This window comes from Phyllobates terribilis, unplaced genomic scaffold (assembly GCF_046119375.1).
Source record: "Phyllobates terribilis strain yellow unplaced genomic scaffold, ASM4611937v1 Scaffold_3__8_contigs__length_932513732, whole genome shotgun sequence".
In the NCBI taxonomy this organism is placed as follows: Eukaryota; Metazoa; Chordata; class Amphibia; order Anura; family Dendrobatidae; genus Phyllobates; species Phyllobates terribilis.
The window spans coordinates 217,137,075-218,290,507 of NW_027362763.1; positions in this window are offsets into that span (position 1 = coordinate 217,137,075).

The following is a 1,153,433-nucleotide window of genomic DNA, read 5'->3' on the forward strand; positions in this document are numbered from 1 at the left end:
TGCCAAGTGGCGAAAATTTTATGAAGGAATTCGTTTTGCAGTCAATTTATTCATCACAAATTGAATGTCCCTTTTACACTTAAGATTTAGAAAAAATAAAAAATAATACCTCACTACTCACCTCTCCAGCCGCATCTGTTGTTTGCCATCTCTGCTATGGTCCTCAGCACCACTTCTTACCACCAATGCGCACTAAAACCCTGGGCTTCTACATGCTATTCTGGGACTACCAGCTGCAGCAAAGTCTGGGACATCCCTGAGCATGTGTGTCATAGGGTCGCATGTCACCGAGGACCATGCCGGGGACAATGATCAGTGCGAATGGCCAAAGATTTAAAGGGAATCTGTCAGCAGGTTTTTGCTACCTCATCTAAGAGCAGCATGAAGTAGGCAAAAAGAAGTTGAATACAATGATCTATAACTTTGATTACGGGGTGTAGTCATTCTGATAAAGGGAGACACAGGGCCGGTTTGTTGCGGGCTGGATCTGAGTTCTCTTCACCATAAAGCCCCTCTTCTAAACAGGAATTTGAGTGGAGTGTACTGTGTGGTGGAATTCGTTCTTTACTCACTGTTACTTTGGGAGTCCTCGTTACCTCCCTGTCTTTGGGACTGGATACGGCTACAAACAAGACAGAAGACCTTGGGTCTGAGTTAACAGGTTAGTCTTTACTGTGCAATTCATTTACACACGGCTGCAGCATACATATTAAGACAGAGTCTTTTTGTGGTGATCGTGTTCCCTTGGTTTTGTGTCCTAGCAGTCTTTGTCCCCATCCTGTCCTGAGATCCACTATCTTTCCCTCCCTCTGCGACCCAGACAACATCTTCCTCATCAGGGGGACAGAGGTCTGCTTCACAGCCCCTCTTCTGGGCTTCAAGCCCAAGACAGTCCCGATGTCCAGATGGAGTGTTAAACGTGTTCCCATTCTATTCAGAAAACGTACTCCGACAGAACACTTTCTTTTCCTGCTGTATCTGCTTCTAGAAACCTGCTTCCCTGTCTGTTCAGCCTTCCTTCTTCCACTCCACTCTCTTTTATAGGACTTGAACCTAGCCTGTGCTGTGTCAGTCATGGACTCCGAACTAACTGTAGTGTGTGAGTCATGAACTCCACACTCTGACTGAGTGCTACCTGGAAAAACTTTTTCTATAAACTGATCTAACCCCTCCCATACTATGAGCTAATCCCAACTGTTAACTATCTAAGGTCATATCTGTGTGACTATGTCCCTATCTGCTGTATGGTTCCCCTACTGGACAGACCTCCCACATTGCCAGGGATGGCCTTAAGGCAAAGCCTAGAGGAGAACCAACATATATTAATGGCCATGCAGATAAAATATAACACACTTTATCACAGTACACTTAATAAAACATAACTTGCAATAACACAATTAACCCCTCTGTTGCCATGGCGTCTTCTTCAGCCCACTACCCTCCTTCACTGACACAACCAGAGTTTTTTGATTTAGAATGAAGCAGAGCTGAGGAAGCTAACCCCGCCCCAACCAGGCTCTCCATGCACATGTGATAGACAGTGAGGTGCCTATCACAGGAGGGGGCATGGCATCTCAGACCTGTGTACACATCAGCTAGTCACAGCAATGATAATCTCTGAGTGCTAAAACAATCATTGCATGCAAACAAAAACAGGGAGCTTGATAAGAAAGGAATTGCTGAAATCTGTGTTTTAACCCTTACCTAATGCGGTCTTCAGATTACAAATCAAAAAGATTACCTTTAAGTTGTGATGTATTGTTTTTCTTTTTTTTATGGCCCTATATAATAGCCCTAAAACGGCAGTCACCTGTTCCCTATTTTGTTGAATTCATGCGGAGCAAATGATAAAAAAAATTGTATTCTATTTTTTAAAAAAATTATTCAAAATTTTTAGAATTCAATTCTGTTCAAATAAATTTGCCCATCTCTAGTGCCAGTTTATCAGTTTTAGTGTCAAGAGTTGTATCACCACATATCTAAATTTTATGGCTTATTATAAGGAGGAGAAACACTTTTTAAACAAAGTCTGCTGAATTATGAACTGTAAGCCATCTTGACATGTTATATAGATCTTTACTAGCTCTCCTAGCATGATTATGGCTCATGATAAGGTATAGTATATAGAAAACTATTGTGAATCTTGCAGGCACTGTATTATAATTACCCTCAAGTAGTTTTCTACATGGAGTCATTGGTCCAAATAGTCACACAGTCCCAGTGGCAAATGCACTCACTGAGGCATGATTAATGTGCCAAAGAGTAGTGATGAGCGAATTTGTTAGAAATCCAATCTTACAACCTAAATTTGACACGAATATGGCACATTCGGATTCGTGATCGGAAATGCGAGCAAAATTTCTTAAATTCAGGAAACATCGGCAACGCTTGGCGAATAAATGCGGGAACGTGATTGCGGGGCAACTACAGCGTTTTTAACAGTTTTGCTAGCATAGTACTTGGGTATGATGAGCGGGGAGATGTGGTAAATGAGTGGGGGGGGGCTGGTGATAGCTCAGAATAGGTCAGATCAGCAGTGCGCTTGTAATTTTTTTTCATCCTTTAGGCGGTAACTTTAAGTCATGAAAGCGTGGCTAGCCAATCAGAGTGGGAGAAGCATCCACACTGTCCAGACACAAGGGCTTCTGCAATTGGCTGCTGAAATCACATGTCCTCTCTATAGAAAAAGCGGCCATGTTCCTTCAGTGCCATTTTATCCATGTCACTGCTGGAGACAGTCGCTGCTCATTGTGCACCTGTGTACTGAGAGATATTAGCTAGATAGATGGGCACTTGTTTGGAAGTCAGATAGTATAGATAAGTCCTCTGCTGTGTACCTGTTCAATTGACCTTGCAGCACTTTTTCTTTTCTTGAACAATTACTGAGACTCTGACAGAAAGAGCAGGGCCCATGAAATGGAACAGTGTTGTGCACTAGTTGTATTGTGCTCCATGCAAAAGTATACCTTCAATCTATTTTTGCACTTGCTAATGTGAAAAAGCAAGTAAGCCCTTGTAGGCCACTTTTTGATTTTGTTGGGCTGAAATTCAACTATCTGCAGAGCTTGTCATTGCAGAGCACAAAAAAATTTTTTTTTTCATTGCTAATGTGATAGTGCAAGCTGTGATAGCCCAGTTTGTCATTTTTTTGGTGGGTGAACTTCAGCTGTGTGCACACTAAAACAAATATTTGTTTTTCTGTTGGCAGGCAGAGTCCACCAAAGATTTTTTTGTGTGGCAAACGTGATACACTCTGCTAAAAGCCACTTACTATCTTAGTGGCGGTGAAATTCAGCTGTATGCAGAGCCTATGCAGAGTTAAAAAAAACAATTTTCTACTGTGATTAATGTGATGCAGCAGGCTAGATCTGAGTTTGAAATACCTTAGAGCATAAATTCTATGTTATACAGGCCTCATCCACAGTCAAAAAATACTTTCTTCGATCCTAACGTTATACAGCAGGAGATAACTCAGTTTGAATTAGTTTATAGAATATCTCGTATGTTATACAGGCTTCATCCACAATAAAAAATACTTTCTTCTGTTACTAATGTGATACAGTAGGGGACATCTCAGTTTGAAATTGTTCGTAGGATATCTCCTATGTTATACAGGCCTCATCTACACTAAAAAAAACACTTTCTTCTGTTACTAACGTCATGCAATAGGGGACATCTCAGAGTGCCAAGGGAGGGTGGTTCACTGCGATCGATCGAGGGGGGTTGGCGATACCAGAAAAACTGTTAGAGAAGGTGTTAGTGATGGCGAGGAACAAATGGAAGAGGAAGAGGTGATGGGCGAACAACAGTCAGAACATGAAGAGGATAATCATCCCCTCTCTGTTCATGTTTGGGGGGAGGGGATGGAAGAAACAAGCTTCAGATTTACCCAGCCACCAACACAGCATGGGCTTAAAGCTCATGAAAGAGCCCATCATATGAGTGCGTTCTTGCAACATGATCCCCGTATAGTTATGATTCAAAATAGTGTTGACCACTGGGTTGCCACCCTGTTAGATCCACATTATAAGAGTAAATTTTGCCAGATGCTACCCGTCCTGAAAAGGGACCCCAAATGCTGGAGTATCAAAACATGCTTTTACACAACCTTAACTTAGGTTTTCCCCAAGCCAGAAGTGGGGCACACAGAGTTCATCGCAGCTCTATACTTCCAACCTCCGGCACATCAATTTGTCAACGCCAAAATATTAGCAGCAGCAGGAGTATAAGTGGCAGAAGCAATTTCTGTGGGTCTTTTCACACATTTTTTAGATCAGCTCATGCACCTGCACAAAAGAGTACAAGACTGACACGTGGTGAACAACTGGAGAGGATGGTGCCCTCCAGATTGAGTCTCCATCTGCTGGGTTGGCTGTAGTGGAAGAGGTTTTGGTTCCTAATTGTCCAATTTCTACTGTAGTGAAATTGATGCCACTTTGATAGTGTCTGCCACTAATTTTTGTAAATGTGGAGAATCCTGATTGCGTCTCCATCTATTGTGTTGGCTGTAGTCAAAGAGGCTTCTGTCTTCATTAAACTACTTCTACTCTGGTGAAATTGATGCCACTTTGGTGGTGTTAGGCCCTAATTTAGGGAAATGTGAACACTCCTGGTTAGGTCTCCATCTCCTGAGTTGGCTGTAATGGAAGAGGTTTTGGTCTCCATTCATTAGTATAGTTATACTGCAGCGAAATTAATTATTTGGTGCAAATATTGTTCTCCACAAAGAGGTAGACAAACATGATAAACTCAAAATTGGCTTTCAATAAACAACCTTCAAAAGCCCCATCAAACGCATCTGCTACTTCTTACTCCTCCTCTGCTACCGTGCCAAGTATTGTCACGCAGGTCTCAGACAGCAGAACCTACTGTAGTATACTTGCTCCAGTAAGGCTGAGTGAGACCCCGTCAGCTGTAACAGAAGAGGACATGCCTGCTGTGTTTGTTTCACTGAGCATACCACATGTTTCTCAATCCACTGTAACATCTTTGCCTGCACCTCACTCACGGTCTAGCAGTTTGTCCATTTCACCATAATCCGCCCTCTCTCAGCACTGCAGCCAACTTTTGGTCCTGTGGTTGTAGTCACATAAAAGATTATTTACTCCTACACATGACAAAGCTAAGAGGTTGAACTCCACCATCTCCAATCTGTAAGCCATGGAAAGGTCTTAGGCCCTAATTTTTTTAAATGTGAACAGTCCTGGTTGTGTCTCCATATACTGGGTTGGCTGTACTGGAAGAGGTGTCGGTCCTAAGTACACTATTTCTACTGTAGTGAAATTGATCTCACTTTGCTGGTGTCAGCCACTAATTTTTGGAAATGTGGGGAATCCTAATTGGGTTTCCATCTATTGGGTTTGGCTGTAATGGAACAGGTTTCTGTCTCCATTAAACTACTTCTACTCTGGTGAAATGGACGCCACTTTGCTGGTGTCTGCCACTAATTTTTGGAAATGTGGAGAATCTTGATTGGGTCTCCATCTATTGGGTTTGGCTGTAGTGGAAGAGGTTTCTGTCTCCATTAAACTAGTTCTACTCTGGTGAAATTAATTCTTTGGTGCAGATATTTTTATCACAGGGGTACACAAGATATAATTGAAATTGGTTTTCTTAGTACCGTGGTATATAAAGCATTCTATATTTCATCTTTTAATTTTTCGGTGCTGATATTGTTCGCCATACAGGGGTACACATTAGTAATGAGAGAGCACTAAGTGTGCTCAACTTAGTGGTTCAGTGGTTTCTCAAAACCTACCCAGATCTGCCAAAGCTGTTTGTGAAAGTACAACGCATGTATGCCCATTTCAGAAAGTCAGCTATAGCTTCCGCCACCCTGGTAGTGTTATGTTCTGCTACCAAAGCTAAGGAAAGAGAGGAGATCTGTCCCTACTATAAGACTCAGCTGAATCCCTACGATGTAACAGGGAACCTGATCCTGCGATCAGACCTGCTAAAGTCCTAATCTAGTCTGTACGGAGACCTATAGATGTGAGGAGGGAATCCCTACAAGTACTAAGGACTGGGAGGAATATGGGACACCTCCTAACAGAAATAGTAGCAGACAGACGAACAAACAAAATAGATAGAACATAGAGGTCCGTAGACCAAGCAAACTAACAGAGATAGATACAGAGCACAGGCTAGCTAGAAAGTAGATATACAATGAAGTCCAGCAAAGCCAGAAGGGCGGAGCAGGATTAAATAGGCCAACAAGGTCATGAGACCAGCAAAGGAAAAAAAACCTAACAGCAAGGTTCTAACAGTACCCCCCCGTCTAAGAGGATCCTCCGGATCCCCTAGGACCAGGCTTATCAGGAAATCTCCTGTGAAACGCTCTGATAAGTCTGGACGCGGAAACATCATCTGACCTCACCCAAGAGTTATCCTCGGGTCCGAAACCTTTCCAGGCCACAAGATACTGCAAACTACCTCTATACCGTCTAGAGTCAAGGATGCGAGAAATTTCATATTCCCCATCCTCCACCACCGGAGGAACAGAGGCAGAGGCGTCACCATCCGACACAACAGCTTTTTTTAACAGAGAGACATGAAAGACCGGATTAATTCTCCAGGAGGTAGGAACCTCCAACCTAACAGCAGATTGGTTGACAACCTGAAGCACCTTAAAGGGCCCTACAAACTTGGGACCCAATTTCTTAGAAGGAATCCTCAACCGCAGATTCCTAGAGGACAACCAAACCATGTCACCAACAGCGAACAAAACCTCCTGTCGTTTCCTATCAAAGTAGTCTTTAGATTTTCTGTTGGCCTCCTGAAGATTACCACGCACATCCGTCCAAACTCTTTCCAAATCACCGGAAAAATTCTCCTCCTCAGGCACGGCAGATCCCAACTTGGAGAACGACCCAAACGACGGATGTCTCCCAGAACAACAAAAAAAAGGCGAACAACCAGCAGAAGAAGATGTATGATTGTTCAGAGCAAATTCGGCAAGTGGCAGAAACTCAGACCACCCCTCTTGATTGTCTGCCACAAAACAACGCAAGAACTGCTCAACATCCTGGTTTTTCCTTTCTGTCTGGCCATTAGATTCAGGATGATATCCGGACGAAAACGACAAATGAATTCCCAACCTGTCACAAAAGGCACGCCAAAAACGAGCCACGAACTGAGGACCCCTATCAGAAACAATGTCAGTAGGAACGCCATGAAGTCTGACAATTTCCTTGACAAAGGCCTTAGCGAGAGTTTTAGCGCAGGGCAGTTTGACGAAGGGAACCAAGTGACACATCTTGCTAAAACGGTCCACGACCACCCAGATGACAGTAAAACCCTCAGAGGAGGGAAGGTCAGTTATAAAGTCCATAGCCAAATGTGTCCAAGGAGCACTGGGGACCTCCAAAGGACAAAGCAACCCCGCAGCAGGAGTATGTGAGGACTTAGATCTAGCACATATAGTACATTGGCGCACCCACTTAATGACTTCCTTCTGCCATCCAGGCCACCAAAAACTGCGACCCACCAGTCTCTTGGTCTCAGAGATTCCGGGATGACCTGCCAACCGAGATTCGTGACACTCAACAAACAAATCTCTCCTAAAGGTCCCAGGCACAAACAACCTCCCATGAGGAGTGTTAGATGGGGCATTCTCCTGAGCTTTAAGAATCTCATCTTCCAAAACAGAGTCTAAAGCAGCTATCACAACACCTTCTTGTAAAATGTTTTCCTCTTTCTCAGCACCGACTATGGGAGAAAAACTGCGAGACAAGGCATCCGCCTTAACATTCTTAGTACCAGGGATGTAAGTAACGGAGAAATTAAACCGCGAGAAAAACAGTGCCCACCTAGCCTGACGGGCATTCAGGCGCTTGGCAGCATCAAGATATATCAGATTTTTATGATCCGTAAGAACCTGAACGGGAAATTCCGCACCTTCCAAGAAGTGGCGCCAGTGTTCAAATGCGAGTTTAATAGCCAATAATTCCCGATTACCAATATCGTAATTCAGTTCAGTCTCCGAAAATTTTTTTGAAAAAAAGGCACAGGGATGTAATCCATCCCCGTTATCCTGAGACAATACTGCGCCAACCCCCACAGAGGAAGCATCAACCTCAACCAAAAACGGCCTAGTAACATCAGGCTGCATAAGGATGGGAGCAGAGGTGAACCTCTCCTTGAGATACACAAAAGCTTCAATGGCCTCAGAAGACCACTGAACCGCATCAGCACCTTTCCTGGTGAGATCAGTCAGAGGTTTGACAATACTAGAAAAAATTTTTATGAATTTTCTGTAGTAATTGGCGAAACCCAAAAACCTCTGTATCGATTTCAAACCAATAGGCCTAGGCCATTCCTGCACAGCCTGAACCTTAACCGGATCCATCTCAAAACCTTTGCTGGAGATAATGTAGCCCAAAAAACTAATTCTCTGTACAGCGAACTCACATTTCTCCAGCTTAGCAAAAAGCGAATTGTCCATTAATAACTGTAATACCTCACGCACGCTCCGCCAATGAGACTCCAGATCTGGCGAATAAATCAAAATGTCATCCAAATACACAACCACATTTTTACCGATCAAAGGTCTAAGGATGTCATTAATCAGATTCTGAAAAAATGCAGGAGCATTAGTAAGACCAAAAGGCATAACCAGATTCTCAAAATGACCCACAGGAGTGTTAAAAGCAGTCTTCCATTCATCACCCTCCTTCATGCGCAACAGATTGTATGCCCCCTTAAGGTCAATTTTAGAGAACCACTTGGCCCCCAATAACTGGTTAAACAGATCAGGAATCAATGGCAGTGGGTAAGGATTGCGTACCGTAATTTTGTTAATCTCACGAAAATCCAGACAAGGACGTAAACCGCCGTCCTTTTTTTTTACAAAAAAAAATCCAACCGCCACAGGAGACTTAGAGGGCCTAATGTGACCGGCGGCCAAACTTGTCTGTATGTATTCCTCCAAAGCCTTCCTCTCAGGAATGGTAAGGTTAAATAAACGACTTTTAGGAAGAGTCGCTCCAGGGACAAATTCAATAGAACAATCATAGTCTCTATGGGGAGGCAAAACCTGCGATTCCTTCTCAGAAAAAACTCTCCAAAAATCCTGAATAGGAACAGGCAATTCTCCCCTATCCAAAGCTGCAATACGCCCGTTACAACACTTGTCATAACATTTATGGCTCCAGGATTTAATTTCACTGGTAGACCAATCCAGTACAGGATTGTGAAATTTTAACCAGGGCAAACCCAATATTACTGGAGAAGGCAAGTTATTCAACACTACCAAATCCAAATTCTCATGGTGAACACCATTAATAGTGAGAGGAAATTCACTGACCTTGAGAGTAATATTCTTCAAAGGGGAGCCATCCACAGAAACCACAGCAATGGGGGATGATAAAGGTTCAGGTTTTAAATTGAGTTTTTCCACGAATCCCCCATCAATTACATTCAGTGTAGACCCGCAATCAACAAACACCCGAAATTCCATTAATTTTTCCTGAGCAATCGTGGAAGCAGCTAAAAATATACCCTTGGAATTTAAACAGGCAATACGGGCGTGACTGACCATTTTTTTTTCTTTCTTCATACGAAGCTCACAACCTTTAATCAAATGACCAGATTTTCCGCAATAGAAACACAAGCCTTCTGAAAAACGACGGTCTTTTTCTTGAGAGCGAGGTGCCACCGATCCAATCTCCATCGGTTCACCACTGTTAGTACACACATTATCATAACCAGAAACTGACATAGCAGAGGATTTGCTCTCATTAACCCTAGCACGCAGTCTTCTATCCACCCGTATAGCTAATTGCATAGCCTGTTGCAAATCCTCAGGTGTAGGATAAGCAATTAGCAGGTCTTTAACCCTTTCACTGAGCCCAGCAAGAAATAGACTTTTCAGAGCAGAATCGTTCCACCCTGTTTGAGTGGACCAACGACGAAAATGAGTACAATATTTTTCGACATTACCTGATCCTTGTTTTAAACGTCTCAACTCAGTCTCAGCTGATGCCACACGGTCAGGATCATCATATAATAGTCCTAAAGCAGAAAAAAAACTATCCACTGATCTGAAGCATGTATCACTAGGTTGCAAAGAAAAGGCCCACTCCTGAGGCTCTTTGCGCAAAAGTGACATTATGAACCCTACGCGCTGGGATTCATCCCCAGAGGACTTGGGTCTCAAACGAAAATACAATAAGCAAGCATTTTTAAATGAAAAAAATTCTCGATGTTCACCAAAAAATAAATCCGGCAAACATACCTTAGGCTCCAAGAAATATGCTCCAGGACAGTTACTCACGTGCTGACGGAGCTCGGCCACTTCCAGAGAGAGTCCCTGCAGGTGTTTAGCCAAATCCTGAACCGACACCATGATGGAACAAAAAAAAAAAAAAAAAAAATCTTTCCTTAGAGATTTTGCAGGCTGGACTTACTGTTATGTTCTGCTACCAAAGCTAAGGAAAGAGAGGAGATCTGTCCCTACTATAAGACTCAGCTGAATCCCTACGATGTAACAGGGAACCTGATCCTGCGATCAGACCTGCTAAAGTCCTAATCTAGTCTGTACGGAGACCTATAGATGTGAGGAGGGAATCCCTACAAGTACTAAGGACTGGGAGGAATATGGGACACCTCCTAACAGAAATAGTAGCAGACAGACGAACAAACAAAATAGATAGAACATAGAGGTCCGTAGACCAAGCAAACTAACAGAGATAGATACAGAGCACAGGCTAGCTAGAAAGTAGATATACAATGAAGTCCAGCAAAGCCAGAAGGGCGGAGCAGGATTAAATAGGCCAACAAGGTCATGAGACCAGCAAAGGAAAAAAAACCTAACAGCAAGGTTCTAACAGGTGGTGCTTCAGCAGCGTTTGAAGCTTCCAGCTCACCGACTGTTGGGCGATGTCACCACATGTTGAAAACCAACGTTGCAGATGTTGGGAAGGATTTGTGAGCAGCAAAGGGCAGTTGTTGAGTACCAGCTTCAACTCGCCCACCGGCATTCAGGTCAGCCTCCGCACATAAGAGCTGATGAGTGAGCATAGAAGTCTGACATCTGTGCCGTCCTCCAAAACTTTCAGGACTCCACCAAGATGGTGAGCGGCGAAGACGCTATAATTAGCATCACCATCCCGCTTCTCTGTCTACTGAAACACTCGGTGCTCAAAGTTAAAGAGGAGGCATGCAGCCCAGTCTCATCTCATCTCAATGCGGATTGGGTGATAATGATGAGGAGGATGAGGAGGTAATCATGGACAGTCATCCTCTTGGGGAGGACAGGGAAATCTTGGCTGTCTTGGAAGTCTTGATATCCTTCTTTCAGTCTCTGAGAAAGCTGTATGAGTTTCGCTTAATGACCTTCAGTGGTCTAAACCATGGCTTTGCTTATGCACGTTATTTCTCAGAGCGCATTGCAGACCAGGCCATTGTCCAACTTTGTAGTGTTTAAATTCAATTCGTAAAGAAAGATCTTTGTCTGTGACTAAGCACCATCAAGAAGTGTGAGCTGATGTTGGACGGGCTGCCATTGCTTATGCAACAAGCTGCATTAGAGGACTTACTGGGAGAAATGACAGCCGGAATAGATACTGTTTCCCTCTATGCCAGTCCTTTCACCGAGCTAAAGAATATGGCTGTGGTGAAATACAGCTCTCACCGAGAAGCAGTGTCAGACTGCAGAACATTGGGCCCACCAGAGGATTTGATTCTGAGGGATCACCTTTCTCTCCCACTAAAGAGCCCCATAGCAGCTGCAAGGAGAAGCCAGGGCCCACTGGAGGATTCTCTGGTTCGCTGGAGGGCCCATCCAACCCTGCCGAGAAGTAGCCCTGGCTAAGAAAATTCTGTGTGAAGGTTCCCAGACACTTTATGGCTGCTTTTTTACTGTGGACTGGCTCCAGTGAAATGTACCGTCCCTGGCTACCTTCACTTGTCCATGTGTTTGTGGTTAGGCGGTCCTTCCCACTAAATGCACTGGGGAGGGCACATGTAATGTTCTGGGACCCGTGCTTGTGGAAGCCGGAGATGACACTGAGAGAAATAGTGGCTGCTGGGGACTGAGTATCGAGACCCAGCAGCCGCCATAAGGTTTTGAAAAGCTTCCGCCACCACGAGCCTAAAAGGCAACATTTCAAGTGCAAGCAGCTGTCCAGAAATGTGGCAGTTTAGCAATGCGGCCTGTGGGTGGGTGACTGGCTGCATACTTGCACTTGCATTCCAAGTAGCAAAAAACTAAGAAGATGGATGGCCTCATTATCATCACAACCTGAAAGGTTTGCACTATGAACTCTCTTAATAGAGAAGCCAGGGCACACCAGAGGATTCTCCGGTTCTCTGGTGGGCCCGTCCAACCTTGCCGAGAAGCAGCCCTGGCTAAGAAAAGTCTGTGAGAAGGTTCCCAGTCACTCTATGGCTGCTTTTTTTTACTGTGGACTGGCTCCAGCAATCCATAATATTGCAATCTGTAAGATCCCTTCACTGGCTCCCAATTGCCCAGCGTTCAAACTACTAACACTGACGTACAAAGCCATCCATAGCCTTTCTTCTCCGTACATCTCTGAATTAATCTCCTGATTAGTGTTGAGCATTACGATACTGTAATATCGGGTATCGGCCGATATTCGCGGTATCGGAGTTACGATACTGAGTTCCGATATTTTTACAATATCGAATACCTGAATCGGAAGTTCCCATAATGCCTGCGCTCTGCAGTGTCTCTGAAGGATGACAAGCTGGATGGCAGCGCTCAGCTGCGATCCAGTCTGTCATCAGAATGCCATCCCAGCGTGGGAGAATTCTCCTGATTGTTTAAAAGCCGGCGGGCGGTAAAAAGCCGGCCGGCGGTAAAAAGCCGCCGGCTTTTAAGCAATCACACAGCCCCATACTGCTTCCCCGCAGCCTCCCACCCCAATCTTCCGCTCCCCTCGCCACCTCCCATACCAATCGTAAGTTAGGACCGGGCGGGGAGCACAGCACCAAGGAGCGGGGAGCGAAGGACCTGGGCGGGGAAGCCGGCAGTGAAAAGACTTCACCACCAGCTTTCCCGTTCTGTGCTGCGCTCTCCCGCCTGTTATTTCAAAGGAACAGCTAAGGTATCAGGTGATGCTGATCAGCTGTCATTTGAAGTCGCCGCGGTGCCCTCAGAGGGTTCATGTGAGTTCATGCTTGAATGCATTGCATGAACTCACATGAACTTTCGCACGGCCGCACAGGTCAGCCACACCTCGCAGACCATCAGACCATCATGATTGGTGTGTGCGGGTGTCTGTGCGATGTCTGCGGGTGTGTGCTTGTAGGCAGACATAGGCCGATGTGACACTACTACTCCCATCGGCCTATGTCTGTCCCCCGTCCACTCGTGCCAGCAGGATCAGCTTGATGGGAGCAGTAGTTCCCATCAGCCTGATCCTGCTATTTAAACTGCCCCATGTGTTATTTTTGCCCCTATACTGGGTTTTTTTTTATACCCCCACATTTTTTTTTTGTTTTTGGTCCCCAATAAATTTTAAATACATGTCATTGGTGGCCAGTGGTTATCTAAAATAAATTAGTTCATACATTACCTGTCCCCGCCGATCGCCACCTAAAATAAAGTAAAAAATAAAAAACTACACCTATACTCACCTAGACATCTAATTCCCCGAAGCCATCGATCTCCTGTAATAAAATATAAAATAATAAACCACAACCTTATCCTTACCCCTCCGTAGTAGTCCACGAGTGTCCCACGAAGATCTCCAGTTTAGAGCAGCCACATAGAATGTGACCGCTCTGAACCGCTGCCGCCTCTAGAATGACGGGACCGTAAAGCAGCCCCGTCATTGCATAAGCGGGTTCGCCGGAGTTCAGGCAGCGCTGCTCCGGTCAGCTCCTTTACGGCCCTGCTGTACCATGAGAAATTCCCACGGTACAGCAGTGCCGTAAAGGAGGTCTCCGGAGCTGCGCTGACTGAATGCACTCCGGTGACCTCAGTCAGTGGCTCCCGCTGCCGGGAGCGGACGTGTTCCTGGCAGTGTGAGCTTACAGCAGCCATGCACAGCTGTCACCATCTCCAGATGTGACAGCTGTGCATGGGAAATCAGCGCAGGAACGTGGACAGGTAACTATTTTTTTTTAGTAAACTAATAATTAAATAAAATGGTGTGTTTTATTTCAAATAAATTATTTTTTTGTGGGTCTAGTGTGTGTTTTTTCTTTTTAACACTTTGCAGGTTAGTAATGGGGGTGTCTAATAAACGCCCATCATTACTAACCTGGGCTTCATGGCAGCTGGCGCTGACATGAACCCCAACCCTATTACCCCCTGCCACCGCACCAGGGCAGCGTGGAAGAATCATAGAATCATAGAATCATAGAATGGTAGAGTTGGAAGGGACCTCCTGGGTCATCTGGTCCAACCCCCTGCTCAAAGCAGGATTCACTAAATCATCTCAGACAGATGTCTGTCCAGCCTCTGTTTGAAGACGTCCATTGAAGGGGAACTCACCACCTCTCGTGGCAGCCTGTTCCACTCATTAATCACCCTAATTGTCAAAAAGTTTTTTCTAATATCTAATCTGTGTCTCCTCCCATTTAGTTTCATCCCATTGCTTCTAGTCTTTCCTTGTGCAAATGAGAATAAAGATGATCCTTCTACAATGTGACAGCCCTTGACATATTTGTAGACAGCTATTAAGTCTCCTCTCAGTCTTCTTTTTTGCAAGCTAAACATTCCCAAATCCTGCAACCGTTCCTCATAGGACATGGTTTGCAGACCAGTCACCATTCTGGTCGCTCTTCTCTGAACTTGCTCCAGTTTGTCTATGTCTTTTTTAAAATGTGGTGCCCAAAACTGTACACAGTATTCCAGATGAGGTCTGACCAAAGAGGAGTAAAGACCGATAATGACTTCACGTGATCTAGACTGTATGCTTCTGTTAATACATCCCAGAATTGTATTTGCCTTTTTTGCTGCTGCATCACACTGTTGACTCATGTTCAGTCTATGATCTATTAGTATACCTAAGTCTTTTTCACATGTACTGTTGCTTAGCTCTATTCCTCCCATTCTGTATATGCTTTTTTCATTTTTATTGCCCAGATGTAGTACTTTGCATTTTTCCCTGTTAAAAACCATTCTGTTGGTTGCTGCCCACTGCTCCAGTTTATTTAGGTCTTTTTGAATCCTCTCTCTCTCTTCTCTAGTATTAGCTATCCCTCCTAGCATTGTGTCATCAGCAAATTTAATCAGTTTTCCCTCAATTCCTTCATCTAAATCATTGATAAAGATGTTGAACAATATAGGTCCCAGGACGGAGCCCTGTGGTACCCCACTTGAGACATTCATCCAGCTGGATGTGAAGCCATTTACAACCACCCTTTGAGTCCAATCACTAAGCCAGTTATGAATCCACCTAACAGTTGCCTGGTCCATTGCATACTTGGTCATTTTTTCAATAAGGATGGTGTGAGATACTTTGTCAAATGCTTTGCTGAAGTCAAGATATACTATATCTACAGCATTTCCCTGATCCACCCAGTCAGTGATTCTGTCATAGAAGGAAATTAAGTTAGTCTGACATGACTTGTTAGTTACAAACCCATGCTGACTCTGGTTAATCACTTCATTCTTATCCATGTACTTACATACATGTTGTTTAATAATTTGTTCAAAGATCTTTCCTGGTATAGAAGTCAGACTCACCGGCCTATAGTTCCCTGGGTCCACCTTTTTCCCCTTTTTGAAGATAGGAACAACATTTGCTCTTCTCCAGTCTTCTGGGACTTCTCCTGTTCTCCAAGAATTTTCAAAGATTATGGAGAGTGGTTCTAAAATTTATTCTATGATCTCCTTCAGTACTCTGGGGTGTAATTCATCTGGACCTGGAGACTTGAACTCATTTATGTTAGCTAAATATTCCCTCACAATCTTTCTGTTTACAGATAACTTGGATTCCTCTATTCCTTTAAAAGGACAGTGAAGATCAGTTGATGTTACATTTTCTTTCTGAGAGAAAACAGATGCAAAATAGGAATTAAAAAGTTTGGCCTTCTCAACATCCTCTCTTACCATTTCTCCATTTTCATCCTGTGAAAATCCTATAGCATCTTTGACTTTTCTTTTACTTTTGACATACCCCCAAAATCCTTTTTTATTGCTTTTGACATCTCTTGCAAGCCTTAATTCATTGTCAGCTTTAGCTAACCTGATACGTGCCCTGCAGGATCTGCAGACTGCATTATAATCTTCTTTAGATATGCCTCCCTCTTTCCACTTAATAAACATTTCTTTCTTTCTTTTTAACATGTGTTTAAGTTCTGTGTTCATCCATCCTGGTTTCCTTAAATGCTTCCCATTCTTCCTACTTTTCGGGATTGTTAACGATTGTGCTTTGAGAATCTCATTTTTAAAAATTTCCCATACTTCCTGGACATTTTTGTCCTTAAGGACATCCAGCCATTGGATCCCTCCTATTCTCTTTCTGAGTCTCTTAAAATCTGCCTTTCTAAAATCTAACCTTGAAGTTTGATTCTTCACATGTCTTCCTCCTCTAGTTATCCAAAATTCTATAATAGCATGATCGCTGCCTCCTAGCGTCCCAGCCACCTTTACCTCCTCAACCATTTCCTCCCTGTTTATAAGGATTAGATCCAAAGTAGCAGATCCCCTTGTTTTCTCCCCTACCTTTTGGAAGATAAAGTTGTCAGCAAGAGAGGATAAGAATTTGCTTGACCTGTTAGTTTTACTTAAGAGAGATTCCCAACAAATGTCTGGATAGTTGAAATCTCCCATGACCACTACGTCATATTTTTTGGAGAACTTGGTCATTTGATACATAAAGAGTTCATCCATATCTTCAGCTTGCCCAGGTGGCCTGTAGTAAATGCCTACAATAGTGTCCTTTCCGTTGTTCTCTCCTTGTATTCTTACCCAAACAGTTTCCACAGAACTCCCAGTCTCTGAAACTTCAATCTCTGTGCAGATATACGCTTTTTTAACATACAATGCGACACCTCCTCCTCGTTTATCAAGTCTGTTTCTTGCAAATAAGTTGTAACCTTTTAGCCTTTTATTCCAATCATGTGTATCGTCCCACCAAGTTTCAGTGATTCCAATGACATCATATTCCTTTTCCTGCGTTAGTAGTTCCAATTCTCCTTGTTTGTTGCCCATGCTTTGTGCATTTGTATAAAAACATTTTAGTTTGTGATTGGTTTCTCTTCCTCCCATATTTTTATTATTTAAATTGTTTTGTCTTTGTTCTTCCATTCCACTTCCAGTAGCAGAGATCTCTGGAGCGAGGCTAAGTGCCAGAATTGGCGCATCCTATGGATGCGCCATTTCTGGGGCGGCTGACGGCTGGTGTTTCTAGCCTGGGAGGGGGCCAATATTCATGGCACCCTTCCTGGGCTATTAATATCAGCCCCCAGCTGTCTGCCTAGCCTTTGCTAGCTATTAAAATAGGGGAGACCCCAGGTCATTTTTTTTGGGGGGTCTCCCATTTTAATAGCTAGTAAAGGTTAGGTATTCAGCTGGGGGCTGATTTTAGTAGCCTGGGAGGCTCCGTGGGTATTACCCCTTTCCTAGGCTTCAAACATCTGCCCCAGCTGTCTGCTTAACCTCCGCTAGAGGCTAAAATTATGGGGGATCCCACGCCAATTTTTTTTTTAATAAATCCTTTATTTTAACACTAAATGACACTTGAGGGGTTAATAAAGATGCAGTCCCTAAATTATTATTTATTTTTTAATTAATTTTTCCCAAAAATTTTGACGTGGGCTTTGCCATATTTTTGTATGCCAGCCAGGTACAGCATCCAGGAACGGGCTGCCCCCAACTCCCAGCTGCCTATTTGTACCTGTCCGGACACAACAATATAGGGAAGCCCTTTTTTTTTATTATTTCATGAATTTCATGAAATAAGTTTAAAAAAAAAAAAAAAGTGGGGCTTCGCCCTATTTTTGTGTCCAGCCAGGTACAACTAAGCAGCTGGGGGCTGGAATCCACAGAGCAGGGTGGCCCAAGCTTTGTGGGCCCCCCCTGCTGCGAACTGCAGTCCGCAGCCTCCTCAGAAAATGTTGCGTTCATAGAAGCGCCATCTTCTGGCGCTGTATCCAGCTCATCCAGGGCCCTGGTGTGGTGGCTCACTGGGTAATAAAGGGGTTAGGGCCAAATTTGTATTATCCGCTGGCCCTAAGCCCGAAATTCATGGGGTAACGCCAATATTAGACAAGACCGCCATGAATTTCTAGTAAAGTATTTAAAAAAAACACAACACCCAGAATAAAGTCCTTTAATTGAAATAAACACACAATTCTTTATTGTTCTAAATTAAACTCTACTTACCGTCACGCCCATTCCAGCTGAAGCCAACGATCTCCTGAAATAAAAGTAAAATAATAAAGCAACATCATCCTTACCTTTCCATGGTTCCCAGGACAGCTTCAGCTCTGCTACATTCACATGACAGGCAGGATCGCAGCAGAAAGCTGCCATCCAGCCTGTTATCCCGCAGACACTGAGAAGCGCAGGCATGCTTGCGCTCCTCAGTGTCTGGCTGTGACGGCATCCCGATGAGCCGACAATAAACTCAGCTCACCTCATGCACGTCACTGACAGCGTGGGAGAATTCTCCTGCGCATGCGGTGAGCGTGAGAGACTCGGCTCATCTGGATGCCGTCACAGCCAGACACTGAGGAGCGCAAGCATGCCTGCGCTTCTCAATGTCTGCGGGATGACAGGCTGGATGGCAGCTTTCTGCTGCGATCCAGCCTGTCATCTCGATGTAGCAGAGCTGGAGCTGTCCTGGGAACGATCGAAAGGTAAGGATGATGTTGCTTTATTATTTTTCTTTTATTGCAGGAGATCGTTAGCTTCAGCTGGAATGGGTGTGATGGTAGGGAAGGTTTAATTTAGAACAATAAAGAATTGTGTGTTTATTTCAATTAAAGGACTTTATTCTAGGTGTTGTGTTTTTTTTAAATACTCTACTAGAAATTCATGGCGGTCATGTTTAATATTGGCGTGACCCCATGAATTTGGGGCTTAGGGCCAGCTGATAATACCAAGCTGGCCCTAACCCCTTTATTACCCAGTGAGCCACCGCACCAGGGCCCTGGATGAGTTGGGTACAGCGCCAGAAGATGGCACTTCTATGAAAGAGCCATTTTCTGGTGTGGCTGCGGACTGCAATTTGCAGCGGGGGGGCCCCAGAAAGCTTGGGCCTCCCTGCGCTGCAGATTCCAGCCCCCAGCTGCCTAGTTGTACCTGGCTGGACACAAAAATAGGGCAAAGCCCCAAGTATTTTTATTTTTAAATTATTTCATGAAATTCATGAAATAATTAAGAAAAAAAGGGCTTCCCTATATTGTTGTGTCCGGCCAGGTACAAATAGGCAGCTGGTGGTTGGGGGCAGCCCGTTGCTGCCTGCTGTACCTGGCTGGACACAAATATAGTGCGAAGCCCCACGTCAATTTTTTTTAAATTATTTCAGGAAATTCATGAAATAATTAAAGAAAAATTGATGTGGGGCATCGCCCTATATTTGTTTCCAGCCAGGTACAGCAGGCAGGAACGGGCTGCCTGCAACCACCAGCTGCCTATTTGTACCTGGCCAGACACAACAATATAGGGAAGCCCTTTTTTTTAAATTATTTCATGAAATAATTAAAAAAAAATTGATGTGGGGCTTTGCACTATATTTGTGTCCAGCCAGGTACAGCAGGCAGCAACGGGCTGCCCCCAACCACCAGCTGCCTATTTGTACCTGGCCGGACACAACAATATAGGGAAGCCCTTTTTTTCTTAATTATTTCATGAATTTCATGAAATAATTTAAAAAAAAAATACGTGGGGCTTCGCCCTATTTTTGTGTCCAGCCAGGTACAACTAGGCAGCTGGGGGCTGGAATCTGCAGTGCAGCGAGGCCCAAGCTTTCTGGGCCCCACCCGCTGCAAATTGCAGTCTGCAGCCACACCAGAAAATGGCGCGTTCATAGAAGCGCCATGTTCTGGCGCTGTACCCAACTCATCCAGGGCCCTGGTGCGGTGGCTCTCTGGGTAATAAAGGGGTTAGGGCCAGCTTGGCATTATCAGCTGGCCCTAAGCCCGAAATTCATGGGGTGACGCCAATATTATACATGACCGCCATGAATTTCTAGTAAAGTATTTAAAAAAAACCACAACACCCAGAATAAAGTCCTTTAATTGAAATAAAGACACAATTCTTTATTGTTCTAAATTAAACCATACTTAGCATCATGCCCATTCCAGCTGAAGCCAAAGATCTTCTGCAATAAAATAAAAATAATAAAGCAACATCATCCTTACCTTTCAATGGTTCCCAGGACAGCTCCAGCTCTGCTACATCGAGATGACAGGCTGGATCGCAGCCGAAAGCTGCCATCCAGCCTGTCATGCCGCGGACACTGAGAAACGCAGGCATGCTTGCGCTCCTCAGTGTCTTGCTGTGACGGCATCCAGATGAGCCGAGTCTCTCACGCTCACCACATGCGCAGGAGAATTCTCCCAAGATGTCAGTGACGTGCATGAGGTGAGCTGAGTTCATTGTCGGCTCATCTGGATGCCGACACAGCCAGACACTGCGGAGCGCAAGCATGCCTGCGCTTCTCAGTGTCCGCGGGATGACATGCTGGATGGCAGCTTTCTGCTGCGATCCAGCCTGTCATCTTGATGTAGCAGAGCTGGAGCTGTCCTGGGAACCATCGAAAGGTAAGGATGATGTTGCTTTATTATTTTTATTTTATTGTAGGAGGTCCTTGGCTTCAGCTGGAATGGGTGTGATGGTAAGTATGGTTTAATTTAGAACAATAAAGAATTGTGTCTTTATTTCAATTAAAGGACTTTATTCTGGGTTTTTGTGTTTTTATTTAACTTTGACTATGGGGTTAGTAATGGGGGTATCTTATAGACGCCTCTCCATTACTAACCTGGGCTTGATGTCAGCTGGCATTATAAGCTGACATCAACCCCAACCCTATTACCCCACTGCCACCGCTACAGGGCAGTGGGAAGAGTGAGGTTAAGTGCCCGAATTGGCGCATCCTATGGATGCGCCATTTCTGGGGCGGCTGACGGCTGGTGTTTCTAGCCTGGGATGGGGCCAATATTCATGGCACCCTTCCTGGGCAATTAATATCAGCCCCCAGCTGTCAGCCTAGCCTTTGCTAGCTATTAAAATAGGGGGGACCGCACGTCATTTTTTTGGGAGGTCTCCCATTTTAATAGCTAGTAAAGGCTAGGTATTCAGCTGGGGGCTGATATTAGTAGCCTGGGAAGCTCCGTGGGTATTACCCCCTTCCCAGGCTTCAAACATCTGCCCCAGCTGTCTGCTTAACCTCCGCTAGAAACTAAAATTATGGGGGATCCCACGCCAATTTTTTTTTAATAAATCCTTTATTTTAACACTAAATGACACTTGAGGGGTTAATAAAGATGCAGTCCCTAAATTATTATTTCCTTTTTAATTAATTTTTCCCAAAAATTTTGACGTGGGCTTTGCCATATTTTTGTATGCCAGCCAGGTACAGCATCCAGGAACGGGCTGCCCCCAACTTCCAGCTGACTATTTGTACCTGGCCGGACACAACAATATAGGGAAGCCCTTTTTTTTTTATTATTTCATGAATTTCAAGAAATAAGATTAAAAAAAAAAATAAGTGGGGCTTCGCCCTATTTTTGTATCCAGCCAGGTACAACTAAGCAGCTGGGGGCTGGAATCCACAGCGCAGGGTGGCCCAAGCTTTCTTTATTGTTCTAAATTAAACTCTACTTACCGTCACGCCCATTCCAGCTGAAGCCAATGATCTCCTTCAATAAAACTAAAATAATAAAGCAACATCATCCTTACTTTTCCATAGTTCCCATGACAGCTTCAGCTCTGCTACATTCACATGACAGGCTGGATCGCAGCAGAAAGCTGCCATCCAGCCTGTTATACCGCAGACACTGAGAAGCGCAGGCATGCTTGCGCTCCTCAGTGTCTGGCTGTGACGGCATCCCGATGAGCCAACAATGAACTCAGCTCACCTCATGCATGTCACTGACAGCGTGGGAGAATTCTCCTGCGAATGCGGTGAGCGTGAGAGACTCGGCTCATCTGGATGCCGTCACAGCCAGACACTGAGGAGCGCAAGCATGCCTGCGCTTCTCAATGTTTGCGGGATGACAGGCTGGATGGCAGCTTTCTGCTGCGATCCAGCCTGTCATCTCGATGTAGCAGAGCTGGAGCTGTCCTGGGAACCATCGAAAGGTAAGGATGATGTTGCTTTATTATTTTTCTTTTATTGCAGTAGATCGTTAGCTTCAGCTGGAATGGGCGTGATGGTAGGTATGGTTTAATTTAGAACAAAAAAGAATTGTGTGTTTATTTCAATTAAAGGACTTTATTCTAGGTGTTGTGATTTTTTTTAAATACTTTACTAGAAATTCATGGTGGTCATGTCTAATATTGGCGTGACCCCATGAATTTCGGGCTTAGGGCCAGCTGATAATACCAAGCTGGCCCTAACCCCTTTATTACCCAGTGAGCCACCACTTCAGGGCCCTGGATGAGTTGGGTACAGCGCCAGAAGATGGCACTTCTATGAATGCGCCATTTTCCGGGGTGGCTGCGGACTGCAATTTGCAGCTGGGGGGCCCCAAAAATCTTGGGCCTCCCTGCGCTGCAGATTCCAGCCCCCAGCTGCCTAGTTGTACCTGGCTGGACACTAAAATAGGGCGAAGCCCCACGTATTTTTTTTTTTTAATTATTTCATGAAATTCATGAAATAATTAAGAAAAAAAGGGCTTCCCTATATTGTTGTGTCCAGCCAGGTACAAATAGGCAGCTGGTGGTTGGGGGCAGCCCGTTCCTGCCTGCTGTACCTGGCTGGACACAAATATAGTGCGAAGCCCCACGTTAATTTTTTTAAAATTATTTCAGGAAATTCATGAAATAATTAAAAAAAAATTGATGTGGGGCTTCGCCCTATATTTGTTTCCAGCCAGGTACAGCAGGCAGGAACGGGCTGCTCCCAACCACCAGCTGCCTATTTGTACTTGGCCAGACACAACAATATAGGGAAGCATAAATACGAAAAAAAGGGAAGGCGATTTTAGGGGCGCTAGTGGGAATAATCAGATTTACCTGCAGCAAGTAGTAAGGGGCACCATATACCACATAGAAATAAACAAATTGTAAAAAGAGATGTACTGCGCTGGTGTACTGAATCTTAAAATATAACGAGAGGGTTGGCGGTAAAAAAGGGTTTTATTTGTTCAAAGAATATTTAAAGTGATATATAAAAAAGTATGTAGTTAAAATACAGGGTTAAAATCCAGGAGAAGTAAGGGGTTCCTTCAGTGTTGAGGAATGTGTTCAGGAGTCCAGGTTCTCCTTATTGGCTTATCTTTATTAATCCAAGACGTATTGGTGCCTGAACACCAACAGATTACCTTTTAATAGGTCATGGTCCTGGTTACCTGGAATGCAGTTATGTGGTGGAAGATTACTGTTCACAGGTGTGTGAGCGCCTCTGGCCTGCTTTGCCTGAATCTGTCAGCTGTGAGTGAAGAGGGGGCCAATTAGTAGGAGACAAAACTGCTGTCACCTTTTAACAGTGGGTTAGATAATTACCTGTTTTAGTGAAGATTAGAGATGAGCGTTGTTCTACTCGAACTGTTCGCCAATCTCAAATTCGAGCTGTTTTGGGCGGTGTTCGAGCCGTTCGGCGAACACGAACAATTTGAGAAAAATTCGGCTGTTCGAGGTTATGTTCGATAACTGTTCGTGCACCAAAATCATAACTGGATTTTTTCTCAGTAATGATGAAAATTAATGTTAATACGCAGTTTGAGTGTACAGCGGGGTGGGGGGAGGGGCAGGGGATGGATCTCTGCAGGAACAATGAAGATCTCCATTTTTTTTTCTCTTTCCCGCATTTACAGTGGGGAGGTGCAATCTGTCAGCCTATCAGCAGCGCACACACGGAGCGAAGTGCTTTTTTTCACACAAGCAAGGGCATGTGTCATTGGCAGTGTATGTCACATGTCCTTGCCCTATAAGACCAAGCCATTTTCCCCGTCGCCACCATTTTCTCACTGCTGCAGCTGCGTGTTAGACGGCACCGCTGTTGCTGTGTGCGCTATACCTTGTTAATTTCAACCCAATTTTCGCACAAATATACAGATAGCTTGGGAGTAGGGAATAGTTGTGATTGCAGTCCTTTTAAGGACTAGGTTACAGCATTTCCTACGACTTTTATCAGGCAGGTCTGTGCTCTTAAATAGATAGGTTGTGGGAGTAAAGACTAATTGTAATTGGAGTCCTTTTCAGGACTAGGTTACATCAGTTCCTATCAGTTTTTGCCAGGCAGGTCTGTGCCAGTGCTGTGCAAGTTTTTTTCACAGCATTTGGCTGAATCTAGCAAAGCTAATCCTTTTTGGCCTATTGCAGAGTGTGTTAGTCAGTGGAGTAGCCTATCTGTGTTGCAAGTTATACCACCTGTGTATAGAATACCAATTTTTTTACTGCACCTAGTGAAGTAAAATCTTTTGGGCATAGCATCATTCTATTAGTCCATCTATACTGACCTCCATCAGGTTGCAAACTGAATCTAATTTTTTTCTGCATCTAGCTCTGAAAAAATATTTGGCCTTCTAGCAGTGTGTCGGACTTTCTCTATTAGTCCATCTATACTGACCTCCATCAGGTTGCAAATTCAAAATAATTTTTATCTGCATCTACAGTACCTCTGAAAAAATATTTGGGCTTCTAGCTGTGTGTGGGACTTGTTGTATTAGTCCATCTATACTGACCTCCATCAGGTTGCAAACTGAATATATTTTTTTCTGCGTCTACCTCTGAAAAAATATTGGGCATCTAGCTGTGTGTGGGACTTGTTGTATTAGTCCATCTATACTGACCTCCATCAGGTTGCAAACTGAATATAATTTTTTTCTGCATCTAGCTCTGAAAAAATATTTGGCCTTCTAGTAGTGTGTCGGACTTTCTCTATTAGTTCATCTATACTGACCTCCATCAGGTTGCAAATTAAAAATAATTTTTATCTGCATCTACAGTACCTCTGAAAAAATATTTGGCCTTCTAGCAGTGTGTCGGACTTTCTCTATTAGTCCATCTATACTGACCTCCATCAGGTTGCAAATTCAAAATAATTTTTATCTGCATCTACAGTACCTCTGAAAAAATATTTGGGCTTCTAGCTGTGTGTGGGACTTGTTGTATTAGTCCATCTATACTGACCTCCATCAGGTTGCAAACTGAATATATTTTTTTCTGCATCTACCTCTGAAAAAATATTGGGCTTCTAGCTGTGTGTGGGTCTTGTTCTATTAATCCATCTATACAGACCTCCATCAGGTTGCAAACTGAATATAATTTTTTTCTGCATCTTGCTCTGAAAAAATATTTGGCCTTCTAGCAGTGTGTCGGACTTTCTCTATTAGTCCATCTATACTGACCTCCATCAGGTTGCAAATTCAAAATAATTTTTATCTGCATCTACAGTACCTCTGAAAAAATATTTGGGCTTCTAGCTGTGTGTGGGACTTGTTGTATTAGTCCATCTATACTGACCTCCATCAGGTTGCAAACTGAATATATTTTTTTCTGCATCTACCTCTGAAAAAATATTGGGCTTCTAGCTGTGTGTGGGACTTGTTGTATTAGTCCATCTATACTGACCTCCATCAGGTTGCAAACTGAATATATTTTTTTCTGCATCTACCTCTGAAAAAATATTGGGCATCTAGCTGTGTGTGGGACTTGATGTATTAGTCCATCTATACTGACCTCCATCAGGTTGCAAACTGAATATAATTTTTTTCTGCATCAAGCTCTGAAAAAATATTTGGCCTTCTAGTAGTGTGTCGGACTTTCTCTATTAGTCCATCTATACTGACCTCCATCAGGTTGCAAATTAAAAATAATTTTTATCTGCATCTACAGTACCTCTGAAAAAATATTTGGCCTTCTAGCAGTGTGTCGGACTTTCTCTATTAGTCCATCTATACTGACCTCCATCAGGTTGCAAATTCAAAATAATTTTTATCTGCATCTACAGTACCTCTGAAAAAATATTTGGGCTTCTAGCTGTGTGTGGGACTTGTTGTATTAGTCCATCTATACTGAACTCCATCAGGTTGCAAACTGAATATATTTTTTTCTGCATCTACCTCTGAAAAAATATTGGGCTTCTAGCTGTGTGTGGGTCTTGTTCTATTAATCCATCTATACAGACCTCCATCAGGTTGCAAACTGAATATAATTTTTTTCTGCATCTAGCTCTGAAAAAATATTTGGCCTTCTAGCAGTGTGTCGGACTTTCTCTATTAGTCCATCTATACTGACCTCCATCAGGTTGCAAATTCAAAATAATTTTTATCTGCATCTACAGTACCTCTGAAAAAATATTTGGGCTTCTAGCTGTGTGTGGGACTTGTTGTATTAGTCCATCTATACTGACCTCCATCAGGTTGCAAACTGAATATATTTTTTTCTGCATCTACCTCTGAAAAAATATTGGGCTTCTAGCTGTGTGTGGGACTTGTTGTATTAGTCCATCTATACTGACCTCCATCAGGTTGCAAACTGAATATATTTTTTTCTGCATCTACCTCTGAAAAAATATTGGGCTTCTAGCTGTGTGTGGGACTTGTTGTATTAGTCCATCTATACTGACCTCCATCAGGTTGCAAATTGAATATAATTTTTTTCTGCATCTAACCCAGCCAATAGTTTTGGCCTAATACCACAGTTTGGCCACTCAGCTCTGCTCGGTTACCATCCATTGTTTTTTTGTGCAAACAACTCCAGAGTTGTTTATTAGTTAACCACCAAAATGAGTGGAAAAAGGCCTGCTGCTGGTGGAAAGGGGAATAGGCGTGTTGGGAAGGGGAAAAAAGGTTGTGTCCGTGGGGTAGGTGTTAAAGCAACAGTAACATCTGCAGAAGAAAGACCATCTTCCAGCCAAACTAAAATGTCTACTTCTTTTAGCGGACAATGTGATAAGATCCCTTTCTTACGGCCACGCCAATCGCTACAAATTCCAGATGAGGCACAAAAACAGCAGGTGCTTCAACGGATATCAAGTGCTCCTTTAAGTGGGCTCTCCTCCACATCAACTTCAACATCACAAATACTCCAGTCCTCAAAGGTGTCACCCAAATCGCACTTGCTTCCTCACAGCACCCAAATCTCCAGCTGCCCGTCTGAGTATGAGGTAGAACAGATGGTTGAGTCTGCAGAGCTGTTTACTCATACTATAGCCTGGGAATCAGAGGTCGACTCCAGCGCTTCTGTGAATCCAGACGAAGAAATGATCTGCACTGATGCCCAGAATCTTTATGAGTCGGATTCAGGACCAGACGCAGAAGGTTCTGACCATAATGTAGACCCTCATTCCCAAACTGTAACTCCTGTTGGTGGAGACAATGAGGAAGACGATGATAAGACTCAAATACCTGATTGGAGCGACAACTTTAGTTTTTTGTCAGGGCAGGAACAGGTTGGCTCTGAGGACGACGGGTGTGATAACACACAGGGTGATGATGATGAGGTTGGAGATCCCACTTACTGTCAACCCACAGTCAGCCAAGAGATGAGGTCAGCAGAGGAGGTGGAGGAAAATGCTAGTGACGACGAGGTCAGGTTGCGCCTTCCTGGACAGAGACGTAGTACTGGAAGCACGTCAACAACTGCATCCTCAAACACAACTCTGCCTCTCACCACAAGTCGTGGTGGCTCTTCAGGTCGCATGGGTGCTAAGCCTTGCATAGCCTGGGCATTTTTTCAGATCGATAAAGATGACCCAACTCGTGTTATCTGTAACATTTGTCAGCAAAAGCTAAGTAGAGGCCAAAAAATACATAGTTTGAGTACTTCATGCATGAACCGGCACATGGACATGAAGCATAAGTTGCAGTGGGAAGCTCAGTGTGCTACAATGCGGCCTAGCCGGCCGGGCCAACCACCGTCTGCCATATCTTGTGCATCCGCGGCCTCTTCATCCTCTGTGACTGGGGGGACAGCAGTCACACCTGTTTTGGGGCGCAGACCTGCCACCTCTTTACCCGCAACAGCCAGCGTGATTGGCAGGTCATCATTTTCTTTGGAGGTGGTAACACCAGCTGGTGTTGAGCGCTGTCCGACATCGATAGCACCACCTTTGGATCAAGGCAACCTAACATGTCCGCCTACATCTTCCTCACAGACCGGCAGTTTGCCGGGGACACCCTTATCAACCCCGTCTAAGCACAATAGCCAGCCCTCGGTCCCTCAGATGTGGACAAGTAAAAGACCATTTCCTCCTAGCCATGAGAAAGCTAAGAGGTTGAATTTCACCATCTGCAAGCTCTTGGCTACAGAAATGCTGCCTTTCCGCCTGGTGGACACAGAGGATTTTCGAGACCTTATGTCCGTCGCAGTGCCCCAGTACCAGATGCCCAGTCGGCACTACTTCTCAAAGAAAGGTGTGCCTGCGCTCCACCAGCATGTCGCACAACATCACCGCTTCTTTGAGAAACTCTGTGTGTGACAGGGTGCATTTCACCACAGACACTTGGACGAGTAGGCATGGACAGGGGCGTTACATGTCACTGACTGGGCACTGGGTAACTATGGTGACAGCAGGACAAGGGGCTGCTGTCCAAGTCTTGCCGTCCCCACGAGTTGTGCGTCAATCCTCTTTATGTCAAAGTTCCTCCACTGCTTCTGCCTCCTCAACCTCCTCTCGGTCTTCCACCTGCACCCAAAGCCTGTCTGGTCATGCCACAAGCTTTCTAACTGCGCAGAAGGGATCCTGCACACCTCCTTACTATGCTGGCAGTAGGGCTCAACGTCATCAGGCGGTTTTTACTTTGAAATGTCTGGGAAATGTGAGTCACACAGCTGAGGAGTTGTGGTCAGCTCTGGAGAACCAATTTCATGAATGGTTGTCTCCACTGGACCTGAAACCAGGGAAGGCCGTGTGCGACAATGCTGCAACCTGGGTGCGGCCCTTCGCCGGGGCAATGTCACACACGTGCCTTGTATGGCTCACGTGTTGAACCTGGTTGTCCAGCAATTTTTAGCCCACTATCCCAGACTAGATGGCCTTCTGCAGAGGGCACGGTCGCTGTGTGCTCACTTCCGCCGTTCGCATCCCGCAGCTCAGCGACTTACATCTCTACAGAAGTCGTTGGGCCTGCCACTTCACCGGCTAAAATGCGATGTGCCTACCCGGTGGAATTCAACTCTGCACATGTTGCAGCGACTGTGGCAGCACCGACAAGCCCTGGTGCAATACGTTCTGACGTATAGCCTGGGCCAACGAGATTCAGAGGTGGGGCAAATCACGCTGGAGGAGTGGTCTCAGATCAGGGACCTATGCACCCTTCTGCACAGTTTTGAAATGGCGACGAAGATGCTTAGTGCTGACGATGCCATTATCAGCATGACTATTCCGGTGATTTACATGCTGGAGCACATGTTAAACAGAATTCGGAGTCAGGTGGTGGCACAAGAGGAGGTGGAGGAAGTAGAGGAGGAGGAGTTGTATGCGGAAGGGCTAACATCTGCAAGGTCCAGACGGTCGGCAGCACCAAGGCGGCAGGTATGTGAGTGTGGGGGAGATGGTTTTACCAGGGCGCATGGTAGCAGCCGAACTAGTGAGGAAGGTGCAGGAGCCCAGGAAGAAGTGGAGGACGAACTGATGGAAGACTCATCAGATGAGGGAGACCTTGATCACATTTCTGTTGTGCGAGGTTGGGGGGAGAGGACAGAGGAAGGAAGCATGATTGTTACCTCGCCACCAACACAACAGGGACTTGGTGCTCCTGGATGCGCAACACACATGAGTGCCTTCTTGCTGCACTACCTGCAACATGACCCTCGAATTGTGAGAATTAGAAATAATCCTGACTACTGGGTTGCCACACTGTTAGATGCCCGGTACAAAAGTAAATTTGCAGAAATTATTCCTGCCATAGAAAGGGATGCACGCATGCAGGAGTATCAGCAGAGACTGTTGCAGAATCTTACATGTGCTTTTCCACAAAATACCAGTGGTGCACGTAGTGAATCTCACAGTTCCAACTTGCCAACCGTGGGACCGTCAAGTGTTCAGCACTCAAACCGTAACAGAACCACAGTATCTGCTGGTAACATCAATTTTGCGGAATCATTTCACCACTTTTTTAGCCCATCCTTTGCAAGGCCACAGGAGACAAGAAGTCTGACACATAGTCAACGCCTAGAGACGATGGTACAGGAGTATCTCCAAGTAAACATTGAAGCCACGACTGTGTCACTGGACCCTTGCTCTTTTTGGGCTTCCAATCTGGATAAATGGCCGGAGCTAGCCACTTACGCCTTGGAGATCTTGTCATGCCCCGCAGCCAGCGTTCTGTCTGAACGTGTGTTCAGCGCTGCTGGTGGTGTGCTGACAGATAAGCGCACGCGGCTCTCCACTGATAATGTAGACAGACTCACGTTCATAAAGATGAACAAATCATGGATCCGAAACGACTTTTCTACCCCTGTGTCATCCTGGGGAGAGTAAAAGCTTGATGATTGGTTAAAATCACCCTACCAACCGTTTTAAGCTTTCAAATTACTAATCATGTTTATCTGTATCTTGACTGGAAAATAATTTGGGCTTTGTAGCAGTGTGCAGCACTGATCCTATTAGGCCATCTATAATAAGCTCCACCAGATTTAAAATTAAAAATAATTTTTAGCTGCATCTAGCCCGGAAAATAATTTTGGGGCTCCGAGATGCGCAAGACACATAAGTGCCTTCTTGCTGCACTACCTGCAGCATGACCCTCATATTGTCAGAATTCGAAGTAATCATGACTACTGGGTTGCCACACTCTTAGATCCCCCAAACTTTTCGATCAACCTTTTCATTTTAATAAAGACCAAAAAAATGGTCATTTTTGAAATTATAAGCATTAGCAGGTTGTTAGAAACTGAAATCAAACAGTTTTCAACTCAAAACTTTATTGTAGGTGATGTTACATTTTCACATAGGACCCCTTGTTCGAAAGGAGCTTCTGAACTCTCTCGTCCATTGAATTTGTCAGGTTTTGGATGGTTTCTGCTTCAATTGTTTTGCATGAGGACAGAATACCCTCCCAGAGCTGTTGCTTAGATGTGAACTGCCTCCCGCCATCATAGACACTCCTTTTAATGATGCTCCAAAGGTTCTGAATGGGGTAGAGGTCAGGGGAGCATGGGGGTCACACCATAAGTTTGTCCCCTTTTATGCCCATATCAGCCAGAGATGCAGATGTTTTATGTGCAGCATGAGATGGTGCATTATCATGCAGAAAAATGATCTTGCTGTGAAATACACGGTTCTTCTTCTTGAACCATGGCAGGAAGTGCTGTTTGAGAAAATCCACATACATTATGGAGTTCATCTTTAGCGCCTTCAGGGATCCTAAAGGGGCCGACAATCTCTCTCCCCATGATTCCAGCCCAAAACATTACTCCACCTCCTCCTTGTTGGCGCTGTAGCCGTGTTTGCGTGGGGTGTCCATCAACCAGCCATCCTCCACTCCATCCATCTGGACCATCGAGCGCTGCACGGCACTCATCCGTGAACAAAACAGTTTTGAAATCAGTCTTCATGTAATGTTTGGCCCACTGGAGCCGTTTCTGCTTGTGTGAAGTGGATAGAGGAGGTCGACAGGATGGCGTATGCACAGCTGCAAACCTCTGAAGGACCCTGCATCTTGTTGTTCGGGGGACGTTGGAGGCACCAGCAGCTTCAAAAACTTGTCTGCTGCTATGACAAGGCTTTCTTGCCGCTGCTCTTTTAACCTGACGTAATTGCCTGTAGGAAAGAGTCCTCAATTTGCCCTTATCAGCACGCACACGTGTGTACTGTGAATCAGCTACATACTTCTTGATTGCCAAGACACTTCATCCTGATCATCGCACAATGTTGATTGTAGTCATGCCTTGACCTAAACACTCCACAATTTGTTGCTTCTCAGCAGCCGACACATCCTTTTTCTTTCCCATTTTGGCAGAAAATGTAGGCTGCTTAATAATGTGAGAGAGCCTTCTTAAGTAGTCTTGCCTTTCATTGGACACACCTGCCAAACTAATTAGCACAGGTGTCTGCAATTGCTTACAGTGATATAAAGAGCCCTGACACACATCACCATCAATGAGTTTAACTGACAAACAAACAAATTCTTACCTTATCACTCCTAAACACTTTTTGCATAATAATTTGGAACGCAGTGTACATGTGCTTTTCCACAAAACACCAGTGGTTCACGTAGTGAATCTTACAGTTCTAACTTGCCAACCGTGGTCTGTATGGAATTGTTCAATAAAGGGCCCAAAATTAAGATAACATAGATGGGAGAGGTCTCTATGAATAGGAATTCCTAAGTATTTGATACCCTGTGAGGGCCAGGCAAAGGGAAAGTTGGACTGGATGGAATCCTATATGGATTTGGGGAGGGAGACATCGAGGGCCTCAGACTTCGCTGCATTGATTTTAAAATTTTACCATGTAACAAAGTGATCTATTTCAGCCATAACAGCAGGGATGGATATATGTGATTGAGTGATTTATACTAGGACATCATCAGCAAATAGAGAGCACTTGTACTCGGTGCCTCCCACCTCAATCCACCTAATATTGGGGTTATGGCGAATTGATGAGAGCAGGTGCTCCGTCACTAGGATGTATAAGAGAGGGGACAGAGGACATCCCTGCCTTGTCACATTGGTGATTGTGAAAGGTGATGAAAATGTTCTGACGCACCCCCTGGGCCTTGGGACACCCGGAGCCGGACCCTTTTTGGTGGATTCTGGTGGTTGTAGTCTTCGTGGCGGCGACCCGGTTCCGTGGCTCAGGGCGGTCAAACCAGTGGCGGAACTATTTATGTGGTTTTGATGTTTAAATGTCCGACTACGCCACCCGTGGATTGCGGTCAGAGTGAACCGCCGCTACAGGGCAGACCGCTGAGGCTGGTGTTGTGGGTGCAGCAGAGCGTAGCATAACTCCCCACGGGAGGAGTATAGCCTCAGGGCAGTGTATGCGGAGGATGGGGGTGATGGTGCAGGGCAGCAGCAGTAACGACACGGAGTCAGTGATGCAGTCCAGGGCCTTTACTCACAGTTCTTATTATCCAGACCACGTCTGCAGGTAACGGCTGCCCACGTCGTACTGTGCTCACCAGGTGAGGGGCTCAGACAACTCCCAGATAACTTTGGAGCACTTCACAGGACCCCCTTTGTGTGTCCTTTGTCTGGCCTTTCTTACCAACACTTCTGTCCAGCTTCCTCGGGCCTCCTCTTGGTAAACTTGGCGCCAGTTTCCCTGACCCTATGTGGTGCCTTCCTAGCGGGTGTAGCGAGGGGCTGCGCCACATAAAATGTCAGAGCCTCCGGTTTCTAGCTGAGGGTCGTTTCCTGCCTCCACTAGTTCGGGGACCGGTCTCCCCCTTTGGCCTGACCCCTCCACGCAGGTGGATTCGGGCGTGCGGTGGCGACTCGCCCGTCCGCACCCCTGGGATCCCTTCATTCCTCGTTCCTGGAGCCTTCTCCGCTCCTCTTCCTTCCTTCTCCCTCTTCCAGGCCTGGGCCTCTGTTACTAGGCCCGCCTCCGGAGCAGAGCTCATGCAGAGTCCCTGCTCCCTGCCACTTCTGCTCAGACTTCTCTGCACTGAACTAAGATGGTGCCCACCTTTTATACTCCCTTCTCAATGCACCCAGGAACTGCTTCCTCCCTGCTCCTGCACTACAGGGTTCCCCTTCCTCAGTGTTCCCTCCCCCCACTCCAGCCAGGGACAGGGACTGTCGTGCCCATCTCAGGGGCATATTGGTCGCCCTGCCCCACGGCAATGTGGTGTAATGCATGCGGGTGTCGGGTCCTGATCCACACTCCATCCTTACCTGAGAGTGAGATATCACACCTCTGGGTGAGGTGCAATACGTCTGTAGCAACCGAGCCCTCAGGGTGCTACAGTTCCATTTATCTTCAGCCTAGGTGACGTATTGCGATACAGGGCCGTGATTTTGGCTATAAAAGGGTCCCCTAGACCCCTACCCCAAGCTTTTTAAGAGAATCATATATGGCGTGCCAGGAGACTCTATGGAATGCTTTCTCAGCATCCAACGAGAGTATCTAATTACAAATTTTTAACTGCATCTAGCCCAGGAAATACTTTGTGCCTAGTAGCAGTGTCTGCTAGTCAGCGGATTATCCCGGCTGTTAAGCAAGCTACACCACCTGTAGTTTAGACACTTAATTTTTTCAAAGGAAATGCTTCGGGATCATGGGATACTTAGTGAATAGCATCAGGAGGCACCCCAAGGCATAGGGGCTGGGACTGGCAGTAGGATGCCTTGCGGTGGACAGCCGAGCTCGATCCTTATAAAAGCTTTTTAACTGCAGCAGCTTTAGTGGACGCTACTGGAGCTGGAATTACCGCGGCTGCTGGCATGAGACTTGCCCTCCAATAGATCCTTGTAAATGGATTTAAAGTGTATTCATTCAAATTAGAGAGACAATTTAAATTAAAAAGCTTAGAGCTGCCTCCACCACAGGGGGGCTCGCTCGACCCACCAGCGGACAGGCACCAGTATTGGGAGAGGGGGGCTGGCCGTCAGGGTTCACCGCGGCTCTGGCACAAACCCGGCGACACGGAGGTGGCACGGGCAGGAGCAGACTGGCCGTGTCGGCTTCTCACTTTTTGGATTTTAGAAGGGCATGACATGCCTATATCTGTGTCTCCCCCTCCTTTTACTCCTCCACCTCTTTTATTTTCGCATGACTATATGTACTTGTCACTTTTCCATGTGTTAGTTATGTCTTCTGAGCAGTTTGTCAGCTTGGTAATAGAATCCGTTAACCTGGGGAGTCACAGTCCTGGGTAAGCCAGGAGGACTATATGATGGTGTTGAGCACACTTTTTTATATATATATATATATATATATATTATAGATACCTTACCCGTAGGAAGGTGATTGTATGGACTCTAAGAAATTCTCGTTTATCCAAGGAAGCTGATCGTGGTCACAGTTTGGCCATCAGGGTCATTTATACAGACCTAAGGAAGCTAGGTGTCAACAGTAAAATAGTGCACATGGTCAGTGAACACAGGATTGATAGGTAAACGTACTATTATTATGTCTTTACATATAGAGGTATATAAGGTTCTGTAATGGGGTCAGGGATCTTACCACAGCAGGGTCTGTATGGTGGGTCAGATTCTGCCCGAGAGGGAACTGGTGGGTCAGATCACAGCTGGTAAATAACTCTTTGGTGCTGCAGGACTCTGAGGTGTTCCCAGCTCTATACCAAGAGCCTGATTGGGCTCTGTAGTAAGTCCTTTAGATAGTAATAAAGTTCCTATGGGGAACTCAGTATCTTGAGGAAATGGAAAAAAAAGGAGGAATATAATACCATACCAGTTGATCCAGGGAGTTGTGTGCTGCTGAGGCTTTACCTTTGTAGACTTTTGATGATTTTTGTTGATGGACAGCTTTCTGTGTGTGTTCCAGGCTGGTAGATATCGGGGCTGATGGGTGTCGGAGTCCCGGCCGGAGACTCCGCCACCAGCGTGCAGCACCCGGAAGTAGCGGTATACGCAATAGGACCTGCGTTGCGTAATGTCCTAGTCGGTCACGTGACTTGAAGACGGAGAGCAGGAGAGGCCAAATGTCCTACGCGTTTCGGATACTACGGTATCCTTCGTCAGGGATGTTATTGATTCTCACTGCTCACATTATATACATATTAAAGCTGGTGGGAGGTGCTTATAATTAGTCATCATTAAAAGCAAAAAGTTCAATGCCGCTGTTTAGGCCTCTTGGCCTTAATGAGTCCATCTTAAATATCCACTTCGTTTCTGTCTTTGACATCTGTTTAATAAAGTTAACATTTCTCCAGTTTTTTTGGACAATCTGTATCCCTGTGATTTCTATACCGTTTATAGAACCTTTATGTTTGTCTTTGAAATGTTTGGATAAGGGTGTCCCTCATATTGATTTTAAATATTTCTGACATGCTCACTTATTCTTTTATTATGAGGTCGTATAGTACGTCCAACGTATAATTTTTTGCATGGGCACTTTAACCCATATATTACTCCTTTAGTGATGCACGTAATGTGGTCTTTTATGGGGAATTCTATGTGATCATGGGAAATAAGGCTTTGTTTTTTTGTGTGTAAGATTTTACACATTTTGCAATCTCTGCATGGAAAGAAGCCTACGGTGCTTGGGGGGTGGGAGGCTTGTGGGTTTTTTATTGTGGGTGCTACCTCCATGCCAATATTTTTTGCTTTTCTAAAGATGAATTTAGGATGGGGATGTATTAGATCCCCGATTGTCTTATCATCCTTTAGGATGTCCCAGTGTTTCTGGATGATAGTTTTGAGTATTTTGGAGGTAGAGTTATAGGTCGTGATGATAGGGACCTCGAGTGTGGGTTTAGTGGATGTGGGGCAATCCGTATCTCTAAGGTTATTGTTTGTTAGTAGTTGTGATCGTGGAATTGCCTTAATTTGATTTTTGGTAGTCTGGAGGAAATCTTGCTGGTAGCCTTTGTCCATAAATTTATCTGTGAGAAGATTTGCTTCCTTATTGAAATCTGCCATTTTGGTGCAATTTCTGCGTAATCTTAAGTATTGGCTCTTTGGTACATTTAGAAGCCATCTTGGTAGATGGCAGCTGTCCAAATGGATGTATCCATTTGTGTCCGTTGGTTTAAAGAAAGTCCTTGTGCACAGTTGGTCTTTGTCAATAAAAATATTTAGATCCAGAAAATTAACTTGTTCTTGGCTGATGGAGGAGGTGAATTTCAGGAAGAAATCGTTTTGATTAATTTCCTTTAGGAATTCGTCCAGGGCTGATTGGCTGCCTGACCAGATAAACAAAATATCGTCTATGAAGCGGCGCCATAAGACTAGGTTGGTGCGTAGATGTCCTTCTGGGTATATTGTAGAGTGTTCCCACATACCCACATATAAATTTGCGTAGCTAGGCGCAAATCTCGTACCCATAGCGGTGCCCCATCTCTGTGTGTAGTGATTCTTACCATATTTAAAGGAATTATGGTTCAGAATAAAGTACATGCATTCCTTTATAAAATGGATCTGCGTATCTGGTGTGTTACTCAGTTTTTTTTAAAAAGAATGAAGTGGCTTCGCAGCCTTTGTGGTGCTGAATCACCGTATATAGGTGTCACACTGTCACAGAATACTGGAGGTAGGGGGCCTAAGCTGACCCTAAGCTGGGGCCCTGACTAATCCCTCATCCTGGAGGTACTGTTAAAGGTACAGAGGTCCAGGCCGCCAGCGTAACCCCTACCTTCTGAGGATCCCTGCACCTAAGTAATCTAGTCCTGAGAAGGACCCCGATCACAACAATTGGGAACCAGAAATAATATGCCCACACACAGTATTTAGACGAACGAGACAGTACAAGGGAAAAACCAAAACCACCTTGCATACAACTTCTAAACAACTACAACAGAGGGAACACCAACGGGAAAGGAGATAAATGATAAAGCGAGGAAAGGGAAAAAACACTTCCAAATACACTTATCTCAGCAACTCCAAACACCACGATCCGCTCTGTAAGTCTGAATGAAAAGCTTTCACCGACACCTCCCAAACAGACCTGCAGGAATATAAAGGAGTCTCACTAAAGAAGCATTGATTGCAGCTGGGCGAGGCTGGACCTCAGCTAGCCCAGAGAGAGAGAGAATTAACTCCTACACTGCCGAGAAAACACAAAGCACCAACAAGTCAGCTGCGAGAAGTCAGGCTGTGTACTCGTGACGATCTTCGTGGCAACACACCCGTGACAGTACCCCCCCTTCTACGAGGGGCCTCTGGACCCTCAGGGCCAGGTTTATCCAGGTGAGTCGTGTGGAAGGCCCGAACTAATCGGTCTGCGTTAATATCCGACGCAGGAACCCACATCCTCTCCTCAGGACCATACCCCTTCCAATGAACCAAGTACTGAAGGGACCGGCGATTAAAGCGTGAATCAATGACCCTCGATACCTGGAACTCCAAGTTACCATTGACAACCACAGGAGGGGGAGGTAAAGGTGACGGTACCACCGGCGCCACATACCTCTTAAGCAATGATCTGTGAAACACGTTGTGAATTTTAAACGTAGGGGGGAGGTCAAGACGGAATGCCACCGGATTAATAACAGAACTGATTCTGTACGGCCCGATGAACCTGGGACCCAGTTTCCAGGAGGGAACCTTAAGTTTAATATTCCTGGTAGACAACCATACCTGATCGTTCACACTTAGGTCCGGACCAGACACTCTCCTCCTATCAGCCATACGTTTGTATCGGTTCCCCATAGTATTCAGATTCTTCAGCACCCCTCTCCATACTGAAGCGAGAGATGAGGAAAATCGTTCCTCCTCCGGAACCCCCGAAGAGCCCCCCCTACTGAAAGTACAAAACTGGGGGTGAAAACCATATGCCCCAAAAAACGGGGACTTACCAGTGGACTCGCTCCGCCTATTATTGAGAGCAAACTCTGCCAGAGGTAGGAAAGAAGCCCAGTCCTCCTGGTTCTCTGACACAAAACACCGAAGATATGTCTCCAAGCTCTGGTTCATACGTTCCGTCTGACCATTGGTCTGAGGATGAAAAGCCGACGAGAATGACAAATGCATCCCCCGCCGTGCACAAAACGCCTTCCAGAACTTGGACACAAACTGAGACCCCCGATCAGACACCACCTCGGAGGGTACCCCGTGAAGCCTCACAATCTCCCCAATGAACACCTGCGCAAGAGTTTTTAGCATTAGGGAGAGCCGGAAGAGCGATAAAATGTGCCATCTTGCTGAACCTGTCCACTACAACGAGTATGACCGTTTTACCCGAAGACGGAGGGAGGTCAGTAATAAAGTCCATAGACAGATGAGTCCAAGGACGCTCCGGGATCTTCAAAGGTAAGAGGGCCCCAGACGGACGGGTATGTGAGGTCTTAGAGCGCGCACAAACCCCACAGGACGCGACAAAAGTTACCACCTCTTTATGTAAGTTAGGCCACCAAAACCGACGCGAGAGGAGATCCACAGTAGCTTTACTCCCCGGGTGTCCTGCAAAAACTGAGTTATGGTGTGCCTCGATCACCTTTTGTCGCAACTGATCTGGAACGAACAGTCTCCCCGGAGGTCCAACAGGGGCGTCCCCCTGAGCCTCCAATATCTCCTCCTCCAGCTCAGAGCATACTGCCGAAACCACCACCCCCTCCTGAAGAATAGGAATCGGGTCGTCCGTATTCCCGGCCCCAGGGAAACTACGAGATAAGGCATCCGCCTTTACATTTTTAGACCCAGGACGATATGTAACGACGAAATTAAACCTGGTAAAAAACAATGACCACCTAGCTTGTCTGGGATTCAGACGTTTAGCAGACTCCAGATATAGCAGGTTCTTGTGATCGGTGATGACGGTGACCGGATGAACTGCCCCCTCCAAAAAATGGCGCCACTCCTCAAAAGCTAACTTAATGGCCAAGAGTTCCCTATTGCCGACATCGTAATTCCTCTCAGCGGACGACAATTTTTTAGAGAAAAAGGCGCACGGATGCCACTTACCAGGGGACGAACCCTGTGACAATACTGCTCCCACCCCTACCTCGGAAGCGTCTACCTCTACAAAGAATGGCTGAGACGCATCAGGTTGAATGAGTATGGGTGCCGAGGCAAAACATTTTTTCAAGGAGGAGAATGCTTGACAAGCCTTGTCAGACCACCTAGAAAAATCCGTCCCCTTTTTAGTCATGTCTGTGAGAGGCTTAACCATGGACGAGAAATTACGAATGAACTTCCGGTAATAGTTAGCAAACCCCAGGAAACGTTGTAGTGCCTTAAGATTCTCCGGCCGATCCCACTCAAGAACTGCCCGCACTTTCCCAGGGTCCATACGAAAACCGGACGCTGAAACCAGGAAGCCTAAAAACTGGAGTTCCTGTACGGCGAACACACACTTTTCCCACTTGGCATACAGTTTATTATCCCGCAAGATCTGTAACACCTGTCTCACGTGCTCCTGATGAGACACCAGATCCGGCGAGTAAATTAAGATATCATCCAGATATATGACAACAAACTGTCCCACCAGGTGGCGAAAAATATCATTAACAAAGTGTTGAAACACCGCCGGGGCATTAGTCAGACCGAATGGCATGACAAGGTTCTCATAATGCCCCTCCGGAGTGTTAAAAGCCGTCTTCCACTCATCCCCCTCCTTCATCCTAATCAGATTGTACGCCCCCCTGAGATCCAACTTAGAGAACCATTTGGCGCCCACGATCTGATTAAAGAGATCGGGAATAAGTGGGAGCGGATACGGATCTCGGACCGTAATCCGATTAAGTTCACGGAAATCCAGGCAAGGGCGTAGGCCTCCATCTTTCTTCTTAACAAAGAAGAACCCCGCGGCCACCGGAGAAGATGAAGGTCTAATATGCCCCTTAGCCAGACTTTCAGAAATATAATCCTTCATGGCCTGCCTCTCAGGACCAGAAAGGTTATACAACCTTGCTTTAGGTAACTTGGCCTCAGGGAGCAGTTTTACAGAACAGTCATACACGCGATGAGGAGGTAGTTCCTGACACCCATTCTCCGAGAATACATCCTCAAAGTCCGCCAGAAATGGAGGTAAGACCCAAGGAGTAACCGCACCGATGACCGTGTTCATGCAGTTTTTATTACAGAATTTACTCCATTGGCTTATCTCTCTGGTTTGCCAATTAATAACCGGGTTATGCTTAGCTAACCAAGGAAGGCCCAACACTGTAGGAGTGGGAAGACCCTCCAACACGTAGCAAGACAACAGTTCTTTATGTATTGCCCCCACTTGAAGTTTTACGCCATGCACAGCTTGCAAAAAACTTCCCTGACCGAGAGGTCTGGCATCGATCGAGAATATGGGGATGGGTTTAGCCAACTCACTCAATCGCATACCTTGAACCCGGGCAAACCGAGCATCAACCAGATTAGCCCCGGCCCCACTATCCAGAAGAACAGATATCCTCTCAGTTCTCGTACCCACCACCACCTCCGCCGGTACGAGAAACTGAGACGAACCTAGGGACGAAATACCTACTCCCAGATTGCCGTCCACCACACAACCTGGGATCAACAGTTTTTTCGACGACTCTTTACTCTGCAAGGGACGGGATGGACACCCCCCAATAAAATGTCCCTTTTTCCCGCAGAGAAAACACCTTCCTGTCTTATGGCGCACCACCGGTCCCCTTCCCCGAAATGATGTCCCTCCTAATTGCATAGGCTCCTCCGGACTGACCAGGGGAACCACCATATGAGGGGACCTTGTAGGAGGTGGAGACATTACAGGGGGTAGAGTTATCCCGCACCTCTCCCGAAGCCGTCTGTCAACGCGAATAGCAAGGGCCATAGCGGCTTCCAGTGACGCGGGAGAGTCATACTGTGCCAACACATCCTGTAATTTGTCGGATAAACCATGACAAAACTGGCTCCTAAGAGCCGGGTCATTCCACTGGGTGTCCGTGGCCCACCTACGGAACTCCGAACAAAATTCCTCCGCCGGACGATCTCCCTGCTGAATCCTACGTAACTTAGACTCAGCAAGGGAGATCCGATCTGGGTCATCATATACGAGTCCCAGAGCAGCGAAAAACCTATCCACTGACTGGAGAACCGGGGAGCTTGGGGGAAGAGAGAACGCCCAAGATTGTGGGTCCCCTTGTAGGAGCGAGATGACAATTCCCACCCTTTGTTCTTCACTGCCCGATGACCGAGGCCGCAGCCGAAAGTACAATTTGCATGCCTCCCGGAAAACAAAAAACTTGTCCCGCCCCCCAGTGAACCTGTCAGGGAGAGCTACTTTAGGTTCTGGTCCGGCTTGCTCCAGAGGATGCAAAACCTTGGACCTAACGTCCGCCAGCCCCATGGACAAACTCTGCAACTGCCGAGCTAGACCAGCTACTGGATCCATGGTAGCTGGAGAAAAACTAAGTGGGTCGGTGAAAATGTCACACTGTCACAGAATACTGGAGGTAGGGGGCCTAAGCTGACCCTAAGCTGGGGCCCTGACTAATCCCTCATCCTGGAGGTACTGTTAAAGGTACAGAGGTCCAGGCCGCCAGCGTAACCCCTACCTTCTGAGGATCCCTGCACCTAAGTAATCTAGTCCTGAGAAGGACCCCGATCACAACAATTGGGAACCAGAAATAATATGCTCACACACAGTATTTAGACGAACGAGACAGTACAAGGGAAAAACCAAAACCACCTTGCATACAACTTCTAAACAACTACAACAGAGGGAACACCAACGGGAAAGGAGATAAATGATAAAGCGAGGAAAGGGAAAAAACACTTCCAAATACACTTATCTCAGCAACTCCAAACACCACGATCCGCTCTGTAAGTCTGAATGAAAAGCTTTCACCGACACCTCCCAAACAGACCTGCAGGAATATAAAGGAGTCTCACTAAAGAAGCATTGATTGCAGCTGGGCGAGGCTGGACCTCAGCTAGCCCAGAGAGAGAGAGAATTAACTCCTACACTGCCGAGAAAACACAAAGCACCAACAAGTCAGCTGCGAGAAGTCAGGCTGTGTACTCGTGACGATCTTCGTGGCAACACACCCGTGACAATAGGGATGTAATATCAAGTGTGCCTACAATATAATGTTTTTGCCATTGGACTTGGCTGAGCAATTGAAGAGCATGTTTTGAGTCCTTTAAATGAGCAGGTAGTTGTGGTACTAAGTGTTGTATATGGCGGTCCACATATCTAGAGAGGTTAGAGGTGAGGCTTTGGATCCCTGATATATTGGGTCTACCCGGGGGGTTCACTAGAGATTTTTGAATTTTTGGGAGGTGATAGAAAATAGCTGTTTTGGGGTGGAGAGTCTGTATATACTCATACTCGTTTTTATTAAGGAAGCCCTCGTTGAGCCCTCTCTCAAGGAGTAATTTCATTTCCTTTAGATGGTCGCTAGTAGGATCATCTTTGAGTAGTTCATAAGTACGGGTGTCATTCAATAGTCGCATTGACTCTGCGTGGTATTGGGAACAGTCCAAAATTACAATGCCCCCTCCTTTGTCTGCTGAACGTATAACAATGTTCTCATTATTAGCCAGATCTTGAATGGCTTTACGTTCCCTCTTGTTAAGGTTATTTTTAAACCTCGTACATTTTTTCTCACTTATTTTTCTGATATCATTCACGACATTTTTCTGAAAGGTTTCCATTGATTCGGAATATTCATGGGTAGGATGGAAATTAGATTTTCTCTTTAGGTCTGTGTACGCAAAGGTGGAGTTTGTGGGTATAGAAGGCATTGAGGCCGTACCTGTTACCTTCTTGAGAAAATATTTTTTGAGGGCTAGGTTGCACATGAATTGTTTTACTCCTATGAAAGCGTTAAATTTATTGAACTTGGTTGATGGGGGGTATTTTAGCACCTTCTACCAGCCCGGACCACACACAGAAAGCCGTCCATCAACAAAAATCATCAAAAGTCTACAAAGGTACAGCCTCAACAGCGCACAACTCCCTGGATCAACTGGTATGGTGTTATATTCTCCTTTTTTTTCCATCTCCTCAAGATACTGAGTTCCCCATAGGAACTTTATTACTGTCTAAAGGACTTACTACGGAGCCAAATCAGGCTCTTGGTATAGAGCTGGGAACACCTCAGAGTCCTGCAGCACCAAAGAGTTATTTACCAGCTGTGATCTGACCCACCAGTTCCCTCTCGGGCAGAATCTGACCCACCATACAGACCCTGCTGTGGTAAGATCCCTGACCCCATTACAGAACCTTATATACCTCTATATGTAAAGACATAATAATAGTAAGTTTACCTATCAATCCTGTGTTCACTGACCATGTGCACTATTTTTACTGTTGACACCTAGCTTCCTTAGGTCTGTATATATAACCCTGATGGCCAAACTGTGACCACGATCAGCTTCCTTGGATAAACGAGAATTTCTTAGAGTCCATACAATCACCTCCCTACGGGTAAGGTATCTATAATATATATATGTAAAAAAAAAAAAAAGTGTGCTATAATTACTCACCTTTTTTTTTTCCCAAGTTCCTACTCACCACCATCATATAGTCCTCCAGGCTTACCCAGGACTGTGACTCCCCAGGTTAACGGATTCTATTACCAAGCTCACAACTTCACTAAAACAGGTAACTATCTAACCCACTGTTAAAAGGTGGCAGCAGTTTTGTCTCCTACTAATTGGCCCCCTCTTCACTCACAGCTGACAGATTCAGCAAAGCAGGCCAGAGGCACTCACACACCTGTGAACAGTAATCTTCCACCACATAACTGCATTCCAGGTAAACAGGACCATGACCTATTAAAAGGTAATCTGTTGGTGTTCTGCAGAGCTCACTATAGTAAATATATACATTTTTCAGGCACCAATACGTCTTGGATTAATAAAGATAAGCCAATAAGGAGAACCTGGACTCCTGAACACATTCCTCAACACTGAAGGAACCCCTTACTTCTCCTGGATTTTAACCTTGTATTTTAACTACATACTTTTTTATATATCATTTTAAATATTCTTTGAACAAATAAAACCCTTTTTTACCGCCAACCCTCTCGTTATATTTTAAGATTCAGTACACCCTCGCAGTAGATCTCTTTTTACAATATAGGGAAGCCCTTTTTTTTAAATTATTTCATGAAATAATTAAAAAAAAATTGACGTGGGGCTTCGCACTATATTTATGTCCAGCTAGGTACAGCAGGCAGGAACGGGCTGCCTCCAACCACCAGCTGCCTATTTGTACCTGGCCAGACACAACAATATAGGGAAGCCCTTTTTTTAATTATTTCATGAATTTCATGAAATAATTTAAAAAAAAAATACGTGGGGCTTCGCCCTAGTTTTGTGTCCAGCCAGGTACAACTAGGCAGCTGGGGGCTGGAATCTGCAGCGTAGGGAGGCCCAAGCTTTCTGGGCCCCACCCGCTGCAAATTGCAGTCCGCAGCCACCCCGGAAAATGGGACGTTCATAGAAGAGCCTTCTTCTGGCACTGTATCCAACTCATACAGGGCCCTGGTGCGGTGGCTCACTGGGTAATAAAGGGGTTAGGGCCAGCTTGGCATTATCAGCTGGCACTAAGCCCGAAATTCATGGGGTCACGCCAATATTTTACATGACCGCCATGAATTTCTAGTAAAGTATTTAAAAAAAATCACAACACCCAGAATAAAGTCCTTTAATTGAAATAAAGACACAATTCTTTATTGTTCTAAATTAAACCATACTTACCATCACGCCCATTCCAGCTGAAGCCAACGATCTCCTGCAATAAAAGAAAAATAATAAAGCAACATCATCCTTACCCTTTCAATGGTTCCCAGGACAGCTCCAGCTCTGCTACATCGAGATGACAGGCTGGATCGCAGCCGAAAGCTGCCATCCAGCCAGTTATCCCGCGGACACTGAGAAGCGCAGGCATGCTTGCGCTCCTCAGTGTCAGGCTGTGACGGCATCCAGATGAGCCGAGTTTCTCACGCTCACCGCATGCGCAGGAGAATTCTCCCACGCTGTCAGTGACGTGCATGAGGTGAGCTGATTTCATTGTCGGCTCATCTGGATGCCATCACAGCCAGACACTGAGGAGCGCAAGCATGCCTGCGCTTCTCAGTGTCTGCGGGATGACAGGCTGGATGGCAACTTTCTGCTGCAATCCAGCCTGTCATCTTGATGTAGCAGAGCTGGAGCTGTCCTGGGAACCATCGAAAGGTAAGGATGATGTTGCTTTATTATTTTTATTTTATTGCAGGAGATCGTTGGATTCAGCTGGAATGGGCGTGATGGTAAGTATGGTTTAATTTAGAACAATAAAGAATTGTGTCTTTATTTCAATTAAAGGACTTTATTCTGGGTGTTTGTGTTTTCTTTTAACTTTGACTATGGGGTTAGTAATGGGGGTGTCTTATAGACGCCTCTCCATTACTAACCTGGGCTTGATGTCAGCTGGCATTATAAGCTGACATCAACCCCAACCCTATTAACCCACTGCCACCGCTACAGGGCAGTGGGAAGAGCAAGGTTAAGCGCCCGAATTGGCGCATCCTATGGATGCGCCATTTCTGGGGCGGCTGACGGCTGGTGTTTCTAGCCTGGGAGGGGGCCAATATTCATGGCACCCTTACTGGGCTATTAATATCAGCCCCCAGCTGTCTGCCTAGCCTTTGCTAGCTATTAAAATAGGGGGGACCCCACGTCATTTTTTGGGGGGGGTCCCCCATTTTAATAGCTAGTAAAGGCTAGGTATTCAGCTGGGGGCTGATATTAGTAGCCTGGGAAGCTCCGTGGGTATTACCCTCTTCCCAGGCTTCAAACATCTGCCCTAGCCGTCTGCTTAACCTCCGCTAGAGACTAAAATTACGGGGAACCCCACGCCAATTTTTTTTAATAATAAATCCTTTATTTTAACACTAAATGACAAGTACAGTAACCAACACTATCACTGTACTTATTATATATGTGACTGACATGTTTCTATCTATCTAATCTATGTGTGATGCTCTATTCTTTCTGTTGTAAATTGTCGGGTACCGATGCTGAATTGCCGGCCGGCTTTTTTAAAGAGACGGTGCATGAAAACACTAATATTTTTTTAAATAAATCCTTTACACTAAATGACAAGTACAGTAAGCAACACTGTCACTGTACTTCATATATATGTGACTGACATGTTTCTATCTATCTAATCTATGTGTGAAGCTCTATTCTTTCTGTTCTAAATTGTCTGGTACCGGTGTATGCTGCTGCTGAATTGCCAGCTTTTCATGTTTCACTGTGAGCACTGTTCCCATCGATTTGGGCAACCACCTCCCCCAATACATTCTACATTATTGTTAATTGTTTTCCTTCATGTAGAATTAACCTACAAGGAAAGAAAGGGTTTATTTTCATTCCGATATTTGTGTCCCATTGACTTGCATTGGTTTCCGGTATCGGAATCGGCGATATCCGATACTTTTTGGGTATCGGCCCGATCCAATCCGATCCGATATTTCCTGATATCGGAAGGTATCGCTCAACACTACTCCTGATATATTCTCTTATGTAATCTCTGGTCCTCCCAAGACCTCCTTCTCTTCACACTTATTTGTTCTTCACCCAATCGCCTCCAATACTTCTACTAAATATCTCCCATCCTCTGGAATTCAGTGCCTCAACACGTCCGATTAGCCACCACATTCGGATCCTTCAGACACAACCTGAAAACCCATCTCTTCAGGACATCCTACAGCCTGCCATTGCCTCGCTGCCACCTCAACACCACTGGAGTTAATGCAACTCCACAATCTACTGTCTCCTTCACCACCATCCTGTAGAATGTAAGGCCACAAGTGCAGAGTCTATAAGACTTAAGATGCAATATGGCACCTTGGCATTAGTTCTCCATGTTCTGGTGTGTATTTGTCTCTTTCTGCAACCTTAACTGTTCAGTAGTTTAGCTTTCCAACCCATGTTGTATATTAGTTTAGTTCTCTATGTTCTGGTGTGTATTTATTTCTTTCTCCAACCCATCCATGCCCACCCCCAGGGGTTAACGTATAGTGACGAGAGTTTGGATTCTTCTCAGACCGTATTTCATCTGGGCCCGGATCAACTGAAAAAAATTTTGGGCATAGCTACACATGCTTTTCCCCTCTTGAGTCTGTGAAGCTTTGGATTTCCTGGAATAGAATGTGTGAACAGTAGTGATGAGCGAGCATTAAAATGCTTGGGTACTCGTTGTTCGAGTCAGGCAAATTGGAAAGCTCGAGTGCTCGGTCCGAGTAATGAGCCCAATGTAAGTCTATGGGAAACTCGAGCATTTTTCCGGCGGCTCCCCCCAGCGGTCTCCAGAGCACCTAAAAATTGGCCAAATCGATGGGAACAGTGCTCAAATGACATTGTAACAGCATAGGGAAGACCCCTGGAAACAATTCTGACTCACAGAACAACATTGTCAGAGGTATTGTGGCACCCTGCTGTTCACAGGTACCACAGGACCCAAAAGGGTGCATGGATGAACTTCTCCACAAGAGGCCCTCATTACAAACAGACACCTCCACAATTCCACCTCATACCACCAGAGGGAGCCCGGTTAGGGATATATATATGGAGGGTGGAGCCAGGCAGTTCAGTCAGAGTCAGAGGTAGCTGTTCAGAGAGTGTGCTGCCACTGAGAGCAGTGAAAACGCAGCACGTCTGCTGCTGTATTGAGGGCCCTGAGGGTGGCCAGAGGCAAAGAGGAGAGGAGAGAGGAGTTGAGGGGGCAGAGGAGCATCATAGGCTCACCCCAAGAGACGAACAGGACACCGGGTCCGTGCCTACAGGGTCCTTTATACCCAGTAAGGATCACCGGCATACCAGGAGGACTACAAGTCCCTGGTCGACCTGAAGCTAAACCCTTGACAGTGCTAGGAACCACGAAGGCCCCGACGTCCAGGGATAGTGGTTGCAAGAAAAAGGTCCTACTACCAAGCGACAGGTGAAGGAAGAGCGCGACACAGAAGCTAGACCCAGTTGCAGGCTGGCCAGGAGCTTAAAGAGAGAGGGAGACACAGACCAGGAGGCCTTATACCCGCTCACTGGGGAGAAGTCCTGAAGTGCACCCTTCCTACCGAGCACCCTGGACCGTACCTGACATCCGCACCAGAAAAGGTACTGAATATTGTTAAGCGAGGACTAAAATGCTCGGTTTCTCGAAGGTCGGGCCGAGCTCACCGTGATACTCGCGTGCTCGACCCGAGCAACGAGCCCAATGTTAGTCTATGGGAGACCCGAGCATTTTTGCGGCGGCACCCCCGGCAGTTTATAGAAAGCCTAAAAAGTGCCCAAAACGATAGTGACAGTACTCAAAAGACATGGGGGCAGCATGGGGATCGCCCCAGGAAGCATTTCTGACCCCCAGGTCACTGCTGTCAACAACGTGGTCAGAGGAATTAAGCCACTTTTACAGGCTCACAATAAAACGTTCAAAAACGAAACTGAAACTGTTTTCCTGTGAAATATGTTAAGGAATTTCCTTTCCAGGGTAACTTGTGTATAAGGTAAAATAAATAACCAAAAACAAAAATACTCCTCCACACCTTGGGATATGTTCACAAGTAGGATTTTTCATGTATTTTTGCACTTTTGTATTGCTTTGTATTGCTTTCAACCGTGACAAATGCATTCACCGGGGAAATGTCATTTTAACATTTTACACCCTTATCTGGCCATGTGCTGTGTGACACATGCATACAGTGCTGAAAAGACATGGGAACAGCATAGGGAAGACCCCTGGAAGCATTTCTGACTCCCAGGTCACTGCCTAAAAGTGTGCCCATCAGTAGTGATCCTTGCCGCATCAGAAGATGCAGACTTGCAACTATCCCCGTGCAAGTCCTTGTCCTAGGGCAGTGTTCAATTGTACCTCCCTCATTCCTTGCAATGCAAACGCAAATATGCAGCCAACCACCCACCCACCCGCAGGCTGCAATACCATACTGCTAGCTTTCACTTGAAATGGGGCCTTTTAGTTTGGAGGAGGCCGAAGCTGGCCACTACCTAATGGCTGCTTCGGCAGCGAGGTATCCATACTCAGTCCCCAGTCACCCAGCGGCCGGGTGTCCACGCTCGGTCCACAGCCGCCAGGGGGTGGCTGGGTGTCCACACACGGTCCCCAGATGCCTGGGGGTGGCCAGGTGGCCATAAATGGTCCCCAGCCACCCCTATTTCTCCTGTCACCTTCCCACACACTTTTCTTAGCCTGGCCTGCTCTAGGGCAGCATTGGACGAGCCCACCAGAGAACCAGAGTCCTCCAGTGGGCCCTGGCTTCTCCATCAGGGCAGTTGAGAGTGCCAAGGTGAGGAGCATGATGATGATGATAGAAGTTAGCATCTGCATTGTTTTCTTGGAATGCAAGCGCATGTATGTAGTAGCGGCTAGGCCTGAGGTGGTCAGAATTTTGGCGCATATCCGACCTCCTCCGAGGATTGCTCGATGTTTTCCTGCTACTATCCCAGTTCTATTACTCCCATTAAAACAAAGCTTCAGGTGATAAATGATGGATGAGGTGGTGGCAAAGGAGAAAGAGCAGGAGAAACAGGAACCATTCACATCAATATCAGGCCAGTCAACCACACATCTCTTGTAGGATATGTTTCTGTACCAAAAGGAGCAGTTCGGCTACACAGTTATAGGGCATACAGTGAGTGCAATGCCTACCAAAAATTTAGAGGCACTCCAATGCCCCTTGGAAGTGACATGGAGGTCAGAGGGCCTTAACTAAACCATTTTTTCCATTTATAGCAAATGGGTCTCCTGTGTACTGTTGGCCTAAGCAGTGAAAGGAAGACTTTCCAAAAATTATGAGGAAATGCAATGGCCCTTGAAACAGATGTGAATTACAGCAAAGTAAAAACCTTATACCCATTATTGGGGAGTGGGTCTCCCTTAGTGTTCGCCTATGCATTGAAAAGCAAAAGCTGTCTAAAATTAGGAGGAAATTAAATACCCTTTGGAAAAGACGTGGAGGTCGCAGTAGCTTAACAAGACGGTTTGAATGCCCCTTGGAAAAGTGGTGGAAGTCGCAGTAGCTTAACAAGACGGTTTTAATGCCCATTACAAGAGCCATACAGTACAGCATCTTAAAAATATTATTCCCATTATTGGGAAGTGGGTTTCCCACAGTCTTTGTTTATGCCTTCCAAGCAAAAGCTGACAAAAATAAGGACGGAGAAACTTTCAATAATGGCAACACGGACCACTGTCACCCTGGTGGTGTAGTGGTAGGGGAGGCTGAGGATAAGGAGAAGAACATAAAACAGCCGACATGAGGAAGTGTATACCCATGTGTGGGTGTGAAGCGGTGCATGGGAATACACCTCCCAAAATAACAAAGTGGATTTGACTTTATGTTACTCTGCTGTCATTTGGTGGTGATGTAAAGTCTGGCCCAATCCATCCCTTGTTCATTTTGATAAGGGTCAGCTTATCAGCATTGTCAGTTGACAGGCGAGTGCGCTTATCAATTATAATTCCCCCAGCGGCACTAAAAACACGCTCCGATAACACGCTAGCGGCAGGGCAGGCCAGGACCTACAAGGCGTACAGAGCGAGTTCATTCCAAGTGTCCAGCTTGGATATCCAATAATTAAAAGGCACAGAGGAATCACGGAGGATGCTGGTTCGGTCGGCAAGGTACTCCCTCACCATCATTTGAAACTTTCCACTCATTGTGAGAGTACCAAGCGCCTCAGGGTCTGTTCGAAGGGAGGGTCTGAGAAAACTGTCCCAGAACGTTGACAGTGTTCCCCTGCCACTGCTGGATTGGAGTTGTGTATCTCTTGAGTGTACGCCTTGGTTGGGCAATGAACTGTAACCTCTGCCGCTAGCGTGTTCAGATGGGAATTTTTTTAACAGTTCTGCAGCAAGGGCCTTCTGGTACTGGCCCATTTTTGCAGACCTCTCCACCTCAGGAATAAGAGAGTGAAAGTTCTCCTTGTAGCGGGGGTCTAAAAGTGTCACCAACCAGTAATGACTGTCACCCAACTTTTTGACAACACGAGGGTCACGGTGAAGGCAGCGTAACATAAAGTCAGCTATGCGTGCCAGACTGGTAACGGGCAAGACTTCCGTGTCCTCACCAAGATGACGACTGACCATGCTCTCCTCTCCTTTTCCTCCTCCTCCTCCTCCCTGTCCTCAGGCCACCCACGCTGAACCGACGGTATGACAGTTGTACAGGTACTACCGTCTAAAGCGCATGATACATGCTCCTGTTCTTCCTCCTCCTCCTCTCCCTCATTGTCCCCCAATGCATGCTGGGATGAGATGAGGCTGGGCTGTGTGTAATCGACCGCTACGGCTTCTTGATCCATCTCATCATACTCTGGCTGCAATGCCTCCTCTTTAATTCTCTGCAGAGAGCGTTGCAAAAGACAGACAAGTGGAATGCTGACGCTAATGATGGCGTCATCGCCACTCACCATCTTGGTGTACTTCTCAAAGTTTGTCAAGATGGTACATACAGTACAGACCAAAGTTTGGACACACCTTCTCATTTAAAGATTTTTCTGTATTTTCATGACTTTGAAAATTGTACATTCACACTGAAGGCATCAAACTATGAATTAACACATGTGGAATTATATACTTTACAAAAAAGTGTGAAACAACTGAAAATATGTCTTATATTCTAGGTTCTTCAAAGTAGCCACATTTTGCTTTGATGACTGCTTTGCATACTCTTGGCATTCTCTTGATGAGCTTCAAGAGGTAGTCACCGGAAATGGTTTTCACTTCACAGGTGTGCCCTGTAAGGTTTAATAAGTGGAATTTCTTGCCTTATAAATGGGGTTGGGACCATCAGTTGTGTTGTGCAGAAGTCTGGTGGATACACAGCTGATAGTACTACTGAATAGACTGTTAGAATTTGTATTATGGCAAGAAAAAAGCAGCTAAGTAAAGAAAAATGAGTGGCCATCATTACTTTAAGAAATGAAGGTCAGTCAGTCCGAAAAATTGGGCAAACTTTGAAAGTGTCCCAAAGTGCAGTTGCAAAAACCATCAAGCACTACAAAGAAACTGGCTCACATGAGGACAGCCGCAGGAAAGGGAGACCAAGAGTCACCTCTGCTTCTGAGGATATGTTTATCCGAGCCACCTGCCTCAAAAATCGCAGGTTAACAGCAGCTCAGATTAGAGACCAGGTCAATGCCACACAGAGTTCTAGCAGCAGACACATCTCTACAACAACTGTTAAGAGGAGACCTTGTGCAGCAGGCCTTCATGGTAAAATAGCTGCTAGGAAACCACTGCTAAGGACAGACAACAAGCAGAAGAGACTTGTTTGGGCTAAAGAACACAAGGAATGGACATTAGACCAGTGGAAATCTGTGCTTTGGTCTGATGAGTCCAAATTTGAAAACTTTGGTTCCAACCACCGTGTCTTTGTGCGACGCAGAAAAGGTGAACTGATGGACTCTACATGCCTGGTTCCCACCGTGAAGCATGGAGGAGGAGGTGTGATGGTGTGGGGGTGCTTTGCTGGTGACACTGTTGGGGATTTATTCAAAATTGAAGGCATACTGAACCAGCATGGCTACCACAGAATCTTGCAGCGGCATGCTATTCCATTCGGTTTGCGTTTATTTGGACCATCATTTATTTTTCAACAGGACAATGACCCCAAACACACCTCCAGGTTGTGTAATGGCTATTTGACCAAGAAGGAGAGTGATGGGGTGCTGCGCCAGATGACCTGGCTTCCACAGTCACCAGACCTGAACCCAATCGAGATGGTTTGGGGTGTGCTGGACAGCAAAGTGAAGTCAAAAGGGCCAACAAGTGCTAAGCATCTCTGGGAACTCCTTCAAGATTGTTGGAAGACCATTTCTGGTGACTACCTCTTGAAGCTCATCAAGAAAATGCCAAGAGTGTGCAAAGCAGTCATCAAAGCAAAAGGTGGCTACATTGAAGAACCTAGAATATAAGACATATTTTCAGTTGTTTCACACTTTTTTGTTAAGTATATAAATCCACATGTGTTAATTCATAGTTTTGATGCCTTCAGAGTGAATGTACAATTTTCAAAGTCATGAAAATATAGAAAAATCTTTAAATGAGAAGGTGTGTCAAAACTTTTGCTCTGTACTGTATTTCAGACATCCAGGTCCACTCCTGAGGTATTATGTGTGGAGTCTGACCTGAATATCGATGGCCTTGTTGCAGCTGGTACTCCACAACTGCTCTCTTCTGCTCACAAATCCTTTGCAATATGTGGAGGGTAGAGTTCCAACATGTGGGGACATCACACACCAGTCGGTGTGACGGAAGCTGCAAACGCTGCTGCAACACAGCAAGGGCGGCGGAAGCTCTAGCCGACTTGCGAAAATGAGCTGACAGGCGGTGTACTTTGACGAGCAGATCTGGCAACTCGGGGTAAGATTTAAGAAACCGCTGAACAACGAGGTTAAGCACATAAGCCACGCATGGTACGTATGTGATCTTGCCTCGCCTCAAAGCCGCCACCAGGTTACAGCCATTGTCACACACGACCATGCCTGGATGTAGGTTCAGTGGTCTCAGCCACAGATCTGCCTGCTCTTTCACAGATGTCCACAACTTACAAGCAGTGTGAGGTTTCTCACCTAAGCTTATGAGTTTCAGCACAGCCTGTTGCCGCTTGGCGGAGGCAGTACTGCAGTGCTTCCAGCTGGTAACTGATGTGGTGATATCTGAGATGGAGGCTGAACATGAGGAGGAGGAGGGGGATGATGCGCAGGAGCTGTACACTGTGGGGGCATCTCTGACTGACATAGGGTCCGCAATCCTTGGTGTGGGGAGGATGTGTTCCATCCCAAGGTCCGACTGGGTCCCGGCTTCCACTATGTTTACCTAATGTGCTGTCAGGGAGATGTACCGTCCCTGGCCACAAGCACTTGTCCACGTGTCCGTTGTCAGGTGAACTCTCCCAGTAACTGCGTTGTTGAGGGCACGGCAGATGTTTTGGGACACGTGCTAGTGAAGTGTGGGGATGGCACACTGGGCAAAATAGTGTCAGCTGGGTACCGAGGACCGAGGGCATGGCCACCGCCATAAGGTTGCGGAAGGATTCCGTCTCCCCCAGCCTAAAATGCAGCATTTCCAACGCAAGCAGTCATGAAATGTGCGAATTTAGGACTGTGGGCTGTGGGGCGTTGGATGAGAATTTCCGTTTTCATTAAAAGGTCTGGGATATGGACAATTGAACGCTGCGGTGGGACGTGGACATGCACGTTGATGCTGTTTCTTGAGAAACTGCCATAACAAGTGAAGACTGAGAGGAGGGGGCATCTTTGCATGCAGTATTGACAGGGGATTGCCTTGCACACACAACAGGGGGTTCTATTGCACGCACAACATTGGAAGAAGCAGTGGTGACACCCGCAGACACTGGTTGTGGACCCTAGGTTTCACCCCACAAAGTCGGGTGCTTTGCTGCCATGTGCTTGATCATGCTGGTGGGGGTCAGGCTGATAGTTTTGTCACCCCTGCTGATGCTGGCATGGCAGGTGGTACAAATGGCCTTTTTGGGGTTATCAGCAGAGTCTTTAAAAAAATTCCAGACTCTGGAAGACCTACAGGTTGTACTTGCAACGTCCCTCGTGTTGGTGTTTCGGGGAAATGTTGCCTGACTTCTGTGTGCGGCCTCCACACTGCTTCTTCCTGCTTGTTGGGGTACTCTGCCTCCTCTCGCCCTGTGTGCTGCTGGCCTCGCTCTGCATGTCCTCCTGCCATGTTGGGTCAGTTACTAGATCATCCACCACCTCCTCCTCTTCCACTTGCGCACCACGATTCTCCTCCTCACTTCCTGGCAATTGTGTCTCGTCATCGTCCACCTCTCGTGACAAATTGCCAGCGTCGACTTCCTGTGGCCGTGGCTGTTCAAATATTTGGGCATCACTACATGGGATCTCCTCTTCCACCACTTCAAGCGGAGCATGCGAGTGGCACAAATCTGGAAATGGACCAGTGAACAGCTCTTCAGAGTGTCCAAGTGTGGGATCAGTTGCTGTCTGACGACACTCGGCATGGTGGGAGGAGAGGAGCATCAGGGTGAGGAGGAGTATGCAGTAGAGACTCACGGCTACTAAGATTTGACTGTGTGGAAGACAGACCGGAGGTGGTGGTGTGGAGGTAACTGGAAGTATTATCTGCTATCCAATTAATAACCTGTTCACACTGTTCAGTTCGCAAAACTGGTGTTGTTCTGTGCTTCCCTAGTAATTCGGTCCAGAAGTGGGAGCGAGAAGATGTGGCTGTTGGTTGTGGCACATTTTCACCTTGGCCACGGCCCCATCCTCTGCACGCACCATCAAAAGAACGTCCAGTTCCACGTTCCTTGCCACGCGCCTTGCCCATTGTAAAGGAAGTAAAATAGCTTACACTCGCACTATCAATGGAAAAAGGGTAATAAAAAGTAGATTAGAACCGTGGAAGAGGAAAACCACAGTTCTATTTCTCTGGCCTACACCCGACTCTTTTAAACAATCTTAACAATAGTGTTGAGCCACCCCCGTAGTGTTCAAGTTCGGTTCGGTTCATCGAACACCCTTGTGTTCGCCGAACTGTTCATCGAACTGTTCGTCGAACACCTTCGAACACTGTTAAAACCAATGGCAGGCAAACAAAATCACATAGAAACACATAGAAAACACCTTCAAAGGTGTCCAAAAGCTGACAAACTGCTCAGAAGACATAACTAACACATGGAAAAGTGACAAGCACATATAGTCATGCGAAAAGAAAAAAGGTGGAGGAGTAAAAGGAGGGGGAGACACAGATATAGGCATGTCATGCCCTTCTAAAATCCAAAAAGTGAGAAGCCGACACGTCCAGTCCGTCCCTGCCCTTGCCACCTCCGTGTCGCCGGGTTTGTGCCAGAGCCGCGGTGGACCCTGACGGCCAGCCCCCCTCTCCCAATACTGGTGCCTGTCTGCTGGTGGGTCGAACCGCCCCGCGGTGGGGGGGGAGTAACATCTGCAGAAGAAAGACCATCTTCCAGCCAAACTAACATGTAGACTTCTTTTCGTGGACAATGTGATACGATCCCTTTGTTACGGACACGCCCATCGCTACAAATTCCAGATGAGGCACAAAAACAGCAGGTGCTTCAGTGGATATCAAGTGTTCCTTCAAGTGGGCTCTCCTCCACCTCAATTTCAACATCACAAATACTCCAGTCCTCAGAGGTGTCACCCCAATCGCACTTGCTTCCTCACAGCTCCCAAGTCTCCAGCTGCCCGTCTGAGTATGGGGTAACACAGATGGTTGAGTCTGCAGAGCTGTTTACTCATACTATAGCCTGGGAAACGGAGGTCTGCTCCAGAGCTTCTGATAATCCAGATGAGGAAATGATCTGCACTGATGCCCAGAATCTTTATAAGTCGGATCCAGGACCAGATGAAGAAGGTTCTGAGCATAATGTAGACCCTCATTCCCAAACTGTAACTCCTGTTGGTGGAGACAATGATGAAGACGATGATGAGACTCAAATACCTGATTGGAGCGACAACTTGACTTTTCGGTCAGGGCAGGAAGAGGTTGGCTTTGAGGACGATGGGTGTGATAACACACAGGGTGATGATGACAAGGTTGGAGATCCCACTCACTGTCAACCCACAGTCAGCCAGTCAATGAGGTCACCCGGGCCTTTGCCTGGCCTTGGGGATGTCGCGGTGGTCGGCTCCCTGGCCCGTACCCTGGGGTCACTCTTTAAAAGGGTGGATAATTGTTAATTTTATAAGAGTTCATGACGCCACCTGTGGTATCTGGTAGTGTTGAGCCACCCCCGTAGTGTTCGAGTTCGGTTCGGTTCGTCGAACACCCGTGTGTTCGCCGAACTGTTCGTCGAACTGTTCGTCGAACACCTTCGAACACCGTTAAAACCAATGGCAGGCAAACAAAAACACATAGAAACACATAGAAAACACCTTCAAAGGTGTCCAAAAGCTGACAAACTGCTCAGAAGACACAACTAACACATGGAAAAGTGACAAGTACATATAGTCATGCGAAAAGAAAAGAGTTGGAGGAGTAAAAGGAGGGGGAGACACAGATATAGGCATGTCATGCCCTTCTAAAATCCAAAAAGTGAGAAGCCGACACGTTCAGTCCGCTCCTGCCCGTGCCACCTCCGTGTCGCCGGGTTTGTGCCAGAGCCGCGGTGAACCCTGACGGCCAGCCCCCCTCTCCCAATACTGGTGCCTGTCCGCTGGTGGGTCGAGCGAGCCCCCCTGTGGTGGAGGCAGCTCTAAGCTTTTTAATTTAAATTGTCTCTCTAATTTGAATAAATACACTTTAAATCCATTTACAAGGATCTATTGGAGGGCAAGTCTCATGCCAGCAGCCGCGTAATTCCAGCTCCAGTAGCGTCCACTAAAGCTGCTGCAGTTAAAAAGCTTTTATAAGGATCGAGCTCGGCTGTCCACCGCAAGGCATCCTACTGCCAGTCCGAGCCCCTATGCCTTGGGGTGCCTCCTGATGCTCTTCACTGAGTATCCCGTGGTCCCGAAGCATTTCTTTTGAAAAAATGAAGTGTCCAAAGTACAGGTGGTGTAGCTTGCTTAACAGCCGGGATAATCCGCTGACTAGCAGACCCTGCTACTAGGCACAAAGTATTTCCTGGGCTAGATGCAGTTAAAAATTTGTAATTAGATACTCTCGTTGGATGCTGAGAAAGCATTCCATAGAGTCTCCTGGCACGCCATATATGATTCTCTTAAAAAGCTTGGGGTAGGGGTCTAGGGGACCCTTTTATAGCCAAAATCACGGCCCTGTATCGCAATACGTCACCTAGGCTGAAGATAAATGGAACTGTAGCACCCTGAGGGCTCGGTTGCTACAGAGGTATTGCACCTCACCCAGAGGTGTGATATCTCACTCTCAGGTAAGGATGTAGTGTGGATCAGGACCCGACACCTGCATGCATTACACCACATTGCTGTGGGGCAGGGCGACCAATATGCCCCTGAGATGGGCACGACAGTCCCTGTCCCTGGCTGGAGTGGGGGGAGGGAACAATGAGGAAGGGGAACCCTGTAGTGCAGGAGCAGGGAGGAAGCAGTTCCTGGGTGCATTGAGAAGGGAGTATAAAAGGTGGGCACCATCTTAGTTCAGTGCAGAGAAGTCTGAGCAGAAGTGGCAGGGAGCAGGTGCTCTGCATGAGCTCTGCTCCGGAGGCGGGCCTAGTAACAGAGGCCCAGGCCTGGAAGAGGGAGAAGGAAGGAAGAGGAGCGGAGAAGGCTCCAGGAACGAGGAACGAAGGGATCTCAGGGGTGCAGACGGGCGAGTCGCCACCGCACGCCCGAATCCACCTGCATGGAGGGGTCAGGCCAAAGGGGGAGACCGGTCCCCGAAACTAGTGGAGGTAGGAAACGACCCTCATCTAGAAACAGGAGGCTGTGACATTTTATGTGGCGCAGCCCCTTGCTACACCCGCTAGGAAGGCACCACATAGGGTCAGGGAAACTGGCGCCAAGTTTACCAAGAGGAGGCCCGAGGCAGCTGGACAGAAGGGTTGGTAAGAAAGGCCAGACAAAGGACAAACAAAGGGGGTCCTGTGAAGCACTCCAAAGTTATCTGGGAGTTCTCTGAGCCCCTCACGTGGTGAGCACAGTACGACGTGGGCAGCCGTTACCTGCAGACGTGGTCTGGATAATAAGAACTGTGAGTAAAGGCCCTGGACTGCATCACTGACTCCGTGTCATTACTGCTGCTGCCCTGCACCATCACCCCCATCCTCCGCATACACTGCCCTGAGGCTATACTCCTCCCGTGGGGAGTTATGCTACGCTCTGCTGCACCCACAACACCAGCCTCAGCGGTCTGCCCTGGAGCGGCGGTTCACTCTGACCGCAATCCACGGGTGGCGTAGTCGGACATTTAAACATCAAAACCACATAAATAGTTCCGCCACTGGTTTGACCGCCCTGAGCCACGGAACCGGGTTGCCGCCACGGAGACTACAACCACCAGCATCCACCAAAAAGGGTCCGGCTCCGGGTGTCCCAAGGCCCAGGGGGCGCGTCAGAACATTTTCATCACCTTTCACAATCACCAATGGGACAAGGCAGGGATGTTCTCTGTCCCCTCTCTTATACATCCTAGTGACGGAGCACCTGCTCTCATCAATTCGCCATAACCCCAATATTAGGTGGATTGAGGTGGGAGGCACCGAGTACAAGTGCTCTCTATTTGCTGATGATGTCCTAGTATATATCACTCAATCACATATATCCATCCATGCTGTTATGGCTGAAATAGATCACTTTGTTACATGGTCAAATTTTAAAATCAATGCAGCGAAGTCTGAGGCCCTCGATGTCTCCCTCCCCAAATCCATATAGGATTCCATCCAGTCCAACTTTCCCTTTGCCTGGCCCTCACAGGGTATCAAATACTTAGGAATTCCTATTCATAGAGACCTCTCCCATCTATGTTATCTTAATTTTGGGCCCTTTATTGAACAACTCCATACAGACCACGGTTGGCAAGTTAGAACTGTAAGATTCACTACGTGAACCACTGGTGTTTTGTGGAAAAGCACATGTACACTGTGTTCCAAATTATTATGCAAAAAGTGTTTAGGAGTGATAAGGGAAGAATTTGTTTGTTTGTCAGTTAAACTCATTGATGGTGATGTGTGTCAGGGCTCTTTATATCACTGTAAGCAATTGCAGACACCTGTGCTAATTAGTTTGGCAGGTGTGTCCAATGAAAGGCAAGACTACTTAAGAAGGCTGTCTCACATTATTAACCAGCCTACATTTTCTGCCAAAATGGGAAAGAAAAAGGATGTGTCGGCTGCTGAGAAGCATCAAATTGTGGAGTGTTTAGGTCAAGGCATGACTACAATCAACATTGTGCGATGATCAGGATGAAGTGTCTTGGCAATCAAGAAGTATGTAGCTGATTCACAGTACACACGTGTGCGTGCTGATAAGGGCAAATTGAGGACTCTTTCCTACAGGCAATTATTTCAGGTTGAAAGAGCAGCGGCAAAAACGCCTTGTCATAGCAGCAGACAAGTTTTTGAAGCTTCTTGTGCCTCCAACATCCCCCGAACAACAAGATGCAGGGTCCTTCAGAGGTTTGCAGCTGTGCATACGCCATCCTGTCGACCTCCTCTATCCACTTCACACAAGCAGAAACAGCTCCAGTGGGCCAAACATTACATGAAGACTGATTTCAAAACTGTTTTGTTCACGGATGAGTGCCGTGCAGCGCTCGATGGTCCAGATGGATGGAGTAGAGGATGGCTGGTTGATGGACACACCACGTAAACACGGCTACAGCGCCAACAAGGAGGAGGTGGAGTAATGTTTTGGGCTGGAATCATGGGGAGAGAGATTGTCGGCCCCTTTAGGATCCCTGAAGGCGCTAAAGATGAACTCCATAATGTATGTGGATTTTCTCAAACAGCACTTCCTGCCATGGTTCAAGAAGAAGAACCGTGTATTTCACAGCAAGATCATTTTTCTGCATGATAATGCACCATCTCATGCTGCACATAAAACATCTGTATCTCTGGCTGATATGGGCATAAAAGGGGACAAACTTATGGTGTGACCCCCATGCTCCCCTGACCTCTACCCCATTCAGAACCTTTGGAGCATCATTAAAAGGAGTGTCTATGATGGCGGGAGGCAGTTCACATCTAAGCAACAGCTCTGGGAGGGTATTCTGTCCTCATGCAAAACAATTGAAGCAGAAACCATCCAAAACCTGACAAATTCAATGGACGAGAGAGTTCAGAAGCTCCTTTCGAACAAGGGGTCCTATGTGAATATGTAACATCACCTAGAATAAAGTTTTGAGTTGAAAACTGTTTGATTTCAGTTTCTAACAACCTGCTAATGCTTATAATTTCAAAAATGACCATTTTTTTGATCTTTATTAAAATGAAAAGGTTGATCGAAAAGTTTGGGGGATCTAAGAGTGTGGCAACCCAGTAGTCATGATTACTTCGAATTCTGACAATATGAGGGTCATGCTGCAGGTAGTGCAGCAAGAAGGCACTTATGTGTCTTGCGCATCTCGGAGCCCCAAAATTATTTTCCAGGCTAGATGCAGCTAAAAATTATTATTAATTTTAAATCTGGTGAAGCTTTAGTATAGATGGCCTAATAGGATCAGTGCTGCACACTGCTACAAAGCCCAAATTATTTTCCAGTCAAGATACAGATAAACATGATTAGTAATTTTAAATCTGGTGGAGCTTATTATAGATGGGCTAATAGAATCAGTGCTGAACACTGCTACAAAGCCCAAATTATTTTCCAGCCAAGATACAGATAAACATAATTAGTAATTTGAAAGCTTAAAACGGTTGGTAGGGTGATTTTAACAAATCATCAAGCTTTTACTCTCCCCAGGATGACACAGGGGTAGAAAAGTCATTTCGGATCCATGATTTGTTCATCTTTATGAACGTGAGTCTGTCTACATTATCAGTGGAGAGCCGCGTGCGCTTATCTGTCAGCACACCACCAGCAGCGCTGAACACACGTTCAGACAGAACGCTGGCTGCGGGGCATGACAAGATCTCCAAGGCGTAAGTGGCTAGCTCCGGCCATTTATCCAGATTGGAAGCCCAAAAAGAGCAAGGGTCCAGTGACACAGTCGTGGCTTCAATGATTACTTGGAGATACTCCTGTACCATCGTCTCTAGGCGTTGACTATGTGTCAGACTTCTTGTCTCCTGTGGCCTTGCAAAGGATGGGCTAAAAAAGTGGTGAAATGATTCCGCAAAATTGATGTTACCAGCAGATACTGTGGTTGTGTTACGGTTCGAGTGCTGAACACTTGACGGTCCCACGGTTGGCAAGTTGGAACTGTGAGATTCACTACGTGCACCACTGGTATTTTGTGGAAAAGCACATGTAAGATTCTGCAACAGTCTCTGCTGATACTCCTGCATGCATGCATCCCTTTCTATGGCAGGAATAATTTCTGCAAATTTACTTTTGTACCGGGGATCTAACAGTGTGGCAACCCAGTAGTCAGGATTATTTCTAATTCTCACAATTCGAGGGTCATGTTGCAGGTAGTGCAGCAAGAAGGCACTCATGTGTGTTGCGCATCCAGGAGCACCAAGTCCCTGTTGTGTTGGTGGCGAGGTAACAATCATGCTCCCTTCCTCTGTCCTCTCCCCCCAACCTCGCACAACAGAAATGTGATCAAGGTCTCCCTCATCTGATGAGTCTTCCATCAGTTCGTCCTCCACTTCTTCCTGGGCTCCTGCACCTTCCTCACTAGTTTGGCTGCTACCATGCGCCCTGGTAAAACCATCTCCCCCACCCTCACATGACTGCCGCCTTGGTGCTGCCGACCGGCTGGACCTTGCAGATGTTAGCCCTTCCGCATACAACTCCTCCTCCTCTACTTCCTCCACCTCCTCTTGTGCCACCACCTGACTCCGAATTCTGTTTAACATGTGCTCCAGCATGTAAATTACCGGAATAGTCATGCTGATAATGGCATCGTCAGCACTAAACATCTTCGTCGCCATTTCAAAACTGTGCAGAAGGGTGCATAGGTCCCTGATCTGAGACCACTCCTCCAGCGTGATTTGCCCCACCTCTGGATCTTGTTGGCCCAGGCTATACGTCAGAACGTATTGCACCAGGGCTTGTCGGTGCTGCCACAGTCGCTGCAACATGTGCAGAGTTGAATTCCACCGGGTAGGCACATCGCATTTTAGCCGGTGAAGTGGCAGGCCCAACGACTTCTGTAGAGATGTAAGTCGCTGAGCTGCGGGATGTGAACGGCAAAAGTGAGCACACAGCGACCGTGCCCTCTGCAGAAGGCCATCTAGTCTGGGATAGTGGGCTAAAAATTGCTGGACAACCAGGTTCAACACGTGAGCCATACAAGGCACGTGTGTGACATTGCCACGGCGAAGGGCCGCACCCAGGTTTGCAGCATTGTCGCACACGGCCTTCCCTGGTTTCAGGTCCAGTGGAGACAACCATTCATGAAATTGGTTCTCCAGAGCTGACCACAACTCCTCAGCTGTGTGACTCACATTTCCCAGACATTTCAATGTAAAAACCGCCTGATGACGTTGAGCCCTACTGCCAGCATAGTAAGGAGGTGTGCAGGATCCCTTCTGCGCAGTTAGAAAGCTTGTGGCATGACCAGACAGGCTTTGGGTGCAGGTGGAAGACCGAGAGGAGGTTGAGGAGGCAGAAGCAGTGGAGGAACTTTGACATAAAGAGGATTGACGCACAACTCGTGGGGACGGCAAGACTTGGACAGCAGCCCCTTGTCCTGCTGTCACCATAGTTACCCAGTGCCCAGTCAGCGACATGTAACGCCCCTGTCCATGCCTACTCATCCAAGTGTCTGTGGTGAAATGCACCCTGTCACACACAGAGTTTCTCAAAGAAGCGGTGATGTTGTGTGCGACATGCTGGTGGAGCGCAGGCACACCTTTCTTTGAGAAGTAGTGCCGACTGGGCATCTGGTACTGGGGTACTGCGACGGACATAAGGTCTCGAAAATCCTCTGTGTCCACCAGGCGGAAAGGCAGCATTTCTGTAGCCAAGAACTTGCAGATGGCGAAATTCAACCTCTTAGCTTTCTCATGGCTAGGAGGAAATTGTCTTTTACTTGTCCACATCTGAGGGACCTAGGGCTGGCTATTGTGCTTAGACGGGGTTGATAAGGGTGTCCCCGGCAAACTGCCGGTCTGTGAGGTAGATGCAGGCGGACATGTTAGGTTGCCTTGATCCAAAGGTGGTGCTATCGATGTCGGACAGCGCTCAACACCAGCTGGTGTTACCACCTCCAAAGAAAATGATGACCTGCCAATCACGCTGGCTGTTGCGGGTAAAGAGGTGGCAGGTCTGCGCCCCAAAACAGGTGTGACTGCTGTCCCCCCAGTCACAGAGGATGAAGAGGCCGCGGATGCACAAGATATGGCAGACGGTGGTTGGCCCGGCCGGCTAGGCCGCATTGTAGCACACTGAGCTTCCCACTGCAACTTATGCTTCATGTCCATGTGCCGGTTCATGCATGAAGTACTCAAACTATGTATTTTTTGGCCTCTACTTAGCTTTTGCTGACAAATGTTACAGATAACACGAGTTGGGTCATCTTTATTGATCTGAAAAAATGCCCAGGCTATGCAAGGCTTAGAACCCATGCGACCTGAAGAGCCACCACGACTTGTGGTGAGAGGCAGAGTTGTGTTTGAGGATGCAGTTGTTGACGTGCTTCCAGTACTACGTCTCTGTCCAGGAAGGCGCAACCTGACCTCGTCATCACTAGCATCTTCCTCCACCTCCTCTGCTGACCTCATCTCTTGGCTGACTGTGGGTTGACAGTAAGTGGGATCTCCAACCTCATCATCATCACCCTGTGCGTTATCACACCCGTCGTCCTCAGAGCCAACCTGTTCCTGCCCTGACAAAAAACTAAAGTTGTCGCTCCAATCAGGTATTTGAGTCTTATCATCGTCTTCCTCATTGTCTCCACCAACAGGAGTTACAGTTTGGGAATGAGGGTCTACATTATGGTCAGAACCTTCTGCGTCTGGTCCTGGATCCGACTCATAAAGATTCTGGGCATCAGTGCAGATCATTTCCTCGTCTGGATTCACAGAAGCACTGGAGTCGACCTCTGATTCCCAGGCTATAGTATGAGTAAACAGCTCTGCAGACTCAACCATCTGTTCTACCTCATACTCAGACGGGCAGCTGGAGATTTGGGAGCTGTGAGGAAGCAAGTGCGATTGGGGTGACACCTTTGAGGACTGGAGTATTTGTGATGTTGAAGTTGATGTGGAGGAGAGCCCACTTAAAGGAGCACTTGATATCCGTTGAAGCACCTGCTGTTTTTGTGCCTCATCTGGAATTTGTAGCGATTGGCATGGCCGTAAGAAAGGGATCTTATCACATTGTCCGCTAAAAGAAGTAGACATTTTAGTTTGGCTCGAAGATGGTCTTTCTTCTGCAGATGTTACTGTTGCTTTAACACCTACCCCACGGACACAACCTTTTTTCCCCTTCCCAACACGCCTATTCCCCTTTCCACCAGCAGCAGGCCTTTTTCCACACATTTTGGTGGTTAACTAATTAACAACTCTGGAGTTGTTCGCACAAAAAAACAATGGATGGGAACCGAGCAGAGCTGAGTGGCCAAACTGTGGTATTAGGCCAAAACTATTGGCTGGGTTAGATGCAGAAAAAAATTATATTCAATTTGCAACCTGATGGAGGTCAGTATAGATGGACTAATAGAGAAAGTCCTACACACTGCTAGAAGGCCAAATATTTTTTCAGAGCTAGATGCAGATAAAAATTATTTTTAATTTGCAACCTGATGGAGGTCAGTATAGATGGACTAATAGAGAAAGTCCCACACACTGCTAGAAGGCCAAATATTTTTTCAGAGCTAGATGCAGATAAAAATTATTTTTAATTTGCAACCTGATGGAGGTCAGTATAGATGGACTAATAGAGAAAGTCCCACACACTGCTAGAAGGCCAAATATTTTTTCAGATGTAGATGCAGAAAAAAATATATTCAGTTTGCAACCTGATGGAGGTCTGTATAGATGGATTAATAGAACAAGTCCCACACACAGCTAGAAGCCCAATATTTTTTCAGAGGTAGATGCAGAAAAAAATATATTCAGTTTGCAACCTGATGGAGGTCAGTATAGATGGACTAATACAACAAGTCCCACACACAGCTAGAAGCCCAATATTTTTTCCGAGGTAGATGCAGAAAAAAATATATTCAGTTTGCAACCTGATGGAGGTCTGTATAGATGGATTAATAGAACAAGTCCCACACACAGCTAGAAGCCCAATATTTTTTCAGAGGTAGATGCAGAAAAAAATATATTCAGTTTGCAAACTGATGGAGGTCAGTATAGATGGACTAATACAACAAGTCCCACACACAGCTAGAAGCCCAATATTTTTTCAGAGTTAGATGCAGAAAAAAATATATTCAGTTTGCAACCTGATGGAGGTCTGTATAGATGGATTAATAGAACAAGTCCCACACACAGCTAGAAGCCCAATATTTTTTCAGAGGTAGATGCAGAAAAAAATATATTCAGTTTGCAACCTGATGGAGGTCAGTATAGAAGGACTAATACAACAAGTCCCACACACAGCTAGAAGCCCAATATTTTTTCAGAGGTAGATGCAGAAAAAAATATATGCAGTTTTCAACCTGATGGAGGACAGTATAGATGGACTAATACAACAAGTCCCACACACAGCTTGAAGCCCAATATTTTTTCAGAGCTAGATGCAGAAAAAAATTATATTCAATTTGCAACCTGATGGAGGTCAGTATAGATGGACTAAGAGAATGATGCTATGCCCAAAAGATTTTACTTCACTACGTGCAGTAAAAAAATTGGTATTCTATATACAGGTGGTATATCTTGCAACACAGATAGGCTACTCCACTGACTAACACACTCTGCAATAGGCCAAAAAGGATTAGCTTTGCAAGATTCAGCCAAATGCTGTGAAAAAAACTTGCACAGCACTGGCACAGACCTGCCTGGCAAAAAGTGATAGGAACTGATGTAACCTAGTCCTGAAAAGGACTCCAATTACAATTAGTCTTTACTCCCACAATCTATCTATTTAAGAGCACAGACCTGCCTGATAAAAGTCGTAGGAAATGCTGTAACCTAGTCCTTAAAAGGACTGCAATCACAACTATTCCCTACTCCCAAGCTATCTGTAGATTTGTGCGAAAATTGGCTTGATATTAACAAGGTATAGCGCACACAGCAACAGCGGTGCCGTCTAACACGCAGCTGCAGCAGTGAGAAAATGGTGGCGACGGGGAAAATGGCTTGGTCTTATAGGGCAAGGACATGTGACATACACTGCCAATGACACATGCCCTTGCTTGTGTGAAAAAAAGCACTTCGCTCCGTGTGTGCGCTGCTGATAGGCTGACAGATTGCACCTCCCCACTGTAAATGCGGGAAAGAGAAAAAAAAATGGAGATCTTCATTGTTCCTGCAGAGATCCATCCCCTGCCCCTCCCCCCACCCCGCTGTACACTCAAACTGCGTATTAACATTAATTTTCATCATTACTGAGAAAAAATCCAGTTATGATTTTGGTGCACGAACAGTTATCGAACATAACCTCGAACAGCCGAATTTTTCTCAAATTGTTCGTGTTCGCCGAAAGGCTCGAACACCGCCCAAAACAGCTCGAATTTGAGATTGGCGAACAGTTCGAGTAGAACAACGCTCATCTCTAGTAACTGGTGAGAAGCACCAGCGCTGCAGCAGTCCACTGAGGCCCGTGATAAGGCAGCTCGATGGTATAGCTCCCCACAGGTGGAGCTAGGTCTCAGGGCAGCGTATGCAGGGGGAATGCAGGACAGGCGAGACCCAGCTGGGTCGGAGCAAGAACGGGAACGGACACGGTAGTCACTTCAGTACCTTTTACTGGAGGAAATTCAGGCACATCCCGGAGCACTGTAGGGTGAAGGGTGAATATCAGGATCCTCCCCAATGAGCGGGTGTAGGGCCTCCTGTTTCTTGCCTCTGCATAGTAAGTTTCTGACCTGCCTGGAGCTAGGCCTAACTTTGTCTCTGTCCTGCGCTGGCTGACCTTGTGGTAGGGCCTTCTCTTGGAGTTCACGCTCGCAGTATGCGGGGCCTAAGCGTCTCCTGGCTCTGTTACGTATCAGCACCTTAGCGATCCTGGGACTTGTAGTTCTCCAGGGATTCCGGTTATGCCTTACTGGGTCATAGAGATCCCGGTAAGCTCGGATCCGGTGTCCGGTAAATGCTTCGGGGTGAGCTGGTTAAGCTCCTCTGCCCCGTATGTACTAACTTGCCACTCGCCTTCGGCCTACTCGGGCCCTCACTAGGCTATACACACTAATGGCAGCTTGCCGCGCTTCACCGATCTTATTGCGACGGCACACCTTAAGCTCTATCTGGGCTCCCTGAATCTAGCTAGCAGGAGCCTTGTGCTCCACTGCTGAACTATTAACTGAGTTCTCTAGACTAGACTGAGCTCCACTGCAGACTGACCTCTCTTAGGCTTCTCTACTGCAGGAACTCTTCAGAGGAACTGAACTGCCTAGCTTCACCTTCCCTATTTATATCCCTAACGGGCTCCCTCTGCTGGTCTGAGGTGGAAGGTGGAGATGTGTGAATGTTTATCGGGGCCTCTTGTGGAGAATTCCATCAATGCACTCTTCTAGGATCTGTGATACCAAGTGCAGTGGGGCGTCACAGATGCTATTGACGACGAGGTTAAGTTGCTCCTTCCTGGACAGAGACGGAGTACTGGAAGCACGTCAACAACTGCATCCTCAACCACAACTCTGCCTCTGACCACAAGTTGTAGTGGCTCTTCAGGTCGCATGGGCTCTAAGCCTTGCATAGCCTGGGAATTTATTCAGATCGATAAGGATGACCTCGTGTTATCTGAAATATTTGTCACCAAAAGTTAAGTAGAGGCAAAACAATCCATAGTTTGAGTACTTCATGCATGTACCGTCACATGGATATGAAGCATAAGTTGCAGTGGGAAGCTCACTGTGCTACAATGCGGCCTAGCAGGCTGGGCCAACCACCGTCTGCCCCATCTTGTGCATCCGCGGGCTCTTCATCCTCTGTGACTGGGGGGACAGCAGTCACACATGTTTTTGGACGCAGACCTGCCACCTCTTTACCTGCAACAGCCAGTGTGATTGGCAGGTCATCAGTTCATTGGGAAGTGGAAACACCTGCTGGTGTTGAGCGCTCTCTGACATCGAGAGCCCCACCTTTGGATCAAGGCAACCTAACATGTCCGCCTGCATCTTCTTCACAGACCGGCAGTTTGCCGGGGACACCCTACTCAACCCCGTCTAAGCACAACAGCCAGCCCTCGGTCCCTCAGATGTGGAAAAGTAAAAGACCATTTCCTCCTAGCCATGAGAAAGCTAAGAGGTTGAATTTCACCATCTGCAAGCTGTTGGCTACAGAAATGCTGCCTTTCCGCCTGGGGGACACAGTGGATTTTCGAGACCTTATGTCCGTCGCAGTGCCCCAGTACCAGATGCCCAGTCGGCACTACTTCTCAAAGAAAGGTGTGCCTGCGCTCCACCAGCATGTCGCACACAACATCACCGCTTCTTTGAGAAACTCTGTGTGTGACAGGGTGCATTTCACCACAGACACTTGGACAAGTAGGCATGGACAGGGGCGTTACATGTCGCTGACTGGGCACTGGGTAACTATGGTGACAGCAGGACAAGGGGCTGCTGTCCAAGTCTTACCGTCCCCACGAGTTTTGCCTCAATCCTCTTTATCTCGAAGTTCCTCCACTGCTTCTGCCTCCTCAACCTCCTCTCGGTCCTCCACCTGCACCCAAAGCCTGTCTGGTAATGCCACCTGCTTTCTAACTGCGCAGAAAGAATCCTGCACACCTCCTTACTATGCTGGCAGCAGGGCTCAACGGCATCAGTGTTTACTTTGAAATGTCTGGGAAATGTGAGTCACACAGCTGAGGACTTGTGGTCAGCTCTGGAGACCCAGTTTCATGAATGGTTGTCTCCACTGGACCTGCAACCAGGGAAGGCCGTGAGCGACAATGCTGCAAACCTGGGTGCGGCCCTTCGCCGGGGCAATGTCACACACGTGCCTTGTATGGCTCACGTGTTGAACCTGTTCGTCCATAAATTTTTAGCCCACTATCCCGGACTAGATGGCCTTCTGCAGAGGGCACGGTCGCTGTGTGCTCACTTCCGCCGTTCGCATCCCGCAGCTCAACGACTTACATCTCTACAGAAGTCGTTGGGCCTGCCAGTTCACCGGCTGAAATGCGATGTGCCGACACGGTGGAATTCAACTCTGCACATGTTGCAGCGACTGTGGCAGCACCGACAAGCCCTGGTGCAATACGTTCTGACGTATAGCCTGGGCCAACTAGATCCAGAGGTGGGGCAAATCACACTGCAGGAGTGGGGTACCCTGAACCGGGCAGGTAGACGCTGGGTGTTGTAGTCACTGTGGCGGTGACCCGGTCCGTGACCCAGGGCGGTCAATCCAATGGTAATTTGTATATATGGATTTTATAATGTCCGAATACGCCACCTGTGGAGTGCGGCCAAAGGGGCCGCCACTGCGGAACAGTACTCTGAAGCTGGTGGTTTTGCAGCAATGGTATTATTACTCACAACAGGAAGAGTGTAGCTTCAGGGCAGTGTGGGTGGATGATGGTGGTTGTAGTGCAGGGAGTCAGCAATGAACACAGAGTCCGTGTGATGCAGTCCCAAGATCTTTACTCACAGTTGTTGCAGTCCAGATTACAGGTATCAGAGCAATCTCACCCGTCGTGCTGTGCGCACTCAGTGAGGGGCTCAGTCTACCCCCAGATAGCTCCGGAGTAATTAGCAGGACCTTTCTCTGGCCTTCTCCCTGCACCTCACACCCAGTGACACTTCTATCCGGTATCCTCGGGCCTTGGCGGGCGACTTGTGTTCCATCCCCTGGGTCCTATGTGGCTACCTTCTTAGTGAGACTGGTGTGGACTTTTGCCTGCAGTACATGAAATACTGCAGCCTCCGGTTTCAAGTTGAGCCTTGCTGTTTCTCCTCTAGTTGAGGGACCACTTCCCATTATCTGGCCTGACCCCTCTACCTCCTGGTAGCAGCGGAAGTACGGATGGCCTTCTGCACGGCCAATAGCCCTAGGGTCCCTTCGGTTCCTGGAGCCTTCCTGCTCCCACTCCTCTCTTCTCTCCTTCAGTCCTGGGACTCTCAGGCTAGGCCCGCCTCCGGAGCAGAGCTCATGCCGAGCCTCTGCTCCTGTCACTTTTCCTCCTCTGACTGGCTTGCTCTTTCTAAGATGGCTTCCTATTTATACTCTCCCTGTCATGTGCTCCCCTAAGCTGCTCCCCTAAGCACCCACTACATAGGACCCTCCCACCAGCTAGGGACCTGGGACTGTGCTCTTCCTTAGGAGCATTCTTGCCCTACCCCCACTGCGGGAATGTGTTGGATGCAGGTGTTAGGGTCCCGAGCCATACGCCTTCCTTACCTGAGGGTGAGATACCACACCTCTGGGTGAGATGCAGTAACTCTGTGGCGACTGAACCCTCAGAGGCGCCACACACCCTTCTGCACAGTTTTGAAATGGCGCGGAAGATGTTTAGTGCTGACGACGATGCCATTATCAGCATGACTATTCCGGTGATTTACATGCTGGAGCACACATTAAACAGAATTCAGAGTCAGGTGATGGGACAAGAGGAGGTGGAGGAAGTAGAGGAGGAGTCATATGCGGAAGGGATAACATCTCCAAGGTCCAGAAGGTTGGCAGCACCAAGGCGGCAGGCATGGGAGGGTGGGGGAGAGGGATTAACCAGGGCGCATGGTAGCAGCCAAACTGTTGAGGAAGGTTGAGGAAGGTGCAGGAGCCGAGGAAGAAGTGGAGGATGAACTGGCGATGGGCATGGAAGACTCATCAGATGAGGGAGACCTTGATCACATTTCTGTTGTGCGAGGTTGGGGGGAGAGGGCAGAGGAAGGAAGCATGATTCTTACCTCGCTACCAACACAACAAGGACTTGGTCCTCCTGGATGCGCAAGACACATGAGTGCCTTCTTGCTGCACTACCTGCAAAATGACCCTCAGATTGCAGAATTCGAAGTAATCCCGACTACTGGGTTGGCAGACTCTTAGATCCCCGGTACAAAAGTAAATTTGCCGAAATAATTCCTGCCATAAAAAGGGATTGACGCATGCAGGAGTATCTGCAGATGCTGTTGCAGAATCTTACATGTGCTTTTCCACAAAACACCAGTTGTGCACGAAGTGAATCTCACAGTTCTAACTTGCCAACCGTGGGACTGTCGAGACTTCATCACTCAAACCGTAACAGTAACACAGTATCTGCTGGTAACAGCAATTTTGTGGAATCGTTTCACCTCTTTTTTAGACCATCCTTTGCAAGGCCACAGGAGACTAGAAGTCTGACACATAGTCTATGCCTAGAGAGGATGGTGCAGGAGTATCTCCAAGTGAACATCAAAGCCATGACTGTGTCACTGGACCCTTGCTCATTTTGGGATTCCAATCTGGAAAAATGGCCGGAGCTCACCACTCACGCCTTGGAGATCTTGTCATGCCCTGAAGCCAGTGTTCTCTCTGAACGTGTGTTCAGCGCTGCTGATGGTGTGCTGACAGATAAGCGCAAGCGGCTGTCCACTGAGAATGTAGACAGACTCACGTTCATAAAGATGAACAAATCATGGATTCGCAAGGACTTTTCTAACCCTGTGTTATCCTTGGGAGACTAAAAGCTTGAGGATTTGGTAATATCACCTCACCAACCGTTTTAAGAAACTGTGGGGCAATTGATGCCACTTAACCCTAGAACGCATGACCATAAAAATCTACACTTTCATATACCTGGGGCCTTTTAGGCCCGTGTGCAAATAACATGGAATAACTCAAACTCAAATGACAAACAACTATATACATGAAGAATACCTAGAGTTTCAAAATTCTAAAGTAATCTTGCAGAAAATAGAAAACAATTAACTGGGCGGGCCTGCGAGGCCCCAGGTATGCGTTCTAGGGTTAAGTGGTGTCTGTGCCACAATTTTGGGAAAAAATGGAGACTCTTTTTGGAGTCCCCTTGCTGTGTCTTACGTGACGTTGGCATCGTCAATTCCAGGTGGGTTGGGTCGCTCCCCCCCCTTTTAACTGTAAGAAACCACATACACTATGGCTTGGGGTAACACAGATGGTTGAGTATGAAGAGCTGTTTACTCAGAGGTCTGCTCCAAATCTTCAGTGTCTGCTAGTCAGCGTAGAATTTTTAACTGCATCTAGCCTAGGCAATACTTTGGGAGTAGTAGCCCAGCTGCGAAGCAAGCTGCACCGCCTGTGTATCTAATAAGAATTTTTAAATGCATCTAGCCTAGGCAGACTATGGGGACCCCCAACCAAACCCAGATGCTCAGCCCCCCTACCGCCCCCCTTTCCTTGACAATACAATAATGTAACTCTTACAACTGGATGGGTGAGGATCGGTCACAGCTTTATTAACTCTTTATACTCATTCCATTAGAAAGGCATTTTATTTCTAAAATAATTCAGCTTGTTGCAGCATGCCCTGGGTCTCCACTCCGGCAACTTGGTCAACAAGTGTAACTCTCCAACATGTCCTTTCTATTTCCAGGCCACGGAGGATCCTGCGTACTCGTATGCAGGACTCTGACCCCCACCCATCACCCTTAACGCTTGTTCCACTCCGTCCTGGAGTCCTGACAGGAATATGTCCAGTCCAATATCCATTAAGTGAACACCGTCAGGCCGTATGAGGCCTGCTTTATCTCCTTCCAGTTGTCAGTGTCGTACCACTACACCGCCTCTGTCTCTTCTAAATTTTGCCATCCGAATATTTATTACCCGCATTGTCCGTTCGATGGCCGTGATGTCTCGCGCACCTTGCCATACCGCTATCGGCACAATCTCTGACCATACTATAGCTAGTTTTGTGAAAAATTCTCTGAAGCGCTCACTGTCTAGTTTCATTATTGCTATTAGTTATGCGCTGTTGGGATGACCTAGGTTGTTTCCCCCGGCCTGTATAACTAAGATGACCGGAATTCTTGCCTCTCTTCCTACCTTGATTACCTCCATTAGTACCTGTGGCCATAGCAGGCCTCTAATACCTCTCCAGTTGAAATATGAAATATATATACGAGTGGCCTATCGCCCACACTGTTGGCTTAGCGTCACCTGTAAAAGAAACAAACCACGTTAGGATAACAAGTCCGGTCTTATGTATCTTGCCAAACACGTGGATCGCCATCTCCCTATCCTCTGAACTTCCGTTTCTGACAGTCCTGCTCATGCTGCTTCCGTGGCCGCGCCTATGCAGAATGAGTGTGTCCCGTAATCTTTGGGGTGGTTCCCTGCCGATGTTATGCATTTATTAAATATAGCTTGGAACTGGTATCTTGATAATGGCGTTCCATCAATGTGCGATAGGAAGAAATTACTTTGTGATCTGATGGTTCGATATGTTTTTACTATTGTTACCCGACTCAGTGTACCGTTTGTGGGTTGTAGAAGTACCCAAGTGCCCCTGCCCGCTGGAACCATTTTCGATTTGTGTATGCGTAGACGTATTGCATTATTGGCTATGACTACGTCCTGGTGTAATAAGCCTCCACTGGTGGTAATTTTGGATTGAGGGACTAATTCGTTTATGCATAGCGCCCCGAAGAAGGCTATCACAAATGCAGTAGACAGTAGTGTTGCTTCAAATTGTGAGTGTCATGTTAATGGTGTTAGGGATATGATGTGAGAAATCAGTTTTAGTGACACGGGACGGGACATCTACACTCCTGACTTGGCTGACCCCTTTTCCACCCTTTTATGGATTGTCTGATGATTAATCTTTGTCACATCTCCCCAATTCAGTAGTTGGAAGTGAAATGCTACTCCGGTCAGACACCGCTGCGCTGACGCCCCTGATATGCCCCTCATCATTAGCTGGTGGAGAAATTCTATGGTGACTTGTGATCTGGCTTGTTCACATTGGTCAACCCGTCTGCCTGCTACTAGTCGTGTCCACTCTACCCATGCCTTACCGCATGCTTGCCACGTCGACGGGGCAACTGATGCTCTGATTAATGGCATCAACTATTCGCCACTAGATCCCATAGGGAAGGTGGGCAACTGTTGCCCGATGGGTGGGCGTTGTGGAAGAGCTCTGTGAAAATCTGCCAATTGAATTGTTATAAAGCGTTAGCAGCAGCTTTAGACCCCTCAGCATAGCGGCTAGCGCAGACCCATACATTGTGTTTTAGGCACAGGAATGCTAGCCTGTGTAGTAGGCCTAGCACTGGGAGAGACGATGATGCCATCTTATTAATGCAGTGCGCTAGGCTGGTGTTTTTTGTTATGAAGCGTATATTTTTGTAAGCCAGGAGCACGCCCCATATTTCTATTGCTATCACTATTGGGAAGAAAAATAATTTTCAGGGCTAGATGCAGCTAAAAATTATTATTAATTTAAAAGCTGGTGGAGCTTGGTATAGATGGCCTAATACAATGAGTCCCACACACTGCTAGAAGGCCAAATATTTTTTCAGAGGTAGATGCATAAAAAAATTATATTCAGTTTGCAACCTGATGGAGGTCAGTATAGATGGACTAATAGAACAAGTCAAACACACTGCTAGAAGGCCAAATATTTTTTCAGAGCTAGATGCAGATAAAAATTATTTTTAATTTGCAACCTGATGGAGGTCAGTATAGATGAACTAATAGAACAAGTCCCACACACAGCTAGAAGGCCAAATATTTTTTCAGAGCTAGATTCAGATAAAAATTATTTTTAATTTGCAACCTGATGGAGGTCAGTGTAGATGGACTAATAGAACAAGTCCCACACACTGTTAGAAGGCCAAATTTTTTTCAGAGCTAGATGCAGATAAAAATTATTTTTAATTTGCAACCTGATGGAGGTCAGTATAGATGGACTAATAGAACAAGTCCCACACACTGCTAGAAGGCCAAATATTTTTTCAGAGCTAGATGCAGAAAAAAATTATATTCAATTTGCAACCTGATGGAGGTCAGTATAGATGGACTAATAGAACAAGTCCCACACACAACTAGAAGCCCAAATATTTTTTCAGAGGTAGATGCAGAAAAAAATTATATTCAGTTTGCAACCTGATGGAGGTCAGTATAGATGGACTAATAGAACAAGTCCCACACAGTGCTAGAAGGCCAAATATTTTTTTAGAGCTAGATGCAGATAAAAATTATTTTTAATTTGCAACCTGATGGAGGTCAGTATAGATGGACTAATAGAACAAGTCCCACACACTGCTAGAAGGCCAAATATTTTTTCAAAGCTAGATGCAGATAAAAATTATTTTTAATTTGCAACCTGATGGAGGTCAGTATAGATGGACTAATAGAACAAGTCCCACACACTGTTAGTAGGCCAAATATTTTTTCAGAGGTAGATGCAGATAAAAATTATTTTAAATTTGCAACCTGATGGAGGTCAGTATAGATGGACTAATTGAACAAGTCCCGCACACTGCTAGAAGGCCAAATATTTTTTCAGAGCTAGATGCAGACAAAAAATTATTTTAAATTTGCAACCTGATGGAGGTCAGTATAGATGGACTAATAGAACAAGTCCCACACACTGCTAGAAGGCCATATATTTTTTCAGAGCTAGATGCAAAAAAAAATTATATTGAATTTGCAACCTGATGGAGGTCAGTATAGATGGACTAATAGAACAAGTCCCACACACAGCTATAAGCCCAAATATTTTTTCAGAGGGAGATGCAGAAAAAAATTATATTCAGTTTGCAACCTGATGGAGGTCAGTATAGATGGACTAATAGAACAAGTCCCACACACTGCTAGAAGGCCAAATATTTTTTCAGAGCTAGATACAGATAAAAATTATTTTTAATTTGCAACTTGATGGAGGTCAGTATAGATGGACTAATAGAACAAGTCCCACACACTGCTAGAAGGCCAAATATTGTTTCAGAGCTAGATGCAGATAAAAATTATTTTGAATTTGCAACCTGATGGAGATCAGTATAGATGGACTAATAGAACAAGTCCCACACACAGCTAGAAGGCCAAATATTTTTTCAGAGCTAGATGCAGAAAAATATTATATTCAATTTGCAACCTGATGGAGGTCAGTATAGATGGACTAATAGAACAAGTCCCACACACAGCTAGAAGGCCAAATATTTTTTCAGGGCTAGATTCAGACAAAAAATTATTTTGAATTTGCAACCTGATGGAGGTCAGTATAGATGGACTAATAGAACAAGTCCCACACACTGCTAGAAGGCCAAATATTTTTTCAGGGCTAGATGCAGACAAAAAATTATTTTGAATTTGCAACCTGATGGAGGTCAGTATAGATGGACTAATAGAACAAGTCCCACACACTGCTAGAAGGACAAATATTTTTTCAGAACTAGATGCAGAAAAAAATTATATTCAATTTGCAACCTGATGGAGGTCAGTATAGATGGACTAATAGAACAAGTCCCACACACAGCTAGAAGCCCAAATATTTTTTCAGAGGTAGATGCAGAAAAAAATTATATTCAGTTTGCAACCTGATGGAGGTCAGTATAGATGGACTAATAGAACAAGTCCCACACACAGCTAGAAGGCCAAATATTTTTTCAGAGCTAGATGCAGAAAAAAATTATATTCAATTTGCATCCTTATGGAGGTCAGTATAGATGAACTAATAGAATGATGCTATGCCCAAAAGGTTTTACTTCACTAGGTGCAGTAAAAAAATTGGTATTCTATGCACAGGTGGTGTAGCTTGCAACACAGATAGGCTACTCCACTGACTAACACACTCTGCAATAGGCCAAAAAGGATTAGCTTTGCTAGATTTAGCCAAATGCTGTGAAAAAAACTTGCACAGCACTGGCACAGACCTGCCTGGCAAAAACTGATAGGCACTGATGTAACTTAGTCCTGAAAAGGACTGCAATTACAATTAGTCTTTTCTCCCACAACCTATCTATTTAAGAGCACAGACCTGCCTGATAAAAGTCGTAGGAAATGCTGTAACCTATTCCTTAAAAGGACTGCAATCACAACTATTCCCTACTCCCAAGCTATCTGTATTTGTGCGAAAATTGGCTTGAAATTAACAAGGTATAGCGCACACAGCAACAGCGGTGCCGTCTAACATGCAGCTGCAGCAGTGAGAAAATGGTGGTGACGGGGAAAATGGCTGGGTCTTATAGGGCAAGGACATGTGACATACACTGCCAATGACACATGCCCTTGCTTGTGTGAAAAAAAAGCACTTCGCTCCGTGTGTGCGCTGCTGATAGGCTGACAGATTGCACCTCCCCACTGTAAATGCTGAAAAGAGAAAAAAAAAATGGAGATCTTCATTATTCCAGCAGAGATCCATCCCCTGCCCCTCCCCCCGCCCCGCTGTACACTCAAACTGCGTATTAACATTAATTTTCATCATTACTGAGAAAAACTCCAGTTATGATTTTGGTGCATGAACAGTTATCGAACATAACCTCGAACAGCCGAATTTTTTTCAAATCGTTCGTGTTCGCCGAACGGCTCGAACACCGCCCAAAACAGCTCGAATTTGAGATTGGCGAACAGTTCGAGTCGAACAACGCTCATCTCCACTTAACAATCAGGGAGAAACTATTACTGTTTTTCTTTATGGAAAAAATACCAAAAGCTGAATAATAGAGATTTTTTACCGTGGAATGGCAAAACCACAGTTATTGTTTACTGGGGTATACCAGACAATTTTAAATAGATATAATTGCTGTTTAACAGTGAGCGACACACTCAAATTGGTTTTTATTAGGTAAAAATGGCCCAAAAGTGGATAATACAGAGGTTTGAACCGTGAAACTGCAAAACTACACTTCTATTTCTCTGGCCTACACCAGACTATTTTCAACAAATATATTTGTGTCTGAACAATCAGGGAGACACTATTAAATTTTTTTTTTACGGCAAAAAATGCCAAAAGCAGGATAATAGATATTTTTTTACCGTGGAACGGCAAAACCACATTTGTAATTTACTGGTGTATACCAAACTCTTTTAAACAGATATATTGGTGTCTGAACAATCAGGAGACACTATTACTATTTTTCTTTATGGAAAAAATACCGAAAGCTGGATAATAGAGATTTTTTACCGTGGTACAGCAAAACCACAGTTTTAATTTACTGGTGTATACCAGACTCTTTTAAACAGAAATATTTGTGTCTGAATAATCAGGAGACACTATTACTGTTTTTCTTTACGGCAAAAAATGCCAAAAGTAGGATAATACAGAGATTTGACCCGTGGAACTGCAAAACCACAGTTCTATTTCTCGGGCCTACACCAGACTATTTTCAACAGATATATTTGTGTCTGAACAATCAGGAGACACTATTACTGTTTTTATTTACGGCAAAAAATGCCAAAAGCAGGATAACAGAGATTTTTCACCGTAGAACGGCAAAACTACAGTTATAATTTACTGGTGTATACCAGACTCTTTTAAACAGATATATTTGTGTCTGAACAATCAGGAGACACTATAACAGTTTTTCTTTGCGGAAAAAATACCAAAAGCGGGATAATAGAGATTTTTTACAGTGGAACTGCAAAACCACAGTTCTATTTCTCGGGCCTACACCAGACTATTTTAAACAGATATATTGGTGTCTGAACAATCAGGAGACACTATTATTGTTTTTCTTTACGGAAAAAATACCAAAAGCTGGATAATAGAGATTTTTTACCGTGGGACGGCAAAACCACAGTTCTATTTCTCGGGCCTACACCAGAATATTTTAAACAGATATATTGGTGTCTGAACAATCAGGAGACACTATTACTGTTTTTCTTTACGGAAAAAATACCAAAAGCTGGATAATTGAGATTTTTTACCATGGGGCGGCAAAACCACAGTTATAATTTATTGGTGTATGCCAGACTCTTTTAAACAGATATATTTCTGTCTGAACAATCAGGAGACACTATTACTGTTTTTTTTTACGGCAAAAAATGCCAAAAGCAGGATAATACAGAGATTTGACTCGTGGCACGGCAAAACCACAGTTCTATTTCTCGGGCCTACACCAGACTATTTTCAACAGATATATTTGTGTCTGAACAATCAGGAGACACTATTACTGTTTTTCTTTACGGCAAAAATGCCAAAAGCAGGATAATACAGAGATTTGACTCGTGGAACTGCAAAACCACAGTTATTTTTCTCGGGCCTACACCACACTATTTTCAACAGATATATTTGTGTCTGAACAATCAGGAGACACTATTACTGTTTTTCTTTACGGCAAAAAATGCCAAAAGCAGGATAATAGAGATTTTTCACCGTGGAACGGCAAAACCACAGTTATAATTTACTAGTGTATACCAGACTCTTTTAAACAGATATATTTCTGTCTGAACAATCAGGAGACACTATAACTGTTTTTCTTTAAGGCAAAAAATGCCAAAAGCAGGATAATACAGAGATTTGACCCGTGGAACTAAAAAACCACAGTTCTATTTCTCGGGCCTACACCAGACTATTTTCAACAGATATATTTGTGTCTGAACAATCAGGAGACACTATTATTGTTTTTCTTTACAGCAAAAAATGCCAAAAGCAGGATAATAGAGAATTTTTCACAGTGAAACGGCAAAACCACAGTTATAATTTACTGGTGTATACCAGACTCTTTTAAACAGATATATTGGTGTCTGAACAATCAGGAGACACTATTACTGTTTTTCTTTACGGAAAATATACCAAAAGCTGAATAATAGAGATTTTTTACCGTGGAATGGCAAAACCACAGTTATTGTTTACTGGGGTATACCAGACAATTTTAAATAGAAATAATTGCAGCTGAACAGTGAGCGACACACTCAAACTGTTTTTTTTAGGTAAAAATGGCCCAAAAGTGGATAATACAGAGGTTTGAACCATGGAACTGCAAAACCACACTTCTATTTCTCTGGCCTACACCAGACTATTTTCAACAAATATATTTGTGTCTGAACAATCAGGGAGACACTATTAAAAAAATTTTTTTACGGCAAAAAATGCCAAAAACTGGATAATAGAGATTTTTTACCGTGGATCTGCAAAACCACAGTTCTATTTCTCGGGCCTACACCAGACTATTTTAAACAGATATATTGGTGTCTGAACAATCAGGAGACACTATTACTGTTTTTCTTTACGGCAAAAATTGCCAAAAGCAGGATAATACAGAGATCTGACCCGTGGAACTGCAAAACCACAGTTATAATTTACTGGTGTATACCAGACTCTTTTAAACAGATATATTTCTGTCTGAACAATCAGGAGACACTATTACTGTTTTTCTTTACGGCAAAAAATGGCAAGAGCAGGATAATACAGAGATTTGACCCGTGGAACTAAAAAACCACAGTTCTATTTCTCGGGCCTTCACCAGACTATTTTCAACAGATATATATGTGTCTGAACAATCAGGAGACACTATTATTGTTTTTCTTTACGGCAAAAAATGCCAAAAGCAGAATAATAGAGATTTTTCACCGTGGGATGGCGAAACCACAGTTATAATTTACTGGTGTATACCACACTCTTTTAAACAGATATATTTCTGTATGAACAATCAGGAGACAGTATTACTGTTTTTCTTTATGGCAAAAAATGTCAAAAGCAGGATAATACAGAGATTTGACCCGTGGAACTAAAAAAACACAGTTCTATTTCTCGGGCCTACACCAGACTATTTTCAACAGATATATTTGTGTCTGAACAATCAGGAGATACTATTACTGTTTTTCTTTACGGCAAAAAATGCCAAAAGCAGGATAGTAGAGATTTTTCACCGTGGGACGGCAAAACCACAGTTATAATTTACTGGTGTATACCAGACTCTTTTAAACAGATATATTTCTGTCGGAAAAATCAGGAGACACTATTACTGTTTTTCTTTACGGCAAAAATTCCAGAAGCAGGATAATACAAAGATTTGACCCCTGGAACTGCAAAACCACAGTTCTATTTCTCGGGCCTACACCAGACTATTTTCAACAGATATATTTGTGTCTGAACAATCAGGAGACACTATTACTGTTTTTCTTTATCCCAAAAAATGCCAAAAGCAGGATAATAGAGATTTTTCACCGTGGAACGTCAAAACCACAGTTATAATTTACTGGTCTATACCAGACTCTTTTAAACAGATATATTGGAGTCTGAACAATCTGGAGACACTATTACTGTTTTTCTTTACGGAAAAAATACCAAAAGCTGGATGATAGAGATTTTTTATAATAATACAGAGGTTTGACCCGTGGAACTGCAAAACCACACTTCTATTTCTCTGGCCTACACCAGACTATTTTCAACAAATATATTTGTGTCTGAACAATCATGGAGACACTATTACAGTTTTTTTTTTACGGCAAAAAATGCCAAAAGCAGGATACTAGAGATTTTTTACCATGGAACGGCAAAACTACAGTTATTGTTTACTGGTGTATACCAGACTTTTTTAAATAGGTATATTTGCCGCTGAACAGTGAGCGACACACTCAAACTGTTTTTTTAGGTAAAAATGGCCCAAAAGTGGATAATGCAGAGGTTTGAACCGTGGAACTGCAAAACCACACTTCTATTTAAAAAAATATATTTGTGTCTGAACTGTCACAGACACACTTTTTTTTTTTTTTGGGGGGGGGAGGGACACCAAAAGGTTAATAAGATGGGTATTTGTACAGTGTGAAGGAGGAAAAAAATAAAAGAGGATTTATATGAAAAAAAAAGATTTTTCCTGGCCCCCGAGACCTGAAGCTAAGTCCAACAATTTCAGTAACAGGAGCACACAGGACTGTAATGCAGCGTTTGCTGGTATAACCACTGCGTCTCCTATACAGCCTGCCTGCCTGATATCTGGGATGTACATTAGTCCTGAGAAGGACTGTTTGTTTGATCTGGCAGCCATTACAGACCCTACACTAACTATTTCGCAGTATATATCTCTCCCTAAATCAGCAGTGCTGTCCCTACACTGTCTGATCCCACCGTCTGTGTCCAAATGGCGGCGCCTGGTTTTAAATACTTGAGGTGACGCTGTGCGGCCAACCAATCAATGTAATGCCCACAACCAACATGGCTGCGGCATTACAATGACTGGCTGGCAATCCCTGCATGTTTATTGGCTCTGTAAAGAGCGCCAAACATGCAGGGCGGAGACCCGAGCTCCATGCCGAGTAACCCGGAAATGCTCGGTGCTCGCTGAACATCCCGAGTAGCGTGATGCTCGGGCGAGTACCGAGCAGTGTCGAGCATGCTCGCTCAACACTAGTACTGAAGTGAATCCCCTGTCTCTGTCAGTTACTCCTGCTGCGCCATCTCTCCTGCACTGCAAGCCCCAGCATCACCACCATTTGCACGTACACTGCCCCGGGGGCCCGCTCCGCCATCACGAGACAAACTGTACACTAAAACCCCTTTTTAAAGAGACACCCAGAGTACGGGCCCAGGAGCCGACTGCCGTGACATCCTAAACAAGGTAAAAGGCCCGGGCACTGAGTTCCCTACATTCCCTCTGGGTGACACATCTCTCTTTCCTGGCGTCACAAACAGGATTTCATGCCCGTTGCCGCCGGGTACTGTGTGCCGCATTGAACTGTATTTGAACTGTGGTAAACAACATCCCCGCCATTACTGCTCCGCCACGCTGGAAGAAGAGGGGCGTAACCGCGGGAATTGGAGAGCCGTGACTGCTGAAAGCGCGCGAAGCTCAAGCTCCTCCTCGCGCTCTGACGCAGCACCAGGAAGCGTCAGGTCCTGGAAGGAGACCGTCATCTGCACAGCTGCGGCCTACCCGAAAAGGAAAAGAAGGTAGGCTACGGTTTACTAGGGGGGCGCAACCATGGCCGACGACCAGCAAAACGCCGGAGCACCGGTTAACGCTTCTGATGCTCAACTTGCGCCCGGCGCTGATCAGGCCGGAGCGGCCGCCCCACCAGCAGGGGTCATGACTCCATTGATACCCATGTCCCTGCCGTATATCCCTGGAGAAAATGGCTTCCCCAGTATGAAGGCAAACCAGACACCCTGTCTGGATTCAAAAGGAAAATATGCGGTGTATTGGACATGTATTCAATGACTGGTAAGCAGAGAGCCGCTGATGTGCTGGGACAATTGACTGGTGCCGCAGAGCGGGAAGTTGAAACCTAACTAGCCGCAGACCAGGAATCAGTATCCGTTATCTTTAAGAGACTGCAAACTGTGTTTGAAAACCGCACTGAGACAGATCTCCGGATGAGGTTCTACCACTGTACCCAGAAACCTGAGAACAGTATCCGTGACTATGCCTGGCGCTTTCAGGAAGCCCTGCGTGTCCTGAAACAGGTTAGTCCAGCCAGCATATATGATGAGAACAAAATTCTGACAGAACAATTCATCCGGGGGTTAAGGTCCCAGTAGAAGAGCAGAACTGTACGGTGGTGGGCCTTAGATCATCCAAATGCCACCTTTGACACCCTGAAGGACATGGCTATTAAGGGTCTGCAGTCCCTGGAACCATCAGATACTGCTATCCAACGTTACCAGGGTGGGGCCACCCCAGTGCCCGCAGCACCCACTGCTCCTTCATTAACGGCTGAAACAAAGATGCAAACAGTGCCCCCTATTGAGCTGGACAGCTGCGCTCTGAAGGGCGTCAGCTAAGTAAAACCCTGTCCACTGTCCTGAGCGCCCTGCAGCTACAGGCGGAGCCCGAGCAGGAGGGAAGGATCCTACTCGCCGACAGTCCTGAGGATGTCCCCTGAATGAGGAGAAGAAGGAGGACAACGCCACCCTGTAGGAGGACAACTCCACCCCATGGGAGGACCAACAACCAACGTCGCCCTCCAGGAGAATTCATCTGCTACTGTTGCCACAAGGCAGGCCACACCGCGCGGAACTGTCCTTTAAACGGGCAAACACTGGGGCCAAGGGCTGACACCCAGGAGTAGATCAACCAGGCCCATCAAGCTGGTATGACCGGTTTGTAGGAGGAAGGCCTTTCCTGTCCAACGTGCTGGACGGCATAGCAACACCTGCATTACTGGACACCGGCTCACAGGTAACCATCATACCTGATATCCTCTACAAAAGGTATTGGTCCATAGATGAACTCCACCCGCCAACCCCGAACCTCTCTGTGTATGCCTCTACCGGCCTTCCTCTTAACCTAGTAGGGGTTAAGGATGTGACAGTGAAGGTGGGGAGAGTGGAACTAAAGGACCAAGGACTTCTTGTCATAGAATCTAATCCTGGTAATACCAATCTGTATATGATACTTTGTACAAATATTGTTGGTAACTGTTTGGGAGAAGTGTTGTTTTTACTCCAACAGATTGCTGACACTGCCAAACCAGGGCAGAGAAAGGTGCTCCAGAAAGAAATTCGAGCCCTCATGTACCAGCAACAGGTAAAGCTAACAGGTGGTGAGATTGGTAATGTACGGGTGACAGACCCGATACCCATTGTGATTCCCCCAATGAGTGAAATGCTGATTTGGTGTAGGGCAGCAATAGGTCTCAAGGGACAGAACTACCAGGCGGTAGTGGAGCCCATTAGCTCAGAACATAGACTTACACTCCTAACTGCTAGAGGGGTAGTTGATGTACGCAATGGGAGGGTACCTGTACGTCTCCTAAATTGTGGGGAGGAGGAAGTCAAATTGCCAAGATACACCACTGTTGCCAGATTGTATACTGTGAATAATGATGCCATACACACAGTGGAATCCTTGACCCCACCAGATACAGTGGAGGACAATGACTCCAAAGCTCAGCTGGAGGATTGGTGTCAACAGCTCCATGTTGGAACTGACGCCAATCCTGTCCATCAAAGACACGGTGTCTACAGAGTGATTCAGGAATATGAACAAGTGTTTAGTAAACACCCACTTGATTTTGGAAGGGTTAAAGGGGTACAACACCACATACCCACCTGTAACCATCCACCCATTAAAGAGCGTTACCCATACCACCAGCACATTACCAAAAAGCCAAGGAAATGGCAGGGGTAATAAGGGATAGCTGTAGCCCCTGGGCAGCTCCCCTGGTCCTGGTCAGGAAAAAGGACGGTAGCATGAGGATGTGTGTAGATTATAGACAAATTAATCCAATAACACATGAAGATGCATACCCTTTGCCCCGTATAGAGGAATCCCTGGCTGCACTAAAATCTGCTAATTACTTCTCTACATTGGATCTCACTAGCGGGTACTGGCAAGTCTCTGTTGCTGAGGAAGACCGGGAGAAGACAGCCTTCACCACCCCGATGGGACTGTGCGAATTCAACAGCATGCCGTTTGGACTCTGCAACGCACCCGGAATGTTCCAGAGGTTGATGGAGTGTTGCTTGGAACACCGGAACTTTGAGACAGTGCTGCTGTACCTGGATGACGTTATCGTTTACTCGAGGACGTATGAAGACCATCTAAAGCACCTGGCGGAGGTATTTGAAGCATTTTCCCGGTATGGGATGAAACTAAAACCTTCCAAGTGCCACCTGCTCAAACAGAAGGTTCGGTACCTGGGACACGTAGTCAGCTCAGAGGGAGTAGCACCAGACCTGGAGAAGGTCACTGCCATCCAGAAGTGGCCTGAACCGAGAAACATCAAAGAAGACCGGCAATTCCTGGGACTGGTCGGGTACTACAGGAGGTTCATAAAGGACTATACTAAAAAGTTAGCACTTCTACAAGATCTCCTGGTAGCATAGTCCAAGAGAGGTAAAATTCCCCCATTCCAGTGGGGTAAGGAACAGGCTGAATCCTTTGCAGTAATGAAGGAAGTCCTAACTGGTGAAGAAATCCTGGCTTACCCTGACTACAGCCAGCCTTTCCTGTTGTACACCGACGCCAGCAACAAGGGACTGGGAGCTGTGTTGTCCCAGAAGCAAAACGGCAGAGAAAAGGTAATTGCGTATGCCAGTAGGAAGCTTCGTCCTACTTAGAGGAACCTGGAGAATTACAGTTCCTTCAAGCTGGAGTTCCTGGTTTTGGTCTGGGCTTTCACTGAAAGATTCAAGCATTGCCTAGCCTCAACTAAATTCACAGCCTTTACCGACAATAATCCCTTGACACACCTGGAGACAGCCAGGATGGGAGCCATGGAACAGCGTTGGGTGGCCAGACAGTCGAATTATCAGTTCACAATCAAGTACCGGGCAGGTCACAAGAACACCAATGCCGATTCCCTGTCAAGGATGCCCCACCAGTCAGACACCGAGGATGAAGTGGATGATCTTGAATTGCCTGCCTTCCACAGAAGTGGAGTGGTCCACGAGCAACACGCCTCCAGAAATTGTCATGGTAGGACGCCAAACCCTCTACCTCATCACAGCTGGAAGGAGACCCAGGACAGTGACCCGGTTGTCAGCCTCATCAAAAGACTGATAACACAAGAATGTTCTCATCTGGAGAAGGATGCTCCCAAACAAGCCAAACAACTGTGGAATGAGAGAAGCCGGCTGTTCATATACAGAGAGAAGCTGTGCAGAAGGTATGTCAATCCCAAGACCCATGAAATGGTGTGGCAGATTGTTGTACCCAGGATGGATATCCAGATGGTGTTAGAGGCCTACCACGATCAAGCAGGTCACTTTGGCTGGAAGAAGCTGGAAACCCTGCTGAAGGACCGGTTCTATTGGGTTGGAATGCAGAGCTCCATAGAAAGGTGGTGCCGGAATTGTGGGCCCTGTAGCCTCAGAAGGAAAGACTACGGCAGCCAGAAAGCACCCTTGCAGTCCATCAAAACAACCCAACCCCTGGAGATTGTCGCTCTGGATCACATAAAACTGTCACACAGCAGATCAGGCTACTCCTATGCCCTGACCATGGTGGATCACTATTCCCGGTTCCTGGTGGTAGCCCCTGTCAAGGATCTGACAGCAGAAATTGCAGCATGAACGTTCCAAGCCTACTTCTGCAGACCCCATGGATATCCGGAAAAGGTGCTCACAGATCAAGGCCCTGCTTTCGAAGCTGAGCTATTTAAGGAATTCTGCCACCTGTTTGGATGCAAGAAGATCCGAATTACGCCATATAATCCGCAAACTAACGGTATGTGCGAGAAAATGAACAACATCGCTATAGACCTGTTGAAAACCCTACCTTTGGAAGAAAGGAACCAGTGGCCAGAAAAGCTACCTGACTTAGTGGACCTGTATAACCACATACTCGTGAGTTCTACAAATTGCACCCCAGCGTACCTTGTGAGAGCAAGACCTGGAAAATTGCCCATGGACCTGGAGCTCGGAGTGGTAGAACCTGCTGCAGTTACGTCCACTGAAGACTGGAACACAAGTCAGCAAGAGAAGTACAGGAAGGTACAGGCCTGTGTCGAAGACAATCTAAACAAGGTGAGGGAAAGACAGGAAGAGCAGTATAACAAACATGCACCTGTAGAACCCTTGACACCTGGAGAGATAGTGCTAAAGCGGAAAAGAAGAGGTCACAAGCTCGATGACCAGTGGGAAAGAGAGCCCTACACTGTGCTAAACTCCATATTGGACAACAGTAAAACCTGCCTGATTTGTAAGGATGGAGGTAAGACAACCGCAACAGTCTCAAAAGACCACTTGAAAGTGTGCCCAGGTCTACTGAAGACAACGGAGGAAGAAGTACCTCCTATAGCATCGGAAGAACCCAAGGAAGATGTGCTTCACACAGTTGTAGGAGATTTCCCTGCGGACTGGCCTCAACTTGATGGAGCAGTTATCATACCAGTAATACACTTCTATCAACCACAAGAAGAACCTGTGAGCGCCCTAGAGGAACCTGCTCAGGAACAGGAAGAGTCCCCAGTCAGAGGAGGATCACCCGTTGAAGCAGAGCCTGAAGGCCCAGTAATCAGTGCACTTGCCAGTCCCATAGAGAGATTGAGGCAGTTTTATAATCTACCAGCACGTACACCTGATAGGTTAGCAGAGAGTGCATGCACAGACACCAGTATCACCCCAGTGCTACGAAGGTCCACACGCAGCACACAAGGCCAAATCCCTGCCAGGTTTAGGGAATAATCACAAAATGCCTGAAGTATAAATAGCTACCCAGTTGGGTATTGCCTATTGTTTATTGTGTAAACTGAAATTAATGTGTGCCTTTAGTTACCCCTCAGGGTACAGAGACTTGTAGGCTGAGGACTGTGAGCAGCCAAAAACTGTCCTTGTAAATAGTTGCACTCATCGAAAGTGCCCCCTTATTTGACCACTGAACAAAAACCCGTTTGGCGTGGCCGAAGACGTGGTCCAGCACCTGTATCACTTATGCCCTGTAGCCACGCACAAGACCTACGTTGAGGGTTTTCAGGCCGGTCCCTCATGTTACTCATTTTGCACTTTCATCGGTGAAATGGACACCTGGTTACGGAACTTACTGTAACTTTATTATTGTTATTGTTATAATTATTATTGTTATTGTTGTTACCTGTTTAAAATGCTTCAGTCCAGGAGTACTGAATTTTACTATGGGGGAATGTGGCACCCTGCTGTTCACAGGTACCACAGGACCCAAAAGGGTGCATGGATGGACTTCTCCACAAGAGACCCTCATTACAAACAGACACCTCCACCATTCCACCTCATACCACCAGAGGCAGCCCTGTTAGGGATATTTATGGAGGGTGGGGCCAGGCAGTTCAGTCAGAGTCAGAGTTAGTTGTTCAGAGAGTGTGCTGCCACTGAGAGCAGTGAGGACACAGCATGTCTGCTGCTGTATTGAGGGCCCCGAGGGTGGCCGGAGGCAAAGAGGAGAGGAGAGAGGAGTTGAGGGGGCAGAGGAGCATCATAGGCTCACCCCAAGACACGAACCGGACACTGGGTCCGTGCCTACAGGGTCCTTTATACCCAGTAGGGATCACCAGCATACCAGGAGGACTACAAGTCCCTGGTCAACCTGAAGCTAAACCCTTGACAGGACTAGGAACCACGAAGGCCCCGGCGTCCAGGGATAGTGGTTGCCAGAAAAAGGTCCTACTACCAAGCGACAGGTGAAGAAGCAGCACAACACAGAAGCTAGGCCCAGTTGCAGGCTGGCCAGGATCTTAGAGAGAGGGAGACACGGAACAGGAGGCCTTATACCCACTCACTGGGGAGAAGTCCTGAAGTGCACCCTTCCTACCGAGTACCCTAGACCATACCTGACATCCGCATCAGTAAAGGTACTGAAGTGAATCCTCTGTCTCTGTCAGTTACTCCTGCAGCGCCATCTCTCCTGTACTGCAAGCCCCAGCATCACCACCATTTGCACGTACAATGCCCCGGGGGCCCGCTCCACCTGTGGGGAGCAGAAACATCCCAGCTGCCATCCCATCACCCCCCGGAGGTCTGCAGCAGCGCCGGTAACCAATACCGGAAACCACTGGTGGCGTCACGAGACAAACTGTACACTAAAACCCCTTTTTAAAGAGAGACCCAGAGTAAGGGCCCGGGAGCTAACTGCCGTGACATCCTAAACAAGGTAAAAGGTCCGGGTGCCGAGTTCCCTACGTTCCCCCTGGGTGACACAGTATTACTCCACTTTTACGGACTCACAATAAAACATACTGTACAAAAACGAAACCAAAATGGATTTTCCTGGGAAATATGTTAAGGAACATCCTTTCCAGAATAATGACTTGTATATAAGGCAAAATAAATAACCAAAAACAAAAATGCTCCTCCACACCTTGGGCTATGTTCACAATTAACGTTTTTGATACGTTTTTGCACTTTTGCATTGCTTTCAACCAAGTCAAATGCATTCAACGGGAAATGTTATTTTAACATTTTACAATCTTATCTGGCCATGTGGTGTGTGAAACATTATCAGGCACATCCTGTTTCATTTATGAAGGAGGGACTCTGAAAGTCACAAACACTATTTTTACAGCCTTACTATTCTTAAAGGGACAGCAGTCGGCCCTCGCTATTGTTAGAGAGCCATCAGCTGGCTATGCTTTGTTGTTCCCATTATTAACGAGTGGGTCTCCTATACTCTTATTGCATATGCAGTGACTGCAAGGGCTGCCAAAAATTTGGACGCAATGCAATACCCCTTTGAAGAGACATAGAGGAGGGTCTCAGTAACAAAAATGTTCCCATTATAAAGGAGCGGGTCTCCTATAGTGGTAATGCCCATGCTGTGACTGCAAGGGATGCCAAAATTTGGGAAAACCCCACTAACAATTTAAAGACACATAGAGCTGGGCCACAGTAACGAGTACGACATGTTCCCATTAGAAAGGAGAAGGTCTGTTATTCAGTTATAGGGTATGCAGTGAGTGCAACGGCTGCCAAAATTTAGGAAAAACCCTACTAACAATTTAAAGACACATAGAGCTGGGCCACAGTAACGAGTACGACATGTTCCCATTAGAAAGGAGAGGGTCTGCTATACAGTTATAGGGTATGCAATGAATGCATTACTAGTAAGTGTGTCTCCCATATTGTTTGCCTATGCAGTGAAGCAACGGCTGCCAAAAATTTGGAGGAACTCCAATGTCCCTTGCAAGAGACGTAAAGGTCGGAGGGCCTCCTGAAAACAATGTTCACATTATTAGAACGTGTGTCTTCCATACCATTTTCCTATGCAGTTAAGCAACTGCTGCCAAAAATTTGGAGGAACTCCAATGCCCCTTGCAAAAGATGTAGAGGTTGGGGGGCCTTCTGAAAACAATGTTCCCATTATTAGGAAGTGGGTCTACCATACTGTTTGCCTATGCAATGAAGCAATTGTTGCTAAAAATTTGGAGGAACTCCAATGTTCCTTGCAAGAGACATAGATATGGTACATATGGTGGTGATATGGTGGTGGAAGATGAGGACGCGGAGAAGGAAGAGGACAAGAGCAAATAGACAAAATCAGGAAGCGTAAACCCATGTCTGGGTGTAAAGACAGAGGTGCAGGGGAATAGAGTTAGACCTCCCATAAAAAAGGACACTGTATTTAAGTTTATGTTACACTGCTATCATTTGGTGGTGTTGAGAAGTCTGGCCCAATCCAACCTTTGTTCATTTTTATAAGAGTCAGCCTGTCAGCATTTTCAGTTGACAGGTGGATCCACCTATCGGTAATGAGTCCACCGGCGACACTAAAAATCTGCTCTGACAAAACGCTAGCAGCAGGGCAGGCCAGGACCTCCAAGAGCCAGTTCATGCCACGTGTCCAGCTTGGATACCCAATAATTATAAGGCACAGAGAAATCACAGAGGATGTTGGTATGGTCGGCAAGGTACTCACTCAGCATCTTCCGCAACTTTTCCCTCCTTGGGAGAGTACCCCGCGCATCACAGCTTGTGTGATGGGAGGGTCTGAGAAAACTGTCCCAGAACTTTGACAGTGTTCCTCTGCCTTTGCTCAATTGCATTTGTGTCTCTCTCGCCTGTACTCCTTGGTTGTCGCCTTCTCACACTGCACCATTTGCAAGGGGATAACAGACAGAAAGTTCTCCTTGTAGCGTGGGTCTAGAAGTGTCACCAACCAATATTGACTGTCACCCAAAATTTGGACAACATGAGGGTCAGATGTGTGCCAGACTGCAAAGAGGCAAGACTTCAGAGTCCTTACCAAGAGGACGACTGACCATGCTCTCCTCCTCATCCTCCTGCTCCTCTTCCTCCTCCTCCCTATCCTCAAGTTATCCACACTGAACAGACGGTATGACAGTTGTGCAAGTAGTACCATCTATAATGCAGGAAACTAGCTCCTGTTCTTCCTCCACCTCCTCCTCTTCCTCATTGTCACCCAATCCACATTGGGATGAGATGAGGCTAGGCTGTGTGTAATCACCCTGTATGGTTCCTTGCTCCATCTCACCGTGCTCCTCTTGCAATACATCCTCTTTGATTTTGAGCAGAGAACATTTCAGAAGACAGAGAAGCGGGATGGTCCTCAATGTTTTGGAGGATGGTACATATGTCTGACATCCATGTCCACTCTTGAGGTCTTATGTGTGGAGTCTGAACTGAATACCGATGGCCTTGTTGATGCTGGTAGTCAACAACTGTCCTTTTCTGTTCACAAATTCTACCCAACATCTGCAATTTTGAGTTACAATGCGTGGGGACATCGCAGATCAATCGGTGAGCTGGAAGCTGCAAATGCTGCTGAAGCATGGCAAGGGGGGCAGAAGCTGTAGATGACTTTCTAAAATGGGCACACAGGAGTTGTACTTTTGACAAGCAGATGTGGCAGATCCGGGTAGGTTTTGAGAAACCGCTGAACCACGAGGTTAAGCACAAGGGTCAGGCATGGTATGTGTGTGAGCTCGCCTCGCCTCAGAGCTGCCACCAGGTTACCGGCCATTGTAAAACACAAGACCTTGCCTGGCTGTAGGGTCAGTGGTGTCAGCCACAGATCTGCCTAATCTTTCAGAGCTGTCCACAACTCTTCAGCATTGTGCGGTTTGTCACCTAAGCAGATTAGCTTCAGCACAGCCTGTGCTGCAGTGCTTCCAGCTTGTGACTGATGTGGCCATTTCGGAGATGGAGGCTGAAGAGGAGGAGGAGGTGCATAAGCTGTAGAATGTCGGGGCAACCTTGATTGACCCAGGACCCGCAATCCTCAGCGTCGGGAGGAGGTGTTCTGTCCCAAGGTCCAAATGGGTCCTGACTTCCAATATTTTAACCCAGTGTGCCGACAGCAAGATGTACCATCCCTGCCCACAAGCACTTGTCCATGTGTCTGTGGTTAGGTGGATTTTCCCAGTAAGTGCGTTGTTGAGGGTACGTCTAATGTTGTGGGACATGTGCTCAAGTAATGCGGCTGGGGATCAAGTACCGAGGGACGGCTGCCATCATCAGGTTTCAGTAAGCTTCCATCTCTATGAGCCTAAAAGGCAACATTTCAAGCGCAAGCATTTGCAAAATGTGTGAATTTAGTAGTGTGGCCTGTGGGGCGTTGACGTCTTATTTGTGCTTGAGTTCCAAGGACTGGAGTAGGGACAACTAAACGCTGCGCTGGGACAAGGACGTGGATGTGCTTGCTGATGGGGCTAGTTGAGAGTGTTCAACGGCAGGTGCAGGGCGGTGTAACATCGGCGTCTCTGCCTCTTGCCGGCAGAGACGCCATTCCCCTCACCGCCACGGCCCTGGTCCGGCGCCTTCCGGCTCCCGTGCTGCAGCTACTGTGGCGCACACTGTGCCAACTTCCTGGGCACTGTATGTAGGGGGCGCGCGCGCTCCCTCCCTCTTAAAGGGACCGCGCGCGCCGTCCTAAAAAGTCCCTGGCCAATGGCCGGAGGACTTCCCCTATTTAAAGCACCTCCTACAATATGGAGGTGCCAGTGCAAGTTTGTTGTTCTGTGCACTAACACTTGCTTCAGCCCTCAGGTTCCGCTGCCTGTCAGTCCTGCTCGCCAGTCTGTCTTTCAGTTCTATCCACCAGTCTGCCTGCCAGTTACCTGCTGTGCTCACCAGCCTGCCTACCTGGAAGTACCTGCCAGTTACCTGCCATACCCACCAGCCTGCTTACCTGGAAGCACCTGCCTGTTACCTGTCATGCCTGCCCACTAGCCTACCTGGAGCCCCTACCTGTTACCTCTCGTGCCCGCCAGCTTGCCTACCCGGATCACCCATCTGGCTATCTGCTGAACCAGCCTGCTTATCTATCCGGACCACCCATCAGCCTTCCTGCCGTGCTCATCCGCTGTACCGGTCAGTTCCTGCCATCTGACCAGTGGGAGTCACCTGCTCTCACACAAGGTCGGTCCCAGAGTGGCACCTGGTCCCCCTGCTCATTCCCTCACTGGTTCACAGAGTCGACTGAGCCGCCGTGCGACCTTGGTCAGGCCGAGTCGGCACTTAGTCACGCCCCTCTGGTCCCTTGCACCGAAGCACAGAGGTTCCACCACTCGGACCCGTAACAGGCGGGAAGCATCTTGGCATGCGCCATGGACAGGGGATTGGTGTGCACGCACAATAGAGGAATAAGCAGTGGTGTCAACTGCAGACACTGTTGCTGGACCCTGGGGTTCGGCCACTTAGTCGGGTGCTTTGCTGCCATGTGTCTGATCATTCTGGTGGTAGTCAGACTGCTAGTTTTGATACCCCTGCTGATGCTGGCCTGGTAGGTGGTGTAAATGGCCTTTTTGGGGTTATCTGCAGAGTCTTTAAAAAATAACCAGACTCGGAGAGACCTAACAGTTGTACTGGCAACTTCTGTCGCTTTGGCGTTACGAGGAACTCTTTTCCACCTTGTGTTTGCGGCCACCACATTGCTTCTTCCTGCCTGTTGTGGTGCTATGCCCCCCCCCTGTGTGCTGCTGTCCTCGCTCTGTATGTCCCCCTGTCAGGTTGGGTCAGTTACTATATCATCCAACACCTTGTCTTCCACTTCCGCACCCTGGTCCTCTTCCTGACTTTCTGACAATTATGTCTCATCATCATCATCATCATCATCCACCTCTTGCAACAGTAATTGCACTTTCCCACCTTCGCCTTCTTGCGAACGTGGCTGCTCCAATATTTCGGCATCGCTATATGCGTTCTTCTCTTGACTCGCTTGAAGCTGGCCAGGCAAGAGGCAAGAGGAAATGAGCAGCTCTTCTGAGTGTCCAAGTGTGGGATCAGTTGTCTCCGGTCACACGGCATGGTGAGAGGAAGGAGCATCAGGGTGAGGAATATGCGGTCCAGACTCACAGATACTGAGACTTGACCATGTGGAAGACAGGGTGGTGGTGGTGGTGGCAAAGTGACTGGAAGCATTATCTGCTATTCTACCAACAACCTTTTCATACTGCTCTGTGTTCAATAGTGGTTTCTGCGGCCCCCTAGTAATTGGGACAGGAAGGTCGAGTGACAAGATGTGGGTGTTTGTTGTGGAACAATTTCAGCTTGCCCAAGGCCACATCCTCGGCCTGTGCATGCACCATCACTATCACGTCCCTTGCCACGCAACTTGCCCATTGACAATATTTTCCACGTTCATGAGAAATGGCTGATTTTGGAACGCAGTTATGTGTGATACGTCTGACAGAGAACGACAATTTTAAATAGCAGGCCTGTAATTTGCTAATACTATTCTTCACAGACAACTAGTGTGAATAGCTTGACCGACACACTCGAACAAAATAAAAATGGAAGAAATGTCTGATTTTGGAACACTCTTATAGGTGTTATGTCTGACAGATAACTATGGTTTTAAATAGCAGGCCTGTAATTTACTAATACTATTCTACACTGGGACTTAGTGTGAATAGCTTGACCGCCACACTGCAACAAAATGAAAATGGAAGAAATGTCTGATTTTGGAACACTCTTATAGGTGTTATGTCTGACAGAGAACTATGGTTTTAAATAGCAGGCCTGAAATTTGCTAATACTATCCTTCACAGACACCTAGTGTGAATAGCTTAATCTACGCAATGCAACGGAATGAAAATGGAAAAAATGGCTAATTTTGGAACACTGTTATAGTTATTATGTCTGACAGAGAACCACGGTTTTAAATAGCAGGCCTCTAATTTACTAGTACTATTCTTCACAGACACCAAGTGTGAATAGCTTGACCGACACACTGCAACAGAATGGAAAAAGGGCCAATATTTTCCATGTTCTGTTTAAATTTCTGGATTTTTATCACTGAAATATGGAACAGATCTGGCTTTATTCTGCAGTGAGAACAAGCAAATGGAGCAGAAAAATGGTGTACTCTGGATTGTTTATTAAGCAAATAACCAGGATTACTATAAAAACAAAATCTTTCCTGGCCCCTGTTATCTGGGGATATGTCTACAAATATCTGTAAGAACTGCAGCAGCAGGATCGTTCAAGGGACCCTCTTGCACAATATGCACTGTAGTCTGCCACATACACTGCCTGCCTGCCTAATTCCTGCTATCACCACTGAATATGTGCAGCTGTATTAGTCTTCAGAAGGATTGTTAGTTCAGATGGATATATATATATATATGTTGTGGAATACCTATACAACAGGATGTTCAATGGACCCTCTTGTGCTGTATTATGCACTGCAGTTTGCCACATACACTACCTGCCTGCTTAACTCCTGCTATCACCACTGAATATATGCAGCTGGATTAGTCCACAGAAGGACTGTTAGTTCAGATGGATATATATTGTATATATATTGTGGAATACCTATACTAATTATAAAGAAGCAAATCTCTCCCTGACGCAGAAGCACCTCTCCCTACTCTGCCTGATTCTGGGGTACACTATGATGAGCATAGCGGCGCCAGGTCTTATATAGACCTGATGACGCTGTACGGCCAGCCAATCACTGTAATGCCCACAACCAACATGGCTACGGCATTACAGTGCATGGCAGGCAATCTCTGCATGTTCATTGGCTCTCTAAAAAGTGCCAAACATGCAGGGAGGGGACCCAAGTTCCCGCCCGAGCAACCCGGAAATACTCGCCGAGGTCGTCGAGCACAGTGATGCTCGGGCGAGTACCGAGCACGTTCGCTCATCACTAGTGAACAGCTCTGCAGACACGCCCATCTGTGCTTCCTCACAGTCAGTTGGTCCGTTGGAGATTTGTGACGTGGGTGAAAATAAGGGTAATTGGGGTGCCACCTCTGAGGACTGTACTGTGTGTGATGTTAAGGTGGAGGAAGAGGAGCAGAGGCCACTTGATGCAGCGCTTGTAATCTACTGGAGCATATGTTCTTACTGCCCCTCATCTACAAGGCATAACGCTGTTCGACTGCCAAATGGAGTGGAGTTCAGTAACAGAAGTTTTAAAAATGCTGCACATTTGCTCATTGCAGCAAAACAAACCTACTTCTCATCTCTCATATAATACATGTCTCACAACCCTAAACAGCTATTCAGTACTTTCAAGTCCCTCCTCTGCCCACCAGCTCCCCCTCCCTCTCCTCTCCTCTCATCTCAGCTGAAGACTTAGCCTCATTTTTCAAGCAGAAGATTGACAACATAGGGCAAAGCTTTTGCTTAAAGTCCCAACAGCCCCTTCTCATAACGACTCAACTCTCCTCCTCCAAAATCAGCTCCTACGCCATCACGGAAGATCATATTTACTCTCCAAATCACATCTCATCACCTGTGAACTTGATGCAATACCATCCCACCTCATTCCAAACTGTAACACAGTCTTCATCCTAAGCCTAGGAAAAGCAAATACCGGCACTCACGTGTTGGTGGTCAATTCATCTATTCCACAACTAAGAAAAAACGTTTCAGCCTGTCCAAGGTTTTTTTCTGTTGAGTTGAGTTGAATAAATGAATTGACCACCAACACGTGAGTGCTGGGATTTGCTTTTCCTAGAACACTACTCTCCACGTGCACCACCCCAGCTGTACGGAGTGCCAACTATATTCTCTTGATTCATCCTAGATCTAACCCTCCTCTTCAACCTCTCACAACTGGCATCTTCCCCTCATGATTCAAACATACCTCGATCACACCCATTCTCCAAAAATCCTCCCTTGACCCATCCTATGTTTAGCTATAGCCCCATCTCACTTCTCCCCTTTGCTTCCAAACTACTGGATCAACACGTCCATTTTGAACTGTCCTCCAACCTCTCCTCCTGCTCCCTCTTTGACCACTTACAATCTGGCCTCTGACCTCACCATTCCACTGAAACTGCCCTGGCTAAAGTCACCAATGACCTACTAACTGCCAAATCCAAGCAAGACTAAGTGAATTCACATGCTGCCTTAGAATGCTACTCATGTTTTAAAGCATGCTTCAAATTTTCATATTCACATTATGCTCATATAAATATATCATGTTTAAACTTAACCTAATTCTTTTTCTAAGTGATAGTATTCTAGCCCACTGCTTGTTTTTTCTCCAGTGGTGATAGCATGTTTTCACTTGTGTTTGGCTTTAGACACGTTTTATTTTTTTTATTAAATACATGTTATCTGTATCTGTATTATTAGTTTTTATAACCTAGCACTTTACTTCAGAGTCACATGTCTTTTACAAATTATAGCCAAAATGTCAAATTAGTATTGTCATGAATACTACTTGCTCACAACATATGAGCCTCGCATGCAATTGTGAAGGGCTCCACTTCCCACTCAGTCGTCCACTTACCTATTGCTATAGACCAACAATGAGCTAATCGTATCCCATAGACCCTTCCCACATACACACTTTAGTCAGTCACTCTGCCACTACTCACCGCTCTACTAGGCCAGGGAGTTTTCATCACTAGTCAACACACTAATACACATGCACATCCAGCTTTCCCAAGTTCCTGAATGGTTCACTACTTGCACTTTTGCTATAAGGTAACACAACCAGATCAGTATCCAATAAATCACTGGTTTGAATGTTTTCGACACACCTACTTCCTCTATTCCTGTCCCTTCAGCCCATTGCCAATCGGCAATATTGGTTTTAATCTTCCGATTCCTGTGACAGTCTGGGTTTTTCCTGCCATAATATCCTTGGAGGAAATAAGTTCTGGATGGACCACAGTCATCTCCACAGCGGTGCCCCTCAGGCCCAAAGTGACAGTATCATCAATGGTAACAGACTATAAATTGTCACTGGGTTGCCCCGCTATCCTGCCCACATATAAAACAGTTGAAGAAGAGGTGGGTGGCTTGGGAGAGGGGGCACTCTTCCTTTTGTCAGGGCAGGTAGCGCTAACGTACCCCAATTGGTTGTTAATGAAACAACTGCGTGAATAAAAGGCAGGCCGTGTGGGGAAAGATGGTGCAGAATTGGTGGAAAGTGGTACGGATGTTGGTCATCGGCTTACCCCCTTTCCAGCTGGTAACTGCAGACTTCCACCACTCGTGTATACTGTTGGCCTCATAAGTATCTGCAATCCATGCTACCTGGTTGGCATCCTTTGGCTCCCGGTCCATCACAAATTGTTGTGCCTCTACAGGGCAATGGTGCAAAAAATAGTATTTCATCATCAGGTCTTTCAAGTTCTTAAAGGTAATAGTAGATATTCAATGAACCCACTGCTCGAGGTTGGTTCTCATCTCATCCACCACATCACTGTAACTGTTGTTAAGTCCATGTTGGAATCTCTAAAATCTTTTGCAGAATACTTGGGTCAGCTGATAATTATCAATTTGACCGCCTCATAGTCTTCATCTTTATCTTGATTGAGAGCTGCAAACACTTCCAGGACTTTGCCTTGTAGCCATGGGGTAAAGTTACTAGCCCACAACTCACTGGGCAACTGGTATTGTCTGCAGGCCTTTTCAAATTCCCTTAAAAATGTGTGCAGGTCCCCATCCTTTTCAACAGCAGAAAAGTACTCAAATGGGGTTTAAAGGTGTTGGCATCACTGGCCTCACTGTTCTGTGAGGTAGACAGCTGCCTTTGGAATCAAGCTAACTCTTGCTGGCACTCTCTCTCAGCTTGTCACTCTGCCTGTTGATCTGCTGCTTCCTGCTTGGCTTGAGTCTGTCACTCTGAAAACTCTCACTCTGCTTGGAATTCTCATAGCACAAGCTGCATCCACATTTGAGGGTCACATTCTCTCATTTGTTGCAGAATGAGTGGCAAGCAAGAGTCCATTCCACTCTGGGAGCTGTGGTTGCTGCTGGCACCCTCTGGGTCACACAGTTCTTGAAACAGATCCATAACTGGGCATCCTTGTGCTCCACTGGTCCTGGGCTCCAGTACATCCTCAACCAAGGCACAGATTAACATCACTAAGGTTTTATTCATCCTATTGAGAACTCATTCCTCGCTAGAGATGAGCGAACCATTCAAGGTATGGTTCGGTTCAGATTGGCGACCGTCCCAATGTTAGCCGAACAGTTCATCAAACAGTTTGTCGAATATGTCCAAACCCCATTGAATTCAATGGGAGGCAAAGCCAAATGCATGGACAACACCTTCAGGTGGGCCCAAAAGCTGCCAGAACAGCTCAAACAGACACCAGGAAAAGTGGCATCAATTGACCCAGATTACAAATTGTATAATTGGGCAGTTTGGATGCATAGGACAGGGCTTGGGTCAGAGCTTGGACTAGCATTTCTAGCTTAAACATTGATCAGTAACAGGTGGATGAGTGGCAGGTATAGGCCTGGTGTGACAGGTATAGGCCTGGTGCTCTGAGAGCCTTGCCAAATTCAGTCAACACACATGAAGGAGACCGAACTTGGAGTCCAAACATTTCCAAAAATTAGGGACAGACACCAAGTGGCTTCAATTGACCCACAGTAGAAATTTTATAATGGCACAGCAGTAGTCAGGCATATGCCTTGCACGAGACAGAGTCTGGGCCAACATTTGCAGCTTCGAATTTAAGTTCAAATTAAGAGTTGGGTGAGGGATTGGTGTAGGCCTGCTGTGCTGTACCGGGAGCCCTGATATCTCATGCAACAGCTCAAACTGCTTTTCTGCTCAGCCACACTCAGGTGGCACAAATATCAGCTTCATAGACTACTACTGTTAGAAAAATTTAAGGATAGTAACATAAGTAGTTGACTGAAAGGAAGTGCAGGCTTGAGATGAGCGTTGTTCGACTCGAACTGTTCGCCAATCTCAAATTCGAGCTGTTTTGGGCGGTGTTCGAGCCGTTCGGCGAACACGAACGATTTGAGAAAAATTCGGCTGTTCGAGGTTATGTTCGATAACTGTTCGTGCACCAAAATCATAACTGGATTTTTTCCCAGTAATGATGAAAATGAATGTTAATACGCAGTTTGAGTGTACAGCGGGGCGGGGGGAGGGGCAGGGGATGGATCTCTGCAGGAATAATGAAGATCTCCATTTTTTTTCTCTTTCCCGCATTTACAATGGGGAGGTGCAATCTGTCAGCCTATCAGCAGCGCACACATGGAGCGAAGTGCTTTTTTTCACACAAGCAAGGGCATGTGTCATTGGCAGTGTATGTCACATGTCCTTGCCCTATAAGACCCAGCCATTTTCCCTGTCGCCACCATTTTCTCACTGCTACAGCTGCGTGTTAGACGGCACGGCTGTTGCTGTGTGCGTTATACCTTGTTAATTTCAAGCCAATTTTCGCACAAATCTACAGATAGCTTGGGAGTAGGGAATAGTTGTGATTGCAGTCCTTTTAAGGACTAGGTTACATCATTTCATACGACTTTTATCAGGCAGGTCTGTGCTCTTAAATAGATAGGTTGGGAGTAAAGACTAATTGTAATTGCAGTCCTTTTCAGGGCTAGGTTACATCAGTGCCTATCACTTTTTGCCAGGCAGGTCTGTGCCAGTGCTGTGCAAGTTTTTTTCACAGCATTTGGCTGAATCTAGCAAAGCTAATCCTTTTTGGCCTATTGCAGAGTGTGTTAGTCAGTGGAGTAGCCTATCTGTGTTGCAAGATACACCACCTGTGTATAGAATACCAATTTTTTTACTGCACCTAGCCAAGTAAAACCTTTTGGGCATAGCATCATTCTATTAGTCCATCTATACTGACCTCCATAAGGTTGCAAACTGAATATAATTTTTTTCTGCATCTAGCTCTGAAAAAATATTTCGCCTTCTAGCTGTGTGTGGGACTTGTTCTATTAGTCCATCTATACTGACCTCCATCAGGTTGCAAACTGAATATATTTTTTTCTGCATCTACCTCTTAAAAAATATTTGGGCTTCTAGCTGTGTGTGGGACTTGTTCTATTAGTCCATCTATACTGACCTCCATCACGTTGCAAATTGCATATAATTTTTTTCTGCATCTAGCTCTGAAAAAATATTTGGCCTTCTAGCTGTGTGTGGGACTTGTTCTATTAGTCCATCTATACTGACCTCCATCAGGTTGCAAACTGAATATAATTTTTTTCTGCATCTACCTCTGAAAAAATATTTGGCCTTCTAGCAGTGTGTGGGACTTTCTCTATTAGACCATCTATACTGACCTCCATCAGGTTGCAAATTAAAAATAACTTTTATCTGCATCTAGCTCTGAAAAAATATTTGGCCTTCTAGCAGTGTGTGGGACTTGTTCTATTAGTCCATCTATACTGACCTCCATCAGGTTGCAAGTTCAAAATAATTTTTTGTCTGCATCTAGCTCTGAAAAAATATTTGGCCTTCTAGCAGTGTGTGGGACTTTCTCTATTAGTCCATCTATACTGACCTCCATCAGGTTGCAAATGAAAAATAATTTTTATCTGCATCTAGCTCTGAAAAAATATTTGGCCTTCTAGCAGTGTGTGGGACTTTCTCTATTAGTCCATCTATACTAACCTCCATCAGGTTGCAAATTCAAAATAATTTTTTGTCTGCATCTAGCTCTGAAAAAAATATTTGGCCATCTAGCAGTGTGTGGGACTTTCTCTATTAGTCCATCTATACTGACCTCCATCAGGTTGCAAATGAAAAATAATTTTTATCTGCATCTAGCTCTGAAAAAATATTTGGCCTTCTAGCAGTGTGTGGGACTTGTTCTATTAGTCCATCTAAACTGACCTCCATCAGGTTGCAAATTGAATATAATTTTTTTCTGCATCTAGCTCTGAAAAAATATTTGGCCTTCTAGCAGTGTGTGGGACTTTCTCTATTAGTCCATCTATACTGAACTCCATTAGGTTGCAAATGAAAAATAATTTTTATCTGCATCTAGCTCTGAAAACATACTTGGCCTTCTAGCAGTGTGTGGGACTTTCTCTACTAGTCCATCTATACTGACCTCCATCAGGTTGCAAATGAAAAATAATTTTTATCTGCATCTAGCTCTGAAAAAATATTTGGCCTTCTAGCAGTGTGTGGGACTTTCTCTATTAGTCCATCTATACTGACCTCCATCAGGTTGCAAATGAAAAATAATTTTTATCTGCATCTAGCTCTGAAAAAAAAAATTGGCCTTCTAGCACTGTGTGGGACTTTCTCTATTAGTCCATCTATACTGACCTCCATCAGGTTGCGAATTAAAAATAATTTTTATCTGCATCTAGCTCTGAAAAAATATTTGGCCTTCTAGCAGTGTGTGGGACTTGTTCTATTAGTCCATCTATACTGACCTCCATCAGGTTGCAAGTTCAAAATAATTTTTTGTCTGCATCTAGCTCTGAAAAAATATTTGGCCTTCTAGCAGTGTGTGGGACTTGTTCTATTAGTCCATCTAAACTGACCTCCATCAGATTGCAAATTGAATATAATTTTTTTCTGCATCTAGCTCTGAAAAAATATTTGGCCTTCTAGCAGTGTGTGGGACTTTCTCTATTAGTCCATCTATACTGAACTCCATTAGGTTGCAAATGAAAAATAATTTTTATCTGCATCTAGCTCTGAAAACATACTTGGCCTTCTAGCAGTGTGTGGGACTTTCTCTACTAGTCCATCTATACTGACCTCCATCAGGTTGCAAATGAAAAATAATTTTTATCTGCATCTAGCTCTGAAAAAATATTTGGCCTTCTAGCAGTGTGTGGGACTTTCTCTATTAGTCCATCTATACTGACCTCCATCAGGTTGCAAATGAAAAATAATTTTTATCTGCATCTAGCTCTTAAAAAAAAAATTGGCCTTCTAGCACTGTGTGGGACTTTCTCTATTAGTCCATCTATACTGACCTCCATCAGGTTGCGAATTAAAAATAATTTTTATCTGCATCTAGCTCTGAAAAAATATTTGGCCTTCTAGCAGTGTGTGGGACTTGTTCTATTAGTCCATCTATACTGACCTCCATCAGGTTGCAAGTTCAAAATAATTTTTTGTCTGCATCTAGCTCTGAAAAAATATTTGGCCTTCTAGCAGTGTGTAGGACTTTCTCTATTAGTCCATCTATACTGACCTCCATCAGGTTGCAAATGAGAAATAATTTTTATCTGCATCTAGCTCTGAAAAAATATTTGGCCTTCTAGCAGTGTGTGGGACTTTCTCTATTAGTCCATCTATACTGACCTCCATCAGGTTGCAAATTCAAAATAATTTTTTGTCTGCATCTAGCTCTGAAAAAATATTTGGCCTTCTAGCAGTGTGTGGGACTTTCTCTATTAGTCCATCTATACTGACCACCATCAGGTTGCAAATGAAAAATAATTTTTATCTGCATCTAGCTCTGAAAAAATATTTGGCCTTCTAGCAGTGTGTGGGACTTGTTCTATTAGTCCATCTATACTGACCTCCATCAGGTTGCAAATTAAAAATAATTTTTATCTGCATCTAGCTCTGAAAAAATATTTGGCATTCTAGTAGTGTGTGGGACTTGTTCTATTAGTCCATCTATACTGACCTCCATCAGGTTGCAAATTGAATATAATTTTTTTCTGCATCAAGCTCTGAAAAAATATTTGGCCTTCTAGCAGTGTGTGGGACTTTCTCTATTAGTCCATCAATACTGACCTCCATCAGGTTGCAAATGAAAAATAATTTTTATCTGCATCTAGCTCTGAAAAAATATTTGGCCTTCTAGCAGTGTGTGGGACTTTCTCTATTAGTCCATCTATACTGACCTCCATCAGGTTGCAAATTAAAAATAATTTTTATCTGCATCTAGCTCTGAAAAAATATTTGGCCTTCTAGCAGTGTGTGGGACTTTCTCTATTAGTCCATCTATACTGACCTCCATCAGGTTGCAAATGAAAAATAATTTTTATCTGCATCTAGCTCTGAAAAAATATTTGGCCTTCTATCAGTGTGTGGGACTTTCTCTATTAGTCCATCTATACTGACCTCCATTAGGTTGCAAATGAAAAATAATTTTTATCTGCATCTAGCTCTGAAAACATATTTGGCCTTCTAGCAGTGTGTGGGACTTTCTCTACTAGTCCATCTATACTGACCTCCATCAGGTTGCAAATGAAAAATAATTTTTATCTGCATCCAGCTCTGAAAAAATATTTGGCCTTCTAACAGTGTGTGGGACTTTCTCTATTAGTCCATCTATACTGACCTCCATCAGGTTGCAAATGAAAAATAATTTTTATCTGCATCTAGCTCTGAAAAAAAAAATTGGCCTTCTAGCAGTGTGTGGGACTTTCTCTATTAGTCCATCTATACTGACCTCCATCAGGTTGCGAATTAAAAATAATTTTTATCTGCATCTAGCTCTGAAAAAATATTTGGCCTTCTAGCAGTGTGTGGGACTTGTTCTATTAGTCCATCTATACTGACCTCCATCAGGTTGCAAGTTCAAAATAATTTTTTGTCTGCATCTAGCTCTGAAAAAATATTTGGCCTTCTAGCAGTGTGTAGGACTTTCTCTATTAGTCCATCTATACTGACCTCCATCAGGTTGCAAATGAGAAATAATTTTTATCTGCATCTAGCTCTGAAAAAATATTTGGCCTTCTAGCAGTGTGTGGGACTTTCTCTATTAGTCCATCTATACTGACCTCCATCAGGTTGCAAATTCAAAATAATTTTTTGTCTGCATCTAGCTCTGAAAAAATATTTGGCCTTCCAGCAGTGTGTGGGACTTTCTCTATTAGTCCATCTATACTGACCACCATCAGGTTGCAAATGAAAAATAATTTTTATCTGCATCTAGCTCTGAAAAAATATTTGGCCTTCTAGCAGTGTGTGGGACTTTCTCTATTAGTCCATCTATACTGACCTCCATCAGGTTGCAAATTAAAAATAATTTTTATCTGCATCTAGCTCTGAAAAAATATTTGGCATTCTAGTAGTGTGTGGGACTTGTTCTATTAGTCCATCTATACTGACCTCCATCAGGTTGCAAATTGAATATAATTTTTTTCTGCATCTAGCTCTGAAAAAATATTTGGCCTTCTAGCAGTGTGTGGGACTTTCTCTATTAGTCCATCAATACTGACCTCCATCAGGTTGCAAATGAAAAATAATTTTTATCTGCATCTAGCTCTGAAAAAATATCTGGCCTTCTAGCAGTGTGTGGGACTTTCTCTATTAGTCCATCTATACTGACCTCCATCAGGTTGCAAATTAAAAATAATTTTTATCTGCATCTAGCTCTGAAAAAATATTTGGCCTTCTAGCAGTGTGTGGGACTTTCTCTATTAGTCCATCTATACTGACCTCCATCAGGTTGCAAATGAAAAATAATTTTTATCTGCATCTAGCTCTGAAAAAATATTTGGCCTTCTATCAGTGTGTGGGACTTTCTCTATTAGTCCATCTATACTGACCTCCATTAGGTTGCAAATGAAAAATAATTTTTATCTGCATCTAGCTCTGAAAACATATTTGGCCTTCTAGCAGTGTGTGGGACTTTCTCTACTAGTCCATCTATACTGACCTCCATCAGGTTGCAAATGAAAAATAATTTTTATCTGCATCTAGCTCTGAAAAAATATTTGGCCTTCTAACAGTGTGTGGGACTTTCTCTATTAGTCCATCTATACTGACCTCCATCAGGTTGCAAATGAAAAATAATTTTTATCTGCATCTAGCTCTGAAAAAAATATTTGGCCTTCTAGCAGTGTGTGGGACTTTCTCTATTAGTCCATCTATACTGACCTCCATCAGGTTGCAAATTCAAAATAATTTTTGTCTGCATCTAGCTCTGAAAAAATATTTGGCGTTCTAGCAGTGTGTGGGACTTTCTCTATTAGTCCATCTATACTGACCACCATCAGATTGCAAATGAAAAATAATTTTTATCTGCATCTAGCTCTGAAAAAATATTTGGCCTTCTAGCAGTGTGTGAGACTTTCTCTATTAGTCCATCTATACTGACCTCCATCAGGTTGCAAATTAAAAATAATTTTTATCTGCATCTAGCTCTGAAAAAATATTTGGCATTCTAGTAGTGTGTGGGACTTGTTCTATTAGTCCATCTATACTGACCTCCATCAGGTTGCAAATTGAATATAATTTTTATCTGCATCTAGCTCTGAAAAAATATTTGGCCTTCTAGCAGTGTGTGGGACTTGTTCTATTAGTCCATCTATACTGACCTCCATCAGGTTGCAAGTTCAAAATAATTTTTTGTCTGCATCTAGCTCTGAAAAAATATTTGGCCTTCTAGCAGTGTGTGGGACTTTCTCTATTAGTCCATCTATACTGACCTCCATCAGGTTGCAAATGAAAAATAATTTTTATCTGCATCTAGCTCTGAAAAAATATTTGGCCTTCTAGCAGTGTGTGGGACTTTCTCTATTAGTCCATCTATACTGACCTCCATCAGGTTGCAAATTCAAAATAATTTTTTGTCTGCATCTAGCTCTGAAAAAATATTTGGCCTTCTAGCAGTGTGTGGGACTTTCTCTATTAGTCCATCTAAACTGACCTCCATCAGGTTGCAAATTGAATATAATTTTTTTCTGCATCTAGCTCTGAAAAAATATTTGGCCTTCTAGCAGTGTGTGGGACTTTCTCTATTAGTCCATCTATACTGAACTCCATTAGGTTGCAAATGAAAAATAATTTTTATCTGCATCTAGCTCTGAAAACATACTTGGCCTTCTAGCAGTGTGTGGGACTTTCTCTACTAGTCCATCTATACTGACCTCCATCAGGTTGCAAATGAAAAATAATTTTTATCTGCATCTAGCTCTGAAAAAATATTTGGCCTTCTAGCAGTGTGTGGGACTTTCTCTATTAGTCCATCTATACTGACCTCCATCAGGTTGCAAATGAAAAATAATTTTTATCTGCATCTAGCTCTGAAAAAAAAAATTGGCCTTCTAGCACTGTGTGGGACTTTCTCTATTAGTCCATCTATACTGACCTCCATCAGGTTGCGAATTAAAAATAATTTTTATCTGCATCTAGCTCTGAAAAAATATTTGGCCTTCTAGCAGTGTGTGGGACTTGTTCTATTAGTCCATCTATACTGACCTCCATCAGGTTGCAAGTTCAAAATAATTTTTTGTCTGCATCTAGCTCTGAAAAAATATTTGGCCTTCTAGCAGTGTGTGGGACTTGTTCTATTAGTCCATCTAAACTGACCTCCATCAGATTGCAAATTGAATATAATTTTTTTCTGCATCTAGCTCTGAAAAAATATTTGGCCTTCTAGCAGTGTGTGGGACTTTCTCTATTAGTCCATCTATACTGAACTCCATTAGGTTGCAAATGAAAAATAATTTTTATCTGCATCTAGCTCTGAAAACATACTTGGCCTTCTAGCAGTGTGTGGGACTTTCTCTACTAGTCCATCTATACTGACCTCCATCAGGTTGCAAATGAAAAATAATTTTTATCTGCATCTAGCTCTGAAAAAATATTTGGCCTTCTAGCAGTGTGTGGGACTTTCTCTATTAGTCCATCTATACTGACCTCCATCAGGTTGCAAATGAAAAATAATTTTTATCTGCATCTAGCTCTTAAAAAAAAAATTGGCCTTCTAGCACTGTGTGGGACTTTCTCTATTAGTCCATCTATACTGACCTCCATCAGGTTGCGAATTAAAAATAATTTTTATCTGCATCTAGCTCTGAAAAAATATTTGGCCTTCTAGCAGTGTGTGGGACTTGTTCTATTAGTCCATCTATACTGACCTCCATCAGGTTGCAAGTTCAAAATAATTTTTTGTCTGCATCTAGCTCTGAAAAAATATTTGGCCTTCTAGCAGTGTGTAGGACTTTCTCTATTAGTCCATCTATACTGACCTCCATCAGGTTGCAAATGAGAAATAATTTTTATCTGCATCTAGCTCTGAAAAAATATTTGGCCTTCTAGCAGTGTGTGGGACTTTCTCTATTAGTCCATCTATACTGACCTCCATCAGGTTGCAAATTCAAAATAATTTTTTGTCTGCATCTAGCTCTGAAAAAATATTTGGCCTTCTAGCAGTGTGTGGGACTTTCTCTATTAGTCCATCTATACTGACCACCATCAGGTTGCAAATGAAAAATAATTTTTATCTGCATCTAGCTCTGAAAAAATATTTGGCCTTCTAGCAGTGTGTGGGACTTGTTCTATTAGTCCATCTATACTGACCTCCATCAGGTTGCAAATTAAAAATAATTTTTATCTGCATCTAGCTCTGAAAAAATATTTGGCATTCTAGTAGTGTGTGGGACTTGTTCTATTAGTCCATCTATACTGACCTCCATCAGGTTGCAAATTGAATATAATTTTTTTCTGCATCTAGCTCTGAAAAAATATTTGGCCTTCTAGCAGTGTGTGGGACTTTCTCTATTAGTCCATCTATACTGACCTCCATCAGGTTGCAAGTTCAAAATAATTTTTTGTCTGCATCTAGCTCTGAAAAAATATTTGGCCTTCTAGCAGTGTGTGGGACTTTCTCTATTAGTCCATCTATACTGACCTCCATCAGGTTGCAAATGAAAAATAATTTTTATCTGCATCTAGCTCTGAAAAAATATTTGGCCTTCTAGCAGTGTGTGGGACTTTCTCTATTAGTCCATCTATACTGACCTCCATCAGGTTGCAAATTCAAAATAATTTTTTGTCTGCATCTAGCTCTGAAAAAATATTTGGCCTTCTAGCAGTGTGTGGGACTTTCTCTATTAGTCCATCTATACTGACCACCATCAGGTTGCAAATGAAAAATAATTTTTATCTGCATCTAGCTCTGAAAAAATATTTGGCCTTCTAGCAGTGTGTGGGACTTTCTCTATTAGTCCATCTATACTGACCTCCATCAGGTTGCAAATTAAAAATAATTTTTATCTGCATCTAGCTCTGAAAAAATATTTGGCATTCTAGTAGTGTGTGGGATTTGTTCTATTAGTCCATCTATACTGACCTCCATCAGGTTGCAAATTGAATATAATTTTTTTCTGCATCTAGCTCTGAAAAAATATTTGGCCTTCTAGCAGTGTGTGGGACCTTCTCTATTAGTCCATCTATACTGACCTCCATCAGGTTGCAAATGAAAAATAATTTTTATCTGCATCTAGCTCTGAAAAAATATTTGGCCTTCTAGCAGTGTGTGGGACTTTCTCTATTTGTCCATCTATACTGACCTCCATCAGGTTGCAAATTAAAAATAATTTTTATCTGCATCTAGCTCTGAAAAACTATTTGGCCTTCTAGCAGTGTGTGGGACTTTCTCTATTAGTCCATCTATACTGACCTCCATCAGGTTGCAAATGAAAAATAATTTTTATCTGCATCTAGCTCTGAAAAAATATTTGGCCTTCTATCAGTGTGTGGGACTTTCTCTATTAGTCCATCTATACTGACCTCCATCAGGTTGCAAATGAAAAATAATTTTTTGTCTGCATCTAGCTCTGAAAAAATATTTGGCCTTATAGCAGTGTGGGGGAGTTTCTCTATTAGTCCATCTATACTGACCTCTATCAGGTTGCAAATGAAAAATAATTTTTATCTGCATCTAGCTCTGAAAAAATATTTGGCCTTCTAGCAGTGTGTGGGACTTTCTCTATTAGTCCATCTATACTGACCTCCATCAGGTTGCAAATGAAAAATAATTTTTATCTGCAGCTAGCTCAAAAAAAAAAAATTTGCCTTCTAGCAGTGTGTGGGACTTTCTCTATTAGTCCATCTATACTGACCTCCATCAGGTTGCGAATTAAAAATAATTTTTATCTGCATCTAGCTCTGAAAAAATATTTGGCCTTCTAGCAGTGTGTGGGACTTGTTCTATTAGTCCATCTATACTGACCTCCATCAGGTTGCAAGTTCAAAATAATTTTTTGTCTGCATCTAGCTCTGAAAAAATATTTGGCCTTCTAGCAGTGTGTAGGACTTTCTCTATTAGTCCATCTATACTGACCTCCATCAGATTGCAAATGAAAAATAATTTTTATCTGCATCTAGCTCTGAAAAAATATTTGGCCTTCTAGCAGTGTGTGGGACTTTCTCTATTAGTCCATCTATACTGACCTCCATCAGGTTGCAAATGAAAAATAATTTTTGTCTGCATCTAGCTCTGAAAAAATATTTGGCCTTCTAGCAGTGTGTGGGACTTTCTCTATTAGTCCATATATACTGACCACCATCAGGTTGCAAATGAAAAATAATTTTTATCTGCATCTAGCTCTGAAAAAATATTTGGCCTTCTAGCAGTGTGTGGGACTTTCTCTATTAGTCCATCTATACTGACCTCCATCAGGTTGCAAATTAAAAATAATTTTTATCTGCATCTAGCTCTGAAAAAATATTTGGCATTCTAGTAGTGTGTGGGACTTGTTCTATTAGTCCATCTATACTGACCTCCATCAGGTTGCAAATTGAATATAATTTTTATCTGCATCTAGCTCTGAAAAAATATTTGGCCTTCTAGCAGTGTGTGGGACTTGTTCTATTAGTCCATCTATACTGACCTCCATCAGGTTGCAAGTTCAAAATAATTTTTTGTCTGCATCTAGCTCTGAAAAAATATTTGGCCTTCTAGCAGTGTGTGGGACTTTCTCTATTAGTCCATCTCTACTGACCTCCATCAGGTTGAAATGAAAAATAATTTTTATCTGCATCTAGCTCTGAAAAAATATTTGGCCTTCTAGCAGTGTGTGGGACTTTCTCTATTAGTCCATCTATACTGACCTCCATCAGGTTGCAAATTCAAAATAACTTTTTGTCTGCATCTAGCTCTGAAAAAATATTTGGCCTTCTAGCAGTGTGTGGGACTTTCTCTATTAGTCCATCTATACTGACCACCATCAGGTTGCAAATGAAAAATAATTTTTATCTGCATCTAGCTCTGAAAAAATATTTGGCCTTCTAGCAGTGTGTGGGACTTTCTCTATTAGTCCATCTATACTGACCTCCATCAGGTTGCAAATTAAAAATAATTTTTATCTGCATCTAGCTCTGAAAAAATATTTGGCATTCTAGTAGTGTGTGGGACTTGTTCTATTAGTCCATCTATACTGACCTCCATCAGGTTGCAAATTGAATATAATTTTTATCTGCATCTAGCTCTGAAAAAATATTTGGCCTTCTAGCAGTGTGTGGGACTTGTTCTATTAGTCCATCTATACTGACCTCCATCAGGTTGCAAGTTCAAAATAATTTTTTGTCTGCATCTAGCTCTGAAAAAATATTTGGCCTTCTAGCAGTGTGTGGGACTTTCTCTATTAGTCCATCTATACTGACCTCCATCAGGTTGCAAATGAAAAATAATTTTTATCTGCATCTAGCTCTGAAAAAATATTTGGCCTTCTAGCAGTGTGTGGGACTTTCTCTATTAGTCCATCTATACTGACCTCCATCAGGTTGCAAATTCAAAATAATTTTTTGTCTGCATCTAGCTCTGAAAAAATATTTGGCCTTCTAGCAGTGTGTGGGACTTTCTCTATTAGTCCATCTAAACTGACCTCCATCAGGTTGCAAATTGAATATAATTTTTTTCTGCATCTAGCTCTGAAAAAATATTTGGCCTTCTAGCAGTGTGTGGGACTTTCTCTATTAGTCCATCTATACTGAACTCCATTAGGTTGCAAATGAAAAATAATTTTTATCTGCATCTAGCTCTGAAAACATACTTGGCCTTCTAGCAGTGTGTGGGACTTTCTCTACTAGTCCATCTATACTGACCTCCATCAGGTTGCAAATGAAAAATAATTTTTATCTGCATCTAGCTCTGAAAAAATATTTGGCCTTCTAGCAGTGTGTGGGACTTTCTCTATTAGTCCATCTATACTGACCTCCATCAGGTTGCAAATTCAAAATAATTTTTTGTCTGCATCTAGCTCTGAAAAAATATTTGGCCTTCTAGCAGTGTGTGGGACTTTCTCTATTAGTCCATCTATACTGACCACCATCAGGTTGCAAATGAAAAATAATTTTTATCTGCATCTAGCTCTGAAAAAATATTTGGCCTTCTAGCAGTGTGTGGGACTTGTTCTGTTAGTCCATCTATACTGACCTCCATCAGGTTGCAAATTAAAAATAATTTTTATCTGCATCTAGCTCTGAAAAAATATTTGGCATTCTAGTAGTGTGTGGGACTTGTTCTATTAGTCCATCTATACTGACCTCCATCAGGTTGCAAATTGAATATAATTTTTTTCTGCATCTAGCTCTGAAAAAATATTTGGCCTTCTAGCAGTGTGTGGGACTTTCTCTATTAGTCCATCTATACTGACCTCCATCAGGTTGCAAGTTCAAAATAATTTTTTGTCTGCATCTAGCTCTGAAAAAATATTTGGCCTTCTAGCAGTGTGTGGGACTTTCTCTATTAGTCCATCTATACTGACCTCCATCAGGTTGCAAATGAAAAATAATTTTTATCTGCATCTAGCTCTGAAAAAATATTTGGCCTTCTAGCAGTGTGTGGGACTTTCTCTATTAGTCCATCTATACTGACCTCCATCAGGTTGCAAATTCAAAATAATTTTTTGTCTGCATCTAGCTCTGAAAAAATATTTGGCCTTCTAGCAGTGTGTGGGACTTTCTCTACTAGTCCATCTATACTGACCACCATCAGGTTGCAAATGAAAAATAATTTTTATCTGCATCTAGCTCTGAAAAAATATTTGGCCTTCTAGCAGTGTGTGGGACTTTCTCTATTAGTCCATCTATACTGACCTCCATCAGGTTGCAAATTAAAAATAATTTTTATCTGCATCTAGCTCTGAAAAAATATTTGGCATTCTAGTAGTGTGTGGGATTTGTTCTATTAGTCCATCTATACTGACCTCCATCAGGTTGCAAATTGAATATAATTTTTTTCTGCATCTAGCTCTGAAAAAATATTTGGCCTTCTAGCAGTGTGTGGGACCTTCTCTATTAGTCCATCTATACTGACCTCCATCAGGTTGCAAATGAAAAATAATTTTTATCTGCATCTAGCTCTGAAAAAATATTTGGCCTTCTAGCAGTGTGTGGGACTTTCTCTATTAGTCCATCTATACTGACCTCCATCAGGTTGCAAATTAAAAATAATTTTTATCTGCATCTAGCTCTGAAAAACTATTTGGCCTTCTAGCAGTGTGTGGGACTTTCTCTATTAGTCCATCTATACTGACCTCCATCAGGTTGCAAATGAAAAATAATTTTTATCTGCATCTAGCTCTGAAAAAATATTTGGCCTTCTATCAGTGTGTGGGACTTTCTCTATTAGTCCATCTATACTGACCTCCATCAGGTTGCAAATGAAAAATAATTTTTTGTCTGCATCTAGCTCTGAAAAAATATTTGGCCTTATAGCAGTGTGGGGGACTTTCTCTATTAGTCCATCTATACTGACCTCTATCAGGTTGCAAATGAAAAATAATTTTTATCTGCATCTAGCTCTGAAAAAATATTTGGCCTTCTAGCAGTGTGTGGGACTTTCTCTATTAGTCCATCTATACTGACCTCCATCAGGTTGCAAATGAAAAATAATTTTTATCTGCATCTAGCTCAAAAAAAAAAAATTTGCCTTCTAGCAGTGTGTGGGACTTTCTCTATTAGTCCATCTATACTGACCTCCATCAGGTTGCGAATTAAAAATAATTTTTATCTGCATCTAGCTCTGAAAAAATATTTGGCCTTCTAGCAGTGTGTGGGACTTGTTCTATTATTCCATCTATACTGACCTCCATCAGGTTGCAAGTTCAAAATAATTTTTTGTCTGCATCTAGCTCTGAAAAAATATTTGGCCTTCTAGCAGTGTGTAGGACTTTCTCTATTAGTCCATCTATACTGACCTCCATCAGATTGCAAATGAAAAATAATTTTTATCTGCATCTAGCTCTGAAAAAATATTTGGCCTTCTAGCAGTGTGTGGGACTTTCTCTATTAGTCCATCTATACTGACCTCCATCAGGTTGCAAATGAAAAATAATTTTTGTCTGCATCTAGCTCTGAAAAAATATTTGGCCTTCTAGCAGTGTGTGGGACTTTCTCTATTAGTCCATATATACTGACCACCATCAGGTTGCAAATGAAAAATAATTTTTATCTGCATCTAGCTCTGAAAAAATATTTGGCCTTCTAGCAGTGTGTGGGACTTTCTCTATTAGTCCATCTATACTGACCTCCATCAGGTTGCAAATTAAAAATAATTTTTATCTGCATCTAGCTCTGAAAAAATATTTGGCATTCTAGTAGTGTGTGGGACTTGTTCTATTAGTCCATCTATACTGACCTCCATCAGGTTGCAAATTGAATATAATTTTTATCTGCATCTAGCTCTGAAAAAATATTTGGCCTTCTAGCAGTGTGTGGGACTTGTTCTATTAGTCCATCTATACTGACCTCCATCAGGTTGCAAGTTCAAAATAATTTTTTGTCTGCATCTAGCTCTGAAAAAATATTTGGCCTTCTAGCAGTGTGTGGGACTTTCTCTATTAGTCCATCTCTACTGACCTCCATCAGGTTGAAATGAAAAATAATTTTTATCTGCATCTAGCTCTGAAAAAATATTTGGCCTTCTAGCAGTGTGTGGGACTTTCTCTATTAGTCCATCTATACTGACCTCCATCAGGTTGCAAATTCAAAATAACTTTTTGTCTGCATCTAGCTCTGAAAAAATATTTGGCCTTCTAGCAGTGTGTGGGACTTTCTCTATTAGTCCATCTATACTGACCACCATCAGGTTGCAAATGAAAAATAATTTTTATCTGCATCTAGCTCTGAAAAAATATTTGGCCTTCTAGCAGTGTGTGGGACTTTCTCTATTAGTCCATCTATACTGACCACCATCAGGTTGCAAATGAAAAATAATTTTTATCTGCATCTAGCTCTGAAAAAATATTTGGCCTTCTAGCAGTGTGTGGGACTTTCTCTATTAGTCCATCTATACTGACCTCCATCAGGTTGCAAATTAAAAATAATTTTTATCTGCATCTAGCTCTGAAAAAATATTTGGCATTCTAGTAGTGTGTGGGATTTGTTCTATTAGTCCATCTATACTGACCTCCATCAGGTTGCAAATTGAATATAATTTTTTTCTGCATCTAGCTCTGAAAAAATATTTGGCCTTCTAGCAGTGTGTGGGACCTTCTCTATTAGTCCATCTATACTGACCTCCATCAGGTTGCAAATGAAAAATAATTTTTATCTGCATCTAGCTCTGAAAAAATATTTGGCCTTCTAGCAGTGTGTGGGACTTTCTCTATTAGTCCATCTATACTGACCTCCATCAGGTTGCAAATTAAAAATAATTTTTATCTGCATCTAGCTCTGAAAAAATATTTGGCCTTCTAGCAGTGTGTGGGACTTTCTCTATTAGTCCATCTATACTGACCTCCATCAGGTTGCAAATGAAAAATAATTTTTATCTGCATCTAGCTCTGAAAAAATATTTGGCCTTCTATCAGTGTGTGGGACTTTCTCTATTAGTCCATCTATACTGACCTCCATCAGGTTGCAAATGAAAAATAATTTTTTGTCTGCATCTAGCTCTGAAAAAATATTTGGCCTTATAGCAGTGTGGGGGACTTTCTCTATTAGTCCATCTATACTGACCTCTATCAGGTTGCAAATGAAAAATAATTTTTATCTGCATCTAGCTCTGAAAAAATATTTGGCCTTCTAGCAGTGTGTGGGACTTTCTCTATTAGTCCATCTATACTGACCTCCATCAGGTTGCAAATGAAAAATAATTTTTATCTGCAGCTAGCTCAAAAAAAAAAAATTGGCCTTCTAGCAGTGTGTGGGACTTTCTCTATTAGTCCATCTATACTGACCTCCATCAGGTTGCGAATTAAAAATAATTTTTATCTGCATCTAGCTCTGAAAAAATATTTGGCCTTCTAGCAGTGTGTGGGACTTGTTCTATTAGTCCATCTATACTGACCTCCATCAGGTTGCAAGTTCAAAATAATTTTTTGTCTGCATCTAGCTCTGAAAAAATATTTGGCCTTCTAGCAGTGTGTAGGACTTTCTCTATTAGTCCATCTATACTGACCTCCATCAGATTGCAAATGAAAAATAATTTTTATCTGCATCTAGCTCTGAAAAAATATTTGGCCTTCTAGCAGTGTGTGGGACTTTCTCTATTAGTCCATCTATACTGACCTCCATCAGGTTGCAAATTAAAAATAATTTTTATCTGCATCTAGCTCTGAAAAAATATTTGGCATTCTAGTAGTGTGTGGGACTTGTTCTATTAGTCCATCTATACTGACCTCCATCAGGTTGCAAATTGAATATAATTTTTATCTGCATCTAGCTCTGAAAAAATATTTGGCCTTCTAGCAGTGTGTGGGACTTGTTCTATTAGTCCATCTATACTGACCTCCATCAGGTTGCAAGTTCAAAATAATTTTTTGTCTGCATCTAGCTCTGAAAAAATATTTGGCCTTCTAGCAGTGTGTGGGACTTTCTCTATTAGTCCATCTATACTGACCTCCATCAGGTTGAAATGAAAAATAATTTTTATCTGCATCTAGCTCTGAAAAAATATTTGGCCTTCTAGCAGTGTGTGGGACTTTCTCTATTAGTCCATCTATACTGACCTCCATCAGGTTGCAAATTCAAAATAACTTTTTGTCTGCATCTAGCTCTGAAAAAATATTTGGCCTTCTAGCAGTGTGTGGGACTTTCTCTATTAGTCCATCTATACTGACCACCATCAGGTTGCAAATGAAAAATAATTTTTATCTGCATCTAGCTCTGAAAAAATATTTGGCCTTCTAGCAGTGTGTGGGACTTTCTCTATTAGTCCATCTATACTGACCTCCATCAGGTTGCAAATTAAAAATAATTTTTATCTGCATCTAGCTCTGAAAAAATATTTGGCATTCTAGTAGTGTGTGGGACTTGTTCTATTAGTCCATCTATACTGACCTCCATCAGGTTGCAAATTGAATATAATTTTTTTCTGCATCTAGCTCTGAAAAAATATTTGGCCTTCTAGCAGTGTGTGGGACTTTCTCTATTAGTCCATCTATACTGACCACCATCAGATTGCAAATGAAAAATAATTTTTATCTGCATCTAGCTCTGAAAAAATATTTTGCCTTCTAGCAGTGTGTGAGACTTTCTCTATTAGTCCATCTATACTGACCTCCATCAGGTTGCAAATTAAAAATAATTTTTATCTGCATCTAGCTCTGAAAAAATATTTGGCATTCTAGTAGTGTGTGGGACTTGTTCTATTAGTCCATCTATACTGACCTCCATCAGGTTGCAAATTGAATATAATTTTTATCTGCATCTAGCTCTGAAAAAATATTTGGCCTTCTAGCAGTGTGTGGGACTTGTTCTATTAGTCCATCTATACTGACCTCCATCAGGTTGCAAGTTCAAAATAATTTTTTGTCTGCATCTAGCTCTGAAAAAATATTTGGCCTTCTAGCAGTGTGTGGGACTTTCTCTATTAGTCCATCTATACTGACCTCCATCAGGTTGCAAATGAAAAATAATTTTTATCTGCATCTAGCTCTGAAAAAATATTGGGCCTTCTAGCAGTGTGTGGGACTTTCTCTATTAGTCCATCTATACTGACCTCCATCAGGTTGCAAATTCAAAATAATTTTTTATCTGCATCTAGCTCTGAAAAAATATTTGGCCTTCTAGCAGTGTGTGGGACTTTCTCTATTAGTCCATCTATACTGACCACCATCAGGTTGCAAATGAAAAATAATTTTTATCTGCATCTAGCTCTGAAAAAATATTTGGCCTTCTAGCAGTGTGTGGGACTTTCTCTATTAGTCCATCTATACTGACCTCCATCAGGTTGCAAATTAAAAATAATTTTTATCTGCATCTAGCTCTGAAAAAATATTTGGCATTCTAGTAGTGTGTGGGATTTGTTCTATTAGTCCATCTATACTGACCTCCATCAGGTTGCAAATTGAATATAATTTTTTTCTGCATCTAGCTCTGAAAAAATATTTGGCCTTCTAGCAGTGTGTGGGACCTTCTCTATTAGTCCATCTATACTGACCTCCATCAGGTTGCAAATGAAAAATAATTTTTATCTGCATCTAGCTCTGAAAAAATATTTGGCCTTCTAGCAGTGTGTGGGACTTTCTCTATTAGTCCATCTATACTGACCTCCATCAGGTTGCAAATTAAAAATAATTTTTATCTGCATCTAGCTCTGAAAAACTATTTGGCCTTCTAGCAGTGTGTGGGACTTTCTCTATTAGTCCATCTATACTGACCTCCATCAGGTTGCAAATGAAAAATAATTTTTATCTGCATCTAGCTCTGAAAAAATATTTGGCCTTCTATCAGTGTGTGGGACTTTCTCTATTAGTCCATCTATACTGACCTCCATCAGGTTGCAAATGAAAAATAATTTTTTGTCTGCATCTAGCTCTGAAAAAATATTTGGCCTTATAGCAGTGTGGGGGACTTTCTCTATTAGTCCATCTATACTGACCTCTATCAGGTTGCAAATGAAAAATAATTTTTATCTGCATCTAGCTCTGAAAAAATATTTGGCCTTCTAGCAGTGTGTGGGACTTTCTCTATTAGTCCATCTATACTGACCTCCATCAGGTTGCAAATGAAAAATAATTTTTATCTGCAGCTAGCTCAAAAAAAAAAAATTGGCCTTCTAGCAGTGTGTGGGACTTTCTCTATTAGTCCATCTATACTGACCTCCATCAGGTTGCGAATTAAAAATAATTTTTATCTGCATCTAGCTCTGAAAAAATATTTGGCCTTCTAGCAGTGTGTGGGACTTGTTCTATTAGTCCATCTATACTGACCTCCATCAGGTTGCAAGTTCAAAATAATTTTTTGTCTGCATCTAGCTCTGAAAAAATATTTGGCCTTCTAGCAGTGTGTAGGACTTTCTCTATTAGTCCATCTATACTGACCTCCATCAGATTGCAAATGAAAAATAATTTTTATCTGCATCTAGCTCTGAAAAAATATTTGGCCTTCTAGCAGTGTGTGGGACTTTCTCTATTAGTCCATCTATACTGACCTCCATCAGGTTGCAAATGAAAAATAATTTTTGTCTGCATCTAGCTCTGAAAAAATATTTGGCCTTCTAGCAGTGTGTGGGACTTTCTCTATTAGTCCATCTATACTGACCTCCATCAGGTTGCAAATGAAAAATAATTTTTGTCTGCATCTAGCTCTGAAAAAATATTTGGCCTTCTAGCAGTGTGTGGGACTTTCTCTATTAGTCCATCTATACTGACCACCATCAGGTTGCAAATGAAAAATAATTTTTATCTGCATCTAGCTCTGAAAAAATATTTGGCCTTCTAGCAGTGTGTGGGACTTTCTCTATTAGTCCATCTATACTGACCACCATCAGGTTGCAAATGAAAAATAATTTTTATCTGCATCTAGCTCTGAAAAAATATTTGGCCTTCTAGCAGTGTGTGGGACTTTCTCTATTAGTCCATCTATACTGACCTCCATCAGGTTGCAAATTAAAAATAATTTTTATCTGCATCTAGCTCTGAAAAAATATTTGGCATTCTAGTAGTGTGTGGGATGTGTTCTATTAGTCCATCTATACTGACCTCCATCAGGTTGCAAATTGAATATAATTTTTTTCTGCATCTAGCTCTGAAAAAATATTTGGCCTTCTAGCAGTGTGTGGGACCTTCTCTATTAGTCCATCTATACTGACCTCCATCAGGTTGCAAATGAAAAATAATTTTTATCTGCATCTAGCTCTGAAAAAATATTTGGCCTTCTAGCAGTGTGTGGGACTTTCTCTATTAGTCCATCTATACTGACCTCCATCAGGTTGCAAATTAAAAATAATTTTTATCTGCATCTAGCTCTGAAAAAATATTTGGCCTTCTAGCAGTGTGTGGGACTTTCTCTATTAGTCCATCTATACTGACCTCCATCAGGTTGCAAATGAAAAATAATTTTTATCTGCATCTAGCTCTGAAAAAATATTTGGCCTTCTAGCAGTGTGTGGGACTTTCTCTATTAGTCCATCTATACTGACCTCCATCAGGTTGCAAATGAAAAATAATTTTTATCTGCAGATAGCTCAAAAAAAAAAAATTGGCCTTCTAGCAGTGTGTGGGACTTTCTCTATTAGTCCATCTATACTGACCTCCATCAGGTTGCGAATTAAAAATAATTTTTATCTGCATCTAGCTCTGAAAAAATATTTGGCCTTCTAGCAGTGTGTGGGACTTGTTCTATTAGTCCATCTATACTGACCTCCATCAGGTTGCAAGTTCAAAATAATTTTTTGTCTGCATCTAGCTCTGAAAAAATATTTGGCCTTCTAGCAGTGTGTAGGACTTTCTCTATTAGTCCATCTATACTGACCTCCATCAGATTGCAAATGAAAAATAATTTTTATCTGCATCTAGCTCTGAAAAAATATTTGGCCTTCTAGCAGTGTGTGGGACTTTCTCTATTAGTCCATCTATACTGACCTCCATCAGATTGCAAATGAAAAATAATTTTTGTCTGCATCTAGCTCTGAAAAAATATTTGGCCTTCTAGCAGTGTGTGGGACTTTCTCTATTAGTCCATATATACTGACCACCATCAGGTTGCAAATGAAAAATAATTTTTATCTGCATCTAGCTCTGAAAAAATATTTGGCCTTCTAGCAGTGTGTGGGACTTTCTCTATTAGTCCATCTATACTGACCTCCATCAGGTTGCAAATTAAAAATAATTTTTATCTGCATCTAGCTCTGAAAAAATATTTGGCATTCTAGTAGTGTGTGGGACTTGTTCTATTAGTCCATCTATACTGACCTCCATCAGGTTGCAAATTGAATATAATTTTTATCTGCATCTAGCTCTGAAAAAATATTTGGCCTTCTAGCAGTGTGTGGGACTTGTTCTATTAGTCCATCTATACTGACCTCCATCAGGTTGCAAGTTCAAAATAATTTTTTGTCTGCATCTAGCTCTGAAAAAATATTTGGCCTTCTAGCAGTGTGTGGGACTTTCTCTATTAGTCCATCTATACTGACCTCCATCAGGTTGAAATGAAAAATAATTTTTATCTGCATCTAGCTCTGAAAAAATATTTGGCCTTCTAGCAGTGTGTGGGACTTTCTCTATTAGTCCATCTATACTGACCTCCATCAGGTTGCAAATTCAAAATAACATTTTGTCTGCATCTAGCTCTGAAAAAATATTTGGCCTTCTAGCAGTGTGTGGGACTTTCTCTATTAGTCCATCTATACTGACCACCATCAGGTTGCAAATGAAAAATAATTTTTATCTGCATCTAGCTCTGAAAAAATATTTGGCCTTCTAGCAGTGTGTGGGACTTTCTCTATTAGTCCATCTATACTGACCTCCATCAGGTTGCAAATTAAAAATAATTTTTATCTGCATCTAGCTCTGAAAAAATATTTGGCATTCTAGTAGTGTGTGGGACTTGTTCTATTAGTCCATCTATACTGACCTCCATCAGGTTGCAAATTGAATATAATTTTTTTCTGCATCTAGCTCTGAAAAAATATTTGGCCTTCTAGCAGTGTGTGGGACTTTCTCTATTAGTCCATCTATACTGACCTCCATCAGGTTGCAAATGAAAAATAATTTTTATCTGCATCTAGCTCTGAAAAAATATTTGGCCTTCTAGCAGTGTGTGGGACATTCTCTATTAGTCCATCTATACTGACCTCCATCAGGTTGCAAATGAAAAATAATTTTTATCTGCATCTAGCTCTGAAAAAATATTTGGCCTTCTAGCAGTGTGTGGGACTTTCTCTATTAGTCCATCTATACTGACCTCCATCAGGTTGCAAATGAAAAATAATTTTTTGTCTGCATCTAGCTCTGAAAAAATATTTGGCCTTATAGCAGTGTGGGGGACTTTCTCTATTAGTCCATCTATACTGACCTCTATCAGGTTGCAAATGAAAAATAATTTTTATCTGCATCTAGCTCTGAAAAAATATTTGGCCTTCTAGCAGTGTGTGGGACTTTCTCTATTAGTCCATCTATACTGACCTCCATCAGGTTGCAAATGAAAAATAATTTTTATTTGCAGCTAGCTCAAAAAAAAAAAATTGGCCTTCTAGCAGTGTGTGGGACTTTCTCTATTAGTCCATCTATACTGACCTCCATCAGGTTGCGAATTAAAAATAATTTTTATCTGCATCTAGCTCTGAAAAAATATTTGGCCTTCTAGCAGTGTGTGGGACTTGTTCTATTAGTTCATCTATACTGACCTCCATCAGGTTGCAAGTTCAAAATAATTTTTTGTCTGCATCTAGCTCTGAAAAAATATTTGGCCTTCTAGCAGTGTGTAGGACTTTCTCTATTAGTCCATCTATACTGACCTCCATCAGGTTGCAAATGAAAAATAATTTTTATCTGCATCTAGCTCTGAAAAAATATTTGGCCTTCTAGCAGTGTGTGGGACTTTCTCTATTAGTCCATCTATACTGACGTCCATCAGGTTGCAAATGAAAAATAATTTTTGTCTGCATCTAGCTCTGAAAAAATATTTGGCCTTCTAGCAATGTGTGGGACTTTCTCTATTAGTCCATATATACTGACCACCATCAGGTTGCAAATGAAAAATAATTTTTATCTGCATCTAGCTCTGAAAAAATATTTGGCATTCTAGTAGTGTGTGGGACTTGTTCTATTAGTCCATCTATACTGACCTCCATCAGGTTGCAAATTGAATATAATTTTTATCTGCATCTAGCTCTGAAAAAATATTTGGCCTTCTAGCAGTGTGTGGGACTTGTTCTATTAGTCCATCTATACTGACCTCCATCAGGTTGCAAGTTCAAAATAATTTTTTGTCTGCATCTAGCTCTGAAAAAATATTTGGCCTTCTAGCAGTGTGTGGGACTTTCTCTATTAGTCCATCTATACTGACCTCCATCAGGTTGAAATGAAAAATAATTTTTATCTGCATCTAGCTCTGAAAAAATATTTGGCCTTCTAGCAGTGTGTGGGACTTTCTCTATTAGTCCATCTATACTGACCTCCATCAGGTTGCAAATTCAAAATAATTTTTTGTCTGCATCTAGCTCTGAAAAAATATTTGGCCTTCTAGCAGTGTGTGGGACTTTCTCTATTAGTCCATCTATACTGACCACCATCAGGTTGCAAATGAAAAATAATTTTTATCTGCATCTAGCTCTGAAAAAATATTTGGCCTTCTAGCAGTGTGTGGGACTTTCTCTATTAGTCCATCTATACTGACCTCCATCAGGTTGCAAATGAAAAATAGTTTTTATCTGCATCTAGCTCTGAAAAAATATTTGGCCTTCTAGCAGTGTGTGGGACTTTCTCTATTAGTCCATCTATACTGACCTCCATCAGGTTGCAAATTAAAAATAATTTTTATCTGCATCTAGCTCTGAAAAAATATTTGGCCTTCTAGCAGTGTGTGGGACTTTCTCTATTAGTCCATCTATACTGACCTCCATCAGGTTGCAAATGAAAAATAATTTTTATCTGCATCTAGCTCTGAAAAAATATTTGGCCTTCTATCAGTGTGTGGGACTTTCTCTATTAGTCCATCTATACTGACCTCCATCAGGTTGCAAATTCAAAATAATTTTTTGTCTGCATCTAGCTCTGAAAAAATATTTGGCCTTCTAGCAGTGTGCGGGACTTTCTCTATTAGTCCATCTATACTGACCTCCATCAGGTTGCAAATGAAAAATATTTTTTATCTGCATCTAGCTCTGAAAAAATATTTGGCCTTCTAGCAGTGTGTGGGAATTTCTCTATTAGGCTATGTGCCCACGATGCAGAAATGAAGCAGAAAATTTCTGCAGCATTTCTGCATCTCCCTGGCAGAAAAAAACGCATGCAGATTGTGCATGCGTTTTTCCTGCAGAATACATGCGGATCCACATGCGGGTTCACATGCGTTTCCGCATGCAGATTGACAAGCGCTTTCCAGGCGATAGCATCACTTGGAAAGTGCTTGACAACTAGGTCACACTATATAAATCCATGCAAACAGCATGGATTTATACAGTGTGAACCGTAAAAATGAAAACAAATAAAGCTATACTCACCCCCGAGGCCCCGGTGTGTGCAGCAGCGCTCGTTCCTGTCTGGTTCCCGGCTGCCGGCATATCGTGAGACAGAGCGGTGAAGGGCCTGCGGTCACATGAATGTGATGTCACCGAAGGTCCTTCAGCGCTGCTGGCATTCAGAGAGAAGACGCCGGACAGGTGAGTGTAAACTTTATTTGTTATTTCATTCTTTTTTTACAGGTACAATGGTACCCAGGTCTGGATGAGAGTCTCCTTTCCTCCAGAACTGGGTACCATCCGCACATAGAGATGCATAGAAGCCGCTTGTAAAAATGTACAGTCGCGGTTTCCATGCGTCTCAATACAAGTCAATGGCGGGAGTTCCGCTGCGCTTCCGCAAAATTAAATGACATGCTGCGGATTTTTGTACGTAGCATAAACGCTGCGGAAAAATCCGCAGCATGTGCATAGAACATGCGGAATCCCCTTGGGGACCATGGGGTGCGGATTACCTAGCGTTTCACAAGCGTTTATGCTGCGGAAATTCCGCAGCATAAACGCTTTAAAAACGCTACGTGGGCACACAGCCTTAGTCCATCTATACTGACCTCCATCTGGTTGCAAATGAAAAATAATTTTTGTCTGCATCTAGCTCTTAAAAAATATTTGGCCTTCTAGCAGTGTGTGGGACTTTCTCTATTAGTCCATCTATACTGACCTCCATCAGGTTGCAAATGAAAAATAATTTTTATCTGCATCTAGCTCTGAAAAAATATTTGGCCTTCTAGCAGTGTGTGGGACTCATTGTATTAGGCCATCTATACCAAGTTCCACCAGCTTTTAAATTAATAATAATTTTTAGCTGCATCTAGCCCTGAAAATAATTTTTCTTCCCAATAGTGGTAGCAATAGAAATATGGGGCGCGCGCCTGGCTTACAAAAATATACGCTTCATAACAAAAAACACCAGCCTTGCGCACCGCATTAATAAGATTCCATCATCGTCTCTCCCAGTGCTAGGCCTACTACCCAGGCTAGCATTCTTGTGCCTAAAACACAATGTATGGGTCCGCGCTAGCAGCTATGCTGAGGGGTCTAAAGCTGCGGCTAACGCTTTATAACAATTCAATTGGCAGATTTTCACAGAGCTCTTCCACAACGCCCACCCATCGGGCAACAGTTGCCCACCTTCCCTATGGGATCTAGTGGCGAATAGTTGATGCCATTAATCAGAGCGTCAGTTGCCCCGTCGACGTGGCAAGCATACGGTAAGGCATGGGAAGAGTGGACACGACTAGTAGCAGGCAGACGGGTTGACCAATGTGAACAAGCCAGATCACAAGTCACCATAGAATTTCTCCACCAGCTAATTATGAGGGGCATATCAGGGGCGTCAGTGCAGCGGTGTCTGACCGGAGTAGCATTTCACTTTCAACTACTGAATTGGGGAGATGTGACAAAGGTTCATCATCAGACAATCCATAAAAGGGTGGAAAAGGGGTCAGTCAAGTCAGGAGTGTAGACGTCCCGTCCCGTGTCACTAAAACTGATTTCTCACATCATATCCCTAACACCATTAACATGACACTCACAATTTGAAGCAACACTACTGTCTACTGCATTTGTGATCGCCTTCTTCGGGGCGCTATGCATAAGCGAATTAGTCCCTCAATCCAAAATTACCACCAGTGGAGGCTTATTACACCAGGACGTAGTCATAGCCAATAATGCAATACGTCTGCGCATACACAAATCGAAAACGGTTCCAGCGGGCAGGGGCACTTGGGTACTTCTACAACCCACAAACGGTACACTGAGTCGGGTAACAATAGTAAAAATATATCTAACCATCAGATCACAAAGTAATTTCTTCCTATCAAACATTGATGGAATGCCATTATCAAGATACCAGTTCCAAGCTATATTTAATAAATGCATAACATCGGCAGGGAACCACCCCAAAGATTACAGGACACACTCATTCCGCATAGGCGCGGCCACGGAAGCAGCAAGAGCAGGACTGCCTGAAACAGAAGTTCAGAGGATAGGGAGATGGCGATCCACGTGTTTGGAAAGATACATAAGACCGGACTTGTTATCCTAACGTGGTTTGTTTCTTTTACAGGTGACGCTAAGCCAACAGTGTGGGTGATAGGCCACTCATATATGTATTGGGCAGAAAAAAGGGTGAAAGTCTGCCCAGTCGGGAGGAAATTAGAGTTTCATAACACATATTTCAACTAGAGAGGTATTAGAGGCCTACTATGGCCACAGGTACTAATGGAGGTAATCAAGGTAGGGAGAGAGGGAAGATGTCAGGTCATCTTAGTTATACAGGCCGGGGGAAACAACCTAGGTCATCACAAGAGCGCATAACAAATGGCAATAATGAAACTAGACACTGAGGGCTTCAGAGAATTTTTCACAAAACTAGCTATAGTTTGGTCAGAGATTGTGTTGATAGCGGTATGGCAAGGTGCGCGAGATATCACGGCCATCGAACGGACAAGGCGGGTAATAAATATTCGGATGGCAAAATTTAGAAGAGACAGAGGCGGTGTAGTGGTACGACACCGACAACTGGAAGGAGATAAAGCAGGCCTCATACGGCCCGACGGTGTTCACTTAATGGATATTGTACTGGACATATTCCTGTCAGGACTCCAGGACGGAGTGGAACAAGCGTTAAGAGTGATGGGTGGGGGTCAGAGTCCTGCATACGAGTACGCAGGATCCTCCGTGGCCTGGAAATAGAAAGGACATGTTGGAGAGTTACACTTGTTGGCCAACTTGCCGGAGTGGAGACCCAGGGCATGCTGCAACAAGCTGAATAATTTTAGAAATAAAATGCCTTTCTAATGGAATGAGTATAAAGAGTTAATAAAGCTGTGACCGATCCTCACCCATCCAGTTGTAAGAGTTACATTATTGTATTGTCAAGGAAAGGGGGGCGGTAGGGGGAAGGAGCGGCTTGGTTTGGTTGGGGGTCCCCACAGTCTGCCTAGGCTAGATGCATTTAAAAATTCTTATTAGATACATCGGCGGTGCAGCTTGCTTCGCAGCTGGGCTACTACGCCCAAAGTATTGCCTAGGCTAGATGCAGTTAAAAATTCTACGCTGACTAGCAGACACTGAAGATTTGGAGCAGACCTCTGAGTAAACAGCTCTTCAGACTCAACCATCTGTGTTACCCCAAGCCATAGTGTATGTAGTTTCTTACAGTTAAAAGGGGGGGGGCGACCCAACCCACCTGGAATTGATTATGCCAACGTCACGTAAGACACAGCAAGGGGACTCCAAAAAGAGTCTCCATTTTTTCCCAAAATTGTGGCACAGACACCACTTAACCCTAGAACGCATACCTGGGGCCTCGCACGCCAGCCCTGTTAATTGTTTTCTATTTTTTGCAAGATTACTTTAGTTAGAATTTTGAAACTCTAGGTATTCTTCATGTATATAGTTGTTTGTCATTTGAGTTTGAGTTATTCCATGTTATTTGCACACGGGCCTAAAAGGCCCCAGGTATATGAAAGTGTAGATTTTTATGGTCATGCGTTCTAGGGTTAAGTGGCATCAATTGCCCCACAGTTGCTTAAAACGGTTGGTGAGGTGATTTTACCAAATCCTCAAGGTTTTAGTCTCCCAAGGATAACACAGGGGTAGAAAAGTCCTTGCGAATCCATGATTTGTTCATCTTTATGAACGTGAGTCTGTCTACATTCTCAGTGGACAGCCGCGTGCGCTTATCTGTCAGCACACCATCAGCAGCGCTGAACACACGTTCAGAGAGAACACTGGCTGCAGGGCATGACAAGATCTCCAAGGCGTGAGTGGTGAGCTCCGGCCATTTTTCCAGATTGGAATACCAAAATGAGCAAGGGTCCAGTGACACAGTCATGGCTTCGATGTTCACTTGGAGATACTCCTGCACCATCCTCTCTAGGCATTGACTATGTGTCAGACTTCTTGTCTCCTGTGGCCTTGCAAAGGATGGTCTAAAAAAGTGATGAAACGATTCCACAAAATTGCTGTTACCAGCAGATACTGTGTTACTGTTACGGTTTGAGAGATGAAGACTCGACAGTCCCACGGTTGGCAAGTTAGAACTGTGAGATTCACTACGTGCACCACTGGTGTTTTGTGGAAAAGCACATGTAAGATTCTGCAACAGCGTCTGCAGATACTCCTGCATGCGTCAATCCCTTTTTATGGCTGGAATTATTTCGGCAAATTTACTTTTGTACTGGGGATCCAAGAGTGTGGCAACCCAGTAATCGGGATTACTTCGAAATCTGACAATCTGAGGGTCATGTTGCAGGTAGTGCAGCAAGAAGGCACTCTTGTGTCTTGCTCATCCAGGAGGACCAAGTCCTTGTTCTGTTGGTAGCGAGGTAAGAATCATGCTTCCTTCCTCTGCCCTCTCCCCCCAACCTCGCACAACAGAAATGTGATCAAGGTTTCCCTCATCTGATGAGTCTTCCATGCCCATCGCCAGTTCGTCCTCCACTTCTTCCTTGGCTCCTGCATCTTCCTCAACAGTTTGGCTGCTACCATGCGCCCTGGTTAATCCCTCTCCCCCACCCTCCCATGCCTGCCGCCTTGGTGCTGCCAACCGTCTGGACCTTGGAGATGTTATTCCTTCCGCATATGACTCCTCCTCTACTTCCTCCACCTCCTCTTGTCCCACCACCTGACTCTGAATTCTGTTTAATGTGTGCTCCAGCATGTAAATCACCGGAATAGTCATGTTGATAATGGCATCGTCGTCAGCACTAAACATCTTCGTCGCCATTTCAAAACTGTGCAGAAGGGTGTGTGGCGCCCCAGAGGGTTCAGTCGCCACAGAGTTACTGCATCTCACCCAGAGGTGTGGTATCTCACCCTCAGGTAAGGAAGGCATATGGCTCGGGACCCTAACACCTGCATCCAACACATACCCGCAGTGGGGGTAGGGCGAGATTGCTCTTAAGGAAAAGCACAGTCCCAGGTCCCTAGCTGGTGGGAGGGTCCTATGTAGTGGGTGCTTAGAGGAGCAGCTTAGCAGAGCACATGACAGGGAGAGTATAAATAGGAAGCCATCTTAGAAAGAGCAGGCCAGTCAGAGGAGGAAAAGTGACAGGAGCAGAGGCTCGGCATGGGCTCTGCTCCAGAGGCGGGCCCAGCCTGGGAGGCCCAGGACTGAAGGAGAGAAGAGAGGAGTGGGAGCAGGAAGGCTCCAGGAACCGAAGGGACCCTAGGGCTATGGGCCATGCAGAAGGCCAGCCGTACTCCGGCTGCTACCAGGAGGTAGAGGGGTCAGGCCAGATAAGGGGAACCGGTCCCTCAACTAGCGGAGAAACAGCAAGGCTCAACTAGAAACCGGAGGCTGCAGCATTTCATGTACTGCAGGTAAAAGTCCACACCAGTCTCACTAAGAAGGTAGCCACATAGGACCCAGGGGACGGAACACAAGTCGCCCGCCAAGGCCCGAGGATACCGGATAGAAGTGTCACTGGGTGTGAGGTGCAGGGAGAAGGCCAGAGAAAGGACACACAGAAGGGGGTCCTACTAAGTACTCCGGAGCTATCTGGGGGTGGACTGAGCCCCTCACTGAGTACGCACAGTACGACGGGTGAGATTGCTCTAGTACCTGTAATATGGACTGCAACAACTGTGAGTAAAGATCATGGGACTGCATCACACGGACTCTGTGTTCATTACTGACTCCCTGCACTACAACCACCATCATCCACCCACACTGCCCTGAAGTTACACTTTTCCTGTGGTGAGTAATAATACCATTGCTGCAAAACCACCAGCTTCAGAGGACTGTTCCGCAGTGGCGGCCCCTTTTGCCCCACTCCAGTGGTGGCGTAGTCGGACATTATAAAACTCATATATACAAATTACCCTTGGATTGACCGCCCTGAATCACGGACCGGGTCACCGCCACAGTGACTACAACCCCCAGCGTCTACCGGCCCGGCTCAGGGTACCCCACGGCCCAGGGGGCGCGTCAACTTCATAGGTCCCTGATCTGAGACCACTCCTGCAGCGTGATTTGCCCCATCTCTGGATCTCGTTGGCCCAGGCTATACGTCAGAACGTATTGCACCAGGGCTTGTCGGTGCTGCCACAGTCGCTGCAACATGGTCAGAGTTGAATTCCACCGTGTCGGCACATCGCATTTCAGCCGGTGAACTGGCAGGCCCAACGACTTCTGTAGAGATGTAAGTCGTTGAGCTGCGGGATGCGAATGGCGGAAGTGAGCACACAGCGACCGTGGCCTCTGCAGAAGGCCATCTTGTCCGGGATATTCGGCTGACAATTTATGGACAACCAGGTTCAACACGTGAGCCATACAAGGCACGTGTGTGACATTGCCCCGGCGAAGGGCCGCACCCAGGTTTGCAGCATTGTCGCACACGGCCTTCCCTGGTTGCAGGTCCAGTGGAAACAACCATTCATGAAACTGTTCTCCAGAGCTGACCACAACTCCTCAGCTGTGTGACTCACATTTCCCAGACATTTCAAAGTAAACACTGATGCCTTGAGCGCTGCTGCCAGCATAGTAAGGAGGTGTGCAGGATTCCTTCTGCGCAGTTAGAAAGCAGGTGGCATTACCAGACAGGCTTTGGGTGCAGGTGGAGGACCGAGAGGAGGTTAAGGAGGCAGAAGCAGTGGAGGAACTTCGAGATAAAAAGGATTGAAGCACAACTCGTGGGGACGGTAAGACTTGGACAGCAGCCCCTTGTCCTGCTGTCACCATAGTTACCCAGTGCCCAGTCAGCGACATGTAATGCCCCTGTCCATGCCTACTCGTCCAAGTGTCTGTGGTGAAATGCACCCTGTCACACACAGAGTTTCTCAAAGAAGCGGTGATGTTGTGTGCGACATGCTGGTGGAGCGCAGGCACACCTTTCTTTGAGAAGTAGTGCCGACTGGGCATCTGGTACTGGAGCACTGCGACGGGCATAAGGTCTCGAAAATCCACTGGCGGAAAGGCAGCATTTCTGTAGCCAAGAGCTTGCAGATTGTGAAATTCAACCTCTTGGCTTTCTCATGGCTAGGAGGAAATGGTCTTTTACTTTTCCACATCTGAGGGACCGAGGGCTGGCTGTTGTGCTTAGACGGGGTTAAGTAAGGTGTCCCTGGCAAACTGCCGGTCTGTGAGGAAGATGCAGGCGGACATGTTAGCTTGCCTTGATCCAAAGGTGGTGCTCTCGATGTCAGAGAGTGCTCAACACCAGCAGGTGTTTCCACTTCTCAATGAACTGACGACCTGCCAATCACACTGGCTGTTGCAGGTAAAGAGGTGGCAGGTCTGCGTCCAAAAACATGTGTGACTGCTGTCCCCCCAGTCACAGAGGATGAAGAGGCCGTGGATGCACAAGATGGGGCAGACGGTGGTTGGCCCAGCCTGCTAGGCCGCATTGTAGCACAGTGAGCTTCCCACTGCAACTTATGCTTCATATCCATGTGACGGTACATGCATAAAGTACTCAAACTATGGATTTTTTGGCCTCTACTTAGCTTTTGGTGACAAATATTACAGATAACACAAGTTGGGTCATCCTTATCATTCTGAATAAATGCCCAGGCTATGCAAGGCTTAGAGCCCATGCGACCTGAAGAGCCACTACGACTTGTGGTCAGAGGCAGAGTTGTGGTTGAGGATGCAGTTGTTGACGTGCTTCCAGTACTCCGTCTCTGTCCTGGAAGGCGCAACCTAACCTCGTCGTCAATGGCATCTGTGACGCCCCGCTGTGCTTGGTATCACAGATCCTAGAAGAGTGTATTGATGGAATCCTCCACAAGAGGCACCCATAAAAATTCACACATCTCCACCTTCCACCTCAGACCAGCAGAGGGAGCCCGTTAGGGATATAAATAGGGAAGGTGGAGCTAGGCAGTTCAGTTCCTCTGAAGAGTTCCTGCAGTAGAGAAGCCTAAGAGAGGTCAGTCTGCAGTGGAGCTTAGTCTAGTCTAGAGAACTCAGTTAATAGTTCAGCAGTGGAGCACTAGGCTCCTGCTAGCTAGATTCAGTAAGGCATAACCGGAATCCCTGGAGAACTACAAGTCCCAGGATCTCTAAGGTGCTGATATGTAACAGAGCCAGGAGACGCTTAGGCCCCGCATAGTGGGAGCGTGAACTCCAAGAGAAGGCCCTACCACAAGGTCAGCCAGCGCAGGACAGAGACAAAGTTAGGCCTAGCTCCAGGCAGGTCAGAAACTTACTACGCAGAGGCAAGAAACAGGAGGCCCTACACCCGCTCATTGGGGAGGATCCTGATATTCACCCTTCACCCTACAGTGCTCCGGGATGTGCCTGAATTTCCTCCAGTAAAAGGTACTGAAGTGACTACCGTGTCCGTTCCCGTTCTTGCTCTGACCCAGCTGGGTCTCGCCTGTCCTGCATTCCCCCTGCATACGCTGCCCTGAGACCTAGCTCCACCTGTGGGGAGCTATACCATCGAGCTGCCTTATCACGGGTCTCAGTGGACTGCTGCAGCGCTGGTGCTTCTCACCAGATACCACAGATGGTGTCACGAACTCTTATAAAATTAACAATTATCCACTCTTTTAAAGAGTGACCCCAGGGTACGGGCCAGGGAGCCGACCACCGCGACATCCCCAAGGCCAGGCAAAGGCCCGGGTACCGAGTCATCCCCATCCCCTGGGCTAGTCACATCCTCCTCCACCTCCTCTGCTGACCTCATCGACTGGCTGACTGTGGGTTGGCAGTAAGTGGGATCTCCAACCTCGTCATCATCACCCTGTGTGTTATCATGTTATCACACCCGTCGTCCTCAAAGCCAACCTCTTCCTGCCCTGACCGAAAAGTCAAGTTGTCGCTCCAATCAGGTATTTAAGTCTCATCATCGTCTTCATCATTGTCTCCACCAACAGGAGTGACAGTTTGGGAACGAGGGTCTACATTATGCTCAGAACCTTCTTCATCTGGTCCTGGATCCGACTTATAAAGATTCTGGGCATCAGTGCAGATCATTTCCTCGTTTGGATTAACAGAAGCTCTGGAGCAAACCTCCGTTTCCCAGGCTATAGTATGAATAAACAGCTCTGCAGACTCAACCATCTGTGTTACCCCATACTCAGACGGGCAGCTGGAGACTTGGGAGCTGTGAGGAAGCAAGTGCGATTGGGGTGACACCTCTGAGGACTGGAGTATTTGTGATGTTGAAATTGAGGTGGAGGAGAGCCCACTTGAAGGAGCTCTTGATATCCACTGAAGCACCTGCTGTTTTTGTGCCTCATCTGGAATTTGTAGTGATTGGCGTGTCCGTAAGAAAGGGATCGTATCACATTGCGCACGAAAAGAAGTCGACATCTTAGTTTGGCTGGAAGATGGTCTTTCTTCTGCAGATGTTACCCCCCCCACCGTGGGGGGGCTCAACCCACCAGCGGACAGGCACCAGTATTGGGAGAGGGGGGCTGGCCGTCAGGGTCCACCGCGGCTCTGGCACAAACCAGGCGACACGGAGGTGGCACGGGCAGGAACGAACTGGCCGTGTCGGCTTCTCACTTTTTGGATTTTGGAAGGGCATGACATGCCTAAATCTGTGTCTCCCCCTCCTTTTACTCGTCCACCTCTTTTCTTTTCACATGACTATATGTACTTGTCACTTTTCCATGTGTTAGTTATGTCTTCTGAGCAGTTTTTCAGCTTTTGGACACCTTTGAAGGTGTTTTCTATGTGTTTCTATGTGTTTTTGTTTGCCTGCCATTGGTTTTAATGGTGTTCGAAGGTGTTCGACGAACAGTTCGACGAACAGTTCGGCGAACACACGGGTGTTCGACGAACCGAACCGAATTCGAACACTACGGGGTTGGCTCAACACTAGTGCAGGCCTGCTCATCTAGGAGCCCTATTGCTACAGGCAACACACATGAAGGAGATCCAACTTGGAGTCCAAACATATCCAAAAATTAGGGGCAGACACCACTAAAGCAGCATCAATTTTCCCCAGAGTATAAATAGTATAATTGGGCTCTGACACCCCTCCCACTTCAGGCAACCTATCAGATGGAGACCCAACTTGGAGTCTCCACATTTCAAAAAATTATTGCCACACAATGCTAAAGTGGCATCAATTTCCACAGAGTAGAAATAGTATAATGGGGCTCTGACACCCCTCCCACTACAGGCAATCCATCAGATGGAGACCAAACTTGGAGTCTACACATTTAAAAAATGTTAGTAACATCAACAGCAGTAGCAACAGCAGGCACAGAAGCCAACGACAAAGGTGTCACAGACTGCAATAACACAAGATCAATGCAGCACAATAAAAACTACACCATCGCCTAGTCTGCCCATTCTACGACTATAGTGCAAAAGTCATTGGAGATCCATGACTTGTTCATTGAGATGAAAGTTAGGCAGTCTACACTTTCAAGGGACAGCCGGATGTTCTTATCTGTCAGGACACCACCAGCAGCACTGTATACATGTTCTGAGAGAACGCTGTCTGTCGGGCATGACAAAACCTGCAAGGCGTTACCGGCGAGCTCAGTCCATTCTTCAATTCTTTAAGACCAAAATTCAAAAGGGTCCAATCCCCCCCTGATGGCATTGATAGTGATCTTGAGATACTCCTGCACCATCCTCTCCAGTCGTTTACTATGTGTCAGACTTGTACTCTGTTCTGCTGGTGCACGGTCTGGTCTAAAAAATGTGTGAAATGACTCAGAAATTGCTTCTGCCACTTACAATACTGTTGCTGCTAATGTTTTTGTGTTGACGACTCCCGGGGTCGGAAGTCTAAAACTGCAATGCACACTGTGTACCTCACTGCTGTCTTGGGGAAAACCACCTTAAGATTGTCTACAAGCGTGCTTTGATACACCAGCATGCAGGCATCTCTTTCCAAGGGGTAAAGCATCTGGCAAAATTTACTCTTGTACAGTGGATCTAACAGAGTGGCAACCCAGTAGACAACACTATTTCTAATATTAACAATATGGCATTATGTTGCAGATAGTGCAGCAAGAAGGCGCTCATGTGTTGAGCGCTTCCATGTGGTCCAAGCCCATGCTGTGTTGGTGGCTGAATAACACTGATGCTTGTTTCTTCTGTCCCCTCCTGCCAACCATGAACAACAGAGAGGGGATCATTATCCTCTTTATCTCCTGATTGTTACGCTCCCATTACCTCTTCCTCCTGTTCCTCCTCTATTTATTCCTTGGATCCGACACATTCACTAACAGTTTGTCTGGTACCATGAGCCCCCCTCGATCGCTTTAATCCACCATCCCGTGGCACCCATCAGTGCAACAACAGTCCGGAACTTAGAGATATTGTTATCGTTTCCGAATCCTCCTGTACTTCCTCCTCTTCCTCTGGGACCAACACCTCCTCCCTTAGACTATTCAATGTGAGCTCCAGTACGTAGATGAGCAGAATAATGATGCTGATGACAGCATTGTCAGCGCTAACCATCTTAGTAGCCATTTGGAAACTGTGCAGAAATGTGCAGAGGTCCTTCATCTGTGCCCACTCCCACGTAGGGCCGCCACCAGGTTCGAACTGTTATTGCACACGGCGTTCCCTGGCTTCAGGTCCAGTCGAGACAGCCATTGCTTAAATTTGGCCTGGATAGCTGGCCACAACTCTTGATCTCTATGACTGTGATCTCTAAGGCATATTAATTTAAACACTGCCTGATTGCAGTGAGCCCCGGCTGCGCAGTACTGAGGTGGGGGGGATTCCCTCTGCACTGTTGGAATGCGTGTCTCATTAAGGGAGTGGTTTAGGGCACAGGTGGAGGCCCTAGAGGAGATGGAGAAGACAGAAGCAGTGCTGTAATTAGTAGTAGTTAGATACAGAGGTTTGTCCAGCAAGACTTGGGGATTCCAAGGCTTGTGGAGCAGCCCCTTCCCCTTCTGCCCCCACAGCCACCAGAGTCACCCAGTATCCAGTCAGTGAGATGTAATGCCCCTAACCTTGCTTGCTCATCCAGGTGTCTGTAGTGAAATACACCCTGTCAGACATAGATTTTTTCAAGGAATGGGTGATGCTGTCTGCAACATGCTGGTGCAGCATAGGCACAGCTTTTTTACAGAAGTAATGATGCCTTGGCAACTGGTACCAGGGGATTGCAATGGCCATCAGCTTTAGGAATCCATCTATGTCCACCAGGTGGAAAGGCAGCATTTCTGTGGCCAACAGATTGGAGATGTTAAAGTGCAAGCTCTTAGCTTTGGCATATGTAGGCGTTAACAATCTTTTACGTGACCACAACTGCGGAACCGAGGGCTGGCTGCTGTGTTGAGAGATAGTGGAGTAGGGTGAACACGACAAACTCCTGGACTGTGAGTGAGGTGCAGGTAGATATGTTATGGTGGATTGAGAAAGATGCGGTATGCTCGGTGTCTGAGATTGGTCAAAAAAAGCTAGCATATCCACTTCAGTAACAGCTGATGGGCTCTCACTCACCTCGACTGTAGCAGGTATACAAGTGGAGGTTCTGCGGACAGAAACCTGTGTGTGAACAATTGCCACAGCGACGGAGGAGGAAAAAAGAGCAGATATGGTTGATGGGGCTGCCGGTGGTTGGGGAGGCCCATTTGTCAGCTTTTTATCGCAGTGAGATTCCCAGACTAACACATGTTGATCGCGCATGTGGTGGTTAATGCATGTAGTAGTCAAATTAATGGAATTTTTGGCTCTACTGAGTCGTTTTTTACAAAGTTGGCAGATAATGTGAGTTGGGTCATCCTTTGTGGTCTCAAAATAGGCCAAGGCTTGGCAACCCTCGCTACCCCTGTGAACTTCAGACCCTCGAGGATGGAGTGGCTGAGTATGCAATGCTTGTCATGGTTGCTTCACTCCGTGTCTTTTTGCAGGAAGCTGCAATATAACCTTCTCATCTTCTTTCTCCTCCACCTTTGCTGTGCTACTCAGGTGTGTGCTTCTGGTTTCGCAACAAGTGGGATCTACAACTTCATTGTCATCCTCTCTGTTCTCCCACTCCTCGCCCTGAGAGTCAACCTCCTTCTCTTCCTGCCCTGACAGATCAGGTATCTGAGTCTCATCAGGATCACCTCCACCTCCTGGGGTTAGTGTCTGGTGACAAGGGTCTGGATTCTGCTCTTACCCTCCTTCATCCAGCCTTAGATGCAACTGAAAAAAAATTTGGGTATCAATGCAGATGCTTTCCTCCTCTTCAGTCTGTGAATCTTTGGCGCAGACCTCTGATGCCTATGAGATAGGCAGTGTGAACAGCTCTGCAGACTCACCCATGTTTGGTTCCCCACAATAAGTTGGGTAGTTGGAGAGTTGTTATGCGGGGGAAAACAAGGGTAATGCCACCTCTGAGGGCTGCACTGTGTGTGATGTTTAGGTGGAGGAAGAGGAGGAGAGGCCACTTGATACACCACTTGCCATCCACTGGAGCACATGCTCTTTCTTGCCCTCTTGTACAAGGCGTACCGCTCTGCGGCTGCCAAGGAAAGGGAGTGGAGTAGCCCATCCAGTAACAGAAGTTGTCAGTTGTCTTTGGATAAGACGAGGCGGTGTTTGTTCAGTAGAGCTTTCAGTAATATTACCACCTACCCCACGTACACCTCAAACACCAAGCCTATTCCCCTTTCCTCCACAACCTTGCTTTTTCCCGCTCATGTTGTGTTAACCCTTACTCTCTTTTAACCAGCTATCACAACCCTAGGCCCAGACCTGTCAGTCACCTGTCTCTAAATTAACAATAAGTATTCATTTGCAGAGATAATGTGACCGGATCACAGAATTAACACAAAAGATTTAGATGTTGAAATGTGGACTGGTATGGGCAGCATGGCTGCTCAGTGGTTAGCACTGCAGCCTTGCAGCACTGCGATCCTGGGTTCAAATCCCACCAAGGACAACCTCTGCAAGGAGTTTGAATGTTCTCACCGTGTTTGCGTGGGTTTCCTCCGAGTTCTCCGGTTTCCTCCCACATTCCAAAGACATACTGATAGGGAATTTAGATTGTGAGCCCCAATGGGGACAGCTATGATAATGTATACAAAGAGCTGCAGAATATGTTGGCGCTATATAAAAATAAAGATTATTATTATTATTATTATTACTGGTGTCTGCACCACACAATTAGCACAAAGGATTTAGATGCTGAAATGTGGACCACACAATTAGCACAAAGGATTGATATGCTGAAATATTGACAGGTGGCGGGACAACACAATTAGCACAAATGATTGATATGCTGGAATGTCGATTTGACACAGGATCCTATCTATCTTAACCAGCTGACAATAAACTGCCTAATTAACTATCTGACTATTTGCAGTAGTGTCACTACACTGTTACACTGACAAAATGGTGTTGAAGCCACAGGTCTGCTTTTTATATGGAGAGGGACATATGACTTCCGCAGCCAATGACACAAGACTTTGTGTCTGGACGTTGTAGATGGTTTCTGCGCCCTGATTGGCTGCCATAATCTCCACACATTAAGTTGATTTTAATAATGTAGAAAAGAATAATAGTCTGCCACTCCTCTGTCCTGTCCTCACCACCTCCCCTCATGAAACACGTCCCATCCTGCTCATCATACAACACCACTATGCTAGCCAAAGTCCTAACGAAAGGATTATTTACTGAACTTTGGCCGAATTTTGGTGAGTTTGTGGAAAATGCTCGGGAATCCGAACACGAATCCGAATGTGTAATGTTTATGCCAACTTTGAGATTGGCAAACATTTTCTGAACAAGTTCACTCATCTCTACTCCTCACACACATCAGCACAGCTTTCTAGAGCATCTTATACGCAGCTACCATCATAGCAGTCAATTGCAAAAGAAATGATAGAAAAAAAAAGCAAGAAGGGGAGGGCTGTTTGCAAGTATGTCTTACTAAACAAAATTAAGCATCAAATTTGTCCTCTTAGACAGGCGCTCCTCGCAAGGATTCCCCAAGCTCATAAGTGCAAGGGTTAAACCAATAATTCAGGCACTTACAGCTCTAATAAAAAATTATCTTATTGCTTGCCACCAATTTGTCAAGAACACTGCTCGCTCATGAAATGTGCCTTGGATGCGACTGTAAAGGGGCTCTAGTTCCCACTCACTTGTCTATTCCTATCACAATAGGCCATCAATAAGATAAGCGCACACTACAGACATCACACATCAACACCACACTGGATTTTGCCACCATTCACCATTTTACCATGTCAGCTAGACACCTGCACTGGACACCACACTAGTTCACATGCATGTCCAGCTTTTGCAAGCTCCTGAACAGTTCACTACTTGCACTCTGTCTACAAGGTAACACAACCAAGCTATTTTCTCACCTCAAGATCGTGGGTACATTAGGGTACATTAGAGCAACAAGGAACAAACTTATTACATTTTTGATTTAATATACAAAATTGAATACAGAGCTACAGGTTTCAAAATATGTAATAATAAAAGGAAGTACATACAGGCAAAAACAGAATTAAATAAAAGTAATAAAATACAGATACGTCTTACGAATTTGATTTGTGAGCGCTTCGGGTGGAGGAGAACGCCGCGGGCAAGATGGACAGATCTGCAATACATGTTTCTTATTTTGGGTCTGACACTTATATTCTTTAGATGACATGTTATAATAGGTCTCACCAGACCCCTCACGCTTCCCACCGCTGAGGTAAGAGGGGAATGGCTAATTAGATTCTATTCTAATCCAGTTTTGCCCTCATTTCTGCTGTCGGTTATATTCTTTCCCATGAAACTTCCTAGAAGAACAATATGGCCATCATCTTACCAAATATCCTTCAACATTCTATACATACCACACATGAATATGATATATCCATAATTCAAGGCGATATTGTGCTTCTCTGGGTTGCCAGCTACCAAAACCTTTGCAATTTTACCCACAGATGTGAATATGCTCTTTGATCATAGATATATCCATGGATTCTGTAAAACTAGAATTTTAATTTAAAAAAAACTTTAAATATTGTTCTACCTTGTCCTGCTTATGGAGTACAGATGGAGCAGCTGCACAAGATGAAAGCACTGATTCCCTGCATTTAACAGTTTTGTGTCAGTGGAGGCATACAAGGACACATCTGCTGATCCAAATATCCAAAATTGACAGCTACCATATAGTGACTCAATATACAGGCTCCATGTTTGCTCATCAGATAACCTGATTCAAATTCCTGTTCACAGCAGGGGGAGAAGGCAGTGATCCAATGCCCCAGCTTTGATCTGTTTAACTCATAAACCCACTTATAACAAGTATGTTTTAAGGAGTGACATTTTCTCCCAAATAACAGCTAATGGTGAAGCCCTACTGATGTTTTCTACAACCTAGTATATTTCAGCAATGAAAGCTAATTACTTTGCAAGACTTTTTGGTTTCTATATTGACTCTTTTTATGAAATACTTCAGTCCAGATATGGTAGTGTGAGGGGTGCAGGGTGGTAGTAGTGGAGAGGGGCTGCTGTGTTCCTATACCCTGGCTCCCTGACAAAGACAAAAGTCCCAATTCTCCTCTGCTGTGTGTGTGTGGTGGGGCACTCATGATTTGGTCTGATATCTTTGTTTTTTTTTCATTTCAGGAACCGTCACACACACATTTAGGGATGTCCACTCCATTTTATAAAAACAAACTTTACTTAATGGTCCAAATTCAATATGGTGGAACATGAAGAATTGGTTACATACTTTTCCAAGTTCGCAGTCCATAGCGCAGCACATTTTGATATTCACCATCCGTTTGTCCTGAGTTGTCCCTTCCATAGCCAACCTATTTGGCCTATGATACGCTCGCAGTTTTAAGAGTCCCGTATTGTCTCCTCTATATTATTCCCCGTCCGACTTCCTCTTGGGAAGATTTTGAGACAAGCCGCTCCGCTCACTCCTGTGGACCATAGGCCCCGAATGTTAAGGGAAAGTCTGTTTCAGAGTTCCTGACTAAAATTCCTCTACTGCTGGACCAAACGTGCTTCTGTGCCCCCTGGACCACCAACTACTGCTCTTCACATCTCTCCCTCAAACTCTAACTAACTCCTCCTTCGGTTGCTGGGCAGACTTCCCCGTTACTACCCCAGCTTCTTCTACACTGGAGCTATTGCTAAACACATTAACTGTTTCTATCCTAAACTATTGTGCCCACCATTGCACTGTACCCAATTCCTAATCTAATACTCTATCTACTCCTAAAATATACTGACCCTGTAGCTAACATCAGACAATCGGTCATTTACATACTCGTATATAAACACAGAGTAGAACAATACCGGTTAAAAGGGAAAGAGGCGCATGACCGTCCTTGTCACCCTCTTACAGTAGTTAGAAAAATATAATTTAGTAAACATCTTGACTATACACAGTTAATCTTTACAAGTTATACAGTTCCTGACAAAAACTACAGCAATTGTATCAGTAAATATTTACATCTACAAGAATAAGTGATATATTTATGACCTGTATAAGAATAATCATTGACTCATAAATCAATTTTTGTATCTGTGCTGAAATACATGAATGCACTTTTTTGTACCATATGGCTGTATCAATATTGGGACAAAGTAACATATATTGACTTTATTTTCTAATAAATTGTTATTAGTGATGAGCGAGCATGCTCGCCACTGCTCGGTACTCGCCCGAGCATCTCAGTACTTGAGATGCTCGGAGCTCGCCCAGTACTTTGGAGATGCTCGGGCGGATGCTCGGGTCCCCTGCCTGCATGTTTGGCGCTATTTAGAGCACCAATCATGCAGGGATTGTCTGCCACTCACTGTAAAGTCACAGCCATGGTGGTTGTGGCATTACAGTGATTGCCCAAATCGATGAGAACAGTGCTCACAGTGAAACATGAAAAGCCGGCAATTCATCAGCGGCATACACCGGTACCCGACAATTTAGAACAGAAAGAATAGAGCATCACACATAGATTAGATAGATCGAAACATGTCAGTCACATATATAATAAGTACAGTGACAGTGTTGGTTACTGTACTTGTCATTTAGTGTTAAAATAAAGGATTTATTTAAAAAAAAATTCCCCGTAATTTTAGTCTCTAGCGGAGGTTAAGCAGACGACTGGGGCAGATGTTTGAAGCCTGGAAAGGGGGTAATACCCATGGAGCTTCCCAGGCTACTAATATCAGCCCCCAGCTGAATACCTAGCTTTTACTAGCTATTAAAAAGGGGGACCCCCCCAAAAAAATGACATGGGGTCCCCCCTATTTTAAAAGCTAGCAAAGGCTAGGCAGACAGCTTGGGGCTGATATTAATAGCCCAGGAAGGGTGCCATGAATATTGGCCCCCTCCCAGGCTAGAAACACCAGTCGCAGACACTGAGAAGCTCATCAGTGAAGCTCCTCAGTGTCTGGCTGTGATGGCATCCAGATGAACCGAGTTCATATCCAATGAACTCAGCTCACCTCATGCACGTCACTGACAGAATTGGATAATTTTCCTGTGCATGCGGTGCCGGAAAATGACGTCACTGCTTGAGCAGGCGAATTCTCCCACGCTGGGACGGCATTGAGATGGCAGGCTGGATGGTAGCTGCCATCCAGCTAGTCATCCTTCAGAGACACTGCAGAGCACAAGCATGCCTGCTCTAATCAGTGTCTCTTAAGGATGACAAGCTGGAAGGCAGCATTCTGCTACCATCCAGCCTGCCATCTCAATGCCATCCCAGCGTGGGAGAATTCTCCTGCTCAAGCAGTGACATCATTTGCTGGCACTGCTTGAGCAGGAGAATTCTCCCACGCAGTCATTGATGTGCATGAGGTGAGCTGAGTTCATTGGACATGAACTCGGCTCATCTGGATGCTATCACAGCCAGACACTGAGGAGCTTCACTGAGGAGCTTCTCAGTGTCTGCGACATGGCAAGCTGGATGGCAGCGTTCTGCTGCGATCCAGCCTGTCATGTCAATGTAGAAGAGCTGGAGCTGTCTTGGGAACCATGGAAAGGTAAGGATGAGGTTGGTTTATTATTTTACTTTTATTGCAGGAGATCGTTGGCTTTAGCTGGAATGGGCGTGACGGTAAGTAGAGTTAAATTTAGAACATTAAAGAATTGTGTCTTTATTTCAATTAAAGGACTTTATTCTGGGTGTTTGTGTTTTTTTTTAACTTTCACTATGGGGTTAGTAATGGGGTTGTCTTATAGACGCCTCTCCATTACTAACCTGGGCTTGATGTCAGCTGGAATTATAAGCTGACATCAACCCCAGCCCTATTACACCACTGCCACCACTACAGGGCAGTGGGAAGAGCGAGGCCAAGTGCCAGAATTGGCGCATCCTATGGATGCGCCATTTCTGGGGTGGCTGACGGCTGGTGTTTCTTGCCTGGGAGGGGGCCAATATTCATGGCACCCTTCCTGGGCTATTAATATCAGCCTCAAGCTGTCTGCCTAGCCTTTGCTAGCTTTTAAAATAGGGGGGACCCACATCATTTTTTTGGGGGGTCCCCCATTTTAATAGCTAGTAAAGGCTAGGTATTCAGCTGGGGGCTGATATTACTAGCCTGGGAAGCTCCGTGGGTATTACCCCCTTCCCAGGCTACAAACATCTGTCCCAGCCGTCTGCTTAACCTCTGCTAGAGACTAAAATTACGGGGAACCCTACGCCAATTTTTTTTTTAATAAATCCTTTATTTTAACACTAAATGACAAGTACAGTAACCAACACTGTCACTGTACTTATTATATATGTGACTGACATGTTTCTATCTATCTAATCTATGTGTGATGCTCTATTCTTTCTGTTCTAAATTGTTGGGTACCGATGTATGCCGCTGATGAATTGCCGTTTTTTTTAAAGAGACGGGTGCATGAAAATCGGAGGGCACTGGTGCGTTCCAAGTGCTCTGCTATGTTTTTCATGCACCCTCCTATATACCCTGCCTGCCTGTCTGCCTATATATTCTGCTTGCCTGACGTTTAGTTGATCACTGTTCCCATCGATTTGGGCAATTTTTGATCTTCTGCAGACCGCCGGGGGGGACCGCCAGAAAAATGCTCGAGTTTCCCATAGACTTACTTTGGGCTTGTTGCTCGGGTCGAGCACCCGAGTATTCCAACGTGTTCGACCCGAGCTTCGAGCACCCGAGCATTTTAGTGCTCGCTCATCACTAATTGTTATACCACACTTTACATACAGTCATGTGTTTATGTCATGATGCTTAGTGACTATTATGGCTCATAATGGTCAAGTTATGAATATTTATCAGTAAAGTGCCATCAGTATTCATCCACTACATATTTTGCTCATTGTGTTTAAGTAGCAGGAGTTGGGGGCAAGCTTTTAATTGGATATAGTGGGTTGTCAGTTATCTCCTGGCTACATCTTCATTCATATACAGTATGTTAACTGTATGTCTGTCATTGATAGCTTAACATGGCATGGGGTGCTAGCCATGGGCAAGGTACTCGTCTCTAGCGCCTCAGCATGTATGAGGGTGGGGGTCCTGGCTGGGTGTGTAGACTTGTACTGTATGGGTGCTACACCCTTGCAGGCTGCATGTAACCAATGACTTGGGTTGGCCAGGATCAGATTTTTGACAGTTCAATGAGGGAGACCACCTATCAAAAATAATCTTATTACTCAACGATAACTTGGGAGGGATTATATACAGAAGATAGCGGGCATATAACTTGATTGTTTCCTTTACAATGCCTAGCATTTTCCACATATAATATCAATTCTTTCTTCTTTTCTCTCTTATCCTCTTTCTTCAGCGTTTCAATGTTTCTTTACACTTCATAACAGCCCAGTTTAATACTACAGTCAACTTAACAAGAGTCCTATTCTCAACCCGTGGTTCCGTGTTTTCTCTCCTCTCTAGGGAACTATATTGCCAGTATGGCGGTACTTATCTTCTCTGTCTCTGACGCTCTGGACCTCCCGCCCAGGGCACTCTCTTCATCTTATGTACTCAGTCTTATCTAGGCCCGTTATCTCTGAGTTATAAACTCTGGGCTATACTGTCCAGGACCCATCCCAGATCAATCACTCTATTCCTTCGGTCACTTCTCTTTCTTTCTCTTCACTAGGATCTCGCTATCCTCAGGCTCAGTCTCTTCTCTCGTTAGTGACACCCACATCATGCGGCACTGCTCACATCAGACCTTAGGTCCTCTTTCTATGCACACTGGGCCCTCTCTGAAATTCTGACAGGAAACTACCTCTGTCTCTTCAGCTTAGTCCCTCCCACTCTGGGCTAGTCCCAACCATTAACTCTTAACTGTCCCTGTGAACCTGCCCTGTTTCTGGGCAGAATACCTTACCAAACCATAATGCATTTCACAGTTCACATTACACATCAACAATACACATTTTCTTCAAAGGCGATCATGGGCAGCATTTCTATCTCCTTACCATAAGATGAAAAATATGATGTGGATTTTATTCTACTTATTAAAACATACATTTTTCTGTGTGTATAGGCATTCATTTTTCCCTTTGGTCACTAGCCGATGAATTCATTGAGAAATTTTGGTGATGTAAGGTTACACCGTAGTTGACTTGATTAACAGCATATGCTGGATTAAAAAAGGTGTAGCATAATAAATCAAACTAAAGACCCAAGCTCAATGTCAGACGACATTGATGGAAGCTGTGACAGTGTAGTCAGTATGGGTAAATATACATGATGATGGTAAGAATGGTAAGCTAAATTAAGTTTTATAAACCTCCTAATTAGAGATGAGCGGTGTTCGACTAGAACTGTTCGCCAATCTCAAATTCGAGCTGTTTTGGGCAGTGTTCGAGTTGTTCGACGAACCCGAACGATTTGCAAACAATTCGGCTGTTTGAGGTTATGTTCGATAACTGTTTGTGCACCAAAAGCGTGTCCTGCATGTCTGGCATTTAGAGCACCAATCATGCAGGGACTGTCTGCCACTCACTGTAATGCGACAGCCATGGTGGTTGTGGCATTACAGTGATTGCCCAAATCGATGGGAACAGTGCTCACAGTGAAACATGAAAAGCCGGCAATTCAGTAGCGGCATACACCGGTACCCGACAATTTATAACAGAAAGAATAGAGCATCACACATAGATTAGATAGATCGAAACATGTCAGTCACATATATATGAAGTACAGTGACAGTGTTGCTTACTGTACTTGTCATTTAGTGTAAAGGATTTATTTAAAAAAATAATAGTGTTTTCATGCACCGTCTCTTTAAAAAAGCCGGCCGGCATTTCAGCAGCGGTACCCGACAATTTAGAATAGAAGGAATAGAGAATCACAAATAGATTACATAGACAGAAACATGTCAGTCACATATATATGAAGTACAGTGACAGTGTTGATTACTGTACTTGTCATTTAGTGTTAAAATAAAGGATTTATTTAAAAAAAAATTGGCGTGGGGTTCCCCGTAATTTTAGTCTCTAGCGGAGGTTAAGCAGACGGCTGGGGCAGATGTTTGAAGCCTGGGAAGGGGGTAATACCCAAGGAGCTTCCCAGGCTACTAATATCAGCCCCCAGATGAATACCTAGCCTTTACTAGCTATTAAAAGGGGGGACCCCCCAAAAAAATGACGTGGGGCCCCCCCTATTTTAATAGCTAGCAAAGGCTAGGCAGACAGCTGGGGGCTGATATTAATAGCCCAGGAAGGGTGCCATAAATATTGGCCCCCTCCCAGGCTAGAAACACAAGCCGTCAGCCGCCCCAGAAGTGGCGCATCCATAGGATGTCTGCGGGATGACAGGCTGGATGGCAGCTTTCTGCTGCGGTCCAGCCTGCCATCTCGATGTAGCAGAGCTGGAGCTGTCCTGGGAACCATCGAAAGGCAAGGATGATGTTGTTTGTTATTTTTCTTTTATTGCTGGAGATCGTTGGCTTCAGCTGGAATGGGCGTGGTGGTAAGTATGGTTTAATTTAGAACAATAAAGAATTGTGTGTTTATTTCAATTAAAGGACTTTATTCAGGGTGTTTGTGTTTTTTTTTAACTTTGACTATGGGGTTAGTAATAGGGGTGTCTTATAAACGCCTCTCCATTACAAACCTGGGCTTGATGTCAGCTGGCATTATAAGCTGACATCAACCCCAACCCTATTACCCCACTGCCACCGCTACAGGGCAGGGAAAAGAGCGAGGCTAAGTGCCAGAATTGGCACATCCTATGGATGCGCCATTTCTGGGGCGGCTGACGGCTGGTGTTTCTAGCCTGGGAGGGGGCCAATATTCATGGCACCCTTCCTGGGCTACTAATATCAGCCCCCAGCTGTCTGCCTAGCCTTTGCTAGCTATTAAAATAGGGGGGACCCCACGTCATTTTTTGGGGGGGGTCCCCCTTTTTAATAGCTAGTAAAGGCAAGGTATTCAGCTGGGGGCTGATATTAGTAGCCTAGGAAGCTCCATGGGTATTACCCCCTTCCCAGGCTTCAAACATCTGCCCCAGCCGTCTGCTTAACCTCTGCTAGAGACTAAAATTACGGGGAACCCCACGCCAATTTTTTTTTTAATAAATCCTTTCTTTTAACACTAAATGACAAGTACAATAACCAACACTGTCACTGTACTTCTTATATATGTGACTGACAGGTTTCTATCTATCTAATCTATGTGTGATGCTCTATCTTTCTGTTCTAAATTGTCAGGTACCGCTGCTGAATTGCCGGCCGGCTTTTTTAAAGAGAAGGTGCATGAAAACACTAATATTTTTTTTAATAAATCCTTTACACTAAATGAGAAGTACTGTAACCAACACTGTCACTGTACTTCATATATATGTGAATGACATGTTTCTATCTATCTAATCTATGTGTGATGCTCTATTCCTTCTTGTTTAAATTGTCGGGTACCGGTGTATGCCGCTGCTGAATTGCCGGCCGGCTTTTTTAAAGAGAGTGTCTTTTGAGCAGTTTGTCAGCTTTTGAACACCTTTGAAGATGTTTTCTATGTATTTCTGTGTGTTTTTGTTTGCCTGCCATTGGTTTTAACGGTGTTCGACGGTGTTCTAAGGTGTTCGATGAACAGTTCGACGAACAGTTCCTCGAACATCCCGGTGTTTGATGAACCGAACCGAACCCGAACACTACGGGGGTGGCTCAACACTACTCCTAATACCTAAACAGGTAGAAGATGAAAGGGAAAAGGCAGCAAATAATAATATGGTTCTTATTATGGTCGATTTTAACTCTTCAGACATAAAATGGGACATAAAATCTTCAGGGCGGGCTAAAAGTTGTAAGTTCTTAACTAGTGTTGATCGAGCACTAAAATGCTCGGGTGCTCGAAGCTCGAGCCGAGCTCGCTGTGATACTCGGGTACTCGACCCGAGCAACGAGCCCAATGTTAGTCTATGGGAGACCCGAGCATTTTTAACGCGGCACCCCCGGCAGCCATTTAAAAGCCTAACAAGTGCCCAAAACGATAGTGACAGTGCTCAAATGACATGGGGACAGCATGGGGATGGCCCCAGGAAGCATTTCTGATGCCCAGGTCACTGCTGTCAACAACGTGGTCAGAGGTATTAAGCCACTTTTAAGGGCTCACAATAAAACGTTCAAAAACGAAACTGAAACTGCTTTCCTGTGAAATATGTTAAGGAACTTCTTTTCCAGGGTAAAGAAGACTTGTGTATAAGGTAAAATAAATAACCCCCCCAAAAAAATACTCCTCCACACCTTGGGCTATGTTCACAAGTAGCAATTTTTATGCGTTTTTGCACTTTTGTATTGCTTTCAACCGTGACAAATGCATTCACCGGGAAATGTCATTTTAACATTTTACAACCTTATCTGGCCATGTCCTGTGCGACACATGCATACAGTGCTGAAAAGACATGGGAACAGCATGGGGAAGACCCCTGGAAGCATCTCTGACACCCAGGTCACTGCCTAAAAGTGTGCCCATCAGAAGTCATCCTTGCCGCATCAGAAGATGCAGACTTGCAACTATCCCCATGCCCAGGCCACTGTTCAATTGTACCTCCCCCATTCCTTGCAATGCAAGTGCAGATATGCAGCCAACCACCCACCCACCCCCAGGCTGCAATACCATACTGCTTGCTTGCACTTGAAATTGGGCCTTTTAGGCATGTGGAGGCAGAATCTGGCCACCACGTCATGGCTGCATTGGCGGCCTGGAATCCACACTCAGTCCCCAGCCGCCCGGCGTCCGGGTGTCCACACTCGGTCCCCAGCCGCCAGGGGGCAGCCGGGTGTCCATATTCGGTGAACAGCCGCCCCGCAGCCGGGTGTCCACACACGGTCCCCAACCGCCTGGGGGCAGCCGGGTGTCCATAAAAGGTCCCCAGCAGCCCCTATTTCTCCTGTCAACTTCCCCTCACACACTTTTCTTAGCCCGGCCTGCTTTAGGGCAGCATTGGACGAAACCACCAGAGAACCAGACTCTTCTGGTGGGCCCTGGATTCTCCATCAGGGGAGTTGAGAGTGCCAATGTGAGGAGCATGATGCTGATGACAGAAGTTAGCATCTGCTTTGTTTTAATACAAGCATAAGTGTGCAGCCTGCCACCCACCCACCCAAGGCTGCAATGCCATACTGCTAGCTTGCACTTGAAATGGGGCCTTTTAGTTTGGAGGAGGTCGAATCTGGCCACTACCTCATGGCTGCTTCGGCAGCCTGGTATCCATACTCAGTCCCCAGCCGCCCCTATTTGTCCCGGTGTGCCTTATACATAAGATTAAGTGCGTATACCAAAACATTACCTGTGCCCTCCCCAGTGCATTTAGTGGGAAGGACAGCCTTCTCAGCTATAGTGTGTGCATGCCAAACCCCTGTTCATTGTACATGCGAAGATGCCTCCCTCCGTGCACCTTTCTTTGCAGACTTGCAACTATCCCTGTTCAAGTCCTTGTCCCAGGGCAGTGTTCAATTGTACGTCTCCCATTCCTTGCAATGCAAGCGCAAGTATGCAGCCTGCCACCCACCCACCCCCAGGCTGCAATACCATACTGCTTGCTTGCTTGCACTTGAAATTGGGCCTTTTAGGCATGTGGAGGCGGAATCTGGCCACCACGTCATGGCTGTGTTGGCGGCCTGGAATCCATATTCAGTCCCCAGCCGCCCGGCGGCTGGGTGTCCACACTCGATCCCCAGCCGCCAGGGGGTGGCCGGGTGTCCATACTCGGTCCCCAGCTGCCCCGCGGCCGGGTGTCCACACACGATCCCCAGCCGCCCCTATTTCTCCTTGGAACATCCCCCCACACACTTTTCTTAGCCTGGCCTGCTTTAGGGCAGCATTGGACGAGCCCACCAGAGAACCAGACTCCTCCGGTGGGCTCTGGCTTCTCCATCAGGGGAGTTGAGAGTGCCAAGGTGAGGACCATGATGATGATGATACAAGTTAGCATCTGCTTTGTTTTCTTGGAATGCAAGCGCATGTATGTAGTAGAGGCTAGGCCTGAGGTGGTCAGCGTTTTGGCGCATATCCTACCTCCTCCGAGGATTGCTGGATGTTTTACTGCTACTATTACAGTTCTATGACTCCCGTTAAAGCAAAGCTTCAGGTGATAGATGATGGATGAGGTAGTGGCAAAGGAGAAAGAGCAGGAGGAACAGGGACCATTCACATCAATATCAGGCCAGTCAACCACATATATCTTGTAGGATATGTTTCTGTAACAAAAGGAGTGGTTCGGCTACATAGTTATAGGGCATCCAGTGAGTGCAATGCCTACCAAAAATTTTGAGGCACTCCAATGCCCCTTGGAAATGACATGGAGGTCAGAGAGCCTTAACTAAACCGTTTTTTCCATTTATAGCAACTGGGTCTCCTGCACTGTTAGCCTAAGCAGTGAATGGAAGGCTTTCCAAAAATTATGAGGAACTGCAATGCCCCTTGAAACAGACGTGGATTACAGCGTACTAAAAACCTTCTACCCATTATTGGGGAGAGGGTCTCCCTTAGTTTTTGCCTTTGCACTGAAAAGCAAAAGCTGACTAAAATTAGGAGGAAATGCAATGCCCATTGGAAGAGTCGTGGAGGTTAGAGGTAATTAAAAAGAACATTTCAATGCCCAAAGGAAGAGCTGTGGAGTTCAGAGTGGCTTAAGAAGACGCTTTTAATGCCCCTTTGAAGAGACGTGGAGGTCACAGTAGCATAACAAGATGGTTCTAATGCCCCTCGGAAAAGACGTGGAGGTCCCAGTAGCTTAACAAGACGGTTTGAATGCCCCTTGGAAGAGACGTGGAGGTCACAGTAGCTTAACAAGACGGTTTTAATGCCCCTCGGAAAAGTGGTGGAGGTCGCAGTAGCTTAACAAGATGGTTTTAATGCCCCACGGAAAAGACGTGGAGGTCCCAGTAGCTTAACAAGACGGTTTGAATGCCCCTTGGAACAGACGTGGAGGTCACAGTAGCTTAACAAGACGCTTTTAATGCCCCTTACAAGAGCCATACAGTACAGCATCTTATAAATATTATTCCCATTATTGGGGAGTGGGTCTCCCATAGTATATGCTTTTGCCTTCCAAGCAAAAGCTTCCAAAAATTAAGACGGAGCAACTTGCAATGCCCCTTACAAGAGCCATGCAGTGCAGCATATTACAAACATAAGTCCCATTATTGGGGAGTGGGTCTCCCATAGTATTTGCTTATGCCTTCCAAGCAAAAGCTTCCAAAAATTAAGACGGAGCAACTTGCAATGCCCCTTTCAAGAGCCATGCAGTACAGCATATTACAAACATAAGTCCCATTATTGGGGAGTGGGTCTCCCATAGTATTTGCTTATGCCTTTCAAGCAAAATCTTCCAAAAATTAGGAGGAAATGCAATGCCCGTTCGAAGACTCATGGAGGTCCCAGTAGCTTAACAATACGCTTTTAATGCCCCTTACAAGAGACGTGGAGGTCAGAGAGGTATAACAAGACGCTTTTAATGCCCCTTACAAGAGACGTGGAGGTAAGAGTGGTATAGCAAGACGCTTTTAATGCCCCTCAAAAGAGACGTGGAGGTCAGAGTGGTGTAACAAGACGCTTTTAATGCCCCTTACAAGAGACGTGGAGGTCAGAGTGGTATAACAAGACGCTTTTAATGCCCCTCAGAAGAGACGTGGAGGTCAGAGTGGAATAACAAGATGCTTTTAATGCCGCTCAGAAGAGATGTGGAGGTCACAGTGGTATAACAAGACGGTTTTAATGCCCCTCAGAGGAGACGTGGAGGTCAGAGTGGTATAACAAGACACTTTTAATGCCCCTTACAAGAGACGTGGAGGTCAGAGTGGTATAACAAGACGCTTTTAATGCCCCTTACAAGAGACGTGGAGGTCACAGTGGTATAACAAGACAGTTTTAATGCCCCTTACAAGAGCCATACAGTACAGCATCTTAAAAATATTATTCCCATTATTGGGGAGTGGGTCTCCCACAGTCTTTGCTCATGCCTTCCAAGCAAAAGCTGGCAAAAATAAGGATGGAGGATCTTTCAATAATTGCAACACAGACCACGGTCACCCTGGTGGAACAGTGGTGGTGGAGGCTGAGGATAAGGAGAAGAACATAAAATAGCCGAAATGAGGAAGCGTATACCTATGTGTGGGTGTGAAGCGGTGCATGTGAATACACCTCCCGAAATAACACAGTGGATTTGACTTTATGTTACTCTGCTGTCAATTGGTGGTGATGAGAAGACTGGCCCAATCCAGCCCTTGTTCATTTTGATAAGGGTCAGCTTGTCAGCATTGTCAGTTGACAGGCGAGTGAGCTTATCAGTTATATTTCCCCCAGCGGCACTAAAAACACGCTCCGATAACACGCTAGCGGCAGGGCAGGCCAGGACTTCCAAGGCGTACAGAGCGAGTTCATTCCAAGTGTCCAGCTTGGATACCCAATAATTAAAAGGCACAGAGAAATCACGGAGGACGCTGGTACGGTCGGCAAGGTACTCCCTCACCATCTTTTGAAACTTTCCACTCCTTGTGAGAGTACCCCGCGCCTCAGGGTCTGTCCGAAGGGAGGGTCTGAGAAAACTGTCCCAGAATGTTGACAGTGTTCCCCTGACTCTGCTGGATTTCAGTTGACTCTCTCTCGCTTGTACGCTTTCGTTGGTCAACGAACTGTGGCCTCTGCCGCTTGTGTGTTCACATGGGAAATTTTTTAACAGTTCTGCAGCATGGGCCTTCTGGTACTGGCCCATTTTTGTAGACATCTCCACCTCAGGAATAAGAGAGTGAAAGATCTCCTTGTAGCGGGGGTCTACAAGTGTCACCAACCAGTAATGACTGTCACCCAACATTTTGACAATGCGAGGGTCACGGTTAAGGCAGCGTAACATAAAGTCAGCCATGTGTGCCAGACTGGTCACGGGCAAGATTTCGATGTCCTCACCAAGATGATGACTGACCATGCTCTCCTCCTCCTCCCCCCTGTCCTCAGGCCACCCACGCTGAACCGACGGTATGACAGTTGTACAGGTACTACCGTCTACAGCGCATGATAACAGCTCCTGTTCTTCCTCCTCCTCCTCCTCTCCCTCATTGTCCCCCAATGCACATTGGGATGAGATGAGGCTGGGCTGTGTGTAATCGCACACTACGGCGTCTTGATCCATCTCATCATACTCTGGTTGCAATGTCTCCTCTTTAATTCTCTGCAGAGAGCGTTGCAAGAGACAGACAAGTGGGATGTTGACTCTAATGATGGCGTCATCGCCACTCACCATCTTGTTGGCCTTTGTCAGGATGGTACATATGTCAGACATACTTGTCCACTCCTGAGGTCTTATGTGTGGAGTCTGACCTGAATATCGACGGCCTTGTTGGAGCTGGTACTCCACAACTGCTCTCTTCTGCTCACAAATACTTTGCAACATGTGGAGGGTAGAGTTCCAACGTGTGGGGACATCACACACCAGTCGGTGTGCCGGAAGCTGCAAACGCTGCTGCAACACAGCAAGGGCGGTGGAAGCTGTAGCCGACTTGCGAAAATGAGCTGACAGGCGACGTACTTTCTCGAGCAGATCTGGCAACTCGGGGTACGATTTAAGAAACCGCTGAACCACGAGGTTAAGCACATGAGCCAGGCATGGTACGTGTGTGATCTCACCTCGCCTCAGAGCCGCCACAAGGTTACGGCCATTGTCACACACGACCATGCCTGGATGTAGGTTCAGCGGTCTCAGCCACAGATCTGCCTGCTCTTTCACAGCTGTCCACAACTCACAAGCAGTGTGATGTTATCACCTAAGCTTATGAGTTTCAGCACAGCCTGTTGCCGCTTGGCGGAGGCAGTAATGCAGTACTTCCTGCTTGTAACTGATGTGGTGATATCTGAGATGGAGGCTGACTATGAGGAGGAGGAGGATGATGCGCAGGATCTGTACACTGTGGGGGCAACTCTGACTGACATAGGGCCCACAATCCTCGGTGTGGGGAGGATGTGTTCCGTCCCAACGTCCGACTGGGTCCCGGCTTCCACTATGTTTACCCAGTGTGCCATCAGGGAGATGTACCGTCCCTGGCCACAAGCACTTGTCCACATGTCAGTTGTCAGGTGGACTCTCCCAGTAACTGCGTTTTTGAGGACACGGCAGATGTTTTGGGACACGTGCTTGGGTAGTGTGGGGATGGCACACCGGGCAAAATAGTGTCGGCTGGGGACCGAGTACCGAGGGACGGCCACCGCCATAAGGTTGCGGAAGGATTCCGTGTCCACCAGCCTAAAAGGCAGCATTTCCAACGCAAGCAGTCGTGAAATGTGCGAATTTAGGACTGTGGCCTGTGGGGCGTTAGCTGCGAATTTCTGCTTTCTTTCAAAGGTCTGGGATATGGACAATTGAACGCTGCGGTGGGACGTGGATGTGGACGTTGGTGCTACTTATTGAGAAACTGCCATAACAAGTGAAAACTGAGAGTAGGGGGCATCTTTACATGCAGTATGGACATGGGATTTCCTTGCACACATTCTATTGCACGCACAACAGCGGAAGAAGCAGTGGTGACACCCGCTGACACTGGTCGTGGACCCTGGGTTTCGCCCCACAAAGTCGGGTGCTTTGCTGCCATGTGCCTGATCATGCTGGTGGTGGTCAGGCTGGTAGTTTTGTCACCCCTGCTGATGCTGGTATGGCAGGTGGTACAAATGGCCTTTTTGGGGTTATCAGTAGTGTTGAGCCACCCCCGTAGTGTTCGAGTTCGGTTCGTCGAACACCCGTGTGTTCGCCGAACTGTTCGTCGAACTGTTCGTCGAACACCTTCGAACACCGTTAAAACCAATGGCAGGCAAACAAAAACACATAGAAACACATAGAAAACACCTTCAAAGGTGTCCAAAAGCTGACAAACTGCTCAGAAGACATAACTAACACATGGAAAAGTGACAAGTACATATAGTCATGCGAAAATAAAAGAGGTGGAGGAGTAAAAGGAGGGGGAGACACAGATATAGGCATGTCATGCCCTTCTAAAATCCAAAAAGTGAGAAGCCGACACGGCCAGTCTGCTCCTGCCCGTGCCACCTCCGTGTCGCCGGGTTTGTGCCAGAGCCGCGGTGAACCCTGACGGCCAGCCCCCCTCTCCCTATACTGGTGCCTGTCCGCTGGTGGGTCGAGCGAGCCCCCCTGTGGTGGAGGCAGCTCTAAGCTTTTTAATTTAAATTGTCTCTCTAATTTGAATGAATACACTTTAAATCCATTTACAAGGATCTATTGGAGGGCAAGTCTCATGCCAGCAGCCGCGGTAATTCCAGCTCCAGTAGCATCCACTAAAGCTGCTGCAGTTAAAAAGCTTTTATAAGGATCGAGCTCGGCTGTCCACCGCAAGGCATCCTACTGCCAGTCCCAGCCCCTATGCCTTGGGGTGCCTCCTGATGCTCTTCACTAAGTATCCTATGGTCCCGAAGCATTTCCTTTGAAAAAATTAAGTGTCTAAACTACAGGTGGTGCAGCTTGCTTAACAGCCGGGATAATCCGCTCACTAGCAGACACTGCTACTAGGCACAAAGTATTTCCTGGGCTAGATGCAGTTAAAAATTTGTAATTAGATACTCTCGTTGGATGCTGAGAAAGCATTCCATAGAGTCTCCTGGCACGCCATATATGATTCTCTTAAAAAGCTTGGGGTAGGGGTCTAGGGGACCCTTTTATAGCCAAAATCACGGCCCTGTATCGCAATACGTCACCTAGGCTGAAGATAAATGGAACTGTAGCACCCTGAGGGCTCGGTTGCTACACACGTATTGCACCTCACCCAGAGGTGTGATATCTCACTCTCAGGTAAGGATGGAGTGTGGATCAGGACCCGACACCTGCATGCATTACACCACATTGCCGTGGGGCAGGGCGACCAATATGCCCCTGAGATGGGCACGACAGTCCCTGTCCCTGGCTGGAGTGGGGGGAGGGAACACTGAGGAAGGGGAACCCTGTAGTGCAGAAGCAGGGAGGAAGCAGTTCCTGGGTGCATTGAGAAGGGAGTATAAAAGGTGGGCACCATCTTAGTTCAGTGCAGAGAAATCTGAGCAGAAGTGGCAGGGAGCAGGGGCTCTGCATGAGCTCTGCTCCGGAGGCGGGCCTAGTAACAGAGGCCCAGGCCTGGAAGAGGGAGAAGGAAGGAAGAGGAGCGGAGAAGGCTCCAGGAACGAGGAATGAAGGGATCCCAGGGGTGCGGACGGGCGAGTCGCCACCGCACGCCCGAATCCACCTGCGTGGAGGGGTCAGGCCAAAGGGGGAGACCGGTCCCCGAACTAGTGGAGGCAGGAAACGACCCTCAGCTAGAAACCGGAGGCTCTGACATTTTATGTGGCGCAGCCCCTCGCTACACCCGCTAGGAAGGCACCACATAGGGTCAGGGAAACTGGCGCCAAGTTTACCAAGAGGAGGCCCGAGGCAGCCGGACAGAAGTGTTGGTAAGAAAGGCCAGACAAAGGACACACAAAGGGGGTCCTGTAAAGTGCTCCAAAGTTATCTGGGAGTTGTCTGAGCCCCTCACCTGGTGAGCACAGTACGACGTGGGCAGCCGTTACCTGCAGACGTGGTCTGGATAATAAGAACTGTGAGTAAAGGCCCTGAACTGCATCACTGACTCCGTGTCGTTACTGCTGCTGCCCTGCACCATCACCCCCATCCTCCGCATACACTGCCCTGAGGCTATACTCCTCCCGTGGGGAGTTATGCTACGCTCTGCTGCACCCACAACACCAGCCTCAGTGGTCTGCCCTGTAGCGGCGGTTCACTCTGACCGCAATCCACGGGTGGCGTAGTCGGACATTTAAACATGAAAACCACATAAATAGTTCCGCCACTGGTTTGACCGCCCTGAGCCACGGAACTGGGTCGCCACCACGAAGACTACAACCACCAGCATCCACCAAAAAGGGTCCGGCTCCGGGTGTCCCAAGGCCCAGGGGGTGCGTCAGAACATTTTCATCACCTTTCACAATCACCAATGGGACAAGGCAGTGATGTCCTCTGTCCCCTCTCTTATACATCCTAGTGACGGAGCACCTGCTCTCATCAATTCGCCATAACCCCAATATTAGGTGGATTGAGGTGGGAGGCACCGAGTACAAGTGCTCTCTATTTGCTGATGATGTCCTAGTATATATCACTCAATCACATATATCCATCCATGCTGTTATGGCTGAAATAGATCACTTTGTTACATGGTAAAATTTTAAAATCAATGCAGCGAAGTCTGAGGCCCTCGATGTCTCCCTCCCCAAATCCATATAGGATTCCATCCAGTCCAACTTTCCCTTTGCCTGGCCCTCACAGGGTATCAAATACTTAGGAATTCCTATTCATAGAGACCTCTCCCATCTATGTTATCTTAATTTTGGGCCCTTTATTGAACAACTCCATACAGACCACGGTTGGCAAGTTAGAACTGTAAGATTCACTACGTGAACCACTGGTGTTTTGTGGAAAAGCACATGTACACTGCGTTCCAAATTATTATACAAAAAGTGTTTAGGAGTGATAAGGGAAGAATTTGTTTGTTTGTCAGTTAAACTCATTGATGGTGATGTGTGTCAGGGCTCTTTATATCACTGTAAGCAATTGCAGACACCTGTGCTAATTAGTTTGGCAGGTGTGTCCAATGAAAGGCAAGACTACTTAAGAAGGCTCTCTCACATTATTAAGCAGCCTACATTTTCTGCCAAAATGGGAAAGAAAAAGGATGTGTCGGCTGCTGAGAAGCAACAAATTGTGGAGTGTTTAGGTCAAGGCATGACTACAATCAACATTGTGCGATGATCAGGATGAAGTGTCTTGGCAATCAAGAAGTATGTAGCTGATTCACAGTACACACGTGTGCGTGCTGATAAGGGCAAATTGAGGACTCTTTCCTACAGGCAATTACGTCAGGTTGAAAGAGCAGCGGCAAAAAAGCCTTGTCATAGCAGCAGACAAGTTTTTGAAGCTGCTTGTGCCTCCAACGTCCCCCGAACAACAAGATGCAGGGTCCTTCAGAGGTTTGCAGCTGTGCATGCGCCATCCTGTCGACCTCCTCTATCCACTTCACACAAGCAGAAACGGCTCCAGTGGGCCAAACATTACATGAAGACTGATTTCAAAACTGTTTTGTTCACGGATGAGTGCCGTGCAGCGCTCGATGGTCCAGATGGATGGAGTGGAGGATGGCTGGTTGATGGACACCCCACGCAAACACGGCTACAGCGCCAACAAGGAGGAGGTGGAGTAATGTTTTGGGCTGGAATCATGGGGAGAGAGATTGTCGGCCCCTTTAGGATCCCTGAAGGCGCTAAAGATGAACTCCATAATGTATGTGGATTTTCTCAAACAGCACTTCCTGCCATGGTTCAAGAAGAAGAACCGTGTATTTCACAGCAAGATCATTTTTCTGCATGATAATGCACCATCTCATGCTGCACATAAAACATCTGCATCTCTGGCTGATATGGGCATAAAAGGGGACAAACTTATGGTGTGACCCCCATGCTCCCCTGACCTCTACCCCATTCAGAACCTTTGGAGCATCATTAAAAGGAGTGTCTATGATGGCGGGAGGCAGTTCACATCTAAGCAACAGCTCTGGGAGGGTATTCTGTCCTCATGCAAAACAATTGAAGCAGAAACCATCCAAAACCTGACAAATTCAATGGACGAGAGAGTTCAGAAGCTCCTTTCGAACAAGGGGTCCTATGTGAAAATGTAACATCACCTAGAATAAAGTTTTGAGTTGAAAACTGTTTGATTTCAGTTTCTAACAACCTGCTAATGCTTATAATTTCAAAAATGACCATTTTTTTGGTCTTTATTAAAATGAAAAGGTTGATCGAAAAGTTTGGGGGATCTAAGAGTGTGGCAACCCAGTAGTCATGATTACTTCGAATTCTGACAATATGAGGGTCATGCTGCAGGTAGTGCAGCAAGAAGGCACTTATGTGCCTTGCGCATCTCGGAGCCCCAAAATTATTTTCCGGGCTAGATGCAGCTAAAAATTATTTTTAATTTTAAATCTGGTGAAGCTTTAGTATAGATGGCCTAATAGGATCAGTGCTGCACACTGCTACAAAGCCCAAATTATTTTCCAGTCAAGATACAGATAAACATGATTAGTAATTTGAAAGCTTAAAACAGTTGGTAGGGTGATTTTAACCAATCATCAAGCTTTTACTCTCCCCAGGAGGACACAGGGGTAGAAAAGTCGTTTCGGATCCATGATTTGTTCATCTTTATGAACGTGAGTCTGTCTACATTATCAGTGGAGAGCCGCGTGCGCTTATCTGTCAGCACACCACCAGCAGCGCTGAACACACGTTCAGACAGAACGCTGGCTGCGGGGCATGACAAGATCTCCAAGGCGTAAGTGGCTAGCTCCGGCCATTTATCCAGATTGGAAGCCCAAAAAGAGCAAGGGTCCAGTGACACAGTCGTGGCTTCAATGTTTACTTGGAGATACTCCTGTACCATCATCTCTAGGTGTTGACTATGTGTCAGACTTCTTGTCTCCTGTGGCCTTGCAAAGGATGGGCTAAAAAAGTGGTGAAATGATTCCGCAAAATTGATGTTACCAGCAGATACTGTGGTTCTGTTACGGTTTGAGTGCTGAACACTTGACGGTCCCACGGTTGGCAAGTTGGAACTGTGAGATTCACTACGTGCACCACTGGTATTTTGTGGAAAAGCACATGTAAGATTCTGCAACAGTCTCTTCTGATACTCCTGCATGCGTGCATCCCTTTCTATGGCAGGAATAATTTCTGCAAATTTACTTTTGTACCGGGGATCTAACAGTGTGGCAACCCAGTAGTCAGGATTATTTCTAATTCTCACAATTCGAGGGTCATGTTGCAGGTAGTGCAGCAAGAAGGCACTCATGTGTGTTGCGCATCCAGGAGCACCAAGTCCCTGTTGTGTTGGTGGCGAGGTAACAATCATGCTCCCTTCCTCTGTCCTCTCCCCCCAACCTCGCACAACAGAAATGTGATCAAGGTCTCCCTCATCTGATGAGTCTTCCATCAGTTCGTCCTCCACTTCTTCCTGGGCTCCTGCACCTTTCTCACTAGTTTGGCTGCTACCATGCGCCCTGGTAAAACCATCTCCCCCACCCTCACATGCCTGCCGCCTTGGTGCTGCCGACCGTCTGGACCTTGCAGATGTTAGCCCTTCCGCATACAACTCCTCCTCCTCTACTTCCTCCACCTCCTCTTGTGCCACCACCTGACTCCGAATTCTGTTTAACATGTGCTCCAGCATGTAAATCACCGGAATAGTCATGCTGATAATGGCATCGTCAGCACTAAACATCTTCGTCGCCATTTCAAAACTGTGCAGAAGGGTGCATAGGTCCCTGATCTGAGACCACTCCTCCAGCGTGATTTGCCCCACCTCTGAATCTCGTTGGCCCAGGCTATACGTCAGAACGTATTGCACCAGGGCTTGTCGGTGCTGCCACAGTCGCTGCAACATGTGCAGAGTTGAATTCCACCGGGTAGGCACATCGCATTTTAGCCGGTGAAGTGGCAGGCCCAACGACTTCTGTACAGATGTAAGTCGCTGAGCTGCGGGATGCGAACGGCGGAAGTGAGCACACAGCGACCGTGCCCTCTGCAGAAGGCCATCTAGTCTGGGATAGTGGGCTAAAAATTGCTGGACAACCAGGTTCAACACGTGAGCCATACAAGGCACGTGTGTGACATTGCCCCGGCGAAGGGCCGCACCCAGGTTTGCAGCATTGTCGCACACGGCCTTCCCTGGTTTCAGGTCCAGTGGAGACAACCATTCATGAAATTGGTTCTTCAGAGCTGACCACAACTCCTCAGCTGTGTGACTCACATTTCCCAGACATTTGAATGTAAAAACCGCCTGATGACGTTGAGCCCTACTGCCAGCATAGTAAGGAGGTGTGCAGGATCCCTTCTGCGCAGTTAGAAAGCTTGTGGCATGACCAGACAGGCTTTGGGTGCAGGTGGAAGACCGAGAGGAGGTTGAGGAGGCAGAAGCAGTGGAGGAACTTTGACATAAAGAGGATTGACGCACAACTCGTGGGGACGGCAAGACTTGGACAGCAGCCCCTTGTCCTGCTGTCACCATAGTTACCCAGTGCCCAGTCAGCGACATGTAACGCCCCTGTCCATGCCTACTCGTCCAAGTGTCTGTGGTGAAATGCACCCTGTCACACACAGAGTTTCTCAAAGAAGCGGTGATGTTGTGTGCGACATGCTGGTGGAGCGCAGGCACACCTTTCTTTGAGAAGTAGTGCCGACTGGGCATCTGGTACTGGGGCACTGCGACGGACATAAGGTCTCGAAAATCCTCTGTGTCCACCAGGCGGAAAGGCAGCATTTCTGTAGCCAAGAGCTTGCAGATGGTGAAATTCAACCTCTTAGCTTTCTCATGGCTAGGAGGAAATGGTCTTTTACTTGTCCACATCTGAGGGACCGAGGGCTGGCTATTGTGCTTAGACGGGGTTGATAAGGGTGTCCCCGGCAAACTGCCGGTCTGTGAGGAAGATGCAGGCGGACATGTTAGGTTGCCTTGATCCAAAGGTGGTGCTATCGATGTCGGACAGCGCTCAACACCAGCTGGTGTTACCACCTCCAAAGAAAATGATGACCTGCCAATCACGCTGGCTGTTGCGGGTAAAGAGGTGGCAGGTCTGCGCCCCAAAACAGGTGTGACTGCTGTCCCCCCAGTCACAGAGGATGAAGAGGCCGCGGATGCACAAGATATGGCAGACGGTGATTGGCCCGGCCGGCTAGGCCGCATTGTAGCACACTGAGCTTCCCACTGCAACTTATGCTTCATGTCCATGTGCCGGTTCATGCATGAAGTACTCAAACTATGTATTTTTTGGCCTCTACTTAGCTTTTGCTGACAAATGTTACAGATAACACGAGTTGGGTCATCTTTATCGATCTGAAAAAATGCCCAGGCTATGCAAGGCTTAGCACCCATGCGACCTGAAGAGCCACCACGACTTGTGGTGAGAGGCAGAGTTGTGTTTGAGGATGCAGTTGTTGACGTGCTTCCAGTACTACGTCTCTGTCCAGGAAGGCGCAACCTGACCTCGTCGTCACTAGCATCTTCCTCCACCTCCTCTGCTGACCTCATCTCTTGGCTGACTGTGGGTTGACAGTAAGTGGGATCTCCGACCTCATCATCATCACCCTGTGCGTTATCACACCCGTCGTCCTCAGAGCCAACCTGTTCCTGCCCTGACATAAAACTAAAGTTGTCGCTCCAATCAGGTATTTGAGTCTTATCATCGTCTTCCTCATTGTCTCCACCAACAGGAGTTACAGTTTGGGAATGAGGGTCTACATTATGGTCAGAACCTTCTGCGTCTGGTCCTGGATCCGACTCATAAAGATTCTGGGCATCAGTGCAGATCATTTCCTCGTCTGAATTCACAGAAGCGCTGGAGTCGACCTCTGATTCCCAGGCTATAGTATGAGTAAACAGCTCTGCAGACTCAACCATCTGTTCTACCTCATACTCAGACGGGCAGCTGTAGATTTGGGAGCTGTGAGGAAGCAAGTGCGATTTGGGTGACACCTTTGAGGACTGGAGTATTTGTGATGTTGAAGTTGATGTGGAGGAGAGCCCACTTAAAGGAGCACTTGATATCCGTTGAAGCACCTGCTGTTTTTGTGTCTCATCTGGAATTTGTAGCGATTGGCGTGGCCGTAAGAAAGGGATCTTATCACACTGTCCGCTAAAAGAAGTAGACATTTTAGTTTGTCTGGAAGATGGTCTTTCTTCTGCAGATGTTACTGTTGCTTTAACACCTACCCCACGGACACAACCTTTTTTCCCCTTCCCAACACGCCTATTCCCCTTTCCACCAGCAGCAGGCCTTTTTCCACTCATTTTGGTGGTTAACTAATTCACAACTCTGGAGTTGTTTGCACAAAAAAACAATGGATGGTAACCGAGCAGAGCTGAGTGGCCAAACTGTGGTATTACGCCAAAACTATTGGCTGGGTTAGATGCAGAAAAAAATTATTTTGAATTTGCAACCTGATGGAGGTCAGTATAGATGGACTAATACAAATAGTCCCACACACTGCTAGAAGCCCAAATATTTTTTCAGAGGTACTGTAGATGCAGATAAAAATTATTTTTAATTTGCAACCTGATGGAGGTCAGTATAGATGGACTAATAGACCAAGTCCCACACACTGCTAGAAGCCCAAATATTTTTTCAGAGCTAGATGCAGAAAAAAATTATTTTTAATTTGCAACCTGATGGAGGTCAGTATAGATGGACTAATAGACCAAGTCCCACACACCGCTAGAAGCCCAAATATTTTTTCAGAGCTAGATGCAGAAAAAAATTATTTTTAATTTGCAACCTGATGGAGGTCAGTATAGATGGACTAATAGACCAAGTCCCACACACTGCTAGAAGCCCAAATATTTTTTCAGAGCTAGATGCAGAAAAAATTATTTTTAATTTGCAACCTGATGGAGGTCAGTATAGATGGACTAATAGACCAAGTCCCACACACCGCTAGAAGCCCAAATATTTTTTCAGAGCTAGATGCAGAAAAAAATTATTTTTAATTTGCAACCTGATGGAGGTCAGTATAGATGGACTAATAGACCAAGTCCCACACACTGCTAGATGCCCAAATATTTTTTCAGAGCTAGATGCAGAAAAAAATTATTTTTAATTTGCAACCTGATGGAGGTCAGTATAGATGGACTAATAGACCAAGTCCCACACACCGCTAGAAGCCCAACTATTTTTTCAGAGCTAGATGCAGAAAAAAATTATATTCAATTTGCAACCTGCTGGAGGTCAGTATAGAAGGACTAATAGAACAAGTCCCACACACTGCTAGAAGCCCAAATATTTTTTCAGAGCTAAATGAAGAAAAAAATTATTTTTAATTTGCAACCTGATGGAGGTCAGTATAGATGGACTAATAGACCAAGTCCCACACACTGCTAGAAGCCCAAATATTTTTTCAGAGCTAGATGCAGAAAAAAATTATTTTTAATTTGCAACCTGATGGAGGTCAGTATAGATGGACTAATAGACCAAGTCCCACACACTGCTAGAAGCCCAAATATTTTTTCAGAGCTAGATGCAGAAAAAAATTATTTTTAATTTGCAACCTGATGGAGGTCGGTATAGATGGACTAATAGACCAAGTCCCACACACTGCTAGAAGCCCAAATATTTTTTCAGAGCTAGATGCAGAAAAAAATTATTTTTAATTTGCAACCTGATGGAGGTCAGTATAGATGGACTAATAGACCAAGTCCCACACACCGCTAGAAGCCCAACTATTTTTTCAGAGCTAGATGCAGAAAAAAATTATATTCAATTTGCAACCTGCTGGAGGTCAGTATAGAAGGACTAATATAACAAGTCCCACACACTGCTAGAAGCCCAAATATTTTTTCAGAGCTAAATGAAGAAAAAAATTATTTTTAATTTGCAACCTGATGGAGGTCAGTATAGATGGACTAATAGATCAAGTCCCACACACTGCTAGAAGCCCAAATATTTTTTCAGAGCTAGATGCAGAAAAAAATTATATACAGTTTGCAACCTGATGGAGGTCAGTATAGATGGACTAATAGAATGATGCTATGCCCAAAAGATTTTATTTCACTAGGTGCAGTAAAAAAATTGGTATTCTATACACAGGTGTTATATCTTGCAACACAGATAGGCTACTCCACTGACTAACACACTCTGCAATAGGCCAAAAAGGATTAGCTTTGCTAGATTCAGCCAAATGCTGTGAAAAAAACTTGCACAGCACTGGCACAGACCTGCCTGGCAAAAACTGATAGGAACTCATGTAACCTAGTCCTGAAAAGGACTCCAATTACAATTAGTCTTTACTCCCACAACCTATCTATTTAAGAGCACAGACCTCCCTGATAAAAGTCGTAGGAAATGCTGTAACCTAGTCCTTAAAAGGACTGCAATCACAACTATTCCCTACTCCCAAGCTATCTGTATATTTGTGCGAAAATTGGCTTGAAATTAACAAGGTATAGCGCACACAGCAACAGCGGTGCCGTCTAACACGCAGCTGCAGCAGTGAGAAAATGGTGGCGACGGGGAAAATGGCTTGGTCTTATAGGGCAAGGACATGTGACATACACTGCCAATGACACATGCCCTTGCTTGTGTGAAAAAAAGCACTTCGCTCCGTGTCTGCGCTGCTGATAGGCTGACAGATTGCACCTCCAAACTGCAAATGCGGGAAAGAGAAAAAAAAATGGAGATCTTCATTGTTCCTGCAGAGATCCATCCCCTGCCCCTCCCCCCACCCCGCTGTACACTCAAACTGCGTATTAACATTAATTTTCATCATTACTGAGAAAAAATCCAGTTATGATTTTGGTGCACGAACAGTTATCGAACATAACCTCGAACAGCTGAATTTTTCTCAAATTGTTCGTGTTCGCCGAACGGCTCGAACACCGCCCAAAACAGCTCGAATTTGAGATTGGCGAACAGTTCGAGTAGAACAACGCTCATCTCTAGTTATCAGCAGAGTCTTTAAAAAAATTCCAGACTCTGGAAGACCTACCGCTTGTACTGGCAACGTTTCTCGTGTTGGTGTTACGGGGAACATTTGCCAGCCTTCTGTCTGCGGCCACCACACTGCTTCTTCCTGCCTGTTGGGATACTCTGCCTCCCCCCCCCTGTGTGCTGCTGGCCTCACTCTGCATGTCCTCCTGCCACCTTGGGTCAGTTACTAGATCATCCACCGCCTCCTCCTCTTCCACTTGCGCACCACGATGCTCCTCCTCACTTCCTGGCAATTGTGTCTCGTCATCATCCACCTCTTGTGACAAATTGCTAGCGTCGACTTCCTGTGGCCGTTGCTGTTCAAATATTTGGGCATCGCTACATGGGATCTCCTCTTCCACCACTTCAAGCGGCGCAGGCGAGGGGCACAAATATGGAAACGGACCAGTGAACAGCTCTTCAGAGTGTCCAAGTGTGGGATCAATTGCTGTCTGACGACACTCGGCATGGTGGGAGGAAGGAGCATCAGGGTGAGGAGGAGTATGCGGTCGAGACTAAGAGTTGACCGTGTGGAAGACAGACCGGAGGTGGTGGTGCCCAGGTAACTGGAAGTATTATCTGCTATCCAATTAATAATCTGTTCACACTGATCAGTTCGCAATACTGGTGTTGTTCTGTGCTTCCCTAGTAATTCGGTCAAGAAGTGGGAGCGAGAAGATGTGGCTGTTGGTTGTGGCACATTTTCACCTTGGCCACGGCCCCGTCCTCTGCACGCACCATCACCAGAACGTCCAGTTCCACGTCCCTTGCCAAGTGCCTTGCCCATTGTAAAGGAAGTAAAATAGCTTCCACTCGCACTATCGAATCGAAAAAGGGTAATAAAAAGTAAATTAGAACCGTGGAAGAGGAAAACCACAGTTCTATTTCTCTGGCCTACACCCAACTCTTTTAAACAATCAGAACAATCAGGGAGAAACTATTACTGTTTTTCCTTACGGAAAAAATACCAAAACCTGAATGATAGAGATTTTTTACTGTGGAATGGCAAAACCACAGTTATTGTTTACTGGTGTATATCACACTTTTCAAAATATATAGATTTGCTGCTGAACAGTGAGCGACAAACTCAAACTGTATTTTTTTTAAGATACCAAAGGCCCAAAACTGGATACTACAGAGATTTTACCTGTAGAACTGCAAAACCACACTGGGATTTGTCAGGCGTACACCTGACTATTTTCAACATATATATTTTTGTGTCAGAACACTCAGGAGACACTACTGTTTTTTTTTACTGCAAAAAATGCGAAAAGCAGAATAATAGAGATTTCTTACCGTGCAACAGCAAAACCACAGTTTTAATTTACTGGTGTATACCACACTTTTTAAAATATTTAGATTTGCGGCTGAACAGTGAACGACACACTCAAACTGTTTTTTTTTTTAGATACCAAAGGCCCAAAACTGGATACTACAGAGATTTTACCCGTGGAACTGCAAAACCACACTTCAGTTTCTGTGGCCTATACCAGACTCTTTTCAACAGATATATTTGTGTCTGAAAAATCAGAGACACACTTTTTTTTTGGCGGGGGGGAGAGACACCAATTGGTTAATAAGACAGGTATTTGTACAGTGTTTAGGAGGGAAAAAAAAGAGGATTTAGATGAAAAAAAAAGGATTTTTACTGGCCCCCGAGACTTGCAGCTAAGTTTAGCAATTTCAGAAACAGGAGCACACAGGACTGTAATGCAGCGTTTGCTGGTATAACCACTGCGTCTCCTATACAGCTTGCCTGCTTGCCTGCCTGCCTGATATCTGGGATGGATATTAGTCCTGAGAAGGACTGTTTGTTTGTTCTGGCAGCCTTTTCAGACCCTACACTAACAATTTTGCAGGAAAAATTGCCCACTAGCTCACAGCGCTGTCCCTACACTGTCTGATCCGGAGCGTCTGTGTCCAAGATGGCGGCGCCCGGTTTTAAATGCTCGAGGTGACGCTGTGCGGCCAGCCAATCACTGTAATGCCCACAAACAACATGGCTGCGGCATTACAGTGACTGACTGGCAATCCCTGCATGTTCATTGGCTCTGTAAAGAGCGCCAAACATGCAGGGTGGAGACCCGAGCTCCCGCCCGAGTATCCCGGAAATGCTCGGTGCTCGCCGAACATCCCGAGTAGCGTGATGCTCGGGCGAGTACCGAGCAGTGTCGAGCATGTTCGCTCAACACTATTCTTAAACCACGATTCAAGAAAAATTCAAGAAAAATACCTGTCTCAGTTGGTTGATGAAGCAACAAGAGGAGATAATTTGCTGGATCTCATTCTGTCAAATAGACCAGATATAATATCAGATCTGCAAGTCCTTAAGCACTTGAACATCAGTGACCATAATATGGTAAGTTTCAATGTAATATTTAACCAATCATTACAAAGGGTTTATAGGTATATTACTAGAATTCAGTGGAAAGTTTATACCCTCTGGTAATAAAATGTTCAGGAATAAAAATAAACCATTATGGTCAAATAAGGCAGTACAAAGTAGAATGAAACAATAACAAAGGGCATTTAAATGCTTGAAGGTCAAGAAGTCAGAACTAGCATTCCAGGCGAATAAAGATCTTATTAGGAAATGTAAAAAAGAGATTATTCTAGTAAAGAGGACTGCAGAGAAATAAATTGCAAACGACATTAAGCTAAATCGCAAACAAATGTTTAAAATTATTAATGCCAAAAAGAATCAAACCTAATGGCATTGGCCCCTTAAAAAATTATAATAGCATTATGATTATAAGGGACAAAGAGAAGGCTGAGATATTAAACATGTATTTTTCATCCGTGTTCACAAATGAAATGCCTCTTCCAGGTATCACTCAGCAAGGCAGAGATCAAAGTTAAAACTTCCAAAAATAACTAATTTAACATAAATGCTGCATCTGATCAAATTAAATATTAAAAAAGTCCCCAGGCAATATGGCAGTCAACTATGGTTATAGAAGTTGAGCTCAGTAATTGATAGACTGCTTTATCTCATCTTCTTAGACTTTCTTCTAACAGCATCGGTGCCACAAGATTGGAGGATGGCTGATGTGGTACTGATATTTAAGGAAACATTCCCATCAAAGTTTTTAGCCTCTTAATACAGTCATGGCCAAAAGTGTTGGCACCCTTGAAATTGTTCAAGAAAATGAATTATTTCTCCCAGAAAATTATTGCAGTTACACGTGTTTTGTTATAAGCATTTTTATTTCCTTTGTGTGTATTCGAACAACACACTTTTGACCCTGACTGTATATTGTAATTATCATATTGTATTGCACAAGTGCTCATTTTGCCCTTCTATCCAGCTAATTCTTCTCTTTTCCATTAGGTCTATGAAATCACATGATTAAAAACTGACCAGCTGAATCCTTCTAAGTTCTATGTAGAAACAGGAAGTCAATTTTCCCTGTATAAGTCATGAGTCACTGCAAAAGTTCCTGGCAGTGGAGAGGAACAGAGCAGTGGGCTGTAAAAGTTTTGAAGGCATGACCTGCAATAATATATTTCAGAAAACCTGTCATTCGATAACACTATTAACCTGCAGATTTGAAGTTAATCTGCAGGTTAATAACATTATGAAGGAGCCTGGCCGCTGAACTGAGAGAAATTTATTTCTCCTGGGGACCGCTAGCTTTTAGTCATGCTTGGAGTGGCTTCAGTAACCACTCTCAGCATGTCCCAGCACTGATTGACAGCTGGTTCTGCAGTACGCAGAGCTATCAATCAGTGCTGTGAGCCGTGACTGCAATTGCTCCGGCAACACCTGCATGACTGAAAGCCGGTGGCACTTGGAGAAATAAAGTTAACTATAGTCTTTATTAACCACTTTGTGCCAGAGCCTGTTTTTGCCTTCGTGACCAGGCATTTTTTTCAATTCTGACCACTGTCACTTTATGAAGTAATTACTCTGGAACGCTTCAACGGATTCCACTGTTTCTGAGACTGTTTTTTTGTGACATATTTTACTTTATGATAGTGGTAAAATCTCTTCGATATAACTTGTATTTATTTGTGAAAAAATTGGAAATTTGGCAAAAATGTTGAAAATTTTCAATTTTCAAACTTTGAATTTTCATGCCCTTAAATAAGAGAGATCTGTCACACAAAATAGTTAAGAAATAACATTTCCCACATGTCTACTTTACATCAGCACAATTTTGGAACCCAAATTTTTTTTTATTAGGAAGCTATAAGGGTTAAAAGTTGACCAGCGATTTCTCATTTTTCCAACAAAATTTACAAAAACATTTTTTAGGGACCACATCTTATTTGAAGTGACTTTGAGGGGCCTTTATGACATAAAATACCCAAAAGTGACACCATTCTAAAAACTGAACCCCTCAAGGTGCTCAAAACCACATTCAAGAATATTATTAACCATTCAGGTGTTTCACAGGAATTTTTGGAATGTGGAAGAAAACAATGAACATTTAACTTTTTTTCACAAAAATGTTCATTTAGACCCAATTTTTTTATTTTCACAGGGGTAACAAGAAAAACTGGAATACACAATTTGTAGTACAATTTCTCTTGAGCACGCTGACACCCCATATGTGAGGGAAAACAACTGTTTGGGCGCACTGCAGGGTTCGGAAGGGAAGGAGCGCCATTAGACTTTTTGAATGTAAAATTTGTCTGAATAATTAGCGGACGCCATGTCGCATTTGGGGAGCCCCTAATGTTCTTAAACAGTGGAAACCCCCCACAAGTGACACCATTTTGGAAACTAGACCCCTCAGGGAACTTATATAGATGTGTGGTGAGCACCTTGAACCCCCAGGTGCTTCACAGAAATTTATAATATTGAGCTGTAAAAATAACATTTTCACATTTTTCCCACCAAAACGTTTTTCATCCCTTAATTTTGCTTTATCATAAGGGTAATAGGATAAATTGCACCATGAAATTTGTTGTGCAATTTCTCCTGAACACGCTGATACCCCATATGTGGAGGAAAACCACTGTTTGGGCACACGGCAGGGTTTGGAAGGGAAGGAGCGCCATTTGACTTTTTGAATGTAAAATTTGTCTGAATAATTAGCCGACGCCATGTCGCATTTGGGGAGCCCCTAATGTTCTTAAACAGTGGAAACCCCCCACAAGTGACACCATTTTGGAAACTAGACCCCTTAGGGAACTTATCTAGATGTGTGGTGAGCACCTTGAACCCCCAGGTGCTTCACAGAAGTTTATAATATTGAGCTGTAAAAATAACATTTTCACATTTTTCCCACAAAAACATTTTTCATCCCTTAATTTTACATTATCATAAGGGTAATAGGATAAATTGCACCATGAAGTTGGTTGTGTAATTTCTCCTGAACACGCTGATACCCCATATGTGGAGGAAAACCACTGTTTGGGCGCACGGCAGGGTTCGGAAGGGAAGGAGCGCCATTTGACTTTATGAATGTAAAATTTGTTTGAATAATTAGCGGACGCCATGTCGCATTTGGGGAGCCCCTAATGTGCTTAAACAGTGGAAACCCCCCACAAGTGACACCATTTGGAAACTAGACCCCTTAGGGAACTTATCTAGATGTGTGGTGAGCACCTTCCACCCCCAGATGCTTCACAGAAGTTTTTAATATTGAGCCGTAAAAATAAAATTTTCTAATTTTTCACACAAAAAATGTTTTTCATCCCCTAATTTTGCATTATCATAAGTATAAGAGGAGAAATTGCACCATGAAATTTGTTGTGAAATTTCTCCTGAGTACACGCCGATACCCCATATGTGGTGGAAAACCACTGCTTTGGTGTACGGCAGGGTTCGGAAGAGAAAGGAGCGCTTTGTTGGCTGGGATAGGTTGCAGACACCATGTCACATTAGAAGAGTCGCTGACATGCCGAAACAGCAGAAACCCCCATAAGTGACCCCATTTTGTAAACTACACCTCTCAAGGAATTCATCTACGGAGGTAGTGAGTATTTTTAAATTTTTTAATTTATACCATTGGGCAGTGAAAAAAACATAATTATATTTTTACCACAAAAAAATGTTTTACCCTCAGATTTTACATTTTCACACAGGGCAATGGGTAAAAATGGTGCCGAAATGTGTTACACAATTTCTTCTAATAGTGGCAATTTGACAATTGGAGAACAAGTTATTGTAGAATAGGCATTTGGATTTGGGAGCACAAAATTTTCTGAATTTCTTTTGGGGGACAAGGGCCATTTCGCTTTTCCAGAGCCTTTCTGCTACCAGTAACTTGGTAGTCCCTTATATTTTTAACAGATGACGGACCTGAGTGGGGACTAGCTTTATTTGAGGACTGAGTTGAAGCTTTTATTGGGAACATTTTACGTAACATTTATCCGGCGCTCTAGGCTGAGCACTTACATCGGGGTTTCCATCTAAATTTCCAAGTGATGTAATTCAGATGAAACCCCTGCGGGATTCATTCATTGTAATGAGGCAGCAGAGGTACTCTGGACTCCGTTTGGCCTCTATTTAGCGGTGTCATTTTTTTCAGAAGTGCAAAAAACTGTGGCCAACCGCACTTTTATGCACACCTAAAAAAACTGACACCGTGTGATCACAGGCCAGATGGCATCCACAGTGGCCTCTATCTGCCTCATTACAGGGAATCTTCCGTCATGGGTTCTGTTTGAATCACGTATTTCAGAGATTTACACGAAAACTCTGGTGTAAGTGCTCAGCGCAGAGCGCAGGATAAATGTGGGCAGAGCCTTACTGCGATCTTTGGGAGAGATAATAAACAAATCAGTAGCAGGTGAAGAATTGGTTATATTTATTTTTTACGCCGTTCCTCGTGCAGTATAAGTGATGAGATTACTTTATTCTTCGGGTCGGTGCGATTACAGAGATCCCAGATTTATATTGGGTTTTTATGACTGACAGCTGTCACACACTAAAAGACGCTTTTTTTTGCAAAATCTAGTTTTTGCATCGCCATATTTTGCGAGCTTTAATTTTTCCATATTTCGGCCGACAGAGTCATATGATGGCTTGTTTTTTGCGGGACGAGTTGACATTTTTATTAGTATCATTTTTGGGTACGTGACATTTTTTGATCGCTTTTTATTCTGTTTTTTGGGAGGTAAAATTAACAAAAACCAACAATTCAGGAATTGTTTTTTGAGTTTTTTTTTATGCCATTCTGCATGCGGTAAAAGTGATAAGGCAGCATTATTATTCTGGTCAGTATGTTTACAGCGATACTACACTTACTGAATATTTTTTTATGTTTTGGCGCTTCTACACAATAAAACAATTTTATAGAAAAAATATTATTTTTGCATCGTTTTTTTCTGAGAGCTATAACTTTTTTATTTTTCGGCTTATGGAGCTGTATGGCGGCTTTTTTTTTTGGAACAAGATGATGTTTTCAGCGGTACCATGTTTATTTCCATTTTGCTTTTTGATCGCATTTTTTCCACTTTTTGTTTGGCGATATAATGAAAAAGCATAGTTTTTTGCTCTGTTTTTTATTTATTTTTATTACGGTGTGCACAGAAGGAGTTAATTAGTGTGACAGTTTTATAGATCGGGTTGTTTCGGAAGCGGCGATACCAAATATGTGTACTTTTTTTGTTTTTGCATAAATATACGGATTTATTGGTTTAATATTTTATTTATTTATTTTTATTTATTTTGTGATTTTTTTTTTAACAGTTTGAAAACATTTTTTAGACTTTTTTTTTTACATTTTTACTTATTTCCTGTATGGGACATTCATTTTTATTTTTCTAATCACTGTTCTCATGCAATTCAATAGACATGTATTGCATTGCATGAAAGCTTTGCTGACAGTTTCACACTGTCTGTCTCCTGCTAGAGTTCAGCTGCAGGCTGAGCCTAGCAGGACACCATATATGGCAAATCGGGAGGCAGACATGTGACCTCTGGCTGCCATAACAACGCCAGTTCCTGGAAGACATCAGGGGGCCGTCGGAGAGGTAAGTGGACGACCCCCTCTCCTCTCACTATTTTCTAAATGCCGCAATCACTATAGATCGCGGCATTTAGAAGATAGCAAAGTGTTAACATCATTGGGACCTGATCCAATCAGGTCCCGATGATGTCCCCTGTCAGAGCTGTCGCTCTGAACCGCAACCGCAGCACTTGCAGGACCCTGGGGGTCCTGAGGGCAGCGGGACCACCAACCGTTAATAAACATCTGCGCTGCACAGAGCCCAGGCAGCGCCGACGTTTATGTACAGTGGGCGGTTGGGAAGCGGTTAAAATGATAGGGCAACATGGTGGCTTAGTGGTTAACACTGTTGCTTTGTTATGTTGGGGTCTTTGGTTCAAATCTCACTAAGGACAGCATCTGCAACGAGTTTGTATGTTCTCCCCATGTTTGCGTGGGTTTCCTCCAGGCATGCTGGTTTCCTCCCACACCCCAAAGAGATACTGATAGAAAATTTATATTGTGAGCCTCAATCAAGACAGTAATAAGGATGTCTGTAAAGCTCTGCGGAATATGATAGCGCTATATAAGCAAAGCATACTAAAAAAAATAATTATTAAAAAATAATAAAAATATACCAATGTAGAAAAGTGTAATTAACTTAACTATTCAAATTTAATGCCATTTGTTGTGTTAAGGTGTAACTGTCAATTTAATTTTTATTTCAGAAACCAATCGCATACATAAAAATAAGCAACTTTGCAGTATATTTATAAATTAGGAGGGCACCATCCAAAGTTTGGGATCTACATGCAGCATGTCCCTAAAGAACCATGAAGTAAAAGAGAGAAGAGGACATGCATGACAGCAGTGATCACCACCAATAATCAATTTCAAATAATGTTTACAAAATATTAAAAAAAAATTTAAAAAAAAATGTCCATGTGTCGAATAAAATTTTTTGATATTTTGTAAACAATATTTGAACTTTGATTATTGGTGGTGATCACTGCTGTCATGCATGTCCTCTTCTCTCTTTTACTTCAACTTGGCAGTATATTGTATCAGATAAATCCTCTTTTATCTCAAACTGGTTTGATTTTTAACTCTCAATTCTTGGATACAATCGGTAAAATCTGTCATACATGAAAACAACAGATTTTCACATTACTGAGGTAGGAGATGGCAGTTGCCACTCATAACATTCTATGGAGAGGAGAGGGGGAATGAGAAGGCTTTGAGCTATAAGCAAACACAGACTGCAAGTTCTCCTGAAATTATAGTTACATTTAAATGTGTAACTGGTCTCAGATGAACTTACATTATAATGTTTTTGCCTCTAGCTCCTCTATCTTCATCCTTATATCCAGTCCGTATTGAGTCTTATGAGCAGCAAGTGTCATCTCCTATCTCAGTAATGTCAAAATCTGTTTACACTGAAGGTAAAAGAAGCAGAATAACATGCATTACAAAGTTTTTTATTAACATTTAATATAGTTTTTTGGAAAAACATATTAAACTAATGGTTAATCTTTTAGAGTTAGCTTTCTGCACCATACCTTTCTTGTGTGTTATTTTAATAAAGGTTACATTGGTATATTGTTTTACCAGTCTTTTTGCTTAGGTTTACTCAATTTGGGAAGAAAACTGATATATCCTTGTTTTAAGATGAACTAACACTTAGCTATGTTTTCCATGTGTATTTTAGATAAATAGTAAATTATCAACAAAGCCCAATATGAGTTAAACTTGAAAGATTTGGTATATGACAACTTTTGTTTATTATTAGTGTTGAGCGAGCATGCTCGATATTGCTCGCTACTCGCCCGAGCATCACGCTACTCAGGATGTTCGGCGAGCACCGAGCATTTCCGGGTTACTCGGGCGGGAGCTCGGGTCTCCGCCCTGCACGTTTGGCACTCTTTACAGAGCCAATAAACAGACAGGGATTGCCAGCCAGTCACTGTAATGCTGCAGCCATGTTGTTTGTGGGCATTACAGTGATTGGCTGGCCGCACAACGTCACCTCAAGTATTTAAAACCGGGCGCCGCCATCTTGGACACAGTCGCTCCGGATCAGACAGTGTAGGGTCAGTGCTGCTGAGTTAGGGAGAGATATATAGTGCGAAATAGGTAGTGTAGGGTCTCAAAGCCTGCCAAATCAAACAAACAGTCCTTCTCAGGACTAATATCCATCCCAGATATCAGGCAGGCAGGCAGGCAGGCTGTATAGGAGACGCAGTGGTTATACCAGCAAACGCTGCGTTACAGTCCTGTGTGCTCCTGTTGGTCAAATTGCTAGACTTATCACCCCGGTGTCAGGGGCCAGGAAATATTTTTTCTAAATCCTGTATTTTTTTTTCCCTCAGTCAGACTGTCCAAATACGCGTCTTATTAACCTTTTGGTATTTCACCCCCTCCAAAAAAAAAAAATGAGTGTGTCTGTGACTGTTCAGACACCAATATATCTTTTTAAAAGAGTCTGGTGTAGGCCAGAAAAATAGAACTGTGGTTTTGTAGTTCCACGGGTCAAATCTCTGTATTATCTTGTTTTTGGCATTTTTTGCCATAAAAAAACTGTAAGAGTGCCTCCATGACTGGTCAGACACCAATATATCTGTTTAAAAGAGTATGGTGTAGGCCAGAAAAATATAACTGTGGTTTTGCAGTTCCACGGGTCAAATCCCTGTATTATCCTGTTTTTGCCATTTTTTGCCGTAAAAAAAACTGTAATAGTGTCTCCCTGACTGGTCAGACACCAATATATCTGTTTAAAAGAGTCTGGTGTACGCCACATAACTATAACTGTGATTTTGCAGTTCCACGGGTCAAATCTCTGCATTATCCTGCTTTTGGCAGTTTTTGCCGTAAAAAAAAAAACTGTAATAGTGTCTCCCTGACTGGTCAGACACCAATATATCTGTTTAAAAGAGTCTCGTGTAGGTCAGAAAAATATAACTGTGGTTTTGCAGTTCCACGGGTCAAATCTCTGTATTATCCTGTTTTTGACATTTTTTGCCGTAAAAAAAACTGTAATAGTGTCTCCCTGACTGGTCAGACACCAATATATCTGTTTAAAAGAGTCTGGTGTAGGCCAGAAAAATAGAACTGTGGTTTTGCAGTTCCATGGGTCAAATCTCTGTATTATCCTGTTTTTGGCATTTTTTGCCATAAAAAAAAGCTGTAACAGTGGCTCCATGACTGGTCAGACACAAATATATCTGTTTAAAAGATTCTGGTGTACGCCATATAACTATAACTGTGGTTTTGCAGTTCCACGGGTCAAATCTCTGTATTATCCTGCTTTTGGCATTTTTTGACGTAAAGAAAACAGTAATAGTGTCTCCCTGACTGGTCAGACACCAATATATCTGTTTAAAAGAGTCTGGTGTAGGCCAGAAAAATATAACTGTGGTTTTGTAGTTCCACGGGTCAAATCTCTGTATTATCCTGTTTTTGGCATTTTTTGCCGTAAAAAAAACTGTAATAGGTACCATACATGGTAGCAGGCTTGCATGGTGCACCATCTCTCAGTTTGCAAGATCGCAAACTTGATCTTCCGTCCAGTCTGCTAGCCTCGCTTCTATTCATGCTGTCTGTTTGTCTCTGTTCTGAGTGCTTAGGGCGGCGGCCCGGTTACTTCCTGTTTCTTGTAGCTGCTGTGGGCACACCCCTGATGCGTCCTCAGCCTATTGCTGTCTGTCACTGGATATTTAAACCAGCTCCACCTGGAAGCTGATGCCTGAGCAACTCTATCATTCAGTGTGCTCCTTGACTCTGAATGTGCCAGGTCCTGTTCTGTGTTTTCTTGCCTGTCTGTCTGCCTTCCTGGAAGCTGTATTTCCAGGCCAGTCTGAACACGCTCCTAGCCTGTTTGTCCCGCCTTCTAGGGGCCGCAAACCTAGATCTGTTATTTGTGTTTCCTTGCCTGTCTGTCCGCCTTCCTGGAGGCTGTATTTCCGGGCCAGTCTGATCACACTCCTAGCCTGTTCGTCCCGCCTTCTGGGGGCCGCATACCCAGACCTGCTCCTGCATCTCGCTGCAGTGTCAGATCCTGTCGGAACACTCAGTTCCTGTCTGAACACTCTCCTAGCCTGTTTCCTGTTGTTCTCTATGTCCGTACCTTCCCTTTTTCTGCAGAGTCTGAACCTGCACCAAACTCCTACTCGTTGCTGCTGTACTTCTTTTTGTGAGTTTAGAGTCCACTCGCTACTTCATTGCAAGTATCTTGTGTGTATCTGGTTCTGCCTTTCCCTTCCAGTCTGTTCCGTGTGAACAGATCCCTGTCCCCTCTGCTCTGCCTTGCTCACCGCTCTGGCGGTTTCTACCCGCTCTGCCTTGCTCACCGCTCCGGTGGTTTATCTCTGCTCTGCCTTACTCACCGCTCCGGCGGTTCCTGCCCGCTCTGCCTTGCTCACCGCTCCGGCGGTTTCTGCCCTCTTCCTTGCTCACCGCTCCAGCGGCTTTTCTCTGCTCTGCCTTGCTCACCGCTCCGGCAGTTTCTGCCCACTCTGCCTTGCTCACCACTCCGGCGGTTTCTGCCCGCTCTGCCATGCTCTCTGCTTCAGCGGTTTCTGCCTGCTCTGCCTTGCTCACCGCTCCAGCGGCTTATCTCTGCTCTGCCTTGCTCACCGCTCCGGCAGTTTCTGCCCACTCTGCCTTGCTCACCGCTCCGGCGGTTTCTGCCCACTCTGCCTTCCTCACCGCTCCGGCGGTTCCTGCCTGCTCTGCCTTGCTCACCGCCCTGGCGGTCCCTGCCTGCTCTGCCTTGCTCACCGCTCCGGCGGATCCTGCCTGCTCTGCCTTGCTCACCGCTCCGGTGGTTTCTCCCTGCTCCGCCTTGCCCACCGCTCCGGCGGTTCCTCTCTGCTCTGCTTGTCTACCGCATCTGCGGTTCTGTTCCTGAATCCCAGTCTGTACTGGACCCTATCCAGCCTGTGCTCCAACCTGCTAGTACCTCTCCGTCTGCATGCCAGCCATACTTGTCAGTACCCTCCTGTCTGCATACCAGCCGTGCCTGCCAGTATCCTCCTGTCTGCACTCCAGCCGTGCCTGCCAGTGCCCACCTGTCTGCATGCCAGCCGTGCCTGCCAATACCCACCTGTCTGTGTGCCAGCCTAACCTGCCTGTTCCTGTATTCCCCGGTGTGGGTCAATAGCCACGTCCGGGTCTGGCCTGGAGTAGCACCTGGTCCCTCTGCTTGGTTCCTCCCTGGTGCACGGCGTCGTTAGCCGTCGTGCGACCTTGGTCGGATAGGGTAGATACTTAGTTACGCCCCTCAGGCACTCTCCGATTCATGGCACAGTGGAATCACTAAATCACGCACACGCCAGTCAGCCCTGGTGTGTGCATAACAGTTTGCTCAGGCCATGGTTCCTGTTGAGCCCCACGGCCCTTCGCTCTCAGAGACATTTTGAATCCGTGTCCAGCGAATACGTGCATTAAAAATAAAAAAATAAAAATAAAAAAAAAGATAATTTTTTTTTCCTCTAGCTATGGCCCAGGCTATTTATGTACCAGCCCAAATGGATCTATCAGCACTTGTTCCTGCGGATTCGCCATGGTACTATGGGGATCCTAAACAAAGCTGTGCATTTGTGGAGCAATGCATGCTGCATTTCTAGTTCTACCCTATTTTCCTACTGATTGGGCTAAAGTGGCATTTATGTTATCCTAGCGGGTGATGCCTTGAAATGGATCACCCCCCTATGGGAAGCATGGGATCCTATCGTCCTTGACCTGCAGGCCTTCCTGGTGGCCTTTCTAATGGTCTTCGATGACCCCAATCCTGAAGCCTCTGATAAAGCTTCCCTTCCCAATATCCCGGAGCAGCCCCGATGGGTAATGTGTGTGGGTAACTCACCAGTTCTCCAGCCTGAAGAGACTGCTGCCCACCCAGAATCCACACAGGATGACTACGCTCCGCAGAATACTTCTCTACCCAACCTCAAGAGGCAGTCCAGACGTGCTAGGCGTAGAGGCAAGCCATCACGCCAGGTTCTGTCCTCCCAAAGACCTCCTGTTCCCCAGCCTGTAGAAGCAGCTACCTGCACAGAATCCATGAAAGTTGACCATGTTCTGCAGGCAGAGCAGAGGCCGGAACTCAGTCACGAAATCGGATTGCAGTCCCGCTCCGGTTGTTTGGGACCCCCTGACGGTCTTTGTCCAGTGAAGGTTGGAGAATCCCAAGGCATTAGGCCTGTAGGAGAGGCTGCCCTGGGCGCTAGTGTTTCCTCTCCACAGATGACCATGACTGTCTCCGTGACAAGTAAAAGCCTCGGATTAATCGGAAGTTTCGGGCTTAAAGCCATGAAGAGTCAGTGTCTGATTCCCGTCCGAAAACTCCAGAAGACGGTTTGGGCATTGTCTGCAGAAGGACGAGCCCTACTCAGAAACAGTCAAAAGATGTCTGTGCAAATTAAGCTCCAGATTGGAGCATTAAACTTGAAGAAGTTTTCCTTTCAGGTGCTGACTGGTTTACCCCCAAGTCGTCCAGAGCCGAGACATCTAGTGCCCGCTCAGGTCTGGAGACCTTGCATGGTGTATCATGGGGGACTGTTAAGGTACAAGGGGTGTCCAGTCCCCATATCTTCAGGACAGTCAGCAATGTCTTCTTCTTCTTCACCAGATCTGCTAGTCGCTGACTTACTGTGCGCTGAAGTCTACGAAGGAAGAGAAGTGGAGGCAATGTCCCCACACAGTCTCGACGATTATACCAATGATCAGGCTTCAGGTACCGTCCCGCCTCACAGACATGTCATCTCTGAAACCAGTTTGAGGATGGTCCCAAAGCATGGACCCTCCATCTTTAATAAATCTGGCCTTGCGTCCATCGAGGCGGTGGATACCCCCTAGTCTCTGCACCCCTCCAACCAGGCGGAGGACCTCCAGTTGCCTCCTGAATCCTCCGGGGTGCTACCTGATAACAAATGGAGAGAGACTTTTCTACACCCTGTACCTGATACCTCGCTCACTTCGTTCAGTGAGCTTGACCAAGTGTACCCCGAAGCAGTGATTACCCCGGAGTCTCTGCACCCCTCCAACCAGGCGGAGGACCTCCAGTTGTCTCCTGAACCCTCCGGGGTGCTACCTGATAACAAATGGACAGAGACTTTCTTACACCCTGTACCTGGTACTTCACCCACTTCATCCGTTGCTGAGGATGGCTTGATGGGAGGAAGCATCCTAATTACCAAGATGATGAGACCAGTTTCGTTTCCTCTAGTGGACAGAAGAGGTAATCCTCTTGAAGAGAAGGACTGGACTCCCAATTCTCTGTGGAACACTCTTGCAGGCTTGAAGAAGAGGGGGCGTAAGGGGGGCGTACTGTAACATACCTGGTGGCGGGCTTGCATGGTACACCATCTCTCACTATGCAAGATCGCAAACTTGATCTTCAGTCCAGTCTGCTAGCCTGGCTTCTATTCATGCTGTCTGTTTGTCTCTGTTCTGACTGCTTAGGGCGGCGGCCCGGTTACTTCCTGTTTCTTGTTGCTGCTGTGGGCACACCCCTAATGCGTCCACAGCCTATTGCTGTCTGTCACTGGATATTTAAACCAGCTCCACCTGGAAGCTGATGCCTGAGCAACTCAATCTTTCAGTGTGCTCCTGTCTGTCTGCCTTCCTGGAGGCTGCATCTCCAGGCCAGTCTGAACACGCTCCTAGCCTGTTCGTCCCGCCTTCTAGGGGCCGCATACCTAGATCTGTTATCTGTGTTTCCTTGCCTGTCTGTCCGCCTTCCTGGAGGCTATATTTCCGGGCCAGTCTGAACACGCTCCTAGCCTGTTCATCCCGCCTTCTGGGTGCCGCATACCCAGACCTGCTCCTCTATCTCGCTGCAGTGTCAGTTCCTGTCTGAACACTCTCCTAGCCTGTTTCCTGTTTTTCTCTATGTCCGTACATTCCCTTTTTCTGCAGAGTCTGAACCTGCACCTAACTCTTACTTGTTGTCGCTGTACTTCCGTTTGTGAGTTTAGAGTCCACTCGCTACTTCATTGCAAGTATCTTGTGTGTATCTGGTTCTGCTTTTCCCTTCCAGTCTGTTCCGTGTGAACAGAGCCCTGTCCCCTCTGCTCTGTCTTGCTCACTGCTCCGGCGGTTTCTGCCCGCTCTGCCTTGCTCACCGCTCCAGCGGTTTATCTCTGCTCTGCCTTGCTCACCGCTCCAGTGGATTCTGCCCGCTCTGCCTTGCTCACCGCTCCTGCGGTTTATCTCTGCTCTGCCTTGCTCACCGCTCTGGCGGTTTCTGCCCGCTCTGCCTTGCTCACCGCTCCGGCGGTTTCTGCCAGCTCTGCCTTGCTCACCGCTCCGGTGGTTTGTGCCTGCTCTGCCTTGCTCACCGCTCCGGCGGTTCCTGCCTGCTCTGCCTTGCTCACCGCTCCGGCAGTCCCTGCCTGCTTTGCCTTGCTCACCGCTCCAGCAGTTCCTGCCTGCTCTGCCTTGCTCACCGCTCCGGCATTTTCTCCCTGCTCCGCCTTGCCCACCGCTCCGGTGGTTCCTCTGTGCTCTGCTTGTCTACCGCATCTGCAGTTCTGTTCCTGAATCCCAGTCTGTACTGGACCCTATCCAGCCTGTGCTCCAACCTGCTAGTACCTCTCCATCTGCACGCCAGCCGTACTTGTCAGTACCCTCCTGTCTGCATACCAGCCGTGCCTGCCAATATCCTCCTGTCTGCACTCCAGCCGTGCCTGCCAGTGCCCACCTGTCTGCATGCCAGCCGTGCCTGCCAATACCCACCTGTCTGTGTGCCAGCCTATCCTGCCTGTTCCTATATTCCCCGGTGTGGGTCAACAGCCGTGTCCGGGGTCTGGCCTGCAGTAGCACCTGGTCCCTCTGCTCGGTTCCACCCTGGTGCAAGGCGTCATAGCCATCGTGCGACCTTGGTCGGATCGGGTTGATACTTAATTACGCCCCTCCAGGCACTCTCCGGTTCATGGCACAGTGCGATCACTAAATCACGCACATGCCAGTCAGTCCAGGCGTGTGCATAACACAATAGTGTCTCCCTGACTGGTCAGACACCAATATATCTGTTTAAAAGAGTCTGGTGTAGGCCAGAAAAATATAACTGTGGTTTTGCAGTTCCACGGGTCAAATCTCTGTATAATCCTGTTTTAGACATTTTTTACCATAAAAAAAACTGTAATAGTGTCTCCCTTACTGGTCAGACGCCAATATATCTGTTTAAAAGATTCTGGTGTACGCCATATAACTATAACTGTGGTTTTGCAGTTCCACGGGTCAAATATCTGTATTATCCTGCTTTTGGCATTTTTTGCCGTAAAAAAAACAGTAATAGTGTCTCCCTGACTGGTCAGACACCAATATATCTGTTTTAAAGAGTCTGGTGTAGGCCAGAAAAATATAACTGTGGTTTTGCAGTTCCATGGGTAAAATCTCTGTATTATCCTGTTTTTGGCATTTTTTGCCATAAAAAACAGTAATAGTGTCTCCCTGACTGGTCAGACACCAATATATCTGTTTTAAAGAGTCTGGTGTAGGCCAGAGAAATATAACTGTGGTTTTGCAGTTCCACGGGTCAAATCTCTGTATTATCCTGTTTTTGGCATTTTTTGCCATAAAAAAAACCTGTAATAGTGTCTCCCTGACTGGTCAGACCCCAATATATCTGTTTAAAAGAGTCTGGTGAACGGCAGTAAAATAGAACTGTGATTTTGCAGTTTCACGGTTCAAATCTCTGTATTATCAAGCTTTTGGTATTTTTTCCGTAAAGAAAAACAGTAATAGTGTCTCCCTGATTGTTCAGACACAAATATATCTGTTGAAAGATCTGGTGTACACAACATAACTATAACTGTGGTTTTGCAGTTCCACGGTTCAAATCTCTGTATTATCCACTTTTGGGCCTTTCTTACATTAAAAAAACAGTTTGCGTGTGTCGCTGACTGTTCAGCCCCGAATATATCTATTTAAAAAAGTCTGGTATACGCCAGTAAATTAGAACTGTGGTTTTGCAGTTCCATGGTTCAAATCTCTCTATTATCCTGCTTTTGGTATTTTTTCCGTAAAGAAAAACAGTAATAGTGTCTCCCTGATTGTTCACACGCAAATATATCTGTTTGAAAGATTCTGGTGTACTCCACAGAACTATAACTGTGGTTTTGCAGTTCCACGGTTCAAATCTCTGTGTTATCCACTTTTGGGTCGTTTTTACATAAAAAAAAACAGTTTGAGTGTGTCGCTGACTGTTCAGCCCCAAATATATCTATTTAAATAAGCCTGGTATACGCTAGTACATTAGAACTGTGGTTTTGCAGTTCCACTGTTCAAATCTCTGTATTATCCAGCTAATGGCCTGTTTTACGTAAAAAAAAACAGTAATAGTGTCTCTCTGTCTGTTCAGTCACAAATATATCTGTTTAAAAGATTCTGGTGTAGGCCAGAGAAATAGAACTGTGGTTTTCCTCTTCCACGTTTCTAATCTCCTTTTTATTACCCTTTTTCCATTGATAGTGCGAGTGTAAGCTATTTTACTTCATTTAAATTGGGCAAGGTGCGTGGCAAGGGATGTGGAACTGTACATTCTGGTGATGGTGCGTGTAGAGGACGGGGCCGTGGCCAAGGTGAATATGTGCCACAACCAACAGCCACATCTTCTCGCTCCCACTTCTTAACTGAATTACTAGGGAAGCACACTGCAACACCAGTATTGCGAACTGATCAGTGTGAACAGGTTATTAATTGGATAGCAGATAATACTTCCAGTTACCTGGACACTACCACCTCCGGTCTGTCTTCCACATGGTCAAGTTTTAGTAGCCGTGAGTCTCGACCGCATAATCCTCCTCACCCTGATCTTCCTTCCTCACACCATGCCGAGTGTTGTCAGAAAAGCAACTGATCCCCCACTTAGACACTCTGAAGAGCTGTTCACTGGTCCATTTCCATATTTGTGCCCCTCACCTGCTCCGCTTGAAGTGGTGGAAGAGGAGATCCCATGTAGCGATGCCCAAATATTTGAACAGCCACGGCCAGAGGAAGTCGACGCTGGCAATTTGTCACAAGAGGTGGACGATGACGAGACACAATTGCCGCGAAGTGAGGAGGAGGATCGTGGTGCGCAAGTGGAAGAGGAGGAGGTGGTGGATGATCGAGTAACTGACCCAATGTGGCAGGAGGACATGCAGAGCAAGGCCAGCAGCATACAGGGGGAGGGAGGCAGAGTACCCCAACAGGCAGGAAGAAGCAGTGTGCTGGCTGCAGAAAGAAGGCGGACAACAGTTCCCCGTAACACCAACACGAGGGAAGTTGCCAGTACAACCAGTAGGTCTTCCAGAGTCTGGAATTTTTTTAAATACTCTGATGATAACCCCAAAAGGGCCATTTGTACCACCTGCCATGCCAGCATCAGCAGGGGTGACAAAACTACCAGCCTGACCTCCACCAGCATGGTCACGCACATGGCAGCAGAGCACACGACTTTGTGGGGTGAACCCCAGGGTCCACGACCAGTGTCAGCGGGTGTCACCACTGCTTCTTCCGCTGTTGTGCATGTAATAGAACCCCTGTTGTGCGTGCAAGGCAATCCCCTGTCCATACTGCATGCAAAGATGCCCTCTCCTCTCAGTCTTCACTTGTTATGGCAGTTTCTCAAGAAACAGCATCAACGTCCACGTCCACGTCCCACCGCAGCGTTCAATTGTCCTTATCCCAGAGCTTTGAACGAAAGCGCAAATTCGCAGTCAACGCACCACAGGCCACAGTCCTAAATTTGCACATTTCACGACTGCTTGCGTTGGAAATTCTGCCTTCTAGGCTGGTGGAGACGGAATCCTTCCGCAACCTTATGGCGGTGGCCGTACCTCGGTACTTGGTCCCCAGCCGACATTATTTTGCCCGCTGTGCCATCCCCACACTACACAAGCACGTGTCCCAAAACATCTGCCGTGCCCTCAACAACGCAGTTACTGGGAGAGTCCACCTGACAACGGACATGTGGACAAGTGATTGTGGCCAGGGATGGTACATCTCCCTGACGGCACAACGGGTAAACATAGTGGAAGCCGGGACCCAGTCAGACCTTGGGACGGAACACATCCTCCCCACACTGAGGATTGCGGGCCCAATGTCAGTCAGAGTTGCCCCCACAGTGTACAGCTCCTGCGCATCATCCTCCTCCTCCTCCTCATGTTCAGCCTCCATCTCAGATTTCACCACATCAGTTACAAGCTGGAAGCACTGCAGTACTGCCTCAGCCAAGCGGCAACAGGCTGTGCTGAAACTCATAAGCTTAGGTGATAAACCTCACACTGCTTGTGAGTTGTGGACAGCTGTGAAAAAGCAGGCAGATCTGTAGCTGAGACCGCTGAGCCTGCATCCAGGCATGATCGTGTGTGAAAATGGCCATAACCTGGTGGCGGCTCTGAGGCGAGGCAAGATCACACAGTTAGCATGCCTGGCTCATGTGCTTAACCTCGTTGTTCAGCGGTTTCTTAAATCGTACCCCGAGTTGCCTGATCTGCTCGTCAAAGTACGCCGCCTGTCAGCTCAGTTTTTCAAGTCTGCAACAGCTTCCACCGCCCTTACTGTGTTGTAGCAGCATTTGCAGCTTCCGGCACACCGACTGGTGTGTGATGTCCCCACATGTTGGAACTCTACCCTCCACATATTGCAAAGGATTTGTGAGCAGAAGAGAGCAGTTGTGGAGTACCAGCTGCAACAAGGCAATCGATATTCAGGTCAGATTCCACACAAAAGACCTCAGGGGTGGACCTGGATGTCTGACATATGTACCATCCTGACAAACATTGAGGAGTCCACCAAGATGGTGAGTGGCGATTACGCCATCATTAGCGTCAGCATCCCACTTGTCTGTCTTTGGCAAAAATCTCTGCAGAGAATTAAATAGGAGGCATTGCATCCGGAGTATGATGAGATGGATCAAGTTGCCGTAATGGGTGATTACACACAGCCCAGCCTCATCTCATCCCAACGTGCATTGTGGGACAATGAGGGAGTGGAGGAGGAAGAACAGGTGCTGGTATCATGCGCTGTCGACGGTAGTACCTGTACAACTGTCATACCGTCAGTTCAGTGTGGGTGGCCTGAGGACAGGGGAGAGGAGGAGGAGGAGAGCATGGTCAGTCATCATCTTGGTGAGGACACAGAAGTCTTGCCCTTTACCAGTCGGGCACGCATGGCTGACTTTATGTTACGCTGCCTTAACTGTGACCCTCGCGTTGTCAAAATGTTGGGTGACAGTCATTACTGGTTGGTGACACTTTTAGACCCCCGCTACAAGAAGAACTTTCACTCTCTTATTCCTAAGGTGGAAAGGTCAACAAAAATGGTGCAGTACCAGAAGGCCCTTGCTGCAGAACTGTTAAAAAATTTCCCATCTGAACACGCTAGCAGCAGAGGTCACAGCTCGTTGACCAACCAAGGCGTACAGGCGAGAGAGGCGCAACTCCAATCCAGCAGAGGCAGGGGAACACTGTCAACATTCTGGGACAGTTTTCTGAGACCTGCCCAGCTTACAGGCCCTGAGGCGCGGGGTATTCTCACAAGAAGTGGAAAGTTTCAAAAGATGGTGAGGGAGTACCTTGCCGGCCCTACCAGCATCCTCCGTGATTCCTCTGTGCCTTTTAATTATTGGGTATCCAAGCTGGACACGTGGAATAAACTCGGTCTGTACGCCTTGGAGGTCCTGGCCTTCCCTACTGCTAGCATGTTATCGGAGCGTGTTTTTAGTGCTGCTGGGGGAATTCTAACTGATAAGCGCACTCGCCTGTCAACTGACAAAGCTGACAAACTGACTCTTATCAAAATGAACAAGGGCTGGATTGGGCCAGACTTCTCATCACCACCAAATGACAGCAGAGTAACATAAAGTCAAATCCACTGTGTTATTTCGGGAGGTGTATTCCCACACATGGGTATACGCTTCTTTAATTAGGCTTTTTTTTGCTTTACTCCTTATCCTCAGCCTCCACCACCACTATACCACCAGGGTGACCGTGGTCCGTATTGCCAGCATTGCAAGTTCTTCCGTCCTAATTTTTGGCTGCTTTTGCTTGGAAAGCATAGGCAAAGACTTTGGGAAACCCGTTCCCCAATAATGGGAATAATGTTTTTAATCTGCTGTACTGCATGGCTCTTGTAAGGGGCATTAAAACCGACTTGTTAAACCACTCTAACCTTTGCGTCTCTTCCAAGGGACACTTAAACCATCTTGTTAAGCTACTGCAACCTCCACGTCTCTTCCAAAGGGCATTAAACCCATCTTGTTAAGCTAATGCGACCTTCACCACTTTTCCAAGGGGCATTAAAACCACATTGTTAAGCTACTGCAACCTCCACGTCTCTTCCAAGGGGCATTAAAACCGTCTTGTTAAGCTACTGCGACCTCCACCACTTCTCCAAGGGGCATTTAAACCATCTAGTTAAGCTACTGTAACCTCCACCACTTTTCCAAGGGGCATTAAAACCGTCTTGTTAAGCTACTGCAACCTCCACATCGCTTCCAAAGGGCATTTAAACCGTCTTGTTAAACTACTGCAACCTCCACGTCTCTTCCAAGGGGCATTAAAACCGTCTTCTTAAGCTACTGCGACCTCCACCACTTCTCCAAGGGGCATTAAAACCGTCTTGTTAAGCTACTGTAACCTCCATCACTCTTCCAAGGGGCATTTAAACCATCTTGTTAAGCTACTGCAACCTCCATCACTCTTCCAAGGGGCATTTAAACCGTTTTGTTAAGCTACTGCAACCTCCACGTCTCTTCCAAGGGGCATTAAAACCATCTTGTTAAGTTACTGCAACCTCCACGTCTCTTCCAAGGGGCATTAAAACCGTCTTGTTAAGCTACTGCGACCTCCACCCCTTCTCCAAGGTGTATTAAAACTGTCTTTTTAAGCTTCTGTAACCACTACCACTCTTCAAAGGGGCATTTAAACCGTCTTTTTAAGCTACTGCAACCTTCACGTCTTTTTAAAGGGCATCTAAACCGTCTTGTTAAGCTGCTGCAACCTCCACGTCTCTTCCAAGGGGCATTCAAACCGTCTTGTTAAGCTAATGCGACCTCCAACACTTTTCCAAGGGGCATTAAAATCGTCTTGTTAAGCTACGGCGACCTCCACGTCTCTTCCACAGGATATTTAAACCGTCTTTTTAAGCTACTGCAACCTTCACGTCTCTTCCAAGGGGCATTAAAACCGTCTTGTTAAGCTACTGCAACCTCCACCACTTTTCCAAGGGGCATTAAAACCGTCTTGTTAAGCTACTGTAACTTCCACGTCTCTTCAAAGGGGCATTAAAACCGTCTTGGTAAGCTACTGCGACCTCCACCACTTCTCCAAGGGGTATTAAAACCGTCTTGTTAAGCTACTGTAACCTCCACCTCTCTTCCAAGGGGCATTTAAACAGTCTTGTTAAGCTACTGCAACCTCCACATCTCTTCCAAGGGGCATTTAAACCATCTTGTTAAGCTACTGCAACCTCCACGTCTCTTCCAACGGGCATTTAAACCATCTTGTTAAGCTACTGCGACCTCCACCACTACTCCAAGGGGCATTAAAACCATCTTGTTAAGCTACTGTAACCTCCACCACTCTTCCAAGGGGCATTTAAACCGTCTTGTTAAGCTACAGCAACCTCCACGTCTCTTGCAAGGGGCATTAAAACAGTCTTGTTAAGTTAATGCGACCTCCACCACTTTTCCAAGGGGCATTGAAACCGTCTAGTTAAGCTGCTGCAACCTCCACGTCTCTTCCAAAGGGCATTAAAACAGTCTTGTTAAGCTAACGCGACCGCCACCACTTTTCCAAGGGGCATTAAAACCGTCTTGTTAAGCTACTGCAGCCTCCACGTCTCTTCCAAGGGGCATTAAAACCATCTTGTTAAGCTAATACGACCTACACCACTTTTCCAAGGGGCATTAAAACCGTCTTGTTAAGCTACTGCTACCTCCACTACTTTTTCAAGGGGCATTGATATTGTCTTTTTATTCCACTTCTTAGACCAACAGTGCACAGGAGACCCAGTTGCTATAAATGGAAAAAACGGTTTAGTTAAGGCCCTATGACTGCCATGTCGCTTCCAAGGGGCATTGGAGTGCTTCGAAATTTTTGGTAGGCATTGCACTCACTGCATGCCCTATAACTGTGTAGCCGAACCTCTCCTTTTGGTACAGAAACATATCCTGCTAGACATGTGTGGTTGACTGGCCTGATATTGATGTGAATGGTCCCTGTTCCTCCTGCTCTTTCTCTTTTGCCACCACCTCATCCATCTTTCATCACCTGAAGCTTTGTTTTAAAGGGAGTCATAGAACTGGGATAGTAGCAGGAAAACATCCAGCAATCCTCGGAGGAGGTAGGATATGAGCCAAAACGCTGACGACCTCAGGCCTAGCCGCTACTACATACATGAGCTTACATTCCAAGAAAACAAAGCAGATGCTAACTTCTATCATCATCATCATGCTCCTCACCTTGGCACTCTCAACTGCCCTGATGGAGAAGCCAGGGCCCACTGGAGGAGTCTGGTTCTCTGGTGGGCTCGTCCAATGCTGCCCTAAAGCAGGCTGGGCTAACAAAAGTGTGTGGGGGGGGTGTTCCAAGGAGAAATAGGGGCGGCTAGGGACCGTTTATGGACACCCGGCCGCCCCCAGGCGGCTGGGGACCGTGTGTGGACACCCGGCCGCGGGACGGCTGGGGACCGAGTAGGGACACCTGGCTGCCCCCTGGCAGCTGGGGACCGAGCGTGGACACTCGGTCGCCAGGCGGCTGGGGACTGAGTATGGATACCAGGCCGCCCCCTGGCGGCTGGGGGCTGAGCGTGGACACCCGGCTGCCAGGCGGCTGGAGACTGAGTACGGATACCTCGCTGCTGAAGCAGACATGAGGTAGTGGCCAGCTTCGGCCTCCTCAAAACTAAAAGGCCCCATTTCAAGTGCAAGCTAGCAGTATGGTATTGCAGCCTGAGGGTGGGTGGGTGGCAGGTTGCACACTTGCATTCTAAGAAAACAAAGCAGATGCTAACTTCTATCATCATCATAATGCTCCTCACCTTGGCACTCTCAACTCCCCTGATGGAGAAGCCAGTGCCCGTCGGAGGTGTCTGGTTCTCTGGTGGGCTCGTCCAATGCTGCCCTAAAGCAGGCCAGGCTAAGAAAACTGTGGGGGAAGTTCCAAGGAGAAATAGGGACGGCTGGGGATCGTTTATGGACACCCGGCCACCCCAGGTGGCTGGGAACCGTGTGTGGGCACCCGGGCCCAGGGGCGGCTCGGGACCGAGTATGGATACCTGGCCGCCGACGCAGCCATGACATGGTAGCCAGATTTCGCATCCACATGCCTAAAAGGCCCAATTTCAAGTGCAAACGAGCAAGCAGTATGGTATTGCAGCCTCGGGGTGGGTGGGTGGCAGGCTGCATACTTGCGCTTGCATTGCAAGGAATGGGGGAGGTACAATTGAACACTGCCCTGGGACAACGACTTGCACGGGAATAGTTGCAAGTCTGTATCTTCTGATGCGGCAAACATCACTTCTGATGTGCGCACTTTTAGGCAGTGACCTGGGTGTCAGAGATGCTTCCAGGGGTCTTCACCATGCTGTTCCCATGGCTTTTCAGCACTGTATGCATGTGTCACACAGCACATGGCCAGATAAGGTTGTAAAATGTTAAAATGACACTTCCCGGTGAATGCATTTGTCACGGTGAAAAGCAATACAAAAGTGCAAAAACGCATAAAAAATGCTACTTGTGAACATAGCCCAAGGTGTGGAGAAGTATTTTTGTTTTTGGTTATTTATTTTACCTTATACACAAGTCTACCCTGGAAAGGAAGTTCCTTAACATATTTCACAGGAAAGCACTTTCAGTTTAGTTTTTGAACGTTTTATTGTGAGCCCGTAAAAGTGGCTTAATACCTCTGACCACATTGTTGACAGCAGTGACCTGGGGGTCAGAAATGCTTCCTGGGGCGATGCCCATGCTGTCCCCATGTCTTTTGAGCACTGTCACTATTGTTTTGGGCACTTTTTAGGCTTTCTACCGACTGCCGGGGGTGCCGCAGCAACAATGCTCTGGTCTCCCATAGACTAACATTGGGCTCGTTGCTGGGGTCGAGCACCCGAGTATCATGGTGAGATCGGCCCGAGCTTCGAGCACCCGAGCATTTTAGTGCTCACTCAACACTATTTATTATATAACCACTTCTGTCCCCTTATTACAATGCAACTGAGAGGATACAAAGTTCAGATGTAAAGTAAGAACACTAAAGGATACAATATTTGTTTCTTTAAAACTTATCTGGACATTGAATATACTTATATTGTCCAAAATAAGCTGAATTGTCCAAAATATCAATTTTATAGAACAGTACAATAGAAAACTCTCCTTTACAGCCTGTGTTTCTTTTAACAAATTAGCAATTACCAGTTAATTAAACAGCCAAAGGATGTTGATAAAATGCAGTGGATTGTCTGCCACTATTTGATTAATATTCAATACTCAATATTAGATGTCTGTAATGGGCATTTAAATTGGATTTGGGAAAGTTTGCTGCTCTGGTTAATTATATAGCAGTGGACAGCAAATAGATTGCTAATATGCAAATCTTTAATTAACATCAGGTAGGCGTCAAGGTAAATATCATTTAAAGGCTTGTTGGAGCCAACTAATTCAAAGAGGAATTGTCAATGCACTCTTGGGGGAGAAGCAAAAGACAAATGGTTCCTGGTCACAAAGAAACTGATCTTTAAATGCTCAGTACAGCAGACAGACAGAGGTCAGTGAACAAGTGGAAGTCACCAGGGTCTCTCTAGGTTTGCTGGTTCTGAAAACTAAGAATAACACTTCTAAAGAAATTTAAACCTAACAAGTAAGTTTTAGCAAAATAATAAATTAATAATAGATGTTTTAATATAAAGGGCAGATAAAAAGTAAGGAAAATAGCAATACTCAGAATATAAACATTTCTTTAGCCTACCATTCATTGTACAGGGTGGGCCATTTATAAGAATACACCTAAATTAAACGGGAATGGTTGGTGATATCAACTTCCTGTTTGTGGCACATTAGTATATGGGAGGGGGAAAACTTTTCCAGATGGGTGGTGACCATGGCAGCCATTTTGAAGTCGGCCATTTTGGATCCAACTTAATTTTTTTCAATGGGAAGAGGGTCATGTAACACATCAGAGTTATTGAGAATTTCATAAGACAAACAATGGTGTGCTTGGTTTTAACGTAACTTTATTCTTTCATGAGCTTTTTACAAGTTTATGACCACTTATGAAATGTGCTCATAGTGCTGCCCATTGTATTGGATTGTCAATGCAACCCTCTTCTCCCACTCTTGACACACTGATAGCAACATCGCAGAAGAAATGCTAGCACAGGCTTCCAGTATCCATTGTTTCAGAAGCTGCACATCTCGTTTCTTCACAGCATAGACAATTGCCTTCAGGTGACCCCAAAGATAAAAGTCTTAGGGGGTCAAATCGGCAGACCTTGGTGGCCATTCAACTGGCCCATGACGACCAATCCACTGTTATGGGTCCGGCTGGTGGAACCTCTGTGCTTCAGTGCAAGGAGGGACCAGAGGGGCATAACTAAGTGCCTACTCGGACCGAACCAGATCACATGGCAGCTTAGTCGACTCCGTGATCCAGGTAGGGACTGGGCAGGAGAACCAGGTGCCACTCTGGGACTGACCTTGTGTGAGAGCAGGTGACTCCCACTGGTCAGATGACAGGAGCTGACTGGTACAGCGGATGAGCACAGCAGGAAGGCTGGCGGGTGATCTGGGTAGATAAGCAGGCAGGTACGTCTGACAGCAAGACAGGTGCTCCGGGTTTGCAAGCAAGCGGGTAAGGCGGATAGCCAGACAGGTGCTCCGGGTAGGCAAGCAGGCCAGGACGGCAGGTTACTGGCAGGTGTTCCAGGTAGGCAGCCTGGTGGGCATGGCAGGTAAATGGCAGGTGATCCAGGTAGGCAGGCTGGCGGGCACGGCAGGTAACTGGCAGGTGCTTGGGTTAGACAGGCTGGCAGACATGGTTGATAGACAGTCTGGCAAGCAGGACTGTTAGACAGACTGATGGGCACGACTGTTAGAAAGACTGGCAGGCAAGGCTGTCAGGCAGCGGGACCTGAGTGCTGAGGAAAGTGTTAGCATACAAAACAACAACCTTGCACAGGCACCTCCATATTGGAGGAGGTGCCATATATAGGGGAAGTCCTCCGGCCATTGGCCGAGGACTCTTTAGGATGGAGCGCGAGGGTCCTTTAAGTGGGAGGGAGCACGCGTTCGCGAGCCCTAAGCACAGTGCCTGGGAAGCTGCGCGCTATGAGCCACAGCAGCAGCAGGAGGGGAGCAGGAAGACGCCGGATCGGGACCGCGGCGGTGAGGGGAACGGCGTCTCTGCCTGGCAGGAGGCAGAGACGCCGATGCTACATCCACTTTCCAGGAAACTGTTCATGTAGGAATACTCGGACCTGACACCCATAATGTGGTGGTGAAAAAACTCAGGGAACGTTCCATCTTCAGTGCATAAAGCGGGCAACACATCATCATGTAGCAATTTCAGATATCCAGTGGCATTGAGGTTTCCATTGATGAAGAATGGCCCCACTATCTTTGTACCCCATATACCACACCATACCATCAAGATGCGAGATGTGCAGCATCTGAAACAACGGATGCTGGAAGCCTGTGCTAGCATTTCATCTGCATAAAACCAAGCACACCATTGTTTTTCTTATGAAATTCTCAATAAGTTTGATGTGTCACATGACCCTCTTCCCATTGAAAAAAATAAAGTTGGATCCAAAATGAACCTACTTAAAAATGGCCACCATGGTCACCACCCATCTGGAAAAGTTTTCCCCCTCCGATATACTAATGTGCCACAAACAGGAAGTTGATGTCACCAAACATTCCCATTTAATTTAGGTGTATCCATATAAATGGCCCACCCTGTACATTACATTCATGTAATCATTTTTATGTTTTCACTTGAGTAACATAAGTTGCAGGCTGCAGTTGTAGCTAGTAAGGTGAGCAAAATGACAATTCTATTTTCTTCCCTTTCCTGGCCCTCTATAAAAGTTGCCATTTTGGTGAATTTGCACAATGCAAGGCACCAAAACTTCTGCTTCAGAAGAACCTAAATATTTTGTACAACTCGATTTGTATAAATTCAATCTTTGTTCTAAAAGGTTAGTGAATTTGGAAATTTGAAATTTACAACCTCGCTGACTTTCTCACAAAAATTTGATTTGTGGTGAATAAATTGACTTTGAATCTCAATACGAGAAAGCCTCTAATTTACTGGTAAAAAAGGCAGAACACTCTGATGTCACATAGGTCTGTATGGAATCCCTTTTGAGCTCTTTAACTCCAACACAGCCTTATTCATAACACCAACCTCTCTGACTAGGGTAAAACAGATGGTAATGGGTGGTAACCAACAGCCTATTAACAAAACACCACAATATTAGAGTTTTTAGGCTATTTTTGGGGGGGACAGATGCTTGCCTTGCTAGAGTTTATACACAGGCATTTCAAATGGAAGAAGCCATGGCTATTTCTTACATAATTTGAAGTGCCAAAATCACCCTATTTTGGGGAGTATAAACAGCTTCATTCTTTGGAAAAAAAAAGAGGCAATAGCTTTTCACAAGCCATCCAAAAGTTATTACTTTATTTAGGGAGCATGTACAGGTTAGCTGGTTTGTAAATGAAGAAGTTATGGCTTCTCAATTAGAATGAACAAAATATCCTTTTTTAAGGATCCACAACAGCTTTGCTATTGTTAAAATTATTAAGCTATTACAAACAGGGACTGGGACTCAAATTCAGCAGTGGCATTTGAAAGCACACAGGTCCATGCTGTTCCCACCCCCTTTCCCAGATTCGGGGTCTCTATTGTTAATATTACCATGCTTGGAGGACATCAAGATTTACTAAAAGTCCTATATTTCCAATAACAATTCTATAAAAGATTTATTATTATTATTATTATTAATAATAATAGTACCACAAAATAATGCTGCAATATGACAAATGCCACCAGAACATAACAATATACTACCAGTATATACCATAGTGATAATACCAGCTTACTAATCATTGATCACAACCACTGTACTAGAACTGATATTGCCACCATACAGTGGCCATATACTGGTAATATTAGTTTAATACCAGTGCTCTGGAGACCATATATATACAAATACACATATACAGTGGGTACGGAAAGTATTCAGACCCCTTTAAAATTTTCACTCTTTGTTTCATTGCAGCCATTTGGCAAATTCTAAAAAGGTCATTTTTTTCTGATTAATGTACACTCTGCAACCCATCTTGACTGAAAAAAAATGTTGAAATTTTTGTAAATTTATTAAAAAGGAAAAACTGAAATATCACATGGTCATAAGTATTCAGACCTTTTGCTCAGTATTGAGTAGAAGCACCCTTTTGAGCTAGTACAGCCATGAGTCTTCTTGGGAATGATGCAACAAGTTTTTCACACCTGGATTTGGGGATCCTCTGCCATTCTTCCTTGCAGATCCTCTCCAGTTCCATCAGGTTGGATGGTGAACGTTGGTGGACAGTAGTGTTGAGCGAGCACTACAATGCTCGGGTGCTCGAATCTCGGGCCGAGCTCACCGTGATACTCGGGTGCTCAACCCAAGCAATGAGCCCAATGTTAGTCTAAGGGAGACCTGAGCATTTTTGCGGCGGCACCCCCGGAAGTCTGTAGAAAGCCTAAAAAGTGCCCAAAACGATAGTGACAGAGCTCAAATGACATGGGGACAGCAAGGGGTTCGCCCCAGGAAGCATTGCTGACCCCCAGGTCTCTGCTGTCAACAACGTGGTCAGAGGTATTAAGCCACTTTTACGGGCTCACAATAAAACGTTCAAAACCAAAACTGCAACTGCTTTACTGTAAAATACGTTAAGGAACATCCTTTCCAGGGTAAAGACTTGTGTTTAAGGTAAAATAAATAACCAAAAACAAAAATACTCCTCCACACCTTGGGCTATGTTCACAAGTAGCATTTTTTATGCGTTTTTGCACTTTTGTATTGCTTTCAACTGTGATAAATGCATTCACCGGGAAATGTCATTTTAACATTTTACAACCTGATCTGGCCATGTGCTGTGTGACACATGCATACAATGCTAAAAAGACATGGGAACAGCATGGGGAAGACCCCTGGAAGCATCTCTGACATCCAGGTCACAGCCTAAAAGTGTGCCCATCAGTAGTGATCCTTGCTGCATCAGAAGATGCAGACTTGCAACTATCCCCGTGCAAGTCCTTGTCCCAGGGCAGTGTTCAATTGTACCACCCCAATTCCTTGTAATGCAAGCGCTAGTATGCAGCCTGCCACCCACCCCCAGGCTGCAATACCATACTGCTTGCTTGTTTGCAATTGAAATTGGGCCTTTTAGGCATGTGGAGGCGTTATCTGGCCACCACGTCGTGGCTGCGTCGGCGGCCTGGTATCCATACTCAGTCCCCAGCCGCCCGGCGGCCGGGTGTCCACGCTTGGTCCCCAGCCGCCAGGGCCGGCCGGGTGTCCATACTCGGTCCCCAGCAGCCCCGCGGCCGGGTGCCCACACACTGTCCATAAACGGTCCCGAGCCGCCCCAATTTGTCCTGGTGCGCCTTAAACACAAGCACGCATACCAAAACATTACCTGTGCCCTCCCCAGTGCATTTAGTGGAAAGGACAGCCTAACCACAAACACGTCGACAAGTGAATGTGGCCAGGGATGGTCCATCTCACTGACGACTTCACACTTGGTTAATATTGTGGAAGCTGGGACACAGATGGACACTGGGATGCAACACGTCCTCCAGACATAGAAGATTGCGGGTCCTGGGTCAATCAGGCTTCAACATAAAGTTCAGTAGTTAGACAGCAGCAGTGGTCGGCCTCCTACACAACGAGTAAATTATTCATGATCATGAGGCCATCCATCTCCTTAGCTTTCTGTTCCTTGGAATGAAAGCGCATGTATGTAGTAGCGGCTAGGCCTGAGGTGGTCAGTGTTTTGGATCATATCCTACCTCCTCCAAGGATTGCTGGATGTTTTCCTGCTACTATCCCAGTTCTATGACTCCCGTTAAAACAAAGCTTTAAGTGATGAATAATGGATGAGGTGGTGGCAAAGGAGAAAGAGCAGGAGGAACAGGGACCATTTACATCAATATCAGGCAAGTCAACCACACATGTCTTGTAGGATATGTTTCTGTACCAAAAGGAGCGGTATGGCTACACAGTTATAGGGCATACAGTGAGTGCAATGCCTAACAAAAATTTTGAGGCACTCCAATGCCCCTTGGAAGTGACATGGAGGTCAGAGGGCCTTAACTAAACCATTTTTTACATTTATAGCAACTGGTTCTCCTGTACACTGTTGGCCTAAGCAGTGAATGGAAGGCTTTCGAAAAATTATGAGGAACTGCAATGCCCCTTGAAACAGATGTGAATAACAGTGTACTAAAAACATTCTACCCATTATTTGGGAGTGGGTCTCCCTTAGTGTTCGACTATGCATTGAAAAGCAAAAGCTGACCAAAATTAGGAGGAAATGCAATGCCCGTTTCAAGAGTCGTGGAGGTAAGAGGTAATTAAAAACAACATTTCAATGCCCCTTGGAAGAGAAGTGGAGTTCAGAGTGGTTTAACAAGACGGTTTTAATACCCCTAGAAAGAGACGTGGAGGTCACAGTACCTCAACAAGACGTTTTTAATGCCCCTTGGAAGAGACGTGGAGTTCAGAGAGTTTTAACAAGACGGTTTTAATGCCCCTTGGAAGAGACGTGGAGGTCCCAGTGGAATAAAATGACAATATCAAAGCCCCTTGGAAGTGTGGTGGAGGTCCCAGTGGAATAAAAAGACAATATCAATGCCCCTTTGAAGAGTGGTGGAGGTCCCAGTGGAATGAAAAGACAATATCAATGCCCGTTGAAAGAGTGGTGGAGGTCGCAGTGGAATAAAAAGACAATATCAATGCCCCTTGGAAGAGACGTGGACGTCACAGTAGCTTAACAAGACGGTTTTAATGCCCCTTGGAAGAGACGTGGAGTTCAGAGTGGTTTAACAAGACGGTTTTAATGCCCCTTGGAAGAGACGTGGAGGTCACTGTAGGTTAACAAGATGATTTTAATGCCCCTTGGAAGAGACGTGGAGGTCAGAATGGTTTATTAACACGGTTTTAATGCCCTTTGGAAGAGACGTGGAGGTCACAGTAGGTTAACAAGACGGTTATAATGCCCTTTGGAAGAGAAGTGGAGTTCAGAGTGGTTTAACAAGACGGCTTTAATGCCCCTTGGAAGAGACGTGGAGGTCCCAGTGGAATAAAAAGACAATATCAATGCCCCTTGGAAGAGTGGTGGAGGTCCCAGTGGAAGAAAAAGACAATATCAATGACCCTTGGAAGAGTGGTGGAGCTTACAGTGGAATAAAAAGACAATATCAATGCCCCTTTTAAGAGTGGTGGAGGTCGCAGTGGAATAAACAGACAATATCAATGCCCCTTGGAAGAGAAGTGGACGTCACAGTAGCTTAACAAGACGGTTTTAATGCCCCTTGGAAGAGACATGGAGTTCAGAGTGGTTTAACAAAACGGTTTTAATGCCCCTTGGAAGAGACGTGGAGGTCACTGTAGCTTAACAAGATGAATTTAATGCCCCTTGGAAGAGAAGTGGAGGTCACAGTAGGTTAACAAGACGGTTATAATGCCCTTTGGAAGAGAAGTGGAGTTCAGAGTGGTTTAACAAGACGGCTCTAATGCCCCTTGGAAGAGTCGTGGAGGTCCCAGTGGAATAAAAAGACAATATCAATGCCCCTTGGAAGAGTGGTGGAGGTCCCAGTGGAATAAAAAGACAATATCAATGACCCTTGGAAGAGTGGTGGAGGTTACAGTGGAATAAAAAGACAATATCAAGGCCCATTGGAAGAGTGGTGGAGGTCGTAGTGGAATAAAAAGATAATATCAATGCCCCTTGGAAGAGACGTGGAGGTCACAGTAGCTTAACAAGACGATTTTAATGCCCCTTGGAAGAGACGTGAAGGTCACAGTGGTTTAACAAGATGGTTTTAATGCCCCTTGGAAGAGACGTGGAGGTCACAGTAGCTTAAGATGGTTTTAATGCCCCTTGGAGCAGACGTGGAGATCAGAGTGGTTTAACAAGATGGTTTTATTGCCCCCTGGAAGAGACGTGGAGGTCATAGTAGCTTAACAAGACGGTTTTAATGCCCTTGGAAGAGACGAGGAGGAATAAAAAGACAATATCAATGCCCCTTGGAAGAGACGTGGAGTTCAAAGTGGTTTAACAAGACGGTTTTAATGCCGCATGGAAGAGTGGTGGAGGTCGCAGTGGAATAAATAGACAATATCAATGCCCCTTGGAAGAGACGTGGAGGTCACAGTAGCTTAACAAGATGATTTTAATGCCGCTTGGAAGAGACGTGGAGTTCAGAGTGGTTTAACAAGACAGTTTTAATGCCCCTTGGAAGAGACGTGGAGGTCCAAGGGGAATAAAAAGACTATATCAATGCCCCTTGGAACAGTGGTGGAGGTCGCAGTGGAATAAAAAGACAATATCAATGACCCTTGGAAGTGTGGTGGAGGTCGCAGTGGAATGAATAGACAATATCAATGCCCCTTGGAAGAGACATGGAGGTCACAGTAGCTTAACAAGACGATTTTATTGCCCCTAGGAAGAGACGTGGAGTTCAGAGTAGTTTAACAAGATGGTTTTAATGCCCCTTGGAAGAGACATGGAGGTCACAGTAGCTTAACTAGACGATTTTAATGCCCCTTGGAAGAGACGAGGAGTTCAGAGTGGTTTAGCAAGACAGTTTTAATGCCTGTTAGAAGAGTGATGAAGGTCGCAGTGGAATTAAAAGACAATATCAATGACCCTTGGAAAAGTGGTGGAGGTCGCAGTGGAATAAAAAGACAATATCAATTCCCCTTGGAAGAGTGGTGAAGGTCACAGTGGAATAAAAAGACAATATCAATGCCCCATGGAAGAGTGGTGGAGGTCGCACTGGAATAAAAAGACAATATAAATGCCCCTTGGAAGAGTGGTGGAGGTCCCAGAGGAATAAAAAGACAATATCAATGCCCCTTGGAAGAGTGGTGGAGGTCGCAGTGGAATAAAAAGACAATATCAATGCCCCTTGGAAGAGTGGTGGAGGTCCCAGTGGAATAAAAAGACAATATCAATGCCCCTTGGAAGAGTGGTGGAGGTCGCAGTAGCTTAACAAGATGATTTTAATGCCCATTGGACAAGACGTAGAGTTCAGAGTGGTTTAACAAGATGGTTTTAATGCCACTTGGAAGAGACGTGGAGGTCAAAGTAGCTTAACCAGACGGTTTTAATGCCCCATGGAAGAGACGTTGAGGTCACAGTGACTTAATAAGACGGTTTTAATGCCCCTTGGAAAAGACGTGCAGTTCAGAGTGGTTTAACAAGATTGTTTTAATGCCCATTTAGAGAGACGTGGAGGTCACAGTAGCTTAACAAGACGGTTTTAATTGCTTTTGGAAGAGACGTGGAGTTCAGAGTGGTTTAACAAGACGGTTTTAATGCCCCTTGGAAGAGACGTGGAGGTCCCAGTGGAATAGAAAGACAATATCAATGCCCCTTGGAAGAGTGGTGGAGGTCCCAGTGGAATAAAAAGACAATATCAATGCCCCTTGGAAGAGTGGTGGAGGTTACAGTGGAATTAAAAGACAATATCAATGCCCCTTGGAAGAGACGTGGAGGTCACAGTAGCTTATCAAGACGATTTTAATGTCCCTTGGAAGAGACGTGAAGTTCAGAGTGGTTTAACAAGACGTTTTTAATGCCCCATGGAAGAGACGTTGAGGTCACAGTGACTTAACAAGATGGTTTTAATGACCTTGGAAAAGACGTGCAGTTCAGAGTGGTTTAACAAGATTGTTTTAATGCCCCTTGGAAGAGACGCAGAGGTCCCCATAGCTTAACAAGACGGTTTTAATGGCTTTTGGAAGAGACGTGGAGTTCACAATGGTTTAACAAGACGGTTTTAATGCCCCTTGGAAGAGACGTGGAGGTCCCAGTGGTATAAAAAGACAATATCAATGCCCCTTGGAAGAGTGGTGGAGGTCCCAGTGGAATAAAAAGACAATATCAATGCCCCTTGGAAGAGTGGTGGAGGTTACAGTGGAACAAAAAGACAATATCAATGCCCCTTTTAAGAGTGGTGGAGGTCGCAGTGGAATGAAAAGACAATATCAATGCCCCTTGGAAGAGACGTGGAGGTCACAGTAGCTTATCAAGACGATTTTAATGCCCCTTGGAAGAGACGTGAAGTTCAGAGTGGTTTAACAAGACGGTTTTAATGCCCCTTGGAAGAGACATGGAGGTCACAGTAGCTTAAGACGGTTTTAATGCCCCTTGGAGCAGACATGGAGTACAGAGTGGTTTAACAAGACATCTTTAATGCCCCTTGGAAGAGACGTGGAGGTCACAGTAGCTTAACAAGACGGTTTTAATGCCCTTGGAAGAGACGTGGAGGAATAAAAAGACAATATCAATGCCCTTGGAAGAGACGTGGAGTTCAGAGTGGTTTAACAAGACAGTTTTAATGACACTTGGAAGAGTGGTGGAGGTCGCAGTGGAATAAAAAGACAATATCAGTGCCTCTTGGAAGAGACGTGGAGGTCACAGTAGCTAAACAAGATGATTTTAATGCCGCTTGGAAGAGACGTAGAGTTCAGAGTGGTTTAACAAGACGGTTTTAATGCCCCTTGGAAGAGACGTGGAGGTCCAAGGGGAATAAAAAGACAATATAAATGCCCTTTGGAACAGTGGTGGAGGTCGCAGTGGAATAAAAAGACAATATCAATGACCCTTGGAAGAGTGGTGGAGGTCGCAGTGGAGTAAATAAACAATATCAATGCCCCTTGGAAGAGACATGGAGGTCACAGTAGCTTAACAAGACAATTTTATTGCCCCTAGGAAGAGACGTGGAGTTCAGAGTAGTTTAACAAGATGGTTTTAATGCCCCTTGGAAGAGACATGGAGGTCACAGTAGCTTAACTAGACGATTTTAATGCCCCTTGGAAGAGACGAGGAGTTCAGAGTGGTTTAGCAACACAGTTTTAATGCCCCTTAGAAGAGTGATGGAGGTCGCAGTGGAATAAAAAGACAATATCAATGACCCTTGGAAAAGTGGTGGAGGTCGCAGTGGAATAAAAAGACAATATCAATTCCCCTTGGAAGAGTGGTGAAGGTCACAGTGGAATAAAAAGACAATATCAATGCCCCATGGAAGAGTGGTGGAGGTCACACTGGAATAAAAAGACAATATAAATGCCCCTTGGAAGAGTGGTGGAGGTCCCAGAGGAATAAAAAGACAATATCAATGCCCCTTGGAAGAGTGGTGGAGGTCGCAGTGGAATAAAAAGACAATACCAATGCCCCTTGGAAGAGTGGTGGAGGTCCCAGTGGAATAAAAAGACAATATCAATGCCCCTTGGAAGAGTGGTGGAGGTTACAGTGGAACAAAAAAAAAATATCAATGCCCCTTTTAAGAGTGGTGGAGGTCGCAGTGGAATGAAAAGACAATATCAATGCCCCTTGGAAGAGACGTGGAGGTCACAGTAGCTTATCAAGACGATTTTAATGCCCCTTGGAAGAGACGTGAAGTTCAGAGTGGTTTAACAAGACGGTTTTAATGCCCCTTGGAAGAGACGTGGAGGTCACAGTAGCTTAAGACGGTTTTAATGCCCCTTCGAGCAGACATGAAGTACAGAGTGGTTTAACAAGACAGTTTTAATGCCCCTTGGAAGAGACGTGGAGGTCACAGTAGCTTAACAAGAGGTTTTAATGCCCTTGGAAGAGTCGTGGAGGAATAAAAAGACAATATCAATGCCCTTGGAAGAGACGTTGAGTTCAGAGTGGTTTAACAAGACAGTTTTAATGCCCCTTGGAAGAGTGGTGGAGGTCGCAGTGGAATAAAAAGACAATATCAGTGCCCCTTGGAAGAGACGTGGAGGTCACAGTAGCTAAACAAGATGATTTTAATGCCGCTTGGAAGAGACGTAGAGTTCAGAGTGGTTTAACAAGACGGTTTTAATGCCCCTTGGAAGAGACGTGGAGGTCCAAGGGGAATAAAAAGACAATATAAATGCCCTTTGGAACAGTGGTGGAGGTCGCAGTGGAATAAAAAGACAATATCAATGACCCTTGGAAGAGTGGTGGAGGTCGCAGTGGAGTAAATAAACAATATCAATGCCCCTTGGAAGAGACATGGAGGTCACAGTAGCTTAACAAGACGATTTTATTGCCCCTAGGAAGAGACGTGGAGTTCAGAGTAGTTTAACAAGATGGTTTTAATGCCCCTTGGAAGAGACATGGAGGTCACAGTAGCTTAACTAGACGATTTTAATGCCCCTTGGAAGAGACGAGGAGTTCAGAGTGGTTTAGCAAGACAGTTTTAATGCCCCTTAGAAGAGTGATGGAGGTCGCAGTGGAATAAAAAGACAATATCAATGCCCCTTGGAAAAGTGGTGGAGTTCGCAGTGGAATAAAAAGACAATATCAATTCCCCTTGGAAGAGTGGTGAAGGTCACAGTGGAATAAAAAGACAATATCAATGCCCCATGGAAGAGTGGTGGAGGTCGCACTGGAATAAAAAGACAATATAAATGCCCCTTGGAAGAGTGGTGGAGGTCCCAGAGGAATAAAAAGACAATATCAATGCCCCTTGGAAGAGTGGTGGAGGTCGCAGTGGAATAAAAAAGACAATATCAATGCCCCTTGGAAGATTGGTGGAGGTCCCAGTGGAATAAAAAGACAATATCAATGCCCCTTGGAAGAGCGGTGGAGGTTACAGTGGAACAAAAAGAAAATATCAATGCCCCTTTTAAGAGTGGTGGAGGTCGCAGTGGAATGAAAAGACAATATCAATGCCCCTTGGAAGAGAAGTGGAGGTCACAGTAGCTTATCAAGACGATATTAATGCCCCTTGGAAGAGATGTGAATTTCAGAGTGGTTTAACAAGACGGTTTTAATGCCCCTTGGAAGAGACGTGGAGGTCACAGTAGCTTAAGACGGTTTTAATGCCCCTTGGAGCAGACATGGAGTACAGAGTGGTTTAACAAGACAGTTTTAATGCCCCTTGGAAGAGACGTGGAGGTCACAGTAGCTTAACAAGACGGTTTTAATGCCCTTGGAAGAGACGTGGAGGAATAAAAAGACAATATCAATGCCCTTGGAAGAGACGTGGAGTTCAGAGTGGTTTAACAAGACAGTTTTAATGCCCCTTGGAAGAGTGGTGGAGATCGCAGTGGAATAAAAAGACAATATCAGTGCCCCTTGGAAGAGACATGGAGGTCACAGTAGCTTAACAAGACGATTTTATTGCCCTAGGAAGAGACGTGGAGTTCAGAGTAGTTTAACAAGATGGTTTTAATGCCCCTTGGAAGAGACATGGAGGTCACAGTAGCTTAACTAGACGATTTTAATGCCCCTTGGAAGAGACGAGGAGTTCAGAGTGGTTTAGCAAGACAGTTTTAATGCCCCATAGAAGAGTGATGGAGGTCGCAGTGGAATAAAAAGACAATATCAATGACCCTTGGAAAAGTGGTGGAGGTCGCACTGGAATAAAAAGACAATATCAATGCCCCTTTGAAGAGTGGTGAAGGTCCCAGTGGAATAAAAAGACAATATCAATGCCCCTTGGAAGAGTGGTGGAGGTCGCAGTGGAATAAATAGACAATATAAATGCCCCTTGGAATAGTGGAGGAGTTCCCAGTGGAATTTAAAGACAATATCAATGCTCCTTGGAAGAGGGGTGGAGGTCGCAGTAGCTTAACAAGATGATTTTAATGTCCAATGGACGAGACGTAGAGTTCAGAGTCATTTAACAAGATTGTTCTAATGCCCCTTGGAAGAGACGTGGAGGTCACAGTAGCTTAACAAGATGATTTTAATGCCCATTGAACGAGACGTAGAGTTCAGAGTGGTTTAGCAAGATGGTTTTAATGCCTCTTGGAAGAGATGTGGAGGTCACAGTAACTTAACAAGATGGTTTTAATGCCCCTTGGAAGAGACGTGGAGTTCAGAGTGGTTTAAGAAGACGGTTTTAATGCCACTTGAAAGAGACGTGGAGGTCACAGTAGCTTAACAAGACGGTTTTAATGCCCCTTGGAAGAGCCGTGGAGTTCAGAGTGGTTTAACAAGATGGTTTTAATGCCCCATGGAAGAGACCTGGAGATCACAGTAGCTTAACAAGACGCTTTTAATGGCCCTTGGATAAGACATGGAGGTCCCAGTGGAATAAAAGGACAATATCAATGCCCCTTGGAAGAGTGGTGGAGGTCCCAGTGAAATAAAAAGACAATATCAATGCCCCTTGGAAGAGACGTGGAGGTCACAGTAGCTTTACAAGACGATTTTAATACCCCTTGGAAGAGACGTGGAGTACAGAGTGGTTTAACAAGATGGTTTTAATGCCCCTTGGAAGAGACGTGGAGGTCACAGTAGCTTAACAAGATGGTTTTAATGCCTTTTGGAAGAGACATGGAGTTCAGAGTGGTTTAACAAGGCGGTTTTAATGCCCCTTGGAAGAGACGTGGAGGTCCCAGTGGAATAAAAAGACAATATCAATGCCCCTTGGAAGAGTGCTGGAGGTCCCAGTGGAATAAAAAGACAAAATCAATGCCCCTTGGAAGAGTGGTGGAGGTTACAGTGGAATAAAAAGACAATATCAATGCCCCTTGGAAGAGACGTGGAGATCACAGTAGCTTAACAAGACACTTTTAGTGGCCCTTGGAAGAGACGTGGAGGTCCCAGTGGAATAAAAAGACAAAATCAATGCCCCTTGGAAGAGACGTGGAGGTCACAGTAGCTTTACAAGATGATTTTAATACCCCTTGGAAGAGATGTGAAGTACAGAGTGGTTTAACAAGATGGTTTTAATGCCCCTTGAAAGAGACGTGGAGGTCACAGAAGCTTAGCAAGATGATTTTAATGCCCCTTACAAGAGCCATGCAGTATGTGACGCCCCTGAGGGTTCGGTCGCCACTGCGTTATTGCATCTCATCCGGAGATGTGGTACCTCACTCTCAGGTAAGGAAGGAGTATTGCTCAGGACCCTAACACTACATCCACTACACCACATTTCCGGGGGACAGGGCGAGATTGCTCCTACAGAAGAGCACAGTCCCTGGTCCCTGGCTGGAGTGGGGAGGAACCACTTAGAAAGGGGGAACTTTGTAGTGGTTGGGTGGAGGACGTAGATCCTGGGAGAGCTGTAGTAGGAGTATAAGTATGGGAGCCATCTTAGATCAAGGGGAGTCCCGACAAAGAGTTCCAGTCGAGACGGACTGAGGTGAAGACAGGATGCAGGGGCTCTGTATGAGCTCTGCTCCACAGGTGGGCCTAGTTAGGAGGCCTGAGCCTGAGAGGAGCGGGAGCAGGAAGGCTCCAGGAATTACCTGAGGGTCAGCTGAACCCCTCACTGTGTGAACACAGGACGCCGTGGGCCTTGCACAGGTGCCTGTAACTGGAACTGCTATAATCATGAGTAAAGACCCTGGGACTGCACTATCTGACTCCGTGTTATTACTGACTACCTGCACCATAACCACCATCATCTGTACATGCTGCCCTGGAGCTACACTCTTCCTGTGGGGTATTACACTACCTTAGCTGCTATACCACCAGCTTCAGAGGACTGTTCCGCAGCGGCGGTTCCTATTGACCGCATTCCATAGGTGGCGTAGTCGGACATTAAACACCTTTACACATAGACTACCCTTGGTTTGACCGCCCTGGGTCACGGACCGGGTCGCCGCCATGGTGACTACCACCCCCAGCGTCTACAGGCCCGGATCTGGGTACCCCATGGCCCAGGGGGCTCATCACAGTACAGCATATTTAAAACATTATTCCCATTATTGGAGAGTGGGTCTCCCATAGTCTTTGCCTATGTCTTCCAAGCAAAAGCTGACAAAAATTAAGATGGAGGAACTTGCAATGCCCCTTACAAGAGCCATGCAGTACAGCATATTAAAAACATTATTCCCATTATTGGGGAGTGGGTCTCCCATAGTATTTGCCTAGGCCTTCCAAGCAAAAGCTGCCAAAAATTAAGACGGAGGAACTTGCAATGCTGGCAACACAGACCATGGTCATCCTGGTGGTATAGTGGTGGTGGAGGCTGAGGATAAGGAGAAGAGCAAAAAACAGCCGAAATGAGGAAGCGTATACCCATGTGTGGGTGTGAAGCGGTGCATGGGAATACACCTCCCTAAATAACACAGTGGATTTGACTTTATGTTACTCTGCTGTCATTTGGTGGTGATGAGATGTCTGGCCCAATCCAGCCCTTGTTCATTTTGATAACGGTCAGCTTGTTAGCATTATCAGTTGACAGGCGAGTGCGCTTATCAGTTAAATTCCCCCAGCGGCACTAAAAACACGTTCCGATAACACGCTAGTCGCAGGGCAGGCCAGTAACTCCAAGGCGTATAGAGCGAGTTCATTCCAAGTGTCCAGCTTGGATACTCAATAATTAAAAGGCAAAGAGGAATCATGGAGGACACTGGTACTGGTACCTCGCGCTTCAGGGCCTGTAAGCTGGGCAGGACTCAGAAAACTGTCCCAGAACATTGACATTGATCCCCTGCCTCTGCTGGATTGGAGATGTGTCTCTCTCGCCTGTACGCCTTGGTTGGGCAACGAACTGTGACCTCTGCCGCTAGCGTGTTCAGATGGGAATTTTTTTTAACAGTTCTGCAGCAAGGGCCTTCTGGTACTGCCCCATTTTTGTAGACCTCTCCACCTCAGGAATAAGAGAGTGAAAGTTCTCCTTGTAGAGGGGATGTAAAAGTGTCACCATCCAGTAATGACTGTCTCCCAACATTTTGACAATGCGAGGGTCACGGTTAAGGCAGAGTAACATAAAGTCAGCCATGCGTGCGGACTGGTAACGGGCTAGACTTCCTTGTCCTCACCAAGATAACAACTGACCATGCTCTCCTCCTCCTCCTCCTCCTCCCCCCTCTCCTCAGGCCACCCACGATGAACCGACGGTATGACAGTTGTACAGGTACTACCGTCTACAGCGCATGATACCAGCTCCTGTTTTACCTCCTCCTCCTCTCCCTCATTGTCCCCCAATGCACGTTGGGATGAGATGAGGCTGGGCTGTGTGTAATAGCCTGCTACGGCTTCTTGATTCATCTCATCATACTCTGGCTGCAATGCCTCCTCTTTAATTCTCTGCAGAGAGCATTGGAAAAGAAAGACAAGTGGGATGCTGACGCTAATGATGGCATCATCGCCACTCACCATCTTGGTGGACTCCTCAAAGTTTGTCAGGATGATACATATGACAGACATCCAGGTCCACTCCTGAGGTCTTATGTGTGGAGTCTGACCTGAATATTGACGGCCTTGTTGCAGCTGGTACTCCACAACTGCTCTCTTCTGCTCACAAATCCTTTGCAACATGTGGAGGGTAGAGTTCCAACGTGTGGGGACATCACACACCAGTTGGTGTGCCGGAAGCTGCAAATGCTGCTGCAACACAGCAAGGGCGGCGGAAGCTGTAGCCGACTTCCGAAAATGAGCTGACAGGCGACGTACTTTGATGAGCAGATCTGGCAACTCGGGGTACAATTTAAGAAACTGCTGAACCATGAGGTTAAGCACATGAGCCAGGCATGGTACGTATGTGATCTTGCCTCGCCTCAGAGCCGCCACCAGGTTATGGCCATTGTCATACTCGACCATCCCTGGATGTAGGTTCAGCGGTCTCAGCTACAGATCTGCCTGATCTTTCACAGCTGTCCACAACTCATAAGCAGTGTGAGGTTTATCACCTAAGCTTATGAGTTTCAGCACAGCCTGTTGCCGCTTGGCTGAGGCAATACTGCAGTGTTTCCAGCTTGTAACTGATGTGGTGATATATGAGATGGAGGCTGAACATGAGGAGGAGGAGGATGATGCGCAGGAGCTGTACACTGTGGGGGCAACTGTGTCTGACATAGGGCACGCAATCCTCGATGTGGGGAGGATGTGTTCCGTCCCGAGGTCTGACTGGGTCTCGGCTTCCACTATGTTTACCCAGTGTGCTGTCAGGGAGATGTAACGTCCCTGGCCACAAGCACTTGTCCACATGTCCGTTGTCAGGTGGACTCTCCCAGTAACTGAGTTGTTGAGGGCACGGCAGATGTTTTGTGACACGTGCTTGTGTAGTGCGGGGATGGCTCACCGGGCAAAATAGTGTCGGCTGGGGACCGAGTACCGAGGGACGGCCACCGCCATAAGGTTGCGGAAGGATTCCGTCTCCACCAGCCTAAAAGTTAGCATTTCCAACGCAAGCCGTTGTGAAATGTGCAAATTTAGGCCTGTGGCCTGTTAGGCGTTGTGTGCGAATTTGTTCTTTCATTCAAAGGTCTGGGATATGGACAATTGAACGCTGAGGTGGGATGTGGATGTTGATGCTGTTTTTTGAGAAACTGCCATAACAAGTGAAGACTGAGAGGAGGGGGCATCTTTGCATGCAGTATGGACAGGGGATTGCATTGCATGCACAATAGGGGGTTCTCTTACACGCTCAACAGCGGAATAAGCAGAGGTGACACCCGCTGACACTGGTCGTGGACCCTGGGGTTCTCCCCACAAAGTCGGGTGCTTTGCTGACATGTGCCTGATCATGCTGGTGGTGGTCTGGCTGGTAGTTTTGTTACCCCTGCTGATGCTGGCCTGGCAGGTGGTACAAATGTCCTTTTTGGGGTTATCAGCAGAGTGTTTAAAATAATTCCAGACTCTGGAAGAACTACCAGTTGTACTGGCAATGTCCCTCGTGTTGGTGTTACGGGAAACGGTTGCCCGCCTTCTGTCTGCAGCCACCACACTCCTTCTTCCTGCCTGTTGGGGTACTCTGCCTCCCTCCCCCTGTGTACTGCTGGCCTTGCTCTGCGTGTCCTCCTGCCACGTTGGGTCAGTTACTCGATCATCCACCACCTCCTCCTCTTCCACTTCCGCACCACGGTCCTTCTCCTCATGTTGTAGCAATTGTGTCTCGTCATCGCCCACCTCTTGTGACAAATTGACAGCGTTGCCTTTCTGTGGCCGTGGCTGTTGAAATATTTGGACATCGCTACATGGGATCTCCTCTTCCACCACTTCAAGCGGAGCAGGCGAGGGGCACAAATATGGAAATGGACCAGTGAACAGCTCTTCAGAGTGTCCAACTGTGGGATCAGTTGCTGTCTGACGACACTCGGCATGGTGGGAGGAAGGAGCATCAGTGTGAGGAGGAGTATGCAGTCGAGACTCACGAGTACTAACACTTGACCGTGTGGAAGACAGGCCGGAGGTGCTGGTGCCCAGATGACTGGAAGAATTATCTGCTATCCAATTAATATCCTGTTCACACTGATCAGTTCGCAATAGTGGTGCTGTTGTGTGCTTCCCTAGTAATTCGGTCAAGAACTGGGAGCGAGAAGATGTGGCTGTTGGTTGTGGCACATTTTCACTTTGGCCACGGCCCCATCCTCAGCCCGCACCAGAATGTCCAGTTCCACGTCCCTTGCCATGCGCCTTGCCCTTGTAAATTAAGTAAAATAGCTTACACTCGCACTATCAATGGCAAAAGGGTAATAAAAAGGAGATTTGAAACGTGGAAGAGGAAAACCACAGTTCTAGCTCTCTGGCCTACACCAGAATCTTTTAAACAGATATATTTGTCTCTGAATAGTCAGCGAGATACTGAAACAGTTTTTTTTATGCAAAAAGGTGAATTACACCCAGATTTGAACCCTGGGAGAGGAAAACCATAGTTCTAGTTATCTGGCCTACACCAAACTCTTTTAAACAGATATATTTGTGTCTGAACAGTCAGCGAGACACTCAAAATGTTTTTTTTATGCAAAAAGGTGTATTACACCCAGATTTGAACTATGCAAGAGGAAAACCACAGTTCTAGTTATCTGGCTTACACCAGACTCTTTTAAACAGATATATTTGTGTCTGAACAGTCAGCGAGACACAAAATGTTTTTTTAAGGAAAAATGGCAAAAAAGAGGCTAATGCAGAGATTTGAACCTTGGAACTGCAAAACCACAGTTCTAGTTATCTGGCCCACACCAGACTCTTTTAAACAGATATATTTGTGTCTGAACAGTCAGCGAGACACTCAAAATGTTTTTTTTTATACTAAAAGGCAGGCCACTCTGCCATAAGGACCCGACTGGTGGAGGGCTGAGTGATAGTTCACTTTGTGAAACTTTCTCCCATCTCCCTAGTGCATCTCTGGAGCTTAGCCACAGTGATCTTGGGGTTCTTCATTATCTCTCTCACCAAGGCTCTTCTCCCACGATTGCTCAGTTTGGCTGGACGGCAAGGTCTAGGAAGACTTCTAGTGTTCCCAAACTTCTTCCATTTAAGGATTATGGAGGCCACTGTGCTCTTAGGAACCTTGAGTAATGCAGAAATTCCTTTGTAACCTTGACCAGATGTGTGCTTTGCCACAATTCTGTCTCTGAGCTCCTTTGGCAGTTTCTTTCAGCTTATGATTCTCATTTGGTCTGACGTGCATTGTGAGCTGTGAAATCTTATATAGACAGGTGTGTGCCTTTCCAAATCAAGTCCTATGAGTTTAACCCCTTTCCAACCCTTGCCGTATTAGTACGCACATTTGCGTACCCCCGGTTCAGTGAGGGCTCCGGCGCTGAGCCCGCACTGAACGGAGCACATGTCAGCTCATTCTTACAGCTGACATGTGCCCGCAACAGCTTCGGGTGGAATCGCGATCCACCCGCGGCTGTTAACATGTAAAATTCCGCTGTCAATCTCCGACAGCGACATTTAAAGCGCGCTTCCGGGTTGCGCGTCATAAGCCCCGCCCACCGGCGACCCCGTCACGTGATCGCGGGTCACCGATGGGCGTGCATGACAACCCAGGGTCTGCAGCAGACGCCTGTGGTTGTCATGATCTCGTCGCTATGAGCGCCACCTAGTGGTCGGAGCTCATAGCACAGGACCATTTCTGCTATATGCAGGGGATCTGCTGGTCCCCTGTATGTAGCAGAGATGATCAGACAACTGCTGCTTCTATTGAAGCATGCAGTAAGTGAAAGAAAAATGTTTTTAAAAATATAAAAAAAAAAAAATATATAAAAGTTTAAATCACCCCCCTTTTGCCCCATTCAAAATAAAATATAAAAAAAAAAACTCACATACACATATTTGGTATCGCCGCGTTCAGAATCGCCCCATCTATCAATATAAAAAAAGAATTAATCCGATCGGTAAACGGTGTAACGAGAAAAAAATTCAAAACGCCAGAATTACGTTTTTTGGTCGCCGCAAAATTGCAATAAAATGCAATAACGGGCGATCAAAACATTGGATCTAACCCAAAATGTTATCAATAAAAACGTCAGCCCGGCACGCAAAAAATAAGCCCTCACGCAGCCCCAGATCCCGAAAAATGGAGACGCTACAGGTCTCGGAAAATGGCGCTATTTTTTTAAATTTTTTTTACCAAATTTTGGAATTTTTTTCACCGCTTAAATATAAAATAACCTATACATGTTTGGTGTCTACGAACTCGTAATGACCTGGAGAATAAGAATGGCAAGTCAGTTTTAGCATTCAGTGAACGTGGTAAAAAAAAATAAATAAAAAACAACTGTGGTATTTCACTTTTTTTGCAATTTTACAGCACTTGGAATTTTTTTACCGTTTTCCCGTACACGATATGGTAAAACTAGTAAAGGCGTTGAAAAGTATAACTTGTCCCGCAAAAAATAAGCCCTCACACGGCCATATTGTCCAAAAAGTAAAGACGCTATGGCTCTGGGAACAAGGGGAGCAAAAAACGAAAAAGCAAAAACGACAAAACCCAAGGTTGCGAAGGGGTTAATTAGCCTTCGTCAGGCTGCATAATTTTACAACGTTAACAGGCAGCAGAGGTACAATTGTACCTTCATATATACCTCCACTGTGTGAAGACTTTCTCCTTTACTTGGTTTCAGAAACTAAAGTTCATTCAGCTACAAATGTTATGCTGATATCTATTGGCCAGTGTTGTTACTGCTCACTTATGTTGCTGTCAATTAAGTTGATTCAAACTGGGAGTGGCTTCTACATCTCTTCCTGCTTCCCTCCTCTCTGTAGCCATTTTGCTGTTCATCTCATTGCTGTGAGCACACACATAGAAATAAAAGGCTGGTGAAGTCTTCAATTTCTTGGATACGAAGGTAGGAAAGTCTCACAGCATCTAACAGCCAGTTATACCTTCATTCGCCTTATGTGGGGACAGAACAGTCAGAAATTGTCTTTGAGCCTGGACTTGGCTTACATATATTTTGTATGAAACTTATTGTAACATACCTGGCGGCGTCCTTGCATAGTGGTCCATCTCCCACTGTGCAAAAGCGCGCACTTGATCTCCAGTCCAGTTTGCTAGCCTGGCTTCCCTCCATGCTGTTTGTTTGCCTCTGTGTCTGCTGCTGAAGGGCGGCGCCCGATCACTTCCTGATTTTTGTACCTGCTGCAGACACACCTCTTGTGCGTCCTCAGCCTATTGCTGTCTGCCATCTGGTATTTAACCCAGCTGCTCCAATGAATCCCTGCCTGAGCATTGTGTTCTGTCAGTTGGCCTTTGGTCACTGATATGCCAGGTCCCGTTTATGTTTCCTGCCTTTGGTATCAGTTCCCGTGTCTGAACTGTGTCCTGTCTGTATTATCTTCTAGCCTGTTGTCTTCTGCCTATCCTGGAGGCTGTATTTCCAGGCCTGTGTGAACCGGCTCCTGTATCTTGCTGCTGTGTCTGTTCTTGTCTGAATACTCTCCTAACCTGTTTTTTTTCTCTATGTCCGTACTTTCCCTTTTTCTGCAGAGTCTGAACTCGTACCTAAATCCTGCTCGTTGTCACTGTACTTCCGTTTGTGAGTTTGTGGTCCACTCGCTACTTCTCTGCAAGTACCCTGTGGGTATCTGGTTCTGCCTTTCCCTTCTAGTCTGTTCCGTGTGTACAGAGCCCTGTCCCCACCGCGTCTGCAGTTTCGCTTTGCTCAGCTCTGTCCACCGTGTCTGCGGTTTTCGCTTTGCTCAGCTCTGTCCACCGCGTCTGCGGTTTTCGCTTTGCTCAGCTCTGTCCACCGCGTCTGCGGTTTTCGCTTTGCTAAGCTCTGTCCACCGCATCTGCGGTTTTCGCTTTGCTCAGCTCTTTCCACCGCGTTTGCGGTTTTCGCTTTGCTCAGCTCTGTCCACCGCGTCTGCGGTTTTTGCTTTGCGGAGCTCTGTCCACCGCGTCTGCGGTTTTCGCTTTGCTCAGCTCTGTCCACCGCGTCTGCGGTTTTCGCTTTGCTCAGCTCTGTCCACCGCGTCTGCGGTTTTCGCTTTGTTTAGCTCTGTCCACCGCGTCTGCGGTTTTCGCTTTGCTCAGCTCTGTCCACCGCGTCTGCGGTTTTCGCTTTGCTCAGCTCTGTCCACCGCGTCTGCGGTTTTCGCTTTGCTCAGCTCTGTCCACCACGTCTGTGGTTTTCGCTTTGCTCAGCTCTGTCCACCGCGTCTGTGGTTTTCGCTTTGCTCAGCTCTGTCCACCGCGTCTGCGGTTTTCGCTTTGCTCAGCTCTGTCCACCGCGTCTGCGGTTTTCGCTTTGCTCAGCTCTGTCCACTGCATCTGCGGTTTTCGCTTTGCTCAGCTCTGTCCACCGCGTCTGCGGTTTTCGCTTTGCTCAGCTCTGTCCACCGCGTCTGCGGTTTTCGCTTTGCTCAGCTCTGTCCACCGCATCTGCGGTTTTTGCTTTGCTCAGCTTTGTCCACCGCGTCTGCGGTTTTCGCTTTGCTCAGCTCTGTCCACCGCGTCTGCGGTTTTCGCTTTGTTCTGCCCTGTCCACCCCGTCTGCGGTTTCGAATTTGTCTCCCAGTCTGTACTGGACCCTACCCAGCCTGCGCTCTAGTCTGCCTGTTCCTGTATTCCCCGGTGTGGGTCAACAGCCGTGTCCGGAGTCTGACCTGGAGTAGACCCTGGTTCCTCTGCTCGGTTCCTCCCTGGTGCACTGGCGTCGTATGCCGTCGTGCGACCTTGGTCGGATCGGGCAGATACTTAGTTACGCCCCTCCAGGAACTCTCCGGTTCATTGCACAGTGGAATCACTACATAAACACGCACACGCCAGTCAGTCCGGGCGTGTGCATTACAGCATGCGCAGGCCATTGTTCCCGTTGAGCCCCACGGCCTTCGCTCTCTGAGACGTTTTCCAGCGAATAAGTGCATTAAAAATAAATAAATAAAATTTTTATTTATTTTTTTTCCTTAGCTGAGTTCCAGGCGAATTACGCACCCGTCCAGATGGATCTTTCTGCACTCGTTCCTGCGGATCCGCCACGTTACTATGGGGATCCAAGACAGAGTCGTGCATTTGTGGAGCAATGCATGCTACACTTCATGTTCTACCCTCTATGTTTTCCCACAGATCGGGCTAAGGTGGGATTCATGATGTCTTACCTAGTGGGTGATGCCTTGAATTGGATCACCCCCCTATGGGACGCACAGGATCCTATCGTCCTGGACATAATGGCCTTCCTAGTGGCCTTTCTAATAGTCTTCGATGATCCTAACCCGGAGGCTCATGTTGAAGCTTCACTTCCCAATATCCCGGAGCAGCCCCGATGGGTAATGTGTGTGGGTAGCGCAATAGTCCTCCAGCCCCATGAGACTACTGCCCACCCAGAATCTTCACAGGGTGACTACACTCTCCGGAATACTTCTCCCAACCTCAAGAGGCAGTCCAGACGTGCTAGACGTAGAGGCAAGCCGTCACGCCAGGGTCTGTCCTCCCTGAGACCTTCTGACCCTAACCTTGAAGTCCCTACTGAAGCTTCATCTCCCTGTATCCCGGAGAAGCCCCAACGGGTAATGTGCGTGGGTAGTGCACCAGTTCTCCTGCCCGAAGAGACTGCTGCCCACCCAGAATCCACACCGGAGGACCCCCTGTTGCCTCCTGAATCCCCCGGGATACCACTTGATGACTATTGGAGAGAGACTTCCCTATACTCTGCACCTGTTACCTCGCCCGCTTCATCTAGTGAGTCCGACCTAGTGTTCTCCGAAGCAGAGGTTACCCCTGAGTCTCTACACCCCTCCGATCAGGTGGAGGATCTCCAGTTGTCTCTTGAACCCTTCGGGGTGCTACCTGGTAGCGAATGGACAGAGACTTTCCTATACTCGGTACCTGATACCTCGGCTGCTTCATCCAGTGAGTCCGACCTAGTGTACTCTGAAGCAGAGGTTACCCATGAGTCTCTTCACCCCTTTGACCTGGCGGAGGACCTCCAGTTGTCTCCTGAGCCCTTCGGGGTGCTACCTGGTAGCGAAAGGACAGAGACTCTCCTATACTCTGTACCTGATACCTTGCTCGCTTCGTCCAGTGAGTCCACCCTAGTGTACTCCGAAGCAGAGGTTACTCCCGAGTTTCTACACCCCTTCAACCAGGCGGAGTACCTCCAGTTGTCTCCAGAACCCTTCGGGGTGCCACCTGGTGGTGAATGGACAGAGACTTTCCTATATCCTGGATCTGATACCTCGCCCGCTTCATTCAGTGAGTCCGACCCAGTGTTCTCCGAAGCAGAGGTTATCCCCGAGTCTCTACACCCCTCCGACCAGGCGAGGGACCTCCAGTTGTCTCCTGAACCCTTCGGGGTGCTACCTGATAGAGAATGGACAGAGACTCTCCTATACTCGGTACCTGATACCTCGCCCGCTTCTTACAGTGAGTCCGACCTAGTGTACTCCGAAGCAGAGGTTACCCCCGAGTCTCTGCACTCTTCTGACCCAGCGGAGGACCCCCAGTTGTTTCCTGAATCCTCCGGGGTACCACCTGATAACAAAGACAGTGACTTTTCTACACCTTGTACCTGATACCTCGCCCATTTCATCCTGTGAGCTTGACAAGTTGTACCCCGAAGCAGAGGTTACCCCCGAGTATCTGCACTCTTCCGACCCGGCGGAGGACCCCCAGTTGTTTCCTGAATCCTCCGGGGTACCACCTGATAACAAAGAGACAGTGACTTTTCTACACCTTGTACCTGATACCTCGCCCATTTCATCCTGTGAGCTTGACAAGATGTACCCCGAAGCAAAGGTTACCACGGAGTCTCTGCACCCCTCCAACCCGTCGGAGGGCTTCCAGTTGTCTCCTGAACCCTCTGGGGTGCTACCTGATAATAAGTGGAGAGAGACTTCCTTGTGTGCTATTCCTGGGACTCCACCCGTTTCGTCTGTTGCTGAGGATGGCTGGATAGGAGGTAGCATCCTAGCTACCCAGAGGAGACCAGTTTTTCCGGTGGACAGTGGAAGTGATCTCCTTGAAGTAAGGATTGGCCCTCAAATTCCCTGTGGAACATTCTGGCAGGCCTGAAGAAGAGGGGGCGTAAAGGGGTGGGTACTGTAACATACCTGGCGGCGTCCTTGCATAGTGGTCCATCTCCCACTGTGCAAGAGCGCGCACTTGATCTCCAGTCCAGTTTGCTAGCCTGGCTTCCCTCCATGCTGTCTGTTTGCCTCTGTGTCTGCTGCTTAAGGGCGGCGCCCGATCACTTCCTGCTTTTTGTACCTGCTGCAGACACACCTCTTGTGCATCCTCAGTCTATTGCTGTCTGCCATCTGGTATTTAACCCAGCTACTCCAATGAATCCCTGCCTGAGCATTGTGTTCTGTCAGTTGGCCTTTGGTCACTGATATGCCAGGTCCCGTTTATGTTTCCTGCCTTCGGTATCAGTTCCCGTGTCTGAACTGTGTCCTGTCTGTATTATCTTCTAGCCTGTTGTCTTCTGCCTATCCTGGAGGCTGTATTTCCAGGCCTGTGTGAACCCGCTCCTGTATCTTGCTGCTGTGTCGGTTCTTGTCTAAATACTCTCCTAACCTGTTTTGTTTTTCTCTATGTCCGTACTTTCCCTTTTTCTGCAGAGTCTGAACTCGTACCTAACTCCTGCTCGTTGTCACTGTACTTCTGTTTGTGAATTTGTGGTCCACTCGCTACTTCTCTGCAAGTACCCTGTGGGTATCTGGTTCTGCCTTTCCCTTCTAGTCTGTTCCGTGTGTACAGAGCCCTGTCCCCACCGCGTCTGCGGTTTCGCTTTACTCTGCTCTGTCCACCGCGTCTGCGGTTTCGCTTTGCTCTGCTCTGTCCACCGCGTCTGCGGTTTTCGCTTTGCTCTGCTCTGTCCACCGCGTCTGCGGTTTTCGCTTTGCTCAGCTCTGTCCACCGCGTCTGCGGTTTTCGCTTTGCTCAGCTCTGTCCACCGCGTCTGCGGTTTTCGCTTTGCTCAGCTCTGTCCACCGCGTCTGCCGTTTTCGCTTTGCTCAGCTCTGTCCACCGCGTCTGTGGTTTTCGCTTTGCTCAGCTCTGTCCACCGCGTCTGCGGTTTTCGCTTTGCTCAGCTCTGTCCACCGCATCTGCGGTTTTTGCTTTGCTCAGCTTTGTCCACCGCGTCTGCGGTTTTCGCTTTGCTCAGCTCTGTCCACCGCGTCTGCGGTTTTCGCTTTGTTCTGCCCTGTCCACCCCGTCTGCGGTTTCGAATTTGTCTCCCAGTCTGTACTGGACCCTACCCAGCCTGCGCTCTAGTCTGCCTGTTCCTGTATTCCCCGGTGTGGGTCAACAGCCGTGTCCGGAGTCTGACCTGGAGTAGACCCTGGTTCCTCTGCTCGGTTCCTCCCTGGTGCACTGGCGTCGTATGCCGTCGTGCGACCTTGGTCGGATCGGGCAGATACTTAGTTACGCCCCTCCAGGAACTCTCCGGTTCATTGCACAGTGGAATCACTACATAAACACGCACACGCCAGTCAGTCCGGGCGTGTGCATTACAGCATGCGCAGGCCATTGTTCCCGTTGAGCCCCACGGCCTTCGCTCTCTGAGACGTTTTCCAGCGAATAAGTGCATTAAAAATAAATAAATAAAATTTTTATTTATTTTTTTTCCTTAGCTGAGTTCCAGGCGAATTACGCACCCGTCCAGATGGATCTTTCTGCACTCGTTCCTGCGGATCCGCCACGTTACTATGGGGATCCAAGACAGAGTCGTGCATTTGTGGAGCAATGCATGCTACACTTCATGTTCTACCCTCTATGTTTTCCCACAGATCGGGCTAAGGTGGGATTCATGATGTCTTACCTAGTGGGTGATGCCTTGAATTGGATCACCCCCCTATGGGACGCACAGGATCCTATCGTCCTGGACATAATGGCCTTCCTAGTGGCCTTTCTAATAGTCTTCGATGATCCTAACCCGGAGGCTCATGTTGAAGCTTCACTTCCCAATATCCCGGAGCAGCCCCGATGGGTAATGTGTGTGGGTAGCGCAATAGTCCTCCAGCCCCATGAGACTACTGCCCACCCAGAATCTTCACAGGGTGACTACACTCTCCGGAATACTTCTCCCAACCTCAAGAGGCAGTCCAGACGTGCTAGACGTAGAGGCAAGCCGTCACGCCAGGGTCTGTCCTCCCTGAGACCTTCTGACCCTAACCTTGAAGTCCCTACTGAAGCTTCATCTCCCTGTATCCCGGAGAAGCCCCAACGGGTAATGTGCGTGGGTAGTGCACCAGTTCTCCTGCCCGAAGAGACTGCTGCCCACCCAGAATCCACACCGGAGGACCCCCTGTTGCCTCCTGAATCCCCCGGGATACCACTTGATGACTATTGGAGAGAGACTTCCCTATACTCTGCACCTGTTACCTCGCCCGCTTCATCTAGTGAGTCCGACCTAGTGTTCTCCGAAGCAGAGGTTACCCCTGAGTCTCTACACCCCTCCGATCAGGTGGAGGATCTCCAGTTGTCTCTTGAACCCTTCGGGGTGCTACCTGGTAGCGAATGGACAGAGACTTTCCTATACTCGGTACCTGATACCTCGGCTGCTTCATCCAGTGAGTCCGACCTAGTGTACTCTGAAGCAGAGGTTACCCATGAGTCTCTTCACCCCTTTGACCTGGCGGAGGACCTCCAGTTGTCTCCTGAGCCCTTCGGGGTGCTACCTGGTAGCGAAAGGACAGAGACTCTCCTATACTCTGTACCTGATACCTTGCTCGCTTCGTCCAGTGAGTCCACCCTAGTGTACTCCGAAGCAGAGGTTACTCCCGAGTTTCTACACCCCTTCAACCAGGCGGAGTACCTCCAGTTGTCTCCAGAACCCTTCGGGGTGCCACCTGGTGGTGAATGGACAGAGACTTTCCTATATCCTGGATCTGATACCTCGCCCGCTTCATTCAGTGAGTCCGACCCAGTGTTCTCCGAAGCAGAGGTTATCCCCGAGTCTCTACACCCCTCCGACCAGGCGAGGGACCTCCAGTTGTCTCCTGAACCCTTCGGGGTGCTACCTGATAGAGAATGGACAGAGACTCTCCTATACTCGGTACCTGATACCTCGCCCGCTTCTTACAGTGAGTCCGACCTAGTGTACTCCGAAGCAGAGGTTACCCCCGAGTCTCTGCACTCTTCTGACCCAGCGGAGGACCCCCAGTTGTTTCCTGAATCCTCCGGGGTACCACCTGATAACAAAGACAGTGACTTTTCTACACCTTGTACCTGATACCTCGCCCATTTCATCCTGTGAGCTTGACAAGTTGTACCCCGAAGCAGAGGTTACCCCCGAGTATCTGCACTCTTCCGACCCGGCGGAGGACCCCCAGTTGTTTCCTGAATCCTCCGGGGTACCACCTGATAACAAAGAGACAGTGACTTTTCTACACCTTGTACCTGATACCTCGCCCATTTCATCCTGTGAGCTTGACAAGATGTACCCCGAAGCAAAGGTTACCACGGAGTCTCTGCAACCCTCCAACCCGTCGGAGGGCTTCCAGTTGTCTCCTGAACCCTCTGGGGTGCTACCTGATAATAAGTGGAGAGAGACTTCCTTGTGTGCTATTCCTGGGACTCCACCCGTTTCGTCTGTTGCTGAGGATGGCTGGATAGGAGGTAGCATCCTAGCTACCCAGAGGAGACCAGTTTTTCCGGTGGACAGTGGAAGTGATCTCCTTGAAGTAAGGATTGGCCCTCAAATTCCCTGTGGAACATTCTGGCAGGCCTGAAGAAGAGGGGGCGTAAAGGGGTGGGTACTGTAACATACCTGGCGGCGTCCTTGCATAGTGGTCCATCTCCCACTGTGCAAGAGCGCGCACTTGATCTCCAGTCCAGTTTGCTAGCCTGGCTTCCCTCCATGCTGTCTGTTTGCCTCTGTGTCTGCTGCTTAAGGGCGGCGCCCGATCACTTCCTGCTTTTTGTACCTGCTGCAGACACACCTCTTGTGCATCCTCAGTCTATTGCTGTCTGCCATCTGGTATTTAACCCAGCTACTCCAATGAATCCCTGCCTGAGCATTGTGTTCTGTCAGTTGGCCTTTGGTCACTGATATGCCAGGTCCCGTTTATGTTTCCTGCCTTCGGTATCAGTTCCCGTGTCTGAACTGTGTCCTGTCTGTATTATCTTCTAGCCTGTTGTCTTCTGCCTATCCTGGAGGCTGTATTTCCAGGCCTGTGTGAACCCGCTCCTGTATCTTGCTGCTGTGTCGGTTCTTGTCTAAATACTCTCCTAACCTGTTTTGTTTTTCTCTATGTCCGTACTTTCCCTTTTTCTGCAGAGTCTGAACTCGTACCTAACTCCTGCTCGTTGTCACTGTACTTCTGTTTGTGAATTTGTGGTCCACTCGCTACTTCTCTGCAAGTACCCTGTGGGTATCTGGTTCTGCCTTTCCCTTCTAGTCTGTTCCGTGTGTACAGAGCCCTGTCCCCACCGCGTCTGCGGTTTCGCTTTACTCTGCTCTGTCCACCGCGTCTGCGGTTTCGCTTTGCTCTGCTCTGTCCACCGCGTCTGCGGTTTTCGCTTTGCTCTGCTCTGTCCACCGCGTCTGCGGTTTTCGCTTTGCTCAGCTCTGTCCACCGCGTCTGCGGTTTTCGCTTTGCTCAGCTCTGTCCACCGCGTCTGCGGTTTTCGCTTTGCTCAGCTCTGTCCACCGCGTCTGCCGTTTTCGCTTTGCTCAGCTCTGTCCACCGCGTCTGTGGTTTTCGCTTTGCTCAGCTCTGTCCACCGCGTCTGCGGTTTTCGCTTTGCTCAGCTCTGTCCACCGCGTCTGCGGTTTTCGCTTTGCTCAGCTCTGTCCACCGCGTCTGCGGTTTTCGCTTTGCTCAGCTCTGTCCACCGCGTCTGCGGTTTTCACTTTGCTCAGCTCTGTCCACCGCGTCTGCGGTTTTCGCTTTGCTCAGCTCTGTCCACCGCGTCTGCGGTTTTCGCTTTGCTCAGCTCTGTCCACCGCGTCTGCGGTTTTCGCTTTGCTCTGCCCTGTCCACCGCGTTTGCGGTTTCGAATTTGTCTCCCAGTCTGTACTGGACCCTACCCAGCCTGCGCTCTAGTCTGCCTGTTCCTGTATTCCCCGGTGTGGGTCAACAGCTGTGTCCGGAGTCTGACCTGGAGTAGACCCTGGTTCCTCTGCTCGGTTCCTCCCTGGTGCCCTGGCGTCGTATGCCGTCGTGCGACCTTGGTCGGATCGGGCAGATACTTAGTTACACCCCTCCAGGCACTCTCCGGTTCATTGCACAGTGGAATCACTACATAAACACGCACACGCCAGTCAGTCCGGGCGTGTGCACTACACTTATCACTATAGGTATGATTTTTTTACGAAAAATGGATAATAATTAGTATCTACATATTGTTTTACGATATTTTACTTATATTCAGCACAAAATAAAGATGGTGGCTCTGTTACAATTTTCCTATTGGTCGAAAAAACAGTCGAAGATGGAATGAAAATTCTGAAACCGTATACGGTTTACATAATATATAAACGACATTTATAAATAATTATCACTAGAAATAATTTACTTTTTTATCTGTACTTTAGAATCGAGTTTCATTCTACTTGCCACATGTTACTGAACTAAATTGCGAAGCAAAATTCATCTACCAAGTCATCATGAGTGATAGTGATGCTGCATCTAGTTTCCGCCATAATCCAAGAAAACGTGTTTGCAGGTTAGTATCATTTTGTGAAAAGCCAATAATGTAGTATTGTGTAGTATTTCGGAAAATTATTTATTTTTCATTTTTTCATATTTTCAGATTTACGTCTGACGAAATAATGCGAATGCTAGAAGAATCTGATTCTGAGCATGAGGAAGAACCATATGTTGCATCTGATGATGAAAACTATGTACCACAAGTGGATGTTACTGAAGAAGATTCAGACATTGAACAAGAAATGGTCATAGAGCAGGAAAAAGAATACGACTCAGACGAAAGTGTTGAGGATGAGTCTGTGCCTCAAAGTGCAGGCGACATTTGGACTGCTAAGGATAAAACTCAATGGTGTAGTGATCCACTGACAATTGCACAAACAAAATCTCGTAATGTCCTACGACAAAGAGGTGGCCCTGCAGCAATCAGCAACCTGTATACAACAAAAGAGCTATTCAAGTCAATCATGACTCCCGAGATGTGTGACATCATATTACTAGAAACGAATCGAAAGGCCAAGAGAGTTTGTGATGCTTACAACAACGAACTGGTACAACGTTTTCCTGATTCTTCTGAACGGCCACCACAAAAAACATTCAAGCAATTTACTGAAAATGAACTCCATGCATTTTTGGGCATACTGATTGCTGCTTGTGTGCACAGAGACAACAAATAGAATCTGGAGGAAATGTGGAATGTTGCTGCTCTGCTTCTTATATGTGCAGCCATGTCTCATGACCGCTTCAAGATGATACTCAGATTTATCAGATTTGACAACGAAAATACACGTGCAGAACGTGTGCAAACAGATAAAGCTGCACCAATACGGGACATCTGGACAATGCTGAACAGAAATCTGGAGAGAGCCTACAAGCCATATAATTGTATCACCGTCGACGAGCAATTATTTCCATTTAGAGGCCATACTAAATTTACCCAGTATATGCCTTCAAAACCAGCTAAATATGGCATAAAGATTTTCTGGGCTTGTGACTCGTCAAACGCCAACCCATTACAAGGTCAGCTCTACACTGGGAAACCAACTGATGGTCCTCGACAAGTAAACATTGGTGAACGAACAGTATTGGACCTAGTGAGCTCGTATAAAGGCTCTGGAAGAAATGTCACCACCGATAACTTCTTTACAACCATGGAACTAGCTAAGGTATTGAACTCCTGGAACATGACACTAGTTGGTACAGTGAGAAAAAACAAAAGGTTCCTACCTAGCAACATGCAGCCTGCCAAAGAAAGGCCTGTAAACTCGACAAATTTTGCCTACAATCATGATGCAACAGTCTGTTCATATGTACCAAAGAAGAACAAATCAGTCGTGCTTCTATCATCTATGCACATGATGGGAGAAGTTGAAGAGACACTAGCAGCCAAGCCAGAGATAATAAAATACTACATCAAAACAAAAGGCGAAGTTGATGTTATGGATAAAATGTTGGGAGAGTACACTGTGAAACGACGAACATTACGTTGGCCTCTGGCATTTTTCTGCAATATGATTGACGTCACTGGGTTAGCATCCTACATCATCTACAGAGAACACAATTCAAGCTTCAGGACAAAGGATCAATGAAGAAAGTTCCTGAAAGATCTCGCAAATCAGCTGTGTATGCCTGCAATTGAAGATCGTAGTACAAACCGAATGATGATGAGAAACCATTTTCTTCGAGGTGCAGTAGAAATGGTGCTTGGACGATGCATTCTGGTAGCATCGCAAGCAGCAGCTGGCCCTCAAATACCTCATGGTAGTCGTTGACCCTCCCCTATTGTTGGTAGTTGCTATGTCTGCTGAGACCTGAGGCGAAAACAACGTAAGACTAGAAAGTCTTGTGTGGTTTGTGCGAAACCCATTTGCGATGAACACTCGGTAGCAAAGACAACATGCATTACTTGTGAAGAAAATCAATAAAAAAAGTTTCTTACATTTTCTTTTATAATGTAAATGAACAGTTTTTTTACTTGTTTATAATAATAAAATAGCATTATCATTAAAAAAAATATTATTCTTTTTTCCTTGCATTATCTTCATTCAAAATATATGAGGGTACATTTGTACCTATGCAGCTTGTTATGGATGCAAAATATCTCGACCCCTTATCTCGGAAGGGGGTGGAGATATTTTATTGAAATTTGGCCAATATATTCTGGACCAAAACTGCAGAGATGTCACGAAATTTCAGCCCTCTACGGCTTATCGAAAAAAAGTTATTGCAATTTTAAAATGGAATAGTTACAATTGTACCTACTCAGCCGAAGGTTAAACACAGCTAGACTCCAATCAAGAGAATGCCAAGAGTGTGCAAAGCAGTCATCAAAGCAAAAGGTGGCTACTTTGAAGATCCTAGAATATAAGACATATTTTCAGTTGTTTCACACTTTTTTGTTAAGTATATAATTCCACATGTGTTAATTCCTAGTTTTCATGCCTTCTGTGTGAATGTACAATTTCCATAGTCATGAAAATACCGAAAAATCTTTAAATGAGAAGGTGTGTCCAAACTTTTGGTCTGTACTGTATATATATATATATATATATATATATATATATATATTTAAATATATTTATATTTATATACTGGACAGATAGTCACCAGTGATGTTCTTAATGATTGTAGACATTCATTTATTCACTTTGCCTTTTTTTTTCCCATTCAGCCCAGACTGCCTTGATTATTTCTTCCCACCATAACGTATCTCTGCAAAATGTAACACAGGCATCTTGCACTTACTGCTTTTCCAGGACCCTCCTCACATCCCCCTCCTCTACACAAACATATTATGCTACAACCATTATTTTTGATAGTAATTATGCCCCTTTTGTACCCTAAAAAGTAATAGTACCATATTTTTGTTCACCACAAAATAACAGTGCCCCTTTGTGCCACTACACAGTAATAATGTTCCCTCTGTACTTACTCCCAGTGGTAATGCACCCTTGCGCCTACTTACAGTTACAAAGAACCATAGAGTAATAATATCCCCGTGCCTCCTTTAATAATAATGCCCCTTGACCTATTATAATAATGACCCTGAACCTCCTTATGAAAACACGCTCTATGCTTTCTTCTAATAATAATAATGCCTCCTGTGCTTCCCTTATAATAACAATCCTACCACTGTGCCTTCTTATAATAATGATTCCTCTCCCTCATTGTGCCTCCTAATAATTATGACCCTCAGTGCCTTTTTATTGTAATAATGCCTTTGAGCCGGGACTTACATACATTTCATGGGGCCCCATAGTAAAAATCCTATCACGGCACATAGGTGCAGACCTATAAGAGCATACCGCCCAACTTTTCAAGACACGGAGAGGGATATGTACTGTATTGGGGGACTTACACAGCTATTTTTCCCTTACTGAGGTCTCTAAATGTTCTCACCTTCTTCCATTGTCCCAATAGAGTATGATGCTCTTAAAAATGCCCTCACACAGTATGATGTCCCCACATTCCTATACCTTATGATTGCACCACAAACTCCAATGCACAACAGCACCCCACAAAGTAAAATGGTTACCACAGCATCCACACGCAGTATGATGACCCCCAAAGACCACACATAGTATGATAGTCACTAGTAATGAGCGAGCACTAAAATGCTCGGGTACTCATTGTTCGAGTTGAGCAAATTAGAATGCTCTAGTGCTCGGACCGAGTATTGAGCCCAATGTAAGTCTATGGGAAACTCGAGGATTTTTCCAGCTGCTTTCCCCAGCGGTCTGCAGAGGGCATAAAAATTGCCCAAATTGATGGGAACAGTGCTCAAATGACATGGGAGCAGCATGGGGCCACTGGAAGCATTTTTGATGCCCAGGTCACTGCTGTCAACAATGTTGTCAGAGGTATTACGCCACTTTTACGTTTTTGATGCATTTTAGCACTTTTGCATTGCTTTCAACCAAGACAAATGCATTCATTGGGAAATGTCATTTTAACATTTTAATACCTAATCTGGCAATATGGTGTGTAACACATCATCAGACACATGCATACAGTGCTGAAAAGACATGGAAACAGCATGAAGAAGACCCCTGGAAGCATTTCTGACTCCCAGGTCACTGCCTAAAAGTGTACCCATCACAAGTGATCCTGGGCGCATGTGAAGATGCCTCTGTCATTGCAGACTTGAAACAATCACGGTCCACGTCCTTGTCCCAGCGCAGGGTTCAGTTGTCCTTGGAATGCAAGTGCAAGTATGCAGTCACCCACCCATCCTCAGGCTGCAATACTATACTGCCAAATTTTTGACAGCTGCTTGCTCTTGAAATGTGGCCTTTTAGGCTCGTGGAGGCGGAAGCTCTTCACAACCTTATGGTGGCGTTGGCTAGGTGTCCATACTCGGTCACCAGCAGCCACTATTTGTCCCGGTGTAGTCTCCGCCTTCCACAAGCACAGGTCCTACAACATTAACCATGCCGCCCCCCAGTGCACTTACTGGGAAGGACTGCCTAACCACAAACACGTGGACAAGTGAATGGGGCCAGGGACGGTACGGAGCCAGTCCACAGCTTGTAGGTGAGTGGTATTTCACCACAGCCATATTTTTTAACTCAGTGAAAGGACTGACTTTTGGGAAATCGTATTTACTCCAGCTGTCATTTCTCCCAGGAAGTCCTCTAATGCAGCATGGCGCATAAGCAATGGCAGCAGCCCATCCAACATCAGCTCGCACTTGTCGGTGGTTCTTCGACACACAAACATCTTTCTTTGCCCTTTAATTTCATGACTACAGTGTTGGGCAATGGCCTGATCTGCAATACGGTTTCAGAAATAACATACAATTAAGCACGTCCAATCCACATTAAAAAAGGCAGCCACAGAATGTCTGGGAACTTTCCCACACACTTTTCTTAGCCAGGGCTGCTTCTCGGCAGGGTTGGACAGGCCCACCAGAGAACCGGCTACTCCTCCGGTGGGCCCTTGCTTCTACATCAGGAGAGTTCATAGTGCCGAGTAGAGATGAGCGGTGTTCAACTCGAACTGTTCACTGATCTCAAATTCGAGCTGTTTTGGGTGGTGTTCGAGCCGTTCGGAGAACACAAACAATTTGAAAAAAATTCGGCTGTTCGAGGTTATGTTCGATAACTGTTCGTGCACCAAAATCATAACTGGATTTTTTCTCAGTAATGCTGAAAACTAATGATAATACGCAGTTTGAGTGTACAGCAGGGCGGGGAGAAGGGAGGGGATGGATCTCTGCAGAAATAATGATGATCTCCATTTTTTTTTTCTCTTTCCCGCATTTACAGTGGGGAGGTGCAATCTGTCAGCCTATCAGTAACGTACACACGGAGCGAACTGCTTTTTTTCACACAAGCAAGGGCATGTGTCATTGGCAGTGTATGTCACATGTCCTTGACCTATAAGACCCAGCCATTTTCCCCGTCGCCACCATTTTCTCACTGCTGCAGCTGCGTGTTAGACGGCACCGCTGTTGCTGTGTGCGCTATACTTTGTTAATTTCAAGCCAATTTTTGCACAAATCTACAGATAGCTTGGGAGTAGGGAATAGTTGTGATTGCAGTCATTTAAGGACTAGGTTGCATCATTTCCTATGACTTTTATCAGGCAGGTCTGTGCTCTTAAATAGATAGGTTGGGAGTAAAGACTAATGGTAATTGCAGTCCTTTTCAGGGCTAGGTTACATCAGTTCCTATCACTTTTATCAGGCAGGTCTGTGCTCTTAAATAGATGGGTTGGGAGTAAAGACTAATTGTAATTGCAGTCCTTTTGAGGGCTAGGATACATCAGTTCTAAAAAAATTTTGTGGCTTGTAGCAGTGTGTGGGACTTGTTCTATTAGTCCATCTATACTACCCTCCACCAGGTTGCAAATTCAATATAATTTTTTTCTCCATCTAGCTCTGAAAAAATATTTTGGCTTGTAGCAGTGTGTGGGACTCGTTCTATTAGTCCATCTATACTAACCTCCACCAGTTTGCAAATTCAATATAATTTTTTTCTGCATCTAGCTCTGAAAAAATATTTCGGCTTGTAGCAGTGTGTGGGACTTGTTCTATTAGTCCATCTATACTAACCTCCACCAGGTTGCAAATTCAAAATAATTTTTATCTGCATCTAGCTCTGAAAAAATATTTCGGCTTGTAGCAGTGTGTGAGACTTGTTCTATTAGTCCATCTATACTAATCTCAACAAGGTTGCAAACTCAATATCATTTTTTTCTGCATCTAGCTCTGAAAAAATATTTCGGCTTGTAGCAGTGTGTGGGACTTGTTCTATTAGTCCATCTATACTAACTTCCACCAGGTTGCAAATTCAATATAATTTTTTCTGCATCTAGCTCTGAAAAAATATTTCGGCTTGTAGCAGTGTGTGGGACTTGTTCTATTAGTCCATCTATACTAACCTCCACCAGGTTGCAAATTCAAAATAATTTTTATCTTTATCTAGCTCTGAAAAAATATTTCGGCTTGTAGCAGTGTGTGGGACTCATTCTATTAGTCCATCTATACTAACCTCCACCAGTTTGCAAACTGAATATAATTTTTTTCTGCACCTAGCTCTGAAAAAATATTTCGGCTTGTAGCAGTGTGTGGGACTTGTTCTATTAGTCCATCTATACTAACCTGCACCAGGTTGCAAATTCAAAATAATTTTTATCTGCATCTAGCTCTGAAAAAATATTTCGGCTTGTAGCAGTGTGTGGGACTCGTTCTATTAGTCCATCTATACTAACCTCCACCAGTTTGCAAATTCAATATAATGTTTTTCTACATCTTGCTCTGAAAAAATATTTCGGCTTGTAGCAGTGTGTGGGACTCGTTCTATTAGTCCATCTATACTAACCTCCACCAGTTTGCAAATTCAAGATAATTTTTTTCTGGATCTAGCTCAGAAAAAAATTTCGGCTTGTAGCAGTGTGTGGGACTTGTTCTATCAGTCCAGCTATACTAACCTCCATCAGGTTGCAAATTCAGTATAATTTTTTTCTGCATCTAGCTCTGAAAAAATATTTCGGCTTGTAGCAGTGTGTGGGACTTGTTCTATTAGTCCATCTATACTAACCTCCACCAGGTTGCAAATTCAAAATAATTTTTATCTGCATCTAGCTCTGAAAAAATATTTCGGCTTTTAGCAGTGTGTGGGATTTGTTCTATTAGTCCATCTATACTAATCTCCACCAGGTTGCAAACTCAATATAATTTTTTTCTGCATCTAGCTCTGAAAAAATATTTTGGCTTGGAGCAGTGTGTGGGACTTGTTCTATTAGTCCATCTATACTAATCTCCAACAGGTTGCAAATTCAAAATAATTTTTATCTGCATCTATCTCTGAAAAAATATTTCGGCTTGTAGCAGTGTGTGGGACTTGTTCTATTAGTCCATCTATACTAACCTCCACCAGTTTGCAAATTCAAAATAATTTTTTTCTGCATCTAGCTCTGAAAAAATATTTTGGCTTGTAGCAGTGTGTGGGACTCGATCTATTAGTCCATTTATACTAACCTGAACCAGTTTGCAAATTCAATATAATTTTTTTCTGCATCTAGCTCAGAAAAAAATTTCGGCTTGTAGCAGTGTGTGGGACTTGTTCTATCAGTCCATCTATATTAACCTCCACCAGGTGGCAAGTTCAGTATAATTTTTTTCTGCATCTAGCTCTGAAAAAATATTTCGGCTTGTAGCAGTGTGTGGGACTTGTTCTATTAGTCCATCTATACTAACCTCCACCAGGTTGCAAATTCAAAATAATTTTTATCTGCATCTAGCTCTGAAAAAATATTTCGGCTTTTAGCAGTGTGTGGGATTTGTTCTATTAGTCCATCTATACTAATCTCCACCAGGTTGCAAACTCAATATAATTTTTTTCTGCATCTAGCTCAGAAAAAAATTTCGGCTTGTAGCAGTGTGTGGGACTTGTTCTATCAGTCCATCTATATTAACCTCCACCAGGTTGCAAATTCAGTATAATTTTTTTCTGCATCTAGCTCTGAAAAAATATTTCGGCTTGTAGCAGTGTGTGGGACTTGTTCTATTAGTCCATCTATACTAACCTCCACCAGGTTGCAAATTCAAAATAATTTTTATCTGCATTTGGCTCTGAAAAAATATTTCGGCTTTTAGCAGTGTGTGGGATTTGTTCTATTAGTCCATCTATACTAATCTCCACCAGGTTGCAAACTCAATATAATTTTTTTCTGCATCTAGCTCTGAAAAAATATTTTGGCTTGTAGCAGTGTGTGGGACATGTTCTATTAGTACATCTATACTAACCTCCACCAGGTTGCAAATTCAATATAATTTATTTCAGCATCTAGCTCTGAAAAAATATTTTGGCTTGTAGCAGTGTGTGGGACTTGTTCTATTAGTCCATCTATACTAACCTCCAACAGGTTGCAAATTCAAAATAATTTTTATCTGCATCTATCTCTGAAAAAATATTTCGACTTGTACCAGTGTGTTGGACTTGTTCTATTAGTCCATCTATACTAACCTCCACCAGTTTGCAAATTCAAAATAATTTTTTTCTGCATCTAGCTCAGAAAAATATTTCGGCTTGTAGCAGTGTGTGGGACTTGTTCTATCAGTCCATCTATATTAACCTCCACCAGGTTGCAAATTCAGTATAATTTTTTTCTCCATCTAGCTCTGAAAAAATATTTCGGCTTGTAGCAGTGTGTGGGACTTGTTCTATTAGTCCATCTATACTAACCTACACCAGGTTGCATATTCAATATAATTTTTTTCTGCATCTAGCTCTGAAAAAATATTTTGGCTTGTAGCAGTGTGTGGGACTTATTCTATTAGTCCATCTATACTAACCTCCACCAGGTTGCAAATTCAATATAATTTTTTTCTGCATCTAGCTCTGAAAAAATATTTCGGCTTGTAGCAGTGTGTGGGACTCGATCTATTAGTCCATTTATACTAACCTCAACCAGTTTGCAAATTCAATATAATTTTTTTCTACATCTAGCTCAGAAAAATATTTCGGCTTGTAGCAGTGTGTGGGACTTGTTCTATCAGTCCATCTATATTAACCTCCACCAGGTTGCAAATTCAGTATAATTTTTTTCTGCATCTAGCTCTGAAAAAATATTTTGGCTTGTAGCAGTGTGTGGGACTTATTCTATTAGTCCATCTATACTAACCTCCACCAGGTTGCAAATTCAATATAATTTTTTCTGCATCTAGCTCTGAAAAAATATTTTGGCTTGTATCAGTGTGTGGGACTTATTCTATTAGTCCATCTATACTAACCTCCACCAGGTTGCAAATTCAATATAATTTTTTCTGCATCTAGCTCTGAAAAAATATTTTGGCTTGTAGCAGTGTGTGGAACTTGTTCTATTAGTCCATCTATACTAACCTCCTCCAGATTGCAAATTCAAAATAATTTTTATCTGCATTTAACCCAGCCAATACTTTTGGGCAATACCACAGTTTGGCCACTCAGCTCTGCTCGGTTCCTATCCATTGTTTTTTGTGCAAACAACTCCAGAGTTGTGAATTAGTTAATCAACAAAATGAGTGGAAAAGGCCTGCTGCTGGTGGAAAGGGGAATAGGTGTGTTGGTAAGGGAAAAAAGGTTGTGTCCGTGGGGTAGGTGTTAAAGCAACAGTAACATCTGCAGAAGAAAGACCATCTTCCAGCAAACTAAAATGTCTACTTCTTTTAGCGGACAATGTGATAAGATCCCTTTCTTACGGCCACGCCAATCGCTACAAATTCCAGATGAGGCGCAAAAACAGCAGGTGCTTCAACGGATATCAAGTGCTCCTTTAAGTGGGCTCTCCTCCACCTCAACTTCAACATCACAAATACTCCAGTCCTCAGAGGTGTCACCCCAATCGCACTTGCTTCCTCACAGCTCCCAATTCTCCAGCTGCCCATCTGAGTATGGGTTAGAACAGATTGTTGAGTCTGCAGAGCTGTTTACTCATACTATAGCCTTGGAATCAGAGGTCGGCTCCAGAGCTTCTGTGAATCCAGACGAGGAAATGATCTGCACTGATGCCCAGAATCTTTATGAGTCAGATCCAGGACCAGACGCAGAATATTCTGACCATAATGTAGACCCTCGTTCCCAAACTGTAACTCCTGTTGGTGGAGACAATGAGGAAGACGATGATGAGACTCAAATACCTGATTGGAGCGACAACTTTAGTTTTTTGTCAGGGCAAGAAGAGGTTGGCTCTGAGGACGACGGGTGTGATAACACACAGGGTGATGATGACGAGGTTGGAGATCCCACTTACTGTCAACCCACAGTCAGCCAGTCGATGAGGTCAGTAGAGGAGGTGGAGGAGGATGCTAGTGATGACGAGGTCAGGTTGCACCTTCCTGGACAGAGACGTAGTACTGGAAGCACGTCAACAACTGCATCCTCAAACACCACTCTGCCTCTGATCACAAGTCGTGGTGGCTCTTCAGGTCGCATGGGTGCTAAGCCTTGCATAGCCTGGGCATTTTTTCAGATCGAAAAAGATGACCCAACTCATGTTATCTGTAACATTTGTCAGCAAAAGCTAAGTAGAGGCCAAAAAATACATACTTTGAGTACTTCATGCATGAACCGGCACATGGATATGAAGCATAAGTTGCAGTGAGAAGCTCACTGTGCTACAATGCAGCCTAGCCGGCCGGGCCAACCACCATCTGCAACATCTTGTGCATCCGCGGCCTCTTCATCCTCTGTGACTGGGGGGACAGCAGTCACACCTGTTTTGGGATGCAGACTTGCCACCTCTTTACCCGCAACAGCCAGCGTGATTGGCAGGTCATCATTTTCTTTGGAGGTGGAAACACCAGTTGGTGTTCAGCGCTGTCCGACATCTATAGCACCACCTTTGGATCAAGGCAACCTAACATGTCCGCCTGCATCTTCCTCACAGACTGGCAGTTTGCCAGGGACACCCTTCTCAACCCCATCTAAGCACAACAGCCAGCCCTCAGTCCCTCAGATGTGGACAAGTAAAAGACCATTTCCTCCTAGCCATGACAAAGCTAAGAGGTTGAATTTCACCATCTGCAAGCTCTTGGCTACAGAAATGCTGCCTTTCCGCCTGGTGGACACAGAGGATTTTCGAGACCTTATGTCCATCGCAGTGCCCCAGTACCAGATGCCCAGTCGGCACTACTTCTCAAAGAAAGCATGTCGCACACAACATCACCGCTTCTTTGAGAAACTCTGTGTGTGACAGGGTGCATTTCACCACAGACTCTTGGATGAGTAGGCATGGACAGGGGCATTACATGTCGCTGACTGGGCACTGGGTAACTATGGTGACAGCAGGACAAGGGGCTGCTGTCCAAGTCTTGCCGTCCCAACGAGTTTTGCGGCAATCCTCTTTATCTCGAAGTTTCTCCACTGCTTCTGCCTCCTCAACCTCCACTCGGTCCTCCACCTGCACCCAAAGCCTGTCTGGTCATGCCACAAGCTTTCTAACTGCGCAGAATGGATCCTGCAAACCTCCTTACTATGCTGGCAGCAGGGCTCAATGTCATCAGGCGGTTTTTACTTTGAAATGTCTGGGAAATGTGAGTTACACAGCTGAGGAGTTGTGGTCAGCTCTGTAGATCCAGTTTCATGTATGGTTGTCTCCACTGGACCTGAAACCAGGGAAGGCCGTGTGCGACAATGCTGCAAACCTGGGTGCGGCCCTTCGCCGGGGCAATGTCACACATGTGCCTTGTATGGCTCACGTGTTGAACCTGGTTGTCCAGCAATTTTTAGCCCACTATCATGGACTAGATGGCCTTCTGCAGAGGGCACGGTCACTGTGTGCTCACTTCCGCCGTTGGCATCCCGCAGCTCAGCGACTTACATCTCTACAGAAGTCGTTGGACCTGCCACTTCATCAGCTAAAATGCGATGTGCCTACCCGGTGGAATTCAACTCTGCACATGTTGCAGCGACTGTGGTAGCACCGACAAGCCCTGGTGCAATACATTCTGACGTATAGTCTGGGCCAACGAGATCCAGAGGTGGGGCAAATCACGCTGGAGGAGTGGTCTCAGTTCAGGGACCTATGCACCCTTCTGCACAGTTTTTAAATGGCGACGAAGATGTTTAGTGCTGACGATGCCATTATCAGCATGACTATTCCGGTGATTTACATGCTGGAGCACATGTTAAAGAGAATTCGGAGTCAGGTGGTGGCACAAGAGGAGGTGGAGGAAGTAGAGGAGGAGGAGTTGTATGCGGAAGGGCTAATGACGCGCCCCCTGGGCCATATTCTTTTAGGGGGAATATCCGGAGCCGGATCAGATGGGGGTTGTAGTCTTCCGAGTGGCTGTGACCCGGTCCGTGCCCAGGGTTGTCAAACTCAGTTGTATGTGGCAGTCCTACAGATGTTATTAAGTTCGACTACGCCACCCGTTGTATTGCGGTCACTATGGCCGCCGCTGCAGCAGGGTCCGCTGAGGCTGATGGTGTAGGTGCAGCTTGTGATGGTATAACCCCCAACGGGTGGGGTATAGCCTCAGGGGGTCAGGTGCAGAGGATGGGGGTTGTGGTGGTGCAGCATAGATGTTAAAGGAAGACAGAGTCGGGTTATGCAGTTAAGGGTATTTACTCACTGCTGATGTTCCGGTCACTCCAGCTTCAAGTGACCTCCCGAGCCGTGCTGCATCCACCAGGTCCTGGATCCAGCCAACCCCCAAGCGAGTCCGGAGCGTGACCCTGAGCTCTCCTTCTGTCCTTTCTCTGGCCGTCCCCACTATTGATCCACCCAGGTCCAGCTCCCTCGGGCCTTCTGTTGGGAGACCCTTGGCCTTGGGTTCCCTGACCCTCCACGTGGTATGCCTTCGGGGTGGATGTGGTGGGTGGCCGTGGCAGACGCTGCCCACGGCCTCCGGTCTCTGGCTGGGGTGTGTTTTTGCCCCCACCAGCTTGGGTTCCGGTACCCTGATGCCGACTCTTCACCCGTGGATTGGATTTGGGGTCTTAGAGTCCTCTCTTCTGCTTCCCCCTCTGGGTCTCTCTTTCTTTCTCCTCTCTCTCTCTCTGGGGCTTCTCTGCTCCTCTTCCTCTGCTCTGCTCTGACAGACTGACCCTGTTCTTAGTTGGTGCCCACCTTATATACACCCTCTATGTGTGAGCTCAGGTGACCAGCACCCAATGAGCTCCTATCTTTACCCAGGCTGCTCCCCCTATCTGCCCCTACACTACTTGGGATGTTCCACCCCCCTCCCACTCCAGCCAGGAACAGACTCGGTCGTACCTGCACATTTCTAAATGGGAGTACCGTTGGTCTGTTCCTCGGAAATGGGATGTGTGTAGTGCATGCAGTCTACCGAGCTCAGGTCCACACTCCATCCTTACCCGGGAGTGGAATATCACACCTCTGGGTTGAGGTGCAATACCCCTGTAGCAGCCGAATCCTCAGGGTGCTACATTCCCCCCTGGTAAATCACAGCACGTCCTCGGGCTGTAAGACATAAAACAACACCAAAACATACAAATTTTTGCATAAACATATAAAACATATAAAACAATATATATATATAGATCAATATAAAACATTCTCGTCGCCTCTGGCTCCTCCTCCGGTCACTGTGCAACGTGTGACCGGGTAAAGTGCGACAGTCTCTCTAGAAAACTGGTTTTCCTATAAAACCGGTAGGGGGCGCTTTAGGACGCGCAACTATATACAGGGCTAGTGGCCGCTCTCAGTCCTCGGCCAGGTATTAGGGAGGAATGACCGCTCTCAGTCCTCGGTCAGTGGGATTTAGGGAAATACGGGTAAACATTTCACACATGCTGGTCCCAACGGGGACTATATTAGCAACAACAGTTTCAGTTTCAGTTTCACGGTTTCAGTTTACGGTTTCAGTTTACGGTGCCCCGACGGGCAACTATATACAGCTTCTGCTTCGCTGTCCTTAGCGACGGCGTCCTCCTGCTCTTGCTTTATGGTTACCTTTGGCTTCAGACCCGTCCGGGTCCTCTTGCTCTTCCTCCTCACACCGCAGCTCTTCCTCCGTCAGGCGATGCACATGGAGGGCGTAGGGACCTTTGGCACACTTGTGCCGGGTGAAGGTGACCTCGTCCCCGATGTAAAGGTCACGACCTCTGTGTCCCTCCGGTAGGTGGGACTCAACGTCTCTCCTGGTTACGAAGACGTCGCCTACGGTGTGGTGGTCTCGGATGAAGCCCCACCCATGATGCAGGTTAAACTTTATCACAGTCCCGGTGGTGCGGGGACTATGCGCTGCACGGGGGTCTCTCCTGGCCCGGCTCTTCTGCTCCGCGCTCCTTACTTGAGCTTGCTGTTCCCGGACCCGCCTCTCTCTCCGCTCCCTCTCGAAGTCCTCGAGCTGTTGGCGGCAGCACTCAGCACGATCCGCTGCAGCTGCCCGAGTTTCTTGAGTGAACCCCATAAGATCTTCTCCGGTGGGGTCCCACTCAAACTGCGCTTCCGCTAGCGGGGGCGAGATCCTCTTCACGGGCTTTGGAGCTGGGATCAGGGGTTCATCCAGGGGTCTCTCTCTCCGGAGTCGGGGATGGTGAAACTCCGGTGGCCATATAAATGGCTGCCCATCCGGGCACGTATGCTGGGCGTACAGGTCCTCTCCCAGATGCGGCACTCTTGGTCTTATGGGCGCGGTGGTGTTAGCGCCCGGGTTGCCCGGGCCTTGCGGCCAGGCCTGGGGTATCTGGAAGGTAAAGGGCACCGTAAGGACGGCGGCGCCCTGGGCTACTTGGCCCTGCGACCAGGCCGGGGGCTCCGCGGAGGTAGGGGGCGCTGTTGGTATTGCGGCGCCCGGGGGTACTAGGCCTTGCGACCAGGCTGGTGGTACTTCCTGCTTGGTCACGCTCGGGGTCGAGGCGTGTGACGTCACAGGGGTCGCGGCTCCCGTTTGAGGCCTAGTCTGTGGCGGTGACGCTGCAGCGACGGGCACAGCAGGATAGACTTCGGGCTCTGCGACGGGGAGCTGAGGCAGGTGCGCGGTTTCCCGGTTTGGGGTATAGACGTCCCCTTTACCTGCCTCCACTCGTTCGGCTCCCTTCTCGGCGCCGTCTCCGGCCTTCAGTCCTCCCGCGCCATCCTCAGAGGCGGTCTGTTTCCTCGTCTCGGGTGGCGTGCTCCGCTGACAGGTCTCGGTCTGCTGGGCCATCTCACGGCTCCACTCCGCCAACGTCTCTCGCTGCACCCGGGCCATCCTCCTTGCGAGGCCCTCCAGAGCGGTCTGCGCACACTCCCGGTCTCGGGGGAGCTGTGCTAGGACCTCCACTAGGCCTAGTGGGGTCGTTGTTTCCAGCAAGCTCCTGACCAACGGGTCGGTGCTGCTCTGCTCTCCTACAGTTGTCTCCAGCAGGCTCCTGGCCAGCGGGCCGGTGCTGCTCTGCTCTCCCTCCTCTGTTTCTAGCAGGCTCCTGGCCAACGGGCCGGTGCTGCTCTGCTTTCTCGCCATCTCCGGGTAAGCTCCTCCGATATTCTTCTCCAGGCTTCTTGCCTCCGGGTGCGCTCGCTCTAGACTGCTCCAGGCGGCACCCATCTTTGTTCTCTCCTTCCGTCTCCTCCCCCCTCGAGGGCGGTCCCGGGGCCACTTGGTGATTGTCAGCTCCAGGGGCAGTTCTTTCTTGCTGACAGACACCTCTAGCATCACAGTCTCTGTTGGTGGGGGCGGTTTCCACTTTTGGCGCCATTTTCGGTCCTGGCCCACGATGGGAGGCGGCCTCTCACCACCCTCTGGCACGCCCATAATGGCGTCCGCTCTTCCAAGGCGGGAAACCTTTGGAAATGGCGGGAATCGCTTCCCAGTGGCGGGAAACTCTGCAGATGGCGGGAAAACGCTGTTAATGGCGGACAACCGGCGGGAATCGACCTGTGATGGAGTCCGATGGCGGGGACCCTCCGGAACCGGCAGGAGACTTCTTTTTGAGGTAAACTTGCACTTTTCTTCAGGCACGCAGTACCCGGTTGTTGCGGGCACGTAATCCTGCCGACTACGCCAAAGTTGACGCGCCCCCTGGGCCATATTCTTTTAGGGGGAATATCCGGAGCCGGATCAGATGGGGGTTGTAGTCTTCCGAGTGGCTGTGACCCGGTCCGTGCCCAGGGTGTCAAACTCAGTTGTATGTGGCAGTCCTACAGATGTTATTAAGTTCTTTATTGTCGACTACGCCACCCGTTGTATTGCGGTCACTATGGCCGCCGCTGCAGCAGGGTCCGCTGAGGCTGATGGTGTAGGTGCAGCTTGTGATGGTATAACCCCCAACGGGTGGGGTATAGCCTCAGGGGGTCAGGTGCAGAGGATGGGGGTTGTGGTGGTGCAGCATAGATGTTAAAGGAAGACAGAGTCGGGTTATGCAGTTAAGGGTATTTACTCACTGCTGATGTTCCGGTCACTCCAGCTTCAAGTGACCTCCCGAGCCGTGCTGCATCCACCAGGTCCTGGATCCAGCCAACCCCCAAGCGAGTCCGGAGCGTGACCCTGAGCTCTCCTTCTGTCCTTTCTCTGGCCGTCCCCACTATTGATCCACCCAGGTCCAGCTCCCTCGGGCCTTCTGTTGGGAGACCCTTGGCCTTGGGTTCCCTGACCCTCCACGTGGTATGCCTTCGGGGTGGATGTGGTGGGTGGCCGTGGCAGACGCTGCCCACGGCCTCCGGTCTCTGGCTGGGGTGTGTTTTTGCCCCCACCAGCTTGGGTTCCGGTACCCTGATGCCGACTCTTCACCCGTGGATTGGATTTGGGGTCTTAGAGTCCTCTCTTCTGCTTCCCCCTCTGGGTCTCTCTTTCTTTCTCCTCTCTCTCTCTCTGGGGCTTCTCTGCTCCTCTTCCTCTGCTCTGCTCTGACAGACTGACCCTGTTCTTAGTTGGTGCCCACCTTATATACACCCTCTATGTGTGAGCTCAGGTGACCAGCACCCAATGAGCTCCTATCTTTACCCAGGCTGCTCCCCCTATCTGCCCCTACACTACTTGGGATGTTCCACCCCCCTCCCACTCCAGCCAGGAACAGACTCGGTCGTACCTGCACATTTCTAAGTGGGAGTACCGTTGGTCTGTTCCTCGGAAATGGGATGTGTGTAGTGCATGCAGTCTACCGAGCTCAGGTCCACACTCCATCCTTACCCGGGAGTGGAATATCACACCTCTGGGTTGAGGTGCAATACCCCTGTAGCAGCCGAATCCTCAGGGTGCTACACTAACATCTGCAAGGTCCAGACGGTCGGCAGCACCAAGTCGGCAGGCATGTGAGGGTGGAGTAGATGGTTTTACCAGGGCGCATGGTAGCAGCCAAACTAGTGAGGAAGGTGCAGGATCCCAGGAAGAAGTGGAGGACGAACTGATGGAAGACTCATCAGATGAGGGAGACCTTGATCACATTTCTGTCTTGCGAGGTTGAGGGGAGAGGGCAGAGGAAGGAAGCATGATTGTTACCTCGCCTCCAACACAACAGGCACCTGGTGCTCCTGGATGCTCAAGACACATGAGTGCCTTCTTGCTGCTCTACCTGCAACATGACCCTTGAATTGTGAGAATTAGAAATAATCCTGACTACTGGGTTGCCACACTGTTAGATCCCCGGTACAAAAGTAAATTTGCAGAAATTATTCCTGCCATAGAAAGAGATGCACGCATGCAGGAGTATCAGCAGAGACTGTTGCAGAAACTTACATGTGCTTTTCCCCAAAACACTAGTGGTGCACGTAGTGAATCTCACAGTTCCAACTTGCCAACCGTGGGACTGTCGAGTGTTCAGCACTCAAAACGTAACAGAAACACAGTATCTGCTGGTAACATCAATTTTGCGGAATCATTTCACCACTTTTTTAGCCCATCCTTTCCAAGGCTGCAGGAGACAAGAAGTCTGACACATAGTCAACCCCTAGAGACAATGGTACAGGAGTATCTCCAAGTAAACATTGAAGCCATGACTGTGTCACTGGACCCGTGCTCTTTTTTGGGCTTCCAATCTGGATAAATGGCGGGAACTCGCCACTTACACCTTGGAGATCTTGTCATGCCCCGCAGCCAGCGTTCTGTCTGAACGTGTGTTTAGCCCTGCTGGTGGTGTGCTGACAGATAAGCACACGCGCCACTCCACTGATAATGTAGACAGACTCACGTTCATAAAGATGAGCAAATCATGGATCCGAAACGACTTTTCTACCCCTGTGTCATTCTGGGGAGAGTAAAAGCTTGATGATTTGTTAAAATCACCTCACCAACCGTTTTAAGCTTTCAAATTACTAATCATGTTTATCTGTATCTTGGCTGGAAAATAATTTGGGCCTTGGAGCAGTGTGCAGTACTGATTCTATTAGGCCATCTATACTAAACTCCACCAGAGTTAAAATTACTAATCATGTTTATCTGTATCTTGGCTGGAAAATAATTTGGGCCTTGTAGCAGTGTGCAGTACTGATTCTATTAGGCCATCTATACTAAGCTCCACCAGCTTTCAAATTAATAATAATTTTTAGCTGCATCTAGCCCGGAAAATAATTTTGGGGCTCCTAGATGCGCAAGACACATTATTATTATTATTATTATTATTTATTATTATAGCGCCATTTATTCCATGGCGCTTTACATGTGAAAAAGGGGGTATAATACAAGAACAATTTCAATAATCTTGAACACAATGTGACAGCGACTGGTACAGGCGGAGCGAGGACCCTGCCCGTGCGGGCTCACAATCTACGAGGGATGGGTGAGGATACAGTAGGTGAGGGTAGAGCTGGTCGTGCAGCGGTATGGTGGAGCGGTGGTTACTGCAGGTTGTAGGCTTGTCGGAAGAGGTGGGTCTTCAGGTTCATTTTGAAGGTTTCCACGGTAGGCGAGAGTCTGATACGTTGGGGTAGAGAGTTCCAGAGTAGGGCGGAAGCACGGGAGAAATCTTGTATACGGTTGTGGGAGGAGGAGATAAGAGGGGAGTAGAGCAGGAGATCTTGTGAGGATCGGAGGTTGTGTGCAGGTATGTAACGGGAGACTAGGTCGGAGATATATGGAGGAGACAGGTTGTGAATGGCTTTGTATGTCATGGTTAGGGTTTTGAACTGGAGTCTCTGTGCAATGGGGAGCCAGTGAAGAGATTGACAGAGAGGAGAGGCCGGGGAATAGCGGGGGGACAGGTTGATTAGTCGAGCAGCAGAGTTTATGATAGATTGGAGGGGTGCGAGAGTGTTAGAGGGGAGGCCACAGAGCAGGAGGTTGCAGTAGTCAAGGCGGGAGATGATGAGGGCGTGCACTAGTGTTTTTGCAGATTCATGGTTTAGGAATGTGCGGATCCGGGAGATATTTTTAAGTTGGAGTCGGCAGGAAGTGGAAAGGGCTTGGATATGTGGTTTGAAGGAGAGTAGAGATGAGCGTTGTTCTACTCGAACTGTTCGCCAATCTCAAATTCGAGCTGTTTTGGGCGGTGTTCGAGCCGGTCGGCGAACACGAACAATTTGAGAAAAATTCGGCTGTTCGAGGTTATGTTCGATAACTGTTCGTGCACCAAAATCATAACTGGATTTTTTCTCAGTAATGATGAAAATTAATGTTAATACGCAGTTTGAGTGTACAGCGGGGCGGGGGGAGGGGCAGGGGATGGATCTCTGCAGGAACAATGAAGATCTCCATTTTTTTTTCTCTTTCCCGCATTTGCAGTGGGGAGGTGCAATCTGTCAGCCTATCAGCAGCGCACACACGGAGCGAAGTGCTTTTTTTCACACAAGCAAGGGCATGTGTGATTGGCAGTGTATGTCACATGTCCTTGCCCTATAAGACCAAGCCATTTTCCCCGTCGCCACCATTTTCTCACTGCTGCAGCTGCGTGTTAGACGGCACCGCTGTTGCTGTGTGCGCTATACCTTGTTAATTTCAAGCCAATTTTCGCACAAATATACAGATAGCTTGGGAGTAGGGAATAGTTGTGATTGCAGTCCTTTTAAGGACTAGGTTACAGCATTTCCTACGACTTTTATCAGGCAGGTCTGTGCTCTTAAATAGATAGATTGTGGGAGTAAAGACTAATTGTAATTGGAGTCCTTTTCAGGACTAGGTTACATCAGTTCCTATCAGTTTTTGCCAGGCAGGTCTGTGCCAGTGCTGTGCAAGTTTTTTTCACAGCATTTGGCTGAATCTAGCAAAGCTAATCCTTTTTGGCCTATTGCAGAGTGTGTTAGTCAGTGGAGTAGCCTATCTGTGTTGCAAGATATACCACCTGTGTATAGAATACCAATTTTTTTACTGCACCTAGTGAAGTAAAATCTTTTGGGCATAGCATCATTCTATTAGTCCATCTATACTGACCTCCATCAGGTTGCAAACTGAATATAATTTTTTTCTGCATCTAGCTCTGAAAAAATATTTGGGCTTCTAGCAGTGTGTGGGACTTGGTCTATTAGTCCATCTATACTGACCTCCATCAGGTTGCAAATTAAAAATAATTTTTTTCTTCATTTAGCTCTGAAAAAATATTTGGGCTTCTAGCAGTGTGTGGGACTTGTTCTATTAGTCCTTCTATACTGACCTCCAGCAGGTTGCAAATTGAATATAATTTTTTTCTGCATCTAGCTCTGAAAAAATATTTGGGCTTCTAGCGGTGTGTGGGACTTGGTCTATTAGTCCATCTATACTGACCTCCATCAGGTTGCAAATTAAAAATAATTTTTTTCTGCATCTAGCTCTGAAAAAATATTTGGGCTTCTAGCAGTGTGTGGGACTTGGTCTATTAGTCCATCTATACTGACCTCCATCAGGTTGCAAATTAAAAATAATTTTTTTCTTCATTTATCTCTGAAAAAATATTTGGGCTTCTAGCAGCGTGTGGGACTTGTTCTATTAGTCCATCTATACTGACCTCCATCAGGTTGCAAATTAAAAATAATTTTTTTCTGCATCTAGCACTGAAAAAATATTTGGGCTTCTAGCAGTGTGTGGGACTTGGTCTATTAGTCCATCTATACTGACCTCCATCAGGTTGCAAATTAAAAATATTTTTTTTCTGCATCTAGCTCTGAAAAAATATTTGGGCTTCTAGCAGTGTGTGGGACTTGGTCTATTAGTCCATCTATACTGACCTCCATCAGGTTGCAAATTGAATAAAAAAATTTTCTGCATCTAGCTCTGAAAAAATATTTGGGCTTCTAGCGGTGTGTGGGACTTGGTCTATTAGTCCATCTATACTGACCTCCATCAGGTTGCAAATTAAAAATAATTTTTTTCTGCATCTAGCTCTGAAAAAATATTTGGGCTTCTAGCAGTGTGTGGGACTTGGTCTATTAGTCCATCTATACTGACCTCCATCAGGTTGCAAATTAAAAATAATTTTTTTCTTCATTTAGCTCTGAAAAAATATTTGGGCTTCTAGCAGTGTGTGGGACTTGTTCTATTAGTCCTTCTATACTGACATCCAGCAGGTTGCAAATTGAATATAATTTTTTTCTGCATCTAGCTCTGAAAAAATATTTGGGCTTCTAGCGGTGTGTGGGACTTGGTCTATTAGTCCATCTATACTGACCTCCATCAGGTTGCAAATTAAAAATAATTTTTTTCTGCATCTAGCTCTGAAAAAATATTTGGGCTTCTAGCAGTGTGTGGGACTTGGTCTATTAGTCCATCTATACTGACCTCCATCAGGTTGCAAATTAAAAATAATTTTTTTCTGCATCTAGCTCTGAAAAAATATTTGGGCTTCTAGCAGTGTGTGGGACTTGGTCTATTAGTCCATCTATACTAACCTCCATCAGGTTGCAAATTAAAAATAATTTTTTTCTTCATTTAGCTCTGAAAAAATATTTGGGCTTCTAGCAGTGTGTGGGACTTGTTCTATTAGTCCTTCTATACTGACCTCCATCAGGTTGCAAATTAAAAATAATTTTTTTCTGCATCTAACCCAGCCAATAGTTTTGGCCTAATACCACAGTTTGGCCACTCAGCTCTGCTCGGTTACCATCCATTGTTTTTTTGTGCAAACAACTCCAGAGTTGTGAATTAGTTAACCACCAAAATGAGTGGAAAAAGGCCTGCTGCTGGTGGAAAGGGGAATAGGCGTGTTGGGAAGGGGAAAAAAGGTTGTGTCCGTGGGGTAGGTGCAGAAGAAAGACCATCTTCCAGCCAAACTAAAATGTCTACTTCTTTTAGCGGACAATGTGATAAGATCCCTTTCTTACGGCCACGCCAATCGCTACAAATTCCAGATGAGGCACAAAAACAGCAGGTGCTTCAACAGATATCAAGTGCTCCTTTAAGTGGGCTCTCCTCCACATCAACTTCAACATCACAAATACTCCAGTCCTCAAAGGTGTCACCCAAATCGCACTTGCTTCCTCACAGCTCCCAAATCTCCAGCTGCCCGTCTGAGTATGAGGTAGAACAGATGGTTGAGTCTGCAGAGCTGTTTACTCATACTATAGCCTGGGAATCAGAGGTCGACTCCAGCGCTTCTGTGAATCCAGACGAGGAAATGATCTGCACTGATGCCCAGAATCTTTATGAGTCGGATCCAGGACCAGACGCAGAAGGTTCTGACCATAATGTAGACCCTCATTCCCAAACTGTAACTCCTGTTGGTGGAGACAATGAGGAAGACGATGATAAGACTCAAATACCTGATTGGAGCGACAACTTTAGTTTTTTGTCAGGGCAGGAACAGGTTGGCTCTGAGGACGACGGGTGTGATAACGCACAGGGTGATGATGATGAGGTCGGAGATCCCACTTACTGTCAACCCACAGTCAGCCAAGAGATGAGGTCAGCAGAGGAGGTGGAGGAAGATGCTAGTGACGACGAGGTCAGGTTGCGCCTTCCTGGACAGAGACGTAGTACTGGAAGCACGTCAACAACTGCATCCTCAAACACAACTCTGCCTCTCACCACAAGTCGTGGTGGCTCTTCAGGTCGCATGGGTGCTAAGCCTTGCATAGCCTGGGCATTTTTTCAGATCGATAAAGATGACCCAACTCGTGTTATCTGTAACATTTGTCAGCAAAAGCTAAGTAGAGGCCAAAAAATACATAGTTTGAGTACTTCATGCATGAACCGGCACATGGACATGAAGCATAAGTTGCAGTGGGAAGCTCAGTGTGCTACAATGCGGTCTAGCCGGCCGGGCCAACCACCGTCTGCCATATCTTGTGCATCCGCGGCCTCTTCATCCTCTGTGACTGGGGGGACAGCAGTCACACCTGTTTTGGGGCGCAGACCTGCCACCTCTTTACCCGCAACAGCCAGCGTGATTGGCAGGTCATCATTTTCTTTGGAGGTGATAACACCAGCTGGTCTTGAGCGCTGTCCGACATCGATAGCACCACCTTTGGATCAAGGCAACCTAACATGTCCGCCTGCATCTTCCTCACAGACCGGCAGTTTGCCGGGGACACCCTTATCAACCCCGTCTAAGCACAATAGCCAGCCCTCGGTCCCTCAGATGTGGACAAGTAAAAGACCATTTCCTCCTAGCCATGAGAAAGCTAAGAGGTTGAATTTCACCATCTGCAAGCTCTTGGCTACAGAAATGCTGCCTTTCCGCCTGGTGGACACAGAGGATTTTCGAGACCTTATGTCCGTCGCAGTGCCCCAGTACCAGATGCCCAGTCGGCACTACTTCTCAAAGAAAGGTGTGCCTGCGATCCACCAGCATGTCGCACACAACATCACCGCTTCTTTGAGAAACTCTGTGTGTGACAGGCTGCATTTCACCACAGACACTTGGACGAGTAGGCATGGACAGGGGCGTTACATGTCGCTGACTGGGCACTGGGTAACTATGGTGACAGCAGGACAAGGGGCTGCTGTCCAAGTCTTGCCGTCCCCACGAGTTGTGCGTCAATCCTCTTTATGTCATTTTTCCTCCACTGCTTCTGCCTCCTCAACCTCCTCTCGGTCTTCCACCTGCACCCAAAGCCTGTCTGGTCATGCCACAAGCTTTCTAACTGCGCAGAAGGGATCCTGCACACCTCCTTACTATGCTGGCAGTAGGGCTCAACGTCATCAGGCGGTTTTTACATTGAAATGTCTGGGAAATGTGAGTCACACAGCTGAGGAGTTGTGGTCAGCTCTGGAGAACCAATTTCATGAATGGTTGTCTCCACTGGACCTGAAACCAGGGAAGGCCGTGTGCGACAATGCTGCAAACCTGGGTGCGGCCCTTCGCCGGGGCAATGTCACACACGTGCCTTGTATGGCTCACGTGTTGAACCTGGTTGTCCAGCAATTTTTAGCCCACTATCCCAGACTAGATGGCCTTCTGCAGAGGGCACGGTCGCTGTGTGCTCACTTCCGCCGTTCGCATCCCGCAGCTCAGCGACTTACATCTCTACAGAAGTCGTTGGGCCTGCCACTTCACCGGCTAAAATGCGATGTGCCTACCCGGTGGAATTCAACTCTGCACATGTTGCAGCGACTGTGGCAGCACCGACAAGCCCTGGTGCAATACGTTCTGACGTATAGCCTGGGCCAACGAGATTCAGAGGTGGGGCAAATCACGCTGGAGGAGTGGTCTCAGATCAGGGACCTATGCACCCTTCTGCACAGTTTTGAAATGGCGACGAAGATGTTTAGTGCTGACGATGCCATTATCAGCATGACTATTCCGGTGATTTACATGCTGGAGCACATGTTAAACAGAATTCGGAGTCAGGTGGTGGCACAAGAGGAGGTGGAGGAAGTAGAGGAGGAGGAGTTGTATGCGGAAGGGCTAACATCTGCAAGGTCCAGACGGTCGGCAGCACCAGGGCGGCAGGCATGTGAGGGTGGGGGAGATGATTTTACCAGGGCGCATGGTAGCAGCCAAACTAGTGAGGAAGGTGCAGGAGCCCAGGAAGAAGTGGAGGACGAACTGATGGAAGACTCATCAGATGAGGGAGACCTTGATCACATTTCTGTTGTGCGAGGTTGGGGGGAGAGGACAGAGGAAGGAAGCATGATTGTTACCTCGCCACCAACACAACAGGGACTTGGTGCTCCTGGATGCGCAACACACATGAGTGCCTTCTTGCTGCACTACCTGCAACATGACCCTCGAATTGTGAGAATTAGAAATAATCCTGACTACTGGGTTGCCACACTGTTAGATCCCCGGTACAAAAGTAAATTTGCAGAAATTATTCCTGCCATAGAAAGGGATGCAAGCATGCAGGAGTATCAGCAGAGACTGTTGCAGAATCTTACATGTGCTTTTCCACAAAATACCAGTGGTGCACATAGTGAATCTCACAGTTCCAACTTGCCAACCGTGGTCTGTATGGAATTGTTCAATAAAGGGCCCAAAATTAAGATAACATAGATGGGAGAGGTCTCTATGAATAGGAATTCCTAAGTATTTGATACCCTGTGAGTGCCAGGCAAAGGGAAAGTTGGACTGGATGGAATCCTATATGGATTTAGGGAGGGAGACATCGAGGGCCTCAGACTTCGCTGCATTGATTTTAAAATTTTACCATGTAACAAAGTGATCTATTTCAGCCATAACAGCAGGGATGGATATATGTGATTGAGTGATATATACTAGGACATCATCAGCAAATAGAGAGCACTTGTACTCGGTGCCTCCCACCTCAATCCACCTAATATTGGGGTTATGGCGAATTGATGAGAGCAGGTGCTCCGTCACTAGGATGTATAAGAGAGGGGACAGAGGACATCCCTGCCTTGTCCCATTGGTGATTGTGAAAGGTGATGAAAATGTTCTGACGCACCCCCTGGGCCTTGGGACACCCAGAGCCGGACCCTTTTTGGTGGATGCTGGTGGTTGTAGTCTTCGTGGCGGCGATCCGGTTCCGTGGCTCAATGCGGTCAAACCAGTGGCGGAACTATTTATGTGGTTTTGATGTTTAAATGTCCGACTACGCCACCCGTGGATTGCGGTCAGAGTGAACCGCCGCTACAGGGCAGACCGCTAAGGCTGGTGTTGTGGGTGCAGCAGAGCGTAGCATAACTCCCCACGGGAGGAGTATAGCCTCAGGGCAGTGTATGCGGAGGATGGGGGTGATGGTGCAGGGCAGCAGCAGTAACGACACGGAGTCAGTGATGCAGTTCAGGGCCTTTACTCACAGTTCTTATTATCCAGACCACGTCTGCAGGTAACGGCTGCCCACGTCGTACTGTGCTCACCAGGTGAGGGGCTCAGACAACTCCCAGATAACTTTGGAGCGCTTCAAAGGACCCCCTTTGTGTGTCCTTTGTCTGGCCTTTCTTACCAACACTTCTGTCCGGCTGCCTCGGGCCTCCTCTTGGTAAACTTGGCGCCAGTTTCCCTGACCCTATGTGGTGCCTTCCTAGCGGGTGGAGCAAGGGGCTGCGCCACATAAAATTTCAGAGCCTCCGGTTTCTAGCTGAGGGTCGTTTCCTGCCTCCACTAGTTCGGGGACCGGTCTCCCCCTTTGGCCTGACCCCTCCACGCAGGTGGATTCGGGCGTGCGGTGGCGACTCGCCCGTCCGCACCCCTGGGATCCCTTCATTCCTCGTTCCTGGAGCCTTCTCCGCTCCTCTTCCTTCCTTTTCCCTCTTGCAGGCCTGGGCCTCTGTTACTAGGCCCGCCTCCGGAGCAGAGCTCATGCAGAGCCCCTGCTCCCTGCCACTTCTGCTCAGACTTCTCTGCACTGAACTAAGATGGTGCCCACCTTTTATACTCCCTTCTCAATGCACCCAGGAACTGCTTCCTCCCTGCTCCTGCACTGCAGGGTTCCCCTTCCTCAGTGTTCCCTCCCCCCACTCCAGCCAGGGACAGGGACTGTCGTGCCCATCTCAGGGGCATATTGGTCGCCCTGCCCCACGGCAATGTGGTGTAATGCATGCAGGTGTCGGGTCCTGATCCACACTCCATCCTTATCTGAGAGTGAGATATCACACCTCTGGGTGAGGTGCAATACGTCTGTAGCAACCGAGCCCTCGGTGCTACAGTTCCATTTATCTTCAGCCTAGGTGACGTATTGTGATACAGGGCCGTGATTTTGGCTATAAAAGGGTCCCCTAGACCCCTACCCCAAGCTTTTTAAGAGAATCATATATGGCGTGCCAGGAGACTCTATGGAATGCTTTCTCAGCATCCAACGAGAGTATCTACTTACAAATTTTTAACTGCATCTAGCCCAGGAAATACTTTGTGCCTAGTAGCAGTGTCTGCTAGTCAGCGGATTATCCCGGCTGTTAAGCAAGCTACACCACCTGTAGTTTGGACACTTAATTTTTTCAAAGGAAATGCTTCGGGACCACGGGATACTTAGTGAAGAGCATCAGGAGGCACCCCAAGGCATAGGGGCTGGGACTGGCACTAGGATGCCTTGCGGTGGACAGCCGAGCTCGATCCTTATAAAAGCTTTTTAACTGCAGCAGCTTTAGTGGACGCTACTGGAGCTGGAATTACGCGGCTGCTGGCATGAGACTTGCCCTCCAATAGATCCTTGTAAATGGATTTAAAGTGTATTCATTCAAATTAGAGGGACAATTTAAATTAAAAAGCTTAGAGCTGCCTCCACCACAGGGGGGCTCTCTCGACCCACCAGCGGAGAGGCACCAGTATTGGGAGAGGGGGGCTGGCCGTCAGGGTTCACCGCGGCTCTGGCACAAACCCGGCGACACGGAGGTGGCACGGGCAGGAGCGGACTGGCCGTCTCGGCTTCTCACTTTTTGGATTTTAGAAGGGCATGACATGCCTATATCTGTGTCTCCCCCTCCTTTTACTCCTCCACCTCTTTTCTTTTCGCATGACTATATGTACTTGTCACTTTTCCATGTGTTAGTTGTGTCTTCTGAGCAGTTTGTCAGCTTTTGGACACCTTTGAAGGTGTTTTCTATGTGTTTTTGTTTGCCTGCCATTGGTTTTAACGGTGTTCGAAGGTGTTCGACGAACAGTTCGACGAACAGTTCGGCGAACACACGGGTGTTCGACGAACCGAACCGAACTCGAACACTACGGGGGTGGCTCAACACTAAAGGAGAGTTCCGAGTCCAGGGTTACCCCGAGGCAGCGAGCTTGAGGGACTGGGGAGAGTGGGCAGCCATTGACTATGATGGATAGGTCAGTTGGGAGGGTTGAATGAGATGGCGGAAAGATGATGAATTCTGTTTTGTCCATGTTAAGTTTTAGAAATCTAGCAGAGAAGAAGGATGAAATAGCAGACAGACATTGTGGGATTTTGGTTAATACGGAGGTGATATCGGGTCCAGAGAGGTAGATCTGTGTGTCATCAGCATAGAGGTGATAATGAAAGCCATGAGACTCTATGAGCTGTCCCAGGCCTAAGGTGTAGATGGAGAAGAGCAGGGGTCCTAGAACTGAACCTTGGGGGACACCGACAGATAGGGGGCGAGATGAAGAGGTGGTGTGTGAGTGGGAGACACTGAATGTCCGGTCTGTTAGGTATGAGGAGATCCAGGATAGGGCCAAGTCTGTGATGCCGAGAGATGAGAGAGTCTGTAGTAAGAGGGAGTGGTCCACTGTGTCAAAGGCAGATGACAGGTCTAGGAGGAGGAGGACAGAGTAGTGTCGCTTAGATTTGGCGGTTAGTAGGTCGTTTGTGACTTTAGTCAGTGCAGTTTCAGTAGAATGGTGCGGTCGGAAACCAGATTGTAGGCGGTCAAAGAGGGATCAGGAGGAGAGGTGGGAGGACAGTTCAGAATGGACATGTTGTTCCAGTAGTTTTGAGGCATAGGGGAGAAGTGATATGGGGCGATAGCTAGACACAGAGGATGGGTCAAGGGAGGGCTTTTTGAGGATGGGTGTGATTGAGGCATGTTTGAAACATGAGGGGAAGACACCAGTTGTTAGTGACAGGTTGAAGAGGTGGGCTAGGGCTGGGATGAAGATAGTGGTAAGGTTTGGGATGAGGTGGGACGGGATTGGGTCAAGTTTACAGGTGGTGAGGTGTGATTTGGAGAGTAAGGAGGAAAGTTGATCTTCAGAAATGGTGGAGAATGTAGTTTTGGAGGAGGAGGGTTGAGTAGGTGTGGGGAGGGGCTGTGGGGGCTTTAGGCAAAAGCTTTGTCTGATGGTGTCAATCTTCTGCTTGAAGAATGAAGCAAAGTCTTCGGCTGAAATAAGAGGAGAGGGAGGAGGCACTGGGGGACGGAGGAGAGAATTGAAGGTATTGAATAGTTGTTTGGGGTTGTGGGACAGGGAGGATATGAGAGATGTGAAGTATGTTTGTTTTGCTGCAGTGAGTGTGGACTTGAAGGTAGTGAGGGACTGTTTGAATGCGATGAAGTGCTCATGGGAGTGGGACCTTTTCCATCTACGTTCAGCAGCCCTGGAGGCCCGTCGCAGTTCTTTAGTTAGGCTGGTGTGCCAGGGTTGTCTGTTGATTGTGCGAGTCTTGGTATGCATGAGGGGGGCGACCGAATCGAGAGCTGCATGAGTGCCTTCTTGCTGCACTACCTGCAACATGACCCTCAGATTGTCAGAATTCGAAATAATCTTGACTACTGGGTTGCCACACTCGGAGATCCCCAACACTCTTCGATCAACCTTTTCATTTTAATAAAGACCAAAAAAATGGTCATTTTTTAAATTATAAGCATTAGCAGGTTATTAGAAACTGAAATCAAACAGTTTTCAACTCAAAACTTTATTCTAGGTGATGCTACATTTGCACATAGGACCCCTTGTTCAAAAGGAGCTTCTGAACTCTCTCGTCCATTGAATTTGTCAGGTTTTGGATGGTTTCTGCTTCAATTGTTTTGCATGAGGACAGAATACCCTCCCAGAGCTGTTGCTTAGATGTGAACTGCCTCCTGCCATCATAGACACTCCTTTTGATGATGCTTCAGAGTTTCTCAACGGGGTTGAGGTCAGGGGAGCATGGGGGTCACACCATAAGTTTGTCCCCTTTTATGCCCATATCAGCCAGAGATGCAGATGTGCTATGTGCAGCATGAGACGGTGCATTATCATGCATGAAAATTATCTTGCTGCGGAATACACGGTTCTTCTTCTTCAACCATGGCAGGAAGTGCTGTTTGAGAAACTCCACATACATTATGGAGTTCATCTTTACCCCTTCAGGGATCCTAAAGGGGCCGACAATCTCTCTCCCCATGATTCCAGCCCAAAACATTACTCCACCTCCTCCTTGTTGGCACCGTAGCCGTGTTTGCATGGGGTGTCCATCAACCAGCCATCCTCCACTCCATCCATCTGGACCATCGAGCGTTGCACGGCACTTATCGGTGAACAAAACTGTTTTGAAGTCTGTCTTCATGTATTGTTTGGCCCACTGGAGCCGTTTCTGCTTGTGTACAGTGGATAGAGGAGGTCGACAGGATGGCTTACGCACAGCTGCAAACCTCTGAAGGACCCTGCATCTTGTTGTTCGGGGGACGTTGGAGGCACCAGCAGCTTCAAAAACTTGTCTGCTGCTATGACAAGGCTTTTTTGCCGCTGCTCTTTTAACCTGACGTAATTGCCTGTAGGAAAGAGTCCTCAATTTTCCCTTATCAGCACACACACGTGTGTACTATGAATCAGCTATATACTTCTTGATTGTGCGATGATCAGGATGAAGTGTCTTGGCAATGTTGATTGTAGTCATGCCTTGACCTAAACACTCCACAATTTGTTGCTTCTCAGCAGCCGACACATCCATTTTCTTTCCCATTTTGGCAGAAAATGTAGGCTGCTTAATAATGTGGGACAGCCTTCTAAAGTAGTCTTGCCTTTCATTGGATACACCTGCCAAACTAATTAGCACAGGTGTCTGCAATTGCTTACAGTGATATAAAGAGCCCTGACACATATCACCATCAATGAGTTTAACTGACAACCAAAAAAATTCTTACCTTATCACTCCTAAACACTTTTTGCATAATAATTTGGAACACAGTGTACATGTGCTTTTCCACAAAACAGCAGTGGTTCACGTAGTGAATCTTACAGTTCTTACTTGCCAACCGTGGTCTGTATGGAGTTGTTCAATAAAGGCCCCAAAATTAAGATAACATAGATGGGAGAGGTCTCTATGAATACGAATTCCTAAGTATTTGATACCCTGTGAGGGCCAGGCAAAGGGAAACTTGGACTGGATGGAATCCTGTATGGATTTGGGGAGGGAGACATCGAGGGCCTCAGACTTCGCTGCATTAATTTTAAAATTTGACCATGTAACAAAGTGATCTATTTCAGCCATAACAGCAGGGATGGATATATGTGATTGAGTGATAGATACTAGGACATCATTAGTAAATGCAGAGCACTTGTACTCGGTGCCTCCCACCTCAATCCACCTAATATTGGGGTTATGGAAAATTGATGAGAGCAGGTGCTCCGTCACTAGGATGTATAAGAGAGGGGACAGAGGACATCCCTGCCTTGTCCCATTGGTGATTATGAAAGGTGATGAAAATGTTCCATTTACCTTCAGCCTAGGTGATGTATTGTGATGCAGGGCCATGATTTTGCCTATAAAAGGGTCCCCTAGACCCCTACCCCAAGCTTTTTAAGAGAATAATATATGGCGTGCCAGGAGACTCTATGGAATGCTTTCTCAGCATCCAATGAGAGTATCTAATTACAAATTTTTAACTGTATCTAGCCCAGGAAATACTTTGTGCCTTGTAGCAGTGTCTGCTAGTCAGCGGATTATCTCAGCTGTTAATCAAGCTACACCACCTGTAATTTGGACACTTAATTTTTTCAAAGGAAATGGTTCGGGCCCCTGGGACACTCAGTGAAGAGCATCGGGGAGGCACCCCAAGGCACAGGGGCTGGGACTGGCGGTAGGACGCCTTGCGGTGGACCGCCAAGCTCGATCCTTATAAAAGCTTTTTAACTGCAGCAGCTTTAGTGGACGCTACTGGAGCTGGAATTACTGCGGCTGCTGGCATGAGACTTGCCCTTCAATAGTTCCTTGTAAAAGTGTACTCATTCAAATTAGAGAGACAATTTAAATTAAAAACCGCAGGGGGGTTCGCTCGACCCACCAGCGGACAGGCACCAGTATTGGGAGAGGAGGGCTGGCCATCAGGGTCCACCGCGGCTCTGGAACAAACCCGGCGACACGGAGGTCTCATGGGCAGGAACGGACTGGCCGTGTCGGCTTCGCACTTTTTTGGTTTTAGAAGGGCATGACATGCCTATATCTGTGTCTCCCCCACCTTTTACTACTCAACCTCTTTTCTTTTCGCATGAGTATATGTACTTGTCACTTTTCCTTGTGTTAGTTGTGTCTTCTGAGCAGTTTGTCAGCTTTTGGACACCTTTGAAGGTGTTTTCTATGTGTTTCTATGTGTTTTTGTTTGCCTGCCATTGGTTTTAACGGTGTTCGACGGTGTTCGACGAACAGTTCGACGAACAGTTCGGTGAACATACGGGTGTTCGCCGAACTGAACCGAACTCGAACACTATTGGGGTGGCTCAACACTAGTGCCGAGGTGAGGCCATGATGATGATGGAGGCCACCATTTTCTTAGTTTTTTGTTACTTGGAATGCAAGCGCACCTATGCAGCTAGCCACCCACCCACAGGTTGCAATACTATACTGCCAAATTTTTGACAGCTGCTTGCACTTGAAATATGGCCTTTTAGGCTCGTAGAGGCGGATGCTGTCCACAACCTTAAGGCGGTGGCTGGGTGTCCATACTCAGACCCCAGCCGCCACTATTTGTCCCGGTATCATCTCCACCTTTCACAAGGAACGGTCCCTGAACATTACTGCTGGTACTTTTCTGTGGGAATCTGCTTGCCTCCTACCAGCCTGTAATATTTCCAGTGAACTATGTTACGACGCCATGGTATTAGCACTGCCCCCAGTACCAGTAGTGAAGCCATCCCCAATTTCCTTCACAGGAATTCTATTTGGTAGACTGAGTGACTGCCCAATTACATTAGTTTCTTACAAAGGATCTGAAGACAGAGTGGCAGTAGATGCAAATTTCTCAAGCCTGTTAGATATCAGAGGGTGAATGGCAGCACATTGGCTCAGTAGTTATCACTGTAGCCTTGCAGTGCTGGGATCCTGGGTTCAAATCCCAGCAAGGACAACATCTGCAAAGATTTTATATGTTTTCCCCGTGTTTGCATGAGCTTCCACCTCAGTAAAAAAGGATCCTTCCCACACACTTTTCTTAGCAAGGACTGCTTCCCGACAGGTCTGGACAGTCCGACCAGAGAATCCTCGGGTGGGTCCTGGTTTCTCCATCAAGAGAGTGCATGATAGCACAAACTTTGCAGCAGCTATGGGGTTCTTGAGTGGGGGAGAAAGATGAGCCCTCAGAATCAAATCCTCTGGTGGGCCCAATGTTTTTCAGTTTGAAACTGCTTCTCAGTGGGAGTTGTATTTCACCACAGCCATATTCTTTAGCTTGGTGAAAGGATTGGAATAGAGTGAAACTGTATCTACTCCAGCTGTCATTTCTCCATCACCAGGTTCCGCCCATTGTCACAAACGACCATGCCTGGCAGTATGTTCAGCTGTGAGAGCCACAGATCAGGCTGCTGTGTTACAGCTTTCAACTCTGCAGCAGTGGGCAGTTTGTCACCTAAGCATTAAGCATGTTATCTTCAGCACAGCCTGTTGCCGTTTGACCAAGGCAGTGCTTCAGTGTTTTCAGCTTGTGACTGATGTGGTCATTTCGGAGATGGAAGCCGAACTGGAGGAGGAGGTGCAGGAGATGAACAATGTGATTACATTGAGGTTACATTGGCGACTCTGGTTTTTATACTAAAGAAAGATACTACTTTATGGGTTTTTTTTACGTGTTTTTTTAAGACAAAAGCATTGACTGAGAAATATCATTTTAACATTTTACAACCTTATATGACCATGTGGTGTGGGACACATCATCTGACAGATCCTGTTTCATTTATGATGGAGGGGCTCTGAAAGTCAAAAAACTTATTTTTATACTGCCATCAGGTTGCCCTTACTATTTTTAAAGGGCCAGCAGTCGGCCCTTGCTATTGTTAGAGAGCCATCAGCTGGCTATGTTTTGTTGTTCTCATTATTAATGAGTGGGTCTCCTATACTGTTATTGTGTATGCAGTGGCTGCAAGGGCAGCCAAAAATTTGGACGCAACCCAATACCTCTTTGAAGAGACTTAGAGGAGGGTCTCAGTAAAAAAAATGTTTCCATTATAAAGGAGCGGGTCTCCTATAGTGGTAATGCCCATGCTGTGACTGCAAGGGCTGACAAATTTTGGGAAAAACCCCAGTAACAATTTAAAGACACATAGAGCAGGGGCACAATAATGACATATTCCCATTAGAGAGGAGAGGGTCTCCCATACTGTTTGCCTACGCAGTGACTGCAATGGCTCTAAAAACATTTGGAGGCACTCCAATGCTCCTTGCAAGAGACGTAGAGGTCAGAGAGCCTCCTAAAAACAATGTTCCTATTATTAGGAAGTGGTTCTCCCATAGTGTTTGCCTAGTTTGCCTATGCAGTGAAGCAATAACTGGCAAAATTTTGAAGGAACTCCAATGCCCCTTGCAAGAGATGTACAGTAGATATGTTGATATGGTACATATGGTGGCGATATGTTGGTGGAGAATGAGGATTCGGAGAAGGAGGAGGACAAGAACAAATCAACAAAATCAATAAGCGTATATCCATGTCTGGGTGTGAAGACAGAGGTGCAGGGGAATAGAGTTAGACCTCCCCAAAACAAGACACTGCATTTGAGTTTATGTTATGCTGCTATCATTCAATGGTGTTGAGAAGTCTGACCCAATCCAGACCTTGTTCATTTATCAGCCTGTCAGCATTTTCAGTTGACAGGTGGATGCGCCTATCGCTTATTATCCCACCGACAGCACTAAAAACCCGCTTTGACAAAACGCTAGCGGTAGGGCAGGCCAGGACCCCCAAGGCATAGAGAGATAGTTCATGCCACGTGTCCAGCTTGGACACCCAGGAATTATAAGGCACAGAGTAATCATGGAGGACGTTGGTATGGTCGGCAAGGTAGTCCGTCACCATCTTCCAAAACTTTGCACTCCTTGTGAAAGTACCTTGCGCCTCAGGGCCTGTGCGATGGGAGGGTCAGAGAAAACTGTCCCAGGACTTTTACAGTGTTCCCCTGCCTCTGCTGGATTGCATTTGTGTCTCTATCGCCTGTACTCCTTGGTTGAAAAATGAACTGTGACCTCTGCTGCCAGAGTTTTCAGATAAGAATTTTTTTTAATAATTCCACAACAAGGTCCTTTTCGTACTGCACCATTTTATTAGGCCTGTCCTGCAAGGGAATAAGAGACATAAAGTTCTCCCTGTAGCGTGGGTCTAGAAGTGTCACCAATAGTGTTGAGCCACCCCCGTAGTGTTCGGGTTCGGTTCGGTTCGTCGAACACCGGGATGTTCGAGGAACTGTTCGTCGAACTGTTCGTCGAACACCTTAGAACACCGTCGAACACCGTTAAAACCAATGGCAGGCAAACAAAAACACATAGAAACACATAGAAAACACCTGCAAAGGTGTCCAAAAGCTGACAAACTGCTCAGAAGACACTCTCTTTAAAAAAGCCGGCCGGCAAATTCAGCAGCGGCATACACCGGTACCCGACAATTTAGACAAGAAGGAATAGAGCATCACACATAGATTAGATAGATAGAAACATGTCAGTCACACATATAAGAAGCACAGTGACAGTGTTGCTTACTGTACTTGTCATTTAGTGTAAAGGATTTATCAAAAAACATAATAGTGTTTTCATGCACCGTCTCTTTAAAAAAGCCGGCCGGCAATTCAGCATCTGTACCCGACAATTTAGAACAGAAAGAATAGAGCTTCACACATAGATTAGATAGATAGAAACATGTCAGTCACATATATAATAAGTAAAGTGATAGTGTTGCTTACTGTACTTGTCATTTAGTGTAAAGGATTTATTTAAAAAAATAATAGTGTTTTCATGCACTGTCTCTTTAAAAAAGCCGGCCGGCAATTCAGCAGCGGTACCCGACAATTTAGAACAGAAAGATAGAGCATCACACATAGATTAGATAGATAGAAACATGTCAGTCACATATATATGAAGTACAGTGATAGTGTTGGTTACTGTACTTGTCATTTAGTATTAAAATAAAGGATTTATTATTAAAAAAATTGGCGTGGGGTTCCCCTTAATTTTAGGCTCTAGCGGAGGTTAAGCAGACGGCTGGGGCAGATGTTTGAAGCCTGGGAAGGGGGTAATACCCACGGAGCTTCCCAGGCTACTAATATCAGCCCCCAGCTGAATACATAGCCTTTACTAGCTATTAAAATGGGGGACCCCCCAAAAAAAATGACGTGGGGTCCCCCCTAATTTAATAGCTAGCAAAGGCTAGGCAGACAGCTGGGGGCTGATATTAATAGCCTAGGAAGGGAGCCATGAATATTGGCCCCCTCCCAGGCTAGAAACACCAGCCGTCAGCCGCCCCAGAAATGGCGCATTCATAGGATGCGCCAATTCTGGCACTTAGCCTCGCTCTTCCACGCTGCCCTGGTGCGGTGGCAGGGGGTAATAGGGTTGGGGTTGATGTCAGCTTATAATGCCAGCTGACATCAAGCCCAGGTTAGTAATGGAGAGGCGTCTATAAGACACCCCCATTACTAACCCCATAGTCAAAGTTAAAAAAAACACAAACACCCAGAATAAAGTCCTTTAATTGAAATAAAGACACAATCCTTTATTGTTCTAAATTAAACCATACTTACCATCACGCCCATTCCAGCTGAAGCCAACGATCTCCTGCAATAAAAGAAAAATAATAAAGCAACCTCATCCTTACCTTTCCATGGTTCCCACGACAGCTTCAGCTCTGCTACATCGAGATGACAGGCTGGACCGCAGCAGAACGCTGCCATCCAGCCTGTCATCCCGCAGACACTGAGAAGCGCAGGCTTGCTTGCGCTGCTCAGCGTCTCTCTGTGACGACATCCAGATGAGCCGAGTTCATGTCCAATGAACTCGGCTCACCTCATGCACGTCACTGACAGCGTGGGAAAATTCTCACGCTGAAGCGCTGAGTGCAGGAGAATTTTCCCACGCTGTCAGTGACGTGCAGGAGGTGAGCTGAGTTCATTGGACATGAGCTCACCTCATGCACATCACTGACAGCGTGGGAGAATTCTCCTGCACTCAGCACTTCAGCGTGAGAATTTTCCCACGCTGTCAGTGACGTGCATGAGGTGAGCCGAGTTCATTGGACATGACCTCGGCTCATCTGGATGCCGTCACAGCGAGACAGTGAGGAGCGCAAGCATGCCTGCGCTTCTCAGTGTCTGCGGGATGACAGACTGGATGGCAGCGTTCTGCTGCGGCCAGCCAGTCATCTCGATGTAGCAGAGCTGAAGCTGTCGTGGGAACCATGGAAAGGTAAGGATGAGGTTGGTTTATTATTTTTCTTTTATTGCAGGAGATCGTTGGCTTCAGCTGGAATGGGTGTGATGGTAAGTATGGTTTAATTTAGAACAATAAAGAATTGTGTCTTTATTTCAATTAAAGGACTTTATTCTGGGTGTTGTGTTTTTTTTAAATACTTTACTAGAAATTCATGGCGGTCATGTCTAATACTGGCGTGACCCCATGAATTTTGGGCTTGGGGCCAGCTGATAATACCAAGCTGGCCCTAACCCCTTTATTACCCAGTGAGCCACCGCACCAGGGCCCTGGATGAGTTGGGTACAGCGCCAGAAGATGGCGCTTCTATGAACGCGCCATTTTCCGGGGTGGCTGCGGACTGCAATTTGTAGCGGGGGGGGGGCCCAGAAAGCTTGGGCCTCCCTGCGCTGCAGATTCCAGCCCCCAGCTGCCTAGTTGTACCTGGCTGGACACAAAAATAGGGCGAAGCCCCACGTACTTTTTTTTTAATTATTTCATGAAATTCATGAAATAATTAAGAAAAAAAGGCCTTCCCTATATTGTTGTGTCCGGCCAGGTACAAATAGGCAGCTGGTGGTTGGGGGCAGCCCGTTCCTGCCTGCTGTACCTGGCTGGACACAAATATAGTGCGAAGCCCCACTTCAATTTTTTTTAATTATTTCATGAAATTCATGAAATAATTAAGAAAAAAAGGGCTTCCCTATATTGTTGTGTCCGGCCAGGTACAAATAGGCAGCTGGTGGATGGGGGCAGCCCGTTCCTGCCTGCTGTACCTGGCTGGACACAAATATAGTGCGAAGCCCCACTTCAATTTTTTTTAATTATTTCATGAAATTCATGAAATAATTAAGAAAAAAAGGGCTTCCCTATATTGTTGTGTCCGGCCAGGTACAAATAGGCAGCTGGTGGTTGGGGGCAGCCCGTTCCTGCCTGCTGTACCTGGCTGGACACAAATATAGTGCGAAGCCCCACTTCAATTTTTTTTAATTATTTCATGAAATTCATGAAATAATTAAGAAAAAAAGGGCTTCCCTATATTGTTGTGTCCGGCCAGGTACAAATAGGCAGCTGGTGGATGGGGGCAGCCCGTTCCTGCCTGCTGTACCTGGCTGGACACAAATATAGTGCGAAGCCCCACTTCAATTTTTTTTAATTATTTCATGAAATTCATGAAATAATTAAGAAAAAAAGGGCTTCCCTATATTGTTGTGTCCGGCCAGGTACAAATAGGCAGCTGGTGGATGGGGGCAGCCCGTTCCTGCCTGCTGTACCTGGCTGGACACAAATATAGTGCGAAGCCCCACTTCAATTTTTTTAAATTATTTCAGGAAATTCATGAAATAATTTAAAAAAAATTGACGTGGGGCTTCGCACTATATTTGTGTCCAACCAGGTACAGCAGGCAGGAACGGGCTGCCCCCATCCACCAGCTGCCTATTTGTACCTGGCCGGACACAACAATATAGGGAAGCCCTTTTTTTCTTAATTATTTCATGAAATAATTTAAAGAAAATTGACGTGGGGCTTCGCCCTGTTTTTGTGTCCAGCCAGGTACAACTAGGCAGCTGGGGGCTGGAATCCGCAGCGCAGGGAGGCCCAAGCTTTCTGGGCCACCCCCGCTGCAAATTGCAGTCCGCAGCCACCCCGGAAAATGGCGCGTTCATAGAAGCGCCATCTTCTGGCGCTGTACCCAACTCATCCAGGGCCCTGATGCGGTGGCTCACTGGGTAATAAAGGGGTTAGGGCCAGCTTGGCATTATCAGCTGGCCCTAAGCCCGAAATTCATGGGGTCACGCCAATATTAGACATGACCACCATGAATTTCTAGTAAAGTATTTAAAAAAAACACAACACCCAGAAAAAAGTCCTTTAATTGAAATAAACACACAATTCTTTATTGTTCTAAATTAAACCATACTTACCATCACGCCCATTCCAGCTGAAGCCAACGATCTCCTGAAATAAAAGAAAAATAATAAAGCAACATCATCCTTACCTTTCCATGGTTCCCATGACAGCTTCAGCTCTGCTACATCGAGATGACAGGCTGGACCGCAGCAGAACGCTGCCATCCAGCCTGTCATCCCGCAGACACTGAGAAGCGCAGGCTTGCTTGCGCTCCACAGTGTCTCTCTGTGAGGGCATCCAGATGAGCCGAGTTAATGTCCAATGAACTCGGCTCACCTCATGCACGTCACTGACAGCGTGGGAAAATTCTCCTGCACTCAGCGCTTCAGCGTGGGAGAATTCTCACACTGAAGCGCTGAGTGCAGGAGAATTCTCCCACGCTGTCAGTGACGTGCAGGAGGTGAGCTGAGTTCATTGGACATGAGCTCACCTTATGCACGTCACTGACAGCGTGGGAAAATTCTCCTGCACTCAGCGCTTCAGCGGGAGAATTCTCACGCTGAAGCGCTGAGTGCAGGAGAATTCTCCCACGCTGTCAGTGACGTGCAGGAGGTGAGCTGAGTTCATTGGACATGAGCTCACCTTATGCACGTCACTGACAGCGTGGGAGAATTCTCCTGCAGTCACCGCTTCAGCTTGAGAATTTTCCCACGCTGTCAGTGACGTGCATGAGGTGAGATGAGTTCATTGGACATGAACTCGGCTCATCTGGATGTCGTCACAGAGAGACGCTGAGCAGCCCAAGCAAGCCTGCGCTTCTCAGTGTCTGCGGGATGAGAGGCTGGATGGCAGCGTTCTGCTGCGGTCCAGCCTGTCATCTCGATGTAGCAGAGCTGAAGCTGTCATGGGAACCATGGAAAGGTAAGGATGAGGTTGCTTTATTATTTTTCTTTTATTGCAGGAGATCGTTGGCTTCAGCTGGAATGGGCGTGATGGTAAGTATGGTTTAATTTAGAACAATAAAGGATTGTGTCTTTATTTCAATTAAAGGACTTTATTCTGGGTGTTTGTGTTTTTTTTAACTTTGACTATGGGGTTAGTAATGGGGGTGTCTTATAGACGCCTCTCCATTACTAACCTGGGCTTGATGTCAGCTGGCATTATAAGCTGACATCAACCCCAACCCTATTACCCCCTGCCACCGCACCAGGGCAGCGTGGAAGAGCGAGGCTAAGTGCCAGAATTGGCGCATCCTATGAATGCGCCATTTCTGGGGCGGCTGACGGCTGGTGTTTCTAGCCTGGGAGGGGGCCAATATTCATGGCTCCCTTCCTGGGCTATTAATATCAGCCCCCAGCTGTCTGCCTAGCCTTTGCTAGCTATTAAATTAGGGGGGACCCCACGTCATTTTTTTTGGGGGGTCCCCCATTTTAATAGCTAGTAAAGGCTATGTATTCAGCTGGGGGCTGATATTAGTAGCCTGGGAAGCTCCGTGGGTATTACCCCCTTCCCAGGCTTCAAACATCTGCCCCAGCTGTCTGCTTAACCTCCGCTAGAGCCTAAAATTAAGGGGAACCCCACGCCAATTTTTTTAATAATAAATCCTTTATTTTAATACTAAATGACAAGTACAGTAACCAACACTGTCACTGTACTTCGTATATATGTGGCTGACATGTTTCTATCTATCTAATCTATGTGTGAAGCTCTATTCTGTCTGTTATAAATTGTCGGGTACCGCTGCTGAATTGCCGGCCGGCTTTTTTAAAGAGACAGTGCATGAAAACACTATTATTTTTTTAAATAAATCCTTTACACTAAATGACAAGTACAGTAATCAACACTGTCACTGCACTTCTTATATATGTGACTGACATGTTTCTATCTATCTAATCTATGTGTGATTCTCTATTCCTTCTATTCTAAATTGTCGGGTACCGCTGCTGAATTGCCGGCCGGCTTTTTTAAAGAGACGGTGCCTGAAAACACTATTATTTTTTTTGATAAATCCTTTACGCTAAATGACAAGTACAGTAAGCAGCACTTTCACTGTACTTCGTATATATGTGACTGACATGTTTCTATCTATCTAATCTATGTGTGATTCTCTATTCCTTCTATTCTAAATTGTGGGGTACCGCTGCTGAATTGCCGGCCGGCTTTTTTAAAGAGACGGTGCATGAAAACACTATTATTTTTTTTGATAAATCCTTTACGCTAAATGACAAGTACAGTAAGCAGCACTTTCACTGTACTTCGTATATATGTGTCTGACATGTTTATATCTATCTAATCTATGTGTGAAGCTCTATTCTTTCGGTTCTAAATTGTCGGGTACAGGTGTATGCCGCTGCTGAATTTCCGGCTTTTCATGTTTCACTGTTGGCACTGTTCCCATCGATTTGGGCAATCACTGTAATGCCACAACCACCATGGCTGTGGCATTACAGTGAGTGGCAGACAATCCCTGCATGATTGGTGCTCTAAATAGCGCCAGACATGCAGGACACGCTTTTGGTGCACGAACAGTTATCGAACATAACCTCGAACAGCCGAATTTTTTGCAAATCGTTCGGGTTCGTCGAACAACTCGAACACCGCCCAAAACAGCTCGAATTTGAGATTGGCGAACAGTTCTAGTCGAACACCGCTCATCTCTAGTCACCAACCAGTAATGCCTGTCACCCAAAATTTGGACAACGCGAGAGTTACTGGAAAGGCAGTGTAACATAAACTCAGCCATGGTGCCAGACTGCAAAGAGGCAAGACTTCTGTGTACTCACCAAGCGGAAGACTGACCATGCTCTCTCCCTCATCCTCCTTCTCTTCCTTCTCCTTCCTGTCCTCAGGCCATCCACGCTGAACAGAAGGTATGATAGTTGTGCAGGTAGTACCGTCTATAGTGCAGGAAACTAGCTCCTGTTCTTCCTCCCCCTCCTCTTCCTCATTGTCATCCAATCCACATTGGGATGAGATGAGGCTGAGCTGTGTGTAATCACCCTGTATGGTTCCTTGCTCCATATCATCGTGCTCTGCCTGCAAGACATCCTCTTTAATTGAGAGCAGAGAGCATTTCAGAAGACAGAGAAGTGGGATGGTGACGCTTATTATGGCATCATTGCTGCTCACCATCTTGGCGGAGTCCTCAAAGTTTTGGAGGATGGCACAGATGTCTGACATCCATGTCCACTCCCTATGTCTTATATGTGGAGTCTGACCTGAATACCGATGGCCTTGTTGATGCTTCTGCTCTCAAATCCTTCCCAACATCTGTAATGTAGAGTTCCAATGCGTGGGGACATCACACATCAGTCGGTGAGCCAGAAGCTGTAAATGCTGCTGAAGTACGGCAAGGGCGGCGGAAGCTATAGCTGATTTTCTAAAATGGCCACACAGGCGGCTTATTTTGACAAGCAGATCTGGCAGATCCGGGTAGGTTTTGAGAAACCGCTGAACCACGAGGTTAAGCACAAATGCCAGGCATGGTACGTGCGTGAGCTTGACTCGCCTCAGAGCCGCCACCAGGTTACCAGCCACTGTAAAACACAAAACCTTGCCTGGATGTTGGGTCAGCAGTGTCAGCCACAGATCTGCCTGCTCTTTCAGAGCTGTCCACAACTCTTCAGCATTGTGCGATTTGTCACCTAAGCATATTAGCTTCAGCACAGCCTGTTGCCGCTTGGCTGAGGCAGTGCTGCAGTGCTTCCAGCTTGAGACTGATGTGGTCATTTCGGTGATGGAGGCAGAAGACGAGGAAGAGGGGGTGCAGGAGCTGTAGAATGTGGGGGCAACGCTGATTGACATAGGGCCTGCAATCCTCGGCATTGGGTGGACGTGTTACATCCCATAGTCTGACTGAGTCTCGGCTTCCACTATGTTAACCCAGTGTGCAATCAGCAAGATGTACCGCCCCTGCCCACAAGCACTTGTCCACGTGTACGTTGTTAGATGGACTTTCCAAGTAACTGCATTGTTGTGGGCACGGCTAATGTGGGACACGTGCTTGTGTAATGCGGGGGTGGCACACCGGGAGAAAAAGTGGAGGCTGGGGACCGAGTGTTGAGTTTAAGCCGCTGCCATCAGGTTGCGGAAAGCTTCTGTCTCCATGAGCCTAAAAGGCAACATTTCGAGCGCAAGCATACACGAAATGTGTGAATTTAGTAGTGTGGCCTGTGGGGCGTTAGCTGCGTATTTGCGCTTGCGTTCCAAGGACTGGGGTATGGACACCTGACCGCTGAGCTGGGACAAGGTGGTGGATGTGTTTGCTGATAGTGCTACTTGAGAGTGTTCAATGACAGGTGCAGGGCAGGATGCATTTTGGCACGCGCCATGGACAGAGGAACACCAGTGGTGTCACCTATAGACACTGTTGCTGGACCCTGGGGTTTGGCCCACTTAGTCTGGTGCTTTACTGCCATGTGCCTGATCATGCAGATGGTGGTCAAGCTGTTAGTTTTGGTATCCCTGCTGATGCTGGCCTGGCAGGTGGTGCAAATGGCCTTTTTGGGGTTATCAGCAGAGTCTTTAAAAATCAACCAGACTCGGGAAGATCTAACAGTTGTACTGGCAACTTCCGTAGTGTTGGTGTTACGGGGAACGGTTGCCCGCTTTCTGTCTGCGGCCACCACACTGCTTACTCTTGACTGTTGTGGTGCTATGCCTTCCTCCCCCTGTGTGCTGCTGTCCTCGCTCTGCATGTCACCTTGCCAGGTTGAGTCAGTGACTTCATTGTCCACCACCTCATCTTCCACTTCCGCACCCTAGTCCTCCTCCTGACTTTCTGGCAATTGTGTCTCATTATCATCCACCTCTTGTGACAGTTTCCCACCATCGCCTTCATGTGACCGTGGCTGCTAAAGTATTTGGGCATTGCTACATGCGGTCTCCTCTTGCCCCACTTCAAATTAACTGGGAGAGAGGCAAGAATCTATAAATGGAAAAGTGAACAGCTCTTCGGAGTGTCCAAGTGTGGGATCAGTGATCTCCGAGCACTCGACATGGTGGGAGGAAGGAGGTTCAGGGTGAGGAATATGCAGTCCAGACTCACAGCTACTGAGACTTGACCATGTGGAAGACAGGGTGGTGGTTGTGGTGGTGGCTAAGTGACTGGAAGAATTATCTGCTATCCAACCAATAACCTTTTCACACTGCTCTGTGTTCAATAGTGGTATTCTGCGGTCCCCTATTAATTGGGACAGGAAGGTCGAGCAACATGATGTAGGTGTTTGTTGTGGCACAATTTCAGCTTGCCCATGGCCTCATCCTCTGTATTCACCATCACGTCCACTTCCCAGTCCCTTGCCACGTGCATTGCCCATTTTAAATGGAGGACAATATTTTCCACATTCACTACAAATAACTGGATTTGAACAGCAGTGATATGTGATACGTGTTACGGAAAACCACAGTTTTAAATGTCTGGCCTGTAGATTACTATTTTTCATTTTTCATTTTTCACCACACATACCAGAATTGGGTGGTGAGGGGGCCACACATACCAGGATTGGGGGATGAGGGGGCCACACATAGCAGTATTGGGGGATGAGGGGGCCACAAATACCAGGATTGGGGGATGAGGGGACCACACATGCCAGGATTGAGGAATGAGGGGTACCATACATACCAGGATTGAGAGGTGAGGAGTGCCATGCATACCAGGATTGGGGGATGAGGGGTACCATGCATACCAGGATTGGGGGATGAGGGGTACCATGCATACCAGGATTGGGGGATGAGGGGGCCACACATACCAGGATTGGAGATGAGGGGACCACACATACCAGGATTGGGGGACGAGGGGTACCAACATACCAGGATTGGGGGACTAGGGGTACCACACATACCAGGATTGAGGGGTGAGGAGTACCATGCATACCTGGATTGGGGGATGAGGGGTACCATGCATACCAGGATTGGGTGATGAGGGGTACCATGCACACCAGGATTGGGGGATGAGGGGTATGATGCATACCAGGATTGGGGGTGAGGGGACCATGCAAACCAGGATTGGGGATGAGGGTTGCCATGCATACCAGGATTGGGGATGAGGTGTGCCATGCATACCAGGATAGGGATGAGGGGTACCATGCATTTCAGGATGAGGGATGGGGTGCCATGCATACCAGGATAGGGATGAGGGGTATTATGCATACCAGGATGAGGGGTACCACACATACCAGGATAGGGATGAGGAATGCGGTTCCATATATACCAGGATTGGGATGAGGGAGCCATGCATACCAGGATGAGGGGCACCATGCATGCCAGGATTGGGATGAGGGGTGCCATGCATACCAGGATTGGGGATAAGGGGTGCCATGCATACCAGGATTGGGGGTGAGGGGTGTCATGCATACCAGGATTGGTGTTGAGGGGGGCCACACATACCAGGATTGGGGGATGAGGGGCCACACATACCAGGATTGGGGGATGAGGAGGTCACACATACCAGGATTGGGGGATGAGGGGGCCACACATATCATGATTGGGGATGAGGGGTGCCATGCATACCAGGATTGGGGGATGAGGGGGCCACGCATACCATGATTTGGGGATGAGGAGTAGAGATGAGCGTTGTTCGACTCGAACTGTTCGCCAATCTCAAATTCAAGCTGTTTTGGGCGGTGTTCGAGCGGTTCGGCGAACACGAACGATTTGAGAAAAATTCGGCTGTTCGAGGTTATGTTCTATAACTGTTCGTGCACCAAAATCATAACTGGATTTTTTCTCAGTAATGATGAAAATTAATGTTAATACGCAGTTTGAGTGTACAGCGGGGCGGGGGGAGGGGCAGGGGATGGATCTCTGCAGGAATAATGAAGATCTCCATTTTTTTTTCTCTTTCCAGCATTTACAGTGGGGAGGTGCAATCTGTCAGCCTATCAGCAGCGCACACACGGAGCGAAGTGCTTTTTTTCACACAAGCAAGGGCATGTGTCATTGGCAGTGTATGTCACATGTCCTTGCCCTATAAGACCAAGCCATTTTCCCCGTCGCCACCATTTTCTCACTGCTGCAGCTGCGTGTTAGACGGCACCGCTGTTGCTGTGTGCGCTATACCTTGTTAATTTCAAGCCAATTTTCGCACAAATCTACAGATAGCTTGGGAGTAGGGAATAGTTGTGATTGCAGTCCTTTTAAGGACTAGGTTACAGCATTTCCTACGACTTTTATCAGGCAGGTCTGTGCTCTTAAATAGATAGGTTGTGGGAGTAAAGACTAATTGTAATTGGAGTCCTTTTCAGAACTAGGTTACATCAGTTCCTATCAGTTTTTGCCAGGCAGGTCTGTGCCAGTGCTGTGCAAGTTTTTTTCACAGCATTTGGCTGAATCTAGCAAAGCTAATCCTTTTTGGCCTATTGCAGAGTGTGTTAGTCAGTGGAGTAGCCTATCTGTGTTGCAAGATATACCACCTGTGTATAGAATACCAATTTTTTTACTGCACCTAGAGAAGTAAAATCTTTTGGGCATAGCATCATTCTATTAGTCCATCTATACTGACCTCCATCAGGTTGCAAATTGAATATAATTTTTTTCTGCATCTAGCTCTGAAAAAATATTTGAGCTTCTAGCAATGTGTGGGACTTGTTCTATTAGTCCATCTATACTGACCTCCATCAGGTTGCAAACTGAATATAATTTTTTTCTGCATCTAGCTCTGAAAAAATATTCGGCCTTCTAGCAGTGTGTGGGACTTGTTCTATTAGTCCATCTATACTGACCTCCATCACGTTGCAAATTCAAAATAATTTTTTGTCTGCATCTAGCTCTGAAAATATATTTGGCCTTCTAGCAGTGTGTGGGACTTGTTCTGTTAGTCCACCTATACTGACCTCCATCAGGTTGCAAATTCAAAATAATTTTTTGTCTGCATCTAGCTCTGAAAAAATATTTGGCCTTCTAGCAGTGTGTGGGACTTTCTCTATTAGTCCATCTGTACTGACCTCCATCAGGTTGCAAATTGAATATAATTTTTTTCTACATCTAGCTCTGAAAAAATATTTGGGCTTCTAGCAGTGTGTGGGACTTGTTCTATTAGTCCATCTATACTGACCTCCATCAGGTTGCAAACTGAATATAATTTTTTTCTGCATCTAGCTCTGAAAAAATATTTGGCCTTCTAGCAGTGTGTGGGACTTGTTCTATTAGTCCATCTATACTGACCTCCATCACGTTGCAAATTCAAAATAATTTTTTGTCTGCATCTAGCTCTGAAAAAATATTAGGCCTTCTAGCAGTGTGTGGGACTTTCTCTTAGTCCATCTATACTGACCTCCATCAGGTTGCAAATTAAAAATAATTTTTATCTGCATCTACCTCTGAAAAAATATTTGGGCTTCTAGCTGTGTGTGGGACTTGTTCTATTAGTCCATCTATACTGACCTCCATCAGGTTGCAAACTGAATATAATTTTTTTCTGCATCTAGCTCTGAAAAAATATTTGGCCTTCTAGCAGTGTGTGGGACTTTCTCTCTTAGTCCATCTATACTGACCTCCATCAGGTTGCAAATTAAAAATAATTTGTATCTGCATCTAGCTCTGAAAAAATATTTGGCCTTCTAGCAGTGTTTGGGACTTTCTCTATTAGTCCATTTATACTGACCTCCATCAGGTTGCAAACTGAATACAATTTTTTTCTGCATCTACCTCTGAAAAAATATTTGGGCTTCTAGCTGTGTATGGGACTTGTTCTATTAGTCCATCTATACTGACCACCATCAGGTTGCAAATTTAATATCATTTTTTTCTGCATCTAACCCAGCCAATAGTTTTGGCCTAATACCACAGTTTTTCCACTCAGCTGTGCTCGGTTCCCATCCATTGTTTTTTTGCGCAAACAACTCCAGAGTTGTGAATTAGTTAACCACCAAAATGAGTGGAAAAAGGAATGCTGCTGGTGGAAAGGGGAATAGGCGTGTTGGGAAGGGGAAAAAAGGTTGTGTCCGTGGGGTAGGTGTTAAAGCAACAGTAACATCTGCAGAAGAAAGACCATCTTCCAGCCAAACTAAAATGTCTACTTCTTTTAGCGGACAATATGATAAGATCCCTTTCTTACGGCCACGCCAATCGCTACAAATTCCAGATGAGGCACAAAAACAGCAGGTGCTTCAACGGATATCAAGTGTTCCTTTAAGTGTGCTCTCCTCCACATGAACTTCAACATCACAAATACTCCAGTCCTCAAAGGTGTCACCCCAATCGCACTTGCTTCCTCACAGCTCCCAAATCTCCAGCTGCCCGTCTGAGTATGAGGTAGAACAGATGGTTGAGTCTGCAGAGCTGTTTACTCATACTATAGCCTGGGAATCAGAGGTCGACTCCAGCGCTTCTGTGAATCCAGACGAGGAAATGATCAGCACTGATGCCCAGAATCTTTATGAGTCGGATCCAGGACCAGACGCAGAAGGTTCTGACCATAATGTAGACCCTCATTCCCAAACTGTAACTCCTGTTGGTGGAGACAATGAGGAAGACAATGTTGAGACTCAAATACCTGATTGGAGCGACAACTTTAGTTTTTTGTCAGGGCAGGAACAGGTTGGCTCTGAGGACGACGGGTGTGATAACGCACAGGGTGATGATGATGAGGTTGGACATCCCACTTACTGTCAACCCACAGTCAGCCAAGAGATGAAGTCAGCAGAGGAGGTGGAGTAGGATGCTAGTGACAACGAGGTCAGGTTGCGCCTTCCTGGACAGAGACGTATTACTGGAAGCACGTCAACAACTGCATCCTCAAACACAACTCTGCCTCTCACCACAAGTCGTGGTGGCTCTTCAGGTCGCATGGGTGCTAAGCCTTGCATAGCCTGGGCATTTTTTCAGATCGATAAAGATGACCCAACTCGTGTTATCTGTAACATTTGTCAGCAAAAGCTAAGTAGAGGCCAAAAAATACATAGTTTGAGTACTTCATGCATGAACCGGCACATGGACATGAAGCATAAGTTGCAGTGGGAAGCTCAGTGTGCTACAATGCGGCCTAGCCGGCCGGGCCAGCCACCGTCTGCCATATCTTGTGCATCCGCGGCCTCTTCATCCTCTGTGACTGGGGGGACAGCAGTCACACCTGTTTTGGGGCGCAGACCTGCCACCTCTTTACCCGCAACAGCCAGCGTGATTGGCAGGTCATCATTTTCTTTGGAGGTGGTAACACCAGCTGGTGTTGAGCGCTGTCCGACAACGATAGCACCACCTTTGGATCAAGGCAACGTAACATGTCCGCCTGCATCTTCCTCACAGACCGGCAGTTTGTCGGGGACACCCTTATCAACCCCGTCTAAGCACAATAGCCAGCCCTCGGTCCCTCAGATGTGGACAAGTAAAATACCATTTCCTCCTAGCCATGAGAAAGCTAAGAGGTTGAATTTCACCATCTGCAAGCACTTGGCTACAGAAATGCTGCCTTTCCGCCTGGTGGACACAGAGGATTTTCGAGACCTTATGTCCGTCGCAGTGCCCCAGTACCAGATGCCCAGTCGGCACTACTTCTCAAAGAAAGGTATGCCTGCGCTCCACCAGCATGTCGCACACAACATCACCGCTTCTTTGAGAAACTCTGTGTGTGACAGAGTGCATTTCACCACAGACACTTGGACGAGTAGGCATGGACAGGGGCGTTACATGTCGCTGACTGGGCACTGGGTAACTATGGTGACAGCAGGACAAGGGTCTGCTGTCCAAGTCTTGCCATCCCACGAGTTGTGCGTCAATCCTCTTTATCTCAAAGCTCCTCCACTGCTTCTGGCTCCTCAACCTCCTCTCGGTCCTCCACCTGCACCCAAAGCCTGTCTGGTCATGCCACAAGCTTTCTAACTGCGCAGAAGGGATCCTACACACCTCCTTACTATGCTGGCAGTAGGGCTCAACGTCATCAGGCAGTTTTTACTTTGAAATGTCTGGGAAACGTGAGTCACACAGCTGAGGAGTTGTGGTCAGTTCTGGAGAACCAATTTCATGAATGGTTGTCTCCACTGGACCTGAAACCAGGGAAGGCCGTGTGCGACAATGCTGCAAACCTGGGTGCGGCCCTTCGCCGGGGCAATGTCACACACGTGCCTTGTATGGCTCACGTGTTGAACCTGGTTGTCCAGCAATTTTTAGCCCACTATCCCGGACTAGATGGCCTTCTGCAGAGGGCACGGTCGCTGTGTGCTCACTTCCGCCGTTCGCATCCCGCAGCTCAGCGACTTACATCTCTACAGAAGTCGTTGGGCCTGCCACTTCACCGGCTAAAATGCGATGTGCCTACCCGGTGGAATTCAACTCTGCACATGTTGCAGCGACTGTGGCAGCACCGACAAGCCCTGGTGCAATACGTTCTGACGTATAGCCTGGGCCAACGAGATCCAGAGGTGGGGCAAATCACGCTGGAGGAGTGGTCTCAGATCAGGGACCTATGCACCCTTCTGCACAGTTTTGAAATGGCGACGAAGATGTTTAGTGCTGACGATGCCATTATCAGCATGACTATTCCGGTGATTTACATGCTGGAGCACATGTTAAACAGAATTCAGAGTCAGGTGGTGGCACAAGAGGAGGTGGAGGAAGTAGAGGAGGAGGAGTTGTATGCGGAAGGGCTAACATCTGCAAGGTCCAGACAGCCGGCAGCACCAAGGCGGCAGGCATGTGATTGTGGGGGAGATGGTTTTACCAGGGCGCATGGTTGCAGCCAAACTAGTGAGGAAGGTGCAGGAGCCCAGGAAGAAGTGGAGGACGAACTGATGGAAGACTCATCAGATGAGGGAGACCTTGATCACATTTCTGTTGTGTGAGGTTGGGGGGAGAGGACCGAGGAAGGAAGCATGATTGTTACCTCGCCACCAACACAACAGGGACTTGGTGCTCCTGGATGCGCAACACACATGAGTGCCTTCTTGCTGCACTACCTGCAACATGACCCTCGAATTGTGAGAATTAGAAATAATCCTAACTACTGGGTTGCCACACTGTTAGATCCCCGGTACAAAAGTAAATTTGCAGAAATTATTCCTGCCATAGAAAGGGATGCACGCATGCAGGAGTATCAGCAGAGACTGTTGCAGAATCTTACATGTGCTTTTCCACAAAACACCAGTGGTGCACGTAGTGAATCTCACAGTTCCAACTTGCCAACCGTGGGACTGTCGAGTGTTCAGCACTCAAACCGTAACAGAACCACAGTATCTGCTGGTAACATCAATTTTGCGGAATCATTTCACCACTTTTTTAGCCCATCCTTTGCAAGGCCACAGGAGACAAGAAGTCTGACACATAGTCAACGCCTAGAGACGATGGTACAGGAGTATCTCCAAGTAAACATTGAAGCCATGACTGTGTCACTGGACCCTTGCTCTTTTTGGGCTTCCAATCTGGATAAATGGCCGGAGCTAGCCACTTACGCCTTGGAGATCTTGTCATGCCCCGCAGCCAGCGTTCTGTCTGAACGTGTGTTCAGCGCTGCTGGTGGTGTGCTGACAGATAAGCGCACGCGGCTCTCCACTGATAATGTAGACAGACTCACGTTCATAAAGATGAACAAATCATGGATCCGAAACGACTTTTCTACCCCTGTGTCATCCTGGGGAGAGTAAAAGCTTGATGATTGGTTAAAATCACCTCACCAACCGTTTTAAGCTTTCAAATTACTAATCATGTTAATCTGTATGTTGGCTGGAAAAAAATTTGGGCTTTGTAGCAGTATACATCACTGATTCTATTAGGCCATCTATAATAAGCTCCACCAGATTTAAAATGACTAATCATGTTTATCTGTATCTTGGCTGGAAAATAATTTGGGCTTTGTAGCAGTGTGCAGTACTGATTCTATTAGGCCATCTATACTAAGCTCCACCAGATTTAAAATTATTAATAATTTTTAGCTGCATCTAGCCCGGAAAATAATTTTGGGGCTCCGAGATGCGCAAGACACATAAGTGCCTTCTTGCTGCACTACCTGCAACATGACCCTCATATTGTCAGAATACGAAGTAATCCTGACTACTGGGTTGCCACACTCTTAGATCCCCCAAACTTTTCCATCAACCTTTTCATTTTAATAAAGACCAAAAAAATGGTCATTTTTTAAATTATAAGCATTAGCAGGTTATTAGAAACTGAAATCAAACAGTTCTCAACTCAAAACTTTATTCTATGTGATGTTACATTTTCACATAGGACCCTTTGTTCGAAAGGAGCTTCTGAACTCTCTCGTCCATTGAATTTGTCAGGTTTTGGATGGTTTCTGCTTCAATTGTTTTGCATGAGGACAGAATACCCTCCCAGAGCTGTTGCTTAGATGTGAACTGCCTCCCGCCATCATAGACACTCCTTTTGATGATGCTCCAGAGGTTCTGAATGGGGTAGAGGTCAGGGGAGCATGGGGGTCACACCATAAGTTTGTCCCCTTTTATGCCCATATCAGCCAGAGATGCAGATGTTTTATGTGCAGCATGAGATGATGCATTATCATGCATAAAAATGATCTTGCTGTGGAATACACGGTTCTTCTTCTTGAACAATGGCAGGAAGTGCTGTTTGAGAAACTCCACATACATTATGGAGTTCATCTTTACCCCTTCAGGGATCCTAAAGGGGCCGACAATCTCTCTCCCCATGATTCCAGCCCAAAACATTACTCCACCTCCTCCTTGTTGGCGCTGTAGCCGTGTTTGCGTGGGGTGTCCATCAACCAGCCATCCTCCACTCCATCCATCTGGACCATCGAGCGTTGCACGGCACTCATCCGTGAACAAAACAGTTTGGAAATCAGTCTTCATGTAATGTTTGGCCCACTGGAGCCGTTTCTGCTTGTGTGAAGTGGATAGAGGAGGTCGACTGGATGGCGTATGCACAGCTGCAAACCTCTGAAGGACCCTGCATCTTGTTGTTCGGGGGACGTTGGAGGCACCAGCAGCTTCAAAAATTTGTCTGCTGCTATGACAAGGCTTTTTTGCCGCTGCTCTTTTAACCTGAAGTAATTGCCTGTAGGAAAGAGTCCTCAATTTGCCCTTATCAGCACGCACACGTGTGTACTGTGAATCAGCTACATACTTCTTGATTGCCAAGACACTTCATCCTGATCATCGCACAATGTTGATTGTAGTCATGCCTTGACCTAAACACTTCACAATTTGTTGCTTCTCAGCAGCCGACACATACTTTTTCTTTCCCATTTTGGCAGAAAATGTAGGCTGCTTAATAATGTGGGACAGCCTTCTTAAGTAGTCTTGCCTTTCATTGGACACACCTGCCAAACTAATTAGCACAGGTGTCTGCAATTGCTTACAGTGATATAAAGAGCCCTGACACACATCACCATCAATGAGTTTAACTGACAAACAAACAAATTCTTCCCTTATCACTCCTAAACACTTTTTGCATAATAATTTGGAACACAGTGTACATGTGCTTTTCCGCAAAACACCAGTGGTTCACGTAGTGAATCTTATAGTTCTAACTTGCCAACCGTGGTCTGTATGGAGTTGTTCAATAAAGGCCCCAAAATTAAGATAACATAGATGGGAGAGGTCTCTATGAATAGGAATTCTTAAGTATTTGATACCCTGTGAGGGCCAGGCAAAGGGAAAGTTGGACTGGATGGAATCCTGTATGGATTTGGGGAGGGAGACATCGAGGGCCTCAGACTTCGCTGCATTGATTTTAAAATTTGACCATGTAACAAAGTGATCTATTTCAGCCATAACAGAATGGATGGATATATGTGATTGAGTGATATATACTAGGACATCATCAGCAAATAGAGAGCACTTGTACTCGGTGCCTCCCACCTCAATCCACCTAATATTGGGGTTATGGCGAATTGATGAGAGCAGGTGCTCCGTCACTAGGATGTATAAGAGAGGGGACAGAGGACATCCCTGCCTTGTCCCATTGGTGATTGTGAAAGGTGATGAAAATGTTCTGATGCACCCCCTGGGCCTTGGGACACCCGGAGCCGACCCTTTTTGGTGGATGCTGGTGGTTGTAGTCTCCGTGGCGGCGACCCGGTTCCGTGGCTCAGGGCGGTCAAACCAGTGGCGGAACTATTTATGTGGTTTTGATGTTTAAATGTCCGACTACGCCACCCGTGGATTGCGGTCAAAGTGAACCGCTGAGGCTGGTGTTGTGGGTGCAGCAGAGCGTAGCATAACTCCCCACGGGAGGAGTATAGCCTCAGGGCAGTGTATGCGGAGGATGGGGGTGATGGTGCAGGGCAGCAGCAGTAACGACACGGAGTCAGTGATGCAGTCCAGGGCCTTTACTCACAGTTCTTATTATCCAGACCACGTCTGCAGGTAACAGCTGCCCACGTCGTACTGTGCTCACCAGGTGAGGGGCTCAGACAACTCCCAGATAACTTTGGAGCGCTTCACAGAACCCCCTTTGTGTGTCCTTTGTCTGGCCTTTCTTACCAACCCTTCTGTCCGGCTGCCTCGGGCCTCCTCTTGGTAAACTTGGCGCCAGTTTCCCTGACCCTATGTGGTGCCTTCCTAGCGGGTGTAGCGAGGGGCTGCGCCACATAAAATGTCACAGCCTCCGGTTTATAGCTGAGGGTCGTTTCGTGCCTCCACTAGTTTCGGGGACCGGTCTCCCCCCTTTGGCCTGACCCCTCCACGCAGGTGGATTCGGGCGTGCGGTGGCGACTCGCCCGTCCGCACCCCTGGGATCCCTTCGTTCCTCGCTCCTGGAGCCTTCTCCACTCCTCTTCCTTCCTTCTCCCTCTACCAGGCCTGGGTCTCTGTTACTAGGCCCGCCTCCGGAGCAGAGCTCATGCAGAGCCCCTGCTCCCTGTCACTTCTGCTCAGACTTCTCTGCACTGAACTAAGATGGTGCCCACCTTTTATACTCCCTTCTCAATGCACCGAGGAACTGCTTCCTCCCTGCTCCTGCACTACAGGGTTCCCCTTCCTCAGTGTTCCCTCCCCCCACTCCAGCCAGAGACAGGGACTGTCGTTCCCATCTCAGGGGCATATTGGTAGCCCTGCCCCAGGGCAATGTGGTGTAATGCATGCAGGTGTCGGGTCCTGATCCACACTCCATCCTTACCTGAGAGTGAGATATCACACCTCTGGGTGAGGTGCAATACCTTTGTAGCAACCGAGCCCTCAGGGTGCTACAGTTCCATTTATCTTCAGCCTAGGTGACGTATTGCGATACAGGGCCGTGATTTTGGCTATAAAAGGGTCCCCTAGACCCCTACCCCAAGCTTTTTAAGAGAATCATATATGGCGTGCCAGGAGACTCTATGGAATGCTTTATCAGCATCCAACGAGAGTATCTAATTACAAATTTTTAACTGCATCCAGCCCAGGAAATACTTTGTGCCTAGTAGCAGTGTCTGCTAGTCAGCGGATTATCCCGGCTGTTAAGCAAGCTACACCACCTGTAGTTTGGACACTTAATTTTATCAAAGGAAATGCTTCGGGACCACGGGATACTCAGTGAAGAGCATCAGGAGGCACCCCAAGGCATAGGGGCTGGGACTGGCAGTAGGATGCCTTGCGGTGGACAGCCGAGCTCGATCCTTATAAAAGCTTTTTAACTGCAGTAGCTTTAGTGGACGCTACTGGAGCTGGAATTAAGCGGCTGCTGGCATGAGACTTGCCCTCCAATAGATCCTTGTAAATGGATTTAAAGTGTATTCATTCAAATTAGAGAGACAATTTAAATTAAAAAGCTTAGAGCTGCCTCCACCACAGGGGGGCTCGCTCGACCCACCAGCGGACAGGCACCAGTATTGGGAGAGGGGGGCTGGCCGTCAGGGTTCACCGCGGCTCTGGCACAAACCCGGCGACACGGAGGTGGCACGGGCAGGAGCGGACTGGCCGTGTCGGCTTCTCACTTTTTGGATTTTAGAAGGGCATGACATGCCTATATCTGTGTCTCCCCCTCCTTTTACTCTTCCACCTCTTTTCTTTTCGCATGACTATATGTACTTGTCACTTTTCCATGTGTTAGTTGTGTCTTCTGAGCAGTTTGTCAGCTTTTGGACACCTTTGAAGGTGTTTTCTATGTGTTTCTATGTGTTTTTGTTTGCCTGCCATTGGTTTTAACGGTGTTCGAAGGTGTTCGACGAACAGTTCGACGAACAGTTCGGCGAACACACGGGTGTTCGACGAACCGAACCGAACTCGAACACTACGGGGGTGGCTAAACACTAATGAGGAGGTCACACATACCAAGATTGGGGGATGAAAGGGCCACAAATACCAGGATTGGGGGGTGAGGGGGCCACACATACCAGGATTGGGTGGTGAGGGGGCCACACATACCAGGATTGGGGGATGAGGGGGTCACACATACCAGGATTGGGGGATGAGGGGGCCACACATACCAGGATTTGGGGATAAGGGGGCCACACCTACCAGGATTGGGGGATGAAGTGTACCATACATACCAGGATTGGGGGATGAGGGGTACCATACATACCAGGATTGGGGGTGAGGAGTACCATGCATACCCGGATTGGGGGATAAGTGGTACCATGCATTCCAGTATTAGGGGATGAAGGGTACCATGCAGGATTGGGGGATGAGGGGTATCATGCATACCAGGATTGGGGGATGCGGGGGCCACAGATACCAGGAGGGGGATGAGGGGTGCCACACATACCAGGATTGGAGAATGAAGGGTACTATGCATTCCAGAATTGGGGGATGAGGGGTACTATGCATACCAGGATTGAGGGGTGAGGGGCACCATGTATAGCAGGATTGGGGGATGAGGGGTACCATGCATACCAGGATTGGGGGATGAGGGGTGCCATGCATACCAGGATTGGGGATGAGGGGTGCCATGCATACCAGGATTGGGGATGAGGGGTGCCATGCATATAGGATTTGGGATGAGGTGTGCCATGCATACCAGGATAGGGATGAGGGGTACCATGTATACAAGGATAGGGATGAGGGGTATTATGCATACCAGGATAGGGATGAGGGGTATTATGCATACCAGGATGAAGGGTACTATATATACCAGGATAGGGATGAGGGATGGGCTTCCATGTATACCAGAATTGGGATGAGGGAGCCATGCATACCAGGATGAGGGGCACCATGCATGCCAGGATTGGGATGAGGGGTGCCTTGGATACCAGGATTGCGGATAAGGGGTGCCATGCATACCAGGATTGGGGGTGAGGGGTGTAATGCATACCAGGATTGGGGTTGAGGGGGGCCTTGCATACCAAGATTGGGGGATGAGGGGGCCACACATACCAGGTTTGGGGATGAGGGGGCCACACATACCAGGATTGGGGGATGAGGGGGCCACACATATCATGATTGGGGATGAGGGGTGCCATGCAAACCAGGATTGAGGGTAAGGGGTGCCATGCATACCAGGATTGGGGAATGATGGGGCCACACATACCAGGATTGGGGGGTGAGGGGGCCACACATACCAGGATTGGGGGATGAGGAGGCCACATATACCAGGATTGGGGGATGAGGGTGCCACACATACCAAGATTGGGGGATAAGGGGTACCATACATATCAGGATTGGGGGATGAGGGGTACCATGCATGCCAGGATTAAGGGGTGAGGGGTGCCATGCATACCAGGATACCAGGGTACGGATGAGGTGTGCCATTCATACCAGGATAGGGATGAGGGGTGCCACGCATACCAGGATTGGGGGTGAGGGGTGCCATGCATACCAGTATTGAGGGTGAAGAGTGCCATGCATACCAGGTTTGGAGATGAGGGGTGCCATGCATACTAGGATAGGGATGAGGGCAGTACATAACATGGTGGGGGAACAGGATTGGGGAGTACAAATAGCCGGATGGGGGCAGCACAAATACCAGAATGGGGGCAGCAAATACCAGCATGGGAGACCATATACCAATAAAAATGCTCGCCACCCGGGACGTAAAACATGCTCAATAGCTAGTATATATATATATATCTTGTGTAATACCTATACTAACAGGACGTTCAATGGATCCTCTTGCTCTATGCACAGCAGTCTGCCACATACGCTGCCTGCCTCCTGCTGTCACCACTGAATAGATGCAGCCGGATTAGTCCTCAGAAGGACCGTTAGTTCAGATGGATATATATAGATATTGTGGTATACCTACACTAGCTAACAAACAAGCAAATTTCTCCCTAGCTCACCAGCATCTCTCCCTACACTGCCTGTTTACGGGGTAGACTGTGACAACACTCATCAGGAGGGCGTTAAACTAGAAGAAGAGGGGATGAGAAGAAAAACTCCGGACACGAACATGAAACCAGAGAACATACTAATTAAAGATATGAAGTGCAACAAAGAAGGTCCAAGACAAGATACTTGGAAGGGAGGTAAGAAAATTTCAAATACAATCCACAGGGAAAAGATTGGAACAAATCAAAATCGTGTAAACTGCGTGCTAGCAAATGCCAGAAGCCTGACAAACAAGATGGATGAACTGGAAGCAGAAATATCTACAGGTAACTATGACATAGTGGGAATAACCGAGACATGGTTAGATGAAAGCTATGACTGGGCAGTTAACTTACAGGGTTACAGTCTGTTTAGAAGGGATCGAAGAAATCGGAAAGGGGGTGGAGTCTGTCTATATGTAAAGACTAGAGATGAGCGGTGTTCGACTAGAACTGTTCGCCAATCTCAAATTCGAGCTGTTTTGGGCGGTGTTCGAGTTGTTCGACGAACCCGAACGATTTGCAAAAAATTTGGCTGTTCGAGGTTATGTTCGATAACTGTTCGTGCACCAAAAGCGTGTCCTGCATGTCTGGCGCTATTTAGAGCACCAATCATGCAGGGATTGTCTGCCACTCACTGTAATGCCACAGCCATGGTGGTTGTGGCATTACAGTGATTGCCCAAATCGATGGGAACAGTGCCAACAGTGAAACATGAAAAGCCGGCAATTCAGCAGCGGCATACACCTGTACCCGACAATTTAGAACCGAAAGAATAGAGCTTCACACATAGATTAGATAGATATAGACATGTCAGCCACATATATACGAAGTACAGTGAAAGTGCTGCTTACTGTACTTGTCATTTAGCGTAAAGGATTTATCAAAAAAAATAATAGTGTTTTCATGCACCGTCTCTTTAAAAAAGCCGGCCGGCAATTCAGCAGCGGTACCCGACAATTTATAACAGACAGAATAGAGCTTCACACATAGATTAGATAGATAGAAACATGTCAGTCACATATATATGAAGTACAGTGATAGTGTTGGTTACTCTACTTGTCATTTAGTATTAAAATAAAGGATTTATTATTAAAAAAATTGGCGTGGGGTTCCCCTTAATTTTAGGCTCTAGCGGAGGTTAAGCAGACGGCTGGGGCAGATGTTTGAAGCCTGGGAAGGGGGTAATACCCACGGAGCTTCCCAGGCTACTAATATCAGCCCCCAGCTGAATACATAGCCTTTACTAGCTATTAAAATGGGGGACCCCCCCCAAAAAATGACGTGGGGTCCCCCCTAATTTAATAGCTAGCAAAGGCTAGGCAGACAGCTGGGGGCTGATATTAATAGCCCAGGAAGGGAGCCATGAATATTGGCCCCCTCCCAGGCTAGAAACACCAGCCGTCAGCCGCCCCAGAAATGGCGCATTCATAGGATGCGCCAATTCTGGCACTTAGCCTCGCTCTTCCACGCTGCCCTGGTGCGGTGGCAGGGGGTAATAGGGTTGGGGTTGATGTCAGCTTATAATGCCAGCTGACATCAAGCCCAGGTTAGTAATGGAGAGGCGTCTATAAGACACCCCCATTACTAACCCCATAGTCAAAGTTAAAAAAAACACAAACACCCAGAATAAAGTCCTTTAATTGAAATAAAGACACAATCCTTTATTGTTCTAAATTAAACCATACTTACCGTCACGCCCATTCCAGCTGAAGCCAACGATCTCCTGCAATAAAAGAAAAATAATAAAGCAACCTCATCCTTACCTTTCCATGGTTCCCACGACAGCTTCAGCTCTGCTACATCGAGATGACAGGCTGGACCGCAGCAGAACGCTGCCATCCAGCCTCTCATCCCGCAGACACTGAGAAGCGCAGGCTTGCTTGCGCTGCTCAGCGTCTCTCTGTGACGACATCCAGATGAGCCGAGTTCATGTCCAATGAACTCATCTCACCTCATGCACGTCACTGACAGCGTGGGAAAATTCTCAAGCTGAAGCGGTGAGTGCAGGAGAATTCTCCCACGCAGTCAGTGACGTGCATAAGGTGAGCTCATGTCCAATGAACTCAGCTCACCTCCTGCACGTCACTGACAGCGTGGGAGAATTCTCCTGCACTCAGCGCTTCAGCGTGAGAATTCTCCCGCTGAAGCGCTGAGTGCAGGAGAATTTTCCCACGCTGTCAGTGACGTGCATAAGGTGAGCTCATGTCCAATGAACTCAGCTCACCTCCTGCACGTCACTGACAGCGTGGGAGAATTCTCCTGCACTCAGCGCTTCAGCGTGAGAATTCTCCCGCTGAAGCGCTGAGTGCAGGAGAATTTTCCCACGCTGTCAGTGACGTGCATAAGGTGAGCTCATGTCCAATGAACTCAGCTCACCTCCTGCACGTCACTGACAGCGTGGGAGAATTCTCCTGCACTCAGCGCTTCAGTGTGAGAATTCTCCCACGCTGAAGCGCTGAGTGCAGGAGAATTTTCCCACGCTGTCAGTGACGTGCATGAGGTGAGCCGAGTTCATTGGACATTAACTCGGCTCATCTGGATGCCCTCACAGAGAGACACTGTGGAGCGCAAGCAAGCCTGCGCTTCTCAGTGTCTGCGGGATGACAGGCTGGATGGCAGCGTTCTGCTGCGGTCCAGCCTGTCATCTCGATGTAGCAGAGCTGAAGCTGTCATGGGAACCATGGAAAGGTAAGGATGATGTTGCTTTATTATTTTTCTTTTATTTCAGGAGATCGTTGGCTTCAGCTGGAATGGGCGTGATGGTAAGTATGGTTTAATTTAGAACAATAAAGAATTGTGTGTTTATTTCAATTAAAGGACTTTTTTCTGGGTGTTGTGTTTTTTTTAAATACTTTACTAGAAATTCATGGTGGTCATGTCTAATATTGGCGTGACCCCATGAATTTCGGGCTTAGGGCCAGCTGATAATGCCAAGCTGGCCCTAACCCCTTTATTACCCAGTGAGCCACCGCATCAGGGCCCTGGATGAGTTGGGTACAGCGCCAGAAGATGGCGCTTCTATGAACGCGCCATTTTCCGGGGTGGCTGCGGACTGCAATTTGCAGCGGGGGTGGCCCAGAAAGCTTGGGCCTCCCTGCGCTGCGGATTCCAGCCCCCAGCTGCCTAGTTGTACCTGGCTGGACACAAAAACAGGGCGAAGCCCCACGTCAATTTTCTTTAAATTATTTCATGAAATAATTAAGAAAAAAAGGGCTTCCCTATATTGTTGTGTCCGGCCAGGTACAAATAGGCAGCTGGTGGTTGGGGGCAGCCCGTTCCTGCCTGCTGTACCTGGCTGGACACAAATATAGTGCGAAGCCCCACGTCAATTTTTTTTAAATTATTTCATGAATTTCCTGAAATAATTTAAAAAAATTGAAGTGGGGCTTCGCACTATATTTGTGTCCAGCCAGGTACAGCAGGCAGGAACGGGCTGCCCCCATCCACCAGCTGCCTATTTGTACCTGGCCGGACACAACAATATAGGGAAGCCCCTTTTTTCTTAATTATTTCATGAATTTCATGAAATAATTAAAAAAAATTGAAGTGGGGCTTCGCACTATATTTGTGTCCAGCCAGGTACAGCAGGCAGGAACGGGCTGCCCCCATCCACCAGCTGCCTATTTGTACCTGGCCGGACACAACAATATAGGGAAGCCCTTTTTTTCTTAATTATTTCATGAATTTCATGAAATAATTAAAAAAAATTGAAGTGGGGCTTCGCACTATATTTGTGTCCAGCCAGGTACAGCAGGCAGGAACGGGCTGCCCCCAACCACCAGCTGCCTATTTGTACCTGGCCGGACACAACAATATAGGGAAGGCCTTTTTTTCTTAATTATTTCATGAATTTCATGAAATAATTAAAAAAAAAGTACGTGGGGCTTCGCCCTATTTTTGTGTCCAGCCAGGTACAACTAGGCAGCTGGGGGCTGGAATCTGCAGCGCAGGGAGGCCCAAGCTTTCTGGGCCCCCCCCCGCTACAAATTGCAGTCCGCAGCCACCCCGGAAAATGGCGCGTTCATAGAAGCGCCATCTTCTGGCGCTGTACCCAACTCATCCAGGGCCCTGGTGCGGTGGCTCACTGGGTAATAAAGGGGTTAGGGCCAGCTTGGTATTATCAGCTGGCCCCAAGCCCAAAATTCATGGGGTCACGCCAGTATTAGACATGACCGCCATGAATTTCTAGTAAAGTATTTAAAAAAAACACAACACCCAGAATAAAGTCCTTTAATTGAAATAAAGACACAATTCTTTATTGTTCTAAATTAAACCATACTTACCATCACACCCATTCCAGCTGAAGCCAACGATCTCCTGCAATAAAAGAAAAATAATAAACCAACCTCATCCTTACCTTTCCATGGTTCCCACGACAGCTTCAGCTCTGCTACATCGAGATGACTGGCTGGACCGCAGCAGAACGCTGCCATCCAGTCTGTCATCCCGCAGACACTGAGAAGGGCAGGCATGCTTGCGCTCCTCACTGTCTCGCTGTGACGGCATCCAGATGAGCCGAGGTCATGTCCAATGAACTCGGCTCACCTCATGCACATCACTGACAGCGTGGGAAAATTCTCACGCTGAAGTGCTGAGTGCAGGAGAATTCTCCCACGCTGTCAGTGATGTGCATGAGGTGAGCTCATGTCCAATGAACTCAGCTCACCTCCTGCACGTCACTGACAGCGTGGGAAAATTCTCCTGCAATCAGCGCTTCAGCGTGAGAATTTTCCCACGCTGTCAGTGACGTGCATGAGGTGAGCCGAGTTCATTGGACATGAACTCGGCTTATCTGGATGTCGTCACAGAGAGACGCTGAGCAGCGCAAGCAAGCCTGCGCTTCTCAGTGTCTGCGGGATGACAGGCTGGATGGCAGCGTTCTGCTGCGGTCCAGCCTGTCATCTCGATGTAGCAGAGCTGAAGCTGTCGTGGGAACCATGGAAAGGTAAGGATGAGGTTGCTTTATTATTTTTCTTTTATTGCAGGAGATTGTTGGCTTCAGCTGGAATGGGCGTGATGGTAAGTATGGTTTAATTTAGAACAATAAAGGATTGTGTCTTTATTTCAATTAAAGGACTTTATTCTGGGTGTTTGTGTTTTTTTTAACTTTGACTATGGGGTTAGTAATGGGGGTGTCTTATAGACGCCTCTCCATTACTAACCTGGGCTTGATGTCAGCTGGCATTATAAGCTGACATCAACCCCAACCCTATTACCCCCTGCCACCGCACCAGGGCAGCATGGAAGAGCGAGGCTAAGTGCCAGAATTGGCGCATCCTATGAATGCGCCATTTCTGGGGCGGCTGACGGCTGGTGTTTCTAGCCTGGGAGGGGGCCAATATTCATGGCTCCCTTCCTGGGCTATTAATATCAGCCCCCAGCTGTCTGCCTAGCCTTTGCTAGCTATTAAATTAGGGGGGACCCCACGTCATTTTTTTTGGGGGGTCCCCCATTTTAATAGCTAGTAAAGGCTATGTATTCAGCTGGGGGCTGATATTAGTAGCCTGGGAAGCTCCGTGGGTATTACCCCCTTCCCAGGCTTCAAACATCTGCCCCAGCCGTCTGCTTAACCTCCGCTAGAGCCTAAAATTAAGGGGAACCCCACGCCAATTTTTTTAATAATAAATCCTTTATTTTAATACTAAATGACAAGTACAGTAACCAACACTATCACTGTACTTCATATATATGTGACTGACATGTTTCTATCTATCTAATCTATGTGTGATGCTCTATCTTTCTGTTCTAAATTGTCGGGTACCGCTGCTGAATTGCCGGCCGGCTTTTTTAAAGAGACAGTGCATGAAAACACTATTATTTTTTTAAATAAATCCTTTACACTAAATGACAAGTACAGTAAGCAACACTATCACTGTACTTATTATATATGTGACTGACATGTTTCTATCTATCTAATCTATGTGTGAAGTTCTATTCTTTCTGTTCTAAATTGTCGGGTACAGATGCTGAATTGCCGGCCGGCTTTTTTAAAGAGACGGTGCATGAAAACACTAATATTTTTTTTTAATAAATCCTTTACACTAAATGACAAGTGCAGTAACCAACACTGTCACTGTGCTTCTTATATGTGTGACTGACATGTTTCTATCTATCTAATCTATGTGTGATGCTCTATTCCTTCTTGTCTAAATTGTCGGGTACCGGTGTATGCCGCTGCTGAATTTGCCGGCCGGCTTTTTTAAAGAGAGTGTCTTCTGAGCAGTTTGTCAGCTTTTGGACACCTTTGCAGGTGTTTTCTATGTGTTTCTATGTGTTTTTGTTTGCCTGCCATTGGTTTTAACGGTGTTCGACGGTGTTCTAAGGTGTTCGACGAACAGTTCGACGAACAGTTCCTCGAACATCCCGGTGTTCGACGAACCGAACCGAACCCGAACACTACGGGGGTGGCTCAACATTAGTAAAGACGTGTCTAAAGCCTACAATATGGGAGGATGTATGGGAGGGAAATGAGGAGGTCGAGTCTTTAAGGGTGGAGATACATGAGGCAAAAAACAATAATAAAATTATCATAGGAGTCTGTTATAAACCACCAAATATAGCAGAAGCCACGGAAAGTCTATTAATGAGACAAATAGACAAAGTAGCAAAAAATAACGAGGTGATTATTATGGGGGACATCAACTACCCCGATATAGACTGGGAAACCGAAAGCTGTAGATCTCAGAAAGGAAACATGTTTCTGTCAATTATCAAAGACAATTATTTGTCACAACTTGTGCAGGAACCAACTAGAGGGACGGCCCTTTTAGACTTAATATTAACTAACAGGCCAGACAGAATAACTGAGTTGCAGGTCGGGGGGCACCTGGTAAATAGTGACCACAACATTATACAATTCCACATGTGCTTCAGTAGGGTGCCCAGCAAGGGAGTCACAAAAACACTGAACTTCAGGAGGGCAAAGTTTGATCAGCTAAGAGATGCCCTTCACCTTATAGACTGGGATAGTATCTTTAGTAATAGGAGCAGGGGCGGAACTACCACCCGTGCAGCCCGTTCATTGAACGGGGGCCCCGAGGGATAGGGGGCCCCTCCAGCCTCCCGCAGGGCCGCCATAAGGGCATGACTGCCCTGACTCCAGTATGGGGCCCGGCCGGCAGGGGCCCCCTCGGAGCCCGGTTGGGGGCCCCCCTCTTGTGCGTCTCTCTCCTCATGGGGCCCCCGGCCCCATGCTAAGCGCCGGGTCCGGGACATCTCAGCGCTGTGCAGCGCTGCTGCGGCAGCACCTTCATGATTCCCCTGATTTCCGGTCATGTGACGGTGCCGTCACATGGCCGGAAGTCAGGAAAACCTGGTGTCAGCGATTCTGATTCAGGATTCTGCAGGGATCGCATGGGGGTAAGTATAACAAGTTTTATTTTTTTTTAAATACAATTAACTAGGAGTGGGGGGAATGGGAGATGCACATGTGGGGGGGGAGATAAGAGATGCACATGTGGGGGGGGATGAGAGATGCACATGTGGGGGGGGAGATGAGAGATGCACATGTGGGGGGGGAGATGAGAGATGCACATGTGGGGGGGATGAGAGATGCACATGTGGGGGGGGAGATGAGAGATGCACATGTGGGGGGGGAGATGAGAGATGCACATGTGGGGGGGGGGTGAGAGATGCACATGTGGGGGGGAGATGAGAGATGCATATGTGGGGGGGGATAGATGCACATTTGGGGGGGAGATGAGAGATGCACATGTGGGGGGGTTAAAGAGATGCACATGCGGTGGAGGGGGATGAGAGAGGTGCACATGCGGTGGAGGGGGATGAGAGAGGTGCACATGTGGTGGAGGGGGATGAGAGAGGTGCACATGTGGGGGGGATGAGAGAGGTGCACATGTGTGGGGGGATGAGAGATGCACATGTGGGGGGGATGAGAGAGGTGCACATGTGGTGGAGGGGGATGAGAGAGGTGCACATGTGGGGGGGATGAGAGAGGTGCACATGTGGTGGAGGGGGATGAGAGAGGTGCACATGTGGGGGAGGGGGATGAGAGAGGTGCACATGTGGGGGAGGGGGATGAGAGAGGTCCACATGTGGGGGAGGGGGATGAGAGATGTGCACATGTGGGGGAGGGGGATGAGAGATGTGCACATGTGGGGGGGGGATGAGAGATGTGCACATGGGGGGGATGAGAGATGTGCACATGGGGGGGTGAGAGATGTGCACATGGGGGGATGAGAGAGGTGCACATGGGGGGGTGGTGAGAGCTGCACATGTGGGGGGATGAGAGATGCACATGGGGGGACATGGGGGGATGAGAGAGGGGCACATGTGGGGGAGGGGGATGAGAGATGTGCACATGGGGGGGTGAGAGATGTGCACATGGGGGGATGAGAGAGGTGCACATGGGGGGTGGAGAGAGCTGCACATGTGAGGGGATGAGAGATGCACATGGGGGGGATGAGAGAGGGGCACATGTGGGGGAGGGGGATGAGAGATGTGCACATGGGGGGAATAAGAGAGGTGCACATGTGGGGGAGGGGGATGAGAGATGTGCACATGTGGGGGAGGGGGATGAGAGATGTGCACATGGGGGAAATGAGAGACGTGCACATGGGGGGGTGAGAGATGTGCACATGGGGGGGATGAGAGAGGTGCACATGGGGGGGTGGTGAGAGCTGCACATGGGGGGGTGAGAGATGCACATGGGGGAGATGAGAGCTGCACATGGGGGGAGATGAGATCTGCACATGGGGGGAGATGAGAGCTGCACATGGGGGGAGATGAGAGCTGCACATGGGGGGAGATGAGAGCTGCACATGGGGGGGATGAGAGATGTGCACATGGGGGGAGATGAGAGCTGCACATGGGGGGAGATGAGAGCTGCACATGGGGGGAGATGAGAGCTGCACATGGGGGGGGTTTGAGAGCTGCACATGGGGGGAGATGAGAGCTGCACATGGGGGGAAATGAGAGCTGCACATGGGGGGAGATGAGAGCTGCACATGGGGAATTGGGAGAAAATGAGCTGCACATGGGGGAATTGGGAGTAGGGTGATAATGAGCTGCACATAATGAATGTGGGGTGGGGGAGAGTAAATGATAAATGATGATGGGGTGGGGAGAGCACGGACATGATATAATGAATTGGGGCAGGGGGTGCATGTAAATAATGAATGCGGGGAGCAGGAAGTATAGAGTAGGGGGCGTTGCGGATGCAGGAGTGTAACTGGTAACAAATTGGCGGAAAGAGTAGAGGTTCTAATTAAATTATATATTAAGTGCCTATTTACAGCTAATGGGGGCACCGTGGTGGATTACAATTTATATTTGGAATGGTAGGTTGCATAACAACTAACCATATATTGATGGTGGATGCACGTCTGTATTCAGCTGCGTAATGTAGAAGTTGGGGAATGTGCTCTAGATAACTGTGTTATTTTATGCAGAGACGAGTCCTGGCTGGAAGACGTGATGGCGGTCTGTGCTGGATGAAGGAGAAAAGCGAAGATGAAGGACTTCAACTAGAGACGTCACCAGTGAGTCAGTGTATTACATGCACACTTACACTATATACTATGTACCGGGCTCCTGTGTATAATGTCACTGGTGATCACTGTATTACCTGTACACTGACACTATATACAGAGTTCCTGTGTATAATGTCAATGGTGATCAATGTATTACCTGTACACTGACACTATATACAGAGCTCCTGTGTATAATGTCACTTGTGATCACTAGATTACCTGGACACTTATATTATACATACCATGTATAGAGCTCCCGTGTATAATGACACTTATGGTAATATTAGTAATGTGGTGGTAATATTAGTAATGTGGTGGTAATATGTGGTCTGGTCATGGTGTGGCAGTTTTTCTCCCTTCTGTGTGGTATTATTCGGTCACTATGTTGTGGTAATATGTGGTCTGGTCATGGTGTGGCGGTATTCCCTGTATGTGGTATTATTGGTCATTTTAAAAAAAAATGTATATGACACATTCCCTTAAAGAAAACTAAATAAAAAATATATCTAAAAAGAGTATTGGATATTTTAAGAAAATTTTAATAGGTTAGAGTAGGGCCCGGCCAGAAGAGTCTACCTTATCGTGGTGGCGGCTTTAAAAATCTTTTGGCCAAAACAAAAGCTGCTGGCTATGTATGTGGCGCCGTCACATGGCCGAACGTCAGGATAACCTGGTGGCAGCGACGTGGACGAGCGCCAGGATTCTGCAGGGATCGCATGGGGGTAAGTATAACAAGTTTTATTTTTTTTAAATACAATTAATTAACTAGGAGTGGGGGGAATCAGAGATGCACGGGGGGATGAGAGATGCACAGGGGGATGAGAGATGCACGGGGGATGAGATGCACATGGGGGGGTGAGAGATGCACATGGGGGGGATGAGAGATGCACATGGGGGGGATGAGAGATGCACATGGGGGGGATGAGAGATGCACATGGGGGGATGAGAGATGCACATGGGGGTGATGAGAGATGCACATGGGGGGATGAGAGATGCACATGGGGGGGTGAGAGATGCACATGGGTGGGATGAGAGATGCACATGGGGGGATGAGAGATGCACATGGGGGGGATGAGAGATGCACATGCGGAGGATGAGAGATGCACATGCGGGGGACGAGAGATGCACGGGGGGGATGAGACGTGCACTGGGGGGATGAGAGATGCACGGGGGGATGAGAGATGCACATGGGGGGATGAGAGATGCACATGGGGGGGATGAGAGATGCACATGGAGGGGATGAGAGATGCACATGGGGGGGATGAGAGATGCACGGGGGATGAGAGATGCACGGGGGGGATGAGAGATGCACGGGGGGGATGAGAGATGAGAGATGCACGGGGGTGATGAGATGCACGGGAGGTGAGATGCACGGGTGGGTGAGCTGCACATGGGGGGATGAGAGCTGCACATGGGGGGGATGAGAGCTAGTGTTGAGCCACCCCCGTAGTGTTCGAGTTCGGTTCGGTTCGTCGAACACCCGTGTGTTCGCCGAACTGTTCGTCGAACTGTTCGTCGAACACCTTCGAACACCGTTAAAACCAATGGCAGGCAAACAAAAACACATAGAAACACATAGAAAACACCTTCAAAGGTGTCCAAAAGCTGACAAACTGCTCAGAAGACACAACTAACACATGGAAAAGTGACAAGTACATATAGTCATGCGAAAATAAAAGAGGTGGAGGAGTAAAAGGAGGGGGAGACACAGATATAGGCATGTCATGCCCTTTTAAAATCCAAAAAGTGAGAAGCCGACACGGCCAGTCCGCTCCTGCCCGTGCCACCTCCGTGTCGCCGGGTTTGTGCCAGAGCCGCAGTGAACCCTGATGGCCAGCCCCCCTCTCCCAATACTGGTGCCTGTCCGCTGGTGGGTCGAGCGAGCCCCCCTGTGGTGGAGGCAGCTCTAAGCTTTTTAATTTAAATTGTCTCTCTAATTTGAATGAATACACTTTAAATCCATTTACAAGGATCTATTGGAGGGCAAGCCTCATGCCAGCAGCCGCGTAATTCCAGCTCCAGTAGCGTCCACTAAAGCTGCTGCAGTTAAAAAGCTTTTATAAGGATCGAGCTCGGCTGTCCACCGCAAGGCATCCTACTGCCAGTCCCAGCCCCTATGCCTTGGGGTGCCTACTGATGCTCTTCACTGAGTATCCCATGGTCCCGAAGCACTTCCTTTGAAAAAATTAAGTGTCTAAACTACAGGTAGTGTAGCTTGCTTAACAGCCGGGATAATCCGCTGACTAGCAGACACTGCTACTAGGCACAAAGTATTTCCTGGGCTAGATGCAGTTAAAAATTTGTAATTAGATACTCTCGTTGGATGCTGAGAAAGCATTCCATAGAGTCTCCTGGCACGCCATATATGATTCTCTTAAAAAGCTTGGGGTAGGGGTCTAGGGGACCCTTTTATAGCCAAAATCACGGCCCTGTATCGCAATACGTCACCTAGGCTGAAGATAAATGGAACTGTAGCACCCTGAGGGCTCGGTTGCTACAGACGTATTGCACCTCACCCAGAGGTGTGATATCTCACTCTCAGGTAAGGATGGAGTGTGGATCAGGACCCGACACCTGCATGCATTACACCACATTGCCGTGGGGCAGGGCGACCAATATGCCCCTGAGATGGGCACGACAGTCCCTGTCCCTGGCTGGAGTGGGGGGAGGGAACACTGAGGAAGGGGAACCCTGTAGTGCAGGAGCAGGGAGGAAGCAGTTCCTGGGTGCATTGAGAAGGGAGTATAAAAGGTGGGCACCATCTTAGTTCAGTGCAGAGAAGTCTGAGCAGAAGTGGCAGGGAGCAGGGGCTCTGCATGAGCTCTGCTCCGGAGGCGGGCCTAGTAACAGAGGCCCAGGCCTGGAAGAGGGAGAAGGAAGGAAGAGGAGCGGAGAAGGCTCCAGGAACGAGGAATGAAGGGATCCCAGGGGTGCGGACGGGCGAGTCGCCACCGCACGCCCGAATCCACCTGCGTGGAGGGGTCAGGCCAAAGGGGGAGACCGGTCCCCGAACTAGTGGAGGCAGGAAACGACCCTCAGCTAGAAACCGGAGGCTCTGACATTTTATGTGGCGCAGCCCCTCGCTACACCCGCTAGGAAGGCACCACATAGGGTCAGGGAAACTGGCGCCAAGTTTACCAAGAGGAGGCCCGAGGCAGCCGGACAGAAGTGTTGGTAAGAAAGGCCAGACAAAGGACACACAAAGGGGGTCCTGTGAAGTGCTCCAAAGTTATCTGGGAGTTGTCTGAGCCCCTCACCTGGTGAGCACAGTACGACGTGGGCAGCCGTTACCTGCAGACGTGGTCTGGATAATAAGAACTGTGAGTAAAGGCCCTGGACTGCATCACTGACTCCGTGTCGTTACTGCTGCTGCCCTGCACCATCACCCCCATCCTCCGCATACACTGCCCTGAGGCTATACTCCTCCCGTGGGGAGTTATGCTACGCTCTGCTGCACCCACAACACCAGCCTCAGCGGTCTGCCCTGTAGCGGCGGTTCACTCTGACCGCAATCCACGGGTGGCGTAGTCGGACATTTAAACATCAAAACCACATAAATAGTTCCGCCACTGGTTTGACCGCCCTGAGCCACGGAACCGGGTCGCCGCCACGAAGACTACAACCACCAGCATCCACCAAAAAGGGTCCGGCTCCGGGTGTCCCAAGGCCCAGGGGGTGCGTCAGAACATTTTCATCACCTTTCACAATCACCAATGGGACAAGGCAGGGATGTCCTCTGTCCCCTCTCTTATACATCCTAGTGATGGAGCACCTGCTCTCATCAATTCGCCATAACCCCAATATTAGGTGGATTGAGGTGGGAGGCACCAAGTACAAGTGCTCTCTATTTGCTGATGATGTCCTAGTATATATCACTCAATCACATATATCCATCCATGCTGTTATGGCTGAAATAGATCACTTTGTTACATGGTAAAATTTTAAAATCAATGCAGCGAAGTCTGAGGCCATCGATGTCTCCCTCCCCAAATCCATATAGGATTCCATCCAGTCCAACTTTCCCTTTGCCTGGCCCTCACAGGGTATCAAATACTTAGGAATTCCTATTCATAGAGACCTCTCCCATCTATGTTATCTTAATTTTGGGCCCTTTATTGAACAATTCCATACAGACCACGGTTGGCAAGTTAGAACTGTAAGATTCACTACGTGAACCGCTGGTGTTTTGTGGAAAAGCACATGTACACCGCGTTCCAAATTATTATGCAAAAAGTGTTTAGGAGTGATAAGGGAGGAATTTGTTTGTTTGTCAGTTAAACTCATTGATGGTGATCTGTGTCAGGGCTCTTTATATCACTGTAAGCAATTGCAGACACCTGTGCTAATTAGTTTGGCAGGTGTGTCCAATGAAAGGCAAGACTACTTAAGAAGGCTCTCTCACATTATTAAGCAGCCTACATTTTCTGCCAAAATGGGAAAGAAAAAGGATGTGTCGGCTGCTGAGAAGCAACAAATTGTGGAGTGTTTAGGTCAAGGCATGACTACAATCAACATTGTGCGATGATCAGGATGAAGTGTCTTGGCAATCAAGAAGTATGTAGCTGATTCACAGTACACACGTGTGCGTGCTGATACGGGCAAATTGAGGACTCTTTCCTACAGGCAATTACGTCAGGTTGAAAGAGCAGCGGCAAAAAAGCCTTGTCATAGCAGCAGACAAGTTTTTGAAGCTGCTTGTGCCTCCAACGTCCCCCGAACAACAAGATGCAGGGTCCTTCAGAGGTTTGCAGCTGTGCATACGCCATCCTGTCGACCTCCTCTATCCACTTCACACAAGCAGAAATGGCTCCAGTGGGCCAAACATTACATGAAGACTGATTTCAAAACTGTTTTGTTCACGGATGAGTGCCGTGCAGCGCTCGATGGTCCAGATGGATGGAGTGGAGGATGGCTGGTTGATGGACACCCCACGCAAACACGGCTACAGCGCCAACAAGGAGGAGGTGGAGTAATGTTTTGGGCTGGAATCATGGGGAGAGAGATTGTCGGCCCCTTTAGGATCCCTGAAGGCGCTAAAGATGAACTCCATAATGTATGTGGATTTTCTCAAACAGCACTTCCTGCCATGGTTCAAGAAGAAGAACCGTGTATTTCACAGCAAGATCATTTTTCAGCATGATAATGCACCATCTCATGCTGCACATAAAACATCTGCATCTCTGGCTGATATGGGCATAAAAGGGGACAAACTTATGGTGTGACCCCCATGCTCCCCTGACCTCTACCCCATTCAGAACCTTTGGAGCATCATTAAAAGGAGTGTCTATGATGGCGGGAGGCAGTTCACATCTAAGCAACAGCTCTGGGAGGGTATTCTGTCCTCATGCAAAACAATTGAAGCAGAAACCATCCAAAACCTGACAAATTCAATGGACGAGAGAGTTCAGAAGCTCCTTTCGAACAAGGGGTCCTATGTGAAAATGTAACATCACCTAGAATAAAGTTTTGAGTTGAAAACTGTTTGATTTCAGTTTCTAACAACCTGCTAATGCTTATAATTTCAAAAATGACCATTTTTTTGGTCTTTATTAAAATGAAAAGGTTGATCGAAAAGTTTGGGGGATCTAAGAGTGTGGCAACCCAGTAGTCATGATAACTTCGAATTCTGACAATATGAGGGTCATGCTGCAGGTAGTGCAGCAAGAAGGCACTTATGTGTCTTGCGCATCTCGGAGCCCCAAAATTATTTTCCGGGCTAGATGCAGCTAAAAATTATTTTTAATTTTAAATCTGGTGGAGCTTATTATAGATGGCCTAATAGGATCAGTGCTGCACACTGCTACAAAGCCCAAATTATTTTCCAGTCAAGATACAGATAAACATGATTAGTAATTTGAAAGCTTAAAACGTTTGGTAGGGTGATTTTAACCAATCATCAAGCTTTTACTCTCCCCAGGATGACACAGGGGTAGAAAAGTCGTTTCGGATCCATGATTTGTTCATCTTTATGAACGTGAGTCTGTCTACATTATCAGTGGAGAGCCGCGTGCGCTTATCTGTCAGCACACCACCAGCAGCGCTGAACACACGTTCAGACAGAACGCTGGCTGCGGGGCATGACAAGATCTCCAAGGCGTAAGTGGCTAGCTCCGGCCATTTATCCAGATTGGAAGCCCAAAAAGAGCAAGGGTCCAGTGACACAGTCGTGGCTTCAATGTTTACTTCGAGATACTCCTGTACCATTGTCTCTAGGCGTTGACTATGTGTCAGACTTCTTGTCTCCTGTGGCCTTGCAAAGGATGGGCTAAAAAAGTGGTGAAATGATTCCGCAAAATTGATGTTACCAGCAGATACTGTGGTTCTGTTACGGTTTGAGTGCTGAACACTTGACGGTCCTACGGTTGGCAAGTTGGAACTGTGAGATTCACTACGTGCACCACTGGTATTTTGTGGAAAAGCACATGTAAGATTCTGCAACAGTCTCTGCTGATACTCCTGCATGCGTGCATCCCTTTCTATGGCAGGAATAATTTCTGCAAATTTACTTTTGTACCGGGGATCTAACAGTGTGGCAACCCAGTAGTCAGGATTATTTCTAATTCTCACAATTCGAGGGTCATGTTGCAGGTAGTGCAGCAAGAAGGCACTCATGTGTGTTGCGCATCCAGGAGCACCAAGTCCCTGTTGTGTTGGTGGCGAGGTAACAATCATGCTTCCTTCCTCTGTCCTCTCCCCCCAACCTCGCACAACAGAAATGTGATCAAGGTCTCCCTCATCTGATGAGTCTTCCATCAGTTCGTCCTCCACTTCTTCCTGGGCTCCTGCACCTTCCTCACTAGTTTGGCTGCTACCATGCGCCCTGGTAAAACCATCTCCCCCACCCTCACATGCCTGCCGCCTTGGTGCTGCCGACCTTCTGGACCTTGCAGATGTTAGCCCTTCCGCATACAACTCCTCCTCCTCTACTTCCTCCACCTCCTCTTGTGCCACCACCTGACTCCGAATTCTGTTTAACATGTGCTCCAGCATGTAAATCACCGGAATAGTCATGCTGATAATGGCATCGTCAGCACTAAACATCTTCGTCTCCATTTCAAAACTGTGCAGAAGGGTGCATAGGTCCCTGATCTGAGACCACTCCTCCAGCGTGATTTGCCCCACCTCTGAATCTCGTTGGCCCAGGTTATACGTCAGAACGTATTGCACCAGGGCTTGTCGGTGCTGCCACAGTCGCTGCAACATGTGCAGAGTTGAATTCCACCGGGTAGGCACATCGCATTTTAGCCGGTGAAGTGGCAGGCCCAACGACTTCTGTAGAGATGTAAGTCGCTGAGCTGCGGGATGCGAACGGCGGAAGTGAGCACACAGCGACCGTGCCCTCTGCAGAAGGCCATCTAGTCTGGGATAGTGGGCTAAAAATTGCTGGACAACCAGGTTCAACACGTGAGCCATACAAGGCACGTGTGTGACATTGCCCCGGCGAAGGGCCGCACCCAGGTTTGCAGCATTGTTGCACACGGCCTTCCCTGGTTTCAGGTCCAGTGGAGACAACCATTCATGAAATTGGTTCTCCAGAGCTGACCACAACTCCTCAGCTGTGTGACTCACATTTCCCAGACATTTCAATGTAAAAACCGCCTGATGACGTTGAGCCCTACTGCCAGCATAGTAAGGAGGTGAGCAGGATCCCTTCTGCGCAGTTAGAAAGCTTGTGGCATGACCAGACAGGCTTTGGGTGCAGGTGGAAGACCGAGAGGAGGTTGAGGAGGCAGAAGCAGTGGAGGAACTTTGACATAAAGAGGATTGACGCACAACTCGTGGGGACGGCAAGACTTGGACAGCAGCCCCTTGTCCTGCTGTCACCATAGTTACCCAGTGCCCAGTCAGCGACATGTAACGCCCCTGTCCATGCCTACTCGTCCAAGTGTCTGTGGTGAAATGCACCCTGTCACACACAGAGTTTCTCAAAGAAGCGGTGATGTTGTGTGCGACATGCTGGTGGAGCGCAGGCACACCTTTCTTTGAGAAGTAGTGCCGACTGGGCATCTGGTACTGGGGCACTGCGACGGACATAAGGTCTCGAAAATCCTCTGTGTCCACCAGGCAGAAAGGCAGCATTTCTGTAGCCAAGAGCTTGCAGATGGTGAAATTCAACTTCTTAGCTTTCTCATGGCTAGGAGGAAATGGTCTTTTACTTGTCCACATCTGAGGGACCGAGGGCTGGCTATTGTGCTTAGACGGGGTTGATAAGGGTGTCCCCGGCAAACTGCCGGTCTGTGAGGAAGATGCAGGCGGACATGTTAGGTTGCCTTCATCCAAAGGTGGTGCTATCGATGTCGGACAGCGCTCAACACCAGCTGGTGTTACCACCTCCAAAGAAAATGATGACCTGCCAATCACGCTGGCTGTTGCGGGTAAAGAGGTGGCAGGTCTGCGCCCCAAGACAGGTGTGACTGCTGTCCCCCCAGTCACAGAGGATGAAGAGGCCGCGGATGCACAAGATATGGCAGACGGTGGTTGGCCCGGCCGGCTATGCCGCATTGTAGCACACTGAGCTTCCCACTGCAACTTATGCTTCATGTCCATGTGCCGGTTCATGCATGAAGTACTCAAACTATGTATTTTTTGGCCTCTACTTAGCTTTTGCTGACAAATGTTACAGATAACACGACTTGGGTCATCTTTATCGATCTGAAAAAATGCCCAGGCTATGCAAGGCTTAGCACCCATGCGACCTGAAGAGCCACCACGACTTGTGGTGAGAGGCAGAGTTGTGTTTGAGGATGCAGTTGTTGACGTGCTTCCAGTACTACGTCTCTGTCCAGGAAGGTGCAACCTGACCTCGTCGTCACTAGCATCTTCCTCCACCTCCTCTGCTGACCTCATCTCTTGGCTGACTGTGGGTTGACAGTAAGTGGGATCTCCGACCTCATCATCATCACCCTGTGCGTTATCACACCCGTCGTCCTCAGAGCCAACCTGTTCCTGCCCTGACAAAAAACTAAAGTTGTCGCTCCAATCAGGTATTTGAGTCTTATCATCGCCTTCCTCATTGTCTCCACCAACAGGAGTTACAGTTTGGGAATGAGGGTCTACATTATGGTCAGAACCTTCTGCGTCTGGTCCTGGATCCGACTCATAAAGATTCTGGGCATCAGTGCAGATCATTTCCTCGTCTGGATTCACAGAAGCGCTGGAGTCGACCTCTGATTCCCAGGCTATAGTATGAGTAAACAGCTCTGCAGACTCAACCATCTGTTCTACCTCATACTCAGATGGGCAGCTGGAGATTTGGGAGCTGTGAGGAAGCAAGTGCGATTTGGGTGACACCTTTGAGGACTGGAGTATTTGTGATGTTGAAGTTGATGTGGAGGAGAGCCCACTTAAAGGAGCACTTGATATCCGTTGAAGCACCTGCTGTTTTTGTGCCTCATCTGGAATTTGTAGCGATTGGCGTGGCCGTAAGAAAGGGATCTTATCACATTGTCCGCTAAAAGAAGTAGACATTTTAGTTTGGCTGGAAGATGGTCTTTCTTCTGCAGATGTTACTGTTGCTTTAACACCTACCCCACGGACACAACCTTTTTTCCGCTTCCCAACACGCCTATTCCCCTTTCCACCAGCAGCAGGCCTTTTTCCACTCATTTTGGTGGTTAACTAATTCACAACTCTGGAGTTGTTTGCACAAAAAAACAATGGATGGTAACCGAGCAGAGCTGAGTGGCCAAACTGTGGTATTAGGCCAAAACTATTGGCTGGGTTAGATGCAGAAAAAATTATTTTGAATTTGCAACCTGATGGAGGTCAGTATAGATGGACTAATAGAGAAAGTCCGTCACACTACTAGAAGGCCAAATATTTTTTCAGAGGTAGATGCAGAAAAAAATATATTCAATTTGCAACCTGATGGAGGTCAGTATAGATGGACTAATACAACAAGTCCCGCACACAGCTAGAAGCCAAAATATTTTTTCAGAGGTACTGTAGATGCAGATAAAAATTAGTTTTAATTTGCAACCTGATGGAGGTCAGTATAGATGGACTAATAGAGAAAGTCCGACACACTACTAGAAGGCCAAATATTTTTTCAGAGGTAGATGCAGAAAAAAATATATTCAGTTTGCAACCTGATGGAGGTCAGTATAGATGGACTAATACAACAAGTCCCACACACAGCTAGAAGCCCAAATATTTTTTCAGAGGTACTGTAGATGCAGATAAAAATTAGTTTTAATTTGCAACCTGATGGAGGTCAGTATAGATGGACTAATAGAGAAAGTCCGACACACTACTAGAAGGCCAAATATTTTTTCAGAGCTAGATGCAGAAAAAAATTATATTCAGTTTGCAACCTGATGGAGGTCAGTATAGATGGATTAATAGAACAAGACCCACACACAGCTAGAAGCCCAATATTTTTTCAGAGGTAGATGCAGAAAAAAATATATTCAGTTTGCAACCTGATGGAGGTCAGTATAGATGGATTAATAGAACAAGACCCACACACAGCTAGACGCCCAATATTTTTTCAGAGGTAGATGCAGAAAAAACTATATTCAGTTTGCAACCTGATGGAGGCCAGTATAGATGGACTAATAGAACAAGTCCCACACACTGCTAGAAGCCCAAATATTTTTTCAGAGGTACTGTGGATGCAGATAAAAATTAGTTTTAATTTGCAACCTGATGGAGGTCAGTATAGATGGACTAATAGAGAAAGTCCGACACACTACTAGAAGGCCAAATATTTTTTCAGAGGTAGATGCAGAAAAAAAGATATTCAGTTTGCAACCTGATGGAGGTCAGTATAGATGGACTAATAGAACAAGTCCCACACACTGCTAGAAGCCCAAATATTTTTTCAGAGGTACTGTAGATGCAGATAAAAATTATTTTTAATTTGCAACCTGATGGAGGTCAGAATAGATGGACTAATAGAGAAAGTCCGACACACTACTAGAAGGCCAAATATTTTTTCAGAGGTAGATGCAGAAAAAAATATATTCAGTTTGCAACCTGATGGAGGTCAGAATAGATGGACTAATACAACAAGTCCCGCACACAGCTAGAAGCCCAAATATTTTTTCAGAGGTACTGTAGATGCAGATAAAAATTATTTTTAATTTGCAACCTGATGGAGGTCAGTATAGATGGACTAATAGAGAAAGTCCTACACACTACTAGAAGGCCAAATATTTTTTCAGAGGTAGATGCAGAAAAAAATATATTCAGTTTGCAACCTGATGGAGGTCAGTATAGATGGACTAATAGAGAAAGTCCGACACACTACTAGAAGGCCAAATATTTTTTCAGAGCTAGATGCAGAAAAAAATTATATTCAGTTTGCAACCTGATGGAGGTCAGTATAGATGGATTAATAGAACAAGACCCACACACAGCTAGAAGCCCAATATTTTTTCAGAGGTAGATGCAGAAAAAAATATATTCAGTTTGCAACCTGATGGAGGTCAGTATAGATGGACTAATAGAACAAGTCCCACACACTGCTAGAAGCCCAAATATTTTTTCAGAGGTACTGTAGATGCAGATAAAAATTCATTTTAATTTGCAACCTTATGGAGGTCAGTATAGATGGACTAATAGAATGATGCTATGCCCAAAAGATTTTACTTCACTAGGTGCAGTAAAAAAATTGGTATTCTATACACAGGTGGTATATCTTGCAACACAGATAGGCTACTCCACTGACTAACACACCCTGCAATAGGCCAAAAAGGATTAGCTTTGCTAGATTCAGCCAAATGCTGTGAAAAAAACTTGCACAGCACTGGCACAGACCTGCCTGGCAAAAACTGATAGGAACTCATGTAACCTAGTCCTGAAAAGGACTCCAATTACAATTAGTCTTTACTCCCACAACCTATCTATTTAAGAGCACAGACCTCCCTGATAAAAGTCGTAGGAAATGCTGTAACCTAGTCCTTAAAAGGACTGCAATCACAACTATTCCCTACTCCCAAGCTATCTGTATATTTGTGCGAAAATTGGCTTGAAATTAACAAGGTATAGCGCACACAGCAACAGCGGTGCCGTCTAACACGCAGCTGCAGCAGTGAGAAAATGGTGGCGACGGGGAAAATGGCTTGGTCTTATAGGGCAAGGACATGTGACATACACTGCCAATGACACATGCCCTTGCTTGTGTGAAAAAAAGCACTTCGCTCCGTGTGTGCACTGCTGATAGGCTGACAGATTGCACCTCCCCACTGTAAATGCGGGAAAGAGAAAAAAAAATGGAGATCTTCATTGTTCCTGCAGAGATCCATCCCCTGCCCCTCCCCCCACCCCGCTGTACACTCAAACTGCGTATTAACATGAATTTTCATCATTACTGAGAAAAAATCCAGTTATGATTTTGGTGCACGAACAGTTATCGAACATAACCTCGAACAGCCGAATTTTTCTCAAATTGTTCGTGTTCGCCGAACGGCTCGAACACCGCCCAAAACAGCTCGAATTTGAGATTGGCGAACAGTTCGAGTAGAACAACGCTCATCTCTAATGAGAGCTGCACATGGGGGGGTGAGAGATGCACATGGGGGGTTATGTTTACATAACTTTGTTGCCTTATGAAGGGCAGGAGGGGGCCCCCCAAAATTTCTTGCACAGGGGCCCACTACAGTCTGTGTCCGCCCCTGAATAGGAGCACGGATAGAAAATGGGAAATTTTCAAAACAGTCCCACATAGTCACTGTAGAAGGTACATACCTTATGGGAATAAAAGGGCTAGGAACAGGAGGAAGCCAATGTGGCTAAATAAGGAAGTCAAGAGGGCAATGAAAAACAAAAAAAGGGCTTTCGGTAAACTTAAACAAGAAGGCAGCGAGGAAGCGCTAATATCTTATAGGGAAAAAAACAAAATCTGTAAAAAAAAAATAAGAATAGCAAAAGAGGAGACAGAGAGACTAATTGCCAAGGAAAGTAAAACAAATCCCAAACTGTTCTTTAACTATATAAACAGTAAAAGGATTAAAACTGATGGAGTTGGCCCATTGAAAAATAACCTGGGTAAAATCATAGAGGGCGATGAGGGTAAAGCAAACCTACTCAATAGCTTCTTCTCCACTGTTTTCACAAAAGAAAACAATTTATCGGAGGAAATGCAGAGTGATAAAGTAAATCCTCCGCTAAATATCACCCACCTAACCCAGGAGGAAGTTCAGAAACGCCTAAATAATATCAAAATAGACAAGTCACCAGGCCCAGATGGCATACACCCCCGGGTACTAAAATAATTAAGTAATGTGATAGACAGACCACTGTATCTTATATTCAAGCACTCTTTATGGACAGGGACTGTCCCACTAGACTGGCGCCAAGCAAATGTGGTACCAATATTCAAAAAGGGGTCTAAAAGTGACCCTGGGAACTATAGACCAGTAAGCTTAACGTCTGTTGTGGATAAATTGTTTGAAGGATTTCTTAGAGATGCTATTGTAGAATATCTTAATGATAATAACTGTCTAACTCCATATCAACATGGATTCATGAGGGATCGCTCCTGCCAAACAAACCTGATCGCCTTCTACGAGGAGGTGAGCTCACAGCTGGACCGGGGAGAGTCAGTGGATGTTGTATACCTTGACTTCTCGAAAGCGTTTGATACCGTGTCACACAAAAGGTTGGTATATAAAATGAGAATGCTTGGTCTGGGGGATAATGTGTGCAAGTGGGTAAATAGCTGGCTGAGTGATAGAAAGCAGAGGGTGGTTATCAATGGAGTAAGCTCAGGGTGTGTCAGGGTTACTAGCGGGGTGCCTCAAGGGTCTGTCTTGGGCCCTATATTATTTAATATATTTATTAATGATCTAGTGGAAGGGTTGCATAGTAAAATAGCAATATTTGCAGATGATACTAAACTTTGTAAAGTAGTTAATACAGATGAGGATAGGGCACAGCTACAGGAGGATTTAGATAAATTGGGGAGTTGGGCCAAAAAATGGCAAATGGGGTTCAATGCCGATAAATGTAAGGTCATGCACATGGGAAAGAAAAACAGCAGTCACCCATACATATTAAATGGGAAACCGTTGGGGAAATCTGACATGGAGAAGGACCTGGGCGTCTTGGTTAATAGCAAATTAAATTGGAGTGCCCAGTGTCAGGCAGCAGCTGCAAAGGCAAATAGAGTCATGGCATGCATCAGAAGAGGAATAGGGGCATATGATGAGAACATTGTTCTTCCTCTGTATAAAGCGCTGGTAAGGCCGCACTTAGAATATTGTGCACAGTTCTGGGCTCCGGTGCTCAGGAAAGACATATTGGAGCTAGAGAGGATACAAAGGAGGGCGACTAAGGTAATAAAGGGAATGGAGGGACTAGAATACCCAGAGAGGTTGTCAAAATTAGTCCTATTTACGTTGGAAAAGAGAAGGCTTAGGGTAGACTTCATAAACATGTATAAATACATCAGGGGGCAGTAAAGAGATCTTTCCCATGACCTGTTTATACCAAGGATGGTGACAAAGACGAGGGGGCACACTATGCGTCTGGAGGACAGGAGGTTCCTGCACCAGCATAGAAGGGGATTCTTTATGGTCAGAGCCGTGAGACTCTGGAACTCTCTGGGAGAGGAAGTGGTGATGTCCAACTCACTTAATGAGTTCAAGAGAGGCCTGGACGCCTTTCTTGAGAACAATAAAATTAAATCTTATGCTTAGTGATAGTTGATTAATCCAGGGATTTAATCTGACTGCCAGATTGGTGTCGGGAAGTGAATTTTTCCTCAATGATGTAAATTGGCAATTCAGCAGCGGTACCCGACAATTTAGAATAGAAGGAATAGAGAATCACACATAGATTAGATAGATAGAAACATGTCAGTCACATATATATGAAGTACAGTGACAGTGTTGATTACTGTACTTGTCATTTAGTGTAAAGGATTTATTAAAAAAAATAATAGTGTTTTCATGCACCGTCTCTTTAAGAAAGCCGGCCGGCAATTCAGCATCTGTACCCGACAATTTATAACAGACAGAATAGAGCTTCACACATAGATTAGATAGATAGAAACATGTCAGTCACATATATATGAAGTACAGTGATAGTGTTGGCTACTGTACTTGTCATTTAGTATTAAAATAAAGGATTTATTATTAAAAAAATTGGTGTGGGGTTCCCCTTAATTTTAGGCTCTAGCGGAGGTTAAGCAGACAGCTGGGGCAGATGTTTGAAGCCTGGGAAGGGGGTAATACCCACGGAGCTTCCCAGGCTACTAATATCAGCCCCCAGCTGAATACATAGCCTTTACTAGCTATTAAAATGGGGGACCCCCCCCAAAAAAATGACGTGGGGTCCCCCCTAATTTTATAGCTAGCAAAGGCTAGGCAGACAGCTGGGGGCTGATATTAATAGCCCAGGAAGGGAGCCATGAATATTGGCCCCCTCCCAGGCTAGAAACACCAGCCGTCAGCCGCCCCAGAAATGGCGCATTCATAGGATGCGCCAATTCTGGCACTTAGCCTCGCTCTTCCACGCTGCCCTGGTGCGGTGGCAGGGGGTAATAGGGCTGGGGTTGATGTCAGCTTATAATGCCAGCTGACATCAAGCCCAGGTTAGTAATGGAGAGGCGTCTATAAGACACCCCCATTACTAACCCCATAGTCAAAGTTAAAAAAAACACAAACACCCAGAATAAAGTCCTTTAATTGAAATAAAGACACAATTCTTTATTGTTCTAAATTAAACCATACTTACCGTCACGCCCATTCCAGCTGAAGCCAACGATCTCCTGCAATAAAAGAAAAATAATAAAGCAACCTCATCCTTACCTTTCCATGGTTCCCACGACAGCTTCAGCTCTGCTACATCGAGATGACAGGCTGGACCGCAGCAGAACGCCGCCATCCAGCCTGTCATCCCGCAGACACTGAGAAGAGCAGGCTTGCTTGCGCTCCACATTGTCTCTCTGTGACGGCATAAAGATGAGCCGAGGTCATGTCCAATGAACTCGGCGCACCTCATGCACGTCACTGACAGCGTGGGAAAATTCTCACGCTGAAGCGCTGAGTGCAGGAGAATTTTCCCACGCTGTCAGTGAGGTGCATGAGGTGAGCCGAGTTCATTGGACATGACCTCGGCTCATCTGGATGCCGTCACAGCGAGACACTGAGGAGCGCAAGCATGCCTGCTCTTCTCAGTGTCTGCGGGATGACAGGCTGGATGGCAGCGTTCTGCTGCGGTCCTGCCTGTCATCTCGATGTAGCAGAGCTGAAGCTGTCGTGGGAACCATGGAAAGGTAAGGATGATGTTGCTTTATTATTTTTCTTTTATTTCAGGAGATCGTTGGCTTCAGCTGGAATGGGCGTGATGGTAAGTATGGTTTAATTTAGAACAATAAAGAATTGTGTGTTTATTTCAATTAAAGGACTTTATTCTGGGTGTTGTGTTTTTTTTAAATACTTTACTAGAAATTCATGGCGGTTATGTCTAATACTGGCGTGACCCCATGAATTTTGGGCTTAGGGCCTGCTGATAATGCCAAGCTGGCCCTAACCCCTTTATTACCCAGTGAGCCACCGCACCAGGGCCCTGGATGAGTTGGGTACAGCGCCAGAAGATGGCGCTTCTATGAACGCGCCATTTTCCGGGGTGGCTGCGGACTGCAATTTGCAGCGGGGGGGGCCCAGAAAGCTTGGGCCTCCCTGCGCTGCAGATTCCAGCTCCCAGCTGCCTAGTTGTACCTGGCTGGACACAAAGATAGGGCGAAGCCCCACGTATTTTTTTTTTAATTATTTCATGAAATTCATGAAATAATTAAGAAAAAAAGGGCTTCCCTATATTGTTGTGTCCGGCCAGGTACAAATAGTCAGCTGGTGGTTGGGGGCAGCCCGTTCCTGCCTGCTGTACCTGGCTGGACACAAATATATTGCGAAGCCCCACTTCAATTTTTTTAAATTATTTCAGGAAATTCATGAATTAATTAAAAAAAAATTGACGTGGGGCTTCGCTCTATATTTGTGTACAGTCAGGTGCAGCAGGCAGGAACGGGCTGCCCCCAACCACCAGCTGCCTATTTGTACCTGGCCGGACACAACAATATAGGGAAGCCCTTTTTTTCTTAATTATTTCATGAAATAATTTAAAGAAAATTGACGTGGGGCTTCGCCCTGTTTTTGTGTCCAGCCAGGTACAACTAGGCAGCTGGGGGCTGGAATCCGCAGCGCAGGGAGGCCCAAGCTTTCTGGGCCACCCCCGCTGCAAATTGCAGTCCGCAGCCACCCCGGAAAATGGCGCGTTCATAGAAGCGCCATCTTCTGGCGCTGTACCCAACTCATCCAGGGCCCTGATGCGGTGGCTCACTGGGTAATAAAGGGGTTAGGGCCAGCTTGGCATTATCAGCTGGCCCTAAGCCCAAAATTCATGGGGTCACGCCAATATTAGACATGACCACCATGAATTTCTAGTAAAGTATTTAAAAAAAACACAACACCCAGAAAAAAGTCCTTTAATTGAAATAAACACACAATTCTTTATTGTTCTAAATTAAACCATACTTACCGTCACGCCCATTCCAGCTGAAGCCAACGATCTCCTGAAATAAAAGAAAAATAACAAAGCAACATCATCCTTACCTTTCCATGGTTCCCATGACAGCTTCAGCTCTGCTACATCGAGATGACAGGCTGGACCGCAGCAGAACGCTGCCATCCAGCCTGTCATCCCGCAGACACTGAGAAGCGCAGGCTTGCTTGCGCTCCACAGTGTCTCTCTGTGAGGGCATCCAGATGAGCCGAGTTAATGTCCAATGAACTCGGCTCACCTCATGCACGTCACTGACAGCGTGGGAAAATTCTCCTGCACTCAGCGCTTCAGCGTGGGAGAATTCTCACACTGAAGCGCTGAGTGCAGGAGAATTCTCCCACGCTGTCAGTGACGTGCAGGAGGTGAGCTGAGTTCATTGGACATGAGCTCACCTTATGCACGTCACTGACAGCGTGGGAAAATTCTCCTGCACTCAGCGCTTCAGCGTGGGAGAATTCTCACGCTGAAGCGCTGAGTGCAGGAGAATTCTCCCACGCTGTCAGTGACGTGCAGGAGGTGAGCTGAGTTCATTGGACATGAGCTCACCTTATGCACGTCACTGACAGCGTGGGAGAATTCTCCTGCACTCAGCGCTTCAGCGTGAGAATTTTCCCACGCTGTCAGTGACGTGCATGAGGTGCGCCGAGTTCATTGGACATGAACTCGTCTCATCTTTATGCAGTCACAGCCAGACACTGCAGAGCGCAAGCATGCCTGCGCTTCTCAGTGTCTGCGGGATGACAGGCTGGGTGGCAGCGTTCTGCTGCGGTCCAGCCTGTCATCTCGATGTAGCAGAGCTGAAGCTGTCATGGGAACCATGGAAAGGTAAGGATGATGTTGCTTTATTATTTTTCTTTTATTGCAGGAGATCGTTGGCTTCAGCTGGAATGGGCGTGATGGTAAGTATGGTTTAATTTAGAACAATAAAGGATTGTGTCTTTATTTCAATTAAAGGACTTTATTCTGGGTGTTTGTGTTTTCTTTTAACTTTGACTATGGGGTTAGTAATGGGGGTGTCTTATAGACGCCTCTCCATTACTAACCTGGGCTTGATGTCAGCTGGCATTTTAAGCTGACATCCACCCCAGCCTTATTACCCCCTGCCACCGCTACAGGGCAGCGTGGAAGAGCGAAGCTAAGTGCCAGAATTGGCGCATCCTATGAATGCACCATTTCTGGGGCGGCTGACGGCTGGTGTTTCTAGCCTGGGAGGGGGCCAATATTCATGGCTCCCTTCCTGGGCTATTAATATCAGCCCCCAGATGTCTGCCTAGCCTTTGCTAGTTATTAAATTAGGGGGGACCCCACGTCATTTTTTTCGGGGGGGTCCCCCATTTTAATAGCTAGTAAAGGCTATGTATTCAGCTGGGCGCTCATATTAGTAGCCTGGGAAGCTCCGTGGGTATTACCCCCTTCACAGGCTTCAAACATCTGCCCCAGCTGTCTGCTTAACCTCCGCTAGAGACTAAAATTAAGGGGAACCCCACGCCAATTTTTTTTAATAATAAATCCTTTATTTTAATACTAAATGACAAGTACAGTAACCAACACTATCACTGTACTTCATATATATGTGACTGACATGTTTCTATCTATCTAATCTATGTGTGAAGCTCTATTCTGTCTGTTATAAATTGTCGGGTACAGATGCTGAATTGCCGGCCGGCTTTTTTAAAGAGACGGTGCATGAAAACACTATTATTTTTTTTAATAAATCCTTTACACTAAATGACAAGTACAGTAAGCAACATTGTCACTGTACTTCATATATATGTGACTGACATGTTTCTATCTATCTAATCTATGTGTGAAGCTCTATTCTGTCTGTTATAAATTGTCGGGTACAGATGCTGAATTGCCGGCCGGCTTTTTTAAAGAGACAGTGCATGAAAACACTATTATATTTTTTAATAAATCCTTTACACTAAATGACAAGTACAGTAAGCAACACTGTCACTGTACTTCATATATATGTGACTGACATGTTTCTATCTATCTAATCTATGTGTGAGGCTCTATTCCTTCTTGTCTAAATTGTCGGGTACCGGTGTATGCCGCTGCTGAATTGCCGGCCGGCTTTTTTAAAGAAAGCGTCTTCTGAGCAGTTTGTCAGCTTTTGGACACCTTTGAAGGTGTTTTCTATGTGTTTCTATGTGTTTTTGTTTGCCTGCCATTGGTTTTAACGGTGTTCGACGGTGTTCTAAGGTGTTCGACGAACGAACAGTTCCTCGAACATCCCGGTGTTCGACGAACCGAACCGAACCCGAACACTACGGGGGTGGCTCAACACTAGTCATTAGGTCCTGAAGTCCCCGGTATGGCGCCAGCCTTCAGCTGGTTCTCAGGCTGGAAGCAGCCTGCGTCATGCTTGAGTATGTAACAGAATACACAGCTGGAGGCTCCCTGTTCCGCCACAACTTTTTAACTTTACTGGTATCTTGTGGACACCAATACTGTTATCCAATCAATGCAGCCCACCTGGAATTTGCCAGATTTGCCTAATGGCCAGTCTGGCTTTGATTACAAAGACTTGGCTATGACTGTGACTGACTATCTGACAGTGCAGCGACAGTGACAGTGGCCAAATGGTAGAAAAATGTGATGGGGCAGGCAAGGAGAAGTCTGGAAATCTGGGGCCAGCAATAGCAGCCTTTGTAGAATCACTGCCACAGTATAAATGAAATGAAAGTCAGGAAGTAGATTCCTGGCTGAGCATTGACCATTGGCATTTGTGGCAGCCAGCAGAACAGTGTAGAAGACAGACAGCAGACATTCAGACAAATGGTATGGGCAATCTAATAATTGGCATCAGCTGTAGGTGAATGAAAGTGAGCAGTGATCTATTCCTGATTAATTTAAATAAATTTAAATAAATTTAAGGTTTTCACACTAGTGATAAAATGGTCCATTTGGGTGTTACAAAAGCTCCTATCATGCTGAATACACTATCTGACATGACACAGGACTGGACATTAAAATATTGTTGAAAAAAGCCTGGGACAGGCTGAAATGTCCTTTTGGGCAATGAAATAAAAGAGCAATTATTCACTGAACACATGAGTGCTAGGAATTAATTCATTTCTGCATATTTTACTCCACGTGCACCACGCTAACGGAGTACTGAGCCATTATTCCTGTGAACATTAAAATATGCCCATAGCAAGCTTGGACAGTTCATGCCATTAGTCCTATCTTCTGACCCAAAGTCAATTGGATCAGCATTCAGGGTATTTGCCTGAGAAAGGACAGAATTTAGCTTCAACAGAACCTGGCTGTTTAACTGGTGCATTTCTGTTTGTTGAAGTGTGTCAGGTTGTTGCAAAGGAAGATAAAATATGTGGTCCATCATGTCAAATATACTGCAGATGTTTCTGCTGCCTTGGCTACTAGTTTTAACACCCTAAAATTGGTACAGGTGGGTGAATGTTATGTCAGTGGGAAATGAATTGGGGTCTCTGGGTTAGTTATGTGGCAAGCATGCACCTGCCTGGCAAACACTCCGCCAAACAGATAACATAGGTTATCCTGATTATACAAATATTTGCATTTACACACATTTGGCATGTGAAATAGAGGAATATCAAGCTATGAAATTAAAAACCTTTATCCTTTATTGTAGTTCCTTAAAAACATTTTGCTTACACCATTTCAGACCACACAGGGTCCTTAGTCATAGCAAAAACCAATGCATACTCAGACAAAATTTATACAAAAAGGAAGGAGGTATAATACATCCAATCACGATGAGACTATAGTTAACCCACTTATCACAAACACCTGTGTGTGTAAAAACACACATAATATACAAATAAAACGTACATGTATATTGTACAACGATAAAAAGATGTAGAAAAATATATATAAGATTCCATATATACAATTGAATACAGAATTATGTAGATGGTAAATGGATATAATATTGAAAAACTGCACACAAAAAGCTTCATGTATGTATATTCAAGATGGTTCTCCTTGTTCTCACTAAAAAGAAAGATAATATAAGTCCAAAAAATAAAATCAATTGTCTGACATTTCACAGAATTCCCAATATTATCTAATCAGATTTTTATACAGATACATAGGGAAAAATGTATCAGTTGACTAATAATTAGAGATGAGCGTTGTTCTACTCGAACTGTTCGCCAATCTCAAATTCGAGCTGTTTTGGGCGGTGTTCGAGCCGTTCGGCGAACACGAACAATTTGAGAAAAATTCGGCTGTTCGAGGTTATGTTCGATAACTGTTCGTGCACCAAAATCATAACTGGATTTTTTCTCAGTAATGATGAAAATTAATGTTAATACGCAGTTTGAGTGTACAGCGGGGTGGGGGGAGGGGCAGGGGATGGATCTCTGCAGGAACAATGAAGATCTCCATTTTTTTTTCTCTTTCCCGCATTTACAGTGGGGAGGTGCAATCTGTCAGCCTATCAGCAGCGCACACACGGAGCGAAGTGCTTTTTTTCACACAAGCAAGGGCATGTGTCATTGGCAGTGTATGTCACATGTCCTTGCCCTATAAGACCAAGCCATTTTCCCCGTCGCCACCATTTTCTCACTGCTGCAGCTGCGTGTTAGACGGCACCGCTGTTGCTGTGTGCGCTATACCTTGTTAATTTCAAGCCAATTTTCGCACAAATATACAGATAGCTTGGGAGTAGGGAATAGTTGTGATTGCAGTCCTTTTAAGGACTAGGTTACAGCATTTCCTACGACTTTTATCAGGGAGGTCTGTGCTCTTAAATAGATAGGTTGTGGGAGTAAAGACTAATTGTAATTGGAGTCCTTTTCAGGACTAGGTTACATGAGTTCCTATCAGTTTTTGCCAGGCAGGTCTGTGCCAGTGCTGTGCAAGTTTTTTTCACAGCATTTGGCTGAATCTAGCAAAGCTAATCCTTTTTGGCCTATTGCAGAGTGTGTTAGTCAGTGGAGTAGCCTATCTGTGTTGCAAGATATAACACCTGTGTATAGAATACCAATTTTTTTACTGCACCTAGTGAAGTAAAATCTTTTGGGCATAGCATCATTCTATTAGTCCATCTATACTGACCTCCATCAGGTTGCAAACTGAATATAATTTTTTTCTGCATCTAGCTCTGAAAAAATATTTGGGCTTCTAGCGGTGTGTGGGACTTGGTCTATTAGTCCATCTATACTGACCTCCATCAGGTTGCAAATTAAAAATAATTTTTTTCTGCATCTAGCTCTGAAAAAATATTTGGGCTTCTAGCAGTGTGTGGGACTTGGTCTATTAGTCCATCTATACTGACCTCCATCAGGTTGCAAATTAAAAATAATTTTTTTCTGCATCTAGCTCTGAAAAAATATTTGGGCTTCTAGCGGTGTGTGGGACTTGGTCTATTAGTCCATCTATACTGACCTCCATCAGGTTGCAAATTAAAAATAATTTTTTTCTGCATCTAGCTCTGAAAAAATATTTGGGCTTCTAGCAGTGTGTGGGACTTGGTCTATTAGTCCATCTATACTGACCTCCATCAGGTTGCAAATTAAAAATAATTTTTTTCTGCATCTAGCTCTGAAAAAATATTTGGGCTTCTAGCGGTGTGTGGGACTTGGTCTATTAGTCCATCTATACTGACCTCCATCAGGTTGCATATTAAAAATAATTTTTATCTGCATCTACAGTACCTCTGAAAAAATATTTGGGCTTCTAGCAGTGTGTGGGACTATTTGTATTAGTCCATCTATACTGACCTCCATCAGGTTGCAAATTCAAAATAATTTTTTTCTGCATCTAACCCAGCCAATAGTTTTGGCCTAATACCACAGTTTGGCCACTCAGCTCTGCTCGGTTACCATCCATTGTTTTTTTGTGCAAACAACTCCAGAGTTGTGAATTAGTTAACCACCAAAATGAGTGGAAAAAGGCCTGCTGCTGGTGGAAAGGGGAATAGGCGTGTTGAGAAGGGGAAAAAAGGTTGTGTCCGTGGGGTAGGTGTTAAACAACAGTAACATCTGCAGAAGAAAGACCATCTTCCAGCCAAACTAAAATGTCTACTTCTTTTAGCGGACAATGTGATAAGATCCCTTTCTTACTGCAACGCCAATCGCTACAAATTCCAGATGAGGCACAAAAACAGCAGGTGCTTCAATGGATATCAAGTGCTCCTTTAAGTGGGCTCTCCTCCACATCAACTTCAACATCACAAATACTCCAGTCCTCAAAGGTGTCACCCAAATCGCACTTGCTTCCTCACAGCTCCCAAATCTCCAGCTGCCCGTCTGAGTATGAGGTAGAACAGATGGTTGAGTCTGCAGAGCTGTTTACTCATACTATAGCCTGGGAATCAGAGGTCGACTCCAGCGCTTCTGTGAATCCAGACGAGGAAATGATCTGAACTGATGCCCAGAATCTTTATGAGTCGGATCCAGGACCAGACGCAGAAGGTTCTGACCATAATGTAGACCCTCATTCCCAAACTGTAACTCCTGTTGGTGGAGACAATGAGGAAGACGATGATAAGACTCAAATACCTGATTGGAGCGACAACTTTAGTTTTTTGTCAGGGCAGGAAAAGGTTGGCTCTGAGGACGACGGGTGTGATAACGCACAGGGTGATGATGATGAGGTCGGAGATCCCACTTACTGTCAACCCACAGTCAGCCAAGAGATGAGGTCAGCAGAGGAGGTGGAGGAAGATGCTAGTGACGACGAGGTCAGGTTGCGCCTTCCTGGACAGAGACGTAGTACTGGAAGCACGTCAACAACTGCATCCTCAAACACAACTCTGCCTCTCACCACAAGTCGTGGTGGCTCTTCAGGTCGCATGGGTGCTAAGCCTTGCATAGCCTGGGCATTTTTTCAGATCGATAAAGATGACCCAACTCGTGTTATCTGTAACATTTGTCAGCAAAAGCTAAGTAGAGGCCAAAAAATACATAGTTTGAGTACTTCATGCATGAACCGGCACATGGACATGAAGCATAAGTTGCAGTGGGAAGCTCAGTGTGCTACAATGCGGCCTAGCCGGCCGGGCCAATCACCGTCTGCCATATCTTGTGCATCCGCGGCCTCTTCATCCTCTGTGACTGGGGGTCAGCAGTCACACATGTTTTGGGGCGCAGACCTGCCACCTCTTTACCCGCAACAGCCAGCGTGATTGGCAGGTCATCATTTTCTTTGGAGGTGGTAACACCAGCTGGTGTTGAGCGCTGTCCGACATCGATAGCACCACCTTTGGATCAAGGCAACCTAACATGTCCGCCTGCATCTTCCTCACAGAACGGCAATTTGCCGGGGACACCCTTATCAACCCCGTCTAAGCACAATAGCCAGCCCTCGGTCCCTCAGATGTGGACAAGTAAAAGACCATTTCCTACTAGCCATGAGAAAGCTAAGAGGTTGAATTTCACCATCTGCAAGCTCTTGGCTACAGAAATGCTGCCTTTCCGCCTGGTGGACACAGAGGATTTTCGAGACCTTATGTCCATCGCAGTGCCCCAGTACCAGATGCCCAGTCGGCACTACTTCTCAAAGAAAGGTGTGCCTGCGCTCCACCAGCATGTCGCACACAACATCACCGCTTCTTTGAGAAACTCTGTGTGTGACAGGGTGCATTTCACCACAGACACTTGGACGAGTAGGCATGGACAGGGGCGTTACATGTCGCTGACTGGGCACTGGGTAACAATGGTGACAGCAGGACAAGGGGCTGCTGTCCAAGTCTTGCTGTCCCCACGAGTTGTGCGTCAATCCTCTTTATGTCAAAGTTCCTCCACTGCTTCTGCCTCCTCAACCTCCTCTCGGTCTTCCACCTGCACCCAAAGCCTGTCTGGTCATGCCACAAGCTTTCTAACTGCGCAGAAGGGATCCTGCACACCTCCTTACTATGCTGGCAGTAGGGCTCAACGTCATCAGGCGGTTTTTACATTGAAATGTCTGGGAAATGTGAGTCACACAGCTGAGGAGTTGTGGTCAGCTCTGGAGAACCAATTTCATGAATGGTTGTCTCCACTGGACCTGAAACCAGGGAAGGCCGTGTGCGACAATGCTGCAAACCTGGGTGCGGCCCTTCGCCGGGGCAATGTCACACACGTGCCTTGTATGGCTCACGTGTTGAACCTGGTTGTCCAGCAATTTTTAGCCCACTATCCCAGATTAGATGGCCTTCTGCAGAGGGCACGGTCGCTGTGTGCTCACTTCCGCCGTTCGCATCCCGCAGCTCAGCGACTTACATCTCTACAGAAGTCGTTGGGCCTGCCACTTCACCGGCTAAAATGCGATGTGCCTACCCGGTGGAATTCAACTCTGCACATGTTGCAGCGACTGTGGCAGCACCGACAAGCCCTGGTGCAATACGTTCTGACGTATAGCCTGGGACAACGAGATTCAGAGGTGGGGCAAATCACGCTGGAGGAGTGGTCTCAGATCAGGGACCTATGCACCCTTCTGTACAGTTTTGAAATGGCGACGAAGATGTTTAGTGCTGACGATGCCATTATCAGCATGACTATTCCGGTGATTTACATGCTGGAGCACATGTTAAACAGAATTCGGAGTCAGGTGGTGGCACAAGAGGAGGTGGAGGAAGTAGAGGAGGAGGAGTTGTATGCGGAAGGGCTAACATCTGCAAGGTCCAGACGGTCGGCAGCACCAAGGCGGCAGGCATGTGAGGGTGGGGGAGATGGTTTTACCAGGGCGCATGGTAGCAGCCAAACTAGTGAGGAAGGTGCAGGAGCCCAGGAAGAAGTGGAGGACGAACTGATGGAAGACTCATCAGATGAGGGAGACCTTGATCACATTTCTGTTGTGCGAGGTTGGGGGGAGAGGACAGAGGAAGGAAGCATGATTGTTACCTCGCCACCAACACAACAGGGACTTGGTGCTCCTGGATGCGCAACACACATGAGTGCCTTCTTGCTGCACTACCTGCAACATGACCCTCGAATTGTGAGAATTAGAAATAATTCTGACTACTGGGTTGCCACACTGTTAGATCCCCGGTACAAAAGTAAATTTGCAGAAATTATTCCTGCCATAGAAAGGGATGCACGCATGCAGGAGTATCAGCAGAGACTGTTGCAGAATCTTACATGTGCTTTTCCACAAAATACCAGTGGTGCACGTAGTGAATCTCACAGTTCCAACTTGCCAACCGTGGGACCGTCAAGTGTTCAGCACTCAAACCGTAACAGAACCACAGTATCTGCTGGTAACATCAATTTTGCGGAATCATTTCACCACTTTTTTAGCCCATCCTTTGCAAGGCCACAGGAGACAAGAAGTCTGACACATAGTCAACGCCTAGAGACGATGGTACAGGAGTATCTCCAAGTAAACATTGAAGCCACGACTGTGTCACTGGACCCTTGCTCTTTTTGGGCTTCCAATCTGGATAAATGGCCGGAGCTAGCCACTTACGCCTTGGAGATCTTGTCATGCCCCGCAGCCAGCGTTCTGTCTGAACGTGTGTTCAGCGCTGCTGGTGGTGTGCTGACAGATAAGCGCACGCGGCTCTCCACTGATAATGTAGACAGACTCACGTTCATAAAGATGAACAAATCATGGATCCGAAACGACTTTTCTACCCCTGTGTCATCCTGGGGAGAGTAAAAGCTTGATGATTGGTTAAAATCACCCTACCAACCGTTTTAAGCTTTCAAATTACTAATCATGTTTATCTGTATCTTGACTGGAAAATAATTTGGGCTTTGTAGCAGTGTGCAGCACTGATCCTATTAGGCCATCTATACTAAAGCTTCACCAGAAGTGCCTTCTTGCTGCACTACCTGCAGCATGACCCTCATATTGTCAGAATTCGAAGTAATCATGACTACTGGGTTGCCACACTCTTAGATCCCCCAAACTTTTCGATCAACCTTTTCATTTTAATAAAGACCAAAAAAATGGTCATTTTTGAAATTATAAGCATTAGCAGGTTGTTAGAAACTGAAATCAAACAGTTTTCAACTCAAACTTTATTCTAGGTGATGTTACATTTTCACATAGGACCCCTTGTTCGAAAGGAGCTTCTGAACTCTCTCGTCCATTGAATTTGTCAGGTTTTGGATGGTTTCTGCTTCAATTGTTTTGCATGAGGACAGAATACCCTCCCAGAGCTGTTGCTTAGATGTGAACTGCCTCCCGCCATCATAGACACTCCTTTTAATGATGCTCCAAAGGTTCTGAATGGGGTAGAGGTCAGGGGAGCATGGGGGTCACACCATAAGTTTGTCCCCTTTTATGCCCATATCAGCCAGAGATGCAGATGTTTTATGTGCAGCATGAGATGGTGCATTATCATGCAGAAAAATGATCTTGCTGTGAAATACACGGTTCTTCTTCTTGAACCATGGCAGGAAGTGCTGTTTGAGAAAATCCACATACATTATGGAGTTCATCTTTAGCGCCTTCAGGGATCCTAAAGGGGCCGACAATCTCTCTCCCCATGATTCCAGCCCAAAACATTACTCCACCTCCTCCTTGTTGGCGCTGTAGCCGTGTTTGCGTGGGGTGTCCATCAACCAGCCATCCTCCACTCCATCCATCTGGACTATCGAGCGCTGCACGGCACTAATCCGTGAACAAAACAGTTTTGAAATCAGTCTTCATGTAATGTTTGGCCCACTGTAGCCGTTTCTGCTTGTGTGAAGTGGATAGAGGAGGTCGACAGGATGGCGCATGCACAGCTGCAAACCTCTGAAGGACCCTGCATCTTGTTGTTCGGGGGACGTTGGAGGCACAAGCAGCTTCAAAAACTTGTCTGCTGCTATGACAAGGCTTTTTTGCCGCTGCTCTTTCAACCTGACGTAATTGCATGTAGGAAAGAGTCCTCAATTTGCCCTTATCAGCACGCACACGTGTGTACTGTGAATCAGCTACATACTTCTTGATTGCCAAGACACTTCATCCTGATCATCGCACAATGTTGATTGTAGTCATGCCTTGACCTAAACACTCCACAATTTGTTGCTTCTCAGCAGCCGACACATCCTTTTTCTTTCCCATTTTGGCAGAAAATGTAGGCTGCTTAATAATGTGAGAGAGCCTTCTTAAGTAGTCTTGCCTTTCATTGGACACACCTGCCAAACTAATTAGCACAGGTGTCTGCAATTGCTTACAGTGATATAAAGAGCCCTGACACACATCACCATCAATGAGTTTAACTGACAAACAAACAAATTCTTCCCTTATCACTCCTAAACACTTTTTGTATAATAATTTGGAACGCAGTGTACATGTGCTTTTCCACAAAACACCAGTGGTTCACGTAGTGAATCTTACAGTTCTAACTTGCCAACCGTGGTCTGTATGGAGTTGTTCAATAAAGGGCCCAAAATTAAGATAACATAGATGGGAGAGGTCTCTATGAATAGGAATTCCTAAGTATTTGATACCCTGTGAGGGCCAGGCAAAGGGAAAGTTGGACTGGATGGAATCCTATATGGATTTGGGGAGGGAGACATCGAGGGCCTCAACTTCGCTGCATTGATTTTAAAATTTTACCATGTAACAAAGTGATCTATTTCAGCCATAACAGCATGGATGGATATATGTGATTGAGTGATATATACTAGGACATCATCAGCAAATAGAGAGCACTTGTACTCGGTGCCTCCCACCTCAATCCACCTAATATTGGGGTTATGGCGAATTGATGAGAGCAGGTGCTCCGTCACTAGGATGTATAAGAGAGGGGACAGAGGACATCACTGCCTTGTCCCATTGGTGATTGTGAAAGGTGATGAAAATTTTCTGACGCACCCCCTGGGCCTTGGGACACCCGGAGCCGGACCCTTTTTGGTGGATGCTGGTGGTTGTAGTCTTCGTGGCGGCGACCCAGTTCCGTGGCTCAGGGCGGTCAAACCAGTGGCGGAACTATTTATGTGGTTTTCATGTTTAAATGTCCGACTACGCCACCCGTGGATTGCGGTCAGAGTGAACCGCCGCTACAGGGCAGACCACTGAGGCTGGTGTTGTGGGTGCAGCAGAGCGTAGCATAACTCCCCACGGGAGGAGTATAGCCTCAGGGCAGTGTATGCGGAGGATGGGGGTGATGGTGCAGGGCAGCAGCAGTAACGACACGGAGTCAGTGATGCAGTTCAGGGCCTTTACTCACAGTTCTTATTATCCAGACCACGTCTGCAGGTAACGGCTGCCCACGTCGTACTGTGATCACCAGGTGAGGGGCTCAGACAACTCCCAGATAACTTTGGAGCACTTCACAGGACCCCCTTTGTGTGTCCTTTGTCTGGCCTTTCTTACCAACACTTCTGTCCGGCTGCCTCGGGCCTCCTCTTGGTAAACTTGGCGCCAGTTTCCCTGACCCTATGTGGTGCCTTCCTAGCGGGTGTAGCGAGGGGCTGCGCCACATAAAATGTCAGAGCCTCCGGTTTCTAGCTGAGGGTCATTTCCTGCCTCCACTAGTTCGGGGACCGGTCTCCCCCTTTTGGCCTGACCCCTCCACGCAGGTGGATTCGGGCGTGCGGTGGCGACTCGCCCGTCCGCACCCCTGGGATCCCTTCATTCCTCGTTCCTGGAGCCTTCTCCGCTCCTCTTCCTTCCGTCTCCCTCTTCCAGGCCTGGGCCTCTGTTACTAGGCCCGCCTCCGGAGCAGAGCTCATGCAGAGCCCCTGCTCCCTGCCACTTCTGCTCAGACTTCTCTGCACTGAACTAAGATGGTGCCCACCTTTTATACTCCCTTCTCAATGCACCCAGGAACTGCTTCCTCCCTGCTCCTGCACTACAGGGTTCCCCTTCCTCAGTGTTCCCTCCCCCCACTCCAGCCAGGGACAGGGACTGTCGTGCCCATCTCAGGGGCATATTGGTCGTCCTGCCCCACGGCAATGTGGTGTAATGCATGCAGGTGTCGGGTCCTGATCCACACTCCATCCTTACCTGAGAGTGAGATATCACACCTCTGGGTGAGGTGCAATACGTCTGTAGCAACCGAGCCCTCAGGGTGCTACAGTTCCATTTATCTTCAGCCTAGGTGACGTATTGCGATACAGGGCCGTGATTTTGGCTATAAAAGGGTCCCCTAGACCCCTACCCCAAGCTTTTTAAGAGAATCATATATGGCGTGCCAGGAGACTCTATGGAATGCTTTCTCAGCATCCAACGAGAGTATCTAATTACAAATTTTTAACTGCATCTAGCCCAGGAAATACTTTGTGCCTAGTAGCAGTGTCTTCTAGTGAGCGGATTATCCCGGCTGTTAAGCAAGCTGCACCACCTGTAGTTTAGACACTTAATTTTTTCAAAGGAAATGCTTCGGGACCATGGGATACTTAGTGAAGAGCATCAGGAGGCACCCCAAGGCATAGGGGCTGGGACTGGCAGTAGGATGCCTTGCGGTGGACAGCCGAGCTCGATCCTTATAAAAGCTTTTTAACTGCAGCAGCTTTAGTGGACGCTACTGGAGCTGGAATTACCGCGGCTGCTGGCATGAGACTTGCCCTCCAATAGATCCTTGTAAATGGATTTAAAGTGTATTCATTCAAATTAGAGAGACAATTTAAATTAAAAAGCTTAGAGCTGCCTCCACCACAGGGGGGCTCGCTCGACCCACCAGCGGACAGGCACCAGTATTGGGAGAGGGGGGCTGGCCGTCAGGGTTCACCGCGGCTCTGGCACAAACCCGGCGACACGGAGGTGGCACGGGCAGGAGCGGACTGGCCGTGTCGGCTTCTCACTTTTTGGATTTTAGAAGGGCATGACATGCCTATATCTGTGTCTCCCCCTCCTTTTACTCCTCCACCTCTTTTATTTTCGCATGACTATATGTACTTGTCACGTTTCCATGTGTTAGTTATGTCTTCTGAGCAGTTTGTCAGCTTTTGGACACCTTTGAAGGTGTTTTCTATGTGTTTCTATGTGTTTTTGTTTGCCTGCCATTGGTTTTAACGGTGTTCGAAGGTGTTCGACGAACAGTTCGACGAACAGTTCGGCGAACACACGGGTGTTCGACGAACCGAACCGAACTCGAACACTACGGGGGTGGCTCAACACTACGAATAATAAAGAAGGTCTGTTTTGTAGTTCAAACCTGATGGGAAACTTGTGTTGAGTATTGTTATCCAATACATTTCCCGAGCCCGCAATGGCGCTACTCTGTCTCCAACCCAATACGTTTTTTTTTACACATTCAATAATACATGCTGACAATGCTGATGTATCCCCTTGATGCATTTCCAAAAATGTCTAGAGACACCGGAAAGGGATTTTTTATTTTGTATCTCTAAAGCAGGTATAGAACCCGCAATATGCTCAGCCAGTCTAGACTTAAATCTACAACAGGTTGAGCCAACATACTGTAGTTTACAGCTGTTACAAGTTAAAACAAAAACTACAAACTTAGTATTATAGTTCAAAAATGTAAGAATGTTATATATTTTGGCTGAATGCATCATAAGCAAGATGTTTTTATGGAACTACAAAAAAGGATAAAGGTTTTTAATTTTATAGCCTGATATTCCTCTATTTCACATGTCATATCGCTGGTGACTGGACTTCTTTTCTCTTTTATGGTGTATATGTAACAATATGCATGTGTGATCCCACAAACATTCTAGTGTACAGCTTGCAACACATTTCAGCACGATTGAGGACCAAGCTGGTTCACCTCCATAACACTGCTGTGACAGTTGTTTGTTCCCATGGCCAGAATCATATTCGTTATTTTCTCTCTGTAAGCCTCATTCCCTGTCTTTATCAAGTTTATGTCACCCTACACATCTAGCTGCTGATGATACTTTTACTCATTCTTCTCCTTTACATCTTGCAGCATGTAACATGCACTTTGAGGGTCCCCAACAGACACAGGGTAGTAATAACCATGTCTTAGTTGCTGTTTTTCTGCCATCCCATATTGCATTATGGTGAATATTTTTTCCAGAATTAATATGAGATGGATTACATTATTAATTCCACAGTTGTCCACACTGACATTTTTTTTGTCTATTTGAAGGGCTTCTGTAGGCGACATATATTTCTCATCATGGAAAATAGTGGATATCAAAGTAGTCTATGCTCCAGTTTGGTTGCTGTATAAATTAGTCTGTCATTTCTTTATGCTGCTTGTACAAATACTCCAACATATGTAGCATAAAAATCTCATAGGTTGCTACCTTGCAAATCAGGTGAAGCTCTGGCAGACCATTCTGTTATTACAATCGAGGAGGGAATGCTATGCTACATCAAGATGGTTGAAATAAGAAGATACTTTCCAAGCTGCTACTGCGCATGCGCGGGCACCATTTTGCTAGAGTTAAAAATGTTTTTTCAAAGACAACAATATGAACTGTGCAAGAGCAGTATTTAAAATTGGAGGCAGGTATTGAAAGTTCAGTGACCTGTCATTTAAGCCATAATGATGAATATGAGAAAAGAGCACCAACGAAAACCCCACCCACACCCTCCGCGGAGCACGAGCATATCATTATCTCCAAACTGTAAATAAAGATTGAGCAACCACAAGACAGATTTCATCAACCTAGGTATCATTTTAATCAGTGTAACAGCGCCAAACTGACTCTGCATATAGTTTACTTAGCACTATCCTGATGACAGTTTTGCTTTAACAAATATATATACAGAGTATATATATATATATATATAAAGTACAGACCAAAAGTTTGGACACACCTTCTCATTAAAAAATTTTTCTGTTTTTTTATGACTATGGAAATTATACATTCACACTGAAGGCATCAAAACTATGAATTAACACATGTGGAATTATATACTTAACAAAAAAGTGTGAAACAACTGAAAATATGTCTTATATTCTAGGTTCTTCAAAATAGCCACCTTTTGCTTTGATGACTGCTTTGCACACTCTTGGCATTCTCTTGATGAGCTTCAAGTGGTTGTCACCGGAAATGGTTTTCACTTCACAGGTGTGCCCTGTCAGGTTTAATAAGTGGGATTTCTTGCCTTATAAATGGGGTTGGGACCATCAGTTGTGTTGTGCAGAAGTCAGGGGGATACACAGCTGATAGTCCTACTGAATAGACTGTTAGAATTTGTATTATGGCATGAAAAAAGCAGCTAAGTAAATAAAAACGAGTGGCCATCATTACTTTAAGAAATGAAGGTCAGTCAGTCCGAAAAATTGGGCAAACTTTGAAAGTGTCCCCAACTGCAGTTGCAAAAAACATCAAGCGCTACAAAGAAACTGGCTCATATGAGGACCGCCCCAGGAAAGGAAGACCAAGAGTCACCTCTGCTTTTGAGGATAAGTTTATCCGAGTCACCAGCCTCAGAAGTCGCAGGTTAATAGCAACTCAGATTAGAGACCAGGTCAATGCCACACAGAGTTCTAGCAGCAAACACATCTCTTCAACAACTGTTAAGAGGAGACTTTGTGCAGCAGGCCTTCATGGTAAAATAGCTGCTAGGAAACCACTGCTAAGAACAGGCAACAAGCAGAAGAGACTTGTTTGGGCTAAAGAACACAAGGAATGGACATTAGACCAGTGGATATCTGTCTTTGGTCTGATGAGTCCAAATTTGAGATCTTTGATTCCAACCACCGTGTCTTTGTGTGATGCAGAAAAGGTGAACGGATGAACTCTACATGCCTGGTTCCCACCGTCAAGCATGGAGGAGGTGTGATGGTGTGGGGATGCTTTGCTGGTGACACTGTTGGGGATTTATTCAAAATTGAAAGCATACTGAACCAGCATGGCTACCATAGCATCTTGCAGCGGCATGCTATTCCATCCGGTTTGCGTTTAGTCGGACCATCATTTATTTTTCAACAGGACAATGACCCCAAACACACCTCTAGGCTGTGTAAGGGCTATTAGACCAAGAAGGAGAGGGATGGGGTGCTACGCCAGATGACCTGGCCTCCACAGTCACCAGACCTGAACCATATCGAGATGGTTTGGGGTGAGCTGGGCCGCAGAGTGAAGGCAAAAGGGCCAACAAGTGCTAAGCATCTCTGGGAACTCCTTCAAGATTGTTGGAAGACCATTTCCGGTGAGTACCACTTGAAGCTCATCAAGAGAATGCCAAGAGTGTGCAAAGCAGTCATCAAAGCAAAAGGTGGCTACTTTGAAGAACCTAGAATTAGAGATGAGCGTTGTTCTACTCGAACTGTTCGCCAATCTCAAATTCGAGCTGTTTTGGGCGGTGTTCGAGCCGTTCGGCGAACACGAACAATTTGATAAAAATTCGGCTGTTCGAGGTTATGTTCGATAACTGTTCGTGCACCAAAACCATAACTGGATTTTTTCTCAGTAATGATGAAAATTAATGTTAATACGCAGTTTGAGTGTACAGCGGGGTGGGGGGAGGGGCAGGGGATGGATCTCTGCAGGAACAATGAAGATCTCCATTTTTTTTTCTCTTTCCCGCATTTGCAGTGGGGAGGTGCAATCTGTCAGCCTATCAGCAGCGCACACACGGAGCGAAGTGCTTTTTTTCACACAAGCAAGGGCATGTGTCATTGGCAGTGTATGTCACATGTCCTTGCCCTATAAGACCCAGCCATTTTCCCCATCGCCACCATTTTCTCACTGCTGCAGCTGCGTGTTAGACGGCAACGCTGTTGCTGTGTGCGCTATACCTTCTTAATTTCAAGCCAATTTTTGCACAAATATACAGATAGCTTGGGAGTAGGGAATAGTTGTGATTGCAGTCCTTTTAAGGACTAGGTTACAGCATTTCCTACGACTTTTATCAGGGAGGTTTGTGCTCTTAAATAGATAGGTTGTGGGAGTAAAGACTAATTGTAATTGGAGTCCTTTTCAGGACTAGGTTACATGAGTTCCTATCAGTTTTTGCCAGGCAGGTCTGTGCCAGTGCTGTGCAAGTTTTTTTCACAGCATTTGGCTGAATCTAGCAAAGCTAATCCTTTTTGGCCTATTGCAGAGTGTGTTAGTCAGTGGAGTAGCCTATCTGTGTTGCAAGATATACCACCTGTGTATAGAATACCAATTTTTTTACTGCACCTAGTGAAGTAAAATCTATTGGGCATAGCATCATTCTATTAGTCCATCTATACTGACCTCCATCAGGTTGCAAATTAAAGCTAATTTTTATCTGCATCTACAGTACCTCTGAAAAAATATTTGGGCTTCTAGCAGTGTGTGGGACTTGTTGTATTAGTCCATCTATACTGACCTCCATCAGGTTGCAAACTGAATATATTTTTTTCTGCATCTACCTCTGAAAAAATATTGGGCTTCTAGCTGTGTGTGGGTCTTGTTCTATTAATCCATCTATACTGACCTCCATCAGGTTGCAAACTGAATATAATTTTTTTCTGCATCTAGCTCTGAAAAAATATTTGGCCTTCTAGCAGTGTGTCGGACTTTCTCTATTAGTCCATCTATACTGACCTCCATCAGGTTGCAAATTAAAACTAATTTTTTTCTGCATCTACAGTACCTCTGAAAAAATATTTGGGCTTCTAGCTGTGTGTGGGACTTGTTGTATTAGTCCATCTATACTGACCTCCATCAGGTTGCAAATTAAAACTAATTTTTATCTGCATCTACAGTACTTCTGAAAAAATATTTGGGCTTCTAGCTGTGTGTGGGACTTGTTGTATTAGTCCATCTATACTGACCTCCATCAGGTTGCAAACTGAATATATTTTTTTCTGCATCTACCTCTGAAAAAATATTGGGCTTCTAGCTGTGTGTGGGTCTTGTTCTATTAATTAATCTATACTGACCTCCATCAGGTTGCAAACTGAATATAATTTTTTCTGCATCTAGCTCTGAAAAAATATTTGGCCTTCTAGCAGTGTGTCGGACTTTCTCTATTAGTCCATCTATACTGACCTCCATCAGGTTGCAAATTAAAACTAATTTTTATCTGCATCTACAGTACCTCTGAAAAAATATTTGGGCTTCTAGCTGTGTGTGGGACTTGTTGTATTAGTCCATCTATACTGACCTCCATCAGGTTGCAAACTGAATATATTTTTTTCTGCATCTACCTCTGAAAAAATATTGGGCTTCTAGCTGTGTGTGGGACTTGTTGTATTAGTCCATCTATACTGACCTCCATCAGGTTGCAAACTGAATATATTTTTTTCTGAATCTACCTCTGAAAAAATATTGGGCTTCTAGCTGTGTGTGGGTCTTGTTCTATTAATCCATCTATACTGACCTCCATCAGGTTGCAAACTGAATATAATTTTTTCTGCATCTAGCTCTGAAAAAATATTTGGCCTTCTAGCAGTGGGTCGGACTTTCTCTATTAGTCCATCTATACTGACCTCCATCAGGTTGCAAATTAAAACTAATTTTTATCTGCATCTACAGTACCTCTGAAAAAATATTTGGGCTTCTAGCTGTGTGTGGGACTTGTTGTATTAGTCCATCTATACTGACCTCCATCAGGTTGCAAATTAAAACTAATTTTTATATGCATCTACAGTACCTCTGAAAAAATATTTGGGCTTCTAGCTGTGTGTGGGACTTGTTGTATTAGTCCATCTATACTGACCTCCATCAGGTTGCAAACTGAATATATTTTTTTCTGCATCTACCTCTGAAAAAATATTGGGCTTCTAGCTGTGTGTGGGTCTTGTTCTATTAATCCATCTATACTGACCTCCATCAGGTTGCAAACTGAATATAATTTTTTTCTGCATCTAGCTCTGAAAAAATATTTGGCCTTCTAGCAGTGTGTCGGACTTTCTCTATTAGTCCATCTATACTGACCTCCATCAGGTTGCAAATTAAAACTAATTTTCATCTGCATCTACAGTACCTCTGAAAAAATATTTGGGCTTCTAGCTGTGTGTGGGACTTGTTGTATTAGTCCATCTATACTGACCTCCATCAGGTTGCAAATTAAAACTAATTTTTATCTGCATCTACAGTACCTCTGAAAAAATATTTGGGCTTCTAGCTGTGTGTGGGACTTGTTGTATTAGTCCATCTATACTGACCTCCATCAGGTTGCAAACTGAATATATTTTTTTCTGCATCTACCTCTGAAAAAATATTTGGGCTTCTAGCTGTGTGTGGGACTTGTTGTATTAGTCCATCTATACTGACCTCCATCAGGTTGCAAACTGAATATATTTTTTTCAGCATCTACCTCTGAAAAAATATTGGGCTTCTAGCTGTGTGTGGGACTTGTTGTATTAGTCCATCTATACTGACCTCCATCAGGTTGCAAACTGAATATATTTTTTTCTGCATCTACCTCTGAAAAAATATTGGGCTTATAGCTGTGTGTGGGTCTTGTTCTATTAATCCATCTATACTGACCTCCATCAGGTTGCAACTGAATATAATTTTTTTCTCCATCTAGCTCTGAAAAAATATTTGGCCTTCTAGCAGTGTGTCGGACTTTCTCTATTAGTCCATCTATACTGACCTCCATCAGGTTGCAAATTAAAACTAATTTTTATCTGCATCTACAGTACCTCTGAAAAAATATTTGGGCTTCTAGCTGTGTGTGGGACTTGTTGTATTAGTCCATCTATACTGACCTCCATCAGGTTGCAAACTGAATATATTTTTTTCTGCATCTACCTCTGAAAAAATATTTGGGCTTCTAGCTGTGTGTGGGACATGTTGTATTAGTCCATCAATACTGACCTCCATCAGGTTGCAAACTGAATATATTTTTTTCTGCATCTAACCCAGCCAATAGTTTTGGCCTAATACCACAGTTTGGCCACTCAGCTCTGCTCGGTTACCATCCATTTTTTTTTTGTGCAAACAACTCCAGAGTTGTGAATTAGTTAACCACCAAAATGAGTGGAAAAAGGCCTGCTGCTGGTGGAAAGGGGAATAGGCGTGTTGGGAAGGGGAAAAAAGGTTGTGTCCGTGGGGTAGGTGTTAAAGCAACAGTAACATCTGCAGAAGAAAGACCATCTTCCAGCCAAACTAAAATGTCTACTTCTTTTAGCGGACAATGTGATAAGATCCCTTTCTTACGGCCACGCCAATCACTACAAATTCCAGATGAGGCACAAAAACAGCAGGTGCTTCAACGGATATCAAGTGCTCCTTTAAGTGGGCTCTCCTCCACATCAACTTCAACATCACAAATACTCCAGTCCTCAAAGGTGTCACCCAAATCGCACTTGCTTCCTCACAGCTCCCAAATCTCCAGCTGCCCGTCTGAGTATGAGGTAGAACAGATGGTTGAGTCTGCAGAGCTGTTTACTCATACTATAGCCTGGGAATCAGAGGTCGACTCCAGCGCTTCTGTGAATCCAGACGAGGAAATGATCTGCACTGATGCCCAGAATCTTTATGAGTCGGATCCAGGACCAGACGCAGAAGGTTCTGACCATAATGTAGACCCTCATTCCCAAACTGTAACTCCTGTTGGTGGAGACAATGAGGAAGACGATGATAAGACTCAAATACCTGATTGGAGCGACAACTTTAGTTTTTTGTCAGGGCAGGAACAGGTTGGCTCTGAGGACGACGGGTGTGATAACACACAGGGTGATGATGATGAGGTTGGAGATCCCACTTACTGTCAACCCACAGTCAGCCAAGAGATGAGGTCAGCAGAGGAGGTGGAGGAAGATGCTAGTGATGACGAGGTCAGGTTGCGCCTTCCTGGACAGAGACGTAGTACTGGAAGCACGTCAACAACTGCATCCTCAAACACAACTCTGCCTCTCACCACAAGTCGTGGTGGCTCTTCAGGTCGCATGGGTGCTAAGCCTTGCATAGCCTGGGCATTTTTGCAGATCGATAAAGATGACCCAACTCGTGTTATCTGTAATATTTGTCAGCAAAAGCTAAGTAGAGGCCAAAAAATACATAGTTTGAGTACTTCATGCATGAACCGGCACATGGACATGAAGCATAAGTTGAAGTGGGAAGCTCAGTGTGCTACAATGCGGCCTAGCCGGCCGGGCCAACCACCGTCTGCCATATCTTGTGCATCCGCGGCCTCTTCATCCTCTGTGACTGGGGGGACAGCAGTCACACCTGTTTTGGGGCGCAGACCTGCCACCTCTTTACCCGCAACAGCCAGCGTGATTGGCAGGTCATCATTTTCTTTGGAGGTGGTAACACCAGCTGGTGTTGAGCGCTGTCCGACATCGATAGCACCACCTTTGGATCAAGGCAACCTAACATGTCCGCCTGCATCTTCCTCACAGACCGGCAGTTTGCCGGGGACACCCTTATCAACCCCGTCTAAGCACAATAGCCAGCCCTCGGTCCCTCAGATGTGGACAAGTAAAAGACCATTTCCTCCTAGCCATGAGAAAGCTAAGAGGTTGAATTTCACCATCTGCAAGCTCTTGGCTACAGAAATGCTGCCTTTCCGCCTGGTGGACACAGAGGATTTTCGAGACCTTATGTCCGTCGCAGTGCCCCAGTACCAGATGCCCAGTCGGCACTACTTCTCAAAGAAAGGTGTGCCTGCGCTCCACCAGCATGTCGCACACAACATCACCGCTTCTTTGAGAAACTCTGTGTGTGACAGGGTGCATTTCACCACAGACACTTGGACGAGTAGGCATGGACAGGGGCGTTACATGTCGCTGACTGGGCACTGGGTAACTATAGTGACAGCAGGACAAGGGGCTGCTGTCCATGTCTTGCCGTCCCCACGAGTTGTGCGTCAATCCTCTTTATGTCAAAGTTCCTCCACTGCTTCTGCCTCCTCAACCTCCTCTCGGTCTTCCACCTGCACCCAAAGCCTGTCTGGTCATGCCACAAGCTTTCTAACTGCGCAGAAGGGATCCTGCACACCTCCTTACTATGCTGGCAGTAGGGCTCAACGTCATCAGGCGGTTTTTACTTTGAAATGTCTGGGAAATGTGAGTCACACAGCTGAGGAGTTGTGGTCAGCTCTGGAGAACCAATTTCATGAATGGTTGTCTCCACTGGACCTGAAACCAGGGAAGGCCGTGTGCGACAATGCTGCAAACCTGGGTGCGGCCATTCGCCGGGGCAATGTCACACACGTGCCTTGTATGGCTCACGTGTTGAACCTGGTTGTCCAGCAATTTTTAGCCCACTATCTCAGACTAGATGGCCTTCTGCAGAGGGCACGGTCGCTGTGTGCTCACTTCCGCCGTTCGCATCCCGCAGCTCAGCGACTTACATCTCTACAGAAGTCGTTGGGCCTGCCACTTCACCGGCTAAAATGCGATGTGCCTACCCGGTGGAATTCAACTCTGCACATGTTGCAGCGACTGTGGCAGCACCGACAAGCCCTGGTGCAATACGTTCTGACGTATAGCCTGGGCCAACGAGATTCAGAGGTGGGGCAAATCACGCTGGAGGAGTGGTCTCAGATCAGGGACCTATGCACCCTTCTGCACAGTTTTGAAATGGCGACGAAGATGTTTAGTGCTGACGATGCCATTATCAGCATGACTATTCCGGTGATTTACATGCTGGAGCACATGTTAAACAGAATTCGGAGTCAGGTGGTGGCACAAGAGGAGGTGGAGGAAGTAGAGGAGGAGGAGTTGTATGCGGAAGGGCTAACATCTGCAAGGTCCAGACGGTCGGCAGCACCAAGGCGGCAGGCATGTGAGGGTGGGGGAGATGGTTTTACCAGGGTGCATGGTAGCAGCCAAACTAGTGAGGAAGGTGCAGGAGCCCAGGAAGAAGTGGAGGACGAACTGATGGAAGACTCATCAGATGAGGGAGACCTTGATCACATTTCTGTTGTGCGAGGTTGGGGGGAGAGAACAGAGGAAGGAAGCATGATTGTTACCTCGCCACCAACACAACAGGGACTTGGTGCTCCTGGATGCGCAACACACATGAGTGCCTTCTTGCTGCACTACCTGCAACATGACCCTCGAATTGTGAGAATTAGAAATAATCCTGACTACTGGGTTGCCACACTGTTAGATCCCCGGTACAAAAGTAAATTTGCAGAAATTATTCCTGCCATAGAAAGGGATGCACGCATGCAGGAGTATCAGCAGAGACTGTTGCAGAATCTTACATGTGCTTTTCCACAAAATACCAGTGGTGCACGTAGTGAATCTCACAGTTCCAACTTGCCAACCGTGGGACCGTCAAGTGTTCAGCACTCAAACCGTAACAGAACCACAGTATCTGCTGGTAACATCAATTTTGCGGAATCATTTCACCACTTTTTTAGCCCATCCTTTGCAAGGCCACAGAAGACAAGAAGTCTGACACATAGTCAATGCCTAGAGACGATGGTACAGGAGTATCTCCAAGTAAACATTGAAGCCACGACTGTGTCACTGGACCCTTGCTCTTTTTGGGCTTCCAATCTGGATAAATGGCCGGAGCTAGCCACTTACGCCTTGGAGATCTTGTCATGCCCCGCAGCCAGCGTTCTGTCTGAACGTGTGTTCAGCGCTGCTGGTGGTGTGCTGACAGATAAGCGCACGCGGCTCTCCACTGATAATGTAGTCAGACTCACGTTCATAAAGATGAACAAATCATGGATCCGAAACAACTTTTCTACCCCTGTGTCATCCTGGGGAGAGTAAAAGCTTGATGATTGGTTAAAATCACCCTACCAACCGTTTTAAGCTTTCAAATTACTAATCATGTTTATCTGTATCTTGACTGGAAAATAATTTGGGCTTTGTAGCAGTGTGCAGCACTGATCCTATTAGGCCATCTATACTAAAGCTTCACCAGATTTAAAATTAAAAATAATTTTTAGCTGCATCTAGCCCGGAAAATAATTTTGGGGCTCCGAGATGCGCAAGACACATAAGTGCCTTCTTGCTGCACTACCTGCAGCATGACCCTCATATTGTCAGAATTCGAAGTAATCATGACTACTGGGTTGCCACACTCTTAGATCCCCCAAACTTTTCGATCAACCTTTTCATTTTAATAAAGACCAAAAAAATGGTCATTTTTGAAATTATAAGCATTAGCAGGTTGATAGAAACTGAAATCAAACAGTTTTCAACTCAAATCTTTATTCTAGGTGATGTTACATTTTCACATAGGACCCCTTGTTCGAAAGGAGCTTCTGAACTCTCTCGTCCATTGAATTTGTCAGGTTTTGGATGGTTTCTGCTTCAATTGTTTTGCATGAGGACAGAATACCCTCCCAGAGCTGTTGCTTAGATGTGAACTGCCTCCCGCCATCATAGACACTCCTTTTAATGATGCTCCAAAGGTTCTGAATGGGGTAGAGGTCAGGGGAGCATGGGGGTCACACCATAAGTTTGTCCCCTTTTATGCCCATATCAGCCAGAGATGCAGATGTTTTATGTGTAGCATGAGATGGTGCATTATCATGCAGAAAAATGATCTTGCTTTGAAATACACGGTTCTTCTTCTTGAACCATGGCAGGATGTGCTGTTTGAGAAAATCCACATACATTATGGAGTTCATCTTTAGCGCCTTCAGGGATCCTAAAGGGGCCGACAATCTCTCTCCCCATGATTCCAGCCCAAAACATTACTCCACCTCCTCCTTGTTGGCGCTGTAGCCGTGTTTGCGTGGGGTGTCCATCAACCAGCCATCCTCCACTCCATCCATCTGGACCATCGAGCGCTGCACGGCACTCATCCGTGAACAAAACAGTTTTGAAATCAGTCTTCATGTAATGTTTGGCCCACTGGAGCCGTTTCTGCTTGTGTGAAGTGGATAGAGGAGGTCGACAGGATGGCGTATGCACAGCTGCAAACCTCTGAAGGACCCTGCATCTTGTTGTTCGGGGGACGTTGGAGGCACAAGCAGCTTCAAAAACTTGTCTGCTGCTATGACAAGGCTTTTTTGCCGCTGCTCTTTCAACCTGACGTAATTGCCTGTAGGAAAGAGTCCTCAATTTGCCCTTATCAGCACGCACACGTGTGTACTGTGAATCAGCTACATACTTCTTGATTGCCAAGACACTTCATCCTGATCATCGCACAATGTTGATTGTAGTCATGCCTTGACCTAAACACTCCACAATTTGTTGCTTCTCAGCAGCCGACACATCCTTTTTCTTTCCCATTTTGGCAGAAAATGTAGGCTGCTGAATAATGTGAGAGAGCCTTCTTAAGTAGTCTTGCCTTTCATTGGACACACCTGCCAAACTAATTAGCACTGGTGTCTGCAATTGCTTACAGTGATATAAAGAGCCCTGACACACATCACCATCAATGAGTTTAACTGACAAACAAACAAATTCTTCCCTTATCACTCCTAAACACTTTTTGCATAATAATTTGGAACACAGTGTACATGTGCTTTTCCACAAAACACCAGTGGTTCACGTAGTGAATCTTACAGTTCTAACTTGCCAACCGTGGTCTGTATGGAGTTGTTCAATAAAGGGCCCAAAATTAAGATAACATAGATGGGAGAGGTCTCTATGAATAGGAATTCCTAAGTATTTGATACCCTGTGAGGGCCAGGCAAAGGGAAAGTTGGACTGGATGGAATCCTATATGGATTTGGGGAGGGAGACATCGAGGGCCTCAGACTTCGCTGCATTGATTTTAAAATTTGACCATGTAACAAAGTGATCTATTTCAGCCATAACAGCATGGATGGATATATGTGATTGAGTGATATATACTAGGACATCATCAGCAAATAGAGAGCACTTGTACTCGGTGCCTCCCACCTCAATCCACCTAATATTGGGGTTATGGCGAATTGATGAGAGCAGGTGCTCCGTCACTAGGATGTATAAGAGAGGGGACAGAGAACATCCCTGCCTTGTCCCATTGGTGATTGTGAAAGGTGATGAAAATGTTCTGACGCGCCCCCTGGGCCTTGGGACACCCGGAGCCGGACCCTTTTTGGTGGATGCTGGTGGTTGTAGTCTCCGTGGCGGCAACCCGGTTCCGTGGCTCAGGGCGGTCAAACCAGTGGCGGAACTATTTATGTGGTTTTGATGTTTAAATGTCCGACTACGCCACCCGTGGATTGCGGTCAGAGTGAACCGCCGCTCCAGGGCAGACCGCTGAGGCTGGTGTTGTGGGTGCAGCAGAGCGTAGCATAACTCCCCACGGGAGGAGTATAGCCTCAGGGCAGTGTATGCGGAGGATGGGGGTGATGGTGCAGGGCAGCAGCAGTAATGACACGGAGTCAGTGATGAAGTCCAGGGCCTTTACTCACAGTTCTTATTATCCAGACCACGTCTGCAGGTAACGGCTGCCCACGTCGTACTGTGCTCACCAGGTGAGGGGCTCAGACAACTCCCAGATAACTTTGGAGTGCTTCGCAGAACCCCCTTTGTGTGTCCTTTGTCTGGCCTTTCTTACCAACCCTTCTGTCCGGCTGCCTCGGGCCTCCTCTTGGTAAACTTGGCGCCAGTTTCCCTGACCCTATGTGGTGCCTTCCTAGCGGGTGTAGCGAGGGGCTGCGCCACATAAAATGTCACAGCCTCCTGTTTCTAGCTGAGGGTCGTTTCCTGCCTCCACTAGTTTCGGGGACCGGTCTCCCCCTTTGGCCTGACCCCTCCACGCAGGTGGATTCTGTCGTGCGGTGGCGACTCGCCCGTCCGCACCCCTGAGATCCCTTCATTCCTCGTTCCTGGAGCCTTCTCCGCTCCTCTTCCTTCCTTCTCCCTCTTCCAGGCCTGGGCCTCTGTTACTAGGCCCGCCTCCGGAGCAGAGCTCATGCAGAGCCCCTGCTCCCTGCCACTTCTGCTCAGACTTCTCTGCACTGAACTAAGATGGTGCCCACCTTTTATACTCCCTTCTCAATGCACCCAGGAACTGCTTCCTCCCTGCTCCTGCACTACAGGGTTCCCCTTCCTCAGTGTTCCCTCCCCCCACTCCAGCCAGGGACAGGGACTGTCGTGCCCATCTCAGGGGCATATTGGTCGCCCTGCCCCACGGCAATGTGGTGTAATGCATGCAGGTGTCGGGTCCTGATCCACACTACATCCTTACCTGAGAGTGAGATATCACACCTCTGGGTGAGGTGCAATACCTCTGTAGCAACCGAGCCCTCAGGGTGCTACAGTTCCATTTATCTTCAGCCTAGGTGACGTATTGCGATACAGGGCCGTGATTTTGGCTATAAAAGGGTCCCCTAGACCCCTACCCCAAGATTTTTAAGAGAATCATATATGGCGTGCCAGGAGACTCTATGGAATGCTTTCTCAGCATCCAACGAGAGTATCTAATTACAAATTTTTAACTGCATCTAGCCCAGGAAATACTTTGTGCCTAGTAGCAGGGTCTGCTAGTCAGCGGATTATCCCGGCTGTTAAGCAAGCTACACCACCTGTAGTTTGGACACTTCATTTTTTCAAAGGAAATGCTTCGGGACCACGGGATACTCAGTGAAGAGCATCAGGAGGCACCCCAAGGCATAGGGGCTGGGACTGGCAGTAGGATGCCTTGCGGTGGACAGCCGAGCTCGATCCTTATAAAAGCTTTTTAACTGCAGCAGCTTTAGTGGACGCTACTGGAGCTGGAATTACGCGGCTGCTGGCATGAGACTTGCCCTCCAATAGATCCTTGTAAATGGATTTAAAGTGTATTCATTCAAATTAGAGAGACAATTTAAATTAAAAAGCTTAGAGCTGCCTCCACCACAGGGGGGCTCGCTCGACCCACCAGCGGACAGGCACCAGTATTGGGAGAGGGGGGCTGGCCATCAGGGCTCACCGCGGCTCTGGCACAAACCCGGCGACACGGAGGTGGCACGGGCAGGAGCGGACTGGCCGTGTCGGCTTCTCACTTTTTGGATTTTAGAAGGGCATGACATGCCTATATCTGTGTCTCCCCCTCCTTTTACTCCTCCACCTCTTTTATTTTCGCATGACTTTATGTACTTGTCACTTTTCCATGTGTTAGTTATGTCTTCTGAGCAGTTTGTCAGCTTTTGGACACCTTTGAAGGTGTTTTCTATGTGTTTCTATGTGTTTTTGTTTGCCTGCCATTGGTTTTAATGGTGTTCGAAGGTGTTCGACGAACAGTTCGACGAACAGTTCGGCGAACACACGGGTGTTCGACGAACCGAACCGAACTCGAACACTACGGGGGTGGCTCAACACTACCTAGAATATAAGACATATTTTCAGTTGTTTCACACTTTTTTGTTAAATATATAATTCCACATGTGTTAATTCATAGTTTTTATGCCTTCAGTGTGAATGTACAATTTTCATAGTCATGAAAATACAGAAAAATCTTTAAATGAGAAGGTGTGTCCAAACTTTTGGTCTGTATTATATATATATACATATATATATATATATATATATATATATATATATATATATATATATATATATTTTACCTCTTATCCATAGGCTGTAAAATCCTATATTGGCCACTTCTTGCCATTATCTTGTCTTGTATTGTCCTTGTGACAGATCCCCTTGATTGGCTATGCTAGACAAGGTGATGGGATTACTGCAAGACATAATGGAAAAACCCCTAGCGGTGGTACCTGACATAAGTAGCTAGCTCTCTGGCTTCTGTAATCTTCATCAATGTTTGATATCGTGCTGGGAATTCTTTTTTTTGATCCTCATGAATTAAATAGAAGGCTCAATTAATGTAGATGTGAACAAAATCTTTTGTGAAAAGATGCTCCACAATTGTTTTTTCATGGAAAATGCAAGTGTGTATTTAAACAGACATTTCAATTGTTATGACAATTTCTCTATTAATTTTATATTTCTTTATTAGATCACAAAAACATAACATATTTTGAATTTGAATAATTAGAAAAAATGTTCCTACCCTGCATGATAGCAATTATTATTTGTCTGCTCCTGTATACAAGAGAAGTAGGGAATTGAATCTAAGCTACAAGGCATGTAAGACTAAACACATTAGGTGACTTTTCTGAACGAGAACCTATGAAAATCATAGGCTAAATAACAAATACACTTCTCATCAGTGAAGTTGCAACACCAAAAAGGAAAAGTCATGGAATTATGGAAATCACAGGATTGATAGACATATTAATGATTTGCAAATGATGAAAAATGAATTTTTTTTCCACAGCATCTCAATTTATTCAGTATCAAGTTTTAGCACCATGTGCAGAAATACACGCAATTATACACCTTAGCTGCTATCAGTGATGGTAATAATTGTTTTATGAGGAATGTTCTGCCATGCTGAATGTATTTGAGCATGCAAATAATCAAGATCCACTGCTATCAGCTCCCTTTGTAATTGTCGACCAACGACCCCCATATGTGATCAGTGGGAGACAATTCAGGAGACGCTGCAGGCCACGGTAACACTTTTAGGCAGAATATAATTCATAGACTATAAGTGATGGTTTGATGTAGAAGAATTGTTTTCTCATATCACAGATTCTAAACACCAAAAATTTCTAGATACATAAAATACCACTTTTAGTAAATTTCTTTCAAAATACCAAAAATCAAAATACACAGAGAAAATTTTTTTAATAAAGACATTGGCCATCCAATATACAAATAGGCAGGTTTAGGGAACTCACCCTACAATCATGCTAGTGTTTCCCTACCGAGCAGCGGAGGTTCGCACCCTTATAATATGCAGTGGCGCCCCAGCTCAACATCGATGGTCCCTGCCTGACCCTAGTGGGCCCTTTACCCGGGATAAATATGACAGAACAACTCCCCAATTGGATAACTGGACCTAGGTCTGGAATAAGGAGACAGTCCAATTGGTCAGCTAAATACCTCAGGGTATAGTATTTGCTGAACCTAGGACACCATAAACATGTGACCCATTCCCTGATAATAAAGGGACATATTTCAATAGTCAGACAAAACAGAAAATATCTATGATATCCCTCTCTTGTCAACGTGCCTGGCAGCAGAGGTTGGCACCCTTAACCTGCGCAGTGGCGCCCCTGCTCCATGTGGTACCTGGAATGAATACTGGAGGGATCTGGCTACTGTACATTATGTCACCCCACGCTACAATACCAGAAGTAGAATGTGATGTTCCCTTGTGAAGCCCTTTACAAGGCATTACCCCCACATGATCTCCAGACTAATCTCCTGCTATCTTTGCATTCAAAACAAAAGGGAGTATGAATACAATAGATCTCCATTCCAGCCGCCATTAACATCTTGTTCTACATGATGATGACTTTTGAGATCAGTGGCAAGAGGTCATTTTAACACCAATAGCTGGACATCTGACTCAAAGCCCAAAGTTGTTCAAATGCCTGCTAATGATTTATGTGAAGTTTGACACTTAGTTTTGGTATGTGATGTCCAATCTCACCTGCAACACAGAATGTATCAATTGTGGAACCAGAGGTATGGCCATTTCTCCAAAGTGTCCCAGGAGCCATTTTTCAACATAACAATGCTAAGACGAATGTTGCACATGTAACTGTTAGCATCCTGGTTGGCCTATATGTGCCACTATGGCCTGCAGCATTTCTGGATTTGATTCCCTTAGAACACATCTGAGACGTCATGCCTCGTCAATTGCAAAGAGAACTGCCAGCAGTGAATCTTTATAGCCTTACTAACCACTAATAGCCTGATTGATAATATACTAGGAAACATAAGAGCGTGTATTTCTGTGTGTGGTGTTCCTACTGAATAAATCAAGATGTTTTGAACATTTTATTTCCATTTTTTCATAATTTGCATATCATTATCACATTTATAGATCCTGTGATTTCCATCATTCCATGACTTTTCCTTCTTGGTGTTGCAATTTCAATGTTAAGGAGTGTATATAACATCAATAACTGAATATTCAGGGCATGTTTTAAAAACATCATTCAAATTTGTTATTTTTTTGTGTGATCTAACAGAATAAATTCATAGTTATTCATGAGACCGCCCCTTTAAATGTCTCATTATAAAAGTCATATAATTGAAAATTTTAATTTACCTATTTATTTTTCTAAATATAGATGTAGCCAATTTAACACCTGTCATATGCTGTTAGATATCACACTAATACTAGCTGAAAACTTAAAAAAAAAGTGTGACTGGCCAGTGATCACACCACCCTAGGGTTTTCTATAAATAGAGAACATGTCTTTTACTGGCACATGCTATATCTGTAGTTATGTACTGGCAATCTTATGCTCTTATTTTGAAGGTAAACCTTACATCTGTAACTATATACTCGTTAAACCCTTTTATCAACACTTTTTTTTTAAACAGCTGTGGATCTTGTATACATTAGTGCCGCTGTGCACCTACAGCCATCTGTTAGCAGATATTGAATTCTGGGATTAGGAATGTCATAATGATGGAAGGCATAAAAAAACTTATACAGTGGGTACGGAAAGTATTCAGACCCCTTTAAATTTTTCACTCTTTGTTTCATTGCAGCCATTTGGTAAATTCTAAAAAGTTCATTTTTTTTCTCGTTAAAGTACACTCTGCACCCCATCTTGCAGGAAAAAAAGCAGAAATGTAGAAATTTTTGCAAATTTATTAAAAGAGAAAAACTGAAATATCACATGGTCATAAGTATTCAGACCCTTTGCTCAGTATTGAGTAGAAGCACCCTTTTGAGCTATTACAGCCATGAGTCTTCTTGGGAATGATGCAACAAGTTTTTCACACAAGGATTTGGGGATCCTCTGCCATTCTTCCTTGCAGATCCTCTCCAGTTCCGTCAGGTTGGATGGTGAATGTTGGTAGACAGCCATTTTCTGGTCTCTCTAGAGATGCTCAATTGGGTTTAGGTCAGGGCTTTGGCCGGGCCTATCAAGAATGGTCACAGAGTTGTTCTGAAGCCAATTCTCTGTTAATTTAGCTGTGTGCTTAGGGTCATTGTCTTGTTGGAAGGTGAACCTTTGGCCAAGTCTGAGGTCCAGAGCACTCTGGAAGAGGTTTTCATCCAGGATATCTCTGTACTTGGCCGCATTCATGTTTCCTTCAATTGCAACCAGTCGTCCTGTCCCTGCAGCTGAAAAACACCCCCATAGCATGATGCTGCCACCACCATGTTTCACTGTTGGGATTGTATTGGGCAGGTGATGAGCAGTGCCTGGTTTTGTCCACACATACCGCTTAGAATTATCACCAACAAGTTCTATCTTTGTCTCATCAGACCAGAGAATGTTATTCTTCATAATCTATAGTCTAGGAGTCCTTCATGTGTTTTTGAGCAAACTCTATGCGGGCTTTCATATGTCTTGCACTGAGGAGAGGCTTCCGTCGGGCCACTCTGCCATAAAGGCCTGACTGGCAGAGTGCTGCAGTGATAGTTCACTTTGTGGAACTTTCTCCCTTCCCCCAATGCATCTCTGGAGCTCAGCCACACTGTTCTTGGGGTACTTATTTACCTCTCTCACCAAGGCTCTTCTCCCATGATTGCTCAGTTTTGCTGGACAGCCAGATCTAGGAAGACTTCTGGTGGTCCCAAACTTCTTCTATTTAAGGATTATGGAGGCCACTGTGCTCTTAGGAACCTTGAATAATGCAGAAATTCTTTTATAACCTTGGTCAGATCCATACCTTGCCACAATTCTGTCTCTGATCTCATTGGGCAGATCCTTTGAGCTCATGATTCTCATTTGGTCTGACATGCACTGTGAGCTGTGAGGTCTAATATAGACAGGTGTGTGCCTTTCCAAATCAAGTCCTATAAGTTTAATTAAACACAGCTGGACTCCAATGAAGGAGTAGAACCATCTCAAAGAGGATCACAAGGAAATGGACAGCATGTGACTTAAATATGAGTGTCTGAGCAAAGGGTCTGAATACTTATGACCATGTGATATTTCAGTTTTTCTTTTTTAATAAATTTGCAAAAAATTCTACATTTCTGTTTTTTTCAGTCAAGATGGGGTGCAGAGTGTACTTTAATAAGAAAAAAAAATTAACTTTTTAGAATTTACCAAATGGCTGCAATGAAACAAAGAGTGAAAAATGTAAAGGGGTCTGAATACTTTCCGTACCCACTGTAGGTAGAGTTCTGTTGCTCTGAGTAAAATTTTGGCTAAAAGGATTGTCTAGGATTTTTAAATTTGAGCTAACAACAAAATAACAAAAATAAAAAAACTCACTTGCTCAGTCAGAGCAGGTGCCATGGTGATTAGTGATGGGCGAACCACTAACTGTTCGGTTCCGGCGGCATCAGCCGAACACTGAACAGTTTATTAAAGTTTAGTTCAGGTACCAGAACAGTACCTGAACCCGAACACAGTCCCCATTCACATGAATGGGGGCCCTAACATTGGGTGTTTGCCATGCTGTCATGTACATAACAGTGTGGCAAACACTGCCTCTGATCGGCGGTAAGATCTTTACCGCCAATCAGAGAGCTGCAGTTCCCATGCTGTCAGATGACAATGTGAGCTCACAGCTGTGACTGGAGGTAAAAAGTTTACCTCCAGTCGCAGGCATCAGCAGATGTGACTACTACATCCATCAGCCTATGCCTGCTGTCGCTGATAACATTGAGAGCAAGGGCGGCTGATGGTAGTATTAATCTGCTGGTGCCTGCACTATAAATTAATAAATAAATAAAAAAATTGGCATGGTTCCGCTGTACCCTGTATTTTTGATAACCAGCCTGGCAAAACTGACAGCTGCGGGCTGCAACCCTCAGTTGTCAGCTTTAGCAAGGCTGGTTATCAAGAAAAGAGGGGTCTCCACATTTATTTAACATTTGTGACTGTCTCCTCCATCACCTTGCCTGTATGTTAGCGTTCAGGCAAGGGAAAATAAATTTAAAGACATCCAGGATTAGAAAAAAAATCTCCCATTTAGGGTTTCTTGAGATGGGTGTTTTACATAGACGTGTGCTGTCCGAGTAAAAATCGGACTGCACACTGACCAATGTAATTCAATAAGGCTGCTGTGATGACACAAATTGCATGTATACATTTTTGCAAATTTATTAAAAAAGAAAAACTGAAACATCACACGGTCACACATATTTAAGTCACATGCTGTCCATTTCCTTGTGATTCTCCTTGAGATGGTTCTACTCCTTCATTGGAGTCCAGCTGTGTTTAATTAAACTAATAGGACTTGATATGGAAAGGCACACATCTGTCTATATAAGACCTCACAGCTCACAGTGCATGTCAGACCAAATGAGAATCATTAGAACTGCCCAAGGAGCTCAGAGACAGAATTGTGGCAAGGCACAGATCTGGCCAAGGTTACAAAAGAATTTCTGCATTACTCAAGGTTCATAAGAGCACAGTGGCCTCCATAATCCTTAAATGCTAGAAGTTTGGGACCACTAGAAGACTTCCTAGACATTGCCGTCCAGCCAAACTGAGCAATTGTGGGAGAAGAGCCTTGGTGAGAGAGGTAAAGAAGAACCCCAAGATGACTGTGGCTGAGCTCCAGAGATGCATTAGGGAGATGGGAGAAAGTTCCACAAAGCCAACTATCACCAAAGCCCTCCACCAGTCGGGCCTTTATGGCAGAGTGGCCCAACGGAAGCCTCTCCTCAGTGCAAGACATATGAAAGTCCGCGTATAGTTTGCTCAAAAACACATGAAGGACTCCCAGACTATGAGAAATAAGATTCTCTGGTCTGATGAGAGAAAGATAGAACTTTTTGGTGGTAAATCTAAGCCGTATGTGAGGAGAATACTCATCTCCTGCCCAATACAATCCCAACAGTGAAACATGGTGGTGGCAGCATCATGCTATGGGGGTGTTTTTCTGCTGCAGGGACAGGACGACTGGTTGCAATTGAAGGAAACATGAATACGGCCAAGTACAGAGATATCCTGGATGAAAACCTCTTCCAGAGTGCTCTGGACCTCAGACTTGGCAGAAGGTTCACATTCCAACAAGACAATGACCCTAAGCACACAGCTAAAATAACAAAGGAGTGGATTCAGAACAATTCTGTGACCATTCTTGACTGGCCCAGCCAGAGCCCTGACCTAAACCCAATTGAACATTTCTGGAGAGACCTGAAAATGGCTGTCCACCAACGTTCACAATCCAACCTGACGGAACTGGAGAGGATCTGCAAGGAAGAATGGCAGAGGATCCCAAAATCCAGGTGTGAAAAACTTGTTGCATCATTCCCAAGAAGACTCTTGGCTGTACTAGCTCAAAAGGGTGCTTCTATTCAATACTGAGTAAAGGGTCTGAATATTTATGACCATGTGATATTTAATTTTTTCTTTTCTAATAAATTTGCAAAAATTTCTACATTTCAGTTTTTTTTCAGTCAAGATGGGGTGCAGAGTGTACTTTAAAGCAAAAAAAATAACTTTTTAGAATTTACCAAATGGCTACAATGAAACAAAGAGTGAATAATTTAAAGTAGTCTGAATACTTTCCATACCCACTGTATAAGACCAAAATGTCTTATATATTCTGGAACCACTGTGAACAATAAAATTATCAATTAACTTTGAATGAAGAGCGAGTGCCAAGTTTTTTATTATACTGCAGTTCATATAGTGCAAGAGGGTCCATAGCACGTTCCTGCTGCTGTTCTTACAAATTTTTGTAGACATAGCCCCAGGTATCAGGGGCCAAAATAATTTTTTTTTAATCTTAATCCTGGTTATTTGCCTAAAAGGCAATCCAGAGTACACCATTTTTCTGCTCCATTTGCTTGTTAGCACTGCAGAATACAGCCAGATCTTTTCCATATTACAGCGATAAAAATTCATAAATTTGAACTGAACGTGGAAAATATTGACCTCCTTTTCCGTTTTGTTGCAGTGTGTCGGTCAAGCAATTCACACTAGGTCTCTGTGAAGAATAGTATTAGTAAACTAAAGGCCTGCTATTTAAAACCATGGTTGTCTGTCAGACGTATCACATATAGCAGCATTCCAAAATCAGTCATTTCTGCCTTCCATTTCCATTTCATTGCATTGTATTGGTCAAGCTATTCACACAAGGTCTCTGTGAAGAATAGTATGAGTAAGCTACAGGTCCGCTATTTAAAACTGTGGTTCTCTTTTAGACGTATCACGTATAACAGCTTTCCAAAATCTGCCATTTCTAGTGAACGTCGAAAATATTGTCCTCCATTTAAATGGGCAAGGTGCATGGCAAGGGAAGGGGAAGAGGGCGTAGTGGTGATGGTGCATGCAGAGGCAGAGGACGTGGTCATGGTCAAGCTGAAATTGTCCCACAACAAACACCCACTTCTCTTCGCTTGATCTTCTTGCCCCAATTCCTAAGGGACTCCAGCAGACCACTATTGAACCCAAAGAAGTGTCAAAAGGTTGTTGGTTGAATAGTACATGGTGATCCATTTATATGGATACACCTAAATAAAATGGGAATGGTTGGTGATATCAACTTCTTGTTTGTGGCACATTAGTTTATGGGAGGGGGAAAACTGTTCCAGATGGGTGGTGACCATGGCAGCCATTTTGGATCCAACTTTATTTTTTTTAATGGGAAGAGGGTCATGTGACACATCAAACTTATTGAGAATTTCATAAGAAAAACAACAGTGTGCTTGTTTTTAACGTGCAAATTGCCTCTTCGGAGAAAAAGAGGACTTGTACTATATAGCGCCACCTATTGGAAGCAGCAATCCTACAAGTCACAATCAACCCTTTAACGAGTCGTGCAATATGACTGAGGATAAAAGCCAAATCAGAATCTCAATTTGCAGACACGGTGTTTCAGGCTGTTGGCCCTCGTCAGTGCAAAGTATGAGAACTGATTTGGCTAGGTGAGAGGCTCTTGACTGAGGTCTAAGGGGTAACATTTCTCCTTATGGAGAGTGACACACCAGCTCTGGCACGTAAAGGTAAGGAGGCTTATTTGCCGTGCAATGCTCGTCTGGGAAATTTAATATGCAAATTGCCTCTTCGGAGAAAAAGAGGACTTGTACTCTATAGCGCCACCTATTGGAAGCAGCAATCTTACAAGTCTCAATCAACCCTTTAACGAGTCGTGCAATATGACTTAGGATAAAAGCCAAATCAGAATCTCACTTTGCAGACACGGTGTTTTGGGCTGTTGGCCCTCGTCAGTGCAAAGTATGAGAACTGATTTGGCTAGGTAAATTTATTCTTTCTTGAGTTATTTACAAGTTTCTCTTTGTTTACAGCCATTGACATGTCACAAAGGTTAACACGTGAGGAGCAGATAGAAATTCTGTTGTTGTCTGGTGAACGCAGTACCCGGGTCATTGCAGCAGATTTCAATGCAAGGCACCCTATGAAACCACCCATCTTCCCATGCTACAGTTCGCAAACTGCTTGCCAAATTTCGTGAAAAGGGTTCAGTGTTGTATTTGCCAAAATGTGGATGCAAGAAAACTGTCACTAATGAAGAAACATCAGTGGCTGTCCTAGCTTCATTCAGAAAGAGCCCACAGTGTAGCACTCGCCACATGTCACTGGAGAGTGGCATTAGTCGAACATCCCTTCGGCAGATATTAGCTAATCACAAATGTCACCCTTCCAAAATCCAGCTGCTGCAGCATCTCAACGAGGATGACCCAGATCGGCGCACTGAATTTGAAGAATGGGCTAAGCAAAAATTGGAACAGGACTCTCAGTTTACACCGAACATTATGTTCAGCGATGAGGCAAAGTTTTTTGTGAATGGTGAAGTTAACAAACAAAACCACCGCTATTGGTCTGACACTAACCCACAGTGGATAGATCCCTCCAAGACTGTTGGAACACAAAAATTGATGGTATGGTGTGGTGTATGGGGTACAAAGATAGCGGGGACATTCTTCATCAATGGAAACCTCAATGCTACTGGATATCTGAAATTGCTACATGATGATGCGTTGCCCTCTTTATGCACTGAAGATGGCACGTTCCCTGAGTTTTTCCAACAAGATGGTGCACCACCACATTATGGGTGTCAGGTCCGAGCATTCCTATATGAACAGTTTCCTGGAAAGTGGATTGGTCATCGTGAGCCAGTTGAATGGCCACCAAGGTCTCCCGATCTGACCCCCTTAGACTTTTATCTTTGGGGTCATCTGAAGTCAATTGTCTATGCTGTGTAGATACGAGATGTGCAGCATCTGAAACAACGGATACTGGAAGTCTGTGCTAGCATTTCTTCTGCAGTGTTGCTATCAGTGTGTCAAGAGTGGGAGAAGAGGGTTGTATTTATAATCCAACACAATGGGCAGCACGTTGAACACATTTTATAAGTGGTCATAAACTTGTAAATAACTCATGAAAGAATAAAGTTATGTTAAAACCAAGCACACCATTGTTTTTCTTATGAAATTCTCAATAAGTGTGATGTGTCACATGACCCTCTTCCCATTGAAAAAAATAAAGTTTTATCCAAAATTGCCAACTTCAAAATGGCCACCATGGTCACCACCCATCTGGAAAATCCCCCCCCCCCCAATATACTAATGTGCCACAAACAGGAAGTTAATATCACCAACCATTCTCATTTTATTTAGGTGTATCCATATAAATGGCCCACCCTGTAAATAATGCTTCCAGTCACTCTGCCACCCCCACCACCCTGTCTTCCACATGGTCAAGTCTCAGTAGCTGTGAGTCTGGACCGCATATTCCTCACCCTGATCCTCTTTCCTCCCACCATGCAGAGGACCCGGAGACAACTGATCCCACACTTGGAAACTCAGAAGAGCTGTTCACTTTTCCAATTGTAAATTTGGGCCTCTCGCCCTGCCAGCTTCAAGCGAGTCAAGAGGAGAACGGTGTGCGTAGCGATGCCCAAATTTTGAGCAGCCACGGTCACACGAAGGCGACAAAGGGAAAGTACAATTATTGTCACAAGAAGTGGATGATGATGAGACACAATTGCCAGAAAGTCAGGAGGAGGACTAGGGTGCGGAAGTGGAAGACGAGGTGGTGGATGATATAGTAATTGACCAAACCTGGCAGGGGGACATGCAAAGTGAGGGCAGCAGCCCACGGGGAGAGAGGCATAGCACCACATCAGGCAGGAAGAAGCAGTGTAGTGGCTGCAGACACAAGGCTGGAAAGCGATCCCTGTAATGCCAACACGATGGAAGTTGCCAGTACAACTGTTAGGTCTTCCCGAATCTGGTTGTTTTTTTAAGGCTTTTCAGATAACTCCAAACAGGCCATTTACACCACCTGCCAGGCCAGCATCAGCAGGGGTAGCAAAACTATCAGCCTGACCACCACCAGCATGATAGGGGACACATGGCAGCAAAGCGACCAACTAAGTGGGCTGAACTTCTGGGTTCAGAAACAGTGTCTGCAGGTGACACCACTGCTTCTTCCGCTGCTCTGCGTGCGTGCCAATCCCCTCTCCATGATGCATGCGAAGATGCCTCCCACTATGCATGTGTCGTTGCACATTCTCAATTAGCACCATAAGCAAGCACATCCACGTCCTTGTCCCAGTGCAGCGTTCAGTTGTCCCTACCCCAGTCCTTAGAATGCAAGCACAAATATGCAGCCAATGCCCAACAGGCGACACTACTAAATTCACACATTTTGTGAATGCTTGCGCTCGAAATGTTGTCTTTTAGGCTCGTAGAGATGGAAGCTTTCCGCAACCTTATTATGGCAGCCGTCCCTTTGTTCTCTCTCCTCAGCCGCCACTATTTCTCCCGATGTGCCGTCACCCTGCATTACTCGAGCATGTGTCCCACATTAGCCGTGCCCTCAACAACACGGTTACTGGGAAAGTCCACCTAACCACAGACACGTGAACAAGTGCTTGTGGGCAGGGACGGTACATCTCGTTGATGGCACACTGGGTTAATATAGTGGAAGCCGGGACCCAGTCAGACCTTGGGACGGAACACGTCCTCCCGACGCCGAGGATTGCGGGCCCTGGGTCAATCAGGGTTTCCCCAACATTCTACAGCTCCTACACCTCCTCCTCCTCTTCAGCTTCCATCTTTGAAATAATCACATCACTCAGAAGCTGTAAGCACTGCAGCACTGCCTTGGCCAAGTGGCAACAGGCTGTGCTGAAGATAATATGCTTAGGTAACAAACCGCACAATGCTGAAGAGTTTTGGACAGCTCTGAAAGAGCAAGCATATCTGGGGCTGATACCGCTGACCTACAGCCAGGCATGGTCGTGTGTGACAATGGCCGGAACCTGGTACCGGCTCTGAGGTGAGGCGAGCTCACACACGTACCATGCTTGGCCCATGTGCTTAACCTCATGGTTCAGCGGTTTCTCAAAACCTACCCGGATCTGTCAGATCTGCTTGTCAAAGTTCGCCACATGTGGGCCCATTTTAGAGAGTCAGCAACAGATTCTGCCACCCTTGCCGCTCTTCAGCAGCATTTGCAGCTTCAAGCTCACAGACTGGTGTGTGATGTCCTTATGAATTGGAACTCTACATTGCAGATGTTGGGAAGGATTTGTGAGCTGAAGTGGGCAGCTGTTGACTACCAGGCTATGGGTATTCAGGTCAGACTCCACACATAAGACCTCAGGATTGAACATGGATGTCAGATTTCTGCACCATCCTTCAATTTGAGGACTCCACCAAGATGGTGAGCTGCGATGACGCCATAATTACCATCACCATCCCGCTTCTCTGTCTTCTGAAACACTCTCTGCTCAACATTAAAGAGGATGCATTGCAGGCAGAGCACGATGAGATGGAGCAAGGAGCCATACAGGGTGATTACACACAGCCAAGCCTCATCTCATCCCAATGTGGATTGGGTGACAATGAGGAAGAGGAGGAGGAGGAGGAGGAAGAACAGGAGCTAGTTTCCTGTGCTATAGACGGTTCTACTTGCACAACTGTCATATCGTCTGTTCAGCGTATATGGCCTGAGGACAGGGAGGAGGAGGATGAGGAGGAGAGCATAATCACTCATCCTTTAGGTGAGGACAAGGAAGTCTTGCCTGTTAGCAGTCTGGCACACATGGCAAAGTTCATGTTATGCTGCTTTTCCCGTGACCCTTGCGTTGTCCAAATTTTGGGTGACAGTCATTACCGGTTGGTCACACTTCTAGACCAAGGCTACAAGGAGAACTTTCTTTCTCTTATTCCAATGCCAGATAGGCCTAATAAATTGGGGTAGTACCAGAATGCCCTTGTTGCAATCAAAGAGTACAGGTGAGAGAGACACAAATGCAATCCAGCAGAAGCAGGGGAACACTGTCAAAGTTCTGGGACAGTTTTCTCAGACCCTCCCATTGCACAGGCCCTGAGTTGCAGGGTACTCTCACAAGGAGGGAAAGGTTTGGGAAGATGCTGAGGGAGTACCTTGCTGACCATATAAATGTCCTCCATGATTCCTCTGTGCCTTATAATTATTGGGTATCCAAGCTGGACACATGGCATGAACTGGATCTCTATGCTTTGGAGGTCCTCTGCCGCTAGCGTTTTGTTAGATCGGGTTTTTAGTGCCGCTGGTGGAAATATAACTGATAGGCACATCCGCCTGTCAACTGAAAATGCTGACAGGCTGACTCTTATAAAAATGAACAAGAGATAGATTTGGCTAGACTTCTCAACACCACCGAATGATAGCTTCGGAACATAAACATAAATACAGTATCTTTTTTTTGGAAGGTCTAACTCTATTCCCATGCACCTCTGTCTTCACACTCAGGCTTGGGTATATGCTTCCTGATTTTATCTATTTGCTCTTGTCTTCCTCCTCATCCTCATCCTCCATCACTATATCACCATAATATCTATCATATCACCCACCATATCTACGTCTCTTACAATGGGTATTGGATTTCCTCCAAATTTTTGGCAGCCATTACATACACTGCATAGGCAAACATTATGGGAGATCCACTTCATAATAGAGGGAACAATGTTTTCAGGAGACTCTCTGACCTCTACATCTCTTGCAAAGGGCATGGGAGTTCCTCCAAATTTTTGGCAGCTGTTGCATTCACTTCATAGGCAAACAATATGGGAGACCTACTTACTAAAAATGGGAACATTGTTTTCAGGAGGCAATCCAACCTCTATGTTTCTTGCAAGGGACATTGAAGTTCTTCCAAATTTTTAGCAGCTGTTTCATTCACTGCATAGGCAAACAGTATGGGAGACCCACTTCCAAATAATGGGAACAACAAAGCATAGCCGACTGCTGGCCCTTTAAGAATGGTAAGGGCCACCTGCATAATCAAACAGTGTGGGAGACCCACTTCCTTTGAATAAGTTGAACATTGTTTTCAGGAGGCTCTATAACCTCTAGGTCTCTTGCAAGGGGCATTGAAGTTCTTCCAAATTGTTGGCAGCTGTTGCATTCACTGCATAATCAAACAGTATGGGAGACCCACTTCCTTTTAATAAGTTGAACATTGTTTTCAGGAGGCTCTTCAACCTCTAGTTCTCTTGCAAGGGGCATTGGAGTTTCTACAAATTTTTGGCAGCTGTTGCATTCACTGCATAGGCAAACAGTATGGAAAACCCACTTCCTAATAATGAGTACATTGTTTTCAGGAGGCTCTCTGACCTCTACGTCTCTTGCAAGGGACATTGGAGTTCCTCCAAATTTTTGACAGCTGTTTCATTCACTGCATAGGCAAACAGTATGTGAGACCCACTTCCAAATAATGGGAACAACAAAGCATAGCCGACTGCTGGCCCTTTAAGAATGGTAAGGGCCACCTGATGGCCCTATAAAAATAGTGTTTGTGACTTTCAGAATCCCTCCTTCAAAAATGAAACAGGATGTCATGTCTCACAAACCACATGGCAAGATAAGGTGGTAAAATGTTAAAATGACATTTACTCTACATGTGAACATAGCCCAAGGTGTGGAGGAGCATTTTTGTATATTTATTTTGCCTTATTTACAAATCATTACCCTGGAAAGGATGTTCCTTAACATTTTTCCCAGGAAAATCCATTTTGGTTTCATTTTTGTATGTTTTATTTTGCGTGGCATAATACCTCTGGCAACATTGTTTACAACAGTGACCTGGGAGTCAGAAATGCTTCGAGGGGTCTTCCCCATGCTGTTCCCATGTCATTTGAGCACTGTTCCCATCGATTTGAGCAATTTTTAGGCTCTCTGCAGACCGCCGGGGGGAGGGTCATTGGAAATATGCTCCCAATGTTTCCCATAGACTTGCATTGGGCTCGTTACTCGGACCGAGCACTCGAGCATTCCAGTTTGCTCGACCCGAGCAACGAGTATCTGAGCATTGTAGTGCTTGCTCATCACTACTGATTATCAATCTCATGTCTGGCCTTATGTATATGTGACACCCCAGGGGTCTGGTTGCCACAGTGATAGAGATATTATGTCTGAGAGCAGGTGGGAGGTCATTTGGTCAGGGATCCTGTGCATGTCACACCTCCTGCCCAGTCTTGGGAGGGGAAGAACTTCCCCTATATAAACCCGGGGCTGAAGCAGGGTTAGCAGTCAAGGAGAGTAGAGACAAGAAACAGCAGAAGCAATACTACTACGAGTCAGGGGCTGGCAGCTGCAGAGCTCGCCCTGACTGAGAAGCTTTCTTACCGGACCCGGCGTCCGAGGCTGTGGGGACTAACTCTTACCCAGCAGCAGAAGCCGACCGGCAGAGGATTTCAGGTCCTCAGGCCCAGAAACCCGAAGGCACGGTCACACGCGTGGGACCAGCACCGCCATCGTGGAGCGGAAGCCATTAGAAGGCCCCGAGTCACCGGCCATACGGGTGAGCACCACACGGTACACTCAGGGACGTGGGCTACTTATATCCGCTTCTAGCAAGGTAGCCAGAAGAGTACAGTCAGTTTGGGAGGCCTACAACTCCGCCTGGCCAGGGGAGATCCCATCTGCTCAAGGACTGACCAGGCCCCGTTCACTAGCAAGTACTCCGGGAGGGTCTATCGTTGTTACTAGTAAAGACCCTGAATTACACCGCACCATCTCTGAGTGGTTCCTGCTACCCCCATCATCCACATCTGCTGCCCTGAGGCCATACCCCTCCCGTTGGGGGTTATACCATCTACGCTGCACCATCCATCCACCGGCCTCAGCGGACTGTCCTGCAGCGGCAGCTCCATAGCTGCATTCAACGGGTGGCGTAGTCGTCCTGCATCTACCGCTGTTACATCGCCGCTCAGTTTGACTCCCTGGGCACGGACCGGGTCACCGCCACGGGACTACAGCCCTCAAGAGATCCGGCTCCGGGTAAGCTCCCGCGTGCGCAACGCAGCGCGACACAGGCCCAGGGGCGCGTTAACTTTGGCGTAGTCGGCAGGATTTCGTGCCCGCAACCACCGGGTACTGCGTGCCTGAAAAAGAGACTTTTCAAACTTACCTGTGGTGAAGATTCCCGCCATCCGGCGCCATCTTCAGCCTTCTTCCCGCCATCGGTGAAGTTTCCGCCATCCGGCGCCATCTTCTGCCTTCTTCCCGCCATCCGTGGAGTTTTCCCGCCATTGGACGCCATCTTGAGGACGCCACGCGGGAAGAAGAGGGGCGTGGACTCCGAAAGCGCGCGAGAACTGAAGCCCCGCCTCACGTCCGGACGTTGCATAAGGTCCTGGAAGGAGCCCAGCAGACGCCGACGTCACAGGAGCGCGACGGAAGGTCCTCAACCCTGACGATCCACTGCGGAGCCGCGGCCTACGGAACAGGATCATCGCAAGGTCGGCCACGGTCCACTAGGGGGGAGGAAGATGTCGGATACGGAGGAGAGCTTCACTGCCTCAACCCCCGCCAGCGCTACCGCTGCTGCAGTTATGCCCTTCACCATGCCCTATATCCCGGGAGCAGCTTGGCTACCCCAGTACTCAGGGGAGTCACATACCCTGCATGACTTTAGAGAAAAGCTGGATAGCCTCTTCCAGGTGTACCCCCTCACAGAAGAGCAAAAAGTGAGCATCCTGGTGGCCCAACTAACCGGGGCAGCCAAAAGGGAAGTAAAATCCTGGCCACCTGGGAGGAAGACTGTCGCAGGGATACTAACCCGGCTGAAGGACACCTTTGATACCCGCACTTCAGCCGAGATTAAGCTTAGATTCTACGGGTGCAAGCAGCGAGCGCATGAGAGTATAAGGGACTATGCACTAAACCTACAAGAGGCCCTGAGGGCCACTAAGCAGACCGACCCTGATGGAGTGGGAAACGAGGACAGGCTGTTGACCGAACAGTTTATAGAGGGACTGTATTGTAATACCCACCGAACCCAGTTGCGGGCTATGGCCTTACAGGATCCCCATCTGGGCTTTGCACAGTTCAAGGACAGAGCCATCCGGGTGCTCCGAGAACCGGCACCGGGTGGCGTTGTGACCCACAAGCGCCCTGCTATCACTTACCACCAGGAGGCGGCACCCTTGTCGGCAGGGCCTGTGGGAGCTGATGCGCAGGCTTTGGACAATGACCCGGCTCCAGACCTACACCATCAGGTCCAAGAGCTAGTTAAGAGCGTTGCTGCGCTAACCCGAACTGTGCAGTCTTTACAGGCTTCCACCCCATGGAAGATCCAGCTGGCATCCGGACCGTAGGACATCCCGTGGCGTCGACCAAGGAGGACCCCACCGGCCAGAGGAAGACCCAGTGACCGATACAGCGAGGACGGACGACCCATCTGCCGCCGCTGCAATCAACCTGGACATATGGCAAGGTACTGTTCTTTAAACGGGCACAACCTGGGGTAGAGGGCCAACCCCCAGGAAAAAGATCACCAGGCCCATCGAACTGGCGCGACAGATATGTGGGAGGACGTCCAGTCTTGCCTGTGGTACTGGATGGCATTCCCATGAGTGCCCTACTGGACACCGGGTCACAGGTCACCACCATCCCGTACGTGCTCTTTAAGCAGTACTGGAATGACTCGGATATTACCCGCTACCCTGACGACGACTTGAGCATCATCGCCAGCAATGGCCAGCCCGTGCCACAGATCGGATTTAAAGAGGTGACCATCAAAATCGGTAGAGTCGAACTGGCAGCACAGGGACTGATCATTGTAGATATTGACAAACATGAGAGTCACCCAAAAATAACTCTAGGAACTAATGTAATTGAAAATTGTCTTGCAGAGGTGATTTTCCTTTTACAGCAGGTTGCCAAGAACGCCAGCTCCGGCGAGCAGCGGGTGCTCCAGAAAGAGATCCGGGCACTGATGCGACGGCATCAGGTGGAACTCTCCGGCGGTGAGATTGGTAGCGTAAGAATGTGTGACCCTTTTCCTATTGCCATGCCCCCAAAAAGTGAAATGATGATTTGGTGCCGGGCAGCTATTGGTCTGAGAGGTAGAGATTACCAGGCAATGGTAGAACCAGTTTACTCGGACAGTAGGCCCACCATTTTGACAGCACGGGGGGTGGTTGATGTACGCCATGGGAGGGTGCCCGTTCGCATAATAAATATCGGGGAGAGGGAAGTGTACCTGCCCCGGTATGCCACGCTAGCCAAATTATATACCATTAACCAAAATTCTATACAATCTGTGGAACCCTTGCCTCCATCTCACCCGGAGGAAGGTAACGGCTCTAAGAAAAACATGGAGGACTGGTGTCAGCAACTACATCTGGGTACTGACTCCACTCCCGCACACCAGAAACAAGGAGTCTATCGGGTGGTTCAGGAGTACGAGAGAGTGTTCAGTAAACACCCGTTAGACTTCGGGCGAGTCAAGGGGGTAGAACACCACATCCCCACGGGAGACCATCCTCCTATAAAAGAGAGGTATCGACCCGTACCCCCTGCCCACTACCAACACGCCAAGGGGATGCTTAGAGACATGAAGGAGGCTGGGGTGATCAGGGATAGCTGTAGCCCCTGGGCAGCTCCACTAGTCTTAGTCCGAAAGAAAGACAACACCATGAGGATGTGTGTAGATTACCGGAAAATCAATCGTATCACACACAAGGATGCGTACCCCTTACCAAGGATAGAGGAGTCATTGGCTGCTTTAAGATCTGCTAACTTCTTCTCTACCTTGGATCTCACTAGCGGGTACTGGCAGGTTCCTGTAGCAGAGGCGGACCGGGAGAAGACCGCATTCACCACCCCGATGGGACTTAGCGAGTTCACCTGCATGCCGTTCGGACTCTGCAACGCACCGGGAACCTTCCAACGACTAATGGAGTGTTGTCTGGGCCACAGAAACTTCGAGACGGCCCTGTTGTACCTGGACGATGTCATCGTATATTCCAAGACGTATGAGGACCACCTGAAACACCTGGCGGAAGTGTTCGAAGCTCTGGCAAGTTACGGCCTAAAGGTGAAACCCTCCAAGTGTCACCTCCTGAAACCAAAGGTGCAGTACCTGGGACACGTGGTGAGCGCTGACGGAGTGGCTCCCGACCCTGATAAGATCACCGCAATTAAGGAATGGCCAAGCCCCTCCAGCGTAAAAGAAGTGCGGCAGTTCCTCGGGTTGGTAGGCTACTACCGAAGGTTTATTCCCGGTTTCACCAAAAAGGCAGCACCTATGCAGGACCTCCTGATAGGCCAGTCCCGGAAGGCCAAGAACCAGAAGCCGCCCTTCAAATGGGAGGAGCTGGAAGAAGAGTCCTTCCGCCAGCTGAAGATGGCCCTCACGGGGGACGAAATCCTGGCGTACCCGGATTATAGCCAGCCCTTTATCCTCTACACCGACGCCAGTAACATCGGGCTAGGAGCCGTACTGTCCCAGATCCAGCAGGGGAAGGAACGAGTAATCGCCTACGCCAGCCGAAAACTGCGACCCACCGAAAGGAACCCCGAGAATTACAGCTCATTTAAGTTAGAGTTCCTGGCCGTAGTATGGGCAGTCACCGAGCGCTTTAAGCATTACCTCGCTTCTTCCCGGTTCACCGTGTACACGGATAACAACCTGTTGACACACCTGGACACGGCAAGACTCGGTGCCCTAGAGCAGAGGTGGATGGCCCGTCTGTCCAACTACGAGTTCACAATCAAATACCGGGCAGGACGCTCCAATACCAACGCGGACGCCCTGTCCAGGATGCCCAACCTGCCGGACGGAGGAGAAGATCCGGAGGGACTGGAAGAAGTTGAACTCCCTGCGTTCCACCGTCATGGGACTATCCAGTATTCCCACCGGGTAAGGAGTAAGCAGGCTGCTACGTTGAACCCCTTACCCCACTACAACTGGGCGGAAACGCAAGACAGCGACCCTGCCGTCCGACTGGTGAAGGAGATGCTGACTCGGCCGGAGGCTCGCCTTGAACCAGACGCTCCGGAGGAAGCCAAACAACTATGGGCAGAGAAGAGTCGACTGTTCCTTTACAAAGGGAAGTTGTGCCGCAGAATGGTTAACTCCCGGACGCATGAATTACTCTGGCAAGTAGTGGTGCCACGAAGAGACGCAGCCATGGTGATGGAGGCATACCACGACGGAGCTGGACACTTCGGGTGGAAGAAGCTGGAGTTCCTGCTGCGCGAGCGGTTCCACTGGGTAGGCATGAGGGGAACCATCGAGAAGTGGTGCAGAGACTGTGGCCCGTGCAACCTGAGAAGGAAGGACCGTGCCAGCCAGAAGACTCCCCTGCAGTCCATCGTCACCCGGCAACCGTTGGAACTGGTAGCCTTGGATCATGTAAAACTGACCCCAAGCAGAAGTGGCTACGTCTACGCGTTAACCATCGTGGATCATTACTCCCGGTTTCTGGTTGTCGTCCCCGTCAAGGACTTAACGGCTCAAACAGCAGCTAGAGCCTTCCAGCAGCACTTTTGCCGTCCACACGGGTACCCGGACCAAGTGCTGACGGACCAGGGACCTGCCTTTGAAGCGGAGGTCTTCCAGGAATTCTGCAATCTGTATGGCTGCCGGAAGATAAGGACGACACCCTACCATCCGCAAACTAATGGACTTTGTGAGAAAATGAACCAGGTGGTAATGGATCTTCTAAAAACGTTGCCCCTGGAAGAACGCAGTCTGTGGCCTGAGAAGTTGCCCGATCTGGTGGACCTATACAACCACATCCCGGTAGGTTCCACCAACTGTACCCCGGCTTACCTAATGAGGGCAAGACCTGGTAAGTTACCTGTTGACCTGGAAATGGGAGTCCTGACACCCGAGGACACTTCACCAGAAACAGACTGGGACACAGAGAGGCAGCAGCAGTACCGGAGAGTACAGGAGAGCGTGGAGCGAAGTCTCTGTCAGGCTAGGGAAAGACAAGAGAAAACTTACAACCAGTATGCTCCCGCTGTTCCCCTGGTACCCGGAGAGCAGGTCTTGAAGAGGAAGAGACGGCTCCACAAGTTGGATGACCAGTGGGAGAAGGACCCGTACACCGTACTGCCCTCAAGCCACGAGAACCCGAAGGTTTGTACCATCAGTAAAGACGGAGGGGAAACCACAGCCATTGTATCCCGGGACCACCTGAAGAAGTGTCCCGAACAACTGAGGAACCCTGAAGAGGAACAAGAAGACCATCGACCCGTAGAGGAAAGGGAAGATATGGTTAGTACTGTGCTCGGGGACTTCCCTCGGTCTTGGACTCAAGTCAATGGTGCAGTTATGGTACCCGTACTCACCTTCCTCCAACCAGCATCCCAAGCACCTACGGAGCAACAGGTAGAGCTGGAAGAACAGCCGGTCCAGGAGGCAGAAGACTCCACACAAGCAGAACAGGAGGATCAACCCTCTGCTTATAGTGAGCCTGCCATACCCCTAGTGAGACAAAGAGCCGGTAGACAGCTGCCCAGTTTACCCTTGACAGCTCCTACACCCTGTAGTTCAGGGCCAGACAGTCAGCTCCATAGGTCCACTAGGGCCACTAGAGGCCAGTTACCCGCACGCTGGAGGATTTGAAGTGTATAAATTGTTTTATTTATGTTTATCTGTGTATTGTTGCTTGTGTATAATTTTGTGTTTCCAGTTATTTTTAGGAATCCTTGGTGGATTTACCGGGAATCCTTGTACATAGTTGGCGCGTAACCCAGGATGGACTAGAGACTGTTAAGGACTCGGGGTAGGACAGACCCCTACCTGGTTACGTCTCCCTGTTTTGGTGAAATGGACACTTTGCTTTCTTCAAAGACTGCACCCGGTTACGGACATGCCGTGACCACCTTTATGTGTTTCTTTATTGTATTGTTATTGTTATATCTTGTTATGTTTTTCTAAAATATGTTTAGTCCCGGAGTACTAAATTTCACTAGGGGGGAATGTGACACCCCAGGGGTCTGGTTGCCACAGTGATAGAGATATTATGTCTGAGAGCAGGTGGGAGGTCCTTTGGTCAGGGATCCTGTGCATGCCACACCTCCTGCCCAGTCTTGGGAGGGGAAGAACTTCCCCTATATAAACCCGGGGCTGAAGCAGGGTTAGCAGTCAAGGAGAGTAGAGACAAGAAACAGCAGAAGCAATACTACTACGAGTCAGGGGCTGGCAGCTGCAGAGCTCGCCCTGACTGAGAAGCTTTCTTACCGGACCCGGCGTCCGAGGCTGTGGGGACTAACTCTTACCCAGCAGCAGAAGCCGACCGGCAGGGGATTTCAGGTCCTCAGGCCCAGAAACCCGAAGGCACGGTCACACGCGTGGGACCAGCACCGCCATCGTGGAGCGGAAGCCATTAGAAGGCCCCGAGTCACCGGCCATACGGGTGAGCACCACACGGTACACTCAGGGACGTGGGCTACTTATATCCGCTTCTAGCAAGGTAGCCAGAAGAGTACAGTCAGTTTGGGAGGCCTACAACTCCGCCTGGCCAGGGGAGATCCCATCTGCTCAAGGACTGACCAGGCCCCGTTCACTAGCAAGTACTCCGGGAGGGTCTATCGTTGTTACCAGTAAAGACCCTGAATTACACCGCACCGTCTCTGAGTGGTTCCTGCTATCCCCATCATCCACATCTGCTGCCCTGAGGCCATACCCCTCCCGTTGGGGGTTATACCATCTACGCTGCACCATCCATCCACCGGCCTCAGCGGACTGTCCTGCAGCGGCAGCTCCATAGCTGCATTCAACGGGTGGCGTAGTCGTCCTGCATCTACCGCTGTTACATCGCCGCTCAGTTTGACTCCCTGGGCACGGACCGGGTCACCGCCACGGGACTACAACCCTCAAGAGATCCGGCTCCGGGTAAGCTCCCGCGTGCGCAACGCAGCGCGACACAGGCCCAGGGGCGCGTCATATACATAAGATCCAGCCTCCTAATCTTCCTCTGCTTACTGTCACTGTATGAAAACATTGATTTCTGAGGCAATCAAATCTCTAATAAAACACAATAAGATCAATGTAACTGGTGCCCCATGATGGAAAAAGTCTGCATCGCTTAGAGCCTTGGACTCCGCTCTATGTCCATTGGTCCAATAACATTTAGTCTATTGTCAGCTCCTCACAATTATGTACATTTTAAACAGTTGATGTATAAATATGGTATAGGCTTAGAATAAGGATGCCAATATGGATTAAAATCTGACAATTTTAATACATTCGTCTGACCCTGGCGTTAACTGTCTGTAGTCAAGAGTTGGAAAAAAGCTGTGCTGTTTCTTAAAAAAATGCCAACCCTTATTTGTTATAATTCTGGATGAACCCTCTAAGCAGATTTGTGTCATTACGATTTTGTTTTAAATAGTCTATAAATAATTTATTATAAAGTAGCAAACTGCTTGAAAGGGAATATGTCACTTGTGGAATGAAATAAAATTCTACTTGAATATTAGAAAAATCCCTATTAACTAAAATGCAGATTATTGTAATTAGCTTCAGCGCAGTTTAAGCAAAATGGCGTCCAGCACCTTTTTTCTGAATCATAATGGGTCATCAAAATGTAAAAAAAATTAAAAAAAATGCTAAAAAATATGCATCTTCTAATCACTGAAGCAATGCCGATACTTCCAGCTCAGATGAGGCCTAGTGATAGATTCCCTTTAAGAACTTTACTATTAAACCACATGTAAGTACTGTACTGTATTTAGTGCTGTGGTTTTACTCCAGTTAGATTTGTATCTACTGTACATTAGTGTTGAGCCACCCCCGTAGTGTTCGAGTTCGGTTCGTTGAACACCCGTGTGTTCGCCGAACTGTTCGTCGAACTGTTCGTCGAACACCTTCGAACACCGTTAAAACCAATGGCAGGCAAACAAAAACACATAGAAACACATAGAAAACACCTTCAAAGGTGTCCAAAAGCTGACAAACTGCTCAGAAGACATAACTAACACATGGAAAAGTGACAAGTACATATAGTCATGCGAAAATAAAAGAGGTGGAGGAGTAAAAGGAGGGGGAGACACAGATATAGGCATGTCATGCCCTTCTAAAATCCAAAAAGTGAGAAGCCGACACGGCCAGTCCGTTCCTGCCCGTGCCACCTCCGTGTCGCCGGGTTTGTGCCAGAGCCGCGGTGGACCCTGACGGCCAGCCCCCCTCTACTAATACTGGTGCCTGTCCGCTGGTGGGTTGAGTCCCCCGCGGTGGGGGGGGAGTAACATCTGCAGAAGAAAGACCATCTTCCAGCCAAACTAACATGTTGACTTCTTTTCGTGGACAATGTGATACGATCCCTTTGTTACGGACACGCCCACCGCTACAAATTCCAGATGAGGCACAAAAACAGCAGGTGCTTCAGCGGATATCAAGTGCTCCTTCAAGTGGGCTCTCCTCCACCTCAACTTCAACATCACAAATACTCCAGTCCTCAGAGGTGTCACCCCAATCGCACTTGCTTCCTCACAGCTCCCAAGTCTCCAGCTGCCCGTCTGAGTATGGGGTAACACAGATGGTTGAGTCTGCACAGCTGTTTACTCATAATATAGCCTGGGAAACGGAGGTCTGCTCCAGAGCTTCTGTTAATCCAGACGAGGAAATGATCTGCACTGATGCCCAGAATCTTTATAAGTCGGATCCAGGACCAGATGAAGAAGGTTCTGAGCATAATGTAGACCCTCGTTCCCAAACTGTAACTCCTGTTGGTGGAGACAATGATGAAGACGATGATGAGACTCAAATACCTGATTGGAGCGACAACTTGACTTTTCGGTCAGGGCAGGAAGAGGTTGGCTTTGAGGACGACGGGTGTGATAACACACAGGGTGATGATGACAAGGTTGGAGATCCCACTTACTGTCAACCAACAGTCAGCCAGTCGATGAGGTCACCCGGGCCTTTGCCTGGCCTTTGGGATGTCGCGGTGGTCGGCTCCCTGGCCCGTACCCTGGGGTCACTCTTTAAAAGGGTGGATAATTGTTAATTTTATAAGAGTTTGTGACACCACCTGTGGTATCTGGTGAGAAGCACCAGCGCTGCAGCAGTCCACTGAGGCCCGTGATAAGGCAGCTCGATGGTATAGTTCCCCACAGGTGGAGCTAGGTCTCAGGGCAGCGTATGCAGGGGGAATGCAGGACAGGCGAGACCCAGCTGGGTCAGAGCAAGAATGGAAACGGACACGGTAGTCACTTCAGTACCTTTTACTGGAGGAAATTCAGGCACATCCTGGAGCACTGTAGGGTGAAGGGTGCATATCAGGATCCTCCCCAATGAGCGGGTGTAGGGCCTCCTGTTTCTTGCCTCTGCGCAGTAAGTTTCTGACCAGCCTGGAGCTAGGCCTAACTTTGTCTCTGTCCTGCGCTGGCTGACCTTGTGGTAGGGCCTTCTCTTGAAGTTCACGCTCCCAGTATGCGGGGCCTAAGCGTCTCCTGGCTCTTTTACGTATCAGCACCTTAGCGATCCTGGGACTTGTAGTTCTCCAGGGATTCCGGTTATGCCTTACTGGGTCATAGAGATCCCGGTAAGCTCGGATCCGGTGTCCGGTAAATGCTTCGGGGTGAGCTGGTTAAGCTCCTCTGCCCCTTATGTACTAACTCGCCACTCGCCTTCGGCCTACTCGGGCCCTCAATAGGCTATACACACTAATGGCAGCTTGCCGCGCTTCACCGATCTTATGACGCTGGCACACCTTAATCTCTATCTGGGCTCCCTGAATCTAGCTAGCAGGAGCCTCGTGCTCCACTGCTGAACTATTAACTGAGTTCTCTAGACTAGACTGAGCTCCACTGCAGACTGACCTCTCTTAGGCTTCTCTACTGCAGGAACTCTTCAGAGGAACTGAACTGCCTAGCTCCACCTTCCCTATTTATATCCCTAACGGGCTCCCTCTGCTGGTCTGAGGTGGAAGGTGGAGATGTGTGAATGTTTATGGGGGCCTCTTGTGGAGGATTCCATCAATACACTCTTCTAGGATCTGTGATACCAAGCGCAGCGGGGCGTCACAGATGCTATTGACGACGAGGTTAGGTTGCGCCTTCCTGGACAGAGACGGAGTACTGGAAGCACGTCAACAACTGCATCCTCAACCACAACTCCGCCTCTGACCACAAGTCGTAGTGGCTCTTCAGGTCGCATGGGCTCTAAGCCTTGCATAGCCTGGGCATTTATTCAGATCGATAAGGATGACCCAACTCGTGTTATCTGTAATATTTGTCACCAAAAGCTAAGTAGAGGCCAAAAAATCCATAGTTTGAGTACTTCATGCATGTACCGTCACATGGATATGAAGCATAAGTTGCAGTGGGAAGCTCACTGTGCTACAATGCGGCCTAGCAGGCTGGGCCAACCACCGTCTGCCCCATCTTGTGCATCCGCGGCCTCTTCATCCTCTGTGACTGGGGGGACAGCAGTCACACATGTTTTTGGACGCAGACCTGCCACCTCTTTACCTGCAACAGCCAGTGTGATTGGCAGGTCGTCAGTTCATTGGGAAGTGGAAACACCTGCTGGTGTTGAGAGCTCTCTGACATCGAGAGCACCACCTTTGGATCAAGGCAACCTAACATGTCCGCCTGCATCTTCCTCACAGACCGGCAGTTTGCCAGGGACACCCTACTCAACCCCGTCAAAGCACAACAGCCAGGCCTCGGTCCCTCAGATGTGGACAAGTAAAAGACCATTTCCTCCTAGCCATGAGAAAGCTAAGAGGTTGAATTTCACCATCTGCAAGCTGTTTGCTACAGAAATGCTGCCTTTCCGCCTGGAGGACACAGTGGATTTTTGAGACCTTATGTCCGTCGCAGTGCCCCAGTACCAGATGCCCAGTCGGCACTACTTCTCAAAGAAAGGTGTGCCTGCGCTCCACCAGCATGTCGCACACAACATCACCGCTTCTTTGAGAAACTCTGTGTGTGACAGGGTGCATTTCACCACAGACACTTGGACGAGTAGGCATGGACAGGGGCGTTACATGTCACTGACAGGGCACTGGGTAACTATGGTGACAGCAGGGCAAGGGGCTGCTGTCCAAGTCTTGCCGTCTCCGCGAGTTGTACGTCAATCCTCTTTATCTAGAAGTTCCTCCACTGCTTCTGCCTCCTCAACCTCCTCTCGGTCCTCCACCTGCACCCAAAGCCTGTCTGGTAATGCCACCTGCTTTCTAACTGCGCACCTCCTTACTATGCTGGCAGCAGGGCTCAACGGCATCAGTGTTTACTTTGAAATGTCTGGGAAATGTGAGTCACACAGCTGAGGACTTGTGGTCAGCTCTGGAGACCCAGTTTCATGAATGGTTGTCTCCACTGGACCTGCAACCAGGGAAGGCCGTGTGCGACAATGCTGCAAACCTGGGTGCGGCCCTTTGCCGGGGCAATGTTACACACGTGCCTTGTATGGCTCACGTGTTGAACCTGGTTGTCCATAAATTTTTAGCCCACTATCCCGGACTAGATGGCCTTTTGCAGAGGGCACGGTCGCTGTGTGCTCACTTCCGCCGTTCGCATCCCGCAGCTCAACGACTTACATCTCTACAGAAGTCGTTGGGCCTGCCAGTTCACCGGCTGAAATGCGATGTGCCGACACGGTGGAATTCAACTCTGCACATGTTGCAGCGACTGTGGCAGCACCGACAAGCCCTGGTGCAATAGTTTCTGACGTATAGCCTGGGCCAACGAGATCCAGAGGTGGGGCAAATCACACAGCAGGAGTGGTCTCAGATCAGGGACCTATGAAGTTGACGCGCCCCCTGGGCCGTGGAGTACCCAGAGCTGGGCTGGTAGACGCTGGGGGTTGTAGTCACTGTGGCGGTGACCCGGTCCGTGACCCAGGGCGGTCAATCCAACGGTAATTTGTATATATGGATTTTATAATGTCCGACTACGCCACCTGTGGAGTGCGGCCAAAGGGGCCGCCGCTGCGGAACAGTCCTCTGAAGCTGGTGGTTTTGCTGCAATGGTATTATTACTCACCACAGGAAGAGTGTAGCTTCAGGGCAGTGTGGGTGGATGATGGTGGTTGTAGTGCAGGGAGTCAGTAATGAACACAGAGTCCGTGTGATGCAGTCCCAAGATCTTTACTCACAGTTGTTGCAGTCCAGATTACAGTTACCAGAGCTATCTCACCCGTCGTGCTGTGCGTACTCAGTGATGGGCTCAGTCCACCCCCAGATAGCTCCGGAGTACTTAGCAGGACCCCCTTCTGTGTGTCCTTTCTCTGGCCTTCTCCCTGCACCTCACACCCAGTGACACTTCTATCCGGTATCCTCGGGCCTTGGCGGGCGACTTGTGTTCCGTCCCCTGGGTCCTATGTGGCTACCTTCTTAGTGAGACTGGTGTGGACTTTTGCCTGCAGTACATGAAATGCTGCAGCCTCCGGTTTCTAGTTGAGCCTTGCTGTTTCTCCTCTAGTTGAGGGACCGGTTCCCCTTATCTGGCCTGACCCCTCTACCTCCTGGTAGCAGCGGGAGTACAGGTGGCCTTCTGCACGGCCCGTAGCACTAGGGTCCTTTCGGTTCCTGGAGCCTTCCTGCTACCACTCCTCTCTTCTCTCCTTCAGTCCTGGGCCTCCCAGGCTAGGCCCGCCTCCGGAGCAGAGCTCATGCCGAGCCTCTGCTCCTGTCACTTTTCCTCCTCTAACTGGCTTGCTCTTTCTAAGATGGCTTCCTATTTATACTCTCCCTGTCATGTGCTCCCCTAAGCTGCTCCCCTAAGCACCCACTACATAGGATCCTCCCACCAGCTAGGGACCTGGGACTGTGCTCTCCCTTAGGAGCAATCTCGCCCTAACCCCACTGCGGGTATGTGTTGGATGCAGGTGTTAGGGTCCCGAGCCATACGCCTTCCTTACCTGAGGGTGAGATACCACACCTCTGGGTGAGATGCAGTAACTCTGTGGTGACTGCACCCTCAGGGGCGCCACACACCTTTCTGCACAGTTTTGAAATGGCGACGAAGATGTTTAGTGCTGACGACGATGCCATTATCAGCATAACTATTCCGGTGATTTACATGCTGGAGCACACATTAAACAGAATTCAGAGTCAGGTGGTCGGACAAGAGGAGGTGGAGGAAGTAGAGGAGGAGTCGTATGCGGAAGGGATAACATCTGCAAGGTCCAGAAGGTTGGCAGCACCAAGGAGGCAGGCATGGGAGGGTGGGGGAGAGGGATTAAACAGGACGCATGGTAGCAGCCAAACTGTTGAGGAAGGTGCAGGAGCCGAGGAAGAAGTGGAGGATGAACTGGCGATGGGCATGGAAGACCCATCAGATGAGGGAGACCTTGATCACATTTCTGTTGTGCGAGGTTGGGGGGAGAGGGCAGAGGAAGGAAGCATGATTCTTACCTCGCTACCAACACAACAAGGACTTGGTCCTCGTGGATGAGCAAGACACATGAGTGCCTTCTTGCTGCACTACCTGCAACATGACCCTCAGATTGCAGAATTCGAAGTAATCTCGACTACTGGGTTGCCACACTCTTAGATCCCCGGTACAAAAGTAAATTTGCCGAAATAATTCCTGCCATAAAAAGGGATTGACGCATGCAGGAGTATCTGCAGACGCTGTTGCAGAATCTTACATGTGCTTTTCCACAAAACACCAGTGGTGCACGAAGTGAATCTCACAGTTCTAACTTGCCAACCGCGGGACTGTCGAGTCTTCATCACTCAAACCGTAACAGTAACACAGTATCTGCTGGTAACAGCAATTTTGTGAAATCGTTTCACCACTTTTTTAGACCATCCTTTGCAAGGCCACAGGAGACAAGAAGTCTGACACATAGTCAATGCCTAGAGAGGATGGTGCAGGAGTATCTCCAAGTGAACATCGAAGCCATGACTGTGTCACTGGACCCTTGCTCATTTTGGTATTCCAATCTGGAAAAATGGCCGGAGCTCGCCACTCACGCCTTGGAGATCTTGTCATGCCCTGCAGCCAGTGTTCTCTCTGAACGTGTGTTCAGCGCTGCTGATGGTGTGCTGACAGATAAGCGCACGCGGCTGTCCACTGAGAATGTAGACAGACTCACGTTCATAAAGATGAACAAATCATGGATTCGCAAGGACTTTTCTAATCCTGTCTTATCCTTGGGAGGCTAAAAGGTTGAGGATTTGGTAATATCACCTCACCAACCGTTTTAAGCAACTGTGGGGCAATTGATGCCACTTAACCCTAGAACGCATGACCATAAAAATCTACACTTTCATATACCTGGGGCCTTTTAGGCCCGTGTGCAAATAACATTGAATAACTCAAACTCAAATGACAAACAACTATATACATGAAGAATACCTAGAGTTTCAAAATTCTAACTAAAGTAATCTTGCAGAAAATAGAAAACAATTAACAGGGCGGGACTGCGAGGCCCCAGGTATGCGTTCTAGGGTTAAGTGGTGTCTGTGCCACAATTTTGGGAAAAAATGGAAACTCTTTTTGGAGTCCCCTTGCTGTGTCTTACGTGACGTTGGCATCGTCAATTCCAGGTGGGTTGGGTCGCTCCCCCCTCCTTTTAACTGTAAGAAACTACATACACTATGGCTTGGGGTAACACAGATGATTGAGTCTGAAGAGATGTTTACTCAGAGGTCTGCTCCAAATCTTCAGTGTCTGCTAGTCAGCGTAGAATTTTTAACTGCATCTAGCCTAGGCAATACTTTGGGCGTAGTAGCCCAGCTGCGAAGCAAGCTGCACCGCCTGTGTATCTAATAAGAATTTTTAAATGCATCTTGCCTAGGCAGACTGTGGGGACCCCCAACCAAACCCAGACGCTCAGCCCCCCTACCGCCCCCCTTTCCTTGACAATACAATAATGTAACTCTTACAACTGGATGGGTGAGGATCGGTCACAGCTTTATTAACTCTTTATACTCATTCCATTAGAAAGACATTTTATTTCTAAAATAATTCAGCTTGTTGCAGCATGCCCTGGGTCTCCACTCCGGCAACTTGGCCAACAAGTGTAACTCTCCAACATGTCCTTTCTATTTCCAGGCCACGGAGGATCCTGCGTACTCGTATGCAGGACTCTGACCCCCACCCATCACTCTTAACGCTTGTTCCACTCCGTCCTGGAGTCCTGACAGGAATATGTCCAGTCCAATATCCATTAAGTGAACACCGTCGGGCCGTATGAGGCCTGCTTTATCTCCTTCCAGTTGTCGGTGTCGTACCACTACACCGCCTCTGTCTCTTCTAAATTTTGCCATCCGAATATTTATTACCCGCCTTGTCCGTTCGATGGCCGTGATGTCTCGCGCACCTTGCCATACCACTATCGGCACAATCTCTGACCATACTATAGCTAGTTTTGTGAAAAATTCTCTGAAGCGCTCAGTGTCTAGTTTCATTATTGCCATTAGTTATGCGCTCTTGTGATGACCTAGGTTGTTTCCCCCGGCCTGTATAACTAAGATGACCAGACATCTTGCCTCTCTCCCTACCTTGATTACCTCCATTAGTACCTGTGGCCATAGCAGGCCTCTAATACCTCTCCAGTTGAAATATGTGTTATGAAACTCTAATTTCCTCCCGCCTGGGCGGACTTTCGCCCTTTAATCTGCCCAATATATATACGAGTGGCCTATCACCCACACTGTTGGCTTAGCGTCACCTGTTAAAGAAACAAACCACGTTAGGATAACAAGTCCGGTCTTATGTATCTTGCCAAACACGTGGATCACCATCTCTCTATCCTCTGAACTTCCGTTTCTGACAGTCCTGCTCTTGCTGCTTCTGTGGCCGCGCCTATGTGGAATGAGTGTGTCCCGTAATCTTTGGGGTGGTTCCCTGCCGATGTTATGCATTTATTAAATATAGCTTGGAACTGGTATCTTGATAATGGCGTCCCATCAATGTGTGATAGGAAGAAATTACTTTGTGATCTGATGGTTAGATATGGTTTTACTATTGTTACCCGACTCAGTGTACCGTTTGTGGGTTGTAGAAGTACCCAAGTGCCCCTGCCCGCTGGAACCATTTTCGATTTGTGTATGCGTAGACGTATTGCATTATTAGCTATGACTACGTCCTGGTGTAATAAGCCTCCACTGGTGCTAATTTTGGATTGAGGGACTAATTCGCTTATGCATAGCGCCCCGAAGAAGGCGATCACAAATGCAGTAGACAGTAGTGTTGCTTCAAATTGTGAGTGTCATGTTAATGGTGTTAGGGATATGATGTGAGAAATCAGTTTTAGTGACACGGGACGGGACGTCTACACTCCTGACTTGGCTGACCCCTTTTCCACCCTTTTATGGATTGTCTGATGATGAATCTTTGTCACATCTCCCCAATTCAGTAGTTGGAAGTGAAATGCTACTCCGGTCAGACACCGCTGCGCTGACGCCCCTGATATGCCCCTCATCATTAGCTGGTGGAGAAATTCTATGGTGACTTGTGATCTGGTTTGTTCACATTGGTCAACCCGTCTGCCTGCTACTAGTCGTGTCCACTCTTCCCATGCCTTACCGTATGCTTGCCACGTCGACGGGGCAACTGACGCTCTGATTAATGGCATCAACTATTCGCCACTAGATCCCATAGGGAAGGTGGGCAACTGTTGTCCCGATGGGTGGGCATTGTGGAAGAGCTCTGTGAAAATCTGCCAATTGAATTGTTATAAAGCGTTAGCAGCAGCTTTAGACCCCTCAGCATAGTGGCTAGCGCGGACCCATACATTGTGTTTTAGGCACAGGAATGCTAGCCTGGGTAGTAGGCCTAGCACTGGGAGAGACGATGATGCCATCTTATTAATGCAGTGCGCTAAGCTGGTGTTTTTTGTTATGAAGCGTATATTTTTGTAAGCCAGGAGCGCTCCCCATATTTCTATTGCTACCACTATTGGGAAGAAAAATTATTTTCAGGGCTAGATGCAGCGAAAAATTATTATTAATTGAAAAGCTGGTGGAGCTTGGTATAGATGGCCTAATACAATGAGACCCACACACTGCTAGAAGGCCAAATATTTTTTCAGAGGTAGATGCAGAAAAAATTATATTCAGTTTACAACCTTATGGAGGTCAGTATAGATGGACTAATAGAACAAGTCCCACACACAGCTAGAAGGCCAAATATTTTTTCAGAGGTAGATGCAGAAAAAAAATTATTTTGAATTTGCAACCTTATGGAGGTCAGTATAGATGGACTAATAGAACAAGTCCCACACACAGCTAGAAGCCCAAATATTTTTTCAGAGGTAGATGCAGAAAAAAAATATATTCAGTTTGCAACCTTATGGAGGTCAGTATAGATGGACTAATAGAACAAGTCCCACACACAGCTAGAAGGCCAAATATTTTTTCAGAGGTAGATGCAGACAAAATATTATTTTGAATTTGCAACCTGATGGAGGTCAGTATAGATGACTTATAGAACAAGTCCCACACACAGCTAGAAGGCCAAATATTTTTTCAGAGGTAGATGCAGAAAAAAATTATATTCAGTTTGCAACCTTATGGAGGTCAGTATAGATGGACTAATAGAACAAGTCCCACACACATCTAGAAGGCCAAATATTTTTTCAGAGGTAGATGCAGACAAAAAATTATTTTGAATTTGCAACCTGATGGAGGTCAGTATAGATGACTAATAGAACAAGTCCCACACACAGCTAGAAGGCCAAATATTTTTTCAGAGGTAGATGCAGAAAAAATTACATTCAGTTTGCAACCTTATGGAGGTCAGTATAGATGGACTAATAGAACAAGCCCACACACAGCTAGAAGCCCAAATATTTTTTCAGAGGTAGATGCAGAAAAAAATTATATTCAGTTTGCAACCTTATGGAGGTCAGTATAGATGGACTAATAGAACAAGTCCCACACACAGCTAGAAGGCCAAATATTTTTTCAGAGGTAGATGCAGACAAAAAATTATTTTGAATTTGCAACCTTATGGAGGTCAGTATAGATGGACTAATAGAACAAGTCCCACACACAGCTAGAAGCCCAAATATTTTTTCAGAGGTAGATGCAGAAAAAAATTATATTCAGTTTGCAACCTTATGGAGGTCAGTATAGATGGACTAATAGAACAAGTCCCACACAAATCTAGAAGGCCAAATATTTTTTCAGAGGTAGATGCAGACAAAAAATTATTTTGAATTTGCAACCTGATGGAGGTCAGTATAGATGACTAATAGAACAAGTCCCACACACAGCTAGAAGGCCAAATATTTTTTCAGAGGTAGATGCAGAAAAAAATTACATTCAGTTTGCAACCTTATGGAGGTCAGTATAGATGGACTAATAGAACAAGTCCCACACACAGCTAGAAGCCCAAATATTTTTTCAGAGGTAGATGCAGAAAAAAATTATATTCAGTTTGCAACCTTATGGAGGTCAGTATAGATGGACTAATTGAACAAGTCCCACACACAGCTAGAAGGCCAAATATTTTTTCAGAGGTAGAAGCAGACAAAAAATTATTTTGAACTTGCAACCTTATGGAGGTCAGTATAGATGGACTAATAGAACAAGTCCCACACACAGCTAGAAGCCCAAATATTTTTTCAGAGGTAGATGCAGAAAAAAATTATATTCAGTTTGCAACCTTATGGAGGTCAGTATAGATGGACTAATAGAACAAGTCCCACACACAGCTAGAAGGCCAAGTATTTTTTCAGAGGTAGATGCAGACAAAAAATTATTTTGAATTTGCAACCTTATGGAGGTCAGTATAGATGGACTAATAGAACAAGTCCCACACACAGCTAGAAGCCCAAATATTTTTTCAGAGGTAGATGCAGAAAAAAATTATATTCAGTTTGCAACCTTATGGAGGTCAGTATAGATGGACTAATAGAACAAGTCCCACACACAGCTAGAAGCCCAATATTTTTTCAGAGGTAGATGCAGAAAAAAATATATTCAGTTTGCAACCTGATGGAGGTCTGTATAGATGGACTAATACAACAAGTCCCACACACAGCTAGAAGCCCAATATTTTTTCAGAGGTAGATGCAGAAAAAAATATATTCAGTTTGCAACCTGATGGAGGTCAGTATAGATGGACTAATACAAGTCCCACACACAGCTAGAAGCCCAATATTTTTTCAGAGCTAGATGCAGAAAAAAATTATATTCAATTTGCAACCTGATGGAGGTCAGTATAGATGGACTAATAGAATGATGCTATGCCCAAAAGATTTTACTTCACTAGGTGCAGTAAAAAAATTGGTATTCTATACACAGGTGGTATATCTTGCAACACAGATAGGCTACTCCACTGACTAACACACTCTGCAATAGGCCAAAAAGGATTAGCTTTGCTAGATTCAGCCAAATGCTGTGAAAAAAACTTGCACAGCACTGGCACAGACCTGCCTGGCAAAAACTGATAGGAACTGATGTAACCTCGTCCTGAAAAGGACTCCAATTACAATTAGTCTTTACTCCCACAATCTATCTATTTAAGAGCACAGACCTGCCTGATAAAAGTCATAGGAAATGCTGTAACCTAGTCCTTAAAAGGACTGCAATCACAACTATTCCCTACTCCCAAGCTATCTGTAGATTTGTGCGAAAATTGGCTTGAAATTAACAAGGTATAGCGCACACAGCAACAGCGGTGCCGTCTAACACGCAGCTGCAGCAGTGAGAAAATGGTGGCGACGGGGAAAATGGCTTGGTTTTATAGGGCAAGGACATGTGACATACACTGCCAATGACACATGCCCTTGCTTGTGTGAAAAAAAGTACTTCGCTCCGTGTGTGCGCTGCTGATAGGCTGACAGATTGCACCTCCCCACTGCAAATGCGGGAAAGAGAAAAAAAAATGGAGATCTTCATTGTTCCTGCAGAGATCCATCCCCTGCCCCTCCCCCCACCCCGCTGTACACTCAAACTGCGTATTAACATTAATTTTCATCATTACTGAGAAAAAATCCAGTTATGATTTTGGTGCACGAACAGTTATCGAACATAACCTCGAACAGCCGAATTTTTCTCAAATTGTTCGTGTTCGCCGAACGGCTCGAACACCGCCCAAAACAGCTCAAATTTGAGATTGGCGAACAGTTCCAGTAGAACAACGCTCATCTCTACTGTACATGGAGAACATATTTGCTAAGAATGCATGTACTTCTATTATTTATAGCTTTACTGCAGTTTAGTGATATGTGATGCATTTTTGCACGCAAAAAAGCAAGGAGCAAGCATGATAACACTAAGGTCTTTAAATATAAGCAATTTGAGAGCAATTAAATAACCCCACTAAAATACACTGCTCAAAAAATGAAGAGAACACTCAAATAACACATCCTAGATCTGAATGAATGAAATATTCTCATTGAATACTTTGTTCTGTACAAAGTTGGATATGCTGACAACAAAATCACACAAAAATCATCAATGGAAATCAAATTTATTAACCAATGGAGGCCTGGATTTGGAGTCACCCCCAAAATTAAAGTGGAAAAACACACTACAGGCTGATCCAACTTTGATGTAATGAGCTTAAAACAAGTCAAAATGAGGCTTAGTATTGTGTGTGGCATCAACGTGCCTGTATGACCTCCCTACAGTGCCTGGGCATGCTCCTGATGAGGTTGCGGATTGTCTCCTGTGGAATCTCCTCCCAGACCTGGACTAAAGCATCCGCCAACTCCTGGACAGTCTGTGATGCAACGTGACGTTGGTGGATAGAGCAAGACATGATTTCTCAGATGTGCTCAATCTGATTAAGGTCTGGGGAACGGGCGGGCCAGGCCATAGCTCCAATGCCTTCATCTTGCAGGAACTGCTGACACACTCCTGCCACATGAGGTCTGGCATTGTCCTGCATTAGGAGGAACCCAGGGCCAACCGCACCAGCATATGGTCTCACAAGGGGTCTGAGGATCTCATCTCAGTACCTAATGGCAGTCAGGCTACCTCTGGCGAACACATGGAGGGCTGTGCGGCCCTCCAAAGAAATGCCACCCCACACCATTACTGACCCACTGCCAAACCAGTCATGCTGAAGGATGTTGCAGGCCGCAGATCGCTCTTCACGGCATCTCCAGACTCTGTCACGTCTGTCACATCTGTCACATGTGCTCAGTGTGAACCTGCTTTCATCTGTGAAGAGCACAGGGTGCCAGTGGCGACTTTGCCAATCCTGGGGTTTTGTGGTAAATGCCAAACGTCATGCCTGGTGTTGGGCTGTGAGCACAACCCCCATCTGTGGACACCTGGCCCTCATACCACCCTCATGGAGTCGGTTTCTAACCGTTTGTGCAGACACATGCACATTTGTGGCCTGCTGGAGGTCATATTGCAGGGCTCTGGCAGTGCTCCTCCTGTTCCTCCTCGCACAAAGGCCGAGATAGCAGTCCTGCTGCTTGGTTGTTGCCCTCCTATGGCCCCCTTCACATCTCCTGGTGTACAGGCCTGTCTCCTGGTAGCGCCTCCAGCCTCAGGACACTACGCTGACAGACACAGCAAACCTTCTTGCCACAGCTCGAATTGATGTGCCATCCTGGATGAGCTGCACTACCTGAGCAACTTCTGTGGGTTGAAGAGTCCATCTCATGCTACCACGAGTGTGAAAGCACAACTAACATTCAAAAGTGACCAAAACATCAGCCAGAAAGCATTGGTACTAAGATGTGGTCTGTGGTCCCCACCTGCAGAACCACTCCTTTATTGAGTGTGTCTTGATAATTGCCAATAATTTCCATCTATTGTCTATTCCATTTGCACAACAGCATGTGAAATTTATTGTCAATCAGTGTTGCTTCCTAAGTGGACAGTTTGATTTCACAGAAGTTTGATTTACTTGGAGTTATATTCTCTTGTTTAAGTGTTCCCTTTATTTTTTTGAGCAGTGTATAACATTTATTCGGTATGCCTTAAAATAATATACATAGAATCACAACCAAACACCCATAGGTTACTGAGGTCTGCAAAAAATAATACAATACAATACAGGTGTCACATAAAAGTTAAATATGTACCATTTACTGTTAAGTCTCTGAGCTGGGCAATCCCATAGTTGTCCTGGAACTCCTTCAGGTCAAGGATATTGGCTTCAAGCTAGGCTTCCTCATACTCCTTTCTAGCCAGTACAGTGAACGGAAATTCACCATCTACATCATTTGACTTTGTTATCATAGATGACTTCTGGCAGCATACTGGACTATCAGGTGATATAGCTTTAGCCAATAAGTCCCAGAACAAAGGAAAATCTCGACCAATAAAAATAGCATGCAACAAGTCCTTGCCCACTCCCACTTAGTGGGACACAGAAACCCAGTTTGTGTGTACCTCAACCTGGTCCATTGGATATTTCTCAGTGTCTCTGTGGATATACCTTACCCCCACCCCCTTCCCAGTACATGCAAAAGTGTGGCCTTGCCAGAGTCACCAAACTCCCTGAGTCCAGAAGTCCCTTCACTTGGACACCATTCAAAGTCACTTGACATTTCTGAGGTCCCTCGCCAAAATGAGGATCAGCACTGCAGGCAGGGTACATAAAGTAGGAGTAGCGCAAGCCTACCTTTCATTCAATTGGCTCCGGGGTTAAGGGACAATGTGCTAATATATGACCTGGGGAATGAAACTTCCAACAGATAATGTTACGAGATGTACCCCTTGAACCCAGTTCTTACCCTTCCTGGGACCTTGGGTGCCCATTAGAAGTAATCTTGGGCCCTTTATTTTGGTTATCCCTGAGAGATAACCTCAGGCTCCCTTTACTGCTCTGGGAGTTCTCTACAGCCAAGTATCTTACCACCAAGCTTACTAGGTCATCGGCATTCTGGGGATCTCCCTGGGCAATCTAGTTTTGTACAGATTTAACTAGTGAGTGGATAAGTTGGTGGTCAACTACTACACTTTCCACAATTTGTATGGTGGGGCAGGACTCAGGCTGCAGCCATTTCTTGACCAGGTGTAACAGGTCAAACATCTGGGACCAGAGTGGCTTGTCCCTTTGGTAGTGCCAGAGTTGCACCCCTTGCATGCTGACGGAATGGGTTATGCCCTAAGGTGCCAGAATCTTCACCTTCAGATTGTCATGCTCTTTGGCATCCTGCAAGGCAAGGCATTTCTGTGGTTCCGCAGTAAAGTATGGAGCTAGGACCTCTCCCTATTGCTCTTGGGGCAGTTGTTCTCTGTCTGCCACCCTCTCAAATACAGTCAAGAAAGCCTGGCGATTTGTTTATTTGTAGATAACTTTGCTAGCTTGATTTCTTTTTTACATTTCCTATTGAGATCTTTGTACTCCTAAAATGCTAGATCTGTATTTTCGGCATTCAAGAATTTGAATTCCCTTTGTTTTTGTCTTATTAAACTTTCTACTATCTTATCTAACCATAATGATTTATTTTTATTCCTGGACATTTTATTACCAGAGAGTAGTGTTGAGCGAACATACTCGACACTGCTCGGTACTCGCCAGAGCATCACGCTACTCGGGATGTTCGGAGGGGACCGAGCATTTCCGGGTTACTCGGGCGGGAGCTCGGGTCTCCGCCCTGCATGTTTGGCGCTCTTTACAGAGCCAATGAACATGCAGGGATTGCCAGCCAGTCACTGTAATGCTGCAGCCATGTTGGTTGTGGGCATTACAGTGATTGGCTGGCCGCACAGCGTCACCTCGAGTATTTAAAACCGGGCGCCGCCATCTTGGACACAGACGGCTGGGATCAGACAGTGTAGGGACAGCACTGCTGATTTAGGGAGAGATATATACTGAAAAATAGTTAGTGTAGGGTCTGTAAAGGCTTCCAGATCAAACAAACAGTCCTTCTCAGGACTAATATCCATCCCAGATATCAGGCAGGCAGGCTGTATAGGAGTCGCAGTGGTTATACCAGCAAATGCTGCATTACAGTCCTGTGTGCTCCTGTTGCTGAAATTGCTGGACTTAGCTCCAGGCCTCGGGGGCCAGGAAAAATCCTTTTTTTTTCATCTAAATACTCTTTTTTTTTTTTCCTCCTTCACACTGTACAAATACCCATCTTATTAACCTTTTGGTGTCCCCCCCCCAAAAAAAAAAAAAAGGGTGTCTATGACAGTTCAGACACAAATATATTTTTTTAAAAGAGTCTGGTGTAGGCCAGAGAAATAGAAGTGTGGTTATGCAGTTCCACGGTTCAAACCTCTGTATTATTCACTTTTGGGCCATTTTTACCTAAAAAAAAACAGTTTGAGAGTGTCGCTCACTGTTCAGCCGCAAATATATCTATTTAAAAAAGTCTGGTATACACCAGTAAATTATAACTGTGGTTTGCCGTTCCATGGTAAAAAATCTCTATTATCCAGCTTTTGGTATTTTTTCTGTAAAGAAAAACAGTAATAGTGTCTCCTGATTGTTCAGACACCAATATATCTGTTTAAAAGAGTCTGGTATACACCAGTAATTTATAACTGTGGTTTTTCCATTCCACGGTGAAAAATCTCTATTATCCTGCTTTTGCCATTTTTTGCCGAAAAGAAAAACAGTAATAGTGTCTCCTGATTGTTCAGACACAAATATATCTGTTGAAATTAGTCTGGTGTAGGCCCGAGAAATAGAACTGTGGTTTTGCAGTTCCACGGGTCAAATCTCTATATTATCCTGCTTTTGCCATTTTTTGCCATAAAGAAAAACAGTAATGTGTCTCTGATTGTTCAGACACAAATATATCTGTTTAAAAGAGTCTGGTATACACCAGTAAATTATAACTGTGGTTTTGCCGTTCCACGGTAAAAAATCTCTATTATAATGCTTTTGGCATTTTTTGCCGTAAAAAAAAAAATTTATAGTGTCTCCCTGATTCTTCAGGCACAAATATATTTGTTGAAAATAGTCTGGTGTAGGCCAGAGAAATAGAAGTGTGGTTTGGCAGTTTCACGGTTCAAACCTCTGTATAATCCACTTTTGGGCCATTTTTACCTAAAAAAAAACAGTTTGAGTGTGTCGCTCACTGTTCAGCCGCAAATATATCTATTTAAAATTGATTGGTATACCCCAGTAAACAATAACTGTGGTTTTGCCATTCTTTGGTAAAAAATCTCTATTATTCAGCTTTTGGTATTTTTTCCGTTATGAAAAACAGTAAAAGTTTCTCCCTGATTGTTCAGATTGTTTAAAAGAGTCGGTTGTAGGCCAGAGAAATAGAACTGTGGTTTTCCACTTCCACGGTTCTAATCAACTTTATATTACCCTTTTTAAATTGATAGTGCGAGTGTAAGCTATTTTACTTCCTTTACAATGGGCAAGGCGCGTGGCAAGGGACGTGGAACTGGACGTTCTGGTGATGGTCCATGCAGAGGACGGGGCCGTGGCCAAGGTGAAAATGTGACACAACCAACAGCCACATCTTCTGGCTCCCACTTCTTGACCGAATTACTAGGGAAGCACAGAACAACACCAGTTTTGCGAACTGATCAGTGTGAACAGGTTATTAATTGGATAGCAGATAATACTTCCAGTTACCTGGGCACCACAACCTCCGGTCTGTCTTCCACACGGTCAAATCTTAGCAGCCATGAGTCTCGACCGCATACTCCTCTTCACCCTGATGCTCCTTCCTCCCACCCTGCCGAGTGTCGTCAGACAGCAACTGATCCCACACTTGGACACTCTGAAGAGCTGTTCACTCATCCATTTCCAGATTTGTGCCCCTCGCCTGCTCCGCTTGAAGTGTTGGAAGAGGAGATCCCATGTAGCGATGCCCACATAATTGAACAGCCACGACCACAGGAAGTCGACGCTGGCAATTTGTCACAAGAGGTGGACGATGACGAGACACAATTGCCAGGAAGTCAGGAGGAGGATCATGGTGCGCAAGTGGAAGAGGAGGAGGTGGTGGATGATCTAGTAACTGACCCAACGCTGCAGGAGGACATGCAGAGTGAGGCCAGCAGCACTCAGGGTTAGGGAGGCAGAGTACCCCAACAGGCAGGAAGAAGTAGTGTGGTGGCTGCACACAGAAGGCAGGCAACAGTACCCCGTAACACCAACACGAGGGATGTTGATAGTACAACCTGTAGGTCTTCCAGAGTCTGGAATTTTTTTAAAGACTCTGCTGATAACCTGAAAAAGGACATTTGTACCACCTGCCATGCCAGCATCAGCAGGGGTGACAAAACTACCAGCCTGACCACCACCAGCATGATCAGGCACATGGCAGCAAAGCACCCGACTTTGTGGGGTGAACCCCAGGGTCCACGATCAGTGTCAGCGGGTGTCACCACTAGGGTTGAGCCACCCCCGTAGTGTTCGAGTTCGGTTCGTCGAACACCCGTGTGTTCGCCGAACTGTTCGTCGAACTGTTCGTCGAACACCTTCGAACACCGTTAAAACCAATGGCAGGCAAACAAAAACACATAGAAACACAAAGAAAACACATTCAAAGGTGTCCAAAAGCTGACAAACTGCTCAGAAGACATAACTAACACATGGAAAAGTGACAAGTACATATAGTCATGCGAAAAGAAAAGAGGTGGAGGAGTAAAAGGAGGGGGAGACACAGATATAGGCATGTCATGCCCTTCTAAAATCCAAAAAGTGAGAAGCCGACACGGCCAGTCCGCTCCTGCCCGTGCCACCTCCGTGTCGCCGGGTTTGTGCCAGAGCCGCGGTGAACCCTGACGGCCAGCCCCCCTCTCCCAATACTGGTGCCTCTCCGCTGGTGGGTCGAGCGAGCCCCACTGTGGTGGAGGCAGCTCTAAGCTTTTTAATTTAAATTGTCTCTTTAATTTGAATGAATAGACTTTAAATCCATCTACAAGGATCTATTGGAGGGCAAGTCTCATGCCAGCAGCCGCGTAATTCCAGCTCCAGTAGGGTCCACTAAAGCTGCTGCAGTTAAAAAACTTTTATAAGGATCGAGCTCGGCTGTCCACCGCAAGGCATCCTACTGCCAGTCCCAGCCCCTATGCCTTGGGGTGCCTCCTGATGCTCTTCACTGAGTATCCCGTGGTCCCGAAGCATTTCCTTTGAAAAAATTAAGTGTCCAAACTACAGGTGGTGTAGCTTGCTTAACAGCTGGGATAATCCGCTGACTAGCAGACACTGTTACTAGGCACAAAGTATTTTCTGGGCTTAATGCAGTTAAAAATTTGTAATTAGATACTCTCGTTGGATGCTGAGAAAGCATTCCATAGAGTCTCCTGGCACGCCATATAATATTCTCATAAAAGGTTTGGGGTAGGGGTCTAGGGGACCCTTTTATAGCCAAAATCACGGCCCTGTATCGCAATACATCACCTAGGCTGAAGATAAATGGAACTGTAGCACCCTGAGGGCTCGGTTGCTACAGAGGTATTGCACCTCACTCAGAGGTGTGATATCTCACTCTCAGGTTAGGATGGAGTGTGGATCAGGACCCGACACCAGCATGCATTACACCACATTGCCCTGGGGCAGGGCGACCAATATGCCCCTGAGATGGGCACGACAGTCCCTGTCCCTGGCTGGAGTGGGGGGAGGGAACACTGAGGAAGGGGAACCCTGTAGTGCAGGAGCAGGGCGGAAGCAGTTCGTGGGTGCATTGAGAAGGGAGTATAAAAGGTGGGCACCATCTTAGTTCAGTGCAGAGAAGTCTGAGCAGAAGTGACAGGGAGCAGGGGCTCTGCATGAGCTCTGCTCCGGAGGCGGGCCTAGTAACAGAGGCCCAGGCCTGGAAGAGGGAGAAGGAAGGAAGAGGAGCGGAGAAGGCTCCAGGAACGAGGAACGAAGGGATCCCAGGGGTGCGGACGGGCGAGTCGCCACCGCACGCCCGAATCCACCTGCGTGGAGGGGTCAGGCCAAAGGGGGAGACCGGTCCCCGAAACTAGTGGAGGCAGGAAATGACCCTCAGCTAGAAACCGGAGGCTGTGACATTTTATGTGGCGCAGCCCCTCGCTAAACCCGCTAGGAAGGCACCACATAGGGTCAGGGAAACTGGCGCCAAGTTTACCAAGAGGAGGCCCGAGGCAGCCAGACAGAAGGGTTGGTAAGAAAGGCCAGACAAAGGACACACAAAGGGGGTCCTGTGAAGCGCTCCAAAGTTATCTGGGAGTTGTCTGAGCCCCTCACCTGGTGAGCACAGAACGACGTGGGCAGCCGTTACCTGCAGACGTGGTCTGGATAATAAGAACTGTGAGTAAAGGCCCTGGACTGCATCACTGACTCCGTGTCGTTACTGCTGCTGCCCTGCAATATCACCCCCATCCTCCACATACACTGCCCTGAGGCTATACTCCTCCCGTGGGGAGTTATGCTATGCTCTGCTGCACCCACAACACCAGCCTCAGCGGTCTGCCCTGCAGCGGCGATTCACTCTGACCGCAATCCACGGGTGGCGTAGTCGGACATTTAAACATCAAAACCACATAAATAGTTCCGCCACTGGTTTGACCGCCCTAAGCCACGGAACCGGGTCGCCGCCACGGAGACTACAACCACCAGCATCCACCAAAAAGGGTCCGGCTCCAGGTGTCCCAAGGCCCAGGGGGTGCATCAGAACATTTTCATCACCTTTCACAATCACCAATGGGACAAGGCAGGGATGTCCTCTGTCCCCTCTCTTATACATCCTAGTGACGGAGCACCTGCTCTCATCAATTCGCCATAACCCCAATATTAGGTGGATTGAGGTGGGAGGCACAGAGTACAAGTGCTCTCTATTTGCTGATGATGTCCTAGTATATATCACTCAATCACATATATCCATCCCTGCTGTTATGGCTGAAATAGATCACTTTGTTACATGGTCAATTTTTAAAATCAATGCAGCGAAGTCTGAGGCCATCGATGTCTCCCTCCCCAAATCCATACAGGATTCCATCCAGTCCAACTTTCCCTTTGCCTGGCCCTCACAGGGTATCAAATACTTAGGAATTCCTATTCATAGAGACCTCTCCCATCTATGTTATCTTAATTTTGGGCCCTTTATTGAACAACTCCATACAGACCACGGTTGGCAAGTTAGAACTGTAAGATTCACTACGTGAATCACTGGTGTTTTGTGGAAAAGCACATGTACACTGTGTTCCAAATTATTATGCAAAAAGTGTTTAGGAGTGATAAGGGAAGAATTTGTTTGTTTGTCAGTTAAACTCATTGATGGTGATGTGTGTCAGGGCTCTTTATATCACTGTAAGCAATTGCAGACACCTGTGCTAATTAGTTTGGCAGGTGTGTCCAATGAAAGGCAAGACTACTTAAGAAGGCTGTCCCACATTATTAAGCAGCCTACATTTTCTGCCAAAATGGGAAAGAAAAAGGATGTGTCGGCTGCTGAGAAGCAACAAATTGTGGAGTGTTTAGGTCAAGGCATGACTACAATCAACATTGTGCGATGATTAGGATGAAGTGTCTTGGCAATCAAGAAGTATGTAGCTGATTCACAGTACACACGTGTGCGTGCTGATAAGAGCAAATTGAGGACTCTTTCCTACAGGCAATTACGTCAGGTTAAAAGAGCAGCGGCAAAAAAGCCTTGTCATAGCAGCAGACAAGTTTTTGAAGCTGCTTGGGCCTCCGATGTCCCCCGAACAACAAGATGCAGGGTCCTTCTGAGGTTTGCAGCTGTGCATACGCCATCCTGTCGACCTCCTCTATCCACTTCACACAAGCAGAAAATGCTCCAGTGGGCCAAACATTACATGAAGACTGATTTCAAAACTGTTTTGTTCACGGATGAGTGCCGTGCAACGCTCGATGGTCCAGAAGGATGGAGTGGAGGATGGCTGGTTGATGGACACCCCACGCAAACACGGCTACAGCGCCAACAAGGAGGAGGTGGAGTGATGTTTTGGGCTGGAATAATGGGAGAGAGATTATCGGCCCCTTTAGGATCCCTGAAGGGGTAAAGATGAACTCCATAATGTATGTGGAGTTTCTCAAACAGCACTTCCTGCCATGGTTCAAGAAGAAGAACCGTGTATTCCACAGCAAGATCATTTTTATGCATGATAATGCACAGTCTCATGCAGCACATAACACATCTGCATCTCTGGCTGATATGGGCATAAAAGGGGACAAACTTATGGTGTGACCCCCATGCTCCCCTGACCTCTACCCCATTCAGAACCTCTGGAGCATCATCAAAGGAGTGTCTATGATGGCGGGAGGCAGTTCACATCTAAGCAACAGCTCTGGGAGGGTATTCTGTCCTCATGCAAAACAATTGAAGCAGAAACCATACAAAACCTGACAAATTCAATGGACGAGAGAGTTCAGAAGCTCCTTTCGAACAAGGGGTCCTATGTGCAAATGTAACATCACCTAGAATAAAGTTTTGAGTTGAAAACTGTTTGATTTCAGTTTCTAATAACCTGCTAATGCTTATAATTTCAAAACTGAACATTTTTTTGGTCTTTATTAAAATGAAAAGGTTGATCGAAGAGTGTGGGGGATCTAAGAGTGTGGCAACCCAGTAGTCAGGATTACTTCGAATTCTGACAATCTGAGGGTCATGTTGCAGGTAGTGCAGCAAGAAGGCACTTATGTGTCTTGCGCATCTCGGAGCCCCAAAATTATTTTCCGGGCTAGATGCAGCTAAAAATTATTAAGAATTTTAAATCTGGTGGAGCTTAGTATAGATGGCCTAATAAATCAGTACTGCACACTGCTACAAAGCCCAAATAATTTTCCAGCCAAGATACAGATGAACATGATTAGTAATTTTAAATCTGGTGGATCTTAGTATAGATGGCCTAATAGAATCAGTACTGCACACTGCTACAAAGCCCAAATAATTTTCCAGCCAAGATACAGATAAACATGATTAGTAGTGTTGAGCCACCCCCGTAGTGTTCGAGTTCGGTTCGGTTCGTCGAACACCCGTGTGTTCGCCGAACTGTTCGTCGAACTGTTCGTCGAACACCTTCGAACACCGTTAAAACCAATGGCAGGCAAACAAAAACACATAGAAACACATAGAAAACACCTTCAAAGGTGTCCAAAAGCTGACAAACTGCTCAGAAGACACAACTAACACATGGAAAAGTGACAAGTACATATAGTCATGCGAAAGGAAAAGAGGTGGAGGAGTAAAAGGAGGGGGAGACACAGATATAGGCATGTCATGCCCTTCTAAAATCCAAAAAGTGAGAAGCCGAGACGGCCAGTCCGCTCCTGCCCGTGCCACCTCCGTGTCGCCGGGTTTGTGCCAGAGCCGCGGTGAACCCTGATGGCCAGCCCCCCTCTCCCAATACTGGTGCCTGTCCGCTGGTGGGTCGAGAGAGCCCCCCTGTGGTGGAGGCAGCTCTAAGCTTTTTAATTTAAATTGTCCGTCTAATTTGAATGAATACACTTTAAATCCATTTACAAGGATCTATTGGAGGGCAAGTCTCATGCCAGCAGCCGCATAATTCCAGCTCCAGTAGCGTCCACTAAAGCTGCTGCAGTTAAAAAGCTTTTATAAGGATCGAGCTCGGCTGTCCACCGCAAGGCATCCTAGTGCCAGTCCCAGCCCCTATGCCTTGGGGTGCCTCCTGATGCTCTTCACTAAGTATCCCGTGGTCCCGAAGCATTTCCTTTGAAAAAATTAAGTGTCCAAACTACAGGTGGTGTAGCTTGCTTAACAGCCGGGATAATCCGCTGACTAGCAGACACTGCTACTAGGCACAAAGTATTTCCTGGGCTAGATGCAGTTAAAAATTTGTAAGTAGATACTCTCGTTGGATGCTGAGAAAGCATTCCATAGAGTCTCCTGGCATGCCATATATGATTCTCTTAAAAAGCTTGGGGTAGGGGTCTAGGGGACCCTTTTATAGCCAAAATCACGGCCCTGTATCACAATACGTCACCTAGGCTGAAGATAAATGGAACTGTAGCACCGAGGGCTCGGTTGCTACAGACGTATTGCACCTCACCCAGAGGTGTGATATCTCACTCTCAGATAAGGATGGAGTGTGGATCAGGACCCGACACCTGCATGCATTACACCACATTGCCGTGGGGCAGGGCGACCAATATGCCCCTGAGATGGGCACGACAGTCCCTGTCCCTGGCTGGAGTGGGGGGAGGGAACACTGAGGAAGGGGAACCCTGCAGTGCAGGAGCAGGGAGGAAGCAGTTCCTGGGTGCATTGAGAAGGGAGTATAAAAGGTGGGCACCATCTTAGTTCAGTGCAGAGAAGTCTGAGCAGAAGTGGCAGGGAGCAGGGGCTCTGCATGAGCTCTGCTCCGGAGGCGGGCCTAGTAACAGAGGCCCAGGCCTGCAAGAGGGAGAAGGAAGGAAGAGGAGCGGAGAAGGCTCCAGGAACGAGGAATGAAGGGATCCCAGGGGTGCGGACGGGCGAGTCGGCACCGCACGCCCGAATCCACCTGCGTGGAGGGGTCAGTCCAAAGGGGGAGACCGGTCCCCGAACTAGTGGAGGCAGGAAATGACCCTCAGCTAGAAACCGGAGGCTCTGACATTTTATGTGGCGCAGCCCCTTGCTCCACCCGCTAGGAAGGCACCACATAGGGTCAGGGAAACTGGCGCCAAGTTTACCAAGAGGAGGCCCGAGGCAGCCAGACAGAATTGTTGGTAAGAACGGCCAGACAAAGGACACACAAAGGGGGTCCTGTGAAGCGCTCCAAAGTTATCTGGGAGTTGTCTGAGCCCCTCACCTGGTGAGCACAGTACGACGTGGGCAGCCGTTACCTGCAGACGTGGTCTGGATAATAAGAACTGTGAGTAAAGGCCCTGAACTGCATCACTGACTCCGTGTCGTTACTGCTGCTGCCCTGCACCATCACCCCCATCCTCCGCATACACTGCCCTGAGGCTATACTCCTCCCGTGGGGAGTTATGCTACGCTCTGCTGCACCCACAACACCAGCCTTAGCGGTCTGCCCTGTAGCGGCGGTTCACTCTGACCGCAATCCACGGGTGGCGTAGTCGGACATTTAAACATCAAAACCACATAAATAGTTCCGCCACTGGTTTGACCGCCCTGAGCCACGGAACCGGATCGCCGCCACGAAGACTACAACCACCAGCATCCACCAAAAAGGGTCCGGCTCCGGGTGTCCCAAGGCCCAGGGGGTGCGTCAGAACATTTTCATCACCTTTCACAATCACCAATGGGACAAGGCAGGGATGTCCTCTGTCCCCTCTCTTATACATCCTAGTGACGGAGCACCTGCTCTCATCAATTCGCCATAACCCCAATATTAGGTGGATTGAGGTGGGAGGCACCGAGTACAAGTGCTCTCTATTTGCTGATGATGTCCTAGTATATATCACTCAATCACATATATCCATCCCTGCTGTTATGGCTGAAATAGATCACTTTGTTACATGGTAAAATTTTAAAATCAATGCAGCGAAGTCTGAGGCCCTCGATGTCTCCCTCCCTAAATCCATATAGGATTCCATCCAGTCCAACTTTCCCTTTGCCTGGCCCTCACAGGGTATCAAATACTTAGGAATTCCTATTCATAGAGACCTCTCCCATCTATGTTATCTTAATTTTGGGCCCTTTATTGAACAATTCCATACAGACCACGGTTGGCAAGTTGGAACTGTGAGATTCACTACGTGCACCACTGGTATTTTGTGGAAAAGCACATGTAAGATTCTGCAACAGTCTCTGCTGATACTCCTGCATGCGTGCATCCCTTTCTATGGCAGGAATAATTTCTGCAAATTTACTTTTGTACCGGGGATCTAACAGTGTGGCAACCCAGTAGTCAGGATTATTTCTAATTCTCACAATTCGAGGGTCATGTTGCAGGTAGTGCAGCAAGAAGGCACTCATGTGTGTTGCGCATCCAGGAGCACCAAGTCCCTGTTGTGTTGGTGGCGAGGTAACAATCATGCTTCCTTCCTCTGTCCTCTCCCCCCAACCTCGCACAACAGAAATGTGATCAAGGTCTCCCTCATCTGATGAGTCTTCCATCAGTTCGTCCTCCACTTCTTCCTGGGCTCCTGCACCTTCCTCACTAGTTTGGCTGCTACCATGCGCCCTGGTAAAATCATCTCCCCCACCCTCACATGCCTGCCGCCCTGGTGCTGCCGACCGTCTGGACCTTGCAGATGTTAGCCCTTCCGCATACAACTCCTCCTCCTCTACTTCCTCCACCTCCTCTTGTGCCACCACCTGACTCCGAATTCTGTTTAACATGTGCTCCAGCATGTAAATCACCGGAATAGTCATGCTGATAATGGCATCGTCAGCACTAAACATCTTCGTCGCCATTTCAAAACTGTGCAGAAGGGTGCATAGGTCCCTGATCTGAGACCACTCCTCCAGCGTGATTTGCCCCACCTCTGAATCTCGTTGGCCCAGGCTATACGTCAGAACGTATTGCACCAGGGCTTGTCGGTGCTGCCACAGTCGCTGCAACATGTGCAGAGTTGAATTCCACCGGGTAGGCACATCGCATTTTAGCCGGTGAAGTGGCAGGCCCAACGACTTCTTTAGAGATGTAAGTCGCTGAGCTGCGGGATGCGAACGGCGGAAGTGAGCACACAGCGACCGTGCCCTCTGCAGAAGGCCATCTAGTCTGGGATAGTGGGCTAAAAATTGCTGGACAACCAGGTTCAACACGTGAGCCATACAAGGCACGTGTGTGACATTGCCCCGGCGAAGGACCGCACCCAGGTTTGCAGCATTGTCGCACACGGCCTTCCCTGGTTTCAGGTCCAGTGGAGACAACCATTCATGAAATTGGTTCTCCAGAGCTGACCACAACTCCTCAGCTGTGTGACTCACATTTCCCAGACATTTCAATGTAAAAACCGCCTGATGACGTTGAGCCCTACTGCCAGCATAGTAAGGAGGTGTGCAGGATCCCTTCTGCGCAGTTAGAAAGCTTGTGGCATGACCAGACAGGCTTTGGGTGCAGGTGGAAGACCGAGAGGAGGTTGAGGAGGCAGAAGCAGTGGAGGAAAAATGACATAAAGAGGATTGACGCACAACTCGTGGGGACGGCAAGACTTGGACAGCAGCCCCTTGTCCTGCTGTCACCATAGTTACCCAGTGCCCAGTCAGCGACATGTAACGCCCCTGTCCATGCCTACTCGTCCAAGTGTCTGTGGTGAAATGCACCCTGTCACACACAGAGTTTCTCAAAGAAGCGGTGAAGTTGTGTGCGACATGCTGGTGGAGCGCAGGCACACCTTTCTTTGAGAAGTAGTGCCGACTGGGCATCTGGTACTGGGGCACTGCGACGGACATAAGGTCTCGAAAATCCTCTGTGTCCACCAGGCGGAAAGGCAGCATTTCTGTAGCCAAGAGCTTGCAGATGGTGAAATTCAACCTCTTAGCTTTCTCATGGCTAGGAGGAAATGGTCTTTTACTTGTCCACATCTGAGGGACCGAGGGCTGGCTATTGTGCTTAGACGGGGTTGATAAGGGTGTCCCCGGCAAACTGCCGGTCTGTGAGGAAGATGCAGGCGGACATGTTAGGTTGCCTTGATCCAAAGGTGGTGCTATCGATGTCGGACAGCGCTCAAGACCAGCTGGTGTTACCACCTCCAAAGAAAATGATGACCTGCCAATCACGCTGGCTGTTGCGGGTAAAGAGGTGGCAGGTCTGCGCCCCAAAACAGGTGTGACTGCTGTCCCCCCAGTCACAGAGGATGAAGAGGCCGCGGATGCACAAGATATGGCAGACGGTGGTTGGCCCGGCCGGCTAGGCCGCATTGTAGCACACTGAGCTTCCCACTGCAACTTATGCTTCATGTCCATGTGCCGGTTCATGCATGAAGTACTCAAACTATGTATTTTTTGGCCTCTACTTAGCTTTTGCTGACAAATGTTACAGATAACATGAGTTGGGTCATCTTTATCAATCTGAAAAAATGCCCAGGCTATGCAAGGCTTAGCACCCATGCGACCTGAAGAGCCACCACGACTTGTGGTGAGAGGCAGAGTTGTGTTTGAGGATGCAGTTGTTGACGTGCTTCCAGTACTACGTCTCTGTCCAGGAAGGCGCAACCTGACCTCGTCGTCACTAGCATCTTCCTCCACCTCCTCTGCTGACCTCATCTCTTGGCTGACTGTGGGTTGACAGTAAGTGGGATCTCCGACCTCATCATCATCACCCTGTGCGTTATCACACCCGTCGTCCTCAGAGCCAACCTGTTCCTGCCCTGACAAAAAACTAAAGTTGTCGCTCCAATCAGGTATTTGAGTCTTATCATCGTCTTCCTCATTGTCTCCACCAACAGGAGTTACAGTTTGGGAATGAGGGTCTACATTATGGTCAGAACCTTCTGCGTCTGGTCCTGGATCCGACTCATAAAGATTCTGGGCATCAGTGCAGATCATTTCCTCGTCTGGATTCACAGAAGCGCTGGAGTCGACCTCTGATTCCCAGGCTATAGTATGAGTAAACAGCTCTGCAGACTCAACCATCTGTTCTACCTCATACTCAGACGGGCAGCTGGAGATTTGGGAGCTGTGAGGAAGCAAGTGCGATTTGGGTGACACCTTTGAGGACTGGAGTATTTGTGATGTTGAAGTTGATGTGGAGGAGAGCCCACTTAAAGGAGCACTTGATATCCGTTGAAGCACCTGCTGTTTTTGTGCCTCATCTGGAATTTGTAGCGATTGGTGTGGCCGTAAGAAAGGGATCTTATCACATTGTCCGCTAAAAGAAGTAGACATTTTAGTTTGGCTGGAAGATGGTCTTTCTTCTGCACCTACCCCACGGACACAACCTTTTTTCCCCTTCCCAACACGCCTATTCCCCTTTCCACCAGCAGCAGGCCTTTTTCCACTCATTTTGGTGGTTAACTAATTCACAACTCTGGAGTTGTTTGCACAAAAAAACAATGGATGGTAACCGAGCAGAGCTGAGTGGCCAAACTGTGGTATTAGGCCAAAACTATTGGCTGGGTTAGATGCAGAAAAAAATTATTTTTAATTTGCAACCTGATGGAGGTCAGTATAGATGGACTAATAGACCAAGTCCCACACACCGCTAGAAGCCCAAATATTTTTTCAGAGCTAGATGCAGAAAATGTTTTTATTCAATTTGCAACCTGATGGAGGTCAGTATAGATGGACTAATAGACCAAGTCCCACACACTGCTAGAAGCCCTAATATTTTTTCAGAGCTAGATGCAGAAAAAAAATATTTTTAATTTGCAACCTGATGGAGGTCAGTATAGATGGACTAATAGACCAAGTCCCACACACCGCTAGAAGCCCAAATATTTTTTCAGAGCTAGATGCAGAAAAAAATTATTTTTAATTTGCAACCTGATGGAGGTCAGTATAGATGGACTAATAGACCAAGTCCCACACACCGCTAGAAGCCCAAATATTTTTTCAGAGCTAGATGCAGAAAAAAATTATATTCAATTTGCAACCTGCTGGAGGTCAGTATAGAAGGACTAATAGAACAAGTCCCACACACTGCTAGAAGCCCAGATATTTTTTCAGAGCTAAATGAAGAAAAAAATTATTTTTAATTTGCAACCTGATGGAGGTCAGTATAGATGGACTAATAGACCAAGTCCCACACACTGCTAGAAGCCCAAATATTTTTTCAGAGCTAGATGCAGAAAAAAATTATTTTTAATTTGCAACCTGATGGAGGTCAGTATAGATGGACTAATAGACCAAGTCCCACACACTGCTAGAAGCCCAAATATTTTTTCAGAGCTAGATGCAGAAAAAAATTATTTTTAATTTGCAACCTGATGGAGGTCAGTATAGATGGACTAATAGACCAAGTCCCACACACCGCTAGAAGCCCAAATATTTTTTCAGAGCTAGATGCAGAAAAAAATTATATTCAATTTGCAACCTGCTGGACGTCAGTATAGAAGGACTAATAGAACAAGTCCCACACACTGCTAGAGGCCCAAATATTTTTTCAGAGCTAAATGAAGAAAAAAATTATTTTTAATTTGCAACCTGATGGAGGTCAGTATAGATGGACTAATAGACCAAGTCCCACACACTGCTAGAAGCCCAAATATTTTTTCAGAGCTAGATGCAGAAAAAAATTATTTTTAATTTGCAACCTGATGGAGGTCAGTATAGATGGACTAATAGACCAAGTCCCACACACCGCTAGAAGCCCAAATATTTTTTCAGAGCTAGATGCAAAAAATTTTTTTATTCAATTTGCAACCTGATGGAGGTCAGTATAGATGGACTAATAGACCAAGTCCCACACACTGCTAGAAGCCCAAATATTTTTTCAGAGCTAGATGCAGAAAAAAATTATTTTTAATTTGCAACCTGATGGAGGTCAGTATAGATGGACTAATAGACCAAGTCCCACACACTGCTAGAAGCCCAAATATTTTTTCAGAGCTAGATGCAGAAAAAAAATATTTTTAATTTGCAACCTGATGGAGGTCAGTATAGATGGACTAATAGAACAAGTCCCACACGCTGCTAGAAGCCCAAATATTTTTTCAGAGATAAATGAAGAAAAAAATTATTTTTAATTTGCAACCTGATGGAGGTCAGTATAGATGGACTAATAGACCAAGTCCCACACACCGCTAGAAGCCCAAATATTTTTTCAGAGCTAGATGCAGAAAAAAATTATATTCAATTTGCAACCTGCTGGACGTCAGTATAGAAGGACTAATAGAACAAGTCCCACACACTGCTAGAGGCCCAAATATTTTTTCAGAGCTAAATGAAGAAAAAAATTATTTTTAATTTGCAACCTGATGGAGGTCAGTATAGATGGACTAATAGACCAAGTCCCACACACTGCTAGAAGCCCAAATATTTTTTCAGAGCTAGATGCAGAAAAAAATTATTTTTAATTTGCAACCTGATGGAGGTCAGTATAGATGGACTAATAGACCAAGTCCCACACACCGCTAGAAGCCCAAATATTTTTTCAGAGCTAGATGCAAAAAATTTTTTTATTCAATTTGCAACCTGATGGAGGTCAGTATAGATGGACTAATAGACCAAGTCCCACACACTGCTAGAAGCCCAAATATTTTTTCAGAGCTAGATGCAGAAAAAAATTATTTTTAATTTGCAACCTGATGGAGGTCAGTATAGATGGACTAATAGACCAAGTCCCACACACTGCTAGAAGCCCAAATATTTTTTCAGAGCTAGATGCAGAAAAAAAATATTTTTAATTTGCAACCTGATGGAGGTCAGTATAGATGGACTAATAGAACAAGTCCCACACGCTGCTAGAAGCCCAAATATTTTTTCAGAGATAAATGAAGAAAAAAATTATTTTTAATTTGCAACCTGATGGAGGTCAGTATAGATGGACTAATAGACCAAGTCCCACACACTGCTAGAAGCCCAAATATTTTTTCAGAGCTAGATGCAGAAAAAAATTATTTTTAATTTGCAACCTGATGGAGGTCAGTATAGATGGACTAATAGACCAAGTCCCACACACCGCTAGAAGCCCAAATATTTTTTCAGAGCTAGATGCAGAAAAAAATTATATTCAATTTGCAACCTGCTGGAGGTCAGTACAGAAGGACTAATAGAACAAGTCCCACACACTGCTAGAAGCCCAAATATTTTTTCAGAGCTAAATGAAGAAAAAAATTATTTTTAATTTGCAACCTGATGGAGGTCAGTATAGATGGACTAATAGACCAAGTCCCACACACTGCTAGAAGCCCAAATATTTTTTCAGAGCTTGATGCAGAAAAAAATTATATTCAGTTTGCAACCTGATGGAGGTCAGTATAGATGGACTTATAGAATGATGCTATGCCCAAAAGATTTTACTTCACTAGGTGCAGTAAAAAAATTGGTATTCTATACACAGGTGGTATATCTTGCAACACAGATAGGCTACTCCACTGACTAACACACTCTGCAATAGGCCAAAAAGGATTAGCTTTGCTAGATTCAGCCAAATGCTGTGAAAAAAACTTGCACAGCACTGGCACAGACCTGCCTGGCAAAAACTGATAGGAACTGATGTAACCTAGTCCTGAAAAGGACTCCAATTACAATTAGTCTTTACTCCCACAATCTATCTATTTAAGAGCACAGACCTGCCTGATAAAAGTCATAGGAAATGCTGTAACCTAGTCCTTAAAAGGACTGCAATCACAACTATTCCCTACTCCCAAGCTATCTGTATATTTGTGCGAAAATTGGCTTGAAATTAACAAGGTATAGCGCACACAGCAACAGCGGTGCCGTCTAACACGCAGCTGCAGCAGTGAGAAAATGGTGGCGACGGGGAAAATGGCTTGGTCTTATAGGGCAAGGACATGTGACATACACTGCCAATCACACATGCCCTTGCTTGTGTGAAAAAAAGCACTTCGCTCCGTGTGTGCGCTGCTGATAGGCTGACAGATTGCACCTCCCCACTGCAAATGCGGGAAAGAGAAAAAAAAATGGAGATCTTCATTGTTCCTGCAGAGATCCATCCCCTGCCCCTCCCCCCGCCCCGCTGTACACTCAAACTGCGTATTAACATTAATTTTCATCATTACTGAGAAAAAATCCAGTTATGATTTTGGTGCACGAACAGTTATCGAACATAGCCTCGAACAGCCGAATTTTTCTCAAATTGTTCGTGTTCGCCGACCGGCTCGAACACCGCCCAAAACAGCTCGAATTTGAGATTGGCGAACAGTTCGAGTAGAACAACGCTCATCTCTAATGATTAGTAATCTGAAAGCTTAAAATGGTTGGTGAGGTGATTTTAACCAATCATCAAGCTTTTACTCTCCCCAGGATGACACAGGGGTATAAAAGTCGTTTCGGATCCATGATTTGTTCATCTTTATAAACGTGAGTCTGTCTACATTATCAGTGGAGAGCCGCGTGCGCTTATCTGTCAGCAACCACGAGCAGCGCTGAACACACGTTCAGACATAACGCTGGCTGAGGGGCATGACAAGATCTCCAAGGCGTAAGTGGCTAGCTCCGGCCATTTATCCAGATTGGAAACCCAAAAAGAGCAATGGTCCAGTGACACAGTCATGGCTTCAATGTTTACTTGGAGATACTCCTGTACCATTGTCTCTAGGCGTTGGCTATGTGTCAGACTTCTTGTCTCCTGTGGCTTTGCAAAGGATGGGCTAAAAAAGTGGTGAAATGATTCCGCAAAATTGATGTTACCAGCAGATACTGTGTTTCTGTTACGGTTTGAGTGCTGAACACTCGACGGTTACACGGTTGGCAAGTTGGAACTGTGAGATACAGTACGTGCATCACTGGTGTTTTGTGGAAAAGCACATGTAAGTTTCTGCAACAGTCTCTGCTGATACTCCTGCATGCGTGCATCCCTTTCTATGGCAGGAATAATTTCTGCAAATTTACTTTTGTACCGGGGATCTAACAGTGTGGCAGCCCAGTAGTCAGGATTATTTCTAATTCTCACAATTCGAGGGTCATGTTGCAGGTAGTGCAGCAAGAAGGCACTCATGTGTGTTGCGCATCCAGGAGCACCAAGTACCTGTTGTGTTGGTGGCGAGGTAACAATCATGCTTCCTTCCTCTGTCCTCTCCCCCCAACCTCGCACAACAGAAATGTGATCAAGGTCTCCCTCATCTGATGAGTCTTCCATCAGTTCGTCCTCCACTTCTTCCTGGGCTCCTGCACCTTCCTCACTAGTTTGGCTGCTACCATGCGCCCTGGTAAAACCATCTCCTCCACCCTCACATGCATGCCAGCTTGCTGCTGCCGACCGTCTGGCCCTTGCAGATGTTAGCCCTTCCGCATACAACTCCTCCTCCTCTACTTCCTCCACCTCCTCTTGTGCCACCACCTGACTCCGAATTCTGTTTAACATGTGCTCCAGCATGTAAATCACCGGAATAGTCATGCTGATAATGGCATCGTCAGCACTAAACATCTTCGTCGCCATTTCAAAACTGTGCAGAAGGGTGCATAGGTCCCTGATCTGAGACCACTCCTCCAGCGTGATTTGCCCCACCTCGGGATCTCGTTGGCCCAGGCTATACGTCAGAACGTATTGCAACAGGGCTTGTCAGTGCTGCCACAGTCGCTGCAACATGTGCAGAGTTGAATTCCACCGGGTAGGCACATCGCATTTTAGCCGGTGAAGTGGCAGGCCCAACGACTTCTGTAGAGATTTAAGTCGCTGAGCTGCGGGATGCCAACGGCGGAAGTGAGCACACAGCGACCGTGCCCTCTGCAGAAGGCCATCTAGTCCGGGATAGTGGGCTAAAAATTGCTGGACAACCAGGTTCAACACGTGAGCCATACAAGGCACGTGTGTGACATTGCCCCGGCGAAGGGCCGCACCCAGGTTTGAAGCATTGTCGCACACGTCCTTCCCTGGTTTCAGGTCCTTTGGAGACAACAATTCATGAAATTGGCTCTCCAGAGCTGACCACAACTCCTCAGCTGTGTGACTCACATTTCCCAGACATTTCAAAGTAAAAACCGCCTGATGACGTTGAGCCCTACTGCCAGCATAGTAAGGATGTGTGCAGGATCCCTTCTGCACAGTTAGAAAGCTTGTGGCATGACCAGACAGGCTTTGGGTGCAGGTGGAGGACCGAGAGGAGGTTGAGGAGGCAGAAGGAGTGGAGGAACTTTGAGATAAAGAGGATTGACGCACAACTCGTGGGGACGGCAAGACTTGGACAGCAGCCCCTTGTCCTGCTGTCACCATAGTTACTCAGTGCCCAGTCAGCAACATGTAACGCCCCTGTCCATGCCTACTTGTCCAAGTGTCTGTGGTGAAATGCACCCTGTCACACACAGAGTTTCTCAAAGAAGCAGTGATGTTGTGTGCGACATGCTGGTGGAGCGCAGGCACACCTTTCTTTGAGAAGTAGTGCCGACTGGGCATCTGGTACTGGGGCACTGCGACAGACATAAGGTCTCGAAAATCCTCTGTGTCCACCAGGCAGAAAGGCAGCATTTCTGTAGCCAAGAGCTTGCAGATGGTGAAATTCAACCTCTTAGCTTTCTCATGGCTAGGAGGAAATGATCTTTTACTTGTCCACATCTGAGGGACCGAGGGCTGGCTTTTGTGCTTAGACGGGATTGATAAGGGTGTCCCCGGCAAACTGCCGGTCTGTGAGGAAGATGCAGGCGGACATGTTAGGTTGCCTTGATCCAAAGGTGGTGCTATCGATGTCGGACAGCGCTCAACACCAGCTGGTGTTACCACCTCCAAAGAAAATGATGACCTGCCAATCACGCTGACTGTTGCGGGTAAAGAGGTGGCAGGTCTGCGCCCCAAAACAGGTGTGACTGCTGTCCCCCCAGTCACAGAGGATGAAGAGGCCACGGATGCACAAGATATGGCAGATGGTGGTTGGCCCGGCCGGCTAGGCCGCATTGCAGCACAGTGAGCTTCCCACTGCAACTTATACTTCATGTCCATGTGCCGGTTCATGCATTAAGTACTCAAACTATGTATTTTTTGGCCTCTACTTAGCTTTCGCTGACAAATGTTACAGATAACACGAGTTGGGTCATCTTTATCGATCTGAAAAAATGCCCAGGCTATGCAAGGCTTAGCATCCATGCGACCTGAAGAGCCACCACGACTTGTGGTGAGAGGCAGAGTTGTGTTTGAGGATGCAGTTGTTGACGTGCTTTCAGTACTATGTCTCTGTCCAGGAAGGCGCAACCTGACCTCGTCGTCACTAGCATTCTCCTCCACCTCCTCTGCTGACCTCATCTCTTGGCTGACTGTGGGTTGATAGTAAGTGGGATCTCCAACCTCATCATCATCACCCTGTGCATTATCACACCCGTCGTCCTCAGAGCCAACCTGTTCCTGCCCTGACATAAAACTAAAGTTGTCGCTCCAATCAGGTATTTGAGCCTCATCATTGTCTTCCTCATTGTCTCCACCAACAGGAGTTACAGTTTGGGAATGAGGGTCTACATTATGGTCAGAACCTTCAGCGTCTGGTCCTGGATCCGACTCATAAAGATTCTGGGCATCAGTGCAGATCATTTCCTCGTCTGGATTCACAGAAGCGCTGGAGCCGACCTCTGATTCCCAGGCTATAGTTTGAGTAAACAGCTCTGCAGACTCAACCATCTGTTCTACCTCATACTCAGACGGGCAGCTGGAGATTTGGGAGCTGTGAGGAAGCAAGTGCGATTGAGGTGACACCTTTGAGGACTGGAGTATTTGTGATGTTGAAGTTGATGTGGAGGAGAGCCCACTTAAAGGAACACTTGATATCCATTGAAGCACCTGCTGTTTTTGTGCCTCATCTGGAATTTGTAGCGATTGGCGTGGCCGTAAGAAAGGGATCTTATCACATTGTCGGCTAAAAGAAGTAGACATTTTAGTTTGGCTGGAAGATGGTCATTCTTCTGCAGATGTTACTGTTGCTTTAACACCTACCCCACAGACACAACCTTTTTTCCCCTTCCCAACACGCCTATTCCCCTTTCCACCAGCAGCAGGCCTTTTTCCACTCATTTTGGTGGCTAACTAATTCACAACTCTGGAGCTGTTTGCACAAAAAAACAATGGATGGGAACCGAGCAGAGCTGAGTGGCCAAACTGTTGTATTATGATGATCTTCTCCTGATGAACCACTAAACAACGGGGAAACGCGTCGAGGAGTTTGGAGGAATGATGGGGGCAACCTAAATACATATTTCAGATAAGTCCTATCTTTGATCATGTTATTGTCTTGAAAAAGTATTTTGGAATGGAGTATAAGCTTATTATATAAACTCAAACTGTGAGGGGGATTAGCACTGTTAACCTTGTGAATATCATACTGTAATATGTGTAAAGCATCTGATTAAGGACTCCATATATAGGGTTGTGCCCTTGACATGTATGTGGTATATTGATGCAGTTTGGGAAATAATAGATATGTATTCATAAGTCCCACCTACAATAACCTTCTCCTGCTGTTTTTAAGATTAGTGACCTATTATGTATAGGCTGTTTTTGTTCAAGTTCACACCTATATATTATATATCAAGTAGTGAAAGATTATCGTCTTCAGTAAGAAGGTGTGAAAATAGGAAAAATTAATCATGATGAATGTATATTTCTGCCTGCACTAGGTCACTCTTTATGGGCACTTTACGGGCACTTTATGTATGTTATATTTGTCAAATATGACTATTAAAGATTATCTTTCATAATAAATAGATAAAAGCGCTTTTTGTGTTAGTTGGTAAAAGATATTCCCTTATATTTGGAATCAAGACTTTGTGATCTTATGCAAACTGTGGTATTAGGCCAAAACTATTGGCTGGGTTAGATGCAGAAAAAAATTATATTCAATTTGCAACCTGATGGAGGTCAGTATAGATGGACTAATAGAACAAGTCCCACACACTGCTAGAAGGTCAAATATTATTTCAGAGCTAGATGCAGATAAAAATTATTTATAATTTGCAACCTGATGGAGGTCAGTATAGATGGACTAATAGAACAAGTCCCACACACTGCTAGAAGCCCAAATATTTTTTCAGAGCTAGATGCAGATAAAAATTATTTATAATTTGCAACCTGATGGAGGTCAGTATAGATGGACTAATAGAACAAGTCCCACACACTGCTAGAAGGCCAAATATTTTTTCAGAGCTAGATGCAGATAAAAATTATTTTTAATTTGCAACCTGATGGAGGTCAGTATAGATGGACTAATAAAACAAGTCCCACACACTGCTAGAAGCCCAAATATTTTTTCAGAGGTAGATGCAGAAAAAAATTATATTCAGTTTGCAACCTGATGGAGGTCAGTATAGATGGACTAGTAGAACAAGTCCCACACACTGCTAGGACAAATATTTTTTCAGAGCTAGATGCAGATAAAAATTATTTTAAATTTGCAACCTGATGGAGGTCAGTATAGATGGACTAGTAGAACAAGTCCCACACACTGCTAGAAGGACAAATATTTTTTCAGAGCTAGATGCAGAAAAAAAATTATTTTGAATTTGCAACCTGATGGAGGTCAGTATAGATGGACTAGTAGAACAAGTCCCACACACTGCTAGAAGGACAAATATTTTTTCAGAGCTAGATGCAGAAAAAAATTATATTCAATTTGCAACCTGATGGAGGTCAGTATAGATGGACTAATAGAACAAGTCCCACACACTGCTAGAAGGCCAAATATTTTTTCAGAGCTAGATGCAGATAAAAATTATTTTTAATTTGCAACCTGATGGAGGTCAGTATAGATGGACTTATAGAACAAGTCCCACACACTGCTAGAAGCCCAAATATTTTTTCAGAGCTAGATGCAGATAAAAATTATTTTTAATTTGCAACCTGATGGAGGTCAGTATAGATGGACTAATAGAACAAGTCCCACACACTGTTAGAAGGCCAAATATTTTTTCAGAGCTAGATGCAGACAAAAAAATATTTTTAATTTGCAACCTGATGGATGTCAGTATAGATGGACTAGTAGAACAAGTCCCACACACTGCTAGAAGGACAAATATTTTTTCAGAGCTAGATGCAGAAAAAAATTATATTCAATTTGCAACCTTATGGAGGTCAGTATAGATGGACTAATAGAATAATGCTATGCCCAAAAGGTTTTACTTCACTAGGTGCACTAAAAAAATTGGTATTCTATACACAGGTGGTGTATCTTGCAACACAGATAGGCTACTCCACTGACTAACATATTCTGCAATAGGCCAAAAGGGATTAGCTTTGCTAGATTCAGCCAAATGCTGTGAAAAAAACTTGCACAGCACTGGCACAGACCTGCCTGGCAAAAACTGATAGGAACTGATGTACCTTAGTCCTGAAAAGGACTGCAACTACAATTAGTCTTTACTCCCACAACCTATCTATTTAAGAGCACAGACCAGCCTGTTAAAATTTGTAGGAAATGCTGTAACCTAGTCCTTAAAAGGACTGCAATCACAACTATTCCCTACTCCCAAGCTATCTGTAGATTTGTGCGAAAATTGGCTTGAAATTAACAAGGTATAGCGCACACAGCAACAGCGGTGCCGTCTAACACGCAGCTGCAGCAGTGAGAAAATGGTGGCGACGGGGAAAATGGCTGGGTCTTATAGGGCAAGGACATGTGACATACACTGCCATTGACACATGCCCTTGCTTGTGTGAAAAAAAGCACTTCGCTCTGTGTGTGCGCTGCTGATAGGGTGACACATTGCACCTCCCCACTCTAAATGCGGGAAAGAGAAAAAAAAATGGAGATCTTCATTATTCCTGCAGAGATCCATCCCCTGCCCCTCCCCCCGCCTCGCTGTACACTCAAACTGCGTATTAAAATTCATTTTCATCATTACTGAGAAAAAATCCAGTTATGATTTTGGTGCACGAACAGTTATCGAACATAACCTCGAACAGCCGAATTTTTCTCAAATCGTTCGTGTTCGCCGAACGGCTCGAACACCGCCCAAAACAGCTCGAATTTGAGATTGGCGAACAGTTCGAGTCGAACAACGCTCATCTCTAGTCACCACTGCTTCTTCCACTGTTGTGCGTGCAATAGAACCCCCTGTTGTGTGTGCAAGACAATCCCCTGTCCATACTTCATGCAATGATGCCCCCTCCTCTCAGTCTTCATTTGTTAAGGCAGTTTCTCAAGAAACAGCATCAACGTCCACGTCCACGTCCTACCTCAGTGTTCAATTGTCCGTATCCCAGACCTTTGAACGAAAGCGGAAATTAGCAGCGAACGCCCCACAGGCCACAGTCCTAAATTCGCACATTTCATGACTGCTTGAGTTGGAAATGCTGCCTTTTAGGCTGGTGGAGACCGAATCCTTCCGCAACCTTATGGCGGTGGCTGTCCCTCAGTATTCGGTCCCCAGCCGACACTATTTTGCCCGGTGTGCCATCCCCGAACCACACAAGCACGTGTCCCAAAACATCTGCCGTGCCCTCAACAATGCAGTTAGTGGGAGAGTCCACCTGACAACGGACAAGTGCTTGTGGCCAGGGATGGTACATCTCCCTGATGGCACACTGGGTAAACATAGCGGAAGCCGGGACCCAGTCGGACCTTGGGACAGAACACATCCTCCCCACACCGAGGATTGCGGGCCCTGTGTCAGTCAGAGTTGCCCCCACTGTGTACAGCTCCTGCGCATCATCCTCCTCCTCCTCCTCATGTTCAGCCTCCATCTCAGATATCACCACATCAGTTAAAAGCTGGAAGGACTGCAGTACTGCCTCCGCCAAGCGTCAACAGGCTGTCCTGAAACTCATAAGTTTAGGTGAGAAACCTCACACTGTTTGTGAGTTGTGGACAGCTGTGAAAGAGCAGGCAGATCTGTGGCTGAGACCGCTGAACCTACATCCAGGCATGGTTGAGTGTGACAATGGCCGTAACCTGGTGGCGGCTCTGAGGCGAGGCGAGATCACACATGTACCATGCCTGGCTCATGTGCTTAACCTCGTGGTTCAGCGGTTTTTTAAATCGTACCCCGAGTTGCCAGATCTGCTTGTAAAAGTACGCCGCCTGTCAGCCCATTTTCGCAAGTCGGCTAAAGCTTCCGCCGCCCTTGCTGTGTTGCAGCAGCGTTTGCAGCTTCCGTCACACCGACTGGTGTGTGATGTCCCCACACGTTGGAACTCTACCCTCCACATGTTGCAAAGGATTTGTGAGCAGAAAAGAGCAGTTGTGGAGTACCAGCTGCAACAAGGCCGTCGATATTCAGGTCAGAATCCACACATAAGACCTCAGGAGTGGACCTGGATGTCTGACATATGTACCATCTTGACAAACTTTGAGGAGTCCACCAAGATGGTCAGTGGAGATTACGCCATCATTAGCGTCATCATTCCACTTGTCTGTCTTTTGCAACGCTCTCTGCAGAGAATTAAAGAAGAGTCATTGCAGCCAGAGTATGATGAGATGGATCAAGAAGCCGTAGCGGTCAATTACACACAGCCCAGCCTCATCTCATCCCAACGTGCATTGGGGGACAATGAGGGAGAGGAGGAGGAGGATGAACAGGAGCTGTATCATGTGCTGTAGAGGGTAGTACCTGTGCAACCGTCGGTTCAGCGTGGGTGGCCTGAGGACAGGGGGGAGGAGGAGGAGGAGAGCATGGTCAGTCGTCATCTTGGTGAGGACACGGAAGTCTTGCCCATTACCAGTCTGGCACGCATGGCTGACTTTATGTTATGCTGCCTTAACCGTGACCCTTGTGTTGTCAAAATGTTGGGTGACAGTCATTACTGTTTGGTGACACTTTTAGACCCCCGCTACAAGGAGAACTTTCACTCTCTTATTTCTGAGGTGGAGAGGTCTACAAAAATTGGGCAGTACCAGAAGGCCCTTGCTGCAGAACTGTTAAAAAAATTCCCATCTGAACACGCTAGTGGCAGAGGTCACAGTTCGTTACCCAACCAAGGAGTACATGCGAGAGAGACGCAACTGCAATCCAGCAGATGCAGGGGAACACTGTCAACGTTCTGGGACAGTTTTCTCAGACCCTCCCTTCGGACAGACCCTGAGGCGCGGGTTACTCTCATAAGGAGTTTAAAGTTTCAAAAGATGGTGAGGGAGTACCTTGCCGACCGTACCAGCGTCCTCCGTGATTCCTCTGTGCCTTTTAATTATTGGGTATCCAAGCTGGACACTTGGAATGAACTCTCTCTGTACGCCTTGGAGGTCCTGGCCTGCCCTGCCACTAGCGTGTTATCGGAGAGTGTTTTAGTGCCGCTGGGGGAATTATAACTGATAAGCGCACTCGCCTGTCAACTGAAAATACTGACAAGCTGACCCTTAACAAAACAATCAAGGGCTGGATTGGGCCAGACTTCTCATCACCACCGAATGAAGCAGAGTAACATAAAGTAAAATCCACTGTGTTATTTCGGGAGGTGTATTCACATGCACCGCTTCACACCCACTCAAGGGTATACGCTTCCTCATTTCGGCTGTTTTATGTTCTTCTCCTTATCCTCAGCCTCCACCACCACTATACCACAAGGGTGACCGTGGTTCGTGTTGCCATTATTGAAAGTTCCTCCGTCCTTATTTTTGTCATCTTTTGCTTGGAAGGCATAAGCAAAGACTGTGGGAGACCCACTCCACAATAATGGGAATAATATTTTTAAGATGCTGTACTGTATGGCTCTTGTAAGGGGCATTAGAACTGTCTTGTTAAGCTACTGTGACCTCCACCACTTTTCCAAGGGGCATTAAAACTGCCTTGTTAAGCTGCTGCGACCTCCACGTCTCTTCTGAGGGGCATTAAAAGCGTCTTAAGCTACTGTGACCTCCATGTCTCTTCCAAGGGGCATTAAAACCATCTTGTTAAGCTACTGTGACCTCCACCACTTTTCCAAGGGGCATTAAAACCGTCTTGTTAAGCTGCTGCGACCTCCACCACTCTTCCAAGGGGCATTCAAACCATCTTGTTAAGCTACTGTGACCTCCAGCACTTTTCCAAGGGGCATTAAAACTGTCTTGTTAAGCTACTGCGACCTCCATGTCTCTTCCGAGGGGCATTAAAACCATCTTGTTAAGCTACTGTGACCTCCACCACTTTTCCAAGGGGCATGCAGACCGTCTTGTTAAGCTTCTGTGACCTCCACCACTTTTCCAAGGGTCATTAAAACTGTCTTGTTAAGCTACTGCGACCTCCACATCTCTTCCGAGGGGCATTAAAACCGTCTTGTTAAACCACTCTGAACTCCACAGCTCTTCCAAGGGGCATTGAAATGTTGTTTTTAGTTAACTCTAACCTCCACGACTCTTCGAACGGGCATTGCATTTCCTCCAACTTTTTGGCAGCTTTTGCTTGGAAGGCATTAGCAAAGACTATGGAAGACCCACTCCCCAATAATGGGAATAATGTTTGTAATATGCTGTACTGCATGGCTCTTGTAAGGGGCACTGCAATTTCCTCCGTTCTAATTTTTGCCAGCTTTTTCTTGGAAGGCATAAGCAAAGACTATTGGATACCCACTCCCCAATAATGGGAATAATGTTTGTAATATGCTGTACTGCTTGGCTCTTGTAAGGGGCATTGCAAGTTCCTCCATCCTAATTTTTGGCAGCTTTTGCTTGGAAGGCATAAGCAAAGAATTTGGGAGACCCACTCCCCAATAATGGGAATAATGTTTGTAATATGCTGTACTGCATGGCTCTTGTAAGGGGCATTGCAAGTTTCTCCGTCCTAATTTTTGGCAGCTTTTGCTTGGAAGGCATAAGCAAAGACTATGGGAGACCCACTCCCCAATAATGGGAATAATGTTTGTAATATTCTGTACTGCATGGCTCTTTTAAAGGGCATTGCAAGTTCCTCCATCCTAATTTTTGCTAGCTTTTGCTTGAAAGGCATAAGCAAAGACTATGGGAGACCCACTACCCAATAATGGGAATTATGTTTGTAATATGCTGTTCTACATGGCCCTTATATGGGGTATTGCAAGTTCCTCCATCCTAATTTTTGGCAGCTTTTGCTTGGAAGGCATAAGCAAAGACAATGGGAGACCCACTCCCCAATAATGGGAATAATGTTTGTAATATGCTGTATTGCATGGCTCTTGTAAGGGGCATTACAAGTTTCTCCATCCTAATTTTTGGCAGCTTTTGCTTGGAAGGCATAAGCAAAGACTATGGGAGACCCACTCCCCAATAATGGGAATAATGTTTTTAAGATGCTGTACTGTATGGCTCTTGTAAGGGACATTAAAACTGTCTTGTTAAGCTACTGCGACCTCCACCACTTTTCCAAGGGGCATTCAAACCGTCTTGTTAAGCTACTGTGACCTCCACCACTTTTCCAAGGGGCATTAAAACCGTCTTGTTAAGCTACTGAGACGTCCACCACTTTTCCAAGGGGTATTCAAACCATCTTGTTAAGCTACTGTGACCTCCACCACTTTTCCAAGGGGCATTAAAACCGTCTTGTTAAGCTACTGAGACCTCCACCACTTTTCCAAGGGGTATTCAAACCATCTTGTTAAGCTACTGCGACCTCCACTACTCTTCCAGCGGGCATTGCATTTCCTCCTAATTTTAGTCAGCTTTTGCTTTTCAGTGCATAGGCGAACACTAAGGGAGACCCACTCTCCAGTAATGGGTAGAAGGTTTTTAGTACGCTGTAATCCACATCTGTTTCAAGGGGCATTGCAGTTCCTCATAATTTTTGGAAAGCCTTCCATTCACTGCTTAGGCCAACAGTACACAGGAGACCAAGTTGCTATAAATGGCCAAAAAGGTTTAGTTAAGGCCCTCTCACCTCCATGTCACTTCCAAGGGGCATTGGAGTGCCTCTAAATTTTTGGTAGACATTGCACTCAATGTATGCCCTATAACTGTGTAGCCGAACCGCTCCTTTTGGTACAGAAACATATCCTAAAAGACATGTGTGGTTGACTGGCCTGATATTGATGTGAATGGTCCCTGTTCCTCCTGCTCTTTCTCCTTTGCCACCACCTCATCCATCATTTATCACCTGAAGCTTTGTTTTAACGGGAGTCATAGAACTGGGATAGTAGCAGGAAAACATCCAGCAATCCTTGAACTAGGTAGGATATGTGCCAAAACGCTGACCACCTCAGGCCTAGCCGCTAGTCATGAGCGAGCATGCTCTCCACTGCTCGGTACTCGCCCGAGCATCTCAGTACTCGAGATGCTCGGAGCTCGCCGAGTACTTGCGCGATGCTCGGGCGGGAGCTCGGGTCCCCGTCCTGCATGTTTGGCACTATTTAGAGCACCAATCATGCAGGGATTATCTGCCACTTACTGTAATATCACAGCCATGGTGGTTGTGGCATTACAGTGATTGCCCAAATCGATGGGAACAGTGCTCACAGTGAAACATGAACAGCCGGCAATTCAGCAGAGGCATACACTGGTACGCGACAATTTAGAATAGAAAGAATAGAGCATCATACAAAGATTAGATAGATAGAAACATGTCAGTCACATATATAATAAGTACAGTGACAGTGTTGGTTACTGTACTTGTTATTTTGTGTTAAAATAAAGGATTTATTAAAAAAAAAATAATAGTGTTTTCATGCACCCGTCTATTTAAAAAAGCCGGCTGGCAATTCATCAGCGGCATACAACGGTACCCCACAATTTAGAACAAAAAGAATAGAGCATCACACATAAATTAGATAGATAGAAACATGTCAGTCACATATATAATAAGTAGAGTGACAGTGTTGGTTACTGTACTTGTCATTTAGTGTTAAAATAAATGATTTATTAAAAGAAAAATGGCGTAGGGTTTCCCGTAATTTTAGTCTCTAGCGGAGGTTAAGCAGACGGCTGGGGCAGATGTTTGAAGCCTGGGAAGGGGGTAATACCCACGGAGCTTCCCATGCTACTAATATCAGCCCCCAGCTGAATACCTAGCCTTTACCAGCTATTAAAATGGGGGACCCCCCCAAAAAAATGACGTGGGGTCCCCCCTATTTTAATAGCTTGCAAAGGCTAGGCAGACTGCTGGGGGCTGATATTAATAGCCCAGGAAGGGTGCCATGAATATTGGCCCCCTCTCAGGCTAGAAACACCAGCCGTCAGCCGCCCCACAAATGGCGCATCCATAGGATGCGCCAATTCTAGCAAATAGCCTCGCTCTTCCCACTGCCCTGTAGCGGTGGCAGTGGGGTAATAGGGTTGGGGTTGATGTCAGCTTATAATGCCAGCTGACATCAAGTCCAGGTTTGTAATGGGGAGCGGTCTACAAGACACCCCCATTACTAACCCCATAGTCAAAGTTAAAAAAAAACACAAACACCCAGAATAAAGTCCTTTAATTGAAATAAAGACACAATTCTTTATTGTTCTAAATTAAACCATACTTACCATGCCTGCGCTTCTCAGTGTCTGCGGCATGGCAAGTGGGATTGCAGCTTTCGGCTACAATCCAGCCTGTCATGTGAATGTAGCAGAGCTGAAGCCGTCCTGGGAACCATGGAAAGGTAAGGATGATGTTGGTTTATTATTTTAGTTTTATTGCAGGAGATCATTGGCTTCAGCTGGAATGAGCGTGATGGTAAGTATGGTTTAATTTATAACAATAAAGAATTGTGTCTTTATTTCAATTAAAGGACTTTATTCTGGGTGTTTGTGTTTTTTTTTAACTTTGACTATGGGGTTAGTAATGGGGGTGTCTTGTAGACCGCTCCCCATTACTAACCTGGACTTGATGTCAGCTGGCATTATAAGCTGACATCAACCCCAACTCTATTACCCCACTGCCACCGCTACAGGGCAGTGGGAAGAGCGAGGCTATTTGCTAGAATTGGCGCATCCTATGGATGCGCCATTTGTGGGGCGGCTGACGGCTGGTGTTTCTAGCCTGAGAGGGGGCCAATATTCATGGCACCCTTCCTGGGCTATTAATATCAGCCCCCAGCTGTCTGCCTAGCCTTTGCAAGCTATGAAAATAGGGGGGACCTCACATCATTTTTTTGGGGGGTCCCCCATTTTAATAGCTGGTATAGACTAGGTATTCTGCTGGGGGCTGATATTAGTAGCCTAGGAAGCTCCGTGGGTATTACCCCCTTCCCAGGCTTCAAATATCTGCCCCAGCTGTCTGCTTACCCTCTGCTAGAGACTAAAATTACGGGGAACCCCACGCCAATTTTTTTTAACTAAATCGTTTATTTTAACACTAAATGACAAGTACAGTAATCAACACTTTCACTGTACTTAGATTAGATAGATATAAACATGTCAGTCACATATATATGTGTGATGCTCTATTCTTTCTGTTCTAAATTGTCTGGTACTGCTGATGAATTGCCGGCCGGCTTTTTAAAGAGACAAAAACACTATTATTTTTTTTAATAAATCCTTTATTTTAACACTAAATAACAAGTACAGTAACGAACACTGTCACTGTACTTATTATATATGTGACTGACATGTTTCTATCTATCTAATCTATGTGTGATGCTCTATTCTTGCTGTTCTAAATTGTCGGGTACCGGTGTATGCCGCAGATTTATTTCCGGCTGGCTTTTTTAAAGAGACGGGTGCATGAAAATCGGAGGGCACTAGTGTGTTCCAAGTGCCCTGCAATGTTTTTCATGCACCCTCCTATATACCCTGCCTGCCTGCCTATATATTCTGCCTGTTTGACATTTAATTGAGCACCGTTCCCATCGATTTGGGAAATTTTTGACCTTCTGCAGACCGCCGGGGGGGACCACCTGAAAAATGCTCGAGTTTCCCATAGACTTACATTGGGCTCGTTGCTCGGGTCGAGCACCCGAGTATTCCAATGTGCTCGACCCAAGCTTCAAGCACCCGAGCATTTTAGTGCTCGCTCATCACTACTAGCCGCTAGTGTTGAGCGAGTATGTTCTGTCCTAGTACACTCGGGCCGAGCTCCGAGTATTTATAGCTGCTCGGTGATATGGTTGAATCGCTCCCGTGTGCATGATTTGCAACTGTTTGGCAGCTTTATTACATGTGAGGAATGTGTAAGAAATAGACATTCATCCCATGTAGTAAAACTGTCAATCAGTCGAAAATCATGCACACGGAAGTGATTTAACCTTATCACCGAGCAGCTATAAATACTCGGAGCTCAGCCCGAGCATACTCGGCGAAAGGGTTAACAGAACATACTCGCTCAACACTACTAGCCGCTACTACAGACATGCGCTTGCATTCCAATAAAACAAAGCAGATGCTAACTTCTATCACCATCATCATGCTCCTCACCTTGGCACTCTCAACTCCCCTGATGGAGAAGCCAGGGCCCACCGGAGGAGTCTGGTTCTCTGGTGGGCTCGTCCATTGCTGCCCTAAAGCAGGCCAGGCTAAGAAAAGTGTGTGGGAAGGTGACAGGAGAAATAGGGGCGGCTGGGGACCGTTTATGGACACCCGGCCACCCCCAGGCAGCGGGGGACCGTGTGTAGACAAAGTATGGACACCCGGCCGCCCCCTGGTGGCTGGGGACCGAGTGTGGACACCCGGCTGCTGGACGGCTGGGGACTGAGTATGGATACCAGGCCGCCGAAGCAGCCATGAGTTAGTGGCCAGCTTCGGCCTACTCCACACTAAAAGGCCCCATTTCAAGCGCAAGCTAGCAGTATGGCATTGCAGCCTGGGGGTGGGTGGGTGGCAGGCTGCACACTTACGCTTGCATTAAAAGAAAACAAAGCAGATGCTATCTTCTATCATCATCATCATGCTCCTCACCTTGGCACTATCAACTCCCCTGATGGAGAATCCAGGGCCCACCAGAGGAGTCTGGTTCTCTGGTGGGCTCGTCCAATGCTGCCCTAAAGCAGGCCAGGCTAAGAAAAGTGTGTGGGAAGGTGACAGGAGAAATAGGGGCGGATGGGGACCGTTTATGGACACCCGGCCGCCCCCTGGTGTCTGGGGACCGTGTGTGGACACCCGTCCGCTGGACGGCTGGGAAATGAGTATGGATGCCAGGCCGCCGAGCAGCCATGAGGTATTGGCCAGCTTTGGCCTACTCCAAACTAAAAGGCCCCATTTCAAGTGCAAGCTAGCAGTATGGCATTGCAGCCTGCGGGTGGGTGGGTGGCAGGCTGCACACTTACACTTGCATTAAAAGAAAACAAAGCAGATGCTAACTTCTATCATCATCATCATGCTCCTCACCTTGGTACTCTCAACTCCCCTGATGGAGAATCCAGGGCCCACCAGAGGAGTCTGGTTCTCTGTTTGACTCGTCCAATGCTGCCCTAAAGCAGGCCAGGCTAAGAAAAGCGTGTGGGAATGTGACAGGAGAAATAGGGGTGGCTGGGGAACGTTTATGGACACCCGGTCGCCGGGCGGCTGGGGACTGAGTATGGATACCATGCTGCCGAAGCAGCCATGAGGTAGTGGCCAGCTTCAGTCTCCTCCAAATTAAAAGGCCCCATTTCAAGTGCAAGCTAGCAGTTTGGCAATGCAGCCTGGGGGTGGGTGGGTGGCAGGCTGCACATTTACGCTTGCAATAAAAGAAAACAAAGCAGATGCTAACTTCTATCATCATCATCATGCTCCTCACCTTGGCACTCTCAACTCCCCTGATGGAGAAGCCAGGGCCCAAAGGAGGAGTCTGGTCCTCTGTTGGGCTCGTCCAATGCTTCCCTAAAGCAGGCCAGGCTAAGAAAAGTATGTGGAAAGACGATAGGAGAAATAGGGGCAGCTGGGGACTGTTTATGGACACCCGGCCACCTCCAGGTGGCTGGGTACCGTGTGTGGACACCCGTCCGCTGGGCGGCTGGGAAATGAGTATGGATGCCTGGCCGCCGAAGCAGCCATGAGGTATTGGCCAGCTTTGGCCTACTCCAAACTAAAAGGCCCCATTTCAAGTGCAAGCTAGCAGTATGGCATTGCAGCCTGCGGGTGGGTGGGTGGCAGGCTGCACACTTACACTTGCATTAAAAGAAAACAAAGCAGATGCTAACTTCTATCATCATCATCATGCTCCTCACCTTGGCACCCTCAACTCCCCTGATGGAGAATCCAGGGCCCACCAGAGGAGTCTGGTTCTCTGGTGGACTCGTCCAATGCTGCCCTAAAGCAGGCCAGGCTAAGAAAAGTGTGTGGGAAGATGACAGGAGAAATAGGGGTGGCTGGGGAACGTTTATGGACATCCGGCCGCCGGGCGGCTGGGGACTGAGTATGGATACCAGGCTGCCGAAGCAGCCATGAGGTAGTGGCCAGCTTCGGCCTCCTCCAAACTAAAAGGCCCCATTTCAAGTGCAAGCTAGCAGTTTGGCAATGCAGCCTGGGGGTGGGTGGGTGGCAGGCTGCACACTTACGCTTTCATTAAAAGAAAACAAAGCAGATGCTAACTTCTATCATCATCATCATGCTCCTCACCTTGGCACTCTCAACTCCCCTGATGGAGAAGCCAGGGCCCACCGAAGGAGTCTGGTTCTCTGGTGGGCTCGTCCAATGCTGCCCTAAAGCAGGCCAGGCTAAGAAAAGTGTGTGGGAAGGTGACAGGAGAAATAGGGGCGGCTGGGGACCGTTTATGGACACCCGGCCCCCCCCAGGTGGCTGGGGACCGTGGGTGGACACCCGGCCGCGGGGTGGCTGGGGACCGAGTATTGACACCGGTCCGCCCCCTGGCGGCTGGGGACCGAGTGTGGACACCCGTCCGCCGGGCGACTGGGAAATGAGTATGGATGCCAGGCCGCTGAAGCAGCCATGAGGTAGTGGCCAGCTTCGGCCTACTCCAAACTAAAAGACCCCATTTCAAGTGCAAGCTAGCAGTATGGCATTGCAGCCTGCGGGTGGGTGGGTGGCAGGCTGCACACTTACGCTTGCATTAAAAGAAAACAAAGCAGATGCTAACTTCTATCATCATCATCATGCTCCTCACCTTGGCACTCTCAACTCCCCTGATGGAGAATCCAGGGCCCACGAGAGGAGTCTGGTTCTCTGGTGGGCTTGTCCAATGCTGCCCTAAAGCAGGCCAGGCTAAGAAAAGTGTGTGGGAAGGTGACAGGAGAAATAGGGGTGGCTGGGGACCGTTTATGGACACCCGGCCGCCGGGCGGCTGGGGACTGATTATGGATGCCAGGCTGCCGAAACAGCCATGAGGTAGTGGCCAGCTTTGGCCTCCTCCAAACTAAAAGGCCCCATTTCAAGTGCAAGCTAGCAGTTTGGCATTGCAGCCTGGGGGTGGGTGGGTGGCAGGCTGCACACTTACGCTTGCATTAAAAGAAAACAAAGCAGATGCTAACTTCTATCATCATCATCATGCTCCTCACCTTGGCACTCTCAACTCCCCTGATGAAGAATCCAGGGCCCACCGGAGGAGTCTGGTTCTCTGGTGGGCTCGTCCAATGCAGCCTTATAGCAGGCCAGGCTAAGAAAAGTGTGGGAGAAGGTGACAGGAGAAATAGGGGTGGCTGGCGACCATTTATGGACACACGGCCGCCCTCAGGCGGTTGGGGACCCCGTGTGGATACCCGGCCGCGGGGCGGCTGGGGACCGAGTAAGGACACCTGGCCACCCCCTGGCGGCTGGGAACCGAGCGTGGACACCCGGCCACCGGGCGGCTGGGGACTGAGTATGGATACCTCGCTGCCGAAGCAGCCATGAGGTAGCGGCCAGCTTCGGCCTCCTCCAAATGCCTAAAAGGCCCCATTTCAAGTGAAAGCTAGCAGTATGGTATTGCTGCCTGCGGGTGGGTGGGTGGTTGGCTGCAAATTTGCGCTTGCATTGCAAGGAATGGGGGAGGTACAATTGAACACTGCCCTGGGACAAGGACTTGCTCGGGGATAGTTGCAAGTCTGCATCTTCTGATGCGGCAAGGATCACTTCTGATGGGCACACTTTTAGGCAGTGACCAGGGAGTCAGAGATGCTTCCAGGGGTCTTCCCCATGCTGTTCAAATGTCTTTTCAGCACTGTATGCATGTGTCACACAGCACATGGCCAGATAAGGTTGTAAAATGTTAAAATGACATTTCCCAGTGAATGCATTTATCACGGTTGAAAGCTATACAAAAGTGCAAAAACGCATGAAAAATCCTACTTGTGAACATAGCACAAGGTGTGGAGGAGTATTTTTGTTTTTGGTTATTTATTTTACCTTATACACAAGTCTTGACCCTGGAAAGGAAATTCCTTAACATATTTCACAGGAAAGCAGTTTCAGTTTCGTTTTTGAACGTTTTATTGTGAGCCCGTAAAAGTGGCTTAATACCTCTGACCACGCTGTTGACAGCAGTGACCTGGGGGTCAGAAATGCTTCCAAGGGCAATCCCCATGCTGCCCCCATGTCTTTTGAGCACTGTCACTATCGTTTTAGGCACTTTTTAGGCTTTCTACAGACTGCCGGGGGTGCCGCTGCAAAAATGCTCGGGTCTCTCATAGACGAACATTGGGCTCGTTGCTCGGGTCGAGCACCCAAGTATCACGGTGAGCTCGCCCCGAGCTTCGAGCACCCGAGCATTTTAGTGCTCGCTCAACACTACCAGAGAGATTTCTACTGGATTCTAGTAGTATATCCTTAAACATGTCCCATTTATTTTCAGTATCCCCAGTTACCATGACATGGTCCCAGTCTACATGATTAAGCTCTTCTCTTAATTTGTTGAAATCAGTGTTCCTTAAGTTCCAGGCTTTTGTATTTACCCTTTGAAATGTTTTATTGAATATTACTTTGAAATTTACCATATTATGGTCGCTGCATCCCAAATGCTCCCAAACCTGTAGATCTGAAATCGTATCTGATCTATTTGACAGGACCACATCCAGCAGATTATCTCCCATGGTTGGTTCATCTACCAACTTAGAGAGGTAATTGTCATGAACTGTGGATAAGAACTTGCAGCTTAGCACAACCAAAATATTCTATGTCCCTTGAAAGTCAGGATAGTTAAAATCTAGTGATGGGCGAGCATGCTCGTCACAACTTGTTACTTCTCCCGTGCACTGTGATGCTCATTAATCAGCGAGTATTTTTTGAATGTTCGGGCGGGTGCTGAAGTCCTCTCCCCACATGTTTGGCACTTTTTAGGCAGCCAATTAACATGCAGGGATTGCTTGCCAGTCACTGTAATGCTGTAGCCATGTTGGTAGTGTCATTACAGTGGTTGGCTGGCCGCATAGCGTCATTCGGTCTATACAAGACTCGAGACCCTATGCTCATCACAGTATACCCCTCACAGAGGCAGAGTAGGGAGATCTGCAGCTGAGCAAGGTCAGAGAATTTGTGCTTATTTTAGGCAGGGATTCCACACCACTATTATTTATTTCATCTACACCAAAAGTCCTTGTAAGGGCTCATTCTGATGAATATTAATACTGCTGTTAGCAGTAGTTAGTCAGAGTTTGTGGAGAGCTAGTATAGTACAGAATAGGGTTCATTGCACGTTCTTTCTGCTGCTGGAACTCATATCAATGGCCCTAGATATCAGGGCTAATAATATTCTTTTTCCTCTTAATCCTAATAATTTTGGAGAAAAGCATTATAATACACCATTTATACTGCTCCACTTGCTTGATAACAGCATACAGCCAGACTTGGTTGATTTGAATAGCATTGCTGTAAAGTGCAAGCAGAAAAACTTGTCCATCATGTCAGGTGGTGAAATATTACTGCGGTAATAATCGTGAATTTTTTTGGAAACTGCAAAAGATTATAGTCGAAGGTGGGAATGTGCAATTAATGTTGCAAGAGGTGGATGATGATGAGACGCAATTGCCAGAAAGTCAGGAGGAGGACCAGGAGGCGTACGTGGAAGACGAGGTGGTGGACGATGAAGTTACCGACTTAACCTGGCAAGGTGACATGCATAGCAAGGACAGCAGCGCAGAGGGGGAGGGAGCCATAGCACCACAACTGGCAGGAAGAAGCAGTGGGGTGGCCACAGATGCAAGGCGGGCAACTATTCCCCAGAACACCAACATGAGGGAAGTTGCCAGTCCAACTGTTAGGTCTTCCAGAGACTGGCTCATTATTAAAGTCCAGCTTACCCAAAAAAGCCATTTGCAACATCTGCCATCCTGACCACCATCAGCATATTCAGGCACATGACAACAAAGCACCTAACTAGTTGAGCCGAACGCCAGGGTCCAGAATCAGTGTCTGCGGGTGACACAACTGCATGTTCCGCTGCTGTGCGTGCACGCCAATCCCCTGTCCATGACGTAGGCAAAGATGCCTCCCACCCTGCACTTGTCGCTGCACACTTGAAACCACTGTCGGCAACCACGTCTATGTAATTGTTCCAGCACAACGTTCAGTTGTCCCCACTCCAGTCCTTGGAACGCAAGCGCAAATATGCAGTCAACCACCCACCAGCCACAATACTAAACTGCCACATTTCCAGACTGCTTGCATTGGAAATGTTGACTTTTAGATTTGTGGAGACGGAAGCTTTCCGCAACCTCATGGCGGCAGCTGTCCCTCGGTCCCCAGCCGCAAGTATTTCTCCTAGTGTGCCATCTCTGCCTTACACAAGCACGTGTCCCAGAACATTACCCGTGCCCTCACCAATGCAGTTACTAGGAAGGTCCACTGAACCACAGACATGTAGACAAGTGCTTGTGGCCAGGGACGATACATTTCACTGACGGCACACTGGGTGAATATTGAGGAAGCCGGGACCCAGCCGGAACCTGGGATATGTGCTTCCGACGCCGAGGATTGTGGACCCTGGTTAAATCAGGGTTGCCTCCACTTTCCACAGCAGTTCCTGAATCTCCTCCTCCTCACCCTCCATCTTTGGAATGACCACATCAGCTGCAAGCTGGAAGCACTGTAGTACTGCCTCAGCAAAGTGACAAAAGGCTCTGCTGAAGCTAATCTGCTTAGATGACAAACCGCACACCGCTGCAGAGCTTTTGAAAGCTGTAACAGAGCAGACAGATCAATGGACTCACCTCTGAGCCTACATTCAGGCATGGTCATGTGTGACAATGACCGTAAACTGGTGGTGGTGCTGAAGCTTGGCAACTTCACCCATATACCATGCCTGGCCCACGTGCTCAACTTAGTGGTTCAGTGGATTTTAAAAACCTACCCTGATCTGCCTGAGCTGCTTGTGAAAGTACACTGTGTGTGTGCCCATTTGCGCAGGTCAGCTACAGCTTCCGCCGCCCTGGCAGTGATTCAGCAGCATTTGCAGCTTCCAGATTACCTACTGATGTGCAATGTCACCATGTGTTGGAGCTCAATGTTGCACATGTTGGCAATGTTTAGTGTGCAGCAGAGGGCAGTTATTGAGTACCAGCACCAACATGCACGTCGGTATTCCGGTCAGCCTCCGAACATAAAAGCTGATGAGTGGACATGGATGTCTAACATCTGTGCAGTTCTCTAAAACTTTGAGGACTCCACCACGATGGTGAGCAGCGATGACATCATAATCAGCGTCACCATCCCGCTTCTCTGTCTACTGAAATGCTCACTGCTGACAATTAAAGAGGAGGCTTTGCAGGTGAAGCAAGTTAAATTAAGTTGGAGCAAGAAAGTGTGCAGGGTGATGCTACACAGCACATCCTCATCTCATCTTCTCAATGCGGATTGGGTGAAAATGAGAAGGAGGACCAGGAAGTGGTTTCCTGTGCTACAGATGGTACTACCCACACCACCTTCATCCTGTCTGTTCACCATGGATGGCATGAGAAGGAGGAGGAGGGGAGGAAGAGAGGGAAGAAGAGGAGAGGGAGGATGAGAGGGAGGATGAGGAGGATAACTAGGAGGAGGGCGAGGAGAAAAACATGAACAGTTGTCCTTTTGGTGGGGACTGCGAAGTCTTGGCTGTTGGCAACCTGGCACACATGGCTGAGTTAATGTTCCGCTGCCTTTCCCGTGACCCTCGCCTTGTATACATTTCGGGCAACAGTAATTACTGGTTGGTCACCCTTCTTGACCCATGCTGCAAGGAGAACTTTATATCTCTCCTTCCCGTTGTGGAGAGGTCTAATAAAATGTTAAAGTACCAGAAGGCCCTTGTTAAAGAATTATTACAAAAATTCCATTCTGACAATGCTGGCGAGGTCACAGTTCCTTGGTCAACCAAGGAGTATAGGTGAGAGAGACACATATACAGTGCAGCAGAGGCAGGGGAACACTGTCAAAGGTCTGGGACACTTTTCTCAGAGCCTCCCAGCGCCCAGGCCCTGATGCGTGTGGTACTCTGACAAGGAGGGAAAGGCTTTAGAAGATGCTGAAGGAGTACCTTGCTGACCATACCAGCATCCTGCATGATTCCTCTATGCCTTACAACTATTGGGTATCCATGCTGGACACATGAAATGAACTGTCTCTGTAAGCCTTGGAGGTCCGGCCCTGCTATGCTGCCAGCGTTTTGTCAGTGCGGGTTTTTAGTGCCGCCAGGGGCATTATAACTGATAGACGCATCCACCCGTCAACTGAAAATGTTGACAGGCTGACTTTTATCAAAATGAGCAAGGGCTGGATTGGCCCATACTTCTCAACACCACCGGTTGACCGCAGCGGAACATAAACTCAAATCCAGTGGTTTTTTCTTTTTTTTTCTGGTGTTTTCCCAAGCACCTCTTCACACCCAGATATGGGTATACTCTTCAGGATTTCATCTATTTTATATTGTCCTCCTCCTTCTCTTTCTCCTCATCCTCCACCACCATATCAACAGGGTGACCATCATGCAACACTCACTATTTTTTAAGGGTGTTTATGATGCCCATAGGAACAATTTTTAGAGGCCAAACTGTAACATTCCATAACATATATATATATATACCCCCAGGGGTAAATGTTTTTCAGCCCATGAATTTATTGCATGGGCATTACCAGTCTAGGAGACCCACTCCTTAATAATGGCAGACATTTTTTTGACTGAGGCCCCCCACTGAGTCTCTTCAAAGTCATATTGGAGTACGTTCTAATTTTTGGCAGCCCTTGCACTTACTGCATACGCATTAATAGTATAGAAGACCTACTCCTTAATAATGGGAAGGCCTATTCAAATTGATTCTATATTCTACAATATTACCTCTTTTATCTGCAATTCGTGTACGGGTGAGCTATTGCACAAGGTTAATGTCTATAACTGAGCTATCGCACTAGGTACTGTCTATACCTTGATTGCTTTTTTAAAAAAATCTTGGACAGGTTCATGTTTTTTAATATAATCTGCACTCAGAAATTCATCAAAGCTGAAGGAATTGCTTGAGTTCCTTCACAGCTTAGTGCTATCACGTTAAAAAAAAAAAACACTTTGGGACCGGTTAAAATATATTTTATATTCTACAATATTACCTCTCTTATCTTCAATTCATGTACGGGTGACCTGCAGCACTATGGATAGCGTATTACATCCATCTTCTCAGGGATTATTGAAATATAATCCGTGTTGCTGCAAGAATAAACCTTGGCGACTGTACCAGCGTGCTCCGTGATTCCTCTGTGCCTTACAATTATTGGGTAGTATCCAAGCTGGACACATAGCATGAACTGTCTCTCTACGCCTTGGATGTCCTGGCTGCTAGAGTTTTGTCAGAGATGGTTTTTAGTGCCACCAGAGGTATTATAACTAGTGTTGAGCGAGTATGTTCTATTAACCCTTTCGCCGAGTATGCTCGGGCTGAGCTCCGTGTATTTATAGCTGCTCGGTGATTTGGTTGAATCGCTCCCGTGTGCAAGATTTGCAACTGTTTGACAGCTTTATTACATGTGAAGAATGTCTATTTCTTACACATTCCTCACATGTAATAAAGCTGTCAAACAGTTGGAAATCATGCATACGGGAGCGATTCAACCATATCACTGAGCAGCTGAAAATACTCGGAGCTCGGCCCGAGCATACTCGGAACAGAACATACTCGCTCAACACTAATTATAACATATATGCAATAACAGTATAGGAGACCCACTCCTTAGTAATGGGAAGGCCAATTCAAATTGATTCTATATTCTGCAATATTAGCTCTCTTATCTGAAATTTGTTTAAGGATGAGCTATCGCATGGTATGGATAGCGTTCTACACCAATCCAGCCAGGTATTATTGCCTTATACTGCGTACTACTGCTGCTGCTGCTGCTGCAAAAAAATAATAATAATAATCTATTCTATACCCTATTGATACCGCTGTTAGCTGCATTTACAATATGGACAAATGCTAGGTGGCAACATCTGCTGGAAATTAATGTTCATTGTCATTGCATACATCTATTACACTGTCTATAACTTGATTGCTTTTTTCAAAATATGATTGACAGATTCATGCTTTTTAATATACTCTGCACTCAGAAATTCATCAAAGCAGGCAGGGTTGCTTGCGTTCCTTCACAGTTTGGTGCTGTCACGTCCAAAAAAATAATTCTTCGGGGCCGTTTAAAATGTATTTTATATTCTACAATATTACCTCTCTTATCTGTAATTCGTGTTCGGGTGCGCTATCGAATTATGGATAGCTTATTACACACATCCAGCCAGGGATTATTGCATTATACTCTGTGCTGCAACAACAAAAAAATCTATTCTGTTCCCTAATAATATCGCTGTTAGCTGCATTTAGAATAGCGACAGGTGCTAGGTGGTAACATCTACTGGAAATGAGTGTTCATTCTGGTCGCATACATCACAGTCCATAACTAGATTGATTCTTTCCATACACTCATTGACCGATTCATAATTTTTAAGGTGATCTGTACTCAAAAATTCATCAAAGTTGGCAGAAATGTTTCAAATTTGACAGAAATTAATCAAAGTAAACAAAATGTAATGATTTAATGTGTCATTCGCAGTTTGTCTACAGCTTCCGTATGTAAGAGGTAGTGGGGGAGACTTGATACTACTAGAGCTGGAATTACCACTTCAGAATTCACCAGTGTTTTGTTTCTTTCCATTTCTGGGTGCTTCTTGAAGTATGTTTGGGGACCATTTTCATGCTGGAAAACCAATGATTTAGGATGCAAATCCAGGTTTATGACACTGGGCACTACATTCCGACTCAAAATCCTTTGGAAATCTTCACATTTCATGATTCCTTGCACAGTGTCAAGGTACCCAGTATCAGAGGCTGCAAAACAACCCTTAAATATCTTTTAACCTCCACCATATTTGACTGTAAGTACTGTGTTCTTTTATTTGTAGGCCTCATTCCATTTACAGTAAACAGTTGAATGATGTGCTTTACCAAAAAGTTCTATCTTGGTCTCATCTGTTCCCAAGATGCCTGAAGGCCCTCTAAAATTAGTGTAGGTGGCCTGCTGGCACTCTATAAATTGTGAGGGCCGCTTGCTGGCCTTCCAAGTTTCAAACTTTACATTATTAATACGAAAAAGAAAATTTGCTCACCTAAGATGGATACATTTTATTACAGTAGCAATATACAGCTATGCAGAACATAGTCGGCTGCTGGCCCTCTAACAAAAGTAAGGGCTGCCTGATGGCCCTCTACAAATAGTGAGGGCTGCCTGATGGCCCTGTAAAAATAGGCTTTGTGGCTTTCAGTGTCCCTCCTTCATAAATGAAACAGGATGTGTCTGATCATGTCTCACACACCACATGACCAGATAAGCTAGTAGAATGTTAAAATTACATTTTCTGATGTGTGTATTTTTCACCATTGAAAGCAATGCGAAAGTGCAAAAACGCAGTAAAAACACTACGTGTGAATATAGCCCAAAATGTGGAGGAGCATTTTTTTTTCTCTTATTTATTTTCCCTTATATACAAGTCATTATCCTGGAAAGAATGTTTCTTAACATTTTTTCAAGGAAAATACATTTTATCTTCGTTTTTGTATATTTTATCGTCAGTCCGTAAAAGTGGCGTAATACGCTGACAACATTGTTTACTGCAGCGACCTGGGATTCAGAGATACTTCCAGGGATCTTCCCTATACTGTTCCCTTGCCATTTCAGTGCTGTTTCAATTGATTTGACCAATTTTTAGATCCCTTCCAGACCTCCAGGAGGCCCACCGTAAAAATGCTTGAGTTTCCCATTGACTTACATTGTACTCGTTACTTAGGTCGACCACTCGAGCATTACGTTTTGCTCAATCCGAGTATCGAGTACCCAAGCTCATCACAATTAAAATTCCCTATTATAAGCACCCTATTATTATTTTCTGCCTTTTTAATTTGTTGCAGCATTTCTTCCCCTACCTGTTCAGCTATATTAGGAGGGTTGTAGCAAACTCAAATTTGCAGCTTTCCATTATTAACATCTCCTTGTAAATTTACCTATACTGACTCTACATTGTCGCAGATCCCCCCAATGTCGTCATTTAGCACACATCTTAAGTTGAATTTAACAAAAATACACACCCCTCTACCTTTTATGCCATTCTTGTCCTTTAAGAATGTAGGGTAACACTCAAAATCTTTTATCCAGGCATGGCTTTTGTCCAGACAGGTTTCCATAATTCCCACCACATCATAATCTGTGGCTGATATAAGAGTCTCCAATTCATTCATTTTGTTAACAAGACTTCTTGCATTTGCCAGAAGGCATTTAGTATAATAAGCACATTTATATTTCCTACTCACCTCCCTAGACCGCCGTCGAACACCGTTAAAACCAATGGCAGGCAAACAAAAACACATAGAAACACATAGAAAACACCTTCAAAGGTGTCCAAAAGCTGACAAACTGCTCAGAAGACACAACTAACACATGGAAAAGTGACAAGTACATATAGTCATGCGAAAAGAAAAGAGGTGGAGGAGTTAAAGGAGGGGGGGATACAGATATAGGCATGTCATGCCCTTCTAAAATCAAGAAAGGCTGGAGTAAATATCTAAAATCAGCCTACCAACACCCAGACGTCGTGACAAGAAAATTAAAAAAAGAAATATCTTTAGGTAGAATGGCGGTTCCATTCAGAACACTTTCCTTACAAGACGTAGTGGTATCCCCGTTGTGGTTGTGCCAAAAACGGAACCCAATATATTCGGACGAATCCACCATTTGTCATATCCAAGGGGCAGGTCAGTAAACGACAACATCGACGCGGAACCAAGTACAGTAGTATATACTGTGCATCCTTTAACAAGGCAATCAGGCGGATCAAGAAGTAGGGAAGGGTCACCCTAATGGCCAAAACAGACATTGATGCGGCGTTACGGTTACTTACTACCTGTGCCTCCGAATAGTGTCCACCTATTGGGCTGCTTCTGGGAAGGAGCATACTATATAGATCGCTGTTTGCCCATGGGGTGGTCCAGATCCTGCTCACTATTTGAGGCATTTAGTTGATTCCTCGAATGGGTTGTAATGGACGTTTCTAAGGGGGCACATATTATCCATTTCCTCGACAACTTCTTATGCCTGGGCCCAAAAGATTTGCCACAGTGTGAATACACGCGGTAGTCCACCTGTGAGAAGGAGAGAGCTGGAGGGAGAGTGGACACCACAGAGCCGAGGGGTTAGATGGAGAATGGAAGAAGGAAAGAGTGAGAGGGAGGTAAGGGAGTACAGTGGAAGGCCGACCTGACCTCCCCCACGTTCCTGCTGGGCGGGGAACAGCCCTGGGAAGAAACGCCGCTTGCGCATCCCTTTGAGGTTATGGGCGCGAGCGGGCAAAGGGACTATGCTGGAGTGCGAAGCCGACACGGCCAGTCCGTTACTGCCCGCGCGACCTCCGTGTCGCCCGGTTTGTGCCAGAGCCGCGGTGGACCCTGACGGCCAGCCCCCCTCTCCCAATACTGGTGACTGTCCGTGGGGAGTCGAGCTCCCCCGCGGTGGAGGCAGGTCTAAGATCTGTAATTTAAATTGGCTCTGTAATTTGAATGAGTACACTTTAAATCCTTTTACAAGGATCTATTGGAGGGCAAGTCTGATACCAGCAGCCGCGGTAAGGGAGCTGTGTGTGAGCTCCTGGGAAGGAGGATTTTCACCTGGGACTTTCTGCCTGCCCCCTTCCCATGAAAGGAGACTTGCGTGGGGTCTGGCCTCTGGGGCTGGGCCCCCGGCTCCCACCTCCCGGTCCAAGCTGGTGGGAGGTGGGAGGATTTCCAGCTTGGCAAGGTCCGGAAGAGCTGGCCTGATATCTGGCAAAGGACCTGGGATGAGGACTCAGCTGAGGAGGACCCCTGGGGCCGTGACCGTGGCAGCTCCTTCCCCTGGAGGTGGGTCGAGTACGACCAGAGGTGCTGTGCAGGGGCCCACTAGTTGGGGCACCATGATACCTAAGGAGGCAACCGTCAGCTATGTCTCCCACATACACACGCACCTCTTCGAGTATGAGGACCCCTCTAAAAGGCTAAAATCCCTCTGGGGGTAGTTGAGGGTAGCCCAGGAGAGGTCCAAAAGGGCATCTAGCAGCAAGAAGCCTGGGCTATCTGCTAAGGTCCGGAAGATCAAGCGGGCCATTCAACACCTGGAGGACTGCCGGTGCACCATCTTGGCAGGAGCGGGTCCCTTCAAAGAGAAGCTGGAGAACGAGGACTGGTTCAGAGCCATGACCGTTGGAGCTCTGGAGGTGTCATGGAGCCCTGGCCAGGCGGTGGAGGATGATGACATGGAAGAAGAGGAGATCGCACCTTACCCATCGTCTGGTGGCCTTGTAAGTGATCTCCAGGCATTGCATAGCGGGATTGCCCCCGAGCAGATGGCTCTCCCGCCTGATTCTAGCCTTTCAGAGAGCAGCGGGAGTGAGGGGAAGGATGAGGAGGAAGGGGTTAGTAGTAGTGAGGGGGGCTGCCTCATCATGCAGCAGATCCAGCAGATCGAGTCCCCGGTTCGCTTTGGTCAGCTTGCGTTCGGGGATGAAATCTGCGAGGATGAGGCACCCGGGAGGGGGAAGAATAGAAAGGCAAAGAAGAAGCAGAAAAAAACATCGGTCTCGCACAAGTTTGTGTATGTCCCCCTTCCTGGGGCCCCCCTGTCCCGTTGTTTGGCACCCGCTACCCACCCCGGCTCGGGCCCTGTTGTAGGTCTGCAGCGAGGAAGCGTGGAGAGCATAGGCCATGGCACGCAGAGCACTGCCTCTGTTGGTAGTAATGGAGGTGGTGATGCAGATGTGTCTGATATGGTGCATGGCACGGAGGGCGGCCAGACGGTGGTTAACACCAGTGGTGGTGCTTGGGCTGGATCCCCTATGAAAGGAGGGACTGGCCTGGCGCCTGGTGCGCCTGCTGGCATACAGGGGGCGGCATGTACATCTGCCGCTGCCCCCTGTGCTGCTGGTGGTGCACCTACAGCCGGGGCCGCATCTCCGGCGGTGTGTGCTGGGGTGTCTGGGTCCCTCACGCATGGATCCGAAAAGAAGTCTGGATCGCATTTGGGGACCCAGGCACCTGCTAGGATTAAGGGTGGGGGGCCTGCGGCTCCGGTGCAGCCTGCTCATAAGATAAAGGTGGCGGGGCCTGCTCTCCAGGCGGGATCCGCGGTGAGGTCGGGGTCCCCTGCGCAGGGGCCCAGTAATGGGTTGGTGTGGGGGGGCTCCGCCGCCGGTGGATGCTGAGGGGGAGTGGCCTAGCCTGGTTCCGGCCATAGGAGCTGCTGGGTCCAGGCTCTTTGTGGCCAAGGGTGTGATGCTGGGGGGTGCTGTGCCCCAGGGAACTGGTGCCACTGGTCCAGGGGCCCCTGTGAGTAGATCCGTTTCTGGATCGGCTTCAGGGGCTCCGGCACGGCCGGTTTCAGGGGGTGTAGATGGTGGGCGTGGCCTCAGAGAGCCTCATTGCGCCGCTGGGTGCTGGGGCGTGGCTTCGCGGGCAGAGAGGTGGACCTGGCCTTTTGGCTAGTTGGGCATGGCCTGGCCGCCTTCCAAGATAAAAGGGAGGGGGAGACAGTATGGTCCCTTCCGACAGCCGGGCAGGGGGTGGCCAGGAGGAATGTAGTCTGTCTTCGGTGGAGGGGCAGTGAAGCGTGCCCTCCAAGAGCGAGGGTCGTGGAGCTCCTCCTGAAGATGGATTTCAGGGCAATTGACATTTTTGCCCTGATCTATCCTTTTGGTACCCCCATCTTCGACATCAGTTTTGCTCGGCCGGAGGGCCTAGAGCTTATCTGGTCTAATTTTGAACTGGTGAAGGGGGAACCCGGCTGGCCAGACTTTGCCTTACAGGCGGTATCTCGCCAAAATGGAGTTAAGAGAGTGACTGTTCTGACCAACAAGGAGTCACTCTCTGGAGTGGATATAATGACGTGGCTGTCCCGTTATGGGGAGGTCATGGACGTCCCAAAAAAGAACAGGGATGAGTTTGGCATTTGGTCAGGGGGCTGGACCTTCATGGTGAAGTTGAAGGTCTCAGGCGGTACTGTCACCCACATCCCCTCCTCAGCATTCCTGGAGAGGGACAGGATCCTGGTCTTCTACCAGGGGCAACCGAAGGTCTGCTACATGTGCAGTGATCCCCGCCACTTCAGCGCGGGCTGCAGGGTGCAGAAATGTGCCTTGTGTGGTGGGGTAGGTCATCTGGCCACGGCCTGTGGTAACATTAGGTGCCACCTGTGTGTTGACCCGTATAGCCTCTGCCCCTGCTCCTTTTCCAACACCATCTCCGGTCAGGTGGGGGAGAGCCGTGGGGGGGTCCCCAGTGGTGCATCCTCTGCTGGAACTGGAGGTGGGGGCGGGAGAGGAGCTGAGGGGCCAGTGATGGAAGGTGAGGCCAGGACATCTGCCCACCAGTGGCAACAGGTGAGGCACCGTGGGGGTAGGGGGCAGGATAAGCCTCAGGCAACTGGGGTGATGACTGTCCCCTCCCTGGAAGTGGCAGCCGGAGCCCCTGAGGCCCTTGGGGAGGAAGCGGTGAGCGAGGAGATCAGGAGGATGGAGAGGGAGGAGGTGGCTGCTCCCGATAACTCCTCCCAGTATGAAAGTCTGGATGAGGAGGTGGTGGAGCAGCCTAAAAAATCGTGTGACAGTAAGAGTCAGAGGCGGAAGAACAAAAAAGGGGCAAAAAAATCTAAGGCCCCCTCCTGGCTGCTAGGGTGCCCACGGAAGGGCTCACCGGCTCCCCTCTGATCCCCCTCTCCAAGCGGTACCAAAACCTTGACGACTCTGCTGTGTCGGAGGTCAGGGGTGAGGGACCTGTTGTAACATCTGGAACACCTTCAGGGAGTGGCGGGGTCCGACCTCTGGAGGACTCACATTCCTCTGGGGGGGGAGACTGTCCCGGGATCCAGAGGTGAGGAATCCGTTACTGGGAAGGAGGTGTCGTCGGGTGATATGGACACCTCTGTGTTGCTGAAGCGGAGGGGAGGCCCGGTCTCCTTCTTGGACGGCGAGGTTAATAAGAAAACTGAGGGTGCAGTTGAAAAGAAGACCATCTAACTCAATCACCCATGGTGGCGGAACCTACCCCGCTGACTCTGGCGTCGATTAATGTCACCAGCATTAAGTCAGATGCGGCCAGATTTAAGGCCTTTGATTTTTTCATCCGAGTTGAGGCTGACATTTTATTTTTGCAGGAGACCAGACTACCGGACATGGGGGCCATTTATAAAGCAAAAAGAGAGTGGAGGAGTGGGCCCTCATACTAGTCTCTTGCAGCCAAGCCGTATAGCGGGGTAGCGGTCCTTTTTAAGGCCGCTTCGGTGGAATGCAGACGGGTGATTGAGGTAGGAATGGGGAGGTCCTTGGTTCTTGACGTCTTCATGAGGGGACAAGAGCTTCTGCTCATTAATATCTATGGCCCGCAGTCTAAGTTGGCCCGTAAATGTCTCTTCCTGAAGGTCAAGCCCTATCTTTTACGAGCCGGCAGGTGGTCTTCGGTGGGGATTTTAACACTATATCTAGATCCCGTGATAGGGGAGGCCCTGGAGACAGGCTGGCTTATGATAGCACAGCCTTGAATAGAATAGTGAGTGAAGCGGATGTCCACATCCGGCACACCCCGGGTCACGGGGGTTTCACCTTTCATAGGGGTAGCAGTAGGTCTAGGATAGATAGTTTTTTTTTAAAGGAGGAAGTCGTCTCTTCTGCAGTGTCCGCTGTTGAGGTGGAATTCTCCGATCACTGTTTTATTTTATTTTCCTTGAATGTTACAGAGACCCCCCGGATGGGAAGAGGCCTATGGAAGCTGAATTTGTGCCTGTTGGAAGAAGCGGATTTAAGACGATCCTTTGAGGAGTTTCTTCAGAGCCAGGTACCTCTCTTGGGTCTCTGTAGCACTAAGTCTGAGTGGTGGGAGATCTTCAAAAGAAGGGTCGTAAGGTTCTTCCGTCAGCTCTTGAGCCTCAGGGGCCTGAACAGATACCGCCTGTGTCGGAACCTGGGGAGGAAACTCGAGCAGCTCGTCTCGTCTGGAGGGGACCGTGAGGAAATCTCCAGGGTGAAGGCCTTGCTCAAGGGGTGTCAGTATGAGAGGCACACATCCTTGGTTTTTGAGAGGGATTTCGGGAGGTACCGCTCGCCCGACCCTTACAGGAACTGCAGGATGTCAGTGAATTGTAAGGTGGTAACGGGACTGATCGACAGTACGGGATCCCTGAACAGATCCAAATCAGGGATCCTGGAGGTGGTCAGATCCTTCTACTCACACCTCTTGGGGGGGAGGGAACCTGATCGGGATGAGATGTCGGCTTTCCTGACTGAAACCATCCCTTAGCCAGGGGATGACCCCTCTCTTCATGTTTTGGCAGAGGCAATCAGGGAAGAGGAAGTGAGACGGGCGATTGATGGGCTTCGGCCCAAAAAGTCGCCTGGTCCGGATGGCTTAAAATCCGAGTTTTATAAGAGTTTTAGGGACTCCTTGGTCCCCCTCTTGACTGAGGTGTTTAATGAGTGTCTCTCCTCGGACACCCTGCCCAGTTCAATGAGGAAGTCAACCCTGATTATCCTGTCAAAGAGTAAAGACTGGTCCCGTATTGAGAATTGGCGTCCCATAGCGCTTCTCAATACGGAACAAAAGGTTCTGGCAAAGGTGCTTTTTAATCGGTTGGTGAAATTTGCACCCCGGCTCCTTTCGGGGGCCCAGCACTGCTCTGTTCCAGGCCGCAGTACATTTAGTGCTGTGCTCTGTGTCCGGGAGGCAGTGGAGCAGAGCAGGGCAGGCCACTGGAAGGGGTACTTGCTGTCCTTAGACCAGGCGAAGGCCTTTGACCAGGTTAACCATGAGTACCTCTGGTCCGTCCTTCTGAGGTACGGTCTGCCTGGGAGGTTTGTTGATTGGATGAGAGTGTTATACAATGGGGCAGAGACTTTTCCGCTTGTGAACGGTTGGGTCGGACACCCTTTTGAGGTGAAATCTGGCGTCCGCCAGGGATGTCCTTGGAGCCCACTGTTATACATGTTCGCGATCGATCCCCTTCTAAGGAGGGTGGAGAGCGGACCGTTGGTGTTAGTCGGGATGGACCGGGCGGAACCAGAGCCCGCCTTGAGGGTAGTGGCATACGCCGATGATGATTCCCTTTTTGTATCCTCAAGAGGGGAGGCAGATTGGGTCATGTCTGAGGTGGAGTGACGCACCCCCTGGGCCATGGGGCACCCGGAGCCGGGCCTTGTAGATGCTGGGGGTTGTAGTCACCGTGGCGGCGACCCGGTCCGTGACCCAGGGCGGTCAAACCAGGATAGTTTATGAATAGTCTGACTACGCCACCTGTGGAATGCGGTTATCGGGAACCGCCGCTGCGGAGCAGTCCGCTGAAGCTGGTGGTATGTGCAGCAAGGTAATGTAACTCCCCACAGGAAGAGTGGAGCTTCAGGGCAGCGCGTATGGATGATGGTGGTAGTAGTGCAATGTATCAGTAATGACAACACGGAGTCTTTGCAGTGCAGTCCCAGGGTTTTTACTGTTGGCAATTATATGGGCCCCAACGGGAGTACCGGCTAGTGATGAGGGCCTGATCAGTCTGGGAACAATCCTAGAGACCTCCTGGCCAGGTGAAGTTGTAGGCCTGCCGCTCTGACTATACTCTTTGGCTATCCCGCTTATAGTCGTGTGGTAGCCCACGTCCCTGAGTGTAACGTGCTGTGCTCACCTGTATGGCTGGCGACTCGGATCCCGTGTATTCCTCGCTCCTCTGTGGCGGCACTGCTCCTCTCGTGTGGCTGAGCCTCCGGGCTTCTGTGGGCCAGGAGACCTAAAATCTCCTGCCGTGCGGTTTCTGCTGCTGGGTATGCAATCCCCACAGCCTCGGACTCCGGTGTCCGGTTCTCTGTAAGTACTTTGGCCAGGACGAGCTGTGGGTGTATCTTTGCTCCTTTGTGTCCTACTTGACTCCTGACACTAGACTCTGACTAGACTTACTAACCCCGCCTCCAGATCCAGTTATATAGGGCAGGATCCTCTCCTTTCTGTTCTGGGGCAGGCGGTGTTGCATGTAATGTGTTCCTGACCAGGAAACTCCTGTTTTGCTCCAAGACATGGTATTACTACCACTGTGACAACCACACCCTCTGGGGTGCCACTTTCCCCCCTAGTAAATTTCAGTACTCCGGGACTGAGCATATTTTGCAAAAATATAACAGACAACAATAAACAATACATGAACATATTTACAGGCATTACTTTCTTTTTAGGTCACGGTATCATCCGTAACCAGGTGTCCATTTCACCCGACAAGGTGCAATTCTTGAGGGACCCATCCCAAACACTCCACGGGGGCCCTGGGGTGGCTACAGGGCATTGATGATCCGGATGTTGGACCACGTCTTCAGCCACCTCCATGGGTTTTGTTCTGTGGTCTGGCACAAAGGGGCACTTTTACAGGTGCAACTATTTACAGGCAAAGTTTTTGGTTATCCATTGTCCATAACCTGAAAGTCTTTTTGGACCCTGTCTGGTAACTGGAAAAGCACAATTAGTACATACACATATACAACATTTCAACATTTGCAATACTACAGTTATAGGTGACATCTAAATCCTCCAGCGAGCAGGGATTTGACCTCTAGTGCTTTTGGTAGATCTACATAACACACTGTCTGTCTGTGTTCTACCTTGGTCCCCTGTATTTACCCCTGGTGTGGTGGGCTCAATGTTCACCTCACTACAGGTGTTTGGAGGTGTCTCTGGTAGGTTGGGCAGCTTCCTACGGATCCTTTGGCTTACCGAGGGTACGACAGGTTCGCTACTAGCAGAGGGTAAATTCTCCTGGTCTGCTGATGAGGAATCTTCTGTCTCCGGGGCCAATGGTTCTTCCAACTCTACTGGGACTTCTACAGCTCCCTGAGGGGCTGGCTGGAGAAATGTAAGGACTGGCACAACAATGGCATTATTCACTTGCGTCCATGACCGGGGAAATTCTCCGTGTACTGTGCTGACCATTTCTTCCACTTCCTCTGTGGGTTGAGGGATATCTTGGCCTTCTTCAGCATGCTGTAGCTGCTCAGGACATTTTTTCAGGTGGTCTCTGGAAACTGTTGCTGTCGTTTCTCCTCCATCCTTACTTATGTGGTACACCTTGGTGTTATCATGACTTGATGGTAGAATGGTGTACGGCTCTTTTTCACACTGGTCATCCAATTTATGGAGCCGCCTTTTTCTCATTAGGACTTGCTCTCCAGGTGACAAGGGGGCAGCAGGTGCATGTTGATTGTAAGTCATCTCTTGCCTTTCTATGCTTGGGACAGACTTCTTTCAACACTTTCCTGTACCTTACGGTATTGCTGTTGCCGCTCAGTGTCCCAATCCGCATCCGGTGAGGCGTCCTCTGGTGTCAGGACTCCCATATCCAGATTGATGGGCAGCTTACCTGGTCTTTCTCTCATCAGGTAAGCTGGTGTGCAGTTGGTGGAATTCACTGGGATGTGGTTGTAGAGATCCACCAGGTCTGGCAACATTTCTGGCCACAGGCTGCGTTCCTCCAGGGGCAACGTCTTCAGTAGGGCTATCACCACCTGATTCATCTTTTCACACATCCCGTTGGTCTGGGGGTGATAAGGCGTTGTCCTGATCTTCTTGCAGCCGTACAGGTTGCAGAATTCCTGGAATACTTCTACTTCGAAGGCCGGACCTTGGTCAGTTAGCACACGTTCTGGTTAACCATGCGGGCGGCAGAAGAGCTGTTGGAAAGCTCTGGCTGCAGTCTGAGCCATTTGGTCCTTGACTGGCACTACTACCAGGAACCAGGAGTAGTGGTCTACGATGGTGAGAGCGTAGACGTAGCCTGACTTGCTCGGGGATAGCTTCACATGGTCCAGGGCTACCAGTTCGAGTGGCTGCTTGGTGATGATGGGCTGCAGGGGAGCCCTCTGGCTGTCATGGTCTTCTCTTATCAGGTTGCATGGTCCGCATTCTCGACACCACCTCTCGACTGCTTTCCTCATGCCAACCCAATAGAACCGTTCATGTAGCAGGACTTCCAGCTTCTTCCATCCAAAATGTCCCGCTCCATCGTGGTATGCTTCCAGGACCATAGACGCATCTCGCCTCGGGACTACTACCTGCCAGACCAGCTCATGTGTCCGGGAGTTGACAGTTCTTCGACACAGCTTCCCTTCATAGTTGAACAGCTTGCTCTTTTTTTCCACAGCTGTTTGGTCTCTTCTGGAGCATCTGAATCAGGGTATGAGTCAGCTTGTGTCAGCAACTCTTTGTCTAGGCAAACAGCCGGGTCACTGTCTTCTGTTTCCGCCCATCCATGGTGGGGCAATGGATTGAACGTGGCTTCTCTGTTGGCAGAGCACCTGTTCTTCACACAATGGGAGCACTGCTTTATCCCATGGCGAACCAAACCAGAAAGAAACGAAAAAGGAGCCCATAGTATTGCAAAAATAGTATATATCAAAATTTATTAATTAATACATAAATGGTCAGACAGATAAAGGAATCAGTGAGGAAAATGAATGAGGCGATAAAAAACCGCAACAACCCTCTACACACGGCAGACCCAATTCAGGACACAACAAGTATTCAATTATATATATGAAAAATGTCCAAGTACACAAAAGGTAATCGCCATACAAAAGATACTGTTATCTATCCTCTCTATGGAATTTTCAGAGAGGGTAATCTATAGATACATAGTTCTATAGTACAGCATATATGCAAGATTACCCACACTATCCTATACGTGCTGGATGTAAATTCCCTATCATGTACTGAATATAGCTAGAAGTGACTTGCTAGAGTCACCATTGTATACGTACCAGGGATGTCAGGCTGCAGCACGGAACAGTCAGGGGGTAGCCAAGGAGTAATAGGTCCATCTGGGGTCGGCACGTGCGGAGCAGGGATGCCCCGACGCGCATTTCGGTGTTTCCCTTCGTCAGGGGGGGTGTATGCTGCCTCACTGTCACCTGCTTTTATCGGCGCCAAAGAGCGCCGCAAAACCGGAAGTGACGCGCACGTCACCATGGGGACCAGGACGCCGGCCGGCGTCCATGTCACGTGACAGCGGCTGGGCGGGGCCATGGCCCCAGCGCCGCACGTCACTGAGACACAGAAAGCCGGCCGGCGCACCGATCTACACGGCACGCACGCGTATAAGATCGTGCCATGGCGGTGGAAAGCGGGGATTTCTATCTCTTCCAGCTCCTCTGGGTCTTCTCCCCCATCTGGCGAGTTAGGCATTCTGAACAGCGCATCTGCTTTTGCATTCTTGTGCCCCGCCCGGTACTTGATGGTGAACTCGTAATTAAACAGTTGGGTCATCCATCTTTGTTCCAGGTCACCAAGTTTTGCAGTGTCCAGGTGTGTCAGCGGGTTATTATCCGTGAAGACGGTGAATTTGGAGGAGGCGAGATAATGCTTGAAGCGCTCTGTCACGGCCCAGACGATGGCCAGGAACTCCAACTTGAAGGAGCTGTAGTTTTCTGGGCTTCTTTCTGTGGGCCAGAGCTTCCTGCTGGCATAGGCTATCACCCTTTCTCTGCCTTGTTGGATCTGGGACAGCACCGCTCCCAGTCCCACGTTGCTCGAGTCCGTGTGAAGGATGAAGGGCTGTCCATAATCAGGGTAGGCCAGGACCTCATATCCTTTGAGAGCCATCTTCAGCCTGGTGAAGGACTCATCTTCCAGCTTGTCCCATTTGAATGGTGGTTTCTGGTTCTTGGCCTTTCTGGACTGGCCTATCAGGAGGTCCGGCATAGGTGCCGCCATCTTGGTGAAGCCTGGTATTAACCTTCGGTAGTAGCCTACCAACCCGAGGAACTGCCGCACTTCCTTAATAGTGGAGGGTCTTGGCCAGTCCTAGATTACGGTGATCTTGTCGGGGTCTGGTGTTACACCGTCAGCGCTTACCACATGTCCTAAGTACTGTACTTTGGGCTTCAGCAGGTGGCACTTAGACGGCTTCACCTTCAGGCCAAAGCCAGCCAGGGCTTCAAACACTTCCGCCAGCTGATTCAGATAATCCTCATATCTTTTGGAGTATACTATGATGTCATCCAGGTACAGCAGGACTGTCTCGAACTTCTTATGCCCTAGACAGCACTCTATCAACCGCTGGAAGGTTCCTGGGGCGTTGCAGAGCCCGAATGGCATGCAGTTGAACTCGCTGAGGCCCATCGGGGTGGTGAATGCGGTCTTTTCCTTATCCGCCTCAGCTACAGGAACCTGCCAATACCCACTAGTAAGATCCAAAGTAGAGAAATAATTAGCAGATTTTAACGCAGCTAGTGACTCCTCTATCCTGGGTAGCGGGTATGCATCTTTATGTGTTATACGGTTAATTTGCCTGTAGTCTACACACATTCTCATTGTGCCATCCTTTTTCTTTACAAGAACTAATGGAGCTGCCCAGGGGCAACAACTGTCTCTTATTACCCCAGCCTCCTTCATCTCTCGCAACATCCCTTTTTCTTTTTGGTAGTGTGCTGGCGGTACCTTTCTTTAATGGGTGGATGGTATCCCGTGGGGATATGGTGTTGAACCCCCTTTACCTGCCCAAAGTCAAGCGGGTGTTTACTGAAGACCCTTTCGTACTCTTGGACCACTCGGTATACTCCTTGTTTTTGGTGTTGAGGGGTGGAGTCAGTGCCTACATGCAGCTTCTGACACCAGTCCTCCATCTGTCCCTCGGAGCCATTACCCTCCGCCTGTTTGGATGGAGGCAAGGGTTCCACTGTCTTTATAGAATTGTGACTGACGGTGAATAGTTTGGCCAGGGTAGCATACCGGGGCAAATGGACTTTTTCCCCAATATTCAGGATGCGGACGGGCACTCTCCCATGGCGGACATCAACCACCCCCCTGGCTGTCAAAATGGTGGGCCTACTGTCAGAGTAGACGGGCTCTACCAGGGCCTGGTAATCTCTACCCCTTAGACCGATGGCTGCCCGGCACCATATCAGCATTTCACTACTTGGGGGCATGGCAATAGGGAATGGGTCACTCATCCTGACACTGCCTATTTCACCACCAGACAGTTGTACCTGTTGTCTTTTCATCAGGGCTCTGATCTCTTTTTGTAGAACCCACTGCTGGCTGGAACTGGCGGTCTCCGCAACCTGCTGTAACAAGACAATTATTTCTGCAAGACAATTTTCAATGACATTAGTGCCTAAGGTTACCATGGGATGACTTTCTCGGCGATCAATGTCGACAATAATCAGTCCTTGTGCTGGCAGTTCGACTTTGCCAACCTTTATGGTCACTTCTTTGAACACCACCTGAGGTACGGGTTGACCATTGCTGACATAAATGCTCAAATGTTCATCTGGACAGCGGGTAATGTCAGAGTCAGTCCAGTACCATTTGAAAAGAATGTAAGGGACGATGGTCACCTGGGACCCAGTGTCCAGCAACGCGCTCATTGGAAAGCCGTCCAGCACGACAGGTAGGACTGGTCGTCCTCCCACATATTTGTCTCGCCAGCTTGATGGGCCTGGTGGTCTTATGCCTGGGGGTTGGCCCTCTGCCCCAGGTTTTGCTCGTTTAAATGACAGTACCTTGCATAATGTCCTGACTGGTTGCAGCGGCGGCAGATGGGTTGTCCATCCTGGTCGTAGCGGTCGCTGTTCTTCCCTCTGGATGGTGGAATCCTCTTCTGTCGGCGCCACGGGACATCCTCCAGACTGGAAGCCAGCTGGATCTTTCCTTTGAGATACACCGGCAAGGACTGCACAGTTTTGGTTAGTGCAGCTACACTTTTAGTCAACTCTTGGACCTGATGGTGCAGGTCTGTAGACGGGGTATTGTACAGAGTCTGTGCATCAGCTCCTACAGGCTCCGGGGAAAAGGGTGCCACCTCCTGGTGGTAGGTGATAGCTGGGCGCCGGTGAGCTGTAGCGCCACCGGGTGCTGGTTCCCGTAGCACCCGGATGGCCCTGTCCTTAAATTGAGCAAAGTCTAAGTCAGGGTTTTGCAGAGCCATTATGCGCAGCTGAGTTCGGTGGGTGCTGGACAGTAAACCCTCAATAAATTGCTCAGTTAACAGTCTGTTTTCATCACGCACACTGTCAGGGTCTACCTGTTTGATGGCCATCAGCGCCTCCTGCAAGTATAAAGCATAGTCCCGTACACTATCCTGTGCCCGTTGTTTGCACCCATAAAACTTCATCTTTATCTCTGCTGTAGTACGGGTGTTAAAGTGTCCTTTAGGCGGGCCAGTATCTCTTTTACAGTCCCTCTGGCTGACCAGGATTTTACTTCTCTCTGGGCTGCACCAATCAAATGGCCTATCAGGATGCTCACTTTCTGCTCCGCGGACAGGGGGCACACATTAAATAAGCTGCTTAGTCTCTCCTTGAAGTCAGTCAGGGTGTGCGACTCTCCTGAGTACTGGGGCAACCACGCTGCCCCCGGTATATAAGGCATGGTAAATGGCATTACCGCGGCAGCGGCCGCGCCAGTGGTTGAAGTTCCCTCCATATCGGGCGTCTTCCTCCCCCTAGTGATCCGTGGCCTACCTTCCTTCTCTTTTCTTCCGTAGGCCGCAGTTCCGCAGGCGATGGTCTCTGTCGAGGACCTGGCATCGCATGCGTCTGACGTCAGCGTTCGCTGTGGCTCCTTCCAGGACCTGGCGCTACGTCCGTGCGTGGGGCGGGGCTTTGGACTTTGCGCGTTTCCAGCGATCACGCCCCTCTTCTTCCCGCGCGGCGACTCAAAAATGGCGGACAATGGCGGGAAAACGGCGACAAATGGTGGGAAATCTTCACCACGGTATGCGACACAGTCTGTGAAGGCACGCAGTACCCGGTGGTAGTGGGCATGCAATCCTGCCAACTACGCCAAAGTTGACGCGCCCCCTGGGCCGTAGGGCACCCGGAGCCGGGCCTTGTAGATGCTGGGGGTTGTAGTCACCGTGGCGGCGACCCGGTCCGTGACCCAGGGGGGTCAAACCAGGATAGTTTATGTATAGTCCGACTACGCCACCTGTGGAATGCGGTTATTGGGAACCGCCACTGCGTAGCAGTCCGCTGAAGCTGGTGGTATGTGCAGCAAGGTGAGGTAACTCCCCACAGGAAGAGTGGAGCTTCAGGACAGTGCGTATGGATGATGGTGGTAGTAGTGCAAGGTATCAGTAATGACAACACGGAGTCTTTGCAGTGCAGTCCCAGGGTTTTTACTGTTGGCAATTATATGGGCCCCAACGGGAGTACCGGCTAGTGATGAGGGCCTGATCAGTCTGGGAGCAATCCTAGAGTCCTCCTGGCCAGGTGAAGTTGTAGGCCTGCCGTTCTGACTATACTCTTTGGCTATCCCGCTTATAGTCGTGTGGTAGCCCACGTCCCTGAGTCTAACTTGCTGTGCTCACCTGTATGGCTGGCGACTCGGATCCCGTGTATTCCTCGCTCTTCTGTGGCAGCACTGCTCCTCTCGTGTGGCTGAGCCTCCGGGCTTCTGTGGGCCAGTCTCCTGCCGTGTGGTTTCTGCTGCTGGGTAAGCAATCCCCACAGCCTCGGACTCCAGTGTCCGGTTCTCTGTAAGTACTTTGGCCAGGACGAGCTCTGCCAGCTCCAGTCCTCAGCTCTTTGCTCCTTTGTGTCCTACTTGACTCCTGACACTAGACTCTGACTAGACTGACTAACCCCGCCTCCATATCCAGTTATATAGGGCAGGATCCTCCCCTTTCTGGTCTGGGGAAGGAGGTGTTGTGTGTAATGTGTTCCTGACCAGGAAACTCCTGTTTTGCTCCCAGACATGGTATTACTACCACTGTGGCAACCAGACCCTCTGGGGTGCCACAGGAGCGCTACTCGGTGGCATCCAGGTCCATGATCAACCGGGATAAGTGTGAAAGTCTCCAGCTGGGAGGGGGAGATCCTAGTTTTGATCTCCCGGACACCCTTCCAGGGCCTCAGGCCGCAGCAAAAATATTAGGCATCAGTTTCAGCCCGGGGGACTATCCCCAGCAAAACTGGGAGGGCAGACTTAAGATCGCCGCCCAGAAGGTGGATCAGTGGAAGGGTTTGTCCTTGACCCTGAGGGAAAGGGTTAGCCTGGCCAAAGGGTATTTGCTCCCTTTGTTAATATACTTGGGCAGTGTCTGCAACTTGCCAGAGCCTCTTTGGACACGGGTCTGCAGCCTATTCTTCCAGCTATTGTGGAGGAATAGGCTGAACCTAATCAAGAGGGAGGTCACGTACCGCACGAGGAGACTAGGAGGGTTGGGTATGGTCATCCCAGTGGTGTTCCTAGTAAACACATTTATTAAGGCAAACATCGCCAATCTCTGGTTAGAGAGGGCTCCTCCGTGGGTATTCTCCTGTAGGGGGTGGTTTCTGCCTTTCTTCCAGGAATGGGAGACAGAAGGGCAGGTGAAGGACCTTCGAATGCCACATGGGCATCTTCCGGCATATGCTACCCCGGTTCTGAAGGTGATCGGCCAGTGGGGTCTGGGAGTGTGGGAGATCAGGACCTTGTCAAGGAGGTTACTTGACAATAGAGTCCTGTTGACCCACTTTCAGAAGCCCCTGGCGCTCAATCATTGCCCGAGCCGGGATCTGGAGGTAGGGCTTGGGTTATTGAACTCTAAACGGATCCCCTTGAAGTTTTGGGACTTGGCTTGGTGCTGCTTCCATGGGAGACTGTATGTGAGGGACAACCTGAAGTACAGGAACTCTGATGACCGGGATTGTCCCCGCGAGGAGTGTGACAGCATGCTCGAGAGCATGGAGCACTTCCTGCTTCGGTGTCCCTTTAATACAGAGGTCTACAAGAGGGTGGGTGCTTCCATTGGCTGGCCCAGGCTGGCAGGCCTTTCCTATGCGGAATGGGCCAATGGGGCATTCAGGTCCCTTGGTGGCCGAGATCGGGGCACTGTTTTCTTAGTTAGCTTAGTGACTAGCTTTTACACGTGGAATGCACGGTGTTTAGTGTCCACCCAGCAGAAAGCCCTCCCCCGGGAAGAGGTGGTTAGGAACATCCTGGTTGACCTGGCAAAAGTGCGCTCACTGGAGTATGAGCGGCTGGGTGCAGGGAGGGCTTCCCTTCTATGGAGGGGGTTCTCATTTAATGTGCCCTAGGGAGAGTTAGGGTGCGTGTGTCTGTGATAGGGTTAGTTTAGTTTCTTTCTATATTTTATATTTATTTGTAGGGTCAGATAGTTGTGTAGGGTCAGGGAGGGACAGACAGGGACAGTCTTCAGGGATAGGTAGTTAGCATTAGGTTGGTAGTGAGGGTCAGAGAGGGACAGGTAGGGACAGGTAGGGAAAGATTGGTAGGGCGGTAGGGACAGGTTTCTTTTTCTTTAATAGGGAGGGACAGGGTGTTGTGTGTTAGATTAGGGTGAGAGCCACGGTAGTCTCCAGTTTCCTGGTGGTGGGCTGCTCCCCTCACATTGTAGTTTTTTGTTTTACGTTATTGGAAATCCGAATATAGGGCTTTCAAGCGCTGAACTTGGGTCTGACTTTTGGTTGTTGTTATTAAAGAGTATATTGCGCTATTGCTATGTTGTGTTTATTGCTATGGTTATGTTGTGTAGTGTATGTACATGTATAGTTATGTTGTGTATTGTATGTATATGTATGTCTATTTGTGCGCGGGCGGGTTTAGTGTAGGTTGGGTGGGGTGTTTCAGGGGGGAGGGGTTTTGGGAAAATGGACGTCCAAAGGGATGCGGAAAAAAGGACCCGTTATGTGAGAATTTAATGGCCACAAACTTTCGTGGGACCTTGCTGTGATAAGGGCACAGACTTTCGTGGGACCTTGGGTGTTTAAAAATGGTGGTGGGAAAAAAAATAAAAAATAAAATAAAAAAAATAAAAAAAATAAAAAAAGGGGGTTTTCTGTGATATAGAGTAGGTTTTTTGCCAGGTGGCCTATCTATTATTTTTGGCGATGGGCCAGTTATTTAGTTTTCCTTTTATTAGGGGGTTAGGTATGAATGTGTAGGTATGAATGTTGTGTATGTTAGGGGTCTGGTGCGCTTTAGGGCGCACCCTGGAGGTATGGTAGGGTCTTCCCTTGCTGGGGGGTCTCCTAGAGGACGTGGACTTTTGGTGTTAGAATTTGTGCTATATGTTATTCTTTGGAATCTATATAATTTCAGATTTTGGGTTATGTCTTGATGGGTTATTGTTTGTTGTATAAAGTTTGTATTTGTGTCTTGTGTTTGTATTTTGTATATGTGTTTTTGTACTTTTATAATAAAAAAGAGTTCCAGCTCCAGTAGCGTCCACTAAAGCTGCTGCAGATAAAAAGCTTTTATAAGGTTCGAGCTTGGAGGTCCACCGCAAGGCGTGCTACCGCCAGTCCCAGGCCCTTTGCCTTGGGGCGCCTCCCTGATGCTCTTCACTGAGTGTCCCGGGGGCCAGAAGCATTTCCTTTGAAAAAATTAAGTGTCCAAACCACAGGTGGTGTAGCTTGCTTAACAGCTGGGATACTCCCATGCCTAGCAGACACTGCTACTAGGCCCAAAGCTAGATGCAGTTAAAAATTTGTAATTAGATCTACAGGCGGTGGCTACTCCGCTGACTAGCAGACACTGAAGCTTTGGAGCAGACCTCTGATTCCCAGGCTATAGTATGAGTAAACAGCTCTTCAGACTCAACCATCTGTGTTACCCCAAGGCATAGTGTATGTAGTTTCTTACAGTTAAAAGGGGGGGGGAGACCCGACCCACCTGGAATTGCTGATGCCAATGTCATGTAAAACACAGCAAGGGGACTCCAAAAAGAGTCTCCATTTTTTCCAAAAATTGTGGCACAGACACCACTTAAGTGGCATCAATTGTCCCAGAGTTGCTTAAAATGGTTGGTGAGGTGAATTTCCAAAATCCTCAAGCTTTTAGTCTCCCCAGGATGACACAGGTGGGGCAGATGGTGGTTGGCCGGCCCGCTAGGCCACATTGTAGCACAGTGAGCTTCGCACTGCAACTTTTGCTTCATATCCATGTGACGGTTCAAGCATAAAGTACTCAAACTATTGTTTTTTTGGCCTCTACTTAGCTTTTGGTGACAAATGTTACAGATAACATAAGTTGGGTCATCCTTAGCGATCTCAAAAAATGTCCAGGCTATGTAAGGTTTAGAGCCCATGCGAAACTGCTACTAGCAATACTAGCAAATTATTGGCTGGGTTAGAAGCAGTAAAAAATTGTTATTAGATACTCAGGTGGTGCAGCTTGCTTCTCAGCTGGGCTACTACGCCCAAAGTATTGCCCGGGCTAGATGCAGTTAAAAATTCTTATTAGATACACAGGCGGTGTAGCTTGCATCACAGCTGGGCTACTACGCCAAAAGTATTGGTAGACTCTATACTAAATTAGGAAGGAGTCACTGACTGTGGTGGCCACTCCGCGGGCCGTGGCGATTGGTCATCCCCTTTCGCTGCCCCTTACTCAAAGAAATCACAAACATCTCCTGTTGGTTTGGAGTCCCATTATGCCCAACAAAAACCATAGGCCCCACAACAAAGTTAACGTTCTTAGGCATCGAAATCGACACTACAGCAAGGTTGTTCCGCCTCCCATGGGAAAAAATACCAAGACATTACACCTGATGGAGGGTTTTTGCGCAGTATGGAAAGTAACACTACAGCAGATGCAAGTATTACTAGGTCTCCTCATGTTTGCGAGCCGGGTGATGCCAGTCGGAAGGGTTTTTTCTCGTCATTTATTGCCCGCAACAAAAGGGGCATCAAAACCGAGTCATAGAATCAGAATCAACAGGCAGCTACTGGCGGACTTAGAGGTGTGGAAAACCTTCTTAAAATCATTCAACGGTCACACGTTATTTATGTCAGCAGAACAGTCCAACATTGAACTAAGATTATTCACCGGGGCGGCAGAATCAGGCGGATATGCAGCGATACTAAATAACCAATAGTGCACAAGCTTATGGCCTCCGTATTGGGCAGAACAAGTGCTGACAAAAAAACAAACACTCCTGGAACTCTTCCCAATAGTGGTAGCAAGAGAAATATGGGGCGCGCGCCTGGCTAACAAAAATATACGCTTCATAACAAAAAACACCAGCCTAGCGCTCTGCATTAATAAGATGGCATCATCGTCTCTCCCAGTGCTAGGCCTACTACGCCGGCTAGCATTCCTGTGCCTAAGACACAATGTATGGGTCCTCGCTAGCCACGATTCTGGGGGGTCTAACGCTGCTGCTAACGCTTTATCACAATTCAATTGGCAGATTTTCACAGAGCTCCTCCCCAACGCCCACCCATCGGGCAACAGTTGCCCACCCTCCCTATGGGATCTAGTGGCGAATAGTTGATGCCATTAATCAGAGTGTCAGTTGCCCCGTCGACGTGGCAAGCATACGGTAAGGCATGGGAAGAGTGGACACGACTAGTAGCAGGCAGACGGGTTGACCAATGTGAACAAGCCAGATCACAAGTCACCATAAAATTTCTCCACCAGCTAATGATGAGGGGCATATCAGGGGCATCAGCGCAGTGGTGTCTGACCGGAGTAGCATTTCACTTCCTACTACTGAATTGGGGAGATGTGACAAAGAGATTCATCATCAGACAATCCATAAAAGGGTGGAAAAGGGGTCAGTCAAGTCAGGAGTGTAGACGTCCCGTCCCGAGTCACTAAAACTGATTTCTCACATCATATCGCTAACACCATTAACATGACACTCATAATTTGAAGCAACACTACTGTCTACCGCATTTGCGATCGCCTTCTTCGGGGCGCTATGCATAAGCGAATTAGTCCCTCCATCCAAAATTACCACCAGTGGAGGCTTATTACACCAGGACGTAGTCATAGCCAATAATGCAATATGTCTACGCATACGCAAATCGAAAACGGTTCCAGCGGGCAGGGGCACTTGGGTGCTTCTACAACCCACAAACGGTACACTGAGTAGGGTAACAATAGCAAAAACATATATAACCATCAGATCACAAAGTAATTTCTTCCTATCACACATTGATGGAACGCCGTTATCAAGATACCAGTTCCAAGCTATATTTAATAAATGCCAGACATCGGCAGGGAACCACCCCAAAGATTACGGGACACACTCATTCCGCATAGGCGCGGCCACGGAAGCAGCAAGAGCAGGACTGTCAGAAACGGACACCGACAACTGGAAGGAGATAAAGCAGGCCTCATACGGCCCGACGGTGTTCACTTAATGGATATTGGACTGGACAAATTCCTGTCAGGACACCAGGATGGAGTGGAACAAGCATTAAGAGTGATGGATGGGTGTCAGAGTCCTGCAGTTAAAATGCAGTTAAATATTCTTATTAGATATACAGGCGGTGCAGCTTGCTTCACAGCTGGGCTACTATGCCCAAAGTATTGCCTAGGCTAGATGCAGTTAAAATTTCTTATTAGATGCACAGGCGGTGTAGCTTGCTTCAGAGCAGGGCTACTACGCTGACTAGCAGACACTGAAGCTTTGGAGCAGACCTCTGAGTAAACAGCTCTTCAGACTCAACCATCTCTGTTACCCCAAGCCATAGTGTATGTAGTTTCTTATGGTTAAAAGGGGGGGGGGGAGTGACCAAACCCACCTGGAATTGATGATGCCAACGTCACATAAAAGACAGCAAGGGGACTCCAAAAAGAGTCTCCATTTTTTCCAAAATTTGTGGCACAAACACCACTTAAGTGACATCAATTGCCCCAGAGTTGATTAAAACGGTTGGTGAGGAGATTTTACCAAATAATCAAGCTTTTAGTCTCCCAAGGATGACACAGGGGTAGAAAAGTCCTTGTGGATCCATGATTTGTTCATCAGCGCTGAACACACATTCAGAGAGAACGCTTGCTGCAGGGCATGACAAGATCTCCATGGCGTGAGTGGCAAGCTCCGGCCATTTTTCCAGACTGTAAGCCCAAAATGAGCAACGGTCCAGTGACACAGTCATGGCTTTAATGTTCACTTGGAGATACTCCTGTACCATCTTCTCTAGGCGTTGGCTATGTGTCAGTCTTCTTGTCTCCTGTGGCCTTGCAAAGCATGGTCTAAAAAAGTGGTGAAACTATTCCACAAAATTGCTGTTACCAGCAGATACTGTGTTACTGTTACGGTTTGAGTGATGAAGACTCGACAGTCCCACGGTTGGCAAGTTAGAACTGTGAGATTCACTACGTGCACCACTGGTATTTTGTGGAAAAGCACATGTAAGATTCTGCAACAGCATCTGCTGATACTCCTGCATGCGTGAATCCATTTCTATGACAGGAATTATTTCGGCAAATTTACTTTTGTACCGGGGATCTAAGAGTGTGGCAACCCAGTAGTCGGGATTACTTCGAATTCTGACAATCCGAGGGTCATGTTGCAGGCAGTGCAGGAAGAAGGCACTCATGTGTCTTGCGCATCCAGGAGGACCAAGTCCTTGTTGTGTTGGTAGCGAGGAAAGAATCATGCTTCCTTCCTCTGCCCTCTCCCCCCAACCTCGCACAACAGAAATGTGATCAAGGTCTCCCTCATCTGATGAGTCTTCCATGCCCATCGCCAGTTCGTCCTCCACTTCTTCCTCGGCTCCTGCACCTTCCTCAACAGTTTGGCTGCTACAATGCGCCCTGGTTAATCCCTCTCCCCCACCCTCCCATGCCTGCAGCCTTGGTGCTGCTGACCGTCTGGACCTTGGAGATGTTATCCCTTCCGCATACGACTCCTCCTCTACTTCCTCCACCTCCTCTTGTCCCACCACCTGACTCTGAATTCTGTTTAACATGTGCTCCAGCATGTAAATCACCGGAATAGTCATGCTGATAATGGCATCGTCAGCACTAAACATCTTCGTAGCCATTTCAAAACTGTTCTGAAGGGTGCATAGGTTCCAGATCAGATACCACTCCTGAAGCGTGATTTGCCCCACCTCTGGATCTCGTTGGTCCAGGCTATACATCAGAACTTATTGCACCAGGGCTTGTCGGTGCTGCCACAGTCGCTGCAACATGTGCAGAGTTGAATTCCACCGTGTCGGCACATCGCATTTCAGCTGGTGAACTGGCAGGCCCAAAGACTTCTGTAGAGATGTAAGTCGTTGAATGTGAACGGCGGAAGTGAGCACACAGCGACCGTGCCCTCTGCAGAAGGCTAAAAGTTGCTGGACAATCAGGTTCAACATGTGAGCCTTACAAGGCACGTGTGTGACATTGCCCCGGTGAAGGGCCGCACCCAGATTTGCAGCATTGTCGCACACGGACTTCCCTGGTTGCAGGTCCAGTGGAGACAACCATTGATGAAACTGGTTCTCCAGAGCTGACCACAACTCCTCAGCTGTGTGACTCACATTTCCCAGACATTTCAAAGTAAACACCGCCTGATGCCGTTGAGCCCTGCTGTCAGCATAGTAAGGAGGTGTGCAGGATTCCTTCTGCGCAGTTAGAAAGCGGGTGGCATTACCAGACAGGCTTTGGGTGCAAGTGGAGGACCGAGAGGAGGTTGTGGAGGCAGAAGCAGTGGAGGAACTTCAAGATAAAGAGGATTGACACGTGGGGACGACAAGACTTGGACAGCAGCCCCTTGTCCTGCTGTCACCATAGTTACCAAGTGCCCAGTCAGCGACATGAAACGCCCCTGTCCATGCCTACTCGTCCAAGTGTCTGTGGTGAAATGCACCCTGTCACACACAGAGTTTCTCAAAGAAGCGTTGATGTTGTGTGCCACATGCTCTTGTAGCGCAGGCACACCTTTCTTTGAGAAGTAGTGCCGACTGGGCATCTGGTACTGTGGCACTGCGGCGAACATAAGGTCTCAAAAATCCTTTGTGTCCACCAGGTTGAAAGGCAGCATTTCTGTGGCCAAGAGCTTGTGGCCAAGAGCTTGCAGATCGTAAAATTCAACCTCTTAGCTTTGTCATGGCTAGGAGGAAATGGTCTTTTACTTGTCCACATCTACCGAGGGCTGGCTGTTGTGCTTAGACGGGGTTGAGTATGGTGTCCCCGGCATACTGCCGGTCTGTGAGGAAGATTCAGGTGGAAAAGTTAGGTTGCCTTGATCCAAAGGTGGTGCTCTCGATGTCGGTGAGCGCTCAACACCAGCTGGTGTTTCCACTTCCAAATGAAATGATGATCTGCCACTGGCTGTTGCGGGTAAAGAGGTGACAGGTCTGCGTCCAAAAACATGTTTGACTGCTGTCCCCACTGTCACAGAGGATGAAGAGGCCGCGGATGCACAAAATGGGGCAGACGGTGGTTGGCCCAGCCCGCTAGTCCGCAATGTAGCACAGTGAGCTTCCCACTGCAACTTATGCTTCATATCCATGTGACGGTTCATGCATGAAGTACTCAAACTATGGATTTTATGCCCTCTACTTAGCTTTTGGTGACAAATATTACAGATAACATGAGCTGTGTCATCCTTATCGATCTGAAAAAATGCGCAGGCTATGCAAGGCTTAGAGCCCATGCGACCTGAAGAGCCACCATTATTTGTGGTCAGAGGCAGAGTTGTGGTTGAGGATGCAGTTGTTGACGTGCTTCCAGTACTCCGTCTCTGTCCAGGAAGGCACAACCTAACCTCGTCGTCAATAGCATCCTCCTCCACCTCCTCTGCTGCCCTCATCGACTGGCTGACTATGGGTTGACAGTAAGTGGGATCTCCAACCTCGTCATCATCACCCTGTGTGTTATCACACCCGTCGTCCTCAGAGCCAACCTCTTCCTGCCCTGACAAAAAACTAAAGTTGTCGCTCCAATCAGGCATTTGAGTCTCATCATTGTCTTCCTCATTGTCTCCACCAACAGGAGTTACAGTTTGGGAACGAAGGTCTACATTATGCTCAGAACCTTCTTCATCTGGTCCTGGATCCGACTCATAAAGATTCTGGGCATCAGTGCAGATCATTTCCTTGTTTGGATTATCAGAAGCTCTGGAGCAGACCTCAGTTTCATAGGCTAAAGTATGAGTAAACAGCTCTGCAGACTCAACCATCTGTGTTACCCCATACTCAGACGGGCAGCAGGATACTTGGGAGCTGTGAGGAAGCAAGTGCGATTGGGGTGACACTTCTGAGGACTGGAGTATTTGTGATGTTGAAGTTGAGGTGGAGGAGAGCCCACTTGAAGGAGCACTTGATATCCATTGAAACACCTTCTGTTTTTGTGCCTCATCTGGAATTTGTTGCGATGGGCGTGTCCGTAAAAAAGGGATCGCATCACATTGTCCACGAAAAGAAGTAGACATCTTAGTTTGGCTGGAAGATGGTCTTTCTTCTGCAGATGTTACTGTTGCTTTAACACCTACCCCACGGACACAACCTTTTTTTCCCTTTCCAACACGCCTATTCCCCTTTCCACCAGTAGCAGACCTTTTGCCACTCATTTTGGTGGTTAACTAATTGACAACTCTGTAGTTGTTTGCACAAAAAACAATGGATGGAAACCGAGCAGAGCTAAGTGGCCAAACTGTGGTACTAGCCCAAAAGGATTGGCTGGGTTAGATGCAGTAAAACTATTTTATTAGATACACAGGTGGTGTAGCTTGGTACAGATGGGCTACTCCTATGAGTAACAGACACTGCTACTATGCCCAAAAGTATTTACTGGGCTAGATGAAGCAAAAAATTGTTATTAAATTGTTATTAATTACAAAGGTGGTGTAGCTTGGTACAGATGGGCTACTACAATGAGTAACAGACACTGCTACAGGCCCAAAAATATTTACTGGGCTAGATGCAGTAAAATATTGTTATTAAATACAAAGGTGGTGTAGCTTGGTACAGATGGGCTACTACAATGAGTAACAGACACTGCTAGAGGCCCAAAAGTATTTACTGGGCTAGATGAAGTAAAAAATTGTTATTAAATACAAAGATGGTGCAGCTTGGAACAGATTGGCTACTACAATGAGTAACAGACACTGCTAGAGGCCCAAAAGTATTTACTGGACTAGATGCAGTAAAAAATTGTTATTAAATACAAAGGTGGTGTAGCTTGGAACAGATGGGCTACTCCAATGAGTAACAGACACTGCTACAGGCCCAAAAGGTTTGACTTGGCTAGATGCAGTAAAAAATATTATTAAATACAAAGGTGGTGTAACTTGGTACAGATGGGCTACTACAATGAGTAACAGACACTGCTACAGGCCCAAAACTATTTACTGGGCTAGATGCAGTAAAAAAAAATTAAATACAAAAGGTGGTGTAGCTTGGTACAGATGGGCTACTACAATGAGTAACAGACACTGCTACAGGCCCAAAAGTACTTACTGGGCTAGATGCAGTAAAAAATTGTTATTAAATACAAAGGTGGTGTAGCTTGGTACAGATGGGCTACTACAATGAGTAACAGACACTGCTACAGGCCCAAAAGTATTTAGTGGGCTATATGAAGTAAAAAATTGTTATTAAATACAAAGGTGGTGTAGCTTGGAACAGAAGGGCTACTTCAATGAGTAACAGACACTGCTACTATGCCCAAAAGGTTTTACTTGGCTAGGTGCAGTAAAAAATTGTTAGTAAATACAAAGGTGGTGTAGCTTGGTACAGATGGGCTACTACAATGAGAAACAGACATTGCTACCGGCCCAAGAGTATTTACTAGGCTAGATGCAGTAAAAAATTTTAATTAAATACAAAGGTGGTGTAGCTTGGTACAGATGGGCTACTACAATGAGTAACAGACACTGCTACAGGCCCAATAGTATTTACTGGGCTAGATGCAGTAAACTATTGTTATTAAATACAAAGGTGGTGTAGCTTGGAACAGATGGGCTACTACAATGAGCAACAGACACTGCTACAGGCCCAAAAGTATTTACTGGGATAGATGCAGTAAAAAAAATTTATTAAATACAAAGGTGGTGTAGCTAGGTACAGGTGGGCTACTACAATAAGTAACAGACACTTCTACAGGCACAAAAGTACTTACTGGGCTAGATGCAGTAAAATATTGTTATTAAATACAAAGATGGTGTAGCTTGGCACAGATGGGCTGCAACAATGAATAACATACACTGCTACAGGCCCAAAAGTATTTACTGAGCTTGATGCAGTAAAAAATTGTTATTAAACACAAAGGTGGTGTAGCTTTGTACAGATGGGCTACTACAATGAGTAACAGACACTGCTACAGGCCCAAAAGTACTTACTGGGCTATATGAAGTAAAAAATTGTTATTAAATACAAAGGTGGTGTAGCTTGGTACAGATGGGCTGCTTCAATGAATAACAGACACTGCTACTATGCCCAAAAGGTTTTACTTGGCTTGGTGCAGTAAAAAATTGTTAGTAATTACAAAGGTGGTGTAGCTTGGTACAGATGGGCTACTACAATGAGAAACAGACATTGCTACCGGCCCAAGAGTATTTACTAGGCTAGATGCAGTAAAAAACTGTAATTAAATACAAAGGTGGTGTAGCTTGGTACAGATGGGCTACTACAATGAGAAACAGACACTGCTACTATGCCCAAAAGGTTTTACTTGGCTAGATGCAGTAAGCAATTGTTATTAAATACAAAGGTGGTGTAGCTTGGTACAGATGGGCTACTACAATGAGTAACTGACACAGCTACAGGCCCAAAAGTATTTACTGGGCTAGATGCAGTAAAAAAAATTTATTAAATGCAAAGGTGATGTAGCTTGGTACAGATGGGCTACTCCAATGAGTAACAGACACTGCTACAGGCCAAAAAGGTTTTACTTGGCTAGATGCAGTAAAAAAATATTATTAAATACAAAGGTGGTGTAGCTTGGTACAGATGGCCTTCTACAATGAGTAACAGAGTCTGCTACAGGCCCAAAAGTATTTAGTGGGCTAGATGCAGTAAAAAACTGTTATTAAATACAAAGATGGTGTAGCTTGGTACAGATGGGCAACTCCAATGAGTAACAGACACTGCTACAGGCCCAATAGTATTTACTGGGCTAGATGCAGTAAACTATTGTTATTAAATACAAAGGTGGTGTAGCTTGGAACAGATGGGCTACTACAATGAGCAACAGACACTGCTACAGGCCCAAAAGTATTTACTGGGCTAGATGCAGTAAAAAAAATTATTAAATACAAAGGTGGTGTAGCTAGGTACAGATGGGCTACTACCATAAATAACAGACACTTCTACAGGCACAAAAGTACTTACTGGGCTAGATGCAGTAAAATATTGTTATTAAATACAAAGGTGGTGTAGCTTGGTACAGATGGGCTGCAACAATGAATAACATACACTGCTACAGGCCCAAAAGTATCTACTGGGCATGATGCACTAAAAAATTGTTATTAAATACAAAGGTGGTGTAGCTTGGTACACATGCGTTACTACAATGAGTAACAGACACTGCTGCAGGCCCAAAAGTATTTACTTGGCTAGATGTAGTTAAAAATTGTTATTAAATACAAAGGTGGTGTAGCTTGGTACAGATGGGCTACAACAATGAGTAACAGACACTGCTACAGGCCCAAAAGTATTTACTGGGCTAGATGAAGTAAAAAATTGTTATTGAATACAAAGGTGGTGTAGCTTGGTACAGATGGGCTACTACAATGAGTAATAGACACTGCTACCATGACCAAAAGGTTATACTTGGCTAGGTGCAGTAAAAAATTGTTATTGAATGCAAAGGTGGTGTAGCTTGGTACAGATGGGCTACTACAACGAGAAACAGACACTGCTACAGGCCCAAAAGTATTTACTGGGTTAGATGAAGTAAAAAATTGTTATTAAATACAAAGGTGGTGTAGCCTGGTACAGATGGGCTACTCCAATTAGTAACAGACACTGCTACAGGCCCAAAAGTATTTATTGGGCTAGATGCAGTAAAAAAATGCTATTAAATACAAAGGCGGTGAAGCCTGGTACAGATGCACTGCTACAGTGAGTAACAGACACTGCTACAGGACCAAAAGTATTTACTCGGATAGATGCAGTAAAAAATTGTTATTCAATACAAAGGTGGTGTAGCTTGGTACAGATGGGCTACTACAATGAGTAACAGACACTGTTACAGGCCCAAAAGTACTTACTGGGCTAGATGCAGTAAAAAAATGTTATTAAATACAAAGGTGGTGTAGCTTGGTACAGATGGGCTACTACAATGAGTAACAGACACTGTTACAGGCCCAAAAGTACTTACTGGGCTAGATGCAGTAAAAAAATGTTATTAAATACAAAGGTGGTGTAGCTTGGTACAGATGGGCTACTACAATGAGTAACAGACACTGCTACAGGCCCAAAAATGTTTACTGGGTAGATGAAGTGAAAAATTGTTATTAAATACAAAGGTGGTGTAGCTTGGAACCGATGGGCTACTCCAATGAGTAACAGACACTGCTACTGTGCCCAAAAGGTTTTACTTTGCTAGGTGCAGTAAAAAATTGTTATTAAATACAAAGGTGGTGTAGCTTGGTACAGATGGGCTACCACAATGAGAAACAGACATTGCTACCGGCTCAAAAGTTTTTACTAGGCTAGATGCAGTAAAAAATTGTTATTAAATACAAAGGTGATGTAGCTTGGTACATATGGGATAAGACAATGAGTAACAGACACTGCTACAGGCCCAGAAGTATTTACTGGGCTAGATGCAGTAAAAAATTGTTATTAAATACAAAGGTGGTGTAGCTTGGTACAGATGGGCTACTACAATGAGTAACAGACACTGCCACTATGCCCAAAAGATTTTACTTGGCTAGATGCAGTAAAAAATTGTTACTAAATACAAAGGTGGTGTAGCTTGGTACAGATGGGCTACTAGAATGAGTAACAGACACTGCTACAGGCCCAAAAGTATTTACTGGGCTAGATGCAGTAAAAAATTGTTATTAGATGCAAAGGTGGTGTAGTTTGGTACAGATGGGCTACTCTAATAAGTAACAGACACTGCTACAGGCCCAAAAGTATTTAGTGGGCTAGATGCAGTAAAAAAATATTATTAAATACAAAGGTGGTGTAGCTTGGTACAGATGCACTGCTACAATGAGTACCAGACACTGCTACAGGCCCAAAAGTATTTACTGGGCTAGATGCAGTAAAAAATTGTTATTAAATACAAAGGTCGTGTAGCTTGGTACAGATGGGCTACTTCAATGAGTAACCGACACTGCTACAGACCCAAAAGTATTTACTGGGCTAGTTGCTGTAAAAAATTGTTATTAAATACAAAGGTGGTGTAGCTTGGTATAGATGGGCTACTACAATGAGTAACATACACAGATTCAGCCCCAAAAGTATTTACTGGGCTAGATGCTGTAAAAAAATTGTTATTAAATACAAAGATGGTGTAGCTTGGTACAGATGGGCTACTCCAATGAGTAACAGACACTGCTACAGGCACAAAAGTATTTATTGGGCTAGATGCAGTAAACTATTGTTATTAAATACAAAGGTGGTGTAGCTTGGTACAGAAGGGCTACTACAATGAGTAACAGACACTGCTTCAGGCCCAAAAAGATTTACTTGGCTAGATGCAGTAAATTTTTTTAATTAAATACAAAGGTGGTGTAGCTAGGTACAGATGGGCTACTACAATGAGTAACAGACACTGCTGCAGGCCGAAAAGTATTTACTGGGCTAGATGCAGTAAAAAATTGTTATTAAATACAAAGGTGGTATAGCTTGGTACAGATGGGCTACTACGATGAGCAACAGACACTGCTTCTATGCCCAAAAGGTTTTACTTGGCTTGGTGCAGTAAAAAATTGTTATTAAATACAAAGGTGGTGTAGCTTGGTACAGGTGGGCTACTACAATGAGAAACAGACACTGCTACAGGCCCAAAAGTATTTACTGGGCTAGATGCAGTAAACAATTGTTATTAAATACAAAGGTGGTGTAGCTTTTTACACATGTGTTACTACAATGAGTAACAGACACTGCTACAGGCCCAAAAGTATTTACTGGGCTATATGCAGTAAAAAATTGCTATTAAATACAAAGGTCGTGTAGCTTGGTACAGATGGGCTACTACAATGATTAACACACACTGCTACAGGCCCAAAAGTATTTACTGGGCTAGATGAAGTAAAAAATTGTTATTGAATACAAAGGTGGTGTAGCTTGGTACAGATGGGCTTCTCCAATGTGTAACAGACACTGCTACTATGCCCAAAAGGTTTTACTTGGCTAGGTGAAGTAAAAAAATTTTATTAAATACCATGGTGGTGTAGCTTGGTACAGATGGGCTACTACAATGAGAAACAGACACTGCTACAGGCCCAAAAGTATTTACTGGGCTAGATGCAGTAAAAATTTTTTATTAAATACAAAGGTGGTGTAGCTTGGTACAGATGCACTGCTACAATGAGCAACAGACACTGCTACAGGCCCAAAAGTATTTACTTGGCTAGATGCAGTAAAAAATTGATATTAAATACAAAGGTGGTGTAGCTTGGTACAGATGGGCTACTCCAATGAGTAACAGACACTGCTAGAGGCCCAAAAGTATTTACTTGGCTAGGTGCAGTAAAAAATTGGTATTAGATACACAGGTGGTGTAGCTTGCCGCACAGATAGACTACTCCACTGACTAACACACACTGCTAGAGGCCCAAAAGGATTGGCTTAGCTAGATTTAGCCAAATGCTGTGAAAAATACTTGCACAGCACTGGCACAGACCTGCCTGGCAAAAAGTGCTAGGAACTGCTGTAACCTAGCCCTCAAAAGGACTGCAATTACAACTAGTCCCTACTCCCTAAACCTATCTGTCTATTTAAGAGAAAATTATCTTGCAATTCACACAGTTACAAAGTATAGCGCCCACAGCAGCAGCAGTGCTGTCTAACACTCTGCTGCAGCAGTGAGAAAATGGTGGCGACAGAGAAAATGGCTTGGTCTTATAGGGCAAGGACACGTGACATACACAGCCAATGACACATGCCCTTGCTTGTGTGAAAAAAGCACTTCGCTCCGTGTGTGCGCTGCTGATAGGCTGACAGACTGCACCTCCCCACTGTAAATGCGGGAAAGAAAAAAAAAATGGAGATCGGCATTATTTCTGCAGACATCCATCCCCTGCCCCCCCCCCGCCCACTCTACACTGAAATTGTCTATTAACATTGATTAACAGTATTACTGTGAAAAAATCCAGTTACAATTTTGGTGCACGAACAGTTATCGAACATAACCTCGAACAGCCGGATTTTTTTCAAATCGTTCGGGTTCGTCGAACGGCTCAAACACCGCCCAAAACAGCTTGAATTTGAGATTGGCGAACAGTTCGAGTCGAACAACGCTCATCTCTACTCCCTACTTTAATTGCATGTCCAAGCCCCCCTAAAACCTCATAGATACCTACTGTCTCACTCTCTCTGTCTACTCTTTCTCCTTATTTGCACAACTACCCTCCCTCATCCCAGATTGTAGTATAAAAGCTCCTTCATGTATCTGACCATTCCCCCCCCCCCTAGCACAGCTGCACCCGCATGCTCCCTTTTGAGGTGCAGCCAGTCCCTACTGTAGAGCCTGTAGCCGAGAGAGCAATATGCCCAATTCTCCATGAACTTAAACCCTTCCTTCCTATATCAATTTCTAAGCCACTCATTTATCTCCCTAAGCTCCTGCTGTCTTTCTAGTGATGCTTGTAGCATCTGCAATATCTCTGAAAACACCACCTTGGAGGTCCTGGACTTCAGCTCCTCTCCTAATTCCTTTTAATCATTTTTAATGACCTTCTACCTCCCTATAACTTTGTCATTGATACTGACGCGCCCCTGGGCCTGTGTCGCGCTGCGTTGCGCACGCGGGAGCTTACCCGGAGCCGGATCTGTTTAGGGTTGTAGTCTCGTGGCGGTGACCCGGTCCGTGCCCAGGGAGTCAAACTGGACGGCAGTCTGTTAGCGGTAGAAAATGGTTGATGACTACGCCACCCGTTGAATGCAGCCAGGGGGCTGCTGCTGCAGGGCAGACCGCTGAGGCCGGTGGAAGGATGGTGCAGCGTGATAGTATAACCCCCAACGGGAGGGGTATGGCCTCAGGGCAGCCGACGTGGATGATGGGGGTAGCAGGAACCACTCAGAGACGGTATGGTAGCGTTCAGGGTCTTTACTGGTAACAACGATAGACCCTCCCGGAGTACTTGCTAGCGAACGGGGCCTGGTCAGTCCTTGAGCAGATGGGATCTCCCCTGGCCAGGCGTAGTTGTAGGCCTCCCAAGCTGACTGTACTCTTCTGGCTACCTTGCTAGAAGCTGATGTAAGTAGCCCACGTCCCTGAGTGTACCGTGTGGTGCTCACCCGTATGGCCGGTGACTCGGGCTTCTGGGCCAGGGGACCTGAAATCCCCTGCCTGACGGATTCTGCTGCTGGGTAGAAGTTAGTCCCCACAGCCTCGGACTCCGGGTCCGGTAAAGAATCTTCTTAGTCAGGGCGAGCTCTTTAGCTGCCAGCCCCTGACTCCTTGTGACTCTGCTGCTTCCTATGCTGCTCTTGTCTCTACTCTTCCTGGACTCACTAACCCTGCCTCAGCCCCGGGTTTATACAGGGGAAGTTCTTCCCCTCCCAAGGCTGGGCAGGAGGTGTGGCATGCACAGGATCCCTGACCAAAGGACCTCCCACCTGCTCTCAGACGTAATATCTCTATCACTGTGACAACCAGACCCCTGGGGTGTCACACTCCCCCCTAGTGAAATTTAGTACTCCGGGACTAAACACTTTTTGGAAAAATATAACAAGGTATATCAAAGAACAATAAAATACAATAAGGAAACACAATAAGATGGTCACGGATGTCCGCAACCGGGTGCAGTCTTTGAAGAAAAGCAAAGGTGTCTATTTCACCAACACAGGGAGACGTAACCAGGTAGGGGTCTGTCCTACCCCGAGTCCTTAACAGTCTCTAGTCCATCCTGGGTTACGCTCCAACTATATACAAAGGATTCCCGGTAAATCCACCGAAGACTCCTAAAAACAACTAGAAACACAAAATTACACACAAGCAACAATAAACAGGTAAACATTGTAAAACAACTTAAACATTTAGATCCTCCAACGTGCGGGTAACTGGCCTCTAGTGGCCCTAGTGGACCTACGGAGCTGACTGTCTGGCCCTGAACTACAGGGTGTAGGAGCTGTCAAGGGTAAACTGGGCAGCTGTCTACCGGCTCTTTGTCTCACTAGGGGTACGGCAGGCTCACTATAAGCAGAGGGTGGATTCTCCTGTTCCGCTTGGGTGGAGTCTTCTGCCTCCTGGACCGGCTGCTCTTCCAGCTCTACCCGTTGCTCCGTAGGTTCTTGGGATGATGGTTGGATGAAGGTGAGTACGGGTACCACAACTGCACCATTAACTTGAGTCCAAGACCGAGGGAAGTCCCCGAGCACGGTACTAACCATATCTTCCCTTTCTTCCACGGGTCGATGGTCTTCCTGTTCCTCCTCAGGGTTCCTCAGTTGTTCCGGGCACTTCTTCAGGTGGTCCCGGGATACAATGGCTGTGGTTTCCCCTCCGTCTTTACTGATGGTACAGACCTTCGGGTTCTCGTGGCTTGAGGGCAGTACGGTGTACGGGTCCTTCTCCCACTGGTCGTCCAACTTGTGGAGCCGTCTCTTCCTCTTCAAGACCTGCTCTCCGGGTACCAGGGGAACAGCGGGAGCATACTGGTTGTAAGTCTTCTCTTGTCTTTCCCTAGCCTGACAGAGACTTCGCTCCACGCTCTCCTGTACTTTCCGGTACTGCTGCTGCCTCTCTGTGTCCCAGTCCGTTTCTGGTGAAGTGTCCTCGGGCGTCAGGACTCCCATTTCCAGGTCAACAGGTAACTTACCAGGTCTTGCCCTCATTAGGTAAGCCGGGGTACAGTTGGTGGAACCTACCGGGATGTGGTTGTATAGGTCCACCAGATCGGGCAACTTCTCAGGCCACAGACTGCGTTCTTCCAGGGGCAACGTTTTTAGAAGATCCATTACCACCTGGTTCATTTTCTCACAAAGTCCATTAGTTTGCGGATGGTAGGGTGTCGTCCTTATCTTCCGGCAGCCATACAGATTGCAGAATTCCTGGAAGACCTCCGCTTCAAAGGCAGGTCCCTGGTCCGTCAGCACTTGGTCCGGGTACCCGTGTGGACGGCAAAAGTGCTGCTGGAAGGCTCTAGCTGCTGTTCGAGCCGTTAAGTCCTTGACGGGGACGACAACCAGAAACCGGGAGTAATGATCCACGATGGTTAACGCGTAGACGTAGCCACTTCTGCTGGGGGTCAGTTTTACATGATCCAAGGCTACCAGTTCCAACGGTTGCCGGGTGACGATGGACTGCAGGGGAGTCTTCTGGCTGGCCCGGTCCTTCCTTCTCAGATTGCACGGGCCACAGTCTCTGCACCACTTCTCGATGGTTCCCCTCATGCCTACCCAGTGGAACCGCTCGCGCAGCAGGAACTCCAGCTTTTTCCACCCGAAGTGTCCAGCTCCGTCGTGGTATGCCTCCATCACCATGGCTGCGTCTCTTCGTGGCACCACTACTTGCCAGAGTAGTTCATGCGTCCTGGAGTTAACCATTCTGCGGCACAACTTCCCCTTGTAAAGGAACAGTCGACTCTTCTCTGCCCATAGTTGTTTGGCTTCCTCTGGAGCGTCTGATTCCAGGCTAGCCTCCGGGCGAGTCAGCATCTCCTTCACCAGTCGGACGGCAGGGTCGCTGTCTTGCGTTTCCGCCCAGTTGTAGTGAGGTAAGGGGTTCAACGTAGCAGCCTGCTTACTCCTTACCCGGTGGGAATACTGGATAGTCCCATGACGGTGGAACGCAGGGAGTTCAACTTCTTCCAGTCCCTCCGGATCTTCTCCTCCGTCCGGCAGGTTGGGCATCCTGGACAGGGCGTCCGCGTTGGTATTGGAGCGCCCTGCCCGGTATTTAATTGTGAACTCGTAGTTGGACAGACGGGCCATCCACCTCTGCTCCAGGGCACCGAGTCTTGCCGTGTCCAGGTGTGTCAGCGGGTTGTTATCCGTGTATACGGTGAACCGGGAAGAAGCGAGGTAATGCCTAAAGCGCTCGGTGACTGCCCATACCACGGCCAGGAACTCTAGCTTAAATGAGCTGTAATTTTCGGGGTTCCTTTCGGTGGGTCGCAGTTTTCGGCTGGCATAGGAGATTACTCGTTCTCTCCCCTGCTGAATCTGGGACAGTACGGCTCCTAGCCCGATGTTACTGGCGTCGGTGTAGAGGATGAAGGGCTGGCTATAGTCCGGGTACGCCAAGATTTCATCCCCCGTGAGGGCCATCTTCAGCTGGCGGAAGGACTCTTCTTCTAGCTTTTCCCATTTGAAGGGCGGCTTCTGGTTCTTGGCCTTCCGGGACTGGCCTATCAGGAGGTCCTGCATAGGTGCTGCCTTTTTGGTGAAACCGGGAATAAACCTTCGGTAGTAGCCTACCAACCCTAGGAACTGCCGCACTTCTTTTACGCTGGAGGGGCTTGGCCATCCCTTAATTGCGGTGATCTTATCGGGGTCGGGAGCCACTCCGTCAGCGCTCACCACGTGTCCCAGGTATTGCACCTTTGGTTTCAGGAGGTGACACTTGGAGGGTTTCACCTTTAGGCCGTAACTCGCCAGAGCTTCGAACACCTCCGCCAGGTGTTTCAGGTGGTCCTCATAAGTTTTGGAGTATACGATGACATCGTCCAGGTACAACAGGACCGTCTCGAAGTTTCTGTGGCCCAGACAGCACTCTATTAATCGTTGGAAGGTTCCTGGGGCGTTGCAGAGTCCGAACGGCATGCAGGTGAACTCGCTAAGTCCCATCGGGGTGGTGAATGCGGTCTTCTCCCGGTCCGCCTCTGCTACAGGAACCTGCCAGTACCCGCTAGTGAGATCCAAGGTAGAGAAGAAGTTAGCAGATCTTAAAGCAGCCAATGACTCCTCTATCCTTGGTAAGGGGTACGCATCCTTGTGTGTGATACGGTTGATTTTCCGGTAATCTACACACATCCTCATGGTGTTGTCTTTCTTTTTGACTAAAACTAGTGGGGCTGCCCAGGGGCTACAGCTATCCCGGATTACCCCAGCCTCCTTCATGTCTCTAAGCATCCCCTTGGCGTGTTGGTAATGTGCAGGGGGTACGGGTCGATACCTCTCTTTTATGGGAGGATGATCTCCCGTGGGGATGCGGTGTTCTACCCCCTTGACTCGCCCGAAGTCTAACGGGTGTTTACTAAACACTCTCTCATACTCTTGAACCACCCGATAGACTCCTTGTTTCTGGTGTGAGGGAGTGGAGTCAGTACCCAGATGTAGTTGCTGACACCAGTCCTCCATGTCTTTCTTAGAGCCGTTACCTTCCTCCGGGTGAGATGGAGGCAAGGGTTCCACAGATTGTATAGAATTTTGATTAGTGGTATATAATTTGGCTAGCGTGGCATACCGGGGCAGGTACACTTCCCTCTCCCCGATATTTATTATGCGAACGGGCACCCTCCCATGGCGTACATTGACCACCCCCCGTGCTGTCAAAATGGTGGGCCTACTGTCTGAGTAAACTGGTTCTACCATTGCCTGGTAATCTCTACCTCTCAGACCAATAGCTGCCCGGCACCAAATCATCATTTCACTTTTTGGGGGCATGGCAATAGGAAAAGGGTCACACATTCTTACGCTACCAATCTCACCGCCGGAGAGTTCCACTTGTTGCCGTTGCATCAGTGCCCGGATCTCTTTCTGGAGCACCCGCTGCTCGCCGGAGCTGGCATTCTTGGCAACCTGCTGTAAAAGGAAAATCACCTCTGCAAGACAATTTTCAATTACATTAGTTCCTAGAGTTATTTTTGGGTGACTCTCATGTTTGTCAATATCTACAATGATCAGTCCCTGTGCGGCCAGTTCGACTCTACCAATTTTGATGGTCACCTCTTTAAATCCGATCTGTGGCACGGGCTGACCATTGCTGGCGATGATACTCAAGTCGTCGTCAGGGTAGCGGGTAATATCCGAGTCATTCCAGTACTGCTTGAAGAGCACGTACGGGATGGTGGTGACCTGTGACCCGGTGTCCAGTAGGGCACTCATGGGAATGCCATCCAGTACCACAGGCAAGACTGGACGTCCTCCCACATATCTGTCGCGCCAGTTCGATGGGCCTGGTGATCTTTTTCCTGGGGGTTGGCCCTCTACCCCAGGTTGTGCCCGTTTAAAGAACAGTACCTTTCCATATGTCCGGGTTGATTGCAGCGGCGGCAGATGGGTCGTCCGTCCTCGCTGTATCGGTCACTGGGTCTTCCTCTGGCCGGTGGGGTCCTCCTTGGTCGACGCCACGGGATGTCCTCCGGTCCGGATGCCAGCTGGATCTTCCCTGGAGTGGAAACCTGTAAAGACTGCACAGTTCGGGTTAGCGCAGCAACGCTTTTAGCTAGCTCTTGGACCTGATGGTGTAGGTCTGGAGCCGGGTCATTGTCCAAAGCCTGCGCATCAGCTCCCACAGGCCCTGCTGACAAGGGCGCCGCCTCCTGGTAGTAAGTGGTAGTGGGGCGTCTGTGGGTCACAACGCCACCTGGTGCCGGTTCTCGGAGCACCCGGATGGCTCTGTCCTTGAACTGTGCAAATTCTAGATGAGGGTCCTGTAAGGCCATTGCCCGCAACTGGGTGCGGTGGGCATTGCAATATAAACCCTCTATAAATTGTTCGGTCAACAGCCTGTCCTCGTTTCCCACTCCATTAGGGTCGGTCTGCTTAATGGCCCTCAGGGCCTCTTGTAGGTTGAGTGCATAGTCCCTTATACTCTCATGCGCTCGCTGCTTGCACCCGTAGAATCTAAGTTTAATCTCGGCTGAGGTGCGGGTATCAAAGGTGTCCTTCAGCCGGGTTAGTATCCCTGCGACAGTCTTCCTCCCAGGTGGCCAGGATTTTACTTCCCTTTTGGCTGCCCCAGTTAGTTGGGCCACCAGGATGCTCACTTTTTGCTCTTCTGTGAGGGGGTACACCTGGAAGAGGCTATCCAGCTTTTCTCTAAAGTCATGCAGGGTATGTGACTCCCCTGAGTACTGGGGTAGCCAAGCTGCTCCCGGGATATAGGGCATGGTGAAGGGCATAACTGCAACAGCGGTAGCGCTGGCGGGGGTTGAGGCAGTGGAGCTCTCCTCCGTATCCGACATCTTCCTCCCCCCTAGTGGACCATGGCCTACCTTGCGATGATCCTGTTCCGTAGGCCGCGGCTCCGCAGTGGATCGTCAGGGTTGAGGACCTTCCGTCGCGCTCCTGTGACGTCGGCGTCTGCTGGGCTCCTTCCAGGACCTTACGCAACGTCCGGACGTGAGGCGGGGCTTCAGTTCTCGCGCGCTTTCGGAGTCCACGCCCCTCTTCTTCCCGCGCGGCGTCCTCAAGATGGCGTCCAATGGCGGGAAAACTCCACGGATGGCGGGAAGAAGGCTGAAGATGGCGCCGGATGGCGGGAAACTTCACCGATGGCGGGAAGAAGGCTGAAGATGGCGCCGGATGGCGGGAATCTTCACCGATGGCGGGAATCTTCACCACTGGTAAGTTTGAACAGTCTTTGCTTTTCAGGCACGCAGTACCCGGTGGTTGCGGGCACGTGATCCTGCCGACTACGCCAAAGTTGACGCGCCCCTGGGCCTGTGTCGCGCTGCGTTGCGCACGCGGGAGCTTACCCGGAGCCGGATCTGTTTAGGGTTGTAGTCTCGTGGCGGTGACCCGGTCCGTGCCCAGGGAGTCAAACTGGACGGCAGTCTGTTAGCGGTAGAAAATGGTTGATGACTACGCCACCCGTTGAATGCAGCCAGGGGGCTGCTGCTGCAGGGCAGACCGCTGAGGCCGGTGGAAGGATGGTGCAGCGTGATAGTATAACCCCCAACGGGAGGGGTATGGCCTCAGGGCAGCCGACGTGGATGATGGGGGTAGCAGGAACCACTCAGAGACGGTATGGTAGCGTTCAGGGTCTTTACTGGTAACAACGATAGACCCTCCCGGAGTACTTGCTAGCGAACGGGGCCTGGTCAGTCCTTGAGCAGATGGGATCTCCCCTGGCCAGGCGTAGTTGTAGGCCTCCCAAGCTGACTGTACTCTTCTGGCTACCTTGCTAGAAGCTGATGTAAGTAGCCCACGTCCCTGAGTGTACCGTGTGGTGCTCACCCGTATGGCCGGTGACTCGGGCTTCTGGGCCAGGGGACCTGAAATCCCCTGCCTGACGGATTCTGCTGCTGGGTAGAAGTTAGTCCCCACAGCCTCGGACTCCGGGTCCGGTAAAGAATCTTCTTAGTCAGGGCGAGCTCTTTAGCTGCCAGCCCCTGACTCCTTGTGACTCTGCTGCTTCCTATGCTGCTCTTGTCTCTACTCTTCCTGGACTCACTAACCCTGCCTCAGCCCCGGGTTTATACAGGGGAAGTTCTTCCCCTCCCAAGGCTGGGCAGGAGGTGTGGCATGCACAGGATCCCTGACCAAAGGACCTCCCACCTGCTCTCAGACGTAATATCTCTATCACTGTGACAACCAGACCCCTGGGGTGTCACAATACCAATGTGTACCATGACCACTGTGTTTTCCCTTGCAATCTGTCTATCCAATGTGCAACTGGATGCACTTGGGCACACAAATCACTGCTGGCAGCTTCCTTTGCAATTGTTGAACTATGATGTCCCAGATGTTTTCAAAGGGAGAAAAGTCTGGAGATGCTGCAAGCCATGGTAGCATTTTTAGGCCATGCATGCTGTCTACAGTAACTTAGGCAACATGCTGCCTGGTGTTGTCATGTTACGATGCAGGACAAGCTGCAAAAACAGCAAAGGTCCCACATTGTGTGAATGCAACCTCATTGAGTGTAATCTCCTTTGTCACTTAAAGGGAATCTGTTAGTTTTGTTCAAGGCAAGCAGAGGTACTACATGTTATGGCTGTGTAAAACTTCTCTAAATATACAGTACCTTTTTTGCCTCTATTCTGTTGCTATGACATTCTTCTTTTATTCATATGCAAAATAGCTTTGCAGGTGCACTGGTAAGTATATCAGTGCAGTTCAGTACTTTGCTCCTCTTAGCTTCTCCCCACTGGCATGGCCCAGCTCATATTTGACAGTGGAGAGCAGAGGTGATTTAATGCAGTAGAGCAGCTATCTCCACTGTCAATCAAGAAGTTAGATAGGAGCTGCATGGGGGATGCAAAGAGGAGCCATAGACCCCAAATGTCACCTGTGCACTTGCGAAACTAATTTGTATGTGAATAAACAAAGAATTTCACAGCAAAGGACCATCAGAGACCAAAAAGGTATCTTTGGTACACAGCCATAACCTAGCCATAATCTAGTACCTCTGCTTGCCTAGAACAAATCTTATTAACAGATTCCCTTTAAGTGACACAGGAGATCGCACCCAATAGCATTGCATTCATACATTTTTGGCCCTTTGCAATTTTTATTTTGTCTGCAGTGATTCTTCCTGCCAAGGGCTAATCTTACTGTCAGATTGACTTTAAGCCACGGACTATGCAGAGTGCAGCAGTAAAATTATTACCAGATGTGACGCTGTGCACTTTGAATACTAAGTGAATTTAGCATTTCCAGTTCAACTGCTACTTTTGCAGGGGGCAGCAGAAAAGCTGACTTTGTCATTGGCCACTGCTTTCTGTACATTTAAATTGACTTTGCAGAATGAAGCAACTGGTGATGGTTTAACTGATGTGCTCTGCACATTATAGGTAGAAGTGGCTGGGAGCAAGCCCCTCCATATGAGAGAGTCAGGGGCAGTCACCTCCTTTGTGTTTACGCTAGCTAAGCTACTGATGTGAATTATTTTAAAGGGGTTGTGCTGTCTAAAATGAAAAGTCTGTAGTCTCCCTGTGTGACTGCAAGCTTTTGAATCCTCCCAATGCACGCACTGTATTCTGCGAGAATTCGCCATTGTCTGGGCAGGCAATGGTGGTCAAGTATACGATATGCATACTTTCAGGTAGAACTCATCTAGTGAGCATGGCCATCTAAACAGGTTTTGCCTGGGAGTATGCATATGGCAAACTTGACCGCCGTTCCCAGGACAACAAAAGGGAGATGGGGTTGGACTACAAATACATCTAACAGGGGTGCTACGCCATGCAGAGAAAGGAACAATAATCATAAAAGGAGAAAAAAGCACTACATAGGGACGAGCACACCTCCTATAATGATAATTTCAAAAAGTTTATTGAACATAGACAAACAATCTTAAATTCATTAAAAAAGCCATAAACATGGTATATAGAATGTCCTCCCCAAGACAAATATCATAAATAACCATTTATAATAAATATATAGCTCCAAGATATGTAACATGCAATTCAAAGTTCACAAATACAAAGGTGAGGCCCAGAATAGCATTAGATAAAATGCCAAGAAGACTCAAGTAACACATATATAGAACCACAATTATATCCTGTGGAAAAAGACCTATTAGGTACCAATAGATGGTAAATACTGCTAATATATGTAACTGCTGTGAGTGCATCACAAGGGAACCCTCAGCAATTTGGATATAAAGGGTAATTGTGCATAACCACACATGTAAGGCTATTTGCCCTGGAAGAGGTGCACAAGGATCATCATTAGTGCCTCATATCCTCACAGCATGACACAATAAATATAGAGGGATGAACAGCAGGCTAAGCCTCAAAGATGCGGAGAGGGTGGACATGGAGAGGACCCTCACTCCCCTGACGAAGCCGTGTGGGTAATGGCGATACGCGTGGGGTCCTCTCCATGTCCCCCCCTCCTCATCTTAGCCCCCTTACTAGTGCATCTTGCCAGATAGTTTTATGGGTGAGATACTTTATCGTTTAATGCTCAGCCACTTTGAGGCTTAGCCAGCTGCACATCCCTCTATATTTATTGTGTCATGCTGTGAGGATATGAGGCACTAATGAGGATCTTCGTGCACTTCTTCCAGGGCAAATAGCCTTCCATGTGTGGTTATGCACAATTACCCTTTAATATCCAAATTGCTGAGGGGTTCCTTATGATGCACTTATAGCAGTTACATATATTGGTAGTATTTTCCAGCTATTGGTACCTACTAGGTCTTTTTCCACAGGATATAATTGTGGTTCTATATATGTGTTACTTGAGTTTTCTTGGCACTTTATCTAATGCTATTTTGGGCCTCACCTTTGTATTTGTGAACTTTGAATTGCATGTTATATATATTAGGGCTATATATTTATGATATATGGTTACTTATTATATTTGTCTGGCAGGGGTCATTCTATATACCATGTTTATGGCTTTTTAAATGATTTTAAGATTGTTTGTCTATGTTCAACAAACTTTTTGAAATTATCATTATAGGAGGTGTGCTCGCCCCTATGTAGTGCTTTTTTCTCCTTATATGATTGTAGTTCCCAGGGCAGACAACAGCGAATCCTCTCAGCGCACAGTGTGTGTGTTGGGAGGATTCAAAAGTCTACAGTTACGCAGAGTGACTGCAGACTTTTCCTTTTAGGCCAGGCAATCCCTTTAATGTATAACAAATAAATGTTATACTCTAGTGCAGTTATTTAATTGTTAGCTAGTCGCTACTATGAGATGCTAGTCTATGTGAATAGACTCTAAAAATTCCCTTTGAAGTTTCCTTTGAGCTATGATGTTCTCACAGTGACATAGTTGTACATTTATTCTGGAAACGTAACACAAAACTTTTAATTGGCAAGCAACAAAGCTGATACCAATAAAGAGGAAATTGTTCTAAATTTCCTCTATTTGTTACTCAAGAAAGTTATTCTAGTCACAGTAATTATTTTATTTCTCTGCTCTAATTACACAGAACTGAATATAAACTAGTCTACCACAGTAAATAGGTCCTTTTGAGTCCATGCATTTCCTCTAATTGTGATAGAAACATTACTAATTAATTCTAAATTTGGAACACTTCTCTGACAAAGTTGAATGATTATTTGTTTTTTGTTTTCTGTTAGTTTGGTATCTTTAAGTCTAGCAAAAAGGCATAGTTAGTAGTGATGAGCGAACAATAAAATGCTTGGGTACTCGTTGTTCGGGTCGAGCAAATTGGAATGCTCGAGTGCTCGGACCGAGTAAAGAGCCCAATGTAAGTCTATGGGAAACTCGAGCATTTTTCCGGCGGCTCCCCCCGGCGGTCTGCAGACAGACTAAAAATTGCCCAAATCGATGGGGACAGTGCTCAAATGATAAGGGATCAGCATGGGGAAGACCCCTGGAAGCATTTCGGATGCCCAGATCACTGCTGTCAACAACGTTGTCAAAAGTATTATGCCACTTTTACGGACTCACAATAAAACATGCTAAACCGAAACCAAACTGGATTTTCCTGGGAAAAATATTAAGGAACATCCTTTTCAGGGTAATGACTTGTATTTAAGGCAAAATAAATAACCAAAACCAAAAATGCTCCTCCACACCTTAGGCTATGTTCACACGTAGCGTTTTTGATGCATTTTTGCACTTTTGCATTGCTTTCAACCAAAACAAATGCATTCACTGGAAAATGTAATTCTAACATTTTACAACCTTATCTGGCCATGTGGTGTGTGACACATCATCAGACACATGCATACAGTGCTGAAAAGACATGGGAACAGCATGGGAAAGACCCCTGGAAGCATCTCTGACTCCCAGGTCACTGCCTAAAAGTGTGCCCATCATAACTGATCCTTGACGTATGCGAAGATGCCTCCCGCAATGCATCTGTCATTGCAGACTTGCAACAATCACCGTCCACGTCCTTGTCCCAGTGCAAAGTTCAGTTGTCCCTACCCCATTCCTTGGAATGCAAACGCAAGTATGCGGCTTGCCACCCACCGACCCACAGGCTGCAACGCTATGCTGACAAATTTTTGACAGCTGCTTGCACTTGAAATGTGACATTTCAGGTTTGTGGAGGGGGAAGCTGTCCCCAACCTCATGGCGGCGGTGACCGGGTGTCCATACTCTGACCAAGCCACCACTATTTCTCCCTGTGTCATCTCTGCCTTCCACAAGCACGGGTCCCAGAACATTACTCGTGCCCTCCCCAATGCACTTACTGGGAAGGACCACCTAACCACAAACACAGGAACAGGTGAATGTGGCCAGGGATGGTATGGAGCAAGTCCAAATTAAAAATGCAGCAATAGAGTGTCCGGGAACCTTCCCACACATTTTTCTTAGCCAGGGCTGCTTCTCGGCAGAGTTGGACTGGCCCACCAGAGAACCGGAGACTCCTCTAGCTTCTCCTTTAAGAGAGTTCATAGTGCCGAGGTGAGGCCATGATGATGATAAAGGCCGCCATCTGCTTAGTTTTTTGTTACTTGGAATGCAAGTGCAAGTATGCAGCCCAAAACCCACCCACTAACAGGCTGAAATACTATTCTGCCAAATTTTTGACAGTTGCTTGCACTTGAAATGTGGCGTTTTAGGCTCATGGAGGCAGAAGCTTTTCACAACTTCATGGCGGCGTCCGGGGGTCCATACTAGGTCCCCAGCAGCCACTATTTCCCCCGGCATTGTCGCCGCCTTCCACAAGCATGGGTCCCAGAACATTACTGCTGTTACTTTTCTGTTGGAATCTGCTTGCCTCCTACCAGCCAGGAATATTTCCAGTGAAATATGGTACGACGCCATGGTATTAACACTGCCCCCAGTACCAGTATCGAAGCCATCCACAATTTCCTTCTCATGAATTCTACTTGGAAGACTGAGTGGCTGCTCAAATACATTAGTTTCTCACAAAGGAGCTGAAGATAGAGTGGCAGTAGGTGCAAGTTTATCCAGCCTGTTAGATATCAGAGGGTGAATGACAGCAGATTGGCTTAGTGGTAAGCAATGAAGCCTTGCAGCACTGGGACCCTGGGTTCAAATTCCAGCAAGGACAACATTTGCAAAGCTTTTGTATGGTTTCCCCGTGTTTGCATGGGTTTCCACCTCAGTAAAAAAGCAGCCATAGAGTATCCGGGAACCTTCCCACACACTTTTCTTAGCCAAGACTGCTTCTCGACATGGTTGGACGGTCACACCAGAGAATCTTCTGGTGGGCCCTGGCATCTCCATCAGGAGAATGCAAGATAGCACAAACTTTGCAGCAGCTTTGGGGCTCTTGAGCAGGGGAGAAAGGTGAGCCCTCAGAATCAAATCCTCTGGTGGGCCCAATTTTTTTCAGTTTGAAACTTCTTCTCAGTGGGAGTTGTATTTCACCATAGCCATATTCCTTAGCTCGGAGAAAGGACTGCATTAGAGGGAAACCATATCTACTTCTGCTGTCATTTCTCCGTCGCCAGGTTCTGCCCATTGTCACACACGACAATGCCTGGCTGTATGTTCAGCGGTGAGAGCTACAGATCAGGCTGCTGAGTTACAGCTTTCAACAACTTTGCAGCGGTAGACTGTTTGTCACCTAAGCATTAAGCATGTTATCTTCAGCACAGCCTGTTGCCGCTTGGCCAAGGCAGTGCTGCAGTGCTTTCAGCTTGTGACTGATGTGGTCATTTCGGAGATGGAGGCCGAACTGGAGGAGGAGGTGCAGGAGCTGAACAATGTGATTACCTTGAGGTTACATTGGTGCGTCTGTTTTTTATACTAAACAAATATCCTACTGTGTTTTTATTTTTTAATACAAATGCTTTCACTGGGAAATGTTATTTTAACATTTTACAACCTTATCTGCCATGTGGTGTGTGACACATCATCAGACACATCGAGTTTCATTTATGATGGAGGTATTCTGAAAGTCACAAAGCCTATTTTTCTAGGGTCATCAGGTGGCCCTTACTATTCTTTAATGGCCAGCAGTCGGCCCTCGCTACTGTTAGAGAGTTATCTGCCGGCTATGTTTTGTTGTTCCCATTATTTATGAGTGAGTCTCCTATACTGTTATTGCATATGCAGGGACTGCAAGGGCTGCCAAAAATTTGGACGCAACCGAATAACCTCTTTGAAGAGATATAAAGGAGGGTCTCAGTAAAAAAAATGTTTCCATTATAAAGTGGTAATGCCCATGCTGTGACTGCAAGGGCTGTCAACATTTGGGAAAAACCCCACTAACAATTTAAAGACACATAGAGCTGGCCACAGTAACGAGCATGACATGTTCCCATTACAAAGAAGAGGGTCTGCTATTCAGTTATAGGGTATGAAGTGAGTCCAACGACTGACCAAATTTAGGAAAAACCCCACTAACAATTTAAAGACACATAGAGCAAGGCCAGAGTAGCGAGTATGACATGTTCTCATTAGAAATGAGAGGGTCTGCTATTCAGTTATAGGGTATGCAGTGAGTCAAACGCCTGACAAAATTTAGGAAAAACCCCACTAACAAGTTAAATACACATAGAGCAGGGCCACAGTAATGACATATTCCCATTAGAAAGGAGAGGGTCTCCCATACTGTTTGCCTATGCAGTGACTGCAATGGCTGTCAAAAATTTTGAGACTCTCCAATGTCCCTTGGAAGAGACGTAGAGGTAAGAGGGCCTCTTGAAAACAATGTTCTCATTATTAGGAAGTGGGTCATCCACAGTGTTTGCCTATGCAGTGAAGCAATGGCTGCCAAAAATTTGGAGGAACTCCAATGCACCTTGCAAGAGACATAGAGGTCAGAGAGCCTCCTAAAAACAATGTTCCCATTATTAGGAAGTGGGTCTCCCCTAGTGTTTGCCTATGCAGTGAAGCAACGACTGCCACAAATTTGGAGGAACTCCAATGCCCCTTGCAAGAGACATAGATATGTTGATATGGTACATATGGTGGTGATATGGTGGTGGAGGATGAGGATGCGGAGAAGGAAGAGGACAAGAGCAAATAGACAAAATCAGGAAACGTATACCCATGTCTGGGTGTGGAGACAGAGAGGCATGGGAATAGAGTTAGACCTCCCCCAAAAAAGACAATATATTTGAGCTTCTGTTACGCTGCTATCATTCGGTGGTGTTGAGAAATCTGGCCCAATCCAGCCCTTGTTCATTTTTATAATAGTCAACCTGTCAGCATTTTCAGTTGACAGGTGGATGTGCCAATCAGTTATAATTCCACCGGAGGCACTAAAAACCCGCTCTGACAAAATGCTAGCGGCAGAGCAGGCAAGGACCTTCAAGGCATAGAGAGCCAGTTCATGCCACATGTCCAGCTTGGATACCCAATAATTATAAGGCACAGAAGAATTACGGAGGACATTGGTACGGTTGGCAAGGTACTCCCTCAGCATCTTCCGAAACTTTGTACTCCTTGGGAGATTACCCCCCTCCTCTTGACCTGTGCGATGAGAGTGTCTGAGAAAGCTGTCCCAGAACTTTGACAGTGGTCCCCTGCCTCTGCTGGATTGCATTTCTATCTCTCTCACCTGTACTCCTTGTTTGTCAATGAACTGTGCCCTCTGCTGTCAGCGTTTTCAGATGGGAATTTTTTAAATAATTCCGCAATAAGGGCCTTCTCGTACTACCCCATTTTTTTAGACCTGTCCTGCAAAGGAATAAGAGACATAAAGTTCTCCCTGTAGCATGGGTCTAGAAGTGTCACCAACCAGTAATGACTGTCACCCAAAATTTGGACAACGTGAGTGTCATGGGAAAAGCAGCATAACCTAATCTCAGCCATGTATGCCAGACTGCAAAGAGGCAAGACTTCCTTGTCCTCACCAAGAGGACAACTGACCATGCTCTCCTCCTCCTCCTCCCTGCCATCCACTCTGAACAGATGGTATGACAGTTGTGCAGGTAGTACCGTCTATAGCACAGTAAACTAGCTCCTGTTTTTCCTCCTCCTCCTCTCATTATCACCCAAACCACGCTGGGATGAGATGAGGCTGGGCTGTGTGGAATCACCGTGTATGGTTCCTTGCTCCATCTCATCGTGCTCCGCCTGCAATGTATCCTCTTTAGTTGAGAACAGAGAGCATTTCAGAAGACAAAGAAGTGGGATGGTGACGCTAATTATGGTGTCATCACCGCTCACCATCTTGGCGGAGTCCTCAAAGTTTTGGAGGATGGTACATAAGTCCGACATCCATGTCCAGTCCTGAGGTTTTATGTGTGGAGTCTGACCTGAATACCAAAGGCCTTGTTGATGCTGGTAGTCAACAATTGCCCTCTCCTGCTCACAAATCCTTCCCAACATCTGCTATGTAGAGTTCTAATGCATAGGGACATCGAAGATCAGTCGGTGAGCTGGAAGCAGCAAATGCTGCTGAAGCACGGTAAGAGAGGTGGAAGCTGTAGCTGACTTTCTAAAAAGGGCACACAGGCGGCATACTTTGACAAGCAGATCTGACAGATCTGGGTAGGTTTTGAGAAACCGCTGAACCGCTAGGTTAAGGACAAGGGCCAGGCATGGTACAAATGTGAGTTTGCCTCGCCTCAGAGCCGCCACCAGATTCCGGGCGTTGTCACACATGACTATGCCTGGCTGTAGGTTCAACGGTGTCAGCCACCGATCTGCCTGCTCTTTCAGAGCTGTCCACAACTCTTCATCATTGTGTGATTTGTCACCTAAGCATATTAGCTTCAGCACAGCCTGTTGCTGCTTGGCTCAAGCAGTGCTGCAGTGCTTCCAGCTTGTGACTGATGTGGGCATTTCAGAGAAGGAGGCTGAAAAGGAGGAGGAGGATAAGTTTCAGAAGCTGTAGAATGTGGGGGCCACCCTGATTGACCCAGGGCCCGCAATCCTCGCCTTCCTGGCTTCCACTTTGTAAACCCAGTGTGCCGTCAGCGAGATGTACCACTCCTGCCCACAAGCACTTGTCCACGTGTCCATGGTTAGGTGGACTTTCCCAGTAACTTCATTGTTGAGGGCATGGCTAATGTTGTGGGACACATGCTTGTGTAATGGGGGATGGCACACAAGGAGAAATAGTGGCGGCTGGGGACTGAGTACCGAGGGATGGCCGTCGCCACCAGGTTGCGGAAAGCTTCCATCTCCATGAGCCTAAAGGGCAACATTTCGAGTGCATGCATTTGCTAAATGTGAGAATTTAGTAGTGTGGCCTGTGGGGCGTAAGCTGCGTATTTGCTCTTGCATTCCAAGGACTGGGGCAGGGACAACTGAACCGTGCGCTGGGACAAGGACGTGGACGTGCTTGCTGATGGTGCTAGTTGAGAGTGTTCAATGACAGGTGCAGGGCGGGAGGCATCTTGGCATGCGCCATGGACAAGGGATTGGCATGCATGCACAACAGCGGAACAAGCAGTGTTGTCACCCGCAGACACTGTTGCTGGACCCTGGGGTTTGGCCCACTTAGTCAGGTGCTTTGCTGCTACATGAGTGATCATGCTGGTGGAGGTCAGGCTGCTAGATTTGCTACTCCAGCTGATGCTGGCCTGGCAGGTGGTGCAAATGGCCTTATTGGGGTTATCAGCAGAGTCTTTAAGAAACAACGAGACTCGGGAAGATCTAACAGTTGTACTGACAACATCCGTCCTGTTGGCGTTACGAGGAATGCTTTCCTGCCTTTAGTACATGTAAGGAATGTCTATTTCTTACACATTCCTCACATGTATTAAAGTTGTCAAACAGTCGCAAATCATGCACACGGGAGTGATTCAAACATAACATCGAGCTGCTGTAACTATTCGGTGCTCGGCCCAAGCATACTCTCCGAAAGGTTTAACAGAACATACTCGCTCATCACTAGACGTGAACATTAAAAATTTTTTTTTTTTTTTACTTAAATTTTGTTTAGCCTCAGATTTGGAATTTTCAATACGGGTAACAGGAAAACATAGACCTCCATACTTTGTCACACAATTTCGCTTGAATGCAGTGATACTCCATATGTGGTCAAAAGCCAATGTTTAGGCACATGTTAAACCTTGGTAAGGAAAAGTGCAATTTAATTTTTTGAGTGTAAATTGGGCTGGAATAGATTGTGGACACCATATTGCATTTGCAGATCCACCTAGATTCCAGAACAGGAAAAGAAAACATATATTACCCCATTTTTGAAACCAGACCCTCAAGGAGTTCACATTGTGGTGTGTTGAGCATTTTGAATCCACATGTACTTCACAGTACCTGTACCAGCAATAATTGTATGTGAAAAAGAAAATGAAATTTTTTTCCAGTAAAATTAAATTTTGGCCTCAAATTTGTAATTTTAACAAGAGCTAATAGGAAAAAATCGACCCAACAATTACGAGTAGTTGTGCTATTTCTCCCGAATGCAGTGATACCCTATGAGTGGTCAAGAATGATGTTTTGGCACATCGCAGTTGGGAAAGCAAAGAGCACTATTTGATTTTTGCAGCGCAAACTTTGAAATTTTTCACAATCACCTCAGGCACAAATAAAGCAAAAACACCCCACAAGCAACCCCTTTTGGAAACTAAACCTCTCATCTACATGTGTGGTCAGCATTTTGAATCTACCAGTGCTTCCCAGAATTCACACACTTTGCAGTATAATATATGTTGCAAAAATATCAATATATATTTAACTAAATGAAAAACAAATCTGAATTTAGAACTAAGATTGTAATATGTGATAGCACTAGCAAAATTACAGAATGAGAGCATGACAATATAGCAGAATAATAGCTCCACCAAGGTTAAAATAAAAAGGCCTGTTCATGTTCTAGTAATGAAAGTGGAAGGAAAGGGAAAAGAAAAAAGCTGCGAACATTGTATAATAATATCAGAAGAAACAGTCAATATGATGAGTATATGATATAATTTCTATAAGAAATCTATGCAATGTTATAAAGAAAAAAAAGAGAGGGGTAAGAAAAAAAACAATTTAATTGGAAAAAGAGTGTGCCATGGTTGAACTAGGTTTGTGTTCACATATAATCATTGTACACTATGGGAGAATATTAGCAGTGCTATAGCACAATTTGTAATGATAAATTGTACCAAAATTCAATTTGTGAACGAGTTTATGGCAAAATAAAATAACAGCTTCAACGACAAAAAAGCCTGTTCATATTACAAAAAAATAATACAAATTAAAAAAAGGGATTTTTTTTTTTGCCAAAGAAGCATGCAACAATGCATTATAACACCAGAGGAAACAACATATTAAAATAATGAACGTGGGATGCAGTACCTATGAGGAATGTACACAATATTATAAGAAAACTAGGCGGAAATAAAAAAGAATATTTATGCTAATACTGTAACATTAGGTCTTTTTGCAAATTAAGACCTATGGGTACCCTTGTGTTTAATTAAAATATCCACCACGTTTTCCTGTTTTTAAAAATGAATTCCTTATCACCTCTTTTGTTATCATTTTTTATTTGTTCAATGGCATATACTTTTAAGGATGAAGTATTTCCTTTATGATAATTGATAAAATGTTTAGAGACCTTTCAGCATGCTTCTATTATTGTTTTTGTTTTCAATGTCAAATACAGTATGTCTTCTCTTATGCGGGTTCTTAATTGCCGTAGAGTGCTGCCTACATATTTGAGTTTGCAGGCAATGCATTCTATAATAATTAATTAATTCCAATAGCAATTTATAAAGAATTTTATTTGAAAGTGATCAATATTAGGGATGAGCGAACCCAAGCTGCAAAGTTCGGGGTTCGTACTATGATGCTGAACTCCAAACACAGACTTCTCCCGGAAGTCCTTGAGAAGTGTTACTGTTCGGAGTTCGGATGCTTAATAAAGATTGTTGAAAGGCTGCAGTGCAGCCAATTTATAAGCTGTTAGGCTGTGGGCACTTCCACTGCCATGCCTAGTATTGGCATGGCTGTGATTGGCCTGTGCCACAAGTAACTGGGCTTGTATAAATGCCGGATCACAGGTGGCACTGCCATTGTGCTGTGACTAGTGTAGGGACAGGACGCTGCTCGAGTGAGGGACAGTGTAAAAGAAATAAATAAATAATATAAAAAGATGATGTGGAGTCCCCCGTATTTTTAATAACCATTCAACTGAAAGCAGACAGCTTGAGCTGGTCTTAGGCTGGGAAGGTCCATGGATATTGTCTCTTTCCCAACATAATATTAGTGTCAAGGATTTGCACAAGCCTACATCCACAGAAGATATGCGGTTAATTTTTTTAGATGTTTGGAATAACCTCCCAGCTGAGCTCCTTCAATAGCTGTGTGCAAGTGTACCAAAAAGAAGTGATGCTAAGATGCTGTTTTGAAGGAAACAAGTGGTCACACCAAATACTGATTTGATTTAGATTACTTTTTTGCTAATTCAATTGGCACTTTGTTCATTATTAAAAATTAACTATTAACACTGTTATTTTTTAAAGCATTCTTACTTTGCAATTTTTTTCCACACCTGCCTAAAACGTTTACACAGTACTGTACTTTAATAGTCAAAGCTTACCAATGCTTTGCAGTTAAACATGATCCTTGATATCAAAAATTCTTATGCATTTTCTTTCTCCCACACATGTATTAGGGGGCTAGCTGGCTTAATCCAATGGCTGGGCCAGTCCCAGAGGTGTAGCAAGGGATTCAGCTCAGGGAGGGTGAAGCATCTGAGTTGGCCCCTAACCAGCAACCTTAATTACAACTACAATGGCACACGTTAATCATGGATATAGTTGAATCTCTACAGATAACTATGCTGTTACTGGAAATAAAGCTCTATACAAAGACCAATACTGATTTTATCGCTATACAATGACCTTACAGTGGTAGATACCAATCCAGCAGAGCATGTAAGAGATTACAGTACAGTTATAGATATTGACTTACAGCTGACATTCTTTCTGATGGAGCCGTTCACATCTTTTCCATTTTCCCCAGACCGACATGACAATTTCTCCAGCCGCAACTCGTCTGAAAATATTACAACAAACATACATTTGAGTTTTCTCATTTTCATCACCGTCCCCCATTTATTTCAAACCTGCACAAACTCCTTACCCTGCTGTCACTCCAATGGAAAAGCACTAATGCCACATGTATCCCTATTACAGCACCTGCTGTGAGGTAGAAAACCATTACTCCTCATAATGCCCAACACTTTGCCCCTTACATAATAAAATGCCTCTTTTGTGCCCTCTAGATGGTAAAATTGTCCCCTAGAAAATATTAGTGCCCTGGGCAAGTGCCCTAGAAAACAGTGTCAACATTTTTCCCCTAGAAAGTAATAATGACCCATGTGCACTTTTGATGATCACAATATTCTGAGTGCCTCTATAACAATAATGCTACTTAAGACTCCACCTAACATTTAATAATGACCCCTGAGTCTCGCCATGAACAGCTTCCCATACATAGTATAATGCCCCCACAACTCCCCCATACACAATATAATATCCCACAGCTCCCATATACACAGTATAAAGGCCCCACAGCTTCCCTATAAACAATATGCTGTCTCCATAGCTCCCCTATACACATTATGATGTCACTACAGCTCCCCTATACACAGCATGATGGGCCCACAGCTAACTCACTACACAGTATTATGACCCCCACAGTAATACATACAGTGTATGAGGCTGCCCCACTGTATAGTGGCCCCTAAGATAGCCCCCACACTGTATATTAGCCCCTACAGTGTATAATAGCCTCAGAGTAGCCTCCACACTGTTTAATGGATCACACAGTAGCCTTCACATTGTATAATGGCCTCCACAGTGGACCCCACACTGTACAATGACCCCCACAGTAGCCAACACACTGTATAATTGCCCACATAGTAGTCTCCTCACTTTTTGAGGGCCCCCACAGCATATGATGGCCATCACAATAGTGCCCATACTGTATGGTGGCCCGCTTATTTGCTCCCACACTATATAATGGTCCCCAAACTCTATTATGGCCCCCAAAATAGGCCCCAAGATGTTTAATGGCCTTAATTTAGCTCCCACACTGTATAAAGGACTTCACAGTAGTCTCTACACCATATGATGGTCCCCAAGGTAGGTTCCAAACTGTATAGTGGCCTCCACAGATGTCCCAGAGTTTATAACAGCCTCCCTACAGTAGCTCCCACATTGTATAAAAGCTCCCACTGTGTATGATGACCCCCACATTATCTCCCAGACTGTATAATGGCCCGAGCATTAGCTCCCACAATGGATAATGGCCCCCATAGTAGTCCTTACACCATTTGATGGCCCCCAAGGTAGTCACCAAACTGTATAATGGCCCCACAATTTATAAGGTTCCCCCCACAGTAGCCCCCACATTGTATTAAGGTTGCCCATACTTTGTTATGCAGTCACACCACACATTTTAGTTAAAATAAAAAAAACATCATATACTCACCTAATCCAGGATTCTGACAAATCCACTGGCAAAGAATGGCTGGACCAATGCGCTGTCATCATGGAGGCTCACACAGAGTACATCAGAGTCTTGGCATTGCACAATGACATCACAGCGCCGGGACTCTGATGCCCTGTATGTGCTCTGGTCCCAGTACAACATCCTGTCATTTTGTAGATTGCAGACTTAAAGCAACCTGCAATCTACAAAACAGAAAGAGGTAGTGCAAGGAGATCATGTCTCCCTGCTCTACCGCAGGACTTAACTATATCATTGTGCTGCACATGTTGATAAAGTTAAGAGTAGCAGTTTCTCAGGATGGGCACCTATGAGCGAGGGGCCAAGAGCGATCGCACAGTCTGCCTCCTCCCCAGTAACTACTCTACTGCCCAGTCCCCTTCTCGGTCACAGCTAATGAGAAGACAGAGAAGGTGGCTGACTTAGCTAAGGAAAAAAGTCAGACAAGAATCCCCCTTTACATATGTAATTTATACATAGAGGGGAAGAAAAATTTCCCCTGTATTAAAGGGCTCGGGATTACTGCTGTTACTGCTGGTAGCCATAGATGCAGCTTTGATAATGAAAGTATTAATTTGAATTAATACATTACAAAGTAATTCATATTTCATTTCAGATGTATTTGGGCAATAAATAAATGTGGGTGTGAAGGTAGAAATAGCATTTTAAGAATTGCTAAGCTATCATCATAATAGGATTAAATTAAAAACTTGGGATATAATTTTATTTAATTCTTTAAGAAAAAGCAGAGGATTCAAATAGTGTAAATTTCCAAATCAGAGAGAATGCTACTAAGACACCAGCGGAAATAAAAATGTGCTATTTTCTAAACCACTGGGAATCAGAACCCATTTAAAAAAACATGTTATAATTCACGCTTTGAATTCATACTGTGGATTCGCAATCAAATTGCTGTCATAGTTTATCAGTAGCAAAAGTCCCATCTATCCAGCTGAATAAACCTCCTGCTGACCAAAAATGAACACAGACTTTATTCACACCATCTTACTGTTAAGAAAACTGCTGAGTATAAAGAGGCGATACAATATTTCAAGAAGAATATCACAGATTTTTATATTTGATCAAAATAATGCTACAGTTCCTTACACTCAGACTTCTGCTGTGTAAAAGGAACATTTTTCATTTCAAAATAATGAAAAATAGCAAATTCATGTAATTTTACAAGTTAAACACTACAATCTTTCAACTTTTACTGAAACTGACATCAATATTATAATTCCTATATTTTTTACACAATAGGAAGTTATAAAATATCACCAGACATTTGCCATTACTTCTTCACAAAGGGGGATCCGAATATATAGTGTATAATATAGTAAAAATAGCTAAAACTCTGCTTCATTCACTTGAAAGTGATTGGATTGTATATTTATTCATGGGGGTAGACTTAATCTGTTGAAAAAATGTAGCATGTTTTTTGAGGGACTGGTTAAAACAAAATCCTGCAATTTCTCCACAGTGTTTTAGGTTTTATTTTACGACAATTACCTTGTGCTGCAAATAATAAATGGCATGTTAACTTAATTCCACGTGTCAATTCAATGATGGTAATGCCGAATGTGCCTGTAAATTTTTGATCTCTTTTATTACATATTATAGTATATAATGATGCTGAGAAGTAAGGTAATAGAGTCCCCCAGCAACAGAAAATCTATGTGGTTTCAGCTACCTGGGGTAGCTGAGACCCTGGAGAATATGATCAGGGCCATTTTTTACAGACCCTGATCAAGTTATCGCCATTATTCAACGAATAACGGAGAACGCATTAAAAAAAGGGAAGTCCCATTTAAAAATAATTTTTCTCTTCTTTGACGTGATTTAATATAAAAAGAGAGAAATGGTGTCCCTAGACCCCCACGTTACCTTGGTACTGCTTTTTTCAGGCTCCCCTCCTCCTGTTCCCAAAGCAAAATGGTGGAATCATGTGCTGTGTGCTCACCAAGGTCTGTCTGCTGGAACCCAGCAACTTTTGGAGCCAAATTCATTGGCTCCTGACATTTTCTAACAGGGATAACTTTGAGAGACCCTTTCACAGTGATCAAAATAAAAAATGTTTATAAAACAACACAGCACTTGGGCTGTGCCTCTCTCTTCTTCCCCTTATAGTTGTTCTGGGAGAGAAGAGAGATACACTATGCCGGTGTCATCCCTCTAGTCAAATTAATTTTTTTCTTTCATTTTCTCTTTCTTTTATCTCATAAGTTAGGGTTTAGGACTTATTTTTTGGGCATCTTAAAAAATAAATAAAAATATATTATATATATATATATATATATATATATATATATATATATATAAAATAAAATTACTACTGTTACGTTAGATTTAGGTTTAATAGGGTTAGATTAGGTTAGTTTTTTTTATAGCCATCCATAAAAGAAAAATAATGGCCTGCAGAATGTTCACTGTGGAGAAAGCACACACCCTGCTTTGCTCCAGCAATTCCAAGAGTGAAACCAAATCTTCTTCTGAAACAGAATTGTTTTCAACCAGTGATGACTCCTCTTCCTCCACAGGATCCCACAACCCGATGGTAGTGGAGTCAATCATCACTGCTGAAATGTCAGAGGCAGGGCTAGAGCGGTTTCAGGCTAAGATACTGCAGGTGCAGTTTCAGATTCACATACCACCAGACCAATTTCAGGCTCAGGTACGGCCAGAATGGTTTCTGGATAATGTACAGCTGGAGCGGTTTCATGCTCAGGTACCACAGGTGTGGTATCAGGTTCAAAGTACAGATACAGATCAGACTGTAACATGTACTAGAACAGATGCAGGTTCAGGGACCTGACAATGTGCTTGCAACTAGCAGACTGTAACACTGAATTGTTGCTCAGGCACCTCCCTATAGGTGGATGTGCTTTAAGTTTAAAGTGTCTCCCAGCTATTGGCTGGGGATACATAGGATTTCATGTGGTGTCTCTTTAAGAGACAGGGAGTGCATGTTCACGCACCCTAAGCATGCCACCAGGGAAGCAGTTCGGAGCGCACTAAGACTGGGAAGCAGGAGCGGGACCTGGGTGGTGAGTAAGTCGGCGTCTCTGCCGGAAGGGAGTATCTCCCTAATCTACCTCCCTAGATAAATACATTACAGGGTATAATTTACAAAAAATACATTTATGGAGGTGTTCTGTTGTTCTTGAACCACAAGAGCTCTGCAAATACAACAATCTATTCCAAATAGAGCCAAATTTATATTCCAAAATTCAAATAGTGCTCTCTCTGTTCTGAGCCCAGACGTTTGTAAAAAAATAACTTTTTGACTACATGTGGGGTATAATCACGCTCAGAAGAAATGGGGTAACAAATTGTGGAGTCCGTTTTGTCATGCTTACCCTTGTAAAAGTGAAAAAAATTGGGGTTAAAGCAACATTTTAGAGTAAAATTAATTTTTTTTCATTCCACTTTGCATTAATTCCTATGTAGCACCTGAAGAGTTAAAAATTTCCTGACAGCAGTATTTAAAGGTATGTTTTTTAAAATGATATCACTTTTGTGGTGTTCCCAATATATAGGCCCCTCAAAGTCCACTTAAATATGAATAGGTCCCTAAAGAAACAGGTTTTGTAAATTTCTTGAAAAAATGAGAAATTACTGCTAAACTTTTAACCATTTTAACATCCTAACAAAATAAAATGACTTTGAAAAATGTTGCAGATGTGAAGTAGACATATGGGAAATGTTATGTATTAATTATTTTTGCACAGCATGATTAACTGGTTTACGTCTATAAAAATTGAAAGCTTAAAAATTGCAAAACTTTCAACATTTTTGCTAAAATTCTGATATTTTCACAAGTAAGCACAAAAAATATTTAACTAAAATTACCACTAACATAAAGTACAATATATCTCAAAAACAATCTCAGAATCACTGGGATATGTTGAAGAATTCCAGAGTTATTAACACATAAACACTGGTCAGATTTCAATAATTTGGCCTTATCATTTAAGTCAAAATTGGCTCCATCACTAAAGGGTAAAGTGTTGTGTTTTTATGTTGTTCACCTACATGCAAGACAAATAGTGCACAAGCTTTATGAGTTGTTACTGTTGGGTTTAACTTTACACCAATTGTGTCCTTTTTTTTAGAAATACATTAATATTGCACGTGGTAATGTGGAAAATATTTTTGAGGTTATTTTAACGTTTCTTGGCCCCACCAGGGTGACTTGTAGTGATGAGCGAACATGCTCGCCACTGCTCGGTACTCACCCGAGCATCACTGTGCTTGACGAGGTCTGTGCTCGACGAGTATTTTCGGGTTGCTCGGGTGGGAACTCGGGTCCCCACCCTGCATGTTTGGTGTATATAAGACCGGGCGCCGCTATGCTTGTCACAGTCTACCCCGGAATCAGGCAGAGTAGGGAGAGGTGCTGCTGTGTCAAGGATGGATTTTCTTGTTTATAGCTAGTATAGGCATTCATAACATATATCTAGATCCATCTGAACTAACAGTCCTTCTGAGGACTAATCTAGCTACATATCATCCATGCTAGGCAGGCAGTGTATCTTGCAAAAATGCAGAAATTTGAATTGAACGTGGAAAATATTGGCCCCCTTTTCCATACTGTTGCAGTGTGTCGGTGAGGCTATTCACACTAGGTCTCCGTGTAGAATAATGTTAATAAATTACAGTCCTGCTATTTAAAATCATGGTTCTCTGTCAGACATATCACATATAACTGCGTTAAAAAATCAGCCATGTCAGGTTTATTTAGTCAACGGGTTTCAAGTATACATACTTCTTTCTCAGGACAACCACGAAGAAGTATGTATACTTCGAAAAGCGTTGACTAAATAAAACACTTACACTCCGATTGGCATCCCCCATCCTTCCCACATGACATCGCAGAATTAACCCATTTGTTTCTCCATTATAGGCAAACTGTATGGGAGACATACTTCCTAATAATTAGAACATTGTTTTTAGGAGGCCCTCCGACTCTTACTTCTTTAGCAAGGGGCATTGGAGTTCCTCCAATTTTTTGCAGACGTTCCTTCACTGCGTAGGCAAACAATATGGGAGACACACTGCCTAATAATGGGAACATTGTTTTCAGGAGGCCCTCCGACCTCTACATCTGCTGCAAGGGGCATTGGAGATCCTCCAAATTTTTGGCAACCGTTGCATTCACTGCATACCCTTTAACTGTCAAAAATAGCAAAAAAATGGTACCCAGTTAGTTATAATAATAAATAGCAAGAGGGTAAAACATAACCTTTATTCAGTATTATTTTTAAAAAAAGGTTCAAAATGGTGCAAGGTGCATGCATAAGTACAAGAAGTACCAAAGTACAATAATATTAAGACATAATAGGAAACTTATCCTTATCCTGATGGTGTTCCTATATAAGAAATAGGTCACACAAGACCTTTGAGGAAATGATTTCTCAGGTAAATGATGAATACTAACAAAGATAATCTCACTAGTATAGTTCACCAAACAACGGTGTCCTCTCTAGCTATTTCCCATCCATAATTCAGCCAAATAAGATAAGGTATTGATGTAGATACAATACACAGCATATGGGAAAGGTATATGCTAGTAAGTGTATAAAGCAACTCAGCCAACCATATAGAACAACAACAACAGCAAAAATGTATTCATTATATCCACAACTGAATAAACTATTTTGTGGCATTAAACATTATTATATAATCATAGAGGAAATCTTTCAACTTATCTGAGACTCCATTAATGATGGTTATGCAGTCTCAACGCAGGCAGGCTCCCAACGCGTTTCCCTTTAATCATCAGGGAAGTAAAGTGCCTATAATCATGCCCCCATTCGTTGGATATGCTTTAGTGGCTGGTTAGTAGTACCCATTGCTGCAGTGCCTCTTATACATGTGCTGCATGCTGAAAACAGCATTTACTTCTGGGTATGACGTCATATCCTGTGCGCAGACCATACAGGACGATAAAAAATGACAACTTCCGGTCTGTGGAACGCATATGGAACGTACTAGAGATGCGCATGCGCAGTAGCGATCTCAAGAATCAATCGCAGTAGTGATCTCAAAATTGATCTCAATAACGATCTCAAAATCGCTTCCTAGATACAATATGCTCACAGGGGGCGTGTATCAAACAAACATGCTCACAATGATCTAGTGCCTGACGCTAAATTATAAGCAATATAAAAGCGTCAAAATGTGATCAAATAAGCCCAAATATAAAGAATCAGAGGCACAAAAGACCACATACCACAAAGTATGTACAGTATCTAGTCACAGATTTACATACGCGTACATAAATGAACGCAGAATTACCAAAGCCAATAGCGATAAGGGAAAAATATGGTAGTATAGAGGTAAACAAAAATTGGAAATTTTTTTAAAAATAATACTGAATAAAGGTTATGTTTTACCCTCTTGCTATTTATTTTTATACCCTTTAACTGTATAGCAGACCCTCTCCTTTCTAATGGGAATATGTCATTATTGTGGCCCTGCTCTATGTGTCCTTAAATTGTTACTAGGGTTTTTCCCAAAATTTGTCAGCCCTTTCAGTCACAGCATGGGCTTTACCACTATAGAAGACCCGCTCCTTTATAATGGGAACATTTTTTTACTGTGACCCTCCTCTATGTCTCTTCAAAAGGGTATCGGGTTGCGTCCAAATTTTTGCCAGCCCTTGCAGTCACTGCATATGCAATAACAGTATAGGAGGCCCACTCGTTAATAATGGGAACAACAAAGCATAGCGGCTCATAGCTCTCTAACAAAAGCGAGGGCCGACTGCTGGCCCTTTAAGAATAGTTAGGGCCGCCTGATGACCCTATAAAAATAGGCTTTGTGACTTTCAGAGTCCCTCCATTATAAATGAATCAGGATGCGTCTGATGATGTGTCACACACATGGCCAGATAAGGTTGTAAATAGGCATGAGCGAACATTTCAATGCTCGGTTCGAAAAAGTTCGCTGAACAAATTGATATTCGCCAAATGTTCGTCGACCATTTCAGAATCCCATAGGAGTCAATGGGGGTACCAAAAAAATGCATATACAACACCTAGAAATGGGACCAAAAGCTGCCAAAACACATCAAATTGAGTGTAGACACCAGGGATGTGCCATCAATTGACCCAGAGTACAAGTACTATAATTATTATTACTGTAACAGTGACATTTATTCAGTTGCACTTTACATGTCAAAATGGGTCACCGACTGGTACAACAGGAGAGGGGACCCTGCCTGCAAGGGCGCACTGTCACGGATGTGGTTTGTGGAACCACTGTGCCATGGCCCCTTTAGAGCCTGAAAGGGCGTGACTAAGCGAGCACCGGACTGTTCACTAGAGCCTCTGATGGTGAGGTTAGACTTGGGTCCTGATGAACGCCAGGTACCACTCCAGGACAGACCAATGGACGCGAAGCAGCTGGACCAAGTAGGACAGACTAGATGGTGCAGCAGGCAGAGTCTGTATCAAGAGTGCAGCGGGCAGAGTATGTATCAGAGTGCAGTAGGTAAAGTCTGTATCAGAGTGCAGTAGGTAAAGTCTGTATCAGAGTGCAGTAGGTAAAGTCTGTATCAGAGTGCAGCAGGTAAAGTCTGTATCAGAGTGCAGCAGGCAGAGTCTGTATCAGAATGCAGCAGGCAGAGTCTGTATCAGAGTGCAGCAGGCAGAGTCTGTATCAGAGTGCAGCAGGCAGCAAGGACTGGTACGCAACCTTACACAACTTAGACTGCAGAACAGGAAGGTTCCACTACAGCCAACCCAATAGATGGAGGCCAATCAGGATTCCCCACATTTAAAAAAATTAGTGGCAGACACTAGCAATGTCTAATCAATTTCACTACAGTAGAAATAGTGTAAATAAGACCCACACCTCTTCCAGTACAGCCAACCCAGGAGATGGAGACCTAACCACGAGTGTCCACATTGCCCTAAATGAGGGCCTAACACCACCAAAGTGGCATCAATGTCATCAGACTACAAGTAGCTTAATGCAGACCCATACCTGTCCCACTACAGCCAACCCAGGAGATGCAGACTCAATCAGAAGTGTTTAAATTTAAAAAATAGGGCCTAAGACCACCATTTCCATGGCCAACAGATTGGAGATGGTGGAGTTCAATCTCTTTGCTTTGTCATGTGTAGGATGAAACAATCTTTTACAAGACCACAACTGCGGGACCGAGGACTGGCTAATGTGCTGAGAGAGGGCGGAGTATGGTGAACCGGAAAAACTGGTGGAGTGTGAGTGAGCTGCAGATGTTACGGTGAATTGAGAAACATGAGGTGTGCTCAGTGAAACAAACACAGCAGGCATGTCCGCTTCAGTTACAGCTGATGGGCTGTTACTCAACCTGACTGGAGCGGGTAAAGAATCAAAGTTTTTGCGATGGGAGACCTGCATGACAATACTTGGCACGGTAACAGAGGAGGAGGAAGAAGCAGCGGATGCGTTTGAAGGGGCAGCTGACGGTTGTTGAGGTGCGCTGGTCCGCATTTCAGCACAGTATGATTCCTAGCGTAAAGAATGTTGTTTGAGAATGAGAAAGTTCATGCATGTAGTAGTCAAATTATTGCAGTTTTTTCATCTCAAAGTTTGCAGATAACGTGAGTTGGCTCATCCTTTGTAGTGACAAAAAAGGCCCATGCTAGGCAACCCTTGCTGCCCCTGCGAGCTGCAGACCCCTGACCACTGATGGCCATAGCCACGGTTGTGGCTAAGGATGCAGTGCTCCTCGTGCTTGCATCACTCTGTGTCTGCGCCGTAGGGTGAAATTTAGACTCCTCGTCTTCCTCCTCCATCTCTTCATATGAGCTACTCGGCTGCGTCATTCTGGGTTCACACCAAGTAGGATCTTGAACCTCGTCATCATCCAATGTGTTATCCCATTCCTCGCCCTCAGAGTGACCCCTCTCCTCTTGTTACCCTGACAGCACAGTACAGTCCGCATGAGCCTCAGGTATCTGAGTCTCAACGGGATCACCTCCCTCTCCTGCAGTTAACGTCTGATGACGAGGGTCAGAAACCAGCTCAGACCCTACTTCGTCCTTCCCAGAATCCAAGCTAAAAAAATTTTGGGCATCGGTGCAGATTCTTTCCTCCCCTTGACTCTGTGACTGTTTGAAGTACTCTTCTGATACCCATGGTGTAGACTAGATGAAGAGTTCTACAGACTCGCCCATCTGTGGTTCGCTGCAGTCAGTTGGGCAGTTGGCCAGTTGTAACGTGGGGGGAAGCATGGGTAATTGGGGTGCCACCTCTGTGGACTGTACAGCGTGTGATGTTGAGATGTAGTAAGAAGAGGAGAGGGCACTGGAAGCAGAGCTTGCCATCCACTGGAGAACCTGTTCTTTCTGGGCCTTACCAACAAGGCATATCACTGTGTGGATGCCAAAGGAAGGGAGTGCAGTAGGCCGTCCACTAACGTAAGTTGTCAGTTATCTTTGGATAGGACCTGTTTGTGTTGGTTCACTAGTGCTTTCACTAACTTTAACACATACCCCACGTACACATTGAACACAAAACCTATTCCCCCTTCCACCATGCCCTCTCTTTTTCCCACTCATGTTGGTCAGATACAGTGGTAGGTGCACCCAATTAACTAAAGAAAAATACGTTTTTTTTCCTGTGCAATAGCTCAGCACACACCAGAATTTCAGCCACACTAAAAATGACAAGGTAAGATATGGCCTGCCGTATAACATTACTAACAGACAAAAGAAATTTGTTAGTGTAACACCCCTTTAGGGCTACCACGGTACACTGGGTGTTAATGGGGGGTCTCACCTTTCTAAGGCGCAGTGCCTCCACCCAAATCTTGATTGGAGTTCTTTCTCTGGGACTGCAGAAGGACGGTTATCTTCTGCCAGGGGCTGATTCGGGAAGCTCCTGCCACAGTTCAGTACACACACAGGAAACAGGAGTAAAACCGTTTAACAGGTTTATTACTATGTAGCAGAATTTAGGTGGGTGTAAAGGAATAACATACAATACATGTAACGGTGCTCTATAAAAGTCATATACACATCACAATCTACTTCTACACTGACCCTGCAAATATAACGTAGCAGGTTTTCCCTTTTTGTATTAACTCAGTCCAAACATTGGGGCCCAGGTGCCACGGATGTTGGCACGCAAATTAGAACCGTTGGTGCACTTAGATGAATATTAATGTCAATAGTCTGGGTTGTAGAGTACTCACTGTAAATAGCGCTGGTAGAACCACAAGTCTCAGAAGGGCACTCACTATGTGTCTCAAACAGTCGGATGGGTCTCTGGACACCAGCTGGGGGCGGCAGGATTCAGGCCTTTATACAGTGGGAGTGCTGGCAGACCTCTCCGAGTCCTTGATGTAACTTGCTTCAGAGGGTGACAGGACCGCGCTCTCTCCAGCAGCGCAGGTATCTCAGAGGGGCTGCCACACTCTGCAGCGTAGAGGAATGCAGATCCACACCGCTCCATCTTTCACAGCAAGCTGCCACGCTCCTTCTCCTCTGAACTTTCACTTTCACTTCCTGCCCAGCTCCTTCCCCCAAGTCCCTCCTCCTCCAATCCACTCTCTCTCCTTCTATCCTTCCAGGCTGTGTCATCTGACTGAAACAAGGGTCTCTGGGAATTGTAGTCCACTGCAGCTCAGGGGAAAAACAGTTAATGTCTGTAGGTACCTGTTTAACAGCAGCTGCAAAGTGTTATGTTCTGCTACCAAAGCTAAGGAAAGAGAGGAGATCTGTCCCTACTATAGGACTCAGCTGAATCCCTACGATGTAACAGGGAACCTGATCCAGCGATCAGACCTGCTAAAGTCCTAATCTAGTCTGTACGAAGACCTATAGATGTGGGGAGGGAATCCCTACAAGTACTAAGGACTGGAAGGAATATGGGACACCTCCTAACAGAAATAGTAGCAGACAGACGAACAAACAAAATAGATAGAACATAGAGGTCCGTAGACCAAGCAAACTAACAGAGATAGATACAGAGCACAGGCTAGCTAGAAAGTAGATATACAATGAAGTCCAGCAAAGCCAGAAGGGCGGAGCAGGATTAAATAGGCCAACAAGGTCATGTGACCAGCAAAGGAAAAAAAACCTAACAGAAAGGTTCTAACAGTACCCCCCCTTCTAAGAGGATCCTCCGGATCCCCTAGGACCAGGCTTATCAGGAAATCTCCTGTGAAACGCTCTGATAAGTCTGGACGCGGAAACATCATCTGACCTCACCCAAGAGTTATCCTCGGGTCCGAAACCTTTCCAGGCCACAAGATACTGCAAACTACCTCTATACCGTCTAGAGTCAAGGATGCGAGAAATTTCATATTCCCCGTCCTCCACCACCGGAGGAACAGAGGCAGAGGCGTCACCATCCGACACAACAGCTTTTTTTAACAGAGAGACATGAAAGACCGGATTAATTCTCCAGGAGGTAGGAACCTCCAACCTAACAGCAGATTGGTTGACAATACTAGAAAATTTTTTTATGAATTTTCTATAGTAATTGGAGAAACCCAAAAACCTCTGTATCGATTTCAAACCAATAGGCCTAGGCCATTCCTGCACAGCCTGAACCTTAACCGGATCCATCTCAAAACCTTTGCTGGAGATAATGTAGCCCAAAAAACTAATTCTCTGTACAGCGAACTCACATTTCTCCAGCTTAGCAAAAAGCGAATTGTCCATTAATAACTGTAATACCTCACGCACGCTCCGCCAATGAGACTCCAGATCTGGCGAATAAATCAAAATGTCATCCAAATACACAACCACATTTTTACCGATCAAAGGTCTAAGGATGTCATTAATCAGATTCTGAAAAAATGCAGGAGCATTAGTAAGACCAAAAGGCATAACCAGAATCTCAAAATGACCCACAGGAGTGTTAAAAGCAGTCTTCCATTCATCACCCTCCTTCATGCGCAACAGATTGTATGCCCCCTTAAGGTCAATTTTAGAGAACCACTTGGCCCCCAATAACTGGTTAAACAGATCAGGAATCAATGGCAGTGGGTAAGGATTGCGTACCGTAATTTTGTTAATCTCACGAAAATCCAGACAAGGACGTAAACCGCCGTCCTTTTTTTTTACAAAAAAAAATCCAACCGCCACAGGAGACTTAGAGGGCCTAATGTGACCGGCGGCCAAGCTTGTCTGTATGTATTCCTCCAAAGCCTTCCTCTCAGGAATAGTAAGGTTAAATAAACGACTCTTAGGAAGAGTCGCTCCAGGGACAAATTCAATAGAACAATCATAGTCTCTATGGGGAGGCAAAACCTGCGATTCTTTCTCAGAAAAAACTCTCCAAAAATCCTGAATAGGAACAGGCAATTCTCCCCTATCCAAAGCTGCAATACGCCCGTTACAACACTTGTCATAACATTTATGGCTCCAGGATTTAATTTCACTGGTAGACCAATCCAGTACAGGATTGTGAAATTTTAACCAGGGCAAACCCAATATTACTGGAGAAGGCAAGTTATTCAACACTACCAAATCCAATTTCTCATGGTGAACACCATTAATAGTGAGAGGAAATTCACTGACCTTGAGAGTAATATTCTTCAAAGGGGAACCATCCACAGAAACCAAAGCAATGGGGGATGATAAAGGTTCAGGTTTTAAATTGAGTTTTTCCACGAATCCCCCATCAATTACATTCAGTGTAGACCCGCAATCAACAAACACCCGAAATTCCATTAATTTTTCCTGAGCAATCGTGGAAGCAGCTAAAAATATACCCTTGGAATTTAAACAGGCAATACGGGCGTGACTGACCATTTTTTTTTCTTTCTTCATACGAAGCTCACAGCCTTTAATCAAATGACCAGATTTTCCGCAATAGAAACACAAGCCTTCCGAAAAACGACGGTCTTTTTCTTGAGAGCGAGGTGCCACCGATCCAAACTCCATCGGTTCACCACTGTTAGTACACACATTATCATAACCAGAAACTGACATAGCAGAGGATTTGCTCTCATTAACCCTAGCACGCAGTCTTCTATCCACCCGTATAGCTAATTGCATAGCCTGTTGCAAATCCTCAGGTGTAGGATAAGCAATTAGCAGGTCTTTAACCCTTTCACTGAGCCCAGCAAGAAATAGACTTTTCAGAGCAGAATCGTTCCACCCTGTTTGAGTGGACCAACGACGAAAATGTGTACAATATTTTTCCACATTACCTGATCCTTGTTTTAAACGTCTCAACTCAGTCTCAGCTGATGCGACACAGTCAGGATCATCATATAATAGTCCCAAAGCAGAAAAAAAACTATCCACTGATCTGAAGCATGAATCACTAGGTTGCAAAGAAAAGGCCCACTCCTGAGGCTCTTTGCGCAAAAGTGACATTATGAACCCTACGCACTGGGATTCATCCCCAGAGGACTTAGGTCTCAAACGAAAATACAATAAGCAAGCATTCTTAAATGAAAAAAATTCTCGGTGTTCACCAAAAAATAAATCCGGCAAACATACCTTAGGCTCCAAGAAATGTGCTCCAGGACAGTTACTCACGTGCTGACGGAGCTCGGCCACCTCCAGAGAGAGTCCCTGCAGGCGATGAGCCAAATCCTGAACCGACACCATGATGGAACAGAAAAATCTTTCCTTAGAGAATTTGCTGGCTGGACTTACTGTTATGTTCTGCTACCAAAGCTAAGGAAAGAGAGGAGATCTGTCCCTACTATAGGACTCAGCTGAATCCCTACGATGTAACAGGGAACCTGATCCAGCGATCAGACCTGCTAAAGTCCTAATCTAGTCTGTACGAAGACCTATAGATGTGGGGAGGGAATCCCTACAAGTACTAAGGACTGGAAGGAATATGGGACACCTCCTAACAGAAATAGTAGCAGACAGACGAACAAACAAAATAGATAGAACATAGAGGTCCGTAGACCAAGCAAACTAACAGAGATAGATACAGAGCACAGGCTAGCTAGAAAGTAGATATACAATGAAGTCCAGCAAAGCCAGAAGGGCGGAGCAGGATTAAATAGGCCAACAAGGTCATGTGACCAGCAAAGGAAAAAAAACCTAACAGAAAGGTTCTAACACAAAGCTCTTCTTAGTGGCTGTAAGTTCCAGTATACCGGTAGCTGCCCTGACAGTTCCATGTGCAGGTGTTACATTAGTGTGCAAGAGGCTAATAAAACCTGTGAGATATTCTCCAAACAATTTCAAACTGAGATGTCCCCTGCTGTATTACTTTAGGAACAGAAGAAAAATTTTTTTTGAATGTTGATGAGGCCAGTATGACATCTAATATAGGCTCCAAAATATTTCAAACTCAGATCTAGCCAGCTGTATCACTTTACTAGCAAAAAATATTTTTGGGTTACTCTGCATAAGCTCTGCGTCCAGCTGAATTTGACCGCCACTGATGTAGTAGCTGGCTTATAGCACTGTATGACTTTTGGCACAGGAAAAAATATTTTTTGGACTGGGCCTAGTAAGACAAGTTTTTTTTTTTTTTTACTGTGAAATTAGGACAACTTCAATGCCACTAAATTAGGATCTGCCTATTAGCAGCCTGGATCAACTTAGCCACAGTAAAAAACCTTTGGTGGACTCTGCCTGCCAACCAAAAATATATATAGGTTTGACTGTGCGTACAAGCTGAATTTGACCGCCACTGACGTAGTAGCTAGCTTATAACACTGTATGACTTTTGGCACAGGAAAAAATATTTTTTGGACTGGGTCTAGTAAGAGAAGTTTTTTTTTTTTACTGTGAAACCAGGACAAGTTCAATGCCACTAAAATAGGATCTGCCTTTTAGCAGACTAGTAGCTAGCTTATAGCACTGTATGACTTTTGGCACAGGAAAAAATATTTTTTGGACGGGGGGTAGCAAGAGAAAAAATGTATTTTTTTACTCTGAAACCACGTGAAGCTCAACTCCACTAAAATAGTATCTGACACTAAAAAAAACTTTAGTGCACACAGCTTTCAATATCACAACAGCAACAGAAAAAAAAACAGATTTTGTGCTCTGCAATAAGCTCTGCAGACTGGGCAGAGCACAATTTCAACCCCACTAAATGAAAAGGTGCACTACGCTTGCTTGATCACCATAGCAAGTCCAAAAAAAGATTCACGGTATACGGAGACATGGAGCTCTATAGCAGTGGTGCACAGCACTATTGTATGGCATGGGCCCTCTGTTTCTGTCAGAATCTCAGTACTTGCACAAGAACACCAAAATATGCTGCACCAGTGGTTGCAGAGGTACACAGGCCAGGAATTATCTACACTCTCTGACTACCACACAAGCGCCCATTTATCTAGCTAATATCTCTCATTAGGAGAACACTGAGCTGAGTCTGTCTCCAGCAGTGACATGGATATAGTGGTGCTGAGGGAACATGGCCACTTTTTATATTGAGAGGACATGTGATTTCTGCAGCCAATTGCAGAAGCCCTTATGTCTGGACAGTGTAGATGCTTCCTGCGCTATGATTGGCTGGCCGCACTTTCCTCAGTTAAAGTTACCACTCACAAGAAAAAAACAAAACAGTGCACCGCTGATCTGACCTGTTCTAAGCTCTCCACAGCCCCCACACTCACCGGGCACATGTCACCGCTCATCATACACTTGCACTATCCTAACAAAACTGTTCAAAACGCTGTGGTTGTCCTGCATTCGCGGTCCTGCGCAAATTCATCAAACTTTTCGGATTTTAAGAAAATTTGCTCGCCTTTGCGATCACGAATCCAAATGTGCCATATTCGAATTTGAAACTTTCGAACATTCGCCGAACAAATTCACACAACACTAGTTGTAAAATGTTAAAATGACATTTCCCGGTGAATGCATTTGTCTTAAAAAGAAACGTAAAAAAAAAATAAAATAAATAAAAACACTGTAGGATCTTTGTTTAGAATAAAAACCAGACTCGCCAATGTAACCTCAATGTAATCACATTGTTCAGCTCCTGCGCCTCCTCCTCCAGTTCGGCCTCCATCTCCGAAATGACCACATCAGTTACAAGCTGAAAGCACTGCAGCACTGCCTTGGCCAAATGGCAACAGGCTATGCTGAAGATAACATGCTTAATGCTTACGTGACAAACCGCCCGCCACTGCAGAGTTGTTGAAAGCTGTAACACAGCAGCCTGATCTGTGGCTCTCACTGCTGAGCATACAGCCAGGCATGGTCATGTGTGACAATGGGCGGAACCTGGTGGTGCCAGAGAAATGACAGCCGGAGTAGATACGATTTCCCTCTATGCCAGTGCTTTCACTGAGCTAAAGAATATGGCTGTGGTGAAATACAACTCCCGCTGAGCAGTAGTTTCAAATTGAAAAACATTGGACACACCAGAGGATTTGATTCTGAGGGCTCACCTTTCTCCCCTGCTCAAGAGCCCCATAGCAGCTGCAAAGTTTGCGCCTATCATGAACTCTCCTGATGGAGAAGCCAGGGCCCCCTGAGGATTCTCTGGTGGGCCCATCCAACCCTGCAGAGAAGCAGCCCTGGCTAAGAAATGTGTTTGGGAAAGTTCCCGGACACTCTATGGCCTCATTTTTAAAGTGAACTGGCTCCGTACCGTCCCTGGCCACATTCACCTGTCCACGTGTTTGTGGTTAGGCGGTAAGTGCACTGGTGAGGGCAAGGGTAATGTTGTGGGACCCGTGCTTGTGGAAGGCGGAAACGACACCGCGAGAAATAGTGGTTGCTGGGGACCGAATATGGACACCCGCCCGCTTCCGCTATGAGGTTGTGGACAGCTTCTGCCTCCATGAGCCTAAAAGGCTCAAGTGCGAGCAGCTGTCAAAAATTTGGCAGTATAGTATTACAGCCTGTGGGTGGATGGCTGGCTGCATACTTGCGCTTGCATTCCAAGGAATGGGATAGGGACAACTGAACGCTGCGCTGGGACAAGGACGTGGACGGTGATTGTTGCAAGTCTACAATGACAGGTGCATGACAGGAGGCATCTTCGCATGCGCCAAGGATCACTTATGATGGGCACACTTTTAGGCAGTGAACTGGGAGTCAAAGATGCTTCCAGGGGTCTCCCCATGCTGTTCCCATGTCTTTTCAGCACTGTGTGCATGTGTCTGATAATGTAGCACACACCACATGGCCAGATAAGGATGTAAAATGTTAAAATTACATTTCCCAGTGAATGCATTTGGTTGAAAGCAATGCAAAAGTGCAAAAACGCATCAAGAACGCATCAAGAACATAACCCAAGGTGTGAAGGAGCATTTTTGTTTTTGGTTATTTATTTTGTCTTATAGACAAGTCATTACACTAGAAAGGATGTTCTTTAACATATTTCCCAGGAAAATCCATTTTGGTTTTGTTTTTGCATGTTTTATTGTGAGTCTGTAAAAGTGGCGTAATACCTCTGACTACGTTGTTGACAGCAGTGACTTGGGAGTCAGAAATGCTTCCAGGGGTCTTCCCCATGCTGTTCCCATGTCATTTGAGTGCTGATCCCATAAATTTGGGCAATTTTTAGGCCCTCCGCAGACCGCTGGGGAGAGCCGCCTGAAAAATGCTTGAGTTTCCCATAGACTTACATTGGCTCATTACTCGGACCGAGCACTTGACCATTCCAATTTGCTTGACTCAAAAGAGTTCCTGAGCATTTTAGTGCTCGCTCATCACTAGTAACTTGTCAATGCAATTACTTGATTGCTCACTTAATATGGCTGAAGAAGATGAGAACTGAAGATAACTATCCACAATTGACTAATGTTTTCCTTTAAATTGTCTCTTAAAGACGACCTTTTATCAGTTTTTCATTTCTATTTTCTATTGCAGAGATATTAGCTATTAGCTGATAAAGTTTAGATTTTAATTTATCCCTTCAAACAAAAGGCATTAGCAGAGATTTATCTCTGTAGGCAGTTACTTTTTTCCCTGCATGACATTTTCCAACCATAAGCAGAAGGCATCATGCAGAGGGGAAAAAACGACCCACCTTCAGAGAAGTTGCAACCTGTCTTTCTCTATGTGATTTGTAAAGACATGTAATTATATACAGCCCTGCTCTACTCAATATTCTCACTACCCGTACCTACTATGATTACAAGCAGGGAAGGAGAGTAGAGCAGAGCTTTGTGTCATTACAAACACCTTTTGAAGCTCACTTTTCTGTGCACAGTCAGTGTTAGTGGAAGGAAAGTATAGAAGAGCTAATAGTGCTGTGAGAGGAGAGCTGAAAATGGTGTTTGTAATGAGTCTGACATATAGCTCTGCTCTACTCCCATCTCCCACTTGTTATCACAGTAGATTCCAGCACTGAGAGGAGAACAGAGTTGTATGTCATGACATGTCTCACACAGAGAAAGCCTGTTCTAATCTGCTTGTGGTTGTAGGGGGTATGGTCTTTTTTTTTCCTGTTGGACACCTCATGCTTATGATTGTACAACAACCCCTTGGTTGAAGGGAAAATTAGTAGTTAAACTTTACAAGCTATTATATCTGTAACGGAGAAGGAAAGTTTAAAAAATATATTTTATTCAGCTCTGCAGTATGTATTCATTGATGTAGCCAGTTTAACATGCTGAAATTGGTAAAAGGCCCTCTTTAAATTAATATCTGTTTTTGAATCTAGGTCTAAATAAATTTATATATAAATATAATCATGTTTTTTAAAACTTGCAAAAATGTAATCAAAAATAATTTTTAACATTATATTGATGGCCTAACCTTGCAACCCGTGAAGGGCTGTCCTTGGAAAAGAACTATGTGGTATTGAAGAGACAGCTGAAGCCATCAATCCTCTGCAATCACCTGTGAGAACATGATGTGACTGCAACAAAGTAAAAATAGACAGAATTTAACAGGTAATAAAAAATCTTCTTTTATTATATTAAGGCATTTTCTCCATTGTCCTACTATATTCATAGCACTTGTGGATACTCCTAAAAAGGACGCTGCTATCAGAAAATTACAGATTATTTAACCCCTTCACCATATATAGCGTACATTTACCTCATATGTCCCTGACATTGGTGCCGGCTTTCACGCTGAGACCAAATCTTTTCCGACAGATAAAGGCTGATTTAAGACTCTGCCAGCCGCTTTTAACCTGTTAAATGCTGCAGTCAATCTCTGATAGCAGCACTTAACATGCCCCATCAGGTAGACACATTATTCCTTGAGACCATGACATGATCGCATGGTGCAGATAGATTGCCATGACAGCTGGCGGTCTGCTGAAGAACCCCGTGATTGTCATGATTCTTCTGTGAAAGCCAGCATTTAGCTGATATTAATAGGAGATTGTGATGCTAATGCACTGCTATGTACAGTAGCATGTAATAGTTGGGCACCCCTCATCAAAATTTCTGTTATTGTGAACATTTAATTTAAGTTGAATATGAAATGATCTCCAAAAGGCCTAAAGTTAAACATGACATATTTCCTTTGTATTTTAATATAATTTAATTTCATCTTAAACTTGCTTAACTGTTCACAAAAACAGTCATTTTGACCAGGGGAGCCCAAACATTTACATGCCACTGTATAGTACAAGCAATCAATGTTCGTAGCTTCAAGTCCCTTAAGAGGACTAACAAATACAGTGTAGAGTGAAAAAAATGTTTTGAAAATTGAAAAAAAAATACAAAAGTTCAAATCACCCTCCTTTTGCCCCATTAAAATAAAACAATAAAAAATGAAGATGAAAAAATAAACAATTAGTATTGCTGCATTTGTAAAAGTAATATCTTTAGAAATATAAACTAAATTAATGCAATCTGTAAATTGCGTAACAAGAAGAAACATCGAAAACCCTAGACACAACATTGTAATAAAATGCAATAAGATGCAACTGAAACATTGTATCTTACGAACTGTACTAGGCAAGGTTGCTCATTATCTCCTTTCCTTTTTACACTAATAATGCAACCTTTTGCAAAATGGCTAAGAAATAATAGCAACATCAAAGGCATTCCAACTGATGCCAGAAACTATAAAATGTGTTTTTTCGTGGATGATGTCAACCTATCAGTAACAACCCCATTGAAATCATTAAGAACAGTCTCTAAATAAATATTGGATTTGGCCTCAGTCTCATATTATAAAATAAATGTAAGTAAATCTCAGGTTATGGACGTACACTTGGATGGTGACTTAAGGCAAACCATTCAAAGTGAATTCTAGTATAAATGGAAAAATCAAGCCATACCATATCTGGGGATCCAAATTACTAAGAATCATGACAATCTTCTTGATAGTAATTTTGCAGACATCCTGAAGTCCATGCAGGAGGATCTATCAAGTGTCTCCAAGCATGAGATGGTTGGGCAGGATCTCAGCTTACAAAATGATTGTTTTACCTAAACTCTTTTATGTTCTCAGGGTCTTGCCCCTTTTAATCAACAAAGAATGGTTATCCAAGTTTCAGATCCAACTCTCGAAATTAGCTTTTCGAAAACAAGAGGCCTAGAGTAGCTTATAAGTCTCTTCAAAATAAGAAAATTAATGGAGGTCTAGGTATACCAAATATATCTAATTATTATTTATCCACCCTAATAAAACAAAGCTACCTCTGGATTTCACCTAATGAAAATTCAGGTTGGATCCTCTTAGAAAAATCTTTTACCAGAAACTTCTCTTTAAAAAAAATATTTTATTTTAAAATTATTGCTCATTTAATAGACATCAACCTTCCCCTCCCAAGCTCACCACTTATGATTTCTGCTATATCTGCTTGAAAGTTCTTATACAAATCTTTGAAATAAGAGACATTGTTGTGGCAAGGCAGGTGGAGGACACTTTTGTTTTTGTAGACCATACCTAAACATTTTAAAAGTTTTCATGGATCTGACTGTAGACATTTGAGGGTCCGAGGCATTAATAGGGTCCTTTGTGGTATTAGAGGAGGCAGCATGAAACAGACATTGGCCCAAGTGGAATCAAGATGGATAGTAACTTGGGAATACTGTTTCTGGATGGGTTGAATGAGAAACAGTTTTTATTCCTTTTTTGTAGTATCTCAGTTTTTCGTATGTGTTTTTATTAATTTTATTTTGTCTCTCCGTTTGCTTAATTTTAGTATTTTATTGTTTATAATAATAGATGCTTTTAAGACCTCCATTGGATAAGGAGAAAAAATGTTATCAGAAAAAGCCAGTGTTTTTTCCTCTCTCCCTCCCCATCTCCCCTTTTCCCTTATTTCCTTTTTATTTATTTTCACACATTATTATTTTTTCTTTTTCTTTAATTAATTGATATTTATTATTCATATTGCTTTGTAATTATATTAATTTGTTACATTATGGCATTAGTATGTTAATCAATAATCTGTGTAGATTTGGTTAATGTGATAATTCATCACTTTTAGTATCTATGCACACATGCATTATGCTTATAATAACATCCTATCCATTTACTTTACTATAAAATTATTTTCACTTTTATATTCCCCAAGTGTCCTTTTCCTTTTTTATTTCACCCATCTTTATAGTGTATGCTCTGTAGCACTTTGCACTTTTACACTTGCAGTTTGCACTTTAACCACTAGATGTCAGTATTCTGGTTCTAATGAGTATATCACACAAAATGTCTCCGCTCTATGGTCCCCCCAAAAAATGGGGCCCGTGCACAAGGGTCTCTCTGTAATTATAAAGGCTTCTTTTTGTTACTGGCACTTGTCACTGATGTCATTGAGACACTTTCTCCTGACGTGCACTGATAACTGACTGCTGGAACAAGGTGCACTTGTGGCGTGGGACTGGTGTTAAATGCATCATTTGATTGACCCAAATGGAGAACTAGTTGATATATAAAAGTGTGCAGGAGAGGTTTACATACACATTCCTCTTGAGAAATCGCCATGTACGAAACGTGTGCTCAGAGTCGTCGTGGTGGTCTCCACATTATACTAAAAGAAAGCAGCAATACATTTGAGTATAAGATTTCTGACATTATATATATTCTCTAATTACATGCATTAGAATTATACTGATGTTAGATATATAAGATTTCTCTTTTCAGGCTCTCTTGCAATTCACATGACTGATATCTATCTACAGTTGAAACCAGAAGTTTACATGCACTATATAAAAAGACACATATGCATGTTTTTCTCAATATCTGACATGAAATCAGAATAAAGCTTTCTCATTTTAGGTCAATTAGGATTACCATAATTTTTAATATTTGCCAAATGTCAGAATAATGAGAGAGAATGTTTTAAGGCATTTTTATTACCTACTGCAAATCAAAAGTTTACATACACTAAGATTACTATGTCTTTGATGAGGGTTGCTCAGATGTCAGGAGGAATTTTGGTCCACTCCTCTTTGCAGATCGTCTCTAAATCATTCAGATTTTGAGTCTGTCGCTTGGTAACTCGGAGCTTCAACTCCCTTAATCTGTTTTCTATGGGATTAAGGTCTGGAGACTGGCTAGGCCACTCGATGACCTTAATTTTCTTCTTTTTGAGCCACTCCTTTGTTGGGTCATTGTCTTGCTGGAAGAATCAGCCACGACCCATTTTTAATGTCCTGGCGGAGGGAAGGAGGTTGTCACTCAGGATTTTATGGTACATGGCTTCATCCATTCTCCCATTGATGCGGTGAAGTAGTCCTGTGCCCTTAGTAGAGAAACACCCCCAAAACATAATGTTTCCACCTCCATGCTTGACAGTGGGGACGGTGTTCTTTGCGTCATAGGCAGCATTTCTCTTCCTCCAAACACGGTGAGTTGAGTTAATGCCAAAGAGCTCAATTTTTGTCTCATCTGACAACAGCACCTTCTCCCAATAACTCACAGAATCATCCAGGTGATCATTGGCAAACTTCAGACGGGCCTGCACATGTGCCTTCTTGAGCAGGGGGACCTTGCGGGCTCTGCAGGATTTTAAACCTTTAAGGTGTAATGTGTTACCAATGGTTTTCTTGGTGACTGTGGTCCCAGCTGGCTTAAGATCATTAACAAGTTCCCCCCGTGTAGTTTTAGGCTGATCTCTCACCAATCTCATGATCAAGGATACCCCACGAGGTGAGATTTTGCATGGTGCCCCAGATCAATGTCGATTGACAGTCATTTTGTATTTCTTCCATTTTCTTACTATTGCGCCAACAGTTGTCTCCTTCTCACCCAGCGTCTTACTTATGTTTTTTTAGCCCATTCCAGCTTTGTGCAGGTCTATGATCTTGTCCCTCACATCCTTAGAAAGCTCTTTGGTCTTGCCCATGATGTAGAGGTTAGAGGCTGACTGATTAATTGAGTCTATGGTTTGGAGTCTTTTATACAGGTGACTATGTAAGACAGCTGTCTTTAATGCAGGTAACGAGTTGACTAGGATCACCTAACTACTCTGTAGGAGCCAGAACTCATAATGGTTTGTAGGGATCAAATACTTATTTCTCACTGCAAAATGCAAAAAAATTATCTAATTTATACAATGTGATTTTCTTCATTTTTGGGGGATATTCTATCTCTCAATGTTAAAATTAAACTACCTTTAAAATTATAGACTGTTCATGTCTTTGTCAGTGGGTAAACTTACAAAAACAGCAAGGGATCAAATAATTATTTACTTCAATGTAGGTAGCGAGGTGTCTAACCTCTCTTCTTGTCCCCATGAGTCTTCATCCGAGGCAAGGTGTTAAGGAGGGAAGCCCAAGCTTGCTGCCAGATCTGGAGGAAGTCGCAAAAAGAAGAATCAGCAGCAGGTTCCCCGGAAGAAGTAGACATAGGAGAAGGTACTTGAGGATGCTTGGAGTAAACAATGAAGAATGGAAATGCTCTGGAATCCTACCCAATGTGGTTGTTGTAGGAGAACTCTTCCCAGGAGGGTAGTTGTACCCAGTCATCCTGGCGGGCAGAAATAAAGTGGCGAAGATCATTCTCAAGAGTCTGGTTAACCTGTTTCACTTGTCTATTGGTCTGTGGAGGAGAAATCCAGCTGGACATTCAACAGCTCGCAAAGAGCCCTCCAAGATTTAGATGTAAACTGGACTCCGTGGTCAAAGAATATTGAGAGGGAGACCATGGGGACAGAATACGCGCTGGAAGAACTGTGTGGCGAGCTTGGGAGCAGATGGCAGGCCAAAAAAGGGAATGAAGTGAACCATCTTAGAGAACTGGTCCACCAAGACCCAGAAGGTGTTGCAACCCTCGGAGGGGGGCAGGTATGTGATGAAATCCATAGCAATATGTTGTCAGGGGCGTAAGGAACTGGCAGAGGCTGAAGGAGACCAGCATGCTTGCTCCTGGAAGACTTTTTCCTGGTGCACTGCGGACAACCAGTCACAAAGTCGCGAACATCCTTCGCCAGTGAAGGTCATCAAAAGTAGTGAGCAATTCACTCAGTAGACTTATGTACACCACATGGCCTGTTAGCTTGGATTGGTGTCCAGTATTCTGTTTCTCTTAGCAGTATAAACAAATGTTTTCCCAGGAGGAATATCTTTCAGGAGAACAGGGTCTACTTCAACAATCCTGGCCAGATCTATGATGTGCTTAGTCTCCTCCATGGAATCAATCACGTCAAAAGATCATCTGCTTTAACATTCTTCTCTGCTGGATGGAAGTGTAGCTCAAAATCAAAATGAGCAAAAAGTGTCTACCTGGCCTGACAAGGATTTAACTGTTGGGTGGAGTCCAGAAAAAATAAGTTCTTATGATCAGTGTATATTTTTACTGGAGAGCTTGCGCCTTTCAGTAGATGACACCATTCTTTTGGAACCATCTTAATGGCCTGTAGTTCACGATCCCCAACAGAGTAATTTTGCTCAGTTGGTGATAACAGTTCGGAAAAAACCCCACAGGAGACAGATTTCCCAGAAGAAGTTCTCTGCAGAAGAACTGCCTCAGCATCGATAGATGAAGCATCAACATCTAGAAGAATCTTTGTTATAGTTGGGGTGATGCAGCACCAGAGCTCTTGCAATGTCCTCTTTCAAGTACTGGAAAGATGAAATGGCAGACTCAGGCCAGATCCTATGATTTGCCCCCTTCTTGGTTAGGGCAGATATGGATGCCATGAGGGACGAGAAGTGACATATAAAATGCCTACAGAAGTTGGACAACCCCATGAAGTGCAGGATGGCATGTAAGTCCTAAAGCGAGGCCAGAAGAGAATAGCAGAAACCTTCTCATTATCCATTTCGAGACCCTGGGTGTAAACAATGACAGAAGAATGGAAAGGAAGACTTTTCAAAGACACATTTGGATGATTTGGCAAATTTTTCTTTCATAGGCACTGCGGAAACTGACAGATGTGTCTTCTATAAGTAGGTAGATATGGAGAGAATATCAGGATGTCGTCCAAATACACGACCACGGAAACATAGAAAAAATCCCTGAAGATGCCATTGATGAATTTTTGGTACATGGCAGGTGCACTACACAGACAAAAGGGCATGATGAGTTGTTCGTAGTTACTGTCACGAGTATTTAAGGACATTTTCCACTCGTCATCGCCATGTGGATATGGATCAAGTTATCAGCCCCATTTAGATCCAATATGATTAAAATATTAGCCCCAAAGATCCAATCAAAAAGTTCTAAAATCAAGGGCAGAGGGTAATTGTTTTTGATGGTGATTTTTGTTAAGGTCCCAATAGTCAATTCAGGGATGCAGGGAACCTTTCTTTTTTGTCACGGAGAAAAAGCTGTCATCAGCATGAGAAGAGTACTTATGAATGAATCGCTTGGCAAGGTTCTCTTGGGTATATTCCAACATAGCCTGAGTCTAGGAATACACCAGGGTACACCAGGCCTCAGGGAAGAGAGGTGCCACCCTAAAACTCATTGGTGCAATCATAAGGTCTATGAGGTGGCAAGACCTCTGCCTTCTTCTTACAAAAGACATCTGCAAAGGCTTGACAATAGGTGGGTAGAGAAGAACAGTTCATAGACCAGAAAAAAGCTGCAACAAATGCAGGGATTGCCTAACAAACAGGTACCCCTGCATGTGGTGCAGCTGTCTAACAGCCACGAGACATGCATCCGTGGCGATGCAAACAAATTTTTCGAACATGCCGAAGATACCCTGTGAGCACACGAGCATGCTTGGATAACACCTTATCCGAGCATGTTCATGCAACACTACTTCTTCTCTTTCATATACAAAAACCCCAACAGGACAATTACTTGCTAAAAATAAATAAACCACATTTAATGTGGAGCAGTTGAAGATTCCTATAATACTGTTGGAATGTCAGTCCTGTCTATGGTCATTATGTACAAAGAGATTTTTTCTGGTTTCAGGAAAATGTTCTTGTCGGTGTTGGATTGAAATCCTCTTTCACGTAACCTTTTTTTATTGAATAGGTTCAAAGCACTATATATTGTGTCCTTGGACTCAGATTCCTAGAGTGTATTTTAGCATTTTTATAGTATAGCCATTTGTTTGCTGTAACAGATAAGATTAACTGATGCTTTGAAATTATCTTTGATATTTGACCTGGCCAAGCAGAGTAGAGCAGATTTATAATCCAAGGTTTATCTCATCTGTCCTATAGTGACAAATTAGGTACTATATTTTCATTGGTTGGAGTGAGGAAATAAAATACAAGAACTATAACACTGATAAGTGGTCTAGAGCATTCTGGAAATAGGAGTAAGAAATCTATCATACTTCTTGAGAAATGGCAAAACAATAAGCCTGGGTTGACAAACTTTAATTAAATGGCAAGGTATTGAATTTTTTTTTACTCTGAAATTTTGTTACATTAATTCTCAAAAAGTACAATACTTAAACAAGGAAAATCTCAAAAAGAAATTAAAGTCTAATTCAAAGTATACAAAAGTCAATGTTAATCAAAGAGTGCTTAAAATTCTAAAATGCATTGTATCAATGCCCAGCTGGAAGGCACCAAAAATCTAAATGTCCAAAAGAGCTAGTAAAAATCAAATTTTTATTCAATATGTACTAATTAATATATACAGTCATGGCCAAAAGTATTGAGAATGAGACAAATAGTAATTTTTCCAAAGTTTACTGCTTCATTTTTTGTAATGGCAATTTGCATATACTCCTGAATGTCAAAGAGTGATCAGCTTAACAGCATTTACTGTACTTGCAAAGTCAATATTTGCCCAGAAAATTAACTTTAACCCCCAAAACACATTTCAACATCATTGCAGTCCTGCCTTAAAAGGAGCAGCTAACATCGTTTTAGTGATTGATCCATTAACACAGGTGTGGGTGTTAATGAGAGGACAGGGCTGGCGATCAATAAGTCATGATTAAGTAAGAATGACATCACTGGACACTTTAAAAGGAGGCTGGTTCTTGGTATCATTGTTTCTCTTCAGTTAACCATGGTTATCTCTAAAGAAACACATGCAGCCATCATTGCACTGCATAAAAATGGCCTAACAGGGAAGAGTATCGCAGCTACAAAGATTGCACCTCAGTCAACAATCTATCGCATCATCAAGAACTTCAAGGAGAGAGCTTCCATTGTTGTCAAAAAGGCTCCAGGGCGCCCAAGAAAGACCAGCAAGCGCCAGGACCGTATCTTAAAACTGTTTCAGCTGCGGGATCGGACTACCAGCAGTGCCGAGCTTGCTCAGGAATGGCAGCAGGCTGGTGTGAGTGCTTCTGCACGCACTGTGAGGCGGAGACTCTTTGAGCAAGGGCTGGTTTCAAGGAGGGCAGCAAAGAAGCCACTTCTCTCCAGAAAAAACATCAGGGACCGACTGATATTCTGCAAAAAGTACAGGGAGTGGACTGCTGAGGACTGGGGCAAAGTCATTTTCTCTGATGAATCCCCTTTTCGATTGTTTGGGACATCTGGAAAACAGCTTATTCGGAGAAGAAGAGGTGAGCGCTACCACCAGTCTTGTCTCATGCCAACTGTAAAGCATCCTGAAACCATTCATGTGTGGGGTTGCTTCTCAGCCAAGGGAATCGGCTCACTCACAGTCTTGCCTAAAAACACAGCCATGAATAAAGAATGGTACCAGAATGTCCTCCAAGAGCAACTTCTCCCAACCGTCCAAAAGCAGTTTGGCGCCCAACAATGCCTTTTCCAGCATGATGGAGCACCTTGCCATAAAGCAAAGGTGATAACTAAATGGCTCATGGAACAAAACATAGAGATTTTGGGTCCATGGCCTGGAAACTCCCCAGATCTTAATCCCATTGAGAATTTGTGGTCAATCATCAAGAGACGGGTGGACAAACAAAAACCAACAAATTCTGGCAAAATGCAAGCATTGATTATGCAAGAATGGACTGCTATCAGTCAGGATTTGGTCTAAAAGTTGATTGAGAGCATGCCAGGGAGACTTACAGAGGTATTGAAGAAGAAGGGGCAACACTGCAAATATTGACTTGCTGCATTAACTCATTCTAACTGTCAATATAACCTATTGGTACTCATAATATGATTGCAATTATATTTCTGTATGTGATTATAAACATCAGACAAACACTAATAAAAACCAGAGGCCAGCAGATCATGTGAAAATATAATTTTGGTGTCATTCTCAAAACTTTTGGCCATGACTGTAGGTATCATGTTTTACTAAATGATGATGCAATAAACCATTCTAAAATTATGCACTCAACTGCAAAAATGGCAACAATTGCATAAAAGATGCCGCAATAGGAATGAGCGAATTTGTTCTGAATTAATAAGTGGAATTGAATGCCACCATTTTGATGAACCATCAAGGGCCATTGGAAGGTTGAAAAAAAACAAACTAAATTAATACTCACCTCACTGTTTTTCTGTCCTAACGGCCCCAACAGTCTGCCGTCTCCACAGTCCACCGTCCTGTCCTCCGGATCGATTCTTTTTGCCTTACCTAGTCAAGCGCATCTTTTTCATCATGGTTTACTCTGGGCCATGGCTTACAGCACAGCTAGGCCTCTGATGTCCACATGCACTGAGCCATTGTGGTACACATTGTAATATTATGACATGCATCTGTCAATGTGGTGACTAGACCTCAGGCGACACATACTAAAATGTCGACGTTTAACAAAATGCGCCAAACTCATTTAAACATCTACCAAAACAATAATAAATTCACTGACTGTGATGGACTAGAGTAATGTTAAATATGACTTTTAATTCTTTTCATTAAAATATTTAAACCTTATACACCGTGCTCGTTTGCAGTCTATCCACTATGTCTTAATAAATATAAAACAAGATCATATTGCCGATACTAGTACAGATAAAATAGACAACAAAGTGCCTTTTAATAGTAATGAAACAGCCCAATTATAAATGCTATAGGGGGATACCAACTAGAAACATACAACCCACCTCTATGTAACTGTATCAAGGATTTTTGAGGATTTGATATAGAGACCCAAAGAAGTATAAAGTGCAATACTCAGTTAAGAGTTAGTCTATTGCACATTGCCCTATCGTATTGATTGGATTGTTTAATATCAATAAAGTATCTAAAGTACTGGGACTAAATATATTCCCTCCAAAAATCGCCTCTCTCTTTGGGTACTCTGGTGCAGTTTCAGGCTATGTGCACACAAAGAGATTTTAATGTTTTTTGCTGCGTATTTTCGCTGCTAAAACGCATTAAAATCACTTGTAATAGGTCTGCCATTTACTGCAATGCAAATCCGCATGTGCTGTGCACATCATGCGGAAATTTCCGCTGCAAAATCATGTAGTCATGCGTATCTTATGTGATTAATGTGTGGATGGTACCCGGGTCTGGAGAAGAGGAGACACTCCTCCAGACTCGGGTACCTTAGTACCTGTAAGTAAAAATAGAATTAAAATAAAAAATAACCTTAACCTTATACTCACCTTCTGATGGCCCCCGCTCTGCTCCCGGCACCGCTGTTGGCTCCGTGGCGGGTACCGGTAATGTAAAAGGACCTTTCATGACGTCAGCGGTCATGTGACAGGTCACATGATCGCTGACATCATGGAAGGTCCTTTTACATTACCGGTACCCGCCACGGAGCCAGCAGCGACGCCGGGAGCAGAGCGGGGGCCATCAGAAGGTGAGTATAAGGTTATTTTTTATTTTTACGTTCTAATTCTTTTTTTTTAACATTATGTTGGTCACACAATATAAATCCATGCCGGTTGCATGGATTTATATTGTGTGACCATCTTTCAAGCACTTTTCCAAGTGATGCTAAAATCGCTTGGAAAAGTGCATGACAAAAGCATGCGAAATCGCATGCTAAAAATGCTTGACAAACGCTTGTTCCTGGCAGAAAAAACGCATGTAAAATGCGCATTCATTTTTTCTATCAGGGAGATGCAGAAACGCTCAGGAAAAATCCAGAGCATTTCTGCATTGTGGGCACATAGCCTAGTGCCACAAGTATTTACCTGGTGTCTATTCTAATAAGATACTAAATTCATTTACTGCTAGATAACAGTTCCTTTTAGCTTGGAGGGTGAATTATTTGTGAACAATGGAGAGATCAGATGTAGTCTCATTCAATCATCTAACAAGCATCCCCCACATGTATACTACCCCTAGTAATCATTCAGAGGCTAGTGAGTCATCACTAACATATATAATGGATCTTTATTATACAGTCCATAAACCCTATACTAGAACGTCTCGACGCGTTTCGTCCATTTACTAAGTTAACTGGGCACATCAGGAGGTGGACGCCTGACATTTATAAAGAATGCTCCGCCTCCCTCCTCTGATGCGCATGCACGCCAGCCACTCACAGGTTCGCTACCTCCGAACCAATAAAGAGCGGCAACGTCAGGCGCAAGTACTATCGCATCAGCACGGATGCGGCCATTTCCAGGATACCAGTGGAACAACAGAAAGATTCCAGAGGATGTTAAACATTTGTAGTCCAGTAACAATCACTTCTTAAAGTCACACTGTGCAGCATATTCATGTATAGTCAAACCAATCTGAGTTACCCATAATACCTCAGGGAGGAACAAATACTTTATATGGGGAGGAGTCGCTGGATATTGAATCATTCCTCATTATCTACCATATCTGTGATCATCTTCTGTCAAAGGATTTACAGAGATATATCAATACCACAAATATTTTTCTATATCAACTATATTACACCATTGATGTCAGCATTTCTCATCACAGGACTGGGGGGAAAATTAAAAAATAAATCAATAAAAAGTACAGATCCAATAATTCCATCCATACAACATTTGTACTCCCTGTTTTTTCTTAACACATCCCCATGGTGTAATCAGTAATGTAAACCCCTTATTACCTAGTTACTAAATCCCCAAAGTATGCTCCCTGATCTAAACCATATTAACACCTATCTAGAGATAGTATTAACTGAGTAACCTGAATATAGTCAACCCTTATAGAGACTCCTCATTTTAGATAAAATGAGTAAAAGAAATGCACTCATTCAAACTTAGTGGAGTCACCATTTTTAGTCTAAATATCCACTGTGCTTCTTTTCTTAAAATTCTATTATCATGGTCATACCCTCGGGATATATCCTTTTCTTTTCAATACCAGGCAGCATGGTGGCTCAGTCGTTAGCATTGCAGCTTTGCAGCACTGGGGTCCTAGGTTCAAATCCCATCAAGGACAACATCTGTAAGGAGTTTGCATGTTCTCCCCGTGATTGCGTGGGTTTCCTCTGGGTTCTCCAGTTTCCTCCCACACTCCAAAGACATACTGATAGGGAATCTAGATTGTGAGCCCCAATGGGGACAAAGCTGATAATGTCTGTAAATTGTCTGAATTGCAAAGTGCTGAGGAATATGTTGGCTCTATGTAAATAAACAAAAAAGAAAGAAGATGAATACCTTGAAATCTCATTACCTTCATATCTCCCCTATGCACTTCCCACACATGCACTTTCCTCCAAATGTCCCCTTTATGTTCCAGTATTCTTTTTCTGAACTCCCGACTTGTCTTTCCTACATAAGTCTTTGGACATGTACATTTAGCCACATATACAATACCCTCAGTTTGACAGTTAATAAATTCTCTATTTTGATAAACTATCACTGTCGTATCATCGGAGAATGAAAATCGCTGGCCTTACAGGACCCACATCTAAATGTACCAGTAATAATTGTCCGATTAAGTTATGTAGGGTTACCTAAATGTGGTTGCAGATGGCAATGAATCAGACGGTCCTTCAAATTACGCCCTCTACGGTAAGTCACTGAAGGTCTGGATGTAATGACTTTTTTTAGATCTGGGTCCAGTTTTAATACTTCCCAGCATGTCCTCTAAACCTCCATCAATCTTTGGACTTATCATCAAAAGTTCCAATGAGGCATATTAGGCCATCGTCTTTATCCCTCTGTTTGGGCACCAATAACGATGTTCTGTTGTCTGCTCTTGCATGGTGATAGGCTGGTTCCAACACATTCATGGGGTAACCCTGATTAGTGAATCTCTCACCTAATTCCATTGCTCCCTCTCAAAATCCTCTAGGGATGAGCAATTACGCCTAAGCCTTAAAAATTGCCCTCTCAGGATTCCTCGTTTGAGGGGTAGAAGGTGATGGCTTTTCCATTCACTGTTTACTTCCTAAACAAATTGGTAATCAAGTGTCCTGTGTGCTCAATATGAATTGTAAGGTCCAAAAACAATATTTGATGTTCGAGTATGGTGGAAGTTAGTCTCAGACTGACAATATTTGTGTTGAGGACTGAAACAAATTGATCAAAATGCTCAACAGTTACAGTGCACAAGATGAGGACGTCGTCTACATATCTTACCCAAACGGATACCTTAGACGTCCATTCCTCATTTGTCTCATTGAAGACCAGAACTTTCTCCCACCAGCCCAGCCATAGATTTGCATATGTGGGAGCACAAGGGCTCCCCATAGCTGTACCTCTGAGCTAGTATTGCCTATAAAATAAAAAATAATTCTGCTCCAAAATGAATTTAAATAGATCCATAGCCAATTCATTATGTCTCGTTAGATGCAGCCTCCTCATTCTTAAGAAATGTTTGAACGCTCCACAGCCCACTTCATGTGGTATCAAGCTGTAGAGTGCCTCAATGTCGAGACTTGCCAGGAACACCCCCTCCTCAACCTGCAAGTCTTCAAGACTTCTAAGGACGTCCATCATGTCTCGGACATAGGAAGGGAGAGCCAAAACAAATGGTCTCAAGATAGTATTCACATATATGCTTATGCCCTCTGTCAAACTTCCTATTCCCGAGACAATAGGACCTCCCCTCTGGGGGCTGCATATTTTATGGACTTTAGGAAGTCCATAAAAAGTAGCAATATGTGGACATTTCGGTTTGAGAAAAGACATCTCCCTTTTATTTATCAGTTTGTCCTCCAATAGCTCCTCGAGTTCCTGTCCGTACCTAGAAGTGGGGTCATTCCAAAAGATCTCTTAGCAGTCACAATCCAACAGTGGATCCAAACACATCCATTTATACTGGGGTTTGTCCAAGACAATGATGTTGCCCCCCGTGTCTGGAGTCTTTGTTATTATAGTTGAATCATTTTCTAAGTTTAGAAGGGCTTGTGTTTTTGTCTTCATTAGGTTGCCATTCCTTACTTTATCTCCCTGAATGCCTTCCAAACTACTGACCATTTCTTCAAATATGTAAATGTGACTCGAATCAAAATTGCCAAGGACCATGGCAAGAAGGACAAGGGAATATAGGTGATGGTCCTGACCCATGTCAAGGTACTTTATCACTGGTTAAAAACATTACATTGGTCACTACATGACTGTATCACTACTTTTCATGATGAGTCTTTGAGATATTAGAGCAGAGAGATGCATGTTGCTCACTATGCCCTAGAGTCAGAGGATCTGAAAAACTCTGAGAAATGTAATCCCAGTGTGTATAACCAGGAATAATATGAATGACATCAGGACTCCCAATTTTTTGTCTTATTTTACAAATTTGATACCTTCTCACCTCCTAACTTTGAAAAAAAAAAGAAATTGATTATGCTTTATATATCTAAGTTGATCATAAAGGTTAAGGAACGATACATATGTACACTGTATATAGAAAAAAATCAGTAAACTGCTTATAACATAGTAACATAGGCTGAATAAAGACCTAGGTTATTCTTGATGATTTTAATTAGTTAACAAATTCAGTAAATTAATTATCCTATTTAAAAACTGATGTATGAATATATCTATACTGGATTTATTTAATTGTGATACATGCTGAATCAAATCCATGTATGGATGGTGTTAGCTTAACTATGCTTATTATAGAAAAGGCCAGTAGGAAGACACAGGAATTTTGTATAACATTCCCCTATCAGTACTCTAAGCTTAATGACTAAAGAATCAGAACCATCCTTAACTCATTCAGTCTTTTCCATTTTAAAGCATTTTCTAACCCAGCGTTCTCTAATTATTTTTTTCTAAACTACCTACTTACTTTTAGGTTTTTATCTTGAATTAAACTGAGTCTGCTTTCTTGCGTGATCTCAAGGTTCTATGTTTGCTATTCTTGAGCATCCCTTAATCTTCTAAGCTGGGCTGAATATGATTCATGTATTTAATTATTTCTTGGCTTTGACTGTAACCACTACACAACTAATTCTTCATTGCCACAGTCAGTTAAGTACTTAGACACCAACTGATCCCTTTGGAACCAGGTCTCCCCAAATTATAGTGGTCAGCACAGCAGAAACTCTAAATCAAAATCGCTGAAAAAATATTTCATATGTGAATTCTTTGAACAAGTAAGGTTAATTTTATGAGACTACTAGAATATAAAAAGCTTAAAAAAAACAATAAAAATACATGAAATATGCCTTTTTTTAATCTATAGTAGTCACATTCATTACAGATTTTTTCTTCATTTTAGCACTGATTTTACTTTTAATAAAGTGAAGAGTGAAATTTGGAGTAAAATACAGTCAATTAAGTTGCTCGGTTTATTAAATGCAATTCACTATACAGTGATCTATATTATTATGCAAATTATATTTTTGTCTGATTTCCCTAAATGGTTGGTGCATAAAAGTAGTAATGTTCACGTCATCAACCACTAAAGTATAAACCACATTTTATTAGACAAACCTCCAAATAATAACAGTATTTTTAAAAAAACTAAAAAAACTCAAAATGAACCTTTCCAAATTATCAAACACAACAGAGTTTCCAAATATTTTATAGGTTGTAAAGAGCTGAATATGGTCATTTGTTGAATTTGCAGCATCAAGAGTTCACATCTACTGAAATCAAAAGCTTTAAAAATCAAAAACATCTTAACCGGCCAAGTTACATGGTAACATAGGAGCTCCTCTTTGATACGTCCATCGCAATTCTTGTATCCATTGACCTTGTGAGTTTTTGGATAGTTTTTGCTTGATTTCTTTGCAGGATGTCAGAATGGCCTGTCAGAGTTCTGATGTCAACTGCCTCCAACCCTCTTAGATGCTTTCCTTGAACATACTTCAAATGTTCTTACTTCTTAATAATGTTGAAGTCAGGTGAGGATGGCGGCCACACCATGAGTTTCTCTCCTTTTATACTCCTTTTATGCCCATAGCAGGCAATGACCAAGATGTATTCTTTGCTGTATGAGATGGTGCATTGTCATGCATGAAGTTTTTGCTATGGATGGCACGGTTCTTCTTTTTGTACCATGGAAGAAAGTTTCAGGGACCCTAAAGGGGCCTCAAGCTCTCTCCCTATGGTTTTGGCCCAAAACATGACTCCACCACCTCCATGCTGACGTTGCAGTCTTGTTGGGACATGGTGATCATCCACTATCTATCCACTACTTCAACCATCTGGACCATTCAGGATTGCACGACACTCATCAGTAAACAAAACTGTTTGAAAATTAGTTTTCATGTGTGACTCGGCCCACTGAAACTGTTTCTGCTCATGACTGTTTAGGGGTGGCCGTATAATAGTTTTTTACACAACTGAAAGCTTCTGGAGGATCCTACACCTTGAGGTTTGCGAGACTCCAGAGGCACAAGCTTAAAATACCTGTTTTTTACTTTGTAATGGTATTTTACCAGCTGCTCTCTTAATCTGATGAATGTTTCTGGCAGAAACCTTCCTCATTATGCCTTTATCTGAAACAAACCCATCTGTGCACTGTATCAGCCATAAATCTCTTCACAGTACGAAGATCACGCTTAAGTTTCCAGAAATATCTAATGATTTAATACCTTTTCCAAGGCATTGCACTATTTGATGATTTTCGACAGCAGAGAGATCCTTTTTCTTCTCCATATTGCTTGAAACTTGTGGCTGCTTAATAATGTATAACGTCCTTCTTAAGTAGTTTTCCTTTAATTTGGCTCACCATTTAAACTAATTATCACAGGTTTTTGAGATTTATTTCAATGATTCAAAGAGCCATGAGGCACAATACCATCCATGAATTTATTTGAAAAACAAAAAATTACATCTTTATTAAACTTAAATTCAATGTGCCTAATAATTTGGAATGCAGTGTAGAACTAGGGACAGGTTTCACTAGGACCAATGTTTTTCAATGGGGCAATACAGATAATAGATTTTTTTCACTGATCGAATATGGGCGTGAAAAAAATGGCAGCATGACATACTTTCTTCCATAAATCTGATGAGACTTACTCATTCAAAACTATGGGTGCACAAAAAATCGGATACCATATGGAGCCACCGTATAACAGCTGATTTTTATGGATACATTTCAATTCTTTAACATAGGAAACTGTAAATGGTCTTTTAAATTATTAATAGCTGCTGCTTTAAAAAAAAAAAAGATTTTATACGGACTGCACATGGATTAAAAGTGATAAAAAAATCCTGGATGAAACTGTGAATGATTTTATTTATATATAATCTAGAGTAAATGAGCCCTTTAACATAGAATTTTCTCTGCAGCTGTCACAACACTACTTTAGTATGGACAACATTTTTAATATAACGATCCAAAATATAGAGTAAATCGAGAATCAGTTATTCATAATATGAACACACCAAGTAATTTTTATGTTTTTTAGACTAGCATAAATCTTTGCAATTCCCAATCAAATCCTCAATAGCATAATTCTTTTAAAGTATACTTTTTAGTTTCCAATCATTTCTCCTTTGTCTCATCCCAAGAGAGTTTCAGGGATTTATCAACTTTCTATTTTACAATCCTCTCATTTTGTTATCATCATTCCAATTTCCCTGACCTTTTCATTACTGCAGTATAAGTGCAAATAAGTCTCTGGGTAGACTGCTTTATAAAATATTTTAGTTTTTCCTCTCTTAAGGCCTCAGGCATAGAGGACAGTGCAGAGGAACATTAATTATTTCCTGATTAATGGTTGGTGAGAAAAGTTTGAGAATTCTTACTTTAATTGTAAGACACTTGTTTTATTTTTTGTGTTGGCACCACAGGAAAATGTGAAAATCTTACATTAACACATAAAACTAGATCTCTGACGGAGCTCTTGGGCTACAACTGTGTAGGCCACAAAATACCGTTTGAGAAAAAAATCAGAGACCCATCCAAAAATATGACAAATTATATACAAAGATTATGCAAACTGCAAAGAGTGCTGCAATGCAAAATGTCAACAGAGTTATGCACTTTCTATACAGATGTAACTTGCTACATCTGAACTTAGAAAATGTAAAGTGTTTTACAATGCAACTACATAGTCTACATAATGTAATGAGTTCATTAATCGTACAACACAAAGTACAAATTATCAAAAAAGTCTCCATATAATAGTGCAATATTATGGCCATATGTCTCAAAATAATGCCAGAATAAAGGAACCTGTTTATCTATAAGTGTAAATAAATTAGTGTCTCTCCCAACATTCACAGAATCAAATCTGTCCTAGTGCCCTCGTAATAGTAATTGCAACAGTGTCCAAAAATGCTTGGCACAGTGACCCTTAGTAATTGCTTAAGGTGTCTACCATTTTAAAGACAGATGAGAGGGGAGGTCAAAGACACAAAGAGAGCATGCACATATATCTACTCACAATAAAATAAAATAATATGCCAAATTAATGTTATCTAGTAAATCAATAATTACATCTTGAATATGTGGACATACAGGCATTGGACAATAACACAAAATGACCCTCGGTAGAGTTAAGCCATGAAAACAAAGAAGAAAGAAACTGAGATTATGGTCAATGGGTACAATAAAATATACATTTTATTACAGGAATAATTAAAATATTTACAGCTGTTATCACATTAAAAATAGAATAGCCATAATAAGAGAACGAGAATATTAGAAGAAAGGATATAATATAAAAGGAAGGAGGCTGCTGTAAGATGATATACATAAATAAATATATACAGTTAATATAATTTATACATATTAAGAATCTATATAATGCAATGTGCATAAATATACTGCAATTGCTGATATTACAAAATAATTGCTAAAGCAAACAAATCCTAGCCATGAATGGAGTACGGTTAATACAGTATGAAAGGTGAGTCATAAGAAATGCCCAGGTGAAACCTGGCAAGGGTGATATATCTATCTGAGTCAATGTATGAAGCAGCTTGTCCAATATGCACCCAACTCGACGCGTGTTTCGGCATGTGGGGTCATCAAGCATGGACAGGTATAAAAGGGAGTCCAGACCAATGAGAGGTAGTTGGGGTGATGAGCAATGCATGCGAGGACCATACTCCATTCATGGCTAGGATTTATTTGATCTAGCAATTATTTCATTGTATTATACCCCATGCCTTGATCTCTGCTATTATTCCATGTATGGGTGCAACCCATTTACATCCATTGCACAATTACACTTTAATATGAACAATTATATTTATGCACATTGCATTATACAGATTCTTTATATATGTTTATAAAAATATAATTTTTCGGATTATAAGACGCACTTTTGGGGGAAAATGTGGGTGCGTTTTATAATCCATAGGTAGCTTACCACGAGGAGGGGGGCATTTTATAGCCCGCTTTTACGGTAGCTTGCTGGGAATGAGTGGCTCCCAAGATCTCAATCTGCCCATGTGCCACTTCCGGCGACCATTTTCCTGAAGTCCACCACGTTGAAAAGGAAGTGAAGTGCGGGAACTCCCGACATTTTTCTGAAGGCTTGGAGCCCGTAGCAGTCTTGCACTCCCAAACACCCCCTCCTCCCAGCTCAGGGCCTGCAGCATCGCTGCCACCACCACCACCGCCAGGTTCCTGGAGTGACCCTGCCACCTGGGACCCCGCTCCATCACAGCCCCTCCTCAGTAAGCCACCGTAAAAGCAGACTATAAAATGCACTACCATTTTATTTAAAACTGTTTGCTATTTTCATTTCCAAAATTTGGGGTGCATCTTATGTTCCGGTGAGTCTTATAGTCTGCAACATACGGTATATAAATATATACATATATATATATATATATATATATATATACAGTGGCATATAAAAGTTTGGGCACACCTGGTCAAAACAAGGCTGTGTGCCCACGATGCATTTTTAATGCGTTTACGCAGCGGTTTTGCAGCTGCGGAAATGCAATAAAAACGCATGGTAGAAGGGCAGCAATGTTCCCCAATGATAATCCGCATGTGCTGTGCACATGCTGCGGAAATTACCACTGCGGATTATCATTGCGGAAAAAAACGCAGCACTACCAATTATTTTGCGGAAGTGCTGCGTCTTCGCCGCCATTGACTTGCATTACGCATCACTGTATATGTAGATGCGTAATCCAAGCGTTCTAATGTGCGGATGGTACCCGGGTGTAGATGAGAGGAGAGTCTCATCCACACCCATGTACCATTAAAAAATCTGTAAAAAAGAATAAGATAAAAAATTAATGTATACTTACCTTCTGTCGGCCCGCGCTCCGCTCCTGCTTGCTTCCCAGCACTTTGCAGTGAATTGAAGGACCTGCGCTGACGTCAGAGTCATGTGACGGGTCACGCGACGCTGACGTCGGCAGGTTTTTCAATTCACTGCTGCCGGCAGCCGGGACCAAGCGAAACAAGACAGCGCAGGCCATCGGAGGGTAAGTATATATTTATTTTTTTATTTTTACCACTCTCTCGGGTCACACTATATAAATCCATGCTGTTTGCATGGATTAATATAGTGTGACCTAGTTGTCACAAGCACTTTCCAAGTGATGCTAATCGCTTGGAAAGCGCTTGTCAATCCACATGCGGAAATGTCAGTGAATAACGCTCCATTTCCGCATGTCCCTGGCAGGAAAACGCATGTACAATCCGCATGCGTTTTTTTCTGCCAGGGAGATGCAGAAACGCTCAGGAAAAAATCCTGAGCATTTCTGCATCGTGGGCACATAGCCTTACTGTTATTGTGAAGAACAGTTAAGCAAGTTGAAGGTGAAATGATCTCTAAAAGAGCTAAAGTTAAAGATGACACACTTTGCATTTTAGGCAAAAAAAATACATTGTCATGTTTTACATTTTAAAAATTACGAAAAATAAAATGGGCTGATGCTAAAGTTTGGGCACCCTGCATGGTTAGTACCAAGTAGCTGGTAAATGCTTTTTGTAGCCAGCCAAGAGTCTTTCAATTCTTGTTTGAGGGATTTTCATCCATTCTTCCTTGGAAAATTCTTCTAGTTCTGTGAGATTCCTTGATTGTCATGCATGCACTGCTATTTTGAGGTCTAGCCACAGATTTTCAATGATGTTCAGATGAGGGGACTGTGAGGGCCATTGTGGTTCACAAGATGCTCTTTTCCTGAAATTCTGTGCCCTTTTATCTCCACACATATCTTTGATCATTGTGGCCAAAGCGTTTTATTTTAACCATTTTGGTCCACGAGAATTGTTTCCAAAATGCATCAGGCTTGTTTAGATATTCTTTTTCACACTTCTGAAGTTGAATTTTATGGTGAGGAAGCAGGAGAGATTTTCTTCTTATGACTCTTCCATGGAGGCTATATTTGTGCATAAGTCTCTGAACAGTGGAACAATGTACCACAACTCTAGAGTCTGCTAAATCTTTCTGAAGGTCTTTTGTAGTCAAGCAGGGGTTCTGATTTGCCTCTTTAGTAATTCTACGAGCAGCTCTCACTGAAATGTAGCTTAGTCTTCCAGACCTTATCTTGACCTCCACTGTTCCTGTTAACTGCCATTTCTTCATTACATTTCAAACTGAGGAAAGGGCAAATTGAAAACGCTTTGCTATCTTCTTATGCCTTCTCTGGCTTTGTGGGCCTCCAACATATTCATTTTCAGAAATCTAGGCAGCTGCTTAGAAGAACCCATGGCTGCAGTTTTTTTGGCACAAGTTTAGAAGAGGCTGGGTTTTTATAAAGCTGGGAAATTTGCATCACCTGGCCTTTCCTAATGATGATAGTGAACAAGTTATAACCCATACAGGATAATTAAGTTCACAATAACAGTAATTTTGACAAGGGGTGCCCAAACTTTTACATACCACTGTGTATATATATATAAATATATATAAATATATATATATATATATATATATATATCTATAATATAATCGGCCAAGCGTCCCTCTGTCTGAAGACTCTATAGACTGCGCATGCGCGACGCGCAGTCTGGCTCCAGACAGGAGAACGCTTGGAGCCGTTACAGGTAAAAGGAGTGTATGGCGTCGGAGATCGTGGTATGCGTAGACACTGAACAAATACGGATATCTGGCGCAATACTTACATACTTACCTGACAGGGAGGAGCGTTGCCACGGTGCCTCTCTTCTGGCCGTAGACCGGGGGCGGAGTGAAAGCGTCGGAATCGGCGCATGCGCATAGCGCTATCCAGCGCCGTTTTACTGAAGACAATTTACAGTGTGTCTTCAGCAAAATGGCGCCGGACAGCGCGGTGCTTCGGCGCTGCACTCCTCCCCCGGCCTCCAGCAGAAGAGGACACAGCAGCGTTGGAGCACAGGGAAGAAAGGTGAGTATAAGTGCTTATTTTTTTGTATGTGTGCAGAGGATACCATGCATACCAGGATTAGGGAGATGAGGGGTACCATGCATACCAGGATTGGGGGATGAGAGATACCATGCATACCAGGATTGGTGGGTGAGGGGACCATGCATACCAAGATTGGGGGATGAGGGGTACCATGCACACCAGGATTGGGGGATTAGGGGTACCATGCATACCAGGATTGAGGGGTGAGGGGTACCATGCATACTAGGATTGGTGGATAAGGGGTACCATGCATACCAGGATTGGAGGATGAGGGGTACCATGCATACCAGGATAGGGATCTGGGGGGGGCCATGCATACCAGGATTGGGGTTGAGGGGTGCCATGCATACCAGGATTGAGGGTGAGGGGTGCCATGCGTGCCAGGATTGAGGGTGAGGGATGCCATGCATACAAGGATTGGGGGTGAGGGGTGCCATGCATACCAGGATAGGGATCTGGGGGGGCATGCATACCAGGATTGGGGGTGAGGGGTGCCATGCATACCAGGATTGAGGGTGGGGGGTGCCATGCGTACCAGGATTGAGGGTGAGGGGTGCCATGTGCACCAGGATTGGGGGTGAGGGGTGCCATGCATACCAGGATAGAGATGAGGTGTGCCATGCATACCAGGATAGGGATGAGGGCAGCACATAATAGAATGGGGGAACAGGATTGGGGAGCACAAATACCAGGATGGGGGCAGCACAAATACCAGGATGGGAGACAATATACCAATAAAAATGCTCACCACCCGGGCGTAGAACGAGTTCAATAGCTAGTATATATATAAATATATATGTATATATATATTTATATATATATACACAGTACAGACCAAAAGTTTGGACACACTTCTCATTTAAAGATTTTTCTGTATTTTCATGACTTTGAAAATTGTACATTCACACTGAAGGCATCAAAACTATGAGTTAACACATGTGGAATTATATACTTAACAAAAAAGTGTGAAACAACTGAAAATATGTCTTATATTCTAGGTTCTTCAAAGTTTCCACCTTTTGCTTTGATGACTGCTTTGCACACTCTTGGCATTCTCTTGATGAGCTTCAAGAGGTAGTCACCAGAAATGGTTTTCACTTCACAGGTGTGCCCTGTCAGGTTTAATAAGTGGGATTTCTTGCCTTATAAATGGGGTTGGGACCATCAGTTGTGTTGTGCAGAAGTATGGTGGATACACAGCTGATAGTCCTACTGAATAGACTGTTAGAATTTGTATTATGGCAAGAAAAAAGCAGCTAAGTAAAGAAAAATGAGTGGCCATCGTTACTTTAAGAAATGAAGGTCAGTCAGTCCGAAAAATTGGGCAAACTTTGAATGTGTCCCCAAGTGCAGTTGCAAAAACCATCAAGCGCTACAAAGAAACTGGCTCACATGAGGACCGCCTCAGGAAAAAAAGACCAAGAGTCACCTCTGCATCTGAGGATAAGTTTATCCGAGTCACCAGACTCACAAATCGCAGGTTAACAGCAGCTCAGATTAGAGACCAGGTCAATGCCACACAGAGTTCTAGCAGCAGACACATCTCTTCAACAACTGTTAAGAGGAGACTTTGTGAAGGCTCTCATGGTAAAATAGCTGCTAGGAAACCACTGCTAAGGACAGGCAACAAGCAGAAGAGATTTGTTTGGGCTAAAGAACACAAGGAATGGACATTAGACCTGTGGAAATCTGTGCTTTGGTCTGATGAGTCCAAATTTTAGATCTTTGGTTCCAACCACCGTGTCTTTGTGCGACGCAGAAAAGGTGAAAGGATGTACTCTACATGCCTGGTTCCCACCGTGAAGCATGGAGGAGGAGATGTGATGGTGTGGGCATACTATTCCATCCGGTTTGCGTTTAGTTGGACCATCATTTATTTTTCAACAGGACAATGACCCCAAACACACCTCCAGGCTGTGTAAGGGCTATTTAACCAAGACGGAGAGTGATGGGGTGCTGCGCCAGATGGTCTCCACAGTCACCAGACCTGAACCCAATCGAGATTGTTTGGGGTGAGCTGGACCGCAGAGTGAAGGCAAAAGGGCCAACAAGTGCTAAGCATTTCTGGGAACTCCTTCAAGATTGTTGGAAGACCATTTCCGGTGACTACCTCTTGAAGCTCATCAAGAGAATGCCAAGAGTGTGCAAAGCAGTCATCAAAGCAAAAGGTGGCTACTTTGAAGAACCTAGAATCTAAGACATATTTTCAGTTGTTTCACACTTTTTTGCTAAGTATATATTTCCACATGTATTAATTCATAGTTTTGATGCCTTCAGTGTGAATTTAAAATTTTGTATAGTCTTGAAAATGCAGAAAAATCTTTAAATGAGAAGGTGTGTCCAAACTTTTGGTCTATACTATATATATATATATATACACACACACATATATATATATATATATATATATATATATATATACATATACACACAAGTATGTATATGTATATATATGTATATTTTAGTATAAAAAAAATCTGTATATCATCTCATAGCAACTTCCTTCCCTTATCCTATATTTTTTGTACTAACATTCTCTTACTCTCATTATGGCTATTCTATTTTTAATCTTTTTATCTTTTGTTGCACACTCACTGTAGATATTTTGATTCATGTAATAAAATTTATATTTTTATTGTAACCATTGATGATAATCTTGGTTTCATTCTTCTTTGTTTGCATTCTAAAGACAGGCTGAAACACGTTAAGTTAACTTTATGTCTGTAATTTTCTGGAGCTTTTCTAGGTACCATGATTTTACCTTAACAGTAGTGTTGAGCCACCCCCGTAGTGTTCGAGTTCGGTTCGGTTCGTCGAACACCCGTGTGTTCGCCGAACTGTTCGTCGAACTGTTCGTCGAACACCTTCGAACACCGTTAAAACCAATGGCAGGCAAACAAAAACAAATAGAAACACATAGAAAACACCTTCAAAGGTGTCCAAAAGCTGACAAACTGCTCAGAAGACATAACTAACACATGGAAAAGTGACAAGTACATATAGTCATGCGAAAATAAAAGAGGTGGAGGAGTAAAAGGAGGGGGAGACACAGATATAGGCATGTCATGCCCTTCTAAAATCCAAAAAGTGAGAAGCCGACACGGCCAGTCCGCTCCTGCCCGTGCCACCTCCGTGTCGCCGGGTTTGTGCCAGAGCCGCGGTGAACCCTGACGGCCAGCCCCCCTCTCCCAATACTGGTGCCTGTCCGCTGGTGGGTCGAGCGAGCCCCCCTGTGGTGGAGGCAGCTCTAAGCTTTTTAATTTAAATTGTCGCTCTAATTTGAATGAATACACTTTAAATCCATTTACAAGGATCTATTGGAGGGCAAGTCTCATGCCAGCAGCCGCGGTAATTCCAGCTCCAGTAGCGTCCACTAAAGCTGCTTCAGTTAAAAAGCTTTTATAAGGATCGAGCTCGGCTGTCCACCGCAAGGCATCCTACTGCCAGTCCCAGCCCCTATGCCTTGGGGTGCCTCCTGATGCTCTTCACTAAGTATCCCATGGTCCCGAAGCATTTCCTTTGAAAAAATTAAGTGTCTAAACTACAGGTGGTGTAGCTTGCTTAACAGCCGGGATAATCCGCTGACTAGCAGACACTGCTACTAGGCACAAAGTATTTCCTGGGCTAGATGCAGTTAAAAATTTGTAATTAGATACTCTCGTTGGATGCTGGGAAAGCATTCCATAGAGTCTCCTGGCATGCCATATATCATTATCTTAAAAAGCTTGGGGTAGGGGTCTAGGGGACCCTTTTATAGCCAAAATCATAGCCCTGTATCGCAATACGTCACCTAGGCTGAAGATAAATGGAACTGTAGCACCCTGAGGGCTCGGTTGCTACAGACGTATTGCACCTCACCCAGAGGTGTGATATCTCACTCTCAGGTAAGGATGGAGTGTGGATCAGGACCCGACACCTGCATGCATTACACCACATTGCCGTGGGGCAGGGCGACCAATATGCCCCTGAGATGGGCACGACAGTCCCTGTCCCTGGCTGGAGTGGGGGGAGGGAACACTGAGGAAGGGGAACCCTGTAGTGCAGGAGCAGGGAGGAAGCAGTTCCTGGGTGCATTGAGAAGGGAGTATAAAAGGTGGGCACCATCTTAGTTCAGTGCAGAGAAGTCTGAGCAGAAGTGGCAGGGAGCAGGGGCTCTGCATGAGCTCTGCTCCGGAGGCGGGCCTAGTAACAGAGGCCCAGGCCTGGAAGAGGGAGAAGGAAGGAAGAGGAGCGGAGAAGGCTCCAGGAATGAGGAATGAAGGGATCCCAGGGGTGCGGACGGGCGAGTCGCCACCGCACGCCCGAATCCACCTGCGTGGAGGGGTCAGGCCAAAGGGGGAGACCGGTCCCCGAACTAGTGGAGGCAGGAAACGACCCTCAGCTAGAAACCGGAGGCTCTGACATTTTATGTGGCGCAGCCCCTCGCTACACCCGCTAGGAAGGCACCACATAGGGTCAGGGAAACTGGCGCCAAGTTTACCAAGAGGAGGCCCGAGGCAGCCGGACAGAAGTGTTGGTAAGAAAGGCCAGACAAAGGACACACAAAGGGGGTCCTGTGAAGTGCTCCAAAGTTATCTGGGAGTTGTCTGAGCCCCTCACCTGGTGAGCACAGTACGACGTGGGCAGCCGTTACCTGCAGACGTGGTCTGGATAATAAGAACTGTGAGTAAAGGCCCTGGACTGCATCACTGACTCCGTGTCGTTACTGCTGCTGCCCTGCAACATCACCCCCATCCTCCGCATACACTGCCCTGAGGCTATACTCCTCCCGTGGGGAGTTATGCTACGCTCTGCTGCACCCACAACACCAGCCTCAGCGGTCTGCCCTGTAGCGGCGGTTCACTCTGACCGCAATCCACGGGTGGCGTAGTCGGACATTTAAACATCAAAACCACATAAATAGTTCCGCCACTGGTTTGACCGCCCTGAGCCACGGAACCGGGTCGCCGCCACGAAGACTACAACCACCAGCATCCACCAAAAAGGGTCCGGCTCCGGGTGTCCCAAGGCCCAGGGGGTGCGTCAGAACATTTTCATCACCTTTCACAATCACCAATGGGACAAGGCAGGGATGTCCTCTGTCCCCTCTCTTATACATCCTAGTGACGGAGCACCTGCTCTCATCAATTCGCCATAACCCCAATATTAAGTGGATTGAGGTGGGAGGCACCGAGTACAAGTGCTCTCTATTTGCTGATGATGTCCTAGTATATATCACTCAATCACATATATCCATCCCTGCTGTTATGGCTGAAATAGATCACTTTGTTACATGGTAAAATTTTAAAATCAATGCAGCGAAGTCTGAGGCCCTCGATGTCTCCCTCCCCAAATCCATATAGGATTCCATCCAGTCCAACTTTCCCTTTGCCTGGCCCTCACAGGGTATCAAATACTTAGGAATTCCTATTCATAGAGACCTCTCCCATCTATGTTATCTTAATTTTGGGCCCTTTATTGAACAATTCCATACAGACCACGGTTGGCAAGTTAGAACTGTAAGATTCACTACGTGAACCACTGGTGTTTTGTGGAAAAGCACATGTACACTGCGTTCCAAATTATTATGCAAAAAGTGTTTAGGAGTGATAAGGGAAGAATTTGTTTGTTTGTCAGTTAAACTCATTGATGGTGATGTGTGTCAGGGCTCTTTATATCACTGTAAGCAATTGCAGACACCTGTGCTAATTAGTTTGGCAGGTGTGTCCAATGAAAGGCAAGACTACTTAAGAAGGCTCTCTCACATTATTAAGCAGCCTACATTTTCTGCCAAAATGGGAAAGAAAAAGGATGTGTCGGCTGCTGAGAAGCAACAAATTGTGGAGTGTTTAGGTCAAGGCATGACTACAATCAACATTGTGCGATGATCAGGATGAAGTGTCTTGGCAATCAAGAAGTATGTAGCTGATTCACAGTACACACGTGTGCGTGCTGATAAGGGCAAATTGAGGACTCTTTCCTACAGGCAATTACGTCAGGTTAAAAGAGCAGCGGCAAGAAAGCCTTGTCATAGCAGCAGACAAGTTTTTGAAGCTGCTGGTGCCTCCAACGTCCCCCGAACAACAAGATGCAGGGTCCTTCAGAGGATTGCAGCTGTGCATACGCCATCCTGTCGACATCCTCTATCCACTTCACACAAGCAGAAACGGCTCCAGTGGGCCAAACATTACATGAAGACTGATTTCAAAACTGTTTTGTTCACGGATGAGTGCCGTGCAGCGCTCGATGGTCCAGATGGATGGAGTGGAGGATGGCTGGTTGATGGACACCCCACGCAAACACGGCTACAGCGCCAACAAGGAGGAGGTGGAGTAATGTTTTGGGCTGGAATCATGGGGAGAGAGATTGTCGGCCCCTTTAGGATCCCTGAAGGCGCTAAAGATGAACTCCATAATGTATGTGGATTTTCTCAAACAGCACTTCCTGCCATGGTTCAAGAAGAAGAACCATGTATTTCACAGCAAGATCATTTTTCTGCATGATAATGCACCATCTCATGCTGCACATAAAACATCTGCATCTCTGGCTGATATGGGCATAAAAGGGGACAAACTTATGGTGTGACCCCCATGATCCCCTGACCTCTACCCCATTCAGAACCTTTGGAGCATCATTAAAAGGAGTGTCTATGATGGCGGGAGGCAGTTCACATCTAAGCAACAGCTCTGGGAGGGTATTCTGTCCTCATGCAAAACAATTGAAGCAGAAACCATCCAAAACCTGACAAATTCAATGGACGAGAGAGTTCAGAAGCTCCTTTCGAACAAGGGGTCCTATGTGAAAATGTAACATCACCTACAATAAAGTTTTGAGTTGAAAACTGTTTGATTTCAGTTTCTAACAACCTGCTAATGCTTATAATTTCAAAAATGACCATTTTTTTGGTCTTTATTAAAATGAAAAGGTTGATCGAAAAGTTTGGGGGATCTAAGAGTGTGGCAACCCAGTAGTCATGATTACTTCGAATTCTGACAATATGAGGGTCATGCTGCAGGTAGTGCAGCAAGAAGGCACTTATGTGTCTTGCGCATCTCGGAGCCCCAAAATTATTTTCCGGGCTAGATGCAGCTAAAAATTATTTTTAATTTTAAATCTGGTGGAGCTTATTATAGATGGCCTAATAGGATCAGTGCTGCACACTGCTACAAAGCCCAAATTATTTTCCAGTCAAGATACAGATAAACATGATTAGTAATTTGAAAGCTTAAAACGGTTGGTAGGGTGATTTTAACCAATCATCAAGCTTTTACTCTCCCCAGGATGACACAGGGGTAGAAAAGTCGTTTCGGATCCATGATTTGTTCATCTTTATGAACGTGAGTCTGTCTACATTATCAGTGGAGAGCCGCGTGCGCTTATCTGTCAGCACACCACCAGCAGCGCTGAACACACGTTCAGACAGAACGCTGGCTGCGGGGCATGACAAGATCTCCAAGGCGTAAGTGGCTAGCTCCGGCCATTTATCCAGATTGGAAGCCCAAAAAGAGCAAGGGTCCAGTGACACAGTCGTGGCTTCAGTGTTTACTTGGAGATACTCCTGTACCATCGTCTCTAGGCGTTGACTATGTGTCAGACTTCTTGTCTCCTGTGGCCTTGCAAAGGATGGGCTAAAAAAGTGGTGAAATGATTCCGCAAAATTGATGTTACCAGCAGATACTGTGGTTCTGTTATGGTTTGAGTGCTGAACACTTGACGGTCCCACGGTTGGCAAGTTGGAACTGTGAGATTCACTACGTGCACCACTGGTATTTTGTGGAAAAGCACATGTATGATTCTGCAACAGTCTCTGCTGATACTCCTGCATGCGTGCATCCCTTTCTATGGCAGGAATAATTTCTGCAAATTTACTTTTGTACCCGGGATCTAACAGTGTGGCAACCCAGTGGTCAGGATTATTTCTAATTCTCACAATTCGAGGGTCATGTTGCAGGTAGTGCAGCAAGAAGGCACTCATGTGTGTTGCGCATCCAGGAGCACCAAGTCCCTGTTGTGTTGGTGGCGAGGTAACAATCATGCTTCCTTCCTCTGTCCTCTCCCCCCAACCTCGCACAACAGAAATGTGATCAAGGTCTCCCTCATCTGATGAGTCTTCCATCAGTTCGTCCTCCACTTCTTCCTGGGCTCCTGCACCTTCCTCACTAGTTTGGCTGCTACCATGCGCCCTGGTAAAACCATCTCCCCCACCCTCACATGCCTGCCGCCTTGGTGCTGCCGACCGTCTGGACCTTGCAGATGTTAGCCCTTCCGCATACAACTCCTCCTCCTCTACTTCCTCCACCTCCTCTTGTGCCACCACCTGACTCCGAATTCTGTTTAACATGTGCTCCAGCATGTAAATCACCAGAATAGTCATGCTGATAATGGCATCGTCAGCACTAAACATCTTCGTCGCCATTTCAAAACTGTGCAGAAGGGTGCATAGGTCCCTGATCTGAGACCACTCCTCCAGCGTGATTTGCCCCACCTCTGAATCTCGTTGGCCCAGGCTATACGTCAGAACGTATTGCACCAGGGCTTGTCGGTGCTGCCACAGTCGCTGCAACATGTGCAGAGTTGAATTCCACCGGGTAGGCACATCGCATTTTAGCCGGTGAAGTGGCAGGCCCAACGACTTCTGTAGAGATGTAAGTCGCTGAGCTGCGGGATGCGAACGGCGGAGGTGAGCACACAGCGACCGTGTCCTCTGCAGAAGGCCATCTAGTCTGGGATAGTGGGCTAAAAATTGCTGGACAACCAGGTTCAACACGTGAGCCATACAAGGCACGTGTGTGACATTGCCCCGGCGAAGGGCCGCACCCAGGTTTGCAGTATTGTCGCACACGGCCTTCCCTGGTTTCAGGTCCAGTGGAGACAACCATTCATGAAATTGGTTCTCCAGAGCTGACCACAACTCCTCAGCTGTGTGACTCACATTTCCCAGACATTTCAAAGTAAAAACCGCCTGATGACGTTGAGCCCTACTGCCAGCATAGTAAGGAGGTGTGCAGGATCCCTTCTGCGCAGTTAGAAAGCTTGTGGCATGACCAAACAGGCTTTGGGTGCAGGTGGAAGACCGAGAGGAGGTTGAGGAGGCAGAAGCAGTGGAGGAACTTTGACATAAAGAGGATTGACGCACAACTCGTGGGGACGGCAAGACTTGGACAGCAGCCCCTTGTCCTGCTGTCACCATAGTTACCCAGTGCCCAGTCAGCGACATGTAACGCCCCTGTCCATGCCTACTCGTCCAAGTGTCTGTGGTGAAATGCACCCTGTCACACACAGAGTTTCTCAAAGAAGCGGTGATGTTGTGTGCGACATGCTGGTGGAGCGCAGGCACACCTTTCTTTGAGAAGTAGTGCCGACTGGGCATCTGGTACTGGGGCACTGCGACGGACATAAGGTCTCAAAAATCCTCTGTGTCCACCAGGCGGATAGGCAGCATTTCTGTAGCCAAGAGCTTGCAGATGGTGAAATTCAACCTCTTAGCTTTCTCATGGCTAGGAGGAAATGGTCTTTTACTTGTCCACATCTGAGGGACCGAGGGCTGGCTATTGTGCTTAGACGGGGTTGATAAGGGTGTCCCCGGCAAACTGCCGGTCTGTGAGGAAGATGCAGGCGGACATGTTAGGTTGCCTTGATCCAAAGGTGGTGCTATCGATGTCGGACAGCGCTCAACACCAGCTGGTGTTGCCACCTCCAAAGAAAATGATGACCTGCCAATCACGCTGGCTGTTGCGGGTAAAGAGGTGGCAGGTCTGCGCCCCAAAACAGGTGTGACTGCTGTCCCCCCAGTCACAGAGGAAGAAGAGGCCGCGGATGCACAAGATATGGCAGACGGTGGTTGGCCCGGCCGGCTAGGCCGCATTGTAGCACACTGAGCTTCCCACTGCAACTTATGCTTCATGTCCATGTGCCGGTTCATGCATAAAGTACTCAAACTATGTATTTTTTGGCCTCTACTTAGCTTTTGCTGACAAATGTTACAGATAAAACGAGTTGGGTCATCTTTATCGATCTGAAAAAATGCCCAGGCTATGCAAGGCTTAGCACCCATGCGACCTGAAGAGCCACCACGACTTGTGGTGAGAGGCAGAGTTGTGTTTGAGGATGCAGTTGTTGACGTGCTTCCAGTACTACGTCTCTGTCCAGGAAGGCGCAACCTGACCTCGTCGTCACTAGCATCTTCCTCCACCTCCTCTGCTGACCTCATCTCTTGGCTGACTGTGGGTTGACAGTAAGTGGGATCTCCAACCTCATCATCATCACCCTGTGTGTTATCACACCCGTCGTCCTCAGAGCCAACCTGTTCCTGCCCTGACAAAAAACTAAAGTTGTCGCTCCAATCAGGTATTTGAGTCTTATCATCGTCTTCCTCATTGTCTCCACCAACAGGAGTTACAGTTTGGGAATGAGGGTCTACATTATGGTCAGAACCTTCTGCGTCTGGTCCTGGATCCGACTCATAAAGATTCTGGGCATCAGTGCAGATCATTTCCTCGTCTGGATTCACAGAAGCGCTGGAGTCGACCTCTGATTCCCAGGCTATAGTATGAGTAAACAGCTCTGCAGACTCAACCATCTGTTCTACCTCATACTCAGACGGGCAGCTGGAGATTTGGGAGCTGTGAGGAAGCAAGTGCGATTTGGGTGACACCTTTGAGGACTGGAGTATTTGTGATGTTGAAGTTGATGTGGAGGAGAGCCCACTTAAAGGAGCACTTGATATCCGTTGAAGCACCTGCTGTTTTCGTGCCTCATCTGGAATTTGTAGCGATTGGCGTGGCCGTAAGAAAGGGATCTTATCACATTGTCCGCTAAAAGAAGTAGACATTTTAGTTTGGCTGGAAGATGGTCTTTCTTCTGCAGATGTTACTGTTGCTTTAACACCTACCCCACGGACACAACCTTTTTTCCCCTTCCCAACACGCCTATTCCCCTTTCCACCAGCAGCAGGCCTTTTTCCACTCATTTTGGTGGTTAGCTAATTCACAACTCTGGAGTTGTTTGCACAAAAAAACAATGGATGGTAACCGAGCAGAGCTGAGTGACCAAACTGTGGTATTAGGTCAAAACTATTGGCTGGGTTAGATGCAGAAAAAAATTATATTCAATTTGCAACCTGATGGAGGTCAGTATAGATGGACTAATACAACAAGTCCCACACACAGCTAGAAGCCCAATATTTTTTCAGAGGTAGATGCAGAAAAAAATATATTCAGTTTGCAACCTGATGGAGGTCAGTATAGATGGACTAATACAACAAGTCCCACACACAGCTAGAAGCCCAATATTTTTTCAGAGGTAGATGCAGAAAAAAATATATTCAGTTTGCAACCTGATGGAGGTCAGTATAGATGGACTAATACAACAAGTCCCACACACAGCTAGAAGCCCAATATTTTTTCAGAGGTAGATGCAGAAAAAAATATATTCAGTTTGCAACCTGATGGAGGTCAGTATAGATGGACTAATACAACAAGTCCCACACACAGCTAGAAGCCCAAATATTATTTCAGAGGTACTGTAGATGCAGATAAAAATTATTTTGAATTTGCAACCTGATGGAGGTCAGTATAGATGGACTAATAGAGAAAGTCCGACACACTGCTAGAAGGCCAAATATTTTTTTAGAGCTAGATGCAGAAAAAAATTAGATTCAGTTTGCAACCTGATGGAGGTCAGTATAGATGGACTAATAGAATGATGCTATGCCCAAAAGATTTTACTTCACTAGGTGCAGTAAAAAAATTGGTATTCTATACACAGGTGGTATATCTTGCAACACAGATAGGCTACTCCACTGACTAACACACTCTGCAATAGGCCAAAAAGGATTAGCTTTGCTAGATTGAGCCAAATGCTGTGAAAAAAACTTGCACAGCACTGGCACAGACCTGCCTGGCAAAAGCTGATAGGAACTGATGTAACCTAGTCCTGAAAAGGACTCCAATTACAATTAGTCTTTACTCCCACAACCTATCTATATAAGAGCACAGACCTGCCTGATAAAAGTCGTAGGAAATGCTGTAACCTAGTCCTTAAAAGGACTGCAATCACAACTATTCCCTACTCCCAAGCTATCTGTATATTTGTGCGAAAATTGGCTTGAAATTAACAAGGTATAGCGCACACAGCAACAGCGGTGCCGTCTAACACGCAGCTGCAGCAGTGAGAAAATGGTGGCGACGGGGAAAATGGCTTGGTCTTATAGGGCAAGGACATGTGACATACACTGCCAATGACACATACCCTTGCTTGTGTGAAAAAAAGCACTTCGCTCCGTGTGTGCGCTGCTGATAGGCTGACAGATTGCACCTCCCCACTGTAAATGCGGGAAAGAGAAAAAAAAATGGAGATCTTCATTGTTCCTGCAGAGATCCATCCCCTGCCCCTCCCCCCACCCCGCTGTACACTCAAACTGCGTATTAACATTAATTTTCATCATTACTGAGAAAAAATCCAGTTATGATTTTGGTGCACGAACAGTTATCGAACATAACCTCGAACAGCCGAATTTTTCTCAAATTGTTTGTGTTCGCCGAACGGCTCGAACACCGCCCAAAACAGCTCGAATTTGAGATTGGCGAACAGTTCGAGTAGAACAACGCTCATCTCTACTTAACAGGTTTTCTATAATAACATTTTTTTAAAGGGAACTTGTCACCAAAAAAAATGCTGATGGGAGAAAATGAACTTTATTCTCCTGGCAGATTTCAGTCTCCTGAGGCACGCAGGCACGGGTTCAATCACCGCAGTCATCAAAGCAAAAGGTGGCTACTTTGAAGAAGCTAGAATATAAGACATATTTTCAGTTGTTTCACACTTTTTTGTTAAGTATATAATTCCACATGTGTTAATTCATAGTTTTGATGCCTTCAGTGTGAATGTACAATTTTCATAGTCAAGAAAATACAGAAAAATCTTTAAATGAGAAGGTGTGTCCAAACTTTTGGTCTGTACTGTACATACTACAAAATCAGTTATGGCCAAATGGACGGGGGAGGCGGAGCCAGTCTTTCAACAACTGTAGGTAGCTCTGTGTAAGTAGCCGGTCCTGGTAGCCCCCGACTTTAAGAAAGAATTTGTACTTCAGAAGGATGCCTCAGTAGTCGGATTAGGAGCATCCTTTCACAGGAGATAAACGAAGAAAAGCACTCTGTTCTCTACCATGAGTATGAAACTGTAGGCATCTGAGAAAAATTATTCCATCGTAGAAAAGGAATGCTTGACCATAAAGTTAGTGGTGGACTCACTGCAATACTATATGTTATGGTGAAAATTTAAATTAGTGTCAGACCATGCCCCAGTGAGGTGGATGAGGAAGAAAATGGGGAAAAATGCTCATGTCACACTTTCATTTCTAGCCCTACAAAGTTTCCACTTCCATATGGAACATAGAGCAAGGAAGTTACATGGTAATGCTCTCTCTCGAGAATCCTGTGCCTAGTGGTAGAAAGAGCCAAGGCTCATGGCTTTAGGCAGAGGGGGAGGTATGTAAGGTGGCTGCCAGACACATAGTGGATGGGAGATATTTATTAAAGAGGTGGATGTACTCTGTGATATAAATCTGTAATAATGCTCCAGTACACATAGTACTAAAAGGGGTTAATCTGCCATGACAGGCCCGAGTCTATTGTGAGCAGCTGAAGAGTTGAAGGGGTTTTCCCAAGAACAAAAGTTCATTTTAAAAAGTGTCTGTGTCTGACCGTGTATGGAACATGGTCTGATCATAGAATAGTTCCTGGGCAGGGGAGAAAGCAAAAGAGTATACAGACATTACACCAGGGGATCGCAGAGGATTCATTTGGGAGGTAAAATATTGTTTAAAAACAGGCAGTGAAATGTTTTACCTCACAAAATGAATCCTCTGCGATCGCCTGCTGTAATCTCTTTATTGTCTTTTGCTTCCTTCCCTGCCCAGAAGCTATGGTATGTTCCGTGAATGGTTAGACACAGCCAATTTTTAAAATTAACTTTTGCTTGTGGGAAAACCCCTTTAAGGCAGGGCGGCTGCTCTCCATATCTCCATCCCTGGGTGTGGTTCACAAGGTAAAATGGATCTGTTTGTCTCACACATGGTTCTGTGTGTGGAGGTGTGCAAACCTCCAGGATGGTGTGCATTTGCTAAAGGACAAAGAAACGGGACTCTAACTCAAGCGGGTGAATTCGTACTATTGTATGGACTTTTTACTTTATGTTTCACTTTGTGCCACACAAGGGCTGTATTTGAGTTTTCCTGTGATGTGGTTTATGAAGACTGAAATTAAACCAGCGGGACTTTTAAATAGAAACGGTTCCTGTGATATCTCATCTCACTCCTGAGTAGCATTGTTACAATACATATATGACTATTTAATTAGGGATCAGTTGGGATCACCCTTTCTAAGTCTGCACTTCTGTCACATTATTCTCACTCAGGTAGGATAAAGAGCACATGAGACCACTGATCTACACTGCATATCAGGCTGTCCAAACTGCACTGTTTTGTTTGTATTTGATGCCAGGTAGGTTCAGCAGCCATGTAAGTAGTCTATGGCTGCTGGACAAGAGCCTTGTGGACCTCATCCTACCTGCCTGCATCCCCAGGACCTTTTCTAAATAGTATGCCCATTGCAACATCATGTGTATCCTAGCACTACATCTGTCCAAGGACAACACATTTGATCTGAGAACTAATCAAGGGATGTCAATGTCTTATACCAATGTCACACCATTTCACATAAGTTAGCAGTCGTGAATAGGATAGATATGTGAGGGAAAAAAATCCCTGAACTTATAATGAATAATATGCCAGGTGTCACTATACAATATACTATGTGCTAATATAACTGTCAACGCCATAATACATAGAGTATATTCTAACAATCAACCAAGAGCAATGTGGATATTCTTTTTACTTGCTTCAATTATAAAGTGAAATGTATCATTAGCGAATGAGATGTCATATTATAGAAGTATCTAAGTTTCAAACTCTTCTACAAGATAAGTTCATTCTGTGTCAGGGTTGTAAGCAGTTATAGATTTACGTTAAAATAGCACAGTAGGTCCAACATTAATTACTCTGAAATTGCTGAGGTGAGAAAAGAAATAAACTGACACCACACAATTGTTGACCCCATGTCCTTGCGTGCTTAAAGAACTTTTTGCAGAGGCAGGAAATGGGAATGGGGATGTATCTGTTAACTTATTTCTGCAAATGTTGGCTAAGAAAAGCTATGGACTCGGATAGTACTAAATAAGAAGTTTAGTTATTAAAAGTAAGGTTTGACTGGCTGACCAGAGTATGAGGGAAATCTCAGGTGAGCCTAGCTAATAAAAAAAACAGGCCTCAAAGATTTAGCAGATGGCAACAAAATTTATATCTGACTTTGAAACCAATTGATGGTCAGTAGGAACCTTTCCTTATAGTTTTTTGACATTGTCGATATAACCTGTGTGAGCAATCATAATAAAGATTATTTTTCACTTTAAAATGAATGTTCATGTGTGAATGTAAAGAATTCCCTCAGAATTTGTCCACTTAGTGGGTCTGAACAATCTCAATCCAACAATGCAGACAAGTACCAGTTAAAGAGTAACCATAATTGTAATTTTTATTTTGTAAATCAATACTACATGAGAATAAAGGATATATTAGAAAGTTTACTTTCTGAGAAATTTGGTTCTTTCACTCCGTGGACTAATCTTTTACTCTCAATTCATTGGTAAAAGCTATAAAACTTTTATTCAATGATGAAAGATTTTGCCATTACTCAGATAGGAGATTGAATCTCATAATATACTATGGAGAGGGGAGGTGGAGGAGCTGGAGGCAGACACAGATATTCTGCAGCAAATTCTTCTGAAATGACAGTTAAGGTTTAACATAGAGCACCAACAGCCCTCTCCTATCTTAGTAATGGAAAAATATGAGTATCGCGGATGCTCAAGTGACATGTTCGAGTCTCCGCCCAATATTCTTCGCGGCCAAAAAACCTTGCGGGGATTGCCTGCCATGCACGATCGATCCCTGCATGTTTTTTTTTGGGTGTCTAAGAACCGTGAAACATGTGGAATGGGACTCGAGCATGTCACTCGAGCACCCGCGGTACATGGTGAATAACCTGAGTACCCGATGCAAACTCAAGTAGCGAGCACTTGCGCTCAAGACTAATAACAACTTATTCAATATGATGACCAAATGTTATCAAATTCTGTGTCGTACCATTGGGTTCAAAATGTTCACTATACCCCTTGATAAAATCCTTGAGGGGTGTAGTTTCCAAAATCTAGTCACTTGTGTGGGGTTTCCACTATTTAGGCACATCAGGGGCTCTCCAAATGCAACATGGCGTCCGCTCTCTTTTCCAGCCAATTTTGCGTTCAAAGAGTCACACAGTGCTCCTTCACTTCTGAACTGTGCCGTGCGCCTAAACACTGTATTTTCCCTACATATGGGGTATTTGCGTACTCAGGAGAAATTGCACAAACGTTTTTGGGGTCCATTTTCTCCTCTTATCCTTGTGAACATAAAAAAATTGGGGCTGAAACATCATTTTTGTGGAAAAAGTTTGATTTTTTTATTTTCACGGCTCCATGTTATAAACTTCTGTAAATTACTTGGGGGTTCAGGGTTTTCACCACACATCTAGATAAGTTCCTTCAGGGGTCTAGTTTCCACTGGGGTCCACTGTTTAGGCACATCAGGGGCACATCCTCTAATTATTTAAGCAAATTTTACAATCAAAAAGTCAAATGACGCTTCTTCCCTTCTGAACCCTGCCATGCGCCCAAACAGTGGTTTTCCCCCACATATGGGGTATCTGCTTACTCAGGAAAAATTGCACAAGAATCTGCATGGTGAAATTTCTCCTGATACCCTTGCGAAAATGCAAAATTGGAGGCTGAAAAACATTTTTGTGGGAAAAATGTGAAATTTTATTTTTACAAATTAATGTTATAAACTTCTGTGAAGCACCTGGGGGTTCAAGGTGCTCACTACACATCTAGATAGGTTCCCTGAGGGGCCTAGTTTCCAAAATGGTGTCACTTGTGGGTGTTTCCACTGTTTATACACAACAGGGGCTCCCCATACGCAACATGGCGTCCACTAATTATTCAAGCAAATTTTACATTCAAAAAGTCAAATGGTGCTCCATCCCTTCCGAACCCTGCCGTGCGCCCAAACAGTGGTCAACTTTTAACCCTTATAGCTCTCTAGTAAAAAAAATTTTTGATTCCAAAATTGTGCTGATGTAAAGTAGACAAGTGGGAAATGTTATTTATTAACTATTTTGTGTGACATATCTCTCTGATTTAAGGGCATAAAAATTACAATTTTGAAAATTTTCAACATTTTCGCCAAATTTCCATTTTTTTCACAAATAAATGCTAGTGATATCGAAGAAATTTTACCACAATCATGAAGTACAATATGTCACGAAAAAACAGTCTCAGAATCAGGGGGATCCATTGAAGCGTTCCATAGTAATTACCTTATAAATTGACAGAGGTCAGAATTGTAAAATTTTGCCTGGTCATTAACGTGCAAACCATCTTGGGTTGTAAAGGGGTTAACCCCGTTTCTGAGAGTGGGTGTATGAATCGGGCTCAAGAGATGAGCCATCCCCATTCCTAGGTGATGATGGCATTGTTATTCAGCAATCAGCTGTCTTTAACAGCCAAGCACCGCCCATTGCAGTTAACCTACTAAATGCAGCTTTCAATCTCCAAGAGGAACATTTACAGCATATGGCTTGGTGGGCCCACCCTTCTTCACCTGTATTTGCAAGATGCTGATGGGTCACCATTACAGCTGAAGGGCTACTTATGAACCCCGTTCCTGCCACAACAGTGTTCTTTTGAAGACCTACCTGTAGCTGGGTTTTATAGGAGACCAGGATTGTTACTACAGTTCATTGTAAAAGTTTGGGCACCCTTGGTCAAAATTACTGTTATTGTGAACAGTTAAGCAAGTTGAAGATTAAATGATCTCTATAAGGTCAAAAGTTAAAGCTGACAAATTTCCATTGTATTTTAGGCAAAAAATATATATATTGTAATGTTTTACATTTTAAAAATTATGAAAAGGAAAACGGGCTAATGAAAAAGTTTGAGCACTCTTGGAGATTTGTGTGCTTAGATAACTTTGACCAAGGTTTCAAACCTTTATTAGCCTATCATGGATATGGCTTGTTCACTATCATCGTTAGGAAAGGTCAGGTTAGGCTAATTTCCCAGCTTTATAAAAACCCAGCCTCCTTTAACCTTGTGCCAAAAATAGCAGCTGTGGGTTCTTCTAAGCAGCTGTTCTTCTATGCAGCTGCTTAGCACTCTGAAAATGAAAATGTTGGAGGCCTACAAAGCAGGAGAAGGCATAAGAAGATAGCAAAGCATTTTCAAGTTGCCCTTTCCTCAGGTTTAAATGTAATGAAGAAATGGCAGTTAACAGGAGCATTGAGGTCAAGATACGGTCTGGAAGACCAAGCAAAATTTCAGTAAGAGCTGCTCATAGAATTGCTAGAGAGACAAATCAGGACCCCCGCTTGACTACAAAAAACCTTCAGAAAGATTTAGCAGACTCTGGAGTAGTGGTACATTATTCTATTGTTCAGAGACACCTACACAAATATGGCCTTCATGGAAAAGTCATAAGAACTGCTCCCTCACCATAAAATTAAGCTTCAGATGTATGCAGAAGAAAATATATGCAAGCCTGATGCATTTTGGAAACAAGCCTGTGTATAAATGAGGTGAAAATATAACTTTTTGGCCACAATGATCAAAAGGTATGTGTGGAGAAAAAAAGTGTCCAGAATTTCAGGAAAAGAACATCTTGCCAACCAATAAGCATGGGGGTGGCTCAATCATGCTGTGGGGTTGTGTTGCAGCCAATGGCACAGGGAACATTTCATGGGTAGAGGCAAGAATAGATTCAATGAAATTTCTAAAAAATTCTTGATGCTAACATAACACCATCTTTAAAAAAGCTGAAGTTGAAAAGATGATGGCTTCTACAAATGGATCGTGATTAGAGATGAGAAAATGTGCTCGGATAAGGGGTTATCCGAGCATGCTCGGTTGCTTACTGAGTATCTTTGGTGTGCTCGAAAAATAGCTTTGTGTTGCCGGGGCTGCATGTCGCATGGCTGTTAGCAGCAACACATGTAAAGATTGCCTGTTTGTTGGTCAATCTGTGAATGTGTTGCGGCTGTCTAACAGCCGCGAGACATGCAGCCGCGGGAACTAGAACTGATTTTTTGAGCACGCCGAAGATAATTGGTTAGCACTCAATAGTGCTCTGTTAACCCATTTTCCAAGCACGTTCTCTTATCACTAATAATAATCCTAAACACAAGTCAAAATCCACAATAGACTACCTTAAAAGGCGCAAGCTGAAGGTTTCATAATGGCCCTCACAGTGCACTGATCTGAACATCATTGAAAATCTGTGGCTAGACCTCAAAATAGCAGTGCATGCAAAACAATCCAAGGATCTCACAGAACTGGAAGAATTTTCCAAAAAAGAATGGATTATAATTAGGGTTGAGCGAGTATGTTCTGTCCGTGTATGCTCGGGCCGAGCTCCGAGTATTTATAGCTGCTCGGTGATAAGGTTAAATCGCTCCCGTGTGCATGATTTGCAACTGTTTGACAGCTTTATTACATGGGAGGAATGTGTAAGAAATAGACATTCCTCACATGTAATAAAGCTGTCAAACAGTTGCAAATCATGCACACGGGGGGGGCGATTTGACCTTATCACGAGCAGCTATAAATACTCAGAGCTCGGCCCGAGCATACTCGGCGAAAGGGTTAATAGAACATACTCGCTCAACATTAATTATAATCCCTCAAACAAGAACTGAAAGACTTTTGGCTGGCTACAAAAAGCATTAAGCTGTGATACTTTCAAAAGGGGGTTCAACTAGATGCAAACCAAACAGGGTGCCCAAACTTTCGAATCGGTCCATTTTCCTTCTTGTTCTTTTAACCCCTTTACCCCCCAGGGTGGTGTGCACGTTAATGACCAGGCTAATTTTTACAATTCTGACCACTGTCACTTTATGAGGTAATTACTCTGAAACTCTTCAACGGATTCCTCTGATTCTGAGACTGTTTTTTTGTGACATATTGTACTTCATGATAGTGGTAAAACTTTTTCAATATCACTTGCGTTTATTTGTGAAAAAATTGGAAATTTGGCGAAAATTTTGAAAATTTTACAATTTTCAAAATTTAAATTTTTATTCCGTTAAATCAAAGAGATATGTTACACAAAACGTGGGGAAAAACACTGTTTGGGCGCACAGCAGGGCTCAGAAGGGAAGGAGCGCCATTTGACTTTTTGAATGTAAAATTTGCTTGAATAATTAGTGGACGCCATGTTGCGTTTGGAGAGCCCCTGATGTGCCTAAACAGTGGAAACACCCCAAAAGTGACACCATTTTGGAAACTAGACCCCTCAGGGAACTTATCTAGATGTGTGGTGAGCATCTTGACCCCCCAGGTGCTTCACAGAAGTTTATAACATGGAGCCGTGAAAATAAAATTTTCACATTTGTCCCACAAAAATGTTTTTCAGCCCCCAGTTTTGCATTTTCATAAGGGTAACAGGGAAATTTCACCATGCACCTTCTTGTGCAATCTCTCCTGAGTAAGCCGATACCCCATATGTGGGGGAACATCACTGTTTGGGCGCACGGCGGGGTTCGGAAGGGAAGGAGCGCCATTTGACTTTTTGAATGTAAAATTTGCTTGAATAATTAGCGGATGTGCCCACAATGTGCCTAAACAGTGGAAAACCCCCACAAGTGACACCATTTTGGAAACTAGACCCCTGAGGGAACTTATCTAGATGTGTGGTGAGCACCCTTAACCCCCAGGTGATTCACAGTTTAGAACATGGAGCCGTGAAAATAAAAAATCTAACTTTTTCCACAAAAATGATCTTTTTGCCCCAATTTTTTTAGTTTCACAAGGGTAAGAGGAGAAAATGGAACCTAAAACTGTTGTGCAATTTCTGCTGAGTACGCCAATACCCCATATGTGGGGAAAATACACTGTTTGGGCGCACGTCAGAGTTCAGAAGGGAAGGAGCACTGTGTGACCTTTTGAACGCAAAATTTCCTGGAATCAAGAGCGGACGCCATGTCACATTTTGGGAGCCCCTGATGTGCCTAAATAGTGGAAACCCCCCACAAGTGAACCCATTTTGGAAAGTAGACCCCTCAAGAATTTTATCAAGGGGTATAGTGTACATTTTGAACCCAAAGGTATGACAGAATTTGATAACATTAGGTCAACATATTGAATAAGTTGTCATTAGTCTTGAGCGCAAGTGCTCGCTACTTGAGTTTGCATCGGGTACTCGGGTATGCACCAAGAATCGTGGGTGCTCGAATGTCATGCTCGAGTCCCCGCCCCGCATGTTTCACGGTTGGCAGGCGATCCCAGTAACGTTTTTTTGGCCGCGAAGCATATGGGGCGGAGACTCAAGCATGTCACTCGAGCACCCGCGATACTCAGTGCATACCCGAGTACCCAATGCAAACTCAAGTAGCGAGCACTTGCGCTCAACACTGGTCGCCATATTGTCATCATTTTTTTTTTTTACTTTTGAAAAAACCCCAACCCTAGCTCCAACCCTAATACAACCCCAACCCTAACCCTAGCACAACCGTAACCCTAGAGTTTATTTTTTTACACCATTCCTCGCGTGGTATAAGTGATTAGACTATTTTATTGTTCGGGTCAGTGTGATTACAGAAATACCAGATTCATATCGGGTTTTTATGACTGACAGCTGTCACACACTAAAAGACGCTTTTTTTGCAAATACTAGTGTTTGCATCACCCTATTTTGAGAGCTATAATTTTTCCATATTTTGGCCGACAGAGTCATGTGATGGCTTGTTTTTGCGGGACAAGTTGACATTTTTATTGGTACCATTTTCGGGAGGCAGAATAAACAAAAACCAACAATTCAGGAATTTTTTTTTGCGTTTTTTTTATGACGTTCCCCGTGTGGTAAAATTGATAATGCAGCGTTATTCTTCGGGTCAGTGCATTTACAGCGATACCGCATTTATATAGTTTTTTTTTATGTTTTGCCGCTTTTACACAATAAAAACGATTTTCTAGAGAAAATAATTTTTTTGTATAGCTTTATTCTGAGAGCTATAACTTGTGTGGTGGCTTGTTTTTTGCGGGACAAGATGACGTTTTTAGCGGTACCATTTTTATTTACATTCGTCTTTTTGATCGCGTTATTAAATTTTTTGTTTGGCGGTATGATGATAAAGCATTGTATTTTGCTTCGTTTTTTATTTTTATTTTTTTACTGTGTTCACTAAAGGGGTTAACTAGTGGGACAATTTTATAGGTCAGGTAGTTCCGGACGCGGCAATACCAAATATTTGTACTTTTATTGGTTAATTTTTTTTTCATGATAAATATTATGGGTTCAATATATTTTTATTTTTTGGGGATTATTTTTTTCTTTTTTTTTATATTTTTACAATTTGTTTTTTTCTTTTTTTTAAACTTTTATACTTTTTATTTTTACTTTTACACATTGTCCCACTATGGGACTTTCACTTTTTGCCTTTGGAAGTGCATTGAGGTGAAGGGTGCATTGCTGGAAAAGGGAAAAAAAAAAAAAAAAAAAAAACCTCTTTAAATCTCTTAGTTTGAAGTGTGAACGAGCTGCGTGTGTCCGGAGCATAAGTGCGAACGAAAGTAAGTGTGTGACTTGTTTTTCAGTGACTTTGGATTCAGGGAGTTTGGAAGGGAAGACTTTGGACTGAATTGCTGACTGTATTTCATTAATTCTTTACTTTTCTTTTTACTTAACATTCTGTATATTGCATTCCCCATTAGGAAATGAGCTCCATTATTGACAATGCTATCCAGTGTACATCTTGCCACATGTATGTATTCCTTAAACAGCCGGTCGAGGTTGCTTTCTGCTGCGCGAGATGTGTGCACGTTGTGCGTTTGGAAGCCCAGATACTGGATCTAAATGAGCAGCTGGCAACACTGAGATCCATTGACAACATGGAAAGGAGTCTGCTGCTCACTGAGCAGCAGCTCACTGGGGTAGATGTGGGGGAGGGTGGTAGTCGGGAGCTGCAGGACAGTGAGATCGCTAGTTGTGTGACAGTTAGAAGGGGTGGTAGAGGGAAGAGTGCCAGGGAGGCTAGTCCTGATCTGGCACACCCCAATAAGTTTGCAAAGTTGGCAGATGAGGGGAGTGACGGTATAGGGGTAGCACTACTGCAGCAAGGCAAGTCCCCTGAAAGCCGGAGGAGTGTCAGCTCAAGTAAAGAGGGAAATATGAGGGTAGGGCAGGCCAAGCAGGTGTTGGTAGTGGGGGACTCAATTATTAGGGGAACAGATAGGACAATCTGTCACAAAGACAGGGATCGTCGAACAGTGTGCTGCCTACCTGGCGCTCGAGTCCGGCACATCGCTGATCAGGTTGAAAGATTACTGGGAGGGGCTGGTGAGGACCCAGCGGTCATGGTGCACATTGGCACAAATGACAAAGCTAGAGGTAGGTGGAAGGTCCTTAAAGATGATTTCAGGGAATTAGGCTGCAAGCTGAAAGCAAGGTCCTCCAAGGAGGTATTCTCTGAAATACTACCGGTACCACGTGCCACGCCAGAGAGGCAACAGGAGATTAGGGAGATAAATAAGTGGCTCAAGAACTGGTGTAGGAAGGAGGGATTTGGGTTCCTGGAGAACTGGGCCGACGTCTCAGTTGGCTACAGACTCTACGCTAGGGACCGGCTGCACCTTAATGGGGAGGGTGCAGCTGTGCTGGGGGAGAAAATGGCTAGAAGGTTGGAGGAGTGTTTAAACTAGGGATTGGGGGGAGGGTATTCATTTTATAGGTGGGGAAGATAGTGCAGATAGTGACCTGGGCACAAATAAAGAAATTGGGGGTGGGGTTAGAACAGTCAATAAAGTAAGAAGGAATAGAGGTACAGAGAGATACATAAAATGCATGTACACTAATGCCAGAAGCCTCACCAACAAAATGGAGGAATTAGAATTAATTTTGTTGGAAAATAATTATGACATGGTAGGGATATCTGAGACGTGGCTGGACGAGAGCCATGACTGGGCAGTTAATTTTCAGGGCTATAGTCTGTTCAGAAATGACCGTACAAACAAGCGAGGGGGGGTGTGTGTTTATATGTAAAATCATCCTTAAAACCTGGATATATGTGAATCTAATGAAAATGTAGAGTTCCTGTGGGTGGAGATAAGGGGAGGGGGAAAAAATAATAAATTACTGATAGGGGTTTGTTATAAGTCTCCAAAAATAATGTAAGTAGCGGAGAATATCCTCGTAAAGCAAATAGATGAAGCAGCGACTCAAGGAGAAGTCATTACTATGGGAGACTTCAACTACCCTGAAATACATTGGGGACAGAAACATGTAGTTCAAGCAAAGGAAATAGGTTTTTGACTACTATGAGAGACAATTACCTTTCACAACTGGTTCAGGACCCAACAAGAAGGGGGGCACTGCTAGACCTAATATTAACCAATAGGCCAGACCGCATATCAAATATACGAGTTGGGGGTCACATGGGTAACAGTGATCACAAAATAATACGTTTTCATGTAACCTTTAATAAGATGTGTAGTAGAGGGGTTACAAGGACACTAAACTTCAGGAAGGCAAATTTCCAATGGATAAGAGATGATCTTAGTGCAATAAACTGGGACGATATCCTGATACATAAAGCTACACAAAGCAAATGGGAGACATTTATTAACATCCTGAATAGGACCTGTGCACAATATATACCCCTTGGGAATAAACATGCTAGAAATAGGAGGAAACCACTATGGATAAATAGAGTTGTAAGGGGCGCAATAAGTGACAAAAAGAAAGCATTTAGAGAACTAAAGCAAGTAGGTAGTGATGAGGCATTAAATAAATATTGAAAATTAAATAAATTATGTAAAAAACAAATCAAGGCAGCAAAGATTGAGGCAGAGAGAATCATTGCCAGAGAAAGCAAAAATAACCCCAAAATATTCTTTAACTACATAAATAGTAAAAAACTAAAAAATGATGGTGTTGGCCCCCTTAAAAATAGTCTGGGTGAAATGGTGGATGAGGATGAGGAAAAAGCCAATATGCTAAATGATTTTTTTTCAACCGTATTTACACAAGAAAATCGCATGACAGAAAACATGATTAGTGATAACAAAAATTCTCCAGTAAATGTCACTTGCTTAACCCAGCAGGAAATATGGCGGCGTCTAAAAATCACTAAAGTTGACAAATCCCCGGGCCCCGATGGGATACACCCGCGAGTACTGCAGGAATTAAGTAATGTCATAGATAGACCATTATTTTTATTCTTTAAAGATTCCATAATAACAGGGTCTGTACCACAGGACTGGCGTATAGCAAATGTGGTGCCAATATTCAAAAAGGGGACAAAAACTGAACTTGGAAATTATAGGCTGGTAAGCTTAACCTCTACTGTGGGTAAAATCCTGGAGGGTTTCCTAAGAGAAACTATGATGGATCAACTTTAGCAATTACAGAACTAATAGGTCGAACTTGATGGACGCAAGTCTTTATTCGGCTTTAAAAACTATGTTACTGTGTTACTATCTGAAGAAGAATAACCTCATGACCCAATATCAACATGGGTTTACGAAGGACCGTTCCTGTCAAACTAATCTGATCAGTTTTTATGAAGAGGCATGTTCTGGACTGGACCAAGGAAATGCAGTGGATGTTGTGTATATGGACTTTTCAAAAGCTTTTGATATGGTTCCACACAAAAGGTTGATACATAAAATGAGAACAATGGGGATAGGGGAAAATATATGTATGTGGGTTAAGAATTGGCTCAGTGATAGGAAACAAAGGGTGGTTATTAATGGAAAACACTCAGACTGGGTCTCAGTTAACAATGGGGTACCACAGGGGTCAGTATTGGGCCCCCTTCTTTTTAACATATTTATTAATGACTTTGTAGGGGGCATACCGAGTAATACTTCAATATTTGCAGATGACGCTAAACTCTGCGGGGTAATCAATACAGAGGAGGACAATTTTATATTATAGGAGGATCTATGTAAACTAGAAGCTTGGGCTGATAAATGGCAAATGAGCTTTAATGGGGATAAATGTAAGGTAATGCACTTGGGCAGAGGAAATAAAATGTATAATTATATGCTTAATTGTAAAACACTGGGCAAAACTGTAACTGAAAAAGACCTGGGTGTATTGGTGGACGACAAGCTCACGCTTAGTGGCCATTGTCAGGCTGCTGCTACAAAGGCAAATAAAATAATGGGATGCATTAAAAGAGGCATAGATGCTCATGAGGAGAACATAATTTTACCTCTATACAAGTCATTAGTGCGACCACACTTAGAATACTGTGTACAGTTCTGGTCTCCGGTGTATAAGAAAGACATAGCTGAACTAGAGCGGGTGCAGAGAAGAGCGACCAAGGTTATTAGAGGACTGGGGGGTCTGCAATACCAAGACAGGTTATTACACTTGGGGTTATTTACTGTGGAAAAAAGAAGGCTTAGGGGTGATCTTATTACTATGTACAAGTTTATGAGGGGACAGTACAAAGACCGTTCTACTGATCTATTTACTCTGAGGCCTGAGACGGGGACAAGGGGGCATCTTCTACGTCTGGAGGAAAGAAGGTTTAATCATAATCACAGACGGGGATTCTTTACTGTAAGAGCAGTGAGACTATGGAACTCTCTGCCGCATGATGTTGTAATGAGTGATTCACTGTTAAAATTTAAGAAGGGCATGGATGCCTTTCTTGAAAAGTATAATATTACAAGTTATAAATACTAGATTCCGTGATAGGGCGTTGATTCAGGGAACTAGTGTGATTGTCGTATGGAGGCGGGAAGGAATTTTTTTCCCCAATGTGGAGCTTAGTGTTTGCCACATGTTTTTTTTTGCCTTTCTCTGGATCAACAAGTTAGGCTATGGGTTGAACTAGATGGACTTAGTCTTCCTTCAACCTTAAAAACTATGCTACTATGTTACTTTGGTCGCGCACTGCGCCTGACCAAAGGAATGTCCTGCCTCCTGGTGACCCGGATGTTGTCATGATAATGTTGTCATAAAAAATTATAATGAGAAAATGAAAAAAGCTGTTTTTTGCGCTACATGTACAGTTATATGAAAAAGTTTGGGCACCCCTATTAATCTTAAGCTTAATGTTTTATAAAAATTGGTGTTTTTGCAACAGCAATTTCAGTTTGATATATGTAATAACTGTTGGACAAAGTAATGTTTCTGCCTTGAAATGAGGTTTATAGTACTAACAAAAAATGTGCAATCTGCATTCAAACAAAATTTGACAGGTGCCTAAGTATGGGCACCCTTATCATTTTCTTGTTTTAAATACTCCTACCTACTTTTTACTGACTTACTAAAGCACTTTTTTTGGTTTTGTAACCTCATTGAGCTTTGAACTTCATAGCCAGGTGTTTGCAATCATGAGAAAAGCTACTTAAAGTGGCCACTTGCATCACTGCTCGAGATGCTCGGCGCTCGCTGAGTATTTCTGGGTTGCTCGGGCGGGAACTCGGGTCCCCTCCCTGCATGTATGACGCTCTTTAGTAAGCCAATGAGCATGCAGGCATTGTCTGCCATGCACTGTAATGCCGTAGCCATGTTGATTGTGGGCATTACAGTGATTGGCGGGCCGCACAGCGTCATCAGGTGTATATCAGACCTGGCTCCGCCATGCTCGTCACAGTCACTCCGGATCAGACAGTGTAGGGAGAGCTGCTGCTGTGTCAGGGAGAGATTTGATCGTGTATTAGGTAGTGTAAGGAGAAAAACCGTACATTATACATATCCATCTTAACAAACAGTCCTTCTGAGGACTAATCCATCTGCAGAGATATCAGGCAGGCAGGGTGTATAGGCAGGTGGTGTATATAGCAGACTGCAGTGCACATAGCACAAGAGTCTCCATTCCAATTCTGCCTTCTGCTGCTGTTAGATATTTCTATACAAAGGACCAGGTCTTAGGGGCTAGAAATAATTTTCTTTGGATCTTAATCCTCATTATTTGCTTAAAAAGCAATCCAGAGAACACCATTTTTTCTGCGCCATTGGCTTGTTGGCACTGCAGAATACAGCCAGGTCCTTTTCATATTAGAGCGCTAGAAATCCAGCTATTTAAAACTATGTTTTCTCCGTCAAACGGATCACATATACGTTGTGAGAAAATACTGCCATTTCTGGCCTCCACTGAAAATTTCCTTTAGTGTGTCATTGAAGCAATTCACCGCAGTTTGCTGTTCAAACTACTTACCTACAGGCCAGGTATTTAAAACTCTGTTTTCTCCGTCAACAGATCACTTATACGTTGTGAGAAAATACTGCCACTTCTGGCCTCCATTAAAAAATTCCTTTAGTGTGTCATTGAAGCAATTCACCGCAGTTTGCTGTTCAAACTACTTACCTACAAGCCAGGTATTTAAAACTCTCTGTTTTCTCCGTCAAACGGATCACATATACGTTGTGAGAAAATACTGTCACTTCTGGCCTCCATTAAAAAATTCCTTTAGTGTGTCATTGAAGCAATTCACCGCAGTTTGCTGTTCAAATTACTTACCTACAGGCCAGGTATTTAAAACTCTGTTTTCTCCATCAAACGGATCACATATACATTGTGAGAAAATACTGCCACTTCTGGCCTCCATTAAAAATTTCCTTTAGTGTGCCATTGAAGCAATTCACCGCAGTTTGCGGTTCAAACTACTTACCTACAGGCCAGGTATTTAAAACTCTGTTTTCTCCGTCAAACAGATCACATATATGTTGTGAGAAAATACTGCCACTTCTGGCCTCCATTAAAAATTTCCTTTCGTTTGTCATTGAAGCAATTCACCACAGTTTGCTGTTCAAACTACTTACCTACAGGCCAGGTATTTAAAACTCTGCTTTCTCCATCATACGGATCACATATAAGTTCGCTCCAAACTCAGTCATTTGTAGTGAGCGTGGAAGATACTGTCCTCCATTTAAAATGGGCAAGGCACGTGGCAAGGGATGGGGAATTGGACGTGTTGGTAATGGTGCATGCAGAGGCCGAGGACAAAGCCGTGGGCAAGCCGAAATTGTGCCACACCAAACACCCACATCTTCTCGCCTGACCTTCCTGTCCCAATTTCTAGGGGACCACAGCACACCACTAATGAACCCAGAGCAGTGTCAAAAGGTTGTTGGTTGGATAGCGGATAATGTTTACAGTCACTTAGCCACCAACACCACCACCCTGTCTTCCACACGGTCAAGGCTCAGTAGCCGTGAGTCTGGACCGCATATTCCTCACCCTGATCCTCCTTCCTCCCACCATGCCGAGTACCCAGAGACAACTGATCCCACACTTGGACAATCTGAAGAGCTGTTCACTTTTTCATTTATAGATTCGGGCCTCTCGCCCGATCCACTTGAAGCGGAGAAATAGGAGATCGCGTGTAGCGATGCCCAAATATTTGAGCAGCCACGGTCACACGAAGGCGACGGTGGGAAAGTGTCACAAGAGGTGGACGAGGATGAGACACAATTGCCCGAAAGTCAGGAGGAGGACCAGGGTGCGGAAGTGGAAGACGAGGTGGTGGATGATATAGTAAGTGACCCAACCTGGCAGGAGGACATTCAGAGCGAGGACAGCAGCACACAGGGGGAGGGAGGCAGAGCACCCCAACAGGCAGGAAGAAGCAGTGTGGTGGCCGCAGACAGAAGGCAGGCAACCGTTCCCGTAACCCCAACACAAAGGAAGTTGCCAGTACAGCTGTTAGGTCTTCCCGAGTCTGGTTGTTTGTTAAATACTCTGCCAGTAACTCCAAAAAGGCCATTAGCACCACCTGCCAGGCCAGCATCAGCAGGGGTGGCAAAACGACCAGTCTGACGACCACCAGCATGATCAGGCATGCCCTGTACCTGTCGTTGCACACTCTCAAGAAGCAGCATCAGGAAGCACGTCCATGTCCTTGTCCCAGCGCAGCGTTCAGTTGTCCATACCCCAGTCCTTGGAACGCAAGCGCAAATATGCAGCCAACGCCCCACAGGCCACACTACTAAATTCTCACATTTCACGACTGCTTGCGCTCAAAATATTGCCTTATAGGCTCGTGGAGACGGAAGCATACCGCAACCTGATGGCGGCGGCCGTCCCTCGGTACTCAGTCCCCAGCCGCCACTATTTCTCCAGGTGTGCCGTCCCCGCATTGCACAAGCAGGTGTCCCAAAACATTAGCCATGCTCACAACAACGCAGTTACCGGTAAAGTCCACCTAACCACAGACACATGGACAAGTGCATGTGGGCAGGGACGGTACATCTTGCTGACGGCACACTGAGTTAAGACATTGGGAGGGAGCACATCCTCCAACGCCAAGGATTGCGGGCCCTAGGTCAATCAGGGTTGCCCCCATGGTCTACAGCTCCTGCACCTCATCCTCCTCAGCCTCCTCCTCCTCTTCAGCCTCCATCTCCGAAATGACCACATCAGTCACAAGCTGGAAGCACTGCAGCACTGCCTTGGCCAAGCGGCATTAGGCTGTGCTGAAGCTAATATGCTTAGGTCAAAAACAGCACAATGCTGAAGAGTTGTGGACAGCTCTGAAAGAGCAGGCAGATCTGTGGCTCACACCACTGAACCTACAGCCAGGCATGGTCGTGTGTGACAATGGCCGGAACCTGGTGGCGGCTCTGAGGTGAGGCGAGCTCACACACGTGCCATGCCTGGCCCATGTGCTTAACCTCGTGGTTCAGCGGTTTCTCAAATCCTACCCGGAGCTGCCGGATCTGCTTGTTAAAGTATGCCGCCTGTGTCCTCATTTTAGAAAGTTAACTACAGCTTCCGCCGCCCTTTCAGTGTTTCAGCAGTGTTTGCAGCTTCCGGCTCACAGACTGTTGTGTGATGTCCCCACGTGTTGGAACTCTACACTACAGATGTTGGGAAGGATTTGTAAGCAGAGGAGGGCAGTTGTTGAGTACCAGCATCAACAAGGCCGTAGGTATTCAGTTCATACTCCACACATAAGACCTCAGGAGTGGACATGGATGTCAGACATATGTACCATCCTCCAAAACTTTGAGGACTCCAACAATATGGTGAGCGGCGAAGATGCCATAATTAGTGTCACCATCCCGCATCTCTGTCTACTGAAATGCTCTCTGCTCAGAATCAAAGGGGATGCATTGCAGGCGGAGCACGATGAGATAGAGCAAGGAACGATACAGGGTAATTACACACAGCCAAGCCTCATCTCATCCCAATGTGGATTGGGTGACAATGAGGAGGAGGAGGAAGGACAGGAGCTAGTTTCATGCACTATAGATGGTACTACCTGCACAGCTGTCATACCGTCTGTTCAGCGTGGATGGCCAGAGGACAGAGAGGAGGAGGAGGATGAGAGCGTGGTCAGTCATCCTCTTGGTGAAGACACGGAAGTCTTGCCTGTTAGTAGTCTGGCACGTATGGCTGAGTTTATGTTACGCTGCCTTTCCCATGACCCTCGCGTCAAAATTTTGGGTGACAGCCATTACTGGTTGGTGACACTTCTAGACCCACGCTACAAGGAGAACTTTATATCTCTTATTCCTGAGGCGGACAGGTCTACAAAAACGGGGCAGTACCAGAAGGCCCTAGTTGTGGAACTATTAAAAAAATTCCCATCTGAAAACGCTGGCGGCAGAGGGCACACTTCGCTGGACAACCAAGGAGTACAGGCAAGAGAGACACAACTTTAATCCAGCAGAGGTAGGGGAACACTGTCAAAGTTCTGGAAGAGTTTTCTCAGACCCTCCCATCGCACAGGCCCTGAGGCGCGGGGTACTCTCACAAGGATTGCAAAGTTTGGGAAGATGGTGAGGGAGTACTGTGCCGACTAGAGATGAGCGGTGTTCGACTAGAACTGTTCGCCAATCTCAAATTCGAGCTGTTTTGGGCGCTGTTCGAGTTGTTCGACGAACCCGAACGATTTGCAAAAAATTCGGCTGTTCGAGGTTATGTTCGATAACTGTTCGTGCACCAAAAGCTTGTCCTGCATGTCTGGCGCTATTTAGAGCACCAATCATGCAGGGATTGTCTGCCACTCACTGTAATGTCACAGCCATGGTGGTTGTGGCATTACAGTGATTGCCCAAATCGATGGGAACAGTGCCAACAGTGAAACATGAAAAGCCGGCAATTCAGCAGCGGCATACACCGGTACCCGACAATTTAGAACCAAAAGAATAGAGCTTCACACATAGATTAGATAGATAGAAACATGTCAGTCACATATATATGAAGTACAGTGACAGTGTTGCTTACTGTACTTGTCATTTAGTGTAAAGGATTTATTAAAAAAAATAATAGTGTTTTCATGCACTGTCTCTTTAAAAAAGCCGGCCGGCAATTCAGCATCTGTACCCGACAATTTAGAATAGAAGGAATAGAGCATCACACATAGATTAGATAGATAGAAACATGTCAGTCACATATATAAGAAGTACAGTGATAGTGTTGATTACTGTACTTGTCATTTAGTGTTAAAATAAAGGATTTATTTAAAAAAAAATTGGCGTGGGGCTCCCCGTAATTTTAGGCTCTAGCGGAGGTTAAGCAGACGGCTGGGGCAGATGTTTGTAGCCTGGGAAGGGGGTAATACCCACGGAGCTTCCCAGGCTACTAATATCAGCCCCCAGCGGAATACCTAGCCTTTACTAGCTATTAAAATGGGGGACCCCCTCCAAAAAAATGACGTGGGGTCCCCCTTATTTTAATAGCTAGCAAAGGCTAGGCAGACAGCTGGGGGCTGATATTAATAGCCCAGGAAGGGTACCATGAATATTGGCCCCCTCCCAGGCTAGAAACACCAGCCGTCAGCCGCCCCAGAAATGGAGCATCCATAGGATGCGCCAATTCTGGCACTTAGCCTTGCTCTTCCCACTGCCCTGTAGCGGTGGCAGTGGGGTAATAGGGCTGGGGTTGATGTCAGCTTATAATGCCAGCTGACATCAAGCCCAGGTTAGTAATGGAGAGGCGTCTATAAGACACCCCCATTACTAACCCCATAGTCAAAGTTAAAAGAAAACACAAACACCCAGAATAAAGTCCTTTAATTGAAATAAAGACACAATCCTTTATTGTTCTAAATTAAACCATACTTACCACCACGCCCATTCCAGCTGAAGCCAACGATCTCCTGCAATAAAAGTAAAATAATAAAGCAACCTCATCCTTACCTTTCCATGGTTCCCAGACAGCTTCAGCTCTGCTACATCGAGATGACAGGCTGGACCGCAGCAGAACGCTGCCATCCAGCCTGTCATCCCGCGGACACTGAGAAGCGCAGGCATGCTTGCTCTCCTCAGTGTCAGGCTGTGACGGCATCCAGATGAGCCGACAATGAACTCGGCTCACCTCATGCACGTCACTGACAGCTTGGGAGAATTCTCCTGCACTCAGCGCTTCAGCGTGAGAATTTTCCCACGCTGTCAGTGACGTGCATGAGGTGAGCCGAGTTCATTGGACATGAATGAGCTCACCTCATGCACGTCACTGACAGCGTGGGAAAATTCTCACGCTGAAGCGCTGAGTGCAGGAGAATATTCCCACGCTGTCAGTGACGTGCATGAGGTGAGCTCATTCATTTCCAATGAACTCGGCTCACCTCATGCACGTCACTGACAGCGTGGGAGAATTCTCACGCTGAAGCGCTGAGTGCAGGAAAATTCTTCCACGCTGTCAGTGACGTACATGAGGTGAGCTGAGTTCATTGGACATGACCTCGGCTCATCTGGATGCCGTCACAGCCAGACACTGAGGAGTAGAGATGAGCGGTGTTCGACTAGAACTGTTCGCCAATCTCAAATTCGAGCTGTTTTGAGCGGTGTTCGAGTTGTTCGACGAACCCGAACGATTTGCAAAAAATTCGGCTGTTCGAGGTTATGTTCGATAACTGTTCGTGCACCAAAAGCGTGTCCTGCATGTCTGGCGCTATTTAGAGCACCAATCATGCAGGGATTGTCTGCCACTCACTGTAATGCCACAGCCATGGTGGTTGTGGCATTACAGTGATTGCCCAAATCGATGGGAACAGTGCTCACAGTGAAACATGAAAAGCCGGCAATTCAGCAGCGGCATACACCGGTACCCGACAATTTAGAACCGAAAGAATAGAGCTTCACACATAGATTAGATAGATAGAAACATGTCAGTCACACATATAAGAAGCACAGTGACAGTGTTGCTTTCTGTACTTGTCATTTAGTGTAAAGGATTTATCAAAAAAAATAATAGTGTTTTCATGCACCGTCTCTTTAAAAAAGCCGGCCGTCAATTCAGCAGCGGTACCCGACAATTTATAACAGACAGAATAGAGCTTCACACATAGATTAGATAGATAGAAACATGTGAGTCACATATATATGAAGTACTGTGACAGTGTTGCTTACTGTACTTGTCATTTACTGCAAAGGATTTATTAAAAAAAATAATAGTGTTTTCATGCACCGTCTCTTTAAAAAAGCCGGCCGGCAATTCAGCATCTGTACCCGACAATTTATAACAGAAAGAATAGAGAATCACACATAGATTAGGTAGATAGAAACATGTCAGTCACATATATACGAAGTACTGTGACAGTGTTGCTTACTGTACTTGTCATTTACTGCAAAGGATTTTTTAAAAAAAATAATAGTGTTTTCATGCACCGTCTCTTTAAAAAAGCCGGCCGGCAATTCAGCATCTGTACCCGACAATTTATAACAGACAGAATAGAGCTTCACACATAGATTAGATAGATAGAAACATGTCAGTCACATATATAATAAGTACAGTGACAGTGTTGGTTACTGTACTTGTCATTTAGTATTAAAATAAAGGATTTATTATTAAAAAAAATTGGCGTGGGGTTCCCCGTAATTAGAGTCTCTAGCGGAGGTTAAGCAGACAGCTGGGGCAGATGTTTGAAGCCTGGGAAGGGGGTAATACCCACGGAGCTTCCCAGGCTACTAATATCAGCCCCCAGCTGAATACCTAGCCTTTACTAGCTATTAAAATGGAGGACCCCCCCCAAAAAAATGACGTGGGGTCCCCCCTAATTTAATAGCTAGCAAAGGCTAGGCAGACAGCTGGGGGCTGATATTAATAGCCCAGGAAGGGAGCCATGAATATTGGCCCCCTCCCAGGCTAGAAACACCAGCCGTCAGCCGCCCCAGAAATGGCGCATCCATAGGATGCGCCAATTCTGGCACTTAGCCTCGCTCTTCCACGCTGCCCTGGTGCGGTGGCAGGGGGTAATAGGGTTGGGGTTGATGTCAGCTTATAATGCCAGCTGACATCAAGCCCAGGTTAGTAATGGAGAGGCGTCTATAAGACACCCCCATTACTAACCCCATAGTCAAAGTTAAAAGAAAACACAAACACCCAGAATAAAGTCCTTTAATTGAAATAAAGACACATTCCTTTATTGTTCTAAATTAAACCATACTTACCGTCACGCCCATTCCAGCTGAAGCCAACGATCTCCTGCAATAAAAGAAAAATAATAAAGCAACCTCATCCTTACCTTTCCATGGTTCCCACGACAGCTTCAGCTCTGCTACATCGAGATAACAGGCTGGACCGCAGCAGAACGCTGCCATCCAGCCTGTCATCCCGGACACTGAGAAGCGCAGGCATGCTTGCGCTCTGCAGTGTCTGGCTGTGACGGCATAAAGATGAGACGAGTTCATGTCCAATGAACTCGGCGCACCTCATGCACGTCACTGACAGCGTGGGCGAATTATCCTGCACTCAGCACTTCAGCGTGAGAATTCTCCCACGCTGTCAGTGACGTGCATGAGGTCAGCTGAGTTCATTGGACATGAATGAGCTCACCTCATGCACGTCACTGACAGCGTGGGAAAATTCTCCTGCACTCAGCGCTTCAGCGTGAGAATTTTCCCACGCTGTCAGTGACGTGCATGAGGTGAGCTCATTCATGTCCAATGAACTCAGCTGACCTCATGTACGTCACTGACAGCGTGGTAGAATTTTCACGCTGAAGTGCTGAGTGCAGGAGAATTCTCCCACGCTGTCAGTGACGTGCATGAGGTGCGCCGAGTTCATTGGACATGAGCTTGTCTCATCTTTATGCCATCACAGCGAGACACTGAGGAGCGCAAGCATGCCTGCGCTTCTGAGTGTCCGCGGGATGACAGGCTGGATGGCAGCGTTCTGCTGCGGTCCAGCCTGTCATCTCGATGTAGCAGAGCTGAAGCTGTCGTGGGAACCATGGAAAGGTAAGGATGAGGTTGCTTAATTATTTTACTTTTATTGCAGAAGACATTGGCTTCAGCTGGAATGGGCGTGACGGTAAGTATGGTTTAATTTAGAACAATAAAGAATTGTGTGTTTATTTCAATTAAAGGACTTTATTCTGGGTGTTGTGTTTTTTTAAATACTTTACTAGAAATTCATGGTGGTCATGTCTAATATTGGCGTGACCCCATGAATTTCGGGCTTAGGGCCAGCTGATAATGCCAAGCTGGCCTTAACCCCTTTATTACCCAGTGAGCCACCGCACCAGGGCCCTGGATGAGTTGGGTACAGCGCCAGAAGATGGCGCTTCTATGAACGCGCCATTTTCTGGGGCGGCTGCGGACTGCAATTTGCAGCGGGTGGGGCCCAGAAAGCTTGGGCCTCCCTGCGCTGCGGATTCCAGCTCCCAGCTGCCTAGTTGTACCTGGCTGGGCACAAAAATCGGGCGAAGCCCCACGCATTTTTTTTTAAAATTACTTCATGAAATTCATGGAATAATTAAGAAAAAAAGGGCTTCCCTATATTGTTGTGTCCAACCAGGTACAAATAGGCAGCTGGTGGTTGGGGGCAGCCCGTCCCTGCCTGCTGTACCTGGCTGGACACAAATATAGTGCGAAGCCCCACGTCAATTTTTTTTTAATTAACCGCGACCAATCAGCAAAGCGGTGTTGAAATTTGGCGACTATATCACTGATTGGTCACGGCCGGCGGTCGCGACTAATCAGCAGAGCAGGGTTTAAATTTTGCGCCAATAATGCTGATAGGTTGTGGTCGCGACCAATCAGCAAAGCGGTGTTTAAATTTGGCGCCAATAATGGTGATTGGTCACGACCTCGACCATTCAGCAGAGCGGTGTTTAAATTTGGCGGCAACAATGTTGATTAGTCGCGGCCGGCGGTCGCGACCAATCAGCAGAGCGGGGTTTAAATTTGGCGCCAATAATGAGGATTGGTCGCAATCGCCGGCCGCGACCAATCAGCAGAGCGGTGTTTAAATTTGGCGTCAAAATCGCTGATTGGTCGCGGAAGTCAACTGTGACCAATCAGCAGAGCGGGGTTTAAATTTGGCGCCAATACTGCTGATTTGTCGCGGCCGGCAACCGTGACCAATCAGCCGAGCAGGGTTTAAATTTGGCGCCAATACTACTGATTGGTCGCTGACGGCGACCGCGATCAATCAGCAGAGCGGTGTTTAAATTTGGCGCCAATAATGCTGATTAGTCGCGGCCGGCATCCGCGACCAATTAGCAGAGCGGGGTTTAAATTTGGCGCCAATCTCGCTGATTGGTCGCGGCTGGAGTCCGCGACCAATCAGCAGAGCGTTGTTTTAATTTGGCGCCAATCTCACTGATTGGACGCGTCTGGCGTCCGCGACCAATCAGCAGAGCGTTGTTTAAATTTGGCGCCAAGCTCGCTGATTGGTCGCGGCCGCTATTTAAATGTGGCGCCCAAATCGGTGATTGGTCGCTGGCAGCGTCCGCGACCTATCAGCAGAGCGGTGTTTAACTTTAGCGCCAAGATCACTGATTGGTCGCGTGCGGAGAGCGCGACCAATCAGCTAATCGTATTGGTGAGGACCGGGGAGCGCCGCTGCCTGGTCGGATACTTCCGTTGCGAGAAGCCGGGAGATGAGCGACTGCTCGCAGCAGAAGTATCCCGACCCGCAGCGCCGCTCCCCGGTCCTCCCTTGACACCCTAGCCGCTGATGTCCCCACAGTATCCGCATGGTGTTACAAAGATCCGGAGATTTGTGTTAAAAATCGCTGATTGGTCGCTGGCGCAGCCCGCGACCAATCACCGATTTGGGCGCCAAATTTTAATATCTGCCGCAACCAATCACCAATCTTGGCTCCACATTTAAACACCGCTGTGCTGATTGGTCGCCGACGCTGGGCGCGACCAATCACCGATTTTGGCGCCACATTTAAATAGCGTCCGCGACCAATCAGTACAGCGGTGTTTAAATGTGGAGCCAAGATGGGTGATTGGTCGCGGAGGATATTTAAATTTGGCGCCCAAATCGGTGATTGGTCGCGGCTGATATTTAAATTTGGCGCCCAAATCGGTGATTGGTCGCGGGCAGCGCCAGCGACCAATCAGCGATTTTTAACACAAATGTCCGGACCTTTGTAACACCGTGCGGATACTGTGGGGACATCAGCGGCTAGGGTGTGAAGGGAGGACCAGGGAGCGGCGCTGCGGGTCGGGATACTTCTGCTGCGAGCGCCTGCTCATGTCCCGGGTGCTCGCAGAGGAAGTATCCGCACAGGCACCGCCGCTGACATCCATGCGGCTAGGGTGTGAAGGGAGGACCGGGGAGCGGCGCTGACATCCAATTGGTCGCGGCCGCTATTTAAATGTGCCGCACAAATCGGTGATTGGTCGCCGTCTTGACCGCGACCAATCACTGATCTTGCCGCCAAAGTTAAACACTACTGTGCTGATTGGTCGCGGACGCTGCCCGCGACTAATCACAGATTTGTGCGCCAAATTTAAATATCGGCCGCGACCAGTCACCGATCTTGGATCCACATTTAAACAACGCTGTGCTGATTGGTCGCTGCCGATATTTAAATGTGGCGCCCAAATTGGTGATTGGTCGCGGTCTTGGCGCGCGACCAATCACTGATCTTGCCGCCAAAGTTAAACACTACCGTGCTGATTGGTCGCGGACGCAGCCCGCGACCAATCACCGATTTGTGCGCCAAATTTAAATATCAGCCTCATGCACGTCACTGACAGCGTGGGAAAATTCTCCTGCACTCAGCGCTTCAGCGTGAGAATTCTCCCACGCTGTGAGTGACGTACATGAGGTGAGCTGAGTTCATTGTCGGCTCATCTTTATGCCGTCACAGCGAGACACTGAGGAGCACAAGCATGCCTGTGCTTCTCAGTGTCTGCGGGATGACAGGCTGGATAGCAGCGTTCTGCTGCGGTCCAGCCTGTCATCTCGATGTAGCAGAGCTGAAGCTGTCGTGGGAACCATGGAAAGGTAAGGATGAGGTTGGTTTATTATTTTTCTTTTATTGCAGGAGATCGTTGGCTTCAGCTGGAATGGGCGTGACGGTAAGTATGGTTTAATTTAGAACAATAAAGAATTGTGTGTTTATTTCAATTAAAGGACTTTATTCTGGGTGTTTGTGTTTTTTTTTTAACTTTGACTATGGGGTTAGTAATGGGGGTGTCTTATAAACGCCTCTCCATTACTAACCTGGGCTTGATGTCAGCTGGCCTTATAAGCTGACATCAACCCCAGCCCTATTACCCCACTGGCACCGCTACAGGGCAGTGGGAAGAGCGAGGCTAAGTGCCAGAATTGGCGCATCCATAGGATGCGCCATTTCTGGGGCGGCTGACGGCTGGTGTTCCTAGCCTGGGAGGGGGCCAATATTCATGGCACCCTTCCTGGGCTATTAATATCAGCCCCCAGCTGTCTGCCTAGCCTTTGCTAGCTATTAAAATAGGGGGGACCCCATGTCATTTTTTTTGGGGGGTCCCCCATTTTAATAGCTAGTAAAGGCTAGGTATTCAGCTGGGGGCTCATATTAGTAGCCAGGGAAGCTCCGTGGGTATTACCCCCTTCCCAGGCTTCAAACATCTGCCCCAGCTGTCTGCTTAACCTCCGCTAGAGACTAAAATTAAGGGGAACCCCACGCCAATTTTTTTTTAAATAAATCCTTTATTTTAACACTAAATGACAAGTACAGTAATCAACACTATCACTGTACTTCTTATATATGTGACTGACATGTTTCTATCTATCTAATCTATGTGTGATGCTCTATCTTTCTGTTCTAAAATGTCGGGTACAGATGCTGAATTGCCGGCCGGCTTTTTTAAAGAGACGGTGCATGAAAACACTATTATTTTTTTAAATAAATCCTTTACACTAAATGACAAGTACAGTAACCAACACTGTCACTGTACTTATTATATATGTGATTGGCATGTTTATATCTATCTACGTGTGAAGCTCTATTCTTTCTGTTCTAAATTGTCGGGTACCGCTGCTGAATTGCCGGCCAGCTTTTTTAAAGAGACGGTGCACGAAAACACTATTATTTTTTTAAATAAATCCTTTACACTAAATGACAAGTACAGTAAGCAACACTGTCACTGTGCTTCTTATATGTGTGACTGACATGTTTCTATCTATCTAATCTATGTGTGATGCTCTATTCCTTCTTGTCTAAATTGTCGGGTACCGGTGTATGCCGCTGCTGAATTGCCGGCCGGCTTTTTTAAAGAGAGCGTCTTCTGAGCAGTTTGTCAGCTTTTGGAGGTGTTTTCTATGTGTTTCTATGTGTTTTTGTTTGCCTGCCATTGGTTTTAATGGTGTTCGACGGTGTTCTAAGGTGTTCGACGAACAGTTCGACGAACAGTTCCTCGAACATCCCGGTGTTCGACGAACCGAACCGAACCCGAACACTACGGGGGTGGCTCAACACTAGTGCCGACCGTACCAAAGTCCTCCGTGATTCCTCTGTGCCTTATAATTATTGCGTATCCAAGCTGGATACGTGGAATGAACTGGCTCTCTATGCCTTGGAGGTCCTGTCCTGCCCTGCCGCCAGCGTTTTATCAGAGCAGGTTTTTAGTGCCGCTGGTGGAATAATAACTGATAAGTGCATCCGCCTGTCAACTGAAAATGCTGACAGGCTGACTCTTATAAAAATGAACAAGGGCTGGATTGAGCCAGACTTCTCAACACCACCGAATGATAGCAGCATGCGTAACTTAAACTCATATCCAGTGTTTTTTCTTGGGAGGTGTATTCCCATGCACCTTTTCACACCCACACATGGGTATACGCTCCTGATTTCATCTATTTGCTCTTGTCCTCCTCCTTCTCTTCATCCTCCACCACCATATCACCAGGGTGACCGTGGTCCGTGATGCAACACCCACATAATTTTTTTAAAGGGTGTTTATGATGTCCGTGAAAATTTTTTTTATACAGTATGTTCATGTATACCCCCCTGGGGTAAATGTTTGTCAGCCCATACACTTAGTGCATGGGCATTACAAGTATAGGAGGCCCGCTCCTTTCTAATGGGAACATTTTTTTATGAGGCCCTCCTCCATGTCTCTTCCAAGGGGCATTGAAGTGCCTCCAAATTTTTGGCAGCCCTTGCATTCACTGCATAGGCCAACACTATGGGAGACTCTCTCCTTTCTAATGGTAATTTGTCATTACTGTGGCCCTGCTCTGTGTGTCTTTAAATTCTTATTGGGGTTTTTCCTAAAATTGGTCAGCCGATGGACTCACTGCATACCCTATAACTGTATATCAGACCCTCTCCTTTCAAATGGGAACATGTCGTACTTGTTACTGTGGCCCTGCTCCATGTGTCTTTAAATTCTTAGTGGGGTTTTTCCTAAAATTGGTCAGCCGTTGCACTCACTGCATACCCTATAACTGTATAGCAGACCCTCTCCTTTCTAATGGGAACATGACGTACCTTGCTACTGTGGCCCTGCTCTATGTGTCTTTAAATTCTTAGTGGTGTTTTTCCCAAATTTTGGCAGCCCTTGCAGTCACAGCATGGGCATTACCACTATAGGAGACCCGCTCCTTTATAATGGGAACATTTTTTTTACTGAGACCCTCCTCTATGTCTCTTCAAAGGGGTATTGCGGCAACAGGCTGTGCTGAAGATAACATGCTTAATGCTTAATTGACAAACTGCCCAGCGCTGCAGAGCTGTTGAAATCTGTAACACAGCAGCCTGATCTGTCTCTCTCACCGCTGAACACACAGCCAGGCATGGTCGTGTGGGACAATGGGCGGAACCTGGTGACGGACAAATGACAGCCGAGGTAGATACGGTTTCCCTCAATGCCAGTCCTTTCACCGAGCTAAAGAATATGGCTGTGATGAAATACAACTCCTACTGAGAAGCTGTTTCAGATTGAAAAACATTGTGCCCACCAGAGGATTTGATTCTAAGGGCTAACCTTTCTCACCCGCTCAAGAGCCCCATAGAAGCTGCAAACTTAGGGCTATCATGAACTCTCCTGAGGTAGAAGCCAAGGCACACCAGAGGATTCTCTGGTGGGACCGTCCAACCCTGCCGAGAAGCAGTCCTGGCTAAGAAAAGTGTGTGGGAAGGTTCCTGGACACTCTATGGCTGCTTTTTTACTGAGGAGGAAAGACACACAAACATACAAAGGCCTTGCAGATGTTGTCCTTGCTTGGATTTGAACCCAGGATCCCAGCGCTGCAAGGCTTCAGTGCTAACAACTAATCCAATGTGCTGCCGTTGACCCTCTAATATCTAACAGGCTGGAGCAACTTGCACCTACTGCCACTCTATCTTCAGCTCCTTTGTGAGAAAATCTATTTGGGCAGTCACTCAGTCTACCAAATAAAATTCCTGAGAAGGAAATTGGGGATGGCTTCACTACTGGTACTGGGGGCAGTGCTGATACCATGGCGTTGTACCATAGTTTGCTGGAAATATTCCAGGCTGGTAGGAGGCAAGCAAATTCCCACAGAAAAGTACCAGCAGTAATGTTCAGGCCACATTTCAAGTGCAAGCAGCTTTAGAGGACTTCCTGGGAGAAATGACACCCAGGGTAGGTACGGTTTCCCTCTATGCCAGTCCATTCACCAAGCTAAATACAACTCTCAGCAAAAAAGTTGTGGACTGGCTCCATTCCGTCCCTGGCCACATTCACCTGTCCACGTGTTTGTGGTTAGGCGGTCTTTCCCAGTAAGTGCACTGGGGAGGGCACGGGTAATGTTGTGAGACCTGTGCTTGTGGAAGGCGGAGGCAATATCGGGAAATATAGTGGCGGCTGGGGACCGAGTATAGACACCAGGCCGCCGCCGGCATGAGGTTGTGAAAAGCTTCCACCTCCACGAGCTTAAAAGGCCATATTTCAAGTGCAAAGAGCTGCCCAGAAATCTGGCAGTTTAGTGTTGCAGTCTGTGGGTGGGTGGCTGGCTGCATACTTGCACTTGCATTCCAAGTAACAGAAAACTAAGCAAATGGTGGCCTCTATCATCATCATGGCCTCACCTCGGCACTATGAACTCTCCTGAAGGAGAAGCCAGGGCCCGCCGGAGGAGTCTCTGGTTCTCTGGTGAGCCCGTCAAACCCAGCTGAAAAGCTGCCCTGGCTATGAAAAGTGTGGGGGAATGTTCCTGGACACTCTATGGCTGCTTTTTTTAATGTGGATCGGCCATGCTTATGCATGTTATTTCTCAAAACGCATTACAGATCAGGCCATTGTCAAACACTGTATTTATGAAATTAAATGCACAAAGAAAGATGTGTGTGTGTGTGTCAAAGCACCACCGACAAGTGTGAGTTGATGTTGGATGGGCTGCCATTGCTTCTGCAACAAGCTCAATTACAGGACTTCCTGGGAGAAATGACACGCAGGGTACATACGGTTTCCCTCTATGCCAGTCCTTTCACCTAGCTAAATACAACTCTTCGCAAAAAAAGTTGTGGCCTGGCTCCGTACCGTCCCTGGCCACATTCACCTGTCAACGTGTTTGTGGTTAGGTGGTCATTCCCAGTAAGTGCACTGGGGAGGGCACGGGTAATGTTGTGGGACCCGTGCTTGTGGAAGGCGGAGGCGATACCGGGAAATATAGTGGGGCTGGGGACCGAGTATGGACAGCCGGCCGCCGTCGGCATGAGGTTGTGAAAAGCTTCCGCCTCCACGAGCCTAAAAGGCCACATTTCAAGTGCAAGCAGCTGTCAAAAAATTGCCAGTATTGTATTGCAGCCTGTGGGTTGGTGGCTGCCTGCATACTTGCGCTTGCATTCCAAGGAATGGGGTAGGGACAACTGAACGCTGCAGTGGAACAAGGACGTGGACGGTGATTGTTGCAAGTCTGCAGCGACAGGTGCATGGCGGGAGGCATCTTCGTTTGCGCCAAGGATCACTTATGATGGGCACACTTTTAGGCAATGACCTGGGAGTCAGAGATGCTTCCAGAGGTCTTCCCCATGCTGTTCCCATGTCTTTTCACTGTATGCATGTGTCTGATGATGTGTCACACACCACATGGCAAGATAAGGTTGTAAAATGTTAAAATGACATTTCCCAGTGAATGCATTTGTCATGGTTGAAAGCAATTCAAAAATGCAAAAACGCATTAAAAACGCTACGTGTGAACATAGCCCAAGTTGTGGAGGAGTATTTTTGATTTTGGTTATTTATTTTGCCTTATATACAAGTCATTACCCTGGAAAGGATGTTCCTTAACATATTTCCCAGGAAAATCCATTTTGGTTTTGTTTTTGTATGTTTTATTGTGAGTCTGTAAAAGTGGCTTAATACTCTGACCACACTACTGACAGCAGTGATCTGGGAGTCAGAGATGCTTCCAGGGGTCTTTCCCATGCTGTTTCCATGTCATTTGAGCACTATTCCCATCAATTTGGGCAATTTTTAGGCCCTCTGCAGACCGCTGGGGGAGCAGCCTGAAAAATGCTCGAGTTTCCCATAGACTTACATTAGGCTCGTTGCTCGGGTCGAGCACCCGAGTATTCCAATTTGCTCGACCCGAGCAATGAGTACCCGAGCATTTTAGTGCTCACTTATCACTAATTATGATGCTACATTCTTTTACATTTTTTTTCACGGTGAAATTTTCTTTTTGTTACAGTTATTTCATTGATAGATAGATAGAATTGAAAATTGAGTGCATTCGCTTGTCTATTAAAATACTTAATTTAACATTCATTTTAGCAAAATAGATGACAATATTTTTATAGACTTTTTACTTCGCTTTAAAATCATCATCGAATATAACATCATTTGAATATAGCTCTTGAGCTGCAGAAATTATGAAACTGCATTACTGCAACATTCAAGAAAAGTTCAAGCATTTGAACAAAAGGGGGGTAATTGATCAATCTTAATGATTCTGCGACACTGGTACTTAAGATGCAGTGACACAGAAACATAGAGCAGCCAGTACAGGGTTAATAAACAGGGGGGATTTATTGTAGCAGGGTCAATCTCCACACAGGGAGTAACAGGGGAAATATGGGGACAACAAGGGAAGCAGCAGGTAACAGGCTATAACCGACAATCCACAGTTTGGCTAGATGTAGAAGAGTCGAAACGGTTGTAATCGGCAGTTTTACACTTAGCTGACTCTTGTTCCCCACAAGGCAGTTGCCGGCTGATGCCGGTGTTGTTTTCTTCCGGCTTCCCCGCCTAAACAATGCTCCATCTTCTCTCGGCAGCGGGCGGTCTCCGGTTTGACCCGCTGAGCCCCTAGTCCTTAACACTGCACCTCACTTGCTCGGCTCCACCGACCCCGCGTCTCTTCTCCCTCTAGTCGGGCTTGACTCCAACTGTCAGCTGCCTGCTTTCCTGCGCAAACCTCCCTTTTCTCCCTCTTCCTAGACACGCCCCCAGCTTCCCGGCCACCTGACTCCCATGCTCGCAGTCTGTCTTCCCCCTGCAACCAGAGGCACGGCCCCGGCAGTTCCAGATCCCTTGTTCTGAAAATACTTACACCCCAGTCATCCCCCTAACACTCCCGCTCTCCTTTAACTCGCCATTCCACGGGCGAGAGCTCCTTCACCAAACATTCACATTCTTGGACTTTCTGGACGATACGTTGCCATATAAATTGATCTTGTTCGTAGCGGTGAGTAGGCACTCCTGCTGTTGTCCGTTCTGACTGGCGTAACGCAGTTTGACCGATGGGGGGTGCAGGGTCACTCAGATTCCCAATCTCCGCCTGCCCGGTGACTTCAACCGATGGTGTTCCCTCGCCGCCTGCACTGGGGACTGCAGTAATCGAGTGCTGGGGCTCGGAGGTAGAATCAATAATTCTTCTTCATTCACATTGTGGCTTGGGGCAACTGTGACAGGACCCTCTCTAGAAGCAGGTGATCTTTCTTCATCCTCGTCATTTTAGACAGACAGGGCCGCAGCAGACTACGATTAACCACTCTGGTAGGGGCTCCTTCAGCCCCCTCGGGTTGAACTTCATACACAGGTCCTTCAGCGCCAAACCCTGCGCTTCACTCGGTGCTGGGTCCGTTCCCACCGCCTACTCAATTTGCCCTGGAGCCGCCTGTCTCAAACCAACACCTGCTCCCCGGGTCTCAGAGCTTTCCCTCGAAGAGGCAATGTCTCATGATGTTTGAGCTCCCAAAACTTTTGTTGTACCAACCGTCAGAGGGTCTGCAGTTGATGCTGGTGTTCCCGGGCCCAGGAAGACATCCCCGTCCGAGGGTAGTCCTCCTTGGGGTCCAGCTCTAACTCAGTAATCTCTCGCCCCTTTCGCCCAAGCAGTAAGGTATAAGGAGTGAACCCCGTTGTACTATTCACTCGGTTGTGGTAGACCCACACCAGCTCGGCCACAAACTCAGGCCATCGTACCTTCCGATCTTCCTCCAATGTGCGGAGCATTTGGATCAGTGTCCGATTAAAGCATTCACAGGCCCCATTTCCTTGAGGGTGGTAAGGAGTAGTCCGTGACTTCTCAATCCAGTACAACCGGTGCAGCTCTTCCATCATCCGGCTCTGGATGCAGGCGCCTTGATCGGAATGAATCCTCTTTGGACAGCCGTACACCCGAATGAAGTCTCGACAGATGGCCTGCGCAGCTGATTCGGCGGTCTTGTCTCTGGTCGGGGTCACCACTGCAAACTTTGTGAAGTGGTCTGTCATTACCAGGCAATGTTCATACCCAAGATGCACCGGTCCAACAGTCAAATAGTCGATCATCATCACCTCCAAGGGGGTAGAAGTCACAATGGTTTGTATGGCGACCCGCTGCTCCGGGGGCTTAACCAGCTCACAGCTCCGACATCTTCGACAAGTGTCTTCTATTGTTGATCACAGTCGGGGGTGATACACCAGCCTCTGCAACCACTGAAATGTCTTCTCTGATCCGAAGTGAGCCCCTCATTCATGAGCCTCATTAGCCACTACTTCGACCAACCTCTCTGGGATCACCACTTGCCAGGTGATCCCGAGCTCTCGCAGTAGCTGTATCCGTCTCGAAAACACAGTCTCTCCCATTGTCCCAGCATTTTCAGCACTCCCGGGGACAGGATACTCCTCTCCTATCGACTGGGGACCTGTCTCAAAGCCACCCATTGACGTATTTGGGCAACTTCTCTGTCAGTCTGTTGAAGTCGAACCCAGTCATCTCTTGACTGCCCTAGCACTTGTTCTTCCGACGTCTTTCCGATCTGTCCCTGTGCCGAGACCTGCAGTCCCACGAAACTTCGGAAGCTAGGGACCTCATCCACCTCCAAATATTCATTGCGGTCATGATCAGGCCATTCATATGTCACTCTGGAGAGGGCGTCGGCATGAGTACTCTTTGCCTTAGACCGGTAGGCAATCGTATACTGGTACCTGGCCATGCGGGCCACCCACCGCTGCTCCAGGGCCCCCAATTTCGCATTCTCCAGGTGAGCCAGCGAATTGTTATCTGTTCTCACCAGTACTTCGAACCCGAACAAATACTCTGCGACTCTTTTCGGTCATTGCCCAAACCAGAGCCAGCAACTTTAATTTGAAAGAGCTATCATTATCTGGGTTCCTCTCAGAGTCGTGAAGGGACCAGCTGGCGTACGCGGTCACGCGCTCTTTCTCCTCCTGTACTTGGGATAACACGGCTCTCAGACCATGTAGGCTCCCATCAGTGTGGAGTATGAATGGTTGAGAGAAATCCACAGAGGCAAGTATTGGGGCCTCGGTCACGGCCATTTTTAGGGCACAGAAGGCCTCTTCCTGGCTGCTTCCCCACCGAATCTCCCGATTCTTGGAGCCCGCCGGCACTCCCTTAAGTAACTCCAGCAATGGGTTGGCTATGCGGGTGAAGTTTAGTGTTGAGCCACCCCCGTAGTGTTCGGGTTCGGTTCGGTTCGTCGAACACCGGGATGTTCGATGAACTGTTCGTCGAACTGTTTGTCGAACACCTTACAACACCGTCGAACACCATTAAAACCAATGGCAGGCAAACAAAAACACATAGAAACACATAGAAAACACCTTCAAAAGTGTCCAAAAGCTGACAAAATGCTCAGAAGACACTCTCTTTAAAAAAGCAGGCCGGCAAATTCAGCAGCGGCATACACCGGTACCCGACAATTTAGACAAGAAGGAATAGAGCATCACACATAGATTAGATAGATAGAAACATGTCAGTCACATATATAAGAAGCACAGTGACAGTGTTGGTTACTGTACTTGTCATTTAGTGTAAAGGATTTATTAAAAAAAATATTAGTGTTTTCATGCACCGTCTCTTTAAAAAAGCCGGCCGGCAATTCAGCAGCGGTCCCTGACAATTTAGAACAGAAAGATAGAGCATCACACATAGATTAGATAGAAAGAAACATGTCAGTCAGATATATAATAAGTACAGTGATAGTGTTCGTTACTGTACTTGTCATTTAGTGTTAAAATAAAGGATTTATTAAAAAAAAAATTGGCGTGGGGCTCCTCGTAATTTTAGTCTCTAGCGGAGGTTAAGCAGACGGCTGGGGCAGATGTTTGAAGCCTGGGAAGGGGGTAATACCCATGGAGCTTCCCAGGCTTCTAATATCAGCCCCAGCTGAATACCTAGCCTTTACTAGCTATTAAAAATTAAAAATTCTCCTGCACTCAGCACTTCAGCGTGGGAGAATTCTCACGCTGAAGCGCTGAGTGCAGGAGAATTTTCCCACGCTGTCAGTGACGTGCATGAGGTGAGCTGAGTTCATTGGACATGAGCTCACCTCATGCACGTCACTGACAGCGTGGGAGAATTCTCCTGCACTCAGCGCTTCAGCGTGAGAATTTTCCCACGCTGTCAGTGATGTGCATGAGGTGAGCCGAGTTCATTGGACATGAACTCGGCTCATCTGGATGCCGTCACAGAGAGACGCTGAGGAGCGCAAGCAAGCCTGCGCTTCTCAGTGTCTGCGGGATGACAGGCTGGATGGCAGCTTTCTGCTGCGGTCCAGCCTGTCATCTCGATGTAGCAGAGCTGAAGCTGTCGTGGGAACCATGGAAAGGTAAGGATTATGTTGCTTTATTATTTTTCTTTTATTGCAGGGGATCGTTGGCTTCGGCTGGAATGGGCGTGATTGTAAGTATAGTTTAATTTAGAACAATAAAGAATTGTGTCTTTATTTCAATTAAAGGACTTTATTCTGGGTGTTTGTGTTTTTTTTTAACTTTGACTATGGGGTTAGTAATGGGGGTGTCTTATAGACTCCTCTCCATTACTAACCTGGGCTTGATGTCAGCTGGCATTATAAGCTGACATCAACCCCAGCCCTATTACCCCACTGCCACCGCTACAGGGCAGTGGGAAGAGCGAGGCTAAGTGCCAGAATTGGCGCATCCTATGGATGTGCCATTTCTGGGGCGGCTGACGGCTGGTGTTTCTAGCCTGGGAGGCGGCCAATATTCATGGCACCCTTCCTGGGCTATTAATATAAGCCCCCAGCTGTCTGACTAGCCTTTGCTAGCTATTAAAATAGGGGGGACCCCACGTCAATTTTTTGGGGGGTCCCCCATTTTAATAGCTAGTAAAGGCTAGGCATTCAGCTGGGGGCTGGTATTAGTAGCCTGGGAAGCTCCGTGGGTATTACCCCTTCCCAGGCTTCAAACATCTGCCCCAGCTGTCTGCTTAACCTCCGCTAGAGCCTAAAATTATGGGGAACCCCACGCCAATTTTTTTTTTAAATAAATCCTTTATTTTAACACTAAATGACAAGTACAGTAATCAACACTGTCACTGTACTTCACATATATGTGACTGACATGTTTCTATCTATATAATCTATGTGTGATTCTCTATTCCTTCCATTCTAAATTGTCGGGTACCGCTGCTGAATTGCCGGCCGGCTTTTTTAAAGAGACGGTGCATGAAAACACTAATATTTTTTTTAATAAATCCTTTACACTAAATGGCAAGTACAGTAATCAACACTGTCACTGTACTTCTTATATATGTGACTGACATGTTTCTATCTATCTAATCTATGTGTGATTCTCTTTTCTTTCTGTTCTAAATTGTCGGGTACCGGTGTTTGCCACTGCTGAATTGCCGGCTTTTCATGTTTCACTGTGAGCACTGTTGCCATCGATTTGGGCAATCACTCTAATGCCACAACCACCATGGCTGTGGCATTACAGTGAGTGGCAGACAATCCCTGCATGATTGGTGCTCTAAATAGCGCCAGACATGCAGGACACGCTTTTGGTGCACGAACAGTTATCGAACATAACCTCGAACAGCCGAATTTTTTGCAAATCGTGCGGGTTCGTCTAACAACTCAAACACCGCCCAAAACAGCTCGAATTTGAAATTGGCGAACAGCTCTAGTCAAACACCGCTCATCTCTAGTGAAGTTCTTCACGAATCTTTGGTAGTACCCGGCAAGTTCTAGGAAGACCCGAACGTCCTTCACTGTCTTCGGGGAAGGCCACTCCTGTACGGTGGCCACCTTTACCCGGGTGGGCCTGACTCCTTCACCGGACACAGTATGACCGAGATATTCGATCTATTTGCAGAACAGGTGGCACTTCTGGGGCTTCACCTTTAGGCCATGACTTTGTAGGCAACTCAGTACTTGCTCCAGTCGCTGGAGGTGCTCCTCAAAGGTGGCGGTATAGACAATTATGTCATCAAGATAAATCTGTGGCGCCTCTAAGTTCAAATCGCCCACGCACCTCTCCATCAAACGCTGGAACTTCCAGGGGGCATTAGTCAAGCCGAAGGGCATCCGATTGAACTTGAACAGTCCCATGGGTAATATGAACGCCGTCTTCGCACGGTCAGGTTCGGTCACGGGCACTTGCCAATACCCGCTGGCCAGATCCAAGGAGGAGAAGTATCTTGCCTTCCGTAACGCCGACAGGGACTCCTCGATTCGGGGTAGTGGGTAAAAGTCTTGTACTGTACAGGCATTCAGTTGTCTATAGTCCACACAGAACCGCAGGGTCCCATCTTTCTTCCGGACCAGGACAATCGGGGCTGCCCACGGACTCTGACTCTCCCGTATCACACCATTCTGTAACATATGGGCTAGCATCTCCTTAACCTCATTATACATCTGGGGAGGTATCTGCCGGTATCTCTCCTGCACTGGGGCAGCCCTCCCCATGGGAATCTCGTGGGTAATGGCTTTGGTGCAACCAAAATCATCCTCATGGTGAGCAAAGACTTCCTGGTACCGCTGCAGTACCTCCTCAACCTGCTGCACCTGTCGAGGTGAAAGTCTCGTCAATTCAGCCCGCATTTGTTCTAGGATTCTTCACCCCCCTTCTCACTAGCACGGTGGGATTCTGGCAGCATGGTGACCTCCAGAGTCCAGGGGTCTCCTCGTACAGCGGACAGTTGTACCACATCAGGTCACACCAACTTCTCTTGCATTCCAAGAATCTGGGCTATTTCCGCCCTGGGAGGGAGTGTGAGATCACCTTCGCCCAGATTAACGCACCGCACTATAACATTGCCACCTTGGACGGTGGCCAGTGTCCGAGCCACCAGGAGTCCGGGGGCTATTTTGTCCATCGATGTTGGTTCTATCTGAACTTCGACCCCCTCAAGAGGTGTGCAGGCCCTTTGTGGGTAACGCGAGTATGATTTGTCCTGGCGGTAAGGTGAGCGCCGTAGCTGCTGGTCCTATTACTTTCCCCAGCACCTTCCCTTCACTCGACATCTTCTGAGCCTGGGGGGCTCAGATTAATTGTTGAAAAACCCTCCATGGGGGGCTCATGGGTCCCACCCATCTAGAGAAATCTCCTTCGGCTCACTAATCAGGATTTGCCTGATCTCTTTCAGCACATTCATTCCGAGGGTCACCGGGGGTCCACTTCCGGTTCCCCCTGCGACCGAGACGACCCCTTTTTTTCCCACAACTTTTCCACACACTCGGATCTTCATCCATACCACCGCTGCGACCGGGAAGGGTAATTGATTAGCTACAGTGAGTCTATTTACTGGTCCTCATTCAGGCCGTGCTCTCTCTGGAAATCGCTGTTGAAAGTAGGCTTCTGTCATCGTAGTCACCTGGGATCCCATGTCAATCAGGCAGTGAACAGCCTGACCGCTTATTTCAGCCCAGACAGTGGGGCTGGTGGAAACTAAGTCCTTGGGACTTCCTCTTTTTCTTTCCCCTTCGTTAGGCTCTGGGCTGTGTCCCCCAAACACGGAGCCCGTTAGTTTAATGGCAGCTGCTACAGGGGCCGCCCTCGGCTAGCACAGCCCCTGGCGTTATGTCCTGCGCCTCTGAACTTCCAACAGGTCATGTCTCTGTCTGTGTAGGGCTGCTTCATTCCTCTACGGAACTCTCCTGCAGGGCAGACCTGAATTCAATTCTTTCCCTAACTGGGGCAATCGATCCGGGTATCTCTGATGTCGGTGCAGGGGTCTTCTTGAGACTGGACCATTCACCCTGCATCTCCTGTATCTCCTTTCACATCTCTCGAGCCCATTCCAGTTCAGCTGCAGGCGGGGTGGGTACCTCGTTACTCCGGACCATCCCTGCCAGGGCCGTCACCCCCATCTCCTGCTCTTTCACACGTGCCTTTGCCCCCACTTCTACAAAAAAATAATTTGTGGGTTAGCGCGCAGGCGCTCCCACAGGGCCTGCTTTAGCATCACATCCCTGAGGCCTGCCACAAATTGGTCCCTTAAGATCACATCAGGAGGGCCCATTCCCAAATTCCCCATGTCACCTTTTCTAGTGATATAGGCATGCACACTCTGTAATGCATTAACATACTGCGTCACAGTCTCCCCCTCCTGCTGCACTTGGTGAAACAGCCGTATCCTCAGTAGAGATGAGCGGTGTTCGACTTGAACTGTTCGCCAATCTCAAATTCGAGCTGTTTTGGGCGGTGTTCGAGCCGTTCGGCGAACACGAACGATTTGAAAAAAATTCGGCTGTTCGAGGTTATGTTCGATAACTGTTCATGCACCAAAATCATAACTGGATTTTTTCTCAGTAATTATGAAAATTAATGTTAATAAGCAGTTTGAGTGTACAGCGGGGCGGGGGGAGGGGCAGGGGATGGATCTCTGCAGGAATAATGAAGATCTCCATTTTTTTTTTCTCTTTCCCGCATTTACAGTGGGGAGGTGCAATCTGTCAGCCTATCAGCAGTGCACACACGGAGCGAAGTGCTTTTTTTCACACAAGCAAGGGCATGTGTCATTGGCAGTGTATGTCACATGTCCTTGCCCTATGAGACCCAGCCATTTTCCCAGTCACCACCATTTTCTCACTGCTGCAGCTGCGTGTTAGATGGCACCGCTGTTGCTGTGTGCACTATACCTTGTTAATTTCAAGCCAATTTTCGCACAAATCTACAGATAGCTTGGGAGTAGGGAATAGTTGTGATTGCAGTCCTTTTAAGGACTAGGTTACAGCATTTCCTACGACTTTTATCAGGCAGGTCTGTGTTCTTAAATAGATAGGTTGGAAGTAAAGACTAATTGTAATTGCAGTCCTTTTCAGGACTAAGTTAGATCAGTTCCTATCAGTTTTTGCCAGGCAGGTCTGTGCCAGTGCTGTGCAAGTTTTTTACACAGGATTTGGCTAAATCTAGCAAAGCTAATCCTTTTTGGCCTATTGCAGAGTGTGTTAGTCAGTGTAGTAGCCTATCTGTGTTGCAAGCTACACCACCTGTGTATTGAATACCAATTTTTTTAGTGCACCTAGTGAAGTAAAACCTTTTGGGCATAGCTTCATTCTATTAGTCCATTTATACTGACCTCCATAAGGTTGCAAATTGAATATAATTTTTTTCTGCATCTACCTCTGAAAAAATATTTGACCTTCTAGCAGTGTGTGGGACTTGCTCTATTAGTCCATCTATACTGACCTCCATCACGTTGCAAATTGAATATAACATTTTTCTGCATCTAGCTCTGAAAAAATATTTGGCCTTCTAGCAGTGTGTGGGACTTGTTCTATTAGTCCATCTATACTGACCTCCATCAGGTTGCAAATTGAATATAATATTTTTCTGCATCTAGCTCTGAAAAAATATTTGGCCTTCGAGCAGTGTGTGGGACTTGTTCTATTAGTCCATCTATACTGACCTCCATCAGGTTGCAAATTGAATATAATTTTTTTCTGCATCTACCTCTGAAAAAATATTTGGCCTTCTAGCAGTGTGTGGGACTTGTTCTATTAGTCCATCTATACTGACCTCCATCACGTTGCAAATTGAATATAATATTTTTCTGCATCTAGCTCTGAAAAAATATTTGGCCTTCTAGCAGTGTGTGGGACTTGTTCTATTAGTCCATCTATACTGACCTCCATCAGGTTGCAAATTGAATATAATATTTTTCTGCATTTAGCTCTGAAAAAATATTTGGGCTTCTAGCAGTGTGTGGGACTTGTTCTATTAGTTCATCTATACTGACCTCGATCAGGTTGCAAATTGAATATAATATTTTTCTGCATCTAGCTCTGAAAAAAAATTTGGCCTTCTATCAGTGTGTGGGACATGTTCTATTAGTCCATCTATACTGACCTCCATCAGGTTGCAAATTGAATATAATATTTTTCTGCATCTAGCTCTGAAAAAATATTTGGCCTTCTAGCAGTGTGTGGGACTTGTTCTATTAGTGCATCTATACTGACCTCCATCAGGTTGCAAATTGAATATAATATTTTTCTGCATCTAGCTCTGAAAAAATATTTTACCTTCTAGCAGTGTGTGGGACTTGTTCTATTAGTCCATCTATACTGACCTCCATCACGTTGCAAATTGAATATAATTTTTTTCAGCATCTTGTTCTGAAAAATTATTTGGGCTTCTAGCTGTGTGTGGGACTTGTTCTATTAGTCCATCTATACTGACCTCCATCAGGTTGCAAACTGAATATAATTTTTTTCTGCTTCTACCTCTGAAAAAATATTTGGGCTTCTAGCTGTGTGTGGGACTTGCTCTATTAGTCATCTATACTGACCTCCATCAGGTTGCAAATTGAATATAATATTTTTCTGCATCTAGCTCTGAAAAAATATTTGGCCTTCTAGCAGTGTGTGGGACTTGTTCTATTAGTCCATCTATACTGACCTCCATCACGTTGCAAATTGAATATATTTTTTTCTGCATCTAGCTCTGAAAAAATACTTCTGCTTCAAGCTGTGTGTGGGACTTGTTCTATTAGTCCATCTATACTGACCTCCATCAGGTTGCAAATTGAATACAATATTTTCTGCATCTAGCTCTGAAAAAATATTTGAAATTCTAGCAGTGTGTGGGACTTGTTCTATTAGCCCATCTATACTGACCTCCATCACGTTGCAAATTGAATATAATATTTTTCTGCATCTAGCTCTGAAAAAATATTTTGCCTTCTAGCAGTGTGTGGGACTTGTTCTATTAGTCCATCTATACTGACCTCCATCAGGTTGCAAATTGAATATAATATTTTTCTGCATCTAGCTCTGAAAAAATATTTGGACTTCTAGCAGTGTGTGGGACTTGTTCTATTAGTCCATCTATACTGACCTCCATCAGGTTGCAAACTGAATATAATTTTTTTCTGCTTCTACCTCTGAAAAAATATTTGGGCTTCTAGCTGTGTGTGGAACTTGCTCTATTAGTCATCTATACTGACCTCCATCAGGTTGAAAATTGAATATAATATTTTTCTGCATCTAGCTCTGAAAAAATATTTGGCCTTCTAGCAGTGTGTGGGACTTGTTCTATTAGTCCATCTATACTGACCTCCATCACGTTGCAAATTGTATATAATTTTTTCTGCATCTAGCTCTGAAAAAATACTTCTGCTTCAAGCTGTGTGTGGGACTTGTTCTATTAGTCCATCTATACTGACCTCCATCAGGTTGCAAATTGAATATAATATTTTCTGCATCTAGCTCTGAAAAAATATTTGGCATTCTAGCCGTGTGTGGGACTTGTTCTATTAGTCCATCTATACTGACCTCCATCACGTTGCAAATTGAATATAATATTTTTCTGCATCTAGCTCTGAAAAAATACTTCTGCTTCAAGCTGTGTGTGGGACTTGTTCTATTAGTCCATCTATACTGACCTCCATCAGGTTGCAAATTGAATACAATATTTTCTGAATCTAGCTCTGAAAAAATATTTGGCATTCTAGCAGTGTGTGGGACTTGTTCTATTAGTCCATCTATACTGACCTCCATCACGTTGCAAATTGAATATAATATTTTTCTGCATCTAGCTCTGAAAAAATATTTGGCCTTCTAGCAGTGTGTGGGACATGTTCTATTAGTCCATCTATACTGACCTCCATCAGGTTGCAAATTGAATATAATATTTTTCTGCATCTAGCTCTGAAAAAATATTTGGACTTCTAGCAGTGTGTGGGACTTATTCTATTAGTCCATCTATACTGACCTCCATCAGGTTGCAAATTGAATATAATTTTTTTCTGCATCGACCTCTGAAAAAATATTTGGGCTTCTAGCTGTGTTTGGGACTTGTTCTATTAGTCCATCTATACTGACCTCGATCAGGTTGCAAATTGAATATAATATTTTTCTGCATCTAGCTCTGAAAAAATATTTGGCCTTCCAGCAGTGTGTGGGACATGTTCTATTAGTCCATCTATACTGACCTCCATCAGGTTGCAAATTGAATATAATATTTTTCTGCATCTAGCTCTGAAAAAATATTTGGGCTTCTAGCAGTGTGTGGGACTTGTTCTATTAGTGCATCTATACTGACCTCCATCACGTTGCAAATTGAATATAATTTTTTTCTGCATCTTGTTCTGAAAAATATTTGGGCTTCTAGCTGTGTGTGGGACTTGTTCTATTAGTCCATCTATACTGACCTCCATCAGGTTGCAAACTGAATATAATTTTTTTCTGCTTCTACCTCTGAAAAAATATTTGGGCTTCTAGCTGTGTGTGGAACTTGCTCTATTAGTCATCTATACTGACCTCCATCAGGTTGAAAATTGAATATAATATTTTTCTGCATCTAGCTCTGAAAAAATATTTGGCCTTCTAGCAGTGTGTGGGACTTGTTCTATTAGTCCATCTATACTGACCTCCATCACGTTGCAAATTGAATATAATTTTTTCTGCATCTAGCTCTGAAAAAGTACTTCTGCTTCCAGCTGTGTGTGGGACTTGTTCTATTAGTCCATCTATACTGACCTCCATCAGGTTGCAAATTGAATATAATATTTTCTGCATCTAGCTCTGAAAAAATATTTGGCATTCTAGCAGTGTGTGGGACTTGTTCTATTAGTCCATCTATACTGACCTCCATCACGTTGCAAATTGAATATAATATTTTTCTGCATCTAGCTCTGAAAAAATATTTGGCCTTCTAGCAGTGTGTGGGACTTGTTCTATTAGTCCATCTATACTGACCTCCATCAGGTTGCAAATTGAATATAATATTTTTCTGCATCTAGCTCTGAAAAAATATTTGGACTTCTAGCAGTGTGTGGGACTTGTTCTATTAGTCCATCTATACTGGCCTCCATCAGGTTGCAAATTGTATATAATTTTTTTCTGTATCGACCTCTGAAAAAATATTTGGGCTTCTAGCTGTGTGTGGGACTTGTTCTATTAGTCCATCTATACTGACCTCGATCAGGTTGCAAATTGAATATAATATTTTTCTGCATCTAGCTCTGAAAAAATATTTGGCCTTCCAGCAGTGTGTGGGACATGTTCTATTAGTCCATCTATACTGACCTCCATCAGGTTGCAAATTGAATATAATATTTTTCAGCATCTAGCTCTGAAAAAATATTTGGGCATCTAGCAGTGTGTGGGACTTGTTCTATTAGTCCATCTATACTGATCTCCATCAGGTTGCAAATTGAATATAATTTTTTTCTGCGTCTAGCTCTGAAAAAATATTTGGCCTTCTAACAGTGTGTGAGACTTGTTCTAATAGTCCATCTATACTGACCTCCATCAGGTTGCAAATTGAATATAATTTTTTTCTGCGTCTAGCTCTGAAAAAATATTTGGCCTTCTAGCAGTGTGTGGGACTTGTTCTATTAGTCCATCTATAATGACCTCCATCAAGTTGCAAATTGAATATAATATTTTTCTGCATCTAGCTCTGAAAAAATATTTTACCTTCTAGCAGTGTGTGGGACTTGTTCTATTAGTGCATCTATACTGACCTCCATCACGTTGCAAATTGAATATAATTTTTTTCTGCATCTTGTTCTGAAAAAATATTTGGGCTTCTAGCTGTGTGTGGGACTTGTTCTATTAGTCCATCTATACTGACCTCCATCAGGTTGCAAATTGAATACAATATTTTCTGCATCTAGCTCTGAAAAAATATTTGGCATTCTAGCAGTGTGTGGGACTTGTTCTATTAGTCCATCTATACTGACCTCCATCACGTTGCAAATTGAATATAATATTTTTCTGCATCTAGCTCTGAAAAAATATTTGGCCTTCTAGCAGTGTGTGGGACTTGTTCTATTAGTCCATCTATACTGACCTCCATCAGGTTGCAAATTGAATATAATATTTTTCAGCATCTAGCTCTGAAAAAATATTTGGACTTCTAGCAGTGTGTGGGACTTGTTCTATTAGTCCATCTATACTGACCTCCATCAGGTTGCAAATTGAATATAATTTTTTTCTGCATCGACCTCTGAAAAAATATTTGGGCTTCTAGCTGTGTGTGGGACTTGTTCTATTAGTCCATCTATACTGACCTCGATCAGGTTGCAAATTGAATATAATATTTTTCTGCATCTAGCTCTGAAAAAATATTTGGCCTTCCAGCAGTGTGTGGGACATGTTGTATTAGTCCATCTATACTGACCTCCATCAGGTTGCAAATTGAATATAATATTTTTCTGCATCTAGCTCTGAAAAAATATTTGGGCTTCTAGCAGTGTGTGGGACTTGTTCTATTAGTGCATCTATACTGACCTCCATCACGTTGCAAATTGAATATAATTTTTTTCTGCATCTTGTTCTGAAAAAATATTTGGGCTTCTAGCTGTGTGTGGGACTTGTTCTATTAGTCCATCTATACTGACCTCCATCAGGTTGCAAACTGAATATAATTTTTTTCTGCTTCTACCTCTGAAAAAATATTTGGGCTTCTAGCTGTGTGTGGAACTTGCTCTATTAGTCATCTATACTGACCTCCATCAGGTTGAAAATTGAATATAATATTTTTCTGCATCTAGCTCTGAAAAAATATTTGGCCTTCTAGCAGTGTTTGGGACTTGTTCTATTAGTCCATCTATACTGACCTCCATCACATTGCAAATTGAATATAATTTTTTCTGCATCTAGCTCTGAAAAAATACTTCTGCTTCAAGCTGTGTGTGGGACTTGTTCTATTAGTCCATCTATACTGACCTCCATCAGGTTGCAAATTGAATATAATATTTTCTGCATCTAGCTCTGAAAAAATATTTGGCATTCTAGCAGTGTGTGGGACTTGTTCTATTAGTCCATCTATACTGACCTCCATCACGTTGCAAATTGAATATAATATTTTTCTGCATCTAGCTCTGAAAAAATATTTGGCCTTCTAGCAGTGTGTGGGACTTGTTCTATTAGTCCATCTATACTGACCTCCATCAGGTTGCAAATTGAATATAATATTTTTCTGCATCTAGCTCTGAAAAAATATTTGGACTTATAGTAGTGTGTGGGACTTGTTCTATTAGTCCATCTATACTGGCCTCCATCAGGTTGCAAATTGTATATAATTTTTTTCTGCATCGACCTCTGAAAAAATATTTGGGCTTCTAGCTGTGTGTGGGACTTGTTCTATTAGTCCATCTATACTGACCTCGATCAGGTTGCAAATTGAATATAATATTTTTCTGCATCTAGCTCTGAAAAAATATTTGGCCTTCCAGCAGTGTGTGGGACATGTTCTATTAGTCCATCTATACTGACCTCCATCAGGTTGCAAATTGAATATAATATTTTTCAGCATCTAGCTCTGAAACAATATTTGGCCTTCTAACAGTGTGTGAGACTTGTTCTATTAGTCCATCTATACTGACCTCCATCAGGTTGCAAATTGAATATAATTTTTTTCTGCATCTAGCTCTGAAAAAATATTTGGCCTTCTAGCAGTGTGTGGGACTTGTTCTATTAGTCCATCTATACTGACCTCCATCAGGTTGCAAATTGAATATAATATTTTTCTGCATCTAGCTCTGAAAAAATATTTTACCTTCTAGCAGTGTGTGGGACTTGTTCTATTAGTGCATCTATACTGACCTCCATCACGTTGCAAATTGAATATAATTTTTTTCTGCATCTTGTTCTGAAAAAATATTTGGGCTTCTAGCTGTGTGTGGGACTTGTTCTATTAGTCCATCTATACTGACCTCCATCAGGTTGCAAACTGAATATAATTTTTTTCTGCTTCTACCTCTGAAAAAATATTTGGGCTTCTAGCTGTGTGGAACTTGCTCTATTAGTCATCTATACTGACCTCCATCAGGTTGAAAATTGAATATAATATTTTTCTGCATCTAGCTCTGAAAAAATACTTCTGCTTCAAGCTGTGTGTGGGACTTGTTCTATTAGTCCATCTATACTGACCTCCATCAGGTTGCAAATTGAATATAATATTTTCTGCATCTAGCTCTGAAAAAATATTTGGCATTCTAGCAGTGTGTGGGACTTGTTCTATTAGTCCATCTATACTGACCTCCATCACGTTGCAAATTGAATATAATATTTTTCTGCATCTAGCTCTGAAAAAATATTTGGCCTTCTAGCAGTGTGTGGGACTTGTTCTATTAGTCCATCTATACTGACCTCCATCAGGTTGAAAATTGAATATAATATTTTTCTGCATCTAGCTCTGAAAAAATATTTGGACTTCTAGCAGTGTGTGGGACTTGTTCTATTAGTCCATCTATACTGACCTCCATCAGGTTGCAAATTGTATATAATTTTTTTCTGCATCGACCTCTGAAAAAATATTTGGGCTTCTAGCTGTGTGTGGGACTTGTTCTATTAGTCCATCTATACTGACCTCGATCAGGTTGCAAATTGAATATAATATTTTTCTGCATCTAGCTCTGAAAAAATATTTGGCCTTCTAGCAGTGTGTGCGACATGTTCTATTAGTCCATCTATACTGACCTCCATCAGGTTGCAAATTGAATATAATATTTTTCTGCATCTAGCTCTGAAAAAATGTTTGGGCTTCTAGCAGTGTGTGGGACTTGTTCTATTATTCCATCTATACTGATCTCCATCAGGTTGCAAATTGAATATAATTTTTTTTTGCGTCTAGCTCTGAAAAAATATTTGGCCTTCTAACAGTGTGTGAGACTTGTTCTATTAGTCCATCTATACTGACCTCCATCAGGTTGCAAATTGAATATAATTTTTTTCTGCATCTAGCTCTGAAAAAATATTTGGCCTTCTAGCAGTGTGTGGGACTTGTTCTATTAGTCCATCTATACTGACCTCCATCAGGTTGCAAATTGAATATAATATTTTTCTGCATCTAGCTCTGAAAAAATATTTGGCCTTCCAGCAGTGTGTGGGACATGTTCTATTAGTCCATCTATACTGACCTCCATCAGGTTGCAAATTGAATATAATATTTTTCAGCATCTAGCTCTGAAAAAATATTTGGGCATCTAGCAGTGTGTGGGACTTGTTCTATTAGTCCATCTATACTGATCTCCATCAGGTTGCAAATTGAATATAATTTTTTTCTGCGTCTAGCTCTGAAAAAATATTTGGCCTTCTAACAGTGTGTGAGACTTGTTCTATTAGTCCATCTATACTGACCTCCATCAGGTTGCAAATTGAATATAATTTTTTTCTGCATCTAGCTCTGAAAAAATATTTGGCCTTCTAGCAGTGTGTGAGACTTGTTCTATTAGTCCATCTATACTGACCTCCATCAGGTTGCAAATTGAATATAATATTTTTCTGCATCTAGCTCTGAAAAAATATTTTACCTTCTAGCAGTGTGTGGGACTTGTTCTATTAGTGCATCTATACTGACCTCCATCACGTTGCAAATTGAATATAATTTTTTTCTGCATCTTGTTCTGAAAAAATATTTGGGCTTCTAGCTGTGTGTGGGACTTGTTCTATTAGTCCATCTATACTGACCTCCATCAGGTTGCAAACTGAATATAATTTTTTTCTGCTTCTACCTCTGAAAAAATATTTGGGCTTCTAGCTGTGTGTGGAACTTGCTCTATTAGTCATCTATACTGACCTCCATCAGGTTGAAAATTGAATATAATATTTTTCTGCATCTAGCTCTGAAAAAATATTTGGCCTTCTAGCAGTGTGTGGGACTTGTTCTATTAGTCCATCTATACTGACCTCCATCACGTTGCAAATTGAATATAATTATTTCTGCATCTAGCTCTGAAAAAATACTTCTGCTTCAAGCTGTGTGTGGGACTTGTTCTATTAGTCCATCTATACTGACCTCCATCAGGTTGCAAATTGAATATAATATTTTCTGCATCTAGCTCTGAAAAAATATTTGGCATTCTAGCAGTGTGTGGGACTTGTTCTATTAGTCCATCTATACTGACCTCCATCACGTTGCAAATTGAATATAATATTTTTCTGCATCTAGCTCTGAAAAAATATTTGGCCTTCTAGCAGTGTGTGGGACTTGTTCTATTAGTCCATCTATACTGACCTCCATCAGGTTGAAAATTGAATATAATATTTTTCTGCATCTAGCTCTGAAAAAATATTTGGACTTCTAGCAGTGTGTGGGACTTGTTCTATTAGTCCATCTATACTGACCTCCATCAGGTTGCAAATTGTATATAATTTTTTTCTGCATCGACCTCTGAAAAAATATTTGGGCTTCTAGCTGTGTGTGGGACTTGTTCTATTAGTCCATCTATACTGACCTCGATCAGGTTGCAAATTGAATATAATATTTTTCTGCATCTAGCTCTGAAAAAATATTTGGCCTTCTAGCAGTGTGTGGGACATGTTCTATTAGTCCATCTATACTGACCTCCATCAGGTTGCAAATTGAATATAATATTTTTCTGCATCTAGCTCTGAAAAAATATTTGGACTTCTAGCAGTGTGTGGGACTTGTTCTATTAGTCCATCTATACTGGCCTCCATCAGGTTGCAAATTGTATATAATTTTTTTCTGTATCGACCTCTGAAAAAATATTTGGGCTTCTAGCTGTGTGTGGGACTTGTTCTATTAGTCCATCTATACTGACCTCGATCAGGTTGCAAATTGAATATAATATTTTTCTGCATCTAGCTCTGAAAAAATATTTGGCCTTCTAGCAGTGTGTGGGACTTGTTCTATTAGTGCATCTATACTGACCTCCATCACGTTGCAAATTGAATATAATTTTTTTCTTCATCTTGTTCTGAAAAAATATTTGGGCTTCTAGCTGTGTGTGGGACTTGTTCTATTAGTCCATCTATACTGACCTCCATCAGGTTGCAAACTGAATATAATTTTTTTCTGCTTCTACCTCTGAAAAAATATTTGGGCTTCTAGCTGTGTGTGGAACTTGCTCTATTAGTCATCTATACTGACCTCCATCAGGTTGAAAATTGAATATAATATTTTTCTGCATCTAGCTCTGAAAAAATATTTGGCCTTCTAGCAGTGTGTGGGACTTGTTCTATTAGTCCATCTATACTGACCTCCATCACGTTGCAAATTGAATATAATTTTTTCTGCATCTAGCTCTGAAAAAATACTTCTGCTTCAAGCTGTGTGTGGGACTTGTTCTATTAGTCCATCTATACTGACCTCCATCAGGTTGCAAATTGAATATAATATTTTCTGCATCTAGCTCTGAAAAAATATTTGGCATTCTAGCAGTGTGTGGGACTTGTTCTATTAGTCCATCTATACTGACCTCCATCACGTTGCAAATTGAATATAATATTTTTCTGCATCTAGCTCTGAAAAAATATTTGGCCTTCTAGCAGTGTGTGGGACTTGTTCTATTAGTCCATCTATACTGACCTCCATCAGGTTGAAAATTGAATATAATATTTTTCTGCATCTAGCTCTGAAAAAATATTTGGACTTCTAGCAGTGTGTGGGACTTGTTCTATTAGTCCATCTATACTGACCTCCATCAGGTTGCAAATTGTATATAATTTTTTTCTGCATCGACCTCTGAAAAAATATTTGGGCTTCTAGCTGTATGAGGGACTTGTTCTATTAGTCCATCTATACTGACCTCGATCAGGTTGCAAATTGAATATAATATTTTTCTGCATCTAGCTCTGAAAAAATATTTGGCCTTCTAGCAGTGTGTGGGACATGTTCTATTAGTCCATCTATACTGACCTCCATCAGGTTGCAAATTGAATATAATATTTTTCTGCATCTAGCTCTGAAAAAATGTTTGGGCTTCTAGCAGTGTGTGGGACTTGTTCTATTAGTCCATCTATACTGATCTCCATCAGGTTGCAAATTGAATATAATTTTTTTCTGCGTCTAGCTCTGAAAAAATATTTGGCCTTCTAACAGTGTGTGAGACTTGTTCTATTAGTCCATCTATACTGACCTCCATCAGGTTGCAAATTGAATATAATTTTTTTCTGCATCTAGCTCTGAAAAAATATTTGGCCTTCTAGCAGTGTGTGGGACTTGTTCTATTAGTCCATCTATACTGACCTCCATCAGGTTGCAAATTGAATATAATATTTTTCTGCATCTAGCTCTGAAAAAATATTTGGCCTTCCAGCAGTGTGTGGGACATGTTCTATTAGTCCATCTATACTGACCTCCATCAGGTTGCAAATTGAATATAATATTTTTCTGCATCTAGCTCTGAAAAAATATTTGGGCTTCTAGCAGTGTGTGGGACTTGTTCTATTAGTGCATCTATACTGACCTCCATCACGTTGCAAATTGAATATAATTTTTTTCTGCATCTTGTTCTGAAAAAATATTTGGGCTTCTAGCTGTGTGTGGGACTTGTTCTATTAGTCCATCTATACTGACCTCCATCAGGTTGCAAACTGAATATAATTTTTTTCTGCTTCTACCTCTGAAAAAATATTTGGGCTACTAGCTGTGTGTGGAACTTGCTCTATTAGTCATCTATACTGACCTCCATCAGGTTGAAAATTGAATATAATATTTTTCTGCATCTACCTCTGAAAAAATATTTGGCCTTCTAGCAGTGTGTGGGACTTGTTCTATTAGTCCATCTATACTGACCTCCATCACGTTGCAAATTGAATATAATTTTTTCTGCATCTAGCTCTGAAAAAATACTTCTGCTTCAAGCTGTGTGTGGGACTTGTTCTATTAGTCAATCTATACTGACCTCCATCAGATTGCAAATTGAATATAATATTTTCTGCATCTAGCTCTGAAAAAATATTTGGCATTCTAGCAGTGTGTGGGACTTGTTCTATTAGTCCATCTATACTGACCTCCATCACGTTGCAAATTGAATATAATATTTTTCTGCATCTAGCTCTGAAAAAATATTTGGCCTTCTAGCAGTGTGTGGGACTTGTTCTATTAGTCCATCTATACTGACCTCCATCAGGTTGCAAATTGAATATAATATTTTTCTGCATCTAGCTCTGAAAAAATATTTGGACTTCTAGCAGTGTGTGGGACTTGTTCTATTAGTCCATCTATAGTGGCCTCCATCAGGTTGCAAATTGTATATAATTTTTTTCTGCATCGACCTCTGAAAAAATATTTGGGCTTCTAGCTGTGTGTGGGACTTGTTCTATTAGTCCATCTATACTGACCTCGATCAGGTTGCAAATTGAATATAATATTTTTCTGCATCTAGCTCTGAAAAAATATTTGGCCTTCCAGCAGTGTGTGGGACATGTTCTATTAGTCCATCTATACTGACCTCCATCAGGTTGCAAATTGAATATAATATTTTTCAGCATCTAGCTCTGAAAAAATATTTGGGCATCTAGCAGTGTGTGGGACTTGTTCTATTAGTCCATCTATACTGATCTCCATCAGGTTGCAAATTGAATATAATTTTTTTCTGCGTCTAGCTCTGAAAAAATATTTGGCCTTCTAACAGTGTGTGAGACTTGTTCTATTAGTCCATCTATACTGACCTCCATCAGGTTGCAAATTGAATATAATTTTTTTCTGCATCTAGCTCTGAAAAAATATTTGGCCTTCTAGCAGTGTGTGGGGCTTGTTCTATTAGTCCATCTATACTGACCTCCATCAGGTTGCAAATTGAATATAATATTTTTCTGCATCTAGCTCTGAAAAAATATTTGGCCTTCCAGCAGTGTGTGGGACATGTTCTATTAGTCCATCTATACTGACCTCCATCAGGTTGCAAATTGAATATAATATTTTTCTGCATCTAGCTCTGAAAAAATATTTGGGCTTCTAGCAGTGTGTGGGACTTGTTCTATTAGTGCATCTATACTGACCTCCATCACGTTGCAAATTGAATATAATTTTTTTCTGCATCTTGTTCTGAAAAAATATTTGGGCTTCTAGCTGTGTGTGGGACTTGTTCTATTAGTCCATCTATACTGACCTCCATCAGGTTGCAAACTGAATATAATTTTTTTCTGCTTCTACCTCTGAAAAAATATTTGGGCATCTAGCTGTGTGTGGAACTTGCTCTATTAGTCAACTATACTGACCTCCATCAGGTTGAAAATTGAATATAATATTTTTCTGCATCTACCTCTGAAAAAATATTTGGCCTTCTAGCAGTGTGTGGGACTTGTTCTATTAGTCCATCTATACTGACCTCCATCACGTTGCAAATTGAATATAATTTTTTCTGCATCTAGCTCTGAAAAAATACTTCTGCTTCAAGCTGTGTGTGGGACTTGTTCTATTAGTCCATCTATACTGACCTCCATCAGGTTGCAAATTGAATATAATATTTTCTGCATCTAGCTCTGAAAAAATATTTGGCATTCTTTCAGTGTGTGGGACTTGTTCTATTAGTCCATCTATACTGACCTCCATCACGTTGCAAATTGAATATAATATTTTTCTGCATCTAGCTCTGAAAAAATATTTGGCCTTCTAGCAGTGTGTGGGACTTGTTCTATTAGTCCATCTATACTGACCTCCATCAGGTTGAAAATTGAATATAATATTTTTCTGCATCTAGCTCTGAAAAAATATTTGGACTTCTAGCAGTGTGTGGGACTTGTTCTATTAGTCCATCTATACTGACCTCCATCAGGTTGCAAATTGTATATAATTTTTTTCTGCATCGACCTCTGAAAAAATATTTGGGCTTCTAGCTGTGTGTGGGACTTGTTCTATTAGTCCATGTTATGTTCTGCTACCAAAGCTAAGGAAAGAGAGGAGATCTGTCCCTACTATAAGACTCAGCTGAATCCCTACGATGTAACAGGGAACCTGATCCTGCGATCAGACCTGCTAAAGTCCTAATCTAGTCTGTACGGAGACCTATAGATGTGAGGAGGGAATCCCTACAAGTACTAAGGACTGGGAGGAATATGGGACACCTCCTAACAGAAATAGTAGCAGACAGACGAACAAACAAAATAGATAGAACATAGAGGTCCGTAGACCAAGCAAACTAACAGAGTTAGATACAGAGCACAGGCTAGCTAGAAAGTAGATATACAATGTAGTCCAGCAAAGCCAGAAGGGCGGAGCAGGATTAAATAGGCCAACAAGGTCATGTGACCAGCAAAGGAAAAAAAACCTAACAGCAAGGTTCTAACAGTACCCCCCCTTCTAAGAGGATCCTCCGGATCCCCTAGGACCAGGCTTATCAGGAAATCTCCTGTGAAACGCTCTGATAAGTCTTGACGCGGAAACATCATCTGACCTCACCCAAGAGTTATCCTCGGGTCCGAAACCTTTCCAGGCCACAAGATACTGCAAACTACCTCTATACCGTCTAGAGTCAAGGATGCGAGAAATTTCATATTCCCCGTCCTCCACCACCGGAGGAACAGAGGCAGAGGCGTCACCATCCGACACAACAGCTTTTTTTAACAGAGAGACATGAAAGACCGGATTAATTCTCCAGGAGGTAGGAACCTCCAACCTAACAGCAGATTGGTTAACAACCTGAAGCACCTTAAAGGGCCCTACAAACTTGGGACCCAATTTCTTAGAAGGAATCCTCAACCGCAGATTCCTAGAGGACAACCAAACCATGTCACCAACAGCGAACAAAACCTCCTGTCGTTTCCTATCAAAGTAGTCTTTAGATTTTCTGTTGGCCTCCTGAAGATTACCACGCACATCCGTCCAAACTCTTTCCAAATCACCGGAAAAATTCTCCTCCTCAGGCACGGCAGATCCCAACTTGGAGAACGACCCAAACGACGGGTGTCTCCCAGAACAACAAAAAAAAGGCGAACAACCAGCAGAAGAAGATGTATGATTGTTCAGAGCAAATTCGGCAAGTGGCAGAAACTCAGACCACCCCTCTTGATTGTCTGCCACAAAACAACGCAAGAACTGCTCAACATCCTGGTTTTTCCTTTCTGTCTGGCCATTAGATTCAGGATGATATCCGGACGAAAACGACAAATGAATTCCCAACCTGTCACAAAAGGCACGCCAAAAACGAGCCACGAACTGAGGACCCCTATCAGTAACAATGTCAGTAGGAACGCCATGAAGTCTGACAATTTCCTTGACAAAGGCCTTAGCGAGAGTTTTAGCGCAGGGCAGTTTGACGAAGGGAACCAAGTGACACATCTTGCTAAAACGGTCCACGACCACCCAGATGACAGTAAAACCCTCAGAGGAGGGAAGGTCAGTTATAAAGTCCATAGCCAAATGTGTCCAAGGAGCACTGGGGACCTCCAAAGGACAAAGCAACCCCGCAGCAGGAGTATGTGAGGACTTAGATCTAGCACATATAGTACATTGGCGCACCCACTTAATGACTTCCTTCTGCCATCCAGGCCACCAAAAACTGCGACCCACCAGTCTCTTGGTCTCAGAGATTCCGGGATGACCTGCCAACCGAGATTCGTGACACTCAACAAACAAATCTCTCCTAAAGGTCCCAGGCACATACAACCTCCCATGAAGAGTGTTAGATGGGGCATTCTCCTGAGCTTTAAGAATCTCATCTTCCAAAACGGAGTCTAAAGCAGCTATCACAACACCTTCTTGTAAAATGTTTTCCTCTTTCTCAGCACCGACTATGGGAGAAAAACTGCGAGACAAGGCATCCGCCTTAACATTCTTAGTACCAGGGATGTAAGTAACGGAGAAATTAAACCGCGAGAAAAACAGTGCCCACCTAGCCTGACGGGCATTCAGGCGCTTGGCAGCATCAAGATATATCAGATTTTTATGATCCGTAAGAACCTGAACGGGAAATTCCGCACCTTCCAAGAAGTGGCGCCAGTGTTCAAATGCGAGTTTAATAGCCAATAATTCCCGATTACCAATATCGTAATTCAGTTCAGTCTCCGAAAATTTTTTTGAAAAAAAGGCACAGGGATGTAATCCATCCCCGTTATCCTGACACAATACTGCGCCAACCCCCACAGAGGAAGCATCAACCTCAGCCAAAAACGGCCTAGTAACATCAGGCTGCATAAGGATGGGAGCAGAGGTGAACCTCTCCTTGAGATACACAAAAGCTTCAATGGCCTCAGAAGACCACTGAACCGCATCAGCACCTTTCCTGGTGAGATCAGTCAGAGGTTTGACAATACTAGAAAAATTTTTTATGAATTTTCTGTAGTAATTGGCGAAACCCAAAAACCTCTGTATCGATTTCAAACCAATAGGCCTAGGCCATTCCTGCACAGCCTGAACCTTAACCGGATCCATCTCAAAACCTTTGCTGGAGATAATTTAGCCCAAAAAACTAATTCTCTGTACAGCGAACTCACATTTCTCCAGCTTAGCAAAAAGCGAATTGTCCATTAATAACTGTAATACCTCACGCACGCTCCGCCAATGAGACTCCAGATCTGGCGAATAAATCAAAATGTCATCCAAATACACAACCACATTTTTACCGATCAAAGGTCTAAGGATGTCATTAATCAGATTCTGAAAAAATGCAGGAGCATTAGTAAGACCAAAAGGCATAACCAGATTCTCAAAATGACCCACAGGAGTGTTAAAAGCAGTCTTCCATTCATCACCCTCCTTCATGCGCAACAGATTGTATGCCCCCTTAAGGTCAATTTTAGAGAACCACTTGGCCCCCAATAACTGGTTAAACAGATCAGGAATCAATGGCAGTGGGTAAGGATTGCGTACCGTAATTTTGTTAATCTCACGAAAATCCAGACAAGGACGTAAACCGCCGTCCTTTTTTTTTACAAAAAAAAATCCAACCGCCACAGGAGACTTAGAGGGCCTAATGTGACCGGCGGCCAAACTTGTCTGTATGTATTCCTCCAAAGCCTTCCTCTCAGGAATGGTAAGGTTAAATAAACGACTTTTAGGAAGAGTCGCTCCAGGGACAAATTCAATAGAACAATCATAGTCTCTATGGGGAGGCAAAACCTGCGATTCCTTCTCAGAAAAAACTCTCCAAAAATCCTGAATAGGAACAGGCAATTCTCCCCTATCCAAAGCTGCAATACGCCAGTTACAACACTTGTCATAACATTTATGGCTCCAGGATTTAATTTCACTGGTAGACCAATCCAGTACAGGATTGTGAAATTTTAACCAGGGCAAACCCAATATTACTGGAGAAGGCAAGTTATTCAACACTACCAAATCCAATTTCTCATGGTGAACACCATTAATAGTGAGAGGAAATTCACTGACCTTGAGAGTAATATTCTTCAAAGGGGAGCCATCCACAGAAACCACAGCAATGGGGGATGATAAAGGTTCAGGTTTTAAATTGAGTTTTTCCATGAATCCCCCATCAATTACATTCAGTGTAGACCCGCAATCAACAAACACCCGAAATTCCATTAATTTTTCCTGAGCAATCGTGGAAGCAGCTAAAAATATACCCTTGGAATTTAAACAGGCAATACGGGCGTGACTGACCATTTTTTTTTCTTTCTTCATACGAAGCTCACAGCCTTTAATCAAATGACCAGATTTTCCGCAATAGAAAAACAAGCCTTCTGAAAAACGACGGTCTTTTTCTTGAGAGCGAGGTGCCACCGATCCAATCTCCATCGGTTCACCACTGTTAGTACACACATTATCATAACCAGAAACTGACATAGCAGAGGATTTGCTCTCATTAACCCTAGCACGCAGTCTTCTATCCACCCGTATAGCTAATTGCATAGCCTGTTGCAAATCCTCAGGTGTAGGATAAGCAATTAGCAGGTCTTTAACCCTTTCACTGAGCCCAGCAAGAAATAGACTTTTCAGAGCAGAATCGTTCCACCCTGTTTGAGTGGACCAACGACGAAAATGAGTACAATATTTTTCGACATTACCTGATCCTTGTTTTAAATGTCTCAACTCAGTCTCAGCTGATGCCACACGGTCAGGATGTCACGGGTGTGTTGCCACGAAGATCGTCACGAGTACACAGCCTGACTTCTCGCAGCTGACTTGTTGGTGCTTTGTGTTTTTTCGGCAGTGAAGGAGTTAATTCTCTCTCTCTCTGGGCTAGCTGAGGTCCAGCCTCGCCCAGCTGCAATCAATGCTTCTTTAGTGAGACTCCTTCATATTCCTGCAGGTCTGTTTGGGAGGTGTCGGTGAAAGCTTTTCATTCAGACTTACAGAGCGGATCGTGGTGTTTGGAGTTGCTGAGATAAGTGTATTTGGAAGTGTTTTTTCCCTTTCCTCGCTTTATCATTTATCTCCTTTCCCGTTGGTGTTCCCTCTGTTGTAGTTGTGTAGAAGTTGTATGCAAGGTGGTTTTGGTTTTTCCCTTGTACTGTCTCGTTCGTCTAAATACTGTGTGTGGGCATATTATTTCTGGTTCCCAATTGTTGTGATCGGGGTCCTTCTCAGGACTAGATTACTGAGGTGCAGGGATCCTCAGGAGGTAGGGGTTACGCTGGCGGCCTGGACCTCTGTACCTTTAACAGTACCTCCAGGTTGAGGGATTAGTCAGGGCCCCAGCTTAGGGTCAGCTTAGGCCCCCTACCTCCAGTATCCTGTGACAGTGTGACATTTTCACCGACCAACTTAGTTTTTCTCCAGCTACCATGGATCCAGTAGCCGGTCTAGCTCGGCAGTTGCAGAGTTTGTCCATGGGGCTGGCGGACGTTAGGTCCAAGGTTTTGCATCCTCTGGAGCAAGCCGGACCAGAACCTAAAGTAGCTCTCCCTGACAGGTTCACTGGGGGGCGGGACAAGTTTTTTGTTTTCCGGGAGGCATGCAAATTGTACTTTCGGCTGCGGCCTCGGTTATCGGGCAGCGAAGAACAAAGGGTGGGAATTGTCATCTCGCTCCTACAAGGGGACCCACAATCTTGGGCGTTCTCTCTTCCCCCAAGCTCCCCGGTTCTCCAGTCAGTGGATAGGTTTTTCGCTGCTCTGGGACTCGTATATGATGACCCAGATCGGATCTCCCTTGCTGAGTCTAAGTTACGTAGGATTCAGCAGGGAGATCGTCCGGCGGAGGAATTCTGTTCGGAGTTCCGTAGGTGGGCCACGGACACCCAGTGGAATGACCCGGCTCTTAGGAGCCAGTTTTGTCATGGTTTATCCGACAAATTACAGGATGTGTTGGCACAGTATGACTCTCCCGCGTCACTGGAAGCCGCTATGGCCCTTGCCATTCGCGTTGACAGACGGCTTCGGGAGAGGTGCGGGATAACTCTACCCCCTGTAATGTCTCCACCTCCTACAAGGTCCCCTCATATGGTGGTTCCCCTGGTCAGTCCGGAGGAGCCTATGCAATTAGGAGGGACATCATTTCGGGGAAGGGGACCGGTGGAGCGCCATAAGACAGGAAGGTGTTTCCTCTGCGGGAAAAAGGGACATTTTATTGGGGGGTGTCCATCCCGTCCCTTGCAGAGTAAAGAGTCGTCGAAAAAACTGTTGATCCCAGGTTGTGTGGTGGACGGCAATCTGGGAGTAGGTATTTCGTCCCTAGGTTCGTCTCAGTTTCTCGTACCGGCGGAGGTGGTGGTGGGTGCGAGAACTGAGAGGATATCTGTTCTTCTGGATAGTGGGGCCGGGGCTAATCTGGTTGATGCTCGGTTTGCCCGGGTTCAAGGTATGCGATTGAGTGAGTTGGCTAAACCCATCCCCATATTCTCGATCGATGCCAGGCCTCTCGGTCAGGGAAGTTTTTTGCAAGCTGTGCATGGCGTAAAACTTCAAGTGGGGGCAATACATAAAGAACTGTTGTCTTGCTACGTGTTGGAGGGTCTTCCCACTCCTATAGTGTTGGGCCTTCCTTGGTTAGCTAAGCATAACCCGGTTATTAATTGGCAAACCAGAGAGATAAGCCAATGGAGTAAATTCTGTAATAAAAACTGCATGAACACGGTCATCGGTGCGGTTACTCCTTGGGTCTTACCTCCATTTCTGGCGGACTTTGAGGATGTATTCTCGGAGAATGGGTGTCAGGAACTACCTCCTCATCGCGAGTATGACTGTTCTGTAAAACTGCTCCCTGAGGCCAAGTTACCTAAAGCTAGGTTGTATAACCTTTCTGGTCCTGAGAGGCAGGCCATGAAGGATTATATTTCTGAAAGTCTGGCTAAGGGGCATATTAGACCTTCATCTTCACCGGTGGCCGCGGGGTTCTTCTTTGTTAAGAAGAAAGATGGAGGCCTACGCCCTTGCCTGGATTTCCGTGAACTTAATCGGATTACGGTCCGAGATCCGTATCCGCTCCCACTTATTCCCGATCTCTTTAATCAGATCGTGGGCGCCAAATGGTTCTCTAAGTTGGATCTCAGGGGGGCGTACAATCTGATTAGGATGAAGGAGGGGGATGAGTGGAAGACGGCTTTTAACACTCCGGAGGGGCATTATGAGAACCTTGTCATGCCATTCGGTCTGACTAATGCCCCGGCGGTGTTTCAACACTTTGTTAATGATATTTTTCGCCACCTGGTGGGACAGTTTGTTGTCATATATCTGGATGATATCTTAATTTACTCGCCGGATCTGGTGTCTCATCAGGAGCACGTTAGACAGGTGTTACAGATCTTGCGGGATAATAAACTGTATGCCAAGTGGGAAAAGTGTGTGTTCGCCGTACAGGAACTCCAGTTTTTAGGCTTCCTGGTTTCAGCGTCCGGTTTTCGTATGGACCCTGGGAAAGTGCGGGCAGTTCTTGAGTGGGATCGGCCGGAGAATCTTAAGGCACTACAACGTTTCCTGGGGTTTGCTAACTATTACCGGAAGTTCATTCGTAATTTCTCGTCCATGGTTAAGCCTCTCACAGACATGACTAAAAAGGGGACGGATTTTTCTAGGTGGTCTGACAAGGCTTGTCAAGCATTCTCCTCCTTGAAAAAATGTTTTGCCTCGGCACCCATACTCATTCAACCTGATGCGTCTCAGCCATTCTTTGTAGAGGTAGACGCTTCCGAGGTAGGGGTGGGAGCAGTATTGTCACAGGGTTCGTCCCCTGGTAAGTGGCATCCGTGCGCCTTTTTCTCTAAAAAATTGTCGTCCGCTGAGAGGAATTACGATGTCGGCAATAGGGAACTCTTGGCCATTAAGTTAGCTTTTGAGGAGTGGCGCCATTTTTTGGAGGGGGCAGCTCATCCGGTCACCGTCATCACCGATCACAAGAACCTGCTATATCTGGAGTCCGCTAAACGTCTGAATCCCAGACAAGCTAGGTGGTCATTGTTTTTTACCAGGTTTAATTTCGTCGTTACATATCGTCCTGGGTCTAAAAATGTAAAGGCGGATGCCTTATCTCGTAGTTTCCCTGGGGCCGGGAATATGGACGACCCGATTCCTATTCTTCAGGAGGGGGTGGTGGTTTCGGCAGTATGCTCTGAGCTGGAGGAGGAGATATTGGAGGCTCAGGGGGACGCCCCTGTTGGACCTCCGGGGAGACTGTTCGTTCCAGATCAGTTGCGACAAAAGGTGATCGAGGCACACCATAACTCAGTTTTTGCAGGACACCCGGGGAGTAAAGCAACTGTGGATCTCCTCTCGCGTCGGTTTTGGTGGCCTAACTTACATAAAGAGGTGGTAACTTTTGTCGCGTCCTGTGGGGTTTGTGCGCGCTCTAAGACCTCACATACCCGTCCGTCTGGGGCCCTTTTACCTTTGAAGATCCCGGAGTGTCCTTGGACTCATCTGTCTATGGACTTTATTACGGACCTCCCTCCGTCTTCGGGTAAAACGGTCATACTCGTTGTAGTGGACAGGTTCAGCAAGATGGCACATTTTATCGCTCTTCCGGCTCTCCCTAATGCTAAAACTCTTGCGCAGGTGTTCATTGGGGAGATTGTGAGGCTTCACGGGGTACCCTCCGAGGTGGTGTCTGATCGGGGGTCTCAGTTTGTGTCCAAGTTCTGGAAGGCGTTTTGTGCACGGCGGGGGATGCATTTGTCATTTTCGTCGGCTTTTCATCCTCAGACCAATGGTCAGACGGAACGTATGAACCAGAGCTTGGAGACATATCTTCGGTGTTTTGTGTCAGAGAACCAGGAGGACTGGGCTTCTTTCCTACCTCTGGCAGAGTTTGCTCTCAATAATAGGCGGAGCGAGTCCACTGGTAAGTCCCCGTTTTTTGGGGCATATGGTTTTCACCCCCAGTTTTGTACTTTCAGTAGGGGGGGCTCTTCGGGGGTTCCGGAGGAGGAACGATTTTCCTCATCTCTCGCTTCAGTATGGAGAGGGGTGCTGAAGAATTTGAATACTATGGGGAACCGATACAAACGTATGGCTGATAGGAGGAGAGTGTCTGGTCCGGACCTAAGTGTGAACGATCAGGTATGGTTGTCTACCAGGAATATTAAACTTAAGGTTCCCTCCTGGAAACTGGGTCCCAGGTTCATCGGGCCGTACAGAATCAGTTCTGTTATTAATCCGGTGGCATTCCGTCTTGACCTCCCCCCTACGTTTAAAATTCACAACGTGTTTCACAGATCATTGCTTAAGAGGTATGTGGCGCCGGTGGTACCGTCACCTTTACCTCCCCCTCCTGTGGTTGTCAATGGTAACTTGGAGTTCCAGGTATCGAGGGTCATTGATTCACGCTTTAATCGCCGGTCCCTTCAGTACTTGGTTCATTGGAAGGGGTATGGTCCTGAGGAGAGGATGTGGGTTCCTGCGTCGGATATTAACGCAGACCGATTAGTTCGGGCCTTCCACACGACTCACCCGAATAAACCTGGCCCTGAGGGTCCGGAGGCCCCTCGTAGAAGGGGGGGTACTGTCACGGGTGTGTTGCCACGAAGATCGTCACGAGTACACAGTCTGACTTCTCGCAGCTGACTTGTTGGTGCTTTGTGTTTTTTCGGCAGTGAAGGAGTTAATTCTCTCTCTCTCTGGGCTAGCTGAGGTCCAGCCTCGCCCAGCTGCAATCAATGCTTCTTTAGTGAGACTCCTTCATATTCCTGCAGGTCTGTTTGGGAGGTGTCGGTGAAAGCTTTTCATTCAGACTTACAGAGCGGATCGTGGTGTTTGGAGTTGCTGAGATAAGTGTATTTGGAAGTGTTTTTTCCCTTTCCTCGCTTTATCATTTATCTCCTTTCCCGTTGGTGTTCCCTCTGTTGTAGTTGTGTAGAAGTTGTATGCAAGGTGGTTTTGGTTTTTCCCTTGTACTGTCTCGTTCGTCTAAATACTGTGTGTGGGCATATTATTTCTGGTTCCCAATTGTTGTGATCGGGGTCCTTCTCAGGACTAGATTACTGAGGTGCAGGGATCCTCAGGAGGTAGGGGTTACGCTGGCGGCCTGGACCTCTGTACCTTTAACAGTACCTCCAGGTTGAGGGATTAGTCAGGGCCCCAGCTTAGGGTCAGCTTAGGCCCCCTACCTCCAGTATTCTGTGACAGTGTGATACAGGATCATCATATAATAGTCCTAAAGCAGAAAAAAAACTATCCACTGATCTGAAGCATGTATCACTAGGTTGCAAAGAAAAGGCCCACTCCTGAGGCTCTTTGCGCAAAAGTGACATTATGAACCCTACGCGCTGGGATTCATCCCCAGAGGACTTGGGTCTCAAACGAAAATACAATAAGCAAGCATTTTTAAATGAAAAAAATTCTCGATGTTCACCAAAAAATAAATCCGGCAAACATACCTTAGGCTCCAAGAAATATGCTCCAGGACAGTTACTCACGTGCTGACGGAGCTCGGCCACTTCCAGAGAGAGTCCCTGCAGGTGTTTAGCCAAATCCTGAACCGACACCATGATGGAACAAAAAAAAAAAAAAAATCTTTCCTTAGAGAATTTGCAGGCTGGACTTACTGTTATGTTCTGCTACCAAAGCTAAGGAAAGAGAGGAGATCTGTCCCTACTATAAGACTCAGCTGAATCCCTACGATGTAACAGGGAACCTGATCCTGCGATCAGACCTGCTAAAGTCCTAATCTAGTCTGTACGGAGACCTATAGATGTGAGGAGGGAATCCCTACAAGTACTAAGGACTGGGAGGAATATGGGACACCTCCTAACAGAAATAGTAGCAGACAGACGAACAAACAAAATAGATAGAACATAGAGGTCCGTAGACCAAGCAAACTAACAGAGTTAGATACAGAGCACAGGCTAGCTAGAAAGTAGATATACAATGTAGTCCAGCAAAGCCAGAAGGGCGGAGCAGGATTAAATAGGCCAACAAGGTCATGTGACCAGCAAAGGAAAAAAAACCTAACAGCAAGGTTCTAACAGTCCATCTATACTGACCTCGATCAGGTTGCAAATTGAATATAATATTTTTCTGCATCTAGCTCTGAAAAAATATTTGGCCTTCTAGCAGTGTGTGGGACATGTTCTATTAGTCCATCTATACTGACCTCCATCAGGTTGCAAATTGAATATAATATTTTTCTGCATCTAGCTCTGAAAAAATATTTGGGCTTCTAGCAGTGTGTGGGACTTGTTCTATTAGTCCATCTATACTGATCTCCATCAGGTTGCAAATTGAATATAATTTTTTTCTGCGTCTAGCTCTGAAAAAATATTTGGCCTTCTAACAGTGTGTGAGACTTGTTCTATTAGTCCATCTATACTGACCTCCATCAGGTTGCAAATTGAATATAATTTTTTTCTGCATCTAGCTCTGAAAAAATATTTGGCCTTCTAGCAGTGTGTGGGACTTGTTCTATTAGTCCATCTATACTGACCTCCATCAGGTTGCAAATTGAATATAATATTTTTCTGCATCTAGCTCTGAAAAAATATTTTACCTTCTAGCAGTGTGTGGGACTTGTTCTATTAGTGCATCTATACTGACCTCCATCACGTTGCAAATTGAATATAATTTTTTTCTGCATCTTGTTCTGAAAAAATATTTGGGCTTCTAGCTGTGTGTGGGACTTGTTCTATTAGTCCATCTATACTGACCTCCATCAGGTTGCAAACTGAATATAATTTTTTTCTGCTTCTACCTCTGAAAAAATATTTGGGCTTCTAGCTGTGTGTGGAACTTGCTCTATTAGTCATCTATACTGACCTCCATCAGGTTGCAAATTGAATATAATATTTTTCTGCATCTAGCTCTGAAAAAATATTTGGCCTTCTAGCAGTGTGTGGGACTTGTTCTATTAGTCCATCTATACTGACCTCCATCAGGTTGCAAATTGAATATAATATTTTCTGCATCTAGCTCTGAAAAAATATTTGGCTTTCTAGCAGTGTGTGGGACTTGTTCTATTAGTCCATCTATACTGACCGCCATCAGGTAACAAATTGAATATAATTTTTTTCTGCATCTAGCTCTGAAAAAATATTTGGCCTTCTAGCAGTGTGTGGGACTTGTTCTATTAGTCCATCTATACTGACCTCCATCAGGTTGCAAACTGAATATAATTTTTTTCTGCATCTAACCCAGACAATAGTTTTGGCCTAATACCACAGTTTGGCCACTCAGCTCTGCTCGGTTCCCATCCATTGTTTTTTTGTGCAAACAACTCCAGAGTTGTGAATTAGTTAACCACCAAAATGAGTGGAAAAAGGCCTGCTGCTGGTGGAAAGGGGAATAGGCGTGTTGGGAAGGGGAAAAAAGGTTGTGTCCGTGGAGTAGGTGTTAAAGCAACAGTAACATCTGCTGAAGAAAGACCATCTTCCAGCAAAACTAAAATGTCTACTTCTTTTAGCGGACAATGTGATAATATCCCTTTCTTACGTCCACACCAATCGCTACAAATTCCAGATGAGGCACAAAAACAGCAGGTGCTTCAACGGATATCACGTGCTCCTTTAAGTGGTCTCTCCTCCACATCAACTTCAACATCACAAATACTCCAGTCCTCAGAGGTGTCACCCCAATCGCACTTGCTTCCTCACAGCTCCCAAATCTCCAGCTGCCCGTCTGAGTATGAGGTAGAACAGACGGTGAAGTCTGCAGCGCTGTTTACTCATACTATAGCCTGGGAATCAGAGGTCGGCTCCAGCGCTTCTGTGAATCCAGACGAGGAAATGTTCTGCACTGATGCCCAGAATCTTTATGAGTCGGATCCAGGACCAGACGCAGAAGGTTCTGACCATAATGTAGACCCTCATTCCCAAACTGTAACATCTGTTGGTGGAGACAATGAGGAAGATGATGATGAGACTCAAATACCTGATTGGAGCAACAACTTTAGTTTTTTGTCAGGGCAGGAACAGGTTGGCTCTGAGGACGACGGGTGTGATAACACACAGGGTGATGATGATGAGGTTGGAGATCCCACTTACTCTCAACCCACAGTCAGCCAGTCGATGAGGCCAGCAGAGGAGGTAGAGGAGGATGCTAGTGATGACGAGGTCAGGTTGCGCCTTCCTGGACAGAGACATAGTACTGGAAGCACGTCAACAACTGCATCCTCAAACACAAGTCGTGGTGGCTCTTCAGGTCGCATGGGTGCTAAGCCTTGCATAGCCTGGGCATTTTTTCAGATCGATAAAGATGACCCAACTCATGTTATCTGTAACATTTGTCAACAAAAGCTAAGTAGAGGCCAAAAAATACATAGTTTGAGTACTTCATGCATGAACCGGCACATGGGTATGAAGCATAAGTTGCAGTGGGAAGCTCACTGTGCTACAATGCGGCCTAGCCGGCCGGGCCAACCACCGTCTGCCCCATCTTGTGCATCTGCGGCCTCTTCATCCTCTGTGACTGGTGGGACAGCAGTCACACCTGTTTTGGGACGCAGACCTGCCACCTCTTTACCCGCAACAGCCAGCGTGATTGGCAGGTCATCATTTTCTTTGGAGGTGGTAACACCAGCTGGTGTTGAGCGCTGTCCGACATCGATAGCACCACCTTTGGATCAAGGCAACCTAAAATGTCCGCCTGCATCTTCCTCACAGACCTGCAGTTTGCCGGGGACACCCTTATCAACCCCGTCTAAGCACAACAGCCAGCCCTCAGTCCCTCAGATGTGGACAAGTAAAAGACCATTTCCTACTAGCCATGAGAAAGCTAAGAGGTTGAATTTCACCATCTGCAAGCTCTTGGCTACAGAAATGCTGCCTTTCCGCCTGGTGGACACAGAGGATTTTCGAGACCTTATGTCCGTCGCAGTGCCCCAGTACCAGATGCCCAGTCGGCACTACTTCTCAAAGAAAGGTGTGCCTGCGCTCCACCAGCATGTCTCACACAACATCACTGCTTCTTTGAGAAGCTCTGTGTGTGACAGGGTGCATTTCACTACAGACACTTGGACGAGTAGGCATGGACAGGGGCGTTACATGTCACTGACTGGGCACTGGGTAACTATGGTGACAGCAGGACAAGGGGCTGCTGTCCAAGTCTTGCCGTCCCCACGAGTTGTGCGTCAATCCTATTTATGTCAAAGTTGCTCCACTGCTTCTGCATCCTCAACCTCCTCTAGATCCTCCACCTGCACCCAAAGCCTGTCTGGTCATGCCACAAGCTTTCTAACTGCGCAGAAGGGATCCTGCACACCTCCTTACTATGCTGGCAGTAGGGCTCAACATCATCAGGCGGTTTTTACTTTGAAATGTCTGGGAAATGTGAGTCACACAGCTGAGGAGTTGTGGTCAGCTCTGGTAAACCAATTTCATGAATGATTGTCTCCACTGGACCTGAAACCAGGGAAGGCCGTGTGTGACAATGCTGCAAACCTGGGTGCGGCCCTTCGCCGGGGAAATGTCACACACGTGCCTTTTATGGCTCACGTGTTGAACCTGGTTGTCCAGCAATTTTTAGCCCACTATCCCGGACTAGATGGCCTTCTGCAGAGGGCACAGTCGCTGTGTGCTCACTTCCGCCCTTCGCATCCCGCAGCTCAGCGACTTACATCTCTACAGAAGTCGTTTTGCCTGCCACTTCACCAGCTAAAATGCGATGTGCCTACCCGGTGGAATTCAACTTTGCACATGTTGCAGCGACTGTGGCATCACCGACAAGCCCTGGTGCAATACGTTCTGACGTATAGCCTGGGCCAACGGGATCCAGAGGTGGGGCAAATCACGCTGGAGGAGTGGTCTCAGATCAGGGACCTATGCACCCTTCTGCACAGTTTTGAAATGGCGACGAAGATGTTTAGTGGTGACGATGCCATTATCAGCATGACTATTCCGGTGGTTTACATGCTGGAGCACATGTTAAACAGAATTCGGAGTCAGGTGGTGGCACAAGAGGAGGTGGAGGAAGTAGAGGAGGAGGAGTTGTAGGCGGCAGGCATGTGATGGTGGGGGAGATGGTTTTACCAGGGCGCATGGTAGCAGCCAAACTAGCGAGGAAGGTGCAGGAGCCCAGGAAGAACTGGAGGACGAACTGATGGAAGACTCATCAGATGAGGGAGACCTTGATCACATTTCTGTTGTGCGAGGTTGGGGGGAGAGGACAGAGGAAGGAAGCATGATTGTTACCTCGCCACCAACACAACAGGGACTTGGTGCTCCTGGATGCGCAAGACACATGAGTGCCTTCTTGCTGCACTACCTGCAACATGACCCTCCAATTGGGAGAATTAGAAATAATCCTGACTACAGGGTTGCCACACTGTTAGATCCCCGGTACAAAAGTAAATTTGCTGAAATAATTCCTGCCATAGAAAGGGATGCACGTATGCAGGAGTATCAGCAGAGACTGTTGCAGAATCTTACATGTGCTTTTCCACAAAACACCAGTGGTGCACGTAGTGAATCTCACAGTTAAAACTTGCCAACCGTGGGACGGTCGAGTGTTGAGCACTCAAACCGTAACAGAAACACAGTATCTGCTGGTAACATCAATTTTGCGGAATCATTTTATCACTACTTTATCTTATCCTTTGCAAGGCCACAGGAGACAAGAAGTCTGACACATAGTCAACGCCTAGAGACAATGGTACAGGAGTATCTCCAAGTAAACATTGAAGCCATGACTGTGTCACTGGACCCTTGCTCTTTTTGGGCTTCCAATCTGGATAAATAGCCGGAGCTCGCCACTTACGCCTTGGAGATCTTGTCATGCCCCGCAGCCTGCGTTCTGTCTGAACGTGTGTTCAGCGCTGCTGGTGGTGTGCTGACAGATAAGCGCATGCGGCTCTCCACTGATAATGTAGACAGACTAACGTTCATAAAGATGAACAAACCATGGATCCGAAACAACTTTTCTACCCCTGTGTCATCCTGGGGAGAGTAGAAGCTTGATGATTGGTTAAAATCACCTCACCAACCGTTTTAAGCTTTCAAATTACTAATCATGTTTATCTGTATCTTGGCTGGAAAATAATTTGGGCTTTGTAGCAGTGTGCAGTACTGATTCTATTAGGCCATCTATACTAAGCTCCACCAGATTTAAAATTAATAATAATTTTTAGCTGCATCTAGCCCGGAAAATAATTTTGGGGCTCCGAGATGCGCAAGACACATAAGTGCCTTCTTGCTGCACTACCTGCAACATGACCCTCAGATTGTCAGAATTCGAAGTAATCCTGACTACTGGGTTGCCATACTTAGATCCCCCACACTCTTCGATCAACCTTTTCATTTTAATAAAGACCAAAAAAATGGTCATTTTTGAAATTATAAGCATTAGCAGGTTATTAGAAACTGAAATCAAACAGTTTTCAACTCAAAACTTTATTCTAGGTGATGTTACATTTGAACATAGGACCCCATGTTCGAAAGGAGCTTCTGAACTCTCTCGTCCATTGAATTTGTCAGGTTTTGGATGGTTTCTGCTTCAATTGTTTTGCATGAGGACAGAATACCCTCCCAGAGCTGTTGCTTAGATGTGAACTGCCTCCCGCCATCATAGACACTCCTTTTGATGATGCTCCAGAGGTTCTGAATGGGGTAGAGGTCAGGGGAGCATGGGGGTCACACCATAAGTTTGTCCCCTTTTATGCCCATATCAGCCAGAGATGCAGATGTGTTATGGGCAGCATGAGACGGTGCATTATCATGCATGAAAATGATCTTGCTGCGGAATACACGGTTCTTCTTGAACCATGGCAGGAAGTGCTGTTTGAGAAACTCCACATACAATATGGAGTTCATCTTTACCCCTTCAGGGATCCTAAAGGGGCTGACAATCTCTCTCCCCATGATTCCAGCCCAAAACATTACTCCACCTCCTCCTTGTTGGCGCTGTAGCCGTGTTTGCGTGGGGTGTCCATCAACCAGCCATCCTCCACTCCATCCATCTGGACCATCGAGCGTTGCACGGCACTCATCCGTAAACAAAACAGTTTTGAAATCAGTCTTCATGTAATGTTTGGCCCACTGGAGTCGTTTCTGCTTGTGTGCAGTGGATAGAGGAGGTCGACAGGATGACGCACGCACAGCTGCAAACCTCTGAAGGACCCTGCATCTTGTTTTTCGGGGGACGTTGGAGGCACCAGCAGCTTCAAAAACTTGTCTGCTGCTATGACAAGGCTTTTTTGCCGCTGCTCTTTTAACCTGACGTAATTGCCTGTAGGAAAGAGTCCTCAATTTGCCCTTATCAGCATGCACACATGTGTACTGTGAATCAGCTACATACTTCTTGATTGCCAAGACACTTCATCCTGATCATCGCACAATGTTGATTGTAGTCATGCCTTGACCTAAACACTCCACAATTTGTTGCTTCTCAGCAGCCGACACATCCTTTTTCTTTCCCATTTTGGCAGAAAATGTAGGCTGCTTAATAATGTGGGACAGCCTTATTAAGTAGTCTTGCCGTTCATTGGACACACCTGCCAAACTAATTAGCACAAGTGTCTGCAATTGCTTACAGTGATATAAAGAGCCCTGACACACATCAACATTAATGAGTTTAACTGACAAACAAACAAATTCTTCCCTTATCACTCCTAAACACTTTTTGCATAATAATTTGGAACACAGTGTACATGTGCTTTTCCACAAAACACCAGTGGTTCACGCAGTGAATCTTACAGTTCTAACTTGCCAACCGTGGTCTGTATGGAGTTGTTCAATAAAGGGCCCAAAATTAAGATAACATAGATGGGAGAGGACTCTATGAATAGGAATTACTAAGAATTTGATACCCTGTGAGGGCCAGGCAAAGGGAATGTTGGACTGGATGGAATCCTGTATGAATTTGGGGAGGGAGACATCGAAGGCCTCAGACTTCGCTGTATTGATTTTAAAATTTGACCATGTAACAAAGTGATCTATTTCAGCCATAACAGCAGGGATGGATATATGTGATTGAGTGATATATACTAGGAAATCATCAGCAAATAGAGAGCACTTGTACTCGGTGCCTCCCACCTCAATCCACCTAATATTGGGGTTATGGCGAATTGATGAGATCAGGTGCTCCATCACTAGGATGTATAAGAGAGGGGACAGAGGACATCCCTGCCTTGTCCCATTGGTGATTATGAAAGGTGATGAAAATGCTCTGATGCGCCCCCTGGGCCTTGGGACATCGGGAGCCGGACCCTTTTTGGTGGATGCTGGTGGTTGTAGTCTCCGTGGCGGTGACCCGGTTCCGTGGCTCAGGGCGGTCAAACCAGTGACGGAACTATTTATGTGGTTTTGATGTTTAAATGTCCGACTAAGCCACCCGTGGATTGCGGTCAGAGTGAACCGCCGCTGCAGGGCAGACCGCTGAGGCTGGTGTTGTGGGTGCAGCAGAGCGTAGCATAACTCCCCACGGGAGGAGTATAGCCTCAGGGCAGTGTATGCAGAGGAAGGGGGTGATGGTGCAGGGCAGCAGCAGTAACGACACGGAGTCAGTGATGCAGTCCAGGGCCTTTACTCACAGTTCTTATTATCCAGACCACTTCTGCAGGTAACGACTGCCCACGTCGTACTGTGCTCACCAGGTGAGGGGCTCAGACAACTCCCAGATAACTTTGGAGCGCTTCACAGGATCCCCTTTGTGTGTCCTTTGTCTGGCCTTTCTTACCAACCCTTCTGTCTGGCTGCCTCGGGCCTCCTCTTGGTAAACTTGGCGCCAGTTTCCCTGACCCTATGTGCTGCCCTCCTAGCGGGTGTAGCGAGGGGCTGTGCCAAATAAAATGTCACAGCCTCCGGTTTCTAGCTGAGGGTCGATTCCCGCCTCCACTAGTTTCGGGGACCGGTCTCCACCTTTGGCCTGACCCCTCCATGCAGGTGGATTCGGGCGTGCGGTGGCGACTCGCCCGTCCACACCCTTGGGATCCCTTCGTTCCTCGTTCCTGGAGCCTTCTCCGCTCCTCTTCCTTCCTTCTCCCTCTTCCAGGCCTGGGCCTCTGTTACTAGGCCCGCCTCTGGAGCATAGCTCATGCCGAGCCCTGCTCCCTGTCACTTCTGCTCTGGCTTCTCTGCACTGAACTAAGATGGTGCCCACCTTTTATACTCCCTTCTCAATGCACCCAGGAACTGCTTCCTCCCCGCTCCTGCACTACAGGGTTCCCCTTCCTCAGTGTTCCCTACCCCCACTCCAGCCAGGGACAGGAACTGTCGTGCCCATCTCAGGGGCATATTTGTCGCCCTGCCCCACGGCAATGTGGTGTAATGCATGCAGGTGTCGGGGTCCTGATCCACACTCCATCCTTACCTGAGAGTGAGATATCACACCTCTGGGTGAGGTGCAATACCTCTGCAGCAACCGAGCCCTCGGGGTGCTACAGTTCCATTCATCTTCAGCCTAGGTGACGCATTGCGATACAGGGCTATGATTTTGGCTATAAAAGGGTCCCCTAGACCCCTACCCCAAGCTTTTTAAGATAATGATATATGGCATGCCAGGAGACTCTATGGAATGCTTTCCCAGCATCCAACGAGAGTATCTAATTACAAATTTTTAACTGCATCTAGCCCAGGAAATACTTTGTGCCTAGTAGCAGTGTCTGCTAGTCATCGGATTATCCCGGCTGTTAAGCAAGCTACACCACCTGTAGTTTGGACACTTAACTTTTTCAAAGGAAATGCTTCGGGACCACGGGATACTCAGTGAAGACCATCAGGAGGCACCCCAAGGCATAGGGGCTGGGACTGGCGGTAGGAAGCCTTGCAGTGGACAGCCGAGCTCGATCCTTATAAAAGCTTTTTAACTGCAGCAGCTTTAGTGGACGCTACTGGAGCTTGAATTACGTGGCTGCTGGCATGAGACTTGCCCTTCAATATATCCTTGTAAAAGGATTTAAAGTGTATTCATTCAAATTAGAGAGACAATTTAAATTAAAAAGCTTAGAGCTGCCTCCACCACAGGGGGGCTCGCTCGACCCACCAGCGGACAGGCACCAGTATTGGGAGAGTGGGGCAGGCCATCAGGGTCCACCGCGGCTCTGGCACAAAAGGAGGTGGCACGGGCAGGAACAGACTGGCCGTGTCGGCTTCTCACTTTTTGGATTTTAGAAGGGCATGACATGCCTATATCTGTGTCTCCCCCTCCTTTTACTCCTCCACCTCTTTTTTTTTCGCATGACTATATGTACTTGTCACTTTTCCATGTGTTAGTTATGTCTTCTGAGCAGTTTGTCAGCTTTTGGACACCTTTGAAGGTGTTTTCTATGTGTTTCTATGTCTTTTTGTTTGCCTGCCATTGGTTTTAACGGTGTTCGAAGGTGTTCAACGAACAATTCGACGAACAGTTCGGCGAACACAAGGGTGTTCGACGAACCGAACCGGACTCGAACATTACGGGGGTGGCTCAACACTAATCCTCAGCTCTCCTACATTGGTGGGATCCCCAGACATCTCCTCCAATATCCGCACCTCTTTTTCTACAGTATCCCGGTCATGGGGAGTGCGGTACTTCACGAAGTGCTGGGCCTCACCGTCCGGGGCCAGTAAGGCTATTTCGGCTTACATAGCTGGGGTCATCGGATGCATACTTAACATACTCCTAACTCTCTTAACCCAGTCCCACAGCATCATATTGTTCCTGGTGAACTTTGGGAGATTGCTGAGAATGGCCCCCAGCGGCAAGCTAGATCTATGGACTCCCAGGATGGACTGATCTGCAGTGTCTGTGTCTAAAGTCTGCATCCTGCCGACTACGCCCAATTCGACACTGGTACTTAAGATGCAGTGACACAGAAACACAGAGCAGCCAGTACAGGGTTAATAAACGGGGGCCTTATCATAACAGGGACAATCTCCACACAGGGAGTAACAAGGGAAATATGGGGACAGCAAGGGAAGTATCAGGTAACAGGCTATAACCGACAATTTACAGTTTGGCTAGATGTAGCTGAGTCAAAACGGTTGTAATAATCAGTTTTACACTTAGCTGACTCTTGTTCCCCACAAAGCAGTTGCCAGCTGATGCCGGTGTTGTTTTCTTCTGGCTTCCGCGCCTAAACAATGCTCCGTCTTCTGGCGGCAGCGGGCTGTCTCCGGTTTGACCCCCTGAGCCCCTAGTCCATAACACTGCACCTCACTTGCTTGGCTCCACCGACCCTGCGTCTCTTCTCCCTCTAGTCGGGCTTGACTCCAACTGTCAACTGCCTGCTTTCCCGCGCAAACCTCCTTTTTCTCTCTCTTCCTAGACACGGCCCCAGCTCCTCGGTCACCTGACTCCTGAGCTCTCGCTCTGGACACACCCCCAGTTTCCCGGTCACCTGACTCCTGAGCTTGCAGTCTGTCTTCTCCCTGCAACCAGAGGCACGGCCCCGGCAGTTCCAGATCCCTTGTTCTGAAAGAACTTACACCCCGGTCTTCCCCCTTACAATTCTACTTCCACCAGTACAAACTAAATATTCTTTTTTTTTATATAGAATTTACAGGTAATCTGGTACTGTTAACAGCAGGAGTAATTTAAAAAATTTTCAATATGTCACTTTAAGCAATCGCGTAAAATCATTGTTTGTCAGCTTCATTAGCTTAGTGCAATCCTTTATTTTTCTTATCAGTATATTTTCAGCTTTGTCATTTGTCTTTAACTTGAATTGTAGCACCTGAAGATATAGAAAGGCATTGTTGCACACAGCGTAAAATGTAAATTAAAACTTATAATTAATAGGTATAAGCTTTAGAAGTGCTGATGAAATGTTAAACTAGAAAAGGTGTTTAATTGCATTGTCATTTATAAAGGTAAAAGCCAATATTTTGTTTCCCAATAATAAATACATAATGGTGCTATAGTACAAACACAAATAGTACTACTATACTGCATACACACAGGGTCGCTATTAGGGAATTACTGCCCTTACTGCTGTATTGGGCCCGGTGAGCAGAAGTCAGTGGCACATTTTTCAAGCTGTTATAAAGTATTCTAATTTACTGAGATAATAACTTGAGTGTTTTCATTGGCTGTAAACCATAATCATCAACATTAACAGAAATAAACACTTGAAATAGATCACTCTGTTTATAATGACTCTATTTGTATAATATATGAGTTTCACTTTTTGTATTGAAGAACTGAAATAAATTAACTTTCTGATGATATTCTAATTTAGTGAGAAGCACTTGTATTTCTCCCGCTGTGCTCTCCCCGCATTACACAAGCACTTGTCCCAGAACATTAGCCGTCCCTCAACAACGCAGTTACTGGGAAGACACACCCAACCACTGACACATGGATGAGTTCTTTTGGGCAGGGATGGCACATCTCGCTGACGGCACACTGGGTTAATATAGTGGAAGTCGGTATCCAGTTGGATCTTGGGACGGAATATGTCCTCCCGACGCCGATGATTGCAGGACCTGGGTCAATCAGGGTAGCCCCCACATTCTGCAGCTCCTGCACCTCCTCAGCCTCCTGAGCCTTAATCTCTGAAATGACCCCATCAGTTGCAAGCTGGAAGCACTGCAGCACTGTCTCGGCCAAGCGGCAACAGGCACGTCTGAAGCTAATATGCTTAGGGGACAAACCACACACCTCTGAAGAGTTGTTGACAGCTGTATCAGGGCAGGCAGATCTGTGGCTGTCACTGTTGAACCTACAGCTAGCCATGGTCATGTGTGACAATGGCCGGAACCTGGTGGCGGCTCTGAAGCTAGGCAACCTCACACACGTACCATGCCTGGCCCATGTGCTCAACCTAGTTGTTCAGCGGTTTCTCAAATCCTACATGGATCTGCCCAATATGCTTGTCAAAGTATTCCGCGTGTGTGCCCATTTCAGAAAGTTACCTACAGCTTCTGCTGCCCTCGCCGTGCTTTAGCAGCGTTTGCAGCTTCCAGCTTACTGACTGGTATGTGATGTCACCATGTGTTGGAACTCAACCTTGCAGATGTTGGGAAGGATTTGTGAGCAGCAGAGGGCAGATATGGAGTACCAGCTTCAACACACCCATCGACGTTCAGGTCAGCCTCCGCACATAAGAACCAAGAAGTGGGCATGGATGTCAGACATCTGTGTCATCCTTCAAAACTTTGAGGTCTCCTCCAAGATGGTGAGCGGTGATGACGCCATAAATAGCAGAACCATTCCGCTTCTCTGTCTTCTGAAATGCTTGCTGCTCACAATTAAAGAGGAGGCATTGCAGGTGCAGCACGATGAGATGGAGCAAGGAAACATACAGGGTGATGTCACACAGCCCAGCCTCATCTCATACCTACGCGGATTGGTTGCTAATGGGGAGGAGGAGAAAGAGGATGAGGAGGGACAGGGGTTGATTTCCTGTGCTACAGGCGGTACTACTCACACCACATTCATACCATCTGTTCAGCATGGATGGCCTGAGGATAAAGAGAATGAGGACAGGGAGGAGGAGGAGGAGGATGAGGAGGAGAGCATGGACAGTTGTCCTCTTGTTGGGGACTGGGAAGTCTTGGCTGGTGGCAGACTGGCACACATGGCAGACTTTATATTCCGCTGCCTTTCTCGTGACCCTTGCGTTGTATGCATTTTGGCTGACGGTAATTACTGGCTGGTCACACTTCTAGACCCACGCTACATGGAGAACTCTATATCTCTCATTCCAGAGGCGGAGAGGTCTAGCGAAATGTTGCAGTACCAGAAGGCCCTTGTTGCAAAATTATTGAAAAAATTCCCACCTGAAAACGCTGGGGCAAAGGTCAAATTTCCTTAGACAACCATTTGGGTGGTCTATTCCCATGCACCATTTCACATCGCCCACCACCACATCACCAGGGTAACCGTGATGCAACACCCACGTAATTTTTTTAAGGGTGTTTATGATGCCCATATGAAACTTTTTTAGAGGCCTACCTCTAACATTTTATATGTTATACAGTATGTTCATGTATTATCCCCAGGGGTAAATGTTTTTCAACCCATGCACTTAGTGCATGGGTATTACCAGTAAAGTAAACCTACTCCTTAACAATAGTAATTTTTTTTGATGAGGACCTCCTCTATGTCTCTTCAAAGGGGTATTGGAGTGCGTCCAACTTTTTGCCAGTCCTTCGAGTCACTGCATGGGCATTACCACTATAGCAGACCCGCTCCTTAATAATGGGAACATATTTTTTTAATGAGGCCCTCCTCTAAGTCTCTTCAAAGGGGTATTGGAGTGCATCCAAATTTTTAGCAGCCCTTGCAGTCACTGCATGCGTATTATCCGTATAGGAGACCCACTCCTTTAAAATGGGAACATTTGTTTTACTGAGGCCCTCCTCTATGTCTCTTCAAAGGGGTATTGGAGTGCGTCCAAATTTTTGGCAGCCCTTGCAATCACTGCATACACAAAAACAGTATCGGAGACCCACTCTTTAATAATGGGAACAGCAAAACATAGCTGGCTGATGGCCCTCTAACAATAGTAAGGGCCACCTGATGACTCTGTAAAAACAGGCTTTGTTACTTTCAGAGTCCCTCCTTCATAAATTAAACAGGATGTGTCTGATCATGTCTCACACACCACCACCTGGGCAGATAAGGTTGTAAAATGTTAAAATGACATTTACTGGTGAATTTATTTTTCACTGCTGAAAGCAAAGCAAAAGTGCAAAAATGCTACGTGTGAACATAGCGCAAGGTGTGGAGGAGCACTTTTTTTGGTGTTTTTTTTCTTTATGTACAAGTCATTACCCTGGAAAGAATGTTCCTTAGCGTTTTTCTCCGGAAAATGCATTCTGGCTTTGTTTTTGTATGTTTTATTGTGAGTCCGTAAAAGTGGAATAATACTCTAATAACATTGTTCACAGCAGTGACCTGGGAGTCAGAGATGCTGTCCAGGGGTCTTCCCCATGCTGATCCCATGTCATTTGAGCACTGTTCCCATCGATTTTGGCAATTTCTAGGCCCCCTGCATACCTCCGGGGGAGTCCACCGGAAAAATGCTCGAGTTTCCCATTGACTTACATTGGGCTCGTTACTCGAGTCGAGCACCCGAGCATTACGATTTGCTCGACCCAAGCAACGAGCCCCTGAATATTTTAGTGCTCGCTCACTACTACACCTCACCAATTTTTCAAATACATATATTTCTAAAGATGCACTTGACATGAAATTCTCACTAGATATCGGTAACAATGATTCCAAACATAAAGCCAAGGAAACTCTGTATTGGTTTCAGAGAAAGAAAATAAAGTTGTCAGAATGGCACAGCCAATCACCTGACCTGAATCTCAGAAAATTTATGGAAGGAACTAAAGGTCAGAGTTCATAGAAGGAACCCACAGAACCTTCAGGATTTAAAGAGTGTTTGTGTGGAAGAATATGCCAAAATCACACCTGAGCAATGCATACGACTTGTTTCTCCTTACAGGAGGCGACTTGAAACAGTCATCACCAACAAAGGCTTTTGTACGAAGTATTAAATTTCAGTAAGCTTGTTCAATACCTTTTTCCTGTTTCATTTCTCATTATTACACATATCTTAATTTATGGACAGCTGTAGTTTGATTTCTTTGCCTGTGAGGACTGAGGATTGGATAGATTGACATCTAGTGAGAATTTCATGTCAAGAGCACCTTTAGAAATATATTTACTTAGAAAATTAGCGACATGTTCAATATTTATCTCACCCACTGTAAGTCTGTAAGACTGATGGAGACCTCAGCTCAAAATATAAAATATGTTATTGAAAGGAGAGTTGCAATAAATATTTTACAGCTTAATTCTATATTTACCAGAGCATTTATTGACAAACTTCAAGTGCCAGTGATTCATCTTCACCCATCCAACAAGAGTCCTGCTTGAAGCACTACAAGTGCAAATTCTCTGATTTGAGTAAAATGCAGTTAAGTAGGAAGTTTGCGGCCAATCTCATTTAGTGCAACTTGACCTTCACGAAAAACTGTTTTTAGAAACATAAATGTTACATAAAAACAGTTTTTCAACAAGTTTTTGTATGATGATTGCATTTTAAAAGAAAATTAAATGCAAGTAAGACTGAGGTCAACGGAACATTTTGTTTAAAGTTATAATACAATACGTACAATACAGAGAACATATAAATGTAATATATTTGCTTTTATACTTATAGGTTAATAAAATATCATTGAGAATAATTTCAGCTGGTTTGGGTGCAAACTTTTTTTTTTAAATTTCAAATTTTTTATGGTTCCTGAGTCAAAGTGCTTAAATTGTAGTATTCTCCTGTGTCTTTCATTTCAATGTTTAAATCACTGTACTTACTGTATTTGACACTTCAAATGCTTCTTGTCCCCATAGGATTGCATTTTTGCTGGTCAGCTTCAAGTATTTAGCCCTGTCCTATACATCATGTATTTCTGCCTGAATTCTTGGCAATGACTTTCTTTGATTCATCTCCTGCTGATTATGAAGGAAGACTTCTCTTTTCACATGTGAGCACTTGACTTGAGTGATATGCACATAGTATTGCTGTATATAATGTCCTTGGCAGATATTTTTTTTAAATTCTTTACTTTTAGCCTTTGAAGTATCATTTCATGTTCATGTGTATTTGTATTTCATGTAGTTCTTTAATATTTTTTTGCATAGTATACTTATAATATGAGAAAATATGAACATTGGGTCAAAATCCACAATTAATTCCAAATAATTTTATATAATATACATTTATTTTGAATAAACAATTGACAGGCTATAAGCACTATAAAACAGGATTTTAAAACAAGCATGGGAGTCTATATAATGGTGTGAAAAAGTGTTAACCCATTCCTGATTTATTGTTCTTTTGCATGTTTGTCACACATAAATGTTTCAGATCACAAAACAAATTTAAACATTAGATAAAGATAACACAAGCAAAGACAAAAGACAATTTTTAAATGAAGGTCTTTATTATTAAGGGAAAATGAAATCCAAACCAACAGATCCCTGTGTGAAAAAATGGTTGCCCCCTAAACCTAATAACTGGTTGAGCCACCCTTAGCAGCAACAACTGCACTCAAGCGTTTGCGATAACTGGCAATGAGTCTTTACAACGCTCTGGAGGAATTTTGGCCCACTCATCTTTGCAAAATTGTTGTAATTCAGCCACAATGGAGGGTTTCCGAGCATGAACCATCTTTTTAAGGTCATGCCACAGCATCTCATTCGGATTAAGGTCAGGACTTTAACTAGGTCATTCCAAAGTCTTAATTTTGCTTTTCTTAAGCCATTCAGAGGTGGACTTGCTTGTGTATTTTGGATCATTGTCCTGCTGCATAACCCAAGTGCGCTTCACCTGGAGGTCACGAACAGAGGGCCAGACATTCTCCTTCAGGATTTTTTGGTAGAGAGCAGATTTCATCATTACATTTACCCCAGCAAGTCTTCCAGATCCTGAAGCAGCAAAACTGCCCAAGACCATTAAATTACCACCACCATATTTCCTGTTGGTATGATGTTCCTTTTCTGAAGTCCTTTGCTACTTCTACACCAGATGTAATGGGACATACACCTTCTAAAAAGTTACTTTTGTCTCGTCAGTCCACAGAGTATTCTCCCAAAAGTCTTGGTGATCGTCAAGATGTTTTCTGGCAAACCTAAGATGAGCCTTTATGTTCAGCAGTGGTTTTCATCTTGGAATTCTGCCATGCATGCCATTTTTGACCTGTCTCTTTCTGATGGTGGAGTCATAAACACTGACCTTAAATGATGCAAGTGAGGCCTGCAGTTCTTTGGATGTTGTTGTGTGTTTTTTTGTGACTTATTGGATGAGTCATAACTGTGCTCTTGGGGTAATTTTGGTCGGCCGGACACTCCTGGGAAGGTTCACCACTTTTCCATGTTTTCGCCATTTATGGATAATGGCTCTCACTGTGCTTAGCTGGAGTTCCAAAGCTTTAGAAATGACTTTATAACCTTTTCCAGAATGATAGACCTCAATTACTTTATTTCTTATTTGTTCCTGAATTTCTTTGGATCGCAGCATGATATCTAGCTTTTGAGGGTCTTTTGGTATACTTCACTTTGTCATGCAGGCCCTATTTAAGTGATTTCTTGATTCAGAACAGGTGTGGCAGTAATCAAGCCTGTGTGTGGCTAGTGGAATTTAACTCAGCTTCTCAAAGAAGTGATAAACCACAGTTTATTTATGTTTTAAAGAGGGGGGGATCTTTTTCTCACACAGGGCCCTATAGGTTTGAATTTCTTTTTCCCTTAATAATAAAGACCTTAATTTAAAAACTGCATTTTGTGTTTATTTGGGTTATCTTTGTCTGATATTTAAATTTGTTTTGTGATCTGAAACATTTAAGTGTGATAAACATGCAAAAGAATAAGAAATCAGGAAGTGGGCAAACACTTTTTTTCACACCACTGTATGTTGGGTCACTTGTTTTGTGTGAACCACAGTTATATATATACGATGTGGTAATGCAGAAATGTACCTACTAACTTATGTCCACAGTAGAACTATTTAAAATTTTAGCTTCAAAATTATTGTTATGATTTTATTAATAACAAGCACAATTTATATGCGTTTAAAGAAGCACTTTGCAATGTGTTTTTGGCCAATTAATCACAAACTAGTATTGTAATTAAAATATTATATTTTTTTCCTCCTCTTATAATCGTATTATTTTTGTATTTTTACAATTCTTAATTAACAGCTTTGTTTGGGTATGCAGAATTCTTGTCCCTTATATCAGCATTCTTTCTTAAGTCCTAATGCCAGATTGTGCTGGCTCTTCATTCCTAAATTTCTCAAAATCCTCCTGTAATCACCAGGCAGACAGAGGTGGGAGAAGAGTGCAATCTAAATGAGACGCTATTTCAACTGACATACCTAGAAAATGGAGTCCAATGACATCAGGAGGAGTGAGATTGTATACTGAAGAAAGCAGAACTGTACTCAACCTGAAGTGGGTCATGTAATCATTTGGGTGAACAGAAGAATTAGTAAGGCTCAAGTGACCACCATTGTGTAACCATCAATTTCCACCTAGAAAGTAATTATAAAAAGATAATTAAAATACTGAAGTGCTTGTTTTATATGTATTTGTCAATGTTCATGATTTTAAATTTCTAAGAACCAACTGAATATTAAAAAATACACAATGTACTATTCTACAATATATTCTACAAAGCTTTATAGTAATTTCCATCACTCATATCAGTCCTGTTCCTCAATAGAGCATCTAACCACTCTCTTAAAAATTTGCATTCATTCATAGGAAGTCAAATATCAATATGAAAACTGCTCAAACATGAGAAGGAAATACAAAATTATGAACACATTAACCTTCGATAAACCCTGAAACCCAATTTTGTAAGACAAACTTTTTACCACTGAATAACTGTGATGGCTCAAATGAGTTTCGTGTTTGAGACTGTTGCAAAACATGATCCGATTGCTCAAGGGTTTTTTATAGATATTATGAGTGACAAGTACGCTTTTCCATGTGCATAAGCAAAACATTTAGAAAGAAGCCACCAAGGTGGTAAATTGACTGATGAAGATCCTGCCACTCTAATTCACCAAGACTCTAGGTTGCAACTTTTTTTTTTTTTTGCTGCAGTGGCTACAGTTGGAAAATAGAATAGTATTAAAAAACTATATTGAAACTAAATAATTGACCATATAATAGTTGCTGTCACGGTTTTAACACTGACTGTGTTCAAGGAACGTTATGAGTAACAGCTCAGCCGACCTATGGGATCTGGAGTGAGCGGGACTGTCAGTTTTGTGAGTGACAGTCCAATCATCCAATCTGATCCTGGGGAGTGCTGGGATGTCAACATTTTGATTGACAGCCCTGCTGCTCAATCTGGTCTAGTTTGCTGGTGTTTTCCCAAGTGCCTCCCAACCTTAATCATTTGCAAGGTGTTTAGCATTTAGCTGGCTAGCTGTTAGTAGTCAGTATCAATTGTAACTTTGCTTAAGTTAGGGGTGTTTGTTTAGCCCTGTGTCTCTTTTCTCTGACATTGTTGTCGGACATAGGATTTGTAGTGACTATTCTTGTAAATTATCCTTCCTGCTCTTGATACTCTCTGACATCAGGTATCTGACTCCGGACTTTGCCTCTGGCTGTTAGTTTGTTTTGCTCCCTTGTCTTGATGTACCCTTCTGCCTTTTGACCCTCTACTGTTACCTGACCAGACATTTGTCTTACTCCTCTGTACTATGAGCCTGACCTCAGACCTCCTGACTACCCTGTCTCACAGTTTGTCTGTGAGTAGTGACTTAGCATCACAGGTGGTTGCCATTGTTTTACACATCTCTGTATACTGTTTATTTGGGCAAGGAGATGTCAAGATCAAGTCTATGCAAGTAACCAGCTAAAAAATGAAACTGTTAGGAACTGACCTGGGTTGGGGCAGTGGGATTGCAACCACTAGGCGCAGCACCAGCAGGTAGCGTAGTCTGGAATAGCCAGAGGTTGGTATACAGGAACCGCAGTATAAACTTGAAGAATTTAGCAGGTTGCATAGTCAGGAATGGCCAGAGGTCAGTAAACCAGAACAGCAGTATAGTCTTGGAAGAGGCAGCAGGTGAAAGGACAGCTTGACTAAAGGCTGGGAGCTCAATAATCTTGAAAGAAAGGAGGTAACAGGCCAGGTTTATATAGGTTGTTCCATAAGGAAACCACAGGATGAAGCCAATCAGTAAAAACACGGTGGAGCCACTCGGGAACATCACAGGTACTAGTATCCATGCTAGAAAGGAACTGTCCAGTGAGCTGAATAACTCAGAGGGAAGAGCTGCCGCCTGATGCACAAGAGCTGCTGGGTTCAAGTCCTGACAGTAGTCCTCTCCTTCCAAGATGACTTTTGGACATCTCAGGGGCTGGTTTCTCTTGATGTCTCTGATGAAAGACTCTTGTAAGCCTGGGTACATGGACGTTGCACTCCGGCTCCCATGAATTATCTTCTGGTCCGTAACCCTTCCATTGCACCGGCCTGAAGGGTCGGAGGGGCTATACAATGTTTATCTGCTGTTTTTTGTAATCTTCTTGGGCATTTTGTAACAGCTCAATTAGTTCTCTCTCAGCTTCCAAGTTTGTAAGTCTGTCAATAACAGCAGGAAAAGAAGTATTAAATGTAAGATTAGGAGTAAATACTGGATGTAAGCCATAATGAGCAAAAAATGGACTTTGAGATGTAGAATTGTGTTTCCAGTTATTATAGGCAAATTCTACTGTTGGTAAATAGTCTGACCAGTCATCCTGCAGTTAAGAAATAAAACAGTGCAGGTATTGTTCGAAAGTTTGGTTAGTTCCTTCAGTCTGGCCATTGGATTGTGGATGGAAGGCAGTAGACAAACTAACAGTAACTCCTAAAACTGTACCCAAGCTTTTCCAAAATCTTGATATAAACTGAACACCTGTATCAGAACTTACAATGTCAGGAATTCCATGCAGCCTAAATATCCCTATGACCATTAATTCTGCAGTTTGTTCAGCAATAGAAATCCCTTTAGTTGTAATAAAATGGCCCATCTTTGTGAGCCAATCAATCACAACAAGGATAACAGTCATTTCCTCAGATGGAGGTAGGTCCATGAGGAAACCCATTGAGATTGATCCCCAAGGCCTGGATGGAACTGGAGGAGGTTGAAAGAGTCCTAACAGAGAAGATCATGGCGGTTTGTGTAGTGCACATGTTAAACAGGAGGAAACACATTTTCTCACATCCCTCCTACAATTAGGCCACCAAAAAGAACAAAGCAGTAGTTCTTGAGTTTTCATGATTCCAGGGTGTCCTACAATTTTGGAATCATGGACCAGTTTGAGGACTTCAAGTCAGGCAGATTCAGGAAAATATATTATGGTTGGTTCTGCATCCAAAACCCCTCCTGAAAAGAAAGATCAACATCTTTAGAGGGATAGTTAAGAAAAAAGTCAGTTTCGTATCTATTCGTGATGAGCGAACATGCTCGCCACTGCTCAGTACTCACCCGAGCATCACGGTGCTCGACAAGCTCGGCGAGTATTTCTGAGTTGCTTGGGTGGTAACTCGGGTCCCCACCCTGCATGTTTGGCACTCTTTAGAGAGCCAATGAACATGCAGGGATTGCCTGCCACACACTGTAATGCCGTTGCCATGTTGGTTATGGGCATTACAGTGATAGGCTCTCCACACAGCATCATCAGGTATATACAAGACCTGGCGCCGCTATGCTCATAACAGTATACCCCGGAATCAGGCAGAGTAGGGAAAGCTGTTGCTGAGTCAGGGAGAGATTGGCTTGTTTAGAGATAGTATAGATATTCCACAACCTATATCTATATATCCATCTGAACTAACAGTCCATCTGAGGACTAATCCAGGTGCATATTTTCAGTGGTGAAGGTGATAACAGGAGTAAGGCAGGCAGGCAATGTATGTGGCAGACTGCAGTGCATATAGTGCAAGAGGGTCCATAGCAAGTTCCTGCTGTGGCTGTTAATACAGATATTTGTAGACATAGCCCCATATTTCAGGGACCAGGGCAAATTTTTTTTATCTTAATCCTGATTATTTGCTTAAAAAGCAATCCAGAGTACACAATTTTTTGGCTTCATTTGTTTGTTAGCACTGCAGAATACAGCCAAATCTGTTTCATATTTCAGAGATAAAAATCAAGAAATTTGAACTGAATGTGGAAAATATTGGCCTCCTTTTCCATTCTGTTGCAGTGTGTCGGTCAAGTCTCTGAGAAGAATAGTATTACTAAACTACAGACCTACTATTTAAAACAGAGGTTCTCTGTCAGACGTATCTCACATATAACTGTGTTCCAAAATCAGCCATTTCTGCCTTCCATTTCATTGCAGTGTGTCGGTCAAGCTATTCACACTAGGTCTCTGAGAAGAATTGTATTAGTAAATTACAGGCCTGCTTTGTAAAACTGTGGTTCTCTGTCACACGTATCACATATATAACTGTGTTTCAAAATCAGCCATTTCTGCCTTCCATTTCTTTGCAGTGTGTCAGTCAAGCTATTCACACTAGGTCTCTGTGAAGAATAGTATTAGTTTATTACAGACCTGCAATTTAAAACCATGGTTCTCTGTCAGGTGAATCACATATATAACTGTGTTCCAAAATCAGCCACTTCAGCCTTCCATTTCATTGCAGTGTGTCGGTCAAGCTATTCACACTAGGTCTCTGTGAAGAACAGTATTAGTAATTTACAGGCCTGCTATTTAACACTGTGGTTCTCTGTCAGACGTATCTCACATATAACTGTGTTCCAAAATCAGCCATTTCTGCCCTCCATTTCGTTGCAGTGTGTCGATCAAGCTATTCACACTAGGTCTCTGTGAAGAATAGTATCAGTAAATTACAGACCTGCAAGTTAAAACCGTCGTTCTCTGTCAGCCGAACCACATATATAACTGAGTTCCAAAATCAGCCATTTCTAGTGAGCGTGGAAAATTTTGTCCACCATTTAAAATGGGAAAGGTGAGTGGCAAGGGACGGGGAAGTTCACGTGATGGTGCATGCAGAGGCCGAGTCAGCGGCCATGAGCAAGCTGAAATTGTGCCACAACAAAAACCCACATCTTGTCGCCTGACCTTCCTGTTCCGATTGCTAGGGGACCACAGCACACCACTATTGAACCCAGAGCAATGTCAAAATATTTTTGGTTGAATAGCAGATAATGCTTCCAGTCACTTAGCCACCACCACTTCCACTATGTTTTCCACACAGTCTCAGTAGCAGTGAGTCTGGACTGCATATTCCTCACCCTGATCTTCCTCCCACCATGCTCATTGTTCAGAGACAATTGATCCCACACTTGGACACTCAGAAGAGCTGTTCACTTTTCCATTTGTAGATTCGAGCCTCTTGCCCAGCCAGCTTCAAGCGAGTCAAGAGGAGAACGCATGTAGTGATGCCAAAATATTTGAACAGCCACGGTCATGTGATGGCATCAATGGGAAAGTGCAATTACTGTCGCAAGAAGTGGATGATGATGATAATGAGACACAATTGCCAGAAAGTCAGGAGGAGGACCAGGGAGCGGAAGTCAAAGACAAGGTGGTGGATGATATAGTAACTGACCCAACCTGTCAGGAAGACATACAGAGCAAGGACAGCAGCACACAGGGGGAGGGAGGCATAGCACCACAACAGGCAGGAAGAAGTAGTGTGGTGGCCACAGACACAAGGCGGGAAAGCATTCCCCGTAAGACCAACACAATGGAAGTTGCCAGTACAACTGTTAGGTCTTCCAGAGTCTGGTTGTTTTTTAAAGACTCTGCAGATTACCACAAAAAGGTTATTTGTACCACCCTCCAGACCAGCATCAGCAGGGGTAGCAAAACTAGCAGCCTGACCACCACCTGCTTGATCAGGCACATGGCAGCAAAGCACCCGACTTAGTGGGACGAATCCCAGGGTCCAGAAACAGTGTCTGTGGGTGACAAAACTGCTTCTTCAACTGCTGTGCATGCCCGCCAATCCCCTGTCCTTGGCGCATGCGAGATGCCTCCCGCCCTGCACGTGTCATTGCACACAATCAACTAGCACCATCAGCAAGCACGTCCACGCTCTTGTTTCAGCACAGTGTTCAGTTGTCATTACCCCAGTCCTTGGAACGCAAGCGAGGCGAGCTCACACACGTACCATGCCTGGCCCATGTGCTTAACCTCGAGGTTCAGTGATTTCGCAAAACCTGCCCAGATCTGTTGCATCTGCATGACAAAGTACTCCACATGTGTGCCCATTTTAGAAAGTCAGCTACAGCTTCCTCCGCCCTTACCGTGCTTCAGCAGCGTTTGCAGCTTCCAGCGCACCAACTGGTGTACGATGTCCCCACGCGCTGGAACTCTACATTGCAGATGTTCGGAAGGATTCGTAAGTAGAGTTGAGCCACCCCCATAGTGTTCAAGTTTGGTTCGGTTCGTCGAACACCCGTATGTTCGTCGAACTGTTCATCGAACTGTTCGTCAAACACCTTCAAACACCGTTAAAACCAATGGCAGGCAAACACAAACACATAGAAACACATAGAAAACACCTTCAAAGGTGTCCAAAACCTGACAAACTGCTCAGAAGACACAACTTAAACATGGAAAAGTGACAAGTACATATAGTCATGCGAAAAGAAAAGAGGTGGAGGAGTAAAAGGAGGGGGAGACACAGATATAGGCATGTCATGCCCTTCTAAAACCAAAAAAGTGCGAAGCTGACACGGCCAGTCCGTTCCTGCCCGTGCGACCTCCGTGTCGCCGGGTTTGTGCCAGAGCTGCGGTGGACCCTGACGGCCAGCCCCCCTTTCCCAATACTTGTGCCTGTCCGCTGGTGGGTCGAGCGAGCCCCCCTTCGGTAGAGGCAAGTCTAAGCTTTTTAATTTAAATTGTCTCTGTAATTTTAATGAGTACACTTTAAATCCTTTTACAAGGATATATTGGAGGGCAAGTCTGATGCCAGCAGCCGCGGGAATTCCAGCTCCAGTAGCGTCCACTAAAGCTGCTGCAGTTAAAAAGCTTTTATAAGGATCAAGTTTGGCGGTCCACCGCAAGGCGTCCTACCACCAGTCCCAGCCCCTGTGCCTTGGGTTGCCTCCCCGTTGCTCTTCACTGAGTGCCCCAGGGGCCCGAAGCATTTCCTTTGAAAAAATTAAGTGTCCAAACTACAGGTGGTGTAGCTTGCTTAACAGGTGGGATAATCCGCTGACTAGCAGACACTGCTACTAGGTCCAAAGTTTTTCCTGGGCTAGATGTAGTTAAAAATTTGTAATTAGATCTACAGGCGGTGGCCACTCCGCTGACTAACAGACACGGCTACTAGGCCCAAAGTATTGCCTGGGCTAGATGCAGTTAAAAATTTGTAATTAGATACTCTCGTTGTATGCTGAGAAAGCATTCCATAGAGTCTCCTGTCACGCCATATATTATTCTCTTAAAAAGCTTGGGGTAGGGGTCTAGGGGACCCTTTTATAGCCAAAATCATGGCCCTGTATCGCAATCCGTCAGCTAGGCTGAAGATAAATGGAACATTTTCATCACCTTTCATAATCACCAATGGGACAAGGCAGGGTTGTCCTCTGTCCCCTCTCTTATACATCCTAGTGATGGAGCACCTGCTCTCATCAATTCGCAATAACCCCAATATTAGGTGGATTGAGGTGGGAGGCACCGAGTACAAGTGCTCTGCATTTGCTGATGATGTCCTAGTATATATCACTCAATCACATATATCCATCCCTGCTGTTATGGCTGAAATAGATCACTTTGTTACATGGTCAAATTTTAAAATGAATGCAGCGAAGTCTGAGGCCCTCGATGTCTCCCTCCCCAAATCCATACAGGATTCCATCCAGTCCAACTTTCCCTTTGCCTGGCCCTCACAGGGTATCAAATACTTAGGAATTCGTATTCATAGAGACCTCTCCCGTCTATTTTATCTTAATTTTGGGCCCTTTATTGAACAACTCCATAAAGATCTTACTTCTTGGACGGTGAAGGATTTTTCCTGGTTCGGCAGAATAAGTATACTAAAAATGAACGTCCTACCTAAACTCTTATACCTCTTCCAAACCATTCCCATGGTAATTCCCTCAAATTTTTGGAAAAGACTACGCAGTAGCTTTTAGCCTCCCCAGGATGACACAGGTGGGGCAGATGGTGGTTGTCCCGGCCCGCTAGGCCGCATTGTAGCACAGTGAGCTTCACGCTGCAACTTATGCTTCATATTCATGTGACGGTTCATGCATGAAGTACTCAAACTATGTATTTTTTGGCCTCTACTTAGCTTTTGGTGACAAATGTTACAGATAACACGAGTTGGGTCATCCTTAGCGATCTGAAAAAATGCACAGGCTATGCAAGGTTTAGAGCCCATGCGACTCTGCTACTAGCAATACTATTAAATGATTGGCTGGGTTAGATACAGAGCGTCTGGGTTTGGTTGGGGGTCCCCACAGTCCGCCTAGGCTAGATGCAGTTAAAAATTCTCATTAGATACACAGGCGGTGCAGCTTGCTTCGCAGCTAAGCTAATACGCCCAAAGTATTGGTAGACTCAATACTAAATAAGGAAGGATTCACTGACTGTGGTGGCCCATCCGTGGGCCGTGGCGATTGGTGGAGATTTGGTGGATGATTATAGGAGAAAGCTCCTTAATAGAGAAAGTTAGTGGATTTATACTTTAAATACACGTGTACCAGCAGGTTTAAACATCATACACTGTGTGCAGAATAATTAGGCAAGTTGTATTTTAGAGGATTATTTTTATTATTGATCAACAACTATGTTCTCAATCAACCGAAAAGACTCATAAATATCCAAGCTTAATATTTTTGGAAGTTGGAGTGGGTTTTTTTAAGATTTGGCTTTTTTCAGAGGATATCTGTTTGTGCTGGTAACTATTACTGTGCAGAATTATTAGGCAACTTAATAAAAAAACAAATATAATCCCATCTCACTTGTTTATTTTCACCAGGTAAACCAATATCAGTGCACAAAATTTAGAAATAAACATTACTGACAAGCAAAAGCAAAAACCAAAAAAATTAGTGATCAATATAGCCACCTTTCTTTATGATGACACTCAACAGCCTTCCATCCATAGATTCTGTCAGTTGCTTGATCTGTTTTTGATCAACATTGCGTGCAGCAGTCACCACAGCTTCCCAGACACTGTTCCGAGAGGTGTACTGTTTTCCCTCCCTGTAGATCTCACATTTTATGATGGACCACAGGTTCTATATGGGGTTCAGATCAGGTGAACAAGGGTGCCATGTCATTATTTTTTCTTCTTTTAGACCTTTACTGGCCAGCCACGCTGTGGAGTAGTTGGATGCATGTGATGGAGCATTGTCCTGCATGAAAATCATGTTTTTCTTGAACGATACCGACTTCTTCCTGTACCACTGCTTGAAGACGTTGTCTTCCTGAAACTGGCAGTAGGTATGGGAGTTGAGCTTCACTCCATCCTCAACCCGAAAAGGTCCCACAAGTTTATCTTTGATGATACCAGCCCATACCAGTACCCCACCTCCACCTTGCTGGCGTCTGTTCCTTTTTTCTTCTTTTCTTTTTGATTATTTACATTTATATGCATTGTTTCTATGCTATACAATTTTAACATGGTATGTGTGTTTACATTTCTGATTAACTCAGCCTTGAACAGGTGCATAGCAGGAAATGACATATAAATACCACTTCCTTGCTGTTTTTTTGCTATGAAACGATTAAGAACTCGTATATATATTGTGCAGAAAGAAAGGCGAAAGTCCGCCCAGGCGGGAGGAAATTGGAGTTTCATAACACATATTTGAACTGGAGAGCTATTAGAGGCCTGCAATGGCCACAGGTACTAATGGAGGTAATCAAGGTAGAGAGAGAGGCAAGAGGTCCGGTCATCTTAGTTATACAGGCCGGGGGAAACGACATAGCTTATCACAAGAGCGCATAACTAATGGCAATAATGAAACTAGACACTGAGCGCTTCAGAGAATTTTTCACAAAACTAACTATAGTATGGTGACAGATTGTGCCGAGAACGGTATGGCAAGGTGCGTGAGACATCACGGCCATCGAACGGACAAGGCAGGTAATAAATATTCGGATGGCAAAATTTATAAGAGACAGAGGCTGTGTAGTGATACGACACCGACAACTGGAAGGAGATAAAGCAGGCCTCATACGGCCCGACGGTGTTCACTTGATGGATATTGCACTGAACATATTACTGTCAGGACTCCAGGACGGAGTGGAACAAGCGTTAAGAGTGATGGATGGGGGTCGGAGTCCTGCATACGAGTAAGTAGGATCCTCCGTGGCCTAGAAATAGAAAGGACATGTTGGAGAGTTACACTTGTTAGCCAACTTGCCATTGTGGAGACTTGAGACACAGGGCATGCTGCAACAAGCTGAATTATTTTAGAAATAAAATGCATTTCTAATGGAATGAGTATAAACAGTTAATAAAGCTGTGACCGATCCTCACCCATCCAGTTGTAAGAGTCACATGATTGTATTGTCAATGAAAGGGGGGTGTTAGGGAGCTGAGCGTCTGGGTTTGGTTAGGGGTCCCCACAGTCTGCCTAGGCTAGATGCATTTAAAAATCATTATTAGATACACAGGCGGTGCAGCTTGCTTCGCAGCTGTGTTACTAAGCTGACTAGCAGACACTGAAGCTTTGGAGCAGACCTCTGAGTAAACAGCTCTTCAGACTTGTAATGCACACGCCCGGACTGACTGGTGTGTGCGTGATTAGTGATTCCACTGTGCCATGAACCGGAGAGTGCCTGGAGGGACGTAACTAAGTATCTGCCCGATCCGACCAAGATCGCACAACGGCATACGACGCCAGTGCACCAGGGAGGAACCGAGCAGAGGGACCAGGTGCCACTCCAGGTCAGACCCCGGGCACGGCTGTTGACCCACACTGGGGAATACAGGAACAGGCAGGCTAGAGTGCAGGCTGGGTAGGGTCCAGTACAGACTGGGAGACGGGTTCAGAGCCGCAGATGTGGTAATCAAGCAGAGCAAAGCGAAACAGCAGGTGCGGTAGGCAAGGCTGAGCAGAGCAAAACCGCAGACGCGGTAGACAAGGCTGAGCAGAGCGAAACAGCAGACGCGGTAGACAAGGCTGAGCAGATCAAAACCGCAGACGCGGTAGACAAGGCTGAGCAGAGCGAAACCGCAGCCGCGGTGGACAAGGCTAAGCAGAGCAAATCCGCAGATGCGGTGGACATGGCCGAGCAGAGCAAAACCGCAGGCGCGGTGGACAGGGCTGAGCAGAGCGAAACCGCAAGTGCGGTGAACAAGGCTGAGCGGGCAGAAACCGCCAAAGCGGTAAGTAAGACAGGACAGAGATAAATCGCCGAAGCAGTAAACAAAGATAACGCAAAGGGGACAGGGCTCTGTTCACACGGAACAGACTGGAAAAGAAAGGCAGAACCAGATACACACAAGGTACTTGCAAAGAAGTAGTGAAAGGACTCCAACTCACAAACGGAAGTACAATGACAATGAGTAGAAGTTAGGTGCAGGTACAGACTCTACAGAAAAAGGGAGCAAACGGACATAAAGACACAACAGGTAAGAAGCTAGGAGACAGTTCAGACAAGAACTGATACTGCAACAAAATGCAGGAACGAGCCTAGGTAAAGCCAAGTGCTGGTTCAGACACTGCAGAAAAAGGGAACAAACGGACATAAAGACAAAACAAGTAGGAAGCTAGGAGACAGTTCAGACAGGAACTGTACTGCAACAAATACAGGAGCGAGTCTGGGTATGCGGCCCCCCGAGGGCGAGACGAACAGGCTAGGAGCGTGTTCAGACAGGCCTGGAAATAAAGCCTCCAGGAAGGCAGACAGACAGATGGCTAGAGTACACAGACGGGACACAGTTCAGACACGGGAACTGATAGCGCAAGGCAGGAAACATAGACAGGACCTGGCACATCAGTGACAAGAAGTCAAGTGACAGAACAAGATGCTCAGGCATGGATTCCAAGGAGGAGCTGGTTTAAACACCAGGTGACAGACAGAAATAGGCTGAGGACGCATTAGGGGTGTGTCCGCAGCAGCTACAAGAAACAGGAAGCTCAGCGGGCGTCGCCCTAAGCAGCCAGATCAGAGCAAAGAAGACAGTATGGAAAGAAGCCAAAGTGGCAGTCTGGACTGGAAATCAAGTGCGCGCTCTTGCACAGTGGGAGATTGACCACTATGCAAGGACGCCGTCAGGTATGTTACAAGACTCAACCATCTGTGTTACCCCAAGCCATAGTGTATGTATTTTCTTTTGGTTAAAAGGGGGGGGGAGACCCAACCCACCTCTAATTGACGATGGCAAAGTCACGTAAAACAAAGCAAGGGGACTCCAAAAAGAATCTCCATTTTTTCCAAAAATTTGTGGCACAGACACCACTTAAGTGGCATCAATTGCCCCAGAGTTGCTTAAAACGGTTGGTTAGAATGAGTACAACACACTGATACTATGCCCAAAATTATTTTCCAGACAAGATGCAACCAAAAATTATTAGTAATTTGCAAGCTGGTGGAGCTTAGTATAGATGGCATAATAGAATGAGTACTGCACACTGCTACAGGCCCAAAATTATTTTTCAGACAAGATGCAGCTAAAAATTATTAGTAATTTGCAAGCTGGTGGAGCTTAGTATGGCAAAATAGAATGAGTACCGCACACTGCTACAGGACCAAAATTATTTTCCAGACAAGATGCAGCTGAAAATTATTAGTAATTTGAAAGCTTAAAACGGTTGGTGAGGTGATTTTACGAAATCCTCAAGCTTTTACTCTCCCCAGGATGACACAGGAGTAGAAAAGTCCTTGCAGATCCATGATTTGTTCATCTTTATGAACGTGAGTCTGTCTACATTCTCAGTGGACAGCCGCGTGCGCTTATCTGTCAGCACACCACCAGCAGCGCTGAACACAAGTTCAGAGAGAACGCTGGCTGCGGGGCATGACAAGATCTCCAAGGCGTAAATGGCGTGCTCCGGCTATTTATCCAGATTGGAAGCCCAAAAAGAGCAAGGGTCCAGTGACACAGTCATGGCTTCGATGTTTACTTGGAGATACTCCTGCACCATCGTCTCTAGGCGTTGACTATGTGTCAGACTTCTTGTCTCCTGTGGCCTTGCAAAGGATGGGTTAAAAAAGCTGTGAAATGATTCCGCAAAATTGCTGTTACCAGCAGATACTGTGTTTCTGTTACGGTTTGAGTGCTGAACACTCGACAGTACCATGGTTGGCAAGTTAGAACTGTGAGATTCACTACGTGCACTACTAGTGTTTTGTGGAAAAGCACATGTAAGATTCTGCAACAGTCTCTGCTGATACTCCTGCATGCGTGAATCCCTTTCTATGGCAGGAATTAATTCAGCAAATTTACTTTTGTACCGGGGATCTAAGAGTGTTGCAACCCAGTAGTCAGGATTATTTCTAATTCTCACAATTCGAGGGTCATGTTGCAGGTAGTGCAGCAAGAAGGCACTCATGTGTCTTGCGCATCCAGGAGCACCATGTCCCTGTTGTGTTGGTGGCGAGGTAACAATCATGCTTCCTTCCTCTGCCCTCTCCCCCCAACCTCGCACAACAGAAATGTGATCAAGGTCTCCCTCATCTGATGAGTCTTCCATCAGTTCGTCCTCCAATTCTTCCTGGGCTCCTGCACCTTCCTCAGTAGTTTGGCTGCTACCATGCGCCCTGGTAAATCCATCTCCCCCACCCTCACATACCTGCCGCCTTGGTGCTGCCGACCGTCTGGACCTTGCAGATGTCAGCCCTTCAGCATACAACTCCTCCTCCTCTACTTCCTCCACCTCCTCTTGTCGCACCACATGACTCCGAATTCTGTTTAACATGTGCTCCAGCATGTACATCACCGGAATAGTCATGCTGATAATGGCATCGTCAGCACTAAACATCTTTGTCGCCATTTCAAAACTGTGGAGAAGGGTGCATGGGTCCCTGATCTGAGACCACTCCTCCAGCGTGATTTGCACCACCTCTGGATCCCGTTGGCCCAGGCTATACATCAGAACGTATTCCACCGGGTAGGCACATCGCATTTTAGCCGGTGAAGTGGCAGGCCCAACAACTTCTGTAGAGATGTAAGTCGCTGAGCTGTGGTATGCGAACGGCAGAAGTGAGCACACAACGACCGTGCCCTCTGCAGAAGGCCATCTAGTCCGGGATAGTGGGCTAAAAATTGCTGGACAACCAGGTTCAACACGTGAGCCATACAAGGCACGTGTGTGACATTGCCCCGACGAAGGGCCGCACCCAGGTTTGCAGCATTGTCGCACACGGCCTTCCCTGGTTTCAGGTCCAGTGGAGACAACCATTCATGAAACTGGTTCTCCAGAGCTGACCACAACTCCTCAGCTGTGTGACTCACATTTCTCAAAGTAAAAACTGCCTGATAACATTGAGCCTTGCTGCCAGCATAGTAAGGAGGTGTGCAGGATCCCTTCTGCGCAGTTAGAAAGCGTGTGGCATGACCTGACAGGCTTTGTGTGCAGGTGGAGGACCGAGAGGAGGTTGAGGAGGCAGAAGCAGTGGAGGAACTTCGAGATAAAGAGGACTGACGCACAACTCGTGGGGACGGCAAGACTTGGACAGCAGCACCTTGTCCTGCTGTCACCATAGTTACCCAGTGCCGAGTCAACGACACGTAACGCCCCTGTCCATGCCTACACGTCCAAGTGTCTGTAGTGAAATGCACCCTGTCACACACAGAGTTTCTCAAAGAAGCGGTGATGTTGTGTGCGACATGCTGATGGAGCGCAGGCACACCTTTCTTTGAGATGTAGTGCCGACTGGGCATCTGGTACTGGGGCACTGCGACGGACATAAGGTCTCGAAAATCCTCTGTGTCCACCAGGCGGAAAGGCAGCATTTCTGTTGCCAATAGCTTGCAGATGGTGAAATTCAACCTCTTAGCTTTCTCATGGCTAGGAGGAAATGGTCTTTTTCTTGTCCACATCTGAGGGACTGAGGGCTGGCTGTTGTGCCTAGAAGGGGTTGAGAAGGGTGTCCCCGGCAAACTGCCGGTCTGTGATGAAGATGCAGGCGGACATGTTAATTTGCCTTGATCCAAAGGTGGTGCTCTCGATGTCAGAGAGCTCTCAACACCAGCTGGTTTTTCCACCTCCAAATAAAATGAGGACCTGCCAATCACGCTGGCTGTTGCGGGTAAAGAGGTGGCAGGTCTGCATCCCAAAACTGGTGTGACTGCTGTCCCCCCAGTCACAGAGGATGAAGAGGCCGCGGATTCACAAGATGGGTCTGACGGTGGTTGGCCCGGCCTGCTAGGCCGCATTGTAGCACAGTGAGCTTCCCACTGCAAATTATGCTTCATATCCATGTGACGGTTCATGCATGAAGTACTCAAACTATGGATTTTTTGGCCTCTACTTAGCTTTTGGTGACAAATGTTACAGATAACATGAGTTGGGTCATCCTTATCGATCTGAAAAAATGCCAAGGCTATGCAAGGCTTAGCACCCATGCGACCTGAAGAGCCACCACGACCTGTGGTCAGAGGCAGAGTTGTGTTTGAGGATACAGTTGTTGACGTGCTTCCAGTACTACGTCTCTGTCCAGGAAGGCGCAACCTGTTCTCGTCGTCACTAGCATCCTCCTCCACCTCCTCTGCTGACCTCATCTACTGGCTGACTGTGGGTTGACAGTAAGTGGGATCTGCAACCTCATCATCATCACCCTGTGTGTTCTCACACCCGTCGTCCTCAGAGCCAACCTCTTCCTGCCCTGACAAAAAACTCAAGTTGTCGCTCCAATCAGGTATTTGAGTCACATCATCGTCTTCCTCATTGTCTCCACCAACAGGAGTTACAGTTTTGGAGCGAGAGTCTACATTATGGTCAGAACCGTCTGCGTCTGGTCCTGGATCCGACTCATAAAGATTCTGGGCATCAGTGCAGATCATTTCCTCGTCGGGATTCACAGAAGCTCTGGAGCCGACCTCTGATTCCCAGGCTATAGTATGAGTAAACAGCTCTGCAGACTCAACCATCTGTTCTACCCCATACTCAGACAGGCAACTGGAGACTTGGGAGCTGTGAGGAAGCAAGTGCAATTGGGGTGACACCTCTGAAGACTGGAGTATTTGTGATGTTGAAGTTGAGGTGGAGGAGTGCCCACTTAAAGGAGCACTTGATATCCGTTGAAGCACCTGCTGTTTTTGTGCCTCGTCAAGGAATTTGAAGCGATTGGCATGGCCGTAAGAAAGGGATCATATCACATTGTCTGCTAAAAGAAGTAGACATCTTAGTTTGGCTGGAAGATGGTCTTTCTTCTGCAGATGTTACTGTTGCTTTAACACCTACCCCACGGACACAACCTTTTTTCCCCTTCCCAACACGCCTATTCCCCTTTCCACCAGCAGCAGGAATTTTTCCACTCATTTTGGTGGTTAACTAATTGACAACTCTGGAGTTGTTTGCACAAAAAACGATGGATGGAAACCGAGCAGAGCTGAGTGGCCAAACTGTGGTATTAGCCCAAAAGGATTGGCTGAGTTGGATACAGTAAAACAATTTTATTACATACAAAGGTGGTGGAGCTTAGTATAGATGGACTATTAGAATGAGTCCCACACACTGCTACAAACCCAAAATTATTTTCCGAGCTAAATGCAGATAAAAAGTATTTGTAATTTGCAAGCTGGTGGAGCTTAGTATAGATGGACTAAGAATAAGTCCCACACACTGCTACAAGCCCAAAATTATTTTCCGTGCTAGATGCAGATAACAATTATTTGTAATTTGCCAGCTGGAGGAGCTTAGTATAGATGGACTAAGAATAAGTCCCACACACTGCTACAACCCCAAAATTATTTTCCGAACTAGATGCAGATAAAAATTATTTGTAATTTGCAAGCTGGAGGAGCTTAGTACAGATGGACTAAGAATAAGTCTCATACACTGCTACAAGCCCAAAATTATTTTCCGAGCTAGATGTAGATAAAAATTATTTTTAATTTGCAAGCTGGTGAAGATTAGTATAGATAGACTAAGAATAAGTCCCACACACTGCTACAAGCCCAAAATTATTTTCCGAGCTAGATGCAGATTAAAATTATTTGTAATTTGCTAGCTGGAGGAGCTTAGCATAGATGGACTAAGAATAAGTCCCACACACTGCTGCAAGCCCAAAATTATTTTCTGAGCTAGATGCAGATAAAAATTATTTGTAATTTGCAAGCTGGAGGAGCTTAGTATAGATCGACTAAGAATAATCCCCACACACTGCTACAAGCCCAAAATTATTTTCCGAACTAGATGCAGAAAAAAATTATTTGTAATTTGCAAGCTGGAGGAGCTTAGTATAGATGGACTAAGAATAAGTCCCACACACTGCTGCAAGGCCAAAATTATTTTCTGAGCTAGATGCAGATAAAAATTAGTTGTAATTTGTAAGCTGGAGGAGCTTAGTATAGATGGACTAAGAATAAGTCCCACACACTGCTACAAGCCCAAAATTATTGTCCGAGCTAGATGCAGATAAAAATTATTTGTAATTTGCAAGCTGGTGGAGCTTAGTTTATATGGACTAAGAATAAGTTCCACACACTGCTACAAGCACAAAATTATTTTCCGAGCTAGATGCAGATAAAAATTATTTGCCATTTGCAAGCTGAAGGAGCTTAGTATAGATGGACTAAGAATAAGTCCCACACACTGCTACAAGCCCAAAATTATTTTCCGAGCTAGATGCAGATTAAAATTATTAGTAATTTGCAAGCTGGTGGAGCTTAGTATAGATGGCCTAATAGAATGATGCTATGCCCAAAAGGTTTTACTTGGCTAGGTGCAGTAAAAAAAATTGTATTCTATACACAGGTGGTGTAGCTTGCAACACAGATACGCTACTCCACTGACTAGCACACACTGCAAGAGGCCAAAAAGGATTTGCTTAGCTAGATTTAGCCAAATGCTGTGAAAAACACTTGCACAGCACTGGCACAGACCTGCCTGGCAAAAAGTCCTAGGAAATGCTGTAACCTAGTCCTCAAAAGGACTGCAATTACAGTTTGTCCCTACTCCCAACCTATCTATTTAAGAGCACAGTCCTGCCTTCTAAAAGTCGTAGGAAATGCTGTAACCTAGTCCTCAAAAGGACTGCAATCACAACTATTCCCTACTCCCAAGCTATCTGTGTATTTCTGATAAAATTGGCTTGAAATTAACACTGAAAGTATAGCGCACAAAGCCACAGTGGTGCCGTCTAATATGCAGCTGCAGCAGTGAGAAAATGGTGGCGACGGGGAAAATGGCTGGGTCTTATAGGGCAAGGACATGTGACATACACAGCCAATGACACATGCCCTTGCTTGTGTGAAAAAAAGCAGTTCGCTCCGTGTGTGCGCTGCTGATAGGCTGACAGATTGCACCTCCCCACTGTAAATGCGGGAAAGAGAAAAAAAAATGGAGATCCTCATTATTTATGCAGAGATCCATCCCCCGCCCCTCCCCCCACCCCGCTGTACACTCAAACTGCGTATTAACATTGATTATCAGCATTACTGTGAAAAAATCCAGTTATGATTTTGGTGCACGAACAGTTATCAAACATAACCTCGAACAGCCGGATTTTTTTCAAATCGTTCGTGTTCACTGAACGGCTCGAACACCGCTCAAAACAGCTCAAATTTGAGATTGGCGAACAGTTCAAGTCGAACACCACTCATCTCTATTCGTAAGCAGAATAGGGCAGCTGTTGACTAGTGTTGAGCCACCCCCGTAGTGTTCGAGTTCGGTTCGGTTCGTCGAACACTCGTGTGTTCGCCGAACTGTTCGTCGAACTGTTCGTCGAACACCTTCGAACACCGTTAAAACCAATGGCAGGCAAACAAAAACACATAGAAACACATAGAAAACACCTTCAAAGGTGTCCAAAAGCTGACAAACTGCTCAGAAGACACAGCTAACACATGGAAGAGTGACAAGTACATATAGTCATGCGAAAAGAAAAGAGGTGGAGGAGTAAAAGGAGGGGGAGACACAGATATAGGCATGTCATGCCCTTCTAAAATCCAAAAAGTGAGAAGCCGAGACGGCCAGTCCGCTCCTGCCCGTGCCACCTCCGTGTCGCCGGGTTTGTGCCAGAGCCGCGGTGAACCCTGACGGACAGCCCCCCTCTCCCAATACTGGTGCCTGTCCGCTGGTGGGTCGAGAGAGCCCCCCTGTGGTGGAGGCAGCTCTAAGCTTTTTAATTTAAATTGTCCCTCTAATTTGAATGAATACACTTTAAATCCATTTACAAGGATCTATTGGAGGGCAAGTCTCATGCCAGCAGCCGCGTAATTCCAGCTCCAGTAGCGTCCACTAAAGCTGCTGCAGTTAAAAAGCTTTTATAAGGATCGAGCTCGGCTGTCCACCGCAAGGCATCCTAGTGCCAGTCCCAGCCCCTATGCCTTGGGGTGCCTCCTGATGCTCTTCACTGAGTATCCCGTGGTCCCGAAGCATTTCCTTTGAAAAAATTAAGTGTCCAAACTACAGGTGGTGTAGCTTGCTTAACAGCCGGGATAATCCGCTGACTAGCAGACACTGCTACTAGGCACAAAGTATTTCCTGGGCTAGATGCAGTTAAAAATTTGTAAGTAGATACTCTCGTTGGATGCTGAGAAAGCATTCCATAGAGTCTCCTGGCACGCCATATATGATTCTCTTAAAAAGCTTGGGGTAGGGGTCTAGGGGACCCTTTTATAGCCAAAATCACGGCCCTGTATCACAATACGTCACCTAGGCTGAAGATAAATGGAACTGTAGCACCGAGGGCTCGGTTGCTACAGACGTATTGCACCTCACCCGGAGGTGTGATATCTCACTCTCAGATAAGGATGGAGTGTGGATCAGGACCCGACACCTGCATGCATTACACCACATTGCCGTGGGGCAGGGCGACCAATATGCCCCTGAGATGGGCACGACAGTCCCTGTCCCTGGCTGGAGTGGGGGGAGGGAACACTGAGGAAGGGGAACCCTGCAGTGCAGGAGCAGGGAGGAAGCAGTTCCTGGGTGCATTGAGAAGGGAGTATAAAAGGTGGGCACCATCTTAGTTCAGTGCAGAGAAGTCTGAGCAGAAGTGGCAGGGAGCAGGGGCTCTGCATGAGTTCTGCTCCGGAGGCGGGCCTAGTAACAGAGGCCCAGGCCTGCAAGAGGGAGAAGGAAGGAAGAGGAGTGGAGAAGGCTCCAGGAACGAGGAATGAAGGGATCCCAGGGGTGCGGACGGGCGAGTCGCCACCGCACGCCCGAATCCACCTGCGTGGAGGGGTCAGGCCAAAGGGGGAGACCGGTCCCCGAACTAGTGGAGGCAGGAAACGACCCTCAGCTAGAAACCGGAGGCTCTGACATTTTATGTGGCGCAGCCCCTTGCTCCACCCGCTAGGAAGGCACCACATAGGGTCAGGGAAACTGGCGCCAAGTTTACCAAGAGGAGGCCGGAGGCAGCCGGACAGAAGTGTTGGTAAGAAAGGCCAGACAAAGGACACACAAAGGGGGTCCTGTGAAGCGCTCCAAAGTTATCTGGGAGTTGTCTGAGCCCCTCACCTGGTGAGCACAGTACGACGTGGGCAGCCGTTACCTGCAGACGTGGTCTGGATAATAAGAACTGTGAGTAAAGGCCCTGAACTGCATCACTGACTCCGTGTCGTTACTGCTGCTGCCCTGCACCATCACCCCCATCCTCCGCATACACTGCCCTGAGGCTATACTCCTCCCGTGGGGAGTTATGCTACGCTCTGCTGCACCCACAACACCAGCCTTAGCGGTCTGCCCTGTAGCGGCGGTTCACTCTGACCGCAATCCACGGGTGGCGTAGTCGGACATTTAAACATCAAAACCACATAAATAGTTCCGCCACTGGTTTGACCGCCCTGAGCCACGGAACCGGATCGCCGCCACGAAGACTACAACCACCAGCATCCACCAAAAAGGGTCCGGCTCCGGGTGTCCCAAGGCCCAGGGGGTGCGTCAGAACATTTTCATCACCTTTCACAATCACCAATGGGACAAGGCAGGGATATCCTCTGTCCCCTCTCTTATACATCCTAGTGACGGAGCACCTGCTCTCATCAATTCGCCATAACCCCAATATTAGGTGGATTGAGGTGGGAGGCACCGAGTACAAGTGCTCTCTATTTGCTGATGATGTCCTAGTATATATCACTCAATCACATATATCCATCCCTGCTGTTATGGCTGAAATAGATCACTTTGTTACATGGTAAAATTTTAAAATCAATGCAGCGAAGTCTGAGGCCCTCGATGTCTCCCTTCCTAAATCCATATAGGATTCCATCCAGTCCAACTTTCCCTTTGCCTGGCCCTCACAGGGTATCAAATACTTAGGAATTCCTATTCATAGAGACCTCTCCCATCTATGTTATCTTAATTTTGGGCCCTTTATTGAACAATTCCATACAGACCACGGTTGGCAAGTTAGAACTGTAAGATTCACTACGTGAACCACTGGTGTTTTGTGGAAAAGCACATGTACACCGCGTTCCAAATTATTATGCAAAAAGTGTTTAGGAGTGATAAGGTAAGAATTTGTTTGTTTGTCAGTTAAACTCATTGATGGTGATGTGTGTCAGGGCTCTTTATATCACTGTAAGCAATTGCAGACACCTGTGCTAATTAGTTTGGCAGGTGTGTCCAATGAAAGGCAAGACTACTTAAGAAGGCTCTCTCACATTATTAAGCAGCCTACATTTTCTGCCAAAATGGGAAAGAAAAAGGATGTGTCGGCTGCTGAGAAGCAACAAATTGTGGAGTGTTTAGGTCAAGGCATGACTACAATCAACATTGTGCGATGATCAGGATGAAGTGTCTTGGCAATCAAGAAGTATGTAGCTGATTCACAGTACACACGTGTGCGTGCTGATAAGGGCAAATTGAGGACTCTTTCCTACAGGCAATTACGTCAGGTTGAAAGAGCAGCGGCAAAAAAGCCTTGTCATAGCAGCAGACAAGTTTTTGAAGCTGCTTGTGCCTCCAACGTCCCCCGAACAACAAGATGCAGGGTCCTTCAGAGGTTTGCAGCTGTGCATACGCCATCCTGTCGACCTCCTCTATCCACTTCACACAAGCAGAAATGGCTCCAGTGGGCCAAACATTACATGAAGACTGATTTCAAAACTGTTTTGTTCACGGATGAGTGCCGTGCAGCGCTCGATGGTCCAGATGAATGGAGTGGAGGATGGCTGGTTGATGGACACCCCACGCAAACACGGCTACAGCGCCAACAAGGAGGAGGTGGAGTAATGTTTTGGGCTGGAATCATGGGGAGAGAGATTGTCGGCCCCTTTAGGATCCCTGAAGGCGCTAAAGATGAACTCCATAATGTATGTGGATTTTCTCAAACAGCACTTCCTACCATGGTTCAAGAAGAAGAACCGTGTATTTCACAGCAAGATCATTTTTCTGCATGATAATGCACCATCTCATGCTGCACATAAAACATCTGCATCTCTGGCTGATATGGGCATAAAAGGGGACAAACTTATGGTGTGACCCCCATGCTCCCCTGACCTCTACCCCATTCAGAACCTTTGGAGCATCATTAAAAGGAGTGTCTATGATGGCGGGAGGCAGTTCACATCTAAGCAACAGCTCTGGGAGGGTATTCTGTCCTCATGCAAAACAATTGAAGCAGAAACCATCCAAAACCTGACAAATTCAATGGACGAGAGAATTCAGAAGCTCCTTTCGAACAAGGGGTCCTATGTGAAAATGTAACATCACCTAGAATAAAGTTTTGAGTTGAAAACTGTTTGATTTCAGTTTCTAACAACCTGCTAATGCTTATAATTTCAAAAATGACCATTTTTTTGGTCTTTATTAAAATGAAAAGGTTGATCGAAAAGTTTGGGGGATCTAAGAGTGTGGCAACCCAGTAGTCATGATTACTTCGAATTCTGACAATATGAGGGTCATGCTGCAGGTAGTGCAGCAAGAAGGCACTTATGTGTCTTGCGCATCTCGGAGCCCCAAAATTATTTTCCGGGCTAGATGCAGCTAAAAATTATTTTTAATTTTAAATCTGGTGAAGCTTATTATAGATGGCCTAATAGGATCAGTGCTGCACACTGCTACAAAGCCCAAATTATTTTCCAGTCAAGATACAGATAAACATGATTAGTAATTTGAAAGCTTAAAACGGTTGGTAGGGTGATTTTAACCAATCATCAAGCTTTTACTCTCCCCAGGATGACACAGGGGTAGAAAAGTCGTTTCGGATCCATGATTTGTTCATCTTTATGAACGTGAGTCTGTCTACATTATCAGTGGAGAGCCGCGTGCGCTTATCTGTCAGCATACCACCAGCAGCGCTGAACACACGTTCAGACAGAACGCTGGCTGCGGGGCATGACAAGATCTCCAAGGCGTAAGTGGCTAGCTCCGGCCATTTATCCAGACTGGAAGCCCAAAAAGAGCAAGGGTCCAGTGACACAGTCGTGGCTTCAATGTTTACTTGGAGATACTCCTGTACCATCGTCTCTAGGCGTTGACTATGTGTCAGACTTCTTGTCTCCTTTGGCCTTGCAAAGGATGGGCTAAAAAAGTGGTGAAATGATTCCGCAAAATTGATGTTACCAGCAGATACTGTGGTTCTGTTACGGTTTGAGTGCTGAACACTTGACGGTCCCACGGTTGGCAAGTTGGAACTGTGAGATTCACTACGTGCACCACTGGTATTTTGTGGAAAAGCACATGTAAGATTCTGCAACAGTCTCTGCTGATACTCCTGCATGCGTGCATCCCTTTCTATGGCAGGAATAATTTCTGCAAATTTACTTTTGTACCGGGGATCTAACAGTGTGGCAACCCAGTAGTCAGGATTATTTCTAATTCTCACAATTCGAGGGTCATGTTGCAGGTAGTGCAGCAAGAAGGCACTCATGTGTGTTGCGCATCCAGGAGCACCAAGTCCCTGTTATGTTGGTGGCGAGGTAACAATCATGCTTCCTTCCTTTCTCCTCTCCCCCCAACCTCGCACAACAGAAATGTGATCAAGGTCTCCCTCATCTGATGAGTCTTCCATCAGTTCGTCCTCCACTTCTTCCTGGGCTCCTGCACCTTCCTCACTAGTTTGGCTGCTACCATGCGCCCTGGTAAAATCATCTCCCCCACCCTCACATGCCTGCCGCCTTGGTGCTGCCGACCGTCTGGACCTTGCAGATGTTAGCCCTTCCGCATACAACTCCTCCTCCTCTACTTCCTCCACCTCCTCTTGTGCCACCACCTGACTCCGAATTCTGTTTAACATGTGCTCCAGCATGTAAATCACCGGAATAGTCATGCTGATAATGGCATCGTCAGCACTAAACATCTTCGTCGCCATTTCAAAACTGTGCAGAAGGGTGCATAGGTCCCTGATCTGAGACCACTCCTCCAGCGTGATTTGCCCCACCTCTGAATCTCGTTGGCCCAGGCTATACGTCAGAACGTATTGCACCAGGGCTTGTCGGTGCTGCCACAGTCGCTGCAACATGTGCAGAGTTGAATTCCACCGGGTAGGCACATCGCATTTTAGCCGGTGAAGTGGCAGGCCCAACGACTTCTGTAGAGATGTATGTCGCTGAGCTGCGGGATGCGAACGGCGGAAGTGAGCACACAGCGACCGTGCCCTCTGCAGAAGGCCATCTAGTCTGGGATAGTGGGCTAAAAATTGCTGGACAACCAGGTTCAACACGTGAGCCATACAAGGCACGTGTGTGACATTGCCCCGGCGAAGGGCCGCACCCAGGTTTGCAGCATTGTCGCACACGGCCTTCCCTGGTTTCAGGTCCAGTGGAGACAACCATTCATGAAATTGGTTCTCCAGAGCTGACCACAACTCCTCAGCTGTGTGACTCACATTTCCCAGACATTTCAATGTAAAAACCGCCTGATGACGTTGAGCCCTACTGCCAGCATAGTAAGGAGGTGTGCAGGATCCCTTCTGCGCAGTTAGAAAGCTTGTGGCATGACCAGACAGGCTTTGGGTGCAGGTGGAAGACCGAGAGGAGCTTGAGGAGGCAGAAGCAGTGGAGGAACTTTGACATAAAGAGGATTGACGCACAACTCGTGGGGACGGCAAGACTTGGACAGCAGCCCCTTGTCCTGCTGTCACCATAGTTACCCAGTGCCCAGTCAGCGACATGTAACGCCCCTGTCCATGCCTACTCGTCCAAGTGTCTGTGGTGAAATGCACCCTGTCACACACAGAGTTTCTCAAAGAAGCGGTGATGTTGTGTGCGACATGCTGGTGGAGCGCAGGCACACCTTTCTTTGAGAAGTAGTGCCGACTGGGCATCTGGTACTGGGGCACTGCGACGGACATAAGGTCTCGAAAATCCTCTGTGTCCACCAGGCGGAAAGGCAGCATTTCTGTAGCCAAGAGCTTGCAGATGGTGAAATTCAACCTCTTAGCTTTCTCATGGCTAGGAGGAAATGGTCTTTTACTTGTCCACATCTGAGGGACCGAGGGCTGGCTATTGTGCTTAGACGGGGTTGATAAGGGTGTCCCCGGCAAACTGCCGGTCTGTGAGGAAGATGCAGGCGGACATGTTAGGTTGCCTTGATCCAAAGGTGGTGCTATCGATGTCGGACAGCGCTCAGGACCAGCTGGTGTTACCACCTCCAAAGAATATGATGACCTGCCAATCACGCTGGCTGTTGCGGGTAAAGAGGTGGCAGGTCTGCGCCCCAAAACAGGTGTGACTGCTGTCCCCCCAGTCACAGAGGATGAAGAGGCCGCGGATGCACAAGATATGGCAGACGGTGGTTGGCCCGGCCGGCTAGGCCGCATTGTAGCACACTGAGCTTCCCACTGCAACTTATGCTTCATGTCCATGTGCCGGTTCATGCATGAAGTACTCAAACTATGTATTTTTTGGCCTCTACTTAGCTTTTGCTGACAAATGTTACAGATAACACGAGTTGGGTCATCTTTATCGATCTGAAAAAATGCCCAAGCTATGCAAGGCTTAGCACCCATGCGACCTGAAGAGCCACCACGACTTGTGGTGAGAGGCAGAGTTGTGTTTGAGGATGCAGTTGTTGACGTGCTTCCAGTACTACGTCTCTGTCCAGGAAGGCGCAACCTGACCTCGTCGTCACTAGCATCTTCCTCCACCTCCTCTGCTGACCTCATCTCTTGGCTGACTGTGGGTTGAAAGTAAGTGGGATCTCCGACCTCATCATCATCACCCTGTGCGTTATCACACCCGTCGTCCTCAGAGCCAACCTGTTCCTGCCCTGACAAAAAACTAAAGTTGTCGCTCCAATCAGGTATTTGAGTCTTATCATCGTCTTCCTCATTGTCTCCACCAACAGGAGTTACAGTTTGGGAATGAGGGTCTACATTATGGTCAGAACCTTCTGCGTCTGGTCCTGGATCCGACTCATAAAGATTCTGGGCATCAGTGCAGATCATTTCCTCGTCTGGATTCACAGAAGCGCTGGAGTCGACCTCTGATTCCCAGGCTATAGTATGAGTAAACAGCTCTGCAGACTCAACCATCTGTTCTACCTCATACTCAGACGGGCAGCTGGAGATTTGGGAGCTGTGAGGAAGCAAGTGCGATTTGGGTGACACCTTTGAGGACTGGAGTATTTGTGATGTTGAAGTTTATGTGGAGGAGAGCCCACTTAAAGGAGCACTTGATATCCGTTGAAGCACCTGCTGTTTTTGTGCCTCATCTGGAATTTGTAGCGATTGGCGTGGCCGTAAGAAAGGGATCTTATCACATTGTCCGCTAAAAGAAGTAGACATTTTAGTTTGGCTGGAAGATGGTCTTTCTTCTGCACCTACCCCACGGACACAACCTTTTTTCCCCTTCCAAACACGCCTATTCCCCTTTCCACCAGCAGCAGGCCTTTTTCCACTCATTTTGGTGGTTAACTAATTCACAACTCTGGAGTTGTTTGCACAAAAAAACAATGGATGGTAACCGAGCAGAGCTGAGTGGCCAAACTGTGGTATTAGGCCAAAACTATTGGCTGGGTTAGATGCAGAAAAAAATTATTTTTAATTTGCAACCTGATGGAGGTCAGTATAGATGGACTAATAGACCAAGTCCCACACACCGCTAGAAGCCCAAATATTTTTTCAGAGCTAGATGCAGAAAATTTTTTTATTCAATTTGCAACCTGATGGAGGTCAGTATAGATGGACTAATAGACCAAGTCCCACACACTGCTAGAAGCCCAAATATTTTTTCAGAGCTAGATGCAGAAAAAAAATATTTTTAATTTGCAACCTGATGGAGGTCAGTATAGATGGACTAATAGACCAAGTCCCACACACCGCTAGAAGCCCAAATATTTTTTCAGAGCTAGATGCAGAAAATTTTTTTATTCAATTTGCAACCTGATGGAGGTCAGTATAGATGGACTAATAGACCAAGTCCCACACACTGCTAGAAGCCCAAATATTTTTTCAGAGCTAGATGCAGAAAAAAATTATTTTTAATTTGCAACCTGATGGAGGTCAGTATAGATGGACTAATAGACCAAGTCCCACACACTGCTAGAAGCCCAAATATTTTTTCAGAGCTAGATGCAGAAAAAAATTATTTTTAATTTGCAACCTGATGGAGGTCAGTATAGATGGACTAATAGAACAAGTCCCACACGCTGCTAGAAGCCCAAACATTTTTTCAGAGATAAATGAAGAAAAAAATTATTTTTAATTTGCAACCTGATGGAGGTCAGTATAGATGGACTAATAGACCAAGTCCCACACACTGCTAGAAGCCCAAATATTTTTTCAGAGCTAGATGCAGAAAAAAATTATTTTTAATTTGCAACCTGATGGAGGTCAGTATAGATGGACTAATAGAATGATGCTATGCCCAAAAGATTTTACTTCACTAGGTGCAGTAAAAAAATTGGTATTCTATACACAGGTGGTATATCTTGCAACACAGATAGTCTACTCCACTGACTAACACACTCTGCAATAGGCCAAAAAGGATTAGCTTTGCTAGATTCAGCCAAATGCTGTGAAAAAAACTTGCACAGCACTGGCACAGACCTGCCTGGCAAAAACTGATAGGAACTGATGTAACCTAGTCCTGAAAAGGACTCCAATTACAATTAGTCTTTACTCCCACAATCTATCTATTTAAGAGCACAGACCTGCTTGATAAAAGTCGTAGGAAATGCTGTAACCTAGTCCTTAAAAGGACTGCAATCACAACTATTCCCTACTCCCAAGCTATCTGTATATTTGTGCGAAAATTGGCTTGAAATTAACAAGGTATAGCGCACACAGCAACAGCGGTGCCGTCTAACACGCAGCTGCAGCAGTGAGAAAATGGTGGCGACGGGGAAAATGGCTTGGTCTTATAGGGCAAGGACATGTGACATACACTGCCAATCACACATGCCCTTGCTTGTGTGAAAAAAAGCACTTCGCTCCGTGTGTGCACTGCTAATAGGCTGACAGATTGCACCTCCCCACTGCAAATGCGGGAAAGAGAAAAAAAAATGGAGATCTTCATTGTTCCTGCAGAGATCCATCCCCTGCCCCTCCCCCCGCCCCGCTGTACACTCAAACTGCGTATTAACATTAATTTTCATCATTACTGAGAAAAAATCCAGTTATGATTTTGGTGCACGAACAGTTATCGAACATAACCTCGAACAGCCGAATTTTTCTCAAATTGTTCGTGTTCGCCGACCGGCTCGAACACCGCCCAAAACAGCTCGAATTTGAGATTGGCGAACAGTTCGAGTAGAACAACGCTCATCTCTAGTCCTGGCCTTTTCTGTCTTTCTGCAGTGTTCTTGACTGAAATCTCTATACATCTTGACAGGTTCTGATTAGCTCCACTCTGACACTACTCTTGTCTCTGTGGGATGCTTCAACGAGAGGATGCTGTTGGATTCCCCTCAGGCACATCCCCTCTCTGTTCTCAATAACTGCAGACTGCCCATAAGATGGTCCCACTTCCTGTGTTTCACATCACCTTAGTTGTAACTCCACCTTTGAAATTCTGTATACATCTCTTGCAGTCTTTCAGTAATGCTTAAGCAACATTGACATCTTGTGACCGAATAACAACATTACTGCAGATGATCAAACCTGTTTACAACAGGTACAGTATGATACTGATGCAGACACAGGTATATACATTTATACCACCCTGGTGAGCCAACACACATCTCACATAATTGCCAATAAACATATGTGTGTGTTATTGTAAAAGATATATAAATATAATACAAATGCATTTAAAATATGGATGCATTTTACAAATATTATAAGTGCAAGAGAAGAAAAAAACAAAAATACAATCAATGCAATAAAGAAAGTTGATGTGAGGTGTGTTGTGGGATGCATTCAACAATTTCACAAATAATTCCCATGGTAGTGTGGTAGTAAAAAATGTTTGCTTTGAATTAAAGGAAGTATGCCTATTGAGTATGTTACACATAATAAAAAAAGATATATAGAATATATACAGGTGCAGCTCACTAAATTAGAATATCATCAAAAAGTTAATTTATTTCAGTTCTCCAATACAAAAAGTGAAACTCATATATTATATAGAGTCATTACAAACAGAGTGATCTATTTCAAGTGTTTATTTCTGTTAATGTTGATGATTAAATGATATAAAAAATGCTTTTATCATCTACATGGTATACATCATAAAAACATGCTAAAATAGAGTTAGTTGTCCTGGAATATACAGTATGTATGGGATAAATATGATATTTTAAGTATGTATTTTAACTTAATGTTAGCTAATGACGTGTTCTTTCTATCCAGTTCAGTTCATTAACCTACGCCACTTTGCATCTCAAAATATTCTGACTTGTCAGATGTCAGTGTCTTTGCACATAAGTCTAAAATTATAATAATTATAACAACTTTGCTGTGTCCATGAATAATGTAACCAATATTCCCTTTGAAGTTGTAATCTGTAATTTAATGTACACATAATGTACAATAAAAGGTTACATATAGCGTGTGAACTAAGCAACGCAAATAAATAACATATTGAACTAATTTTAGAGTCAAATTAGCTATTGGGGCAATCATTTTGTATATGTGGAAATGAGTTGTACAGTGCATTATTTTTAATAGATACCCCATGAAAGTGTGACTGACACATTAAGACAATTTGTCATTTCATGCTGAGCTTGTCTTTTGAAGTTATGATTATTTGACATTTGTCAAACACCTGTAGTGCCTTATTAAAAGCTTAGGCATGAAAGATGTTTTAAAAACTAATGCAAGCACCATTGCATTATCACATCAACTAAGAAAAATATCAAATGCCATAATTGGTTGTCCAGAGCAATCACTAAATACAATTTGCTCACTTATATTTGGCATTTCACTTTCATTGCATATTTTTCCTGTATCAGTTTCCTTTACAAATTATTTCAATGAACAGTTTTATTTCTTTTTATCAATAGTATAGTATTAGTTCCATTTTATTCCAATGTTACTTTCTGTTGATAAACATATACTGAGTATTCTTTATCTGTAGATGATTTTAGAAAGATTCATTGTACCTTTAAATATTATTTGTCACAAATTGCATTACACTCTGAGTTAAGGGGTTTCCATAAAACCCTTAACTGTAATGTAATCTCAAGTGCTATACTTGGCATCAAAAATACCAGAACCTTAACAGAACTATAACAATCCTGTGTAAGTCAATGAAGTTTGTTGATGGTATCTGTTTGAAAATGGATCTATCACAGCTGTAATGCATACTGATACAAGTGGGAACAGAGACTTATTTTAAAAAGATTCTCTTTGGCACAAAATCCCTACATAGCTACCATCATCTTGACTGCTGATCTGTTTTCTATTTTTTGGAATCTTCTGTAAACTCCAATAACAGATATCAACTGAGGATTGAGTTCTAGAGATGAGCGAATCATTTGGCTATGTGTAAACGGATGGTAAGCAGTGGTAATCAGCAGGCAATTTAACCACACAATTCAGTTTCAGAATTTGTAGGTTATTATATTGCATAAAACATCTAAATCTTATCTTTTTTTTTGGAAAGGGCAGATGCTTGCCTTGCTGTTATTTATGCACAGGCACTTCAAACAGAAGAAACATGTGAAAACATGCATTTTCACATGTTGGGCTGCTAAAATGATCCCTTTTTCGAGCGTATCAAGAGCTTTGCTCTTTGCAAAATAAAGATTTAATTTTTGTACAAATAGTCCAACATTTATATTTTTTTTTATTAGATGGAGAAAACAGGTGTACTGTTTTGAAAGTGAAGAAGTAATGGCTTCTCAACTAAGAGTGCAAAAGTTATGCTGTTTTTGGAATCCACAACAGTTTTGCTAATCACAAAGTGATTAAGCAATTATTCCGAAGAATTTTAATTAAGTTGTCCAATAATTATTCATTTTTTTCTGGAGACAAAGCAGGTGTCATATTTTCAAAATAAAAAAGCAATGGCTTGTCACCAAGCCTTTTCAAGAATTTGCCCTATTTTGGGATCCGTTTCAAGGTTGTGTATCCTCGAGAGTATCTTTCCCAGCATCAGTAGTACTGTCTAGCTGTCACGCCAGGTGCAAGTGCAACACAGAGGGAAAGGGGAGAGGGAGCCCAGACACTAGGGAAAGGGGGAATTGGAGACCTCCTAGTCTGGTCTAGCATCACCCTGTCTCATCTAACGTCTCTATATAGCCTCCTCAACTATCGCCGATCGAGTGCCTCTCCCTACTTTCCCTGCCATAAGGCTGCAGCTAGGGATCGAAGGAGATGAACACCAGTCAACCTCCACCAAAACTCCAAAGACCACAAGGATAGACAAAACAGGGGAAAATTTCTTAGCTTTAGATGAACTCCAAATGTGCACATGGCCTCAAGCTCTAGAGAGGACGAGGTACAGCTCCTGCTAAGCTTCACAAGTAGAAAATAATATAACCAGCGACACCCTCTCAGACACACCAGGTATATATATACCCAGACCACAGAGCAAATTAGCAAGAGAAAGGTAGTCGCTTGGTCCTAAAGACAGCCTCCTATCTAAGCAACTGTCTGCAATGCCAAATGTGGAGATCTCCTGCAACCCACTGCAGGGCGACTGTCTGTCACCTCTGACACACCCGTGACACTAGCACTATAAAACACAGTTGGCAGCCAAGAATATTTGTTGCTGGCATGGCTCTGCAGTAGCAGGAGCAATACGATAAGCATAATGGTAGAGAATTAGAACAGGGCAGGCAAGGAGAGGTCTGGCAATATAGGGCCATTAACATCAGCTGCAGAATTACAGTCTAGCACTATAAAGTACAGAGGGCAGCCAGGAGATGTGTGAGCCCAGATATACACGTGTCCTCACAATAGTAAGTTATATCACGTATTATCTTCTTGATTCATTCTCTCTATTCTCCCTACAATGCCCTCTAAGCAACTATGCAATTGATATATTGAGCACATGATTTTCACTGTGAAATTTGATAAACTACAAAGGCATTTGCACTTTATACTTTGATGTAGTCTCCTCAATTCACTATGTTCCATTTTAACACTGCGCACTTTATGGATTTATTTAGCCCTAATGCATGTGCTCCAGCAGTACTAAACTTTCAGTAATCATAAGGGAATGTTTATATAACACTCTTGACCCAGCATACCTGTTTGATACAAATTGATACCATTATGCTTGTCTTTTAATGTTTTTATATATTTGATACACTAATAAAGCTTTAATATTTCAATCCAGTTTTTGTGCCTTCATGTACAGGGATCTAGAGTCCTCTGGTAGTGGTATCTTATTTATACTTTGGAGGTGTTCTCTACACATTCATAACATAGTGAAGTAAGTAGCTCAAAGGCATCAACAAGCAGAGAAGTTGAGTAATGGCCATAGTGGTAAAGTAGCTCCCCTAAGGGATAAAAAGGACACAGGACCGCGGATCGAAGTACAGGACTCTCACTTACTGACTGTAGTATTGTTATTGGGGAAAAGGAAATTCCTGAAATATTGAGCTGGGTTGTGAAAAAGCCATAGGACTAAACAAGGCAGAATTGAGTCATTCAAGGAAGGACTGAGAGAATGTGTATAAATATGTTCCTTGTACTAAGAGAACCGTTCATGCATCTGCAATATGCTGTATGTAATTCCCACCAAGTTATTATTCAGTAAAAGCCAGTTTATTCTGGTGGTCTCCCTCATTGACCTTTGCAAGACCTGGTCATGGGCAGCTGAAGTTACCAGCAGCATGCGGCCTACCAAAGCTTAATGCCTCAATAGCTAAAGTCCACACACCCAGCCAGGACCCTCATTTTTATGTATCATGCTGGGGCATTGAACACGAGTACCTCGCCTATGGCTACCGCCCCGCTCCACATTGCACCTTGCCAGTCGTGCCTGAAATCAGGTCAGCCTTCTGGGGATATTGTAATCTTCTGCAATATTCTATACTAAATTGTTCAAATCCACCTGAGCCTGTGAATCTCCTAAAGTTTGACAGTCAAATTGATTCACTTATTTTTAATCACAGCCTTTAGATTTTTTTACGAGATTGGTATTATTTGTAAATGTTTTGCAGTCTTTATGAAAATGACTGTGCTTTTCAAAAATGTTATACATTACAGATGTATCTCACCCTTATATATCTGCTAATTTTGCAAAGGACTTTAATTTCTCGCAATAAAAATTGAAAGTAATTTTCCTTTTTTGTAAAAATGTCAAAAAAAATAGTATTTCTCACGATGCTTACTGCCTACATAGCATAAACTGTCATGTTTCTCATTTCCATATATTCCCATGAAACCTGGTGCTCTGCTTGTTTACATCCTAATGAAGCAGGGATGGGCCATGTCACAAGTTTAATAGACTGCCCACTCTAGCTTAGTATCAACCTTCTCCCACCACCCTATTCCCTCTCTTCCCTTATTACCAGCTGGTTTCTCATCTTTCTTCATATGTAAAATGGTAAAAATATGCATTATTCTCTATTTTATTCCATCCTACCTTTAATTCATGTTGAATTCTCTATTCTCCTCTGCAGGTGTTTGATCTCCTTCATCACAGTTCAATTTGCCACTCTGTCCATGATTAGTGTAGATCAGCTACACCAGATGTAATGGCATGTACCATGGGGTGTGTGAAAGTTACCATTCTGCCATGATAGTGAAAAAAAGAAAAACGGGTTCATGATGCCAGAGTGCACTTAATTAACCTTTGCTTCCCGGTAGTGTGGTGTAATGGGGTTCACACCAAATAGTTCAGAAAACAGGGAGGCTAGAGGAGCTGTTGATAACAGTTACTTGTTGTAAGATTACACAGGTACATCCAGATTAATGATGCTTGAACACAGATTTAATTACAATACTGCAATCACAGTCACTATCCAGTGTATTAATGCAGATATATATCAGGTTCAGTGATTCCTGATCTTCAATTTTTGCTTGCCCATATAATCCTTATCACACAACTGCTGCAGCTGAAGCTGTGGATCCTCATATATAGGAGCTATGGCTGCTCCCCTACCTGCTCTTTCAACTTCTCCAGAATGACTCCCACACAAAATGTCTCCTTCCTTCCACTGCTAGGCCCAGAACCTGGTTATGTGGTTTAATCAAGTGATCTTATGGCCATATATTTAAAGCAGGGCTGCTTTATTAACCCTTAACAACCTCCTTATGGCAGAACACAGTAAGTCCATCACTTTGTGCATATATAAACCTCTTTATCCCATTTCCCATTATTGGCAAAGGGAATTACTAACAGAGTGCAAATATAATAAAGTAGCTGCCAGCTCTGCTACATGCATTCAGCTCAGCTACATCAGACGCAACATGCACTCAGTTTAGCTAAACCAGATACAATGCTCAATCAGCTCAGTTGCATCAGACGCAAGACACACACAATGAGCTCAGCTACACCAGACGCATACTCAGTTCAGCTACACCAGACAAACATTCACTTAGCTCAGCTGCACCAGGCACAACACACCTTGGATTCGAGAGCACTCTTTTGGCTGAAGGTCAATTTACTATTAAATAAAAGGTAGAAGAAGAGATTTGCCCCCCCCCCCAAAACTGATGATTTCCCATCGATCTATGGAGGAGGGTGGTGGATAGGAAGGAGGGTGGCTGTAAGCTGTAGAATGCCAGAGACCAATATAGCTGGTAGATATGATGTAATCACAGCCAGATCACAACAGGGGTGTTCAGGTCACATAAAAGCACTTCAGAGGACAGAGAAGCAAACAATTAAACAAATGTAGATTAAAAAGGGGTATGGAGGGAGAATAATGATTAGGAAAAGTCTGAAAAGCAGACAACCCCTTTAAGAGTCTAATACAATAAATCCTGACAGGCTGCAATCCACATCATGATCATTGGGGGACCATACATATAGACATGTAGCGCATAGGCATCTCCCAACAGACAATTGCAAAATGTTTTTGATGATCTCACCACACATCTTGGGATATGTTGAGATGTAAGGAAAGATAAGGATGGACACATCTGCGCAATATGTAGAAGAAGGGAAATATACAAATGAATTACCTTTGAATTAATAATATAAACTGAGAGATGGTGGGGATTCTGAATATAAGAAGTTGCTATTTATGGCACTTGCTTGAATCTAATGCCTGTTGTGTAAGAAACGTGCACATGACCTATAGCAAGTGATGAGGAATAAAACCATAGGTGGAATTAGGTCCCATAGCTTATTATTGCCCTGATCCCCAGGTAATTTCCATTCATTCCAGTTCAGTATCAGCTCAGTTTTCAGCCAGATTCTTGGCACATCAAAATACCACATCTGACATTCATGTTTATTAACGAAAATAGCATTCTCATAAATCTTCAGATGTGATGCTTGGTCACATGTATCCGATGAATAATTTATGCTAACGTATTAACTTGCAAATGATTATTTTACAGAAGCGTCTATACACCTTGTAAGTAGTGACAGCATTCATCAGTCCCAAGGGCTCTGGATATTATAATGATCTGTAAAGACTCTGATCAACAGTTACTAAAAATAAAATAAACCTCACTATTTAAAATGTCAGCACTGTACTAGTTTAAGCATTGTGTATGAACATAAAAGCGTTTTACCTTGGAGTCAAAGAAATCTAAGACTTGGATTCTTTTAAAATGAAAAAAAACAACTCATTTTTAGTATAGATTTGTTTCTGAGAATGCCAGTGACATCTATAATGACTGCAACTGATGCTATCACAAGAGCTGTCAACAATACTTAAGGTTAAACTATTCAGAGGGTGGATCACTTCACCATAAGTTTTTATGGCAATCGCTAATTTATTTTAATGTGATCGACCCTGAAATTTCGAGCTTTCCTAATGTGTTTGCAATCTCTAACTGCAGAACGTTTTATCTTCTGTTACAAGAATGCAAACCAAATTTTCTGAAACTCTTTTTTTAAGCAAAAGTAAAATGTAAAAAACTGCATCAGATAGGCAAAGAGCCGCAATCTCAAAGCACCATATGCCCTGGTGCAAGTAATAATGAAATGATAAAAAGAAAAGAGATGCGCTGCAAACCACTCATAAAATACCAATAGAGTGATTCCTACTTGTCTTAGAGAAAATGGTAGTCCAAATGAAGATATACGCGTGCAGCTTCCAGGGGTCCTTTGAAGAAGTCACAACTGCAACTAGAGGTGATGGACAAGTGCCGGAGTCTGTAGAACAAGCCGTGAGTGTTGCAGAAAATGGGTTCAAATGGCGTATTAACGCCGGAGATAGAGGGCTACAGAGACTCTCCGAGATTCAGGCTTTCAGGTATATGCAGCCGTTGCACTAGGTGGATACAGGGATGAAGATCATGGGTGAGAAGGACTGCAGACAGCCTGATAGGTGTGCCGGCCGGTCACACCTACAGGACAGCTGATAATCAAGGATGCGAGCGCTTAGTATCTGTGTGACGTCACAACAGCTGGGGGATTCCCCTGACGGAAAAAAGTCCAGAGCTTATCCGACGCGTTTCTGAGGTCACGGCCTCCTTCGTCAGGGATTTGCAGACACAGGGCGCTCCCTTGTTTATATAGGTGGATAATCATCCCATAAATTATCAAAAAAAAAAAGAAAATACCCAAAAAACCTTCTAAAGGAAAAAAAAAACACTTTTTTTTTCTCCCTTTTTTCTTTAATTCAAAGCTAAAAGCTCAATCTCACTGTTGAGGCCATGTGGTTTCAGTGAGTTCATTCTGAATATCCATCAGCTTTCTGTTTTGAACATTAGTTTGACATAATTGCCACCTCTCCAATGTTTTTTAATTTGTTCAATTCCCCAGAATTTAGTGCCTATTTAATTACATTTATGGGTCATTTTGTAATGTAAAGAAAGCGGATGACCTGTATATTGTTTTATAATTTTGTTTGCATGTTCTTTTAATCTCACCTTTAATTGTCTTTTTGTTCTCCCTATATAGTGCTTATTACAAGGACATTGTATACAATAAATTATTCCTCTTGATTGGCAAGATATGTGTGTATAGATACTGATAGTTTCTTCATCATTAGAAAAAGATAGTACTGATTCTTTCGCCTTAGTTGCTTTGCACATAGTACACACCTTGCAAGGAAAAAAACCTTTTGCCCATTTCTCTTTTATTAAGACATTTTCTTTATACACCACAGTAGGGGCTATCTTACTTGCCAGATTTTTTGTCCTATATACAAAACTGGGTTTAGGAGGAACGTACTCTCCAATAATTTTGTCCTCCATTAATAACGGACATACTGCGTGATTTTGGGGATTTTAAAAACATCATTATTGCTCTTTTTTTTTTTAAATCACTTATTTTTTGTTTAGCAAGCAGCTGATTTCTAGGGATTTTTCCTACCTGTTCTCTCAGATTCTCAAGGTCTGTATGATTATAGCCTTTTTGGGTGAATTGGCCTGTCATCTTTTCAGATTCATTCTGGTAATCTTCATAATTAGTACAGTTCCTCCTTGTCCGCATCAATTGGCCTTTAGGAATATTTCTGAGCCTCGTTATGTCAATATAATTGTTACTATCAGTAGGCTTTCTATAACTTTTTGTAATTGACTGCCCACTTTCTATAAAAACTGTGATATCTAAAAAATTAACTGACGATGTACTGGTGGCTGACGTAAAATTCAAATTCAAATATTTTTTATTAATTTCCATTAAAAAAGTATCCAGTGTACGACCACCACCACGCCATATAAAAAATACATCATCAATAAAACGTTTCCATAGGACCAGACCCGCGCCGGGCCTCTGGTGGGGAGGGAGGTGAAGCCCCTCCCACCTCCTCACGTAGAGATTAGCGAAACCTGGCGCGAATCTGGTCCCCATTAGTATTGAGCCACCCCCGTAGTGTTCTAGTTCGGTTTGGTTCGTCGAACACCCGTATGTTCACGGACTGTTCGTCGAACTGTTCGTCGAACACCTTCGAACACCATTAAAACCAATGGTAGGCAAACAAAAACACATAGAAACACATAGAAAACACCTTCAAAGGAGTCCAAAAGCTGACAAACTGCTCAGAAGACACAACTAACACATGGAAAAGTGACAAGTACATATAGTCATGCGAAAAGAAAAGAGGTGGAGGAGTAAAAGGAGGGGGAGACACAGATATAGGCATGTCATGCCCTTCTAAAATCAAGAAAGTCTGGACTAAAAATCTAAAATCAGCCTACCAACACCCAGACGTCGTGACAAGAAAATTAAAAAAAGAAATATCTGGCGGTTCCATTCAGAACACTTTCCTTACAAGACGTAGTGGTATCCCCGTTGTGAGTTGTGCCAAAAGCGGAACCCAATACATTCGGACTCATCCACCATTTGTCATATCCAAGGGGCAGGTCCGTAAACGACAACATCGATGCGGAACCAAGTACAGTAGTATATACTGTACATTCTTTGACAAGGCAATCAGGCGGATCAAGAAGTTGGGAAGGGTCACCCTAATGGCCAAAACAGACATTGATGCGGCGTTCCGGTTACTTACTACCTGTGCCTCCGAATAGTGTCCACCTATTGGGCTGCTTCTGGGAAGGAGCATACTATATAGATCGCTGTTTGCCCATGGGGTGCTCCAGATCCTGGTCACTATTCGAGGCGTTTAGTTGCTTCCTCGAATGTGTAGTAATGGACGTTTCTAAGGGGGCACATATTATCCATTGCTTCCTCGAATGTGTAGTAATGGACGGTTCTAAGGGGGCACATATTATCCATTACCTCGACAGCTTCTTATGCCTGGGCCCAAAAGATTCGCCACAGTGTGAATACACGCGGTAGTCCACCTGTGAGAAGGAGAGAGCTGGAGGGACAGCGGACACCACAGAGCCGAGGGGTTAGATGGAGAACGGAAGAAGGAAATACAGCAAGGGAGGTAAGGGAGTACAGTGGAAGGCCTACCTGAGCTCTCCCACGCTTCAGCTGGGCGGGCAACAGCCCTGGGAAGAAAAGCCGCTTGCGCATCCCTTTGAGGTTACGGTTGCGAGCGGGCAGAGGGACTACGCTGGAGTGCGAAGCCGACACGGCCAGTCCGTTCCTGCCCGTGCGACCTCCGTGTCGCCGGGTATGTGCCAGAGCCGCGGTGGACCCTGACGGCCAGCCCCCCTCTCCCAATACTGGTGCCTGTCCGCTGGTGGGTCGAGCCCCCCCGCGGTGGGGGAGAGTAACATCTGCAGAAGAAAGACCATCTTCCAGCCAAATTATATGTCTACTTCTTTTCGTGGACAATGTGATACGATCCTTTCCTTACGGACACGCCCATCGCTACAAATTCCAGATGAGGCACAAAAACAGCAGGTGCTTCAACGGATATCAAGTGCTCCTTCATGTGGGCTCTCCTCCACCTCAACTTCAACATCACAAATACTCCAGTCCTCAGAGGTGTCACCCCAATCACACTTGGTTCCTCACATCTCCCAAGTCTCCAGCTGCCCATCTGAGTATGGGGTAACACAGATGGTTGAGTCTGCACAGCTGTTTACTCATACCATAGCCTGGGAAACGGAGGTCTGCTCCAGAGCTTCTGTTAATCCGGACGAGGAAATTATCTGCACTGATGCCCAGAAACTTTATGAGTCGGATCCAGGATCAGATGAAGAAGGTTCTTAGCATAAAGTAGACCCTCGTTCCCAAACTGTAACTCCTGTTGGTGGAGACAATGATGAAGACGATGATGAGTCTCAAATACCTGATTGGAGCGACAACTTGACTTTTCGGTCAAGGCAGGAAGAAGTTGGCTCTGAGGACGACGGGTGTGATAACACACAGGGTGATGATGACGAGGTTGGAGATCCCACTTACTGTCAACCCACAGTCAGCCAGTCAATGAGGTCAGCAGAGGAGGTGGAGGAGGATGTGACTAGCCCAGGGGTTGGGGATGACTCGGAACCCGGGCCTTTGCCTGACCTTTGGGATGTCGCGCTTGTCGGCTCCTGGGCCCGTACCCTGGGGTCACTCTTTAAAAGGGTGGATAATTGTTAGTTTTATAAGAGTTCGTGACGCCACCTGTGGTATCTGGAGAGAAGCACCAGCCCTGCAGTAGTCCACTGAGGCCGGTGATAAGGCAGCTCGATGGTATAGCTCCACACAGGTGGAACTAGGCCTCAGAAAAGTGTATGCAGGGGGAATGCAGGACAGGCAAGACCCAGCTGGGTCAGAGCAAGAAAGGGAACGGACACGGTAGTCACTTCAGTACCTTTTACTGGTGGAAATTCAGGCACATCCCGGAGCACTGTAGGGTGAAGGGTGCATATCAGGATCCTCCCCAATGAGCGGGTGTAGGGCCTCCTGTTTCTTGCCTCTGCGTAGTAAGTTTCTGAACTGCCTGGAGCTAGGCCTAACTTTGTCTCTGTCCTGCGCTGGCTGACCTTGTGGTAGAGCCTTGTCTTGGAGTACACGCTCCCAGTATGTGGGGCCTAAGCATCTCCTGGCTCTGTTACGTATCAGTACCTTAGCGATTCTGGGACTTGTAGTTCTCCAGGGATTCCGGTTATGCATTACTGGGTCATAGAGATCCCGGTAACATCGGATCCGGTGTCCAGTAAATGCTTCGGGGTGAGCTGGTTAAGCTCCTCTGCCCCTATGTACTAACTCTCCACTCGCCTTCGGCCTACTCGGGCCCTCACTAGGCTATACACACTAACGGCAGCTTGCCACGCTTCACAGATCTTATGGCGCCGGCACACCTTAAGCTGTAACTTGCCTCCCTGAATCTAGCTAACAGGAGCCTTGTGCTCCACTGCTGAACTATTAACTCAGTTCTCTAGACTAGACTGAGCTCCACTGCAGACTGACCTCTCTTAGGCTTCTCTACTGCAGGAACTCTTCAGAGGAACTGAACTGCCTAGCTCCACCTTCCCTATTTATATCCCTAACGGGCTCCCTCTGCTGGTCTGAGGAGGAAGGTGGAGATGTGTGAATGTTTATGGGGGCCTCTTGTGGAGGATTCCATCAATGCACTCTTCTAGGATCTGTGATACCAAGCGCAGCTGTGCGTCACAGATACTATTGATGACGAGGTTAGTATGCGCATTCCTGGACAGAGATGGAGTACTGGAAGCACGTCAACAACTTCATCCTCAACCACAACTCTGCCTCTGACCACAAGTCGTAGTGGCTCTTCAGGTCGCATGGGCTCTAAGCCTTGCATAGCCTAAGCATTTTTTCAGATCGATAAGGATGACCCAACTCGTGTTATCTGTAATATTTGTCACCAAAAGCTAAGTAGAGGCCAAAAATCCATAGTTTGAGTACTTCATGCATGAACCGTCACATGGATATAAAGCATAAGTTGCAGTGGGAAGCTCACTGTGCTACAATGCGGCCTAGCGGGCCGGGCAGCCACCGTCTGCGCCATCTTGTGCATACGTGGCCTCTTCATCCTCTGTGACTGGGGGGACAGCAGTCACACATGTTTTTGGACGCAGACCTGCCACCTCTTTACCCGCAACAGCCAGTGTGATTGGCAGTCATCATTTCATTTGGAAGTGGAAACACCTGCTGGTATTGAGCGCTCTCCGACATCGAGAGCACCATCTTTGGATCAAGGCAACCTAACTTTTCCGCCTGCATCTTCCTCCCAGACCGACAAGTTTGCCGGGGACACCCTACTCCAGCCCGTCTAAGCACAACAGCCAGCCCTCGGTCACTCAGATGTGGACAAGTAAAAGACCATTTCCTCCTAGCCATGACAAAGCTAAGAGGTTGAATTTCACCATCTGCAAGCTGTTGGCTACAGAAATGCTTCCTTTCCGCCTGGTGGACACAGAGGATTTTCGAGACCTTATGTCCGTCGCAGTGCCCCAGTACCAGATGCCCAGTCGGCACTACTTCTCAAAGAAAGGTGTGCCTGCGCTCCACCAGCATGTCGAACACAACATCACCGCTTCTTTGAGAAACTCTGTGTGTGACAGGGTGCATTTCACCACAGATTCTTGGGCGAGTAGGCATGGACAGGGGCGTTACATGTCGCTGACTGTGCACTGGGTAACTATGGTGACAGCAGGACAAGGGTCTGCTGTCCAAGTCTTGCCGTCCCCAAGAGTTGTACGTCAATCCTCTTTACCTAGAAGTTCCTCCACTGCTTCTGCCTCCTCAACCTCCTCTCGGTCCTCCACCTGCACCCAAAGCCTGTCTGGTAATGCCACCCGCTTTCTAACTGCGCAGAAGGAATCCTGCACACCCCCTTACTATGCTGGCAGCAGGGAACAAAGGCACCAGGCAGTGTTTACTTTGAAATGTCTGGGAAATGTGAGTCACACAGCTGAGAAGTTGTGGTCAGCTCTGGAGACCCAGTTTCATGAATGGTTGTCTCCACTGGACCTGCAACCAAGGAAGGCCGTGTGCGACAATGCTGCAAACCTGGGTGCAGCCCTTCACCGGGGCAATGTCACACACGTGCCTTGTATGGCTCACGTGTTGAACCTGGTTGTCCAGCAATTTTTAGGCCACTATCCCGGACTAGATGGCCTTCTGCAGAGGGCACCGTCGCTGTGTGCTCACTTCCGCCGTTTACATCCCGCAGCTCAACGACTTACATCTCTACAGAAGTCGTTGGGCCTGCCAGTTCACCGGCTGAAATGCGATGTGCCGACACGGTGGAATTCAACTCTGCACATGCTGCAGCGACTCTGGCAGCACCGACAAGCCCTGGTGCAATACGTTCTGACGTATAGCCTGGGCCAACGAGATCCAGAGGTGGGGCAAATCACGCTGCAGGAGTGGTCTCAGATCAGGGACCTATGAAGTTGACATGCCCCCTGGGCCCTGGTGAACCCGGAGCCGGGCCGGTAGACGCTGGGGGTTGTAGTCACTGTGGCGGTGACTCGGTCCATGACCCAGGGCGGTCAATCCAAGGGTAATTTGTATATATGGGTTTTATAATGTCCGACTACGCCAGCTGTGGCGTTTGGCCAGAGGGGCCGCCGCTGCGGAACAGTCCTCTGAAGCTGGTGGTTTTGCAGCAATGGTTTTATTACTCCCCACAGGAAGAGTGTAGCTTCAGGGCAGTGTGGGTGTATGATGGTGGTTGTAGTGCAGGGAGTCAGTAATGAACACAGAGTCCGTGTGATGCAGTCCCGAGATCTTTACTCACAGTTGTTGCAGTCAAGATTACAGGTACAAGAGCAATCTCCCCCGTCGTGCTGTGCGTACTCAGTGAGGGGCTCAGTCCACCCCCAGATTGCTCCGGAGTACTTAGCAGGACCCCCTTCTGTGTGTCCTTTCTCTGGCCTTCTCCCTGCACCTCACACCCAGTGACACTTCTATCCGGTATCCTCGGGCCTTGGCGGGCGACGTGTGTTCCGTCCCCTGGGTCCTATGTGGCTACCTTCTTAGTGAGACTGGTGTGGACTTTGGCCTGCAGTACATGAAATTCTGAAGCCTCTGGTTTCTAGTTGAGCCTTGCTGTTTCTCCGCTAGTTGAGGGACCGGTTCCCTTTATCTGGCCTGACCCCTCTACCTCCTGGTAGCAGCGGGCGTACGGTTTGCCTTCTGCACGGCCCGTACCCCTAGGGTCCCTTCGGTTCCTGGAGCCTTCCTGCTCCCACTCCTCTCTTCTCTCCTTAAGTCCTGGGCCTCCCAGGCTAGGCCCGCCTCCGGAGCAGAGCTCATGCAGAGCCTCTGCTCCTGTCACTTCTCTGACTGGCTTGCTCTTTCGAAGATGGCGTTCCTATTTATACTCTCCCTGTCATGTGCTCCCCTAAGCTACTTTCTCCACCCACACCCACTACATAGGACCCTCCCACCAGCTAGGGACCTGGGACTGTGCTCTCCCTTAGGAGCAATCTCGCCCTACCTCCACTGCGGGTATGTGTTGGATGCAGGTGTTAGGGTCCCGAGCCATACTCCTTACTTACCTGAGGGTGAGATACCACACCTCTGGGTGAGATGCAGTACCTCTGTGGCGACTGAACCCTCAAGGGCACCACACACACTTCTGCACAGTTTTGAAATGGCAACGAAGATGTTTAGTGCAGACGACAATGTCATTATCAGCATGACTATTCTGGTGATTTACAAGCTGGAGCACACGTTAAACAGAATTCAGAGTCAGGTGGTGCGACAAGAGGAGGTGGAGGAAGTAGAGGAGGAGTCGTAAGCGGAAGGGATAACATCTCCAAGGTCCAGATGGTCAGCAGCACCAAGGCGGCAGGCATGGGAGGGTGGGGGAGGGGGATTAACCATGGCGCATGGTAGCAGCCAAACTGTTGAGGAAGGTGCAGGAGCCGAGGAAGAAATGGAGGACGAACTGGCAATGGGCATGTAAGACTCATCAGATGAGGGAGACCTTGATCACATTTCTGTTGTGCGAGGTTGGGGGGAGAGGGCAGAGGAAAGAATCATGATTCTTACCTCGCTACCAACACAACAAGGACTTGGTCCTCCTGGATGCGCCAGACACCTGAGTGCCTTCTTGCTGCACTACCTGCAACATGACCCTCGGATTGTCAGAATTCGAAGTAATCCCAACTGCTGGGTTGCCACACTCTTAGATCCCCGGTTCAAAAGTAAATTTGCCGAAATAATTCCTGCCATAGAAAGGGATTCACACATGCAGGAGTATCAGCAGAGGCTGTTGCAGAATCTTACATGTGCTTTTCCACAAAACACCAGTGGTGCACGTAGTGAATCTCACAGTTCTAACTTACAAACCATGGGACTGTCGAGTCTTCATTAGAGATGAGCGGTGTTCGACTAGAACTGTTCGCCAATCTCAAATTCGAGCTGTTTTGGGCGGTGTTCGAGTTGTTCGACGAACCCGAACGATTTGCAAAAAATTCGGCTGTTCGAGGTTATGTTCGATAACTGTTCGTGCACCAAAAGCGTGTCCTGCATGTCTGGCGCTATTTAGAGCACCAATCATGCAGGGATTGTCTGCCACTCACTGTAATGCCACAGCCATGGTGGTTGTGGCATTACAGTGATTGCCCAAATCGATGGGAACAGTGCCAACAGTGAAACATGAAAAGCCGGCAATTCAGCAGCGGCATACACCTGTACCCGACAATTTAGAACCGAAAGAATAGAGCTTCACACATAGATTAGATAGATATAAACATGTCAGCCACATATATACGAAGTACAGTGAAAGTGCTGCTTACTGTACTTGTCATTTAGCGTAAAGGATTTATCAAAAAAAATAATAGTGTTTTCATGCACCGTCTCTTTAAAAAAGCCGGCCGGCAATTCAGCAGCGGTACCCGACAATTTATAACAGACAGAATAGAGCTTCACACATAGATTAGATAGATAGAAACATGTCAGTCACATATATATGAAGTACAGTGATAGTGTTGGTTACTGTACTTGTCATTTAGTATTAAAATAAAGGATTTATTATTAAAAAAATTGGCGTGGGGTTCCCCTTAATTTTAGGCTCTAGCGGAGGTTAAGCAGACGGCTGGGGCAGATGTTTGGAGCCTGGGAAGGGGATAATACCCACGGAGCTTCCCAGGCTACTAATATCAGCCCCCAGCTGAATACATAGCCTTTACTAGCTATTAAAATGGGGGACCCCCCAAAAAAAATGACGTGGGGTCCCCCCTAATTTAATTGCAGAACGCTGCCATCCAGCCTGTCATCCCGCAGACACTGAGAAGCGCAGGCTTGCTTGCGCTCCACAGTGTCTCTCTGTGAGGGCATCCAGATGAGCCGAGTTAATGTCCAATGAACTCGGCTCACCTCATGCACGTCACTGACAGCGTGGGAAAATTCTCCTGCACTCAGCGCTTCAGCGTGGGAGAATTCTCACACTGAAGCGCTGAGTGCAGGAGAATTCTCCCACGCTGTCAGTGACGTGCAGGAGGTGAGCTGAGTTCATTGGACATGAGCTCACCTTATGCACGTCACTGACAGCGTGGGAAAATTCTCCTGCACTCAGCGCTTCAGCGTGAGAATTTTCCCACGCTGTCAGTGACGTGCATGAGGTGAGCCTAGTTCATTGGACATGAACTCGGCTCATCTGGATGTCGTCACAGAGAGACGCTGAGCAGCGCAAGCATGCCTGCGCTTCTCAGTGTCCGCGGGATGACAGGCTGGATGGCAGCTTTCTGCTGCGGTCCAGCCTGTCATCTCGATGTAGCAGAGCTGAAGCTGTCGTGGGAACCATGGAAAGGTAAGGATGAGGTTGCTTTATTATTTTTCTTTTATTGCAGGAGATCGTTGGCTTCAGCTGGAATGGGCGTGATGATAAGTATGGTTTAATTTAGAACAATAAAGGATTGTGTCTTTATTTCAATTAAAGGACTTTATTCTGGGTGTTTGTGTTTTTTTTAACTTTGACTATGGGGTTAGTAATGGGGGTGTCTTATAGACGCCTCTCCATTACTAACCTGGGCTTGATGTCAGCTGGCATTATAAGCTGACATCAACCCCAGCCCTATTACCCTACTGCCACCGCTACAGGGCAGTGGGAAGAGCGAGGCTAAGTGCCAGAATTGGCGCATCCTATGGATACGTCATTTCTGGGGCGGCTGACGGCTGGTGTTTCTAGCCTGGGAGGGGGCCAATATTCATGGCACCCTTCCTGAGCTATTAATATCAGCCCCCAGCTGTCTGCCTAGCCTTTGCTAGCTATTAAAATAGGGGGGACCCCACGTCATTTTTTTGGGGGGGTCCCCCATTTTAATAGCTAGTAAAGGCTATGTATTCAGCTGGGGGCTGATATTAGTAGCCTGGGAAGCTCCGTGGGTATTACCCCCTTCCGAGGCTTCAAACATCTGCCCCAGCCGTCTGCTTAACCTCCGCTAGAGCCTAAAATTATGGGGAACCCCACGCCAATTTTTATTTTAATAAATCCTTTATTTTAACACAAAATGACAAGTACAGTAACCAACACTGTCACTGTACTTATTATAAATGTGACTGACATGTTTCTATCTATCTAATCTATGTGTGATGCTCTATCTTTCTGTTCTAAATTGTCGGGTACCGCTGCTGAATTGCCGGCCGGCTTTTTTAAAGAGACAGTGCATGAAAACACTATTATTTTTTTAAATAAATCCTTTACACTAAATGACAAGTACAGTAAGCAACACTGTCACTGTACTTATTATATATGTGACTGACATGTTTCTATCTATCTAATCTATGTGTGAAGCTCTATTCTTTCTGTTCTAAATTGTCGGGTACAGATGCTGAATTGCCGGCCGGCTTTTTTAAAGAGACGGTGCATGAAAACACTAATATTTTTTTTAATAAATCCTTTACACTAAATGACAAGTGCAGTAACCAACACTGTCACTGTGCTTCTTATATGTGTGACTGACATGTTTCTATCTATCTAATCTATGTGTGATGCTCTATTCCTTCTTGTCTAAATTGTCGGGTACCGGTGTATGCCGCTGCTGAATTTGCCGGCCGGCTTTTTTAAAGAGAGTGTCTTCTGAGCAGTTTGTCAGCTTTTGGACACCTTTGCAGGTGTTTTCTATGTGTTTCTATGTGTTTTTGTTTGCCTGCCATTGGTTTTAACGGTGTTCGACGGTGTTCTAAGGTGTTCGACGAACAGTTCGACGAACAGTTCCTCGAACATCCCGGTGTTCGACGAACCGAACCGAACCCGAACACTACGGGGGTGGCTCAACACTAGTCTTCATCACTCAAACCGTAACAGTAACACAGTATCTGCTAGTAACAGCAATTTTGTGGAATCGTTTCACCACTTTTTTAGACCATCCTTTGCAAGGCCACAGGAGACAAGAAGTCTGACACATAGTCAACGCCTAGAGAGGATGGTACAGGAGTATCTCCAAGTGAACATCGAAGCTATGACTGTGTCACTGGACCCTTGCTCATTTTGGGCTTCCAATCTGGAAAAATGTCCGGAGCTCGCCACTCACGCCTTGGAGATCTTGTCATGCCCTGCAGACAGCGTTCTCTCTGAACGTGTGTTCAGTGCTGTTGGTGGTGTGCTGACAGATAAGCGCACGCGGCTGTCCACTGAGAATGTAGACAGACTCACGATCATAGAGATGAACAAATCATGGATCCGCAAGGACTTTTCTACCCCTGTGTCATCCTGGGGAGACTAAAAGCTTGAGGATTTGGTAAAATCACCTCACCAACCGTTTTAAGCAACTCTGGGGCAATTGATGCCACTTAAGTAGTGTCTGTGCCACAATTTTTGGAAAAAATTGAGACTCTTTTTGGAGTATCCTTGCTGCGTTTTATGTGATGTTGGCATAGTCAATTCATGGTGGGTTGGGTCGCCCCCCCCCCCCTTTTAACTGTAAGAAACTACATACACTATGGCTTGGGGTAACACAGATGGTTGAGTCTGAAGAGCTGTTTACTCAGAGGTCTGCACCAAAGCTTCAGTGTCTGCTAGTCAGCGTAGAATTTTTAACTGCATCCAGCGAAGGCAATACTTTGGGCGTAGTAGCCCAGCTGTGAAGCAAGCTGCACCGCCTGTGTATCTAATAAGAATTTTTAAATGCATCTAGCCTAGGCAGACTGTGGGGACCCCCAACCAAACCCAGACGCTCAGCCCCCCTACGACCCCCCTTTCCTTGACAATACAATAATGTAACTCTTACAACTGGATGGGTGAGGATCGGTCACAGCTTTATTAACTCTTTATACTCATTCCATTAGAAAGGCATTTTATTTCTAAAATAATTCAGCTTGCTGCAGCATGCCCTGGGTCTCCACACCGGCAAGTTGGCCAACAAGTGTAACTCTCCAACATGTCCTTTCTATTTCCAGGCCACGGAGGATCCTGGGTACTCGTATGCAGGACTCTGACCCCCATCCATCACTCTTAACGCTTCTTCCACTCCATCCTGGAGTCCTGACAGGAATATGTCCAGTCCAATATCCATTAAGTGAACACTGTCGGGCCGTATGAGGCCTGCTTTATCTCCTTCCATTTGTCGGTGGTGTATCACTACACCGCCTCTGTCTCTTCTAAATTTTGTCATCCGAATATTTATTACCGCCTTGTCCGTTCGATGGCCGTGATGTCTCGCGCACCTTGCCATACCGCTATCGGCACAATCTCTGACCATACTATAGTTAGTTTTCTGAAAAATTCTCTGAAGTGCTCAGTGTCTAGTTTCATTATTGCCATTAGTTATGCATTCTTGTGATGACCTAGGTCGTTTCCCCCAGCCTGTAAACTAAGATGACCAGACCTCTTGCCTCTCTCCCTACCTTGATTACCTCCATTAGTACCTGTGGCCATAGCAGGCCTCTAATACCTCTCCAGTTGAAATATGTGTTAAGAAACTCTAATTTCCTCCCGCCTGGGCGGACTTTGGCCCTTTTTTCTGCCCAATATATATACTAGTGGCCTATCACCCACACTGTTGGCTTAGCGTCACCTGTAAAAGAAACAAACCACGTTTGGATAACAAGTCCGGTCTTATGTATCTCGCCAAACACGTGGATCACCATCTCCCTATCCTCTGAACTTCCGTTTCTGACAGTCCTGCTATTGCTGCTTCCGTGGCCGCGCCTATGTGGAATGAGAGTGTCTGTAATCTTTACTGTGGTTCCCTGCCGATGTTATGCATTTATTAAATATAGCTTGGAACTGGTATCTTGATAATGGCGTTCCATCAATGTGTGATAGGAAGAAATTACTTTGTGATCTGATGGTTATATATGTTTTTACCATTGTTACCCGACTCAGTGTACCGTTTGTGGGTTGTAGAAGTACCCAAGTGCCCCTGCCCGCTGGAACCGTTTTCGATTGGCGTATGCATAGACGTATTGCATTATTGGCTATGACTACGTCCTGGTTTAATAAGCCTCCACTGGTGGTAATTTTGGATTGAGGGACTAATTCGCTTATGCATAGCGCCCCGAAGAAGGCGATCGCAAATGAAGTAGACAGTAGTGTTGCTTCAAATTGTGAGAGTCATGTTAGGGATATGATGTGAGAAATCAGTTTTAGTGACACGGGACGGAACGTCTACACTCCTGACTTGGCTGACCCCTTTTCCACCCTTTTATGGATTGTTTGATGATGAATCTCTTTGTCACATCTCCCCAATTCAGTAGTTGGAAGTGAAATGCTACTCTGGTCAGACACCGCTGCGCTGACGCCCCTGATATGCCCCTCATCATTAGCTGGTGGAGAAATTCTACGGTGACTTGTAATCTGGCTTGTTCACATTGGTCAACCCATCTGCCTGCTACTAGTCGTGTCCACTCTTCCCATGCCTTACCGTATGCTTGACACATCAATGGGGCAACTGACGCTCTGATTAATGGCATCAACTATTCGCCACTAGATCCCATAGGGAGGGTGGGCAACTGTTGCCCGATGGGTGGGCGTTGGGGAGGAGCTCTGTAAAAATCTGCCAATTAAATTGTGATAAAGCGTTAGCAGCAGCTTTAGACCCCTCAGCATCGTGGCTAGCGCGGACCCATACATTGTGTTTTAGGCACAGGAATGCTAGCCGGTGTAGCAGGCCTAGCTCTGGGAGAGACGATGATGCCATCTTATTAATGCAGTGCACTATGCTGGTGTTTTTTGTTATGAAGCGTATATTTTTGTTAGCCAGGAGCGCGCCCCATATTTCTATTGCTACCACTATTGGGAAGAAAAATTATTTTCCGGGCTAGATGCAGCTAAAAATTATTATTAATTTCAAAGCTGGTGGAGCTTGGTATAGATGGCCTAATACAATGAGTTTCACACACTGCTACTATGCCCAAAATTATTTTCCAGGCAAGATGCGGCTAAAAATTATTAGTAATTTGAAAGCTGGTGGAGCTTAGTATAGATGGCCTAATAGAATGAGAACCACACACTCCTAATATGCCCAAAATTATTTTACAGGCAAGATGCAGCTTAAAATTTTTATTAATTTCAAAGCTGGTGGAGCTTGGTATAGATGGCCTAATTCAATGAGTACCACACACTGCTACAAGCCCAAATATTTTTTCAGAGCTAGATGCAGATAAAAATTATTTTGAATTTGCAACCTGGTGGAGGTTAGTATAGATGGACTAATAGATCAAGTCCCACACACTGCTACAAGCCCAATTATTTTTTCAGAGCTAGATGCAGATAAAAATTATTTTGAATTTGCAACCTGGTGGAGGTTAGTATAGATGGACTAATAGAACAAGTCCCACACACGGCTACAAGCCCAAATATTTTTTCAGAGGTAGATGCAGATAAAAATTATTTTTATTTTGCAACCTGGTAGAGGTTAGTATAGATGGACTAATAGAACAAGTCCCACACACTGCTACAAGCCCAAGCCCAAATATTTTTTCAAAGCTAGATGCAGATAAAAATTATTTTGAATTTGCAACCTGGTGGAGGTTAGTATAGATGGACTAATAGAACAAGTCCCACACACTGCTAAAAGCCCAAATATTTTCTCAGAGCTAGATGCAGATAAAACTTATTTTTAATTTGCAACCTGGTGGAGGTTAGTATAGATGGACTAATAGAATGATACTATGCCCAAAAGGTTTTACTTGGCTAGGTGCAGTTAAAAAAATTGTATTCTATACACAGGTGGTGTAGCTTTCAACACAGATAGGCTACTCCACTGACTAGCACACACTGCAAGGGGCCAAAAAGGATTTGCTTAGCTAGATTTAGCCAAATGCTGTGAAAAAAACTTGCACAGCACTGGCACAGACCTGCCAGGAAAAAATTCATAGGAACTGATGTAACCTAGCCCTCAAAAGGACTGCAATTACATTTAGTCTTTACTCGCAACCTATCTATTTAAGAGCACAGACCTGCTTGATAAAAGTGATAGGAACTGATGTAACCTAGCCCTCAAAAGGACTGCAATTACAATTAGTCTTTACTCCCAACCTATCTATTTAAGAGCACAGACCTGCCTGATAAAAGTAATAGGAACTGATGTAACCTAGCCCTCAAAAGGACTGCAATTACAATTAGTCTTTACTCCCAACCTATCTATTTAAGAGCACAGACCTGCCTCATAAAAGTCGTAGGAAATGATGTAACCTAGTCCTCAAAAGGACTGCAATCACAACTATTCCCTACTCCCAAGCTATCTGTAGATTTGTGCGAAAATTGGCTTGAAATTAGCACTCAAAGTATAGCGCACACAGCAACAGTCGTGCCATCTAACACGCAGCTGCAGCAGTGAGAAAATGGTGGCTACGTGGAAAATGGCTGGGTCTTATAGGGCAAGGACATGTGACATACACTGCCAATGACACATGCCCTTGCTTGTGTGAAAAAAAGCAGTTCGCTCCGTGTGTGCGCTGCTGATAGGCTGACAGATTGCACCTCCCCACTGTAAATGCGGGAAAGAGAAAAAAAATGGAGATCTTCATTATTTCTGCAGAGATCCATCCCCTGCCCCTCCCCCGCCCCGCTGTACACTCAAACTGCGTATTAACATTAATTTTCAGCATTACTGAGAAATAATCCAGTTATGATTTTGGTGCACGAACAGTTATCGAACATAATCTCGAACAGCCAAATTTTTTTTAAAGTATTCGTATTCGCCGAACGGCTCGAACACCGCCCAAAACAGCTCGAATTTGAGATTGGCGAACAGTTCAAGCCGAACACCGCTCATCTCTAGTCCCCATTGCTCTACCCCACGTCTGAATATAAAATTGTTTGTCGTATTGGAAATAATTATGGGTTGTAATAAAATTAATCAACTTTTTAATAAAATCAATTTGAACTTGTGGGATTTTTTCAATACCATTACTAATTTGTAGGAAATGTTGTACCGCTTCCACTCCTTGCACATTATCGATAACTGTGTAAAGAGAGGTTATATCAAGAGTGCCAATAATAAAACCCGGTTCCCATTGTACCGTGTTTAAAACTTGTAAAAAATCCTTTGTATCCCTGATGTAAGCTGATAAAGAAGGCACAAATTTCTGTAAAATGCAATCTACATATTCAGACAGATTGGATGTGAGACAATTAATGCCTGAAATAATCGGGCATCCTGGTGGATGGTCTGTATTTTTATGGAACTTTGGTATCTGGTTGAACACTGCTATTGAAGAATATTGATTATAAATATATTTTTGCTCATGAGCTGATAATACGCCCGATTTTTTACCTGCATCTACAAGAGATTTTAATTCCATCTTATAAGAATTAGTAGGATCCATTATTGATTTTTTATATGTTTTCTCATCGCTCAACAATCTTAGTGATTCTGTGTGGTATGTCTCCTTGTCTAATATAACAATACTTCCCCCTTTGTTAGCAGGGGGTATCGTTATATTGTTATTGTCCTGTAAATTTTTGATAATTAATTGTTCCTTCCTGGATAAAATATTATGGCGTTTGGTACTTTTTACTTTCCGTATATCCCTGATAACTAGATTCTGGAAGCTGGTGAATGCCTCTGAGTACTTTTGTATGGGATTAAAGGACGATTTGCATTTGAGATCTGTATGAATAAAAGAACTGTCTGACGTACTCAAAGAAAGTGGGGAAACATTTATTTTCTTTTTCATTGTAGATCCCGCAATATTTTTTTTGAGAAAATATTTTTTCAAAGCTAGATTACACATGAACTTCTCTATTGCAATAAATGTGTCAAATTTATTAAAATAGGTGGACGGGGCAAATTTTAAACCCTTATTCATGAAACCCATTTCTCCCTCAGTCAGTTGGTATTTACTCAATTTGAAATTTTTTTTACCTGAATTTTGTGGGGGGTTGTTTAAATCCTTTGGTCAATTACAAAAGTTCATCTCAATACTTTGTTATACATCCTTTGTTGGCAATGACTGAAGTCAAACGTTTTCTGTAAGTCTTCACAAGGTTGGCACACACTGTTGCTGGTATGTTGGACCAAATACTTATTTTCCACCCAAATTTTAAAAAAAATTCTTTCCAAATCAGACAATGTGATTTTCAGGATTTGTTTTCTCATTTTGTCTCTCATAGTTGAGGTCTACCTATGATGTCAATTACAGGCCTCTCTCATCTTTTTAAGTTGGAGAAGTTGCACAATTGGTGGCTAGCTAAATACTTTTTCCCCCACTGTAAATGATGGGGTCCTTCATCATTTTTTCAGAGTTGTGCATGTCATTTACAAATATCTGCTAGGTGAACATATTTCTTATTGCCTCCATGCCCTATTATATATCCCAGTGATCTCTGCATTATGTAGCGCCAGGCTTGGACTGGCTTACAGGAGAATCCTCCGGTGGGCCACCACCCTCTTATATGAGCACAATACACTTGATTCACTATGCACAAACAAAAGCAGCATCATATTCATTTTACAATCTACCCAGATCATTGCTATAGAAATTTGTGATGAGAATAACATCACATTAGCATGTAGCTGAAAAGTGGGGCCTTGGAGTTGATCTTGTTAGTGGGCCCTTGGCACCCCAGTTTGACGCTGTGTAACACTGTTCTTTTTCTATTTTTGCAGATCTTTTACCAAGTATCATAAAAGCATACCCTTTTGAGTGTCATTTTCTGGGACAGTCCATTGAAAATAAGCACTAAAAAGTAGAGCTCCTGCCAACAAATTGCTCAATCTTTTCAATCTAATTTTTTAGATGAGAAAGACAATGCCTGAAAAAAATAGGTAAAGGTCTATGGTATTTTTCTTATATAAACGAAATGTATCAATAGAGAATGTCATGTTATTAAAGTAAATTATTATTATTATTTAAAGTATATACAATGGTGACCAAAAGTTTAGCAATTTTTTTTTTACATTGTGATTACTTCTGTCTGGTTGATGCGATGCCATTTCTCTCCGGATTTTAGTAAACTGGAAGCAAATGGTTGTCAGCTATAAGGACGAAAATTTTGTTTGACATTGTTTCATCCCTTTATGTATTAGTTTTCAACATTTGCTGGGCCAAATATTTTGCATATTTTGTAATGTGTAATCGAATTTGACCTAAAATTTTATTAAATTTTTATGAGTGTTTTTAGGTTAAAACATGGCAAAGACAAAGCTAAATTTATCACCAGATGCCAGGAAGCTTATTATTCTGAGAGCGCAGTCAGGCAAAATCCAAAAAGAAGTAGCTATGGAATTCAGCTGTTCTCAGAGTCAAGTGTCACATATATTAAAGAAATAAAAAGAAGGTTATGGAACAGCTGGCAAACCTAGAAATGGATGACGGCAGAAAACTTACTCCAGAGTTGATCACATTATTAAGAAAAGTCAGCATCTGATGTCCATAAAAGTGTTGTACAGATTTTGCATGAAATTAACCAATAATATGGGGTCAAAGTGAATCGCCAAACTGTGGTGCGACGGTTAAGAGCAGTAGGGTTGAATGCAGGAGTTCCAGTCAAGAAGCCTTTCCTCTCTGCAAAGAACCGGAAGGTCCGACTTGAGTTTGCCAAAGAACACAGCCAATGGAAGAGACAGATTGGTCTAATTTGTTGTAGTCAGATGAATCCAAGTTCAATCTGTTTGGTAGTGATGGCAAGCACTATATATACCACCCAATTGGAAATCGTAATGATGTAAGGTACCAAACACCTACAGTGAAACATGGTGGAGGCAATGTCATGGTTTGGGAATGCTTTTCTGCATCTGCCATTGGCCCTCTGCATAGAACTGATGGAAATATGAATGCTACCATGTACAAGGATATATTGGAGAAAATAATGCTGCCACATGGTAACACCAAAGTAGGCATGGGAGAAAATTCCAGCAAGACCATAATCCTAAGTACACATCCAATTTAGTCAATAATTGGTTAGCAAAGAAAAATGTTTGTCTGATGTAATGGTCAAGCCAATCACCTTATTTAAACCCAGTCAGTTTTCTTTAAATGACCATAGCTATATTCAAAAGCATTTTAGTCAAAATTAAGGTCTTGCACAATGACAACTTCATGCACTTTCAATTCATCACCAGGAAAATGGCATCACAGCAACCAGACAGAAGTAATCACACTTTAAAAAAAAGTTGCGACTTTTGGTCGCCTCTGTCCATGATATCTGCACTCTGAGGGAAAGGGCTGTACTGCATCAATATTTGGAGATCATAATAGATTTTGATATTACTTTTTCAATTGGCTTCGATTTATTTCAGCCTCCATAAGGAATAAACTCCCTACTACACTGTCTTTATAAACAATACAGAAAGAAATTGTGAGCCCCCAATATGACCATATCCTGGAAAATTTCTAAAAACTGAAGAAATAAATTTAACAATAAAAATAAACAATAATGAACAAATTACCCACATTTTATAAGCAGATTTTGCTAGTTTGGGGCATAAACAAAACCCTCAAAAGTCACAATTTTTTTGATATATTCTAAACATTGTCAATATTTTTTAACCCACATATTCACAAGCAACGAAGAGATTTAGATTCACTTATTGCCTTTATGATAGTCTATAGTTGCCACAAAGTGCATCTTTCATTAAATTTGGTGCAATTTACTTCAGTGATCTATTTTTATAATAAATTGTCCCCATTAATTCTAATCTACTGAACATGCTTCTAATAAGTGAAATTAAAATATGATGTATTTCCCTCACAGGTACACTTTGGCTGTCACACTCTAGGGCAGTGGTAGCAAATAGTGATGAGTTAGCATTAAAATGCTCGGGTACGCGTTGCTCGGGTCGAGCAAATTGGAATGCTCGAGTGTTCGGTCCGAGTAATGAGCCCAATGTAAGTCTATGGGAAACTCAAGCATTTTTTTCCCATGTCATTTTCGATATGAACAGTGCTCAAATGACATGGGAATAGCATGGGGAAGACCCCTGGAAGCATTTCTGACTCCCAGGTCACTGCCGTCAACAGCGTTGTCAGAGGTATTACTCCACTTTTACAGACTCACAATAAAACATACAAAAACAAAACGAAAATAGATTTTCCTGGGAAATATGTTAAGGAACATCCTTTCCAGGGGAATGACTTGTATATAAGGCAAAATAAATAACTAAAAACAAAAATACTCCTCCACACCTTGGGCTATGTTCACATGTAATGTTTTTGATGCGTTTTCGCACTTTTGCATTGCTTTCAACCGTGACAAATGCACTCACCAGGAAATGTCATTTTAACATTTTACAACCTTATCTAGCCATGTGGTGTGTGACACATCATCAGACACATGCATACAGTGCTGAAAAGACATGGGAACAGCATGGGGAAGACCTGCTTGCACTTGAAATGTGGATTTTAGTCTCTTGGAGGCGGAAGCTGTCCACAACCTCATGGCAGTGGTGGCCGGGTGTCCTTACTCGGTCCCCAGCCACCACTATTTGTCCCGGTTTCGTCTCCGCCTTCCACAAGCACGGGTCCCACAACATAACCTGTGCCCTCCCCAGTGCACTAACTGGGAAGGACCGCCTAACCACAAACATGTTGACAAGTGAATGTGGCCAGGGACGGTACGGAGCCAGTCCACAGCTTGTCAGTGAGTTGTATTTCACCACAGCCATATTTTTTAGCTCGGTGGAAGGACTGACTTGGGAAACCGTATTTACTCCAGCTGTCATTTCTCCCAGGAAGTCCTCTAATGCAGCTTGTCGCATAAGCAATGGAAGCCCGTCCAATATCAGCTCGCACTTGTCAGTGGTGTTTCGACACACAAATATCTTTCTTTGTCCTTTAAATTCATGACTACAGAGTTGGGCAATGGCCTGATCTGCAATGCGGTTTCAGAAATAACATGCATAATCACGTCCAAGCCACATTAAAAAAGCAGCCATAGAGTGTCCGGGAACCTTCCCACACCCACACACTTTTCTTAGCCAGGGCTGCTTCTCCGGTGGGCCCTAGCTTCTTGTTTATGGTGCCAAGGAGAAGCCATGATGATGATAGAGGCCACCATCTGATTAGTTTTCTATTACTTGGAATGCAAGTGAAAGTATGCAGCCAGCCACCCATGCACAAGCCACAATAGTAAACTGCCAGATTGCACTGCACTTGAAATGTGGCCTTTTAGGCTCGTGGAGGCGGAAGCTTTTCACAACCTCATGGCGGCGGCCGAGTGTCCATACTCGGTCCCCAGCTGCCATTATTTGTCCGGGTGTCGTCTTTGCCTGCAAAAAGCACAGGTCCCACAACATTACTCGTGCCCTCCCCAGTGCACTTACTGGAAAGGACAAGTGACACAAGTGAAGTGGTCAAGTGAATGTGGCCAGGGATGGTACAGAGCCAGTCCACAGCTTGTCGGTGAGTTGTATTTCACCACAGCCATATTTATCTCAGTGAAAGGACTGACTTTTGGTAAACTGTATCTGCTCCGGCTGTCATTTCTACGTCACCAGGTTCCGCCCATTGTCACACACGACCATGCCTGGTTGTATGTTCAGCGGTGAGAGCCACAGATCAGGCTGCTGTGTTACAGCTTTCAACAACTCTGCAGCGGTGGGCGGTTTGTCACCTAAGCATTAAGTATGTTTTCTTCAGCACAGCCTGTTGCCGCTTGGCCAAGGCAGTGCTGCAGTGCTTTCAGCTTGTGACTAATGTGGTCTTTCGGAGATGAAGGTCGAACTGGAGGAGGAAGTGCAGGAGCTGAACAATGTGATTACATTGAGGTTACATTGGCGACTCTGGTACTTATACTAAAGAAAGATGTTACTGTGTTTTTTTTTTTTTTACGTTATTTTTTAAGACAAATGCATTCACCGATAAATGTCATTTTAACATTTTACATATCCTGTTTCATTTATGATGGAGGAACTCTGAAAGTCACAAACCTATTTTTATAGGGCCAACAGGTGGCCTTACTATTCTTAAAGGGCCAGAAGTTGGCCCTCGCTATTGTTAGAGAGCCATCAACCGGCTATGCTTTGCTGTGCCCAGTATTAACGAGTGGGTCTAAATACCCGCTCTGACAAAACGCTAGCAACAGGGCAGGCCAGGACCTCCAAGGCATAGAGAGCCAATTCATGCCACGTGTCCAGCTTGGATACCCAATAATTATAAGGCACAAAAGGAATCACGGGCGATGTTGGTACGGTCGGCAACGTTCTCCATCACCATCTTCCGAAAGTTTGCACTTCTTGTGAGAGTACTCCGCACCTCAGGGCCTGTGCGATGGGAGGGTCTGGAAAAACTGTCCCAGAACTTTGACAGTGTTCGTCTGCCTCTGCTGGATTGCATTTGTGTCTCTCTCGCCTGTACTCCATGGTTGTCCAACGAACTGTGACCTCTGTCGCCAGCGCTTTCAGATGGGAATTTTTTCACTACTGTAATTCAGCAACAAGGGCCTTCGCGTACTGCCCCATTTTATTGGGCCTTTCCTGCAAAGGAATAAGAGACATAAAGTTCTCCCTGTAGCGTGGGTATATAAGCGTCACCAACCAGTAATGACTGTCATCCATAATTTGGACAACGCGAGGGTCATGGGAAAGTGCAAGACTGCAAAGAGGCAAGACTTCCATGTCCTCACCAAGAGGACAACTGACCATGCTCTCCTCCTCTTTCTTCTCCTCTTTCTCCTCCTTCCTGTCCTCAGGCCATCCACGCTGAACAGACAATATGGCAGTTGTGCAGGTAATACCCCCAATAGGGCAGGAAACTAGCTCCTGTTCTTTCTCCTCCTCCTCTTCCTCATTGTCACCCAATCCACATTGAGATGAGATAAGGCTGGGCTGTGTGTAATCACCCTGCATGGTTCCGTGCTCCGCCTTGAATGCATCCTCTTTAATTGAGAGCAGAGAGCGCTTCAGAAGACAGAGAAGTGGGATGGTGATGCTAATTTGGGTGTCATCGCCGCTCATCATCTTGGTGGAGTCCTCAAAGTTTCGGAGGATGGTACAGATGTCTGACATCCATGTCCACTCCTTAGGTTTTATATGTGGAGTCTGACCTGAATACCGACGGCCTTGATGATGCACGTAGTCAACAACTGCCCTCTTCTGCTCACAAATCCTTCCCAACATCTGCAATGTAGAGTTCCAACGTGTGGGGACATCACATACAAGTCGGTGAGCCGGAAGCTGCAAATGCTGCTGAAGCACGACAAGAGTGGCGGAAGCTGTAGGTGACTTTCTAAAATGGGCACACAAGCAGCATACTTTGACAAGCAGATCATCTTACATGTGTAAGCTCACCTCGCCTCAGAGCCACCATCAGGTTCTGGCCATTGTCACACACGACCATTTCTGGCTGTAGGGTTAGCGGTGTCAGTCACAGATCTGCTTGCTCTTTCAGAGCTGTCCACAACTCTTCAGCATTGTGTGGTATTTAGCCTAAGCATATTAGCTACAGCACAGCCTATTGATGCTTGGCCGAGGCAGTGCTGCAGCACTTCCAGCTTGCGGCTGATGTGGTCATTTTGGAAATGAATGCTGTAGAGGAGGAGGTGGTGCAGGAGCTGTAGAATGTGGGGGCAACCCTGACTGACCCAGGGCCCACAATCCTCAGCGTCGGGAGGATGTGTTCCGTCCCATGGTCTGACTGAGACCCGGCCTCCACTATGTTAACCCAGTGTGCCGTCAGCGAGATGTACCATCTCTGCCCACAAGCACTTGTCCACGTGTCCGTGGTTAGGTGGATTTTCCCAGTAACTGCGTTGTTGAGGGCATGGCTAATGTTGTGGGACACGTGTTTGTGTAATGCGGGGACGGCACACCGGGAGAAATAGTGGCGACTGGAGACCAAGTACCAAGGGATGGCCGCCGCCATGAAGTTGCGCAAAGCTTCTGTCTCCATGATCCTAAAGGGCAACATTTCGAGTGCAAGCATTCACGAAATGTGTGAATTTAGTAGTGTGGCCTGTGAGGTGTTAGCGGCGCACTTGCCTTCCAAGGACAGGGGTAGGGACAACTGAATGCTGCGCTGTTACAAGGACAAGTGTTCAACGACAGGTGCAGGGCGGGAGGCATCTTGGCATGCATCATGGACAGGGGATTGGCATGCATGCACAACTGTGGAACAAGCAGTGGTGTCACCTGCAGACACTGTTGCTGGACCCGGGAGTTCGGCCCACTTAGTCGGGTGCATTGCTGCTACGTGACAGATCATGCTGGTGATGGTCAGGCTGCTAGTTTTGCTACCCCTGCTTATGCTGGCCTGGCAGGTGGTGCAAATAGCCTATTTGGGGTTATCGCAGGCTCTTTAAAAACAACCAGACTCAGGAAGACCTAACAGTTGTACTGGCAACTTCCGTTGTGTTGATGTTACGGGGAAGAGTTGCCCGCCTTCTGTCTGGGGCCACCACACTTGTTCTTGCCTGTTTTTGTGCTACACCTCCCTCCCCCTGTGTGCTGCTGTCCTCCCTCTGCATGTCACCTTGCCAGGTTGGGTCAGTGACTTCAATGATCACCACCTCATCTTCCACTTCCGCACCCTAGTCCTCCTCCTGACTTTCTGGCAATTGTGTTTCATCATCATCCACCTCTTGTGACAGTTTCCCTCCATCGCCTTCGTGTGACTGTGTCTGCTCAAATATTTGGGCATCACTACATGCAATCTCCTCTTACCCCACTTCAAGTGGACTTGGCAAGAGGCTCAAATGTATAAATGGAAAAGTGAACAGCTTTTCGGATTGTCCAAGTGTGGGATCAGTTGACTCTGGGCACTCGACATGGTGGGAGGAAGGAGGATCAGGGTGAGGAATATGCAGTCCAGACTCACAGCTACTGACACTTAACTGTGTGGAAGACAGGGTGGTGGGGGTGGTGGCAGCTGCTAAGTGACTGGAAGCATTATCTGCTATCCAACCAATAACCTTTTCACACTGCTCTGTGTTCAATAGTGGTGTTCTGCGGTCCCCTATTAATTGGGACAGGAAGGTAGAGCGAGAAGATGTGGGTGTTTGTAGTGGCACAATTTTAGCTTGCCCACGGCCTCGGCCTCGTCCTCTGCATGCACCATCATCACCTTCACATCCACTTCCACGTCTCTTGCCATCATCATAATCATCTGCTTGCGACTGTAATTGCACTTTCCCACCATTGCCTTTGTGTGACCATGGCTGCTCCAATATTTGGGCATCGCTACACTCGTTCTCCTCTTGACTCGCTTGAAGATGGCCAGCCTAGAGGCCCGAATCTACAAGTGGAAAAGTGAACAGTTCTTCTGAGTGTGCAAGTGTGGAATCAGTTGTCTCCAGACAATAGGCATAGTGGGAGGAAGGAGGATCAGGGTGAGGAATATGCGGTCCAGACTCATGGCTACTGAGGTCGTGGCAAAGTGACTGGAATCATTATCTGCTATCCAACCAACAACCTTTTGACACTGCTCTGGGTTCAATAGTTGTGTACTGCGGTCCCCTAGTAATTGGGACAGGAAGGTTAAGCAACAAGATGTGGATGTTTGTTATGGCACAATTTCAGCTTGCCCACGGCCACGTCCTCGTCCTCTGCATGCACCATCACCATCACGTCCACTTCCCCGTCCCTTGCCACGCACCTTGCCCATTTTAAATGGAGGGCAATATTTTCCACGTTCACTACAAATGCCTGAATTTTGAGCACACTTATATGTGATAAGTGTGACGGAAAACCACAGTTTTAAATAGCTGGCCCGTAGGTTACTATTTTTCACAGCGATCTGGTGTCAATAACTTCACTGACACACTGCAACAAAATTTAAATGGAGGCCAATATTTTCCACCTTCACTACAAATTTCTGGATTTTTATCGCTGTAGTATGGAAAGAATCTGGCTGTATTCTGCTGTGGCAACAAGCAAATGGAGAAGAAAAACTGTGTTCTCTGGATTGCTTTTTAGCCAAATAATCAGGATTAATATAAAAAAATAATTATCTCTGGCCACTGATTCCTGGGGCTATTTGTAGAAATATCTGTAACAGAAGCAGCAGACAGAACTGGAACGGAGCCTCTTGTGCCATATTATACACTGTAGTCTGCTACATACACTGTCTGCCTGCCTAGGTCTGATAGATATATATATACTGTATGTTGTGGAATACCTAGACTAACAGGATGTTCAATGGACCCTCTTGCTATAAGCACTGCAGTCTGCCACATACACTGCTTGCCTGCCTAATTTCTGCTATCACCACTGATTATATGCAGCTGGATTAGTCCTCAGAAGGGCTGTTAGTTCAGATGGATATTATAGATATATATTGTGTAATACCTGTACTAACTCTAAACAAGCAAATCTCTCCCTGATGCAGCAGCACCTCTCCCTATTCTGCCTGATTCCAAGGTAGACTGTGAAAAGCATGGCTGAGCCCGGTTTTATATACACCTGATGATGCTGTGTGGCCAGCCTATCACTGTAATGCCACAGCCAACATGCTATGGCATTACAGTTTGTGGCAGGCAATCACTGCATGTTCATTGGCTCTCTAAAGAATGGCAAGCATGCAGGGAGGGGACTCGAGCTGCCGCCCGAGCAACCAGGAAATACTTCCAGAGCGCCGAGCATCTCTAGCAGTGAGATGCTTGGGCGAGTACCGAGCAGTGGCGAGCACGTTCGCTCATCACTAGTAGCAAACCTATGGCAGAGGGAGCACTCAGAGGCCTCTCGGTGGTCATGTGCTCGTTGCCCCAGAACTACGGAGCCCATTCACTCCAGCATGTTCCCCAGCAGTGAAGCAGTTAAGCCCTGCTGTAGAGCACGGAGACACGATCTCTCTACACTTTTGCTCTCCATTCTGTAGACCGCAGGTTTCTTTAAGCCTGCAGTCTACAGAACGCTTGGATAATACAGTGGCCGAGGCGCTTGCGCAAGCACAGTACAGTACAGACCAAAAGTTTGGACACACCTTCTCATTTAAAGATTTTTCTGTATTTTCATGACTATGAAAATTGTACATTCACACTGAAGGCATCAAAACTATGAATTAACACATGTGGAATTATATACTTAACAAAAAAGTGTGAAACAACTGAAAATATGTCTTATATTCCAGGTTCTTCAAAGTAGCCACCTTTTGCTTTGATGACTGCTTTGCACACTCTTGACATTCTCTTGATGAGCTTCAAGTGGTAGTCACTGGAAATGGTCTTCCAACAATCTTGAAGGAGTTCCCAGAGATGCTTAGCACTTGTTGGCCCTTTTGCCTTCACTCTGCGGTCCAGCTCACCCCAAACCATCTCGATTGGGTTCAGGTCTGGTGATTGTGGAGGCCAGGTCATCTGGCGTAGCACCCCATCACTCTCTTTCTTGGTCAAATAGCCCTTACACAGCCTGGAGGTGTGTTTGGGGTCATTGTCCTGTTGAAAAATAAATGATGGTCCAACTAAACGCAAACCGGATGGAATAGCATGCCGCTGCAAGATGCTGTGGTAGCCATGCTAGTTCAGTATGCCTTCAATTTTGAATAAATCCCCAACAGTGTCACCAGCAAAGCACCCCCACACCATCACACCTCCTCCTCCATGCTTCATGGTGGGAACCAGGCATGTAGAGTCCATCCGTTCACCTTTTCTGCATCGCACAAAGGCACGGTGGTTGGAACCAAAGATCTCAAATTTGAATTCATCCGACCAAAGCACAGATTTCCACTGGTCTAATGTCCATTCCTTGTGTTCTTTAGCCCAAACAAGTCTCTTCTGCTTGTTGCCTGTCCTTAGCAGTGGTTTCCTAGCAGCTAATTTACCATGAAGGCCTGCTGCACAAAGTCTCCTCTTAACAGTTGTTGAAGAGATGTGTCTGCTGCTAGAACTCTGTGTGGCATTGACCTGGTCTCTAATCTGAGCTGCTGTTAACCTGCGATTTCTGAGGCTGGTGACTCGGATAAACTTATCCTCAGAAGCAGAGGTGACTCTTGGTCTTCATTTCCTGGGGCGGTCCTCATGTGAGCCTGTTTCTTTGTAGCGCTTGATGGTTTTTGCAACTGCACTTGGGGACACTTTCAAAGTTTTCCCAATTTTTCAGACTGACTGACCTTCATCTCTTAAAGTAATGATGGCCACTCGTTTTTCTTTACTTATCTGCTTTTTTCTTGCCATAATACAAATTCTAACAGTCTATTTAGTAGGACTATCAGCTGTGCATCCACCAGACTTCTGCACAACACAACTGATGGTCCCAACCCCATTTTTAGGCAAGAAATCCCACTTATTAAACCTGACAGGGCACACCAGTGAAGTGAAAACCATTTCCGGTGACTACCTCTTGAAGCTCATCAAGAGAATGCCAAGAGTGTGCAAAGCAGTCATCAAAGCAAAAGGTGGCTACTTTGAAGAACCTAGAATATAAGACATATTTTCAGTTGTTTCAAACTTTTTTGTTAATTATATAATTCCACATGTGTTCATTCATAGTTTTGATGCCTTCAGTGTGAATGTACAATTTTCATAGTCATGAAAATGCAGAAAAATCTTTAAATGAGAAGGTGTGTCCAAACTTTTGGTCTGTACTGTATGTCAGAGTCTCGGCGTGGTGACATCATCACACCGCATCGATACTCTCGAGACTCTGACATCCAGTGCAATGAAATCAATGTATTGGTCCACCCATTGGACTCATCTGGATCCTGGATTAGGTTAGTATATGATGTTTTTCGTTTTACTTAAAACTTTTGGTGTGACTGTGGAGGTGTCATACAGTGTAGGATACCATCATACAGTGTGGAGGGGGCCCTCATATGTTGTAGGGGCTACAATGTGAGCCCCTTAAAGTGTGGGGGTTAATATGCAGTGTGAGAGTTAATGTGGAAGCCATTATATAGTTTGGGGACTACTGTGGGAGGCTGTACAGTATGTGCGCCAATGTGATGGCCATGATCCAGTGTGGGAGTCAATGTGGGAGTCCTCATATAGTATGTGGGCCCTAAAAGAGTGGGGACTACTTTGTATATGGGAGCTGTGGCCCATCATACTGTTTATAGGGGTGGTCTGGGTCCATCGTACTCTGTATAGAGTAGTTGTGGCCCATCCTACTGTGCATAGTGGTGCTGTGGGCCCAGTATACTGTGTTTAGGGGAACTGTGGGACTATTATACTGTGTATAGAGGAGCTGTAGGGGCATTATACCATATATAGGGGAGTTGTTGGCCCACCATACTGTATGTAGGGATCCTATGAGCCCATCATACTGTGTTTTGCTTCTAAGACAAAGGTTGTTAATGTATGAGTGGTTTTTCTGAGCTAAAACCTCAGTATTCAGGTTAAATTTCTGTGTTGGCACTTTGCAAATAAGTGGGTTTTGGGTTGAAATTTGGGCACTGGGTCTCTAAAAGGTTCATCATCACTGCTTTAGGGACATGGCTATTTGAGGAGTGGCTTAAAAATAATTTGTAACATTTCCAAACAGTTGGTCTTAAATTCCTTCTACAATATTACTTTGGAAATTAAACATGTTCTAGTAGCTTTTCTAACCATAGTGTATTAAACTAAAAATGATAAGCAACGTTTGGATTTATTTTTAGTACAAAATGCTTACAGGGGATTTTAAAGATGCAATTTGAATATTGAGCAGAACATACTGACACTTACACACGATATGTTAGACTCCTTTTGTGATATAGTTGCTGGGCTTTGGAGAGTTTTTCTGAAATGGTAAACAATCTTAACTTGTTTTTATTGCGTAAATATAAAACTGCCAGTGTAAGGAAACACTAAACACTGAGCAGTGTCTGGAATGATAAAGGACCTTTGTTATCTTTTAAAGCTCTTCCTTATGTTGGTAAAGACAAGTAAAATCAATGTTGTAGAAATCCATGCTTACACTTGCTTAGAGTTCAATACCCCCAATTCACCCCATATAACCAAAACCTCACACAATGGTTATTAGAAATTATTTATCATATTTGGTTTTATTTCCATACAGAATATAATGCATGTTTTTGTAGAAAAATATTAAAATAAAAATTTGCACCAAAATATTAAATGAGATAATGGAAAGTATACTATACCACATGTCAAAAAACTCAAAAAAATGCTTAATTATGGACCCAAATGTATTCTTATTTTGATGTATGCCTTGTATCCCTATATAGTAATAAGGATTCAGAGTGCTCAAAGGACCTCTATCCACAATAATCCCAAATGAAAGGGATTGCCCTTCTTATTAAAATGTACTAAAAGCTTGGGATGTACTAAAATGAAAAATAACTCATCCTCACTAATTCCCCTGCATTCAACTACACACTTTGGTGGTACCGGATGATTTCTTGTTCGTCTGACAGTGATGATGTTCTGACCATTCATAACCATGTAATACCATTAGAAAATTGCCCATAGCTACCTTTGGGTGACTGCCAGCAACAGAGCACCTATGGTTCAGCTGTTGTTAGGGAGCATAGACTTTGCTCTAGCCCCTAGGTTGGGTCCATGGAGTGGCTACTGCCATGACATTAACTAGCACAAGATGGTCATAAGGCCAAGAAGTCAGGGACAGGAAGAGAATAGTCAGGTTGAAGGATAGTCTAAACACTGACTTATGTCTGAAATTGCCATCAAACAGGCTGAATAAGAGCCACATAAGAGCCGAATAACTGGAGTGTACAAGAGCAAGAAAAAACTACAACTGGCAACCCTAAGCAATAAGCTGGGAGTTTATGAATAGTGTGGTGCTTTCTCAATGACTACAACAGGGAGATGATTACTCCTGCTGGACAGCACAGAACCCATAATGCCAGACATAGCTGTACTACCCGTGCCAGCCACATTAGCATGTCTGGCTGGACAGAGTATTCGACTCCCAGAGATTCTGGCCATTATGTTTGCTGCATCACCAATGATGTCTACTAAATGAATACGATGGTGCTTGGTGAAAGAAGCAGATGTCATAGGAGCAAGTCCAGGTGGATATGAAACAATTAACAGCCATTAGGTCTTCATTTAAAAATGTATTGTCCCGATTACATAATTGTCCCAAACATGTGGGTTCCACCACTGGGACTCCAACCAATTGTCTTTAATGGCTACTTGTGCCCACCACTCTTCTCTGGTTTGCCCAGCTTTCTTTGTCACTAACATAGACTTTGAATGAAACTACAAGATGCATGCAAAACAAGTCACTCTATTCAATTTATCCTGGCCACGGTGTTGGGTGGGGGAGAATCAGGGGAAATTAAATGGACGACTGATAACACTGTTCTACATATTTTCAAATGTTGTGAGGTTCAGTTAAGAAATTTCTTAATGATTTTGACCGCCTGAATTCAAACCTGAAAAGGTAAAATGTTTAGTTGGCTCTTGCTTCTATATCAAAGAGTTTTCTTTTTACTGCTACATATAATTAATGCATAAAAGTTTCACTTGAAACATTCTTATTTTTGCAAATATAAAGATGCAGAATATTTTGTTATGCCAATTTTCTGATATTTATATAGAGGAAACTTAGCAACAATTCAAATAACTGAAACATGAGGCATTAGCTCGTTATCATTAATCAACGGAATCAATATAGTGGACAGGACTGATACCATTGGACTTTATGCAGAAGATATGATAATTTTTATGGATCAAGTTAAAGATACCCCACCTCACGTTATTTCTACCATTGATGTATTTGCCAATTTTCTGGCCTATCCATAAACTGGGACAAATCTGCATTAATGCCCCTTGCACACTAATCTACCAGCCACATGGAATCATTATCACCTCTTCCTGTAGTAAACCACTTCAAATTTCTAGGGTTTATTATTTCAAAAGACATTAGGAATGACTTGACCTCTCCCCCTACTACATTATGTCAAACTCAAATTCTCTCTATTGGGTAAACAACCTCTATCAGTATCAGGTAGTATTAATATAATAAAAATGATTTTGCTCCCAAAATTAAGCTGTTTTACAACACAGTGCAGTGCCAGTCCCAAATCCTTTTTCACATCTCTAAATTCATTATTAATCTAGGGAAATCGAGACACAAACTTATCTTGTCCACTCTTCAAAGATCCAAAAAAGTGGGAGATGGAGGGGGGGTTGTGGCTTTAATGGATTTCTTCCTCTACTATCTGGACTGGACAGCTTAAAGCACTAAACAGCTGGATGCCCGGGTCATAACTGTCCAATTTGAAAAGCCATTTAGCAAAGGCAGGAGAAACAAACTGCTCATTAGGCTTTCTGGAGCTAGATAATCCCTCAGCCCCCAAAACGTAGCCCATGCTTAGATTGTCAAGGTTGGTTTGGAGATAAGTTAAAAGAGTGGTTAGTTTTAGTCATAACATAACCGAGATGCCTCTATGGCAAAATCAATATTTTACAGCACTACTTTCTCACCCATCTTCACATTTTTGGAGCACTTACTGTATAACATTCTTTTAGTAAATGACCTATATGGCCAGAATATTTATTTATTTTACTCACTGATATGGTACCATTAATTCCACAGCACTTTACAGACATTATTGGCACTGTCCCCATTGGGGCTCACAATCTAAATTCCCTATCTGTATGTCTTTGGAGTGTGGGAGGAAATCGGAGCACCTGGAGGAAACCCACACAAACACTGTAAGAACATACAAAATCCTTGCAGATGTTGTCCTTGGTTTGAACCGAAGACCCCAGGGCTGCAAGGCTGCAGTGCCAACCACTGAGCCACCATGCTATTGTCCTTTAAACAAATGCAATCTAAATATAATATACCGAGGTCCCAGTTTTTTTTTAGATACCTTCGGCTTAGATCAGCATTTTAGTCACAAATACATAACCAGGGACCAGGTAGATCAATATCAGCTTTTCCCTTGATAGGGATACTTAAATTGCAAGGCCCACAGGGTCTCATTTACATTTACATTTTTATATACATATATGCTGTCAGTAGGTACTGAATCTAGCCCTTTAATTGTGAGGAATAGGTGGAAATTACTCATCCGTATCATTCATATCTCCCCCTCAACAAATAATAAAGTGATCCAATTTTACATTATCCATAAATCTTATTTGACTCCCTTAAGGTTGTTTCAGATGGCAAAACTGCCAAAGTCAGAATTCCATATTCAATCAAAATAGAGGTTGTCCCAGAAAATTCTTTAAAATTTGGGACTTTTTGAATTCTTCGTGCCTGACAATCACTCCAAAAAGATAATTGAATTCTACTTCCAGTGTAGGTAAGGGCTAATACGAATGAGATCTGGGTGCTTAATATAATTTTTTCAAATATTATAATTAGAGATGGTTGTAGGGCGAATTCCATGGTAAGTTACGCATACTATATGGAACATTTTCTCTTCCATTTTTTTTTTTGGGCAGACTGCTTTGATTTGTGTGTTTTGTTTCTCTTTTTAACATTAAAAAGAATTGTTACACATTCTTTAGTGTATATATCTCTAAGGTATTTTCAATTTTATTCAGTAATTAATATAAAGAAGTATTTTGATACATACAAGTTACGTCAATATACAGGAATTTGGGATGTTAAGGTGTATTTTGTACTTGATATTCTATGCAAGAAATGCTACACACACCTGGGATTGTATATCTTGCTTTATTATGCTTGAACTGCATGGAACTTGTTCAGCAACAGTTGTCAATAAAACAAATAAAAAACAAAAACATGTCCAAACACTATTGCGAATTATAAAAAGTTACAGAAATTGCACTACAAAATTTGGTCGTTCAATGACAACTCTTTTTTGCTTGTCTCTTGCACTCCTACATCGGATCATCTCTTACAATTGTCCAACAGCAATCTTCAAGCATTGGTGGATTCCATTTTCCTTGATATCATTTCTCCATAGCCACAATATCTTGGTGAAATTTCTCACTGTGCTCTTTGCTTACTGCTTCACAGTTTGGTGAAAAAAAGTCTAGATGAGATTGTAAGAAATGAATCTTTAAGGACAATTTACAGCCAAGATCCTTATATGTTTTGAGGAGATTTTCCATCAACTCTTCATAATTATCTGCACTTCAGTTTCCAAAAAAATTAGTTACTACTAATGCAAAGGCTACCCATGCAGCCTTTTCCTTGCCCTGCAACAAATAGAGAAACTCCTCATCTTGAAGAAGCTTACAAATCTGAGGTTCAATAAAGATTCCTTCTTTTATCTTTGCTTCACTCAACCTTGGAAATGTATCAATAAGATACTTGAATGTTTTTGCATTTTTATCCATTGCCTTTACAAAGTTCTTCATTAGGCTCAACGTGACATGCAATGGTGGTAACAAAATCTTATGTGGGTCAACAAGTGCTTGATGCAGGACATTTTTACTACCTGGCTGAATTGAATGTCAGAGAGGCCAGTCTCTTTTAATGTAGTGATATTCTCTTGTTCGTGTATCCCACTCACACAGAAAGCAGCAGTACTTTGTGTATCCACCCTAGAGACCAAGTAAGAGGGCAATCACCTTTAAGTCACCACAGAGGGGCCACAAATGTTGGTCATAGCTCAGGCACCTCAATAACTGTTTCATGATGTCACAGGTTTCTTTCATGTGGACTGTATAACCAACTGGAATTGAAGGTAGAGCATTGTCATTATGCCACAAGACAGCTTTCAGGCTTGTTTTGGACGAATCAATGAAGGATGAAGAGCCTCCATTCTTCTGGATTATGACTTGTCTTCAGAGCTTCCATTAAACTGTTGATGTTGTTGCATGCCACAAGATCGCCCTCCATGAAAAAGTATTGGACACGATCTTTATCATGGTTGTGGAACAAAAATATCTGAACATCGCCTGCTAGGAGATTCCACTGCTGTAGACTAGAACATAAGAGCTGAGCCTTACTCTTGGTCAGATCCAAATCTTTCGCAGGATCCTTCAGTTCACTTTGTGTTATAAGGTGTGGTTCAGTTGAGGTTTCTGACAGAAAGTCTGGGTCATGAGAGGAAGATGCTTCATGACACTAAATGCCCTCTTCTTCCTCACTTGACTCAACTGAAAAGGTTTCTGGTGGTTTTGGAACCAGCAGTTCTTCTGTATGTGGTTCTAGGCATATTTCAGTTGGAATGTTTGGATATTGTAAGTTCACTTCTTCTTCCTTGATAATCCTTTCCTAATGGGGAAGCACCATTCAGAAATAGTAGTTGATAGTGTAATTGGTTGGCTCTCTCCAGATCATTGGGACTGGGAAAGGAATAGATTGCCTCTTCCCATGCGACCATTAGGTAAGATATGATGCACATTCTATTGCAGAATGTGTGTGGAGCCCAACTCTTGTACTGATCTCTTATTTTGCAGCAAAAATACAGGTTGTAGGTTTTCCTCATCATGGTAGTCAAATTTTGCCTTTTTTGATGCAAAAGTGATTTCTCCGCATTTGTAGCAAAATCTTTCTGTTTTGTTAATGCAAGCATGAGGTATATTTGAAAAAAACATATAGAAACATGTCAATATGCTAAGAAACACTAATACTGTATACCTCATACAGAGATCATTTATAAATGTAGGTGATGCAACTGTGATTAGGATTAAGTCAAAGGAGCTGAGTTGGCATTTTTTGATTGGTCACCCTTAGGTGATAGAATACTGAAGGCTCAAAAGACTAAATAAATGATGTTTTAGACTAGCTACTAACAATGCAATAATGATGAAGAAATAATAGCGTTGCAATTTTAATATAAGCCTAGATGAAAGGTGTCATAAGTATTTACAACCGCCTCTGGATCTTGAAAATTAGAACCAAGCAGCAAATTTAAGCTTCATATTCATTTTCAGCACCACAAAATTAGTTAAGTTTCACTGTTTTCATCTCTAAATCAATTTGGCTGTAGAACAGTGTCATTTATGATATACTAGCTTTTACCCGCGGCTTCGCTCGCGTGGAATTTGGTCTGCCACATTAAGTTTCGTGCCAGATCATTTTAATAGTAAAAAAAATAATCTTTATAGTAAAAAAAAATAATCTTATTTAGTTACTCGTACATCCAAAATTTCAGATATCTAACTTCAAAACAGACGGATTCAATACAATCTTTGAACCCCTATAATATGAAGAGTGAAACTCTTGAGGGTGGAATTATCAAAATTCCTTTCTTAGTGCACATTTAAGCTATAATAGAACCTATCTGCAAATTTCAAGATGCTAAGTTCAGTGGTTTCGGCTGTGTGTTGACCGCTAGGTGTGTCAGTCAATCAGGTGTACAGTTTTATATAATCTTCGCCTGTATGGTGTGTTTATAAAAAGTAGCCCTATGTCCTTCCCCAGGCTTGAAATTATCCATATCAAATTTCATCACAAACGGATTACTAAACACTGATTAATAAACAGGACGGACTGAAGTTACTTACGTTTAATATTGTTCGTGTTAGTAAAGAATTAGTATGTAATTGGAATAATGGACATCTGCAGTAGAGATGAGCGTTGTTCTACTCGAACTGTTCGCCAATCTCAAATTCGAGCTGTTTTGGGCGGTGTTCGAGCAGTTCGGCGAACACGAACGATTTGAGAAAAATTCGGCTGTTCGAGGTTATGTTCGATAACTGTTCGTGCACCAAAATCATAACTGGATTTTTTCTCAGTAATGATGAAAATTAATGTTAATACGCAGTTTGAGTGTACAGCGGGGTGGGGGGAGGGGCAGGGGATGGATCTCTGCAGGAATAATGAAGATCTCCATTTTTTTTTCTCTTTCCCGCATTTACAGTGGGGAGGTGCAATCTGTCAGCCTATCAGCAGCGCACACACGGAGCGAAGTGCTTTTTTCACACAAGCAAGGGCATGTGTCATTGGCAGTGCATGTCACATGTCCTTGCCCTATAAGACCAAGCCATTTTCCCCGTCGCCACCATTTTCTCACTGCTGCAGCTGCGTGTTAGACGGCACCGCTGTTGCTGTGTGCGCTATACCTTGTTAATTTCAAGCCAATTTTCGCACAAATCTACAGATAGCTTGGGAGTAGGGAATAGTTGTGATTGCAGTCCTTTTAAGGACTAGGTTACAGCATTTCCTACGACTTTTATCAGGCAGGTCTGTGCTCTTAAATAGATAGATTGTGGGAGTAAAGACTAATTGTAATTTGTAGCGCCGGCGTCCCTGCCCTCTGCTAGGCAGGGACGCTGTTCCCCTCACCTCTCTGCTCCGTGCCCGGCGTCCTCCTCCCGCTCTGCTGGCAGCGCGCGCTCCTTCCCGGCCACTGTGCTTAGGGCGCGCGCGCGCTCTCCCTCCCTCTTAAAGGGGCCGCACGCGCCGTCCTAAGGAGTCCCCGGTCAATGGCCGGAGGACTTCACCATATATAAGGCACCTCCTCCAAAATGGAGGTGCCCAAGCAATGTTGTTGCACTGTTCACTACTCTGCTTCAGCCCTCAGGTCCCGTTGCCAGATACCGGCCAGATACCTGCCAGATTCCTGCCAGATTCCTGCCAGCTTGCTGTCTTATTCCTGCCTGATTATCTGTTACCTGCCTGCTAGTCTGAGGTCCGACGGTCTGCCTTACTACTCCTGTCAGTCTGTTTAAGGACCAGCCTGTCCGCTCACCTGGGAGCGCACTTCAGCCACCTGCCTGCTTGCCTGAGGTCCGACGGTCTGCCTTCCAACTCCTATCAGTCTGTCTATGGACCAGCTTGCCTGCTCACCTGGGAGCCTACCTGGAGGCTCCGCCGTCACGTGCTGTGACCACCTGCCTGTCCAGTGACTCCTGCCCGCTCACCTGGGAGCGCTCATCTGCCGCCTGTCTGTTGGTCTTCCTGGAGGCTCCGCCGTCACATGCTGTGACCACCCGTTCATCCAGAGACTCTCGCCTGCTCACCTGGGAGCTCACGTCTATCATCAGCCGCCACAGGTCGTACCAACCCTTTACCCAGAGACTGCCCTGGTCACTTGCCGTGACCATCTGCCCGTTCATCCAGAGACTGCCCCGGTCACTTGCCGTGACCATCTGCCCGTTCATTCAGAGACTGCCCCGGTCACTTGCCGTGACCATCTGCCCGTTCATTCAGAGACTGCCCCGGTCACTTGCCGTGACCTCCAGCCCGTTCACTCAGAGACTGTCCCGGTCACCTGCTGTGACTTCCTGCCCGTCTTCCCTGGTCACCACCCGCTCCCTTACAAGGACCGCCCCCTTGTATAGTAGCTCAGAGGTTCCGCCTCCCAGACCCGTTACAGTTTGCTCGGGCCATGGAACCCGATGGCACCCAAGCTCCCTCGCTCTCGGACCTGTGTCATGAACTGTCCCGTCAAAGGTCCCAAAAGGAGTCCATCCTGGGTCACCTGCGGAATGTCAATACTCGCCTGGACACTCTGACTGCTCCACCAGCAACCTCCGCCAGTGCCATGTCTTGCAATCCGGCAGCTCCGCTGCCCACTAATACCATGGTATCCTACCCCGGACCCCGGCTTTCTGCACCTCCTCGCTTCGGAGGCGACTCCGCCCAGGCTCGGGGCTTCATAAATCAGTGCACCCTGCACTTTGAACTATTGTCCCACCAGTTTAACTCTGACCGAGCCAAAATTGCATTCATCATGTCCCATCTCACCGGGGAGGCCCTGGCCTGGCTAAATCCTCTATGGGAGAGAGGAGACCCCCTGGTGTCCAACTTGCCTGCTTTTCTCACGGCTTTCCGGAAAGTCTTCGACGAACCCGGACGGAAGACCTCATCCGCATCATCACTGCTACGCCTCCGTCAGGGAAGTCTCACCGTGGGCCAATATGCCATACGGTTCCGTACCCTTGCCTCGGAGCTGGCCTGGGATAACGACGCTCTGGTATCCGTCTTCTGGGATGGTCTGTCCGGCCGTATTAAAGATGAACTTGCCGGTCGGGACATCCCTACCACTCTCGATGACCTAATAACTCTTGCCACCCGGATTGACCTACAGTTCCAGGAGCGTGCCAAAGAGGTCACCCGTGAGAGGAGGTTACCACGTCTAGCTCCTACTTTTCAGAAACCCGTCACTCCCTCAGTCTCTACCCAGGTTCACTCTCCTGAGCCTATGCAGGTCGACCAGACCAAGATGGTCAAAACCCGTCAGGACTTACGCCGTGCCGAGGGGAGCTGCTTCTACTGTGGCAGTAAGGAGCACCGGATCCGTACCTGCCCGGAGAGGTCGGGAAACGCCTGTGTCTAGGTTCGCTCAGAGAGGTCGACCTAGACAAGAATAAATCCTCTCCATCTCTGCTGTTGTCAGTCTCAATCGTCTGCGGGGAGTACCGTTATTTCGAACTAGCCCAACTTGACTCTGGAGCAGCCGGGAATCTTATTTCACAGTCCCTGGTAGAGAAATACCGCATCCCCACCAAACCTCTGGCTGTACCCTTGTCTGTTGCTGCCGTGGATGGGGGTCTCTTACCACGCCCCATCCAACTCATCACCGAATCCATTACTCTGCAGGTGGGAATGCTGCATTCTGAGAGTATCTCCTTTCATGTTCTGCCTGTACTCTCCCACGCCCTCTTGCTAGGCCTACCTTGGCTCCAGAGACATGCACCCATGCTTGACTGGCAGACCGGAGAAGTCCTTCGCTGGGGACAGGACTGCCATAAGACCTGTCTGGTTCCCGTCCATCCCGTCCGTCCTTCTCCTACCCCAGCTAATCTACCTGGACTTCCGATTCCTTATTGGTCTTATGCTGATGTCTTTAATAAAAAGGAAGCAGAGACACTACCCCCTCCTAGACCATACGACTGCCCTATCGACCTGTTACCTGGTACTACTCCTCCCCGTGGGCGTATTTATCCATTATCCGCTGCTGAGACCCGGTCGATGTCCGAATATATTGAGGAGAATCTGGCCAGGGGATTCATCCAGAAATCTACCTCCCCGGCGGGAGCAGGCTTCTTTTTCGTCAAAAAGAAGGACGGCTCTCTCCGTCCCTGTATAGACTATAGAGGTCTTAACCAGATCACGGTGAAGAATAAGTACCCCCTTCCGCTCATTCCGGAGTTATTTGATCATCTGAGGGGGGCTAGAATCTTCACCAAACTGGACCTCCGTGGGGCGTACAACCTGGTTCGTATCCGTCAGGGGGATGAATGGAAGATGGCATTCAACACCCGGGACGGCCACTATGAATATCTGGTCTCTGTAACGCTCCTGCCGTCTTTCAAGAGTTGGTCAATGACATCTTCCGGGACCTTCTCTACTCCTGCGTAGTGGTGTACCTGGACGACATCTTGGTCTTCTCTCCGGATCTCCAGACTCACCGGAGGGACGTTCGTCAGGTCCTGCTCAGGCTCAGGCAGAATCACCTCTTCGCTAAATACGAGAAGTGCCTCTTTGAGCAGACCTCGCTTCCGTTTTTGGGCTACATTATTTTTCAGACCGGCCTATGAATGGATCCAGAGAAACTGTCTGCCATCGAGAAATGGCCTCGACCGGAGGGGTTGAAGGCCATTCAGCGATTCCTGGGCTTCGCTAACTACTACCTCCTCTTCATACCACACTTCTCTTCCCGGACTGCCTCAATTTCCGCACTCACCCGTAAGGGTACTAATCCCAAATTGTGGCCGCCCGAAGCAGAGGAGGCCTTTCTTTCCCTAAAACAGGCCTTCTCTTCCGCCCCGGTGCTGCATCGCCCGGACGGCAACAAGCAGTTCTTCCTGGAAGTTGACGCCTCCTCCTCTGGAGCCGGAGCGGTACTTACTCAAAAATCATCTTCCGGGAGAATGGTAACTTGTGGCTTCTTCTCCAAACTCTTCTCCTCTTTTGAGCGCAACTATTCCATAGGAGACCGAGAGTTATTGGCCATCAAGCTGGCGTTGGAGGAGTGGCGTTACCTACTCGAGGGGGCTCTTCACCCGGTAATAATTTACACTGACCGCAAGAACTTGGCTTACCTCCAGCATGCCCAGAGACTTAACCCGCGCCAAGCCCGGTGGTCCTTGTTTTTTGCTCGCTTTGATTTTGTTCTTCATTTTCGCCCGGCTGACAAAAACATCAAAGCAGACGCCTTGTCCCGATCCTTTCTGGTGTCCGATCTCGAGGAAGAACCTAAACATATCATCGATCCCGCCAGAGTAATGCAGGTGGCTCCCGTGAGTCTAAATCGTCTCCCTCCCGGTAAGACGTTTGTTTCAGTACCTGATCGGAAGAAGATCCTACACTGGGGCCAGTCGTCTAAACTAGCTGGCCACGCCGGTCAGAAAAAGACCCTCCAGCTTATTGCCCGGCACTACTGGTGGCCTACCCTGCACAAGGACGTAATAGACTTTGTTTCTGCCTGTGTGTCCTGCGCCCGCAACAAAGTCCCGAGACACCTGCCAGCCGGTCGCCTCCTTCCGCTTCCTGTGCCTGCTGCCCCCTGGCAGCATATTGCTATGGACTTCATAACTGATCTCCCCGTCTCCGCCGGTTGTACGGTCATTTGGGTGGTCGCTGATCGCTTTTCCAAGATGGCTCACTTTATTCCCCTGCCAGCCCTCCCGTCTGCACCCGAGCTAGCTAAAGACTTTATCCGCCACATCTTCCGTCTTCATGGCCTGCCCCTCCACATCGTGTCGGATCGTGGGGTACAGTTCACCTCACGTTTCTGGAGAGCCACTTGTAAACTGCTAGACGTCACCCTGGACTTCTCTTCCGCTTACCACCCACAGTCCAATGGTCAAGTGGAGCGGATCAATCAGAACCTGACCAGTTACCTCCGGCACTTCGTTAATGCCCATCATTCAGACTGGGTGGATCTCCTACCATGGGCCGAGTTCTCTTATAACAATCACGAGAGCGAATCCTCCTCCAAATCCCCGTTTTTTGTAGTCTTCGGTCAGCATCCTCGGATTCCTTTTCCTGTCTCCACCTCTGTGGACAACCCGGCTGCGGAATCTCTCGTTAGCAAATTTTCCTCCATTTGGGAGAGTACCCGATCCGCACTCCTTCAGTCGTCCGAACGGATGAAAAGACACGCTGACAAAAAACGCCTGGATCCTCCACAATTTCGTCCTGGAGATAAAGTCTGGCTCTCATCTAAATATGTCCGACTCAAGATACCTTCTTACAAGTTAGGGCCTCGGTTCATCGGTCCTCTGGAGGTCATCAGTCAGATCAACCCGGTGGCCTATAAATTGAAACTCCCGGCCAACTTACGGATCCCTAACTCCTTCCATGTATCTCTCCTCAAACCTGTGGTACTTAACTCTTTTTCCAAGTCTACAGGTACGCCTCCTGCTCCGGTTTCTGCTGAGGACGAGTTTGAGGTAGAGAACATTCTTGCCACCAAAAGGGTAAGAGGAAAGACCTTTTTTCTAGTAGATTGGAAGGGGTTTGGTCCTGAGGAGAGAACGTGGGAGCCCCGGGAGAACATCCATGCCCCTCTTATTCTAGCTAAATTTCTGTCTGGCCTAAAAAAGGGGGGGCCTAAATGGGGGGGTACTGTAGCGCCGGCGTCCCTGCCCTCTGCTAGGCAGGGACGCTGTTCCCCTCACCTCTCTGCTCCGTGCCCGGCGTCCTCCTCCCGCTCTGCTGGCAGCGCGCGCTCCTTCCCGGCCACTGTGCTTAGGGCGCGCGCGCGTGCTCTCCCTCCCTCTTAAAGGGGCCGCGCGCGCCGTCCTAAGGAGTCCCAGGCCAATGGCCGGAGGACTTCACCATATATAAGGCACCTCCTCCAAAATGGAGGTGCCCGAGCAATGTTGTTGCACTGTTCACTACTCTGCTTCAGCCCTCAGGTCCCGTTGCCAGATACCTGCCAGATACCTGCCAGATTCCTGCCAGATTCCTGCCAGCTTGCTGTCTTATTCCTGCCTGATTATCTGTTACCTGCCTGCTAGTCTGAGGTCCGACGGTCTGCCTTACTACTCCTGTCAGTCTGTCTAAGGACCAGCCTGTCCGCTCACCTGGGAGCGCACTTCAGCCACCTGCCTGCTTGCCTGAGGTCCAACGGTCTGCCTTCCAACTCCTGTCAGTCTGTCTATGGACCAGCTTGCCTGCTCACCTGGGAGCACACATCTGCTACCTGCCTGCTAGCCTACCTGGAGGCTCCGCCGTCACGTGCTGTGACCACCTGCCTGTCCAGTGACTCCTGCCCGCTTACCTGGGAGCGCTCATCTGCTGCCTGTCTGCTAGCCTACCTGGAGGCTCTGCCGTCACGTGCTGTGACCACCCGCCTGTCCAGAGACTTCTGCCCGCTCACCTGGGAGCGCTCATCTGCCGCCTGTCTGTTGGTCTTCCTGGAGGCTCCGCCGTCACATGCTGTGACCACCCGTTCATCCAGAGACTCTCGCCTGCTCACCTGGGAGCTCACGTCTATCATCAGCCGCCACAGGTCGTACCAACCCTTTACCCAGAGACTGCCCCGGTCACTTGCCGTGACCATCTGCCCATTAATCCAGAGACTGCCCCGGTCACTTGCCGTGACCATCTGCCCTTTCATTCAGAGACTGCCCTGGTCACTTGCCGTGACCATCTGCCCGTTCATTCAGAGACTGCCCCGGTCACTTGCCGTGACCATCTGCCCGTTCATTCAGAGACTGCCCCGGTCACTTGCCGTGACCTCCAGCCTGTTCACTCAGAGACTGTCCCGGTCACCTGCTGTGACTTCCTGCCCGTCTTCCCTGGTCGCCACCCGCTCCCTTACAAGGACCGCCCCCTTGTATAGTAGCTCAGAGGTTCCGCCTCCCAGACCCGTTACATAATTGCAGTCCTATTCAGGACTAGGTTACATCAGTTCCTATCAGTTTTTGCCAGGCAGGTCTGTGCCAGTGCTGTGTAAGTTTTTTTCACAGCATTTGGCTGAATCTAGCAAAGCTAATCCTTTTTGGCCTATTGCAGAGTGTGTTAGTCAGTGGAGTAGCCTATCTGTGTTGCAAGATATACAACCTGTGTATAGAATACCAATTTTTCTACTGCACCTAGTGAAGTAAAATCTTTTGGGCATAGCATCATTCTATTAGTCCATCTATACTGACCTCCATCAGGTTGCAAATTGAATATAATTTTTTTCTGCATCTAGCTCTGAAAAAATATTTGGGCTTCTAGCAGTGTGTGGGACTTGTTCTATTAGTCCATCTATACTGACCTCCAACAGGTTGCAAACTGAATATAATTTTTTTCTGCATCTAGCTTTTAAAAAATATTTGGCCTTCTAGCAGTGTGTGGGACTTTCTCTATTAGTCCATCTATACTGACCTCCATCAGGTTGCAAACTGAATATATTTTTTTTCTGCATCTACCTCTGAAAAAATATTGGGCTTCTAGCTGTGTGTGGGACTTGTTCTATTAATCCATCTATACAGACCTCCATCAGGTTGCAAACTGAAAATAATTTTTTGTCTGCATCTAGCTCTGAAAAAATATTTGGCCTTCTAGCAGTGTGTGGGACTTTCTCTATTAGTCCATCTATACTGACCTCCATCAGGTTGCAAATTAAAAATAATTTTTATCTGCATCTACCTCTGAAAAAATATTTGGGCTTCTAGCTGTGTGTGGGACTTGTTCTATTAGTCCATCTATACTGACCTCCATCAGGTTGCAAACTGAATATAATTTTTTTCTGCATCTAGCTCTGAAAAAATATTTGGCCTTCTAGCAGTGTGTGGGACTTTCTCTATTAGTCCATCTATACTGACCTCCATCAGGTTGCAAATTAAAAATAATTTTTATCTGCATCCAGCTCTGAAAAAATATTTGGCCTTCTAGCAGTGTGTGGGACTTTCTCTATTAGTCCATCTATACTGACCTCCATCAGGTTGCAAATTAAAAATAATTTTTATCTGCATCCAGCTCTGAAAAAATATTTGGCCTTCTAGCAGTGTGTGGGACTTTCTCTATTAGTCCATCTATACTGACCTCCATCAGGTTGCAAATTAAAAATAATTTTTTGTCTGCATCTAGCTCTGAAAAAAATATTTGGCCTTCTAGCAGTGTGTGGGACTTTCTCTATTAGTCCATCTATACTGACCTCCATCAGGTTGCAAATTAAAAATATTTTTTTTCTGCATCTACCTCTGAAAAAATAATGGGCTTCTAGCTGTGTGTGGGACTTGTTCTATTAATCCATCTATACAGACCTCCATCAGGTTGCAAACTGAATATAATTTTTTTCTGCATCTACCTCTGAAAAAATATTTGGGCTTCTAGCTGTGTGTGGGACTTGTTCTATTAGTCCATCTATACTGACCTCCATCAGGTTGCAAACTGAAAATAAATTTTTGTCTGCATCTAGCTCTGAAAAAATATTTGGCCTTCTAGCAGTGTGTGGGACTTTCTCTATTAGTCCATCTATACTGACCTCCATCAGGTTGCAAATTAAACATAATTTTTATCTGCATCCAGCTCTGAAAAAATATTTGGCCTTCTAGCAGTGTGTGGGACTTTCTCTATTAGTCCATCTATACTGACCTCCATCAGGATGCAAATTAAAAATAATTTTTATCTGCATCCAGCTCTGAAAAAATATTTGGCCTTCTAGCAGTGTGTGGGACTTTCTCTATTAGTCCATCTATACTGACCTCCATCAGGTTGCAAATTAAAAATAATTTTTTGTCTGCATCTAGCTCTGAAAAAATATTTGGCCTTCTAGCAGTGTGTGGGACTTTCTCTATTAGTCCATCTAAACTTACCTCCATCAGGCTGCAAACTGAATATATTTTTTTTCTGCATCTACCTCTGAAAAAATATTTGGCCTTCTAGCAGTGTGTTGGACTTTCTCTATTAGTCCATCTATACTGACCTCCATCAGGTTGCAAATTGAATATAATTTTTTTCTGCATCTAACCCAGTCAATAGTTTTGGCCTAATACCACAGTTTGGCCACTCAGCTCTGCTCGGTTCCCATCCATTGTTTTTTTGTGCAAACAACTCCAGAGTTGTGAATTAGTTAACCACCAAAATGAGTGGAAAAAGGCCTGCTGCTGGTGGAAAGGGGAATAGGCGTGTTGGGAAGGGGAAAAAAGGTTGTGTCCGTGGGGTAGGTGTTAAAGCAACAGTAACATCTGCAGAAGAAAGACCATCTTCCAGCCAAACTAAAATGTCTACTTCTTTTAGCGGACAATGTGATAAGATCCCTTTCTTATGGCCACGCCAATCGCTACAAATTCCAGCTGCCCGTCTGAGCATGAGGTAGAACAGATGGTTGAGTCTGCAGAGCTGTTTACTCATACTATAGCCTGGGAATCAGAGGTCGACTCCAGCGCTTCTGTGAATCCAGACGAGCGAATGATCTGCTCTGATGCCCAGAATCTTTATGAATCGGATCCAGGAGCAGACGCAGAAGGTTCTGACCATAATGTAGACCCTCATTCCCAAACTGTAACTCCTGTTGGTGGAGACAATGAGGAAGACGATGATGAGACTCAAATACCTGATTGGAGCGACAACTTTAGTTTTTTGTCAGGGCAGGAACAGGTTGGCTCTGAGGACGACGGGTGTGATAACGCACAGGGTGATGATGATGAGGTTGGAGATCCCACTTACTGTCAACCCACAGTCAGCCAAGAGATGAGGTCAGCAGAGGAGGTGGAGGAAGATGCTAGTGACGACGAGGTCAAGTTGCGCCTTCCTGGACAGAGACGTAGTACTGGAAGCACGTCAACAACTGCATCCTCAAACACAACTCTGCCTCTCACCACAAGTCGTGGTGGCTCTTCAGGTCGCATGGGTGCTAAGCCTTGCATAGCCTGGGCATTTTTTCAGATCGATAAAGATGACCCAACTCGTGTTATCTGTAACATTTGTCAGCAAAAGCTAAGTAGAGGCCAAAAAATACATAGTTTGAGTACTTCATGCATGAACCGGCACATGGACATGAAGCATAAGTTGCAGTGGGAAGCTCAGTGTGCTACAATGCGGCCTAGCCGGCCGAGCCAACCACCGTCTGCCATATCTTGTGCATCCGCGGCCTCTTCATCCTCTGTGACTGGGGGGACAGCAGTCACACCTGTTTTGGGGCGCAGACCTGCCACCTCTTTACCCGCAACAGCCAGCGTGATTGGCAGGTCATCATTTTCTTTGGAGGTGGTAACACCAGCTGGTGTTGAGCGCTGTCCGACATCGATAGCACCACCTTTGGATCAAGGCAACCTAACATGTCCGCCTGCATCTTCCTCACAGACCGGCAGTTTGCCGGGGACACCCTTATCAACCCCGTCTAAGCACAATAGCCAGCCCTCGGTCCCTCAGATGTGGACAAGTAAAAGACCATTTCCTCCTAGCCATGAGAAAGCTAAGAGGTTGAATTTCACCATCTGCAAGCTCTTGGCAACAGAAATGCTGCCTTTCCGCCTGGTGGACACAGAGGATTTTCGAGACCTTATGTCCGTCGCAGTGCCCCAGTACCAGATGCCCAGTCGGCACTACTTCTCAAAGAAAGGTGTGCATGCGCTCCACCAGCATGTCGCACACAACATCACCGCTTCTTTGAGAAACTCTGTGTGTGACAGGGTGCATTTCACCACAGACACTTGGATGAGTAGGCATGGACAGGGGCGTTACATGTCGCTGACTGGGCACTGGGTAACTATGGTGACAGCAGGACAAGGGGCTGCTGTCCAAGTCTTGCCGTCCCCACGAGTTGTGCGTCAATCCTCTTTATGTCAAAGTTCCTCTGGTCATGCCACAAGCTTTCTAACTCCGCAGAAGGAATCCTGCACACCTCCTTACTATGCTGGCAGTAGGGCTCAACGTCATCAGGCGGTTTTTACTTTGAAATGTCTGGGAAATGTGAGTCACACAGCTGAGGAGTTGTGGTCAGCTCTGGAGAACCAATTTCATGAATGGTTGTCTCCACTGGACCTGAAACCAGGGAAGGCCGTGTGCGACATGCTGCAAACCTGGGTGCGGCTCTTCGCCGGGGCAATATCACACACATGCCTTGTATGGCTCACGTGTTGAACCTGGTTGTCCAGCAATTTTTAGCCCACTATCCCAGACTAGATGGCCTTCTGCAGAGGGCACGGTCGCTGTGTGCTCACTTCCGCCGTTCGCATCCCGCAGCTCAGCGACTTACATCTCTACAGAAGTCGTTGGGCCTGCCACTTCACCGGCTAAAATGCGATGTGCCTACCCGGTGGAATTCAACTCTGCACATGTTGCAGCGACTGTGGCAGCACCGTCAAGCCCTGGTGCAATACGTTCTGACGTATAGCCTGGGCCAACGAGATCCGGAGGTGGGGCAAATCACGCTGGAGGAGTGGTCTCAGATCAGGGACCTATGCACCCTTCTGCACAGTTTTGAAATGGCGACGAAGATGTTTAGTGCTGACAATGCCATTATCAGCATGACTATTCCGGTGATTTACATGCTGGAGCACATGTTAAACAGAATTCGGAGTCAGGTGGTGGCACAAGAGGAGGTGGAGGAAGTAGAGAAGGAGGAGTTGTATGCGGAAGGGCTAACATCTGCAAGGTCCAGACGGTCGGCAGCACCAAGGCGGCAGGCATGTGAGGGTGGGGGAGATAGTTTTACCAGGGCGCATGGTAGCAGCCAAACTAGTGAGGAAGGTGCAGGAGCCCAGGAAGAAGTGGAGGACGAACTGATGGAAGACTCATCAGATGAGGGAGACCTTGATCACACTTCTGTTGTGCGAGGTTGGGGGGAGAGGACAGAGGAAGGAAGCATGATTGTTACCTCGCCACCAACACAACAGGGACTTGGTGCTCCTGGATGCGCAACACACATTAGTGCCTTCTTGCTGCACTACCTGCAACATGACCCTCGAATTGTGAGAATTAGAAATAATCCTAACTACTGGGTCGCCACACTGTTAGATCCCCGGTACAAAAGTAAATTTGCAGAAATTATTCCTGCCATAGAAAGGGATGCACGCATGCAGGAGTATCAGCAGAGACTGTTGCAGAATCTTACATGTGCTTTTGCACAAAACACCAGTGGTGCACGTAGTGAATCTCACAGTTCCAACTTGCCAACCGTGGGACCGTCAAGTGTTCAGCACTCAAACCGTAACAGAACCACAGTATCTGCTGGTAACATCAATTTTGCGGAATCATTTCACCACTTTTTTAGCCCATCCTTTGCAAGGCCACAGGAGACAAGAAGTCTGACACATAGTCAACGCCTAGAGACGATGGTACAGGAGTATCTCCAAGTAAACATTGAAGCCATGACTGTGTCACTGGACCCTTGCTCTTTTTGGGCTTCCAATCTGGATAAATGGCCGGAGCTAGCCACTTATGCCTTGGAGATCTTGTCATGCCCCTCAGCCAGCGTTCTGTCTGAATGTATGTTCAGCGCTGCTGGTGGTGTGCTGACAGATAAGCGCACGCGGCTCTCCACTGATAATTTAGACAGACTCACATTCATAAAGATGAACAAATCATGGATCCGAAACGACTTTTCTACCCCTGTGTCATCCTGGGGAGAGTAAAAGCTTGATGATTGCTTAAAATCACCCTACCAACCGTTTTAAGCTTTCAAATTACTAATCATGTTTATCTGTATCTTGACTGGAAAATAATTTGGGCTTTGTAGCAGTGTGCAGCACTGATCCTATTAGCCCATCTATACTAAGCTCCACCAGATTTAAAATTAATAATAATTTTTAGCTGTATCTAGCCCGGAAAATAATTTTGGGGCTCCGAGATGCGCAAGACACATAAGTGCCTTCTTGCTGCACTACCTGCAACATGACCCTGATATTGTCAGAATTCGAAGTAATCATGACTACTGGGTTGCCACACTCTTAGATCCCCCAAACTTTTCGATCAACCTTTTCATTTTAATAAAGACCAAAAAAATGGTCATTTTTGAAATTATAAGCATTAGCAGGTTATTAGAAACTGAAATCAAACAGTTTTCAACTCGAAACTTTATTCTAGGTGATGTTACATTTTCACATAGGACCCCTTGTTCGAAAGGAGCTTCTGAACTCTCTCGTCCATTGAATTTGTCAGGTTTTGGATGGTTTCTGCTTCAATTGTTTTGCATGAGGACAGAATACCCTCCCAGAGCTGTTGCTTAGATGTGAACTGCCTCCCGCCATCATAGACACTCCTTTTGATGATGCTCCAGAGGTTCTGAATGGGGTAGAGGTCAGGGGAGCATGGGGGTCACACCATAAGTTTGTCCCCTTTTATGCCCATATCAGCCAGAGATGCAGATGTTTTATGTGCAGCATGAGATGGTGCATTATCATGCAAAAAAATGATCTTGCTGTGAAATACATGGTTCTTCTTCTTGAACCATGGCAGGAAGTGCTGTTTGAGAAAATCCACATACATTATGGAGTTCATCTTTAGCGCCTTCAGGGATCCTAACGGGGCCGACAATCTCTCTCCCCATGATTCCAGCCCAAAACATTACTCCACCTCCTCCTTGTTGGCGCTGTAGCCGTGTTTGCGTGGGGTGTCCATCAACCAGCCATCCTCCACTCCATCCATCTGGACCATCGAGCGCTGCACGGCACTCATCCGTGAACAAAACAGTTTTCAAATCAGTCTTCATGTAATGTTTGGCCCACTGGAGCCGTTTCTGCTTGTGTGAAGTGGATAGAGGAGGTCGACAGGATGGCATATGCACAGCTGCAAACCTCTGAAGGACCCTGCATCTTGTTGTTCGGGGAACGTTGGAGGCACCAGCAGCTTCAAAAACTTGTCTGCTGCTATGACAAGGCTTTTTTGCCGCTGCTCTTTTAACCTGACGTAATTGCCTGTAGGAAAGAGTCCTCAATTTGCCCTTATCAGCACGCACACGTGTGTACTGTGAATCAGCTACATACTTCTTGATTGCCAAGACACTTCATCCTGATCATCGCACAATGTTGATTGTAGTCATGCCTTGACCTAAACACTACACAATTTTTTGCTTCTCAGCAGCCAACACATCCTTTTTCTTTCCCATTTTGGCAGAAAATGTAGGCTGCTTAATAATGTGAGACAGCCTTCTTAAGTAGTCTTGCCTTTCATTGGACACACCTGCCAAACTAATTAACACAGGTGTCTGCAATTGCTTACAGTGATATAAAGAGCCCTGACACACATCACCATCAATGAGTTTAACTGACAAACAAACAAATTCTTCCCTTATCACTGCTAAACACTTTTTGCATAATAATTTGGAACACAGTGTACATGTGCTTTTCCACAAAACACCAGTGGTTCACGTAGTGAATCTTACAGTTCTAACTTGCCAACCGTGGTCTGTATGGAGTTGTTCAATAAAGGGCCCAAAATTAAGATAACATAGATGGGAGAGGTCTCTATGAATAGGAATTCCTAAGTATTTGATACCTTGTGAGGGCCAGGCAAAGGGAAAGTTGGACTGGATGGAATCCTATATGGATTTGGGGAGGGAGACATCGAGGGCCTCAGACTTCGCTGCAATGATTTTAAAATTTGTCCATGTAACAAAGTGATCTATTTCAGCCATAACAGCATGGATGGATATATGTGATTGAGTGATATATACTAGTACATCATCAGCAAATAGAGAGCACTTGTACTCGGTGCCTCCCACCTCAATCCACCTAATATTGGGGTTATGGCGAATTGATGAGAGCAGGTGCTCCGTCACTAGGATGTATAAGAGAGGGGACAGAGGACATCCCTGCCTTGTCCCATTGGTGATTGTGAAAGGTGATGAAAATGCTCTGATGCACCCCCTGGGCCTTGGGACACCCGGAGCCGGACCCTTTTTGGTGGATGCTGGTGGTTGTAGTCTTCGTGGCGGCGACCCGGTTCCGTGGCTCAGGGTGGTCAAACCAGTGGCGGAACTATTTATGTGGTTTTGATGTTTAAATGTCCGACTACGCCACCCGTGGATTGCGGTCAGAGTGAACCGCCACTGCAGGGCAGACCGCTGAGGCTGGTGTTGTGGGTGCAGCAGAGCGTAGCATAACTCCCCACGGGAGGAGTATAGCCTCAGGGCAGTGTATGCGGAGGATGAGGGTGATGGTGCAGGGCAGCAGCAGTAACGACACGGAGTCAGTGATGCAGTCCAGGGCCTTTACTCACAGTTCTTATTATCCAGACCACGTCTGCAGGTAACGGCTGCCCACGTCGTACTGTGCTCACCAGGTGAGGGGCTCAGACAACTCCCAGATAACTTTGAAGCACTTCACAGGACCCCCTTTGTGTGTCCTTTGTCTGGCCTTTCTTACCAACCCTTCTGTCCAGCTGCCTCGGGCCTCCTCTTGGTAAACTTGGCGCCAGTTTCCCTGACTCTATGTGCTGCCCTCCTAGCGGGTGTAGCGAGGGGCTGCGCCACATAAAATGTCACAGCCTCCGGTTTCTAGCTGAGGGTCGTTTCCTGCCTCCACTAGTTTCGGGGACCGGTCTCCCCCTTTGGCCTGACCCCTCCATGCAGGTGGATTCGGGCGTGCGGTGGCGACTCGCCCGTCCGCACCCCTGGGATCCCTTCGTTCCTCGTTCCTGGAGCCTTCTCCGCTCCTCTTCCTTCCTTCTCCCTCTTCCAGGCCTGGGCCTCTGTTACTAGGCCCGCCTCCGGAGCAGAGCTCATGCAGAGCCCCTGCTCCCTGCCACTTCTGCTCAGACTTCTCTGCACTGAACTAAGATGGTGCCCACCTTTTATACTCCCTTCTCAATGCACCCAGGAACTGCTTCCTCCCTGCTCCTGCACTACAGGGTTCCCCTTCCTCAGTGTTCCCTCCCCCCACTCCAGCCAGGGACAGGGACTGTCGTGCCCATCTCAAGGGCATATTGGTCGCCCTGCCCCACGGCAATGTGGTGTAATGCATGCAGGTGTCGGGTCCTGATCCACACTCCATCCTTACCTGAGAGTGAGATATCACACCTCTGGGTGAGGTGCAATACCTCTGTAGCAACCGAGCCCTCAGGGTGCTACAGTTCCATTTATCTTCAGCCTAGGTGACGTATTGCGATACAGGGCCGTGATTTTGGCTATAAAAGGGTCCCCTAGACTCCTACCCCAAGCTTTTTAAGAGAATCATATATGGCGTGCCAGGAGACTCTATGGAATGCTTTCTCAGCATCCAACGAGAGTATCTAATTACAAATTTTTAACTGCATCTAGCCCAGGAAATACTTTGTGCCTAGTAGCAGTGTCTGCTAGTCAGCGGATTATCCCGGCTGTTAAGCAAGCTACACCACCTGTAGTTTGGACACTTAATTTTTTCAAAGGAAATGCTTCGGGACCACGGGATACTCAGTGAAGAGCATCAGGAGGCACCCCAAGGCATAGGGGCTGGGACTGGCAGTAGGATGCCTTGCGGTGGACAGCCGAGCTCGATCCTTATAAAAGCTTTTTAACTGCAGCAGCTTTAGTGGACGCTACTGGAGCTGGAATTACGCGGCTGCTGTCATGAGACTTGCCCTCCAATAGATCCTTGTAAATGGATTTAAAGTGTATTCATTCAAATTAGAGAGACAATTTAAATTAAAAAGCTTAGAGCTGCCTCCACCACAGGGGGGCTCGCTCGACCCACCAGCGGACAGGCACCAGTATTGGGTGAGGGGGGCTGGCCATCAGGGTTCACCGCGGCTCTGGCACAAACCCGGCGACACGGAGGTGGCACGGGCAGGAGCGGACTGAACGTGTCGGCTTCTCACTTTTTGGATTTTAGAAGGGCATGACATGCCTATATCTGTGTCTCCCCCTCCTTTTACTCCTCCACCTCTTTTCTTTTCTCATGACTATATGTACTTGTGACTTTTCCTTGTGTTAGTTGTGTCTTCTGAGCAGTTTGTCAGCTTTTGGACACCTTTGAAGGTGTTTTCTATGTGTTTCTATGTGTTTTTGTTTGCCTGCCATTGGTTTTAACGGTGTTCGAAGGTGTTCGACGAACAGTTCGACGAACAGTTCGGGGAACACACGGGTGTTCGACGAACCGAAACGAACTCGAACACTACGGGGGTGGCTCAACACTAATCTGCAGGTAATTTATCTATGTGTTTTTACTGCAATATACTCCTCTAAACTATGTTATTTGATTCCTTTCGTTCAGCGAAAATATGTAGATTTTGCGATTTAGAAACACGTGAGCAAGTTACGTATAGCTGACCGTGGGAAAAACAGGTCCTAAATGTATCCCCGCTACCTTCAAAGTTTGCCCTTGCAATTTATTGATGGTCGTTGAAAATGCAACTTTAAGTGGGAACTGCAAACGTTTGAAATTAAAGGGTAAGTTATTGGGTATTATTGGGATGCGTGGTATAAGAATATTTTCACCCTTAGCTTCTCCAGTTAAAATTGTGGCCTTTACAATGTGCCTGCCTAGTTCAGTGACTCGCAATCTAGTGCCATTACATAATCTCGGGGCGTCCAAGTAGCGCAGTAACAAAACGGGTATACCGACCTTTAATTCGAGCTTATGAGATGGGAGCCCGGATAGCTCCAAAGAGTTAAGAAACTCCACGGGGTAGCTCGTACAGTCTTCAGATGACATGACTGTGTCGATGGAGTTGTAGGTTGTTGCATCGCTGGTTACTTGGTCCAAGATAATTTTATTGATTTTCGCAACTGTTTCATTTCTTGGTGCTATTATAGTTCTTTCACATAGCCAATTTTCATCGTGGATGTTTTGTTGCAAATTTGAAAAAACTTGAGCAATAAGTGCGTCTTCCGAATCCACAACATGACAAAATTGGTTAGTGAATAGAACCATACCTTCTTCGTCAGTTTCGATTGGACCTTCACCGATCTCGGGCAGTTTCTCAGCGTACGCGCCCGACTCTAGATCACTGAATAACTGGACACGCATGTTGGTGGTGAGGTGCAGCTTTCAACTTTGGTCCATAAATATGAGGATTTCAGACATGCGTTAATTTCGTCTGCTGCAGTGCCTCGCTCGATGACAGGCAAAGTTTGCCTAAAGTCCCCAGCCAATAAAACAACCACACCGCCCATTATTGTTTGTTTACTGTGTAAGTCTTGTAGACAATGATCAAGAGCTTCGATGGCGCATTTGTGTGACATTGTGCACTCGTCCCACACGATTAGTTTGCACTGTTGCAACAGGAGGCCACGGGCGCTGCTCTTGCTGATATTACATGATGGGGTTTCTTCGTTCACCAGATTAAGAGGTAATTTAAAGACTGAATGTGCCGTCCGTCCACCGCTTAGCAATGTTGCAGCAATTCCAGAGGAAGCCACAGCTAATGCAACGTTATGACCGCTACAAATTTTTGCTAAAAGTAAATTAAGCAAGAAAGTTTTTCCTGTACCACCCGGGGCATCAAGGAAAAAAAGTCCGCCTTCACCATTCTCAACTCGTCCTACTATTTTGTGATAAATCTCTCTTTGATCGGGTAGCAAACGTGGCTCAGTTTCGCAAACGTGAGCGTCTAACTGGTTGGTATCATAGCTTAGCTCTTTTATCAACTCGTTCGACAGCTCTCCTCTACGCCGCGGTGAGGGTAGACCAAAATCGGACAATTTCTTTCCAGAAATTATTAATATTTTGTCCTCGATAAGCCCCAACGCCTCATTGAAACAGAAATCATCGTTAACGTGATCCATTCTTTCAAATCTGTGCATGATATCCTCTGATAACGCAGTTTTATACTTGTGCCAGAGTTGTAGAGGATTGGATAAACCGCAAGTGCATATCAATATGGCAAACAGCTCTCTTATTTGCGCCGGGGAGCGACATAGCACGGCCTCTTCTAAGGTGGTATCCCAGTGGTTATCATCTTCTAACAACCCCATCTTCTCACACACCTGCCGAAAAGTTGCAAGTTCTTGACCTTCAAATGTTTTTAAATCCGAGAAGTTGGTTGTACCCCTTATTACATTCAGCAGCATACGCAAGCATAAATATTCAAAATTGCTAACGTGCACCGTGTAAATGCGACCTAGAGCATCTCCTGCCTTCACACCTGGCCAGCCATCGACAGGTGTTCCTTGTAAACGATGTTTCCTTTGCTTCCGTGCCACATTCCAAGTATAATAGCGAGGCACGTCAATGTAAAGTAATGTTATTGCAAACGTATCACTTTGGCACAACAGGAAAAATGCAGTTAGTGTAGTTTTAGGTGGTGCTTCTAATCTCTCTCTAAAATTATTTTCCGTAAAGTAAACCCTCTCGCCATTGGGTAAATGAATCGCGAGATGAGTGACGGTTGGGTGTCTCTCGTGCAGAGGCAGACCTAAGATCCGCCACGCTGCTTCGTTACTACTAACATATCGGCCGGTTCTAAAGGTCTGCACCTCATCTCTAGGGTCAATGTTAACATTCCCTTGCTGGCGGATGTTAAAAATAGCCTGGTCGCTACCCTTATTAATATATTTACAAATATATTTTATCGCCTGTACCGTATTACAGAACTCTACATTTAAATGAGAATTAAAAATTTTTGATAAGAGTGGAGAATATGGGACCACCCAGCTATTGTCCACCAATATTTCCTGTGTTCCTCCACGGGTTTTTATAATTGTCGTGCGTCCACCATTCTCTGGTGCTCTGCGCCTGTATAAAGGATAACCTTTGTCATTGGTTTGAGTATCTTTTAAAAGCTTCCTCGGATATTTTTTGGTACATTTTCCTTCCTTCATGCATGGCGATGAAGAATTGAAAGTACCACATGGCCCGTGAATCATATTCTTTGTCACTGTATCATAGAGCTTTTGATCGGTTTCTGGGTTTGGTATCTCAGCACATATGATTTCGTCAATTTGGTTCGGATGCAATTTTTCCTTTAACCACAGCAGTAAGTGCACATGAGGCAAACCTCGCTTTTGCCACTCGATCGAGTACATGAAGCATTGCATATCACCAAATATGTTACCTTTTGTAAGTAGAGCTACAAACTTCTGTACTTTTATTCTAAATACTCGAGCTGTTAAGTTATGTCTGTCCGTTGAATTGTGACCAGCCATAAGCTCTTTGGTGATTTCTGGCCAAGCGGGGTTGCAAGTCATTGTAATAAATAAATCAGGCCTCCCATAATTACGTACGTATGTGAATGCATCTTGTGTGTATTCGTGTAGGTATCTCGGGCTATTTACAAATGATGACGGGAGAATCACCATCCGGCCTAAGTTATTTGGATCCAAATCCGCGTCATTTCTTATTGCATCTTGCAAGTGAATATAATTTTCTGCGTAGTTTTTTTTGGATTTAAAGAAATGAACCTTAAGCACTCACTTTCCATCTTTACATACATGTCGACCAGAAACTGATGAAGTAGGAGCCTACACTTAAGCATCAAATTAAAATCGCTGCGACGGACCATCAAGTGAAAGGCATAAAAATCTTTGCAGGACACTTTTTTGCTTGGCATTGCTTGTTTGGTAATTGGATTTATCTGAGGAATATCAATGCTGTACCCCTCTTGTCCTTTCCAAAAATGTATTGGGTACTCGAGAGTGTCATAGAATCTATGTGTATCGGGAACCCTAGTGAGCATGCCATCGCGCGGCTGCACAACGATGTCCCGAGACATAGTTTGTTCGCTACTAACTATTACAGCAGCTATTTCATTTGTAGTAGGGGCATTGAATCGTCTCTCATGTTGACCACGTGGTACACGGTCTGGGTGAATCACTACTTTGAAATGATCGTCATTGATCATTTTGTCTAGCCGTTTTAAATTCATGCACCAAAATGTTGTGGTCGTGAAGTACTCGTTGTAATTTTTTAACTATGTTTCTATCTACGCTTTGCACGCACTCAGTACGCCTGTTGATTTGTTCTTCTTCGTCACCTATGAAATAAACTTGTAAAAATTGTGGTTGCGAAATGGACGTAGGAATTAAAGAACCGATACGGTGATATACTTGTCCTTGTACTGTAAAGGTCGGGCGAAACCCTGGCATTGAGACAATTTGATCTGCTCCAAAAGACGTCATATGAAAGCACATGTTGTATTTTCTTATATTATTTAGAAAAAGGCGAGATTCATCAGTTTCATTAGAGAAAAGCTCTTTTAAAGGTTGAACTGGCTCGTCTATATAAGGAAGAGCTACTTTCCCGCCCAAACAACACATACCTGCTGCTTCCTCTTTCCACTTAAGAGCTCCGCAATATTTGCAATCTATGGTCATTGCTTCTATTTTTATAAGCTTGTGAGTTTCATAATCAAGAGTCTCGTCATATTCAAATGCAGCTTTATTAAACAATATCCATGTATTTCTTGTAAATGTTTGACGTCGCTGTGCTGCCCTTTCAGCAACAGTGCGTCTACGAGATTTGGCCATTTCATAAGTTTCAGTGGCTCTTTGGGACGCCATGTAAGTCGCTTGCTGCTGACGTCGAGCTTGGGACTGTTCTGGAGTTTCAGCAGCCCGTTGAGACGCCAGATACTCCGCATGCTGTTCACGTTGGGCTTGGGACTGTTCTGGAGTTTCAGCAGCCCGTTGAGATGCCAGATACTCCGCATGCTGTTCACGTCGGGCTTGGGACTGTTCTGGAGTCTCTGCAGCTCTATGTGCCGCACAACGCACCGCCTGCTCAAGCCTTCGTTGCTCGGCTTGTTGAGATGTCTCATCACGTCTAATTATTTTCATATCTCGGGCTTTATTAGAGCTTTGTGAAATGTTAGACTTACGCTTTTGTGGCATTTTTATAAGTACTAATTACAAAATAGGTACTTAGTAGAGTTCAAACAAAATACTAAAACAATCTAATTAGTTATATTACGATCGCTGTACAGACGATACCAGTTGTATATGACTGGTCTATGAGGGGCAGCTGTGGCGTGGTTACCCATAGCAACCATTCCCAGTGCTCTGTGGGAGCTGAGAGCAGCCTGCTGGTGCTATCGGTGACATGCTGCGCTGCACACACACAGGGCTGTGCTGCACACAGGAGGGGAGGACGCCATTTGTGTAGCGCTGCTGCCGATGCTGTCAGGTTGCAGTGTGTGCATCCTCCATGGAGCCGCGCTCAGGTTACTGCCCCTCCCCGTGTGTGAGTCACTTCCCCTCCGCCCAGGTGAGGCGCTCGGAACTTTCCCGGCTGCAGCAGCTGGCGCAGGTGAGCGCATGTTTTATTATACGATGTTATGTGGAGGGACAATGGCGGCGGGGACCCCTGTGTGAGGACAATGATGGCCTGGTGCCCCCGGGCAACCTGCAGGAGGAAGCCTCACACTCCCCCTGGGCTGTGGGCGCGGGCAGGCCGTGCTGGGACGTGTAGTTCCCTAGTAACCTGTTCCTGACATATGGGCTGTTTTCTGTGTTTTTTTTTTTTTTGTTAAGTCTGAGGAAATGTCATAAATTATCCTTCTCCCTTCAGCTGTTTCCAGAGTGTAATGTATCAGGGTGAGCTCATGACTGACAGCTGCCAAAGTTTCCAGGAAATGTCAGTCCCTAGGGGTCGTGTGTGAACCCCCTGTGCCACACTTGTACCTGGCCACGGTATATGATCACCCCTGTATTCTGACTGTGGACAGGCGGCAACTGTGACCTCACTATACAATGATCCACTATGGGCAAATTATTGTATTTTCAATCTCTTCTGACTGCTGTAAATCAGCCATTAAAATATCACCTGTGTATGTGTGTATATAAGAGAGCTCTCAGAGGCCAGATTTTTTTCCGACTTAATTTACATGTATTGTTATATTACAACCAAAATTGCATAAAATCATTACAAATTGTAGCCTATATGTTATTCCGATGTATAATCTATATTACTGTAAAGTTTCATGCAAATCCGTCCAGAAGTTTTTTCGTGAAAGAGTAACAAACATACATACTCACAAACTTTCGCATTTATAATATTAGTAGGATTCCTTTCACTATGAATACTAAAGAACATTGATATAAATTTAAAGAAACACAATTAGAACAATAGGAATATTTTTTTACTAGTTTTATGTTTATGTTTTCACAAGGAAGCTTTTTTCCTTTATTATTGTAATGTATAAAACAAATAAAAAATGTCACCTCAACCTACTTCACAGTATGTGTTTTATTTTATTTTCGCTATCACCCTAAATTACTCTTCTGCCCATCCGACCTTCTCTCTGATTCCAGAAGACACATTTATCAGATAAAATTGGCTTTTTGGAGCATGAGATGTTAAGATCCAGTTCAGTTGAAATTCGTCTCCCATGCTGGCAGCTTGCCCTGTTCAAACGGACGCACAGTGTTGTATAAATGAATTGTATTTGTTCTAAATTGGCCTGCAAAATGCCCTAAGAGGGTTTTCATATTGATTTGCAGAGACAGAGCACCACAGATGTTCATGTTCTAAGGTTTGACTTCTGTCATGGATATTTCTCTCTAAGAGAATACAACATGGGTTCTATAATGTGAAATGTCACGGATATCCAGCTCTAAAAGTGCAAGGCAGTCTATATTAAAATAAAATGAATTGAGGGCATAACTCCTTCTTAATTTCTTCCTTCTCTGGTAGATTTCATTTGCACAGTTGGACCTGAAGCACTTCTTCAAAAGGAAAATAGTAAAAAAGAAAGATAAAAGCAACTCAATTACTTTAAAGGTTCCTACTGGTCAATCAGCATACACTACTTTTGATCATTCATTATTCATTTTCAATGTGATTCATAAAATCATGCCTCACAGGTAGGACTTAGCTTTACAACTTGAATTGAAATAGGAACTCACCTGTATGCATTACATCAGTTAATTCAGAGCAAAAGAAAATTTGCCATATAACTTTAGCTGTGGATCATCATGGCTTTGCTCTTGGAGTGTTTGCATAGCCAGTTAAGTTCTTTTTTAATATAAAAAGTAAAAATTAATCAATTTCTTTATAAAAAGGCTCACATCCTAGCTAGCATTATTTAAAGTTAATAGTATGGGGACATTTGGTGGATGTTACACCAGATTAGAAATTCCACAAGCAAAATCAGTCACAATTTTCAGACTTTACCCTCTGTTCTACCTGACAGCTTTCCTAGTATATCTCTTTTATAGGCTACATTCTCTTGGGATGCTAAGAAACTTTGGCCCCCCATTCATTAAAATAATTAGAATTCTGGCGCAAATTGCTTTAAAAAAGTCACAAAAGTTTTCTGCGCAACTTAGAGTTACGCAAAAACTTTGTGACTTTTGACATTTTCACACCAGTTTAGTCCAGCTATTTCAAAATGGGCAGAGCTAGAAGCGGGACAATGGTGTGACAGCTTGTCTATTTCATGACGAGGTGTTCCTACCACTAGTCAGATTCTTGCTCCTCTTAATGAATCAGGAGTGTTCAGCATGCCCCCTCATCAATGCCGGGGTGAAAATCACGAGCCTTGATGAATTAGGACATTTGTTTTTCTCATGCCTGGCCTTGTGATCAGCCTGTAAAAAGACTCTCCCTGCTTCAGATTACCCAGCTTGTTCCAATCAAAAATCAATTTCTCAATCGCCACTGTTGTCAAGCTCTCAGCAAATCACTAGAGCCTTTGGTGCAGTATTTTTCCCCTTCAGAGAAGATTCAACAAGTAAGGAAGTCTCGTCATACACTAAGGGGTACATGTCCAATATGCCCACCTACTAAGTGTAGCAAATACTACCCCTTTTATAGACACACAAATCTATGCCTAATGCTTGGGAGCAGCTTACTGTACATGCCTTGTGTAATAGAGGAAGTGTGAAAGTCACCTCTAATTACATGGCATCTGGGCCGATTCTGCCAGGTCCCATGTCACTTATTAGGCTACAACATATTCCACCATTTAAATGGGTAAGCATCATTTTGCTCACCATGTTAAAACATGACATTTTTATATAAACTACGGCATTACTAACAATTTTGTCTATACAAAACAATGGGAGAGATATTAGGCAATTTCCTTGTATCAGTAATATCTGCCGCTTATAACACATGCCAAAATAGTGCCAGGTATTAATAACTTTCATAATTGTGTCTATTATTTATGCCCTCCACATCAGTGTCCATCACAGATGCCATCTCTCCATAATATTGTAACATGATAGTCAAACTCATGCCTCTATAACAAAGCATGAGTAACAGGTTGCATGTTCCCCTTGTGCACATGGCGGTGTTGCAAAAAAAACCCATATCCTCACCTTCTGTACTGCTCCTCCATATTCGATACTGTGCCTATACTTTTCATGTGACTGCTGCAGCCAATCAATGACTGCTGATAGACTGCAGCCTTCTCATTTCTTTTGAACATTTTTTTCCTTTTCAGACACAATGAAAAAACTGCAGCCGATCATAAGTCACATATTGGCCGCAAAGTTCATGTGATGCCCCCAGCCGCATGTTATTTCAAGTAGTAGCAAGAGTGAAAGAGTGGCAACCATCCAGTAAAAGTATAGGATATTATTTCTTTACCTCAATGAGAATAACTTTAATGGGAGATAATTGGGCTGATTCTGCTAATGACACTCTGAGTGTCATGTTAGTGTGATCCGATTCTCTCGTATGAAAGAATTGCAGCTGAGTTGTTGAGAAGACGGAGAACTACATTTCTCCATTTTCTCCATTGTCTCTGTCACTGGTAATCAGATTGCACTTGGATGACATCCGAGTGCAGTCTGATATTTTACACACACCCATGGACATACGTATATGGGTGCACAAGGTTCCGATTATCGGATGCATGCACAGCATGCAGTGATTTTTTTCTCACAACGAATTGGCAAGTGAAAAAATTGCAGATCTGCACTGCCCCATAGTAAAACATTGGCCTGAGTGCTATCGCATAAAACACCGGATAGCACTTGGCCGTGTTATTCGCTCATGTGAGCGAGCCCTTAAAGATAGAGAAAATCTGTTTAACTAATATAATTTTCTGTAGGTTGCCACCTTGGATTTTATGGGATCTTTCCAGTTTTTCCTCAGCTAAAATCGGGCTGACGAACAAAATCGCAGCATACTGTGTATGGCCACGTATGTTGGACGAGATTCGCCAATGCAAGTCAATGGGTGCGAGTAAAAAAAATGGACGTCACATGGACCATCCGATTTTTATGCACACAACTTAAATTTCATCAGCCAAGCAAGAGAAATTCACAGCTAGAACCCTCAGAATAGATTAGATAGATAAGTAGGTAGATAAATAGATAGAATAGAATATAATATAGATATCCTGCAGATATATATTTCACAACCCCCCTACATATTTAAATTGGCACCCTTTAGTGCCTTTCATGTGGAGTTTATTGTACTGCTTTTTAGGTTGTTTAACCTAATAAATTAATGAAAAAAACGACATGGGTTTCCTCCTATTTTATAAAATCAGCAAAGGTAAAGCAGACAGCTCAGACCTGATATTATCAGGCTGGGAAGGTCCCTGGTTACTGGGTCCTTCCCAGCCTAAAAATATCAGCCCTCAGTCACCCCAGAAGTGGAACACCACATGTAATGCTCCAATTTTGGCGCTTCGCCTTCACTCTTCCTGATTGCCCTGGTGCGTTGAAATCGGGAGAATGAGGATTGGGGTTGATGCCAGCTGTGAAATGTCGAAAAATACATACAAAAATACTTTATTTTAAAAAAAACAAACCCAAAACTTTCCCTGGTTCACCAATTTATTTATTTTTTTAAAACAATACAAGTCCGACATAGTGTGTGTTTTTTTTTGTTGGTGTGTTTGTGTTTTTTTTAATTTCTGGGTTAGTAATGGAGGTGTCTGATAGAAACCTCACCATTACATACACCAGGGCTTGATGCCAGCTGTTTTTTTGGACCATTCACAGATGACATCAGCCCCAAGCCACAATACCTCGATTGCCATTAGACAAGGGCTATCGGGAAGAACAAAGGCAAAGCCCCAGAATTGGAGTATCTAATGTGATGAACCACTTTTGTGGCAGCTGAGGGCTGGTATTTTTAGGCTGGGAAGAGTCCACTAACCAGGTACCTTGTCAAGCAGGTAATATCAGCTCTGAGCTGTTTGTTTTACCTTTTGCTGGTTTCATAATGTCGGGGAGACCTCACGGCAGTAAAGGGTGCAAGTTTATAATATGTAGGGGGTACTGAAATTATTTATCTGCAGTATATCTATTTATTAGTAGGGATGAGTGAACCCATGGATGTTCAGGTTCATCAGGTTCAGCCGAACTGCAGTTCAAATTTCAGTTTGGCATCCGAACGTGACCCTGAATTTAACCCCAAACACGAACTCAATGGAAGTCAATGGGGATCTGAAATTTGGTGCTTTAAAATGGCTAGGGGGCTGAAAAAGAAAGTTAAATGCACGTAAGAGCAGGACAATTGGCCTGCAAATAAATAAGGATAGGAAAATGACTTAAAATATCTGGGATAAAAAAATATTAATAATCTTGAACCAGGAGGTGGAGGTCCAAGTGGAGGAGGTGGAGATGGATGTGGCAATGTAGGTGGAAGAGGCGTAATAGGAGGAGGTAGCCAACACTGTTTTTATGCTTTGTTTTTTTATTGATATTTGAGGGGTACACTGAAAAAAGGCAGTGTAATTAACTGCTGGCTGCTCACTTTCTGTATACAGGCCGTTTTGAAGTGAAAACAAAGAGGAAAGTATCAAATAGGGGACGTGGCTGTGTTGCTGCTGGTGGTGGTGTAGCTGTTACAAAGAGAAAAGACATGGTCAATCTGTGCCTGCTATGAGCTTAAATAAAACACCTTCCTCTGGTGCATGTAGATGACACGACGTTCTGTGGAATTTCTTAGGCCCAAGTACCGCTGGATGAATGGTGAGGCCAGAACAAGTAGAGGCGGTTTTAGATTAGTTAACTGAGAGTGCCTTCAGTTCCTTCGCTTTGTCTTCCACCCAGTCCACTGCTGAAAGCACAGATTTTGCACCTGCTGCCCAAATCATGCAGCAGTCACTTCTGCTTTTTGATGACTCTGCTGGCTGTGGTTCCGTGGGTCATCCAACTAGCCCTGCCCCACAAGCGAAAGAGATTAAGTGCACTGATGTCCAACCACTTGCTCTGTTGAAGATGAGTATGTGGGAGGGCTAGTGCAAACGGTCAGCGGACCACTGCAGCACATCTCTAATGATGACGAAGTCCAGGTGCGACTTTCTACTGTGTGTAGACCGGCTAGGAGGGCAGGGGTGAGGAATGGGTGAAACATCATGCTGTGGATTATTGTTACTTTTTTTTTAGAGCACCATTGATTTCATGGTGCTGTACATGAGGAGGAGTTATATACAAAACACAAATAGAAATTACAATGAACAAGCTAATAGTGACACACGTACAGAAGGGAGAGGTCCACTCCCTACCCTTGCGGTCTTACATTCTACAGGATAATAGGGAAGGAGACAGTTGGTTCGGGGGTTGCAGCAGTGTTAGTGAGGTGGCAGCGGGGTCATTGCAGGCTTTAAGCTGTTCTGAAGTTATGAATTTTCAAGTTCCGCTTGAAAGTTCAGAATATACTGCATAATTGGAAGTATTGGGCCAAAGAATTATAGAGGATGGGGGATATTCGAGAGAAGTCTTGCAAGCAATTGCATAAGGCACATATGACTGTGGAGAAGAGAATGAGGCCTTAGGAGGACCAGAGATTACGTGGTGGGAGATATCGGGAGATTAGTTCAGAGACATAATGAGATAAATAATTATTTAATCCCTTGCTGTTTTTGTAAATTTGCTCACTGACAAAGACATGAACAGTCTATAATTTTAAGGGTAGGTTAATTTTAATTTAATTTTAACATTGAGAGATAGAATATCCCCCCCAAAAAATCAAGAAAATCACATTGTATAAATTAGATATTTTTTTTGCATTTTGCAGTGAGAAATAAGTATTTGATTCCTCTGGCAAACAACACTTAATACTTGGTGGCAAAACCCTTGTTGGCAAGCACAGCAGTCAGACGTTGTTTGTAGTTAATGATGAGGTTTGCGCACATGTCAGGAGGAATTTTGGTCCACGCCTCTTTGCAGATCACCTCTAAATTATTAAGATTTTGAGGCTGTCTCTTGGCAACTCGGAGCTTCAACTCCCTCCATAAGTTTTCTATATGATTAAGGTCTGGAGACTGGCTAGACCACTAGAGGACCTTACTGTGCTTCTTTTTGAGCCACTCCTTTGTTGCCTTGGCTGTATGTTTTGGGCCATTGTCTTGCTGGAAGACCCAGCCATGATGCATCTTCAATGCTGTTACTGAGGGAAGGAGGTTGTTGGCCAAAATCTCGCGATATATGGCCCCATTCATCTTCCCTTCAGTACGATGCAGTCGACATGTCCACTATGCAGAAAAGCACCCCCAAAGTATAATGTTTCCCCCACCATGCTTCACGGTTGGGACGATGTTCTTAGGGTTGTACTCATCCTTCTTCTTCCTTCAAACACGGCGAGTTGAGTTAATGATAAAGAGCACAATTTTTGTCTCATCTGACCACAGCACCTTCTCCCAAAAACTCTCAGAATCATCCAGGTGTTCATGGCAAACTTCAGATGGGCCAGCACATGTGCCTTCTTGAGCAGGGGGACCTTGCGGGCACTGCAGGATTTTAAATCTTTAAGGCGTAATGTGTTACCAATGGTTTTCTTGGTGACTGTGGTCCCAGCTGCCTTGAGATCATTAACAAGTTCCCCCCGTGTAGTTTTAGGCTGATCTCTCACCTTCCTCATGATCAAGGATACCCCACGAGGTGAGATTTTGCATGGTGCCCCAGATCGATGTTGATTGACAGTCATTTTGTATTTCTTCCATTTTCTTACTATTGCACCAAGCGTTGTCTCCTTCTCATCTAGCGTCTTACTTATGTTTTTTTAGCCCATTCCAGCTTTGTTTAGGTCTATGATCTTGTCCCTGACATCTTTAGAAAGCTCTTCGGTCTTACCTATGTTGTAGAGTTTAGAGTCTGATTAAAAGACTCCTGTCCACAGACTCAATTATACTGCTGACTATGTAAGACAGCTGTCTTTAATGCAGGTAACGAGTTGATTAGGAGCGTTTAACTAGTCTGTAGGAGCCAAAACTCATAATGGTTTGTAGGGGATCAAATACTTATTTCTCACTGCAAAATGCTAAAAAAATTATCTAATTTATGCAATATGATTTTCTTGATTTTTTTTTGGATATTCTAAAATTATAGACTATACATGTCTTTGTCAGTGGACAAACTTTCAAAAACAGCAAGAGATCAAATAATTATTTCCTTCAATGTATATGGGGAAGACATAATATGGATGGCATTGTAGATAAATTTTAGTAGCTTAAAGTGGATATGTTATGGAATTGTGAGACAATGAAGGGATTTGCAGATGGGAGAGGCAAAGGAGTAGCGAGGACAAAAGTGAATTAGTAGCGCAGCAGAGTTAAGGACAGACTGGAAAGGTGTGATGATTTCGATGAGGGATGATGAGGTCCTATACCCCACATAGAGTCATCGCCATCTGAGTGAAATTTGGGTTCAGAGGAAGAGGTGGTGGTCCTGTTGCTCAACAAAAGAGGGAGCAGGGTGCAAAAGCACCACGGATGGCCTCAAGCCAGTACATCAGTTCTACTTGCCACTGCACCGACGAACTGAGCACACCAAAGCCAGATCAAAGGAGCTCCCTGACAATACATGGGTGGTTTGCAAGCTGTACCATAAGATACTGAAGTAAGGCATACATTTTCTTAACCTGAGCACCATCTTGATGACAAGGCATCTGAATGCAAAGCATGAACTGCAGTGGAGTACACACCTGAAAAACCAGGAAAGATATGAGCCTCTCCTTGCTCCCTCTTCTGCTGTGGTCTCAGCTTCTTCCTTTCTCTCCAGAGCAACAAGGCCACTTGGCTCACTGTAAAGAGAGGATGTGACAGCAGCACCACCAGCAGTGTCACTGAGAATCTCCACATCATCCCAATGAAGCATTCAGCTCTACATCCCCCAAACACTGGATTCCATATTGTACATGTGGCCTCACAAGTGATTTCTAAAGGGCTAACAATATTTTCGGATCACAGTACATGGTTCCCAGCTGCTACTACTAATAATAATAATTATAATTTTTATTTCTATAGCACCAACATATTCCACAGCACTTTACATTTTTGAGGGGACTTGTACAGACAATAAAAGACATTACAGAATTACAACAATCACAAATCAACAGATACCAGGAGGAGTCAGGACCCTGCTCGCAAGCTTAAAATCTATGAGGAAATAGGGGAGACACGAAAGGTGGATGGTAACAATTGCTTGTATTGTACGGTCAACCATCAATGTAATAATACTTTTCCAGGTGGGCCTTCCATGCCCTGCACGAACATGTTGCCGGCAAAATCAGTTTTGCACTGCACAACACTATCAGTGTAAAGGTCCACATAGCCACCGATATATTTAGAATGGGCAGGGATGTTATATCTCTCTAACTGCTCACTGGGTACATGTTGCGGTGGCTGGGCCTGAGACAGAAATTGATTTGGTGCATGTCCTACCACCACTGAGGATTACTGGATGTTTTTTGATGTTTCTCTGTCCATGTTGCCTCCTCCTCCTACTCCGCTTCCTCCAATGCCTCCTCATCCAGTCAGCGTAACACCTGCATCAACAACTTCAGTACAGCCAGGGAAAAATGATAGCAGGCTGTTCTGAAACTCATCTGTTTGTGGGAATAATCACACACCATGCAGGAAGTGTGGATGAGGATCAAAGAACAGACATATGAGTGGTTGATGCCACTGAACCTCAAGCCCAGTTTGGTGGTGTGCTATAGCAGGCAAAATCTTGTAGCAGCTCTGGGCCTAGCCGGTTCGGTTTGATGCACATCCCTTGCCTGGTGTATGTGCTGAAATTGGTGGTGTAGAGCTTCATTAAAAATTACACAGATATGTCAGAGCTGCTGCTGAAAGTGCAGGCTGTCTGTGCATGCTTTTAGTGTTCTTACCCTGCTGTTGCTCGTGTGATAGCGCTGCAGCTTCACTACTCCCATCCCACTCAAAGTCACATAAGTGCCATACCCACAAGGTGGAACTCCACCTTTCACATGATGGAGAGACTGTGCAAGCAGCAGCAGGCAATACTGGAGTTTCAGCAGCAGCACACATGGGTGAGTAGCTCCGTGGAACAACATCACTTCACGATCAACAAGGGGGCCTCCATGCGGGACGTGTGTGCCATGTTGCGCTGCTTCAAATACTCTGTGAACATGGCCAGCACTGTAGACGTCATCTTCAGTGTTACTATCCCACTTCTATGCCTCTTAGAAAAAAAAAGCTTCAGGCAATGATGGATGAAGTGGTAGCATAGGAGGAAGAGGAGGAACAGGGACTATTCACACCATTATCAGGCCAGTCGTCCACACATGGCTTGGCTGATGGATTCCTGCACCAACAGCAGCCAGGTACACATGTGTTTAGCCAGGGGACACTTTTGAAGGATGAGGAGGAGGAGTAGGAGGATGAGGACAACCATGTTCATAGCAACTTGACACTTAAAGAAGCCCACTGGAGCATGGCTGGGGGGATACAGAGGATATAAACAATACAGAGGTCCCAGGTGATACACTTCTCACCGAGGATAGCTTGTCGTTGCCTCTGGGCAGCCTGGCACACATGAGCCAATACATGCTGCTGTGCCTGCGCAATGACCGCTGAGTTGCCTGGATTGTTACAATTGCAAGTGCTGATTACTGGGTAGCCACCCTATGGAATCCCCATTACAAGCACAAGGTGTCATCCTTAATTCCGTCACTAGAGCATGATCGGAAATTGTGGGAATACAAGTGCATGCTGGTAAATGCACTACTGACGGCGTTCTCACCTGACAATGGGGGCTAAGTGGAAGCACAAGGCAAAGGTGGACGAAGTCACCAACGCAGCTTGGGCACTGGCACCATCTCGGAATGGGGGTTTAGTATGGCCGAAATAAGAAAATCTTCCTCAGCACTTCACAACATCCAGCACTACCATCTGATACAGTCCGTATTAGAGTACGCAGTGTTTCAGTTATGCCTGTGTAGCAACTCACTCAGGATTAATAGGTTAGACACTAAAAAACCTCAATTGATCCAGCTGGTTCCTGTGCAGACTAAATATCCCGACTCCATAGTCCCTAGTGGTGCCTGTGGGTACAGAGATAGCCATAACAAAATAACTATTAGATGGCAACTCAGACTTAAACTCCCTTAACAGCCATCAAGTTACTTCACATTCCTCCTAAAGAACCAGAGGGCAGAGCAGAGTGCAAATTAACTACAAGAGGAGAAGTGTTAAGAACCAAGGAAAGATCTCAAAGTGAGTGAAGTAAATACCTAAATACCAAGCAAAGAATAACACAATTACTCTTAACAAATATACAGCCTACTTACTAAAGATAAACAGAAGAGAGGTGCAAAGTGTAACAAAAGAAACAGCAAGGTGGAAATCCTTAGCTCAAAGCTCACAGACTGGCTCCAAATATCAATACAATGTCAGAACATCTAAATGAATCTGTCACCAATAGGAAACGCCCACTGGTGACAGAATATGAAGCTGCACCCAACAGGTGATAGGCGGACAAATGAAAACACCTGTGTTAAACTAGACAGACTTCAGGCAGATAACTGAACTCAAACACCCAGAAAACAGATGTTTCTCCTGTTGCTCGGCTGAAAGAGAAGCTGTCCACAAAACACAAGCTCAAAGGATCAAATCCATGGGCATGACAGTTTCAATAACATGGTGAAAGAGAATAGTAATAATTTAATTTCTATAGCGCCAACATTTTACGCAGCACTTTACATTTTAGAGGAGACTTGTACAGACAATAAAGACATTGCAGAATAACAATAATCGCATAAATCAACAGATACCAAGAGGAGTGAATTTCCTGCTCGCAAGCATACAATCTATGAGGAAATAGGGGAAACACGAAAGGTGGATGGTAACAATTGCTTGTATAGTACTGACCAGCCATTAACATAAAAATAAGATGTTGACATACCTCTGCATGAACCGGTCGCCAACCAGTATGCGTTCGGACACAGGGGGCTAATTAAGTGTATGTAGGTTGTGTGAACAGATGATACGAGGGTACTGGTTTTGAAGAAAATTTTGTATGGGCAAAATGGGCATAGTTAGATAAATATGTTGAGGTGATAGACCAATCTATAGAAATTCATTTTTAGGGCCCATTTAAAACTGTTGGTACTGGGGATTAATCAAAGTGTCCTGGATAATGCATTCCAAAGAATTGGTGCAGCTTGTGAGAGGTCTTGGAAATGGGAATGGGAGGTTCGGATTAGCAGAATCGGGGGTATGAGTGGGGTGGTAGACTGGGGTGAGGAAGGAGACGTAGGGTGGTGCTGAAGCATGGAGTGCTTTGTGGGTTAAAGTGATGAGTTTATATTGAACTCTATATTGGATGGGCAACCAGTGCAACGACTGGCATCTGTGAAGCAGTTGGTGAAGAATATGATCCTGGCTTCTGCATTCAGGACAGATTGGAGAGGGGAGAGTTTAGTAAGTGGGAGACTGATTACTAGATAATTGCAATAGTACAGATGAGAATGAATAAGAGCAACAGTAAGAGTTTTTGCAGAGTCAAAGGTAAGAAAAAGTCAAATTCTAGAAATGTTTTTGAGGTGTAGATGACATGAGCTGGCTATTGATCGGATGTGGGGAATAAAGGAAAGATCTGAATCAAGTATGACGACAAGACAACGGGCATATTACTGGGGAGTAATAATAGAACCACACACGCAATGTTGAGCATAGGTAGGTTAGTGGAGGAAGGAAACACAAGGAGTTCAGTTTTTGATAGGTTCAGTTTCAGGTAGAGGGAGGGCATGTTAGGAACAGCAGAAAGACCCAAAGAATGGGTCCACATGTCTTCATGTACAGTCCTGCTCATCGTTATTGGCACCCATGAAGTTTAAGTACATATGGTAGAATATCTCCTGAAAAAAATGAATCAATTGAAACAGTTTTTTGCATAGAGCACTCATGCTAATATCAAAAGAGCAAATGGTAAACAATAATTTAAAATAAAAAACAATGGGAGGAAAAATAGAAAAACTTAAACTTTGCTGTGAGACTGATATTGGCATCCTATACATTAATTTAGTATGGAAACACATTTTGACTCGCCTGTGGTTAATCACAAAGGAGATTCACCAGTGATTAATTGCCGGTGCACATGTGACATTAATTAGCCAATGAATGATGACTTCAGTGTTTTAAAAAGCCACATGGTATGTCCTGTTCCTTTCTCACAATGATGAAGACAAATAAGCTGTCTGAAGACATCAGAACTGCTATTATTAGCAAACACAAGATTTCCAAAGGGTATAAGGCCATCTCCAAAGACCTTGGTATCCCAGTTTCAATAGTGTGCAATGTTATTAAGAAGTTTTCCAAGCATGGATGTATTAAGATCCTCCCTGGACGTGGGGCAAAGTAGAAAATTGACAAGAGATGTCTTTGAAGGTTGGTGCGAATGGTTGAAAAAATATCACGTCAAACATCCAAAGGCCAACCTGGAACTGGGGTCATGGTTTCAACAAGAACCGTATGCCACACACTAAACCAAGCAGAGCTTTCTTTGGACGACAGCCAAGGAATTGACCATTGCTGAAATAAATACATAAAAAGGAACAACTGATCTTTGCCAAAGAGTACCTTGACAAATCACAATCCTTCAAGGAAAATGTTCTCGGGATAAATAAAATAAAAATAGAGCTTTTTGGCAGTGCAAAGCAACAGTTTGTTAACAGACAGTGCAATGAAGCTTACAAGGAAAAGAACACCTTACCAACAGTTAAGCATGGTGTAGAATCCATAATGCTGTGTGGTTGCTTTGCTGAATCTGGAGGCCTTGACCGTATCACTGGAATTATGAAATAAGAGAATTATCGAGATTTTAGAGCAAAATGTCCTATACAGTGTAATTCAAAAGATCATGTGACCTCCAGCACCACAATGACCCAAAGCACACATCCAAAAGTACACAGGAATGGTTGAAAAAGAACTCAATCCCATTGAAAATCTTTGGGGTGAGCTGAAATCTGCTGGGAAAAAGAACCGTGCAAACATTCAAGAGCTTGAACAAACTGCAAAGGAAGAGTGGGAGAAGATTCCAGCTGCGAAGTGCAAGAAGCTTATAGATGGCTACAAGAAACACTTGGAGGCTGTCATCAATGCCAAAGGGTGTGCAACCAAGTGTTAATTAATGATGGTATGTATTACTTAGGACTACTAATTGAAAAATCCTGAGTATTAGGGACGAGCGAGCACTAAAATGCTCGGGTACTCGTTACTAGTGATGAGCGAGCATACTCGCAAGTACTCAGTACTCGCCCGAGCATCTCAGTACTTGAGATGCACGGAGCTCGCCGAGTACTTGCGAGATGCTCGGGTGGATGCTCGTGTCCCCTCCCTGCATGTTTGGCACTCTTTATAGCACCAATGAACATGCAGGAATTGCCTGCCACTCATGCCGGAGCCATGGTGGTTGTGGCATTACAGTGATTGGATGGCCGCACAGCGTCATCAGGTCTATATCAAACCTGGCGCCGCCGTGCTCGTCACAGTCACTCCGGAATCAGGCAGAGAAGGGAGAGGTGCTGCTGAGTTAGGGAGAGATTTTCTTGTGTATTAGGTAGTGTAGGGAGAAAAACAGTACATTACACATATCCATCTTAACAAACAGTCCTTTTGAGGACTAATCAATTTGCAGAGATATCAGGCAGGCAGTGTATATAGGCAAGCAGTGTATATAGCAGACTGCAGTGCATATAGCACAAGAGGCTCCATTGCAATTCTTCCTTCTGCTGCTGTTAGATATTTCTAGACAAAGGCCTAGGTCTCAGGGGCCAGGAATACATTTTTTTGGATCCTAATCCTCATTATTTGCTTAAAAAGCAATCCAGAGAACACCGGTTTCCTGCACCATTTGCTTGTTGGCACTGCAGAATACAGCCAGGTCCTTTCCATATTACAGCACTAGAAATCCAGCTATTTAAAACTGTGTTTTCTCCACCACACGGATCACATATACGTTTTCAGAAAATACTGCCATTTCTGGCCTCCATTAAAAATTAGTTTCAGTGTGTCAGTGAAGCAATTGACACCAGTTTGCTGTTCAAAATAGTTACCTACAGGCCAGGTGTTTAAAACTGTGTTTTCTCCATCACACGGATCACATAAAAGTTCGCTCCAAACTCAGTCATTTGTAGTGAGCTTGGAAGATATTGTCTTACATTTAAAATGGGCAAAGCACGTGGCAAGGGATGGGTAATTGGACGTGATGGTGATGGTGCATGCAGAGGCCGAGGACAAGGCCGTGGGTAAGCTGAAATTGTGCGACAGCAAACAACCACATCTTCTCGCCAGACCTTCCTGTCCCAATTCCTAGGGGACCGCAGCACACCACTATTGAACTCAGAGCAGTGTCAAAAGGTTGTTGGTTGGATAGCAGATAATGCTTCCAGTCACTTAGCCACCACCACCACACGGTAAAGTCTCAGTAGCCGTGAGTCTGGACCGCATATTCCTCACCCTGATCCTCCTTCCTCCCCCCATGCCGAGTGCCCGGAGACAAATGATCCCACACTTGGACACTCTGAAGAGCTGTTCACTTTTCCATTTATAGATTCGGCCCACTTGAAGCGGGGCAAGAGGAGGAGATTGCATGTAGTGATGCCCAAATATTTGAGCAGCAACGGTCACACGAAGGCGACGGTGGGAAAATGTCACAAGAGGTGGACGATGATGAGACACAATTGCCAGAAAGTCAGGAGGAGGACCAGGGTGTGGAAGTGGAAGACGAGGTGGTGGATGATATAGTAACTGACGCAACCTGGCAGGAGGACATGCAGAGCGAGTACAGCAGTACACATGGCGAGGGAGGCAGCAGACAGAAGGCAGGCAACCGTTCCCCGTAACATCAACATGATGGAAGTTGCCTGTACAACTATTAGGTCTTCCCGAGTCTGGTTGCTTTTTAAAGACTATACCGATAACCCCAAAAAGGCCATCGTGGGGGGGGGGCAGGGGTGGCAAAATGACCAGCTTAACCACCACCAGAATGATCTGGCACATGGCAGCAAAGCACCCGACTTTGTGGGCTGAACCTCAGGGTCCAGGAACAGTGTCTGGGGGTGGCACCATTGCTTCTTCCACTGCTGTTCATGTAAGCCAATCCCCTGTCCATGGCGGATGCAAAGATGCCTCCTGCCCTGAACCTGTCATTGCACACTGTCAAGTAGCAGCATCAGGAAGCACGTCCATGTCCTTGTCCCAGAGCAGCGTTCAGTTGTCCATACCCCAGTCCTTGGAATGCAAGCGCAAATACGCAGCCAACGCCCCCCAGGCCACACTACTAAATTCTCACATTTCACGACTGTTTGCGCTCGAAATGTTGCCTTTTAGGCTCGTGAAGACAGAAGCTTTCCGCAACCTCATGGCGGCGGCGGTCCCTCAGTACTCAGTCCCCAGCTGCCACTATTTCTCCCGGTGTGCCATCCCCGCATTACACAAACACGTGTCCCGAAACATTAGCTGTGCCCTCACCAACGCAGTTACCTGGAAAGTCCACCTAACCACGGACACATGGACAAGTGCTTCTGGGCAGGGACGGTACATCTCGCTGACGGACACTGGGTTAAAATGGTGGAAGCGGGGACCCAGTCGGACCTCGGGACAGAACACGTCCTCCCGACGCCAAGGATTGCGGGCCCTAGTTCAATCAGGGTTGCCCCAAAGGTATACAGCTCCTGCACCTCATCCTCCTTAGCCTCCTCCTCCTCTTCAGCATCCATCTCCGAAATGACCACATCAGTCACAAGCTGGAAGCACTGCAGCACAGCCTCGGCCAAGCGGCAACGGGCTGTGCTGAAGCTAAAATGCTTAGGTGACAAACCTCACAATGCTGAAGAGTTGTGGACAGCTCTGAAAGAGCAGGCAGTTCTGTGGCTCACACCACTGAACCTACAGCCGGGCATGGTTGTGTGTGAGAATGGCCGGAACCTGGTGACGGCTCTGAGGCGAGCTCACACACGTACCATGCCTGGCCCATGTGCTTAACCTTGTGGTTCATAAAGGTTTCTCAAATCCTACCCGGAGCTGCCGGATCTGCTTGTTAAAGTACGCCGCCTGTGTGCCCATTTTAGAAAGTCACCTACAGCTTCCGCCGCCCTTGCCGTGTTTCAGTAGCGTTTGCAGCTTCCGGCTCACAGACTGGTGTGTGATGTCCCCACATGTTGGAACTCTACACTGCAGATGTTTGGAAGGAATTTGTGAGCAGAAGAGGGCAGTTGTTGAGTACAAGCTTTAACAAGGCCGTCGGTATTCAGTTCAGACTCCAAGCATAAAACCTCAGGAGTGGACATGGATGTCAGACGTATGTATATCCTTCAAAACTTTGAGGACTCCACCAAGATGTTGAGCGTCACCATCCCGCTTCTCTGTCTTCTGAAACGCTCTCTGCTCACAACCAATCAGGATGCATTGCAGGCGGAGCACGATGAGATGGAGCAAGGAACCATACAGGGTGATTACACACATCCCAATGTGGAATGGGTAACAATGAGGAAAAGGAGGAGGGGGAAGAACAGGATCTAATTTCATGCCCTATAGACGGTACTACCCGCACAGCTGTCATACCGTCTGTTCACCGTCGATGGCCCGAGGACAGAGAGGAGGGGGAGGAGAGCATGGTCAGTCATCCTCTTTGTGAGGACACGGAAGTCTTGCCTGTTAGTAGTCTGGCACGCATGGCTGAGTTTATGTTACGCTGCCTTTCCTATGACCCTCGCATTCTCAAAATTTTGGGTGACAGTCATTACTGGTTGGTGACACTTCTAGACCCACGCTACAAGGAGAACTTTCTCTCTCTTATTCCTGAGGCGGAAAGGTCTACAAAAATGGGGCAGTACCAGAATGGGGCAGCAGAGGGCACACTTTGTTGGATAACCAAGGAGTACAGGCGAGAGAGACACAACTTTAATCTAGAAGAGGCAGCGGAACACTGTCAAAGTTCTGAGAGAATATTCTTAGCCCCTCCCATCGCACAAGCCCTGAGGTGCGGGGTACTCTCACAAGGAGTGCAAAGTTTTGGAAGATGCTGAGGGAGCACCTTGCCGACCGTACCAACGTCCTCCATGTTTTCTCTGTGCCTTATAATTATTGGGTATCCAAGCTGGATATGTGGAATGAACTGGCTCTCTAAGCCTTGGATGTCCTGGCCTGCCCTGCCGCCAGCGTTTTATCAGAGCGGGTTTTTAGTGCCGCTGGTGGAATTATAAGCACATCCGCCTGTAAACTGAAAATTCTGACAGGTTGACTCTTATAAAAATGAACAAGGGCTGGATTGGGCCAGACTTCTCAACACCACGGAATGATAGCAGTGTAACAAACTCAAATCCAGTGTCTTTTTTTGGGAGGTGTATTCCCATGCACCTCTTCACACCCACACATGAGTATATGCTTCCTGATTTTGGCTATTTGCTCTTGTCCTCCTCCTTCTCCTAATCCTCCACCACCATATCACTAGGGTGACCATGGTCAGTGATGCAACACCCACATAATTTTTTTAAAGTGTGTTTATGATGCCCGTAAAAAAAATTTTTACACAGTATGTTCATGTATACCCCCAGGAGTAAATGTTTGTCAGCCCATACACTTAGTGCATGGGCATTATAAGTATAGGAGGCCCGCTCCTTTCTAATGGGAACATTTTTTTATGAGGCCCTCCTCCACGTCTCTTCCAAGGGGCATTGGAATGCCTCCAAATTTTTTGCAGCCCTTGCATTCACTGCATAGGCAAACACAATGGGAGACCCACTTCCTAATAATGGGAACATTGTTTTGAGGAGGCCCTCTGATCTCCATGTCTCTTTCAAGGGGCATTAAAGTGCCTCCAAATTTTTGGCATCCCTTGCATTCACTGCATAGGTCAACACTATGGGAGACCCACTTCCTAATAATGGGAACATTTTTTCATGAGGCCCTCTAAGTCTCTTCCAAGGGGCATTGGAGTGCCTCCACATTTTTGGCAACCCTTGCATTCACTGCATAGGCCAGCAGTATGGGAGACCCACTTCCTCATAATGGGAACATTGTTTTCAAGAGGCCCTCCTGTAAGTCTCTTTAAAGAGGTATTGGGGTGCATCCATATTTTCTAAGTGGTATTGGGAAGCGTCCAAATTTTGGGCAGCCCTGGCACTCACTGCATACGCAATTTCAGTATAAGAGACGCGCTCTTTAGTAATTAGAACAATAAAACATAGCCGGCTAATGGCTCTCTAAAAATAGTGAGGGCCGACTTCTGGTCCTTTAAATATAGTAAAGGCCACCTGATGGCCCTATATAAATAGCCTTTGTGACTTTCAGAGTCCCTCCTTCATAAATGAAACACGATGTGTCTGATGATATCTCACACACCACATAGCCAGATAAGGTTGTAAAATGTTAAAATGACATTTCCTGGTGAATGCATTTGTCACGGTTGAAAGCAATGCAAAAGTGAAAAAACGCATCAAAAACGCTACATGTGAACATAGCCCAAGGTGTGGAGGAGCATTTTTGTTTTTAGTCATTTATTTGGCTTTATATACAAGTCATTACCCTGGAAAGGATGTTCCTTAACATATTTCCAAGGAAAATCCATTTTGGTTTCGTTTTGATATGTTTTATTGTGAGTCCGTAAAAGTGGCGTAATACCTCTGACAACGTTGTTGGCAGAAGTGACCTGTGAGTCAGAAATGCTTCCAGGGGTCTTCCCCTTGCTGTTCCCATGTCATTTGAGCACTGTTCCCATCGATTTGGGCAATTTTTAGGCCCTCTGCAGACTGCCGGGGGGAGCCGCCTGAAAAATGCTTGAGTTTCCCATAGACTAACATTGGGCTCATTGCTCGGTTCGAGCACCCGAGTATTCCAATGTGCTCGACCTGAGCATCGAGCACCCGAGCATTTTAGTGCTCGCTCATCACTACTCGTTACTTTGGTCGAGCAAATCGTAATGCTCGAGTGCTCGACCCGAGTAACGAGTACAATGTAAGTCAATGGGAAACTCGAGCATTTTTCCGGAGCCCCCCCCCCCCCCCGAGGTCTGGAGGGAGTCTAAAAAATTGTCAAATTGATGGAAACAGCGCTGAAATGGCATGGGAACAGCACAGGGAAGACTCCTGGAAGAATCTCCGAATCCCAGGTCGCTGCTGTGAACAATGTTGTCAGAGTATTACGCCACTTTTCTGGACTGATAATAAAACATACCAAGACAAAGATAAAATGTATTTTCCTGGAAAAAATGTTAAACATTCTTTCCAGGATAATGGCTTGTATATAGGGCAAAATAAATAGCAGGAAAAAAAGCTCCTCTACACCTTGGGCTATGTTCACATGTAGTGTTTTTGCTGCATTTTTGTATGTTTGCAATGCTTTCAAAGGAGAAAAATAAATTCACCAGTAAATGTAATTTTAATATTTTACTACCTTATCTGTAGTGTGTGAGACATGTTCAGACACATCCTGTTTCATTTATGAAGGAGGGACTCTGAAAGTCACAAAGCCTATTTTTACAGGGCCATCAGGTGGACCTCGCTATTTGTAGAGGGCCAACAGGTGGCCCTCACTATTGTTAGAGGGCCAGTATCTGACTATAATTTGCCTAGCTGTATATTGCTACTGCAATATAGTTTATCCATCTGAGGTGGTCAAATTTTCTTTTTTGTATATATTCTGTAAAGTTTAAAACTTGGATGTCCAGCAGGCAGCACTCACAATTTAAAGAGTGCCAGCAGGCGACCTCCACTATTCTTAAATTGCCAGTAGGCATCTTGGGGACAGATGAGACAAAGATAGAGCTTTTTGGTAAAGCACATCATTCAACTGTTAACTGTAAATGCAATGAGGCCTACAAATAAAGAACACAGTACTTACAGTCAAATATGGTGGAGGTTCAAAGATATTTAGGGGTTGTTTTGTTGCCTCTGGCACTGGGTGCCTTGACTGAGTGCAAGGCATTATGAAATGTGAAGATTTCCAAAGGACATTGGATCGCAATGTAGTGTCCAGTGTCATAAAGCTGGATTTGCATCCTAGGTCATAGATCTTCCAGCAGGACAATGACCCCAAACATGCTTCAAGAAGCACCCAGAAATGGATGGAAACAAAGCACCCGAGAGTTCTGAAATGGTAATTCTAGCTCCAGTAGCGTCAAATCTCCCACTACTATCTCTTACATAAAGAAGCAGTAGAGAAACCGTGAATTGCACATTAAATCCTTAAATTTTAACTTTGATTAATTTCTGTCAAATTTGAAATTTTTTTTCCCAACTTCGATGAATTTCTGTCAACTATGATAAATTTCTGGCAACTTTGAAGACTTTCTGAGTACAGATCACCATAAAAATGATGAATTGGCCAATGAGTGTATGGAAAGAATCAATCTAGTTATGGACTGTGGAAGAGATGTATGTGACCAGAATGAACACTCATTTCCAGCAGATGTTACCACCTAATACCTGTCCCTATTGTAAATGTAGCTAACAGAGGTATCAATAGGGAATAGAATATATATACTGTATATATTTTTTTGTTTGATTGCAACAGCAAGGAGTAAAAGGCAATAATCCCTATCTGGATGCGTGTAACACACAATCCCTAGTGCGATAGCTCAACAGTACTCAAATTTCAGATAAGAGAGGTAATATTGTAGAATAAAAAATAGATTTTAACTGGCCCTAAAGGGTTTTTTTTGGTACGTGGCAGCACCAAGCTGTGGAGAAACGGAAACAACCCTGTCAGCTTTGATGAATTTCTGAGAGCAGATTATATTTAAAAACATGAATTGCAATGATTTTTTTGAAAAAAGTAATCAAGTTATAGATAATGTAAGCCTGTGTTCACACACTTTGGGTTTTGCAGCGTATTTTGCTGCAGATTTTTATGCAAATTTTCAGCTGCGTTTTAGCAGTACCAGCAAAATTTATGAGAAACCCGAATTCTCTGTTCACACATCTTGTTTTTTTTTTGCTGCGTATTTTGTGCCTTGGTTGCGTTTTTGGAAAATAGAGCATGTCCCTTCTTTCAGTTTTTTTTCAACCATAGGAAGTAATGGGTTGCGAAAAAAAGCAGAAAATGCACCAAAAAACGCAGGTAAATTTTTTCAGGGTTTTTTTTAGCAATTTTTCAGCATTTTTGTTGGCAAAATAGAATGGAGTTCTTTTTTTCACAGAACTTTATGTACATGCATAAATAGAGACAGAAGTAACAGTGAAAAAATGCTGAAAAAACACATAAAAAAAGTTTTTTTCCTGCCAGAGATCAGTTTTGATGCAGATTTCTGACTGAAAAAAAAACACAGCATGTGGGAACATAGCCTAAGAAATGTATGCGATGACAATGAACATTCATTTCCAGCAGATTTTATCACCTACCACTAGTGTTGAGCGATACCTTCCGATATCGGGAAATATCGGATCGGATTGGATCGGACCGATACCGAAAAAGTATCGGATATCGCCGATTCCGATACCGGAAACCAATGCAAGTCAATGGGACATAAATATCGGAATTAAAATAAACCCTTTCTTTCCTTGTAGGTTATTTCTACATGAAGGAAAACAACTAAGAATAATGTAGAATGTATTGGGGGAGGTGGGGGAGACAATAAAGGCATAGAGGTTTAGCCCAGTCAAATGGAATAGCAGGAATTAATATTTTTTTATTATGTTCTGAGTTACGGAAATATTAACTATGTTAAGTATTTTTATATTTTGTCAGATATTTATGTTTCACTACTTCCATGCTCTTCACCTTCTTTTTTACTTCTCCCACACTTTCTCCTTCATCATCCTCAGCATCTTTTTCATCCACTTCTTCTTCACCTTCTTCTTCTTCACCTTCTTCGTATTATTCTTTTTTTTACATTCTTCATATTCTACTTCTTCATCTTCTTCATATTCTTCTTCTTCATCATATTCTTATTTGTGACAGGCATTCCTGTAGTTGTTATCTATAAAAGGTTGGACATTACACCTTTCGTTCTGCCCGTCACAAAAGATTTACAACAGGATTTGTCCGCGTTCAGTTTGGCCTGCAGCAGCAGGTCTTTTCCAGGGGCACCACGAGGAGGAACGGACTCACCCCCATACACTGCTTAGTCATCTTCTGCTTATAATTTAGATATTATCTTTTGCTCTGATTTTTAGTCTTATGCTTAATGTTCTTCCGCTTTTTGTTCTGCAGCTTCTTGTATTTCTGCTTCTTGGTTTTCTGTCTCTTGTTTTTCTGTATCTTGGTGCTTGTCTTCTCTTCTTTGTCTTCTTGGTCAACTTCTTCAGGGTCATCTTCTTGGTCTTCTTCGGGGTGGTCTTCAGGGTCGTCGTCTTCAGGGGTCCTCGTCTTCGGGGTCCTCGTCTTCTTCGGGTTGGTCTTCTGGGTCCTCGTCTTCGGGGTCCTCGTCTTCTTCGGGGTGGTCTTCAGGGTCCTCGTCTTCTTCGGGGTGGTCTTCAGGGTCCTCGTCTTCTTCGGGGTGGTCTTCAGGGTCCTCGTCTTCAGGGTCATTGTCTTCGGGGTCCTCGTCTTCTTAGGGTTGGTCTTCAGGGTCCTCGTCAGGGAGATCCAGAGTGATTACCAAGAACCATTTCAAAAAGCTTGAACTTGGAAATGTAGCAGAAGGTACAAGAAAGCTGAGGAACTACCGAGGACCAGCTGACGGTACTGGAACCCGGATGGATAGCAGAAGGTACAAGAGCCAATGGAACTACCGAGGACCAGCTGATGTTACTGGAACTCGGTTACTAAGCAGGAGGTACCTGTGCCAGAAAGCACTACCAAGGACCAGCAGACGTTGGTGGAACTTGGATACCGAGAAGGAGGCACCTAATCCAAAGGCACTGCCGAGAACCAGCTGACGGTACTGGAACCCGGATGGGTAGCAGAAGGTACAAGAGCCAATGGAACTACCGAGGACCAGCTGATGTTACTGGAACCCGGATGGGTAGCAGAAGGTACAAGAGCCAATGGAACTACCGAGGACCAGCTGATGTTACTGGAACTCGGTTACTAAGCAGGAGGTACCTGTGCCAGAAAGCACTACCAAGGACCAGCAGACGTTGGTGGAACTTGGATACCGAGAAGGAGGCACCTAATCCAAAGGCACTGCCGAGAACCAGCTGACGGTACTGGAACCCGGATGGGTAGCAGAAGGTACCCATGTAAAAAAAAAGTTCAAGGCCGCGAGCCGGCCGCAGTTACCAAAACCCACAGTCCTACAGAGGGTGCTTGTCCTATTGGCACTATGGAACCAGCCTTCATTGCCAGATCCCGCAGCCCACATAGGAGTCACCTAAACTGCAGGCACCATAGAGTCGGCTAACCCGACCGCAACACGACAGGACAACGCATTGGAGGCAAAGTGACGTTGACACTACCCGGAAACAGCTGGCGTGCTGGAACCAGGCTGGGCAGGAGGGAGTACCCGTGCCAAAGACACTGCCGAGAACCAGCTGACGGTACTGGAACCCGGATGGGTAGCAGAAGATACAAGAGCAAATGGAACTACCGAGGACCAGCTGACGGTACTGGAACCCGGATGGGTAGCAGAAGGTACAAGAGCCAATGGAACTACCGAGGACCAGCTGATGTTACTGGAACTCGGTTACTAAGCAGGAGGTACCTGTGCCAGAAAGCACTACCAAGGACCAGCAGACGTTGGTGGAACTTGGATACCAAGAAGGAGGCACCTAATCCAAAGGCACTGCCGAGAACCAGCTGACGGTACTGGAACCCGGATGGGTAGCAGAAGGTACCCATGTAAAAAAAAAGTTCAAGGCCGCGAGCCGGCCGCAGTTACCAAAACCCACAGTCCTACAGAGGGTGCTTGTCCTATTGGCACTATGGAACCAGCCTTCATTGCCAGATCCCGCAGCCCACATAGGAGTCACCTAAACTGCAGGCACCATAGAGTCGGCTAACCCGACCGCAACACGACAGGACAACGCATTGGAGGCAAAGTGACGTTGACACTACCCGGAAACAGCTGGCGTGCTGGAACCAGGCTGGGCAGGAGGGAGTACCCGTGCCAAAGACACTGCCGAGAACCAGCTGACGGTACTGGAACCCGGATGGGTAGCAGAAGATACAAGAGCAAATGGAACTACCGAGGACCAGCTGACGGTACTGGAACCCGGATGGGTAGCAGAAGGTACAAGAGCCAATGGAACTACCGAGGACCAGCTGATGTTACTGGAACTCGGTTACTAAGCAGGAGGTACCTGTGCCAGAAAGCACTACCAAGGACCAGCAGACGTTGGTGGAACTTGGATACCGAGAAGGAGGCACCTAATCCAAAGGCACTGCCGAGAACCAGCTGACGGTACTGGAACCCGGATGGGTAGCAGAAGATACAAGAGCAAATGGAACTACCGAGGACCAGCTGACGGTACTGGAACCTGGATGGGTAGCAGAAGGTACAAGAGCCAATGGAACTACCGAGGACCAGCTGATGTTACTGGAACTCGGTTACTAAGCAGGAGGTACCTGTGCCAGAAAGCACTACCAAGGACCAGCAGACGTTGGTGGAACTTGGATACCGAGAAGGAGGCACCTAATCCAAAGGCACTGCCGAGAACCAGCTGACGGTACTGAAACCCGGATGGGTAGCAGAAGATACAAGAGCAAATGGAACTACCGAGGACCAGCTGACGGTACTGGAACCCGGATGGGTAGCAGAAGATACAAGAGCAAATGGAACTACCGAGGACCAGCTGACGGTACTGGAACCCGGATGGGTAGCAGAAGGTACAAGAGCCAATGGAACTACCGAGGACCAGCTGATGTTACTGGAACTCGGTTACTAAGCAGGAGGTACCTGTGCCAGAAAGCACTACCAAGGACCAGCAGACGTTGGTGGAACTTGGATACCGAGAAGGAGGCACCTAATCCAAAGGCACTGCCGAGAACCAGCTGACGGTACTGGAACCCGGATGGGTAGCAGAAGGTACCCATGTAAAAAAAAAGTTCAAGGCCGCGAGCCGGCCGCAGTTACCAAAACCCACAGTCCTACAGAGGGTGCTTGTCCTATTGGCACTATGGAACCAGCCTTCATTGCCAGATCCCGCAGCCCACATAGGAGTCACCTAAACTGCAGGCACCATAGAGTCGGCTAACCCGACCGCAACACGACAGGACAACGCATTGGAGGCAAAGTGACGTTGACACTACCCGGAAACAGCTGGCGTGCTGGAACCAGGCTGGGCAGGAGGGAGTACCCGTGCCAAAGACACTGCCGAGAACCAGCTGACGGTACTGGAACCCGGATGGGTAGCAGAAGGTACAAGAGCCAATGGAACTGCCGAGAACCAGCTGGCGGTGCTGGAGCCCAGGGTAAATACTAAAAACAGAAGAGCCAGAGGTGTATTTGGAGGAGGTTTTAAATCCGTACTACAGTGGATGTGGACAAAGCAGGAGAATTTGCCGGACACACAGCTGGGGATCAGTTGACGTTACTGAATCCCAATAACACTGGAGCAAGCGTTGACTGTGCAGACGGCACTTCTGAGCAGCAACTAGCGGTATTGGAGCCCAGGGTAAATACTAAAAACGGAGGAGCCAGAGGTGTTATTGGAGCAAGTTTTAAATAAGTAGCACAGTGAATATGGACAGAGCAGGAGAAATTGCCGTGAACACAGCAGGGGAACAGCTGACGTTACCGAACCCCAATAACACCGCAGCAAGTGTTGACTGTGCAGACGGCACTTCCGAGCGCCAACTGGCGGTGCTGGAGCCCAGGGATAAGAATGAAAACAGAGGAGCCAGAGGTGTAATTCGAGCAACTTTAAAATGTGTAGTACAGTGGATGTGGACAAAGCAGGAGAAATTGCCGTCCGCACAGCAGGAGAACAGCTGACGTTACTGAACCCCAATAACACGGCAGCAAGTGTTGACTGTGCAGACGGCACTTCCGAGCGCCAACTGGCGGTGCTGGAGCCCAGGGATAAGAATGAAAACAGAGGAGCCAGAGGTGTAATTCGAGCAACTTTAAAATGTGTAGTACAGTGGATTTGGACAAAGCAGGAGAAATTGCCGTCCGCACAGCAGGAGAACAGCTGACGTTACTGAACCCCAATAACACGGCAGCAAGTGTTGACTGTGCAGACGGCACTTCCGAGCGCCAACTGGCGGTGCTGGAGCTCAGGGATAATACTGAAAACAGAGGAGCCAGAGGTGTAATTGGAGCAACTTTAAAATCTGTAGTAGTGAGAATGTGGACAGAGCAGGAGAAATTGCCGTCCGCACAGCAGGGGAACAGCTGACGTTACTGAACCCCAATAACATGGTAGCAAGTGTTGACTGTGCAGACAGCACTTCCGAGCGCCAACTGGCGGTGCTGGAGCCCAGGGATAAGAATGAAAACAGAGGAGCCAGAGGAGTAATTGGAGCAACTTTAAAATGTGTAGTACAGTGGATGTGGACAAATCAGGAGAAATTGCCGTCCGCACAGCAGGAGAACAGCTGACGTTACTGAACCCCAATAACACGGCAGCAAGTGTTGACTGTGCAGACGGCACTTCCGAGCGCCAACTGGCGGTGTTGGAGCTCAGGGATTACAGTTCAGGTGGTAGAAACATGAACAGAACAGGAGACCTGGATACTGTTGCCAACCAATTATTTATTCTGGAAGAGGACTGGCAAATTCATGAGAGATCCAGGCCTTGTTCATTTTGAGAAAAGTAAGCCGGTCAACGTTATCGGAGGATAGTCGCATGCGACGGTCTGTTAGTACACCACCTGCGGCACTAAAGACGCGTTCCGATAATACACTAGCAGCAGGGCAAGCTAGCACCTCCAGTGCATACTGACTAAGCTCTGGCCATGTATCCAGCTTACAGACCCAAAACTTGAAGGGAGAAGAGCCGTCTGGGAGTACACTAAGAGGGCAAGACATGTAGTCTGTCACCATCTGACGGAAACGTTGCCTCCTGCTGACTGGAGCTGTCTGTGATGGTGTAGACATTTGTGGCGGCGGGGACACAAAACTTTGCCACATTTCGGCCATACTGGTCTTGCCTTGTGCTGAGGCGCTGCTTCTGCTCCCTCTTTGTGCAGAGCTTCCTCCACTGCCTCGACGCACTGAGCTGCTTTGTAAAGCACTAGCAGCACTGCTCTCGGTTGGAATGGAGAACATGATGGAATGCACCAGTGCGTCTTGGTACTCCCGCATTTTACGCTCCCGGTTCAATGGTGTTATGAGGCTTTGTAAGTTGTCCCAGTAGCGAGGATCTAGGAGGGTGGACACCCAATAATCAGCCGTGTTGAGAATGTGGGCGATGCGGCGGTCGTTTCTGAGGCACTGCAGCATGAAATCAACCATGTGCTGCAGACTGCCAACTGGCCAAGAAACGCTGTCCCCTGCTTGAGGCGTGATCTCTGCCTGCTCTGCATCACCCCACCCTCGCTCTAGATACTGACTACTAGAGCATTGTGTACCTCCCTCCTCTGGACAGATGTCTTCCTCATCCATTGACTCCTCCTCATCCTCCTCACAAAGTGTCCCCTGCCTAGGCCTTTGTGAGGAACCACGTTGCGCAGACTGTAGAGAAGCAGATGGCATTTGTGACTCCTCATCCTCCACCTCTTCCAAAACCTCGTCCCTTAGTGCTTGCAGTGTTTTTTCAAGCAGGCAGATAAGGGGGATAGTCATGCTGACTAGTGCATCATCTGCACTCGCCATCCGCGTGGAATAATCGAAGGCACGCAAAACGTGGCAAATGTCCTTCATAGAGGCCCACTCAGTGGTGGTGAAGTGTGAACGGCGCGCACTGCGACTTGTTTTCGCCTGCTGCAGCTGGTACTCCATTACTGCTGCCTGCTGCTCACACAACCTCTCCAACATATGTAACGTTGAATTCCACCTGGTGGGTAGGTCACATATGATGCGATGTTCCGGAAGACATAATCGGCGCTGCAGAGCTGCAATGCGTGATCTTGCATTGCTGGAACGCCGCAAGTGAGCGCACTCTATGCGGACCTTGTGAAGCAGTGCATCAAGATCCGGATAGTCCCTCAAAAAACTCTGCACGACCAAGTTGAGCACATGTGCCAGACATGGGATGTGAGTGAGGTTGCCTAGGCCCAGAGCTGCCACCAGATTTCGGCCATTGTCACACACTACCATGCCTGGCTGGAGATTCGCTGGCACAAACCACACGTCACTCTGCTGCTTGATGGCATTCCAGAGCTCCTGCGCTGTGTGGCTTCGATTCCCCAAAGAAATTAATTTTAATACGGCCTGTTGACGTTTGGCCACGGCTGTGCTCATATCGGTCATCATAACAGGTAACCGTTCACGGGTCGATGTGGAGGTAGACCGTGACGGCTCCTGCAGCGCTGATTCAGAGGAACTGGAGTATGAGGAGGAGTCAATGTGTACAGACTGGATTCCTGCAATCCTTGGAGTTGGCAGAACACGTACAGCGCCACTCTCAAGATCTGTACCCGGCTCCACAACATTTACCCAATGGGCAGTGAGGGAAAGGTATCGTCCCTGTCCATGCTTACTGGTCCACGCATCAGTGGTCAGGTGGACCTTGCTACTGACGGCGTTTTGTAGCGCATGTTTAATTTTTCCCTCCACATGATGTTGCAGGGCAGGGACGGCTTGCCTGCTGAAATAAAAGCGGCTGGGCACGTTGTATTGTGGGACTGCCAATGCCATAAAGTTACGGAATGTGTCAGTCTCCACCAGCCTGAATGATAGCATTTCAAGGGCCAGTAGTTTAGCAATGCCAGCATTCAGAGCCTGTGCTCGGGGGTGGTTTGCCGAGTATGGGCGCCTTTTCTCCCATGCCTGTGCTAACGATGGCTGTAGACTGGCCTGGGAGTGTGAGGATGACTGGGAAAGTGGTGCTGTGGGTGGAATTACACTGTGTCTCTGTACAACAGTGCCAGAGATTCTTCCATGGCGATCCTGTGAGGAAGCCGAACCAGCTGTGTGTGAGCTGGAGGAAGAGGCTACAACACGAGCTGAAGAGGTGGTAGGTGGCACTGTAGGTTGGCCTAGGTCTTCAGTGTGTTTGTGTAACTCCACCACGTGCTTGGTCCGCACATGTTTCCACATATTTGTGGTATTGAGGTTGCTGACACTTTTCCCTCTTTTCACCTTCTGATTACACAGCTTGCATTTGACAAAGCAAATGTCATCTGCAACTGTGTCAAAAAAGGACCAGGCACTGCAAGTCTTGGGAGCGCCCGCTTTGGATTTTGGAAGAGCCATGCTCCTAATGGGTGCCGAAGTGGAGGCTACAGGCAACCAAGTCTGCCCCCTCCCTCTCCCTCCTTTTTGGGCCGTTCGGGGAATCTCTTCCTCAGAGCTGCTCCCACCACCTTCCTGTCCCTCACGCCATGATGGGTCAAGGACCTCATCATCTACACCACCCTCTTCAAACAACTGCTTCTCCTGGGTAGTCTCGACAGCACAGTACGCACCAGAAAGTGGCACCTGAGTCTCATCATCAGATGCGTACTGAGGTGTGCTGCTGACCATAGGCACTGGCCCACCCGCCTCTTCAGATTCAGAGAGACAAAACGGTTGCGCATCACTGCATACTACCTCTTCTTCAAATTCTCGAATTCTGCTTGGCTGGCCCCCTCTTTCCAAGCCAAGAGATTCAGAGAACAGAAGTAGAGATGGCTCCTGTCCAGGGCTCTCTGACTGCCTGGGCAATTTGGCAGGTGGTGAAGAGACAGATGGGTGCTCTTCAGTGCTCAGGACCTGAGAGGATCTGGAACTAATTGAAGTCGATGCGTTAGCTGCCATCCATCCGACAACGGCTTCAATTTGGTCCTCGCGCAGCAGTGGGGTACGGCTAGCTCCTACAAAGCTGCGCATAAAGGACTGTTCCCTGGTAAAACTGGGGGATGCTGAGTCACTGGTGCCCGCAGCAGGCACAGAATCCCCACGTCCTCTCCCTGCAGGCACAGAATCCTCACGTCCTCTCCCTGCAGAAACTCCACGCCCACGCCCACGACCACGACCACATGCCTTACTCCCTGCCTTCTTCATCTTGGTAGACTGATAAAGATAGGCAGAAAAGTACTAAGGGCTTAGTGTGCTTATTCCTGAACAGCTGCTAACAGGTATAAGAAACACTAATTTTATAAAGTGTGGACTAGACTTTAATATGAGCTAATGTGGCCTACACAACTGTAAAGTGGAGTGTTTGGTGAACTTTATTTAGGTTTTTTTTGTCATAAAAAGACACTGGATGTGCCTAAAGATGTAATAACGATAGTATCACAAACTTTTTGTAGCTATTACAATGTAGGAAGGTAACCTACAATGCAATAGATGAGGCTGCAAAAAATAGGCTAATACTAATCTGGCTGGGGCTGCAGGGCCCAATGCTGCAGAAAGGCTCCTCTATCTACTCCTATATAGTGTGTTTGGAATCAATTTAGCTGAATATGGATGGAACCACCACACTAATAGGAGATATCAGGAAAAATTATGAATTGGCAATAAAGGACAATGTATGAGGCAGTGACACACACTGAGTGCACTACAACCAGACGGGGTTGAAGCACACACTACAGGGTGAGCTGCACTCACACACCAGACCTTGCAGACAGCGGTGAACAGTACAGATGCAGAGCACTGTGCACTAGTGCTGCAAGACGGAAAAAAAATTCTCTATCTACTCCTATATAGTGTGTTTGGAACCAATTTAGCTGAATACAGATGGAACCACCACACTAATAGGAGATATCAGGAAAAATTATGAATTGGCAATAAAGGACAATGTATGAGGCAGTGACACACACTGAGTGCACTACAACCAGACGGGGTTGAAGCACACACTACAGGGTGAGCTGCACTCACACACCAGACCTTGCAGACAGCGGTGAACAGTACAGATGCAGAGCACTGTGCACTAGTGCTGCAAGACGGAAAAAAATTTCTCTATCTACTCCTATATAGTGTGTTTGGAACCAATTTAGCTGAATACAGATGGAACCACCACACTAATAGGAGATATCAGGAAAAATTATGAATTGGCAATAAAGGACAATGTATGAGGCAGTGACACACACTGAGTGCACTACAACCAGACGGGGTTGAAGCACACACTACAGGGTGAGCTGCACTCACACACCAGACCTTGCAGACAGCGGTGAACAGTACAGATGCAGAGCACTGTGCACTAGTGCTGCAAGACGGAAAAAAATTTCTCTATCTACTCCTATATAGTGTGTTTGGAACCAATTTAGCTGAATACAGATGGAACCACCACACTAATAGGAGATATCAGGAAAAATTATGAATTGGCAATAAAGGACAATGTATGAGGCAGTGACACACACTGAGTGCACTACAACCAGACGGGGTTGAAGCACACACTACAGGGTGAGCTGCACTCACACACCAGACCTTGCAGACAGCGGTGAACAGTACAGATGCAGAGCACTGTGCACTAGTGCTGCAAGACGGAAAAAAATTTCTCTATCTACTCCTATATAGTGTGTTTGGAACCAATTTAGCTGAATAAAGATGGAACCACCACACTAATAGGAGATATCAGGAAAAATTATGAATTGGCAAAAAAGGACAATGTATGAGGCAGTGACACACACTGAGTGCACTACAACCAGACTTGGCTGAAGCACAAACTACAGGTTGAGCTGCACTCACACACACAGACCTTGCAGATAGCGGTGAACAGCACAGGGAACTGTGCACTAGCACTGCAAGGCACAGTGATTTAGAAAGTAGCTTGGGTAAAGCAGTATAGAGCAAATAGGTAGCTAAAACTGTCCCTCAGAACAACAGCGTCCTATCCCTAACTGAATTCACAGCAGAGTGAGCTCAAAATGGCGGCGGTGGCTTTTATAGTGCATCATGACATCATTTCAGCAGCCAATCACAGCCATGCCATTAGTTAAGATGCCTACATGCCTAACAGGATGTGCCCACACTTCTTAGGATCCTCATTGGCTGAATAAAATGAAAATGTCTCATTGCATTATGGGAACTTCCGATTCCGGTATACGATATTGCAATAGTATCGGAATTAAGTATCGGAATTCCGATACCGCGAATATCGGCCGATACCCGATATTTCAGTATCGGAATGCTCAACACTACCTACCACCTGTCCCTATTGTAAATGCAACTTACAGCAGTATCAGTAGGGAATAGAATATGCAGGTGCTTCCCACAAAATTAGAATATCATCAAAAAGTTAATTTATTTCAGTTCTTCAATACAAAAAGTGAAACTCATATATAATATAAAATTATTACAAACAGAGTGATCTATTTCAAGTGTTTATTTCTGTTAATGTTGATGATTATGGCTTACAGCCAATGAAAACACAAAAGTCATTATCTCTGTTAATTAGAATACTTTATAACACCAGCTTGAAATTTTTTTTTTAAATCCGAAATGTTGGCCTACTGAAATGTATGTTCAGTAAATGCACTCAATACTTGGTTGGGGCTCCTTTTGAATCAATTACTGCATCAATGCGCCGTGGCATGGAGGTGATCAGCCTGTGGCACTGCTGAGGTGTTATGGAAGCCCAGGTTGCTTTGATAGCAGCCTTCAGCTTGTCTGCATTGTTGGGTCTGGTGTCTCTCATCTTCCTCTTGACAATACACCATATATTCTCTATGGGGTTAAGGTCAGGCAAGTTTGCTGGCCAATCAAGCACAGTGATACTATAGGTGTAACATTTTGTCTAATTTAACTGTAACTCACAATGTTATGTGTATTGAGGAAGTCATCCAGCCCTTTTTTGAACGCTGTTATAGTGTCGGCCATTACTACCTGTTGCAGTAGGGCATTCCACAGTTTAACTGCTCTAACTGTAAACAAACCCTTTCTTGTTTAGGTGCCGGGATTGCCTTGCTTCCACCCATAATGAATTTCCCCTGGTCCTTAGTATGGACTTTGGAAGGGATAAGTCATGTGCTAGTCCTTTGTACTGACCACACATATATTTATACAAGTAAATGAGATCCCCTCTAAAGGGTAACCATACGTTGGGATGGCAGGATTTTTTTTCTCTTTTTATAAATCCTAAAATCTTGTTTACTTTTGCGGCTGCTGTTTGACATTGAGTACTGCTGCTCAGCATACTTGTAACCAGAATATTATAGAATATAGAATAAATTTGAATTTTCTTTCTCATTATTAAGGAGTGGGTCTCCTATACTGTTAATGCATATGCAGTAAGTGCAAGGCCTGCCAAAAATTAGGATGCACTCCAATTCCACTTGTGACAAAGTCACTGGCAAAGTACTGTATGGGAGATATGTAGCACTGAGATTGTTAGCTCCAGTAATTAAACATAGGAAAAAGATTCCAGCACATGAAGGAAAAAGGGGTTAAGCAGCCAAGAAGCTGAGTGAGTCGATCTGCTACAGTTGGTGTTAGAAGTGCAAGCAAGATCCCCAGGAAGCATGTGTAAAGGCTGTGGACAGCCTGCTTGTCCTGGGTGAAGGCGGCTGTAAGGTTGGAACAGCGGTCAGACAAAATGGAGATGCTGATCAAGCACCTGGTCCAAAGCCAGCACCAGCAGAACCTACAACAGCAACGTCAGCATCGGGAGCAGCTACAGCAACAACAGCAGAAGCACCGTGAGCAGCAGCAGCAACAGCTGGCAGAACAGGAGACTTGTAAGCTGCTTATTAGTCATAATCGAGCATGCTCGTTACTCGAGATTTAAGAGCATTCTCGAGTGTTTTCCAAGTATCTTCAGTGTGCTCAGGTGTTATGTTTTAATCATTCCGTGCTCATGATTTGCGACTGACAGCTTTAATATATGTGAGGAATGCCTGTTTCTTAGGCATTCCTCACATGTATTAAAGCTGTCAAACAGTCACAAATAATGAGCACTGAGTAACTACAACATAACACCGAGCACCGCTGAAAATACTCTGCGAGCACCCGAGCATGCTCACAGAAAGAATTAACAGAACATACTCGCTCATCACTACTGCTTATGCAACAGCTGCAAAAGTACCCGCAGCAGAGTCGACAACAGCAGCAGATTAATTTACTCACAGAGGTGGCTCATGACATGGCAGCGGCTTTGACTCCAATGTCAGCTGATGATTTCTCTGTCGGGAAGGCAGTGAGGAGAGCCTTGCAGAAAATGACCCTGGGTGATGACATAGAGGCCTTTTTGAAAGGGTCAATGTAGTGAGAAACTCCTGCCAGAGCAGTGAGCAGAAGTCCTGGCACCATACTTAACAGGGGAGCCACAAAAGGCCTACTGTGATTTGGCTTTACAGGACTCCAAAGAATATGAAAAATTGAAAACAAATTTTGGCATGCTTAGGGGTGACAATGTCTGTAGGGGCACAACATGTCCACCACAAGGCATATCACCGTGACAAACCTCCTTACTCACAAATTATTGATCTGCTGCACCTCATCCAAAAGTGGTTACAGCCAGAGGTCTCTACCCCAGCGCAGATAGTGGAGCGAGTTGTAATGGACCGGTTCGTGCACTCCTTTTCAAGATCGATGCAGACTTGGGTTGCCCAGGGAGATCCCCGGAACGCCGATCACTTGGTCAGACTGGTTGAAAGGTATCAGGGTGTCGAAGGGTCTGTGAGGAGGCAACCCATTCCATACTGGGGTGCGGAGGTTAAAAAGGGGGTGGGCCGTCCAAAGTCCAAGAGTGCGACAGAGGTCATGCCAAGGCCCTCATTGGGGGATGCAATTTGTTGGAAATGTCACGGCCCAGGTCTGATAGCAGCCCATTGTCCATTGACCACAGAAAAAATGGACTGTAGCATGGGATGCCGGTGTACCTTCTACACATATCCAGCTTGCAGTGTGGACTATCCTCCCGGCAAAGGGCCCCAAGCTTATCCTGTGAAGGTGAATGGCCTGCAAATGACTGGACTACTAGACTCAGGGAGTTTGTTGACCCTTTTGAGGGACACACTCCCTCTCCAATTGATCCTTGGGAAGAAGGTGGGCATCTGCTGCATTCATGTTGATGCTAAAAACTATCCGGAGGCCACAGTCATCATTGAGATGACCCGAGATACTGAGTCCCATGAGGTCGGCGTGGTCCAGAATTTGTTGCACACAATTATCATAGGTCATGACCTTGTGTTGTTTTGGGACTTGAGGGGGAGGGGTGGAGACCTTAATTGCTCAGGTAAGAAATGGGTTGGCCCTAAAAAAGTCACACCAACCTCAGAGCCTGACGAGTTTCCCTTCTGTGTCAAGGGTGAAGAGGAGAAGGTAGTATTCCCTGGGTTAGAGGTGACCAGAGAAATTTTTGGGTTCACCCAACATATGGACCTAACTCTAAAAGAGGCATTCAATAAGGTAACAGTCCAAGAAAGCATAGCACAGGAGTCGGGGGCTGACACCAGGTTTCCATTTTTCATGTTGAGTGGGGACTCTTTATACCAGGTCACTAAGGTGAGGGAGGAGATAGTGGAGCAATTCTTGGCACCAGGACTAGAGATGAGCGTTGTTCTACTCGAACTGTTCGCCAATCTCAAATTCGAGCTGTTTTGGGCGGCGTTCGAGCCGTTCGGCGAACACGAACAATTTGAGAAAAATTCGGCTGTTCGAGGTTATGTTCGATAACTGTTCATGCACCAAAATCATAACTGGATTTTTTCTCAGTAATGATGAAAATTAATGTTAATACACAGTTTGAGTGTACAGCGGGGTGGGGGGAGGGGCAGGGGATGGATCTCTGCAGGAACAATGAAGATCTCCATTTTTTTTTTCTCTTTCCCGCATTTACAGTGGGGAGGTACAATCTGTCAGCCTATCAGCAGCGCACACACGGAGCGAAGTGCTTTTTTTCACACAAGCAAGGGCATGTGTCATTGGCAGTGTATGTCACATGTCCTTGCCCTATAAGACCAAGCCATTTTCCCCGTCGCCACCATTTTCTCACTGCTGCAGCTGCGTGTTAGATAGCACCGCTGTTGCTGTGTGCGCTATACCTTGTTAATTTCAAGCCAATTTTCGCACAAATCTACAGATAGCTTGGGAGTAGGGAATAGTTGTGATTGCAGTCCTTTTAAGGACTAGGTTACAGCATTTCCTATGACTTTTATCAGGCAGGTCTGTGCTCTTAAATAGATAGATTGTGGGAGTAAAGACTAATTGTAATTGGAGTCCTTTTCAGGACTAGGTTACATCAGTTCCTATCAGTTTTTGCCAGGCAGGTCTGTGCCAGTGCTGTGCAAGTTTTTTTCACAGCATTTGGCTGAATCTAGCAAAGCTAATCCTTTTTGGCCTATTGCAGAGTGTGTTAGTCAGTGGAGTAGCCTATCTGTGTTGCAAGATATACCACCTGTGTATAGAATACCAATTTTTTACTGCACCTAGTGAAGTAAAATCTTTTGGGCATAGCATCATTCTATTAGTCCATCTATACTGACCTCCATCAGGTTGCAAATTGAATATAATTTTTTTCTGCATCTAGCTCTGAAAAAATATTGGGCTTCTAGCTGTGTGTGGGACTTGTTGTATTAGTCCATCTATACTGACCTCCATCAGGTTGCAAACTGAATATATTTTTTTCTGCATCTACCTCTGAAAAAATATTGGGCTTCTAGCTGTGTGTGGGACTTGTTCTATTAATCCATTTATACAGACCTCCATCAGGTTGCAAACTGAATATATTTTTTTCTGCATCTACCTCTGAAAAAATATTCGGCTTCTAGCTGTGTGTGGGACTTGTTGTATTAGTCCATCTATACTGACCTCCATCAGGTTGCAAACTGAATATATTTTTTTCTGCATCTACCTCTGAAAAAATATTGGGCTTCTAGCTGTGTGTTGGACTTGTTCTATTAATCCATCTATACAGACCTCCATCAGGTTGCAAACTGAATATATTTTTTTCTGCATCTACCTCTGAAAAAATATTGGGCTTCTAGCTGTGTGTGGGACTTGTTGTATTAGTCCATCTATACTGACCTCCATCAGGTTGCAAACTGAATATATTTTTTTCTGCATCTACCTCTGAAAAAATATGTGGCCTTCTAGCAGTGTGTTGGACTTTCTCTATTAGTCCATCTATACTGACCTCCATCAGGTTGCAAACTGAATATAATTTTTTTCTGCATCTAGCTCTGAAAAAATATTTGGCCTTCTAGCAGTGTGTGGGACTTAATCTATTAGTCCATCTATACTGACCTCCATCAGGTTGCAAATTAAAAATAATTTTTATCTGCATCTACAGTACCTCTGAAAAAATATTTGGGCTTCTAGCTGTGTGTGGGACTTGTTCTATTAGTCCATCTATACTGACCTCCATCAGGTTGCAAATTGAATATAATTTTTATCTGCATCTAGCTCTGAAAAAATATTTGGCCTTCTAGCAGTGTGTGGGACTTTCTCTATTAGTCCATCTATACTGACCTCCATCAGGTTGCAAATTGAATATAATTTTTATCTGCATCTAGCTCTGAAAAAATATTTGGCCTTCTAGCAGTGTGTGGGACTTTCTCTATTAGTCCATCTATACTGACCTCCATCAGGTTGCAAATTAAAAATAATTTTTATCTGCATCTACCTCTGAAAAAATATTTGGGCTTCTAGCTGTTTGTGGGACTTGTTCTATTACTCCATCTATACTGACCTCCATCAGGTTGCAAACTGAATATATTTTTTTCTGCATCTACCTCTGAAAAAATATTGGGCTTCTAGCTGTGTGTGGGACTTGTTGTATTAGTCCATCTACACTGACCTCCATCAGTTTGCAAATTAAAAATAATTTTTATCTGCATCTACAGTACCTCTGAAAAAATATTTGGGCTTCTAGCTGTGTGTGGGACTTGTTCTATTAGTCCATCTATACTGACCTCCATCAGGTTGCAAATTGAATATAATTTTTAACTGCATCTAGCTCTGAAAAAATATTTGGCCTTCTAGCAGTGTGTGGGACTTTCTCTATTAGTCCATCTATACTGACCTCCATCAGGTTGCAAATTAAAAATAATTTTTTTCTGCATCTAGCTCTGAAAAAATATTTGGCCTTCTAGCAGTGTGTGGGATTTTCTCTATTAGTCCATCTATACTGAGCTCCATCAGGTTGCAAATTAAAAATAATTTTTATCTGCATCTACCTCTGAAAAAATATTTGGGCTTCTAGCTGTGTGTGGGACTTGTTCTATTAATCCATCTATACAGACCTCCATCAGGTTGCAAACTGAATATAATTTTTTTCTGCATCTAGCTCTGAAAAAATATTTGGCCTTCTAGCAGTGTGTGGGACTTTCTCTATTAGTCCATCTATACTGACCTCCATCAGGTTGCAAACTGAATATATTTTTATTCTGCATCTACCTCTGAAAAAATATTGGGTTTGTAGCTGTGTGTGGGACTTGTTCTATTAATCCATCTATACAGACCTCCATCAGATTGCAAACTGAATAAAAAAAATTTCTGCATCTACCTCTGAAAAAATATTTGGGCTTCTAGCTGTGTGTGGGACTTGTTCTATTAGTCCATCTATACTGACCTCCATCAGGTTGCAAATTGAATATAATTTTTTTCTGCATCTAACCCAGCCAATAGTTTTGGCCTAATACCACAGTTTGGCCACTCAGCTCTGCTCGGTTCCCATCCATTGTTTTTTTGTGCAAACAACTCCAGAGTTGTGAATTAGTTAACCACCAAAATGAGTGGAAAAAGGCCTGCTGCTGGTGGAAAGGGGAATAGGTGTGTTGGGAAGGGGAAAAAAGGTTGTGTCCGTGGGGTAGGTGTTAAAGCAACAGTAACATCTGCAGAAGAAAGACCATCTTCCAGCCAAACTAAAATGTCTACTTCTTTTAGCGGACAATGTGATAAGATCCCTTTCTTACGGCCACGCCAATCGCTATAAATTCCAGATGAGGCACAAAAACAGCAGGTGCTTCAACGGATATCAAGTGCTCCTTTAAGTGGGCTCTCCTCCACATCAACTTCAACATCACAAATACTCCAGTCCTCAAATGTGTCACCCCAATCGCACTTGCTTCTTCACAGCTCCCAAATCTCCAGCTGCCCGTCTGAGTATGAGGTAGAACAGATGGTTGAGTCTGCAGAGCCGTTTACTAATATTATAGCCTGGGAATCAGAGGTCGACTCCAGAGCTTCTGTGAATCCAGACGAGGAAATGATCTGCACTGATGCCCAGAATCTTTATGAGTCAGATCCAGGACCAGACGCAGAAGGTTCTGACCATAATGTAGACCCTCATTCCCAAACTGTAACTCCTGTTGGTGGAGACAATGAGGAAGACGATGATAAGACTCAAATACCTGATTGAAGCGACAACTTTAGTTTTTTGTCAGGGCAGGAACAGGTTGGCTCTGAGGACGACGGGTGTGATAACGCACAGGGTGATGATGATGAGGTTGGAGATCCCACTTACTGTCAACCCACAGTCAGCCAAGAGATGTGGTCAGCAGAGGAGGTGGAGGAAGATGCTAGTGACGACGAGGTCAAGTTGCGCCTTCCTGGACAGAGACGTAGTACTGGAAGCACGTCAACAACTGCATCCTCAAACACAACTCTGCCTCTCACCACAAGTCGTGGTGGCTCTTCAGGTCGCATGGGTGCTAAGCCTTGCATAGCCTGGGCATTTTTTCAGATTGATAAAGATGACCCAACTCATGTTATCTGTAACATTTGTCAGCAAAAGCTAAGTAGAGGCCAAAAAATACATAGTTTGAGTACTTCATGCATGAACCGGCACATGGACATGAAGCATAAGTTGCAGTGGGAAGCTCAGTGTGCTACAATGCGGCCTAGCCGGCCGGGCCAACCTCCGTCTGCCATATCTTGTGAATCCGCGGCCTCTTCATCTTCTGTGACTGGGGGGACAGCAGTCACACCTGTTTTGGGGCGCAGACCTGCCACCTCTTTACCCGCAACAGCCAGCGTGATTGGCAGGTCATCATTTTCTTTGGAGGTGGTAACACCAGCTGGTGTTGAGCGCTGTCCGACATCGATAGCACCACCTTTGGATCAAGGCAACCTAACATGTCCGCCTGCATCTTCCTCACAGACCGGCAGTTTGCCGGGGACACCCTTATCAACCCCGTCTAAGCACAATAGCCAGTCCTCGGTCTCTCAGATGTGGACAAGTAAAAGACCATTTCCTCCTAGCCATGAGAAAGCTAAGAGGTTGAATTTCACCATCTGCAAGCTCTTGGCTACAGAAATGCTGCCTTTCCGCCTGGTGGACACAGAGGATTTTTGAGACCTTATGTCCGTCGCAGTGCCCCAGTACCAGATGCCCAGTCGGCACTACTTCTCAAAGAAAGGTGTGCCTGCACTCCACCAGCATGTCGCACACAACATCACTGCTTCTTTGAGAAACTCTGTGTGTGACAGGGTGCATTTCACCACAGACACTTGGACGAGTAGGCATGGACAGGGGCGTTACATGTCGCTGACTGGGCACTGGGTAACTATGGTGACAGCAGGACAAGGGGCTGCTGTCCAAGTCTTGCCGTCCCCACGAGTTGTGCGTCAATCCTCTTTATGTCAAAGTTCCTCCACTGCTTCTGCCTCCTCAACCTCCTCTCGGTCTTCCACCTGCACCCAAAGCCTGTCTGGTCATGCCACAAGCTTTCTAACTGCGCAGAAGGGATCCTGCACACCTACTTACTATGCTGGCAGTAGGGTTCAACGTCATCAGGCGGTTTTTACATTGAAATGTCTGGGAAATGTGAGTCACACAGCTGAGGAGTTGTGGTCAGCTCTGGAGAACGAATTTCATGAATGGTTGTCTCCACTGGACCTGAAACCAGGGAAGGCCGTGTGCGACAATGCTGCAAACCTGGGTGCAGCCCTTCGCCGGGGCAATGTCACACACGTGCCTTGTATGGCTCACGTGTTGAACCTGGTTGTCCAGCAATTTTTAGCCCACTATCCCAGACTAGATGGCCTTCTGCAGAGGGCACGGTCGCTGTGTGCTCACTTCCGCCGTTCGCATCCCGCAGCTCAGCGACTTACATCTCTACAGAAGTCATTGGGCCTGCCACTTCACCGGCTAAAATGCGATGTGCCTACCCGGTGGAATTCAACTCTGCACATGTTGCAGCGACTGTGGCAGCACCGACAAGCCCTGGTGCAATACGTTCTGACGTATAGCCTGGGCCAACGAGATCCAGAGGTGGGGCAAATCACGCTGGAGGAGTGGTCTCAGATCAGGGACCTATGCACCCTTCTGCACAGTTTTGAAATGGCGACGAAGATGTTTAGTGCTGACGATGCCATTATCAGCATGACTATTCCGGTGATTTACATGCTGGAGCACATGTTAAACAGAATTCGGAGTCAGGTGGTGGCACAAGAGGAGGTGGAGGAAGTAGAGGAGGAGGAGTTGTATGCGGAAGGGCTAACATCTGCAAGGTCCAGACGGTCGGCAGCACCAAGGCGGCAGGCATGTGAGGGTGGGGGAGATGGTTTTACCAGGGCGCATGGTAGCAGCCTAACTAGTGAGGAAGGTGCAGGAGCCCAGGAAGAAGTGGAGGACGAACTGATGGAAGACTCATCAGATGAGGGAGACCTTGATCACATTTCTGTTGTGCGAGGTTGGGGAGAGAGGACAGAGGAAGGAAGCATGATTGTTACCTCGCCACCAACACAACAGGGACTTGGTGCTCCTTGATGCGCAACACACATGAGTGCCTTCTTGCTGCACTACCTGCAACATGACCCTCGAATTGTGAGAATTAGAAATAATCCTGACTACTGGGTTGCCACACTGTTAGATCCCCGGTACAAAAGTAAATTTGCAGAAATTATTCCTGCCATAGAAAGGGATGCATGCATGTAGGAGTATCAGCATAGACTGCTGCAGAATCTTACATGTGCTTTTCCACAAAATACCAGTGGTGCACGTAGTGAATCTCACAGTTCCAACTTGCCAACCGTGGGACCGTCAAGTGTTCAGCACTCAAACCGTAACAGAACCACAGTATCTGCTGGTAACATCAATTTTGCGGAATCATTTCACCACTTTTTTAGCCCATCCTTTGCAAGGCCAAAGGAGACAAGAAGTCTGACACATAGTCAACGCCTAGAGACGATGGTACAGGAGTATCTCCAAGTAAACATTGAAGCCATGACTGTGTCACTGGACCCTTGCTCTTTTTGGGCTTCCAATCTGGATAAATGGCCGGAGCTAGCCACTTACGCCTTGGAGATCTTGTCATGCCCCGCAGCCAGCGTTCTGTCTGAACGTGTGTTCAGCGCTGCTGGTGGTGTGCTGACAGATAAGCGCACGCGGCTCTCCACTGATAATGTAGACAGACTCACGTTCATAAAGATGAACAAATCATGGATCCGAAACGACTTTTCTACCCCTGTGTCATCCTGGGGAGAGTAAAAGCTTGATGATTGGTTAAAATCACCCTACCAACCGTTTTAAGCTTTCAAATTACTAATCATGTTTATCTGTATCTTGACTGGAAAATAATTTGGGCTTTGTAGCAGTGTGCAGCACTGATTCTATTAGGCCATCTATAATAAGCTTCACCAGATTTAAAATTACTAATCATGTTTATCTGTATCTTGACTGGAAAATAATTTGGGCTTTGTAGCAGTGTGCAGCACTGATCCTATTAGGCCATCTATACTAAAGCTTCACCAGATTTAAAATTAATAATAATTTTTAGCTGCATCTAGCCCGGAAAATAATTTTGGGGCTCCGAGATGCGCAAGACACATAATTGCCTTCTTGCTGCACTACCTGCAGCATGACCCTCATGTTGTCAGAATTCGAAGTAATCATGACTACTGGGTTGCCACATTCCTAGATCCCCCAAACTTTTCGATCAACCTTTTCATTTTAATAAAGACCAAAAAAATGGTCATTTTTGAAATTATAAGCATTAGCAGGTTGTTAGAAACTGAAATCAAACAGTTTTCAACTCAAAACTTTATTCTAGGTGATATTACATTTTCACATAGGACCCCTTGTTCGAAAGGAGCTTCTGAACTCTCTCGTCCATTGAATTTGTCAGGTTTTGGATGGTTTCTGCCTCAATTGTTTTGCATGAGGACAGAATACCCTCCCAGAGCTGTTGCTTAGATGTGAACTGCCTCCCGCCATCATAGACACTCCTTTTAATGATGCTCCAAAGGTTCTGAATGGGGTAGAGGTCAGGGGAGCATGGGGGTCACACCATAAGTTTGTCCCCTTTTATGCCCATATCAGCCAGAGATGCAGATGTTTTATGTGCAGCATGAGATGGTGCATTATCATGCAAAAATATGATCTTGCTGTGAAATACACGGTTCTTCTTCTTGAACCATGCCAGTAAGTGCTGTTCGAGAAAATCCACATACATTATGGAGTTCATCTTTAGCGCCTTCAGGGATCCTAAAGGAGCCGACAATCTCTCTCCCCATGATTCCAGCCCAAAACATTACTCCACCTCCTCCTTGTTGGTGCTGTAGCCGTGTTTGCGTGGGGTGTCCATCAACCAGCCATCCTCCACTCCATCCATCTGGACCATCGAGCGCTGCACGGCACTCATCCGTGAACAAAACAGTTTTGAAATCAGTCTTCATGTAATGTTTGGCCCACTGGAGCCGTTTCTGCTTGTGTGAAGTGGATAGAGGAGGTCGACAGGATGGCGTATGCACAGCTGCAAACCTCTGAAGGACCCTGCATCTTGTTGTTCGGGGGACGTTGGAGGCACCAGCAGCTTCAAAAACTTGTCTGCTGCTATGACAAGGCTTTTTTGCCGCTGCTCTTTCAACCTGACGTAATTGCCTGTAGGAAAGAGTCCTCAATTTGCCCTTATCAGCACGCACACGTGTGTACTGTGAATCAGCTACATACTTCTTGATTGCCAAGACACTTCATCCTGATCATCGCACAATGTTGATTGTAGTCATGCCTTGACCTAAACACTCCACAATTTGATGCTTCTCAGCAGCCGACACATCCTTTTTCTTTCCCATTTTGGCAGAAAATGTAGGCTGCTTAATAATGTGAGACAGCCTTCTTAAGTAGTCTTGCCTTTCATTGGACACACCTGCCAAACTAATTAGCACAGGTGTCTGCAATTGCTTACAGTGATATAAAGAGCCCTGACACACATCACCATCAATGAGTTTAACTGACAAACAAACAAATTCTTCCCTTATCACTCCTAAACACTTTTTGCATAATAATTTGGAACACAGTGTACATGTGCTTTTCCACAAAACACCAGTGGTTCACGTAGTGAATCTTACAGTTCTAACTTGCCAACCGTGGTCTGTATGGAGTTGTTTAATAAAGGGCCCAAAATTAAGATAACATAAATGGGAGAGGTCTCTATGAATAGGAATTCCTAAGTATTTGATACCCTGTGAGGGCCAGGCAAAGGGAAAGTTGGACTGGATGGAATCCTATATGGATTTGGGGAGGGAGACATCGAGGGCCTCAGACTTCGCTGCATTGATTTTAAAATTTGACCATGTAACAAAGTGATCTATTTCAGCCATAACAGCATGGATGGATATATGTGATTGAGTGATATATACTAGGACATCATCAGCAAATAGAGAGCACTTGTACTCGGTGCCTCCCACCTCAATCCACCTAATATTGGGGTTATGGCGAATTGATGAGAGCAGGTGCTCCGTCACTAGGATGTATAAGAGAGGGGACAGAGAACATCCCTGCCTTGTCCCATTGGTGATTGTGAAAGGTGATGAAAATGTTCTGACGCGCCCCCTGGGCCTTGGGACACCCGGAGCCGGACCCTTTTTGGTGGATGCTGGTGGTTGTAGTCTCCGTGGCGGCGACCCGGTTCCGTGGCTCAGGGCGGTCAAACCAGTGGCGGAACTATTTATGTGGTTTTGATGTTTAAATGTCCGACTACGCCACCCGTGGATTGCGGTCAGAGTGAACCGCCGCTCCAGGGCAGACCGCTGAGGCTGGTGTTGTGGGTGCAGCAGAGCGTAGCATAACTCCCCACGGGAGGAGTATAGCCTCAGGGCAGTGTATGCGGAGGATGGGGGTGATGGTGCAGGGCAGCAGCAGTAATGACACGGAGTCAGTGATGCAGTCCAGGGCCTTTACTCACAGTTCTTATTATCCAGACCACGTCTGCAGGTAACGGCTGCCCACGTCGTACTGTGCTCACCAGGTGAGGGGCTCAGACAACTCCCAGATAACTTTGGAGCACTTCACAGTACCCCCTTTGTGTGTCCTTTGTCTGGCCTTTCTTACCAACCCTTCTGTCCGGCTGCCTCGGGCCTCCTCTTGGTAAACTTGGCGCCAGTTTCCCTGACCCTATGTGGTGCCTTCCTAGCGGGTGTAGCGAGGGGCTGCGCCACATAAAATGTCACAGCCTCCTGTTTCTAGCTGAGGGTCGTTTCCTGCCTCCACTAGTTTCGGGGACCGGTCTCCCCCTTTGGCCTGACCCCTCCACGCAGGTGGATTCGGGCGTGCGGTGGCGACTCGCCCGTCCGCACCCCTGGGATCCCTTCGTTCCTTGTTCCTGGAGCCTTCTCCACTCCTCTTCCTTCCTTCTCCCTCTTCCAGGCCTGGGCCTCTGTTACTAGGCCCGCCTCCGGAGCAGAGCTCATGCAGAGCCCCTGCTCCCTGCCACTTCTGCTCAGACTTCTCTGCACTGAACTAAGATGGTGCCCACCTTTTATACTCCCTTCTCAATGCACCCAGGAACTGCTTCCTCCCTGCTCCTGCACTACAGGGTTCCCCTTCCTCAGTGTTCCCTCCCCACACTCCAGCCAGGGACAGGGACTGTCGTGCCCATCTCAGGGGCATATTGGTCGCCCTGCCCCACGGCAATGTGGTGTAATGCATGCAGGTGTCGGGTCCTGATCCACACTACATCCTTACCTGAGAGTGAGATATCACACCTCTGGGTGAGGTGCAATACCTCTGTAGCAACTGAGCCCTCAGGGTGCTACAGTTCCATTTATCTTCAGCCTAGGTGACGTATTGCGATACAGGGCAGTGATTTTGGCTATAAAAGGGTCCCCTAGACCCCTACCCCAAGCTTTTTAAGAGAATCATATATGGCGTGCCAGGAGACTCTATGGAATGCTTTCTCAGCATCCAACGAGAGTATCTAATTACAAATTTTTAACTGCATCTAGCCCAGGAAATACTTTGTGCCTAGTAGCAGTGTCTGCTAGTCAGCGGATTATCCCGGCTGTTAAGCAAGCTACACCACCTGTAGTTTGGACACTTAATTTTTTCAAAGGAAATGCTTCGGGACCACGGGATACTCAGTGAAGAGCATCAGGAGGCACCCCAAGGCATAGGGGCTGGGACTGGCAGTAGGATGCCTTGCGGTGGACAGCCGAGCTCGATCCTTATAAAAGCTTTTTAACTGCAGCAGCTTTAGTGGACGCTACTGGAGCTGGAATTACGCGGCTGCTGGCATGAGACTTGCCCTCCAATAGATCCTTGTAAATGGATTTAAAGTGTATTCATTCAAATTAGAGAGACAATTTAAATTAAAAAGCTTAGAGCTGCCTCCACCACAGGGGGGCTCGCTCGACCCACCAGTGGACAGGCACCAGTATTCGGAGAGGGGGGCTGGCCGTCAGGGTTCACCGCGGCTCTGGCACAAACCCGGCGACGCGGAGGTGGCACGGGCAGGAGCGGACTGAACGTGTCGGCTTCTCACTTTTTGGATTTTAGAAGGGCATGACATGCCTATATCTGTGTCTCCCCCTCCTTTTACTCCTCCACCTCTTTTTGTTTGCCTGCCATTGGTTTTAACGGTGTTCAAAGGTGTTCGACGAACAGTTCGACGAACAGTTCGGCGAACACACGGGTGTTCGACGAACCGAACCGAACTCGAACACTACGGGGGTGGCTCAACACTAACCAGGACCCTATATAGACAAAGGGTGCTGGACAGGACCCATTCACATGTCTTGGATGGCCATCTGGGGATAGACAAAAATCAACAACACATCATGCAGAGGTACTATTGGCCAAGTTGTCACTGTGACATCCTAAAATATTGCAAGTCCTGTCCCACCTGCCAGTTAACCGCTACCACCTTTCCCTTCCAAAATCCTCTCATGTCAAGGCAGGGCGACAGAGAAATCAAGTTGAAACTCCATGTGGGCTGGACAGACCAGAAGGTGTCACTAAGGGTATTCCCGTGGCAGAGACACTGTCACTGACCAAGAAACAACAGTGCCGAGAACTTCTTCCACAGAAATGGGACTTGTTTTCGAGGTTTCCAAGACATACACAGGTTGGTAAACATGGAATCCTAACAGAACCACATGTACAGGTGAGCCAAAAGCCGTATAGAATGCTCGAAGCCCACCGAAAGGTGTTTTCGAAGGAAGGGGCTAAAATTGACACGTATCCAATACCTCGCAATAATGAACTCATATCAAAGCTAGCGTCAGCCAGATACATCACCTTCCTGGACCTAACGAAAGGTTACTGGCAAATTCTCCTTTTTCAAAGTACCAACAAGAAGACAATGACCTCTTTTACACCTGACTGTTGCTTCCAGTACACCAGAAGCTCTTTTGGCCTGCAAGGAGACCCAGCTACCTTCTGGGGAACCATAGACTGGATCTCAGCCCCTCACGAAAATTATGCTGCAGCTTACCTCAACGATATTGTGATATTCAGCCAGGATTGGTGAATTCAACTGCAGAAGGTCAAGGCCATGCTTGAGGCTCTGTGGAAAGGCAGGGTTTACCATAAACCCAAAGAAGGGTGCCATTGGGAAAAAGAAGGGAAAATACCTGGGCTACATAGTTGGAAGAAGCAAAGTAAAACCGCAAATTAATAAGGTGGAGACAGTCCAAAATTGGCCGAAACCAGTCTCCAAGGAACAGCTTACCGCATTTCTGGGAATGGTGGGATACAATCAGCATTGTTTCCCAAATTTTGCCATGATAGCCTCACCCCTGATTGACCCTTTTAAGGGCACAAACACGTCAATGGCCAAATGGCGTCTTCAAGCAGATATGGCATTCCAAGAGTTGAAACTTAAGGTTATATGTCTTCATCTTTCATGTGGAACACAGGCCTGGGAAGCTGCACAGTAACGCAGATGCCAGTTTAGACTCCCCTGTTTGGTGACTGAAGGTGCCAAAACCTAAGACTTTGGGCAGAGGGGGGGATTATGTGACAAAGTCAAAGTCAAAGTACTGAAGAGGAGATATGTAGCACTGAGATTGTTAACTCCAGTAATTAAACATAGGAAAAAGGTTCCAGCACACGAAAAAATAAGGTGTTAACCAGCCATCTTTAGTGCTAGGATGATTGAACACCTTTAGAGAGGGAGGAGGTCAAAGAATAAAATTCGCAGCCTTTAGAGATTTTGTTGTGGTGTGGGCCTGGAGGTGAAAGCTCTGAGTTGTTTGTTTCACACATGCTGGATATATGTAGATTGCAGGTCTCCTGGATTGAATACCTTTATTAAAGTACCTGGAAGCTGGACTCTAAGCCAGTTGGGCTAACCAGCACTATTGTATGACTTGTTATTTTAAGTTTTACCTTCAGTCAGTCAAAGGCTGTATTTACTTTTTCTGGTGACGTGGTTTATGAGAATTGCAATAAACTGCCACACCTTAAATAGAAATGGTTCCTGTGTTTGACTCTTTAAGAAGCCGAGTGAGTCGATCTACCACACACTTTGAATAGACTTAGTGAAGGGCCTCAGAAAAATCGTATTAAAAATTAGTAAAGGAGTGGGTCTCATATACTGTTAATTCGTATGTAGTAAGTGTAAGGGCTGCCAAATATTAGGATGCACTCCAATACCTCTTTGCAGAGACGCAGTGAACGGCCTCAGAAAAATCGTATTAAAAATTATTAAGGAGTGGGTCTCATACACTGTTAATGCGTATGTAGTAAGTGCAAGGGCTACTAAAACTTAGGACGCACTCCCTTTGAAAAGACGTAGTGGAGGGCCTCAGTAAAACTGGTAATGCCCATTAAGTGCATGGGCTGAAAAACATTTACCCCTTGTGAGTATATATATATATTTTGTTAGAGGCAGGACTCTAAAAATTGTTCCTACCGGCCTCATAAACACCCATTATAAACACCCTTAAAATAATTAATCGTGGTGTTGCATGATCGTCATTCTGTTGATCTGGTGGTGGAGGATGAAGAGAAGGAGGAGAATGACATAAAAAAGACAAAATCCTGTAGCGTATACCCATGTTTGGGTGTGAAGGGGTGCATGCGAATAGACCAGAAAATTAAAAAACACTGGATTTGAGTTTATGTTCCGCTGCTGTCATCCGGTAATGTTTAGAAGTCTGGGCCAATCCAGCCCTTGTTCATTTTGATAATAGTCTACCTGTAAGCATTTTCAGTTGATAGGCGGAAGCACCTATCAGTTATAATACCCCTGGCGGCACTGAAAATCCGCTCTGACAAAGCGCTAGCAGCAGGGAAGGCCAGGACCTCCAAGGCATAGAGAGCCAGTTCATGCCACGTGTCCAGCTTGCATACATAATAGTTGTAATGCACAGTGGAATCAAGGAGGATGCTCGTACAATTGCCAATGTACTCCTTCAGCATCTTCCAAAACTTTTCCCTCCTTGTCAGAGTACCCCACGCATCAGGGCCTGGGCGCTGGGAGGGTCCGTGAAATTTGTCCCAGGCCTTTGAAAGTGTTCCCCTGCCTCTGCTATATCTGGTTTGTGTCTCTCTCGCCTGTACTCCTTGGTTGTCCAAGGAATTGAGACCTCTGCCACCAGGATTGTGAGATGGGAATATTTTTAATAATTCTTCAATGAGGGCCTTCTGGTACTGAAACATTTTATTAGACCTCTCCGCCATGGGAAGGAGAGATAGAAAGTTTTCCTTGTAGCATGGGTCTAGAAGTCTAGAAGCATGACAATCCAGTAATTACAGTAGCCCAAATGCGTACAATGCGAGGGTCATGGGAAAGGCAGCAGAACATAAATGTAGCCCTGTGAGCCAGATTGCCAACAGCCAAGACTTCCCTGTTCCCAACAAGAGGACGACTGTCCATGTTCACCTTCACATCCTCCTCCTGGTCCTCCTCCTCATCCTCCTTCTCATCCCCCTCTTCAGGCTATCCACGCTGAACAGACGGGAGAGAGCCACAAATTTGTCTGCTCTGTTACAGCTTTCATCAACTCTGCAGCAGTGTGCAGTTTGTCACCTAAAAATATTAACTTCAGCAGAGCCTGTTACCATTTGGCCGAGGCAGTGCTGCATTGCTTCCAGCTTCTGAATGATGTGGTCATTTTGGAGATGGAGAGATGGAGGCTTAAAAGGAGTAGGGGGTGCAGGAACTGCTGTAGAAGGTGGTGGCAACCCTGTTTGAACCAATCCTCGGCGTCGGTAGCACGTGTTCCGTCCCAGGGTCCGGCTTCCAAAATATCCACTCAGTGAAATGTAGTGTCCCTGGCCACAAGCACTTGCCCATGTGTCCATGGTTAGGTGGACCTTCCCAGTAACTGCGTTGGTGAGGGCACGGGTAATGTTCTGGGAAACGTGCTTTTGTAAGGTGGGGACAGCACAACGGGAGAAATAGTGGCAGCTGGGGACCGAGTACCGAGGGACTGCCACCGTCATGAGGTTCGGAAAACTTCCATCTCCACAAGCCTAAAAGGCAAAGTTTACAGTGCAAGGGTCAAGGTTAAATATAAATTATAGAAAATCAATTTGTTTCTTTTAATAGATTACCTAACCAGGTAAGTAATATGTGAAGTAATATAGAGATGATGTAATAATTTGTGTGTATGTATGTATGCAAATGTGTATATGCACATGGATTATGTTAATAGTTAATGAATATATAACTAACAGTTTCTGTTTTTATTGTAGACATGAACAACTATATGATTTCCTGGGAATGACGTATGCATGTGCATGGCTGATAACAGAGAGATTCATGTTGAGTTGGCAAAGATGACGCTGAGAGACGACTTCACCCATCCCTTCAAAATTCCTAAGGCGTTACTGAGGCCAAGAGTAGAGATGAGCGTTGTTCTACTCGAACTGTTCGCCAATCTCAAATTCGAGCTGTTTTGGGCGGTGTTCGAGCCGTTCGGCGAACACGAACGATTTGAGAAAAATTCGGCTGTTTGAGGTTATGTTCAATAACTGTTCGTGCACCAAAATCATAACTGGATTTTTTCTCAGTAATGATGAAAATTAATGTTAATACGCAGTTTGAGTGTGCAGCGGGGTGGGGGGAGGGGCAGGGGATGGATCTCTGCAGGAATAATGAAGATCTCCATTTTTTTTTCTCTTTCCCGCATTTACAGTGGGGAGGTGCAATCTGTCAGCCTATCAGCAGCGCACACACGGAGCGAAGTGCTTTTTTTCACACAAGCAAGGGCATGTGTCATTGGCAGTGTATGTCACATGTCCTTGCCCTATAAGACCAAGCCATTTTCCCCGTCGCCACCATTTTCTCACTGCTGCAGCTGCGTGTTAGACGGCACCGCTGTTGCTGTGTGTGCTATACCTTGTTAATTTCAAGCCAATTGTCGCACAAATCTACAGATAGCTTGGGAGTAGGGAATAGTTGTGATTGCAGTCCTTTTAAGGACTAGGTTACAGCATTTCCTACGACTTTTATCAGGCAGGTCTGTGCTCTTAAATAGATAGGTTGTGGGAGCAAAGACTAATTGTAATTGGAGTCATTTTCAGGACTAGGTTACATCAGTTCCTATCAGTTTTTGCCAGGCAGGTCTGTGCCAGTGCTGTGCAAGTTTTTTTCACAGCATTTGGCTGAATCTAGCAAAGCTAATCCTTTTTGGCCTATTGCAGAGTGTGTTAGTCAGTGGAGTAGCCTATCTGTGTTGCAAGATATACCACCTGTGTATAAAATACCAATTTTTTTACTGCACCTAGTGAAGTAAAATCTTTTGGGCATAGCATCATTCTATTAGTCCAACTATACTGACCTCCATCAGGTTGCAAATTGAATATAATTTTTTTCTGCATCTAGCTCTGAAAAAATATTTGGCCTTCTAGCAGTGTGTGGGACTTTCTCTATTAGTCCATCTATACTGACCTCCATCAGGTTGCAAACTGAATATATTTTTTTCTGCATCTACCTCTGAAAAAATATTGGGCTTGTAGCTGTGTGTGGGACTTGTTCTATTAATCCATCTATACAGACCTCCATCAGGTTGCAAACTGAATATAATTTTTTTCTGCATCTACCTCTGAAAAAATATTTGGGCTTCTAGCTGTGTGTGGGACTTGTTCTATTAATCCATCTATACAGACCTCCATCAGGTTGCAAACTGAATATAATTTTTTTCTGCATCTAGCTCTGAAAAAATATTTGGCCGTCTAGCAGTGTGTGGGACTTTCTCTATTAGTCCATCTATACTGACCTCCATCAGGTTGCAAATTAAAAATAATTTTTATCTGCATCTAGCTCTGAAAAAATATTTGGGCTTCTAGCTGTGTGTGGGACTTGTTCTATTACTCCATCTATACTGACCTCCATCAGGTTGCAAATTGAATATAATTTTTTTCTGCATCTAGCTCTGAAAAAATATTGGGCTTCTAGCTGTGTGTGGGACTTGTTGTATTAGTCCATCTATACTGACCTCCATCAGGTTGCAAACTGAATATATTTTTTTCTGCATCTACCTCTGAAAAAATATTGGGCTTCTAGCTGTGTGTGGGACTTGTTCTATTAATCCATCTATACAGACCTCCATCAGGTTGCAAACTGAATATAATTTTTTTCTGCATCTAGCTCTGAAAAAATATTTGGCCTTCTAGCAGTGTGTGGGACTTGTTCTATTAGTCCACCTATACTGACCTCCATCAGGTTGCAAATTCAAAATAATTTTTTGTCTGCATCTAGCTCTGAAAAAATATTTGGCCTTCTAGCAGTGTGTGGGACTTTCTCTATTAGTCCATCTATACTGACCTCCATCAGGTTGCAAACTGAATATTTTTTTTTCTGCATCTACCTCTGAAAAAATATTTGGGCTTCTAGCAGTGTGTTGGACTTGTTCTATTAGTCCATCTATACTGACCTCCATCAGGTTGCAAATTGAATATAATTTTTTTCTGCATCTAACCCAGCCAATAGTTTTGGCCTAATACCACAGTTTGGACACTCAGCTCTGCTCGGTTCCCATCCATTGTTTTTTTGTGCAAACAACTCCAGAGTTGTGAATTAGTTAACCATCAAAATGAGTGGAAAAAGGCCTGCTGCTGGTGGAAAGGGGAATAGGGATGTTGGGAAGGGGAAAAAAGGTTGTGTCCGTGGGGTAGGAGTTAAAGCAACAGTAACATCTGCAGAAGAAAGACCATCTTCCAGCCAAACTAAAATGTCTACTTCTTTTAGCGGACAATGTGATAAGATCCCTTTCTTACGGCCACGCCAATCGCTACAAATTCCAGATGAGGCACAAAAACAGCAGGTGCTTCAACGGATATCAAGTGCTCCTTTAAGTGGGCTCTCCTCCACATCAACTTCAGCATCACAAATACTTCAGTCCTCAAAGGTGTCACCCCAATCGCACTTGCTTCTTCACAGCTCCCAAATCTCCAGCTGCCCGTCTGAGTATGAGGTAGAACAGATGGTTGAGTCTGCAGAGCTGTTTACTCATACTGTAGCCTGGGAATCAGAGGTCGACTCCAGCGCTTCTGTGAATCCAGACGAGGAAATGATCTGCACTGATGCCCAGAATCTTTATGAGTCGGATCCAGGACCAGACGCAGAAGGTTCTGACCATAATGTAGACCCTCATTCCCAAACTGTAACTCCTGTTGGTGGAGACAATGAGGAAGACGATGATGAGACTCAAATACCTGATTGGAGCGACAACTTTAGTTTTTTGTCAGGGCAGGAACAGGTTGGCTCTGAGGACGACGGGTGTGATACCGCACAGGGTGATGATGATGAGGTTGGAGATCCCACTTACTGTCAACCCACAGTCAGCCAAGAGATGAGGTCAGCAGAGGAGGTGGAGGAAGATGCTAGTGACGACGAGGTCAGGTTGCGCCTTCCTGGATAGAGACGTAGTACTGGAAGCACGTCAACAACTGCATCCTCAAACACAACTCTGCCTCTCACCACAAGTCGTGGTGGCTCTTCAGGTCGCATGGGTGCTAAGCCTTGCATAGCCTGGGCATTTTTTCAGATCGATAAAGATGACCCAACTCGTGTTATCTGTAACATTTGTCAGCAAAAGCTAAGTAGAGGCCAAAAAATACATAGTTTGAGTACTTCATGCATGAACCGGCACATGGACATGAAGCATAAGTTGCAGTGGGAAGCTCAGTGTGCTACAATGCGGCCTAGCCGGCCGGGCCAACCTCCGTCTGCCATATCTTGTGCATCCGCGGCCTCTTCATCCTCTGTGACTGGGGGGACAGCAGTCACACCTGTTTTGGGGCGCAGACCTGCCACCTCTTTACCCGCAACAGCCAGCGTGATTGGCAGGTCATCATTTTCTTTGGAGGTGGTAACACCAGCTGGTGTTGAGCGCTGTCCGACATCGATAGCACCACCTTTGGATCAAGGCAACCTAACATGTCCGCCTGCATCTTCCTCACAGACCGGCAGTTTGCCGGGGACACCCTTATCAACCCCGTCTAAGCACAATAGCCAGCCTTCGGTCCCTCAGATGTGGACAAGTAAAAGACCATTTCCTCCTAGCCATGAGAAAGCTAAGAGGTTGAATTTCACCATCTGCAAGCTCTTGGCTACAGCAATGCTGCCTTTCCACCTGGTGGACACAGAGGATTTTCGAGACCTTATGTCGGTCGCAGTGCCCCAGTACCAGATGCCCAGTCGGCACTACTTCTTAAAAAAGGTGTGCCTGCGCTCCACCAGCATGTCGCACACAACATCACCGCTTCTTTGAGAAACTCTGTGTGTGACAGGGTGCATTTCACCACAGACACTTGGACGAGTAGGCATGGACAGGGGCGTTACATGTCGCTGACTGGGCACTGGGTAACTATGGTGACAGCAGGATAAGGGGCTGCTGTCCAAGTCTTGCCGTCCCCACGAGTTTTGCGTCAATCCCCTTTATGTCAAAGTTCCTCCACTGCTTCTGCCTCCTCAACCTCCTCTCAGTCTTCCACCTGCACCCAAAGCCTGTCTGGTCATGCCACAAGCTTTCTAACTGCGCAAAAGGGATCCTGCACACCTCCTTACTATGCTGGCAGTAGGGCTCAACGTCATCAGGCGGTTTTTACTTTGAAATGTCTGGGAAATGTGAGTCACACAGCTGAGGAGTTGTGGTCAGCTCTGGAGAACCAATTTCATGAATGGTTGTCTCCACTGGACCTGAAACCAGGGAAGGCCGTGTGCGACAATGCTGCAAACCTGGGTGCGGCTCTTCGCCGGGGCAATGTCACACACGTGCCTTGTATGGCTCACGTGTTGAACCTGGTGGTCCAGCAATTTTTAGCCCACTATCCCAGACTAGATGGCCTTCTGCAGAGGGCACGGTCGCTGTGTGCTCACTTCCGCCGTTCGCATCCCGCAGATCAGCGACTTACATCTCTACAGAAGTCGTTGGGCCTGCCACTTCACCGGCTAAAATGCGATGTGCCTACCCGGTGGAATTCAACTCTGCACATGTTGCAGCGACTGTGGCAGCACCGACAAGCCCTGGTGCAATACGTTCTGACGTATAGCCTGGTCCAATGAGATCCAGACGTGGGGCAAATCACGCTGGAGGAGTGGTCTCAGATCAGGGACCTATGCACCCTTCTGCACAGTTTTGAAATGGCGACGAAGATGTTTAGTGCTGACGATGCCATTATCAGCATGACTATTCCGGTGATTTACATGCTGGAGCACATGTTAAACAGAATTCGGAGTCAGGTGGTGGCACAAGAGGAGGTGGAGGAAGTAGAGGAGGAGGAGTTGTATGCGGAAGGGCTAACATCTGCAAGGTCCAGACGGTCGGCAGCACCAAGGCGGCAGGCATGTGAGGGTGGGGGAGATGGTTTTACCAGGGCGCATGGTAGCAGCCAAACTAGTGAGGAAGGTGCAGGAGCCCAGGAAGAAGTGGAGGACGAACTGATGGAAGACTCATCAGATGAGGGAGACCTTGATCACATTTCTGTTGTGCGAGGTTGGGGGGAGAGGACAGAGGAAGGAGGCATGATTGTTACCTTGCCACCAACACAACAGGGACTTGGTGCTCCTGGATGCGCAACACACATGAGTGCCTTCTTGCTGCACTACCTGCAACATGACCCTCGAATTGGGAGAATTAGAAATAATCCTGACTACTGGTTTGCCACACTGTTAGATCCCCGGTACAAAAGTAAATTTGCAGAAATTATTCCTGCCATAGAAAGGGATGCACGCATGCAGGAGTATCAGCAGAGACTGTTGCAGAATCTTACATGTGCTTTTCCACAAAACACCAGTGGTGCACGTAGTGAATCTCACAGTTCCAACTTGCCAACCGTGGGACCGTCAAGTGTTCAGCACTCAAACCATAACAGAACCACAGTATCTGCTGGTAACATCAATTTTGCACAATCATTTTACCACTTTTTTAGCCCATCCTTTGCAAGGCCACAGGAGACAAGAAGTCTGACACATAGTCAATGCCTAGAGACGATGGTACAGGAGTATCTCCAAGTAAACATTGAAGCCATGACTGTGTCACTGGACCCTTGCTCTTTTTGGGCTTCCAATCTGGATAAATGGCCGGAGCTAGCCACTTACGCCTTGGAGATCTTGTCATGCCCCGCAGCCAGCGTTCTGTCTGAACGTGTGTTCAGCGCTGCTGGTGGTGTGTTGACAGATAAGCGCACGCGGCTCTCCACTGATAATGTAGACAGACTCACGTTCATAAAGATGAACAAATCATGGATCCGAAACGACTTTTCTACCCCTGTGTCATCCTGGGAAGAGTAAAAGATGGATGATTGGTTAAAATCACCCTACCAACCGTTTTAAGCTTTCAAATTACTAATCATGTTTATCTGTATCTTGGCTGGAAAATAATTTGGGCTTTGTAGCAGTGTGCAGCACTGCTTCTATTAGGCCATCTATAATAAGCTCCACCAGATTTAAAATGACTAATCATGTTTATCTGTATCTTGGCTGGAAAATAATTTGGGCTTTGTAGCAGTGTGCAGTACTGATCCTATTAGGCCATCTATACTAAGCTCCACCAGATTTAAAATTAATAATAATTTTTAGCTGCATCTAGCCCGGAAAATAATTTTGGGGCTCCGAGATGCGCAAGACACATAAGTGCCTTCTTGCTGCACTTCCTGCAACATGACCCTCATATTGTCAGAATTCGAAGGAATCATGACTACTGGGTTGCCACACTCTTAGATCCGCCAAACTTTTCGATCAACCTTTTCATTTTAATAAAGACCAAAAAAATGGTCATTTTTGAAATTATAAGCATTAGCAGGTTATTAGAAACTGAGATCAAACAGTTTTCAACTCAAAACTTTATTCTAGGTGATGTTACATTTTCACATAGGACCCCTTGTTCGAAAGGAGCTTCTGAATTCTCTCGTCCATTGAATTTGTCAGGTTTTGGATGGTTTCTGCTTTAATTGTTTTGCATGAGGACAGAATACCCTCCCAGAGCTGTTGCTTAGATGTGAACTGCCTCCCGCCATCATAGACACTACTTTTGATGATGCTCCAAAGGTTCTGAATGGGGTAGAGGTCAGGGGAGCATGGGGGTCACACCATAAGTTTGTCCCCTTTTATGCCCATATCAGCCAGAGATGCAGATGTTTTATGTGCAGCATGAGATGGTGCATTATCATGCAAAAAAATGATCTTGCTGTGAAATACACGGTTCTTCTTCTTGAACCATGGCAGGAAGTGCTGTTTGAGAAAATCCACATACATTATGGAGTTCATCTTTAGCGCCTTCAGGGATCCTAACGGGGCCGACAATCTCTCTCCCCATGATTCCAGCCCAAAACATTACTCCACCTCCTCCTTGTTGGCGCTGTAGCCGTGTTTGCATGGGGTGTCCATCAACCAGCCATCCTCCACTCCATCCATCTGGACCATCGAGCGCTGCACGGCACTCATCCGTGAACAAAACAGTTTTGAAATCAGTCTTCATGTAATGTTTGGCCCACTGGAGCCGTTTCTGCTTGTGTGAAGTGGATAGAGGAGGTCGACAGGATGGCGTATGCACAGCTGCAAACCTCTGAATGACCCTGCATCTTGTTGTTCGGGGGACGTTGGAGGCACCAGCAGCTTCAAAAACTTGTCTGCTGCTATGACAAGGCTTTTTTGCTGCTGCTCTTTTAACCTGACGTAATTGCTTGTAGGAAAGAGTCCTCAATTTGCCCTTATCAGCACGCACACGTGTGTACTGTGAATCAGCTACATACTTCTTGATTGCCAAGACATTTCATCCTGATCATCGCACAATGTTGATTGTAGTCATGCCTTGACCTAAACACTCCACAATTTGTTGCTTCTCAGCAGCCGACACATCCTTTTTCTTTCCCATTTTGGCAGAAAATGTAGGCTGCTTAATAATGTGAGACAGCCTTCTTAAGTAGTCTTGCCTTTCATTGGACACACCTGCCAAACTAATTAGCACAGGTGTCTGCAATTGCTTACAGTGATATAAAGAGCCCTGACACACATCACCATCAATGAGTTTAACTGACAAACAAACAAATTCTTCCCTTATCACTCCTAAACACTTTTTGCATAATAATTTGGAACACAGTGTACATGTGCTTTTCCACAAAACACCAGTGGTTCACGTAGTGAATCTTACAGTTCTAACTTGCCAACCGTGGTCTGTATGGAGTTATTCAATAAAGGGCCCAAAATTAAGATAACATAGATGTGAGAGGTCTCTATGAATAGGAATTCCTAAGTATTTGATACCCTGTGAGGGCCAGGCAAAGGGAAAGTTGGACTGGATGGAATCCTATATGGATTTGGGGAGGGAGACACCGAGGGCCTCAGACTTCGCTGCATTGATTTTAAAATTTGACCATGTAACAAAGTGATCTATTTCAGCCATAACAGCATGGATGGATATATGTGATTGAGTGATATATACTAGGACATCATCAGCAAATAGAGAGCACTTGTACTCGGTGCCTCCCACCTCAATCCACCTAATATTGGGGTTATGGCGAATTGATGAGAGCAGGTGCTCCGTCACTAGGATGTATAAGAGAGGGGACAGAGAACATCCCTGCCTTGTCCCATTGGTGATTGTGAAAGGTGATGAAAATGTTCTGACGCGCCCCCTGGGCCTTGGGACACCCGGAGCCGGACCCTTTTTGGTGGATGCTGGTGGTTGTAGTCTCCGTGGCGGTGACCCGGTTCCGTGGCTGAGGGCGGTCAAACCAGTGGCGGAACTATTTATGTGGTTTTGATGTTTATATGTCCGACTACGCCACCCGTGGATTGCGGTCAGAGTGAACCACCGCTCCAGGGCAGACCGCTGAGGCTGGTGTTGTGGGTGCAGCAGAGGGTAGCATAACTCCCCACAGGAGGAGTATAGCCTCAGGGCAGTGTATGCGGAGGATGGGGGTGATGGTGCAGGGCAGCAGCAGTAACGACACGGAGTCAGTGATGCAGTCCAGGGCGTTTACTCACAGTTCTTATTATCCAGACCACGTCTGCAGGTAACGGCTGCCCACGTCGTACTGTGCTCACCAGGTGAGGGGCTCAGACAAGTCCCAGATAACTTTGGAGCGCTTCACAGGACCCCCTTTGTGTGTCCTTTGTCTGGCCTTTCTTACCAACCCTTCTGTCCGTCTGCCTCAGGCCTCCTCTTGGTAAACTTGGCGCCAGTTTCCCTGACCCTATGTGGTGCCTTCCTAGCGGGTGTAGCGAGGGGCTGCCCGACATAAAATGTCACAGCCTCCGGTTTCTAGCTGAGGGTCGTTTCCTGCCTCCACTAGTTTCGGGGACCGGTCTCCCCCTTTGGCCTGACCCCTCCACGCAGGTGGATTCGGGCGTGCGGTGGCGTCGCGCCCGTCCGCACCCCTGGGATCCCTTCATTCCTCGTTCCTGGAGCCTTCTCCGCTCCTCTTCCTTCCTTCTCCCTCTTCCAGGCCTGGGCCTCTGTTACTAGGCCCGCCTCCGGAGCAGAGCTCATGCAGAGCCCCTGCTCCCTGCCACTTCTGCTCAGACTTCTCTGCACTGAACTAAGATGGTGCCCACCTTTTATACTCCCTTCTCAATGCACCCAGGAACTGCTTCCTCCCTGCTCCTGCACTACAGGGTTCCCCTTCCTCAGTGTTCCCTCCTCCCACTCCAGCCAGGGACAGGGACTGTCGTGCCCATCTCAGGGGCATAATGGTCGCCCTGCCCCACGGCAATGTGGTGTAATGCATGCAGGTGTCGGGTCCTGATCCACACTCCATCCTTACCTGAGAGTGAGATATCACACCTCTGGGTGAGGTGCAATAGCTCTGTAGCAACCGAGCCCTCAGGGTAATTCAGTTCCATTTATCTTCAGCCTAGGTGACGTATTGCGATACAGGGCCGTGATTTTGGCTATAAAAGGGTCCCTTAGACCCCTACCCCAAGCTTTTTAAGAGAATCATATATGGCGTGCCAGGAGACTCTATGGAATGCTTTCTCAGCATCCAACGAGAGTATCTAATTACAAATTTTTAACTGCATCTAGCCCAGGAAATACTTTATGCCTAGTAGCAGTGTCTGCTAGTCAGCGGATTATCCCGGCTGTTAAGCAAGCTACACCACCTGTAGTTTTGACACTTAATTTTTTCAAAGGAAATGCTTCGGGACCACGGGATACTCAGTGAAGAGCATCAGGAGGCACCCCAAGGCATAGGGGCTGGGACTGGCAGTAGGATGCCTTGCGGTGGACAGCCGAGCTCGATCCTTATAAAAGCTTTTTAACTGCAGCAGCTTTAGTGGACGCTACTGGAGCTGGAATTACGCGGCTGCTGGCATGAGACTTGCCCTCCAATAGATCCTTGTAAATGGATTTAAAGTGTATTCATTCAAATTAGAGAGACAATTTAAATTAAAAAGCTTAGAGCTGCCTCCACCACAGGGGGGCTCGCTCGACCTACCAGCGGACAGGCACCAGTATTGGGAGAGGGGGGCTAGCCGTCAGGGTTCACCGCGGCTCTGGCACAAACCCGGCGACACGGAGGTGGCACGGGCAGGAGCGGACTGAACGTGTCGGCTTCTCACTTTTTGGATTTTAGAAGGGCATGACATGCCTATATCTGTGTCTCCCCCTCCTTTTACTCCTCCACCTCTTTTCTTTTCGCATGACTATATGTACTTGTCACTTTTCCATGTGTTAGTTGTGTCTTCAGAGCAGTTTGTCAGCTTTTGGACACCTTTGAAGGTGTTTTCTATGTGTTTCTATGTGTTTTTGTTTGCCTGCCATTGGTTTTAACGGTGTTCGAAGGTGTTCGACGAACAGTTTGACGAACAGTTCGGCGAACACACGGGTGTTCGACGAACCGAACCGAACTCGAACACTACGGGGGTGGCTCAACACTAGTCGGGATTACTTCGAATTCTGACAATCTGAGGGTCATGTTGCAGGTAGTGCAGCAAGAAGGCACTCATGAGTCTTGCGCATCCAGGAGGACCAAGTCCTTGTTGTGTTGGTAGCGAGGTAAGAATCATGCTTCCTTCCTCTGCCCTCTCCCCTCAACCTCGCACAACAGAAATGTGATCAAGGTCTCCCTCATCTGATGAGTCTTCCATGCCCATCGCCAGTTTGTCCTGCACTTCTTCCTCGGCTCCTGCACCTTCCTCAACAGTTTGGCTGCTACCATGCGCCCTGGTTAATCCCTCTCCCCCAGCCTCCCATGCCTGCCGCCTTGGTGCTGCCAACCGTCTGGACCTTGGAGATGTTATCCCTTCCGCATACGACTCCTCCTCTACTTCCTCCACCTCCTCTTGTCCCACCACCTGACTCTGAATTCTGTTTAGTGTGTGCTCCAGCATGTAAATCACCGGAATAGTCATGCCGATAATGGCATCGTCGTCAGCACTAAACATCTTCGTCGCCATTTCAAAACTGTGTAGAAGGGTGTGTGGCGCCCCTGAGGGTTCAGTCGCCACAGAGTTACTGCATCTCACCCAGAGGTGTGGTATCTCACCCTCAGGTAAGGAAGGCATATGGCTCGGGACCCTAACACCTGCATCCAAAACATACCCGCAGTGGGGGTAGGGCAAGATTGCTCCTAAGGGAGAGCACAGTCCCAGGTCCCTAGCTGGTGGAAGGGTCCTATGTAGTGGGTGCTTAGGGGAGCAGCTTAACGGAGCACATGACAGGGAGAGTATAAATAGGAAGCTATCTTACAAAGAGCAAGCCAGTCAGAGGAGGAAAAGTGACAGGAGCAGAGGCTCGGCATGAGCTCTGCTCCAGAGGCGGGCCTAGCCTGGGAGGCCCAGGACTGAAGGAGAGAAGAGAGGAGTGGGAGCAGGAAGGCTCCAGGAACCGAAGGGACCCTAGGGCTATGGGCCGTGCAGAAGGCCACCCGTACTCCTGCTGCTACCAGGAGGTAGAGGGGTCAGACCAGATAAGGGGAACCGGTCCCTCAGCTAGCGGAGAAACAGCAAGGCTCAACTAGAAACCGGAGGCTGCAGCATTTCATGTACTGCAGGTAAAAGTCCACACCAGTCTCACTAAGAAGGTAGCCACATAGGACCCAGGGGACGGAACACAAGTCGCCCGCCAAGGCCCGAGGATAATGGATAGAAGTGTCACTGGGTGTGAGGTGCAGGTAGAAGGCCAGAGAAAGGACACACAGAAGGGAGTCCTGCTAAGTACTCCGGAGCTATCTGGGGGTGGACTGAGCCCCTCACTGAGTACGCACAGCATGACGGGTGAGATTGCTCTGGTACCTGTAATCTGGAATGCAACAACTGTGAGTAAAGATCTTGGGACTGCAACACACGGACTCTGTGTTCATTACTGACTCCCTGCACTACAACCACCATCATCCACCCACACTGCCCTCAAGCTACACTCTTCCTGTGGTGAGTAATAATACCATTGCTGCAAAACCACCAGCTTCAGAGGACTGTTCCGCAGCGGCGGCCCCTTTTGCCCCACTCCAGAGGTGGCGTAGTCGGACATTATAAAACCCATATATACAAATTACCCTTGGATAGACCGCCCTGGATCACGGACCGGGTCACCGCCACAGTGACTACAACCCCCAGCGTCTACCGGCCCGGCTCAGGGTACCCCACGGCCCAGGGGGCGCATCAACTTCATAGGTCCCTGATCTGAGACCACTCCTGCAGCGTGATTTGCCCCACCTCTGGATCTCGTTGGCCCAGGCTATACGTCAGAACGTATTGCACCAAGGCTTGTCGGTGCTGCCACAGTCGCTGCAACATGGTCAGAGTTGAATTCCACCGTGTCGGCACATCGCATTTCAGCCGGTGAACTGGCAGGCCCAACGACTTCTGTAGAGTTGTAAGTCATTGAGCTGCGGGATGCGAACGGCGGAAGTGAGCACACAGCGACCCTGGCCCCTGCAGAAGGCCATCTAGTCCGGGATAGTGGGCTAACAATTTATGGACAACCAGGTTCAACACGTGAGCCATACAAGGCACGTGTGTGACATTGCCACGGCGATGCAGCATTGTCGCACACGGCCTTCCCTGGTTGCAGGTCCAGTGGAGACAACCATTCATGAAACTGGGTCTCCAGAGCTGACCACAACTCCTCAGCTGTGTGACTCACATTTCCCAGACATTTCAAAGTAAACACTGATGCCTTGAGCCCTGCTGCCAGCATAGTAAGGAGGTGTGCAGGATTCCTTCTGCGCAGTTAGAATGCAGGTGGCATTACCAGACAGGCTTTGGGTGCAGGTGGAGGACCGAGAGGAGGTTGAGGAGGCAGAAGCAGTGGAGGAACTTCGAGATAAAGAGGATTGACGCACAACTCGTGGGGACGGTAAGACTTGGACAGCAGCCCCTTGTCCTGCTGTCACCATAGTTACCCAGTGCCCAGTCAGCGACATGTAGCGCCCCTGTCCATGCCTACTCGTCCAAGTGTCTGTGGTGAAATGCACCCTGTCACACACAGAGTTTCTCAAAGAAGCGGTGATGTTGTGTGCGACATGCTGGTGGAGCGCAGGCACACCTTTCTTTGAGAAGTAGTGCCGACTGAGCATCTGGTACTGAGGCACTGAGACGGACATAAGGTCTCGAAAATCCACTGTGTCCTCCAGGCGGAAAGGCAGCATTTCTGTAGCCAAGAGCTTGCAGATGGTGAAATTCAACCTCTTAGCTTTCTCATGGCTAGGAGGAAATGGTCTTTTACTTTTCCACATCTGAGGGACCGAGGGCTGGCTGTTGTGCTTAGACGGGGTTGAGTAGGATGTCTCCGGCAAACTGCCGGACTGTGAGGAAGATGCAGGCGGACATGTTAGATTTCCTTGATCCAAAGCTGGTGCTCTCGATGTCAGAGAGCGCTCAACACCAGCAGGTGTTTCCACTTCCCAATGAACTGATGACCTGCCAATCACACTGGCTGTTGCAGGTAAAGAGGTGGCAGGTCTGCGTCCAAAAACATGTGTGACTGCTGTCCCCCCAGTCACAGAGGATGAAGAGGCCGCGGATGCACAAGATGGGGCAGACGGTGGTTGGCCCAGCCTGCTAGGCCACATTGTAGCACAGTGAGCTTCCCACTGCAACTTATGTTTCATATCCATGTGCCGGTTCATGCATGAAGTACTCAAACTATGGATCTTTTGGCCTCTACTTATGTTTTGGTTACAAATATTACAGATAACACGAGTTGGGTCATCCTTATCATTCTGAATAAATGCCCAGGCTATGCAAGGCTTAGAGCCCATGCGACCTGAAGAGCCACTACGACTTGTGGTCAGAGGCAGAGTTGTGGTTGAGGATGCAGTTGTTGACGTGCTTCCAGTACTCCATCTGTGTCCAGGAAGGCGCAACCTAACCTCGTCGTCAATAGCATCTGTGACGCCCCGCTGTGCTTGGTATCACATATCCTAGAAGAGTGTATTGATGGAATCCTCCACAAGAGGCCCCCATAAACATTCACACATCTCCACCTTCCACCTCAGACCAGCAGAGGGAGCCCGTTAGGGATATAAATAGAGATGGTGGAGCTAGGCAGTTCAGTTCCTCTGAAGTGTTCCTGCAGTAGAGAAGCCTAAGAGAGGTCAGTCTGCAGTGGAGCTCAGTCTAGTCTAGAGAACTCAGTTAATAGTTCAGCAGTGGAGCACGAGGCTCCTGCTAACTAGATTCAGTAAGGCTTAACCGGAATCCCTGGAGAACTACAAGTCCCAGGATGGCTAAGGTGCTGATACATAACAGAGCCAGGAGACGCTTAGGCCCCGCATAGTGGGAGCGTGAACTCCAAGAGAAGGCCCTACCACAAGGTCAGCCAGCGCAGGACAGAGACAAAGTTAGGCCTAGCTCCAGGCAGGTCAGAAACTTACTACCCAGAGGCAAGAAACAGGAGGCCCTACACCCGCTCATTGGGGAGGATCCTGATATTCACCCTTCACCCTACAGTGCTCCGGGATGTGCCTGAATTTCCTCCAGTAAAAGGTACTGAAGTGACTACCGTGTCCGTTCTCGTTCTTGCTCTGACCCAGCTGGGTCTCGCCTGTCCTGCATTCCCCCTGCATACGCTGCCCTGAGACCTAGCTCCACCTGTGGGGAGCTATACCATCGAGCAGCCTTATCACGGGTCTCAGTGGACTGCTGCAGCGCTGGTGCTTCTCACCAGATACCACAGGTGGCGTCACAAACTCTTATAAAATTAACAATTATCCACTCTTTTAAAGAGTGACCCCAGGGTACGGGCCAGGGAGCCAACCACCAAGGCCAGGCAAAGGCCCGGGTACCGAGTCATCCCCATCCCCTGGGCTAGTCACATCCTCCTCCACCTCCTCCGTTGACCTCATCGACTGGCTGACTGTGGGTTGACAGTAAGTGGGATCTCCAACCTCGTCATCATCACCTTGTGTGTTATCACACCCGTCGTCCTCAAAGCCAACCTCTTCCTGCCCTGACCGAAAAGTCAAGTTGTCGCTCCAATCAGGTATTTGAGTCTCATCATCGTCTTCATCATTGTCTCCACCAACAGGAGTGACAGTTTGGGAACGAGGGTCTACATTATGCTCAGAACCTTCTTCATCTGGTCCTGGATCCGACTTATAAAGATTATGGGCATCAGTGCAGATCATTTCCTCGTCTGGATTAGCAGAAGCTCTGGAGCAGACTTACGTTTCCTAGGCTATAGCATAAGTAAACAGCTCTGCAGACTCAACCATCTGTGTTACCCCATACTCAGACGGGCAGCTGGAGACTTGGGAGCTGTGAGGAAGCAAGTGCGATTGGGGTGACACCTCTGAGGACTGGAATATTTGTGATGTTGAAATTGAGGTGGAGGAGAGCCCACTTGAAGGAGCACTTGATATCCGCTGAAGCACCTGCTGTTTTTGTGCCTCATCTGGAATTTGTAGCGATGGGTGTGTCCGTAAGAAAGGGATCGTATCACATTGTCCATGAAAAAGAAGTCGACATCTTAGCTTGGCTGGAAGATGGTCTTTCTTCTGCAGATGTTACCCCCCCCACTGCGGGGGGGCTCGACCCACCAGCGGACAGGCACCAGTATTGGGAGAGGGGGGCTGGCCGTCAGGGTCCACCGCGGCTCTGGCACAAACCCGGCGACACGGAGGTGGCACGGGCAGGAACGAACTGGCCGTGTCGGCTTCTCACTTTTTGGATTTTAGAAGGGCATGACATGCCTATATCTGTGTCTCCCCCTCCTTTTACTCCTCCACCTCTTTTCTTTTCGCATGACTATATGTACTTGTCACTTTTCCATGTGTTAGTTATGTCTTCTGAGCAGTTTGTCAGCTTTTGGACACCTTTGAAGGTGTTTTCTATGTGTTTCTATGTGTTTTTGTTTGCCTGCCATTGGTTTTAACGGTGTTCGAAGGTGTTCGACGAACAGTTCGGCGAACACACGGGTGTTCGACGAACCGAACCGAACTCGAACACTACGGTGGTGGCTCAACACTAGCCAAGAGATACATGGATGAGCAAACTGCAGTGTGCCGAGTAAACAGAAAGAGCAATGAATTTTACTAATCCCACCTAGAAGTAGAATACGATATAACCCCATGTCTGCGTAATAAAGTATGCCATTTTGCTTGTTTCAGTCTCTGAGTGAAGTTTTTCAACCAGATAAGCAAATTTGGTTGATTAGCTTCTTTGCATGCACTCGGACATCTTTAATTTGGAGGAGAGCAGTTACCTAGTGTATCTTAAATTGGTGGAACCTCCAAAAATGGTGCCGTGACTTGGATCACACTCGAGGGGACTCTAGGTCTTGGGGTGCACATCACTGGATCACCTACGGACGAGCCAGGACTGCTCAAAGCAAGAGTCTGATCAACTCTCATCACTGAATACGGTAAGTCTGCAGATTTAATGAATCCGTAGTGCTTATTTGTATTTTGAGTGGTCTCTGGTGAGTTTGTGGTGTCTAGATTGGCCCTTAGGTACAGCCCCGTGCAACTGGACGGGTCCCTGCTTTGTGATTCCAAGAACTCTGGTGTGTACTCGCTCCTGGCTAACTGCTGCTCTGTGGTTTCTGAGGTGTTCCCTCCCATTATAACGATCTTTGTACGCAGGGGCGTACAAGTATACACTTGAGAATTTAGGAAAATTTCTTTGTTTATAACGCGGGCGCGCGGGGAGGGACATTGCTGATAAGACATCTATTAAGACGCTATTAGGGCGCGGGCACGCAGGGTTAACTAATCCTCTATTAAGACGTGGGATACACGGGGAGCCAACTGCATCATTAATCCGTATATTAATACGTCACTAGGACGCGGGTGCGAGGGGTGTTCAGTGCTTCATTATGTCATAAAAGAATCAATTCAGTGCTTGGTAGGGAGTGTAGGAACCTGTTACAATTCTACTTGTGTATCAGCTGCCTGGTCTGATCATAAGTCTAAGGGGACGTAACGCCTGGAGCCAAAATCATGGAAAAACTGAAGGCATTGTTTGTGTCGCAGGGGTCGCTCGATCAGTAGTGACAGGACCCCAAAGATATAGTTGCTAGAAGAGAAGGAAGGAAATATGTAGAGAAAACCAAAAAAGTAACGTCATTGTGTGGGTTGTAACCGGGGGGTAGTTTACAGTACGAGATGTTGAATGCAGCAATTTGTGAAAACAGGGAAAAACTGGAAGATAATGGGTTGTTGCAAAGTGCATACATGTGGAAAAAGGTTGCGCTGAATTTATCGAAAGAAGGGTTTGTGGAAATTGAGGATAGGGATAACAAAGGGAACATAACTGGTTATTTCTATGTTAGAGATGCCTCCGCCACCGCCCTATAATGGCGGCGCAATGAATTTTTGGGTGTGTTCTAATTGTGGCCAGCAGAATCCATTGTCAGCAGATTATTGTGTTGCATGTTACACGCCCCGTCAAGGTTGCCCACCCCTCGCTACTACCCAAGCCACTCCTAGTGCCCCAATCCCAATCTGTTATACCTATGTCCGCCCAAAGTTCCAACCCTTCCTGCAGCGGCAATGTTACTACACCCAATGCATCACCTCCGGCCTCTGACCAGATGTCAGTGGGTGTGCTTCTTCCCAGTGGCACACACCCTTCCTGTAGTGTGCTTCCTTCCGGTAGTGGCCATCTTGGCACACCCAGAATATAGGCCACAATACACATTACACCCGGAACATCAACCGCAACATTTACTCCTATACCAGTGTGTCCAGTTGTCACTCCGGATAGTGCGTACTATGTCCCAAAAGACTGTGTCCCTCTCTATCCTCATTTGTCTAGTGCCGAATCTCTATTTAATAGTCTGGAGTTTCGGCAGGCCCTTAACTGAAGGAGAAATACCATTGATCCAGAGGAGCCGTGGGATGAAGAGGCAGCACCACCACCACCACCATCAGCGTCCACACCAATAAGCGATCCAGAAGGTACACTGGCTCGTGTGACATTTCGTACACCAATATCAGAATTCTTTCCGGATCAGGAGGATTTCAGTGCCACCCTTTCAGATGAAGAATACCCACAGGTGTGGAAACCATGGACAGAAAGAATGATTTGGAAGTCATCAACGGTACTAATACTAGGTCTGGGGGATCGGGTAACACAGCGAGTGAATGCAATAGTTAATGCAGCAAACCCTAGATTACAACATAGGGGAGGAGTGGCTAAGACTATTGTGCAAGCCGGAGGTAATGCTATTCAGGAAGACTGTAACAGAATTGTACATTCTTCATGACCGGTCGAGGCAACAGACCTGGTAGCCACCAGACCAGGGACATTACCATGTAGGCTTATCATTCATGCAGTAGGTCCAGTGTATGATGAAGATCATCATGATCTGTGTGTGTCACAACTTGAAGCAACAATCAACAATATTATGAACTATGCTGGAACAAGGAACCTTACTTCCATTGCTCTTCCTGCTATAAGTTCTGGAATGTGTGGATTTCCTATGCAAGCCTGTGCCCAAGCAATAGTCCAAGCCATACGGGAGTATAGAGGACTAACTACTTTGGAGGAGATAAGACTAATCAGAAAGGACTATCATAAATCTCAAATTCTCACCTGAGCTGTGGAAAGTGCCACAGCTAGATCAGACCCACTCAGCCACAAAATTATCTAAGAAGATAACCCAAATGAACTATTTCCTGGACAAACAAGCCCACCTCCTGTTGCTGTGTTGCCGGTATCTCCCGCAACATCTTCTCAGTCAGAATCTCCAATGCCAGATTACCATAATAGATATGTGGCTATCACACCTTCGCAAGTTTATCGAGTGATTAGTCAACTACCTGATCCAGACAGACACCCTATAGCGTTATACAGAAGAATCAGACAAATTCAACAAACTTATTGAGCCACTTGGAAAGATCTTCATGAAATCACTAGCATTAAAGTGGGAGATGCCTTTTGGCCAATAGTTTAAGTAGCTCTGAATGACAACCAAGTGACAGACAAGGAGACTTGCCAATCACGAGGAGCCTTTTGTCAACAACTTCAGCAGTGGGCCAAGGAGCAGCTCACAGACTCATCTACCAGTGTATTGGACTGTACTCAAGAATCATGGGAGAATGTCGAAAAATTTTACACCAGAATCTATACTCTGTTCAAGGATCAAGGGTTCGATGGAGGTCAGAGGATCCAACATAATCTGCTAGTCTCATCATTTGTTAGGGGACTCAGAGAGGAAATGTCAGAAAAGCTTACAGACTCCAGGCCAGAATACGTGGACATGTCCTCACAGAAGGTACTCCTTATTGCTAAAGCTATAGAGAAAAAATTGAATGCTGTACCAAGGCCTGCTCCAGAGCCTGCTCCATCACCTGCTCAAGAGATTTACCCTATGAATCGCTTATTTCTGATGATTTCCTTTCATGTGTGGGAGTGGATGGATAACCACACTCATCACGACTAACATTTCCATTGTCTATTGGGAAAGAACAGAAGCTACTGGCCAGATTGCTCGTTTCAGACACCTGCCCGCTTATTTTGTTGGGAGCAGATCTACTCCAGAAGTTAAATGCCCAGATATGATATGATGAGAATAAAATGCATCTAGATGTCTCTACTCCATTATCATTAGAGGAACAAAGAAAGGTACATGCCTTCCCATTGTGTGTCAACCAATTTGCAACAACTGCCATACCACAGCATTATCTTGACTGCATACCACCTGAACTCTGGTCTCAAGGTCCTGATTATATAGGCCTGCTGCCTGTCCCGCCAGTCCAAGTTTTCCTGAAAGAAGGTGCACGGATTCCCAGACTCCCACAGTACCCACTGAACCCAGCCCAAGAAGCATCATTAGATGCCCAGATCCAAGAATTACTCAAGAAAGAAGCATTAATGTAACATACCTGGTGGCGGGCTTGCATGGTGCACCATCTGTCACTATGCAAGATCGCAAACTTGATCTTCAGTCCAGTCTGCTAGCCTGGCTTCTATTCATGCTGTCTGTTTGTCTCTGTTCTGACTGCTTAGGGCGGCGGCCCGGTTACTTCCTGTTTCTTGCAGCTGCTGTTGGCACACCCCTAATGCGTCCTCAGCCTATTGCTGTCTGTCACTGGATATTTAAATCAGCTCCACCTGGAAGCTGATGCCTGAGCAACTCTATCATTCAGTGTGCTCCTTGACTCTGAATGTGCCAGGTCCTGTTCTGTTCTTGTCTGTTTACGCCACTCTGGGGACTGTATTCCCAGACTGGCTCCTGTATCTCTTTCAGTAGCAGTTCCTATCTGAACTGTACCCTAGCCTGTTCGTCCCGCCTTCTAGGGGCCGCATACCTAGATCTGTTATCTGTGTTTTCTTGCCTGTCTGTCTGCCTTCCTGGAGGCTGTATTTCCAGGCCAGTCTGAACACGCTCCTAGCCTGTTCGTTCCGCCTTTTCTGGGGGCCACATACCCAGACTTGCTCCTGTATGTCACTGCAGTTCCTGTCTGAACACTCAGTTCCTGTCTGAACACTCTCCTAGCCTGTTACCTGTCTTTCTCTATGTCCGTACCTTCCCTTTTTCTGCAGAGTCTGAACCTGCACCTAACTCCTACTCTTTGTCGCTGTACTTCCATTTGAGAGTTTAGAGTCCACTCGCTACTTCATTGCAAGTATCTTGTGTGTATCTGGTTCTGCCTTTCCCTTCCAGTCTGTTCCGTGTGAACAGAGCCCTGTCCTCTCTGCTCTGCCTTTGCTCACCGCTCCAGCAGTTTCTGCCCGCTCTGTCTTGCTCACCACTCCGGCGGTTCCTGCATGCTCTGCCTTGCTCACCGCTCCGGTAGTTTCTGCCCGCTCTGCCTGGCTCACCACTCCGGTGGTTTATCTCTGCACTGCCTTGCTCACCGCTCCGGAGGGTCCTGCCTGCTCTGTCTTGCTCACCACTCCGGCGGTTCCTGCCTGCTCTGCCTTGCTCACCGCTTCAGCGGTTTCTGCCTGCTCTACCTTGCTCACCGCTCCGGTGGTTTCTCCCTGCTCTGCTTGTCTACTGCATCTACGGTTCTGTTCCTGAATCCTAGTCTGTACTGGACCCTATCCAGCCTGTGCTCCAACCTGCTAGTACCTCCCCATCTGCATGCCAGCCGTACTTCTCAGTACCCCCCTGTCTGCATACCAGCAGTGCCTGCCAGTATCCTCCTGTCTGCACTCCAGCCGTGCCTGCCAATACCCACCTGTCTGTGTGCCAGCTTAACCTGCTTGTTCCGATATGCCTCGGTGTGGGTCAACAGCCGTGTCCGGGGTCTGGCCTGGAGTAGCACCTGGTCCCTCTGCTCGGCTCCTCCCTGGTGCACGGAGTCGTAGCCGTCGTGCGACCTTGGTCGGATCGGGTTGATACTTAGTTACGCCCCTCCTGGTACTCTCTGGTTCATGGCACAGTGGAATCACTAAATCACGCACATGCCAGTCAGCCCGGGCGTGTGCATAACAGTTTGCTCAGGCCATGGTTCCCGTTGAGCCCCACGGCCCTTCGCTCTCAGAGACATTTTGAATCCGTGTCCAGCGAATACGTGCATTAAAAATAAATAAATAAAAAAAAAATTCTCTAGCTATGGCCCAGGCAATGTACACACCAGTCCAAATGGAGCTTTCTGCACCCATTCCTGCGGATCCGCCATGGTACTATGGGGATCCTAAACAAAGCCGTGCGTTTGTGGAGCAATGCATGCTGCATTTCAAGTTCTACCCTCTCTATTTTCCTACCGATTGGGCTAAAGTGGCATTTATGTTATCCTACCTAGCGGGTGATGCCTTGAAGTGGATCACCCCCCTATGGGAAGCATGGGATCCTATTGTCCTTGACCTGCAGGCCTTCCTGGTGGCCTTTCTAATGGTCTTCGATGACCCCAATCCTGAAGCCTCTGCTAAAGCTTCCCTTCCCAATATCCCGGTGCAGCCCCGATTGGTAATGTGTGTGGGTAACTCACCAGTTCTCCAGCCTGAAGAGACTGTTGCCCACCCAGAATCCACACAGGATGACTACGCTCCACAGAATACTTCTCTTCCCAAACTCAAGAGGATGTCCAGACATGCTAGGCATAGAGGCAAGCCATCACGCCAGGTTCTGTCCTCCCAAAGACCTGTTTCCCAGCCTGTAGAAGCAGCTACCCGCACGGAATCCATGAAAGTTGAACATGTTCAGAAGGCAAAGCAGAGGCCGGAACTCAGTCACGAAATCGGATTGCAGTCTCGCTGCGGTTGTTTGGGACCCCCTGACGGTCTTTGTCCAGTGAAGGTTGGAGAATCCCAAGACATTAGGCCTGTAGGAGAGGCTGCCCTGGGCGTTAGTGTTTCCTCTCCACAGATGACCATGACTGTGTTCGCGGCAAGTAAAAGCCTCGGATTAATCGGAAGTTTCAGGCTTAAAGCCTTGAAGAGTCAGTCTCTGATTCCCGTCCAAAACTCCAGAAGCCGGTTTGGGCATTGTCTGCAGAAGGACGAGCTCTACTCAGGAACAGTCAAAAGATGTCTGTACAAATTAAGCTCCAGATTGGAGCGTTAAACTTGAAGAAGCTTTCCTTTCAGGTGCTGACTGGTTTACCCACAAGTCATCCAGAGCCGAGAGATCTAGTGCCCAGTCAGGTCTGGAGACCTTGCATGGTGTATCGTGGGGGACTGTTAAGGTACAAGGGGTGTCCAGTCCCCATATCTTCAGGACAGTCAGCAATGTCTTCTTCTTCTTCACCAGATCTGCTAGTCGCTGACTCGCTGTGCGCTGAAGTCTCCGAAGAAATAGAAGTGGAGGCAATGTCCCCTCACAGTCTCGATGATTGTACCTATGATCTGGCTTCAAGTACCGTCCCGCCTCACAGACATGTTATCTCTGAAACCAGTTTGAGGATGGTCTCAAAGCATGGACCCTCCATCTTTAATAAATCTGGCCTTGCGTCCATCGAGGCAGTGGATACCCCCAAGTCTCTGCACCCCTCCAACCAGGCGGAGGACCTCCAGTTGCCTCCTGCATCCTCCGGGGTGCTACCCGATAACAAATGGAGAGAGACTTTCCTACACCCTGTACCTGATACCTCGCTCACTTCATCCAGTGAGCTTGACCAAGTGTACCCCGAAGCAGTGGTTACCCCTGAGTCTCTGCACCCCTCCAACCAGGCGGAGGACCTCCAGTTGTCTCCTGAACCCTCCGGGGTGCTACCTGATAACAAATGGACAGAGACTTTCTTACACACTGTACCTGGTAATTCACCCACTTCATCCGTTCCTGAGGATGGCTTGATGGGAGGAAGCATCCTAGTTACCAAGATGATGAGACCAGTTTTGTTTCCTCTAGTGGACAGAAGAGGTAATCCTCTTGAAGAGAATGACTTGCCTCCCAATTGTCTGCGGAACACTCTTGCAGGCTTGAAGAAGAGGGGGCGTAGGGGGGTTACTGTAACATGCCTGGTGGCGGGCTTGCATGGTGCACCATCTCTCACTATGCAAGATCGCAAACTTGATCTTCAGTCCAGTCTGCTAGCCTTGCTTCTATTCATGCTGTCTGTTTGTCTCTGTTCTGACTGCTTAGGGCGGCGGCCCGGTTACTTCCTGTTTCTTGTAGCTGCTGTGGACACACCCCTAATGCGTCCTCAGCCTATTTCTGTCTGTCACTGGATATTAAAACCAGCTCCACCTGGAAGCTGATGCCTGAGCAACTCTATCATTCAGTGTGCTCCTTGACTCTGAATGTGCCAGGTCCTGTTCTGTTCTTGTCTGTTTTCGCCACTCTGGGGACTGTATTCCCAGACTGGCTCCTGTATCTCTTTCAGTAGCAGTTCCTGTCTGAACACGCTCCTAGCCTGTTCGTCCCGCCTTCTAGGGGCCGCATACCTAGATCTGTTATCTGTGCTTTCTTGCCTGTCTGTCTGCCTTCCTGGAGGCTGTATTTCCAGGCCAGTCTGAACATGCTCCTAGCCTGTTCGTTCCGCCTTTTCTGGGGGCCGCATACCCAGACTCGCTCCTGTATCTCGCTGCAGTGTCAGTTCCTGACTGAACACTCTCCTAGCCTGTTACCTGTCTTTCTCTATGTTCATACCTTCCCTTTTTCTGCAGAGTCTGAACCTGCACCTAACTCCTACTCGTTGTCACTGTACTTCCGTTTGTGAGTTTAGAGTCCACTCGCTACTACATTGCAAGTATCTTGAGTGTATCTGGTTCTGCCTTTCCCTTCCAGTCTGTTCCGTGTGAACAGAGCCCTGTGCCCTCTGCTCTGCCTTTGCTCACCGCTCCGGCAGTTTCTGCCTGCTCTGTCTTGCTCACCGCTCCGGCGGTTCCTGCCTGCTCTGCCTTGCTCACCGCTCCGGCGGTTTCTCCCTGCTCTGCTTGTCTACCGCATCTGCGGTTCTGTTCCTGAATATCAGTCTTTACTGGACCCTATCCAGCCTGTGCTCCCACCTGCTAGTACCTCCCCGTCTGCACGACAGCCGTACTTGTCAGTACCCCCTGTCTGCATACCAGCCGTGCCTGCCACTATCCTCCTGTCTGCACTCCAGCCGTGCCTGCCAGTGCCCACCTGTCTGCATGCCAGCCGTGCCTTCCAATACGCACCTGTCTGTGTGCCAGCCTAACCTGCCTGGAGTAGCACCTGAACCCTCTGCTTGGCTCCTCCCTCGTACACGGCGTCGTAGCCGTCGTGCGACCTTGGTCGGATTGGGTTGATACTTAGTTACGCCCTTCCTGGTACTCTCCGGTTCATGGCACATATGAATCACTAAATCACGCACACGCCAGTCAGCCCGGGCGTGTGCATAACAATTAATTCCCTGTGTTTCTCCTGCTAATATGCCATTATTTCCAGTGAAGAAGAATACTGCAAGAGGAGAACCAGATAAATTTAGGATGGTGCAAGATCTGAGAGCTGTGAATGCAGTTACAATCCTAGAGACCCCAGTGGTGCCACATCCACATACATTACTCAGTGAAATTCCCCCTGAGGCAACACATTTTATAGTATTCGACTTCAGTGTGCCTCTGCATCCAGACTGTCAGTATCTTTCTGCTTTTACACACAGAGGAGTACAGTACACCAGGACCATTATGCCTCAGGGAGCTCAGAATTCTCCTCATCACTTCACACTGGCCTTAACTACCTGCCTCCAACCCTGGAAGAGTGAGAACCCTGAAGTCACATTGATACAAAATGTCGATGATCTACTCCTCTGTTGTCCCGATGACCAAACTTGCCACATGTTCAGCTATTCTTTGCTCCGATTTCTGGCCACCATCGGATGCAAAGTCACTCTAAGAAAGCTACAATGGTGTTGTAACAAAGTTGTGTTTTTGGGTCATTGCATATCCCAAGGTACCAAGCATCTCACTGAAGAGTGGAAAACTGCCATCCGTGACATCCTGTACCCGAGAACTGTCAAACAACTCCAAGCTTTCCTGGGAATGGTCACCTACTTTAGTCAGTGGATCCCTAACGCGTCAGCTCTCATGCAACCTCTATATGATGGGGTCCACTCTTCTGAGCTTGACCTGCATTTTGACCAAAAAGCTGAGAATGCAATGGACCAGTTGAAAGAACTCATCATTTCAGCCCCTACACTGGGGATTCCCAACTATGAATTTCCTTTCTTTCTATTTGTCTCTGAAGTGTTTGGCCATGCCTCAGGAGTTCTGGCACAAAAACGTGGAGGCCACATGAGACCCATCGGATATTATTCCAGTAAATTGGATCCAGTGGCGCAAACAGCACCAACATGTCTCAAAGCAGTGCTGGCAGCTGCAGAACTCCTCCACAGAACAGCAGATGTTGTACTTGGCCATCCTACAACTATACTGGCCCCTCATGATTTGAAAGCTATCCTTGCACATCCCAGCACAACCATCTACAGTATCTATGCAACGTTGTCAGAATCCAATGTGAGCTCCTTTTACCAGAAAATATAGCTCTTCGGCGATGTGCTGTCAAGGGGGGACTGCTCTGAAAACTTAGGGGGGTCCTCAAAAGACCATGAATACCCTGATCCGAGTGACCATGATTGCCTTGAGGTCATGAAGGCAGATACCTCTCACCTACTTACTGTCTCTGAACAGCCACTGTCTGAAGCGGATCTGATACTGTATACTGACGGGTCCAGATACGCAGATGAATATGGAACTTACCATACCGGATATGCGGTGGTGTCCCCACCAATGGTTATTTCTGCTGGACCACTGCCATCTTATATGTCAGGTCAAGAGGCCGAACTGTATGCTCTGACCGAAGCCTGCAAGTGCACAGAGAGTAACTTTGGCTTGATATGGGCCCTGAGGGGCTACAAGACAGCCAGTGGAGCTCCAATCCAGAATGCAGCGGCAGTGAGAATTCTGCTGGAAGCTCTGAAGTTACCTAGGCAAGTGGCTGTGATCAAAATTAAGGCTCATGGGAAACTGAATTCGGAAGAAGACAAGGGGAATAATCTGGCTGACATTACAGCAAAAGCAGCAGCTATGGAACCAATATTTCCAGAGGAAGCAGAGGTGTCGGGGGGTATGGAGGTGTTTGTGCTCACCAGAAGTCAGAGACAAAGAGGGGATGAGGAAGAAACCGGAATGAGAAATTTGGGGTTGGAAGATGAAGAGGAGGAAGATGAATAGGAGCAAAGCCTAGAATCCGGCACACAGGACTTTAGTGGACCAGCAGAATGCGGTAACAGAAGAAGAAAAACAAGGATGGATCAGATGGGGAGGAATGTTTTGTAATGACGGAATCTGGAGAGTGGGGAGAAGAATATGTTGGCAAGAGCACTGTATCCTGCAGTGGTTCAGTGAGCTCGTGGAAAGGTACATAGAAGGAAGAATTGATTTCAGCTGTCAATAAACTCTATTTTGCACCCGAGTTCTCAGCTCTTGCTACAAACTATACTAGGAGCTGTGAGATTTGTAACACTTGTAATCCCAGAAGAAAGGAACATGTGCCAAAGAAGAAACTGACAAAGTCACAGTATCCTTTCCAGAGAATCCAAATTAATTATATGCAATTACCCAAGAGTGGAAGATATGAATATGTTCTGGTGGTGGTGGATATGTTTTCCGGCTGGACAGAAGCATACCCAGTAGCCAACATGACCACTAGAACTACAGTGAAAAGTCTTCTGGCAGAACTTATCTGCAGATTTGTGATTCCAGAAGTGATTGAAAGTGATCAAGGACCCACCTTCACTGCAGAAGTTACAAAATCAATCTGGGAGATGATTGTGGCGGATTTGGGTCAGCATAATCCTTATCATCCTCAATGTAGCGGCAAAGTTGAAAGGATGAATGGCACTTTGAAAAACAAAATTCTTAAAGCCAGTAAAGAATTGTCACTTCTATGGCCGGAGGTGCTGCCTATTGCCCTATACCCAGTCCGAAATACCCCGAGACAACCCACAGGGCTCACACCATATGAGATCTTGTTTGGGGGGCCACCTAGAATGGTTCGATATTACCCAAAACAGCTTAGTTCAGGGAATGATAAGCTTGTGAATTTTGTTGTTGGACTTGCTAAAGAGTTAAAACTAACACATGCTACAGTGTACTCTTCTATTCCAGACTCAGATCTTGAACCAGGTGCTCACAGCTAGAGATGACCGTTGTTCGACTCGAACTGTTCGCCAATCTCAAATTCGAGCTGTTTTGAGCGGTGTTCGAGCCGTTCGGCGAACACGAACGATTTGAAAATAATCCGGCTGTTCGAGGTTATGTTCGATAACTGTTCGTGCACCAAAATCATAACTGGATTTTTTCACAGTAATGCTGATAATCAATGTTAATATGCAGTTTGAGTGTACAGCGGGGCGGGGGGAGGGGCAGGGGATGGATCTCTGCAGAAATAATGAAGATCTCCATTTTTTTTTCTCTTTCCCGCATTTACAGTGGGGAGGTGCAATCTGTCAGCCTATCAGCAGCGCACACACGGAGCGAAGTGCTTTTTTTCACACAAGCAAGGGCATGTGTCATTGGCTGTGTATGTCACATGTCCTTGCCATATAAGACCCAGCCATTTTCCGCGTGGCCACCATTTTCTCACTGCTGCAGCTGCGTGTTAGACGGCACCGCTGTTGCTGTGTGCGCTATACATTCAGTGTTAATCTCAAGCCAATTTTCTCTGAAATATACAGATAGCTTGGGAGTAGGGAATAGTTGTGATTGCAGTCCTTTTGAGGACTAAGTTACAAGCATTTCCTACGACTTTTAGCAGGCAGGTCTGTGCTCTTAAATAGATAGGTTGGGAATAGGGACTAATTGTAATTGCAGTCCTTTTGAGGACTATTTTACAGCATTTCCTAGGACTTTTTGCCAGGCAGGTCTGTGCCAGTGCTGTGCAAGTGTTTTTCACAGCATTTGGCTAAATCTAGCTAAGCAAATCCTTTTTGGCCTCTTGCAGTGTGTGTTAGTCAGTGGAGTAGCTTATCTGTGTTGCAAGCTACACCACCTGTGTATAGAATACAATTTTTTTTACTGCACCTAGCCAAGTAAAACCTTTTGGGCATAGCATGATTCTATTAGGCCATCTAACCTAAGCTCCACCAGCTTGCAAATTACAAATAATTTTTATCTGCATCTAGCTCGGAAAATAATTTGGGGCTTGTAGCAGTGTGTGGGACTTATTCTTAGTCCATCTATACTAAGCTCCTCCAGCTTGCAAATTACAAATAATTTTTATCTGCATCTAGCTCGGAAAATAATTTTGGGCTTGTAGCAGTGTGTGGGACTCATTCTATTAGTCCATCTATACTAAGCTCCACCACCTGTGAATGTAATAAAATTGTTTTACTGCATCTAACCCAGCCAATCCTTTTGGGCTAATACCACAGTTTGGCCACTCAGCACTGCTCGGTTCCCATCCACCGTTTTTTGTGCAAACAACTCCAGAGATGTCAATTAGTTAACCACCAAAATGAGTGGAAAAAGGCCTGCTGCTGGTGGAAAGGGGAATAGGCGTGTTGGGAAGGGAGAAAAAGGTTGTGTCCGTGGGGTAGGTGTTAAAGCAACAGTAACATCTGCAGAAGAAAGACCATCTTCCAGCCAAACTAAGATGTCTACTTCTTTTAGCGGACAATGTGATATGATCCCTTTCTTACGGCCACGCCAATCACTACAAATTCCAGATGAGGCACAAAAACAGCAAGTGCTTCAACGGTTATTAAGTGCTACTTTAAGTGGGCTCTCCTCCACCTCAACTTCAACATCACAAATACGCCAGTCCTCAGAGGTGTCACCCCAATCGCACTTGCTTCCTCACAGCTCCCAAGTCTCCAGCTGCACATCTGAGTATGGGGTAGAACAGATGGTTGAGTCTGCAGAGCTGTTTACTCATACTATAGCCTGGGAATCAGAGGTCGGCTCCAGAGCTTCTGTGAATCCAGACGAGGAAATGATCTGCACTGATGCCCAGAATCTTTATGAGTGGGATCCAGGACTAGATGCAGAAGGTTCTGACCATAATGTAGACCCTCGTTCCCAAACTGTAACTCCTGTTGGTGGAGACAATGAGGAAGACGATGATGAGACTCAAGTACCTGATTGGAGCGACAACTTGAGTTTTTTGTCAGGGCAGGAACAAGTTGGCTCTGAGGACGACGGGTGTGATAACACACAGGGTGATGATGATGAGGTTGGAGATCCCACTTACTGTCAACCAACAGTCAGCCAGTCGATGAGGTCAGCAGTGGAGGTGGAGGAGGATGCTAGTGAAGACGAGGTCAGGTTGCCCCTTCCTGGACAGAGACGTAGTACTGGAAGCACGTCAACATCTGCATCCTCAAACACAACTCTGCCTCTGACCACAAGTCGTGGTGGCTTTTCAGGTCGCATGGGTGCTAAGCCTTGCATAGCTTGGGCATTTTTTCAGATCGATAAGGATGACCCAACTCGTGTTATCTGTAACATTTGTCACCAAAAACTAAGTAGAGGCCAAAAAATCCATAGTTTGAGTACTTCATGCATGAACCGTTACATGGATATGAAGCATAAGTTGCAGTTCGACGAACAGTTCGACGAACATACGGGTGTTCGACGAATTGAACCGAACTCGAACACTATGGGGGTGGCTCAACTCTACTCACAGCATCCAGCCTGGAGATTTTGTCTGGATAAAGAATCACGCACGAGGCACACTGGATGCCAGATTTGAAGGGCCCTACCAAGTGTTGCTTACATTACCTACGACTGTGAAGGTCAAAGGCCGAACATCATGGGTCCATGCATCCCATTGCAAGAAGGCGGTCTCAGACCCACAACCCTGATTTTCCTTTTTCTGATGACAGTAGCTCTGGGGGAAGCCTTGTTACGGTAACACGTGCATTCCAAGTAATTATTACTAAAGAGAATTATATTCCAGTTTTCTGGTACAACACTTCCTTGAATGTGGTGACTTTCCAATTTGATTACTGTGGGATAGTATCTTGTAGGGGGTATGGGAGATTGAGTAGTGACTGGTTAAGAGCTTTGTTGGTGGGCGATGACCAATATATCTGTGTCACTGACAATTACTGGGGACAAAAATGTGATTACTGTTGGGTGGAACACAGGTGACTATGACTGGGGAATGTGCCTTAACTAAAGCAATAATGTCTGTTTACCTTATATTTGAGTCCCCGGAATCCAAAGAGAAAAAAAAGGCTGCATTTGCTGGTACATACAGGGCCAAGAGAGAAGTTAACCCCAAAGGCAGTTTTGACTCACATATATATATTGATGTTCTCGGAGTGCCTAGGGGGGTGGCAGACGAATTTTAGGCCCGAGACCAAGTGAATGCGGGATTTGAGTCCATAATACCGATAATAACTGTTAACAAGAACGTAGATTGGATAAATTACATAAATTATAACCAACAAAAATTTGTCAATTACACCAAAGATGCCTTACAAGGGATAGCTGACCAACTAGTACCCACATCTACCATGGCCTTCCAAAACAGAAAAGCTCTGCAGAAAAAGGAGGGGTATGCAAAATGATAGGTGAGCATTGTTGTACTTATATCCCAGACAATATCGGCCCCACAGGGAAAGTTACTAAAGCTCCCAAAAAATTGACAGATTTAAGTGAAGAACTGGAAAGGAATTCAGGTGTAACTGATCCCTGGGTTAAATATTTTTCTTGGATGAGAGATTGGAATAGTTGGTTAATCCAAGGGGGAATTATTTTACTAAGTGTGATAATTCTAGTCTATTGCTAATCTGTGTGATTCCCTGTGTCAAGAGGTTAATTGCCAAAACAGTAGATGCAGCAGTACCTGTCAGCATCTTGTCCGAAGAATCTAATGAAGTGGCCTATGAACAAACAGTTCCCCTTAGAACAAAGGTGTTGTACCAGAGAGATTACCGGAAGTAAATGAGTTTATAAAGTTAATATCCATATTTCTGTGTTAGGCGTGGCCCTGAATTACCAAGTCAATATATTTTTTAGGGTCACCATCCCTTTCCTGTAGGTCTTCGTTTGAGTTAGATTTAGGAAACGTCTGTGGGTCCTTCTGGAAGGGACGGGGTGCCCACCACATCGTAGGGTTCCAGAATAGCCTTAACATAGGGTCAGTTCTTTCTCCCCCTCTGATTGCTAGCATATGGATGTTAAAAGCAAATAATTGATTTTAGGGGGGTCTGTCAAGGTAAATTATATATTATAGAAAATCAATTAGTTTATTTTAATAGAATACCTAACCAGTGTGAAGTAATATAGAGATGATGGAATAATCTATATGTATGTATGTATGCAAATGTGTATATGCACATGGATTATGCTAATAGTTAATGAATATATAACTAACAGTTTCTGTTTTTATTGTAGACATGAACAACTAAATGATTTCCTGGGAATGACGTATGCATGTGCATGGCTGATAACAGAGATTCATGTCGAGTTGACAAAGATGGCGATGAGAGACGACTTCACCCCTCCCATCAGAATTCCTAAGGCGTTATTCAGACCAAGAGATACATGAATGAGCAAATTGCAGTGTGCTGAGTTATCAGAAAGAGCAATGAATTGTAGTAATCCCACCTAGAAGTAGAATACTATATAACCCCATGTCTATGTAATAAAGTATGACATTTTGCGCGGTTCAGTCTCTGAGTGAAGTTTTTCAACCAGATAAGCAAATTTGGTTGATTAGCTTCTTTGCATGCACTCGGAGATCTTTAATTTGGAGGAGAGCAGCTATCTAGTGTATCTTAAATTGGTGGAACCTCCACACAAGAAGTCTGGAAATGTGGCAGTTTAGTATTGTAGCCTGTGGTGGGTGGGTTGCTGCGTATATGCGCTTGCTTTCCAAGTACTGGGGTAACATAGTAACGTAGGTTGAATAAAGACCTAGGTCCTTGTTTTAATTAGTTTTATTTTTGCATTACGGTTATGGTATTACTAAAATCCTTGTACCTAAATCTGTTGATCCAGAAGAAGGCAAAAACCCCAGGATACATTCAGCCAATTTGCATCATGGGGAAAAATTCCTACTTGACCCTGAGAAAGGCGATCAATACAAGAACCCTGGATCAAAAGTACTACTATAGGTATAACATTTTATCTAATTTAACTGTAGCCCACAATGTTATGTGTATCGAGGAAATTATCCAGCCCGTTTTTGAACGCTGTATTTGCCATTACTACCTCTTGTGGTAGGGCATTCCACAGCCTGACTGCTTTGACTGCGCTGGGGACAACTGAATGCTGCGCTGGGACAAGGATGAGGATGTGGTTACTGACGGTATTTGCAAGTGCGCAGCGACAGGTGTAGGGTGGGAGGCATCAACACAAGCGTCATGGACAGGGGATTGGTGTGCTTGCAAAATAGGCAATGGTGTAACCCACAGACACTGTTTCTGGACCCTGGCATTCAGCCCAACTAGTTGGGTGCTTTGTTGTCATGTGCCTGAGCATGCTGGTGGTGCTCAGGCTGGTAGTTTTGCTGCCCCTGCTGATAATGGCATGGTAGATATTGCAAATGGGCTTTTTTGGTTAACTGGGCAGTCTTTAAAAAAGAGCCGGACTCAGGAACACCTAATGTTTGACTGGCAACTTCCCTTGTGTTGTTTTTCTGGGGAACAGTTACCCACCTTGCGTCTGTGGCCACCACACTACTTCTTCCTGCCTGTTGTGATGCAATGGCTCCCTCCCCCTCTGCGCTGCTGCCCTTGCTATGCATGTCACCTTTCCCTGTTGGGTCAGTGACTTCATCATCCATCACCTCGTTTGCCACCTATGAACCCTGGTCCACCTCCTGACTTTCTGTCAATTGTGTCTCATCATCATCTACCTCTTGCAACAGTAATTGCACTTTCCCACCATCACCTTATTGTGACCATGGCTGCTCAAATATTTGGGCATTGCAACATGCGATCTCCTCATGTCCCGCTTGAAGCGGATAGGGCAAGAGGCTGGAATCTATCAATGGATAGCTCTGCGGCGTGTCCAAGTTTGATATCACTTGTCTCTGGGCACTCGGCATGGTGGGAGGAAGAAGGTTCAGGGTGCGATTAAGTGGTCCAGACTCATGGCTACTGAGAGTGAACGGTGTGTAAGACAGGGTGATGGTAGCAAACCAACTGGAAGCATTATGTGTAGTGATGAGCGAGCACTAAAATGCTCGGATTACTCAGGTGCTCGAACCGAGCAACGCGCCCAATGTAAGTCTATGGGAAACCCGAGCATTTTTCAGTCGGCTCCCCCCAGCGGTCTGCAGAGGGCCTAAAAATTGCCCAAATCGATGGGAACAATGCTCAAATGACAAGGGAACTGCATGGGGAAGCTCCCTGGAAGCATTTCTGACTCCCAGGTCACTGCTGTCAACAACGTTGTCAGAGTATTACGCCACTTTTACAGATTCACAATAAAACATACAAAAACGAAACCAAAATGGATTTTCCTGGGAAATACAGTACAGACCAAAAGTTTGGACACACCTTCTCATTTAAAGATTTTTCTGCATTTTCATGACTTTGAAAATTGAACATTCACACTGAAGGCATCAAAACTATGAATTAACATATGTGGATTTATATACTTAACAAAAAAGTGTGAAACAACTGAAAATATGTCTTATATTATAGGTTCTTCAGAGTAGCCACCTTTTGCTTTGATGACTGCTTTGCACACTCTTGGCATTCTCTTGATCAGCTTCAAGAGGTAGTCACCGGAAATGGTCTTCTAACAATCTTGAAGGAGTTCCCAGAGATGCATAGCACTTGTTGGCCCTTTTGCCTTCACTCTGCGATACAGCTCACCCCAAACCATCTCGATTGGGTTCATGTCTGGTGACTGTGGAGGCCAGGTCATCTGGCGTAGCACCACATCACTCTCCTTCTTGGTCAAATAGCCCTTACACAGCCTGGAGGAGTGTTTGGGGTCATTGTCCTATTGAAAAATAAATGATGGTCCATCTAAACGCAAACTGGATGGAATAGCATGCCGCTGCAAGATGCTGTGGCAGCCATTCTGGTTCAGTATGCCTTCAATTTTGAATAAATCCCCAACAGTGTCACCAGCAAAGCACCCCCACCCCATCACACCTCCTCCTCCATTTTTCACGGTGGGAACCATCATGTAGAGTCCATCCGTTCACCTTTTCTTCGTCGCACAAAGACACGGTGGTTGGAACCAAAGATCTCAAATTTGGACTCATCAGACCAAAGCACAGATTTCCACTGGTCTAATATCCATTCCTTGTTTTCTTTAGCCCAAACAAGTCTCTTCTGCTTGTTGCCTGTCCTTAGCAGTGGTTTCCTAGCAGCTATTTTAACATGAAGGCCTGCTGCACAAAGTCTCCTCTTAACAGTTGTTGAAGAGATGAATCTGCTGCTAGAACTCTGTGTGGCATTGACTTGGTCTCTAATCTGAGCTGCTGTTAACCTGCGATTTCTGAGGCTGGTGTCTCGGATAAACTTATCCTCAGAAGCAGAGGTGACTCTTGGTTTTCCTTTCCTGGGGCGGTCCTCATGTGAGCCAGGTTTTTGCAACTGCACTTGGGGACACATTCAAAGTTTGCCCAATTTTTTGGACTAACTGACCTTCATTTCTTAAAGTAATGATGGCCACTCGTTTTTCTTCACTTAGCTGCTTTTTTCTTGCCATAATACAAATTCGAACAGTAGGACTATCAGCTGTGTATCCACCAGACTTCTGTGCAACACAACTGATGGTCCCAACCCCATTTATAAGGCAAGAAATCCCACTTAATAAACCTGACAGGGCACACCTGTGAAGTGAAAAACCATTTCCGGTGACTACCTCTTGAAGCTCATCAAGAGAATGCCAAGAGCGTGCAAAGCAGTCATCAAAGCAAAAGGTGGCTACTTTGAAGAACCTAGAATATAAGACATATTTTCAGTTGTTTCACACTTTTTTGTTAAGTATATAATTCCACATGTGTTAATTCATAGTTTTGATGCCTTCAGTGTGAATGTACAATTTTCAAAGTCATGAAAAATCAAACTTTTTGTCTGTACTGTATATTAAGGAACATCCTTTCCATGGTAATGACTTGTATATAAAGCAAAATAAATAACCAAAACCAAAAATACTCCTCAACACCTTGGGCTATGGTCACAGGTAGCGTTTTTTATGCGTTTTTGCACTTTTGCATTGCTTTCAACAAAGACAAATGCATTCACAGGGAAATGTCATTTTAACATTTTACAACCTTATCTGGCCATATGGTGTATGACACATCATCAGACACACGCATACAGTGCTGAAAAGACATGGGAGAAGCATAAGGAAGATCTCTGGAAGCATTTCTGACTCCCAGGTCACTGCCTAAAAGTGTGTCCATCATAAGTGATCCTTGGAGCATGCGAAGATGCCTCCTGCCATGCACCTGTCGTTTCAGACTTGCAACAATCACCGTCCACGTCCTTGTCCCAGTGCAGCGTTCAGTTGTCATTACCATATTTCTTGGAATGCAAGCACAAGTATGCAGCCAGCCACCAACCCACCCACAGGCTGCAATACTATACTGCCAAATTTTTGACAGCTGATTGCACTTGAAAGTGGCTTTTTAGGCTCGTGGAGGAAGAAGCTTTTCATAACCTCATGTCCATACTCAGTCCACAGCCGCCACTGTTTCTCCCGGTGTCGTCTCCGCCTTCCACAAGCACGGGTCCCACAACATTACCCGTGCCCTCCCCAGTGCACTTACTGGAAAGGACCGCCTAACCACAAACACGTGAACAGTTGAATGTGGCCAGGGACGGTACGGTGCCAGTCCACAGTTTTTTTTGCTGAGTTGTGTTTCACCACAGCCATATTCTTTAGCTTGGTGAAAGGACTTGGGAAACCATATCTACCCAGCTGTCATTTCTCCCAGGAAGTCCTCTAAAGCTGCATTCTCTTGAAATGTGGCCTTTTAGGCTCATGTAAATGGAAGCTTTTCATAACCTCATGCCGGTGGCGGCCGGGTGTCCATACACGGTCCCCAGCCGTCACTATTTCTCCCGGTATCGTCTCCGCCTTCCACAAGCACGGGTCCCACAACATTACCCATGCCCTTCCCAGTGCACTTACTGGGAAGGACCGCCTAACCACAAACACGTGGACAAGGGAGTGTCGCCAGGGAAGGTATAGAGCCAGTCCACAGCTTTTTTTTGCTGAGAGTTGTATTTAGCTCAGTGAAAAGACTGGCATAGAGGGAAACCGTATCTACCCTGGGTGTCATTTCTCCCAAGAAGTCCTCTAATGCAGCTTGTTGCAGAAGCAATGGCAGCCCGTCCAACATCAACTCGCACTTGTTGGTGGTGCTTTGACACACAAACATCTTTCTTTGTGCATTGAATTTCAGGAATACAGAGTTGGACAATGGCCTCATCTGCAATGCGGTTTAAGAAATAACATGCATAAGCATGTCCAATCCACATTAAAAAAGCAGCCATAGAGTGTCCGGGAGCCTTCCCCAACACTTTTCTTAGCCAGGGCTGCTTCTCAGCAGGGTTGGACAGGCCCACCAGAGAACCGGAGACTCCTCCGGTGGGCCCTGGCTTCTCCTTCAGGAGAGTTCATAGTGCCGAGGTGAGGCCATGATGATGACAGAGGCCACCATCTGCTTAGTTTTCTGTTACTTGGAATGCAAGCGCAAGTATGCAGCCAGCCACCCATCCACCCACAGGCCGCAACACTAAACTGACAGATTTCTGGTCAGCTGCTTGCACTTTAAATGTGGCCTTTTAATCTCATGGAGGCAGAAGCTGTCCACAATCTTATGGCGGCGGCGACCGAGTATCCATACTCGGTCCCCAGCCGCCATTATTTTTAATGGTATCGTCTTCGCCTTCCACAAGCACAGGTCCTACAACATTACCTGTGCCCTCCCAGTGCACTTACTGGGAAGGACCGCCTAACCACAAACTCGTGGACAGGTGAATGTGGCCAGAGATGGTATGGAGCCAGTCCACAGCTTTTTTTGCTGAGAGTTGTATTTAGCTCGGTGAAAGGACTGGTATAGAGGGAAACCATTTCTACTCCGACTGTCTTTTCTCCGTCACCAGGTTCCACCCATTGTCACACATGACCATGCCTGGCTGCATGTTCAGCGGTGAGAACCACCGATAAGGCTGCTGTGTTACAGCTTTCAACAACTCTGCAGCGCTGGGCGGTTTGTCAATTAAGCATTAAGCATGTTACCTTCAGCAAAGCCTGTGGCCACTTAGCCAAGACAGTGCTGCAGTGCTGTCAGCTTGTGACTGATGTGATCATTTCGGAGATGGAGGAGGAGGTACAGGAGCTGAACAATGTGATTACATTGAGGTTAAATTGGTGGCACTGTTTTTTATACAAAAGAAAGATCTTATTGTTTTGGATTTTTTTACGTTATTTTTTAAAACAAATGCATTCACCGGGAAATGTCATTTTAACATTTTACAACCTTATCTGGCAATGTGGTGTGTGACACAACATCAGACACATCCTATTTTATTTATGATGGAGGGACTCTGAAAGTCATAAAGCCTATTTTTATTGGGCCATCAGACGGCCCTTACTATTCTTAAAAGGCCAGCAGTCGGCCCTCGCTATTGTTAGAGAGCAGTCAGCCGGCTATGCTTTGTTGTTCCCATTATTAACAAGTGCGTCCCCTATACTGTTATTGCATATCCAGTGACTGCAAGGGCTGCCAAAAATTTGGACGCAACCCAATACCCCTTTGAAGAGACATAGAGAAGGGTCTCAGTAAAAAAAATGTTCCCATTATAAAGGAGTGGGTCTCCTATAGTGGTAATGCCCATGCTGTGACTGCAAGGGCTGCCAAGAAAAGGGAAAAACCCCACTAAGAATTTAAAGACACATAGAGCAGGGCGACAGTAAAAAGTATGACATGTGCCCATTAGTAAGGAGAGGGTCTGCTATACAGTTAGAGGGTATGCAGTGAGTCCAATGGCTAACCAATTTTAGGAAAAACCCCATTAAGAATTTAAAGACACACACAGCAGGGCCACAGTAACAAGGTACGACCTGTTCCCATTAGAAATGAGAGAGTCTGCTATACAGTTATAGGGTATGCAGTGAGTCCAATGGCTGATCAATTTTAGGAAAAAACCCACTAACAATTTAAAGAGACATAGAGCAGGGCCACAGTAAGAAGGTATGTCATGTTCCCATTAGAAAGGAGAGGGTCTGCTATACAGTTATAGGGTATGCAGTGAGTCCAACGACTGACCAATTTTAGGAAAAACCCCACTAAGAATGTAAAGACACACAGAGCAGGGCCACAGTAACTAGTACGATATGATCCCATTAGAAAGGAGAGGGTCTGCTATACAGTTATAGGGTATGCAGTGAGTCCAATGGCTGACCAGTTTTAGGAAAGACCCCACTAAGAATTTTAAGACACACACACAGAGCAGGGCCACAGTAACAAGTACGACATGATCCCATTAGAAAGGAAAGGGTCCGCTATACAATTATAGGGTATGCAGTGAATCCAATGGCTGACCAATTTTAGGAAAAACCCCACTAAGAATTTAAAGACACATAGAGCAGGGCCACAGTAAGAAGGTATGTCATTTTCCCATTAGAAAGGAGAAGGTCTGCTACACAGTTATTGGGTATGCAGTGAGTCCAAAGGCTGACCAATTTTAGGAAAAACCCCACTAAGAATTTAAAGACACATAGAGCAGGGCCACAGTAAGAAGGTATGTCATGTTCCCATTAGAAAGGAGAGCGTCTGCTATACAGTTATAGGGTATGCAGTGAGTCCAATGGCTGACCAGTTTTAGGAAAATCCCCACTAAGAATTTGAAGACACAGAGCAGGGCCACAGTAACGACAAATTCCATTTAGAAAGGAGAGTGTCAGCTATACAGTTATAGGGTATGCAGTGAGTCCAACGGCTGACCAATTTTAGGAAAATCCCCACTAAGAATTTTAAGACACATAGAGCAGGGCCACAGTAAAAAGGTATGACACGCTCCCATTGGAAAGGAGATGGTCTGCTATACAGTTATAGGGTATGCAGTGAGTCCAATGGCTGACCAATTTTAGGAAAAACCCACTAAGAATTTAAAGACGCAGAGCAGGGCCACAGTAACGACAAATTCTATTTAGAAAGGAGAGGGTCTGCTATACAGTTATAGGGTATTCAGGGAGTCCAATGGCTGACCAATTTTAGGAAAAACCCCATTAAGAATTTAAAGACACATAGAGCAGGGCCACAGTAAGAAGGTATGTCATGTTCCCATTTAGAAAGGAGAGGGTCTGCTATACAGTTATAGGGTATACAGTGAGTCGAACGGCTGACCAATTTTATGAGAAACCCCACTAAGAATTTAAAGACACACAGAGCAGGGCCAGAGTAATAAGGTACGACATGTTCCCATTAGAAAGGAGAGGGTCTGCTATACAGTTATAGGGTATGCAGTGAGTCCAACAGCTGACCAATTTTAGGAAAAACCCCACTAAGAATTTAAAGACACATAGAGCAGGGCCACAGTAAAAAGGTATGACACGCTCCCATTGGAAAGGAGATGGTCTTCAATACAGTTAAAGAGTATGCAGTGAGTTCAATGGCTGACCAATTTTAGGAAAAACTCCACTAAGAATTTAAAGACACATAGAGCAGGGCCACAGTAACGACAAATTCCCATTAGAAAGGAGAGGGTCTGCTATACAGTTATAGGGCATGCAGTGAGTCCAACGGCTGACCAATTTTAGGAAAAACGTCACCAAGAATTTAAACACACATAGAGCAGGGCCACAGTAAGAAGGTATGTCATGTTCCCATTAGAAAGGAAAGGGTCTGCTATACAGTTATAGTGTATGCAGTGAGTCCAACGACTGACCAATTTTAGGAAAAACCCCACTAAGAATGTAAAGACACACAGAGCAGGGCCACAGTAACTAGTACGATATGATCCCATTAGAAAGGAGAGGGTCTGCTATACAGTTATAGGGTATGCAGTGAGTCCAATGGCTGACCAGTTTTAGGAAAGACCCCACTAAGAATTTAAAGACACAGAGCAGAGCCACAGTAACGACAAATTCCATTTAGAAAGGAGAGGGTCAGCTATACAGTTATAGGGTATGCAGTGAGTCCAACGGCTGACCAATTTTAGGAAAAATCCCACTAAGAATTTTAAGACACACACACAGAGCAGGGCCACAGTAACAAGTACGACATGATCCCATTAGAAAGGAAAGGGTCCGCTTTACAATTATAGGGCATGCAGTGAATCCAATGGCTGACCAATTTTAGGAAAAACCCCACTAAGAATTTAAAGACACATAAAGCAGGGCCACAGTAAGAAGGTATGTCATGTTCCCATTAGAAAGGAGAAGGTCTGCTATACAGTTATAGGGTATGCAGTGAGTCCAACGGCTGACCAATTTTAGGAAAAACCCCACTAAGAATTTAAAGACACATAGAGCAGGGCCACAGTAAGAAGGTATGTCATGTTCCCATTAGAAAGGAGAGGGTCTGCTATACAGTTATAGGGTATGCAGTGAGTCCAATGGCTGACCAGTTTTAGGAAAGACCCCACTAAGAATTTAAAGACACAGAGCAGGGCCACAGTAACGACAAATTCTATTTAGAAAGGAGAGGGTCTGCTATACAGTTATAGATTATTCAGGGAGTCCAATGGCTGACCAATTTTAGGAAAAACCCCATTAAGAATTTAAAGACACATAGAGCAGGGCCACAGTAAGAAGGTATGTCGTGTTCTCATTTAGAAAGGAGAGGGTCTGCTATACAGTTATAGGGTATACAGTGAGTCGAACGGCTGACCAATTTTATGAGAAACCCCACTAAGAATTTAAAGACACACAGAGCAGGGCCAGAGTAATAAGGTACGACATGTTCCCATTAGAAAGGAGAGGGTCTGCTATACAGTTATAGGGTATGCAGTGAGTCCAACAGCTGACCAATTTTAGGAAAAACCCCACTAAGAATTTAAAGACACATAGAGCAGGGCCACAGTAAAAAGGTATGACACGCTCCCATAGGAAAGGAGATGGTCTTCTATACAGTTAAAGAGTATGCAGTGAGTCCAATGGCTGACCAATTTTAGGAAAAACTCCACTAAGAATTTAAAGACACATAGAGCAGGGCCACAATAACGACAAATTCCCGTTAGAAAGGATAGAGTCTGCTTTACAATTATAGGGTATGCAGTGAATCCAATGGCTGACCAATTTTAGGAAAAACCCCACTAAGAATTTAAAGACACATAAAGCAGGGCCACAGTAAGAAGGTATGTCATGTTCCCATTAGAAAGGAGAAGGTCTGCTATGCAGTTATAGGGTATGCAGTGAGCCTAACGGCTGACCAATTTTAGGAAAAACCCCACTAAGAATTTAAAGACACATAGAGCAGGGCCACAGTAAGAAGGTATGTCATGTTCCCATTAGAAAGGAGAGGGTCTGCTATACAGTTATAGGGTATGCAGTGAGTCCAATGGCTGACCAGTTTTAGGAAAGACCCCACTAAGAATTTAAAGACACAGAGCAGGGCCACAGTGACGACAAATTCCATTTAGAAAGGAGAGTGTCAGCTATACAGTTATAGGGTATGCAGTGAGTCCAACGGCTGACCAATTTTAGGAAAATCCCCACTAAGAATTTTAAAACACATAGAGCAGGGCCACAGTAAAAAGGTATGACACGCTCCCATTGGAAAGGAGATGGTCTGCTATACAGTTATAGGGTATGCTATGAGTCCAATGGCTGACCAATTTTAGGAAAAACCCCACTAAGAACTTAAAGACACAGAGCAGGGCCACAGTAACGACAAATCGACAAATTCTATTTAGAAAGGAGAGGGTCTGCTGTACAGTTATAGGGAATCCAGGGAGTCCAATGGCTGACCAATTTTAGGAAAAACCACATAAAGAATTTAAAGACACATAGAGCAGGGCCACAGTAAGAAGGCATGTCATGTTCCCCTTTAGAAAGGAGAGGGTCTGCTATACAGTTATAGGGTATACAGTGAGTCGAACGGCTGACCAATTTTATGAGAAACACCACTAAGAATTTAAAGACACACAGAGCAGGGCCAGAGTAATAAGGTATGACATGTTCCCATTAGAAAGGAGAGGGTCTGCTATACAGTTATAGGGTATGCAGTGAGTCCAACAGCTGACCAATTTTAGGAAAAACCCCACTAAGAATTTAAAGACACATAGAGCAGGGCCACAGTAAAAAGGTATGACACGCTCCCATTGGAAAGGAGATGGTCAGCTATACAGTTATAGGGTATGCAGTGAGTCCAATGGCTGACCAATTTTAGGAAAAACCCCACTAAGAATTTAAAGACACATAGAGCAGGGCCACAGTAACGACAAATTCCCATTAGAAAGGAGAGGGTCTGCTATACAGTTATAGGGCATGCAGTGAGTCCAACGGCTGACCAATTTTAGGAAAAAGGCCACCAAGAATTTAAACACATTTAGAGCAGGGCCACAGTAAGAAGGTATGTCATGTTCCCATTAGAAAGGAGAGGGTCTGCTTTACTGTTATAGGGTATGCAGTGAGTCCAACGACTGACCAATTTTAGGAAAAACCCCACTAAGAATGTAAAGACACACAGAGCAGGGCCACAGTAACTAGTACGATATGATCCCATTAGAAAGGAGAGGGTCTGGTATACAGTTATAGGGTATGCAGTGAGTCCAATGGCTGACCAGTTTTAGGAAAGACCCCACTAAGAATTTAAAGACACAGAGCAGGGCCACAGTAACGACAAATTCCATTTAGAAAGGAGAGTGTCAGCTATACAGTTATAGGGTATGCAGTGAGTCCAACGGCTGACCAATTTTAGGAAAATCCCCACTAAGAATTTTAAGACACATACAGCAGGGCCACAGTAAAAAGTTATGACACGCTCCCATTGGAAAGGAGATGGTCTGCGATACAGTTATAGGGTATGCAGTGAGTCCAATGGCTGACCAATTTTAGGAAAAACCCCATTAAGTATTTAAAGACACATAGAGCAGGGCCACAGTAAGAAGGTATGTCATGCTCCCATTTAGAAAGGAGAGGGTCTGCTATACAGTTATAGGGTATACAGTGAGTCGAACGGCTGACCAATTTTATGAGAATCCCCACTAAGAATTTAAAGACACATAGAGCAGGGCCACAGTAAAAAGGTATGACACGCTCCCATTGGAAAAGAGATAGTCTGCTATACAGTTATAGGGTATGCAGTGAGTCCAACGGCTGACCAATTTTAGGAAAAACCCCACTAAGAATTTAAAGACACATAGAGCAGGGCCACAGTAAGAAGGTATGTCATGTTCCCATTAGAAAGGAGAGGGTCTGCTATACAGTTATAGGGTATGCAGTGAGTCCAATGGCTGACCAGTTTTAGGAAAGACCCCACTAAGAATTTAAAGACACAGAGCAGGGCCACAGTAACGACAAATTCCATTTAGAAAGGAGAGTGTCAGCTATACAGTTATAGGGTATGCAGTGAGTCCAACGGCTGACCAATTTTAGGAAAATCGCCACTAAGTATTTTAAGACACATAGAGCAGGGCCACAGTAAAAAGGTATGACACGCTCCCATTGGAAAGGAGATGGTCTGCTATACAGTTATAGGGTATGCAGTGAGTCCAATGGCTGACCAATTTTAGGAAAAACCCCACTAAGAATTTAAAGACACAGAGCAGGGCCACAGTAACGACAAATTCTATTTAGAAAGGAGAGGGTCTGCTATACAGTTATAGGGTATCCAGGGAGTCCAATGGCTGACCAATTTTAGGAAAAACCACATTAAGAATTTAAAGACACATAGAGCAGGGCCACAGTAAGAAGGTATGTCATGTTCCCCTTTAGAAAGGAGTGGGTCTGCTATACAGTTATAAGGTATACAGTGAGTCGAACGGCTGACCAATTTTATGAGAAACACCACTAAGAATTTAAAGACACACAGAGCAGGGCCAGAGTAATAAGGTATGACATGTTCCCATTAGAAAGGAGAGGGTCTGCTTAACAGTTATAGGGTATGCAGTGAGTCCAACAGCTGACCAATTTTAGGAAAAACCCCACTAAGAATTTAAAGACACATAGAGCAGGGCCACAGTAAAAAGGTATGACACGCTCCCATTGGAAAGGAGATGGTCAGCTATACAGTTTTAGGGTATGCAGTGAGTCCAATGGCTGACCAATTTTAGGAAAAACCCCACTAAGAATTTAAAGACACATAGAGCAGGGCCACAGTAACGACAAATTCCCATTAGAAAGGAGAGGGTCTGCTATACAGTTATAGGGCATGCAGTGAGTCCAACGGCTGACCAATTTTAGGAAAAACGCCACCAAGAATTTAAACACACATAGAGCAGGGCCACAGTAGGAAGGTATGTCATGTTCCCATTAGAAAGGAGAGGGTCTGCTATACAGTTATAGGGTATGCAGTGAGTCCAACGACTGACCAATTTTATTAAAAACCCCACTAAGAATGTAAAGACACACAGAGCAGGGCCACAGTAACTACTACGATATGATCCCATTAGAAAGGAGAGGGTCTGGTATACAGTTATAGTGTATGCAGTGAGTCCAATGGCTGACCAGTTTTAGGAAAGACCCCACTAAGAATTTAAAGACACAGAGCAGGGCCACAGTAACGACAAATTCCATTTAGAAAGGAGAGTGTCAGCTATACAGTTATAGGGTATGCAGTGAGTCCAACGGCTGACCAATTTTAGGAAAATCCCCAATAAGAATTTTAAGACACATACAGCAGGGCCACAGTAAAAAGGTATGACACGCTCCCATTGGAAAGGAGATGGTCTGCTATACAGTTATAGGGTATGCAGTGAGTCCAATGGCTGACCAATTTTAGGAAAAACCCCACTAAGAATTTAAAGACACAGAGCAGGACCACAGTAACGACAAATTCTATTTAGAAAGGAGAGGGTCTGCTATACAGTTATAGGGTATTCAGGGAGTCCAATGGCTGACCAATTTTAGGAAAAACCCCATTAAGAATTTAAAGACACATAGAGCAGGGCCAAGGTAAGAAGGTATGTCATGTTCCCATTTAGAAAGGAGAGGGTCTGCTATACAGTTATAGGGTATACAGTGAGTCGAACGGCTGACCAATTTTATGAGAAACCCCACTAAGAATTTAAAGACACATAGAGCAGGGCCACAGTAAAAAGGTATGACACGCTACCATTGGAAAAGAGATGGTCTGCTATACAGTTATAGGGTATGCAGTGAGTCCAATGGCTGACCAATTTTAGGAAAAACCCCACTAAGAATTTAAAGACACATAAAGCAGGGCCACAGTAAGAAGGTATGTCATGTTCCCATTAGAAAGGAGAAGGTCTGCTATACAGTTATAGGGAATGCAGTGAGTCCAACGGCTGACCAATTTTAGGAAAAACCCCACTAAGAATTTAAAGACACATAGAGCAGGGCCACAGTAAGAAGGTATGTCATGTTCCCATTAGAAAGGAGAGGGTCTGCTATACAGTTATAGGGTATGCAGTGAGTCCAATGGCTGACCAGTTTTAGGAAAGACCCCACTAAGAATTTAAAGACACAGAGCAGGGCCACAGTAACGACAAATTCTATTTAGAAAGGAGAGGGTCTGCTATACAGTTATAGATTATTCAGGGAGTCCAATGGCTGAAAAATTTTAGGAAAAACCCCATTAAGAATTTAAAGACACATAGAGCAGGGCCACAGTAAGAAGGTATGTCATGTTCCCATTTAGAAAGGAGAGGGTCTGCTATACAGTTATAGGGTATACAGTGAGTCGAACGGCTGACCAATTTTATGAGAAACCCCACTAAGAATTTAAAGACACACAGAGCAGGGCCAGAGTAATAAGGTACGACATGTTCCCATTAGAAAGGAGAGGGTCTGCTATACAGTTATAGGGTATGCAGTGAGTCCAACAGCTGACCAATTTTAGGAAAAACCCCACTAAGAATTTAAAGACACATAGAGCAGGGCCACAGTAAAAAGGTATGACACGCTCCCATAGGAAAGGAGATGGTCTTCTATACAGTTAAAGAGTATGCAGTGAGTCCAATGGCTGACCAATTTTAGGAAAAACTCCACTAAGAATTTAAAGACACATAGAGCAGGGCCACAGTAACGACAAATTCCCGTTAGAAAGGATAGGGTCTGCTTTACAATTATAGGGTATGCAGTGAATCCAATGGCTGACCAATTTTAGGAAAAACCCCACTAAGAATTTAAAGACACATAAAGCAGGGCCACAGTAAGAAGGTATGTCATGTTCCCATTAGAAAGGAGAAGGTCTGCTATGCAGTTATAGGGTATGCAGTGAGCCTAACGGCTGACCAATTTTAGGAAAAACCCCACTAAGAATTTAAAGACACATAGAGCAGGGCCACAGTAAGAAGGTATGTCATGTTCCCATTAGAAAGGAGAGGGTCTGCTATACAGTTATAGGGTATGCAGTGAGTCCAATGGCTGACCAGTTTTAGGAAAGACCCCACTAAGAATTTAAAGACACAGAGCAGGGCCACAGTGACGACAAATTCCATTTAGAAAGGAGAGTGTCAGCTATACAGTTATAGGGTATGCAGTGAGTCCAACGGCTGACCAATTTTAGGAAAATCCCCACTAAGAATTTTAAAACACATAGAGCAGGGCCACAGTAAAAAGGTATGACACGCTCCCATTGGAAAGGAGATGGTCTGCTATACAGTTATAGGGTATGCTATGAGTCCAATGGCTGACCAATTTTAGGAAAAACCCCACTAAGAACTTAAAGACACAGAGCAGGGCCACAGTAACGACAAATCGACAAATTCTATTTAGAAAGGAGAGGGTCTGCTGTACAGTTATAGGGAATCCAGGGAGTCCAATGGCTGACCAATTTTAGGAAAAACCACATAAAGAATTTAAAGACACATAGAGCAGGGCCACAGTAAGAAGGCATGTCATGTTCCCCTTTAGAAAGGAGAGGGTCTGCTATACAGTTATAGGGTATACAGTGAGTCGAACGGCTGACCAATTTTATGAGAAACACCACTAAGAATTTAAAGACACACAGAGCAGGGCCAGAGTAATAAGGTATGACATGTTCCCATTAGAAAGGAGAGGGTCTGCTATACAGTTATAGGGTATGCAGTGAGTCCAACAGCTGACCAATTTTAGGAAAAACCCCACTAAGAATTTAAAGACACATAGAGCAGGGCCACAGTAAAAAGGTATGACACGCTCCCATTGGAAAGGAGATGGTCAGCTATACAGTTATAGGGTATGCAGTGAGTCCAATGGCTGACCAATTTTAGGAAAAACCCCACTAAGAATTTAAAGACACATAGAGCAGGGCCACAGTAACGACAAATTCCCATTAGAAAGGAGAGGGTCTGCTATACAGTTATAGGGCATGCAGTGAGTCCAACGGCTGACCAATTTTAGGAAAAACGCCACCAAGAATTTAAACACACTTAGAGCAGGGCCACAGTAAGAAGGTATGTCATGTTCCCATTAGAAAGGAGAGGGTCTGCTTTACTGTTATAGGGTATGCAGTGAGTCCAACGACTGACCAATTTTAGGAAAAACCCCACTAAGAATGTAAAGACACACAGAGCAGGGCCACAGTAACTAGTACGATATGATCCCATTAGAAAGGAGAGGGTCTGGTATACAGTTATAGGGTATGCAGTGAGTCCAATGGCTGACCAGTTTTAGGAAAGACCCCACTAAGAATTTAAAGACACAGAGCAGGGCCACAGTAACGACAAATTCCATTTAGAAAGGAGAGTGTCAGCTATACAGTTATAGGGTATGCAGTGAGTCCAACGGCTGACCAATTTTAGGAAAATCCCCACTAAGAATTTTAAGACACATACAGCAGGGCCACAGTAAAAAGGTATGACACGCTCCCATTGGAAAGGAGATGGTCTGTGATACAGTTATAGGGTATGCAGTGAGTCCAATGGCTGACCAATTTTAGGAAAAACCCCATTAAGTATTTAAAGACACATAGAGCAGGGCCACAGTAAGAAGGTATGTCATGCTCCCATTTAGAAAGGAGAGGGTCTGCTATACAGTTATAGGGTATACAGTGAGTCGAACGGCTGACCAATTTTATGAGAATCCCCACTAAGAATTTAAAGACACATAGAGCAGGGCCACAGTAAAAAGGTATGACACGCTCCCATTGGAAAAGAGATAGTCTGCTATACAGTTATAGGGTATGCAGTGAGTCCAATGGCTGACCAATTTTAGGAAAAACCCCAATAAGAATTTAAAGACACATAGAGCAGGGCCACAGTAAGAAGGTATGTCATGTTCCCATTAGAAAGGAGAAGGTCTGCTATACAGTTATAGGGTATGCAGTGAGTCCAACGGCTGACCAATTTTAGGAAAAACCCCACTAAGAATTTAAAGACACATAGAGCAGGGCCACAGTAAGAAGGTATGTCATGTTCCCATTAGAAAGGAGAGGGTCTGCTATACAGTTATAGGGTATGCAGTGAGTCCAATGGCTGACCAGTTTTAGGAAAGACCCCACTAAGAATTTAAAGACACAGAGCAGGGCCACAGTAACGACAAATTCCATTTAGAAAGGAGAGTGTCAGCTATACAGTTATAGGGTATGCAGTGAGTCCAACGGCTGACCAATTTTAGGAAAATCGCCACTAAGTATTTTAAGACACATAGAGCAGGGCCACAGTAAAAAGGTATGACACGCTCCCATTGGAAAGGAGATGGTCTGCTATACAGTTATAGGGTATGCAGTGAGTCCAATGTCTGACCAATTTTAGGAAAAACCCCACTAAGAATTTAAAGACACAGAGCAGGGCCACAGTAACGACAAATTCTATTTAGAAAGGAGAGGGTCTGCTATACAGTTATAGGGTATCCAGGGAGTCCAATGGCTGACCAATTTTAGGAAAAACCACATTAAGAATTTAAAGACACATAGAGCAGGGCCACAGTAAGAAGGTATGTCATGTTCCCCTTTAGAAAGGAGAGGGTCTGCTATACAGTTATAAGGTATACAGTGAGTCGAACGGCTGACCAATTTTATGAGAAACACCACTAAGAATTTAAAGACACACAGAGCAGGGCCAGAGTAATAAGGTATGACATGTTCCCATTAGAAAGGAGAGGGTCTGCTTAACAGTTATAGGGTATGCAGTGAGTCCAACAGCTGACCAATTTTAGGAAAAACCCCACTAAGAATTTAAAGACACATAGAGCAGGGCCACAGTAAAAAGGTATGACACGCTCCCATTGGAATGGAGATGGTCAGCTATACAGTTATAGGGTATGCAGTGAGTCCAATGGCTGACCAATTTTAGGAAAAACCCCACTAAGAATTTAAAGACACATAGAGCAGGGCCACAGTAACGACAAATTCCCATTAGAAAGGAGAGGGTCTGCTATACAGTTATAGGGCATGCAGTGAGTCCAACGGCTGACCAATTTTAGGAAAAACGCCACCAAGAATTTAAACACACACAGAGCAGGGCCACAGTAGGAAGGTATGTCATGTTCCCATTAGAAAGGAGAGGGTCTGCTATACAGTTATAGGGTATGCAGTGAGTCCAACGACTGACCAATTTTATTAAAAACCCCACTAAGAATGTAAAGACACACAGAGCAGGGCCACAGTAACTACTACGATATGATCCCATTAGAAAGGAGAGGGTCTGGTATACAGTTATAGTGTATGCAGTGAGTCCAATGGCTGACCAGTTTTAGGAAAGACCCCACTAAGAATTTAAAGACACAGAGCAGGGCCACAGTAACGACAAATTCCATTTAGAAAGGAGAGTGTCAGCTATACAGTTATAGGGTATGCAGTGAGTCCAACGGCTGACCAATTTTAGGAAAATCCCCAATAAGAATTTTAAGACACATACAGCAGGGCCACAGTAAAAGGTATGACACGCTCCCATTGGAAAGGAGATGGTCTGCTATACAGTTATAGGGTATGCAGTGAGTCCAATGGCTGACCAATTTTAGGAAAAACCCCACTAAGAATTTAAAGACACAGAGCAGGACCACAGTAACGACAAATTCTATTTAGAAAGGAGAGGGTCTGCTATACAGTTATAGGGTATTCAGGGAGTCCAATGGCTGACCAATTTTAGGAAAAACCCCATTAAGAATTTAAAGACACATAGAGCAGGGCCAAGGTAAGAAGGTATGTCATGTTCCCATTTAGAAAGGAGAGGGTCTGCTATACAGTTATAGGGTATACAGTGAGTCGAACGGCTGACCAATTTTATGAGAAACCCCACTAAGAATTTAAAGACACATAGAGCAGGGCCACAGTAAAAAGGTATGACACGCTCCCATTGGAAAAGAGATGGTCTGCTATACAGTTATAGGGTATGCAGTGAGTCCAATGGCTGACCAATTTTAGGAAAAACCCCACTAAGAATTTAAAGACACATAGAGCAGGGCCACAGTAAGAAGGTATGTCATGTTCCCTTTAGAAAGGAGAAGGTCTGCTATACAGTTATAGGGTATGCAGTGAGTCCAACGGCTGACCAATTTTAGGAAAAACCCCACTAAGAATTTAAAGACACATAGAGCAGGGCCACAGTAAGAAGGTATGTCATGTTCCCATTAGAAAGGAGAGGGTCTGCTATACAGTTATAGGGTATGCAGTGAGTCCAATGGCTGACCAGTTTTAGGAAATACCCCACTAAGAATTTAAAGACACAGAGCAGGGCCACAGTAACGACAAATTCCATTTAGAAAGGAGAGGGTCAGCTATACAGTTATATGGTATGCAGTGAGTCCAACGGCTGACCAATTTTAGGAAAAATCCCACTAAGAATTTTAAGACACACACACAGAGCAGGGCCACAGTAACAAGTATGACATGATCCCATTAGAAAGGAAAGGGTCCGCTATACAATTATAGGGTATGCAGTGAATCCAATGGCTGACCAATTTTAGGAAAAACCCCACTAAGAATTTAAAGACACAGAGCAGGACCACAGTAACGACAAATTCTATTTAGAAATTAGAGGGTCTGCTATACAGTTATAGGGTATTCAGGGAGTCCAACGGCTGACCAATTTTAGGAAAAATCCCACTAAGAATTTTAAGACACATACACAGAGCAGGGCCACAGTAACAAGTACGACATGATCCCATTAGAAAGGAAAGGGTCCGCTATACAATTATAGGGTATGCAGTGAATCCAATGGCTGACCAATTTTAGGAAAAAACCCACTAAGAATTTAAAGACACATAGAGCAGGGCCACAGTAAGAAGGTATGTCATGTTCCCATTAGAAAGGAGAGTGTCAGCTATACAGTTATAGGGTATGCAGTGAGTCCAACGGCTGACCAATTTTAGGAAAATCCCCAATAAGAATTTTAAGACACATACAGCAGGGCCACAGTAAAAAGATATGACACGCTCCCATTGGAAAGGAGATGGTCTGCTATACATTCATAGGGTATGCAGTGAGTCCAATGGCTGACCAATTTTAGGAAAAACCCCACTAAGAATTTAAAGACACAGAGCAGGACCATAGTAACGACAAATTCTATTTAGAAAGGAGAGGGTCTGCTATACAGTTATAGGGTATTCAGGGAGTCCAATGCCTGACCAATTTTAGGAAAAACCCCAGTAAGAATTTAAAGACACATAGAGCAGGGCCACAGTAAGAAGGTATGTCATGTTCCCATTTAGAAAGGAGAGGGTCTGCTATACAGTTATAGGGTATACAGTGAGTCGAACGGCTGACCAATTTTATGAGAAACCCCAATAAGAATTTAAAGACACATAGAGCAGGGCCACAGTAAAAAGGTATGACACGCTCCCATTGGAAAAGAGATGGTCTGCTATACAGTTATAGGGTATGCAGTGAGTCCAATGGCTGACCAATTTTAGGAAAAACCCCACTAAGAATTTAAAGACACATAGAGCAGGGCCACAGTAAGAAGGTATGTCATGTTCCCTTTAGAAAGGAGAAGGTCTGCTATACAGTTATAGGGTATGCAGTGAGTCCAACGGCTGACCAATTTTAGGAAAAACCCCACTAAGAATTTAAAGACACATAGAGCAGGGCCACAGTAAGAAGGTATGTCATGTTCCCATTAGAAAGGAGAGGGTCTGCTATACAGTTATAGGGTATGCAGTGAGTCCAATGGCTGACCAGTTTTAGGAAATACCCCACTAAGAATTTAAAGACACAGAGCAGGGCCACAGTAACGACAAATTCCATTTAGAAAGGAGAGGGTCAGCTATACAGTTATAGGGTATGCAGTGAGTCCAACGGCTGACCAATTTTAGGAAAAATCCCACTAAGAATTTTAAGACACACACACAGAGCAGGGCCACAGTAACAAGTACGACATGATCCCGTTAGAAAGGAAAGGGTCCGCTATACAATTATAGGGTATGCAGTGAATCCAATGGCTGACCAATTTTAGGAAAAAACCCACTAAGAATTTAAAGACACATAGAGCAGGGCCACAGTAAGAAGGTATGTCATGTTCCCATTAGAAAGGAGAAGGTCTGCTATACAGTTATAGGGTATGCAGTGAGTCCAACGGCTGACCAATTTTAGGAAAAACCCCACTAAGAATTTAAAGACATATAGAGCAGGGCCACAGTAAGAAGGTATGTCATGTTCCCATTGGAAAGGAGAGGGTCTGCTATACAGTTATAGGGTTTGCAGTGAGTCCAATGGCTGACCAGTTTTAGGAAATACCCCACTAAGAATTTAAAGACACAGAGCAGGGCCACAGTAACGACAAATTCCATTTAGAAAGGAGAGGGTCAGCTATACAGTTATAGGGTATGCAGTGAGTCCAACGGCTGACCAATTTTAGGAAAAATCCCACTAAGAATTTTAAGACACACACACAGAGCAGGGCCACAGTAACAAGTACGACATGATCCCATTAGAAAGGAAAGGGTCCGCTATACAATTATAGGGTATGCAGTGAATCCAATGGCTGACCAATTTAAGGAAAAAACCCACTAAGAATTTAAAGACACATAGAGCAGGGCCACAGTAAGAAGGTATGTCATGTTCCCATTAGAAAGGAGAAGGTCTGCTATACAGTTATAGGGTATGCAGTGAGTCCAACGGCTGACCAATTTTAGGAAAAACCCCACTAAGAATTTAAAGACACATAGAGCAGGGCCACAGTAAGAAGGTATGTCATGTTCCCATTAGAAAGGAGAGGGTCTGCTATACAGTTATAGGGTATGCAGTGAGTCCAATGGCTGACCAGTTTTAGGAAACACCCCACTAAGAATTTAAAGACACAGAGCAGGGCCACAGTAACGACAAATTCCATTTAGAAAGGAGAGTGTCAGCTATACAGTTATAGGGTATGCAGTGAGTCCAACGGCTGACCAATTTTAGGAAAATCCCCACTAAGAATTTTAAGACACATAGACCAGGGCCACAGTAAAAAGGTATGACACGCTCCCATTGGAAAGGAGATGGTCTGCTATACAGTTATAGGGTATGCAGTGAGTCCAATGGCTGACCAATTTTAGGAAAAACCCCACTAAGAATTTAAAGACACAGAGCAGGGCCACAGTAACGACAAATTCTATTTAGAAAGGAGAGAGTCTGCCATACAGTTATAGGGTATTCAGGGAGTCCAATGGCTGACCAATTTTAGGAAAAACCCCATTAAGAATTTAAAGACACATAGAGCAGGGCCACAGTAAGAAGGTATGTCATGTTCCCATTAGAAAGGAGAGGGTCTGCTATACAGTTATAGGGTATACAGTGAGTCGAACGGCTGACCAATTTTATGAGAAACCCCACTAAGAATTTAAAGACACACAGAGCAGGGCCAGAGTAATAAGGTACGACATTTTCCCATTAGAAAGGAGATGGTCTGCTATACAGTTATAGGGTATGCAGTGAGTCCAACAGCTGACCAATTTTAGGAAAAACCCCACTAAGAATTTAAAGACACATAGAGCAGGGCCACAGTAAAAAGGTATGACACGCTCCCATTGGAAAGGAGATGGTCTGCTATACAGTTATAGGGTATGCAGTGAGTCCAGTGGCTGACCAATTTTAGGAAAAACCCCACTAAGAATTTAAAGACACATAGATCAGGGCCACAGTAAAAAGGTATGACACGCTCCCATTGGAAAGGAGATGGTCTGCTATACAGTTATAGGGTATGCATTGAGTCCAACGGCTGACCAAATTTATCAAAAACCCCACTAACAATTTAAAGACACATAGAACAGGGCCACAGTAATGACAAATTTCCATTAGAAAGGAGAGTGTCTCCCATAGTGTTAGCCTATGTAGTGAATGCAAGGGCTGCCAAAAATTTGGAGACACTTCAATGCCCCTTGGAAGAGACGTGGAGGAGGGCCTCATAAAAAAATGTTCCCATTAGAAAGTTGAGGGCCTCCAATACTTGTAATGCCCATGCACTAAGTTTATGGGCTGACAAACATTTAACCCTGGGGGGTATAAATGAACATAGTGTATAAACAATTTTTTTACGGGCATCATAAACACACTTTAAAAAAATTATGTTGGTGCTGCATCACGGACCACAGTCACCCTGGTGATATGGTGGTGGAAGATGAGGAGAAGGAGGAGGACAAGAGCAAATAGCCAAAATTTGGAAGTGTATACCCATGTGTGGGTGTGAAAAGGTGCATGGGAATACACCTCCCAAGAAAAGACAATAGATTTGAGTTTATGTTACGCTGCTATCATTCGGTGGTGTTGAGAAGTCTTGCCCAATCCAGCCCTTGTTCATTTTTATAAGAGTCAGCCTGTCAGCATTTTCAGTTTACAGGTGGATGCGCTTATCAGTTATAATTCCACCATAGGCACTAAAAACCCACTCTGATAAAATGCTGGCGGCAGGGCAGGCCAGGACCTCCAAGGCATAGAGAGCCAGTTCATTCCACGTATCCAACTTGGATACCCAATAATTAAAAGGTACAGCGGAATCATGGAGGACGTTAATACGGTCGGCAAGGTACTCCCTCAGCATCTTCCCAAACTTTGCACTCCTTGTGAGACTACCCTGCGCCTCAGAGCCTGTTCGATGGGAGGGTCTGAGAAAACTGTCCCAGAACTTTGACAGTGTTCCCCTACCTCTGCTGGATTGAAGTTGTGTCTCTCTCGCCTGTACTCCTTGGTTGTCCAACGAAGTGTGCCCTCTGCCGCCAGTGTTTTCAGATGGTAATTTTTTTAATAGTTCCGCAACAAGGGCCTTCTGATACAGCCCCTTTTTTGTAGACCTGTCCACCTCAGGAATAAGAGATATATAGTTCGCCTTGTAGCATTGGTCTAGAAGTGTCACCCACTAGTAATGACTGTCACCCAAAATTTTGAGAACGCAAGGGTCATGGGAAAGGCAGAGTAACATAAACTCAGCCATGCGTACCAGACTACTAACAGGCAAGACTTCCGTGTCTTCCCCAAGAGGATGACTGACCATGCTCTCCTTCTCCTCCTCTCTGTTCTCTGGCCATCCACGCTGAACAGACGGTATGACTGCCTTGCTGGTAGTACCATCTATAGTGCATGAAACTAGCTCCTCTCCTTCCTCCTCCTCTTCCTCATTGTCACCCAATCCATGTTGGGATGAGATGAGGCTTGGCTGTGTGTAATCACCCTGTATCGTTCCTTGCTCCATCTCATCGTGCTCAGCCTGCAATGCATCCTCTTTGATTGTGAGCAGAGAGCATTTCAGAAGACAGAAAAGCGGGATGGTGATGCTAATTATGGCATCATCAGCGCTCACCATCTTGGTGGAGTCCTCAAAGTTTTGGAGGATGGTACATATGTCTGACATTCATGTCCACTCATGAGGTTTTATGTGTGGTGTCTGAACTGAATACCGACGGCCTTGTTGATGCTGGTAGTCAGCAACTGCCCTCTTCTGCTCACAAATCCTTCCCAACATCTGCAATGTAGAGTTCCAACATGTAGGGACATCACACACCCGTCGGTGAGCAGGAAGCTGCAAATGCTGCTGAAGCACGGCAAGGGCAGCTGAAGCTGTAGCTGACTTTCTAAAATGGGCACACTGGCAGCGTACATTGACAAGCAAATCCGGCAGCTCTGGGTAGGATTTGAGAAACTCCGAGGTTATGCACATGGGCCAGGCATGGAACGTGTGTGAGCTCGCCTTGCCTCAGAGCCGATACCAGGTTCCGACCATTGTCACATAAGACTATGCCTGGCTGTAGAGTCAGCGGTGTCATCCACACATCTGCCTGCTCTTTTTGAACTGTCCACAACTCTTCAGTTTTGTGTGGTTTGTCACCTAAGCATATTAGCTTCAGAACAGCCTGTTGCCGCTTGGCCGAGGCAGTGCTTCCAGCTTGCGACTGATGTGGTCATTTTGGAGTTGGAGGCTAAAGAGGAGGAGGAGGACGAAGAGTAGGTGCAGGATCTGTAGAATATGGGGGCAACCATGATTGACCCAGGGTCCATAATCATCGGCATCGGGAGGACGTGTTCCATCCCAAGGTCTGACTGGGTCCCATCAACAAGATGTACTGTCCCTGCCCACAAGCACTTGTCCACGTGTCCGTGGTTAGGTGGACTTTCCCAGTAACTGCGTCATTTAGGTCACATCTAATGTTTTGGGACAAATGCTCGTGTAATGCGGGGACGGTACACTGGGAGAAATAGTGGCAGCTGGGGACTGAATACCGAGGGACGGCTGCCGCCATCAGGTTGCAGAAAGGTTCTGTCTCCACGAGCCTAAAAGGCAACATTTCTAGCGCAAGCATTCGTGAAATGTGTGAATTTAGTAGTGTGGCATGTGGGGCGTTGGCTGCGTATTTGCGCTTTTGTTCCAAGAACTGGGGTAGAGACAACTGAATGCTGCGCAGTGACAATGATGTGGACGTGCTTGCTAATGGTGCTATTTGAGAGTGTTTAACGACAGGTGCAGGGCGGGAGGCATCTTGGCATGCGCCATGGACAGAGAATTGGCATGCATGCACAAAAGCAGAACAAGCAGTGGTGTTACCCCCACACACTGTTGCTGGACCCTGTGTTTTGGCCCACTTAGTCGGGTGCTTTGCTGCCATGTGCCTGATCATGCTGGTGGTGGTCAGGCTGCTACTTTTGCTACCCCTGCTGATGCTGGTCTGGCAGGTAGTGCAAATGGCCTTTTTGCGGTTATCTGTAGAGTCTTTATAAAACAACCAGACTCTGGAAGACCTAACAGTTGTACTTGCAACTTCCGTCATGTTAGCGTTACGAGGAACGCTTTCCCACCTGGTGTCTGTGGCCACCACATTGCTTCTTCCTGCCTGTTGTAGTGCTCTGCCTCCCTCCCCCTGTGTGCAGCTGTCCTTACTCTGTATGTCCCCTTGCCAGGTTGGGTCAGTTACTATATCATTCACCACCTCGTCTTCCACTTCCACACCCTGGTCCTCCTCCTGACTAGTGTTAGTGTTGAGCGAATTTGTTCGGTGAATGTTCGAACATTTCAAGTTCGCCACAAATATGGCACTTTCGGATTCATGATCGAAAGGCAAGAAAATTTTCTTAAAATCCAAAAAGTTCAACGACTTTGCACGGGACCGTGAATACAGGACAACCACGGCGTTTTGAACAGTTTTGTTAGCATAGTGCAAGTGTATGATGAGCGGTGACATGTGCCCGGTGAGTGTGGGGGCTGTAGAGAGCTTAGAACAAGTCAGATCAGTGGCGCACTGGTTTTTTTTTTCCTGTGGGTGGTAACGTTAAATGAGGAAAGCGCGGCCAAACAATCATAGCGCAGGAAGCATGTACACAGTCTAGACATTAGGGCTTCTGCGGTTGGCTGCAGAAATCACATGTCCTCTCAATATAAAAAGTGGCCATGTTCCTTCAGCGCCATAATAGCCATGACACCAATGGAGCCAGACCCAGCTCAGTGTTCTCCTGTGTGATGAGAGATATTAGTTAGATAGATGGGCGCTGGTGTGGCACTCAGATAGTGTAAATAAGTCCTGGCCTGTGTCCCTCTACAACCGCTGGTGCAGCACATTTTTGGTGTGCTTGTGCGAGTACTGAGATTCTAACAGAAACAGAGGGCCCATGCCATACAATAGTGCTGTGCACCGCTGGTATAGAGCTCCATGTCTGAGTAAACCTTGAATCTTTTTTTGCACTTGCTAATGTGATCAAGCAAGCGTAGTGCACATTTTCATTTAGTGGGGTTGAAATTGTGCTCTGCACAGTCTGCAGAGCTTCTTATTGCAGAGCACAATATCTGTTTTTTTATGTTGCTATTGTGATATTGAAAACTGTGTTCCCTAAAGTTTTTTTTAGTGTCCGATACTATTTTAGTGGAGTTGAACTTCAGGTGGTTTCAGAGTAAAAAAATACATTTTTTCTCTTGCTGCGCCCAGTCTAAAAAATATATTTTCCTGTGCCAAAAGTCTTACAGTGCTATAAGCCAGCTACTACGTCAGTGGGGGTCAAATTCAGTTTGCATGCACAGTCAAACCTATATATATTTTTGGTTGGCAGGCAGAGTCCACCAAAGGTTTTTTACTGTGGCAAAGTTGATCAAGTCTGCTAAATGGCAAATACTATTTTAGTGGCGTAACTTGTCCTGGTTTCACAGTAAAGAAAAAAAAAAAAAAACCTTCTCTTACTAGGCCGTTCCAAAAAATGTTTTTTCATGTGCCAAAAGTCATACAGTGCTATAAGCCAGCTACAACATCAGTGGCGGTCAAAGTCAGCTGGACGCAGAGCTCATGCAGAGTAACCCAAAAATATTTTTTGCTCTGTGTAAAGTGAGATCTGAGTTTGAAATATTTTGGAGCATATATTCTATGTCATACTGGCCTCATCCACTTTAAAAAAAAATTCTTCTGTTCCTAAAGTAATACAGCAGGGGACATCTCAGTTTAAAATTGTTTGGAGAATATTTTGTAGGTTTTATCGGCCTCATGCACACTAACAACATTTATTTTGTCTGTTAGTAAAGTTATACGGCAGGCCATATCTTACCTTGTCATTTAATGTCGCTGAAATTCAGGTGTGTGCTGAGCTATTGCTAAAGAAAAAAACGTATTTTTCTCAATTTAGTTGCGTGACCCTACCACTGTATCTGACGAACATGATTAGGAAAAAGAGGGCATGGTGGAAGAGGGAATAGGCTTGGTGTTCAAGGTGTATGAGGCGTAAGTGGTAATGTTAGAGAAACCAACACAAACAGATCCTATCCAAAGACAACTGACAACTTATGTTAGTGAAAGGCCTTCTGCACTCCCTTTGGCAGCCGCATAGCGATACGCCTTGTTGATAAGGCCCAGAAAGAGCAGGTGCTCCAGTGGATGGCAAGCTCTTCTTCCAGTGCCCTCTCCTATTCTTCCTCTACCTCAACATCACATGCAGTACAGTCCACAGAGGTGTCACTCCAATTACCCATGCTTCCTCACGCGTCACAACTAGCCAACTGCCCAACTGACTGTAGCGAACCACAGATGGGAGAGTCTGTAGAACTCTTCACCCATTCTACACCATGGGCATCAGCAGTGTACTCCAAACAGTCACAGAGTCAAGGGGAGGAAAGCATCTGCACTGATGCCCAAAATTTTTTTAGCTTGGATTCGGGGCAGGATGAAGTAGGGTCCGAGCAGGTTCCTGACTCTCGTCACCAGATGATAACCGCAGGGGAGGGAGGTGATCCCGATGAGACTCAGATACCTGAGGCTCAAGCGGACTGCACTGTGCTGTCAGGGCAACAAGAGGAGAGGGGTCACTCTGAGGGCGAGGAATGAGAAAATACATTGGATGATGATGATGTTGAAGATCCTACTTGGTGTGAACCTAGAGTCACATAGCCAAGTAGCTCATCTGAGGAGGTGGAGGAGGAAGACGAGGAGGTTACATTTCACCCTACGGCGCAGATACAGAGTGATGCTAGCACGAGGAGCACTGCATCCTTAGCCACAGCGGTCACAGGTCTGCAGCTCGCAGGGGCAGCAAGGGTTGCCTAGCATGGGCCTTTTTTGTCACTGCAAAGGATGAGCCAACTCACATTCTCTGCAAACTTTGCGATAAAAAACTCAGTAGAGGGAAAAACTGCAATAACTTGACTACTACATGCATGAATGTTCACATGCTCAAACAACATTCTTTGCGCTGAAATGCGAACCAGCACACCTCAACAACCATGAGCTGCCCCATCAAAAGCATCCACTGCTTCTTCCTCCTCCTCTTCTGTTACCGTGCCAAGTATTGTCACGCAGGAACACCGGTTCTTTACCCGCTGCAGTCAGGCTGAGTGACAGTGACGCACCCCCTGGGCCGTGGGGTACTCGGTAGCTGGGCCGGTCGATGCTGGGGGATGTCACGGTGGCAGTTACCCGGTCCGTGACCCAGCGCGGTCAATTAAAGGGAAATAAAGTAAAAGGAATAAAGTTTTTATAGATAATGTTCGTGACGCCACCTGTGGTATGCGGCTATATGGGGCCGCCGCTGCGGTGCAGATCCTCTGGAGCTGATGGTGATGCAGCAGAGTTGGTACAGCTCTCCACAGGCAGAGCTAAGCCCCAGGGCAGGAAATAGTGATTTTATGAGGTAGATGTTGTTGGTGCTGCGTAGTGCAGGGCTGGTGATGGCGCAGCAATAGTTCTAGGACACAGTGGGGTGCAGTCTTCAGGGTTTTACTCACAGTTGTTCAAGACTCCAGGTTACCAGCGCCAGTGTGTAACCTCCCATGTTGTCCTGCGTTCACCAGGGAAGGGGTTCAGCAATCCCTCAGGTATTTCAGGAGTACTTAAAGGGACCCCGTTCTATTTGCCTTCCTCGGTTGTCTTCCTGCGCTGGCTCTCACCCTCTTGCCCTGCGCCAAGCCAGCAGCCTCGGGTCTTGTCGGGCAATGTGCAGTCCCCTGACTCCTATGCGGCCACCGTTTCAGCGATATAATTGTGGTTTTGGGCAACTGCACCTTGAAAGTACAGTCGTCTCCGGTTTTCTAGCAGAGCCTTGTAGTTCTCCACTAGTTTAGGGGCCGGTCCCCTCTGTGGCCTGATCCCTCCACGTCCTTGTAGATTCGGGCCCATGGGTGGCTTCCTGCACTTCCCGTGCCTCTGGGAACCCCTCTGTTCCTCTTGGAGCCTTCCTTCTCCTCCCGTCCTCTCTGTCTGTTCTCCTGGGCCTTTCTTACTAGGCCCTTCTCCTTCCTCCTCCCCTACTGAGCAGAGCTCCTACAGAGCTCCTGCTCCCAACTCTCTCTCCCTCTCTCTCCTCAGACTGATCTGTCTCCTACAAGATGGTTCCCTTCTTATACTCCAATTGAAGGTGCTCCCCTGAACTACTTCCTCCACCCACACCCACTACATGGCTCTCCCTCTCTTGGTTCCCCCCACTTCCAACCAGGGACAGTTTCTTTCACTTTTAACTGATGGTTCAATAGTGGTGCTCACTCCTGGGAGACACCTGTCCACTATAGGTTGGCCCAGCCGGGTCGTCAGCTCTTGCAGGGGTGCGTTCTCCTCCTCCTTCACCATTCTGCACACATTCAGGGCGTACCACCCACGTTCTCCATGGTGATGGGTGTAGGTGACCCTGTCTCCAGGGTACTTAGCTGGAGCCGGAGCAGAAGCTGCTTGTGGATGGCCAGGGTCAGCAATACCAGAACTTAGGGGCATGTCCTCCGCTCTCGCCTTCTGTACATCAAGCGTGTACCACCCCCTCTCTCCTGAGTATTGTGGTAACCAAGCCGCTTCTGGGATGTATGGCATAGACAGTGGCATTATGAGGGCAGCAGCAGCACCCGCTGTTGCAGTTTCTTCTAAGGTGGGCATCTTTCTTCCCTCCTAGTTCACCCTTGCCAGGTTAGGACTCACCACTCCAGATGCTTATGTCGTCGCTCCTTGCACAGCTGGTCACCGAGACTGCTCTGCGGGTCACTGTACAGCCGCACGCTTGCTGCACAGCTTCTCACACTTGTGTTGTATTCACAGAGCTGCAGCAGCTAGGATCACACAGCACAGGGCTGCAGCAGCTAGATGGATGAGATCACACAGCCCTCTGCAGGGGGAGGTGACAATCTCCCCCCTCAGTCTGATGCAAAGGGGAAGGCTGGCACCTTTCAGCCTGAGTGACAGACAACTCTGGTACACTCTATACAAGTGAGAGGGGGGTATTTTGGCTCTGTTTCCGAGGCTCTGCCCATGATGGGACACCCCACATATCATTAACTCCGTATGTGCTACAGTAATGGCTGCAGTTTATACAGTTATACCAGTCTTTGTGGCACATAGGACCCGTTGCAATGGGTCGGTTTATCCTGTTCGTGATGCCAAATATGACGCACCCCCTGGGCCGTGGGATACTCGGTAGCCGGGCCGGTCGATGCTGGGGGATGTCACAGTGGCAGTGACCCGGTCTGTGACCCATGGCAGTCAATTAAAGGGGAATAAAGTTAAAGGAATAAAGTTTTTATAGATAATGTTCGTGACGCCAAGTTGACGCGCCCCCTGGGCCGTGGGGTGCTCATTGCTGGGCCAGTCGGTGCAGGGGATGTCACAGTGGCAGTGACACGGTCTGTGACTCAGGGCGGTCAATTAAAGGGGATTATTGTTTTTATAGTTTAATGTTCGTGACGTCACCTGAGGTATGCTGCTACAGTTAGGTCCATATATATTTGAACAGAGACAACATTTTTCTAATTTTGGTTCTAGACATTACAACAATGAATTTTAAACAAAACAATTCAGATGCAGTTGAAGATCAGACTTTCAGATTTCATTTGAGGGTATCCACATTAAAATTGGATGAAGGGTTTAGGAGTTTCAGCTCCTTAACATGTGCCACCCTGTTTTAAAAGGGACCAAAAGTAATTGGACAATTGACTCCAAGGCTATTTCATGGACAGGTGTGGGCAATCCCTTCGTTATGTCATTCTCAATTAAGCAGATAAAAGGCCTGGAGTTGATTTGAGGTGTGGTGCTTGCATTTGGAAGGTTTTGCTGTGAAGTAAACATGCGGTCAAAGGAGCTCTCCATGCAGCTGAAAGAAGAAATCCTTAAGCTGCAAAAACAGAAAAAACCCATCCGAGAAATTGCTACAATGTTAGGAGTGGCAAAATCTACAGTTTGGTACATCCTGAGAAAGAAAGAAAGCACTGGTGAACTCATCAATGCAAAAAGACCAGGGCGCCCACGGTAGACAACAGTGGTGGATGATCGCAGAATAATCTCCATGGTGAAGAGAAATCCCTGCACAACAGCCAACCAAGTGAACAACACTCTACAGGAGGTAGGTGTATCAATATCCAAATCTACCATAAAGAGAAGATTGCATGAAAGTAAATACAGAGGGTTCACTGCACGGTGCAAGCCACTCATAAGCATCAAGAATAAAAAGGCTAGACTGGACTTTGCTAAAAAACATCTAAAAAAGCCAGCACAGTTCTGGAAGAACATTCTTTGGACAGATGAAACCAAAATCAACCTCTACCAGAATGATGGAAAGAAAAAAGTATGGTTAAGGCATGGTACAGCTCATGATCCAAAGCATACCACATCATCTGTAAAACACGGCGGAGGCAGTGTGATGGCTTGGGCATGCATGGCTGCCAGTGGCACTGGGTCACTAGTGTTTATTGATGATGTGACACAGGACAGAAGCAGCCGAATGAATTCTGATGTATTCAGAGCCATACTGTGTGCTCAGATCCAGCCAAATGCAGCCAAACTGATTGGTCGTCGTTTCATACTACAGATGGAGAAAGACCCAAAACATAAAGCCAAAGCAGGAGTTTAATAAAGCAAAGAAGTGGAATATTCTTGAATGGTCAAGTCAGTCACCTGATTTCAACCCAATTGAGCATGCATTTCACTTGTTAAAGACAAAACTTCAGACAGAAAGGCCCACAGACAAATAGCAACTGAAAACCACCGCAGTGAAGGCCTGGCAGAGCATCAAAAAAAAGGAAACCCAGCGTCTGGTGATGACAAAGAGTTCAAGACTTCAGGCAGTCATTGCCAACAAAGGGTTTTCAACCAAGTACTAGAAATGAACATTTTATTTACAATTATTTAATCTGTCCAATTACTTTTGGTCCCTTTAAAAACAGGGTGGCACATGTTAAGGAGCTGAAACTCCTAATCCCTTCATCCAATTTTAATGTGGATACCCTCAAATGAAATCTGAAAATCTGAACTTTAACTGCATCTGAATTGTTTTGTTTAAAATTCATTGTGGTAATGTCTAGAACCAAAATTAGAAAAATGTTGTCTCTGTCCAAATATATATGGACCTAACTGTATATGGAGCCGCTGCTGCGGTGCAGATCCTCTGGAGCTCATGGTGACACAGCAGAGTTGGGACAGCTCTCCACAGGCAGCGCTTAGCTCCAGGGCAGGAATTGGTGAGGTTATAGATGTTGCTGTGCAGTGTAGTGCAGGGGATGGCGCAGATAATAACCAGTCCACAACTTAGTGGCGGTTTCCTCTTATCTTTACTCGCGGTGGTTTGGCAGACCGGGGCACGGGTACTAGCTGGTAGTAGAGGTCCAGGTGGCCTGGAAGCAAGTTGGGTATCCACCTTGCCAGATGAAGTTGGAGGCCTTCCCTTTTGCACTAATCTCTTTGGCCCTGCTGCTTATAGCTGTGCTGTGGCCCTCGTCCCTTGGTAAAATGTCTTTGTGCTCACCCGTATGGCAGGCAGCTCAGGCCTTCCTGAAGTGTCGCTCCCACGTGGCGGTGCTGGGCCCTATGTGCTGCTGAGCCTCCAGGCGTCTGATGGGGCCAGGAGATCTGCAGTCTCCTGCCCTCCGGTTTCTGTGGCTGGGCCTTCAGTGCCCCACAACCTCAGACTCCTGTGTCTGGTTCTTCTACGCTACTCTCTGGGGTGAGCTGCCATGCAGCTCCACTCCCCAGGTCTTTCCTCGTCGCTGACCTGTCTTCAACTCCTCTCGCTAACTCTAACTAACCCCACCTCCAGATTCCAGTTTCTAAGGGGAAGAGCTCCCCTTGCTGGTCTGTAGCCAGGAAAGTGTTGCATGCTTGTATACCTGACTAGGGGATCCCTGCTGGCTTCCAGGCATGGCATCACCTCTTGTGAGGGAGGCAATGCCAAAGTGGAAACCGGACTCCTGGGATGCCACAACTGCCTGTCAGCTGTAACGGAAACGAACACGCCTGCTGTGTTTGTTTCACTTAGCACACCGCATGTTTCTCAATCCACCATAACATCTCAACTCACTCACGCTCCACCAGTTTTTTCAGTTCACCATACTCCGCCCTCTCTCAGCAGCTTAGCCAGCCCTCGGTCCCGCAGTTGTGGTCACATAAAAGATTGTTTCATCCTACGCATGACAAAGCTAAGAGGTTGAACTCCACCATCTCCAATCTGTTGGCCACAGAAATGCTGCCTTTTCGTCTGATAGATACAGACGGTTACCGAAAACTGATGGCTGTCGCAGTCCCCACTACCAGTTGCCCAGTCGCCATTACTTCTCTAAGAAAGCTGTGCCTGTGTTACACCAGCATGTCGCAAACAACATCACTCATTCCTTGTCTAAATCTGTGTGTGCCAGGGTGCATTTCACCACAGACACCTAGACGAGTAAGCATGGCCAAGGGCGTTACATCTTGCTGACTGGGCACTGGGTGACTCTGGTGGCTGTGGGGGCAGGCGGGGAAGGGGCTGCTTCACAAATGTTGGAATCCCCAAGGTTTTCAGAAGAATCCTCTATTTCCCACTTCCACCGATGCTTCTGCGTCCTCCACCTCCTCTAGGGCCTCCACCTGCGCACTCAACTTCTGCCTTAACGAGACACGCATTCAAAGGGTACGGAGCGAATACACACCACCTCCGTACTGTGCAGCCAGGGCTCACCATAATCAGGCCGTCTTCAAATTAATATGCCTTGGAGATCGCAGTCATACAGGTGAAGAGTTGTGGGCAGCTCTCCAGGCTAAGTTTGAGCAATGGCTGTCTCCGCTGAACTTAGAGCTAAGGAAGGCCGTGTGCGATAACAGTGCAAACCTGTTAGCAGCCCTAGGCCGAGGCAAGCTCGCACACGTGCCTTGCATGGCTCGCGACCTCAACCTGGTGGTACAGTGACTTCTCCGCCACTATCCTGGCCTGGATGAGCTGCTTCACATAGTACGGAAGCTGTGTGCTCACTTCTGCCATTCGCACCCCTCATGTCATCGACTTGCATCGATACAGAGGTCTTTGTCTGTGCCAGTTAACAGGTTGATATGCGATGTGCCGACACGGTGGAATTCCACTCTGCACATGTTGCAGTGACTGTGCCAGCAGCAACGAGCTTTGGCGCTGTATGTCATAACGTATAGCTTGGGGCAACGGAGTACGGACATGGGGCATATCACGTGTATGGAGTGGGAACAGATTAAGGATCTCTGCACCTTTTTGTATGGTTTTGAAATGGCTACTAAACTGGTTAGCGCTGACAATGCTGTCATCAGCATCACTATTCCGGTCATATACATGCTGGAGCAAACTTTGAATAGAATCATAGAATGGTAGAGTTGGAAGGGACCTCCTTGGTCATCTGGTCCAACCCCCTGCTCAAAGCAGGATACACTAAATCATCTCAGACTGAAGTCTGTCCAGCCTCTGTTTGAAGACGTCCATTGAAGGGGAACTCACCACCTCTCATGGCAGCCTGTTCCACTCATTGATCACCCTAACTGTCAAAAAGTTTTTTCTAATATCTAATCTGTTTATCCTCCCATTCAGTTTCATTCCATTGCTTCTATGTCTTTCCTTGTGCAAATGAGAAAAAAGATGATCCTTCTACAATGTGACAGGTCTTGAGATATTTGTAGACAGCTATTGTCTCCTCTCAGTCTTCATTTTTGCAAGCTAAACATTCATAAATCCTGTAACCGTTCTTCATAGGACATGGTTTGCAGACCGGTCACCATTCTGGTCGCTCTTCTCTGAACTTGCTCCAGTTTGTCAATGTCTTTTTTAAAATGTGGTGCCAAAACCTGGACACAATATTCCAGATGAGGTCTGACCAAAGAGGAGTAAAGTGCGATAATGACTTCACGTGATCTAGACTGTATGCTTCTGTTAATACATCCCAGAATTGTATTTGCCTTTTTTGCTGCTGCATCACACTGTGGATTCATGTTCAGTCTATGATCTATTAGTATACCTAAGTCTTTTTCACATGTACTGTTGCTTAGCTCAATTCCTCCCATTCTGTATATGCTTTTTTCATTTTTATTGCCCAGATGTAGTACTTTGCATTTTTCCCTGTTAAAAACCATTCTGTTAGTTGCTGCTCACTTCTCCAGTTTATTAAGGTCTTTTTGAAGCCTCTCTCTCTTCTCTAGTGTTAGCTATCTCTCCTAGCTTTGTGTCATCAGCAAATTTAATCAGCTAACCCTCAATTCCTTCATATAAATCATTGATAAAGATGTTGAACAATACAGGTCCCAGGACAGAGCACTGTGGTACCCCACTTGGGACATTCATACAACTGGATGTGAAGCCACTTACGACCACTCTTTGAGTCCGATCACTAAGCCAGTTATGAATTCACCTAACAGTTGCCTTGTTCATTCTATACTTGGTCATTTTTTCAATAAGGATGGTGTGAGATACTTTGTCAAATGCTTTGCTGAAGTCAAGATATACTATATCTACATCATTTCCCTGATCCACCCAGTCAGTGATTCTCTCATAGAAGGAAATTAAGTTAGTCTGACATGACTTGTTAGTTACAAACCCATGCTGACTATGGTTAATCACTTCATTCTTATCCAGGTACTTACAGTACAGACCAAAAGTTTGGACACACCTTCTCATTTAAAGGTTTTTCTGTATTTTCATGACTATGAAAATTGTACATTCACACTGAAGGCATCAAAACTATGAATTAACACATGTGGAATTATATACTTAACAAAAAAGTGTAAAACAACTGAAAATATGTCTTATACTCTAGGTTCTTCAAAGTAGCCACCTTTTGCTTTGTTGACTGCTTTGCACACTCTTGGACTTCTCTTGATGAGCTTCAAGAGGTAGTCACCAGAAATGGTCTTCCAACAATCTTGAAGGAGTTCCCAGAGATGCTTAGCACTTGTTGGCCCTTTTGCCTTCACTCTGCGGTCCAGCTCACCCCAAACCATCTCGATTGGGTTCAGGTCTGTTGACTGTGGAGGCCAGGTCATCTGGCTTAGCACCCCATCACTCTCCCTCTTCGTCAAATAGCGCTTACACAGCCTGAGGGTGTGTTTTGGGTCATTGTCCTGTTGAAAAATAAATGATGGTCCAACTAAACGCAAACCGGATGGAATAGCATGCCGCTGCAAGATGCTGTGGTAGCCATGCTGGTTCAGTATGCCTTCAATTTTGAATAAATCCCAAAAAGTGTCACGAGCAAAGCACCCCCACACCATCACACCTCCTCCTCCATGCTTCACGGTGGGAACCAGGCATGTAGAGTCCATCCGTTCACCTTTTCTGCGTCGCACAAAGACACGGTGGTTGGAATCAAAGATCTCAAATTTGGACTCATCAAACCAAAGCACAGATTTCCACTGGTCTAATGTCCATTCCTTGTGTTCTTTAGCCCAAACAAGTCTCTTCTGCTTGTTGCCTGTCCTTAGCAGTGGTTTCCTAGCAGCTATTTTACCATGAAGGTCTGCTGCACAAAGTCTCCTCTTAACAGTTGTTGAAGAGATGTGTCTGCTGCTAGAACTCTGTGTGGCATTGACCTGATCTCTAATCTGAGCTGCTGTTAACCTGCTATTTCTGAGGCTGGTGAGGCTGGTGACTCGGATAAACTTATCCTCAGAAGCAGAGGTGACTCTTGGTCTTCCTTTCCTCGGGCAGTCCTCATGTGAGCCAGTTTCTTTGTAGCGCTTGATGGTTTTTGCCCCTGCACTTGGGGATACATTCAAAGTTTACCCAATTTTTCGCACTGACTAACCTTCATTTCTTAAAGTAATGATGGCCACTCGTTTTTCTTTACTTAGCTGCTTTTTTCTTGCCATAATACAAATTCTAACGGTCTATTTAGAAGGACTATCAGCTGTGTATCCACCAGTCTTCCGCACAACACAACTGATGGTCCCAACCCCATTTATTAGGCAAGAAATCCCACTTATTAAACCTGACAGGGCACACCTGTGAAGTGAAAACCATTTCCGGTGACTACCTCTTGAAGCTCATCAAGATAATGTGCAAAGCAGTCATCAAAGCAAAAGGTGGCTACTTTGAAGAACCTAGAATATAAGACATATTTTCAGTTGTTTCACACTTTTTTTGTTAAGTATATAATTCCACATGTGTTAATTCATAGTTTTGATGCCTTCAGTGTGAATGTACAATTTTCAAAGTCATGAAAATACTGAAAAATCTTTAAATGAGAACGTGTGTCCAAACTTTTGGTCTGTACTGTACATACATATTGTTTAATAATTTGTTCAAAGATCTTTCCTGGTATAGAAGTCAGACTCACCGGCCTATAGTTCCCTGGGTCCACCTTCTTCCCCTTTTTGAAGATAGGAACAACATTTGCTATTCTCCAGTCTTCTGGGACTTCTCCTGTTCTCCAAGAATTTTCAAAGATAATGGAGAGAGATTCTAAAATTTCTTCTATGATCTCCTTCAGTACTCTGGGATGTAATTCATCTGGACTTGGAGACTTGAACTCATTTATGTTAGCTAAATATTCCCTCACAATCTTTCTGTTTACTGATAACCTGGATTCTTCTATTCCTTTTATAGGACAGTGAAGATCAGTTGATGTTACATTTTCTTTCTGAGAGAAAACTGATGCAAAATAGGAATAAAAAGTTTGGCCTTCTCAACATCCTTTCTTATCATTTCACCATTTTCTTCCTGTAAAAATCCTATAGCATCTTTGACTATTCTTTTACTTTTGACATACACCCAAAATCCTTTTTTATTGCTTTTGACATCTCTTGCAAGCCTTAATCCATAGTCAGCTTTAGCTACCCTGATACGTGCCCTGCAGGTTCTGCAGACTGCATTATAATTTTCTTTAGATATGCCTCCCTCTTTCCATTTGATAAATATTTCTTTCTTTCTTTTTAGAATGTGTTTAAGTTCTGTGTTCATCCATCCTGGTTTCCTTAAATGCTTCCCATTCTTCCTACTATTCAGGATTGTTAACAATTGTGCTTTGAGAATCTCATTTTTAAAAATCTCCCATCCTTCCTGGACATTTTTGTCCTTAAGGACATCCAGCCATTGTATCCCTCCTATTCTCTTTCTGAGTCGCTTAAAATCTGCCTTTCTGAAATCTAACCTTGAAGTTTGAGTTTTCACATGTCTTCCTCCTCTAGCTATCCAAAATTCTATAATTGCATGATCGCTACTAGTGTTGAGCCACCCCCGTAGTGTTCGAGTTCGGTTCGGTTCGTCGAACACCCGTGTGTTCGCCGAACTGTTCGTCGAACTGTTCGTCGAACACCTTCGAACACCGTTAAAACCAATGGCAGGCAAACAAAAACACATAGAAAACACCTTCAAAGGTGTCCAAAAGCTGACAAACTGCTCAGAAGACATAACTAACACATGGAAAAGTGACAAGTACATATAGTCATGCGAAAATAAAAGAGGTGGAGGAGTAAAAGGAGGGGGAGACACAGATATAGGCATGTCATGCCCTTCTAAAATCCAAAAAGTGAGAAGCCGACACGGCCAGTCCGCTCCTGCCCGTGCCACCTCCGTGTCGCCGGGTTTGTGCCAGAGCCGCGGTGAACCCTGACGGCCAGCCCCCCTCTCCCAATACTGGTGCCTGTCCGCTGGTGGGTCGAGCGAGCCCCCCTGTGGTGGAGGCAGCTCTAAGCTTTTTAATTTAAATTATCTCTCTAATTTGAATGAATACACTTTAAATCCATTTACAAGGATCTATTGGAGGGCAAGTCTCATGCCAGCAGCCGCGGTAATTCCAGCTCCAGTAGCGTCCACTAAAGCTGCTGCAGTTAAAAAGCTTTTATAAGGATCGAGCTCGGCTGTCCACCGCAAGGCATCCTACTGCCAGTCATAGCCCCTATGCCTTGGGGTGCCTCCTGATGCTCTTCACTAAGTATCCCATGGTCCCGAAGCATTTCCTTTGAAAAAATTAAGTGTCTAAACTACAGGTGGTGCAGCTTGCTTAACAGCCGGGATAATCCGCTGACTAGCAGACACTGCTACTAGGCACAAAGTATTTCCTGGGCTAGATGCAGTTAAAAATTTGTAAGTAGATACTCTCGTTGGATGCTGAGAAAGCATTCCATAGAGTCTCCTGGCACGCCATATATGATTCTCTTAAAAAGCTTGGGGTAGGGGTCTAGGGGACCCTGTTATAGCCAAAATCACGGCCCTGTATCGCAATACGTCACCTAGGCTGAAGATAAATGGAACTGTAGCACCCTGAGGGCTCGGTTGCTACAGACGTATTGCACCTCACCCAGAGGTGTGATATCTCACTCTCAGGTAAGGATGGAGTGTGGATCAGGACCCGACACCTGCATGCATTACACCACATTGCCGTGGGGCAGGGCGACCAATATGCCCCTGAGATGGGCACGACAGTCCCTGTCCCTGGCTGGAGTGGGGGGAGGGAACACTGAGGAAGGGGAACCCTGTAGTGCAGGAGCAGGGAGGAAGCAGTTCCTGGGTGCATTGAGAAGGGAGTATAAAAGGTGGGCACCATCTTAGTTCAGTGCAGAGAAGTCTGAGCAGAAGTGGCAGGGAGCAGGGGCTCTGCATGAGCTCTGCTCCAGAGGCGGGCCTAGTAACAGAGGCCCAGGCCTGGAAGAGGGAGAAGGAAGGAAGAGGAGCGGAGAAGGCTCCAGGAACGAGGAATGAAGGGATCCCAGGGGTGCGGACGGGCGAGTCGCCACCGCACGCCCGAATCCACCTGCGTGGAGGGGTCAGGCCAAAGGGGGAGACCGGTCCCCGAACTAGTGGAGGCAGGAAACGACCCTCAGCTAGAAACCGGAGGCTCTGACATTTTATGTGGCGCAGCCCCTCGCTACACCCGCTAGGAAGGCACCACATAGGGTCAGGGAAACTGGCGCCAAGTTTACCAAGAGGAGGCCCCAGGCAGCCGGACAGAAGTGTTGGTAAGAAAGGCCAGACAAAGGACACACAAAGGGGGTCCTGTGAAGTGCTCCAAAGTTATCTGGGAGTTGTCTGAGCCCCTCACCTGGTGAGCACAGTACGACGTGGGCAGCCGTTACCTGCAGACGTGGTCTGGATAATAAGAACTGTGAGTAAAGGCCCTGAACTGCATCACTGACTCCGTGTCGTTACTGCTGCTGCCCTGCACCAATACCCCCATCCTCCGCATACACTGCCCTGAGGCTATACTCCTCCCGTGGGGAGTTATGCTACGCTCTGCTGCACCCACAACACCAGCCTCAGTGGTCTGCCCTGTAGCGGCGGTTCACTCTGACCGCAATCCACGGGTGGCGTAGTCGGACATTTAAACATGAAAACCACATAAATAGTTCCGCCACTGGTTTGACCGCCCTGAGCCACGGAACTGGGTCGCCGCCACGAAGACTACAACCACCAGCATCCACCTAAAAGGGTCCGGCTCCGGGTGTCCCAAGGCCCAGGGGGTGCGTCAGAACATTTTCATCACCTTTCACAATCACCAATGGGACAAGGCAGTGATGTCCTCTGTCCCCTCTCTTATACATCCTAGTGACGGAGCACCTGCTCTCATCAATTCGCCATAACCCCAATATTAGGTGGATTGAGGTGGGAGGCACCGAGTACAAGTGCTCTCTATTTGCTGATGATGTCCTAGTATATATCACTCAATCACATATATCCATCCATGCTGTTATGGCTGAAATAGATCACTTTGTTACATGGTAAAATTTTAAAATCAATGCAGCGAAGTCTGAGGCCCTCGATGTCTCCCTCCCCAAATCCATATAGGATTCCATCCAGTCCAACTTTCCCTTTGCCTGGCCCTCACAGGGTATCAAATACTTAGGAATTCCTATTCATAGAGACCTCTCCCATCTATGTTATCTTAATTTTGGGCCCTTTATTGAACAACTCCATACAGACCACGGTTGGCAAGTTAGAACTGTAAGATTCACTACGTGAACCACTGGTGTTTTGTGGAAAAGCACATGTACACTGCGTTCCAAATTATTATACAAAAAGTGTTTAGGAGTGATAAGGGAAGAATTTGTTTGTTTGTCAGTTAAACTCATTGATGTTGATGTGTGTCAGGGCTCTTTATATCACTGTAAGCAATTGCAGACACCTGTGCTAATTAGTTTGGCAGGTGTGTCCAATGAAAGGCAAGACTACTTAAGAAGGCTCTCTCACATTATTAAGCAGCCTACATTTTCTGCCAAAATGGGAAAGAAAAAGGATGTGTCGGCTGCTGAGAAGCAACAAATTGTGGAGTGTTTAGGTCAAGGCATGACTACAATCAACATTGTGCGATGATCAGGATGACGTGTCCTGGCAATCAAGAAGTATGTAGCTGATTCACAGTACACACGTGTGCGTGCTGATAAGGGCAAATTGAGGACTCTTTCCTACAGGCAATTACGTCAGGTTGAAAGAGCAGCGGCAAAAAAGCCTTGTCATAGCAGCAGACAAGTTTTTGAAGCTGCTTGTGCCTCCAACGTCCCCCGAACAACAAGATGCAGGGTCCTTCAGAGGTTTGCAGCTGTGCATGCGCCATCCTGTCGACCTCCTCTATCCACTTCACACAAGCAGAAACGGCTCCAGTGGGCCAAACATTACATGAAGACTGATTTCAAAACTGTTTTGTTCACGGATGAGTGCCGTGCAGCGCTCGATGGTCCAGATGGATGGAGTGGAGGATGGCTGGTTGATGGACACCCCACGCAAACACGGCTACAGCGCCAACAAGGAGGAGGTGGAGTAATGTTTTGGGCTGGAATCATGGGGAGAGAGATTGTCGGACCCTTTAGGATCCCTGAAGGCGCTAAAGATGAACTCCATAATGTATGTGGATTTTCTCAAACAGCACTTCCTGCCATGGTTCAAGAAGAAGAACCGTGTATTTCACAGCAAGATCATTTTTCTGCATGATAATGCACCATCTCATGCTGCACATAAAACATCTGCATCTCTGGCTGATATGGGCATAAAAGGGCACAAACTTATGGTGTGACCCCCATGCTCCCCTGACCTCTACCCCATTCAGAACCTTTGGAGCATCATTAAAAGGAGTGTCTATGATGGCGGGAGGCAGTTCACATCTAAGCAACAGCTCTGGGAGGGTATTCTGTCCTCATGCAAAACAATTGAAGCAGAAACCATCCAAAACCTGACAAATTCAATGGACGAGAGAGTTCAGAAGCTCCTTTCGAACAAGGGGTCCTATGTGAAAATGTAACATCACCTAGAATAAAGTTTTGAGTTGAAAACTGTTTGATTTCAGTTTCTAACAACCTGCTAATGCTTATAATTTCAAAAATGACCATTTTTTTGGTCTTTATTAAAATGAAAAGGTTGATCGAAAAGTTTGGGGGATCTAAGAGTGTGGCAACCCAGTAGTCATGATTACTTCGAATTCTGACAATATGAGGGTCATGCTGCAGGTAGTGCAGCAAGAAGGCACTTATGTGCCTTGCGCATCTCGGAGCCCCAAAATTATTTTCCGGGCTAGATGCAGCTAAAAATTATTTTTAATTTTAAATCTGGTGAAGCTTTAGTATAGATGGCCTAATAGGATCAGTGCTGCACACTGCTACAAAGCCCAAATTATTTTCCAGTCAAGATACAGATAAACATGATTAGTAATTTGAAAGCTTAAAACTGTTGGTAGGGTGATTTTAACCAATCATCAAGCTTTTACTCTCCCCAGGATGACACAGGGGTAGAAAAGTCGTTTCGGATCCATGATTTGTTCATCTTTATGAACGTGAGTCTGTCTACATTATCAGTGGAGAGCCGCGTGCGCTTATCTGTCAGCACACCACCAGCAGCGCTGAACACACGTTCAGACAGAACGCTGGCTGCGGGGCATGACAAGATCTCCAAGGCGTAAGTGGCTAGCTCCGGCCATTTATCCAGATTGGAAGCCCAAAAAGAGCAAGGGTCCAGTGACACAGTCGTGGCTTCAATGTTTACTTGGAGATACTCCTGTACCATCGTCTCTAGGCGTTGACTATGTGTCAGACTTCTTGTCTCCTGTGGCCTTGCAAAGGATGGGCTAAAAAAGTGGTGAAATGATTCCGCAAAATTGATGTTACCAGCAGATACTGTGGTTCTGTCACGGTTTGAGTGCTGAACACTTGACGGTCCCATGGTTGGCAAGTTGGAACTGTGAGATTCACTACGTGCACCACTGGTATTTTGTGGAAAAGCACATGTAAGATTCTGCAACAGTCTCTGCTGATACTCCTGCATGCGTGCATCCCTTTCTATGGCAGGAATAATTTCTGCAAATTTACTTTTGTACCGGGGATCTAACAGTGTGGCAACCCAGTAGTCAGGATTATTTCTAATTCTCACAATTCGAGGGTCATGTTGCAGGTAGTGCAGCAAGAAGGCACTCATGTGTGTTGCGCATCCAGGAGCACCAAGTCCCTGTTGTGTTGGTGGCGAGGTAACAATCATGCTTCCTTCCATTGTCCTCTCCCCCCAACCTCGCACAACAGAAATGTGATCAAGGTCTCCCTCATCTGATGAGTCTTCCATCAGTTCGTCCTCCACTTCTTCCTGGGCTCCTGCACCTTCCTCACTAGTTTGGCTGCTACCATGCGCCCTGGTAAAACCATCTCCCCCACCCTCACATGCCTGCCGCCTTGGTGCTGCCGACCGTCTGGACCTTGCAGATGTTAGCCCTTCCGCATACAACTCCTCCTCCTCTACTTCCTCCACCTCCTCTTGTGCCACCACCTGACTCCGAATTCTGTTTAACATGTGCTCCAGCATGTAAATCACCGGAATAGTCATGCTGATAATGGCATCGTCAGCACTAAACATCTTCGTCGCCATTTCAAAACTGTGCAGAAGGGTGCATAGGTCCCTGATCTGAGACCACTCCTCCAGCGTGATTTGCCCCACCTCTGAATCTCGTTGGCCCAGGCTATACGTCAGAACGTATTGCACCAGGGCTTGTCGGTGCTGCCACAGTCGCTGCAACATGTGCAGAGTTGAATTCCACCGGGTAGGCACATCGCATTTTAGCCGGTGAAGTGGCAGGCCCAACGACTTCTGTAGAGATGTAAGTCGCTGAGCTGCGGGATGCGAACGGCGGAAGTGAGCACACAGCGACCGTGCCCTCTGCAGAAGGCCATCTAGTCTGGGATAGTGGGCTAAAAATTGCTGGACAACCAGGTTCAACACGTGAGCCATACAAGGCACGTGTGTGACATTGCCCCGGCGAAGGGCCGCACCCAGGTTTGCAGCATTGTCGCACACGGCCTTCCCTGGTTTCAGGTCCAGTGGAGACAACCATTCATGAAATTGGTTCTCCAGAGCTGACCACAACTCCTCAGCTGTGTGACTCACATTTCCCAGACATTTCAATGTAAAAACCGCCTGATGACGTTGAGCCCTACTGCCAGCATAGTAAGGAGGTGTGCAGGATCCCTTCTGCGCAGTTAGAAAGCTTGTGGCATGACCAGACAGGCTTTGGGTGCAGGTGGAAGACCGAGAGGAGGTTGAGGAGGCAGAAGCAGTGGAGGAACTTTGACATAAAGAGGATTGACGCACAACTCGTGGGGACGGCAAGACTTGGACAGCAGCCCCTTGTCCTGCTGTCACCATAGTTACCCAGTGCCCAGTCAGCGACATGTAACGCCCTGTCCATGCCTACTCGTCCAAGTGTCTGTGGTGAAATGCACCCTGTCACACACAGAGTTTCTCAAAGAAGCGGTGATGTTGTGTGCGACATGCTGGTGGAGCGCAGGCACACCTTTCTTTGAGAAGTAGTGCCGACTGGGCATCTGGTACTGGGGCACTGCGACGGACATAAGGTCTCGAAAATCCTCTGTGTCCACCAGGCGGAAAGGCAGCATTTCTGTAGCCAAGAGCTTGCAGATGGTGAAATTCAACCTCTTAGCTTTCTCATGGCTAGGAGGAAATGGTCTTTTACTTGTCCACATCTGAGGGACCGAGGGCTGGCTATTGTGCTTAGACGGGGTTGATTAGGGTGTCCCCGGCAAACTGCCGGTCTGTGAGGAAGATGCAGGCGGACATGTTAGGTTGCCTTGATCCAAAGGTGGTGCTATCGATGTCAGACAGCGCTCAACACCAGCTGGTGTTACCACCTCCAAAGAAAATGATGACCTGCCAATCACGCTGGCTGTTGCGGGTAAAGAGGTGGCAGGTCTGCGCCCCAAAACAGGTGTGACTGCTGTCCCCCCAGTCACAGAGGATGAAGAGGCCGCGGATGCACAAGATATGGCAGACGGTGATTGGCCCGGCCGGCTAGGCCGCATTGTAGCACACTGAGCTTCCCACTGCAACTTATGCTTCATGTCCATGTGCCGGTTCATGCATGAAGTACTCAAACTATGTATTTTTTGGCCTCTACTTAGCTTTTGCTGACAAATGTTACAGATAACACGAGTTGGGTCATCTTTATCGATCTGAAAAAATGCCCAGGCTATGCAAGGCTTAGCACCCATGTGACCTGAAGAGCCACCACGACTTGTGGTGAGAGGCAGAGTTGTGTTTGAGGATGCAGTTGTTGACGTGCTTCCATTACTACGTCTCTGTCCAGGAAGGCGCAACCTGACCTCGTCGTCACTAGCATCTTCCTCCACCTCCTCTGCTGACCTCATCTCTTGGCTGACTGTGGGTTGACAGTAAGTGGGATCTCCGACCTCATCATCATCACCCTGTGCGTTATCACACCCGTCGTCCTCAGAGTCAACCTGTTCCTGCCCTGACAAAAAACTAAAGTTGTCGCTCCAATCAGGTATTTGAGTCTTATCATCGTCTTCCTCATTGTCTCCACCAACAGGAGTTACAGTTTGGGAATGAGGGTCTACATTATGGTCAGAACCTTCTGCGTCTGGTCCTGGATCCGACTCATAAAGATTCTGGGCATCAGTGCAGATCATTTCCTCGTCTGGATTCACAGAAGCGCTGGAGTCGACCTCTGATTCCCAGGCTATAGTATGAGTAAACAGCTCTGCAGACTCAACCATCTGTTCTACCTCACACTCAGACGGGCAGCTGGAGATTTGGGAGCTGTGAGGAAGCAAGTGCGATTTGGGTGACACCTTTGAGGACTGGAGTATTTGTGATGTTGAAGTTGATGTGGAGGAGAGCCCACTTAAAGGAGCACTTGATATCCGTTGAAGCACCTGCTGTTTTTGTGCCTCATCTGGAATTTGTAGCGATTGGCGTGGCCGTAAGAAAGGGATCTTATCACATTGTCCGCTAAAATAAGTAGACATTTTAGTTTGGCTGGAAGATGGTCTTTCTTCTGCACCTACCCCACGGACACAACCTTTTTTCCCCTTCCCAACACGCCTATTCCCCTTTCCACCAGCAGCAGGCCTTTTTCCACTCATTTTGGTGGTTAACTAATTCACAACTCTGGAGTTGTTTGCACAAAAAAACAATGGATGGTAACCGAGCAGAGCTGAGTGGCCAAACTGTGGTATTAGGCCAAAACTATTGGCTGGATTAGATGCAGAAAAAAATTATTTTTAATTTGCAACCTGATGGAGGTCAGTATAGATGGACTAATAGACCAAGTCCCACACACTGCTAGAAGCCCAAATATTTTTTCAGAGCTAGATGTAGAAATTTTTTTTATTCAATTTGCAACCTGATGGAGGTCAGTATAGATGGACTAATAGACCAAGTCCCACACACTGCTAGAAGCCCAAATATTTTTTCAGAGCTAGATGCAGAAAAAAATTATTTTTAATTTGCAACCTGATGGAGGTCAGTATAGATGGACTAATAGACCAAGTCCCACACACTGCTAGAAGCCCAAATATTTTTTCAGAGCTAGATGCAGAAAAAAATTATTTTTAATTTGCAACCTGATGGAGGTCAGTATAGATGGACTAATAGAACAAGTCCCACACGCTGCTAGAAGCCCAAATATTTTTTCAGAGATAAATGAAGAAAAAAATTATTTTTAATTTGCAACCTGATGGAGGTCAGTATAGATGGACTAATAGACCAAGTCCCACACACTGCTAGAAGCCCAAATATTTTTTCAGAGCTAGATGCAGAAAAAAATTAGTTTTAATTTGCAACCTGATGGAGGTCAGTATAGATGGACTAATAGACCAAGTCCCACACACCGCTAGAAGCCCAAATATTTTTTCAGAGCTAGATGCAGAAAAAAATTATTTTTAATTTGCAACCTGATGGAGGTCAGTATAGATGGACTAATAGACCAAGTCCCACACACTGCTAGAAGCCCAAATATTTTTTCAGAGCTAGATGCAGAAAAAAATTATTTTTAATTTGCAACCTGATGGAGGTCAGTATAGATGGACTAATAGACCAAGTCCCACACACTGCTAGAAGCCCAAATATTTTTTCAGAGCTAGATGCAGAAAAAAATTATTTTTAATTTGCAACCTGATGGAGGTCAGTATAGATGGACTAATAGACCAAGTCCCACACACCGCTAGAAGCCCAAATATTTTTTCAGAGCTAGATGCAGAAAAAAATTATTTTTAATTTGCAACCTGATGTAGGTCAGTATAGATGGACTAATAGACCAAGTCCCACACACTGCTAGAAGCCCAAATATTTTTTCAGAGCTAGATGCAGAAAAAAATTATTTTTAATTTGCAACCTGATGGAGGTCAGTATAGATGGACTAATAGACCAAGTCCCACACACCGCTAGAAGCCCAAATATTTTTTCAGAGCTAGATGCAGAAAAAAATTATTTTTAATTTGCAACCTGATGTAGGTCAGTATAGATGGACTAATAGACCAAGTCCCACACACTGCTAGAAGCCCAAATATTTTTTCAGAGCTAGATGCAGAAAAAAATTATTTTTAATTTGCAACCTGATGGAGGTCAGTATAGATGGACTAATAGACCAAGTCCCACACACCGCTAGAAGCCCAAATATTTTTTCAGAGCTAGATGCAGAAAAAAATTATTTTTGATTTGCAACCTGATGGAGGTCAGTATAGATGGACTAATAGACCAAGTCCCACACACCGCTAGAAGCCCAAATATTTTTTCAGAGCTAGATGCAGAAAAAAATTATTTTTAATTTGCAACCTGATGTAGGTCAGTATAGATGGACTAATAGACCAAGTCCCACACACTGCTAGAAGCCCAAATATTTTTTCAGAGGTAGATGCAGAAAAAAATTATTTTTAATTTGCAACCTGATGGAGGTCAGTATAGATGGACTAATAGACCAAGTCCCACACACCGCTAGAAGCCCAAATATTTTTTCAGAGCTAGATGCAGAAAAAAATTATATTCAGTTTGTAACCTGATGGAGGTCAGTATAGATGGACTAATAGAATGATGCTATGCCCAAAAGATTTTACTTCACTAGGTGCAGTAAAAAAATTGGTATTCTATACACAGGTGTTATATCTTGCAACACAGATAGGCTACTCCACTGACTAACACACTCTGCAATAGGCCAAAAAGGATTAGCTTTGCTAGATTCAGCCAAATGCTGTGAAAAAAACTTGCACAGCACTGGCACAGACCTGCCTGGCAAAAACTGATAGGAACTCATGTAACCTAGTCCTGAAAAGGACTCCAATTACAATTAGTCTTTACTCCCACAACCTATCTATTTAAGAGCACAGACCTCCCTGATAAAAGTCGTAGGAAATGCTGTAACCTAGTCCTTAAAAGGACTGCAATCACAACTATTCCCTACTCCCAAGCTATCTGTATATTTGTGCGAAAATTGGCTTGAAATTAACAAGGTATAGCACACACAGCAACAGCGGTGCCGTCTAACACGCAGCTGCAGCAGTGAGAAAATGGTGGCGATGGGGAAAATGGCTTGGTCTTATAGGGCAAGGACATGTGACATACACTGCCAATCACACATGCCCTTGCTTGTGTGAAAAAAAGCACTTCGCTCCGTGTGTGCGCTGCTGATAGGCTGACAGATTGCACCTCCCCACTGCAAATGCGAGAAAGAGAAAAAAAAATGGAGATCTTCATTGTTCCTGCAGAGATCCATCCCCTGCCCCTCCCCCCGCCCCGCTGTACACTCAAACTGCGTATTAACATTAATTTTCATCATTACTGAGAAAAAATCCAGTTATGATTTTGGTGCACGAACAGTTATCGAACATAACCTCGAACAGCCGAATTTTTCTCAAATTGTTCGTGTTCGCCGACCGGCTCGAACACCGCCCAAAACAGCTCGAATTTGAGATTGGCGAACAGTTCGAGTAGAACAACGCTCATCTCTAATCGCTACCTCCTAGGTTCCCAGCCACTTTTACCTCCTCAACCATTTCCTCCCTGTTTATAAGGATTAGATCCAAAGTAGCAGATCCCCTTGTTTTCTCCCCTACCTTTTGGAAGATAAAGTTGTCAGCAAGAGAGGATAAGAATTTGCCTGACCTGTTAGTTTTACTTGAGAGAGATTCCCAACAAATGACTGGATAGTTAAAATCTCCCATGACCACTACGTCATATTTTTTGGAGAACTTGGTCATTTGAAACATAAAGAGTTCATCCATATCTTCAGCTTGCCCAGGTGGCCTGTTGTAAATGCCTACAATGGTGTCCTTTCCATTGTTCTCTCCTTGTATTCTTACCCAGTTTCCACAGAACTCCCAGTCTCTGAAGCTTCAATCTTTGTGCAGATATACGCTTTTCTAACATACAATGCGACACCTCCTCCTCGTTTATCAAGTCTGTTTCTTGCAAATAAGCTGTATCCTTTTAGCCTTGTATTCCAATTATGTGTATCGTCCCACCAAATTTCAGTGATTCCCATCACATCATATTTCTTTTCCTGCATTAATTGTTCCAATTCTCCTTGTTTGTTGCTCATGCTTTGTGCATTTGTATAAAAACATTTGAGTTTGTGATTGGTTTCTCTTCCTCCCATATTTTTATTATTTAGATTTTTTTTTGTCTTTGTTCTTTCTTTCCACTTCCAATAGCAGAGATCTCAAAAGTATTTGTCAGCTGTATAGATTTTTCTGGCCTTTTCCTTCCCTTCCCACATTGTTCTAGTTTAAAACTCTCCTGATGAGTGTAGCAAGGCGACTTCCAAATACATGTTTTCCAGTCTTCGTAAGGTGCACCCCATCTCCAGCAAGTAGTCCATCATATAGGTAATTCATTCCGTGATCCAGAAATCTAAATTCTTGTTGATGGCACCATCGACGTAGCCAGTTGTTCACCTGTAGAATCTTATTCCACCTCATTGTTCCATGGCCATCCACTGGGAGGATGGATGAAAAGACTACCTGTGCTCCCAGTTCTTTCACTTTCTAGCCTAAGCTTTCAAAGTCACTGCAGATGGCATCCAGGTCCTTTATTGTGGTGTCATTTGTCCCCACATGCATTAGCAGGAATGGGTAGTGATCTGTAGGTCTGAAGAGTCTTGATATCCTGTCAGACACATCTTTAATTTTTGCACCTGGAAGACAGCACATTTCTCTTGAGGTTATGTCTGGTCTGCAGATAGCGGCCTCTGTTCCTCTCAACAGGGAATCCCCCATGACCACCACTCTCCGTTTTTTCTTCACAACATTTTTTTTTCTCCATCCAGGAGGATTCTGAGGGCTTAGAATGTTATTCATTGTGGGCAAAGTCTTATCTTGCTGTATTTCTTCGTGGTTCTCCTGTGTGAGAGCCTGGTACTGGTTCCTGAGCAGTATAGGTGCTGACTGCCTCTCGATCCTCCTGCTTCTCTGGGTCACATTCTTCCATTCCTCTGTTTCGTCAGGTGCAGTTCAAATATCTTCTCTTTCTGTTTCATGAAGAGATAATTCTGCTGTGTCTAAGAACTCTTCACCTTCCTTAATGATTTTCAGGGTAGTTAAACTCTCTTCTAGATTTTGCAACTTTTCCTCCAACAGGGACACAAGCTTGCATTTCTGGCATGTGAAGTTTGGCTTTTCCACTGGCAAGTCTGTGAACATGTAGCAGGATATGCAGCTCACCAAATGGCTCCTGGACTCTTCCATGTTCTTATTGTTAATGTGTTATGAAAACAGTGAAAAATGCCCCAAAATTTGCGCACCGGTAACTCTTCACTTATCGCAAAATGCAGTGGGAATATGCAAATTATCTCCTCAGGACTCCTCCCCTGGTTTACCGATGTCTTCCTTTCAGCTCCAACGGCCAAAATCCAGTGTACTTTGAGCTCGCGGAGACTTTTCACATATCCCAAAATGCAGTGGGAATAGGCAAATTATCTCCTCAGGACTCCTCCCCTGGTTAATAACCTGCGGCAGAAGGTGATGACCCCTGAAGAAGAGGAGGATGTGGAAGGGATATCAATGTCTCAAATTTCCAGACTGTCATCACACAGGCGGATGCCAAGTGACGGTGGATTACAGCGATCAAGGGGGTTTGGTGATACCAGGCAAACTGTTAGTGAAGGTGCAAGAGCAGGGGAACTAATGGAGGAGGAAGAGGTGATGGGCGAGCAGCTGTCAGAGGATGAAGAGAATAATCATCCCCTCTCGTTTGAACGTGGTTGGCAGCAGGGGACGGAGGAAACAAGCATCAGTGTTACGCAGCCCACAATACAGCCTGGCTTTGGACCTCCTGGAAGAGTCAGACATATGAATGCCTTCTTGATGTACTATCTGCAACAAGATCCCCGTATAATTAGGATTCGAAATAATGCTGACTACTGGGTTGCCACTCTGTTAGATCCACGTTATAAGAGTCAATTTTGCTAGATGCTTCCTGCCCTGGAAAGAGACCCACTTATGTTGGAGTATGGAAACAAGCTTTTAAGCAACCTTAATAGAGGTTTTCCCCAAGGTAACAGTGAAGCACACATTGTGCATAGGAGCTGTAGTCTTTCAATCTCCGGCACGTCAGTTCATCAATGCCAAAACATTAGCAGCAGCAGATTAAATGGCAGAAGCAATTTCTGGAAGTCCTTTCACACATTATTTGCACAAGTCTGACACGTGGTGAATGACTGGAAAGGATGGTGCAGTAGTATCTTGAGTTCAACATCAATATCATCAGGGAGGGTTTGGCCCCTTTTACATTTTGGTCTTCAAAATTGGATGAATGGCTTGAGCTCGCCTCTCACGCCTTGGAGGTTTTATCATGCCCGTCAGCCAGCGTTCTCTCTGAACATGTCTTCAGAACTGCTGGTAGTGTCTTGATGGATAAGTGCACCTGGTTGTCCCCTGAAAGTGTAGACTGCATAACTTTCATCAAGATGAACAAGTCATAGATCTCCAAGGACTATTGCTCCCCAATTGCAGACTGCTGCATTGATCTCTTGAAATTGCAGTCTGTGATATGACTTCTGTGCCTGCTCTTGCTGCTGCTGAAGGTTTTAGGCCCTAATTTTGGGAAATGTGGAGAATTCTGATTGTGTCTCCATCCATTGGGTTGGCTGTAGTGGGACAGGTTTGGGTCTGCATTAAACTACTTGTAGTCTGTTGACATTGATGCCACTTCGGTGGTGTTAGGCCCTCATTTAGGACAATGTGAACACTCCTGGTTAGGTCTCCATCTTCTGGGTAGGCTGTACTAGAACAGGTGTGGGTTTCATTTACACTATTTCTACTGTTGTGAAATTGATGCCACTTTGCTGGCATCTGGCACTAATTTTTTTAAATGTGGGGAATCCTGATTCGGTCTCCATCTATTGGGTTGACTGTAGTGGAAGAAGTTTTGGTCTCTATGCATTTCTATAGTTATACTGTGGTTAAATTGAGCATTTTGTGCAGATATTATTCTCCACAAATGGGTACACAAACATGATAAACTCTAAATTGATTTTCAATAAACAACCATCAGCCGCCCCATCAAACACCTCTGCTGCTTCTTCCTCCTCATCTGTTACCGTGCCAAGTTGTGTCATGCAGCTGTCCAACAGAACCAGCTGTATACCCGCTGCAGGTAGGCTGAGTGACAGCCCATCAGCTGTAAGTGAAGCAGACATGCCTGCTGTGTTTGTTTCTCTGAGCACACCACACATTTCTCAATCCACCGTAACATCTCCACCTGCACCTCACTCACGGTCTATCGGTTTGTCCATTTCACCATACTCTGCCCTCTCTCAGCACTGCAGCCAGCCCTCAATCCCGCTGTAGTGGTCACGTATAAGATTGTTTCATCCTACACATGACAAAGCTAAGAGGTTGAACTCCTCCATCTACAATCTGTTGGCCACGGAAATGGTGGTCTTAGGCCCCATTTATTTAAATGTAAACACTTCCGATTGAGTCTGCATCTCCCGAGTGGGACAGGTATGGGTCTGCGTTAAACTACTTGCAGTCCGATGACATTGATGCCACTTCGGTGGTGTTGGGCCCTCATTTAGGGCAATGTGAACCCACTCCTGGTTAGGTCTCCATCTTCTGGGTAGGCTGTACTAGAACAGGTGTGGGTTTCATTTACACTATTTCTACTGTAGAGAAATTGATGCCACTTTGCTGTCGTCTGCCACAAATTTTTTTAAATGTGGGGAATCTTGATTGGGTCTCCATCTTTTGGGTTGACTGTAGTGGAACCTTCTTGTTCTGCAGTCTAAGTTGTGTAAGGTTGCGTACCAGTCCTTGCTGCACTCCTGATACAGACTCTGCCTGCTGCACCATCTAGTCTGTCCTACTGGGTCCAGCTGCTGCTCGTCCATTGGTCTGTCCTGGAGTGGCACCTGGCATTCATTGGGAGCCAAGTCTAACCCACACCATCAGAGGCTTTAGTGATCAGTCCGGTGATAGCTTAGTCGCGCCCCTCCGGGCTCTCCGGGGTCCGTGGCACAGTGGTTCCACAAACTACGCTCGTGACAGTGCGCCCTCGCAGGCAGGGTCCCCTCTCCTGTTGTACCAGTCGGTGACCCCTGTTGATATGTAAAGCGCAACTGAATAAATGTCGCTGTCACAGTAATAATAATTATAGTACTTGCACTATGGGTCAATTGATGACACTTCCCTGGTGTTTACAACTAATTTGATGTGTTTTGGCAGCTTTTGGTCCCGTTTCTAGGTATTGTATAAGCATTTTTTTGGTCACCCCATTGATTCCTATGGGATTCAGAAATGTTCGACGAATCAATTTTTTCGGCGAACTTTTCCGAACTGAACATTGAAATGTTCGCTCATGCCTACTACTGACTTTCTGGCATTTGTGTCTCATCATCATCATCCACCTCTTGCGACAGTAATTGCACTTTCCTACCGTCACCTTTGTGTGACCATGGCTGCTTCAATATTTGAGCATCGCTACACGTGTTCTCCTCTTGACTCGCTTGAAGCTGGCCGGGCGACAGGCCCGAATCTACAAATGGAAAACTGAACAGCTCTTCTGACTGTCCAAGTATGGGATAAGTTGTGTCCGGCCACTCGGCCTGGTGGGAGGAAGGATAATCAGGGTGAGGAATATGTGGACCAGACTCACGGCTATTGAGATTTGACCATGTGGAAGACAGGGTGGTGGTGGCAAAGTGACTGGAAGCATTATCTGCTATCCAACCAACAACCTTATGACACTGCTCTGTGTTCTATAGTGGTGTTCTGTGGTCCCCTAGTAATTGGGACAGGAAGGTCGAGCGACAAGATGTAGGTGTTTGTTGTGGCACAATTTCATCTTGTCCACGGCCACATCCTTGGCCTCTGCATGCACTACCACCATCACATCCACTTCCCTGTCCCTTGCCACATACCTTGCCCATTTTTAATGGAGGACAATATTTTCCAAGTTCACGAGAAATGGCTGATTTTGGAATGCAGTTATATGTGATAAGTCTGACAGAGAAGCACAATTTTAAATAGCAGGCCTGTAATTTACAAATACTATTCTTCACAGAGACCTAGTGTGAATAGCTTGACCGACACTTCAACAGAATGGAAAAGGAGGCCAATATTTTCCACATTCAGTTTAAATTTCTGCATTTTTATCACTGAAATATGGAACAGATCTGACTTTATTCTGTTGTGAGAACAAGCTAATAGAGAGGAAAAATGGTGTACTCTGGAATGCTTTTAAAGCAAATAACCAGGATTAAGATCCAAATTTTTTTTTTCCCTGGTCCCTGATTTCTGGGGCTATGTCTGCAAATATCTGTAAGAACAGCAGCAGCAGGAACGTTCAATAGACCCTCTTGCATTATATGCACTGCAGTCTGCCACACACTGCCTACCTGCCTAATTCTTGCTATCACCACTGAATATATGCAGCTGGATTAGTCCTCAGAAGGACTGTTAGTTCAGATGGATATATACTGCACATACAGTGGTGGCCAAAAGTATTTGTACCCCTGCAATTCTGTCAGATAATACTCATTTACTTCCTGAAAATGATTGCAATCACAAATTCTTTGGTATTCTTATCTTCATTTAATTTGTCTTCAATGAAAAAACACAAAAAGAATTGTCCTAAAGCCAAATTGGATACAATTCCACACCAAACCTAAAAAAGGGGGTGGACAAAAGTATTGGCACTGTTTGAAAAATCATGTGATGCTTCTCTAATTCGTGTAATTAACAGCACCTGTAACTTACCTGTGGCAACTAACAGTTGTTGGCAATAACTAAATCACACTTGCAGCCAGTTAACATGGATTAAAGTTGACTCAACCTCTGTCCTGTGTCCTTGTGTGTACCACATTGAGCATGAAGAAAAGAAAGAAGACCAAAGAGCTGTCTGAGGACTTGAGAAACCAAATTGTGAGGAAGCATGAGCAATCTCAAGGCTACAACTCCATCTCCGAAGACCTGAATGTTCCTGTGTCTTCCGTGCGCAGTGTCATCAAGAAGTTTAAAGCCCATGGCACTGTGGCTAACCTCCCTAGATGTGAACGGAAAAGAAAAATTGACGAGAGATTTCAACGCAAGATTGTGCGGATGGTGGATAAAGAACCTCGACTAACATCCAAACAAGTTCAAGCTGCCCTGCAGTCCGAGGGTACAACAGTGTCAACCTGTACTATCCGTCTGCATCTGAATGAAAAGGGACTGTATGGTAGGATACCCAGGAAGACCCCACTTCTAACCCCGAGACATAAAAAAGCCAGGCTGGAGTTTGCCAAAACTTACCTGAGAAAGCCTAAAATGTTTTGGAAGAATGTTCTCTGGTCAGATGAGACAAAAGTAGAGCTTTTTGGGAAAAAGCATCAACATAGAGTGTACAGGAAAAAAAAGAGCCATTGAAAGAAAAGAACACGGTTCCTACAGTCAAAGATGGCGGAGGTTCCCTGATGTTTTGGGGTTGCTTTGCTGCCTCTGGCACTGGACTGCTTGACCCTGTGCATGGCATTATGAAATCTGAAGACTATCAACAAATTTTGCAGCATAATGTAAGGCCCAGTGTGAGAAAGCTGGGTCTCCCTCAGAGGTCATGGGTCTTCCAGCAGGACAATGACCCAAAACACACTTCCAAAAGCACTATAAAATGGTTTGAGAGAAAGCACTGGAGACTTCTAAGGTGGCCAGCAATGAATCCAGACCTGAATCCCATAGAACACCTGTGGAGAGATCTCAAAATGGCAGTTTGGAGAAGGCACCCTTCAAATATCAGGGACCTGGAGCAGTTTGCCAAAAAAGAATGGTCTACAATTCCAGCAGAGCATTGTAAGAAACTCATTGATGGTCACCGGAAGCGGTTGTTCGCAGTTATTTTGGCTAAAGGATGTGCAACCAAGTATTAGGTTGAGAGTGCCAATACTTTTGTCTGGCCCATTTTTGAGTTTTGTGTGAAATGATCAATGATTTGATTTTTGCTTCATTCTCTTTTGTGTTTTTTCCTTGCAAGCAAATTAAATAAATATAATAATACCAAAGAATTTGTGATTGCAATCATTTTCAGGAAGAAACTGAGTATTATCTGACAGAATTGCAGGGGTGCCAATACTTTTGGCCACCACTGTATGTTGTGGAATACGTATACTAATTATAAAGAAGCAAATCTCTCCCTGATGCAGCAGCACCTCTCCTTACTCTGCCTGTTTCCGGTGTAGACTGACGAGCATAGCGGCACCTGGTCTTATATAGACTTGATGACTCTGTACGGCCAGCCAATCACTGTAATACCCACAACCAAAATGGCTACAGCATTACTGTGCATTGCAGGCAATCCCTGCATGTTCATTTGCTCTCTAAAGAGTGCCAAACATGCAGGGAGGGGACCCGAGTTCCCGCCCGAGCAACCCGGAAATACTCGAGCACCGAGCTCGTCGAGCACAGTGATGCTTGGGCGAGTACCAAGCAGTGGCGAGCAAGTTCGCTCATCACTAATTCTTATCCCTTCCGCATCCTCCTTTTCTTCTGGAACAACCACCTCCTGACGTTATTCAAAGTCTGCTCCAGCATGTAGCTGACCGGAATAGTGATGTTGATGACAACATTGTCAGTGCTAACTAGTTTAGCAGCCATTTCAAAACTGTGCAGAAGGGTGTATAGGTCCTTAATCTTTTCCCACTCCATAAACGTGATACGCCCCACGTCCGTACTGCGCTGGCCTAGGCTATACAACATGACATACCTCGTCAGGGCTCGTTGCTGCTGCCACATGTGCAGCGTGAAATTTCACTGCATCGGCACATCGCATATCAACCTGTTAACTGGCAGGGACAAAGACCTCTGTATCGATGCATGTCGATGATATGAGGGCTGTGAACGGCGTAAGTGAGCACACAGCTTCTAAATTTTGTGAAGCAGCTCATGCAGGCCAGGATAGTGGTGGATAAATCACTGTACCATCAGGTTGAGGACGTAAACCATGCAAGGCACGCGAGTTCGCCTCGGCGTAGGGCCGCCAACAGGTTCACACCGTTATCAAACACGGCCTTCCCTGGACCAGATTCAGCGGAGACAGTCATTGCTGAAACTGAGCCTGGAGAGCTGTCCACAACTCTTCACCTGTATGACAGCGATCTCCAAACATTAATTTGAAGACTGCCTGATTATGGTGAGCCCTGGCTGTGCAGCACTTAGGTGGTGTGGATTCGCTCTACACTCTTGGAACGTTAAAGGCAGAGGTTGAGTGTGCAGGTGGATGGAGGCCCTAGAGGAGGTGGAGGAGGCAAAAGCAGTGGAGGAAGTGTGAAATACAGAGGTTTGTTCTGCAAGCCTTGGGGATTCCAAAATTTGTGTAGCAGCCCCTTCCCCACCTGCCCCCACAGCGACCAGAGTCACCCAGTGCCCAGTCAGCAAGATGTAACGCCCTTGGCCATGCTTACTCGGCCAGGTGTCTGTGGTGAAATGCACCCTGGCACACACATATTTAGACAAGGAATGGGTGATGTTGTCTGTGACATGCTGGTGTAGCGCAGGCACAGCTTTCTTAGAGAAGTAATGGTGACTGGGCAACTGGTACTGGGGGATTGCTACGGTAATCAGCTTTCAGAAACTGTCTGTCTCTACCATGTGGAAAGGCAGCATTTTCGTGGCCAACAGTTTTGAGATGGTGGAGTTCAATCTCTTAGCTTTGTCATGTGTAGGATGAAACAGTCTTTTACATGACCACAATTGCGGGACCGAGGGCTGGCTGCTGAGAGAGGGCGGAGTATGGTGAAATGGACAAACTGCTGGACCGTGAGTGAGGTACAGGGAGACATGCTGCGATGGATTCAGAAATATGTGTTGTGCTCGGTGAAACAAACAAAGGTCCGCTTCCGTTATAGCTGACGTGCTCTCACTCAGCCTAACCGGAATGGGTAGAGAACCAGAAGTTTTGCGGTGGGAGACCTGCGTGCCAATACTTGGCACAATAACAGAGGAGGAAGAAGAAGCAGCAGATGCGGTTGATGGGGCAGCTGATGATTATTGAGGTCCGCTTTTTAGCTCACTGAGATTCCCAGAGTAACACTAGTTGTGTGTGCATGTGAAGGTTTATGAATTTAGTAGGCAAATTATTGCACTTTTCCCTCTACTGAGTTTTTTCTTGTAAAGTGTGCAGATCACGCGAGTTGGCTCATCCTTTGCAGTCTCAAAAAAGGCCCAGGCTAGGCAACCCTTGCAACCCCTGCGAGCTGCAGACCCACGATCGTTGCTGACCACAGCCACAGTTGTGGCTAAGGATGTAGTGCTCTTTGTGCTTGCATCACTCCGTGTCTGTGCCATAGTGTGCAATGTAACCTCCTCGTCTACCTCCTCCACCTCCTCAGATGAGCTACTTGGCTGTGGTTGGATGACTCTGGGTTCACACCAAGTAGGATCTTCAACCTCGTCATCATCATATATAGGTTATCCCATTCTTTGCTTTCACTAACATTACCACCTACCCCATATACACCTTGAACTCCAAGCCTATTCCCCCTTCCACCACGACCTCTTTTTTTCTCCACTCATGTTACTCAGATACTGTGGTAGGAGCACGCTATTAGCAAAACAAAATTAAATTTATTCCTCTGCAACTGCTCTGCACACACCTGAATTTCAGCTCCACTAAATGACAAGGTAAGATACGGCTTGCTGTTTAACATTACTAACAGAACAAAGTATTTTTTTTTCTGTGGATGACGCTTGTATAAACAAACGAGATATTCTCCAAACTATTTCAAACTCAGATGTCCCTGCTGTATAATGTTAGGAACTGAACAAATTATTATTTTTTTTACTGTGGATGACACCTGTATAAACATAAAAGATATTCTCCAAACTGAAATCTAGACTGCTGTATAATGTTAGGAACACCAAAAATTCGATTTTTTGACCCTGCACAAGCTCTGAATACAGCTGAATTTCACCGCCACTAAAAGGACTAGGTGGCTTATAGCATAGTGTAACACATTTCCAACAGAAAAAAATATTCTTGGACTTTGCCAGCAACAGAAATAATCAATTTTTTTACTCTGAAAACAGCTGAAGTTCACCGCCACTATCGTAGTAGCTGACGTATAGCAGAGTGCATGACATTAGCCACACAAAAAAATCTTTGGTGGACTGCCTAGAAAGACAAAAAAAAACCTTTTTACTTTGAAAACAGCTGAGGTTCACCGCCACTAATATAATAGGTGGCTTTTAGCAGACTGTATCACGTTTGCCACACAAAAAAAATCTTTGGTAGACTGGCTAGCAACAAGAAAAAATATATTTGTTTTGCTGTACATACAGCTGAGTTCACCCACCAAAAAAATTACAAACCGGGCTAACACAGCTTGCACTATCACATTAGCAAATGAAAAAAAAAATGTTGTGCTCTGCACTGACAAACTCTGCAGATAGCTGAGTTTCAACCCCACAAAATCAAAAAGTGGCCTACAAGGGCTTGCTTGCTTCCTTGATCACATTACCATGTGCAATAATAGATTGATGATATACCCCTGCATGTAGCACTGCCAATACAACTGGTGCACAACACTATTCTATGCCATAGGCCCTGCTCTTTCTGCTAGAATCTCAGTAATTGCACAAAAAAAAAAAGTGTGGCAAGGTCGATTGAACAGGTACACAGCACAGGACTTATCTACACTATCTGATTTCCATAGAAGCGCCCATCTATCTAGCTAATATCTTTCATTACACAGGAGCTGGGTGCAGAAGCAGCATCTAACATGAGTGACATGCATAAAATGGCGCTGAGGGAATATGACCGCTTTTATATGGAGAGGACATGTGATTTCAGCAGCCAATTGCAGACGCCCTTGTGTCTGGGACACTGTGGATGCTTCCTGCACTCTGATTGGCTAGCCGCACTTTCCTGACTTAAAATTACCGCCTACAGGAAAAAAAAAAAACACGCTCCGCGGTCTGACCTGTTCTGAGCTATCACCAGCCCCCCACTCATCTAGCACGTACCCCGGCTCATCATACACAAGCACTATGCTAGCAAAACTGTTAAAAACGCTGTAGTTGCCCCGCAATCACGTAACCACGCAAATTAGCCGAACTTTACCAATTTTCCCGAATTTAACTAATTTTGCATGCCTTTCTGATCACGAATCCTAACAAGCAAATGGAGCAGAAGAATGGTGTACTCTGGATTGCTTTTTAATCAAATAATCTGTGCTGCATACACTGCCACAAACCCTGCCTGCCTTGCTTTTTTAAGCAAATAATCAGGATTAAGATTTAAAAAAAAAAAATAATAATAATAATAATAATATTCCTGACCCCTCATATCTGGGGCTATGTCTACAAATATCTGTAACAGCAGGATCAGACAGAACGTGCAATGGACCCTCTTGTGCTGTATGCACTGCCACAAACCCTGCCTGCCTGCCTAACTCCTATCACCTTCACCACTGAATATATGCAGCTGGATTAGTCCTTAGAAGGACTGTTAGTTCAGATGGATATATAGATATGTTGTGGAATACCTACACTAACTAATAAACAAGCAAATCTCTCCCTAGCTCTGCAGCACCCCTCCCTACTCTGCCTGTTTCTGGGGTAGACTGTGACGAGCCTAGCATCACCAGGTCTTAAATAGACCTGTTAACGCTATGCGGCCAGCCAATCACTGAAATGCCACAACCAACATGGCTACGGCATTACTGTGCATGGCAAGCAATCCCTGAATGTTCATTGGCTCTCTAAAGAGCGCCAAAGATGCAGGGCAGGGACCCGAGCTCCCTCCCGAACAACCCGGAAATACTCGCTGAGCATGTCGAGCCGGGTGATGCTTGGGTGAGTACCAAGCAGTCGCGAGCACATTCGCTCATCGCTAATTACTGTAGCATCCTACAGACTCATAGATAAATAAATTATAATGAAAGTATGTAAACAGCATAATCTATATTAAATAATAGGTTCAAATCAACCAATTGATTGTAAGAAAAAGCACAGCTGCACTCAAATACTAAGAATAGTAAATTTAGAAAATTGGAACTGCATTACTGCCACAGAAAATATGTACCGTATTTTTCTGACTATAAGACGCACCGGACCATAAGACGCACCTAGGTTTAAGAGGAGGAAAATAAAAAAAATAAAAATTTAAGCAAAAAATGTGGTCATGATGCACTCTTAAGGGGGAGGGTACTGTCCCCCAATTCTGACAATATACCCCATCGTGGTATATATGCCGCCTCCCTTCCTTTTATACGTGGTCCCCATCCCCATCCTGGTATGCCTGGCATCCCTCCATCCTGGTATCCATGGCACCCCTCATCCTTATTCTGGTATGCATGGCACCCCTCATCCCTATCCTGGTATGCATGGCACCCATCATCCCTGTCCTGGTATGCTTGGCATCCCTCATCCCTGTCCTGGTATGCATGGCACCCCTCATCCCTGTCCTGGTATGCATGGCTCCCATCATCCCTATCATGGTATGCATGGCACCCCTCATCCCTGTCCTGGTATGCATGACACCCCTCATCCCTGTCCTGGTATGCATGGCACACCTAATCCCTGTCCTGGTATACATGGCACCCCTCATCCTTATCCTGGAATGCATGGCACCCCTCATCCCTGTCCTGGTATGCATGGCACCCCTCATCCCTGTCCTGGTATGCATGGCACCCCTCATCCCTATCCCAGTATGCATGGCACCCCTAATCCCTATCCTGGTATGCATGGCACCCCAAATCCCTGTCCTGGTATGCATGGCACCCCTCATCCCTGTCCTGGTATGCATGCCACCCCTCATCCCTGTCCTGGTTTGCATGGCACCTCTCATCCCTGTCCTGGTATGCATGGCACCCCTCAGCCCTGTCCTAGTATGCATGGTCTCCCTAATCCCCATCATGCTGCACATAAAAAAAAATAAACACTCCTACCCACCTTTCTTTTCTCCTCCAGCGCTGCGTCCGGTCTGCCTGCACTGATCTCTACATGTGAGCCGCGCATGACCTCACTGCCATGTGCGGCTCACAAGGAGAGATCAGCTGCCAGAAGTCACTGCTCCCCACGCCGGGTCTGTGTGCGTGGGGAGCAGTGACTTCACTCTCCTTCATAGCCGGCACACAATGGCTGCTGCTGCCGGCTATCTCCTGTGCCCGCTCATTAAAGGGCATGTATATTCACCCCCTCCCCACACACATGGGCGTGGAGAGAGGTTGAATATTCATGCCCTTTAACAGCTGGCACAGGAGATAGCAGGCAGCAGCAGCAGCAGCCGCAGCGCGGCTACACTGTATACTGCTATTAAGGAGCATGAATATTCATTTTCTTTAGCAGCGGGGACAGTGTAGGCTGCAGCGGGCAGCTGCTGCCTCCTGTGCCCCGCTCGTCCACCAATACCGCTCCCCCCACACCACACATAAATATACACCCCCCCCCAACATTCGGACTATAAGACGCACCCCCCATTTTCCTCCAAAATATTGGAGGAAAAAAGTGCGTCTTATAGTCTGAAAAATATGGTAAGTGCTATATTATGCACATATGGAATTTTGGAAAATTGGAACTACAATATTGCTATACAAAAATTTGCAGTAAAAGGTACTTAGCACATAAATTGGCCAATGTATATGAGCCCAACAGTCTATGGGTCTATGTGTCACGACACAGCTTGGGTGACCAGGGATTAGGGGCTCCTACCCTGACCCTAACACTAGGGGCGCTCTAGCTCGCCCCATTTCCCAGGATACCTCTGAAGGTGAAAATGCTGAGACCTCCGCACTTGCCCCAACTCCTGAGTTAGCCCTCCGCTTGTTCTCCTCCCCCACCCAGGGAAGAGGGGCGCTACTGTGCACCGAAGTACCCCCACCCAATAAACAAGGCAACACGGACAGGGATAAACAGAAAACTCCAGGCACACAAAATATTCTTTCACATATAACAGAGGGAAGCACTAGGGTGTGTAGGTAAGTGGGATAAATCAAAATGGAGAAGGATAAGGAATAACCACACATACAAACCAGGCAACAGTCACAAGTTATTCCTCCCACCTCCTTCTCATAGAACTCCTCACTCTCCTTAGCCATGCAGCAAATGCTAGCTCTGACATGGACTTTGTATCAGAGCCCAGGTTATAAAGGGAAAGGGAGTGGCTAACTGAGCTCAGCTGTGAGAACAGGGAAATCCAAGATGGCCGCTTTACCCCTCTTCTGCTGGAAGAAATAAATACATTTAAAATGACGGAAAAGTGCTTCTTCTCGGAGTTGGAGCAGGAGCCCTCTGGCAATGAGTTCTCTTGGCTCCAACCTGTCGCAGTAACCCCGTAACAGTACCCTCTTTTAGATGAGGGACCTCTGGAAACTCAGGACCAGGCCTATCAGAGTGAGCCGCATGAAATCCCGGACGAGTCTGGCCGCATTAACCTCAGATGCTGGTACCCACATTCTTTCCTCAGTATCATACCTCCTCCAATGTACCAGATACTGAAGCAAATGATGAACAAAACGAGAATCCAAGATCTTAGCAATCTGAAACTCCAAATTCCCGTTGACAATGACAAGTGATGGAGGTAGAGGTGACGGTACAGAAGCTGCAACATATCTTTTGAGGAAAGAATGATGAAAAACATTATGGATCCTAAAAGGTAGATGGTAGAGCAAGGTGAAATGCTATGGGATTAGCGACGGCTATGATTTTATAAGGACCAATAAACCTGGGACCCAGCTTCCAAGAAAGAACTTTCAGCTTAATGTTCCTAGAGGACAGACACACCAAGACACCCACACACAGGTCCGGACCCAGCAAACGTCTCCAATCAGCCATACATTTATATTTGGATCCCATCTTCCTCAAATTATTAGTATCTCCTCGCCATATGGTCGAAATAGCAGACGAAAACCATTCCTCTGCCGGTAATCCAGAAGGTTGGTAACCATTAAAGGAACTAAACTGAAGATGGAACCCTTACCAGTCGATTCCTGAAACAGATTATTTACAGCAAATTCGGCTAACAGTAAATAAGTAACCCTGTCCTCCTGGTTTTCAGACACAACACCTGAGATACATCTCTAGATTCTGGTTAACCCTCTCCATCTGCCCATTAGACTGTGGGTGAAAAGTGGAAGAAAATGACAAAGGATCCCCAAATGGGTGCAAAATGCCCTTCAATACTTGGAGACAAACTGCACCCCCGATCAGAAACAATGTCGGTAAGGATTCCATGTAATTTAACTATTTCCCTGATGAAGACTTGCGCCAAAGTTTTGGCATTCGATAATGCCGGTAATACAACAAAATGCGACATTTTACTGAATCTATCAACCACTACAAGAATTACAGTATTCCCCGCCGAAACGGGTAGATCCGTAATAAAATCGACCGATAAGTGAGTCCAAGGTCTACTGTGAATCTCCTAAAGTTGAAGAGCCCCCGATGGATGAGTATGATGGGTCATTGAATGCGCACAGACACTGCAGGTGGCTACATACTCTCAGACATCCTTGTGAGCACCTGGCCACCAGAACCGCCGAGTGAGCAGATCCGTGGTGGCTTTATTACCAGGATGTCCAGTTAACACCGAATCGTGATGTTCGCTAGGATGGAAATTTACAGGTACAAACCGTTTACCAAGTGGACAGGCAGCAGGGGTGTCTCCCTGAGCGTCGACAACCTCTCTTTCCAGATCGGAGCATATAGACGCCATAACCATCCCCTTTTGAAGAAAAGGTACCGGTTCACACTTCTCTCCTCCCCAAGGAAAACAACGAGATAAGGCATCTGCCTTAATGTTTTTTGTCCCCCGGTCTGTACGTGACAAAGAAGTTAAACCTGGTAAATAACACCCACCTAGCTTGACAAGGTGTTAGACGCTTTGCCGCTTCCAGGTATACCAGATTTTTATGATCCATGACTACCATCACAGGGTGGACCGCTCTCTCCAAAAAATGACGCCACTCCTCAAAAGCACACTTGATAGCTAAGAGTTCCCTGTGCCCAATGTCATAATTTCGCTCGGCAGGTGACAGTTTTTTTAGAGAAATACACACAAGGTTGCCATTTACCAGGAGACACACCCTGCGACAACATAGCCCCCACCCCCACCCCCACCTCAGATGCATCGACCTCCACTATAAAAGGTTGAGACACGTCAGGCTATATAAGAATCGGCGCAAAAGAATAACACCTTTTCAAACGCCATGCTGGCAGAACTGGACCACCTGGCCTGGAGAAGTCTGTCCCCTTCCTAGTCATATCAGTAAGAGGTTTGGCTACCACCGAAAAATTCTTCATGAACTTGTAGTAGCAGTTGGCGAAACCTAAAAACCTTTGCAACACCTTCAAATTCTCCGGACGATCCCAATCCAGTACCACCTTACGAAAACCAGTGGAAGACAACACGTATCAAAGGAAAGGGATCTCCTCAACAGAAAACACACACTTCTCAGGTTTGACATATAATTTATTATCTCGAAATATATGTAACACTTGCCTGACGTGTACCTGATGTGTCTCCAAGTAAGGAGAATAAATTAGTATGTCATCAAGATAGATAACCACAAACCTGCCTATAAGGTGGCTAAAGATGTCATTTATAAAGTGTTGAAATACGGTGGACGCGTTTGTCAACCCAAAAGGCATCACCAAATTCTCATAGTGTCCTTCAGGCGTATTGAACGCGGTCTTCCACTCATCTCCCTCTTTAATGCGTATGAAATTATATGCCCCCCTGAGGTCCATCTTAGAGAACCATTAAGCCCCGACAACTTGATTAAAGAGGTCAGGAACGAGCAGAAGAGGATAGGGATCATGGACAGTGATCACATTGAGTTCACAGAAATCCAGGCAGGGGCGTAGCCCCCCATCCTCCTTTTTGACAAAAAAACCCCAGAGGCAATGGGGGAAGAGGATGGTCAGATATGACCCTTAGCCAGGCTTTCTGTGATGTAATCCCTCATGGCCTGTCTCTCAGGACCAGAAACATTGTAGAGCCTGCTCTTGGGCTGCTTTTCCCCAGGCACGAGATTAATGGCGCAATCATAGGGACAATGGGGAGGAAGTTCTTGGCACCTCTGCTCAGAGAGCACATCCCCAAAATCCGACAGGTAACTAGGCACAGACCCGGTATCCACCCTAGCCAACCGGGTACCCAGACAGTGTTCTTGGCAATACCCACTCCATTTTACTACCTCCTGAGACTGCCAATCACTGGATTGTGCAGAGCTAGTCACGGGAGTCCCTGTACTACAGATAAGGGCAGACCCTCTAGCACTTATCAGTCTAACACCTCAGTGTGTATAGCCCCCACCTGAAGCCGCATGTCACGGATGACTTGAGTAAAGTGCCCTTTTCTCAAGGGGGCCGAGTCAATGGAGACAATGGGTATGGGTCTGGACAGAGTATGTGGGATGAGACCTTGGACCTGGGCAAACCTAGAGTTGATCAAATTTAACCCCACCCCACTATCCATAAAGGCCGACACCTCTGCCTTAACTCCACCCACATGAACTACGGCTGGTAGCAAAAATTGTGTCTTACCCACAGGTGATGAATACACCCGGGGTGAGTAGGTAGTGGGAATAAACCAAAATGGAGAAGGATAAGGAATAGCCACGCATACAAACCAGGCAACAGTCACAAGTTATTCCTCCCAAACTCCTCCTCATACAACTCCTCACTCTCGTTTGCCATGTAGCAAATGCTAGCTCTGACAAGGACTTAGTAGGGGAGAGGCTAACCGAGCTCAGCTGTGAGCACAGGGAAATCCAACATGGCTGCTTAACCCCTGTTCTGCTGGAAGAAATAAAAACATTGAAAATGACGGAGTAGTGCTTCTTCACGGAGTTGGAGCAGGAGCCCTCCGGCAATGAGGTCTACTGGCTCCAACCTGTTGCGGTAACCCTGTGACACCATGTCTTAATAAGACACCTCTTAGACTAAAGAGCCTGCAATTTATGGGACAAGAACGAACCAGCTAATTAAAACCACCAAAGTCTAATGGCAGTAGGAGTGCATGTCATAGGAGTTTGCTACAAACATTCTTAGCATTTTAGAGAGCAGTTATGTTTTTTCTTAGAATTATTGTGTTAGCTGGCACCTGTACACACTAGTTTGGTTGTGCTAGTCAGTTTTTCTGCCTGTAGTAAACTCCTATAGCATGTGCATTCCTACGCCCATCAGCCTAAGGTAGTTTTAATTAGCTGCTTCCTTACTGCCCCATAACTTGTAGCCTTTTTAGTCCAAGAGAGGTGTCTTATCCGGACAGTGACCCAACAATGAGGTATGTCATGGCGGTGGCCGTTGGGTTCATATACATTGGCCCATTTATGTGCTAAGTCCCTTCACTTTACTGTAAATTTTTCTATAGCAATATTGCATTTGCATTTTTCCAAAATTTCATATGTACATAATGTAGCACTTACCTATTTTCTATGGCAGTAATGCAGTTGCAATTTTCTAAATGTATTATTCTTAGCATTTCAGAGTGCACCTATGTTTTCTCTTAGAATTGTTGTGTTAGCTGGCTCCTGTGCAAACTAGTTTGGATGTGCTGGTCACTTTTTCTGTTTGTTGCAAACCCATTGATTGTGATCAGAACTGATCATGAAAAAGACATAGAATAGAGGAAACATTGTGGTGCCCCTGAGGGTTCAGTCGCCACAGAGGTACTGCACCTCACCCATAGGTGTGGTGTCTCCTTCTCTCAGGTAAGGAGGGAGTGCTGCCCGGAACCCCAACACCTGCATCCAACACTACACTGCTCCAGGCAGGCTGGAGGGGCAAAATGCATGTGCGCAGCTGCTGAGCCCTGTCCCTGGCTGGAGTGGGGGGAACCCAAAGGTAGGGGGAACCAGTAGTGGGTGTCGGTGGAGGAAGCAGTTTAGGGGAGCACAATAGTAGGAGGTATTTAAAGGGAAGCCATCTTAGGGTGGCAGATCAGTAGAGAAGTCAGTGGAGAACAGTCAGGGAGCAGAGCCTCTCTAGGAGCTCTGCTCCACAAGTAGGGCCCAGTCCTAGTGGCCCAGGTGGGGAGCAGAGGAGTATGCTCCATTCTACAGAAGGGATCCTAGGGGGTACGGCGAGTGCAGGACGGCACCCGTACGCCCCGCATCTGTCAGAAGACAGAGGGATCGTAGGCCGCAAGAAGGGAACTGGCATCACGAACACTATTCCAAAAACACCATATAAATAATATCCCCCTTTTTACTGACCGCCCTGGGTCACGGACCGGGCCAGCCACTGTGATATCCCCCACCGGCATCTACAGAGGCCCGGCTGACGATCACCCCACGGCCCTGGGGGCGCATCAACATCACTTCATAGAAATGCATTGTAACTGAAACCCTCATTAAGATCATATGGGCTAAGGGAATATAGCCTGTAGATCCCCTTGGCTTCCTCTTTCAAGAGGATTTTATCCAAATTCCCCCCTCTTGAACCCAAGAATATTTTCCTAATACCCTAAAACTCCAACTCCAAAGGGTTGGAATTATAGAATGCTCTCATATGTCGTGAGAGTGGGGTAACCATCTCTGCATTTATGGAGCTAAGGTGTTTAGAAGTTCTCCTTCTGAATTCTTTGATCGTTTTACCGACAGTTTTATACAGGGACATTTGGCTACATAGACTGCTCCCTTTGATTTGCAGTTAATCTGATCCTCAATGTAATAGTTGTGAGGGTCCAAAGGATTAGTAAACTCTCTTTTTGCGGGGCAGGTATCTACAGGAAAAACAACTACCACATGGTTGCGAACCACTACAGTGTTAATCAGTGAACCGTAGTGGTTTACATCCATGTGGTAATTGGGTAATTGTTCTTCCTGTAGATACTTGCCCAGGAAAAAAGTTTACACAAAATTGCAAATCCTTTGGATAATCACAACTATTACGTTGAGGATCTGATTAACTGTCCTTGTATTTAGCTATATGTCGGTAAAACGATCCAAGAATAAAGAAAGAGAATTTCTAAACACCTTAGATCAATCAATATAGAGATGGGTACTCCACTTTCACGACATATGAGAGCATTTTATAATTCCAACCCTTTCGAGTTGGATTTTTGGGGTATTAGGAAAATGTTCTTTGGTCCGAGAGGGGGGAATTTGAATAAAATCCTCTTGAAAGAGGAAGCCAAGTGGATCTAAAGGCTAAATTACCTTATAATGAGAATTTCAGTTACCTCTCTTCTCTGTCTTTTTCACGATGAGTGCTGATCACAATCAGTGGGTTCATTTGAACCTAATATTTAATATGGATTATGCCATTTACATACTTTGACTATAATTGATTTAATTGATCTGTGGGTCTGTAGGATACTAATGAAGTGCAAAAGGTTTTAAAATGTAGTGGACCAATGAGTTGCTCTTAGGAGTCCTAAGCTCTCAACACTCTGATATTTTATAACGTTATGTATTTAGATTGCTCACTGTAAATGCTAGATACCTATATGGGACATCATTTCTATACTTAATGAATTTAAACCATGATCTATACTTTTACTACGTATACATATATGTAATTTGGGAGTTGTTTTAAGAAGAAGTGTGATGTCATTTCTCTTAAATAAAACTAAACCAAAATGTATGTATATTTCTTGAACATTCTTACCTAATAAAATAAATTAATATAACATACTGCCTTTATGGATCATTATTCCATAACTACTACTTTAGAAAAGAGCAGATTTATTATGATTATGGTTGGTTTATGACTTTGTTCCAAGTGATATTGGTGGTTAGATGAAAGTTTATTAAAATCTTTTAATATGCACAGTAATGATACGTGCAAATTAATGATATACAGTACAGACCAAAAGTTTGGACACACCTTCTCATTTAAAAATTTTTCTGCATTTTCATGACTACGAAAATTGTACATTCACACTGAAGGCCTCAAAACTATGAATTAACACATGTGGAATTATATACTTAACAAAAAAAGTGTGAAACAACTGAAAATATGTCTTATATTCTAGGTTCTTCAAAGTAGCCACCTTTTGCTTTGATGACTGCTTTGCACACTCTTGGCATTCTCTTGATGAGTTTCAAGTGGTAGTCACCGGAAATGGTTTTCACTTCACAAGTGTGCCCTGTCAGGTTTAATAAGTGGGATTTCTTGCCTTATAAATGGGGTTGGGACCATTAGTTGTGTTGTGAAGAAGTCTGGTGGATACACAGCTGATAGTCCTACTGAATAGACTGTTAGAATTTGTATTATGGCAAGAAAAAAGCAGCTAAGCAAAGAAAAACGAGTGGCCATCATTACTTTAAGAAATGAAGGTCAGTCAGTCCGAAAAATTAGGCAAACTTTGAAAGTGTCCCCAAGTGAAGTTGCAAAAACCATCAAGCACTACAAAGAAACTGGCTCACATGAGGACCGCCCCAGGAAAGGAAGACCAAGAGTCACCTCTGCTTCTGAGGATAAGTTTATCCGAGTCACAAGCCTCAGAAATTGCAGGTTAACAGCAGCTCAGATTAGAGACCAGGTCAATGCCACACAGAGTTCTAGGAGCAGAAACATCTCTTCAACAACTGTTAAGAGGAGACTTTGTGCAGCAGGCCTTTATGGTAAAAAAGCTGCTAGGAAACCACTGCTAAGGACAGGCAACATGTAGAAGAGACCTGTTTGGGCTAAAGAACACAAGGAATGGACATTAGACCAGTGGAAATCTGTGCTTTGGTCTGATGAATCCAAATTTGAGATCTTTGGTTTCAACCACCGTGTCTTTGTGCGACGCAGAAAAGGTGAACGGATGGACTCTACATGCCTGGTTCCCACTGTGAAGCATGGAGGAGGAGGAGTGATGGTGTGGGGGTGCTTTGCTGGTGACACTGTTGGGGATTTATTCAAGATTGAAGGCATACTGAACCAGCATGGCTACCACAACATCTTGCAGCGGCATGCTATTCCATCCGGTTTGCGTTTAGTTGGACCATCATTTATTTTTCAACAGGACAATGACCCCAAACACACCCTCACGCTGTGTAAGCGCTATTTGACCACGAGGGAGAGTGATGGGGTGCTAAGCCAGATGACCTGGCTTCCACAGTCACCAGACCTGAACCCAATCGAGATGGTTTGGGGTGAGCTGGACCGCAGAGTGAAGACAAAAGGGCCAACAAGTGCTAAGCATCTCTGGGAACTCCTTCAAGATTGTTAGAAGACCATTTCTGGTGACTACCTCTTGAAGCTCATCAAGAGAATGCCAAGAGTGTGCAAAGCAGTCATCAAAGCAAAAGGTGGCTACTTTGAAGAATCTAGAGTATAAGACATATTTTCAGTAGTTTTACACTTTTTTGTTAAGTATATAATTCCGCATGTGTTAATCCATTGTTTTGATGCCTTCAGTGGGAATGTACAATTTTCATAGTCATGAAAATACAGAAAAACCTTTAAATGAGAAGGTGTGTCCAAACTTTTGGTCTGTGCTGTATACTATAGATCCTTTTTAATAGCAACTGCACAGTAATGATGCAATAGGACTGAATGTGGTTATTGTTTTACAGGACCTTAGCATGTGACTGTGACTGCACCAGCGCCGCACCGCTACACTAGGTAATCGCGGAGCAAGAGTCACTGGCCGGGATTCTGCTCCTCTACTCCTCGCCCTACTCTACCGCTAACTCACTCACCTGGGGATACAAGCCACAGTGAACGGAGGTAAGACACAGATCTCCGACATTCACTGCCACCTTCAAGACAAAGTCCTCCACAGTACCTTGGAACGGAGGTAAGCCTCAAACCTCCGTTACCCACAATACAGGTATTTTAAGGGGGATCCTCTCCCACAGTTTTATCTCCAACAAGGCTAAGCTACACTGTAGCCCAGCACACTGCTGTATCTGACACCCAACCTCCCTCCCCCCCCCTCCCCTTTTTTTATTCACAGGCTAATCCCACGGTACCAGTATCTACTAAACCTAACTTGATCAGACCATACTGACTTATATCTGTACCCTCAGGGAGCACTCTTCCTATAACTGGTCCAATCACGCACTTTGTTTCGCCCAAAGGGAGATCTACAGGTGTAATGCCTGGCACAAACACTCTTCTCAAAAGCAAGTAATCCTCTTTTAACATCTACTTGACCTGACAACTTCTTATGAGCACTTACCTATCTACCTAGGTCCGACTAAGGAACCCTCACCACTGGTACCCTCAGCTGGTTCTAGATCTAATCCAGCCCAACACCTCAGTCCAGACTCCCCTCAATCCAGCAACCGGTAAAAAATCAACTTTATACCAATATATATCCACTTCAACAGGTGACTGTGTTTCTTAACCATGCTTTATTGACCCTAACTAGCATCCTCCTGTCATACACGTGGCGGATCCTGCTACCTGCTTGTTCACACCAGATCACCCAATCACCAGGTAACTATCGCCAGTCTCTTAACCCTCAGCATTAATATTAGAAACTATTACAGCCACTAATTTACCTCCTCTTTATCTCCCCAGCAGAATATTCCCACCACCATATCTTATTGGTGCACCCTTCTAAAACATTCAGAACAAGTGGATCCCAACTAGGATTTCATCCTTACCTTCAGCGTTTTATCTTTATTTATTCTAATTTTGTACTAAGATCCTTTTCTAGTTTTTAATTCTCCTCCTCTCTCTCTTTTTTAACCCAAATGAATAAACTGCCATTTTAATACTTGCTCCTATATTTATTTATTTATTTATTTATATATTTATATGACCTCATTCATTTACCTTAATGCTACTCCGTCAGAATATTATTTAGGGACCTTTACCAACCTTGGTCTAAAAGGCATCGCGAATTGACCTAACTTAATCATAGCTTTAAGTTACATAGAGTACTATAGTATGTAAAAAATTATGTTAAAAATGCATTGCATAAACATGTCATACAGATGTCATGTGGATACTAGGCAAGAAGAAAAACAAAATCGCACACTCGCATAGCACTCTAGCATGACATACGGAATGACATACGCATGGCACTAGTCCAACTTTTCGGGATGAACATCGGAGCGATTTTTAATATGCACATGTGAACGAACCCTTAGAAGGAGAACAATAGTAACCCTACCAATGTTGATATATTGTCAACATACAGGTGTCATCTACATTTGAAGTTAATTTAAATTGGTGATTTATTCTTACTGATGACCTCTGAAGCCTGAAAGACAAGTAAGAGACATGTTATCTATAATAGAGACAGCGATAATCCAATTATCATGACTTATGCTGCATCAACTATTAAATTCAGCAGTGCACACAATCATATTAAAGCCATAAATCTCATACCCGATAGGAGACTGCAGAACTGTGATTCTTTTAGTGCAGCAACTTTATAAAAATGGTAGAAGCAAAATATATTGGCAAAATGAAACATGCAATGGAAAATATGATAATGCTGGAATGTAATCCACATTTGCTTGTCTGGACAATGTTTCTACATATTTTAGGATAACAGCTCAGTTCATTTCATTTTGTCTCCTATTTTTTATTTTGCCATTTGAAATTAAAGCAATATTGTAAATGCCAGCAGAGCAGAGATCAGAAGCTCTCGCAGGGCTGAGCCTTTTTGCCATTTGTATTGATTTGTATCTGTATGTCAGAAAGAAAGAAGCTCTCTCAGTCTTTGCATTGTATCTTTGTTCCTGGTGAGTTTCACTGTCTGTATACACAGGAAACCCCAGAGATCCAGAGATAATGTGATGTACAGCACTGAACAATCCCTAGCAGAAATATACTAATGTCTAATATGACCTCATATTACAACATTTTTTTATAATCCTAAATTTGCTACTGAACAGAGAATGAATTCGATTTTGAAATAAAAGTGTTATGAAGCCATGCACAAAATCAATGCTGCTTTTCAGGAGATGATTGATAGGTAATATCTAATACTAGGCAATAATATTAGTGTAATTAATATGTTTGATGAATAAAGAATTACCCATTGATTTTTCTAATTTCTATCCATTTGTTGATTGATGTATTCATTATCAATGTTTCAAAGTAATTTTTAACGTGTAACCTAACTATGGTTTTAGCCAAACATATAAAAGTACAGTCTCATTAATATATATCAATTGGCAGGCCACAAGTTCCCATAAAAACACATTATCGAAACTTGCAAATACATATTCTATACCAAAACATAGTCCAAACAGAAAAGAGAAAAGTACAATACAGACAACCCTGGATGACAAATGTAGGAGTGAACATAATAGCATGAATAAGGTTATTCACATTCCCAAGAGGGTCGTAATTCATTAGTCACATTCTATAGGAACCTATAACAAATAAAGACTAGTGTTGAGTGAGAATGCTCGACACTGCTCGGTACTCGCCCGCGCATTTCACTATTCGGGATGTTCGGCGAGCACCGAGCATTTCCGGGTTACTTGGGCGGGAGCTCGGGTCTCCTCCCTGCACATTTGGCGCTCTTTACAGAGCCAATGAACATGCAGGGATTGCCAGCCAGTCACTGTAATGCCACAGCTATGTTTGTTGTGGGCATTACAGTGATTGGCTGGCCGCACAGCATCACCTCAAGTATTTAAAACTGGGCGCCGCCATCTTGGACACAGTCGCTCCAGATCAGCAAGTGTAGGGTCAGTGCTGCTGAGCTAGGGAGAGATTTATACAGCGAAATAGTTAGTGTAGGGTCTCTAAAGCCTGCCAAATCAAACAAACAGTCCTTCTCAGGACTAATATCCATCCCAGATATCAGGCAGGCAGGCTGTATAGGAGACGCAGTGGTTATACCAACAAACACTGCATTATAGTCCTGTGTGCTCCTGCTGGTCAAATTGCTAGACTTATCCCCAGGTCTCAGGGGCCAGGAAAAATCTTTTTTTTTTCATCTAAATCCTGTTTTTTTTCTTTCCCTCAGTCAGACTGTACAAATACACGTCTTATTAACCTTTTGGTATTTCCCCCCGCCCAAAAAAAATTTGAGTGTGTCTGTGAGTGTTTAGACACAAATATATCTGTTTAAAAGATTCTGGTGTAGGCCAGAGAATTAGAACTGTGGTTTTCCTCTTCCACGGTTCAAATCTGGGTGTTATCAACCTGCTTGCCTTTTTTCCATAATAGAAAAAAACAGTTTGAGTGTGTCGCTGACTGTTCAGACACAAATATATCTATTTTAACAAGTCTGGTATACACCAGGAAATTATAACTGTGGTTTTGCAGTTCCACGGTTCAAATCTCTGTATTATCCACTTTCTTGTCTTTTTTGCATAAAAAAAGCATTTTCAGTGTCTCGCTGACTATTCAGACACCAATATATCTGTTTAAAAGAGTCTGGTGTAGGCCAGAGAAATAGAACTGTGGTTTTCCTCTTCCATGGTTCTAATCTTTTTATTACCCTTTTGCCATTGATAGTGCGAGTGTCAGTTATTTTACTTAATTTACAATTAGTGTTGAGCCTCGCCCGTAGTGTTCGAGTTCGGTTCGGTTTGTCGAACATCCGTAAGTTCACCGAACTGTTCGTCGAACTGTTCTTCGAACACTGTCGAACACCGTTAAAACCAATGGCAGGCAAACAAAAACACATAGAAACACATAGAAAACACCTTCAAAGGTTTCCAAAAGCTGACAAACTGCTCAGAAGACCCAACTAACACATGGAAAAGTGACAAGTACATATAGTCATGCGAAAAGAAAAGAGATGGAGGAGTAAAAGGAGGGGGAGACACAGATATAGGCATGTCATGCCCTTCTAAAACCAAAAAAGTGCGAAGCTGACACGGCCAGTCCGTTCCTGCCCGTGCGACTTCCATGTCGCCGGGTTTGTGCCAGAGCCGCAGTGGACCCTGACGGCCAGCCCCCCTCTCCCAATACTGGAGCCTGTCCGCTGGTGGGTCGAGCGAGCCCCCCTGCGGTGGAGGCAGGTCTAATCTTTTTAATTTAAATTGTCTCTCTAATTTGAATGAGTACACTTTAAATCCTTTTACAAGGATCTATTGAAGGGCAAGTCTCATTCCAGCAGCCGCGGTAATTCCAGCACCAGTAGCGTCCACTAAAGCTGCTGCAGTTAAAAAGCTTTTATAAGGATCGAGCTTGGCGGTCCACTGCAAGGCGTCCTACTGCCAGTCCCAGCCCCTGTGCCTTGGGGTGCCTCCCCGATGCTCTTCACTGAGTGTCCCGGGGGCCCGAACCATTTCCTTTGAAAAAATTAAGTGTCCAAACTACAGGTGGTGTAGCTTGCTTAACAGGTGGGATAATCCCTTGACACAAAGTATTTCCTGGGCTAGATGCAGTTAAAAATTTGTAATTAGATACTCTCGTTGGATGCTGAGAAAGCATTCCATAGAGTCTCCTGGCACGCCATATATTATTCTCTTAAAAAGCTTGGGCTAGGGGTCTAGGGGACCCTTTAATAGCCAAAATCACGGCCCTGTATCACAATACGTCACCTAGGCTGAAGATAAATGGAACATTTTAATCACCTTTCATAATCACCAATGGGACAAGGCAGGGATGTCCTCTGTCCCCTCTCTTATACATCCTAGTGACGGAGCACCTGCTCTCATCAATTCGCCATAACCCCAATTTTAGGTGGATTGAGGTGGGAGGCACCGAGTACAAGTGCTCTGCATTTGCTGATGATGTCCTAGTATATATCACTCAATCACATATATCAATCCCTGCTGTTATGGCTGAAATAGATCACTTTGTTACATGATCAAATTTTAAAATCTATGCAGCGAAGTCTGAGGCCCTCGATGTCTCCCTCCCCAAATCAATACAGGATTCCATCCAGTCCAACTTTCCCTTTGCCTGGCCCTCACAGGGTATCAAATACTTAGGAATTCGTATTCATAGAGACCTCTCCCGTCTATGTTATCTTAATTTTGGGCCCTTTATTGAACAACTCCATACAGACCACTTTTGGCAAGTTAGAACTGTAAGATTCACTACGTGAACCACTGGTGTTTTGTGGAAAAGCACATGTACACTGTGTTCCAAATTATTATGCAAAAAGTGTTTAGGAGTGATAAGGTAAGAATTTTTTTGTTTGTCAGTTAAACTCATTGATGGTGATGTATGTCAGGGCTCTTTATATCACTGTAAGCAATTGCAGACACCTGTGCTAATTAGTTTGGCAGGTGTGTCCAATGAAAGGCAAGACTACTTAAGAAGGCTGTCCCACATTATTAAGCAGCCTATATTTTCTGCCAAAATGGGAAAGAAAAAGGATGTGTCGGCTGTTGAGAAGCAACAAATTGTGGCGTGCTTAGGTCAAGGCATGACTGCAATCAACATTGCCAAGACACTTCATCCTGATCATCGCACAATTAAGAAGTATGTAGCTGATTCACAGTACACACGTGTGGGTGCTGATAAGGGAAAATTGAGGACTCTTTCCTACAGGCAATTACGTCGGGTTAAAAGAACAGCGGCAAAAAAGCCTTGTCATAGCAGCAGACAAGTTTTTGAAGCTGCTGGTGCCTCCAACGTCCCCCGAACAACAAGATGCAGGGTCCTTCAGAGGTTTGCAGCTGTGCGTAAGCCATTCTGTCGACCTCCTCTATCCACTGTACACAAGCAGAAACGGCTCCTGTGAGCCAAACAATACATGAAGACTGACTTCAAAACTGTTTTGTTCACCGATGAGTGCCGTGCAACGCTCGATGGTCCAGATGGATGGAGTGGAGGATGGCTAGTTGATGGACACCCCATGCAAACACGGCTACAGCGCCAACAAGGAGGAGGTGGAGTAATGTTTTGGGCTGGAATCATGGGGAGAGAGATTGTCGGCCCCTTTAGGATCCCTGAAGGGGTAAATATGAACTCCATAATGTATGTGGAGTTTCTCAAACAGCATTTCCTGCCATGGTTCAAGAAGAAGAACCGTGTATTCCGCAGCAAGATCATTTTCATGCATGATAATGCACTGTCTCATGCTGCACATAACACATCTGCATATCTGGCTGATATGGGCTCCCCTGACCTCAACCCCATTGAGAACCTCTGGAGCATCATCAAAAGGAGTGTCTATGATGGCAGGAGGCAGTTCACATCTAAGCAACAGTTCTGGGAGGGTACTTTGTCCTCATGCAAAACAACTGAAGCAGAAACCATCCAAAACCTGACAAATTCAATGGACGAGAGAGTTCAGAAGCTCCTTTCGAAAAAGGGGTCCTATGTGCAAATGTAACATCACCTAGAATAAAGTTTTGAGTTTAAAACTGTTTAACTTCAGTTTCTAATAACCTGTTAATGCTTATAATTTCAAAAATGACCATTTTTTTGTTCTTTATTAAAATAAAAAGGTTGATCGAAGAGTGTGGGGGATCTAACAGTGTGGCAATCCAGTAGTCCGGATTATTTCTAATCCTCACAATTTGAGGGTCATGTTGCAGGTAGTGCAGCAAGAAGGCACTCATGTGTCTTGCGCATCCAGGAACACCAAGTCCCTGTTGTGTTGGTGGCGAAGTAACAATCATGCTTCCTTCCTCTGCCCTCTCCCCCCAACCTCGCACAACAGAAATGTGATCAAGGTCTCCCTCATCTGATGAGTCTTCCATCAGTTCGTCCTCCACTTCTTCCTGGGCTCCTGCACCTTCCTCACTAGTTTGGCTGCTACCATGTGCCCTGGTAAAACCATCTTCCCCACCCTCACATGCCTGCCACCTTGGTGCTGCTGACCGTCTGGACCTTGCAGATGTTAGCCCTTTCGCAAACAACTCCTTCTCCTCTACTTCATCCACCTCCTCTTGTGCCACCACCTGACTCCGAATTCTGTTTAACATGTGCTCCAGCATGTAAATCACCGGAATAGTCATGCTGATAATGGCATCATCAGCACTAAACATCTTCGTCACAATTTCAAAACTGTGCAGAAGGATGCATAGGTCCCTGATCTGAGACCACTCCTCCAGCGTGATTTGCCCCACCTCTGGATCTCGTTGGCACAGGCTATACGTCAGAACGTATTGCACCAGGGCTTGTCGGTGCTGCCACAGTCGCTGCAACATGTGCAGAGTTGAATTCTACTGGGTAGGCACATCGCATTTTAGCCGGTGAAATGGCAGGCCCAACGACTTCTGTAGAAATGTAAGTCGCTGAGCTGCGGGATGCGAACGGCGGAAGTGAGCGCACAGTGACTGTGCCCTTTGCAGAAGGCCATCTAGTCCGGAGTAGTGGGCTTAAAAATTGCTGGACAACCAGGTTCAACACGTGAGCCATACAAGGCACGTGTGTGACATTGCCACGGCGAAGAGCCGCACCCAGGTTTGCAGCATTATTGCACACGGCCTTCCCTGGTTTCAGGTCCAGTGGAGACAACCATTCATGAAACTGGTTCTCCAGAGCTGACCACAACTCCTCAGCTGTGTGAGTCACATTTCCCAGACATTTCAAAGTAAAAACTGCCTGATGCCGTTGAGCCCTGCTGCCAGCATAGTAAGGAGGTGTGCAGGATTCCTTCTGCGCAGTTAGAAAGCTTGTGGCATGACTAGACAGGCTTTGGGTGCAGGTGGAGGACCGAGAGGAGGTTGAGGAGGCAGAAGCAGTGGAGGAACTTCGAGATAAAGAGGATTGACGCACAACTCATGGGGACGGCAAGACTTGGACAGCAGCCCCTATTCCTGCTGTCACCATAGTTTCCCAGTGCCCAGTCAGCGACATGTAACGCCCCTGTCCATGCCTACTTGTCCAAGTGTCTGTGGTGAAATGCACCCTGTCACACACAGAGTTTCTCAAAGAAGCGGTGATGTTGTGTGCGACATGCTGGTGTAGCGCAGGCACACCTTTCTTTGAGAAGTATTGCCGACTGGGCATCTGGTACTGGGGCACTGCGACGGTCATAAGGTCTCGAAAATCCTCTGTGTCCACCAGGCGGAAAGGCAACATTTTTGTAGCCAAGAGCTTGCAGTTGGTGAAATTCAACCTCTTAGCTTTCTCATGGCTAGGAGGAAATGGTCTTTTACTTGTCCACATCTGAGGGACCGAGGGCTGGCTGTTGTGCTTAGACGGGGTTGAGAAGGGTGTCCCCGGCAAACTGCCTGTCTGTGAGGAAGATGCAGGCGGACATGTTAGGTTGCCTTGATCCAAAGGTGGTGCTATCGATGTCGGACAGCGCTCAACACCAGCTTTTGTTTCCACCTACAAAGAAAATGATGACCTGCCAATCACGCTGGCTTTGGCGGGTAAAGAGGTGGCAGGTCTGCGTCCCAAAACAGGTGTGACTGCTGTCCCCCCAGTCTCAGAGGATGAAGGGGCCGCGGATGCACAAGATGTGGCAGACGGCGGTTGGCCCGGCCGGCTTGGACGCATTGTAGCACAGTGAGCTTCCCACTGCAACCTATGCTTCATATCCATATGCCGGTTCATGCATGAAGTACTCAAACTATGTATTTTTTGGCCTCTACTTAGCTTTTGCTGACAAATGTTACAGATAACACGAGTTGGGTCATCTTTATCGATCTGAAAAAATGCCCAGGCTATGCAAGGCTTAGCACCCATGCGACCAGAAGAGCTACCACGACTTTTGGTCAGAGGCAGAGTTGTGTTTGAGGATGCAGTTGTTGACGTGCTTCCAGTACTACGTCTCTGTCCAGGAAGGCACAACCTGACCTCGTTGTCACTAGCATCCTCCTCCACCTCCTCTGCTGACCTCATCAACTGTTTGACTGTGGGTAGACAGTAAGTGGGATCCCCAACCTCGTTATCACACCCGTCGTCTTCAGAGCCAACCTCTTCCTGCACTTACAAAAAACTAAAGTTGTCGCTCCAATCAGGTATTTGAGTCTCATCATCGTCTTCCTCATTGTCTCCACCAACAGGAGTTACAGTTTGGGAACTTTGGTCGATATTATGGTCAGAACCTTCTGCGTCTGTTCCTGGATCCAACTCATAAAGATTCTGGGCATCAGTGCAGATGATTTCCTCGTCTGGATTCACAGAAGCTCGGGAGCCAACCTATGATTCCCAGGCTATAGTATGAGTAAACAGCTCTGCAGACTCAACTATCTGCTCTACACCATACTCAGACGGGCAGCTGGAGACTTGGGAGCTGTGAGGAAGCAAGTGCGATTGGGGTGACACCTCTGAAGACTGGAATATTTGTGATGTTGAAGTTGAGGTGGAGGAGAGCCCACTTAAAGGAGCACTTGATATCCGTTGAAGCACCTGCTGTTTTTGTGCCTCATCTGGAATTTGTAGCGATTGGCATGGCCGTAAGAAAGGGATCTTATCACATTGTCCGCTAAAAGAAGTAGACATCTTAGTTTGGCTGGAAGATGGTCTTTCATCTGCAGATGTTACTGTTGCTTTAACACCTACCACACGGACACAACCTTTTTTTCCCTTCCCAACACGCCTATTCCCCTTTCCACCAGCAGCAGGCCTTTTTCCACTCATTTTGGTGGTTAACTAATTCACAACTCTGGAGTTGTTTGCACAAAAAACAATGGATGGGAACCGAGCAGAGCTGAGTGGCCAAACTGTGGTATTAGCCCAAAAGTATTGGCTGGGTTAGATGCAGATAAAAATTATTTTGAATTTGCAACCTGGTGGAGGTAAGTATAGATGGACTAATAGAACAAGACCCACACACTGCTACAAGCAGAAATATTTTTTCAGAGCTAGATGCAGATAAAAATTATTTTGAATTTGCAACCAGATGGAGGTTAGTATAGATTTACTAATAGACCAAGTCCCACACACTGCTACAAGCCGAAGCCCAAATATTTTTTCAGAGCTAGATGCAGATAAAAATTATATTGAATTTGCAACCTGGTGGAGGTTAGTATATATGGACTAATAGAACAAGTCCCACACACTGCTACAAGCCAAAATATTTTTTCAGAGCTAGATGCAGAAAAAAATTATATTGAATTTGCAACCTGGTGGAGGTTAGCATAGATGGACTAATAGAACAAGTCACACACACTGCTGCAAGCCGAAATATTTTTTCAGAGCTTGATGCAGAAAAAAATTATGTTGAATTTGCAACCTGGTGGAGGTTAGTATAGATGGACTAATAGAACAAGTCCCACACACTGCTACAAGCCGAAATTTTTTTTCAGAGCTAGATGCAGATAAAAATTATATTGAATTTGCAACCTGGTGGAGGTTAGCATAGATGGACTAATAGAACAAGTCACACACACTGCTGCACGCCGAAATATTTTTTCAGAGCTTGATGCAGAAAAAAATTATGTTGAATTTGCAACCTAGTTGAGGTTAGTATAGATGGACTAATAGAACAAGTCCCACACACTGCTACAAGCCAAAATATTTTTTCAGAGCTAGATGCAGAAAAAAATTATATTGAATTTGCAACATATTGGAGGTTAGTATAGATGGACTAATAGAACAATTCCCACACACTGCTACAAGCCAAAATATTTTTTCAGAGCTAGATGCAGAAAAAAATTATATTGAATTTGCAAACTGGTGGAGGTTAGTATAGATGGACTAATAGAACAAGTCCCACACACTGCTACAAGCCGAAATATATTTTCAGAGCTAGATGCAGATAAAAATTATTTTGAATTTGCAACCTGGTGGAGGATAGTATAGGTGGACTAATAGAACAAGTCCCACACACTGCTACAAGCCGAAGCCCAAATTTTTTTTCAGAGCTGGATGCAGAAAAAAATTATATTGAATTTGCAACCTGGTGGAGGTTAGTATAGATGGACTAATAGAACAAGTCCCACACACTGCTACAAGCCGAAATATATTTTCAGAGCTAGATGCAGATAAAAATTATTTTGAATTTGCAACCTGGTGGAGGATAGTATAGGTGGACTAATAGAACAAGTCCCACACACTGCTACAAGCCGAAGCCCAAATTTTTTTTCAGAGCTGGATGCAGAAAAAAATTATATTGAATTTGCAACCTGGTGGAGGTTAGTATAGATGGACTAATAGAACAAGTCCCACACACTGCTACAAGCTGAAGTAATTTTTCAGAGCTAGATGCAGAAAAAATTATATTGAATTTGCAACCTGGTGGAGGTTAGTATAGATGGACTAATATAACAAGTCCCACACACTGCTACAAGCCAAAATATTTTTTCAGAGCTAGATGCAGAAAAAAATTATATTGAATTTGCTACCTGGTGGAGGTTAGTATAGATGGACTAATAGAACAAGTCCCACACACTGCTACAAGCTGAAATATTTTTTCAGAGCTAGATGTAGAAAAAAATTATATTGAATTTGCAACCTGGTGGAGGTTAGTATAGATGGACTAATAGAACAAGTCCCACACACTGCTTCAAGCCAAAATATTTTTTCAGAGCTAGATGCAGAAAAAAATTATATTGAATTTGCAACCTGGTGGAGGTTAGTATAGATGGACTAATAGAACAAGTCCCACACACTGCTACAAGCTGAAATATTTTTTCAGAGCTAGATGCAGAAAAAAATTATATTGAATTTCAACCTGGTGGAGGTTAGTATAGATGGACTAATAGAACAAGTCCCACACACTGCTACAAGCCGAAATTTATTTTCAGAGCTAGATGCAGATAAAAATTATTTTGAATTTGGAACCTGGTGGAGGATAGTATAGGTGGACTAATAGAACAAGTCCCACACACTGCTACAAGCCGAAGCCCAAATATTTTTTCAGAGCTGGATGCAGAAAAAAATTATATTGAATTTGCAACCTGGTGGAAGTTAGTATAGATGGACTAATAGAACAAGTCCCACACACTGCTACAAGCCAAAATATTTTTTCAGAGCTAGATGCAGAAAAAAATTATATTGAATTTGCAACCTGGTGGAGGTTAGTATAGATGGACTAATAGAACAAGTCCCACACACTGCTTCAAGTCAAAATATTTTTTCAGAGCTAGATGCAGAAAAAAATTGTATTGAATTTTCATCCTGGTGGAGGTTAGTATAGATGGACTAATAGAACAAGTCCCACACACTGCTACATGCCAATATATTTTTTCAGAGCTAGATGCAGAAAAAAATTATATTGAATTTGCAACCTGGTGGAGGTTAGTATAGATGGACTAATAGAACAAGTCCCACACACTGCTACAAGCTGAAATATTTTTTCAGAGCTAGATGCAGAAAAAAATTATATTGAATTTGCAACCTGGTGGAGGTTAGTATAGATGGACTAATAGAACAAGTCCCACACACTGCTACAAGCTGAAATATTTTTTCAGAGCTAGATGCAGATAAAAATTATTTTGAATTTGCAACCTGGTGGAGGTTAGTATAGATGGACTAATAGAATGATGCTATGCCCAAAAGGTTTTATTTCACTAGGTGCAGTAAAAAAAATGGTATTCTATACACAGGTGGTGTAGTTGCAACACAGATAGGCTACTCCACTGACTAACGCACACTGTAAGAGGCCAAAAAGGATTTGCTTTGCTAGATTTAGCCAAATGCTGTGAAAAAAACTTGCACAGCACTAAAACAGACCTGCCTGGCAAAAAGTGATAGGAACTGATGTAACCTAGCCCTCAAAAGGACTGCAATTACAATTAGTCTTTACTCCCAACCTATCTATTTAAGAGCACAGACCTGCCTGATAAAAGTGATAGGAACTGATGTAAACTAAACCTGAAAAGGACTGCAATTACAATTAGCCTTTACTCCCAACCTATCTATTTAAGAGCACAGACCTGCCTGATAAAAGTAGCAGGAAATGATGTAACCTAGTCCTTAAAAGGACTGCAATCACAACTATTCCCTGCTCCCAAGCTATCTGTAGATTTGTGCGAAAATTGGCTTGGAATTAACAGTTTAGGGCACACAGTAACAGCGGTGCCGTCTTACACGCAGCTGCAGCAGAGAGAAAAAGGTGGCTACGGGGAAAATGGCTGGGTCTTATAGGGCAAGGACATGTGACATACACTGCCAATGACACATGCCCTTGCTTGTGTGAAAAAAAGCACTTCGCTCTGTGTGTGCGCTGCTGATAGGCTGACAGATTGCACCTCCCCACTGTAATTGCGGGAAAGAGAAAAAAAAATGGAGATCTTCATTATTTATGCAGAGATCCATCACCTGCCCCTCCCCCCACCCCGCTGTACACTCAAACTGCGTATTAACATTAATTTTCAGCATTATTGAGAAAAAATCCAGTTATGATTTTGGTGCACGAACAGTTATCGAACATAACCTCGAACAGTCGAATTTTTTTTCAAATTGTTCGTGTTCGCCAAACGGCTCGAACACCGCCAAAAACAGCTCGAGTTTGAGATTGGCGAACAGTTCGAGTCGAACACCGCTCATCTCTATTTACAATGGGCAAGGTGCGTGGTGAGGGACGTGGAACTGGAAGTTCTGGTGATGGTGTGTGCAGAGGACGAGCCGTGGCCAAGGTGAAAATGTGCCACAACAAACAGCCACATCTTCTCGCTCCCAGTTCTTGACCGAATTACTAGGTAAGCACACAACAACATGACCACTATTGCGAACTGATTAGTGTGAACAGGTTATTAATTGGATAGCAGATAATACTTTCAGTCACCTGGGCACCACCACCTCCGGCCTCTCTTCCACACGGTCAAGTGTTAGTAGCCGTGAGTCTCGACAGCATACTCCTCCTCACCCTGATGCTCCTTCCTCTCACCATGCCGAGTGTCGTCAGACTGCAACTGATCACACAGTTGGACACTCTGAAGAGCTGTTCACTGGTCCATTTCCATATTTGGGCCCCTCGCCTGCTCCACTTGAAGTGGTGGAAGAGGAGATCCCATGTAGCGATGGCCAAATATTTGAACAGCCACGGCTACAGGAAGGCGACGCTGGCAATTTGTCACAAGAGATGGACGATGACGAGACACAATTGCCACAAAGTGAGGAGGAGGACTGTGGTGCGGTAGTGGAAGAGGAGGAGGTGGTGGATAATCTAGTAACTGACCCAATGTGGCAGGAGGACACGCAGAGCGAGGCCAGCAGCACACAGGGGGAGGGAGGCAGAGTACCCCAACAGGCAGGAAGAAGCAGTGTGGTGGCCGCAGACAGAAGGCGGGCAACCGTTCCCCGTAACACCAACACGAGGGACATTGCCAGTACAACTGGTAGGTCTTCCAGAGTCTGGAATTTTTTTAAAGACTCTGCGGATAACCCCAAAAAGGCCATTTGTACAACCTTCCATGCCAGCATCAGCAGGGGTGACAAAACTACCAGCCTGACCATCACCAGCATGATCAGGCACATGTCAGCAAAGCACCCAACTCTGTGGGGCAAACCCCAGGGTACACGACCAGTGTCAGCGGGTGTCACCACTGCTTCTTCTGCTGTTGTGCATGTAAGAGAACCCACTGTTGTGCGTGCAAGGCAATCCCCTGTCCATACTGCATGGCAAGATGCCCCTTCCTCTCAGTATTCACTTGTTATGGCAGTTTCTCAAAAACAGCATCAACGTCCACGTCCCACTGCAGTGTTCAATTGTCCATATCCCAGACCATTGAACGAAAGCACAAATTCGCAGCCAACGCCTCACAGGCCCAGTCCTAAATTTGCATATTTCATGACTGCTTGCGTTGGAAATTTTGCCTTTTAGGCTGGTGGACACGGAATCCTTCCGCAACCTTATGGCAGTAGCCGACCCTCGGTACTCGGTCCCCAGCCGACACTATTTTGCCTGGTGTGCCGTCCCCGCACTACACAAACACGTGTCCCAAAACATCTGCCATGCCCTCAACATTGCAGTTACTGGGAGGGCCCACCTGACAATGGATACGTGGACAAGTGCTTGTGGCCAGGGACGGTACATCTTCCTGACGGCACACTGAGTAAACATAGTGGAAGCCGGGACCCAGTCAGACCTTGGGATGGAACACATCCTCCAAACACCGACGATTGCGGGCCCTATGTCAGTCAGAGTTGCCCCCACAGTGTACAGCTCCTTCGCATCATCCTCCTCCTCATGTTTAGCCTCCATCTCAGATGTCACCACATCAGTTACAAGCTGGAAGCACTGCACTACTGCCTCAGCCAAGCGGCAACAGGCTGTTCTGAAACTAATAAGCTTAGGTGATAAATCTCACACTGCTTGTGAGTTGTGGACAACTGTGAAAGAGCAGGCAGATCTGTGGCTGAGACCGCTGAACCTACATCCAGGCATGGTTGTGTGTGACAATGGCCGTAACCTGGTTGCGGCTCTGAGGCGAGGCGAGGCGAGATCACAAACTTATCATGCCTGGCTCATGTGCTTAACCTCGTGGTTCAGCGGTCTCTTAAATCGTACACCGAGTTGTCAGATCTGAGCGTCAAAGTATGCCGCCTGTCAGCTCATTTTCAGAAGTTAGCTACATTTTCCGCCGCCCTTGCTGTGTTGCAGCAGCGTTTGCTGCTTCCGGCACACCTACTGATGTGTGATGTCCCCACATGTTGGAACTCTACCCTCCACAGGTTGCAAGGGATTTGTGAGCAGAAGAGAGCAGTTGTGGAGTACCAGCTGCAACAAGGCCGTCGATATTCAGGTCAGACTCCACACATAAGACCTCAGGAGTGGACCTGGATGTCTGACATATGTACCATCCTGAAAAACTTTGAGGAGTCCACCAAGATGGTGAGTGGCGATGACGCCATCATTAGCGTCAGCATCCAACTTGTCTGTCTTTTGCAACGCTCTCTGCAGAGAATTAAAGAAGAGGCATTGCAGCCAGAGTATGATGAGATGGATCAAGAAGCTGTAGAAGGCGATTATACACAGCCCAGCCTCATCTCATCCCAACGTGCATTGGGAAACAATGAGGGAGAGGAGGAGGAGGAGGAGGAGAAAGAACAGGAGTAGAGATGAGCGGTGTTCGAATCGAACTGTTCGCCAATCTCAAATTAAAGCTGTTTTGGGCGGTGTTCGAGCCGTTCGACGAACCCGAACGATTTGAAAATAATCCGGCTGTTCGAGGTTATGTTCGATAACTGTTCGTGCACCAAAATCGTAACTGGATTTTTTCACAGCAATGCTGATAATCAATGTTAATACACAGTTTGAGTGTACAGAGGGGCGGGGGGAGGGGCATGGGATGGATCTCTGCAGAAATAATGAAGATCTCCATTTTTTTTCCTCTTTCCCCCATTTACAGTGGGGAGGTGCAGTCTGTCAGGCTATCAGCAGCGCACACACGGAGCAAAGTGCTTTTTTTCACACAAGCAAGGGCATGTGTCATTGACTGTGTATGTTACATGTCCTTGCCCAATAAGACCCAGTCATTTTCCGCGTCGCCACCATTTTCTCACTGCTGCAGCTGAGTGTTAGACCGCACCGCTGCTGCTGTGTGCGCGCTATACAGTATAACCGTGTGAATTGCAAGCGAATTTTATCTGAAATAGACAGATAGCTTGGGAGTAGGGACTAGTTCTAATTGCAGCCCTTTTGAGGGCTAGGTTACAGAATTTCCTACGACTTTTAGCAGGCAGGTCTGTGCTCTTTAATAAACAGATAGGTTGGGAGTAGTGACTGGTTGTAAATGCAACCCTTTTGAGTGCTAGGTTACATCAGTTCCTATCACTTTTTGCCAGGCAGGTCTGTTTTAGTGCTGTGCAAGAGTTTTCCAAAGCTTTTGGCTAAATTTAGCAAAGCAAATACTTTTGGGCCTCTTGCAGTGTGTGTTAGTCAGTGGAGTAGCCTATCTGTGTTGCAAGCTATACCACATGTGTATGTAATACAAATTTTTTACTGCACCTAGCCAAGTAAAACCTTTTGGGCATATTTGCAGTGTGTGTTAGTCAGTGGATTAGCCTATCTGTGTTGAAAGCTACACCACCTGTGCATGTAATACAATTTTTTTACTGCACCTAGCCAAGAAAAATCTTTTGGGCATATTAGCAGTGTGTGGTACTCATTCTATTAGGCCATCTATACTAAGCTCCACCAGCTTTCAAATTACTAATAATTTTTAACTGCATCTTGCCTGTAAAGTAATTTTGGGTATGTTAGCAGTGTGTGGTACTCATTCTATTAGGCCATCTATACTAAGCTCCACCAGCTTTCAAATTAGTAATAATTTTTAGCTGCATCTTGCCTGTAAAATAATTTTGGCCATATTAGCAGTGTGTGGTACTCATTCTATTAGGCCATCTATACTAAGCTCCACCAGCTCTCAAATTACTAATAATTTTTAGCTGCAACTTGCCTGGAAAATAATTTTGGGAATAGTAGTAGTGTGTGGTACTCATTGTCATAGGCCATCTATACCAAGATCCACCAGCTTTGAAATTAATAATAATTTTTAGCTGCATCTAGCCCGGAAAATAATTTTGGGCATAGTAGCAGTGTGTGGTACTCATTGTATTAGGCCATCAATACCAAGCTCCACCAGCTTTGAAATTATTTATAATTTTTAGCTGCATTTTGCCTGGAAAATAATTTTGGGCATAGTAGAAGTGTGTGGTACTCATTCTTTTAGGCCATCTATACTAAGCTCCACCAGCTTTCAAATTACTAATAATTTTTAGCTGCATCTTGCCTGTAAAATAATTTTGGGCATATTAGCAGTGTGTGGTACTCATTCTATTAGGCCATCTATACTAAGCTCCACCAGCTTTCAAATTACTAATAATTTTTAGCTGCATCTTGCCTGTAAAATAATTTTGGGCAAGATGCGGTACTCATTGCCCATCTTATAATTGTATTAGGCCATCTATACCAAGCTCCACCAGCTTTTAAATTGATAATAATTTTTAGCTGCATCTAGCCCGGAAAATAATTTTGGGCATAGTAGTAGTGTGTGTTACTCATTGTATTAGGCCATCTATACCAAGCTCCACCAGCTTTGAAATTAATAATAATTTTTAGCTGCATCTTGCCTGTAAAATATTTTGGGCATAGTAGCAGTGTGTGGTACTCATTGTATTAGGCCATCTATAACAAGCTCCACCAGCTTTGAAATTAATAATAATTTTAGCTGCATCTAGCCCGGAAAATAATTTTGGGCATAGTAGCAGTTTGTGGTACTCATTGTATTAGGCCATCTATACCAAGCTCCACCAGCTTTGAAATTAATAATAATTTTTAGCTGCATCTAGCCCGGAAAATAATTTTTCTTCCCAATAGTTGTAGCAATAGAAATATAGGGCGCACGCCTGGCTAACAAAAATATACGCTTCATAACAAAAAACACCAGCCTAGCGCACTGCATTAATAAGATGGCATCATCGTCTCTACCAGTGCTAAGCCTACTATGCCTGCTAGCATTCCTGTGCCTAAAACACAATGTATGGGTCCGTGCTAGCCACGATGCTGAGGGGTCTAATGCTGCTGCTAACGTTTTATCACAATTCAATTGGTAGATTTTCATAGAGCTCCTCCCCAACACCCACCCATGGGGCAACAGTTGCCCACCCTCCCTATGGGATCTAGTGGCAAATAGTTGATGCCATTAATCAGAGCGTTAGTTGCCCCGTCGACGTGGCAAGCATACGGTTACGCATGGGAAGAGTGGACATGACTAGTAGCAGGCAGACGGGTTGACCAATGTGAACAAGCCAGATTACAAGTCACCACAGAATTTCTCCACCAGCTAATGATGAGGGGCATATCAGGGGCGTGAGCGCAGCGGTGTCTGACCAAAGTAGCATTTCACTTCCAACTACTGAATTGGGGAGATTCATCATCAGACAATCCACAAAAGGGTGGAAAAGGGGTCAGTCAAGTCAGGAATGTAGACGTCCCGTCCCATGTCACTAAAACTGATTTCTTACATCATATCCCTAACACCATTAACATGACACTCACAATTTGAAGCAACACTACTGTCTACTGCATTTGCGATCACCTTCTTCGGGGCGCTATGCATAAGCGAATTAGTCCCTCAATCCAAAATTACCACCAGTGGAGGCTTATTACACCAGGATGTAGTCATAGCCAATAATGCAACACGTCTACGCATACGCAAATCGAAAATGGTTCCAGCGGGCAGGGGCACTTGGGTACTTCTACAACCCACAAACGGTACACTGAGTCGGGTAACAATAGTAAAAACATATGTAACCATCAGATCACAAAGTAATTTATTCCTATCATACATTGATGGAACGCCATTATCAATATACCAGTTCCAAGCTATATTTAATAAATGCCTGACATCGGCAGGGAACCACCCCAATGATTACGGGACACACTCATTCCGCATAGGCGCGGCCATGGAAGCAGAAAGAGCAGGACTGTCAGAAACGGAAGTTAAGAGGATAGGGAGATGGAGATCCACGTGTTTGGTGAGATACATAAGACCGGACTTGTTATCCTAATGTGGTTTGTTTCTTTTACAGGTGACGCTAAGCCAACAGTGTGGGTGATAGGCCACTCGTATATATAGTGGGCAGAAAAAAGGGCAAAAGTCTGCCCAGGTGGGAGGAAATTAGAGTTTCATAACACATATTTCAATTGGAGAGGTATTAGAGGCCTGCAATGGCCACAGGTACTAATGGAGGTAATCAACGTAGGGAGAGAGGCAAGAGGTCCGGTCATCTTAGTTATACAGGCCAGGGGAAACGACCTAGGTCATCACGAGAGCGCATAACTAATGGCAATAATGAAACTAGACACTGAGCGATTCAGAGAATTTTTCAGAAAACTAACTATAGTATGGTCAGAGATTGTGCCGATAGCGGTATGGCAAGGTGCGCGAGACATCACGGCCATCGAACGGACAAGGCGGGTAAAAAATATTCGGATGGAAAAATTTAGAAGAGACAGAGGCGGTGTAGTGATACAACACCGACAACTGGAAGGAGATAAAGCAGGCCTCATACGGCCCAACGGTGTTCACTTAATGGATATTGAACTGGACATATTCCTGTCAGGACTCCAGGAAGAAGCGTTAAGAGTGATGGATGGCGGTCAGAGTCCTGCATACGAGTACGCAGGATCCTCCGTGGCCTGGAAAAAGAAATTACATGTTGGAGAGTTACACTTGTTGGCCAACTTGCCAGTGTGGAGACACAGGGCATGCTGCAACACGCTGAATTATTTTAGAAATAAAATGCCTTTCTAATGGAATGAGTATGAAGAGTTAATAAAGCTGTGACCGATCCTCACCCATCCAGTTGTAAGAGTTACATTATTGTATTGTCAAGGAAAGGGGGGCAGTAGGGGGGCTGAGCGTCTGGGTTTGGTTGGGGGTCCCCACAGTCTGCCTAGGCTAGATGCAGTTAAAAATTCTTATTAGATACACAGGCGGTGTAGCTTGCTTCAGAGCTGGGCTACTATGCTGACTAGCAGACACTGAAGCTTTGGAGCAGACCTCTGAGTAAACAGCTCTTCAGACTCAACCATCTGTGTTACCCTAAGCCATAGTGTATGTAGTTTCTTACGGTTAAAAGGGGGGGGGAGCGACCCAACCCACCTAGAATTGACGATGCCAACGTCACGTAAAACACAACAAGGGGATTCCAAAAAGAGTCTTGATTTTTTCCAAAAATTGTGCCACAGACACCACTTAAGTGGCATCAATTGCCCCAGAGTTGCTTAAAACGGTTGGTGAGGTGATTTTACCAAATCCTCAAGCTTTTAGTCTCGCCAGGATGACACAGGGGTAGAAAAGTTCTTGCGGATCCATGAATTGTTCATCTTTATGAACGTGAGTCTGTCTACATTCTCAGTGGACAGCTGCGTGCGCTTATCTGTCAGCACACCACCAGCAGCGCTGAACACATGTTCAGAGAGAACGCTGGATGCAGGGCATGACAAGATCTGCAAGGCGTGAGTGGCGCGCTCCGGACATTTTTCCAGATTAGAAGCCCAAAATGAGCAAGGGTCCAGTGACACAGTCATGGCTTCGATGTTCACTTGGAGATACTCCTGTACCATCCTCTCTAGGCGTTGACTATGTGTCAGACTTCTTGTCTCCTGTGGCCTTGCAAAGGATGGTCTAAAAAAGTGGTGAAACGATTCCACAAAATTGCTGTTACCAGCAGATACTGTGTTACTGTTACGGTTTGAGTGATGAAGACTCGACAGTCCCATGGTTGGCAAGTTAGAACTGTGAGATTCACTATGTGCACCACTGGTGTTTTGTGTAAAAGCACATGTAAGATTCTGCAACAGCCTCTGCTGATACTCCTGCATGCGTGAATCCCTTTCTATGGCAGGAATTATTTCTGCAAATTTACTTTTGTACCGGGGATCTAAGAGTGTGGCAACCCAGTATTCGGGATTAATTTCGAATTCTGACAATCCGAGGGTCATGTTGCAGGTAGTGCAGCAAGCAGGCACTCATGTGTCTTGCGCATCCAGGAGGAACAAGTCCTTGTTGTGTTGGTAGCGAGGTTTGAATCATGCTTCATTCCTCTGCCCTCTCCCCCCAACCTCGCACAACAGAAATGTGATCAAGGTCTCCCTCATCTGATGAGTCTTCCATGCCCATCGCCAGTTCGTCCTCCACTTCTTCCTGGGCTCCTGCACCTTCCACAACAGTTTAGCTGCTACCATGTTCTCTGGTTAATCCCTCTCCCCACCCTCACATGCCTGCCGCCTTGGTGCTGTCGACCATCTGGACCTTGGAGATGTTATCCCTTCCGCATACGACTCCTCCTCCACTTCCTCCACCTCCTCTTGTCCCACCACCTGACTCCGAATTCTGTTTAACGTGTGCTCCAGCATATAAATCACCGGAATAGTCATGCTGATAATGGCATCGTCAGCACTAAACATCTTCGTAGCCATTTCAAATCAGTGCAGAAGGGTGCATAGGTCCCTGATCTGAGACCACTCCTGCAGCGTGATTTGCCCCACCTCTGGATCTCGTTGGCCCAGGTTATACGTCAGAACGTATTGCACCAGGGCTTGTTGGTGCTGCCACAGTCGCTGCAACATGTGCAGAGTTGAATTCCACAGTGTCGGCACATCGCATTTCAGCCGGTGAACTGGCAGGCCCAACCACTTCTGTAGAGATGTAAGTCATTGAGCTGCGGGATGCGAACGGTGGAAGTGAGCACACAGCCACTGTGACCTCTGCAGAAAGCCATCTATTCCGGGATAGTGGGCTAAAAATTGCAGAACAACCAGGTTCAACACGTGAGCCATACAAGGCACGTGTGTGATATTGCCCCGGCTAAGTGCCGCACCCAGGTTTGCTGCATTGTCGTACAGGGCCTTCCCTGGTTGCAGGTATAGTGGAGACAACCATTCATAAAACTGGATCTCCAGAGCTGACCACAACTCCTCAGCTGTGTAACTCACATTTCCCAGACATTTCAAAGTAAACACCGCCTGATGCCGTTGAGCCCTGCTGCCAGCATAGTAAGGAGGTGTGCAGGATTCCTTCTGCGCAGTTAGAAAGTGGGTGGCATTACCAGACAGGCTTTGGGTGCAGGTGGAGGACCGAGAGGAGGTTGAGGAGTCAGAAGCAGTGGAGGAACTTCTAGTTAAAGAGGATTGACGCGCAACTCGTGGGTCAGCAAGACTTGGACAGCAGTCCCTTGTCCTGCTGTCACCATAGTTACCCAGTGCCCAGTCAGCAACATGTAACGCCCCTGTCCATGCCTACTCGTCCAAGTGTCTGTGGTGAAATGCACCCAGTCACACAAAGAGTTTCTCAAAGAAGCGGTGATGTTGTGTGTGACATGCTGGTGTAGCGCAGGCACACCTTTCTTTGAGAAGTAGTGCCGACTGGGCATCTGGTACTGGGGCACTGCAACGGACATAAGGTCTCGAAAATCCTCTGTGTGAACCAGGCGGAAAGGCAGCATTTCTGTAGCCAACAGCTTGCAGATGGTGAGATTCAACCTCTTAGCTTTGTCATGGCTAGGAGGAAATGGTCTTTTACTTGTCCACATCTGAGGGACCGAGGGCTGGCTGTTGTGCTTAGAAGGGGATGAGTAGGGTGTCCCTGGCAAACTGCCGGTCTGTGAGGAAGATACAGGCGGAAAAGTTAGGTTGCCTTGATCCAAATGTGGTGCTCTCGATGTCGGAGAGCGCTCAACACCAGCTGGTGTTTCCACTTCCAAATGAAATGATGACCTGCCAATCACACTGGCTGTTGCTGGTAAAGAGATGGCAGGTCTGCGTCCAAAAACATGTGTGACTGCTGTCCCTCCAATCACAGAAGATGAAGAGGCTGCGGATGCACAAGATGGGGCAGACGGCGGTTGGACCGGCCCACTAGGCCGCATTGTAGCACAGTGAGCATCCCAGTGCAACTTTTGCTTCATATCCATGTGACGGTTCATGCATGAAGTACTCAAACTATGGATTTTTTGGCCTCTACTTAGCTTTTGGTGACAAATATTACAGATAATACGAGTTGGGTCATCCTTATCGATCTGAAAAGCAGAGGGAGCCCAGATATGGATATAAAAAGGTAAAGTGGAGCTAGGCTGTTCAGTCTGAAGTCTGGAGTCCACAGAGAGTGTAGTCTGTGTGAAGTCTGCTTCAGCCAGAGAGGTTGTCAGGTCAGTTCAGACTCAGTTAGCTCAGATTAGTGAGCTTAGGGCATGCCGATGCCAAAAGAGCGGCGAAGAACAGTGCGCCTGCTGCAGTGTGAAGTCTAGTGAGGGCCCCAAGCGTGGCCAAAGGCAAGAGGAAAGAGAGCAACATAGCGGGGCAGAGGAGCTTAACCAGCTCACCCCAAAACCATTTACCGGACACCGGGTTCTCGCCTACAGGGGGCCTATATCCCCAGCAGGAATAACTGGAACCCCTGGCGAACTATATGTCCCAGGAATACCAAAAACTGTGGTGTGTGTGCCTATTCTTCCTCCGACCTGGCTGGGTCCCCTCTGTCCTGCATCCCTACACTTACACTGCCCTGAGGCCCCACTCCACCTGTGGGGAGCCGCACCAACTAAGCTGCCTGAACACTGGCCTCAGAGGACTATTGCAGCGCTGGTGATCCTCACCAGACACCACAGGTGGCGTCACGAACTTTCCCTATCCTATATAATTTCTCTCCTTCCTTTTTAAGAGTGACCCCAGGGTACGGGCCCGGGAGCCGGCCACCGCGGCATCCCCAAGCCAACAACAAGGCCCGGGCGCCGAGTCGTCCCCATCCCCTGGGCGCGTCACAAGACCTGGACTGGAGGTAAGTGAGCAGCTGTTCCCCCCCCCCCCAAGCTCTTTCGGCTGCTCGTAAAACCCAGCCCTGTAATCCGGGCCCATTAAATTCCTCTCAGCACTATGTGTGCTGGAGCCTTCTCTGGGTCCCACTTTACCGAAGCTTGGCCCTTCTGGGACACATACTTCCCATCCACGACCTGTCCAGCAGCCACCTTACAACATACAGTACATACACTGCTCAAAAAAATAAAGGGAACACTCAAATAACACATCCTAGATCAGAATGAATGAAATATTCTCATTGAATACTTTGTTCTCTACAGAGTTGAATGTGCTGACAACAAAATCACACAAAAATCATCAATGGAAATCAAATTTATTAACCAATGGAGGCCTAGATTTGGAGACACCCCCAAAATTAAAGTGGAAAAACACGCTACAGGCTGATCCAACTTTGATGTAATGTCCTTAAAACAAGTAAAAATGAGGCTCAGTATTGTGTGTGGCCTCCACGTGCCTGTATAACCTCCCTACAATGCCTGGACATGCCCCTGATGAGGTTGCGGATGGTCTCTTGTGAGATATCATCCCAGACCTGGACTAAAGCATCCGCCAACTCCTGGACAGTCTGTTGTGCAACGTGACGTTGGTGGATGGAGCAAGACATGATGTCCCTGATGTGCTCAATCAGATTCAGGTCTGGGGGGAGGGGGAGGCGAATCCATAGCTTCCATGCCTTCATCTTGCAGGAACTGCTGACACACTCCAGCCACATGAGGTCTGGCATTGTCCTGCATTAGGAGGAACCCAGGGCCAACCGCACCAGCATATGGTCTCACAAGGGGTCTGAGGATCTCATCTCGGTACCTAATGGCAGTCAGGCTACCTCTAGCGAGCACATGGAGGCGTGTGCGGCCCTCCAAAGAAATGCCACCCCGCACCATTACTGACCCACTGCCAAACTGGTCATGCTGAAGGATGTTGCAGGCAGCATATCGCTCTCCACGGCGTCTCCAGACTCTATCACGTCTGTAACATGTGCTCAGTGTGAACCTGCTTTCATCTGTGAAGAGCACAGGGCGCCAGTGGCGACTTTGCTAATCCTGGTGTTCTATGGCAAATGCCAAGCGTCCTGCACGGTGTTGGGCTGTGAGCACAACCCCCATCTGTGGACATCGGGCCCTCATACCACCCTCATGGAGTCGGTTTCTAACAGTTTGTGCAGACACATGCACATTTGTGGCCTGCTGGAGGTCATTTTGCAGGGCTCTGGCAGTGCTCCTCCTGTCCTGTACTCCTGAATTAAATCATTTTGGTGTGTAGGGTCCATTTTTGATCCACAGGTGCTTCACAAAAGTTCATAACATTGGGATGCAAAAATAAAAATACATTTTTTACCACAAAAATTTTGCTTTTGCCTAACATTTTTTTTATTTTCACAATGTGAAAAGTTATACCCCATAATTTGTCACTCATTTTCTTTGGTCTTACGGGGCCATAGGGGGGAAGAAGTGCTATATGACTTTCGGAGTGTAGTTTTGGCTATAATAGATTAGGAATGCCATGTCGCATTAACAGTGTCCCTGAGATGGCAGAACATAAAAAACCACAGTAGTGAGCCAATCAAAGAGTTCATCTAGGGATTTAGTGAGTATTTTGAACCCAAGAGCTCTTCATAGTCGGCAGTGGAAATAATAAATTACATTTTTATCACTAAAATGTTTTATTAGCTTCAAAGTTTTAATTTTATCAAAGGTTAATGGGTATAATTGGACCATACAGTTTGTTATGCAATTTCTTCAGAATGCATTGATACGCCATATGTGGTTGGAAACTTCTGTTTGGCTACTCAGCAGGGCTCAGATGGGAAGGAATGCTATCTGACTTTTGGAGCGCGGATTTTGCTGGAATAGAATTGCGGGTGCCATTTGCAAATCCACCGACATGATAAAATAGCAAAACAAAAGTGACCCCATTTTGGACATTACACCCCTAAATGACATGATCCATTGATGCATTCATTTTAGTCTCAGATTTTTTTTTTGTTTTTTTTCGAAAAAGCATGGACTAAATGTTGCAGAAAGAAAATTGCAAATATGCTAGCTTTATGGCTATACATTGTGTCCAGTTTGCGTTGTTGCAGACATGCATCCCGTAAATTGTTAGGTGAGTTGTTCTCACTACAATAATGCCACATGTATGGACTATAACTGTGGTTTAGGCACACATATTCTGCTTGTATTGGCTATTCCCGAGCCTTTGTCCTACTAGTAACACGGAAAACCCCTTATATTTCCAATGATAGATCATGGATCTCAGTGGGAGCTTGTTTTTTTTTGCTGAATGAATTTAAGATTTTGTTTGGTAACATTTTGTGGTGCATAACATTTTTGACTGGTTTCAGTATAAGGCTAGAATCAAAATATTGTGCTCTATTCTGAGCACATACATTGAAATTTCAGTTTAAATCCCTCTAAAAAACTGATTGAGACTAAATCACTGACAAAACCACAGACTATAATGAGGCAGGTGGAGCCACTTTGGACTCCATCTGGTCTCTGTCTTGGTGGTGTATCATCTTTTTAGGCATTCACAAAAACGAGGGTTCTTATTCCTACAATAATGCCATACACTTGGACTTTAACTATGGTATAAGCACTTTGTGGTACTCAGCAGGGGTGAAAGGGTGCATTTGGATTTGGGAGCACAGATTCTGCTAGATTGTTTGTTTTGGGTGCCATGTCACTGTTTCAGTTCCTTTGTCCAACCATTAACATGGAAACTCTATATATTTCCAGTGACAGATCACAAATCTGAGTGAGGGATTATTATTATTTTTTTTTCAGGATAAATTGAAGTTATTATTGGTAACAATTTGGGGAACATGACATGTTTTGATTGTTTTTAGTATAAGGTCATTAAAATTCACCAACAAAAAAAACCCAGGTGTGTAACTAAATGGGTACCTGTTTCCCTTGTCAAAAGATAAAGGAAAACCACTCTGACCTCAATGTGTCCCTAGTCCGTACCTAAAGCTGGTCCTGCCTGCCAGCAGAGGTTGGCACCCTAGGTCACGAGAATGGCGCCCCTGCTCCTCGGTGGCTGTCCCTTCTGTACCTGTTATGAGTCTACTGCTGATATACGAATAGAGATGAAAAACAGATACTATAGATTTCACTTAGGCAGTGGCGTACCGCCAATGGCGGCAGACCATGCCACTGCTATGGGACTCATGACTGCGGGGGGGGCGTGAGCAGAGGGGCCCCAAGCAGCGGGGGGATGAGTTGTATAGGTGAGTATTTTGTGGATAGTGGTGGGGCGAGGGAGGTTGCGGCGGAGAGGAGCACATCACGTGTGCCCGCTGCTAAAGGGACATGAATATTCTCTCTTCTCCACTCCCATGGGCGTGGAGAAGAGGGAATATTCATTCTCTTTAATAGTGGGCACGGAGGAGCGCTGAGTCGCAGCTCTTGCTGACAGTGCCTGCTGCTAAAGAGAATGCATATTCACGCTTCTCCACGCCCATAGTCCTGGCATGGAGAGGAGTGAATATGCCGGCAGCAGCAGCTCACTTCGGGATCTGAGTGTTAGGAGGGCGGTTGCAGACAACTTTATTAAAATGGAACGCAACCGACCCCGGTGTCCACGATGCTGCCTGGAGGACTGCTGCCGATCACTTTCCGGGTGGAAAGTAAAGTAACCAACTTAAATGTTAAACCCTTCCGTGTTTCAGCACACAGGAACGGGTATAGCGGTTCGCTCTATCTCCGTTAACTGCACGGGAGAAGAGTGACCGGGATAGCACCTACTTAACTGAAGAACCACTCCGTGTTAATGCACACGGAGCGGGCTTCAGCGGTTCACACAATCTCCAAGAACCGCAGGGAGACATGCAACCGGAGGGAAAGCAGTAGCCCTGTCTTCGATACAGGCGATACGCTGTAGGGATTGGTGCTAAGATGCATGTGTGACTACGCGACAGGTACACGTGCCTCCAGCCGGCGTGCCACGGTACTGAAGGGTACTGCTCCACGTGGCTGACAGGCGATAGCCATGGACAGGACGTCTGCAGGCTGCTAGGGGTGTTAGTTGACCCCTTTGACTGAGCCAGGCTGCAAGACGTAGCTACCTGCCTAAGCAAATCTAAGCCTGCCTGAGTGACCTGTGCTAATCAGCCGAGCGAACTCTGGCATCGGCAGGTCACGGAGAGAGCAGCTAGAGAGCACGTGGAATACACTCGTCCACACAACAGCAACACTTGGAAAATGATCAGAGTGCGTCGCCATGTTTGTGGGCGGGCCTTTTAACCCCTTAAGCCCCGAGGGTGGTTTGCACGTTAATGACCAGGCCAATTTTTACAATTCTGACCACTGTCACTTTATGAGGTAATTACTCTGGAACCCTTCAACGGATCCCCCTGATTCTGAGACTGTTTTTTCGTGACATATTGTACTTCATGATTGTGGAAAAATTTCTTCGATATCACTTGCGTTTATTTGTGAAAAAAACGGAAATTTGGCGAAAATTTTGAAAATTTTGCAATTTTCAAAATTTGAATTTTTAAGCCCTGAAATCAGAGAGATATGTCACACAAAAGAGTTAATAAATAACATTTCCCACATGTCTACTTTACATCAGCACAATTTTGGAACCAAAATTTTTTTTTGTTAGGGAGCTATAAGGGTTAAAATTTGACCAGCGATTTCTCATTTTTCCAACAAAATTTACAAAACCATTTTTTTAGGGACCACATCACATTTGAAGTCACTTTGAGAGGTCTTTATGACAGAAAATACCCAAAAGTGACACCATTCTAAAAACTGCACTCCTCTAGGTGCTCAAAACCACATTCAAGAACTTTATTAACCCTTCAGGTGCTTCACAGGAATTTTTTGAATGTGGAAGAAAAAAATGAACATTTAACTTTTTTCACAAAAATGTTACTTTAGACCCAATTTTTTTTATTTTCACAGGGGTAACAAGAAAAAATGGACCCCAAAATTTGTTGTGCAATTTCCCCTGGGCACACAGATACCCAATATTTGGGGAAAAAACACTGTTTGGGCGCACGGCAGGGCTCGGAAGGGAAGGAGCGCCATTTGACTTTTTGATTGTAAAATTTGCTTGAATAATTAGCGGACGCCATGTTGTGTTTAGAGAGCCCCTGTGTGCCCAAGCTTTGGAGCTCCCCCACAAGTGACCCCATTTTGGAAACTAGACCCCCCAAGGCACCTTTCTAGATGCATAGTGAGCACTTGGAACCCCCAGGTGCTTCACAAATTGATTCGTAAAAATGAAAAAGTGAAAAAAAAAACTTTTTCATTTTTACAAATCAATTTGTGAAGCACCTGGGGGTTCCAAGTGCTCACTATGCATCTAGATAGGTGCCTTGGGGGGTCTAGTTTCCAAAATGGGGTCACTTGTGGGGGAGCTCCAATGTTTGGGCACACAGGGACTCTCCAAATGCAACATGGTATCCGCTAACAAATTGAATGGAAAATCGGCTCAAATTGTTAGCGGACACCACGTTGAATTTGGAGAGCCCCTCTGTGCCCAAACTTTGGAGCTCCCCCACAAGTGACCCCATTTTGGAAACTAGACCCCCCAAGGCACCTTTCTAGATGCATAGTGAGCACTTGGAACCCCCAGGTGCTTCACAAATTGATTTGTAAAAATGAAAAAGTTAAAAAAAAAACACTTTTTTATTTTTATGAATCAATTTGTGAACCACCTGGGGTTCCAAGTGCTCACTATGAATCTAGATAGGTGCCTTGGGGGGTCTAGTTTCCAAAATCGGGTCACTTGTGGGGGAGCTCCAAAGTTTGGGCACACAGGGGCTCTCCAAACGCAACATGGTGTCCGCTAACAATTTGAGCCGACAATTTGTTAGCGGATATCATGTTGCATTTGGAGAGTCCCTGTGTGCCCAAACATTGGAGCTCCCCCACAAGTGACCCCATTTTGGAAACTAGACCCCCCAAGGCACCTATCTAGATTCATAATGAGCACTTGGAACCCCAGGTGCTTCACAAATTGATTCATAAAAATGAAAAAGTGTTTTTTTTCTTCACTTTTTCATTTTTACGAATCAATTTGTGAAGCACCTGGGGGTTCCAAGTGCTCACTATGCATCTAGATAGGTGCCTTGGGGGGTCTAGTTTCCAAAATGGGGTCACTTGTGGGGGAGCTCCAATGTTTGGGCACACAGGGGCTCTCCAAACGCAACATGGCGTCCGCTAACAATTTGAGCCGATTTTCCATTCAATTCGCTAGCGGACACCATGTCGCGCTTGGAGAGCCCGTGATGTGCCTAAACAGTGGAGCTCCCCCACAAGTGTCCCCATTTTGGAATCTATACCCCTCAAGGATTTTATTAAGGTGTATAGTGAACATTTTGAACCCAGAGGTACGGCACAGAATTTGTTTATATTAGTTCATCATATTGAATAAGTTATCATTATTCTTGAGCGCAAGTGCTCGCTACTTGAGTTTGCATCGGGTACTCAGGTATGCACCATGTACAGCGTGTGCTCGAGTGACATGCTCGAGTCCCTGCTCCGCATGTTTCAGGGTTATTAGACACCCAAAAAAAAACATGCGGGGATCGCTCGTGCATGGCAGGCAATCCCCGTAAAGTTTTTTTGGCCGCGAAGCATATGGGGCAGAGACTCGAGCATGTCACTGAAATACCCACGATACTCAATGCATACCAGAGCACCCGATGCAAACTCAAGTAGCGAGCACTTGGGCTCAACACTAGTCGCCATATCGTCATCTTTTTTTCTTACTTTTGAAAAAAATCCCAACCCCAACCCTAACCCTAGCACAACCCTAACCATAGCACAACCCTAGCACAACCCTAGCCCCAGCACAACCCTAGCCCCAGCACAACCCTAGCCCCAGCACAACCCTAGCCCCAAACCCAGCCCTAACCCTAGCCCAATCCTAACCCAAGAGTTTATTTTTGACGCCGTTCCTTGTGCGGTATAAGTGATTAGACGACTTTATTCTTCAGGTCGGTGTGATTACAGCAATGCCAGAATTATATGGGGTTTTTATGACTGACAGCTGTCACACACTAAAAGACGCATTTTTTGTAAAATCTAGTTTTTGCACCGCCATATTTTGAGAGCTATAATTTTTCCAGATTTTGGCAGACAGTCATGTGACGGCTCGTTTTTTGCGGGATGACTTGACGTTGTTATTGGTGCCATTTTCAGGCACGTGACATTTTTTGATCGCTTTCTATTCCGATTTTTGGGAGGCAGAATAAACAAAAACCAACAATTCAGGAATTGTTTTTTTTTTTGTTTTTTTTTATTCTGTTCCGCGTGTGGTAAAATTGATGAGGTAGCTTTATTCTTCGGGTCAGTACGTTTACAGCGGTGCCACATTTGTATCATTTTTCTATGTTTTGGCGCTTATACACAATAAAAGCTTTTTTATAGAAAAAAATATTTTTTAGCATTGCTTTATTCTGAGAGCTATAACTTTTTTATTTTTCGGCACATGGAGCTGTATCGCAGCTTGTTTTTTGCGGGACGAGATGACGTTTTCAGCGGTACTATTTTTATTTATATGCGTCTTTTTGATCGCGTGTTATTCCACTTTTTGTTTGGCGGTATGTTGATAAAGCATTGTTTTTTGCTTCGTTTTTTTTTTTTTTTTTTTACCGTATTCACTGAAGGGGTTAACTAGTGGGACAGTTTTATAGGTCAGGTTGTTCCGGACGCGGTGATACCAAATACAGTTATATGAAAAAGTTTGGGCACCCCTATTAATCTTAAGCTTAATGTTTTATAAAAATTGCTGTTTTTGCAACAGCTATTTCAGTTTGATATATGTAATAACTGTTGGACACAGTAATGTTTCTGCCTTGAAATGATGTTTATTGTACTAACAGAAAATGTGTAATATGTATTCAAACAAAATTTGACTGGTGCATAAGTATGGGCACCCTTATCATTTTCTTGTTTTAAATACTCCTACCTACTTTTTATTGACTTACTAAAGCCCTTTTTTTGGTTTTGTAACCTCATTGAGCTTTGAACTTCTTAGCCAGGTGTATGCAATCATGAGAAAAGCTACTTAAAGTGGCCACTTGCAAGTTGTTCTCCTGTTTGAATCTCCTCTGGAGAGTGGCATCATGGGATCCTCAAAACAACTGTCAAATGATCTGAAAACAAAGATTATTCTATATAGTTGTTCAGGGGAAGGATACAAAAAGCTGTCTCAGAGATTTAACCTGTCAGTTTCCACTGTGAGGAACATAGTAAGGAAATTGAAGAACACAGGGACAGTTCTTGTTAAGGCCAGAAGTGGCAGGCCAAGAAAAACATCAGAAAGGCAGAGAAAAAGAATGGTGAGATCAGTCAAGGGCAATCCTCAGACCATCTCCTGAGAGCTGCAGCATCAACTTGCTGCAGATGGTGTCACTGTGCATCGGTCAACAATACAACGCACTTTGCACAAGGAGAAGCTGTATGGGAGAGTGATGCGAAAGAAGCCATTTCTGCAAGCACGCCACAAACAGAGTCGGCTGAGGTATGCAAAAGCACATTTGGAGAAGCCAATTTCTTTTTTGATGAAGGTCCTGTGGACTGATGAAACCAAGATTGAGTTGTTTGGTCATACAAAAAGGCGTTATGCATGGCGGAAAAAAACACAGCATTCCAAGAAAAACACTTGCTACCCACAGTAAAATTTGATGGCGGTTCCATCATGCTTTGGGGCTGTGTGGACAATGCCGGCACCGGGAATCTTGTTAAAGTTGAGGGACGCATGGATTCCACTCAGTATCAGCAGATACTTGACAATAATGTTCAAGAATCAGTGATAAAGTTGAAGTTACGCAGGGGATGGATGTTTCAGCAAGACAATGATCCAAAACACCGCTCCAAATCTACTCAGGCATTCATGCAGAGGAACAATTACAATGTTCTGGAATGGCCGTCCCAGTCCCCAGACCTGAATATCATTGAACATCTGTGGGATCATTTGAAGAGGGCTGTCCATGCTCGGCGACCATCAAACTAAACTGAACAGGAATTGTTTTGTAAAGAGGAATGGTCAAAAATACCTTCATCCAGGATCCAGGAACTCAATAAAAGCTTCAGGAAGCGACTAGAGGCTGTTATTTTTACAAACGGAGGATCTACTAAATATTAATGTCACTTTTCTGGCGAGGTGCCCATACTTATGCACCTGTCAAATTTTGTTTGAATGCAGATTGCACATTTTGTGTTATTACAATAAACCTCATTTCAAGGCAGAAACATTACTGTGAAATAGCTGTTACAAAAACACCAATTTTTATAAAACATTAAGGTTAAGATTAATAGGGGTGCCCAAACTTTTTCATATGACTGTTTGTGTACTTTTATTGTTTTTTTTTTTTTTATAATAATATTTGTGGATGGGTACATTATATTTTTATTTTTGGTGGATTATTTATTTATTTTTTTTTTATATATTTTTGCATTCTTTTTTTTTTTTTTTTTCCACTTTCAGACAGTTTATATACTTTATTACTTTGTCCCACTATGGGACTTTCACTTTTTTTTCTCTGATCGCCTGCATGGCATAGGAATGGAGTACCATCCCTATGCCATGCAGGCTGTCAGCGGTGCACAGTGTGAAGATTGTTTGGAGAGGCACTGCGCATGTCCAAACAATCTTCCTGCTGTCTGGTGACCCGGATGTTGTCATGACGACATCGGGTCATCATGGCAACACCCGGGAAGCCTTTGCAGACTGCGCTGGAAGCCGGAAGAGGAGGTGAGTATCGGCGATCACCTCCCCTTGCCCCCGCAATGCCGCAATCGACTTCGATCGCAGCATCGCAGGGGTTAATGTGCTGGGAGCGGTGCAGGACCGCTCCCTGCACATATTACCGGGTGTCAGCTGTGACAATCAGCTGACACCCGGCGGCGATCGCGCCCGCACAGTCTGTGTGCGCGCGCGATCGCGATGACGTACTAATACGGGTCTGGCTCTTAAGTCCCAGGGAACAGACGCGTATTAGTACGTCAGATGTTATTAAGGGGTTAAAGACTAAGCCCTGCCCACCGATGCGCCATTGGTGACGTTGCCCGTGGACCAATCAGGCGGTGCCAGGTCACCGGGTCAGGTGAGTGCCAATCCACCAATCATGATCCGCCAGGTCACGGACATGCTCAGTGCGGCAAATCCTGGACTTAGATTCCACAAGCCCTGTCTCCCTCTGCAACCCAGGCTTAACATTGCTAGGCACAACTATCTGGGAGATAAACCGTGCTCGCGGACCAGCTAGGTGTTGGGGCTGATCATGATGCTGAGCAGCATCAGCTTGGGCTGGACCAAAATGGGAGACCACAGAAGGTCCTTCACCTGTTTCAAATCCAGCACTGGACCGATGCCTAACACTGAGAATGTGAGATGCAGTGCTGAAGGAGTGGGAAGGAAGGTGAGTATTAGTGTTAATTTTTTTGTGTGTGTGCAGTGATTGGAGCATTGAGGAGGTCACACATACCAGGAATGGGGGATTGAGGAGGCCACACATACCAGGATTGGGGTGATGAAGGGTGCCATACGTACCAGGATTGGGAAATTTACTATTAGATGCTGCATTTCCCACCCTAGGCTTACACTCGAGTCAATATGTTTTTCCAGTTTTTTCTGTAGTAAAATTAGGGGCATCAGCTTATACTCGGGTCGGCTTATTTAAAATATACGGTATTTTAAAAATCAGTGAGTATGTGGTGCCCATAATGCTGCAGGACTGTGGGGTACATTATACTATATGGGGGCTGCATTTTACCCAATCCTGATATCTCACTGTTAGATGAGACAGCAACACGGGACCTGTGGTCACATGATTGATCATGTGATGTCAGGTCCAGAGCGTATGCATTTTAATACCTGGATCTCTATCCTGATATCTCAATGTGAGAGGAGACAGCAATATGGTTCCTGCGGTCACATGATTGATCTTGTGATTAATGGATGGGTGGGGAATCTCATAGCTAATCACGGCAAGGGTTAAAGATATGTCGGGGAAAACACAGTGGAGGAAAGAGTTTATCAAGTGAACATAATGACCATACCTCCTTAATGATAACACACACAGGCTGGGTGCTTACTAAGCTAAGGGCACTATATCACTAGACAAAGCAGAAGCAGACCAGTCAGGGAAGCAATGGGGATGTATATTCAGTTATGGAAATAGAGAGGTGTGTCTCTTTGGGGTTATGACCTGGGAAGCCCTATTTAAACCCCACATGTGACAAACGAGGAGAAAGAAATCATGGCTCATTACAGCTGACGAATCCAAAAAGGAAAAATGGTCACAAGCAATAGCATCCATATAATCATCTGTGACTAACATTTTTAGTCTCCTGATGAACCAAGGGAAAGCTTTGGGGAAACGTGCGAGGTGTCTTCAGAAACATGATAAGTGCTGTACTCTTTTATCATTAGAGATGAGCGTTGTTCTACTCGAACTGTTCGCCAATCTCAAATTCGAGCTGTTTTGGGCGGTGTTCGAGCCGTTCGGCGAACACGAACGATTTGAGAAAAATTCGGCTGTTCGAGGTTATGTTCGATAACTGTTCGTGCACCAAAATCATAACTGGATTTTTTCTCAGTAATGATGAAAATTAATGTTAATACGCAGTTTGAGTGTACAGCGGGGTGGGGGGAGGGGCAGGGGATGGATCTCTGCAGGAATAATGAAGATCTCCATTTTTTTTTCTCTTTCCCGCATTTGCAGTGGGGAGGTGCAGTCTGTCAGCCTATCAGCAGCGCACACACGGAGCGAACTGCTGTTTTTCACATAAGCAAGGGCATGTGTCATTGGCAGTGTATGTCACATGTCCTTGCCCTATAAGACCAAGCCATTTTCCCCGTCGCCATCATTTTCTCACTGCTGCAGCTGCGTGTTAGACGGCACCGCTGTTGCTGTGTGCGCTATACCTTGTTAATTTCAAGCCAATTTTCGCACAAATCTACAGATAGCTTGGGAGTAGTGTTGAGCCACCCCCGTAGTGTTCGAGTTCGGTTCGGTTCGTCGAACACCCGTGTGTTCACCGAACTGTTCGTCGAACTGTTCGTCGAACACCTTCGAACACCGTTAAAACCAATGTCAGGCAAACAAAAACACATAGAAACACATAGAAAACACCATAAAAGGTGTCCAAAAGCTGACAAACTGCTCAGAAGACACAACTAACACATGGAAAAGTGACAAGTACATATAGTCATGCGAAAAGAAAAGAGGTGGAGGAGTGAAAGGAGGGGGAGACACAAATATAGGCATGTCATGCCCTTCTAAAATCCAAAAAGTGAGAAGCCGACACGTTCAGTCCGCTCCTGCCCGTGCCACCTCCGTGTCGCCGGGTTTGTGCCAGAGCCGCGGTGAACCCTGACGGCCAGCACCCCTCTCCCAATACTTGTGCCTGTCCGCTGGTGGGTCGAGCGAGCCCCCCTGTGGTGGAGGCAGCTCTAAGCTTTTTAATTTAAATTGTATCTCTAATTTGAATGAATACACTTTAAATCCATTTACAAGGATCTATTGGAGGGCAAGTCTCATGCCAGCAGCCGCGTAATTCCAGCTCCAGTAGCATCCACTAAAGCTGCTGCAGTTAAAAAGCTTTTATAAGGATCGAGCTCGGCTGTCCACCGCAAGGCATCCTACTGCCAGTCCCAGCCCCTATGCCTTGGGGTGCCTCCTGATGCTCTTCACTGAGTATCCCGTGGTCCCGAAGCATTTCCTTTGAAAAAATTAAGTGTCCAAACTACAGGTGGTGTAGCTTGCTTAACAGCCGGGATAATCCGCTGACTAGCAGACATTGCTACTAGGCACAAAGTATTTCCTGGACTAGATGCAGTTAAAAATTTGTAATTGGATACTCTCGTTGGATACTGAGAAAGCATTCCATAGAGTCTCCTGGCACGCCATATATGATTCTCTTAAAAAGCGTGGGGTAGGGGTCTAGGGGACCCTTTATAGCCAAAATCACGGCCCTGTATCACAATACGTCACCTAGGCTGAAGATAAATGGAACTGTAGCACCCTGAGGGCTCGGTTGCTACAGAGGTATTGCACCTCACCCAGAGGTGTGATATCTCACTCTCAGGTAAGGATGAAGTGTGGATCAGGACCCAACACCTGCATGCATTACACCACATTGCCGTGGGGCAGGGCGACCAATATGCCTCTGAGATGGGCACGACAGTCCCTGTCCCTGGCTGGAGTGGGGGGAGGGAACACTGAGAAAGGGGAACCCTGTAGTGCAGGAGCTGGGAGGAAGCAGTTCCTGGGTGCATTGAGAAGGGAGTATAAAAGGTGGGCACCATCTTAGTTCAGTGCAGAGAAGTCTGAGCAGAAGTGGCAGGGAGCAGGGGCTCTGCATGAGCTCTGCTCCGGAGGTGGGCCTAGTAACAGAGGCCCAGGCCTGGAAGAGGGAGAAGGAAGGAAGAGGAGTGGAGAAGGCTCTAGGAATGAGGAATGAAGGGATCCCAGGGGTGCGGACGGGCGAGTCGCCACCGCACGCCCGAATCCACCTGCGTGGAGGGGTCAGGCCAAAGGGGGAGACCGGTCCCCGAAACTAGTGGAGGCAGGAAACGACCCTCAGCTAGAAACCGGAGGCTCTGACATTTTATGTGGCACCCGCTAGGAAGGCACCACATAGGGTCAGGGAAACTGGCGCCAAGTTTACCAAGAGGAGGCCCGAGGCAGTCAAACAGAAGGGTTGGTAAGAAAGGCCAGACAAAGAACACACAAAGGGGGTCCTGTGAAGCGCTCCAAAGTTATCTGGGAGTTGTCTGAGCCCCTCACCTGGTGAGCACAGTACGACGTGGGCAGTCGCTACCTGCAGACGTGGTCTGGATAATAAGAACTGTGAGTAAAGGCCCTGGACTGCATCACTGACTCCGTGTCGTTACTGCTGCTGCCCTGCACCATCACCCCCATCCTCCGCATACACTGGCCTGAGGCTATACTCCTCCCGTGGGGAGTTATGCTGCGCTCTGCTGCACCCACAACACCATCCTCAGCAGTCTGCCCTGCAGCGGCGGTTCACTCTGACCGCAATCCACGGGTGGCGTAGTCGGACATTTAAACATCAAAACCACATAAATAGTTCCGCCACTGGTTTGACCACCCTGAGCCACGGAACCGGGTCGCCGCCACGAAGACTACAACCACCAGCATCCACCAAAAAGGGTCCGGCTCCGGGTGTCCCAAGGCCCAGGGGGTGCATCAGAACATTTTCATCACCTTTCACAATCACCAATGGGACAAGGCAGGGATGTCCTCTGTCCCCTCTCTTATACATCCTAGTGACGGAGCACCTGCTCTCATCAATTCGCCATAACCCCAATATTAGGTGGATTGAGGTGGGAGGCACCGAGTACAAGTGCTCTCTATTTGCTGATGATGTCCTAGTATATATCACTCAATCACATATATCCATCCATGCTGTTATGGCTGAAATAGATCACTTTGTTACATGGTCAAATTTTAAAATCAATGCAGCGAAGTCTGAGGCCCTCGATGTCTCCCTCCCCAAATCCATATAGGATTCCATCCAGTCCAACATTCCCTTTGCCTGGCCCTCACAGGGTATCAAATACTTAGGAATTCCTATTCATAGAGACCTCTCCCATCTATGTTATCTTAATTTTGGACCGTATATTGAACAACTCCATACAGACCACGGTTGGCAAGTTAGAACTGTAAGATTCACTACGTGAACCACTGGTGTTTTGTGGAAAAGCACATGTACACTGTATTCCAAATTATTATGCAAAAAGTGTTTAGGAGTGATAAGGGAAGAATTTGTTTGTTTGTCAGTTAAACTCATTGATGGTGATGTGTGTCAGGGCTCTTTATATCACTGTAAGCAATTGCAGACACCTGTGCTAATTAGTTTGGCAGGTGTGTCCAATGAAAGGTAAGACTACTTAAGAAGGCTGTCTCACATTATTAAGCAGCCTACATTTTCTGCCAAAATGGGAAAGAAAAAGGATGTGTCGGCTGCTGAGAAGCAACAAATTGTGGAGTGTTTAGGTCAAGGCATGACTACAATCAACATTGTGTGATGATCAGGATGAAGTGTCTTGGCAATCAAGAAGTATGTAGCTGATTCACAGTACACACGTGTGCGTGCTGATAAGGGCAAATTGAGGACTCTTTCCTACAGGCAATTACGTCAGGTTAAAACAGCAGCTGCAAAAAAGCCTTGTCATAGCAGCAGACAAGTTTTTGAAGCTGCTGGTGCCTCCAACGTCCCCCGAACAACAAGATGCAGGGTCCTTCAGAGGTTTGCAGCTGTGCATACGCCATCTTGTCGACCTCCTCTATCCACTTCACACAAGCAGAAACGGCTCCAGTGGGCTAAACATTACATGAAGACTGATTTCAAAACTGTTTTGTTCACGGATGAGTGCCGTACAGCGCTCGATGGTCCAGATGGATGGAGTGGAGGATGGCTGGTTGACGGACAAACCACGCAAACACGGCTACAGCGCCAACAAGGAGGAGGTGGAGTAATGTTTTGGGCTGGAATCATGGGGAGAGAGATTGTCGGCCCCTTTAGGATCCCTGAAGGCGCTAAAGATGAACTCCATAATGTATGTGGATTTTCTCAAACAGCACTTCCTGCCATGGTTCAAGAAGAAGAACCGTGTATTTCACAGCAAGATCATTTTTTTGCATGATAATGCACCATCTCATGCTGCACATAAAACATCTGCATCTCTGGCTGATATGGGCATAAAAGGGGACAAACTTATGGTGTGACCCCCATTCTCCCCTGACCTCTACCCCATTCAGAACCTCTGGAGCATCATCAAAAGGAGTGTCTATGATGGCGGGAGGCAGTTCACATCTAAGCAACACCTCTGGGAGGGTATTCTGTCCTCATGCAAAACAATTGAAGCAGAAACCATCCAAAACCTGACAAATTCAATGGACGAGAGAGTTCAGAAGCTCCTTTCGAACAAGGGGTCCTATGTGAAAATGTAACAACACCTAGAATAAAGTTTTGAGTTGAAAACTGTTTGATTTCAGTTTCTAATAACCTGCTAATGCTTATAATTTCAAAAATGACCATTTTTTTGGTCTTTATTAAAATGAAAAGGTTGATCGAAAAGTTTGGGGGATCTAAGAGTGTGGCAAACCAGTACTCATGATTACTTCGAATTCTGACAATATGAGGGTCATGTTGCAGGTAGTGCAGCAAGAATGCGCTTATGTGTCTTGCGCATCTCGGAGCCCCAAAATTATTTTCCGGGCTAGATGCAGCTAAAAATTATTATTAATTTTAAATCTGGTGGAGCTTAGTATAGATGGCCTAATAGGATCAGTGCTGCACACTGCTACAAAGCCCAAATTATTTTCCAGCCAAGATACAGATAAACATGATTAGTAATTTTAAATCTGGTGGAGCTTATTATAGATGGCCTAATAGAATCAGTGCTGCACACTGCTACAAAGCCCAAATTATTTTCCAGCCAAGATACAGATAAACATGATTAGTAATTTGAAAGCTTAAAACGGTTGGTAGGGTGATTTTAACCAATCATCAAGCTTTTACTCTCCCCAGGATGACACAGGGGTAGAAAAGTTGTTTCGGATCCATGATTTGTTCATCTTTATGAACGTGAGTCTGTCTACATTATCAGTGGAGAGCCGCGTGCGCTTATCTGTCAGCACACCACCAGCAGCGCTGAACACACGTTCAGACAGAACGCTGGCTGCGGGGCATGACAAGATCTCCAAGGCGTAAGTGGCTAGCTCCGGCCATTTATCCAGATTGGAAGCCCAAAAAGAGCAAGGGTCCAGTGACACAGTCATGGCTTCAATGTTTACTTGGAGATACTCCTGTACCATCGTCTCTAGGCGTTGACTATGTGTCAGACTTCTTGTCTCCTGTGGCCTTGCAAAGGATGGGCTAAAAAAGTGGTGAAATGATTCCGCAAAATTGATGTTACCAGCAGATACTGTGGTTCTGTTACGGTTTGAGTGCTGAACACTTGATGGTCCCACGGTTGGCAAGTTGGAACTGTGAGATTCACTACGTGCACCACTGGTGTTTTGTGGAAAAGCACATGTAAGATTCTGCAACAGTCTCTGCTGATACTCCTGCATGCGTGCATCCCTTTCTATGGCAGGAATAATTTCGGCAAATTTACTTTTGTACCGGGGATCTAACAGTGTGGCAACCCAGTAGTCAGGATTATTTCTAATTCTCACAATTCGAGGGTCATGTTGCAGGTAGTGCAGCAAGAAGGCACTCATGTGTGTTGCTCATCCAGGAGCACCAAGTCCCTGTTGTGTTGGTGGCGAGGTAACAATCATGCTTCCTTCCTCTGTCCTCTCCCCCCAACCTCGCACATCAGAAATGTGATCAAGGTTTCCCTCATCTGATGAGTCTTCCATCAGTTCGTCCTCCACTTCTTCCTGGGCTCCTGCACCTTCCTCACTAGTTTGGCTGCTACCATGCGCCCTGGTAAAACCATCTCCCCCACCCTCACATGCCTGCCGCCTTGGTGCTGCCGACCGTCTGGACCTTGCAGATGTTAGCCCTTCCGCATACAACTCCTCCTCCTCTACTTCCACCACCTCCTCTTGTGCCACCACCTGACTCCGAATTCTGTTTAACATGTGCTCCAGCATGTAAATCACCGGAATAGTCATGCTGATAATGGCATCGTCAGCACTAAACATCTTCGTCGCCATTTCAAAACTGTGCAGAAGGGTGCATAGGTCCCTGATGTGAGACCACTTCTCCAGCGTGATTTGACCCCACCTCTGGATCTCGTTGGCCCAGGCTATACGTCAGAACGTATTGCACCAGGGCTTGTCGGTGCTGCCACAGTCGCTGCAACATGTGCAGAGTTGAATTCCACCGGGTAGGCACATCGCATTTTAGCCGGTGAAGTGGCAGGCCCAACGACTTCTGTAGAGATGTAAGTCGCTGAGCTGCGGGATGCGAACGGCGGAAGTGAGCACACAGCGACCGTGCCCTCTGCAGAAGGCCATCTAGTCTGGGATAGTGGGCTAAAAATTGCTGGACAACCAGGTTCAACACGTGAGCCATACAAGGCACGTGTGTGACATTGACCCAGCGAAGGGCCGCACCCAGGTTTGCAGCATTGTCGCACACGGCCTTCCCTGGTTTCAGGTCCAGTGGAGACAACCATTCATGAAATTGGTTCTCCAGAGCTGACCACAACTCCTCAGCTGTGTGACTCACATTTCCCAGACATTTCAAAGTAAAAACCGCCTGATGACGTTGAGCCCTACTGCCAGCATAGTAAGGAGGTGTGCAGGATCCCTTCTGCGCAGTTAGAAAGCTTGTGGCATGACCAGACAGGCTTTGGGTGCAGGTGGAAGACCGAGAGGAGGTTGAGGAGGCAGAAGCAGTGGAGGAACTTTGACATAAAGAGGATTGACGCACAACTCGTGGGGACGGCAAGACTTGGACAGCAGCCCCTTGTCCTGCTGTCACCATAGTTACCCAGTGCCCAGTCAGCGACATGTAACGCCCCTGTCCATGCCTACTCGTCCATGTGTCTGTGGTGAAATGCACCCTGTCACACACAGAGTTTCTCAAAGAAGCGGTGATGTTGTGTGCGACATGCTGGTGGAGCGCAGGCACACCTTTCTTTGAGAAGTAGTGCCGACTGGGCATCTGGTACTGGGGCACTGCGACGGACATAAGGTCTCGATAATCCTCTGTGTCCACCAGGCGGAAAGGCAACATTTCTGTAGCCAAGAGCTTGCAGATGGTGAAATTCAACCTCTTAGCTTTCTCATGGCTAGGAGGAAATGGTCTTTTACTTGTCCACATCTGAGGGACCGAGGGCTGGCTATTGTGCTTAGACGGGGTTAATAAGGGTGTCCCCGGCAAACTGATGGTCTGTGAGGAAGATGCAGGTGGACATGTTAGGTTGCCTTGATCCAAAGGTGGTGCTATCGATGTCGGACAGCGCTCAACATCAGCTGGTGTTACCACCTCCAAAGAAAATGATGACCTGCCAATCACGCTGGCTGTTGCGGGTAAAGAGGTGGCAGGTCTGCGCCCCAAAACAGGTGTGACTGCTGTCCCCCCAGTCACAGAGGATGAAGAGGCCGCGGATGCACAAGATATGGCAGACGGTGGTTGGCCCGGCCGGCTAGGCCGCATTGTAGCACACTGAGCTTCCCACTGCAACTTATGCTTCATGTCCATGTGCCGGTTCATGCATGAAGTACTCAAACTATGTATTTTTTGGCCTCTACTTAGCTTTTGCTGACAAATGTTACAGATAACACGAGTTGGGTCATCTTTATCGATCTGAAAAAATGCCCAGGCTATGCAAGGCTTAGCACCCATGCGACCTGAAGAGCCACCACGACTTGTGGTGAGAGGCAGAGTTGTGTTTGAGGATGCAGTTGTTGACGTGCTTCCAGTACTACGTCTCTGTCCAGGAAGGCGCAACCTGACCTCGTTGTCACTAGCATCTTCCTCCACCTCCTCTGCTGACCTCATCTCTTGGCTGACTGTGGGTTGACAGTAAGTGGGATCTCCAACCTCATCATCATCACCCTGTGCGTTCTCACACCCGTCGTCCTCAGAGCCAACCTGTTCCTGCCCTGACAAAAAACTAAAGTTGTCGCTCCAATCAGGTATTTGAGTCTCATCATCGTCTTCCTCATTGTCTCCACCAACAGGAGTTACAGTTTGGGAATGAGGGTCTACAGTATGGTCAGAACCTTCTGCGTCTGGTCCTGGATCTGACTCATAAAGATTCTGGGCATCAGTGCAGATCATTTCCTCGTCTGGATTCACAGAAGCGCTGGAGTCGACCTCTGATTCCCAGGCTATAGTATGAGTAAACAGCTCTGCAGACTCAACCATCTGTTCTACCTCATACTCAGACGGGCAGCTGGAGATTTGGGAGCTGTGAGGAAGCAAGTGCGATTGGGGTGACACCTTTGATGACTGGAGTATTTGTGATGTTGAAGTTGATGTGGAGGAGAGCCCACTTAAAGGAGCACTTGATATCCGTTGAAGCACCTGCTGTTTTTGTGCCTCATCTGGAATTTGTAGCGATTGGCGTGGCCGTAAGAAAGGGATCTTATCACATTGTCCGCTAAAAGAAGTAGACATTTTAGTTTGGCTGGAAGATGGTCTTTCTTCTGCAGATGTTACTATTGCTTTAACACCTACCCCACGGACACAACCTTTTTTCCCCTTCCCAACACGCCTATTCCCCTTTCCACCAGCAGCAGGACTTTTTCCACTCATTTTGGTGGTTAACTAATTCACAACTCTGGAGTTGTTTGCACAAAAAAACAATGGATGGGAACCGAGCAGAGCTGAGTGGCCAAACTGTGGTATTAGGCCAAAACTATTGGCTGGGTTAGATGGAGAAAAAAATTATATTCGATTTGCAACCTGATGGAGGTCAGTATAGATGGACTAATAGAACAAGTCCCACACACAGCTAGAAGCCCAAATATTTTTTCAGAGGTAGATGCAGAATAAAAATATATTCAGTTTGCAACCTGATGGAGGTCAGTATAGATGGACTAATAGAGAAAGTCCCACACACTGCTAGAAGGCCAAATATTTTTTCAGAGCTAGATGCAGACAAAAAATTATTTTGAATTTGCAACCTGATGGAGGTCAGTATAGGTGGACTAATAGAACAAGTCCCACACACTGCTAGAAGGCCAAATATTTTTTCAGAGCTAGATGCAGAAAAAAATTATATTCAGTTTGCAACCTGATGGAGGTCAGTATAGATGGACTAATAGAACAAGTCCCACACACAGCTAGAAGCCCAAATATTTTTTCAGAGGGAGATGCAGAAAAAAATTATATTCAGTTTGCAACCTGATGGAGGTCAGTATAGATGGACTAATAGAGAAAGTCCCACACACTGCTAGAAGGCCAAATATTTGTTCAGAGCTAGATGCAGAAAAAAATTATATTCAGTTTGCAACCTGATGGAGATCTGTATAGATGGATTAATAGAACAAGTCCCACACACAGATAGAAGCCCAATATTTTTTCAGAGGTAGATGCAGAAAAAAAATATATTCAGTTTGCAACCTGATGGAGGTCTGTATAGATGGATTAATAGAACAAGTCCCACACACAGCTAGAAGCCCAATATTTTTTCAGAGGTAGATGCAGAAAAAAAATATATTCAGTTTGCAACCTGATGGAGGTCAGTATAGATGGACTAATAGAGAAAGTCCCACACACTGCTAGAAGGCCAAATATTTTTTCAGAACTAGATGCAGACAAAAAATTATTTTGAATTTGCAACCTGATGGAGCTCAGTATAGGTGGACTAATAGAACAAGTCCCACACACTGCTAGAAGGCCAAATATTTTTTCAGAGCTAGATGCAGAAAAAAATTATATTCAGTTTGCAACCTGATGGAGGTCAGTATAGTTGGACTAATAGAACAAGTCCCACACACAGCTAGAAGCCCAAATATTTTTTCAGAGGGAGATGCAGAAAAAAATTATATTCAGTTTGCAACCTGATGGAGGTCTGTATAGATGGATTAATAGAACAAGTCCCACACACAACTAGAAGCCCAATATTTTTTCAGAGGTAGATGCAGAAAAAAATTATTTATAATTTGCAACCTGATGGAGGTCAGTATAGATGGACTAATAGAGAAAGTCCCACACACTGCTAGAAGGCCAAATATTTTTTCAGAGCTAGATGCAGATAAAAATTATTTTTAATTTGCAACCTGATGGAGGTCAGTATAGATGGACTAATAGAGAAAGTCCCACACACTGCTAGAAGGCCAACTATTTTTTCAGAGCTAGATGCAGAAAAAAATTATATTCAGTTTGCAACCTGATGGAGGTCTGTATAGATGGATTAATAGAACATGTCCCACACACAGCTAGAAGCCCAATATTTTTTCAGAAGTAGATGCAGAAAAAAAATATATTCAGTTTGCAACCTGATGGAGGTCAGTATAGATGGACTAATAGAGAAAGTCCCACACACTGCTAGAAGGCCAAATATTTTTTCAGAGCTATATGCAGAAAAAAATTATATTCAGTTTGCAACCTGATGGAGGTCTGTATAGATGGATTAATAGAACAAGTCCCACGCACAGCTAGAAGCCCAATATTTTTTCAGAGGTAGATGCAGAAAAAAAATATATTCAGTTTGCAACCTGATGGAGGTCTGTATAGATGGATTAATACAACAAGTACCACACACAGCTAGAAGCCCAATATTTTTTCAGAGGTAGATGCAGAAAAAAAATATATTCAGTTTGCAACCTGATGGAGGTCAGTATAGATGGACTAATAGAGAAAGTCCCACACACTGCTAGAAGGCCAAATATTTTTTCAGAGCTAGATGCAGACAAAAAATTATTTTGAATTTGCAACCTGATGGAGGTCAGTATAGGTGGACTAATAGAACAAGTCCCACAAACTGCTAGAAGGCCAAATATTTTTTCAGAGCTAGATGCAGAAAAAAATTATATTCAGTTTGCAACCTGATGGAGGTCAGTATAGATGGACTAATAGAACAAGTCCCACACACAGCTAGAAGCCCAAATATTTTTTCAGAGGGAGATGCAGAAAAAAATTATATTCAGTTTGCAACCTGATGGAGGTCTGTATAGATGGATTAATAGAACAAGTCCCACACACAACTAGAAGCCCAATATTTTTTCAGAGGTAGATGCAGAAAAAAATTATTTATAATTTGCAACCTGATGGAGGTCAGTATAGATGGACTAATAGAACAAGTCCCACACACAGCTAGAAGCCCAAATATTTTTTCAGAGGTAGATGCAGATAAAAATTATTTTTAATTTGCAACCTGATGGAGGTCAGTATAGATGGACTAATAGAGACAGTCCCACACACTGCTAGAAGGCCAAATATTTTTTCAGAGCTAGATGCAGATAAAAATTATTTTTAATTTGCAACCTGATGGAGGTCAGTATAGATGGACTAATAGAGAATGTCCCACACACTGCTAGAAGGCCAACTATTTTTTCAGAGCTAGATGCAGAAAAAAATTATATTCACTTTGCAACCTGATGGAGGTCTGTATAGATGGATTAATAGAAAAAGTCCCACACACAGCTAGAAGCCCAATATTTTTTCAGAGGTAGATGCAGAAAAAAAATATATTCAGTTTGCAACCTGTAACCTAGTCCTTTTAAGGACTAGGTTACAGCATTTCCTATGACTTTTATCAGGCAGGTCTGTGCTCTTAAATAGATAGATTGTGGGAGTAAAGACTAATTGTAATTGCAGTCCTTTTCAGGACTAGGTTACATCAGTTCCTATCTGTTTTTGCCAGGCAGGTCTGTGCCAGTGCTGTGCAAGTTTTTTTCACAGCATTTGGCTGAATCTAGCAAAGCTAATCCTTTTTGGCCTATTGCAGAGTGTGTTAGTCAGTGGAGTAGTCTATCTGTGTTGCAAGATATACCACCTGTGTATAGAATACCAATTTTTTTACTGCACCTCGTGAAGTAAAATCTTTTGGGCATAGCATCATTCTATTAGTCCATCTATACTGACCTCCATCAGGTTGCAAATTGAATATAATTTTTTTCTGCATCTAGCTCTGAAAAAATATTTGGGCTTCTAGCAGTGTGTGGGACTTGTTCTATTAGTCCATCTATACTGACCTCCATCAGGTTGCAAACTGAATATAATTTTTTTCTGCATCTAGCTCTGAAAAAAATATTTGGCCTTCAAGCAGTGTGTGGACTTGTTCTATTAGTCCATCTATACTGACCTCCATCACGCTGCAAATTCAAAATAATTTTTTGTCTGCATCTAGCTCTGAAAAAATATTTAGCCTTCTAGCAGTGTGTGGGACTTTCTCTATTAGTCCATCTATACTGACCTCCATCAGGTTGCAAATTAAAAATAATTTTTATCTGCATCTAGCTCTGAAAAAATATTTGGCCTTCTAGCAGTGTGTGGGACTTTCTCTATTAGTCCATCTATACTGACCTCCATCAGGTTGCAAATTAAAAATAATTTTTTGTCTGCATCTAGCTCTGAAAAAATATTTGGCCTTCTAGCAGTGTGTGGGAGTTTCTCTATTAGTCCATCTATACTGACCTCCATCAGGTTGCAAATTCAAAATAATTTTTTGTCTGCATCTAGCTCTGAAAAAATAATTGGCCTTCTAGCAGTGTGTGGGACTTTCTCTATTAGTCCATCTATACTGACCTCTATCAGGCTGCAAATTAAAAATAATTTTTATCTGCATCTACCTCTGAAAAAATATTGGGCTTCTAGCTGTGTGTGGGACTTGTTCTATTAATCCATCTATACAGACCTCCATCAGGTTGCAAACTGACTATAATTTTTTTCTGCATCTACCTCTGAAAAAATATTTGGGCTTCTATCTGTGTGTGGGACTTGTTCTATTAGTCCATCTATACTGACCTCCATCAGGTTGCAAACTGAATATAATTTTTTTCTGCATCTAGCTCTGAAAAAATATTTGGCCTTCTAGCAGTGTGTGGGACTTTCTCTATTAGTCCATCTATACTGGCCTCCATCAGGTTGCAAATTAAAAATAATTTATATCTGCATCTAGCTCTGAAAAAATATTTGGCCTTCTAGCAGTGTGTGGGACTTTATCTATTAGTCCATCTATACTGACCTCCATCAGGTTGCAAACTGAATATATTTTTTTCTGCTTCTACCTCTGAAAAAATATTGGGCTTCTAGCTGTGTGTGGGACTTGTTCTATTAATCCATCTATACAGACCTCCATCAGGTTGCAAACTGAATATAATTTTTTCCTGCATCTACCTCTGAAAAAATATTTGGGCTTCTAGCTGTGTGTGGGACTTGTTCTATTAGTCCATCTATATTGACCTCCATCAGGTTGCAAACTGAATATAATTTTTTTCTGCATCTAGCTCTGAAAAAATATTTGGCCTTCTAGCAGTGTGTGGGACTTTCTCTATTAGTCCATCTATACTGACCTCCATCAGGTTGCAAATTAAAAATAATTTATATCTGCATCTAGCTCTGAAAAAATATTTGGCCTTCTAGCAGTGTGTGGGACTTTCTCTATTAGTCCATCTATACTGACCTCCATCAGGTTGCAAACTGAGTATATTTTTTTTCTGCATCTACCTCTGAAAAATTATTTGGGCTTCTAGCTGTGTGTAGGACTTGTTCTATTAGTCCATCTATACTGGCCTCCATCAGGTTGCAAACTGAATATAATTTTTTTCTGCATCTAGCTCTGAAAAAATATTTGGCCTTCTAGCAGTGTATGGGACATTCTCTATTTGTCCATTTATACTGACCTCCATCAGGTTGTAAATTAAAAATAATTTTTATCTGCATCTAGCTCTGAAAAAATATTTGGCCTTCTAGCTGTGTGTGGGACTTGTTCTATTAGTCCATCTATACTGACCTCCATCAGGTTGCAAACTGAATATAATTTTTTTCTGCATCTAGCTCTGAAAAAATATTTGGCCTGGTAGCAGTGTGTGGGAGTTTCTCTATTAGTCCATCTATACTGACCTCCATCAGGTTACAAATTAAAAATAATTTTTTGTCTGCATCTAGCTCTGAAAAAATATTTGGCCTTCTAGCAGTGTGTGGGACTTTCTCTATTAGTCCATCTATACTGACCTCCATCAGGTTGCAAACTGAATATATTTTTTTTCTGCATCTACCTCTGAAAAAATATTTGGGCTTCTAGCTGTGTGTAGGACTTGTTCTATTAGTCCATCTATACTGACCTCCATCAGGTTGCAAACTGAATACAATTTTTTTCTGCATCTACCTCTGAAAAAATATTTGGGCTTCTAGCTGTGTGTGGGACTTGTTCTATTAGTCCATCTATACTGACCTCCATCAGGTTGAAAATTGAATATAATTTTTTTCTGCATCTAACCCAGCCAATAGTTTTGGCCTAATACCACAGTTTGGCCATTCAGCTCTGCTCGGTTCCCATCCATTGTTTTTTTGTGCAAACAACTCCAGGGTTGTGAATTAGTTAACCACCAAAATGAGTGGAAAAAGGCCTGCTGCTGGTGGAAAGGGGAATAGGCATGTTGGGAAGGGAAAAAAAGGTTGTGTCCGTGGGGTAGGTGTTAAAGCAATAGTAACATCTGCAGAAGAAAGACCATCTTCCAGCCAAACTAAAATGTCTACTTCTTTTAGCGGACAATGTGATAATATCCCTTTCTTACGGCCACGCCAATCGCTACAAATTCCAGATGAGGCACAAAAACAGCAGGTGCTTCAACGGATATCAAGTGCTCCTTTAAGTGAGCTCTCCTCCACATCAACTTCAACATCACAAATACTCCAGTCCTCAAAGGTGTCACCCCAATCGCACTTGCTTCCTCACAGCTCCCAAATCTCCAGCTGCCCGTCTGAGTATGAGGTAGAACAGATGGTTGAGTCTGCAGAGCTGTTTACTCATACTATAGCCTGGGAATCAGAGGTCGACTCCAGCGCTTCTGTGAATCCAGACGAGGAAATGATCTGCACTGATGCCCAGAATCTTTATGAGTCGGATCCAGGACCAGACGCAGAAGGTTCTGACCATAATGTAGACCCTCATTCCCAAACTGTAACTCCTGTTGGTGGAGACAATGAGGAAGACGATGATGAGACTCAAATACCTGATTGGAGCGACAACTTTAGTTTTTTGTCAGGGCAGGAACAGGTTGGCTCTGAGGACGACGGGTGTGATAACGCACAGGGTGATGATGATGAGGTTGGAGATCCCACTTACTGTCAACCCACAGTCAGCCAAGAGATGAGGTCAGCAGAGGAGGTGGAGGAAGATGCTAGTGACGACGAGGTCAGGTTGCGCCTTCCTGGACAGAGACGTAGTACAGGAAGCACGTCAACAACTGCATCCTCAAACACAACTCTGCCTCTCACCACAAGTCGTGGTGGCTCTTCAGGTCGCATGGGTGCTAAGCCTTGCATAGCCTGGGCATTTATTCAGATCGATAAAGATGACCCAACTCGTGTTATCTGTAACATTTGTCAGCAAAAGCTAAGTAGAGGCCAAAAAATACATAGTTTGAGTACTTCATGCATGAACCGGCACATGGACATGAAGCATAAGTTGCAGTGGGAAGCTCAGTGTGCTACAATGCGGCCTAGCCGGCCGGGCCAACCGCCGTCTGCCATATCTTGTGCATCCGCGGCCTCTTCATCCTCTGTGACTGGGGGGACAGCAGTCACACCTGTTTTGGGGCGCAGACCTGCCACCTCTTTACCCGCAACAGCCAGCGTGATTGGCAGGTCATCATTTTCTTTGGAGGTGGTAACACCAGCTGGTGTTGAGCGCTGTCCGACATCGAGAGCACCACCTTTGGATCAAGGCAACCTAACATGTCCGCCTGCATCTTCCTCACAGACCGGCAGTTTGCCGGGGACACCCTTATCAACCCCGTCTAAGCACAATAGCCAGCCCTCGGTCCCTCAGATGTGGACAAGTAAAAGACCATTTCCTCCTAGCCATGAGAAAGCTAAGAGGTTGAATTTCACCATCTGCAAGCTCTTGGCTACAGAAATGCTGCCTTTCCGCCTGGTGGACACAGAGGATTTTCGAGACCTTATGTCCGTCGCAGTGCCCCAGTACCAGATGCCCAGTCGGCACTACTTCTCAAATAAAGGTGTGCCTGCGCTCCACCAGCATGTCGCACACAACATCACCGCTTCTTTGAGAAACTCTGTGTGTGACAGGGTGCATTTCACCACAGACACTTGGACGAGTAGGCATGGACACAGGCGTTACATGTCGCTGACTGGGCACTGGGTAACTATGGTGACAGCAGGACAAGGGGCTGCTGTCCAAGTCTTGCCGTCCCCACGAGTTGTGCGTCAATCCTCTTTATGTCAAAGTTCCTCCACTGCTTCTTCCTCCTCAACCTCCTCTCGGTCTTCCACCTGCACCCAAAGCCTGTCTGGTCATGCCACAAGCTTTCTAACTGCGCAGAAGGGATCCTGCACACCTCCTTACTATGCTGGTAGTAAGGCTCATCGTCATCAGGCGGTTTTTACTTTGAAATGTCTGGGAAATATGAGTCACACAGCTGAGGAGTTGTGGTCAGCTCTGGAGAACCAATTTCATGAATGGTTGTCTCCACTGGACCTGAAACCAGGGAAGGCCGTGTGCGACAATGCCTCAAACCTGGGTGCGGCCCTTCGCCGGGGCAATGTCACACACGTGCCTTGTATGGCTCACGTGTTGAACCTGGTTGTCCAGCAATTTTTAACCCACTATCCCAGACTAGATGGCCTTCTGCAGAGGGCACGGTCGCTGTGTGCTCACTTCCGCCGTTCGCATCCCGCAGCTCAGTGACTTAAATCTCTACAGAAGTCGTTGGGCCTGCCACTTCACCGGCTAAAATGTGATGTGCCTACCCGGTGGAATTCAACTCTGCACATGTTGCAGCGACTGTGGCAGCACCGAGGAGCCCTGGTGCAATACGTTCTGACGTATAGCCTGGGCCAACAAGATCCAGAGGTGGGGCAAATCACTCTGGAGGAGTGGTCTCAGATCAGAGACCTATGCACCCTTCTGCACAGTTTTGAAATGGCGACGAAGATGTTTAGTGCTGACAATGCCATTATCAGAATGACTATTCCGGTGATTTACATGCTGGAACACATGTTAAACAGAATTCGGAGTCAGGTGGTGGCACAAGAGGAGGTGGAGGAAGTAGAGGAGGAGGAGTTGTATGCAGAAGGGCTAACATCTGCCAGGTCCAGACGGTCGGCAGCACCAAGGCGGCAGGCATCTGAGGGTGGGGGAGATGGTTTTACCAGGGCGCATGGTAGCAGCCAAACTAGTGAGGAAGGTGCAGGAGCCCAGGAAGAAGTGGAGGATGAACTGATGGAAGACTCATCAGATGAGGGAGACCTTGATCACATTTCTGTTGTGCGAGGTTGGGGGGAGAGGACAGAGGAAGGAAGCATGATTGTTACCTCGCCACCAACACAACAGGGACTTGGTGCTCCTGGATGCGCAACACACATGAGTGCCTTCTTGCTGCACTACCTGCAACATGACCCTCGAATTGTGAGAATTAGAAATAATCCTGACTACTGGGTTGCCACACTGTTAGATCCCCTGTACAAAAGTAAATTTGCAGAAATTATTCCTGCCATAGAAAGGGATGCACGCATGCAGGAATATCAGCAGAGACTGTTTTAGAATCTTACATGTGCTTTTCCACAAAACACCAGTGGTGCACGTAGTGAATCTCACAGTTCCAACTTGCCAACCGTGGGACCGTCAAGTGTTCAGCACTCAAACCGTAACAGAACCAAAGTATCTGCTGGTAACATCAATTTTGCGCAATCATTTCACCACTTTTTTAGCCCATCCTTTGCAAGGCCACATCAGACAAGAAGTCTGACACATAGTCAACGCCTAGAGACGATGGTACAGGAGTATCTCCAAGTGAACATTGAAGCCATGACTGTGTCACTGGACCCTTGCTCTTTTTGGGCTTCCAATCTGGCTAAATGGCCTGAGCTAGCCACTTACGCCTTGGAGATCTTGTCATGCCCCGCAGCCAGCGTTCTGTCTGAACGTGTGTTCAGCGCTGCTGGTGGTGTGCTGACAGATAAGCGCACGCGGCTCTCCACTGATAATGTAGACAGACTCACGTTCATAAAGATGAACAAATCATGGATCCGAAACGACTTTTCTACCCCTGTGTCATCCTGGGGAGAGTAAAAGCTTGATGATTGGTTAAAATCACCCTACCAACCGTTTTAAGCTTTCAAATTACTAATCATGTTTATCTGTATCTTGGCTGGAAAATAATTTGGGCTTTGTAGCAGTGTGCAGCACTGATTCTATTAGGCCATCTATAATAAGCTCCACCAGATTTAAAATTACTAATCATGTTTATCTGTATCTTGACTGGAAAATAATTTGGGCTTTGCAGCTGTGTGCAGCACTGATCCTATTAGGCCATCTATACTAAGCTCCACCAGATTTAAAATTAATAATAATTTTTAGCTGCATCTAGCCCGGAAAATAATTTTGGGGCTCCGAGATGCGCAAGACACATAAGTGCCTTCTTGCTGCACTACCTGCAACATGACCCTCATATTGTCAGAATTCGAAGTAATCATGACTACTGGGTTGCCACACTCTTAGATCCCCCAAACTTTTCGATCAACCTTTTCATTTTAATAAAGACCAAAAAAATGGTCATTTTTGAAATTATAAGCATTAGCAGGTTATTAGAAACTGAAATCAAACAGTTTTCAACTCAAAACTTTATTCTAGGTGATGTTACATTTTCACATAGGACCCCTTGTGCGAAAGGAGCTTCTGAACTCTCTCGTCCATTGAATTTGTCAGGTTTTGGATGGTTTCTGCTTCAATTGTTTTGCATGAGGACAGAATACCCTCCCAGAGCTGTTGCTTAGATGTGAACTGCCTCCCGCCATCATAGACACTCCTTTTGATGATGCTCCAGAGGTTCTGAATGGAGTAGTGGTCAGGGGAGCATGGGGGTCACACCATAAGTTTGTCCCCTTTTATGCCCATATCAGCCAGAGATGCAGATGTTTTATGTGCAGCATGAGATGGTGCATTATCATGCAAAAAAATGATCTTGCTGTGAAATACACGGTTCTTCTTCTTGATCCATGGCAGGAAGTGCTGTTTGAGAAAATCCACATACATTATGGAGTTCATCTTTAGCGCCTTCAGGGATCCTAAAGGGGCCGACAATCTCTCTCCCCATGATTCCAGCCCAAAACATTACTCCACCTCCTCCTTGTTGGCGCTGTAGCCGTGTTTGCGTGGGGTGTCCATCAACCAGCCATCCTCCACTCCATCCATCTGGACCATCGAGCGCTGCACGGCACTCATCCGTGAACAAAACAGTTTTGAAATCAGTCTTCATGTAATGTTTGGCCCACTGGAGCCGTTTCTGCTTGTGTGAAGTGGATAGAGGAGGTCGACAGGATGGCGTATGCACAGCTGCAAACCTCTGAAGGACCCTGCATCTTGTTGTTCGGGGGACGTTGGAGGCACCAGCAGCTTCAAAAACTTGTCAGCTGCTATGACAAGGCTTTTTTGCCGCTGCTCTTTTAACCTGATGTAATTGCCTGTAGGAAAGAGTCCTCAATTTGCCCTTATCAGCACACACACGTGTGTACTGTGAATCAGCTACATACTTCTTGATTGCCAAGACACTTCATCCTGATCATCGCACAATGTTGATTGTAGTCATGCCTTGACCTAAACACTCCACAATTTGTTGCTTCTCAGCAGCCGACACATCCTTTTTCTTTCCCATTTTGGCAGAAAATGTAGTCTGCTTAATAATGTGAGACAGCCTTCTTAAGTAGTCTTGCCTTTCATTGGACACACCTGCCAAACTAATTAGCACAGGTGTCTGCAATTGCTTACAGTGATATAAAGAGCCCTGACACACATCACCATCAATGAGTTTAACTGACAAACAAACAAATTCTTCCCTTATCACTCCTAAACACTTTTTGCATAATAATTTGGTACACAGTGTACATGTGCTTTTCCACAAAACACCAGTGGTTCACGTAGTGAATCTTACAGTTCTAACTTGCCAACCGTGGTCTGTATGGAGTTGTTCAATAAAGGGCCCAAAATTAAGATAACATAGATGGGAGAGGTCTCTATGAATAGGAATTCCTAAGTATTTGATACCCTGTGAGGGCCAGGCAAAGGGAAAGTTGGACTGGATGGAATCCTATATGGATTTGGGGAGGGAGACATCGAGGGCCTCAGACTTCGCTGCATTGATTTTAAAATTTCACCATGTAACAAAGTGATCTATTTCAGCCATAACAGCATGGATGGATATATGTGATTGAGTGATATATACTAGGACATCATCAGCAAATAGAGAGCACTTGTACTCGGTGCCTCCCACCTCAATCCACCTAATATTGGGGTTATGGCGAATTGATGAGAGCAGGTGCTCCGTTACTAGGATGTATAAGAGAGGGGACAGAGGACATCCCTGCCTTGTCCCATTGGTGATTGTGAAAGGTGATGAAAATGTTCTGATGCACCCCCTGGGCCTTGGGATACCCGGAGCCGGACCCTTTTTGGTGGATGCTGGTGGTTGTAGTCTTCGTGGCGGCGACCCGGTTCCGTGGCTCAGGGTGGTCAAACCAGTGGCGGAACTATTTATGTGGTTTTGATGTTTAAATGTCCGACTACGCCACCCGTGGATTGCGGTCAGAGTGAACCGCTGCTGCAGGGCAGAAGGCTGAGGCTGGTGTTGTGGGTGCAGCAGAGCGTAGCATAACTCCACACGGGAGGAGTATAGCCTCAGGGCAGTGTATGCGGAGGATGGGGGTGATGGTGCAGGGCAGCAGCAGTAACGACACGGAGTCAGTGATGCAGTCCAGGGCCTTTACTCACAGTTCTTATTATCCAGACCACGTCTGCAGGTAACGGCTGCCCACGTCGTACTGTGCTCACCAGGTGAGGGGCTCAGACAACTCCCAGATAACTTTGGAGTGCTTCACAGGACCCCCTTTGTGTGTCCTTTGTCTGGCCTTTCTTACCAACCCTTCTGTCTGGCTTCCTCGGGCCTCCTCTTGGTAAACTTGGTGCCAGTTTCCCTGACCCTATGTGGTGCCTTCCTAGCGGGTGTAGCGAGGGGCTGCGCCCCATAAAATGTCACAGCCTCCGGTTTCTAGCTGAGGGTCGTTTCCTGCCTCCACTAGTTTCGGGGACCGGTCTCCCCCTTTGGCCTGACCCCTCCACGCAGGTGGATTCGGGCGTACGGTGGCGACTCGCCCGTCCGCACCCCTGGGATCCCTTCATTCCTCGTTCCTGGAGCCTTCTCTGCTCCTCTTCCTTCCTTCTCCCTCTTCCAGGCCTGGGCCTCTGTTACTAGGCCCGCCTCCGGAGCAGAGCTCATGCAGAGCCCCTGCTCCCTGCCACTTCTGCTCAGACTTCTCTGCACTGAACTAAGATGGTGCCCACCTTTAATACTCCCTTCTCAATGCACCCAGGAACTGCTTCCTCCCTGCTCCTGCACTACAGGGTTCCCCTACCTCAGTGTTCCCTCCCCCCACTCCAGCCAGGGACAGGGACTGTCGTGCCCATCTCAGAGGCATATTGGTCGCCCTGCCCCACGGCAATGTGGTGTAATGCATGCAGGTGTCGGGTCCTGATCCACACTCCATCCTTACCTGAGAGTGAGATATCACACCTCTGGGTGAGGTGCAATACCTCTGTAGCAACCGAGCCCTCAGGGTGCTACAGTTCCATTTATCTTCAGCCTAGGTGACGTATTGTGATACAGGGCCGTGATTTTGGCTATAAAAGGGTCCCCTAGACCCCTTCCCCAAGCTTTTTAAGAGAATCATATATGACGTGCCAGGAGACTCTATGGAATGCTTTCTCAGCATCCAACGAGAGTATCTAATTACAAATTTTTAACTGCATCTAGCCCAGGAAATACTTTGTGCCTAGTAGCAGTGTCTGCTAGTCAGCGGATTATCCCGGCTGTTAAGCAAGCTACACCACCTGTAGTTTGGACACTTAATTTTTTCAAAGGAAATGCTTCGGGACCACGGGATACTCAGTGAAGAGCATCAGGAGGCACCCCAAGGCATAGGGGCTGGGACTGGCAGTAGGATGCCTTGCGGTGGACAGCCGAGCTCGATCCTTATAAAAGCTTTTTAACTGCATCAGCTTTAGTGGACGCTACTAGAGCTGGAATTACGCGGCTGCTGGCATGAGACTTGCCCTCCAATAGATCCTTGCAAATGGATTTAAAGTGTATTCATTCAAATTAGAGAGACAATTTAAATTAAAAAGCTTAGAGCTGCCTCCACCACAGGGGGGCTCGCTCGACCCACCAGCGGACAGGCACCAGTATTGGGAGAGGGGGGCTGGCCGTCAGGGTTCACCGCGGCTCTGGCACAAACCCGGCGACACGGAGGTGGCACGGGCAGGAGCGGACTGAACGTGTCGGCTTCTCACTTTTTGGATTTTAGAAGGGCATGACATGCCTATATCTGTGTCTCCCCCTCCTTTTACTCCTCCACCTCTTTTCTTTTTGCATGACTATATGTACTTGTCACTTTTCCATGTGTTAGTTGTGTCTTCTGAGCAGTTTGTCAGCTTTTGGACACGTTTGAAGGTGTTTTCTATGTGTTTCTATGTGTTTTTGTTTGCCTGCCATTGGTTTTAACGGTGTTCGAAGGTGTTCGACGAACAGTTCGACGAACAGTTCGGCGAACACACAGGTGTTCGACGAACCGAACCGAACTCGAACACTACGGGGGTGGCTCAACACTAATGGTAATACATGTTTTGATTTCAGACAAGGCATAGCGATGAAATGGAAATCTCCTCTCATTCACACAATGGAAGATTTGATTGGGAAAATTATCATCTATTATCATTATGAATAAATGTTAGCATTCTCGCAACAAAATAGAAAGAAAATTATGGATAGATAGAAATTGTGGACTCTGTCCCCGTGGGTCATTCCTATTAACTCATGGAGATTTAAGTAAATTTATGCTGTCTCATAATGTTATACAAACCCTGGCAAAAATTATGGAATCACCGGGCTTGGAGGATGTTCATTCAGTTGTTTAATGTTGTTGAAAAAAGCAGATCACAGACATGGAACAGAGATTGACAGCGGCATTTAACATGTTAACAGCCACGGGTGGATCGCGATTCCACCCGCGGCTGTTGTGGGCACATGTCAGCTGTGAAAATCAGCTGACATGTACCCGGTTCAGTGAGGGCTCAGCGCCAGAGCCCTCACTGAACCGGGGATTACAGCCGTGTGCGTACAAATACGGTACAGGCTGTAAAGTGGTTAACAACCTTCCCATGTTGTTTGTATTTGGTCCAGATTTTAGAGACAGCTGACTGTGAACAGCCAACATCTTTTGCAACATTGCATGATGATTTACCTTTTTTTAAGAGTTTGATAATCCTCTCATTTGTTTCAATTGACATCTCTCGTGTTGGAGCCATGATTCATGTCAGTCCACTTAGTTCAACAGCTCTCCAAGGTGTGATCACTCCTTTTTAGATGCAGACTAAAGAGCAGATCTAATTTGATGCAAGTGTTAGTTTTGGAAATGAAAATTTACAGGGTGATTCCATAATTTTTTTCCTCAGAATTGAGTGATTCCATAATTTTCTCCCTCTGCTTGGTCTGAAAAAAATTACCCTTACTGAGTGCCACATTATTTTTATTGATTTCTTTTAGTGTTTCTTAAAGCCATAAAGTTGCCATTTGAAATGACTTTAGTTTTATGCCATGTCTGTGATCTGCTTTTTTTCAACATTAAACAACTGAATGAACAGCCTCCGAGCCCGGTGATTCCATAATTTTTGCCAGGGGTTGTATGTTGTGTTAAATGTTGCACTCATTTTATGATTTTGAAATATTGAACTTTTTCTCTTTGAAAAAGGAAGTGTACTTGTATGTTTATGTTTTATGTGCTATGTATACTGACAGCTGTTAGATTTATACCCTTAGGCTACAGCCCCAATATCAGTACTTGGTCAGTATTTGGTCAGTATATTTTCTCAGAAGTGGGAGCCAAAACCAGGTGAGGAACAATCAAGGAAAAAGTATAAAAGTAACAAGTGCATAAATTCTGCATTTACCACCCACTCATGGTTTTGGCTCCCACTCCTGAGAAAAAATACTGACCGAATACTGACCAATCACCGATAGTGGGGCCGCTGCCTTAAGTGGCCTGTTAGACCCTGCTTATAGCAGGGTCTATTAGGCCACTGTAGCTGGCAGACCCCAAGGCCATTACCTGTCCTAGAAGTTACAATGGCAAAGTGTAAACATAAATCCTCTAAAACTAAATTTTATTAAGCAATATTAAAAACACCAAAAAACCCTTTTGTGATAGAAAAGATCTATTTCCGTCACTTAAACGTGACTGGACAAAAGACAATAGTAAAAAAAACAGCGTCCCTACGGGATTTGATTAAGCCCAATCAGGCACTGATGATATATAATATACTTAACTGGCCTTGGTAAAAGCCTGATAAGTTCCTGCCAAACATGGAGGTTGGCACCCTATGACAATGATTTTGCCACCCCCGTTCCCCGGCGACTGTTCCTACCTTGCCCTGTTCCGCCCTATAATGGTGAGCTAAACACAGAAATAGGTCACTGCCTATTCTAGTACATGGTTGTTACTGCACTAATGTAACACATAAATAGATTAGTTCATTCATAATAATATAACTTATCTCATAAATCTGGGGACTGTCTCGACGCATTTCCCCGTCCCATCGGTTCATCAGGAGGTCAGATAATGGAGCATCCAGAAGGAAAACAGTGATGCTTGATTCAATAGTGCATAATAGATTGTAGCAGGTCAACTATTTCAAGTGCTGGCCCATTAACAATAGTAAAGGCTGCCTGATGGCCCTGTAAAAATAGGCTTTGTGACTTTCAGAGTCCCTCCTTCATAAATGAAACAGGATGTGTCTGATCATGTCTCACACACCACATGGGCAGATAAGGTAGTAAAATGTTAAAATGACATTTACCTGTGAATGTATTTTTCACCATTGAAATCAATACAAAAGTGCAAAAACACATCAAAAACAGTACATGTGAATATAGCCCAAGGTGTGGAGGAGCATTTTTGTTTTTGTTTTTTTAAATTTCCCCTTATATACAAGTAATTACCCTGGAAAGGATGTTACTTAATGTTTTTTCCAGGAAAATCCATTTAGGCTTCGTTTTTGTATGTGTTATTGTCAGTCTGTAAAAGTGGCATAATACTCTGACAACATTCTTCACTGCAGTGACCTGGGAGTCAGAGATGCTTCCAGGGGTCTTCCCCATGATGTTTTTATGTAATTTCAGCACTGTTCCCATTGATTTGAGAAATTTTTAGGCCCTCTCAAGACCTCTAAAGGGGGCAACTGGAAAAATGCTTGAGTTTCCCATTGACTTACATTGGGCTCGTTGCTCGGGTCGAGCATCTGACCATTACGATTTGCTCGACCCGAGCAATGAGCACCCAAGCATTTTGGTGCTCGCTCATCACTATAGGTCATCCCTCTGTAAATTCTCCTAATAGAAAGGATAAATACAGGTATAAAGCCATGCTTTAACTTAAACGACATAAACACTTGCTAGGGGGGAAAAAAATATAGATGATAAATGACAATATAAAATAACCCCCAGGACTTGATCTCTGGATTACAGGGATTTTGTTGTACTGTATAATAGGACTGTATTTACAGATCTGCACATTTTGCAGATTGACTATTTTGACTATTTATTTTGTCAGCACATGTGCCAGATTTATCAGGTAAACCCAATCACATTACTAACAAGCACCTTAATTGCGAAATATTGATTGTACATTTACTTGTTTTAAAAATAAAGACATTTAGTCCAATTTTCTTAGGCCTCAGAAGGTAATTCTAAATCGAAAAGGTGGACAGATAATGAATAAAGGTGCAATCACTGTCTTGTGGGGAAAATAAATATGCAACTTTAAATATATCAATCGGCTTTTTTCTAAAACCTGAAGCCATGTACTATTAACACATTTTAAGTTTGTTAAACACAAAATCTAAAAAAGTTTAATATTTAAGCTGGAATGGTTTTAAGATTTAGCTATCAAGAATCATGGATTCTGATTCATTAAAGGGATTGTCCAGTACTATTTTTTTATTTTTTTTTTATTATGGGCCTAAAAACTAACAGGCAAGTTGTTGCTAACAGAGGCAACTACCTGTCTGTTCTACCTGGTGCTGGCTCAGAGTGTTCACCGACCACTTCTGCAGGCAATTCAGCTGCTCCACATCAACAGAGCAGCTCTTCCTCTTCCAGGCTGCTCTGTCAGTGGGGCGTAATTGCCAACATCATGCCGATTGACTAGGGATGAGCGAGTATACTCGTTACTATTCGGTACTCGCCGAATAGTACGGTACTCGGGCTACTCGTTACTCCCCGAGTTTCCTTGTGATTATTCGCTAGGTGTAACGAGTACAATGTAAGTCAGTGGGAAATGCGAGTAAGCCAGGTAAGTGTCTGCTGGAGCCTATAAAGCGGTCTGGGGGCTGAGGAAAGGGCTGAAATGGGTGCATGATTGTTTAAAAGCTGGCGGTAAAAAGCCGCCAGATTTGAAACAATCAATCATCCCCATACTCGCTTCCCCGCAACCTCCCATCCCGATCCTTCGCTCTCCCCGCCGCCTCCCATCCCCATTCTAAGTTAGGACCGAGCGGGAAGCAAAGCACCAGGGAGCGGGGAACGCAGCACCAGTAAGCGAGGAGCGAAGGACCCGGGCGGGGAAGCCGGCAGTGAAAAGACTTCACCGCCGGCTTTCCCGTTCGGTGCTGCGCTCCCCGCTCCCTGATGTACGCTCCCCGCTTCCTGGTGCTTTGCTCCCCGCACGTTCCTAACTTAGGATTGGGATGAGAGGCGGCGGGGGAGCGGGGAGCGTACATCAGGGAGCGGGGAGCGCAGCACCGAACTTGAAAGCCGGCGGTGAAGTCTTTTACTGCCGGCTTTCGCGCCGGTTATTTCAAATAAACAGCTGATCAGCTGTTCACTTTAAATAGCCGAAGTGCCCTCAGAGGGTTCATGTGAGTTCATGCTTGACTGCATGAACTTACAACAGCTTTCCCACGACTGCACAGCTCAGCTACATCTTGGTGATGAGCGAGCACTAAAATGCTCGGGTGCTCGAAGCTCGGGTCGAGCACATTGGAATACTCGGGTGCTCGACCCGAGCAACGAGCCCAATGTAAGTCTAAGGGAAACTCGAGCATTTTTCTGGCAGTCCCCCCTGGTGGTCAGCAGAGGGTCAAAAATTGCCAAAATCAATGGGAGCAGTGCTCAATTAAACGTCAGCCAGGCAGAATATATAGGCAGACAGGCATGCAGGGAATATAGGAGGGTGCATGAAAAACATAGCAGGGCACTTGGAACACACTAGTGCCCTCCGATTTTCATGCACCCGTCTCTTTAAAAAAGCCGGTCGGCAATTCATCAGCGGCATACACCGGTACCCGACAATTTAGAACAGAAAGAATAGAGCATCACACATAGATTAGATAGATAGAAACATGTCAGTCACATATATAATTAGTAGAGTGACAGTGTTGGTTACTGTACTTGTCATTTAGTGTTAAAATAAAGGATTTATTAAAAAAAAAATTGACGTGGGATCCCCCATAATTTTAGTCTCTAGCGGAGGTTAAGCAGACGACTGGGGCAGATGTTTGAAGCCTGGGAAGGGGGTAATACCCACGGAGCTTCCCAGGCTACTAATATCAGCCCCCAGCTGAATACCTAGCCTTTACTAGCTATTAAAATGGGGGACCCAAAAATAAATTACGTGGGGTCCCCCTATTTTAATAGCTAGCAAAGGCTAGGCAGACAGCTGGGGGCTGATATTAATAGCCCAAGAAGTGTGCCATGAATATTGGCCCCCTACCAGGCTAGAAACACCAGCCCTCAGCTGCCCCAGAAATGGCGCATCCATAGGATATGTCAATTCTGGCACTTAGCCTCGCTCTTCCCACTGCCCTGTAGCGGTGGCAGTGGGGTAATAGGGCTGGGATTGATGTCAGCTTATAATTCCAGCTGACATCAAGCCCAGATTAGTAATGGAGAGGCGTCTATAAGACACCCCCATTACTAACCCCATAGTCAAAGTTAAAAAAAACACCAACACCCAGAATAAAATCTTTTAATTTAAATAAACACACATTCCTTTAATGTTCTAAATTAAACTCTACTTACCGTATCGCCCATTCCAGCTGAAGCGAATGTCTTCTGCAATAAAAGTAAAATAATAAACCAACCTCATCCTTACCTTTCCATGGATCCCAGGACGGCTTCAGCAGAGTTTTTTTTAACTTTCACTATGGGGTTAGTAATGTGGTTGTCTTATAGACGCCTCTCCATTATTAACCTGGGCTTCATGTCAGCTGGCATTATAAGCTGACATCAACCCCAGCCCTATTACCCGACTGCCACCGCTACAGGGCAGTGGGAAGAGCAAGGCTAAGTGCCAGAATTGGCACATCCTATGGATGCGCCATTTCTGGGGCGGCTGAGGGCTGGTGTTTCTAGCCTGGGAGGGGGCCAATATTCATGGCACCCTTCCTGGGCTATTAATATCAGCCCCCAGCATCGAGCACCCGAGCATTTTAGTGCTCGCTCATCACTACTCAGCTACATCTCTGGTAGAGATTCTCTACCAGAGATGTAGCTGAGCTGTGCGGCCATGGGAAAGTTGATGTGAGTTAATGCAGTCAAGCATGAACTCACATGAACCCTCTGAGGGCAATGCGGCTACTTCAAAGGAACAGCTGATCAGCATCAGCTGATACCTCAGCTGTTCATTTGAAATAACCGGCGGGAAAGCCGGCAGTGAAAAGAGCATACATCAGGAGCGGGGAGCGCAGCACCGAACGAGAAAGCTGGCGGTGAAGTCTTTTCACTGTCGGCATCCCCGACCGGGTTCTTGGCTCCCTGCTCCCTGGTGCTGCGCTCCCCGCCCGGTCCTAACTTAGGACGGGGATGGGAGGTGGCGGGGGAGTGGAGGATGGGGATGGGAGTCTGCGGGGAAGCGAGTATGGGGCTGAGTGATTGTTTAAAAGCTGGTGGCTTTTTACCACCGGTTTATAAACAATCATGCACCTATTTCAGCCCTTTCCTCAGCCCCCAGACCGCTTTATAGGCTCCAGCAGACAATTACTTGGCTTACTCGCTTTTCCCATTGACTTATATTGGACGTGCTACTCGTAACAAGTACCCGAGTATTGGGACCTACTCATTACGAGTATAGCGAGTCCGATTATTTCACTACTCGCTCATCCCTACGATTGACTGCCAGCTCCCCGCAGTTAGACAGCAGTGAGCTGGCTGTCAATCAGCATGACGTCAGCAGTCATGCCCCTTTAACAGAGCAGAGCAGAAGAGAAGCCATTTCTCTGTGTTTCGCATCTGCCTCAGCTTTATAGGAATTCATCACCTTCCCTTATGGCCGATGACCTCTGCTAGGCACCATGCCAGGTATTGCAAGTGGCGTGCTCTGATGTCATAATTTTTCAAGACACTTATAAGGCACACTTAGATACATCTGTGTCTTGGTATTAATACTCTTAGTTTGTTTTTCTGTACACACTACTCCTGGCCTGCTTCTGCCTGCTTTGCTGCTGTGTCCTGATGGCCAGTGTTTAAAGTCTTTGCTCCATATGTGCCTTCCCACTGCTGCATCAATGCCAGGGATCTGTATGTCCACCCGGACCTGGGGATTTGAGGAACCACCACACAAGGTGAGCTCTTAACACCCTGTCGACATGACATCAACGGAAACCTTTGAATCAGTGGCAGGAGCGGACTGGAAACACTGTGACAGCAGAGATAATCGCCGGGCACAACAGGGATGTAGATAGCAACTACTTGACTGTTAGTTCTTAAGCACATATTAAAATAGTCCTGGATAACATTTTTAAAGAGATTGTCCACTACTATACATAATGCCCCGATTGATTTAAACAGTGGAAATAAGTTTTTTGTAATTACCATCTTTTTGATTGTTGCCTATGAGCGGCGCTATCGCTGACCGCTCACCAGGCATCACATGACCCTGGCTGCAGCCGGCTCTGACATCTGATGATGTCATGTAAAGTTCTGGCTGCAGCCAGGCGTGACTCAGTGACGCGCTCCCCCCCTGATTGATGGGCTGTGGGTGATTGATGGAATAGCATGCCGCTGCAAGATGCTGTGGTAGCCATGCTGGTTCAGTATGCCTTCAATTTTGAATAAATCCCCAACAGTGTCACCAGCAAAGCACCCCCACACCATCACACCTCCTCCTCCATGCTTCACGGTGGGAACCAGGCATGTAGAGTCCATCCGTTCACCTTTTCTGCATCGCACAAAGACACGGTGGTTGGAACCAAAGATCTCAAATTTGGACTCATCAGACCAAAGCACAGATTTCCACTGGTCTAATGTCCATTTTTTGTGCTCTTTAGCCCAAACAAATCTCTTCTGCTTGTTGCCTCTCCTTAGCAGTGGTTTCCTAGCAGCTATTTTACCATGAAGGCCTGCTGCACAAAGTCTCCTCTTAACAGTTGTTGAAGAGATGTGTCTGCTGCTAGAAATCTGTGTGGCATTGACCTGGTCTCTAATCTGAGTTGCTGTTAACCTGCGATTTCTGAGGCTGGTGACTTGGATAAACTTATCCTCAGAAGCAGAGGTGACTCTTGGTCTTCCTTTCCTGGGGCTGTCCTTATGTGAGCCAGTTTCTTTGTAGTGCTTGATGGTTTTTGCAACTGCACTAGGGGACACTTTCAAATTTTGCCCAATTTTTCGGCCTGACTGACCTTCATTTCTTAAAGTAATGATGGCCACTCGGTTTTCATTACTTCGCTGCTTTTTTCTTGCCATAATACAAATTCTAACAGTCTATTCAGTAGGACTATCAGCTGTGTATCCACCTGACTTCTGCACAACACAACTGATGGTCCCAACCCCATTTATAAGGCAAGAAATCCCACTTATTAACTTGACAGGGCACACCTGTGAAGTGAAAACTATTTCCGGTGACTACCACTTGAAGCTCATCAAGAGAATGCCACGAGTGTGCAAAGCAGTCATCAAAGCAAAAGGTGGCTACTTTGAAGAACCTAGAATATAAAACATATTTTCAGTTGTTTCACACTTTTTTGTTAAGTATATAATTCCACATGTGTTAATTCATAGTTTTGATGCCTTCAGTGTGAATGTACAATTTTCAAAGTCATGAAAATACAGAAAAATCTTTAAATGAGAAGGTGTGTCCAAACTTTTGGTCTGTACTGTATATATAGCTAAAGTGATGCACTACACTGATTTATGTGTAATAAAACCATATAAATATTCAGAATGTCCACCAAGTTAACTTCTGACTATACTTCTTCAGTTCCTGTGTATATCATTGCTCTGTGTCTTCTGGTGTTTAGTGCTCTACTTATCTGCATACCATCATACATACCTCACTGTTCTGGTCCTTGCTGATCCTTGTGCCATCTAGCAAGTCCTGCCTGCAGTGCCATTGCCTTTCATCCATGTTGCTCATCCAGACCACCTCAACAGGGGAGCCCCTAACAATTGAACAAGTTTACAAATGAACATGCAAACTTGTCTGATAAAAGGGGACTTTGTGCTCTGAAAGCCAGCAAATATATTTTTTAATTTAAAAAGGTAAACAATTTCTGGTAAAATATATGTACACCCAGTAGCAGTCATATGGAACAAGTGGTCACACATTACTGACATTTTTATAAGGGCCTCTATGTTCCCTTCTTGTGACAATTGTGGCACCCCTGAGGGTTCAGTCACCACAGAGTTACTGCACCTCACCCAGAGGTGTGGCATCTCCTTCTCTCAGGTAAGGATGGAGTACTGCCCGGGACCCTAACACCTGCACTCAACACTGTTATGCACACGCCCGGACTGACTGGCATGTGCGTGTTTAGTGATCCCACTGGACCTTGAACCGGAGAGTGCCTGGAGGGGCATAACTAAGAATCTACCCGATCCGACCAAGGTCGCACGACGGCATATGACGCCTGTGCACCATGGAGGAACCGAGCAGAGGGACCATGTGCGACTCCAGGTCAGACCCATGACACGGCTGTTGACCCACACCGGAGAATACAGGAACAGGCAGGTTAGAGTACAGGCTGGGTAGGGTCCAGTACAGACTAGGAGACGGGTTCAGAGCCACTGATACGGTAATCAAGCAGAGTAAAGGGAAACCGCAGATGCGGTGGACAGGGCTGAGCAAAGCGAAACTGCAAGTGTGGTGGACAAGGCTGAGCAGAGCAAAACCGCAGATGCAGTGGACAAGGCAGAGCAGAGCGAAACCGCAAGTGTGGTGGACAAGGCTGAGCAGAGCAAAACCGCAAGTGCAGTGGACAAGGCTGAGCAGAGCGAAACCGCAAGTGCGGTGGACAAGGCTGAGCAGAGCGAAACCGCAAGTGTGGTGGACAGGGCTGAGCAGAGTGAAACCGCAAGTGCGGTGGACAGGGCTGAGCAGAGCGAAACCGCAAGTGCGTTGGACAGGGCAGAGCAGAGCGAAACCGCAAGTGTGGTGGACAGGGCTGAGCAGAGCGAAACCGCAAGTGTGGTGGACAGGGCTGAGCAGAGTGAAACCGCAAGTGCGGTGGACAGGGCTGAGCAGAGCGAAACCGCAAGTGCGTTGGACAGGGCAGAGCAGAGCGAAACCGCAAGTGTGGTGGACAGGGCTGAGCAGAGCAAAACCGCAAGTGCGGTGGACAGGGCTGAGCACAGTTGGCAGAAACCGCAAGAGCGGTGGACAAGGCTGAGCAGAGCGGGCAGAAACCGCAAGAGCGGTAAGTAAGGCAGAACAGAGATAAACCGCCAAAGCAGTGAGCAAAGACAGAGCAGAGGGGACAGAGCTCTGTTCACATGGAACAGACTGGAAGGGAAAAGCAGAACCAGATACACACAAGGTACTTGCAAAGAAGTAGCGAGTGGACTCCAAACTCACAAACAGAAGTACAGCGACAACGAGTAGGAGTTAGGGGCAGGTTCAAACTCTGCAGAAAAAGAGAGGAAACGGGCACAGAGACAAAACAGGTAAGAGGCCAGGAGACAGTTCAGACAAGAACTGTACTGCAACGAAATATAGGAGCGAGCCTAGGTAAAGCCAAGTGCTGGTTCAGACACTGCAGCAAAAAGGAGGAAACGGACATAGAGACAAAACAAGTAACAGGTTAGGAGACAGTTCAGACAGGAACTGTTACTGCAAAGAAATACATGAATGAGCCTAGGAAAAGCCAATTGCTGGTTCAGACACTGCAGCAAAAAGGAGGGAACGGACATAGAGACAAAACAAGTAACAGGTTAGGAGACAGTTCAGACAGGAACTGTTACTGCAATGAAATACAAGAACGAGCCTAGGTAAAGCCAAGTGCTGGTTCAGACACTGCAGCAAAAAGGAGGAAGCGGACATAGAGACAAAACAAGTAACAGGTTAGGAGACAGTTCAGACAGGAACTGTTACTGCAACGAAATACAGGAACGAGCCTGGGTATATGGCCCCCAGAGGCAGCAATGAACAGGCTAGGAGTGTGTTCAGACAGGCCTGGAAATACAGCCTCCAGGAAGACAGACAAGCAGGGAAAAACAGAATGAGACATGGCACATTCAGAGTCTAGAAGCACACTGATTGTTAAAGTTGCTCAGGCATCAGCTTCCAAGTAAAGCTGGTTTAAATATCCAGTGACTGACAGCAATAGGCTGAGGACGCATTAGGGGTGTGCCCAAGCAGCTACAAGAATCAGGAAGTAACCAGGCCGCCGCCCTAAGCAGTAAGAACAGAGACAAACAGACAGCATGGAAAGAAGCCAGGCTAGCAGACTGGACCAATGATCAAGTTTGCGATCTTGCATAGTGAGAGATGGTGCACTATGCAAGCCCGCCACCAAGTATGTTACTGTACCCCCCCCTTACGCCCCCTCTTTTTCAAGCCTGCAAGAGTGTTCTGCAGAGAATTGGGAGGCCAGTCCTTCTCTTCAAGAGGATTGCCTCTTCTGTACAGTAGAGGAAACGAAACTGGTCTCTTCATCTTGGTAACTAGGATACTTCCTCCCATCAAGCCATCCTCAGCAACGGATGAAGTGGGTGAAGTACCAGGTACAGGGTGTAAGAATGTCTCTTTCCATTTGTTATCAGGTAGCACCCCAGAGGGTTCAGGAGACAACTGGAGGTCCTCCGCCTGGTTGGAGAGGTGCAGAGACTCGGGGGTAGTCACTTTTTTGGGGTACACTTGGCAAGCTCACTGGACGAAGTGAGCGAGGTATCAGGTACAGGGTGTAGGAAAGTCTCTGTCCATTTGTTATCAGGTAGCACCCCAGAGGGTTCAGGAGACAAGTGGAGGTCCTCCGCCTGGTTGAAGGGGTGCAGAGACTCGGGGGTAACCACTGCTTTGGGGTACACTTGGTCAAGCTCACTAGACGAAGTGAGCGAGGTATCAGGTACAGGGTGTAGGAAAGTCTCTCTCCATTTGTTATCAGGTAGCACCCCGGAGGATTCAGGAGGCAACTGGAGGTCCTCCGCCTGGTTGGAGGGTTGCAGAGACTTGGGGGTATCCACCGCCTCGATGGACGCAAGGCCAGATTTATTAAATATGGAGGGTCCATGCTTTGGGACCATCCTCAAACTGGTTTCAGAGATGACATGTCTGTGAAGCGGGACGGTACCTGAAACCAGATCATTGGTACAATCGTCGAGACTGTGTGGGGACATTGCCTCCGTTTCTCTTCCTTCGGAGACTTCAGCACACAGCGAGTCAGCGACTTGCAGATCTGGTGAAGAAGAAGAAAACGTTGCTGACTGTCCTGAAGATATGGGGACTGAACACCCCTTGTACCTTAACAGTCCCCCACGATACACCATGCAAGGTCTCCAGACCTGAGCGGGCACTAGATCTCTCGGCTCTGGATGCCTTGTGGGTAAACCAGTCATCACCTGAAAGGAAAGCTTCTTCAAGTTTAATGCTCCAATCTGGAGCTTAATTTGTACAGACATCTTTTGACTGTTTCTGAGTAGGGCTCGTCCTTCTGCAGACAATGCCCAAACCGGCTTCTGGAGTTTTCAGACAGGAATCAGACACTGACTCTTCAAGGCTTTAAGCCCGAAACTTCCGATTAATCTGAGGCTTTCACTTGCCAGGGAGACAGTCATGGTCATCTGTGGAGAGGAAACACCAATGCCCAGGGCAGCCTCTCCTACAGGCCTAATGTCTTGGGATTCTCCAACCTTCACTGGACAAAGACCGTCAGGGGACCCAAACAACCGCTGCGGGACTGCAATCCAATATAGCGACCAAGTTCCGGCCTCTGCTTTGCCTGCCGAACATCGTCAACCTTCATGGATTCAGTGCGGGTAGCTGCCTCTGCAGGCTGGGGAACAAGAGGTCTTTGGGAGGACAGAACCTGGCGTGATGGTTTGCCTCTATGCCTTGCACGTCTGGACTGCCACTTGAGGTTGGGAAGAGAAGTATTCTGCGGAGCGTAGTCATCCTGTGTGGATTCTGGGTGGGCAACAGTCTCTTCGGGCTGGAGAACTGGTGAGCTACCCACACACATTACCCATCGGGGCTGCTCCGGGACACTGGGAAGGACAGCGTCAGCAGAGTCCCCAAGATTAGGGTCGTCGAAGACCATTAGTAAGGCCACCAGGAAGGACTGCAGGTCAAGGACGATAGGATCCCATGCTTCCCATAGGGGGGTGACCCATTTCAAGGCATCACCCGCTAGGTAGGATAGCATAAATGCCACTTTAGACCAATCGGTAGGAAAATAGAGAGGGTAGAACTTGAAATGCAGCATGCATTGCTCCACAAATGCACGGCTTTGTTTTGGATCCCCATAGTACCGTAGCGGATCTGCAGGATAGAGTGCCGATAGCTCCTTTTGGACTGGTGCGTAATTCGCCTGGGCCAAAGCTAGAGAAAAAAAAAAAAAAAACAATTATTTTTTAATGCACGTATTTGCTGGACACGGATTCAAAATGTCTCTGAGAGTGAAGGGCCGTGGGGCTCAACGGGAACCATGGCCTGAGCAAACTGTTATGCAGACGCCCGGATTGACTGACGTGTGCGTGTTTAGTGATCCCACTGAACCATGAACCCGAGAGTGCCTGGAGGGGCATAACTAAGTATCTACCCGATCCGACCAAGGTCGCACGACGGCATACGACGCCTGTGCACCAGGGAGGAACCGAGCAGAGGGACCAGGTCCGACTCCAGGTCAGACCCCGGACTCGGCTGTTGACCCACACCGGGGAATACAGGAACAGGCAGGTTAGAGCACAGACTGGGTAGGGTCCAGTATAGACTAGGAGACGGGTTCAGAGCCGCAGATGCGGTAATCAAGAAGAGTAAAGCGAAACCGCAGATGCGGTGGACAGGGCTGAGCAGAGTGAAACCGCAAGTGCGGTGGACAAGGCAGAGCAGAGCGAAACCGCAAGTGCGGTGGACAAGGCAGAGCAGAGCGAAACCGCCAGTGCGGTGGACAAGGGTGAGCAGAGCGAAACCGCAAGTGCGGTGAACAAGGCTGAGCAGAGCGAAACCGCAAGTGCGGTAGACAGGGCTGAGCAGAGCGAAACCGCAGATGCGGTGGACAGGGCTGAGCAGAGCAAAACCGCAAGTGTGGTGGACAGGGCTGAGCCGAGCGAAACCACAAGTGCGGTGGACAGGGCAGAGCAGAGCGAAACCGCAAGTGTGGTGGACAGGGCTGAGCAGAGCGAAACCGCAAGTGCGGTGAACAGGGCTGAGCAGAGCGAAACTGCAAGTGCGGTGGACAAGTCTGAGCAGAGCGGGCAGAAACCGCAAGAGCGGTGGACAGGGCTGAGCAGAGTGGGCAGAAACCGCAAGAGCGGTAAGTAAGGCAGAACAGAGATAAACCGCCAAAGCGGTGAGGAAAGACAGAGCAGAGGGGACTGGGCTCTATTGACATGGAACAGACTGGAAGGGAAAAGCAGAACCAGATACACACAAGGTACTTGCAAAGAAGTAGCGAGTGGACTCCAAACTCACAAACAGAAGTACAGCGACAACGAGTAGGAGTTAGGTGCAGGTTCAAACTCTGCAGAAAAAGAGAGGAAACGGACACAGAGACAAAACAGGTGAGAGGCCAGGAGACAGTACAGACAAGAACTGTACTGCAACGAAATATAGGAATGAGCCTAAGTAAAGCCAAGTGCTGGTTCAGACAATGCAGCAAAAAGGAGGAAACGGACATAGAGACAAAACAAGTAATAGGTTAGGAGACAGGTCAGACAGGAACTGTTACTGCAATGAAATACAAGAACGAGCCTAGGTAAAGCCAAGTGCTGGTTCAGACACTGCAGCAAAAAGGAGGAAATGGACATAGAGACAAAACAAGTAACAGGTTAGGAGACAGTTCAGACAGGAACTGTTACTGCAACGAAATGCAAGAACGAGCCTAGGTAAAGCCAAGTGCTGGTTCAGACACTGCAGCAAAAAGGAGGAAACGGACATAGAGACAAAACAAGTAACAGGTTAGGAGACAGTTCAGACAGGAACTGTTACTGCAACGAAATACACGAACGAGCCTGGGTATACGGCCCCCAGAGACAGCAACGAACAGGCTAGGAGCATGTTCAGAAATTCCTGGAAATACAGCCTCCAGGAAGGCAGACAAGCAGGGAAAAACAGAACGAGACATGGCACATTCAGAGTCTAGAAGCACACTGAATGTTAATGTTGCTCAGGCATCAGCTTCCAAGTGAAGCTGGTTTAAATATCCAGTGACTGACAGCAATAGGCTGAGGACGCATTAGGGGTGTGCCCAAGCAGCTACAAGAATCAGGAAGTAACCGGGCCGCCGCCCTAAGCAGTCAGAACAGAGAAAACAGACAGCATGGAAAGAAGCCAGGCTAGCAGACTGGACCAATGATCAAGTTTGCGATCTTGCATAGTGAGAGATGGTGCACTATGTAAGCCCGCCACCAGGTAAGTTACAAACACTACACTACTTCAGGCGGGCTGGAATGGCAATATGCACTGCTTTCTGCTAGCCCCGTCCCTGGCTTGAGTGGGGGGAACCAAAAGTGAGGGGGAACCAAGTAGTGGGTGTGGGTGGAGGACGCAGACCAGGGGAGCACTTGAAGAAGATACATATATATATAGGGAAGCCATCTTTTTAAGGAGTGGAACTGAGAGAAAGTGTGAGAGGACGTGAGGAGCAGAGGCTCTTCAGGAGCTCTGCTCGGGAGGCAGGCTCGACCTGTCATGCCCAGGACTGAAAGAGGAGTGGGAGCTAGGGAGGAAGGCTCCAGTAACAGAAGGGATCCCAAGGGGTACGGTGAGTGCAGGACGGCACCCGTACGCTAGAATCTGCCAGACGTCAGAGGGATCAGGCCGCAAGAAGGGAACCGGTCCCTGGACTAGCCGAGTTACTTAAAGTCTCAGCTAGAAAACCTGAGGCTTCTGCACTTTCAAGGTGCAGTTGCCACATCCGCAACTAAGCAGCAGAAAAGGGCACCAAGCAATGTCCGGGAACTCCAGGTTGCCCAGAGGGATCTCAAGGTACCTGATCGGAACTTTGTGTGGCGGGGCTCAGGGCAGGAGAGAGAGACCCTGCGCGGGAAGTTGGCTAAGAAAGGAACATACAGAGAGGGATCCCGTTAAGTACTCTTGAGATAGTTGAGGGAGTGCTGAACCCCTGCCTGATGAACGCAGCGCGACGTGTGAGACTGTCAGCTGTCTAGTGCTACCTGAGGAACCTAAATAACTGTGAGTAAACTCGGGTGACTGCACCCCACTGTTTCTGTCAGTTATTTCTACCACGTTATCGCTCCTGCACTACAACGCCCAGCATCACCATCTGCACCTACACTGCCCTGGAGCTGTGCTCTGCCTGTGGATAGCCGCACCAACTCAGCTGCCCTAACATCTGCCCCAGAGGTCTGCAGCAGCATTGATACCCATTACCGACAAAACTGTTATTCATCCCTTCAAGTAACAAACCCCCTTTTAAGAGTGACCCCAGGGTACGGGCCCGGGAGCCGACTGCCGTGACATCCCAAGAAGGTAAAGGCCCGGGTACCGAGTTTTCCTCCATATCCACCAGGGCGAGTCAACTCTTTCTGGCGTCACGAACAGGATTTGAGCAAACCCGTTGTCACCGGGTATTGTGCGCCTAGAGACTGTTTTTCTTACTGAATATGGCACCCGCCCCAGAAGAACGGGTGCCATTATCTGCGTACTTAAAGACAACAAGGAATCACCTCCCATCGTGGGACGAGGCCCAGAATGGCGCAAAAAGCGAGGCCCGCCCCAAGCAACAGTGACCATGTATGTAGATGTGTCTATCAAAGTGGGGGGCCAACCCTAGGAGTGACCGACAACATGTTGCCATGGAACCACCCCCGAAAGGGGAGAGGAGGAGGAGAGAAGCAGTGGAGACAGGGTGTGGTCTAAACCAGTATAGACAGACCGCACCCGGCAGCCAGCATGGAAGGAAGCCAGAACCAAGCCTCCACCTCTGGCCTGCAGCAACAAGTGACCCCCTCACCCTGGAGGGAGCGATATCCAAACTGTCCACGGAGGATGCCGAGCTCCTCCAAGCCGAAGTACAGGAGCTGAGCCAGCAAGTGGAGAAGGCCCAGCAAGCAGCAGTTGCAAGGTGGAAAGAGGAGCTGCAGGCGAAGATGGCAGCCCTGTGGCAGCCAGCGCTGCGTGTCACCAGCGGCACCCCAGCCCCAGCGGAGCCAGATGGGCGCCAGGAGGCCCCGTGCAGCAGAGGAGCAGGTAGGAGAAGTTCCCTTGTCCCGAACACTGAAAGCGCTGGCCTGCTCCTGGGCCTCCTGTAAAACCCTCCGTTCCCGGGCGCGTATGCCCAAGAGCAGCTTCTGTGCCCGGAACCCCTAAGCATGGGCGCCGACTCCGTGGACCTGCTGCTCGGCTCCCTCCCAGAACCGCCAGCCCCAGCACCCGAGCGGGTGTACGGAGCCCTCTCTTTTGACTGGTCCGCCAAATATGAGGACCAGCAAGAATCCCCTCTAATCCCTGCACCAGCAACCCCGGCTGCCCGCCAAGAAGGAGAAGAAATTAGGTGGGACAACTGGCGGGTGGTCCTGATGGGGTTACCGCAGGAGACCCAGGCCCAAGCTCTCCAGAGGGAGGAATTCTGCAAACAAGAACTCCTGCAGCTGGCGAAGGAACGGCACACCCGGTGGGTGCACTGGGAGCAAATGGGGTCTGGAACAAGGCTGCCAAAGCTCAAATCCACCAGTCAGAATCCGTCCGGCCTAGTTCCCGTGCGGAGGGACTAATAGTTAAATTTGTCCTGGAAGCTGGATGGGGCTTTATCCGGGATACACAATTTGATCGGGATTTTTTCGTTAATCGGTGGGATGTCGAGCCCCACCTTGAACAGGGCCACCCCGACAGGAACCTTTACCCCGGTGACCATGTCATTTACACCAGACATCACGGGGAACATGGATGGTATGCCCTCCAGGTGTAGCGCGTGGTTGAGGAGGAAGAGGACATGCCCCCGCTGTCAGACGTGGCTGACCCGGCTGGGTCAGCCTGCAAAAACCAAGGATACCCCCGGCGGGGACCTCACTACTAAGTAACAGTAGGTGGGACTGAACATTGTGCATAAGTTACCCATAAGAGTACAAACAGATATATATGTGTGAACTGAAAGAGATAAAAATGTGCATTTAGTTACCCGTAAAGGGTATAAAGACTTGCAGGCTGAGGACTGTGAGCAGACAAAAACTGTCCATTGTAAATAGTTGCACTTATTAAAGTGCCCCCTATTGGTTTTATATTAAGAGACCACTGAACAAAAACCCGTTTGGCGTGGCCGAAGACGTGGTCCAACACCTGGATCACTTATGCCCTGTAGCCACTCCCAGGGCCTACATTGAGAGTTTTCAGACGGGTCCCTCATGCTGCACATGTTGCACCTTCACCAGTGAGATAGACACCTGGTTATGGGACTCACTGTAACTTTCAGAAGAATGTCTTATATGAAAAATGTTTATATACCTGAAGAAAAGTTTTATAATGTTTTGATAAAAGTAACCAGTAACATTTAAAGAAAAAGTGCCTCCCATAAAGGGAAGAAAGCATTTGTTTATAATCTTATATGTGATGCATCTAAAAATTGCATGCCTGTAATATACCGTGTTTTACTCTGTTCCAGCCCGCAGACAAGCTGTGTTTTACCAGGGGGGAATGTGGCGCCCCTGAGGGTTCAGTCACCACAGAGGTACTGCACCTCACCCAGAGGTGTGGCATATCCTTCTCTCAGATAAGGATGGAGTACTGCCAGGGACCCTAACACCTGCACTCAACACTACACTACTCCAGGCCGGCTGGAATGGCAATCTGCACTGCTTTCTGCGAGCCCCGTCCCTGGCTGGAGGGGGGGTGAGCAAAAGTGAGGGGGAACCAAGTAGTGGTTGTGGGTGGAGGACACAGACCAGGGGAGCACTTGAAGAAGATATAAATATATGGGGAAGCCATCTTTTTAGGGAGTGGAACAGAGAGAGAGAGTGTGAGAGGACGTGAGGATCAGAGGCTCTTCAGGAGCTCTGCTCGGGAGACAGGCTCGGCCTGTCATGCCCAGGACTGAAAGAGGAGTGGGAGGTAGGGAGGAAGGCTCCAGTAATAGAAGGGATCCCAGGGGGTACGGTGAGTGCAGGACGGCACCCGTACGCCCGAATCTGCCAGGCATCAGAGGGATCAGGCAGCAAGAAGGGAACCGGTCCCTGGACTAGCCGAGTTACTTTAAATCTCAGCTAGAAAACCGGAGGCTTCTGCTCTTTCAAGGTGCAGTTGCCACATCCGCACCTAAGCCGCCGAAAAGGGCACCAAGCAAGATCTGGAACTCCAAGTTGCCCAGAGGGATCTCAAGGTACCTGATTGGGACTTTGTGTGGCGGAGCACAAGTCAAGATGGAGAGACCCAGCGCGGGAAGTCGGCTAAGAAAGGAACATACAGAGAGGGGTCCCGTTAAGTGCTCTTGAGATACTTGAGGGAGTGCTGAACCCCTGCCTGGTGAAGGCGGCGCAACGTGGGAGACTGTCAGCTGTCTAGTGCTAACGGAGGAACCTAAATAACTGTGAGTAAATTCGGATGTCTGCACCCCACTGTTTCTGTCAGTTATTTCTACCACGTTATCGCTCCTGCAATACAACGACCAGAATCACAATCTGCTCCTACACTGCCCTGGAGCTGTGCTCTGCTTGTGGAGAGCCGCACCAACTCAGCAGCCCTAACATCTGCCCCAGAGGTCTGCAGCAGTGCCGGTACCCATTACCGGGAACCACAGGTGGCGGCACGAGACCAAACTGTTATTCATCCCTTCAAGTAACAAACCCCCTATTAAGAATGACCCCAGGGTACGGGCCCGGGAGCAGACCGCCGAGACATCCCAAGAAGGTAAAGGCCCGGGTACCGAGTTTTCCCAAATATCCTCCAGAGAGAGTCAATAATAATAATAATATTAATCGCAAGGTTCAAGGTGGCCGGGCGCTACGACTCTTCACAATTATACTCGACTTCCAATTAATGTTGGCCACCCAGATATGGATGTGCCGCTGCATTTCCATAAGTGTAAAAAAATTATGCTTGCTGCAACGCCTTAGGAGATAATGTGTCCCAACCTGGCCAGTCTTTGCATAGACTCTCAGGTGTTTGCTACTCTAGCACTTTCTTAACTAGGGTCGAGCCAATTGGAATACTCGAGTGCTCGACCCGAGCAACGAGCCCAATGTAAGTCTATGGGAAACTCGAGCATTTTTCAGGCGGATACCCCCGGCGGTCTGCAGAGGGCCTAAAAATTGCCCAAATCGATGGGAACAGTGCTCAAATGACATGGGAACAGCATGGGGAAAACCGATGGAAGCATTTCTGACTCCCAGGTCACTGCTGTCAACAACTTTGTGAGAGTATTACGCTGCTTTTACAGACTCACAATAAAACATACAAAAAAAAAACAAAAATGGGTTTTCCTGGGAAATATATTAAGGAGCATCCTTTCCAGGGTAATGACTTGTATATAAGGCAAAATAAATAACCAAAATGAAAAATACTCCTCCACAAGTTGGGGTATGTTCACACGTAGCATTTTTGATGCGTTTTTTCACTTTTGCATTGCTTTCAACCATGACAAATGCATTCACTGGGAAATGTCATTTTAACATTTTACAACCTTATCTAGCCATTCTGACTCCCATGTCACTGCCTAAACTTGTGCCCATCTGTCGTTGCAGACTTGCAGCAATCACCATCCACGTCCTTGTCCCAGTGCAGCGTTCAGTTGTCCCTACCCCATTCCTTGGAATGCAAGTGCAAATATGCAGCCAGCCACCCACCCACCCACCCACAGGCTGCAATACTATACTGCCAAAGTTTTGACAGCTGCTTGCACTTGAAATGTGGCCTTTTAGGCTCGTGGAGGTAAAAGCTTTTCATAACCTCATGCCGGCGGCGGCCGGGTGTCCATACTCAGTCTCCAGCTGCCACTGTTTTTCCCGGTGTCGTCTCCGCCTTCTACAAGCACAGGTCCCACAACATTACCCATGCCCTCCCCAGTGCACTTACTGGGAAGGACCGCCTAACCGCAAACACGTGGACAGGTGAATGTTGCCAGGGACCGTACAGAGCCAGTACACAGCTTTTTTTTGCTGAGAGTTGTATTTAGCTCGGTGAAAGGACTGGCATAGAGGGAAACCATATTTACCCTGCGTGTCATTTCTCCCAGGAAGTCCTCTAATTCAGCTTGTTGCAGAAGCAATGACAGCCCGTCCAACATCAACTCGAACTTGACTGCGGTGCTTTGACACACAAACATCTTTCTTTGCCCATTTAATTTCTTGAATACAGAGTTGGACAATGGCCTGATCTGCAATGCGGTTTAAGAAATAACATGCATAAGCATGTCCGATCCACGTTAAAAAAGCAGCCATAGATTGTCCGGGAACCTTTCCCCACACTTTTCTTAGCCAGGGCTGCATCTCGGCAGGGTAGGACGGGCCCACGAGAGAACCAGAGACTCCTCCGGCGGGCCCTGGCTTCTCCTTCAGGAGAGTTCATAGTACCGAGGTGAAGCCACGATGATGATAGATGACACCATCTGCTTAGTTTTCTGTTACTTGGAATGCAAGCACAAGTATGCAGCCAGCCACCCACCCACCCACATGCCGCAAAACTAAATTGACAGATTTCTGGGCAGCTGCTTGCACTTGAAATAAGACCTTTTAGGCTCGTGGAGGCGGAAGCTTTTCACAACCTCATGCCGGCGGCGGTCGGGTGTCCATACTCGGTCCCCAGCCGCCACTGTTTCTCCCGGTGTCGTCTCTGCCTTCCACAAGCATGGGTCCCAGAACATTACCGATGCCCCCCCCAGTGCACTTACTGGGAAGGACCGCCTAACCGTAAACACGTGGACAGTAGTGTTGAGAGAGCATGCTCAACACTGCTCGGTACTCGCCCGAGCATCACGCTACTCGGGATGTTCGGCGAACACAGAGCATTACTCGGGCAGGAGCTCGGGTCTCCGCCCTGAATGTTTGGCGCTCTTTACAGAGCCAATGAACATGTAGGGATTGCCAACCAGTCACTGTAATACCGCAGCCATGTTGTTTGTGGGCATTACATTGATTGGCTGGCCGCACAGCGTCACCTCGAGAATTTAAAACCGGGTGCCGCCATCTTGGACACAGTCTCTCCGGATCAGAGAGTGTAGGGACAGCGCTGCTGATTTAAGGAGAGATATATCCTGCGAAATAGTTAGTGTAGGGTCTGTAAAGGCTGCCAGATCAAACAAACAGTCCTTCTCAGGACTAATATCCATCCCAGATATCAGGCAGCCAGGCTGTATAGGAGACACAGTGGTTCTACCAGCAAACGCTGCATTACAGTCCTGTGTGCTCCTGTTGCTGAAATTGCTGGGCTTAGCTCCAGGTCTCGGGGCCAGGAAAAATCCTGTTTTTTTCATCTAAATCCTCTTTTTTTTTTTCCTCCTTCACACTGTGCAAATACCCATCTTATTAACCTTTTGGTCCCCCCCCCCCAAAAAAAAGTGTGTCTCTGATTTTTCAGACACAAATATATCTGTTGAAAATAGTGTGGTGTAGGTCAGAGAAATAGAAGTGTGGTTTTGCAGTTCCATGGACCATTTGTATCTCAAAAAAACAGTTTGAGTGTGTCGCTCACTGCTCAGCCGCAAATATATAAATTTAAAAAAAGTCTGGAATACACCAGTAAATTATAACTGTGGTTTTGCTGTTCCACGGTAAAAATTCTCTATTATCCAGCTTTTGGCATTTTTTGCCGTAAAAAAAAAAATAATAGTGTCTCCCTGATTTTTCAGACACAAATATATCTGTTGAAAATAGTCTGGTGTAGGCCCGAGAGATGCAAGTGTGGTTTTGCAGTTCCACGGTTCAAACCTCTGTATTATCCACTTTTGGGCCATTTGTAGCTTAAAGAAACAGTTTGAGTGTGTCGCTCACTGTTCAGCCGCAATGTTTTGCTGTTCCACGGTAAAAAATCTCTATTATCCTGTTTTTTGCATTTTTTGAGGTAAAAAAAAATAAATAATAGTGTCTCCCTGATTTTTCAGACACAAATACTGTATACCTGTTGAAAATAGTCTGGTGTAGGCCCGAGAAATACAAGTGTGGTTTTGCAGTTCCACGGGTCAAATCTCTGTATTATCCTGCTTTTGGCATTTTTTGCCATAAAAAATACATAATAGTGTCTCCTGATTGTTCAGACACAAATATATCTGTTGAAAATAGTCTGGTGTAAGCCCAAGAAATACAAGTGTGGTTTTGCAGTTCCACGGTTCAAACCTCTGTATTATCCACTTTTGGGCCATTTGTATCTAAAAAAAACAGTTTGAGTGTGTCGCTCACTGTTCAGCCGCAAATATATATATTTAAAAAAGTCTGGTATACACCAGTAAATTATAACTGTGGTTAGCTGTTCCACGGTAAGAAATCTCTATTATTCAGCTATTGGTATTTTTTCCGTAAAGAAAAACAGTAATAGTTTCTCCCTGATTGTTCAGATTGTTTAAAAGAGTCGGATGTAGGCCAGAGAAATAGAACTCTGGTTTTACTTTACCATGGTTTTAATCTACTTTTTAATACCCTTTTTCCATTGATAGTGCGAGTGTAAGCTATTTTACTTTCTTTAAAATGGGCAAGGCGCGTGGCAAGGAAAGTGGAACTGGACCTTCTGGAGATGGTGCGTGCAGAGGACGGGGCCGTGGCCAAGGTGAAAATGTGCCACACCCAACAGCCACATCTTCTCGCTCCCACTTCTTGACCAAATTACTAGGGAAGCACAGAACAACACCAGTATTGCGAACTGATCATTGTGAATAGGTTATTAATTGGATAGCAGATAATACTTCCAGGTACCTGGGCACCACCACCTCCGGCCTGTCTTCCACATGGTCGACACTTTGTAGCCATGAGTCTCGACCGCATACTCCTCCTCACCCTGATGCTCCTTTCTCCCACCATGCCGAGCAACTGATCCCACACTTGGACACTCTGAAGGGCTGTTTACTGGTCCATTTCCAGATTTGTGCCCCTCGCCTGCTCCGCTTGAAGTGGTGGAAGAGGAGATACCATGTAGCGATGCCCAAATACTTGAACAGCCACGGCCACAGGAAGTCGACGCTGGCAATTTGTCACAAGAGGTGGACGATGATGAGACACAATTGCCACGAAGTGAGGAGGAGGATCGTGGTGCGCAAGTGGAAGAGGAGGAGGTGATGGATGATCTAGTAACTGACCCAACGTGGCAGGAGGACATGCAGAGTGAGGCCAGCAGCACACAGGGGGAGGGAGGCACAGTACCCTAACAGGCAGGAAGAAGCAGTGTGGTGGCCGCAGACAGAAGGCGGGCAACCGTTCCACGTAACACCAACTCGAGGGACGTTGCCAGTACAACCGGTAGGTCTTCCAGAGTCTGGAATTTTTTTAAAGACTCTGCTGATAGCCCAGAAAAGGCCATTTGTACCACCTGCCATGCCAGCATCAGCAGGGGTGACAAAACTACCAGCCTGACCACCACCAGCATGATCAGGCACATGGCAGCAGAGCACCCGACTTTGTGGGGCGAACCCCAGGGTCCACGACCAGTGTCAGCGGGTGTTACCACTGCTTTTACCGCTGTTGTGTGTGCAATAGAACCCCCTGTTGTGTTTGCAAGGCAATCCCCTGTCCATACTGCATGCAAAGATGCCCCCTCCTCTCAGTCTTCACTTGTTATGGCAGATTCTCAAGAAACAGCATCAACGTCCATGTCCAAGTCCCACCGCAGCGTTCAATTGTCCATATCCCAGACCTTTGAACGAAAGCGGAAATTCGCAGCTAACGCCCCACAGGCCACAGTCCTAAATTCGCACATTTCATGACTGCTTGCGTTGGAAATGCTGTCTATTAGGCTGGTGGAGATGGAATCCTTCCACAACCTTATGGCAGTGGCCGTCCCTCGGTACTCGGTCCCCAGCCGACACTATTTTGCCTGGTGTGCCATCCCCGCAGTACACAAGCACGTGTCCCAAAACATCTGCCGTGCCCTCAACAACGCAGTTACTGGGAGAGTCCACCTGACAATGGACATGTGGACAAGTGCTAGTGGCCAGGGACGGTACATCTCCCTGACGGCACACAGGGTAAACATAGTGGAAGCCGGGACCCAGTCAGACCTTGGGACGGAACACATCCTCCCCACACCGAGGATTGCGGGCCCTATGTCAGTCAGAGTTGACCCCACAGTGTACAGCTCCTGCGCATAATCCTCCTCCTCCTCATGTTCAGCCTCCATCTCAGATATCAACACATCAGTTACAAGCTGGAAGCACTGCAGTACTGCCTACGCCAAGCGGCAACAGGCTGTGCTGAAACTCCTAAGCTTAGGTGCGAAACCTCACACTGCTTGTAAGTTGTGGACAGCTGTGAAAGAGCAGGCAGATCTGTGGCTGAGACCGCTGAACCTACATCCAGGCATGGTCGTGTGTGACAATGGCCATAACCTGGTGGCGGCTCTGAGGCGAGATCACACACGTACCATGCCTGGCTAATGTGCTTAACCTCGTGGTTCAGCGGTTTCTTAAATCGTACCCTGAGTTGCCAGATCAGCTCGTGAAAGTACGCCGCCTGTGAGCTCATTTTCGCAAGTCGGCTACAGCTTCCGCCGCCCTTGCTGTGTTGCTGCAGCGTTTGCAGCTTCCGGCACACCGACTGGTGTGTGATGTCCCCGCACGTTGGAACTCTACCCTCCACATGTTGCAAAGGATTTGTGAGCAGAAGAGAGCAATTGTGGAGTACCAGCTGCAACAAGGCCGTCGATATTCAGGTCCGACTCCATACATAAGACCTCAGGAGTGGACCTGGATGTCTGACATCTGTACCATCTTGACTAGGGTTGAGCAACCCCCGTAGTGTTCGAGTCCGGTTCGGTTCGTCTAACACCCGTATGTTCATCAAACTGTTCGTCGAACACCTTCGAACACCGTTAAAACCAATGGCAGGCAAATAAAAACATATAGAAACACTTAGAAAACACCTTCAAAGGTTTCAAAAGCTGACAAACTGCTCAGAAGACACAACTAACACATGGAAAAGTGACAAGTACATATAGTCATGCGAAAAGAAAAGAGGTGGAGGAGTTAAAGGAGGGGGAGACACAGATATAGGCATGTCATGCCCTTCTAAAAACAAAAAAGTGCGAAGCTAACACGGCCAGTCTGTTCCTGCCCATGCGACCTACGTGTCGCCTGGTTTGCGACTGAGCTGTGGTGTAACCTGACGGCCAGCCCCCCTCTCCCAATACTGGTGCCTGTCCACTGGTGGGTCGAGTGAGCCCCCCTGCGGTGGAGGCAGGTCTAAGCTTTTTAATTTAAATTGTCTCTGTAATTTGAATGAGTACACTTTAAATTCTTTTACACAGATCTATTGGAGGGCAAGTCTGAAGCCAGCTGCCGCGGGAAATCAAGCTCCAGTAGCGTCCACTAAAGCTGCTGCAGTTAAAAAGCTTTTATAAGGATCGAGCTTGGCGGTCCACCGCAAGGCATCCTACCGTCAGTCCCAGCCCCTGTGCCTTGGGGTGCCTCCCCGATGCTCTTCACTGAGTGTCCCGGGGGCCCGAAGCATTTCCTTTGAAAAAATTAAGTGTCCAAACTACAGGTGGTGTAGCTTGCTTAACAGGTGGGATAATCCGCTGACTAGCAGACACTGCTACTAGGTCCAAAGTATTTCCTGGGCTAGATGCAGTTAATAAATTGAAATTAGATCTACAGGCGGTGGCTACTCCGCTGACTAGCAGACACTGCTACTAGTCCCAAAGTATTGCCTGGGCTAGATGCAGTTAAAGATTTGTAATTAGATACTCTCGTTGGATGCTGAGAAAGCATTCCATAGAGTCTCCTGGCGCGCCATATTTTATTCTCTGAAAATGCTTGGTGTAGGAGTCTGGGGGACCCTTTTATAGCCAAAATCATGGCCCTGTAATGCAATCCGTCAGCTAGCCTGAAGACAAATGGAACATTTTCATCACCTTTCCTAATCACCAATGGGACAAGGCAGGGATGTCCTCTGTCCCCTCTCTTATACATCCTAGTGATGGAGCACCTGCTCTCATCAATTTGCGATAACCCCAATATTAGGTGGATTGAGGTGGGAGGTACCAAGTACAAGTGCTCTGCATTTGCTGATGATGTCCTAGTATATATCACTCAATCACATATATCCATCCCTGCTGTTATGGCTGAAATAGATCACTTTGTTACATGGTCAAATTTTAAAATCAATGCAGCGAAGTCTCAGGCCCTCGATGTCTCCCTCCCCAAATCCATACAGGATTCCATCCAGTCCAACTTTCCCTTTGCCTGGCCCTCACAGGGTATCAAATACTTAGGAATTAGTATTCATAGAGACCTCTCCCGTCTATTTTATCATAATTTTGGGCCCTTTATTGAACAACTACATAAAGATCTTACTTCTTAGACGGTGAAGGATTGTTCCTGGTTCGGCAGAATAAGTATACTAAAAATGAACGTTCTACCTAAACTCTTATACCTCTTCCAAACCATTCCCATGGTAATTCCCTCAAATTTTTGGAAAAGACTACGCAGTAGCTTTTAGTCTCCCCAGGATGACACAGGTGGGGCAGATGGTGGTTGTCCCGGCCCTCTAGGCCACATTGTAGAACAGTGAGCTTCACACTGCAACTTATGCTTCATATCCATGTGACGGTTCATGCATGAAGTACTCAAACTATGTATTTTTTGGCCTCTACTTAGCTTTTGGTGACAATTGTTACAGATAACACAAGTTGGGTCATCCTTAGCGATCTGAAAAAATGCACAGGCTATGCAAGGTTTAAAGCCCATGCGACTCTGCTACTAGCAATACTATCAAATGATTGGCTGGGTTAGATGCAAAGGTTGGTTGGGGGTCCCCACAGTCTGCCTAGGCTAGATGCAGTTAAAAATTCTCATTAGATACACAGGCGGTGCAGCTTGCTTCGTAGCTGGGCTATTACGCCCAAAGTATTGGTAGACTCTATACTAAATAAGAAAGGATTCACTGACTGTGGTGGCCCCTCCGTGGGCCGTGGCGATTGGTGGAGATTTGGTGGAAGATTATAGGAGAAAGCTCCTTAATAGAGAAAGTTGGTGGATTTATACTTTAAATAAACGTGTACCAGCGGGTTTAAACATCAGACATGATTTGATGTATCATTATGAGTGATCATTTATAGATTATTATTATATATATGTTCCTTTTTTCTTCTTTTCTTTTTCTTTTTGATTATTTACATTTATGCGCATTGTTTCTATGCTATACGATTTTAACATGGTATGTGTGTTTAAATTTCTGATTAACTCAGCCTTGAACAGGTGCATAGCAGGACATGACATATACATACCTCTTACTTGCTGTTTTTTTGCAATGCAATGATTAAGAACTCGTATATATATTGTGCAGAAAGAAGGGTGAAAGTCCGCCCAGGTGGGAGAAAATTGGAGTTTCATAACACATATTTGAACTGGAGAGGTATTAGAGGCCTGCAATGGCCACAGGTACTAATGGAAGTAATCAAGGTAGGGAGAGAGGCAAGAGGTCCGGTCATCTTAGTTATACAGGCCGGGGGAAACGACATAGCTTAACACAAGAGCGCATAACTAATGGCAATAATGAAACTAGACACCGAGCGCTTCAGAGAATTTTTCACAAAACTAACTATAGTATGGTCAGAGATTGTGCCGAGAACGGTATGGCAAGGTGCGTGAGACATCACGGCCATAAAACGGACAAGGCAGGTAATAAATATTCGGATGGCAAAATTTATAAGAGACAGAGGCTGTGTAGAGATACGACACCGACAACTGGAAGGAGATAAAGCAGGCCTTATACAGCCCGACGGTGTTCACTTAATGGATATTGGACTGGACATATTACTGTAAGGACTCCAGGATGGAGTGGAACAAGCGTTAAGAGTGATGGATGGGGGTCGGAGTCCTGCATACGAGTAAGCAGGATCCTCTGTGGCCTGGAAATAGAAAGGACATGTTGGAGAGTTACACTTGTTGGCCAACTTGCCATTGTGGAGACTGGAGACACAGGGCATGGTGCAACAAGCTGAATTATTTTAGAAATAAAATGCATTTCTAATGGAATAATTATAAACAGTTAATAAAGCTGTGACCGATCCTCACCCATCCAGTTGTAAGAGTTACATGATTGTATTGTCAATGAAAGGGGGGCGTTAGGGGGCTGAGCGTCTGGGTTTGGTTAGGGGTCCCCACAGTCTGCCTAGGCTAGATGCATTTAAAAATCATTATTAGATATACAGGCGGTGCAGCTTGCTTCGCAGCTGGGTTACTGCGCTGACTAGCAGACACTGAAGCTTTGGAGCAGACCTCTGAGTAAACAGCTCTTCAGACTCAACCATCTGTGTTACCCCAAGCCATAGTGTATGTATTTTCTTACGGTTAAAAGGGCGGGGCGGGAGACACAACCCACCTCTAATTGATGATGGCAACGTCATGTAAAACAAAGCAAGGGGACTCCAAAAAGAGTCTCCATTTTTTCCAAAAATTTGTGGCACAGACACCATTTAAGTGGCATCAATTGCCCCAAAGTTGCTTAAAACGGTTGGTTAGAATGAGTACCACACACTGCTACTATGCCCAAAATTATTTTCCAGACAAGATGCAGCTAAAAATTATTAGTAATTTGCAAGCTGGTAGAGCTTAGTATAGATGGCATAATAGAATGAGTACCGCACACTGCTACAGGCCCAAAATTATTTTCCAGACAAGATGCAGCTAAAAATTATTAGTAATTTGAAAGCTTAAAATGGTTGGTGAGGTGATTTTACGAAATCCTCAAGCTTTTATTCTCCCCAGGATGACACAGGGGTAGAGAAGTCCTTGCGGATCCATTTTTTCCAAAAATTTGTGGCACAGACACCATTTAGGTGGCATCAATTGCCCCAAAGTTGCTTAAAACGGTTGGTTAGAATGAGTACCACACACTGCTACTATGCCCAAAATTATTTTCCAGACAAGATGCAACTAAAAATTATTAGTAATTTGCAAGCTGGTAGAGCTTAGTATAGATGGCATAATAGAATGAGTACCGCACACTGCTACAGGCCCAAAATTATTTTCCAGACAAGGTGCAGCTAAAAATTATTAGCAATTTGCAAGCTGGGGGAGCTTAGTATAGATGGCATAATAGAATGAGTATCGCACACTGCTACACGCCCAAAATTATTTTCCAGACAAGATGCAGCAAAAAATTATTAGTAATTTGAAAGCTTAAAATGGTTGGTGAGGTGATTTTACGAAATCCTCAAGCTTTTATTCTCCCCAGGATGACACAGGGGTAGAGAAGTCCTTGCGGATCCATGATTTGTTCATCTTTATGAACGTGAGTCTGTCTACATTCTCAGTGGACAGCCGCGTGCGCTTATCTGTCAGCACACCACCAGCAGCTCTGAACACACGTTCAGAGAGAACACTGGTTGCGGAGCATGACAAAATCTCCAAGGCGTAAGCGGTGAGCTCCGGTCATTTATCCAGATTGGAAGCCCAAAAAGAGCAAGGGTCCAGTGACACAGTCATGGTTTCGATGTTTACTTGGAGATACTCCTGTACCATCGTCTCTAGGCGTTGACTATGTGTCAGACTTCTTGTCTCCTGTGGCCTTGCAAAGGATGGGCTAAAAAAGCTGTGAAATGATTCCGCAAAATTGCTGCTACCAGCAGATGCTGTGTTTCTGTTACGGTTTGAGTGCTGAACACTCGACAGTCCCACGGTTGGCAAGTTAGAACTGTGAGATTCACTACGTGCACCACTGTTGTTTTGTGGAAAAGCACATTTAAGATTCTGCAACAGTCTCTGCTGATACTCCTGCATGCGTGTATCCCTTTCTATGGCAGGAATTATTTCGGCAAATTTACTTTTGTACCGGGGTTCTAAGAGTGTGGCAACCCAGTAGTCAGGATTGTTTCGAATTCTGACAATTCAAAGGTCATGTTGCAGGTAATGCAGCTAGAAGGCACTCATGTGTCTTGCGCATCCCGGAGCACCAAGTCCCTGTTGTGTTGGTGGCGAGGTAACAATCATGCTTCCTTCCTCTGCCCTCTCCCCCCAACCTCGCACAACAGAAATGTGATCAAGGTCTACCTCATCTGATGAGTCTTCCATCAGTTCGTCCTCCACTTCTTCCTGGGCTCCTGCACCTTCCTCACTAGTTTGGCTGCTACCATGCTCCCTGGTAAATCAATCTCCCCCACCCTCACATGCCTGCCGCCTTGGTGCTGCCGACCGTCTGGACCTTGCAGATGTTAGCCCTTCCGCATACAATTCCTCCTCTTCTACTTCTTCCACCTCCTCTTGTCACACCACCTGACTCCAAATTCTGTTTAATATGTCCTCCAGCAAGTAAATCACCGGAATAGTCATGCTGATAATGGCATCGTCAGCACTAAACATCTTCGTCGCCATTTCAAAACTGTGCAGAAGGGTGCATAGGTCCCTGATCTGAGACCACTCCTCCAGCGTGATTTGCCCCACCTCTGTATCCCGTTGGCCCAGGCTATACGTCAAAACGTATTGCACCAGGGCTTGTCGGTGCTGCCACAGCCGCTGCAACATGTGCAGAGTTGAATTCCACCGGGTAGGCACATTGCATTTTAGCCGGTGAAGTGGCAGGCACAACGACTTCTGTAGAGATGTAAGACGCTGAGCTGCGGGATGCGAACGGCGGAACTGAGCACACACTGACCGTGCCCTCTGCAGAAGGCCATCTAGTCCGGGATAGTGGGCTAAAAATTGCTGGACAACCAGGTTCAACATGTGAGCCATACAAGGCACGTGTGTGACATTGCCCCAGCGAAGGGCCGTACCGAGGTTTGCAGCATTGTCGCACATGGCGTTCCCTGGTTTCAGGTCCAGTGGAGACAACCATTCATGAAATTGGTTCTCCAGAGCTGATCACAACTCCTCAGCTGTGTGACTCACATTTCCCAGATTTTTCAAAGTAAAAACCAAATGATGATTTTGAGCCCTGCTGCCAGCATAGTAAGGAGGTGTTCAGGATCCCTTCTGCGCAGTTAGAAAGCGTGTGGCATGACCAGACAGGCTTTGGGTGCAGGTGGAGGACCGAGAGGAGGTTGAGGAGGCAGAAGCAGTGGAGGAACTTCGAGATAAAGAGGATTGACGCACAACTTGTGGGGACGGCAAGACTTGGACAGCAGCCCCTTGTCCAGCTGTCACCATAGTTACCCAGTGCCCAGTCAGCGACATGTAACGCCCCTGTCCATGCCTACTCGTCCAAGTGTCTGTGGTGAAATGCACCCTGTCACACACAGAGTTTCTCAAAGAAGCGGTGATGTTGTGTGCGACATGCTGGTGGAGAGCAGGCACACCTTTCTTTGAGAAGTAATGCCGACTGGGCATCTGGTACTGGGGCACTGCGACGGACATAAGGTCTCGAAAATCCTCTGTGTCCACCAGGCGGAAAGGCAGCATTTCTGTTGCCAAGAGCTGGTGAAATTCAACCTCTTAGCTTTGTCATGGCTAGGAGGAAATGGTTTTTTACTTGTCCACATCTGAGGGACCGAGGGCTTGCTGTTATGCTTAGACGGGGTTGAGAAGGGTATCCCCGGCTAACTGCCAGTCTGTGAGGAAGATGCAGGCGGACATGTTAGGTTGCCTTGATCCAAAGGTGGTGTTATCGATGTCGGAGAGCGCTCAACACCAGTTGGTGTTTCCACCTCCAAAGAAAATGATGACCTGCCAATCACGCTGGCTGTTGCGGGTAAAGAGGTGGCAGGTCTGCGTCCCAAAACAGGTGTGACTGCTGTCCCCCCAGTCACAGAGGATGAAGAGGCCGCGGATGCACAAGATGGGGCAGATGGTGGTTGTCTCGGCCCGCAAGGCCGCATTCTAGCACAGTGAGCTTCCCACTGCAACTTATGCTTCATATCCATTTGACGGTTCATGCAAGAAGTACTCAAACTATGGATTTTTTGGCCTCTACTTAGCTTTTGGTGACAAATGTTATAGATAACACTAGTTGGGTCATCCTTATCGATCTGAAAAAATGCCCAGGCTATGCAAGGCTTAACACCATTGCGACCTGAAGGGCCACCACGACTTGTGGTCAAAGGCTGAGTTGCGTTTGAGGACGCAGTAGTTGACATGCTTCCAGTACTACGTCTCTGTCCAGGAAGGCACAACCTGACCTCATCGTCACTAGCATCCTCCTCCACCTCCTCTGCTAACCTCATCTACTGGCTTACTGTGGGTTGACAGTAAGTGGGATCTGCAACCTCGTCATCATCACCCTGTGTGTTCTCACACCCGTCGTCCTCAGAGCCAACCTCTTCCTGCCCTGACAAAAAACTCAAGTTGTCGCTCCAATCAGGTATTTGAGTCTCATCATCGTCATCCTCATTGTCTCCACCAACAGGAGTTACAGTTTGGGAACGAGGGTCTACATTATGGTCAGGACCTTCTGCGTCTGGTCCTGGATCCGACTCAAAAATATTCTGTGCATCAGTGCAGATCATTTCCTCGTCTGGATTCACAGAAGCTCTGGAGTCGACCTCTGATTCCCAGGCTATAGTATGAGTAAACAGCTCTTCAGACTCAACCATGTGTTCTACCCCATACTCAGAAGGGCAGCTGGAGACTTGGGAGCTGTGAGGAAGCATGTATGATTGGGGTGACACCTCTGAGGACTGGAGTATTTGTGATGTTGAAGTTGAGGTGGAGGAGAGCCCACTTAAAGGAGCACTTGATATCCGTTGAAGCACCAGCTGTTTTTGTGCCTCATCTGGAATTTGAAGCAATTGAAGTGGCCGTAAGAAAGGGATCGTATCACATTGTCCGCTAAAAAAAGTAGACATCTTAGTTTGGCTGGAAGATGGTCTTTCTTCTGCAGATGTTACTGTTGCTTTAACACCTAGCCCACAGACACAACCTTTTTTTCCCTTCCCAACACGCCTATTCCCCTTTCCACCATCAGCAGGCCTTTTTCCACTCATTTTGGTGGTTAACTAATTGACAACTCTGGAGTTGTTTGCACAAAAATCGATGGATTGGAACCGAGCAAGGCTGATTGGCCAAACTGTGGTATTAGCCCAAAAGGATTGGCTGGGTTAAATGCAGTAAAACAATTTTATTACATACACAGGTGGTGGAGCTTAGTTTAGATGGACTAATAGAATGAGTCCCAATTGGAAAAAGAACTTCGACACTCCATACATGAATATATAAGAAATAATGTATCTAGACTAATGTCACTTTGAAAAATGAAGGTTTTTTACGCATAATTTGGCCAATTTATGTGTGCCCATCAACCATGACAAGGTCACCTTCGTATGATGGGAAACTACGCTACGCTACCACTGGATATGCCACTCTTGGGCTTTAAGCCGGTATGAACAATATGTATGGAGTGCCGGAGTTCTTTTGCAATTGAGATTACTTTTTTCTTCAGAGCACCCGAATAGACCAGTGAGCGACCCCTCTCTTTTTTCTAATAGAATGAGTCCCACACACTGCTACAAGCCCAAAATTATTTCAGAGCTAGATGCAGCTAAAAATTATTTGTAATTTGCAAGCTGGTGGAGCTTAGAATAGCTGGACTAAGATTAAGTCTCACATGCTGCTAGAAGCCCAAAATTATTTTCTGAGCTAGATGCAGCTAAAAATTATTTGTAATTTGCAAGCTGGTGGAACTTAGTATAGATGGACTAAGAATAAGACCCACACACTGCTACAAGCCCAAAATTATTTTCCGAGCTATATGCAGCTAAAAATTATTTGTAAATTGCAAGCTGGTGGAGCTTAGTATAGATGGACTAAAAATAAGTCCCACACACTGCTACAAGCCCAAAATTATTTTCCAAGCTAGATGCAGCTGAAAATTACTTGTAATTTGCAAGCTGGTGGAGCGTAGTATAGATGGACTAAGAATAAGTACCACACACTGCTACAAGCTCAAAATTATTTTCCAAGATAGATGCAGCTAAAAATTATTTGTAATTTGCAAGCTGGTGGAGCTTCATATAGATGGACTAAGAATAAGTCCCACACACTGTTACAAGCCCAAAATTATTTTCCGAGCTAGATACAGATAAAATTTATTTGTAATTTGCTAGATGGTGGAGCTTAGTTTAGATGGACTAAGAATAAGTCACACACACTGCTACATGCCCAAAATTATTTTCCGAGCTAGATGCAGCTAAAAATTATTTGTAATTTGCAAGCTGGTGGAGCTTAGTATAGAAGGACTAAGAATAAGTCCCACACACTGCTACGAGCCAAAAATTATTTTCCGACCTACATGCAGCTAAAAATTATTTGTAATTTGCAAGCTGGTGGAGCTTAGTATAGATGGACTAAGAATAAGTCCCACATACTGCTACAAGCCCAAAATTATTTTCCGAGCTAGATGCAGCTAAAAATTATTTGTAATTTTCAAGCTGGTGGAGCTTAGTATAGATGGACTAAGAATAAGTCCCACACACTGCTACAAGCCCAAAATTATTTTCTGACCTACATGCATCTAAAAATTATTTGTAATTTGCAAGTTGGTGGAGCTTAGTATAGATGGACTAAGAATAAGTCCCACACACTGCTACAAGCCCAAAATTATTTTCCGAACTAGATGCAGATAAAAATTATTTGTAATGTGCTAGCTGGTGGAGCTTAGTTTAGATGGACTAAGAATATGTCCCACACACTGCTACAAGCCCAAAATTATTTTTCGTGCTAGATGCAGCTAAAATTTTTTTGTAATTTGCAAGCTGGTGAAGCTTAGTATAGATGGACTAAGAATAAGTCCCACACACTGCTTCAAGCCCAAAATTATTTTCCGAGCTAGATGCATCAAAAAATTATTTGTAATTTGCAAGCTGGTGGAGCTTAGTATAGATGGACTAAAAATAAGTCCCACACACTGCTACAAGCCCAAAATTATTTTGCGAGCTAGATGCAGCTAAAAATTATTTGTAATTTGCAAGCTGGTGGAGCTTAGTATAGATGGACTAAAAATAAGTCCCACACACTGCTACAAGCCCAAAATTATTTTCCGAGCTAGATGCAGCTAAAAATTATTTGTAATTTGCAAGCTGGTGGAGCTTAGTATAGATGGACTAAGAATAAGTCCCACACACTGCTACAAGATCAAAATTATTTTCCGAGCTAGATGTAGCTAAAAATTATTTGTAATTTGCAAGCTGGTGGAGCTTAGTATAGATGGACTAAGAATAAGTCCCACACACTGCTACAAGCCCAAAATAATTTTCCAAGCTACATGCAGCTAAAAATTATTTGTAATTTGCAAGCTGGTGGAGCATAGTATAGATAGACTAAGAATAAGTGCCACACACTGCTACAAGCCCAAAATTATTTTCCTATCTAGATGCAGCTAAAAATTATTGCCAATTTGCAAGCTGGTGGATCAAGTATAGATGGACTAAGAATAAGTCACACACACTCCTACAAGCCCAAAATTATTTTCAGAGCTAGATGCAGCTAAAAATTATTTGTAATTTGCAAGCTGGTGGAGCTTAGTATAGATGGACTAAGAATAAGTCCCACACACTGCTACAAGCCCAAAATAATTTTCTGAGCTAGATGCAGCTAAAAATTATTTGTAATTTGCAAGCTGGTGAAGCTTAATATAGATGGACTAAGAAAAAGTCCCACACACTGCTTCAAGCACAAAATTATTTTTCGAGCTAGATCCTGCAAAAAATTATTTGTAATTTGCAAGCTGGTGGAGCTTAGTATAGATGGACTAAAAATAAGTCCCACACACTGCTACAAGCCCAAAATTATTTTCCGTGCTAGATGCAGCTAAACATTATTTGTGATTTGCAAGCTGGTGGAGCTTAGTATAGATGGACTAAGAATAAGTCCCACACACTGCTACAAGATCAAAATTATTTTCCGAGCTAGATGCAGCTAAAAATTATTTGTAATTTGCAAGCTGGTGGAGCTTAGTATAGATGGACTAAGGAAAAGTCCCACACACTGCTACAAGCCCAAAATTATTTTCCGACCAACATGCAGCTAAAAATTATTTGTAAATTGCAAGCTGGTGGATCTTAGTATAGATGGACTAAGAATAAGTCCAACACACTGCTACAAGCCCAAAATTATTTTCCGACCAACATGCCTCTAAAAATTATTTGTAATCTGCAAGCTGGTGGAGCTTAGTATAGATGGACTAAGAATAAGTCCCACACACTGCTACAAGCCCAAAATTATTTTCCGACCTACATGCAGCTAAAAATTATTTGTAATTTGCAAGCTGGTGGAGCTTAGTATAGATGGACTAAGAATAAGTCCCACACACTGCTACAAGCCCAAAATTATTTTCTGACCTACATGCAGCTAAAAATTATTTGTAATTTGCAAGCTGGTGGAGCTTAGTATAGATGGACTAAGAATAAGTCCCACACACTGCTACAAGCCCAAAAATATTTTCTGAGCTAGATGCAGATAAAAATTATTTGTAATTTGCAAGCTGGTGGAGCTTAGTATAGATGGACTAAGAATAAGTCCCACACACTGCTGCGAGCCAAAAATTATTTTCCGACCTACATGCAGCTAAAAATTATTTGTAATTTGCAAGCTGGTGGAGCATAGTTTATATGGACTAATAATATGTCCCACACACTGCTACAAGCCCAAAATAATTTTCCGAGCTAGATGCAGCTAAAAATTATTTGTAATTTGCAAGCTGGTGGAGCTTAGTATAGATGGACTAAGAATAAGTCCCACATACTGCTACAAGCCCAAAATTTTTTTCCGAGCTAGATGCAGCTAAAAATTATTTGGATTTGCAAGCTGGTGGAGCTTAGTATAGATGGACTAAGAATAAGTTCCACACACTGCTACAAACCCAAAATAATTTTCCGAACTAGATGCAGATAAAAATTATTTGTAATTTGCTAGCTGGTGGAGCTTAGTTTAGATGGACTAAGAATATGTCCCACACACTGCTACAAGTCCAAAATTATTTTCCGAGCTAGATGCAGCTAAATTTTTTTTGTAATTTGCAAGCTGGTGAAGCTTAGTATAGATGGACTAAGAATAAGTCCCACACACTGCTTCAAGCCCAAAATTATTTTCCGAGCTAGATGCATCAAAAAATTATTTGTAGTTTGCAAGCTGGTGGAGCTTAGTATAGATGGACTAAAAATAAGTCCCACACACTGCTACAAGCCCAAAATTATTTTCCGAGCTAGATGCAGCTAAAAATTATTTGTAATTTGCAAGCTGGTGAAGCTTAGTATAGATGGACTAAGAATAAGTCCCACACACTGCTTTAAGCCCAAAATTATTTTCCGAGCTAGATGCAGCTAAAAACTATTTGTAATTTGCAAGCTGGTGGAGCTTAGTATAGATGGACTAAAAATAAGTCCCACACACTGCTACAAGCCCAAAATTATTTTCCGAGCTAGAATGCAGCTAAAAATTATTTGTAAATTTCAAGCTGGTGGAGCTTAGTATAGATGGACTAAGAATAAGTCCCACACACTGCTACAAGATCAAAATTATTTTCCGAACTAGATGTAGCTAAAAATTATTTGTAATTTGCAAGCTGGTGGAGCTTAGTATAGATGGACTAAGAATAAGTCCCACACACTGCTACAAGCCCAAAATTATTTTCCGAGCTACATGCAGCTAAAAATTATTTGTAATTTGCAAGCTGGTGGAGCATAGTATAGATGGACTAAGAATAAGTGCCACACACTGCTACAAGCCCAAAATTATTTTCCTATCTAGATGCAGCTAAAAATTATTGCCAATTTGCAATCTGGTGGAGCATAGTATAGATGGACTAAGAATAAGTCACACACACTGCTACAAGCCCAAAATTATTTTCAGAGCTAGATGCAGCTAAAAATTATTTGTAATTTGCAAGCTGGTGGAGCTTAGTACAGATGGACTAAGAATAAGTCCCACACACTGCTACAAGCCCAAAATAATTTTCCGAGCTAGATGCAGCTAAAAATTATTTGTAATTTGCAAGCTGGTGGAGCTTCGTATAGATGGACTAAGAATAAGTGCCACACACTGCTACAAGATCAAAATTATTTTCCGAGCTAGATGCAGCTAAAAATTATTTGTAATTTGCAAGCTGGTGGAGCTTAGTATAGATGGACTAAGGAAAAGTCCCACACACTGCTACAAGCCCAAAATTATTTTCCGACCAACATGCAGCTAAAAATTATTTGTAAATTGCAAGCTGGTGGATCTTAGTATAGATGGACTAAGAATAAGTCCAACACACTGCTACAAGCCCAAAATTATTTTCAGACCAACATGCCTCTAAAAATTATTTGTAATCTGCAAGCTGGTGGAGCTTAGTATAGATGGACTAAGAATAAGTCCCACACACTGCTAGAAGCCCAAAATTATTTTCCGACCTACATGCAGCTAAAAATTATTTGTAATTTGCAAGCTGGTGGAGCTTAGTATAGATGGACTAAGAATAAGTCCCACACACTGCTACAAGCCCAAAATTATTTTCTGACCTACATGCAGCTAAAAATTATTTGTAATTTGCAAGCTGGTGGAGCTTAGTATAGATGGACTAAGAATAAGTCCCACACACTGCTACAAGCCCAAAAATATTTTCTGAGCTAGATGCAGATAAAAATTATTTGTAATTTGCAAGCTGGTGGAGCTTAGTATAGATGGACTAAGAATAAGTCCCACACACTGCTACGAGCCAAAAATTATTTTCCGACCTACATGCAGCTAAAAATTATTTGTAATTTGCAAGCTGGTGGAGCATAGTTTATATGGACTAATAATAAGTCCCACACACTGCTACAAGCCCAAAATAATTTTCCAAGCTAGATGCAGCTAAAAATTATTTGTAATTTGCAAGCTGGTGGAGCTTAGTATAGATGGACTAAGAATAAGTCCCACATACTGCTACAAGCCCAAAATTTTTTTCCGAGCTAGATGCAGCTAAAAATTATTTGTAATTTGCAAGCTGGTGGAGCTTAGTATAGATGGACTAAGAATAAGTTCCACACACTGCTACAAACCCAAAATAATTTTCCGAACTAGATGCAGATAAAAATTATTTGTAATTTGCTAGCTGGTGGAGCTTAGTTTAGATGGACTAAGAATATGTCCCACACACTGCTACAAGTCCAAAATTATTTTCCGAGCTAGATGCAGCTAAAATTTTTTTGTAATTTGCAAGCTGGTGAAGCTTAGTATAGATGGACTAAGAATAAGTCCCACACACTGCTTCAAGCCCAAAATTATTTTCCGAGCTAGATGCATCAAAAAATTATTTGTAGTTTGCAAGCTGGTGGAGCTTAGTATAGATGGACTAAAAATAAGTCCCACACACTGCTACAAGCCCAAAATTATTTTCCGAGCTAGATGCAGCTAAAAATTATTTGTAATTTGCAAGCTGGTGAAGCTTAGTATAGATGGACTAAGAATAAGTCCCACACACTGCTTTAAGCCCAAAATTATTTTCCGAGCTAGATGCAGCTAAAAACTATTTGTAATTTGCAAGCTGGTGGAGCTTAGTATAGATGGACTAAAAATAAGTCCCACACACTGCTACAAGCCCAAAATTATTTTCCGAGCTAGAATGCAGCTAAAAATTATTTGTAAATTTCAAGCTGGTGGAGCTTAGTATAGATGGACTAAGAATAAGTCCCACACACTGCTACAAGATCAAAATTATTTTCCGAGCTAGATGTAGCTAAAAATTATTTGTAATTTGCAAGCTGGTGGAGCTTAGTATAGATGGACTAAGAATAAGTCCCACACACTGCTACAAGCCCAAAATTATTTTCCGAGCTACATGCAGCTAAAAATTATTTGTAATTTGCAAGCTGGTGGAGCATAGTATAGATGGACTAAGAATAAGTGCCACACACTGCTACAAGCCCAAAATTATTTTCCTATCTAGATGCAGCTAAAAATTATTGCCAATTTGCAATCTGGTGGAGCATAGTATAGATGGACTAAGAATAAGTCACACGCACTTCTACAAGCCCAAAATTATTTTCAGAGCTAGATGCAGCTAAAAATTATTTGTAATTTGCAAGCTGGTGGAGCTTAGTACAGATGGACTAAGAATAAGTCCCACACACTGCTACAAGCCCAAAATAATTTTCCGAGCTAGATGCAGCTAAAAATAATTTGTAATTTGCAAGCTGGTGGAGCTTAGTATAGATGGACTAAGAATAAGTCCCACACACTGCTACAAGATCAAAATTATTTTCCGAGCTAGATGCAGCTAAAAATTATTTGTAATTTGCAAGCTGGTGGAGCTTAGTATAGATGGACTAAGGAAAAGTCCCACACACTGCTACAAGCCCAAAATTATTTTCCGACCAACATGCAGCTAAAAATTATTTGTAATTTGCAAGCTGGTGGAGCTTAGTATAGATGGACTAAGAATAAGTCCAACACACTGCTACAAGCCCAAAATTATTTTCCGACCTACATGCAGCTAAAAATTATTTGTAATTTGCAAGCTGGTGGAGCATAGTATAGATGGACAAAGAATAAGTCACACACACTGCTACAAGCCCAAAATTATTTTCCGAGCTAGATGCAGCTACAAATTATTTGTAAGTTGCAAGCTGGTGGAGCTTAGTATAGATGGACTAAGAATAAGTCCCACAGACTGCTTCAAGCCCAAAATTATTTTCCGAGCTAGATGCTGCAAAAAATTATTTGTAATTTGCAAGCTGGTGGAGCTTAGTATAGATGGACTAAAAATAAGTCCCACACACTGCTACAAGCCCAAAATTATTTTCCGAGCTAGATGTAGCTAAAAATTATTTGTAATTTGAAAGCTGGTGGAGCTTAGTTTAGATGCACTAAGAATAAGTCCCACACACTGCTACAAGGTCAAAATTATTTTCCGAGCTAGATGCAGCTAAAAATTATTTGTACTTTGCAAGCTGGTGGAGCTTAGTATAGATGGACTAAAAATAAGTCCCACACAATGCTACAAGCAAAAATTATTTTCCGAGCTAGATGCAGCTAAAAATTATTTGTAATTTGCAAGCTGGTGGAGCTTAGTATAGATGGACTAAGAATAAGTCCCACACACTGCTACAAGATCAAAATTATTTTCCGAGCTAGATGCAGCTAAAAATTATTTGTAATTTGCAAGCTGGTGGAGCTTAGTATAGATGGACTAAGGAAAAGTCCCACACACTGCTACAAGCCCAAAATTATTTTCCGACCAACATGCAGCTAAAAATTATTTGTAATTTGCAAGCTGGTGGAGCTTAGTATAGATGGACTAAGAATAAGTCCAACACACTGCTACAAGCCCAAAATTATTTTCCGACCAACATGCAGCTAAAAATTATTTGTAATCTGCAAGCTGGTGGAGCTTAGTATAGATGGACTAAGAATAAGTCCCACACACTGCTACAAGCCCAAAATTATTTTCAGACCTACATGCAGCTAAAAATTATTTGTAATTTGCAAGCTGGTGTAGCTTAGTATAGATGGACTAAGAATAAGTCCCACACACTGCTACAAGCCCAAAATTATTTTCTGACCTACATGCAGCTAAAAATTATTTGTAATTTGCAAGCTGGTGGAGCTTAGTATAGATGGACTAAGAATAAGTCCCACACACTGCTACAAGCCCAAAAATATTTTCTGAGCTAGATGCAGCTAAAAATTATTTGTAATTTGCAAGCTGGTGGAGCTTAGTGTAGATGGAATAAGAATAAGTCCCACACACTGCTACGAGCCAAAAATTATTTTCCGACCTACATGCAGCTAAAAATTATTTGTAATTTGCAAGCTGGTGGAGCATTGTTTAAATGGACAAATAATAAGTTTCACACACTGCTACAAGCCCAAAATAATTTTCCGAGCTAGATGCAGCTAAAAATTATTTGTAATTTGCAAGCTGGTGGAGCTTAGTATAGATGGACTAAGAATAAGTCCCACATACTGCTACAAGCCCAAAATTATTTTCCGAGCTAGATGCAGCTAAAAATTATTTGTAATTTGCAAGCTGGTGGAGCGTAGTATAGATGGACTAAGAATAAGTCCCACACACTGCTACAAGCCCAAAATAATTTTCCGAACTAGATGCAGATAAAAATTATTTGTAATTTGCTAGCTGGTGGAGCTTAGTTTAGATGGACTAAGAATAAGTCCCACACACTGCTTCAAGCCCAAAATTATTTTCCGAGCTAGATGCAGCTAAAAATTATTTGTAATTTGCAAGCTGGTGGAGCTTAGTATAGATGGACTAAAAATAAGTCCCACACACTGCTACAAGCCCAAAATTATTTTCCGAGCTAGATGCAGCTAAAAATTATTTGTAATTTTCAAGCTGGTGGAGCTTAGTATAGATGGACTAAGAATAAGTCCCACACACTGCTACAAGATCAAAATTATTTTCCGAGCTAGATGTAGCTAAAAATTATTTGTAATTTGCAAGCTGGTGGAGCTTAGTATAGATGGACTAAGAATAAGTCCCACACACTGCTACAAGCCCAAAATTATTTTCCGAGCTACCTGCAGCTAAAAATTATTTGTAATTTGCAAGCTGGTGGAGCATAGTATAGATGGACTAAGAATAAGTGCCACACACTGCTACAAGCCCAAAATTATTTTCCTATCTAGATGCAGCTAAAAATTATTGCCAATTTGCAAGCTGGTGGAGCATAGTATAGATGGACTAAGAATAAGTCACACACACTGCTACAAGCCCAAAATTATTTTCAGAGCTAGATGCAGCTAAAAATTATTTGTAATTTGCAAGCTGGTGGAGCTTAGTATAGATGGACTAAAAATAAGTCCCACACACTGCTACAAGCCCAAAATTATTTTCCGAGCTAGATGCAGCTAAAAATTATTTGTAATTTGCAAGCTGGTGGAGCTTAGTATAGATGGACTAAGGAAAAGTCCCACACACTGCTACAAGCCCAAAATTATTTTCCGAGCTAGATGCAGCTAAAAATTATTTGTAATTTGCAAGCTGGTGGAGCTTAGTATAGATGGACTAAGGAAAAGTCCCACACACTGCTACAAGCCCAAAACTATTTTCCGACCAACATGCAGCTAAAAATTATTTGTAATTTGCAAGCTGGTGGAGCTTAGTATAGATGGACTAAGAATAAGTCCAACACACTGCTACAAGCCCAAAATTATTTTCCGACCTACATGCAGCTAAAAATTGTTTGTAATTTGCAAGCTGGTGGAGCATAGTATAGATGGACTAAGAATAAGTCACACACACTGCTACAAGCCCAAAATTATTTTCCGAGCTAGATGCAGCTAAAAATTATTTGTAATTTGCAAGCTGGTTGGAGCTTAGTATAGATGGACTAAAAATAAGTCCCACACACTGCTACAAGCCCAAAATTATTTTCCGAGCTAGATGTAGCAAAAAATTATTTGTAATTTGAAAGCTGGTGGAGCTTAGTATAGATGGACTAAGTATATGTCCCACACACTGCTACAAGGTCAAAATTATTTTCCAAGCTAGATGCAGCTAAAAATTATTTGTACTTTGCAAGCTGGTGGAGCTTAGTATAGATGGACTAAGGAAAAGTCCCACACTGCTACAAGCCCAAAATTATTTTGCGACCAACATGCAGCTAAAAATTATTTGTAATTTGCAAGCTGGTGGAGCTTAGTATAGAAGGACTAACAATAAGTCCCACACACTGCTACAAGCCCAAAATTATTTTGCGAGCTAGATGCTGCTAAAAATTATTTGTAATTTGCAAGCTGGTGGAGCTTAGTATAGATGGACTAAGAATAAGTCCCACACACTGCTACAAGATCAAAATTATTTTCCGAGCTAGATGCAGGTAAAAATTATTTGTAATTTGCAAGCTGGTGGAGCTTAGTATAGATGGACTAAGGAAAAGTCCCACACTCTGCTCCAAGCCCAAAATTATTTTCCGAGCTAGATGCAGCTAAAAATTATTGGCAATATGCAAGCTGGTGGAGCTTAGTATAGATGGACTAAGAATAAGTCCCACACACTGCTACAAGCCCAAAATTATTTTCAGAGCTAGATGCAGCTAAAAATTATTTGTAATTTGCAAGCTGGTGGAGCTTAGTATAGATGGACTATGAATAAGTCCCACACACTACTACAAGCCCAAAATTATTTTCCGAGCTAGATGCAGCTAAAAATTATTTGTAATTTGAAAGCTGGTGGAGCTTAGTATAGATGGACTAAGAATAAGTCACACACACAGCTACAAGCCCAAAATTATATTCCGAGCTAGACGCAGATAAAAATTATTTGTAATTTGCTAGCTGGTGGAGCTTACTTTAGATTGACTAAGAATAAGTCCCACACCCTGCTACAAGCCCAAAATTATTTTCCGAGCTAGATGCAGCTAAAAATTATTTGTAATTTGCAATCTGATGGAGCTTAGTATAGATGGACTAAGAATAAGTCCCACACACTGCTACAAGCCCAAAATTATTTTGCGAGCAAGATGCAGCTAAAAATTATTTGTAATTTGCAAGCTGGTGGAGCTTAGTGTAGATGGACTATGAATAAGTCCCACACACTGCTACAAGCCCAAAACTATTTTCCGAGCTAGATGCAGCTAAAAATTATTTGTAATTTGCAAGCTGGTGAAGCTTAGTATAGATGGACTAAGAATAAGTCCCACACACTGCTTCAAGCCCAAAATTATTTTCCGAGCTAGATGCAGCTAAAAATTATTTGTAATTTGCAAGCTGGTGGAGCTTAGTATAGATGGACTAAAAATAAGTCCCACACACTGCTACAAGCCCAAAATTATTTTCAGAGCTAGATGAAGCTGAAAATTATTAGTAATTTGCAAGCTGGTGGAGCTTAGTATAGATGGACTAAGAATAAGTCCAACACAATGCTAAAAGTCCAAAATTATTTTCGGAGCTAGATGCAGCTAAATATTATTTGTAATTTGCAAGCTGGTGGAGCTTAGTATAGATGGACTAAGAATAAGTCCTACACACTGCTACAAGCCCAAAATTATTTTCCGACCTACATGCAGCTAAAAATTATTTGTAATTTGCAAGCTGGTTGAGCTTAGTAAAGATGCACTAAGAATAAGTCCCACACACTGCTACAAGCCCAAAATTATTTTCCGAGCTAGAAGCAGATAAAAATTATTTGTAATTTGCAAGCTGGTGGAGATTAGTATAGATGGACTAAGAATAAGTCCCACACACTGCTACAAGCCCAAACTTATTTTCCGAGCTAGATGCAGCTAAAAATTATTTTTAATTTGCAAGCTGGTGGAGCTTAGTATAGATGGACTAAGAATAATCCCACACACTGCTACAAGCCCAAAATTATTTTCCGAGCTAGATGCAGATAAAAATTATTTGTGATTTGCAAGCTGGTGGAGCTTAGTATAGGTGGACTAAGTATAAGTCCCACACACTGCTATTAGCCCAGAATTATTTTCCGAGATAGATGCAGCTAAAAATTATTTGTAATTTGCAAGCTGGTGGAGCTTAGTATAGATGGACTAAGAATAAGTCCCACACTCTGCTACAAGCCCAAAATTATTTTCCGAGCTAAATGCAGATAAAAATTATTTGTAATTTGCATTCTGGTGGAACTTAGTATAGATGGACTAAGAATAAGACCCACACACTTCTACAAGCCCAAAATTATTTTCCGAGCTAGATGCAGATAAAAATTATTTGTAATTTGCAAGCTGGTGGAGCTTAGTATAGATGGACTAAAAATAAGTCCCACACACTGCTACAAGCCCAAAATTATTTTCAGAGCTAGATGAAGCTAAAAATTATTAGTAATTTGCAAGCTGGTGGAGCTTAGTATAGATGGACTAAGAATAAGTCCAACACAATGCTAAAAGTCCAAAATTATTTTCGGAGCTAGATGCATCTAAAAATTATTTGTAATTTGCAAGCTGGTGGAGCTTAGTATAGATGGACTAAGAATAAGTCCTACACACTGCTACAAGCCCAAAATTATTTTCCGACCTACATGCAGCTAAAAATTATTTGTAATTTGCAAGCTGGTTGAGCTTAGTAAAGATGGACTAAGAATAAGTCCCACACACTGCTACAAGCCCAAAATTATTTTCCGAGCTAGAAGCAGATAAAAATTATTTGTAATTTGCAAGTTGGTGGAGATTAGTATAGATGGACTAAGAATAAGTCCCACACACTGCTACAAGCCCAAACTTATTTTCTGAGCTAGACGCAGCTAAAAATTATTTTTAATTTGCAAGCTGGTGGAGCTTAGTATAGATGGACTAAGAATAATCCCACACACTGCTACAAGCCCAAAATTATTTTCCGAGCTAGATGCAGATAAAAATTATTTGTGATTTGCAAGCTGGTGGAGATTAGTATAGGTGGACTAAGTATAAGTCCCACACACTGCTATTAGCCCCAAATTATTTTCCGAGATAGATGCAGCTAAAAATTATTTGTAATTTGCAAGCTGGTGGAGCTTAGTATAGATGGACTAAGAATAAGTCCCACACTCTGCTACAAGCCCAAAATTATTTTCCGAGCTAAATGCAGATAAAAATTATTTGTAATTTGCATTCTGGTGGAACTTAGTATAGATGGACTAAGAATAAGACCCACACACTGCTACAAGCCAAAAATTATTTTCCGAGCTAGATGCAGATAAAAATTATTTGTAATTTGCAAGCTGGTGGAGCTTAGTATAGATGGACTAAAAATAAGTCCCACACACTGCTACAAGCCCAAAATTATTTTCAGAGCTAGATGAAGCTGAAAATTATTAGTAATTTGCAAGCTGGTGGAGCTTAGTATAGATGGACTAAGAATAAGTCCAACACAATGCTAAAAGTCCAAAATTATTTTCGGAGCTAGATGCAGCTAAAAATTATTTGTAATTTGCAAGCTGGTGGAGCTTAGTATAGATGGACTAAGAATAAGTCCTACACACTGCTACAAGCCCAAAATTATTTTCCGACCTACATGCAGCTAAAAATTATTTGTAATTTTCAAGCTGGTTGAGCTTAGTAAAGATGGACTAAGAATAAGTCCCACACACTGCTACAAGCCCAAAATTATTTTCCGAGCTAGAAGCAGATAAAAATTATTTGTAATTTGCAAGCTGGTGGAGATTAGTATAGATGGACTAAGAATAAGTCCCACACACTGCTACAAGCCCAAACTTATTTTCCGAGCTAGATGCAGCTAAAAATTATTTTTAATTTGCAAGCTGGTGGAGCTTAGTATAGATGGACTAAGAATAATCCCACACACTACTACAAGCCCAAAATTATTTTCCGAGCTAGATGCAGATAAAAATTATTTGTGATTTGCAAGCTAGTGGAGCTTAGTGTAGGTGGAGTAAGTATAAGTCCCACACACTGCTATTAGCCCAAAATTATTTTCCGAGATAGATGCAGCTAAAAATTATTTGTAATTTGCGAGCTGGTGGAGCTTAGTATAGATGGACTAAGAATAAGTCCCACACTCTGCTACAAGCCCAAAATTATTTTCCGAGCTAGAAGCAGATAAAAATTATTTGTAATTTGCAAGCTGGTGGAGATTAGTATAGATGGACTAAGAATAAGTCCCACACACTGCTACAAGCCCAAACTTATTTTCCGAGCTAGATGCAGCTAAAAATTATTTTTAATTTGCAAGCTGGTGGAGCTTAGTATAGATGGACTAAGAATAATCCCACACACTGCTACAAGCCCAAAATTATTTTCCGAGCTAGATGCAGATAAAAATTATTTGTAATTTGCAAGCTGGTGTAGCTTAGTATAGATGGACTAATAATAAGTCCCACACACTGCTACAAGCCCAAAATTATTTTCCAAGCTAGATGCAGCTAAAAATTATTTGTAATTTGCAAGCTGGTGGAGCTTAGTATAGATGGACTAAGAATAAGTCCCACACACTGCTGCAAGCCCAAAATTATTTTCAGAGCTGAATGCAGATAAAAATTATTTGTAATTTGCAAGCTGGTGGAACTTAGTATAGATGGACTAAGAAAAAGACCCACACACTGCTACAAGCCCAAAATTATTTTCCGAGCGAGATGCAGATAAAAATTATTTGTAATTTGCAAGCTGGTGCAGCTTAGTATAGATGGACTAATAATAAGTCCCACACACTGCTACAAGCCCAAAATTATTTTCCAAGCTAGATGTAGCTAAAAATTATTTGTAATTTGCAAGCTGGTGGAGCTTAGTATAGATGGACTAAGAATAAGTCCCACACACCGCTACAAGCCCAAAATTATTTTCCGAGCAAGATGCAGCTAAAAATTATTTGTAATTTGCAAGCTGGTGGAGGTTAGTATATATAGGCTAAGAATAAGTCCCACACACTGCTACAAGCCCAAAATTATTTTCCGACCTACATGCAGCTAAAAATTATTTGTAATTTGCAAGCTGGTGGAGCTTAGTATAGATGGACTAAGAATAAGTCCAACACACTGCTACAAGCCCAAAATTATTTTCCAAGCAAGATACAGCTAAAAATTATTGACAATTTCTAAGCTGGTGGAGCATAGTATTGATGGACTAAGAATAAGTCCCACACACTGCTACAAGCCAAAAATTATTTTCCGAGCTAGATGCAGATAAAAATTATTTGTAATTTGCAAGCTGGTGGAGCTTTGTATAGATGGACTAAGAATGAGTCCCACACACTGCTTCAAGACCAAAATTATTTTCCGAGCTAGATGCAGCTAAAAATTATTTGTAATTTGCAAGCTGGTGGAGCTTAGTATAGATGGACTAAGAATAAGTCCCACACACTGCTACAAGCCCAAAATTATTTTCCAAGCTAGATACAGCTAAAAATTATTGACAATTTGCAAGCTGGTGGAGCTTAGTATAGATGGACTAAGAATAAGTCCCACACACTGCTACAAGCCCAAAATTATTTTCCCATCTACATGCAGCTAAAAATTATTTGTAATTTGCAAGCTAGTGGAGCTTAGCATAGATGGATTAAGAATAAGTCCCACACCCTGCTACAAGCCCAAAATTATTTTCCGAGCTAGATGCAGCTAAAAATTATTTGTAAATTGCAAACTGGAGGAGCTTAGTATAGATGGACTAAGATTGAGTCCCACACACTGCTACAAGCCCAAAAATATTTTCTGAGCTAGATGCAGATAAAAATTATTTGTAATTTGCAAGCTGGTGGAGCTTAGTATAAATGGACTAAAAATAAGTCCCACAACCTGCTACAAGCCCAAAATTATTTTCCAAGCTAGATGCAGAAAAAAATTATTTGGAATTTGCAAGCTGGTGGAGCTTGGTATAGATGAACTAAGAATAAGTCCCACACACTGCTACAAGCCCAATATTATTTTCCGAGCTAGATGCAGATAAAAATTATTTGTAATTTGCAAGCTGGTGGAGATTAGTATAGATGGACTAAGAATAAGTCCCACACACTGCTACAAGCCCAAAATTATTTTCCGAGCTAGATGCAGCTAAAAATTATTTGTAAATTGCAAGCTGGTGGAGCTTAGTATAGATGGACTAAGAATAAGTCCCACACAATGCTACAAACTCAAAATTATTTTCTGAGCTAGATGAAGCTAAAAATTATTTGTAATTTGCAAGCTGGTGGAGCTTAGTATAGATGGACTAAGAATAAGTCCCACACACTGCTACAAGCCCAAAATTATTTTCCCATCTACATGCAGCTAAAAATTATTTGTAATTTGCAAGCTAGTGGAGCTTAGCATAGATGGATTAAGAATAAGTCCCACACCCTGCTACAAGCCGAAAATTATTTTCCGAGCTAGATGCAGCTAAAAATTATTTGTAAATTTCAAACTGGTGGAGATTAGTATAGATGGACTAAGATTGAGTCCCACACACTGCTACAAGCCCAAAATTATTTTCCCATCTACATGCAGATAAAAATTATTTGTAATTTGCAAGCTGGTGGAGATTAGTATAGATGGACTAAGAATAAGTCCCACACACTGCTACAAGCCCAAAATTATTTTCCGAGCTAGATGCAGCTAAAAATTATTTTTAATTTGCAAGCTGGTGGAGCTTAGTATAGATGGACTAAGAATAATCCCACACACTGCTACAAGCCCAAAATTATTTTCCGAGCTAGATGCAGATAAAAATTATTTGTAATTTGCAGGCTGGTGGAGCTTAGTATAAATGGACTAAAAATATGTCCCACAACCTGCTACAAGCCCAAAATTATTTTCCAAGCTAGATGCAGATAAAAATTATTTGGAATTTGCAAGCTGGTGGAGCTTGGTATAGATGAACTAAGAATAAGTCCCACACACTGCTACAAGCCCAATATTATTTTCCGAGCTAGATGCAGATAAAAATTATTTGTAATTCGCAAGCTGGTGGAGATTAGTATAGATGGACTAAGAATAAGTCCCACACACTGCTACAAGCCCAAAATTATTTTCCGAGCTAGATGCAGCTAAAAATTATTTTTAATTTGCAAGCTGGTGGAGCTTAGTATAGATGGACTAAGAATAATCCCACACACTGCTACAAGCCCAAAATTATTTTCCGAGCTAGATGCAGATAAAAATTATTTGTAATTTGCAAGCTGGTGGAGCTTAGTATAGGTGGACGAAGTATAAGTCCCACACACTGCTATTAGCCCAAAATTATTTTCCGAGCTAGATGTAGCTAAAAATTATTTGTAATTTGCAAGCTGGTGGAGCTTAGTATAGATGGACTAAGAATAAGTCCCACACACTGCTACAAGCCCAAAATTATTTTCCGAGCTAAATGCAGATAAAAATTATTTGTGATTTGCAAGCTGGTGGAACTTAGTATAGATGGACTAAGAATAAGACCCACACACTGCTACAAGCCCAAAATTATTTTCCGAGCTAGATGCAGATAAAAATTATTTGTAATTTGCAAGCTGGTGGAGCTTAGCATAGATGGACTAATAATAAGTCCCACACACTGCTACAAGCCCAACATTATTTTCCAAGCTAGATGCAGCTAAAAATTATTTGTAATTTGAAAGCTGGTGGAGCTTAGTATAGATGGACTAAGATTAAGTCCCACACACTGCTACAAGCCCAAAATTATTTTCCGAGCTAAATGCAGATAAAAATTATTTGTAATTTGCAAGCTGGTGGAACTTAGTATAGATGGACTAAGAATGAGACCCACACACTGCTACAAGCCCAAAATTATTTTCCGAGCTAGATGCAGATAAAAATTATTTGTAATTTGCAAGCTGGTGGAGCTTAGTATAGATGGACTAAGAATAAGTCCCACACACTGCTACAAACCCAAAATTATTTTCTGAGCTAGATGAAGCTAAAAATTATTTGTAATTTGCAAGCTGGTGGAGCTTAGTATAGATGGTCTAAGAATAAGTCCCACACACTGCTACAAGCCCAAAATTATTTTCCAAGCAAGATACAGCTAAAAATTATTGACAATTTGCAAGCTGGTGGAGCATAGTATTGATGGACTAAGAATAAGTCCCACACACTGCTCCAAGCCCAAAATTATTTTCCGAGCTAGATGCAGATAAAAATTATTTGTAATTTGCAAGCTGGTGGAGCTTAGTATAGATGGACTAAGAATAAGTCCCACACACTGCTACAAGCCCAAAATTATTTTCCGACCTACATGCAGCTAAAAATTATTTGTAGTTTGCCAGCTGGTGGAGCTTAGTATAGATGGACTAAGAATAAGTCCCACACACTGCTACAAGCCCAAAATTATTTTCCGAGCTAGATGCAGCTAAAAATTATTTGTAAATTGCAAGCTGGTGGAGCTTAGTATAGATGGACTAAGATTGAGTCCCACACACTGCTACAAGCCCAAAATATTTTCTGAGCTAGATGCAGCTAAAAATTATTTGTAATTTGCAAGCTGGTGGAGCTTAGTATAAATGGACTAAGAATAAGTCCCACAAACTGCTACAAGCCCAAAATTATTTTCCAAGCTAGATGCAGATAAAAATTATTTGGAATTTGCAAGCTGGTGGAGCTTGGTATAGATGAACTAAGAATAAGTCCCACACACTGCTACAAGCCCAATATTATTTTCCGAGCTAGACGCAGCTATAAATTATTTGTACTTTGCAAGCTGGTGGAGCATAGTATAGATGGACTAATTATAAGTCTCACACACTGCTACAAGCCCAAAATTATTTTCCGAGCAAGACGCAGCTAAAAATTATTTGTAATTTTGCAAGCTGGTGGAGCTTAGTATAGATGGACTAAGAATAAGTCCCACACACTGCTACAAGCCCAAAATTATTTTCCGAGCTAGATGCAGCTTAAAATTATTTGTAATTTGCAATCTGTGGAGCTTAGTATAGATGGACTAAGAATAAATCCCACACACTGCTACAAGCCCAAAATTATTTTCCAAGCAAGATACAGCTAAAAATTATTGACAATTTGCAAGCTGGTGGAGCATAGTATTGATGGACTAAAAATAAGTCCCACACACTGCTCCAAGCCCAAAATTATTTTCCGAGCTAGATGCAGATAAAAATTATTTGTAATTTGCAAGCTGGTGGAGCTTAGTATAGATGGACTAAGAATAAGTCCCACACACTGCTACAAGCCCAAAATTATTTTCCGACCTACATGCAGCTACAAATTATATGTAGATTGTAAGCTAGTGGAGCTTAGTATAGATGGACTAAGAATAAGTCCCACACACTGCTACAAGCCCAAAATTATTTTCCAAGCTAGATACAACTAAAAATTATTTGTAATTTGCAAGCTGGTGGAGCTTAGTATACATGGACTAAGAATAAGTCCCACACACTGCTACAAGCCCAAAATTATTTTCCCATCTACATGCAGCTAAAAATTATTTGTAATTTGCAAGCTAGTGGAGCTTAGCATAGATGGATTAAGAATAAGTCCCACACCCTGCTACAAGCCCAAAATTATTTTCCGAGCTAGATGCAGCCAAAAATTATTTGTAAATTGCAAACTGGAGGAGCTTAGTATAGATGGACTAAGATTGAGTCCCACACACTGCTACAAGCCCAAAAATATTTTCTGAGCTAGATGCAGATAAAAATTATTTGTAATTTGCAAGCTGGTGGAGCTTAGTATAAATGGACTAAAAATAAGTCCCACAACCTGCTACAAGCCCAAAATTATTTTCCAAGCTAGATGCAGATAAAAATTATTTGGAATTTGCAAGCTGGTGGAGCTTGGTATAGATGAACTAAGAATAAGTCCCACACACTGCTACAAGCCCAATATTATTTTCCGAGCTAGATGCAGATAAAAATTATTTGTAATTTGCAAGCTGGTGGAGATTAGTATAGATGGACTAAGAATAAGTCCCACACACCGCTACAAGCCCAAAATTATTTTCCGAGCAAGATGCAGCTAAAAATTATTTGTAATTTGCAAGCTGGTGTAGCTTAGTATAGATGGACTAAGAATAAGTCCCACACACTGCTACAAGCCCAAAATTATTTTCCGACCTACATGCAGCTAAAAATTATTTGTAATTTGCAAGCTGGTGGAGCTTAGTATAGATGGACTAAGAATAAGTCCCACACACTGCTACAAGCCCAAAATTATTTTCCAAGCAAGATACAGCTAAAAATTATTGACAATTTGCAAGCTGGTGGAGAATAGTATTGATGGACTAAAAATAAGTCCCACACACTGCTCCAAGCCCAAAATTATTTTCCGAGCTAGATGCAGATAAAAATTATTTGTAATTTGCAAGCTGGTGGAGCTTAGTATAGATGGACTAAGAATAAGTCCCACACACTGCTACAAGCCCAAAATTATTTTCCAAGCTAGATACAGCTAAAAATTATTGACAATTTGCAAGCTGGTGGAGCTTAGTATAGATGGACTAAGAATAAGTCCCACACACTGCTACAAGCCCAAAATTATTTTCCCATCTACATGCAGCTAAAAATTATTTGTAATTTGCAAGCTAGTGGAGTTTAGCATAGATGGATTAAGAATAAGTCCCACACCCTGCTACAAGCCCAAAATTATTTTCCGAGCTAGATGCAGCTAAAAATTATTTGTAAATTGCAAACTGGTGGAGCTTAGTATAGATGGACTAAGATTGAGTCCCACACACTGCTACAAGCCCAAAAATATTTTCTGAGCTAGATGCAGATAAAAATTATTTGTAATTTGCAAGCTGGTGGAGCTTAGTATAAATGGACTAAAAATAAGTCCCACAACCTGCTACAAGCCCAAAATTATTTTCCAAGCTAGATGCAGATAAAAATTATTTGGAATTTGCAAGCTGGTGGAGCTTGGTATAGATGAACTAAGAATAAGTCCCACACACTGCTACAAGCCCAATATTATTTTCCGAGCTAGATGCAGATAAAAATTATTTGTAATTTGCAAGCTGGTGGAGATTAGTATAGATGGACTAAGAATAAGTCCCACACACTGCTACAAGCCCAAAATTATTTTCCGAGCTAGATGCAGCTAAAAATTATTTTTAATTTGCAAGCTGGTGGAGCTTAGTATAGATGGACTAAGAATAATCCCACACACTGCTACAAGCCCAAAATTATTTTCCGAGCTAGATGCAGATAAAAATTATTTGTAATTTGCAAGCTGGTGGAGCTTAGTATAGGTGGACGAAGTATAAGTCCCACACACTGCTATTAGCCCAAAATTATTTTCCGAGCTAGATGTAGCTAAAAATTATTTGTAATTTGCAAGCTGGTGGAGCTTAGTATAGATGGACTAAGAATAAGTCCCACACACTGCTACAAGCCCAAAATTATTTTCCGAGCTAAATGCAGATAAAAATTATTTGTAATTTGCAAGCTGGTGGAACTTAGTATAGATTGACTAAGAATAAGACCCACACACTGCTACAAGCCCAAAATTATTTTCCGAGCTAGATGCAGATAAAAATTATTTGTAATTTGCAAGCTGGTGGAGCTTAGTATAGATGGACTAATAATAAGTCCCACACACTGCTACAAGCCCAAAATTATTTTCCAAGCTAGATGCAGCTAAGAATTATTTGTAATTTGAAAGCTGGTGGAGCTTAGTATAGATGGACTAAGATTAAGTCCCACACAATGCTACAAGCTAAAAAATTTTTTTCCGAGCTAAATGCAGATAAAAATTATTTGTAATTTGCAAGCTGGTGGAACTTAGTATAGATGGACTAAGAATAAGACCCACACACTGCTACAAGCCCAAAATTATTTTCCGAGCTAGATGCAGATAAAAATTATTTGTAATTTGAAAGCTGGTGGAGCTTAGTATAGATGGACTAATAATAAGTCCCACACACTGCTACAAGCCCAAAATTATTTTCCAAGCTAGATGCAGCTAAAAATTATTTGTTATTTGCAAGCTGGTGGAGCTTAGTATAGATGGACTAAGAATAAGTCCCACACACCGCTACAAGCCCAAAATTATTTTCCGAGCAAGATGCAGCTAAAAATTATTTGTAATTTGCAAGCTGGTGTAGCTTAGTATAGATGGACTAAGAATAAGTCCCACACACTGCTACAAGCCCAAAATTATTTTCCGACCTACATGCAGCTAAAAATTATTTGTAATTTGCAAGCTGGTGGAGCTTAGTATAGATGGACTAAGAATAAGTCCCACACACTGCTACAAGCCCAAAATTATTTTCCAAGCAAGATACAGCTAAAAATTATTGACAATTTGCAAGCTGGTGGAGAATAGTATTGATGGACTAAGAATAAGTCCCACACACTGCTCCAAGCCCAAAATTATTTTCCGAGCTAGATGCAGATAAAAATTATTTGTAATTTGCAAGCTGGTGGAGCTTAGTATAGATGGACTAAGAATAAGTCCCACACACTGCTACAAACCCAAAATTATTTTCTGAGCTAGATGAAGCTAAAAATTATTTGTAATTTGCAAGCTGGTGGAGCTTAGTATAGATGGACTAAGAATAAGTCCCACACACTGCTACAAGCCCAAAATTATTTTCCGAGCTACATGCAGCTAAAAATTATTTGTAATTTGCAAGCTGGTGGAGCATAGTATAGATGGACTAAGAATAAGTCACACACACTGCTACAAGCCCAAAATTATTTTCCGACCTACATGCAGCTAAAAATTATTTGTAATTTGCAAGCTGGTGGAGCTTAGTATAGATGGACTAAGAATAAGTCCCACACACTGCTACAAGCCCAAAATTATTTTCCAAGCAAGATACAGCTAAAAATTATTGACATTTTGCAAGCTGGTGGAGCATAGTATTGATGGACTAAAAATAAGTCCCACACACTGCTCCAAGCCCAAAATTATTTTCCGAGCTAGATGCAGATAAAAATTATTTGTAATTTGCAAGCTGGTGGAGCTTAGTATAGATGGACTAAGAATAAGTCCCACACACTGCTTCAAGCTCAAAATTATTTTCCGAGCTAGATGCAGCTAAAAATTATTTGTAATTTGCAAGCTGGTGGAGCTTAGTATAGATGGACTAAGAATAAGTCCCACACAATGCTACAAACCCAAAATTATTTTCTGAGCTAGATGAAGCTAAAAATTATTTGTAATTTGCAAGCTGGTGGAGCTTAGTATAGATGGACTAAGAATAAGTCCCACACACTGCTAAAAGCCCAAAATTATTTTCCGACCTACATGCAGCTAAAAATTATTTGTAGTTTGACAGCTGGTGGAGCTTAGTATAGATGGACTAAGAATAAGTCCCACACACTGCTACAAGCCCAAAATTATTTTCCAAGCTAGATAAAGCTAAAAATTATTGACAATTTGCAAGCTGGTGGAGCTTAGTATAGATGGACTAAGAATAAGTCCCACACACTGCTGCAAGCCCAAAATTATTTTCCCAGCTACATGCAGCTAAAAATTATTTGTAATTTGCAAGCTAGTGGAGCTTAGTATAGATGGACTAAGATTGAGTCCCACACACTGCTACAAGCCCAAAATATTTTCTGAGCTAGATGCAGCTAAAAATTATTTGTAATTTGCAAGCTGGTGGAGCTTAGTATAAATGGACTTAGACTAAGTCCCACATACTGCTACAAGCCCAAAATTATTTTCCGAGCTACATGCAGCTAAAAATTATTTGTAATTTGCAAGCTGGTGGAGCTTAGCATAGATGGACTTAGACTAAGTCCCACACATTGCTACAAGCCCAAAATTATTTTCCAAGCTAGATGCAGATAAAAATTATTTGGAATTTGCAAGCAGGTGGAGCTTGGTATAGATGGACTAAGAATAAGTCCCACATACTGCTACAAGCCCAAAATTATTTTCCGATCTAGATGCAGCTAAAAATTATTTGTAATTTGCAAGTTCTTGGAGCTTAGCATAGATGGACAAGGAATAAGTTCCACACAGTGCTACAAGCCCAAAATTATTTTCCGAAGTACATGCAGCTAAAAATTATTTGTAATTTGAAAGCTGGTGGAGCTTAGTATAGATGGACTAATTATAAGTCCCACACACTGCTACAAGCCCAAAATTATTTTCTGAGCTAGACGCAGCTAAAATTTATTTGTAATTTTGCAAGCTGGTGGAGCTTAGTATAGATGGACTAAGAATAAGTCCCACACACTGCTACCAGCCCAAATTTGTTTCCCAGCTACAAGCAGCTAAAAATTATTTGTAATTTGCAAGCTAGTGGAGCTTAGTATAGATGGACTAAGAATAAGTCCCACACACTGCTACAAGCCCAAAATTTTTTTCCCAGCTACAAGCAGCTAAAAATTATTTGTAATTTGCAAGCTAGTGGAGCTTAGCATAGATGGACTAAGAATAAGTCCCACGCACTGCTACAAGCACAAAATTATTTTTTGAGCTAGATGCAGTTAAAAATTATTTGTCATATGGAATCTGGTGGAGCTTGGTATAGATCGACTAAGAATTAGTCCCACACACTGCTACAAGCCCAAAATTATTTTCCGAGCTACATGCAGCTAAAAATTAATGGCAATTTGCAAGCTGGTGGAGCATAGTATAGATGGACTAAGAATAAGTCCCACACACTGCTACAAGCCCAAAATTATTTTCCGAGCTAGATGCAGATAAAAATTATTTGGAATTTGCCAGCTGGTGGAGCTTAGTATAGATGGACAAAGAATAAGTCCCACACACTGCTACAAGCCCAAAATTATTTTCCAAGCTAGATGCAGATAAAAATTATTTGGAATTTGCAAGCTGGTGGAGCTTGGTATAGATGGACTAAGAATAAGTCCCACATACTGCTACAAGCCCAAAATTATTTTCCGAGCTAGATGCAGCTAAAAATAATTTATAATTTGCAAGCTGGTGGAGCTTAGTATAGATGGACTAAGAATAAGTCCCACACACTGCTACAAGCCCAAAATTATTTTCCTAGCTACATGCAGCTAAAAATTATTTGTAATTTGCAAGCTGGTGGAGCTTAGCATAGATGGATTAAGAATAAGTCCCACACACTTCTACAAGCTCAAAATTATTTTCCGAGCTAGATGCAGCTAAAAATTATTTGTAAATTGCAAGCTGGTGGTGCTTAGTATAGATGGACTAAGAATAAGTCCCACACACTGCTACAAGCCCAAAATTATTTTCTGATCTAGATGAAGCTGATAATTATTTGTAATTTGCAAGCTGGTGGAGCTTAGTATAGATGGAATAAGAATAAGTCTCACACACTGCTAAAAGCCCAAAATTATTTTCCGAGCTAGATGCAGCTAAAAATTATTTGTAATTTGCAAGCTGGTGGAGCTTAGTATAGATGGACTAAGATTAAGTCCCACACACTGCTACAAGCCAAAAAATTTTTCTCAGCTAGATGCAGATAAAAATTATTTGTAATTTGCAAGCTGGTGGAGCTTAGTATAGATGGACTAAGAATCAGTCCCAAACACTGCTACAAGCCCAAAATTATTTTCCATACTAGATGCAGATAAAAATTATTTGGAATTTGCAAGCTGGTGGAGCTTGGTATAGATGGACTAAGAATAAGTCCCACATACTGCTAAATGCCCAAAATTATTTTCCGAGCTAGATGCAGCTAAAAATTATTTGTAATTTGCAAGCTGGGGGAGCTTAGTATAGATGGACTAATAATAAGTCCCACACACAGCTACAAGCCCAAAATTATTTTCCGAGCTAGATGTAGCTAAAAATTAATGTCAATTTGCAAGCTGGTGGAGCATAGTACAGATGGACTAAGAATAAGTCCCACACACTGCTACAAGCCCAAAATTATTTTCCGAGCTAGATGCAGATAAAAATTATTTGGAATTTGCAAGCTGGTGGAGCTTAGTACAGATGGACAAAGAATAAGTCCCACACACTGATACAAGCCCAAAATTACTTTACTAGCTACATGCAGCTAAAAATTATTTGTAATTTGCAAGCTGGTGGTGCTTAGCATAAATGGATTAAAAATAAGTCCCACACACTTCTACAAGCCCAAAATTATTTTCCGAGCTAGATGCAGCTAAAAATTATTTGTAAATTGCAAGCTTGTGGTGCTTAGCATAGATGGACAAAGAATAAGTCCCACACACTGCGACAAACCCAAAATTATTTTCCGAGCTAGATGCAGCTAAAAATTATTTATAATTTGCAAGCTGGTGGAGCTTAGTATAGATGGACTAAGAATAAGTCCCACACACTGCTACAAGCCCAAAATTATTTTCATAGCTACATGCAGCTAAAAATTATTTGTAATTTGCAAGCTGGTGGAGCTTAGCATAGATGGATTAAGAATAAGTCCCACACACTTCTACAAGCCCAAAATTATTTTCCGAGCTAGATGCAGCTAAAAATTATTTGTAAATTGTAAGCTGGTGGAGCTTAGTATAGATGGACTAAGAATAAGTCCCACACAATGCTAAAAGCCAAAAATTATTTTCCGAGCTAGATGCAGCTAAAAATTATTTGTAATTTGCAAAATGGTGGAGCTTAGTATAGATGGACTAAGATTAAATCCCACACACTGCTACAAGCCCAAAAATATTTTCTCAGCTATATGCACATAAAAATTATTTGGAATTTGCAAGCTGGTGGAGTTTGGTATAGATGGACTAAGAATCAGTCCCACACACTGCTACAAGCCCAAAATTATTTTCAGAGCTAGACGCAGCTAAAAATTATTTGTACTTTGCAAGATGGTGGAGCTTAGTATAGATGGATTAATTATAAGTCCCACACACTGCTACAAGCCCAAAATTATTTTCCGAGCTAGACGCAGCTAAAAATTATTTGTAATTTTGCAAGCTGGTGGAGCTTAGTATAGATGGACTAAGAATTAGCCCCACACACTGCTACAAGCCAAAAATCATTTTACGAGTTAGATGCAGCTAAAAATTATTTGTAATTTACAAGCTGGTGGAGCTTAGTATAGAAGGATTAAGAATATGTCCCACACACTGCTACAAGCCCAAAATTATTTTCCGAGCTAGATGAAGCTGAAAATTATTTGTAATTTGCAAGCTGGTGGAGCTTAGTATAGATGGAATAAGAATAAGTCCCACACACTGCTAAAAGCCCAAAATTATTTTCCGAGCTAGATGCAGCTAAATATTATTTGTAATTTGCAAGCTGGTGGAGCTTAGTATAGATGGACTAAGATTAAGTCCCACACACTGCTACAAGCCCAAAAATATTTTCTCAGCTAGATGCAGATAAAAATTATTTGTAATTTGCGAGCTGGTGGAGCTTAGTATAGATAGACTAAGAATCAGTCCCAAACACTGCTACAAGCCCAAAATTATTTTCCATACTAGATGCAGATAAAATTTATTTGGAATTTGCAAGCTGGTGGAGCTTGGTATAGATGGACTAAGAATAAGTCCCACATACTGTTACATGCCCAAAATTATTTTCCGAGCTAGATGCAGCTAAAAATTATTTGTAATTTGCAAGCTGGTGGAGCTTAGTATAGATGGACTAATAATAAGTCCCACACACAGCTACAAGCCCAAAATTATTTTCCGAGCTAGATGTAGCTAAAAATTAATGGCAATTTGCAAGCTGGTGGAGCATAGTATAGATGGACAAAGAATAAGTCCCACACACTGCTACAAGCCCCAAATTATTTTCCGAGCAACATGCAGATAAAAATTATTTGTAATTTGGAAGCTTGTGGAGCTTAGTATAGATGGACAAAGAATAAGTCCCACACACTGCTCCAAGCCCAAAATTATTTTCTGAGCTAGATGCAGCTAAAAATTATTTGTAATTTGCAAGCTGGTGTAGCTTAGTATAGATGGACTAAGAGTAAGTCCCACACACTGCGACAAACCCCAAATTATTTTCCGAGCTAGATACAGCTAAAAATTATTTATAATTTGCAAGCTGGTGGAGCTTAGTATAGATGGACTAAGAATAAGTCCCACACACTGCTACAAGCCCAAAATTATTTTCATAGCTACATGCAGCTAAAAATTATTTGTAATTTGCAAGCTGGTGGAGCTTAGCATAGATGGATTAAGAATAAGTCCCACTCACTTCTACAAGCCCAAAATTATTTTCCGAACTAGATGCAGCTAAAAAATATTTTTAAATTGTAAGCTGGTGGAGCTTAGTATAGATGGACTAAGAATAAGTCCCACACAATGCTACAAGCCCAAAATTATTTTCCGAGCTAGATGAAGCTGAAAATTATTTGTAATTTGCAAACTGGTGGAGCTTAGTATAGATGGACTAAGAATAAGTCCCACACACTGCTAAAAGCCAAAAATTATTTTCTGAGCTAGATGCAGCTAAAAATTATTTGTAAATTGTAAGCTGGTGGAGCTTTGTATAGATGGACTAAGAATAAGTCCCACACAATGCTACAAGCCCAAAATTATTTTCCGAGCTAGATGCAGCTAAAAATTATTTATAATTTGCAAGCTGGTGGAGCTTAGAATAGATGGACTAAGAATAAGTCCCACACACTGCTACAAGCCCAAAATTATTTTCATAGCTACATGCAGCTAAAAATTATTTGTAATTTGCAAGCTGGTGGAGCTTAGTATAGATGGGCTAATAATAAGTCCCACACACAGCTACAAGCCCAAAATTTTTTTCCGAGCTAGATGTAGCTAAAAATTAATGGCAATTTGCAAGCTGGTGGAGCATAGTATAGATGGACTAAGAATAAGTCCCACACACTGCTACAAGCCCAAAATTATTTTCCGAGCTAGATGCAGATAAAAATTATTTGTAATTTGCGAGCTGGTGGAGCTTAGTATAGATAGACTAAGAATCAGTCCCAAACACTGCTACAAGCCCAAAATTATTTTCCATACTAGATGCAGATAAAATTTATTTGGAATTTGCAAGCTGGTGGAGCGTGGTATAGATGGACTAAGAATAAGTCCCACATACTGTTACATGCCCAAAATTATTTTCCGAGCTAGATGCAGCTAAAAATTATTTGTAATTTGCAAGCTGGTGGAGCTTAGTATAGATGGACTAATAATAAGTCCCACACACAGCTACAAGCCCAAAATTATTTTCCGAGCTAGATGTAGCTAAAAATTAATGGCAATTTGCAAGCTGGTGGAGCATAGTATAGATGGACAAAGAATAAGTCCCACACACTGCTACAAGCCCCAAATTATTTTCCGAGCAACATGCAGATAAAAATTATTTGTAATTTGCAAGCTGGTGGAGCTTAGTTTAGATGGACTAAGAATAAGTCCCACACACTGCGACAAACCCAAAATTATTTTCCGAGCTAGATGCAGCTAAAAATTATTTGTAATTTGCAAGCTGGTGGAGCTAAGTATAGATGGACTAAGAATAAGTCCCACACACTGCTACAAGCCCAAAATTACTTTCCTAGCTACATGCAGCTAAAAATTATTTGTAATTTGCAAGCTGGTGGAGCTTAGCATAAATGGATTAAGAATAAGTCCCACAAACTTCTACAAGCCCAAAATTATTTTCCGAGCTAGATGCAGCTAAAAATTATTTGTAAATTGCAAGCTTGTGGAGCTTAGTATAGATGGACAAAGAATAAGTCCCACACACTGCTACAAGCCCAAAATTATTTTCCGAGCAACATGCAGATAAAAATTATTTGTAATTTGGAAGCTTGTGGAGCTTAGTATAGATGGACAAAGAATAAGTCCCACACACTGCTCCAAGCCCAAAATTATTTTCCGAGCTCGATGCAGCTAAAAATTATTTGTAATTTGCAAGCTGTTGTAGCTTAGTATAGATGGACTAAGAGTAAGTCCCATACACTGCGACAAACCCAAAATTATTTTCCGAGCTAGATACAGCTAAAAATTATTTATAATTTGCAAGCTGGTGGAGCTTAGTATAGATGGACTAAGAATAAGTCCCACACACTGCTACAAGCCCAAAATTATTTTCATAGCTACATGCAGCTAAATATTATTTGTAATTTGCAAGCTGGTGGAGCTTAGCATAGATGGATTAAGAATAAGTCCCACTCACTTCTACAAGCCCAAAATTATTTTCCGAGCTAGATGCAGCTAAAAAATATTTGTAAATTGTAAGCTGGTGGAGCTTAGTATAGATGGACTAAGAATAAGTCCCACACAATGCTACAAGCCCAAAATTATTTTCCGAGCTAGATGAAGGTGAAAATTATTTGTAATTTGCAAGCTGGTGGAGCTTAGTATAGATGGACTAAGAATAAGTCCCACACACTGCTAAAAGCCAAAAATTATTTTCCGAGCTAGATGCAGCTAAAAATTATTTGTAAATTGTAAACTGGTGGAGCTTAGTATAGATGGACTAAGAATAAGTTCCACACAATGCTACAAGCCCAAAATTATTTTCAGAGCTAGATGCAGCTAAAAATTATTTATAATTTGCAAGCTGGTGGAGCTTAGTATAGATGGACTAAGAATAAGTCTCACACACTGCTACAAGCCCAAAATTATTTTCATAGCTACATGCAGCTAAAAATTATTTGTAATTTGCAAGCTGGTGGAGCTTAGCATAGATGGATTAAGAATAAGTCCCACACACTTCTACAAGCCCAAAATAATTTTCCGAGCTAGATGCAGCTAAAAATTATTTGTAAATTGTAAGCTGGTGGAGCTTAGTATAGATGGACTAAGAATAAGTCCCACACACTGCTACAAGCCGAAAATTATTTTCCGAGTTAGATGCAGCTAAAAATTATTTGTAATTTACAAGCTGGTGGAGCTTAGTATAGAAGGATTAAGAATATGTCCCACACACTGCTACAAGCCCAAAATTATTTTCCGAGCTAGATGAAGCTCAAAATTATTTGTAATTTGCAAGCTGGTGGAGCTTAGTATAGATGGAATGAGAATAAGTCCCACACACTGCTAAAAGCCCAAAATTATTTTCCGAGCTAGATGCAGCTAAAAATTATTTGTAATTTGCAAGCTGGTGGAGCTTAGTATAGATGGACTAAGATTAAGTCCCACACATTGCTACAAGCCCAAAAATATTTTCTCAGCTAGATGCAGATAAAAATTATTTGTAATTTGCAAGCTGGTGGAGCTTAGTATAGATGGACTAAGAATCAGTCCCAAACACTGCTACAAGCCCAAAATTATTTTCCATACTAGATGCAGATAAAAGTTATTTGGAATTTGCAAGCTGGTGGAGCTTGGTATAGATGGACTAAGAATAAGTCCCACATACTGCTACATGCCCATAATTATTTTCCGAGCTAGATGCAGCTAAAAATTATTTGTAATTTGCAAGCTGGTGGAGCTTAGTATAGATGGACTAATAGTAAGTCCCACACACAGCTACAAGCCCAAAATTATTTTCCGAGCTAGATGTAGCTAAAAATTAATGGCAATTTGCAAGCTGGTGGAGCATAGTATAGATGGACTAAGAATAAGTCCCACACACTGCTACAACCCCAAAATTATTTTCCGAGCTAGATGCAGATAGAAATTATTTGGAATTTGAAAGCTGGTGGAGCTTAGTATAGATGGACAAAGAATAAGTCCCACTCACTGCTACAAGCCCAAAATTATTTTCCAAGCAAGATGCAGATAAAAATTATTTGTAATTTGCAAGCTGGTGGAGCTTAGTATAGATGGACTAAGAATAAGTCCCACACACTGCTACAAGCCCAAAATTATTTTCTGACCTACATGCAGCTAAAAATTATTTGTAATTTGCAAGCTGGTGGAGCTTAGTATAGATGGACTAAGAATAAGTCCCACACACTGCTACAAGCCCAAAATTATTTTCCAAGCAAGATACAGCTAAAAATTATTGACAATTTGCAAGCTGGTGGAGCATAGTATTGATGGACTAAGAATAAGTCCCACACACTGCTCCAAGCCCAAAATTATTTTCCGAGCTAGATGCAGATAAAAATTATTTGTAATTTGCAAGATGGTGGAGCTTAGTATAGATGGACTAAGAATAAGTCCCACACACTGCTACAAACCCAAAATTATTTTCTGAGCTAGATGAAGCTAAAAATTATTTGTAATTTGCAAGCTGGTGGAGCTTAGTATAGATGGACTAAGAATAAGTCCCACACACTGCTACAAGCCCAAAATTATTTTCCGACCTACATGCAGCTAAAAATTATTTGTAGTTTGCCAGCTGGTGGAGCTTAGTATAGATGGACTAAGAATAAGTCCCACACACTGCTACAAGCCCAAAATTATTTTCATAGCTACATGCAGCTAAAAATTATTTGTAATTTGCAAGCTGGTGGAGCTTAGTATAGATGGGCTAATAATAAGTCCCACACACAGCTACAAGCCCAAAATTTTTTTCCGAGCTAGATGTAGCTAAAAATTAATGGCAATTTGCAAGCTGGTGGAGCATAGTATAGATGGACTAAGAATAAGTCCCACACACTGCTACAAGCCCAAAATTATTTTCCGAGCTAGATGCAGATAAAAATTATTTGTAATTTGCGAGCTGGTGGAGCTTAGTATAGATAGACTAAGAATCAGTCCCAAACACTGCTACAAGCCCAAAATTATTTTCCATACTAGATGCAGATAAAATTTATTTGGAATTTGCAAGCTGGTGGAGCTTGGTATAGATGGACTAAGAATAAGTCCCACATACTGTTACATGCCCAAAATTATTTTCCGAGCTAGATGCAGCTAAAAATTATTTGTAATTTGCAAGCTGGTGGAGCTTAGTATAGATGGACTAATAATAAGTCCCACACACAGCTACAAGCCCAAAATTATTTTCCGAGCTAGATGTAGCTAAAAATTAATGGCAATTTGCAAGCTGGTGGAGCATAGTATAGATGGACAAAGAATAAGTCCCACACACTGCTACAAGCCCCAAATTATTTTCCGAGCAACATGCAGATAAAAATTATTTGTAATTTGCAAGCTGGTGGAGCTTAGTTTAGATGGACTAAGAATAAGTCCCACACACTGCGACAAACCCAAAATTATTTTCCGAGCTAGATGCAGCTAAAAATTATTTGTAATTTGCAAGCTGGTGGAGCTAAGTATAGATGGACTAAGAATAAGTCCCACACACTGCTACAAGCCCAAAATTACTTTCCTAGCTACATGCAGCTAAAAATTATTTGTAATTTGCAAGCTGGTGGAGCTTAGCATAAATGGATTAAGAATAAGTCCCACAAACTTCTACAAGCCCAAAATTATTTTCCGAGCTAGATGCAGCTAAAAATTATTTGTAAATTGCAAGCTTGTGGAGCTTAGTATAGATGGACAAAGAATAAGTCCCACACACTGCTACAAGCCCAAAATTATTTTCCGAGCAACATGCAGATAAAAATTATTTGTAATTTGGAAGCTTGTGGAGCTTAGTATAGATGAACAAAGAATAAGTCCCACACACTGCTCCAAGCCCAAAATTATTTTCCGAGCTCGATGCAGCTAAAAATTATTTGTAATTTGCAAGCTGTTGTAGCTTAGTATAGATGGACTAAGAGTAAGTCCCATACACTGCGACAAACCCAAAATTATTTTCCGAGCTAGATACAGCTAAAAATTATTTATAATTTGCAAGCTGGTGGAGCTTAGTATAGATGGACTAAGAATAAGTCCCACACACTGCTACAAGCCCAAAATTATTTTCATAGCTACATGCAGCTAAATATTATTTGTAATTTGCAAGCTGGTGGAGCTTAGCATAGATGGATTAAGAATAAGTCCCACTCACTTCTACAAGCCCAAAATTATTTTCCGAGCTAGATGCAGCTAAAAAATATTTGTAAATTGTAAGCTGGTGGAGCTTAGTATAGATGGACTAAGAATAAGTCCCACACAATGCTACAAGCCCAAAATTATTTTCCGAGCTAGATGAAGGTGAAAATTATTTGTAATTTGCAAGCTGGTGGAGCTTAGTATAGATGGACTAAGAATAAGTCCCACACACTGCTAAAAGCCAAAAATTATTTTCCGAGCTAGATGCAGCTAAAAATTATTTGTAAATTGTAAACTGGTGGAGCTTAGTATAGATGGACTAAGAATAAGTTCCACACAATGCTACAAGCCCAAAATTATTTTCATAGCTACATGCAGCTAAAAATTATTTGTAATTTGCAAGCTGGTGGAGCTTAGCATAGATGGATTAAGAATAAGTCCCACACACTTCTACAAGCCCAAAATAATTATCCGAGCTAGATGCAGCTAAAAATTATTTGTAAATTGTAAGCTGGTGGAGCTTAGTATAGATGGACTAAGAATAAGTCCCACACACTGCTACAAGCCGAAAATTATTTTCCGAGTTAGATGCAGCTAAAAATTATTTGTAATTTACAAGCTGGTGGAGCTTAGTATAGAAGGATTAAGAATATGTCCCACACACTGCTACAAGCCCAAAATTATTTTCCGAGCTAGATGAAGCTCAAAATTATTTGTAATTTGCAAGCTGGTGGAGCTTAGTATAGATGGAATGAGAATAAGTCCCACACACTGCTAAAAGCCCAAAATTATTTTCCGAGCTAGATGCAGCTAAAAATTATTTGTAATTTGCAAGCTGGTGGAGCTTAGTATAGATGGACTAAGATTAAGTCCCACACATTGCTACAAGCCCAAAAATATTTTCTCAGCTAGATGCAGATAAAAATTATTTGTAATTTGCAAGCTGGTGGAGCTTAGTATAGATGGACTAAGAATCAGTCCCAAACACTGCTACAAGCCCAAAATTATTTTCCATACTAGATGCAGATAAAAGTTATTTGGAATTTGCAAGCTGGTGGAGCTTGGTATAGATGGACTAAGAATAAGTCCCACATACTGCTACATGCCCATAATTATTTTCCGAGCTAGATGCAGCTAAAAATTATTTGTAATTTGCAAGCTGGTGGAGCTTAGTATAGATGGACTAATAGTAAGTCCCACACACAGCTACAAGCCCAAAATTATTTTCCGAGCTAGATGTAGCTAAAAATTAATGGCAATTTGCAAGCTGGTGGAGCATAGTATAGATGGACTAAGAATAAGTCCCACACACTGCTACAACCCCAAAATTATTTTCCGAGCTAGATGCAGATAGAAATTATTTGGAATTTGAAAGCTGGTGGAGCTTAGTATAGATGGACAAAGAATAAGTCCCACTCACTGCTACAAGCCCAAAATTATTTTCCAAGCAAGATGCAGATAAAAATTATTTGTAATTTGCAAGCTGGTGGAGCTTAGTATAGATGGACTAAGAATAAGTCCCACACACTGCTACAAGCCCAAAATTATTTTCTGACCTACATGCAGCTAAAAATTATTTGTAATTTGCAAGCTGGTGGAGCTTAGTATAGATGGACTAAGAATAAGTCCCACACACTGCTACAAGCCCAAAATTATTTTCCAAGCAAGATACAGCTAAAAATTATTGACAATTTGCAAGCTGGTGGAGCATAGTATTGATGGACTAAGAATAAGTCCCACACACTGCTCCAAGCCCAAAATTATTTTCCGAGCTAGATGCAGATAAAAATTATTTGTAATTTGCAAGATGGTGGAGCTTAGTATAGATGGACTAAGAATAAGTCCCACACACTGCTACAAACCCAAAATTATTTTCTGAGCTAGATGAAGCTAAAAATTATTTGTAATTTGCAAGCTGGTGGAGCTTAGTATAGATGGACTAAGAATAAGTCCCACACACTGCTACAAGCCCAAAATTATTTTCCGACCTACATGCAGCTAAAAATTATTTGTAGTTTGCCAGCTGGTGGAGCTTAGTATAGATGGACTAAGAATAAGTCCCACACACTGCTACAAGCCCAAAATTATTTTCATAGCTACATGCAGCTAAAAATTATTTGTAATTTGCAAGCTGGTGGAGCTTAGTATAGATGGGCTAATAATAAGTCCCACACACAGCTACAAGCCCAAAATTTTTTTCCGAGCTAGATGTAGCTAAAAATTAATGGCAATTTGCAAGCTGGTGGAGCATAGTATAGATGGACTAAGAATAAGTCCCACACACTGCTACAAGCCCAAAATTATTTTCCGAGCTAGATGCAGATAAAAATTATTTGTAATTTGCGAGCTGGTGGAGCTTAGTATAGATAGACTAAGAATCAGTCCCAAACACTGCTACAAGCCCAAAATTATTTTCCATACTAGATGCAGATAAAATTTATTTGGAATTTGCAAGCTGGTGGAGCTTGGTATAGATGGACTAAGAATAAGTCCCACATACTGTTACATGCCCAAAATTATTTTCCGAGCTAGATGCAGCTAAAAATTATTTGTAATTTGCAAGCTGGTGGAGCTTAGTATAGATGGACTAATAATAAGTCCCACACACAGCTACAAGCCCAAAATTATTTTCCGAGCTAGATGTAGCTAAAAATTAATGGCAATTTGCAAGCTGGTGGAGCATAGTATAGATGGACAAAGAATAAGTCCCACACACTGCTACAAGCCCCAAATTATTTTCCGAGCAACATGCAGATAAAAATTATTTGTAATTTGCAAGCTGGTGGAGCTTAGTTTAGATGGACTAAGAATAAGTCCCACACACTGCGACAAACCCAAAATTATTTTCCGAGCTAGATGCAGCTAAAAATTATTTGTAATTTGCAAGCTGGTGGAGCTAAGTATAGATGGACTAAGAATAAGTCCCACACACTGCTACAAGCCCAAAATTACTTTCCTAGCTACATGCAGCTAAAAATTATTTGTAATTTGCAAGCTGGTGGAGCTTAGCATAAATGGATTAAGAATAAGTCCCACAAACTTCTACAAGCCCAAAATTATTTTCCGAGCTAGATGCAGCTAAAAATTATTTGTAAATTGCAAGCTTGTGGAGCTTAGTATAGATGGACAAAGAATAAGTCCCACACACTGCTACAAGCCCAAAATTATTTTCCGAGCAACATGCAGATAAAAATTATTTGTAATTTGGAAGCTTGTGGAGCTTAGTATAGATGGACAAAGAATAAGTCCCACACAATGCTCCAAGCCCAAAATTATTTTCCGAGCTCGATGCAGCTAAAAATTATTTGTAATTTGCAAGCTGTTGTAGCTTAGTATAGATGGACTAAGAGTAAGTCCCATACACTGCGACAAACCCAAAATTATTTTCCGAGCTAGATACAGCTAAAAATTATTTATAATTTGCAAGCTGGTGGAGCTTAGTATAGATGGACTAAGAATAAGTCCCACACACTGCTACAAGCCCAAAATTATTTTCATAGCTACATGCAGCTAAATATTATTTGTAATTTGCAAGCTGGTGGAGCTTAGCATAGATGGATTAAGAATAAGTCCCACTCACTTCTACAAGCCCAAAATTATTTTCCGAGCTAGATGCAGCTAAAAAATATTTGTAAATTGTAAGCTGGTGGAGCTTAGTATAGATGGACTAAGAATAAGTCCCACACAATGCTACAAGCCCAAAATTATTTTCCGAGCTAGATGAAGGTGAAAATTATTTGTAATTTGCAAGCTGGTGGAGCTTAGTATAGATGGACTAAGAATAAGTCCCACACACTGCTAAAAGCCAAAAATTATTTTCCGAGCTAGATGCAGCTAAAAATTATTTGTAAATTGTAAACTGGTGGAGCTTAGTATAGATGGACTAAGAATAAGTTCCACACAATGCTTCAAGCCCAAAATTATTTTCAGAGCTAGATGCAGCTAAAAATTATTTATAATTTGCAAGCTGGTGGAGCTTAGTATAGATGGACTAAGAATAAGTCTCACACACTGCTACAAGCCCAAAATTATTTTCATAGCTACATGCAGCTAAAAATTATTTGTAATTTGCAAGCTGGTGGAGCTTAGCATAGATGGATTAAGAATAAGTCCCACACACTTCTACAAGCCCAAAATAATTTTCCGAGCTAGATGCAGCTAAAAATTATTTGTAAATTGTAAGCTGGTGGAGCTTAGTATAGATGGACTAAGAATAAGTCCCACACACTGCTACAAGCCGAAAATTATTTTCCGAGTTAGATGCAGCTAAAAATTATTTGTAATTTACAAGCTGGTGGAGCTTAGTATAGAAGGATTAAGAATATGTCCCACACACTGCTACAAGCCCAAAATTATTTTCCGAGCTAGATGAAGCTCAAAATTATTTGTAATTTGCAAGCTGGTGGAGCTTAGTATAGATGGAATGAGAATAAGTCCCACACACTGCTAAAAGCCCAAAATTATTTTCCGAGCTAGATGCAGCTAAAAATTATTTGTAATTTGCAAGCTGGTGGAGCTTAGTATAGATGGACTAAGATTAAGTCCCACACATTGCTACAAGCCCAAAAATATTTTCTCAGCTAGATGCAGATAAAAATTATTTGTAATTTGCAAGCTGGTGGAGCTTAGTATAGATGGACTAAGAATCAGTCCCAAACACTGCTACAAGCCCAAAATTATTTTCCATACTAGATGCAGATAAAAATTATTTGGAATTTGCAAGCTGGTGGAGCTTGGTATAGATGGACTAAGAATAAGTCCCACATACTGCTACATGCCCATAATTATTTTCCGAGCTAGATGCAGCTAAAAATTATTTGTAATTTGCAAGCTGGTGGAGCTTAGTATAGATGGACTAATAGTAAGTCCCACACACAGCTACAAGCCCAAAATTATTTTCCGAGCTAGATGTAGCTAAAAATTAATGGCAATTTGCAAGCTGGTGGAGCATAGTATAGATGGACTAAGAATAAGTCCCACACACTGCTACAACCCCAAAATTATTTTCCGAGCTAGATGCAGATAGAAATTATTTGGAATTTGAAAGCTGGTGGAGCTTAGTATAGATGGACAAAGAATAAGTCCCACTCACTGCTACAAGCCCAAAATTATTTTCCAAGCAAGATGCAGATAAAAATTATTTGTAATTTGCAAGCTGGTGGAGCTTAGTATAGATGGACTAAGAATAAGTCCCACACACTGCTACAAGCCCAAAATTATTTTCCGACCTACATGCAGCTAAAAATTATTTGTAATTTGCAAGCTGGTGGAGCTTAGTATAGATGGACTAAGAATAAGTCCCACACACTGCTACAAGCCCAAAATTATTTTCCAAGCAAGATACAGCTAAAAATTATTGACAATTTGCAAGCTGGTGGAGCATAGTATTGATGGACTAAGAATAAGTCCCACACACTGCTCCAAGCCCAAAATTATTTTCCGAGCTAGATGCAGATAAAAATTATTTGTAATTTGCAAGATGGTGGAGCTTAGTATAGATGGACTAAGAATAAGTCCCACACACTGCTACAAACCCAAAATTATTTTCTGAGCTAGATGAAGCTAAAAATTATTTGTAATTTGCAAGCTGGTGGAGCTTAGTATAGATGGACTAAGAATAAGTCCCACACACTGCTACAAGCCCAAAATTATTTTCCGACCTACATGCAGCTAAAAATTATTTGTAGTTTGCCAGCTGGTGGAGCTTAGTATAGATGGACTAAGAATAAGTCCCACACACTGCTACAAGCTCAAAATTATTTTCCAAGCTAGATACAGCTAAAAATTATTGACAATTTGCAAGCTGGTGGAGCTTAGTATAGATGGACTAAGAATTAGTCCCACACACTGCTGCAAGCCCAAAATTATTTTCCCAGCTACATGCAGCTAAAAATTATTTGTAATTTGCAAGCTAGTGGAGCTTAGCATAGATGGATTAAGAATAAGTCCCACACACTGCTACAAGCCCAAAATTATTTTCCGAGCTAGATGCAGCTAAAAATTATTTGTAAATTGCAAGCTGGTGGAGCTTAGTATAGATGGACTAAGATTGAGTCCCACACACTGCTACAAGCCCAAAATATTTTCTGAGCTAGATGCAGCTAAAAATTATTTGTAATTTGCAAGCTGGTGGAGCTTAGTATAAATGGACTAAGAATAAGTCCCACAAACTGCTACAAGCCCAAAATTATTTTCCAAGCTAGATGCAGATAAAAATTATTTGGAATTTGCAAGCTGGTGGAGCTTGGTATAGATGAACTAAGAATAAGTCCCACACACTGCTACAAGCCCAATATTATTTTCCGAGCTAGACGCAGCTATAAATTATTTGTACTTTGCAAGCTGGTGGAGCATAGTATAGATGGACTAATTATAAGTCTCACACACTGCTACAAGCCCAAAATTATTTTCCGAGCAAGACGCAGCTAAAAATTATTTGTAATTTTGCAAGCTGGTGGAGCTTAGTATAGAGGGACTAAGAATAAGTCCCACACACTGCTACAAGCCCAAAATTATTTTCCGAGCTAGATGCAGCTTAAAATTATTTGTAATTTGCAATCTGTGGAGCTTAGTATAGATGGACTAAGAATAAATCCCACACACTGCTACAAGCCCAAAATTATTTTCCGAGCTACATGAAGCTAAAAATTATTTGTAATTTGCAAGCTGGTGGAGCATAGTATAGATGGACTAAGAATAAGTCACACACATTGCTACAAGCCCAAAATTATTTTCCGACCTACATGCAGCTAAAAATTATTTGTAATTTGCAAGCTGGTGGAGCTTAGTATAGATGGACTAAGAATAAGTCCCACACACTGCTACAAGCCCAAAATTATTTTCCAAGCAAGATACAGCTAAAAATTATTGACAATTTGCAAGCTGGTGGAGCATAGTATTGATGGACTAAAAATAAGTCCCACACACTGCTCCAAGCCCAAAATTATTTTCCGAGCTAGATGCAGATAAAAATTATTTGTAATTTGCAAGCTGGTGGAGCTTAGTATAGATGGACTAAGAATAAGTCCCACACACTGCTACAAGCCCAAAATTATTTTCTGAGCTACATGCAGCTAAAAATTATTTGTAATTTGCAAGCTGGTGGAGCTTAGCATAGATGGACTTAGACTAAGTCCCACATACTGCTACAAGCCCAAAATTATTTTCCGAGCTACATGCAGCTAAAAATTATTTGTAATTTGCAAGCTGGTGGAGCTTAGCATAGATGGACTTAGACTAAGTCCCACACATTGCTACAAGCCCAAAATTATTTTCCAAGCTAGATGCAGATAAAAATTATTTGGAATTTGCAAGCTGGTGGAGCTTAGTATAGATGGACTAAGAATAAGTCCCACACACTGCTACAAGCCCAAAATTATTTTCTGAGCTACATGCAGCTAAAAATTATTTGTAATTTGCAAGCTGGTGGAGCTTAGCATAGATGGACTTAGACTAAGTCCCACATACTGCTACAAGCCCAAAATTATTTTCCGAGCTACATGCAGCTAAAAATTATTTGTAATTTGCAAGCTGGTGGAGCTTAGCATAGATGGACTTAGACTAAGTCCCACACATTGCTACAAGCCCAAAATTATTTTCCAAGCTAGATGCAGATAAAAATTATTTGGAATTTGCAAGCTGGTGGAGCTTGGTATAGATGGACTAAGAATAAGTCCCACATACTGCTACAAGCCCAAAATTATTTTAAGATCTAGATGCAGCTAAAAATTATTTGTAATTTGCAAGCTCTTGGAGCTTAGCATAGATGGACAAGGAATAAGTCCCACACAGTGCTACAAGCCCAAAATTATTTTCCGAAGTACATGCAGCTAAAAATTATTTGTAATTTGAAAGCTGGTGGAGCTTAGTATAGATGGACTAATTATAAGTCCCACACACTGCTACAAGCCCAAAATTATTTTCTGAGCTAGACGCAGCTAAAAATTATTTGTAATTTTGCAAGCTGGTGGAGCTTAGTATAGATGGACTAAGAATAAGTCCCACACACTGCTACCAGCCCAAATTTTTTTTCCCAGCTACAAGCAGCTAAAAATTATTTGTAATTTGCAAGCTAGTGGAGCTTAGTATAGATGGACTAAGAATAAGTCCCACACACTGCTACAAGCCCAAAACAATTTTCCCAGCTACAAGCAGCTAAAAATTATTTGTAATTTGCAAGCTAGTGGAGCTTAGCATAGATGGACTAAGAATAAGTCCCACGCACTGCTACAAGCCCAAAATTATTTTTTGAGCTGGATGCAGTTAAAAATTATTTGTCATTTGCAATCTGGTGGAGCTTGGTATAGATCGACTAAGAATTAGTCCCACACACTGCTACAAGCCCAAAATTATTTTCCGAGCTACAAGCAGCTAAAAATTAATGGCAATTTGCAACCTGGTGGAGCATAGTATAGATGGACTAAGAATAAGTCCCACACACTGCTACAAGCCCAAAATTATTTTCCGAGCTAGATGCAGATAAAAATTATTTGGAATTTGCCAGCTGGTGGAGCTTAGTATAGATGGACAAAGAATAAGTCCCACACACTGCTACAAGCCCAAAATTATTTTCCAAGCTAGATGCAGATAAAAATTATTTGGAATTTGCAAGCTGGTGGAGCTTGGTATAGATGGACTAAGAATAAGTCCCACATACTGCTACAAGCCCAAAATTATTTTCCGAGCTAGATGCAGCTAAAAATTATTTATAATTTGCAAGCTGGTGGAGCTTAGTATAGATGGACTAAGAATAAGTCCCACACACTGCTACAAGCCCAAAATTATTTTCCTAGCTACATGCAGCTAAAAATTATTTGTAATTTGCAAGCTGGTGGAGCTTAGCATAGATGGATTAAGAATAAGTCCCACACACTTCTACAAGCTCAAAATTATTTTCCGAGCTAGATGCAGCTAAAAATTATTTGTAAATTGCAAGCTGGTGGTGCTTAGTATAGATGGACTAAGAATAAGTCCCACACACTGCTACAAGCCCAAAATTATTTTCTGAGCTAGATGAAGCTGATAATTATTTGTAATTTGCAAGCTGGTGGAGCTTAGTATAGATGGAATAAGAATAAGTCTCACACACTGCTAAAAGCCCAAAATTATTTTCCGAGCTAGATGCAGCTAAAAATTATTTGTAATTTGCAAGCTGGTGGAGCTTAGTATAGATGGACTAAGATTAAGTCCCACACACTGCTAAAAGCCCAAAATTATTTTCCGAGCTAGATGCAGCTAAAAATTATTTGTAATTTGCAAGCTGGTGGAGCTTAGTATAGATGGACTAAGATTAAGTCCCACACACTGCTACAAGCCAAAAAATTGTTCTCAGCTAGATGCAGATAAAAATTATTTGTAATTTGCAAGCTGGTGGAGCTTAGTATAGATGGAATAAGAATAAGTCTCACACACTGCTAAAAGCCCAAAAGTATTTTCCGAGCTAGATGCAGCTAAAAATTATTTGTAATTTGCAAGCTGGTGGAGCATAGTATAGATGGACTAAGAATAAGTCACACACATTGCTACAAGCCCAAAATTATTTTCCGACCTACATGCAGCTAAAAATTATTTGTAATTTGCAAGCTGGTGGAGCTTAGTATAGATGGACTAAGAATAAGTCCCACACACTGCTACAAGCCCAAAATTATTTTCCAAGCAAGATACAGCTAAAAATTATTGACAATTTGCAAGCTGGTGGAGCATAGTATTGATGGACTAAAAATAAGTCCCACACACTGCTCCAAGCCCAAAATTATTTTCCGAGCTAGATGCAGATAAAAATTATTTGTAATTTGCAAGCTGGTGGAGCTTAGTATAGATGGACTAAGAATAAGTCCCACACACTGCTACAAGCCCAAAATTATTTTCTGAGCTACATGCAGCTAAAAATTATTTGTAATTTGCAAGCTGGTGGAGCTTAGCATAGATGGACTTAGACTAAGTCCCACATACTGCTACAAGCCCAAAATTATTTTCCGAGCTACATGCAGCTAAAAATTATTTGTAATTTGCAAGCTGGTGGAGCTTAGCATAGATGGACTTAGACTAAGTCCCACACATTGCTACAAGCCCAAAATTATTTTCCAAGCTAGATGCAGATAAAAATTATTTGGAATTTGCAAGCTGGTGGAGCTTAGTATAGATGGACTAAGAATAAGTCCCACACACTGCTACAAGCCCAAAATTATTTTCTGAGCTACATGCAGCTAAAAATTATTTGTAATTTGCAAGCTGGTGGAGCTTAGCATAGATGGACTTAGACTAAGTCCCACATACTGCTACAAGCCCAAAATTATTTTCCGAGCTACATGCAGCTAAAAATTATTTGTAATTTGCAAGCTGGTGGAGCTTAGCATAGATGGACTTAGACTAAGTCCCACACATTGCTACAAGCCCAAAATTATTTTCCAAGCTAGATGCAGATAAAAATTATTTGGAATTTGCAAGCTGGTGGAGCTTGGTATAGATGGACTAAGAATAAGTCCCACATACTGCTACAAGCCCAAAATTATTTTAAGATCTAGATGCAGCTAAAAATTATTTGTAATTTGCAAGCTCTTGGAGCTTAGCATAGATGGACAAGGAATAAGTCCCACACAGTGCTACAAGCCCAAAATTATTTTCCGAAGTACATGCAGCTAAAAATTATTTGTAATTTGAAAGCTGGTGGAGCTTAGTATAGATGGACTAATTATAAGTCCCACACACTGCTACAAGCCCAAAATTATTTTCTGAGCTAGACGCAGCTAAAAATTATTTGTAATTTTGCAAGCTGGTGGAGCTTAGTATAGATGGACTAAGAATAAGTCCCACACACTGCTACCAGCCCAAATTTTTTTTCCCAGCTACAAGCAGCTAAAAATTATTTGTAATTTGCAAGCTAGTGGAGCTTAGTATAGATGGACTAAGAATAAGTCCCACACACTGCTACAAGCCCAAAACAATTTTCCCAGCTACAAGCAGCTAAAAATTATTTGTAATTTGCAAGCTAGTGGAGCTTAGCATAGATGGACTAAGAATAAGTCCCACGCACTGCTACAAGCCCAAAATTATTTTTTGAGCTGGATGCAGTTAAAAATTATTTGTCATTTGCAATCTGGTGGAGCTTGGTATAGATCGACTAAGAATTAGTCCCACACACTGCTACAAGCCCAAAATTATTTTCCGAGCTACAAGCAGCTAAAAATTAATGGCAATTTGCAACCTGGTGGAGCATAGTATAGATGGACTAAGAATAAGTCCCACACACTGCTACAAGCCCAAAATTATTTTCCGAGCTAGATGCAGATAAAAATTATTTGGAATTTGCCAGCTGGTGGAGCTTAGTATAGATGGACAAAGAATAAGTCCCACACACTGCTACAAGCCCAAAATTATTTTCCAAGCTAGATGCAGATAAAAATTATTTGGAATTTGCAAGCTGGTGGAGCTTGGTATAGATGGACTAAGAATAAGTCCCACATACTGCTACAAGCCCAAAATTATTTTCCGAGCTAGATGCAGCTAAAAATTATTTATAATTTGCAAGCTGGTGGAGCTTAGTATAGATGGACTAAGAATAAGTCCCACACACTGCTACAAGCCCAAAATTATTTTCCTAGCTACATGCAGCTAAAAATTATTTGTAATTTGCAAGCTGGTGGAGCTTAGCATAGATGGATTAAGAATAAGTCCCACACACTTCTACAAGCTCAAAATTATTTTCCGAGCTAGATGCAGCTAAAAATTATTTGTAAATTGCAAGCTGGTGGTGCTTAGTATAGATGGACTAAGAATAAGTCCCACACACTGCTACAAGCCCAAAATTATTTTCTGAGCTAGATGAAGCTGATAATTATTTGTAATTTGCAAGCTGGTGGAGCTTAGTATAGATGGAATAAGAATAAGTCTCACACACTGCTAAAAGCCCAAAATTATTTTCCGAGCTAGATGCAGCTAAAAATTATTTGTAATTTGCAAGCTGGTGGAGCTTAGTATAGATGGACTAAGATTAAGTCCCACACACTGCTAAAAGCCCAAAATTATTTTCCGAGCTAGATGCAGCTAAAAATTATTTGTAATTTGCAAGCTGGTGGAGCTTAGTATAGATGGACTAAGATTAAGTCCCACACACTGCTACAAGCCAAAAAATTGTTCTCAGCTAGATGCAGATAAAAATTATTTGTAATTTGCAAGCTGGTGGAGCTTAGTATAGATGGAATAAGAATAAGTCTCACACACTGCTAAAAGCCCAAAAGTATTTTCCGAGCTAGATGCAGCTAAAAATTATTTGTAATTTGCAAGCTGGTGGAGCTTAGTATAGATGGACTAAGATTAAGTCCCACACACTGCTACAAGCCAAAAAATTTTTCTCAGCTAGATGCAGATAAAAATTATTTGTAATTTGCAAGCTGGTGGCGCTTAGTATAGATGGACTAAGAATCAGTCCCAAACACTGCTACAAGCCCAAAATTATTTTCCATACTAGATGCAGATAAAAATTATTTGGAATTTGCAAGCTGGTGGAGCTTGGTATAGATGGACTAAGAATAAGTCCCATATACTGCTAAATGCCCAAAATTATTTTCCGAGCTAGATGCAGCTAAAAATTATTTGTAATTTGCAAGCTGGGGGAGCTTAGTATAGATGGACTAATAATAAGTCCCACACACAGCTACAAGCCCAAAATTATTTTCCGAGCTAGATGTAGCTAAAAATTAATGTCAATTTGCAAGCTGGTGGAGCATAGTACAGATGGACTAAGAATAAGTCCCACACACTGCTACAAGCCCAAAATTATTTTCCGAGCTAGATGCAGATAAAAATTATTTGTAATTTGCAAGCTGGTGGAGCTTAGTATAGATGGACTAAGAATAAGTCCCACACACTGCTCCAAGCCCAAAATTATTTTCCGAGCTAGATGCAGATAAAAATTATTTGTAATTTGCAAGCTGGTGGAGCTTAGTATAGATGGACTAAGAATAAGTCCCACACACTGATACAAGCCCAAAATTACTTTACTAGCTACATGCCGCTAAAAATTATTTGTAATTTGCAAGCTGGTGGTGCTTAGCATAAATGGATTAAAAATAAGTCCCAAACACTTCTACAAGCCCAAAATTATTTTCCGAGCTAGATGCAGCTAAAAATTATTTGTAAATTGCAAGCTTGTGGTGCTTAGTATAGATGGACAAAGAATAAGTCCCACACACTGCGACAAACCCAAAATTATTTTCCGAGCTAGATGCAGCTAAAAATTATTTATAATTTGCAAGCTGGTGGAGCTTAGTATAGATGGACTAAGAATAAGTCCCACACACTGCTACAAGCCCAAAATTATTTTCATAGCTACATGCAGCTAAAAATTATTTGTAATTTGCAAGCTGGTGGAGCTTAGCATAGATGGATTAAGAATAAGTCCCACACACTTCTACAAGCCCAAAATTATTTTCCGAGCTAGATGCAGCTAAAAATTATTTGTAAATTGTAAGCTGGTGGAGCTTAGTATAGATGGACTAAGAATAAGTCCCACAAAATGCTAAAAGCCAAAAATTATTTTCCGAGCTAGATGCAGCTAAAAAGTATTTGTAATTTGCAAAATGGTGGAGCTTAGTATAGATGGACTAAGATTAAATCCCACACACTGCTACAAGCCCAAAAATATTTTCTCAGCTATATGCACATAAAAATTATTTGGAATTTGCAAGCTGGTGGAGTTTGGTATAGATGGACTAAGAATAAGTCCCACACACTGCTACAAGCCCAAAATTATTTTCAGAGCTAGACGCAGCTAAAAATTGTTTGTACTTTGCAAGATGGTGGAGCTTAGTATAGATGGATTAATTATAAGTCCCACACACTGCTACAAGCCCAAAATTATTTTCCGAGCTAGACGCAGCTAAAAATTATTTGTAATTTTGCAAGCTGGTGGAGCTTAGTATAGATGGCCTAAGAATTAGCCCCACACACTGCTACAAGCCAAAAATCATTTTACGAGTTAGATGCAGCTAAAAATTATTTGTAATTTACAAGCTGGTGGATCTTAGTATAGAAGGATTAAGAATATGTCCCACACACTGCTACAAGCCCAAAATTATTTTCCGAGATAGATGAAGCTGAAAATTATTTGTAATTTGCAAGCTGGTGGAGCTTAGTATAGATGGAATAAGAATAAGTCCCACACACTGCTAAAAGCCCAAAATTATTTTCCGAGCTAGATGCAGCTAAATATTATTTGTAATTTGCAAGCTGGTGGAGCTTAGTATAGATGGACTAAGATTAAGTCCCACACACTGCTACAAGCCCAAAAATATTTTCTCAGCTAGATGCAGATAAAAATTATTTGTAATTTGCGAGCTGGTGGAGCTTAGTATAGATAGACTAAGAATCAGTCCCAAACACTGCTACAAGCCCAAAATTATTTTCCATACTAGATGCAGATAAAATTTATTTGGAATTTGCAAGCTGGTGGAGCTTGGTATAGATGGACTAAGAATAAGTCCCACATACTGTTACATGCCCAAAATTATTTTCCGAGCTAGATGCAGCTAAAAATTATTTGTAATTTGCAAGCTGGTGGAGCTTAGTATAGATGGACTAATAATAAGTCCCACACACAGCTACAAGCCCAAAATTATTTTCCGAGCTAGATGTAGTTAAAAATTAATGGCAATTTGCAAGCTGGTGGAGCATAGTATAGATGGACTAAGAATAAGTCTCACACACTGCTACAATCCCAAAATTATTTTCCGAGCTAGATGCAGATAAAAATTATTTGGAATTTGCAAGCTGGTGGATCTTAGTATAGATGGAAAAAGAATAAGTCCCACACACTGCTACAAGCCCAAAATTATTTTCCGAGCAAGATGCAGATAAAAATTATTTGTAATTTGCAAGCTGGTGGAGCTTAGTATAGATGGACTAAGAATAAGTCCCACACACTGCTCCAAGCCAAAATTATTTTCCGAGCTAGATGCAGATAAAAATTATTTGTAATTTGCAAGCTGGTGGAGCTTAGTATAGATGGACTAAGAATAAGTCCCACACACTGCGACAAACCCAAAATTATTTTCCGAGCTAGATGCATCTAAAAATTATTTGTAATTTGCAAGCTGGTGGAGCAAAGTATAGATGGACTAAGAATAAGTCCCACACACTGCTACAAGCCCAAAATTACTTTCCTAGCTACATGCAGCTAAAAATTATTTGTAATTTGCAAGCTGGTGGAGCTTAGTATAGATGGACAAAGAATAAGTCCCACACACTGCTACAAGCCCAAAATTATTTTCCGAGCAACATGCAGATAAAAATTATTTGTAATTTGGAAGCTTGTGGAGCTTAGTATAGATGGACTAAGAATAAGTCCCACACACTGCTACAAGCCCAAAATTATTTTCATAGCTACATGCAGCTAAAAATTATTTGTAATTTGCAAGCTGGTGGAGCTTAGCAAAGATGGATTAAGAATAAGTCCCACTCACTTCTACAAGCCCAAAATTATTTTCCGAACTAGATGCAGCTAAAAAATATTTTTAAATTGTAAGCTGGTGGAGCTTAGTATAGATGGACTAAGAATAAGTCCCACACAATGCTACAAGCCCAAAATTATTTTCCGAGCTAGATGAAGCTGAAAATTATTTGTAATTTGCAAGCTGGTGGAGCTTAGTATAGATGGACTAAGAATAAGTCCCACACACTGCTAAAAGCCAAAAATTATTTTCCGAGCTAGATGCAGCTAAAAATTATTTGTAAATTGTAAGCTGGTGGAGCTTTGTATAGATGGACTAAGAATAAGTCCCACACAATGCTAGAGGCCAAAATTATTTTCCGAGCTAGATGCAGCTAAAAATTATTTATAATTTGCAAGCTGGTGGAGCTTAGTATAGATGGACTAAGAATAAGTCCCACACACTGCTACAAGTCCAAAATTATTTTCATAGCTACATGCAGCTAAAAATTATTTGTAATTTGCAAGCTGGTGGAGCTTAGTATAGATGGGCTAATAATAAGTCCCACACACAGCTACAAGCCCAAAATTATTTTCCGAGCTAGATGCAGATAAAAATTATTTGAAATTTGCAAGCTGGTGGAGCTTAGTATAGATGGACAAAGAATAAGTCCCACACACTGCTCCAAGCCCAAAATTATTTTCCGAGCTAGATGCAGATAAAAATTATTTGTAATTTGCAAGCTGGTGGAGCTTAGTATAGATGGACTAAGAATAAGTCCCACACACTGCGACAAACCCAAAATTATTTTCCGAGCTAGATGCAGCTAAAAATTATTTGTAATTTGCAAGCTGGTGGAGCTAAGGATAGATGGACTAAGAATAAGTCCCACACACTGCTATAAGCCCAAAATTACTTTCCTAGCTACATGCAGCTAAAAATTATTTGTAATTTGCAAGCTGGTGGAGCTTAGCATAAATGGATTAAGAATAAGTCCCACAAACTTCTACAAGCCCAAAATTATTTTCCGAGCTAGATGCAGCTAAAAATTATTTGTAAATTGCAAGCTTGTGGAGCTTAGTATAGATGGACAAAGAATAAGTCCCACACACTGCTACAAGCCCAAAATTATTTTCCGAGCAACATGCAGATAAAAATTATTTGTAATTTGGAAGCTTGTGGAGCTTAGTATAGATGGACAAAGAATAAGTCCCACACACTGCTCCAAGCCCAAAATTATTTTCCGAGCTAGATGCAGCTAAAAATTATTTGTAATTTGCAAGCTGGTGTAGCTTAGTATAGATGGACTAAGATTAAGTCCCACACACTGCGACAAACCCAAAATTATTTTCCGAGCTAGATACAGCTAAAAATTATTTATAATTTGCAAGCTGGTGGAGCTTAGTATAGATGGACTAAGAATAAGTCCCACACACTGCTACAAGCCCAAAATTATTTTCATAGCTACATGCAGCTAAATATTATTTGTAATTTGCAAGCTGGTGGAGCTTAGCATAGATGGATTAAGAATAAGTCCCACTCACTTCTACAAGCCCAAAATTATTTTCCGAGCTAGATGCAGCTAAAAAATATTTGTAAATTGTAAGCTGGTGGAGCTTAGTATAGATGGACTAAGAATAAGTCCCACACGATGCTACAAGCCCAAAATTATTTTCCGAGCTAGATGAAGGTGAAAATTATTTGTAATTTGCAAGCTGGTGGAGCTTAGTATAGATTGACTAAGAATAAGTCCCACACACTGCTAAAAGCCAAAAATTATTTTCCGAGCTAGATGCAGCTAAAAATTATTTGTAAATTGTAAACTGGTGGAGCTTAGTATAGATGGACTAAGAATAAGTTCCACACAATGCTACAAGCCCAAAATTATTTTCAGAGCTAGATGCAGCTAAAAATTATTTATAATTTGCAAGCTGGTGCAGCTTAGTATAGATGGACTAAGAATAAGTCTCACACACTGCTACAAGCCCAAAATTATTTTCATAGCTACATGCAGCTAAAAATTATTTGTAATTTGCAAGCTGGTGGAGCTTAGCATAGATGGATTAAGAATAAGTCCCACACACTTCTACAAGCCCAAAATAATTTTCCGAGCTAGATGCAGCTAAAAATTATTTGTAAATTGTAAGCTGGTGGAGCTTAGTATAGATGGACTAAGAATAAGTCCCACACACTGCTACAAGCCGAAAATTATTTTCCGAGTTAGATGCAGCTAAAAATTATTTGTAATTTACAAGCTGGTGGAGCTTAGTATAGAAGGATTAAGAATATGTCCCACACACTGCTACAAGCCCAAAATTATTTTCCGAGCTAGATGAAGCTTAAAATTATTTGTAATTTGCAAGCTGGTGGAGCTTAGTATAGATGGAATGAGAATAAGTCCCACACACTGCTAAAAGCCCAAAATTATTTTCCAAGCTAGATGCAGCTAAAAATTATTTGTAATTTGCAAGCTGGTGGAGCTTAGTATAGATGGACTAAGATTAAGTCCCACACATTGCTACAAGCCCAAAAATATTTTCTCAGCTAGATGCAGATAAAAATTATTTGTAATTTGCAAGCTGGTGGAGCTTAGTATAGATGGACTAAGAATCAGTCCCAAACACTGCTACAAGCCCAAAATTATTTTCCATACTAGATGCAGATAAAAATTATTTGGAATTTGCAAGCTGGTGGAGCTTGGTATAGATGGACTAAGAATAAGTCCCACATACTGCTACATGCCCATAATTATTTTCCGAGCTAGATGCAGCTAAAAATTATTTGTAATTTGCAAGCTGGTGGAGCTCAGTATAGATGGACTAATAGTAAGTCCCACACACAGCTACAAGCCCAAAATTATTTTCCGAGCTAGATGTAGCTAAAAATTAATGGAAATTTGCAAGCTGGTGGAGCATAGTATAGATGGACTAAGAATAAGTCCCACACACTGCTACAACTCCAAAATTATTTTCCGAGCTAGATGCAGATAAAAATTATTTGGAATTTGCAAGCTGGTGGAGCTTAGTATAGATGGACAAAGAATAAGTCCCACACACTGCTACAAGCCCAAAATTATTTTCCGAGCAAGATGCAGATAAAAATTATTTGTAATTTGCAAGCTGGTGGAGCTTAGTATAGATGGACTAAGAATAAGTCCCACACACTGCTCCAAGCCCAAAATTATTTTCCGAGCTAGATGCAGATAAAAATTATTTGTAATTTGCAAGCTGGTGGAGCTTAGTATAGATGGACTAAGAATAAGTCCCACACACTGCGACAAACCCAAAATTATTTTCCGAGCTAGATGCAGCTAAAAATTATTTGTAATTTGCAAGCTGGTGGAGCTTAGTATAGATGGACTAAGAGTAAGTCCCACACACTGCTACAAGCCCAAAATTACTTTCCTAGCTACATGCAGCTAAAAATTATTTGTAATTTGCAAGCTGGTGGAGCTTAGCATAAATGGATTAAGAATAAGTCCCACACACTTCTACAAGCCCAAAATTATTTTCCGAGCTAGATGCAGCTAAAAATTATTTGTAAATTGCAAGCTTGTGGAGCTTAGTATAGATGGACAAAGAATAAGTCCCACACACTGCTACAAGCCCAAAATTATTTTCCGAGCTAGATGAAGCTGAAAATTATTTGTAATTAACAAGCTGGTGGAGCTTAGTATAGATGGACTAAGAATAAGTCCCACACACTGTTACAAGCCCAAAATTATTTTCCGAGCAAGATGCAGATAAAAATTATTTGTAATTTGCAAGCTGGTGGAGCTTAGTACAGATGGACGAAGAATAAGTCCCACACACTGCTACAAGCCCAAAATTATTTTCCGAGCTAGATGCTGATAAAAATTATTTGTAATTTGCAAGCTGGTGGAGCTTAGTATAGATAGACTAAGAATAAGTCCCACACACTGCTCCAAGCCCAAAATTATTTTCCGAGCTAGATGCAGATAAAAATTATTTGTAATTTACAAGCTGGTGGAGCTTAGTACAGATGGACTAAGAATAAGTCCCACACACTGCGACAAACCCAAATTTATTTTACGAGCTAGATGCAGCTAAAAATTATTTGTAATTTGCAAGCTGGTGGAGCTAAGTATAGATGGACTAAGAATAAGTCCCACACACTGCTACAAGCCCAAAATTACTTTCCTAGCTACATGCAGCTAAAAATTATTTGTAATTTGCAAGCTGGTGGAGCTTAGCATAAATGGATTAAGAATAAGTCTCACACACTTCTACAAGCCCAAAATTATTTTCCGAGCTAGATGCAGCTAAAAATTATTTGTAAATTGCAAGCTTGTGGAGCTTAGTATAGATGGACAAAGAATAAGTCCCACACACTGCTACAAGCCCAAAATTATTTTCCGAGCTAGATGAAGCTGAAAATTATTTGTAATTAGCAAGCTGGTGGAGCTTAGTATAGATGGACTAAGAATAAGTCCCACACACTGTTACAAGCCCAAAATTATTTTCCGAGCAACATGCAGATAAAAATTATTTGTAATTTGCAAGCTGGTGGAGCTTAGTATAGATGGACGAAGAATAAGTCCCACACACTGCTACAAGCCCAAAATTATTTTCCGAGCTAGATGCTGATAAAAATTATTTGTAATTTGCAAGCTGGTGGAGCTTAGTATAGATGGACTAAGAATAAGTCCCACACACTGCTCCAAGCCCAAAATTATTTTCCGAGCTAGATGCAGCTAAAAATTATTTGTAATTTGCAAGCTGGTGTAGCTTAGTATAGATGGACTAAGAGTAAGTCCCACACACTGCGACAAACCCAAAATTATTTTCCGAGCTAGATACAGCTAAAAATTATTTATAATTTGCAAGCTGGTGGAGCTTAGTATAGATGGACTAAGAATAAGTCCCACACACTGCTACAAGCCCAAAATTATTTTCATAACTACATGCAGCTAAAAATTATTTGTAATTTGCAAGCTGGTGGAGCTAAGCATAGATGGATTAAGAATAAGTCCCACACACTTCTACAAGCCCAAAGTTATTTTCCGAGCTAGATGCAGCTAAAAAATATTTGTAAAATGTAAGCTGGTGGAGCTTAGTATAGATGGACTAAGAATAAGTCCCACACAATGCTACAAGCCCAAAATTATTTTCCGAGCTAGATGAAGCTGAAAATTATTTGTAATTTGCAAGCTGGTGGAGCTTAGTATAGATGGACTAAGAATAAGTCCCACACACTGCTAAAAGCCAAAAATTATTTTCCGAGCTAGATGCAGCTAAAAATTATTTATAATTTACAAGCTGGTGGAGCTTAGTATAGATGGACTAAGAATAAGTCCCACACACTGCTACAAGCCCAAAATTATTTTCATAGCTACATGCAGCTAAAAATTATTTGTAATTTGCAAGCTGGTGGAGCTTAGCATAGATGGATTAAGAATAAGTCCCACACACTTCTACAAGCCCAAAATTATTTTCCGAGCTAGATGCAGCTAAAAATTATTTGTAATTTGCAAGCTGGTGGAGCTTAGTATAGATGGACTAAGATTAAGTCCCACACACTGCTACAAGCCCAAAAATATTTTCTCAGCTAGATGCACATAAAAATTATTTGTAATTTGATAGCTGGTGAAGTTTAGTATAGATGGACTAAGAATAAGTCCCACACACTGCTACAAGCCCAAAATTACTTTCCAAGCTAGATGCAGATAAAAATAATTTGGAATTTGCAAGCTGGTGGAGCTTGGTATAGATGGACTAAGAATAAGTCCCACACACTGCTACAAGCCCAAAATTATTTTCAGAGCTAGACCCAGCTAAAAATTATTTGTACTTTGCAAGCTGGTGGAGCTTAGTATAGAAGGATTAAGAATATGTCCCACACACTGCTACAAGTCCAAAATTATTTTCCGAGCTAGATGCAGCTAAAAATTATTTGTAAATTGCAAGCTTGTGGAGCTTAGTATAGATGGACAAAGAATAAGTCCCACACACTGCTACAAGCCCAAAATTATTTTCCGAGCTAGATGAAGCTGAAAATTATTTGTAATTAACAAGCTGGTGGAGCTTAGTATAGATGGACTAAGAATAAGTCCCACACACTGTTACAAGCCCAAAATTATTTTCCGAGCAAGATGCAGATAAAAATTATTTGTAATTTGCAAGCTGGTGGAGCTTAGTACAGATGGACGAAGAATAAGTCCCACACACTGCTACAAGCCCAAATTTTTTTTCCGAGCTAGATGCTGATAAAAATTATTTGTAATTTGCAAGCTGGTGGAGCTTAGTATAGATGGACTAAGAATAAGTCCCACACACTGCTCCAAGCCCAAAATTATTTTCCGAGCTAGATGCAGATAAAAATTATTTGTAATTTACAAACTGGTGGAGCTTAGTATAGATGGACTAAGAATAAGTCCCACACACTGCGACAAACCCAAATTTATTTTACGAGCTAGATGCAGCTAAAAATTATTTGTAATTTGCAAGCTGGTGGAGCTAAGTATAGATGGACTAAGAATAAGTCCCACACACTGCTACAAGCCCAAAATTACTTTCCTAGCTACATGCAGCTAAAAATTATTTGTAATTTGCAAGCTGGTGGAGCTTAGCATAAATGGATTAAGAATAAGTCCCACACACTTCTACAAGCCCAAAATTATTTTCCGAGCTAGATGCAGCTAAAAATTATTTGTAAATTGCAAGCTTGTGGAGCTTAGTATAGATGGACAAAGAATAAGTCCCACACACTGCGACAAACCCAAAATTATTTTCCGAGCTAGGTACAGCTAAAAATTATTTATAATTTGCAAGCTGGTGGAGCTTAGTATAGATGGACTATGAATAAGTCCCACACACTGCTACAAGCCCAAAATTATTTTCATAGCTACATACAGCTAAAAATTATTTGTAATTTGCAAGCTGGTGGAGCTAAGCATAGATGGATTAAGAATAAGTCCCACACACTTCTACAAGCCCAAAATTATTTTCCGAGCTAGATGCAGCTAAAAAATATTTGTAAATTGTAAGCTGGTGGAGCTTAGTATAGATGGACTAAGAATAAGTCCCACACAATGCTACAAGCCCAAAATTATTTTCCGAGCTAGATGAAGCTGAAAATTATTTGTAATTTGCAAGCTGGTGGAGCTTAGTATAGATGGACTAAGAATAAGTCCCACACACTGGTAAAAGCCAAAAATTATTTTCCGAGCTAGATGCAGCTAAAAATTATTTTCAAATTGTAAGCTGGTGGAGCTTAGTATAGATGGACTAAGAATAAGTCCCACACAATGCTACAAGCCCAAAATTATTTTCCGAGCTAGATGAAGCTGAAAATTATTTGTAATTTGCAAGCTGGTGGAGCTTAGTATAGATGGACTAAGAATAAGTCCCACACACTGCTAAAAGCCAAAAATTATTTTCCGAGCTAGATGCAGTTAAAAATTATTTATAATTTACAAGCTGGTGGAGCTTAGTATAGATGGACTAAGAATAAGTCCCACACACTGCTACAAGCCCAAAATTATTTTCATAGCTACATGCAGCTAAAAATTATTTGTAATTTGCAAGCTGGTGGAGCTTAGCATAGATGGATTAAGAGTAAGTCCCACACACTTCTACAAGCCCAAAATTATTTTCCGAGCTAGATGCAGCTAAAAATTATTTGTAATTTGCAAGCTGGTGGAGCTTAGTATAGATGGACTAAGATTAAGTCCCACACACTGCTACAAGCCCAAACATATTTTCTCAGCTAGTTGCACATAAAAATTATTTGTAATTTGATAGCTGGTGAAGTTTAGTTTATATGGACTAAGAATAAGTCCCACACACTGCTACAAGCCCAAAATTACTTTCCAAGCTAGATGCAGATAAAAATAATTTGGAATTTGCAAGCTGGTGGAGCTTGGTACAGATGGACTAAGAATAAGTCCCACACACTGCTACAAGCCCAAAATTATTTTCAGAGCTAGACGCAGCTAAAAATTATTTGTACTTTGCAAGCTGGTGGAGCTTAGTATAGAAGGATTAAGAATATGTCCCACACACTGCTACAAGTCCAAAATTATTTTCCGAGCTAGATGAAGCTCAAAATTATTTGTAATTTGCAAGCTGGTGGAGCTTAGTATAGATGGAATAAGAATAAGTCCCACACACTGCTAAAAGCCCAAAATTATTTTCCGAGCTAGATGCAGATAAAAATTATTTGTAATTTGCAAGCTGGTGGAGCTTAGTATAGATGGACTAAGAATCAGTCCCAAACACTGCTACAAGCCCAAAATTATTTTCCATACTAGATGCAGATAAAAATTATTTGTAATTTGCAAGCTGGTGGAGCTTGGTATAGATGGACTCAGAATAAGTCCCACATACTGCTACATGCCCAAAATTATTTTCCAAGCTAGATGCAGCTAAACATTATTTGTAATTTGCAAGCTGGTGGAGCTTAGTATAGATGGACTAATAATAAGTCCCACACACAGCTACAAGCCCAAAATTTTTTTCCGAGCTAGATGTAGTTAAAAATTAATGGCAATTTTCAAGCTGGTGGAGCATAGTATAGATGGACTAAGAATAAGTCCCACACACTGCTACAAGCCCAAAATTATTTTCCGAGCTAGATGCAGATAAAAATTATTTGGAATTTGCAAGCTGGTGAAGCTTAGTATAGATGGACAAAGAATAAGTCCCACACACTGCTACAAGCCCAAAATTATTTTCCGAGCAAGATGCAGATAAAAATTATTTGTAATTTGCAAGCTGGTGTAGCTTAGTATAGATGGACTAAGAATAAGTCCCACACACTGCTCCAAGCCCAAAATTATTTTCCGAGCTAGATGCAGATAAAAATTATTTGTAATTTGCAAGCTGATGGAGCTTGGTATAGATGGACGAAGAATAAATCCCACATACTGCTACATGCCCAAAATTATTTTCCGAGCTAGATGCAGCTAAAAATTATTTGTCATTTGCAAGCTGGTGGAGCTTGGTATAGATGGACTAATAATAAGTCCCACACACTGCTACAAGCCCAAAATTACTTTCCTAGCTACATGCAGCTAAAAATTATTTGTAATTTGCAAGCTGGTGGAGCTTAGCATAAATGGATTAAGAATAAGTCCCACACACTTCTACAAGCCCAAAATTATTTTCCGAGCTAGATGCAGCTAAAAATTATTTGTAAATTGCAAGCTTGTGGAGCTTAGTATTAATGGACAAAGAATAAGTCCCACACACTGCAACAAGCCCAAAATTATTTTCCGAGCAAGATGCAGATAAAAATTATTTGTAATTTGCAAGCTGGTGGAGCTTAGTATAGATGGACTAAGAATAAGTCCCACACACTGTTACAAGCCCAAAATTATTTTCCGAGCAAGATGCAGATAAAAATTATTTGTAATTTGCAAGCTGGTGGAGCTTAGTATAGATGGACTAAGAATAAGTCCCACACACTGCTCCAAGCCCAAAATTATTTTCCGAGCTAGATGCAGCTAAAAATTATTTGTAATTTGCAAGCTGGTGGAGCTTAGTATAGATGGACTAAGAGTAAGTCCCACAAACTGCGACAAACCCAAAATTATTTTCCGAGCTAGATACAGCTAAAAATTATTTGTACTTTGCAAGCTGGTGGAGCTTAGTATAGAAGAATTAAGAATATGTCCCACACACTGCTACAAGCCCAAAATTATTTTCCGAGCTAGATGAAGCTGAAAATTATTTGTAATTAGCAAGCTGGTGGAGCTTAGTATAGATGGACTAAGAATAAGTCCCACACACTGTTACAAGCCCAAAATTATTTTCCGAGCAACATGCAGATAAAAATTATTTGTAATTTGCAAGCTGGTGGAGCTTAGTATAGATGGACGAAGAATAAGTCCCACACACTGCTACAAGCCCAAAATTATTTTCCGAGCTAGATGCTGATAAAAATTATTTGTAATTTGCAAGCTGGTGGAGCTTAGTATAGATGGACTAAGAATAAGTCCCACACACTGCTCCAAGCCCAAAATTATTTTCCGAGCTAGATGCAGCTAAAAATTATTTGTAATTTGCAAGCTGGTGTAGCTTAGTAAAGATGGACTAAGAGTAAGTCCCACACACTGCGACAAACCCAAAATTATTTTCCGAGCTAGATACAGCTAAAAATTATTTATAATTTGCAAGCTGGTGGAGCTTAGTATAGATGGATTAAGAATAAGTCCCACACACTGCTACAAGCCCAAAATTATTTTCATAGCTACATGCAGCTAAAAATTATTTGTAATTTGCAAGCTGGTGGAGCTAAGCATAGATGGATTAAGAATAAGTCCCACACACTTCTACAAGCCCAAAATTATTTTCCGAGCTAGATGCAGCTAAAAAATATTTGTAAATTGTAAGCTGGTGGAGCTTAGTATAGATGGACTAAGAATAAGTCCCACACAATGCTACAAGCCCAAAATTATTTTCCGAGCTAGATGAAGCTGAAAATTATTTGTAATTTGCAAGCTGGTGGAGCTTAGTATAGATGGACTAAGAATAAGTCCCACACACTGCTAAAAGCCAAAAATTATTTTCCGAGCTAGATGCAGCTAAAAATTATTTATAATTTACAAGCTGGTGGAGCTTAGTATAGATGGACTAAGAATAAGTCCCACACACTGCTACAAGCCCAAAATTATTTTCATAGCTACATGCAGCTAAAAATTATTTGTAATTTGCAAGCTGGTGGAGCTTAGCATAGATGGATTAAGAATAAGTCCCACAAACTTCTACAAGCCCAAAATTATTTTCCGAGCTAGATGCAGCTAAAAATTATTTGTAATTTGCAAGCTGGTGGAGCTTAGTATAGATGGACTAAGATTAAGTCCCACACACTGCTACAAGCCCAAAAATATTTTCTCAGCTAGATGCACATAAAAATTATTTGTAATTTGATAGCTGGTGAAGTTTAGTATAGATGGACTAAGAATAAGTCCCACACACTGCTACAAGCCCAAAATTACTTTCCAAGCTAGATGCAGATAAAAATAATTTGGAATTTGCAAGCTGGTGGAGCTTGGTATAGATGGACTAAGAATAAGTCCCACACACGGCTACAAGCCCAAAATTATTTTCAGAGCTAGACACAGCTAAAAATTATTTATACTTTGCAAGCTGGTGGAGCTTAGTATAGAAGGATTAAGAATATGTCCCACACACTGCTACAAGTCCAAAATTATTTTCCGAGCTAGATGAAGCTCAAAATTATTTGTAATTTGCAAGCTGGTGGAGCTTAGTATAGATGGAATAAGAATAAGTCCCACACACTGCTAAAAGCCCAAAATTATTTTCTGAGCTAGATGCAGCTAAAAATTATTTGTAATTTGCAAGCTGGTGGAGCTTAGTATAGATGGACTAAGATTAAGTCCCACACATTGCTACAAGCCCAAAAATATTTTCTCTGCTAGATGCAGATAAAAATTATTTGTAATTTGCAAGCTGGTGGAGCTTAGTATAGATGGACTAAGAATCAGTCCCAAACACTGCTACAAGCCCAAAATTATTTTCCATACTAGATGCAGATAAAAATTATTTGGAATTTGCAAGCTGGTGGAGCTTGGTATAGATGGACTAAGAATAAGTCCCACATACTGCTACACGCCCAAAATTATTTTCCGAGCTAGATGCAGCTAAAAATTATTTGTAATTTGCAAGCTGGTGGAGCTTAGTATAGATGGACTAATAATAAGTCCCACACACAGCTACAAGCCCAATAATATTTTCCGAGCTAGATGTAGCTAAAAATTAATGGCAATTTGCAAGCTGGTGGAGCATAGTATAGATGGACTAAGAATAAGTCCCACACACTGCTACAAGCCCAAAATTATTTTCCGAGCTAGATGCAGATAAAAATTATTTGGAATTTGCAAGCTGGTGGAGCTTAGTATAGATGGACAAAGAATAAGTCCCACACTCTGCTACAAGCCCAAAATTATTTTCCGAGCAAGATGCAGATAAAAATTATTTGTAATTTGCAAGCTGGTGGAGCTTAGTATAGATGGACTAAGAATAAGTCCCACACACTGCTCCAAGCCCAAAATTATTTTCCGAGCTAGATGCAGCTAAAAATTATTTGTCATTTGCAAGCTGGTGGAGCTTGGTATAGATGGACTAATAATAAGTCCCACACACTGCTACAAGCCCAAAATTACTTTCCTAGCTACATGCAGCTAAAAATTATTTGTAATTTGCAAGCTGGTGGAGATTAGCATAAATGGATTAAGAATAAGTCCCACACACTTCTACAAGTCCAAAATTATTTTCCGAGCTAGATGCAGCTAAAAATTATTTGTAAATTGCAAGCTTGTGGAGCTTAGTATTAATGGACAAAGAATAAGTCCCACACACTGCTACAAGCCCAAAATTATTTTCCGAGCAAGATGCAGATAAAAATTATTTGTAATTTGCAAGCTGGTGGAGGTTAGTATAGATGGACTAAGAATAAGTCCCACACACTGTTACAAGCCCAAAATTATTTTCCGAGCAAAATGCAGCTAAAAATTATTTGTAAATTGTAAGCTGGTGGAGCTTAGTATGGATGGACTAAGAATAAGTCCCACACAATGCTACAAGCCCAAAATTATTTTCCGAGCTAGATGCAGCTAAAAATTATTTGTAATTTGCAAGCTGGTGGAGCTTAGTATAGATGGACTAAGAGTAAGTCCCACACACTGCGACAAACCCAAAATTATTTTCGGAGCTAGATACAGCTAAAAATTATTTATAATTTGCAAGCTGGTGGAGCTTAGTATAGATGGACTAAGAATAAGTCCCACACACTGCTACAAGCCCAAAATTATTTTCATAGCTACATGCAGATAAAAATTATTTGTAATTTGCAAGCTGGTGGAGCTTAGCATAGATGGATTAAGAAAAAGTCCCACACACTTCTACAAGCCCAAAATTATTTTCCGAGCTAGATGCAGCCAAAAATTATTTGTAAATTGTAAGCTGGTGGAGCTTAGTATAGATGGACTAAGAATAAGTCCCACACAATGCTACAAGCCCAAAATTATTTTCCGAGCTAGATGAAGCTGAAAATTATTTGTAATTTGCAAGCTGGTGGAGCTTAGTATAGATGGACTAAGAATAAGTCCCACACACTGCTAAAATCCAAAAATTATTTTCCGAGCTAGATGCAGCTAAAAATTATTTGTAATTTGCAAGCTGGTGGAGCTTAGTATAGATGGACTAAGATTAAGTCCCACACACTGCTACAACCCCAAAAATATTTTCTCAGCTAGATGAAGATAAAAAATATTTGTAATTTGATAGCTGGTGGAGTTTAGTATAGATGGACTAAGAATAAGTCCCACACACTGCTACAAGCCAAAAATTATTTTCCGAGTTAGATGCAGCTAAAAATTATTTGTAATTTAAAAGCTGGTGGAGCTTAGTATATAAGGATTAAGAATACGTCCCACACACTACTACAAACCCAAAATTATTTTCCGAGCTAGATGCAGATAAAAATTATTTGTAATTTGCAAGCTGGTGGAGCTTAGTGTAGATGGACTAAGAATAAGTCCCACACACTGCTACAAGCCCAAAATAATTTTCCGAGTTAGATGCAGATAAAAATTGTTTGTAATTTGCAAGCTGGTGGAGCTTATTATAGATGGACTAAGAATAAGTCCCACACACTGCTACAAGCCCAAATATATTTTCCGAGCTAGATGCAGCTAAAAATTATTTGTAATTTGCAAGCTGGTGGAGCTTCATATAGATGGACTAAGAATAAGTACCACACACTGCTACAAGTCCAAAATTATTTTCCGAGCTAGACACAGCTAAAAATTATTTGTAATTTGCAAGCTGGTGGAGCTTAGTATAGATGGACTAAAAATAAGTCCCCCAAGCAGCTACAAGCCCAAAATTATTTTAAGAGCTAGATGCAGATAAAAATTATTTGTAATTTGCAAGCTGGTGGAGCTTAGTATAGATGGACTAATAATAAGTCCCACACACTGCTACAAGCCCAAAATAATTTTCCGAGTTAGATGCAGATAAAAATTGTTTGTAATTTGCAAGCTGGTGGAGCTTATTATAGATGGACTAAGAATAGGTCCCACACACTGCTACAAGCCCAAAATTATTTTCAGATCCAAATGCAGATAAAAATTATTTGTAATTTGCAAGCTGGTGTAGATTAGTATAGATGGATAAAGAAAAAGTCCTACACACTGCAACAAGCCCAAAATTATTTTCCGAGCTAGATGCAGCTAAAAATTATTTGTAATTTGCAAGCTGGTGGAGCTTAGTATAGATGGACTAAGAAAAAGTCCCACACACTGCTACAAGCCCAAAATTATTTTCCGAGCTAGATGCAGCTAAAAATTATTTGTAATTTGCAAGCTGGTGGAGCTTAGTATAGATGGACTAAGAATAAGTCCCACACACTGCTACAAGCCCAAAATTATTTTCCGAGCTAGATGCAGCTAAAAATTATTTGTAATTTGCAAGCTGGTGGAGCTTAGTATAGGTGGACTAAAAATAAGTCCCCCAAACAGCTACAAGCCCAAAATTATTTTACGAGCTAGATGCAAATAAAAATTATTTGTAATTTGCAAGCTGGTGGAGCTTAGTATAGATGGACTAATAATAAGTCCCACACACTGCTACAAGCCCAAAATTATTTTCCGAGCTAGATGCAGATAAAAGTTATTTGTAATTTGCAAGCTGGTGGAGCTTATTATAGATGGACTATGAATAAGTCCCACACATTGCTACAAGCCCAAAATTATTTTCCGAGGTTGATGCAGATAAAAATTATTTGTAATTTGCAAGCTGGTGGAGATTAGTATAGATGGATAAAGAATAAGTCACACACACTGCTACAAGCCAAAAATTATTTTCCGAGCTAGATGCAGATAAAAATTATTTGTAATTTGCAAGCTGGTGGAGTTAGTATAGGTGGACTAAGAATAAGTCCCACACACTGCTACAAAAACAAAATTATTTTCCAAGCTAGATGCAGATAAAAATTATTTGGAATTTGCAAGCTGGTGGAGCTTGGTATAGATGGACTAAGAATAAGTCCCACATACTGCTACAAGCCCAAAATTATTTTCCTAGCTACATGCAGCTAAAAATTATTTGTAATTTGCAAGCTGGTGGAGATTAGTATAGATGGATAAAGAAAAAGTCCCACACACTGCTACAAGCCCAAAATTATTTTCCGAGCTAGATGCAGCTAAAAATTATTTGTAATTTGCAAGCTGGTGGAGCTTAGTATAGATGGACTAAGAAAAAGTCCCACACACTGCTACAAGCCCAAAATTATTTTCCGAGCTAGATGCAGCTAAAAATTATTTGTAATTTGCAAGCTGGTGGAGCTTCGTATAGATGGACTAAGAATAAGTACCACACACTGCTACAAGTCCAAAATTATTTTCCGAGCTAGACACAGCTAAAAATTATTTGTAATTTGCAAGCTGGTTTAGCTTAGTATAGATGGACTAAAAATAAGTCCCCCAAACAGCTACAAGCCCAAAATTATTTTACGAGCTAGATGCAGATAAAAATTATTTGTAATTTGCAAGCTGGTGGAGCCTAGTATAGATGGACTAATAATAAGTTCCACACACTGCTACAAGCCCAAAATTATTTTCCGAGCTAGATGCAGATAAAAGTTATTTGTAATTTGCAAGCTGGTGGAGCTTAGTATAGGTGGACTAAGAATAAGTCCCACACACTGCTACAAGCCCAAAATTATTTTCCAAGCTAGATGCAGATAAAAATTATTTGGAATTTGCAAGCTGGTGGAGCTTGGTATAGATGGACTAAGAATAAGTCCCACATACTGCTACAAGCCCAAAATTATTTTCCTAGCTACATGCAGCTAAAAATTATTTGTAATTTGCAAGCTGGTGGAGCTTAGTATAGATGGACGAAGAATAGGTCCCACACACTGCTACAAGCCCAAAATTATTTTCCGAGCTAGATGCAGATAAAAATTACTTGTAATTTGCAACCTGGTGGAGCTTAGTATAGATGGACTAAGAAAAAGTCCCACACACTGCTACAAGCCCAAAATTATTTTCCGAGCTAGATGAAACTAAAAATTATTTGTAATTTGCAAGCTGGTGGAGCTTAGTATAGATGGACGAAGAATAAGTCCCACACACTGCTACAAGCCGAAAATTATTTTCGAGTTATATGCAGCTAAAAATTATTTGTAATTTAAAAGCTGGTGGAGCTTAGTATAGAAGGATTAAGAATATGTCCCACACACTGCTACAAACCCAAAATTATTTTCCGAGCTAGATGCAGATAAAAATTATTTGTAATTTGCAAGCTGGTGGAGCTTAGTGTAGATGGACTAAGAATAAGTCCCACACACTGCTACAATCCCAAAATAATTTTCCGAGCTAGATGCAGATAAAAATTGTTTGTAATTTGCAAGCTGGTGGAGCTTATTATAGATGGACTAAGAATAAGTCCCACACACTGCTACAAGCCCAAAATTATTTTCAGAGCTAGATGCAGATAAAAATTATTTGTAATTTGCAAGCTGGTGGAGATTAGTATAGATGGATAAAGAATAAGTCCCACACACTGCTATAAGCCCAAAATTATTTTCCGAGCTAGATGCAGCTAAAAATTATTTGTAATTTGCAAGCTGGTGGAGCTTAGTATAGATGGACTAAGAATAAGTCCCACACACTGCTACAAGCCCAAAATTATTTTCCGAGCTAGATGCAGCTAAAAATTATTTGTAATTTGCAAGCTGGTGGAGCTTAGTATAGATGGACTAAGAATAAGTCCCACACACTGCTACAAGCCAAAAAAAATTTTCCGAGCTAGATGCAGCTAAAAATTATTTGTAATTTGCAATCTGGTGGAGCTTCATATAGATGGACCAAGAATAAGTACCACACACTGCTACAAGTCCAAAATTATATTCCGAGCTAGACACAGATAAAAATTATTTGCAATTTGCAAGCTGGTGGAGCTTAGTATAGATGGACTAAAAATAAGTCCCCCAAACAGCTACAAGCCCAAAATTATTTTACGAGATAGATGCAGATAAAAATTATGTGTAATTTGCAAGCTGGTGGAGCTTAGTATAGATGGACTAATAATAAGTCCCACACACTGCTATCAGCCCAAAATTATTTTCCGAGCTAGATGCAGATAAAAATTATTTGTAATTTGCAAGCTGGTGGAGCTTATTATAGATGGACTAAGAATAAGTCCCACACATTGCTACAAGCCCAAAATTATTTTCAGAGGTTGATGCAGATAAAAATTATTTGTAATTTGCAAGCTGGTGGAGATTAGTATAGATGGATAAAGAATAAGTCCCACACACTGCTACAAGCCCAAAATTATTTTCCGAGCTAGATGCAGCTAAAAATTATTTGTAATTTGCAAACTGGTGGAGCTTAGTATAGGTGGACTAAGAATAAGTCCCACACACTGCTACAAGCCCAAAATTATTTTCCAAGCTAGATACAGATAAAAATTATTTGGAATTTGCAAGCTGGTGGAGCTTGGTATAGATGGACTAAGAATAAGTCCCACATACTGCTACAAGCCCAAAATTATTTTCCTAGCTACATTCAGCTAAAAATTATTTGTAAATTGCAAGCTGGTGGTGCTTAGTATAGATGGACTAAGAATAAGTCCCACACACTGCTACAAGCCCAAAATTATTTTCCGAGCTAGATGAAGCTGAAAATTATTTGTAATTTGCAAGTTGGTGGAGCTTAGCATAGATGGACTAAGAATAACTCCCACACACTGCTACAAGCCCAAAATTATTTTCCAAGCTAGAAGCAGATAAAAATTATTTGTAATTTGCAAGCTTGTGGAGCTTATTATAGATGGACTAAGAATAAGTCCAACACACTGCTACAAGCCCAAAATTATTTTCCGAGCTTGATGCAGATAAAAATTATTTGTAATTTGCAAGCTGGTGGAGATTAGTATAGATGGATAAAGAATAAGTCCCACACACTGCTACAAGCCCAAAATTAGTTTAAGAGCTAGATGCAGATAAAAATTATTTGTAATTTGCAAGCTGGTGGAGCTTAGTATAGATGGACTAATAATAAGTCCCACACACTGCTACAAGCCCAAAATTATTTTCCGAGCTAGATGCAGATAAAAATTATTTGTAATTCGCAAGCTTGTGGAGCTTACTATAGATGGACTAAGAATAAGTCCCACACACTGCTACAAGCCCAAAATTATTTTCCGAGCTTGATGCAGATAAAAATTATTTGTAACTTGCAAGCTGGTGGAGATTAGTATAGATGGATAAAGAATAAGTCCCACACACTGCTACAAGCCCAAAATTATTTTCCGAGCTAGATGCAGCTAAAAATTATTTGTAATTTGCAATCTGGTGGAGCTTCATATAGATGGACCAAGAATAAGTACCACACACTGCTACAAGTCCAAAATTATTTTCCGAGCTAGACACAGATAAAAATTATTTGCAATTTGCAAGCTGGTGGAGCTTAGTATAGATGGACTAAAAATATGTCCCCCAAACAGCTACAAGCCCAAAATTATTTTACGAGATAGATGCAGATAAAAATTATGTGTAATTTGCAAGCTGGTGGAGCTTAGTATAGATGGACTAATAATAAGTCCCACACACTGCTATAAGCGCAAAATTATTTTCCGAGCTAGATGCAGATAAAAATTATTTGTAATTTGCAAGCTGGTGGAGCTTATTATAGATGGACTAAGAATAAGTCCCACACATTGCTACAAGCCCAAAATTATTTTCAGAGGTTGATGCAGATAAAAATTATTTGTAATTTGCAAGCTGGTGGAGATTAGTATAGATGGATAAAGAATAAGTCCCACACACTGCTACAAGCCCAAAATTATTTTCCGAGCTAGATGCAGCTAAAAATGATTTGTAATTTGCAAACTGGTGGAGCTTAGTATAGGTGGACTAAGAATAAGTCCCACACACTGCTACAAGCCCAAAATTATTTTCCAAGCTAGATACAGATAAAAATTATTTGGAATTTGCAAGCTGGTGGAGCTTGGTATAGATGGACTAAGAATAAGTCCCACATACTGCTACAATCCCAAAATTATTTTCCTAGCTACATTCAGCTAAAAATTATTTGTAAATTGCAAGCTGGTGGTGCTTAATATAGATGGACTAAGAATAAGTCCCACACACTGCTACAAGCCCAAAATTATTTTCCGAGCTTGATGCAGATAAAAATTATTTGTAACTTGCAAGCTGGTGGAGATTAGTATAGATGGATAAAGAATAAGTCCCACACAATGCTACAAGCCCAAAATTATTTTCCGAGCTAGATGCAGCTAAAAATTATTTGTAATTTGCAAGCTGGTGGAGCTTAGTATAGATGGACTAAGAATAAGTCCCACGCACTGCTACAAGCCCAAAATTATTTTTCGAGATAGATGCAGATAAAAATTATTTGTAATTTTCAAGCTGGTGGAGCTTAGTATAGGTGGACTAAGAATAAGTCCCACACACTGCTACAAGCCCAAAATTATTTTCCAAGCTAGATGCAGATAAAAATTATTTGGAATTTGCAAGCTGGAGGAGCTTAGTATAGATGGACTAACAATAAGTCCCACACACTGCGACAAACCCAAAATTATTTTCAGAGCTTAATGCAGCTAAAAATTATTTGTAATTTGCAATCTGTTGGAGCTTAGTATAGATGGACTAAGAATAAGTCCCACACACTGCTACAAGCCCAAAATTATTTTCCTAGCTACATGCAGCTAAAAATTATTTGTAAATTGCAAGCTGGTGGTGCTTAGTATAGATGGACTAAGAATAAGTCCCACACACTGCTACAAGCCCAAAATTATTTTCCGAGCTAGATGAAGCTGAAAATTATTTGTAATTTGCAAGTTGGTGGAGCTTAGCATAGATGGACTAAGAATAAGTCCCACACACTGCTACAAGCAAAAACTTATTTTCCAAGCTAGAAGCAGATAAAAATTATTTGTAATTTGCAAGCTTGTGGAGCTTATTATAGATGGACTAAGAATAAGTCCCACACACTGCTACAAGCCCAAAATTATTTTCCGAGCTTGATGCAGAGAAAAATTATTTGTAATTTGTAAGCTGGTGGAGATTAGTATAGATGGATAAAGAATAAGTCCCACACACTGCTACAAGCCCAAAATTATTTTAGGAGCTAGATGCAGATAAAAATTATTTGTAATTTGCAAGCTGTTGGAGCTTAGTATAGATGGACAAAGAATAAGTCCCACACACTGCTACAAGCCCAAAATTATTTTCCGAGCTACATGAAGCTGAAAATTATTTGTAATTTGCAAGCTGGTGGAGCTTAGTATAGATGGACTAAGTATAAGTCCCACACACTGTTACAAGCCCAAAATTATTTTCCGAGCAAAATGCAGATAAAAATTATTTGTAATTTGCAAGCTGGTGGAGCTTAGTATAGATGGACGAAGAATAAGTCCCACAAACTACTACAAGCCCAAAATTATTTTCCGAGCTAGATGCTGATAAAAATTAATTGTAATTTGCAAGCTGGTGGAGCTTAGTATAGATGGACTAAGAATAAGTCCCACACACTGCTCCAAGCTCAAATTTATTTTCCGAGCTAGATGCAGCTAAAAATTATTTGTAATTTGCAAGCTGGTGGAGCTTAGTATAGATGGACTAAGAATAAGTCCCACACACTGCGACAAACCCAAAATTATTTTCCAGCTAGATGCAGCTAAAAATTATTTATAATTTGCAAGCTGGTGGAGCTTAGTATAGATGGACTAAGAATAAGTCCCACACACTGCTACAAGCGCAAAATTATTTTCCGAGCTAGATGAAGCTGAAAATTATTTGTAATTTGCAAGTTGGTGGAGCTTAGCATAGATGGACTAAGAATAAGTCCCACACACTGCTACAAGCCCAAAATTATTTTCCAAGCTAGAAGCAGATAAAAATTATTTGTAATTTGCAAGCTTGGGGAGCTTATTATAGATGGACTAAGAATAAGTCCCACACACTGCTACAAGCCCAAAATTATTTTCCGAGCTTGATGCAGATAAAAATTATTTGTAATTTGCAAGCTGGTGGAGATTAGTATAGATGGATAAAGAATAAGTCCCACACACTGCTACAAGCCCAAAATTATTTTAAGAGCTAGATGCAGCTAAAAATTATTTGTAATTTGCAAGCTGGTGGAGATTAGCATAAATGGATTAAGAATAAGTCCCACACACTTCTACAAGCCCAAAATTATTTTACGAGCTAGATGCAGCTAAATATTATTTGTAAATTGCAAGCTGGTGGAGCTTAGTATAGATGGACTAAGAATAAGTCCCACACACTGCTACAAGCCCAAAATTATTTTCCGAGCTAGATGCAGATAAAAAATATTTGTAATTTGCAAGCTGGTGGAGCTTAGTATAGGTGGACTAAGAATAAGTCCCACACACTGCTACAAGCCCAAAATTATTTTCCAAGCTAGATGCAGATAAAAATTATTTGGAATTTGCAAGCTGGTGGAGCTTGGTATAGATGGACTAAGAATAAGTCCCACATACTGCTACAAGCCCAAAATTATTTTCCTAGCTACATGCAGCTAAAAATTATTTGTAAATTGCAAGCTGGTGGTGCTTAGTATAGATGGACTAAGAATAAGTCAAACACACTGCTACAAGCCCAAAATTATTTTCCGAGCTAGATGAAGCTGAAAATTATTTGTAAATTGCAAGTTGGTGGAGCTTAGCATAGATGGACTAAGAATAAGTCCCACACACTGCTACAAGCCCAAACTTATTTTCCAAGCTAGAAGCAGATAAAAATTATTTGTAATTTGCAAGCTTGTGGAGCTTATTATAGATGGACTAAGAATAAGTCCCACACACTGCTACAAGCCCAAAATTATTTTCCGAGCTTGATGCAGATAAAAATTATTTGTAATTTGCAAGCTGGTGGAGATTAGTATAGATGGATAAAGAATAAGTCCCACACACTGCTACAAGCCCAAAATTATTTTAAGAGCTAGATGCAGATAAAAATTATTTGTAATTTACAAGCTGGTGGAGCTTAGTATAGATGGACTAATAATAAGTCCCACACACTGCTACAAGCCCAAAATTATTTTCAAAGCTAGATGCAGATAAAAATTATTTGGAATTTGCAAGCTGGAGGTGCTTAGTGTAGATGGACTAAGAATAAGTCCCACACACTGCGACAAACCCAAAATTATTTTCAGAGCTTGATGCAGCTAAAAATTATTTGTAATTTGCAAGCTGTTGGAGCTTAGTATAGATGGACTAAGAATAAGTCCCACACACTGCTACAAGCCCAAAATTATTTTCCGAGCTAGATGCAGCTAAAAATTATTTGTAAATTGCAAGCTAGTGGAGCTTAGTATAGATGGACAAAGAATAAGTCCCACACACTGCTACAAGCCCAAAATTATTTTCCGAGCTAGATGAAGCTGAAAATTATTTGTAATTTGCAAGCTGGTGGAGCTTAGTATAGATGGACTAAGAATAAGTCCCACACACTGTTACAAGCCCAAAATTATTTTCCGAGCAAAATGCAGATAAAAATTATTTGTAATTTGCAAGCTGGTGGAGCTTAGTATAGATGGACGAAGAATAAGTCCCACAAACTACTACAAGCCCAAAATTATTTTCCGAGTTAGATGCTGATAAAAATTAATTGTAATTTGCAAGCTGGTGGAGCTTAGTATAGATGGACTAAGAATAAGTCCCACACACTGCTCCAAGCTCAAATTTATTTTCCGAGCTAGATGCAGCTAAAAATTATTTGTAATTTGCAAGCTGGTGGAGCTTAGTATAGATGGACTAAGAATAAGTCCCACACACTGCTACAAGCCCAAAATTATTTTCCTAGCCACATGCAGCTAAAAATTATTTGTAATTTGCAAGCTGGTGGAGCTTAGCATAGATGGATTAAGAATAAGTCCCACACACTTCTACAAGCTCAAAAATATTTTCCGAGCTAGATGCAGCTAAAAATTATTTGTAAATTGCAAGCTCGTGGTGCTTAGTATAGATGGACTAAGAATAAGTCCCACACACACTGCTACAAGCGCAAAATTATTTTCCGAGCTAGTTGAAGCTGAAAATTATTTGTAATTTGCAAGTTGGTGGAGCTTAGCATAGATGGACTAAGAATAAGTCCCACACACTGCTACAAGCCCAAAATTATTTTCCAAGCTAGAAGCAGATAAAAATTATTTGTAATTTGGAAGCTTGGGGAGCTTATTATAGATGGACTAAGAATAAGTCCCACACACTGCTACAAGCCCAAAATTATTTTCCGAGCTTAATGCAGATAAAAATTATTTGTAATTTGCAAGCTGGTGGAGATTAGTATAGATGGATAAAGAATAAGTCCCACACACTGCTACAAGCCCAAAATTATTTTAAGAGCTAGGTGCAGATAAAAATTATTTGTAATTTGCAAGCTGGTGGAGCTTAGTATAGATGGACTAATAATAAGTCCCACACACTGCTACAAGCCCAAAATTATTTTCCGAGCTAGATGCAGATAAAAATTATTTGTAATTTGCAAGCTGTTGGAGCTTAGTATAGATGGACTAAGAATAAGTCCCACACACTGCTACAAGCCCAAAATTATTTTCCTAGCTACATGCAGCTAAAAATTATTTGTAATTTGCAAGCTGATGGAGATTCGCATAAATGGATTAAGAATAAGTCCCACACACTTCTACAAGCCCAAAATTATTTTACGAGCTAGATGCAGCTAAATATTATTTGTAAATTGCAAGCTGGTGGAGCTTAGTATAGATGGACTAAGAATAAGTCCCACACACTGCTACAAGCCCAAAATTATTTTCCGAGCTAGATGCAGATAAAAAATATTTTTAATTTGCAAGCTGGTGGAGCTTAGTATAGGTGGACTAAGAATAAGTCCCACACACTGCTACAAGCCCAAAATTATATTCCAAGCTAGATGCAGATAAAAATTATTTGGAATTTGCAAGCTGGTGGAGCTTGGTATAGATGGACTAAGAATAAGTCCCACATACTGCTACAAGCCAAAAATTATTTTCCTAGCTACATGCAGCTAAAAATTATTTGTAAATTGCAAGCTGGTGGTGCTTAGTATAGATGGACTAAGAATAAGTCCCACACACTGCTACAAGCCCAAAATTATTTTCCGAGCTAGATGAAGCTGAAAATTATTTGTAATTTGCAAGTTGGTGGAGCTTAGCATAGATGGACTAAGAATAAGTCCCACACACTGCTACAAGCCCAAACTTATTTTCCAAGCTAGAAGCAGATAAAAATTATTTGTAATTTGCAAGCTTGTGGAGCTTATTATAGATGGACTAAGAATAAGTCCCACACACTGCTACAAGCCCAAAATTATTTTCCGAGCTTGATGCAGATAAAAATTATTTGTAATTTGCAAGCTGGTGGAGATTAGTATAGATTGATAAAGAATAAGTCCCACACACTGCTACAAGCCCAAAATTATTTTAAGAGCTAGATGCAGATAAAAATTATTTGTAATTTGCAAGCTGGTGGAGCTTAGTATAGATGGACTAATAATAAGTCCCACACACTGCTACAAGCCCAAAATTATTTTCCGAGCTAGATGCAGAAAAAAATTATTTTTAATTTGCAACCTGATGGAGGTCAGTATAGATGGACTAATAGACCAAGTCCCACACACTTCTACAAGCCCAAAATTATTTTCTGAGCTAGATGGAGATAAAAATTATTTGCAATTTGCAAGCTGGTGGAGATTAGTATAGATGGATAAAGCATAAGTCCCAAACACTGCTACAAGCCCAAAATTATTTTCCGAGCTAGATGCAGCTAAAAATTATTTGTAATTTGCAAGCTGGTGGAGCTTAGTATAGATGGACTAAGAATAAGTCCCACACACTGCTACAAGCCCAAAATTATTTTTCGAGCTAGATGCAGATAAAAATTATTTGTAATTTGCAAGCTGGTGGAGCTTATTATAGATGGACTAAGAAAAAGTCCCACACACTGCTACAAGCCCAAAATTATTTTTCGAGCTAGATGCAGATAAAAATTATTTGTAATTTGCAAGCTGGTGGAGCTTAGTATAGATGGACTAAGAATAAGTCCCACACACTGCTACAAGCCCAAAATTATTTTCCCAGCTAGATGCAGATAAAAATTATTTGTAATTTGCAAGCTGGTGGAGCTTAGTTTAGATAGACTAAGAATAAGTCCCACACACTGCTACAAGCCCAAAATTATTTTCCTAGCTAGATGCAGCTAAAAATTATTTGTAATTTGCAAGCTGGTGGAGAATAGCATAGATGGAATAAGAATAAGTCCCACACACTGTTACAAGCCCAAAATTATTTGCCGAGCTAGATGCAGATAAAAATTATTTGTATTTTGCAAGTTGGTGGAGCTTATTATAGATGGACTAAAAATAAGTCCCACAAACTGCTACAAGCCCAAAATTATTTTCCGAGATAGATGCAGCTAAAAATTATTTGTAATTCGCAAGCTGGTGGAGCTTAGTATAGATGGACTAAGAATAAGTCCCACACACTTCTACAAGCCCAAAATTATTTTCCGAGCTAGATGCAGATAAGAATTATTTGCAATTTGCAAGCTGGTGGAGATTAGTATAGATGGATAAAGAATAAGTCCCACACACTGCTACAAGCCTAAAATTATTTTCCGAGCTAGATGCAGCTAAAAATTATTTGTAATTTGCAAGCTGGTGGAGCTTAGTATAGATGGACTAAGAATAAGTCCCACACACTGCTACAAGCCCAAAATTATTTTTCTAGCTAGATGCAGATAAAAATTATTTGTAATTTGCAAGCTGGTGGAGCTTAGTATAGATGGACTAAGAATAAGTCCCACACACTGCTACAAGCCCAAAATTATTTTCCCAGCTAGATGCAGATAAAAATTATTTGTAATTTGCAAGCTGATGGAGCTTAGTTTAGATGGACTAAGAATAAGTCCCACACACTGCTACAATCCCAAAATTATTTTCCGAGCTAGATGCAGCTAAAAATTATTTGTAATTTGCAAGCTGGTGAAGCTTAGTATAGATGGACTAAGAATAAGTCCCACACACTGCTACAAGCCCAAAATTATTTTCCGAGCTAGATGCAGCTAAAAATTATTTGTAATTTGCAAGCTGGTGGAGCATAGCATAGATGGAAGAAGAATAAGTCACACACACTGTTACAAGCCCAAAATTATTTTCCGAGCTAGATGCAGCTAAAAATTATTTGTATTTTGCAAGCTGGTGGAGCTTAGTATAGATGGACTAAGAATAAGTCCCACACACTGCTACAAGCCCAAAATTATTTTCCCAGCTAGATGCAGATAAAAATTATTTGTAATTTGCAAGCTGGTGGAGCTTAGTTTAGATGGACTAAGAATAAGTCCCACACACTGCTACAAACCCAAAATTATTTTCCGAGCTAGATGCAGCTAAAAATTATTTGTAATTTGCAAGCTGGTGAAGCTTAGTATAGATGGACTAAGAATAAGTCCCACACACTGCTACAAGCCCAAAATTATTTTCCGAGCTAGATGCAGCTAAAAATTATTTATAATTTGCAAGCTGGTGGAGCATAGCATAGATGGACTAAGAATAAGTCCCACACACTGTTACAAGCCCAAAATTATTTTCCGAGCTAGATGCAGCTAAAACTTATTTGTAATTTGCAAGCTGGTGGAGCTTAGTATAGGTGGACTAAGAATAAGTCCCACACACTGCTACAAGCACAAAATTATTTTCCGAGCTAGATGCAGATAAAAATTATTTGTATTTTGCAAGCTGGTGGAGCTTATTATAGATGGACTAAAAATAAGTCCCGCACACCGCTACAAGCCCAAAAGTATTTTCCGAGATAGATGCAGCTAAAATTATTTGTAATTCGCAAGCTGGTGTAGCTTAGTATAGATGGACTAAGAATAAGTCCAACACACTTCTACAAGCCCAAAATTATTTTCCGAGCTAGATGCAGATAATAATTATTTGTAATTTGCAAGCTGGTGGAGCTTAGTATAGATGGACGAAGAATAAGTCCCACACACTGCTACAAGCCCAAAATTATTTTCCCAGCTAGATGCAGATAAAAATTATTTGTAATTTGCAAGCTGGTGGAACTTAGTATAGATGGACTAAAAATAAGTCCCACACACTGCTACAAGCCCAAAATTATTTTCCGAGCTAGATGCAGCTAAAAATTATTTGTAATTTGCAAGCTGGTGGAGCTTAGTATAGATGGACTAAGAATAAGTCCCACACACTGCTACAAGCCCAAAATTATTTTCCGAGCTAGATGCAGCTAAAAATTATTTGTAATTTGCAAGCTGGTGGAGCTAAGTATAGATGGACTAAGAATAAGTCCCACACACTGCTACAAGCCCAAAATTATTTTCCGAGCTAGACGCAGCTAAAATTTATTTGTAATTTGCAAGCTGGTGGAGCTTAGTGTAGATGGACTAATTATAAGTCCCACACACTGCTACAAGCCCAAAATTATTTTACGAGCTAGATGAAGCTAAAAATTATTTGTAATTTGCAAGCTGGTGGAGCTTAGTATAGATGAATTTAGAATATGTCCCACACACTGCTACAAACCCAAAATTATTTTCCGAGCTAGATGCAGCTAAAAATTATTTGTTATTTGCAAGCTGGTGGAGCTTCGTATAGATGGATTAAGAATAAGTCCCACACACTGCTACAAGTCCAAAATTATTTTCCGAGCGAGATGCAGCTAAAAATTATTTGTAATTTGCAAGCTGGTGGAGCTTAGTATAGATGGACGAAGAATAAGTCCCACACACTGCTACAAGCCCAAAATTATTTTCCGACCTAGATGCAGCTAAAAATTATTTGTAAATTGCAAGCTGGTGGAGCTTAGCATTAATGGACTACGAATAATTTCCACACACTGCTACAAGCCCAAAATTATTTTCCGAGCTAGATGAAGCTGTAAATTATTTGTATTTTGCAAGCTGGTGGAGCTTAGTATAGATGGACTAAGAATAAGTCCCACACACTGCTACAAGCCCAAAATTATTTTCCGAGCTAGATGCAGCTAAAAATTATTTGTAATTTGCAAGCTGGTGGAGCTTAGTATAGATGGACTAAGAATAAGTCCCACACACTGCTACAAGCCCAAAATTATTTTCCGAGCTAGATGCAGCTAAAAATTATTTGTAATTTGCAAGCTGGTGGAGCTTAGTATAGATGGACTAAGAATAAGTCCCACACACTGCTACAAGCCCAAAATTATTTTCCGAGCTAGACGCAGCTAAAAATTATTTGTAATTTGCAAGCTGGTGGAGCTTAGTGTAGATGGACTAATCATAAGTCCAACACACTGCTACAAGCCCAAAATTATTTTACGAGCTAGATGAAGCTAAAAATTATTTGTAATTTGCAAGCTGGTGGAGCTTAGTATAGATGAATTTAGAATATGTCCCACACACTGCTACAAACCCAAAATTATTTTCCGAGCTAGATGCAGCTAAAAATTATTTGCTATTTGCAAGCTGGTGGAGCTTCGTATAGATGGATTAAGAATAAGTCCCACACACTGCTACAAGTCCAAAATTATTTTCCGAGCTAGATGCAGCTAAAAATTATTTGTAATTTGCAAGCTGGTGGAGCTTAGTATAGATGGACTAAGAATAAGTCCCACACACTGCTACAAGCCTAAAATTATTTTCCGAGCTAGATGCAGATAATAATTATTTGTAATTTGCAAGCTGGTGGAGCTTAGTATAGATGGACGAAGAATAAGTCCCACACACTGCTACAAGCCCAAAATTATTTTCCGACCTAGATGCAGCTAAAAATTATTTGTAAATTGCAAGCTGGTGGAGCTTAGCATTAATGGACTACGAATAATTTCCACACACTGCTACAAGCCCAAAATTATTTTCCGAGCTAGATGAAGCTGTAAATTATTTGTATTTTGCAAGCTGGTGGAGGTTAGTATAGATGGACTAAGAATAAGTCCCACACACTGCTACAAGCCCAAAATTATTTTCCCAGCTAGATGCAAATAAAAATTATTTGTAATTTGCAAGCTGGTGGAGCTTAGTTTAGATGGACTAAGAATAAGTCCCACACACTGCTACAAGCCCAAAATTATTTTCCGAGCTAGATGCAGCTAAAAATTATTTGTAATTTGCAAGCTGGTGAAGCTTAGTATAGATGGACTAAGAATAATTCCCACACACTGCTACAAGCCCAAAATTATTTTCCGAGCTAGATGCAGCTAAAAATTATTTATAATTTGCAAGCTGGTGGAGCATAGCATAGATGGACTAAGAATTAGTCCCACACACTGTTACAAGCCCAAAGGTATTTTCCGAGATAGATGCAGCTAAAATTATTTGTAATTCGCAAGCTGGTGTAGCTTAGTATAGATGGACTAAGAATAAGTCCAACACACTTCTACAAGCCCAAAATTATTTTCCGAGCTAGATGCAGATAATAATTATTTGTAATTTGCAAGCTGGTGGAGCTTAGTATAGATGGACGAAGAATAAGTCCCACACACTGCTACAAGCCCAAAATTATTTTCCCAGCTAGATGCAGATAAAAATTATTTGTAATTTGCAAGCTGGTGGAACTTAGTATAGATGGACTAAAAATAAGTCCCACACACTGCTACAAGCCCAAAATTATTTTCCGAGCTAGATGCAGCTAAAAATTATTTGTAATTTGCAAGCTGGTGGAGCTTAGTATAGATGGACTAAGCATAAGTCCCACACACTGCTACAAGCCCAAAATTATTTTCCGAGCTAGATGCAGCTAAAAATTATTTGTAATTTGCAAGCTGGTGGAGCTTAGTATAGATGGACTAAGAATAAGTCCCACACACTGCTACAAGCCCAAAATTATTTTCCGAGCTAGACGCAGCTAAAAATTATTTGTAATTTGCAAGCTGGTGGAGCTTAGTGTAGATGGACTAATCATAAGTCCAACACACTGCTACAAGCCCAAAATTATTTTACGAGCTAGATGAAGCTAAAAATTATTTGTAATTTGCAAGCTGGTGGAGCTTAGTATAGATGAATTTAGAATATGTCCCACACACTGCTACAAACCCAAAATTATTTTCCGAGCTAGATGCAGCTAAAAATTATTTGCTATTTGCAAGCTGGTGGAGCTTCGTATAGATGGATTAAGAATAAGTCCCACACACTGCTACAAGTCCAAAATTATTTTCCGAGCTAGATGCAGCTAAAAATTATTTGTAATTTGCAAGCTGGTGGAGCTTAGTATAGATGGACTAAGAATAAGTCCCACACACTGCTACAAGCCTAAAATTATTTTCCGAGCTAGATGCAGATAATAATTATTTGTAATTTGCAAGCTGGTGGAGCTTAGTATAGATGGACGAAGAATAAGTCCCACACACTGCTACAAGCCCAAAATTATTTTCCGACCTAGATGCAGCTAAAAATTATTTGTAAATTGCAAGCTGGTGGAGCTTAGCATTAATGGACTACGAATAATTTCCACACACTGCTACAAGCCCAAAATTATTTTCCGAGCTAGATGAAGCTGTAAATTATTTGTATTTTGCAAGCTGGTGGAGGTTAGTATAGATGGACTAAGAATAAGTCCCACACACTGCTACAAGCCCAAAATTATTTTCCCAGCTAGATGCAAATAAAAATTATTTGTAATTTGCAAGCTGGTGGAGCTTAGTTTAGATGGACTAAGAATAAGTCCCACACTCTGCTACAAGCCCAAAATTATTTTCCGAGCTAGATGCAGCTAAAAATTATTTGTAATTTGCAAGCTGGTGAAGCTTAGTATAGATGGACTAAGAATAATTCCCACACACTGCTACAAGCCCAAAATTATTTTCCGAGCTAGATGCAGCTAAAAATTATTTATAATTTGCAAGCTGGTGGAGCATAGCATAGATGGACTAAGAATTAGTCACACACACTGTTACAAGCCCAAAGGTATTTTCCGAGATAGATGCAGCTAAAATTATTTGTAATTCGCAAGCTGGTGTAGCTTAGTATAGATGGACTAAGAATAAGTCCAACACACTTCTACAAGCCCAAAATTATTTTCCGAGCTAGATGCAGATAATAATTATTTGTAATTTGCAAGCTGGTGGAGCTTAGTATAGATGGACGAAGAATAAGTCCCACACACTGCTACAAGCCCAAAATTATTTTCCCAGCTAGATGCAGATAAAAATTATTTGTAATTTGCAAGCTGGTGGAACTTAGTATAGATGGACTAAAAATAAGTCCCACACACTGCTACAAGCCCAAAATTATTTTCCGAGCTAGATGCAGCTAAAAATTATTTGTAATTTGCAAGCTGGTGGAGCTTAGTATAGATGGACTAAGAATAAGTCCCACACACTGCTACAAGCCCAAAATTATTTTCCGAGCTAGATGCAGCTAAAAATTATTTGTAATTTGCAAGCTGGTGGAGCTTAGTATAGATGGACTAAGAATAAGTCCCACACACTGCTACAAGCCCAAAATTATTTTCCGAGCTAGACGCAGCTAAAAATTATTTGTAATTTGCAAGCTGGTGGAGCTTAGTGTAGATGGACTAATCATAAGTCCAACACACTGCTACAAGCCCAAAATTATTTTACGAGCTAGATGAAGCTAAAAATTATTTGTAATTTGCAAGCTGGTGGAGCTTAGTATAGATGAATTTAGAATATGTCCCACACACTGCTACAAACCCAAAATTATTTTCCGAGCTAGATGCAGCTAAAAATTATTTGCTATTTGCAAGCTGGTGGAGCTTCGTATAGATGGATTAAGAATAAGTCCCACACACTGCTACAAGTCCAAAATTATTTTCCGAGCTAGATGCAGCTAAAAATTATTTGTAATTTGCAAGCTGGTGGAGCTTAGTATAGATGGACTAAGAATAAGTCCCACACACTGCTACAAGCCTAAAATTATTTTCCGAGCTAGATGCAGATAATAATTATTTGTAATTTGCAAGCTGGTGGAGCTTAGTATAGATGGACGAAGAACAAGTCCCACACACTGCTACAAGCCCAAAATTATTTTCCGACCTAGATGCAGCTAAAAATTATTTGTAAATTGCAAGCTGGTGGAGCTTAGCATTAATGGACTACGAATAATTTCCACACACTGCTACAAGCCCAAAATTATTTTCCGAGCTAGATGAAGCTGTAAATTATTTGTATTTTGCAAGCTGGTGGAGGTTAGTATAGATGGACTAAGAATAAGTCCCACACACTGCTACAAGCCCAAAATTATTTTCCCAGCTAGATGCAAATAAAAATTATTTGTAATTTGCAAGCTGGTGGAGCTTAGTTTAGATGGACTAAGAATAAGTCCCACACACTGCTACAAGCCCAAAATTATTTTCCCAGCTAGATGCAGATAAAAATTATTTGTAATTTGCAAGCTGGTGGAACTTAGTATAGATGGACTAAAAATAAGTCCCACACACTGCTACAAGCCCAAAATTATTTTCCGAGCTAGATGCAGCTAAAAATTATTTGTAATTTGCAAGCTGGTGGAGCTTAGTATAGATGGACTAAGAATAAGTCCCACACACTGCTACAAGCCCAAAATTATTTTCCGAGCTAGATGCAGCTAAAAATTATTTGTAATTTGCAAGCTGGTGGAGCTTAGTATAGATGGACTAAGAATAAGTCCCACACACTGCTACAAGCCCAAAATTATTTTCCGAGCTAGACGCAGCTAAAAATTATTTGTAATTTGCAAGCTGGTGGAGCTTAGTGTAGATGGACTAATTATAAGTCCCACACACTGCTACAAGCCCAAAATTATTTTACGAGCTAGATGAAGCTAAAAATTATTTGTAATTTGCAAGCTGGTGGAGCTTAGTATAGATGAATTTAGAATATGTCCCACACACTGCTACAAACCCAAAATTATTTTCCGAGCTAGATGCAGCTAAAAATTATTTGTTATTTGCAAGCTGGTGGAGCTAAGTATAGATGGACTAAGAATAAGTCCCACACACTGCTACAAGCCTAAAATTATTTTCCGAGCTAGATGCAGATAATAATTATTAGTAATTTGCAAGCTGGTGGAGCTTAGTATAGATGGACGAAGAATAAGTCCCACACACTGCTACAAGCCCAAAATTATTTTCCGACCTAGATTCAGCTAAAAATTATTTCTAAATTGCAAGCTGGTGGAGCTTAGCATTAATGGACTACGAATAATTTCCACACACTGCTACAAGCCCAAAATTATTTTCCGAGCTAGATGAAGCTGTAAATTATTTGTAATTTGCAAGCTGGTGGAGCTTAGTATAGATGGAATAAAAATAAGTCCCACACACTGCTACAAGCCCAAAATTTTTTTCCGAGCTAGATGCAGATAAAAATTATTTGTATTTTGCAAGCTGTTGGAGCTTACTATAGATGGACTAAGAAAAAGTCCCACACACTGCTACAAGCCCAAAATTATTTTACGATATAGATGCAGCTAAAAATTATTTGTAATTCGCAAGCTGGTGGAGCTTAGTATAGATGGACTAAGAATAAGTCCCACACACTTCTACAAGCCCAAAATTATTTTCTGAGCTAGATGCAGATAAAAATTATTTGCAATTTGCAAGCTGGTTGAGATTAGTATAGATGGATAAAGCATAATTCCCAAACACTGCTACAAGCCCAAAATTATTTTCCGAGCTAGATGCAGCTAAAAATTATTTGTAATTTGCAAGCTGGTGGAGCTTAGTATAGATGGACTAAGAATAAGTCCCACACACTGCTACAAGCCCAAAATTATTTTTCGAGCTAGATGCAGATAAAAATTATTTGTAATTTGCAAGCTGGTGGAGCTTATTATAGATGGACTAAGAAAAAGTCCCACACACTGCTACAAGCCCAAAATTATTTTTCGAGCTAGATGCAGATAAAAATTATTTGTAATTTGCAAGCTGGTGGAGCTTAGTATAGATGGACTAAGAATAAGTCCCACACACTGCTACAAGCCCAAAATTATTTTCCCAGCTAGATGCAGATAAAAATTATTTGTAATTTGCAAGCTGGTGGAGCTTAGTATAGATGGACTAAGAAAAAGTCCCACACACTGCTACAAGCCCAAAATTATTTTTCGAGCTAGATGCAGATAAAAATTATTTGTAATTTGCAAGCTGGTGGAGCTTAGTATAGATGGACTAAGAATAAGTCCCACACACTGCTACAAGCCCAAAATTATTTTCCCAGCTAGATGCAGATAAAAATTATTTGTAATTTGCAAGCTGGTGGAGCTTAGTTTAGATAGACTAAGAATAAGTCCCACACACTGCTACAAGCCCAAAATTATTTTCAGAGCTAGATGCAGCTAAAAATTATTTGTAATTTGCAAGCTGGTGAAGCTTAGTATAGATGGACTAAGAATAAGTCCCACACACTGCTACAAGCCCAAAATTATTTTCCTAGCTAGATGCAGCTAAAAATTATTTGTAATTTTCAAGCTGGTGGAGCATAGCATAGATGGAATAAGAATAAGTCCCACACACTGTTACAAGCCCAAAATTATTTGCCGAGCTAGATGCAGACAAAAATTATTTGTATTTTGCAAGTTGGTGGAGCTTATTATAGATGGACTAAAAATAAGTCCCACAAACTGCTACAAGCCCAAAATTATTTTCCGAGATAGATGCAGCTAAAAATTATTTGTAATTCGCAAGCTGGTGGAGCTTAGTATAGATGGACTAAGAATAAGTCCCACACACTTCTACAAGCCCAAAATTATTTTCCGAGCTAGATGCAGATAAGAATTATTTGCAATTTGCAAGCTGGTGGAGATTAGTATAGATGGATAAAGAATAAGTCCCACACACTGCTACAAGCCCAAAATTATTTTCCCAGCTAGATGCAGATAAAAATTATTTGTAATTTGCAAGCTGGTGGAGCTTAGTTTAGATGGACTAAGAATAAGTCCCACACACTGCTACAATCCCAAAATTATTTTCCGAGCTAGATGCAGCTAAAAATTATTTGTAATTTGCAAGCTGGTGAAGCTTAGTATAGATGGACTAAGAATAAGTCCCACACACTGCTACAAGCCCAAAATTATTTTCCGAGCTAGATGCAGCTAAAAATTATTTGTAATTTGCAAGCTGGTGGAGCATAGCATAGATGGAAGAAGAATAAGTCCCACACACTGTTTCAAGCCCAAAATTATTTTCCGAGCTAGATGCAGCTAAAAATTAATTGTATTTTGCAAGCTGGTGGAGCTTAGTATAGATGGACTAAGAATAAGTCCCACACACTGCTACAAGCCCAAAATTATTTTCCCAGCTAGATGCAGATAAAAATTCTTTGTAATTTGCAAGCTGGTGGAGCTTAGTTTAGATGGACTAAGAATAAGTCCCACACACTGCTACAAGCCCAAAATTATTTTCCGAGCTAGATGCAGCTAAAAATTATTTGTAATTTGCAAGCTGGTGAAGCTTAGTATAGATGGACTAAGAATAAGTCCCACACACTGCTACAAGCCCAAAATTATTTTCCGAGCTAGATGCAGCTAAAAATTATTTATAATTTGCAAGCTGGTGGAGCATAGCATAGATGGACTAAGAATTAGTCCCACACACTGTTACAAGCCCAAAATTATTTTCCGAGCTAGATGCAGCTAAAACTTATTTGTAATTTGCAAGCTGGTGGAGCTTAGTATAGGTGGACTAAGAATAAGTCCCACACACTGCTACAAGCCCAAAATTATTTTCCGAGCTAGATGCAGATAAAAATTATTTGTATTTTGCAAGCTGGTGGAGCTTATTATAGATGGACTAAAAATAAGTCCCGCACACCGCTACAAGCCCAAAAGTATTTTCCGAGATAGATGCAGCTAAAATTATTTGTAATTCGCAAGCTGGTGTAGCTTAGTATAGATGGACTAAAAATAAGTCCCACACACTGCTACAAGCCCAAAATTATTTTCCCAGCTAGATGCAGATAAAAATTATTTGTGATTTGCAAGCTGGTGGAACTTAGTATAGATGGACTAAAAATAAGTCCCACACACTGCTACAAGCCCAAAATTATTTTCCGAGCTAGATGCAGCTAAAAATTATTTGTAATTTGCAAGCTGGTGGAGCTTAGTATAGATGGACTAAGAATAAGTCCCACACACTGCTACAAGCCCAAAATTATTTTCCGAGCTAGATGCAGCTAAAAATTATTTGTAATTTGCAAGCTGGTGGAGCTTAGTATAGATGGACTAAGAATAAGTCCCACACACTGCTACAAGCCCAAAATTATTTTCCGACCTAGATGCAGCTAAAAATTATTTGTAAATTGCAAGCTGGTGGAGCTTAGCATTAATGGACTACGAATAATTTCCACACACTGCTACAAGCCCAAAATTATTTTCCGAGCTAGATGAAGCTGTAAATTATTTGTATTTTGCAAGCTGGTGGAGGTTAGTATAGATGGACTAAGAATAAGTCCCACACACTGCTACAAGCCCAAAATTATTTTCCCAGCTAGATGCAAATAAAAATTATTTGTAATTTGCAAGCTGGTGGAGCTTAGTTTAGATGGACTAAGAATAAGTCCCACACACTGCTCCAAGCCCAAAATTATTTTCCGAGCTAGATGCAGCTAAAAATTATTTGTAATTTGCAAGCTGGTGAAGCTTAGTATAGATGGACTAAGAATAATTCCCACACACTGCTACAAGCCCAAAATTATTTTCCGAGCTAGATGCAGCTAAAAATTATTTATAATTTGCAAGCTGGTGGAGCATAGCATAGATGGACTAAGAATTAGTCCCACACACTGTTACAAGCCCAAAGGTATTTTCCGAGATAGATGCAGCTAAAATTATTTGTAATTCGCAAGCTGGTGTAGCTTAGTATAGATGGACTAAGAATAAGTCCAACACACTTCTACAAGCCCAAAATTATTTTCCGAGCTAGATGCAGATAATAATTATTTGTAATTTGCAAGCTGGTGGAGCTTAGTATAGATGGACGAAGAATAAGTCCCACACACTGCTACAAGCCCAAAATTATTTTCCCAGCTAGATGCAGATAAAAATTATTTGTAATTTGCAAGCTGGTGGAACTTAGTATAGATGGACTAAAAATAAGTCCCACACACTGCTACAAGCCCAAAATTATTTTCCGAGCTAGATGCAGCTAAAAATTATTTGTAATTTGCAAGCTGGTGGAGCTTAGTATAGATGGACTAAGAATAAGTCCCACACACTGCTACAAGCCCAAAATTATTTTCCGAGCTAGATGCAGCTAAAAATTATTTGTAATTTGCAAGCTGGTGGAGCTTAGTATAGATGGACTAAGAATAAGTCCCACACACTGCTACAAGCCCAAAATTATTTTCCGAGCTAGACGCAGCTAAAAATTATTTGTAATTTGCAAGCTGGTGGAGCTTAGTGTAGATGGACTAATCATAAGTCCAACACACTGCTACAAGCCCAAAATTATTTTACGAGCTAGATGAAGCTAAAAATTATTTGTAATTTGCAAGCTGGTGGAGCTTAGTATAGATGAATTTAGAATATGTCCCACACACTGCTACAAACCCAAAATTATTTTCCGAGCTAGATGCAGCTAAAAATTATTTGCTATTTGCAAGCTGGTGGAGCTTCGTATAGATGGATTAAGAATAAGTCCCACACACTGCTACAAGTCCAAAATTATTTTCATAGCTAGATGCAGCTAAAAATTATTTGTAATTTGCAAGCTGGTGGAGCTTAGTATAGATGGACTAAGAATAAGTCCCACACACTGCTACAAGCCTAAAATTATTTTCCGAGCTAGATGCAGATAATAATTATTTGTAATTTGCAAGCTGGTGGAGCTTAGTATAGATGGACGAAGAACAAGTCCCACACACTGCTACAAGCCCAAAATTATTTTCCGACCTAGATGCAGCTAAAAATTATTTGTAAATTGCAAGCTGGTGGAGCTTAGCATTAATGGACTACGAATAATTTCCACACACTGCTACAAGCCCAAAATTATTTTCCGAGCTAGATGAAGCTGTAAATTATTTGTATTTTGCAAGCTGGTGGAGGTTAGTATAGATGGACTAAGAATAAGTCCCACACACTGCTACAAGCCCAAAATTATTTTCCCAGCTAGATGCAAATAAAAATTATTTGTAATTTGCAAGCTGGTGGAGCTTAGTTTAGATGGACTAAGAATAAGTCCCACACACTGCTACAAGCCCAAAATTATTTTCCGAGCTAGATGCAGCTAAAAATTATTTGTAATTTGCAAGCTGGTGAAGCTTAGTATAGATGGACTAAGAATAATTCCCACACACTGCTACAAGCCCAAAATTATTTTCCGAGCTAGATGCAGCTAAAAATTATTTATAATTTGCAAGCTGGTGGAGCATAGCATAGATGGACTAAGAATTAGTCCCACACACTGTTACAAGCCCAAAATTATTTTCCGAGCTAGATGCAGCTAAAACTTATTTGTAATTTGCAAGCTGGTGGAGCTTAGTATAGGTGGACTAAGAATAAGTCCCACACACTGCTACAAGCCCAAAATTATTTTCCGAGCTAGATGCAGATAAAAATTATTTGTATTTTGCAAGCTGGTGGAGCTTATTATAGATGGACTAAAAATAAGTCCCGCACACCGCTACAAGCCCAAAAGTATTTTCCGAGATAGATGCAGCTAAAATTATTTGTAATTCGCAAGCTGGTGTAGCTTAGTATAGATGGACTAAGAATAAGTCCAACACACTTCAACAAGCCCAAAATTGTTTTCCGAGCTAGATGCAGATAATAATTATTTGTAATTTGCAAGCTGGTGGAGCTTAGTATAGATGGACGAAGAATAAGTCCCACACACTGCTACAAGCCCAAAATTATTTTCCCAGCTAGATGCAGATAAAAATTATTTGTAATTTGCAAGCTGGTGGAACTTAGTATAGATGGACTAAAAATAAGTCCCACACACTGCTACAAGCCCAAAATTATTTTCCGAGCTAGATGCAGCTAAAAATTATTTGTAATTTGCAAGCTGGTGGAGCTTAGTATAGATGGACTAAGAATAAGTCCCACACACTGCTACAAGCCCAAAATTATTTTCCGAGCTAGATGCAGCTAAAAATTATTTGTAATTTGCAAGCTGGTGGAGCTTAGTATAGATGGACTAAGAATAAGTCCCACACACTGCTACAAGCCCAAAATTATTTTCCGAGCTAGACGCAGCTAAAAATTATTTGTAATTTGCAAGCTGGTGGAGCTTAGTGTAGATGGACTAATTATAAGTCCCACACACTGCTACAAGCCCAAAATTATTTTACGAGCTAGATGAAGCTAAAAATTATTTGTAATTTGCAAGCTGGTGGAGCTTAGTATAGATGAATTTAGAATATGTCCCACACACTGCTACAAACCCAAAATTATTTTCCGAGCTAGATGCAGCTAAAAATTATTTGTTATTTGCAAGCTGGTGGAGCTTAGTATAGATGGACTAAGAATAAGTCCCACACACTGCTACAAGCCTAAAATTATTTTCCGAGCTAGATGCAGATAATAATTATTTGTAATTTGCAAGCTGGTGGAGCTTAGTATAGATGGACGAAGAATAAGTCCCACACACTGCTACAAGCCCAAAATTATTTTCCGACCTAGATTCAGCTAAAAATTATTTGTAAATTGCAAGCTGGTGGAGCTTAGCATTAATGGACTACGAATAATTTCCACACACTGCTACAAGCCCAAAATTATTTTCCGAGCTAGATGAAGCTGTAAATTATTTGTAATTTGCAAGCTGGTGGAGCTTAGTATAGATGGAATAAAAATAAGTCCCACACACTGCTACAAGCCCAAAATTATTTTCCGAGCTAGATGCAGATAAAAATTATTTGTATTTTGCAAGCTGTTGGAGCTTACTATAGATGGACTAAGAAAAAGTCCCACACACTGCTACAAGCCCAAAATTATTTTCCGAGATAGATGCAGCTAAAAATTATTTGTAATTCGCAAGCTGGTGGAGCTTAGTATAGATGGACTAAGAATAAGTCCCACACACTTCTACAAGCCCAAAATTATTTTCTGAGCTAGATGCAGATAAAAATTATTTGCAATTTGCAAGCTGGTTGAGATTAGTATAGATGGATAAAGCATAATTCCCAAACACTGCTACAAGCCCAAAATTATTTTCCGAGCTAGATGCAGCTAAAAATTATTTGTAATTTTCAAGCTGGTGGAGCATAGCATAGATGGAATAAGAATAAGTCCCACACACTGTTACAAGCCCAAAATTATTTGCCGAGCTAGATGCAGACAAAAATTATTTGTATTTTGCAAGTTGGTGGAGCTTATTATAGATGGACTAAAAATAAGTCCCACAAACTGCTACAAGCCCAAAATTATTTTCCGAGATAGATGCAGCTAAAAATTATTTGTAATTCGCAAGCTGGTGGAGCTTAGTATAGATGGACTAAGAATAAGTCCCACACACTTCTACAAGCCCAAAATTATTTTCCGAGCTAGATGCAGATAAGAATTATTTGCAATTTGCAAGCTGGTGGAGATTAGTATAGATGGATAAAGAATAAGTCCCACACACTGCTACAAGCCTAAAATTATTTTCCGAGCTAGATGCAGCTAAAAATTATTTGTAATTTGCAAGCTGGTGGAGCTTAGTATAGATGGACTAATAATAAGTCCCACACACTGCTACAAGCCCAAAATTATTTTTCGAGCTAGATGCAGAGAAAAATTATTTGTAATTTGCAAGCTGGTGGAGCTTAGTATAGATGGAGTAAGAATAAGTCCCACACACTGCTAGAAGCCCAAAATTATTTTCCCAGCTAGATGCAGATAAAAATTATTTGTAATTTGCAAGCTGGTGGAGCTTAGTTTAGATGGACTAAGAATAAGTCCCACACACTGCTACAATCCCAAAATTATTTTCCGAGCTAGATGCAGCTAAAAATTATTTGTAATTTGCAAGCTGGTGAAGCTTAGTATAGATGGACTAAGAATAAGTCCCACACACTGCTACAAGCCCAAAATTATTTTCCGAGCTAGATGCAGCTAAAAATTATTTGTAATTTGCAAGCTGGTGGAGCATAGCATAGATGGAAGAAGAATAAGTCCCACACACTGTTTCAAGCCCAAAATTATTTTCCGAGCTAGATGCAGCTAAAAATTAATTGTATTTTGCAAGCTGGTGGAGCTTAGTATAGATGGACTAAGAATAAGTCCCACACACTGCTACAAGCCCAAAATTATTTTCCCAGCTAGATGCAGATAAAAATTCTTTGTAATTTGCAAGCTGGTGGAGCTTAGTTTAGATGGACTAAGAATAAGTCCCACACACTGCTACAAGCCCAAAATTATTTTCCGAGCTAGATGCAGCTAAAAATTATTTGTAATTTGCAAGCTGGTGAAGCTTAGTATAGATGGACTAAGAATAAGTCCCACACACTGCTACAAGCCCAAAATTATTTTCCGAGCTAGATGCAGCTAAAAATTATTTATAATTTGCAAGCTGGTGGAGCATAGCATAGATGGACTAAGAATAAGTCCCACACACTGTTACAAGCCCAAAATTATTTTCCGAGCTAGATGCAGCTAAAACTTATTTGTAATTTGCAAGCTGGTGGAGCTTAGTATAGGTGGACTAAGAATAAGTCCCACACACTGCTACAAGCCCAAAATTATTTTCCGAGCTAGATGCAGATAAAAATTATTTGTATTTTGCAAGCTGGTGGAGCTTATTATAGATGGACTAAAAATAAGTCCCGCACACCGCTACAAGCCCAAAAGTATTTTCCGAGATAGATGCAGCTAAAATTATTTGTAATTCGCAAGCTGGTGGAGCTTAGTATAGATGGACTAAGAATAAGTCCAACACACTTCTACAAGCCCAAAATTATTTTCCGAGCTAGATGCAGATAATAATTATTTGTAATTTGCAAGCTGGTGGAGCTTAGTATAGATGGACGAAGAATAAGTCCCACACACTGCTACAAGCCCAAAATTATTTTCCCAGCTAGATGCAGATAAAAATTATTTGTAATTTGCAAGCTGGTGGAACTTAGTACAGATGGACTAAAAATAAGTCCCACACACTGCTACAAGCCCAAAATTATTTTCCGAGCTAGATGCAGCTAAAAATTATTTGTAATTTGCAAGCTGGTTTAGCTTAGTATAGATGGACTAAGAATAAGTCCCACACACTGCTACAAGCCCAAAATTATTTTCCGAGCTAGATGCAGCTAAAAATTATTTGTAATTTGCAAGCTGGTGAAGCTTAGTATAGATGGACTAAGAATAAGTCCCACACACTGCTACAAGCCCAAAATTATTTTCCGAGCTAGATGCAGCTAAAAATTATTTATAATTTGCAAGCTGGTGGAGCATAGCATAGATGGACTAAGAATTAGTCCCACACACTGTTACAAGCCCAAAATTATTTTCCGAGCTAGATGCAGCTAAAACTTATTTGTAATTTGCAAGCTGGTGGAGCTTAGTATAGGTGGACTAAGAATAAGTCCCACACACTGCTACAAGCCCAAAATTATTTTCCGAGCTAGATGCAGATAAAAATTATTTGTATTTTGCAAGCTGGTGGAGCTTATTATAGATGGACTAAAAATAAGTCCCGCACACCGCTACAAGCCCAAAAGTATTTTCCGAGATAGATGCAGCTAAAATTATTTGTAATTCGCAAGCTGGTGTAGCTTAGTATAGATGGACTAAGAATAAGTCCAACACACTTCTACAAGCCCAAAATTATTTTCCGAGCTAGATGCAGATAATAATTATTTGTAATTTGCAAGCTGGTGGAGCTTAGTATAGATGGACGAAGAATAAGTCCCACACACTGCTACAAGCCCAAAATTATTTTCCCAGCTAGATGCAGATAAAAATTATTTGTGATTTGCAAGCTGGTGGAACTTAGTATAGATGGACTAAAAATAAGTCCCACACACTGCTACAAGCCCAAAATTATTTTCCGAGCTAGATGCAGCTAAAAATTATTTGTAATTTGCAAGCTGGTGGAGCTTAGTATAGATGGACTAAGAATAAGTCCCACACACTGCTACAAGCCCAAAATTATTTTCCGAGCTAGATGCAGCTAAAAATTATTTGTAATTTGCAAGCTGGTGGAGCTTAGTATAGATGGACTAAGAATAAGTCCCACACACTGCTACAAGCCCAAAATTATTTTCCGAGCTAGACGCAGCTAAAAATTATTTGTAATTTGCAAGCTGGTGGAGCTTAGTGTAGATGGACTAATTATAAGTCCCACACACTGCTACAAGCCCAAAATTATTTTACGAGCTAGATGAAGCTAAACATTATTTGTAATTTGCAAGCTGGTGGAGCTTAGTATAGATGAATTTAGAATATGTCCCACACACTGCTACAAACCCAAAATTATTTTCCGAGCTAGATGCAGCTAAAAATTATTTGTTATTTGCAAGCTGGTGGAGCTTCGTATAGATGGATTAAGAATAAGTCCCACACACTGCTACAAGTCCAAAATTATTTTCCGAGCTAGATGCAGCTAAAAATTATTTGTAATTTGCAAGCTGGTGGAGCTTAGTATAGATGGACTAAGAATAAGTCCCACACACTGCTACAAGCCTAAAATTATTTTCCGAGCTAGATGCAGATAATAATTATTTGTAATTTGCAAGCTGGTGGAGCTTAGTATAGATGGACGAAGAATAAGTCCCACACACTGCTACAAGCCCAAAATTATTTTCCGACCTAGATTCAGCTAAAAATTATTTGTAAATTGCAAGCTGGTGGAGCTTAGCATTAATGGACTACGAATAATTTCCACACACTGCTACAAGCCCAAAATTATTTTCCGAGCTAGATGAAGCTGTAAATTATTTGTAATTTGCAAGCTGGTGGAGCTTAGTATAGATGGAATAAAAATAAGTCCCACACACTGCTACAAGCCCAAAATTATTTTCCGAGCTAGATGCAGATAAAAATTATTTGTATTTTGCAAGCTGTTGGAGCTTACTATAGATGGACTAAGAAAAAGTCCCACACACTGCTACAAGCCCAAAATTATTTTCCGAGATAGATGCAGCTAAAAATTATTTGTAATTCGCAAGCTGGTGGAGCTTAGTATAGATGGACTAAGAATAAGTCCCACACACTTCTACAAGCCCAAAATTATTTTCTGAGCTAGATGCAGATAAAAATTATTTGCAATTTGCAAGCTGGTTGAGATTAGTATAGATGGATAAAGCATAAGTCCCAAACACTGCTACAAGCCCAAAATTATTTTCCGAGCTAGATGCAGCTAAAATTATTTGTAATTTGCAAGCTGGTGGAGCTTAGTATAGATGGACTAAGAATAAGTCCCACACACTGCTACAAGCCCAAAATTATTTTTCGAGCTAGATGCAGATAAAAATTATTTGTAATTTGCAAGCTGGTGGAGCTTATTATAGATGGACTAAGAAAAAGTCCCACACACTGCTACAAGCCCAAAATTATTTTTCGAGCTAGATGCAGATAAAAATTATTTGTAATTTGCAAGCTGGTGGAGCTTAGTATAGATGGACTAAGAATAAGTCCCACACACTGCTACAAGCCCAAAATTATTTTCCCAGCTAGATGCAGATAAAAATTATTTGTAATTTGCAAGCTGGTGGAGCTTAGTATAGATGGACTAAGAATAAGTCCCACACACTGCTACAAGCCCAAAATTATTTTTCGAGCTAGATGCAGATAAAAATTATTTGTAATTTGCAAGCTGGTGGAGCTTATTATAGATGGACTAAGAAAAAGACCCACACACTGCTACAAGCCCAAAATTATTTTTCGAGCTATATGCAGATAAAAATTATTTGTAATTTGCAAGCTGGTGGAGCTTAGTATAGATGGACTAAGAATAAGTCCCACACACTGCTACAAGCCCAAAATTATTTTCCCAGCTAGATGCAGATAAAAATTATTTGTAATTTGCAAGCTGGTGGAGCTTAGTTTAGATAGACTAAGAATAAGTCCCACACACTGCTACAAGCCCAAAATTATTTTCAGAGCTAGATGCAGCTAAAAATTATTTGTAATTTGCAAGCTGGTGAAGCTTAGTATAGATGGACTAAGAATTAGTCCCACACACTGCTACAAGCCCAAAATTATTTTCCTAGCTAGATGCAGCTAAAAATTATTTGTAATTTTCAAGCTGGTGGAGCATAGCATAGATGGAATAAGAATAAGTCCCACACACTGTTACAAGCCCAAAATTATTTGCCGAGCTAGATGCAGACAAAAATTATTTGTATTTTGCAAGTTGGTGGAGCTTATTATAGATGGACTAAAAATAAGTCCCACAAACTGCTACAAGCCCAAAATTATTTTCCGAGATAGATGCAGCTAAAAATTATTTGTAATTTGCAAGCTGGTGGAGCTTAGTATAGATGGACTAAGAATAAGTCCCACACACTGCTACAAGCCCAAAATTATTTTTCGAGCTAGATGCAGATAAAAATTATTTGTAATTTGCAAGCTGGTGGAGCTTAGTATAGATGGACTAAGAATAAGTCCCACACACTGCTACAAGCCCAAAATTATTTTCCCAGCTAGATGCAGATGAAAATTATTTGTAATTTGGAAGCTGGTGGAGCTTAGTTTAGATGGACTAAGAATAAGTCCCACACACTGCTACAATCCCAAAATTATTTTCCGAGCTAGATGCAGCTAAAAATTATTTGTAATTTGCAAGCTGGTGAAGCTTAGTATAGATGGACTAAGAATAAGTCCCACACACTGCTACAAGCCCAAAATTATTTTCCGAGCTAGATGCAGCTAAAAATTATTTGTAATTTGCAAGCTGGTGGAGCATAGCATAGATGGAAGAAGAATAAGTCCCACACACTGTTTCAAGCCCAAAATTATTTTCCGAGCTAGATGCAGCTAAAAATTAATTGTATTTTGCAAGCTGGTGGAGCTTAGTATAGATGGACTAAGAATAAGTCCCACACACTGCTACAAGCCCAAAATTATTTTCCCAGCTAGATGCAGATAAAAATTCTTTGTAATTTGCAAGCTGGTGGAGCTTAGTTTAGATGGACTAAGAATAAGTCCCACACACTGCTACAAGCCCAAAATTATTTTCCGAGCTAGATGCAGCTAAAAATTATTTGTAATTTGCAAGCTGGTGAAGCTTAGTATAGATGGACTAAGAATAAGTCCCACACACTGCTACAAGCCCAAAATTATTTTCCGAGCTAGATGCAGCTAAAACTTATTTGTAATTTGCAAGCTGGTGGAGCTTAGTATAGGTGGACTAAGAAAAAGTCCCACACACTGCTACAAGCCCAAAATTATTTTCCGAGATAGATGCAGCTAAAAATTATTTGTAATTCGCAAGCTGGTGGAGCTTAGTATAGATGGACTAAGAATAAGTCCCACACACTTCTACAAGCCCAAAATTATTTTCTGAGCTAGATGCAGATAAAAATTATTTGCAATTTGCAAGCTGGTTGAGATTAGTATAGATGGATAAAGCATAAGTCCCACACACTGCTACAAGCCCAAAATTATTTTCCGAGCTAGATGCAGCTAAAAATTATTTATAATTTGCAAGCTGGTGGAGCATAGCATAGATGGACTAAGAATAAGTCCCACACACTGTTACAAGCCCAAAATTATTTTCCGAGCTAGATGCAGCTAAAACTTATTTGTAATTTGCAAGCTGGTGGAGCTTAGTATAGGTGGACTAAGAAAAAGTCCCACACACTGCTACAAGCCCAAAATTATTTTCCGAGATAGATGCAGCTAAAAATTATTTGTAATTCGCAAGCTGGTGGAGCTTAGTATAGATGGACTAAGAATAAGTCCCACACACTTCTACAAGCCCAAAATTATTTTCTGAGCTAGATGCAGATAAAAATTATTTGCAATTTGCAAGCTGGTTGAGATTAGTATAGATGGATAAAGCATAAGTCCCACACACTGCTACAAGCCCAAAATTATTTTTCGAGCTAGATGCAGATAAAAATTATTTGTAATTTGCAAGCTGGTGGAGCTTATTATAGATGGACTAAGAAAAAGTCCCACACACTGCTACAAGCCCAAAATTATTTTTCGAGCTAGATGCAGATAAAAATTATTTGTAATTTGCCAGCTGGTGGAGCTTAGTATAGATGGACTAAGAATAAGTCCCACACACTGCTACAAGCCCAAAATTATTTTTCGAGCTAGATGCAGATAAAAATTATTTGTAATTTGCAAGCTGGTGGAGCTTATTATAGATGGACTAAGAAAAAGTCCCACACACTGCTACAAGCCCAAAATTATTTTTCGAGCTAGATGCAGATAAAAATTATTTGTAATTTGCAAGCTGGTGGAGCTTAGTATAGATGGACTAAGAATAAGTCCCACACACTGCTACAAGCCCAAAATTATTTTCCCAGCTAGATGCAGATAAAAATTATTTGTAATTTGCAAGCTGGTGGAGCTTAGTTTAGATAGACTAAGAATAAGTCCCACACACTGCTACAAGCCCAAAATTATTTTCAGAGCTAGATGCAGCTAAAAATTATTTGTAATTTGCAAGCTGGTGAAGCTTAGTATAGATGGACTAAGAATTAGTCCCACACACTGCTACAAGCCCAAAATTATTTTCCTAGCTAGATGCAGCTAAAAATTATTTGTAATTTTCAAGCTGGTGGAGCATAGCATAGATGGAATAAGAATAAGTCCCACACACTGTTACAAGCCCAAAATTATTTGCCGAGCTAGATGCAGACAAAAATTATTTGTATTTTGCAAGTTGGTGGAGCTTAGTATAGATGGACTAAGAATAAGTCCCACACACTGCTACAAGCCCAAAATTATTTTTCGAGCTAGATGCAGATAAAAATTATTTGTAATTTGCAAGCTGGTGGAGCTTAGTATAGATGGACTAAGAATAAGTCCCACACACTGCTACAAGCCCAAAATTATTTTCCCAGCTAGATGCAGATAAAAATTATTTGTAATTTGCAAGCTGGTGGAGCTTAGTTTAGATGGACTAAGAATAAGTCCCACACACTGCTACAATCCCAAAATTATTTTCCGAGCTAGATGCAGCTAAAAATTATTTGTAATTTGCAAGCTGGTGAAGCTTAGTATAGATGGACTAAGAATAAGTCCCACACACTGCTACAAGCCCAAAATTATTTTCCGAGCTAGATGCAGCTAAAAATTATTTGTAATTTGCAAGCTGGTGGAGCATAGCATAGATGGAAGAAGAATAAGTCCCACACACTGTTTCAAGCCCAAAATTATTTTCCGAGCTAGATGCAGCTAAAAATTAATTGTATTTTGCAAGCTGGTGGAGCTTAGTATAGATGGACTAAGAATAAGTCCCACACACTGCTACAAGCCCAAAATTATTTTCCCAGCTAGATGCAGATAAAAATTCTTTGTAATTTGCAAGCTGGTGGAGCTTAGTTTAGATGGACTAAGAATAAGTCCCACACACTGCTACAAGCCCAAAATTATTTTCCGAGCTAGATGCAGCTAAAAATTATTTGTAATTTGCAAGCTGGTGAAGCTTAGTATAGATGGACTAAGAATAAGTCCCACACACTGCTACAAGCCCAAAATTATTTTCCGAGCTAGATGCAGCTAAAAATTATTTATAATTTGCAAGCTGGTGGAGCATAGCATAGATGGACTAAGAATAAGTCCTACACACTGTTACAAGCCCAAAATTATTTTCCGAGCTAGATGCAGCTAAAACTTATTTGTAATTTGCAAGCTGGTGGAGCTTAGTATAGGTGGACTAAGAATAAGTCCCACACACTGCTACAAGCCCAAAATTATTTTCCGAGCTAGATGCAGATAAAAATTATTTGTATTTTGCAAGCTGGTGGAGCTTATTATAGATGGACTAAAAATAAGTCCCGCACACCGCTACAAGCCCAAAAGTATTTTCCGAGATAGATGCAGCTAAAATTATTTGTAATTCGCAAGCTGGTGGAGCTTAGTATAGATGGACTAAGAATAAGTCCAACACACTTCTACAAGCCCAAAATTATTTTCCGAGCTAGATGCAGATAATAATTATTTGTAATTTGCAAGCTGGTGGAGCTTAGTATAGATGGACGAAGAATAAGTCCCACACACTGCTACAAGCCCAAAATTATTTTCCCAGCTAGATGCAGATAAAAATTATTTGTAATTTGCAAGCTGGTGGAACTTAGTATAGATGGACTAAAAATAAGTCCCACACACTGCTACAAGCCCAAAATTATTTTCCGAGCTAGATGCAGCTAAAAATTATTTGTAATTTGCAAGCTGGTGGAGCTTAGTATAGATGGACTAAGAATAAGTCCCACACACTGCTACAAGCCCAAAATTATTTTCCCAGCTAGATGCAGATAAAAATTCTTTGTAATTTGCAAGCTGGTGGAGCTTAGTTTAGATGGACTAAGAATACGTCCCACACACTGCTACAAGCCCAAAATTATTTTCCGAGCTAGATGCAGCTAAAAATTATTTGTAATTTGCAAGCTGGTGGAGCTTAGTATAGATGGACTAAGAATAAGTCCCACACACTGCTACAAGCCCAAAATTATTTTCCCAGCTAGATGCAGATAAAAATTCTTTGTAATTTGCAAGCTGGTGGAGCTTAGTTTAGATGGACTAAGAATAAGTCCCACACACTGCTACAAGCCCAAAATTATTTTCCGAGCTAGATGCAGCTAAAAATTATTTGTAATTTGCAAGCTGGTGAAGCTTAGTATAGATGGACTAAGAATAAGTCCCACACACTGCTACAAGCCCAAAATTATTTTCCGAGCTAGATGCAGCTAAAACTTATTTGTAATTTGCAAGCTGGTGGAGCTTAGTATAGGTGGACTAAGAAAAAGTCCCACACACTGCTACAAGCCCAAAATTATTTTCCGAGATAGATGCAGCTAAAAATTATTTGTAATTCGTAAGCTGGTGGAGCTTAGTATAGATGGACTAAGAATAAGTCCCACACACTTCTACAAGCCCAAAATTATTTTCTGAGCTAGATGCAGATAAAAATTATTTGCAATTTGCAAGCTGGTTGAGATTAGTATAGATGGATAAAGCATAAGTCCCACACACTGCTACAAGCCCAAAATTATTTTCCGAGCTAGATGCAGCTAAAAATTATTTGTAATTTGCAAGCTGGTGAAGCTTAGTATAGATGGACTAAGAATAAGTCCCACACACTGCTACAAGCCCAAAATTATTTTCCGAGCTAGATGCAGCTAAAAATTATTTATAATTTGCAAGCTGGTGGAGCATAGCATAGATGGACTAAGAATAAGTCCTACACACTGTTACAAGCCCAAAATTATTTTCCGAGCTAGATGCAGCTAAAACTTATTTGTAATTTGCAAGCTGGTGGAGCTTAGTATAGGTGGACTAAGAATAAGTCCCACACACTGCTACAAGCCCAAAATTATTTTCCCAGCTAGATGCAGATAAAAATTATTTGTAATTTGCAAGCTGGTGGAACTTAGTATAGATGGACTAAAAATAAGTCACACACACTGCTACAAGCCCAAAATTATTTTCCGAGCTAGATGCAGCTAAAAATTATTTGTAATTTGCAAGCTGGTGGAGCTTAGTATAGATGGACTAAGAATAAGTCCCACACACTGCTACAAGCCCAAAATTATTTTCCGAGCTAGATGCAGCTAAAAATTATTTGTAATTTGCAAGCTGGTGGAGCTTAGTATAGATGGACTAAGAATAAGTCCCACACACTGCTACAAGCCCAAAATTATTTTCCGAGCTAGACGCAGCTAAAAATTATTTGTAATTTGCAAGCTGGTGGAGCTTAGTGTAGATGGACTAATCATAAGTCCAACACACTGCTACAAGCCCAAAATTATTTTACGAGCTAGATGAAGCTAAAAATTATTTGTAATTTGCAAGCTGGTGGAGCTTAGTATAGATGAATTTAGAATATGTCCCACACACTGCTACAAGTCCAAAATTATTTTCCGAGCTAGATGCAGCTAAAAATTATTTGTAATTTGCAAGCTGGTGGAGCTTAGTATAGATGGACTAAGAATAAGTCCCACACACTGCTACAAGCCTAAAATTATTTTCCGAGCTAGATGCAGATAATAATTATTTGTAATTTGCAAGCTGGTGGAGCTTAGTATAGATGGACGAAGAATAAGTCCCACACACTGCTACAAGCCCAAAATTATTTTCCGACCTAGATGCAGCTAAAAATTATTTGTAAATTGCAAGCTGGTGGAGCTTAGCATTAATGGACTACGAATAATTTCCACACACTGCTACAAGCCCAAAATTATTTTCCGAGCTAGATGAAGCTGTAAATTATTTGTATTTTGCAAGCTGGTGGAGGTTAGTATAGATGGACTAAGAATAAGTCCCACACACTGCTACAAGCCCAAAATTATTTTCCCAGCTAGATGCAAATAAAAATTATTTGTAATTTGCAAGCTGGTGGAGCTTAGTTTAGATGGACTAAGAATAAGTCCCACACACTGCTACAAGCCCAAAATTATTTTCCGAGCTAGATGCAGCTAAAAATTATTTATAATTTGCAAGCTGGTGGAGCATAGCATAGATGGACTAAGAATTAGTCCCACACACTGTTACAAGCCCAAAATTATTTTCCGAGCTAGATGCAGCTAAAACTTATTTGTAATTTGCAAGCTGGTGGAGCTTAGTATAGGTGGACTAAGAATAAGTCCCACACACTGCTACAAGCCCAAAATTATTTTCCGAGCTAGATGCAGATAAAAATTATTTGTATTTTGCAAGCTGGTGGAGCTTATTATAGATGGACTAAAAATAAGTCCCGCACACCGCTACAAGCCCAAAAGTATTTTCCGAGATATATGCAGCTAAAATTATTTGTAATTCGCAAGCTGGTGTAGCTTAGTATAGATGGACTAAGAATAAGTCCAACACACTTCTACAAGCCCAAAATTATTTTCCGAGCTAGATGCAGATAATAATTATTTGTAATTTGCAAGCTGGTGGAGCTTAGTATAGATGGACGAAGAATAAGTCCCACACACTGCTACAAGCCCAAAATTATTTTCCCAGCTAGATGCAGATAAAAATTATTTGTAATTTGCAAGCTGGTGGAACTTAGTATAGATGGACTAAAAATAAGTCCCACACACTGCTACAAGCCCAAAATTATTTTCCGAGCTAGATGCAGCTAAAAATTATTTGTAATTTGCAAGCTGGTGGAGCTTAGTATAGATGGACTAAGAATAAGTCCCACACACTGCTACAAGCCCAAAATTATTTTCCGAGCTAGATGCAGCTAAAAATTATTTGTAATTTGCAAGCTGGTGGAGCTTAGTATAGATGGACTAAGAATAAGTCCCACACACTGCTACAAGCCCAAAATTATTTTCCGAGCTAGACGCAGCTAAAAATTATTTGTAATTTGCAAGCTGGTGGAGCTTAGTGTAGATGGACTAATTATAAGTCCCACACACTGCTACAAGCCCAAAATTATTTTACGAGCTAGATGAAGCTAAAAATTATTTGTAATTTGCAAGCTGGTGGAGCTTAGTATAGATGAATTTAGAATATGTCCCACACACTGCTACAAACCCAAAATTATTTTCCGAGCTAGATGCAGCTAAAAATTATTTGTTATTTGCAAGCTGGTGGAGCTTCGTATAGATGGATTAAGAATCAGTCCCACACACTGCTACAAGTCCAAAATTATTTTCCGAGCTAGATGCAGCTAAAAATTATTTGTAATTTGCAAGCTGGTGGAGCTTAGTATAGATGGACTAAGAATAAGTCCCACACACTGCTACAAGCCTAAAATTATTTTCCGAGCTAGATGCAGATAATAATTATTTGTAATTTGCAAGCTGGTGGAGCTTAGTATAGATGGACGAAGAATAAGTCCCACAGACTGCTACAAGCCCAAAATTATTTTCCGACCTAGATTCAGCTAAAAATTATTTGTAAATTGCAAGCTGGTGGAGCTTAGCATTAATGGACTACGAATAATTTCCACACACTGCTACAAGCCCAAAATTATTTTCCGAGCTAGATGAAGCTGTAAATTATTTGTAATTTGCAAGCTGGTGGAGCTTAGTATAGATGGAATAAAAATAAGTCCCACACACTGCTACAAGCCCAAAATTATTTTCCGAGCTAGATGCAGATAAAAATTATTTGTATTTTGCAAGCTGTTGGAGCTTACTATAGATGGACTAAGAAAAAGTCCCACACACTGCTACAAGCCCAAAATTATTTTCCGAGATAGATGCAGCTAAAAATTATTTGTAATTCGCAAGCTGGTGGAGCTTAGTATAGATGGACTAAGAATAAGTCCCACACACTTCTACAAGCCCAAAATTATTTTCTGAGCTAGATGCAGATAAAAATTATTTGCAATTTGCAAGCTGGTTGAGATTAGTATAGATGGATAAAGCATAAGTCCCAAACACTGCTACAAGCCCAAAATTATTTTCCGAGCTAGATGCAGCTAAAAATTATTTGTAATTTGCAAGCTGGTGGAGCTTAGTATAGATGGACTAAGAATAAGTCCCACACACTGCTACAAGCCCAAAATTATTTTTCGAGCTAGATGCAGATAAAAATTATTTGTAATTTGCAAGCTGGTGGAGCTTATTATAGATGGACTAAGAAAAAGTTCCACACACTGCTACAAGCCCAAAATTATTTTTCGAGCTAGATGCAGATAAAAATTATTTGTAATTTGCAAGCTGGTGGAGCTTAGTATAGATGGACTAAGAATAAGTCCCACACACTGCTACAAGCCCAAAATTATTTTCCCAGCTAGATGCAGATAAAAATTATTTGTAATTTGCAAGCTGGTGGAGCTTAGTATAGATGGACTAAGAATAAGTCCCACACACTGCTACAAGCCCAAAATTATTTTTCGAGCTAGATGCAGATAAAAATTATTTGTAATTTGCAAGCTGGTGGAGCTTATTATAGATGGACTAAGAAAAAGTCCCACACACTGCTACAAGCCCAAAATTATTTTTCGAGCTAGATGCAGATAAAAATTATTTGTAATTTGCAAGCTGGTGGAGCTTAGTATAGATGGACTAAGAATAAGTCCCACACACTGCTACAAGCCCAAAATTATTTTCCCAGCTAGATGCAGATAAAAATTATTTGTAATTAGCAAGCTGGTGGAGCTTAGTTTAGATAGACTAAGAATAAGTCCCACACACTGCTACAAGCCCAAAATTATTTTCAGAGCTAGATGCAGCTAAAAATTATTTGTAATTTGCAAGCTGGTGAAGCTTAGTATAGATGGACTAAGAATAAGTCCCACACACTGCTACAAGCCCAAAATTATTTTCCTAGCTAGATGCAGCTAAAAATTATTTGTAATTTTCAAGCTGGTGGAGCATAGCATAGATGGAATAAGAATAAGTCCCACACACTGTTACAAGCCCAAAATTATTTGCCGAGCTAGATGCAGACAAAAATTATTTGTATTTTGCAAGTTGGTGGAGCTTATTATAGATGGACTAAAAATAAGTCCCACAAACTGCTAAAAGCCCAAAATTATTTTCCGAGATAGATGCAGCTAAAAATTATTTGTAATTCGCAAGCTGGTGGAGCTTAGTATAGATGGACTAAGAGTAAGTCCCACACACTTCTACAAGCCCAAAATTATTTTCCGACCTAGATGCAGATAAGAATTATTTGCAATTTGCAAGCTGGTGGAGATTAGTATAGATGGATAAAGAATAAGTCCCACACACTGCTACAAGCCTAAAATTATTTTCCGAGCTAGATGCAGCTAAAAATTATTTGTAATTTGCAAGCTGGTGGAGCTTAGTATAGATGGACTAAGAATAAGTCCCACACACTGCTACAAGCCCAAAATTATTTTTCGAGCTAGATGCAGATAAAAATTATTTGTAATTTGCAAGCTGGTGGAGCTTAGTGTAGATGGACTAAGAATAAGTCCCACACACTGCTACTAGCCCAAAATTATTTTCCCAGCTAGATGCAGATAAAAATTATTTGTAATTAGCAAGCTGGTGGAGCTTAGTTTAGATAGACTAAGAATAAGTCCCACACACTGCTACAAGCCCAAAATTATTTTCAGAGCTAGATGCAGCTAAAAATTATTTGTAATTTGCAAGCTGGTGAAGCTTAGTATAGATGGACTAAGAATAAGTCCCACAAACTGCTACAAGCCCAAAATTATTTTCCGAGATAGATGCAGCTAAAAATTATTTGTAATTCGCAAGCTGGTGGAGCTTAGTATAGATGGACTAAGAGTAAGTCCCACACACTTCTACAAGCCCAAAATTATTTTCCGACCTAGATGCAGATAAGAATTATTTGCAATTTGCAAGCTGGTGGAGCTTAGTATAGATTGACTAAGAATAAGTCCCACACACTGCTACAAGCCCAAAATTATTTTTCGAGCTAGATGCAGATAAAAATTATTTGTAATTTGCAAGCTGGTGGAGCTTAGTTTAGATGGACTAAGAATAAGTCCCACACACTGCTACAATCCCAAAATTATTTTCCGAGCTAGATGCAGCTAAAAATTATTTGTAATTTGCAAGCTGGTGAAGCTTAGTATAGATGGACTAAGAATAAGTCCCACACACTGCTACAAGCCCAAAATTATTTTCCGAGCTAGATGCAGCTAAAAATTATTTGTAATTTGCAAGCTGGTGGAGCATAGCATAGATGGAAGAAGAATAAGTCCCACACACTGTTTCAAGCCCAAAATTATTTTCCGAGCTAGATGCAGCTAAAAATTAATTGTATTTTGCAAGCTGGTGGAGCTTAGTATAGATGGACTAAGAATAAGTCCCACACACTGCTACAAGCCCAAAATTATTTTCCCAGCTAGATGCAGATAAAAATTCTTTGTAATTTGCAAGCTGGTGGAGCTTAGTTTAGATGGACTAAGAATAAGTCCCACACACTGCTACAAGCCCAAAATTATTTTCCGAGCTAGATGCAGCTAAAAATTATTTGTAATTTGCAAGCTGGTGAAGCTTAGTATAGATGGACTAAGAATAAGTCCCACACACTGCTACAAGCCCAAAATTATTTTCCGAGCTAGATGCAGATAAAAATTATTTATAATTTGCAAGCTGGTGGAGCATAGCATAGATGGACTAAGAATAAGTCCCACACACTGTTACAAGCCCAAAATTATTTTCCGAGCTAGATGCAGCTAAAACTTATTTGTAATTTGCAAGCTGGTGGAGCTTAGTATAGATGGACTAAGAATAAGTCCCACACACTGCTACAAGCCCAAAATTATTTTCCGAGCTAGATGCAGCTAAAAATTATTTGTAATTTGCAAGCTGGTGGAGCTTAGTATAGATGGACTAAGAATAAGTCCCACACACTGCTACAAGCCCAAAATTATTTTCCGAGCTAGACGCAGCTAAAAATTATTTGTAATTTGCAAGCTGGTGGAGCTTAGTGTAGATGGACTAATTATAAGTCCCACACACTGCTACAAGCCCAAAATTATTTTACGAGCTAGATGAAGCTAAAAATTATTTGTAATTTGCAAGCTGGTGGAGCTTAGTATAGATGAATTTAGAATATGTCCCACACACTGCTACAAACCCAAAATTATTTTCCGAGCTAGATGCAGCTAAAAATTATTTGTTATTTGCAAGCTGGTGGAGCTTCGTATATATGGATTAAGAATAAGTCCCACACACTGCTACAAGCCCAAAATTATTTTCCGAGCTAGATGCAGCTAAAACTTATTTGTAATTTGCAAGCTGGTGGAGCTTAGTATAGATGGACTAAGAATAAGTCCCACACACTGCTACAAGCCCAAAATTATTTTCCGAGCTAGATGCAGCTAAAACTTATTTGTAATTTGCAAGCTGGTGGAGCTTAGTATAGGTGGACTAAGAATAAGTCCCACACACTGCTACAAGCCCAAAATTATTTTCCGAGCTAGATGCAGATAAAAATTATTTGTATTTTGCAAGCTGGTGGAGCTTATTATAGATGGACTAAAAATAAGTCCCGCACACCGCTACAAGCCCAAAAGTATTTTCCGAGATAGATGCAGCTAAAATTATTTGTAATTCGCAAGCTGGTGTAGCTTAGTATAGATGGACTAAAAATAAGTCCAACACACTTCTACAAGCCCAAAATTATTTTCCGAGCTAGATGCAGATAATAATTATTTGTAATTTGCAAGCTGGTGGAGCTTAGTATAGATGGACGAAGAATAAGTCCCACACACTGATACAAGCCCAAAATTATTTTCCCAGCTAGATGCAGATAAAAATTATTTGTAATTTGCAAGCTGGTGGAACTTAGTATAGATGGACTAAAAATAAGTCCCACACACTGCTACAAGCTCAAAATTATTTTCCGAGCTAGATGCAGCTAAAAATTATTTGTAATTTGCAAGCTGGTGGAGCTTAGTATAGATGGACTAAGAATAAGTCCCACACACTGCTACAAGCCCAAAATTATTTTCCGAGCTAGATGCAGCTAAAAATTATTTGTAATTTGCAAGCTGGTGGAGCTTAGTATAGATGGACTAAGAATAAGTCCCACACACTGCTACAAGCCCAAAATTATTTTACGAGCTAGATGAATCTAAAAATTATTTGTAATTTGCAAGCTGGTGGAGCTTAGTATAGATGAATTTAGAATATGTCCCACACACTGCTACAAACCCAAAATTATTTTCCGAGCTAGATGCAGCTAAAAATTATTTGTTATTTGCAAGCTGGTGGAGCTTCGTATAGATGGATTAAGAATAAGTCCCACACACTGCTACAAGTCCAAAATTATTTTCCGAGCTAGATGCAGCTAAAAATTATTTGTAATTTGCAAGCTGGTGGAGCTTAGTATAGATGGACTAAGAATAAGTCCCACACACTGCTACAAGCCTAAAATTATTTTCCGAGCTAGATGCAGATAATAATTATTTGTAATTTGCAAGCTGGTGGAGCCTAGTATAGATGGACGAAGAATAAGTCCCACACACTGCTACAAGCCCAAAATTATTTTCCCAGCTAGATGCAGATAAAAATTATTTGTAATTTGCAAGCTGGTGGAACTTAGTATAGATGGACTAAAAATAAGTCCCACACACTGCTACAAGCCCAAAATTATTTTCCGAGCTAGATGCAGCTAAAAATTATTTGTAATTTGCAAGCTGGTGGAGCTTAGTATAGATGGACTAAGAATAAGTCCCACACACTGCTACAAGCCCAAAATTATTTTCCGAGCTAGATGCAGCTAAAAATTATTTGTAATTTGCAAGCTGGTGGAGCTTAGTATAGATGGACTAAGAATAAGTCCCACACACTGCTACAAGCCCAAAATTATTTTCCGAGCTAGACGCAGCTAAAAATTATTTGTAATTTGCAAGCTGGTGGAGCTTAGTGTAGATGGACTAATTATAAGTCCCACACACTGCTACAAGCCCAAAATTATTTTACGAGCTAGATGAAGCTAAAAATTATTTGTAATTTGCAAGCTGGTGGAGCTTAGTATAGATGAATTTAGAATATGTCCCACACACTGCTACAAACCCAAAATTATTTTCCGAGCTAGATGCAGCTAAAAATTATTTGTTATTTGCAAGCTGGTGGAGCTTCGTATAGATGGATTAAGAATAAGTCCCACACACTGCTACAAGCCCAAAATTATTTTCCGATCTAGATGCAGCTAAAAATTATTTGTAATTTGCAAGCTGGTGGAGCTTAGTATAGATGGACTAAGAATAAGTCCCACACACTGCTACAAGCCCAAAATTATTTTCCGAGCTAGACGCAGCTAAAAATTATTTGTAATTTGCAAGCTGGTGGAGCTTAGTATAGATGGACTAAGAATAAGTCCCACACACTGCTACAAGCCCAAAAATATTTTCCGAGTTAGATGCAGCTAAAAATTATTTGTAATGTGCAAGCTGGTGGATCTTAGTATAGGTGAACTAAGAAAAAGTCCCACACACTGCTACAAGTCCAAAATTATTTTCCGAGCTAGATGAAGCTGAAAATTATTTGTAATTTGCAAGCTGGTGGAGCTTAGTATAGATGGAATAAAAATAAGTCCCACACACTGCTAAAAGCCCAAAATTATTTTCCAAGCTAGATGCAGCTAAAAATTATTTGTAATTTGCAAGCTGGTGGAGCTTAGTATAGATGGACTAAGAATAAGTCCCACACACTGCTACAAGCCCAAAAATATTTTCCGAGCTAGATGCAGATAAAAATTATTTGTAATTTGCAAGCTGGTGGAGCTTGGTATAGATGGACTAAGAATAAGTCCCACATACTGCTACAAGCCCAAAATTATTTTCCGAGCTAGATGCAGCTAAAAATTATTTATAATTTGCAAGCTGGTGGAGCTTAGTATAGATGGACAAAGAATAAGTCCCACACAGTGCTACAAGCCCAAAATTATTTTCCGACCTACATGCAGCTAAAAATTATTTATAATTTGCAAGCTGGTGGAGCTTAGTATAGATGGACTAAGAATAAGTCCCACACACTGCTACAAGCCCAAAATTATTTTCCGAACTAGATGTAGCTAAAAATTAATGGCAACTTGCAAACTGGTGGAGCATAGTATTGATGGACTAAGAATAAGTCCCACACAATGCTCCAAGCCCAAAATTATTTTCCGTGCTAGATGCAGATAAAAATTATTTGTAATTTTCAGGCTGGTGGAGCTTAGTATAGATGGACGAAGAATAAGTCCCACACAGTGCTACAAGCCCAAAATTATTTTCCGACCTACATGCAGCTCAAAATTATTTATAATTTTCAAGCTGGTGGAGCTTAGTATAGATGGACTAAGAATAAGTCCCACACACTGCTACAAGCCCAAAATTTTTTTCCGAACTAGATGTAGCTAAAAATGTATGGCAACTTGCAAACTGGTGGAGCATAGTATTGATGGACTAAGAATAAGTCCCACACACTGCTACAAGCCCAAAATTATTTTCCGTGCTAGATGCAGATAAAAATTATTTGTAATTTGCAAGCTGGTGGAGCTTAGAATAGATGGACGAAGAATAAGTTCCACACACTGCTACAAGCCCAAAATTATTTTCCAGGCTAGATGCAGATAAAAATTATTTGTAATTTGCAAGCTGGTGGATCTTAGTATAGATGGACTAAGAATAAGTCCCACACACTGCGACAAACCTAAAATTATTTTCCGAGCTCGATGCAGCTAAAAATTATTTATAATTTTCAAGCTGGTGGAGCTTAGTATAGATGGAATAAGAATAAGTCCCACACACTGCTACAAGCCCAAAATTATTTTCCTAGCTACATGCAGCTAAAAATTATTTGTAATTTGCAAGCTGGTGGAGCTTGGTATAGATGGACTAAGAATAAGTCCCACATACTGCTACAAGCCCAAAATTATTTTCCGAGCTAGATGCAGCTAAAAATTATTTATAATTTGCAAGCTGGTTGAGCTTAGTATAGATGGACAAAGAATAAGTCCCACACAGTGCTACAAGCCCAAAATTATTTTCCGACCTACATGCAGCTAAAAATTATTTATAATTTGCAAGCTGGTGGAGCTTAGTATAGATGGACTAAGAATAAGTCCCACACACTGCTACAAGCCCAAAATTATTTTCCGAACTAGATGTAGCTAAAAATTAATGGCAACTTGCAAACTGGTGGAGCATAGTATTGATGGACTAAGAATAAGTCCCACACAATGCTCCAAGCCCAAAATTATTTTCCGTGCTAGATGCAGATAAAAATTATTTGTAATTTGCAAGCTGGTGGAGCTTAGTATAGATGGACGAAGAATAAGTCCCACACAGTGCTACAAGCCCAAAATTATTTTCCGACCTACATGCAGCTCAAAATTATTTATAATTTGCAAGCTGGTGGAGCTTAGTATAGATGGACTAAGAATAAGTCCCACACACTGCTACAAGCCCAAAATTCTTTTCCGAACTAGATGTAGCTAAAAATTAATGGCAACTTGCAAACTGGTGGAGCATAGTATTGATGGACTAAGAATAAGTCCCACACACTGCTACAAGCCCAAAATTATTTTCCGTGCTAGATGCAGATAAAAATTATTTGTAATTTGCAAGCTGGTGGAGCTTAGAATAGATGGACGAAGAATAAGTCACACACACTGCTACAAGCCCAAAATTATTTTCCAGGCTAGATGCAGATAAAAATTATTTGTAATTTGCAAGCTGGTGGATCTTAGTATAGATGGACTAAGAATAAGTCCCACACACTGCGACAAACCTAAAATTATTTTCCGAGCTCGATGCAGCTAAAAATTATTTATAATTTTCAAGCTGGTGGAGCTTAGCATAGATGGAATAAGAATAAGTCCCACACACTGCTACAAGCCCAAAATTATTTTCCTAGCTACATGCAGCTAAAAATTATTTGTAATTTGCAAGCTGGTGGAGCTTAGCATAGATGGATTAAGAATAAGTCCCACACACTGCTACAAGCCCAAAATTATTTTCCGACCTAGATGCAGCTAAAAATTATTTGTAAATTGCAAGCTGGTGGAGCTTAGCATTAATGGACTACGAATAATTTCCACACACTGCTACAAGCCCAAAATTATTTTCCGAGCTAGATGAAGCTGAAAATTATTTGTAATTTGCAAGCTGGTGGAGCTTAGTATAGATGGAATAAAAATAAGTTCCACACACTGCTACAAGCCCAAAATTATTTTCCGAGCTAGATGCAGACAAAAATTATTTGTATTTTGCAAGCTGTTGGAGCTTATTATAGATGGACTAAGAAAAAGTCCCACACACTGCTACAAGCCCAAAATTATTTTCCGAGATAGATGCAGCTAAAAATTATTTATAATTCGCAAGCTGGTGGAGCTTAGTATAGATGGACTAAGAATAATTCCCACACACTTCTACAAGCCCAAAATTATTTTCTGAGCTAGATGCAGATAAAAATTATTTGCAATTTGCAAGCTGGTGGAGATTAGTATAGATGGATAAAGCATAAGTCCCAAACACTGCTACAAGCCCAAAATTATTTTCCGAGCTAGATGCAGCTAAACATTATTTGTAATTTGCAAGCTGGTGGAGCTTAGTATAGATGGACTAAGAATAAGTCCCACACACTGATACAAGCCCAAAATTATTTTTCGAGCTAGATGCAGATAAAAATTATTTGTAATTTGCAAGCTGGTGGAGCTTATTATAGATGGACTAAGAAAAAGTCCCACACACTGCTACAAGCCCAAAATTATTTTTCGAGCAAGATGCAGATAAAAATTATTTGTAATTTGCAAGCTGGTGGAGCTTAGTATAGATGGAATAAAAATAAGTTCCACACACTGCTACAAGCCCAAAATTATTTTCCGAGCTAGATGCAGACAAAAATTATTTGTATTTTGCAAGCTGTTGGAGCTTATTATAGATGGACTAAGAAAAAGTCCCACACACTGCTACAAGCCCAAAATTATTTTCCGAGATAGATGCAGCTAAAAATTATTTATAATTCGCAAGCTGGTGGAGCTTAGTATAGATGGACTAAGAATAAGTCCCACACACTTCTACAAGCCCAAAATTATTTTCTGAGCTAGATGCAGATAAAAATTATTTGCAATTTGCAAGCTGGTGGAGATTAGTATAGATGGATAAAGCATAAGTCCCAAACACTGCTACAAGCCCAAAATTATTTTCCGAGCTAGATGCAGCTAAACATTATTTGTAATTTGCAAGCTGGTGGAGCTTAGTATAGATGGACTAAGAATAAGTCCCACACACTGCTACAAGCCCAAAATTATTTTTCGAGCTAGATGCAGATAAAAATTATTTGTAATTTGCAAGCTGGTGGAGCTTATTATAGATGGACTAAGAAAAAGTCCCACACACTGCTACAAGCCCAAAATTATTTTTCGAGCAAGATGCAGATAAAAATTATTTGTAATTTGCAAGCTGGTGGAGCTTAGTATAGATGGACTAAGAATAAGTCCCACACACTGCTACAAGCCCAAAATTATTTTCCCAGCTAGATGCAGATAAAAATTATTTGTAATATGCAAGCTGGTGGAGCTTAGTTTAGATGGACTAAGAATAAGTCCCACACACTGCTACAAGCCCAAAATTATTTTCAGAGCTAGATGCAGCTAAAAATTATTTGTAATTTGCAAGCTGGTGAAGCTTAGTATAGATGGACTAAGAATAAGTCCCACACACTGCTACAAGCCCAAAATTATTTTCCTAGCTAGATGCAGCTAAAAAATTTTTGTAATTTGCAAGCTGGTGGAGAATAGCATAGATGGAATAAGAATAAGTCCCACACACTGTTAGAAGCCCCAAATTATTTTCTGGGCTAGATGCAGATAAAAATTATTTGTATTTTGCAAGCTGGTGGAGCTTATTATAGATGGACTAAAAATAAGTCCCACACACTGCTACAAGCCCAAAATTATTTTCCGAGATAGATGCAGCTAAAAATTATTTGTAATTCGCAAGCTGGTGGAGCTTAGTATAGATGGACTAAGAATAAGTCCCACACACTTCTACAAGCCCAAAATTATTTTCCGAGCAAGATGCAGATAAGAATTATTTGCAATTTGCAAGCTGGTGGAGATTAGTATAGATGGATAAAGAATAAGTCCCACACACTGCTACAAGCCCAAAATTATTTTCCGAGCTAGATGCAGCTAAAAATTATTTGTAATTTGCAAGCTGGTGGAGCTTAGTATAGATGGACTAAGAATAAGTCCCACACACTGCTACAAGCCCAAAATTATTTTTCGAGCTAGATGCAGATAAAAATTATTTGTAACTTGCAAGCTGGTGGAGCTTAGTATAGATGGACTAAGAATAAGTCCCACACACTGCTACAAGCCCAAAATTATTTTCCCAGCTAGATGCAGATAAAAATTATTTGTAATTTGCAAGCTGGTGGAGCTTAGTTTAGATGGACTAAGAATAAGTCCCACACACTGCTACAATCCCAAAATTATTTTCCGAGCTAGATGCAGCTAAAAATTATTTGTAATTTGCAAGCTGGTGAAGCTTAGTATAGATGGACTAAGAATAAGTCCCACACACTGCTACAAACCCAAAATTATTTTCCGAGCTAGATGCAGCTAAAAATTATTTGTAATGTGCAAGCTGGTGGAGCATAGCATAGATGGAATAAGAATAAGTCCCACACACTGTTACAAGCCCAAAATTATTTTCCGAGCTAGATGCAGCTAAAAATTATTTGTTATTTGCAAGCTGGTGGAGCTTCGTATAGATGGATTAAGAATAAGTCCCACACACTGCTACAAGCCCAAAATTATTTTCCGAGCTAGAAGCAGATAAAAATTATTTGTAATTTGCAAGCTGGTGGAGCTCATTATAGATCGACTAAGAGTAAGTCCCACACATTGCTGCAAGCCCAAAATTATTTTCCGAGCTTGATGCGGATAAAAATTATTTGTAATTTGCAAGCTTGTGGAGCTTAGCATAGATGGATTAAGAATAAGTCCCACACACTTCTACAAGCTCAAAAATATTTTCCGAGCTAAATGCAGCTAAAAATTATTTGTAATTTGCAAGCTGGTGGAGCTTAGCATAGATGGATTAAGAATAAGTCCCACACACTGCTACAAGCCCAAAATTATTTTCCGACCTAGATGCAGCTAAAAATAATTTGTAAATTGCAAGCTGGTGGAGCTTAGCATTAATGGACTACAAATAATTTCCACACACTGCTACAAGCCCAAAATTATTTTCCGAGCTAGATGAAGCTGAAAATTATTTGTAATTTGCAAGCTGGTGGAGCTTAGTATAGATGGAATAAAAATAAGTTCCACACACTGCTACAAGCCCAAAATTATTTTCCGAGCTAGATGCAGACAAAAATTATTTGTATTTTGCAAGCTGTTGGAGCTTATTATAGATGGACTAAGAATAAGTCCCACACACTGCTACACGCCCAAAATTATTTTTCGAGCAAGATGCAGATAAAAATTATTTGTAATTTGCAAGCTGGTGGAGCTTAGCATAGATGGACTAAGAATAAGTCCCACACACTGCTACACGCCCAAAATTATTTTCCCAGCTAGATGCAGATAAAAATTATTTGTAATTTGCAAGCTGGTGAAGCTTAGTATAGATGGACTAAGAATAAGTCCCACACACTGCTACAAGCCCAAAATTATTTTCCTAGCTAGATGCAGCTAAAAATTTTTTGTAATTTGCAAGCTGGTGGAGCATAGCATAGATGGAATAAGAATAAGTCCCACACACTGTTACAAGCCCCAAATTATTTTCCGAGCTAGATGCAGATAAAAATTATTTGTATTTTGCAAGCTGGTGGAGCTTATTATAGATGGACTAAAAATAAGTCCCACACACTGCTACAAGCCCAAAATTATTTTCCGAGATAGATGCAGCTAAAAATTATTTGTAATTCGCAAGCTGGTGGAGCTTAGTATAGATGGACTAAGAATAAGTCCCACACACTGCTACAAGCCCAAAATTATTTTCCGAGCTAGATGCAGATAAGAATTATTTGCAATTTGCAAGCTGGTGGAGATTAGTATAGATGGATAAAGAATAAGTCCCACACACTGCTACAAGCCCAAAATTATTTTCCGAGCTAGATGCAGCTTAAAATTATTTGTAATTTGCAAGCTGGTGGAGCTTAGTATAGATGGACTAAGAATAAGTCCCACACACTGCTACAAGCCCAAAATTATTTTTCGAGCTAGATGCAGATAAAAATTATTTGTAATTTGCAAGCTGGTGGAGCTTAGTATAGATGGACTAAGAATAAGTCCCACACACTGCTACAAGCCCAAAATTATTTTCCCAGCTAGATGCAGATAAAAATTATTTGTAATTTGCAAGCTGGTGGAGCTTAGTTTAGATGGACTAAGAATAAGTCCCACACACTGCTACAATCCCAAAATTATTTTCCGAGCTAGATGCAGCTAAAAATTATTTGTAATTTGCAAGCTGGTGAAGCTTAGTATAGATGGACTAAGAATAAGTCCCACACACTGCTACAAGCCCAAAATTATTTTCCGAGCTAGATGCAGCTAAAAATTATTTGTAATTTGCAAGCTGGTGGAGCATAGCATAGATGGAATAAGAATAAGTCCCACACACTGTTACAAGCCCAAAATTATTTTCCGAGCTAGATGCAGCTAAAAATTATTTGTTATTTGCAAGCTGGTGGAGCTTCGTATAGATGGATTAAGAATAAGTCCCACACACTGCTACAAGCCCAAAATTATTTTCCGAGCTAGAAGCAGATAAAAATTATTTGTAATTTGCAAGCTGGTGGAGCTCATTATAGATCGACTAAGAGTAAGTCCCACACATTGCTGCAAGCCCAAAATTATTTTCCGAGCTTGATTCGGATAAAAATTATTTGTAATTTGCAAGCTTGTGGAGCTTAGCATAGATGGATTAAGAATAAGTCCCACACACTGCTACAAACCCAAAATTATTTTCCGAGCTAGATGCAGCTAAAAATTATTTATAATTTGCAAGCTGGTGGAGCTTAGTATAGATGGACAAAGAATAAGTCCCACACAGTGCTACAAGCCCAAAATTATTTTTCGACCTACATGCAGCTAAAAATTATTTATAATTTGCAAGCTGGTGGAGCTTAGTATAGATGGACTAAGAATAAGTCCCACACACTGCTACAATCCCAAAATTATTTTCCGAACTAGATGTAGCTAAAAATTAATGGCAACTTGCAAACTGGTGGAGCATAGTATTGATGGACTAAGAATAAGTCCCACACAATGCTCCAAGCCCAAAATTATTTTCCGTGCTAGATGCAGATAAAAATTATTTGTAATTTGCAAGCTAGTGGAGCTTAGTATAGATGGACGAAGAATAAGTCCCACACAGTGCTACAAGCCCAAAATTATTTTCCGACCTACATGCAGCTAAAAATTATTTATAATTTGCAAGCTGGTGGAGCTTAGTATAGATGGACTAAGAATAAGTCCCACACACTGCTACAATCCCAAAATTATTTTCCGAACTAGATGTAGCTAAAAATTAATGGCAACTTGCAAACTGGTGGAGCATAGTATTGATGGACTAAGAATAAGTCCCACACACTGCTCCAAGCCCAAAATTATTTTCCGTGCTAGATGCAGATAAAAATTATTTGTAATTTGCAAGCTGGTGGAGCTTAGTATAGATGGACGAAGAATAAGTCCCACACACTGCTACAAGCCCAAAATTATTTTCCAGGCTAGATGCAGATAAAAATTATTTGTAATTTGCAAGCTGGTGGATCTTAGTATAGATGGACTAAGAATAAGTCCCACACACTGCAACAAACCTAAAATTATTTTCCGAGCTCGATGCAGCTAAAAATTATTTATAATTTTCAAGCTGGTGGAGCTTAGTATAGATGGAATAAGAATAAGTCCCACACACTGCTACAAGCCCAAAATTATTTTCCTAGCTACATGCAGCTAAAAATTATTTGTAATTTGCAAGCTGGTGGAGCTTAGCATAGATGGATTAAGAATAAGTCCCACACACTGCTACAAACCCAAAATTATTTTCCGACCTAGATGCAGCTAAAAATTATTTGTAAATTGCAAGCTGGTGGAGCTTAGCATTAATGGACTACGAATAATTTCCACACACTGCTACAAGCCCAAAATTATTTTCCGAGCTAGATGAAGCTGAAAATTATTTGTAATTTGCAAGCTGGTGGAGCTTAGTATAGATGGAATAAAAATAGGTCCCACACACAGCTACAAGCCCAAAATTATTTTCCGAACTAGATGCAGCTAAAAATTATTTGTAATTTGCAAGCTGGTGGAGCTTAGCATAGATGGATTAAGAATAAGTCCCACACCCTTCTACAAGCTCAAAAATATTTTCCGAGCTAGATGCAGCTAAAAATTATTTGTAAATTGCAAGCTGGTGGAGCTTCGTATAGATGGACTAAGAATAAGTACCACACACTGCTACAAGTCCAAAATTATTTTACGAGCTAGACACAGCTAAAAATTATTTGTAATTTGCAAGCTGATGGAGATTAGTATAGATGGACTAAGAATAAGTCTCACAAACTGCTACAATCCCAAAATTATTTTCCGAACTAGATGTAGCTAAAAATTAATGGCAACTTGCAAACTGGTGGAGCATAGTATTGATGGACTAAGAATAAGTCCCACACAATGCTCCAAGCCCAAAATTATTTTCCGTGCTAGATGCAGATAAAAATTATTTGTAATTTGCAAGCTAGTGGAGCTTAGTATAGATGGACGAAGAATAAGTCCCACACAGTGCTACAAGCCCAAAATTATTTTCCGACCTACATGCAGCTAAAAATTATTTATAATTTGCAAGCTGGTGGAGCTTAGTATAGATGGACTAAGAATAAGTCCCACACACTGCTACAATCCCAAAATTATTTTCCGAACTAGATGTAGCTAAAAATTAATGGCAACTTGCAAACTGGTGGAGCATAGTATTGATGGACTAAGAATAAGTCCCACACACTGCTACAAGCCCAAAATTATTTTCCGTGTTAGATGCAGATAAAAATTATTTGTAATTTGCAAGCTGGTGGAGCTTAGTATAGATGGACGAAGAATAAGTCCCAAACACTGCTACATGCCCAAAATTATTTTCCAGGCTAGATGCAGATAAAAATTATTTGTAATTAACAAGCTGGTGGATCTTAGTATAGATGGACTAAGAATAAGTCCCACACACTGCGACAAACCTAAAATTATTTTCCGAGCTCGATGCAGCTAAAAATTATTTATAATTTTCAAGCTGGTGGAGCTTAGTATAGATGGACTAAGAATAAGTCCCACACACTTCTACAAGCCCAAAATTATTTTCCGAGCTAGATGCAGATAAGAATTATTTGCAATTTGCAAGCTGGTGGAGATTAGTATAGATGGATAAAGAATAAGTCCCACACACTGCTACAAGCCCAAAATTATTTTCCGAGCTAGATGCAGCTAAAAATTATTTGTAATTTGCAAGCTGGTGGAGCTTAGTATAGATGGACTAAGAATAAGTCCCACACACTGCTACAAGCCCAAAAATATTTTTCGAGCTAGATGCAGATAAAAATTATTTGTAATTTGCAAGCTGGTGGAGCTTAGTATAGATGGACTAAGAATAAGTCCCACACACTGCTACAAGCCCAAAATTATTTTCCCAGCTAGATGCAGATAAAAATTATTTGTAATTTGCAAGCTGGTGGAGCTTAGTTTAGATGGACTAAGAATAAGTCCAACACACTGCTACAATCCCAAAATTATTTTCCGAGCTAGATGCAGCTAAAAATTATTTGTAATTTGCAAGCTGGTGAAGCTTAGTATAGATGGACTAAGAATAAGTCCCACATACTGCTACAAGCCCAAAATTATTTTCCGAGCTAGATGCAGCTAAAAATTATTTGTAATTTGCAAGCTGGTGGAGCATAGCATAGATGGAATAAGAATAAGTCCCACACACTGTTACAAGCAGAAAATTATTTTCCGAGCTAGATGCAGCTAAAAATTATTTGTTATTTGCAAGCTGGTGGAGCTTCGTATAGATGGATTAAGAATAAGTCCCACACACTGCTACAAGCCCAAAATTATTTTCCGAGCTAGAAGCAGATAAAAATTATTTGTAATTTGCAAGCTGGTGGAGCTCATTATAGATCGACTAAGAGTAAGTCCCACACATTGCTGCAAGCCCAAAATTATTTTCCGAGCTTGATGCGGATAAAAATTATTTGTAATTTGCAAGCTTGTGGAGCTTAGCATAGATGGATTAAGCATAAGTCCCACACAGTTCTACAAGCTAAAAAATATTTTCCGAGCTAGATGCAGCTAAAAATTATTTGTAATTTGCAAGCTGGTGGAGCTTAGCATAGATGGATTAAGAATAAGTCCCACACACTGCTACAAGCCCAAAATTATTTTCCGACCTAGATGCAGCTAAAAATTATTTGTAAATTGCAAGCTGGTGGAGCTTAGCATTATTGGACTACGAATAATTTCCACACATTGCTACAAGCCCAAAATTATTTTCCGAGCTAGATGAAGCTGAAAATTATTTGTAATTTGCAAGCTGGTGGAGCTTAGTATAGATGGAATAAAAATAAGTTCCACACACTGCTACAAGCCCAAAATTATTTTCCGAGCTAGATGCAGACAAAAATTATTTGTATTTTGCAAGCTGTTGGAGATTATTATAGATGGACTAAGAAAAAGTCCCACACACTGCTACCAGCCCAAAATTATTTTCCGAGATAGATGCAGCTAAAAATTATTTGTTATTTGAAAGCTGGTGGAGCTTCGTATAGATGGATTAAGAATAAGTCCCACACACTGCTACAAGCCCAAAATTATTTTCCGAGCTAGAAGCAGATAAAAATTATTTGTAATTTGCAAGCTGGTGGAGCTCATTATAGATCGACTAAGAGTAAGTCCCACACATTGCTGCAAGCCCAAAATTATTTTCCGAGCTTGATGCGGATAAAAATTATTTGTAATTTGCAAGCTTGGGGAGCTTAGCATAGATGGATTAAGAATAAGTCCCATACACTTCTACAAGCTCAAAAATATTTTCCGAGCTAGATGCAGCTAAAAATTATTTGTAATTTGCAAGCTGGTGGAGCTTAGCATAGATGGATTAAGAATAAGTCCCACACAGTGCTACAAGCCCAAAATTATTTTCCGACCTAGATGCAGCTAAAAATTATTTGTAAATTGCAAGCTGGTGGAGCTTAGCATTAATGGACTACGAATAATTTCCACACACTGCTACAAGCCCAAAATTATTTTCCGAGCTAGATGAAGCTGAAAATTATTTGTAATTTGCAAGCTGGTGGAGCTTAGTATAGATGGAATAAAAATAAGTTCCACACACTGCTACAAGCCCAAAATAATTTTCCGAGCTAGATGCAGACAAAAATTATTTGTATTTTGCAAGCTGTTGGAGCTTATTATAGATGGACTAAGAAAAGTCCCACACACTGCTACAAGCCCAAAATTATTTTCCGAGATAGATGCAGCTAAAAATTATTTATAATTCGCAAGCTGGTGGAGCTTAGTATAGATGGACTAAGAATAAGTCCCACACACTTCTACAAGCCCAAAATTATTTTCTGAGCTAGATGCAGATAAAAATTATTTGCAATTTGCAAGCTGGTGGAGATTAGTATAGATGGATAAAGCATAAGTCCCAAACACTGCTACAAGCCCAAAATTATTTTCCGAGCTAGATGCAGCTAAACATTATTTGTAATTTGCAAGCTGGTGGAGCTTAGTATAGATGGACTAAGAATAAGTCCCACACACTGCTACAAGCCCAAAATTATTTTTCGAGCTAGATGCAGATAAAAATTATTTGTAATTTGCAAGCTGGTGGAGCTTATTATAGATGGACTAAGAAAAAGTCCCACACACTGCTACAAGCCCAAAATTATTTTTCGAGCAAGATGCAGATAAAAATTATTTGTAATTTGCAAGCTGGTGGAGCTTAGCATAGATGAACTAAGAATAAGTCCCACACACTGCTACACGCCCAAAATTATTTTCCCAGCTAGATGCAGATAAAAATTATTTGTAATATGCAAGCTGGTGGAGCTTAGTTTAGATGGACTAAGAATAAGTCCCACACACTGCTACAAGCCCAAAATTATTTTCAGAGCTAGATGCAGCTAAAAATTATTTGTAATTTGCAAGCTGGTGAAGCTTAGTATAGATGGACTAAGAATAAGTCCCACACACTGCTACAAGCCCAAAATTATTTTCCTAGCTAGATGCAGCTAAAAATTTTTTGTAATTTGCAAGCTGGTGGAGCATAGCATAGATGGAATAAGAATAAGTCCCACACACTGTTACAAGCCCCAAATTATTTTCCGAGCTAGATGCAGATAAAAATTATTTGTATTTTGCAAGCTGGTGGAGCTTATTATAGATGGACTAAAAATAAGTCCCACACACTGCTACAAGCCCAAAATTATTTTCCGAGATAGATGCAGCTAAAAATTATTTGTAATTCGCAAGCTGGTGGAGCTTAGTATAGATGGACTAAGAATAAGTCCCACACACTTCTACAAGCCCAAAATTATTTTCCGAGCTAGATGCAGATAAGAATTATTTGCAATTTGCAAGCTGGTGGAGATTAGTATAGATGGATAAAGAATAAGTCCCACACACTGCTACAAGCCCAAAATTATTTTCCGAGCTAGATGCAGCTTAAAATTATTTGTAATTTGCAAGCTGGTGGAGCTTAGTATAGATGGACTAAGAATAAGTCCCACACACTGCTACAAGCCCAAAATTATTTTCCGAGATAGATGCAGCTAAAAATTATTTGTAATTCGCAAGCTGGTGGAGCTTAGTATAGATGGACTAAGAATAAGTCCCACACACTTCTACAAGCCCAAAATTATTTTCCGAGCTAGATGCAGATAAGAATTATTTGCAATTTGCAAGCTGGTGGAGATTAGTATAGATGGATAAAGAATAAGTCCCACACACTGCTACAAGCCCAAAATTATTTTCCGAGCTAGATGCAGCTTAAAATTATTTGTAATTTGCAAGCTGGTGGAGCTTAGTATAGATGGACTAAGAATAAGTCCCACACACTGCTACAAGCCCAAAATTATTTTTCGAGCTAGATGCAGATAAAAATTATTTGTAATTTGCAAGCTGGTGGAGCTTAGTATAGATGGACTAAGAATAAGTCCCACACACTGCTACAAGCCCAAAATTATTTTTCGAGCTAGATGCAGATAAAAATTATTTGTAATTTGCAAGCTGGTGGAGCTTAGTATAGATGGACTAAGAATAAGTCCCACACACTGCTACAAGTCCAAAATTATTTTACGAGCTAGACACAGCTAAAAATTATTTGTAATTTGCAAGCTGATGGAGCTTAGTATAGATGGACTAAGAATAAGTCTCACAAACTGCTACAATCCCAAAATTATTTTCCGAACTAGATGTAGCTAAAAATTAATGGCAACTTGCAAACTAGTGGAGCTTAGTATAGATGGACGAAGAATAAGTCCCACACAGTGCTACAAGCCCAAAATTATTTTCCGACCTACATGCAGCTAAAAATTATTTATAATTTGCAAGCTGGTGGAGCTTAGTATAGATGGACTAAGAATAAGTGCCACACACTGCTACAAGCCCAAAATTATTTTCCGTGTTAGATGCAGATAAAAATTATTTGTAATTTGCAAGCTGGTGGAGCTTAGTATAGATGGACGAAGAATAAGTCCCAAACACTGCTACATGCCCAAAATTATTTTCCAGGCTAGATGCAGATAAAAATTATTTGTAATTTGCAAGCTGGTGGAGCTTAGTTTAGATGGACTAAGAATAAGTCCCACACACTGCTACAATCCCAAAATTATTTTCCGAGCTAGATGCAGCTAAAAATTATTTGTAATTTGCAAGCTGGTGAAGCTTAGTATAGATGGACTAAGAATAAGTCCCACACACTGCTACAAGCCCAAAATTATTTTCCGAGCTAGATGCAGCTAAAAATTATTTGTAATTTGCAAGCTGGTGGAGCATAGCATAGATGGAATAAGAATAAGTCCCACACACTGTTACAAGCCCAAAATTATTTTCCGAGCTAGATGCAGCTAAAAATTATTTGTTATTTGCAAGCTGGTGGAGCTTCGTATAGATGGATTAAGAATAAGTCCCACACACTGCTACAAGCCCAAAATTATTTTCCGAGCTAGAAGCAGAAAAAAATTATTTGTAATTTGCAAGCTGGTGGAGCTCATTATAGATCGACTAAGAGTAAGTCCCACACATTGCTGCAAGCCCAAAATTATTTTCCGAGCTTGATTCGGATAAAAATTATTTGTAATTTGCAAGCTTGTGGAACTTAGCATAGATGGATTAAGAATAAGTCCCACACACTGCTACAAACCCAAAATTATTTTCCGAGCTAGATGCAGCTAAAAATTATTTATAATTTGCAAGCTGGTGGAGCTTAGTATAGATGGACAAAGAATAAGTCCCACACAGTGCTACAAGCCCAAAATTATTTTTCGACCTACATGCAGCTAAAAATTATTTATAATTTGCAAGCTGGTGGAGCTTAGTATAGATGGACTAAGAATAAGTCCCACACACTGCTACAATCCCAAAATTATTTTCCGAACTAGATGTAGCTAAAAATTAATGGCAACTTGCAAACTGGTGGAGCATAGTATTGATGGACTAAGAATAAGTCCCACACAATGCTCCAAGCCCAAAATTATTTTCCGTGCTAGATGCAGATAAAAATTATTTGTAATTTGCAAGCTAGTGGAGCTTAGTATAGATGGACGAAGAATAAGTCCCACACAGTGCTACAAGCCCAAAATTATTTTCCGACCTACATGCAGCTAAAAATTATTTATAATTTGCAAGCTGGTGGAGCTTAGTATAGATGGACTAAGAATAAGTCCCACACACTGCTACAATCCCAAAATTATTTTCTGAACTAGATGTAGCTAAAAATTAATGGCAACTTGCAAACTGGTGGAGCATAGTATTGATGGACTAAGAATAAGTCCCACACACTGCTACAAGCCCAAAATAATTTTCCGTGCTAGATGCAGATAAAAATTATTTGTAATTTTCAAGCTGGTGGAGCTTAGTATAGATGGACGAAGAATAAGTCCCACACACTGCTACAAGCCCAAAATTATTTTCCAGGCTAGATGCAGATAAAAATTATTTGTAATTTGCAAGCTGGTGGATCTTAGTATAGATGGACTAAGAATAAGTCCCACACACTGCAACAAACCTAAAATTATTTTCCGAGCTCGATGCAGCTAAAAATTATTTATAATTTTCAAGCTGGTGGAGCTTAGTATAGATGGAATAAGAATAAGTCCCACACACTGCTACAAGCCCAAAATTATTTTCCTAGCTACATGCAGCTAAAAATTATTTGTAATTTGCAAGCTGGTGGAGCTTAGCATAGATGGATTAAGACTAAGTCCCACACACTGCTACAAACCCAAAATTATTTTCCGACCTAGATGCAGCTAAAAATTATTTGTAAATTGCAAGCTGGTGGAGCTTAGCATTAATGGACTACGAATAATTTCCACACACTGCTACAAGCCCAAAATTATTTTCCGAGCTAGATGAAGCTGAAAATTATTTGTAATTTGCAAGCTGGTGGAGCTTAGTATAGATGGAATAAAAATAGGTCCCACACACAGCTACAAGCCCAAAATTATTTTCCGAACTAGATGCAGCTAAAAATTATTTGTAATTTGCAAGCTGGTGGAGCTTAGCATAGATGGATTAAGAATAAGTCCCACACCCTTCTACAAGCTCAAAAATATTTTCCGAGCTAGATGCAGCTAAAAATTATTTGTAAATTGCAAGCTGGTGGAGCTTCGTATAGATGGACTAAGAATAAGTACCACACACTGCTACAAGTCCAAAATTATTTTACGAGCTAGACACAGCTAAAAATTATTTGTAATTTGCAAGCTGATGGAGCTTAGTATAGATGGACTAAGAATAAGTCTCACAAACTGCTACAATCCCAAAATTATTTTCCGAACTAGATGTAGCTAAAAATTAATGGCAACTTGCAAACTGGTGGAGCATAGTATTGATGGACTAAGAATAAGTCCCACACAATGCTCCAAGCCCAAAATTATTTTCCGTGCTAGATGCAGATAAAAATTATTTGTAATTTGCAAGCTAGTGGAGCTTAGTATAGATGGACGAAGAATAAGTCCCACACAGTGCTACAAGCCCAAAATTATTTTCCGACCTACATGCAGCTAAAAATTATTTATAATTTGCAAGCTGGTGGAGCTTAGTATAGATGGACTAAGAATAAGTGCCACACACTGCTACAAGCCCAAAATTATTTTCCGTGTTAGATGCAGATAAAAATTATTTGTAATTTGCAAGCTGGTGGAGCTTAGTATAGATGGACGAAGAATAAGTCCCAAACACTGCTACATGCCCAAAATTATTTTCCAGGCTAGATGCAGATAAAAATTATTTGTAATTTGCAAGCTGGTGGATCTTAGTATAGATGGACTAAGAATAAGTCCCACACACTGCGACAAACCTAAAATTATTTTCCGAGCTCGATGCAGCTAAAAATTATTTATAATTTTCAAGCTGGTGGAGCTTAGTATAGATGGAATAAGAATAAGTCCCACACACTGCTACAAGCCCAAAATTATTTTCCTAGCTACATGCAGCTAAAAATTATTTGTAATTTGCAAGCTCTTGGAGCTTAGCATAGATGGATTAAGAATAAGTCCCACACACTGCTACAAGCCCAAAATTATTTTCCGAGCTAGATGCAGCTAAAAATTATTTGTAAATTGCAAGCTGGTGGAGCTTAGCATTAATGGACTACGAATAATTTCCACACACTGCTACAAGCCCAAAATTATTTTCCGAGCTAGATGAAGCTGAAAATTATTTGTAATTTGCAAGCTGGTGGAGCTTAGTATAGATGGAATAAAAATAAGTCCCACACACTGCTACAAGCCCAAAATTATTTTCCGAGCTAGATGCAGCTAAAAATTATTTGTAATTTGCAAGCTGGTGGAGCTTAGCATAGATGGATTAAGAATAAGTCCCACACCCTTCTACAAGCTCAAAAATATTTTCCGAGCTAGATGCAGCTAAAAATTATTTGTAAATTGCAAGCTGGTGGAGCTTCGTATAGATGGACTAAGAATAAGTACCACACACTGCTACAAGTCCAAAATTATTTTACGAGCTAGACACAGCTAAAAGTTATTTGTAATTTGCAAGCTGATGGAGCTTAGTATAGATGGACTAAGAATAAGTCTCACAAACTGCTACAAGCCCAAAATTATTTTACGAGCTAGATGCAGCTAAAAATTATTTGTAATTTGCAAGCTGGTGGAGCTTAGTATAGATGGACTAAGAATAAGTCCCACACACTGCTACAAGCCCAAAAATATTTTCCGAGCTAGATGCAGCTAAAAATTATTTGTAATTTGCAAGCTGGTGGAGCTTAGTATAGATGGACTAAGAATGAGTCCCACACACTGCTACAAGCCCAAAAATATTTTCCGAGCTAGATGCAGATAAAAATTATTTGTAATTTGCAAGCTGGTGGAGCTTAGTATAGATGGACTAAAATAAGTCCCACACACTGCTACAAGTCAAAAATTATTTTCCGAGCTTGATGCAGATAAAAATTATTTGTAATTTGCAAGCTGGTGGAGATTAGTATAGATGGATAAAGAATAAGTCCCACACACTGCTAAAAGCCCAAAATTATTTTCCAAGCTAGATGCAGCTAAAAATTATTTGTAATTTGCAAGCTGGTGGAGCTTAGTATAGATGGACTAAGAATAAGTCCCACACACTGCTACAAGCCCAAAAATATTTTCCGAGCTAGATGCAGATAAAAATTATTTGTAATTTGCAAGCTGGTGGAGCATAGTATAGATGGACTAAGAATAAGTCCCACACACTGCTACAAGCCCAAAAATATTTTCCGAGCTAGATGCAGATAAAAATTATTTGTAATTTGCAAGCTGGTGGAGCTTGGTATAGATGGACTAAGAATAAGTCCCACATACTGCTACAAGCCCAAAATTATTTTCCAAGCTAGATGCAGCTAAAAATTATTTGTAATTTGCAAGCTGGTGGAGCTTAGTATAGATGGACTAAGAATAAGTCCCACACACTGCTACAAGCCCAAAAATATTTTCCGAGCTAGATGCAGATAAAAATTATTTGTAATTTGCAAGCTGGTGGAGCATAGTATAGATGGACTAAGAATAAGTCCCACACACTGCTACAAGCCCAAAAATATTTTCCGAGCTAGATGCAGATAAAAATTATTTGTAATTTGCAAGCTGGTGGAGCTTGGTATAGATGGACTAAGAATAAGTCCCACATACTGCTACAAGCCCAAAATTATTTTCCAAGCTAGATGCAGCTAAAAATTATTTATAATTTGCAAGCTGGTGGAGCTTAGTATAGATGGACTAAGAATAAGTCCCACACACTGCGACAAACCTAAAATTATTTTCCGAGCTCGATGCAGCTAAAAATTATTTATAATTTTCAAGCTGGTGGAGCTTAGTATAGATGGAATAAGAATAAGTCCCACACACTGCTACAAGCCCAAAATTATTTTCCTAGCTACATGCAGCTAAAAATTATTTGTAATTTGCAAGCTGGTGGAGCTTAGCATAGATGGATTAAGAATAAGACCCACACACTGCTACAAGCCCAAAATTATTTTCCGACCTAGATGCAGCTAAAAATTATTTGTAAATTGCAAGCTGGTGGAGCTTAGCATTAATGGACTACGAATAATTTCCACACACTGCTACAAGCCCAAAATTATTTTCCGAGATAGATGCAGCTAAAAATTATTTGTAATTCGCAAGCTGGTGGAGCTTAGTATAGATGGACTAAGAAGAAGTCCCACACACTTCTACAAGCCCAAAATTATTTTCTGAGCTAGATGCAGATAAAAATTATTTGCAATTTGCAAGCTGGTGGAGATTAGTATAGATGGATAAAGCATAAGTCCCAAACACTGCTACAAGCCCAAAATTATTTTTCGAGCAAGATGCAGATAAAAATTATTTGTAATTTGCAAGCTGGTGGAGCTTAGTATAGATGGACTAAGAATAAGTCCCACACACTGCTACAAGCCCAAAATTATTTTCCCAGCTAGATGCAGCTAAAAATTATTTGTAATTCGCAAGCTGGTGGAGCTTAGTATAGATGGACTAAGAATAAGTCCCACACACTTCTACAAGCCCAAAATCATTTTCCGAGCTAGATGCAGATAAGAATTATTTGCAATTTGCAAGCTGGTGGAGATTAGTATAGATGGATAAAGAATAAGTCCCACACACTGCTACAAGCCGAAAATTATTTTCCGAGCTAGATGCAGCTAAAAATTATTTGTAATTTGCAAGCTGGTGGAGCTTAGTATAGATGGACTAAGAATAAGTCCCACACACTGCTACAAGCCGAAAATTATTTTTCGAGCTAGATGCAGATAAAAATTATTTGTAATTTGCAAGCTGTTGGAGCTTAGTATAGATGGACTAAGAATAAGTCCCACACACTGCTACAAGCCCAAAATTATTTTCCCAGCTAGATGCAGATAAAAATTATTTGTAATTTGCAAGCTGGTGGAGCTTAGTTTAGATGGACTAAGAATAAGTCCCACACACTGCTACAATACCAAAACTATTTTCCGAGCTAGATGCAGCTAAAAATTATTTGTAATTTGCAAGCTGGTGAAGCTTAGTATAGATGGACTAAGAATAAGTCCCACACACTGCTACAAGCCCAAAATTATTTTCCGAGCTAGATGCAGCTAAAAATTATTTGTAATTTGCAAGCTGGTGGAGCATAGCATAGATGGAATAAGAATAAGTCCCACACACTGTTACAAGCCCAAAATTATTTTCCGAGCTAGATGCAGATAAAAATTATTTGTATTTTGCAAGCTGGTGGAGCTTATTATAGATGGACTAAAAATAAGTCCCACACACTGCTACAAGCCCAAAATTATTTTCCGAGATAGATGCAGCTAAAAATTATTTGTAATTCGCAAGCTGGTGGAGCTTAGTATAGATGGACTAAGAATAAGTACAACACACTTCTACAAGCCCAAAATTATTTTCTGAGCTAGATGCAGATAAAAATTATTTGTAATTTGCAAGCTGGTGGAACTTAGTATAGATGGACTAAAAATAAGTCCCACACACTGCTACAAGACCAAAATTATTTTCCGAGCTAGATGCAGCTAAAAATTATTTGTAATTTGCAAGCTGGTGGAGCTTAGTATAGATGGACTAAGAATAAGTCCCACACACTGCTACAAGCCCAAAATTATTTTCCGAGCTAGATGCAGCTAAAAATTATTTGCAATTTGCAAGCTGGTGGAGATTAGTATAGATGGATAAAGAATAAGTCCCACACACTGCTACAAGCCCAAAATTATTTTCCGAGCTAGATGCAGCTAAAAATTATTTGTAATTTGCAAGCTGGTGGAGCTTAGTATAGATGGACTAAGAATAAGTCCCACACACTGCTACAAGCCCAAAATTATTTTCCCAGCTAGATGCAGATAAAAATTATTTGTAATTTGCAAGCTGGTGGAGCTTAGTTTAGATGGACTAAGAATAAGTCCCACACACTGCTACAAGCCCAAAATTATTTTCCGAGCTAGATGGAGCTAAAAATTATTTGTAATTTGCAATCTGGTGAAGCTTAGTATAGATGGACTAAGAATAAGTCCCACACACTGCTACAAGCCCAAAATTATTTTCCGAGCTAGATGCAGCTAAAAATTATTTATAATTTGCAAGCTGGTGGAGCTTAGTTTAGATGGACTAAAAATAAGTCCCACACACTGCTACAAGCCCAAAATTATTTTCCCAGCTAGATGCAGATAAAAATTATTTGTAATTTGCAACCTGGTGGAGCTTAGTTTAGATGGACTAAGAATAAGTCCCACACACTGCTACAAGCCCAAAATTATTTTCCGAGCTAGATGGAGCTAAAAATTATTTGTAATTTGCAATCTGGTGAAGCTTAGTATAGATGGACTAAGAATAAGTCCCACACACTGCTACAAGCCCAAAATTATTTTCCGAGCTAGATGCAGATAATAATTATTTGTATTTTGCAAGCTGGTGAAGCTTATTATAGATGGACTAAAAATAAGTCCCACACACTGCTACAAGCCCAAAAGTATTTTCCGAGATAGATGCAGCTAAAATTATTTGTAATTCGCAAGCTGGTGGAGCTTAGTATAGATGGACTAAGAATAAGTCCAACACACTTCTACAAGCCCAAAATTATTTTCCGAGCTAGATGCAGATAATAATAATTTGTAATTTGCAAGCTGGTGGAGCTTAGTATAGATAGACGAAGAATAAGTCCCACACACTGCTACAAGCCCAAAATTATTTTCCCAGCTAGATGCAGATAAAAATTATTTGTAATTTGCAAGCTGGTGGAACTTAGTATAGATGGACTAAAAATAAGTCCCACACACTGCTACAAGCCCAAAATTATTTTCCGAGCTAGATGCAGCTAAAAATTATTTGTAATTTGCAAGCTGGTGGAGCTTAGTATAGATGGACTAAGAATAAGTCCCACATACTGCTACAGGCCCAAAATTATTTTCCGAGCTAGATGCAGCTAAAAATTATTTGTAATTTGCAAGCTGGTGGAGCTTAGTATAGTTGGACTAAGAATAAGTCCCACACACTGCTACAAGCCCAAAATTATTTTCCGAGCTAGACGCAGCTAAAAATTATTTGTAATTTGCAAGCTGGTGGAGTTTAGTGTAGATGGACTAATTATAAGTCTCACACACTGCTACAAGCCCAAAATTATTTTACGAGCTAGATGAAGCTAAAAATTATTTGTAATTTGCAAGCTGGTGGAGCTTAGTATAGATGAATTTAGAATATGTCCCACACACTGCTACAAACCCAAAATTATTTTCCGAGCTAGAAGCAGATAAAAATTATTTGTAATTTGCAAGCTGGTGGAGCTCATTATAGATCGACTAAGAGTAAGTCCCACACATTGCTGCAAGCCCAAAATTATTTTCCGAGCTTGATGCGGATAAAAATTATTTGTAATTTGCAAGCTTGTGGAGCTTAGCATAGATGGACTAAAAATAAGTCCCACACACTGCTACAAGCCCAAAAGTATTTTCCGAGATAGATGCAGCTAAAATTATTTGTAATTCGCAAGCTGGTGGAGCTTAGTATAGATGGACTAAGAATAAGTCCAACACACTTCTACAAGCCCAAAATTATTTTCCGAGCTAGATGCAGATAATAATAATTTGTAATTTGCAAGCTGGTGGAGCTTAGTATAGATAGACGAAGAATAAGTCCCACACACTGCTACAAGCCCAAAATTATTTTCCCAGCTAGATGCAGATAAAAATTATTTGTAATTTGCAAGCTGGTGGAACTTAGTATAGATGGACTAAAAATAAGTCCCACACACTGCTACAAGCCCAAAATTATTTTCCGAGCTAGATGCAGCTAAAAATTATTTGTAATTTGCAAGCTGGTGGAGCTTAGTATAGATGGACTAAGAATAAGTCCCACATACTGCTACAGGCCCAAAATTATTTTCCGAGCTAGATGCAGCTAAAAATTATTTGTAATTTGCAAGCTGGTGGAGCTTAGTATAGTTGGACTAAGAATAAGTCCCACACACTGCTACAAGCCCAAAATTATTTTCCGAGCTAGACGCAGCTAAAAATTATTTGTAATTTGCAAGCTGGTGGAGTTTAGTGTAGATGGACTAATTATAAGTCTCACACACTGCTACAAGCCCAAAATTATTTTACGAGCTAGATGAAGCTAAAAATTATTTGTAATTTGCAAGCTGGTGGAGCTTAGTATAGATGAATTTAGAATATGTCCCACACACTGCTACAAACCCAAAATTATTTTCCGAGCTAGAAGCAGATAAAAATTATTTGTAATTTGCAAGCTGGTGGAGCTCATTATAGATCGACTAAGAGTAAGTCCCACACATTGCTGCAAGCCCAAAATTATTTTCCGAGCTTGATGCGGATAAAAATTATTTGTAATTTGCAAGCTTGTGGAGCTTAGCATAGATGGATTAAGAATAAGTCCCACACACTTCTACAAGCTCAAAAATATTTTCCGAGCTAGATGCAGCTAAAAATTATTTGTAAATTGCAAGCTGGTGGAGCTTAGTATAGATGGACTAAGAATAAGTCCCACACACTGCTACAAGCCCAAAAATATTTTCCGAGCTAGATGCAGATAAAAATTATTTGTAATTTGCAAGCTGGTGGAGCTTAGTATAGGTGGACTAAGAATAAGTCCCACACCCTGCTACAAGCCCAAAATTATTTTCCGAGCTAGATGCAGATAAAAATTATTTGTAATTTGCAAGCTGGTGGAGCTTAGTATAGATGGACTAAGAATAAGTCCCACACACTGCTCCAAGCCCAAAATAATTTTTAGACCTAGATGCAGCTAAAAATTATTTGTAATTTGCAAGCTGGTGGAGCTTAATATAGATGGACTAAGAATAAGTCCCACACATTGCTACAAACCCAAAATTATTTTCCAAGCTAGATGCAGCTAAAAATTATTTATAATTTGCAAGCTGGTGGAGCTTAGTATAGATGGACTATGAATAAGTCCCACACACTGCTACAAGCCCAAAATTATTTTCCGAGCTACATGCTTCTAAAAATTATTTGTAATTTCAAGCTGGTGGAGCTTAGCATAGATGGATTAAAAATAAGTCCCACACACTTCTACAAGCTCAAAATTATTTTCCGAGCTAGATGCAGCTAAAAACTATTTGTAAATTGCAAGCTGGTGGTGCTTAGTATAGATGGACTAAGAATAAATCCCACACACTGCTACAAGCCCAAAATTATTTTCCGAGCTAGATGCAGCTAAAAATTATTTGTAATTTGCAAGCTGGTGGAGCTTAGTATAGATGGACTAAGATTAAGTCCCACACACTGCTACAAGCCCAAAAATATTTTCTCAGCTAGATGCAGCTAAAAATTATTTGTAATTTGCAAGCTGGTGGAGCTTAGTATAGATTGACTAAGAATAAGTCCCACATACTGCTACAAGCCCAAAATTATTTTCCGAGCTAGATGCAGCTAAAAACTATTTGTAAATTGCAAGCTGGTGGTGCTTAGTATAGATGGACTAAGAATAAATCCCACACACTGCTACAAGCCCAAAATTATTTTCCGAGCTAGATGCAGCTAAAAATTATTTGTAATTTGCAAGCTGGTGGAGCTTAGTATAGATGGACTAAGATTAAGTCCCACACACTGCTACAAGCCCAAAAATATTTTCTCAGCTAGATGCAGCTAAAAATTATTTGTAATTTGCAAGCTGGTGGAGCTTAGTATAGATTGACTAAGAATAAGTCCCACATACTGCTACAAGCCCAAAATTATTTTCCGAGCTAGATGTAGCTAAAAATTAATGACAATTTGCAAATGGATGAGCATAGTATAGATGGACTAAGAATAAGTCCCACACACTGTTTCAAGCCCAAAATTATTTTCCGAGCTAGATGCAGATAAAAATTATTTGTAATTTGCAAGCTGGTGGAGCTTAGTATAGATGGACTAAGAAAAAGTCCCACACACTGCTCCAAGACCAAAATTATTTTCCGAGCTAGATGCAGCTAAAAATTATTTGCAATTTGCAAGCTGGTGGAGCTTAGTATAGATGGACTAAGAATAAGTCCCCCACACTGCGACAAACCCAAAAATATTTTCCGAGCTAGATGCAGCTAAAAATTATTTATAATTTGCAAGCTGGTGGAGCTTAGTATAGATGGACTAAGAATAAGTCCCACACACTGCTACTAGCCCAAAATTATTTTCCAAACTAGATCTAGCTAAAAATTTATGGCAACTTGCAAACTGGTGGAAAATAGTATTGATGGACTAAGAATAAGTCCCACACACTGCTACAAGCCCAAAATTATTTTCCGTGCTATGTGCAGATAATAATTATTTGTAATTTGCAAGCTGGTGGAGCTTAGTATAGATGGACTAAGAATAAGTCCCACACACTGCGACAAACCCAAAATTATTTTCCGAGCTCGATGCAGCTAAAAATTATTTGTAATTTGCAAGCTGGTAGAGCTTAGCATAGATGGATTAAGAATAAGTCCCACACACTGCTACAAGCCCAAAATTATTTTCCGAGCTAGATGCAGCTAAAAATTATTTGTAAATTGTAAGCTGGTGGAGCTTAGTATAAATGGACTAAGAATAATTCCCACACACTGCTACAAGCCCAAAATTAATTTCCGAGCTAGATGCAGATAAAAATTATTTGTAATTTGCAAGATGGTGGAGCTTAGTATAGATGGACTGAGAATAAGTCCCGCACACTGCTCCAAGCCCAAAATTATTTTGCGAGCTAGATGCAGCTAAAAATTATTTGTAATTTGCAAGCTCGTGGAGCTTAGTATAGATGGACTAAGAATAAGTCCCACACACTGCGACAAACCCAAAATTATTTTCCGAGCTAGATGCAGCTAAAAATGATTTATAATTTGCAAGCTGGTGGAGCTTAGTATAGATGGACTAAGAATAAGTCCCACACACTGCTACAAGCCCAAAATTATTTTCCTTGCTACATGCAGCTAAAAATTATTTGTAATTTGCAAGCTGGTGGAGCTTAGCATAGATGGATTAAGAATAAGTCCCATACACTTCTACAAGCCCAAAATTATTTTCCGAGCTAGATTCAGCTAAAAATTATTTCTAAATTGCAAGCTGGTGGAGCTTAGTATAGATGGACTAAGAAAAAATCCCACACACTGCTACAAGCCCAAAATTATTTTCCGAGCTAGATGAAGCTGAAAATTATTTGTAATTTGCAAGCTGGTGGAGCGTAGTATAGGTGGACTAAGAGTAAGTCCCACGCACTGCTACAAGCCCAAAATTATTTTCCAAGCTAGATGCAGATAAAAATTATTTGGAATTTGCAAGCTGGTGGAGCTTGGTATAGATGGACTAAGAATAAGTCCCACATACTGCTACAAGCCCAAAATTATTTTCTGAGCTAGATGCAGCTAAAAATTATTTGTAATTTGCAAGCTGGTGGAGCTTAGTATAGATTGAAAAAGAATAAGTCCTACACAGTGCTACAAGCCCAGAATTATTTTCCGACCTACATGCAGCTAAAAATTATTTGTAATTTGCAAGCTGGTGGAGCTTAGTATAGATTGACTAAGAATAAGTCCGACATACTGCTACAAGCCCAAAATTATTTTCCGAGCTAGATGTAGCTAAAAATTAATGACAATTTGCAAACTGGATGAGAAAAGTATAGATGGACTAAGAATAAGTCCCACACACTGTTTCAAGCCCAAAATTATTTTCCGAGCTAGATGCAGATAAAAATTATTTGTAATTTGCAAGCTGGTGGAGCTTAGTATAGATGGACTAAGAATAAGTCCCACACACTGCTCCAAGACCAAAATTATTTTCCGAGCTAGATGCAGCAAAAAATTATTTGCAATTTGCAAGCAGGTGGAGCTTAGTATAGATGGACTAAGAATAAGTCCCCCACACTGCAACAAACCCAATATTATTTTCCGAGCTAGATGCAGCTAAAAATTATTTATAATTTGCAAGCTGGTGGAGCTTAGTATAGATGGACTAAGAATAAGTCCCACACACTGCTACTAGCCCAAAATTATTTTCCAAACTAGATGTAGCTAAAAATTAATGGCAACTTGCAAACTGGTGGAGAATAGTATTGATGGACTAAGAATAAGTCCCACACACTGCTACAAGCCCAAAATTATTTTCCGTGCTATATGCAGAAAAAAATTATTTGTAATTTGCAAGCTGGTGGAGCTTAGTATAGATGGACTAAGAATAAGTCCCACACACTGCGACAAACCCAAAATTATTTTCCGAGCTCGATGCAGCTAAAAATTATTTATAATTTGCAAGCTGGTGGAGCTTAGTATAGATGGACAAAGAATAAGTCCCACACACTGCTACAAGCCCAAAATTATTTTCCTAGCTACATGCAGCTAAAAATTATTTGTAATTTGCAAGCTGGTGGAGCTTAGCATAGATGGATTAAGAATAAGTCCCAGACACTGCTACAAGCCCAAAATTATTTTCTGAGCTAGATGCAGCTAAAAATTATTTGTAAATTGCAAGCTGGTGGAGCTTAGTATAAATGGACTAAGAATAAGTCCCACACACTGCTACAAGCCCAAAATTATTTTCCGAGCTAGATGCAGATAAAAATTATTTGTAATTTGCAAGCTGGTGGAGCTTAGTATAGATGGACTAAGAATAAGTCCCACACACTGCGACAAACCCAAAATTATTTTCCGAGCTCGATGCAGCTAAAAATTATTTATAATTTGCAAGCTGGTGGAGCTTAGTATAGATGGACTAAGAATAAGTCCCACACACTGCTACAAGCCCAAAATTATTTTCCTAGCTACATGCAGCTAAAAATTATTTGTAATTTGCAAGCTGGTAGAGCTTAGCATAGATGGATTAAGAATAAGTCCCACACACTGCTACAAGCCCAAAATTATTTTCCGAGCTAGATGCAGCTAAAAATTATTTATAATTTGCAAGCTGGTGGAGCTTAGTATAGATGGACTAAGAATAAGTCCCACACACTGCTACTAGCCCAAAATTATTTTCCAAACTAGATGTAGCTAAAAATTAATGGCAACTTGCAAACTGGTGGAGAATAGTATTGATGGACTAAGAATAAGTCCCACACACTGCTACAAGCCCAAAATTATTTTCCGTGCTATATGCAGAAAAAAATTATTTGTAATTTGCAAGCTGGTGGAGCTTAGTATAGATGGACTAAGAATAAGTCCCACACACTGCGACAAACCCAAAATTATTTTCCGAGCTCGATGCAGCTAAAAATTATTTATAATTTGCAAGCTGGTGGAGCTTAGTATAGATGGACAAAGAATAAGTCCCACACACTGCTACAAGCCCAAAATTATTTTCCTAGCTACATGCAGCTAAAAATTATTTGTAATTTGCAAGCTGGTGGAGCTTAGCATAGATGGATTAAGAATAAGTCCCAGACACTGCTACAAGCCCAAAATTATTTTCTGAGCTAGATGCAGCTAAAAATTATTTGTAAATTGCAAGCTGGTGGAGCTTAGTATAAATGGACTAAGAATAAGTCCCACACACTGCTACAAGCCCAAAATTATTTTCCGAGCTAGATGCAGATAAAAATTATTTGTAATTTGCAAGCTGGTGGAGCTTAGTATAGATGGACTAAGAATAAGTCCCACACACTGCGACAAACCCAAAATTATTTTCCGAGCTCGATGCAGCTAAAAATTATTTATAATTTGCAAGCTGGTGGAGCTTAGTATAGATGGACTAAGAATAAGTCCCACACACTGCTACAAGCCCAAAATTATTTTCCTAGCTACATGCAGCTAAAAATTATTTGTAATTTGCAAGCTGGTAGAGCTTAGCATAGATGGATTAAGAATAAGTCCCACACACTGCTACAAGCCCAAAATTATTTTCCGAGCTAGATGCAGCTAAAAATTATTTGTAAATTGTAAGCTGGTGGAGCTTATTATAAATGGACTAAGAATAATTCCCACACACTGCTACAAGCCCAAAATTATTTTCCGAGCTAGATGAAGCTGAAAATTATTTGTAATTTGCAAGCTGGTGGAGCTTAGTATAGATGCACTAAAAATAAGTCCCACACACTGCTACAAGCCCAAAATTATTTTCCGAGCTAGATGCAGATAAAAATTATTTGTAATTTGCAAGCTGGTGGAGCTTAGTATAGATGGACGAAGAATAAGTCCCACACACTGCTACAAGCCCAAAATTAATTTCCGAGCTAGATGCAGATAAAAATTATTTGTAATTTGCAAGCTGGTGGAGCTTAGTATAGATGTACTGAGAATAAGTCCCGCACACTGCTCCAAGCCCAAAATTATTTTGCGAGCTAGATGCAGCTAAAAATTATTTGTAATTTGCAAGCTGGTGGAGCTTAGTATAGATGGACTCAAAATAAGTCCCATACACTTCTACAAGCCCAAAATTATTTTCCGAGCTAGATGCAGCTAAAAATTATTTCTAAATTGCAAGCTGGTGGAGCTTAGTATAGATGGACTAAGAAAAAATCCCACACACTGCTACAAGCCCAAAATTATTTTCCGAGCTAGATGAAGCTGAAAATTATTTGTAATTTGCAAGCTGGTGGAGCGTAGTATAGGTGGACTAAGAATAAGTCCCACGCACTGCTACAAGCCCAAAATTATTTTCCAAGCTAGATGCAGATAAAAATTATTTGGAATTTGCAAGCTGGTGGAGCTTGGTATAGATGGACTAAGAATAAGTCCCACATACTGCTACAAGCCCAAAATTATTTTCCGAGCTAGATGCAGCTAAATATTATTTGTAATTTGCAAGCTGGTGGAGCTTAGTATAGATGGACTAAGAATAAGTCCCACACACTGCTACAAACCCAAAATTATTTTCCGACCTACATGCAGCTAAAAATTATTTATAATTAGCAAGCTGGTGGAGCTTAGTATAGATGGACTAAGAATAAGTCCCACACACTGCTACAAACCCAAAATTATTTTCCGAGCTAGATGCAGCTAAAAATTATTTATAATTAGCAAGCTGGTGGAGCTTAGTATTGATGGACTAAGAATAAGTCCCACACACTGCTACAAGCCCAAAATTATTTTCCTAGCTACATGCAGCTAAAAATTATTTATAATTAGCAAGCTGGTGGAGCTTAGTATAGATGGACTAAGAATAAGTCCCAGACACTGCTACAAGCCCAAAATTATTTTACGAGCTAGATGCAGATAAAAATTATTTCTTATTTGCAAGCTGGTGGAGCTTAGTATAGATGGACTAATAATAAGTCCCACACACTGCTACAAGCCCAAAATTATTTTCCGAGCTAGATGTAGATAAAAATTATTTGTAATTTGCAAGCTGGTGGAGCTTAGTATTGATTGACTAGGAATAAGTCCCACACACTGCTACAAGCCCAAAATTATTTTCCGAGCTTGATGCAGATAAAAGTTATTTGTAATTTGCAAGCTTGTGGAGATTAGTATAGATGGATAAAGAATACGTCCCACACACTGCTACAAGCCCAAAATTATTTTCCGAGCTAGATGCAGCTAAAAATTCTTTGTAATTTGCAAGCTGGTGGAGCTTAGTATAGATGGACTAAGAATAAGTCCCACACACTGCTACAAGCCCAAGATTATTTTCCGAGCTAGATGCAGATAAAAATTATTTGTAATTTGCAAGCTGGTGGAGCTTAGTATAGGTGGACTAAGAATAAGTCCCACACAGTGCTACAAGCCCAGAATTATTTTCCGACCTACATGCAGCTAAAAATTATTTGTAATTTGCAAGCTGGTGGAGCTTAGTATAGATGGACGAAAAATAAGTCCCACACACTGCTACAAGCCCAAAATTATTTTCCGAGCTAGATGCAGATAAAAATTATTTGTAATTTGCAAGCTGGTGGAGCTTAGTATAGATGGACTCAAAATAAGTCCCATACACTTCTACAAGCCCAAAATTATTTTCCGAGCTAGATGCAGCTAAAAATTATTTCTAAATTGCAAGCTGGTGGAGCTTAGTATAGATGGACTAAGAAAAAATCCCACACACTGCTACAAGCCCAAAATTATTTTCCGAGCTAGATGAAGCTGAAAATTATTTGTAATTTGCAAGCTGGTGGAGCGTAGTATAGGTGGACTAAGAATAAGTCCCACGCACTGCTACAAGCCCAAAATTATTTTCCAAGCTAGATGCAGATAAAAATTATTTGGAATTTGCAAGCTGGTGGAGCTTGGTATAGATGGACTAAGAATAAGTCCCACATACTGCTACAAGCCCAAAATTATTTTCCGAGCTAGATGCAGCTAAATATTATTTGTAATTTGCAAGCTGGTGGAGCTTAGTATAGATGGACTAAGAATAAGTCCCACACACTGCTACAAACCCAAAATTATTTTCCGACCTACATGCAGCTAAAAATTATTTATAATTAGCAAGCTGGTGGAGCTTAGTATAGATGGACTAAGAATAAGTCCCACACACTGCTACAAACCCAAAATTATTTTCCGAGCTAGATGCAGCTAAAAATTATTTATAATTAGCAAGCTGGTGGAGCTTAGTATTGATGGACTAAGAATAAGTCCCACACACTGCTACAAGCCCAAAATTATTTTCCTAGCTACATGCAGCTAGAAATTATTTATAATTAGCAAGCTGGTGGAGCTTAGTATAGATGGACGAAGAATAAGTCCCAGACACTGCTACAAGCCCAAAATTATTTTACGAGCTAGATGCAGATAAAAATTATTTCTTATTTGCAAGCTGGTGGAGCTTAGTATAGATGGACTAATAATAAGTCCCACACACTGCTACAAGCCCAAAATTATTTTCCGAGCTAGATGTAGATAAAAATTATTTGTAATTTGCAAGCTGGTGGAGCTTAGTATTGATTGACTAGGAATAAGTCCCACACACTGCTACAAGCCCAAAATTATTTTCCGAGCTTGATGCAGATAAAAGTTATTTGTAATTTGCAAGCTTGTGGAGATTAGTATAGATGGATAAAGAATACGTCCCACACACTGCTACAAGCCCAAAATTATTTTCCGAGCTAGATGCAGCTAAAAATTCTTTGTAATTTGCAAGCTGGTGGAGCTTAGTATAGATGGACTAAGAATAAGTCCCACACACTGCTACAAGCCCAAGATTATTTTCCGAGCTAGATGCAGATAAAAATTATTTGTAATTTGCAAGCTGGTGGAGCTTAGTATAGGTGGACTAAGAATAAGTCCCACACAGTGCTACAAGCCCAGAATTATTTTCCGACCAACATGCAGCTAAAAATTATTTGTAATTTGCAAGCTGGTGGAGCTTAGTATAGATGGACGAAAAATAAGTCCCACACACTGCTACAAGCCCAAAATTATTTTCCGAGCTAGATGCAGATAAAAATTATTTGTAATTTGCAAGCTGGTGGAGCTTAGCATAGATGGAATAAGAATAAGTCCCACACACGTCTACAAGCCCAAAATTATTTTCCGAGCTAGATGCAGCTAAAAATTATTTGTAAATTGCAAGCTGGTGGAGCTTAGTATAGATGGACTAAGAATAAGTCCCACACACTGCTGCAAGCCCAAAATTATTTTCCGAGCTAGATGCAGATAAAAATTATTTGTAATTTGCAAGCTGGTGGAGCTTAGTATAGGTGGACTAAGAATAAGTCCCACGCACTGCTACAAGCCCAAAATTATTTTCCAAGCTAGGTGCAGATAAAAATTATTTGGAATTTGCAAGCTGGAGGAGCTTGGCATAGATGGACTAAGAATAAGTCCCACATACTGCTACAAGCCCAAAATTATTTTCGGAGCTAGAAGCAGCTAAAAATTCTTTGTAATTTGCAAGCTGGTGGAGCTTAGTATAGATGGACAAAGAATAAGTCCCACACAGTGCTACAAGCCCAGAATTATTTTCCGACCTACATTCACCTAAAAATTATTTGTAATTTGCAAGCTGGTGGAGCTTAGTATAGATGGACGAAGAATAAGTCCTCACACTGCTACAAGCCCAAAATTATTTTCCGAGCTAGATGCAGATAAAAATTATTTGTAATTTGCAAGCTGGTGGAGCTTAGCATAGATGGAATAAGAATAAGTCCCACACACGTCTACAAGCCCAAAATTATTTTCCGAGCTAGATGCAGCTAAAAATTATTTGTAAATTGCAAGCTAGTGGAGCTTAGTATAGATGGACTAAGAATAAGTTCCACACACTGCTACAAGCCCAAAATTATTTTCCGAGCTAGATGCAGATAAAAATTATTTGTAATTTGCAAGCTGGTGGAGCTTAGTATAGTTGGACTAAGAATAAGTCCCACGCACTGCTACAAGCCCAAAATTATTTTCCAAGCTAGATGCAGATAAAAATTATTTGGAATTTGCAAGCTGGTGGAGCTTGGTTATAGATGGACTAAGAATAAGTCCCACATACTGCTACAAGCCCAAAATTATTTTCCGAGCTAGATGCAGCTAAAAATTATTTGTAATTTGCAAGCTGGTGGAGCTTAGTATAGATGGACAAAGAATAAGTCCCACACAGTGCTACAAGCCCAGAATTATTTTCCGACCTACATGCAGCTAAAAATTATTTGTAATTTGCAAGCTGGTGGAGCTTAGTATAGATGGACGAAGAATAAGTCCCACACACTGCTACAAGCCCAAAATTATTTTCCGAGCTAGATGCAGATAAAAAGTATTTGTAATTTGCAAGCTGGTGGAGCTTAGTATAGATGGACTAAGAATAAGTCCCACACACTGCTCCAAGCCCAATATTATTTTACGAGCTAGATGCAGCGAAAAATTATTTGTAATTTGCAAGCTGGTGGAGCTTAGTATAGATGGAGTAAGAATAAGTCCCACACACTGCTCCAAGCCGAATATTATTTTACGAGCTAGATGCAGCGAAAAATTATTTGTACTTTGCAAGCTGGTGGAGCTTAGTATAGATGGAGTAAGAATAAGTCCCACACACTGCTACAAGCCCAAAATTATTTTCCTAGCTACATGCAGCTAAAAATTATTTATAGTTAGCAAGCTGGTGGAGCTTAGTATAGATGGACTAAGAATAAGTCCCACACACTGCTACAAGCCCAAAATTATTTTCCGAGCTAGACGCAGCTAAAAATTATTTGTAATTTGCAAGCTGGTGGAGCTTAGCATAGATGGATTAAGAATAAGTCCCACACACTGCTACAAGCCCAAAATTATTTTCCGAGCTAGATGCAGATAAAAATTATTTCTAATTTGCAAGCTGGTGGAGCTTAGTATAGGTGGACTAAGAATAAGTCCCACGCACTGCTACAAGCCCAAAATTATTTTCCAAGCTAGGTGCAGATAAAAATTATTTGGAATTTGCAAGCTGGTGGAGCTTGGTATAGATGGACTAAGAATAAGTCCCACTACTGCTACAAGCCCAAAATTATTTTCGGAGCTAGATGCAGCTAAAAATTATTTGTAATTTGCAAGCTGGTGGAGCTTAGTATAGATGGACAAACAATAAGTCCCACACAGTGCTACAAGCCCAGAATTATTTTCCGACCTACATGCAGCTAAAAATTATTTGTAATTTGCAAGCTGGTGGAGCTTAGTATAGATGGACGAAGAATAAGTCCCACACACTGCTACAAGCCCAAAATTATTTTCCGAGCTAGATGCAGATAAAAATTATTTGTAATTTGCAAGCTGGTGGAGCTTAGCATAGATGGAATAAGAATAAGTCCCACACACGTCTACAAGCCCAAAATTATTTTCCGAGCTAGATGCAGCTAAAAATTATTTGTAAATTGCAAGCTGGTGGAGCTTAGTATAGATGGACGAAGAATAAGTCCCACACACTGCTACAAGCCCAAAATTATTTTCCGAGCTAGATGCAGATAAAAATTATTTGTAATTTGCAAGCTGGTGGAGCTTAGCATAGATGGAATAAGAATAAGTCCCACACACGTCTACAAGCCCAAAATTATTTTCCGAGCTAGATGCAGCTAAAAATTATTTGTAAATTGCAAGCTAGTGGAGCTTAGTATAGATGGACTAAGAATAAGTCCCACACACTGCTACAAGCCCAAAATTATTTTCCGAGCTAGATGCAGATAAAAATTATTTGTAATTTGCAAGCTGGTGGAGCTTAGTATAGTTGGACTAAGAATAAGTCCCACGCACTGCTACAAGCCCAAAATTATTTTCCAAGCTAGAGGCAGATAAAAATTATTTGGAATTTGCAAGCTGGTGGAGCTTGGTTATAGATGGACTAAGAATAAGTCCCACATACTGCTACAAGCCCAAAATTATTTTCCGAGCTAGATGCAGCTAAAACTTATTTGTAATTTGCAAGCTGGTGGAGCTTAGTATAGATGGACAAAGAATAAGTCCCACACAGTGCTACAAGCCCAGAATTATTTTCCGACCTACATGCAGCTAAAAATTATTTGTAATTTGCAAGCTGGTGGAGCTTAGTATAGATGGACGAAGAATAAGTCCCACACACTGCTACAAGCCCAAAATTATTTTCCGAGCTAGATGCAGATAAAAATTATTTGTAATTTGCAAGGTGGTGGAGCTTAGTATAGATGGACTAAGAATAAGTCCCACACACTGCTCCAAGCCCAATATTATTTTACGAGCTAGATGCAGCGAAAAATTATTTGTAATTTGCAAACTGGTGGAGCTTAGTATAGATGGAGTAAGAATAAGTCCCACACACTGCTCCAAGCCCAATATTATTTTACGAGCTAGATGCAGCGAAAAATTATTTGTACTTTGCAAGCTGGTGGAGCTTAGTATAGATGGAGTAAGAATAAGTCCCACACACTGCTACAAGCCCAAAATTATTTTCCGAGCTAGATGCAGATAAAAATTATTTCTAATTTGCAAGCTGGTGGAGCTTAGTATAGGTGGACTAAGAATAAGTCCCACGCACTGCTACAAGCCCAAAATTATTTTCCAAGCTAGGTGCAGATAAAAATTATTTGGAATTTGCAAGCTGGTGGAGCTTGGTATAGATGGACTAAGAATAAGTCCCACTACTGCTACAAGCCCAAAATTATTTTCGGAGCTAGATGCAGCTAAAAATTATTTGTAATTTGCAAGCTGGTGGAGCTTAGTATAGATGGACAAAGAATAAGTCCCACACAGTGCTACAAGCCCAGAATTATTTTCCGACCTACATGCAGCTAAAAATTATTTGTAATTTGCAAGCTGGTGGAGCTTAGTATAGATGGACGAAGAATAAGTCCCACACACTGCTACAAGCCCAAAATTATTTTCCGAGCTAGATGCAGATAAAAATTATTTGTAATTTGCAAGCTGGTGGAGCTTAGCATAGATGGAATAAGAATAAGTCCCACACACGTCTACAAGCCCAAAATTATTTTCCGAGCTAGATGCAGCTAAAAATTATTTGTAAATTGCAAGCTGGTGGAGCTTAGTATAGATGGACGAAGAATAAGTCCCACACACTGCTACAAGCCCAAAATTATTTTCCGAGCTAGATGCAGATAAAAATTATTTGTAATTTGCAAGCTGGTGGAGCTTAGTATAGGTGGACTAAGAATAAGTCCCACGCACTGCTACAAGCCCAAAATTATTTTCCAAGCTAGGTGCAGATAAAAATTATTTGGAATTTGCAAGCTGGTGGAGCTTGGAATAGATGGGCTAAGAATAAGTCCCACATACTGCTACAAGCCCAAAATTATTTTCGGAGCTAGATGCAGCTAAAAATTATTTGTAATTTGCAAGCTAGTGGAGCTTAGTATAGATGGACAAAGAATAAGTCCCACACAGTGCTACAAGCCCAGAATTATTTTCCGACATACATGCAGCTAAAAATTATTTGTAATTTGCAAGCTGGTGGAGCTTAGTATAGATGGACGAAGAATAAGTCCTCACACTGCTACAAGCCCAAAATTATTTTCCGAGCTAGATGCAGATAAAAATTATTTGTAATTTGCAAGCTGGTGGAGCTTAGCATAGATGGAATAAGAATAAGTCCCACACACGTCTACAAGCCCAAAATTATTTTCCAAGCTAGATGCAGCTAAAAATTATTTGTAAATTGCAAGCTAGTGGAGCTTAGTATAGATGGACTAAGAATAAGTCCCACACACTGCTACAAGCCCAAAATTATTTTCCGAGCTAGACGCAAATAAAAATTATTTGTAATTTGCAAGCTGGTGGAGCTTAGTATAGTTGGACTAAGAATAAGTCCCACGCACTGCTACAAGCCCAAAATTATTTTCCGAGCTAGATGCAGATAAAAATTATTTGTAATTTGCAAGCTGGTGGAGCTTAGCATAGATGGAATAAGAATAAGTCCCACACACGTCTACAAGCCCAAAATTATTTTCCGAGCTAGATGCAGCTAAAAATTATTTGTAAATTGCAAGCTGGTGGAGCTTAGTATAGATGGACGAAGAATAAGTCCCACACACTGCTACAAGCCCAAAATTATTTTCCGAGCTAGATGCAGATAAAAATTATTTGTAATTTGCAAGCTGGTGGAGCTTAGTATAGGTGGACTAAGAATAAGTCCCACGCACTGCTACAAGCCCAAAATTATTTTCCAAGCTAGGTGCAGATAAAAATTATTTGGAATTTGCAAGCTGGTGGAGCTTGGAATAGATGGGCTAAGAATAAGTCCCACATACTGCTACAAGCCCAAAATTATTTTCGGAGCTAGATGCAGCTAAAAATTATTTGTAATTTGCAAGCTAGTGGAGCTTAGTATAGATGGACAAAGAATAAGTCCCACACAGTGCTACAAGCCCAGAATTATTTTCCGACATACATGCAGCTAAAAATTATTTGTAATTTGCAAGCTGGTGGAGCTTAGTATAGATGGACGAAGAATAAGTCCTCACACTGCTACAAGCCCAAAATTATTTTCCGAGCTAGATGCAGATAAAAATTATTTGTAATTTGCAAGCTGGTGGAGCTTAGCATAGATGGAATAAGAATAAGTCCCACACACGTCTACAAGCCCAAAATTATTTTCCAAGCTAGATGCAGCTAAAAATTATTTGTAAATTGCAAGCTAGTGGAGCTTAGTATAGATGGACTAAGAATAAGTCCCACACACTGCTACAAGCCCAAAATTATTTTCCGAGCTAGATGCAAATAAAAATTATTTGTAATTTGCAAGCTGGTGGAGCTTAGTATAGTTGGACTAAGAATAAGTCCCACGCACTGCTACAAGCCCAAAATTATTTTCCAAGCTAGATGCAGATAAAAATTATTTGGAATTTGCAAGCTGGTGGAGCTTGGTTATAGATGGACTAAGAATAAGTCCCACATACTGCTACAAGCCCAAAATTATTTTCCGAGCTAGATGCAGCTAAAAATTATTTGTAATTTGCAAGCTGGTGGAGCTTAGTATAGATGGACAAAGAATAAGTCCCACACAGTGCTACAAGCCCAGAATTATTTTCCGACCTACATGCAGCTAAAAATTATTTGTAATTTGCAAGCTGGTGGAGCTTAGTATAGATGGACGAAGAATAAGTCCCACACACTGCTACAAGCCCAAAATTATTTTCCGAGCTAGATGCAGATAAAAATTATTTGTAATTTGCAAGCTGGTGGAGCTTAGTATAGATGGAGTAAGAATAAGTCCCACACACTGCTCCAAGCCCAATATTATTTTACGAGCTAGATGCAGCGAAAAATTATTTGTACTTTGCAAGCTGGTGGAGCTTAGTATAGATGGAGTAAGAATAAGTCCCACACACTGCTACAAGCCCAAAATTATTTTTCGAGCTACATGCAGCTAAAAATTATTTATAGTTAGCAAGCTGGTGGAGCTTAGCATAGATGGAATAAGAATAAGTCCCACACACGTCTACAAGCCCAAAATTATTTTCCGAGCTAGATGCAGCTAAAAATTATTTGTAAATTGCAAGCTGGTGGAGCTTAGTATAGATGGACGAAGAGTAAGTCCCACACACTGCTACAAGCCCAAAATTATTTTCCGAGCTAGATGCAGATAAAAATTATTTGTAATTTGCAAGCTGGTGGAGCTTAGCATAGATGGAATAAGAATAAGTCCCACACACGTCTACAAGCCCAAAATTATTTTCCGAGCTAGATGCAGCTAAAAATTATTTGTAAATTGCAAGCTGGTGGAGCTTAGTATAGATGGACTAAGAATAAGTCCCACACACTGCTACAAGCCCAAAATTATTTTCCGAGCTAGATGCAGATAAAAATTATTTGTAATTTGCAAGCTGGTGGAGCTTAGTATAGGTGGACTAAGAATAAGTCCCACGCACTGCTACAAGCCCAAAATTATTTTCCAAGCTAGGTGCAGATAAAAATTATTTGGAATTTGCAAGCTGGTGGAGCTTGGTATAGATGGGCTAAGAATAAGTCCCACATACTGCTACAAGCCCAAAATTATTTTCGGAGCTAGATGCAGCTAAAAATTATTTGTAATTTGCAAGCTAGTGGAGCTTAGTATAGATGGACAAAGAATAAGTCCCACACAGTGCTACAAGCCCAGAATTATTTTCCGACATACATGCAGCTAAAAATTATTTGTAATTTGCAAGCTGGTGGAGCTTAGTATAGATGGACGAAGAATAAGTCCTCACACTGCTACAAGCCCAAAATTATTTTCCGAGCTAGATGCAGATAAAAATTATTTGTAATTTGCAAGCTGATGGAGCTTAGCATAGATGGAATAAGAATAAGTCCCACACACGTCTACAAGCCCAAAATTATTTTCCGAGCTAGATGCAGCTAAAAATTATTTGTAAATTGCAAGCTAGTGGAGCTTAGTATAGATGGACTAAGAATAAGTCCCACACACTGCTACAAGCCCAAAATTATTTTCCGAGCTAGATGCAGATAAAAATTATTTGTAATTTGCAAGCTGGTGGAGCTTAGTATAGTTGGACTAAGAATAAGTCCCACGCACTGCTACAAGCCCAAAATTATTTTCCAAGCTAGATGCAGATAAAAATTATTTGGAATTTGCAAGCTGGTGGAGCTTGGTTATAGATGGACTAAGAATAAGTCCCACATACTGCTACAAGCCCAAAATTATTTTCCGAGCTAGATGCAGCTAAAAATTATTTGTAATTTGCAAGCTGGTGGAGCTTAGTATAGATGGACAAAGAATAAGTCCCACACAGTGCTACAAGCCCAGAATTATTTTCCGACCTACATGCAGCTAAAAATTATTTGTAATTTGCAAGCTGGTGGAGCTTATTATAGATGGACGAAGAATAAGTCCCACACACTGCTACAAGCCCAAAATTATTTTCCGAGCTAGATGCAGATAAAAATTATTTGTAATTTGCAAGCTGGTGGAGCTTAGTATAGATGGACTAAGAATAAGTCCCACACACTGCTCCAAGCCCAATATTATTTTACGAGCTAGATGCAGCGAAAAATTATTTGTAATTTGCAAGCTGGTGGAGCTTAGTATAGATGGAGTAAGAATAAGTCCCACACACTGCTCCAAGCCCAATATTATTTTACGAGCTAGATGCAGCGAAAAATTATTTGTACTTTGCAAGCTGGTGGAGCTTAGTATAGATGGAGTAAGAATAAGTCCCACACACTGCTACAAGCCCAAAATTATTTTCCTAGCTACATGCAGCTAAAAATTATTTATAGTTAGCAAGCTGGTGGAGCTTAGTATAGATGGACTAAGAATAAGTCCCACACACTGCTACAAGCTCAAAATTATTTTCCGAGCTAGATGCAGCTAAAAATTATTTGTAATTTGCAAGCTGGTGGAGCTTAGCATAGATGGACTAAGAATAAGTCCCACACACTGCTACAAGCCCAAAATTATTTTCCGAGCTAGATGCAGATAAAAATTATTTGTAATTTTTAAGCTGGTGGAGTTTAGTATAGGTGGACTAAGAATAAGTCCCACGCACTGCTACAAGCCCAAAATTATTTTCCAAGCTAGGTGCAGATAAAAATTATTTGGAATTTGCAAGCTGGTGGAGCTTAGTATAGATGGACGAAGAATAAGTCCCACACACTGCTACAAGCCCAAAATTATTTTCCGAGCTAGATGCAGATAAAAATTATTTGTAATTTGCAAGCTGGTGGAGCTTAGCATAGATGGAATAAGAATAAGTCCCACACACGTCTACAAGCCCAAAATTATTTTCCGAGCTAGATGCAGCTAAAAATTATTTGTAAATTGCAAGCTGGTGGAGCTTAGTATAGATGGACTAAGAATAAGTCCCACACAAAGCTACAAGCCCAAAATTATTTTCCGAGCTAGATGCAGATAAAAATTATTTGTAATTTGCAAGCTGGTGGAGCTTAGTATAGTTGGACTAAGAATAAGTCCCACGCACTGCTACAAGCCCAAAATTATTTTCCAAGCTAGATGCAGATAAAAATTATTTGGAATTTGCAAGCTGGTGGAGCTTGGTTATAGATGGACTAAGAATAAGTCCCACATACTGCTACAAGCCCAAAATTATTTTCCGAGCTAGATGCAGCTAAAAATTATTTGTAATTTGCAAGCTGGTGGAGCTTAGTATAGATGGACAAAGAATAAGTCCCACACAGTGCTACAAGCCCAGAATTATTTTCCGACCTACATGCAGCTAAAAATTATTTGTAATTTGCAAGCTGGTGGAGCTTAGTATAGATGGACGAAGAATAAGTCCCACACACTGCTACAAGCCCAAAATTATTTTCCGAGCTAGATGCAGATAAAAATTATTTGTAATTTGCAAGCTGGTGGAGCTTAGTATAGATGGACTAAGAATAAGTCCCACACACTGCTCCAAGCCCAATATTATTTTACGAGCTAGATGCAGCGAAAAATTATTTGTAATTTGCAAGTTGGTGGAGCTTAGTATAGATGGAGTAAGAATAAGTCCCACACACTGCTCCAAGCCCAATATTATTTTACGAGCTAGATGCAGCGAAAAATTATTTGTAATTTACAAGCTGGTGGAGCTTAGTATAGATGGAGTAAGAATAAGTCCCACACACTGCTACAAGCCCAAAATTATTTTCCTTGCTACATGCAGCTAAAAATTATTTATAGTTAGCAAGCTGGTGTAGCTTAGTATAGATGGACTAAGAATAAGTCCCACACACTGCTACAAGCCCAAAATTATTTTCCGAGCTAGACGCAGCTAAAAATTATTTGTAATTTGCAAGCTGGTGAAGCTTAGCATAGATGGACTAAGAATAAGTCCCACACACTGCTACAAGCCCAAAATTATTTTACGAGCTAGATGCAGATAAAAATTATTTGTTATTTGCAAGCTGGTGGAGCTTAGTATAGATGGACTAATAATAAGTCCCACATATTGCTACAAGCCCAAAATTATTTTCCGAGCTTGATGCAGATAAAAATTATTTGTAATTTGCAAGCTGGTGGAGATTAGTATAGATGGATAAAAAATAAGTCCCACACACTGCTACAAGCCCAAAATTATTTTCCGAGCTAGATGCAGCTAAAAATCATTTGTAATTTGCAAGCTGGTGGAGCTTAGTATAGATGGACTAAGAATAAGTCCCACACACTGTTACAAGCCCAAAATTATTTTCCGAGCTAGATGCAGATAAAAATTATTTGTAATTTGCAAGCTGGTGGAACTTAGTATAGGTGGACTAAGAATAAGTCCCACACACTGCTACAAGCCCAAAATTATTTTCCAAGCTAGATGCAGCTAAAAATTATTTGCAATTTGCAAGCTGGTGGAGCTTAGTATAGATGTACTAAGAATAATTCCCACACACTGCGACAAACCCAAAATTATTTTCCGAGCTAGATGCAGCTAAAAATTATTTATAATTTGCAGGCTGGTGGAACTTAGTATAGATGGACTAAGAATAAGTCCCACACACTGCTACAAGCCCAAAATTATTTTCCTAGCTACATGCAGCTAAAAATTATTTGTAATTTGCAAGCTATAGATGGACTAAGAATAAGTCCCACACACTGCTATAAGCCCAAAATTATTTTCCGAGCTAGATGAAGCTGAAAATTATTTGTAATTTGCAAGCTGGTGGAGCTTTGTATAGATGGACTAAGAATAAGTCCCACACACTGCTAAAAGCCCAAAATTATTTTCCAAGCTAGATGCAGCTAAGAATTATTTGCAATTTGCAAGCTGGTGCAGCTTAGTATAGATGGACTAAGAATAAGTCCCACGCACTGCTACAAGCCCAAAATTATATTCCAAGCTAGATGCAGTTAAAAATTATTTGGAATTTGCAAGCTGGTGGAGCTTGGTATAGATGGACTAAGAATAAGTCCCACACACTGCTACAAGCCCAAAATTATTTTCCGAGCTAGATGCAGATAAAAATTATTTGTAATTTGCAAGCTGGTGGAGTTTAGTATAGGTGGACTAAGAATAAGTCCCACGCACTGCTACAAGCCCAAAATTATTTTCCAAGCTAGGTGCAGATAAAAATTATTTGGAATTTGCAAGCTGGTGGAGCTTAGTATAGATGGACGAAGAATAAGTCCCACACACTGCTACAAGCCCAAAATTATTTTCCGAGCTAGATGCAGATAAAAATTATTTGTAATTTGCAAGCTGGTGGAGCTTAGCATAGATGGAATAAGAATAAGTCCCACACACGTCTACAAGCCCAAAATTATTTTCCGAGCTAGATGCAGCTAAAAATTATTTGTAAATTGCAAGCTGGTGGAGCTTAGTATAGATGGACTAAGAATAAGTCCCACACAAAGCTACAAGCCCAAAATTATTTTCCGAGCTAGATGCAGATAAAAATTATTTGTAATTTGCAAGCTGGTGGAGCTTAGTATAGTTGGACTAAGAATAAGTCCCACGCACTGCTACAAGCCCAAAATTATTTTCCAAGCTAGATGCAGATAAAAATTATTTGGAATTTGCAAGCTGGTGGAGCTTGGTTATAGATGGACTAAGAATAAGTCCCACATACTGCTACAAGCCCAAAATTATTTTCCGAGCTAGATGCAGCTAAAAATTATTTGTAATTTGCAAGCTGGTGGAGCTTAGTATAGATGGACAAAGAATAAGTCCCACACAGTGCTACAAGCCCAGAATTATTTTCCGACCTACATGCAGCTAAAAATTATTTGTAATTTGCAAGCTGGTGGAGCTTAGTATAGATGGACGAAGAATAAGTCCCACACACTGCTACAAGCCCAAAATTATTTTCCGAGCTAGATGCAGATAAAAATTATTTGTAATTTGCAAGCTGGTGGAGCTTAGTATAGATGGACTAAGAATAAGTCCCACACACTGCTCCAAGCCCAATATTATTTTACGAGCTAGATGCAGCGAAAAATTATTTGTAATTTACAAGCTGGTGGAGCTTAGTATAGATGGAGTAAGAATAAGTCCCACACACTGCTACAAGCCCAAAATTATTTTCCTTGCTACATGCAGTTAAAAATTATTTATAGTTAGCAAGCTGGTGTAGCTTAGTATAGATGGACTAAGAATAAGTCCCACACACTGCTACAAGCCCAAAATTATTTTCCGAGCTAGACGCAGCTAAAAATTATTTGTAATTTGCAAGCTGGTGAAGCTTAGCATAGATGGACTAAGAATAAGTCCCACACACTGCTACAAGCCCAAAATTATTTTACGAGCTAGATGCAGATAAAAATTATTTGTTATTTGCAAGCTGGTGGAGCTTAGTATAGATGGACTAATAATAAGTCCCACATATTGCTACAAGCCCAAAATTATTTTCCGAGCTTGATGCAGATAAAAATTATTTGTAATTTGCAAGCTGGTGGAACTTAGTATAGGTGGACTAAGAATAAGTCCCACACACTGCTACAAGCCCAAAATTATTTTCCAAGCTAGATGCAGCTAAAAATTATTTGCAATTTGCAAGCTGGTGGAGCTTAGTATAGATGGATTAAGAATAATTCCCACACACTGCGACAAACCCAAAATTATTTTCCGAGCTAGATGCAGCTAAAAATTATTTATAATTTGCAGGCTGGTGGAACTTAGTATAGATGGACTAAGAATAAGTCCCACACACTGCTACAAGCCCAAAATTATTTTCCTAGCTACATGCAGCTAAAAATTATTTGTAATTTGCAAGCTATAGATGGACTAAGAATAAGTCCCACACACTGCTATAAGCCCAAAATTATTTTCCGAGCTAGATGAAGCTGAAAATTATTTGTAATTTGCAAGCTGGTGGAGCTTTGTATAGATGGACTAAGAATAAGTCCCACACACTGCTAAAAGCCCAAAATTATTTTCCAAGCTAGATGCAGCTAAGAATTATTTGCAATTTGCAAGCTGGTGCAGCTTAGTATAGATGGACTAAGAATAAGTCCCACGCACTGCTACAAGCCCAAAATTATATTCCAAGCTAGATGCAGTTAAAAATTATTTGGAATTTGCAAGCTGGTGGAGCTTGGTATAGATGGACTAAGAATAAGTCCCACATACTGCTACAAGCCCAAAATTATTTTCCGAGCTAGATGCAGCTAAAAATTATTTGTAATTTGCAAGCTGGTGGAGCTTAGTATAGATGGACTAATAATAAGTCCCACACACAGCTACAAGCCCAAAATTATTTTCCAAGCTAGATGTAGCTAAAAATAATGGCAATTTGCAAACTGGTGGAGCATAGTATAGATGGACTAAGAATAAGTCCCACACACTGCTGCAAGCCCAAAATTATTTTCCGAGCTAGATGAAGCTGAAAATTATTTGTAATTTGCAAGCTGGTGGAGCTTTGTATAGATGGACTAAGAATAAGTCCCACACACTGCTAAAAGCCCAAAATTATTTTCCAAGCTAGATGCAGCTAAGAATTATTTGCAATTTGCAAGCTGGTGGAGCTTAGTATAGATGGACTAAGAATAACTCCCACGCACTGCTACAAGCCCAAAATTATTTTCCAAGCTAGGTGCAGATAAAAATTATTTGGAATTTGCAAGCTGGTGGAGCTTAGTATAGATGGACGAAGAATAAGTCCCACACACTGCTACAAGCCCAAAATTATTTTCCGAGCTAGATGCAGATAAAAATTATTTGTAATTTGCAAGCTGGTGGAGCTTAGCATAGATGGAATAAGAATAAGTCCCACACACGTCTACAAGCCCAAAATTATTTTCCGAGCTAGATGCAGCTAAAAATTATTTGTAAATTGCAAGCTGGTGGAGCTTAGTATAGATGGACTAAGAATAAGTCCCACACAAAGCTACAAGCCCAAAATTATTTTCCGAGCTAGATGCAGATAAAAATTATTTGTAATTTGCAAGCTGGTGGAGCTTAGTATAGTTGGACTAAGAATAAGTCCCACGCACTGCTACAAGCCCAAAATTATTTTCCAAGCTAGATGCAGATAAAAATTATTTGGAATTTGCAAGCTGGTGGAGCTTGGTTATAGATGGACTAAGAATAAGTCCCACATACTGCTACAAGCCCAAAATTATTTTCCGAGCTAGATGCAGCTAAAAATTATTTGTAATTTGCAAGCTGGTGGAGCTTAGTATAGATGGACAAAGAATAAGTCCCACACACTGCTCCAAGCCCAATATTATTTTACGAGCTAGATGCAGCGAAAAATTATTTGTAATTTACAAGCTGGTGGAGCTTAGTATAGATGGAGTAAGAATAAGTCCCACACACTGCTACAAGCCCAAAATTATTTTCCTTGCTACATGCAGCTAAAAATTATTTATAGTTAGCAAGCTGGTGTAGCTTAGTATAGATGGACTAAGAATAAGTCCCACACACTGCTACAAGCCCAAAATTATTTTCCGAGCTAGACGCAGCTAAAAATTATTTGTAATTTGCAAGCTGGTGAAGCTTAGCATAGATGGACTAAGAATAAGTCCCACACACTGCTACAAGCCCAAAATTATTTTACGAGCTAGATGCAGATAAAAATTATTTGTTATTTGCAAGCTGGTGGAGCTTAGTATAGATGGACTAATAATAAGTCCCACATATTGCTACAAGCCCAAAATTATTTTCCGAGCTTGATGCAGATAAAAATTATTTGTAATTTGCAAGCTGGTGGAGATTAGTATAGATGGATAAAAAATAAGTCCCACACACTGCTACAAGCCCAAAATTATTTTCCGAGCTAGATGCAGCTAAAAATCATTTGTAATTTGCAAGCTGGTGGAGCTTAGTATAGATGGACTAAGAATAAGTCCCACACACTGTTACAAGCCCAAAATTATTTTCCGAGCTAGATGCAGATAAAAATTATTTGTAATTTGCAAGCTGGTGGAACTTAGTATAGGTGGACTAAGAATAAGTCCCACACACTGCTACAAGCCCAAAATTATTTTCCAAGCTAGATGCAGCTAAAAATTATTTGCAATTTGCAAGCTGGTGGAGCTTAGTATAGATGGACTAAGAATAATTCCCACACACTGCGACAAACCCAAAATTATTTTCCGAGCTAGATGCAGCTAAAAATTATTTATAATTTGCAGGCTGGTGGAACTTAGTATAGATGGACTAAGAATAAGTCCCACACACTGCTACAAGCCCAAAATTATTTTCCTAGCTACATGCAGCTAAAAATTATTTGTAATTTGCAAGCTATAGATGGACTAAGAATAAGTCCCACACACTGCTATAAGCCCAAAATTATTTTCCGAGCTAGATGAAGCTGAAAATTATTTGTAATTTGCAAGCTGGTGGAGCTTTGTATAGATGGACTAAGAATAAGTCCCACACACTGCTAAAAGCCCAAAATTATTTTCCAAGCTAGATGCAGCTAAGAATTATTTGCAATTTGCAAGCTGGTGCAGCTTAGTATAGATGGACTAAGAATAAGTCCCACGCACTGCTACAAGCCCAAAATTATATTCCAAGCTAGATGCAGTTAAAAATTATTTGGAATTTGCAAGCTGGTGGAGCTTGGTATAGATGGACTAAGAATAAGTCCCACATACTGCTACAAGCCCAAAATTATTTTCCGAGCTAGATGCAGCTAAAAATTATTTGTAATTTGCAAGCTGGTGGAGCTTAGTATAGATGGACTAATAATAAGTCCCACACACAGCTACAAGCCCAAAATTATTTTCCAAGCTAGATGTAGCTAAAAATAATGGCAATTTGCAAACTGGTGGAGCATAGTATAGATGGACTAAGAATAAGTCCCACACACTGCTACAAGCCCAAAATTATTTTCCGAGCTAGATGAAGCTGAAAATTATTTGTAATTTGCAAGCTGGTGGAGCTTAGTATAGATGGACTAAGAATAAGTCCCACACACTGCTAAAAGCCCAAAATTATTTTCCAAGCTAGATGCAGCTAAGAATTATTTGCAATTTGCAAGCTGGTGGAGCTTAGTATAGATGGACTAAGAATAAGTCCCACACACTGCTACAAGCCCAAAATTATATTCCAAGCTAGATGCAGTTAAAAATTATTTGGAATTTGCAAGCTGGTGGAGCTTGGTATAGATGGACTAAGAATAAGTCCCACACACTGCTACAAGCCCAAAATTATTTTCCTAGCTACATGCAGCTAAAAATTATTTATAGTTAGCAAGCTGGTGGAGCTTAGTATAGATGGACTAAGAATAAGTCCCACACACTGCTACAAGCCCAAAATTATTTTCCGAGCTAGACGCAGCTAAAAATTATTTGTAATTTGCAAGCTGGTGGAGCTTAGCATAGATGGACTAAGAATAAGTCCCACACACTGCTACAAGCCCAAAATTATTTTCCGAGCTAGATGCAGATAAAAATTATTTGTAATTTGCAAGCTGGTGGAGCTTAGTATAGATGGACTAAGAATAAGTCCCACACACTGCTCCAAGCCCAATATTATTTTACGAGCTAGTTGCAGCGAAAAATTATTTGTAATTTGCAAGCTGGTGGAGCTTAGTATAGATGGAGTAAGAATAAGTCCCACACACTGCTCCAAGCCCAATATTATTTTACGAGCTAGATGCAGCGAAAAATTATTTGTAATTTACAAGCTGGTGGAGCTTAGTATAGATGGAGTAAGAATAAGTCCCACACACTGCTACAAGCCCAAAATTATTTTCCTAGCTACATGCAGCTAAAAATTATTTATAGTTAGCAAGCTGGTGGAGCTTAGTATAGATGGACTAAAAATAAGTCCCACACACTGCTACAAGCCCAAAATTATTTTCCGAGCTAGACGCAGCTAAAAATTATTTGTAATTTGCAAGCTGGTGGAGCTTAGCATAGATGGACTAAGAATAAGTCCCACACACTGCTACAAGCCCAAAATTATTTTCCGACCTACATGCAGCTAAAAATTATTTGGAATTTGCAAGCTGGTGGAGCTTGGTATAGATGGACTAAGAATAAGTCCCACTACTGCTACAAGCCCAAAATTATTTTCGGAGCTAGATGCAGCTAAAAATTATTTGTAATTTGCAAGCTGGTGGAGCTTAGTATAGATGGACAAAGAATAAGTCCCACACAGTGCTACAAGCCCAGAATTATTTTCCGACCTACATGCAGCTAAAAATTATTTGTAATTTGCAAGCTGGTGGAGCTTAGTATAGATGGACGAAGAATAAGTCCCACACACTGCTACAAGCCCAAAATTATTTTCCGAGCTAGATGCAGATAAAAATTATTTGTAATTTGCAAGCTGGTGGAGCTTAGCATAGATGGAATAAGAATAAGTCCCACACACGTCTACAAGCCCAAAATTATTTTCCGAGCTAGATGCAGCTAAAAATTATTTGTAAATTGCAAGCTGGTGGAGCTTAGTATAGATGGACTAAGAATAAGTCCCACACAAAGCTACAAGCCCAAAATTATTTTCCGAGCTAGATGCAGATAAAAATTATTTGTAATTTGCAAGCTGGTGGAGCTTAGTATAGTTGGACTAAGAATAAGTCCCACGCACTGCTACAAGCCCAAAATTATTTTCCAAGCTAGATGCAGATAAAAATTATTTGGAATTTGCAAGCTGGTGGAGCTTGGTTATAGATGGACTAAGAATAAGTCCCACATACTGCTACAAGCCCAAAATTTTTTTCCGAGCTAGATGCAGCTAAAAATTATTTGTAATTTGCAAGCTGGTGGAGCTTAGTATAGATGGACAAAGAATAAGTCCCACACAGTGCTACAAGCCCAGAATTATTTTTCGACCTACATGCAGCTAAAAATTATTTGTAATTTGCAAGCTGGTGGAGCTTAGTATAGATGGACGAAGAATAAGTCCCACACACTGCTACAAGCCCAAAATTATTTTCCGAGCTAGATGCAGATAAAAATTATTTGTAATTTGCAAGCTGGTGGAGCTTAGTATAGATGGACTAAGAATGAGTCCCACACACTGCTCCAAGCCCAATATTATTTTACGAGCTAGATGCAGCGAAAAATTATTTGTAATTTACAAGCTGGTGGAGCTTAGTATAGATGGAGTAAGAATAAGTCCCACACACTGCTACAAGCCCAAAATTTTTTTCCTAGCTACATGCAGCTAAAAATTATTTATAGTTAGCAAGCTGGTGGAGCTTAGTATAGATGGACTAAGAATAAGTCCCACACACTGCTACAAGCCCAAAATTATTTTCCGAGCTAGACGCAGCTAAAAATTATTTGTAATTTGCAAGCTGGTGAAGCTTAGCATAGATGGACTAAGAATAAGTCCCACACACTGCTACAAGCCCAAAATTATTTTACGAGCTAGATGCAGATAAAAATGATTTGTTATTTGCAAGCTGGTGGAGCTTAGTATAGATGGACTAATAATAAGTCCCACATATTGCTACAAGCCCAAAATTATTTTCCGAGCTTGATGCAGATAAAAATTATTTGTAATTTGCAAGCTGGTGGAGATTAGTATAGATGGATAAAAAAAAAGTCCCACACACTGCTACAAGCCCAAAATTATTTTCCGAGCTAGATGCAGCTAAAAATCATTTGTAATTTGCAAGCTGGTGGAGCTTAGTATAGATGGACTAAGAATAAGTCCCACACACTGTTACAAGCCCAAAATTATTTTCCGAGCTAGATGCAGATAAAAATTATTTGTAATTTGCAAGCTGGTGGAACTTAGTATAGGTGGACTAAGAATAAGTCCCACACACTGCTACAAGCCCAAAATTATTTTCCAAGCTAGATGCAGCTAAAAATTATTTGCAATTTGCAAGCTGGTGGAGCTTAGTATAGATGGACTAAGAATAATTCCCACACACTGCGACAAACCCAAAATTATTTTCCGAGCTAGATGCAGATAAAAATTATTTGTAATTTGCAAGCTGGTGGAGCTTAGTATAGATGGACGAAGAATAAGTCCCACACACTGCTACAAGCCCAAAATTATTTTCCGAGCTAGATGCAGATAAAAATTATTTGTAATTTGCAAGCTGGTGGAGCTTAGCATAGATGGAATAAGAATAAGTCCCACACACGTCTACAAGCCCAAAATTATTTTCCGAGCTAGATGCAGCTAAAAATTATTTGTAAATTGCAAGCTGGTGGAGCTTAGTATAGATGGACTAAGAAAAAGTCCCACACAAAGCTACAAGCCCAAAATTATTTTCCGAGCTAGATGCAGATAAAAATTATTTGTTATTTGCAAGCTGGTGGAGCTTAGTATAGTTGGACTAAGAATAAGTCCCACGCACTGCTACAAGCCCAAAATTATTTTCCAAGCTAGATGCAGATAAAAATTATTTGGAATTTGCAAGCTGGTGGAGCTTGGTTATAGATGGACTAAGAATAAGTCCCACATACTGCTACAAGCCCAAAATTTTTTTCCGAGCTAGATGCAGCTAAAAATTATTTGTAATTTGCAAGCTGGTGGAGCTTAGTATAGATGGACAAAGAATAAGTCCCACACAGTGCTACAAGCCCAGAATTATTTTCCGACCTACATGCAGCTAAAAATTATTTGTAATTTGCAAGCTGGTGGAGCTTAGTATAGATGGACGAAGAATAAGTCCCACACACTGCTACAAGCCCAAAATTATTTTCCGAGCTAGATGCAGATAAAAATTATTTGTAATTTGCAAGCTGGTGGAGCTTAGTATAGATGGACTAAGAATAAGTCCCACACACTGCTCCAAGCCCAATATTATTTTACGAGCTAGATGCAGCGAAAAATTATTTGTAATTTGCAAGCTGGTGGAGCTTAGTATAAATGGAGTAAGAATAAGTCCCACACACTGCTCCAAGCCCAATATTATTTTACGAGCTAGATGCAGCGAAAAATTATTTGTAATTTACAAGCTGGTGGAGCTTAGTATAGATGGAGTAAGAATAAGTCCCACACACTGCTACAAGCCCAAAATTATTTTCCTAGCTACATGCAGCTAAAAATTATTTATAGTTAGCAAGCTGGTGGAGCTTAGTATAGATGGACTAAGAATAAGTCCCACACACTGCTACAAGCCCAAAATTATTTTCCGAGCTAGACGCAGCTAAAAATTATTTGTAATTTGCAAGCTGGTGGAGCTTAGCATAGATGGACTAAGAATAAGTCCCACACACTGCTACAAGCCCAAAATTATTTTCCGAGCTAGATGCAGATAAAAATTATTTGTAATTTGCAAGCTGGTGGAGCTTAGTATAGGTGGACTAAGAATAAGTCCCACGCACTGCTACAAGCCCAAAATTATTTTCCAAGCTAGGTGCAGATAAAAATTATTTGGAATTTGCAAGCTGGTGGAGCTTGGTATAGATGGACTAAGAATAAGTCCCACTACTGCTACAAGCCCAAAATTATTTTCGGAGCTAGATGCAGCTAAAAATTATTTGTAATTTGCAAGCTGGTGGAGCTTAGTATAGATGGACAAAGAATAAGTCCCACACAGTGCTACAAGCCCAGAATTATTTTCCGACCTACATGCAGCTAAAAATTATTTGTAATTTGCAAGCTGGTGGAGCTTAGTATAGATGGACGAAGAATAAGTCCCACACACTGCTACAAGCCCAAAATTATTTTCCGAGCTAGATGCAGATAAAAATTATTTGTAATTTGCAAGCTGGTGGAGCTTAGCATAGATGGAATAAGAATAAGTCCCACACACGTCTACAAGCCCAAAATTATTTTCCGAGCTAGATGCAGCTAAAAATTATTTGTAAATTGCAAGCTGGTGGAGCTTAGTATAGATGGACTAAGAATAAGTCCCACACAAAGCTACAAGCCCAAAATTATTTTCCGAGCTAGATGCAGATAAAAATTATTTGTAATTTGCAAGCTGGTGGAGCTTAGTATAGTTGGACTAAGAATAAGTCCCACGCACTGCTACAAGCCCAAAATTATTTTCCAAGCTAGATGCAGATAAAAATTATTTGGAATTTGCAAGCTGGTGGAGCTTGGTTATAGATGGACTAAGAATAAGTCCCACATACTGCTACAAGCCCAAAATTTTTTTCCGAGCTAGATGCAGCTAAAAATTATTTGTAATTTGCAAGCTGGTGGAGCTTAGTATAGATGGACAAAGAATAAGTCCCACACAGTGCTACAAGCCCAGAATTATTTTCCGACCTACATGCAGCTAAAAATTATTTGTAATTTGCAAGCTGGTGGAGCTTAGTATAGATGGACGAAGAATAAGTCCCACACACTGCTACAAGCCCAAAATTATTTTCCGAGCTAGATGCAGATAAAAATTATTTGTAATTTGCAAGCTGGTGGAGCTTAGTATAGATGGACTAAGAATAAGTCCCACACACTGCTCCAAGCCCAATATTATTTTACGAGCTAGATGCAGCGAAAAATTATTTGTAATTTACAAGCTGGTGGAGCTTAGTATAGATGGAGTAAGAATAAGTCCCACACACTGCTACAAGCCCAAAATTTTTTTCCTAGCTACATGCAGCTAAAAATTATTTATAGTTAGCAAGCTGGTGGAGCTTAGTATAGATGGACTAAGAATAAGTCCCACACACTGCTACAAGCCCAAAATTATTTTCCGAGCTAGACGCAGCTAAAAATTATTTGTAATTTGCAAGCTGGTGAAGCTTAGCATAGATGGACTAAGAATAAGTCCCACACACTGCTACAAGCCCAAAATTATTTTACGAGCTAGATGCAGATAAAAATTATTTGTTATTTGCAAGCTTGTGGAGCTTAGTATAGATGGACTAATAATAAGTCCCACATATTGCTACAAGCCCAAAATTATTTTCCGAGCTTGATGCAGATAAAAATTATTTGTAATTTGCAAGCTGGTGGAGATTAGTATAGATGGATAAAAAATAAGTCCCACACACTGCTACAAGCCCAAAATTATTTTCCGAGCTAGATGCAGCTAAAAATCATTTGTAATTTGCAAGCTGGTGGAGCTTAGTATAGATGGACTAAGAATAAGTCCCACACACTGTTACAAGCCCAAAATTATTTTCCGAGCTAGATGCAGATAAAAATTATTTGTAATTTGCAAGCTGGTGGAACTTAGTATAGGTGGACTAAGAATAAGTCCCACACACTGCTACAAGCCGAAAATTATTTTCCAAGCTAGATGCAGCTAAAAATTATTTGCAATTTGCAAGCTGGTGGAGCTTAGTATAGATGGACTAAGAATAATTCCCACACACTGCGACAAACCCAAAATTATTTTCCGAGCTAGATGCAGATAAAAATTATTTGTAATTTGCAAGCTGGTGGAACTTAGTATAGGTGGACTAAGGATAAGTCCCACACACGTCTACAAGCCCAAAATTATTTTCCGAGCTAGATGCAGCTAAAAATTATTTGTAAATTGCAAGCTGGTGGAGCTTAGTATAGATGGACTAAGAATAAGTCCCACACAAAGCTACAAGCCCAAAATTATTTTCCGAGCTAGATGCAGATAAAAATTATTTGTAATTTGCAAGCTGGTGGAGCTTAGTATAGTTGGACTAAGAATAAGTCCCACGCACTGCTACAAGCCCAAAATTATTTTCCAAGCTAGATGCAGATAAAAATTATTTGGAATTTGCAAGCTGGTGGAGCTTGGTTATAGATGGACTAAGAATAAGTCCCACATACTGCTACAAGCCCAAAATTTTTTTCCGAGCTAGATGCAGCTAAAAATTATTTGTAATTTGCAAGCTGGTGGAGCTTAGTATAGATGGACAAAGAATAAGTCCCACACAGTGCTACAAGCCCAGAATTATTTTCCGACCTACATGCAGCTAAAAATTATTTGTAATTTGCAAGCTGGTGGAGCTTAGTATAGATGGACGAAGAATAAGTCCCACACACTGCTACAAGCCCAAAATTATTTTCCGAGCTAGATGCAGATAAAAATTATTTGTAATTTGCAAGCTGGTGGAGCTTAGTATAGATGGACTAAGAATAAGTCCCACACACTGCTCCAAGCCCAATATTATTTTACGAGCTAGATGCAGCGAAAAATTATTTGTAATTTACAAGCTGGTGGAGCTTAGTATAGATGGAGTAAGAATAAGTCCCACACACTGCTACAAGCCCAAAATTATTTTCCTAGCTACATGCAGCTAAAAATTATTTATAGTTAGCAAGCTGGTGGAGCTTAGTATAGATGGACTAAGAATAAGTCCCACACACTGCTACAAGCCCAAAATTATTTTCCGAGCTAGACGCAGCTAAAAATTATTTGTAATTTGCAAGCTGGTGAAGCTTAGCATAGATGGACTAAGAATAAGTCCCACACACTGCTACAAGCCCAAAATTATTTTACGAGCTAGATGCAGATAAAAATTATTTGTTATTTGCAAGCTGGTGGAGCTTAGTATAGATGGACTAATAATAAGTCCCACATATTGCTACAAGCCCAAAATTATTTTCCGAGCTTGATGCAGATAAAAATTATTTGTAATTTGCAAGCTGGTGGAGATTAGTATAGATGGATAAAAAATAAGTCCCACACACTGCTACAAGCCCAAAATTATTTTCCGAGCTAGATGCAGCTAAAAATCATTTGTAATTTGCAAGCTGGTGGAGCTTAGTATAGATGGACTAAGAATAAGTCCCACACACTGTTACAAGCCCAAAATTATTTTCCGAGCTAGATGCAGATAAAAATTATTTGTAATTTGCAAGCTGGTGGAACTTAGTATAGATGGACTAAGAATAAGTCCCACACACTGCTACAAGCCCAAAATTATTTTCCAAGCTAGATGCAGCTAAAAATTATTTGCAATTTGCAAGCTGGTGGAGCTTAGTATAGATGGACTAAGAATAATTCCCACACACTGCGACAAACCCAAAATTATTTTCCGAGCTAGATGCAGCTAAAAATTATTTATAATTTGCAGGCTGGTGGAACTTAGTATAGATGGACTAAGAATAAGTCCCACACACTGCTACAAGCCCAAAATTATTTTCCTAGCTACATGCAGCTAAAAATTATTTGTAATTTGCAAGCTGGTGGAGCTTAGCACAGATGGATTAAGAATAAGTCCCACAAACTTCTACAAGCCCAAAACTATTTTCCGAGCTAGATGCAGCTAAAAATTATTTGTAAATTGCAAGCTATAGATGGACTAAGAATAAGTCCCACACACTGCTATAAGCCCAAAATTATTTTCCGAGCTAGATGAAGCTGAATATTATTTGTAATTTGCAAGCTGGTGGAGCTTTGTATAGATGGACTAAGAATAAGTCCCACACACTGCTAAAAGCCCAAAATTATTTTCCAAGCTAGATGCAGCTAAGAATTATTTGCAATTTGCAAGCTGGTGGAGCTTAGTATAGATGGACTAAGAATAAGTCCCACGCACTGCTACAAGCCCAAAATTATATTCCAAGCTAGATGCAGTTAAAAATTATTTGGAATTTGCAAGCTGGTGGAGCTTGGTATAGATGGACTAAGAATAAGTCCCACATACTGCTACAAGCCCAAAATTATTTTCCAAGCTAGATGCAGCTAAAAATTATTTGTAATTTGCAAGCTGGTGGAGCTTAGTATAGATGGACTAATAATAAGTCCCACACACAGCTACAGCCCAAAATTATTTTCCAAGCTAGATGTAGCTAAAAATAATGGCAATTTGCAAACTGGTGGAGCATAGTATAGATGGACTAAGAATAAGTCCCACACACTGCTACATGCCCAAAATTATTTTCCGAGCTAGATGCAGATAAAAATTATTTGTAATTTGCAAGCTGGTGGAGCTTAGTATAGATGGACGAAGAATAAGTCCCACACACTGCTACAAGTCCAAAATTATTTTCCGAGCTAGATGCAGATAAAAATTATTTGTAATTTGCAAGCTGGTGGAGCTTAGTATAGATGGACTAAGAATAAGTCCCACACACTGCTCCAAGCCCAATATTATTTTACGAGCTAGATGCAGCGAAAAATTATTTGTAATTTGCAAGCTGGTGGAGCTTAGTATAGATGGAATAAGAATAAGTCCCACACACTGCTACAAACCCAAAATTATTTTCCGAGCTAGATGCAGCTAAAAATTATTTATAATTAGCAAGCTGGTGGATCTTAGTATAGATGGACTAAGAATAAGTCCCACACACTGCTACAAGCATAAAATTATTTTCCTAGCTACATGCAGCTAAAAAGTATTTATAATTAGCAAACTGGTGGAGCTTAGTATAGATGGACTAAGAATAAGTCCCACACACTGCTACAATCCCAAAATTATTTTCCAAGCTAGATGCAGATAAAAATTATTTGTAATTTGCAAGCTGGTGGAACTTAGTATAGGTGGACTAAGAATAAGTCCCACACACTGCTACAAGAACAAAATTATTTTCCAAGCTAGATGCAGATAAAAATTATTTGGAATTTGCAAGGTGTTGGAGCTTGGTATAGATGGACTAAGAATAAGTCCCACTTACTGCTACAAGCCCAAAATTATTTTCCGAGCTAGATGCAGCTAAAAATTATTTGTAATTTGCAAGCTGGTGGAGCTTAGTATAGATGGACTAAGAATAAGTCCCACACACTGCTCCAAGCCCAAAATTATTTTCCGAGCTAGATGCAGCTAAAAATTATTTGCAATTTGCAAGCTGGTGGAGCTTAGTATAGATGGACTAAGAATAATTACCACACACTGCGACAAACTCAAAATTATTTTCCGAGCTAGATGCAGCTAAAAATTATTTATAATTTGCAGGCTGGTGGAGCTTAGCATAGATGGACTAAGAATAAGTCCCACACAATGCTACAAGCCCAAAATTATTTTCCGAGCTAGATGAAGCTGAAAATTATTTGTAATTTGCAAGCTGGTGGAGCTTTGTATAGATGGACTAAGAATAAGTCCCACACACTGCTAAAAGCCCAAAATTATTTTCCAAGCTAGATGCAGCTAAGAATTATTTGGAATTTGCAAGCTGGTGGAGCTTGGTATAGATGGACTAAGAATAAGTCCCAAATACTGCTACAAGCCCAAAATTATTTTCCGAGCTAGATGCAGCTAAAAATTATTTGTAATTTGCAAGCTGGTTGAGCTTAGTATAGATGGACTAATAATAAGTCCCACACACAGCTACAAGCCCAAAATTATTTTCCAACCTAGATGTAGCTAAAAATTAATTGCAATTTGCAAACTGTTGGAGCATAGTATAGATGGACTAAGAATAAAACCCACACACTGCTACAAGCCCAAAATTATTTTCCGAGCTAGATGCAGATAAAAATTATTTGTAATTTGCAAGCTGGTGTAGCTTAGTGTAGATGGACGAAGAATAAATCCCACACACTGTTACAAGCCCAAAATTATTTTCCAAGCTAGATGCAGCTAAAAATTATTTGCAATTTGCAAGCTGGTGGAGCTTGTTATAGATGGACTAAGAATAAGTCCCACACACTGCTACAAGCCCAAAATTATTTTACGAGCTTGATGCAGATAAAAATTATTTGTAATTTGCAAGCTGGTGTAGATTAGTATAGAGGGATAAAGAATAAGTCCCACACACTGCTACAAGCCCAAAATTATTTTCCGAGCTAGATACAGCTAAAAATTATTTGTAATTAGCAAGCTGGTGGAGGTTAGTATAGATGGACTAAGAGTAAGTCCCACACACTGCTACAAGCCCTAAATTATTTTCCGATCTAGATGCAGATAAAAATTATTTGTAATTTGCAAGCTGGTGGAGTTAGTATAGGTGGACTATGACTAAGTCCCACAAACTGCTACAAGCCCAAAATTATTTTCTGAGTTAAATGCAGCTAAAAATTATTTGGAATTTGCAAGCTGGTGGTGCTTCTTCTAGATGGATTAAGAATAAGTCCCACATACTGCTAAAAGCCCAAAATTATTTTCCGAGCTAGATGCTGCTAAAAATTATTTGTAATTTGCAAGCTGGTGGAGATTAGCATAGATGGATTAAGAATAAGTCCCACACACTCCTACAAGCCCAAAATTATTTTCCGAGCTAGACGCAGCTAAAAATTATTTGTAATTTGCAAGCTGGTGGAGCTTAGCATAGATGGACTAAGAATAAGTCCCACACACTGCTACAAGCCCAAAATTATTTTACGAGCTAGATGCAGATAAAAATAATTTGTTATTTGCAAGCTGGTGGAGCTTAGTATAGATGGACTAATAATAAGTCCCACACACTGCTACAAGCCCAAAATTATTTTCCGAGCTTGATGCAGATAAAAATTATTTGTAATTTGCAAGCTGGTGGAGATTAGTATGGATGGATAAAAAATAAGTCCCACACACTGCTACAAGCCCAAAATTATTTTCCGAGCTAGATGCAGCTAAAAATCATTTGTAATTTGCAAGCTGGTGGAGCTTAGTATAGATGGACTAAGAATAAGTCCCACACACTGCTACAAGCCCAAAATTATTTTCCGAGCTAGATGCAGATAAAAATTATTTGTAATTTGCAAGCTGGTGGAACTTAGTATAGGTGGACTAAGAATAAGTCCCACACACTGCTACAAGCCCAAAATTATTTTCCAAGCTAGATGCAGATAAAAATAATTTGGAATTTGCAAGGTGGTGGAGCTTGGTATAGGAGGACTAAGAATAAGTCCCACTTACTGCTACAAGCCCAAAATTATTTTCCGAGCTAGATGCAGCTAAAAATCATTTGTAATTTGCAAGCTGGTGGAGCTTAGTATAGATGGACTAAGAATAAGTCCCACACACTGCTACAAGCCCAAAATTATTTTCCGAGCTAGATGAAGCTGAATATTATTTGTAATTTGCAAGCTGGTGGAGCTTTGTATAGATGGACTAAGAATAAGTCCCACACACTGCTAAAAGCCCAAAATTATTTTCCAAGCTAGATGCAGCTAAGAATTATTTGCAATTTGCAAGCTGGTGGAGCTTAGTATAGATGGACTAAGAATAAGTCCCACGCACTGCTACAAGCCCAAAATTATATTCCAAGCTAGATGCAGTTAAATATTATTTGGAATTTGCAAGCTGGTGGAGCTTGGTATAGATGGACTAAGAATAAGTCCCACATACTGCTACAAGCCCAAAATTATTTTCCGAGCTAGATGCAGCTAAAAATTATTTGTAATTTGCAAGCTGGTGGAGCTTAGTATAGATGGACTAATAATAAGTCCCACACACAGCTACAGCCCAAAATTATTTTCCAAGCTAGATGTAGCTAAAAATAATGGCAATTTGCAAACTGGTGGAGCATAGTATAGATGGACTAAGAATAAGTCCCACACACTGCTACATGCCCAAAATTATTTTCCGAGCTAGATGCAGATAAAAATTATTTGTAATTTGCAAGCTGGTGGAGCTTAGTATAGATGGACGAAGAATAAGTCCCACACACTGCTACAAGTCCAAAATTATTTTCCGAGCTAGATGCAGATAAAAATTATTTGTAACTTGCAAGCTGGTGGAGCTTAGTATAGATGGACTAAGAATAAGTCCCACACACTGCTCCAAGCCCAATATTATTTTACGAGCTAGATGCAGCGAAAAATTATTTGTAATTTGCAAGCTGGTGGAGCTTAGTATAGATGGAATAAGAATAAGTCCCACACACTGCTACAAACCCAAAATTATTTTCCGAGCTAGATGCAGCTAAAAATTATTTATAATTAGCAAGCTGGTGGATCTTAGTATAGATGGACTAAGAATAAGTCCCACACACTGCTACAAGCATAAAATTATTTTCCTAGCTACATGCAGCTAAAAAGTATTTATAATTAGCAAACTAGTGGAGCTTAGTATAGATGGACTAAGAATAAGTCCCACACACTGCTACAATCCCAAAATTATTTTCCAAGCTAGATGCAGATAAAAATTATTTGTAATTTGCAAGCTGGTGGAACTTAGTATAGGTGGACTAAGAATAAGTCCCACACACTGCTACAAGAACAAAATTATTTTCCAAGCTAGATGCAGATAAAAATTATTTGGAATTTGCAAGGTGTTGGAGCTTGGTATAGATGGACTAAGAATAAGTCCCACTTACTGCTACAAGCCCAAAATTATTTTCCGAGCTAGATGCAGCTAAAAATTATTTGTAATTTGCAAGCTGGTGGAGCTTAGTATAGATGGACTAAGAATAAGTCCCACACACTGCTCCAAGCCCAAAATTATTTTCCGAGCTAGATGCAGCTAAAAATTATTTGCAATTTGCAAGCTGGTGGAGCTTAGTATAGATGGACTAAGAATAATTACCACACACTGCGACAAACCCAAAATTATTTTCCGAGCTAGATGCAGCTAAAAATTATTTATAATTTGCAGGCTGGTGGAGCTTAGCATAGATGGACTAAGAATAAGTCCCACACAATGCTACAAGCCCAAAATTATTTTCCGAGCTAGATGAAGCTGAAAATTATTTGTAATTTGCAAGCTGGTGGAGCTTTGTATAGATGGACTAAGAATAAGTCCCACACACTGCTAAAAGCCCAAAATTATTTTCCAAGCTAGATGCAGCTAAGAATTATTTGGAATTTGCAAGCTGGTGGAGCTTGGTACAGATGGACTAAGAATAAGTCCCAAATACTGCTACAAGCCCAAAATTATTTTCCGAGCTAGATGCAGCTAAAAATTATTTGTAATTTGCAAGCTGGTTGAGCTTAGTATAGATGGACTAATAATAAGTCCCACACACAGCTACAAGCCCAAAATTATTTTCCAACCTAGATGTAGCTAAAAATTAATGGCAATTTGCAAACTGTTGGAGCATAGTATAGATGGACTAAGAATAAAACCCACACACTGCTACAAGCCCAAAATTATTTTCCGAGCTAGATGCAGATAAAAATTATTTGTAATTTGCAAGCTGGTGTAGCTTAGTGTAGATGGACGAAGAATAAATCCCACACACTGTTACAAGCCCAAAATTATTTTCCAAGCTAGATGCAGCTAAAAATTATTTGCAATTTGCAAGCTGGTGGAGCTTGTTATAGATGGACTAAGAATAAGTCCCACACACTGCTACAAGCCCAAAATTATTTTACGAGCTTGATGCAGATAAAAATTATTTGTAATTTGCAAGCTGGTGGAGATTAGTATAGAGGGATAAAGAATAAGTACCACACACTGCTACAAGCCCAAAATTATTTTCCGAGCTAGATACAGCTAAAAATTATTTGTAATTAGCAAGCTGGTGGAGGTTAGTATAGATGGACTAAGAGTAAGTCCCACACACTGCTACAAGCCCTAAATTATTTTCCGATCTAGATGCAGATAAAAATTATTTGTAATTTGCAAGCTGGTGGAGTTAGTATAGGTGGACTATGACTAAGTCCCACAAACTGCTACAAGCCCAAAATTATTTTCTGAGTTAAATGCAGCTAAAAATTATTTGGAATTTGCAAGCTGGTGGTGCTTCTTCTAGATGGATTAAGAATAAGTCCCACATACTGCTAAAAGCCCAAAATTATTTTCCGAGCTAGATGCTGCTAAAAATTATTTGTAATTTGCAAGCTGGTGGAGATTAGCATAGATGGATTAAGAATAAGTCCCACACACTCCTACAAGCCCAAAATTATTTTCCGAGCTAGACGCAGCTAAAAATTATTTGTAATTTGCAAGCTGGTGGAGCTTAGCATAAATGGACTAAGAATAAGTCCCACACACTGCTACAAGCCCAAAATTATTTTACGAGCTAGATGCAGATAAAAATAATTTGTTATTTGCAAGCTGGTGGAGCTTAGTATAGATGGACTAATAATAAGTCCCACACACTGCTACAAGCCCAAAATTATTTTCCGAGCTTGATGCAGATAAAAATTATTTGTAATTTGCAAGCTGGTGGAGATTAGTATGGATGGATAAAAAATAAGTCCCACACACTGCTACAAGCCCAAAATTATTTTCCGAGCTAGATGCAGCTAAAAATCATTTGTAATTTGCAAGCTGGTGGAGCTTAGTATAGATGGACTAAGAATAAGTCCCACACACTGCTACAAGCCCAAAATTATTTTCCGAGCTAGATGCAGATAAAAATTATTTGTAATTTGCAAGCTGGTGGAACTTAGTATAGGTGGACTAAGAATAAGTCCCACACACTGCTACAAGCCCAAAATTATTTTCCAAGCTAGATGCAGATAAAAATAATTTGGAATTTGCAAGGTGGTGGAGCTTGGTATAGGTGGACTAAGAATAAGTCCCACTTACTGCTACAAGCCCAAAATTATTTTCCGAGCTAGATGCAGCTAAAAATTATTTGTAATTTGCAAGCTGGTGGAGCTTAGTATAGATGGACTAAGAATAAGTCCCACACACTGCTCCAAGCCCAAAATTATTTTCCGAGCTAGATGCAGCTAAAAATTATTTGCACTTTGCAAGCTGGTGGAGCTTAGTATAGATGGACTAAGAATAATTCCCACACACTGCGACAAACCCAAAATTATTTTCCGAGCTAGATGCAGCTAAAAATTATTTATAATTTGCAGGCTGGTGGAGCTTAGCATAGATGGACTAAGAATAAGTCCCCCACAATGCTACAAGCCCAAAATTATTTTCCGAGCTAGATGAAGCTGAAAATTATTTGTAATTTGCAAGCTGGTGGAGCTTTGTATAGATGGACTAAGAATAAGTCCCACACACTGCTAAAAGCCCAAAATTATTTTCCAAGCTAGATGCAGCTAAGAATTATTTGGAATTTGCAAGCTGGTGGAGCTTGGTATAGATGGACTAAGAATAAGTCCCACATACTGCTACAAGCCCAAAATTATTTTCCGAGCTAGATGCAGCTAAAAATTATTTGTAATTAGCAAGCTGGTGGAGCTTAGTATAGGTGGACTAAGAATAAGTCCCACACACTGCTACAAGCCCAAAATTATTTTCCAAGCTAGATGCAGATAAAAATTATTTGGAATTTGCAAGCTGGTGGAGCTTAGTATAGATGGACAAAGAATAAGTCCCACACAGTGCTACAAGCCCAAAATTATTTTCCGACCTACATGCAGCTAAAAATTATTTGTAATTTGCAAGCTGGTGGAGCTTAGTATAGATGGACTAAGAATAATTACCACACACTGTGACAAACCCAAAATTATTTTCCGAGCTAGATGCAGCTAAAAATTATTTATAATTTGCAGGCTGGTGGAGCTTAGCATAGATGGACTAAGAATAAGTCCCACACAATGCTACAAGCCCAAAATTATTTTCCGAGCTAGATGAAGCTGAAAATTATTTGTAATTTGCAAGCTGGTGGATCTTTGTATAGATGGACTAAGAATAAGTCCCACACACTGCTAAAAGCCCAAAATTATTTTCCAAGCTAGATGCAGCTAAGAATTATTTGGAATTTGCAAGCTGGTGGAGCTTGGTATAGATGGACTAAGAATAAGTCCCACATACTGCTACAAGCCCAAAATTATTTTCCGAGCTAGATGCAGCTAAAAATTATTTGTAATTTGCAAGCTGGTGGAGCTTAGTATAGATGGACTAATAATAAGTCCCACACACAGCTACAAATCCCAAAATTATTTTCCAACCTAGATGTAGCTAAAAATTAATGGCAATTTGCAAACTGTTGGAGCTTAGTATAGATGGACTAAGAATAAAACCCACACACTGCTACAAGCCCAAAATTATTTTCCGAGCTAGATGCAGATAAAAATTATTTGTAATTTGCAAGCTGGTGTAGCTTAGTGTAGATGGACGAAGAATAAATCCCACACACTGTTACAAGCCCAAAATTATTTTCCAAGCTAGATGCAGCTAAAAATTATTTGCAATTTGCAAGCTGGTGGAGCTTGTTATAGATGGACTAAGAATAAGTCCCACACACTGCTACAAGCCCAAAATTATTTTACGAGCTTGATGCAGATAAAAATTATTTGTAATTTGCAAGCTGGTGGAGATTAGTATAGAGGGATAAAGAATAAGTCCCACACACTGCTACAAGCCCAAAATTATTTTCCGAGCTAGATACAGCTAAAAATTATTTGTAATTAGCAAGCTGGTGGAGGTTAGTATAGATGGACTAAGAGTAAGTCCCACACACTGCTACAAGCCCTAAATTATTTTCCGATCTAGATGCAGATAAAAATTATTTGTAATTTGCAAGCTGGTGGAGTTAGTATAGGTGGACTATGACTAAGTCCCACAAACTGCTACAAGCCCAAAATTATTTTCCAAGCTAGATGCAGATAAAAATTATTTGGAATTTGCAAGCTGGTGGTGCTTCTTCTAGATGGATTAAGAATAAGTCCCACATACTGCTAAAAGCCCAAAATTATTTTCCGAGCTAGATACTGCTAAAAATTATTTGTAATTTGCAAGCTGGTGGAGATTAGCATAGATGGATTAAGAATAAGTCCCACACACTCCTACAATCCCAAAATTATTTTCCGAGCTAGACGCAGCTAAAAATTATTTGTAATTTGCAAGCTGGTGGAGCTTAGCATAGATGGACTAAGAATAAGTCCCACACACTGCTACAAGCCCAAAATTATTTTACGAGCTAGATGCAGATAAAAATAATTTGTTATTTGCAAGCTGGTGGAGCTTAGTATAGATGGACTAATAATAAGTCCCACACACTGCTACAAGCCCAAAATTATTTTCCGAGCTTGATGCAGATAAAAATTATTTGTAATTTGCAAGCTGGTGGAGATTAGTATGGATGGATAAAAAATAAGTCCCACACACTGCTACAAGCCCAAAATTATTTTCCGAGCTAGATGCAGCTAAAAATCATTTGTAATTTGCAAGCTGGTGGAGCTTAGTATAGATGGACTAAGAATAAGTCCCACACACTGCTACAAGCCCAAAATTATTTTCCTACCTACATGCAGCTAAAAATTATTTGTAATTTGCAAGCTGGTGGAACTTAGTATAGGTGGACTAAGAATAAGTCCCACACACTGCTGCAAGCCCAAAATTATTTTCCAAGCTAGATGCAGCTAAGAATTATTTGGAATTTGCAAGCTGGTGGAGCTTGGTATAGATGGACTAAGAATAAGTCTCACATACTGCTAAAAGCCCAAAATTATTTTCCGAGCTAGATGCAGCTAAAAATTATTTGTAATTTGCAAGCTGGTGGAGCTTAGTATAGATGGACTAATAATAAGTCCCACACACAGCTACAAGCCCAAAATTATTTTCCAAGCTAGATGCAGATAAAAATTATTTGGAATTTGCAAGCTGGTGGAGGTTAGTATAGATGGACTAAGAGTAAGTCCCACACACTGCTACAAGCCCTAAATTATTTTCCGATCTAGATGCAGATAAAAATTATTTGTAATTTGCAAGCTGGTGGAGCTTAGTATAGGTGGACTATGAATAAGTCCCACAAACTGCTACAAGCCCAAAATTATTTTCCAAGCTAGATGCAGATAAAATTATTTGGAATTTGCAAGCTGGTGGTGCTTCGTCTAGATGGATTAAGAATAAGTCCCACATACTGCTACAAGCCCAAAATTATTTTCCGAGCTAGATGCTGATAAAAATTATTTGTAATTTGCAAGCTGGTGGAGATTAGCATAGATGGATTAAGAATAAGTCCCACACACTCCTACAAGCCCAAAATTATTTTCTGAGCTTGATGCAGCTTAAAATTATTTGTAATTTGCAAGCTGGTGGAGCTTAGTATAGGTGGACTAAGAATAAGTCCCACACACTGCTACAAGCCCAAAATTATTTTCCAAGCTAAATGCAGATAAAAATTATTTGGAATTTGCAAGCTGGTGGAGCTTGGTATAGATGGACTGAGAATAAGTCCCACATACTGCTACAAGCCCAAAATTATTTTCCGAGCTAGATGCAGCTAAAAATTATTTGTAATTTGCAAGCTGGTTGAGCTTAGTATAGATGGACAAAGAATAAGTCCCACACAGTGCTACAAGCCCAAAATTATTTTCCGACCTACATGCAGCTAAAAATTATTTGTAATTTGCAAGCTGGTGGAGCTTAGTATAGATGGACTAAGAATAAGTCCCACACACTGCTCCAAGCCCAAAATTATTTTCCGAGCTAGATGCAGCTAAAAATTATTTGCAATTTGCAAGCTGGTGGAGCTTAGTATAGATGGACTAAGAATAAGTCCCAAACACTGCTACAAGCCCAAAATTATTTTCCTAGCTACATGCAGCTAAAAATTATTTGTAATTTGCAAGCTGGTGGAGCTTAGCACAGATGGATTAAGAATAAGTCCCACAAACTTCTACAAGCCCAAAACTATTTTCCGAGCTAGATGCAGCTAAAAATTATTTGTAAATTGCAAGCTATAGATGGACTAAGAATATGTCCCACACACTGCTACAAGCCCAAAATTATTTTCCGAGCTAGATGAAGCTGAAAATTATTTGTAATTTGCAAGCTGGTGGAGCTTTGTATAGATGGACTAAGAATAAGTCCCACACACTTCTAAAAGCCCAAAATTATTTTCCAAGCTAGATGCAGCTTAGAATTATTTGTAATTTGCAAGTTGGTGGAGCTTAGTATAGATGGACTAAGAATAAGTCCCACACACTGCTCCAAGCCCAATATTATTTTACGAGCTAGATGCAGCGACAAATTATTTGTAATTTGCAAGCTGGTGGAGCTTAGTATAGATGGACGAAGAATAAGTCCCACACACTGCTACAAGCCCAAAATTATATTCCTAGCTACATGCAGCTAAAAATAATTTGTAATTTGCAAGCTGGTGAAGCTTAGCATAGATGGACTAAGAATAAGTCCCACACACTGCTACAAACCCAAAATTATTTTCCGAGCTAGATGCAGCTAAAAATTATTTATAATTTGCAAGCTGGTGGAGCTTAGTATAGATGGACTAAGAATAAGTCCCACACACTGCTACAAGCCCAAAATTATATTCCTAGCTACATGCAACTAAAAATTATTTGTAATTTTCAAGCTGGTGGAGCTTAGCATAGATGGATTAGGAATAAGTCCCACACACTTCTACAAGCTCAAAATTATTTTCCGAGGTAGATGCAGCAAAAAATTATTTGTAAATTACAAGCTGGTGGTGCTTAGTATAGATGGACTAAGAATAAGTCCCGCACACTGCTACAAGCCCAAAATTATTTTCCGAGCTAGATGAAGCTGATAATTATTTGTAATTTGCAAGCTGGTGGAGATTAGTATAGATGGACTAAGATTAATTCCCACACACTGCTACAAGCCCAAAAATATTTTCTCAGCTAGATGCAGCTAAAAATTATTTGTAATTTGCAAGCTGGTGGAGCTTAGTATAGATGGACTAAGAATAAGTCCCACACACTGCTCCAAGCCCAAAATTATTTTCCAAGCTAGATGCATATAAAAGTTATTTGGAATTTGCAAGCTGGTGGAGCTTGGTATAGATGGACTAAGAATAAGTCCCACATACTGCTACAAACCCAAATTATTTTCCGAGCTACATGCAGCTAAAAATTATTTGTAATTTGCAAGCTGGTGGAGCATAGCATAGATGGACTAAGAATAAGTCCCACACACTGATACAAGCCAAAAATTATTTTCCGAGCTAGATGCAGCTAGAAATTATTTGTAATTTGCAAGCTGGTGGAGCTCAGCATAGATGGACTAAGAATAAGTCCCACACACTGCTACAAGCCCAAAATTATTTTCCGAGCTAGATGCAGATAAAAATTATTTGTATTGTGCAAGCTAGTGGAGCTTATTATTGATGGACTAAGAATAAGTCCCACACACTGCTACAAACCCAAAATTATTTTCCGAGCTAGATGCAGCTAAAAATCATTTGTAATTTGCAAGCTGGTGGAGCTTAGTATAGATGGACTAAGAATAAGTCCCACACACTGCTACAAGCCCAAAATTATTTTCCGAGCTAGATGCAGATAAAAATTATTTGTAATTTGCAAGCTTGTGGAACTTAGTATAGGTGGACTAAGAATAAGTCCCACACACTGCTGCAAGCCCAAAATTATTTTCCAAGCTAGATGCAGCTTAGAATTATTTGTAATTTGCAAGTTGGTGGAGCTTAGTATAGATGGACTAAGAATAAGTCCCACACACTGCTCCAAGCCCAATATTATTTTACGAGCTAGATGCAGCGACAAATTATTTGTAATTTGCAAGCTGGTGGAGCTTAGTATAGATGGACGAAGAATAAGTCCCACACACTGCTACAAGCCCAAAATTATATTCCTAGCTACATGCAGCTAAAAATAATTTGTAATTTGCAAGCTGGTGAAGCTTAGCATAGATGGACTAAGAATAAGTCCCACACACTGCTACAAACCCAAAATTATTTTCCGAGCTAGATGCAGCTAAAAATTATTTATAATTTGCAAGCTGGTGGAGCTTAGTATAGATGGACTAAGAATAAGTCCCACACACTGCTACAAGCCCAAAATTATATTCCTAGCTACATGCAACTAAAAATTATTTGTAATTTTCAAGCTGGTGGAGCTTAGCACAGATGGATTAGGAATAAGTCCCACACACTTCTACAAGCTCAAAATTATTTTCCGAGGTAGATGCAGCAAAAAATTATTTGTAAATTACAAGCTGGTGGTGCTTAGTATAGATGGACTAAGAATAAGTCCCGCACACTGCTACAAGCCCAAAATTATTTTCCGAGCTAGATGAAGCTGATAATTATTTGTAATTTGCAAGCTGGTGGAGATTAGTATAGATGGACTAAGATTAATTCCCACACACTGCTACAAGCCCAAAAATATTTTCTCAGCTAGATGCAGCTAAAAATTATTTGTAATTTGCAAGCTGGTGGAGCTTAGTATAGATGGACTAAGAATAAGTCCCACACACTGCTCCAAGCCCAAAATTATTTTCCAAGCTAGATGCATATAAAAGTTATTTGGAATTTGCAAGCTGGTGGAGCTTGGTATAGATGGACTAAGAATAAGTCCCACATACTGCTACAAACCCAAATTATTTTCCGAGCTACATGCAGCTAAAAATTATTTGTAATTTGCAAGCTGGTGGAGCATAGCATAGATGGACTAAGAATAAGTCCCACACACTGATACAAGCCAAAAATTATTTTCCGAGCTAGATGCAGCTAGAAATTATTTGTAATTTGCAAGCTGGTGGAGCTCAGCATAGATGGACTAAGAATAAGTCCCACACACTGCTACAAGCCCAAAATTATTTTCCGAGCTAGATGCAGATAAAAATTATTTGTATTGTGCAAGCTAGTGGAGCTTATTATTGATGGACTAAGAATAAGTCCCACACACTGCTACAAACCCAAAATTATTTTCCGAGCTAGATGCAGCTAAAAATCATTTGTAATTTGCAAGCTGGTGGAGCTTAGTATAGATGGACTAAGAATAAGTCCCACACACTGCTACAAGCCCAAAATTATTTTCCGAGCTAGATGCAGATAAAAATTATTTGTAATTTGCAAGCTTGTGGAACTTAGTATAGGTGGACTAAGAATAAGTCCCACACACTGCTGCAAGCCCAAAATTATTTTCCAAGCTAGATGCAGATAAAAATTATTTGGAATTTGCAAGGTGGTGGAGCTTGGTATAGATGGACTAAGAATAAGTCCCACTTACTGCTACAAGCCCAAAATTATTTTACGAGCTAGATGCAGATAAAAATTATTTGTTATTTGCAAGCTGGTGGAGCTTAGTATAGATGGACTAATAATAAGTCCCACACACTGCTACAAGCCCAAAATTATTTTCCGAGCTTGATGCAGATAAAAATTGTTTGTAATTTGCAAGCTGGTGGAGATTAGTATGGATGGATAAAAAATAAGTCCCACACACTGCTACAAGCCCAAAATTATTTTCCGAGCTAGATGCAGCTAAAAATCATTTGTAATTTGCAAGCTGGTGGAGCTTAGTATAGATGGACTAAGAATAAGTCCCACACACTGCTACAAGCCCAAAATTATTTTCCGAGCTAGATGCATATAAAAATTATTTGTAATTTGCAAGCTGGTGGAACTTAGTATAGGTGAACTAAGAATAAGTCCCACACACTGCTACAAGCCCAAAATTATTTTCCTAGCTACATGCAGCTAAAAATTATTTGTAAATTGCAAGCTGGTGGAGCTTAGCACAGATGGATTATGAATAAGTCCCACAAACTTCTACAAGCCCAAAACTATTTTTCGAGCTAGATGCAGCTAAAAATTATTTGTAAATTGCAAGCTATAGATGGACTAAGAATAAGTCCCACACACTGCTACAAGCCCAAAATTATTTTCCGAGCTAGATGAAGCTAAAAATTATTTGTAATTTGCAAGCTGGTGGACCTTTGTATAGATGGACTAAGAATAAGTCCCACACACTGCTAAAAGCCCAAAATTATTTTCCAAGCTAGATGCAGCTAAGAATTATTTGTAATTTGCAAGCTGGTGGAGCTTAGTATAGATGGACTAATAATAAGTCCCACACACAGCTACAGGCCCAAAATTATTTTCCAAGCTAGATGTAGCTAAAAATTAATGGCAATTTGCAAACTGGTGGAGCATAGTATAGATGGACTAAGAATAAGTCCCACACACTGCTACAAGCCCAAAATTATTTTCCGAGCTAGATGCAGATAAAAATTATTTGTAATTTGCAAGCTGGTGGAGCTTAGTATAGATGGACGAAGAATAAGTCCCACACACTGCTACAAGCCCAAAATTATTTTCCGAGCTAGATGCAGATAAAAATTATTTGTATTGTGCAAGCTAGTGGAGCTTATTATTGATGGACTAAGAATAAGTCCCACACACTGCTACAAACCCAAAATTATTTTCCGAGCTAGATGCAGCTAAAAATCATTTGTAATTTGCAAGCTGGTGGAGCTTTGTATAGATGGACTAAGAATAAGTCCCACACACTGCTACAAGCCCAAAATTATTTTCCGAGCTAGATGCAGATAAAAATTATTTGTAATTTGCAAGCTTGTGGAACTTAGTATTGGTGGACTAAGAATAAGTCCCACACACTGCTACAAGCCCAAAATTATTTTACAAGCTAGATGCAGATAAAAATTATTTGGAATTTGCAAGGTGGTGGAGCTTGGTATAGATGGACTAAGAATAAGTCCCACTTACTGCTACAAGCCCAAAATTATTTTCCGAGCTAGATGCAGCTAAAAATTATTTGTAATTTGCAAGCTGGTGGAGGTTAGTATAGATGGACAAAGAATAAGTCCCACACAGTGCTACATGCCCAAAATTATTTTCCGACCTACATGCAGCTAAAAATTATTTGTAATTTGCAAGCTGGTGGAGCTTAGTATAGATGGACTAAGAATAAGTCCCACACACTGCTCCAAGCCCAAAATTATTTTCCGAGCTAGATGCAGCTAAAAATTATTTGCAATTTGCAAGCTGGTGGAGCTTAGTATAGATGGACAAAGAATAATTCCCACACACTGCGACAAAACCAAAATTATTTTCCGAGCTAGATGCAGCTAAAAATTATTTATAATTTGCAGGATGGTGGAGCTTAGCATAGATGGACTAAGAATAAGTCCCACACACTGCTACAAGCCCAAAATTATTTTCCTAGCTACATGCAGCTAAAAATTATTTGTAATTTGCAAGCTATAGATGGACCAAGAATAAGTCCCACACGCTGCTACAAGCCCAAAATTATTTTCCAAGCTAGATACAGATAAAAATTATTTGTAATTAGCAAGCTGGTGGAGGTTAGTATAGATGGACTAAGAGTAAGTCCCACACACTGCTACAAGCCCTAAATTATTTTCCGAGCTAGATGCAGATAAAAATTATTTGTAATTTGCAAGCTGGTGGAGCTTAGTATAGGTGGACTATGAATAAGTCCCACACACTGCTACAAACCCAAAATTATTTTCAGAGCTAGATGCAGCTAAAAATTATTTATAATTTGCAAGCTGGTGGAGCTTAGTATAGATGGACTAAGAATAAGTCCCACACACTGCTACAAGCCCAAAATTATATTCCTAGCTACATGCAGCTAAAAATTATTTGTAATTTGCAAGCTGGTGAAGCTTAGCATAGATGGACTAAGAATAAGTCCCACACGCTGCTACAAACCCAAAATTATTTTCCGAGCTAGATGCAGCTAAAAATTATTTATAATTTGCAAGGTGGTGGAGCTTAGTAAAGATGGACTAAGAATAAGTCCCACACACTGCTACAAGCCCAAAATTATATTCCTAGCTACATGCAGCTTAAAAATTATTTGTAATTTTCAAGCTGGTGGAGCTTAGCATAGATGGATTAGGATTAAGTCCCACACACTTCTACAAGCTCAAAATTATTTTCCGAGGTAGATGCAGCTAAAAATTATTTGTAAATTGCAAGCTGGTGGTGCTTAGTATAGATGGACTAAGAATAAGTCCCGCACACTGCTACAAGCCCAAAATTATTTTCGAGCTAGATGAAGCTGATAATTATTTGTAATTTGCAAGCTGGTGGAGATTAGTATAGATGGACTAAAAATAAGTCCAACACACTGCTACAAGCCCAAAATTATTTTCCGAGCTAGATGCAGCTAAAAATTATTTGTAATTTGCAAGCTGGTGGAGATTAGTATAGATGGCCTAAGATTAAGTCCCACACACTGCTACAAGCCCAAAAATATTTTCTCAGCTAGATGCAGCTAAAAATTATTTGTAATTTGCAAGCTGGTGGAGCTTAGTATAGATGGACTAAGAATAAGTCCCACACACTGCTCCAAGCCCAAAATTATTTTCCAAGCTAGATGCAGATAAAAGTTATTTGGAGTTTGCAAGCTGGTGGAGCTTGGTATAGATCGACTAAGAATAAGTCCCACATACTGCTACAAGCCCAAAATTATTTTCCGAGCTACATGCAGATAAAAATTATTTGTAATTTGCAAGCTGGTGGAGATTATTATAGATTGATAAAGAATAAGTCCCACACACTGCTAGAAGCCCAAAATTATTTTCCGAGCTAGATGCAGATAAAAATTATTTATAATTTGCAAGCTGGTGGAGCTTAGTATAGATGGACTAACAATAAGTCCCACACACTGCTACAAGCCCAAAATTATTTCCCGAGCTAGATGCAGCTAAAAATTATTTGTAATTTGCAAGCTGGTGGAGCTTAGCATAGATGGACTAAGAATAAGTCCCACACACTGCTACAAGCCCAAAATTATTTTACGAGCTAGATGCAGATAAAAATTAGTTGTAATTTGCAAGCTGATGGAGATTAGTTTAGATGGATTAAGAATAAGTCCCACACACTGCTACAAGCCCAAAATTATTTTACGAGCTAGATGCAGATAAAAATTATTTGTAATTTTCAAGCTGATGGAGATTAGTTTAGATGGATTAAGAATAAGTCCCACACACTGCTACAAGCCCAAAATATTTTCCGAGCTAGATGCAGCTAAAAATGATTTGTAATTTGCAAGCTGGTGGAGCTTAGTAAAGATGGACTAAGAATAAGTCCCACACACTGCTACAAGCCCAAAATTATTTTCCGAGCTACATGCAACGAAAAATTATTTGTAATTTGCAAGCTGGTGGTGCTCAGCATAGATGGACTAAGAATAAGTCCCACATACTGCTACAAGCCCCAAATTATTTTCCGAGCTATATGCAGCTAAAAATTATTTGTAATTTGCAAGCTGGTGGAGCTTAGTATAGATGGACTAATAATAAGTCCCACACACAGCTACAAGCCAAAAATTATTTTCCTAGCTAGATGTAGCTAAAAATTAATGACAATTTGCAAACTGGTGGAGCATAGTATAGATGGACTAAGAATAAGTCCCACACACTGCTACAAGCCCAAAATTATTTTCCGAGCTAGAATCAGATAAAAATTATTTGCAATTTGCAATCTGATGGAGCTTAGTATAGATGGAATAAGAAAAAGTCCCAAACACTGCGACAAACCCAAAATTATTTTCCTAGCTAGATGAAGCTAAAATTTATTTATAATTTGCAAGCTGGTGGAGCTTAGTATAGATGGACTAAGAATAAGTCCCACACACTGCTACAAGCCCAAAATTATTCTCCTAGCTAGATGCAGATAAAAATTATTTGTAATTTGCAAGCTGGTGGAGCATAGTATAGATGGACGAAGAATAAGTCCCACACACTGCTACAAGCCCAAAATTATTTTCCGAGCTAGATGCAGCTAAAAATTATTTGTAATTTGCAAGCTGGTGGAGATTAGTATAGATGAACTAAGAATAAGTCCCACACACTGCAACAAGCACAAAATTATTTTCTGAGCTAGATGCAGCTAAAAATTATTTGTAATTTGCAAGCTGGTGGAGCTTAGTATAGATGGACTAAGAATAAGTCCCACACACTTCTACAAGCCCAAAATTATTTTCCGAGCTAGATGCAGATAAAAATTATATTTAATTTGCAAGCTGGTGGAGCTTAGTATAGATGGACTAAGAATAAGTCCCACACACTGCTCCAAACCCAAAATTATTTTCTGAGCTAGATGCAGCTAAAAATTATTTGTAATTTGCAAGCTGGTGGAGCTTAGTATAGATGGACTAAGAATAAGTCCCACACACTGCTACAAGCCCAAAATTATTTTCCGAGCTAGATGCCGATAAAAATTATTTGTAATTTGCAAGCTGGTGGAGATTAGTATAGATGGATAAAGAATAAGTCCCACACACTGCTACAAGCCCAAAATTATTTTCCGAGCTAGATGCAGCTAAAAATTATTTGTAATTTGCAAGCTGGTGGAGATTAGTATAGATGAACTAAGAATAAGTCCCACACACTGCTACAAGCACAAAATTATTTTCTGAGCTAGATGCAGCTAAAAATTATTTGTAATTTGCAAGCTGGTGGAGCTTAGCATAGATGGACTAAGACTAAGTCTCACACACTGCTACAAGCCCAAAAGTATTTTCCAAGCTAGAATCAGATACAAATTATTTGTTATTTGCAATCTGGTGGAGCTTCGTATAGATGGACTAAGACTAAGTCCCACAAACTGCTACAAGTCAAAAATTGTTTTCCGAGCTAGACGCATCTAAAAATTATTTGTAAGTTGCAAGCTGGTGGAGCTTAGTATAGATGAACTAAGAATAAGTCCCACACACTGCTACAAGCCCAAAATTATTTTACGAGCTAGATGCAGATAAAAATTATTTGTAATTTGCAAGCTGATGGAGCTTAGTAGAGATGGACTAAGAATAAGTCCCACACACTGCTACAAGCCCAAAATTATTTTCCGAGCTAGATGCAGCTAAAAATTATTTGTAATTTGAAACCTTTTGGAGCTTAGTATAGATGGACTAAGAATAAGTCCCACACACTGCTACAAGCCCAAAATTATTTTCCGAGCTACATGCAGCTAAAAATTATTTGTAATTTGAAAGCTGGTGGAGCTTAGTATAGATGGACTAAGAATAAGTCCCACACACTGCTACAAGCCCAAAATTATTTTCCGAGCTAGATGCAGATAAAAATTATTTGTATTTTGCAAGCTAGTGGAGCTTATTATTGATGGACTAAGAATAAGTCCCACACACTGCTACAAACCCAAAATTATTTTCCAAGCTAGATGCGGCTAAAAATTATTTGTAATTCGCAATCTGGTGGAGCTTAGTATAGATGGACTAAGAATAAGTCCCACACACTGCTACAAGCCCAAAATAATTTTCCGAGCTAGATGCAGTTAAAAATTATTTGTATTTTGCAAGCTAGTGGAGCTTATTATTGATGGACTAAGAATAAGTCCCACACACTGCTACAAACCCAAAATTATTTTCTGAGCTAGATGCAGCTAAAAATTATTTGTAATTTGCAAGCTGGTGGAGCTTAGTATAGATGGACTAAGAATAAGTCCCACACACTGCTACAAGCCCAAAATTATTGTCCGAGCTAGATGCAGCTAAAAATTATTTGTAATTTGCAAGCTGGTGGAGCTTAGCATAGATGGACTAAGACTAAGTCCCCCACACTGCTACAAGCCCAAAAGTATTTTCCAAGCTAGAAGCAGATACAAATTATTTGCTATTTGCAAGCTGGTGGAGCTTCGTATAGATGGACTAAGACTAAGTCCCACAAACTGCTACAAGTCAAAAATTGTTTTCCGAGCTGGACGCATCTAAAAATTATTTGTAATTTGCAAGCTGGTGGAGCTTAGTATAGTTGGACTAAGAATAAGTCCCACACACTGCTACAAGCCCAAAATTATTTTCCGAGCTACATGCAGCTAAAAATTATTTGTAATTTGAAAGCTGGTGGAGCTTAGTATAGATCGACTAAGAATAAGTCCCACACACTGCTACAAGCCCAAAATTATTTTCCGAGCTATATGCAGATAAAAATTATTTGTATTTTGCAAGCTAGTGGAGCTTATTATTGATGGACTAAGAATAAGTCCCACACACTGCTACAAACCCAAAATTATTTTCCGAGCTAGATGCGGCTAAAAATTATTTGTAATTCGCAATCTGGTGGAGCTTAGTATTGATGGACTAAGAATAAGTCCCACACACTGCTACAAGCCCAAAATTATTTTCCAAGCTAGATGCAGATAAAAGTTATTTGGAATTTGCAAGCTGGTGGAGCTTGGTATAGATGGACTAAGAATAAGTCCCACATACTGCTACAAGCCCAAAATTATTTTCCGAGCTACATGCAGATAAAAATTATTTGTATTGTGCAAGCTAGTGGAGCTTATTATTGATGGACTAAGAATAAGTCCCACACACTGCTACAAACCCAAAATTATTTTCTGAGCTAGATGCAGCTAAAAATTATTTGTAATTTGCAAGCTGGTGGAGCTTAGTATAGATGGACTAGGAATAAGTCCCACACACTGCTACAAGCCCAAAATTATTGTCCGAGCTAGATGCAGCTAAAAATTATTTGTAATTTGCAAGCTGGTGGAGCTTAGCATAGATGGACTAAGACTAAGTCCCACACACTGCTACAAGCCCAAAAGTATTTTCCAAGCTAGAAGCAGATACAAATTATTTTTATTATTTGCAAGCTGGTGGAGCTTAGTATAGATGGACTAAGAATAAGTCCCACACACTGCTACAAGCCTAAAATTATTTTCCGATCTAGACGCAGCTAAAAATTATTTGTAATTTGCAAGCTGGTGGAGCTTAGTGTAGATGGACTAATTATAAGTCCAACACACTGCTACCAGCCCAAAATTATTTTACGAGCTAGATGCAGCTAAAAATTATTTGTAATTTACAAGCTGGTGGAGCTTAGTATAGATGAGTTAAGAATATGTCCCACACACTGCTACAAACCCAAAATTATTTTCCGAGCTGGATGCAGCTAAAAATTATTTGTTATTTGCAAGCTGGTGGAGCTTCGTATAGATGGATTAAGAATAAGTCCCACACACTGCTACAAGCGCAAAATTATTTTCCGAGCTAGATGCAGCTAAAAATTATTTGTAATTTGCAAGCTGGTGGAGCTTATTATAGATGGACTAAGAATAAGTCACACACACTGCTACAAGCCCAAAATTATTTTACGAGCTAGATGCAGATAAAAAATATTTGTAATTTGCAAGCTGGTGGAGCTTAGCATAGATGGACTAAGAATAAGTCCCACACACTGCTACAAGCCCAAAATTATTTTACGAGCTAGATGCAGCTAAAAATTATTTGTAATTTGCAAGCTGGTGGAGCTTAGTATAGATGGACTAATAATAAGTCCCACACACTGCTACAAGCCCAAAATTATTTTCCGAGCTAGATGCAGCTAAAAAATATTTGTATTTTGCAAGCTGGTGGAGCTTATTATAGATGGACTAAGAATAAGTCCCACACACTGCTACAAGCCCAAAAATAGTTACAGAGCTAGATGCAGATAAAAATTATTAGTAATTTGCAAGCTGCTGGATCTTAGTATAGATGGACTAACAATAAGTCCCACACACTGCTACAAGCCCAAAATTATTTCCCGAGCTAGATGCAGCTAAAAATTATTTGTAATTTGCAAGCTGGTGGAGCTTAGCATAGATGGACTAAGAATAAGTCCCACACACTGCTACAAGCCCAAAATTATTTTACGAGCTAGATGCAGATAAAAATTATTTGTAATTTGCAAGCTGATGGAGATTAGTTTAGATGGATTAAGAATAAGTCCCACACACTGCTACAAGCCCAAAATTATTTTACGAGCTAGATGCAGATAAAAATTATTTGTAATTTGCAAGCTGATGGAGATTAGTTTAGATGGATTAAGAATAAGTCCCACACACTGCTACAAGCCCAAAATATTTTCCGAGCTAGATGCAGCTAAAAATTATTTGTAATTTGCAAGCTGGTGGAGCTTAGTAAAGATGGACTAAGAATAAGTCCCACACACTGCTACAAGCCCAAAATTATTTTCCGAGCTACATGCAACGAAAAATTATTTGTAATTTGCAAGCTGGTGGTGCTCAGCATAGATGGACTAAGAATAAGTCCCACATACTGCTACAAGCCCAAAATTATTTTCCGAGCTATATGCAGCTAAAAATTATTTGTAATTTGCAAGCTGGTGGAGCTTAGTATAGATGGACTAATAATAAGTCCCACACACAGCTACAAGCCAAAAATTACTTTCCTAGATAGATGTAGCTAAAAATTAATGACAATTTGCAAACTGGTGGAGCATAGTATAGATGGACTAAGAATAAGTCCCACACACTGCTACAAGCCCAAAATTATTTACCGAGCTAGATGCAGATAAAAATTATTTGTAATTTGCAAGCTGGTGGAGATTAGTATAGATGGACGAAGAAGAAGTCCCACACACTTCTACAAGCCCAAAATTATTTTCCGAGCTAGATGCAGATAAAAATTATATTTAATTTGCAAGCTGGTGGAGCTTAGTATAGATGGACTAAGAATAAGTCCCACACACTGCTCCAAACCCAAAATTATTTTCCGAGCTAGATGCAGCTAAAAATTATTTGTAATTTGCAACCTGGTGGAGCTTAGTATAGATGGACTAAGAATAAGTCCCACACACTGCTACAAGCCCAAAATTATTTTCCGAGCTAGATGCCGATAAAAATTATTTGTAATTTGCAAGCTGGTGGAGATTAGTATAGATGGACAAAGAATAAGTCCCACACACTGCTACAAGCCCAAAATTATTTTCCGAGCTAGATGCAGCTAAAAATTATTTGTAATTTGCAAGCTGGTGGAGATTAGTATAGATGAACTAAGATTAAGTCCCACACACTGCTACAAGCACAAAATTATTCTCTGAGCTAGATGCAGCTAAAAATTATTTGTAATTTGCAAGCTGGTGGAGCTTAGTATAGATGGACTAAGAATAAGTCCCACACACTGCTACAAGCCCAAAATTATTGTCCGAGCTAGATGCAGCTAAAAATTATTTATAATTTGCAAGCTGGTGGAGCTTAGCATAGATGGACTAAGACTAAGTCCCACACACTGCTACAAGCCCAAAAGTATTTTCCAAGCTAGAATCAGATACAAATTATTTGTTATTTGCAGGCTGGTGGAGCTTCGTATAGATGGACTAAGACTAAGTCCCACAAACTGCTACAAGTCAAAAATTGTTTTCCGAGCTAGACGCATCTAAAAATTATTTGTAAGTTGCAAGCTGGTGGAGCTTAGTATAGATGAACTAAGAATAAGTCCCACACACTGCTACAAGCCCAAATTTTTTTACGAGCTAGATGCAGATAAAAATTATTTGTAATTTGCAAGCTGATGGAGCTTAGTAGATATGGACTAAGAATAAGTCCCACACACTGCTACAAGCCCAAAATTATTTTCCGAGCTAGATGCAGCTAAAAATTATTTGTAATTTGAAAGCTGGTGGAGCTTAGTATAGATGGACTAAGAATAAGTCCCACACACTGCTACAAGCCCAAAATTATTTTCCGAGCTACATGCAGCTAAAAATTATTTGTAATTTGAAAGCTGGTGGAGCTTATTATTGATGGACTAAGAATAAGTCCCACACACTGCTACAAACCCAAAATTATTTTCCAAGCTAGATGCGGCTAAAAATTATTTGTAATTCGCAATCTGGTGGAGCTTAGTATAGATGGACTAAGAATAAGTCCCACACACTGCTACAAGCCCAAAATTATTTTACGAGCTAGATGCAGATACAAATTATTTGTATTTTGCAAGCTAGTGGAGCTTATTATTGATGGACTAAGAATAAGTCCCACACACTGCTACAAACCCAAAATTATTTTCTGAGCTAGATGCAGCTAAAAATTATTTGTAATTTGCAAGCTGGTGGAGCTTAGTATAGATGGACTAAGAATAAGTCCCACACACTGCTACAAGCCCAAAATTATTGTCCGAGCTAGATGCAGCTAAAAATTTTTGTAATTTGCAAGCTGGTGGAGCTTAGCATAGATGGACTAAGACTAAGTCCCACACACTGCTACAAGCCCAAAAGTATTTTCCAAGCTAGAAGCAGATACAAATTATTTGTTATTTGCAAGCTGGTGGAGCTTCGTATAGATGGACTAAGACTAAGTCCCACAAACTGCTACAAGTCAAAAATTGTTTTCCGTGCTAGACGCATCTAAAAATTATTTGTAATTTGCAAGCTGGTGGAGCTTAGTATAGATGAACTAAGAATAAGTCCCACACACTGCTACAAGCCCAAAATTATTTTACGAGCTAGATGCAGCTAAAAATTATTTGTAATTTGAAAACTGGTGGAGCTTAGTATAGTTGGACTAAGAATAAGTCCCACACACTGCTACAAGCCCAAAATTATTTTCCGAGCTACATGCAGCTAAAAATTATTTGTAATTTGAAAGCTGGTGGAGCTTAGTATAGATGGACTAAGAATAAGTCCCACACACTGCTACAAGCCCAAAATTATTTTCCGAGCTATATGCAGATAAAAATTATTTGTATTTTGCAAGCTAGTGGAGCTTATTATTGATGGACTAAGAATAAGTCCCACACACTGCTACAAACCCAAAATTATTTTCCGAGCTAGATGCGGCTAAAAATTATTTGTAATTCGCAATCTGGTGGAGCTTAGTATAGATGGACTAAGAATAAGTCCCACACACTGCTACAAGCCCAAAATTATTTTCCGAGCAAGATGCAGATAAAAATTATTTGTATTTTGAAAGCTAGTGGAGCTTATTATTGATGGACTAAGAATAAGTCCCACACACTGCTACAAACCCAAAATTATTTTCCGAGCTAGATGCAGCTAAAAATTAGTTGTAATTCGCAATCTGGTGGAGCTTAGTATAGATGGATAAAGAAAAAGTCCCACACACTGCTACAAGCCCAAAATTAATTTCCGAGCTACATGCAGCGAAAAATTATTTGTAATTTGCAAGCTGGTGGTGCTTAGCATAGATGGACTAAGACTAAGTCCCACACACTGCTACAAGCGCAAAATTATTTTCCGAGTTAAATGCAGCTATAAATTATTTGTAATTTGCAAGCTGGTGGAGCTTAGTATAGATGGACTAAGAATAAGTCCCACACACTGCTACAAACCCAAAAATATTTTCCGAGCTAGATGCGGCTAAAAATTATTTGTAATTCGCAATCTGGTGGAGCTTAGTATAGATGGACTAAGAATAAGTCCCACATACTGCTACAAGCCCAAAATTATTTTCCGAGCTACATGCAGATAAAAATTATTTGTATTGTGCAAGCTAGTGGAGCTTATTATTGATGGACTAAGAATAAGTCCCACACACTGCTACAAACCCAAAATTATTTTCCGAGCTAGATGCAGCTAAAAATTAGTTGTAATTCGCAATCTGGTGGAGCTTAGTATACATGGACTAAGAATAAGTCCCACGCACTGCTACAAGCCCGAAATTATTTTCCGAGCTAGATGCAGATAAAAATTATTTGTAATTTGCAAGCTGGTGGAGCTTAGTATAGATGGACTAAGAATAAGTCCCACACACTGCTACAAGCCTAAAATTATTTTCCGATCTAGACGCAGCTAAAAATTATTTGGAATTTGCAAGCTGGTGGAGCTTAGTGTAGATGGACTAATTATAAGTCCCACACACTGCTACCAGCCCAAAATTATTTTACGAGCTAGATGCAGCTAAAAATTATTTGTAATTTACAAGCTGGTGGAGCTTAGTATAGATGGATAAAGAATAAGTCCCACACACTGCTACAAGCCCAAAATTAATTTCCGAGCTACATGCAGCGAAAAATTATTTGTAATTTGCAAGCTGGTGGTGCTTAGCATAGATGGACTAAGACTAAGTCCCACACACTGCTACAAGCGCAAAATTATTTTCCGAGTTAAATGCAGCTATAAATTATTTGTAATTTGCAAGCTGGTGGAGCTTAGTATAGATGGACTAAGAATAAGTCCCACACACTGCTACAAGCCCAAAATTATTTTCAGAGCTACATGCAGCTAAAAATTATTTGTAATTTGCAAGCTGGTGGAGCATAGCATAGATGGACTAAGAATAAGTCCCACACACTGCTACAAGCCCAAAATTATTTTCCGAGCTAGATGCAGCTAAAAATTATTTGTAATTTGCAAGCTGGTGGAGCTTAGCATAGATGGACTAAGAATAAGTCCCACACACTGCTACAAGCCCAAAATTATTTTCCGAGCTAGATGCAGATAAAAATTATTTGTATTGTGCAAGCTAGTGGAGCTTATTATTGATGGACTAAGAATAAGTCCCACACACTGCTACAGACCCAAAATTATTTTCCGAGCTAGATGCAGATAAAAATTATTTGTAATTTGCAAGCTGGGGGAGATTATTATAGATTGATAAAGAATAAGTCCCACACACTGCTAGAAGCCCAAAATTATTTTCCTAACAAGATGCAGATAAAAATTATTTATAATTTGCAAGCTGGTGGAGCTTAGTATAGATGAACTAAGAATAAGTCCCACACACTGCTACAAGCCCAAAATTATTTTACGAGCTAGATGCAGATAAAAATTATTTGTAATTTGCAAGCTGATGGAGCTTAGTAGAGATGGACTAAGAATAAGTCCCACACACTGCTACAAGCCCAAAATTATTTTCTGAGCTAGATGCAGCTAAAAATTATTTGTAATTTGAAAGCTGGTGGAGCTTAGTATAGATGGACTAAGAATAAGTCCCACACACTGCTACAAGCCCAAAATTATTTTCCGAGCTACATGCAGCTAAAAATTATTTGTAATTTGATAGCTGGTGGAGCTTAGTATAGATGGACTAAGAATAAGTCCCACACACTGCTACAAGAACAAAATTATTTTCCGAGCTATATGCAGATAAAAATTATTTGTATTTTGCAAGCTAGTGAGCTAATTATTGATAGACTAAGAAAAAGTCCCACACACTGCTACAAACCCAAAATTATTTTCCGAGCTAGATGCAGCTAAAAATTATTTGTAATTCGCAATCTGGTGGAGCTTAGTATAGATGGATAAGGAATATGTCCCACACACTGCTACAAGCCCAAAATTATTTTCTGAGCTACATGCAGCGAAAAATTATTTGTAATTTGCAAGCTGGTGGAGCTTAGTATAGATGGACTAAGAATAAGTCCCACACACTGCTACAAGCCCAAAATTATTTTCCGAGCTACATGAAGCTAAAAATTATTTGTAATTTGCAAGCTGGTGGAGCATAGCATAGATGGACTAAGAATAAGTCCCACACACTGCTACAAGCCCAAAATTATTTTCTGAGCTAGACGCATCTAAAAATTATTTGTAATTTGCAAGCTGGTGGAGCTTATTATAGATGAACTAAGAATAAGTCCCACACACTGCTACAAGCCCAAAATTATTTTACGAGCTAGATGCAGCTAAAAATTATTTGTAATTTGAAAACTGGTGGAGCTTAGTATAGTTGGACTAAGAATAAGTCCCACACACTGCTACAAGCCCAAAATTATTTTCCGAGCTACATGCAGCTAAAAATTATTTGTAATTTGAAAGCTGGTGGAGCTTAGTATAGATGGACTAAGAATAAGTCCCACACACTGCTACAAGCCCAAAATTATTTTCCGAGCTATATGCAGATAAAAATTATTTGTATTTTGCAAGCTAGTGGAGCTTATTATTGATGGACTAAAAATAAGTCCCACACACTGCTACAAACCCAAAATTATTTTCCGAGCTAGATGCGGCTAAAAATTATTTGTAATTCGCAATCTGGTGGAGCTTAGTATAGATGGACTAAGAATAAGTCCCACACACTGCTACAAGCCCAAAATTATTTTCCGAGCTAGATGCAGATAAAAATTATTTGTATTTTGAAAGCTAGTGGAGCTTATTATTGATGGACTAAGAATAAGTCCCACACACTGCTACAAACCCAAAATTATTTTCCGAGCTAGATGCAGCTAAAAATTAGTTGTAATTCGCAATCT